Here is a 1153433-nt window from a genome sequence, read left to right on the forward strand (position 1 = left end):
GCTACTCCTCCAGAGAAAAAGATTAGTGACAGACTGACACCATGTAGTGTAACAGAGGCATTTGCCACCATGATCAGAAACAGGAAATAGAGAATGATCTCTGACCTGCAAGTCCTTAGGAATATAACACTAGGATCATTCCACAGCAGGCTTCACCACACTAAAGCAGAGATAACAGTGTTCAGCTTGTTGATGGTAAATTATGAAATCTGAAATATACTCGGAGTTGAGTGTGGATTTCATGCTCTTTATTCAGCTCATAGTGGTGAGGAGGAATGGAAGTTCCCCCACAATATCTGCTTTATATACATTATACATTATTTACACAATGGGCTGCATGTGATTGGCTAATTCCGGGATTCTCCTGTAGGCCAATCAGGTTGTGGATTCACTTTCACCTGGAGCTGGATTGGGTGGCTCCTGCGGACCAATCATACTGCTGCATTGTACTAGGACCAATCAGACTGCTGTATTCTGAATCCTATTGTTCTAGGACCAGTCAGACTGCTGCATTTTGGATCCTATTCAACTCAGTACATAACAAAATCGGTCTGATGAGCTGCATGTTCTTTATGGATTTTCCCTTTCCCTAGAAGCTCTGTATCCTTCAGTCACACCCCAAACCTATGAAACCCTTTCAATGAAGCGGAATTGGCATGACAGCATATTTTAACCTTAATTGAAGAGTTAGTTTTTCTTGCCATCTGCTCTTCTATCATTTATGATGGCACAAGGAACATATTTCGCAACCACGCCAGTAAAATAAAGCCTAAATGACTGAAGTAATGCAATTTAGATTTTGTGCGTCTTCATAAAGAGCGTCATCCAGATGCCAATAAGGACTATTTACTCATTCCTTCAGGCAGAAATGGAAACTTTCTGAAGCTTCAGATGTCACCAGGGCTGTTAATTTATTGCGGCAAAAAAGGTTGTTCATAGGGAAACTTCCACTGAATGTAAAACTATCTGCCGCAGCCTGCTGGCAGTACACCTAAAAACTAAAGCTTTAATGTTACAAAATATTGGAGGGCAGAGGCAGCCATCCTTCTTTCCAATCGACTTTGGGAAACGAATGCTTCCTATGTCTCTGTTATGTACTGAAGTTCTCACCCTGGGCCAGCACGGGGATACTGTAGATAGTTATGCAAATGAAGGATCGAAAGTGACGTTCAGTGATTGGATAGTTTTAGAAACTTGTCACAGTTACAATCGTAATGGTTTCCTTATATACAGCACTACACGTAATGGTTCAGTTAGGCACAAAAGCATATTGGTTACATTTCACATACTTCCATTAGACCAACAGTGTTACATGTCCAACAACATAGTCCTTTACATAAGTTGGGCACTTGGAAACTCTGCCAGACTGCCGGGGAGCGGTACCCAGGTCCGGTGGGCTGCCCGATTCTTGCCGAGGCTGTGGCGCAACCCTAGGTGGCGTTGAAACCAAGTCCCCTGGATCCACTGCTGTGGGTGGAACGTCCGCGAGTGGAGTTGGCGGAATGTCAGGCGGAATGTCAGTGGTCTGAATCTGTGGGAAGTCCGGCAGACCCACTGAAGCAGCTTGGTTCGGCTCCACGCTGGCAGTTTGTGAGAGAGGTGTAGGTGGAGCCTCGCCATCTGTAAGTGTCTGTTCCGGAGCCACGAGCGCACCACGGTAGTGTCGGTGTTATGTACTGAAGTTCTCACCCTGGGCCAGCAGGGGGATACTGTAGATAGTTATGCAAATAAGGGATAGAAAGTGACATTCAGTGATTGGATAGTTTTAGAAAATTGTTACAGTTACCTTGTACTGGAGCTCTATATAAGCAGGCTGGCTGAACCCTTCCGTTCAGTTCTGTTCTGGCCTGTGAATAAACAAGAGCTGTTTGAAGAATCGCTGTGTCGTCTGATATGTTCACCCACAACCTAACACTGGCGACGAAGGTGGGATTGATGGACATCAGAGCACAGCCAGATGTGGCCACTCTCTGAGCTGAATCACCGAACGTCACTTTCGATCCCTTATTTGCATAACTATCTACAGTATCCCTCTGCTGGCCCAGGGTGAGAACTTCAGTACATAACAGTCTCCTTGTCTAGTTTCCAAGAGCCAAGGTGGCACAAGGGGACTTGGTGGGTTTGGAAGAAGGCGCACAGTCAGGCATTCTTGTTTGCGCGATCATGGGGGGTCAGAAGGAGGGGGTTCTTCCAGGACAGGGTTAGAGGCTGAGAGTCGCAGAGTGAACGCAGACTCAGACAGAGAAGAGTCAGAGGTTGCCCTTGCTCCCCACCAGCAGGACCAGGGCTGGATTTAGGTTTGATGAGGCCCTAAGCTACTGAAGGTAATGGGGCCCTTTATATGTTCAGCTGTCCTTTGTCAAAAACAAACTGTCGCTGTTTTGTGTGTTGAATATATGCTATATGGTAATTTATGGACCTAATAGCTATCAGCTTCTGCCTTCTGGAAGAAGGTACAGGGTTATAAAGACTAGGACTAGCAGCCTGAGAAACAGTTTCTACCCAAATGCAGTTTTGGTTTTAAACGCATTGTAAGGAGTCTGTTAGGGACGTGGGTTAAACCACAGAGCCTAGGACTTGCCGATCAGAAGGTCAGCGGTTCGAATCCCCGCGACGGGGTGAGCTCCCATTGCTTGCTCCTTGCTCCTGCCAACCTAGCAGTTCGAAAGCATGTCCAAGTGCAAGTAGATAAATAGGTACCGCTCCGGCGGGAAGGTAAACGGCGTTTCCTTGCGCTGCTCTGGTTCGCCAGAAGCGGCTTAGTCATGCTGGCCACATGACCGGGAAGCTGTACGCCGGCTCCCTCGGCCAATAAAGCGAGATGAGCGCCGCAACCCCAGAGTCGGTCACGACTGGACCTAATGGTCAGGGGTCCCTTTACCTTTACCTTTTAAGGAGTCTGTATGGGAGTATATTGTATTTAAAAATGGGGTATCAGAGTATTTAGGGGGCTAACTAGGTTGGGATAGCTGGGATAGCAAACTTGTTGGGTTTAGAATGTCTTATGTAGATTTTTCAATTTCATTGTTCTGTATGGGACAATGACAATAAAGATTATCGTATCTCAAAGCCATCTGCACGTGCAGAATGTAGGCACCCGATATACAGAAATGAGCAAACCAGTGATATTTTAGGGAGCAGGCTAGCAGGCCGGGCCCATGACTTACATCATAGGAGCCTACGCAACACAAAACACTGTTGCTGTATGTAGGTTTTATTTTATTTCTTTTTTATCTTATATTTTGGAAATGTACATCCAGGGGTTTTTCCCTTTAATTTCTTGGGGGGCCCCCAAGAGAGTGGGGCCCTATGCTATAGCTTGTTTAGCTTATACGTGAATCCATCACTGAGCAGGACAGTCCCAGCTCTGCTGGCTCTGCCCCCCCCCCGACACCCCCACTGAGGAGAGCCCTGCATGTTGCTGAGCAACGGGTCGGACAGGCCCAGAGGAGGATCCCACGTCCTCAAAGCAGCTTTCCTCTGCTTGGGAGAGACCCAGAGTGAGAGGCTAGAGGGGAAGGGTGGAGCTACTGGTCAGTTTCAGTTAACATCTCAGCTGGTGGACTGTGTTGTGTTGCTGTTTTTCTCCTTGACACCCTGCAACATACTGATGGCTGGGTCTTTTGTTTTCAGTAATATTCCTCCTCTTTTATGCTGTAGTAATATTGCTATTAAGGGATGCGGGTGGAGCTGTGGTCTAAACCACAGAGCCTAGGGCTTGCCGATCAGAAGGTCGGCGGTTCGAATCCCAGGGTGAGCTCCCGTTGTTCGGTCCCAGCTCCTGCCCACCTAGCAGTTCGAAAGCACGTCAAAGTGCAAGTAGATAAATAGGTACCACTCTGGCGGGAAGGTAAATGGCATTTCCATGTGCTGCTCTGGTTCGCCAGAAACGGCTTAGTCATGCTGGCCACATGACCCGGAAGCTGTCTGCGAACAAACGGCGGCCTATAGAGTGAGATGAGTGCTCAACCCCTGAGTCATCTGTGACTGGACCTAACGGTCAGGGGTACCTTTACCTTTAATATTGCTGTGAGTTGGGGGTGTAGGTTGTAAACACCTGGACGGCTTCCTAATTCCTTGATCCAGTGCCGATTTAACTGCCGGAATAGCCAGGCTAGCTCCCTGGAGAGGAAACAGCCCTCTATATATGGGCCATTAAGATAACAAAGGAAGTGGCTCTGTGCCAGAAAACAAATGGGTGTTCCCCACTCCCTCAGCTCGATGGTAGTTAGAAAGACAATGACCAGAGCTGAAAGTTGAGTTATGTAAACTAGAAGCTGGCAGGCTGCAGGCTGGGCAGCTGGGAGACAGAGCTATGCTTGATTTCTGTTGGAATCCAATGCTGTCACTATGGGAGAAGCAAGACTTAGGGTGTTAAGGCTGTGAACCTTTCTATTGTAGGCTCAGAGTAAATAAGCCATATATCACAAAGACATCACAGTCTCTGCTGTGCCTCATTCCTGAAAGGAAAGATGAGCCCCGGGTAAGCGCATGGAACCTTTGGAGTTTCGCATCGCTCAGAGATTGGGGTTCCATGTAACAATATGTTTAAAATTGGCTTATGTTTAAAATATGTTTAAAATCCTGCTTCGGGCTGTCACTGTCAATGGATTTCATCACACACACACACACACACACACACACACACACACACACACACCCTATTCAGTTCTGAAGCTTTCAGCATTTTAGGTTGAAAGCTCAAATCCAAGACTGCTATACAGCAGTCAGTGAAAATACACTTACGGAGCAAGAGGATGGAAACAACCTGGGCAGGTAACAAGTGGTATATTAACGGTTTGGAATTCGATGATTTTTTATGTTGTGTTATCTAAGCTGCCTTGGTTAAGCAAAGTGGGCTGAATTTTTTTAAATTAATGAATACATTCTATTCCCCACCCCCCCGCCGCACATAAGAGCCTCAGATTTATTTTAAATCACCCTGTTGAATATTTGCAGCCCTCGTTTAATTTGTACATGATTTTACAAGTTTCCCAACCACTCCTTTATTCAAGTAATCGATAAATGGATAAAAGCTGTTATATAGTAAATATGTTTTGAAATCAGTATTGTCCTGCTGTTCCCTTTAAGGGACAGCAAGGGGGTTCTGTGTTTACATATGAATTCCGTAAAAGGCAGGCATGCAATGAGAACTGCCAAGTGATGTGTTAATCTGTTTCAAAGATGTCAGCTGCTGAACAGAATGGAATATAATGGGCAATTTTCCTACTCTGAAAACTAAGAAGTAGGGCAGCTTAGCTTTACCCTATATGCATGGGGGGAGGGTGTTGAAATTTCTGGATACTCTGTTATTTTGGTGGCTTGCTTAATATTCTGCCTTTACATAATTGCTCAAGGCAGCTCACAATATTGATGAAAACAATTTATAAACAAATAAATTAAACTAAATAAACTCAAAAACCGGAAATATTAAAGCAAAAACAGTAGAAACCAGAGTACATTCTTCCTTCCCTCTAACTATAAAGGGTTTCCAAGCGGGTTAGTTCTTGAGAGACACCTAAAATCACAAAGAGGGAAAGACTTCTCCAGAAGTGGGGCAGCCACCAAGAAAGCCCTGCTCCTAATTGACAACTTAACAGGTAAAGGTAAAGGGACTTCTGACCGTTAGGTCCAGTTGTGGATGACTCTGGGGTTGCGGCGCTCATCTCGCTCTATAGGCTGAGGGAGCTGGCGTTTGTCCGCAGACAGCTTCCGGGTCATGTGGCCAGCATGACTAAGCCGCTTCTGGCGAACCAGAGCAGCGCACGGAAATGCCATTTACCTTCCCACCGGAGTGGTACCTATTTATCTACTTGCACTTTGATGTGCTTTCAAACTGCTAGGTGGGTAGGAGCTGGGACCGAACAACAGGAGCTCACCCTGGGATTTGAACTGCCGACCTTCTGATCGGCAAGCCCTGGGCTCTGTGGTTTAGACCACAGTGCCACCCGCATCCCTCTAATTGACAACTTAGCTTACCCCAAAGGAGGCATGCAGGGTAGAGAGGTCTCAGTGCATTAAAAAGGTGGGTAGGCTCATATCAATAGCTGCACTTTCTAAGATCATTTGGTCAAACTTGTGGAAGGATTTAAAGATAAGAACCAGCACCTTAAACGAGACCAAGAAATGGAACGACAGCTAGTTGGCATAAGAGCCAACTCCTAGGGTCAAGGTCCCTTCAGCCTCCTCCAATAAAATATCCCCCCCTAGTTGATGGGCATTGCCATTCAAATAGTGTGTATGTGCCATGTCGTGTGATTTTGCAGGGCTCCCCACATATTTTATTCAAGTTAGCCCCCCTGCTAGCTGGATATGTTCCTACAAGGCAATGCCCACCAACTACCGAAGCATTCCTTGTATAATAGGCCAAGGAGAAGATTCTTGGAAATTCTTGTTTAATTTACCAACCTGTTCAGCTCAGGAAATTCACCACTGTTTCCTAGAAGATTACTAAAGGCAGGGTTGCCATACGTCTGGGATTTCCTGGACTACTGTATCCGAAAGCAGTGTCCAGGCCGAAATCGACTAGATATCCAGGAAAATCCATATGGCAACGGATGTTGGCAGTGTTGTTTTTGCTGATTTTCCTAAAAAGTAGCTTAAAAACGCCCAAAGCTCAACAACTTTGCCCCCCAAATTAAACATCAACAAGTGTGCACCTCTCCCCCAGAAAAAAGCTCAAAAATTTTCCAAAAAAAAAAGGCTTTTCTGTCCAGATTTTCACTTTTTGAAATATGGCAACCCGACTAAAGGGTTCTGATAACATGGGGAGTCTGCACAAGCGCAGTAGACTCTCTATTGCAAACTTTTGGCCTGAATATATGTAAGGAGTCATGTAGCAACAGAGGGTGGGCTAAAGTCATGGTCCCTTGGGATTTAACTGAATATCGTTGAGAAGGGCAAGAAGTTATTCCAGATACTGAATCCCGCATCCTATTTTCATTTGGCTACCTCTCTGGTTCCTTAGATTTCAACAGGCATTGCCCACACAATCTCAGGCATATCTTCAGAGCCCATAAAAGCTAGAAAACCCATTTGTTTTTAATGAAGGCTGAGATTGTCTGCTCTTTTCTTTGTCCTGTAACACATTCTACGCTGTTTCAGCACAGTCGAGGAATAACGATATATGCAACAGTTCTGCCTCTGTTAGTTCCTTAAAAAAAAAAATCCATTTCCTTTACTTTCTATAATGACAAAAAAGAGTTATGGATGGGTGAACCTCCCTTAGCTACATTCAGAACTGGGCTTTCACAAATTATTGCACACAGAAGGAGGCAGGGAGGCAGCGATAGAGCACGGTATTCAACCAAGTTTTACACAGAGCAGACACACTGGAATTAATTAACGTGGGTAACTTAGGTCCCATTTACTTAACTGCACTTCCTGTTACATCATATGTGCAATGAGCCAGTTTTCTGCTCCTAGTGCCCTACCTGTTTTTCCCTGGCGGTAACAGTGGCAGTAAAGCATAGGCAAATTTATTTCCAATAGTAACACAAGCTGTCTTGATATAATTATTAGGATAGCACAGCTCCAAGGATCACATTGCAACAGGCACATAAATAGTTTTAGAATGTCCATATCATTACGTTATAAGGGACAACAGTGACTCAATTTCTGTAGAACTGAAAACAAATGCTTTCTGAATCTGGTCCAGTTAAGCAAAACATTGCTGTAGAAAAATTTATTGCGGAAAACATTCAAACCTCTTCGATGAATAGCAAAGTTCAAGGGGCTATAAAATAACTCATTTTCTGGAACACTGACACTGTTAAGCTTTTGTTACAGATGCAATTTTGAAGATTATATAAAACCAGTGCTTTTTTCCTGGGGGTATTCAAGGGTACGCAGCACCGGCACCTTTTTTTTCTAGAAGAAAAGCCCTGTGTGATGGCCTGGGATTTGGACTCAGAGGCTGAACCCGAGGAATCCCAGCCTGCACAGGATTTCCCACCTCCAGAACCAGCTGAGCCGGGGCTGGGGCCTGAGCCTGAAGGGTCCTCACCTGTGCTGGATCCTCAGGTGCAGACACCAGCTGAGTCTGCTCTGGCTCCTGAGGTGATGGAGGACCCATTGCCTGCAGGTGCTCCACTCTCAGCCCCATCAGGGGAAGCTGAGGTTGCCTCTGGGTCCTGTAACCCTCCAGCCTCTCCTGAGCTGCAGAGGCTCAGGGCAGAGAGGCGGAGGGAACTAAGTTCCTGCAGGAGTGCTCGCCTGCAGGCCAGGAGAGGCGAGTCACCTGTGAACCGGGGCCGCCCTATGCCTCGGGCCAGATAAAAGCCAGGCAGCCCAGTCCCAGGTTGCGGGAGCAACATTGTTGGTAGCCTGTTCCTGCCTGCATCCTGTCCTGCTCTTCTGCCAGAGTTCCTGACCTCACCCGACTCCCTGCCTTGGACCCAGCTTCAGCTTTGACGGACAGCCTCCATATCGCACCATTGACCTCGGACTGGACTCGGACCCCGTCTCTCGGTTAGCCCCCAGGACCAGCACACCCTGGTTAAAAGTGTGGCCAGCGCAGGCTTTAGCATATGCACCGCCGGGGTGCAAAGATCCGCCCCGCGCCCCCAAATTTAGTTTAGCCCCCAAATTAACTTTTATTATGCTTATGCCAGGCACCACGCTTACGCCTTATCTCTTGTTTATGAAAGAAGGGAGGAAAAATGAAAGAAACCTTTTTATTTGCTCATTTATTTACAATACCCTTATATACAACACGACGACACTTAAACCTATTAGTATTGTTTAGGCACCTACTTAGGAGAAACATCTGTCGTGTCAAAGGTGCCGCTGACACAGCTGCCTCATAGCAGTTCAATGCAATACCTAACATAATATTTTGATGTAAGAGTTAATTTTGTGCGCACGGCGCCGTTGTGCATGACAAGCGCCTTCGTTGCGTCAAGCGCCGCCGTTGTGAATGAGAAGCACCGACGCTGTTGCGGTGTGTCTTTGGTAAATGAGCGCACAAAGTCAAAAGTCCTTTAGTGAAACAGTAGGTATACATTTCGGTAATACCTAGGTATATATGTATTTTGTTTTTCTAGCTTGATCAAAACTATTATTTCATAACAGGTAGATAGTTAAGAGCTTAGGCGGCTTCAGCGGTGGGCGCCTAGCGCCCCCAGAATTCGGCCCCCGGGTGCCCTGCACCCCTTGCACCCCAAGTAAAGACGGTCCTGTGTGTGGTACCTACTGTAAAAACATCATGGTGAGGTACAAGCACCATTTACTGTATAAAAGCACTGTATAAAACATACAGGATTGCTTAATTCTGAAATTGTGCAGAAATATTCAGATGAGGCCTGTTTCTGTCCTGGGTCAATGAAATCTTGAGTAGTTCACTGTTCTGTACGTGTTCATCCAGTGGCGTAGCGTGGGTTGTCAGCACCCGGGGCAAGGCAAGTAATTTGCGCCCCCTAACCCGTGGATTTGCGCCCCCTAACCCGTGGATTTGCCCTAACCCCAGATGTTGCGCCCGGTGCGGCCCGCCCCCCCTGCACCCCCCACGCTACGCCACTGTGTTCATCTTTTGACCACGTTATTGTCATTCAAACTCCGTCCACTGTGGTTTGCATTCTGTTGAATCTGTATGATCATGGCCTACTATGGCAATTTGCAAAAATAACATTATTCTGTTTAAGTCTATAGAGGATGGCACAATCACCTGTTACATATTATTATATTCCTTTTTTTATTTTCTTTGCTATTTACAGTGCTGCCACTGCTATCGAGTGCCCCATCATCAAGTAGCTATCTGCCCCCAGGGCAGTTTCTAAGCCTTATTTACTTGGGGAGGGAAATGAAAAGAAAAAGCTTGAAATTGTTGTGTCAGTGACGCAGATCAAGGCAGCCCCGTGGGGGGAAAACATTGCAACACAGCAACAGATCCTTCTTGCACAGCTTTAAATGGACACATGTAGATGAAAGGTTGCCAGGGGCAATTGCTGCAAGAGGCAGAGAGGACTGCAGCATTTTAAAAACAGACCAATATTTTGGATTATGTTGTGTGTGTGAGTCTGGGACAGTGGCGTAGCGTGGGGGGTGCAGGGGGGGGGCCGGCCGCACCGGGCGCAACATCTGGGGGTTAGGGCAAATCCACGGGTTAGGGGGCGCAAATCCACGGGTTAGGGGGCGCAAATTACTTGCCTTGCCCCGGGTGCTGACAACCCACGCTACGCCACTGGTCTGGGATGGGATGATGCTCGTGAATGACGATGATGGTAGCCCACTTTGTCTCTGGCCCCACCCACCACAGCACATGCTAATAATAATAATAATAATAATAATAATAATAATAATAATATATTTATATCCCGCCCTCCCCAGCCGAAGCTGGGCTCAGAGTGGCTAACAACAGTAAAAAATAACACAGTTTACATAACATCACAATCGAGTAATTGAAATACATTCTAAAATCAACTCATTCTAAAATCAATTCAAAATCAAATTAATGACAACCATTGGGCTGGAATGCTATGAGAATTACAGAAGGAGGGGGTCAGACTGCGCCTTGGCCAAAGGCCTGGTGGAACAGCTCTGTCTTGCAGGCCCTGCGGAAAGATGTCAAGTCCCGCAGGGCCCTAGTCTCGTGTGACAGAGCGTTCCACCAGATCGGGGCCACAGCCGAAAAAGCCCTGGCTCTGGAAGGATATCCATGAGGGTCTGTGGCCCTTTGGTTCCCCATTCTTACTTTATCAGATTTTTTCAGCCCTACACCGGTGAGACAGGAATGATCTAGGGCTGCTGTTTCCTTAGGAAAATGCTGTGATCCTGGCAATGCCATGCGCACCGACGGTAATATTCACAGGGGCCCCTCAAACCCCTAGTCAACCTTAGTATCAGCCCCCTGGTATTATCCATATACAACACAAGGAGTGCAAAAACTTCAGGATATACCCATAGAAGGAGAGCAAATAGGCTTTGCTTCAATACCTGAAGCAAAAAGCTCCAACCAAAGATGTTCTGTGCTAGCAACCATAGGAGAAGAATGCATAAAGTCTGTTGAAAATGTATAATTTGCTCTTGGAGTGGCATACAAAAGATGAACAGCTTAAATCTGTAATGATACAATGGGCAAAAGACTTGGGACATAATACAGAAATGGCAGACTGGGAGAGGCTATGGAAAACAGCACCGGAATTCACAGCATGTTGTCCACTGAAAGAAAATTATATGAAAATGATGCGTAGGTGGTATCTGACACCTGACAAGTTAGCAAAAATGTACAGAACAAGTTCATATATTTGCTGGAAATGTAAAGAAAAAGAAGGTACATTTTATCATAAAGTAACTAAAGTAAAGTAAAGAAAAGTAACTAAAAATTTCTGAGAGATGATATATAATGAAATGAAAAAAATGTTTAAAATAACTTTTGTTAAAAAACCAGAAGCTTTTTTTACTTAGGAATTATAGGTACTGAGATACCAAAGGACCATAAAAGATTGTTTATGTATGCGACAACACCCGCACAAATGCTACTAGCTCCGAAATGGAAGGAAGAAACTACCCCAAACCAGAGAAGAATGGCAAACCAAGTTGATGGACTATGCCGAAATGGCAAAATTAACTGGGAGGCTCAGAAATCAAGAAGACAAGAACTTGAATAAGGAACGGGGAAAGTTTACAATTTGTTTACGAGACCACTGTAAGCAGGTTAAAACATTAGCAGGATTTTAACCACACTTGTAAAGTAATGGAAAGTATGGATAATTTAGAAGGATAAAAAAATTGGATAACTATTGATATGCAGTTGTAAATAATACTGTTAGGACCCATGGAAGGGATAGGGGGAAATCAGGAGATTCAGAGTAATCTCGATATTTGGATAGGGAATTGTTTTGTTATATGTTTATACTTTTTAAAACCAAATTAAAGAAGTTATATTGAAGTGCTATACGTTCAGCCTCCTTGAACCTCTGCTCCTCCCTCTCCTCTGCTTTCCTTCAATCTCCAAAGATATATATGAGTGGAAAGCAGCTTGGCTTAATGAGATGACATTATTAGCAGCTAATGGGTGTAACAGGCAACCTATTTAAACCAATGGGAGGAGTTACATGGGTTTTTAATGAAGGTAAAGGTAAAGGGCCCCTGACCATTAGGTCCAGTCGTGACCGACTCTGGGGATGCGGTGCTCATCTCGCTTTATTGGCCGAGGGAGCCGGCGTTTGTCCGCAGACAGCTTCCGGGTGATGTGGCCAGCATGACTAAGCCGCTTCTGGTGAACCAGAGCAGCGCACGGAAACGCCGTTTACCTTCCCGCTGGAGTGGTACCTATTTATCTACTTGCACTTTGATGTGCTTTCGAACTGCTAGGTTGGCAGGAGGAGGGACCGAGCAACGGGAGCTCACCCCGTCACGGGGATTCGAACCGCTGACCTTCTTATCAGCAAGCCCTAGGCTCTGTGGTTTAACCCACAGCGCCACCCGTGTCCCTTTAATGAAGGTAAGTTATAGTAAAAGTTTATATATAATTTATTCCTTTTTCTGACAACTGAAACATGACAACTGCAACACTTTTCCCAGAGGGGCGTCCTAGTGGCACCTTGTCAAACAAGGATATCTTGTAGATCTTCTCCAAATAGTGTACAGCAATTAAAACGTACACAGTGTATAATTGCTTTCCTAAAGCATATTTGTAGCGACAATATTTTCCTTAGGCACCTTTGGTTTTCTTCCTCCAGCTGAGACGTGTGCATATGGGTGAATTAGAGGGGAGTGCTTTCAGTCAATACTTGAAAAAGCCATCTGTCAACCAATAAAACTTACAAAAATGTGCTTCTCATCTAAAACTCTTCCACGAGAAAGGTTTTGTCTTGGAAGCAGTTTGTCCTTAGCTTCAGGGCACGAAAGCAAAAATAAAGACATGTACAGTCTTCAGAAACCTTGAACTGATGGCAATAACGTAAGGTTCTCTAAAATCTTGTTTTATCTGTTCAGCACCACAATTTTAATAGGGTTTTTTTAATTATTAATTCTCATGAAACAGTGAAAACGTTTCAAACAAGGACAAGATGCATCCAGCTCATCTAGTCTAAAGGTTGCAATCAGTCTTGGACCAAAGGGACCTAACTTCTGGCATAAATAGCAGCAAGCACTCTGGTTTCTTCCTTTTCTGTGGCAGAACTGCTCAGCTGCAAGAAGAAGCAAGGGCTCTTAACTTCCCAGGACTTCACAGGAAACACCACCCAGTAAGTGTGAAATATTTGTATGTATTACTAATGCACATTCCTGCTATCTTAGCTGCTGTTTTTAATTCTGTCCAATTCTTAAAGTAAAGAAGTTTTTTAAATAATGTTAAAAGTTATTGTTTAAAACAATCATAGTTTGGTGTTTTATTATCTAATACCTTGTAAAATGTGCCCTAATTTCTGCATTATGGGACCTAGCAGCTAGATTATGCCTTAAATTTGCATGTACTAACTCCAACCCACAGTGTTGTGTGCCATGAAGCAGTTTTTAAACTCAGTTTTCAAAGGAAGTATGTCTCTGGGCAAAATGACATGCAACTTAATATTTTAAAACATATATACCATACGCACCGAAACAATTGCTAACATAATTGGGCCAAGATGTGATTCCAATAAGACTGAAAAAGCAAAACTGTAAACGGATCTTGAAAAAACACGTCACCAGAAACATGTTTCATTTTCCAGTCGGAAACATTTGTTTGGGGTAGTGTTACAACTTCAACTTATTTGAAAGTCTTATGATTCTTAAATGCAGCAGAGTTTTGGCAGTTGACTTTCTGCATGCTCAGAGTCTAACTGTATCAAGCTTTCATTTATTTAACCCACAGAGACGAGCGTGGAGGGTTTTCCGCACGGGGAAGGAAATGGAAAACTTGACCGCTGTCTCCAGCTCCTATAGAATCATCATAGCATTGCTTTTCACTGTTCTGAGCTTTGTTAATTGTTTGCCTCTTGAGGAAGACTCTGTCTGCACAGCAGAAGAACTTGCAAGGTACACCATTATTTTCACAGGAAAGTGGAGCCAGGCGTCGTTCCCTAAGCAGTACCCTCTGTACAGGCCTCCAGCACAATGGTCGTCACTTCTGGGTAAGTCAAGCCCGTGCAGTTACTAAAGGCAAGCTAACTCTCTAAAAACCGTACCATCTTTTCTTAATTTATTTATTTTTTTTGTAATCAAGTTACGTCTAAGTTCCTATGACTGAGAGACCAAACATGCGCTATCAGCAAGCTCCGTGTTATACAATGTGGGGCTGGTTTCTCCAGCTCAGCTTCTGTTTCCAATTTTGCTGCAGCTAAAGTAAACAGCATACCTTACTTCTTTAAACATAGCTTGTTCCACTTCAGAAAGAGAGGAGAAGGAACAGCATACAGTATATTATTAAGCAAATCTAAACCAGACTCCTGCCTGCTGCAATGTCTTCCCTTCCACAGGCGCAGCCCATAACTATGACTACAACATGTGGAAAATGAACGAGTTTGCCAGCAACGGGATGCGTGACTTTGCCGAAAGAGGTGAACCCTGGGCATTAATGAAGGAAATAGAAGCAGCTGGGGAAAAAATCCAAAGCATTCACGGAATATTCTCTGCTCCTGCCATTTCCACTGGCACGGGGCAAACGGCCACAGACTTGGAGGTGCACCCAAGACACCCGCTGGTAAGTAGGGGAAACGTTCATTGGACTATTTTTTTTTTGTAAAAAAATAAATAAAAAATAGAGCCATCACCCGGTTAAAGAAATGGAAGTTGGTTACTTAAAACGAGTGTGTTATTCAGTCAGTTGTTTCCCCCCCAAAATTGCATGCAATTAAAACAATGGTTTTCAACAACCCGGCATCCTTAAATTTTAGGTGTGTACATCACAGCAAGCACATTTGAAGAGAGGCATGTCGTTGTGTGTCTGTCCGCAGGGGGAATGCCTCTTTTAAGATGGTTCCTGCCACCTCCGTATGGTTTTTAAAAATATACGTAAAGGTAAAGGGACCCTTGACCATTAGGTCCAGTCATGGCCGACTCTAGGGTTGTGGCGCTCATCTTGCTTTACTAGCCGAGGGAGCCGGTATACAGCTTCCGGGTCATGTGGCCAGCATGACTAAGCCGCTTCTGGCGAACCAGAGCAGTGCACGGAAACACCGTTTACCTTCCCGCCGGAGCGGTACCTATTTATCTACTTGCACTTTGATGTTCTTTTGAACAGCTAGGTTGGCAGGAGCAGGGACCAAGCAACAGGAGCTCACCCCATCACAGGGATTCGAACCACCGACCTTCTGATCGGCAAGTCCTAGGCTCTGTGGTTTAACCCACAGCGCCACCCGCGTCTATAAGTAGTTATAGTACTATAAGTAGTTACATCTAAATAAAGGCTTAAAAAGAAAAGACAAGACCGTGTTGGCCAATTCATTGGGGTGTCAACAGGCCTGTTCAGAGCTTGTGTGATGCCCGGGGCGAGAGTCTATTTAGAATAAAGTTATAAACTCAAACAAAAAAAGCAGCCTGCTTGGTTACATGAGAGCAAGGTAGCTCAGATAAACCAGTTTGTTGCACCAGTCACATGGCTCCGAAAGCCCAGGACATGCGTCACTGCGGTGGCGGCAGTGCCTAATCAGATCCTAATCTGCTAGTACGCAGTAACGCAGGTCCAGATTTTACTATCAAAGTCTTGCAGCACATAAATCCCCAGTCAGCTGGGAGGTACGAGTCCAGTGGAAGATTTAGGAAAGTGCAACAAAATTGGTCATGCTGGGCAATAGAGCCTTGGGGTGGCGCTGTGGTCTAAACCACTGAGCCTAGGACTTGCCGATCAGAAGGTCGGCGGTTTGAATCCTCGCGACGGGGTGAGCTCCCATTGCTCGGTCCCAGCTCCTGCCAACCTAGCAGTCTGAAAGCACACCAGTGCAAGTAAATAAATAGGTACTGCTGCAGCGGGAAGGTAAATGGCACTTCCGTGCGCTCTGGTTTCCATCACGGTGTCCCGTTGTGCCAGAAGCGGTTTAGTCCTGCTGGCCACATGACCCGGAAAGCTGTCTGTGGACAAACACCAGCTTCCTTGGCCTGAAAGCGAGATGAGCGCCGCAACCCCATAGTCGCCTTTGACTGGACTTAACCGCTTGGGGGTCCTTTACCTTCACTTTTTAGAGCCGTGGGGGTGCCACAACTACAATTCAGAATGGAGCGCAAGCAGTGGCGTAGCGTGGGGGGTGCAGGGGGGGCCGGCTGCACCGGGCGCAACATCTGGGGGTTAGGGTTAGGGGGCGCAAATCCACGGGTTAGGGGGCGCAAATTACTTGCCTTGCCCCGGGTGCTGACAACCCACGCTACGCCACTGAGCGCAAGAGGCCTTGCACGGGGTGCTGCTGAAATTTGAAAGCCCAAGGTCTCCCACTGACAGGGCGTTCTTGGCATGACAGCCTAAGTTTGGCAGGTCCCTGGCAGGGGCCCCCCAACCAATTTAGCCCTCCAAGGCCTATTACAAGTGTATCCAGCTGCCCCCCCCAAATAGGTCAATTGAGCCATCTAACTGATTCATCAATCAAAGATTGCAGCTCTTGAAAGCATGGGTGGAATTGCGTGAGCAGACGTCACCTTCCTCTTTTCACCCACTGCAGATTTTGAGGGTGGAGCGGAGACTGCCGGGAGGAGCAGAGGAAGGAAACGTCCCATCGCATTAGAAGTCTGCTCCACTCTTGCACAAATAGATTTGTGCACAGCCCAATATGCGCATGACTGAAACTATCTGAAGAAGAGTCTCTTATATAAGCGCCGCAGAGTTTAATATATTTTGCTCAAGAGGCCGCCAAGTGTGATGTGGGAAAGGGCCGTATTGTGCGATAATAAATAAAAATAAATAAAGTAGATTATTTCTAAAACAGGATTATGACAGACCCTCCAAGTGTCCCTATTTTCCAGGGACAGGTCTGGAGTTACAGAAGGTGCCCTGGGTTTTGATTTGATCCCAGAATGTCCCACTTTTCCTTAGGACATCCCTATTTTCATCAGAGAAATGTTGGAGGGTATGGAGTTATGCGACTCCTGAGCCAAAGAGCTAAGTAATTATACAACCTTTAGAAGACATCTAAAGGCAGCCTGTATAGGGATGTTTTTAAATGTTTAATGGGTGGCATATAAATAATCAACTTATTATGATTATTGAATAGGACATCCCTATTTCCATTGGAGAAACTTTGGAGGGTATGTTATGATATTACTGTTACACTGGTTTATTTACATGTGAAGTTGTGGTGCAATAATCTAAGGAGGCTTAATCTAACGTGCTTAATTCGGGTTCTGAAGTAAGCCTTTTCTTTTTTTTTAAATTGCTAGGTGTCCATTGCGGTGCGAATTGTGCCCAGCCCTGACTGGTTCGTGGGCATTGACAGTTTAAATCTGTGTGAAAAAGACCACTGGAAACAGAAAGTATCTTTGGATCTTTTCCCGTATGATGCTGGCACTGACAGCGGCTTCACGTTTTCCTCCCCCAATTTTGCCACTATCCCACAGGATCCTGTCACAGAGGTAAGTTTCTAAGCCGTTCCTTGACTGGTCAAACACACAATTCCATTCAACATTAGTGTGATCATTATTTTATATCACAGCCGTAATTGTGATGGTAGCATAGGGACACGGGTGGCGCTGTGGGTTAAACCACAGAGCCTAGGGCTTGCCAATCAGAAGGTCGGCTGTTCAAATCCCCGCAACAGGTTGAGCTCCCATTGTTTGGTCCCTGCTCCTGCCCACCTAGCAGTTCGAAAGCATGTCAAAGTACAAGTAGATATTTGGTTCACTGGCATTTGTTGGCACGTTGAGATTGTGGGCATCCGTCTGTCTCGGGAGACAATGAAAGGGCGCACCTTTGGGGGTGACATCAACGCGCTGGAGACTCTGAACTCCAAGCACCCACTGAAGTAGGTGGACAGTGGTGGGTCAGCACTGTGTTGACCAGGGCCTGCCTGGCTTAATGAGGGCAGTAGCTGACCAGTGAAACACAATCATCTCTCTCACTGATGGAAGGCAACCTATAGTGCTCATCTCTTACGCCAATCAAGTTGAGCTTAAGGTAAAGGGACCCCTGACCATTAGGTCCAGTCGTGGACGACTCTGGGGTTGCGGCAGTCATCTCGCTTTATTGGCCGAGGGAGCCGGCGTACATGTGGCCAGCGTGACTAAGCCACTTCTGGCGAACCAGAGCAGCACACGGAAACGCCGTTTAGCTTCCCGCTGGAATGGTACCTATTTATCTACTTGCACTTTGACGTGCTTTTGAACTGCTAGGTTGGCAGGAGCTGGGACCGAGCAACAGGAGCTCACCCCGTCGTGGGGATTCAAACCACCAACCTTCTGATTGGCAAGCCTGAGAGGCCACCCACATCTAAGTTGAGCTTAGAACTTGTAAATGCTGCCTTCTACACACCGAAGTGACATCTCTGGGGTGCAACGATTTTACTCTCGCAAGATTGAATGTATTGCCCTCGGCTGTATTTGAGGGACGACTCCAACAGATTCCACATGAAAGACACTTATGTCCCTGTGGAGGTGGCAGTACTGAATCGGTGGTGCATGCCCTTCTGGCTTGCACTCTTAATAAAGACTTGAGGAATGAGATTATTACCCCTCTTTTATTGTCCATTCCGGGTCTCCCAGCCACTGCCACAGTGTCCTTTCTCTTGGCAGATCAAGATGAGCAGGTGACAGCAAAGGTGGCAAGGTTTTTAGCTGGGACAATCAGAATAAGATCCACCATTTGACTATTGACTATTGATTCAAAACCCCAAAATGCATTTTATATAATTGACTTTTTATTTCTATCCTTTGTATATCGTATCTTTGTTTTATTGCTATGGCTGATGGCTGATGCAAATAAAGATTCATTCATTCATTCATTCTCTGGGGCACAAGCCTGGGCAGTGTGCATGCAGGTTGTTAAGTTGTGGGTGAACATATCAGACGAGACAGCAATTCTTCAAACAGCTCTTGTTTATTCACAGGCCAGAACAGAACTGAACGGAAGGGTTCAGCCAGCCTGCTTATATAGAGCTCCAGTACAACGTAACTGTAACAATTTTCTAAAACTATCCAATCACTGAACGTCACTTTCGATCCCTTATTTGCATAACTATCTACAGTATCCCCCTGCTGGCCCAGGGTGAGAACTTCAGTACATAACAGAGGTTTTGGGCTGCCCAGACTACAAGACTGGCATATATTTGGCCAGAGCCAGTGCACTCTCCTAATATACACTGAGAGCTATACTAATAGTTCTCTGACTGCTTGTCCTTATATAGCCCAAACGTGCCATCTATTCACCAGCAGATCTGATGGAACCCCAAGATCAAAAAGAAACCTTTAGGGAAAAATAAGAACTGAGAGTGTTCAATGGGTGCAGAACTATGATGGATGGTGATGGGACAGAAAATGGACGTGGTGGAACCCTGCGCAGGAGCAATCCGCACTGCAAAATTTTGCTGCAGATTCCCTTTGTGATACTAAATTGGTATCTTTTGTATACGTGTTTCAATTCACAGATCACTTCTTCCTCTCCAAGTCACCCAGCAAACTCGTTTTATTACCCCAAGCTTAAAAAATTGCCACCTATCGCTCGAGTAACCATGATAAAAGTGAAAAGAGGCAAACCAGGATTTCCTCCTCCTCAGCCCAATGTGACTGCAATCAGGAATGAAATTGATGATTCTGTTTCAGGTAAGCGTTTAACACTTTAATAACGTGGACTGTTTTGCTATAAGTATGTATGTAATGTGAAAAAAATGAATGCACAGGGAGAACATATGGAGAAATGGCAAAAATAGATTTATATAGATAATCCCTGTGGGATAATTAATAAAAGCATTGGCTAGATCCCTAGATCCAAAGTGCAAGGCTAAACATAAAGGTAAAGGTAAAGGGACCCCTGACCATTAGGTCCAGTCATGGCCAACTCTGGGGTTGTGGCGCTCATCTTCCTTTACTGGCCAAGGGAGCCGGCGTACAGCTCCCGGGTCATGTGGCCAGCATGACTAAGCCACTTCTGGCGAACCAGAGCAGCACACGGAAACGCCGTTTAGCTTCCCGCCGGAGCGGTACCTATTTATCTACTTGCACTTTTTGGCATGCTTTCGAACTGTTAGGTTGGCAGGAGCAGGGACCGAGCAACGGGAGCTCACCTCGTTGTGGGGATTAGAACCGCCGACCTTCTGATCGGCAAGTCCTAGGCTCTGTGGTTTAACCCACAGCGCCACCCGCGTCCCTTAAGGCTAAACATACTCTCCAGCAAAAAAAGAGCCCCCAACAGACTTTAAAAACACAGAATCATGCAGCAAAGTTAAGCAATGGAATAATAGACCTTTTAAATATTCTGTTCTAGCTGCTTATTATGCTTCCCCTTTCTATCCCTCTCACAATGAACAGACCATACCATTAGTAAGTTTGAATGCTTTGTAACACTGAAGGTCAGAAGGTCAGATTCACATGTTATTCCATGCAGTGGCAGGTAGGCAGAAATATAGATACAAAATATAGTGAAATAGCTCTAAGTACGTGGTCTGAGCTTGTAGTGAGCTATCTTGGTGAGTTCACATGGTGAAAAAAGAACAAAGAAAGGAGGGGACTTAACTTTCTTCCAGGTGAGGGATGTTACCCAGCTGAGCCTAGGAATGCAATTTTGTGGCCTTAACCCCTTTATGCATTAACCAGCCCTCAGCTTGCTAGTTATGCTTGACTACAGTTTCCCACACAATTTCCCTTCTGCAAGTGGTAGTGAAGTTTACTTCCAAAGGAGTACAGTGGTACCTTGGGTCTCAAACTTAATCTCTTCTGGAAGTCCGTTCCAAAACCAAAGCGTTCCAAAACCAAGGCACGCTTTCCCAAAGATAATGCAAAACGAATTAATCCAGGCTTTTAAAAACAACCCCTAAAACAGTAATTTAACATGAATTTTACTATCTTAACAAAACCATTGATCCATAAAATGGAAGCACTAATCAATGTACTGTACTATAAAATAAATAAGACTGTATTGTAGATGATAAAAAATAAAATTAATTTTTTTTCCTTACCTGCACTGATAGTCAATGTTTGGATGGGGGGCTTTTATCCACTTCCGCAGTCACACAGTCAATCTATCAGTAGCTGCATAGCTGTCAACTTTTCCCTTTTCTTGCGAGGAATCCTATTCGGAGTAAGGGAATTTCCCTTAAAAAAAAGGAAAACGTTGACAGCTATGGTAGCTGAACTGGGTTCCACATAGTCACAAAAAACAAATTAACCAAAAAAGCCTCAAAAACCAAAACGCAAAATAAATAGCAATAACAAAAGTGCCAAACTTAATCCGTTTCAGAAGTCCGTTTGACTTCTGAAATGTTCAGAAACCAAGGTGCAGCTTCTGGTTGGTGCAGGTCTTCCAGAAACAATAGCCAACAACTGCATTGGACGTTCGGCTTCCGAAAAATGTTCGAAAACTGGAACACCTCCAGTTTCTGGCGTTTGAGTACCCAGGCGTTTGAGAACCAAGGCATTTGAGAACAAGGTACCACTGTACTGGCTAGAGTGGAATTTGATCAGGCAGATCACATGATGCTGATACCACACATCGGCCGGCAGATTGCTGCCACTGCCCGCTGGACATTCATATGACCAGCCACAACAAAGCGCAAAGCTGATTTTTAAAAGCTGCAGGTTGTGCAATGGTACCACAGGCATGTGGAAGGATGGCTTTTCTACAACCAGCGCTCACCGAGTGTGTTAAATTATTTGACTAGATGAAAGAGTGACCATTAGTGCCTCTGCTTTACTTTGGTTAAAAACTGTGCAGACTGCTGCTTCATTCATACCTTAGGGCAGAGGTCCTCTCCCTGGTCCATCTGAGAAGGTTCTTTTACCTTCAGCTAGTAAGTGTTTGGGGATGTATAAACCACAGAGCCTAGGGCTTGCCGATCAGAAGGTCGGCGGTTTGAATCCCCGCGAAAGGGTGAGCTCCCATTGCTCAGATCCTGCTCCTGCCAACCTAGCAGTTCGAAAGCACGTCAAAGTAGATAAATAGGTACCACTCCGGCAGGAAGGTAAATGGCGTTTCCGTGTGCTGCTCTGGTTTCACCAGAAGCAGCTTAGTCATGCTGGCCACATGACCCGGAAGCTGTACGCCGGCTCCCTTGGCCAGTAAAGCGAGATGCGTGCCGCAAGCCCAGAGTAATCCGCAACTGGACCTAACGGTCAGGGGTCCCTTTACCTTTTAGTAAGAGTTTAGTTAGGGTGCTTACAAATTCACCCATGTGTCAAACAGCATGGAAATTTTAATCTCCACCGAGGAAGTACCGTAAGCAGATTTTGCAACACGTCATGTACACTTTCCCTTGGACTTTCAGCCCCAGTGCTGCTTATGTTCAGTCAGAGTTAGCCGAAACTGGCATCATAATTTATCATTCCCATGCATTCTGGTGCTTGAGTGAACTTAACTCTTTCCTTACACCAATGGTTGTTTGAGCCTAGGATATCCATGCCTAGGAGTTTCCTAAAAAGGAAATTCAAGGCAATCATTTATGCATATTATACCTTTAGAAAGTGAAAGCATTTAGCATATATTCTCTTAGGAATCTTCATAGTTTGTCCAGTAGTTCATAACAACAACAACAACAACAACAATTTAGTATTTATGCCCTAGCCACTCTGGTAGGCTCCCAACAGAATATTCAAAATGCAATAAAAACATTAAAAACTTCCCTCAACAGTGCTGCCTTCAGATGTCTTCTAAAAGTCAGATAGTTGTTAATTTCCTTGACATCTGATGGGAGGGTGTTCCACAGGGCGGGCGCCACTACCGAGAAGGCCCTCTGTCTGGTTCTCCTGTAACCTCACTTCTCTCAGGGAAGGGAACCACCAGAAGACCCTCGGAGCTGGACCTCAGTGTCTGGGCTGAACGATGAGGGTGGAGACGCTCCTTCAGGTATACTAGGCTGAGTGTTATGTGGTCCCGATGGCCACTCCCAGTCACCAGTCTAGCTGCCGCATTCTGGATTAATTGCCGTTTCCGGGTCACCTTCAAAGATAGCCCCACGTAGAGCGCATTGCAGTAGTCCAAGTGGGAGATAACTAGAGCATGCACCACTCTGGTGAGACAGTCTGCGGGCAGGTAGGGTCTCAGCCTGCGTACCAAGTGGAGTTGGTAGACAGCTGCCCTGGACACAGAATTGACCTGCACCTCCATGGGCAGCTGTGAGTCCAAAATGACTCCCAGGCTGTGCACCTGATCCTTCAGAAGCACAGTTACCCCATTCAGGACCAGGCAATCCCCCACACCTGCCCACCCCCTGTCCCCCAAAACAGTACTTCTGTCTTGTCAGGATTCAACCTCAAAGAAAACTTTCTGAGCCTACAATGTATTCCATTGTTGCTTAACTTTGAGAGTGAAGGAGAAGCTAAGACAGGAAGCCTGATGCAAACCTTGGACTATAGACCACTGCTATCAGAAACAGTGAATTGAGAGCTCAAAAGAGATGTTAGAACAGATCACTAGAGCAGGGGTAGGCAACCTAAGGCCCGGGGGCCGGATCCGGCCCAATGGCCTTCTCAATCCAGCCCGTGGACAGTCCAGGAATCAGTTTTTACATAAGTAGAATGTGTCCTTTATTTAAAATGCATCTCTGGGTTATTTGTGGGGCCTGCCTGGTGTTTTTACACGAGTAGAATGTGTGCTTTTATTTAAAATGCATGTCTGGGTTATTTGTGGGGCATAGGACTTTGTTCATTCCCCCCCCCATATAGTCCAGCCCACCACATGGTCTGAGGGACGGTGGACTGGCCCTCCGCTGCAAAAGTTTGCTGACCGCTAGACTAGAGGAAATAAGCCAAACTCAGCAAATTCTCTCTCTCTCTCTCTCCTCTCTCTCTCCCCATAGACAGACTATTTCATATCTATATCTATATCTATATCTATCTATCTATCTATCTATCTATCTATATATATATATATATATATCACAATTTTTATTGATTTAAAAAGACTACCAGCTTTTAGTAGTTCCATGCAGAATGTATCAAGTTGTGTAAATCACAGTTCTCCGGAGCTTTTGCTTTAGTTTAAACAAAACTTATGCAACCATACATTGTGACATTATGTTAGGGAAAATAGGGAAAAACACTATGGAGAACACTTGTTGCGAATTCTGACTGGAAAGACTATTTCATATATGTGGAAATTTCAGTTAGTTTAATACAAGTCACCAGAATACAAGTCACCAGATCTTGAACAACTATGCTGGCGCTCAGAGCTTGCTGCTGCTTGCTTTTAAAGGCTTGCAAGGCTTGGGGCCCAGGACTATTCCCCACTTATTGTCAGAGACCTATGGCTTAAACCTGGCTTGTTTGAAATTAACCACAGTTTGTCAACACAGTGTGATAGGAATTTTATGGTCTTAGATATATGGTAATGTTCATAAGTGTACCAACCAAGCATGTACATAGATCAGCACAGGAAGACCAACCTGGAACCATTTTGATTCCTAAACTGAGCAAATGTTTTCTCTGCAAGGTCAAAGTGGGAAACCTCCCCATTGTCTCTTTCCTCACAAATCCTGTCTTAAGGGCACATTTAAGATATGAATAGGGTGTGAGCCTGTGACCTGGCCCAGGAACTAAGTATTTATCATTGCAAAAGACTGGCCAGGCTCCCCAGGCAATCCAATCAAGTAACCTGCCAGACAGGAGATAAACAATGACAGGAGAAAAACAACATTCAAATTTCTGTTTTAAGACTGCCTTTTCTGTGATGTATGTATGATGTTTCTGGGGGTGGTCTTGATCTACAGGGTGGCAATTTCAAAAGTCTTTATAAGGCCTTGCACACCATTTTTCTGGGTTCCTCCTCCTTTTCTGCAGGCGAGGAGAGCACCCTGTTGCATCAGTTCAGTAAAGATCAAGCTTACTAGCTGCTTTGATTCTCAATATTCTCTGGTTGGCCTCTGTTATTCTCTCCTACCAATAGGGAACCTATGTAAGGACTCTATATGGGCTCTTGGATACCCCATAAGGGAAAAAGGCAATTTTTGTTTACAATTTGTTTGTTTACAATTTGTTGTTTACAAGAACAGCATACTAAAGCAAAAGCTTCCATCACCTTCTCCTGGCCTCGAGGGACAAGGATGGGGGCAGGATGCTTGATATTGTTCATGTAAACTTGGCTACTGGATCTGAAGCAGACGCCTATCGCTTTATCAATTTCCTGTATATTGCAGAAACTCCCCTGGATTGTGAGACATCGCTGTGGTCTTCTTGGGGCCTCTGTAGAGGCACGTGTGGACATTTAGGAACTAAAAGGCGAACTCGGTATATACGTCTCCAGCCGGCCAATAATGGAATACCCTGCCCAGAGCTGAATGAAGAAAAAGAATGCGACCCGGATAACTGCGTGTGAGACGGTTCTCTGGGACAATAATTTAGATAATTTAAATATAGGATACACTTGGTTAACACCACCTATTCCTGTTAATATTCCTTATTTTTCAGAATAGTTGTAATATTTTGTTGAAATGTTTTTGCTAAACTGAGTTGCTAGATAGAAAACAGCCTTTTTATTATGGACTACTGCAGTGCCACCTGGTGGCAGAAACATTTCTCAACCGTATGTACTTCAATTATCAGACATGCATATCTGTAAAAAACAAAAAAAGTAAAGGTCACTACCTTTAAGAATTAGAATGTGTTCTTTTGACACGTATTTATATGCACTGTACTCCTCTGAATTATTTTGCTGGGATTTTTGACATTTATGGTGTGTTATTTGCAAACATATTTAATGCACACTTGAGAAAACAAAACAAAAAACCAGACAGGAAAGGCAGAGAATAAAATACAAAACCAGCCTCCTCGTTGGTGTACAAAATGAGAGGCGTGACTTTCTCAGGGATAAGAAGGATACCCTGTGACAAAATAACTTGGCTAGCCATTATCACATGTTTATGTGTGGAGAGAGACAAATACTATGGTCTGAATGCCGTAACAAACCATAATTCTCTTGTTTGGCTGCCGGCTGGTATTGGCTTGCTAGATCACCCAGCACCAGCCAACTCCTCCAAGCCATCACCGGCCTGCAATTTTTATTCATTTCATCCATTTGGAAACCATACCTCATCAGGTAAGATCCTCAGGTGTTTTCAACAATTACATTAAAGCATCAAAATAACACATCTCATATTAAGACCCTTTGAACTGTCAAACAACAATCTATAGAACAGAACATCAACTGCTACATCAATTTCTAGGGCTCAATTCAGCAATGTAGATCAAACCCAACCCAAGAATCTCCAGACCCAATCTGACCCCCAAACCCAAATTGCGATCCGGAGGAGGGGGGAATCTTTGGAAATCCAACCGGCTTGTATTAGGAAACCCAAAATGGCTGCAACTTCCTTGGTTTCCCCCCACATGGGGACACAGGATTTGGAAGCAAACTGCTCTGGTGGGGTGCTACTATCTTGCTTGCCACAGAAAACATCCTCCCAGTTGAGACATTGGTTGATGGACAAGAAAGCCTTTCCTGGACAACCTGAGGCAGGTCCTGCCAAACAGGCCACAGGCTGAGCAGAAGGCCAGGGGGTCGGAGGACAGTTCCTGGCACTCAGGGGCTTGGTGGTCTTTGGAAAGGGCATGAGGAGCACTGCAAGCTGAGAAGTGGTGCCCTATTGCTCTCTGCCCAGTAGGCCAATTTCTCCATCAATGGAGATTTCATTCTTTTGTTCTACCATATGCTCACGCAAGAGTTGGGTAGTGTTCCAGAATCCTACAAGAAAGAAAGCAAAATGAAGTGAAAGTGGGGGTGGGGAAGAGAAAAGAAAAATAATCCAATAGGTTTGAGGTTAGGTTTACGTGTTAATATTTGGTTAGAAGCTGCCCAGATGGGCGAGGTATAAATAAATTATTATTATTATTATTATTATTATTATTATTATTATTATTATTAGGGTTAGATTTAAGCTTAGGGTTAGTTATGTGTTAGGTTTAAGGGGCTAGGGGATAGGCTTAGTGCCAGGGAATAGAGTTAGGGTTAGTGGTTAGGGTTATTTGCTTGGGTTAAGCATAGGGTTGGGGTTTTGGATTAAGGTTTGTGGCTGGGGCTGAGGACTGTGGTTCATGTTAGGTTTAAGACTAGGTTTAGAGTTGGGTTATGGTCAGGATTATAGGTTGGGTTAGGGAATAGGCGAGCATGAGGATTTGGGGGTAGGTTTAGGGCATGGGTAGGCAAACTAAGCTGCGGGTGGCGCTGTGGGTTAAACCACAGAGCCTAGGACTTGCCAATCGGAAGGTCGGCGGTTCGAATCCCCGCGACAGGGTGAGCTCCCATTGCTCGGTCCCTGCTCCTGCCAACCTAGCAGTTTGAAAGCACGTCAAAGTGCAAGTAGATAAATAGGTACCTCTCCGGCAGGAAGGTAAACGGCATTTCCGTGTGCTGCTCTGGTTCACCAGAAGCGGCTTAGTCATGCTGGCCACATGACCCGGAAGCTGCACGCCGGCTCCCTCGGCCAATTAAGCGAGATGAGCGCCGCAACCCCAGAGTCGGTCACGACTGGACCTAATGGTCAGGGGTCCCTTTACCCTTTACCTTTAGGCAAACTAAGGCCTAGGGGCCGGCCCCGGCCCAATCGCCTTCTAAATCCGGCCTGCAGATGGTCCAGGAATCAGTGTGTTTTTACATGAGTAGAATGTGTGCTTTTATTTAAAATGCATCTCTGGGTTATTTGTGGGGCAAAGGAATTCGTTCATATATATTTTTTCCAAAATATAGTCCGTTCCCCCACAAGGTCTCAGGGACAGTGGACCGGCCCCCTGCTGAAAAACTTTGCTGACCCCTGGTTTAGGGTTAGGAATTAAGGTGAGGGGTTAGAGTTATGTATTAGAGGTTAGGGTCAAACTTTTTCTTAGTGTTAAGGTTTGGGTTAGGCACTCAGGTTACAGGTTACATCTGGTTGGCCTCTATGAGAACAGGATGCTGGACTAGACCTGATTGGCCTGTGAAATATACTCAGAGTCGCAAAGTGATTTCATGCTCTTTATTCAGCTCATAGTGGTGAGGAGGAATGAATGAAAGTCCCCTCAAAGCATCTGCTTTATATACATTATTTATACAATGGGCTGCACATGATTGGCTAATTCCGGAATTCTACTGTAAGCCAATCAGGTTGTGGATTCACTTCTATCTGGAGCATGATTGGGTGGTTCCTGCCAACCAATCATACTGCTGCATTGTTCTAGGAACAATCAGACTGCTGCATTCTGAATCCTATTGTTCTAGGAACAATCAGACTGCTGCCTTTTGGATCCTATTGTTCTAGGACCAATCAGACTGCTGCAGTTTGGATCCTATTGTTCTAGGACCAATCAGACTGCTGCCTTTTGGATCCTATTGTTCTAGGACCAATCAGACTGCTGCCTTTTGGATCCTATTGTTCTAGGACCAATCAGACTGCTGCAGTTTGGATCCTATTCAACTCAGTACATAACAGCCTGATACTGATAAGGCCCTTCTTATGTTTTCACTGCACTTCATGTATGTAGTTTCTGACCATTTCAAATTTTAGGCATGCTTCACAGGGTTCATAGAGATCACTCCCCACAGACTGTTATCCAGGACAGTCAATTTCCGCAGACAGGGTAGGGACTTGCTTTTCAAGACGGGGCGGGGGGGGGGGGAAGTGAAAGGGAGAGAGATAGTAATAAAGTGTATAAATTTTGTTTCTTAAAACTTGAAAGCATTTCTGGTAGGGCCACTGGTCACTGCTGTCAGCTGGCCATCTTAGTAAAAGGTAAAGGGACCCCTGACCATTAGGTCCAGTTGTGGCCGACTCTGGGGTTGCAGCGCTCATCTCGCTTTATTGGCCCAGGGAGCCAGCGTACAGCTTTTGGGTCATGTGGCCAGTAGGACTAAGCCACTTCTGGCGAACCAGAGCAGCACACGGAAATGCTGTTTACCTTCCCACCGGAGCGGTACCTATTTATCTACTTGCACTTTGACCGTGCTTTCGAACTGTTAGGTTGGCAGGAGCAGGGACTGAGCAATGGGAGCTCACCCCATCGCGGGGATTCAAACCGCCGACCTTCTGATCGGCAAGTCCTAGGCTCTGTGGTTTAACCCACACCGCCACTCCAAACCCCCGGCCATCTTAGTAGCTCCTCATATTTTAGCCATTTTGCATATGCTAAGCGTTGAGAAAAGTATTTTCTTTTTCTTTTACAAACACATCCCATGTAAAAGAGAACACATCTCACACTCTTACCGAAATCAGTATCAATGGTGATCATTACATACCCAAACTCACATATATATTGTTATGTGTTTGGGTTCCAGAGTTTGTGGGTGAAAGGGGACCCATAATTTTTGAATTTACTAAAAGATAGAATTAACCAAGCTTTGATTAAACTGTGCCAAATGCTGAACCCTTCCCCCTGGACTTAGTTGATGCTAATAAACCAGGCCAGCTTACCATAGCCCATGCAACTTAAGGCCCGGGGGCTGGATGCGGCCCAATCGCCCTCTCAATCCGGCCCACGGACGGTCCGGGAATCAGCGTGTTTTTACATGAGTCGAATGTGTCCTTTTATTTAAAATGCATCTCTGGGTTATTTGTGGGGCAGAGGAATTCATTCATACCCCCCCCCAAAATATAGTCCGGCCCACCACATGGTCTGAGGGACAGTGGTCTGGCCCACAGCTGGAAAAGGTTGCTGACCCCTGGCATAGCCACTAAGATGGGCCATTAAAAGGAGACCAAGACTGGCAATGGCCCATCAAGGAAAACGTCAGAGGATGAAGGCTGCCAGGCCAAGAAGGGATAGGGCCCCTTCTCCAGCTGTGTGTTGGTGGGCAAAAACAAGAAAGGTTCGGATTTGAAGTCTGGATGATGTAGCTGGAGGAAACAGTTTTCACTGGGTTAACAGTGGAAGAAGGCAAGGCCCTCTTAGGCTGTGGCTGCTCTGCACTCCCTCCATCTAGACGAAGATTGTATATATGTGTAAATAAAGCCATATATCATAAGCACACCACAGTCTCTGCTGCACCTCATATGGAACCTGGGAACCCTGGAATCTCACACCGCTGTGGAGACAGGGGTGGCGTGTAAGAATGTCATTTCTCAATATGGCTTTCTCTTAAACTTTGGCTTCAGAATATGAGTGTTTGTGTACTAGGGGTGCAAGTGCATTTAACCAGCAAGCAACCCCTCCTTAACTGAATGCGAATTCTGCTTAACCTTGCACATTTGTTTTTTTGAGACATGGCTTTCCCAGTATGCTTTCCGTCAGATTTACCGTATTTTTTTAACCACAGTGGAGATACAGCAGAGGGCGCCATGTTACCTTAAAATCAATACCTTTTCATGGTAGACTTGATGCAGACCCTCATAACTGCGAGAGACATTCTGATCTCATTTCATGTAGTAAATCTTCACTGTTTAATATCCAGGGGAAAGGGTAAACTAAAGCTATAGGATACGTTGTGTTTAGAGTCTGTGAACATTTTTAAAAGGTCACTTCCCCAAACCAGCTATTGTAGAATGGGCAATCTAACCCAACCATCTGCATTGCATGAAGCACAGCTAAATCAGTTTGCATGTAGAGAACTCCATAGCTGCAAATTATTTCTTTTCTTTATTTAAAGGAAGTGAAGCAAGTGCTCCTTTGCATGTATGTATTTACTTTTTTTACTTTCTTGGGCTCCTTGATCACTGCAGAAGGTGACAGCAGCCGTGAAATTAAAAGACCCCTGCTTCTTGGGGAAAAGCAATGACAAACCTAGACAGCATCTTAAAAAGCAGAGACATCACCTTGCCAACAAAGGTCCGTATAGTTAAAGCTATGGTTTTAACAGTAGTGATGTATGGAAGTGCGAGCTGGACCATAAAGAAGGCCGATCGCCGAAGAATTGATGCTTTTGAATTATGGTGCTGGAGGAGACTCTTGAGAGTCCCATGGACTGCAAGAAGATTAAACCTATCCATTTAAGGAAATCAGCCCTGAGTGCTCACTGGAAGGACAGATCCTGAAGCTGAGGCTCCAATACTTTGGCCACCTCATGAGAAGAGAAGACTCCCTGGAAAAGACCCTGATGTTGGGAAAGATGGAGGGCACAAGGAGAAGGGGACAACAGAGGACGAGATGGTTGGACAGTGTTCTTGAAGCTACTAGCATGAGTTTGACCAAACTGCAGGAGGCAGTGGAAGACAGGAGTGCCTGGCGTGCTCTGGTCCATGGGGTCACGAAGAGTCGGGCACGACTAAACGACTAAACAACAACAAATTTACTTCTTCCATTGGCAATAAAAACAAAGATTGCTTGTACTAGAACCACAGCTGTATTGAATACGACAAGGACCTAGCACACAGTGTTGCCTTGTCTCAGACTGCCATTTCTGTTCTTAGGTGAAGTGCTACATTTTACTGGGAAACAGGGCAGAGAATCGATCAGTCACCCTTGGCCTAAAACATCAGATTTCCAGCTTGGGACCTTCCTTTGCTCCACTCCTGTGCTCCAGCAGCCTCTTTGGCACCGAACACTTTTCTCCCGTTGTGGCTGGTGTGCCGGTTGTGTCTCCACCACACTCTGATAACATCTTGCTTAGGCTGCTGCGTATTGGAGCTGGAAACGCTGGAAGCAGCCTTATATGGAGTTAGGCCACAGAGAATAATAAATGAAAACAATACACCATGTGGCCATTATCTTTATATGTGGCCTGGAACAAGATCCTCAGAAACATTCGCCAGTTATCCGTTCCTTGTCTGCATAGCTGCACCACCTGGGAAGGAGCACAAAATAGTGTTTAGACTGATGGCATAGCGGAAAAGAAAAATCTCAGGAACACAAGTTGTCTTTCTGTTGGAAAAGCAAGGCACAGTGGAGTCTGCAGTGTCTTAGAAATACGATTTTTATTAGGAATTATAGGTTCAGATATTCCAAGGGAGCAGAAAAGACTTTTTATGTATGTGACGGCAGCCGCCCGGATGTTATTAAGCCCAGAGATAGAAAGAAGATAAAGTCGCTTCCAGAGAATAATGGCAAATTAAATTGTGGACTATGTCGAAATGGCGAAACTGACCGGAAAGCTCAGGAACCAAGGAGACCAAAACTTTCATAAAGAATGGGGAAAATTTATAATTTATCTCAGAGACCACTGTAAGCAGATGAAAACAATGGTAGGACTGCAATAACACTTGTAATGTAGCAAGTACTACGGAGATAATGGAGTTATATAAAATACGGATTATTGAAAAAGATGCAGTCGAAAAGGTTGTTGTTGTTGTTTTAAAACACCTTTATTGAAAGCTCAAAAAGTACATAACTATATGCGTGGCAGACATGGTGAGACACAAACAAAAAAGAGAAAAAGAAAATAAAAGTGGGGGGAAACCCAAAACGGTATATTTTACAAGATTGTTTTTTGTACCTGACCAGATCTTAACCTATTACAGCATTTGTAAGAATGGATTCCAAATATCATTGAATTTGTCCATGGCAAGTCTGTGTTTATATGCAAGTTGTTCATATGTTGCGAAAGAAATGGTTAATAATAGGGTCCACGGAGGGGAGGAAGGTGGAAAGTCCAGAAAATAGGAGGAATCTTTAAATGTGGATGTATATGGTTGTATTGTTGTAATTTTATACTTGTAAAATCAAACAAAAATTATTTTTAAAAAAGCAAAGGAAGAAAAGAAATATGATTTTTTTCACACATATTTACACCTGAAAGCCTTCCGTGGGGTGTGTGTGTGTGTGTGTGTGTGTGTGCGTGTGTGCGCGCATAACATTATGCCCCAAGAGTGCCTCCCACTGCCCTGATCAGTGAGCCTGGGTCCAAAACAGCAGCCTGGCCTGGCCCCTGGTCTCTCAGTGCAGCCTCTTCCTGCTGGCGTGGCATGGAGTTCTAACTACCGTATTTTTTGCTCCATAAGACGCACTTTTCCCCTCCTAAAAAGTAAGGGGAAATGTGTGTGTGTGTTATGGAGCGAATGCAGGGGGGAGGCAGGCAGGAAAAGCCCCCAAGAGCTGCACATAAGCTACGCTATTCTTGCGGGCTATTCCCCAGGAGGGACAAGGGACTGACGCAGCCAGTCAGTCCCTTCTCCCTCCTCGTAGAAAAGCCCGCAGGAGCCGTGCGCTCCTTAAAGGGTGTGTGGCTCCTGTGGGCTTTTGCGGGAGGTGGGGAAATTGCCATAGCTGCGCGCAGCCTCTCCGGATGGATCCCGCTTGCTGTCTTGGCTTCTTTGCTCTTTGGGGCTGGGGGGGGGGGAAAATAAATTATTTTTTTTCCCTTCTAAAAACTAGGTGCGCCTTATGGTCTGGTGCACCTTATGGAGCAAAAAATACAGTAATTTCCTCCTCTTTGTTCCCAGAACATCTTGCTAAAACCTCTGGGCAAAAGGACATCTTTTTTTCTGTGTGACATCACTCCCACATCCCCCTCAGTTACTGGTAGGGTCTTTTGTCTTGTAGATGGCTTATGCAATAGGTTACTGGTAGGGGCATATTCCCCCTCTGCCCCTCTGTCTGGCAAGAAAAACAAGCCCAGTCTGTTAGCTCATCTTAATTATCAAAGAGGTCAGTTTCTATTGACCTTATAGACCTTATTTCCACCATATCAAAACTAAGCAGAAAAAAATGATTTACACTAACTATCATGATTTTAATTTACCTACCTGGTCAGATGGTGGCAGCAGTCACGAAATTAAAAGACGCCTGCTTCTTGGGAGAAAAGCAATGACAAACCTAGACAGCATCGTAAAAAACAGAGACATCACCTTGCCAACAAAGGTCTGTATAGTTAAAGCTATGGTTTTCCCAGTAGTGATGTATGGAAGTGAGAGCTGGACCATAAAAAAGGCTGATCGCCGAAGAATTGATGCTTTTGAATTATGGTGCTGGAGGAGACTCTTGAGAGTCCAATGGACTGCAAGAAGATCAAACCTCTCCATTCTTCAGGAAATCAGCCCTGAGTGCTCACTGGAAGGACAGATCCTGAGGCTCCAATACTTTGGCCACCTCATGCGAAGAGAAGACTCCCTGGAAAAGACCCTGATGTTGGGAAAGATGGAGGGCACAAGGAGAAGGGGATGACAGAGGACGAGATGGTTGGACAGTGTTCTCAAAGCTACCAACATGAGTTTGACCAAAGAGCGGGAGGCAGTGGAAGACAGGAGTGCCTGGCGTGATCTGGTCCATGGGGTCATGAAGAGTCGGACACGACTAAACGACTAAACAACACCACCACCAGGTCACCAATTTATGTTAGGCTATACCATTAGACCAGATGCAAATGGTACAATAGCAGACTCATCTCAACACTTGCACTTTAAGGATCAAGGTGTAAAGATCGGAGGTTATGAAGTGATGAAGATTTATGAATTCTGAGCTGAGCAAAACTACCATTTTATTACAGGTTTTGAGCCTTTAAAAAAAAAAACTGCTAAAACTTAAAATAGGCTCAGTAGAATGGCTAATCCAGGTTACTTTCCAAAGATACCTGGCTTTGAATATAATCACACATTAGACTTGTAAAGCTGGAGGAAATGTGATTTTGTTTCTTTCAGCCAATGGCCACTTCATCACTTTGTATGGCAGCTCTTCCATGTTGGGAGATGGAAGCTGCTTTTTTCTTCAGACTAAGTGGATTGTTGGTCAGTTGAAGGCAAAGGCAAGCAACCCCACATGCATTTAAGTGTGGAACAGACACAGAGGCCTGATTGTCATAATTCCCAGAATCGGGCCTCTGGGCCGAGTGCTCAACTTGTTTGTGCCCAGTTGGCTTTGTAGGTGTTTAAACTGGCCCATACTGTGAGGGGAAACAGAATTAGACCTCACACAACACCACCTCTCCACGTTAACATGCTTCAGAAACACTGAAACAAAATTTGGAGTGTTGTCAAGTGGTAAGAAGATCAATAAAAAGGTAAATACATATTTAATAGATAAAGATCCCTATCCAAAGCAATTTTCTTTTCTCCCGAATTGGCTTGGCAAGGTATTGAAGGGATATTGTAAACACGAAAGGGGGGTGGGAATGGATTTATTTCTGCCCAGGCTAAAGGAACTACATTTCTGTAGCTGCAATCTGGTATTCATGGTAAGGATGGCCAATTATTGCACATAATCTAAATGATTATGTCTAATAAAGTCCAAATAAAACAAACCACTTCTATTTCTGAGAATCCTTACAAGGCTTTTATTGTCTCACATAACTAACATTTTATATAAGGCTCCTTGGGAATGAATTATTAAAACAACTCTGACCTATTTTCTAATAATGTATGAGATTACAGTCTTGACTAGGGAGGTAGCCATTACTTATTTTCTTTATCTTTATGTTGTTTTAATATTCACCAACTAATTTTCTTGTCTATTGTACAAACAGGTCCCTGTGTCCTGCACTTTTTGCCGTCATATGCATCATGCTTCCTTTCGCTTTCTGCTTCTCATCCAAACTCCCCAGCTCCGTACACTTCCCCTAAAAAAGGTAAAGGACCTCTGACAGTTAAGTCCAGTCACAGACGACTCTGGGGTTGCAGCACTCATCTCACTATATAGGCTGAGGGAGCCGTCATTTATCTGCAGACAGTTTTCCTGGGTCATGTGACCAGCATGACTAAGCCGCTTCTGAGGAGTGCATGGAAATGCCATTTACCTTCCCGCTGGAGTGGTACCTATTTATCTACTTGCACTTTTTGCCATGCTTTCGAACTGCTAGGTTGGCAGGAGCTGGGACCAAGCAACGGGAGCTCACCCTGTCGCAGGGATTCGAACTGCCAACTTTCTGATCAGCAAACCCAAGAGGCTCAGTGGTTTAGACCACAGCACCACTCGAGTCAGCTCTATACTCCCCCTATTCAAGCCTAATATAAATTTTGCAATGCAAACATTGCCAGTAATATACACTGGTGATCAACTACACCTTCCATCATCTACATGGTGGTCCAGTCTGTGACCAGCCTCACCACAGCTAAGCATGATGGGGCAAGGAACTGATGTGGTAATGGATGCTGCTCTCTGAGCATCTTGGAGCACACCGAAGGCCAAGCGTGAAATCCTTTTGTAGAAGGGAAGAGAGAAAGAATACTGCAATGGAGATATACAGAACAGGGAACTCACGGGGGCAAATCTAGGGGAAGCTACAGTTCCCACCTCCATGATCATTCTGATTTTGGGCAACACCCAAGCAAGGTTTGATCTTTGTGCCCAGAGAAACAACCCCCACTGATGTGGCGAGTCCTTTCTGTTCTGGCATAACATGGTGGCTAAAACTCAGAAGCTGCTGTTTTGTGTCACTCTTGCTAGGGCATAAACATGATCATTTGTGCAATGGCTCTCAATTGATAAGACACTTTTTTCTCCCTTTTGTAAAATAATTTTTATTCGGTTTAGAAAAACGTAAACCTATAACAAAATCAATTACAAATCCATATGAAGAGATTACTCTGAATCTCAAGACTTCCCCTCATCCCCTCCATGGGTCCTAATTTCAGTGCTTACAACTGCATATCAGTCAGTTATCTACATTTTTAAAAAAATCTGAATTATCCATAGTCTTTGTTACCTTACAGGTGAGATTAAAATCCTGCTAATGTTTTCATCTGCTTACAATGGTTTCCTAAATAAATTATAATTTTTTCCCCATTATTTTTTTAAACCTCTTGGTTCCTAAGCTTTCCAGTTAGTTTTGCCATTTCAGCATAGTTCATCAACTCTTCTTCTTTGCCATTCTTCTCCGGTCGGAGACACTTTTATTTTCCAATGATATTTGGTTGTGACTGATTAAGAAGCACTCTTTATATGTCCCAGAGAGAGGGTCTGCCTTTGTACAGAAACTCATTTGGGAACAACTATTTGTAAGAAACATGTCAGAATCTTTTCGTAAATACCGGGAGCATCAATTTTAGGGTGGGCTTTTGTGTATGCCTAAATTGCGGGTGGCACTGTGGTCTAAACCACTGAGCCTAGGGCTTGCCAATGGGAAGGTCAGCGGTTCGAATCCCCGTGAGGGGGTGAGCTCTTGCGGGGGTGCAGTTAGTGCCAGCACCGTCCATTAAGAGTTTGGGTGTAATCTTCGATACCTCCCTCTCTATGGAGGCACAGATTACAGCTATAACAAAGGCGGCATTTTTTCATCTCCGCCAAGCTAAGCAGTTGGCCCCTTATCTCTCTCGCCCTGACCTAGCCACTGTGATCCATGCGACGGTCACCTCCAGACTGGATTATTGTAACTCGCTCTACGTGGGGCTGCCCTTGAGACTGACCCAGAAACTCCAGCGGGTGCACAATGCCGCGGCGAGACTCCTTATGGGGTCTTCGCTGCAAGACCACATTCATCCGGTACTATATCAGCTGCACTGGCTCCCGGTGGAGTACAGGATCAGGTTTAAGGTGCTGGTTTTAACCTTTAAAGCCCTATACGGCCTAGGACCCTCGTACCTACGGGACCGCCTCTCCTGGTATGCCCCACAAAGAAACCTACGGTCTGCAAATAAAAACATCCTGAAGGTCCCAGGCCTCAGAGAGGTTAGGCTGGCCTCAACTAGAGCCAGGGCCTTCTCGGCTGCGGCTCCAATCTGGTGGAACGCTCTGTCACAAGAGACTAGGGCCCTGCGGGACCTGACATCTTTCCGCAGGGCCTGCAAGACAGAGTTGTTCCACCAGGCCTTTGGTCAGGGCGCAGCCTGACTCCCTCCTCTGGCAACCTGCACAGAGTTTTGCTTAATGGTTGCCATCAACTTGATTTTAATTAATTTTTATAATGAAATATTTTTAGAATGTTGGTTTATTTGATTGTTTGATTATTTGATTGTTGTTAGCCGCCCTGAGCCCGGCTTCGGCTGGGGAGGGCGGGATATAAATAAAATTTATTATTATTATTATTATTATTAGCTTGGTCCCAGCTCCTGCCAACGTAGCAGTTCAAAAGCACGTCAAAGTGCTCCCCCCTCCGGCGGGAAGGTAAACAGTGTTTCCATGCGCTGCTCTGGTATCACCAGAAGCGGCTTAGTCATGCTGGCCACATGACCCGGAAAAACTGTCTGCGGACAAACGTCAGCTCCCTCAGTCAGTAAAATGAGATGAGAGCCGCAACTCCAGAGTCGTTTGTGACTGGACTTAACTGTCAGAGGTCCTTTACCTTTACCTTTTAAATTGAGTTGCAATGGAGCTCACAAAAGAAAAGAAAAAAGCCTGAATTTTACATCTACCTGGAAGGTACAGATGCATGTTCACTTACTTCCTTGAATTAATCAACGTAGCTTCATAGCTTCTGGCATCTTTATAAATCCATTTCCCTTTTTAATATGTCTTTGTTGCATGTAATCTTTCCTGTGACATTATAACTGTCCCAACCGGCTCTCATTGGGGTTTTTGTATTCTTCTCTGCTTGTTTTCTATTTCTATGCAATTCTCACTTTTAGGTCATTCGTTATGCCTCTCCATCTATAACAAACACGTTTTAGCAAAGGTAAACAATGCTCTCCGGCCCTTATTATTGTAATTGCCGGCAGTTGGGTCTCATTAAACTTCAAGGAGAGCTGTTAAACGAACAAATCCAAATCATTATATCTCATGCACACATTCAGTTCTTTCAAATATACAAACGTACCTCGGCTCTCAAACGCCTTGGGAGTCGAACATTCTGGCTCCTGAACGATTAAAAACCAGAAGTGAGTGTTCCAGTTTTCGACATTCTTTTGGAAGCCAAACATCCAACGGGCTTCCGCGGCTTCTGATTGACTGCTGCAGTTTCCTGCAGCCAATCAGAAGCCGTGCTTTGGAAGTCAAACGTTTTGGAAGTTGAATGGACTTCCAGAATGAATTCTGTTTGACTTCCAAGCTACGACTGTACATATCTCTACCACACAATACATTTCTGAAAATGCTAGTTCATAGGCTCTGGTTTTATCTTCTTATCTACATTTATTTTCCAGGAAGATCCCTCAACAAATTTGCCAAGATAAATGACCATGAACTCCTTCTCAATACAGTATGACCACAATTCAACACAGATCGAAGTATACTTGTCCAATGAAATTGCGTATTCAGTGTACAATACTGTACCCAAATCTCTGCGAGGTCAGAGGTTTCGATAAGTATCAGGGTCAGTGGAAACACACAACATTTCTGCAATGCAAACCATACCAAATTCTATTATTGCTTCATCCAATTGTCGACTTACAAAACATTGCAAATTACACAAGACTCATTCACATTTCCAAAACATACATATCTACATTTCTATACCACAAAGCCTCCTTTGTTTGGCAAAATGAAGCAAATTACTTTTTGCTTGTCTAACACAATTGCCAGCTTTTTATACAACTGTTGCAGAGAAGCAAAATGGGGTTTGTAATGTTTATAACCTAGATAGGAATCTGTCACTTTTTTGGGATAAGACTCCTAGCTATTCATGGGGTCCAGTCTGAAGTAATATATGCCTGAGAAACTGAACTTCTATGGAAAGCATTTGAATAACACTGGATCTGCTTTCCCTGGTGTGACTAAAAAGCATGGGTTTTATTTAGCGGAGGGTTCAGCCTTCTATCCAGACCCCCTTCTGCTTTTCAGCTGAAATACTGTATATAAATTTTCACTGCAGCGATTGCAGACCACTTTAAGGATTGCTTTTCTGATGCTATCTAGAAGTGGAGAAAACTGAACGGTGTTCACAGTAACATTCACTCCTGGATGTGTCAATCACGAAGAGCAAAGACAGGCTGAAGCATTTAGAGTAGCCAGGAAAAAAAAACCTGTTATCTCTCTGTCGCCCTGCACCCATTCAAACTAGTGATCAAAGATATGACGGACAAAGGCTTCTCCTGTGCGTAGAAATGGACAGATCTGTTCCACCAGTATGAGTTTAATGAACCATTCCAAAATGGTAATAAATCAAAGGGGACCATGTGAAACTGATATTCAGGCATGCAGCTCCGGGAGGGCTCGTTGGGAGAACAATTATTGCATGAGAAATAATGTATTTTCTATTTCAGTAGGCTGAATTTATTCAATTTTATTGGATTATGGGCATCTTAGCCCTGTTTAGCCATGCTGCTGACATGCAAAGGCTACATTCAAGTGTCCTGAATTGTGTGGGGAGATCTCCTCCCTAAGGAGGTCAGCCTCCCCTTACAGACCTCCCACTCCAACTCATGGAAGGTGAAGGGCTTGCTTCCTCACCCCCCCTCCTCTTGATCAGCCGTTTCACATGAGTAGCACACCTGAAAAGGTGCCTTACCTTTGCATAACCTGCTACTGTTTTGTTGCCCTTCCTCTGATCCTGTTTTGTGTTTGTTACGGAAATTACGGGCGGGGCACATCTTTAAAGTTGTTAAATGCTACAAATATTATGCATAAATGTACCGTATTTTTCGCTCCATAAGACGCACTTTTTCCTTCCTAAAAAGTAAGGGGAAATGTCTTTGCGTCTTATGGAGCATATGCGTGGTCCCTGGAGCCGAATTGCCCAGGGGCAAAAAGCAGATCATGCTTTTTTTTTTTTTTTTTTTTTGAAAGAGGGAAGTGGGTGTTGAAATAAAGCCGCTGATCATTTGCCAATCAGGGAGAGAGATAAGGGACGCTAGAGATAAAGGAGGCTGTTGCGTGGGGCCGCAATGGTGCAAAAACGTGGTTACAAAGCACAGATCCACATGGATCATCAGGATTTTTGCATTGGGTCACCCCAAATTCACCATCAGATCACATGTCTGTGGCCACAGCATGAACCACAAAAATCATACATCCACTGTTTTGTTCAGAATATTTTTTTTTCTTGTTTTCCTCCTCTAAAAACTAGCTGTGTCTTATGGTCAGGTGCGTCTTATGGAGCAAAAAATACGGTATCCTTTCGACTTGACAGCTCAGGGAAGTTACCTAGCTTTAAAAATCATATAAAATCAACTCCTTTGCTGTTTTCCTTCATTCCATCGCCAATTTGCTTCATTGGCCAAAGACTTGGAAACCACTCGGTCCGCCATAATCCCTCAAGTGGGAGGTCACTGTACTCACAGGAAGGTACTCATAGGTGTCAATCGCTGGGCAAAGGCACTCCTCCGGACTTGCCCAGGTGGCAGACTCTGCAAACCAAAGTTCCATTCTCCCTTTGTAGTAGGTGCTTAGAATGTACTTCCCAATACATATACTGTATCCGCATGTTGCCCCAACACATTCATCCTATGTTAATCATGTATAACCCTCCCCTTTTCTGATGGAGCAATGATGTAGTGATGATGCTTAAAGAACTGTATGCTGGGATAAGATAGAAACTTTTAAAAGTCCTTGTCACCCCATCCTCGGAGTTCAAAATTCCTCTTTGAACCTGTTGTGCAATAAACTTTGGTCAACAGCTATTTGCTCCCGTTGGTGGCTGAACTCCTTCCTTTATTCCACAGGGACCCGCGGGCTCTGCCCAACGAGCTAGGTGACTGAGCAGCCTCGCACCTAGATTTTTCCGTAACAGTATTTAACTGTATTCTCACATTAATTATAATTATACTTATTTAGACTTGTCAGTGGATGGTTACCCAAAGGTTTCCAAGTGATGAACACACTTGAAAACCTAAACGGCAGCACACTGGTAAAAATAAACAATTATCAGTCTATCAAAAGCCTGGGGAAAACAACAGCTAGAATGGTAATAGCCAGAACTTGGAAAACCTTGCAATGAATGAATATTGATCAGCAGTATAATAAAGTCTGGCAAACTGCCATAAGGGAAAAGCTGTAGCAAAAACTGAAGATGGCAAGGAGAGAGGGGAAAAACCAGATGATTTCTACAAAGTACGGTGTGATTAAATATACAAATGAAACAACACGCGCATGAGAAATAGCTACAACATATATTGCAATAAGGCGTAGATAAGCAAGTAGTACTCACTCGTTCACTTCTATTCCTTTGTTTTCCAAGATGACTTATTGAAGAACTTGTTCTATTGGTTTATTGTAATCACCTCATTATGATGTACTGTAAAATAAATGGTTTAGTATTTTTACCTCCCTAGTGACCCGTTTTTTTGTTAGTCATGTCATGTTTTATGATTTATATGTGTATGTATATGTGTATTAATTAAAAAAAAAAAAGCCTGGAGGAAGGTAAGCTTTTAGGTAAAGGTAAAGGGACCCCTGACCATTAGGTCCAGTTGTGACCGACTCTGGAGTTGCGGCGCACATCTCGCTTTATTGGCCAAGGGAGCCGGCGTACAGCTTCCGGGTCATGTGGCCAGCATGACTAAGCAGCTTCTGGCGAACCAGAACAGCGCACGGAAACGCCGTTTACCTTCCCACTGGAGCAGTACCTATTTATCTACTTGCACTTTGACCTGCTTTCGAACTGCTAGGTTGGCAGGAGCAGGGACCGAACAATGGGAGCTCACCCCGTCACGGGGATTCGAACCGCCGACCTTCTGATCGGCAAGCCCTAGGCTCTGTGGTTTAACCCACAGCGCCACACGCATCCCAGTTTTTACCTGTGCCAAAAAGAATTCAGTGAAAGCAGCCGGTGGACTTCACTGGGGAGAACATTCCACAAATGAGGAGCCACAACTGAGAAGGCCCTCTTCCTTATAACATAAACTGCCGCATTCCTAGAGCACTTTATTCCATTTCCCCAGTGTTTCCTTACCTAATAATTTTCATGTTTTATTTGATCTTTCACACAATGTAAAAGCCAATTCTAGAAATTTAGCAGGATCTAGTAGAATTTTAGTGGCTCATTTCCCCAAAAAAAATCTGTTCGCGAGTTTTGCATTCTACAAGTATAGACTCTTCCTCGTGGATAGCTGAACACATGACACATCCAGTCATGGATTATTTAATGACTGAAGACCTGTGTAAGGATGAACGGCTCCTAAAGACATGTCATGATAGTGCCAGGCGATCCTGTCTGGGGAGAGCTTTCCACAGATCGGGAGCCACAGCATTGCCACTCCAAGAGGGTCTTGCTTCACCCATCGCCACAGCCTTGGATGTGAGCAGAAATCAGGCATGTTTCTCCCTTACAGGCTCCTGCCTGCTTCTTCCTCCATCTTCTAGCTTACACACACAAACACACAACTCAGCTCTGGTTGTTCTAACAACCAGTGAGTTAAGGGAAGGGTTGAGGGTTATCTGGCCCATATTTAGAGGGTCATTATCACACCAGAGGGGACGCGGGTGGCGCTGTGGGTTAAACCACAGAGCCTAGGACTTGCAGATCAGAAGGTCGGCGGTTCGAATTCCCGCAACAGAGTGAGCTCCCGTTTGTTCCTGCTCCTGCCAACCTAGCAGTTTGAAAGCACGTCAAAGTGCAAGTAGATAAACAGGTACCACTCCGACGGGAAGATAAATGGCATTTCCGTGCGCTGCTCTGGTTCACCAAAGCGGCTTAGTCATGCTGGCCACATGACCCGGAAGCTGTACGCCGGCTCCCTCAGCCAATAAAGCGAGATGAGCGCCGCAACCCCAGAGTCGGTCACGACTGGACCTAATGGTCAGGGGTCCCTTTTACCTATCACATCAGGGAGCTAGCCTGGCTATTCCAGGAATCAGATTATATCTTAGATTTTATCACTTGCTGCATCCAGGAATTAGAAGGGCCTCGGCCTATGGCCTACTCCCCTCCACATCTCATAACAGTATCTTTCTGATGAGAAACAGGGAAAGGGTATCCGGTGTGAATTGCAGGCGACTGTATATACCTCTTTCCTCTTCCCACCAGCTGCAGGTTAACTATCTATGAAATCCTTACGAGTCACTCCCTGTCCTGTTCCCCATTCCTCACGGTAAAATACAAAAAGCAAGTCTTTTATCATTGCCTGCATACAATACAAAATGAGACAGCCTGCCTGCCTTCACAGAAAATGTATATATTTCTTTGTAGGGAAAGAGCTTTCTCAGCTTTTGATCTCCTGTTCCTGAGAAGTAAGGTTCCGAGCGAGTAACAATGTGTGTTTATATAACTTTGTGTTGCTGAATAGCTCCACTGCCAATGAAAAGGTGCACCTGGTTCTACATGAAATGCACACAAGCCTGAAAGGTGCATACAAAATGCCATATGGTCTCTGAGGTCAGAGACGACAGGTTCTAGGGCTCAGAGAAGGAAGGAAGGGCTCAGCACCAAACCTATGAAGAAGTTTGTCGTCATCTTCTCCTGCTGCTCCCTTCCTCATTTTCTTAGCTGATGATGAATATTTGAGTAGATCTAGTTCTACTCAACTTAGCATTTGCCTAGCAAATTGACTAAAGGTGTTAATGGGGAGCCATTCACATTACACCAGTCTTGCAACAGCTGCCCTGCTTACCAATCTGCTTTTGAATTGGAGAAGTCAAAGTGTTGGTGATTTCTGCCCAGGGTACCTTGTCCTCTCTAGCCAGAAGGAGGGACCTCCTCTGTGTCCCCTCTAGCGTGGGAGTGTGCTTGAGTGGGACAATAGTGAAAGCCATCTCAGTTGCCACACCTAAATTATGAACACCCTCCTCTTAAAGTAAGGGATACGGGTGGCACTGTGGGTTAAACCACAGAGCCTAGGGCTTGCTGATCAGAAGGTCGGCGGTTCAAATCCCCGCGATGGAGTGAGCTCCCGTTGCTCGGTCCCTGCTCCTGCCAACCTAGCAGTTTGAAAGCACGTCAAAGTGCAAGTAGATAAATAGGTACCGCTCCGGCGGGAAGGTAAACGGCGTTTCCGTGCGCTGCTCTGGTTCGCCAGAAGCTGCTTAGTCATGCTGGCCACATGACCTGGAAGCTGTACGCCGCCTCCCTCGGCCAATAAAGCAAGATGAGCGCCGCAACCCCAGAGTCGCCCGCGACTGGACCTAATGGTCAGGGGTCCCTTTACCTTTACCTCTTAAAGTACAATTCCTAAAGTCTATTTTATTTCAGCTTTTGTAATGCACCGCAGATTATTTCATTATTTTTTTTGGTTCCAACTGTTGTTCTTTCTTTGGTTGGTTGTTTTATTTTGCTGTTTTTATAGAATCACAATTTTAGATATAAGAAGCCCTGAGTTGTGCTTTTGCAACAGAAGAATGGGATAAGAATTATTTAAATAAAAATAATCGTATTCTTACACCCAGGACTAATTTCTCCAAGGTGCCTTACAACTTGTTACTATTACTAATTACCTGCCCATCACCTTAAGGTCCCAGGGCAGGTTTCAACAATTAATTTTTTTTAAAAAGATATTTATTGAAGTTTCACAAAAACATAAGTTTACAAAATGAAAAAAGGTCATATAATAAGAAAAGGATACAAAAAAAAAAACCATAGAGAAATACATGAAAAAGAAAAAAGATGAATAAAGATGAATAAAAATACAAAAGACAAAAGACAAATAGCTAAAAAAAGAATTAAAAACAAATCCGTTTTTTGTAACTTTGAACTCATTAGCTTATTTCCTTGGCCTCCTCACACCTCCCCTTTTTATATTCCCATTTAAATAATCAAATCAGCAAATCCTTACCCTCTTTCATTTATCTTAACTCTGCATCTTAACATATTATAACTCTATATTTTCATCCATTATCAATTCATTTTTGCATATTCTTAAGGTCTCAACAATTAAAACACAATGTTAAAAATAGTTGAAAAGAAAGAAGGTGGGTCCTAAAAATATAGGGGACGCGGGTGGCGCTGTGGGTTAAAGCACAGAGCCTAGGACTTGCTGATCATGAAGGTCGGTGGTTTGAATCCCCATGACGGGGTGAGCTCCCGTTGCTCGGTCCCAGCTCCTGCCAACCTAGCAGTTCGAAAGCACGCCAGTGCAAGTAGATAAATAGGTACCGCTCCGGCGGAAAGGTAAACGACGTTTTCGTGCGCTGCTCTGGTTCGCCAGAAGCAGCTTAGTCATGCTGGGCACATGACCCGGAAGCTGTACGCCGGCTCCCTTGGCCAATAAAGCGAGATGAGCACCGTAACCCCAGAGTCGGTCACGACTGGACCTAATGGTCAGGGGTCCCTTTACCTTTACCTTTAAAAATATACATTTCAAGTGTCAAAAGCCAGCCTAAAGATGTGCGTCTTCAGCATTCACTGGAAGGTGTATCATGAAGATGTCAGGCACACTGCTATGGGGAGGTAATTCCACAACTTATAGGCTGCCCCAGAGAATGCCCTCTCCCAGGTTCCTTCTCAGCACCTGAGGATGGTGAAACAGCCAAAAGGACCACCCCGCCAATCCTAACACCAAGGAAGATCTGTAGGGAAGGAGGCAATTTGGGGCCTCAGTCATTTAGAGCATCAAACATTAACATGAGCCCCTTAAATTGGGCTCGGAAATGAACCGACAAACCAGTGCAGCTGTTTTAGAGCAGGGGTTATGTGAGATCTAAAGGCGACCAGTAATCTGGCCATTGCATTTTGACCCAGCTGCAATTTGTGAGTTGTCTTCAAGGGCAGCTGTCTGTAGAGCACATTGCAATAATCCAATCTGGAAGGTACCAGAGTATGGAGTACAGTGGCCAACTCATTTCCACCCAAAACAGGCCATCACTGGTGAACCAGCAAGAGCTGGAAAAAAAGGGCATTCCTAGCAACCAAAGTCACCTGAACCTTCAGGGCCAGTGATTAACCCAGGGAACGGCCACAATCAGTAGACCTGCTCTTTCTAAGGGAGTGCAGCCCCATCCAAGACACATAACATCTCTGACTCTCAGGATTCAGCTTCAGTTTCTTGGCCCACATCCAACTCATCACCAATCTCTAAGCAGCAGTCTAACACCTCGACGATCCCTCCTGATTCAGATGAACAGAGAGACAGAAGTGGGAGCTACCTGTATATAGATGGCACTTCTGACAAGACAGAAGTACTGTTTTTGGGGGACAGGGGGCGGGCGGGTGTGGGGGATTCCCTGGTCCTGAATGGGGTAACTGTGCCCCTGAAGGACCAGGTGCGCAGCCTGGGAGTCATTTTGGACTCACAGCTGTCCATGGAGGCACAAGTCAATTCTGTGTCCAGGGCAGCTGTCTACCAGCTCCATCTGGTACTCAGGCTGAGACCCTACCTGCCCGCGGACTGTCTCGCCAGAGTGGTGCATGCTCTAATTATCTCCCGCTTGGACTACTGCAACACGCTCTACATGGGGCTACCTTTGAAGGTGACCCGGAAACTGCAATTAATCCAGAATGCGGCAGCTAGACTGGTGACTGGGAGTGGCCGCCGGGACCACATAACACCGGTTCTGAGAGATCTGCATTGGCTCCCAGCACGTTTCCAAGCACAATTCAAAGTGTTGGTGCTGACCTTTAAAGCCCTAAACGGCCTCGGTCCTGTATACCTGAAGGAGCATCTCCACCCCCATCGTTCAGCCCGGGCACTGAGATCCAGCGCCGAGGGCCTTCTGGCGGTTCCCTCATTGTGAGATGTGAGGTTACAGGGAACCAGGCAGAGAGCCTTCTCGGTAGTGGCACCCGCCCTGTGGAAACCCTCCCTTCGGATGTGAAGGAAATAAGTAGCTATCCTATCTTTAAAAGACATCTGAAGGCAGCCCTGTTCAGGGAAGTTTTTAATATTTAACGCTGTACTGTTTTTAACACTTGATTGGGAGCTGCCCAGAGTGGCTGGGGAAACTCAGCCAGATGGGCGGGGTATAAATAATAAATTATTATTATTATTACATTCACTCCAAATATCTTGATAGCACATGAGACCGGGTGGAAACCCGAGGGACAGCACAGAATAACTCTGAGGGTGCCAAACAGTAGTCTTACATAACTACTTCCTGGAAACTACCTTGGAGGCCACAGCAGAACCACTGAAGCACAGCGTCCACCATCTTTAAGGTAGCATTTAACCTAACAATCTGAGACTGAATGATATAAGGTTTAACAGATTGCTTCTCAAGAAAACCAATGAATAAGAGGCATTTTAAGCAGACCAAATGACCTCCCCACAGACCAGAACCTTATCTAGCTCTGCAGCTGCGGAATAATGAAATAGAAAGGTCTAAAGAAAAAAAAAATGTTGAGAGAAGATTTCTATCTTCAGTCCAGCTTTGGAAGATGAGCCCTGAAAGGGCCAAGAAAAACACTTGGGCTGCTGTTGTTTTAGCTCAGTGGAAGACTTTAAAGTCTTGGCAGGGAGCCAAGGTAGAATACTAGATGTTTTGGACTGTCTGCCTCTCTCACTAGCACTGAGACACATAGTGAGAAAGGGATAATGTCAATGAAAAGGTGCACACCTTGCTTTCATTTGTCAGTTCTTCATGACTTCTATCATCGTCCAAAAGTGACACCATTAGAAATTCAGCTCAGCAACATATCACTTCATAAGAAGGCTGCTAAAGAAACTTGTGTTCCACAGATGCACCCAAGCGTATATATTTCTTTTCCAGAATTTCTTGAGCAGTTTTGCCTCTGAGAAAGCAATTAGAGAGAAGACCATTGCTTTTTCCTTCACTGGGAAAGCTTTGTTGAGCTGAACTGGGGTGGGGCATTCATCAAAGAAATCTTACTCTTGATAAACCTGCACTTGTGAGCAGCTGTTCATTTTCTTTTATCTAAAAAGTGCCACAATTTATTGTGCCCAAAATGCACTCCAAGGCCAAGCTGCCCAGGTGCCAATTGTGCCATGCCATTCAGTATGTTCCCTATTAATATAGCTGTGCAATACAGGAAACACAAAAAAAGAGGGCATGTATTGTTACAACTGGTCAAACAAAACAGCTTTTTAAAAAACCACTGAGTGACAGGTGTGCTTCCTTAAACCATTTAATATTGACGCTGTAGGCTTTTACGGATATAACTGGGGGATGAATCAGCGAAAGTGGGGACAAATTTTAATGGGCAGGGCAGCACACATTTATTTTTTAAAATTATTTTGAATTTTATTTGTCCCTATAGAATGGAATGAATATATATATATAAAACAATATCGTTCCCTTCTTATAATTACGTGCTAGATTGCATTTATTAAATTTTAAAATGTCAGATTCTTCCTAAATCATAGTTATAGTAAGGTGCAGTGGTACCTCGGGTTAAGTACTTAATTTGTTCCGGAGGTCCATACTTAACTTGAAACTGTCCTTAACCTGAAGCACCACTTTAGCTAATGGGGCCTCCTGCTGCTGCTGCGCCGCTGGAGCCCAATTCTGTTCTTATCCTGAAGCACTATTTCTGGGTTAGCGGAGTGTGTAACCTGAAGCATATGTAACCTGAAGCGTATGTAACCTGAGGTACCACTGTATATATAAAGCATAACTGTCACCCCTGTAGAATCATTGGAAGAAATGATTCTTTGAATGATAGTGTGTTATTCTGAAGCTACCATAGTGGGAAATAATTCACCTTTCAAAATGCTCAGACAGTTACACTTTGTGGCTGTATTGATGTGAAGGTTAATGGAGGGAAAATGAACCTTTAATAAAATATAAAGTAAGCTTACACAATATTTCAGTTCCTGTTTGTAAAAGACATTTGATTTGGCAGATCTCAGAAGCACAAGCTGTGCCGTTTTAAAATGAAGTTAGCTTCACTCACGGAAAGTTTTATTTTTAAAAAGGAACAGAAATATTGTAATATGCACTATGAGTCAATAAAGACATCCTCAGACGACGAACTGGCAGAGGGCAGCATTTTTACCCCGGTAGAAGTTAACCTCTGGGAATTCTAGCTGTGTAACTCAAAATGACATGCCTGCAGCACTTACTTTGTCTTAAAATAAAAAAAGAGAAGTTATGTCCACTTAAGTATCTTTTTTCCTTCCTTGAGCTGCTGTAATCAGAAACAGTCGCCTGCAAAAAATAAATAAAGCATAAAATGATTCATTTCAGAGTACAATCCATACGCCGTTGCATGAAGGAAAACTTCCGCCTCCACAAAAACCTTTAAGAATTCCTGGAAGAAATGGAACGGAAAATGAACTGGAACTAGAAATGTGCAGAAGCTGTTACCACGTTAAGTGACAGTTCTTTCTAACCTGGTCAACCTCACTGTGTTTGAGAAAGGCTTTTTAAATCTTTGAAAATTAGCCTGCAGTCCGAACCCCCCTCTTATCTGAGAGTAAGCCCCATTGAATTAAATAGTACTTGCTTCTGAGTAGACATGGTTAGTAGGATCGCACTGTTAATCACCAAGTGTCAGGGACTGGCTGGATGATAGAAAGCATAGCTGTCAACTTATAGATTTGAAAATAAGGGACCAGCAGCCTCGAAAATAAGGGATCAGCAGCCAAAATAAGGGATTTTCCCAGCACAGGTATGTTCAACTTCTGAGCCCCTCCAAGCCAAAGGCAGAAAGCCCAGCCAGCAGCCAAACGAAGCCTCAAGCAGTGGGTCCCACAGCGCAGCAACCTGGCAAAGGGGATGCAGCAAGGAAAACCACTGTCACCTCTCCGCTGGGAAGCGCTGAGCAAAGGCGAGTCCCCAGGCAACGCTGCCGATTTGATCGGCACAAGGCATGCAAGCTCCACCCCCCAGTCATTCTTAGACTCCTTATTGAGTGAGCAACGCAGCCAAGCAGCACAGTTGGAGCCTCCCTCCTCCCTGGCCGGCAGGGAGGGAGGGAGAGGAGCTGCTTCCTTTGAAACCCAGGAAATTTAAGGGACATCATCAATAAGGGACAGCAGCGGGACACAGCGCTGGGATAAGGGACTTTCCCGCCAAATAAGGGACGGTTGACAGCTATGATGGAAAGGGGTGAGAGGCTCCAGCTGAGGAACCTCCAAGTGAAGCCACAGAGAATGAAGGCTCAGATCCAGGGGGGTGGGAGTGGGACACAGACCAGAGGAGGGAGGAAGACAATGGGGTGGGAGAAACTCGGGCTTGAGTGAACAAGAAGAGCCAAAGGCAGAGAGCTCTCCTAGGACAAGACTGGATGCAGACGGACACACTTCGAATTCAGAATCTGAAGGAGAGGACAGAGAAGGGCCAGACACTGCCACAGCTTCTGTCTTGAGCTCCCTTCACCCTTTGAGTCAGGTTTCGCAGAGCTAAGCGGGGAGGCATCTCTTCCTCAGAGTGTGTGTCTGCTTGGAAGACACCACCACCACCATCATCATCATTTATAATAATGATTTAGTATTTATATCCTGCCCATCTGGCTGGGTTTCTCCAGCCACTCTGGGCGGCTCCCAATAGAATATGAAAAACATGGTAAAACATCAAACATTAAAAACGTCCCTAAACAGGGTTGCCTGCAGATGTCTTCTGTTATGTAATGAAGTTCTCACCCTGGGCCAGCAGGGGGATATTGTAGATAGTTTTCACTCAGGTCCACATATGCAGATAAGGGATTGAAAATGACGTTCAGTGATTGGATAGTTACAGAAAGTGGTTACTGTTGTGTTCTAGTGGAGCTCTATATAAGCAGGCTGGCTGAACCCTTCAGTTCAGTTCAGTTCTGGCCTGTGAATAAACAAGAGCTGTTTGAAGAATCACTGTGTCATCTGATATGTTCACCCACAACTTAACATCTTCTAAAAGTTATGTAGGTACTCATACTTAACATCTGATGGGAGGGCGTTCCACAGGGCAGGTGCCACTACTGAGAAGGCCCTTCTGCCTGGTTCACTGTAACCTGACTTCTTGCAGTGAGGGAACTGCCAGAAGGCTCTCGGCGCTGGACCTCAGTGTCTGGGCTGAACGATGGGGGTGGAAACGCTCCTTCAGGAAGAGGCGGGGTAGCAGGAAGAGGAGGTTCCAAGAGCCAGTCCTGGTAATGTCTTTATGGAGGCAGCCATGCTTGTGTGATCTCTATTGTGAACTAATCTCCTAAATAAAACATCTAACTTTACTTCAAGTCCCAGAGTCTCCCTTCTAGCCTGTTGAGGATCCTGCTCCCCGTGACAGCCCCCTGACACCAAGACACAGCTTTCAGACTCAGTTGAGAATCCTATAGCCAAAATATTTTCTATCACTTGCAAATATTGGCCACCATTTATCCGCTTGTACAAGTACTAAAATTCATCATTGGTAACTGCAGAAACCAGAGACACTTTATTTGAGCTGATATGACTTTGTTACACATGTAAATGATGCACAAATGCAATCTAACAAAGCATCTTGGGGCGCTTGGGAATGCAAAGACCAAAGACGATTTTGAAAAGTTTATGAATAGTTTATTCATAAACTTACTTCATGTTTGACTGTATTAAATACATTACATATGCATGGCATATTTCTTGGGGGTGGAGGTAAATGTGGATTATTTGTATATGTGTTTTTAGTAACTGAAAAACAAAGAAGGAGTTGTGTCTGCCATTGCAGCCAATACCTGCGCCTTCTCATTTTGTGTGTTGGATTGCAGAGATGTTGTGCAGTCCAAATCACACCTAAGGTTGAGATTTCCTTTTAAGTAAACATAATACTAAAGCTGCAATCCTAAACCCACTTACCTGGAGGTAACCCCTTTTTTAATTCAATGGCACTTACTTCTGAGTAAACACATTTAGGATCCTGTCCTACAAAGACTCCCGTTAGGACCTATATCTAAGTAGACATGGTTAGGATTGTGCTGTAAGGCTACACATGCCATATGTAGCAATTAGGCAATAGTTATCCACTGTGTTGAACAGTAGGACTATATGTGCAAAGGCTTACCTGGAAGTAAGACTCACTGAATTGAGTGGGACTCCTCTGAGTAGACATGGTTAGGATTCAGGCAGGTGGACCGGCCCCCTGAGGGGATGAGGTGCAGCTACTTCTAGAACAAAATGGAAAGTTGATTAAAGACTAAAAACCTGTGCAGCAGAGGGCGACTGTGATGATCAGGGGTCTGGAGACCAAGTCTTATGAGGAATGGTTGAAGGAGTTGGGTATGTTTAGCCTGCAAAAGGGGAGACAGAAAGGAGTTATGATATCCATCTTCAAATATCTTAAGGGCTGCCACATGGAAGAGGGAGCAAGCTTGTTTCCTCCTCCTCTGGACCCAAACAAATGATTCCCATTACATGACTGGAGATTCCAACTAAACATCAGAAAGAACTTTCTGGTGGCAAGAGCTGTTTGACAGTGAGAACTCCCTAGGGAGGTGGTGGACTCTCCTTCCTTGGAGGTTTTTGAAGCAGGGTCGCTCCCAACTCTACAACTCTATGAAACTATGACCAGCCATTGAAAAACACACCGATTCAATTGTGTCCTGTTATGCAAAATGTTAGAACAATGAAATGGGAATGACCTTTTTCAGGACAAAATTGACAACGTCTTAAATTCCTAGCTAAGTATTTGATCAATTCTGGGAAGGAATGGAAGAGAACTTCTGGGCAGAGAATGAAAGTAGAGGAAGCAGAAGCCAAGGGAGAAAGTCAGGCAGAGACTTAGTTCCACAGTCTGAGGCAGCTGAAACTTCACCTCACCATCGCTTTTTGTATGTTATGTCTTTTCTTTGATAACTATAAGTGCTAGAAACATGCAGTGTTTTGAACCAACAGAAGCTGGAATTCTAGTGCCATTTGTATAAGCTGCTTCAGAAAGTCTACAATTGCTCCTGAAGAAATAGCTTAAGCTCCAAACTACATTGAGCTACAATGCACTAATAGTTGGCAGTTTTAAGCGCCATTCTCCATTTTGCATTATTCCATCTGTGCCAGACACAGCCTACAGCCAGGCTATTTAAGACTTTTCTGTTGGCTTAAAGCTAAAACAAACCGAGAGAGAGCAGAGTCGAAGCTAGTTATGTTGTCTTTCCTTCATAACTATCTTTCCATCACAGTTTCTACCAAAGCTATATCCTGCTCTTAAACATAACTTCTAAAATAAAAAGGGTGATCGAGACTCAAAAATTAAAACCCTTGGGGGGAAATGGAAGAAAAACAGAAACAACTTCAAAGGCTTATAAAATCCAAAATCTGGCAACCGACTTGTTTTTCATGGAACTGGGATTCGTATAGTTTTCGGTTCAGAACAGTAATGAATGGACTTTGGTTTCCATCCATGGATTTCTGCCTTGAATTCAACCTTCTAGTGCAGCTCAGATGTGAGTCCACAGTCAAATAGGCTATACTGAAGAATCTTAGACTACAAAATGCCCCTTCTTCAGCTGGAAGGAATTTGAGTAGTAACCATGCAATTAAATGCAAAGGCAAGAATTTCTATTCATAGGCTAAATGGGTATCGCAGGTATAGCTATGATGCAGTCATTATCCGAAACAATTAATGCTCAGTATCATCATTACATTCTCTTATTCTCCCCTCTTATTCTCTCTCAGGTGCTTCATATTCTTACAATATTTGAAGAGTTCAATGGGAGCCCGTGTGATATATCAGCTAGGGTGCTGGACTTGCACGGATGAAAACTGGGGAACGGCAGGGGCTGAGCTATGAAGATCACTGGATAATCTCAGGCTAGTAACTCTCATAGTCTGGCCTACTTCACAGGTCTTTTGTAAGAGTCTCATAGAACAACCCCACATACGCTGCTCTGAGTTCCCAAGCTACAAATGTGTGTGTGTGCTTGCGGGGGGAATCACAATCAAATAAAAATACCAAAGGAAAAAATAAAATGTCATTTCTGGTAGATTTGGGGTGTTAAGTTGTGGGTGAACATATCTGACGACACAGCGATTCTTCAAACAGCTCTTGTTTATTCACAGGCCAGAACAGAACTGAACTGAAAGGGTTCAGCCAGCCTGCTTATATAGAGCTCCACTAGAACGCAACAGTAACTATCCAATCACTGAACATCATTTTCAATCCTTTATTTGCATATGTGGACCTGAGTGAAAACTATCTACAGTATCCCCCTGCTGGACCAGGGTGAGAACTTCAGTACATAACATGGGGGACAGGGGTCTCCTTACCGAATGATCCCCTTTGTGCATAAGGATCTCACCTATCTCCCCCCATAAGAAGAATTGCAGCAGATTGCCACCAGACACGATGAGCCCTGTGTGCTCTGTCTCTTGGGGTTTTTGAACCCTATTACGTAGCTCCCCTCACTTCCGCCCAACATATATAAAAACATGGGGAAAAAAACATGAAACATTAGAACACTTCCCTAGACAGGGCTGCCTTCAGATGTCTTCTAAGGGTTGTATAGTTCCTTTTCTCCTTGGCTCAGGGGTCACATAACTTCATACCCTCCCTAAGGAAAAGCAGGACATTTAGGGATCAAATTAGAAACCGGGATGGCTTCTGCAAATCTGAGACTGTCCCTCGAAAACAGGGACACTTGGAGGGTCTGTGATCTTTGGTGGCATATAAATCATCACCATATTATTAACAGCAATGCATTATTATTATTATTATTATTATTATTATTATTATTATTAACAATATTAGTACCCATGCAGTCTAATTCTCTGGGAGGACCCATATAGGCTGGATCTACACATCAAAAATGTGTTGTAACCCTCACAGTGGGAAATCACGTTGGCAAAAGATGGGAGTCCACAGCTCCATTATAACAGTGTTATAACGTGTATAAAACACTTCTACTTAACTAATGTAGAAGAGTCTACAATTTCCATTTAAAACCATTTGCCTTCCACTCTGCATGCAAGAGGAAAGCCCCAACTGACAGCATTATTATTATTAATATTATTATTATTATTTATCATCACAATAAGCAAGTGAGTTTGACAGTTGTGGAAGGAAAAGGTAAGTACGCCCCATCCCATTTATATGTTAAAGCATCCACTGAAACAGCAACAAGGACACAGCAAAGCAGGAACTCAGGCTCTGGGGCCGAATCCTGCATACATGCGCAGTTAGGGAACTGAATGCCAGGCAACAAGCCTGCAGTGTAGATCTAACTAGCGGAAGCGTCACTTTAGAACAAAAAATAGTCTAGACATTGCTTTCTGTTCCAACACAGTGTATGCCTCAGTGCCGGGTTATAAAAAGCAGTATTTAGATACAGGCCATGCCTAGGTCTAGGCCTCGGTCCTGGTTAAAAAAGTTCAGTTTTAAAAACAATTAAAACTAGCTCAGCTTTTTTTAAAAAAAAAATCCACTGTTGTGGGTTTTTTTGTTTTGACTGCTTTGAGGCTATTATAAATTTTATGAAACAAAACATATGAATTCTAACACAAATTTGAGGTAATTCACACCTCAGTTCAAGCTCAGTGTAAGTTTGGGTTTGTTAAACAAAGCAAATAAACTAAAGAGCAAAGGCAGGCTTCAGTCCACTTCGGAAGGTCAACTTTTGGTTCAAGTTTTATTTTATTTATTTTTTTAAAAAAACTTCCACTGGGAGTTAGGCCCTTGTGTTACCAGAATGGCCCCAACTTCCTACATATGGACTTTAATCCCACTTAAATCTGCATCCTTGGGGGCTAAACTGACTGAAATCAACCCCCCCCACCACCATATAGATTTCTAAGGACAAGAATTTGGTAGAGCCTAAATGCCTCATTCAAATTTTTTAAAAGTGAGGTTCGGACAATCTACTTCGCCGCAACAACATGGATATAAATTTAGGGCAGCTTTGAAAGGGGAACGGCTGCTCTCCGAGCCACAGGAAGTGCCTCAGCCCTGTGGGCAAATTATCAGGGTTGCAAATGAATTATCAGCTGTGCAAGTTCAGCATCAGGGTGAGGCCAGGGGCAGCTGGTGGCATTTTCACTTGTGCATTTTAATCTCGCTGTTTCCCCCACAATAGAACTTGAGCAGCACTTATTTAAGGAAATGCAATGGTTGATGGGGAGGGAGAAAACTTACTTCTCTTTGTCTGACCCATTGCTTTAATTTATAGAAAGAGGCATTGTTATTCTTCTTCTTATTTATTAAATTTGTACATTGCCCTCCGCCCGAAGTTCTGAGGGCAGTTCAAAATAGGAATAGTGAAAAGCCAAAGCCGTTTTTATTTTTTTATTGCTGTGGAGGGAAAAGGAAAACTGTGTTTAATTGGAAACAGGTGTTCCGTCCATTTTAAACATTTGTGTGTGTTTGTTTAGTTTTATTTTTTTCTCCTCAATGGATGTGTAGGTGTATTTAATATCTGAATTAAAAAATGTATGTCACATGTAATTTCTAAGTGAGAAGATGGAGTCAACTATGTCTGCTAATCATAAAGGTAAAGGTAAAGGGACCCTTGACCATTAGGTCCATCGTGGCCGACTCTGGGGTTGCGGCGCTCATCTCGCTTTATTGGCCAAGGGAGACGGCGTACAGCTTCCGGGTCATGTGGCCAGCATGACTAAGCCGCTTCTGGCGAACCAGAGCAGCGCACGGAAACGCCGTTTACCTTCCCGCCAGAGCGGTACCTATTTATCTACTTGCACTTTGACGTGCTTTTGAACTGCTAGGTTGGCAGGAGCAGGGACCGAGCAACGGGAGCTCACCCCGTTGCGGGGATTCGAACAAGCTGACCTTCTGATCGGCAAGCCCTAGGCTCTGTGGTTTAACCCACAGCGCCACCCGCATCCCTGCAAATCATACTTGGACCCTATTCCCTGCAAACTTTTACCCAGTGCTTTTTTTGCTAGAAAAATAGGTCCCGGCACTCACCATGAAGTTGTTACAGTAAGCGCCACACTTTTTAACAACAAAGAGGTGCTGGTACCTTTGAGCATCCCCTGGGGAAAAAAGCACTGTTTTTACCATGGGTAGGCAAACTAAGGCCCGGGGGCCGGATCCAGCCCAATCGCCTTCTAATTCCAGCCTGGGAACGGTCTGGGAACCAGCGTGTTTTTACATGAGTAAAATGTGTCCTTTTATTTAAAATGCATCTCTGGGTTATTTGTGGGGCCTGCCTGGTGTTTTTACATGAGTAGAATGTGTGCTCTTATTTAAAATGCATCTCTGGGTTGTTTGTGGGGCATAGGAATTCGTTCATTATTATTTCCCCCCAAAATATACCGTATTTTTCGCCCTATAGGACGCACCGTCCCATAAGGCGCACCTAGTTTTTTGGGGGGGAAATAAAGGGGAAAAAATTATTTTCTCCCCAGGCGCGGGACTGGGGCGGGGGAAGCCCGAGCTTCCCCCGACCCCAGCCCCCAAACAGGCAGCTCTCTGCAAGCCGTGGGAGCCCAGCGCCGGCTCCCGCTGCTTGCGGAGAGGTGCGCGAAGCCTGGACGCGCTGAGCTCAGCGCGCGCAGGCTTCAGCATGCAGGCAACTCTCCGCAAGCGGCGGGACCTGGGCGCTGGGCTCCCGTGGCTTGCGGAGAGCTGCGCGAAGCCTGGAGAGCGAGAGGGGTCGGTGCGCACCGACCCCTCTCGCTCTCCAGGCTTCAGCGAAAGCCTGCATTCGCCCCATAGGACGCACACACATTTCCCCTTCATTTTTGGAGGGGAAAAGGTGCGTCCTATAGGGCGAAAAATACGGTAGTCTGGTCCCCCACAAGGTCTGAGGGACAGTGGACCGGCCCCCTGTTGAAAAAGGTTGCTGACCCCTGGACTTTTTACCCTATCCACAGATAGGGTAAATGCAGTCTTAAGGCAAGAGGCAGGACTGCCCAGAGTGGAATTAAAAGTCTGGGAGCAAGCAATATCCCTCTGGCTGAAAATCCATTACAATCCTAAGGGACTGTTACCTTGCTTCCTGGCCGCAGCTCCCTATCCTCCTTGGCTTATGCAAATAACTAATAAGATCAAACAAATTGGCCTAAACCCTGAAAATCTTTTTATTGAAACTCCGAACAAGGCAAAAGCAATTATCACTCAGAGACTTTACGATGTCGAATTACAACAAGAAGACGCCCTACTCCCGGAGACGTATAGATGCTTAAAAGCTTGGCCTAATTTTGCAGCTGCCCCTTACTTAACTAACATCACTAACAAAGCATATAGATGGGCTTTCTCTAGAGCCCGCTTTGAGACAATGCTCTCAGCAGTGCTGTACGGCAAATTCACGCGGGTACCAATGCATGCGCGTCTCTGCCCCTGTATGTCTAATAAGGTAGAATCTGTCACACACATCTTTCTATTTTGCGAATTTTATAGTGAAGAACGAGTTCAACTTATTTTGCCGCTTTTATCAAAATTTATACCCCTACAACATTATTTGGAATCCTCCCCCGAAATTCTACGAAAATACCTTCTGGAAGATTCCTCAAGCTCAATATCATATGAGGTGGCCAAATTTTGCACTTTAGTAATCAGGAAGCGTAAATCTCCTCTGTTGAATGGCACACTGCGAAGTTCCCTTGTGTAATCTTTTTTTTTTTCTTTTCTGATGTTGTTGTTGATTTCTTTTTGTTTGATCTTGTGGTGTTTAGTGTCACTGGCTTTTGCCGCAATAAAACTTGAACTTGAACGGAAGATAGGTAGAGAATAATTGGGTGTGCCCCCCCCCCAGTGTGGAGACAATGAGATTCTGTACATGTGCAATAACACACTTTCCTAAACAATTGCTTCCTCATCTCTCTAACATGCATTCACCCCCCCCCCATTTCTCCCTCTATTGTGCATGTGTATGCACAGACATTATGTTGAGCAAATTGACAACACCAATGCTCTGTACTAGGACATGCGGGGGGGGGGCACATCAGGAAATAAGAGGCAAGTCCACTTTAGATTCATGGTTTTCCCAGTAGTGATGTATCGAAGTGAGAGCTGGACCATAAAAAGGCTGATCGCTGAAGAATTGATCCTTTTGAATTATGGTGCTGGAGGAGACTCTTGAGAGTCCCATGAGAGTCCCATGGACTGCAAGAAGATCAAACCTCTCCATTCTGAAGGAAATCAGCCCTGAGTGCTCACTGGAAGGACAGATCCTGAAGCTGAGGCTCCAATACTCTGGCCACCTCATGAGAAGGGTAGACTCCCTGGAAAAGACCCTGATGTTGGGAAAGATGGAGGGCACAAAGAGAAGGGGACAACAGGACGAGATGGTTGGACAGTGTTCTCGAAGCTACCAACATGAGTTGGACCAAGCTGCGGGAGGCAGTGGAAGACAGGAGTGCCTGGCGTGCTCTGGTCCATGGGGTCACGAAGAGTCGGACACGACTAAATGACTAAACAACAACAACAGCCATATGGACCAGACGAGTGGACCGTTGTCCAACGGTCCATGTGCAATTTCAAGCCCACACTTCAGACGTTCAGCCGCCACCATGTGCGTACAGTGGCGGACCAGAGTCACGACAGCAGGGTTTATTCCGTGAGAAAACTTGGAGACTGCTTGCTCAACAAAACCAAAATACCTCACCCTCCAATGGTAGGGTGTTGTTGCAGATGTATGAGTGATGGAATACCCCAAAAGAGTTACATATATAGTGCATTGCCTCTGCCATGCACACACACTAACACCAGTTTCTGTCAACCTGGATGGGGAAAACCAGCTTTGGAGTGGGATCAATGCAGCAGGCTGGAGGAACTCTAACCATCATTTTCTTGTGATCCACTTGCGTTTAGACGATGGTCCTGTATGAACACTTTACCTGCAACTTTGCCTCTTTCAGTGTTGACAAACTATTCTAATTAGCAGAATCTTATTTTAAATGAAATCTTTATTAGAACAGTGTTCCAGATGGAGCTTCATAAGCCATGGAAATGTTTATTGAGTACACTCAAATATTTAATATGAACACTGACTCATCCAGAGAAGAACTGAGTCACACTGTGCGTTTTATAAATCAAGATGTTGTTAATAAATAGGTGACTTAATTTGCAGCAGTTGAGCAGAATGCTGGGGTCTGATCCTGGCAACAGTCGGTTGCTTACTGGAAAGAGCTGGGAAGCTTTTCAGCAGAATATAGAGGGCACATTCCCTCAGGGTGCAGTGATGGCCAAGGTGGAAAATTCAGCTGGCAACACCCGTTTTTACTAATTAATACGGGCAATAATCCACTGGAAAATTCTGTGCAAGGTTCATTGAAATGAATGAGATATTTTACATGGTTTTCATTAAGTTCAGGGAAGAGTGTTTAGGACAAGTTCCCAGTGGATTGTGCCTCATGGGTCCAATCTGTGCATCTGCCTTCTGCTAGCCTTGATGCTGTGATACCTCTGCTAAAACAAAGAGAGGATCCCCAACTGTGCAAAAGAAAAGAGGCAAAGTATTTATGAGTATACAGCCAATATGTGAAATGAACACACACACACGAGTGACAGCCACGATACACCCCCACCCCCACACCCCCATAATCCATTTGTGACATTTTCAAAAAAGAAAAATATACAAATAATATACAAATACTGTAATGTGACTTGAGGTCTTATATAGGGTGATGGAAATCAGCTGTCAACCTATAATAAGGTGTAATTCTCAAAAAATAGCTATTTCTCTTGAGTAGAACAATTGCCAAGAATCCTGTATCATAGAATCATAGAGTTGGAAGGGACAACGACGATCATCTAAGTCCACCCCCCTGCTATGCAGGAATCTTTTGCCTAATGTGGGGCGTGAACCCACAACCCTGAAATTAAGAGTCTCATGCTGTACTGAATGAGCTATCCCAGCTGTTATACAATTCTTTAATTCTTGGGCTTAATGTCCTCCAATGCAGGAATTTCAGCTAGAGCATTATTGACAGATGGCCATCTAACTTCTGCTTTAAAATCTCCGGTGAAGGAGACTCTACTACCTTCCAAGGGAGCCCAATTCCACTGTTAAACAGCTCTTGACAAGCTTGATCCATCTTCCATGTGACAGCCCTTTATAGCTTTGCAGCATCCTGCTCTTTTTTCCAAGATGATGAGAAACCATTCATGAGCATTTCAGCTAAAAATCCACCTAACAGTTACCTTGTCAAAAGCCTTACTGAAATCAAGATCCACTACAGCATCAAACTTGTTTTTGAGAAACTCATGCTGGGTCTTCATAATCACAACATCCTTTTCTAAGTGCCTGGTGCCTTTGGGCGCCAGACAAAAAAATGTTCCTTTTTAACCAGGCCTTTGGTTGACCTGATCAACATCATATACCCTTTAAAATGTGGCTTTTTGGGGAGCGGGGATGTCATTGATTATTGTTTTTATTTTTATTTTATATATTGTGATCTTTTTGTGAACCACCCTGAGACCTCCGGGTATAGGGCGGAATATAAATTCAATAAATGAATGAAATGAATGAAACCAACCATTTGTTCTCTGTTCTAGGACCTTTCCTGGTATTGACATCAAGCTAACAAGTCGGTGGCTACCTGTCAGGGAACTGCCATCGGAACTAGAGGAGGAGGCAAGGCTCCACAGCGATGCTGGAGAAGGGCCAAGCAGGGAGAGAGGCAGCTCTCCGGCTGGGGAAGAAAATCAGCGTAACACCAGGGATAGAGGGGGGCCAATGGGGGAAGCGGAGAGGAGGCTCCAGGACTCCTCGCAGGAGACCAGCGGGGAGAGCACGGGTCCTCCGCTGCCCACACCCACCCTGCGCAGAAGACTTCCGCGCAGGGAAAGTAGGCGTAGACTTGGCGTCAAAGAACTTCTTTGCTGGAAGAGGTTCAAGAAACGCCAACTGACAGATTCTGCTAGCGACTGAACAGCCACGGAGTGAATGGCTGTCCAGACAGAAAGGGTTTAACCAGGCAACCTAGCCCAGAGCGGCGGCAACTTACGCACGAGCAACCCCTAAAACCATTACACTACCTAAATCTTATTTTTTCCCCTTTATGAAGATGGGGACAACACATGCCTGTCTCTGGTCTGCAGGGACCTCACTTGTTCTCCAAGAATTCTCAAATTTCCCACTTTAGATAATATGGATATAATGGTTTTTCGTCTTATTATTTCCTTATCGCCCAGGCTTTTCTAGATGACCAGGCTAGACTTCCCAGATGCTCAAGCTCAAATGTGATCTTTCAGCCTTAACATTTATTGGGGGCAGGGATGTTATTTCAAGACTGGATTACTGCAATGCTAAGTGAACTTCATCACAACTTTGGCGGGTATGGCCTTGGGTGGAATCCTTTAGTCTTTTCTTCCCTATATTGGGGGGGGGGGCGTGAAGTGGTGACTCAGCCCCCTGTGGCAGCGATTCCACGGGTCGCCCTCTTAAAGGGGTTATATATATGGGTGTCACTGGCCATACGCTGAAAGGTCATCAGTGAACTACCATGCGTGCGGGGATATGGGCTGGGCTGCCTGCTACGTCTCGCAGATCACCCACATATCCATAGCTGTCAACTTACAGATTTGAAAATAAGGGACCAGCAGCCTCGAAAATAAGGGATCAGCAGCCAAAATAAGGGATTTTAGTCAACCAGCAGCCAAACGAAGCCTCAAGCGGTGGTTCCCACAGCGCAGCAACCCGGCAAAGGGGATGCAGCAAGGAAAACCACCGTCACCTCTCCGCTGGGAAGCGCTGAGCAAAGACGAATCCCCAGGCAACGCGGCCGATTTGATCGGCACAAGGCATGCAAGCTCCACCCCCCCAGTCGTTCTTAGACTCCTTATTGGGTGAGCAACGCAGCCAAGCAACACAGTTGGAGCCTCCCTCCTCCCTGGCTGGCAGGGAGGGAGGGAGGGAGAGGAGCTGCTTCCTTTGAAACTTGGGAAATTTAAGGGACATCATCAATAAGGGACACGGCGCTGGGATAAGGGACTTTCCCGCCAAATAAGGGACGGTTGACAGCTATGCCCATATCCCATTTACCCTGATGAGCCCCAGTTCCCCCCCAGCTGGGGGGCTGGGAGGGATACATGCCCAAGGCCTAAGCCAAGGTTTTCCTACATTCAGAAGTTTAATAAAGTTGTGGCCTAATTTTAATTCCATATAACGTTGTCAGAGTCTGTATTCCTTCCTTATGATCCCTGGGGGCTGGGGCTGTTGCCGCCTGGTCACGCAATGCTCTCTAAGTGCACTTGATCCAGAAACTGCAGACGGGGAGAATTGGGAATTGACCCAAAGAAAAATACCAAAAGGACTGGAGCAATTTTTTTTATTATTTGAAAGAAATTTGTACTTATATGAAAACGTTTGTAGCATTAATGTGATATGTTTTGTAATGAGGAATTAAGATGCTGATTTATAAACAAGAATGTGATTTCTTAAGGCTAATATATGATAAAGAAGTGATGATGAGAATGCGATAGATATGTTAAATGTTATAGGGATGTCAGAAAGAGAGACGGAAGGAAGTCAAAGCTCATTTTGAGCAAATAATATAAGTTGTGAATATGTGTATGGAATTAAGATGAAACACAGAAAAAATCAATAAAAATTATTTTAACCCCCCCCCCGAAACTGCAGTTAGTGCTGAATGCTGCAGCACAATTGCTGACTCGGGTGAGATGTTATCAGCATATAACACCTGTGTTTAGAGATCTACATTGCTTGCCAATTCACTGTCAGGCCAAGTTCAAGGTGTTACTATTAGTATATAAAGCCCTTAACAAATTGGGACCAGTTTACCTGTGATATTGCCTTACCCCAGATATGCCCACTCTACTGCTTCAATCTATGAAACTGGCACTATTACAGTTGCCACATAATATGCGTTCCGCATTTGTAAGAAATTAGTCTTTTGGCGTCGTAGCACCTATTGAAATCAGGCAGGCACCTTCACTGAACTATTTTCAGCACCTGCTAAAAGCATTTTTGTTCAGACAAACCTGCCCAGATATGTAGAACGTTGATATGCGTTTTGATCTGGTTTTAGTTTATTGCTGCTTTTTATGTTTTAAAAATTGCTTTTACTTTTTAAAAAATCAATTTTGTGACAGGTTTGGAACCTATGATACACTAAAAACCAAAGCTAATATCTAAAGAGGGCAAAATAATCAAAAGGGAAAGAAAAGAGAGAGGCAAAACAAAGAAGGAAAAAGAAACAAAGAGACACAAAGCTCTACATTCTATCAACCTTCTATCTTAATCTTCATTTCACAGACACAAATCAACGTCTTCCCATTTTTCACAGCCTCACACCCTGAGAAAAACCACTTTGTCTCTCACACAGATCTCTTCTATCAATCTTCTCTTTGTGTCTCTTCATATCATACGATTCATATCATACTTATAAATAACATTAATACAAAACTATCAAAAAGTAAACAGGAAGCAGAAAAACAAAAAAGAAAGATGAAAGAGAAAAAAAGAGGTCCTTCCACTCTTTTATCTGCCAATTATATATAATACAGTTATATTTGGCAAATTGCTTTTACTGATAATTTTATAGTTTTTTTCTCTTCGTAATCCACCTTGACATTTCTTTAATGATCAAGCAGCGTATGAGATTTATGGAATAAATAAAATAAAACCACTCTGAGTTCCAGCCTTAGCTGTAGCCTTCTAAGGAAATGTGTAATATCCTTTCCTTTTATCTTCTGAAATTTGACGTCTCCAAAATAGTGGTGCCATTTGAGATGATGCAACCTTCCTAAAACACCTGCTAGCGAGCGCATCAAATCTTTTCTTGTCGGCTTGCGTAATGCTCCAGGTCTTTGCAGCGCCAGGGAGGAGCTGACACCGCACAGCTGTTACCAGAATCCCATCTTTTCGTTTTGTGAACATGTTGCTACCTCACACTTTCCCCTTCGGTTCATCCGCATCGCTCTTCAACCTTGGCCAGCCATGCCCTTGATGTTATCACACGAAGTAAAAGAAAACCAGCCCCAAACGTCTACTGGAGAAATGGGAGAAAAATGCTATTCAATTCACATTTGAAGACAAACCTACCAAATTTACACTTAGCTCAGTTGGTTAGAGCCTGGTGCTAATAACCCCAAGGTTCCAGGTTCGATTCCCATATGGGAGACTAAATGATTCTCAGGGTCCCTTGCAACAGTGGCGTAGCGTGGGTTGTCAGCACCCGGGGCAAGGCAAGTAATTTGCGCCCCCTAACCCTAACCCCCAGATGTTGTGCCCGGTGCGGCCGGCCCCCCCTGCACCCCCACGCTACGCCACTGCCTTGCAACTCTGCAATTCTATGAAGCTAAATAAAATTCTGTCTCCATTAAACTTCCCAGTATGTGAACTGAAATACAGCCATCCTTTGAAATTTGCACTTTTCAAAATCTCATAATTCAGGTCAGCAACCAAGTAATGTACAGAAATAAATAGGGTCAGGTAAAGGGTGCATAAAAAATGCATAGATTAGTGGAAATACAAGCAAACATGGAAGATATTGGGGGGGAATTGCTTTGCCCAAAGGTGTTTATTAGAAGTAATATGCACTTCTAATATGTTAAGAAGAGGAATCAGAAGAATCTTTATTTGCATCAACCACTAGCCATAGCCATAGCAATAAAATAAAAAAAAAAATGTACTAAAGATAGATGTAAAAACTTAACTATAGAAAATACACTTTGGGGGTTTACATCAATGATCAAATAATAGATCTTATTCTAACATTGATCTTAATTCTAATGTTATTCTTATAGATCTTATTCTAATGTTGAGAAATTTTCATGAGGATTCTTTTAAGAATGTGTTGCAAATTGCTGCAGAAATGTAGAGAAGAGAATTTAAGACTGGAAAAAAACGAGAAAGTGGGAGAACTGAAATAGACAGACTCAAGCACTTCTACAAGATATTCACCAGAAACTCTTATAATGATGGGACAGAGTATGAAAATAAACTGAGAAATGTCTGGAGTAGACCGACCAAGAGATCAAGCAAGACTTACGTATGATAAAAACGTGTGCCGTATTGAGACCACACCAATATTTTGAGTTTAGCTATTTTGCTGTAACAGTAAAGCATTACAAAAGAGGAAGAAACATAGAGAAATATTGGTGTGCAGAATTAATTTCAGAAAGAAAAAAATACTGAATATTTATATATATATATATATATATATATATATATATATATATATATATATATTGATTGATTTTTCCTATAATTCACAGTGTAGAGCAACAACAGCATGCAGTGTCTCTCCTATTACACACATTTCCACATGAGAATTTGACAGGACTGTGAGGGGACAAAGTAACAAACCGAACTAACCCTTTGGTTAAATATCTACCTGATATTGTATAAAAATATAAACATAATTTAAATGTAATGCTCACTGCCATGTTTTTGAAATGTTTCCCTAGTACTCCTTGTTGAAACAATTGTAAGCTGCATCCTAGAATGAGGATAATAATAATAATAATAATAATAATAATAATAATAATATTTTATTAATTGTGCAACTTAATTATTTTACAGATATTTACAAAAATACACATTTCTTAATATTCTAAATCAAGAAGGTCTAAGCAAATATTCAAACTTTATCCCTGACAAAATAAGACCGGCTGTCAAGAGAGAAATCGGCAGCCCAGTTCTTTGCATTTTTATTAAGAAGAAAGTTCTATTTTGTTGGCCTCACTTTCAAGTCAGTCAACACAGAATTACAGCCTTTAGTGTGAGTAAATATCTAGATGCCGAATACATGTTTATGCAGACGTATTAATGCAGCTACGCAAAAACCGTCTTGTTGTTCCGTTAGATAAATGCTGAAAGCTTCGGGCAATACCTGCCACAAATTAGTGAATAAGCTTTTGGATTCTTCAGACTGAATGTTATGCAAAACAGTAGGTATTAGCTACATATTTAGGGTAATCTGTAGTTTGACCCCAATATTGGGCTCTGCAAGCCACAAAACTTCCAGGTTCCCCTGTTTCAGTTGTTCCTTAGAGCTCTTTCCATCGTGAACATGTACGTCTCTTTTAAGGCAGAGTGATGCAGTAAAGAGAAACGTGGAACTTGCAACTGTACATATAAATAAATTTTGATAGAATGTAAAACTCTTCGGTAAATTAATCTGAACAGGAATCTGAAATTTCAGTACGAAAAAAGCCTTCTGTGGGAATGCAGTCACTGAGCTGTGAAAAATGCTTTCAAAAGCACCAGTTTCGATTCCATTAATAATAATAATAAAAATCCTACAGTCAATCTTTAATATTTCTTTCCATCAAGTCTGGACTCTCCAAATTCAGGATATTAACATCAATAACTGCATTTTAATATTATGCTGACTTGCGCAAATATTTCTAGATTTATCCTGGTTTTGTTCCTGATAAAGTAATACCCGTTTGTAAAGAGTTTACAGTAAAACATGACAGCTGAACAAAACTATTGCAAAATATATTTTGAGGTATTTCAGTTGTTTTATCTTGATCGAACCCAAATTTTTGCCGCCTCAAAAAAACTGGAGAAAGACTTTCCTCTTAGCAATTTCAGCATTTACTTGCCAATTTCTCAACATTTTCAGCTTAGTGACAACTCCAAGCACCTATTTCTGAAAAGAAAAACAGGATGCCTCACTCAATAACTTTCCCATCATTTAATTACTTGAGGTTCATAGGATGATTCCCCAGAATAAGAAGAAGAAAAAGAAGAAGAATATCTATGCTGCACTTCAACTGAAAATCACAGTCTGGTTTACAATATAAAATACCATAATAAAAAACTAAATCAATACCCGCCTACACATTATTATCATAGTTTTTCTATAATTGTATAGCTGTTATTTTCTGAGAAATCAACCCAACGCTCTCATCTTGAGCCTAGTTATACAGATAGCAACCACATCAGATCACTGGCGTACAGCAGGAAAATAAGGAAAATTTAGTAAATTAGGACTAAATTGTTGGCCCCCAGTACGTAACCAGAGAGCTAAAAAGTGCTGCTTCCACTACCTTTAGTGAAGATTGTTCGAGACAGGGCTGATTATTGTTTCCCTATACTCTTGATCTATGGAGCTCTCTTATCAGGATGAAAAAGCTTCTGTCAGAACAACACACAAGTTCCTAACGAAGGCAGAAGCACTAATAAAATAATGCCGTGCTTATATATGTTCTGTCAGTCAGATGTGTACAGAATTATACATAGATTTCTATGCTCAACTGCATCTTTCTAGGTCGTCTCGTCAAATACAGTGATAAGTTGGGTTGTGGCCTTTTTGAACGTGCACCATTTTGTAGTTATCCTTTCTCTATTTCCCCCACTCTTATATGTCATTAAATTGCTGGTTTGTTTTCTGATGTATAAATTATTAAGAAGTGAAACAAATAAGAAAAAAGAAGTAATATTGGGGAGGGGGACTTGCTTCTAAATAATTCTGGAGCCCGAACAAAAAATTAACTGTTTCTTGGGGCTCTCAAGCAATAGTCTGAAAACTTTCTAAGTATTTGTGTCTTCTTCATTTGCTGGGGCACGATCTACTAGAGTTGTCTTTTACTTGTTTTGGGGGGGAGTTATTCGGGGGGTTATTGATTGCGTTTGTTGTAATTGGTTTTAGTATTTATAGTAAGTCACTTTTAGTCATTCTAGTATTTAGAGTGCTGTTTTTCTAGAAAAACAGGTGCCAGAGCTACCACGAACTTCTTCTTGTTCTTCTTCTTAGAATGGCAATGGCGCCCACCTGAGGTGTCGGAACTGCTCCCCACATTAAATGGGGGCGCCCTTTGCTCAGCCCCCTGGACCCTATGCGGCACCATTAGCACAGGCTTGGCTTTGCCTTCTCCAGGTGGGATACCTGGAGGTCTCCGCCTACCTCAGCCAGTTGCCCAATCCCGCCTGGGGAGGCGTTGCCAAGGTGATCAGGCCAGGTAGGGGGCGGGACCACCCTGCCCACACAATAGGGGGAGGATCTTACCTGGGAATCGTCAGTTGGCTCCAGAGCTTCTCCCACCCTACCCACCCTCAGTTAAGACTTCTTTTAGAGGGACGTGGGTGGAGCTGTGGGTTAAACCACAGAGCCTAGGACTTGCCGATCAGAAGGTCAGCGGTTCAAATCCCCGTGATGGGGTGAGCCCCCGTTGCTCGGTCCCTGCTCCTGCCCACCTAGCAGTTTGGAAGCACATAAAAGTGCAAGTAGATAAATAGGTACTGCTCCAGAAGGAAGGTAAACGGCATTTCCGTGCGCTGCTCTGGTTCGCCAGAAGCGGCTTAGTCATGCTGGCCACATGACCCGGAAGCTGTACACCAGCTCCCTCGGCCAATAAAGCAAGATGAGCGCCGCAACCCCAGAGTCGGCCATGACTGGACCTAATGGTCAGGGGTCCCTTTACCTTTACCTTTTTAAGACTTCTTTTGCAGGTTAACCTTTTCTCCACAGGTACACGGGCGCTGCTACATCAAGATTGCTGATGAAAGGAATTCTCCTGCATAGGCAGGTTTGTCTTTCCCGTAGCAAAACGTCACAACTTTGGCGGTATCAGGCCTTGGGCAGAATCCTTTAGTCTATCTTCCTTAAATGGGGGTGGGCGTGCAGCGGTGACCCACGCCCCCCTTCTCTTTGCAGTGGCGATACCAGGGTTCCCTGTTAAAGGGGTTTTGAGGGGAGGCTTTGGCCGTACGCCTAGAGGTCATCATTGCTCTCCCCTGTGATGGCGGCATAATGGGGGCGGGCTCTCTCTGCTTGAACATATGTTCTCCAGAGCCAGCCCAGCCCCCCCCCCCACTGGATAACCCTGATGTTCCCCGGATCCCTGGCGGGGGACTGGGAGGGATGAACGCCCAATGCCTGAGCCAAGGTTTACCCACATCTGAAACATAATAAAGTTGTGGCCAATTTTAATCCCATAGTACGTTGTCTTGAGTCGTTATTCCACACGGGAGCCTCCCAGGGACTCCGCCTGCCCTGAATATTTTTATAAGTTGCTTTGAGTCGTTTTTAGAAGTGAGGCGACTAATAAATATAAATGATTCATAGAAGAGAAACTTTTTGAAATTCTTTTTAGGTAATAAATAACTTCCTGGTTCTCCAGACCCTCGGTCATCTTGTTCACCCTCAAATAATAATAATATAATAATAATAATAACTTCCTCATTCAAAATAGCAATTGGATCGGTTAAGTCGCCATGACGTTATGCCAGATGCAACCCCCCCCTCCATCAGTGCTGCTGCTTCTCTGCTGAAGCCCAGCAGAGGGAAATTACCACTCACCCCCTCCAAGAGGTGGGCGGGGTTTGTGACACCGCACAGGGCTTCCAGGGACCAGGGTGCCACCCACCTTGGCTACAGGGTGGCCATTGCCCCACCCCCATCTCAGCGGGCCAATGGGCTGCGGGCTATGGGCAGGGCGAGGGCCGGAAAAGGGCCGATGCTCCTCTGCCCAGGCTCACTTTGTTTTCTTTCCAGGTTCTCCCACCCAACCCACCTTAAAATATAACACGGTCTTCTTGGTCAGGCTAACCTAAGGTTACCATTCCCCCTCCCCCAATGAATCCGGGGACACTTTTCAACTTCAGTAGGAATGATAGCATTTTGTCAGGGGATCGATTTGTAAATCCGGAGAATGTCCCCAGGAAATGGGGACGTCTGGTAACCTTAAGCCAGGGGTGGCCAACTCCCAAGAGACTGCAGTCTACTCACAGAGTTAAAAACTGACAGTTATCTACCCCATTTTGGGGGGCTCAGGTCAAAGTTGTTGAGTTTTTTTCAGGAAGGAAAGCCCTGCTTTTGGGTGTTCAGATCAAAATTGCTGAGCTTCTTTGGGGGGAGCCAGTGATCTACCAGTGATCTACCACAGACGTCCAGTCATCTACTGGTAGATCACGATCTACCTGTTGGACGTGCCTGCCTTAGGCTAACCTCTTGATTCCTAGGTCAGCGGGTGCTGCTACATTCGCAAGATGGTTGCTGTGTTCAGAACCAGGAAGGAATTTCCCTGCATTGGCAGGTTTTGCCTTCCCCGTAGCAATTCGGCACAACTTTGGCGGTTTTAGGCTTTGGTCGGTATTCTATAGTCTTATCTTTGAGAAGGGGGGCGGATAACATCATCATGCACCCCAATGCAGCGGCGTTAGCAGGGACCATTAAAGGGTTGATTGCGGGAGTCACTGGCTCTGGTGTGGCGGCATATACAGTACTTTTCCGCATATCAGACTAGGCTATTTTATTAAAAAATGATGTCAGAAAGTTGGGGCAGTGTTTTACACGGTGCATTGGTGGGGACAATGGATTGGTTGCTGCCGTGAGTCAGAGATTCTCAGCAGCTATTTGGTGTGTTATTGGTGGGTGCGGCAATGGCCGGTGCTGATTGGCTGCTGCTGCGTCAATGGGGCGGGCGATTGGCGGCTTTCGAGATGCGGGCGATTGTCAGTGTAGCTCAACAACTATGGGCAATGCTCCCCCCAAAAAAGCTCAACATCTCTGGGCAACCCGTACTTTCTAAATTGTCCCCCCAAATAGGGTGCATCTTATACATGGTTATACACGGAAAAATACGGTAGGTCAAACTCCTGGCTTTGGCAAAGTGGGAGGACACTCTGTGTGAGTTCACGCTTTACAGTCCCCTCCCACAACGCCTGACTGCCCTGCGCATCCTCAGCCCCTGTCGGGTATGAGAGGGATACCTTCCAAGGCATAAGGTTCCTACACCTGAAATTCAATAAAGTTGTGGCCTAATTTAAACCCATTCATTGTTGTTATGTCTCATTCCTGGGGGGTAGGCTCTGGGCACAGGGTTTAGCTTGTGGGCTCGCAAATAGGTTGCCCAGTTGCTGACTGAGCTGAATGGGCTTAGGATGCAGCCTAAATCCCCCCTCTCCAGTCCTGCCACACTAGGGTCGGATTTAGGTTTGATGAGGCCCTAAGCTACTGAAGGTAATGGGGCCCTTTATATCTCCAGCTGTCCTTCGTCAACAACAAACTGTCGCTGTTTTTTGTGTTGAATATATGCTATATGGTAATTTATGGACCTAGTAGGTATCTGCACATAACAAAAGACATTTTATTTTTAAATTTTAATTTTTATCATCTGCAACACTGTTTTATTTATTTACAATGTACAGTACATTGTTTATTGCTTTCATTTTATGGATCAATGGTCTCGTTGGATAGTAAAATTCATGTTAAATTGCTGTTTTAGGGGTTGTTTTTAAAAGTCTGGAATGGATTAATCTCTTTTGCATTCCTTTCTATGGGAAAGTGCGCCTTGGTTTTGTGGAACGCTTTGGCTTTGGAACAGACTAAGTTTGAGAACCAAGGTACCACTGTATATAGAAATGAGCAAACCAGTGATATTTTAGGGAGCAGGCTAGCAGGCGGGGCCCATTGCTTACATCACAGGAGCCTACACAACACAAAACACTGTTGCTGTATGGAGGTTTTATTTTATTTGCTTTCTATCTTATATTTTGGAAATGTACATCCAGGTTTTTTTTCCTTTAAATTTTTTTGGGGCCCCCAAGAGAGTGGGGCCCTAAGCTATAGCTTGTTTAGCTTATACGTAAATCCGGCACTGTACCACACCACGCCCTTACGCGACTTACGCAGACCTCGACTCAGCTGGCTAAAGAAGAAGAGGAGTTTGGATTTGATATCCCGCTTTATCACTACCCAAAGGAGTCTCAAAGCGGCTAACAATCTCCTTTCCCTTCCTCCCCCACAACAAACACTCTGTGAGATGAGTGGGGCTGAGAGACTTCAAGAAGTGTGACTGGCCTAAGGTCACCCAGCAGCTGCATGTGGAGGAGCGGGGATGCGAACCCAGTTCACCAGATTACGAGTCTACCGCTCTTAACCACTACACCACACTGAACCTTAGTGAGCTCCGTTGAGCAAGTTATGTCGGTGTATCTTTAGCTGAGCCAGGGTTAGGGATTGACGTCACCCCAGCAGAGCCTAGCTGAGCTGGAAATCAGCAAGCTATGTCAGAGCGCCACTGAGTTGTAGGGTTGCTATTGGTTTCTCCCCCCTTGGAATAATGAGCAATATTATAGGAGTGGCAGTTGAGTGTTGGTCAACACAAAGTCATTGGCAGCATTGCCAATAATATAAGACTAGCCACGAATTTTTCACAGTTAGTAATACAATATGAACATGGGTGTTATGTACTTAATTTTTATTTTAATATTATATATGGATGCATGCAATGCTTTTTTTCTTTAAAAAAATGTTTAAGGGTACTCTCATTTTCCTACTCATATTGAAATACTGCCCCTCAATGAGGCCAAACCTAGATTCGCAAAATGTTTAGGGGTATGCGTACCCCTGCGTCCCCCCAGAAAAAAGCACCAGATGCCAGTGGCGTAGCGTGGGGGGTGCAGGGGGGACCGGCCGCACCGGGCGCAACATCTGGGGGTTAGGGTTAGGGGGCGCAAATCCACGGGTTAGGGGGCGCAAATTACTTGCCTTGCCCCGGGTGCTGACAACCCACGCTACGCCACTGCCAGATGCATGTACAAAATGAACATACAGTATAGAATCATACAAGCGATATACAATTTAACACTTAATGAAGTGAGGCCAGATCATTTCCTGTTTAAGCAAGAAAATGAATAGTCCTGACTTTCAAGAACAGGAAACCCAACAAACCCTCTGAACAAGAATTTTAACCTTTCTGTCCGTTTGATAAAGTAACAGGCTCAGTGTGGATATCCGCAAGCAAATTAATTCGGGTTGATGGATGGAATGTGAAGTGGCAGAATAACTGACAACACATGATTTAGAAAGCGCATTTCTCTTATAAAAACCTGTTCAAAGTCTACGATTTAAGATGAAGATTTAATTTGTCACCTTTGTTCTTCTGAAACTGATTTTGTATTTTTTATATTTTACTGTATAGGCTACTTCTTAAGTGGCTGGTTGACTGTAATAAACATTTGCTTGCTTGCTTGCTTAAAATGTTTCATTTTTAAATCCCAATAAATGCCATTGATAACAGCTGTTTAATGAGCACATTATCTTTATATATAATTTTGTGTGTGTGTGTGTGTGTGTGTAATTTTATTTCTTTAGTGGTCTAATTATTTGCAACCTCTATAATTTTCTTTCTTTACCGGACTTCCCACCCACTCTTTATCATAAGATCCCAGGGTTAAAACCATACACTTATAAATTAGATAAAACAGTTACTTATTTACTTATTTTTATAGTTGTAAGTAAAAAATAAGTGAGACTGTTCTGGCCAGTACAGAATAGTAAAAATTTAACAAAAGAGGTGGGCTTTAACAAAATACCTTACCTGGCAATGGCAAAAAGGTATGCTATAGACCACTTCTGTGGGGAGAGAGTTCATAATTTAGGGGTGAATGGATGACCAGTCTCAGCCCCACCCTAATCACGTCTGCTGAGTTCAATGAGACTTACTTCCAGGCAAATTTGTGTGGGATCAAAGCCTTATTATCTTTTAAACATCACCAAATATGCAAGAAATCTGCCCCCCCCTTTGCTATGTTTGTGTTTTACACTGTGTATCTTTCTCCCATTTTGCAAATCTACCTATCTCTCGAAATAACAGTTTGCAGATTCATCACCTATTCTTATATTTACTGCTTCAAAGTATTCTATTGGAATTATTATGTACTGTAGAGAGAAGACACTTAGGTTTGTGTGTCGTAAAAATAAGTCGTTTCTTATTTTGTGAGCTACTTTGTACCTTAGCAGTCTGCACTTAATTTTTATAATGATGTGGTTTATGATTATAATTGTTTCATCAGCCTATATTGTTGTCTTTAAAAATACAGGTAATGATGAATATGTGTCTGTAATATACATATGTCCCATTTAATTTATTGGTAGTGATTTCTGGTTCTAGGCATATTTGATTTAGGGGCGATATTTGTACTAAAAGATAGGCAGCTGGAATCAGAAGATGAAAGTAGAAGCTACTTTTGTTACAGATCAACATATGATTATAATGTAGTCTAAGTTATCACATAAATTTGTGTGATCATCTTGGCATTTTTATGTCCTTAAATATTTGGGAATGGATGTCAAAATATCTCCTAAAAACGCTACTCTATCTTACTATCAAAAACGGTTGTAATAATAGAAAGCAATTAATATAAAATTCAGCAAGAAGAATTAAGGAGGGCAGTCATAATAATTGTGAAACAGGAGGCTGCAAAAAAGTCTACAACTGGTTGATGATTTTCCTTTACGTGGATGCTGAATATTTAGAATCTGAATATTGCAATGCTTGGTCTTAAAAAGAAAAAGAAATAAAGAAAAACCCAGACCCATCTTAAGAATATTGAGATTTAAACTACAAGGAAAAGGGGGGGAGGGGATTATGGCATCCAGGACCAAACAGAAAGATATGCAGAAAACAGCTATGAAAAGAAAATAACTTTAACCAATAAAGCAAGTAAGGTTTAAATATTCTAATAAAGGGTTTCACAGTTCATTTTGCCTGTGAACATAGGTCAATATTGCTATGTGGCAGCATGAAGCTATAAGGGGAAAATAAAAGGTTTTTAGAAGTTTCTTGGTAAAAAGTCTTCAATTGTATTCATTAAGTTGTAAAGACATATGAATAAGGACTGCAAGTTCAGATGCTCGGACCCATTAGATAAGGAAACATCATTTAACATTTTACTGGATCGGTGATGAAAAAATATATTCTTGAAATCTTATGAAAAGTAAATATTTAAATTTTCTGAATAGGATTTTTTCCCAGAATTACAGTAGCATTCTAATGAAATGGGGCATTTTAATAGCTGCAGAGCAATGTCTGGATATTATAAATGTGTGATTTTATAGCAACAATGACCTCAGATGAAGGGGCTTACGAACTGTCCTTCCTAGCCAAGATTATGTCAAAAACAACCCAAAAGAGATATTTTGATGATGAACATGTATATGCATGCATGCCTGAGATCATTATTTTGGATAATGAGGTAACCAACTTCCCTGGGGGCAGTTACCTGGCCTGCAATGCAGAACAAGCATAAAATATCGGCGAAACCAAAAAGCTTTCACTGGCCATGTGCAACTTTGCTTTCATTTAAATCATGCATATTTCTCGAAAGCACAGTAACAGTGCCAGAACTTCAGAGTCGTTCACAATTGCTGTAATTAAGCTTAAATGTACTGGAACATTGAACTCTGAATCAGAAGAATTAGAGTGGGAAAATGGTCTGGAACATTTTGCATTTAAGCTTCAAAACATAACCATTTGCAGTGGCAGAACACTGCAGTGCAGTTTCCTGCACTAGTTGCCATAAACCGGTCCCCAATGAAATTTAAAATTAAATAGGCGAAGGCTGGAAGAGAGTAAATAAATGCTTGAACAAGTTTGGTGAACTCAGTAGACTGATGATTCCACAATGTGAAGCCACATTTTCTCGCTCCTCAGTCCTTATGTTAGACCTCAGCAGTAAAACAAATTGTACAACAGCAGCAATTGGGGGGTGTTTTTTAAACCAGACCTGCTATTTAGATTATCATTTTAGGCTACTCAAAACTCTATGTGATAAAAATGTTTTCTGAGATTCTAGCTCTTGTTTCTGATGTCTACATATACAAGCTGAAAAAAATGCAAAACAAGATTTCGAAATATAACTGAACGATACGAATACGCATCTATTCTTTTTGTGGGGCTAACAGAAAACAGTAAACAACCCCCTCCAAATAACAAATAATAGTAATAATTGCAATTTAAAGTGCTCTTCCAGGCCTACTGATGCATTAACAGCGCTGGCTATAAGGTTCGGTTGCCTATCATTAAGCAAGTACAAAGAACCTTTTCTGGATAGAGTTATTTTGCCCACTGCAAATTGACTGGCACTCTCCGACATTAATAAATCTGATTACATGGATTCTACAAAATGCATTCTCCACCTTCAGTTGGCATTTGTGTTAGGTCAGACATTCTAATCTTAAGCAGCCCAGGAATTAATTCAGTTTCTCAAAAAGCCAGCTACCATGGCCAGCGTCTGCCTAGGTTTTCTGTGAGCCTTCCTCACATCCCACTAGCCCTGGGTAATGATCTGAAATGTGGCCACAAGTTATTGCTCCAAATTACTCATGTGTGCTCACAAGCAAATTCTTTCCCGTTTGTTGGGTTGTTGCTTGCATTTCGGGACACAAGCAATTCTGAATATTGATTGATTAGGGGTCAGCAAACTTTTTCAGCTGTGGACCGGTCCACCGTCCCTCAGACCATGTGGTGGGCCGGACTATATTTTGCGGGGGGAAATGAATGAATTCCTATGCCCCACAAATAACCCAGAGATGCATTTTAAATCAAAGGATACATTCTACTCATGTAAAAACACACTGATTCCTGGACCATCCACAAGCTGGATTTAAGGTGATTGGGCCGCATTTGGCCCCCAGGCCTTAGTTTGCCTACCCCTGGCATTAGATTAACACCTACCGTATTTTTTGCTCATTAAGACTCACTTCTCCCCTCCTAAAAAGTAAGGGGAAATGTGTGTGCATCTTATGGAGCGAATGCAGGCTGTGCAGCTATCCCAGAAGCCAGAACAGCAAGAGGGATCGCTGCTTTCACTGTGAAGCAATCCCTCTTGCTGTTCTGGCCTCTGAGATTCAGAATATTTGCCCCCTTGTTTTCCTCCTCCAAAAACTAGGTGCGTCTTATGGTCTGGTGCATCTTATAGAGCGAAAAATATGGTACTTTTTCCTTGCAGGTCTTAACACCCACACTAAAACACTGGAGAAGACAGTTTTGTCCTCCATTTCAAGCTCAACTCCCCTCCCTTGAAGCCAAGGGAGTATGATATGAGCTGCTGGCTGAGCCCTTTGCTGCACCCTCTACACCAGGGGTAGGCAAACTAAGGCCAAGGGGCTGGATCTGGCCCAATCGTCTTCTAAATCCAGCCTGCAGACGGTCTGGGAATCAGCATGTTTTGACATGAGTAGCATGTGTCCTTTTATTTTAAATGCATCTCTGGATTATTTGTGGGGCCTGCCTGGTGTTTTTACATGAGTAGAATGCATGCTTTTATTTAAAATGCATCTCTGGGTTATTTGTGGGGCATAGGAATTGGTTCATTATTATTTTTTCCAAAATACAGTCCGGCCCCCCACAAGGTCTGAGGGACAGTGGACCGGCCCCCTGCTGAAAAAGTTTGCTGACCCCTGCTCTACCCAATGGTGTAGAAACAAGATCCCACCTGTGAAAATAAGCTTTTGGATCAGGACCGCAGCTCTTGATTATGAAAGCAAGATGATGGGTAAATGTTAAGTGCCATTCCCCTACTTTTCAGTGCTTGCTTGACCATACCAAATCCAGAGTATTTTACAAATTCATGGTTGCTATTTAATTGTGAAGCAACAGTAGGCTTGGATGCAAGATTTATATCCATCATTATGTTTATCATCTTTTCTTTCTCAGCTCCCTCAGATGCTGTTCTCCATATTGCATGTGTGTAAAAGAGAGAAAGAGACACGGATATACACAGAGAGATTATTCTGTTTTGTTAACGGGTGGTATGCATTGCTGTACCCATAAATTACCTTTTGTTTGTTGATACTTGTGCTCGGGTTAAGTACCATTTAAAATAATTCCGTGTAGCCTCATTTCCTGACATTCTTTACTATAAGATCGTCATATATTGAATCCTGGGGGGAACGCCATCCTTGTACGAAGATTTCACTTTGAATAGTCGTGTCACACGTTCTGCCTGCCTGTTCCTCTTCCTGAACCTGAACTTATAAGACGGTCAGAAACATTAGGCATTCCTGACTTCTCAGTGTTTCCTTGCTCACGTTTATGTGAACAATATTTTGCAAATTTCAGTGAGTTTTAAATTATAATTTTTAAAATGAGGATTTTAAGTTACTAACTTAGGCAATGTAAGAGTAGCAGGCTGGAGGTGGGCCTCTTTCAAACTTAAAAGTATGAAATGTTTTGGTGTTGTTGTTTTTTTGAAGTTAGGAAAATGTTAAAACCAGGAAATTGTGGAAAACTCAAAATGGAATTTAAGAAAAGAATGATTTGAACCCACAATGCTTGCTGCAGCAAACCGTCCAATTAACTACAATTAATGTTCCAATTCAAGGTACTGGCTTTAGAATCTTAAGGAAAATTATCAACTCATGCTCAGTTCGTAGGTCATTTTTTACAGTGTATTCAAGTCACATAAACAGAATGAACGTTTTCCACAGTGCTTAACATTTTCCATAACACACAGGCTTTATTTCCGGGCAGCAGTTATTCTGTCATGTAAACAGGCTGATAAAGAACTCTGTTTTTATTAAATAATTTGTGTTGAGTTTATGAAAATGCTCTATGCCAAATTTGACGCAGCCCGCTATTCTAATTACAACTGTAAGCTTGGGAAGAATTAAGTAACATTAACAACAGGTTGAAAATAGGCTGAACATGGTGGTTTCCATGTTTGAGGTTGCACTCCCTCCGAAGGAGCAATTTTGTAGCTTGGGGGTAACTCCTGAACGCATCTCTGTCTCTTGAGGCCCAAGTGTCTTCTGTGGCTTTATATTATATTTGAAAGACAACTGTAAGCGATTAACATCATTAGCAGGGTTATCTGAAGATTTGTAAGATGAAATTGCTACCTATTCAGGTTGAGTAATTTTAGGTAATGATACAATAAGGATAGGAAACGAAGCGAAATGTAAAGATGTAAAGTTTAATTTTGTAAACCATCAGACGGGAGGGAGGGAAGTGATTAGGCTCAGTTGAGCCAAAGAGATAAAATAAGAGGGTACGATGTTACGTAATGTGATTATATGTAAAACCAATAAAAATCATGTATTAAAAAAGACAATGGAACAGACCTCCCCCCCCCCCTCCGCAAAAAGTGTCTTCTATGGCTAGGAGTGCCTTTTACCAGCCTCGTCTGGTTCATCTTTGATTATTATTAACTTGTGGGTCTAATGTTATTCAACATTTGCACCACTAACCTGCAGAAAGATTAAACAGTAAAGGGACCCCTGACCATTAGGTCCAGTCGTGACCGACTCTGGGGTTGCGGGGCTCATCTCGCTTTACTGGCCGAGGGAGCTGGTGTACAGCTTCCGGGTCATGTGGCCAGCAGGACTAAGCCGCTTCTGGCGAACCAGAGCAGTGCATGGAAATGCCGTTTACCTTCCCACCGGAGCGGTACCTATTTATCTACTTGCACTTTGAGGTGCTTTCGAACTGCTAGGTTGGCAGGAGCAGGGACTGAGCAACGGGAGCTCACAGCGTCGTGGGGATTCGAACCGCGACCTTTGGCAAGCCCTAGACCAAGTGTCCAAACTTTTTTCAAAGAGGGCCAGATTTGGTGACGTGAAGGGCCATGAGGGCCAACCAAAGAGCCTACCATAGTTGTTCTTTTTTTAGGATTGAAGTTGTCTACAGGGGCTGGATTAAACCGACTGGCGGGCCGAATTAGGCCCCCGAAACGGATTTTGGATTAGAGAGTAACCTAATCATAGCTGGATATTCTTGTTATTGCTATTTAGCAATACCCATTACTTGTAAAAATTATATAAAATGAACAGCCAATCTATTTCTCTGGAGCTAAAAAGCACAGAACTAATTTGCCCTTGCACCCACCCAGTGGATTTTTTTGTTTCCTTTTAATCATTCACATCCAGTTTGCCACAAATAATAGGCTACCACAATTTACCGTATTTTTCACTCTATAAGATACACCAGACCACAAGACGCACCTAGTTTTTGGAGGAGGAAAACAAGAAAAAAAAAATTCTGAATCTCAGAAGCCAGAACAGCAAGAGGGATCGCTGCGCAGTGAAAGCAGCAATCCCTCTTGCTGTTCTGGCTTCTGGGATAGCTGCACAGCCTGCATTCGCTCCATAAGACGCACACACATTTCCCCTTACTTTTTAGGAGGGAAAAAGTGAGTCTTATAGAGGAAAAAATACAGTAATAAAAGCTAGCTGCTTAATGTCATGGAACTGGTTCCACGAAAGTTTGGGTGCGGGCCAGACAGTAAACAATAATCTGCAATATATGAACAAAATGTGATTTGATTCTTTGAGTGAGATGCACTTTGCTGCAACTTACAAACAAGGTGGGAAAGCTCACCGGAATAAGGAAACTTGCAAAGTAGTTCATTGTGATACTCACTTACCTGGGAGTACGTAGACACGGTTGGGATTGTACTGTAAATCACAGAGGAATAACCTACAGTATGTAGAGATTTCTGCCTACCAAACACTTAAAAAAGGAAAGGGGGGGGGACCAGCAAAAAAATCTGCTGTGCTTCAAACATATCACATTATTTTGAGGACCAAATCAAAAACAAGGAAGAAAACAGTGTTAGTATGGTTTGTAGAAATGAGGGGGAAATTTGGTTCATATGTTGTCCTCAAAACAATACATGAATTAAAATGCAGCTGCCCTTTGGAACTGGCACTTCTCCGAATTTTGCTATACAGTTTTCTAACCAAAATTTGTGCATATTAGGGGAAAATGTAAATAATAATAATAATAATAATAATAATAATAATAATTACTACTACCACCCTTCATCCCTAGATCTCAGGCTATTCACAGCATAGAAATACAAGATAACACCACAAAATACAGAATAAAAACAAGAACAAACCAAACCAATAACCAATAAAAATGCATATATCAGTGAAAATAACTTACATTATATTAGGGGAAATTGCTCGCAAAAATGTGCATATTAGAACAAATGCTCAGTAAAATGTTGACTTCTTAAAAAAAAAACTTTCACAAACAGCTACGGAAATGTGGTGAAGTGAATTTAAGATGAGAAATTGAGAGAAAGTGAAAACCACAGATTTGTACATCCCTAATTTGAGAAACATTTCTCTGCCACAACTGACAGCATTGTGTAGTGCGATGCATGCGCTCCGACTGCTTGGAACACCTGAATTTGTGAATTTGTATCTGGTTTTCATTTTGTTACAGAACAGTAAAGTCCTCTAAGGGCTCCTCGGTACTTACCATTGCTCTGAGTTTCTAGGCAGGTCTGGGATTCCCAGGTTCCATGTCAGAGCTCCCCCGGTTCCTGCTTTCCTCTGAAAACCCACTCTTGACGACTGAATCGGAAAACCCGAATTGCCATTTGCTCTGATTCAGCAGTGAAGATTAGGTTTTCCTGGGGAAAGCAGCGGGGACAAAACAAACATGTTCAGACACGGATCAGGAAAGCGCAGGCGTGTACCTAGAAAGCACTGGGCAAGAGGTAATTGCGGATAAACCCAAAAGCAAGTAAGTTTGGGGGGGAGGGAGGAAAAATTCCATTTGTTCCACTGGGAAGCATCGGGGTTCCAGTGTGCAATATTCACAGATAGCCTGCTTTTTGCTTTCCTAAAAGGCGAAGCAGTGTGTTAGTATATTTCAGTGCAGAGCTGTGAACCACAGGCAGACAACATTTCATTTATCAAATATGTTATGTGACTCAATCCTGGCTGAGTGTTCCCTGGCCCCGTTCTGTCCCAGATTAAAACTGACTCACTAAAAAATATGACGTCCCAGGGTTTTTTCCCCCTCATTCAGAGAACAAACTACTAGTACTAGTAGTTCTTCTAGAGAATATCAGCAGGAACTCTAATCATCAGGGTCTTATATTCTGCAATGCATAACTCGAATGCATGTGAGAGACATCGTTTTACTTCTCTATCCGTAAATTATGAGCATAATAGCAGCAGAAAGTGACAGTTTAATGAGCAACATGTTTTTAAACGACTTTCTTCAGTCTTGGATGTGTCTATTTCACTGTAGTCAGCAGCCCAATTGCAAACATGCTTTCGCTTTGACTGCTGGCCAGGCAGGAAGGCATGGGGTTTTTAAAAAGGTGTTCTTAGCATTGTTTATTAATAAATAACATCATTCAAGTCTGTTGGCATTGCGGCATTGCACTGATAAACGCACATATTTCTTGTGAAGCAGTGTTGAGAATGCATTGCGCTGCGCAGAGTAATACTGATATTGCTAACAGTCATGATAACATGTTTGGGGTTCCTTATTTTTGGTGGGGTTGCAGGGGGTCCCTTGCAACTCTAGGATTCTACGATTCAGTATGATTCCCTGTGGGCTCTGACTTAGCAACACCTTTCCTAAGATTTTTACCTGGATATGCCGAACGACGGAACCCAGGATCTTCTGTTTACACTCTACCATGTTTTTTCACATTTTCTCACTCTTCCAAATCACCACGCAGCCATCTTTTCAAATACAAACAGCATGGTTTAAGTTTTCGTATTTTTGCAAGCATGGCAATTTTCACTCTACTTTCTGCACCCGTAACCAAGAGACCTGAGTCAAAGGGGGAAGGGAGAATTCAAAAAATGGTATACCGTTGTGAAAGTGACCCTCTGTAGTTTGCAAATATAAAGTTTGTAGATTTGCAGTGTCCTATTTCACAGCCATACAGGAATGTAACTTTTAGGAACTGTCAACATATTAGCTGGGGTATCAAAAGTGAGCACTGCAAATTCATGCATACATACATACATACATGGGGAGAAGAATGTACAGTAGTTTCTAGGCTTCCGGAAAACAGGGCCAGATTCTGGGAACTACTGCTAGGGCAGAGGGAATTGTCTTCCTGCAACCTTTGAGTGGTTTGAGACGGAGTAATGGTGCAGGATACACCACTGGGCTACTATGCCAAAAGGTAACTGCAGTCTATATTTTGTGTAATGGAGGAAAGAGATAAATGGCAAGTACTCCCGGAGAAGTAAATAGCAGAAAAATGAAATGCGTCCACACAGAAGAGACCTCGGTTTGCATTACCCCCTCAAAGTCCCATGACCTGCCTTTAAAACTAGATCAGCCTCTCTGAGGGAGGACTGTACCACAACTGTGCTGGAATTCAGACTGTTACGGAATGTGCAAGGGAAAGCTTACATACAAGGCAATAATGACTGGGGGGGGGAATGTAAATATGTCACCAACTTTGTGAGTCCTCTGATTTTTATAGAGGTTATTTGAGCTAGTGACCAACTTTCGGAGTTTTCAGCAAAGAAAAACATAGTTAAATATCAGACTGGGAGAGGAATCTGTTTTTGACACCTTAATTACCTTCTCAGGAGAAAGGTAGGTACTTTTCTGAAGAGCACATTCCACCAGGAAGCTCTGCTGTGGGTGCAGAACTTCAACTAAAATTCATGTCTATTTTATTTTTTTATTTGCACTAATTTCAATACATTTGCCTCCACGCTTTTTCACAATTCCGTTTCCCAAACACCCAAGAAGGTATGTGTGTGGTTCACAGGCAGTGGGAGCAACTTAGTGGTAAGGTAAAGGTAAAGGTAAAGGGACCCCTGACCATTAGGTCCAGTTGCGGACAACTCTGGGGTTGCAGCGCTCATCTCACTTTATTGGCTGAGGGAGCCGGCGTACAGCTTCCGGGTCATGTGGCCAGCATGACTAAGCCGCTTCTGGTGAACCAGAGCAGCGCACAGAAATGCCATTTACCTTCCCACCGGAGCGGTACCTATTTATCTACTTGCACTTTGACGTGCTTTCGAACTGCTAGGTTGGCAGGAGCAGGGACCGAGCAACAGGAGCTCACCCCGTCACGGGGATTTGAACCGCCGACCTTCTGATCGGCAAGTCCTAGGCTCTGTGCTTGCCTGACACTTTTCGTTATTAACTTTTTTGTGCCTGATGAAAACTCTCTCTCTCTCTCTTAATTCTCCAAACTGGTTTTAGCTGCTGCTTTTAGTGCTGTTATGATCATGACCATTAAGTGGTTATGAACACAATATGCTTGCCATTGTCTTTCCCTCCCCACTGAGGCTGCATATTCCCACTGTGTCATTCAGATATTGCAAAAGGGGCACTGGCAGCAGTGTTTTCGTGAGGGTTTTTCTCGGATTTCACCCAGAGAGGGCAAATAAATCTAAACAGACTGTCAATGTTTGGATAAGATATAAGGATTTATTGGAAAACAAAACACCAAGGTGGCTGTCACCAATGGAAGCAAAAGCTCAGAAAAAGCTCAATATGGAGGCCAAATGGCCGAAATATTGGGAAATTTTGGAACAAGAGGGAGATAGACTAAAATTGCAGAGTTTTGAGAAACTAAAAAACAAAGTGTGAGATTGGCTTCATTACTATCAGATAATGGAGGCATATAATTTGGACAAGAAAATTGGTTTCCAGGTGGAAAAATCAAAATTAGAAACAGAACTGTTAGAACCCAAAACTAAGATTTTGTCAAGGATGTATAACTTGCTGTTGAAATGGAATACTCAGGATGAAACGGTGAAATCTGCTATGATTAAATGGGCACAAGATGTTGGACATAACATTATGTTTGCTGACTGGGAACAGTTGTGGACCACCGGTATGAAATTTACGGCATGTAATGCCTTAAGAGAGAATATTATGAAAATGATATATAGGTGGTACATGACCCCAGTCAAGCTTGCAAAAATATATCACTTGCCCGATAATAAATGTTGGAAATGTAAAGAAACTGAAGGTACATTCTTTCACCTTTGGTGGACGTGCCCAAGGATTAAGGCTTTCTGGGAAATGATCTATAATGAAATGAAAAAGGTATTTAAATATACCTTCCTGAAGAAACCAGAGGCCTTTCTTCTGGGCATTGTCGGCCAATTGGTGCCAAAGAAGGACAGAACTTTTTTTATGTACGCTACAACAGCAGCAAGAATACTTATTGCAAAGTATTGGAAGACACAAGATTTACCCACTTTGGAAGAATGGCAGATGAAGATGATGGATTATATGGGACTGGCAGAAATGACTGGCAGAATCCGGGACCAGGGAGAAGAGGCGGTGGAAGAAGATTGGAAGAAATTTAAAGACTACCTACAGAAATATTGTAAAATTAATAAATGTTAGAATGATGTTGGATAGAAATTAAGTGGTTTCCAGCTGTAATGCTTTAAGAATATGGAAAAATGAATTGATAATGGATGAAAATACTGAGTTATAAAATGTTAAATTATATATATAAGATAAATGAAAAAGGGTAAGGATTTGCTGATTTGATTAGTTAAATGGGAATACAAGAAGGGGAGGTGTGAGAAAGTCAATGAAACAAGCAAATGAGTTTTAAGTTATGAAAAATAATTGTTTTTAATTTTCCTTGTTTCTTCTGTATGTCTTACTTATTTTTTTTTCTTAATTTTAATTCTTATTATTATGTGTTTTTGTATACTTGCTTTTGTAAAATCTTAATAAATATTTCTTAAAAAAAAAATCTAAACAGACTGGAATATGGGATGGCATGTTTATGCTGTCGATGCCCTATGAATGTTGTGAAAAGCTTCCATGAGTGAGTAGCACCGATCCACAATAAAACCTTCATGGAAGTACCCCGAATTGCCAACATACGGCCCTTAAGAGGGTGGGGTTTCCTGGCAGCCTGACTCCAGCCCCTCTCTTCCGAAAGATCAAATGAAATATCATCATCATATACTTATTTGCGCTAGCCATAGGCCAGAAAAATAACAAAAGGAGAAACAGCAGTAACCATAAAAATCATCGGGCACCACACATACATTGGTACCTCAGGATACATACGCTTCAGGTTACAGACTCCGCTACCCCAGAAATAGTACCTCAGGTTAAGAACTTTGCTTCAGGATGAGAACAGAAATTGCATGGTGGCGGCGCGGCGGCAGCAGGAGGCCCCATTAGCTAAAGTAGTGCTTCAGGTTAAGAACAGTTTCAGGCTAAGAACGGACCTCCGGAATGAATTAACCCGAGGTACCACTGTACAATATAAACCACAGTCACAACTACTAAATATGTTTGTTGCATAAAACAGAATAGCAGACGATTCTCTAGTAAAATTAAATATCCGAATCCCCTTTGCAGTTGACCGCTATTTTATCTAGTTCTTTCCTCCTGATCTTCTTAGCGGCCAACGCACAGAGTGCTACTTTATAAGTCATCAGTATCGCTCAGCAGCCATTTCACCCTTTCCACCCTATTCAAGTGAGCTCCATTTGGAAACAGGGGTTTTATGAATCGGTCTTTTGGGTGTATATATAACAGGCACTGCAATAAACAGTGGCGCAGGTCCTCCACACAGGGTTGCCCACACAGGCAAAGTATCTCTTCATAAGGTACTTTGCCGTAGCGTCCATCCAACACCGCCGAGGGCATCGATTGGAATCGTAATTCTGTGAAAGCGATTCTAAGCACTCCAGGTGGGAGCTTTGACAGGTAAGTTGCTACCCAAGCTGCTGTGAACTCAACGTTGCATGAAGATGAGGCTCATCTGCCACTCAGCTGCATTTCCTGACTCCTGCAGGGACCCAGAACTGTGTCCTCTCTCCCTTTAACCAAATTTGGGAGTGGGAAGGGGCAAAAGAGTGCCGTGGGACTGCCCCTGCTCCTCATTGGTAGGATTCGGAGCTCAATTTGCATTACTATGGCTTCTGGTTCAGGAAGGAAGGAGGGATGGCCACCCCTGAATAAGAAAATAAACTTCAAGTGTGAACAGACCCTGGGGGCAGAGTAATTTCTAGCTCCCTCCTCTCAGAAAGAAAAATGTGTGTGGCTGTGCTGCCTCAGCCTATGCTGCTCTTTTTGTGTTGAAAAATCAGTGGTATTGACTGCATTCAACAGCAATATGTTCACATTAATCAAAGTTGCTTGAACTAATGCAAACTGATCTGCAGAACCAGAGTTAATTGCCACTAAGCATGATTTTAATATTTCCCTATTACCAAATTTATTGTCTTGAAAAGTTGAAGGAAAAGCACTGAATTATGATCAAACAGGACCTTTTCCCAAATTTGCAGCAGCAAGATTACATCTGTCTGTCTCCTATAGCTCCCTAACTTTGATGTACTTCACAATAAAGTCTATTTCTGTAACTAATTCCGTCTCAATACATGATTAATAATAGTGACAGGGAGCTTCTGTGCCTCACACATTTCACTGAAAATATGCTGGTTCCGTCTATCAGTCTTCTGATTTAAAAAGCGGGATGCCAGCAGACTTTGTCCCAGGGCTGTGCAACTCCTGCTGAGTTTTAGAACAGCCGATTCTGAACTGCTCTCTGATGCATTCAGTCCTTATCCTCAACAGTGACATTTCCTCTGGCATAATTAGAAGAGGTGAGTCAGGAGTACTATCTATACAGAATCCCAAACTAACTTCTCAGTGAAGTTTTGAGCGTATACTGTCTCTTTTAACAGCAAAGCACACCAGCTGGTCCTGAACAGAATCAAGATCTCTCCCCTTGTAGAATTCTTCACATCTTAATCAACGCTGGACCTGACTGGGCTACAACTAGATGAAATCCTGCACACAGGTTGCTTAAATCCCATGGGATTTAAACAACTGGAAAGCATGCAGAATTGCAGCCTCTCTTTCTTAGCTTTTCAACCACAATTAAGATCATACCCCTACCCTACCTAGTAAATTCTTTTAATGAAACCCTTGCTCTTTAAATCAATGCCCCATAAATTTCCTGCAAGGGGTTATTCACAATAAGCAGAGCATGTTCACACGGACACACATTAAGTTAGCAAGTATAAATGCATTAAAATTAATATTTAGTAGGTGTTACATCTGAAATGTAAAGAAAAATATAGCCGGTAATATACTTGCTTGAGCCGTACATGGATCATCTAAACGTCTGTGGTTCTTGGGGAAGCGAAATGACCTCTTTCTACAGATAGTAAGATCAAAGCACTCAGTTTAGCTACTCCAGCTGTCTTTCCCATTGGCATTTGACATGTAACGGCCGTTTAAATTCAGGGGGTATGTAAACATTTTAACCCTTGGCAGTGGCATCTGAAAAACACGCAGCCAGTAAATGGACGCTGGCTACCCTGGGCTGCCTACATGCTTGGTGCGTCTCCTTTGAAGTCTAAGGAATGACGCCAGCCAGTGAGCTTGGCTAAATGACTTGAATGGAAACTATCTGATAACAAAGTGCCTCCTTGCAAACTGAAACACTGACATTTGGAAAGGGCTCCCACTCCTGCTGTCTCCGTGGTGCTGAGAAAGGGAGATGTTTCTGATACTGCCTTGAAGCCAGCGGCGATCAAATGCAGGCAATGACTGGACGGCGGGCAACAGAATTTGTAAATCTAGTTAAGCAGTCTGAGCCAGTTTCCTGGAAGGCAAAGAAGCAAGAAAGTAAACAAACAAACAAACATGAGGTCACTGTTGGGAAATGCCCCCCTTGTTTTATACGGCCTACTTAAAGACCAAAGTTGGAATTTGCTATAGAGGCAAGAAAGAGGGCATTTCCTAGGAAACTTTGCTTCCAGGGAGGAAGTACAGTACTTTTGAAATAATCCTCATGGAGGCAGGATTGATCTACTAGAATAGGTCTTCTTTGCAGATTTTTTTCTCCTTTCTGGAGTGACCTCTGCAAAGAGCAGTAAATACATACTGACTCATTCTTAAATATATTTCCTCAAGAACCTGTTCCAAAATAATTTTTCACGTATTCTTTTCCACCCTGTGAAGGCGATATCCAAAGATGCAAGGCCGTAACCTTTGCGCCTTTGCCCTGTAGACTGAATACCTACCATAACTATGATTGAATTGCCCACTACCACGATCCTGCACCCCCAAAGAATGTTTCTCTCTTCCTCAAAGCAATTCTCTTCTACTCTGAGACCTTCATCTTCTCAACATTTTGTTTGGGGGGGGGGGACTATTACTGTGAGAGATTTTACTTTCTTGGGCTCCATGATCACTGCAGATGGTGACAGCAGTCACTAAATTAAAAGACGCCTGCTTCTTGGGAGAAAAGCAATGACAAACCTAGACAGCATCTTAAAAAGCAAAGACATCACCTTGCCAACAAAGGTCCGTATAGTTAAAGCTATGGTTTTCCCAGTAGTGATGTATGGAAGTGAGAGCTGGACCATAAAGAAGGCTGATTGCCGAATAACTGATGCTTTTGAATTCTGGTGCTGGAGGAGACTCTTGAGAGTCCCATGGAATGCAAGAAGATCAAACCTATCCATTCTTAAGGAAATCAGCCCTGAGTGCTCACTGGAAGGACAGATCGTGAAGCTGAGGCTCCAATACTTTGGCCACCTCATGAGAAGAGAAGACTCCCTGGAAAAGACCCTGATGTTGGGAAAGATGGAGGGCACAAGGAGAAGGGGACGACAGAGGACGAGATGGTTGGACAGTGTTCTCGAAGCTACCAGCATGAGTTTGACCAAACTGCGGGAGGCAATGGAAGACAGGAGTGCCTGGCGTGCTCTGGTCCAGGGGGTCGCGAAGAGTCGGACACGACCAAATGACTAAACAATAACAATTTCTGTGAGAGTGGAATGCAGCTATAATGTCCCCGAAAGCCTCACCCCCGCCTCTCTGCCTCTCTTACCTTTTCCAGTTCCACCACCCTGACCTCAAGGGAACAAACTTGTTCCCAGAGAGCCAGGAGCTTATTGCACTTAGGACACACTCAGGACTTCTGCCCAACGGGGAGATCACCCTCCATGTGGCACAAAACCCCCACACCCCTGCTGGCTTTTTACCTGTACACACACACACACACACACACACACACACACACACAAACTGAGCTACTTTACTGCCAGTTTGGGATTTTGTTGGGCAGAGTGGGGTGCCCTGGGCCAAACTCACAATCTGTTTAACTCGCTTTGGCTTCCTCCAGCTCATGGAACAGACTGCAAGATAAAACACATACTTAGCATCCAGCGAGCTTAGAATGTTCATGTTTCTTTGAGATGAATTTAATAAACTGTACAAATCACCTCCCCTGTATGTTGGGTGGCAGAGGGCTGGATGTGGGGGCCCAGCCAATGGCAGGGGGGCCTGGGGCGGCATGAGGAATACCCAGGGAACCTCCAGAATGGGACACTGGGGGCAGGGAAAGAAATGCGAAGGGAGTTGCGTTCTTGCCAGGCAGATTTAATTAAAGAGAAAACACAATAGTATATTTGGGGATGGGCCATGGTGCTTGGAACACAGGTCTTTTCCAGTCACTGAGCAATGGCATCTTTGGACTAAGGAAATTGTAAAAGACAATGAGGTGTCTCCTTGAATCTTTAAGGCAGGAATCCTACTTCCTTTTGTTGGCTGACTCTTGGATTAGTGTGCTGAACCAGGAGATCTGCAGGATTTAACTTCCTTCCACAGGGCCTGTAAGACAGAGCTATTCTGCCTGGCTTTCAATTTGAACTTAGCCTGATCAGTGGCGTAGCGTGGGTTGTCAGCACCCGGGGCAAGGCAAGTAATTTGCGCTCCCTAACCCATGGATTTGCGCCCCCTAACCCGTGGATTTGCGCCCCTTAACCCTAACCCCCAGATGTTGCGCCCTGTGCGGCCGGCACCCCCTGCACCCCCCACGCTACGCCACTGAGCCTGATCTTTTATTCCCCTTCCTTCCCTCCCCCTCCCCTTTTTATTACCCGCTCTAGGATCCCACAGCTAATTCTCCCCTGGTCTCCTCGCTGGTCCAAATAGGACTAATTTAGCCAGCTAGCCCTGGTGATCATCTAATGTTTATTGGGTGGATTTCCCACCTAAATTGATTTTTGAATTCTCAATTTATTGTTATTCACGTTTTATACTGTATTTTATGCTGGTTTTTTTGTTGCATCAATTAAGTGTTTTAAATTTGCTGTTAGCAGCCCTGAGCCCGGTTTTCTGAACCGGGAAGGGCGGGGTATAAATAAAAATTTATTATTATTATTAATATTATTCAAACCCCAACTAAGTTATGAAGCTCGCCAGGAGACTTGGGGTCAACATCTCTCAGTCCATGGTGTAAGAAATAATCACCTGCTTTTTCTTTTTTTCCTTTTGCTTTCTTTCATAAAGCAAAAATCCTCGTTCAGACTGCGTAGCACAAGGCTGTCAGTTCTGAGTTGATAGAAAATGACAGTAAAGACTGATTTAAAAAAAAACCACCTCTCAATCCAACCTATCTCAAAGATTAAAATAGGAAGAAAGTCAAACCATGTAGACGACCTTGAACCCTTTGGAGGAAAGATAGGATATAAAAGCGATAAATGTTTATTTAAAATAGCATCATACCTCGTGCTTTTTTTCAGCCAGAACCTGCCGGAACTAAATTCCGGTACCTCTCAGGTGGGTGCCATTGCCATAATAAGAGAACAATGGGGGTGTTCATGGTGAGTTCTGGCACCTCTTTTTCTAGAAAAATAGCACTGATCATACCTATGCTTTTTGACATCTGTTCACTATTTTTATTTTATTTTTATTTTTTTAAATATTTATTGAAATTTTACAGACAAAAGAGAATTACAGAATAAGAAAATAAAAATAAAAATAAAAAAGATACAAAAATGCAAAGAAAAATACAAAATACATGAGGAAATAAAAAACAATTAAAAAACAAATCAATCTTTTCGTATCTTATATTTCAATTACTTGTTTCCTGACCTTCTCACACCTCCCTTTTTTGTATTCCAATTCACATGGTTAATTCAGCAAATCCTTTCCCTCTTTGTATTTATCTTAATTCTATATCTTAACATATTATAACTTTATAGTTTCATCTAATTATCAGTCCATTTTTACATATTCTTTTTAACCTTATTGCTAAAGCCACTTCATTTCAATCCAACATCATTTTAGCATTCATTAATTTTACAATGTTTCTGAAAATAGTCTTTAAACTTCTTCCAATCTTCTTCCACCAACTCTTCTCCCTGGTCTCGGATTCTGCCAGTCATTTCCGCCAATTCCATATAGTCTATCACTTTCATCTGCCATTCTTCCAAGGTGGGTAGATCTTGTGTCTTCCAATACTTTGCGATGAGAATTCTTGCTGCTGTTGTTGCATACATAAAGAAAGTTCTGTCCTTCTTTGGCACCAATTGGCCGACCATGCCCAGGAGAAAGGCCTCTGGTTTCTTCAGGAAGGTATATTTAAATACCTTTTTCATTTCATTATAGATCATCTCCCAGAAAGCCTTAATCCTTGGGCACGTCCACCAAAGGTGAAAGAATGTACCTTCATTTTCTTTACATTTCCAACACTTATTATCAGGCAAATGATATATTTTTGCAAGCTTGACTGGTGTCATGTACCACCTGTATATCATTTTCATAATATTCTCTCTTAAGGCACTACATGCTGTAAATTTCATACCGGTGGTCCACAACTGTTCCCAGTCCGCAAACATAATGTTATGTCCAACATCTTGTACCCATTTAATCATTGCAGATTTAACCGTTTCATCCTGCGTATTCCATTTTAACAGCAAGTTATACATTCTTGAAAGTATCTTAGTTTTGGGATCTAACAGTTCTGTTTCCAATTTTGATTTTTCCACCTGGAAGCCAATTTTTTTGTCCAAATTATAGGCCTCTCTTATTTGATAATAATGAAGCCAGTCTCGCACTTTAACTTTTAATTTCTCAAAACATCTGTTCACTATTTTAATCTCTCCTTGCAAAACGCCGCTCCTTCAGTCCTCACAAGATGTACTCACTGTTATGTACTTCATGTCTGAGTGGGAATTTGAACTTAACATTATGATAAAAACAGGTTCTTCTCTATAAAAGTTCATACCACAATATATGTGCTAGTCTTTAAAGGTAAAGGTAAAGGGACCCCTGACCATTAGGTCCAGTCGCGGACGACTCTGTGGTTGCGGCGCTCATCTTGCTTTACAGGCTGAGGGAGCCAGTGTTTGTCTGCAGACAGTTTTTCTGGGTCATGTGGCCAGCATGACTAAGCCGCTTCTAGCGAACCAGAGCAGCGCACGGAAACGCCGTTTACCTTCCCGCTGGAGCGGTATCTATTTATCTACTTGCACTTTGACGTGCTTTCAAACTGCTAGGTTGGAAGCTGGGACCAAGCAACGGGAGCTCACCCCGTTGTGGGGATTCGAACCACTGACCTTCTGATCAGCAAGTCCTAGGCTCTGTGGTTTAACCCACAGCGCCACCCGCGTTCCTTATGTGCTAGTCTTTAAGGTACCACAAAATCTCAGAATCTTGAAGAACGGGTGAGTTGTTGCCTAGCAGAGACCCATGATTTCCTCCTCATTTTCCAAATGACCCTGTTATGCAAAGTTAAAATTAAAATGCTCGTACATCTGTTCTGATTGTAGCACACACCTGCATAATTGTCATTTGAAAAAAATTAAAATAAAAGGACCACTGTTTCCAGGGAAGGGAGCAGGACCAACAAGTCCAGAAGCCTAGAGTGCTCTTAGCAACCTTTTTAAAAAAATAAATAAATAAAAATATCCCCACAGTAACCCAGTGAGAAAGGTTAGGCTGAGAGGCACTGACAGGCCCAAGGTCAATCAGTGAACTTCATGTCTGAGTGGGGATTTGAACCCAGGTCTGACACTCTAACCACCATACAACACTAGCTCTCCACAACCGCTCTTAAGAATAATAATAATAATAATAAATTTTATTTATATCCCGCCCTCCCCAGCCGAATCTGGGCTCAGGGCGGCTAACAACAATCAAAATAATCCAACATTCTAAAAACATTCATTATAAAATTAATTAAAATCAAATTAAAATCAAATTGATGGCAACCATTAAGCAAAAATCTGTGCAGATTGCCAGAGGAGGGGGTCAGGCTGCGCCCTGACCAAAGGCCTGGTGGAACAGCTCTGTCTTGCAGGCCCTGCGGAAAGATGTCAGGTCCCGCAGGGCCCTTGTCTCTTGTGACAGAGCGTTCCACCAGATTGGAGCCGCAGCCGAGAAAGCCCTGGCTCCAGTTGAGGCCAGCCTAACCTCTCTGAGGCCTGGGATCTTCAGGATGTTTTTATTTGCAGACCGTAAATTTCTCTGTGGGACATACCAGGAGAGGCGGTTCCGTATGTACGAGGGTCCTAGGCCGTATAGGGCTTTAAAGGTTAAAACCAGCACCTTAAACCTGATCCTGTACTCCACCGGGAGCCAGTGCAGCTGGTGTAGTACCAGGTGAATGTGATCCCGCAGCGAGGACCCTGTAAGGAGTCTTGCCGCGGCATTCTGCACCCGCTGGAGTTTCTGGGTCAGTCTCAAGGGCAGCCCCACGTAGAGTGAGTTACAATAATCCAGTCTGGAGGTGACCATCGTGTGGATCACAGTGGCTAGGTCAGGGCGAGAGAGGTAAGGAGCCAACTGCTTAGCTTGGCGGAGATGGAAAAATGCCGCCTTTGTTATAGCTGTAATCTGCGCCTCCATAGAGAGGGAGGTATCGAAGATTACACCCAAACTCTTAACGGACGATGCTGGCACTAATTGCACCCCCGCAAGAGATGGGAGTTGCCCCCTCAATCCCATATCGCTCCGTCCCAGCCAGAGGACCTCTGTCTTCGAAGGATTTAACTTCAACCGGCTTCCAGACATCTGGTCAGTGTGTCTGGGGCTGAGTCAGGATGGCCATCCATCAACAGATAGAGTTGGGTGTCATCGGCATACTGATGGCAACCCAGCCCAAAACTCCGGACAAGGAGGAAGGAGGGAGCAATGAAGAAGAAGAAGAAGAAGAAGAAGAAGAAGAAGAAGAAGAGGAGTTTGGATTTGATATCCCGCCTTTCACTCCCTTTAAGGAGTCTCAAAGCAGCTAACATTCTCCTTTTCCCTTTCTCCCCCACAACAAACACTCTGTGAGGTGAGTGGGGCTGAGAGACTTCAGAGAAGTATGACTAGCCCAAGGTCACCCAGCAGCTGCATGTGGAGGAGCAGGGAAGCGAACCCAGTTCACCAGATTACAAGTCCACCACTCTTAACCACTACACCACACTGTCTAGAGTGGACAAAGAAATGAGAAAGAGGGTTTCAGGGCAAAAATAAAATGTGTGCAAGTATGGCCCGACTAAACAATGAAAGCTGGGATTTTGCTAGAAAGGATGGGTTGGCCCTCAAAGAATCCAGACCTTTGCCTATATCAGATGTTCAGTTATTTTTTCTTTCTGAATGGAGACAAGTTGTGGTTGTTTTCTTCCTTGTCAAGGTTATGGAAAGAATCAACGCTGAAAATCTATTAGTGTCCTTATTGCTCCATGCCTCAGTTATTTAAACCAGGCTGCTTGATACTGTCCCAACTGTTCAACTTTTGCGTCTTCAAAATTACACTCAAAGACAAGTGGGTGGCATTTAATCCAAAGAGACCTCAATCAACTTCTGCTATATTTGAATTTTAAAGGCAATGACAGCCCCTATTAACTATAAATAAAGCTGTTATTGCTATCATAAGTGCCGGAGAATGTATTTGCATTCAGAGTCTATCATCAGTAATACAGAAACTATTTTATACTGACAAATGATCATGGGGAAACATGATACATGAATGGCTGATAGTTTGAATGGATATGATGGTAAAATATTATCAATTTATGGAGTTCTTTGGTTTTTCCCCCCTCTGAATAATTGGAGTTATAAAATGACTTCTTTAGATGAACAAACTTCTAAATCCATTTACACTCAGTTACATTTTACACAAATTTCAGTAACGATCACAATAATCACTTGTAAAAATAAAACATGATTATCAGCTTACAGACGCTGATCAGATTAAGATATTTTCCAGCAATAATTTTGTCCTAATTGACCTAATAATGTTTTCTATCTATGAAGGTAGCTAGTATGTCAGCTGAATAGAATTTATGGCTTAGTAAGTGGAAATGCACGTGATGGATGGGAGGGGAATTTGTTTGATCTGCTTCACACAGCAAACCGATCTGATTTCACACTCCCAAACTTGAATTTGGATTGTAACACAATATCCAGTTGGATGACAACACTTCTCCAGAGTTTGCAATGCATTTTTGGTTGTGTAAAAAGAGCACACAAAAATATACTTTGGTACTTAAAAGATACGTGAAAAATGCATGTTATAGGTGAACAAATGGGAAAGCACTGAAAACTGCACATTTTACATTAAAAGGGTGCACAAAATGGCTGGGTCCATTGCTTGGTGTCCAGCAGGATGTGCAGTCAAATTAATTGACCTTTCAACTGATTATGTCCTTTCCCCAAAAGAGTTCATGCCGGAGTCTAGGATTCAAAATGGTTAAATCTTAGGATATGTAAGTGATTGGCTGCACTATCGCCAAGTCAATGAAATATATAAAGAGGATTTAAAGGAAAAAGGATTTGATGATAAAAAACCAAAATTTGAAATAGAAATATTAAACAATGAATGTAAAACAATGTCTAAAATGTATAAAATACTTTTGGAATGGCATTTGAAAGATGAGGAAGTGAAATTGGTAATGATACATTGGGCAATAGACTTTGGATATAATATACAGCTTGAAAGGTTGTGGAATGAAAGGATAAAATTTACAGCCTGTGATGCTTTGAAAGAGAATATGATGAAAATGATGTATAGATGGTATATTACACCAGTGAAATTAGCTAAAATGTATAAGACAAATAATAAATATTGGAAATGTAAAGAAAAAGAAGGAACATTTTATCATATGTGGTGGGAGTAAAGAACTTCTGGGAAATGATATATAATGAGATGAAAAAGATGTTGAAATATACATTTTTAAAAAAACCAGAAGCATTTTTACTTGGTATTATAGGTCAGGACATTAATAGGCAAGATGTTAAATTGTTTTTATGTGCAACAACTGCGGCAAGAGTATTGTTAGCCCAGAAATGGAAACAAGAAGAAGTTCTGATGAAAGAAGAATGGCAGACGAAATTAATGGACGATGCAGAATTGGACAAAATGACAGGAAGGATTCGAAACCTGTGGGACCAGAGATTTATAGAAGATTGGAAGAAGTATATGAATTATTTGAAGAGCAACTGTAATCAACAAATTACACTAGTAGGACTACAAGAAGTTTTGTGAGGAGAAATATATGAAGTGTTACAAAGTAGAAAAAGATAGAGATATTGGTTATGAGTTTGAAATGTAATAGGGAAGATAAGAAATGCATGCTGAGAGATTAGATTGGAGAATTTTCAGACAGGATTGATGGAAGTCAAAAATTTGAATAAGATGTAAAAGTATGTTTAATTACTGTTGAAAATGATATGTTAAAAAAACTAATTATATATATATATATATATATATATATATATATATATATATATATATATGTATGTATATATCTTAGGCTGGCCTGGATTCTGTTACAAAAGACACAGGTCTGATAACATCCTGTGTACCTTCCCTTTTACTCTATCTGCTACCCAATTCCTACTTCGGATAAACAATAACATGAGAGAGAGAGGAACAGCAGAAAGTGTGATGGCATCAAGTACAGTGGAACCTTGGTTTTCGAATGTAATCCGTTCCAGAAGACTGTTCGACTTCTGGAACGTTCAAAAACTGAGGAGCAATGGGTGGTTAGCAAAATCCATTGAGAAAAAAGAGAGACACGCAGCGGAAGCCGTTCGACTTTTGAGGCACCTTTGAAAATGGAAGCAATTACTTCTGGGTTTTCAACATTTGGCTTCTGAAACGTTCGGCTTCCAAGACACTTGGGAAAAAAGGCTCCACTGTACTGTGTTAGACTGAAAAAAGAAGGAAAATGAGCACCAATGAGAGAAAAAGTAGTTTCATGTTTCTCACAGTAGCTTCTTCTACCCTTATGGTGGAGAGGCTTACAGGAAGACCCATTGTAATAATAATAATAATTTATTATTTGTACCCCGCCCATCTGGCTGGGTTTCCCCAGCCACTCTGGGCGGTTTCCAACAAAGAGCAAAAATACACTAAGATGTCACACATTAAAAACTTCCCTGAACAGGGCTGCCTTAAGATGTCTTCTGAATGTCAGGTAGTTGTTTATCTCTTTGACATCTGATGGGAGGGCATTCCTACAGTGGTACCTCTAGTTACGAACTTAATTCGTTCCGGAGGTCCATTCTTGACCTGAAAGTGCTCTTAACTAGAGGCGTGCTTTCGCTAATGGGGCCTCTTGCTGCTGCTGCGCCGCCAGCACACGATTTCCTGGGGCAAAGTTCTCAACTCAAGGTAACTCTTCCAGGTTAGCGGAGTTTGTAACCTGAAGTGTTTGTTTTGTTTTTGTTTTTATAAATATTTATTCAATTTTTCCAATTTTATACAAACACAAAAAGAAAAAGGAAAAGAAAAATATTAAAAACAAATCAATTTCAGTATCAATTTTTCAATAACATGTTTCTTTGACTTCCTCATACCTCCCCTTCTTGTTTTCTAGTTCAAATTGTTAATCCAGCAAATCCTAATCTCTTAACATTCCTTTTAACTAACACCTTTTTTTTTCAATCAACTTTTTAAAATTTTATAACTTAAACAATATTAATCCCAGTTCTCTTTATCATAACAGCTAGAGACCACATAAATTCAATCCAGCATCTTTCAAAGTTCATTAATTTTGCAATATTTCTGTAAATAGTCCTTAAATTTCTTCCAATCTTCTTCTGCCGACTCTTCTCCCTGGTCGCGGATTGTAACCTGAAGTGTTTGTAACCTGAGGCGTTTGTAACTCAAGGTACCACTGCATATTGAATCAAATACAGCAGGCAGGTCCAACTTGAAGTAGGCTTTGATCTACGATCCAATATAAAAACTTGCTGTGATCTACCACCCAGGGATGGGCCCAGGGTGAGCGGACGGGTGCTGCCTACTTCCCCTGAGGGGGCAGGGATGGGTGCAAGGTGGGTGAGCGCGTGCCACCTGCTTCCCCCGACGCCGGCTGCTTCCCTGACAGGGCAGGCATGCGCAGTGGCAAAACGTTCCCTCTTGTGAGAGGAGCTTGCTGGCTGCTTCCCTGAGTGGGCGGGCAGTGTCAAAACAGCCCCATGGTTGACCAACATTCATCCCGCGGTTTCCTGATCAATCACAATCGACGCGTAGGACATGTCTGACACAGCATGAGGGGTTCCCCCACCCCCAGCATGACCTCTTTTCAATTAAAAAAACAAAAAAACCTTACAGAATCTTGTTGTTCAATAACCTTTGAACAGACTGTAGCCGGCCAAAATGCAGTCTACAATAGTATCCAAGCAATCGAGGAATCCAATAGACGAGTTCCATTGGCCCTCTCCAGCTTTTGGTACAGGTCATCTGCAAGGGCGACAAAGGCTGAGTCAGTACGAAAACCATACCTGACCCATAGCTGTCAACCGTCCCTTATTTGGCAGGAAAGTCCCTTATCCCAGCGCTGTGTCCGGCTGCTGTCCCTTATTGCTGCTGTCCCTTAAATTTCCTGGGTTTCAAAGGAAGCAGCTCCTCTCCCTCCCTCCCTGCCAGCCAGGGAGGAGGGAGGCTCCAACTGTATTGCTTGGCTGCGTTGCTCACCCAATAAGGAGTCTAAGAACGACTGGGGGCTGCAGCTTGCATGCCTTGTGCCGATCAAATCGGCCGCGTTGCCTGGGGACTCGCCTTTGCTCAGTGCTTCCCAGCAGAGAGGTGATGGTGGTTTTCCTTGCTGCATTCCCTTTGCCGGGTTGCTGCGCTGTGGGAACCACCGCTTGAGGCTTCGTTTGGCTGCTGGCTGGGCTTTCTGCTTTTGGCTCAGAGGGGCTCAGAAGTTGAACATACCTCTGTTCGGGAAATCCCTTATTTTGGCTGCTGATCCCTTTTTTTCGAGGCTGCTGGTCCCTTATTTTCAAATCTGAAAGTTGACAGCTATGACCTGAACCCAGATTGAAACAGATCCAGATCTACCAACCCAGATTCCCATACTTCACAATGGAACTTTGAATTCAGCTCTCCGGGGCCTGACATCAAAGGGTACTAAAGGAACTTGCAGAGGTTTCAAAACAGAGTTTGGTTGGTTGGTCACCTGTCAGGGATCCTTCGGCTGTGATTCCTGCATTGCAGGGAGTTTGACTAGATGACTCTCAAGATCCCATCCAACTCTACAATTCTAGGATACTGCTGTTTTTGTTGTTTAGTCGTTTAGTCATGTCCAACTCTTCGTGACCCCATGGACCAGAGCACACCAGGCACTCCTGTCTTCCACTGCCTCCCGCAGTTTGGTCAAACTCATGAGGGTGAAAGACGAGAGCGTAAAATATGGTCTGAAGCTCAACATCAAAAAAACGAAGATCATGGCCACTGGGCCCATCACCTCCTGGAAAATGGAAGAGGAAGAAATGGAGGCAGTGAGAGATTTTACTTTCTTGGGCTCCATGATCACTGCAGATGGTGACAGCAGCCACGAAATTAAAAGACGCCTGCTTCTTGGGAGAAAAGCAATGACAAACCTAGGCAGCATCTTAAAAAGTAGAGACATCACCTTGCCAACAAAGGTCCGTATAGTAAAAGCTATGGTTTTCCCAGTAGTGATGTATGGAAGTGAAAGCTGGACCATAAAGAAGGCTGATCGCCGAAGAATTGATGCTTTTGAATTATGGTGCTGGAGGAGACTCTTGAGAGTCCCATGGACTGCAAGAAGATCAAACCTATCCGTTCTGAAGGAAATCAGCCCTGAGTGCTCACTGGAAGGACAGATCCTGAAGCTGGATTGTTTAAACCCTACAGTGCTTCCTTATGTGGTGCAGCCAGAAGCTCTAGCGGTCTACAGAGATGTTATGGTAAATAGCAGGGAGTTGATTTAGCCACACATTTTGTGAGGCGTGTTTCTCATTGATCTGGCTCCAATCTATAAAACGTAAATAATATGTCCAATGTTCCTCTTTTATTCAGAAGACTTAATGCATGCAGGGCTTCAAAAAGCAGAACCATTTCTTAGTTGGGCTGTTTAGCTATTGCTGTAATATAAATAACAGTTGGAACCATGTTTTTGTATCCAGTATAGCAAATAGCTAAATTTATCATTGATGTAACACATTGGGCTGCAAGAAGACACTCAGGAGACATGGGTGAGTCAAAGGTTCTTGAAAAATGGATTTGAAAATGAATGTACCCTTTCCAGTTAAATACAACATCCAAAGATCTCGTCACAAGGTTCGTAGCTACCCATTCACGACTTACTGTTCTCGTGAGCCAAAATGTTGTGGTTATTGACAAGCCTTGGACAGCTCACAGTTAGCAATTTTGGCGGATGTGCCACAAACTAGTTTGAGCTGTCTCCTGAGTACAGCTAGGCCCACTGCTGATTTCCTCCGAAACTCTCTGTGGAGGATGCCAGGCACATTCCTTTCCATAGTCGACAACTCTTGAAGAGCTCAGGGGAGAAGAAAATGAGTCAAGGACCTATTTATGGCCGTAGACTTATGCCAGAAAATCTGTTGGTTAAGAAGAATCTCATTTTTGCATTGCTCTCTTTCAGTGCTGACATTAATGTGAATAAAAGTCAACGTCGATGTAAATTAGCTCGGCGATTTCAAAAGAGCACCTTTACATATTTAGAATATTTATGACGAAAACAGACAGATTGGCACCAAAATGCTGAATCCATTTTCTAAGAAGGGTGTCCTGCCCATTTCACAGCGGATCTTGGTGATTTCAATGGTAAGGTAAAGGTAAAGGGACCCCTGACCATTAGGTCCAGTTGTCGCTGACTCTGGGGTTGCGGCGCTCATCTCGCTTTATTGGCCGAGGTAGCCAGCGTACAGCTTCCGGGTCATGTGGCCAGCATGACTAAGCCGCTTCCGGCGAACCAGAGCAGCGCACGGAAAAGCTGTTCACCTTCCCGCCGGAGCGGTACCTATTTATCTACTTGCACTTTGACATGCTTTCGAACTGCTAGGTTGGCAGGAGCTTGGACCGAGCAACGGGAGCTCACCCCATCGCGGGGATTCGAACCGCCAACCTTCTGATTGGCAAGTCCTAGGCTCTGTGGTTTAACCCACAGCGCCACCCACGTGGCACAATTTCAATGGTACTTGGGGCCAAACTAAACACTATATGCAGGTGCACATATACCATTACCCTCATGGCCATTTTGTAAGCAGAAAATGCTGCTTCTAGTGTTGTGATCAGTATGAGAAAAGGATGGTACTTTAATCATTTCCCCATTTATCCTCCTGCCCCTAAATGTAGGACTGTGCATGAACCTCCTGATCTTCTATGTAGCCCCAATCTGTGGCCCCCAGATCAGGACAATTCACCCTATGCCAGTCCCTGCACCTCAGGTGCACCCCCAAAATAATTTAGGGGCAAGGCTAAGAGCAGGCAAAGGCAACCTCGGCCCTCCAGATGTTTTGAGACTACAGTTCCCATCATCCCTGACCACTGGTCCTGTTAGCTAGGGAGGATGGGATTTGTAGTCCCAAAACACCCCACAGAATCAATGCACTGATTTTGCAGACAGGGAGACTTGGCCCTTCTTTCTCCCAGCCGCCTGTCTGATAGGTCTCGGCCTTTTGTGTGTGCTGCCGGATTTTATCTGATGTTATTATTTGAGGGCAGAAAGGAACCAAATGGAGGAAACAGGAGAAAACAGAGAAGAGGGGGTATTAAATGTGTCAATCTTCTTACATGCCCATCCAAACTTTCTCCCACCAATAACAACTCAAAGTGCCACGGGTCCAAACACTGACCAGATTGAGACCTGCTTAGCTCTAGCAAGGTTCACGTTTCTTTGGGCATGTATTCCAAAATGGCAAGGAAAAATGTTCCAAAAAACGCTGGCCATTGTTGGTAACAAAGAGGGTCTTGGGTCTGTTTTAAGCCCAGTAAAACAGAGTAAAGATTTTTAAACTGTTCCTTTTCAGCAGCCAGACTAAGAGGGTTTGTTATGTACTGAGTTGAATAGGATTCAGAATGCAGCAGTCTGATTGGTCCTAGAACAATGCAGCAGTATGATTGGTCTGCAGGAGCCACCCAATCCGGCTCCAGATGGAAGTGAATCCACAACCTGATTGGCCTACAGGAGAATTCCGGAATTAGCTAATCACGTGCAGCCCATTGTGTAAATAATGTATATAAAGCAGATACTTTGAGGGGACTTTCATTCATTCCTCCTCACCACTATGAGCTGAATAAAGAGCATAAAATCCACTCTCGACTCTGAGCATATTTCAGGGCTCTGCTTAGGACCTAATTAAATGCAGGCTTTCTTATGAAGCAGACATTATGGTACCCAACTGTACATTATACTTACTATTAACCCTTTCTAAGAACAAGGGTTGGTAACTGACCAGTAGGATTACTATAATGTGGGTTTATTCCTGAAGGTGGTTTAGAGGCTACAGCTAGTGCAGAAAGCAGCAGCCAGGATGTCAGCTACTATGTTTGAAGAGGACCATGTAGCCTGTCTCTGTTTCTGAGACCCTAATGCTGACAAATAAAGGCCTAAATGATTTTGGCCCAAAATATCTGAAAGAACTCTGATATGCTCATGTGTTAAGATAGTCAGGAGAAGCCCTTTCTGAAGGTATGTGTTGTGGTGGCACAGAATAGAGTCTTCCCATCTCATTCCTCATCTCAGGAATGACATCTCCTCAGAGGTTCATCTGACACCCAAAAGTGACTGCTCACTTTTGGGGGGCTGGTTCAGGACACATTTCTATGCCTGGGCTTTGAGTGGGGGTTAAGTTACTGTAGCAGTGTTTGTTGTAACCCACAATGAGGTCATCAGATGAAGAGTGAGCTTATTTATTTGTTTCATGAATAAATAAAAGTCTTGTTGTTCTTTAGTCGTTTAGTCGTGTCCGACTCTTCGTGACCCCATGGACCAGAGCGCGCCAGGCACTCCTGTCTTCCACTGCCTCCCGCAGTTTGGTCAAACTCATGCTGGTAGCTTCGAGAACACTGTCCAACCATCTCGTCCTCTGTCGTCCCCTTTTCCTTATGCCCACCATCTTTCCCAACATCAGGGTCTTTTCCAGGGAGTCTTCTCTTCTCATGAGGTGGCCAAAGTATTGGAGCCTCAGCTTCAGGATCTGTCCTTCCAGTGAGCACTCAGGGCTGATTTCCTTAAGAATGGATAGGTTTGATCTTCTTGCAGTCCACGGGACTCTCAAGAGTCTCCTCCAGCACCATAATTCAAAAGCATCAATTCTTCGGCGATCAGCCTTCTTTATGGTCCAGCTCTCACTTCCATACATCAAATAAAAGTCTTAACTGGCCTTTATTCTTTATCTCTATCTATCTATATATTATAATAACAGTAAAATTTGGAGGTGTTCTGCATGCTTCTAGATCCAGCACAGTCACTGGAATCCCCAGTGATGTCACTGGTGAGGAGAACCGGCCACAAGCTATGGTGTACCTGGGCAGACGTTGCTTCATCTGAAATATCAACTTTCACTGCCACCAACTCCAAAGCGGTTTTCTGTACATTTTTGCATGACTAAGTTGGACATTCTTTTATTGTGGGGAAGGGGGAGGAAAGGAACATTCCATTGTGATTCATAGGCAACCTGGCTGCAGGTGCAGAGAAATGAACTTCGGAATCTCTAACTGGATAACATTAATAACACATATGTGCAGTGTGTGTGTGTGTGTGTGTGTGTGTGCGCGCGCGCCCAATGAAATAGTTCCCTCTTAAGAAGGAAAGGCTCCTGGGAATATCCCTTCCCATACACTTTTATTTATGCAAAATTCCTCACGGGCTCATGAGTATTTGTTCCTAAGTTAAGAGCGCAAAATACAGTTTTACGTGAGCCAAAATATAACAGAGTAGGGGGGTCGGTGAGGAGATCCCACTACGTGATTATCCTTTAGACTCTCCTGGAAAAGGAATGTACTGTAAGAAATTTCTTGGGCATAAATTTCTTTTTTTTATATATATAAATATTTATTCGATTTTTCAATTTTATACAAACAAAAAAGAAAAGGAAAAAGAAAAATATTAAAAACAAATCAATTTCGATGTCAATTTTCAATAACATATTTCCTTGACTTCCTCATACCTCCCCTTCTTGTTTTCTAGTTCAAAATGATTATCCAGCAAATCCTAATCTCTTAACATTCCTTTTAACTAACACCTTATTTTCCAATCAACTTCTTTAAATTTTATAACTTAAACAATATTTATCCCATTTCTTTTTATCATAACAGCTAGAGACCACATAAATTCAATCCAGCATCTTTCAAAGTTCATTAATTTTGCAATATTTCTGTAAATAGTCCTTAAATTTCTTCCAGTCTTCTTCTGCCGACTCTTCTCCCTGGTCGCGGATTCTGCCGGTCATTTCTGCCAATCCCATACAGTCAATCAACTTCATCTGCCATTCTTCCAGAGTGGGTAGATCTTGCGTCTTCCAGTGCTTTGCTATAAGTATTCTTGCTGTTCTGTCCTTCTTTGACACCAAATGGCCGACTATGCACAAGAGAAAAGCCTCTGGTTTCTTCAAGAAGGTATACTTAAATACCTTTTTCATTTCATTATAAATCATTTCCCAGAAAGCCTTAATCTTTGGGCATGTCCACCAAAGGTGAAAGAATGTACCTTCAACCTCCTTACATTTCCAACATTTATTATCAGGCAAATGATATATTTTTCCAAGCTTGACTGGTGTCATGTACCACCTGTATATCATTTTCATAATATTCTCTCTTAGGGCATTACATGCCGTAAATTTCATACCGGTGGTCCATAACTGTTCCCAGTCAGCAAACATAATGTTATGTCCAACATCTTGTGCCCATTTAATCATAGCTGACTTAACCGTTTCATCCTGTGTATTCCATTTCAGCAGCAAGTTATACATTTTTGACATGATCTTAGTTTTAGGTTCTAGCACTTCTGTTTCTAGTTTAGATTTTTCCACCTGGAAGCCAATTTTCTTGTCCAAATTGTAAGCCTCCATTATCTGAAAATAATGAAGCCAGTCTCGCACTTTGTTTTTTAGTTTCTCAAAGCTCTGCAATTTCAATCTGTCTCCTTCTTGTTCCAAAATTTCCCAATATTTCGGCCATTTGGCCTCCATATTGAGCTTTTTCTGGGCTTTCGCTTCCATTGGTGACAACCACCTTGGGGTCTTATTTTCCAATAAATCCTTGTATCTGATCCAAACATTAAACAAAGATCTCCTAACAATATGATTTTTAAATGCTTTATGTGCTTTAACCTTGTCATACCACAAATATGCATGCCATCCAAAAACGTTGTTAAAACCTTCTAAGTCCAAAATGTCTGTGTTTTCAAGAAGCAGCCAGTCTTTCAACCAGCAGAATGCTGCTGATTCATAGTAAAGTTTAAAGTCTGGCAGGGCAAAACCACCCCTTTCTTTTGCATCAGTTAAAATCTTATATTTTATCCTGGGCTTCTTGCCCTGCCAGACAAATTTAGAAATGTCTTTCTGCCACTTCTTAAAACAATCCATCTTGTCCACAATTTGCAATGTTTGAAACAAAAATAACATTTTAGGCAATACATTCATCTTTATAGCTGCAATTTGACCCATCAAGGAAAGCTTCAAATTTGACCATATTTCAAGATCTTTTTTCACTTCTAACCAGCATTTCTCATAGTTATTTTTAAATAAATTCCCATTTTTAGCTGTCATATTAATCCCCAGATATTTCACTTTCTTCACCACAGTCAAACCTGTTTCATTCTGAAATTTCTCTTTTTCAAACAATGTTAAATTTTTCTCTAAAACCTTAGTTTTGGACTTGTTCAGTTTAAATCCTGCCACCTGACCAAATTCTTGAATTAATTCTAAAACTCTTTTGGTACTAGATTCTGGCTCCTGTAACGTCAAAACTAGGTCATCTGCAAATGCTCTCAATTTATACTATTTGGCTCCGACCTGTATGCCTTTAACCAACCGGTCCCTTCTAATCATATTCCGCAAAACCTCCAGGACCGATATAAAAAGTAAAGGGGAAATGGAGCACCCTTGTCGTGTCCCTTTTTCTATCTTAAATTGTTCCGTAACCACATTATTTACAATTAATTTAGCCTTTTGTTCAGAGTATATTGCACTTATACCATTTTCAAAGCCTTGGCCTACCCCCATACCCTGTAAGTTCTTTTTCATAAAACTCCAAGAAATGTTGTCAAAGGCTTTCTCCGTGTCCACAAATATCAAAACAGCTTTAGTATTTATGTTCACATCTAACTTTTCCAAGATGTCAATTACATTCCTCAAGTTATCAGATATATGTCTTCCCGGTAGAAAGCCCGCTTGGTCCTTAAGTATCTCTTCAATCAATACTCTTTTCAGTCTCTTGGCCAAAATATTAGCAAAAATTTTGTAATCCACATTTAATAAGGATATGGGACGGTAGTTTTTAAGTTGAGTCTTTTCAGTCTCTGTTTTCGGTATAAGTGTAATGTAGGCCTCTTTCCACGATTCTGGTGCCCTTTTCCCTTCCAAAATCTCATTGCAGACTTCCTTCAGAGGTTGAATTTGCCAGTCCTTCAAAGATCTATAGTATCTGGAAGTCAACCCATCCGGTCCCGGAGATTTGCTCTTGGGCATAAATTTCTGTCATATGGCTTGTGCCCAGACATTGCACATATCCTTGAAAAGAATAAGATTGAGTTGGGGGGAACTGGGCAACTTTTAAAAGGAATTAGTGTTTCTGATCCGCAAACTGACATTACAGAAGCAAATGAAATACGTGAAATTCTGGGCTGCATCAATAGGAGCATAGCATCTAGATCAAGGGAAGTAATAGTGCCACTGTATTCTGCTCTGGTCAGACCTCACCTGGAGTACTGTGTCCAGTTCTGGGCACCACAGTTCAAGAAGGACACTGACAAACTGGAACGTGTCCAGAGGAGGGCAACCAAAATGGTCAAAGGCCTGGAAACGATGCCTTATGAGGAACGGCTAAGGGAGCTGGGCATGTTTAGCCTGAAGAAGAGGAGGTTAAGGGGTGATATGATAACCATGTTCAAATATATAAAAGGATGTCACATAGAGGAGGGAGAAAGGTTGTTTTCTGCTGCTCCAGAGAAGCGGACACGGAGCAATGGATCCAAACTACAAGAAAGAAGATTCCACCTAAACATTAGGAAGAACTTCCTGACAGTAAGAGCTGTTCGACAGTGGAATTTGCTGCCAAGGAGTGTGGTGGAGTCTCCTTCTTTGGAGGTCTTTAAGCAGAGGCTTGACAACCATATGTCAGGAGTGCTCTGATGGTGTTTCCTGCTTGGCAGGGGGTTGGACTCGATGGCCCTTGTGGTCTCTTCCAACTCTATGATTCTATGATTCTATGACTCTATGAAATAAGCAATATATGTGCAACTCAGTCATATGGGCAAGGTATTACAACTACTACTACTTTTTGCCCCAATCCCACCTTGTATAAGATAAACACAGTACCTCTCAAATGTATCATTGTTTTCTTCATTAAAGCCTTTTTCAACAGTCAATATTTATTGTTCTAGCAAACTTGATCCATTTCCTAATACCGAGCTTTTAGAAAGCCGCTGTTTGGGTCCCCGGTGTGTGTTCATTAACACACTGCTGAGAAATGAACCAGAAGTTATCCTTACCAAGACTCTAGGGAGCATGTATATGAAGTGAGGCTGTCCATGAAATTGGCATATTCAAAATAGAAAGATAGTAATACTGCCAAAAATAACATTCAACGCTTAACACATCTGTGGGCATTAGTCTCTGGGAAGGACACTAATAATCACATTGTCAACATAGATACCAACTGAATAAGCCATTAATGATTTGGTGCGCAGCTTCCCAATAAATGTATAGAATGTAAAAAGCAAAACATCATTGGCACATGAAGGAAGTACTGTATTTTTCGCTCTATAAGACGCACCAGACTATAAGACGCACCTAGTTTTTGGAGGAGGAAAACAAGAAAATAATTATTCTGAATCCCAGAAGCCAGAACAGCAAGAGGGATCGCTGCGCAGCGAAAGCAGCGATCCCTCTTGCTGTTCTGGCTTCTGGGATAGCTGCACAGGCTGCATTCGCTCCATAAGGCGCACACACATTTCCCCTTACTTTTTAGGAGGGAAAAAGTGAGTCTTATAGAGCAAAAAATATGGTACTAGGATTCTTCTGGTACATTATGTTTCTTCCCCCTTACCAAGGTATTTGCAAATGAACACCACTGTGCTGGGATACAAGAATCTGAATCTCTCCTCTGATAAAATCTTAAGTCTTTCACATGCAATGCAGTGATCAGTGCTCTGCAAGAGGAAATGTGTCACAGCCTCTGGTGCTTTTAAGTTGCATAACATCACAAGTTTTCCATGCTGAACATAGGAGCCAATTCCTAGCAGCCGAGGTCCCTTCGACCCTCCCCAAAGTTGATGGGCATTGTCATTCAAACAGTGTGGGCACACCACATCATGTGACCGATTATGTTCCTCAACCCCCAATATTTTATTTAAGCTGGCACCCTTGATGCTGATGTTTCAGCACAAAATTCTTTTGAACCCTTCCAACATCTCTGATGCTTTTGAATTCTGGTGCTGGAGGAGACTCTTGAGAGTCCCATGGACTGCAAGAAGATCAAACCTATCCATTCTTAAGGAAATCAGCCCTGAGTGCTCACTGGAAAGACAGATCCTGAAGCTGAGGCTCCGATACTTTGGCCACCTCATGAGAAGAGAAGACTCCCTGGGAAAGACCCTGATGTTGGGAAAGATGGAGGGCACAAGGAGAAGGGGACGAGATGGTTGGACAGTGTTCTCGAAGCTACCAGCATGAGTCTGACCAAACTGCGGGAGGCAGTGGAAGACAGGAGTGCCTGGCGTGCTCTGGTCCATGGGGTCACAAAGAGTCGGACATGATTAAACAACTAAACAACAACAACAACAACATCTCTGGATGCTCCAAGACTTTCATGTACTTTGTGTTCATGAGAGATCCTTTCTGTCCCTCTGGCCCTGTTCTACCAAGATCTGGCTTCGGGGAAATGCTTCTGTCATGGAGTTTCCACTTGAACCACTACTGGAAGGTAAGTGGGGGCACTGAAAGGTTCTCCTAAAGCCCATTTACACACTCGACTCCCTCAGCGTAAAGTGGGTCCAAAGCTCTCCTTCTGTGGCAGGGAAAGCTATTTATACGTTTTTGAAAGTTTAAACCCGCTCTGAAGTTGGATTAGCAGTGGCAGATCCCTCACTAAACTATAGGCATCTGAACTAAGGATAGACAGCTGTTCTTGGCTGGGAATCCAACTCTGAAATACACTTGATGTACATACATGGCTTCTTGGCTACCTCACGGATGCCCATCTGTTACGCTGGCACTGTGCTTGCTTAGGCGCTGGTCAGGCTTTGCCCTTGGGTAATGCACAAAGCATTCCCTGATGCCTAAGGCCAAGCAGTGTCACATGGCAGGAGATGTCTCCTTGAAGAAGTCTTCACATCTTTTCTTGGTGAATATGGCTAAAGCAATGCCTTCTTGCATTCCAGCCACACCTGCTCATGACAAATCACCAAAATATAGGAGCAAACAAACAATAGAAGCTGTGGAATCCATGGAAACTCATGGCTGTCAACAATCGGACAGGTTCTGTTACACTGCATTCTTGAAATACATATGATTACCAATGGCGATATTAACATTAAAGGGCCCGCCCTCGGTCAGGCACCGGGACCAGCAGGACAAATCAAATTTCAAAGGAGTGAATGCAGCTGACACTCAAGATATCACTTGTAGAGGCGGCTCAAGAAGAGAAGGAGGGAACCTATCCCTAACAGCCCCTTTTGCATAGCAGAAAAAAATGGCTTTAGATTATCTAGGGAGAGATAAAAGAGAGCGAGCAGAATTAGCGCACCTTTAAAGGGAGAGAAGTGTTAGAGATGAATCTATTTTCATCATTTAGGACCTGATCCAAAGCCCAACAAAGCTAACATATTTAGCGCTAAATTTACTGGGCTTTGAAGAAAATGACAACCTTGTATGCCCTCTTAAAATAGATACAGAGTGCTTAACGAAGACACTAACGGCAACCTCATGAGCTCTATAAACAGAGAGATGTAAAACAGGGTAGCTTTGTGTTTGGTGGCATTGTGGTGCACTATTGCACACCTGAGGGATGCGGGTGGTGCTATGGGATAAACCACAGAGCCTGGGGCTTGCTGATCAGAAGTTCGGCGGTTCGAATCCCCGCAACAGGGTGAGCTCCCGTTGCTCGGTCCCTGCTCCTGCCAACCTAGCAGTTCGAAAGCACGTCAAAAGTGCAAGTAGATAAATAGGTACCGCTCCAGCGGGAAGCTAAACAGCGTTTCCGTGCGCTGCTCTGGTTCCCCAGAAGTGGCTTAGCCTTGCTGGACACATGACCCAGAAGCTGTACGCCGGCTCCCTCGGCCAATAAAGCGAGATGAGCGCCGCAACCCCAGAGTCGGTCACAACTGGACCTAATGGTCAGGGGTCCCTTTACCTTTACTGCACACCAGCTGGATAGAAATAGTCTTTCCTGCTGCAGGGCATGATTGATTTTCTATCTGCTGCATTTAGGGATGGAGGAGGAAGTTGCTAGCATGCTTTTCATAATGGGAGAACTGAACCTGGTGCTCCTGAACTTGCTTGCAGGTCAGGACACAATACCCCATCAGACTATGTACTGTTATGCATTTTGTTATCATAGAGTTGGAAGGGATCCTGAGGGTCATCTAGTCCAATGCAGGAATCTCAACTAAAGCATCCATGACAGATGGCTACCTAACCTCTGTTTAGAAACCTGCAAGGAAGGAGAGTCCACACCCCCCCCCCCAAGATAGTCCATTCCACTGTCAAACTGCTCTTACAGTCAGGAAGTTATTCCTGTTGTTTAGTCAGAATCTCCTTTCTTGTAACTTGAAGCCATTGGTTTGAGTCCTACCTTCTAGAGCAGGAAAAAAGATGCTTGCTCCATCTTCCATGTGACAGCCCTTTAGATATTAGAAGATGGAAATAATATCTCCTCATTTCCAGGCCAAATACCCAGCTCCTTTAACTATACCTCATAAGGCTTCGTTTCCAGCCCTTTGATCATCTTGGTCGCCCTCCTCTGCACACATCCCAGCTTGTCAATATTCTTCTTCAATTGTGGCGCCCAGAACTGGATACAATATTCCAGGTGTGGTCTGACCAAGGCAGAATTGTGTGGTACTATTACTTCCCTTGGTCTGGACACCATGCTCTTGGTCAGGTGGCTTCCACCACTCCTCCTCATCCAGCCAGTCTCTGACATTTGTGAAAGAGCCAAACTGTATGCAAGAAAGCTCTGAACATGCATTTGAGGACCCTTGAATAGGGAGGGAAGCGTCAATGCGAGCATTTGCTCAGACATAGCGACTTCATGCAAGTGGAGTGTTTTGCTTACATACTGCATTCAGCTCACATGAAGCATGGTCTCAACAACTCAGTCTCAACAACTGATCCACTGGGTAAGAGCTGTGTAGCTCATCTGGGCTGACGCTCCACCAAGTCTGTGGAGATTATGTTCCTGCTCATAGTTTACTGCCAGCTCGCTCCTGACAACTAGACTGAATTTTGAGCTGAACCATCAGGGTTTTGAAGGCTCCAGCAATGAATATCGAGATGAAGGTCTCTTGTATCGAGCGGAACACACGTTTGCTACTGCTGCTGTTCCTTACCTTGGTTTCTTTTTCAGTATTGATAAAGGAGCTTGATCAGTTGTGCCTTGGCAGACTTTGGCCCCTGCTCTAATCCAATAGGAATTCATATATGGACAAGCAGTTTTTGTTTGCGTTCCCCTGGGAGGAAAAGTTGAACCCAGTAGCAAGAACTGTATGCACCTAGCTTTCAATACAGGGCCAGCCCACCCATGAGGCAGGCTGAGGCAGCTGCCTTGGGTGGCGGAATGAGAGGGGGCAGAGGAGCAGTAGGGGCTTCTCTGCACGCTGCCTCTGCCACTGGCAGTGGCTTCCAGCGAGATCTCATTAAATCTCAGCAAAATCTCACTAGAGCTCATCAGAACCTGCTATCACCACCACTGCTTTGCAGGCACTGCCACGTGACCCAGGTAAGGGAGGCTTCCCCAGGGAGCAAAATGGGACACCCTGCCCCCCCCCCATTTCAACAACAGAGCTCAGCATCTGTTTAGGGAGATGTAGCAGAGCCTCTCTGATTATCAGGGCTGTTGGAGACAATAGCTGAAATGGGAAAGCTCAATATTTAAATAAAGGTAAAGGTAAAGGGACCCCTGACAATTAAGTCCAGTCGTGAACGACTCTGGGGTTGTGGCGCTCATCTCACTTTAAAGGCCAAGGGAGCCGGCATCTGTCCGCTTCCACAGTTTTTCCGGGTCATGTGGCCAGCATGACGAAGCCGCTTCTGGCAGTGCACGGAAACGCCATTTACCGTCCCACCGGTATGCATAAATAAACGATGTCTGTGTAAACTTCAGTACAAGCATTTATTCAACAGTTTGAAGCTACTAATAGTACTGGCTGTACTATTGGTTTTCTTCCAACCTGAGCAGCCCAATCCTTTGCATTTTTACTCAAGAGTTTGCTCAATAAGGCTTGATCTCAAATACATGGGGGCCAGAACTCAGCAGCAGAGGATGCTTGGGGTGTAGCAAGTCCCAGGTTCAACCCTTTAGCTTCATAGTTAAAAGCATCTCAGCCAGCATTAGAGATCTTGGAGTCTCACTTCTGCAGTAGACCAAGCGGCCTAGATCAATCAGTGGTCCGACTTGGTAGTAGGCAGAGTCTAATGGACACAAAGCTGGAGGCAGGCAGAGCATTCAATAGTCACATTTTCACGGGGTGGAGACCTGCTCATAGTGATGTCTGCACTAATGCCCACTGCATTCAATCCAGCCCCAGCTCGGAAGCGGTACAACAAAAAGTGGTGGAAAGCAATCCTTTCCTTCCCCACTGGGCTCAAAAAAGGAGGGGAATTACTTATGCCCGGTCTTGTCCTGGTGTAGATTTCCTGTATTTGTGGGGATGTTTGAGAAATGGGGGAGATGGGATTCAATGAAGGCTACACCATTTCTGCACGCAATTTAACGTGTTGGTGCTGACCTTCAAAGCTCTAAACAACCTCAGTCCTGTACATGTGAAGGAGTGTCTCCACCCCCATCGTTCAGCCTGGATGCTGAGGTCCAGCTCTGAGGGCCTTCTGGCAGTTCCCTCATTGCGAGAAGTGAGGTTACAGGGAACCAGGCAGAGGGCCTTCTCCGTAGTGGTACCCACCCTGTAGAATGCCGTGTCAGATGACAAGGAAATGAACAACTGACATTTAGAAGACATCTGAAGGCAGCCCTGTATAGGGAAGTTCTTAATGCTTGAAGTTTTACTGTGTTTAATGAGCGTGGGTGGTGCTGTGGGTTAAACCACAGAGCCTAGGGCTTGCCGATCAGAAGGTCAGCAGTTCGAATCCACACGACAGGGTGAGCTCCCGTTGCTTGGTCCCTGCTCCTGCCAACCTAGCAGTTCGAAAGCATATCAAAGTGCAAGTAAATAAATAGGTACCGCTCTGGCGGGAAGGTAAACGGCATTTCCGTGCGCTGCTCTGGTTTGCCAGAAGTGGCTTAGTCATGCTGGCCACATGACCCAGAAGCTGTATGTGGACTCCCTCGCCCAACAAAGCGAGATGAGGGCCGCAACCCCAGAGTCGGTCACGATTGGACCTAATGGTCAGGGGTCCCTTTACCTTTAAGCTGCCCAGAGTGGTTGGGGAAACCCAGTCAGGTGGGTGGCTTCTGATGATGCTCCTCCTCCCCCAGGCTACCCATGCCCCATCCAGAATTCTACCGTTTAGGGGTGGAACTGTGTGCAGAACTCTGCTAAAGGAGCATCTTAGCTGACAGAGCCTTTACACAGAGAATGGAGGCATCTGTGATGTTTCCAGAGATGGTGGATTTGCATTCTGGTGACATCAAGTCTTTCATTTCAACCCAATGCCCATCCATCAATTACCTAGTGAGTGTAGAACCATTAACTATTTATTCAGCAGTTAACTATTCAAATACATGCTCTTCTGAGCAAGAAAACAACTGGTGTACAAAATGTGGCCAATGGAATATGATAATCAGAACAGGCAGTGTTACAAAGGTACTGCTCTTTAGCATGGAAACGAGCCAGAGGTAATAAAACCACCATAAAAACGTCAATATGACATATGGCAAAGCATTGGCTTTTTATGGCTACAACTTGTAATGAACTGGAAAACAACCCGAGCTGCCATTTTTACTTACGACTCTTGTTAAGTGGATCTTCAGCTTGCTTTAATATGAAAGCAATTGATGGAAATGTGATTAATGTGACAAAAGCCACATGGGAAGGTATATGCCTGTCTGTAGATCAACCCCCAATTAAAATAAAACCGAACTAAAAAGCGTTACGATGGCGGAAGTAATGTATGAATTTATCAAAGTGTGTTGTAACATTTCAGCATAGATTTGAACTGAATGGCTGAAAGCGAGTGTCACCCAAGTCTTTCCTGAAGTGATTATTTAATACTCTCCAGTTCTGAAGTTTAAAGCACCAGAGGAGGGAAAAACCCTTTCAACATCTGTGTTCAAGTGAGCTGAGAGCCTGTACACAGAGTGATTTAAGGTAGCAGTGTGGAAAGGATGACTGCTCACCTGGCAACCTCTTCCTTCACACTGCCAGCCCATTCATAAAGGCAGCTCTGGTTTGGCCAGACAATTCACCCATTTTGCCAAAGGAAAAGCAACTGTGGCCCCTTTTCTCCCACCCACCCCCCAAAAAACCATCTGGTTGTGAACCCATGGATTCTGATTCTGCATATGGCAGAAAATGTATGGATCCACAGAGGATTCTGGGTAAATACACATTAATAACAGTACTGGTGTCACAAAGCTTTTCCTGGCTATTTCTTCTTACTGATCAGAAATTTTCAAAAATTGCCTTAATTAGAACCAGAAAAGGCTGCATCTCTGACAATCTGTAGCAGTGTAAATATGTTACATTCAATTATTATTGTTATAATTATTAAAGATGAGTTTTTAAAACGGAATTTTCAAGTTTATGCCTAAATCCTCATTTCCCTCATATTTCATACCACTTCACAACTTGATTACCGATCCCACACTTTTAAAAACTGCAATATTTTGATAAAGTTCTCACTTTGAGAAGGCTGAAAAGTACAAGACGGGGGGGGCAGCTTAGAAACACTTTGAACTTTTGACATTTGAGGCCAAGTTCACAGGTCAGATTGACAAGGGATTCTTGTTTCTGCTACACTAATGCCACTTCTGTGACTGTAGTTCACCATATAGCTGAAGTTCCTATATCCATTAAGAGATTCTGGTAACTTTTAGCAGAACCTTGGCCTGAACAATACTATTTTTGTTAAAATAAATGAAGTTGCAGTCTGTTGTCTTGTATCATTAGTTCAGGAAAATGCATATCAAAATTTGGTAGAACACAGGCTGCATATACACTACAAATAATCCTGGAAACTGTAATTTATCCATCACATAGCTAAACCCCCAGCACTCTTAACAATATTCTTTGGGGGAAGTTATGTGCTTTAACACATAAATGGGACGCGGGTAGCGCTGTGGGTTAAACCACAGAGCCTAGGACTTGCCGATCAGAAGGTTGGCGGTTTGAATCCCCACAATGGGGTGAGCTCCCGTTGCTCAGTCCCTGCTCCTGCCAACCTAGCAGTTTGAAAGCATGTCAAAGTGCAAGTAGATACATAGGTACCACTCCAGCGGGAAGGTAAACAGCGTTTCCGTGTGCTGCTCTGGTTCGCCAGAAGTGGCGTAGTCATGCTAGCCACATGACCCGGAAGCTGTACGCCGCTCCCTTGGCCAATAAAGCGAGATGAGCGCTGCAACCCCAGAGTCGGTCATGACTGGACCTAATGGTCAGGGGTCCCTTTACCTTTACCTTTATGTGCTTTAAAAGAATGGCGAGTACACTTCCACATTCTGCTTTTTTAAATTCAATAGGAATAGTGGATACAGAGATCATATTCCCTGCTGTCCTGAGCCACATAGAGACAACATACACCTGAAAGTGTGGAGTGGAGTCAACTATTTGCAGTAATTCTAAGTGCAATCCTAACAGTTCAATGGGATGTACTTGCTAGGAACTGTGCTTGAGACTGGCTCATAAGCCTCCATCCCACACAAGTAAAAATCACCTAGATTTCATTAGCACTCGCCTTTGAGAATGGCCGATTGAATGGTGGAACTTATTTCTGAATAATCACACCCAGAATCAAGGCTGTATTCACTATCCCAGCTGGCACAGGGACGAGTTGCTGCTTATGGCTGCTCAAATTATGTCAATGACCAATAAATCAAATACATATTTTGCACTGGAAAACACCTGTCATTGGTACCTTCAAACACTCGCCCTGAATCCGTCTTCTCACAAAACCTTTATGGTGTCCATGTTAACACACAACCATCAAAGCAGAAGGGTTTATTGCATTTGTAGTAGAAATGTTTCAAATAACAGCTGTGGCACTTTAGGAATAGAAAACATATGCTCAGTAGATATTTTGCTGTGTCAACCTGAGGTGTGCAGCTACAATACTGGTGACAGACAAACCAAACCTACCTGGCAAAATTCAATCGTGGTTTCACCTTTGATTCACAGCACGTATCCTTTGCTCATGTAGAAGCCTGATTGATTTCTCCAAATTGACACCACCATTTTGTAATCTATAGAACATCTTCGGTGACAACCCCAAGCCATGTATACAAAAACTCCTTGGGCACAATTTTGTGTAAGCTCCATTGGAATGAATGAGAGACATGTCAGAGCATCGCCGTTCTGAAGTGTGTTCCAAGATACAGGTACCCAGATATTGGGATCAAATCTAGTGATCCGGGGTATTCAGGTATCCAGAAAAGCTAAGGAGGAGATTCAAAATTAAATGGGAGCGCCCATGTCCGATGTATTTGGCAGTCTCACCGAGACTGGTGAGCAATCCAGGTGAGCAAAGAATTTGTAAGGTTTGTGGCAAGTAAGTTGGGGCAGCCAGCATCTACGTGGAAATACGTTCCTCTGAATTTAATGGGATTTAAACACATTAAACATGCTTATAATTTATATTTATTTATTTATAAAATTTATATCCCGCTCAAATTTAGACTATGCCTATTGCAGATAATGTGGAGGTACATGAAAATCCCTCGGCAATAATTAAGAAAGGCCCGATTCTTCAAACCATGAGCTAATACACAGGCAAAAAAAAAAAAAAATAATTACACACCGATAATGGTAAAAAAGAACAGAGGCCTTAATAAGACAGGCTGCGAATGGAAAACATTGTCCTTCCATCACACGTCAGTTTGCGTTCCATCATCCGTCATGCAAGGAGGATGGCAAAGTACTGTCGTTTTTGCTTCATTTTTCGACCCACTTCCCATAGAACATTAATGCTCATCACTTCTTTCGGCGACTTTTACCGCTGAACACTCAGCACGCCTGCATTATCCTATGTGTAGCACTGGCATACCTGTGGTTAGGAATGACCATTTAAGAGAGGTGGCTATAATAGGTCACACTTCTAACCCCAAATCCTATTGCTCAGGGTTAACTGGGTATCCTGGAGGTGAGTAGAGTTCTGCCTCCCTCTTCCCCTACCCTCTCTGGGGGCAACTGCTGTATTTGTTGCTCTGTAAGACTCACTTTTTCTCTCCTAAAAAGTTAGGGGGGATGTGTGTGTGTCTTATGGAGCGAATGCAGGCTGCACAGCAATCCCAGAAGCCAGAACAGCAAGAGGGATTGCTGCTTTCAATGCGCAGTGATCCCTCTTGCTGTTCTGGCTTCTGAGATTCAGAATATTTTTTTTCTTGTTTTCCTGCTCCAAACACTAGGTGCGTCTTGTGGTCTGGTGTGTCTTATAGAGTGAAAAATACGGTATCTTGTGTAGCCACTGATGGGTTTCTGCACAGGCCCTGGAAGTGAGACCAAAAGAGCATGTGCACCTCTAGTGTGATATAGCTTGGCTGTTTTGCCTCACCATTTTGCATTAGTTTTATCTGAGGCTACAGTATTACCCGTGCGACAGAATCACACAGAAAGGGAGCACAGAGCTTTTGACGCCTGCTTAAAAATAACCCTAAAAGAGGTCACAACATGCTACAGACCTAAGTGAGGGAGTTGTGTCGCTAGTGGCATCGAGGGAGTCTGACATTTCACCCGGCACACAAAAATGAATCTCACATGGAGGAAAGTGCACTTCCCAGCAATTAAAAAAAAAAAATGTTGCATTGTTTGAATCCTAGAAAAATGCACTGTTTAGACAACCGATTTGCTACTCTGAGGAGGAGACTGGATGGATTGTCTGCAACACGTGAGTAATGGCTGCACACTTATTGTGCAAAAAAGGGTCTTCTGGAAAGACTATCCATGCAGGGGGCGTGATCTCAAATGTAAGCTCTCCTTCAGAAGTAAACTTAACCACTGTTGCATATTTGATTTTTGGCAGTTTCGTGAGTGAAATCAATAAGCACCAGCTATTTGTTTAAAGTCCCTTCTTGTTGGAAAATAATCTGTGATTTCTTTTGCAAAGAACAAGATTTGCTGAACAATCTTGAGAACAAAGACAGAAAGAAACACAGGAGAGGAGCCTAGAAAAGAAGAGGAGCAGAAAGCCATTGTAACAAACCAAACAAATATATGACATTCAAGATCCTAAATAAAGTACTGTTAAAAGCTATATTTCTTACATTTGAGAACCTAGCATCTATAACAACCTGGAAAAAATCTTTATTTTTTGATCAAAAATATGTATAGAAATGCCTGTTTTTGAGACAAATATCATACATTTTTTTTCTTTTAAAAAATAAATTAAATATACATGTCTTCTGTTAAAACTCTATATAGATTTTAAAAGGTTTAGATCATTGGAAAATATGGTCCAGTTTTGCTGTATCCCCACCCCACCCCAAACTGAAATGAATTAAATAACAAAATGATCCCCCTTTCCCCTCCCTCCTCTTCCCCATGCCCACAAGTGCATATTCAGCATATTCATAATTCATAATTCCCTGGAGTCAATTTTTATTCTTCTTTTAAGAACCGTCTTTAACTTGTTTTGTATTATCAATTGTCAGCTCAGAGGCACACCACTATAAATCTTGAAAAATCTGACAATCGCAGACGAGGGCAGCATAATGGGATTGTGTTTCTTCCTTTCTTTCGTGTTCACAAAAACCAGCATGATTATCCTTAATATAATTAAATATAAATATAGCGAGTTGTACAACATTGTCCTTTGCTTTTGGGGCAATTGGGGGAAAGGGGAGCCAAGTCCTTTAAAAGGAAGCCGCCCCCCCCCCCCCCCGGCCAAAGAGTGTCACCCAGTCACAACTAGCTTGTTTATTGCTAACTATCAGGCAGCATAACACAACTTTAAATAGAACTCTCTCCCCCGGAAACGGCCACAGTGGCCTTTTTCGTCTTTTGCACTGTCACTCAAATGCTTCTGTGTCTAAGTTCTGCTTTGCATCGGGCCTTCTCTGCGTGTGCCAAAGGATGGAGCCAGGCTGGCCTTGGGCTTCCACAGGTGGCTGAAGGACAGAAGCAGCGACCGAGGTTGGGGGGTGGGCGGACAGGATCAGGCCCAGCTTCCTTTCCCTTCTCCCTCTGGCTTTTGCAACAGGAGTTTCCCGTTTTCCAGGGGCCCTTTGACCTTTTGGGAATTCCTTCATCATTCCTTTGTCACAGTAACAACAAACGGCAACAGCAGCAACAACAAAACCCTTTCTCCGCATTTCTCTGCAAAACCGCTTCTTCTTTTTTTGGGAATAAATGGTTTTGTTCAATTTGGTTTCTTTCCCCCCCACACACACACCTTTCGGGTATAAGCTGACTCAAAGAAGTCTGCATAGAGTGTACCGCAGGATAAACTCCGCGTAGCCTTTTAGCACTGATAATGAATGTGCTGGTGTTGGTGAACTTTGCCTTCAATGTGTGAATGCGTATGAGTGTGGATGTCCGTGTAAATCTTTGGGTACATTTTGGAAGCTATGTTTGGGGCCAGGGCAGACCCTTGGCTCAGGAGCTGCTGCTGTTGCTGCTGCTGCTGAGCTCCTACATATTCCTCGTAGTTTATGGAGGAGATGCAGTCTTTGTCGGGGACTTGCGGCACACAGACCCGGTCCCGGGGGTGCGGCCTGTGCATAGGCGCTGCCGCGGGAGGAGAGCATGGCTTCTTCTTGGTCTGGCAGAGCCACAGAAGGATCGTTCCAAAGATGAAGACAGCTCCAGCTGGGATTCCAATGATCACAGGCCATGGAAGGCTGCTGGCGGAAGGAGCCACAGGAGGGCTGGGTGGCTTAGGATCTGGACAGCCCATTGCATGGGAACAGAACGAGAGAGCAAGAGAGCAAAAAGGTTAATTAGAAGCAGGCCAGGGAGATTCAGATCAGATGTCAGGTACACAGAAGCTTGCACACACTCTCCTGAATTGTGTTTTACCTACATTGGCTCCCAGTACGTTTCCGAGCACAATTCAAAGTGTTGGTGCTGACCTTTAAAGCCCTCAATGGCCTCAGTCCTGTACACCTGAAGGAGCGTCTCCACCCCCATCGTTCTACCCGGATACTGAGGTCCAGCTCCGAGGGCCTTCTGGCAGTTCCCTCACTGCAAGAAGCCAAGTTACAGGGAACCAGGCAGAGGGCCTTCTCGGTGGTGGCACCCGCCCTGTGGAACGCCCTCCCACCAGATGTCAAAGAGAACAACAACTACCAGACTTTTAGAAGACATCTGAAGGCAGCCCTGTTTAGGGAAGCTTTTAATGTTTGATGTATCACAGTATTTTAGTATTTTTTTGGAAGCCGCCCAGAGTGGCTGGGGAAGTCCAGCCAGATGGGCAGGGTATAAATAATATATTATTATTATTATTATTATTATTATTATTATTATTATTATTATTATTATTATTAACTTGTCAGAGTGACACATAAGGATGGTTTCCTAACACCAGCGCTTGGTAATAAGGCAGCTCAGAGCAGATAGAGAAATGAAGCTCCTGTCAACAATGCCTTCTTCACATCAACGTGCCAGGAGTCGGGACTTGAGCTATGTGACTTAGTTATGCACTTCAGCCTAGATGCAGCTCAGCTGCAAAGGCTGGTTTTGTTCACCGCTGAATTCTGCTGCAATGCAGAGTATCTGGGCATTTCACCGGGACTAAACCTTCGGTTAACACAGAAGGAGGTTCTCAATGCTGCTTTTGCCATGCTACTGATAAAACATGGGTCAGGGGTCAGCTGAATGAGGCAGAGTTGCAGCACCCCCAATTCTGCCCCATCCCTCACCTCACCAGTCAAGACTCCACCAATCGCAACATTGCCGGAAAGGTCTGCCAGAGGAAGGAGTAATTTTTAAACCAGTGAGGGAAGGGAGGAAGCCAGGAATGATATGAGGAAACTGTCGCCCCTGTGTTCCTGATTTAAAGCCTGGTAACTTATTAATTTTTATTGCTTTTCTCTTTTTTGTGAGTTTATCGATGAATTTCTAAAATGAAGAGTTTTGGTTATAAACTCGTCTGGCTATATATCACATTGACTGACTCCCCATCCTTCCCTAAGCCTGGAAGTTACTTCGCATCCTCCCCTTCTCAAATTCCAAATCGCTTTTTCCTGAAGCTTCTTTTAATTAGTAAATAGTGACACTTGGGTATTCGCTATGCATTTGCACAATCAATAGAATAAAAAATGTGACAAGGAATGTCCCGTGTAACCGCTGTTGTGCCTGTGGGACAAATTGAGGACTTTGTCAATTGTACAGAAGGAAGGAAGCATGTTCTGCAATGTTTTTACCACTGCAACACCCAAAGGGTCATGTGTCCACCAGAAAAATTAAAAAGAGGGTATTAGAGCATAAAAGCTGCACTCGGTAATCATAGAATGTAGGTCCCTTTGGCGAAACACTTTACTGAATATGGACTTAAGTTTCGGACCCTACAAAGAACAAATTGAGAAGGTGGTAACTGGATTGGGTAGTCACCCTGAAGATCTTAATATGCCAGGTGGATTAAATGAAGAGTGAAACTGATCTCCTATACTACAGCTTATAGTGAATTTGTTTGCTATGTGCATAATGATGGGATGTCAGTTATTTTAATAACTGGCCATTGAGGATCTTTGAGTTATTGTATACAGTGGTACCTCGGGTTACAGACGCTTCAGGTTACGTGTTTTCGGGTTGCGCACCGCATCGAACCCAGAAGTACTGGAATGGGTTACTTCCGGGTTTCGGGGCTCACGCATGTGCAGAAGCACTAAATCGCACTTTGCGCATGCGCAGAAGCGCCGAATTACGACCCGCGCATGCACAGATGTGGCACTGCGGGTTGTGAATGTGCCTCCCGCACGGATCATGTTCGCAACCCGAGGTTCCACTGTACTTTCTATGGCTAGATGGTTAAGCACCCTGGAAGAGATCATCTTTACCTAGCAGTTTTAGAGCTGTGGGAGGATTTTCCACTGTGTTCAAAATTAACTATACAGCTGTGTTGCTTTGTGACTGATAACACCGTTGCAAAAAGGGTGGACTGGGAGGTAGCTCTGTGTCCTCCTCTGACAGTTCCAGGGGTCCTTCATCAAGCTTAATGATTTTAGATGATGATTCATGGCAATGTCTTCTTAATGGTTTTTAGAATTAATAATAATCTTCAGATGCCTGTAGCAGAACTAGAGACTAAAGGGGCAAGTAGCTAACGCTGACCAAGATTTGCTTAGTATAATCTGTTGTAATCTTGGACTATATTCTTTTTATAATTCAAAGAACTTCTCTTTTTTATTTCTTGTGCTGGATTTAAATATATTGAATTTGGACTATTTATTCCAGTTTTGAAATTTTTATACTGAAGCTATGGGTGAATGGTAAGGTTGTATAACATACTGTGTTTTTAAACAATATTTCGTACCTTATCTGAGGCACGAAACCACTATTATTGGTACAGGGTTTTGTGTTAAGATTACAAATGTTTATTCACTGAAGACGCCTTGTTGAAATGCGCCTGGCCGGTTCATCTAAGGAGAACTCACTTTCTTGGCATTTGACCTATAAGCAGAATTTGAGAGGGCATTCTTGATGCTTGTTTGTAGGGTGTATTTCGTGGTGTTATGTACTGAAGTTCTCACCCTGGGCCAGCAGGGGGATACTGTAGATAGTTATGCAAATAAGGGATCGAAAGTGACGTTCAGTGATTGGATAGTTTTAGAAAATTGTTACAGTTACGTTGTACTGGAGCTCTATATAAGCAGGCTGGCTGAACCTTTCAGTTCAGTTCTGTTCTGGCCTGTGAATAAACAAGAGCTGTTTGAAGAATCGCTGTGTCGTCTGATATGTTCACCCACATCTTAACACACGGAATATTAGAAATTATCTTCACGTTTCTGACCTACAGTTGAGTATTTTACCTTAGCTTTGTCTTTTTGAAGTGGTGTTCTGTACAGGAGAGTGGAACTTTCTGTGTATGCTTTGCCTTAGAACTCAGCCAGCCCATTTTAATGGCCACAACAATAAACTCCAGGAACGAGTGAAGGACAGGTTAGTGCTCAAAAAGCAAGGGAACAACCTAGCACCTCACCTGGTAGCACTGTGAGAAATGCGCTTCGGAAGCTGTATCCCATGGTGTTTGCCCCTAGGCAGATGTACATTCCAGCATCCTCTTCCTTAGCCCTTGTGATCATGAGCTTGTTCAGGTAGGAGCCATCGGGGCGGGACCAGACCTCTCCCGTAGGCAGCACCACAAACTTCTGCCCCCCGACATCGATGGTGGAATTGTACTTGTTCTCAGTGCCATACTCCACTCTCTTCAGCCACTGAATGACAGGCTTGACGTCACTCCTCACCTTACACTGAAAGGAGGTTGTCCCCCCATAGTCTACCGTTGTGTTCACAGGATGTGCCCCAGTAAGAATTGGCTTGGATCTTGTTCTCTCTGGAAGTAAGAACAAACCAAACAACTTTTTTTAATGCATTCAGAAATCTTCCTTCTGATGGACTATGATGGACTGTTAACAAAACTCTGGATTCCCCCTCACCTTTGGGCACAGTATGCTTTTAAGCTGCTTCACATATGCACTGAGCATGCAGACTGTGGGGCTGCTTTACATGTGAGGGGTCATCTGACCCTTCCTTCCTTCCTTCCTTCCTTCCTTCCTTCCTTCCTTCCTTCCTTCCTTCCTTCCTTTATAATGCTGTTAAATCGGCCATACTTGTACATGGTCCATTACCAGCAAAATCCAACACTGTCACATTTCACTTCAAAAGGGGAAACATCCCCAAAATGTGGGGAATGGTAAAAAGAGGTCGAAAGGTAGAGTCAAACCTCTGCAAAACTCTTGGGGGTTGTTTAAAACCAGAATGTTAGAAGCACAAGGGTCAAGAAAACGCCAGTATGGTTAATGTGCAGTGCCAAAGTAGCTATAAGAGGCAAGAAGACTTCTTTTGGAAATTGGAAACCTTTTCTGTTTTTGTTTAGATTAGTTTGTTTTTTATTGTTTTGTATTGTATTGTTTTGTTTTGTATTGTATTGTATTATGAAAAGCCTTAATAAAATCTTACTACTACTAATAGAAATCTTGTCTGAATGAGAACTAAAAGTAATGTAAATGTTGACAAAGGAAATACAAGCAGACAATAAGGGATGCTTTTTTTAAAAAAAGAGAATACATTAGTAGCAGGAGACTGGCTAGGGAGGCATTTGGACCTTTGGATGACAAGAGAGTCAAAGATGTGCTAAAGGAGGATAAGGAGATTACAGAGAGGATGAATGAATTCTTTGCATGTCTTCACAGTGGAAGATACAGGTCAGATCCCTGTGGCTGAACTAATTTTCACAATAAGGGAGTCTGAGGAACTCAGACAAATATTGGTGCTGAGACACAAAGTTCTAGCCTTGTTGACAAAAGCAAAACTGACAAATGACCAGGTCTGGATGGCATCCAGCTGATAGTGCTCAAAGAACTCAATTACGAAATTCCTGATCTTCTAACAAAAACATGCAACTTGTCTCTAAGATCAGCCTCCGCATCTGAGGACAGGAAAATGGTCAACATAACACCAAATTTTTTTAAAAGGGTATCCAAAGGGGGGGGGGTGTTGGTTGGAAATTGCAGGCCAGTTAGCTTAACATCCATCCTAAGAAAACAGGTGGGAAGTATTGTTAAAGATAAAACAACCAACCATATAGAAGAGCAAGCCTCACAGGAACCACATTGGTTTTGCTTCACACCCTCCCCAAGTGCCTTGCACTGCAATAATGCTTCTTGCTTGCCTGAATGAATGGAGGATGGAAAAGAATGTGCAGGAACCTGCTTTTTGCATGGCTGAAATGTGGCCTACAAAAGTACCGTATTTTTCGCTCTATAGGACGCACTTTTCCCCCTCCAAAAATTAAGGGGAAATGTTTGTGCGTCATATAGAGCGAATGCAGGCTCCTTGGCTTCAGCGATAGCAACGCGAAGCCTCCGAAGCGCAGAGGGAGCGCTCCCTCCGCGTTCTGGAGGCTTCGCGTTGCTTTCGCTGAAGCCTGGAGAGCAAGAGGGGTTGGTGCGCACCGACCCCTCTCGCTCTCCAGGCTTCAGGGATAGCCACCTGAAGCCTCCAGAACGCAGCGGGAGTTCCCACTGTGCTCCGGAGGCTTCAGGTTCCTTTTGCTGAAGCCAGGAGAGCAAGACTCTCCTGGCTTCAGCAGACAGGGAGAGCTGCGCAGGGCCCCTTCAGTGAAGTGGGAGGAGAAATGGAAGGGGCTCCGTTTCTCCTGCCGCTTCACTGAAGGGGCGCTGAGCAGAGAGGGGGAGAATTTTTTTTCTTGTTCTCCCCCTCTAAAACAAGGTGCGTCCTATGGTCTGGTGCATCCTATAGAGCGAAAAATACGGTAAGCATTTCCTCTGTTGCCCACTTATATTTGGTCTCTGGTCCTGCCCAACCCTGCCAGGTGGCTCCTAAAAGGTTATCCATGCAGCCCTCAGGCTGTTAAAAGGTCCCCCATCCCTGCCGTAAATTATACTAACACGTTTGTGGCAGACACAAGCTGGAAAGAGTTAAATTTTGATAAGCAGGTGACAAGTGACCAGTAGCTTAGAGAGAAGGGTTAAGTGAGGAAATGGAGTAAATCCTGAACTACCCCTCAGCCTTCTGCCAAAATATTAAGAAACCCTTCAAACCTTTATCTGCCTAAGTCTGGCAACTTTCATTCTTAGCCTGCCAAAGCTCATGAAAACAAAGGATATATACATCTTTGGCTTGATAAAAGCCAAGATAAATGGGGGGCAGAAGAGAACTTGTTACAAGTGCTGCCTGGTTTTGATGAAGTAAAAATGCCGCCTCTGACATTAAGATGAGGCTTGATTCATTTCCATGTCTCTGCTCCCGGTTTTAATGTAAACACATGTTTTTATTGCCTCCACAGAGCTGCCTTTTTATCATTACCAGATGTCCAGCAGGTTTGTATACGCAACACAAAACAGAATCCTGCCACATGTGCTTTTCATTCACATTTTTACACAGAAAAAGAGTTATCATTGAGCAGATGATTCCCTTTGGATGTGGGAATTTCCACAGCAGAACTAATTTTATTATGCCAAAAACCAAGGGGTACAAATCAGATCTATTAAATCAGTGAGAGTGGTGGTGCTCACTTCAGTGGATGTGACTTGGACCTACATATTCTCGAAGCAGACAATATAATGGCGCTGCCATAAGGCCACATTGCGCATAGTACTGCAGGTTAGTAACTGTTATGTTCCATCCTAAGCAACACCTAGGAAAAGCACGTAGCAGATAGAAGATACCATGTGGCCCATTGGTTGTTGGACAGAACATCAGAGCTTTCCTCCTGCAGTCTCTCTTTTAGTATAATAATAATAGTCTTCTGAGTCAACATAGAGTAATGTTGTAACACCAGATCTTGATTTGGCACAGAAAACAAATGAGATGGAGGAGACAGTTCACAAAATCACAAGGGAAGGCAGTGATAGTGGCGACGTGGGAATGATCTAATCACCCACAAGCCTTACATTTTCAATAATTCAAGTGATGAGATTCTACCATTTTTCTTCAGTGACTTTTAGCTGCCCCAGTTATTAGCATTTCTGTCACTGAGCCCAAAGCACAAAGCACTGCCGATATGAAAAAGGAACGTTTTCCGGTGTTCCTTTACGTGATAAAAACGTCAACGCACAATTACCACCTCTTCAAATACTTTTCATTTTGACAAATTATAGCTTTCTGTTAGAGTGGATCTCTACCCATCAACTTTCCTGACAGCAGAGTATCCTTTTAGGGTTAGTATATCTGTTCCAAGAGTTCTGCTGCTAAGATTTTGTAATCGTTTTATGGGTCCAAAATCAGGAACAGTTCCAGGCATCTCAGGTCTTCCGAATTGCTTAGCCTCTTTTTACAAACTCGGCCCAATCAGATAGCTGTGAAAAGTTCTGATTAGCTTCGTTCTACATTTCCAGTCTATATCTGAGCCAATAAAACTTATCTCTTTGCACACACTACCTCTCTGCATGTTGTTGGGTCCACTACAGTATTTACATCACAAAGAGGTGTAGAGTTTGGGGACCATCACTGTATACGTTTCATTTCTGAGTCCTAAGCCTGGAAGCAAACCCATCTGATTTAAATGGGACTTACCGTATTTTTCGCTCTATAGGACGCACTTTTCCCCCTCCAAAAATTGAGGGGAAATGTGTGTGCGTCCTATGGAGCGAATGCAGGCTCCTTGGCTTCAGCGATAGCAATGCTAAGCCTCCGAAGGGCAGAGGGAGCGCTCCCTCCGCGCTCCAGAGGCTACGTGTTGCTTTCGCTGAAGCCTGGAGAGCGAGAGGCATCGGTGCTCACCAACCCCTCTCGCTCTCCTGGCTTCAGGGATAGCCGTGCGCAGCCCCTCCGGCGGGGAGAGGCTGCACGTGGCTATGGCTTCTTTAGAAGGCTAAAGAGGAAGCCAAAACAGCCAGCGGGATGGATCCCGCTGGCTGCCTTGGCTTGTGACATAGCTGCGTGCAACCCCTCCAGCAGGGAGAGGTTGCGCACATCCTGTACGCTGCTCTTTGGGGCTGGGGGGGGGGAATAAGATTATTTTTCTTGATTTCCCCCCCTAAAAACTGGGTGCGCCCTATGGTCCGGTGCGCCCTATGGAGCAAAAAATACGGTACATCCAGGTGTGGATGCTTCAGTACTTACGTATCACTTCAACTTTGTAGGTAGCGTTGATTTCCCCAATTCTGTTGAATACTCGACAGGTGTACTTCCCACTGTCCTCTGGCTTCAGGTTCTTCAAATTCAGCGTCCACTTCTTCCTTTTGTTCTCACCCATCACCTGCGGCATAAGCGGCTTGTTGTCTTTTAACCAGCTGATGTCCGGTCGAGGATTCCCGCTAGCCATGCATTTCAAGCGGACCGAACTCCCGACGGGTCGGGCGATCACTCTCCTCCTCATTTTGGCCGGCTGAGTGAACCGAGGGCGAGCTGCAAAGGCAAGAAAGGCATCAAGGGGGGGAAGAAAACTGCCAAAAAGGAATAATAATAATAATAATAATAATAATAATAATAATAATAATAATTTATTATTTATACCCTGCCCATCTGGCTGAGTTTCCCAAGCCACTCTGGGCGGCTCCCAATCAAGTGTTGAAAACAATACAGCGTTACATATTAAAAACTTCCCTGAACAGGGCTGCCTTAAGTTGTCTTCTGAATGTCAGGTAGTTGTTTATCTCTTTGACATCTGGTGGGAGGGCGTTCCACAGGGCGGGCGCCACTACCGAGAAGGCCCTCTGCCTGGTTCCCTGTAGCCTCACTTCTCGCAATGAGGGAACCGCCAGAAGGCACTCGGCGCTGGATCTCAGCGTCCGGGCTGAACGATGGGGGTGGAGACGCTCATTCAGGTATACAGGACCGAGGCCGTTTAGGGCTTTAAAGGTCAGCACCAACACTTTGAATCGTGCTCGGAAACGTACTGGGTATACAGTGAGTCAGAGGGTTATGCCCATGAGCAACGAAAGCCAAATCTATAAGACACTAAGCTACACAGGTGATGCAGAGTCCATCATCCAGTACAGCATCCTACAAACCTTACAGTTCTTTAGTGCTAACGTTTGGGAACCTTCCAAAACCATCAACACAAGGAAGAATCAGAAGCACACAGAATAGTATGAGATAGGTATTATTGTTATACATGTGCACATTGCATTTTACCAAGTTCCTGTTTATCGCAGCTTCTTTCTCCTAACAATTATTACAGTGGTACCTCGGGTTAAGTACTTAATTCGTTCTGGAGGTCTGTTCTTAACCTGAAACTGTTCTTAACCTGAAACACCACTTTAGCTAATGGGGCCTCCTGCTGCCGCCGCACCGCCACCGCACGATTTCTGTTCTCATCCTGAAGCAAAGTTCCTAACCTGAAGCACTATTTCTGGGTTAGCGGAGTCTGTAACCTGAAGCATATGTAACCCGAGGTACCACTGTACCAGGCTTCCCACCCACCTTGCTTTGAAAAACACTCAATTTGTCTGAGCTACCTCACAGAACCCTGTGTGTGTATGTGTGTGTGCGTGCGTGCGCGTGCACACACACACACAGAGATTGTATCAAAGCTTTTTCAAAGAAAGCTAATAAAAACCCATGGACCACACCTTTACCCTTTTCAAAAATCTATCTGTGATACTCCAGATCCATTTGAATCAGGGTTTAGGCCTGGTTTTGGTATGGGAAATTCCTTGATCACCCTGTATGATCATCTCTGTGTGGAGAGAGACAAGAACCATGTGCCCTTGTTAATTCTTCCTGATATCTAAGCAGCCTTCGATACCGTCGACCATGGCATTCTTCTGAAGTGATTGCCCAAGCTGGGTTGGGTGGCACCAATCCAGTTCTACTTGGGTTATTGTCTGAGGGTGGTGGCATGAGGTTTGTTTTTATCCCCCATGCTTTTTTAACACCTACATGAAACCATGAAACCATCTGTAGTTGGAGAGTAAGTTGTCAACAATACACTGATGATATAGAGCTCTTCTTTGCACCTGCCATCTTATAACATAAGTGCTCTTAAAATTAAACACTCTGAATGTACTAATTTTAATTACCAAGATACGTTGATATGTGTGCATTCTATAAAGGTAAAGGTAAAGGACCCCTGGACAGTTAAGTCCAGTCAAAGGCGATTATGAAGTGCAGCGCTCATCTCGCTTCAGGCCGAGGGACCCAGCGTTTGTCCACAGACAGCTTTCCAGGTCATGTGGCCAGCAGGGCTAAACCGCTTCTGGCACAACGGAACACCGTGACAGAAACCAGAGCGCACAGAAATGCCATTTACCTTCCCGCCACAGTGGTACCTATTTATCTACTTGCACTGGTGTGCTTTCGAACTGCTAGGTTGGCAGGAGCTGGGACAGAGCAACGGGAGCTCACTCCATCGCAGGGATTCGAACCACCAACCTACTGATAGGCAAGCACAAGAGGCTCAGTGGTTTAGACCACAGTGCCACCTGCTTCCCTACACATTGATACCTCACTGGATCACTTATTTTACAAAGATGGGCTGAAAAACTTCGAATGAAGAGATGAATAGATCTTTTTCTGATCGATAAAGCAATCCCTAGGTGTGTGCTACAGGGAAAGGTGGACAGTGCCAAGTGCATTCCCATAGGGGCTTCTGGCAATTCCAGCATGCAGCTGGGCAAATGTAATCTGCCTACATGCAGGGGACGGATTGGAGACAGATATGCCCTCCTCCCAGCCATTCTTCCTTATCTTCAGGCCAAACAACAAAACAGAGTGTGGCGGCTCCTCTTTCCCAACACACAACGTGGAAACGGAAAGGATACGCGTAGCTCTCACTATGTGAGCAGGATTTAAAGCACAGACTTTCCCTCATAACCTCATCTCCATTCCCCCTCCTGTTCAGCCTGTCCATCTATTCTCACACACTGACCTCATATTTCGGATACATCTGATGGGGGAATCCAGCTCAAACATCTCCCTTATGTACATTGTACCTCCAGGAACATTTTTAGCCAGAACAGCAAGTGTCCCCTTCTCTACCCCACCCTGACATTCTGGGTCTCGGCCACGTCAGGATATTTTATTTCAAACTCTTTCTTGTGCAGCACAGAAATGCTTTGCTCTCTGCTCATGGGCTTTCATGTGTAACCCAATGAACGGGAGTGACTCCGGCATTCAACGAGCTAGCAGACAGCTGGAGTGACAAGTGTGATATCCTAGCTCATTCTGTAGGGACTGGTGTGTAAATGTGTAGGTATTCCCCAGATCATCTCCCTGAAAGCGGGAGGCATCCCTTGCAGCGAAAACAATCACGCTCCATGGGAGCTTCAAAAGACAACGCCGTTTGTCAGCAGAGCTATTAGATGTCTGAGCAACACCACACCAACCAAACTAGAAGGTAAAAATCCCAGCCCTGCTAAAGCAACTGTTAAAGAAAAGGTCCTTAAGGAAAAAGAGGTCCAAACGGCTCACTCTCACGACTTACTCTCAGTCTAGCGCCATTCCTTTCACTTCTAGTCTATCAATCTACCTTGCCACACACGGGTGCCATTTTGAGGCATTTGCTCCTGCACCGATTCATTCAGATTTGCCATGTTACTTTTATTGCAATTGCTACTACAGTGGTACTTCAGGTTACATACGTTTCGGGTTACATACGCTTCAGGTTACAGACTCCGCTAACCCAGAAATAGTACCTCGGGTTAAGTACTTTGCTTCAGGATGAGAACAGAAATCGTGCTCCGGCGGCGCGGCGGCAGCGGGAGGCCCCATTAGCTAAAGTGGTGCTTCAGGTTAAGAACAGTTTCAGCTTAAGAACGGACCTCCGGAACGAATTAAGTACTTAACCCGAGGTAAAAGGTAAAGGTAAAGGTACCCCTGCCCGTTCGGGCCAGTCTTGCCAGACTCTAGGCTTGTGCGCTCATCTCACTTTATAGGCCGGGAGCCAGCGCTGTCCGCAGACACTTCCGGGTCACGTGGCCAGTGTGACAAGCTGCATCTGGCGAGCCAGCGCAGCACACGGAACACCGTTTACCTTCCCGCTGGTAAGTGGGCCCTATTTATCTACTTGCACTTAAGGGTGCTTTCGAACTGCTAGGTGGGCAGGAGCTGGGACCGAACGACGGGAGCGCACCCCGCCGCGGGGATTCGAACCGCCAACCATGCAATCGGCAAGTCCTAGGCGCTGAGGTTTTACCCACAGCGCCACCCGCGTCCCTAACCCAAGGTACCACTGTACAATTATCTGTATGCATTGTTGTGGTGTTTGCCCATTCTTTGGGGATACATTTGTATTGGGGGAGAGAAAGGGTTAATAGGTTGACCAATAAGAAAGCCCGGGGGCGGAGCCTACCTGATTTTGAGGCTCAGCCCAAAGGTTTTGACAGTTAGTTCAGTTGGTTCTTTTTTTGGGGGGGAAGAGATAGAGGAGTCAGAGTGAGTTAGAGACAGGGACAAGACTGAGAGGGATCAGAGTGACAGCGTTTCGAATATATTGTAAAACTTGTTTGTGTTTGAAATAAACTTTAATCTTCATTGTTAACCCGACCTGACTGAGACTCAATACTTCACTGGGGAAGCATTGGGTTTTTTAAACAAAATTGGTGTCAGTGGTGGGATAAAGTAGTGGTGTACAGGTCAACAGTCCGTGAAACGACCGGGGGCTCTGTAGGAACAGTGGTGTGTGTGTGTGTGTGTGTGTGTGTGTGTGTGTGTGTGTGTTTTAAGCCTTTGCACGTTCAGAGAAACACTAGAACATGCTTTTTTTTAAATGCAAATGCCTAATTGCAGTTGATGTATCTGGGTACACACTGATATTTTCGGCTAAGTAGCAATCTCAATACCCCCTGTTCACCACCAGGACTGTGGCACAAGGGGGAGGAACTAACTCTTTCCCATGTGTTGCATGTTGCAGACCCACTGAAAATGGCTCTGTCTGAAGCTGCTGTTGCTGTCAAAAGAAGCTCCCCTCCCGTGGCAAATAGCACAGAGAAAAAGGTTAGTCCCAGCCCCATATCCCTTGCCCCGATCCCAATCAGTGCTATTTAACAACAACAAATATACATTCTGGAGCCAAACTAAGCGACGCATGGAAATATTGTGGTTTGCCTAAAGCCACTCAGCAAGGTTCTTTCCTAAACAGAGATTTTAAGGTGGATTTCCAATGCCCAAACCCAACCATTTAGCCACTGAGTACACTGTCAAGGCAGCGTAGAAGCGGTGCCATTTCCCAACATTTCTGAGATGCTTAATCTACCCTCTAAAACTTTGGGAGAGCATCAGGAAAGATAGATTAGGAAGCAGGCTAAGTCAGCATGCCTTTCATGATTCTGTCCATGAGATCTATCTTGCTGAGTATGACTACAACCTACCAAACAACTCTGGGGTGCACAATTCTGAAACATTTCTAGGCTTAAAAGGTAAAGGGACCCGTGACCATTAGGTCCAGTCGTGACCGACTCTGGGGTTTTGGCGCTCATCTTGCTTTATTGGCTGAGGGAGCCGGCGTACAGCTTCCGGGTAATATGGCCAGCATGACTAAGCCGCTTCTGGCGAACCAGAGCAACGCACGGAAACGCCGTTTACCTTCCCGCCAGAGCGGTACCTATTTATCTACTTGCACTGGCGTGCTTTCGAACTGCTAGGTTGGCAGGAGCTGGGACCGAGCAACGGGAGCTCACCCCATCACAGGGATTCGAACCACCGACCTTCTGATCGGCCAGTCCTAGGCTCGGTGGTTTAACCCACAGCGCCATGTGCTTAAGTCTAATTAAAAAGGCAGTGATAGAGTTTACATGCATGACCTGGAAGTCAACTAGAAAGGGAAGAGATTGAAATTACCACATGTCTCACCAATATTTGCAGTCCCTAATGGGGTTTTTTTTTGGGGGGGGGGAGCTTGAGTCTACACTAGTTTATCCTGCATGCTTGTTCCTTATGTTACCTTCTTTCCTTCAAAGTAACTCTAAAAACCCAGGCTTTATGATAAAGCTACAATACAGTGGTACCTCGGGTTACATACGCTTCAGGTTGCACACGCTTCAGGTTACAGACTCCGCTAACCCAGAAATATTACCTCGGGTTAAGAACTTTGCTTCAGGATGAGAACAAAAATCGTGCAGCGGCGGCGCAGCGGCAGCAGGAGGCCCCATTAGCTAAAGTGGTGCTTCAGGTTAAGAACAGTTTCAGGTTAAGAACAGACCTCCAGAACGAATTAAGTTCTTAACCCGAGGTACCACTGTACAATGAAATCCCGAGAACAGGTAACTCTGAAAAAGCTAACTTTGCTGGCTTATTTAGTTTTGCCCCCAATATGTAATCCATGGTCTGTAGTTTGCCTCCTCCCATCCTCCCCTCATTTCTGCCCCAGGCATTTAGTTTAGTCAAGTTTAAGGTGCTGGTTTTAACCTTTAAAGCCCTTTACGGCCTAGGACCCTCGTACCTACGGGACCGCCTCTCCTGGTATGTCCCACAGAGGAACTTACGGTCTTCAAATAAAAACATCTTGAAGGTCCCAGGCCAAAGAGAGGCTAGGTTGGCCTCAACCAGAGCCAGGGCTATTTCGGCTGTGGCCCCAATCTGGTGGAACGCTCTGTAACAAGAGACTAGGGCCCTGCGGGACTTGACATCTTTCCGCAGGGCCTGCAAGACAGAGCTGTTCAACCAGGCCTTTGGCCAAGGCACAGTCTGACCCCATCTCTCCTTCTGTACTCCTCATAGAACTCTAGCCCAATGGTTGCCATTAATTTGATTCTGCATTGATTTTAGAATGTATTTCAATTAATTGACCGTGATTTTATGTAAACTGTGCTATTTTTACTGTTGCTAGCCGCTCTGAGCCTGGCTTTGGCTGGGGAGGGCGGGATATAAATAAAATATTAGTAGTAGTAGTAGTACTCATCTTGCTCACAACAATCAGAAAGGAAAGCAATACTTTTGGAGTGTGCTTGCTTTCTCTCTCTCTCTCTCTCTCTCTCTCTCTCTCTCTCTCTCTCTCTCTCTCAAATAGGTAAAGTGATTACCTGCCTCACCTAAGCTGCTCTCCATTTCTCTGTATGTTACACTGAAGCCAGATCAAACAGTTGTGAAATTTCTCCCCCAGAAAAAAATTGGAATGCAAATGGGGGTGGGGGAAAGAAAGGATGCCGAGTTAACAAAGGAGAAAGAAAGAAAGAAAGAAAGAAAGAAAGAAAGAAAGAAAGAAAGGCAATGAAAGGGGGAGTTATCTTTCTTTTCTGTAAACACCTGCTCCAAAACCTGTATAATTTGCTGAAGCTTTGCTAGCTAGACCAAAAGGGTCAAAGGATTTTTGTACAAAGCATCTTGTATTTCATGTTCTTTTTTTCACGTGTTCCACTACACAACCTTGGGAGTTTGCTTTGTAATCCAGAATGCGGCAGCCAGGCTGGTGGCTGGGAGTGGCTGCCAGGACCATATAGCACCGGAAGGGACGCGGGTGGCGCTGTGGGTAAAACCACAGAGCTTAGGACTTGCTGATCAGAAGGTCGGCAGTTCGAATCCCTGCGACGGGGTGAGCTCCCGTTGCTCGGTCCCTGCTCCTGCCAACCTCGCAGTTCGAAAGCACGTCAAAGTGCAAGTAGATAAATAGGTACCGCTCCGGCAGGAAGGTAAACGGCGTTTCTGTGCGCTGCTCTGGTTCGCCAGAAGCAGTTTAGTCATGCTGGCCACATGACTCGGAAGCTGTACGCCGGCTCCCTCGGCCAAAAAAGCGAGATGAGCGTCACAACCCCAGAGTCGGTCACGACTGGACCTAATACCTTTACCTTTAAAGGATCTTCACTGGCTCACAGTATGTTTCCGAGCACAAGTCAAAGTGTTGGTGCTGACCTAAATGGACTTGGCCCAGTGTACCTGAAGGAGCGTCTTCACCCCCATTGTTCAGCCCAGACCATGGGAAGCCAAATAATTTAAACAACTAAAAGATGCCGTGTGCTAACATGGTATGCCATATGTGTTTCCTGACTAGCTGTTAGATCCCTGTATATAAGCAAAATACTGTATTTCTCACTCTATAAGACGCACCAGACCACAAGATGCACCTAGTTTTTGGAGGAGGAAAACAAGAAAAAAAATATTCTGAATCTCAGAAGCCACAACAGCAAGAGGGATCGCTGCGCAGTGAAAGCAGCAATTCCTCTTGCTGTTCTGGCTTCTGTGATAGCTGTGCAGCCTGGATTTGCTCCATAAGACGCACACACATTTCCCTTTACTTTTTAGGAGGGGAAAAGTGAGTCTTATAGAGCAAAAAATACGGTATCTGACAAAAGCAAAGGATAACATTTAGAAACACAAAGTTGTGATTGTTTTTCTAGTTCAGAGTAGCATTATTACATTTTATTTCATTGGTGATTGCTCATGCCATGACTTGACTTTATAAAATCTGTTGTGCTATTTTAAAAACAAGTGTTTCTAAGAGAAAACAGACAGCAAACACAGATGTTACGTTGCGGAGCGTGTGGTGGTTCTTAGTTATCTGCAAAACCAGCTGGAGGATTTCCACTTTGCAATAGTGTCTCTCATATTTTTGTGTTGTTTTTTTGTGTGTGGAAAACTCATCTGTCAGTTTGAACCGTAGCAGGTATTGATTGCACACCAATTTAAACAATTACTCAGCTTAGGTAAATAGTCTTGATGTATTTGTCCCTCTGTGTTTACCTTACTACTGCAGTGCATCATGGGTTAGAAACTTCAAGGTTGTTTAAAGAGTCGATTAAACAAGACACAGAGGTGAACTGATGTTACAGGTTAAAGTGCCACAAAAATACAGATAGAAAGAAAGATCACCCTATTGCAACAATGCAGATATTTTGGCAAGAGTTTGAAATATGAGAATGCAGATTCTACCAAAAATACAAGGTGCGAGCATGATGCCGTTAAAATGGTCAGACATTGAAATGGCCACCCAAACTGTCAAAAGGAAGATTACCATCAGCTAATTATTTACAATAATAAATCTTAACTACCTAAAAAAATCAGTCGAAGTCTATTTGGCTGCAATATGTGTTTGTTCCACAGGAATAATATCTTGCCAGTGAAGTCCCTGTTAACTGGAACTGTGTTCCGTCTTCTTGTCCTCTAGCCATAACATAGCTAGTAAAATTGAATGTGTCTTTGCTTACCCCAGAGCTTTCCAGAATGATCTTCAGATTCACTATTGGGAACTTCGGGCGCTAGACTCTCTCTTCCTGAACTTGCATCATCTAGATTCAACGACAGGGAAAGGAGGAACAGTTTAAAACATCATAAAGCAGCATCTGAACTGGAACGCAGCTGTGCTTTTGCAGGAACTGAATTAAATGGCACATTCCAACACGCTGAATATGTTTTTGCTACCTGCTGCCAGTTCAGTTTCTTTCCTGTTTTTTTAGCTTTTCAGCTGGCTACTAACATGATGGGAGATTAATTAATGCTTCCATTAATAGCGAACCAAAGCCCTTTTGTTTATGTTTACCGACCGGCGTTCCCAAGGAGGAGATGGAACTGTTTTACACTCCTTGCAAATGATGGCATAAATCAAAATTATAGCTGAGGAGGCAACTGAGACTTCTGGGAACCGGCCATGTTGGAGGCAACATTTCACAGAATTCAGAAAAATCCAGGAAGTGAAAAACTGCTTTATTTATTTTGAAGCTTACATGGTGCCTTTCTATAAATCGGTGCTTATTTGGGCCAATGAAACTGTTTGGGAGACCAGCAGTGGGGAAAGCTGTGGTGAAGGAAAGCATCAGTGCTGAATGTTACTTTATTAAGGACAAAGCAGATGTTGTTGTGCTTATGAGTATTAGACAAGGTGTGGGGAGACCTCGCTTCGAATCCTTGCTCAGACATAACACTCTCTCGGTGACCCTTGGCCAATTCACCACCTACTTCACTGGTGGTTGGGAGGATAACATGGGGAACCATGTATGTTATCTTGAGCTCACCAGAAAAGTAATGTAATAAATTACTATCTGTCAGGGGCTCAGGAGCAGGAGCACAGAGAGAGAGGAAATGGAGAGCGAAGGGGAAGAATCCGAGGGCAGCGTAGGGGAGTATGACAGTGGCCCGAGAGATTCCATGAGCTTCTCCAGCGAATCAGAAGATTCCCAGAAGGGGGCGCCGATGGTCAGGGCAAGGGGGGTCCTAGGGGGAACGCACCAGAAACAAGGAGCCAGCGGGGAACCCCGAAGCAGCAGCGGGGGATCAGGACCAGTTTCCCCACCAGAGCATAGTGGGGGGGAAGAGTCACATGTGTCAGGGCCAGCGTCTCCTCCAGCGGGGAGAGAAGGTGAGTCAGGGCTGACCACGCCTCCAACGGAGGGGAGGTCAGTTGCAGCTAGCCTCCCCGAAGGGGGAAGCAGTGACAGCAGCAGTGAAACGGTCAGGAGGAGAGTTGCTGGCTGGGCGCGCGCGCCAAGTTCAAATGTACAGGCGCGGGGGACAGCAGGAGACCCGGATGGGGAACCAGCTCCTAAAGCCTGCCGGAGGGAGGGGGAAGGCTCAGGGGATTCAGCGTCAGAAGAGTCTAGAAAGGGCGAGACCCCAACGGACAGGCGGAACCAGAGGCGGAAAGAACAGAGGAAGAGGTGGAGTAAGGCTAGAGTCTTAAACTGGTGTATGGGGGGAGGAGACTCAGACGGAGCATCAGCGGTCTGAAAGTTGAGACGTAGAGCTGCACACTGTGGTTCTGGAAGTGAAACTGAACTTCAATAAAGACTTTCGTATTTAACAACGAAGTGGCGTTGGTCCTTTGTGAGCTGGGACCTTGGGCAGCTCTGACACTATCCTTATGCATAAAAGGAAGAAAGCACCACCCCATTGTTGCTGTCCCCCTGCTCTGTTCCGTCTTGGTAAGGGGGACGGCTGCTACTGTTGTGAAGCCATCTCTGTGGCACCAACACAGACATGCCGACTGCTCCTGAGCCTAGTGAGCTGACTAGGTAACTGGCGCCTCAGTCTACCCTTCTGTATGTCCCACGCAAGGGCAACTCTGACAAGACCTGCATCTTGTACTTTGTCCTTCTCGAATCAGGCTGCAGGGGAGGTTCTAAAAGGAAGAACAAGTAACCAGGTGCATCCCACACCAAAGAGACAATGGCCTAGTGTTCTTGAGGATGCTCTGGAAAACGCTCCACGTACATGCTCCCAACACAGAGAGCAGCAGAGTTCTGCCTACTTCACTTCTCAAAACTGGAAATTGCTTGCAGATTTTACCATTGCAAGTTTCTGCAACTCAAAAAGAAATTTATAAGGAACCATTCGGGGTATATTTGGAGCTATTTGTTACGGGTAGCTAGTAGCAAAGCAAACCGACATATGGCAATAATATGCTGGAAACGAGGATTTTGAAAACGCAGCGCCGAGCCCTGAAATCCTACAGGGGAAGACAGTGAAAAGATCCATTAAATGTCCACAGGACTTCCTTGCAGATTTTAAGCAGAGGTTTTGTCAATTAGAACTTAATCCTGCCCAGCTCTGTATAGCAAGGCTGGATTCCCCTCTTTTGTCTCCAGCCTCATGTTACAGTATGCCCACCAGAGTGCAGCCCCCTCCCGCCCCCAACTCCACTCATGCACACCAACTAATTGGCATTCTCAGCTGCACTTGACAGGCTGCCAAGCCTTTCATGTGAACCAAATTGCTGTGAATGCGCCAGATCCTTTGAAGATCGCTGCTCGTTATCCAGCCAAATCCTCAAGCTGTGGAGCTGCATGCAAGAATCAGGAAAGCTCTCCCCCAAAAATAAAAAGTTTGAAGGATGGGCGTGGGTGAATTAAAAATGCAGATAAGGTGAATATATTGAACAGAAGGGTTTCAGAAAACATCATGGCCAGCATTTGCTGGAGTGGGGGAGGGATTGTGCCAGAGGTGACTGCTGAAAGAAGGTGAACACTGTTGCTGTTGCTGCGTAAAAATAAAGAAATCTACAATCTAACTTTTATGCTCATTTATAGGGTGGATGGATTTAAATCATTGCAAGAAGGGAATGAAATCAATTTTGATTTTGCAGCACTGTATACGGACAATTACACATATTTATTGGTTACGGTAGCAACTGAAACATAATCAGTTTGCATGCAGTAGACTTTTGCACTACATAATTGGATCAGCTTAAAGACAAGGGAGCAGTTGTCAAATTCGTGGATTTATCTGTGCCTGTATGACAAGCAAGAAGACTTCCCCAGAATGTTTCAGAAGGTGCTCATAGTTATTGAGAAGTGTGGTGTTTCCCCATGAAAGTAAATTTCCACATTATTCTGTTAGTAGAGTTATCATAACAGATTCCTAGGAAAAGGAACTCAATGCAAATCTCAGTCAAGTAGTTTGGGGTTTTTAAATTGGAATAAATGATTGTGGAGGTGGGATCAGCAGATTGTTCTGATAAAATACAACACTGTGTTTCCTGGATCCTGCTTGTCAGCCTGGGAAGGAAAACTCTGATCCTAAACCTCTGCTGCCTTGCAGCTATACTCATTCAAGAGAAAGTCTTTGGGAGAAGAAGAGGCTAAAGAGTAAGCCCTGCACAAATCTGGAGTCCCTAAGGTGGTTAGATGGCTCCTTGTATGTCTCCTTCTAGAAACTTTTTCAGCCAAGCTGGTGTCAAACGCATCACTCTGCTTTCCTTGGGACCACATCAGCAAGGCCGAGAAGGGGGTGGTCTTGTCTTCTGGGCAGCCCAGGACCTCCATACACACTGCCCAGATCTGTGCCCCAGGGAGGTCACTTTGGTGCTGCTAAGACAGCAGTATGACTTCATCCCTGGAGGAGCACCCCATTGTCTCTCGGGACAGGCAGATGCCAGCAACAACAACCACCTGTGATGGCTTAGGTCTCATAGGAAAGCACAGTAAATACTGTGTGCACTGGGGCTAAATAATGAAGTGAATCATGGCGATTTGGAGTGAGTTTATCCTTATCCATGTCGAGCCATTAAGTCAACAAAGCACCCCGAGTTAGATCAAAGTTCCCACAAAGCTTGGTGTTGCTCTGTTTTTCTGTCCACGATCTCTTTATGTTTTTGTCTGTCTCTGTTTCTCTACTGTAGTTCCATGGGCTTTTTCAAGAAAACAAAGTAGACTCAGGAGGCTAGGCCTAGACAGCACAACAACTCGTCCTGGTACATACTGCCCCTATGAGGCAGTTATGGGGACTAAGGTCCCTACTTTCCCACAGCTGTCTTAAGTTTCCTCCTCCCCTGGGTCCTTCTCAAGCAATCTGAGACTATGCCGCCATGCCTGTCTTTGCCCCGCCCTCTTCATACCTCTGAGGGTTCTGGGAGACATGGGGGGAGGAGGGGAGCTGGTCACAGCAGGCGAGGGAGACCCCCCCCCCAGCTTCTTCACCAGCTTGATTCATCCCTGCCTCTTGCTCCCCCTGCTTTCCAGCCTCCACTTTTGCCTCTGCTTCTGCACTTCCCTCTGGCACAGACTCCCCCTGCTCACAAAACCAGGTTCCTTCTACAGCTTCCGACACCTCCTCCTCCCAGTCTTCTCCATCTTCTCCCTCTGACCATTCGTCGTCGTCCCACCACCAACCTCCGAGCTCTGAGCCTTCTTCCCTTGAGGGCTCCTCAGCTGCCGTCTCCCACCACTACTCGGAAGCCAGCCAGTCAATGACATCATGTGGAACGAGAGGCGGAGGAAGAGTGAGGCAAAGGCTAATATCTCCACATATTTGATACAAAACAACAACAAGGCCATTCCAAAGGAGCAGCTCTCTGCCATCAAGAGATCTAGTGTTGTTTAAAGTATTTCCCTAAACATTTTTAGTGGTCTTCCTTTCATGGGAAAAGTGTGTGGAATTAGGGTGCACCCTCCCTCAGTTTTTAAAATCTTTTTTTAAGGAAACATAGTAGGGAATTCCATGTCTATTACACATTGCGTGAAATAATGCCAATCGAGCTCACGACGACATCATTTTATAAAGCTGCCTCATGCTTTCCCCAAACATCATTCTTCCCATCTTCAGCCCACAAAGTTAAAGAGCTCTAAAACACATTAAGCCTCCTCTACTGGGCGAATACTCTGGCTTATTCTGAGCCACTTGAAGCCCTTCACAGTTTAAAGCAGCACAGTAAATCAGAAATTATGAGTCTTCATGCATGCATTTTCCAAACCACAGCTACTACCACTTTTTCCCAGGAGCTTGAAAAGATATGCATCTAATTAAACTTGCTGCCTATCCTTCACTCCCTTGCTATCAAACTGAATGTTCACTTGGATGTAAATGCAAATGTGCATTCTAATCCCTATCAAGATAAACACCTGGACAGGGCTGTCTTTAGCATATGCGCCGCCGGGGTGCAAAGACCCACCCAGCGCCCCCAAATTTAGTTTAGCTGTCCCCAGATTTTTTAGGGAGGGGGGTGAACTCACTGTTTGGCTCCCCCCCCCCAAAAGCTCAAGTTGTTCACTTTTGGGGGGGAGGAAAATCGCTCACCTGTAACAACGACGCAGCGGAAAAAACTGCTTTTGTTTCCTGACTCGTCAGGAATATTAGACGCTACTGAGTAGCAGAGCGAAGGAAGAGCGGGGAGAGGAGGACTTTCGCTCCATTGCTTTTCACTGCCGCCAATCGAGAGGGACCAGTATAGAGTAGGTATACATTTGGCGCCCCCCAGAATTTGGCGCCCAGGTGCACTGCACCCCTTGCGCCCCAGGGTAAAGATGGCCCTGCACCTGGATGCACACCCCAGTGTTCCATTGAAAGCAAAGTATCGCAGATAAGAAAGAATCTGTGCTTAAATATGCATTTAGATGCACATCTTGTTGGGTCCACAGAAAGCCCAACAATACAGACCAATCTAGCGAGTTATATGCATACAGAAGAAGGTGACTAGCCATGTGCAAAGCTCCTTAGATGGTTTTGGTGAGAAAGCTCTGGGTCTAGGAACTGGTAAGAGGCATACGAAAAGGGATGGGGAAAGGGGATATTACATGGTAGGAACAAAATGCACAACAGCAAACATTCACACTTGCATGTTTTCATTACTCATTTTGGCAGCTGGGATAATGGGATGTGTTTTCAGGGTGGTATCTCAAGAGATTCCACTGATGCCCTGATTGAAACTGATGCAATTGCCACACTTGTGACACCTAGATCCTAGAACTTGAAGAAAAACAAACAGATCAGATCAACCAATGTGAAGTGCTGCAATAACTTTGTGCTTAACATTTAGAAACCATGCTTGCAGAATTGGTTGTTTCCCTAATATTAAGTTAATTGAAGTGTTTGCTTGTTTTTGGTTTGAGGCTCACGTTACATTTTCTAGTGCACTCTCTGTAGTTGGTTTCTAGTTCTTCTGCCTTAGAATTTCATCAGTTTATTGCAAAACAAAGAATGGCAGATTTAGCTGCAAATGCAGACCTTACAGAAAGGCAAACCAGCTGTCCTTTCTGGCTAGCAACAAACTTTCCATAGCTTTAGTGGCAGTATAATGGAGGCACCAGCTTGTTCAGTGCTTCTTCTTTTTTGATATAGCTGAGAAGAGATTTTTCTCCCTTGAATTCCAAGTAGTCACAAAGAACCCTACTAGGAAAAGCAATAAAATTCTGCTAAACAGATAAATTTTGACTTCCACTGAAAATTAACAGGAGGAAAGCAAAGACTCCAGAATACCCCGAGGACAAAGCTTAATACGCCAGAATTAATATTACAAAATCGATATATCTTAGTTGAATCCCATGTGCAAATTAGAAGAGAAATGGGGGGGATTTGAGAGGACAGTAGAAATCCCTCTCCTTGTTGAAAGAATGTGTGTTGGGGAGGTGAGGGTCAACCAGATCCTTCTCCTTGCCCCAAATCCTCCTACAGCCATACTTTCTACGGAAAAGGCAGCAGATGAATTGCCTAGAATCATCTGATGGATTGCTTGGCTTGGTCTTAGAGCAACTGTGCTGATGTTATGTTTTGTTGTTGTTGTTGTTTAGTTGTTTAGTCGTGTCCGACTCTTTGTGAACCCCTGGAACAGAGCATGCCAGGCACTTCATTATCCAGCCATCTCGTCCTCTGTCATCCCCTTCTCCTTGTACCCTCAATGTTTCCCAACATCAGGGTCTTTTCCAGAGAGTCTTCTCTTCTCATGAGGTGGCCAAAGTATTGGAGCCTCAGCTTCACGATCTGTCCTTCCAGTGAGCACTCAGGGCTGATTTCCTTAAGAATGGAGAGGTTTGATCTTCTTGCAGTCCATGGGACTCTCAAGAGTCTCCTCCAGCACCATAATTCAAAAGCATCAATACTTTGGAGATCAGCCTTCTTTATGGTCCAGCTTTCACTTCCATACATCACTACGGGGAAAACCATAGCTTTTACTATACGGACCTTTGTTGTTATATACTGCACTTCATATGTGAACATCCTAGTCCATCCACATCTTAGACTTCAGCTAGCTAAGCATCTTCAACTGGCCTTGTATCCATAAGAAATCGATGTGTACTCATCTCTGGTGAGGGAGCAGAGTGGGCAAGCAGGTGGTTAACTTCTCCAGTAGTAGTGTATGGGCCAGGTGTCTAAAAATGGGGTGGTCATTACCATCTGAGATGAACAGATGATGTCGCCTTGGAGGAACATATTAAAATTATCAGTCTTGTTGGCCATCAATAAGGAGTAGCTTTAAGATGGTGCTGACATTTAGAGGTCTACATATTTGGAAGGCAGGATGCTGACTGGAGTAGCGCTATTGATTTACACCAGGAGTGCTACCTCAACAGAGATATGATTGATCAGTATCAGATAGCAGGCTTAATGAAGAAAAGGAGATCAATCTTGTAATGCCTTATGCCAGGCATCCTGAAACTTGGCCCTCCAGCTGTTTTGGGACTACAACTCCCATCATCCCTAGCTAACAGGACCAGCGGTCAGGGATGATGGGAATTGTAGTCCCAAAACAGCTGGAGGGCCGAGTTTGGGGGTGCCTGGCTTATGCAAATGGGCGGAGTGGCCTATATAGCTGCTGTTGTACAGATAGGGGAGCGCTGGTCTTCAGCAGCAGTAATGGTGTATTTGAGAGCAAGCCTTTACTTTCTCCCATATCAGCTAATGGCTGCCATTCTGGAGTGTCTGGAGGCGGTTGGAGGATGGATGGCGGCTAACAGATTGAGGTTGAATCCTGACAAGACAGAAGTACTGTTTTTGGGGGACAGGAGGCGGGCGGGTGTGGAGGACTCCCTGGTCCTGAATGGGGTAACTGTGCCCCTGAAGGACCAGGTGCGCAGCCTGGGAGTCATTTTGGACTCACAGCTGTCCATGGAGGCGCAGGTCAATTCTGTGTCCAGGGCAGCTGTTTATCAGCTCCATCTGGTACGCAGGATGAGACCCTACCTGCCCGCTGACTGTCTCGCCAGAGTGGTGCATGTTCTGGTTATCTCTCCCTTGGACTACTGCAATGCGCTCTGTGTGGGGCTACCTTTGAAGGTGACCCAGAAACTACAACTAATCCAGAATGCAGCAGCTAGACTGGTGACTGGCAGCGGCCGCCGAGACCACATAACACCGGTCTTGAAAGACCTACACTGGCTCCCAGTACGTTTCCGAGCACAATTCAAAGTGTGGGTGCTGACCTTTAAAGCCCTAAACGGCCTCAGTCCAGTATACCTGAAGGAGCATCTCCACCTCCATCGTTCTGCCCAGACACTGAGGTCCAACGCCGAGGGCCTTCTGGCGGTTCCCTCGCTGCGAGAAGCCAAGTTACAGGGAACCAGGCAGAGGGCCTTCTTGGTAGTGGCGACCTCCCTGTGGAACGCCCTCCCACCAGATGTCAAAGAGAAAAATAACTACCAAACTTTTAGAAGACATCTGAAGGCAGCCCTGTTTAGGGAAGCTTTTAATGCTTAATAGGTTGTTGTATATTAGTGTTTTGTTGGAAGCCGCCCAGAGTGGCTGGGGAAACTATTAATAAATTATTATTATTATTATTATTCACTCCTATGGGGAAAAGGAACACACTGCACTTAACAGTATTGCGGCTGGAGCAAAACCTACCCTTTACTGGCCCAGGCCCACTGACAGGGGTCCTGCAAGGAGATCTTACACAGATCTGACCATGGTGCACCCAGAAGCAAGGGTCTCTATAGGCTGTCCCTCCAAGATGCACAAGACCCTCCAAGTGTCCCTATTTTCCAGGGACAGTCCTGGATTTACGGAAGCCATCCCAGTTTCTGATTTGGACCTGGAATGCCCCGCTTATCCTTAGGATGTCCTTAGTTTCATCAGAGAAATGTTGGGAGGGTATGGAGTCATCTGACCCCAGAGCCATCTGAAGGCAGTCCTGTATAGGGAAGCTTTTAAATGTTTAATATTTTGTTATGTTTTTATATATGCTGGAAGTCACCCAGAATGGCTGGGGCAACCCAGTCAGATGGGCGGGGTATAAGTAGTAAAATGATGTTGTTGATGATGATGGAATAAGATGTTACTATTTGCATCGGAGAAATGTTGGGGGTATGCGTCATATTGACAGGTATTTTGCTAGCTGTTTTGAACAGTGAAAAACAACAGCACATATCTGAGTAAAATGTTTGGTTTTGGATAAATCTGAACAAAAAACATTTATAAGCTATTCCTGAGTGTGGAACAGAAAGATTTGTACTTGGCTTTCAGAAGATCTTTGCTTTAGACAGCAGTGAGCAACTTGGTTTAAGCTAGCAACAGATTCTGGTCAGGATTCGTTTATTCAGTTAAAAACACAACCCCTGCATTTCTCTGCAGTCCACATAGTAGTTCAGATTTGTAATGGGACAATGCCAGTCCCTGCAGTGACGGGCTTGTGGCTGGCTTTGGCGCTTTTGATGTCAGGGACCTTGAAAGCCCCATTTCACAGATGAACCAGCTTTGCATAAATAAACAAAGTGACCTTTGAACTAAAGCCTGAGACCTGAGCGCACTTCAAAGACCGTGTGTGTGTGTGTGTGTGTGTGTGTAGAATGAAGCAATCAGCAAGCATCATTAATGCAGCTGCTGGCTCAAAGCACAACTCCTAGGAATAGTGCAACTCTTTAAAAGAACAAGGGTTGTGAGCGAATAAAGAAGAGAACGAGAAAGGGTGGGCAAGGAATGAGAGGAGAGGGAAAGTGACGTAATCTGGTCAGGCTTGAAAAACCTTAATGAGGATTTCTCTCAGGAACAAATGAAAGATCTAGCACAACGCCACTTAGAAATTTGTTAAGAAACCTCAAAGCAAGGTCCAAATCATAGTTTGCTTCCTACTGCAATCATAGCAAGACAATCTTGAAACCTCTTTGCTTATGGTCAGTTTACATTAGCCTGACATACAAGGCCAAGATCTCTGGATCCCTTGGTGGGCCAATTAAGAATGGGCCTGCACTGAAGGATGTGGGTATCTTGTCAAGGTGTATTGTTTCATTATGCCCATGTTGCTGCCTACACACCTTGCCTTATTGTGCTCTCTCTGTGGCTTCATCTTGAACCCATTAATTTTTTGAACAATGGAACCACGTCTCTTTTAAGAAAAGGCTGTGCTGCAGAAAAGAACCCCCCTTAACAGCGTCCAGGTCAAGGGAAGTAACAGTGCAGTGGTACCTCTGGTTGTGAACGGGATCCGTTCCAGAGCCCCATTCATAACATGAGCAGAACGCAACCTGCGTCTGCACATGCACGGGTTGCAATTCGCTGCTTCTGCACATGAACGTGACATCATTTTGTGAGTCTGTGCATGCATGAGCGGCAAAACCTGGAAGTAACCCTTTCCAGTACTTCCGGGTCGCCGCGGGACGCAACCGGAAAACGCTCAACCTGAAGCAAACGTAACATGATGTATGACTGTACTCCTTTTTTTGGCCTTGGTCAGACCACACCTGGAATGCTGCATCCAGTTCTGGGCACTACAATTTAAGAAGGATGTTGACAAGCTGCAAGGTGTGCAGAGGTGGGCGACCAAGATGATCAAAGTTCTGGAAACCTAGTCTCATTAGGAACAGTTGAGGGAATTGGGTATATTTAGCCTGGAAACGAGGAGAGGAGATATGATAGCCATCTTCAAATACCTTAAGGGCTGTCACATGAAAGATGGAGCAAACTTGTTTCCTCCTGCTCTGGCGGGTAGGACCGGAACCAATGGATTCAAGTTACGAGAAAGGAGATTCTGGCTCAACATCAGGTGGAACTTTCTGGCTGTTAAGAGCTGTTCGCCAGCGGATCGGACTCCTTCAGAAGGTGGTAGACTCTCCTTCCTAGGAATTTTTTAAGCAGAGGTTGGATGGTCATCTGCCACGGATGCTTCCAACTCTACTATTCTATGATTCTATGGCTCATAGGTGTTGTAGCCCTAAAGGGCCACAGGTTCCCCTTGCTTGGCCTAAAGGAGTCCCACGGTCCTTCTACAGACAGAACATATGCAACAGAAAAGGGAAGCAGTATCTTGTCATAACTTGCCATAGCCACAAGAACACTTTTTTTGGCCCTGAACCCCGTCATGGTGCTAATTTGAGCTACTCTTTCCATTACAGATAACAATTCCGCAGAGAAAAAGATTTATGCTATACTGAGACAAAAAACACAAGCAGGGCCTTTTAAATACTGTGTCATGAATGAAGTGGTATATAGTGAAAACATTCTGAATAATGCCACCTGTTTTTATTAATAATATTAAATTTCCTGCTTCTGGGATTGCAATCTATTTTAATAAACATTTTTTTTGCCTACTCTTCTGCGAGAGGTTGACTACTATGGTATATTATTACACGCTAACTGCTGAAGTTTAAAATGGATAAGGAATCTGTATCCAAAAACAGCAATTTGTAAGCCATAATCTCATACCAATCTAATTAATGTGATACCTGAGATGTGTTTCTTTTGAGACACAGGAGCCCAAGAGGCTGAAATTGCCAGAAACACTGCAGGGTGAAACTGGGGGCAAAAGGATGTTTACCACCATTTTAAAAAGCCATTGGTGCAAGTCACGAAGACAATCCAATAAGCTGGTTTCCGCAGTGGTAAATCATAGCTTCAAAGCCAGGTTAAGGTGGGTTGGGGCCACCACTAAAAGGGGGTTAAAAACATCGACTTTTTAAGACCTCGGGGACTGCTACAGCCTGCTACCCAAAGAACTCACTCATCAACTGTTCTGACTTGAAAGCTCATTGAAAAACACTGAAAAACAAAAGCAGCCATGCCGGTTCACGAAAATTGCTTAGCACAGGAATTGCCAATGACCCTTGTGATTTTGGGGGGTTTATATGGCAGGCCCTTCTTTTGTATGTGTCCTGTATGAGAATGGGAGAGAGGGTGGGGAGTGAGAGGGAGGTATGTACAGACGAGTTGTCTGCAGGGAAGAGCTGCATAATTAATATTGGCTCGTGTGCTTTTCAACTTGTTCATAAACATTCTAAAGTTAGGACTGAGCAGTGAGTTTGAGGGTGACACTAAATTGTCCAGGGTTGTTAAAACAAAATGGGAATTGTGAAGAGCTCCAGTAAGATTTCTCCAAACTGGGCGGGGAAATGGCAAATGCCATCCAATCTGAACAAGTGCAAAGGGATGCATGGGAGGGCAAAATTTCTCAGTTTCACATGTGTCACAGGGTCTGAACTGGCGGTGACTGACCAGGAACAAGGGTTGTAGTGGAGAGCCTGACAAAGATGTTGACCCAGTGTGTGGCAGCTGTGAAAAATGCAAATTCTGTGTTAGGGATTATAAGGAAAATGAAGGCTGTCCATGTCATAAGGGCATTAGGCAAATCTATGGAGTAACTGAACTTGTTAGCACCCCATGGCAGCAATTTTGTGACTGGCAACCACAGCATTTTATCAAAATTCAGAATGTGCTCACTGGTCCAAAAATGTGGCCTCTGGCTTTCGAAGGTTGCCTGTACATTTTGCTTCATAACTCTTCTCCTAGGAGAGTTAGAGGCGAGAGAGACAGACAGACAGACAGACAGACAGACAGACAGACAGACAGACAGACAGCAAGTGTAATCACTCCAATTGTACCATTATAATCTGACTCTGCATAGTTTAAAACACACTTTGGTTTAATGAGCATGAACACACTCCTGGCTGTGCTGTGTGGGGGAAGAAATATGCCAGGAACCAAAATGCCAGAGTTTGGCTTTTTGCTGGGCTTGCGGTTTGTTTTCACTCATTTGTCTGGAGAGATGTATGTGAACCCAGGTTCACATACAGTGGCAAGCCAGAGACTAGTTTGTTTCTGGTTTGTTTCAGCACCTGGAGCATAGTCCAGAGTGTAGAAACAGCAAAGGTAAGTTTATTTTAAGCTACAATTTAGTATTGCCGGCAAACATGGCAACACACTTAATTCATAGGATTCTGAAGTCCTACGAAACTGACATTAGATTAACAAATGCTAAATTTATTCATTAATCTAATTTTGTGAATCCAGAACCCATATGCATTCTCTGGCTAGCTCGAACTCAAATAATTGACGGTCAGGCCAATTTTCTGCTCTACAGTTCATATGGCTCATTACTTGAACTTCAGCATTGTTCCTGCTCTGCAGGGGGTGCTTGCAGTGCAATTGTTATTTTATTTATGATATGCAGCAACAAGCCCATTACACTGTCATTGCAGAAGCTAAAGGTAAAGGGACCTCTGACTGTTAAGTCCAGTCATGGACGACTCTGGGGTTGCAGCGCTCATCTCGCTTTACTGGCCGAGGGAATTGGCGTTTATCTGTAGACCATTTTTCCGGGTCATGTGGCGAACTAGAACAGCTCATGGAAACACCGTTTACCTTCCCGCTGGAGCGGTACCTATTTATCTACTTGCACTTTGACATGCTTACAAACTGCTAGGTTGGCAGGAGCTGGGACTGAGCAATAGGAGCTCACCCCGTCGCGGGGATTCGAACCACCGACCTTCCGAGCGGCAAGTCCTAGGCTCTGTGGTTTAGACCACAGCGCCACCCAGTGCAGAAGGAGAGCATAAATTCTTCAAGAGGAGGAAAATACCAGGTTGTTCAACTTTCTGACGGATGCAGAAAACTGCAACCATGCGGGAAATAGTACTGGGCAAAATAGGGAGCGCTAATAATTGCAATGATACAGAAACTGAATGGGGTGTGGGTGTGGGTGTGGAGGCAACAGGTGGTGCCTTGTGCTATTCCTGAGCCCTAGGTGTGCTAGCATTAACTGAATTGAGTGCCAATTCCATATTCTGTTATTGTTGCTGTTAAGTTAATGTTATATGATCAAGGTTGCTTGCGGTTTGCATATTTCGTGGTTTTAGAATCTTTCCAGTGCAGATCTGTATCTCTTTTCACTTCTTAATTACATATTTGTGCCCAAATAAATGTATGCATAGGGACACGGTGGTGCTGTGGGTTAAACCACAGAGCCTAGGGCTTGCGGATCAGAAGGTCGGCAGTTCGAATCCCCGCGATGGGGTGAGCTCCCATTGCTCGGTCCCTGCTCCTGCCAACCTAGCAGTTCAAAAGCATGCCAAAAAGTACAAGTAGATAAATAGGTACCGCTCCGGCAGGATGGTAAACAGCATTTCCGTGCGCTGCTCTGGTTCGCCAGAAGCGGCTTAGTCATGCTGGCCACATGACCCAGAAGCTGTACGCCGGCTCCCTCGGCCAATAAAGCGAGATGAGCGCCACAACCCCAGAGTCGGTCACGACTGGACCTAATGGTCAGGGGTCCCTTTACCTTTACCTAAATGTATGCATATCACTGACCAAGGGGCAGGATGCACTGCACACCCTCTTACGGACTCTTCCCCAGTCATTAGCACCATGCCAGCAATAAGAACACTGGGAACCACCAGGTGAGGCCAGGCAGGCCACTGAAAGGAGATGCCTAGGTTTTGCCCCTCGTGTGTTGAGGCTGCCATGGGCAGTACAGGGGGAAGTGACTGCAGAAAAGTCTGCAGCTTTGCACAAATTCACAGAAACCACAATGCCTTTCTTGAATTCTTTCTAAGCAGCGTGAGAGGGTTTGGCCTAGAGAGGCCATTTGCAGCTACACTCATAGAAACACTGGAACATGCTGGAGGTGGGAGGATTGGCCCTTACAAATGGATGCTATTGAAAAACAAATGGCAATCTACATGAAAGCTCAGCACTTGGCAAACGTTTTTTACAGGGCGGAATGAAAATAGCTTCCCACACAGTGTAAAATAACAAATTTGAATCTTGAGCTATGAAAATAAGGGCACCACATGGCTATAGTTTAAAATAAAACCCAAGCCATAAAAAGCAAAGGGAGACACATGCACAATGTTACACTTAAAAATACTGTACCCACAGTAGCAAAAATAAAGACGGTTGTCTTTTCATGGAACTTTCATAACCATTACGACATGGCAGATTAAGAGCTTTATAAATGTAAAGACCATTTGCCTGTTCACATCCAGTCTTCTCAGCACTGACGAATGGAAGAGCAATACACATAAAGGGATTCCTTAGAATTATATAAAGTCGTGCAATGCAAAGAACAGAGATTATGCTACAAAAAGATTTCCAAGCATTATTTCTAGGTAAAGGTAAAGGGACCCCTGACCATTATTCCAGTCGTGACCGACTCTGGGGTTGCGGCACTCATCTCGCTTTATTGGCCGAGGGAGCCGGTGTACAGCTTCCGGGTCATGTGACCAGCATGACTAAGCCGCTTCTGGCGAACCAGAGCAGCACACGGAAACGCCGTTTACCTTCCCGCCGGAGCAGTACCTATTTATCTACTTGCACTTTGATGTGTTTTCGAATTGCTAGGTTGGCAGGAGCAGGGACCGAGCAACGGGAGCTCACCCTGTCATGGGGATTCGAACCACCGACCTTCTGATCGGCAAGTCCTAGGCTCTGTGGTTTAAACCACAGCACCACCCGCGTCCCTATGATGACATTTCAGACTATTGGTAGCCCCTCGTTCGTATGCCATATTAAAGAACAGCATTACAGAATACTTTCTCTAGCCCTGAGTGATTCTCTTCATTGGTGTTTCTCAAACTTGAATCCCCAGCTGTTGTTGGACTACAACTCCCACCATCCCTAGCTAGCAGGACCAGTAGTCAGGGATGATGGGAGTTGTGGTGAGAGCATCGTGGACACTGCTGCTGGCCATGGGTGGATCTTCCTCATGGCCTGCATGGAATGGGGTATAGGAAGCAGCCCAGAGTTCCTGAACCCAGACGCTGTTGAGGAAGAAAAGTGCCACCTGTGAGTTCTGCCGGGGCTTCCCTTCACCTGCATCCCTGGGGATTGCAAGGGCACACTGCTCCAGGTGTCCAGGCCATGTCCTTTCAAGGCAACGTGCTCCTGGGCAATGGCAATGGTTGGAGGAACACCTGCCTGTGAGGTGTTCAGGGAGCTTGACCTCTGAATGGTGGCCAAGTGCCCACCATGTGTGGGAGACTTTGATATTGGCTGATGGGAGAACAGAGTAGTGCAGCAATAGAGCTTCTGCAAGACTCAGTATTTGCATCTGATATAACATAATGTATTACTTTCTTGGGCTCCATGATCACTGCAGACGGTGACAGCAGTCACGAAATTAAAAGACGCCTGCTTCTTGGGAGAAAAGCAATGACAAACCTAGACAGCATCTTAAAAAGCAGAGATATCACCTTGCCAACAAAGGTCCGTATAGTTAAAGCTATGGTTTTCCCAATAGTGATGTATGGAAGTGAGAGCTGGACCATAAAGAAGGCTGATCGCCGAAGAATTGATGCTTTTGAATTATGATGCTGGAGGAGACTCTTGAGAGTCCCATGGACTGCAAGAAGATCAAACCTCTCCATTCTGAAGGAAATCAGCCCTGAGTGCTCACTGGAAGGACAGATCCTGAAGCTGAGGCTCCAATACTTTGGCCACCTCATGAGAAGAGAAGACTCCCTGGAAAAGACCCTGATGTTGGGAAAGATGGAGGGCACAAGGAGAAGGGGACGACAGAGGATGAGATGGTTGGACAGTGTTCTCAAAGCTACCAACATGAGTTTGACCAAACTGCGGGAGGCAGTGGAAGACAAGAGTGCCTGGCGTGCTCTGGTCCATGGGGTCACGAAGAGTTGGACACGACTAAACAACAACAACAACATAACAAAGGGCTGGGGAGGAGACTGGAGACAGTTGTGGCAGCTACGCCTTGTGGCACAGTTGCCTCGTCCCCTAGCTCACCCATGCTGGGTGCTGTGTCCTGGTATTCTGAGTTGTGGCAGAGGGAGCAGCGCTGACTTTTCAGCCTTTGCATCTTGAATCCCAGGGCGAAGTATCGGTTAAGAGTTCTAGCCAAACCCTGTTGTCCATGTGCTTCACCTTCCTATGCGTGCTCTGGAGATGGGCTGCTTTGTGTGAAGTGCCTCCTCTCTCCCCCTCCACTGTGTGTGTGTGTGTGTGTGTGTGTGTGTGTGCGCGCGCCTTGTTGCTGGGGTCAAGATGAGTGTTCACATGGGTACAGTATTTGGTGCAACATCTCCATCCCATTTTGGCTGCTATGATGCAGAGCAGAGCCGTCTCTCCTATAGGGCTTACTGGCACGTTGCGCCAGGGCGCTTGCCTCTCAGGGGCGCCCCAGCTAGTGGGGGAGCCGCGTGGCTTTGCCGGCAGCCTCCCCTTTCCCTGCACGCCCACCAGCTGTGCCCCATTAACCATATGGAGGGTGGGCATGCAGCTTTCTTCCCAAGCCTCCGCGGGAGGAGAGCAATCCCCGCAGAGGCTTGGGGAAAGGTTGACAACTCTGGGGCAAGGGTGGGTGCGCCGGAGGGATCTTTGAACCACGGCGCCAGATATGCTTAAGATGGCCCTGCTGAAGTGCCATTCCCTTCCGTTAAGAGTTTGGGTGTAATCCTTGACGCCTCCCTTTCCATGGAGGCGCAGGTTACCGCAACAGCAAAGGCGACATTTTTCCACCTTCACCGCATCAAGCAGTTGGTCCCTTACCTTTCCCGCCCCGACCTGGCCACAGTGATCCATGCGACGGTCACCTCCAGGCTTGACTACTGTAATTCGCTCTACGCGGGGCTGCCCTTGAAGCTGTTCCAGAAACTCCAGCGGGTGCAGAATGCTGCAGCGAGGCTCCTCACGGGGTCTCTGCCATGGGAGCATATTCACCCAGTGCTTTCCCAGCTGCACTGGCTCCCGGTGGAGTACAGGGTCAGATTTAAGGTGCTGGTTTTGACCTTTAAAGCCCTTCATGGCCTAGGATCCTCGTACCTATGGGACTGCCTCTCCCGGTATGTTTTATTATTGCTTGTTAGCCGCCCTGAGCCTGGCCTTGGCTGGGGAGGGCGGGGTATAAATTAAAATTATTATTATTATTATTGGAAATATGCTGACCTGGACTGGCAGACCATATCTTCCCAGCAGTGTCCATTTACCTTGCATGGCGGCCGTGTAGGGTAGTTTCACCCATTTGTTAGAACCCCTCAGTCAGCACAACGGAGGTACAGGACTGTCCGTTAAATTATCCCCAAGATCCACCAGTAGATTCCAATCCACCTTCTGCTCATCCTGACTCTACAACAAACACTTCTCATCAAACATTTGGTGCTGCAGACCAAAGCAAGGAGTGCCCGGCGCTAAGTGCCTACTCAGCGCTGAGATTTATGGGTCAGGCAACAGGAGGAAGGACACAGGATTCTCCTTCAGTTCCTCGTACGCATTCTCTTCTACAGCTGCTGGGAGTAACTTTAGCAAACATCAAGGAGAACAGGAGGTTTACTGAATTAAAATATTTAACATACTGGCTAGTCATCATTCCCTTTGAAACCAATATCCATCTGGGATTTGACTGGATGAAGGCTGCAGCAGTCTTGCCATACCGTGTCCCAAAAAAGTTCAGAAGGGAAGCACATTGTTGTATACTACATGCGAATTCCATGGAGGAAGAGGGCCAGAGTGCAGATGTATGTAAAAGTCGTTCATCTTTCAGGACCTCACCTGACAGCAATCAGACATGTGTTGCTTATTTAAATAACCCTGAATGCTAATAACGTTATCACTGTCTGTTTTATTTAAACCAATCACTATCTTATTCATATTTGCCAAAGAGCAGCCACCACTGATTCCGATTCAGGATACTGTCAGAAAACAGAAATTAGATCTCAGGACCAGGCATGCATTTTGATTGAGCAGCTGTTGTCAAAATATGATATCACCCAATCATTATCCAATAACTGTAATATTTACATCAGGAATGGGGAATCCACCGTATTTTTCACTCTATAAGACGCACCAAACCACAAGACGCACCTAGTTTTTGGAGGAGGAAAACAAGAAAAAAAATATTCTGAATCTCAGAAGCCAGAACAGCAAGAGGGATCGCTGCGCAGTGAAAGCAGCAACCCCTCTTGCTGTTCTGGCTTCTGGGATAGCTGCGCAGCCTGCATTCGCTCCATAAGACGCACACACATTTCCCCTTAATTTTTAGGAGGGAAAAAGTGAGTCTTATAGAGCAATCATGGCCACTGGTCCCATCACCTCCTGGCAAATAGAAGGGGAAGAAATAGAGGCAGTGAGAGATTTTACTTTCTTGGGCTCCATGATCACTGCAGATGGTGACAGCAGTCACGAAATTAAAAGACGCCTGCTTCTTGGGAGAAAAGCCATGACAAACCTAGACAGCATCTTAAAAAGTAGAGACATCACCTTGCCAACAAAGGTCCGTATAGTTCAAGCTATGGTTTTCCCAGTAGTGATGTATGGAAGTAAAGAAGGCTGATCGGCGAAGAATTGATGCTTTTGAATTACAGTGTTGGAGGAGACTCTTGAGAGTCCCATGGACTGCAAGAAGAACAAACCTCTCCATTCTTAAGGAAATCAGCCCTGAGTGCTCACTGGAAGGACAGATCCTGAAGCTGAGGCTCCAAGACTTTGGCCACCTCATGAGAAGAGAAGACTCCCTGGAAAAGACTCTGATGTTGGGAAAGATGGAGGGCACAAGGAGAAGGGGACGACAGAGGACAAGATGGTTGGATAGTGTTCTCGAAGCTAACAGCATGAGTTTGACCAAACTGCGGGAGGCAGTGGAAGACAGAAGTGCCTGGCATGCTCTGGTCCAGGGGGTCACGAAGAGGCAGACACAACTAAACAACTAAACAACAACATAGAGCAAAAAATACGGTATGTTGCTGGACCTACCAGGCCTTGTCAGCATGGAAAATGCTCAGGGATAATGAGAGTCCGCAGGTTCTCCATCCCTGACCTAAATAAGGCTATATTAGTTAGGACCACTTTTTTTAGCTGCATATAAACTCAGCCCCCCTCTCATGTTCATATTCTAAGACGCACACGCCAGTTTTCTTGTAGTTGCCATCCTTTTCAAAAATATATTTTGGGGGAAAGAGAGTCCAGGTACCTGGGAATGGCTGCCTGGGCTTCTCAGTCTCTCTACAGTGGCAACACACCAAGCGTGAATTTTGTGCTTGTGTATCTTAGCACCTGTCCAGGACGATAAAACTGAAGTCTGGAAATGTGCTCAAATGTTTAAAAACAATAAAAATGGCCAACTTGCTCCTTTATTTTCCAGAAATATTAGCCATTTCCCCCTCCGTTCCAGCCATGGTAATTCAGGTAACTGAAGCTTCAAAGTAGGTTTAATGAAGACAAGCCTGCCAAAAATGACAAAACGCCTTGGTATTCCTCCCAGCTTCTTATGTGCTTGAGCTTTTCATAAATTCAACTTCCTTCCAAGCTGTTAAAAAAAATAACAATAACTAGGTGCTTTTTTCATTTTTTAAAAATGAACAAAACGGTTTGCATTGTCCCAAGCCAAAACGTAACTTTACAAAATCCATTCTCTTATTACAAAACTAAAGATGGAATGGAAGTAGCAGGTTTGAAGCAAGACTAGAATCTTCCCTAACCTACCACGCATTTTGCAACTACCACATTTTGCAACTAACATGTACAAACACATTCTGTGGTTTACTGTCACAGCTGGGTTTTTCAACCACAAAAGGAAGAGTAGTGTTTCTATTCACATTTTTATTTGTGGGGGGAAGGAATGAAGTATTGCTGTTACTTGTGACATGTCAAAAGTGACATTCTAAGGAAGAAAACCACTGTTACCCAGGCCAGGATAAGTTGTTTTCCATTTAGGTTTTCACTTTGAAAGGTCTCTGGGACAGCAGGAACACCAAAAACAGAGTACCGTATTTTTCGCTCCATAAGACGCACCAGACCACAAGACGCACCTAGTTTTGGGAGGAGGAAAACAAGAAAAAAAAATATTCTGAATCTCAGAAGCCAGAACAGCAAGAGGGATCGCTGCGCAGTGAAAGCAGCAATCCCTCTTGCTGTTCTGGCTTCTGGGATAGCTGCGCAGCCTGCATTCGCTCCATAAGACGCACACACATTTCCCCTTACTTTTTAGGAGGGAAAAAGTGAGTCTTATAGAGCAAAAAATACGGTACGTTGTGGTGCAGCAGTTATAGAATGTCAGGCTAGCAGGTCTAAGTTCAAATCCCCACCTAACTATGAAATGCTCTGTGTGACTTTAAACCAACAAACACACACTTCTGGAAGAAGTTCAAGCATAGCTTAGTTGAGTAGCCTGCCCTGCTTCCATTAAGTCCACATGGTTGCAAACCTATTGCCACAAACTTCTTGCTTTGAGTTTTGAATTGCTTTCCTGCAAACTGCAAATTTCAAACGCAGATTATAATATGGAAAACTGGTCTTAATATAGAAAAGTGGTTTAAAATGAATTTTGGCCACACTTTAATTTTGATGACCAATAGTATCCTGGCTGTGGGTAGGGATGTCAATTTAAAGTCTTACAAGGTGCAAAGGAAAGAAGAGGGTTAGGTGTGCCAAATCTACAATTTTATTTTGCATCCTGTTGTCTAATGTGGATAAGGGAATGGTTGACACTGAGAAATGAGAAGACTTTAGAAATAGAAGGACTAAGGTTTGGATGGCATTGATATCTGTGGTAGGTAAAGGTAAAGGGACCCCTGACCATTAGGTCCAGTCGTGACCGACTCTGGGGTTGCGGTGCTCATCTCGCTTTACTGGCCGAGGCAGCCGGTATACAGCTTCCAGGTCATGTGGCCAGCATGACTAAGCCGCTTCTGGCGAACCAGAGCAGCGCACGGAAACACCGTTTACCTTCCCGCCAGAGCAGTACCTATTTATCTACTTGCACTTTGACGTGCTTTCGAACTGCTAGGTTGGCAGGAGCAGGAACCGAGCAACAGGAGCTCACCTCATGGCAGGGATTCGAACCGCCGACCTTCTGATCAGCAAGTCCTAGGCTCTGTGGTTTAACCCACAGCGCCACCCGCATCCCATTGATATCTGTGGTACAATAAAGTTAATATGGATTTAAAATCACTGTATTAGAAGTGCCATATTAGGAATTTGGAATAAATACATACCTAGGTTGTGCCAAAAGACACCTTTGTGGATTTCACGACAAGAAGCATTTCACAGAAAAGAGATGACAGGTGAAGAGAAAGCTGTCTTTTCTTAGTAAATTATAAAAAGATACTTTGTAGTGGGTATGTATTTTTGTATAGCTTAAGTATCAATAAATATGTTGTTATTGTTGTTTAAAAGAAATAAATGTTCCTCCCTTGCAGTGCTGTTTCAGTTCCACTGCGGTTCGGCTTCCAACAAAACGACATTACTCATCTAAGGGCCACTAGGGCAGAACTTTACATAATTAATTAAGCTATCATCATGTTATTTCCACACTAATTTGTTTCAGGCAAAGATCATTCGTGTCAATTCAATTCATGTCAACACAATGCAAATAGGAAAGAAGATCAATTACTTATTGTTTGTGGACTGAAAACAGCAATAACGTAAACAGATTGTACCCAGTGTGTTGATTTCTGCTCTGGACATGGGGCGAATAAGTAAACAGCTGCAATTTCTACTCCCATTTTCTTTAGAATTCCCTGACATCCTTAGCTGTGGATTTAAATCCTTTTAAGTACAGCACAAACGTAATGGTGCACAAGAGCAGAACCTAATTGCTCCCTGCATTGGTTTAAAGGAACACACATAAAAGCTGGCAGTCCACATATTAAGATAAGAATAAAAATGAAATACAGATAGGCATGTTAAGTACGAAAGGAAGGGCTGTGAGATTGGTGGAAGTCTATTATTTATTACCTATTATTTATGTAAAAAAGGTGTTAATGGTTTTTCTGAGGTATTTTTTCTTTATCCATTTCCTATTTTCTATTTCTTTTCTACTTTCTCTCTCTACTTTCATTATTTCTTTTTCTTTTCTTTCTTTCTTCATCTTTTCTTTTATTCTGTTCTTTGCTTTATTTGTTATTATATTTTTATGTATTGCTTTGCTTTGATGTACAGTGGTACCTCGGGTTACATACGCTTCAGGTTACATATGCTTCAGGTTACAGACTCCGCTAACCCAGAAATAGTGCTTCAGGTTAAGAACTTTGCTTCAGGATAAGAGCAGAAATTGGGCTCCGGCAGCGCGGCGGCAGCAGGAGGCCCCATTAGCTAAAGTGGTGCTTCAGGTTAAGAACAGTTTCAAGTTAAGAACGGACCTCCAGAACGAATTAAGTACTTAACCCAAGGTACCACTGTAGTTACTTTGCAATAAGAAAAAGATAAAAGCATGTGGATAAAATAAAACACATAACTTAAAAAAAGAAAAGAAAAAGCTGGCAGTCCAAGTTCTAGGATTCTAGCTGCCATCTGCACTGATTTCGTGATCTCCACGGCACAGGCATGCCCCACACAGAGCTCTTATGGTACAGAAAGGGGGTGCAAAGTTGGGTGAAACAGCCACTGGCCAATGATTAAGCGGCCTATAGAACTTGTTCCCATCCTGGCATAACCACCACTTGGGATAAGTGTCTCTGCCATTTTTTGCCCCTGTACGAAGCCGTGGTGAGAAGTTTTGCATCAGGGATTTTCAGGGTGCATGTTGAAAGGCCCCTCGCGCATCAAGAGCGTAGTGGCGCTGCTGCTCTCCTGGTGCTCTGAGATACTCACCTTCTATGCTAGGTAAAGGGACCCCTGACCATTAGGTCCAGTCGTGACCGACTCTGGGGTTGCGGCGCTCATCTCGCTTTATTGGCCAAGGGAGCCGGTGTACAGCTTCCGGGTCATGTGGCCAGCATGACTAAGCCGCTTCTGGCGAACCAGAGCAGCGCACAGAAACGCTGTTTACCTTCCCGCCGGAGTGGTACCTATTTATCTACTTGCACTTTGATGTGCTTTCAAACTGCTAGGTTGGCAGGAGCAGGGACCAAGTAACGGGAGCTCACCCCGTCGCGGGGATTCGAACCGCCGACCTTCTGATCAGCAAGTCCTAGGCTCTGTGGTTTAACCCACAGCGACACCCACGTCCCAGCTTCTATGCTACTTCCCAATTAATAATTTCAGGAAGAATCTGGCCGTTCCCCTTCACCCCAGCAGAGCTTGAGCAAGATAACTTCTTGGTGGGTCATATTCTTACCATACAGCAGGGGTCAGCAAACTTTTTCAGCAGGGGGCTGGTCCACTGTCCTCAGCCCTTGGGATACGGACGGACTATATTGGGGGGGGTGAACGAATTCCTATGCCCCACAAATAACCCAGAGATGCATTTTAAATAAAAGCACACATTCTACTCATGTAAAAACACCAGGCAAGCCCCACAAATAACCCAGAGATGCATTTTAAAGAAAAGCACACATTCTACTCATGTAAAAACACCAGGCAAGCCCCACAAATAACCCAGAGATGCATTTTAAAGAAAAGCACACATTCTACTCAGGTTAAAAAAAAAAATTCCTGGACCGTCCGCGGGCCAGATTTAGAAGGCGATTGGGCCGGATCCGGTCCCCGGGCCTTAGTTTGCCTACCCATGCTATACAGCCTATAGTGATACTTACGGAAGAAGACCTACTGCAGCCAACCATCAAGGCAACTTATTTTGGGCTTCGTTTTATGAGAAGCTCTATACTAAAAGCCTTAAAAGCATGTAGAAAGAATCCCATCATGAATAAAAGCAAAAATAAGATTTGTAAAATCAAAGCATTCAGAATTTTGGGCAACGGTAGCAGGAACATGAAAGAAAACATGTCCTTTCCTTTCCATGCTGTGCATGTTTCTTCTCAACAGGGTTATGTACTCAGGTATGAATACTTTTGGTGGGATGCGGGTGGTGCTGTGGCTTAAACCACAAAGCCTAGGACTTGCCAATCAGAAGGTCGGCGGTTCGAATCCCCGCAACGGGGTGAGCTCCCGTTGCTCGGTCCCAGCTCCTGCCAACCTAGCAGTTTGAAAGCACATAAAAGTGCAAGTAGATAAATAGGTACCGCTCCGGCAGGAAGGTAGATGGCATTTCAGTGCGCTGCTCTGGTTCGCCAGAAGCGGCTTGGTCATGCTGGCCACATGACCCGGAAGCTGTACGCCAGCTCCCTCGGCCAGTAAAGCGAGATGAGCGCCGCAACCCCAGAGTCGGCCACGACTGGACTTAATGGTCAGGGGTCCCTTTACCTTATGAATACTTTTAATTTATTTTTGTTCGGAAAGTTATCTTCCACACACACACCCCCGGCTTAGTTGCATTCCATAATGAACTAGTGTGGAGGACCAGGTGGGGAGGGATGCCAGACCAGCCCCCCCTTCCCCAATCAGAAAAGAATCTTGTAATGACATGCTCCTCTTCAGGCAACCATTAAAAAACTACAGGAGAGAGTATGAATGAAGTTCATCTCAGAGATAGGGCCAGAAGATATCTCTAGTGCCTTTTTCAAGCAGGGTGCTCAGCAGAACTACAATTTGCTGCCACTTAATGAACTACAAGCTTTCTTTTATTTGGGACAAAGGCTTCTTTCCTTTCTTGAGCATAATCGCAGGCAAATGAATCCCAGCCCCAATGTCTGTTAAAATCCCATTCCCTTTTCTGATGCTAAGAAGCAGGAGAAAAGGCATCATCAAGAAGAGGCACTCTTGAACGGAGATCCATCAGGAGATAAGCTCCTTCAGGCTACATCTCTCTTGTCTTGGTATCATTACCACTTTTATTGTACATTTAAAATGCAATTTTGTTTAAATAAAAATCCTTATTCCCCACCCTTCCTGGATGGATGAAGCACCTATCTTCATTTTGGATGGTTTCTTTATTATTATTATTATTATTATTATTATTATTATTATTATTATTATGACCTACTAGTTTGACTTACTACAAAAAAGTCTCTTAAGCAATTTACAAAACATTAAGAGCCAAAATTGGGATAGCGTAAAATCAACATGTTATTATCAAAACAGTTGCAATAACCCATAAACAGACCCAGCAAAACAGCAAAAACTTCAGCAACAGAAAAAAAATAATAAACAGCATCAAATGACTGGGAGAAGATAGACATTTTTATCAGGCACTGAAAGGACATTGACAACTCCACTCCTAGCCTTATTAGGTTATTTTGGGGGATCTGGGCATCTATATCATTAGCTACCAGGAAAAAATACCAGGAAAACCCCCAATGAAAATGGCATCTAGAATTGTTTTTATTAGTAACTACAAAACCTTTTGTCTGGTTTAATTTGTTTTGACATTGTGGTAGGTAATAATCTTACTTATTAGGCTATCTAGAAATATCTAAAAATATTTGTGGAGTACTGAAATATTCTGAATCTATGGTCTAGAATAGAACTCCACATTCCGACCTCTTTGTGAACCATTGTGTTTGCTAGTGTGCTTTGAGTATCACAGGCATGCTACTATTTTAACAGCCTCAATTATATTCGTGCTTACTCAAAAGTCAGTCCCACAGCATTCAGTGATGCTTACTCCCAGGTAACTATGTACAAAACTGCAAACTGATGCTCACTGAATTTTCCTCTATGTTTATTTGTTTATTTTATTTATTTTACAAATTTAATAAACCACAAGTCTGAAGTGCTGTTCAGCAAGATAAAATGGGGTGCAATACAAAAATGCTAGTTCTAAAAATCAAAATGACCTGGAATCCAGTAGCACCGCTGTGGGACCAGGGGGCTTAACAGTGGAAGGGGCAACGGGGGTAACTGTGTTCCAATAAGGGGAATGTCCTGCATTGTTGTGGGGTTGGACTAGATGACCCTCAAGGACCCTTCCGATTCTACTCTGCCCACAATCATGGCAATAGGTGAAACATTTGCCTTGTGGGCAGCCAATACACCATGAAGTCATATCGTGCTTCTAACAACCAACACAGACATGCACACTCCTCCAGGCAATTTAAACCCACTCTCACTCCTCATTCAACCCACTATTGTAGACACATCCCCACCACAGTTATAAGGGTCTGTAATGGGCTTGTCCTTTTTTCTGGTTCACATCAGTGGGTCACTGAATCAGTCTTGCTTGTACTGCATTATGGAACCAGCCTCTCTTCAACCCTCTCTTTTATTTGTGACATACAATGCGCCGTCATAATTTCTGACTCCAGAGATTTGCAAGGGGGCAAATGTCGACAAACCATTTGCAAGAGGAAAATTCTCAGACTAGTAGTTGTTGGTTTAGAAGAGGAGATCTTAACTCTCACAGACATAGAATTCTTTTTTTTATTACAGTGGTACCTCAGGTTAAGAACTTAATACGTTCTGGAGGTCCGTTCTTAACCTGAAACTGTTCTTTAGCTAATGGGGCCTCCCGCTGCCACCGCGCGATTTCTGTTCTCATCCTGAAGCAAAGTTCTTAACCCGAGGTACTATTTCTGGGTTAGCGGAGTCTGTAACCTGACGCGTCTGTAACTTGAAGCATCTGTAACCCGAGGTACCACTGTATTTCGAACATTTGTACCCAGCTTTTGAACCAAAGTGTCCCTTCCTTGGGTCCTGATCAGCTTCCATCCAACTGATTGTGGGAATGTTCGGACAAAAGCTGGGAAAATGTATCTCTTGGCTCCTATCTCTATCTTCCAGAGTACATAAGCAACATCTTTTGTAGTAGTCTTGTGTGAGTGTATGCTCTTGGGTAATAAGAACAAGCTAGACACACATTAAGACAGCACTTGATTGTTTCTCCATGCAAAATATCTCTCCTCTCTCAAGAGAACGTGCCTTTCAGTTCTTATGAATGCACATTGGGGGTCCCACATGTAACAGGTCCCAGTCAAGCAGTATCTCTGGCAGAGGACATTCAATTTACCTGGAACCCTTTCAATTACTTAGCTTCCTACCCCCAATTTCCCTTGGGATGTAATGGGGAAAAGGCTTCTTGTTCACCACTCCAGCAGCTATAGGTTGTTTCAAAATAGGCTCCCAATAGGCAGAGGTTTACATCAATAGCAATTTAGAGACCAACTAAGTTTGTTATTGGTATGAGCTTTCGTGTGCATGCACACTTCTTATTTTGAATTTTTATTTATTTATTTTATATATAAATTTATATATAAATTTATTTATATATAAATAATTATAATATATATAAATATATTAATATAAATAATTATATATAAATAATATAATTTATTTATTTTATATATAAATTTATATATAAAATAAATAAATAAGAATTCAAAATAAGAAGAAGCGTGCATGCACACGAAAGCTCATACCAGTAACAAACTGGGGTTGCAGCGCTCATCTCGCTTTACAGGCCGAGGGAGCGGGCGTTTGTCCACAGACAGATTTTCTGGGTCATGTGGCCAGCAGGACTAAGCCTCTTCTGGCACAACGGAATACCAAAACCAGAGCAGCTCACGGAAACGCCGTTTACCTTCCCACCTATTTATCTACTTGCACTTTTTGGCGTGCTTTCGAACTGCTAGGTTGGCAGGAGCTGGGACAGAGCAACAGGAGCTCACTCAGTTGTGGGGATTCGAACTGCCGACCTTCTGACCGGCAAGCTCAAGAGGCTCAGTGGTTTAGACCACAGTGCCACCCGCGTCCCTTTTAAGGCACCAAGGTAGGTGTTAAGAATTGCAGATGAATAAGTTGTCAAGTGTCCACCATTATTACTGTTTTGCAGAGAAGGAGGAATGGAATAGAGCCAGAGCAGGTGGAGGCCACAAAATGTTTCCCCCAGCAGAGAAGCAACTGTGACCCCTTCTGAACCAAAGGAGGACACTTTTCGGTTGAGTTAGGGGTTAAATGCTACTTCAGTGCTTAAACATCCACAGCACCTTTGCAAGAGAGGTGGATGGGAAGAAGACCAGAACAGCTCAAGGCAGTCTCAAGCTGAGAACATCAGCCTCCACCGGATAAGCATGTGAGTATGATACACAAGTCATAGACGGCAGCCCAATTCCTAACCTTTGCAGAGGCTATTTGCACAGCTAATTGAGCAGCCAGAAAACAAAAGGAATTCTGGTTATTTCCTGCCTGAAGATTAAGCAATGAAAGTGACACGTGAGACTTTTGTGTAGTATTTCATGCAATTACTTCATTTTTCCTGGTGTCAATACTGCACTATTTGAAAGTGAATATTTTTGCCTAGTAATGCACAAACAGGACAAATGGGGAATGTTTATTCTTCACCTGGAGCCAAAGGCAAGGGGAGGGGGAAGCAGTGTGCTCTTTGAAAGATATTATATATTATGGGGAAAGCCAGCAGTGCATTCTTTCAGGCTACCAGAGAGGGCAATCAAGTTCGCTCCACGCTCTTGCCCATTAACTGTCCCGACTCAGCAGGAACAGCTGTGGTTTTCAGAGCTCTGTTCTGGAGGAAAATCTAACCTCAAATTGTCCTGATTTTAAAGCAGTGGCTATGGTTTGGTTGGTTGGTGGCCATTACATATCTGATGCTGCTTTTTAAAAAAATAAATGTGAAATGAATCCATTCATTCATATGTGGAAATGAAGAAAACTACCAGCTCCACCCCCTGAAGGTTCTGCACATTAAACTCTATGACTCTATGACTCACAATGTAAGGGATGTCTGCTTACCATGAACTTCTGCTCCCAGTGCACATGGAGGGCACTCTTTCATATGGGGCTTCTACATATATGTTTGCAAAGTTTTAAAGTAGTACACCCATATGTAGCTGTTAAGTTGTGGGTGAACATATCAAACGACACAGCGATTCTTCAAACAGCTCTTGTTTATTCACAGGCCAGGACAGAACTGAACTGAAGGGTTCAGCCAGCCTGCTTATATAGAGCTCCGCTAGAACGCAACAGTAACCATTTTCTGTAACTATCCAATCACTGAACGTCACTTTCAATCCCTTATTTGCATATGTGGACCTGAGTGAAAACTATCTACAGTATCCCCCAGCTGGCCCAGGGTGAGAACTTCAGTACATAACAGTAGCAGTGTTTAATCTGAGGTGCACATGACCAGTACTGACACGAGGAAACCGATAAGTGTTATTGTTGGGCCTTGAAACATACAGTACATTTTGCACACTGTAAACAATACAACTCATTATTTTCCTTTTGGAGTTCCAAGGCGGAAAATTCAAACTAGTTATGAACTTTCTGTGTGCCTTGATGCAGACCAGGAAATGCTAAACACTTGCAACTTGCCACTGGCTCTGCACCTATAATCCCAGCAACAAACACTCTTATATTTCAATACCCTAGCGGGGGATGAACAAACTGGAAATGCAAGCAACGATCTTATTCTTTTGCAGGACAGCTTCTGAGCCCATTGAGAAGCATGCTACAGAAGTTAACTTGCAGTTTTAAAAAAATTGTGCACTTCTTTACAAAGGTAACCTCTCTGATGGTAGGGCGATCCTTTGGAATTTGGATAATATCAGGTCCTGCTCTGCATACAGGGAGTGGCTGAACACATGGACCATCTTTCACTCTACATAGGGCTGCCCTTGAAGACAGTCTGAATGCTGCACTTAGTGCAGAAGGCAACTGGTAGGTTGGGAAGTACTATATTAGTGGAATATAGTGGAATTAGTAGAAGGATTATATTGAGACCCAGGTGGACATACCACACTATTCTGGTGTGTTAAATAAAAGTTTCTGTACAAATTTCCTAAACTACACCTTCTATGTCAGGATCAAGGAACACTCTCCAACTCTGACCCTCTTTACAGCAACTACTTTCAGTCCAATATCAACCCACTATTGCCAGCGACAAAGGTGTTTCTACATGTTGCATTGAGCACCTGAGTGCTTAAACATTAAGTAAAACTCTCCTGTAGCAGTTGCTTTCAGTAAAAGCTGTGGCAGGAGCTCTCATCGCCTGTGTTCATGTGCTTTAAAGTGATAATAAAAATAAACCGGTTGCTGAGTTCTCTGCGGGAGCATCTACTCTCAGCTGAGGGGCTCAACCCCATAATCGAGGTTTTCAGTCCACAGCTCCCTTGACCAACTACATTCTTCCTGTGGCACCCCTGTGGGGCTCAGGAGCCCAGTTATGTCACCCCTTGCCTGCAGAGCTGGCAGCCTCTCACACTTTTTTGAAGACCCTCCCTTGTGGAGGGTTCCCTCAGCCTCCTCTCCTCTCCCCTCTCCTTGGGAGTCCTCTGGGCAGCCGCCGCCACCTCTGGTCTCTGAGCTGCCTCCTGGCCAGCCCCAGAGGAACCATTCGCTTGCGGAGCTTGTAGCCAGGGCTGCTGCAACAAACAGCTGTGCAAGCCTTGGGGAGGCAGAGGCGCAAGACGCCATCAGAGGAAGGAGAGAAGGAAAGAGGGACAGAGACCAGTGTTGCCCGCACCCCTGACCATCATTCAAGGCACCCCAGGGTGCCACGGTACACTGGTTGAAATGGCAGGATGCTAAGGTGTGCGCAGAGGTGGGTGGGAGGCTGAAGTCTGACTCCGAAAAGGGGGCCAGTTATTTGTGGAGACCAGTGGCAGGAAGCCATGGCCAGAGGCAGGGAAAGCTTCCGAGCGGGAGGGTGGGGCACAGGAGGAAGAGGCAAGTCAGGCAAGTGAAGGGCCAGGTGCTTCCCCATCCTCTCCTGTACTACTGCCTCTCAGAACCAGGAGGAGATTGAAGCAGGAACAGCAAAGGAAGCTTCCATGCATGCACAGGTGCTAGCTATGTGCATGCGCGTGCCCACTGGGGGAAGGTACATAAACCAGTGGAGGGGGCAGAGTCCCCTGTTGCTGCAACTGTTCAACAGAGCACAGATTGGGGAATGGCTGCCTAGATACTAGGATGGTGTGCATGGCTACTGAGAGCCCTGGAAACTACTGTAAGTGTCAGCTTTGACAATAAAAGAGTTACCTATCAGCGTTCCTTTGGCCCTTGACATTAGACCCTAGCATTTACCAGGTTGGTCCACTATAACTGAAGCTTCCTTTAAAAGCCTGCTGTTCATGTCTTGCGCAACCTCTTTCTTCTCCAAACAATTGCAAAGAGAACATGACCTTCTGTTGATTTTCCAACCATTATTTTTATTCTAAACAATCTAAGCAGGATCACCTGACCAGGGAACATGCTGACTTTGTTCTGCCTCCTTCTATTGTTTTATTCAACGTGCCAACACTTTCTTCTTTAGCAATTAAACTGAGTACATAGAAAGCAACATGTCACACCTTCTTGGAACCTTCACGTCAAGAGTCCTGAACACCAAAGCAATTCCAAATTGCTGAAAAGAACCTGAGGAGATTCAAACTGAGTTCACCGGTGGCCAGTCCAGCTTCCCTAGATCAAGGGAGCCCCATAGGCTGCAGAACTGGCCTAAATGCTATCACAGAATCATAGATGTGTAGAGATGGAAGGGACCACGAGTGTCATCTAGTCCAACCCCTTGCAACGCAAGAATCTCAACTAAAGCATCCAGGACAGAAGGCCATCCGACCTCTGCTTAAAAACCGCTAAGGTACCTCCCAAGGGAGACTGTTCCATTGTCAAACAACTCTTACTGTCAGAAAGTTTTTCCCGTCTAGTGGGAATCTCCTTTCTTGTAACTTGAATCCATTGGTTCCAGTCCTACTCTCTGGCGCAGGAGAAAACAAGCTTGCTCCATCATCCATGTGACAGCCCTTCTTTTGGCTCACTCAACCCTACATCCAGGGCTTATGGATGAAAAAGAATTTGAAGCAAAGTTCTCTCAAGTCTGTGCTGGGCTCCTCAAATGATCTATCACTGGTGGAAGTGCTACATTAAGAGGTATCAACTGCAATATTAGACAGTGCCAAACCTTTTGGATTATCTAGAGGTATCCATGGAAAATTGAGGTGTCAATATTCTCCAGACATACCGTATTTTTCGCCGTATAGGACGCACTTTTTCCCCTCCAAAAATGAAGGGGAAATGTGTGTGCGTCCTATGGGGCGAATGCAGGCTTTTGCTGAAGCCTGGAGAGCGAGAGGAGTCGGTGTGCACCGATCTCTCTCGCTCTCCAGGCTTCAGGAAGCTATCCGCAAGCCTTGGGAGCCCGCGGGAGTTCCCGCCGGTCTCCCCAGGCTTGCGGATAGCAGCCTGCATCCCGAAGCCTGAGGCGCGTTGAACAAGGCTTGCGGATAGCTTCCTGTTCTGGGGGCTGGAATTCCCCCGCCTCAGCCCTGCACCTGGGGGGGGAAACAAAAAAAATTTCTTTGTCCCCCCCCCAAAAAAAACTAGGTGCACCCTATGGGCCGGTGTGCCCTATAGGGCAAAATATACGGTATTTGTCTTTGTTATTCATTTGAGAACAGAATTATTTTTGCAATGGCCCTTGTACGCATGCCCCTTGCAAACACCACAAATTCCAAGTCAAAGCTGTTTCAGATTTACCCGTTATTGTGCTTTTTTCATAAAACTAATCCTCACCCATCTTGGCTGTAAAACTCATTCCACTAGTCCAGAGTGGAAGCTGTTAATCCCAGGTGTACAGGACAGTATAAAAAAATCTGGAAATAGCTGGTTCCTTTTAAAGACAAAACAATTTATATTTAGAGAGACGGGGGGGGGGGGAAGAACCCTATGTAAATTAAAGTCCCACTTACAATGGGTTTTTAAAACATCAAAAGAGACCTAAGCAAGTGGCTTTATAACATTCACAATAAAGAAAAGCAAATCATTTCTTAGCAAACACAAATTAAATATTTGCCCAAGCAGCTGACAGAAAGGGTGAGGTTTCTCTCACCTGCTATACTGGCAATCTGTACTGCCTCTTTCCTCATGTAATTTTATCCTACTCTCCCAAAGTAATGTGAGTAAATCTTGCTTAACTTGCAAACATATCTTCCAAGCAGGAGTTTTTGTCTTTGGATATAATTTCGCTTCAAATCCCTATTTCTATTTTCAAGTGAATACGACAAAAACATAAAGGGTATTGTTTAATGGAAAAACAATAACCCACAACTGTTAAACCACTACTGTACTGTCATTTATGTTTCTTTAGCCTAAAGATTTATATACAAGGAATAATTCACCTCTAGGTTAATTTAGAGGGACGCGGGTGGCGCTGTGGGTTAAACCACAGAGCCTAGGACTTGCCAATCAGAAGGTCAGCGGTTCAAATCCCTGCGATGGGGTGAGCTCCCGTTGCTCGGTCCCTGCTCCTGCCAACCTAGCAGTTCAAAAGCACATCAAGTGCAAGTAGATAAATAGGTACCGCTCCGGCGGGAAGGTAAACGGCGTTTCCGTGTGCTGCTCTGGTTCGCCAGAAGCGGCTTAGTCATGCTGGCCACATGACCCGGAAGCTGTACGCCGGCTCCATCGGCCAGTAAAGCGAGATGAGCGCCACAACCCCAGAGTCGGCCACAACTGGACCTAATGGTCAGGGGTCCCTTTACCTTTAGGTTAATTTAGACATCTGTTAAATAATGTGCAGGTTTTTAAAATGCAAATAAGCCAGGGTGCAAGGATGGTTTTCAGGATCATAGCAGGCAGGGAGAAATAATATAACCCTTTCATCTTTGGCTATTTATCCCAAGCTTTGAACATCAATGATCCCAAAAACTCCCCCAAACCTAATGCTATTTGATACAATTGTTTTAACACTGCCTTTTACTGTGGGTATTTCACATCCGTTACCCAGAGAAGACATGGAGTTCAAGGAACTGACTGCCACACACAGCACTTGGCTTCCGCTGTCCTTTGCTCTTGGGCTGCAGGGCTGAAGGCAAACACACGGCTTCCGTTGACCAAGAGACTTGGGGCTGCAGAGAAGATGCACCGCTGGCCACCCAGTAAGAACATCCCTGCAAGGGGAAGACCAGCCTGACCCCATCCACCAGCCCAAATGAGGAGAGCTGCAGGGAGCTCCCCTCTCCCTCTGAAAGAGTGCTTTGCTCCAGCTGCCAGTTGCCTCGAGTCTGCAGAGCTAAGGGGAAGCCCACTTGGTCCCACCAATTGGCCCAGGGAAGAAGGGTTGCTGGACTGAAATTGTGATCTATTGCAAACCACTTGAGGCTCATTAGATGAAAGGGTGGGGCATCCATCTTCTTAATACAAATGCAGTCGTACCTTGGCTGTTGAATGCCTTGCGACTCAAAGGTTTTGGTTCCCGAACGCTGAAAACCCAGAAGTAAGTGTTCCGGTTTGCAAACTTTTTGGGGAAGCCAAACATCCGACGCAGCTTTCAATTGAGTGCAGGAAGCTCCCGCAGCCAATCGGAAGCCACGCCTTGGTTTTCGAACGTTTTCAGAAGTTGAAGGGACTTCCAGAACAGATTCCATTCGACAGCCAAGGTATGACTGTACTACTACTAATTTCATGACACACATTTAGTATTTGTGTTTTGTAACTGGAACTTGAGAAACAAGTTGTATATAACTTTATTACAGTTACATTACAGCCAGTTACATTACACAACCACATTTCAATACTACAGTGGTACCTCAGGTTACATGCGCTTCAGGTTACATACGCTTCAGGTTACAGACTCTGCTAACCCAGAAATAGTGCTTCAGGTTAAGAACTTTGCTTCAGAACGAGAACAGAAATCGTGCTCTGGCGGCGCGGCGGCAGCAGGAGGTCCTATTAGCTAAAGTGGTGCTTCAAGTTAAGAACAGTTTCAGGTTAAGTACGGATCTCCGGAACGAATTAAGTACTTAACCCGAGGTACCACTGTATTATCTTGGTATCTCACTAGTCAATAACTTTCTCTATGATCTGTCAGGACTCAAGTATAGAAATCAGTTGCAGTCGATTGGCACCTTCTCCACTTGTTCCAGGAAGCACAAAGAGGAAAGACGGAGAAACAAGGGGGAGCAGAGGAAGCGGAAAATCTGCTAAGCTATATCCACTGGCAACTTGAGCTCAGGTTAACCCTTTCATGCACACAAGCGTAAGTCAGTAAGTGTATATTACAACAAAATTGTCCATCCAGTAATTCAAAAACATGCCAGCCATAGAAGTTAGGGCACAGATTTAAGACAGCAGGCAGGATAAAGGAAGCACCTCAAAGAGGTCACTGACTGTACTATTGTTTAATTTGCCTTGAGAGCACATAGCTCATCCAATGTCTTCCCTCCTAAAATTTCCTTGCGCAGAATGAGAGCTATAAATGTATGCTTTAATCAGGAAAGCCAATTAGCCAAGATTCCCTTGGAATAAGTACTTCCTATACCTAGGGTCATTTATTTCCCACTGCAATTGCCCATTGTGACTTTGGAGTAACTAAAACGCAGCCTTGTTACATGGGAATTAGCATTAGACTGGACAGCACTCCAGTGTCATTGGTCATCAGATTATTTCAACTGCCTCATTAAAATGGTAGAAACAGGATTCTTTTTCGTTGTTGTTAAAGAGAACTTTTTAATTAAAAACGAGGGCAAATCAGCTATCAGCCGGCTCCTTTGATCTGAAGGGTCGGCTAGTTTACACCTGTGGCTGGCGCCATCCCAGGGTTCTGACAGCACTCTTGGACAGAACTGACAGTGAAGAAAAAGGGGCAGGCCAGGAAGAATCTCAGCCACAATCCAGATGTGAGACAGCAAATTGGCAAAACCCATCGTAATTTGACTGAGCCCTGTAAAGAGAAGCCTAATCTCGTATTACGAATCTTCAACCTTTACTGCTTTGGAAAGTAAGCCCTGTGAAATGTTTCAAAGGTGGCTGGAAGAAACATAAACAAGTCCACACTGTCGTGGCCGCCATGCTAAAGAGAACAAATCTGATGGCCATGTGGCTGCAGAAGCGCAACTTGGGTGTTTTCTAAATGGCCTCTTGGCTGGTTTTGCATAGCCTGGTGGCATCATATAACACACTAGTAATTTACAGCCTTGTAGTACCGTATTTTTCGCTCCACAGGGCGCACTGGACCATAGGGTGCACCTAGTTTTTTTGGGGGGGAATAAAGAAAAAAATATATTTCCGCCCCCCCCCCAGCCCCAAAGAGCAAATAAGCCAAGACAGCGAGCGGGATCCATCCCGCTGGCTGTCTTGGCTTCCTCTTTAGCCGCGCGCAACCTCTCCAGCCAGGAGAGGCTGCGTGTGGCTTTGGCAGAAGCCAAGCCAGCCAGCGGGATGGATCCCGCTAGATGTCTTGGCTTTGTTTTTAGCCGCGGGGCTGGGGCGGGCTTCCCCCGACCCCAGCCCCCAGAACGGGTCCGGGAGTGGCGGCGAGGTTGCACGCAACCTCGCCTTCGCTCCCAGAGCTTGCTGCTATCCGCAAGCCTTTGGAACCCAGCGGGAACTCCCACCGCGCTCCGAAGGCTTGCGGATAGCTGCCTGAAGCCTGGAGAGCGAAAGCTGGCTCTCCAGGCTTCAGCGAAAGCCTGCATTCGCTCCATAGGACACATACACATTTCCCCATCATTTTTGGAGAGGGAAAAGTGTGTCCTATAGAGCGAAAAATACGGTAATTACTCTCACAGCACCAATATACCATATTTTCCCGTGTATAACATGCACCCCTGTATAAAACGCCCGCTATTTTTGGGACTCCAAAATAAGAAAATGGGGGAAGATTGCCAAGAGTTGTTAAGTTTTTGGGGGGAGGGATTGCCCAGACTTGTTGAGCTTTGGGGGGGGGGTTTGCCGAAAATCACTCACCCACCTGACCAACACTGCCAATCACATGCATTGCTTAAGCCACCAATCGTCTGACCACTCACACCCAGCAGCCGCCAATTGCCCGCCCAAATGCCGCAGTGGCAGCCAATCAACAGCAGCCCTTGCCGCAGCCACCAATCATATTGACAATCTCCTGCTCACGGCTGCAACCAATCGCTCGTCCCTCCTCTACACTATCCGTGTATAAGTCAACCCCCCATTTTTAACATTATTTTATAATTAAAAAAACTCGTCTTATACACGGAAATATATGGTAATTGTTCACGAGTGGCATATGATGTACATCCCCTTATCTAGTCAGTAGAGCCTGAAAAGGGCACCCCCATACTCCAGAGTTCACCTATTGCTGAAGCAGAGGGTTGTAAAAATTCTGGAATGTGGAAAACCTACGTGTGGAAATCTTGGAGAAAATTGAAATATATGCACTACTGACTTATCAAACCTAAACTGTATTTCAGAACAGGCAAAGAATTCTGTATAATTTAGCATCGAATATATAAAATAGTGAAGGGACGCGGGTGGCGCTGTGGGTTAAACCACAGAGCCTAGGACTTGCCGATCAGAAGGTCGGCGGTTCGCGATGGGGTGAGCTCCCATTGTTCGGTCCCTGCTCCTGCCCACCTAGCAGTTCGAAAGCATGTCAAAGTGCAAGTAGATAAATAGGTACCACTCCGGCGGGAAGGTAAACAGCGTTTCCGTGCGCTGCTCTGGTTCGCCAGAAGCAGCTTAGTCATGCTGGCCACATGACCCGGAAGCTGTACACCGGCTCCCTTGGCCAATAAAGCGAGATGAGCGCCGCAACCCCAGAGTCTGTCATGACTGGACCTAATGGTCAGGGGTCTCTTTACCTTTTACCTTTTATATAAAATAGTACTACTGCCTGTTTCTTCCTAGATAATATACAAATGCATCATGCTGCAGCTTGCATGGCTGACACCACCTGCCAAGCTGCCCAATGCTGTCACTGCCACAGTTTACCTAAAACTCACACTATTAGCAAAACGGAATATGCAAGGAACTAAATACATGTCTGGAAGTACATTAGACACATAACCCCTGTGGTAAGAATTTATGAGAATTTGATGTACTGTAACGCCATGATTTATGAATCAGATGCAATTGTGGGGTGTTTGCCTAGGTTTATCTGAACTGGGATTAGTCTCAGTTCAGTACTCTTTGGGGGGGGTTATTAACTCCCCAGGGACGCGGGTGGCGCTGTGGATCAAACCACAGAGCCTAGGACTTGCCGATCAGAAGGTCGGTGGTTCGAATCCCCGCAACGGGGTGAGCTCCAGTTGCTCGGTCCCCGCTCCTGCCAACCTAACAGTTTGAAAGCACGTCAAAGTGCAGGTAGATAAATAGGTACCGCTCCGGCGGGAAGGTAAACGGTGTTTCTGTGCGCTGCTCTGGTTTGCCAGAAGCGGCTTAGTCATGCTGGCCACATGACGTGGAAGCTGTACGCTGGCTCCCTCGGCCAATAAAGCGAGATGAGCGCCGCAACCCCAGAGTCGGTCACGACTGGACCTAACAGTCAGGGGTCCCTTTACCTTTACCTTTATTATTTCCCCACACCCACACCCACTATTCTCCAGCTGCTCCAATTTCAACCGAAAGCTGACGAAAGTTGGCCAACCACTGTTTCTGGGTGTCCTGCAATCTACATTCTGCCCAGCCTAGCTCTACAGTATATTCCTTATGTGAAAAGGAAAACTTCATTCATTTGACCCATCAAAACAGCCGATAATTTGGAAGTTATGTTTCAAATCAGAGTTTGAACATTAAACGTTAAAGTCAATTTTTGACCAGAATTTAGAAGTGCGAATTCACAGAATTTTGAAAAAATGTTGTTTTAGTCCTACTAGACATGAGTATTTCTCTCCCCCCCCCTTCTATTGTGAGTGTTGGCCATGAAAATAATTTAAGTGGCTTTATTTCCCAGAATTTCAAACAGCAACATTCTCTGTTGCTGAATAACTATACTAGATATCACAGTTTCAGGTGTGGTTTCCTCTACCAACCTCCTTATTTTGGACTTTTAGAAACAGACCATACTGTTTACTCTAGGGCTTTATCTTTTGCTGTTGTCTTTGTCATCAAGCAAATCATTGTGTCTGTAACTGAAACGATAGATGGAACTTAGTGGATAGTGAGAAAGAATGCACAGGTTTGTAAAAGAAGAATGAGCGATAGATTTACCCTAGAACATTTGTGCTAGCTGCTCTAGGTTTTGTGGGTTGTTGTTTTTTTAAAAAAAGAATGTTATGTGAGCAGGGGTTTGGTTTTATGTTTCATCCAAAAGACTGATGAATCATAGAAGTCGGATGGAAAAGGCATCTAATCTATTACCAAGAAGGACAAACATACAGATATTTCAAGGGTGCAAAAGTCGAAGAAATGTGTCTATATGGTTGTGTCCTGCTTTGTTCCTTGTAGACTTGGTTTTTTTGTTTTTTGTCCCAGTACATTTCTTAAAAATAAAAGGGGAAATGTAACCTTTGGTGGTGATGGCGTTAGGCAGAAAAGTAGTGTTGAGCTGTGGCATGGCCAGCTACTAATTTCAGCCCAAACATATACCATGTTTTGCCAGTCAAGGAAAAATTTATTGGTTTGTGTATTTTGCAAGATAGCAACTGCTCAGTCAGCCATCTGTGTGTTGTGCCAGGAAAATACGACATTGGCTTTTATTACCCAGATTGAAAAATAAGCCCTGGGGGTAGTTTCCTTTAGTCAACATTTAGGGAAAGGAATATATGCTAAAGAAAGATGCATAAAGTAGTACTGCTGGAGTGCTGTCCTGCCAGAGCGGTACCTATGCAAATCCCGAACCAAATATATTAATTCAGGATATAATCTGGTCTCCTTTTGTAAGCTTTCTTAATAAGTAAACTACAGATCACCATCCTCTAGTAATGCATTTTTCTTTCTGGAAAGGCTTTAGTTCTCCTCATTAAAACAACTGAATTGCTGCATATTGATTTTATTGCCTTTTTGGTGACAATTATACATTCTGCACCTCTGATTCTGTGTCACATGAACTGTTGTTTTTTTTAAAAAAATAAGATTTTATTAAAACATTTTCATAATACAGTAAGATAAAATAAATAAATCTGAATAAAAACAAAAACATGGAGACAAAGAGAAAACATAAACAAACAAAAAAATTAAACAATATTAAACAATAATAAGTCTTTCCTACTCCAAGACATTGACTCTTATAGAACATTACAGGTTGCCAGATTCCTGAATTCAGTTCTTTCATATAAAAGACTTCATGGAATGCTGCATGACTATTAAAAATCTAGTAAACTCTATCCACCATCTTTATATTCAAGGCCACAATATGGTACATCTAGAGATTGTATGTAACGTGAAGGAGATTATGCGTTGAAATATTTTAGTTGATATTTTAGAATGTAAAATGCTATTTTATTTATTGATTGGTTTTACCTTGTGGGCTTATAGCCGAATAAAGAAAAAATTTTTTTTAAAAAAAATTCCATCTTTGCCCACACAGGAGTCTCTCCACTGTGATTATACAGTGGTACCTCGCAAGACAAATGCCTCGCAAGACGAAAAACGCGCAAGACGAAAGGGTTTTTCGTTTTTTGCGTTGCTTCGCAAGACGATTTTCCCTATTGGCTTGCTTCGCAAGACGAAAACGTCTTGCGAGTTTGTTCCCTTTTTTCTTAAAGCCGCTTGAAGAGGCGCAGTTGCGACGGACCGTGCTTCGCAAGACGAAAAACATCGCAAGACGAAAAGACTCGTGGAATGAATTAATTTCGTCTTGCGAGGCACCACTGTATATGAAAATAAGATTCCATAATTCTTATTATATAGTCATTAAGGTAAAGGGTAAAGGGACCCCTGACCATTAGGTCCAGTCATGACCGACTCTGGGGTTGTGGCGCTCATCTCGCTTTATTGGCCGAGGGAGCCGGTGTACAGCTTCCGGGTCATGTGGCCAGCATGACTAAGCCGCTTCTGGCAAACCAGAGCAGCGCACAGAAACACCGTTTACCTTCCCGCCGGAGCGGTACCTATTTATCTACCTGCACTTTGACGTGCTTTCAAACTGTTAGGTTGGCAGGAGCGGGGACCGAGCAACTGGAGCTCACCCCCTTGCACCCCCGAGTAAAGACGGCCCTGGTCCCTGACCTTGCATTGCACAGAGGTGCAGCGCATGATCCAAAAGAAATCGAAAGGGTGTGTGTGTTCTGGTGACCTCAAATTTTGCCTCAGCTACCAAGACCTGTCAAAATGCAAAGGACACCGTTCAAACATTTATTCACACCAATTAAAGGCTAGAAGTTTACATTTTTAAAAAGTCACTTGAGATTTTAAAGGAAATCAATTCTGTTTCTAATACTACATGCTGCAGTTCCTTTCCCAGTGTTCCTATGAGATGCATTCCACCTTAACACCAGAACTAGAGTGAATGCGCATTGTCTCCAGGTGTTCGTCTAAATGAGCTGCATATCAAACGCTGTGATAGGTGTTTTGGTGTGCGGCAGTGTGAGGAGCCTAGAACCAGAACCCAAATGACAAGCAACTCAAGACTACCTGCTGCCCCTTCCACCTCCTCTCTGCGGGAAGGCAGACAGCCAAGATGCTCTAAACATGGCTTTGCTTTTGTTCGGTATTTACACAACGTAAACACAGGGATGTAGATTTGGACCCTCAGACAGAAATCCAAATATACAGACCCAAATCTTGCAATATTAGGTAGTGGCTTCAGAGCAGGTGGTTTATTTTTCGAAATGAAATTTGCTTAAAAGGGGTTCTGAGCGGGTATAAACATGTCACAACAACAATAACACTGCAAATTATTTCAGCACTTCCTTATATTGCCGTGTCTGCTCTGTTACGCAGTGCAGCTGCGGCAGGGGAAATCTGTTCAGAGTATTCCTACATAATAGCATTTCCCCCTTCACATGTATGTGTGCGCGCACACTGAGCAGCCTCTCTTCCTGCGAAGCTCTGAAAGGTGCTCACTTCTACCTTTCTGGTTTTTTTTTTATAAGATATTTATTAAAGTTTTTAGAAGTACAAAAAGAAAAGAAAAAAACACATCATTTTAGACAGGAAAAGATAAAATACAAAATATAAAAATCAAAAAGAAAGAACAGAGAATTGAAATCCATTAAGCAAAAAGAAAAATCAAGAAAAAATACAGCAAATCTTATCTTTCATTAGCTTATTTCCCTGACCTCCTCGCACCTCCCTTTTTTGTATTCTAAGTCAATTATCCATTTCAGCAAATCCTTTCCCTCTTTTCAAATTTTTGTCCTGTAAATTTATCTTGATATTAATATAACTTTACTTTCCCTCCTTTCACCAATTAACAGTCTGTTTTTCCTAAATCTTTATAGCATTTCTGCTAAAATCACATAAATTCATTCCAACATCATTCTAACATTCATTAATTTTGCAATGTTTCTGTAAATAGTCTTTAAATTTCTTCCAGTCTTCCTCCACCGATTCTTCTCCCTGGTCTCGGATTCTGCCAGTCATTTCTGCCAGTTCCATGTAGTCCATCACCTTCATCTGCCATTCTTCCCGGGTGGGTAGATCTTGTGTCTTCCAATACTTTGCAATAAGTATTCTTGCTGCTGTTGTAGCATACATAAAGAAAGTTCTATCCTTCTTTGGCACCAATTGGTCGACCATGCCCAGGAGAAAGGCCTCTGGTTTCTTCAGAATCACTTCTACCTTTCTGGAACCAAAGCAGGTCCTATAAGACTGCCCTGGATCTAGATGTGTTAAGCGGCAAAAACAACAACAAAAAAAAAGCCTTTTCTGGGCAAGGTGCTTAAAGAGGTGGTGGTGGCCCTGCTCCAGGTATGTGTAAAGAAAGCAGATTACAGTGGTGCCTTGAGTTACAAACACCTCAGGTTACAAACACTTCAGGTTACAAACTCCACTAACCTGGAAGAGTTACCTCAAGTTGAAAACTTTGCCCCAGGATGAGAATGGAAATTGTGTGCCGGCGGCACAGCAGCAGCAAGAGGCCCCATTAGCGAAATCACACCTCTAGTTAAGAACAGTTTCAGGTCAAGAACAGACCTCCGGAACGAATTAAGTTCATAACTAGAGGTACCACTGTACTTGGGTCCATGCTCTCAATGTAAATGCTACATATCATTGTCAATGTTATATTATGTACTCCATTGGTCTCCAGCTGGTGGATCAAGACCCACTACCAGGTTGTGGTAGGATATTATGGGGCTTTACCATACAAATAAATATTAAAACATTAAGGAATTTGTCCCCAAATGCCTGTTTGGGTTAAAGGTCGGTATGAAAACACTGAAGCATTTTGCAGCAGCATTGCTATAGCTGGTGAAAAATATACCGCTATGTTTCACAGGCCCACATGCACATTTAAAACAGTATCATCCCACTTTAAACAGCCACGGCTTCCCCAAAGAACTGTGGGAAGTGTAGTCAGTTAAAGATACCAAGAGTAGTTATAAAGGTAAAGGGACCCCTGACCATTAGGTCCAGTCGTGACCGACTCTGGGGTTGCGGCGCTCATCTCGCTTTACTGGCCGAGGGAGCCAGCGTACAGCTTCCGGGTCATGTGGCCAGCATGACTAAGCCGCTTCTGGCGAACCAGAACAGCGCACGGAAACGCCGTTTACCTTCCCGCCAGAGCAGTACCTATTTATCTACTTGCACTTTGACGTGCTTTCAAACTGCTAGATTGGCAGGAGCAGGGACCGAGCAACAGGAGCTCACCCCGTCGCGGGGATTCGAACCGCTGACCTTCTGATCGGCAAGTCCTAGGCTCTGTGGTTTAACCCACAGCGCCACCCACGTCCCCAATCCAAGAGTAGTTAGAAGACCCATATTCTTCTCAGAGAGCGACAATTCCCAGAGTTCCCTGAGAAGAGGGATTAACGGTTAAACCACTGTGGGAGTTTCAACCCTCAATGCCCTTTAACAAAAATACAGTTCCCAGAATTCTTTGGGGGAATCCATGGCTGTTTAAAGTGGGGCGATACTGCTTTAAACGTATACTGCAGAAAGGGCCACAGCCATCCTCTTCCCTGCATGAGGAAATAGGTTGCCTTCACTGCAATGTTTTCCTGACCCAGAATTTAGGTCTCAGCACTCTTATGAATCACATAGATGGGTCACGTCAAGAAACATTCCAGCCTGTTTCATTCCTTCTTTTTGAAAACAGAAGTCCTGGAATATTTCTTCGAGAAAAGCAACTGTATTGACATTCCTACTGATGAGCACATCAGAAGTACATCAACGGAACGTCCACTCGTATTTAAGGCAGAATTCTGGCTTCTAGCCCATTGCTGTATCCCCTCAAGACCAGTCTGCCTCTATAGAGGAAATGAGCTTGTCTTCTTTTCTTGCTAACTGCTCACTGTTGTTCTAAGCCGGGAGAAAAGGATGGCACCGATTTGTTTCTTAAAGGGGGAAGGAATTGAACAAGCACCATCTATTTTGCTAGAAATCTAAAGTATAAAACAGCATGCTAAAACGAACATGCATCTCTGGACAAAAAGCCTTAAGATCAACGAAAAAAAGGATCAGGATTGCACAGCAGGTTACCAGGGTTTTTTGGGGGGTGGGGGGGTATGACTTAAATAAAAGCATCTGTGGTGTTTTGTTTGCTTGTTCGAAGCCAAAGCAAGCTTTCAAGATGCTAGGTTTTACTGACGCAAAAGATGGATTTTAACACAAGTGTCTTAGCTACCCACTCACCTCTCGAAAACTACAGAACTTTCTTTGTCCTTCCCCTCCATCAGGAAAAGGAATGACATCATTGCCACTTAAGGGGTTCTATGGGCCAATAAAAATAACAGTTACTGACCAAGAGCACTAGGGCAGGAATATTTTTGGAACCATAGGCTGCATTCCTAAAAGTCCCTTGCTCCCTAGTCCAAACATATCATGGACTAAAAATTCCTCACATTTTCTTAACCAGTGTTTCTTTTGGGCTTGCACAATGGTACAGTTCTTTTCCTGAACTGTGCTTGTGTTTGGGAATGGAAAGAAAGGGAGCCCACATTACTAAATAACCCGTAAGTGAAACGCAGGACCCACACTTTTATTTTGAAAAAGAAGAAAGAAGGCAGCAAAGAAGCAAAGATTTGCCTTATAATAATACAGTTGCCCCACTGTTCTCTGGAGATATTCTCCCTGCTTCACACCTTCAGAGATGGGGGGTGGCAGGGGGAGAGTTTTCAGAGCCTCATTCCTCCTGCTTTCCATATTGTCTGAAACACAACTTCCACTTCTTCACATATCACACGCACACACACACAAACACACACCCCTTTTGCTGGAGCTTGCTTGTTTCACTTTGGCAATAGAAGTGCGAGTTGTCTCATGGATGGCACAAAACAGTATGACGACAGAAAGCACAAGGCGCTTGCATTTCCTGTCACCCAGTCTGCTCCCCCAAATGTCAAACTCTAGCCACAAGGAGCCATGGCTCTCAGCTTCAACACCCACTTAGGATACCCAGTTCTTGCAAACTCCAATTCATGGGGAATAGGAACCACCAAGGCACCATGGCCACACTGTATGTACATGCGTATAATTGGCTCTCATAATGATGAAGTCTCAAATTCAGAAATTCCAAGAGCCACACAGGTTGTGCCCAGTGTGGCGATCACACACAGGGCCCCCGGACGTTTGACGGTCTATTGACCCTGTGCCGCCACTGCGATTGCTTTTTCCGCTGCCACCACCCCATATCTCACGGGGACGCACGGAGTCCAGCCAGTTGTTAACATAAACAAATAATCAAGTTTATTTTTAAATGCAGGAACAAGCTTATGGTTTCAGTTAGTTTTTCTTGACAGTTTCTTAATCTTAGTTCCTAACAACTTCAAACTGATTATTCCAACTATCTATCTGACTCCACCTAACAATTCCTCTCACTCTCTCACAATACAACTCTGCCAACCCACCGCCTATTCCTCCCTCTTCCTTCTTCAACTCCCAAACCTCAACCTCAACCTCAACTGACTTTCAAAACCTCCCACTCTAACTTTTATTCCCCCCTTGCATTCTCACTGGCCAATCACATCACACCTATTTTAACCCTTTCCTTATGACCCATCCTAGGAGGCAAACGCCACACCCAGCCTACATGAATTTCCGACTGACCAAAGAACCAATGAGAAATCCCAAACTAGATACAGTGGGCAAAGGCCACACTCATCAGTTTATGCTTTTTCTTGTTCTTAAAGTATTTCATCTTTACCCTTGAAGCTCCAAGCCTACAGCTGTCAGTGTCATGTCACTGTGGTTCTAATATCAACTTGTACTTAAAGATGCACTGTAAGACAATAGGATTTTCATGATCTGACTGAAGCTAAACACCCAACTTTGTTCTTGTAAACTTGGAAGTGGCATAGCCTGAACAGCTTTTATGGAAAACTGCAGCCCATGTTCTGGGTCCTTGTGATGGGGATGTCAACTCAAAGAGAAGCTTTGTCCAGAAATTATCTCTGAACCATCTCTGCAAAGAGAACAAAGCACAAGATGAAGCAGCCACAGGAAAATGGCGTAGGATTTCCAGTTCATGAGCTTTAGAAATTTTGGGGTTAATGTTTCTCGTAGACATATTCTCGTGTAAATGGTTCATCAGTTCACGCCATTCACTTCCTCAGAGGCTACTAAGAATTCAGAATCCATTTTATCTCTGAATAATTTCTATGGTTAACGGTCCTAGGAAACAACTGCATGTGTATACTTCTACAGGAATTAGTTCGTAAGCATATCTTTTCAGAAAAAATTAAAGGCCTGAAAATAATTTAGACTAAGTTAAGCTTTGCAAAAATGCTCTTATCTGTAACCTTGCATTCCTTCCTCATCCTGTGGCTTTTTGAAGATTTGTTTTTTTAATACAGTGGTACCTCTAGATACGAACGGGATCCGTTCCGGATCCCCATTCACATCCTGAAGCGAACGCAACCTGCGTCCACACGTCTGCGCATGCGTGGGTTGCGATTCGCCGCTTCTGCACATGCGCATGACATCATTTTGACCGTCTGCGCATGTGCGAGGGACGAAACCCGGAAGCAAAGCGTTCCGTTACTTCCGGGTCGCCGCGGAGTGCAACCCGAAAGTGCTCAACCTGAAGCATATTTAACCCGAGGTATGACTGTAATAATAAAAAAGTTTGAAAGTACATTTCATCATCCTTTGTTTAAAGAGGCATGCCTTGGTCTTCTGAAATCCAGTCTCTTACACTGTCACCTGTAAGAGCAGCTCTAAAAGTTTAGACTGAAACATGGAGGATACTCTGTATTTCTAGAGACTCTCTCTTAAAACTCACATTTCACCTGTCAAAGTGGGACTGCTTTTCAGTAAAGGGCTGGTTCCATGTTGTTTTTATTGTAATTATCTGCATGTTTTTCACTGCCCTGGGAAAAGGCAGTGAGTGAGTGAGTGAGTGAGTGTGTATTTGGAGAAAACTAATAAAAAATTATGTTAAGAAATGGAGTGCTTTTGTTGTACAGTGGTACCTTGGGTCACGTACGCTTCAGGTTACATACGCTTCAGGTTACAGGCTCCGCTAACCCAGAAATAGTGCTTCAGGTTAAGAACTTTGCTTCACGATGAGAACAGAAATCGTGCTCTGGTGCCGCGGCAGCAGCAGGAGGCCCCAGGAGCTAAAGTGGTGCTTCAGGTTAAGAACAGTTTCAGGTTAAGAACAGACCTCCAGAACGAATTAAGTACGGAACCAGAGGTACCACTGTACAGATATCAACAAAATGCAAGAAAATGCTGGCCCATATATATTATTGGATACACTGTGAATTAGTTTGTATTTTTAATTAACTATAAATGAATATGGATATATGTATACATATATCATTTTTCTCTCCTTTTCTTATTATGCTGAAACGGAAGGGACGAAGAACGGGAGGAAATGGTTTAAACAGCTACTACCACTCATTTCTGTTCTCTGGGAGTGCAGGATGAGCCAGCATTAAGCCAGTTCCTGAACTCTGCCCAGAATCAGATGACTCTTCTCTCAGTCATAATTCAAAAATGCAAAGGACAATGGAGCCTTTCCACACCGGAACGGCAGCTTACACAACAATCCCTGTATTACAGAACCAGTTATGGTTGCTACTTCCCATTGGCTGCCATCTCGTGTTGTTACAGTACTGCTTGAAAAATGCTCCATGGGCTGGGCAGATCATGTGGGACGTGACAGCCCCATTGCTACATCTGCTGGGGAAGGGCAACAGAACCCCACAGAACAGCTCCTGCGATTCTGGTGTTCAGACAGGATCAGAAGGGTATGGGACCCAGCCATGGGGAAGCAGAAGCCATGCCTCTCTGGTTACAGCAATATTCAAGGAAGGAATACTCATGGCGCACGGCAAGACCACAACTGTGTGCGCATGTGTGTGCTGAACCTTACATGGCCAAAAAAATAAACCAATGATAAAGGACCCCTGACCATTAGGTCCAGTCGTGACCAACTCTGGGGTTGCGGCGCTCATCTCGCTTTATTGGTCGCTTTACTGGTCATGTGGCCAGCATGACTAAGCCACTTCTGGCGAACCAAAGCAGTGCACGGAAACGCCATTTACCTTCCCGCTGGAGTGGTACCTATTTATCTACTTGCACTTTGACGTGCTTTTGAACTGCTAGGTTGGCAGGAGCAGGGACCGAGCAACGGGAGCTCACCCCGTCGCAGGGATTCGAACTGCCGACCTTCTGATCGGCAAGTCCTAGGCGCTGTGGTTTAACCCACAGCGCCACCCGCGTCCCTATGATACAGATTGTTAAAGGGAGATGGTGCAAACAGGCCTGGATTACAGCTCTTGCATTTGCTCTGCTTTTATCATTAGCCCTATCTGACAGGACAACACTAGTTAAGCTGTGGTAGCAAGAGGAAATCCAGCACCGAGGAAATCAACAGTGCTATAATGTTTACTTAGGATCTGCTGCAGCAATGAATTCCAGATGTTGGCTTAATTGTCACATTCTGGTATGTTGGAGCAGAATGAATCTGTAAGAGTGCTTTGTAAATCAATCTGCCAGACTCACATTAAATCTTGCAGTTGGCTGGCTATTGTAAGAAAAAAAAGATGTTCCGAAAATACTAACCATTCAGTGTCTCTCTCTGTGGTGCTGGAAAGCTACAAGCGATTTTAGCTTCCGGCTAAAAGCAAAGCCAAAAATTGTCAGCCTCTCTCCTCTGTTTAATCCTACTTTCTCTCAGCATACTGTGGCTAAAGTTAGACATCGCAGAGGCATGACCCAGGCGCGACATTGTGGACTGAGCCAAACTGCGATAAAATTTAAGCATGGAACTCCCTGTCTATTGAGAACAAGCAGGAACCTTCATGGTATTCCTTTCGGAGCCTGATAAAAACATTCCTGTTTAGACAAGCCTATTCAAATGCTTAGCATTTTAACTTTTTATGTTTTAAAGTAGGGCAGCAGTGCACCCAAGACATCAACAGCCAGGCGGACAAAGGTAAAAGCAGAATGGTACTGTAAAAAGGTAAAGGCCATCACGCACCTGCCCAGGTAGACTGCTGCCATGCTGCATTTTACCATCCGCTTCCTGTTCTGCCTGTTAGGACTGCTAAAGGCTCTGGGAACCTGAGGGGGCAGGTTCCCTGCAGGAGAGAAACCAGCTGAGGAACCCCCAAGAGAAGAAGGCTCAGTGCCAGGGGATTGGTGGTGGGACAATGATGAGTAGTCAGAGGGAGAAAAGGGGGCAGACTGGGAGGAGGAGATATCGGAGGCTGAAGAGGTAACAAGGCTTAATCCAACACCATACGAGCAGGTCAAATGCCTGCTGTAGCTTTGCTCATATCTAACCCTATAAAAGGTAAAGGTCAGATAAAGGACCCCTGGACGGTTAAGTCCAGTTAAAGACGACTATGGGGTTGCGGTACTCATCTCGCTTTCAGGCTGAGGGAGCCAGCGTTTGTCCACAGACACCTTTCTGGGTCATGTGGTCAGCTTGACTAAACAGCTTCTGGAGCAACAGAACACAGTGACTGAAACCAGAGTGCATGGAAACGCTGTTTACCTTCCCACCACAGTGGTACCTATTTATCTACTTGCACTGGTATGCTTTTGAACTGCTAAGTTGGTAGGAGCTGGGACAGAGCAGCGGGAGCTCACTCCGCTGCAGCCCAAGAGGCTCAGTGGTTTTAGACCACAGCACTAACGAAAGCCCTGTGCCTGCTCTCAACTCAGCAGTTCTATATTCTGTAGCATACTAAGATTTATGGCCACCCAAATATTCTGCCTCCTCTGCACAAGAGAGGTTCCCAGTGGCTGGTGGTTTCTTTTTACACCAGCAACTACAGCAAGACGTGCGACCTTAACCAGAATGGGCTGTACATATTGACTTTCCAGTTTTCATTTTCAGTACTATCAGATCACCTTGAGAGACACTTGCTCTTTTCCCCAAGGGACATATTCACTGCATGCGACACGATGAGAAAGGCAGCCATTCTTAGGGAAATCACATGGTTCCGTAGCAGAGCAGATGTTCTGCATACTCCAAGTTTCAACCCAGTTACAGGATCAATCCAGTTACAGGATCTCAGGTAGCAAAAGGATGGAGAGGTGGCACAGGTAGGCCAGCACTGTATACCTGGTTTCCCAATGGTGAGCATCACTGCCGCTTACCAACTGGGAAGAGTGGGGAGCTCAGTGCAGAGTCAGATTGGCTCCTACCACCACACCTGGAGAGCAGAGGTCCCAAGGGCTTGCCCCTTACTCTCCCAGTAGGCAGCAACAATGCTCAGCATCAGGAAGCCAGGTGTGCAGTGCTGCAATGACTGTACTGCACTCTGACCACTGCTCCCCCACTCTTTGGAGACTCCAGTGCAGCCACTACCAGTCAAACCAACTTACGGTGTAAAAGCAGGTGTGTCAAGCAGTTCTGAGCAAGAGCAAACTACCGTATTTTTCACTCTATAAGACGCACCAGACCACAAGACGCACCTAATTTTTGGAGGAGGAAAACAAGAAAAAAATATTCTGAATCTCAGAAGCCAGAACAGCTAGAGGGATCGCTGTGCAGTGAAAGCAGCAATCCCTCTTGCTGTTCTGGCTTCTGGGATAGCTGTGCAGCCTGCATTCGCTCCATAAGACGCACACACATTTCCCCTTACTTTTTAGGAGGGAAAAAGTGAGTCTTATAGAGCAAAAAATACGGTAGATGTTGTGGTGCTAGCTGTCAAAAAATATATATAAAAGGCCCTATATCCTCCTCCCCCTCCCCCTCCCCCTCCCCCTTCCCCTTTGGTGATCACTCGTAGCTGAGTAAGATTGTCTTCCATAAACACAGATTTAACAGTGAGTCTGTAAGTGACTGTGGAGACAATTCTGGATCCACACGTATTTCCACAGTGGGGACATAGTTTTCTGGGCAGAAGTTGATCACGGTGTGGATTCGCCAAGCGTGCCTTTCTCTTAGCACATTTTTCCCTTTCATCCTGAGTTTGAGCGTCTTTCAAAGCCCATGACACCTTTGGTAAAGGCTGTTCTCCAATTGGAGCACTTCACAGGCCAGTGTTTCCCAGTTGTCAGTGTTTATACTACATTTTTAAGATTTGCCTTGAGAGAGTCTTTAAATCTCTTTTGTTGACCACTAGCATTACGTTTTCCACTTTTAAGTTCAGAGTAGAGTAGTTGCTTTGGAAGACGATAATCAGGCATCCGCAAAACATGACCAGTCCAACGAAGTTGATGTTGAAGAATCATCCCTTCGACACTGGCGATCTTTGCTTCTTCCAGTACACTGGCATTAGTTCGCCTGTCTTCCCAAGTGATGTGTAAAAAAATTAGGAGACACCATTGATGGAATCTTTTGAGGAGATGGAGCTGGTGTTTATAAGTGGTCCACGTTTCACAAGCACATTTCTCCATGGGCATAAAGGTAAAGGGTAAAGGGACCCCTGACCATTAGGTCCAACTCTGGGGTTGCAGCGCTCATCTCGCTTTATTGGCCAAGGAAGTCGGCGTACAGCTTCCGGGTCATGTGGCTAGCATGACTAAGCCGCTTCTGGCAAACCAGAGCAGCGCACAGAAATGCTGTTTACCTTCCTGCTGAAACAGTACCTATTTATCTACTTGCACTCTGACGTGCTTTCGAACTGCTAGGTTGGCAGAAGCTGGGACCGAGCAATGGGAGCTCACCCCATCACGGGGATTTGAACTGCCAACCTTCTGATCGGCAAGCCCTAGGGTCTGTGGTTTAACCCACAGCACCACCTGCGTCCCTCTCCATGGGCATATGAGAAGGCAAAACATGTGGATCAAGACATGGCTGTTGTTGTTGTTTAGTCGTGTCCGACTCTTCGTGACCCCATGGACCAGAGCACGCCAGGCACTGACATGGCTGTTACCTCCAGATATAATGGCAATAGGTCCACACTATTAAACTTGGGTGTCCCCATTCACTTCTTGGGATGGGAGTTATTTCAAGGGCCAAAGGGAATGTGAGTGAATGCAGTGAAACCTCCCTCCATTCTTGGAGCTGCAGTTAGTCTCACCAGGTGCTTTTCTCCTAGCCAAGCTCTGTTCGCATAAGTGAACTGCTTTGAAGTAAAGCACTGGGGGGAGGTGGGGAGAAATCACACACACATATGCCCCCCCACATGCACACGCACACACACACACACACACACGTGAGAGAGTGCTTTTCCTTCCTAATTGGAGACAAATATATAAAATAGATTCATTTTCGTTAATAGCTCTCTAACTTATGCGAGCCCATTTTAAATGCACAAGGAGCAGCAAATTAAGATCATTGCTCTCTGGACTTATTCCTTAAATAATTCTCTACAAAAGTTCTTTTCATGCATGAACTACTGCTTGCGTTTGCCTCAATTCAACTACTGTTGAGCTTCCAGAATGGACTGCCTATGCTGCATTTCGGAAACAAAATTACCCAAGGTAACCCTCCTGACCAGACATGGAAATTTTTATGGGTTCTAATTCATCTCCACTCCCAAAGGACAAGTGCCTCAAGGCGTTGTAGGACCATCAGGAAGGATATTTGAAGCATTCACCAAGAAGCCAAACTGCTATTCCATAAAGTATATATATATATATACCTTTTTAAAATTTGTCTTGCACATGGGAAAAATTACACAAGTGGAGTGAGGTTTTTCCCTTTTGAAAACCTTTTCACACTTTTACTTCTTCTACCCTAAGCTCTACCTAGCATCTTTTCCTCTGAAGGACAACTATCTGATCAGAACTGAGCAGTACTGAAAATACATATTTTGACATATATTTCAGTGGTATTTTAGACTTGCCTTTTACTCACCAAGTTTGGAAAACAGCAAGCCTTGTCAAGCAAGCCAGACTCCAAGGGGACAAAGTAAGTGTTAATCCAATTGTCTGGACAGCAGCCATGGGTTTTGTAAACTGAAATTCTAGTGAGAGGGGGTAACTTTTACTTGGACTGAAATGGACAGGGTGTGGAGGTTTAACCCTTCCATCCCCAGAGGCAACCCCAATACAGCTGGAAGTCATCCCTGCTCAACTAACATTGGGATAATGCTTGGGGAGGGTTAAACTTCACCTCCCTATGGGCTGCTTTCCTGGTGGTGGGGAAATGGGAGTTTGGTGTTCCTGATCTTTGCTTTAGATTTTTCCCCAAAACCCAGACATGGTTGAAATTAGAGGAACATCTAATCTGACATTGAGAAGTCGGTTGTATGCAGAGAGCTGGTGAATAATCCGTCACTCTATGGGACCCTGTAAAACAATTCTACATGGTGTAACTGAAAGACAGTACATGATATAATTAAAAGCACGATAAAAGCTTTTCTCATGTAGTGCTCCTATAACCTGTGTAGCTTTTTGTCCCACCTCACAACACAACAAAAGCAGAAAAAATTATGAAACCTTTTGTCCATACACATACAATTTGCACATGGCATAATGCTGTACTGTTTTTAACATTAGATTGGGAGCCGCCCAGAGTGGCTGGGGAAACTCAGCCAGATGGGCGGGGTATAAATAAATTATTATTATTATTATTATTATTATTATTATTATTATTATTATTATGCAGCTCACATCATTCAATTTTTTTAGCGGCTTGTTTGTTTGGTTGGTTGGTTGGTTGGTTGGTTGGTTGGTTTGCCATCCACTTCCTTTTAATGGCACACATGTATTGCCCAGCCAAGCCATCAGCAACCTGGTGCCATCCAGATGTTTTGGACCACAACGCCCACCCAGCAAAGTTGTGCTGACTCAGGATGATGAAAGTTAATCTCCAGAACACCTAGAAGGCACAAGGTTGGCAAAGGGTTGCTCCAACCATTTGAAAAAGAAAGCGATTGATCACACCTCCTTCATTCAGTCCAACTTTATCGAGAACTATAGCCCAGGTTTCTTCCAGAGTCACTTTCCCTGTCAAAGTACTGGCTAAAAAGAAAAGGCGAGAATGGGCTTGCAGCTGGCAGGAGACACTACTGCAGGACAAGCCAAGCACAGTGAACGGTACTAGGAATTGGTGCTGCGCTCTTACTTGTCTTGGAAAGATTCCTAGGGTCTCCCTGGAGAGAGCCAGATGCAGGTCAGGCCCCTTCCCTGTCAAGAGAATTGTCTATCCCTTCCCAGTCGATTGTGTGAGCACCTGATGTCATTGTGATATCAGTGACTAGTAGATCGGCAGCCCCGGCCTCCTGTCAGACTTGGCCCAGATGTTGAAATATACATTTTTAAAAAAAACAACAGAAGCATTTTTACTTGGTATTATAGGTCAGGACATTAATAGGCAAGATGTTAAATTGTTTTTATATGCAACAACTGCGGCAAGAGTATTGTTAGCCCAGAAATGGAAACGAGAAGAAATTCCGACGAAAGAAGAATGGCAGACGAAATTAATGGACTATGCAGAATTGGACAAAATGACAGGAAGGATTCGAAACCTGCGGGACCAGAGATTGACAGACGATTGGAAGAAGTATATGAATCATTTGAAGAGCAACTGTAATCAACAAATTACGCTAGTAGGACTGCAAGAAGTTTTGTAAGGAGAAATATACAAAGTGTTACAAAGTAGGAAAAGATAGAGATATTGGTTATGAGTTTGAAATGTAATAGGGAAGATAAGAAATGCATACTGAGAGATTAGATTGGAAAATTTTCAGACAGGATTGATGGAAGTCAAAAATTTGAATAAGATGTAAAAGTATGTTTAATTACTGTTGAAAATGATATGTTAAAAAAAACTAATAAAAATCACACACACTAATAATAATAATAATAATAATTTATTATTTATACCCCGCCCATCTGGCTGGGCCTCCCCAGCCACTCTGGGCGGCTTCCAAAAGAATATTAAAATACTGTGATACATCAAACATTAAAAGCATCCCTAAACAGGGCTGCCTTCAGATGTCTTCTAAAAGTCTGGTAGTTGTTGTTCTCTTTGACATCTGGTGCGAGGGCGTTCCACAGGGAGGGTGCCACTACCGAGAAGGCCCTCTGCCTGGTTCCCTGTAACTTGGCTTCTCGCAGTGAGGGAACTGCCAGAAGGCCCTCGGTGCTGGACCTCAGCGTCCGGGTAGAACGATGGGGGTGGAGACGCTCCTTCAGGTATACACACACACACACACACACACACAAACGTGTGTGTGTGTGTGTGTGTGTATATAAATATATATATATGACTTGGCCCAGTGGGGTGGGGGAGATAATGATCTGACTCACTGCTTATGAAGAAAGGTCCTGAGGTGCCCATTGTTTCCTAAAGTATAGTAGGCACATATCTCCTACCATGGTATGTCAGGATTAGGGTCCCCCATCCCATGAGATAGACTTTAAGAAAGCTGAGCTGTTTCTTGCAGCTTGTTCCCCTCTCACCCTGAGGGGGATCCAGTTCCCTTTCTAGCACCAGGATTCCAAGCTGGATCTTGCACGATGCGCACTAGCCTTCCTGATTCTTTGCGCTCGAGCTTGAAGAACGAGTGCAGTGCGTAAGCTAGGTTTAGAGCCACAATGCTCGGTTTTATTTCGTATTATGTTTGGACCTTCTGCCTGCTTTCCCCCTGCTTTTATTCCTAATGAAGTTCCTTAATATGACTGCTGAGGTGTGTGTGGTTGCCAGTCTCAGGTTTTCAGAATCCCCGTGTGCCCAGATGCTTGGCATTCGGGCTCCTGGGAGTTAAGGTTTGGCATTGCAAGTCGCCAGCACATTCTTCTGAGGTCTGGGAGAGAGTATTGGTATTAGTATGTGCCTCCCCACAGCACCAAGATCCCTGCTGTCTTCCCCGCATCCTCTGTGTAATAATAATAATAATAATAATAATAATAATAATAATAATAATAATAATAATAATAATTTTTTATTTATACCCCGCCCATCTGGCTGGGCCTCCCCAGCCACTCTGGGCGGCTTCCATAGAAACCAAAAATACAGTAAAATATCACACGTTAAAAACTTCCCTGAACAGGGCTGCCTTAAGATGTCTTCTGAATGTCAGGTAGTTGTTTATCGCTTTGACATCTGCTGGAAGGGCGTTCCACAGGGCGGGCGCCACTACCGAGAAGGCCCTCTGCCTGGTTCCCTGTAGCTTTGCTTCTCGCAATGAGGGAACCGCCAGAAGGCCCTCGGCGCTGGACCTCAGCGTCCGGGCAGAATGATGGGGGTGGAGATGCTCCTTCAGGTATACTGGACCGAGGCCGTTACACTCTGAATGAACCAAAAAGCTGTAGGTTGAAGTGAGGAGTGCTGGTGCACTGGCTCAGAACCTTTTAAAAAGGAATTGCTTTAGTAGACCCTCGTACCTATGGGATCACCTCTCCTGGTATGCCCCACGGAGGACCTTAAGGTCCATAAATAGCAACATCCTAGCGGTCCCAGGCCCTAAGGAAGTTAGATTAGCCTCAACCAAAGCCAGGGCCTTCTCAACACTGGCTCCTGCTCTGTCTCTTGAGACCAGGGCCCTGCGGGATCTGATCTCTTTCCGCAGGGCCTGTAAGACAGAGTTGTTCCACCTGGCCTTTGGCTTAGAATCAGTTTGATTCCCTCCCCCTCTTTCTTTTTCCTTTCTCCTCCTGTGAAGCGGTGGCATCCTAATGTTTTAATGTTGCATTTTAATCTTTTAAATTGTATTTTAATCAACTTGTTTTTATTATTGGTTGTTAGCTGCCCTGAGCCCGGTCTTGGCTGGGGAGGGCAGGGCATAAATAAAAATTTATTAGTAGTAGTAGTACATCCCAGATTCCTTCCCCATCTGAGGCTGCAGGAGTAAGTAGGAGGGTGGTGGCAGCAACAACAACCAGACACACTGGCAGCTATACAATGCTGTTGTGTTGCATTTGGGCAACAAAGAGGGTGCAAGAGGACTCTCTTAGGCCTCCCCCCTCCTGCTTCATCACACTGGCTGGATCCACTTCTCTGCCTCTTCTGTATACAATGAATGACTGCATCAGGCAGAAGAACATCCCTCCTTCCCTCCCTCCCTCCATCCATCATGACATTGTGAATAGCATTGCACCCTTTGCAAATGGTGTAGAAATGCATGAATGTTTGCAAAGCACCCCCCTCCTTATTTCAACACTGGGCTAATTTAAATCCTTAAAGCTATGAGAATTTTCCATCTTTTCCCCTGGCACAACTTGCTTTGAGCTTCTAATTTTCCATGAAGAGGGAACACGTATTTGAGAAAAAGCTAAAAGAAAGCAGGGAAGAGACTCTAGTTACGGGTCTTCTGGGATGGAAAAGCACTGGCTTATCTTACTGGATTCGGTTTTATGAAAGAACTGCCAGCCATTTAGTTAAGTGTTCAAAACAATCACATTGTTTTCACTGTCCTTCTTACTGTACAGGAACACGAAATCACAGCAGTGAAACTAGGAGAAAGATGGAGGCTTTCTCACAAAAGAAAAAGTTGGCCAATGTAATTTTCTAACAGGATTGATTTCTCTTCTTCCAGCCTTCTGACTTAAAAATGTACCCTCTTAAACACCCCAGGCTTATCTTGGAAGATGTAAAAAGGTGAGACATTTCTTAATGCACATCTGCTTACTTCTCTTACAAGTTTTATTTGTTTATTTATTTATCTTGCTTGGTTAGAGGGTTGGGGGCAGCCGCTACTTTGAGGAATTGAAACAACGGAAGCTGACACCTTATGGGTGGAGGCAGTTTGGCAGATGGTGCCCCCATGCTTTTAACATCTTGACATCTCAACCTCCTTGTTGTGCAACAAAACCACAGTTGTGGGATACCTTACAAGCAGTGAAGCTGACAACAAACAGAAGGCTGCAGTCACACCGTCCCTGGAGCTGGGCAGATGCTAATGAATGCAGCACATTTGGGGTGAACACGTTAAAAAATCTGTTGCTGGCAGGTTAAACAGGTCATCTCTTTCACCCTTGTCTTCCTTTCCACCCCACCCCACCCGAAATGGTAAGTTCCTAAGGGTAGGAAGTTAATGTTACTCCATAAAGCATCATGCACACTGGTGTTTCTGTATCATTAAAAACTGTCACTTGCTGTCTTTGATTAATAATAATAATAATAATAATAATAATAATAATAATAATAATAATTTATTATTTATACCCCGCCCATCTGGCTGGGTCTCCCCAGCCACTCTAGGCAGCTTCCAACAAAAACACTAAAATACAATAACCTATTAAACATTAAAAACAGGGCTGCCTTTAGATGTCTTCTAAAAGTTTGGTAGTCATTTTTCTCTTTGACATCTGGTGGGAGGGTGTTCCACAGGGCGGGTGCCACTAACGAGAAGGCCCTCTGCCTGGTTCCCTGTAGCTTAGCTTCTCACAGCGAGGGAACCACCAGAAGGCCCTTGGTGCTGGACCTCAGTGTCCGGGCAGAACGATGGAGGTGGAGACGCTCCTTCAGGTATACCGGACCGAGGCTGTTTAGGGCTTTAAAGCTTTGATGGTGGTAAACTGAGAGGGCCCAGAAATCTTCTGCGGCTGAAAGCACATATTGTTGAAGGACAATGTCTTTTGCGTCGCATGAAAGAAATGCACACAACAGAAAAGAGTGTGGCCTAGAAGAGAGTGGGGAGCCTGTGGCTTCACTACAAGTGACCATTGGGCATGCTGGCTAGCGCTGATGGGAGGGGCCACAGGTTTCCTAACCCTCCCCCCCCCCCCCGCAGTTGATTCAGTTCCTCTCACCGAATGAAAAGGAAGCCATTTATGGGCCGGGTCGGATGTCAGACCAGTTGACATGTTGTGTTGCTTTCCTTCAAAATAATACTATTAATAATAAATGTAATTATTAAAATATGCAGGCCTGGTAGTTGCATAGATGTAACAGCCACCGCCACACACACTCCAAATCATCTGCAAGGAATTGTGGGTTAAACATATCCAGATGTCTTCAAGGGTTTTAATTGACACTGGCAGTAATTCTGGTTTGCATTTGTGTACCACAGGACGGAGTACGCTGGTGAAACTGTATATGCATACGTATGTGTATGAATTTCATGCTTATAGCCATGGAAAAAGTATCTTTTCATTTCCTTTAAATTGCAAACAGGTGTTGTCACCTTCTGAACTTAACTCCTATGTTACAACTTCATGGGGCGAGGAGGAGAAGGGAGGAAAGGTCTGCTTCTAAACTGAGGGTCTTTTGTTGGCCAGTTCATGGCATGTTGATAAACCCAACAGTTGAACATGGTAGAAAATCAAATGAAACCAAGAAAACTTTTTTGGGGGGTGGGAGGAGGGGGAATCTCGTTAAAGAAAAGAAGGGGAAAGAAGAACATAACGATTAATTTAACACTGGGCCAGGCAGTGAAAGTTGACATCACCACTGGCCACGTTTGATCCCCGCTTACACTAAAGGAATCAAATCCTGCTTCTACCAGTTCAACCCATTCTCTTTTAAATACTGTATTTTTCGCTCTATAAGACGCACCAGACCACAAGACGCACCTAGTTTTTGGAGGAAGAAAACAAGAAAAAATATATTCTCAGAAGCAAGAAGGATCGCTGCGCAGTGAAAGCAGCAGTCCCTCTTGCTGTTCTGGCTTCTGGGATAGCTGCGCAGCCTGCATTCGCTCCATAAGACGCGCACACATTTCCCCTTACTTTTTAGGAGGGAAAAAGTGAGTCTTATAGAGCAAAAAATACGGTACATCTTTACAATGTGTGCAGGCTATAACAGGTAACAGATGCTGGATGCCATGAAGGATGACAAGAATGGGAGAAGACAGGTTTGATCCCACTGGGCATTATCCAAAAGGACACTCTCTGACACAAGTCCAATTTAAATTAATGGGCGCTACACAAGAAAACCACCATACACTAGGGCAGCTCCCATTACAGCCAGTATCCTGTTTATGTGTGTTCAATATGTGTGTGACCACCTATACGTGCATCACGTCGAACCCAGAAGTGACCCGGAAACGTCATAAAGATGTCACTAAAAAGGGCAGAATGGGGGCAGAGCAGGGTGTTTGCAGGTTTTTTCAGTGGGTTTCCATTATACCCCATTTCACCAATGGACGGAATAAAAGACTACATGTAATATCCCAGTGTATTGTGCACCATCTTTATTAATGGGTGGAAAGTCATCATGTGGACATTCCAACTCAGGCACCATACTAAAGGTAAAGGACCCCTGACAGTTAAGTCCAGACGCAGACGACTCTGGGGTTGCGGCACTCATCTCGCTTTACAGGCCGAGGGAGCTGGTGTTTGTCCACAGAAAGTTTTTCCGTGTCATGTAGCCAGCATGACTAAGCCGCTTCTGGCGCAAGGGAACAGCGAAACCAGAGCAGCGCACAGAAACACTGTCTACCTTCCCGCTGGAGTGGTACCTATTTATCTACTTGCATTTTTCGGCGTGCTTTCAAACTGCTAGGTTGGCAGGAGCTGGGACCAAGTAACGGGAGCTCACCCCATTGCGGGGATTCTAACCGCCAACCTTATGATTGGCAAGCCCAGGAAGCTCAGTGGTTTAGACCACAGCGCCACCTGTGTCCCTTAGGCACCATACTTGTTGTCGTTTAGCCGGGTCTGACTCTTCATGACCCCATGGACCAGAGCATGCCAGGCACTCCAGTCTTCCACTGCCTCCCGCAGTTTCGTCAAACTCATGTTGGTAGCTTCAAGAACACTGTCCAACCATCTTGTCCTCTGTTGTTCCCTTCTCCTTATGCCCTCAATTTTTCCCAACATCAGGGTATTTTCCAGGGAGTCTTCTCTTCTCATGAGGTAGCCAAAGTATTGGAGCCTCAGCTTCAGGATCTGTCCTTCCAGTGAGCACTCAAGGCTGATTTCCTTCAGAATTGTAATGGCTTTAGGGGTTGCTTGTGCGTAAGTTGCCGCCGCTCTGGGCTAGGTTGGCTGGTTAAACCATTTCTCGTTGGACAGCCATCCACTCCGTGGCTGTTCAGTCGCTGGCAGAATCCGTCAGTGGGCGTTTCTTAAACCTTTTCCAACATAAAAGTTGTTTGACGCCCAGTCTCCTCCTACTCTCCCTGCGTGGAAGTCTTCTGCGCAGGGAGGGCGTGGGTAGCGGAGGACCTGTGCTCTCCCCGCTGGTGTCCAGTGAAGAGTCCCGGAGCCTGCTCTCTGCTTCCCCCATTGGCCCCCCTCTATCCCTGGTGTTGCGCTGATTTTCTTCCCCAACAGGAGACCTGCCTCTCTCCCTGCTTGGCCCCTCTCCACCATCGCTGTGGAGCCTCGCCTCCTCCTCTAGTTCCGATGGCAGTTCCCTGACAAGAATGGATAGGTTTGATCTTCTTGCAGTCCATGGGACTCTCAAGAGTCTCCTCCAGCACCATAATTCAAAAGCATCAATTCTTCGGCAATCAGCCTTCTTTATGGTCCAGCTCTCACTTCCATACATCGCTATTGGGAAAACCACCATACTGCCTTGGGCTAATCCTGAACCTAGTTACGAATACTGGGGGTATCAGTGAGTGACAAAGGGCGGTAGCAGCCAGCGTGGGCATTGCTGGCCTGATTTCCCAAAGCCATGTGTCATTGTCAGTTACATAGGCAGCCCTGTTCAGGGAAGTTTTTAATGTGTGATATTTTAGTGTATTTTTTGTCTTTGTTGGAAGCCGCCCAGAGTGGCTGGGGAATGGACTATATGGAATTGGCGGAAATGACTGGCAGAATCCGAGACCTGGGAGAAGAGTTGGTAGAAGAAGACTGGAAGAAATTTAAAGACTATCTGCAGAAACACTGTAAAATTAATGAATGTTAAAATGATGTTGGATTGAAAATAAGTGGCATTAGCAACAAAGTTAACAAGAGTATGCAAAATTGAATTGATAATGGATGAAAATATAGAGTTATAATATGTTAAGATACAGAGTTAAGATAAACGAAAGAGGGTAAGGATTTGCTGATTTGATTATTTAAATGGGGATACAAAAAGGGGAGGTGTGAGGAGGCCAAGGAAATAAGATAATGAGTTAGGGTTACAAAAAAATGGATTTGTTTTTATTCTTCTTTTTTCTATTTTATGTATTTTTCTATGTTTTTTTTGTATTTCTTTCTTTTTATATGACCTTTTTAAATTTATGTTTTTGTAAAACTTCAATAAATATCTTTTTTTAAAAAAAACACAGAGCAACAGAGTGGCTGGGGAAACCCAGCCAGATGGGCGGGGTACAAATAATAAATTATTATTATTATTATTATTATTATTATTATTATTATTATTATTATTACACAGAGGATGCGGGGAAGACAGCAGGGATATTGGTGCTGTGGGGAGGCACATACTAATACTAATACTAATATCTTATCTGTAGTGGATGTACTAGTTGGCAGGTGCTAGGAATGAGACGTACTTGCAGCGCAAGCCTAAACACACCAGGGTTTGGAATGACATAATAAAGGCAGAGGTAGGAAGATGGAGAAAAACACTGTTAAGTACCCATCCTGAGAAAGGTATAATTGAACAGAATCAGTCTCCTGAACTTTACCATGAACTACGGGTCTACAACTGTGTCTGAGTCAGAAGTTTCTGACAGCAACTAAAGAAACAGGTGGCGGGCCCTTTGCAGACAGATGGAGAATACTTTCATGTGCCCTCACCATTTTTTTTTAAAAGGGGGGAATCCACTCCACGTTTCCAAAAATAGAAAAAGGGTTTTTCTTTGGGAACGCTTCCTGCAAGGGTCTTGACTAATCTGAAGTAAACAACAAACACAGCTGGGAGTCAGGGTGATGGGGAGAAGAGGCCTGGGTGAGGGTTCTAGCTGGAATGAAGCAGAAGTCTTTTTCCCCCTGTAGGAATCTGCAGAGTGAGACTGAACTTGGGAAAGGGAGTGTGGAGGACTGAACAATGGGGTGACTGAGAAGTGTTCAGTTACAGGAAAGAGAGTTCTGATGGGCATTAGGTCTAACTACTCAACAAGTGAACTCATTGACAGAACTGGATGAGAAAGTGACATAAAATGACAAAGGACCATTTTCCTTCCACAGAGGTGCAGGGAGGTCATGAAAGGGTCTCTGAACAACCAGAACTCGTGGCCAGGTGACGGAAGAGTCCCTCGTGGGAAAGGGTGGTGACATTTCCCAGAATACGGAAATTTAGAGTTGATTAAATGATGAGTGGAAGATGCTTGCTAGAGGAAGCCCTTTTTGTTTCATTCCCCAAAGTTAATTAATAGCCATCAGCTTGCCACAGACATGGCAAAAGTCACAGGGACTAATCAAGACAACAAGATGGTTCATGGCTGCTGCTATGGGTAAAAGGTAAAGGGACCCCTGACCATTAGGTCCAGTCGTGACCGACTCTGGGGTTGCTGCACTCATCTCGCTTTATTGGCCGAGGGAGCCGACGTACAGCTTCCGGGTCATGTGGCCAGCATGACTAAGCCGCTTCTGGCAAACCAGAGCAGCGCACGGAAATGCCATTTACCTTCCCGCTGGAGCGGTACCTACTTGCTCTTTGACATGCTTTTGAACTGCTAGGTAGGCAGGAGCAGGGACCAAGCAACGGGAGCTCACCCCATCACGGGGATTTGAACCGCCGACCTCCTGATTGGCAAGTCCTAGGCTCTGTGTTTTAACCCACAGCGCCACCCGCGTCGCGCTGCTATAGGAGGTTTGGCCTAAACCACTATAGCTTGCTCCGATTCCTTTGCAATGCCACCATGTTCATTTCCTAGAAGAAAGCCAAAACAGACACATCTTTTGAGGGCGTATGTAGATTACCATCTGAAACAAGTGTCTTGGTAACACAAACTACAGTTACCTATTATGTCTGAACTAGGAAACTAGAGTTGATGTCTTCCAAACAAGCTAGGATATAAAGCCATGATTTAAAGTTGGCTTAATATCCTGGCTTGTTCAGAAGCTGTTAACCAAAGACTCTCAGTTCATTCAGACATAACAGGAAATGATAATATTCTGACTTGAGTGTTGGGAAGAATGAAGGAGCATGATGCTTGTTCAAACCTTGCTTTATTAAGCTGCAATATAATAGTCTGAATGTGGCCAATGCATTAGAAATGAAGTAGCAGCTCTGCGATTTTTGTTAAAACTGTAGTTTTATTCTTTTTCATGTACACAAAGTGAACTATTTACAACCACCAGGAGGAATTTCAACACAGAACTGCTGCCAAAACATTCAAAGAAAGCAACCCCAGTAAGTAGAATTATGTATTTCAATAGACTCAAAAGTAAAAGGCTTCGTCATCCCAGAATGTCCTTCTACAAAGATCCATGTGCACCAGGTATATACGTCATGCTCTGCAACCCTAGAATATTGAACAAAGCTGGCCCATATGTCACAAAAGCTGTCCATCTACCCTCCGTTTATCCATGTATGTTTTGTTAACTGTTCCTTCAGTGCCACCTGCAATAACTGTTGATGCCAGTCCTCTTAGAAAGTGTAGACTTAGCTTCGTCCAATGCTGGGTGACCTTAAGATGAGCTGCTACCACAAGAAACGTCAGAATTTCTTTATAATGGATATATGTTGCTTCCCTCTCAAACAGAGATAATGCTGACCCAAGGCCAACCCAAGAATTTTTCCTGGCTAAGATAAAAGCAGCAAATGCTCCCCCCCCCACCCCCCCCAAAATGTACCCAAAGCCAGTCATGTTATTGTGGAACCTGCAGCAGAAAATCCTACACGCACCTCCCCACCACCCCTGGCAATTAAAATACAAGAACAATAAAATAAATAGCCATCAAAACATTGCTCTTTCATGGCACCTACAGCCAGCTGTTTCACTCTGCTAAAGGTATATTCATTGATCAGTATCAGAGAGTTTCATTCTTACCTATTTTTGTTTGCTTTTTAATTTGTTCTGAAGTCTCAAAATTTTTGTTTCATTGGGCCAAAACTGAAGCAAATCCATGCAGATAAATGTTTGCTTAGAAGCCAGCAGTATAAACAGAGATGTCAGATGCCACCTACATTTCTCATTTCATGTGCTTCCACAGCTTTTTAATGCTAAAAAATGATGTTTTGAGATACCAATTAATGAGATCACCAGAGACCTGTCATACAGACCATCTTTTATGCACATTTTGGGCTCTAAGTATGTCAGGAAACATACTGAATAAACAAAAAATGGCGGCCAAATATCTCTCTGTGGGTATATATGCTGAATCTTATTTTTCAAAAAATAGATTCTTATTACAAATTTTAATCTATATGCCAAAAGTATCAAAGATTGTACTTCATAGAACTTGTAAAATACAATCAAGCAATAACCAGTTTAGCAAGAAAAGGCTATTTTGAAGGTAATGCTGTGTACAGTAGACATTGTACTATTGCCTTCAAGAGCTACACTTTTGGTAAAATAGGAGCTCTAATAAACAACATTCCAGATCAGAGTATTTAAACAGTTAGGTGCTTTTGTGGATGATATCCTCAACTGCACTCTGCAGATGAAATACACCTTACACATGAATTCACAAACTGTGGCTCTTAAGGACGGCACATGCCCTGTGGATGACAGGGTAAGGCAATGTGTGTCTTGAGTGAAGAAAGGCACTTTTGCAAGCTGCAGACAATAACTAAAAAACAACAACCCAAGCATCACTTAACATATTACTGCAGAAAGAGGCAAAATTCCTTCAGGCTCCTGAAAATGGTTACATTCTCTGAACAGAAACTACTTTTGTAAGATAGTACCTGCACGGGCTCTTCATTTTTAAGCAATTAAAGAGCTACATATTAGGCCTCTGCTTACTTTTAATACTTATATTTAGTTGCTGAATGACCAGTGGTATTAAAAGAAAAGAAAAGAATAAGAAATAAGCATTCAGTGGCAGCTGAAGAGAAGAGCTTCGTGCAAAGATTTTTATGCAGAAGCTGTACAAAATATACAGCACCACTGTTTCTCTGGACTACAGATGACTCTCTAGCAGGGGTTGCCAATTGGGGGTCCATTGATCCTAAGGAATCCATGTAGGGCAGGCATGTCCAAAGTCCATTTTGGGGCCTAATCCAACCCGCCGGTCGGTTTAATCTGGCCCTGTGACAGTTTGGCCCTCACAGCCCTTCACTTCATCAAATCTGGCCCTCTTTGAAAAAAGCTTGGACACCACTGATGTAGGGGGTCCGGGGGACCATTCACATACCAAAAACTACAACAAAGGTATCAAAAATTTTCAAAAATAGGGGATCCATGGCTTGGCTTTTGAAAAACAGGGGGGCCGCTAATTGGGAACCACTGCTGTAACAGATAAGCAACTCTTGTACTTAATCATTGGAATGTGAATTTGGATTAAAAGCTGTCTCTTCGCTGTAATTTGCATCCAAAACCTTGTGGTAAGCCACAAAACCTTTTAAGCTCACCTATGGGAGGAAACTGTACCTTCTACTTAACACTGGTTTTGGGCTTAGCTTACAGGTTTCCTTGTGTTTTTTTATTTTTTGCAGAGGTAAAGAAGAAAAGGATGTTTGGATTGTAAGGCCCTGAGATCAGATGGCAGCAGAAACTAGGTAAAAACAGAAGAATGGAATATAAGCATTGCCAGTTCTCGTAAGAAGGCTAATTCAGTTAGAAACGTTAGAAATACTCAGGTGTTTTAAAAAGCCTGGAGGAAGTTGGATGAGAGAACTTGTCACAAGTTCCTTCTGCACCTCATGTGAGAGGATGGGTGCTTTGTTGAGACTAGAGGAGATGAACAGTGGTACCTCGGTTTACAAACTTAATCCCTTCTGGAAGTCCATTCTTAAACCAAAACCGTTCTTAAATCAAGGCATGTTTTCCCTAATGAGGCCTCCTGCAGCCAGTGCCCTTCCACTGTTTGGATTACGTTCTTAGATCAAGGTAAAGTTCTCAAACCGGAACACTATTTCTGGTTTTGCAGAGTTTGTAAGTCGAATCGTTCTTAAACCGGACTGTTCTTAAACCGAGGTACCAATGTAATAGAAACAGATCTGCATCCTGAGATCCAAAAGAAATGGATTTATTTCCCATCTATTCTACAGAATCCTAGGGTTTCTGAAATAGGGGTTGGTCCTGGTTCTCACATCACCATATATAAAAAAATAATATATCCCAGAACTTCACACAAAATGAGTAGCTTTCAAAAAAGAGCATTTTCCCTCTAACACCCAGCCTTTGCCACATGTACTTTAAAAGTGGAGTCAAGTGAAACTTTTGAAAGAGCTAGACAGTCACCCCTTGTGCTCGCTTGGAACCCCTGACAGAAAATATAAACAGAGTTTAAATAGAAACAGCATTAGTGAGCCACAAATATGAGGCACCAGGAGGAATACTACTTTCAAACAGAAACTATCCAAGTGAGTGGTAGCTATTGTACAAACGAGAAACGCGTTCTAGAACACTGAAGAGATGCTATTTTTAGCAAGGATTAGCTCAGACAGAAGCAAATTACCTTGTAGCAAGTATATCAATACCTAAACCCATCAGTCTCCACTTACATAGTATTAGGTGCCATTTTCAGATGAATATTATAAATCATTATAATCTACAAACTGCCATCACTGTGCATGGCCCGTTAGGGAGTAAATTAAGCAAGCTTTGATCAGTTTGAATCAGCTTTCTCCTTTATGAATTTGGATGATAAAACCTATGCTCTCCCCAAGGGGATGATTTCTGAAACAGAGCTAAAAAATCTGTTTTCCAGAAGAAAGGCAGGTTACAAAGAGAAAAGTTACTGTATTTTTCGCTCTATAGGACACACTTTTCCCCCTCCAAAAATGAAGGGGAAATGTGTGTGTGTCCTATGGGGCGAATGCAGGCTTTCGCTGAAGCCTGGAGAGCGAGAGGGGTTGGTGCACACCGACCCCTCTCGCTCTCCAGGCTTCAGGAAGCTATCCGCAAGCCTTGGGAGCCCGCGGGAGTTCCCGCCGGGCTCTCAAGGCTTGCGGACAGCAGCCTGCAGCCCGAAACCTGGGGAGCGCAGCGGAGCACGCCCCGGGCTTCAGGCAGCTCTCTGCAACCCTTGGAAGCCCGGCGCGACTTCCCGCCGGGCTCCCTAGGTTTGCGGATAGCAGCCTGTTCTGGGGTCGGGGGTCGGGGGAAGCTCAGGCTTCCCCCGCCCCAGCCCCACACCTGGGGGGTGGATTTTTTTTTCTTTATTCCCCCCCCCCAAAAAAACACAACTAGGTGCGCCCTATGGGCCGGTGCGCCCTATGGGGCGAAAAATACGGTATTTTGCAAAGATGAGGAGAAAAAGAAAAGACTACAAAGAAGGCTTTATTCAGTTCGGTGAATAGTTACCCACCCCCGCCACCCCCATCTGATTCCAGCTAACCTAACCTGGATCTGGTCTCGAATTAATTTGGGGGGGGGGGCAGAGCTAGTCTATTCAAACCCTGCCACTCTGTGTTCTCCTATGTGGCTGTAGACCACCTATTTCTTCATTCAGAATATTATGGTGAAATGCACAGGCAGAATAGATTCTCCCCGTATTTTTAAGCCACCGGTAAAACTTTATAATATATATAGCTCAGTTGGTGGAGCATGAGACTCATGGGTTCAAACCCCACATTGGGAAAAAGATTCCTTCATCGCAGGAGATGACCCTCATGGTCCCTTTCCAACTCTACGACTCTATGAGTTACGGCACCTGCCGCTATTCTTGACAATAATGGTAGCACACTGCCTTGCTACCCAGGGTGAAACATGGGTTTGAAGAAAGGGTTGTTTTGAGAACAATTATGTTCCAGCAGCAACCACAAAGGCTAGTGTGACCTCCCCTTATCACTCAACCTTTCCTGTGTGGAACTCGCTGCGATCAGCTATTATTGCATCACTCCGGTCTGTTTGCAACCTTTGGCACAAGGCTGGCTAATCTTATCTTGAAGCTGCTGGCTGCAACACAGAGACATGCAGCGCCGCAAACGCTTGTAAATATTGGGACAGACTAGTTTAACTAGAGGCTGGTAGATTATTTACAGAGCAGATTTGCAGCCCTCAAAGGCTCTGAAGAGCGCTCTTGGTACTCACCAATCACAATCAGGGTGTAGTTCACATTCATGCTACCAAAACCATTGGTGGCTTTGCAGATGTATGTTCCGGCATCCTCGCTTTCCACTTCTTTGATTTTCAACCCTTGTTGGAGGATCCTGAACCGCGTCCAACCACTGTGGATTGTTCTTCCATCCTTCATCCACATAGTAAGGGGTGGGGGGTCACCCTCCACGGGGCAAGGGAGCTTGATGGTTCTTCCTAATCTCACAGATTGCCGATGGATGACTTTATCAGAAATTCTGGGTGGGCCTAAGCAAGGGAAGAAAGAAAAGTAACATGTTTAATTTCCTTGATTAAAGTTTGAGACACCGTCAAAGAATACGACACTTTATATGGATTGTATAACAATAGTCTTTTGGGGGGGGATGAAACATGAGGTGGCAGTACTCACATCTTGATAAATTGTAAAATTCCTCTCCCACCACTCTTTTCTCCCTGTGTCCCCCCCTCCCATTTCTCTGCTGAATTTGTGGTAATCCTTAAAAAATCATGATAAAATCAATTTGTAAACATTTTCTAGGTGCTTATTTAAAAAAACCTGGAAGGAAAGTGGGATACGAATGTAATAGTAAAGCAATTTAATTAATAACACGCAGCAAACAGCTAGACAAAGTTATAAATGACAAACCTGAAAACCAAAATTAGTAACAGCGTTGGCAGTTAAAGCGATACATTCTAGCCTCTTGCATAACATACTAGCTTTCTGCATGCAAAGAGCTGCTGGTGTGTGAGAGCATTCAAAGAAACAATTTTCCCAACTTGCACCCTAAGGTGATACAGCCCTAGGTCCACTATCCCACTTGCCTTTTCTGAATAAATGAATTTTCTCTCACTGAAGAGAAGCAAGAATCTAGTACTCAACCAGATGGTTATGAAGCGAGTCCATTGTGCTATGTGATGTTAAATATTAGGACACCATGGAACAAGTACAGGGAAAAACTGAGCACAAACCCAATGTTATATTCCAAAGGTTTTGGAATGCTCAGCTAAACTCTCTCTACCACCCTTGAAAGGACTTGAAGTTCAGTTTTGTAATGCGTTTATCTTGGCATTTGCAATTTTAACAGCAACATGTTCCCAATCATATTTCCAAACAAAATAAAATGAGATGTCTTCCAGTAATTCATACATTCTGCACTCTCATACGCAGGTGTCTGGGACCCAGTACTTCAGACAGCTGATACTTTCACTCCAGTACCCTATATGTCAGGGTTTCAAACATGTGCCCTTGGTTATGCATTACACAGAATCATAGAATTGTAGAGTTGAAAGGGACCCTGAGAATCATCTAGTCCAACCCATTGCAATGCAGCTGACCCATATGCAGCTGACCCAGGCTGAGTATATGAGCCTCTTGTGCTTTTCGATCAGAAGGATGGCGGTTTGAATCCCCGCGATGGGGTGAGCTCCCGTTGCTCGGTCCCAGCTCCTGCCAACCTAGCAGTTCAAAAGCACCCCCCCAAAAAAGTGCAAGTACAGTGGTACCTCGGGTTACATATGCTTCAGGTTACATACGCTTCAGGTTACAGACTCCGCTAACCCAGAAATAGTGCTTCAGGTTAAGAACTTTGCTTCAGGATGAGAACAGAAATCATGCTCCAGCGGTGGTGTGGCAGCAGCGGGAGGCCCCATTAGCTAAAGTGGTGCTTAAGGTTAAGAACAGTTTCAGGTTAAGAACGGACCTCCAGAACAAATTAAGTACGTAACCAGAGGTACCACTGTAGATAAACAGGCACCGCTCCAGCGGGAAGGTAAATGGCACTTCTGTGTGCTGCTCTGGTTTCGCCAGAAGTGGCTTAGTCATGCTGGCCACATGACCTGGAAAAACTGCCTGTGGACAAACGTCGGCTCCGTCGGCCAGTAAAGCGAGATGAGCACCGCAACCCCAGAGTCACTCACGACTGGACTTAACTGTCAGGGGTCCTTTACCTTTTTATATACACAGCACATATATAAGCAAACATCACCAGTGGGTATGCGATTTTCAACACCCCATGTCCAGAACAGCAACTTACCACAGGGATGTTGGCCTGCACTCTGATTAGCACAGAAAAAAAATATATCAGTAGATTTGGGGGCAGCAGCATTTTAGTTTACTGCAAAACACCAAAAAGGGTCACAGGCAGCAAAAGTGCCAAAGTAAAATGCATGCATTAATTTCTTATGCATCACCCTTCCCAAAAAAACGTACAGCTGGATAAAGAGATAGATTTGGCAGGGAATATTTCAGTAGCCATATAAGGAGTGGAGACTGATGAGCTACAATCGAGGCCTAAGCGCAAAGAGGAAAACTCAAATGCAAATGACAGGAGGCAGAAAGGACAGTGAGATCAGGGAAACAGAAAAGAATTAGTTACAGATAGGTAGCCGTGTTGGTCTGCCATAGTCAAAACAAAACAAAAAATTTTCCTTCCAGTAGCACCTTAAAGACCAACTAAGTTAGTTCTTGGTATGAGCTTTCGTGTGCATGCACACTTCTTCAGATACACTGAAACAGAAGTTGCCAGATCCTTCTATATAGTGAGAAGGTGGGGAGGGGTATTACTCAGAAGGGTGGTGGGAATGGGTGATTGGCAGATAGCTGTGATGAGCCTGTTGACGACTCTTAAGAGAAGTACTGATGGAAGAGTTCAAACTATTGTCTATTCCCGGGCAAAAAGAACAGGAGCAAATGTCCTGTTGGTTCACAGAGACTTGAGAGTCTCCTAGAAAACTCCCACAATGGTGAAAAAGTAGGAAATGGAAGGATATGTGTGTGGAAAGCCCCACGCGAAGTTCCTAACAGCACCAAAGGGGTGGGGAGGGATACAGAGGGGCAGCAAGGCGACAGAATGGAGGAGATAGAAATGAGAGATGGATGGTGCTGTAGCAGATTGTCCTGGAATATCCCCATGGTGGCCAGGCTCACTGAATAACATTGTTCCTTGGAGTGATGGCTTGATAGCAATGTCTTATAAAATATTTTCAGGCGTATTAGTCTGGGAGTGGGACCACGTGGAGCGTGTCTTGTTTGACAACCATTGAGCAGCCTCTTCTGTCCACTCAGGGACCTAAGGGCAGGGCTGCCAGAGGCAAAGTGTGCACTTGGGAGCAAATTTCAAGTTGAACTGATTATTTTTTTAAAAAAAGAGAGAGAAAAAACGTACAGAAAAATAATGAAAAGCCATTTTTTTGTATCCGATTGGTGAAAAATATGGTGCCGCAATAATAATAATAATAATAATAATAATAATAATAATAATAATAATAATAATAATAATTTATTTATACCCCGGCCTCCCCAGCCAAGACCGGGCTCAGGGCGGCTAAAATAAAAAGCCCACCTGTATCTCCCTCTGAATCAATTTTAGCTGAGCTGCAGACAAATTTCAATATCAGAAGTCAAACAAAAAAGTCATCTATTTAGGTACAAAATGTTATTAAAAACGCAAAAACTATTGTTTATGCCAGATTAAGCAACAAACGATACCCTAAGAATCTGGAATAGTTTATTTTCAAATGGCACTTGCTATTCTGAAATATTTAAACGCAATCAGACTGTTAACAGAATTTGAAGAAACCCTATTTTTAAAGGAAAGAGCGGATTATCTAAGAATTTACCATTTGTTAGGCTGTCAGTCAGTATGCTTTTTACTATGTTTTTATCGCTGATGCTTTGTGTTTCTAATGCCGTACACCGCCCTGAGATCTTTTGATAAAAGGGCGGCATATAAACTGAATTAACCACAACAGCGATGTGAATTCATAAGGGCATTTGTAGTGAATAAATCAGTTATGGCAACTTTTGTTTGTTTAAGTACTTCAGATCACACACACACACACACAAACACACATACAGAGATAAATGTGCTGATGCAATTCTCTTGCCTAGAACTACAAGCAACTGGAATCTCCATTCTGTTTGGATATAAAAAGAGATCAGGGATCCTACACCTGTCTCACTGAGCAGCTGAGTTATCTTCAGTTTAGATCCCAGGGCAGAGGCTCTTTTATCAGATACCATTGGGGGTGGGGTTGGGACTTCTGGCTGCTACCCTGTTAAAACCTTAAAAATATACAGTTGTCTTTCCCCTTCACTCCCTTCCCCCTACGTTGCCTCAGCAAGTAGACTCATTTCTTAGTGACAATATAAATTTAGAAAGCATTCATAACCGTCAGGGAGGATTGATTTTAATTAAGTCATGGTTTAAATCACCAAGGAAAAAAGTTGGAACCATGGACCTCCTGCCCCTCTCATATTTTATTTTTGTTGGGTGGGGTGCGGTGTTACTGTGTAGGTCTGCTTGCCTGTTGTTTTGCCATCGCCACTTGTTTTTCTTCTGGGAAACTAATGTTTTGTGATACCCGCGGCAAGTTTCTTAAGATTTCAAAATGTGCCGCAGGTCCAAAAAGATTGAAGGCCTCTGATATAACCATCAAAATACACTATCTGAAGAAGTGTGCATGCACACGAAAGCTTATACCCAGAACAAACTTACCGTAGTTGGTCTCTAAGGTGCTACTGGACAATTTATTTTATTTTATTTCTATATTTCATCAAAATACAGTGATTCATGAGCAGATAACACCCCTTGCTCTGAGGATTATCTTGCACTGACACTGCAGAAACTCCAGGCTCCAGTTAAAAGCTCTCTCTCGCTTTCTGCAGTTCTTTGTAATTAAGATGCTGGGCTGATTAGTGGTAGTTTACAGATGGCTGGTTGGTTTTGTTTTGTGCAGTTTTAATTATTTGTCTTATCTGCTTCGTTATTGAAAGCCATGCTGGAGTTGTAAGGTAAAAGCTACAGTACAAGTTTAATTATTTAGTTGCATAGTTAATTAATGTTTTGTCTATTATAATATGCCAGATGTACTCTGGAAGCTAGCGGCAGATAGTAAACATGTCATCGAAATCAAACCAATTTCTACTACCCAGAAGAATGTTGATGTGCGATTTCTTATGTTCACATTTTAAACAATATTTTTACCATTTTAGAATCTAGTACGTGTTACAATGCTTTTATAGAAAACCTGTTATTGCCTCGCAATTTGGGTCTGTGCAAACTGCAAGCAAGCTAATTTTTTTTTGTTTTGTTTCAATCACGAATTATTCTTGCTTCTCTCCATACAGAAGAACTCTGAGAAGGGGCTTCTGTTTGGAGGGCAAAGACCAAATGGCTTTGGAAGAAGAGCTTAGCCCTTACTATCTAGAACAAGATTTTGCCCAGGAGATGGCAATTAATTCATTATCAAGAGTATCTAACTATGAATAGTTTTGAGAACTGAGTATGTTGCAAAACATAAAAAGGTAAAGGGACCCCTGACCGTTAGGTCCAGTCGCGGACGACTCTGGGGTTGCGCGGTCATCAGCTTTCCGGGTCATGTGGCCAGCATGACTAAGCCGCTTCTGGTGAAACCAAAGCAGCGCATGGAAACGCCGTTGACCTTCCCGCCAGAGTGGTACCTATTTATCTACTTTCACTTTGATGTGCTTTCAAACTGCTGGGTGGGCAGGAGCTGGGACCGAACAGCAGGAGCTAACCCCATCGCGGGGATTCAGACAGCCAACCTTCTGATCGGCAAGCCCTAGGCTCTGGGGTTTAGACCACAGCGCCACCCTTCTTAATTTAAAGAGTAGATAAGAAACAAAAGCAAGAGATTGTCCAGGTGGGCTTAGTGGAGCATGTGCTGAGATATAGGGTGGTCCCTGCTGTTCTGCCCATGGAAAAGGCTGACTATGGATAAAAGGAGGAAGAGGAGTCACCACAACGCAGATGTGTGACGTCACATGCAAACACCTGCACGTAGTGTGTGCAATGTCACAGGCACTGCATGCAGGCATGTGCATGTGACGTTGCATGTCCACGTTGCGGCGGTGGGCACCCACAATCCTGAGGGCGAGATAGAGCCCCCAACACATGCTGATTTGGACAGATGTTTCTGTGAAGCCATATGTCAGGCATGTCCAGCTCCCAAAAGACTGCGATCTGCTCCCACTATAAAAAAAACTGATTGCGATCTACCCATTGAATTGACCAAAGTTGTGTTGAGCTTTTCGCAATCAGCATGTTTAACATGCCTGCCATATGTGAATCAGCAGAGCAGGTCCAAGGACTCAGAACACAAGCACAACCATTTTAGGGGCTCCACTCTGGATTGTGTAGGGTTCACTCCTAGCCCATGCATAGGCAAACTAAGGCCCGTGGGCCGGATCTGGCCCAATCTGGCCCAATCGCCTTCTAAATCCGGTCCACAGACAATCCGGGACTCAGCGTGTTTTTGCATGAGTGGAATGTGTCCTTTTATTTAAAATGCATCTCTGGGTTATTTGCGGGGCATAGGAATTCATTTTCAAAATACAGTCTGCCCCCCCCCCCCAAGGTCTGAGGGACAGTGGACCGGCCCCCTGCTGAAAAAGTTTGCTGACCCTTGCCTTAAAGGTAAAGGTAAAGGTACCCCTGCCCGTACGGGCCAGTCGTGTCCGACTCTAGGGTTGTGCGCCCATCTCACTTAAGAGGCCGGGAGCCAGCGCTGTCCGCAGACACTTCCAGGTCACGTGGCCAGCGTGACGAAGCTGCTCTGGCGAGCCGGCACCAGCGCAGCACACGGAAACGCCGTTGACCTTCCCGCTATAAAGCGGTACCTATTTATCTACTTGCACTTAGGGGTGCTTTCGAACTGCTAGGTGGGCAGGAGCTGGGACCGAAAGACGGGAGCTCACCCCGCCGCGGGGATTCGAACCGCCAACCATACAATCAGCAAGTCCTAGGCACTGAAGTTTTACCCACAGCGCCACCCGCGTCCCTGACCCTTGCCTTAGCCTCTTCTAAAACATCATGGACTTGGGTTTTTATTTTAAGATATAGGCCTAATCTTTGTTTCAAGCTGCTTGACAAATTCAGATCTTGCTTTAAACATGGCTGCTTACAAACAGAAACTAGCTTCGAGTTTAATTAAAAATACAACATCTATAATCTTCCCCACTACCCGTCCTCTTTTCAGTTAACAAGAACTCACGTGATCTCAACATATATTTTCTGTACAGAATTACAGAGGTCGTGCTGCCATTCAGTACGCAAGTATATACAAATTAGATTTATGATTCTTCAGGAAAAATCCTCAGATGTATGGTATTTTGACTGTGACTTGAACAGAATAATATAATGTAGTAACACCGCTAAAACTGAAGGTTAAGTGCTTTCCCACACCACACATTCCAGAGTGTGCACAGATCTTTTATTGCTCAATTGAGGCAGACAGGCAGAAGGAAATTTCGCCAACAATTATTTAGATTCAGCCTTTCTTATTTTTGAGCTAAGGAGTAGTTATCTGGCTGGAGATTCACACAGGGCCTTTGCAGAATTGTTGAACCATGTCCTGGGAGACCATTTGGCCACAACAGAGTTCACAGTCATCTTTATTAACACACTAAATATAATTGCAAAAAAAATAAAACAAAAAAAAAATTCCAAAGAGCGTCAACTAGCCTGGACAATTTCCCAAAATGGAAAAGTAATATATATATTGGATCGTAACGTTTATTAAGCAGTTAAATAATTTTTAGTAGCCCCCTGGGTCGCATTTATTTTATTATTTAATACCAAACATGTTGACTTTCTACAAAGATAAGATTTCTTTTGAACTAACGTTTGCAACACAGAAACTCTGCTTCATTCATGAACCATGTGTGCAGTCCACATTTTCAGGTAGTACAAGAAAAGATGAAGAAGGAAAGGTTCCTACACATAAAAATAACCAACAGACCACTGGTGGGGCAGGAGGCTGCTGGATGAAAAAGAAATTAAGACACTTCGGTGGACCTTTCAAGATGTTTTAATTGATCAAAATGGTTAACACCAATGAACCAGCTAAACATTTTCCTACAAGTTCCGTAAGTTTCCATGTCATCAGGAGGCATTAAGGGGATGTTTTCGGTGAATGCTTCTGGGTGAAAAAAGGAAGACTGGTTCTTACATGTTGGCCAGCAACTAATGGCTTTTTCCACCTGCCTTGCCCCACCCTCCAACCATAGGGGCCTTCATAAGGGAGTTGTTTCCAGAAGAAGAGCTGTGAGGGGAGAGAAACTCTGTTTGCCATCAGGGGGTGGTTGGTTTCACCAACACTTCCTTAACTTCAACCCAAGGAAGCTTCAGAAGGAAGATGCTGCCACAGGCATTATGTGGATCTGTATTTTGATGAGCTGAATAGAGTGGAAGATTACTGGTCATGGGGGTGGGGAGAGCGTGTGTATGAACTCCATAGTGCTTGGTTTAATGTTTGGTTGCTATTTTGCTAATATTAAGATAGATTTATGGATTATAGATGCCGTGTGGATTTGTTAATCGTATATGACGTTTGCTTTAATTGTGACGTTTAGCTTATTTTTTAGTTGTTGATTTTTTTTAACAGTGATTTACAGATTTTAATTGTTTCACTGGTGCTGTATTTGTGATGTTCTATCATGTTACTGTCATTTATTGTTTGTAAGCTGTTTTGGGATTCATTTGAATGAAAAGCAGCACAGAAATATTATCCATCAAATTAATCCGTCAACTGGACTTACTACATTTTGAACTCATTCTTACGCACCACCTGTCCCTTTTACTGTCACCTGCTGCTGTTAGCATATGCTAATATGATTGTTGTAGTATAGGAACATCACTATAGCATGGAGGTGAGGCATCTTATTGGTTCAGTTTGCCAGACCTTGTCAAAGACAACTTTGACAAGTGGACAAGACCACCCAGCTCTCAATCATCTATCATCATAAACACATCAGATAACTGACATGTAGCATCACAGAAGCATGCCAGTCAGTAATCACATGGTTCAAAGATGCCTAATGAGCAGAGCAGCTCATTCCCACTGGTCTTCCTCCATGAAATTCAGTTGCCAAAACTTAAATTCCCTGCCTCCTCAGAGCCTTTTCCAAGCAATCAGAGACCGTGCTTGAGCGAAACCAAACTCGCCTCCACCCTTTTCATGCCTCTTCTGGTTCTGGGAGCCAAAGAGGGAGGGGAGCTTATCACAGCAGGAGGGGGAGACACCCCTGACTCTTCACCAGCCAGACTCATCTCTGCCTCTTGAACTCCCTCCTCCCACTCACCTGCTTCAGCTTCTGCCTCTGATTCTTGACTGCTCTCTGCCACAGACTCTCCCAGCTCACTACGCCCTGCTACCTCTTCAGCTTTCGACACCTCCTCTTCCCAGTCTTCTCCCTCTGACCACTCATTGTTGTCCCACCACTACTCCCCAGGCTCTGTGCCTTCTTCCCTTGGTGGTTCCCCAGGTGGTTCCTCCCACCATTCCTCTGCACCCAACCACCCCATGACACATAGGGAGGGAGATACTGACCAACCTGGGTTGAACCCCTTGCACATTAGCTGATGCACATGGGGTGGTGGGCAGGAGTGGATGTCCAATCCTGCTTTGTTCAGGGCTTGGGTGAGTGAAAGAGTTCCCCATATGGAGCTCTCCCCCACACCCAAAGAAAGCAGGGTTCAATTCTAGGTGCAGCAGCTTACATGCAGGGAGTTCAGTTCTGATTTCTGCAGGGATTGGCTGCATGAGCAGGCAAACCCCCCACATCTCTAACTGCTCCACAGCTCATGTCACATTTAACCACAGGCGTGGGGCGGGTGGGTGTGGTTTGGGGGAAATGGCCTTGCAGGCCAAAGATTCCCTACCCCTGCAATAGTGGCTGTTAACAATGGAATGCATTCAGCTGGCTTCCAGTTCTTGTTGCACTGAGCTGTAATTTCAGTAATGGGGATGGCAAGAGGGCTTGTCCAGGGAGCTGTCGTGCCTTGCTCTGAGCTGGTACTAGATATGGCTTCCACAGAGGATGAACAAGACACTCCACAGGTCAAGGACTTGGCCAGCAGGGTCCCCTGGAACCAGTGCTGACAATATCATTGAAAGGCTCTTTGAGTTGAGATCTGCTGAAGAACACTTGAGAGCCACCAGAGGAGCCACAAGCTGTGGAACACCGAGCAACAACATAGCATGCATCTACCGACTCGGAGTGATTGCACAGCCCACGAGTATGGGGCCACCTTGTAAGCTAACCAGGTCTCTCTGTTGAGCTTTCCAGCTGCTGAATATGACATCGAGGTGCTAGATCTTGGACTTTTGCCTGATCCTGCTTCTAGATCACATTTTGGACCTAGACTGATTCTCTGTGCTTGACTTAGGGCTACACTGCGGCTGCAAACCTGTCCTTCTTGGTGACTGTTTTGGACAGTGGCTTACACCACCTAGAACTGGGACTCAAGCCACCCACAGGAGTGTGACAGCTGCAGTATCTGATCCACCACAGGTGTAATGTGAACAGAGAATCATCTCATTCTGCTCCACCTGGCACCTATTTTTCAGATTAATCTTCTGGCTTTGTGCTAATGCTCCAACAAAACCCTAAAAAACCCTGTGGACAAATGATTATGCTTCATCTACAAGAGCCCAATATTTAGTAGAACAGCAGCTAAACTTCCCATAGGATGTAGTTGCCAGTTACTTCTGTATAACATACAGAAAATTGCATGGGCAGAGGATGAATATGTAGTCTCTTCCCTGTGCTTTCCCCTTTTCCCCACCATGGTCAGTCCAAGAAATAAGATTGAGCAAAAGAGACCTTGCTTTCTTGAAATCCAGTTCCTCATCTTGGCTAGCGTGACACTAGAATTTGGACAAAGTTATAATGCTGGGCACCAACAGATAGACAAGACAACTTGCATAAAACCCTTCCCTGTCGTGTGCTAGATGAATTCAAGCAAACGCTCTTCCTTCTCAGATACAACTGATCCAAGTTACCAATTCCATCAAACCTAGTAGAATTTCATCATGTCACTACACTGGCAGAAAATAAAATGGGACGTGCCTACCTGATGAATACGGAGATACAGGGAAACTGGAATACCATTTAGCATAGCTCAGTTACCTCACAGTCTAGTAATGCGAAATCCCCGGAGCTCCTTCTCAATGAGGTACAGGAAGTTTGTAGCAAAAAGCTTTCAAAAATTCATCTGGAAACCTTAGAAAGAGCTTCAAGTATGACTAAGTATATGAATATATACACATAATTTCATTTAGGCAAATAAGTTTATAAAAGCAAGTGAGCCTGCTTACATCAGCTACAAGAAACCTTTAACCAGATTATTGGAGGCTGAAGAAAGACAAATTCATGCGCGTAGCCAGGATTTATGCTGGGGGAGGGGACAGGCTTTATGTTGGAGTGGGCAGAACCTATGTTAAGTATTTTTATTGATTTACTTAATTTGGGTGGCAGCTGCGCCCTGCCTCCCTCCCCAGCTATGCCCATGGCTAAAATCCTAGCTTTGTCTTCATTAATGCACAATTCTTAGCATTGTTTATTTGGTTGTTTCCACATTGGTTTAAACCACAATGACTCACGATTGATTTTCTTGGGTCATTCTGGGTGTAATGGACAGAAGGGTGTTAATTTCGATAACAGCAGCTTTGTTGAGTAGGCAAAGTCCGGACTTTCACTACGCATAAATGCAGCAAAAATTGCCAACCCTGCAATAATGGATTTCCAGTATTGATAGCTTTGTGTTGGTTAGAAAAATGCTAGAAAACTGATAATGCTTATAAAAATAAAACACCTTAGCAGTTCTTCTTTTCCCTTACATCATTCTTCTGCAATACCAGAAGTGTTGTAATTCAATTCATTAAGACAAGGGTGGTGGGGGAAATCCACTGGTACTGATGTACATGCCAAGTTCTGCACATAGTGGCTGTGTGCACTGAACATTTGGAGACACTGCTGTGTGATTATTCTGGCACACCCAGCAAAACTGGAACCATGGTCATGTCATGTCCTGATAGACTCTGTGTCAATTTGTGGCATGGCGTGGCAAGTGCCAGTTTGGCCATGTGAGACCTTGGGACGAGCTCAAGTACACCTGGAGCATCTCCTTTGGCCTCCTTTTGTACTCTGCAGAGCTACAGCTGGATAGTACCCTACTATGTGGAAGAGTGTGAAGGATCACGATCATCATCCCTTCTGCAGGCATCCATCACTGATTAATAATAATAATAATTTCTTATTTATAGCCTCCCCATCTGGCTGGGTTTCCCCAGCCACTCTGGGCAGCTCCCAATAGAATATTATTATTATTATTAATAATAATAATAATAAAGCAACAATATCAAACATTAAAAACTTCCCTAAACATGGCTGCCTTCAGATGTCTTCTAAAAATCAGATACAGTGGTACTTCAGGTTACATACGCTTCAGGTTACAGACTCCACTAACCCAGAAATAGTACCTCAGGTTAAGAACTTTGCTTCAGGATGAGAACAGAAATCGTGCTCTGGCGTCGCAGCATAGGCAGGAGGTCCCATTAGCTAAAGTGGTGCTTCAGGTTAAGAACAGTTTCAGGTTAAGAACGGACCTCCGGAACGAATTATGTACTTAAACCAAGGTACCACTGTACAGTCATACCTCGGGTTACAGACGCTTCAGGTTGCATTTTTTTGGGTTGTGGAACTGCCAAATCCTGGAAGTACCGGAATGGGTTACTTCCGGGTTTTGGTGATTGCGCATGTGCAGAAGCGCTAAATCGCGCTTTGCGCATGCGCAGAAGTGCCGAATCGCAACCTGCGGGTTACGAACACTGCGGGTTGCGAACATGCATCCCGCATGGATCACGTTCGCAACCCGAGCATCCACTGTAGTTGTTTATTTCCTTGACATCTGATGGGAGGGTATTCCACAGGGCGGGTGCCACTACTGAGAAGGCCCTCTGCCTGGTTCCTTGTAGCTACACTTCTCACAGTGAGGGAACCGCCAGAAGGACCTCGGAGCTGGACCTCAGTGTCTAGGCTGAACAATGGGGTGGAGATGCTCCTTCAAGTATACTGGGCCGAGGACACAACATGAAAAAAATACTAGTCATTTAACTGTACCAACATGTCCAAAAAGCTTAATCTTTATTTCAAAACCCAGCTTCGTTTGTAAAACTGCTGCAGGATTGTGTGAATCAGCATTAAGCTGCACATTTTGTGCTGGCTGCTTTCTTTTTTAGAGACAAAGCAGCTGTGCAAGGCCCCACACCAGACTAGGAAACCAAAGGCACTGAAAATCTCCCCAGCTGTTATTTTAACCCTGAAAGTTCCATCTACATAAACTTCAGGGGGAATAATGGTGAGGGGGGGCTGATTTTGGAAATGGGAGGGGAGGGGGCTTAACCTTTCTCCTCACAGTCTGAATCCAGTTGAGCCCCTTCCGCACAGATGCTTTTTCTCAAAAGAAAGAAAGTGGTCAGTGCTAAACATGATTTTATAAAAAGCAAAGATGGGGTAATATAAAGTTTAACCATCAAACTCGAAATGTTCAGTTTGCTTGTTGCCCTATTGATGCTGGGTGCTTTTCTAAAAGTATATCACCCTAAACAACAAAAGCAATTTTGTGCCTCTCTTCTCCACTTGACAGAAGTACATCACAGTAACTGGAATGATATCTCCCAACTACCAGCTATTTGGGAAAAGGCAAGAATAGGAGGCCATTGAATAGGCAAGGCCTACTGTCAGCTGCAGCAAGAAAGGCTATAGCGCCAAGGATGTGACACAAAAAAGGGATTTTGCTCACCTCTCTGAAACCAGAAGCCTGCTTACTCAGCAATTTTTCCCTGCTGATGAACAAGGTGTAGAGCAATCTTCCAAAGATCAAAGCAGCCCCCCCCATTTAAACATGTCCAAGTACACAATCAGATCATCTGTTTATTTTGGATTCCTACCTACCAAGCACATTGCTTTCTGTCAGTTCTCTCCACCCCAGTTCATTCTTCTCTGAGTGTGTAGGGAGAAAAGAGAGTAAACACCGAGGGCTTTTAGTAGGGTCACAGAGAGGTAACCTGTGGCAAAGAATAGCACAGCGCCCCTTTTCTTGCACCCCTACAAAAGGCTGTCAGTAGGTAACGTAGGTGCATTTATGTGCATGGATCACCAACACACAACTGCATTATGTAGTTTTTAGTATGCAATATCCCATGACCTAGCCAGCATCTTAAAAAGCAGAGACATCACCTTGCCAACAAAGATCCGTATAGTTAAAGCTATGGTTTTCCCAGTAGTGATGTATGGAAGTGAGAGCTGGACCATAAAGAAGGCTGATCGCTGAAGAATTGATGCTTTTGAATTATGGTGCGGGAGGAGACTCTTGAGAGTCCCATGGACTACAAGAAGATCAAACCTATCCATTCTGAAGGAAATCAGCCCTAAGTGCTCACTGGAAGGACAGATCCTGAAGCTGAGGCTCCAAGACTTTGGCCACCTCATGAGAAGAGAAGACTCCCTGGAAAAGACCCTGATGTTGGGAAAGATGAAGGGCACAGGGAAAAGGGGATGACAGAGGACGAGATGGTTGGACAGTGTTCTCGAAGCTACCAGCATGAGTTTGACCAAACTGTGGGAGGCAGTGGAAGACAGGAGTGCCTGGCGTGCTCTGGTCCATGGGGTCACGAAGAGTCGAACATGACTAAACAGCATCCCATGATGATAAAAATCACTAACAGCCATGTACATAAAATTGTAGAATTGGAAGGGACCCCAAGGGACATCTAGTCCATCCCCCACAATGCAAGAATCTCAGCTAAACCATCCATGGCAGATGGCCATCCAACCTCTGCTTTAAAATCTCCAAGGAAGTAGAGTCTACCACTTTTGAGGGAGACCTTTCCACTGTTGAAGAGCTCCTACTGTCAGAAGGTTCTTGTACTTGTAACTTGAAGTTCAAGTCCTACCCTCCAGAGCAGGAGAAAACACGTTTGCTCCATATCCCGTGTGACAGCCCCTAAGATATTTGAAAATGGCTGTCATATTTCCTCTCAGTGTCCTCTTTTGCAGGCTAAGGGTAAAGGTAAAGGGACCCCTGACCATTAAGTCTAGTGGCGGACAACTCTGGGGTTGCGGCGCTCATCTCGCTTTACTGGCCGAGGGAGACGGCGTTTTTCCGCAGACAGCTTCCGGGTCATGTGGTCAGCATGACTAAGCCACTTCTGGCAAAACCAGAGCAGCGCACGGAAACACTGTTTACCTTCCCACTGGAGCGGTACTTATTTATCTACTTGCACTTTGACGTGCTTTCGAACTGCTAGGTTGGCAGGAGCTGGGACCGAGCAACAGGAGCTAACCCCATCGCAGGGATTTGAACCGCCAACCTTCTGATCAGCAAGCCCTAGGCTCAGTGGTTTAGACCACAGCGCCACCCGCGTCCTTTTGCAGGCTAAACATACCCAATTCCCTCAACCATTCCTCATCAGGCTTGGTTTCCAGACCCTTTGGGGTTACCATACGTCCAGGGCAAAACTAGAAGAAGCTCAACAAAGCTGCCAAAAAAACCCTCAACAATCTTGCCAAAAAAAGTTCAAAAACTTATGTGTCCGCACTTTCACTTTTTGAAATATGGCAACCCTAAGGCCCTTGATCATCTTGGTTGCCCTGCTCTGCACATGTTCCGGCTTGTCAATATCCTTCTTAAACTGTGGTACCCAGAATAGGATGCAGCATACCAGGTGTGGTCTTACCAAGGCAGAATAGAGTGGTACTATTACTACCCTTGACCTGGACTCTATTAAGGGGATTTTGTTTTTCTGCAGCACAGCCTTTCTGAAAAAGAGATGTGGTTCCGTTGTTCAAAAAATTAATGGGTTTAAGATGAAGCCACAGAGAGAGCACAATAAGGCTCAATAAGGCAATATGGGCATAAAGAAACACATTCTGCCAAGATTCTCCTGCACATGGTTCCTTGAAATAAATATACTCTTGCCCAGCTGAGCTTTCACAGCGAACTTTCAAGTGGATTGAGCAACAAATAGGCAGGTCTTTCAGCTTAGTCATCTAAATTTCTAGCAGCGGGAGACACCCTTAAGGGCCTTTTTGGGGAGTTTTATATTCACAAATCCTTTTTCAGCGATCTATGGATTCCCCTCTATGTTTACTTCATTCTCATAAAAGCTTTTAGTCTCTGTATTTTTAGTAGTTCCTTTATAATCTGAAAATGTTTTTTCTTCCTCCTAGAGCTATGAATCAAGTCTGCCAGTTGTTATGTATCTTTCTAGTCCTCCCGCTGTGAAAGAAATCAAACAACCTTACAGACAACTAAAGGTTTCCAAGAAGTAGCCCCGGGGCCCAAACAGATGTCATGAGCCACTTCCTACAAATTAGAAAAGGAAAGTAGACCCTCAGGTTAATTGCTAGGAGAGGCCACACACACAGCAAGCAAGGAGGTGAGCCTGGCACACACAGAAACTAAGTGCTTGTTATTTTATTGCAGGAGATGAAGCATGAAGTCTATCATTACCAATTTATATGATTTCTCTTTTTAGTGAAAACTCAGTTGGACATCCCTTCTCACTTGTGCATTTTGTAATCCTGGAGAGATTGTCACCCTTTCCCCTGGTTGCCCTGATGCTTTGCCACACTGGGCTTAGCATGTCATCCAAACCCAGCCTCGTGGTTTGCTCATAGAACAAACCTTTGTTAGTCTGGAAGGAGCCAAACCATGATCAGCTCAGGCTTGGACAACATGTTAAGCCAAACTATGGCTCAGCTCAGTGCAGCACAACAGCAAAAGATCCAGGGGGGAGGAGTGAAGCCACCTCTGGCAGACTGAGCACATGCTGAGCAAAGCAGGGGCACCAAAATAAAATTGGTGTGTGTTTGTGTGTTTTAAGGATCTGATATTTTAATATATATATATATATTTAAGTAATCATGGGAAAAATCAGAACTTTGTTAGACTTCCTTATACTAGACTTCTCATGCTTTTCTCCTACTAGTAAAGGTAAAGGGACCCCTGCCCATTAGGTCCAGTTGTGACCGACTCTGGGGTTGCAGCGCTCATCTCGCTTTATTGGCTGAGGGAGCTGGCGTACAGCTTCCGGGTTATGTGGCCAGCATGATTAAGCCACTTCTGGCAAACCAGAGCAGCGCATGGAAACACCGTTTAGCTTCCTGCCAGAGTGGTACCTATTTATCTACTTGCACTTTGACGTGCTTTTGAACTGCTAGGTTGGCAGGAGCAGGGACCGAGCAACGGGAGCTCACCCCGTCGCGGGGATTCGAACCGCCGACCTTCTGATCAGCAAGTCCTAGGCTCTGTGGTTTAACCCACAGCGCCACCTGCGTCCCTTTTTCTGTCCTACTAACGCAGATCAAAATAATGGATGGAAATCAGATCCTTCATATGCTTCAATAAATCTATGTTTTATTATTGATATATTCTTCTGAATTATGTGTACTTGATTTGTTTTTTTCTTTACACACACACACACACACACACACACACACACACACCAGTGCACGTTGTTTGAACTGCAAATGGTGGGCACCATAATCTTTTCAGTGCTTAAGGTCTCTAAATATCTTAATCCGACCCTGAGTGCAGCAGCCGCAATCTTCTCCCAGAGCTCACATATTGCATCAAGCAATCATATGGATCAGCCTATAGCCACAACATTTGATTTTGACATGCTAGTAATTATCTTCAGCATATTATTTCCTACAGTGTTTTCTCCCGACTTCTCTAGCCTTCCTCAGGCTCCTAAACTTTAACATCTCCTTTGCGGTTATTATCAAGTGGTTCTGAAGAAGCAGTACAAATGGGTGCAGAAAAATGAGGGATCTCTTCTTTTTGTGTTTACAAAGGAGGGAGTTGGTTGCCAAGGAATTAACATCTTTTCCAGAATTCAGTACATGGGATGGCAAGCACATCCAAAGAGTTGTAGAACAAAATACGGACTAAGTAAGTGTAACAGTGTTCTTAAACACATGAATTTTCCCAAGTAAACAGCAACCACCACCAAAATATTTCACGAGAGATTTAAACCAAGGGTGAAAGGAATTCAGAAACCCTCATTCTCTGCTTCTGAAAAGAGCCTGGGTGAGACATCTAGAACAAACAACCCAACCCAGCAAATCTTAAGACCAAAATAAAAATAGCTGACAAATAAGAAATATAGTTGTACTTTGGTTCTCGAAAGGAATCCGTTCCAGAAGTCCAAAACATTCAGAAACCAAGGCACGGCTTCTGATTGGCTGCAGCCAATCAGAAGCTGTGGAAGCACCGTTCGGCTTCCAAAAATAGTTCACAAACCAGAACACTCCCGGGTTTGTGGCATTCGGGAGCCAAAACGTTTGAGAACTAAGCTGTTCAAAAACCAAAGTACGACTGTATGTCTTTCCCCATTAGACTCCTAAGTGGTGACTGGTGTCCATAGTTGACTGGCAAGGCAGAGGGCAGAAAAGCCAACAGGAGTTGGAACCAGCCAATGGCAGGCAGAGCCAACAAATTATAGTTTTGCCCCATCCTCTTCCCTGCCAAGTTCTACGAGGGTGAAGCTGGGACTAAGGAGGAGACAGCCAAGAGCCCCCTTGGACTGGCTGTTAGCAAGTACGGCAGGCAGGCAGGTGGGGACAGGCTGTGGTTGGTAGGCAAGGCCCCTTCTGCCCTAGTAGACCAGCCTCCACTGACACTTCTATTACAAAGGTCATACTTTGGCTGGAGGCAGAAAGAGAGAGAGATTGCTCAGAGCACTTTAAAGGTAAAGGGACCCCTGACCATTAGGTCCAGTTGTGGCCAACTCTGTGGTTGCAGCGCTCATCTCGCCTTATTGGCCGAGGGAGCCGGCATACAGCTTCCAGGTCATGTGGCCAGCATGACTAAGCCGCTTCTGGCGAACCAGAGCAGCGCATGGAAACGCCGTTTACCTTCCCACCAGAGTGGTGCCTATTTATCTACTTGCACTTTGACGTGCTTTCGAACTGCTAGGTTGGCAGGAGGAGGGACCGAGCAATGGGAGCTCACCCCGTTGCGGGGATTCGAACCGCCGACCTTCTGATCGGCAAGTCCTAGGCTCTGTGGTTTAGACCACAGCGCCACCCGCGTCCCTTCAGAGTACTTTGCCAATACGCTAATCCCACTTTCCACTGCACATTTGAACGCTACCTGAAGTCCACCATTCTCCAACTGGCTTTTGAAAAGTCAGCTGGAGTTGTTGACCCTTTTGCAACTTTTGCTCACGAGGAGGTTGTTCCTTCTCCTAGACAGGTCGGACTTTGCTATGTTAATCAACACTTCCAATTTTTATTTATTTATTTTTATTCACTTCACTTCCAAGTCTGATTATTATGATTATTATTTATTATTCACTTCACTTCCAAGTCTGATTATTATGATGCTTCAAAATGCTGCCTTTGAGGTTGACTTGGAAGATGCAGCTGGTGCCAAGCTTCAGTGTTGAACGGGACAGTCACACTTGCTATTTTCTGTGCTAGCTACAGATAACTACCAATTTGCTTCTGGCCATGATTCAAGGTGCTTGTTTTAATCTTTAAGGCTCTGCATGGCCTGGGGAGCTTCCTCGCTGAGGGACCACCTCTCTCCACGCAAATCCACTCACATGTTGAGGTTCAGTCGGTCAGCTTGATTCTTTGGAATTTGCAAACATCAAGAGCTCAGTTTAATTTGATTGTGGGATTTTGTTGCTGTTTTCGTTCTTGGTGTCTTTATTTTATTTGCGCTTTTATATGAACAATTAGAAAGTTATGCTATCTAATATTTATTTTAATTAAATAAACGCATGCATACAGTTACATGGAGGTGGGTCGTGTACCTATTTTGCCTGTTCATCCAAGAAATTACTTTGGAGGCAAAGCTGCCTCTTACCATAAGGCCGTAGGGTGTGGTGGTTGTTCTGTTGTTGTTGTTTAGTCGTTTAGTCATGTCCGACTCTTCGTGACCCCATGGACCAGAGCGCCCCAGGCACTCCTGTCTTCCACTGCCTCCCGCAGTGTAGTCAAACTCATGCTGGTAGCTTCGAGAACACTGTCCAACCATCTCGTCCTCTGTCGTCCCCTTCTCCTTATGCCCTCCATCTTTCCCAACATCAGGGTCTTTTCCAGGGAGTCTTCTCTTCTCATGAGGTGGCCAAAGTCTTGGAGCTTCAGCTTCACAATCTGGTTGTTCAAGGCAGGTTTAAGGAGGGCAATCTTATTACATCGTATACTCAAGCAGAAATATCTGACAGTAGAAATGAAGCTTTTTTCCACTGGATTTCTATTTTTAAAACTCCTATTTCATACATTATAAGAAGTGGTTCCCATGTTGTTGCAGGTAATGTGTATACCAGACTTTTAGTAATGAACTTATCCGACAAAGCCACTTGATGTGGGTAATTGTGGCAATGGCTGCCCCACCTCAGAGAATGAACGGTTCTTGTTTGTGACAATTTAGCTCACATTCAAAAGGTGTGGAGATAAGAGCAACCTAAACCAGTTTCTCTGCTTGTGCAGTTGTCTTACCTGCGCTAACAAACTGAAGCAACCCTGACCCAAAACAAGACTGAGTGACTGAAAGGAGCGGGGAGGGGACTTCCTTCAATTTCAGTCTGCTTGCCTTGCACTTACGCATTACTCACACAAAAAGAGAAAGGGAGTGAATGTGGAATGTGGAGCTGGGGGCACTGTTATACAGTGGTTTCGCTCCTTCCTCCTGGGCCGTGTTCAGAAAGTGGTGGGGGGGATGAGTGTTCAGACCCCTGGGCTCTCACTTGTGGGGTGCCTCAGGGTTCCGTCCTCTCCCCCATGCGTTTTAACATCAATATGAAGCAGCTGGGAGAGATCATCAGGGGGTTTGGACTGGGTGTTCATCAATATGCAGATGATACCCAGCTCTACCTCTCTTTCAAATCAGAACCAGTGAAGGCGGTGAAGGTCCTGTGTGAGTGCCTGGAGGCGGTTGGAGGATGGATGGCGGCTAACAGATTGAGGTTGAATTCTGACAAGACAGAAGTACTGTTTTTGGGGGACAGGGGGTGGACAGGTGTGGAGGACTCCCTGGTCCTGAATGGGGTAACTGTGCCCCTGAAGGACCAGGTGCGCAGCCTGGGAGTCATTTTGGACTCACAGCTGTCCATGGAGGCGCAGGTCAATTCTGTGTCCAGGGCAGCTGTCTACCAACTCCACCTGGTACGCAGGCTGAGACCCTACCTGCCCGCGGACTGTCTTGCCAGAGTGGTGCATGCTCTGGTTATCTCCCGCTTGGACTACTGCAATGCGCTCTACGTGGGGCTATCTTTGAAGGTGACCTGGAAACTACAACTAATCCAGAATGCGGCAGCTAGACTGGTGACTGGGGGCAGCCGCCGAGACCACATAACACCGGTCTTGAAAGACCTACATTGGCTCCCAGTATGTTTCCGAGCACAATTCAAAGTGTTGGTGTTGACCTTTAAAGCCCTAAACGGCCTCAGTCCTGTATACCTGAAGGAGCATCTCCTCCCCCATCGTTTTGCCCGGACGCTGAGGTCCAGCACCGAGGGCCTTCTGGTGGTTCCCTCATTGCGAGAAGCAAAGCTACAGGGAACCAGGCAGAGGGCCTTCTCGGTAGTGGCGCCCGCCCTGTGGAACGCCCTCCCATCAGATGTCAAAGCGATAAACAACTTCCTAACATTCAGAAGACATCTTAAGGCAGCCCTGTTCAGGGAAGCTTTTAATGGGTGACATTTTAGTGTATTTTTGGTCTCTGTGGAAGCCGCCCAGAGTGGCTGGGGAAACCCAGCCAGATGGGCGGGGTACAAATAAATTATTATTATTATTATATTATTATTACTCTTTGGGCCCCCACCAAAACATGCAGCTTCCCTCCTTAAGCATCACCTGCACCATCCAGGCATCAGAACGGCTTTCAGAGGCAAGAAACTGCTCAAGGTTTCCGATTATGGGAAGAAGAAAACACATAAAGACTTATTCACTTCAGGCTGTGAGGATCCGCGTGCCACAGGGCAGGACCAAAACTCATACCAATCTGGGTTCAGGCCTAGCCAAGGGAACGACTCTACCTTGGTCAGCCGCTGTGAGAAACTGCCTTCGGAAGAGTGTTTCTGTTAAGTTGTGGGCGAACATATCAGACGACAAAGCGATTCTTCCAAAGCAGCTCTTTATTTGTAAGCTGGAACAGAACTGAGCTGAGGAGCTCAGTCAGCCTGCTTATATGAAGCTCCAGAACAATGTAACTGTTGCCATTTTCTAAAACTATCCAATCACTGAACGTCACTTTCGATCCTTCATTTGCATACAAACTATCCAATCACTGAATGTCACTTTCGATCCTTCATTTGCATAACTATCTACAGTATCCCCCTGCTGGCCCAGGGTAAGAACTCCAGTACATAACAGTTTCAGTGTGTCCTGTCAAGCCAGTTATAGAGGAGTTCCCTCAATATAAAGACTTTCATGAAAAATATCTGTCTGAGTTTAGCTGCAGGGAATTGTCACCCCATGTGAGTTTGTGCACTTCTTGCTGTTGGATAAGGGAAATTACGTTACCTCACGTGTTTCTCTATTTGTGTCGACTGCCAGGAAACTAAAAGCCAATTTTGTGGCTCGACTCTGAATGCCGTTTTGCTTTGCTTTGGCTTACAGCTAAGCAAACAAAGTTGTCCTCGACTCTGCCTTAGACCTCCGGGTGGGTGACCTTTACAAAAGGGGAGCGAGACTTTGCTCCTGCTTCTCTGCAGATTTCAACACCTTTGGCCATAGGGATCCTCCTAGACTGTATTACAGAGGTTCTGGTCCTACTTATGGGGCCAAGTGCAGAAAGTAGCACTGGGAGACAGCTTTTTAGCCTCTGGCAGTTACACTGTGGGCTGCCACAGGGCCCGATTCTATCCCTAATGCTATTTAATGCTGGGAGAGAGCAGTCATTGGGAGTTGGGGGACAATGAGAGTGAGCTCTATTTCGGTACAACATCTGCATCGGCTGTGGAGGCCCTGGACCATGCCCCTAAGTGTACTGGTAGGGCAGGTGAGGGGAAATAAACTGAGCTTGAATCCTGACAAGACAGAAGCACTGTGTGTGAGTTGTTCCTGTGTCCAAGAAATTGGTCAACTTCCTGCCCTGGATGATGCTGAATTCACCCTTGACGGAGCATTTGTAAACGAGTGTGTCTGAATCCAACTCTGTCGTCAGAGGCCCAAGTAGCCTCAATTGTTAGAAGTCCCTTCAGCCAGCTGTGTAGCGACAGCTATTCCTGGCCAGGAAAAGATTGGCCTCAGTAGCTCAGCCACTGGCGACTTCGAGATTAGATTACAGCGATGCACTCTGTGTGGGATTTCCCTTGCACTTGACCCAGAACCTGCAGTTAGTGCAAAATGCTGCAGCACAGTTGCTAACAGGATCGAGACCCTGTCTGCACAGAACACCTCTGCTTAGAGATCCGCATTGGTTGACCTTTTGCTACCACGCCAAGCGCAAGGTGTTACCATTAGTATATAAAGTTCTTAATGGCTTGGGACAAATTTGACTGTGGGATTGCCTTACACTATACAGTGGTAACTCGGGTTACATATGCTTCAGGTTACATACGCTTCAGGTTACAGACTCTGCTAACCCAGAAATATTACCTCGGGTTAAGAACTTTGCTTCGGGATGAGAAAAGAAATCGTGCAGCGGCAGCGGGAGGCCCCATTAGCTAAAGTGGTGCTTCAGGTTAAGAACAGTTTCAGGTTAAGAACGGACCTACAGAACAAATTAAGTTCTTAACCCGAGGTACCACTGTATATGCTAACAATTTAAGGAGTAACACATCTTCTTGATTTCCCCCCCCAAAAAAAAAAAAATATTCTACTATATCCTAAAAGTATCAAAGGGCTTTACAGAATAAAAATGTAAGCCATGCAATAAAAACAATTAAAAAGTTAAAAACAGTTAAAAACAAGACATCGGTAACCATTGTGGAGGTGGGGTGTACTCTTGATTGCCTGCATAGGCCTGGTGGAATAGAAAAGTTTTCAGCAGGTATTTAAAAGTTGGCACAGAAGAGGTCCAAGGAATCTCTGTTGGCAGGGAGTTCCACAGGACTGGGCTGACGACACTAAAAGCTCAATTTCTTGTTGTCAAACAAGCCTCGCCAACTCAGGGAATGACCAGTGGCACTCCTGCAGACAGCCTCAGCGATCAAGAAATAGAAGGGTTCAGGCAATCCCATAGCTATCCTGGACCCAAGTTGTTCAGGGCTTTGTAAGGTAATGCAAGAACCTTGAACCTAGTTTGGTAACAGATGGGCAGCCAGTGGTGTCACGTGACATGACCAGCAGCTCCCAGCAGCAATCTGGCCGCATCATTCTGCACCAGCTGGAGCTTTCAAACCAGATCCAAGGGCAGCCATACATAGGGTGCATTATAGTAATCTATTCTCAAGGTTACCAATGCATGAACTACAGTGGTAAGGCTCTCCCTGTCCGGGAATGGCCATAGTTGGCCAACCAGAAGAAGCTGGTAAAAGGCCCTCCTAGCCACAGAAGACACTTGAGTCTCTAGAGACAGAGATGAATCCTGGTACCCCCAAGCTATGCAGTTGCTCCTTCAGAGGGAGTGCAACCTCATCTAGGACAGGTAGCTTGCCAATTTCTCAAACATGAGAACCGCCCAACCAGAGAGCCTCTGTCTTTCCCAGGATTCAAACACAGTTTATTGGCCCTCTTCCAGCCCACCACTGCATGCATATGGTTTGTATTTCTAATCAAAGCTTAATTTTGCATTTCAGCTTTGTTAGAGCCCAAGAGCGGTTCACAAGTTGAGCCTACGCATTCAGAAGCAGCAGCACCATGAATGATGCTTACTCCCAGGAAAGTAAGCATAGGACTACAGTCATGCCCCAAACAAGTTTTGGAAGGTATCACTAGCTCCCAGTTTTGTAGTAAAAATTCTTAGAAAATTAAAACTGACATCCTTATTAGCCAAAATCCACATTTTCCCAGTTTTTGAACTAGAAAATAACAAAAAGTATCTTTTGCTTAATATTTAAAGGAACTATCAAAAGCTGTGGAATGAATCAATGATGATGATGATGATGACGATGAAGTAATTTTGTGGGTTCATCAACCTATACAAATCCTGACAGTGCAATCTTATTAGTGTCTACACAGAAGCAAATATTAAGTTAAATGGGGCTTACTCCCAGGTAAATGTGCAGAGCAGGGGTAAGGAATCTGTGTCCCTCATAATGTTGCTGAATTTCAACAGCCATCAGCTTCAATTGTCATGGCCAATAAAGAAGAGGAGGAGGAACCCCCCAAACCTGAAGGATATGGAGTCATACAATTTCATCAGTGTGTTTTGAGAAGTGTAGATAATACTGTTACACTATTGTGTCAGGACTGAGTTTCACAGGTAGATAGTAGAAACTAATGCTGTAAACCTCCAAATTTATCCACAACAAAATGAGGGTGGGAGAGAGAGAGATGGAGAAGCAAGATGGCACCAATTGTGGTTTATAGGCTGTTTAAATTATAACTGATACTTACTAGCTTCCAAGCTGCTAATGTTACGTTCTAAAAAAAATCCATAAGTCAGAATTACAAATTGGTAAGTTTCAAATGATTCCACATACAGATTCTGTAGGTTATCAGTTCTTTGCCTTCCTGATGGTAATCAATCCTGGTCCCTGATTAGTTTCACGGGATGGACCCAACAGCAGAACAAAAAGACCTTTATTCCTTTTGCTTATTATTATAAAACCTAATTCACTGGGAAGGGCAAGGTGGAGCTGGACGTCAGTCCTATCAAGTAACATTAATGTTCAGCCAAGATATGGACCCTCTGTTTGAACAAGAGAGACAGTCTTTGAAGAACATAATCTGAGCTGCCACAATGGCTAATGGAAAATTAGCTGCTCCAGTTACCTTATGGGATGGGGTCTAGTAAAGTGTATCTGGGCTCTCTTTTATCAAGATGCTGGATTTTTATTGATTCAAATGGTAATTGCAGAGAATACAAAATGCATCGTCTTCAAAGGGTAGGAAACAAGGAGAGAGGTTAGGTTTCTTCAGTTCACATTAAGGTTGCACATTTCTGTTCATTGCCATGGGTAAAAAATCCCAAACCATTTACTGTTTTATTCTCCCTTCCCCTCTCATTTCCTAATTACAGTTTTAAGGAAGCCCTATTCAGGAGCTCAGTCCTCACACGGTTAGATTTGTGGGAGGGGAAGAGCAGGGCTGTGCTGAATTGTCCCTGTCCCTCCACTGTACTCCCCCTTCACCTGGCTACCCCAATTCTTGGTACACAGGCAGAAAAGCAGGGTGACGGCTATAGGCATCTGGGCTCCCCAAGCAGCTCCAAACCTTGGTTGCCCAAGGTTCAAAATTGTGTTGGGCAGCCTACATGTGTACACACCTTCCCACCAACAGGCTGAGGGTGGCAGGACCAGAAAGGATGAATTCCCCCTGTCCAGTTTCTGGCCACCCACTGCCACATCATATAGCACGGCCCACAATGTCCAGCAGGTCTCCCAACTCTCTGGGGGTGCTTTTCCAGTGGGTACAAGAAGCAGCAGGAGGAAGATAAAAATCAGTCTGGTCCTTCATCTGTGCAGCCACTGAATACAACTTTATTGTGTCATCTCAAGCCCTTCCGCTTGTTATATTTTGCCTTCCTTGAAGTCACCAGGACCATTGTTTTAGATGTGGTTTTCACTAAACAAACACAGTAAGTCAGAAATGTCTCATCATATTTCTCATCTTGACTTGCATCCCCCAACACAAATTATGAACACAAGCAGCCTTGAATCTCAGACTTGCACCGTCTCTTCTTATCTAGATGTGCAAAGGATGGAAGGCTGGTGACTAATCGTAAGCCACATTCAGGCATTATAAGGGATAATATGAAGGTGAGGGTGCAGTGGGGGGTCAAGCGCACTAGCTAAGCCCAACCTTCATCGCTATTTCTATCACTTGCCAACTCATGAAAGGCAACCATCTGAAGTTGGAAAATTGGGCTATGGCTTTGCCTGTTGCCCAAACCCAGCAAAAATATATCTTCTATTGTGCATTTCTCCCCACCCCCATCCTTAGTGTGCGCATGGATTAGTGTTCTAGTTGGGCACATCCTTCTCTCCCATCTCTATTTTCCTGCCCCACTCCACTTCAATGCATCATTTGTGAACTTCTCTCTTATGGAGGGAAAACAGACTGTGACTGCAGAACAAAGAGAGGGCAGAAGGCCACAACGATCACCACCACTCAATTTTCCAAGTAAGTTTGTGGGGTGCAGAACCAGGGGGTGATAATAACAAAACCCTTTTGAGGCCTGCCCACCTGCACGGAGCTTAAGATGGCAACAGAAGGCTCGGAAGCGAATTTCATTTTGACGATGCAGTTACATCAGTGGGTCAGTGTTGTGTGGAAGCGGTTTCCATTTGCATGGTTGGGTGTGCAAAGGAACCACCATGTCCCATCAAGAAACAGTTTATGGGACCTGAGGTGGCTTCTGTTCCAGACCCTATGCTTAGCTGTGACTTGAAGCACATCTTTCAGATCCTAGGCCAACACTGGTTTTCTAACCACAAGAGAAACATCAAATTATTTTTTACACTGCAGAACTGTTTTAACAATAAAGAACTCTCCAGACTAGCCCCTATCACTTTATAGCAGCTTGGCAGCTCTATAGACTATTTCTGAAATAAAGCCTAAGGAGAAACAGGAGACTCAAATAAAAGACAATGTGATTTCCTACATTATATAGGGAGGAAATATCATAAATGATCTCTTCCATACAGAAGAATGGTCAGCAGTTTTTCCATTTATTTCTATAATGCTCTGAAACAGGCTAAGAACACTAACCAGACTAGGAACCTGGAGAACACCAGACTGTTGTAGGAACTAACTCCACAACTCTAGCTTGTTTTCAGGGAAGAAACCTATTTCTTTGGAGGCCACCACTATAGGCAACACCAAAGGGTAACTATTCCTTTGGGCTGACCCTACTTGTAGGATTCCTCCACGTGCCATTTCCAGAAAGCATAATACAGTTGTACCTTGCCAGTCAAATGGAATCCGTTCCGGAAGTCTGTTCAACTTCCAAAATGTTCAGAAACCAAAGCGCAGCTTCTGATTGGCTGCAGGAAGCTTCTACAGCCAATCGGAAGCTGCGGAAGCCCCATCGGACGTTTGGGTTCCAAAGAACGTTCTCAAACAGGAACATTGCGGCATTCGGGAGCCAAAATGTCCGAGTACCAAGGTATTCAGGATCCAAGGTACGACTGTACTTGGTTGTGAGGCTCAGGATTCTTCCAGCTCCCGCCTTCACATCACACACCTTCAGACATCACCCAACTATCAGCAAATCAGAAATCTGGCATCTGTTTTTTTCGTTGCCTGCTAATTCTATGCTGCTTTATTCCTGGCCAGATCCTTCTTGCACTCCAAAGTGGAGGAAATTCTTCCAAAGGATTACATCTAAATCCTGGAGCTTTTCCTAAACACTTTTCTAATTTTAATTGCCAGGGGTGGGGCAGGTAGCTGATGATTCATCCGCATCCAAGCCATCACATGAGCGGTTAGGTTCTTCAGCATGCTGCCCAAAGAGATGTTTTATTATCTTTCAGAACCAGCTTCCACAGGTTTAAATTTCCATTGCTCCTCCGAAAAGACACGCTACGTATCCCTCACATCTAAATTACGATTGGTGCTCACTTTAAACTATGGCCTTTATCTTGCTGCGTTTCAGCTGATAACTAAACTATGTAAAACAGACTTGCTGGAATCCAGGCAATGACAAAGTTATCAGGCGCAAAAGAGCATGAGGCTTGGGAACTCAGTGGAAACCTTCAGGAGCTGGAAGAGATTAAACAGGGTTTGTTGAGGCTGCAAGAATGCCAGTAATTCAGGCATCCCTCTCTCTCTCGATCACACACACACACACACACACACACACACACACACCCTCTTTGCTGTTGCACATTATGGTCACTTTAGTCTAAAGGCTGAAATCACTAAGAAGCATTCTGGTTTTATGAAACTCTCTCCACGCTGTAACAAGTTGTCTCCCTCGCCCCTCTAAATCTAGTGGATAGACACAAGGGGCAAGTTCTAAGAATGGCTGACCTTGCTAAACCATATAATTTACTGGGCGACAGTGTGTTATAGGCACATGTGCATGCAAAGACACACACATGCAAAAAGGCACCCTCCTTTCCTAAAAGTGTCAAGAGACAACAAAGGAACCAGGAACGCCTTCACTTGGACAGTACTTCTGGATCTTTTAAGTCACAGTGCTTGTAAGGCCACAGTCCTAGAATCTACCAGACACAGTCCTGCTGAAATAAATTAAATTATTCCAGAGTGAGAACCAGTTTGTACATTCAGCAGGAGTGTACTGTTTCAGCCCAAGTGAGGGGAAGGAAATAGCATGCCTGAATGCTCCCCAGGGGAGAGGGGGGAACCCGACTCCATGCATATAGGAAAATCCTGTCAGAGAGAAGAATTCAACCCAGTTTTATCTGTTGGGTAAACATTCAAGCATGCAATCCTTTAAGTACTCTTTGTGGTTCCTTATCCCTCCTCATGATTAGCAAAATGAGAAGGAACCATGTAGAGCAGGGGTAGGCAAATTATGGCCCGTGGGCCGGATGCGGGACAATCACCTTCTCAATCTGGCCTGTGGACGGTCCAGGAATCAGCGTGTTTTTACATGAGTAGAGTGCGTCCTTTTATTTAAAATGCATCTCTGGGTTATTTGTGGGGCCCGCCTGGTGTTTTTACATGAGTAGAATGTGTGCTTTTATTTAAATTGCATCTCTGGGTTATTTGTGGGGCATAGGAATTTGTTCATATTTTTTTCCCCCACATGGTCTGAGGGATGGTAGATCAGCCCATGGCTGAGAAAGGTTGTTGACCCCTGATGCAGAGCAAAATTTGGAATTATTTACGGGAAATGAATTATGCAAACTATCACAATTTGCATTGTTTGGAAGGTCTTTCCATATCAAGTGATCCAACTTTTTTACCTCAATTCACCAAATTTTCTAAGTATTTTGTAGATTTGTTGAATGATCAAAACTAAGCTTAAATATAAAAATTGTATTTTACTATTTCTCAGAGACTAGTCTACATTCATATTTGGGACCTCATGCATGCAAGTTCTGTGCCTTTCCACATAATGGTTTTTTTAAAATATTTGATTTTTTTCCTCAAACAAACAAAAAAATCTCACTTGTGATGATGGGAAGCAAGACTTAATATTTTTGCATATTATCTCATTGAAAGAGGGGAAATAATACCCTTCTGAGCTCATGCTGAAAACTATTTGAAGGTGAGTTACATCCGGTCTGAAATTGGGTGTGAACTTTATTATTCCATCTTCTTATATTCATAAATAAAGATGGAGTCCAGATCCCTTATGAATAATTTTAGTAGAGTGTGTACATCTGAAAAGAAAACAGCTTTTCCAAAAAAAATTACTAAAATATGAAGGAGCTGAGGCTACTTTATGCTGGGACAAAATATCATCCATGGCTCCCTTTCCTAGTCTTCTACCACTGCATCTTCCAGCAGAGGGAAAGCAAGAAGACTTCTGGCCCTGCCAGCATAGCATGCAGCCCTACCTCCAGGCAGTTAGGGTTCCAAGGATGTAACCAAAGGAAGGGGTAAATGCACGAAGATTTCTTCACCTCAGGTGGCCATGCTAAAATGTGGGTTGCAGAGCAGAGCTGACGTCACAAGGTGCTTGTTATCTCCTGGAAGGCTGGTCCTGACATGCCACCTTTGCCAGCTCAATGTATCAATACTGAAGAAGCTCTTTATATGAAGCTGCAGTTTGCAAGGGCAACCGGTGCCCGTTGGGTTGGTGGGGCAGAAGGGACACCAACAGAAGAATGACCATCGGAGTCAACTTTCCCCAGGTTTGTTCCCATCCTCCCTGCTGCCGACTTCCACAAGGGCAACACTGAGGCGAAGGACGAGAAACAGCCAGCACCACCATTACCAAGACTGGATGCAAGTAAGAAAGCAGACTGAGGGCAGGTTTGGTGGGGCAATGTTCCACTTGCCCCAATGGACCACCCTCCCAACCTCCAGGGGGAGTTCTGTGGAAAGGCACAGGCCTTGCATACATGAGGTCCAGAATATAAATGGAGACCGGTCTCCGAGAAATAAGCCTACAAAGACACACACACAAACACCCCTGAAACAGTACAGTGCCATTAACAAGAACTACCTCCAGGTATAGGGACGCGGGTGGCACTGTGGGTTAAACCACAGAGCCTAGGACTTGCCAATCAGAAGGTCGGTGGTTCAAATCCCTGCAACGAGGTGAGCTCCCGTTGCTCGGTCCCAGCTCCTGCCCAGCTAGCAGTTCAAAAGCACGTCAAAGTGCAAGTAGATAAATAGGTACCGCTCTGGCGGGAAGGTAAACGGTGTTTCCGTGTGCTGCTCTGGTTCGCTAGAAGCAGCTTAGGCATGCTGGCCACATGACCCGGAAGCTGTACGCCGGCTCCCTCGGCCAATAAAGCGAGATGAGCGCCGCAACCCCAGAGTCGGTCACGACTGGACCTAATGGTCAGGGGTCCCTTTACCTTTACCTCCAGGTATACCTGCATAGGAATTTACTATGAAGCATCCCTAATGAACTTTAAGGCAAGTTCCTTAGAAACACCCACCTGCATCGTTACAAGGAGAATGTCTGACTCATAGGTGTAAATTCTGCTTTTCTAACTGCTCCACTGTATCCTCCTTTGACACTTTCCTAAACATTCTGTGTGAAATAGAGATACTATGTGAAAATAACACTTTGGTAGAACCATAATGATTTCTGTTAACAAAGAAACACTTGATTTAGTCCACAGCTTGAAGTATGCACAGGGAATGCAATGCTATGCATGTCAACCAAGATAAAAGTGCCACTAAGTTCAGCTGGATTTGCTCCCAGGTAAGTATATTCCACTGCAGGAAGCAGTGGAAGACAAGAGTGCCTGGCGTGCTCTGGTCCAGGGTGTCACGAAGAGTCGGACACGACTAAACAACTAAACAACAACAACAAGTATATATAATATTGAAGTTTCAGACAGGTAAATACTTCAAGAGCAGCTCCTTTCCTGTGTGCCAGTCAAGACCTTCGCTGTCTCTCACCTCAGGAGATGTGGCCACCTCACATTTTGATGCAACCATCATTCACAATTGTCAGGAAAGAGTGCTTGTGCTAGACATTTTATGACAAAAAAATTAAATTATTGCTAGTAATAAGAAATAAATGTGGATCTGAGTAAGTATGTGGCAACAACCCAATCTACTAATAGTTCCACGCAGAATCAATTCAGGCAAAATAAGACAAGTTTATTTAGAATGGAAGCTTTGCTTCCATTTTTAAACTAACCCAAGTTCTCTGTTACCTCCAAATTTAGGGAACTCCACTATAATTAGTAAATAAAAATTAGATAATAAAACAAGGGTTGATCCTGGCTTTCTTGAACAAGTCATTGTTTTATGCTATTCAGAGTTCCCCAAGTTCATAAATAACAGAGAACTCTGGTTAATTTAGAAGTGAAAGCTATTCTTCTCATCAAAACCAAACCACAGACGAAGGGGGGAGGACAAGAACCCAAGACTCATATATGTAACGCTAAACCAACCATAGTTTATTATTTGAAAAAGCCCTGCACAGGAATGAATCTCTGAAGGCAGGCGGCAGGGAGGAGAGCAGAGTCAACCTGCATTTTATGGAGACGTTTCTGAACGTCTGGAGTCGGCTCTGGGAGTGCCTTAAAGTGATGCCATGTTTCTGCTGAGGGCAGTTATCATTTCCCTCTCCTGTCGAAGGAATTGCACCGCAATTAATTTCACTCTGACCATTTCAGGCCTTCAACTCTCCAGTCGCCTGTTTTAATATGATGGTGGTGGTGGCGGCAACAGCCGCCCACATGCTTGGATTCTTTTCTCATTAGTCAGGTGACCTTTATGTTGATTTAACTTTTTCTCTTTTTTTACAGTCTCCCAAGATTGATCTTTCCAACACAGGCCCCATTCACCTTTAATCTCAGCCTCTGTTTAACTTGTCAAGATTTCTAGTAAATCCAGACAGCCCGAGCAGTGTCTTTGCAGTATGTTACTCTTGCTTAAAGTTACTCCTCTTTGGCACTGAACCATGTACTCAAAGCAAACTTCATGAATGCACACAGAGCACATTCAAACTCCTAAGTTCCCTCCAAAGTAACTAATGGCAAAAAGTAAGGTCCATTTACCTTGCATCTGAAGTTCATTAACATAACAGATCTGAGGGCAGATCCTTTATCAATAATTCTGGGGCTCTGCTCCTTTGGGCATGTAACTTGCTTGTTGATTGGTATAAACCAAAACCATGATTTGCCTCAGTATTCGTCAGCCGTATTTATCTCTGGCTGCAAAGCAGCAGCTCCAGTGCCAGACAAATGAGAGGAACAAGCAAAGTTCACTGCGCATCTCTTTAATAAGGAAGAGAGTAGCTCAGGTTACTACAATACATAAGACCATGATGATAACCAACTTGCAGTCCTGCCTCTTCAGTGCAGAGTGCAGTAGTGCACATCAACACATGCCCTTTGTACAACAGCATAATGCAGGACTAAGAACTGCAACCTCACTCACATGACCAATTTCCTCATTCCTAGCTCAATGGCAATGAATAGTCTTGGAATACTGTCTGATTGATTTTGCACCTGGACCTCTGCTACCTGACATCACTTCCTGCCTCTCAAGAGGTACAAGTAGCAAATGTGAACCAAGTTACAGTGGTACCTTGGGTTAAGTACTTAATTCCTTCCGGAGGTCCGTTCTTAACCTGAAACTGTTCTTAACCTGAAGCACCACTTTAGCTAATGGGGCCTCCTGCTGCTGCCGCACCACCAGAGCACGATTTCTGTTCTTATCCTGAAGCAAAGTTCTTAACCTGAAGCACTATTTCTGGGTTAGCGGTGTCTGTAACCTGAAGTGTATGTAACCTGAGGTACCACTGTATTCTCTAAGCAGTAACCTTAATCAGAGGGTCAGAACAGGGACTTTGCAGTGAGGCAAAACCAAAAGGCCTCTTCCATCTGAGCTGCCAATCTCTGCTCCCCCACTTACTTCAATTAAGTGTTTATCAATATGATGGGCGTGTGGGGAGACAGCCACCACCAAACCCTACGATCAGGTTGTTCAGAATTATCTGAAGAAAGGGGAGTTGTATTTCTTGAAAGCTCTTCTGTCAAGTGCTTCACTGCTACCCAGGCAAATAATATTGCCCCAAACTTGGCCACATTTCTTCATGTCCTCAAACTTGCTTCTCTGCCAACTTTAGACAAGGACTCAACTTTGAATGCAGCATTTTCAGTGCAGCTTTGATTGTGTACAGATAAATCCACCCCTTATTTTACCAATTCCAATGTCACGGGCTCCCTTGCCATTCTTTCCTCACACCAAAAGCAGAAGGTGGGAGGGTAAACAACACTTTGGTAGAATCCTTGTTTGCAGCTCAGAGCTGTCAGAGACTCGGTTGAAACACAGGAAAGTCTCCACGCCAGCCCCACATCTACATGTGATGGGCAGACTTGCATGTCTTGGAGTGGCTGCATGGAGCACTCTCTGGGTAGAATTGCTTTTCGCTGACGTTTGCATTGGGCTGTGACAGAAGCCCTGAGGATAAGTCCTGTGGTTGAGATATATGTATATGCTGAACTATGTTGGTCAGCTTGTCAGCAGGGTTCGGAACTTGCCAGGCACATTTTGCACCTAGCTACCAGCCTCTTCTCGGGACGTGGGTGGTGCTGTGGGTTAAACCACAGAGCCTAGGGCTTGCTGATCAGAAGGTTGGCGGTTTGAATCCCCACAACGGGGTGAGCTCCCATTGTTCGGTCCCTGCTCCTGCCAACCTAGCAGTTCAAAAGCAGTCAAAGTGCAAGTAAATCAATAGGTACCGCTCTGGCGGCAAGGTAAACGGTGTTTCTGTGCGCTGCTCTGGTTCACCAGAAGCGGCTTAGTCATGCTGGCCACATGACCTGGAAGCTGTACACCGGCTCCCTCGGCCAGTAAAGCAAGATGAGTGCTGCAACCCCAGAGTCGGTCATGACTGGACCTAATGGTCAGGGGTCCCTTTACCTTTACCAGCCTCTTGCAACCAAGTGAAGATGCCCAGGAGGCAGGATAGCACCTGACATCTCCACCATCTGGATGTGCATGCCTGGGCATCTTTGGCACTCGACTGTTTTCACACACTAGCAACCCATCCTGTAGAATTCTATTCATTATATTTCATCTACACGATCAGAATGCATTTCAGGAACCAGAAAGTTCTATTGAAAAATTTGACTTCTGAGTCATCTGGCCCCATAATGGCAACATGGCATTCCATTTTGGCAACCCTGGTTTAAGGAGCCATTTGATGCCTGGCTTATATATCTGAGTTTCTAACACAGCTTGTCACGGGCTGGAAGTGTCCTGGTTCAGTTCTCATTTCCAAGATGTCAGTACATAGCAACTTCAGTTGTAACACCAACAGAACTCAACATGCTGTAACAGGACAACTCAATATGGTGAAATTTCAACTTACTGTCTTTAACAAACAGCACAAAACCATTCTCCAGAATCCCAGCATTTATTACTATGGAAAACCTATCAGCTAATGTAATCTAAGAACCTGGGTCCACAGTCTGCTAATCTAGCATGTTGTGAAGCCATTGATGGACAGGTAAAGGTAAAGGGACCCCTGACCATTAGGTCCAGTCGTGACCGACTCTGGGGTTGCGGTGCTCATCTCGCTTTATTGGCTGAGGGAGCCAGCGTACAGCTTCCGGGTCATGTGGCCAGCATGACTAAGCCGCTTCTGGCGAACCAGAGCAGAGCACGGAAAGGCCGTTTACCTTCCCGTCGGAGCGGTACCTATTTATCTACTTGCACTTTGACATGCTTTCAAACTGCTAGGTTGGCAGGAGCTGGGACCGAGCAACGGGAGCTCACTCCGTTGCGGGGATTCGAACTGCTGACCTTCTGATCGGCAAGTCCTAGGCTCTGTGGTTTAACCCACAGCGCCACCCGCGTCCCTTTATTGATGGACAACAGGACATTATTTCTGCAAGCAAATTCAAAGCACTCTGGTGCCAGGGTTCAAGGCATGAAGGTCCAGGGGCTGATGAGGACAGTCTAGGACAGAAGCAATTCGCTGTGAAAAGCAGCAGCAAAAAATTCATCCGAACCCATCCTTTGCTAGGATCACATCCCTCTCTGAATTTATTCTTGCATCCTCCTCATGCTCTACTAGTGCCCGGCTGAAGAATTCATTTATATTTTACATGAACTGGGGTAGAAACAGATAATTTTTAAAACTAATGTTTTTGCCCTGCACACTCTGTAATTATGGAAAGTAGTTTGTAAGGTCTAACATTAGAGAAGGACCGCAAAATTACAGAGGGTTTGTGGGCAACCAAAGATGAGCCCACCAAAGCAGAAACCAACATGGTTCTGAACAACAGAAGAAAATTCTCAGTGAACCTCAAAGCCTATCAGAAAAGCAACGTGTGTGTGTTTTCGACAGTCAACTAGAGCAGACATTTTGCACTGCTTCATCCCTAAGAACAAAGAATCTTAGAGCTGGAGCTCAAGTCTGTGTAAGTGGTTTCCAAAAATTCCAATGTCAGAGGATAATCTGGCTGTTCTGAGTTGAGGGTACCGGGGTTTCTTTTTTTGAAAATTTGGAACTGTATAGGAAGCCCTAAGCTGCTTGCCCACACTTCACAACCAATTTTGTCAGCTTTAATTTTATGCATATTCACCACGAAGCAAGTGCCACTGATTTCAACTGAACTTTCTTCCAAATAGTGAGTTTAGGATTGCACTTTTCATGCACCTCATGGTTTCCTTTTCTTGAGTCTCACTGCATCACCAGCAGAGGAGTGAAAAGGGAATCTTAATTTCAGCAATTCCCACAAGAAGAGAAATAGTGTGCCAGCTAGATTTTCTCAAAGAACTGTTTTTAGCCTTTGTGGAGTATCACTTAAAAGATGTTTTTTATGATGATGATGATTACTACCACTACTGCTACTACGACTACTATATAACACTCTTCATTCAAAGGTCACAGGGAAGATCACAACGTAAAAACACAAAATGAAATCACGAAATAAATAATAATACCATTAACAAAAGCAAGGCAATAATAATATAATAATAAATTTTATTTATATCCCGCCCTCCCCAGCCGAAGCTGGGCTCAGGGCAGCTAACAACAATCAAAATAATCCAACATTCTAAAAACATTCATTATAAAATTAATTAAAATCAAATTAAAATCAAATTGATGGCAACCATTAAGCAAAATTATGTGCAGATTGCCAGAGGAGGGGGTCAGGCTGCGCCCTGACCAAAGGCCTGGTGGAACAGCTCTGTCTTGCAGGCCCTTCGGAAAGATGTCAGGTCCCGCAGGGCCCTAGTCTCTTGTGACAGAGCGTTCCACCAGATTGGAGCCGCGGCCGAGAAAGCCCTGGCTCTAGTTGAGGCCAGCCTAACCTCTCTGTGGCCTGGGATCTTCAGGATGTTTTTATTTGCAGGCCGTAAATTTCTCTGTGGGACATACCAGGAGAGGCGGTCCCGTAGGTACAAGGGTCCTAGGCAAACCAATCTGAAGAAGTGTGCATGCACACGAAAGCTCATACCAAGAACAAACTTACTTGGTCTCTAAGGTGCTACCTATCCTGAAGCTGAGGCTCCAATATTTTGGCCACCTCATGAGAAGAAAAGACTCCCTGGAAAAGACCCTGATGTTGGGAAAGATGGAGGGCACAAGGAGAAGGGGACAGCAGAGGACGAGATGGTTGGACAGTGTTCTCGAGGCTGCCAACATGAGTTTGACCAAACTGCGGGAGGCAGTGGAAGACAGGAGTGCCTGGCGTGCTCTGGTCCATGGGGTCACGAAGAGTCGGACACAACTAAACGACTAAACAACAACAAGGTGCTACTAGACAATTTATTTATTTATTTTATATATTTCTACTGTGTCAGACCAACACCGGCTACCTACCTGAATCAGTAACCTCCTTATCATAGATTACCTGTACAAACAAATTATTTGGATGTCGCTGGTGCACATTTTAAAACACTAAGGGATATAACACAACTAAATATTTGCCTGAGAGGAGAACGCTGTTTCGTTTGCTTAAATAATGTGTGACTGTTATTCATAAGCAAATTGAATCAAGTACAGTGGTACCTCTGGTTATGAACGTCATTCGTTCCAGAGGTCTGTTCTTAAGCTGAAACCGTTCTTACACTGAGGAGCGCTTTCGCTAATGGGGCCTCTGGCGCGTGAATTCTGTTCGCATCCTGGGGCAAAGTTCGCAACCAGGAGCAGCTACTTCCGGGTTAGCGGAGCTCGTAACCTGAAGCGTTCGTAACCAGTAGTGTTCGTAACCAGAGGTACTACTGTATTGGCGCTTCTGCGCAAAGTTGCAAATGCAGAAAATGCAAAGAGCAATTTAAAAGACTGCTTGTGAAAATGCCCTTTCTCTCTATATAGTAACAAGTTCCAAAGCCAAATAAAAGAACAAATAATACCTGTAACTGCACAGCAAGAGAAAATGCCAGCAGGAGTGATCAGTAACGAATTCCCTGAGAGCCAGAGTGAATGCGGCAAGTTTAAGTAGTTTTATGGGGCAACGGAAATTCTGTTTCATCACTCTCTCTTTCACAAAACAAAACAGCACAAGTATACAAGTGGGTGGGCTCACAGCACTAAGTCCCACGGGGCCTTCTGAAAGCAACACCAGCCCAGCTGGTGTCAGGTCCATCATGTGTCTTGATGGCATCACCAACAGCCACATTGCTCTAGTGAACTGGAAGGGCCAGCTATAGAGGAAATTGCAGAATCTGTCCCTTTGTCTGCCAAATCTGCGGATAAAAGCTCTGCCACCCCTGGCAGTTGGTGGGAGGAAGAGAGCTAGCATCTAGGATGGAGGAGCCCAGAACCCAAAGATCCCACAGGAAACAAGGGAGCTTAAACTATCTCACTTTCATTTCCCCAGTTTCTGAAGCTCAGCTGGATGCCAGAAGCCTCAGCACACACCTGGCATGCGAGAGACATACACTTCCCCACATGGCTATTTTAACTCTCTTAAGCAGAGAAGCCCATTCAAATATGCCTTTGACCAGGGCATAAAGCACAACACATGTGCCCACTAGCAGTCATTAAACAGTAAAATCCTAATGGCATTTAACATTCAGAATTAAAACACATGTGCCTGGAGCTCATTCTGTGCACCTGGGATCTCAGAAAAATATAAAGGTGCTCTTTGGGGGAAGGACACAGCTAGGAGCTGAAAATAATTTCAGATAATAATTAAATAACTAAATAATTCCCTGCCTGCTCCAATACCAGAGATCCAGTAGCTGTTAGGGACAGAACTATGGGCCTTCTTCTATGCAGTGCTTCCATTCTACCGCTGTTGAAAATACCTGAATATTGTCAGACTTTCGATAGAGGATGGAAATTCAACCTATCAGTTTATTGAAGCTTGCCTGCCTGAACATAAAAGACTCTAAGAATGCAACAGTGAGGATGTAGAAGACACAAGAAAGCAGGCTACAATGTAGCATTAATGGCTGATTTGGGGGGGAACGACATAAAACAATAATTGTACCAAGGAAGGGGAAAGTTAAATGAATTGATTTTTCTTAATTTTTGGAGAAATAATCTCTTAACAGAGCTGCAAGGATTAGACAATCAAACTACATTTTCAGTTAAACGCATGCAAATTTCAAGTAGACGAAGTCTGTATGCTAAAAACCAGAGAAAATCACACACACATAAAACTGCATATAGAATTACATACAGCACCAAACAAGCCAAACCAACCCTTCAGAAACTAGGAGGAGAAGCTGGGTTTCCTCACTCTTTTATTTTCGTGGGCAATTTTTGCTTCCCAACTTTGATGGGGGAAGCCACACTCATTCATTCATTCATTCATTCATTCAATAAAAGGGTATCCACCGTTAAACGTGGAGGTGCATGAACTGTTTTAATCTTCCTTTAAACCCACTTACTATCACCTGGAAGGGGAACAGGTGTCCACATCTCTATGACAATCCTTAGCTCTTGAGTAAAGTGTCAAGGACCAAAAGGAAGGTGAACACAACTAAGGCTGCTTGCCTTTGTTCATTAAGAAAACCCAAAAGATTGTGCGAAGGTGCAAAGGAGGTTCATGCAAAGCAATGAGAATATGCATACAGCGAAAAACAGAGGAGAAACAGGAGGGGCCAAACACATTAAGTGCTAATGCTAAGTTTGCAGGATCTTCATAATTTGAGGTGCAAGAGGAGATTGTCCTTGTGCAGACCACCTGGACCTCTATCCCCACCTTGCTTTTCCTGTAATTCACATCAAATTTTTAACAAAGACTACAGCCGCTCCCAAAGCACCACTTAATACTGTCATACAAACCGCTAGCGTGAGTCACTATGGGTTACAAACTGGAACTGCTAGACATAGCATTGAAGTTTCACCCCTGGCCTGCCTGGCTCCAGAAGGCTTTCCTCAAGGACACTGATCCAATCCCCCTCCCCTGGGGCCTGAATGCCGCCAGGCCTGGCTAGGAGACTAGCTCCGTTCCTGTGGCTGTACCCACCTCCCCTGGATTGCAAGCTTGGTCTGAGACCCACGCTAACAAGGCGTATCTGGTTTCTCCCCCATGTGCTGATTGAAACGACATGGTGCTTTGCACGGCCTTTCACAGACTCCTTATCTTTGCAGAGGGAGGGAGCGAAAACACAAGGACAACCCAGAGTGCAGCAGGACTGTCTGGCCGCCTCTTGGATATTTTTTTCCCTTAGACATTAAGTGTGAATGCAGGCAAGCCAACACAACTGTGGCGGGGAACACTGGAAAACTGTGGCAGAGTTCAGCAAGACAGAGGCTGGCTACAGGCAAGCCGCTCCAGACACATGGGGAACTGCAAAGGTTTGTTGCTTTAAAGTTGAAAAAATGATGTGTTTGAAATGGAAACGCTGTTTTCCAAAGAGGAGCTGGGAAGCAGGGTCCTTTAAGGGGGTTGGGCAGCAAGATGCTCTTAGCGTATGGCTCTGAATAAAATCTGCTTCACAATCTTAAAGCGTTTTTAAATAGCAGGAAAACTCAAGAGCATGTACAGAAGTCAAGGTAAAACACACAAGCTAATTCTGGTGCTTAGCACCAAAAACCCAAAAAAGTGTGAGCAACTACAGCAAACCACGGAACTATGCCCCATTTAGTACCATGCAAGTCAGACACTGTGCACAGGAAAATGGCTACAACATTCACACCTAAACCAGAACAGAGAACCTTGGTTGCTTGGACCATACATTTAACATCCTGATGGAGCAAAATCCATGGCTCTGCTTAGGACTTTCTGGGTTCTAGAATGACCTTAAATGGGTCTGTTGTAAAAAAAGGTAAAGGGACCCCTGACCATTAGGTCCAGTCGTGACCGACTCTGGGGTTGCGCGCTCATCTCGCTCTATAGGCTGAGGGAGCTGGCGTTTGTCCGCAGGCAGCTTCCGGGTCATGTGGCCAGCATGACTAAGCCGCTTCTGGCAAACCAGAGCAGCACACGGAACGCCGTTTACCTTCCCTATTTATCTACTTGCACTTTGACATGCTTTTGAACTGCTAGGTTGGCAGGAACAGGGACCGAGCAACGGGAGCTCACCCCGTCGCGGGGATTCGAACCACCGACCTTCTGACTGGCAAATCCTAGGCTTTGTGGTTTAACCCACAGTGCCACCTGCGTCTGTTGTAGCCAGTGCTTTTTACACCCCCTTTTCTTTTAAAAATAAATGGTGTCAGTACTCACCACGTATTAAGTGCCATACTTTTAACATTTTGGCGTGGGGGTGCCAGTACTGCATGTCCTTGAACACCCGGGGGGGGCGGGCAACACTGATTGTAGCTTGCCCTCACACAGAGCATCCGACATAGCCTTCTTTATAAACTTAAACTGAGGCAAGGGAGCAGCAGTAAGGCATTGCATCTTATTACATTCCCACATGTATCCTCAGGAGCACAAGAAGAACAATAGCTCAGTTGGGTTAGAGCAGGGGTCAGCAACCTTTTTCAGCCGTGGGCCGGTCCACCGTCTCTCAGACCATGTGGTGAGTGGGACTATATGGGGGGGGGGGGATGAATGAATTCCTATGCCCCACAAATAACCCAAAGATGCATTTTAAATAAAAGGACACATTCTACTCATGTAATAACACGCTGATTCCCGGACCGTCCGTGGGCCGGATTTAGGAGGCGATTGGGCCGCATCTGGCCCCCAGGCCTTAGGTTGCCTACCCCTGGGTTAGAGCATGGTGCTCATAATACCAAGGTTGCAAGTTCGATCCCCCTATGGGACATTGGACTAGATGATCTTTGGGGTCCCTTCCAACTCTACAATTGTGAGATTCTGTAATTCAGAACAGCCAAAAAATAAAAAAGGACTGCTGGTGTAGATAGCAATATTTAATCTGTAATATTCAAATTGAAGTATCAATACAGACTTAGGACCTACATACCCAAAGGTGTGCCTTTGCCATCTCTTAGCTGCTGATGGGTTAAGAACTTGGTTTATGCCCTTCTCTACCAAGTGACTTTGGACACTAGGAAGGCAGCAATCCAGTAGCTCCACTGAAGCTAGTAATGAAGTAAAAGCCTTACCAGGAAGAGAAGAATCGTGTCATTCTCAAAATACCTACAGGAGCAATGTTTAATGAGTTTAAATACCTGGTTGGATCAAATCATAGTTTGTAAAACCGAGATTGCAAACCAGAATCGAACTGCAATATGCAATCCTGCTTTGGAGGGCTTGCTGGTTGGAATGATCAAACCAGGAAGTTATTTGTTAAGCCAAGCATAAGAGCAGCAAAAGGGAGGGGAGAGTTCTGTTTTAACTATCCCAAGAACTCAGCCTGGAAAGGGTGCCTCCCCCATCCACAGACAAACCAAACAGAGGTTCCTACTCCTGCTCTCCACTCACACAGAAATTCCACCCACAGCAAGCTTTTGAATGCTAGAACTGGGAAATGGGTGTACAAACAGTTCATCTTTTAAGACTGTGGACTTTACCGCTTCAGGTGGCAGGTGGGGAGGATTACATAGCTGGATGCTCCCCCATGTGAGGGGTTGGGGACCACTGGAGCGAGCTATGAGGCACAGCTAACCAAGTTAACTGTTGTTTTCACACACACACAAGGGGCTAATGGGCTGCATTCTAAGCCCCAGGCCAGCTTCACAAGAGCAGCAAAGTTGCAATCGTATGTTTCTCATGGAAGAGAGAAGTCAAAATGTGCTATTCCCACAGGCAGATCTGAACCCCAAGGCTGCTAGCCTAATAGTATGGTAGGCTCACATTTCCAATGGACAGAATTTTGTGCACTGAACACCCTTGGAAAAGATACACTCTTCTGGCCTTGAGATAAAATCGTTCAGTTGAGATAAACAGCCTTGCATCACTCCGTTGATTAAAAAGGCTAAGGCTGTGGAACAGCATAATAACAAAGAAGCTGAGGGGGTTTGGCACTGATCCCCATGTTTTTTCCGAAGACTCCAGGTGTTTGTGGTTATTATTTCCTTTTTTCCTCCCATCAGCCCTATGAAGGTCAGCTATGGTTGAAGCAGAAGTCTGAACCCAGGTATCCTTGGTCCACATCAGACATTCTGTTTATTACACACCACTGGCCTCCCCCCCATATTATCTTCCAATATAATAAAAATGTAATGCTGTCAGCATGCAGTCCCCACTGTAGGATATGTAGTGATGCATCCAATCCTGGATTTGCATGAAGTTGGGCAGAGGAGGGAAGCAAAATAAGGAGATACGTTGCACAAAAGCAATGGCCATGACATGGGAGAGAGAAGCGATGAAGAGAAGACAGGAGTGGGAAAGGGGTTTGAAACAACAGCAGAGGTTTGAGTAAAGTGCTATGGAATATCTGAGGGCTCTGTATCCTTTATCTCTCATGGAAGAAGGAGAAATCTGAGTACAGTGGTACCTTGGTTTTCAAACTTAATCCGTTTCGGAAGTCCATTCCAAAACAAAAGCGTTCCAAAACCAAGGTGCGCTTTCCCATAGAAAGTAATGCAAAACGAATTCATCCGTTCCAGACTTTTAAAAACAACCCCTAAAACAGCAATTTAACGTGAATTTTACTCTCTAACGAGATCATTGATCCATAAAATGAAAGCAATGATCAATGTACTGTACTATAAAATAAATAAGACAGTATTGTAGATTTTTTTTAAAAAAAAACTTATCTGCATAATAGTCATTGTTTGGATGTGAGGCTTTTATCCATTTCCGCAGTCGCACAACCAATCAATCCATCCATCAATCAATCAGTAGCTGAACTGGGTTCCACAAAGTCACAAAAACAAATTAACTGAAAAAGCCTCAAAAACAAAAATGCAAAATAAACAGCAAAAAAACAAAAGTGCCAAACTTAATCCACTCCGGAAGTCCATTTGACTTCCGAAATGTTCGAAAACCAAGGTGCAGCTTCTGATTGGTGCAGGCGCCTTGGAAACAATAGCCAACAGCTGCATCAGAAGTTCAGCTTCTGAATTTTTTTTTTGAAAACTGGAACACTTCTGGGTTTTTGGCATTTGAGAACCAAGGCGTTTGAGAAACAAGGTACCACTGTACTGAGACAAGGGAGAGACAATGAAAGGAAGGAAAGTGGCTGTTTTAAAGAACAGCATATGTTTGAATAAACCAGGGATGGAGACAAACAGAAGGGGAAGGTGGCAGTTTTAAACAGTGTCAAAGGCTTGAATACAGTATGCAGAGAGTGATATTTGGGCGGGAGAAGAGGGGCAATTTACAACAAGATTTTTAAGCACAGTGAGAAGGGAGTTGGAAAAAGTTCTGTTGTGTCATCTTTTTGGTGTGGGCTTATGTGTTGTATGCCCCTTTGCCATTTCGACTTGTTAAAACTGGTTGGATGGTTTAGAAAAGCAAACAAACTTCAGTGACATTCCATGCCTGCTTTTCTGAAACCTCTGCCATTGTTTAAAATCACAATTTTCATCTCAGTGTCTCTCCACGTGCACTGTACATAATACCTCCACGAACATCTGCCTCGTCTAGCATCCATTCTGGTGGATGTCCACGGCAAACCCGGAAGTACCGGAACGGGTTACCTCTAGGTTTGCCGCTCGCGCGTGCGCAGAAGTACAAACTGCTCCACACGGGTGTGCAGATGCAGCGCTTTGCCCTGCGTCCTTTTCGGCTAGCGTTTGGGGCTCCGGAATGGATCTCAGTCACAAAACAAGGTATGACTGTACTCAAACTTCTGTCAATGTCTGTATACAGCAAGAAGCGAAGAGACACTGAAAAGTGGGGGGAGGGATGCTGTTTTAAACTTCTACCACTACTATTCCTCAGCTGCTTCATGTGTGAGAGATAATAAATTCCTCGAATTTCCCACAGTGCCTTTCCACAATGTTATTTCCCTTCTACTACCATGTGTTGTCTTGTCTGTAGCATGAACTTCCAGAATCAACATAGTAATATAGAAGAGATATTTTATTAACACCCATATATATACAACATCCGGAAACTGAACTAAGCTTTCTCTAACCTAACAAGCTGATAGCCTTGTTCTGAAAATTCTAGTCATCTTTAAAGTACAGTAATGTATATCAGGGACGCGGGTGGCGCTGTGGGTTAAACCACAGAGCCTAGGACTTGCTGATCAGAAGGTCGGCTGTTCGAATCCCCATGACGGGGTGAGCTCCCATTGCTCGGCCCCTGCTCCTGCCAACCTAGCAGTTCGAAAGCACGTCAAAGTGCAAGTAGATAAATAGGTACCACTCTGGTGGGAAGGTAAACGGTGTTTTCATGCGCTGCTCTGGTTCGCCAGAAGCGGCTTAGTCATGCTGGCCACATGGCCCGGAAGCTGTACGCCAGCTCCCTCGGCCAGTAAAGCGAGATGAGCGCCGCAACCCCAGGGTCGGTCACGACTGAACCTAATGGTCAGGGGTCCCTTTACCTTTTATGTATATCAGCATTGGGGGGGTGGGGGAAGGCAGCTAAAATATAGGAGAGAGGTGGAGGCATGGAAATGGGGATGGTCTGTGTGTAAGGGAGCTGAAAAGGGGGGGGGAGAATGTAAAAAAAAAGAAGGTGCAAAAGGGGTTGAAAAAATCAGGGAGTGGAAGGCATGAGGACAAGTTTGAAAATGAAAATAGGGGCATTAAAGAATCTGGAGGAGCCAGCAGCTTTATAATTGAGCAGAGGATGACATGGGTGCTTAGAAGATGAAATGTATGGGAGGAAAAAGCTACAGGAGATCCCCATGAGGTGGTTTGTGTGTGAAGATGAGCACTGGGCAATATCTGGTGTTCAACTTTGTGATATATCACCAGCTAAATATTGTGATATACTGATATATCATTATGTCTGTAGAGGCACTGGCTGGCTTTACAGTTTTTCCCACATCGTGATTTTTGCATAGTGCACACACACACAAACACCATGATTCACACTACATGGCCAGGTCAAAAATTATGAAACTGATGCCATAGTATGGACTTCAAACCGGTTTCAGGCAATATATTGATCTATCGCCCAGCTCTAGCATGGGCATGGGGTAGAGGTGAAAACAGGTACAAAAGCAGGGCTGCAGAGAAATGGCTTCAGAAATGAGTCTGGAAAGGTGAAAAGGGGGGTGAGTACTTGCCCCTTATTGTCGGGCATAAACCTGGTCAGCAACAACCTGCAAAACATGCAAGCTAGAGCCCAAATTAGCATCAATTCACTTAAGTAGATCCAAATTCCCTCTTTTCCTCCTGACTCAGCTCCCAATCTGGCAGGTAGGTGTCACCTACGTTCCTGGCTCTAGGAACATCAATTAGCCATTGATGCCTATTACACAAGCACCCTTAGCTGCCAAGCTGTATGAAAGCTAGGGAGAAGGTTGCTTGCCCAGCCCAAGAAAAGCATGCCACTTTCAAGCAACAACAGCAGCCTGGTAGCTCTGCAGTAGTGCTCTTCAACAGTAGCCCTAGACACCAGAGGCATGAATCATGTCAGCAGCAGTGTGCTGGGCCACGATTGGAGCCTGTGGCTGCACCAAATATGGAAGCCAAACAAGCAGTCCAGGGGACGGGAGGCTCTTATACATGGGCTGGAAAAGGAGCTGGTAATGATTCATGGAGGAGACCTGTGTACAGCTGTAGTAGTCTCACTATGACAGGCCAGGAGGCAAGGACTGAGGCGGAGACAACAGCTGGACAGGAAGCATGCCAAATAATCAGAGTATTAGGAGAACAGAAGCAATGTGACTATTTTTACATACATAGCATTTTCCTGAAGATTAAGCACAATGAAGAGACATTACATGCTCAACTTGTTGATTTCATGGTCGCACTCCGTAAAACGACATTGCCCTGCTCCAATCGTGTTCAAGGGAAGCAAGCAAACCAGGTACCACCAGGTACGCTGGTCTTCACGAATTTAGATGTTGGAAATTTCTGGACTGGATAAGAATGGTAGCTTCAATACGTTCTGAAAAAAACTTGTTTGGATCTAGTTTTTTCAAAGTGTGAATTGTGTCTCCCAGGAGAAATAAAGGCATGGGATGCGGGTGGTGCTGTGGGTTAAACCATAGAGCCTAAGACTTGCCGATCAGAAGGTCGGCAGTTCAAATCCCCGTGACGGAGTGAGCTCCCGTTGCTCGGTCCCTGCTCCTGCCAACCTAGCAGTTCAAAAGCATGTCAAAGTGCAAGTAACTAAATAGGTACCGCTCCGGTGGGAAGGTAAACGGCGTTTCCGTGCGCTGCTCTGGTTCACCAGAAGTGGCTTAGTCATGCTGGCCACATGACCCGGAAGCTGTACACCAGCTCCCTCGGCCAATAAAGCAAGATGAGCACCGCAACCCCAGAGTCGGTCACGACTGGACCTAATGGTCAGGGGTCCCTTTACCTTTAAGGAGAAGGGAGAAGAGGAAGAAAATAAAGCAATGTTACTTAACACTGCCTGTTCGTGGACACCTCAGTGTGGGCACCCTCATAGAATTGTGGAGTTGGAAGGGACCCTCAGGGTCATCTAATCCAGCCCCCTGCAATGCAGGAATCTCAACTAAAGCATCCATGGCAGATGGCCATCTAACCACTGGTTGGAAACCTCCAGAGAAGGAGAGTCCACCACTTTCCAAGGCAGTCTGTTCCACTGTCAAACAGCTCTTACTGTCAGAAAGTTTTCCCTGATGTTTAGTCGGAATCTCCTTTCTTATAACTTGAGAATCCATTGGTTCAAGTCCTCTCCTCCAGAACCTCATGCCCACAAACATAATACAGTACTGTTTGTTTACAGAGGAACTACACATCTTATTGAAGAAAGGGGTGTGCTTGTTTCATAATGCATCTAGGAACCGCACCATTTAGTCCTCTGCACGTGTTCAGAAAATCAGCAATCTTAACACACATGAACAAACTAGCTCTGTCCCCTCACCCATTTCATCACTCGCCACATAATGACCTTTGGAGATAGACCTGCTCTATCTCTGTAGACTTTCCTGAATGGTTTTAGAAACCCTGGAAATTGAGGGTTCTTGCTTGGGAAATGGGATGAAGCTCACATGTCAAGTTAACCCATTTTCCAAATGCCTGAAGAGGAAAACACTCCTATTAAGCCAATACTTATCAATATTAAAATATCATCATCAAAACTTTATTGTGGTCCAAAGACCCACAAAACAGTTTCAAAACTAGATACAGTTAAAAACGGCCAGACAGACAGATGGAATATTAAAATATAAAATATAAAAACAGCAGAACATTCTGGGAGCAAATGAGACAATTATTCAAAGCCACAGAAACCTAGAGGCAGGAAAGTCTAAACAAACAAACAAACGTGGCTAAATAGCCCATTGTTTCTTATGAGCGCTACAGTGCGTTTAGGATCAGGCTTGAGTTGGCAGGCAGTGACCTCTTGTCAGGAAGAAACAGGGTGGCGGCGCTGAATGGTGTGAACCTGAGTTGGAGGAGGGGAGATCTCCCCTTACCACCCTGGCTTCAGTTACCTGGGATGAGGGAGTGGGAATTCCAGGTCCCCACCCACCCCACACCTTTCTGCAGGGCAGAGAGCCTCAGTAGGGGCTGGTGTGGGCTTGAAGAAGCCAAGGGAGAAGGTAGAACCAGAGGCAGCAACCATTCTTTAAAGGGAGTGTTTCAAAAAAACCAGCAGCCCTTCCCTTTGTTGTTGTTGTTTAGTCATTTAGTCGTGTCCGACTCTTCGTGACCCCATGGACCAGAGCACACCAGGCCCTCCTGTCTTCCACTGCCTCCTGCAGTTTAGTCAAACTCATGCTGGTAGCTTCAAGAACACTATCCAACCATCTCGTCCTCTGTCGTCCCCTTCTCCTTGTGCCCTCCATCTTTCCCAACATCAGGGTCTTTTCCAGAGAGTCTTCTCTTCTCATGAGGTGGCCAAAGTATTGGAGTCTCAGTTTCAGGATCTGTCCTTCCAGTGAGCACTCAGGGCTGATTTCCTTCAGAATGGAGAGGTTTGATCTTCTTGCAGTCCATGGGACTCTCAAGAGTCTCCTCCAGCACCATAATTCAAAAACATCCATTCTTCGGCGATCAGCCTTCTTTATGGTCCAGCTCTCACTTCCATACATCACTAGCCCTTCCCTTATTAACAGCTAAAACATCACACGAAATGTTGCCTTTTTATTCATCAATCATGGTTGTAAAATTCTAATGCTTTTATTGCAAAGAATACTGTCTCCCCTGTTAAAAAGATACTGACTTAGCACATACACATAGCGGTTCTTGCTACCTAGAACTGCTAATAGGGAGATAATGGAAGCTTCTTTCAAACGAAGCATCTAAATGGGTGCACAGTGTTTTCTCCAAGTGCAGCCAGGCATTACTGCTGCCCCAGACATTTTCAGTCAAGCTTTTACTGTGAAACAAAACAATGGAGGAAGTTAAGTCCATGGAAGGCTTCCAATGCATACTTAAAACTCCTTTCTGGAGGTAGAGAGGGAGGGGGGCAGAAGAGGGGACCTCTGAAATTTCTTACCAGCCTTTCATTAGCTTGTCCCTGGTACTACTCTGTGCCGCAAATTGAATACGTAAACACAAAGTTTCTTCGGGAGACAAATAATGCGTGTTACTCATATCTTGTCACCTAAAGTGCTAAGACACATAAAGTTTATAGGCACACATCTTCATGTGCATTTGAATTCAGTTTGCATGAAAGCAAGTCTAACATGGGCCTCACTGTGAATAAGACTTTTCAAAGTCTGTACATGCCAACTGTAATGAATGTTGTGTTTCTATGATGTAACTGCATGGCTGGATGTTAGAGGGGGAGAGATTTTAATGCTACATAAATATGGCACCACCTTCTAGGACTATTTACATAGAGCAGTGCTGGAGGAAAGTTATTTTAATTATGCACTTTAAATTATATCACCAAGAGTCTTCTCAAAGGCTTGCACTGTATGGATTAAGAAAATAAAATTCTGCATTTAGCATCACACATCTGACAGGTAGAAACTGTCATCTTCTTGACTTACTGGTAAAAGTTTGTTATCTGAGAGATACAAACAGAGTGATAAATACACTTATTCTCTTAGCCCTCATTCCCAGATGTAGCCAATTTTTAAGTCTGTGCACATGGAAATGCCCACATTCACCCCTTCATACTTTTGACTCTTTTCCTGTTTTCGCCGTTGTCCAGTTTAGACTGGAAACACAATATGCTCACAAAACTCTCTAAAGACATTGTCACACGAATGATGCTGTGTTGTGTGTGTGTTTGTAAAGTACTTAAAGTATGGTACTCTGTATAAAGCCCTGCAAACAAGCAATCACTTTTTCATGTCAAAATGCACAGAGATGGAGGTTCAAGACCTAGCATTTAAAACGTAATTTTCATTAAAGACATGCAGCATGTCTCTACGTGACAGAATCTACCAGGAAGCTATTGAGGTAAGTGAATTTGCTTAGGATTACAAGCAAGGGAATTTACTTTTCAGTAAGTATGTCTCAAATAATTGATTAATGCCCTGGTCTTACTTCAGCATCTGCCTACCCAAAAACCAAGTTCTTCTGAAAGCCTCTAAGTACATGAATTATCTTTGCCCCACCAAAACACTGCCTCTTCAAATCTGCAAAACGAAACAAAAAAAGCCCACAGCTAACCTCAGGCTGTCTCATCATAACAACTCCAAGACAGACGTGTTTATTTCTTTGGCTGAACCACAATGTGTGTTCCTCTGCCTCTCATTAAGATTAGAAAAATGGTGAGGTTGGTTCTGCTCTCAAGAACCCCTGCATTAATCAAGAATCCTTCTACTACTAAAGGGGAAGGCGCTTGTATCTGAACGTAGGGAGATGCCTCAAAATGTTCTCTTCTTTCATTTTCCATTCTTCCACATTCCTAGAAAGTTGCAAGGCCAATTTCCTCCTTGAAAAATTTAATCCTTCAAATGCTGGATTGGTAACTGAATTGATCCTGCTGAAATACGACAACAACAACAACAACAACAACAATTTATTATTTATACCCCGCCCATCTAGCTGGGTTTCCCCAGCCACTCTGGGTGGCTTTGAACAAAAGTTTAAAAATACATTACAACATCCGTCATTAAAAACTTCCCTAAACAGGGCTACCTTCAGGTGTCTTCTAAATGTCAGGTAGTTGTTTATTTCTTTGACATCTGATGGGAGGGCGTTCCACAGGGCGGGCGCCACTGCCCTAGAACTGAATTACCTGTAGATCCTAGAACTGAACTCACTGCAACATGGTTGCTATTTCTTCACCAAAAAGTTCAACATCGAGCCAAGAAAACAAGCTTCAGGCTGGTCAGCATAATCTTCCTCAGATACTGATGCCACAATGTTTATCCAATGCTCATAAATTTATTATACAGAGAATATCTTGACACTGTTTGCACTAATGTTTAAAGTCGTGAGGTAGAGAGGTTCAAGCAAGCTTTTATTACATGGTATGTAATAGACCAGGCATAGGCAAACTTGGCCCTCCAGATGTTTTGGGACTACAACTCCCATCATCCCTAGCTAACAGGGCCAGTGGTCAGGGATGATGGGAATTGTGGTCCCAAAACATCTGGAGGGCCTATGCCTGTAATAGACCAATATCTCTGCTTGGTCAGCAGCTATCAATGAAATATTAGAAGGCTGTTGAAAAATCTTCCTTAAAACCAAATCATGCTGTATGAATGGGGCCAGCACAGTCCAATACAAAATAACGTGGATTTTCTCACTTAAGAAATATTGTTTGCCTCAGTATGGAACTCCATAGTTGCTACAATATCTGTTGCCAAACACTTCCCCAAAAAAGCCCCAAAGAGGTCATTTATTTTACACAAATTTAATTGGGCCTTGGAAGATTTTTTTGAGCCACAAATATAACCCTCAAGGGAGCAAAATTACTATATTCGTCCTTCCAGTAGTTATCACACACACAAAAAAGATGCCATAAAACCATTAACGAAACACACATTCAAATCGCTTCAAATCAAATCACTTCATTATTGCTCTACCTTCATTATCATTTATCTTTCAAAGCTTACAAGATGTAAGCAAAGAGTCATTTCACATGGTCTGCATTTATATGGTTTGCAGATAATGTTTCATGTCACGAATGAGCTGGTTCTCTTGGCCCTTTATCAACTGTTACTGAAAAGCAGCACAATATGAATAGTCCTTTCATGGGCCGGGCTTTACACTAAAGCTTCATTGTGAAACAATAACTCACGGTTTTCACTACTTCACACACAGCAGAGGCAAACCAGGTTTTCCTCCTAGCGTACTCAGCAGGGAACTAGTCTCTTGACATTTCCACACTTTACCTCTTTTGGAGTAACTTAAAACATAGCAGGGATGCACCTAAAATGTAATGTGGAAAAAAAACATGACCTCTTACATTTAATTTATCTTCCAGTGGTCTCCTATGCATCTTGGAAACCTCACTGGGTATTCCTGCCCATCTCCTACATACTGCTAAACACTGCTGGATATAGGAGCCCAACAGGAATTAAAGAACCTTTTAATGATGGTGAAAGAGGAAAATATGAAAATATGAAGCTCAACATCAAAAAAACGAAGATCATGACCACTGGGCCCATCACCTCCTGGCAAATAGAAGGGGAAGTAATGGAGGCAGTGAGAGATTTTACTTTCTTGGGCTCCATGATCACTGCAGATGGTGACAGCAGTCACGAAATTAAAAGACGCCTGCTTCTTGGGAGAAAAGCAATGACAAACCTAGACAGCATCTTAAAAAGCAGAGACATCACCTTTCCAACAAAGGTCCGTATAGTTAAGGCTATGGTTTTCCCAGTAGTGATGTATGGAAGTGAGAGCTGGACCATAAAGAAGGCTGATCGCCAAAGAATTGATGCTTTTGAATTATGGTGTTGAAGGAGACTCTTGAGAGTCCCATGGACTGCAAGAAGATCAAACCTATCCATTTTTAAGGAAATCAGCCCTGAGTGCTCACTGGAAGGACAGATCCTGAAGCTGAGACTCCAATACTTTGGCCACCTCATGAGAAGAGAAGACTCCCTGGAAAAGACCCTGATGTTGGGAAAGATGGAGGGCACAAGGAGAAGGGGCGACAGAGGACGAGATGGTTGGACAGTGTTCTCGAAGCTAACAGCATGAGTTTGACCAAACTGCGGGAGGCAGTGGAAGACAGGAGTGCCTGGCGTGCTCTGGTCCATGGGGTCACGAAGAGTCAGACATGACTAAATGACTAAACAACAACAACCCACAGTGCTTCCGCCTTCCAGGGTTCAAACTCAGTTGAGATCAGCTCTCATTCATTTCACAACTCCATCCCTGACAATGTTCTGGACCCTATTTTGCTTCTCCTGGCTCAGATGTCAAGGTGAAACAGAGCTGCGTATCATTAGCATACTGGTGATGCTTTGCCCCCCCCCCCCCCGCAAGCCTAATGACTGTTACCAATGGCTTCATGCAGAAGTTAAACAGCACCAAGGACAGGATCGTGCCTTGCAGCACACCAAAGCACAAAGACTGTGGAGTTGAGACGCAATCCCTGATGCTGTGGTTTCTTCTGCGGAGGGTAAGAGGAAACGGTCCTTGGGGTAAGTTGGTGCTAAGCCGGTTACTGTAAGAGCATTTCACTGAAGGCAGGGATCCATAAACAGTCTGGAAATGATATCAGGATCCTCATTTAGGTCTCTAGGACCTAAATATGCTTTACAAGACTCAACATTATGAGGCCGGCTTTTATGGGTCTGCAGCATGCCTACGTTGTAATGCAGTGGCTGGCTGCAAAACGTCAAACCCAACTAACGCCAGATTCCTTTATGTATTATTGTTCCACTTTAAAAACGGTAAAGGGACCCCTGACCATTAGGTCCAGTCGTGACCGACTCTGGGGTTGCGGCGCTCATCTCACTTTACTGGCCGAGGGAGCCGGCGTTTGTCCACAGACAGCTTCCGGGTCATGTGGCCAGCATGACTAAGCCGCTTCTGGTGAACCAGAGCAGCGCGCGGAAACGCCGTTTACCTTCCCGCCAGAGTGGTACCTATTTATCTACTTGCACTTTGACGTGCTTTCGAACTGCTAGGTTGGCAGGAGCAGGAACCGAGCAATGGGAGCTCACCCCATCACGGGGATTCGAACCGCCGACCTTCTGATCGGCAAGTCAGGCCGACCCAAATCACATGTAAAAACCAGCAAAACATTCTCTAGCCCCCACCTGGACCCACAGGCACTCTTCCCAGGAAATAAAAGGAGGCGAGTGGGAAGCCTGAAGGCCTGTGCTTTTTCTTGCAGCCTTCTGTTGTCTAGTAGCTATGAGGAACGACCAGGAGGGGGACTTGGCCAGTTTGTGGATGTGGGTGCGCACACATGCATGCTGCCTGCTCTTTTGTGTTCTGGAGCATTTCTGCAGGTTGGGGGGGGTTGCTTTCTTGTTTTGACTTTGGAGTTTTTTAAAGTTTTGTTGGGGGGAGTGTTTTACCCATTCATTCTTTTTAAAAACTTTATGCCATTTCCTCAGGTTTACACGTCCAAAATGTCAAGCTGTTTTCCCCCCTTTTGCAGGGTGTTGGGATTGTGCCTGTTTTGTGTGTTTTGGCTGCTTTATGTGTGCTGCCACCTGCTTTTAGTCTGCTCCCTTTGTTTCCTTGTGGGGGCGGGGCTTTCCCTGCCGGGCTGTTTGCATGATTGAGAGGGGAGTTCTGCCTGCTGTTTTTGGTCTGCTGGGGGGGTGCTGGTGGTTTTTCCTTGAGGGCCATGGGTCTTTCTCTGAGCATCATTACTTTTCCTTGGGATTTTGCAATTCCCATGATACTTCCACAGTTTTCCAAAGCTGTCCATTGGCCCAAAAAGGGTGTGGGGGGTAGTTGGTATTGATTGACCGTCCCCACACTTCCATATGATCAAAAGGCTGTGCTTTTGAGTTCACCACACATCAAACTTACATTTCTAGCAGTACCAGTTGGGGTTTGCATTACATTTTGCGGTCACAGCGGCACAGGGAAAGCCAAAAACCACGATGCCTTTGCAGGCCTGAATGCAATGCAGCAGTCGAATGAACCAGCTTCCGATTTTGTCTAACCAATAAAAATCTGGTTAGAAGCTTCAGAACAAGCAATGATCTTAACTCAACTTCAAACCATGGCTTGTGAGCCTAGCTTGATCTCAACCTGGTAACTATTGTCTCCTGGTTCAGATGATATGGGAAACTATGATTCATCAGAGACTTCCTGGCTCACACAAAGGAAAGAACAAAGGGGGGCTGTGTGTATAAGTAAAAAGGGGAGGTTCAACAGGGATGCAGAAAAGGGAGGTATGGGGAAGTCGTTGAAACAAGTTTTAAGAAAAAGAGGTTATGAAATTATACGTGTTTATATGTTTGTTTGTTTATGTGTTGTTAATTGTATTGTGTCTTAATATATGCTGGAAAATCAATAAAAATTTATTTTAAAAAAACCTAAAATATTACAAAAGACAAAAAAAAAGTAAAAGGGGGAGGTTCATATCTCTGCTTATTAACCTGAGATACAATTTACTCACCCGTGACTGCTAAAGTAACACATAAAGCAGCATTCATGGCAGAAGTGGGGAACCTTGTTCAGTCTGGGGAACACATTCCCTAGAGAGCAACCTGCTTGTGGTCATACACTACTTGTAAAAGTAAAGGTAAAGGGACCCCTGACCATTAGGTCCAGTCGTAGCCGACTCTGGGGTTGTGACACTCATCTCGCTTTATTGGCCGAGAGAGCCGGCATACAGCTTCTGGGTCATGTGGCCAGTATGACTAAGCCGCTTCTGGCGAACCAGAGCAGTGCACAGAAACGCATCCAAATCCATCCAAAATCAGTAGCCTTGGATGGGAAGGGGTTAAGTCAAGAATGTATGATGACTCCTCCTATTTCTTCCTCCTCTATGGGGTGGCAGGAATCATCCTGCGCGCTGTACCTTCCACACAAGTGTTCTGAGGTCGGAGACTCCTCTGGCCACATTCAGACACCTTACCTGAGGTTCCCCATGCCTGAATGAGGCTACCCATTCCTGAATACAAGGAGGGATGCTGCTGTTTCCACTACCTTTACATAGAAAACAGCATTCCTCTTCTTGATATACAAAAGCTGAGCATATGGGATATACAATCCCGGTGAGAAATGGCTAGCTGCAAAAACCACAGTGCATTCTGGTCCGTGCCTCAAATCCTTCCTTTTTTTGTTTGAAGCCTCAGTAGAAACCTTCCTGCTAATCTTTTTCCATTTCATTAAAATAACACAGACTGTCTGTCTCCAGAGAAAGACTGACACAGGATGTAGAAAGAAATCTATCATTAGTAATACATGGAAGCATAATTTATATATGTGTCAAAGCCATTTTCTGAAGGAAAAAAATTATAGACCAACCCCCCCGACCCTTTAGGCTACCATACTGTAGTAAGCAGTCAGACATAACCCAATTAACTTGATTTGGAGATCTCGGAGATTAGCGAGTGGGCTCCGACGGAAAACCTCAAAGAACAACTTCGTTTATTTATATTTTGGCCAGTCTAGTCATCTGTTACCAGAAAACTCAGTGGCATCAACATTAATCCCTCCATGAAACACGCAACAACAATGCCCATGTTTGCCTCCTTTCTCTAAGAATCTTAGATGATATAACAATGCTTTCTGAACTTTGTCTAATGTTCCTAGGCGGTGGAAAAGTGGCACCCCTCTTTTCCAGGCGGGGAGAAACGAGTTACAAACGGATTAAAGGATTACATACACATTCAAACAAACTATCCTTATCTCAGCATCTCTGTGGAGTGCTTCCACTCAACAAGTTACTTGGATTTAACTCTCTTCCTTCGGGAAGAATTCCCTGTTTTAACTCCTAAGGCAGGAAGTTGAATAAAAGAGATCCTTCAAAAAGGAGGAAGGGACATAGAGAGGGAAAAGGTTTGTGTTGCCCAAATGTTTCAGTTTGGGGCTTTGTTTTAAGGAGTCTCAGTTCTTCTGGTCTAAGATCCACAAAGTTGCAAAAAACAACAACAAGCCAATTACTTCAGCAAGAAATGTAAGATTTTGTGGGAGTCATAACCCTCTGTATAACACAAGGTTGGTGCTGCTTATTTCCAATGTCAACTATTTCCATCCCTTGAAACAGAGAATATTTTAGCTCTCTGAGCGGCAGAAGGTCAAAGTGACGTCAATGGTGGGAAAATTAGTACGTTCTGGTAGCTTACAAAATACATTTTGTGAACTGCAATGAAAACAGATAAATTACTGTATTTCTACAGACATCTACACAACCTATAGAATTTTGTGGCCACACCACCACAGTGGTCAGTTTCCTACGAATACAGACATCCAGAACTCACTTTTCTGTTCCTCGCTCCCATTACTGAACACAGTTGTCAAGAGATGTGTATTTGAAGTTTATTTCAAATACTGAAAGTTGAATAACTGTCAGAACAAAACATTTTACTTGCTGGAAATTGGAGAAACAAGAAAGGAACCTTGGTTAAAACGAAGTCTTAAGACCATCGGTGCAGAATTAATCCATAGGTCCCATTGCTGCTGTATTTGCCAATTAGTGCTCTCAAAAGAGCTAGGATGGTTAAATGGCAAGACATTTTTTTTCTAACAGATGACAAGGCAGGCTCATCAATTTTATTATAAAGCACAAATTATACACCCTGTAGAGGCATTAAACAATAAGACAACCCTCGCTTTGAATTTTACAGACACAATACTAAAGGGGGGAAAGGATAAAAAGAGAAAAAGCAAGCAAGCTACTGTATTTTTTGCTCTATAAGACTCGCTTTTTCACTCCTAAAAAGTAAGGGGAAATGCGCGTGCGTCTTATGGAGCGAATGCAGACTGCCAGTGGCGTAGCGTGGGGGGTGCAGGGGGGGCCGGCCGCACCGGGCACAACATCTGGGGGTTAGGGTTAGGGGGCGCAAATCCACGGGTTAGGGGGCACAAATCCACGGGTTAGGGGGCGCAAATTACTTGCCTTGCCCCGGGTGCTGACAACCCACGCTACGCCACTGCAGACTGCACAGCTATCCCAGAAGCTAGAGGGATCGCTGCTTTCGCTGCGCAGCGATCCCTCTTGCTGTTCTGGCTTCTGGGATTCAGAATATTTTTTTTTCCGTGTTTTCCTCCTCCAAAAACTAGGTGTGTCTTATGATCTGGTGCGTCTTATAGAGCGAAAAATGTGGTGCTTTCCCTAGAGGAAAGGAGCTTGTGCTACTTTTAAACAATACAGGTGCCAAGCCCACCACAAACAGCAAAAAGCACCCTACCAAGCAGCCAGGAAAGATTCAACACTCCAGGGCCCTAACTCGCTTTAAAAAATGTTTCTGACACAGGGGCGCTTGAGGGCATTACAGGAAATTCAAATGTAGCCCTCTACATGTTTCAGATTCGTATTACTGCTGCTGCTGTCAGCTCCTCCCTCCAGGAGCCCCAGATATAGGAGGGGGCATTAGGCTGAGGACCCTTTCAAATCTGGCAACATCCAAAATGTGATTTTCCCTGCTGACAGGCTAAAGTGTAAGAGTTTGGGGAGAACTCTAGCATAATATGTTACACATCTCTCTGTTCCCAGATATCCCTACAACAGGTACACCGGACAGCATTTATGTTTCCTGCATTAAGGGGAACTGAAACTGAGAAAATCTGGCCCCTATGAGGCCACACATGAAGTTCAAACCGGGAACTGGCAGCTCATTACCCATAGGGACCCCTGACCGTTAGGTCCAGTCGTGGCCGACTCTGGGGTTGCGGTGCTCATCTTGCTTTATTGGCCGAGGGAGCTGGTGTACAGCTTCCGGGTCATGTGGCCAGCATGACGAAACCGCTTCTGGCGAAACAAAGCAGCGCACAGAAACGCCGTTTACCTTCCCGCCGGAGGGGTACCTATTTATCTACTTGCACTTTGACGTGCTTTCGAACTGCTAGGTTGGCAGGAGCAACCCAGACAGCTAAATAGGTCTATTGTATCAAAAGTCTTGGAAGAACAGGCCTAACAGCACAATCCTAGCCATTTCTCCGCAGAAATCGATCTCACTGGAATTGCAACCTAATTCATTATTTTTGAACAGCATCTCTGTCCAGCAACCTGCTTGTGAATACTCCATTCACAAGATAACATGTTCTGCAGGACTGCCTGTACAGCAGAACCTTCAAAATCCTGCTACATGAAAGGTTCTGGGTACCACTGGGATGCCACAGTTACCGTGGCAAGCTAACTATGTAAATGTATTTTGCAAACCTTCCTTTTAATATACAGAATTTGAGAATCCCTTAAAACATTAAAAGATTGATGTAAGGACCATCCTCGGTTTGTTGGTGGCAGCCAAGTCTCAAGAGTGTTTTATTGCGTAAATACAGCTAAGGGATTCCAGTATTGTGGATTGATTCATCACAATAAAACAAGAAGGAGGTATCAGAGTTACACTACTGTGGCATAAACAAAACATGCATTTGAAGTCTACAGCCGCCTTCATCAGGTGCATATAGCTGTCTGACAAAGTGGGCTTATAAGTGTTAAGTCTTTAAAATGCCGTAATATTCCTTTGGGAGAAAGGGTGGCATACAAACCAATAGAATAGAATGGAATGGAATGGAATGGAATGGAATGGAATGGAATGGAATGGAATAGAATACAATACAATAGAATAGAATAGAATAGAATAGAGCTATCTCTCTGGAGTTTCTTGATCATGCCACGTCCATTTGGAAGAAAGAAAAACTGCAGAACAGAAATTGGTTTTTAAAAACCCACTATCACTAGGCAAGCGGATATCTCTCAGAATGCCCATTCTGAATTTAAGCTTTTCAGTTTATCAGCTGTGAACAAAAGGTAAGTAACAGGTTCTGGATAACTTTCTGCAGGGGTCGGCAAGGCTTACCGGGCATGGGCCGGATCACTCCCGCGGAGATCCTCCATGGGCCAGAACGGCGCAGCGCGACGCCAGAAATCACTTCTACGCATGCCCAGATGCCGAAAATCACGCCTGCGCAGAAGCAATTTTCCGCATCTGGGCGATTTCTGGAGCTGCAGAAGAGAGTCCCCGCGCCGCGCTGTGCCGGTTTAGCGCAGCGCACGGGGACTCGCTGAGCAGGCGGCTCAGTTCGGGGGTGGCTCGTGGGCCAGTTAAACAGCCTCCGTGGGCCTTAGGTTGCCTACCCCTGACTTTCTGGGTATAGGATTGCCATCTTTTTCCCGGTGAGCACCTATGGCTGCAGCATATGCACATCAGACAGAAATTCAACAGGTGATGTTTATTTTATCGCGGTATGTCTGAAGTGGGGAGGTCCCAGCATTTTGACTTCTGATTTCTGCCTGTCATCATGCTGTCAAAGGTACATAAACCCTGTCATTAGAAAGTTGTAATTCTGGGTGGGAGCTTGTTTGTCAAATAAGAACAAACACAGAGCAAATAAAGTTGCTATCATACCTTTTACTATGTTTAATGGTTTTCTAAATGCAATTTCAAAGTCTTGATTCAATTCATTTCATGCTTTTTGCCTCTTGGGAACCTGTGAGTGACAGGCAAAAGCAACTGGCAAAAACGGACGATAGGCAGAGATTTTTAGAACGTGGAGTCAGTTTTTTATTATTCTAATGTATAATTTCAGCTATTTCAATTTATAAGAGTGAATAGAGACAACGAGATTCTTAGTTGTTCTAAACTGCTGTGTTTAGATGCTCACAAAAGTTTACATTATTTGAAAACTCTTAAGAGTCTTGCTTGCTTAGCTCAAATGCTCGTGTTTCTCGATGGAGCCAGCCAACTGTTTTCAGGAAGTGCATAAGCATAGAATGAAGACAAAAGCTCTCTCCTGTCTGCTCCCCCCAACCAGTGGTATTCGCAGGTATATTTGCTCTGAGCAAGAAGATTCCCATTTAACGACCATTGACACACCAATCCTCTGCAGATTTGTCTCATCTCCTTTTAAAGTCCCCTAAACCATTTTGTATGGAAGTGAGAGCTGGACCATAAAGAAGGCTGATCGCCGAAGAATTGATGCTTTTGAATTCTGGTACTGGAGGAGACCCTTGAGAGTCCCATGGACTGCAAGAAGATCAAACCTATCCATTCTGAAGGAAATCAGCCCTGAGTGCTCACCGGAAGGACAGATCCTGAAGCTGAGACTCCAATACTTTGGCCATCTCATGAGAAGAGAAGACTCCCTGGAAAAGACCCTGATGTTGGGAAAGATGGAGGGCACAAGGAGAAGGGGATGACAGAGGACAAGACGGTTGGATATTCCTCTTGAAGCTACCAGCATGAGTTTGACCAAACTGCGGGAGGCAGTGGAGGACAGAAGTGCCTGGCTGCTCTGGTCCATTGGATCACGAAGAGTTGGACACGACTAAACGACTAAACAACAACAACAACAAACCATTTTGCAGCAATGAATTCCACTTTTTGGGTAGCTACTGCACACTGAGTTGGTGTTTTCTTTGGTCGCAAGATCTCTTTCCTACTTAGTCATCACCACTAATTGAGACCCTATCAGTGTATATGCAAAGTAAGGATTTTTTTTTTTTTTGCCCCAATGCACCTCACTTTACACATTACCTCGAATAACATGTAAAGTGAGGTGTTATTTGGGCCATTATTTTAGCCATTTTAACCCCAATTCACACAGTCTGGATCCTTTTTCAGTCTTTGCCATCCTGAAGTTTGATGCCAAAACAAACTTAGTTTCCTCACTTTTCACTCATGGTTTCAGCTCATTTATGAATAAATGAAAGAGCACCAAACACAGATATTTGGGGAACTTCACAACTTTCTTCTCTCCATTGCAAGAAATATTGTTGGTTGTTTTTTTTTTAAATTATTATTCCTACCTACTACTTTCTGTTGTTTAACCACAGGGACTCTGGTCCTGTTCTGCCACGACTGCTACATTTACTTTCAGGGAATCCAGGAGACCAAAGAGAACAGCTTTTATTAGTTACTCCCCACATAAACAATTTTCCAGTTTCTTTCTCCACAACTCCTGCTCAACTTACTGCACACCACATAAGCTTAACTTTTCCTGCTCAAAGGAAAGATATAAAATAGTTATAAAACAGCATTGTTTGGCAGTAACTGACAAGCAGAATGAAATAGAAAGAGAAAAGCTATCTGCGGCCCAAGAGTTGCCTTTCAACATCTCATTTGTAATGTGACAGAAGGAACAGCTGGGGGCAGGCAATCTTCTTTTTGTCAATGGGAAAGTGACAGGAGGACAGAAGGAACCCTCACTAGGAATCTGCCCTGTTATTTCAAAAGCCTCCAGTAAAGGTTGTCTTGGCTTCTACCTCTGACCTGACCCCCACCCTTAAGAAGCCTCGCAATCTTCCCCAGCAACTGTACAACATCACCTCGCCACTTCTGTGCCTCAAGTGCACCCCAGTCCATTTCTCTTGCATGGAGGAGCGTGCACAAACAGTTCCAAGAAGCTATAAGCAAGATGCGAGGGGAGCTGACCTTGTTCCTTTGCATGTAGCAAAGCCACCTCAGCAATTACTGGCCCTGATTTGAGAAATCCACAATGAATGGACACATGTCAGGATAGGATATAGGGCAAGGAGACAGACGGCTGGATACTGGGTTGCTGAAAGAGAGCTACAACCAGTTTAAGTGGCGCAACAGTGGGGGATGTCATAGGCAACTGGGCAGCTGTGACATCGAAAACCTTTGAGGTTCTCATCAGGTGCCTAAGAGGCATCAAAAAAATGCTTTCATGCCAACCCTTTTGGAGACTACTGTTCAAAATTTGTCAGGCACATTTTGCACCTGGCTATCGGCCACTTACAACCAAGTTAAGATGTTCAGGTGTCTAGATGGCACCTGATATCTCCACCATCTGGAGGTACATGCCTGGGAGACCTTGGGTATTGCCTGTTTTCACACACTAACATCACATTCTGGAGAATTCTATCTGTGATGTTTTATCTGCACAATCAGAACACATTTCAGGAACCCAAAACTTGTCTTGAAAAATACGGCTTTTGAGCTGTCTAGCCCCCAAATGGCAAGTAGACATTCCGTTCTGGCAATGGTAACCTTGGTTTAAAGAGTGGTTTGGAGCCTAGCTTATATATCTGAGTTTCTAACTTTTTGGAGACAATTATATACAGTGGAACCTCTTGTTACGTACTGTCCTCCTTGCGAACGCTTCAGGTTATGAGCTCCGCTAACCTGGAAGTAGATGCTCCCAGTTGCAAACTTTGCCCCGGGATGTGAGCGGAAGTCGTGCACCAGCGGCGCAACAGGAGACGCCATTAGCGAAAGCACACCTCATGTTAAAAACGGTTTCCAGTTACGAACGGACCTCCGGAACGAATTAAGTTCGTAACCAGAGGGTACCACTGTATTGGAACGCATTAGGCATAGCCATGTACCACAAGACACTTTTCTGCTTCTGTTTGTTCTGAAGCATTGTCTCCCTTGGCCTTTCCTCCGCTGCTCCCCCCACACATGGAGCAATCTCCTACACAATCTTTGAATATTTGCCATGCTCAAGTTTAGGGACTGGTGGGCTTCCCGTGGACCAGGAAGCACAGAAAAGAGTGCTGGAAAATGGCAGCATGGGATGTTGTGAGAAGCTGCCAAAATTCCCTGAACTGTGCTGCAACCTGCCGCTTCAAAGAACTAAACAACTCTTCATAAGTCCCTACAATCATCTGATTATGGGAGCTTCCAAAGCACTGAGTCACCTGACGTGTGTGTTTCCAGGTGATTGACAGGTCCTGTCCACCTGCCAAATTCATTGTGTTCTGTCAGCCACCATTGCCTAGCATTGTCCGAGGCAAATTCATTGTCGCTTCTCCCGTTCTGCCGCTCCCACTCTGCAATTTAGCAGCCATTGCTTGCACTTTACAATTCGTCTAGAAATCTTGACAAAGCTTTGCCTGACTTGGCACGGTCTGTGCTCAAGCCACCCTCGCTCCCCACCTACCGTCCCTCCCCAAAACCAACTTCCAGCAAGAACAATGACTTCCAGTTTAGTGTCAACAACAGTTGGGGTTTTTACAGCTCATGCTACATGTACCTCGCAAAAGGGCAGTAGCTACTTTTAAAACCATAATCAGGGTATTGTTCTCTCTAAATGGACCCAGACTCCGCAAACATGCGTCTCAGCACAGTGCCAGAGAAGGGTGTGTGTGTCTTGTTTTTAAAACAGTAAATTATGTTAATTCATTTCCTCTGGCCAAACAGCGGTAATAAACTTGGGGGAGGGAGAACAGGAAAAGTAAACAGGAGTCGATTACAAGGAGGAGGAGGAGGGGTGATAACATGACCAAACGCCTCTTTAGAAAAGGACGTTATTTCATGGTGCAGAATTATTCCTTGTAGTCTACCATTGCTTCAACTAAAGGCATAAAAGTAACTTTCCCCGCTTATTTTTCAGCTTGATAGACAGCTGGTAAATTCACAAGATCCAGGAAATCAGCCGGTATTATCTACAAGCTGCCTTCTTCATCCCAGCAGCTATCTCCCACATGCGTTTTGAGTCTCAAGAGCTACCGCAGCCAACATGTGGACTTGGAGCCAGTTTGTTGTTTTCTATCAGCAAAATCATTTCCTGAGTGTGCTACCTAGGTTGGACTCCCAACAGCTTGATCAGCACAGTTTGGGGAAAGGGCAGGCACACATTCATGGGAATTAGCTCGCCCAGCCCCCCACTTTCTAATACATATACAGCACGGTTAAAAATTCTTGGAAGACTGCACTGGAAGAATTTAGTGGCTTTAGACGGATAAAGAAAAAATAAGCCTCAGATTCCACTTACTGAGGCCTTATTCTTCAAAGCAACAAAAAGTTCCCCTGGCTTTATCTAGGGTGAGAAGACAGCAGTAGCTGGTGTTCCATACTGGTCACCCCCTACAAATGAATTAAATTATCCCATACTGTTACAAAAATATGCAGGTCAGGGTATGCCAAACTTACCGTATTTTTCGCTCTATAGGACGCACTTTTTCCCCTCCAAAAATTGAGGGGAAATGTGTGTGCGTCCTATGGAGCGAATGCAGGCTCCTTGGCTTCTGCGATAGCAACGCAAAGCCTCCGAAGCGCAGAGGGAGCGCTCCCTCCGCACTCCGGAGGGTTCGCGTTGCTTTCGCTGAAGCCTGGAGAGCGAGAGGCGTAGGTGCGCACTGACCCCTCTCACTCCCCAGGCTTCAGGGATAGCCGCCTGAAGGCCTTCGGAGCTCAGCGCAAGTTCCTGCTGCGTTCTGGGGGCTTCAGGTTCCTTTCGCTGAAGCCAGGAGAGTCTTGCTCTCCCGACTTCAGCAAAAGGAACCCGAAGCCTGAGGAGTGCAGCGGGAACCTGCGCTGCGCTCGGAAGGCTTCAGGGATAGCCGCGCGCAGCCCCTCAGGCAGGGAGAGACTGCACGTGGCTATGGCTTCTTAGCTGCACGCAACCCCTCCGGCAGGGAGAGGTTGCGTGCAACCTGTACACTGCTCTTTGGGGCTGGGGGGGAAATAAGATTTTTTTTCTTGATTTCCCCCTCTAAAAACTAGGTGCGCCCTATGGTCTGGTGCGTCTTATGGAGCAAAAAATACCGTAATTCTTGTGGGAGTAACACTGCCACCCCTATTTTTCCTCTTAACAGAGTATTCACACGCCTTCTTACCCTGTTTGACAATGACTCAACTTCCATAGGGTTCAGTTCTCTTCAATGGCAAACTATGTTTCAAATCCAATTCACACAGAGGTAACATCCAATACAGACAGTGCAGATGCTACCCAAATTTCTGAGTTATGGTTTCTTTCCTCCTGGAATACGCTTTTCAAGCAGTGCCTTCCACGCACGTTTGCTGTGATGAAACATGGGACAAATCCACAGCACACTGTGCAAGAAGCAGAGATGTGCACTTGTGGTTGTATTAAAACTGGCTGTAATTACACAGTGTGGATAAACCCAAAGCCAAGTACAATCGTAGAGTTGGAAAGTACCCTAAGGGTCACCTAGTCACACCCCATGCAATGCTACCGTAAGATATTGTTATGAACACTGACTCAGAAAAAATAACCTTTGGAAAACCAGTGATTGTCCACAAATGTTTACTTGGCATTAGGTAAAGGTAAAGGGACCCCTGACCGTTAGGTCCAGTCACGGACAAGTCTGGGGTTGTGGTGTTCATCTCGCTTTACTGCCCAAGGGAGCTGGCGTTTGTCTGCAGACAGTTTTTCCGGGTCATGTGGCCAGCGTGACTAAGCCGCTTCTGGCGAAACCAGAGTAGCGCAAGGAAACGCTACTCTCGCATGCAGAGACACCTTATATAGGCTTCCCACAAGTCTTGCCTGGCCAGATCTCCCGATCTGGGGCAGCTTCTCTGGGGTGGTGTAACATCTAGGGTAAGTGGTGACTGACAGTGAGGAGGGAAGTGGTTTCTGCCTCAGGCAGAAAAACGGCTTGGGCTTGCCCTGTGTGCGTTCTCATCCATCGGAGTAAAAAACCTGAACAACTATTCAACTGAGTGAATAGTAGAAGGATCTGGAGAACAAAAACTCCAATTTTTGTGATTTTGGGCAAAACTAAAAAAAAAAAAGCTAAACAACATTTGTGTCCGGATTTTAACTTTTTGAAATATGTCAACCCAAGTTTTTCTGCCAATCTGAACTGGAAGTAAAAGCAGGAACTGTTACCCATTTGTTGCTAAATGCAAAAAGTCCATATGAGTGTAGGTCCATGTTTAGCACTGAAATCAATGTGAGAAGAAGCAGGCCTTGGACCAGTCATTTTTAAATTGCAATCTGAGGAAACCTGATGTTCCTTTAAAGTTTACTATGGAGACCTCAATGAAAGCTAGGAAGTTTGAAAACCGCTATTAAAAATTAACTTCTCAGACCAAATAACAGCAACTTCTGAGTGTGAGCTTAGGATCCAGAAATGGCACGTTTGTTTGCATCCTTTGGTGGCAAGGACTGCATGAATGGCAAGTGTCTAACACAGGAAGAACCAGAGTAAAACACTCTCAGATGAGACATCTGATTAAATTCTCCTAAGCCAATTTCACACATTGAGCGGGGGAGGGAAAGACGTTTTTCTGTGTCTTACTAATCAGGAAACCCCAGTCCCATTAATCCTTGATGAAATTAGTCTGGACAATGCAGCACTTCCGATTGACTCAACAACTTCTATTGACATGCATAGCCAGCCAACAAGTGGAGATTGGTGCAGGTCTATATTGTTAGTACCACAGGGCCTGGTCTATGTCTCTGTAACCAAGTAACAGAGAGCTAAGGACGAAACCATATTTGGCGGTTGCTTTTCAGCAGAGTTCAGAAGGAAAGTGTTGCAGAAAGTCGCAGCTCCTAAACCAACCTTCCCATGTGCATCGAACAATGACTTAAAATATTTATTTGGAAAGGAATGTACACTAAATATTATTGTGTAATCGGAGCTGCAAGTTGCTCATGGTCTGAAAAGATCTCTCTGTTTCCATGTTGCCGAGAGTCCCAACTTTCCAGGCTTACATTAATATGCCTTTGACACCTTCCTAATATTAGTTTTCCAATTCAGCTTCAGTTGCAGTGGGAAAGAAAATGTGTTTATTATTATTTAACAGGTGGTCCAAATAAATGAGCTACAAGGGCACGTGATCCACCAGGCAGCTGAGTAACAGCATCATTCATTCATTCATTCAATTTATATACTGCCCTATACCAGGAGGTCTCAGGCCAGTTCACAGAATAAGGGTGGCGCTGTGGGTTAAACCACAGACCCTAGGACTTGCTGATCAGAAGGTTGGTGGTTCGAATCCCCGTGATGGGGTGAGCTCCCGTTGCTCGGTCCCAGCTCCTGCCAACCTAGCAGTTCAAAAGCACGTCAAAGTGCAAGTAGATAAATAGGTACCGCTCCGGCAGAAGGTAAACGGCGTTTCCATGAGCTGCTCTGGTTCACCAGAAGCGGCTTAGTCATGCTGGCCACATGACCCAGAAGCTGTACGCCGGCTCCCTCGGCCAATAAAGCGAGATGAGCGCCGCAACCCCAGAGTTGGTCAGGACTGGACCTAATGGTCAGGAGTCCCTTTACCTTTACTTTATACCAGGAGGTCGCAGGCCGGTTCACAGAATAAAATCAAAATATAAAACCACAAAATGCACAATTGAAACAAAAACAACAACCCAAAAAACCCCACGTCATTTTAAAAGGGCATTGGATGTCAATCAATCAAAGGCCTGGTTGAAGAGGAACATTTTTGCCTGGCACCTAAAGGTGTTTACTGAAGGCACCAGGCGAACTTCCCTGGGGAGAGCATCCCACAGATGCAGAGAAGGCCTGTTCTCATGTTGCCACTCTCTGGACCTCTTGAAGAAGAGACACACTAAGAAGGGCCTCAAAAGATGATCTCAGGGTCTGGGTAGGTTCATATGGAAAGTTTAGTGCCAGAGGATAGGTTTTACAGTGAAAAAGGCCCAAGGTTCAATTTCAGTCAAGGACTCTATGGTAGAAGGGCTGGGAATAATTTCTGAGGCCTTGGGAGAGCAGCGACCTGGAAGATAAGAAGATAGGAGTCTAGATGAATTCATCTGTTGCAAGGCTTGCACTTGCTGTGTGTGAGATGAAGGATAGTGATGTCAGCCCTGCTCTCTGCTGGGGTCAGCGGTATGAAACAGGTCCCCAAAGGGGCCTTGACCACACAGCCAACCCGGCCATGTCTCTACCTGCCTCATGCCTGACATCACATATGAGGGGCAAGTAGGTACGGTTTGAGGGAAATGGCCTCGCAGACCCAATTGGTGGGCCTAATCTGGACCGCAGGCTAGAGATTTCTCCACCCCTGATGCAACACATCATACCTAGTCATTGATCTGATTGATTTTCCCTCCCGACCCCACAGAAACCTTAATCTGGTACTGCTCCTATGGATCACCCCATCTCTCATTCTTCATAATTTGGCCTTAATGCATCAACATTTCACAGGGCCAAGGACAGAAGTTTGTATCTTAGATTCAGATAGGTGCAAGGAACCATCACAACCTGGTTTGTCAGCTACTTTTCAGAACAATTAAACTGCACTCTACATGAATGGATGTGTAATGGAAGGAATGTGATCCAAGCAACACAACATACTACTTTTCTGGAATTTCCATAGGGGCCTTTTCACTGCTAACACGAAATACCATTAAACTAGGCAAGTATAACTTGACAACCCATTTTGAAACTGCCCTGATAGGCGTGGGGGACAGCTACGGCATTCCCCCACCAAAAGTTAAAACAACCACTGCCCAAGTTTTTCAGGTTTTTTTTTTTTCTTATTTCTGGAATTATCAGCTCTCCAGTTCTTCATGTACAAATACGGACAGTTCCAAAAATACCCATTAAAAAAGCGACAGAACCTGAGAGGCATCTAGCTTGTGACACATCTTCCATTACTCCTTCCACAGTCACTTGACAGGATACCTAAGATTGTGTAAATCTTTCATGAAATAAATTTAACAGGCATGAAAAGAAATCACTTTGTTTCCTGCCAAGAGTGAAACTTTTCTTCAGCAATTATGGGAGGGGAGGGGGGCTGGAGACTCAAAAAAGACAAAAATCAAGACAAATCTAAGTTTTCTCCAAGAGGTCTCTGTTCCCAATTTACATTTTTCTTCCTTTACTGACGTTCAAAATTAAGTTTGAGCACTTAATATAAGAAGTAGCCTAGAGTTATTGGCTGGATTTCTTCCTGAAAATTGGATGGGTTCTGATGAAATAAAACTTAGGTTATTCAGAGCACTGCTGGATACCATGTTTCTACAAAAACACAATGGGGAGACTGTATAATCAGGGCAACTAACCAAAATGCAAGGCAGTGATGTTTATCTGACTTGTGAAGGGAGGGGGGAATCGGAGAGGGGCTTGGATTTTGAGGGTAGGCAGTTTGCATTAACTCATAAAATGCAAGCTTTGAACCAGTATAGTAACACAGACACTGCACTCACTTTAGAAAGCAGCAACAATTTGCATGGTTCAGTTACAAAGATCCCTGCAAAAGACTCCGGTCTGGATTTCCAAGGTTCTCTTGGGGCTGTGTCCTAGCCCCTGTTTCCCACCCTTAGGCTTTTGTCCCTGTCCAGTTAATGACTAATTCTAAGGCCTTTTGATGTGTTCACCTATTTTCAAAATTGTGAAGTCTGATGGTGGCGAAGCTGGGGTTTGGAAAGAAAGGCACCCTCATCGGAGAGGCAGGGGTGACTGCAGCTTTCGGTTGAGTGAACATTCAGTGAAAAATGCTGGTTGGTTGCCATGTAATGTATAAAACAGCTCTTAGGCTTGCAATACCACATCACAAAGTGACACTAAAAAACGGGGGGGGGGTGTTACTTTGTCTCAACTGCAGGCAAATTTACTAGGCCAGATGTTTAGAACAGACCAACCTACTTGCAACAGATGCAATAGGCCAGAGAAAAGTTGGTGAGGATTGTGCGCAGGGAACAAAGACTGTGTAACTTCCAGAATATGGAAGAAGAGTTACTACATCTTCATAAAACACTCACTTTATAACCAAGAGGCTAATACTATACTAGCAGTGATCTATGAAAGAGTCTTCACAGCACCACAAGAGATAAATAAATGCCTGTGACCTGAAGGGGTCAACAAATACACTACCAGATTAGAACTGATGTGGATAATCATTTTGTTAACTCTTCCAACGGAGCTCATAGTAGCATATAGGTCATCCCATTTTACCCTCACGACAAACCTGTCAGGTAGGTTAGATGAAGAGACAGGGCCAAGGTCACCTGCAAGCTCCATTGCTGAGCAGGTATCAAAACCTAGGTTCTGTACTCCTCCTGTTCCTTGCACAAAAGGATTCCATTTTGCCACCAGGGAACAGAGATATTTTGGGCTTGTTCCACCATCGTCCTTCATCTTCTTTGCTCAAGGGCTGTCACAGTTTTATTTCTCCCAACATGTTTTTAAGTCAATGTGATATACCGTATTTTTTGCTCTATAGGATGCAGCAGACCACAAGACGCACTTAGTTTTTGGAGGAGGAAAACAAGAAAACAAATATTCTGAATCTCAGAAGCCAGAACAGCAAGAGGGATCGCTGCGCAGTGAAAGCAGCAATCCCTCTTGCTGTTCTGGCTTATGGGATAGCTGCGCAGCCTGCATTCGCTCCATAAGACGCACACACATTTCCCCTTACATTTTAGGAGGGAAAAAGTGAGTATTATAGAGCAAAAAATACGGTATTCAACTAAACCATCTCATCACTGCAAGTATTTCCCCTTGTGCCCTTCTCCTCCCACCACTGCTCTACGCTCTCCCCAAATCTTCTCCAAAGAGTTGGGGAAATCCCTAGACCAGATTTAGGGGGTACAAAAGGGGAGGAGAATGTTCCATTGAGGAAGCAGGAAATATTGCACTGATAGAACACTCACCTTGCGCCATGTTGGGATTACACCCATTACCTTGTCTTCAGGGGCAAAGTTTTATTTTGTTTGTTTGTTTGTTTAAACAATCTGTATACCACTTACTCATGGTTATCTCTAAGCAGTCTACACGACCCAATACAATAAGACCAAAATCATGAAATAAAGCTATAAAATCAGAGTTCAGTTAAAAAGCTTGCTGGGATAATAACAGTGAACGCTGGTAGTTCAACAGAGAAGGGGGCCTGTCACTTCAACTAGAAGGGATTTCCACAAAATTGGGCCCACTCAACACATGACACCTTGCAGACCTGAGCCACAGGGAACCACTAACAGTGGCTCCCGCAAAGACCTCAGCAGCTGGGTTGGAATATACGCTGTGGCAGAGGTATCCAGTTGGTAAGGGCCTTGTAAATTAATACAAGAACCCTGAACCTGGTCAGGTAGCATATGGACAGACAATGCAAGCTTTTGAGCCCAGGACTTATGTGCTGGCTATGGTCTGTCCCCATCGACAGTCGAGCCACAATGTTCTGCACCAGCTGGAGCCTTCGGATCAGGCCAAAGGGTGGCTCCACACAGACTGCTCTGCAATAATCGACTCTTAAGGCTACTAATGAATCACTGTCTGCTATTCTGTGGCAGAGCAATTCTCTTGCTGTTTCTGCACTGGTGCCCTCCCTCATTCCCAGGACTAAAAGCAACAGTGAACTTTGCCTGACGAACCATCTATTTTCTTTTAGTTACACTTCAAAAGGATTTTACTTGCCATGCCAAAAATCGTGAAACGCTGCAATACGGATTAAGAATGAAGGTCTTAATTCCAGTGACCCCTCTCAAATAAGCACAGGCCACATTTGCAGTTTTTCACTGCAAGTCCCACATTTTCACCTTTTGACTACATTTAAACGATAAGATTCCTCATGAAAGGAAATAGGTCAGAAGCTTTGAATGAATCCCCAAACATGGCAGGAAAAGTACAGTGGTACCTCGGGTTACAAACACCTCAGGTTACAGACTCTGCTAACCCAGAAGTAGTACCTCGGGTTAAAAACTTTACCTCAGGGTGAGAACAGAAATCGCGCGGTGGCAGCGGGAGGCCCCATTAGCTAAAGTTAAGGTTAAGAACAGTTTCAGGTTAAGAACGAACCTCCGGAACAAATTAAGTTCGTAACCCGAGGTACCACTATAATAGGAAAACCCAATCCAGGTCAAAAATAGGCCTTCAAAATTTACCATGATCCCCTGGAACATGAAAGAACTAAACTATTTGGATATATTGGATGGTATCCAATGTAGCACTCATTTGAAGTCTCTCAGTGGTATATTTGTTAAAATGGATTTTAATAATTGTGTGAAATTAACCATTAAGTGACCTGGAAGAACTTAGCTTCTCATTCCCTAACCACTGGACATGCTGGCTTCGTCCAAGAATATTTGGAGTGCACCACATTGGCTCTTGCTGCTATAGATCATGAGAGGAACAAGAGACTGCCCTGTGTTTTCACATTGCAGGGAAAAACCAATAACTCCTGACTAAAGAGCAATTTACACAAAGAACTATTCCAGCTGAAACTAAACACATGCTCCTTGATGTAAAAGTGAAACAGAAGGCAAACATTTTGACATGAAATAAAACAATCATTTTTTTTCATATAACCAAAGGAAAAGAGTTTCCACTAAGCACTGCAACACTGCGATTAATTTGAAAGCAGACCATTTGAAGGGGAAGAAACCATGATTTTACAAGTCAATGCAGACCAGGTTGGGTGCTACAAATTTATGGAGAAGGAGAAAGCTGCATTGATAACTCTCAAACTCAATAAGTAAAAGGCGGCATTCAGAGAATTCCCCCAACCCAAGGCAAACTAAAAGGTCTTTGTGTGACTATCATGGAGTTTACATACAATGTAAAAAAACCTAAACCAGTCAAATATCAGATTTACTCGATTCGTTTTACTATGAGTACCATATAGACAAAGCTGATTTAGGTAGCAATAATATACATGGGTGGCGCTGTGGTCTAAACCACAGAGCCTAGAGCTTGCTGATCAGAAGGTCGGCAGTTTGAATCCCCGCAACGGGGTGAGCTCCTGTTGCTCAGTCCCAGCTCTTGCCAACCTAGCAGTTCAAAAGCACGTCAAAGTGCAAGTAGATAAATAGGTACCACTCCGGCGGGAAGCTAAACGGCATTTCCATGTGCTGCTCTGGTTCGCCAGAAGCGGCTTAGTCATACTGGCTACATGACCCAAAAGCTCCCTTGGTGAATAAAGCAAGATGAGCCCCGCAACCCCAGAGTCGTCTGCGACCGGACCTAATGATCAGGAGTCCCTTTACCTTTTTAAGATACACGCTTACCTAGGACTAAGTCTCAAAGTCAATAGGGTGTGCACCTGAGAAGACAACCTAGATTGTACTGCACAAACACACACACAAGTATGTTACAGTGATTGTTAATACACACGAAATAATTGTTAATCTTATTTGCTGCCATAGTGTTCTGTCTAGTCAAGTTGTATTGGATCAATTTCAACCTGTTACCTCTGAGGATGTGGACAGGCTGCATGGACAAGTAAAACCAAACCACCTGTCTTCTTAACACTTGCCCATGCTGGCTCAGATAGTGGAGCCAGATAGTGCTGGGCAATGGGCTTCATGGGTTGGTGAATACTTCCCTCTTGGAGGGAGCCTTCCCAGAATCCCTTAAAGAGGTCGTTATCAAGCCGCTTCTTTAAAAAAGCTATTTGGACCCCACCACTATGGCCAATTATCACCCAGTCTCAAATACTCCATTCCTGGGCAAGGTGATTGAGTGGGTGGTTGTGGAACAACTCTAGGCCCACCTGGAGGACGCAGGTTATTTGGACCCCTTCCAATCGGGTTTCAGGCCCCATCATGGGACTGAAACCACCTCAATCGCTCACTTGTGGGGTACCTGAGGGCTCTGTCCTCTCTGTCCACCAATATGCAGGTGATGCCCGCTCTACCTCTTGTTTAAATTGGGCCCAGTGAAAGTGGCAAATGTCCTGTGTGTCTGGAGGCGATTGGAGGATGGATGGCAGTTAACGGATTGAGGTTGAATCCCAACAAGACAGAAGTACTGTTTTGGGGGGACAGGTGGCAGGCAGGTGTGAGGGACTCCCTGGTCCTGAATGGGGTAACTGTGCTGTTAAAGGACAAGGTGGCCTTGGGGTCATTTTGGACTCACAGCTGTCCATAGAGAAGGAGTTTAGTTCTGTGTCCAGAGTGGCTGTTTAGCAGCTCCATCTGGTACGCCACCTGAGATCCTACCTGCCTGCACACTGTCTCGCCAGAGTGGTCTATGCTCTGGTTATCTCCCACTTGGACTAATGCAATGCACTCTATGTTGGGTTACCTTTGAAGGTGACTCGAAAACTACAACTAATCCAGAATGCAGCTGCCAGACTGGTGACTGGGACTAGTTCTGAGTGCCATTCACAAAGACAGATGCCCAGTTTAATCTAAGCACATGCACATGTGATCACCAGACCATGGAAACTCCACAGGATTGTTATCCCAGAATGACTCCTTGTCAGCCCTCTGGGACATTTGAAGGCTCTGAGATGAAACAAATTCTTGGAGTCTCTTGCAACACCTGTCCTATTATACTTCCAAATTTTCCAGCCCAATATAATCTGGTGTATCATCCAGTAGCCCGAAACTGATGCAAAAGCTTGCCCAGGGAATCTCAAATGCTTGTGTAATCCTTTCAGATTAGAGGAAAATAATGTACAGGATCCAGGAATTTTAGAGCACGTCCAAATACACATGGAAGAGAATATCACACTCCCTTCATGCCATCATCTGGCAATACTTGAATCGACATTTCTGAGTTAAATTCTGTTTCATACAGAGAAATCCCATTTTGTTTTTGAATCTGTATTTTGCAGCTCAGTGTAAATGTTCTGACCCACAAAGTCCAAAAGGACTGTCAGACTGCGCAAATCAAGTACTGAGAGTCTAGTCATTCTTCTTCCCAAACCTTCATATCTGAACATTCCAGAATTCTGGATTTATTATTTATACGTCGATGCATCTCTATGCTGAGGCCACAAGGTACGTTACAGAGAACGTTCAAACACTACGGGGCATTGAATCACAGAATTGTAGAGTTGGAAGGAACCACAAAGGTCATCTGGTTCAACCCCCTGCAATGCAGGATCTCTCATTTACTCAGCTGTGTCTCCCATAATGCAACCATCTCGTCCAAAACAAGCCCGAGAGCTGCCACTCTCCATCCTCATTCCCAAACTAGTTTTACCCCAATCCCTCCTTTCATCTCCATCCTTCCTACCCCTAATAGACAATTCCTGTTTATTAAGCCCACGAACGGGCAGCTACTGCAAATTTGTAGGTGACTCTGTTCTCCAGACACCACTGCAGTGAGTGGGAATACGGTTTGTCACTCAAACCAACCTATTAATGTATGGTCAAGTTGCATAATAAAATTTACATTATCTAGTAAGAGCTTCATAATTATGACACATACTTAAGACAGTGTGGCCTCTTAATGTCTTACCAATTGGGGAGCAAGAAATCTCATTTTCCTTACGTCTGGAAGTAGAGCAAACGTTTTACCACTCCATTATTAAAATCTGGCAGGGCCACAGATAACCAAATATAAGAGGCAGCTCTAGCCTGCAATCTGCCACTTAGATGTTCCTCTTCTAACCCACCCAGTTATTCCTCCTTAACACAAATTAATCATGTGACTTCACCCCGTACTGCACCCAAAACCTGAGTGGTTGAAATAGGAAACTCTTCTATAATTGCAGTGAACATCTACCTGGACCTATGGGGGAAGGAACACACCACAGGCACACTTTAGAAACTGTGACACTTTCTAGCAGAAAATGATTCTCCATTCATTTTGAAACATACTAAAGCTTTTTTTCAGACTGCAACAAAGCGGTGATATTTAAGCCTGCTACTTTATCACACTTACATGACATACCGTGTTCCATCAACACTGCATCGTGGAGCTGTAATTATAGCTTTTTCTTTTAAAAAATCACAAACCTATTCTTAGCAATCAAAAGTTCACAAATGTTCATCTTTTGTCTCAGGTATCACATTTCCTCTGTAGACAAAGCCCAAAAGAAAAGCCATTGTGCTCTTAGTTTAATAAAATATCATTACTCGGGAGACCTGAATGCAAGTGCCACATTGCATTTTGAACATTTAGTTAAACAACTGACAAAAAGTATTTCAAATCAGTTTCACATTCAAAGTAAACACAGCACCCTTATTGCCTGTAAGTCATTCTGGATCCTTCCTTGAGTTCTGCATGATATATGAATCTAAATGTATGACATCGTCTCAGTTCATTCTGTACTGTGAATGGACCTTCAGGTCTTTCAAAGCCATATACTATTTTCTTTTCATAAGGCATGCAGCATAAACAGCAGATATATGCTAGGGAATGAGCTCAATAGAGGAAACACACATTAATCAAGTGGACACTAATTCTTGGAGCAAGGCTTTGACTGCCTTCCTCCCCAAGTCATATCTGGTTCATCTACAGTACAGTGGTACCTTGGGTTAAGTACTTAATTCGTTCCGGAGGTCCGTTCTTAACCTGAAACTGTTCTTAACCTGAAGCACCACATTAGCTAATGGGGCCTCCTGCTGCTGCCGCGCCGCCAGAGCACGATTTCTGTTCTCATCCTGAAGCAAAGTTCTTAACCAGAAGCACTATTTCTGGGCTAGCAGAGTCTGTAACCTGAAGCGTATGTAACCTGAGGTACCACTGTACTTCCAAATTCACTGGCAGTGGTTCTTCAAAGTTTAGGCAGTTTCCCCCCATCCCTACCTTCGAGATGCTTCCATTAAGCTATGACTCTTCCCTATTTCCGCAGCTCACGGGTGCAGTCCAGAACTATCAACATCTATCAGAGTTCTGGCACCTACCTTGAAATGGTATGAACCAGTGCTTGTACCCATCGTCAAAAGTACACTAAGTAAAATACCTAGTTAAGGTGGCTTTAATTGAACAGTGCTCTCAGCAGGGGATTTTGTGTGTCAAATGAGAAAAACATTTTTGGGTTCCCAATATTTCTTAGCAGTCATCATGACTGCTCCAACCCTCTGATAAGGAAGAGACAGCAACAGCTCCCCTAACTGTTCCTCTGTTAAGTTCTATTCTTTATAAGGAATTATACACTCTACTTCCTTGGTTATTGTTTTTCCTCAGCCTCCCTCTGGTAATGCAACCTGTTTAAGGGAATCTGATCACACACTGAAACCCCAGTGCTAAAATATGTGCTAGCTGTTGAGAACTGTCATTTGCCTGTCACTTGGGTGAACTTAATGGATTTGTTTGTTTAGTTTAGCGCTATTGGGAATACACAGAGCCCGGCTGGGAGAGATTACAGAAGGGGAGAGGCTCTCCTGATCCACCGAGGAATGCAATTGTTTTCCTTTTACTCCAGACTGAAAACTGGAAGCCAACTGCGTATTTTCACACCTAAGCAATAACAGCAACTGGAAAGCCCCCCCCCCCCCAGAGCACACCTGCCTGGCAGGAAAGAAGGACCAAGAGAGAGTATAATAGTTCTGTGACACAGAATGCCCCATTTGCAAAGAGGAAGAAAGCTTTCTATGCATCAAGGAACATTATATTATTAGAGGGTCTCTGGAAGGAATTCAAATGCACACAGACAGATTGTATTCCAATGGGGCAAAAATACAGAGCACAGACCATTTGCAGGCAGCCTGAGGCCCTCTTTACTTACCTCTCACAGAATCAGCAAACACAAGAAAGCCCACAAAAAGCAGCACAAACTGAATTTCCATTTCAAAAGCTGGATTGTCTCTAGTTTCCAATTCGTTCTTCTTTCCAACCTGGAAATAGGAGAGCAGGGAAAGGGGGGGGGGGGGGAGAGAGCTGTAAATATCAAATACCGAACTCAAAACTTCATATCAGAATCAAAAAGAACGAAAGTGGTCAGTAGTAAAGATCAAAACGCACTGCCGTAGTTTTAGAAACGCACAATCAATTAAACTGTACGTGTTTTTTCAAAAAGAATCACAATAATAATTAGCGCTGCCCTTAAAAAGATCCCTTGCGCTTCTTAAAAGGGAAGAGGGGTATCCGTAATAGAGAAAAGCTGTTTTTCTGCATAACTGCTAATAGTGCATCAGATGGTCTTCAGCAGTGAGTAACGCGCGGATTCTCTGAAGCTCGAAGCGCCCCGATTTAAATCGTTTCGTTTCTTCACCAACCAATATAATTGAAATCAAAAAAATTAACATGACTGAGGAAAGGTGTACATATGAAGACCTTTTGGTAAAGACAGAAGAAGGATGGAAGGTGAAGCCCTATGAGGAGCTGAAAGATAAAATAAAGGAATGGCTGCGTTTCCACCAGATTAATGCCTTATGGGGCGAGCATAAGAGAGTGGGGATGAGCGAGAAAAAATCAAGGTTCCAGGTAGAAATTCTAGAAAATAATGATAAAATCCTCTCTAAAATGTACAAACAATTACTGGAATGGGACACCAAAGAAGATCTGGTGAAGGGAGCGACGTTAAAATGGGAGAAAGATCTTGGTTATAATATAGATTATAATAAATGGCAGACACTCTGGGTGAAAGGTGTAAAATTTACAGCTTGTGTAGCGCTTCGTGAAAATCTAGAGAAAATGGTTTACCGCTGGTACCTAACTCCGGCAAAGTTAGGAAAGATATATAAAACTGTGGATAATACATGCTGGAGATGTAAGGATAAGGTTGGGACTTTTTTTCATATTTGGTGGACCTGCGATGTAGTGAAGGAATTTTGGACACGAATTTATGACGAATTGAAAAAAATATTGAAGTACAATTTCCCCAAAATTCCAGAGCTGTTCCTCCTAGGAATGATTGGTAAAGAAATAAAGAAAACAGACCAAACCTTTGTCCAATATGCTATGACTGCGGCAAGGATCCTAATTGCCCAAAAATGGAAATCCCCTAATCTACCTACGGTTGAAGAGTGGCAAATAAGGTTATATCAATATATTGAATTAGCGAGGTTATCAGAGAAATTAAGATTTAACAACACAGCCAGATATAAAGATGAATGGAACAAATTTTTAATTTATTTTGAGAATACCCAGGGAATTAGTAACTTATCAGTAGACGATAATTAAAGTCATCGATGTAGTAGGTTTTAGTAATACTGTAGAAAAAAATATAAGAATTAGTTATTCTGAGACCGAGTCGAACGGAAGTTCTGTTATGTGTATTTGTATTTATTACTGTTTATTTTTTTTGTTTTTTTTTATTTCTTTTCTCCTTCTCTTGTTTTTTTTCCCCTTTTTTTCTTTTTCTTTTTTCTTGTTTTTTGTATAGGTCTTTATTTTTGCACATGTATTTAATTGTACTATGTAAATTGTGTATTCTTTGTAAATAAACTGGAATTTAAAATCTAAAAAAAAAAAAAAAAAAAAAAAAAAATCGTTTCGTTTCTTAAGTACTTCTCCAGCACTAGTACTCTTGCTTTTGAAAGACCAACGCGCGCCCCATCCACGACCGCGAATCCCGCCCGCTTCGCCCGCTCCGGCTCTCCCAACACGCGCCGAATTCCTCCCTCTTGTAAACTCCCCGATTTAAACGTTCTCTGCCCTCGGGACACACAACAACACTCCGGGTCGAGCCTCCGACAAAGCAAATAATTACACGCTGCCATTACCTTACAAATTTGTAACGCCGGCGGGGCCGCGCGGGGAGGGGGAGGGTGCCGGGGGGGGCGAAGATACACGTGCGCAGCATCCCCACGAGAGTAAGAACACGTGTCTTGGGCGAGGGGGGCCCCAATTCCAGGCTGGCTGGCTGGCTTGATCGAATTCAAGCCTGCTCCAAATGTGCTGCAGCTCGACCACCCTCGCATCTACATGGCGGGGGTGGGGACGACCAAGCGAGAAGAGCCTCGCCGCTCAAATGCCCCGCGGAGTCCGGACGCTGCCCCGATCCGCAACCGGCATCGCCGCCGACGGGCTGCGACGCCTCCTGCCTGCCCTTCCCGCCCGGCAGCGGGCAGTTCCGACGGCGCCGCTCGCTCGCTCGCCCGTCGCCGCCGCCCTCCCGCTTTCCCCGCAGGCAGCCCGGGGACTCCGCTTCCCCTCGGAAGCTTTCCCGACGGGACCCCGCGAGCCGGCGGCGGTGGCGGACACCTGGGACACGGCGGGCAGCCGCCGCCGCCGCCTGCCTCCCTCCCTCCCCCGGAGGCGCTGCCCGGGCTCCGGACTCGTACCTGGCGACGGCGGGGTCTCCTCACGCCTCGGGGCGCCCGGGCTGCCGCGCCGCAGGGCCGCCGCCGGCGCGCGCTCCGCCTCCCGCTCGCCCCATGTGCCGCGACGCCGAGCGGGCAGCCCGGAGTCCCCTCAGCCGCCGGACTTGGCGCGCACTTGTCGGAGAGACGCCGCGGCTGCTCTCCTCACAAAGGAGCCGGGCGGGCGGAGGAGGCACCGGCTCGGGGCGCTGGGACCGAGGGGGCGGCGGCGGCGGCGGCGGGGCTGGCTGGGGCTGCCGGTCCCTGCGAGCGAGCGAGGGTCGGAGGGAGCGATGCCGCCGCCGCCCGGGCTGCGTCCGCCTCAGGGTCCCGTCGCTGGGGGGGGGCGGCGGGGGGCGGGGCTTGGCTCCCCCTCCAGGCTGCGCGATTCTGGACCGCCCCGCCCACCCCCAAACTTCGCACCAATCGCGCCGCCGCCCCGCCCCGCGCTTAACCCTTCGCGTGCCGCGCCCAGAGGACCCCTTGGCCGGCCTTCGCGGTCTGTTCCTCGGGAAGGAGCCTCTCTCTTCTGCCCGGCCCGCGGAGCTAGTGCGGCTGCGAAGAGGCGATGCCCCCCCGCCGGAAGGAACCACGCCCCCTCCCCCGGGGCTGGCGACCCACCTGCGCAAAAGGCGCCCCCGGGCACCACGTTGGCGATCAAGAGGTCCAGGCTTCCTCCATCCCTTCCGCGCCGTCTGGGTTTCTGCGTTGCCAGTCCGGGGGCGGCGGGGGAGGTTGCATTCATTTGATTTTCTGATTCGCTCCGGTGCATTTGCATTGTTGCGCGTCTGCTGAAATGCAATCCTGGACCTAGGAGCTCATTGCAAACTCATTGGAGTTTGCAATCCAAACCCTAGGAGCTCCCCCATCCTTTTCCAGTCGGGCTGCGCGCCCCTCGGAGATCCTCAGTCTCACCCCCAGGACCGTGAGCCGCTCTTCGTTGCCAACACAAGAAAAACAACTGGGAGGGAAATTCGGTTTCTCAGCAACTCAAATATTGGTCTTACCTTTGCGAAAGCCGCAGCAGCAGCAGCAGCTCCGTTGCTCCTCCTGGGGCGCAATCACACGCGCAATGAAATAGCGCCGCGGGTTGTGCCCAAGGCATTCTTGGTATCAGTTTTAATCTGCGTTCAAACTCTTAATAAGGCTAAGTAATTTGTGCTGGCAAATCACGAGCATCAACAGCAGAGCGGTAACTTGGGCCGAGCATGTTTTTTTCCTCAAACCATTTATCCTTTTCTCTGTGACACTTCTCACTCTTTGTATTTTCCTGAATGGCTTTGGATAGGAAAGTGGGTTGCTATTGTCTGCTGCTTTTTCCCATGATCTTCAGGAATTCAGAGAAGATGTTATCATACCCATTTAGTCTCTTTTCAGGAGCTGATCGCCCCTTTTCTATTTCATCCTCACAGAATGACTGACCATTTACCTTGGCTTCTGGCATGCAGACCATTCATTGATTAAGTTCCTTCTCCACCTGGTTCTAAAGTTTTAGCCTTCTATTATCTGCCATTGCAACTTATCTCAAGGAGGAGGAGAATTGCCTGGGCAATGCTAAAATACGAAATACTTCTTGAGATAAAGGAACGGATACAGCTTGCATTTCTCTTCTCGTACATTTCAAAAGGAGTTTGAAATGGATGGCTGTCACTAGTGTGTGTCAGATCAAGTTATAAAGTCATTTCTACTTTCTTTGAGATATTGAACCAATAGTGCTATAACACTCTGTGTTGTGTTGCATGCATCTTTTGGCCATGCTATTTTCTGTGCAAAGGAAAAATAAAACTTCCAACCATGGCTGTGGGACTTGGTTATGGAAACACTCCAGTGGGAATTAGCAATGCTAGAGGCATATCACTAATGATAGGGACACGCGTTCCATAATAGTCCATTCCCATTTTGGCTGACATTTCATCGCTGGTGTTCTGTGCATTCGGCATCAAGCTGGTCAACAAGAACTACCACTCTCCCTATATGACCAATATGAAGAAAAGTAATTAGTAACATCACAAGGGACGTGGGTGGCGCTGTGGGTTAAACCACAGAGCCTAGGACTTGCCGATCAGAAGGTCAGCGGTTCAAATCCCCATGACGGGGTGAGCTCCCATTGCTCGGTCCCTGCTCCTGTCAACCTAGCAGTTCGAAACACATCAAAGTGCAAGTGGATAAATAGGTACCGCTGTAGCGGGAAGGTAAACGGCGTTTCCGTGCGCTGCTCTGGTTCGCCAGAAGGGGCTTAGTCATGCTGGCCACATGACCCAGAAGCTGTACACCGGCTCCCTCGGTCAATAAAGTGAGATGAGCGCCGCAACCCCAGAGTCGGCCACGACTGGACTTAATGGTCAGGGGTCCCTTTACCTTTACCTAATTAGTAACATGGAGGGCAATGTAACGGAAATGTTGTATTTGGCTATAAACCTTCGGATTCTAGCTATTCCTTTGAAGAACTCACTTGTTTGTTACCTTATGTCTGCCCCAATGTGCACCAAGTGAAGCATCCAAAATAGGCACCTAAAGCATGGTGCATGCTTAACTAACACATCCATTCAGAGCCTCAGTGGGTCATAGTTAATCAACTCCTTTCCTAGCAGCCTTGGTTCAGTTTACAGTGGTACCTCAGGTTACATACACCTCAGGTTACATACACTTCAGATTACAGACTCCGCTAACCCAGAAATATTACCTTGGGTTAAGAACTTTGCTTCAGAATGAGAACAGAAATCATGCTCCGGTGGTGCAGCAGCAGCAGGAGGCCCCATTAGCTAAAGTGGTGCTTCAGGTTAAGAACAGTTTCAGGTTAAGAACGGACCTCCAGAACGAATTAAGTACTTAACCCGAGGTACCACTGTATATCACTTTTGCTAAAAAGTCTGACTCCACCAAGGGCAACCCAGGAACCTGTTTCACTGCTAGGGAATATATGGAACACTGAGTATGTGCAGTGGCTTTTTCAGTCCAGTTGTACAGCACAGACACACTTAGCCCCGGTCACCTCTATTGCTCCAAACTATTGACAATTCCACTTGCCAGAGTTCCTTGCCTCGGAGGACAGGCGCACCACAGAAGGCCTTCAATATATGTGCAGGCACATATGGTGACAGGTGGGTCTTCAGGTGCCCTGGTCCTAAGCCTTTAAATGTCACAACCAACACTTTGAACTGGGCTCAGAAATAGACAGAGCAACTGGTTTAGGAGTAGCAGCATGCATGCTGAGCTAGCTGCAGTTTCCAAAGAGACTTCAAAGACAGCACATCTAAAGAATCATTGAAAGGTCCAACCTCCTGCTGATGCGGGGAATCCACTACTGCAGCACTTCTGATAGGTGGCCATCCAGCCTCTGTTTAAAAAAATATCTGACAAATGTCAGTCCCTCACCTTCCTGTTCCACTGTCAAACAACTTATGCTAGGAAATTTCTCCTAATCTGAGCCCATTGGTTCTGTTCCTCCAGGTTGTTGATGTCAGTTGTATTCAACCAACTTTTACTCAAACAAGGCCAATGTAAACGACCAGCCACGGTCATTAATGTCAATGGCTCAGCTCTGAGTAATCTTTCATTGAATACAACCCAGCCTTTTTCAACTGCCTTTGCTCTGCACTGGACACAGCAGTTTAGGTGAGGCCTGAGCATCTTGTGATCTGGACACTTGAGGGGTTTTTTTAACGGAATTTTTAAAGTTCCACAAAATATCAACAAAACATAGAGTTTCTCCCCTCTTCCCTCGCCCCAAGAAAAGAATAGTTTATCAAAATTTGCCATAAGCTTATTTGCAAGTTTGGTGGCTGCCTGTCATTGGAATCTTCATTTGAGTATCAACAAAATTGTCCGCATCATTTGCACCACTCAAAGCATGCACACTTTTTGTTATTTTTTCAGATAAGGCAATTGTCCATGCATTCTGTTGCCATCATGTGCATAGGTCCGTCCTAGTTCTGTGCAATGAGAAGTCGTGCAGTTTGACCTGATCTCCTTTAAATACTATGAACAAACCCAGAATATTCTACTGTTCACATGCCAATTTGCGATATTGCTTATTTCCCCAAATGCTCTTTCCCAAAATGGCTGTGCAAGTTCACATAAGCACCACATGCAGAATGTTGTACCAACTTGTCCAGCATATTGATGAGGATGCTTTGCCTACGTAGCTATATCTTAAAGGTGTCAAAGGCTGCCTATAAATTAACTTAAAATGTTTTTTTCCTAATACAGGTTGACACTGAACTTAAAGGATTTTTTTGCCCATAAATTGTTCCAGGCAGCCTCTTCAATTTCAGTACCTAAGTCTGTTTCCTGTAATTGTTTGATGAGAACTGTCAAATAGATCATTGAGTACTTTGTACAACATTGACAAGGAAATGGTTGAATCCTCAGTTATGTTCAAAACTGAATTTTCAAAAGATGTCAATAGCAGGAGGGCTTGTTACTTAACTGTGGAGTTTGAAATGAAGTGTATTACTTAGTGAATAATTAACCCATCGGGACACTATTCTTAATGTATCCTAGAACTGCATAACTTATTTTTAAAAATCACTCCACATCACATTGCTGACTCATGTTTCATTGATGGTGTCACCAGTATATGCAAATGTCTGGCTCATCTAAGACTTTATTGAACCTTTATTCTCATTAATGATGGAACTCACAGGTGGGTAATATTTTTATATTTCTTTCTTGTTTGTAAAGGAAATCTTTGTATGAGTTAATACTATATTATCTGAACCCAAAGAATACTCATTGATGATTCCTCATAATTCTGGGAAAAAAGAAACAAGTGGGGAACTGCAGCTTTCTGTCTTGGGCAGAAATGTGTTTATAAATGACTTGGATGAAGGATGTTTATAAATGACTTGGATGAAGGAATCGAGGGGATGTTCATCAAATTAGCAATATCTGTCAATGTGGGCAGCTTAGTCATATTGTGTAGCAGACAGCTGTTCAGATAATTGCTAGAGAGACATTATCTAAATATGATGAGTCAGCTGTAAACCTATCTGAAGTAAGAGGAAAATATCCTTGTTATATTGTAAGAAAGTATTATAATGAAGCAAAATAAAATATTTCATTTTAATTTAGTGTTGTGTACTACTAGGCTGAAATGTTCCATCTGATCAAAAATGATGCAAACCAATCTGAAAACACTCACAAAATAGACTAAATACAAGAAAAGTGTCCCTGCCTAAGCATCTGCTACTAATAACAGTATTTCTTATTTTGTTTTTTGCTGATACAGAACATGCACAGCTAATTTAACACCACCACCACCCGAAATCATATTGCCGCGGCAATTGCTCTGAATAGGAAATCTCAATCACACGTTCTTTATTCATCTCAGCTCATAAGTTTTCCACTGTTTCTATAAACAAAATTCATTTGAGAAGCATCCAAGAAACAGACTAAACAAGAAACAGGAAACCAAAAATAAAATTGTTGAAGTTTTCTATAAACACATGCCATAATATTATTACAACAATTTCAGTGGCACATTACACTAAATTCATATTGCAATAAGGTTAGCACCACTCCCTAGCACCCACCCATGAGGCAAGGTGAGTCCAGCATCCCAGGCGGAGGGATCCACAGCGCCAGCAGATCCCAATGTAGATCTTCATAGCATCATAGAATTGTAGAGTTGAAGGATTCCTCCCTTGTTCCTGATGTAGATCTTCACTCACCCCTTCTTCCCTGTTGGGAAGGGCGCTGCCGTTCTGCGGTTCACCTCAGGCGGCAAAATGTCTTGGGCCAGCCTTCTCCCTAGTGTGGATTAGAGCCTTGCAGCAACTACCTCTATCTACAAAGGTAATTTGTTGTTGTTGTTTAGTCGTTTAGTCGTGTCCGACTCTTCGTGACCCCCTGGACCAGAGCGCGCCAGGCACTCCTGTCTTCCACTGCCTCCTGCAGTTTGGTCAAACTCATGCTGGTAGCTTCGCGAACACTATCCAAACATCTCGTCCTCCGTCGTCCCCTTCTCCTTGTGCCCTCCATCTTTCCCAACATCAGGGTCTTTTCCAGGGAGTCTTCTCTTCTCATGAGGTGGCCAAAGTATTGAAGCCTCAGCTTCACGATCTGTCCTTCCAGTGAGCACTCAGGGCTGATTTCCTTAAGAATGGAGAAGTTTGATCTTCTTGCAGTCCATGGGACTCTCAAGAGTCTCCTCCAGCACCATAATTCAAAAGCATCAATTATTCGGCGATCGGCCTTCTTTATGGTCCAGCTCTCACTTCCATACATCACTGCTGGGAAAACCATAGCTTTAACTATACGGACCTTTGTTGGCAAGGTGATGTCTCTACTTTTTAAGATGCTGTCTAGGTTTGTCATTGCTTTTCTCCCAAGAAAGTTACAAAGGTCATGGACCTGTTTAAATTATTTCCTCTCTCCCCTGGCTGGTGGATCCGGGTCATGTGAGGAACTCAATATAGTGCTAAGGATATTGTTCTGTCAGGGCAAGAATTTAAGTTGACCAGATGGAAGCATCTCCTCTCTCCTCCCTGCACGTCTTTGGTGCAGAGGTTCTCCTGACCATCACCACCCAAGCCAAGTTTGTGGGGAGGGGGCAGGAAAAGGGGTGCATGGGGGAAGAGAGGATCAAAAAGCCCCCTTTGCACTAGTGGAAGGCTTGGATCTGACTTCTGCTAGTAGTTCAATCCAGCCAGAGTGGTTTTCAGTTGACGCAAATGGTGCTTCTGTCAAAGCCCCAGTCCTTCTGTGAGAGATGGCAGTAACTTGGGCAGCTGATATGATCTCTCCTAATCACCTTCTCCCACTGAACACGAGTTCAGCCAAGTCCTTAGCTGACCAGAAAGCAGAAGAAGAAGATTAAAGCTCAAATTCAAGTGAGGAAGCTACACCTGCAGCAAAGAAGTAACCCTTCCCTTTCACCATTGCCTTGCACAGTCCTGTCCTTCAGAGCTTTTCTGAGTGGTCTCCAGCATTCTCCAGTTTGGCGCACAAAGTGATCTGCAGTGACTTATTCGATAAATGCTTTGAGGATAAATTCACACTCACCTCAACCTAATTGTCAGTAGTTCTACACTTCAGCCACTGCATGCTGTGTGTGAGAGAGAGAGACAGGCAATATCTACTAGGTCTGTACACAGCCAAACCCAAGACCTACACAGTGGTCCCATACTGTACATCTCTGAATTATGTCTTATTACTATAGTCATAGTTTGTGTAGGATTTTGAATGCTACATGTTTGTTGCCACCTAGTGGCCAGAAGGAGGAAAACTGCTAAATGTGCTTCTCAAAGTTGGTGCTTGCCAAAGATGGCTAGGCTGAAGTTTCTGATAATACATCATTTAAAAAAAAAAAATGCCTGGCATTTCTGTTGCAGCTTCTATATGTTTTTGATGTGTGTCTTCCAGGAAGCAGTAAATTAAAAATAGTGGGCTGGCCTCCTGTCTTATAGAATGCATTCTGAGATCTTTGGACTGTTCGAATTGTGTTTGTGTGTCCTCAAAAATTATAGAAGGAGCTTCTGAGATTACATCTGCAAGCTCTTTTAGTACAACTTTAGTCCCTTGGGTACAGCACATCAGGCCCTGAGGATCTGAATTCATTTAAAGTAGCTAGGTGTTCCTTTACCACCTCTTTTCATCTCTTGGGCTACAGATCCCCAATCCTTGCATTGTTTATTCTGTTATCACCAGGCTGGACACTGCTTTCCTTTTGGGTGAAGACAGAGGCAAACTAGATGTTGAGCACATCTGCCTTCTCTCTGCCCATAGGATTTAACCCAGTACAGTCGTACCTTGGAAGTCGAACGGAATCCCTTCCAGAAGTCCGTTCAACTTCCAAAACGTTCAGAAACCAAAGCGCGGCTTCTGATTGGCTGCAGGAAGCTCCTGCAGCCAATCAGAAGCTGCAGAAGCCCCATTGGACATTCGGCTTCCAGAAATAGTTTGCAAACCGGAACAATCACTTCCGGGGTTGTGGTGTTCGGGAGCCAAAATGTCCGAGCTCCAGGGCATTCGGGATCCAAGGTACAACTATATTTCCTTAAGCTTTTTTTGAAATCAAAAATTACTGACAGGATTGCAGGTTTGCCTGAGTGGCAGATAGATGATAGATGATAGCTAGCTAGCTAGATAATAGATAGATAGATGATAGATAGATAGATAGATAGATAGATAGATAGATAGATGATGATAGATAGATATAGATGATATAGATATAGATATAGATAGATAGATGACAGATAATAGATAGGTGATTGATAGATAGATGATAGATAGATAGATTAGATAGATAGATTAGATAGATAGATGATAGATAGATAGATAGATAGATAGATAGATAGATGATAGATAATAGATAGGTGACTGATAGATAGATGATAGATAGATGATGATAGATAGATATAGATATAGATATAGATATAGATATAGATAATAGGTGATTGATAGATAGATGATAGATAGATAGATAGATAATGATGATGATAGATAGATAGATGATAGATAGATAGATAGATAGATAGATGATAGAGAGTAGAGGGTGGGGAGAAAAAGATTGGCCCTGGATTGGAAGAAGGTACCGTCTGTCAAAGTGGAGTCCAGCTCCCCTCCCCCCCCACTCTGGTGTTTTCCATACATGGTGACTGTTTCTTTTTGTTTCTGTTCTGGAGACACTCAGTCTGACTTATTGCTTTTTACTCATGATTGCCAAAAGGGGTTGCACAGCCCGTCATGATCCATGAGTATCCCCAAGGGCCGGCCCAAGATATTTTGGCATCTGAGGCAGACCCCAAAATGGCACCACCACCCCAGGGAAGAAGGGGTCAGGGAAGAGATGCATCAGAAACAAGGGATGAGGAGAGAAAGGTTGACAATGGAATCTGCCGCCTGAGGCAGTGGCTTCACCTTGCCTGATGGGTGGGCCAGCCCTGGATATCATCCTGTGTACAGTGCAAATCATCCTGATTCAGTTTGTATGTCTGACTTTGGCCACGTTGGTTGCATTGCTCTAGTTGTTGTTGTTGTTTAGTCGTTTAGTCATGTCCGATTCTTCGTGACCCCCTGGACCAGAGCACGCCAGGCACTCCTGTCTTCCACTGCCTCCTGCAGTTTGGTCAAACTCATGCTGGTAGCTTCGAGAACACTGTCCCACCATCTCGTCCTCTGTCGTCCCCTTCTCCTTGTGCCCTCCATCTTTCCCAACATCAGGGTCTTTTCCAGGGAGTCTTCTCTTCTCATGAGGTGGCCAAAGTATTGGAGCCTCAGCTTCAGGATCTGTCCTTCCAGTGAGCACTCAGGGCTGATTTCCTTCAGAATGGATAGGTTTGATCTTCTTGCAGTTCATGGGACTCTCAAGAGTCTCCTCCAGCACCATAATTCAAAAGCATCCATTTTTCGGCGATCAGCCTTCTTTATGGTCCAGCTCTCACTTCCATACATCACTACTGGGAAAACCATAGCTTTTACTATATGGACCTTTGTTGGCAAGGTGATGTCTCTGCTTTTTAAGATGCTGTCTAGGTTTGTCATTGCTTTTCTCCCAAGAAGCAGGTGTCTTTTAATTTCGTGGCTACTGTCACCATCTGCAGTGATCATGAAGCCCAAGAAAGTAAAATCTCTCCCTCCTCCATTTCTTCCCCTTCTATTTGCCAGGAGGTGATGGGACCAGTGGAGTTGCTCTAGTAAGAAGTATTTAACCCTCACCATTTCAGTCTGGGAAAGGGCTTTGTGCATCAAGCATGTGTTCTGACTCAAGGAGCCCAGTACCTTCTCAGAACCAAGTCCCACTGCTCATTTCCATCTTCAGGGGGATCAAGAAGTCCCCCCCCCCCCGTAGGCCTTAGTAATTCTTTTGAAAAACAACTGTTCTTGTCCCCTTGCCTGAGAACCAATGTGTATTCTGGCCAGCATTTAAAATGTTAAAAGAAGCAGAGAAACATTTGGAACGTAGGAGATGCCAGGGTTTGAGAGGGGAAAAATTTGGCTGCTTTTTATGTAACCAAAGAAGTGAATTTCAAAAGCTATATATGTGTTTCCTGCTTTATATTTCAGTGGCCAGTTTTTCAGCATATCTTGGCATGCTGAGAAAATGCGAACAGAGAGCTTTTAAACGCACAACCTGCAGTGTCAGCACTGAAATAGCTGCTCTTAATAAACAACGCGGCCACATTCTCTCCTTTTCTCCTTGTTTTCTTTTATCTTTCACACAGACAGGCCTCAGGCATTTAACACATAAGGTATGGGCTTATAACCATGTGGTGACAGAAAATTGGTTTTAATTTTGTGGCATAACGACCAAGTAGCTGCTCTATAACTGAGTCAGATCACTGGTCCATGTAGCTTGGCACTGCCAGCGTTGATCACAGGGCCGTCTTAAGCATATCCGGCGCCGTAGTGCAAAGATCCCTCCGGCGCCATTTGGTCCATTCTTCCTGATACTCCTCCTCCGCGACCAGTAGGAGGAGGCATATCAGGAAGAATGGACCAAATTTAATGATTACTTAGTTAAATAAGTTAACTGGAAACAGCTTGCAGTTACTCAATTGGCTTAGGATTTTATATAAGTTAAGTGATGAATTAATACGTTTAATTTCAAAACGAAAATATCTAAGGATGTTAATGTTCAAGTTAAACTTTGTAAGAACTATGATTTGGAAAACCGTTACAGTGGTACCTCGGGTTACATACGCTTCAGGTTACATACGCTTCAGGTTACAGACTCCGCTAACCCAGAAATAGTGCTTCAGGTTAAGAACTTTGCTTCAGGAGGAGAACAGAAATCGCACCACTACAATGACACAGCAGCAGCAGGAGGCCCCATTAGCTAAAGTGGTGCTTCAGGTTAAGAACAGTTTCAGGTTAAGAACGGACCTCCAGAACGAATTAAGTACTTAACCCGAGGTACCACTGTAAAAGGATATGCATTGAAATTCAACCAAGGGGAAGCGAGGAAGTCACTTAACAATGTTAATAAGTGTAATTTTTAACAAGGTTATGATTTATGTTTGTTTGTTTTATGTGTTTGTTTATGATTCTGTGAAAACCAATAAAAAAATGGGGGGGGCGATCACTCCGGCACCCCGCCCCCCACCGTTTCCCAGAGTTGCTGACCTTTTCCCAAGCCTCTGCGGGAATTGCTCTCCTCCCACGCAGGCTTGGGAAGGAAACTGCCCGCCCACCAGCCATATAGTTGGTGGGGCGCAGCTTCCATCCTAAGCCTCTGCAGGGATCGCTCTCCTCCCATGGAGGTTTGGGAGGCAAGCTGCGTGCCCGCCAGACATACGGTTAATGGGGCACAGCTGGCAGGCATGCAAGGAAAGGGAAGGCCACCGGCAAAGCTGCACAGCTCCCCCACTCACTGTGGCACCCCTGAGAGGCCAGCACCCTGGCGCCATGTGCCAGCAAGCCCCATAGGAAAGATGGCAGCAGGATTTCACAACTCAGTCTGGGGACGCGAGTGGCGCTGTGGTGTAAACCACTGAGCCTCTCGGGGTTTGCTGATTGGAAGGTCGGAGGTTCGAATCCCCGCAACGGGGTGAGCTCCCGTTGCTCTGCTCCAGCTCCTGCCAACCTAGCAGTTTGAAAGCATGCCAGTGCAAGTAGATAAATAGGTACTGCTACGACGGGAAGGTAAATGGCATTTCCATGTGCTCTGGCACTCATCGCGGTGCGCCAGTAGCGCTTTAGTCATGCTGGCCCTATGACCTGGAAAAACTGTCTGTGGACAAACGGCGAGGTGAGCGCCACAACTCCATAGTCGCCATTGACTGGACTTAACTGTCCAGGGGTCCTTCACCTTTTTAACCTTTGCTAGGGCTTGAGCCTGGGACATTCTGTATGAAAAGATCGTGTGCTCTACCACTGAGCTATGTTTATTTCAATTCTGTAATAATAATAATAATAATAATAATAATAATAATAATCCTTATTTATTAAAATGTGCATTTCTCCACAAAAAACTGAGTTAGTGTTTTACAGTATTTGTGTAATTTCCCTTCTCAAACTGTGTCTTTGCACTACAACTAGAGCCTCACCACCAAAATACAAGATCCATTACTTTTTGAAAATTACTGGATCCATTTGTTTCAATGGCATCCGTACAACTAATCTATTTGTACATTTCCTTATGAAATGACTATTGCACTTATTTCCCCCCTCGGTTATCCTTTCCTCCCTATCTAGACATTCTGTCTCTTTGTTGGTAAACCTACTGGATCATAATACAAATGGGTGACCATGCTAAGTCTCTCACAGCAAAAACAGTGTCATGTGATATATTAACTGCCAGCAACGAGTCTAGTTTGTGAAACGCATGGAGTGCCCTTTTAAGTTGGTGGTCTTAAACCATGGGCCAAAATACAAAGGTAACTCAAGAAAATAGCAGTAGGTATTTGCCCCATAGATGCTTTTGAATTCTGGTGCTGGAGGAGACTCTTGAGAGTCCCATGGACTGCAAGAAGATCAAACCTCTCCATTCTGAAGGAAATCAGCCCTGAGTGCTCACTGGAAGGACAGATCCTGACGCTGAGGCTCCAAGACTTTGGCCACCTCATGAGAAGAGAAGACTCCCTGGAAAAGACCCTGATGTTGGGAAAGGTTGAGGGCACAAGGAGAAGGGGACGACAGAGGACGAGATGGTGGGATAGTGTTCTCGAAGCTACCAGCATGAGTTTGACCAAACTGTGGGAGGCAGTGGAAGACAGGAGTGCCTGGTGTGCTCTGGCCCAGGGGGTCACGAAGAGTTGGACCTGACTAAACGACTAAACAACAACAACATTTGCCCCACAAATGAATACAGAAGCCAGCTAACGAGGGGTTGACTGATCTGCAACTAGTGGTGTTGAAGGTAGCAAACGATGAGAAGTAGGGACATTTATTCTTTAATGAAAAAGCTAGTTCCAGTCCGAGCTGACGCCAAGTTGTAGCTGAAAGCCAAAAATAAATAAAAAATAGTCTAAGATGAAAACAAAACAGCTGCCCCCTCAGCTTGGATCTGCCTTTGAAGTGCAGGGAAGAATTCTGAGCGGACGAATCTGGGTGGTATTTATTGGGACACAGTTTTCCTACCAAGGACATAGCAAAGCCCCGGCACAAAAATAAAAATAAAATAAAAATAAAATAAAGCACTACTTGGGTTAAATGTCTGTCATTCTTCTGGGCTGGTTCAAATGTCAGTCACAAGCAGGATTCTTATTTATAGCCAGCAATTCCATAGATGAAAGTTGCAATGCGGCGCAGCCAGGATCAAAATGAGCTACGCACATGGTGTGAAGTGCTTCTTAACAATGCAAAGGAATGATGATGCCATCCATAACACTGGCAGATTCTGCCCCAGGGATGCATAAAGCTTGCAAGGTTCAGCTAAGCCCCATCAGTTTCATATCAGCAGTGGCCCACCGTCGCATAGAGTTTGGCCCTAGATCTGAACTCATCCAAAGCTAAGAGATCAAGGGAGGCTATAGTGATCTTCAGATACATGCTAAGCCAACATTTCTTGGTGCTAAAATTCTTGGTCCTGGTTCAGAGCATCCATCTTTAGTTTAGATACTTATCCGAATCCTTTGAAGTCTACCCCATGCAGCAAGCAAACATCTCATTTCCACTCTAACCATGGCAGCTACAAAACATGAGCAGAACACATTGCATGCAGTCTTAAAAAGCAGAGACAGAGCCATGTAGTGGCTAAAATAAAGGCTTTGGCTATGTGAAAAATGGGTCACTTGAACTTTTCCAGCTTAGCAGAGTTGCCTTGCACCTCCACTGTGAAGACAAAACCCTGCTATGGCATTGTAGTGGGGTGTGGCAATTCGAACCTTTTCTATGCTTTATTTCTGTAAATCATGGCATGAGCAAGATTGGCATAATTTGTGCTATGGACAGACCTTGGACCATCTCTCTGGACACCCTGCATCCAATCAAGGCCAGGTAGAGTGTCATCCATTCAGGAGGGAGTGGAGAGGAGAAAGAGAGAACCTGATTACTGTATGTAACTTTTAGATGGGATTGGATTTGGTTTGGAAAGGGCTTGACCAAGGGATTCGCTGGATGGTTAGTGTTGGATTGTGGGTGAACATATCAGACGACACAGTGATTCTTCAAACAGCTCTTGTTTATTCACAGGCCAGAACAGAACTGAACTGAAGGGTTCAGCCAGTCTGCTTATATAGAGCTTCACTAGAACGCAACAGTAACCACTTTCTGTAACTATCCAATCACTGAACGTCACTTTCAATCTCTTATTTGCATATGTGGACCTGAGTGAAAACTATCTACAGTATCCCCCTGCTGGCCCAGGGCGAGAACTTCAGTACATAACACCTAGGGCTTGCTAGGCAGGGGAAACCAGATTGCTTCCCTCAAAGGAAAATATCCTAGAAAGGGGCTGGAAGTGTTCTCCTGAATCCAAAGCTATTCTAGAAGGAATCCGTTTAATTAGGAAAACTCATAAAGTTCTTCATCACTTCCGTAAAAGTGATTCTGACTGAGAAGAAGCCTTGTGCCTAATCGGAGTACAATCATATCTCGTGTTGCGTTCGCTTCATGTTGCGTCTTTTCACGTTACATCCTGCGGCAACCCGGAAGTACTGGAATGGGTTACTTCCGGGTTTCATCGCTCAGGCCTGCGCAGAAATGCTAAATTGCGCTTCACGCCTGCACAGAAGCGCCGCCACTCGTCTGCACAGACGCAGCGCTTCAAGTTGTGGGCATTTCACGTTACAGACTGGCCTCTGGAACAGATCCCGTCCGTAACACGAGGTATCACTGTAATCAGAATAATCATTATGTTTTAGTCCCCACTGAGTGTGTAAAATACAATTCCAGTTTTGTTTACCATGTGCCTCATCCTGCTCTCCATTGGTCACAGGTTTCCCTTGCTGCTGGATATCAACCTATCAAGGAGTTTCTAAGTTTTGAAGTTACCTCACTCCCATGTTTATTGAGGGAGCTTGCCACAACTCAATTATAAAATATACCTCACTGTGACCTAGGGGTGTAGGAGGATGTTAGGAGAGGGGCAGTACCTGTAGTGGGGAATACGTCGTTCTCCTTCTGAAGTAATTTGTCCACCTCTGGTCCCCACCCAGACCTCAGCCCTCACTCGTGGCTCCTAGAAGCTGTCAGTAGGTGACCTAGTATGAGTGTTGCTGGCACTGGGCAATTGGGACAGATTAGGGCATGGGTAGGCAAACTAAGGCCCAGGGGCCAGATCTGGCCCAATCGCCTTCTCAATCCGGCATGCGGACGGTCCGGGAATCAGCGTGTTTTTACATGAGTAGAATGTGTCCTTTTACAGTGGTACCTCTTGTTATGTACTTAATTCATTCCGGAGGTCTGTTCTTAACCTGAAGCACCATTTTAGCTAATGGGGCCTCCCACTGCTGCCGTGCCATCGCCACACAATTTCTGTTCTCATCCTGAAGCAAAGTTCTTAACCCGAGGTACTATTTCTGGGTTAGTGGAGTCTGTAACCTGAAATGTATGTAACCTGAAGCGTATGTAACCCGAGGTACCACTGTATTTAAAATGCATCGCTGGGTTATTTGTGGGGCATAGGAATTTGTGGTAGAGACATCACCTTGCCAGCAAAGGTCCGTATAGTAAAAGCTATGGTTTTCCCAGTAGTGATGTATGAAAGTGAGAGCTGGACCATAAAGAAGGCTAATCGCCAAAGAATTGATGCTTTTGAATTAGGGTGCTGGATGAGACTCTTGAGAGTCCCATGGACTGCAAGAAGATCAAACCTCTCCATTCTTAAGGAAATCAGCCCCGAGTGCTCACTGGAAGGACAGATCGTGAAGCTGAGGCTCCAATACTTTGGCCACCTCATGAGAAGAGAAGACTCCCTGGAAAAGACCCTGATGTTGTGAAAGATGGAGGGCACAAGGAGAAGGGGACGACAGAGGACGAGATGGTTGGACAGTGTTCTCGAAGCTACCAGCATGAGTTTGACCAAACTGCGGGAGGCAGTGGAAGACAGAAGTGCCTGGCGTGCTCTGGTCCAGGGGGTCACCAAGAGTCGGACACGACTAAACGAGTAAACAACAACAACAGGAATTTGTTCATTTTTTTCTTTCATTTTTTCTTTCTATAGTCCGGCCCCCCACAAGGTCTGAGGGACAGTGGACCGGCCCCCTGCTGAAAAGCTTTGCTGACCCCTGGATTAGGGATTCTGCTGGTTTACCGCCCACCTCGATGGCCAGCAGTCTCCCTGCCTGAGCTGGCCAAGCTGGTCTCAGAGGCTGCTGGTTCTGTGAGACTTCAACATCCACACTGAGGCAACTGGCTCTGGGCTCGCTCAGGATTTCATGGGGCTGCCTCAACATGTCACTGGCCCAATGCATGTGGCAGGCCACACCCTGGACCTTGCTTTCTCAACTGGACAGGAAGAGGGGGGTTTGAAAGTGGGGGATATTGACATCACTCCCTTGTTGTGGTCAGATCACTTCCTATTGAGATTTAGGCTTTTAGCACCTTTTCTCTGCTGCAGAGGTGGGGGACCTATTAAGATGGCCTTCCTTTGGAGGGCGATGGATCCAATGGGTTTCCAGACAGCTCTGGGGGATTTTCTGGCTGATATGACTGGCGCTCCTGTTAAATGTTTCGGTGGGGGAGAAGTATTGGCTTATTTGCCCAGGTATGTCACAACCCCACAGGTGGCGCTGTGGGTTAAACCACAGAGCCTAGGACTTGCCGATCAGAAGGTCGGCGGTTCGAATCCCCGTGACGGGGTGAGCGCCCATTGCTCGGTCCCTGCTCCTGCCAACCTAGCAGTTCGAATGCACATCAAAGTGCAAGTAGATAAATAGGTGCCGCTCCGGCGGGAAGGTAAACGGCGTTTCCGTGTGCTGCTGTGGTTCGCCAGAAGCGGCTTAGTCATGCTGGCCACATGACCCGGAAGCTGTACGCCGGCTCCCTCGGCCAGTAAAGCAAGATGAGCGCCACAACCCCAGAGTTGGCCATGACTGGACCTAATGGTCAGGGGTCCCTTTACCGTTTTATATCACAACCCAAAGGCTGTATTATAGGAGATTGCTGTCTTTGGAAGAGTATTTACCTTCTGAAGTGTTTGACTGGTTAACCCCTTCGTCCCACCCATTCTGTCAGTTTCTGCACCACTGTAACATACTCTGGAATTCACATCAATGTGTAAGCGAGAATTTCCAGCATGAGCCACTGATCTCCCTGGTTTCCCTGTTCAGTGCCTGGAGACTGAGAAAGGGCATGTTTGCAAGCATAACGTTGCGGGGGGGGGGGAGAATATCCAATCCTCCTATCTAGCTTAATCCAACACCTGGAAGATGCCGTTCAAAACCCATAAATCCAACACAGTATACTCCTTTGTTTCTGGCAACAACACACCTGTAGAACAGATATCACTTTATACTGATTCACAGTTACAAGATCTAATTAAATAACTTACCACAAAACAGCATGTGGGTCATCTTGGAGATCCTGAAATCCTAAATAATAATACAGTGGTACCTCGGGTTATATACACTTTAGGTTACATATGCTTCAGGTTACAGACTCTGCTAACCCAGAAATAGTGCTTCAGGTTAAGAACTTTGCTTCAGGATGAGAACAGAAATCATGCTCCGGCGGCGCGGCAGCAGCAGGAGGCCCCATTAGCTAAAGTGGAGCTTCAGGTTAAGAACAGTTTCAGGTTAAGTACAAATTAAGTTCTTAACCCGAGGTACCACTGTAATTTCTCCAACATTGAATAGAAATACTTTTGAATGTTTTTTCAGAGTCCATGAAGAAGAAGGATGGTTCAGTTTTATAACAACTTTCATTGATTAAACTCTGCACTCTTCTTCTATCATCTGATATTAAATGGCCCATAATAAAACTGTTCTGGGTACGTATATATAGATATAATTCTATTTAATCTCCATGTGGCATGACATTTATGATCTTGATTTGACAAGGATACTGATCAGTAACAATATTTTCTTTTCTTATACAGTGATACCTCAGTTTACGAACTTAATCTGTTCCAGAAGTCCATTCTTAAACCAAAACAATTCTTAAACTGAGGCGCCTTCCCCTAATGAGGCCTTCCATCGCCGGTGCCCTTCCACTGTTCAGATTCCGTTCTTAGACCGAGGTAAAGTTCGTAAACCAGGACACTACTGGTTGTGCAGAGTTCGTAAACCGAATCATTCGTAAACAGGACTGTTCTTAAACCGAGGTACCACTGTAAATTTGTGTTATTTTTGCACTTTTCCAAGATTTTCCAAGAATCTACATTATCTAAATAAGCTGTTTAATGTGCCCATCAATGTATCTTAGAAAGCTTTTTTTTTAAATTCTGCAGCTAATCCATCCAGACCAGGTGTTTTATTATTTTGGGGGTGATCTCATTGTGTCCTGTATTTCTTTAGTGCTGAAGTCTAGTCCGCCATCTTCCTCCCCCGGAAGTGCTAAATGATCGAGTTCCTACAGATGCAGGACAGGTATGAAGAGGCACCTATAGCAGTGCCAATTCCAACCAAAGCAGCCAATGATCTACACATGTGTACATCATTCAGGGAATACTTATAAAGTTTAACCACAGCAACAGGAAACAGCCACAGATTTTACTCTAATTCATGCTGTCTGGAGCTATCTGTGAATGAAAATGGATGCAAAGCAAACGGATACAAGGAGGACAATGTGATTTTTCTTCAGTTGAAAGCATTTTGAACAGTTTATAGCGTCGGAAGTGGTACCTGGAGCCCTAGGAATATCGCAAGGGATTGGACAAGTCTATGATTCTTGGTTCCATGAATAGGACTACTTTTAGGGAGCTCAGCTATCCCTGACTCTACGGTGATTAATGTCTCTAAACATCAATTGCTATGTAGCTTAATGATTTCAGATCAGTAAACTGTGGCTCCATGTTAAGATAAGAGCTCAAAGCCAATTGGCTACCCTTCTGGATTTGCAGGCTTTTGTGGAGGTGATGCACTTGTGTGTGTTTTTCCTCTTTTTGGTGCTGTTCATTCAAGTTAACTTTATGATGAAGTGACCCTTAACCCTCAGGGATTGCAGAAGGCTTCAACAGGTGTTCAGCGTGGAATGCGAGAGCTGAACAAGCTCCCATCTGTTGCACACTGAAGTTCAAGGAAATTGATTCCAAATGTGCTTTGGCGGTCCAGGCTTTTGTATTCATCCGTCTTGCATGTATCGTTTCTGCATCAGTAAAATGCCATTTGCTATCTCCACAAAGTTAGCATCTGGGGTGAAAAGCCAGCCTAAGAAAATGATCTCATTTTTTCCCTGAACTATCAAGATCTGGTCTATCTAAGCTATCTGGTCGCCACACCTCAAAAAGGATACTGTAGAGTTAGAAAAGGGCAAGATGAATGATCAATTATGAAACTAGGTGTTAAGTTGTGGGTGAACATATCAGACGACACAGCAATTCTTCAAACAGCTCTTGTTTATTCACAGGCCAGAACAGAACTGAACTGAAGGGTTCAGCCAGCCTGCTTATATAGAGCTCCACTAGAACGCAATACTTTGGCCACCTCATGAGAAGAGAAGACTCCCTGGAAAAGACCCTGATGTTGGGAAAGATGGAGGGCACAAGGAGAAGGGGACGACAGAGGACGAGATGGTTGGACAATGTTCTCAAAGCTACAAACATGAGTCTGACCAAACTGCGGGAGGCAGTGGAAGACAGGAGTGCCTGGCGTGCTCTGGTCCATGGGGTCACGAAGAGTTGGACACGACTAAACGACTAAACAACAACAAGAAAGCAACAGTAACCACTTTCTGTAACTATCCAATCACTGAACGTCACTTTCAATCCCTTATTTGCATATGTGGACCTGAGTGAAAACTAACTACAGTATCCCCCTGCTAGCCCAGGGTGAGAACTTCAGTACATAACACTAGGTTGCAGCATTTGGGACAGTTTACGTTAGAGAAAAGACAACTAAGAGGTGACATGCTAGAAGTATATAAAATTATGTATGAAATTGAAAAGGGGGATAGAGAAAGGTTTTTCTCTCTGTCTCAAAACACCAGAACTCATGGAGATCCAAAGAAACTCATTGTTGGTCTTCATTCAGCACATAGTTAAACTATAAGATATAAACAGTCTATAAACAAGCAACTTTGCTGGAGAAAGGGCCTGGATGTAAACAATCCTGTTTCTTTCCTAGAAGGAAAATGCACTCAGTGTGCACCTAACTGCCCCCCTACTACTTGTGCCTGAACAACCTCTCTTCTGTTAAGGCATTTTTGCCCCCCAAAATCCTGGCTGTACAGAAAATCTTCTTAGAACAAATGTAAAGGCCTGCAGAGGTATACAACAGCTGTTCCTTGACTCTTTTTAGAAGCCTAGTTCAGTGGAACAGCACCATGAAGAGCAAATGTGAGGAGATTTCACCCCTCCCATATCCAAGAATCTCCTGATGAGTCTGGTGATTTTCCAGAGAGGAGGGGCGGTGTTCTGCTCTCTACTTATTCTGCTCCAGCACCACATCAAAGAGTCAGTCAGTCAGTGTGTCGGAGAGAGAGAGAGACTGAGTGTTAGAGATCGTGTGTATAGATAAGGTTGCTGCTAAGAGCAGCTGCAGACACTCAGTGCAGTTCAGCTTTTTCATTTAGCTCTGTATATAGTTGTAGATAGAATGAAGAAGATATTCTACAGAGCTGCTCTCCGAGTCGTTTATGCTCTGCTATACTCTGCTATACTCTGCTGTGTGACGACTGTCTTCTTGTTGGAGTGAATCCGGTGCTCACAACTCTAAGCTGTGAGTCCACAGCACTTTGACCTGTTCTTGTGCAGAAGGTGGTCTCTGGAAGTGCTACCCAGCTCGCCTAGCCCAGTCGGGGCTGAAGTGGATGAGTCCAGTTGGTGGCACTGGCTCAAGGGCGATGCTGACAAAATGAAGTTTGGAATTTATGTGAGGGAACATGCATAGGACTGGGTTGCAAGTGATCTAGATTCCTTACACGCAACAGCAATGGAATTGGGGCCAGGTTGCAACCAGCATCGGGCATGAAGCTGCATTGTGCAATTATTCATCCAGCAGAGTGTTCTAAATGTACAAATGGTTCTAATTAGAGCTGATAACGAGCCTGCATAAAACAGTGGGGATAACAATTGAAAATGTTCCTGTTGAGAGTGAGCAAAAGAAGGCTACCCCTAGACAGTAAAAGGTAAAAGTAAAGGGACCCCTGACCATTAGGTCCAGTCATGACCGACTCTGGGGTTGCAGCGCTCATCTCGCTTTATTGGCCGAGGGAGCCGGCGTACAGCTTCCGGGTCATGTGGCCAGCATGACGAAGCCGCTTCTGGTGAACCACAGCAGCGCACGGAAACGCCATTTACCTTCCTGCCGGAGCGGTACCTATTTATCTACTTGCACTTTGACATGCTTTCGAACTGCTAGGTGGGCAGGAGCAGGGACCGAGCATGGGAGCTCACCCGTCGCAGGTATTCAAACCGCCGACCTTCCGATCGGCAAGTCCTAGGCTCTGTGGTTTAACCCACAGCGCCATCCGCGTCCCTCTTACTTTCTTACTGTCTTACTGTCCCCTAGACAGTAGACTGTGGCAAATGTTTAATTAAATTAGACATTTTTTTCACTCCCAGAACCCTGTGAAGAAGAAGAAGAAGAAGAAGAAGAAGAAGAAGAAGAAGAATTTATTATTGTTTATTATTTCCTCCCTCTAGAGCTGCAATAGTGGGAGGTTGATGGGCACTCCTCTTTCTGTCCTATTTTTTATCACCTTGCCATAGAACATGGGTAGGCAACCTAAGGCCAGGGGGCCAGATGCAGCCCAACCACCTTCTAAATCCGGCCTGAGGACAGTCTGGGAATCAGCGTGTTTTTACATGAGTAGAATGTGCCCTTTTATTTAAAATGCATCTCTGGGTTATTTGTGGAGCATAAGAATTCGTTCACTCCCCCCCAAAAAATATAGTCCGGCCCCCCACAAGGTCTGAGGGACAGTAGACCGGCCCCCTGCTGAAAAAGTTTGCTGACTCCTGCCATAGAACATGCCCGACCCTTCTTTTAGAGAGCCATTTAGCATACAAGGACCAGGTCTGGCAGGAATGGGGGTTATTTCTCATGTAAACTATTTAAGTGTCTCAAATGTGTCTTCATTTATATGATAGATGAAGATAAACAACTCAATTGACAGAGAAATCCACATATAGTCATACCTTGGGTTACAGACACTTCAGGTTGCATTTTTTTGGGTTACGCACCCGCCAAAACCCGGAAGTATCGGAACGGGTTACTTCCAGATTTCAACTGTCATGCATGTGCAGAAGTGCTAAATTGCGCTTTGCGCATGCACAGAAACGCCGAATCGCAACCTGCACATGCGCAGACGCGCCGCTGCAGGTTGCGAACACTGAGGATTGCGAACGTGCATCCCGCACGGACCACATTCGCAACCCGAGCATCCACTGTATCTCTAAAACTGTGTGGATAGTGTCATTATATAATTTAGTCACTAGATGGCACTAAACTGTTGCTGTTCTGTTCTTGTTTAAGCAGAGCAACTATAAAACTCTTGTCTAGCTTCTTGCTGATGTGTTCTCTAAGCCTTCCATTCAAAAAGTCTATAGCCTCTTCTTATTAAAGCTCAACCCAGAATAAATAACCCTGAATTACAAAATACTGTGACCAATATAATACCAATCATTCAAGGCTCCATAATCCCAGCATCTTAAATTCAGTTTATGGTTTCTTTTGTTATAACAACTTTTGCACATGCACACAAAGCAGCTTAAAAAAAAATAACAAGGCAGCTAAAGTGTGTAGTTATTTCTGTGGTCCCTGTACCTGTGGCTCTATTAAAACATTGAGAACTATGATAGCTCAATTGGCAGAGCATGCAGCTCTTAATCTCAAGGTTTTAGGTTCTCCAGTTTTATGGTTCTGTGTCCATCACTGCTGCAGAAAATCATCAAGATTCAGCAGCAATGGGGATGGAAGGGACCTTGAAGCTCTTTAACATTAATATACAGTGGTACCTCATTAATATACAGTGGTACCTCAGGTTACATACGCTTCAGGTTACAGACTCCGCTAATCCAGAAATAGTGCTTCTGGTTAAGAACTTTGCTTCAGGATGAGAACAGAAATTGTGCGGCGGCTGCACAGCAGCAGCATGAGCCCCATTAGCTAAAGTGGTACCTGAGGTTAAGAACAGTTTCAGGTTAAGAACGGGCCTCCAGAGGTTTGGAATTGCCCAAGAAAGATGTTAAATTATTTTTGTATGCCACAACTGCTGCTCGTATTTTGTTAGCTAAAAAGTGGAAAACCCAAGAATTACCAACAACAGAAGAATGGCAGATGAAGATGATGGATTTTTCAAAGCTAGCTGACCTAACCAGAAGATTCTGCGACCAGAAGGAGGAGGAGTATCAGGAAGAGTGGAATAAATTTAATGATTATCTAGTTAAATTTGTTAAGTTAAATTAACTGAAAACAGCTTGCAGATACTTAATTGGCTTAGGATTTTATTTATGTTAAGTGATGAATTAATATGTTTACTTCCATAAGGTGAAGATTTAAGGATGTTAATGTTTAAGTTAAATTTCATAAGAATTGGGATTTGGAAAACCGTTAAAAGGACATGCAATGAAATTCAACCAAGGGGAAGCGCGGAAGTCACTTAACAAAGTTAATAAGTGTAATTTTCAATAAGGCTATGATTTGTGTTTGTTTGTCTTGTGTGTTTGTTTGTTTATAATATTGTGAAAACTAATAAAATTTTTGAAGAAAAAAAATATGGACCTCCAGAACGTGGTACCCGAGGTACCACTGTATTGGAAATAGTGCTTGAAGAATGAGGGAAAGGAATTGTGATGGCTTTAGATATATCTGAAAGGAATTAGGATAGCCTCTCCCTTACGCCCCTCTCTTGCAGTACTGTGTGGGACTCACCTTTCAGGATAAGGGAAAGGTCGGTGCTACCATTGTAGTGTTTTGGACTGACTCATACTTCCCCATGTATCATCATCAGCTGAATATTGGGATTTTTAGCGAGCAAATTTTTTCCTAGCATGAAGATGGAATCATCATGCAGAATAGAATATCATTTATTACGGCCATAGGCCCATACAGGTAAAAACAACACATAAATAACAGCTTGTGCCGTAAGGAGAAAAAAAAAAAAGATGGAATGTGAAAATGTGCACCAGCTAAATATCTGTGTGTAAATCCACCAAGAGAGGGGAGTTGCTGCTGTTGTTTAAAAAAGGTTCCACTGCAGCCGTTTATCCTTTGTTTCAAAATAACAGAATATGTGAAATAATCTTTTGGGTTTTCAGTTAGATGTGCCTTAGTAACTCTGATATCTAGCTAAACAGCTGCTTCTTAATTAACAAAATGGAAATGCAGCAAACATTCATATAATCAATGGAATGAAGGAACTGACCTCCCCCTATTACACCAGCTACATTCTCGAAATCTAGCTAAATATTGCCACCTGCAGGAGGATTAGTGGCAGAGGGCATTTTCACATCTTGGGGGCTTAATTTAAGTAATGTTTGATTTCCAGTTGCTTGTTAAACACACAGAAGCCTTGTCTGAGATGAATTAGGATTGCAACCTGCCTGTATATATGTTGTTGTTGTTTAGTCGTTTAGTCGTGTCCGACTCTTCGTGACCCCATGGACCAGAGCACGCCAGGCACTCCTGTCTTCCACTGCCTCCCGCAGTTTGGTCAAACTCATGTTGGTAGCTTCAAGAACACTGTCCAACCATCTCGTCCTCTGTCGTCCCCTTCTCCTTGTGCCCTCCATCTTTCCAAACTTCAGGGTCTTTTCCAGGGAGTCTTCTCTTCTCATGAGGTGTACATATTGTAAAATTGTACATATCATTCCCTTATTTATCATATATTCAACAAATAAATTTGTGGGTGTTTATTCAAAACCTGCCAAAGAGTCCAAATCATTTTGTTGTCTGATGTTGTTCAACATCTTTATGTAACATTAAATAAAAAGCAGAGACATCACCTTGCCAACAAAGGTCCGCATTGTTAAGGCTATGGTTTTCCCAGTAGTGATGTATGGAAGTGAGAGCTGGACCATAAAGAAGGCTGATCGCCGAAGAATTGATGCTTTTGAATTATGGTGCTGGAGGAGACTCTTGAGAGTCCCATGGACTGCAAGAAGATCAGACTTCTCCATTCTTAAGGAAATCAGCCCTGAGTGCTCACTAGAAGGACAGATCGTGAAGCTGAGGCTCCAATACTTTGGCCATCTCATGAGAAGAGAAGACTCCCTGGAAAAGACCCTGATGTTGGGAAAGATGGAGGGCACAGGGAGAAGGGAACGACAGAGGACGAGATGGTTGGACAGTGTTCTCAAAGCTACCAGCATGAGTTTGACCAAACAGCAGGGGCAGTGGAAGACAGGAGTGCCTGGCGTGCTCTGGTCCATGGGGTCACAAAGAGTCGGACACGACTAAGCAACTAAACAACAACAACATTAAATAACTTAGCACTGCTGTGGGCCCCTCAAGGACTGTAGTCAAGAATGGGCAGGTTTGAAGTGTGCTTGAGGAAGGAGTATCTCCCAGAACAAAAGGAGTATCCAGGCTGATCACAGAATTGTAGAGTTTGAAGGGACCCTGGGAGTCATCTAGTCCAAATTCTGCAATGCAGCTGCCTCATATGGGGATCAAACCTTCAATCTTGACATTTATCAGCACCACTCTCTAACCAACTGAGCGATTCAGGCTGTTGAACTTTTGCCCACTCAGCTCAAAGAGAAATCATCACTATGCCTCCTGGATCCAGCAAATGTTAAAATATTAGCCAGGCTAGCTTCTTGTGTTGAGGCGATAGCCTGGGTGATGGGCCATTAAGGGAAACAAAGGGAAAGGGCTAAAGTCTTTTAAACGATTAAGGCTCATGAAATTTCCACTTGGGGGACAGGACATACAGTGGTACCTCAGGTTAAGTACTTAATTCGTTCTGGAGGTCCGTACGTAACCTAAAACTGTTCTTAACCTGAAGCACCACTTTAGCTAATGGGGCCTCCTGCTGCTGCCATGCCGCCGGAGCACAATTTCTGTTCTCATCCTGAAGCAAAGTTCTTAACCTGAAGCACTATTTCTGGGTTAGCAGAGTATGTAACCTGAAGCGTATGTAACCCGAGGTACCACTGTAGTGTCTTTAGTCATCTGTGCACACTGGGACACAGGAGACAGGAATAGAAACCTAACCCATCTCCCAGTTAAAAGATGTGGAGCTGGCTATAAAGACAATGAAAACACACAGCAAATTCTGTGTGTTTCAGCATAAAGTTTTGTTCTGTGTGGACACAAAGTAAACACTGCTTGTGTTTTTTAAACTAGTTTATTTTCCAGTTAGAAGCAGAAGCTGGCTGTGCACTGTATCGATTGGCACCTTGAGATCACAATGCCTCATCTCTCTGGAACAGTTATCCCGCATGAGTCTTAGGGCAACTTTTTATAAAAACAACTAACAGTAGCTTTAAAAACAGTACAAAAGCAACTAAAGATAGGTTTTTATTCTGTATTGTTTTTAAACCCAAGACAGAGACCTTTACATCCAGCTGGAAAAGCTGATCAAAACAAAACTGTCTTCAATTATTTTGGGAAAGAAAATATGGTGAAATAGCTCTAAGCACACAGTCTGAGCTTGTAGAAAGCAAGCCTGGGAGCGTCCTAGCTTGGTGAGTTCACGTGGTAAAAAAGAATAAACAGAGGAGGAAAGTGAACTTACTTCCTTCATTCCACATGAGGGGTGTGACCTAGCTGATTCTAGGAATACAGTTCTGTGGTCTTAACCCCTTCATGCATTAACTAGCCCTAAGATTACTAGTTATTTTTGACTGCAACTTGCCACAAATCTCTTCTCAGGCAAATAAAACAATTGCATGCACAAATGAATAAGCCACCCAGGGTCCCATCTTGACTCAAAGGTTCTCAAAACCGTCCCTTGTCTCAACCCTCCAGTCCTTGTGCTACGGGCACGATCCTGTTGTTGGTGTTGTTGGGAGTAGACAATACGCATTTGGGGGCAAAGTATCAGACGTACAGTGGTACCTCGGGTTACAAAACCTCGGGTTACAAACACTTCGGATTACAGACTCCACTAACCCGGAAGTAGTACCTCGGGTAAAGAACTTTACCTCAGGATGAGAACAGAAATCACGCACTGGTGGCGTGGCGGCAGCGGGAGGCCCCATTAGCTAAAGTGGTACCTCAGGTTAAGAACGGTTTCAGGTTAAGAATGGACCTCCGGAACAAATTAAGTTCGTAACCAGAGGTACCAGTGTACGCTGATACGCAGCTCTATTTCACAGTAACACCTGAGCTAGGAGAGGCTCTGTATGGTCCGGAACATTGAAGGGATGGAGTTGTGAGAGCTGATAAACTGAGCTTGAACCCTGGGGAAGTGGAAAGGTTGTGGGTGGGTGGATATTTTGTCTCTCTGATAACTTGTTTCTGCTGCATCTTCAAAACTTCCCTTCTCCAGTTTTTGCTGCATTCACTTTGCATTTCAGCTTTGAAATTTTGTTTCAAATGTACACCTCTGCGGAGTTACAGCACATCTAAAAAAATCAAAGAATGTTTTGCTTGGATTTAACTTTAAATCTTCCGAGCTGGCCGCTGCCTCATGCATGCACTGACCACAAATATGCTTGTCAAAACATTGCTCCAAAGACAGTTTGGTAAATCAGAAAAGGTCTGATGAATTATTTTATCCTAAAGCACTAGAGGGCAGCACAGAATGATTTTTAAAAACTTAGTCATCTTGCCTCTTTTGCCTTAGCATTCTGATGGCTATCTGAAACACATTTTGGTGCTTGAATTAGGCTGTTTCTAAACTGAAACCGAAACCTGGACCTGCCATCAGTTTGTGGGAAAGCTTTTGTGCGCCCTGGGCCTAAACATGCAGCAGAATGGTGCGGAGCAAACTTCCATTGGTAAAATGGATTATGCCATTTCAGGCTGCAGGTGGGCACCATATTGTGGAATGTTCTGCCATAAAAAAACAAAAAATTAGTGCCACAGAGAAAGTCCTAGTTTTCCTATTTAACTGGGAAGTTTTTTTTTAAAAAAAAAATTGTTCTGGAGCATTAGGGAAATTTAAAGCGTAGGGCTCTTGCACCACAATCATCTACACTGACAAGAAGTGATATGTCAGTCCCACTGCCACTGTTGACAACACCACAATCACCACTGGATACAATAGTTTCTGGACAAGGCAACCTCAGTTTCTTCAGCTGCAGGAAAGACTATAAAAGGAGACAGGTATTACTTGGCTGGTCACCTTTCTGCTCACCTGGCTAGTCCAGCTCCCACGCCCTTGCCCGTCTCCCTTTGCCCGCAGTACCAACAACAGAGTAGTCTCTTCTTTGTTGTTTAGTTGTCTTAGTTGTGTTCGACTCTCCGTGACCCCATGGACCATAGCATGCCTTGGAAACACTCGATTTCTTCTCCTTTTTTATGTCCATGGAGTTTTCTTGGCAAAATACTGGAGTGGTTTGCCAGTTCCTTCTCCAGGTGGATCACATTTAGTCTAAACTCTCGGCTATGACCTGTCCGTCTTGGGTGGCCCTGCACGGCATCATAGCTCAGAGCTTCTCTGAGTTATTCAAGCCCCTTCGCCACAACAAGGCAGTGATCCATGAAGGGGAGTTTCTTATTAAAAGGACCCCTGACCATTAGGTCCAGTCGTGACCGACTCTGGGGTTGCAGTGCTCATCTCGCTTTATTGGCCGAGGGAGCCGGCATACAGCTTCCGGGTCATGTGGCCAGCATGACTAAGCCGCTTCTGGCGAACCACAGCAGCACACGGAAACGCCGTTTACCTTCCCGCCAGAGCGGCACCTATTTATCTACTTGCACTTTGACGTGTTTTCAAACTGCTAGGTTGGCAGGAGCAGGGACCGAGCAACGGGAGCTCACCCCGTCGTGGGGATTCGAACCACTGACCTTCTGATCGGCAAGTCCTAGGCTCTGTGGTTTAACCCACAGCGCCACCTGCGTCCCTTGAGTCTCTTATTACCTCTTCCCTAAAGACAGAGGGTTGCCAGCATGAAGGCCAGAGGTGGCACTGCACCTGCAAGCACCCACTTTGATGCTTGCGGAAGGTTCACATTTGAAGATCTGGCTAGAAACCAGGCTCCAGCATTATTTGCTGGGCCAAATGTAGGCTGAGCACAAACCCCTTCCCAAGGTCAGTTCCACTTGTTTCTGTTCTGGACAGGAAGAGTACAGGAAACACTTTGCAACTGGTGGTATAGGTAAAATGGTGGTGGTGGCGGCGGCAGTGATGATGATGATGGTGATGCTTTTATATGCCACCCATCTGACTGGGTTGCCCCAACACAATACAGTGGTACCTCGGGTTAAGTACTTAAGTACTTAATTCGTTCCGGAGGTCCGTACTTAATCTGAAACTGTTCTTAACCTGAAGCACCACTTTAGCTAATGGGGCCTCCTGCTGCTGCCGCGCCGCTGGAGCACAATTTCTGTTCTCATCCTGAAGCAAAGTTCTTAACCTGAAGCACTATTTCTGGGTTAGCGGAGTCTGTAACCTGAAGCGTATGTAACCTGAAGCGTATGTAACCCGAGGTACCACTGTGTTAAAACCACAGTGAAACATCAAGCATTTAAAAACTTCCTGATCCAGGGCTGCCTTCAGATGTCTTCTAAAAATCAAATAGTTGTTTATTTCCTTGACATCTGATGGGAGGGTGTTCCACAAGCCAGATGCCACTACCGAGAAGGCCCTCTGCCTGGTTCCCTGTAACTTCACTTCTTGCAGTGAGGGAACCGCCAGAAGGCTCTAGGAGCTGGACTTCTGTGTCCAGGCTGAATGATGGGGGTAGAGAAGCTCCTTCAGGAATACACGTCCGAAGCTGTTTAGGCCTTTAAAGGTCAGCACCAATACTTTTAATTGTGCTTGGAAACATACTGGGCGCTGATGTAGATCTTTTAGGACCAGTGTTATATGGTCTCAGTCACCAGTTTAGCTGCCACATTCTGGATTAGTTGTAGGTTCTGAGTCACTTTCAAAAGTAGCCCCACATAGAGTGCATTGCAGGAGTCCAAGCGGGAGATAACCAGAACTTGCACCACTCTGGCAAGACAGTCTGCGGGCAGGTAGGGTCTCAGCCTGCTACCAGATGGAGCTGGTAGACTGCCGCCCTGGACACAGAGTTGACCTGCGCCTCCATGGACAGCTGCAAGTCCAAAATGACCCCAAGGCTGCGCACCTGGTTCTTTAGGGGCACAGTTGTCCCATTCAGAACCAGGGAGTTCGTCAGACCTGTTCATCCCCTGTCCTCCAGAAAAAGTACTTTTGTCTTGTTGGGATTCAACCTCAATCCATTAACAGCCATCCATTCTTCAACCGCTTCCAGACACTCACACAGGATGTTCGCTGCCTTCACTGGTTCCAAAAGGTTGCTAAACCTTTTCTGGTCAGGGTAGTATGAAGAAATGCTTTGGCTTGAATGGGAAATCTCTGGGCCATAATAATAATAATAATAATAATAATAATAATAATAATAATAATAATAATTTATTATTTGTACCCCGCCCATCTGGCTGGGTTTCCCCAGCCACTCTGGGCGGCTTCCACAGAGACCAAAAATACACTAAAATGTCACACATTAAAAACTTCCCTGAACAGGGCTGCCTTAAGATGTCTTCTGAATGTCAGGTAGTTGTTTATCGCTTTGACATCTGATGGGAGGGAGTTCCACAGGGCGGGCGCCACCACCGAGAAGGCCCTCTGCCTGGTTCCCTGTAGCTTTGCTTTTCGCAATGAGGGAACCGCCAGAAGGCCCTCGGCGCTGGACCTCAGTGTCTGGGCTGAACGCTGGGGGTGGAGACGCTCCTTCAGGTATACTGGGCCGAGGCCGTTTAGGGCTTTAAAGGTCAACACCAACACTTTGAATTGTGCTCGGAAATGTACTGGGAGCCAATGTAGGTCTTTCATAGAGGCTACTTTTCCAACCCCTCCTTTCGGAAGGTTTTTTCCTTTCAGAACTACGAGAGGGGCACTGTCCTTTCTTTCGCCAGGGACCCCGCCTCATGATTGTGGGCTTGCGGGGGGCACTCTTTCTGTGTTTGGGGTCTACTAATTTTCTGTTTGTGTTGGAGGTGAGGGTTCATTTCTTCAGGGATGTTTTTCGCTTTGTTGACTGACTGACTTTCTCCTGGACTTGAAACAACACGCTGCTTGATGAGACTTTTCTCCAAATTGCAGATGACCTTTAGCCTCAGTCATCACACTAGTGTTTCCTAACCACTACTCAGGAGTTGTCTCTGGTGAGTTGTTCCTTTCTACTCTGTGTTCTATATTTTTCTTACAAAGAACTTCTACATGCATTTGCTTATTTCCTTCTCCCTCCCAATCCATTCTCCTTTTGTGTCATGTCTTTTCAGACTGTAAGGCGGGGCACAGAGACTGTCTCTTTGTTACAACATCCTCAGGCATTCTCTCTCTCTCTCTCTCTTTCTCTCTCTCTCTCTCTTTCTTAAGTTGTAAGTTGTCCTGTTCCAAAGATAACTCAGAAAGGGAGGTGTTTGTGGTTCCAGGGTCCATAACGGGACTGCAGCGTGGTTTGGGAAGGATGAAAGACCTTGACTTCCAGTCCCTCAATGCACAGGGCAGGAAAACAGCCCCCTGGCAATCTCACTGTCCTGCAAATAGCAGGACTTCTTTTCGTTCCAACTTCTTTTTGGAAGTGAAAATTGACAGCCAAATTTGTGTCTGGCTATCATGGAACCCCACACTATCTCTGTTGGTAAAGAGCCAATGAGAGACCTTCAATCTGCCATGATAGCAGTTAAAGGTAAAGGTACCCCTGACTGTTAGGTCCAGTCGCGAACGACTCTGAGGTTGCGGCACTCATCTTGCTCTATAGGCCGAGGGAGCCGGTGTTTGTCCGCAGACAGTTTTTCTGGGTCATGTGGCTAACATGACTAAGCCGCTTCTGGCGAACCAGAGCAGCGCACGGAAACGCTGTTTACCTTCCCACCAGAGTGGTACCTATTTATCTACTTGCACTTTGACATGCTTTTGAACTGTTAGGTTGGCAGGAGCAGGGACTGAGCAACGGGAGCTCACTCTGTCGCGGGGATTCGAACTGCCGACCTTCTGATTGGCAAGCCCTAGGCTCTGTGGTTTAGACGACAGCGCCACCTGTGTCCCCTTATGATAGCAGTTAGCATATGACAAAGTATTGTCCAGGTGTATTACTGTCCACAACGCTGCCGTTCCTAGAGAGATCCTCACATCTTAGCTGGCTTTGATCAGCAGCCCTTGGCTTTCTTCCCAACCTGGTTATACGTCCATCAGATCAAGTCAGCACAGAGCAATGCTGCCCTTTCCCTCACTCCCCCTGAGCAGGCAAGAACACTGTGTTCTCAGCAGTCATTCTTTCCGTGGTATGAAAAAAAATAAGGCAACATGTATACTCCTCACAAACAAATATCCCCACAGGATTTAAAATCCAAATAATTCTGTGTGTCTCATGTGTGTTTTAGGTACTATCTCTAAATGGGAGAAATGAGCCTGACCATAAGAGAAGCTGAAAACTCTCAGTTGTGACCCGTTTTGTGTGTGCTCACTGTGTCTTTTTATTTGTTTTGTTTTGTTTTTCTCCAGGTCATTTTAGTTGATCGTGTTTTGAAGGGGTGGACTGTCTCCCTCGGGGAACAATTATCCCTGAATTAGAAACAGAATTTTAAAAGAAATAGTCGGAGATACTCAGAGAAAAACTTTTGAGATAGTCTTGCAAAACTCAGCAGCAGTTCCCCTGCGACTCCTGCTCACAACCCTTCAAATCCCACACACACCCCTTTCCCCTTTTTCAACTAAAAGAACCGTGAATGAGTTCCTCAGAACAACAAGGCAAGGATGCCAACTGGAAATGTTTGCTTTGGGGGTGAGATGGGAGGCTGGCGTCAGTCAGGGCAACAGACATGCCAGCGGAATGTAATATTGAGAGGAAGCAGCAGGTCACTCAATCACTGGCAGAATGCCTGGAAGCAACTGGATGCCTTCAGTCTCTCCCCCCACGCCTCCCCCCCCACGCCGCCGCTTTTCTTTAATTGGTGGGTTGTAAATTTTTCTTGTTCTTAAACAGAACCCTATTACTCTGGGAGATGGAAAAGAAGAGATATGTCTCAGAAAGGCATGAGTCTCTGTAGAGAGAGCACGCAGTACTATGCTTCATGATCTTTCCATTTGAATGGCTAGTCCTAAACTTTGGCCAGATCTACGCCAAAGTCTAAGGGACGCGGGTGGCGCTGTGGGTTAAACCACAGAGCCTAGGACTTGCCGACCAGAAGGTTGGCGGTTCGAATCCCCACGACGGGGTGAGCTCCCGTTGCTTGGTCCCTGCTCCTGCCCACCTAGCACTTCGAAAGCACATCAAAGTGCAAGTAGATAAATAGGTACCGCTCCGGCGGAAAGGTAAACGGCGTTTCCGTGCGCTGCTCTGGTTCACCAGAAGCGGCTTAGTCATGCTGGCCACATGACCCAGAAGCTCCCTCGCCCCCCCCCCCCCCACGCCGCCGCTTTTCTTTAATTGGTGGGTTGTAAATTTTTCTTGTTCTTAAACAGAACCCTATTACTCTGGGAGATGGAAAAGAAGAGATATGTCTCAGAAAGGCATGAGTCTCTGCAGAGAGAGCACGCAGTACTATGCTTCATGATCTTTCCGTTTGAATGGCTAGTCCTAAACTTTGGCCAGATCTACGCCAAAGTCTAAGGGACGCGGGTGGCACTGTGGGTTAAACCACAGAGCCTAGGATTTGCCGACCAGAAGGTTGGCGGTTCGAATCCCCGCGACGGGGTGAGCTCCCGTTGCTCGGTCCCTGCTCCTGCCCACCTAGCAGTTTGAAAGCACATCAAAGTGCAAGTAGATAAATAGGTACCGCTCCGGCGGGAAGGTAAACGGCGTTTCCGTGCGCTGCTCTGGTTCACCAGAAGTGGCTTAGTCATGCTGGCCACATGACCCGGAAGCTCCCTCGGCCAATAAAGCGAGATGAGCGCCACAACCCCAGAGTCGGCCACGACTGGACCCAATGGTCAGGGGTCCCTTTACCTTTACCTTTACACCAAAGTCTTCAAGTGCTTTAACAGTAATTGGTCAGCCGTGGAAACTGTAGTTCCTCAAGGAAGGGTGGGGATCCACTAACAGATGGGGATCCACTAACAGATTTCTCAGCACCTTTCCCAAACCGTAATTCAAAGGATTCTTGGGGTGTGAGTCGTGTCAACTAAAGTAATATAAACTAATTTACATTTCTGGGGAAGATCTGATTTTGCAGCTGCCAGAGATAGTGCTGGATTTTTATTATGGGTGTAACTGATGCAAATAAGCAAAGGATATGCCTGTGGACAAATGAGATCGACAAAAGAATGATCACCTTTCTCTTAGGCTATCATAGAATCATAGGGTTCGGAAGGATCCCAAGGATCATCTAGTCCAACCCCGTGCAATGCAGGAATCTCAACTGCACCATCCATGACAGATGGCCCCCTAACCTCTGCTTTAAAACTCCAATCTCCCGAGGGACACCGTTCCATTATCGAACAGCTCTTACTGTCAGAAAGTTCTTCCTTTCTTGGAAGTCGGAATCGCCTTTCTTGTAACTTGAAGTCATTGGTTTGAGTTTCTCCAGAGCAGGAGAAAACAAGCTTGATCCATCTTCCATGTCAGCCCTTCAGATATTTGAAGATGGCTAGCATCAGTCATCACTTTTCCAAGCGAAACATATCCAGATCCTTCAACCTTTCCCCATAAGGCTTGGCTTCCAAACTCTTGATCATCATGGTCGCCCTCCTCTGCACACATCCCAGCTTGTCAAGTTCCTTCTTAAATTGTGGTGCCCAGACCTGAACATGGTATTTCAGGTGTGGTCTGACCAAGGCAGAATAGAGTGATACAATTATTTCCCTCAATCTGCACACCATACCTCTGTTGATGCAGCCTAGAATAGCATTAGCTTTTTTGCTGCTGCATCACACTGTTGGCTCACGGTCAGCTTGTGGTCTTCTAAGACCCCTAGATCCTAATCACTTGTACTATTTGTGATCCAGGTGTCCCCCATCTTATATTTGCTCCTGATCATGATTCTTGTGATGAAGTTTTCCCCTTCCTGATTCACACACAAAGAAATGCACAAAGAAGATAAATTCATCTGTGTTGCCAAAAGGTACTGCTTGCTTCCCAACAGGGAAACAAAATATGGAGGCAAGGAAACATTGTAGGACTTCTGACCATTTCTTATATTTATCCAGTATATTTAGAAGCTTTCTATTATTATTTTAGTAGTAATAAACCACTCAAAATTTTTGAAATATCTACGCAGTGTACAAGATAAAAACAATAAACAATATCCTCAGAACAAAAATATGACATAAAGCCAGTAAAACAGTAGTATGAAAGAATATAAAAACAATGGTCCAATCTTATGGGTCAATGAAGAGCTTGAGCAAAAATATACTCCTTTATAAGGCACCTGAAGCAACTGATAGTTGCTGCTTCAAGTATGGCAGATTAGAGGTTATTTTATAGTATAGGGCAATAAAAGAAAATGTCCGTTTTCATATCACCACCCTGATATTTTGTAGGGTATGGCACAACAAGTAGAATTGCCACGAATAATCTAAGTGATCTTACAGGTCTGTGCAGATGCAGGCAGTCTTTCCCGGAACCTGGTCCTGAGTTCTTCAGGGCTTTGCATGTTAGCAATAAGACCTTGAACATGACCTGCAGTTCCCTCAGCACATCCTGGTGCACCGCTGAACAATCTCAGCACACTGTTCTGTAGAGTAGCGTCACCCACCCCTAACTCGGACTGTCACCTTAGAAGCAGACCCTGGTATTGAAAGTTGCTGAGAGGTCAGGGATAATTAACAAAGCAGTTTATACAGTAAGTTAACTATACAGTGAATTCTAAATGAGTGGCTGGCTTTTGGTCCTACACAGCAGGAGACATGCCTAAAATTATTTGCAAAGTTTTCATTTGCCGCCCGGTGAGGGGACTCGTCTAACATTTTGCATTTGCCAACACAAAATACTCCTGTGTATTTGCAGAAACTAACTTCTAGCAAGGACCTGATCTCAGACAAACCCACCACAGGAAAAAATTGCATTCCTGCTTGCTGTGAAAAGGGAAGGGGAAAGTATGGCAATTCCAAGAACTACAGAAGTAGGAAAAGTGTACTAAACTGGAGGGGAAAACAGAAGATCTTTAAGCCCCCAAGGATTCCTAATGTTCAAACAACTCACTTACCAATCACAGCTCCGACTTCACCCGTTGCCTAATATACGGGCAGGATCAAGCAGTCTGGTTCATTTCACAGGTAGTGATTAGAAGGTACCTGCACATTTTGCTTCATAACTTTCTAGGATGAGTGGAGACTTACCGTATTTTCCATTCCATAAGACACACTTTTTTCTTCCTAAAAAGTAAGGGCAAATGTCTGTGCGTCTTATGGAGCGAATGCGTGGCCCCTGGAGCCGAATTGCCCAGGGGAAAAAAGCAGATCATGCTTTTTATTTTGAAAGAGGGAAGTGGGTGTTGAAACAAAGCCGCTAATCGGCAAGCGATCGGGAGGGAGATAAGGGACGCTGGAGATAAAGGAGGCTGCCTGGGAGGGGGGAGGTAAAGAGCAAACTTGCAAGGAGAGGAGACAGGAAGACTAAAGCAATGAGGAGAGAAATTAGGAGAAAAGGTGAAGCAAAAAACTGCTCCAGCTAAGGAAAAGACACTAAGGCAAACAAGAGGGAAGGGGGTGTTGAAAGGAAGTAGCTGATCAGCAAGCGATTGGGCAATCGGGAGAGAGATAAGGGATGCGATAAAAAAGGCTGCCTGGGAGGGGGGGGAGGGAAAACCCATGGATCCTCAGGGTTTTTGTATTGGGTTACCCCAAACTCACCGTCAAATCACATGTCTGTGGCCACAGCATGAACCATAAAAATCATATATCCACTGTTTCGTTCAGAATATTTTTTTCCTTGTTTTCCTCCTCTAAAAACTAGGTGCGTCTTATGGTCAGGTGCATCTCATGGAGCGAAAAATACGGTACTTTAAGGGAGAAGAAGTATTAGCTCAGTACTTAGAATCCCTGCCTGGAGGCACCAATGAAGGCTAGGTGAGCAGCTGCCGTCCTACACCTTCTGCTGTGCCCTCACACATTATTTTGAACACCTATATAACACTGCTGTTTGCTTACTATGCAATGGCACAACACTGACGATACACACACACACACACACACACACACACACATCTTGGAGCTTTTCACTAGAAAGGAATAAACTGTACTCACTGCTTATGAAATGGGAGGGCTGCTGGCCACGCTCGATATATATTGGGTAGGGAAAGACTCGTTTCGTACCTTGTTTCACCAGCCATATTCCATGCCAAGTGAATTCTCTTATAATCCTGCCTGTATATGCTTTCTAAGTCTCCAAATAGCTTTAAAAACCACCAGTGAGAGACCACCAACTTCATATTCTAGCAGCTCTCAGTGTACATTTTAGGCAATGCTACAGGCTACATTAATCCTAACACTGGGGAAAATATTTTTATTAATACTATATGTTGTCTTCTCATATTCTTTATATTATCAATCTGCTGATTTTTATAAATGTAGTTTTATGGAAATGCTTTTTTTAAGCATAGAAATTGGGACTGACGTACGCATGCCAAATTATTATTTTTTTATGTTATCTCAATACAGTGGTACCTCAGGTTAAGTACTTAATTCATTCCGGAGGTCCGTTCTTAACCTGAAACTGTTCTTAACCTGAAGCACCACTTTAGCTAATGGGGCTTCCTGCTGCTGCCGCGCGGCCGCCGCACAATTTCTGTTCTCATCCTGAAGCAAAGTTCTTAACCTGAAGCACTATTTCTGGGTTAGCGGAGTGTGTAACCTGAAGCATATGTAACCCGAGGTATCACTGTATTTCGTAATAAAATTATTCCTGTAGGACTAGCTCATTGCTTCTTCCATATGAATGATTTTCACTATGTGCATTTACACATTGTAACATACAAACAAAATAAATTTCAAATATATCTCTTGAAAGCAAATGAATAAAATCAAAATGCTTATGCTGCCTTATGGTTAATTGTGGCGCCATAATTAAAATGAAGGCCATAATACAAGATCGAGTCTCAGCTTCATTTTCATGGCCAAGCTATGTACCCACTGGGCTTGTTCTGTCTTTGCTCCTTAACATTTAGTTTTGCTTTTTTAAAAAAAATGCATCTGAAAAAGCTGGCTGCAGATGGAAGTGGAGGACTCAAAACATCAGAAGGGTACCAAGTTGGTAAAAGCTGTTCTAGGATATGAAACTGCTAGTAGAGATCAACCAGGTCCTTGGTCTGCGGTGCTACTAGAATGAGAATGACTTCCAGTTCTATTCCATTTTTTCCATTGCCTTCCATTCTGGAGAGGTTGTTGAGGAGAATAGCTTTTCTTGGATTATGTAGCACCATCCACAACAATATGCCGGGATCCCTGGAAGCCCAAACCCAAGACTGGGGCAAGTACTCTTTGGTGAGAGAACCCATGCAGAGATTTAACATGGCAAAACATGCAGCAAGAGAAGCATGGAAGTATAGGCTGTAAAACCTTTAAAATGTGCCTTTTCCAGTGAATCCTAAAGTATCCCACTTCCCTAGCACACAGGCCACACGCTTGGTAAGTTATAAAAAGGTTTACTTACAAAATTCTTCAAAGGTCAGATTCATGTGTTTTTCCACACAGCAGTTTAAAAAACTTGCACAGGCAGTAAAATGTTGCTTGGTTACAAAATGGGAAGAGTTCCTAAACTACAGTGGTACCTCGGGATGCGAACGGGATCCGTTCCAGAGCCCCGTTCGCATCCAGAAGCAAACGTAACTAGCGATGGCACGTCTGCGCACATGCACGTTGCTTTTTGCCGCTTCTGCGCATGCACGTTGTTGGGAAACTGTGTACGTGCAGCTACTCACACAGAGTCAATTAAGGTTTGGCAGACAGCCAGAAGGCAATCTGAAGGAGTAAGTCTGCCTGGTGATAACAGAGACATGAAGACCGCTCCCTGATTGGTCAAGCTCTCTCAAGGGAGTGGTAATTAATGGCCTACTAACTGGAATGTGTTAGTTCAGTAGTTCAGAGGTTTAGAGTTCTGTGTCAGTGTAGGGGTTGTGCTTCTGAAATTTTTGTTGCTCCAGTTTGGCATCATAGTTTCAAATATTGGAATATCCTGTTATATGGTTTGTGGTGCCCTAAAGTATATGTTGGGATAGGCACCCACAGTTACATAGTTTTTCTTTCTGCATGGTTTGTCTGCTTTTGGTGTGCATAGCTGCCATCGGCTGTGCACTGGTATCCCATAGGCCAGGTATCTTCAACCTTTTCAGACCCAGGAAGCACTTTTAACCCAAACATTCATTTGGGCACCGAGATCTTTATCTTTTACCTTATATTTGAATGGTGAGGGTGTTCCTGGTGTGATCCACTTTGGATCAGGCTGTGACCCACAAGTTGAAGACCAGTGTCATAGAAGACAACTGCCCATTTGTTTAGATGTATGATTTTGTCCTGGTTCAAAGCACATTTTGGGGTGGGCACCCCCCAGTAACTCCCCCCACACACATATATTGGCTATTGTTTGTTGTGCGAAAACCTCGGCTGTGCCCTATGCTCACAGAAAGTTTTGGTCTAGGAAGGCTGCGTTGGCATCTTATAGAGGACATTCTTCCCTTTACGCATGTGATTTGTCTTGGCCTGAAACAAAGTTTGCTGTGGGCACCCTCAATGAATTATTGTTTTTAATGATATTATGGTGTCCTGTTGCATTTGTGATCATTTCAGAAGCGTGATCATTTTGACTGAGGAACTTCGTTGTGCTTGAAGGTGATGAGTTCCCCAATTGCAGGTATGTATGATATGGGATAGGGATGCGGGTGGCGCTGTGGGTTAAACCACAGAGTCTAGAGCTTGCCGATCAGAAGGTTGGCGATTTGTTTGTTTTTTTATAAAATATTTATTGAAATTTTACAAAAACATAGGTTTACAGAATACAAAAAAACATAGGAAAAGAAAAAGATAAAAAAAGAAAACATACAAAAATACATAAAAAATAAAAAATAAAAATAAAAATACAAAATACAAAATACAAAAAACGGATAGATAAAAAAGAGTTAAAAGCAAATCCATTTTTTGTAACTTTAAACTCATTAGCTTGTTTCCTTGACCTCCTCACACCTCCCCTTTTTGTATTCCCATTTAAATAATCAAATCAGCAAATCCTTACCCTCTTTCGTTTATCTTAACTCTATATCTTAACATATTATAACTCTATATTTTCATCCATTATCAATTCATTTTTGCATATTCTCGTTAACTTTGTTGCTAATGCCACTTATTTTCAATCCAACATCATTTTTAACATTCATTAATTTTACAGTGTTTCTGCAAATAGTCTTTAAATTTCTTCCAATCTTCTTCCACCAACTCTTCTCCCAGGTCTCGGATTCTGCCAGTCATTTCCGCTAATTCCATATAGTCCAACAAGGTCGGCGGTTTGAATCCCCGTGACGGGGTGAGCTCCCGTTGCTCGGTCCCTGCTCCTACCAACCTAGCAGTTCGAAAGCATGTCAAAGTCAAGTAGATAAATAGGTACCACTCCAGCGGGAAGGTAAACGGCGTTTCCGTGCGCTGCTCTGGTTCGCCAGAAGCGACTTAGTCATGCTGGCCACATGACCAGGAAGCTGTACACCGGCTCCCTCGGCCAGTAAAGCGAGATGAGCGCCGCAACCCCAGAGTTGGTCACGACTGGACCTAATGGTCAGGGGTCCCTTTACTTTTATGACATGGGATAGCCCAATGTTTATTTATGGGTTCGGGGACTTTCCTTCTTAGTGCTTCAAACTTTTGAGAGACCTGGGAAGTAGTAACGAACATCAGCATTGTCCCCAGTGTGTTCTGCCAGACGCACATACAGCGCCCCCCCCCTTTCAGACCTCCACCTCCCAGCCAGCACAGCAAGGGGGGTGGAGGGGCAGGGACACCCAGACAGCCCCACACCTCCCACATGCTTCCAATGTTAAAGGGTAAATATAAAGGGGGCCTTTTGTGTCGCTCTGCAGCGAGCTTTGGGGGCAAGGGAAGCAAACACCTCAAAAATGGTTCAGCCTTCTTTTATTCTCCAGATGTAGGCATTTTCATCTCCCTGGCATGTGGAGAATGAAGGAAAATGTATTATCTCCTGTTACCCAAGATGGGAAACTTCACTTGACTAATGAATCACAGAATCATACAGTTGGAAAGGGTTCCGAGGGTCATCTAGTCCAACCCCCTGCGATACAGGATTTTCAGCTAAAGCATCCATGACAGATGGCCATCCAACCTCTGCTTAAAAACCTCCAAGGAAGGAGTTTTGATTGATTAATTACCTGCTCATCCATTTGAATGTAAACAGGAGTGGGGAAGTAGACTTGGGTATTTTTAAGGTTCTCCACATCTCTGAAGAAATATTTGTGTGGGAGATTAGCAGCCAAACCTAACAACTGCATATTCTTGCTAATTAGCATGAGAAGGGGCTAAGTCCACAGAGCTGTATTGCAGATAGGCAGAAACTCAGACCATAGAAATACAGTTGGTAGAGAGGGCTCTGTGTGATGTCATTTCCTCTCCTCTCTTGGAGAGGAAGCATATAGTACTTCCTGTCCATCCCCGCTTTGACCAGTGAGATGCAGACGTGCCTCTGCTTGTTTGCAGCTCAGGCTGATGCGTGACGCTGGTTATGCTGTAAATGTAAGTATTTTGCCTGCATGGCTTTTACTGCTGCCATTGCTGTGAAGCAATGCAAGATTTTAAGTAATTAAATTAGATTTTTAAACATGCTTCTCAAGATGTGGCCTGAGTCATTGTTAAGCCGTGTAAGAAAGGGAGAGCCAGCTTCCTTCATAGCTGGACTTGCTCAAAAATTAGGCCATATAGCCTAATTCCTAGGCTTTTAATTTTGCAGAAAGGCTTTTGAAGCTCTCTTCAACCCACACACGTGGACGTCTGGAAGGATCAATTGCAATTACAGTGGTACCTTGGTTCTCAAACGCCTTGGTACTCATACAACTGGGAACCCAAACACTGCAGACCCAGAAGTAAGTGTTCTGGTTTGCAAACTTTTTACGGAAGCTGAACATGCTCTGTTTTGAGTGTTATGCTTCTGCTTTGAGTGCCACACTTGCGTTTTGAGTGTTACACTGAGGTCTGTCTGTCTTTGCTATTTTGTGGTTTTGTGGCTGTGTGTGTGTGTGTGTGTGTGTCTGTGTGGAACCCAGTTCAGCTACTGATTGTGTGACTGCAGTACATTTTGTTTGTTTCGTTTTTATTACACATTTTTATTAGTTTTTACATACATTTTCCAAACAGAACAGAACATCTCCTCTCATCCTAGACAACGTTTTGGCTATAAGCCTGAAACTTCCATCAACCACGTCTAATGATTTTCAAACCTCACGACTGCAGTACATTTTTTATTGCTTTCATTCGACGGATCAATGTTCTCCTTCGATAATAAAAATCACGTTAAATTGCAGTTTTAGAGGTTGTTTTAGTCCGGAACGGATTAATCCGTTTTGCATTCCTTTCTATGGGAAAGCATGTCTCGGTTTTGGAATGCTTTGGTTTTGGAACGGATGACGTTCGAGAACCAAGGTGCGGCAGTCAAAGCCCCCCCCTCCCACCTATCACAGTCCACCCCACAGTTTGCAGCCCACCCTGGGCGACAGCGGGATGACCCTGGCCATCTTTTTTTTTTTTTTAAACAGCAGAGACCTTTTTATTATTTCTGGGAGGAAAGAGATAAAAAAAAAATCCTCAGCCAAACCATGGCAAGAAAATTTCCACGTGTTGCTGATTCCATTATGAGATTAAGCCGAGAAGATGGTTTGCACGCATGCTCTTTTTCTCCAGATGCTGTCTTGATGAAGGTCCTTGGACAACCATAGTGGCAGCTGGGCTTATCCTCAGGTCATCTTTATATCCATGGGAGTCTCCTTGTACCGGACCATGAGTACGACGATGAACACCAACAGAGTTGCCACGATGATGCCTCCAATGATCAGGATCATTGTCCCCCCCCAGGAACTGGCTGTGCATGGACTGGCACTGGGGATAGTCCTCTTTGGTGTAGAACTGGGCGCAGCCCACAATGTTGGTAGCAGTGAGCGTCGTGGCGGTGTCATCCCACATGGCCAGAACGCAAAGATCGTAGCCTGTCCCAGACACCAGGTTGTTCACCACAAAAGCCTTGTTTGTAGCAGGGATCATCCTTTGCCTCTGGCTCTCTCACCAATGGTATGTAGCCCCCCAAAAGCTCTCCATCAAGGAATGTGGTCTTTGGACTGAAGGTTCCCCACCACCATCATAAATCAAACCCTACCCAAGCTACTCATGACCCCGGCCATCTGCCATTCATTCTTATCAGCCCCTGGACCTTTAAAAATGGAGAGGATTCGGCGGGGCGGGAATCCCAGGGAGCGGCGGGGAGGCGCCTGCCTTTAATCGGCGCGATGCAATAACATGAGCACAAAGCGGGAGAGAGACGGGCAGCGCAGCTGTTCGGGCAGCGCTTCGGGCACCGGCAGGGCAGCGCGGGCGCGGCGGGAGGCGGGCGTCCCGCTGGCAAGAGGCCGCCGGCGAGCCGACTGATCCCGCCCGAGGGGCTCCTGTGTCAAGGGCGGCTAAGCAAACACAGATGGGTCTCTCCGCCGCGGCGCGCATTCCGCAGCGAGGCTGGCGGCGCGGCGGGGACTCCAGATGACGCGCTGATCCGGCTCGGGCTCGGGCACAGCCCGGCTGGCCAGGGCAGCAGAGGCAGGAGCGGCGTCGCCGGGCAGAGCGCGAGGCCGGGCGCGGAGAGGCGCCATGAGGAACCTGCCGCTGGCCGGCGACGAGGAGCGCTGGGGGCGCCTCTGCCTCAAGGAGCTCGGCGGCATCCAGAAGCTCCACAGGAAGCGGGGCAGAGAGCCCGCCAAGCAGCGCCTCAGCGCCGGCGGACGGAGCTCCCGCGCGGCCTCGGCGGGCGCTCCCGACGGGGCTCCCGAAGGCGGCGCTGAGGCGAGGAAAGGCGCCTTCCCCGCGGGGCTGCTGGCGCCTCAGCCGCGCGCGTCGAGGAGAGACGTCGAGGGGCCGCTCCGTCCGGGGGGCGGCCAGCCTTTCGCCGACCCCAGCCTGCCGCCGCCTCGGGTTATGGCGTGCCGGCCGCTCGAGAGCCCCTTCCCGCCCGTTCCGCGCGTCCCGACTTACGGTGGCGGCGGCGAGGCGTCCCTGTCGCCCGGGCGGCGGGCGGGCGAGGCGGCGGGAGCGTCCCCGGAGGTCCGCGCCATCCAGCAGACCAGGCGGCTGCTGGCCAACGCCCGCGAGAGGACCCGCGTGCACACCATCAGCGCCGCCTTCGAGGCTCTGAGGAAACAGGTAAGCGGCAGGGACCCCCCTCGGGCGCACGAGGCGAGACCCCGCCGCCGCCGCCGCCGCCGCCGCCTTCCCGGGCCTCACGTGTCGCGGGGAAGGCGAGGGACCGGGCGGGGAAGGCTTGTCGCGAGGCTGGGATGCTGCCACCCAGGCTGAGAAGCAGCGCAGTGGCGTAGCGTGGGTTGTCAGCACCCGGGGCAAGGCAAGTAATTTGCGCCCCTAACCCGTGGATTTGTGCCCCCTAACCCGTGGATTTGCGCCCCCTAACCCATGGATTTGCCCTAACCCCAGATGTTGCGCCCAGTGCGGCCGGGCCCCCCCCTGCACCCCCCATGCTACGCCACTGAAGCAGCGGGCGCTCTGCGTATGCTCAGAGGAACGCTTGTCGTCTCTGTGCGCCTTTGAAGGGCAAAGCCGTAGCATTAAAACCATGGTCCCTGAAATTGGAACGGGGGGGGGGGGGGACGGGAAATCCCATGCCACTAACTAAGATAGAGCGCTTTGCAGTGGCGTAGCGTGGGTTGTCAGCACCCGGGGCAAGGCAAGTAATTTGCACCCCTAACCCGTGGATTTGCGCCCCCTAACCCGTGGATTTGCGCCCCCTAACCCTAACCCCCAGATGTTGCGCCTGGTGCGGCCGGCCCCCCCTGCACCCCCCACGCTACGCCACTGGCGCTTTGGCATGACAATCCCATGAAACTAAGTGCCTTGCTTATTTCAGTAGCTCTGGGTCAGGAGGATTTCTAGGGGGGCTGTACACCTTGGGTCAGAGCTCTCGTCCCACGCTCCTCCCTGCAGGATGGCGCCCAAATCCTGACCCCTCTGCTAGGGTCCTGGTAAACTTAGGTTGGACCCTACAGCACATAGGAGTCAACTCCTAGGGGCCGAGGCCCTGCTGGTCCCCCCAATAAAATATTTGAGGGAGCATCTCCCCCCAAATAGTTCATTCATATAGTGTCAATGCACCACGTCATGTGATTATGTGGGGTAGGACTTACTTCCCCCTCCCAATATTGTATTCAACTTAGCACCCCTGTTACAGCAATTGCCAAGCTGTGCTCAAACCAGTCCAACTTCCATAATTGGTTCTTTTTTTAAAGAGACGTAAGAGTGAAATGCTTGCACTTTGCATCATTGGTTACCCAAAGAAGCAGATTATTTGTTGGTGACCTTTACAACACGCAACGTCGCCCAAGGGCCCTTCAATGTTTTGCTCACGAGATGTTGGTCTTAATTCTTAATCTGATTATTGGGTTGCAGGGAAGGGGCTGTTTTGCTTGGGTAGAAAGCTCCGAAAGAACGTTGGGTTCTCTCCTAGGATGCTTAAACAATGAATGGTATGTGGCTCTCGGCTTGACACTGTGATTTGCGTTGACCTGTAATTGCCTTCCCCCGCCCCATCCCATGCCAAAAAACTCAGCTTGGATGAAGCATTGCTATTATCAAAAGTTCACACGGGTCTCATGCTAGGTGAAAATTATATCTTCCTGTTAATCAAATACACTTTCCTGTCAGTTGGCCAGCTCTGTGCTCATAACATGTTTTCCAAGGTTGGGTGTGTGTGTGTGAGAGAGAGGGGGGGGGGCAAGTTCTGAAATCCAAGTTGTATTTGTTAAAAATCCTGTCTCCCCCTTGGATTGTGTGTGTGTAGGTGTGTGTTTGGATTTGAGTTTGGATTTGATATCCCGCTTTATCACTACCCGAAGGAGTCTCAAAGCATCTAACATTCTCCTTTCCCTTCCTCCCCCACAACAAATACTCTGTGAGGTGAGTGGGGCTGAGAGACTTCAGAGAAATGTGACTAGCCCAAGGTCACCCAGCAGCTGCATGTGGAGGAGCAGGGAAGCGAACCCAGTTCACCAGATTACGAGTCCACCGCTCTTAACCACTACACCACACTGGCTCCAACATGGTGCCCCCCAGGATATTATTGGCCTCATCCACTCCGGCCAATATGGCCAATGGTCAGGGATGATGGGAGATCATAGAATCATAGAATTGTAGAGTTGGAACGGGCTCCAAGGGTCATCTAGTCCAACCCCCTGCAAAGCAGGAATCTCAGCCAAAGTATCCAAGGCAGATGGCCATCTGACCTCTGCTTAAAAACCTCCAAGGACCTTCTTTTGGAGACCGTTTCACCTTGGAACAGGTCTTACTGTCAGAAAGTTCTTCCTGATGTTTCTTCAGAATCTTCTTTATTGTAACTTGAAGCCATCCTACCCTCCAGAGCAGGAGAAAACAGGCTTGTTCCCTCTGCTTGTCTCCCACACAGTTTTAAGAAAGTATTATTTAGAACCAGGCTGTTGCCCTTCTTTGGACACCAGCTCCTACCAGCCCTCGCAGACAATGGCCAAGGCTTAATATCCGTATCCGTATTGTTCATTAATTGCATTCTTGCGACTTGTGCCACAAAAACAGAGCTCGTGTGGACATTTGAAACCTGGTATTTTGGACTACAGCTCCTGTACTGTGCTAGAGTTGATGGGGAGGTTTAGTTCAAAACAGCCACACTCCCTGGGGCTGACGGGAGTTTTATTTATTTATAAAAATATTGATGTACCACCACGTGATAAGAAATACCACAGTGGTGTACAATATAGAAACAGAAAACCAAACAATAGCATAATAAAAAGATAGAAACACAAGTTAAAAGCAAAGAAAAAATAAATGTAAGACTGATCTGCATACATTCAATTTCAGCCAAATTCTCTGTTTATAAGAGCCTCTAGACACCAGAAAACAGATTTCCATTCCCTCTTGGATGGGATCCTCAAGTTAAAATGAAGATCCTAAATGAGAAGGAGGCTTTCCAACACTTTGGATAGCATTTGAAGTGGTACTCACTGCCTGGTCAAAGACCACAAATGCCATGTCCAGTCACCACATTAAGTTATTAAAGTCCAGACATGACCAAAAGGAATGCTGTGATCCACATTTACTGCTATTCTGCCTTGGTCAGACCCCAGCTGGAGTCATGTGCACAGTTCTGGGCACCACAATCTAAGGAGGATCTTCGCAAGCTGGAGCATGTGCAAAGATGATCAAGGGTGTGGAAACCAAGCCTTATGAGGAACAGTTGAAGGAGTTGGGTATGTTTAGCTTGATAAAGAGGAGACTGAAAGGAGATGTGAGAGCCATCTTCAAATATCTAAAGGGCTGCCAAATGGAAGATGGAGTAAGCTTGTTTCGTCTTGCGCTGAAGGGTAGAACCCAAGCCAGTGGATTCAAGTTACAAGAAGGGAGATTCGACTAAACATCAGAAAGAACTTTCTGGCAGCAGGAGCTGTTCAACAGTGCAATGGACTCCCTCGGGAGGTGATGGACTCTCTCTCCTTTGAGGTTTTTAAGCAGAGCTTGGATGGCCACATGTCATGGATGATTTAGTTGAGATTCCTGCAAGGCAGGGGGTTGGACTAGATGACCCTCAGGGTTCCTTCCAACTCTACAGTTCTGTGATTCTATTCTTCTACTTCTCAGCAGATAGGTAAAAGTTAGCATAACTGCTGAGGATGAGGAACATTTGTATTGACTTTTTCTGTCAAAATACTTCAGCTGTTGCCTAACACTGACTGCAAGAGTGAGAATTCATGTCCCTTTGAAAAGCAGAATCTCTGATGGGACATTGTATTATGCTTGCTTATGGGCATCAATGCCTTATTGAACACTTGGGTTAAACCACAGAGCCTAGGACTTGCTGATCAGAAGGTCGGCGGTTCAAATCCCCTCGATGGGGTGAGCTCCCATTGCTCAGTCCCTGCTCCTGCCAACCTAGCAGTTCAAAAGCACGTCAAAGTGCAAGTAGATCAATAGGTACCACTCCGGCGGGAAGGTAAATAGTGTTTCCGTGCGCTGCTCTGGTTCGCCAGAAGCGGCTTAGTCATGCTGGCCACATGACCCGGAAGCTGTACGCCGGCTCCCTCGGCCAGTAAAGCGAGATGAGCGCCACAACCCCAGAGTCAGCCACGACTGGACCTAATGGTCAGGGGTCCCTTTACCTTTACCTTGGTGGAGATTTCTGGAATTAAGCTTCATTCAAGGCAAGGATGGGGAACCTGTGGCCTCCTGGTGTCATTGGACTACAGTACCCATCATCTTTGGTCATGCAGGCTGGGGTTGATGAGAATTGGATGGCCAATGCCTGGAGAGCTTCAGGTTTCTCACCCTCGATGTAAACCATATTTGAGCTTCCAAAGAAAGACCCAGCCACAAGCCTAAACAAGAAATAAATCCCAAGGCGAAATTGGTATCCTTTGTTCCTATTTAAGACACAATATGAAAGACAGAATATCACATAGTAAACTTTTCTGAATGAACAGTGTCTGAGAGAGTAGTATGACTCAAGCTCATAAAGGTCACCAAGCTGTCCTGAAGTTTAACCTGCTGGTCTTAGACCCATACTCTTGAAAAGGGTATACTTTCTTCCTGTGAACCTCAAAAAGACTTAGGTTCCTCCTCCCTATCTCTCTCCCTGTCTCCCTCCCTTCTTAATTTAAATTGTCTAAAAGCAGTGAGCCTGGGGAGGGGGCAGGGAATCGCTGTTTAGTGGTTTTTTTGCAAAGTCTTTTGCAAACGTTGGTCATATGTTATGCTTGGCACTGTGTGATGTGTGGATACAAATATATATGTGGATATATTGGAAGGAAGTGTAAGGAAAGAAGAGCCAAGAACATTATCATTCTGTCTGTAGTCAGTACCTATACTGTGGTGTATAGGCTTTGGCAAAGACAAACTTCAGCAGTGAAGAACAGCAAATTCTTCCAGGGAAAGAACCCCGCTGCAGCTGAAAGTTGCAAATTTCCCTAGTATATCAGTAGATGAATGCTCATTCAGACAGCAGGCTTGCCTGTTCCCTCTACTTTATCTGCTTTTATCTGCTTGGACACGGCACATGCACAATCGTTTTGCTAAGAAGACTGATTGTTTGTCATGAAGATGATTACTGCTTGAATGCTTCTCCCTATGTCAGTGGTTGAGGGACACGGGTGGCACTATGGTCTAAACCACAGAGCCTAGGGCTTGCCGGTCAGAAGGTTGGCGGTTCGAATCCCCATGACGGGGTGAGCTCCTGTTGCTCGGTCTCTTCTCCTGCCAATTTATCAGTTCGAAAGCATGTCAAAGTGCAAGTAGATAAATAGGTACCACTCCAGCGGGAAGGTAAATGGCGTTTCCGTGCGCTGCTCTGGTTCGCCAGAAGTGGCTAAGTCATACTTAGTCATGGCCACATGACCCGGAAGCTGTACGCCAGCTCCCTTGGCCAATAAAGCGAGATGAGCACCGCAACCCCAGAGTTGTTTGCGACTGGACCTAATGGTCAGGGGTCCCTTTACCTTTTACAGAATGAACATTCTGGAAATAGTTGCAGATGTGCCCCAGCAGTTTGGCAATACCGTTGGCACTAGCTTTTTAGTGCCAGCCACAGCCGACTTCTCTTTATTCAGATGGAAGCATTCTGAAAAGCTGCAAAAACTGCATGGCAAAAACTGACTTAGCAACACTATGCTATGGTGCTTTCAGTCTTTACTTGAAAGTTGGTTCCAGAAGATTGACATGGACTGTTGGTCTGGGGACTGTTGCCCACCATCCTAATTATTTAATTAAAGATGAGGAACCTTTGTGGCCCAGCAGGCCAAATCTTTGTCTTCCCCTGTGGACTAATTCTGACAACTTTGCGCTATCAGCTATCACAATGACATCAGGTGATGATTGGCAGGTGGGTGGACGTGCCCATCTGGCAAAGTTGGCCAGCAGGGGTGGGCTAGATAGCAACCAAGCAGGATAGACCTGACACACACATCAGTTGATGCTCAATGCTGGGATGACTGGAAAGCCTACCTCCATAACAAGGACGTTCTGTGCTTCATGTGAATGGGAGATGAGGGGCAAGTGAGTGCAGCCACACTTGCCCTCACACAACTTTTTTTTGTGACAGGAGAACGACTGAAGGAGGTTAGTTGTGGGAAGGGGCTGATGTTGCCTTTGAAGGCGGTCCCTGTCCAACAAGGAGACATATTGGGGAAGATCTGGCTTGGCTACAGCCCCCATAACATCTAAGTAGAGCCATCATTTAGTTCTATTTTGCAAAGGCTGAAGCACATCTTACTTGTTGTTGTGTAATATGGCAGATGTTCACCTTCAGCCACATCAGAATTAAGGTTTTGTTGCATAAACAGAAAAAGCAGTTAAACAACCTAATATAGTAAGTAGAACGGCTGCTTTATCTCAGTTTAGTAACATTTCAATGTTTTAATCGCATCAAGGACTTTATAAACAACCCTGTGTATAAACCTTGCGAAAAACCAAGAACAATGAGCTGAACAGGAATCTTGGCTTGTTACAACAGTAATTAATACCCTACTGACTTAAGTACAGCTTTTGATGTGCTAAATGGTTTGTGGTCTAGCTATTTTCTTGGAAGTATTTACATGTGCATGGATGTTGCTTTGCTGTATTCATAACTGGGCACAAATTACCTGTCCTTTCTACTACTGTTTCTGTAGCTTCAAATCTTGCATCTTCTTGCATCTTCTTGCATCTTCTTTCAACAGTTTAATATACCTCTTACCTATTTTGACTCTGCAGAGTCAATTCTGAAGTTGCTAGAAGATTGCCCTCCAAATGTTGTTGAGCTGCAGTCCCCATGGGACCTTGCCAGCTTGGCCAGTGTTTGGGAATAATGGGAGTTGTGGTCAGACAACATCCTAAGAGCCGCAGGTTCCCTGCTCTGCATAAGAGAGGCTCTCCAGAAAGAGCAGAAGCAGTGCATGGGATTTTAATGTTGTGACTGATTTTTTTTTCTGTGACAACTTGTTGTTGTTTAGTCGTTTAGTCATGTCCGACTCTTCGTGACCCCATGGACCATGTATGGAAGTGAGAGCTGGACCATAAAGAAGGCTGATCGCCGAAGAATTGATGCTTTTGAATTATGGTGCTGGAGGAGACTCTTGAGAGTCCCATGGACTGCAAGATCAAACCTCTCCATTCTGAAGGAAATCAGCCCTGAGCGCTCACTGGAAGGACAGATCCTGAAGCTGAGGCTCCAATACTTTGGCCACCTCATGAGAAGAGAAGACTCTCTGGAAAAGACCCTGATGTTGGGAAAGATGGAGGGCATAAGGAGAAGGGGACAACAGAGGACGAGATGGTTAGATAGTGTTCTCGAAGCTACCAGCATGAGTTTGACCAAACTGCGGGAGGCAGTGGAAGACAGGAGGGCCTGGCGTGCTCTGGTCCAGGGGGTCACGAAGAGTCGGACACGATTAAACGACTAAAGAACAACAACATCCCTGCCAAGAACCATGGCTTACTGTGAACATGGCTTACAGTGTGCGACTGCATGCTGCTGAACTCCTCATGTTTTGCTTTGCACTTCAAGCCAGGAGCAACAAACCATAAGTCTAAGCTTACCATCATATGCAAACAAATGTTCATGGTTTGTTTCTCTCCAGATAAACCAAGATTTGTGTTGGAAGCCAAGATTTGTTTTGGAAGACTTCATTTGCAGAACAACAACGTTATTTGTTTTGAGCACATTGCTGCATGCTTGCCCCCCACCCCTTTGAGTATTTTCAGCATACCTACTTTGTGGGTTCCTTCAAATTTTTAGATATGGTGAATTTCCTGCACAGATAACATGTCTATGTAGGGGGGGAAATGCAAACCATGTGTTTCAAATCTTCTGTAAGAAACTCATGTAGAGTAACTTGATTTAATTCATCTCCAAAGGAGGAAATTCGGAGAGCTGAACTAGATGTTACATATTCAGATATGTAACTCTCCCTGAAAACGCTTCCCCACCCACCCAAAAAACAATCAGTAGCAGACCAGTATGGAACAGAGAAGCTTTGGCAGCAGGGAATGCTTAATTCTTCCCCTGTGGTCACTTTCCCACTTGATATACCATTGTCCAACCTACGTCTTCCTCACAGGGTTCCAGATGTGTGTCTGCTCTCCCATTCATTCATCTGGGCCCCTGGAGGGGGAAATTACTTTCAAAGGAAACCTGCAGTAAAAAACCAACACCCACCAGGTAGGAACAGGTTAAGTATCTCTTCACTGCTCTGAATTACTCCCTCCCAGTATAAAGAAAAACTCACAAGAAAAAGTAATAATAATTACTTTTTATGCTAGAGGAGCAGAACCAAGTTATCTGTGACACAGTTGGTCAGTTAGTTAAGTATTTTTTATTTATTTACTTGATGCGGGGGGACAGCTGCTCCCCCTGGATACGCCCATGTACCAGTTTCCCTCCTCCCTGGTCCTTTTACATTCACTTCTTCCTCCTGTAGCATCTTTCATATTCATTCCCAGTTGATGAATTCATTTGTTAATAAATACTAACCTTGGATCTCACTTTCTAATCTCCTTCAACACCTCCTTTGGTCCTCCTTTCCGTGGGATGCTAGCATCCAAAATGCACATGTGAAGCATTCATTGCAAGAGCTGTCGAACTCTGTGATGTCTTACGCTCTGTGGCAGCTATGGCAATTGGTACAGTTGTGCCAGTTAACAGTCTTAACAGTTAAGGGCAGCAGGTATGTTATGTTAGAGCCAGTGTGGTGTAGTGGTTAAGAGCGGTAGACTCGTAATCTGGTGAACTGGGTTCGATTCCCCGCTCCTCCACATGCAGCTACTGGGTGACCTTGGGCTAGTCACACTTCTCTGAAGTCTCTCAGCCCCACTCACCTCACAGAGTGTTTGTTGTGGGGAGGAAGGGAAAGGAGAATGTTAGCTGCTTTGAGACTCCCTTGGGTAGTGATAAAGTAGGATGTCAAATCCAAACTCTTCCAATGTTGTGCCACTGTCTGCCTCAGAGTACCAGCCAGTCTGTAAATGCCAGTCTTAGGCACAAATCTATGTAAGATGTTTTTGCGACTTACCGTATTTTTCGCTCTATAAGACGCACCAGACCATAAGACGCACCTAGTTTTTGGAGGAGGAAAACAAGAAAAAAATATTCTGAATCTCAGAAGCCAGAACAGCAAGAGGGATCGCTGCGCAGTGAAAGCAGCAATCCCTCTTGCTGTTCTGGCTTCTGGGATAGCTGCGCAGCCTGCATTCGCTCCATAAGACGCACACACATTTCCCCTTACTTTTTAGGAGGGAAAAAGTGAGTCTTATGGAGCAAAAAATACAGTAAGTATCGTCTTCCTGCATGGTATTTTTAATCTGCAACTGCAAGTACACTAAGTAAAAGTTATTTGTTCTTTAAACTTTAAAAGAGACTGTGTTGCATGGTTTTTATAGGAGGAGAAAAGAGAACTAATTGAAGGGTCAAAGGACCCAGGGCTGTCTTCCTCTGCAAATGGGAACTAGAGTCTGATTCCCACACTTTCCCCCCCTCTGAATATCTTTCCCCAAGACACCTTTACTCAGCATGCAAGTAGTTACTTGTGTTGACACTGGACATGGTTAGGAGTTGGGACAGGCAAGTGAGGCTCTGGGCAGGCTTTGGCACTGAGGCCCACTGCCCACTGTTTGAGAAACACAAATGTACCCAGCAATCCTCCAAGTGGCAGCTAATCTGTGATAGTCCCTGTTGTTAAGGGTGCGACTGTGTACTTTCAAGATTTTGCCTCTTATGTACAGAGCTCTAGCATCCGAAGGTGGTCATTTGTATCAGTCTATCATTATTATTTTTTTTTCTTCAAAATTTTTTATTGGTTTTCACAAAATTATAAACAAACAAACAAACACATAAAACAAACATAATTCATAACCTTATTAAAAAATTATACTTACTAACATTGTTAAGTGACTTCCTCGCTTCCCCTTAGTTGAATTTCATTGCATGTCCTTTTAACGGTTTTCCAAATCACAGTTCTTATAAAGTTTAACTTGAACATTAACATCCTTAGATCTTTTCCTTTTGAAATTAAACATATTAATTCATCACTTAAGTAAAATCCTAAGCCAATTAAGTATCTACAAGCTATTTCCAATTAATTGAACTTAACATATTTAACTAAATAATCATTAAATTTAATCCAATCTTCCTGAGACTCCTCCTCCTTCTGGTCGCGGACTCTTCCAGTTAGGTCGGCTAGCTCCAAAAAATCCATCATCTTCATCTGCCATTCTTCCACCGTTGGTAATTCTTGCGTTTTCCACTTTTTGGCTAGTAAAATTCGAGCAGCCGTTGTAGCATCATTATAGGCCAATAGAGACTTGGAATTCCTTCAGAACAAGCTGATGGGAATACAAGGCCAAGGCCAAGTTCAGGACAGTTATGAGGGTCAGGCAGGCAAGCCTTGATAAACTCTGAAGAGGCACAAAGAAGCCTGGAGAGGAAGAGTTGGAAGCAGCAGAGGCTGGCAGCTCATGAAGACCTGAGTAGCCAACCTGAAAGCTGTGAATGCTGGCGGGAGAGGACTCCAGAAACAGTCTTTGGTAGAGCTGAGGCCACAGTGACAGTGGAGTTGAGGAAACAAGTCACAGTTTAGACTTCTGGTGAAGACCCCAGAAACCCTGAACAATGGGAAGACTTCAAGGGACTCCACCTGAACACACCTTTGAGCTAGCTATGGTGGCGTTAGGGAATGAAATTGGCTATGGTCAGGAAAAGGAACTAGAGTAGCCACTTAGACACCTTCAAGCAGCAGTAACACCACCAACGTTTATGTGACATCTACTTAAGAAACCTAAAGCATCATCTTGTATAACCCAGCTATTATGCAACTTAGCTGCAAATGATCATATTATTGTGTTTACTCCCAGTTTAATATGCATAGAGACAGACAACAGGTCTGGGGAGAGCTGAAAGTTGTCTGAGAGATTTTGCTTTTCACTTTATTTATTTTGCCCCGTTGCCTCCCTCGGTCAGTTATGCAGACTTCTGAAATAAATGCTTGAAAACTGCTGCTACTGTTGTTTTTGTTCACACAGTGGCATCAACACATTTAGGTTGATCTCGTGGCTTCACCATGGTAGCTTCTGTAGCAGTTGGCAGATGTCTGCAGCTGCAAGCCTGGAATGATGTAGGTCAATCAATGGTTTCTATAGCAGTCCCATCTGAGGTTTATGCATGGACAATAGCTTGAGTTCCATACATTCAGTAGAATATGCAACACATTTATACATGTAATGTTTATCCTATATAACAAGTGATAGTTGTTCTCCAGGAAAATAACAAGAATAGGATTGTTACCAAAATAGCAAGAATAGGACTGTTACCTCTTTGCAAATAAAAGGAGCAAGAAATTTGATTATTATTATTTATTCATTTATTTATTTACCAACAGCTGCATGTTGTATAACACAGAGGTTTGACACCTGAGGTTTTATCATTGTTATCTATGGTAATGTTACAGTTTCACATCTGCAGTTGTTGCATGCCCGTCGATATTTCACAAGATGAAACAGGAGCAAACAGGTGTACCTGGTAGCCTTTCAAGTGTTGAGTTTTGATGATCCGCCCTAATTTGCTCTCCTTGGTCTTTCTAGGTTCCCTGCTATTCCTATGGACAGAAGCTATCCAAACTGGCCATCCTGAGGATAGCATGTAACTATATACTCTCCTTGGCTAGACTAGCCAACCTAGATTACAGTGCCGACCACAGTAACATGAGCTTCTCGGAATGTGTGGAGCAGTGCACTAGGACCTTGCAAGCGGAAGGGAGGTCTAAAAAAAGGAAGGTATGTTTCGGGAGGATAAAATGACAGCCAGTTATAAATGGATGCGTAACCTCTTTAGTCTTACCAACATTTGCTGGTTCTTTTTGCTGTTGGTTGTCTACGCTTATGCCTTTCTCCAGTCTTCTGCATCCTTTCACCTTTTTATTTACGTTCTAATGGAAGTTTATTTACATGCTTCACTTGCATTCCTTTCTATCTTTGAATACAAGAGTAATATTGATGAAGCTATGCTGCTGTATTCCCTGAAAACAGCCATCTCTAGGACACTATTTGCAAACCATAAAAACACAGTTATTCAACTATGTTTTTCAGAGTTGTTTAATGTAATCTTTGAGGAGGGGAGCATAAGGCAACAAGACAAGGTAATTAATCTCTCTCTGAACCAACCCTCCCCGCCAGTGGTGGAACTGCAGTTTTTAACACCACCCCATTCCCCTTACTGAGACTTAAACACCTGATCGGCTTGAGAGTATCACAACTTTGCGTATTTGCCAGGGCTTCAAACCGCACACAAACACACACCCCAGGTTGGGCTGCTGTTCTCACTTCCCTGGCACCTGAGAAGGTTGGAGGCAGTGAGAAAGAATTGTGGGTTCTGCCTCTTGAGGATTAAGGAGGTCCCCACTGTGGCCTTGCCTTCTGATCTTCAGAATGACTAGTTTGGGTAACTTCTTTCTGTGGGAATAGCAGCAAACAGAGGGCAATTAGTGTAATTTAGGATGTGAGATAATGAATACTCAGGGCTTGAAAGGGAAAGCTAAAGTTTTATGGTGAGTGAAGCAGCACTACTTGTAGGGCACTAATAAAGGAACAAATGCTTTTAGACATGGACAGAGTGCTCTGGTGTCTCCACTTAGAAATATCAGCACCTTCACCCCCATGAACAGAGAGGGTGCTCCCATGCAGGAGGCATGAGAATGACTCCCAAACCAAGGATGCTCCCAGAGGGGTCATCAAAATGTTGTCCTTCTGTGTTTTCCAGCTTTTATCAGACTACAGAAAATCAATTTAATGTGCCCCCCCCCCAAAAAAATCAGAAGTGGCACCAGCCTGTCTAGTATGGGCATCCAAAGCAGAATCCAGGCTTGTCAGAACTGCTTCTTTACCCTCCGAGTACTGACGTGTTATGTTGGCCCCTGAATTAGCAGGTTGCAATCTTGAATTAGCATTGCCCCCTTCTGACAAGAAGGCTTACCCACTGGCTTTCCCCACACTTTTGTCTATCATCCTGGAGCTACCCTATGCTTGCCTTTTTGTGCACCCATATGATTTATATGGGGATGTGGGTGGCGCTGTGGTCTAAACCCACAGAGCCTAGGGCTTGCCAATCAGAAGGTTGGTGGTTTGAATCCCCGCGACAGGGTGAGCTCCCATTGCTTGGTCCCAGCTCCTGCCAACCTAGCAGTTCGAAAGCATGTCAAAGTGCAAGTAGATAAATAGGTACCACTCCGGCGGGAAGGTAGACGGTGTTTCTGTGCGCTGCTCTGGTTTCACCAGAAGCTGCTTAGTCATTCTGGCCACATGACTCGGAAGCTGTCTGTGGACAAACGCCGGCTCCCTCAGCCAGTAAAGCGAGATGAGCATCGCAACCCCAGAGTCGTCCACGACTGGACCTAACGGTCGGGGTCCCTTTACCTTTACCGATGATTTATGGGACTCTCACGGGGATCTAAAAAGACACAAGGGCAAGTTATGAGTGAACTGGGTTTCCCAGACATATGACACAGTTCTGTAATAGCATGCTGGGAAGTATCAAGCAATCATCTGGAGGCTTTTAGAAATATTGATATCCTGCCTTTTATACCAGGAGCTTAAGGCTGCATCCTTATTCCATTTTCATTCTCGTAACAACCCCCTGAGACAGATAATGCTGACAGGAATGACTGGCCCAGAATTACCCAGTGAGTTTCATTGGTGAAAGGGGATTTGAATGGAGATCTCTCCTCTCTTAGCCTGACACTAGGCTAACTACTACACAACATTGCCATGTGAACAGACACTTAAAAGAGAGGTGCAAATGCCAGTATTAAAGATAAACAAGAAACTTTTCATGCACTGCATTCCTTTAGGTTAACTTAAAACCCTTAGTCAATTAGTTGAAATCTTCATCAAACTGTGCTAAGGAGGAAACCAAGTCTTCCGCCAGTTTTCCGCCCAGAAAGTGACATGGATAAATTAGAGGAGAGATTGATGCCTATGCTCAGGGTTTTATGACAAAAAGAGATCTGTAAACTACGAGTGAACTTCCTGTCTGCATTTCAGACTCGGTTGCATGCAGGGTAATAAATCAGTTGGGTTTTAATGGACAAATGGATAGCTAAGCTTGAGGGATACTTCTTGACTCTTAAGAGTTACCTGCTCCGCAGAACAATGTGATTTCTGTTTATCCTAGCAATCATTTCATTAAAATGTAGTTTATAAATAGACACAGCAATACGACCCCATTCTTCTCCATCAGAGACTTACTGGTAGATCAGCATGGCTAAATCAGAGGATTGTGGAGAGAATGTAAATTAGGATCAGGGCCAGAAACTTTGTTCTGTACATTTGCAGCTGTAGTCAAGCACATGGATCACTGGCGGATGGGTTCACCTCTGTGACATCACAAAGTTGCCACAAAGCAATTTGTTAGCTTTGAAAAATTGGCAAAAAAGAAAAGAAGAAAAGAAAAAGGCTTTCAGGGGTGCCCAAACTTCTTTCAAAGAGGGCCAGATTTGATGAAGTGAACATGCATAAGGGCCGACCAAAGTTGTTGATATTTTTTTAGGATTGAAGTTGCTGAGCTTTTTTTAGGATTTTATCCCGGGACATATACTGCCACAGGGGCCGGATTAAATTGACCGGCAGGCCAGATTAGGCCCTCAAAACGGACTTTGGACATGCCTGGCTGAATTGAATAAATGTACATATGGGGTAAGCCAATAGCAGAATCAGCATTGATTTGCAGGCAGGTGCAACAGCCTTTTTTCACAGCAAGGTTAGGTCAAAAAATGAATTTACCCCATAAATTGAGGGGAAGGGGCTTGGATCAGGAGAGCAAGCTGGATACTTCTCTCCCTGATGGGTCATGTTTGACAGGTGAATTTTAAACTGCATGGATGAAACTTGATGTCAGGTTTAAAATTAAACCGGGCAGGTTGAAGCACGCTGTGGCAGGAGCATAGGGAGGGGTGTGTGGCCTGCTCCGCCCCGGGTGTCATCCCTGAGGGGATGACAAAATGGCACACCGTGGGGGGCAGCATTTACCACGGGGCCTAGCCTGCAGCGCGCCCAGGCCACGCGTCTCTCCTGGGAGTGACGCAGTGGCTCGCGGCCCTGTGCTGCCAGAAACGGCAGCGTGGGGCTTGCGTCATCCAGGCAGACTCCATGCACAGATTGCCATGGTGCCCCCATAGGCGGATCACCCCACCCACACCGCTCCGGGTTCCAGAACAGCTAGCTACGTCCCTGCACTGTGGATGACATTTTCAAACCCTAATTTCAAAGTGCCAGGTGCAGCTCTCTGCAGAGGTTTTGAACAAGCTTTGCAGATGCCACCAATCGGCTGATCAGCAGTGCTTGCAAATCCCTTTTGTCACCCAGCTGCATCTTTGCATGTACCATTAGATACAATGCATTTTTCAAAAGTAAAGGGTGGCCTGGGAAGGGCTGTAGCTCAGTGCCAGAGTGCATGCTTTGCTTGCAGAAGGTCCTAGGTCCTGGCAAAGATTCCCATCGGAGACACTAAAGAGCCTTGGCCAGTCCATGTTGACAACACTGAGTTAAGACGGACCAATGGGCTGTCTCCATATAAGGCAGCTTCCTATGTTCCTGTCTCTATATAATTTAAAAGTAGCTTCATATTTCATATAATCTGTGTCCACTGCATAGCTGTCAACTTACAGATTTGAAAATAAGGGACCAGCAGCCTCGAAAATAAGGGATCAGCAGCCAAAATAAGGGATTTTCAGAGCACAGGTACGTTCAACTTCTGAGCCCCTCTGAGCCAAAGGCAGAAAGCCCAGCCAGCAGCCAAACGAAGCCTCAAGCGGTGGTCCCCACAGCGCAGCAACCCGGCAAAGGGGATGCAGCAAGGAAAACCACCGTCACCTCTCCGCTGGGAAGCGCCGAGCAAAGGCGAGTCCCCAGGCAACGCGGCCGACTTGATCGGCACAAGGCATGCAAGCTCCACCCCCCAGTCGTTCTTAGAATCCTTATTGGGTGAGCAACGCAGCCAAGCAACACAGTTGGAGCCTCCCTCCTCCCTGGCCGGCAGACAAGGAGGGAGAGGAGCTGCTTCCTTTGAAACCCGGGAAATTTAAGGGACATCATCAATAAGGGACAGCAGCGGGACACAGTGCTGGGATAAGGGACTTTCCCACCAAATAAGGGACGGTTGACAGCTATGGTCCACTGTCCATATTAGATGTAAAGCCCTGTTAAAGAGGTGTGATATCTATCCATTTTATCTTTGATTGTACAACAGCATTTCTGTACTGGCTGAGAGACTTAGTCCTACGGTTTGATTATTTAAACAAACCCTCTCTTTTCCACCTGGAAACTAACATGCTTTCTGTGTGGTGTGTGTTTTTATCCTGCTGTTCACTAAGTAGCCATAGGAAATTATTTGATTGTGGATTGAAAGATTCAGTGAGCCAATATAATCAGTCTCCAGCAAGCCCACCTGACTGCAGTATGCAACACTACAGTCTGCTCCCTCTTTCTCCCTCCCTGTGTCACTTTCAGACTTGTTCCATTTTTCCACTGCGGGGCAAGCTTTTCACACTCCCCAGATGTAGCTGGTTGGAGCTTGTTCTGGCAGGCAGAGGCTCCAGATGTTACATTTACCGGCTTGTGTATAACCTTTGTGTTCGATCATCTATATGATGTTCCTAGCATGGAAGTACTGTTTCCCATCCCTGTTCCATTTTGCTATTACAGCAGGAAATCGTGGATAAATGTTGTGCTCCATCTCTCACTTCTTCCGGTGCTAAAATGTTGAGCTCTATGGGTGAGTTCAGTATGGGTGAATGTTTAATTGAGTGCTGGAGGTAGTTTGGGAATTAAAAAATAAGGAGTTTAATAAACTACTAAAAAAGGTATGTTTTTTTATGCTTCTCTCTCTTAGAGGGCCATCATTCAGTCAACTTTGACAAGCTTGCTACCCGCCCTCTGTAGGAGAAAATTGAACATGAGAACTCTGCTGAATTAGACCAAAGACCATCAATTCCAGCATCCTATTCTTACCAGTGTTCGAAACTCCCATTGTTCTAGGTGCATTTTGCGACAGGGAATTTCATTGGCGTGAGCAGTTTCTGAGCTCTGGGCGCCGTACCGTGCCTAAGATTTCAGATTAAAACTGCAGTGTGGAAGGAAAGGAGGACCTTTTTTCTGCCTCCCCACTTCCAGTTATTCTCTGAAGACTGGAGAAGAGACCCTCTTAAGAATATTAGGGGGGTGGACAGGGGAAGGACAAGACCATGCGAAAAATGAATGTAATATTTTAGCTGCAGTTCATTTTCAGCTTTGTATTCTTGCTATAAAAAAGTGCGCCTAGACATTCAGTTGTTGAGCCCCAACCTAGGTTTTAAGGTGCCATTTAGCTCCTATCTTTCCTATCTCAGTTTCTAACACTGATTCTTACAGCGGCCAACCAGAAGCCCACAAACAGGAACTGTCCCCACTTGTGATTCCCAACAACACTTCTTCAGAGGCATAATGCCTCCAGCTGTAGAGGTAGAACATAGAAACACTAGCCAAGACGGATCCTATGTTTCTGATTTGAATCTGAGGCCCATTTCACTCTGAGCCAGTGTGGCGTAGTGGTTAAGAGCCGTAGACTCGTAATCTGGTGAACCGGGTTCGCGTCTCCGCTCCTCCACATGCAGCTGCTGGGTGGCCTTGGGCCAGTCACACTTCTCTGAAGTCTCTCAGCCCCACTCACCTCACAGAGTGTTTGTTGTGGGGGAGGAAGGGAAAGGAGAATGTTAGCCGCTTTGAGACTCCTTCGGGTAGTGATAACGCGGGATATCAAATCCAAACTCCTCTTCTTCTTCTTCTTATGCTCAGAAAAGAAGTTTACTTCCGATGATATAAAAATAAGCATTGTCTGCTCCTAGAAAAAGTTGCTGGTTTTGGTGGCTCATCCTATCAGGTGAGGACACAAATCCTGGCCAATTAACTGTGTGGCATCCAGCTTGCTCTGAGTGCAGGGAAATTCATGGGGGTAGCTGAAAATTTCCAATCGTAGTTCCTGCCACCAGATTATCTACTTACTCTTGGGGGAGGCCCGTGCGTAGGAGGCAAGGTAAACTGTGCAGAGATGCAGCTTTTGAGGATTATGGGAGACTTCCACTATTTCATTTGCTTTATCTCTCACAGCACACACAAGAACTTCTCTTACAGCAGGAATGATGGCTGAGAAGAAGCAGATCATTGATAAAGTAGACTAAATAAAATGTGGCTCTTTCCTGGTAACATAGGAGGCTACCTTGTACTAAGTCTGCCCCTTGGTACATCGGCTCAGTATAATCTATGAATGGCACCAGCTCTCCAAGTTGTTCCCAGGCATATGTCCTTTCCAGGCTTATCTGAAGACACTGGGGCTCATACTTGGCACCTTGCAGATGAAAAATATCTGCTCTGCCACTGAGCTTTGTCCTCGCTTTCTTGCCAGAGCATATCAAAAAAGTTACTGGAATTATTGACCTCACACTTTTCATCCTCTTTGAACCCTCAGGGGAGCTTGCAGTACAAAACAATGTAAAATAGCACTCAGACTGTTATAACAAGTTAATAAGCAACTGGTCACCAGCAGTAATAAATGCGAAAAACAACCAGCCAGATCAACAAACCTGAGCAGTCAGAATTTGCAGGCATTTCCAAAAAGTGCACACCTAAACTAAAGTGCTTTTGTCTGCAGCCCAATAAAAGCACACAGTGAGGTGGTACGCTGTATTTCCTGCAGCAGTTTTACTGTTTGGGGGGGCCACAGACAAAAGGTGCTATCCCATGCCCCTCAGAACCATTTTGGGCTTTGAAGGTAAGGAACAGCACCTTGAACTGAGCCTGGGAACAAGGTGGGAGCCAGTGCAACTAATGTAATATACGTGTGATCTGCGTTCAAACAAATAGGCTCCTGTCAGCAGTCAGCTGCTGCATTTGTAGTCTGAACGCGCAGCTGCTGTGCTTCAATGGATATCTTTAGCTCTTAAAATTCTGACCCTGCTGTTTGTAGGACTGAGGTAAAGGATATTGTTCCCCTAGGCCAGCTGGAATATTCCTGGAGGCCACAGTGCTTTGATGGCCAACTCTGCCTGAGATAGTTGTATAGTTTCATGCAGGGTGAGGCAAATTCCCTTAGGACTCCTGCAAGAAACACCAGCGTTTCTCACAACAAATATGTAAAGGGTGAATGTAATAAGTGCATGCCCATACGTCTTTAAGCAAGCATGTAGAGAGGTCTGGGAATCTCAGTTAGACCAAGGTTTTGTTGTAAAATAAAAAATATGCCCTTTTGCCTTATGGGGTATCCAGGAGCCCATATAGAGTCCTTACATAGGTTCCCTATTGGTAGGAGAGAATAACAGAGGCCAACCAGAGAATATTGAGAAGCAAAGCAGCTAGTAAGCTTGATCTTTATTGATCTGTTGCAACAGGGTGCTCCCCTCACTCGCAGGAAAGGCGGAGGACCCACAAAAATGCTGTGCAAGGGTTTATAAAGACTTTTGAAATTCCCATCCTCTAGATCAAGACCACCCCCAGAAACATTATGCATACATCACAGAAGGGGTGTAACCTAAGACCACCCCTCAGATACATCCCACCTACATCACAGAAATTTTAATATTGTTTTTCTCCTGTTGTTGTTTATCTCCTGTCTAGCAGGTTACTTGATTGGATTGCCTGAAGAGCCTGGCCATTCTTTTGTAGTGGTAAAATACTTATTTCCTGGGCCAGGTCACAGGCTCACACCTTATTCAAACAGACATATCCTTGAGACAGGATTTGTGAGGAAAGAGACAATGGGGAGGCTTTTCTAGTTTAACCTTGCAGAGAAAGGATTTGGTCAGTTTAGGAATCAAAATGGTTCCAGGTTGGTCTTCCTGTGTTGATCTATGTATGTGCAGTTATGAACATTACCATATATCTAAGACCATAAAATTCCTTTCACAGTTTCAAGGGGTGGGTGTGTGGGTGTATAATTTTATGTATTTGCTGTAGGAAAACTGGTGTAACATGGTTGTTTCCTTGAGTTATCGTAATGTGCAGAACTGCTTAGATATTTGCCCATGAGAAGACGCCAGATTCATTCCCCAAGGTACTCATAGCATAATGGTTAATCGTTCCCTGATTCTCAGATATTTGCCCTAGATATTTGCCAGGGGCCCTTCGTATGCATGATATCTAATTCTGCCCCGACGCCTTCCTTCAGACCCTTAATTGGCAATACAGTGCTACCTCAGGTTAAGTACTTAATTTGTTCTGGAGGTCCATTCTTAACCCGAAGCACCACTTTAGCTGATGGGGCCTCCCGCTGCTGCCGCGCCGCCGGAGCACAATTTCTGTTCTCATCCTGAAGCAAAGTTCTTAACCCGAGGTACTATTTCTGGGTTGGCGGAGTCTGTAACCTGAAGCGTATGTAACCCGAGGTACCACTGTACAAAGGTTTGCCATATATCAACCCTGTGTGTACAACAAACAAACAAGACACAGGACACAAAGGCTACTAGAATAGAAACAAAATAAAAAAATTCCTTCCAGGAGCACCTTAGAGACCAACAAAGTTTGTTATTGGTATGAGCATTTGTGTGCATGCACACTTCTTCGTGTACATGCGCACGAAAGCTCATACAACAAACTTAGTTGGTCTCTAAGGTGCTACTGGAAGGAATTTTTTTGTTTTGTTTCGACTACGGCAGACCAACACGGCTACCTACCTGTAACTGCTACTAGAATAGGCACATTTTGACACTGTATGGTTTGTGTCACCTTTTTGAAAACCCAGCAGCATCCTGATAATTGCGTCCAAATTTATTTGTGAAATGGAGCAGAATGTGATCCTCGGAAAGTATCTCATGTGCATCACAATCAGAGAGAAGCTAGATGTCTTTTGGCTGCCCTTTCCCTTCTCTGTAGCACCCAGCCATTCTGACTCCAGTGCTGGAAAGGCAATATTGCTTGCTGCTTTAGTTTTCTGAATGTGACAGTGACTAGCCATTGGGGGAGGTTGTTGACCTGAGACTGGTTAACTTTCAAGAGTGTGTGTGTGTGTGTTGTGTGTTGTGTGTTGTGTGTGTACCCACATGTGTGCTCCTTTTTTGTTCTTCTTAGTTGTTCTGTGCGCGAGCAACACTGTTGAGTAGATGGAAGCTGAGCTGAAGCAGGAAGGGTTTTCCGCCCCCCTCCTTCTCCCCCCGCCTCTCTTGCTCTCCTGGCAGTCCCAGACTCCAGATGTTCAGAATGCTAGTTGGGAAGTCCTGCTGGCGCCACTCAGGGCAGAGGGCAGGGGAAAGGCACGCGAGCTGGAACCCAAAGCACTCAGTCACTGCAGGATTTGGCACACACCCAGCTTTCTGCTGGCACATTCCCCAGCACTCTCCTAGCCATCTGTTCCAAAAAAACACTTTCAGAACCTCATCATCACTCAGGATACAACATTGAGAGCAGCTGTTAGGGAGGCAGGAGGGGGAGGGAACCCTGCAAAAGGTCTCTTTGTGAGAGAGGAAACGGGCTTATAAATAACAGAATAGTTGCTTCTCAATAAAAGCTTTCTGCTAAAATTTGTTTCTGTTTATAATTACGTGTGTGTGTGTGTGTGTACATGCAGAGAATTAAAAACAAAAGGATTATAATGTAAAATGTTGTACAATATTGGTGTACCAATACTTTGTTGCTCCTCGTTAGTGGTCAGACTGAAATAAAATCAAGCACAAAGAACAAAACAAGTTTTTCACTCAAGGTTTCCTTGACGGCCTTTTTTGAAGGTTGCAAGCTTTTACTTTTATAATGCAAAAGGAAGACATGAGACAAATGTTTTATGACAATAAGATTGCCATTCATCTAAGTTAGAAGGTGATGAATAAATCAATGGCGATAATAAACAATTTGGTTGCAGTTGGTTGAACTACCCGCCCGCCCCAACACAACCCCCCCTCTTGCATTGTTGCAATGGTCATGCATCCTGATCATAGTTACTTAGAACTAAGCCCTACTGAGCTTAATGTAGCCTATTCCCAAATAGCTGTGTGTAATATTGCAGTTTTAAGTGCCAAGGAGAGTTTAGGAGATTTCAGGATTTAAACTTCTGGGTCCATGAGCAATTTTTCTTAAACAACTACTATGTAGTTTACTCTGTAAGGTTTGGAATTGCAGATTGCTTGTGCAAATTGGAGGGACGTGGGTGGTGCTGTGGTCTAAACCACTAAGCCTCTTGGGCTTGCCAATCAGAAGGTTGGCGGGTTGAATCCCTGCTACGGGGTGAGCTCCCATTGCTCTGTCACAGCTCCTGCCAACTTAGCAGTTCGAAAGCACGCTCCGGCAGGAAGGTAAACAGCATTTCCGTGTGCTGCTCTGGTCTCGGTGTTCCGTTGCGCCAGAAGTGGCTTAGTCATGCTGGCCACATGAGCCGGAAAAACTGTCTGTGGACAAACGCCGGCTCCCTCGGCCTGTAAAGCGAAATGAGCGCCACAACCCCAGAGTCATCTGCGACTGGACTTAACTGTCAGGGGTCCTTTACCTTGTGCAAATTGGTCAAGCAGCTCTTTTTGCATATGTACATGACAGTTGCAAGAGCCACACAATTCTTGTGTAGCACCAGTTATATAAAAGTAGCACCCAATGAAGTCATTTAATCTTTTTGAAATTAGGGTACAACCATGGTATAGATGTTGGGACACAGGTGGTGCTGTGCGTTAAACCACAGAGCCTAGGACTTGCCGACCAGAAGGTTGGCGGTTCGAATCCCTGTGACAGGGTGAGCTCCCATTGCTCGGTCCCTGCTCCTGCCAACCTAGCAGTTTGAAAACACGTCAAAGTGCAAGTAGATAAATAGGTGCCGCTCCGGCGGGAAGGTAAACGGCGTTTCCGTGCGCTGCTGTGGTTCGCCAGAAGCGGCTTAGTCATGCTGGCCACATGACCCGGAAGCTGTACACCGGCTCCCTCGGCCAATAAAGCGAGATGAGCGCCGCAACCCCAGAGTCGTCCACGACTGGACCTAATGGTCAGGGGTCCCTTTACCTTTACCCTATGGTACATAGTTACAGATAGGTAGCCGTGTTGGTCTGCCATAGTCAAAACAAAAAATTTTTTTTCCTTCCAGTAGCACCTTAAAGACCAACTAAGTTAGTTCTTGGTATGAGCTTTCGTGTGCATGCACACTTCTTCAGATACACTGAAACAGAAGTTGCCAGATCCTTCTATATAGTGAGAAGGTGGGGAGGGGTATTACTCAGAAGGGTGGTGGGAATGGGTGATTGGCAGATAGCTGTGATGAGCCTGTTGACGACTCCTATGGTATATATATGCGCTGGGATTCAGTTGTGGCAGACCTCGGCATCTCATGTTTCATGGATGACTCCAAAATCTGCTGCCACCGCTGCCTCTCACCTTCCATTGGAATAATAGTGGCAAAGCCTACTCGGGCGCCCCATAAGCTCTGAGCCCGGTGTAACTGCAACAGGCGCACTCCCCATGAGCCATCTCTGTTGAGTGTTGTGCTGTTGTGATAATTACATCAGCATCTCTGCTTGCCAGACAGAACAACCTGACATCTCCTCTGCCAGCATGCTGTTCTGAAGGTTTTCCTGACCCCCACCTCCCAAGGCAGTTGAGGGGCACTGGGGGAGGGGGAGGAAGCCTCGTCGCCCCAGTGGGACTCATTGCAGTAGCTGCTACTAGCAGAAATAAGCAGCTGAATCTGGCCCACTGTGTGATAATCACCATATCCATAACTATAGTTGCTTACTGATAACCAAAAATGTTAAGTGATTTAATGGGGTGGCATTTAACTATAGATTCATGGGAGAAAAGTTTGAAGGGAGTTGGGTACGTTTAGCCTGGAAAAGCATGGAGTGAGACGCAATATAATGTCCATCTCAAATATTAGAAGGGCCCAAGAGGTAAGACCCAGGCCAATCGGTACAAATTCCAACGCACGCACGCGCGCGCACACACACACACACACACAAAGATTTGAAACTTCCTTGTGATATGAGCAGCTCAACAGTAGAACAGACTGCCTTAGGAGGTCTCATTCAATAGAGGGTTTTTTTTTAAGCAGAGGCTGATCCATCTAGCAGGGATACTAGTGGATTTCCTTCAGCAGCAGGGAGCTGGACTATAGATGACCTTTGAGATTCCTTGCCCCTCTATGATCCTTTAATGCGAGCAATCCAGAAAAAGTTAGTTGGGAATAAATCCTGCAGGAGTATATAGCACGAGCATTTGCATGTTTAGTCAGAAGTTGTTCAATAGGACAAGTGCATGGGATTGTGTGCATGGGATTAGAGCCTTATAGCACAATCCTATATGTGCCTACAGCTGTGGCATCCTGGGCCAGCATCTTCATTGAGGTCTTGTGCATGGTTAGTTCAGACTCCATTAGCTCATTGGCATTTTACATGCCTTTCTTCTTCTTTTGCTCAGTATGAACAGCATTCAGATGGTCAAGTAGATAGCAGATAGCACTAGAGATGCCCGAAAGTGGTTTTAAGCATTACACGTGACTATGACCTTCATCACAAACAAATGTTTGCTAGATCAGTCACAATACTGTTACATGCACGCCAGTATCCAAGTAGACATATTTCAAGTCTGCATTCCTTAGAATGAAGGTTATTGGTGAGTGTGCTGTATATGGTTTTGTTTACACATATATACAGGCTGGGCATAAGGTGGAAAGTGTTGCAGCATCAACACTCCAACAGATCTTTCTCCCCCATTAGTTTTGGAGGCTTTGGAGCAAAGCTGTAACTTCAGATTGAGTATACAGAGAGAGTAAGCCCAGCCCAAGGCAAAAACTGCCCTCACGTCTCCTGTTCTCTTATCTTCACCAGTGACATCACCTCCATCCAGCCAAGAGGGGACCATCTGGAAGTGTCTCTAGCTGGTAGTTTTTGTGCTAACCAATCACCTATATTATTTGGTCACGCAAAGAGATACTTAACAAAGAGACTGGTTGCAACATGGCTTGGCTGTAAACCAAGATGGATGCATGAATCCTTTGCTCTCTTCAGACTTCTTGGAGGAAGAAGAAAGGTCCGTGGTGGCGGAAGGCCCAGGGAAGGTGTCAAAGCCCACTAAAATAGTGGCCCCAGTCAGTGACAGTTCTGAACTGAGTACTTCCAGCTTTCTCACCTGCTCTCAACAAAAAACATTTATAGTTCATTTTTTATTGCTATGCGGTGAGAGAGGTGTGCAGACCTTGAGCAGCATGCAGAATCTTAATTGTCAGGGCCAAGGAGTGCACGTCCATCAGAATTTGAGCCAAGAGACACTTGAGCATGGGAAGTCCTCCTAGATCATAGGTGCTTAGAAAGGCAGGCATTGTCATGAACAGTCGGATACAACTAAACGACAACAACAAACATGGTCATGCCTGTGCAGAGCTTGTCTGAGGCCTGGGGCAGGAGTCTTGTTGGTTATCCACAAGGCTTTTGATAGTCTTGAATGGCCCTTTTTTTCTTAAACTGCTAGAAAAATTGTGATTTGGTCAGAGGTTTTTAGATCTAGTAAAACAATGTGTTCTCATTTGGTCACTGCAATTAGGGTCCAGGTGCTGGACTTGTGGTTGCAGTGAGGAGGGTGATGAAGCAAGATTGTCTCCTTCCCCCTTCCTCTTTACAATTGTGGCTGAGGCATTAGCATATAAGATAAGCGCCAGTTATGACATTAAAGGAATTAAGATCAGCAATGAAAAACAGTCCACAAGTTTTTTTTGCTGATGATACCTTAATAATGATATCAGATTCAGAGGCAGGGATTTCAGAACTGAAAGTGGAACTTACTAAATTTCAGGAGGTTGCTGGTTTAGAGGTAAACTATGCAAAATCCTTTCTTGCATACCTTAATCTACTATGGCAAATGTCTTGTGGCACTTATGGCCACAGGTCTACAGGGAGCATGCTTTAAATATTTAGGAGTAATGGCAACAAAATGTTTAGCAGAGCTTAGGCAGCACAACTCTAGCTGCTGCTGAAGTAATGGCAAGCCCTTACTCTCTCTCGGTATGGCTGATTATTGTCGTTAAGATTATGTTCCTGCCAAAGCTTTTATTTATGTTTCTAACATTGCATATAGAGTTCCACCTTGCCCTCTTGCAGTGGTGGCAAAGGTGTATTGAAGACTTCTGCCACAGGGAAAAGCAAGCTAGAGTAAGCAAAACAGTGTCATGCACCAAGCCTTGGTCTGTGAGGAAGTCATTGCCTGAATGTCAGTGGCCATGAGGTCACTGGCCAGGCAGCTGGTTCTGTGTGGCAGCTGCTGCACTTAAAACAAAATAGAGGGTGACACAGCAGTGGTCAGGCAGCTGCAGCTCATTCTTCTGCTCCTCCAACTGGAGCAAGAGGCTCAGTGTGCCTAGCCTTGAGAAGATAGTAAGTGCATGCTTGCGAGCACATGAGCACGCAGTGAGGAGTTGTGACCAATCCCACTTTCCCAGTTCATGCAACCCTATAGTACATATTTGCAGAATGTGTTCGCTTCATTCCTGCATGCATCTAGTATGTATTGTGGAAAGTGGTTTGTCTGCCTGCCTATTCTCTATGGGTTCTGTTGCCTCCCAAGACATCATTGCCCAATTTGGCACGTTGCCCAATATAGGATAGAAGATGTGTTGAAGTGCTTTGTCTGTCTTGAATCTTCCTGTTATGTACTGAAGTTCTCACCCTGGGCCAGCAGGGGGATACTGTAGATAGTTTTCACTCAGGTCCACGTCAGTTATTTTAGGCGGGAAACCCTGGGTTGTTGTTGCTACAATGTTGACAGCCGGCTGCCTATAAAAGCAGGCCGGCTGAGCTGTTTGCTGTTCAGTTCTGTCCAGCTTACAAGTAAAGAGCTGCTCTGGAGAAATCGCTGTGTCGTCTGCTATGTTCGCCCACAACTTAACACTGGCGACGAGGATGGGATCGATGGACATCAGAGCACAGCCAGATGCAGCCACCTCTGAGCTGAGCTGAATCACTGAGCGAAATCACTGAACAGAACCAATTCAGAGCTGACTGTTCTGGCTAGAGTACGGTGTTCCATCCATCGCCCTTCACGCCGGCATCGGAATCATGGCTTCACTCGTGCCTCTACCGCCGTTTGCGCCAGCCTCTGAATCATGGGACTCCTACCTCGCTCGGTTCGACTGCTACCTCCAAGCCAACGAGCTGACGCAAGTATCACAGGAGCGTAAGCGGGGCCTATTCCTCAGCCTCTGTGGGCCTGAGGTGTTTGAGACGGCCTGAGCATTGGTTGCGCCTGAAGCAGTCCAGGCAACACCGTGGGACACGATCCAAGAGAAGCTCCGCAACCACTACGCACCAAAGCCGTCCAAGATTGCTGCCCGCCATGCGTTCTACCACCGGAACCAGGCAGAGGGGGAGTCAATCAACAACTACACCACCGCCCTGCGACAGGCTGCAATGCACTGCGAGTTCCGAGACTTAGACAATGCCCTGATGGATCGAATCGTCTGCGGGGTCTGGGACATCCATCTGCAACGGCGTCTCCTTGCCAAGCCAGACCTCACGCTACAGAAAGCCATTGAGGAGGCTGTGGCCTCAGAAGCTGCTGAACGCTCCGCCCAGGAGATCCGCAAGTCCAGCAGCCCGCGTCTTGCTAGGAAGCCAGTTCCAGTGCATCATGAAGAGGCCAGCAGTGATGAGGCATCCTCCAGTGAAGACGATGACGTGCACCAGACAAAGCGGGAGCGCAGGAAGTTCCAACAGAAGTCCAAGGGCCAACCGGAATGTGCCGGCTGCAGAGGCAACCATTCCCATGCCAAGTGTCGATTCAGAGACGCCATCTGTAGGAAGTGTTCCAGAAGGGGCCACATCGCTAAGGTCTGCCGATCGGCTCCGTCTGACACCCCCCCTTCACCGACTCGCAAGTCCAAGTCTTCACGCCAGTCTGCCAAGGAAAGCTGTTTCGCTCTCACCAACTGCCGCTGCCTGTCTGGAACCATGATTGGCCAAACCAACTCGCCTACGCGACGCAAGCTGAACGTCACGGTGCTCATTGAAGGAGCTCCATGTGACATGGCGATCGACACCGGGTCTGCCCTGTCCATCGTGTCTTGGAGCACCATCAAAAGACTGGTACCCAGAGTGTCCAAAAGGCAACTCGACTCTCACCGCGTACACCTGAGAGACTACCAGGGAAACGACATTCCCGTGGTAGGCGTTGGCTGGTTCCGGATCGCCTTCAAGGATTTTTCGGGCCTGCTCCGGTTGGTGGTGGTCGAAGGTCAGCGGCCAAGCCTCCTAGGGCTAGACTGGTTTGATGCCCTCGGCCTGGAAGTCACTGGCATCAACTGCATCTCTAACGCAGAGACTGAGGGTCTGGTCAAAGACTTTGCCGAGGTTTTTGACGGCACTTTGGGGCAATATACAGGTACGCCCATCTCCTTTAGCCTTGATCCACAAGTCAAGCTAAAGCCACGCCGGGTTCCCTTTGCTCTCAAGGCTAAGGTGGACGAACAACTGGATAAGCTGATCGCCCAAGGAGTTTTGGAGCTGGTTGACCACGCCAAGTGGGAAACCCCCATCGTCACACCTGTCAAGCCAGACGGGTCGGTGAGAATCTGCGCTGACTACAAGTGCACGATCAACAAGGCACTTCAGCAGCACGCTTATCCGGTTCCTGTTGTCCAACACCTGCTGCATTCCCTGGGTGAGGGTAAGGTCTTTGCTAAGCTGGACCTTGCCCAAGCCTATCAACAACTGCCCGTCGATGATGCCACTGCTGAAGCCCAGACGATCGTCACCCACCGAGGGGCATTCCGTTGCCGCCGGTTGCAGTTCGGGGTGAGTGTGGCTCCTGGCATCTTCCAAAGCCTTATGGAGCGTCTCCTGCAAGGGCTTCTGGGCGTGGTACCATATTTTGATGAATTCTTGGTGTCCGCAGACTCACACCAGCAGCTGTTCGAGCGCCTCCGTGCCGTGCTGACCAGGTTCCAAGAGGCCGGGCTCAAGGTAAAGAGGGAGAAGTGCCAGATCGCCGTTCCACAGGTAGAGTTCCTGGGCTATCTTATCGACGCCTCCGGCCTTCACCCGACCACATCCAAGATCCGCGCTATCCAGCAGGCCCCCATCCCAAAGAACAAGACGGAGTTGCAGGCATTCCTGGGGCTGCTGAACTTTTATAACATGTTCCTGCCCCACAAAGCCACAGTGGCTGAGCCTCTTCACTGACTCCTCAGCACAAAGACGCCTTGGGCCTGGGGTCATCGGGAGACGGCGGCCTTCAACGCAATCAAGGCTCTCCTTTCATCGGACAGTGTGCTGGTACAGTACAGTGAATCCAGGCCGCTGGTCCTTGCCTGCGACGCCTCACCTTTTGGCATCGGCGCTGTCCTTAGTCACCGTTTTCCAGACGGAAGAGAAGCACCGCTCGCCTACTTTTCCAGGACGCTATCTCCGACGGAACGGAATTACAGCCAGCTCGACAAGGAGGCACTGGCACTTGTGGCTGGAGTGAAGAGGTTCCATGAATACCTCTATGGCAGGACTTTTGACCTCATCACTGACCACAAGCCACTCCTGGGCCTCCTCGCCGGTGATCGTCCAACTCCACCGGTCCTCTCGCCACGCATGCTGCGATGGACTGTTTTCCTGGCTGCCTACCACTACCGGCTCGTCCATCACCCGGGGAAATCGATGGGCCATGCCGACGCCCTCAGCCGTTTCCCTCTTCCAGCGTTTGTGGAAGACCCGGCTCCAGCTTCATCGCGCCTCCTGATTGAGGATCTTCCGGCAGCGCCTGTATCGGCTGCCACTGTGGCCTCCGCATCTGCCCAGGATCGCACCATCAGCTGGGTGCTCAACTGGGTGTGGAGGGGGTGGCCACAAGGGCCTTTTGCATCGGAGTTCCAGCCCTTCGCAACCAGACAACATGAACTCTCGGCTCATCGCGGCTGTCTGCTGTGGGGAGACCGCGTCGTGATTCCCCAGGGACTCCGTCAGCGCGTCCTGGAGGCTCTGCACGTTGGCCACCCGGGAATTGTCAAAATGAAGGCGTTGGCTCAGTGTTACGTCTGGTGGCCTAACATGGACGATGCCATCACTGCCTGGGTGTCCGCCTGTCAAGCGTGCCAAGAGTCGAGGCCTGCACCACCGGCAGCTAAGGGACACACCTGGGACACGCCAAAGACACCCTGGTCAAGGGTGCACATCGATCTGGCTGGCCCCTTTCACGGCCGGACCTTTATGGTAGTGGTGGACGCCTATTCCAAATGGCTGGAGGTGGCCCTGATGCCCTCCACCCCTACCGAGGCCGTCATCCGGGTGCTGCGAGGCCTGTTTGTGACGCATGGGTGTCCTGATGTCCTTGTCTCCGACAACGGACCGCAGTTCACGTCAGGCACTTTTGAGCGGTATCTTTTGGGACTGGGCATCCGCCATGCCCTAACGGCACCCTTTCATCCATCCAGCAACGGGCAAGCGGAGAGATCTCGGCAAAAGAGGCACTGGCGCGCCTGGACCGGGGAGACTGGCACGAGCGGGTAGCCGAATACTTGTTCGTGCAACACATCACCCCTCATGTGGCCACAGGGCGGAGTCCTGCTGAACTGCTTATGGGCCGCCGCCTCAGGTCACCGCTCGACCGGCTGCACCCGGACTTTGCCGTGGCCGAACCCCTAGGCTGTGCCAACGCGCCACGGTCATTTGTTCCAGGAAACCAGGTCTTTGCCCGGAACTTTGTGGGGGACATTCCTTGGGTGCCAGCCACAGTAGTGGGAGTCACTGGACCTTGCTCGTACCAGGTGGCACTCGAAGACGGACGCTTGTGGTGCCGGCACATAGACCAGCTTAGGCGCAGGGTTGGGGACTTGGACACTACCGTGGTGCCCCCAACTGCGCTTGTGGCTCCAGAAGAGACACTTACAGATGGCGAGGCTCCACCTACACCTCCCTCGCAAACTGCCAGCGTGGAGCCGAACCAAGCCGCTTCAGAGGGTCTGCCAGACTTACCACAGACTCAGACCACTCCACTTGCGGAGGCTCCACCCACAGCAGCGGATCCAGGGGATTTGGTTTCAACGCCACCTAGGGTCGCACCACAGCCTCAGCAAGAATTGTGTGGCCCTCCGGACTTGGCTACCAGTCCCCGGCGGTCTGGCAGAGTTTCCAAGCGCCCAACTTATTTAAAGGACTATGTTGTTGGACATGTATCACTGTTGGTCTAAGTATGGGAAATGTAACCGATATGCTTTTGTGCCTAATTGAACCATTACGTGTAGTGCTGTATATAAGGAAACCATTACGATTGTAACTAACGCCTTATCTCGGTGGGGAGGGGTGTTATGTACTGAAGTTCTCACCCTGGGCCAGCAGGGGGATACTGTAGATAGTTTTCACTCAGGTCCACATCAGTTATTTTAGGCGGGAAACCCTGGGTTGTTGTTGCTACAATGGCCGGCTGAGCTGTTTGCTGTTCAGTTCTGTCCAGCTTACAAGTAAAGAGCTGCTTTGGAGAAATCGCTGTGTCGTCTGCTATGTTCGCCCACAACTTAACACTTCCAACATTCATCTTCACTGGATGTATATAAGTTCTAGTGTTAGGAGATAGGGAGGGGAAATGTCTCTCCATCCATTTTCTTCACACTATACATAACTTCACGTACCTCTCTCTAATCTCCTCTTACCTTATCTCTAAACTAAACCTCCTCCCCTGAAAAAACCTTTGCTCATAGGGTAGCTGCTGCATTCCAGTTTTGAAACATTTTCCAACTCCACAATATCATTTTGGGGGGTGAGACAACCAGAACTGTACAGTATTCTTAAGTGTTGTTGTACCATAGATTTCTATCATTGTATTATGATAGTGGCAGATTTATTTCTCATTAAACTTCTTTTGAGGTTTTTGTTTACAATCAAGAGATATATAAATATTGTGAAATAACCAAATTAATATTTAAATCCTCAATGATCCCTAGTATGGAATTCACCTTTATTTAAGCAGCTACTGCAAACTGGGTTGACATCTTCTTGGAGATATCCACTATGACCCTGAGGTCTCATTCTTGGTCGTTCAGTGGCAGTTTAGACCCCAAGAGCATATACATGAGATTAAGAGAATAATGTATATTAATGTGTTTGACCCCCAACGTGATACCGCTTTACACTTGTTTACATTGAATTGCACTTACCATTTTATTACCCATTCACTCACTTTGGAGCTCTTTGCAATCTCTTTTTCTTTTAAACATCCGGAACAAATTGATATCATCATCAAACTTAGCTACCTCACTCCTCACTCTTAACTCTAGATCAGTGGTTCCCAATTAGCTAATTACTGAGGACCCCCTATTTTTCGAAAGCTGAGCCATGGATCTCCTACTTTTGAAAATGGTACCTGGACCCCTAATTGGGAACCAGTGCTCTATATCATTTATGAACAAGTTAAAAAACACATGTCCCAATATTGCTGCCTGGAGGACTCCACTTCTTAATTCCCTATCCATGTATGCCTACTCTCTGCTTCCTGTTACTTACACAGTTCCTCTCATCTTAGTCTATGACTGCTAAGTTTATTCAGGAATCTTTGGTAAGGTACTTCGTTAAAAGATTTTTGAAAATCTAAGTGTGTAGTTTCAAGTGGGTCACCTCCATCTATGCACTTCTTAGCCCTGCCAGGAAACTAATAGGTTGGTGAAGCAGCATTTACTCTTGCAGAGGCCATGCTGGTTCTGCTTCAGCAAGACTTCTTCTAGATGCTTGGTATTTTTTATATTTGACAATGCTTTCCACCAGTTCTCCCAGAAGACACCATAAGGTAACCAGTCTGTAGTTTCCTGGATCTATTTAAAAAAATGGGGTTGCATCGACTGATTCTCAGTTCTCAGGTACAGAGAGGCTGATCACATGGGAAGAATAATCCTTCTAATCAATAGAAGAATCAGACATGGGATAAATTTCAGTAAACATTACAAAGCAGGGAAGGGGAGAACTCAACATGTGGTTGCTGTTTTCTGCAGCAGCACGTGCTTCTTAAAATACTCTTAAAAGTAAAGGTAAAGGGACCCTTGACCATTAGGTACAGTCGTGACCGACTCTGGGGTTGCGGCACTCATCTCACTTTATTAGCTGAAGGAACCGGCGTACAGCTTCCGGGTCATGTGGCCAGCATGACTAAGCCGCTTCTGGTGAACCAGAACAGTGCATGGAAACGCTGTTTACCTTCCCGCTGGAGCGGTACCTATTTATCTACTTGCACTTTGCCGTGCTTTCGAACTGCTAGGTTGGCAGGAGCAGGGACCGAGCAACGGGAGCTCACCCCATCGCAGGGATTTGAACTGCCGACCTTCTGATCAGCAAGTCCTAGGCTCTGTGGTTTAACCCACAGCGCCACCTGCGTCCCATACTCTTACACAGTGGCGTAGCGTGGGGGGTGCAGGGGGGGCCGGCCGCACCGGGCGCAACATCTGGGGGTTAGGGTTAGGGGGCACAAATCCATGGGTTAGGGGGCGCAAATCCATGGGTTAGGGGGCGCAAATTACTTGCCTTGCCCCGGGTGCTGACAACCCACGCTACGCCACTGCTCTTACATCCCATTAATTCCAAGTAAGACTGTGACCATAATCATTTTTTACTTTTCTTCCTGGGCCACCATAATATTTCTTCTTAGATGCTTTGTCTAGACAGCATTCAGGTCTGTAGGATGTTATGCCTGCCTGCACACACTGTAATCAAAATTATCACTTAGGAAAATAATCCTTCCAGTCAATCGAAGAATCAAGAGTGATTCCTACTTGATTGTCAGATGTTCTAATAAAATGTCTTTTTTTCTCTAGGAGTAACAACTGAACAGGGTGAATCCGGTGACCGTCCCGTCCCATGTTGTCATAGTACACATTGTCCAACTGAAAACACAACCTTTCCTTAAGATGAAGACTGCCAACGAGAACTCTCTGGATGTGAGAAACCCATCCCAGAAGTTGCAGATGCTTTCTTCTTACGTCATTCTCTTCTTAAGCCAACCACAGTCTAGTATGTGCAATGTATTGAGCACTTTCCTCCTTTGCTTCCATAGGAATTATTACCCCCAGCAATATAGCGTACTGCAATTTCACTGTAAATGCCAAAGATCTGGTGGAGATTATACACTTGTCACTCAATCTAATGAATATGATCCACTAGCAAAAGCAGTCCTCTGCATGTATCAGGAGCCATCAGCACGAATCAGATTTGCTGTGGGAGTCGTTGATTACTTTCAATGGAATGCACATTGAAATGTGTCTTCCGTCTGGGTTCGGAAGTGAATGGAAATGTAAATCCCAGTGGAAGCGATGAAATGCAGACAAATGGGTGCATTCGGATGATGTACATCTGATGTATGCTTGTGATTCCTGATGTGTGTGGACACTTGCTTTGGGCTGTGACATCAGGGTCTTGTTTTTTACTTATATGACACCGTCCTGGAGTAGAAAAATTCCCAACATTCCCTTATATAATGTCATTATCACTCCCAGATCATACTTCATAAATCTTTCTTTATTATTTTTTTAATCATCTATTTGAATGGATTTTTCTGAAGCACTGAAATCAGGATTTGAAGGAAGAAGCAGCTAAGACATACCAACATTTGTTCCAAAATCATTGATTTTTCTTACTTTCAGCAGGAAAGTTCTGTTTCTTTGATAGTTTTTCACACAAACACACACACAGGGAGTAAAATAGTGACAAAAAAAGAACTGCTAACTACAGGAAACATATTTTCATATTTTAAACATGTCATTTAACCCAATGTATTAACCTTTATACCAAAAAAAGAAAAAGAAAAAAGAAAACAAAGGCTAAAGAGCAAGAATGTAAAGTAGCAGAACTATTCCAAAACTGTTTGTCAAGTCCTACTTTGGAATGTAGCAATGTTTAAAAACACATTTAATGCAAAGGCATTTGAATTCTATATTGTATCTTTCACTTCAAATTGAAGTAAAAAAAAAAGGTATAGAAAAAGCTCACTTGGAGTAAGCAGGCATTATAAATAGTTCATGTCATACATAAGGCGTCTGCTAAAAATGAAGAATATAATTCAGTCTCACAGTCAAATAATATGGCCTTTTGAAGTCAAATGAAATGGTTGTACGAAGTAGTTAAATTTGGGTTTCTGTTATTTCAGTATAAATTGGGTATTGGTTTACAAAATGCAATGGGTTTGAAACTAGCCTTTTCGTACCTATCAGGTTGGGAGACATCACCAAGTATGTTACTCTTATCTTATTATATGTATTAGAACAAGACTATATCCTACACTTTAAGACTAAGCTAAAATGCGGAATTCTGGACTGTTCAGTTGATGTCCACCACTTTCACTGCACTGAAGGGCTTCTACATACTTTCTCCTTCTGGCGTGGTGATGGTGGGTTAATACTAGAGATAAACCCCTGGAGGAATAGGACAAAAAAGCTGGACTGTCAGGAGTGTCTCTGGAGCTACAAAATTGATTCCAAGCCTTCACCTTGGACACCAGTTTTCAGCCAGAGGAGCAAGTACAGCAGTTGCAGACCTCAGAACACACCAAGGTGGCAGCTGAAGGTTCAGTGTGATTTCTGCTGCTTCCCAGAGAAGGAAGAGAGACATGTGGTGGTGGCAGGTGACTCCCTATGGAGGGAGCAGTGTGCAGAGGAATGACTCATGGTTTGTATTGTCTCTACACAAATGCAGAGAGTATGGGAAACAAGCAAGAAGAACTTGAGCTCTTAATACTGAATGGTAAATATGACCCAGAAGACACTACTGAAACCTAGTGGGATGAGACTCAGGACTGGAATGTAGAAACTGAGGAATACAAGCTGCTCAAATGGAATTGATCAAACAGGAAGGAAGGAGGAGGAGATATTGTAGTAATAGGAGACTTCAACTATCTTGATATCTGTTGGATCTCAAACTCAGCCAAGAATGTAAGGTCCAACAAATTCCTCAGTTGCCTTGCTAACGATTTCCTAGAATTTGGAAGAAGCAACAAGGGGGTCATCTCTCTTGGACCTGGTCCTCACCAACAGGAAGGAACTGACTGATAAGCTAAAAGTAGACAGAACCTTGGGAGAAAGTGATCATGTCTTCTTGAGTTTCACTATACACAGGCAAGGGAAAACTGAGTGTAGTCAGACATGCACCCTGGACTTTGAGGAGGCTGATTTCAAAAAGCTTAAGGAACTGTAGGGTGAAGTCCCATGGTCAGAAATACTCAAAAGAGAAGGGGGTCGAAGATGGGTGGGAGTTTCTTAAAGGCATTGAAGGCACAAATGCAGACAATTCCAGCAAGAAAGAAAAGTGGTAGGCACCTAAAGAAACCAGTGTTGCTGTATAAGGAGCTTACAGATGGACTAAGACGTAAGGAGGGCATGTGTAAGAAATGGAAGAAAGGAGAAATCATGATGGAAGAGTACACACGAGTAGCCAACAGTTGCAGGGAAAAGGTCAGGCGGGCCAAAGCTAAGAATGAACTCAAGCTTGTAAGAGAGGTTAAACATAATTTAAAAGGTTTCTTTGGCTATGTTCAAAACAAGAGAAACCAGCAAGTATTAGGTCCTCTGTGTGGAGAAGATGGACAAATACTATTGAGTGACAGAGAGAAGGTGGAACTGCTAAACACTTACTTTGCCTGCTTCCTTTCCTTCCAAAAGGAAAGCAATGCCCAACCTGATAACATGGTAGATGATGCAAGGAGCGACCTGAAACCCAAAATAGGAAGAGAGGTGGTAAGGGAACATCTAGCTACTTGAAATGAATTCATATCTCCAGGGCCTGATGAGCTGCACCCAAGGGTAATAAAAGAGCTTGCGGATGTAATCTCAGAGCCTATGTCCATAATTTTTGATAATTCTTGAAGAACAGGAGGCAGGCAAGTGTTGTCCTCATCTTCAAAGTGGAGTGGGGGAGAAGACTCTGCACATATATAAATTTTAATAATAATAACTCCTCCTACTCCTACTGCTGACTAGTCAGCTTAATGTCAATACCAAGAAAGGTCCTAGAGTAGATTATTAAACAGTGAACACTTAGAAAAGGATGTGAAATCACAGCATGGGTTTCTGAATAACAGGTCACGTCAGATGAAACTCATTTCTTTTTTTTGACTTAGTTATAATCTTGGTGGATCTGGGGAATGCTATGGGTGTAGGGTGTCAAGTCCCCCATATTTTGGGGAGAAGCTGGTAAAATGTGGGTTGAACAAATGTTAGGTGGATTTGTAACTGGTTGACTGACCAAACCCAGAGAGTGCTCATTAATGGTTCCTCATCATTCTGCAAAAGAGTGGCAAGTGGGGAGCAGCAGGGTTCTGTCCTGGGCCTCTCGTTGTTCAACATCTTTATAAATGACTTGGACAAAGGAATTGAGGCGATGCTCAGCAAATTTGCAGATGACACCAAACAGGGAGGGGTAGTTAATACCACAGAAGACAGAATTGGGATTCAAGATGCCCTTAACAGATTGGAGAGCTGGGCCCAAACTAACAGAATGAATTTCAAGACGTAAATGTACAGTTCTGCCCTTAGGCAGGAAGAACCAGCTGCACAAATATAAGATGGGGGACATCTGGCTTGCCAGTAGTACATGTGAAAAAGATCTAGGGATCTCAGTAAACCACAAACTGAGACAACAAAAGCAGCAGCAAAAAAAAGTGAATACTATTCTAGGCTGCATCAACAGAAGTACAGTGTCCAAATCAAGGGAAGCAGTAATCCTGCCCTATTTTGCCTTGAACAGACTTTGCCTGTAATACTGTGTCCAGTTCTGGGCACTACAATTTAAGATGAATATTGATAAGCCGGAATGTGTGCAGAAGAGGGCAACAAATATGATCAAGGGCCTGGAAACCAAGCTTTATGAGGAATATAGCCAAAATTCTATACTACTAGGTCATGGCAATCTGTGCTTGAACTTGATTCAATTACTATGTTCTCAGAGAAGTTTGATTCTGATAAACCATATAGAATGGCATTTGTCCACCTGATGCAGCAGACAAAATCATCGAAAACAGACTGCTGGGTCACACAGCCAGAGCAGTTTGGGTGAGGATCTCAGGTGAGTGCGGACCCACTTTTTGAAGATTGCACCGTCCTCATTGACTTCTATTGTGACATCACATTTTTTGCTGGGCTGCCAGGCCATAGGACCAATAGGAATGGGCTTAGGATCCCCAGTAAGTGCCCCTCTTCTGTTCCTGCCCCACTAGTCCCCCAGAACACTCTTTTCCCCAGGTTTAAACCAGTAGCACCTTAGAGACCAACTAAGTTTGTTCTTGGTATAAGCTTTCGTGTGCAGGCACACTTCCTCAGATACACTGAAACAGAAGTCACCAGACCCTTATATATAGTGGGAGGATGGGGTGGGGTTTTTTCAGGAGGGTAGTATGAGATGAGTATGGTAAACCTGTTGACGACTGTTAACGACTGCAAGTAGACCTACAGGAAAAAGCAAGGGATAGTATGCAGATGATTAGCTTATGTAATGAGACAGGAATCCAATATCTCTATTTAGACCAGGTCTCTCCATAGTTTTCAGTACCATACCAAGAACAAACTTAGTTGGTCTCTAAGGTGCTACTGGACAATTTTTTTATTTTTTATATATATTTCGACTGCTTCAGACCAACACGGCTACCTACCTGAAGGTTTAAACCAGTTTAAGATTATGTATTGTAGCACATATTTCAAACGTAATCCATTCACAAGTTCACAATCGGCTCAAAGATAAGCACTGCGCATATTTTACAAACTGATAATGCTTAGGTTTGATTGGATTGCTCCTCGTTTCTTTCAATACCACACTTTTTTAAAAAATCAAACTAATTTAAAACTTAAATATGGCTGGTTTCTCAAGCAAGCTGTGTATTTCTTTTCATTAAGGTAAGTGCTGTGTGTTTTCAAAGTGTTTTCCGGGGGGGGGAAGTCAGATTTTGGAGCCTAATGAAAAAGACGGGGTGGGATGAATCCAGTTCATCACAAGACATGGCAGGTGAGGCACAAAAACTCAATCCAGTTCCATACCAGCCGTGCCTTCCGAGCCTAGTAAGCATCCACCTAGGGCCAGCCCTAGCTGATGCTAGCTTGTTACGTAGAAGGATGAGCAAATTGCGCACTGTTCACATGCAAGGGCCACTGGTTTCTATGCAACATTAAATAGGTCTCTTTACTGGAGACTTCCTGGATTTGATACTACAACTCAGTTCTGTTCAAAGAAAGGAAACACTCCTCTTGAAGATTTACAGCATGCCTGTTAATATGTGGCGTGCTTTGCCTCTGCTGCATAGCAGAGGCCAGCAAACCATGCACAACTGGAACCCAGTCAAACTTTTATAGTCTTTCAAATTGAAGTTGGAGCCGGAGAGGAAATACTAAAATCCTGCATATACAACTTCTGTCTCTGTGTGAGAGAGAAATTCCATGAAAATCAGTGCAGTGATGAATAAAGTCATATCCCATTTAAATGGATTGTTTCTTTCTTTCTTGAACTCCTTTAGAAATATGGAACCTTTAAATATTATTGAAAAATGAGCTTTCATTACAGGGTAAGGACTTAATTAGCACACAACTCATAGTTTATGAAGGCTAGTCCAGTCAAACGTGTTTGCTTACAAAGATAAAACCCACTTAATACTTTTAAATAGCACATCCTATACACATTCAGTTAAAATTCTGAAATCAGCAGATCCAGTCTGCTGCCTTATTGGTTGTTGTTTTTAAAACACAGGAAAAATCAGGAAAACCTGCAATAACTAAGTGTCACTCCAGTCAGTTCAGAGGTGCTGAAGAGCCCCCCCCCCACCATGGAGCGGCAGCAGTCAATGCTTATTGCACCCACTGTATTGTCAGAGTAGTGGCCCAAAGTCCTGTGAGACTTGTAGAAGACCTCTCCCTTGCACGGCCAGCTTCTGCCTGCTCCAATGCTGCTGGCTGGTCTAGCTGAATGCCAATGGCTGGGTAGCTGGTTCTGTATGACAGCTACAGCAGTTAAAAGACAAGTGACCTACCGGTGGTCTTCCACAGTCTGACACGGTGCCAGCCAGCCAGCTGCAACTACCAGGGACTTAGCAGCAGCAGAATCCTTCCACTACCTGCCCCAATCTACTGTCAGAGGCAAAAAGCTCAATATGCCTCATAGTAACCTATAGCCATGCATCTGGAGGACCTATAGCCATGCATCTGGAGAGGGGGCTGGATGGATGGAAAGTCACTAACTGGGGCTTTGCAAGGCTTTGCAACTCATGTCATAGTTCTCTTGGAGAGATAGACGAATGCAAGAGATGAGACAATCTTGAATATCTCTTTTATTTATTTATAAATACATTTATATACCGCGATTCATAAAAAATCAGAGCCCTTTACAACAACCATGCATAAAACCATATAAAAATTGAAAACCAGAGATCAAATATTGCAAAGGGATATTTCAATTGCCAGTGTAAGCCTGGCAGCATAGAAATGTTTTCAACAGGCATTTAGAGGTTAGAACATAAGGCGCCTGCTGAATCTCTGTTGGCAGAGCATTCCTCGACTGGACTGGTGACACTAAAGACACAGTTTCTTGTTGCTGTCCAATGAGCCTTGCCAGCTTGGGGTGAGTTGGGGGGGGAATCAACAATGATCCTGTAAATGACTCCTAATTTAAAGATACATTATAATGTTTAGGTGTTCTTAAGTGAATGGAAGCTGGAGGCAGCTCAAAAATTGTCAAACTCCTACTCGTTTCAATAAGTGTTATATGTGGTAGGTTTGGTGCTGGTTCCTAAGAGCAGAGCAAGGCATAGGAGATCAGCGTGGTGCATATACAATGTGGCTTCAACCACATTGCGCTGACCTCCCCGCACCTCACCTCTGCCTCTCAGAAACCGGGAGCAACCCTCAGCGTTGAAGAGGCATGTGAGCAAACCCCATTTTGCCAGGACCACACAACTGATCGCTACTGGTTCTAGGGCTAGTTAACACTTGCATTTTAAAAAAATCATCACTTGATAACTTTCACCCAAATAAGTTACCTCCATTGAAAAATACTGCATTTTCAAGTGATAGGGAAGTTTTGTCTATGTCTCAGCCACACAGGATGATGCAAACGATTCAAACTTGCATATGTAAAACTACATTAAAACATTCCACCCATACAAAAAGGCCATAGATGGTTAAAAGGCAAAGGCCTGGTTTAAAAGGGGTGTTTTTGCCTGGTGCCTAAAGTGAGTTTCCCGGAGGAGTGTTCCAGAAATGGGAAGCCAGAAAGTGCCTGAGTGTGTGTTGCCACCCATCTGGACTCAGATTCTGTTTGCCACTGGCTGCAATCCCAACTAATTTTTCCTGTGGCTCAACAGTATCAGAGAAAGCAAAGTGTTCTAGTGGCTCATTGGTGCATTTCAAAAACAGTTTGATCCCACAAAGGGAGTTATTTCAATTCTTATAATTAAGTAAACATTTTGGATTAATGATCTGGGGTGACTGACTTGCCACTAGCGAATGTGGGAGAAATTTGACTCATTTCACATTTAAAGGCAAACCAACTTAATTCACTTTTCAAAACAAGATATGAAGCGAAACACAGCAGTCCTTTGAAATTCACAGTTCTCCTTATTTTGCAATGTAGTTCTCCATTCAAGTAAAGTATGCATAAAAAGGAAATATTAGAAAAGCAGCATTAAAAAAATATGGTTAGGAAAAATACGATTTGCATATTTGTTTTAAGGGGGGAAATCTCATTAATATTGATGAATTTTCATGAGACCTTTCTTTTTTAAAAAAATTGGTATGAAAATGTGGGTAACTGAACTTAAGATTGGAAAACTGATAAAGTGAGAAAATCACTGAGTACATAAGAAAAATGTATTGAGAAATAACTTTATGCAAGAAGTTTTTTGATCCAATACTTTCCTTCTTCAAATAATTTGGACTATGCGTAGAAACCTGATGCATCACTGTTGCCTGTTTTTACTATTTTGATGTCCGTAACCACGAATATGGTTTGCCAAGTAAGGAGAAAACTTCATACATCTGACAAAGTGGTCCATTCTCCCACTTTATAACCAAAGATTGTTATTTAATCTTTGGTTATAAAGAGAAAAAAGTAAGGTAATTTAGTGAAACACTCTAACATTATAAATACAAAATTAAAATTAACAATCTTGTAGTTTTCATATCTGTTGTATTTAAGTTTGCTGTAATTTTTAGGTTTGTTTAGAGATGGTGTATTACAGTGCCACCTGGTGGCATTTGCTAAATATAAAAGCGCTCTTGCAAAAGGAAAATTTCATTGGAAAGGAAAACCCTGAACAATAGTTAATGCAGGGGTGGGCAATATGAGATCCTAAGGAACTTGTGTGCAATCCCAGAGTTAACTTCTGGCTCCTTTACATATTATTGTGGAAATTACGTGGAAATTTCCAGGACTATGTTTCGTTGCAGAGGAAATCTGATGCGTGGGTGGGTGGGCTTATATTTTAATCGCAGTGTAGTGTGAACACTGCAAAATTTACATGCATGGCATGACAAGAACCAATACCACAATGAATTCCAATGTGGGAGCACCCTCAGATTATTTCAGAATAGTTATGATGCCATAATTGTTTTTAGATATTGGAACCTATTTCTGTGTCTGCTGGTCTATCCTGGAACCCCCTATACTCTCTCTCTGTCTCTCAGAGGAAGGATGGAATATTAATAAATTAAAAATAAATTCACCCATTAACAAAACTTATCCACCTCTTTTATGAGCTGTATACGCTTCCCAAATATTTTCCTTTGCTACAGGGTCTAAACTTCAATCACATATTGTGATGGGTAGACCTTGGGTCAGCCTCCTGTAGATCTTGAAACTAATCAGAGCTGGGTAGTGTTCCATCCAGTCAGGAGGAAGGAGAGTTAAAAGTTAGACCCTGGCAGTTAAAACTGTTAGATAGGGTTCGGTTAGGGCTGAGATAGGTCTTGACAGTCAGATAGGGAACAGACAGGGATTAGGGACCCTGAGGGTCATCTAGTTCAAGCCCCTGAAATGCAGAAATCTCAACTAAAGCATCAGTGACTATCCAACCTCTCCTTTAAAACCTCCAAAGAGAGCCCACAACCTCTTCAGGGAGACCGTTCCAAGCTATTGGTTTGTGTCCTGCCCTCCAGAGCATGAGAACACAAGGCTGGTATATTAAATTTATATATTAAGTGTAATTAAATTAAATAAATAAGCATGAAGCAACCAGAATTTATTAACCCCTAATTTACACCTGAATACTTCCATTCAGCGGGTGGCGCTGTGGGTTAAACCACAGAGCCTAGGACTTGCCGATCAGAAGGTCGGGGGTTCGAATCCCCGCAACGGGGTGAGCTCCCGTTGCTCGGTCCCTGCTCCTGCCCACCTAGCAGTTTGAAAGCACATCAAAGTGCAAGTAGATAAATAGGTACCACTCTGGCGGGAAGGTAAACGACGTTACCTGTGCTGCTCTGGTTTGCCAGAAGCGGCTTAGTCATGCTGGCCACATGACCCGGAAGCTGTACTCCAGCTCCCTCGGCCAATGAAGCGATATGAGCGCTGCAACCCCAGAGTCGGCCACGACTGGACCTAATGGTCAGGGGTCCCTTTACCTTACTTCCATTGTAACCAGGCCTTCGGCCTTGAATTATCTGTGGCCTTTTAGAAGCAGGTGGAATGTTTTATTGTTGTTGTTGTTGTTTGTTTATTTCATAAAATTTGAACACCGCTTGATTTTAAGAAAACCTCAAAGCTGTTTACAAAAAAGATACAACATAGAATCATAGAATTGTTGAGTTGGAAGATACCACGAAAGTCATCTAGTCCAACCCTCTGCAATGCAGGAATACAGTAAAATAAAATAATAAAACCCACAATCCCATTTAAATACAAACATAAGTTTAAATTACTAGTAGAGATTAAAATGACCCTGACTTTGGCACCTGCATAATGTCAACAGGCAGGGAGTTCCAGAGTGCAGCCGCTGCCACACTAAACATACAAATGTGGGAAACGGGAATCATGCAGCACATGTAATAGCGCCATGTGTGCACTAGAGCATTTCCCCTTTGGCTTTAATTGTAGCTGGGGGCATGGGACTAGCCAGGAATAATGTTGGGTGGCAGAACCAAGCTATCTCCTATGCAATTGGTCAGTTAAGTATTTTTATTTATTTTCATTGTAGAAACAAAATGGGGGGTTGGCTTTTGCTACCTAACTCCCCAAAGGGACTTGATGAGTCCCCTAAGTCCACGATCAGTCAGAGAAGAATGGATGGAGGCAGGATCCAGTGGAAAGCAAGGCAGATCTCTATTTTCCTGTTGCAACGGTTTCCCTGCCCTGCAAAGAGGTGGGAGAGACCAAGAAGAACAAAGTGCGCAGGAATCTTTTATATTCTTTACAAAGACTTTCTTTCCCCCCCCCCAATTTTTTTTATTGGATTTCACAACATTATAAACAAAGACATAAGACAAACAAACATAAATCATAGCCTTATTGAAAATTACACTTATTAACATTGTTAAGTGACTTCCTCACTTCCCCTTGGTTGAATTTCATTGCATGTCCTTTTAACGGTTTTCCAAATCACCGTTCTTATAAAATTTAACTTAAACATTAACTTCCTTAGATCTTCACATTATGAAATTAAACATATTAATTCATCACTAAACACAAATAAAATCCTAAGCCAATTAAGTATCTGCAAGCTGTTTTCAGTTAATTTAACTTAACATATTTAACTAAGTAATCACTGAATTTAATCCACTCTTCCTGATACTCCTCCTCCTCCTGGTCGCGCCCTCTTCCGGTTAGGTCGGCTAGCTCCGAAAAATCCATCATCTTCATCTGCCATTCTTCTATCGTTGGTAATTCTTGGGTCTTTAGAAAGACTTCCGGCGTTGCTCAACCCCTTAGCTAAAGGCCACCCTAAAAGCATCACACATACGTCACTGATGACGTTACACGGATTGCGTTACCTGGGCAGCCTGGCCCATTCTTTTGTGATGGTAAACACTTTAGTCTGTGAATCCAGGTCATTCATGCACAAAATATGCCCTTAAGGCAGGATTTGCTAAGGGAAAGAACTATGGGGAAAGGTTTCTGAAGGCAGCCCTGTTTGGGGAAGTTTTTAATATTTAATGCTGTACTGTTTTTAACATTTGATTGGGAGCCGCCCAGAGTGGCTGCGGAAACTCAGCCAGATGGGCGGGGAATAAATATATTATTATTATTATTATTATTATTATTATTATTATTATTATATTAGGCACATCTCTGGCTCTCTAGATATCCAAAGGTCATTCCTAGCTGGGCGGGGTATAAATAATAAAATATTATTATTATTATTATTATTATTATTATTATTATTATTATTATTATATTAGGCACATCTCTGGCTCTCTAGATATCCAAAGGTCATTCCTAGCTGGGCGGGGTATAAATAATAAAATATTATTATTATTATTATTATTATTATTATTATTTTTCCTCCAGGAAATCTCCTTCTTCAAAGGAAATAATCAATTAGGAGAGCCAAGACGTGTGTTTTTTGGTGGGGGCGATGGTTCTGTGCGCTAAAATAATATGCAATTTTCTCGAGGAAACATTTTCTAAATTTTGGGAGGCTGGAAATGTTGAAGCGTGCGTCTGCTATGTGCGTTCACCCTAAAATTTTATAACCATTTACTTGATTAAAGGGGGGCGGGCAACGACCCCCCCCCGCTGGCTGCTTGTTGCGTGTCTGCTTTCCCGTTTAACTTTTAGCAAATAACAACGATTTTCCGCCTTCGGGGTGTAGGGGGGGCGTCACCGCCCCATGGACCAGGTACCCCCCCCCAGAAAGAAAAAGTGAAGGGGGGAGTTTTCCCCTCACAGAAAAGCGCGGGAAAGAAGAGACTGTCTCCCCCTCACATTATCCTGACATTCAGAAGACATCTTAAGGCAGCCCTGTTCAGGGAAGTTTTTAACGTGTGATATTTTACTGTATTTTTGGTTTCTATGGAAGCCGCCCAGAGTGGCTGGGGAGGCCCAGCCAGATGGGTGGGGTATAAATAATATATTATTATATTATTATTATTATTATCCGCCCCTCCCGCCTTCAGGCGTTTCAGCCCGGCCACCCCGGAGAGGTCCAAAAGGGACGGCGTGAAAGGAGCCAAATCTGAGCCGCCTCCCGCTTCTGCCCCTGCCCGGGCGGGAGACGACGAACCGCCGCAGCGTCGGCGCCGAAAGAGCCGGGCAGGCGAGCAAAGGGAAGCCCGCAAGCGCGCATGCGCCAGTCTCTGTCTCTGTCTCTCTCTTAGCAGCCAGCGTCCCTCGCGGCTCAGCCAATGGGAAAAGCTCCGTCCTCCAGCGCCGGAGAAGCCCCGCCTTTCCTCTCCCCCCTCCCCGAGTATGTGTCTGACGTCAACGTGGCTTACGTCCAAAATTACGATGGGAGGTGAATGGGGGGAAACGAGTTACCGAATTGTAATAACACTTACTTACTTACTTACTTATTCATTCATTCATTTATTTACCCCTAATAGGGGCTCACCTTGCCAACAAAGGTCCGTATAGTTAAAGCTATGGTTTTCCCAGTAGTGATATATGGAAGTGAGAGCTGATAAAGAAGGCTGATCGCCGAAGAATTGATGCTTTCGGATTATGGTGCTGGAGGAGACTCTTGAGAGTCCCATGGACTGCAAGAAGATCAAACCTCTCCATTCTGAAGGAAATCAGCCGTGAGTGCTCACTGGAAGGACAGATCCTGAAGCTGAGACTCCAATACACCTCATGAGAAGAGAAGACTCCCTGGAAAGACCCTGATGTTGGGAAAGATGGAGGGCACAAGGAGAAGGGGACGACAGAGGACAATATGGTTGGACAGTGTTCTCGAAGCTACCAGCATGAGTTTGACCAAACTGCGGGAGGCAGTGGAAGACAGGAGTGCCTGGCGTGCTCTGGTCCATGGGGTCACGAAGAGTCGGACACGACTAAACGACTAAACAACAACAATAGGGGCTTACAGAATTAATAATTCTTACAGAATTAATAAGAACAGCTTTAAAAAAACATACGAGTGGTTGTGTGTGGGGAAAAATCATTAAAAAAATATACTGATAGAATTCAAATGAAATAGGTATAGATCAAAATCATACAAATAATGAGGCTGAAGAGTGATGGAGAGCACTCAGTGAACACTGAAATAGCATGTATAGAATTTAAATAATAAATAGGGAAAATAATAATTGATCTGAGTTACTGAATGTGGTTTGCAAGCTTATCAGTAGATTCATACCTCGTGTTACATTTGCTTCATGTTACGTTATTTCAGGTTACCTGGAAGTACCGGAAAGGGTTACTTCCGGGTTTCGCCGCTCGCGCATGCACAGATGCGCAAAATGATGTCATGCACGGAAGCACGGAATCGCAACCCGCACGTGCACAGACGCGCCGCTGAGGGTTGCGCTCTTTTCATGTTGCGAACAGGCCTCCAGAATGGATCCCGTTCGCAACCAGAGGTACCACTGTACTGAATCTTGTTCAGCCAAATTTTTGGTTGGTGGGTCAAATACATGTTTGTAGCACTGTTGCTATTTTTGCAGCTATATGTTTTATGCTTGTCTACTGAATGAGTCTTACTCCCAAGTACTTGGGTATAGGAATGTGGCCCAACAGCCTGATTCTAAGCATGTCTGCTTGGAGGATCAATGTCAGTGAATTAAGTAAGGAGAGAAGCTGGGGACAAAAGCCATGGAAAAGTTCTACTGCATAAAAAGAACCACACAAAAATATGCATAAATAAATAAATAAATATGCAGTAATGGAATAATGATTTATTTACTTACTTATTTTATTACATTTTATCCCACATTTTTTCCATCATGGAACTCAGGGTGGTGTTGTTTTAAGCATCACCCAACCAGGGAGGAAGTGAATGATGCAAAGGTACAAGTTATGTTGCCAAACAGTTACCCTAGCTGGACTCCGGTGTTGTTTGACAACCCTGCAGAGGAGCAGCTGGAAATTTTGTGTGCCACACCAGCATAAAATCTAGAGTGACCACACCAGCATAGGGTGACCCGATTTCAGATAGAAATTAGCTGGATAGGACTGCATGCAGACTCTATGGCTGTGTACACAATATAACGTTCAAGCACATTTTAAGGAATATTCTTTCCCTCAAAGAATTCTGGGCACTGTAGTTTGAGGCTTGCTGGGAATTATGACTGTGCATTGTAAACTACGGTGCTCAGAAGGGCTGGCACACCCACGGGGCAAGGTGACTCATAGAGTCCTGTGCCCAGTTCTGAGCACCACAATTTAAGGATGTTGACAAACTGGAATGTGTGCAGAGGAGTGCAACTAGGGTGATCAAGGGTCTAGGAACTAGAAGTTATAAGAAAAACTGCTCCCTTTCCCTTATAGGGTATTCTGGAGCCCATATAGAGTCCTTAAGCAGGTTCGCTATCGGTAGGAGAAAACACAGGTCAACCAGAGTATATTGAGAACAGTGGTGTAGCGTGGGTTGTCAGCACCCGGGGCAAGGCAAGTAATTTGCGCCCCCTAATCCGTGGATTTTCGCACTCGAGTGCGAGCGCGCGCCCCCCCAGATGTTGCGCCCACCCCCCCCCTGCACCCCCCACGCTACGCCACTGATTGAGAAGCAAAGTGGCTAGTAAGCCTGATCTTTATTTAAGGAACTGTTGCAACAGGGTGCCCACTCACCACACAGAGGAGAGAGAACCCTGAACAATGGTGAACAAGCCCTTGTATAGACGTTTGAAATTGCCTACCCTGTAGCCCAAGACCACCCCTCAATACATCGTAGATACCGTATTTTTTGCACCATAACACTCACTTTTTTCCTCCTAGAAAGTAAGGGGAAATGTCTCGGCGTGTTATGGAGGGAATGCCTACGAGTGGCATGCCTACGGATTTTCCTCCTCTAAAAACTACGTGCGTGTTATGGTCGGGTGCGTGTTATAGAGCGAAAAATACGGTACATCTCAGAAGGAGGCGGTCTGCAGCGGAAATCCTGCCCGCCAGGATACCTGATAATCGTCACTGATTGCATTACCTGGGCAGTCTGGCCTTCTTTTGTTGTCGTTAATACTTTAGTTCCTGAATCCAGGTCACAGGTTCACCCTATTCATACACAAATACGCCCTTAAGACAGAAATTTGCAAGGGGAAAAAACAAAGGGGAATTTGCAAAGGGGAAAAAACCCTCCCTTACTGCAGAGAAATATTTGAGGTCGTTGGGTGAGTCAAAATGGCTTCAGGATTGCATTCCCATACATGGTTCATATATTTAGATATGTGTGCATTTATGAATATTTATTCTATATTTGAGACCTTAAAATTCTTATAACAAAGCCAAGATTAATGAGGAACAGTTGAAGGATCTAGGTATACTTAGGGCTGTCCCACGGAGGAGGGAGCAAGCTTGCTTACTGCTGCTCCAGACAAGGTAGGACCCGAACCAATGGATTCAAGTTACAAGAAAGGAGTTTCCAACTAAATATCAGGAAGACCTTTCTGACAAGTAAGAGCTGTTTGAACAGACCTCCCTTGGGAGGTAGCGGATGCTCCTTCCTTGGAGGTTTCCAAGTAGAGATTGGATAATATCTGTCCTGGATGCTTTAGTTGAGATTCCTGCATTGCAGGGGGCTGGACTAGATGACCCTTGGATCTCCTTCCAAGTCTATGATTCTACTATTTTAAGGCTGAAATCAGGGTCTCCTCTCTTGGCTTGAGTTTCAGCGAGGACCAGCTGCTGAGAACCCGCAGCCACGCCGCCTCTGCGCATAGCTGTCAACGTTTCCCATTTTTTATTTTTTTATTTTTTATAAATATTTATTAAATTTTCCAATTTTATGCAAACACAAAAGAAAAAAGAAAAAGAAAAATATTAAAAACAAATCAATTTCAACCACAGTTTTTCAATAACATGTTTCTTTGACTTCCTCATACCTCCCCTTCTTGTTTTCTAGTTCAAATTGTTAATCCAGCAAATCCTAATCTCTTAACATTCCTTTTAACTAACACCTTATTTTCCAATCAACTTTTTAAATTTTATGACTTAAACAATTTTAATCCCAATTATTTTTATCATAACAGCTAGAGACCACATAAGTTCGATCCAGCATCGTTTCCCATTTTTTAAAGGAAATTCCCTTATTCCGAATAGGATTCCTCGCAAGAAAAGGGAAAAGTTGACAGCGCTGTTTCCTATGGGCGGCGGCGGGAGGAGAAGGAACCGGGAAGTTCTACCTCCGGCCCGCCGAGAACAGCTCTATCCGTTCTTGCCTCTACGTGCGCGCGGGGAGGCGGGGCGGCGGCCCGCGGGCGCGCTTGCGTCACAGCTCCGTGCGTGGCGGGGAGCGCAGGGATTGGTGACGCACGGATGGCAGGGACGTGCCCCGCTGGCTATATGAGCTCAGTGGCAGCGCCGCCTCGGCCTTTCTCCGCCTCGCTCCTTGCTCTCGCCGGGAGTCGCCGCCCAGCCGCTCCGCTCCCCGAGGCCGCCCGCCCGCCCGCCCGCTCGACCCACCGCCGCCCGACGCCGCCGCCTCAGCCATGATCATCTACCGCGACTGCATCAGCCGTAAGCGAATCTCCCTCAGCGCCGTCGAGGTCGGGCCCCCCGCGGAGCCCCCACAGCGGCGCCCTACTGCGCTTGCGCGGCTCCGCGGCCCGGGCTAGCCACCTCGCGCGCCCTCCCGCCGCACTGCGCCTGCGCGGCACGGAAGAGAGGGGGAAGGGAGACTGGTTCGCGGCGGGGGGGGCGAGCGAAGACTGGCGCCCCCCCGGCATTCTCTTCACTGCGCATGCGTCTTTTTGCCGCGGCTACCGCGCTTGCGTGAGGGGCCGTGGGGCTGGAGGCCTTTGGCGGCGCTTCCGGCGTGCTCCCTCTTGGCTTCCGGCGCAGCCTTCCCGAGGCCTTTCCCCGTTCCGGGAGGCGCCGGCGCCGCATCTGCCTGTGGGGCCCGGCGAGGCCTGGACCGGAAGGCGGGAGGGAGGGAGGGAAAGAGGGGCGACCCCTGAGAGGAGGGTGGGGTTTGGGGGGGGGGAGAACGGCCGGCCGACCATGGGGAGCCCCCTCACGCGCCCTCCTCCTTCCTCTGCCCGCAGAAGACGAGATGTTCTCGGACATCTACAAGGTCAAAGAAGTGGCCAGCGGACTCTGCCTGGAAGTGGAAGGGAAGGTAGGCTTTGTTCGAAAAACTACTCGTTTTATGTCGGTGGGGTGGGGTGGGGTTCGAACCCTCGCCATAGTATAGTTCAGCTGTGCTTTGGTACCATGAGACCCTTCTTTTAGCAGTTGCTACCCTTCACAGGCACTCGATCAACTTCTGTTATTGGGGGGGGGGTAAATTGGCAACATCTGAGACAAACTGGGAAATTTCAGCCACTTCTATGAAGTCATAAAGTAACCAAAGCTCACATTTACTATGCGACGACCATGTCTTGGTCTGCACAGTTGCAATGGGAGAGATCCGTGCTTTAGCCTTTCGTAATCTATGCATCACCATGCAAATATGGGTCACCTTTATAGCAGAGATGTCACAGTGACTTGAGAGGGGCTAGGTTGCAAGATAAACTCTGACACATCCATTAAGCCTCCACAGTGGTAATGGCGACATCCAGACTTAGTAATTTGAGGTGTGGTGTTTTAAAATCCCTTAATTTTGATGGGAAGAAGTAAAACGCAGCAGGTTTTGTGTGTGTGTGTTTCGAAAACCTTGAAAATTAGAGTCTTAATCATAAAGACTTCCGATTTAAGATTCTCTGGGCAGTTTATTCTCCCTTTGGTGACAAATTCCACATGGATAGCTTTGCTCATAGCTGAACTAGTTTCAGGACTTAAAACTCTGCTTTTAAGCTTTGAGTAGATTAACGAGTGGGAGCAGATCATTTTACAATTAGATTTTGCTTTTCAGTGGTGGTATTTTTCTTCAATGAATGGTTTAGATGGTGAGCAGGAAAGAAGGTGAAATAGATGATGCTTTAATTGGTGGAAATGCGTCGGCTGAAGGTCCAGATGGTGAAGGGGCAGAGGCTACCGTTGTCACCGGTGTTGACATTGTAATGAACCACCACCTTCAGGAAACAAGCTTCACTAAAGAGTCTTACAAGAAGTACATCAAGGACTACATGAAAGCGTAAGTTAGCCTGGTGTCTGTCATTTCAAGGCTAGAAGACAGTTACGATGAGGGTTACACAGCAAACACTCTTGGAAGATGTCCATAAGGTTTCAGCACTGCCTTCTGATGGAGATGGGCTGCTGGGATCCAGTTGTGGAGATGGTTACAATGGTGCTCTTATTCTGAAAGATCTATAATTTAAAGCCATAACCACCTGCATACACATTTTGCTAAGATACTGCTTCTTTCCACATATCCTGTTACAGTATTGGATATCTGAAGCATGTCCTCTTAAATATGCTAGGTTTGCTACATTATGTTTAAGTCATCAGGGTCAAAAGGAAAATGCTACTAGTGAGAACCCTAAATCTTAAGGTTAATTTGAGGCCACATTTCTGATATGGTAACAAATGCACATAGTGATTGCATTGCTGATGTAAGCATACCTCAACCTTTCCTTATAAGGCTTGGCTTCCAGACCTGTGATCATCTTGGTTGCCATCCTCTGCACACATTCTAGCTTGTCAATATCCTTCTTAAATTGTGGTGCCCAGAACTGGACATACGACTCCGTGTGTGGTTAGACTATGGCAGAATAGAGTGGTATACCTTCCCTTGATCTGGACACTATGCTGCATTATACTGTTGGGCCCTGGATCTTTTTCACATGTAAGCTGGGTGTCCCCCGTCTTATATTTATGCATCTGGTTCTTCCTGCCTAAGTGCAGAACCTTACATTTGTCCCTGTTGAAATTCATTTTGTTACTTTGCGCCCAATTCTCCAATCTGTAAAGGTCATTTTGAATTCCAGTTCTGTCTTCTGTGGCATTAGCTACCCCTCCCAATTTGGTATCATCTACAAATTTGATGTGGATCGCCTCAATTCCATAATCGAAGTCATTTATAAAGATGTTGAACAACAGTGGGCCCAGAATAGAACTCTGTCACTCCACGTCACTTTTTCCTAGGATGACTAAGAACTATTAATGAGTTTTTGAGTTCTGTTAGTCAACCAGCTACACATTTTACCAGATTCTCCACAAGAATGTCATGGGGAACTTTGTCAAAAGCATTACTGAAATCAAGATACACTATGTCCATAGCATTCCCCAGATCCACCAAGCTTGTGTATGCTTCTTATAAAGCCACACAAGTTTATTTAGGTGCCTCCCACTTTTCTTTCTGGAATTGTCTGCATTTGTGCCTTCATTATTTCACCTTTAACAAACTCCCATCTTGGGCTCCCTTTTCTTGACTATTTTTGACCATGAGATCTCACCCGGTACTTCAGGCATAGGCAGACTCAGCCCTCCAGATGTTTTGGGACTACAACGCCCATCACCCCTAGCTAAGAGGACCAGTGGTCAGGGATGATGGGAGTCCCAAAACATCTGGAGGGCCAAGTTTGCCTATGCCTGCAGTAGTTCCTTAAGCTTCCAGAAATCAGCCTTCTTAAAGTCTACGACCGATTACACTCAGTTTTCCCTTTTCCTGTATCATGAAATCCAAGGTGACACGATCACTTTCTCTTAAAATTCCCAGTAAGAACCAGCTGGGATGCAAACAACTCAAAGAGAGGTGCGACCAAAAGATCCTGGTTCTTATAAACTGATCAGTGGCTATGCTTTTTGCTGTAGCTTCATGGAGTTATTAAGGCTCTGTATTACAGATATGATGTAACAGTTGCTTTATATTTAGAGGCAAGATTTCTGGGCCAAAGGCAACCCCTTCTTTCGATACAATATTGTCTATTCTGCTATTTTACTGTTGCCTCAATGGAAGCGCATACAGAAATCTGCTGGCATATTTTACCATGTCAGTTTTTGTGGCCTTGTGTATAATAAAAATGTTCCCAAGAAATATAATTTAAAACTGGCAGGTAAAGTAAAGCACTATCCATGCAGGGGAGCAGTAAAAAGCAATGCAGAGTTTTCCTTTCAGATCAGCTATTAGAAACTTTTGGGTACAATTCTCAAACTAGTTAAATTGCAGGTGTTAGAATTGTTGTTGTTTTCCCCCTAGAATCAAAGCAAGACTTGAGGAAACCAAGCCAGAGAGAGTAAAGCCGTTCATGACTGGAGCAGCTGAACAAGTCAAACATATCCTTGCAAACTTCAAAAATTACCAGGTAAGTTCCAAAGCTTCCTCTTTTTTGTAACATATTTTCGGTACTTGCATACTGTGAAGTAGCTTTTGCTGCTTGTTTTAAGACTGGTATTCTGTGGAAAGTGCCTGATGCTTGAGCCAAGGAGATGTGCATTGTTATGTGAGCGAATATTAGTGCTTTCTAAGAACTTCTTTGCATCAAAAGATTTTTTTTTTTCTTAAAGTTTTTTGTAGGCGAGAACATGAATCCAGATGGAATGGTGGCGTTGCTGGATTTCCGTGAAGATGGTATCACTCCTTATATGATTTTCTTTAAGGATGGATTAGAAATGGAGAAATGTGTAAGTATAAATTCCCGAGAGAACTTGCCAAGATTAAAATCTTGTGCGGTTTTAAATTTTGCTTGCTGATAAATGGGGTGATTTGCTGCAGAAACGAAACCCTGTGTCCATCTAGTCCAGCATTTTCAACTAACCAGCCAGGTACATGAGGGAACAGCCCTTGTTCTCCCAGCAACTTGTGTTCTGTGGCAGCCTGCCTCTGAACCTGGAGATTTGACTTACCTAATTGCATCTTAATAGCCATTGTTCTCTGCTTCAGGAGTTCACCTAATCCAGGGGTGCCCAAACTTTTTTTCAAAGAGGGCCAGATTTGATGAAGTGAATATGTGTGAGAGCCGACCAGCTTTTTTTTAGGATTGAAGTTGTGGAGCTTTTTTTAAAAAATCATTTTTTAGGATTTTACCCGAGGCCATATACTAGCATGGGGCTGGATTAGGCCCCCAAACAGACTTTGGACGTGCCTGAAAAGCCATCTAAGCTTCTGGTAATCATAATATCTGGTGGGAGGAAATTTCATAGAGTGTTGTGAGTAGTAGCTTTTCTCTGCATACAGCTGATGAATTGTGTGACCAAGCACTTGTGCTGTAAGAGGGAGAAAAAATAAATATGCCTTCTCCACGCCAGTCACTCGTATCTCTGAAATTCTAACATCTTTCCTGCGTTTTCCATGGGGAAAAAAGAAAAGCCCAAATGATGCCGCCTTTTCTATCAACTTTCCTAGCTCTGTAGTATCCTTTTTGAGATTGTGCAACCAGAGGTTTGTACACCTTTGTGAGTGAGGCTGCACCCTTAATTCTTAAGGGTAGAGTGATAATTGAAGTTCTGTACTTCAGAACTATCCGCTCCAACTCAAAAGGACACATCCTTTGTCACAGCCAATTTACTGTCCCATCAGTTTGTATGAAGTTGGGATGGTTATTTGCCCTGAATGCAGTGTTTTTTAAGTCTTACTCTGAACTTCATTGTCCTTTATTTTTTTGCTTATTCATCTAGCTTGGAGGGAGGGATTGGATCCCTTTTCAACTTCTTTGCAGCTTGGGTTTTCAGTATCCTGAATAATTTGGTGTCTTCTACAGACTAGGCTACCTTGTTGCTTACTCTTGATTCCCAGTTCGTGTGTGAACAAGTTCAATAGCCTCTTAGTTTAACTTTCTAGATTTCCCCAGAGTTCCATAAAAAAAATTATCTTTCATTTCTCAGTTAACAATTCTGATAGAAGACAAACTATTGAGCTATTGACTAGTCTTCCATACAGCTTAGCATATGCATTTTCTGCCCTTCTAAGTTGAGGCTCTCCTGCCAATGGCTTAAATAGAAGACCAAATAATTCAGGCGGGCAGGGGTAAGAACAGAAAATGCAAATGGTGTGGATTGTTGGATTTTTTTTTTTTAAAGCTGTTGCTAGATTTAAATCTTGGGAGGTATTTAATCAGTCATGCTCATTAATTCCAGTAGGTCTACTCTGAGTAAAGCTTTGTTGACCACCGCACTTCACTTAATATAAAACCAAAGCATTTATTGGCTGTATTTTGATATGGCTGTTGAAGCCATTACCCCCTTTCCGTGAATGCTAATCAAGACTGGCACCCTCTCAAACAGTGCCTTAGGGAAGGTGTTGAGATGCAAGTTCTGAATGTTAAGCATCTGCTGATAGGCTGGGAACAACTACTTTTGCTCTCTAGCTTGCATAAAGATGCAACAGCAATTTCCTTGCGCTTTCTGTGTGCCTGATAAACATGGCAACTCAGATTGAATAAGGGAGAACATTGAAGAGAGTGAATATTTAATGATGACATGAGGAATTGGTACAAGCATAGGCTAACTCTCATTAATTTCTTAACAGTAACAAGAGACCAACCCTTCTGGATCATCTATCATCATCATAATTGGCTGCTGTTCTTTATTCATCAACAAAACATCATGACTCAGCATTGTTTGAAAACTGGACTGATGCCATCTTGAGCTTAATTTGATTTATTTTGACCCTGAATTAATTGGAGTGGAGGCATTGGTTTTTAAAAACTTGTCATGTAGGCTGTCTAAAATAAAGAAAAACTCATTTAAACCCAGCATAGATAATGCCTCTTGGTTTAATGCATTCAGCAGGGTTCTTCAGCAAGCTTCTTGTAGCTCTTGTGCATTTGGATTTTTGACTTCAGTAGCATAGCCTGGCCTAATGCATGTGTCAGACTGTCGTCCAATACTGGTGACCTAGAACTGGAAGATCAGCCGGCTACAACTGACTTGCTCCTAAACACCTGAAAATGATTAGTAGAGAAGAAGGCTTTCATTCTGAAATGGACCGAGTTTCTTGCTGTTCAACAAACCACAATAGCTAGCTGGAGGACAGAATTGGAAGACTGAATACAGACTGCTGATTAGAGTTCTGAACCAGTCAAGGAGAGATGGATTTCATCAGTTTATCATGGCAAATTATGACTAAGGCAGAAGAAGTGGAAAAGCAATCTTTGGTGGCAGAAACAAGCATTTTAGGCAGGGAGTCTGCACACAAGAGGCTGTAGTTCAAAGTAATTATAACTTAAAATGGAAAAGTAATACTGGTTTAATCACAGGACATTAATAATCTTTGTGGTTTATCAAAGCCTAAATTGGTTAGTTGTGGTGGTAATAGCACCCTTAAGCACTAGTCCAAAGAATTAGTGTAGACAACATGTGCATCATACTGTTTTTGCTGATGTTTGCAGAGTCCTGAAGTATATTTTATGGGCTGTCCCAGGAGATGTTTGCTTGACAGGCCATGATAAAGTAAATTGGTTCCCGTAGGATGCAAAAATGAGAGCTCTGTGCCTTTTCCATCGTTCCACTTTCTGCTCCCCTGACATGACATTGTTCAAAGCATAATACGAAGTGAACTTTGCACTTGGAGCAAGGTTAAAGAAGCGTGTCAAAGCCAAGCAAATGCAACATGGTTTTTAAATCAGGAGGGCTGCTATGATCTCAAAATGGCAAAAGCTACAAAATTTGCTACAAATTTATACTGGTAGTAGAAGCCATAAAGATTGTTGGTTTGCATCCTAATAGACAAAAGAACAGGAAGTGTCTTTGAGAGATTTGGCGTGCTACAAATACTGATAGCAGTAGTTTGGGAATCTCCCTGGTTGGCACTGTGAGCCTAGAGCAGTTTTGGATCCTTGTTTCCAAAAAGATCGGAAACCTGGCGTGTAGAGGAAGTAGCCAAGCAGCTAATGGACCGCTTGCTGTGCTGTGTATCAAGAGTGTATTAAGAAAGAGTGTATTAAGAAAGATACTTAGGCTGTGTATTCATGAGACTTATACATAGTCTTGCATGTGTGTTACGGTTTAGTAGTACAGTTTTGTTATCCTTTTTAAGTTTTCCATTTTGGTTCCCCTTTGATGCTTCAATGCTTGTTCTATCCCTCTTTCCCATCTAGCAGCTTCATCCTGTGAATGAAAAAAACAGTGTAACACCAGAATGTTTGCTGCTCAGAGCAAAATCATTGTTTTTTGGGGGGGAATGGAAAAGGGGGTTGCAGATACTGTGTACATCTTGTGGTCTATTTTTTGTTGGTGTATCACTGATACTACTTTTACATCAAAACAAAATTTGACCAATTATCTGCTGAAGCAAGCAGAGTTTTGTCAGGCAGTGTGGAGTGACTCCTTTCCCCCCCATCATGTTTAACCTGATTTTGAGAAACTGGTCCCTAAAAGGATGTCTGTTTCCCCCACACACACACACACACAAATATTCCTCTGCACAGAATTCAATTACTGGCCCCCCATGCTTGTGTGTAGTTACTCTGCCCCTTACAGCTTCCTGTAACCTCAAAATCTGTTCTGGAAGGTTGAGGGGACCCTCCAGGGGGGAGAAGGCACTAGCTTTGTTCTATGAGTGAAGCTCCACTTCACTCCAGAGGATAGCTTGTGGCGGGTAGGAGCTGGAAAAGGTTTCCCACCATCATGGCTTCTCTTACAGGCTGGTATAATCCCAAAATGAACAAAATTAGTGTATTAAAAAGAGTGCCAAAGTATTGGTATATTTGACAGGCAAAACTTTGTAGTTTTTTTTTTTTGCACCCCTGAATCTGAAACTTTCCTATATTGCCTATGCTAATGCAGTAGAGGGCCACATAGAACTAGATCTGTTCATCTTTTTTAAAATATATATATATATAAATTGCTACTATGATTACAAGAATGCCTTTCACACTACCTTGAAAAATTTCAGGAACCCATGCACTTTACTAATGACACATTCATGTCTCATAAGGCCCAAAGTACAAAATTTAGTGCACCCAGGATCAAACTTAACTCTGAATTTAGCTGTCTTAACATGTGAGAATTGGCTGTGAGAGGGGAACATTGCAATAGCGCAAGTTTTTTGGGCTGCTACTTGAAGTGTAATAATTTCTTCCCAAATCTCTGTGTTTCCCACACATGGCATAAAATGAGCAGTGCTGCAGGTGGGAGTCACAGTTTGCATCAATATGCACATTGCTGTGGAAAGCTGAAAGCTGCGCATCTTGGAAGGGGAGTTTAGTATGGGCTTATTTCCCTGTGGCCTTGGCTGCACTAACTTGGGGAAGGGATGGCAGATATGCCACATGTTTTCCAGAAATTTATACGAACGTCCCGTGGGCAACCCCCACCATGTTGCAGGAAATGGCTTTCTCCCCCTTATTAAGAAGTTTCAGGTAGTTCAAAATGTAAGCGAATGTTTAAATTCTTGTTCTGGGTTGTGTGATTATTTGCTTATTTCCAGCTGTGTTGAAAGATAACCTTGCTAGAGTGAAGCAAGGCCATTATTTAAAAAGCAGTGGCTGGTGCAACAAAAAGGCAAACTCTGCTACCATACTAGTTTGTGGTATTTGTTGCAAATTACATCAATCTCTGCTCAGCCCTAGTTTTCAGAATACCATAGTTTTCGCTCCATAACACTCATTTTTTTTCCTCCTAGAAAGTAAGGGGAAATGTCTGTGCGTCCCTCCTCCGTGAATGGAGAGGAGAGGGACAGAGTGCCTGCTTCTTTAAAGGAGCAAAGCGGGAGAGGAGAGGAGCCGCTTACACGAGTGTAAGCAGCTCCTGTCCAGTTGGCTCCTTTAAAGCAAGCAGGCTGTCTGTATCTCTCTCCTCCCCACTCAGCGGCTCTTCTTCCGCCTTGCTGGAAATAGCAGGAAAGATTTTCAGCTCGCTGGGGGGGGGGGGGGGGAGAGAAGCAGAGCCTGCTTGCTTTAAAGGAGCAAAGCGGGAGAGGAGAGCAGCCGCTTACACTCGTGTAAGCGGCTCCTGCCCGGTTGGCTCCTTTAAAGCAAGCAGGCTCTCTGACCTTCCTCCCCACTCAGTTCGCTAAATAGCAGCAAAGTTTTTCAGCTCGCTAAGCCTGGGGATGAGCCAGGGAGGAGAGAGAGAAGCAGAGCCTGCTTGCTTTAAAGGAGCAAAGCGGGAGAGGAGAGGAGCCTTCTCCCCTTATACCCCTCTTCTGCATTATTAGCAGCATCCTTCTCCACACACTCCATGCGTGCTCCTTGTCCCTTGAGTGATTTTCCTTCCCTCCCCACTTAAAACGTGGTTACAAAGCACAGATCCACATGGATCCTCAGGATTTTTGCATTGGGCTACCCCAAACTCACCGTCAGATCACATGTCTGTGGCCACAGCATGAACCACAAAAAATTTTTTTTATAAAATATTTATTGAGATTTTACAAAAACATAGGTTTAGAAAATACAAAGAGAAACATAGTAAAAGAAAAAGATAAAAAAACAACAACATACAAAAATAAATAAAAAATAAAAATACAAGATACAAAAAAACAGATAGATAAAAAAGAATTAAAAACAAATCCATTTTTTATAACTTTAAATTCGTTAGCTTGTTTCCTTGACCTCCTCACACCTCCCCTTTTTGTATTCCCATTTAAGTAATCAAGTCAGCAAATCCTTACCCTCTTTCGTTTATCTTAACTCTATATCTTAACATATTGTACCTCTATATTTTCATCCTTTATCAATTCATTTTTGCATATTCTCATAACTTTGTTGCTAATGCCACTTATTTTCAATCCAACATCATTTTTAGCATTCATTAATTTTACAGTGTTTCTGAAGATAGTCTTTAAATTTCTTCCAGTCTTCTTCCACCAACTCTTCTCCCAGGTCTCGGATTCTGCCAGTCATTTCCGCTAATTCCATATAGTCCATCACCTTCATCTGCCACTCTTCCAGGGTGGGTAAATCTTGTGTCTTCCAATACTTTGCAATGAGTATTCTTGCTGCTGTTGTTGCATACATAAAGAAATTTCTATCCTTCTTTGGCACCAATTGGCCGACTATGCCCAGGAGAAAGGCCTCTGGTTTCTTCAGGAAGGTATATTTAAATACCTTTTTCATTTCATTATAGATCATCTCCCAGAAAGCCTTAATCTTTGGGCACGTCCACCAAAGGTGAAAGAATGTACCTTCATTTTCTTTACATTTCCAGCATTTGTTATCGGGCAAATGATATATTTTTGCAAGCTTGACTGGTGTCATGTACCACCTGTATATCATTTTCATAAAATGATATACATTTAGAATCATAAAATGATATACATTTACATCTCTTAAGGCATTACATGCCGTAAATTTCATACCGGTGGTCCACAACTGTTCCCAGTCCGCAAACATAATGTTATGACCAATATCTTGTGCCCATTTAATCATAGCAGATTTAACCGTTTCATCCTGCGTATTCCATTTCAACAGCAAGTTATACATTCTTGAAAGTATCTTAGTTTTGGGATCTAACAATTCTGTTTCCAATTTTGATTTTTCCACCTGGAAGCCAATTTTTTTGTCCAAATTATAGGACTCTACAAAAATCATACATCCACTGGTTCGTTTAGAATATTTTCTTTTCTTCTTGTTTTCCTCCTCGAAAAACTACATGCGTGTTATGGTCGGGTGCGTGTTATCGAGCGAAAAATACGGTAAAAACTTTCCTGCAGACTGGCACTAAAGCAGTTCATGAGAAGGATTCGGGGGGAGGGAGCCACTGCCTGTAGACAGTTTGAGCAGTTAATTCAAAAAGAAAAGGAAGGTCACTCATGTCTGCCAGTAACTCATTTTTGTGTCAAGTCTACAGAATTTGAATGATCTACAAGAGAAGGGGGCAGTGCAGAGGTGCAATATGTTTGTCCTCTTAGCCCAAAGTGCTGCATTTGTGCACTGGATAGGTTAAATAAAAAAATCAACAGTTGTTAAAATCATCCTGCCATCATATTCTGGCTACAAAACCAGAAGCACCTTTAGCTCTGATGGTAACATAATTTACACGGAGTGTACCCAAAAACGCACAGCAAAAGTGCAGACGTTTTGCATGCAAGCAGAAATGACAGAATTAAACTAGATGCAGCAATGGCTTGCTAAAGTATTTTTGTTTTAGTTATTACATATCTATACCACTCTTCATCCAACACCTTTGGTTCATGTGAAAAAAGTTTGTTCTGAGGCCCATGGTGTGTGTGGGGGTGTGTGGACAGAAACTATTATTACAGAAATCAGCCTTTCATTGAAGCTACTCCAGACTCCACCTGAACAGTGACCTTAATCTCAGTATTTCAGATACAGCCTTGGCCAGGGTTCTCAAATTCCTTTTCCCGCTTCCCTTTTGCCATTTTTGCAGTTGATTCATATTTCTTATCCACATCTATGAGCCTCTGCACACACATTTTGCATACTGCTTCAGTTGCCACCATCTTTAGCTTTTTGCGGTACCCTAAACAATTCAGTTCCCCAAGGTAGCAGATGCCCAAAGCAGCTTTTCTACAAAAGATATTCAAGGCAGCTGACCAAATTTCAAAAGTCTACATACACTAGCAACTTTGATTGCAGGTAGAACAGTAGACTATGAAGATAAGCACAAGCTTTTTAACCTGTCTCTCCAAAAGCCTGCGCCACGACGGCGCTGTGGGCATGTTTGTAGCAGCACCTTGGTGTGCAAATACAACTGGCAATCAAATTTAGCTTAACAGCATGGCTAACTTCAGCTGATTTATGCAAACTAGGGTACTGTGACCCAGGATAAAGATTAAAAAGTGCATTGGTCTCTTGTCCCAGGTTACTGAAGAGGCCACATACGTGGCTTCTTGTCTTGCTCTCAGTCACTGTTACGAACAGGAGTCAGTTGCCCTCCAACTCTTCCTTCTATAGTTTCAATCTGCAGCTGCTCAAAGAAAAATAAATTAAGTGAAAAATCCCTATGCTTATCTGCTCAGTCAGATCTTTTACCTCCTAAACTGGTTCTTAAGGAAGGTCTGATTGGCTCCTAATTTCTGTAAAAAGAACGTTTGCACTACTGAAAAAGTGCAGGAGTTTGAAGGTCCCACATAACTTGAACAAATACATGAACTCGGGAACTGAGTAATGCTTAGCGGCACCCGCCTCTTCCTAATTTCTAGAATGGCTGGTCATGTAGAATACTGATCAGCTGACCCTTCTGGCATAAAGCCACCATGAATGTTTTAAATCTAAAAGAAGAACAAGCATTTTGTGTTTGTACAAATTAGAAACTGCTTTTATTAATACAGAAACAAAATAATTTTAATACAAAGAAGTCATTTTTACTTACTGTATTTAAATGCTTTCGTGTTGTATTAATTTCCTCTTCCCATCATTTCAGGAGCTATTCAAACTATGTTCCACTTCTATTTCTTAACAAGGCATAATTCAAAAAGTTGGAGAGCAACCCATAATATGGTCAGGACCATACAGAATTTTAGTAATGAAATAAACACATCTCTGCAATAAATAATACCAGTCCTTACTAACATCGTTATATTTTTACAAAATGTAAAAAAATAAAAATGATAAAAGGCCAATTATTACAAAGAAACCTAATGCATGTTTATTCTTTAAATAATATGTTTGCAGAACCAAAATATGTTTCTTGCAGAATCTTTTTTTAATGAAGATAGACTTCTTAAAAATTATCAACACTTAGCATTTTAAGGGTGAGCAGTTCAGCAACTCTTCCTGCTCCTACAATTGACAACTTTCTTGCTGGCTTAACAATTATGCTAATCGCTCTTATCTTCTCCTTGGTAATGCCTGTATTCTGGCTTAAGTTCCCATGTGTTTTTGTGTGTTCCCTTAACGTTGTAGATGCCTATTTCTCTTAAAATTTCTTTCAAGTAGCTCTGAAAAAAAAGGAAAAGAAAATATGTAATTTGATATTAATACCAGGCTATTTTACATTAGTGATAAAGATGGTACTAAAATAAACTAGCCTAGGCCAGAAATTGCTGCTTAACAGTTTAATAATGGAATTTTCATCTGCACGCAGAATTAGGCTCGGCTTACCTTCCATGTAAATCCTTTAATTGCAACGGTTTTGTTTAAGAGTATGAAGCATATGTTCATGGGAAGAACAGAACTGCAGAGCCACAAAAGATGAAGATTCTTAAACACAGAGAATATGCTCTGGAATGCAGACTAAGGTAGTTCAGATGTTGCAATGATAAGGCGATAGCTGTTCCACAGGGCTGTGTGTGTTTGCGACAAATGTCTTTTAACAGCCTGTGGGCTTTATCAGGTCCACCAGGCCTCTGAATTTGGCCCACAAGGCCATTTGGGGCAAACCACACCCACCCGCCAGTCACCTGAAGTTCATATGCAGTTAGGTACAGAGAGATGTTATCGCTTATCTAAGCACAACAGCAAAGAGGAAGGGGAGCCTCTGCCTGCTGCCTTTTTGCAAGCAGAGCTTAATCACCAAGAGGGATGCGGGTGGCGCTGTGGGTTAAACCACAGAGCCTAGGGCTTGCTGATCAGAAGGTCGGCGGTTCGAATCCCCACGACGGGGTGAGCTCCCGTTGCTCGGTCCCTGCTCCTGCCAACCTAGCAGTTCGAAAGCATGTCAAAGTGCAAGTAGATAAATAGGTACCGCTCCGGCGGGAAGGTGAACGGAGTTTCCGTGCGCTGCTCTGGTTCGCCAGAAGCGGCTTAGTCATGCTGGCCACATGACCCGAAAGCTGTCTGCGGACAAACGCTGGCTCCCTCGGCCAATAAAGCGAGATGAGCACTGCAACCCCAGAGTTGGTCACGACTGGACCTAATGGTTAGGGGTACCTTTACCTTTTATAATCGCCAAGAGCAGGCAGAGGTGCAACTCTGGCCTTAGTGCTGTGAAGGCTACAGCTCTGTGATGGAACATCTGCAGAAGGTACCATTACTGAGCTAAAAGGACTATCCTAAGGCAGCTTTTTATCTCCCAGGCCCCTACCACTGCCTCCACAATGCAACTGCTCTGGCTACAGTTTGAAAGGAAACCGCAACATGGCGGACAGAAGCTTGTCAACCCTTTCTTCCTGCACCATTTTCCTAATCACCTCCTCCTCTGGGCAAAAAGATGAGCTCATGGTTCTAGACTTTCCTTCAAAATTACAGTCATGGTAACTTCAGTGTATAAATATTTAGTTCTAACCCTTAGCTGTAAACCTATGAATATAGTGAGATAACTTCCAAGTAAACATGCTTAGGATCAGGTAATCTTTCCTTTAGTCTTGGAAAACGATATAAAAGAAAATATGAGCAACAGAAAATATATTGCAAAGTGAATTAATGTAGGGTATCTGAAGGATCTCCAGTCTAGTCTCCTAATGTTGTGGGCAGCTGTTACCCCAGGTTACCCCATAAGTGTCAAGGTGGTGGTTGGAGAGACTGGGTGACCTACTGTGGCCAGTCTAATCCAGGACGGGTTTTGCCCCACAATGCCTCCCTGTGGTTACAGGCCTGTGACACAGGAAGAAAATAAAGTGTGTATCAGCTCTGGAGCAGGAGGTCCATGAATGACAAGCTTCTGATGTGTCATTTTATGTCTGATTTTTCTCATTTCCTTTCTGGGTGAATACAAAGTATTGTAATTGTGGTAGATGCAGTTTGAACATACATTCCAGAGCATGTTCAGAGCAGCAAATGTCTGCTCAAACCACTTGCACTACACTTAATATGTTAGATCTGTTTTCAGCATGTTTTAGCATTTCACTGCTGCAAGGATTACTCATACAATATCCTCCCACCACCAGATGGCAGCAACTCATCATATGAGCATCCAAAAAAGATTTTCAAGAGGGAAAACTGCAAGTAATAGAAGGCACCATTCTCGACCACTGCTCTGCACTCACCATAGGCTTCAAGTGTGCCTTTCTGCCACTGATGGTGCAAAAGGATGTAGGAAGTGCGCAATATAGTGGTACTATTGCCGTATTCTGGCCAAGTTTGTCGTAGTTATTGGAAATAACCGACTTGGCGATGACTGCACCATGGCTTCTTCCAGGGCTAAGTGCCTGTTCTGCAACCTAGTCCGCCTTGACTGTACTTCTCCAGTAAGGCTGCCTAAGGTGCAATTCTGACAATGAGACATCCTTCCACATTAAGGACAAACTTTGTGGACCCCATGGAAGAGGTCTACCCCTTTGCAATCAACACTAAGCCTTCACATCCCTGCCAAAGAGGCATGGAGTTTGATAAATAGTTGGCCACCTTGCTAGAAAACACACTAACTGCATTGTAAGGTCACATGGGTATTTTCAAATTTCTAGTGAAAATATAAGCCGGCTACACCAGTTAGGCAACTAGAAGCACATGCGCACTGCCTGCAGATGAAGGCCAGAACCAAGAGGTAAGTAATCAGCCCTGGCAAAAACTCTGAAAAGTGAGTTTGATAAACACTTAGAATCATAGAATTGTAGCGTTGGAAAGGATCACAAGCGTCATCTAGTTCAACTCCCTGCAACGCAAGAATCTTTTGCCCCAATATGAGACTTGAACCCACAACGTTGAGATTAATAGTCTCATGCCTTTCAGAAGCCCACCCAAGTTTTCCGTGGAGATTCTGGTACGTACTGAGTGAAATAATATATGCTTCATGGGATCCACAAAAACGTAGGCGTTTCCCTGCTTGGTAGCATATACGATGGTCTAGGAAGGCTTTGCAAGTGCTTCCTCACCATCAACCTGACCCAAGGCCAACATCTTGGGTCAGGACATTGCCAGCACTCCATGCATCAGCTTTGGTGATCACACGCTTGAGGTGACAGACAATTTTGTCTACCTGGGCTCCACCATAACCAGAAACCTCTCCACTGATGCTGAGCTGAACAAGTGTATTGGCAAGGCAGCTCCGGCAATGGCTCACCTCTCCAAAAGGGTCTGGGAGAATGTGATGCTAACAACCAAAACCAATATGAAGGACTAACAAGCTTGTGTGTTGAGTGCACTGCCTTATGGAAGTGAGTCCCGGGCAACTTACAACCGACAGGAGCGATGCCTTAGTGCCTTCCATAAGCACTGTGTCAGGAAGATTTTGGCACAACAGGCTCATAAATATGTGCTCTTCCAAGCCCACATTCCCAGCATGGTCACACTTCTGCCTCAGCAATGTCTACACTGGCTTGGTCATGTCCACAGAATGGAAGATGGCAGGATCCCCAAGGATGTGCTCTAAGGGGAGCTGGCTTCAGGCCCCAGGTGAAACAATGGTAAAAAGAGAAGCAATTGTGCCTCATGAAACTTGAAAAACACATGGTCATCTTAGTGCTCTACAAAGAGCAGCCCTTCAACTCTCTGATGAATGCTTACTGCAATTCTATTGATTCATTCATTTTGGACTGCAGCTGTTCAAAAAAGCAAATTTGGGTGCTGTGATACCCCTGGAAATGCCTCCAAATATAAATATTGCAGGGTCACTTCCGTGGAAAACCTTTACATCCTTATGAAAATTCATGAAGCAATTCATAATTAGGTTGCCAGTGCCGCTTCAGATCCTCATGCAGTACCTAGAGGCGTAAAAGGGTGTTAGCTCCTGAAAAGTCATCTGATACCAATGTGATTTCAGATCCTTTTAAACCCTTTGTGGCTCCAGAACTCAAGGAAGCAGAGTGTAGAATGAGAAGAGTGTGTTACCCGTAGAACTTTCCAAGATGCACATTTTATTCTCTTTGCAATATATTAGCTGTGTTGACCCTCCCAGCTTCCCCTGTCAAAAATCAGCCACTGGAGTCTACCACTCAAAGTCAGAGAGAGCTGTCACTCCAGTCTATTATCATGTGACTAATCATGTAATATACGGTAGAACAGAGACTATACACTCACTCTGACACTGACTAACATAAGGAGGCACAAATAACCATTAACAATTCTGATTGTGGACTGTTGGGAGGATTAAGAACACACAGCCACTCTGGGCCAAGACAAGAAATGGACTGAGGCGTTGACTGATGGTTACTGACAAAGATCTTACTGGATCTCCTGCCTTCAGACATAAGAGGGCAGTATAACCCCACCATGCCATTGTTTACTGCCTCTGAATAGGCATGACTAATATTGGTCTACGAATTCAAACAGGTCTGCTCTGAGAAGAGATTAACTGGATGCAATCCAAAGACTGCAGTAATATTATGAACACTTATTTGGTAGTAAATCCCAATGAAATCAATAGGATTAACAGGATCTGCTAACTGGGCCCCAAGTGTTGATCTTTATGTGCAGTGGAAGCACACGGATACAAATTCTGTTGGGTGACATTTTTCAACAACAACAACAACAACAACAGACTGGGTTGTCCCAGCCAATCTGGGTTGCTTTCAACAAATTATAAAATCACAATAAAGCATCAAACTTCCCTAAACAGGGCTGACTTCAGATGTCTTCTAAAAGTCCTCAGTTTATTTGTCTGACATCTGATGGGAAGGCATTCCACAGAGTAGGTACCACTACTGAGAAGGCCCTCTGCCTGGTTCCCTATAACTTCACATCTCCCTGTGAGAGGACCACCAGAAGGCCCTCGGAGCTGGACCTCAGTGTCTGGGCTGAGGTATACAGGGCCCTTCAAGTATACAAGGCCAAAGCCGTTTAGAACTTTAAAGGTCAGCGCCAACACTTTAAATTGTGCTTGGAAACGTACTGGGAGTCAATGTGGATCTTTCAGGACCAGTGTTATATGATCCCAGCAGCCACTACCAGTCACCAGTCTGGCAGCCACATTCTGGGTTGGTTGTTTCCGAGTCACCGTGAAAGGTAGCCCCATGTGGAGTGCATTGCATTGGTTCAAGAGATAACCAGGGCATGTACCACTCTCAGCTCCATCGGTATGCCGGGTCTCAGCTGGCATACCAGATGGAACTGGTAGACAGTTGCCCTATGCCACAATGGACAGCTGTGAGTCCAGAGTGACTCCCAGGCTGCGCATCTAGTCTTTCAGGGGCACAGTTACCCCATTCAGGACCAGGGAATCCCCTGCACCTGTTCGTTCTTTGTCTCCAAGAAACAGTACTTCTGTTTTGTTGTGATTCAACCTCCATCCACGAACCTCCATCCACCCATCCTCCAACTGCCGCCAGACACCCACACAGGACGTTCCCATGATTGGGCCTGAAACCTGATCGTCGTTGTTGTTCTTTAGTCATTTAGTCGTGTCCCCATGACCCCATGGACCAGAGCACGCCAGGCACTCCTATCTTCCACTGCCTCCCGCAGCTTGGTCAAACTCATGCTGGTAGCTTCAAGAACACTGTCCAACCATCTCGTCCTCTGTCGTCCCCTTCTCCTTGTGCCCTCCATCTTTCCCAACATCAGGGTCTTTTCCAGGGAGTCTTCTCTTCTCATGAGGTGGCCAAAGGATTGGAGCCTCAGCTTCACGATCTGTCCTTCCAGTAAGCACTCAGGGCTGATTTCCTTAGGAATGGATAGGTTTGTTCTTCTTGCAGTCCATGAGACTCTCAAGAGTCTCCTTCAGCACCATAATTCAAAAGCATCAATTCAATTCAAAGCAGGCATCTTTTAATTTCGTGGCTGCTGTCACCATCTGCAGTGATCATGGAGCCCAAGAAAGTAAAATCTCTCACTGCCTCCATTTCTTCCCCTTCTATTTGCCAGGAGGTGATGGGACCAGTGGCCATGATCTTCGTTTTTTTAGATGTTGAGCTTCAAACCATATTTTGCGCTCTCCTCTTTTACCCTCAATAAAAGGTTCTTTAATTCCTCCTCACTTTTGGAAGGGGTCCAAATAGTCCAGACGTGCCTGGAGTTGTTTCTTTGACACCCACTCGATCACCTTGCCCAAGAGACTGGATGGCCATAGTGGTGGGGTTCAAATATTTTTTTTTTAAAGAAGTGGTTTGATAACCACTTCTTTAAGGGGGTCTGGGAAGGCTCCCTCCAAGAGGGAAGCATTCACCAACCCACGGACCCCAGGAAGGGAAAGGGTTGAGAAGAAAGGTGGTTGGTTTTACTCATCCAAGCAGCCTCTCCACATCCTCAGAGGTAACAGGTTGAAATTGATTCCCTACAACTTGACTAGACAGAGAGCTGGCACTCTCCCGCCCTGGCCTTGCTACCATGGTGGAATTTACCTCCTTCCAGATTCAACCAATTTTATCTGCAAAAAACTTTGCAAAATCGTTGCAGGAGTACTTGGAGTTCTTACTGGACCCTGATGACAAAGGTGGTTCTACGAACTACCGGAAAGAGTCTCCTGCAACTGTTTTCTGCTGATGCAATGGGGGCAGCAATGAAGGTGTTCTTTGCCTCTGTCATTGCCACTTGGTAAGCTCGATGTTCAGTTCAATTCAGAATGAGTCTTTCACTACTGTCACTCTAGCCATCTCAGTGATTATCTCATCGCCCTCAGACCTGGGCAATACCACAGAACCGTTCGAGCTCCATGCATTTGGAGAGGGTGCTTTAGAGCCAGACAGTCGATAGCCCTGGTTATCTCCACATTCCAGTGGGCCACCAGGGAATCAGCTGAGAGGCTACCACTCTCTGGAAGCCATTTGGATCCCTGCCATTAAGTGGCAGGGGCGGACCATCAAACTGGTCCCACCTCCCTGCAGAGAAGTCTAGTTGCACCAGGAAGTAATTTGACCATGGCACTTCTTTTGTTCCACTGGAACTTAGTGTCAGATCACGCACACCGAAATCTAAGCCATTGGCTTAGGGCCAGATTTATTCAGGGAGAGCCCCATGGAGGCCATGCTTTCCACAAAGTCCTGAGCTGTCAGGAACAAATGCTGCCAAAATAAAATTGCCCAAGAGGACCATTAACAATGCCTAAATGAAATTAACCTAGTCTGTCAAGCTGCCAGCTTTACAAACTAATTACTGACATCTAGTAATCAACAGACAGTCAAGCACAAAGCAGCCAAATCAGGTACTTTGCAGAGATGAAAAAGAATACAAAGATAAAGCTAACAAACTGACAGCAGAAAAGGGCACATTTTGAGTAGCTAAATTGGGAAAAGCAAGTACTTAGAAATTAATTTTAATACAGTACTGAAAGGGCTTGGAAAACTGGCTAAGCAAAAGCTTTGAATACTAAGATTAATTTCACCTTGTTTAACAAGTGCTGAGAAAACTTTCAATCAGAAGAAAAGCAGTGAACTTGTCTCAACATGACCCAACCTTCCTTTCTCTAATCCGGGGGTGGCCAGCTTCCAAGAGACTGTGATCTACTCACAGAATTAAAAACTGGCAGTGATCTATCCCCATTTTTTAGGGGTTCAGATCAAAGTTTTTTTAGGGGGTTCAGGAAGCATAAGTTGCTTAGCTTTTTGGGGGGCGCAACATTTTTACATTAATTTGGGGTCAAAGAGAAACAGCAACTTACCGAAGGATCGCTGGGGGGGAAACAGCCTCAGTTTGTAAACTCTGTCTTCCCTTCTCCAACAATGATGGAGGGCAGGGTGAGGGGGAAGGGCCAGCGATCGACTGCGATCAACCAAAGCCTCACAGGGATCGACCAGTAGATTGCGATCAACCTGTTGGACATCCCTGCTCTAATCCACTCACTCGGTTCTACATAACTGTTCTCAGCAGGCTTCCTCAAACTTGGCCCTCCATATTTATTTTTGGCCTACAACTCCCATCATCCCTAGCTAGCAGGACCAGTGGTCAGGGATGATGGGAATTGTAGTCTCAAAACATCTGGAGGGCCGAGGTGGATGAAGCCTGGTTCTCAGTCTCTGGGAGCTGGCAAACAGGGCCAGTAAACTGGAAGATTTGAGAGGCATTGGTGGAAAAGACAGAACAAAGTGAGCTTGTGCCTTTGGGGCTAAGGCTGGTTGCTTATCTAAGGCTGGTTGCTTGCTGTTAGAAGGCTTGCTTGTGTGCTTTTGTGTGTTCTTGGCCATGTGCTGTACTACAGCACATGGTCTGAGGGAGAGGAACTACTGCTGAGAAAGGAAGTGAGATGGAGCTAGCAAACCCCATTTCTACATCACTGGGAGATTGCAAACAGGGGTGTTTGTGAAGGTGTTTCGCAGGAAAAAGCTGAAGTGTTGTGTTGGAGTGCATAGGAGCAAGAGACATGGATAGCGAGAGCTGCTGCAGTGACCAGCCGTGCCAGTGGCTTGTTTATTTTTCTACCTGAGGAATTCCACAGCTTTACTTGCAGCAAGTGGCTGCCCTGCTGGAGGAGACGGTACAACCCCTTGAGGCACTTTGAGCTATCAGGGAAGATGAAAAATTTCTGGACAGAGCAGAGCAGGCTGTTCTGGGAGAGCAAAAGATGTGGAGTGTTGTACAAAATTGCTGTCAAACATAACTATGCACGAGTGTTAGTTAGTGCATGAAGGGGTTAAGACCACAGAGTTGCATTGCTAGACTCAGGTCATGCTTCTTATTCACTTTCCTTTCCTCACTCTTCATGCCATGTAACCAACCAGAAAGGACATGTCTGAGTTTGCTAGAAGTTCAGAACGCATGCTTGTATTAATCTTTCTGTATTCTGTACCTGTGTTCTTCTGGCTGCTACATGGAATAATGCATGAACCAGACCTTTGGATTTTGTCAGTAAAGCTTTTAAACTTACTTAACAGTTGTGTGGTCTGTTCATTGTCAGAGGGGTAGAGAGAGGGGCAACCATTAGAAGTGAAACAAGATATGAAAAGGGGTCTAACAACCTACATTCCCAAGCTATGCTTCTGCTGAACTCTGCAACTGTTTTAAACTTTGCTGCAGCCTCTCTCCAGCTGGAGAGAATCCAGGAATCTGGCCAATTCTGTTGTTAATTACCCATATGTGGGTCACAGATCTTATTTCCCCCCAACAGATGCCTCTAGAGAGGAAGATCACCACATGCAGCAAACAAACATGTGGAAGAACATGGCCTTTATCATGTGAGGTGAATTTATGTGGTACAATTCATTTTATTTTTTTATTTTTTAAAAAATAATGTATATAGTTATATACAGCCTGTTACGTTTGTGTTGTTATCAGTTTTGTATATATGTGACAAAGGGTTTGGTTGTGTTTTGAAGGAACTGGAACAGAGCAATGGGAGCTCACCCCGTCACTGGGATTTGAACCACTGACCTTCTGATCGGCAAGCCCAAGAGGCTCAGTGGTTTAGACCACAGCGCCACCCACATCCCAAGGTACAACTCATTTTAAAAACACATGTCTGTGATCTAAAGTCTGGCATTAACTCCAGGCTTATGGATAATGACAGTACTTGGCCATTTTCCATGGAAACTTGGCATGACAGCTTTTTAGTCCCTTTCCATTTGGTATTCTGGGGACAATTCTCACCCCAGAGAAAAGTTCTCTGGAATTCTCCAAGGACAAAAAGTGTGAACTGGGAGGCCCAGAAGAACCTGGCCAGGATAGAACCCCATAATGTCTATCTTGCAGTTCCTGAATTTGCCACCAAACCAATTCCCAACATTTTTGTAAATGCTGGCTTAAGAGTTAACCACAAGATTTGTCAAGATTTGTTATTTGTTCAAATCCATAGAAATGTACTTTCACACTCTTGCTTTTAAAAGGATGCTTGTTAAATTGTTCCTACTTAAATTGTTCCCTTGATAGTTAGGTTTTGTTTTTTTCGAGAAAACAGATTGGTGATAATGGCAATAAGATTGCACTTGCAGCACAGAAGACTGTCAAAAATGCATTTTATAAAAATGCATTTGGTTACAAGAAAGCTATTAATGATCCTCAATACAGATTTTTAAATAAAGTGTAAGCTGTTCATACAGCATAATAAGAGCATATTCTGGGGAGCTAAAGAGTTCATAAACATTCAAGCCCTGAGTATTACTTTTCAGATATTACAAGGATGATAAATACAAGTGAGAAATATAAATGTCTCAGGATGACAGAAGGATTCACAGAAGCGTTTGGACACACTTTGGAGTACTCAAAGCATTTATCACAGAATCAAAGAATTACAGAACTGTAGGGTTGATGACAACAAAGATCCGTATAGTTAAAGCTATGGTTTTCCCAGTAGTGATGTATGAAAGCGAGAGCTGGACCATAAAGAAGGCTGATCACCAAAGAATTGATGCTTTTGAATTATGGTGCTGGAGGAGACTCTTGAGAGTCCCATGGACTGCAAGAAGATCAAACCTCTCCATTCTTAAGGAAATCAGTTCTGAGTGCTCACTGGAAGGACAGATCCTGAAGCTGAGACTCCAATACTTTGGCCACCTCATGAGAAGAGAAGACTCCCTGGAAAAGACCCTGATGTTGGGAAAGATGGAGGGCACAAGAAGAAGGGGACGACAGAGGACGAGATGGTTGGACAGTGTTCTTGAAGCTACCAGCATGAGTTTGACTAAACTGCGGGAGGCAGTGGAAGACAGAAGTGCCTGGCGTGCTCTGGTCCATGGGGTTACAAAGAGTCGGACATGACTAAACAACTAAACAACAACAACAACAACAACAAGGGTTAATGAATTGGAAGGGATCCCAAGGGGCATGTTGTCCAACCCCCCACAATGCAGGAATCTCAACTACACCATCCATGGCATGCGGCCATCCAACCTCTGCTTAAAAACCTCCAAGGAAGCAGAGTCCACAACCTCCTGAGGGAGTCTGTTCCACTGTCAAACAGCTCTTACTGTCAGAAAGTTCTTCCTGATGTTTAGTTCGAATCTCCTTTCTTGTAACTTGAAGCCATTGGTTCAAGTCCTACCCTCCAGAGCAGGAGAAAAAAAGTGTGTTCCCTCTTCCATGTGACAGCCCTTAAGATATTTGAAGATGGTTATCATGTGTCCTCTCACATTCCTCTTTTCTAGGCTAAATATACCTCTTTCAACCGCTGCTCATAAGGCTTGTTTTCCATACCCTCGATCATCTTGGTTGCCCTCCTTGGCACATGTTGCAGCTTGTCAACATCTTTCTTAAATTGTGGTGCCCAGAACTGGACATAGTATCCCAGGTATGGTCAAAGGTGGAACAGAGCGGTACTATCACTTCCCTTGATCTGGACACTAGACTTTTGTTGAAGCAGCCGAGCATAGCATTAGCTTTTTTTGCTGCTGCATCACACTGATGACTCATGTTAAGCTTGTGGTTTACTAAAATCCCTTGATCCTTTTCACATGTACTACTAGCAAGCCAGGTGTCCCCCATATTATATTTGTGCAGCTGGTTCTTCTTGTCTAAGTGCAGAACCTTACATTTGTCCCTACTGAAATTCATTCCGTTAGCTTGGGCCCAGCTCTCCAATCCGTTAAGGTCATTTTGAATCCTGGTTCTGTCTTCTGTGGTCTTAGCTACAACTTCCCAGTTTGGTGTCATCTGCAAATTTGATGAGCATCACCTCAATTCCTTCATCCAAGTCATTTATATAGGCGCTGAACAACAACGGGCCCAGGACAGAACACTGCTGTACCCCACTTGTCAGTTTTGTCCAAGATGACAAGGGTGTATGTCTGTATCTATGTCATCTGCCATGGTTGCTTTAGTTGAGATTCCTGCATTGAAGGGGATTGGTCTAGATGGACCATTGCGGTCCCTTCCAACTCTACAGTTCTGTGATACTCAACAGCTCCAGGTGAGCTGTGAGCTGTAGAATCCAAGAATTACAAAACAACACTGCGGGCGACTGATTTTCACTTCCGTCTCACACTACTGAAGACCCGCAATAACAGACCTCTGTCAAGCCCAATATGGTGACGCAGCCTCAGCATAATGAAAACAACAACCCAGAGAGACTGGAAGGCGCAATTGACACGGCAGCCTTGATTGCTTTAATTTAAAAAGAATTAGCTGATGACTGGGATAAGGCATTAAAACCACTAAGAATATTTTTCACTTCGCCCAGTGTATCCACAACAGCAAATAAAGACATGGAATTCAGTATGAAGAACAGAGCCATCTGACATAAAACTGCAGCTTGAAGGTGTGCAGGATCAGAATCGCTGTCAAAATTTGCACTTTAGAGTGGGCCTAAAGGGAAATTTTTCTTAAAGGCCTAATACACAATTCCTGTCTGACAAATGGTTCAATTCATAAAACAAAGATCTATATAGCATTTCATAATAGATGACAATTCCTAATAGAATTGATGCTTTTGAATTATGGAGCTGGAGGAGGCTCTTGAGAGTCCCAAGGACTGCAAGAAGATCAAACCTATCCATTCTGAAGGAAATCAGCCCTGAGTGCTCACTGGAAGGACAGATCCTGAAGCTGAGGCTCCAATACTTTGGCCACCTCATGAGAAGAGAAGACACCCTGGAAAAGACCCTGATGTTGGGAAAGATGGAGGGCACAAGAAGAAGGGGACGACAGAGGACGAGATGGTTGGACAGTGTTCTCAAAGCTACAAACATGAATCTGACCAAACTGCAGGAGGCAGTGGAAGACAGGAGTGCCTGGCGTGCTCTGGTCCATGGGGTCACGAAGAGTCGGACACAACTAAACGACTAAACAACAACAATAGATGACGCTGCAATACAATACTGGGAGGGTCAGTTACGTTCAGAACCTACTGTTATATTAACTTGAGATGCAGTTAATGCATTTGATTGCTTGAACTGGCAATCTCTTTTTGCAATTTTATGTTCCTTTGATGTAAGCACATCTCGGGTCAATATGGTGCAACACACAGGCCCAAGGTTCGGTGGGACTGAATGGGACACGTTCTTCAGCATTTCTCATTCTCAAAGCTCATTCAGCACTTACTAACAGCAGTTAAATTAGTGATAGCAAAATACTGAAAATCTCTAGGTACAAACCTGTTTGAAGCCTGAAACGGGACATTTATGGACAAATTAACCGTTCTACAAAGGAAGCACCGCCCCAGGGAATAAACCAACACTTTCTACACAGCATGGCATCCCTTTATTGACTTTCCAACAGCCAACATCACAGGGAAGAAAAACTATGGAACAACACCTTTCTTTGACTGCCTATATTAGAATTGAGAAGACTACAATCCTTATGTGATACTTACCTTTTACACTTGCCAAAGCTCCATATTTCATATTTAGTAAGTGTTTCTAGGTTTTTTGTGTTCAGTATTGTTAACTGACATTTTTTAAAAAATCCAATAATATACATTTTTTTAAAAAGAGGCCATGAATGCCTATTTTTACAGAAGGCAAACCGTTTCTTTTTTTAAAAAATATTTTATTAAGGGTTTTCTTGTTTTACAGTGTAAGTGTAATGCCTCGTATTTTTTTTCCCCATGTAACATTTTTACAAATCCGTTTCATTTGTTGAGGCATTAGGGGGAGAAGAAAGAAAAAAGAAAAAGAAAGGGGGGTGGAGGGGTGGGTAGCGGTGTTTCTATTATGCTTAATGTATGTAGAGTTTGGTGTCAGCGTGCTTGTGTTGTTCACTTGTGTTCCTTTGGTGGTGAGAGAGGTTGGGGTTGGCCTAGGGTGTGATTGTTTGTTTGTGATTGGCTGTGGTGATCTTTGTTTTCGTGTGTGAGTGAGGTGGGTGGGTGTTTTGGATCAGGTTAGCCATATTGATTTGTATGCTGTTGGCGGATTATTGTCATTGTCCTGTTGGGCTGTGTGTGTGATAAAGGGGAGCCATACCGGGGTGAAGGTGTCTTCTTCTGTTTGTCCCCATGTCAGTTTCAGTTTATTAGTTAATTTTTCTAGTAGGGCTGTTTCCCATACTATTTGGTACCATTGGTCCATGCTTACTCCTGACAGGTCTCTCCAGTGTCTGATTATGGTGTTTCTGGCTGCTGAAAGTAGGTGGGTTATGAATTCGGCAAACCGTTTCAAAGGAGATCATGGATGAGAACGAAAGCTTTGCTCTTCCTGCAAAGCACAACTTTATGAGGAAGACCCATAGAATCATGAAATTAGAGAGTTGGAAGGGGCCATGAGGATCATCTAATCCAGGCACCCCCAAACTTGGCCCTCCAGCTGTTTTGGGACTACAATTCCCATCATCCCTGACCACTGGTCCTGTTAGCTAGGGATGATGGGAGCAGTAGGCCAAAAACATCTGGAGGGCTGAGTTTGGGGATGCCTGATCTAATCCAACTTGCAATGCAGGAATATTTTGCCCAATGTGGGGCACAAACCCATGACCCAGAGATTAAGAGTCTCATGCTATCGGAGCTATCCCAGGTTTGTTGATGTTGTACATCAGGCACAAACTTAGCCAGGGCTATTATTGTGGCTCCTTACTGAATCTCTTGCAGACCATTCAAGCTCTGTTGACCCTATTATATCTGCTCATTACCTGATTCCCAGTTCCAAGGTCTTTCGGAGTCTGTAACTATTATTAGCTAGTGACATACCTGCAATCATTATAGGCAGTAAATGCTAGTGGAAGCCTTGCAACAATAAGTGCAGTAACTCAGTTTTCCCCACAAGGGGGTGGGAGAAAGGCTCAATTCCCCTCCTCCAGCTGTCTTCAAGGAGCAGATGGCAAACTTTGCTCTTAAAAGCAGTCTCACCTACAGTCCATGTGCTGCAGACTCTGTCCATTATGGGTAGAATTTGGCTTTGACAGAAATGGGAATCATCATGGATGCTTTAGTTGAGATTTCCTGCACTGCAGGGAGTTGCACTAGGACTAGGTGACTCTCAAGAGTCCTTTCCAACTTTTCCATTCTATGATTCTATGGACTGGAACTCCATGCCCTAGAGAGAATCCTAGAGCAAGAGGACTGACATGCTAGCAACAAATTCTAAAAGGCTTGAAATCTGAATCTAAACGCTGAAGGGGGCACAGGGATTATTAATCATTAAATGTCAAGTAGTCAAACGCTTCCAACTGTTCCATTACACAAGAAGCATCTCGGTTTTCTTTTCTTTTCTCACTTAATCCCCGATATGTGAAGAGTTACTTGGTTGTGTTTCAGAACTTGTGGTTTATACAGTGGTACCTCTGGTTACGTACTTAATTCGTTCCGGAGGTCCGTACTTAACCTGAAACAGTTCTTAACCTGAAGCACCACTTTAGCTAATGGGGCCTCCTGCTGCTGCCGCGCCACCGGAGCATGATTTCTGTTCTTATCCTGAAGCAAAGTTCTTAACCTGAAGCACTATTTCTGGGTTAGCGGAGTCTGTAACCTGAAGTGTATGTAACCTGAAGCGTATGCAACCTGAGGTACCACTGTACACCGATCAGGAAGAACAACAAAACGTAACCAATTTGCACGGCTTTGGTTATTTTTAAACATGCAGTTGCAATGTCTATTATTGGAAACAAACAAACCTGTATGTGCCGATTCATTTAAAATGCATGTTATGCACATGTTACGTACTAAAGAATTTGTCTTAATAAGTTAATGTATTTATCAGTGACAAACGGCATCCATTTTCAGAACAAGCACTTACCACCGGCTGTTTCGTTATGTCCACTAAGTCCTTAATGTTGTAATACTGATGTTTTTCAAAGGCTGAAAAAAGCATGTCCAGTACTTGCTGCTTTTCAGCCCGAGCCCTCTTTCCATCTTCCTTTTTCTTCTTTTCATAATCAATCTGTTAATCCAAATGGCATAATTTTAAAATAGTGTTTTTAACCCACTCCAGGAGAACCACCATATGAATTTGTAGCTGCAAGGAACAAAGGGGGGGGGTCGAATCAGTTCTGCTTTGGTATAAATAAGAATCTTCTTAACTCTTAGTTGAGGCACAATGAAAGATAAACCAAATTATAAAACAGAGTGAAGTCCCCCAAAGTACTGTATTTTTCGCACCATAGGACGCACCGGACAATAGGACGCACCTTGTTTTAGAGGGGGGAGAACAAGAAAAAAAATTCTCGCCCTCTCTGCCCAGCGCCCCTTCAGCGAAGCGGCAGGCGGCGCTGCACAGAGAGGGGGAGAATTTCCCCCCTCTTGTTTCCCCCCTCTAAAACAAGGTGCCGTTTAAGGTGCGTTCAGACGCCTTCAGGCGGCTACCTTGGAAGCCTGGAGAGCGAGAGGGGTTGGTGCGCACCGACCCCTCTCACTCTCCAGGCTTCAGGTTCCTTTCGACCTGCTCTTTGGGGCTGGCGGGGGGAAGCCCACCACCAGCCCCAAAGTGCAGGTCGGGGAGCAGCGGAAAGGCGTGCGGCTATAGAGGCTGCTGCCATAGCCGCATGTCACCTCTCCAGCCGGGAGAGGGTCGCGGGGGGCTTCTTTAGCCCCGTGCGCGCTCTCCCGGCTGGAGAAGTGGTGCGCGGCTATAGAGGCTCCTGCCATAGCTGCGTGTCACCTCTCCAGCCGGGAGAGAGTTGCAGGGGGCTTCTTTAGCCCCGCGCGCGCTCTCCCGGCTGGAGAGATGGCGCGCGGCTAAAGAGGCTGCTGCAATAGCTGCGTGTCACCTCTCCAGCCGGGAGAGGGTAAGTGGGGCTTCTTTAGCCCCAAGCACGCTCTCCCGGCTGGAGAGGTGGCGCGCAGCTATAGAGGCTCCTGCCATAGCCCCGCGTCACCTCTCCAGCCAGCAGAGGGTCACGGGGCTATGCTGTCTTCGCTCCATAGGACGCACACACATTCCCCCTTCATTTTTGAAGGGGAAAAAGTGCGTCCTATGGTGCGAAAAATACGGTACTTCATCCCATATATGCTTTGCACTGTCATTCCTTGAATCTGAGAGCAGCCAATTGCCTAGGGCCTCTAGCTAACCATTTTAATGTGTTTCTAGTTCCACAGAAGAATTATTTTACTATAAGAAGTGGCAATCACAATGACCACAGGGTCCCTTCCAACTCTACAATTCTACTGGATTCAAGTTTACAAGAAATGAGATTCTGACTAAACACCAGGAAGAACTTTTTGACAGCAAGAGCTGTTCAACAGTGGGAGTCTCCCTTGGGAGGTTGTGTATTCTCCTTCCTTGGAGGTTTTTAAGCAGAGGTTGGATTCAAGGCTCATCACAGCTTTAGGAACATAAGATTAAAGGGCATGACACGTAGGCAAGAGAGGATTATGTTCTCCTGTCTCATGAACCCGCTGGATTTCTTTGAGAGAGTTAACAAGCACATAGCAGTGATCTCCAGCTGACATAGTGTACTTGGACATTCAAAAAGCTTTCCACAAGGTCAATGCACACCACAGTCCCCCCCCCTCAAAATATCATTTTAAGTGGGGGGGGGAATACTGTGGTGTGCACTGACCTTGTAGAAAGCTTTATTTCATGTCCTCTTAAAACTGTGGAACTCAGGAAAAGAATTGCATGCAGAGTCAGTATTTTTTGCAGGCAGGAGCTTAGAAAGATCAAAATGCATATATAAAGTGATGTTTTAGTTCTAAGTCAATGGTGATAAAAGGCCAGCATCTGCCAACATTATTTTATTTCTTCAATGATGTCTCTTCTTGTGGTGTGTTCATCTTCAGTCAATGCTCAGGAAACAAAAAACATTTACCTAATGAAAACAGATATATCCCTGCATCAGCTCGCTTGAGCCTTCTCCTGAGAAAATGACTGTGCTGGCCATTTTCTCTTTTATGTATTGGAGAGCAGATACACGCCCACGCAAGGAGAGCTTAAGTCCTGGTGAGAGCTTATGACGTCACCTACTGAGTGTTCCTGGCAGAGGCAAGATTTGAACTGGGGATTTCCCTATTACCGCACGTTTCAGCCTCCCGGCCACTATGCTACATTAGCTCTGAGACACTGCCTCTGTCTCATGTTCCATCATGGTCTCTATTATCACACAAATTCCTTATTAAGTAGGGACTGCACAGATGCACAGAAAACATGTATATAGAGGCTGCCCCTCAACTCTGTAATGCACTGGGGACTGCCAAACACCTACCTACCTACATAATCCAGAACGCGGCAGCTAGACTGGTGAGTGGGAGCAGCCGCAGAGACCACATAACACTGGTCTTGAAAGACCTACATTGGCTCCCAGTACGTTTCCGAGCACAATTCAAAGTGTTGGTGCTGACCTTTAAAGCCCTAAACGGCCTCGGTCCAGTATATCTGAAGGAGCGTCTCCACCCCCATCGTTCTATCCGGACACTGAGGTCCAGCACCGAGGGCCTTCTGGCGGTTCCCTCACTGCGAGAAGCCAAGTTACAGGGAACCAGGCAGAGGGCCTTCTTGGTAGTGGCACCCGCCCTGTGGAACGCCCTCCCACCAGATGTCAAAGGAAAAAACAACTACCAGACTTTTAGAAGACATCTGAAGGCAGCCCTGTTTAGGGAAGCTTTTAATGTTTGATGTATTATAGTATTTTAATATTTTTTTGGAAGCCGCCCAGAGTGGCTGGGGAAGCCCAGCCAGATGGGCGGGGTATAAATAATAAATTATTATTATTATTATTATTATTATTATTATTATTATACATTTGGAAGGAATATTTTTTCAGCAGCAGCATCCCATTATGCTTTTGAGCATGTTCAGATGGCAGGTCAAAACAGTTCTATTTGATCATGTGTTTTACAGTTGTATTATTTTTTTTAAAAAAATTCATTCCTGCCACTTCGCTGGGTGTTTCATTGCACTAACTGTTGCTGAAATATTCTTTAATCCAATCATTTGCTTTATTGCTTTAATGTTGTTTTATTGTGCCACTAGGCTGACCCGGCGTTGTGCCAATTATACCTCTCCTTCAATTAAAAGGTGTTGAGGTATTTGCTAACTGTAAAAATCAACTGAACCTCTTCCAATAACAATTTGAAAGCAAAAAAAAAATTTAAAATGGGTATGCACAGGATCTGGACCTTTTAAAATAGATTTATAGAAGTATGCTGTTACGCTGTTGTATAATACAGAAGACTTAATAGGTCAACTTAAACACATATTACAGTTGGACTGAGTGCTGAATTTCTTATCTTGAGTTGAACTAACCACCTAGTGATTTGGCAATATTAGTTTAAGAACTACAGTAAAGGCTAGCATGAAAAGTAACTCACATTATATTGATGATTAGCCACAGGTTTGTAGTTAGTGGTTACAGCTTTGTCCAGCTGCATAGTCCAGCTTACAGGTTTAGAAGACTCTTCAATCTGAAGCCTAAAAGAGAGACAAAAGAAATTAAAAACCAGTAAAAACAACATATGCTCATAATAGTTTGGTTGTATTACATATCCTGTCAGAGGTGCCAACTTGAATAAAATACGGGGGGCAGGTAAGCCCTACCCTGCATAACTGATCGCATGATGTCGTGCATGCACACCATTTGAAGGGCAATTCCCATCAACTCGGGGGAGGCTGGCCCCCTCAAATATTTTAATGGGGGACAAAGAATCCTCAGCCCCTAGGTGTTGGCTCTGTACAGTTCACCCCACCTAAAAAGGATATAGTACAGGTCGACAAGCAAAATGAATGCAAACTTCTAGTGTCAAATTTGTTCCCTGGAATTTTAATTTTTTTAAAAAAAACAACAAGAAATGATTTTAAAGAAACAATTACAAATCAAGGTGTAAATAACTTTCTTGCAAGCCTGAACTCATCCTGAGCTTAAGCCTGCCTGATATCCACCCTTCTAGATTCAGATAGGTAGCCATGTTGGTCTGACGCAGTCGAAATATATAAAAAAATTGCCCAGTAGCACCTTAGAGACCAACTAAGTTTGTTCTTAGTACAGTATAAGCTTTCGTGTGCATGCACACTTCTTCAGATACCTGTGGTGGCACATACGTAGCTAGGAGCACTGATGGCATATGGTTTCAGATCAGAGTCCATATATCCAGAAACACCTACTGTGATAGTGCCAATACCTGAGATGACGGGGTGTCATGGATTTCCTGGTTTGTGTATTTTGGGTAGAAGATAGAAGGTTCCTGGTCGAGGTTCTGTTGGTGTGTTTGAGAGGATCTGTTCTTGGATGTGTGGGGGTAGCTCTTTAACTATCTTGTTCTTTTTTGTATTCCTGTGTGGGGTCTAAGTCCAGTTTTTTATAAAAGGCCCTATTGGAGAGTTGTTGTGAACCTCCTGGATGATCAGTTTTGTTCATGATGACGACAGCTCCACCCTGAAGAAGTGTGCATCTGAAGAAGTGTGCACGCACACAAAAGTTTATACCAAGATCAAACTTAGTTGGTCTCTAAGGTGCTACTAGACAATTTTTAATTTTTTTATATATATTTGGATATTCACCCTGCAATTGTTGGCCCCTCTGGGATTCCCCCTTTCTTCCGTTTCTTACACATGCTCATCTTAAATCTCAGCTCATCTGCCAGCTCCTTATCCAGTCACACCAGTTTCTTTAGACACCTCTCACTTTCCTTTCTTGCTGGAACTGTCTGCCTTTGGACCTTCGATATTTCACCCTTAATAAACTCTCATCCATCTTGGACAGCACCTGGAATGCAGAGGAATGAGCTCTATTGGCCCTAGCCCTGCACGGCACCAATGGCTGATAAAGGTCATTCTTCTGCGAACCAGACACTGTCAGTGAAGGGAGTCCCTCTGCCACCAGCACCCGGTGCACCGAGGGAAAAACGTGTTCCATCGGCTCTGGTGCCACACAATCATGACTTCCTTTGTTTGAGGATCAGAGCACAATGGCACCTTAGGAGTGGCAGTGGTTTCACACGTGGTATGCCACTGAGTGAAGGCGCCATCATGCTCTGGCCCTCACACCAGTCCAGGACGATGTATTGCTACATCACCCAGGCCTACTAGTGTGGCGTCGAATCCAGGCCTAAGATAAAAAGGGCTGCCACCAAGTCTGCAAACAGGTTGAGGTAAATATATTTCTGGCAGTTATTGTAAGTTAGTTCTCGAAACTCGCCAGGAGAGGGACATTTGTGTACCCCTCTCATATAATGTTCATCGGTATTGAACATTATATAAAGAAGCTTGTGTGCTAGCTGAGAATCAAGGTCAGAAGCATAGACGCAATTTCCCTTTTTTGTATCACACGTTGGCCCTAATGAACTTTGGCTAAGAGCAGATCACTCAAAGTCTATTTAGTATAGGAAACTGTCGTTCCACCAGGAAATTTTAGAGAATTATTATTTCTAAAAGCACAATGTCTCCAAAAGCATGCTGTTACCACATTATGTTCCTTACACCTACGAGCGGAGTTTTTCTTCTAGGCTAGCATCTCATGCACATTCCAGATTGAACAGTGAGTCATGAAACTCTTGTTATTTTCCTGACTTTTATTATAATGACAATATGCATCCAACAAGCATGACTGATTTCTCCATATGATACATAAGATAGAATGGAATCAAACAGGGATAGCTATATAAAGATACGGTTATGTGAAAGGTTCATTTAGTTCTACATTGGGGAAGTTTCTGAGACTGCTTAATGTTGTACCTGGGGTTATTAACAGCCTAAATTTCTCAAGCAAGAGGATTAAGCATCAGTAGTAGTTTATGCAAAGAAAAAACAAAACAAAACAAACAAAACAGGAACAGCAGCTAAAGAATAAAATGTCCAAGGTTCAAATTTCATGTCAGCCAGAAACTCTCAACTTCATCCACCAACCATCCACAAACCATGGACAGTTTTCTCGAAGCTACCAGCATGAGTTTGACCAAACTGCGGGGGCAGTGGAAGACAGGAGTGCTGGCATGCTCTGGTCCATGGGGTCACGAAGAGTCGGACACGACTAAACAACAATAACAACAATTGCTGTCAGGGCTATCACCAACCACCCCAGGAAGGTGCAACATCCACCACGGGATGGAGCTGCCAAAAGGGCCGGGAGGACCCGGTGCAGGCTTGGAACGTCCCATGGGCCTCCACCCTCCAGCGCTGCTCCTAGCATCCTCCCTGTCCCCTTGGCGACAGAGTTGAAGGGGAGGAAAACCCTGTGAGTGCTGAGTGGGCCCCCCTTTCCCAGCCTCTGCCATGTCCCTTGTTGGGATGGTGGCAGTGAGGCAAGCCCAGTTCTGCCGCCTTCCCCACCCCAGCCCAATCATCTGCAGACCACTTTGCCTTCCATAGCCTCACCGATACCCAGCAGGCTTGCTGCCAAGGTGTAAGGCGAGCCCCCAGGCACACAGGCGGGCAAGCAGCCTTCTCTGTCTCTCTCTCCTTCTTCTTTCTTCCATCTTCTTCCTCCTCCCCCTCCATCACCACAGCCGCCTCCACCTCCCCTCTTGCCGGAAATGCCCATGGCACCTTTTTCTTCTAGAAAAAAAAAGCACTGACCTTAAGTATGCATACAAACAAACTCAATGAGAGGTGTGAGCTTGATTTTGCCATGTAATCTCATTTATAATTATCTCAGAGAAGCCTTTCTCTTTTCTGATCTTTCATATTTGTCAGAGTTGAGAATCCTTGTTCACAACAATATATCATGAAGAACTGTAGAAGAATAGCCTCTTGGAGAGACATTGTTTCTGGTTGTATAGCCAAAAAAAAAAAAAATTCTGATACTATACCACAGTGAAATGTTTAACTGTTTCTTCAATTCTCCATGAACCTTCCCACCACACTTTCCATCCTCTCCTGCCACACCAATGTGGTGTACCACACGCTTTGAAAACCCACTGGTATATAAATTTGAGGTCTTAGCTGATCATTGGTCCAAGAGTTGGAGAAGCTTCAAAATTCCTTTCTTAAGAAAGTATTTCCTTTACCTGTTGGTACCAATGCAGCATATGGCAGTGCAGAAGTGGGCTGGAACAGGCTAGAATACAAATTTGACTCTTAATTTTCTAGAGCAGAATGTAAACTCTCCCATTTTCATGTCTGCTTTCTATAGCTTATGGCTCGCTCTCAAAAGTCAATTGCTGCTTTGCCTACACTTGCTTGTTGTTGTTGTTTAGTCATTTAGTTGTGTCCGACTCTTCGTGACCCCCTGGACCAGAACACGCCAGGCACTTCTGTCTTCCACTGCCTCCCGCAGTTTGGTCAAACTCATGCTGGTAGCTTCAAGAACACTGTCCAACCATCTCGTCCTCTGTTGTCCCCTTCTCCTTGTGACATCAGGGTCTTTTCCAGGGAGTCTTCTCTTCTCATGAGGTGGCCAAAGTATTGGAGTCTCAGCTTCACGATCTGTCTTTCCAGTGAGCGCTCAGGGCTGATTTCCTTAAGAATCGATAGGTTTGATCTTCTTGCAGTCCATGGGACTCTCAAGAGTCTCCTCCAGAACCAGCACCATAATTGAAAACTACACTTGCTAGAGAACTTGATAGTGAGCTGACTTAAGATCCAGTCACGGTCTAAATTGCAGTTATGGTTTCTTGTGTATGAGAAAGCTTCTTTGATATGCCATTTATCCATTCTTTTGAAATTTTCTAGCTGCATCCACATATTAAGACAGTTAATCAGAAAGCTAACTGTTTGGAGGCAGTTACCTTAGCTTCACAGAGAATTGCTTTTACAGAATTAAAACTCAGTGTTATGCCTTGTGCCTTTCTGGATAGATGCTACAAGAAATTACCATTGGAACAGCATTTCTGTGTCTTCTGCAAGGCAGCTATAAAGGACATAGTTCACTGTATTGTTCACCAACGTCCTCTCTATAAAGATCCTCATGGAATTTCTCAATCTTTGTTTAGCCTCAGGAAGAATTTTGTTACACTAAGTGAATTTGGGTACATTTTGCTACTAGGCAAGGAAGATGGTGTTACATCGCCTGCTTCCTCATTTATGTTGGCAACCAAGGAATTAGGAACCAAATTGGTGTTCAACTCTGAATGTCTATGTTTGTTATGCCTTAAAAGGTAAAGGTAAAGGTAAAGGGACCCCTGACCATTAGGTCCAGTTGCGGACGACTCTGGGGTTGCGGCGCTCATCTCGCTTTATTGGCTGAGGGAGCCGGCGTACAGCTTCCGGGTCATGTGGCCAGCATGACTAAGCCGCTTCTGGCGAACCAGAGCAGCGCACAGAAACGCCGTTTACCTTCCCGCCGGAGCGGTACCTATTTATCTACGTGCACTTTGACGTGCTTTTGAACTACTAGGTTGGCAGGAGCAGGGACCGAGCAACAGGAGCTCACCCCGTCGTGGGGATTAAAACCGCCGACCTTCTGATCAGCAAGTCCTAGGCTCTGTAGTTTAACCCACAGTGCCACCCGCTTCCCTTTGTTAGGCCTTATAATTAAGCAAATACCATGATTACTGCATTGGCGGGGCTTGATGGGAATTGCAGCCCCCCCCTCTGGAGGGCCCCGCAAATGTTACCCCTGCCCTATGCCATGGGCCCAGGATCTCTTACTCTTAAGCTGCAAGTCTACAGACAGGGTTTGTTCTTTTAACTCAAGCACTAGCTTCCGAAGCATGTTATTTACCGGTAATTGCATATGCTTCCACATACAGTGCTACTTCGGGTTGAGAACTTAATTCATTCTGGAGGTCCGTTCTTAACCTGAAACTGTTCTTAACCTGAAGCATCACTTTAGCTAATGGGGCCTCCCGCTGCTGCCACGCAGCCACCGAATGATTTCTGATCTCATCCTGAAGCAAAGTTCTTAATCCGAGGTACTATTTCGGGGTTAGTGGAGTCTGTAACCTGAAGCATCTGTAACATGAGGTACCACTGTACACAACGCTGTCAGACAGCCAGGGGTCCTTTAGATGTTGTAGGTATCCAGCTTTTCTAAAACCTCACCAAGTGAAACAAACAAATGGTTACCAGGGAAGCAAGCACACCAGCGGGAACTGGGAAAGGCAAGACGCAGCACCAAGGGCAACAAGGTGCTGAGATGTAACTGGTAGCAATATGCTGTTACTTTGGTAGCTCTGTGTGAAAGCTGTCAATACTTGGCCTCTAAGAGAGGTTATAATTAACAGATGCAGCAATGAAGCATGTCAGCTAGCTTGTTTCTGATCATGTCACCACCGCAGGCTCCCAGAAAACACCGGCACCTTCACTGCTTAACTATAACACTGTACGTTCAGGTATTAAGCATACATTAAACCCACTCACAAATCGCCATACGCCACACACCCATGAGCACGCAAAGCAGCCATGCAGGTAGTCTCCTGTCTCCGCAATCCTAAAATGCACAGTAACTGCTCCTCACGCTTTGCAGGCTTTACAAGTGTATTACGTTTTTTTAAAACAACTAGAAACACAGCCCCACTCTCCCACAACAAGGTATGGAGCTTGTGGGAAATGTTTAAAGGATTCCAGAATCTGAGCAAGACAAGTACAACACCCACAATCAGTCTAATTTAAATGAAAAACAAGTGCAGTGGCACTAGTCCTGCAGCAATTTTGTTTAGTGGCGATAGTCAAACAGAAACCATTAATACATGCTGTAATGGAAGGGGGAAAGGTCTCTCCCCCCATTCCATCCTCCTTGGCAGTCTGGCAGGCTGCCATCACACCCCCATTTAGACTCCCTCTATTCCCCAGACCGAAATGACTTCTAGGGATTCAAAGCACATCTTTAGGGAGGGAGACAGAGAGATCACCAAGCCTTGCGTTCTCTGTCAGATTATTAAAACACATATACAAATTTATCTCCAGTTACCCCTTGACGAAATATGTAGACAGACACCATGAAGACATTTCATCAAAGGCAACTTTTTGTTAGTATTTTGTCTGCTCAGCAACATGGATGCAGGCAGCTTCCAGAATCTCTATAGTATATAGCAGGTGAATATTAGTAAGAAATACATTTAAGAATAGATATTCCATGAGAAAAAAATAAGATTACCGGTACTTTGGCGTTCCACTTATAGATGAATAAATTTAACACAAAGCCAAGTGTAATAAAACATTACAACTTAACTCTCTTCCCCATGATTAGATACTTCAATGGAAAAGGCGCAGCAATCTGAACTGGATGTTTTGATTCAAGTTTTTCAAAACACATCTGTGCCATTATTTAATAGCACGAGAAGATGATTTGATTTCAAATTCATTTCTTTGTAAGAGATTCTCAAACACAATCTTAGAAAATGGCTGGTTTCCCAAAGAGGAAGCTGTATAAGTGTGGGTGTGAGAGCGAATGTGTGAATGTACCTTCCATGATTAGCCCCCTCCTATCTGCTGTAGTCTGATATTTAAGGATTTAAGCATTTTGGAATATGTGCACTTGAGTGGAACCTGCACATTTCCTGAACTGGAAAGCCTCCTTGTCTGCCACACTTTCTCTCTCTTCCCCAAAGCTAGTCAGAAATACATGAATACAGCAAATCTCAGTATTGCTAAATTTTAGAAGAGTAGAAAATCCTCCAGCAATGACACAATGGCTGAAGAATTGTCTTCCTGATAAAGCAAACGTGATTAGGAAAGCAACAGGTAACACTTATCAAAACATATTTGATGAAAGATGATCCATGTTTATTCAATTTTGGAATGACAAAGTAAATAGCAGATGAGTAACTCTGGGACTGGGAAAGACCCAAGTGTTAAAGAATATGAGAGGCTCTGATAGTAGTGTCAGCATGGCCTATAAGTGAACTGCTGCTGAATAATTGAGATCTTCCGGACATATTAATATGATCTATATACTGGACCTAACACACGAGCAAGTGCAAACCCGGGGTGTCTGGTCTTTGTATGCTAAGCCAAGAAGAAGAAGCGGTTTGTTTCCTATAATAAGAACGACAAACCTGTTGTAATGTCCAAAAGGTCACCTTAAATAGCTGGTATTAAATAGCCTCTGCCTTGATGTCCTTTATTTAGGACATTTCATTTGAAATTGGTTAGAGGCCTAGCAGCATATATTTGCAAACACTGATGCAAGGTCTAAATTGATGAACCTGTAGCCAATTGAACCCATGGTCCCGCACCTTCAAGGCAAATTGTTCCATGAATATAGGATTACAATTAATGTAGAAATCTTGTAAATTAAACACAATTTTTCTTTTCCCAAGAAAAAATGGTTTTCTATGAAGGAGAATCAACAACCTGAGGATAATATCTCAGTGGAAACAGACGGGAACATACTGGAGAAAATGACCCTGCAATGACTTTCCATATCCTGATCCAATTGAAAGTATATGGCTTGTGATTTTTTTGTATCTAAACCACAGAGCCTAGGGCTTGCCGATCAGAAGGTCAGCGGTTCAAATCCCTGTGATGGGGTGAGCTCGAAAGCACGTCAAGTGCAAGTAGATAAATAGGTACCGCTCCAGCGGGAAGGTAAACAGCGTTTCCGTGCTCTGGTTTGCCAGAAGCGGCTTAGTCATGCTGGCCACATGACCCGGAAGCTGTACGCCGGCTCCCTCGGCCAATTAAGCGAGATGAGTGCGCAACCCCAGAGTCGTCCGCGACTGGACCTAATGGTCAGGGGTACCTTTACCTAATACCTCTAAATCCATATGTGGTAACATCTCATGCTGCAACATAATCCATTTTAAGCAATCTTTCTCAAAATAAAACTAAGCTGCCCGAAATGAAACGAATCATAATACAATGCAAATGGAGGAATTTCCCATCTGCCCCCTGCCCCAGTTTTCTAGAATCATGGCCAACCTGGGTTTCTTTTTCTGAAATCCAAAAACAGATACCATTTTTTTGGCCGTTTTTTCAAAATACTTGTTTGAAGATGGATGGGGAGAACTCAAAATAATAATATATTTTTTGGAAGTATCACCATTTGTGCCACTACAGTTCTTCCTAACACCTATAATTGTAATTTACTCTGTCTGCCTATGTCCTTTTTTTAATTTTTTCACTACGGGAACATAATTTAAAGCATACAATTTATTCATGTTTTGGGGTATCTAGATTCCTAGGTTTTAGTAAACCTTTTAATTTGGTGGAACATTTACCAATTATTTTAGGCACAGTTGATCATTTTGGGTACACTGAAATACATTATTAAAGATTATCCAGATTAGTTCTAAGGCCTGCCACCCTTTCATATTTACAAAGTACTTTTGACAATGCTGGTAAGGTTATACCATCTGCTCAGAGGCTCTTCTTCTACCTCCCCCCACAGAAAACCACACATATTTCAATTATTATCTATTACCGTCACCAGGGGTTTCAGAGAGAGGGCAAAGAGCAGTTGGACAAGGAGCAACCCTGCTCTGTGCCCCTTCTGTCAAAATGGGATTCACATCTTAGGAGGAACTATTGCAAAACTGGCACCCTATAAAGCTTTGATTGTTGCTATAAATAGAGTTATAATACTCAAGTGAAGGAGCCACACCTCAACTAATGGAAATGGTGGAAACAGAATATAACAAATCATAGAATTATAGAGTTGGAAGGTATCACAAGGGTTATCCAGTCCAACCCCCTGCAATGAAATAAGATTGTGCACTACAGATTGCACATTACAGATTAATACGGTATGGCGAAATGGATGAAATATAAATACTTAAGTGCTATAATTCAACCCCTAGCTAATCTTACAGTTCATATTGTGAAAGCCCGTACAAGAATTAAAAAAAAACCCCAAAACAACCCAGTGAATTATTCTTCCAGTAATTTTTTTGGCCAAATAAAAGATAAATGCTCAGGTTAAGAGAATAATTATTCTGAGAAAACTTTGGTTCCAGGGATATGATCGCTAAGAAAATAATAACTTTGATTCTTCTGCCATCAGGCTCTCATTATTGAGCCATGAAAGTGAAAGGTCTCTCATTTTCAGATTTTTTAAAATGCAACTTTTCAACAGAAAGCTCTCCTCCAACCTCAGAAAGCTTCTCACTATTATTCTATGTATATCTGTAGCATATGCGCTAAAATTAAAAGTTAGAGCAAGTTTTCTTTTGCTCTCTCTCTCTGTCTTCTTGGCAAAGATGCAATTTCTCAGCTCAGGTGATGTTTACCTCTTCTCCAAACAAAATAATGTGTCATAAGTGCTAGGCCTCTGTGAACACCATGGAGAGCTTTTATAGCCCCGAGGAATACATTTGCAAAGACCCTGCAACACAAATAAAAACGGGAGCCAAAGCCAGTTTTCATTTTAAAGAAGAACCACACGACAAACATCAGGTGGGTGGCTTTTTCTGTCCTCTACAGTTGCTGAAATTGAAAAATCAAGGCCTATTTGTGGATGAACCAGCTACAGATCCCAACCTTGTTACGTTTAAAAAGCAACAACAAATCTTACAAACTTAATTGTCTTAAAATTATTGGATTTTGCAATCCTGTAACCACTTACCTAGTAGGTAATCACAAAGAGATTTACTTCAGAGTAGAGATGTTTACCATTGTATGCTGCCTATAAAGTGAATTCTTTATGAATGCCCGGACTTCAGCTTCTGCACAGCAAGAGACATACCTAAGCCCTCTTGTTTTCACATTTTTCTTTCGCCATTTTGTCAGAGGCAGGGATTCTTTTAACCTCCTCCTGCACTTACTGTATAGTAGGATTTGCAGGAAATACTTTGGGTAGTATCCAGTGAAGTAGCTCCACAACTACAATAATTTCTGGCTGAACAATGGAACTGCCCCTCCCTCTTCTCTCCCTGTGCATCCCCTAAATCTGTTCAAAGTACAGTGGTACCTCGGTCTACAAACTATTCGGTGAACGAACTCTGCAAAACCGGAAGTAGGTGCTCTGGTTAGCGAACTTTGCCCCGGAAGACGAACGGAAGATGAATGGTGGAAGGGCACCGGCGACGGGAGGCCTCAGTAGGTAAAGTGCGCCTCGGTTTGAGAATGCTTTGCTTTAAGAATGGACTTCCGGAACGAATTAAGTTTGTAAACCGAGGTACCACTGTATTCCCCCAACCCTCCAGAGCAGATTTGGAGAGGACATGGGGTAATTAGGAGGGGAAGACCTACTGTGCAAACAGAAGAAGAAGAAGAAGAAGAAGAAGAAGAAGAAGAAGAAGAAGAAGAAGAAGAAGACGACGAGGAGGAGGAGGAGGAGGAGGAGGAGGAGGAGGAGGAGGAGGAGTTTGGATTTGATATCCCGCCTTTCACTCCCCTTCAGGAGTCTCAAAGCGGCTAACATTCTCCTTTCCCTTCCTCCCCCACAACAAACACTCTGTGAGGTGAGTGGGGCTGAGAGACTTAAAAGAAGTGTGACTGGCCCAAGGTCACCCAGCAGCTGCATGTGGAGGAGCGGAGACGCAAACCCGGTTCCCCAGATTACGAGACTACCGCTCTTAACCACTACACCACACTGGCTCTTGCACTAATGCAACTACTGCATTGGAAACTGTTTCTGCTTTGGGAATTGTAAAGCGCCCATTCTGTTACATGCTGATCCCCTAGTTCTGCTTTCTTTGAACAAAATTGGACTTAGAAGGATGCTAGTTAAATTTGATCAACTGTGTAAAAAAGAACATCTAAAAGGAAATTATGCTAAAACCCAAAGTTGTCACGTTGAGTAAGAGGGTTACTAAGTCCAAGTGGTCATTCGATGGTCATATACTTGAGCGAGTACATATGTTTAAATATCTAGGATTGCTTATTGATGAAAAGCTTTCATGGAAATGCCAAATGAATGCAATTAAGTTATCACCTGCTTGTTCTACTGGCCAGTTAGTTATACAGGTATTTTCCATTTGAAAGGGGGCAGCTAATCAATTCTGCCCTCAAGATCTATGTGCACAAATGCTTTACGGGGCTGAAATTTGGGGAACTGGTGTCAAATCTGAACAAAAAGTTCTACAAAATAGATTTATGAGGCAGATACTAGGGCTTCCTCCAGGGACTCCATCGGCTCATCTTAGAGCTGTTGGGTCTCCCCTTGATAGCAGCCAGATTTGATCTAGCCTACCTTAGATACTGGGGTAGACTAAATGCCTTCGAGGACCATATTCTCACCAAGCTCTGCTGGTTGGAGCAATTAAGAACAGGAAGTTGGGCACAAAATGTCAAGACAAGCTCAGGGCTTATAATCTCCAAATGGAGAACTTAGAAATTGGATCTTCTACCATGACACCAACCAGGATCTATTATTCTATCTGGTATCCTCAAACCAAGGACAACTATTCAAGGCCTCACTACCTTGAGACACTGACTTTTCCACAATTATACGAGGCCTTTGTTGAACAGCTCTACTCTCTCATTTGCTGAACTGAAAATAAGTTTTACCTTAGAAACAAAACCAAATGATCTTAGGACAATAAAACATACATTGATTAAGTGTGTTACATTGCTCACAATGTGTTGCATTGGTGTGTTACATTGGTCACAAAAACACATGCATCCTGTAATGGTTTTAGGGGTTGCTCGTGCGTAAGTTACCGCCACTCTAGGCTAGGTTGCCTGGTTAAACCTTTTCTGTCTGGACAGCCATTCACTTCGTGGCTGTTCAGTCGCTAGCAGAATCCGTCAGTGGGCGTTTCTTGAACTTCTTCCAGCAAAGAAGTTCTTTGACGCCAAGTCTACGCCTACTTTCCCTGCGCGGAAGTCTTCTGCGCAGGGTGGGTGTGGGTAGCGGAGGACCCGTGCTCTCCCCGCTGGTCTCCGGCGAGGAGTCCTGGAGCCCCCTCGCCGATTCCCCCATCTGCCCCCCTTTATCCCTGGTGTTACGTTGATTTCCTTCCCCAGCCGATGAGTTGCCTCTCTCCCTGCTGGGCCCTTCTCCAGCATCGCTTGGGAGCCTTGCCTCCGCCTCTCGCTCCGATGTCAGTTCCCTGACACATCCCCTTGCATGAAATGAAATGGAAAAAACAGGTTTGAACTTTATTGTCTTCTTTGAGGTTTTCAGCATTAAAAGAAAATGTGGTGAGGGGGCCACTAGGTGGCGCATCGGAAGATGGCTGACAATAACATCTCTCCGACCCACACGAGGTAATTTGGAGGCTATGATGGGGGTAATTAGCCTCCTTAACCCCCGCAGGATTGTGGGGGGGACGGCCCTTGCCTGCTGTGCCCTATACCACCCCCGAATTTGTGGGGGTGGGGGCACTAGGCACAAAGCCCTCCTGTGGGATTCCGGCACTCCTGGACGCCGTCCCTGATTCGCGCCGCTAGTTGCAAGCATCTTCAAAAGAAACAATTTGGACGAGATAAATTGCACATGCTTCAAGGAAAAAGGGGAGTAAAGACTGCTGACAGAAGAGATCTCTGATAACAAGACAAGAATAAAATATGAGAAGATACGTCAAGATACGGTATGACTGAGGGGGGAGGGGGGAAAAACCTGCCTTCCTTTTTCTTATGTGATTTAACAAGAATCCCCTCCCCTAATGAGTCAGAAACTAAGGACTTAAGCTGTGGATTTAAGGCTGTGTGGAGATAAACTTTCGAACCAAAGCAATGTTTCAAGATGAAGCTGGAAAGCTAAGAGTTTTGGAATGACGCAGTTAAAAATGCCGTCGCCATTTTGGGAGGCATTGTTGGAGCTCTTGGGTCTGGGAGGAGAAAGAGAGAAATAGAGTTGTTTACATATCGTGGATCAACTTCTCGGTGGGACTTAAGAGCGACAAATGCCAAATTTATGATGGAAAGAGCGATGTTATCTACGAAGGAGATATATGGAAACCATCTGGACTTAGTGGAGGAACGGGAAATCCACACAGGATTATTATTTTGCTTATCGGCTTAAGGAGACTAACAGAAGAGATCGTAAAGGAAAAATAGAAATTATATGAACAAGATATGATGTGGAAACACCAAGATAAGACTGGATAGAATTATGAATTTTGTTTGGACTGATTGGGACTGATTTGGACATTAACGCAGTAATAAGAAGATGATCTGAATCCCCCTTTGGATCTTGAAGTATGGGTTCCCCCAACAAAAAAATTAAAAATTTGGCTTTGTAATTTGGAATTTACGTGATGTGATTTAATTTGATGTGATTGGCCAGTTAATAAAAATTATTTAAAAAAAAAGAAAAGAAAATGTGATGAGATGCTTGTGGCCAATGTTGTGCCACAGAACGCAAGTTGCATAGCATAAATTTGTTGCCATGGTGTCCCTTGAAATGAATAGTGTAAGGAAGGGGTGGGGAACCTATAGTTCTCCAGATGTTGCAGGACAACATATCCCACCACCCCAGGCCACTGACAATGTTTGCTGGGGCTGATGAATCTAAGAGTCCAAAGCAAAAAGAAAGAAAAAAGGGGGGAAGCTGTGCTGCCAGTCACCGATGCAGGATTCTATTTTAATAATAATAATAGAATACCTGAATAAATAAGGAATGAAACATGATCATCCCAATGTGTTTCAAATATCGCCTTTCTTCAAGGGATCGACTGAAAACTATGATACACTCAATTTAACAACCACCCATGTATAGGCATCACTGCAGCCATGTGAAAGACAATGCATATTTAAGTTATACCAAGCTACCATACAACAGATTTAATAAAAAAACAGAAAGAAAGGCTCACCTTTTTAACTTCATGTAATTTTCATTGGCTGCAGGTCTGCATTCTGCACGCTGGACTACTATTCCTTCCAGAGACAGTTTTTCTGAAATAGAAGGAAACCCAAATTACCAGCAAAAGTCATATGAGTATGAACGGTAGCCATTTTAATAAGTTGTATTTTTATTTATGCTTTGAGTGTGATAAAGCACTCGATATGCCCAAGATTTTTTCAAAACGCTTTTACTTCTGTAGTAGAATCAGTCCAATCAACAATTCTAACAAAACAAACCATCTGGCTATTGACAGCACATGCTCTTGTCCTATTCCAGTACAGTGGTACCTCGGGTTAAGAACTTAATTCGTTCTGGAGGTCCATTCTTAACCTGAAACTGTTCTTAACCTAAAGCACCACTTTAGCTAATGGGGCCTCCTGCTGCTGCTGCGCCGCTGCTGCGTGATTTCTGTTCTCATCCTGAAGCACAGTTCTTAACCCGAGATACTATTTCTGGGTTAGCAGAGTCTGCAACCTGAAGCGTCTGTAACCCGAGGTACCACTGTATATGAGGAAATTGTTGTCAAACATCTTCAAAAGACTGCATCCTTTCCCCCATACACAGGTGTGTTCCTCTAGTATATGGGTATTGCCAAGGATACCCTACAACCAGGTTATAGTTATGCTTTTGTAGATTCACAACACCAGCATACAATTTTGTTCAGTCGGCACAGGGGGATTTAGTAGCAATTTCATCCTCGGGAAAGAATAACTCAAAAACACAATGTACAGGTAACCCCAACACTGTATCAGCTCTATCCGGTAAAGGTAAAGGTAAAGGGAACACTGACCATTAGGTCCAGTTGCAGATGACTCTGGGGTTGTGGCGCTCATCTCGCTTTATTGGCCGAGGGAGACGGCATTTGTCCGCAGACAGCTTCCGGGTCATGTGGCCAGCAGGACTAAGCTGCTGCTGGCGAACCAGAGCAGCGCACGGAAACGCCGTTTACCTTCCCGCCGGAGCGAGACCTATTTATCTACTTGCACTTTGACGTGCTTTCGAACTGCTAGGTGGGCAGGAGCAGGGACCGAGCAACGGGAGCTCACCCCATTGCGGGGATTCGAACCGCCGACCTTCTGATCAGCAAGTCCTAGGCTCTGTGGTTTAACCCACAGCGCCACCCGCGTCCCATCCACTAGGTATACTTATATAAATATAAAATATGGACAAACCATTTGCACACTTAGATGTAATCTTTGAAGTACAGTCTATTAAGCTGTTGGTTCCTATCTGTTCCTATTTTAGACTCATGCAAACATAATAAATAACAAGCCTATGACTAAGCCTCATGGTTATGGAGAACTGTCTGAAAATGTGGCGATAATACCTAGATTCAGAAACTAGGCTATGAGAAGAAAATGCACAGCCCAGGTGGCAGTATTCTTAAGACATCCGGGCTAGCTCTCTGTCCATCCTTGCAACTCCTAATCCTGTTGTGCAAGCATTGCCCTCGCTTGTATGCAGGAGAAAAAGCTTTTTTGGCATGTACATGGCGAGAGTAAATGCACCTCTAAAACCTGTAAAAAGATTAGCATTGCTTGTTGTATGACAGTGGGTTTGGCACTAGCGGAAACAGTGTGGATAACACCTGAATTATATGAGTCATAGAACTGCAGAACTGGAAGGGACCCAGAGGGTCATCCAGTCCAACCCCTTGCAAATGCAGGAATCTCAAACGTGAATACATTTTGGCATGGATGGGGCAGCCTAAACATTAAAAAGAATTAAAGCTAATATACTACTTGATTCTTGGCTATAGAAATATTCCTTAATGCTGTAGCTATGCCACAGCAAATAGCAAGTAGATGATGTTGAAAGAGTTAATTCCCCCCTCCTCTTGCTGTGGAATACAAATCTGCAGACCCAACCTTTCTTACACGAAGTAGACATCCATACTTGCACAGCTTTCCTTGTCATCTACCTTTTTTGCAAATATTTACAAAGGGAGAATCAGTTGTTTAAGATCTGAGCCTGAAAGCCATGGCTGCTACAAGAAGAAACAGTGCTGCTGTTTCAGTGCCATGTTGTGGTCATTTTCTCATCGCTGAAGTGTTGCTAAGCTGTAATATTGTGTGGTATATACAAAGATTTGTGGCAAACCTACCAGCTTTCTTTCACATTGCAACAGCAGTGCCATTTTAACCAGAAACTGAACTGATCTGTCAAATATAGCCATATAAATTCAAACCAATTAAGTCATCTCTACTAGTAATATTTTTGCCAATAAAATTATTTTCTATTGAAGGGGGGGGGGGAATCCCAGACTGCTTTATATGGTTAAAAAGCAGGTTTGCCCTAGAAATCCATTTTATATAAAACACTGTTTTTTTAACACTACGTTTAATTTTATGACAATATTATCAACTTGTGTTTCAGAGCAAGGTGCACGAGCAAAATGCAACAGGACGACAAAAAGCTTAAAATATGGTTGAAAAACATAAATATTAAAGGTTTTTGAGGTTACTGTTTGGTAACCCTTTTTGAAAAGTATCTTACAACAAATAGCTAGGATTCCTCCACCATTTCATAATTTTCAATATACTATATTTCCACTTAATACCAAGATGCAGGCAAACAGCTAATTTCTTTCTGCATAAACAAAAGACACTTCTTAATCATTTAAACTTCAGAGTCTTCAAGAGGAAAAATAACTAAGACGCCTTTCTCCCCTGCCATCCTCTTGCCCTTATACGGTTAAATGCAAATTGCATCTTACAGTCATACTCCCAGTATCACACTGCATACATATAGCTTCTACGCCACCTACTGCAAGGCTGTTGCCGACAAGCTCATGCAACGCTTCCAGCACTCCCATTCTATCCTTCTAGAGCTGAATAAGGGTGCCTTTTTGACGAAATCTCCATACAAAGCAAAAGGAGGACAAAGCAAGAAAGCCGTCTTAAAGAACGGAGCACAAAACCGGCGTGAAATGGAGAGCAACAAAAAATGCAACGACTCGGAAGGCACCGATCAAGGCAAGAATTGTAAAATGTCTCCAATTACTCTCAACGTTGGTGGATATCTGTACGTTACGCAAAAGCAAACACTAACCAAGTATCCAGACTCTTTTTTGGAAAGAGTTGTCAATGGAAAGGTTCTCTGTCCATCTGATGCAGATGGCCATTATTTTATAGACAGGGATGGGCTGCTCTTTAGGCACGTTCTGAACTTCCTACGGAATGGAGAATTGCTTCTACCAGAGGGATTTAAAGAAAACCATCTTCTGGCACGAGAAGCAGATTTTTTCCAGCTTAAAGTGTTAGCTGATGCAGTGAAATTAAGGTGGGAAAAGGAGCAGCTCGCAGCCAGAGAGACTACCTTTCTGGAGATAACAGACAGCCACGACCGTTCGCAGGGCCTTCGGATTTTTTGCAATGCTCCTGATTTCATAACAAAAATAAAATCGCGCATTGTTTTGGTATCCAAAAGCAGGCTGGATGGCTTTCCAGAAGAGTTTTCAATCTCTTCCAACATTATCCAGTTCAAATACTTCATAAAGTCAGAAAATGGGACTCGGCTTGTATTGAAGGAAGACAATACTTTCGTGTGCACCTTGGAAACTCTTAAGTTTGAAGCTATAATGATGGCACTGAAATGTGGATTTAGGTTGCTGACCAGCCTGGACTGTTCCAAAGGGTCAATTGTTCACAGTGATGCACTTCATTTTATCAAGTAATTACTTCTTCTCTCAATAGACAAAAGGCCACAAGCATGCAGCCTGTAAATCTAATTAAACTTCAAGACATCGCAAAATGATTTATTCAACTCTGTACACCACAGAGCACTGCTGCTAATGAATAAATGTGAGCTAATGGTATGTAAACTGTAACATCCATCTATGAGTTCTTTGTGCCTAAATTTATTAATAAAAGAGATACTTACTAAACATGATTTAAAAAATCAGACTGAATGCTGAAGCAATTTACATCTCTGTCTCCTCTCTCCTGTCTCTTTACCACAGAATCTAGCTAAAATATTAGTATGTGCTTTTGTGGCTAATATGCAGTACATCTTATTTCACTCAAGAATGATAAAAGTGTTTTCTTTTCAACATACACAGTTTTCTAATTAAATACATCCTGGTTTTCAGATACCAATTAAGTTTCAGTTTTTACTTGCTGGTTTAAATGCAAGTCATACTGAATAATTACAGAAGATATATAAACATGCCCACTCCATTTCAAAAAGCTATACAGGAGATTTTATCGTGTACTTAAAAAATATGATTTATATAAAGGAACCCAGTTTTGTTGTTTGTTGTAAAGATTATATACTTTGCGATGTAAGTGATGAGTAAAATGCAATTACGCTGTTTCTATCTTGCTTACTAATTTCACATAGCTATTGAACTAAAAAAAATATTCAAACTTCATTTCCACAAAGGCTTGCTTTTTAGGATCCTGTATTGCAGGTCTTCCATATTATCAGCATGAAAACTTAAATCAACATATCAACATTGCAGTGGTTTGGTAGAAAACACGTTCTGGCTAGAGGAGGAAAGAAATGTAGGCAGATGCTCTACAAATTTTAAATTCTGAACCATAACTACAAGCGTTAGTTATGCCCATCTTGACTAAAATAATGAGCTGTACTTTAACTATATCATGACAAATGTTTGAACAAAATAAGATGATCATGACAATTATGTCTAGAGGTTTTTTTGCACTTCTACGAGTGAGAAAATGACATATTGAACCCGGTGATGTCACACAGAATTTTGATCTCCAGCAAGTTTAACACTAAGAGCCACTTAGTATTTGTAGAGGCCTTTTCAAAGCTCTACACATACATTAACTTGCTGCAATACTTCCAAATAATCAAAGTATGCCATAGTATACAGAGTATATAGTGTGAGAGTATGAGCAGAGTATGAGAAATAATGGTTTGTCTAAAAGCTGAGCAGCAAGTGTATGCAAGAGGAGAGGTTCATACTGGGGACTTTCCAATTTGTAGCTCAGTCTCTGATCAAAAGAGAGGTGCAACATACCAGATTGTCAATAATAAAGTTTTCATTTACCAACAAGGATATAGAAATATCAGCTCTTATAACCTGCCAGTGCTTCTGAAGCGTATGTCCCAAAATAAGCGCACTACAACTACTTTTCATGTCTTTGGAATCACAAAATAGATATAGTGGGTGCTTTGCAGAACATCAAATGGATGTGGTCCCAGGTTGGTATGCAGTGATCGGGACCCTGTTCCAGAGGAACAGCTATCAGTCCGCAAAACAGGGCTCTGTCCTGACTTTACCAATCATCAGCTGCAAGCACAAATCACAAAAGGCTTCTTAAATTATTATTTTTAAAAAACCACTTGTGATGCAATGGAGAAAGAGGTGATTTGCTAAAGATCAGAAAGATGGGGAAGTCTGTACAAGTTTGCCTGTATATGTGCATTAGGTCTCTCTTGCCCCCCGCCCCCCATTTTCTGGATTGCGTTTGACAGAGACGTTAGAGAATTAGTTCCTAACTTGTGGGTCATGGACCCCTGAGGGCCCACGGAGTTATCCCAACAGGTCCGCAAGTAATGATCCTCCAGCTGGCACTTGACTGATTCCCTCTGCCTCTTCATAGCAGCATCCCTAGGAGCCCTGCATGATCACTGGGGGGGTTGCGGTTGCTGAAAAGCACTGGTTACTGTTGTGGGTGTGGCCTGTGCCTTCCTCACTTTCCTTGGTTGATGCTTGGTATGAGGTGCACCTGGAAGAACCTGGGGGCAAGGCACAGGAATGCAGTGGTTTCTAGCACTGCTTCCCCTCCTTGCTGCCAGTGTGGTGCAGTGGTTAAGAGCGGTAGTCTTGTAATCTGGGGAACCGGGTTCGCGTCTCCGCTCCTCCACATGCAGCTGCTGGGTGACCTTGGGCCAGTCACACTTCTTTGAAGTCTCTCAGCCCCACTCACCTCACAGAGTGTTTGTTGTGGGGGAGGAAGGGAAAGGAGAATGTTAGCTGCTTTGAGACTCCTGAAGGGGAGTGAAAGGCGGGATATCAAATCCAAACTCTTCTTCTTCTTTGCCTGAAGAAGCGTGTTGCACTAGGGGTTTCTGGCCTTTACATTGCCCTATACACAGGGCTTTCTGGTAGGAGGCAGAATGAAAGTCTTCAATTTGATTTTAGTGGTTATGGTATGGACCATAAGTGGGGGTTTGCCTCTTAACTACTGACATTCATTAGTTTTGGTGATATTGGGGGTTCCTTTTGTTGCTTTATTGGGATACATTCCAGGGATAGGTAAAGGTACCCCTGACCGTTAGGTCCGGTCGCGGACGACTCTGGGGTTGCAGCGCTCATCTCGCTTTAGTTGCCAAGGGAGCCGGCGTTTGTCCACAGACAGCTTCTGGGTCATGTGGACAGCATGACTAAGCCACTTCTGGCGAACCAGAGCAGCGCACGGAAACACTGTTTACCTTCCCGCCGGAGTGGTACCTATTTATCTACTTGTACTTTGACGTGCTTTCGAACTGCTAGGTTGGCAGGAGAAGGGACCGAGCAATGGGAGCTCACCCCGTTGCGGGGATTCGAACCACCGACCTTCTGATCGGCAAGCCCTAGGCTCTGTGGTTTAACCCACAGCGCCACCCGCGCCTTTACATTGCCCTATACACAGGGCTTTCTGGTAGGAGGCAGAATGAAAGTCTTCAATTTGATTTTAGTGGTTATGGTATGGACCTTAAGTGGGGGGGGGGGTTGCCTCTTAACTACTGACTATATTCTCGTTCATTAGTTTTGGCGATATTGGGGGTTCCTTTTGTTGCTTTATTGGGATACATTCCAGGGATAGGAGCTGCCTAAATCCTGGGGTGGGGGCTGGCTTGTTTGAAGGCTTAGTTCATTTGGGCAGTCTGCTGTTCTGAGTTGCATTTGCTGCTCATGCCAACTGGCTTATAAAAAAACAAGAATGAATAAAATGTTAAGTATAAATAAAATAGAATCAAATTAACTGTGTTGTGTAGCTTTATTCGCAGTGACAGGGATTCATTGAAGTGTACAATTGATAGCTCTGATTTGACACAAAGGAACATATTATATTAGTGGCAATGCAAGTTCTCCTTTTCATCCTTTTGGGGATTGTTTCAATTGAGTTCACTGGGGGGGAATTAGTATTTAGTTTGGTATGATTGATTACTTGGGATTGCTGACCACTATACTGGATAAATAAATGAATAAATTTATAATTATAAATAAAAATGGTATTTCATACCTTTTGAATAAATTGGGTTAATCAGTGGGTACATTGGGGTCAAACAGATTTATATTTATGATTAAATTTATATTTAATACCTTTTGGAATTAATCCTTGGATTGTTAGTTGCTGAGTATGATGGGGAAATAAATGATCTTTTCGTGCTTTCTTTGATTTTGGCACATTTTATTATAAGTTTTTGTCATTATGTATTTCCTCAATTAACAGAGCCTAAAATCACAACAATTAGAATGTGGGGGGGTCCACATTTCTTAAAAGGTGGTATTCATACTCATAAAGTTGGGAACCACCATATTAGAGGACTGAGAAAGGTTTGAGCATGGGAGAAAATTGTCAGGGATTGAGGAATGAAATCTAGTAGAGGTGCAGTACTGGCTTCCCACAAGCTATGCTTGTAAATTCAGAAGCCAGCATCAAGAAAGTTTACTCCCCCTCTACATATCCAGTGCAAATTCCTTCAAATGTTGTGCTACTTATAACTATAGGGTTAAATATTATATTTTTTGCCACGGTTAAAGTCGAAAAAGGAAGGAAGGGGGACATAGAAGGAAGGAAGGAAGGAAGGAAGGAAGGAAGGAAGGAAGGAAGGAAGGAAGGACACGTTCCCAAGACTGATCCAGATTTATATATTTTGCAGGTAGCCAGGGTACTCTCAAGACAAGTATTTCTACTCCTAAATAACTGAAACTTCAGCTTTTCGTTTCCATCCATCAAAGCCCCAGGGCCATATGCAGCCCATTGCCTGTTCTAGTAAGAACAGAACAGTTTCTGGGATTATTGCCAGACATCAGAATTGGATTCCAATGGGAACTATGATTCTCAAAAGATAGATGCAGGACTACATCAGATGGCACAGGAAAGTGTGATGCGTACATGGCTCTCTGACACACAAATCCCAAGGGCACAGCTTCATGTTTACTTACCTCTTAACATGCTAGACCTTGGATTATGCCCACACTTTAAAGGATTAAAGGCTTGTTATAAATATTTTTACAACATTAGCTTGATCTTTCCTATTTGTTTCTAATCTGCTAATAATTTTGGTCATTACATTGTTCCAATAAGGTCCAAAAGAATTTCTAAAAAGTGAAGCATGGGGTTCTTGGGATTCTTTCAGCAGCTCATAGGTGACCTTTCAATTAAGGAGCGGCACCAGCCCACATTTCATACAGACTTGGCCTTTTCGGATATCTCTTATGTCTGGGTTGGGCTAGAAACAGTGTGAGCCTGACAGCTTCCATTGATAGCCACCAACCACTTTCATGAATATGATATCTAAATGGGATGAAGCCACATGAAGCTATTCTATTTGAGTTGTCCCAGGTTTTGCATTAAGAAAATACATACCAGATTGGTAGATAAAGCAAAGAATTCCTTTGATATTTAAATCCAATGCTTAAAGAATAGGATACCTGGCAGCCGGCAGCCTTATTAACTGGCCTAACAAATCAGAAATGGCTCTGCTTCCCATGCTGTCAAAAATACAACTCTGTAACCATAAAATATGGAGGAGGCTATTGCTCACAAAGTGTCACATCAAACATTTTCTCCGAACAAGTTTGCACTAAACCATCAGTTACCATGACTGTGTGATTAGTTTTTTAAGTAACTGCAGAGCATTAAGACAACGACTGAAGCTTGCTATTAAGTCATTATATTAGAAGGCAAGCATTCTCAGAATTGAACTGATATACCTGAGGGTTAGCTTCTCATGCCATAGCATCATGGAAGAAGCTAGGATCATAGTGGGAGCTCTTTTGGCAACATGTGAAACTATGGGTTGTAATAATGGGACTGAGCCTTGGGCTCATGGTCTCCTGCTCTCCTCTCCTTCCCCAGTGTGAAAGTGAAGAGATCAAAAGCTTTCACTTCCATTTTTTCCATTTCTTTTTCATTTAAATACAACAACATAGACCATATTTTTCGCTGTATAAGACGCACTTTTTGCCTCCTAAAAAGTAAGGGGAAATGTGTGTGCGTCTTATGGGGCGAATGCAGGCTGCTCGGCTAAGCCAGAAGCCAGAACAGGGAGAGGGAGCGCTGCGCAGCGCTCCTGCTCTCTGTTCTGGCTTCTGGCTTAGCCGTGCGAAGCCTCCGCAGGGCAGCGGGTGCCTTCATCCCATCAGTCTGATGCAGCCCATCAGTCCCTTCTCCCTCCTCGGGGAAAAGCCCCCAAGAGCCGCAAACATGCTCCGCGCGCTCTTTAAAGGGAGCGTGGCTCTTGCGGGCTTTTCGCCGAGGAGGGAGAAGGGCAGCCCGTCACTGACAGGCTGTCCTTCTCCCACTTCGTAGAAAAGCCAGCAAGAGCCGCGCTCCCTTTAAAGAGCGTGCAGCTCTTGGCTGGCTTTTGCGGGAAGTGGGGGAAGGGACAGAGGGCAGCTTAGCCGGGCGCAGCCTCTTCCGGGCAGGGGGAGCCTTCATCCTGCTGCCCGGGAGAGCTTCGGCGGCTATCCCAGAAGCCAGAACAGCAAGAGGCTATCCCAGAAGCCAGATCCCTCTTTCTGTTTTGGCTTCTGGGATTCAGAATATTTTTTTTTCTTGTTTTCCTCCTCCAAAAACTTGACGTGTCTTATCATCTGGTGCGTCTTATAGAGCGAAAAATACGGTAACTACAGTAACCTGTCCAGTGGTACATTCTTATTCACTTTCTTATGAAGTACATAGTATACAAGCAATACATTTATTTATGCATTATCAACTCAAGTAGCCTCTCCACAGAGATTCTTGTGTTGAGGGTGGAATCAAAGTATATTTCATCTCATTTATAAAGGAAAAACAAGCCAAGTTTCACCAAAAGTGTCCATCCTTGAATTGCTTTTAATTACCCTTCTGTGGCAAGTAACACATTGCAACAGAGCCACATTCCAAATATTTTTTAACCAGATTTCAATGGGGATTTCTACAGACTGTGTATTGGGCTATTGTTAATTGGGCTGCTGATAACAGATAAAATACATGGGAAACTAAAGATGAAGAGGTAAAAGCAGTAATAATTCACTGGGCAGAAGATGTGGGGTATAATATACAACTTGCAGATTGGGAAAGACTGTGGAAGGAGGACTTGAAATTTACAGCATGCTGTACGTTAAAAGAAAACTATATGAAAATGATGTATAAATGGTATTTGACTCCGCTAAGACTAGCAAAAATGTATAAAAATAATACTAACATATTCTGGAAGTGTAAAGAGAAAGAAGGCACATTCTATCATATGTGGTAGACGTTCAAAAAGGTAAAGGCATTCTGGGAAATGAAATATAATGAATTGAAAAAAAATGTTTAAGGTAACTTTTGTTAAAAAACCAGAAGCCTTTTAAATAGATATAATAGGAGAAGAATTACCAAAGGATATGAAAAGACTGTTTATGTGTATGATGACAGCTGAAAGAATGCTTTACGCCCAAGCTTGGAAGGAAGAGAAAACACCAGCTAAAGAAGAGTGTATTATGAAGACAATGGAATACGCTGAAATGGCAAAGATGACTGGAAGAGGACAACAAATTTAATACAGAATAGGAAAAAAACATAGACTATATTAAAGAACACTGTAAACACTTAAAGATGTTAGCAGGATTTTTATAACACTTGTAATTTGCAATGACCAAAAGACTAAATAAGTGTAATCAAATGTGGTAAAGATAAAAAAATGTACATTTTGAAAACCGGGGGGGGGGGGGAGTCCCCAAGAGAACCCCAAGTTTGTATCAGTGTTATTTTGTTTAAATGGATGTTTATAATGTTAAAAAGTAAAATAAAGAGAACAGATAAAATACTAAATATCTGCATTTAAGGTTACTGTTAAATTTGGGTCTAATGATAAGAAGGCAAGAGCTGAATTTGGTGGGAGGAGTTGTTGCATAATTTTGGAAATAACATAAAACACCTTTTTATACCAACATGCAATTCCACCATGCATGACAATATGAGCCTATCTCTCCACAGCCTTTCCAGTATAGGGGAGAGAACCAGGATCAGAAGAGAATTCATGTGCTGTGGGATTTACTGTAATTTTCCAAGTATAAGACTATGTTTTTTTCCTTAAAAATAATGTCAAAAATTAGGGGGCATCTTATACACAGATACATCTCCCCCCATTTTCCTAAATCTGAGTCCCCAAAAATAGGGGACGTCTTATACATGGGGGCGTCTTATAGACGGGAAAATATGATAGATGTCTCCAAGTGTCTGTTAGGCCCCAGTAGGCAATTATGCTCTGCAACTGATTATCTTGGCTGCTTCTTAAAGAACAGGAAAAGCTGCGATCTATGAATTCATTAGGGCAGCAGTTAATGTCACCTCTAATTACAACTGAGCCTTCTTTGAAGGCATTCAGTATTTTGCAAAGTGTCCTTAAGAAAAGCATGTTGGCTGGAATTTGGTGCATAGCCAGAAGGGATGCGGGTGGTGCTGTGGGTTAAACCACAGAGCCCAGGACTTGCCAATCAGAAGGTTGGCGGTTCGAATCCCCGTGATGGGGTGAGCTCCCGTTGCTCGGTCCCTGCTCTTGCCAACCTAGCAGTTTGAAAGCACGACATGCAAGGAGATAAATAGGTACCGCTCTGGTGGGAAGGTAAACGGCGTTTCCGTGCGCTGCTCTGGTTCGCCAGAAGCGGCTTAGTCATGCTGGCCACATGACCCGGAAGCTGTACGCCGGCTCCCTCAGCCAATAAAGCGAGATGAGCGCCGCAACCCCAGAGTCGGTCACGACTGGACCTAATGGTCAGGGGTCCCTTTACCTTTACCTTTACCTAATTACAAAAAGAAACCTGCCATTTAGGTCTGCTAGATTTCCCCATCTGAAATGGCCATTGCTTAGTGAAGAGGGAAGCCCCATCCCTGGTTTTGAAGAGGCAGGTGTGCACAGTTGCTCACTGAGCCATCAACCCTTAGGTAAAGGTGACTTGGAGGATTTGTGTCGATGAGATTCCTGCAACACAATTGTGTCCGGGTAATCTCACTGTATGGCAGCCTCAGTTCAAGTTCTTTTAACTGCTGAGCCCAAGTCTTTGTCATTGAAATGAGATAATTTTTATGGAGGACTGGGTAGTGGTCATGCCTGTGCTGGGAGATCAGCAAACTGTTTTGTGACTGCATGGAACAGCCTTCCAAGCTTGCAAACTTGGGTCTTCCTGGAGGCTTTTGTTAAACACCAGACTAAGATAATTGGTAAGGGACGCGGGTGGCGATGTGGTCTAAACCACTGAGCTTCTTGGGTTTGCCGATCAGAAGGTCGGCGGTTCGAATCCCCACGATGGGGTGAGCTCCTGTTGCTCGGTCCCAGCTCCTGCCAACCTAGTAGTTCAAAAGCACACCAAAAGTGCAAGTAGATAAATAGGTACCGCTCCGGCGGGAAGGTAAACAGCATTTCCGTGTGCTGCTCTGGTTCGCCAGAAGTGGCTTAGACATGCTGGCCACATGACCCGGAAGCTGTACGCCGGCTCCCTCGGCCAATAAAGCGAGATGAGCGCCGCAACCCCAGAGTCATCTGCAACTGGACTTAATTGTTAGGGGTCCTTTACCTTTATGGTAACTATAAAAAAATAAAACAGAACCAACCTTGCCAAACAGGCAACCTTTAACTGCCTTGGGAGCAGGAAGCCACACATCCATGGAATAATACCAGCAAGAAAATAACCCCCACCCTAAATTATATGGCTGCAATGAAGAGAGTCTGAGGTATCCACAACTGGATGTGTTTGCAGAAGGTCTCTATTAGAGTTTTGATACACACAAATCCTTGGACTCAGATTTATGGAATTCTCTGTCTTTTGCACTAGATCATGTAAGTCTGCCCATCCCCATACAATTGTGATTATTTGTTATATATCACAAAACCTGAAGTGGTTTTTTGAAATGAAGACGATCATAACTTGCTTGCATAATTCCCTCACCAAGCATTTGCAAACTGCAATGATATTAAGTAGCCAAGGGAAACCAGAAATACATCCAAACGATTTTAAAGTTTCAATGTAACCACCTGCATAAAGTCTAGATTTTGAACAATTCAAGGAATTTGTAGCAATGAATCAGTTAGTGTTGTTTTTTATTATCTCCATAAACAAGTTATTGCAGCCAACACTTACCACTGTTGCTGATTTCAGGTTTTTCATCTGTCTGACTTTCTGCAAATGACAATAAAATAAGGTTTAGGACTTTACAATTCAATATTAAGAGTGTTCCTATTTATAACTCAATGTTATGGAATGCTATAAACTCCCTGTAGTCCAATCCTGAACAACATAAGGCTTTTCAGTCAATCATGATCTACTGTTTGAAGCTCTTCCACGCCTCTTTCTAGAACCATCTGTCCCACTCAAGCTATAAAATTGGGGTTTAGAGCAGGAGAATCAGCACCCAGCCTGGATTATGAGGTGTGTAGTGGAGGTGGCACCACTTTCCCCCATTTTAACGCTAACAGCCCCATGATTAAGAGTGAAATTACATGCAACATTACATGTGAATTTAACATCACACAGAGTTTGGCTCTAAGAGATAACTTGCCAAAGTCCAACCATGCCAGAAAACTGATTCTCAAATGTAAAATTTTGTGTAGTAATAGTAGTAGTATTTATACCCCGCCCATCTGGTTGGGTTTCCCCAGCCACTCTGGGCGGCTCCCAACAGAATATTTAAAACATGATAAAACTTCAAACATTAAAAACTTCCCTAAACAGGGCTGCCTTCAGATGTCTTCTAAATGTCACATGGCTGCTCTTCTCATTGACATCTGATGGGAGGGCGTTTCACAGGGTGGGCGCCACTACCGAGAAGGCCCTCTGCCTGGTTCCCTGTAACCTCACTTCTTGCAGTGAGGGAATCGCCAGAAGGACCTGGGCACTGGACCTCAGTGTCCGGGCTGAACGATGGGGGTGAAGACGCTCCTTCAGGTATACAGGACCGAGGCCCTTTAGGGCTTTAAAGGTCAGCACCAACACTTTGAATTGTGCTCGGAAACATACTGGAAGCCTCGTAGGTCTTTCAGGACCAGTGTTATATGGTCTTTGTGGCCACTCCCAGTCACCAGTCTGGCTGCCGCATTCTGGATTAGTTGTATTTTCCGGGTCACCTTCAAAGGTAGCCCCACATAGAGCGCATTGCAGTAGTCCAAGCGGGAAATAACCAGAGCATGCACCACTCTGGCAAGACAGTCTGCGGGCAGGTAGGGTCTCAGCCGGTGGACCAGATGGAGCTGGTAGACAGCTGCCCTGGACACAGAATTGACCTGCGCCTCCACATGAGTCCAAATTGACTCCCAGGCTGCACACCTGGTCTTTCAGGGGCACAGTTACCCCATTCAGGGCCAGGGAGTCCCCCACACCTGCTCGCCCCCTGGCAACATCTGATATGATCACCAACTGGGACTGGCAGGGCAGTCGGAAGCAAATTGCACTGAATTCAATGGGACTTACTCCTGAATGCACACGGCTTTGCAACCTTAATTGGGGGCCAGAACTCACTCCTAACATGCAGGAATGGCCTCAGAGAATGTCCAAAGTGCATTTTTCTCCGTCAACACAAAGTGTTCAGTCTATCCCAAACCCCCGAGTTTCGATCTTCTGTATAAATAAAAAGTAGCAAATAAATTCTACTTTTTTCAGTGTGAATTATGGGGGGCAGGGGGTGGGACATACTCGGTTTTTCATGTTATCAAACTAAAAGTGCAAGGTATACAGAGCAGATGGTACAGTTCCCAGTCTTGAACTATGATGGGTCCCTTCTAAATGTTAATTAAGCAAAGGCAGGGTGAATTAATATTTTGTTACCCTACCATCCTTGAAGAAAGGCCACTTAATATATTTTCCATTTCCAGCATATTTTAGATTCTTGAAGAAAAAAACATGCATTTTAAGTCTGTTTAGACACCAATGCCACTTCATTTGCATCTTGCCTTATTGCGGGAACATATTGCTATAAATTTCACTCGTTACTTAAAACTTCCAGTACCAACTCTCCATACAGCAGCACAAAATCATGTCCCTTGCTTCTGCTTCTTTGTTCTTAAATTCTATAGTATTTTATTTTATTTTTAATCCCTGTTAAGTCAGAAAACTTCAGTTGCCAGCTAGCCTATAAATTGCAAGGAAACCAAGCACACTTAAACAAAATAGCTTAATTTGCACAGAAGGAAAATGATGCAGGCATGGCTTAAGTATTCAAGGGTTGTGGCTCTGCTATTTTTGTACATATATATTCATATATATTCTCAAAATGTCTTCCTGGTTACTAATAAAGCAGGAATCACATCCAATTTGGAAATGAAATAAGAACTTATAGAGCTGCCTTTGACCAAGTCAGGCCTTTAGTTCATCTAATTCAGTACAGTGGTACCTCGGGTTACATACGCTTCAGGTTACAGACGCTTCAGGTTACTGACTCCACTAATCCAGAAATATTACCTCGGGTTAAGAACTTTGCTTCAGGATGAGAACAGAAATTGTGCAGCAGCGGCAGCAGGAGATCCCATTAGCTAAAGTGGTGCTTCAGGTTAAGAACAGTTTCAGGTTAAGAACAGACCTCCAGAACGAATTAAATTCTTAACCCGAGGTACCACTGTCTTCCCTACTCTGATGGGCAGAGACTTTCCAAGGTCTCAGACAGAGCAATTTCCTCCCTGCGCTACCCAAGACCAGGTAACTTGAGAACCAAAGATTTGTGGGTTGGGATTCCAATAGGACAGTGGATCTGAAAGGGGAGGGGAAGAATGTGCCATTTCTGGACCCAAAGTGGGTTCATACCAGATACAAGTCAAAGCAATATTCTACTACAGTAAAAATTGTTATAATCAAATGAACATACTATTTCAATAATCAATGCCAATTCCTAATACAGTGGTACCTCTGGATACGAACGGGATCCGTTCCGGAGCCCTGTTCGCATCCAGAGCAGAACGCAATCCGCATATGCGCATGTCGCGATTCACCACTTCTGCGCATGACATCATTTTGAGCGTCTGCGCATGCACGAGCAGCGAAACCCGGAAGTAACATGTTCCGTTACTTCCGGGCCACCATGGAGCGCAACCTGAAAACGCTCAACCTGAAGCAACTTCAACCCGAGGTATGACTGTAATTCAACATACACCATTATAATGGCTGTATAAATAGAAACTCAAGAGATAGAAACTGAAGAGTTCATTTATCAAAAACCAGTAATAGAATTCAGCAACATAAATGCAAATAAATGAGAATGCCATTATAACAAGTACAACAAATTCCCCTTGGGGTAATTGTGTTACTCTGCTGCAGCAAAAAACAGGAACAGGTTTGGTGGTCTCTTGTAGATTATTTATAATGAATTCATTATGATACGCTTTCATGGACTTAATATTATTAAGAACTGTTACATGTATATTCCAGATTACATCCAAGCAACTCAGTGTAGCATTCATGGTTCTCCTCTCCATTTTATCCTCACAAACGACTGTGCAGTAGCTTAGGCAGAGAGTAAGTACAAGGTCACCAAACAGGCTTCATGGCTGAGTAAGGATTTGAACCTTGGTCTTCAAAGTCCTAGTCCAACAATCTAACCACTACAAGACACTGGCAAAAGCAGTAAAAGTTACTGTTTATGCCATTATGTGGGTTTAGAGGGATAGAGATATAGAGCTATATTTTTCTTCTAATGCTAGCGTGAGATTACTTCTTATCCCCAGATTCTTGAACACAATACACATTGCTTTGTGAAAGGATCTCTCCCGTGGAACAGACAACTGCTCCTGGATGGCTGGTCCATAGAAAGCAGATGAGTTTGGAACAGGTGTGCTAAATTTGGAAGTCTTAAAACACTACTTTAATTGAAAGTTCTGAGAACTGAACCTGAAATCTTTAAATGCAAAACATGTGATCTACCAAGCTGTCACTTTACTCATATCTGAAGACTGCAGCAATGAACCACCATTGTGTCTGCTCTTTTTTTCACTCTACAGCAGCATTTTACTGCTGTTAGGCTGATAAAAATGCCAGTCTTAATTTAAAATAGTGTGTAATTGTTCACCAGGTTACACAGTAAGTGTATATTTGGGAAAAGAAACACCTAATTTGCTCATGGTGGCCTATTAATATTGAAATATATGCAAGAGACGTAGAACTGGGACAGCAATAAAGACAAAACAATGGGTAGCACAAATTGCACTGTTGCATGGCAACCAGTTATGTACATATGGCGATGTTTACAGAACAAAATGTAGTTTATATTTCATGCACAAACAACAACAAAAAATAGCTCCGCAAAGTCAAATAACTAGGGCTCGCATTTACCAGCCAACTAAGCAGCACCCCCCGTTTAAAGAGATATTCCAGTTCTGAGAACAATAGACAACAGTCAAATTTAAAATCAACCATATAAATAAATCAAATCAAAGTCTGTAGAGGCAGGCAAGGATCAGAATAATAAGGCCAAAGCATCTGGTCCCTATTAACAATCTAGCTGTCATTCTCCAGGACCGTTGTAGTTTACAGGCCATTTTCAAAATGTAGCCCCACATATACTGCATATTACCTTGAATCAAATGCATGGAATTGATAGCCAAATGGCACCACACATGGGAGGGGGTACTAGGCACCAAAGGCTTCGAAGAAACAGAAACATTTTATATGATTCCTTCTCATAACTTATGTGACCCAACATCAGGGTTCGATTCTTCCACCCACTGTCCATACTAGACCTAGCCTCTTCCCATCCAAAGCTACTGATCATGAATGAGTATGCTGATAACCCATTTGCTGCATTCCAAGCCAATGATTTCAGAGAAAGGTCCAACCAATTCCTCCATTGCCTCCCACATTTTGCTTCCCCAAAAGTGGAAGAAGCAACAAGGGGATCGTCTGTCTTGGACCTGGTCCTCACCAACAGGGAAGAACTGATCAACAAAGTGGAAGCACTGGGAAATTTGGGGGGAAGTGACCATGTCCTCCTGGGATGTAGAGGCAAGGGAAAGCTGAGTGGAGTCAGACATGTACTCTCTGGACTTTAGGAAGCCCAATTTCAAAAAGCTTAAGGAGCTTCTTCTTTTTTAATGGAGAAAGACTGTTTTCTCCTGCTCCCAAAGGGTAGGATTCGAACCAATGGCTTCAAGTTACAAGAAGAGAGATTCTGAGAAAACATCAGGGAGAACTTTCTGACAGTAATAATAGTAGTAGTAGTAATAATAATAATAATAATAATAATAATAATAATAATAATATGTTATTTATACCCCGCCCTTCCCAGCCAAGGCTGGGCTCAGGGCGGCTAACAAGCAATAATAAAAACAAGTTGAATGATTACAACTTAAAAACAAAATTAAAATACAACATTAAAATATTGAAACATTAAAATATTAAAATGTAGCCTCATCGCAGGGGGAGAAAGGAAAAGAAAAAAGAAAGAGAGGGAGGGAATCAAATTGGCTCCAAGCCAAAGGCCAGGAGGAACAACTCTGTCTTACAGGCCCTGCGGAAAGAAATCAGATCCTGCAGGGCCCTGGTCTCATGAGGCAGAGCGTTCCACCAGGCCGGAGCCACTGTTGAAAAGGCCCTGGCTCTGGTTGAAGCCAATCTAACTTCCTTAGGGGCCGGAACCACTAAGGTGTTGCTATTTATGGACCTTGAGGCTCTCCGTGGGGCATACCGGGAGAGGCGGTCCCGTAGGTACGAGGGTCCTAGGCCGTGAAGGGCTTTAAAGGCCAAAACCAGCACCTTAAATCTGACCCTGTACTCCACCGGGAGCCAGTGCAGCTGGAAAAGCACTGGGTGAATATGCTCCCATGGCAGGGACCCCGTGAGGAGCCTGGCTGCAGCATTCTGCACCCGCTGAAGTTTCTGGGACAGCTTCAAGGGCACCCCGCGTAGAGCGAATTACAGTAGTCAAGCTGTAAGAGCTGTTCAACAGTAGAAAAGACTCCCTCAGGAGGTTGTGGACTCTCCTTCCTTGGAGGCTTTTAGCAGAGGTTGGATGGCCCTCTGCCATGGATGCTTTAGTTGAAATTCCTGCATTGCATGACCCTCTGGATCCCTTTCAACTCCACAGTTCTCTGATCTGGTGGGCCACCATGAGAACAGGATAATGGGTTAGATCGACCATTTGCCTAATTCAGCCGGCTCGTATGTTCTTATGACATTTTAATACAAAAGAATCTGCCCACAAAAATGTTCAGAGTTTAAAATTTTAGAATTCTGGCAATTGCCATCATTTTGTTCCATACTAACTGTTTATGCCACACCACAAGAATCAAAACAGAAAAAGTCCAAACCAAAGAAACCATCTCAAAAAAATCTGGATGTAGAAGTTCAATTTAGCAAACACCTCTCATTTTGCAAAACTTTAGTTAACTATCCATTTTCCTCCAACTTACCCAGTGAACTCTCTGTAAACACGGTTAACATCTGTCCTCCAACACTTTGTAAGAGAAAAGGGTGTTCTCTGGGTGCACTGATGGAAGTTGGCTTCCCACCAATATCATCAATGTTGGCAAGATCTTCATTCAAAGTGAAAGATACCTGAAAACCAAACATTGCAATAAATATTTCTTATGGAAAAGGAATTGTCGACTGCTTTGGAGAATTAATTCATTGTTCAATGTTGTTGGAATCAGTCTGTCTCGAGAGACAAGGGAAGAGTGTGCCATCAGGAGTAAAGTGCTGCTTCCTGCATTGTTTTTGCTGCATTACCAGCACCAACATAACCTCTCCAGGGCACAAGCCTGTATATATGAAAGTCCTGGGCTGCCCAGACAACAACAACAACAATTTATTATTATTATTATTATTATTAATAATAATAATAATAATAATAATAATAATAATTTTTATTTATACCCTGCCCTCCCCAGCCAAGGCCGGGCTCAGGGCGGCTAACAAGCAATAATAAAAACAAGTTGAATGAATAGAACTTAAAAACAAGATTAAAATACAACATTAAAATATTAAAATGCAGCCTCATCACAGGAGGACAAAGGAAAAGAAAGAGGGGGAGGGAATCAAATTCCAGGGGGCCAGGGGGAACAACTCTGCCTTAACAGGCTCTGCGGAGAGAAATCAGATTCTGCAGGGCCGTGGTCTCATGAGGCAGAGCGTTCCACCAGGCAGGAGCAAGTGTTGAAAAGGCCCTGGCTCTGGTTGAAGCTAATCTAACTTCTTTAGGGCCCGGGACCACTAGGGTGTTGCTATTTATGGACCTTAAGGTCCTCCGTGGGGCATACCGGGAGAAACCCACCTATCTGGCTGGGTTTCCCCAGCTCCCCTTCAGTCTTGCTGATATACTACTTTGCTTTCCTTTGGACTACATTTGACACCAGCTTGGCTGCAGGAGTTGCCAGAAGGAAAAGTACAAGATGCCTAGGGACTTCACTCTGGATTTGTGTAGGGTTTACAGTGAGACATGAGCATCCAAGATGCTATGTAATGGGTGAATACTCACAAGGATTGCAATATTCTAAGAAAGAATCTTGAGAGGACATATACCTTGTGCCTGAGACAGCTGCGTAAGCTAGTACAGTTATGTCAGTTAATAACAATCTTTAATAACAGTCTTTTTGTGCTGTTAGAGCAGCTGAGCAGGGGGTCTGTTCTGTTCTGCTGCTGTCTGCCTTAGAGTTAGTCAGAGTCTGCAAGAGTTTTAGTCTTAGTGATAAATTTATGTAATACATTAGTAACATAAGTAATACCTGCCTGCCTTGTACATTTGCACTTAATCTAACAAGTGCAAGGACAGAGTAAGTAAGAGTTATTGTTATTTAAACATTAAAATAGTGTCTTGCATACTTTTTATAGGAGGGAAAAGGGAATAAACAAAAGGGTTAAGCACCCCAATCTCTAGCTTTCACACAAGCTCTGTTAAAGGGAATTAATAAATGTTAGTTTATTTAGCAATTATATTTAAGTTTCACAAGTGTGAAACAGAAAAGATAACATGTACCTTCTCAGAAAAGGATTATACTGTTAGATGGAAAACAACACAGAACCTAAAAATATGTAACCCACCTATTCCAATATACTCCAATACAAAATATACTTTCATAATATTTGTATTTTATCTACTTACTTCTGTTCTTCCTTGATTCCTATGAAAAAAGCAAAAGGATACAGTATTTTAATTATTTCTTGTAACTACTGGAGTACAAGGAATAAAAACAAATCCCTCCTAAGGAATCTAAATGCTATATAACTGGGGAATCATTGTGGTATCTTCAGGGCTCTCCCCTCCCTCTGCTGCCTGGGTTTCAACTCCAACAAAGAGAAACCAACCAGTTCTGTGATACCAGCAGCACTGGAGCCAGCGAGTCCCGAATTGAGACAGCCAGAATTCACATGCTCTGAGCCTGTACCCAGCTAAGGAACTGAAAGCCCTCCACATCAGGGCATCAGCAGGGGCAATAAGCCTGGAGGGAAATGACGAAAGGCCTCTTAAGGATGCAATAGGTAGGACATATGCACACATGTATTTCTTTTTTTTTTTTAATTAAATATTTATTGATATTTTCAAGAAACATATATCAAACAAAAACACAAAAATAAACAAATTAAAAACAACAATAAAATCCGAACTTAACAGAAAAATAAAAAAAACACATAAAGTTTCAAATACTTATTTCCCTTAACCTTATTTCTCAGACCTCCTCACACCTCCCCTTCTTGTATTCCAATTTAAATTGTCAATTCAGCAAGTCCTTAACTTATTTCTTCACCCTAACTTAAACGTTTATTCTAACATGCTATTATTTTACTTTGCTTCTTTTTTCCATTTCCTCAATTTATTTTTACCAACCTTTTAATTTAATAAAAAAAAAAGAGAGGAAAAACCAATTTTACCTTATCAAAATTACACATCAATACTTATACCTCCTTACTTATTCTTAAACCTTTTTCCTAAAGTCGACCAAAATTTCCCTTCCACGGTTTCCCCAATTTCCATACAACTAACAAAAAATATAGCAAGAAAAGAAGAATAAAAGGCAGATTATACTTATATACCCTTTGGATTCCCAACCTCCACCCACCCTTTTCCCGGTTCCAGTCCCCAGCCGATACCCATCAGTCTTTATGTTCTTTTAGCCTGGAGATCTCACGTCCGAGGCCCTTATATCTCTCTCAGTTCCTTTCTGCCGGCCTCTTTGATAGTCCTTGATGTTAAACCCCAAGTCTCGGAGAGGCTCCGGCCCAACAAGATCCATGTTACTTCCAGCCCGTCCTCCACACTTAAAAGCGAAGCCTACGGGGTATTCTAGCTCTTGCTTCAAATTTCTTACAGATCCATATGTCCCCGAAGCTCCAACTTTCGCCTTCAACAATTCTGTGATCCTCAGCTCTTCAGATCTCCTCCAAAGGGGATCTCTCCATTTTTCAGACTCCCATTCAGACCGGGCTTTCCACATCCAATTTTTATTGTCCTTTTTTATCATCATGTCAGGCCTCCTATTCCCACTCTCCTTTGACTCGTACAAAATTCCAGCTCCTCCTTCATTTTCTTCAAAAGCAACATGTTGTTCCATCGTGTCTACACTTTCAGTTTCATTTATTTGTTCAGTAGAATGGGCTCCCTGTTTCAAATCCTTATCAGGCTCAAGACAGTTGTTTACTGTTAAGTGTAGTGCTGAGACCTCTGTAGACAAAGCACAGTACTCATCTTGTAACTTTCCCAAGAGAACAAATGCTCTGTCCAATTCTGCTTGAATTTTACATGCTCCAGCCATTTTTGTAATGTAATGTCCCTATTACCCCTCTAGGGGGATTTTAGTTCCTTGATATTCCTTTCAGCTCAAAACCAAAAGTCCAGTTATTTTGTATCAGCCCTCCTGATTTTCAACAAGTTATACCGAATGAGCCAGCAGAAACAGCAAAAACAATGTTCTCTTTTTCCAGCTGACAGCTAGTTGACTGACAGTTAGCTTGACAGCTGTCAAACTCTTCAATACAGCAGGCTTTCTCCTAGGACGTTCCCGGGTCTAGGGGGGGGGGTGAAACTTCAATTTCCCAAAAATTCTTTTAATCCTCCGGTAAATCTTCTTATAATGTTAAAACCGTGAAGTCAAGATCTTTTATTAACAAACAAGAAACAGATTCTCTCAACCTTAGCTACTCGGTCCTTTGCTTTAAGTTGTTTACAAAGAGGGGGGGGTGGACTTCCTTTTTAGCCCCTTCCCGCTCGTTCCAGATCCAAAATAGAAAAAATTTTTAAAGTTCCAATCTCCGTATTACTCACGGGTTGATGTTTGTAATCCAATCGATCAAAAGAAGAAGTTGGCGCTCTCTGTCAATGGCTTGCGGCTTCACTCCGTAGACGAGGGAGTACTCTCAGCACCACGCCCCACCCTGCCTCCGTTCCGAAGCCTTTAAAAAGGCTCCGTCGCGGATTGGGGGGGCGCAAATGGTGCCCGCCGAGTCTCTGTGTTCACAGGCATCCGCGCCTGTGATTTTAAGGGTCCCCGCTTCGCCGCAGCGGCCAGACCCAGACGCTACGGAGCCGATTCCTCCGGAGCTCGGAGGGAATCCGCCATTAAACAATGACGCCAACCCGGAAGTCTCATGCACACATGTATTTCAATGCTATAGATCAGGGATGTCCAACCAGCAGATTGTGATCTACCGGTAGATCCCCGGCTGATTGTGGTAGATTGTGGGATCCTTATCGTGTACAAAAAGTTACGGGGGGGAAGCTAAAAAACTCTGTGCAATCCACCCACCCTCCTCCGCTCTCCAGTGACAATAGGTAGATCACTGCCAGTTTTTTTATACTAGGAGTAGATCGCTGTCTCTTGGGAGTTGGACGTGCCTGCTATAGATGGTTTGGGCTCCAGTTCCATGTGCAGAACATAGTTTCACCACAGAACTGGGGTTTTTTGGCTTTCCTATTCACTTTGCAATCGCCTTGCTCCCTCCCACTAAATCTGCTCCTGATGACTGGGGCACTCTCACATGCAGTGGGAGAAGTTGCAGCAAGAAGAGGACTCAACCTTAAGTAGAAGTACATTTCAGTTCACACAGAACCCATTTGGATCCAAGGGAATGAGACTAGGAGACTGGCTAGGCTTTGGTAACTGAGATGGACTTGCAACTAGACTATTGTCAGAATCTAAATTAGCACATGATGGTTTCAAAAAAGGGGGACAAATGACCCAAAGACTTACACACTGAAAAAGAATGCAATCGGTGTGTCCCACTCAGCACCGTATAGAACAACCCTGTCCAGTTTTGGTCACTGTGTTCGAAGTAAGATGGATTCAAAGCAAAAAGGATTCAGAGTGTTCAAAACGGATAAAATGTGTGAAATGTAAGGCATGTGACATCAGAGCAAAGAACCAGGAATATTTAGCTTCAAGGAAAGATGAGAGCCAGAGTGGTGTAGCAGTTAGATTGCTGGACTAAGACCGGGGGGGGGGGGGGCAGGCTTCAAATCTCCTGGTAGCCATGAAGCTCTCTCTTACTCACTCACTCACCCTCAGTCTAACCTACCTCACAGGGTGGTTGTGAGGATAAAATGGGGAGGAGAACTATGAATGCCACCCTAGGCTCCTTTGAGGAACGATGGGATATAAGTAAAAAAATAATTTGAGGATATGTCAATGTCTTACTTTCTGTTTGCTTGGGAAGTTGCACATTCATATTTATTGAAGGAATCAAGCCGCGTTATTAGTTTAGGGAACTGTTCTGTTATATGAAGTGGGGGGGGGGAGCCTATTATAACTCTGTGGGCCCAGTGATCTCTCGAAGCAAGATCAAATATTCCCTCTCGATACTGCCGTCCATTTGTACATCTGAAGTATACAATTTCTCCAAAAGGACCATATCCAGAGCCAAATGGAAAGGCAGAAATATAAAAACCAGCACCTGGCTTATATGGGCAGGATTCTAAGCCTCACAGGGCATATTAAAATGCCTCATCTCAAAGGCTGTATTTAGAGCCAGACTGTGTTATTGCAAAGCGGTGCCTGAGTATCACACACAATTATAATGATTCAGGAGCAAGAGCAACTATACTATCAGATGTGTCTCAAATAAGAAAAAAACTGTAAGCCAAAAAGGTTCCACAGTAGTTCCTTCTCCACCCTACCCCATCCACTACCCAAACAAAAGAAAATCTGAATGCAAAATATAAGCACTCTTACTTGGCAATTCTTAGCTTCCCAACTTCACCTCTTCCTGAAGCTTTATTCCACTGTTGTGATAAGTATTTTGGAACCTATAAAAAAGGCAACAAAATAAAATAAAATCCAGTGAGTACAGAAAAGAAACATGTACTTTAATTTTCTCTCTCTTCCCCACTCTTTAAATCCTGAGACAGGAAGAACTACTTATTTCAGGATGTAGAAGAAAGCAACACTAAATCAAAATATATTATAGCTTGCTTTCTTAAGCAGTAAAGAACAAAGAGAACATCAGCATTACAATAGAATCATATTCATGAATTTCAAACAATATAATTACAAATCAAACAAAGCACTGATCACAATTTGTAGCACTATTGTTTTAAAATGAATTACAAGAGGGAGAACAGGATATGCATCACCTTTACTTTTTATTAACATTATAGTGATTGGCACACAAGTAGTAAGAGAGTTTTCAAACATAATACATTTGTCTACAGACTACTAACACTGCAGAAATTAATAAAGGTTTTTTTAAATTAAATAAATCCCATCTTTGTATCTTTTCCCTGAAATTGATATAATTCATTATTTTTCCATGATAATGCTATAGCATATTCCCACTACACTACCAAATTTGTTTAGAAACATGGGCTAAGTTCTGTTTTGCCAAGCTTGATCTTTTCTCTCTTCCCAACCATCACCCTAATTTACAAACCCAGTAAAAAAAGAAAAAGAATGTTTAGGTCCAAAGATTGATGATGGGTGAGCCATGAAGACAAAGGAAAGTGCAAGTGGTGAGAGAAAGACTGTCAGAGGAGGCTCTTCGAAAATTCAGCTAGCTTTGTTTTGTTGTTGTTGTTTTTCTTTGATGGGAGTATAGAAAGTTGGAAATTAAGTTTTTAAAAGGAGCAAACAGAGCAGTTTAGCAGCCAAGTACCGTAATTTTCGCTCCATAACACACAGTTTTTTCCTCCTAGAAAGTAACGGGAAATGTCTGTGCGGGTTATGGAGCGAATGCCTACGGATGGCAGGGGAATCTGCTGCAGTTGTGAGCAGTCCGTGGCTCGCTTTGAAACAGCAAAGCGGGTGTAAGCGGCTCCTGTCAGCGAGCCCAGCCGGGGAGGAGGGAGAGAAGCAGAGCGGGGTTGGCTGCTTTAAAACAACCCCGTGCTCTCTGTCCCTGCCTGCAGTTTTTTGCTGTCCGATTTTGGATTAGCCACTGTAGGGGCTGTGTGTGTGTGTGTGTGTGTGAGGCATCGTTCTCCTTCTCTTCCTTCCCGTTCACTCTCCCAGTGCCCCTGCGACTTCCAGCACCCCTGCGACTTTAGGGCGACTCTAGCATGGATCCACATGGATCCTCAGGATTTTTGCATTGGGCTACCCCAAACTCACCGTCAGATCACATGTCTGTGGCCACAGCATGAACCACAAAAATCATACATCCACTGTTTCGTTTAGAATATTTTTTTCTTGTTTTCCTCCTCTAAAAACTAGGTGCGTGTTATGGTCTGGTGCGTGTTATAGAGCGAAAAATACGGTAATCAAAGTCCATAGCCAAGATTCTTCATAATCCAAAAAAGAAAGCAGAAGCACATGGGGAGAGTTGCTCTGGCCAGGTATGCTCCCTCCTATATTCATTCATTTACTCACTCACTCTCTCACTCACTCACACACACACACTTTCCCCCTCCCCTTTAAATTGTCTCTCCCAGGAGCTTCCTAACAGAGCAGAAAAGCCTCATTGGTCATGCTCTCATTTCATTTCTCCCCCCCCCCCACCACCACCACCTTTTCCCATTTTTTTGTCCTCAGAAGAGGCTGAAAAGCCTTCTGCCATGCATGTGTGTGCACACTTTCTCCTACCCATCCAGGCTTCTCCTTCCCCCAACACAAAAAAGCAGACCCTCAAAAAGCAGTTCTATCAGGTGCTGTGGTGACGGATAAGGAGGGCAGGAAAACCAGTGGCAAGGAGGCTACAATAGCTCCCTTCCCCACTAATTCAAGCGCCACACTTCAGTAAAAGAGAAAACTAACAGAACCTGGCTCCCATTGCTGAAATGAGGCAGGGAGGTGAGTTCAGGCTCCCTTCTCCTTGCATAGAAATGAACAAAATCATACCCCTGCCTTCTTCATTTAGCAAAGCAAAATGTCAGTAACAGCATCCATGGTCAGAAAGCCTGCCACAGTCATAAACACAAAGTGTTTCACGGCCAGAAAACACACCAGTGTTAAAAAGCACTGCCAGATCTACCTACCGTATTTTTCGTTCTATAGGACGCACATTTTCCCCTCCAAAAATTAAGGGGAAATGTGTGTGCGTCCTATAGAGCGAATGCAGGCTGCGCCGCTAAGCCCAAAGCCAGAACAGGAAGACGGAGCACTGCGGAGCGCTCCATCTGGCTGCTCTAGCTTGGGGACGGCTGCGCACACAGCCTCTCCAGGGCAGCGGGGTGCCTTCACCCCGCTGTCCTGCAGAAGCTAGCAAGGCTGTTCCCAAGCCAGAACAGCGAGACGGAGGGCTCCGTCTCGCTGCTCTAGCTTGGGGACGGCTGCGCGCACAGCCTCTCCAGGGCAGTGGGGCGCTGCGCTCCAAAGGCTTCAGGGATCTTTGAGGCTGGCGGTGGGGGAAAGCAGCGCTTCCCCCCACCACCAGCCCCACAAGCTCTGGTGAATGTACCTTGAACGCACCTTGTTTTAGAGGGGGAGAACAAGAAAAAAAATTTTCCCCTGTTCTCCCCCTCCTATGGTCCGGTGCGTCCAATGGAGCGAAAAATACGGTATGTGTAGTCCACCACTGTTGCTCAGTCCGTGTATTGTCCCCACTACAATCTTTTTTGCCAGGGCCAGAATTTACTTATATTATTAAATTTACTAGCTGAAAGTGCCCAGCCTTACCAGGGAATGCTAAGATACCAAATAAAAGAGAGATTTTTAAACAGATAGTGCAATTTGTTAGTTTTAAGGCTGTCCATGTGCACATCAACCCACGGCCATAGTGACCTAGGGAACACCTGACCCAGATACAGCCTCAAATCAATTTGGGAGTGTGCCTTATGTAGGGATTTATAAAACCTATCTAGTCAGGAAAAGGGAGACGCTGCCTCTCCTTTCCTCTTTGTCTGACTACACTGCAGAGAGCAGGAGGCTTCAATTCTGCTGGTGCTGCTTTGTCAATGCATTCTTTGCAGAAAACATGCTGGTGAAACACTCCTGCAGCCAGGACTGCACCCTTGGAGTGCGATTTCTACAAGCTGCTGCATATGGTTGTCTGCTGTGCCAGGCCTGCTTGGCCTCTCCATTCTGTCGCTCCTTCCACCCAGGTATTAAAAACTTCCCAATACTAGGCTGCCTTCAGATTTCTACAGAAGGTTGTATAATTGTTATCTCTTTGACATCTGATGGGAGGGTGTACCACAGAGTGGGCACCACTACCAAGGACCTCTGCCTGGTTCCCTGCAACTTCACTTCTCACAGTGAGGGCCCTCAGAACTGGGCCTCAGTGTCCAGACTGAACAATGCGGGTGGAGACACTCCTTCAGGTATACAGGACCAAAGTCATTTGTGCTTGGAAGCATACTGGGAGTCATTGTAGATCTTTCAGGACCAGTGTTATATCGTCTCGGTGGCCACTCATAGTCACCAATCTGACAGCCATATTCTGGATTAGTTGTAGCTTCCAAGTCACCTTCAAAGGTAGCCCCACGCAGAGCACATTGCAGTAGTCCAAGCAGGAGATAACCAGAACATGCACCACTCTGGCAAGACAGTGTGCAGGCAGGTAGGGTCTCAGCTGGCATACCATATGGAGCTGGAAAATAACCACTCTGGACACAGAATTAACTTCTGCCTCCATGAACAGCTGTGAGTCCAAAATGACCCCAAGGCTGCACATCTTGTCCTTCAGAGGCACAGTTACCCATTCAAAACCCAGGAGTCCCCCACACCTGCTCGTTTCCTCCAGAAACAGTATTTCTGTCTCGTTAGGATTCAACCTCAAGCCGTTAACCGCCATACATCCTTCAACTGCCTCCAGACACTCACACAAGATGTTCAATGCCTTCACTGATTCCAATTTAAACAATGGGTAGAGATGAGTATCATCCACATATTGGTGAACAACCAGCCCAACCCCCCCCCCGATGATTCCTCCCAACAGTTTCATATAGTTATTGAAAAGAATGGGGAGAGGCACCCCACAAGGGCCCTGGCCCCGAAGGCACTGTGGACGATGAAGCATGTTTTTTCCTTGGCGCATCGGGCACTGACAGTGGAGGGACACCCTCTGCCACCAGCACCCGGCGTGTGGAGGAACAAACTCCATTGGCTATGGCCCTCCAAGGTGCTGGGGTGAAACTGCTGCTGCTCCTGCCAAGTGAGCTGAGGTGGTTTCACCCTGGCACCTTGTGGAGCCGGGCCCGATGTAGCTTGTTCCTCCCTCCGCTTTTCAACATTACAATGTATCGCTATATCATGATGGTTGGCTGGTGATACATCACAATGTTGAAAAGCTGATAACATCCAGTCCTAGTGAGGACCCTGCAGACTGGAGGCAGGCAACTGTTGTCCCCATCTTCAAAAGGGGAGAAAATGAAGACCCAGGTAACTACTGACTGGTGAGCTTGACGCTGATACTAGGAAAGACCCTAGAACAGATAATTCAACTGTTGGTCTGTGAGCCCTTAGAAAAGGATGCTGTGATTACTAAGAATCCAGTATGGATTTCTCAAAAACATGTCATGCCAGTAGAATCTCATTTTTTTTATATACAGTTGCAAGTTTGGTGGATCAGGGGGATGCTGTGGATGTAGTATATCTTGTCTTCAGTAAGGCTTTTGACATTATATTATTGCGAGGTAGCTGATAAAATGTGGGCTAGACAAGGTAACTGTTAGGTGAATCTGTAGCTGGTTGACTGACTGAACCCAAAGAGTGCTCACTAATACAGTGGTACCTCGGGTTACATACGCTTCAGGTTACAGACTCCGCTAACCCAGAAATAGTACCTCGGGTTAAGAACTTTGCTTCAGGGTGAGAACAGAAATTGTGCTCCGGCGGCGCAGTAGCAGCGGGAGGCCCCATTAACTAAAGTGGTGCTTCAGGTTAAGAACAGTTTCAGGTTAAGAATGGACCTCCAGAACGAATTAAGTACTTAAACCGAGGTACCACTGTAGTTCCTCATCATCCTGGTAAAAATTGACAAGTGGAGTGCTGCAGCATTCTGTCCTGGGCCTGTTGTTCAACATCTCTATGACTGTAATGGATGACAGAACTGAGCGAATGCTCATCAGATTTGCAGATGAGACAAAACTGGGAGGGGCAGCTAAAGGTTCAGAAGACAGAATTGGGATTCAAGATGACCGTAACAGATTTGAGAACTGGGCCCAAACAAACTGAATTTCAACAGGGACAAATGTCAGGTTCTACACCTACACAGGAATAATCAGCTGCACAAATATAAGATGGGGTTCACCTGGGTTGCAAGCAGTGCTTGTGAAAAGGATCTAGATGTCTTAGCATACCACAAGCTGAACATGAGTCAACATCACACAACAGTGTGATGCAGCAACAAAAAAAAAGCTAATGATATTCTAGGCTGCATCAAAACAATAGTGTCCTGATGAAGTAACAACACTGCTCTATTTCACTTTGATCAGACCACAACTGTAATACTGTGTCCAGTTCTGGGCACCATAGTTTAAGAAGTATATTGAAAAACTGGAACATGTGCAGAGGAGGATGAGCAAGATGACCAAGGGTCTGGAAACCAAGCCTTAAGAGCAGGGGTCCACAAAATAAGGGCCGTGGGCCGGATAAGGCCCCAGGGACTCGTTTATCCGGCCCGCAGCAACCCCCACCGCCTGCTGCCACCGCCCCCTCTTACCAGCGTTGCGCTGCACAGCTCCCCACTTTCGGGTCAGAGGAGCACCAGAAATAGCTTGTGCGCATGTGCAAGCGTTATTTGTGCATGCGCAAGCGTCATTTCCGGTACCCATCCGGGTCGGAGGAGGCCCGTGCACATGCACGCAAGCTATTTCTGGTGCTCCTCCGACCCGGAAGTGCGCCAGAAATAGCGTGTGCACACGCGTATGGGCACGTGCTACCCCGCCCTCCGGCCCGCCGCATGATCGGCGTTGGAGACACCGGCCTGAGGCACAGTAAGCTTGCTGACCCCTGCTTAAGAGGAACAGTTGAAGGAGTTGGATATGTTTAGCTTGATAAAGAGGAGACTGAAAGGAGATGTGAGAGCCATCTTCAAATATCTAAAGGGCTGCCAAATGGAAGATGGGGTAAGCTTGTTTCCTCCTGCTCCAGAGGAGAGTAGGACTTGAGCCACTGGCTTCAAGTTGGGACACTGAGGTCCAGCTCCGAGGGCCTTCTGACAGTTCCCTCACTCCGAGAAGTGAGGTTACAGGGAACCAGGCAAAGGGCCTTCTCAGTAGTGGCACCCACCCTGTGGAACGCCCTCCCACCAGATGTCAAGGAAATAAACAACTAGCTGACTTTTAGAAGACATCTGAAGGCAGCCCTGTTTAGGGAAGTTTTTAATGTTTGATGTTTTATCATGTTTTAAATATTCTGTTGGGAGCCGCCCAAAGCGGCTGGCGAAACCCAGCCCGATGGGCGGGGTATAAATACAGTGGTACCTCGGGTTAAGTACTTAATTCGTTCCGGAGGTTCGTACTTATCCTGAAACTGCTCTTAACCTGAACTTTAGCTAACGGGGCCTCCTGCTGCTGCCGCGCCGCCGGAGCACGATTTCTGTTCTCATCCTGAAGCAAAGTTCTTAACCTGAAGCACTATTTCTGGGTTAGCGGAGTCTGTAACCTGAGGCGTATGTAACCCGAGGTACCACTGTAATAAATTACTATATTATTCTTCCGACTAAACATCAGGAAGAGCTTTCTGACGCTAACTGGCTCCCTCGGGAGGCGGCAGGAGTCTCTTTCCTTGGTGGGTTTTTAACCTGAGGTTGGATAGCCACCTCTCATGGATGATAGGTGGGGGGGAAGAGATCTAGTTGAGACCCCCGAGTTGCAGGGGGTTGGGCTAGATGACCCCCGGGGTCCCTTCCAACTCTGCAATCCTATGAGGGGGTGGGGTCGTCAAACCCCCCCCCCAGCCCCCGAAGCTCCGTTGGTCAGAGCAGAGGGTGGGGGGTCGTGGGCCTGACGCCCCTCAGAAGGCCGGGGGGGAGGGGCGAGGGAGCTTTAAACCTCCCCGTTTCCCTCAGTTTTCGTGGGGGGCGGGGCGCTTCTGAGGGCGACCCTCTGAGGCGAATAACCTGGCGTCCGTATCAATAGCCGGGGCTCACCTTGACGAGCCACATGCCCGTGTTCTGCTTGGCCCCGGCCAGGTCCAGCTCCCCCTTGTCGCTCATCGCGGCCTCGCGGCGAGAGCGCCGTGAGGGGAAACGGCAGGAACCGGCGGCGCACTCGCAGCTACGGAAGCCCGCAGAGGCTAAAAGGCCTCGGGCCGGCGGCCGCTTCGCTGCGCCCGCCCCCTTTTCGTGCACGCCTCGCCGGCAGAACGCGCGCGGCGACGTCACCCGAGGGGCGGAGACTGCCCCGCGTCAAGCTCCGCCCACTGGGGGGAGAAGAATGGAAATGCAAATTGCATTGCGTTGCGTTGTATTGCATTGTATATAAAATAAAATAAAATAAAAAATAAAAAAAATAAAATAAAATAAAATAAAATAAAATAAAATAAAATAAAATAAAATTTGTTTTAGGTTCCTGCTCTTCCTAGGAACAGAAAGGTGTTGTTGTTTTTGCAAACGGTACCCGCCTCTCGAGGAAACATGCAATAGGGATCGTTATTGATCCCGCTTGAAAAGCTCCACAAAGGTGGGGAAATAGCTCGCCCCCTCCTCTGCTGCCTAGCAACCAGGACCAGGTAGCGCCAGATATTTTTGGGCGCAGCTTTTCCTCATCCCTTGCAGATGGACGGACTGCGGCTCTTGGCTCTTCTCAGCTCTTCTCAGCTGATGATGGTCTGTGTAAGATCAAGGATGTGAAAAGCAGTCTCTCCCCTTCTTGCCTTTGGTGGTTGCTGCTAATGGGGCTGCACGCGGGTTTGTGAATCAAATGCCTTATGTTTCCAGTGCTCTCAGCAGACCCCAAGCAATGCCCGTGTACTGTTTCACTATTCAGAAGTGAGAAGCATGGAACAAATAAATCTCACGTGGAACACAGCAGCTGCAAAATAGGTGGCAAATTTGGAACGGATTCAGATTCCAGAGTAATCTCATGATAATACAGTACAAATACTTCTCTAATGCCAACTAGTTTAAAAACACACACATCCATTTCATTTATGGATTGTTGTTATTTGATTGTTGTTAGCCGCCCTGAGCCCGGCTTTGGCTGGGGAGGGATATAAATAAAATTTATTACTATTATTATTATTATTATTATTATTATTATTATTTAGTCACAAAGAGATTGACTGATCTACTAGATTTCATACAATGGATCTTGCAGCCCGAAGTGAGTTTTTGACTTCAGTTAAATATAGCTTAGGAAATAAATGAATCTTAGATCTATAGATTTCAGTGTTTATACCCACAGACATCCTTGTTCTTATTTATTTGCCTGCTAGGAAAACCTATGTACAGTATCTATCTGCTGCAGGGTTATTACTGGTTGTGTGTGATTCTGGGCACTTTCTATAAGACATACATTGGAATGACTGATAATCTGTTTAACAACAAACTCTAAACCTTCTCAGCATTCACTGGTGGTTAGGCTTGTTCATTTGAACCAAAGGGGTGTATTCTGCTGGCTCCATAGTGTGGGACATTAGTGCAGTCAAGCCAACAATTCATGTTTTGCCAGATAGGCTGCAGGTTTCTCACATATCCAATTGCATTTGATTGATGACAAATTCATTTAAGTCACAAGTGAAAGGCGCAACATTGTTCTACAAATTCCCAAGTGAGCTCTCTCTAATCAGCTTTCAGGAATACCGTAATCACATTCCCCGCATTGAAGGAATGCCAATTAGTAGCCAAAGAGTAATTGAATTTTAAATTGGGATACCCAAAGCAGATTTTGCTAAACACCTGTAGAAATTAGTTCCTAGTTATCCAGTTTGTATGCATAACTAATGCCTTGGTACAAAAAAAATCCACTGTCTTTACAGATGATAAACTATTGTTGACAGCTATCAGGCATTTTATGCTTTAGCTCCCAACATGTAGGTTAGCTGGAAATGTTGATTGTTTATACACTGGATGGAAACCACTAGGCTATGAAACTCTTAACAAGGCTGGCATTTAATGTGATAGAAAAATATCCTCCACAAAATGATCCTATAAGCCCCCTCCCTTAAACAAACAACAACCCAGAATTGTGCCACACCTAGAAAAATAGTAGAAGTGCAGGCTTTTATGTCTCCTGCAATGTTAATATAATTAAAAGAGTAGAGAAAATAGCAGCTTGATTTCTTTTAGGATAGGGAGGTATAAAGGCACTTCAAAGTTTATATTCATTCCTTTTGTAAAACACTTCACAGCGTCCAAACATCTCCTCATACATTCAGAAGGATCAATCTCCCTATATAACGGGGTCACAAAGAGTCGGACATGACTAATCGACTAAACAACAAACCACTGCCAAATATGGCCAAAAACAAAGGTTGCAGAAAAGCTTGAAAAAGGTATCACTGAATGCAGAGGGTGAGGCAAGGCAGTTCATCCTGCTAATGTATGATTAGTACAGCACAATAAACATCTGGGAGCAAAGCAATTTGCACACAGAGGTCTTTTCAGATCCCCTTGTCCAGGGACAACCCAAATGTTACCCCCGAAGATCAGGGCCTCCTTTAAGTAGCACCCAACAAGGAAATTCAGGCACCCCCTCCCAATGAACCAAATTTCAAAGTATTAATATTTAAAATATTGCTTTGAGTGTATCTGCCCGCTTTCGTGACTCCACTTGTCCCTATTGTTCTCTTCTTCCATGCTGATTCTGTAAGACACATTATCAGAAGTCCCTGTGATTTTTAATTGCTTGCTGGAGAAGCAAACAGCATTTGACCCATGCAGCCTGATGCATTAATAGCTCTCCAGATGCCTTCTGCTAGCGAGATATTTCCCCCGCCACCCAATGGTTGCTAGGGAGACTATGCGCCTGTCTTATGCTGCTGACACCAAGCTTTGGCAGCCTTGACTGTTTTCTTCCCTTTGAGACCTACTGAAATCCTAGTCAACGCTTCAACAGTTTTCTATGGAGAACTTTGTTTGCATTCTAGTAGATTAATAAGCAGTGCTATTTTTCTAGAAAAAGAGGTGCCACAACTCGCCACGAACGCCTTCCTTATTCTCTTATAATGGCAATAGTGCCCACCTAAGAGGTTCCGGAACCGAATTACAGCTGGAAAAAAAGCCCTGTTAATAAGGAAGCAGACAGAATAATGAAATTTCCAGAGTCGTAAACACATAAGGGGGCACGGGGGGCGCTGTGGGTAAAACCTCAGCGCCTAGGACTTGCCGATCGTATGGTCGACGGTTCGAATCCCCGCGGCGGGGTGAGCTCCCGTCGTTCGGTCCCAGCTCCTGCCCACCTAGCAGTTCGAAAGCACTCTTAAGTGCAAGTAGATAAATAGGTACCGCTTCATAGCGGGAAGGTAAATGGCGTTTCCGTGTGCTGCGCTGGCTCGCCAGAGCAGCTTCGTCACACTGGCCACGTGACCCGGAAGTGTCTCCGGACAGCGCTGGCCCCCGGCCTCTTAAGTGAGATGGGCGCACAACCCTAGAGTTGGACACGACTGGCCCGTACGGGCAGGGGTACCTTTACTTTTTAAACACATAAGAGTCAAGCACCAAATGTTCTCATTGCTTAACAGTTTATTTATGAAAGAGGGACAAGAGGAGACTGTGGTGTCTTTATGATATATGGTTTGTTTACAAATATATACAACCTGAGCCTACTGTTGAGGGACTCTCAGCATTAACACCCCAAGCAGGTCTTGCTTCTCCCACAGCCGCAGCCTTGGATTCCAACAGAAATCAGGCATGTCTCTCCTCCACAGATGTCACCCTGCAGCCTGCTTCTAGCTCCTAGCTGTCACACACCTCTTTTGCCCTTCTAACTGCCAGCCAGTTGGGCCCACCCATTTGCTCACTAGCACAGAGCCACTTCCTTTGCCACCTTTATGATCCATAATTAGGGATTGTCATGGACTGACGCAGGGGTCAGCAAACCTTTTCAGCAGGGGGCCGGTCCATTGTCCCTCAGACCTTGTGGAGGGCCAGACTATATTTTGAAAAAATAATAATGAACGAATTCCTATGCCCCACAAATAACCCAGAGATGCATTCTAAATAAAAGCACACATTCTACTCATGTAAAAACACCTGACAGGCCCCACAAATAACCCAGAGATGCATTTTAAATAAAAGGACACATTCTATTAATGTAAAAACACGCTGATTCCCAGACCATCCGTGGGCCGGATTTAGAAGGCGATTGGGCCGGATCCGGCCCCCGGACCTTAGTTTGCCTACCCATGGACTGACGGGTGCAGAGGAGCGGTGGAAGGCACCAGTTGTGGAACCCCCAAGGAACTCCCGGGGGAAGAAGGTTCAGAGCCAGGGAATTGGTGGTGGGACTAGGATGGATGGTCAGAGGGAGAAGAAGGAACAGAATGGGAAGAGGTGGTTTGGAAGCTAAAGAGGCAACAGGGCTTCGTGAGCAGGAAGAGGCTGGGGCAGAGAGCAGTCTATGCTCAGAAGCAGAAGCAGAGGCTGGAGAGGAGGGGGGGAGGCAGAGATGAGGTAGGCTGCTGAAGAATTCTGGGAGTCTCCCTATCCTGGTCTCCCACAACTTGCAGATAAATGAAGAGAGCAGAGCAAAGTGAGACAAGACAAAGGAGCCTTGGGCTGCTGGGAAAGAACCTTAGAGGGAGAGGCCTTAGAGAGCAGTGGGAAAGCAGTCCTCACAACTGCTTCATTAGGGCAAGAGCTGCTGGGAAGGGCTGCTGTGACCACTAGGGCTGAGCTGTTTTGTTTCTTTGATTAAAGGGTGGACTTGACTGACATCAGGTGCTTTATTGTCTTATTCCTGAGCTGCAAGTGATTCCAGCTCCTGCCGGGAGGCCATTACCTCATAAAGGGACGCGGGTGGCTCTGTGGTCTAAACCACTGTGCCTCTTGGGCTTGCTGATCAGAAAGTCGGCGGTTTGAATCCCCACGACAGGGTGAGCTCCCGTTGTTCAGTCCCAGCTCCTGCCAACCTAGCAGTTCGAAAGCACGCCAGTGCAAGTAGATAAATAGGTACTGCTACAGCGGGAAGGTAAACGGCGTTTCTGTGCGCTCTGGCTTACGTCACAGTGTCCCGTTGCACCAGAAGCGGTTTAATCATGCTAGTTTGTCCCGTGTGGACAAACGCTGCCTCCCTCAGCCTGAAAGCAAGATGACCACTGCAACCCAATAGTCTCCTTTGACTGGACTTAACTGTCCAGGAGTCCTTTACCTTTACCTCAAAAAGAAGCTGGCCTGGCTATTCCAGTAATTGAATTCTTGCCGGATCCAGAATTTAGCAGGGGACTCATGTATACAGTACAGTGGTACCTCGGGTTAAGAACTTAATTCGTTCTGGAGGTCCGTTCTTAAACTGAAACTATTCTTAACCTGAAGCACCACTTTAGCTAATGGGGCCTCCTGCTGCCGCCGTACCACTGATGCACGATTTCTGTTCTCATCCTGAAGCGAAGTTCTTAACCCGAGGTACTATTTCTGGGTTAGCGCAGTCTGTAACCGGAAGCGTCTGTAACCCGAGGTACCGCTGTACAGCCTAAATGCCCCCCGCCACCTCGCCCACCAAACTCACAGTATTTCACCCCACATTTTGTTAGGGCCCATGTATCTTGCTGCTTGGAGGAAAGCAATGTTCACCTCACAGCTAGTGTTTCTATTGTTCTGAGGATGTTGTGTTGAACAACATGGCTTGTCTCACAGACAGCTGTTGAATGGCATCCAAGTCCTTACTAATCATGACTGACACAAGTCTCATGTGAGCAGGAGAGGAGGGAGGCCAAGAGGCAAAGTTGAGTCCAGCTAGAAGAGAAGAAGAGTTTGGATTTGATATCCCGCCTTTCACTCCCCTTCAGGAGTCTCAAAGCGGCTAACATTCTCCTTTCCCTTCCTCTCCCACAACAAACACTCTGTGAGGTGAGTGGGGCTGAGAGACTTCAGAGAAGTGTGACTGGCCCAAGGTCACCCAGCAGCTGCATGTGGAGGAGCGGAGACGCGAACCCGGTTCCCCAGATTACAAGACTACCGCTCTTAACCACTACACCACACTGGCTCTAGTGAAGAGCTAGTGAAGAGACATGCGTCTTCCTCTCCTGATGCAACAACTTCCCTTCCATGCCGATTTCCCAGAACCAGGGGAGGCATGAAGAGGGCGGTAGAGAAGTAGCTTCACACAGGTGTAGTCTCAGATTGCTTGGGGATAGATAAACCAGGAGAATAGGGGACTTAAGGCAGCTGTGGGGAGGCAGGGACCTTCACTCTCAGCAACTGCTTCATGGGGGCAAGACCTAGAAGGGATGAGTGGTAGTGCTCATTGGGCCTGACACTCCTGTGCAGATACTGGTCTTGCTAATAAAGAGTTAACTCCAACTTGCTGGTGTGATTTAGTGCTGGCTAGCTCCTGTCAGCTGGTTTGCATAAGCCAGCTCAGGGATTCCTTGTGTGGCACAGCTTTGAAGCCTGTATTTTCCCTTCCTATCCAAAGTATCAGCTAGATTTTGACATTCAGGGCCTTCTTGGCAGTGGCGCCCTCCCTGTGGAACGCCCTCCCACCAGATGTCAAAGAGAACAACAACAACCAGACTTTTAGAAGACATCTGAAGGCAGCCCTGTTTAGGGAAGCTTTTAATGTTTGATGTATTACAGTATTTTAATATTTTTTTTGGAAGCTGCCCAGAGTGGCTGGGGAAGCCCAGCCAGATGGGCTGGGTATAAATAATAAATAAATTATTATTATTATTATTATTATTATTATTATTATTATTATTATTATTAATTGGGTTTAGGGGATGTCTTCCACCCCCCCCCCCAATTTATTACAATACCATCCTCTATTATAATTCCCTTGCTTTTGATATTTAAGTTGTAACTACATCCCTTAAATCTGCAATTAATGGGCTAACATTGCGGGTGATACCCAACAAAATAGTTATTTGGGCTTCTTGTTGTGCCATGGAATTACCTTCCCTCTCCTTTCCTGCTCCCTCACCCTATATCTGTTATTGATTCTTCCCACCCGCCAGCCTTCCAGAGCAGATTTTCTTTGTGGGGACACTATGGGAAGAGTAGAGGGAGGCGAAATTCTGATTCACGAATGGAACTAAGAGTACTTTGTTGGATACTGTCCTGGATCTGCATTCAGTTTAACCTGCAACATGGAAAATATGTTGCCTTGGCAACTGAAGGGAAACTGTTGGGTGCTTAAAATAAATTGTCCATGCATGCAGGGCTAACCCAAGGCATTTTGGTATCTGAGGAATAATATCCACAAGAAGTCCCTCCCCAGTTAAAACAGATGACCATTTGCCATCTCTAATGAACCTGTTAGTTTGGGAACCTAATAGTAAGGTCAGCCCTTGTATACACAAAAGTATACAACAAAAAGCGCTTCAGACATAATAGTATTATGTGAACAGATGTAGATGGACCCTTATGCTCACGTACTCCTATTCCTTTCCCTGGAACAATCCTTTCTTTCCATTTGAGGCAAATTATTCTTCAACATTCAGATGAACTTGGCGCTGTGGGTTAAACCACAGAGCCTAGGACTTGCCGATCAGAAGGTCAGCGGTTCAAATCCCCGCGACGGAGTGAGCTCCCGTTGCTCGGTCCCAGCTCCTGCCAACCTATTAGTTTGAAAGCACGTCAAAGTGCAAGTAGATAAATAGGTACCGCTCCGTCGGGAAGGTAAACGGCGTTTCCGTGCGCTGCTCTGGTTCGCCAGAAGCGGCTTAGTCATGCTGGGCACATGACCCGGAAGCTGTACATCTGCTCCCTCAGCCAATAAAGCGAGATGAGCGCTGCAACACCAGAGTCGGTCACGACTAGACCTAGCGGTCAGGGGTCTCTTTACCTTTACCTTTAATTATCAGTCCTGGTTTCAGGTTTGAACAAAGGAAGAAGCGAGATGCTGCCTCCAAGGGCAACAGGAAGTACACAAGTCCAAGGCTCAAGTACATTAATTCGAAACCACAAGTTGGGAGTTATCTCCCCAAGAAAACAATCAAACTCCTCTTAGGTCTTGGACTCATACACTTCCAGTTGCCCTTGGAGGCAGCAATTCACCTCTTCCTAGGAAAAGTGTGAATTGATTTGTGGTTGGAATAGTCTGGTCTAGCAATTTTGGTAATTTATTCTCGTTATTGACATCTAGCTTGGGCTGGACTTCATTAAATGTATATACCACCCTTCACCCATATTAAATTTCTATGCCACCCTTCATTTATAGGTCAAAACCAGCACTTTGAATGGGAAAACTAATTGGCAGCCAGTGCGGTCAAGCCAGGATTGACATTATAGGCTCAAACCATCTTGCCCTGGTGAGCAAGTTGGCCACTAAATTCCGCACCAGCTGAAGTTTCTGAGCCATTTTCAGAGGCGGCCCCCACATGTAACATGTTGCAGCAATCTCACCTAGAGGTTTTGTTGTTGTTGTTTAGTCCTTTAGTCGTGTCCAACTCTTCGTGACCCCATGGACCAGAGCATGCCAGGCACTTCTGTCTTCCACTGCCTCCCGCAGTTTGGTCAAACTCATGCTGTTAGCTTCGAGAACACTGTCCAGCCATATCGTCCTCTGTCGTCCCCTTCTCCTTGTGCCCTCCATCTTTCCCAACATCAGGGTCTTTTCCAGGGAGTCTTCTCTTCTCATGAGGTGGCCAAAGTATTAGAGCTTCAGCTTCACGATCTGTCCTTCCAGTGAGCACTCAGGGCTGATTTCCTTCAGAATGGAGAGGTTTGATCTTCTTGCAGTCCATGGGACTCTCAAGAGTCTCCTCCAGCACCAGAATTCAAAAGCATCAATTCTTCGGCGATCAGCTTTCTTTATGGTCCAGCTTTCACTTCCATACATCACTACTGGGAAAACCATAGCTTTAACTATACGGATCTTTGTTGGCAAGGTGATGTCTCTGCTTTTTAAGATGCTGTCTAGGTTTGTCATTGCTTTTCTCCCAAGAAGCAGGCGTCTTTTAATTTCGTGGCTGCTAGAGGTTACTAGAGCGTAAGACAATAGGGGTGCAGCTGGGCCACCAACTGAAGCTGATGGAAGGCACTCCTTACCACCGAGGCCACCTGAACCTCAAGCAACAGATCATTAAGCAAACAGTCTGTGAGCACCTAGAAAGGAATGCTGTGATCACCAATAGTCAGCATGGATTTCTGAAAAATAAGTCATGTCAGACTAACCTGATCTCGTTTTTTGACAGAATTACAAGCCTGGTAGATGAAGGGAACACAGTGGATGTAGCCTACCTTGATTTCAGCAAGGCATTTGACAAGGTGCCCCATGATATTCTTGTAAAGAAGCTGGTAAAATGTGGTCTTGACTATGCTACCACTCAGTGGATTTGTAACTGGCTGACTGACCGAACCCAAAGGGTGCTCATCAATGGTTCCTCTTCATCCTGGAGAAGAGTGACTAGTGGGGTGCTACAGGGTTCTGTCTTGGGCCCGGTCTTATTCAACATCTTTATCAACGACTTGGATGATGGACTCAAGGGCATCCTGATCAAATTTGCAGATGACACCAAACTGGGAGGGGTGGCTAACACCCCAGAGGACAGGATCACACTTCAAAACGACCTTGACAGATTAGAGAACTGGGCCAAAACAAACAAGATGAATTTTAACAGGGAGAAATGTAAAGTATTGCACTTGGGCAAAAAAAAAAATGAGAGGCACAAATACAAGATGGGTGACACCTGGCTTGAGAGCACTACATGTGAAAAGGATCTAGGAGTCTTGGTTGACCACAAACTTGACATGAGCCAACAGTGTGACGCGGCAGCTAAAAAAGCCAATGCAATTCTGGGCTGCATCAATAGGAGTATAGCATCTAGATCAAGGGAAGTAATAGTGCCACTGTATTCTGCTCTGGTCAGACCTCACCTGGAGTACTGTGTCCAGTTCTGGGCACCACAGTTCAAGAAGGACACTGACAAACTGGAACGTGTCCAGAGGAGGGCAACCAAAATGGTCAAAGGCCTGGAAACGATGCCTTATGAGGAACGGCTAAGGGAGCTGGGCATGTTTAGCCTGGAGAAGAGGAGGTTAAGGGGTGATATGATAGCCATGTTCAAATATATAAAAGGATGTCACATAGAGGAGGGAGAAAGGTTGTTTTCTGCTGCTCCAGAGAAGCGGACACGGAGCAATGGATCCAAACTACAAGAAAGAAGATTCCACCTAAACATTAGGAATAACTTCCTGACAGTAAGAGCTGTTCGACACTGGAATTTGCTGCCAAGGAGTGTGGTGGAGTCTCCTTCTTTGGAGGTCTTTAAGCAGAGGCTTGACAACCATATGTCAGGAGTGCTCTGATGGTGTTTCCTGCTTGGCAGGGGGTTGGACTCGATGGCCCTTGTGGTCTCTTCCAACTCTATGATTCTATGATTCTATGAATCCAGGACCCCCAAGCTGCGTACACCCTCCTTCAGAAGGATGTGTAACCCCATCAAGAGCAGGCCACCTCCCACCCATCCAGTCTAGGGAACCACCCGCTAACCATGAATTGGACTTCACCTTATTGGCTCTCATCCAGTCCGTTACTGAGGCAAGACAGCCGTCCAGCACATCTATTGCCACACCTGAATATATAAAGTAGAGCTGTGTGTCATCAGCATATTGCTGACAACACATTCCAAAACTCCGGATGACTTCAGCCTTTCACCCAAGTGTCAGGCGACCTCTTGGCCATTGTCTTCCTCAGCAACACAATTTGGGCAGCACTTAATTGACTTTTTCTTGCTCTGGATTTTATTTTGTCTGGTCACTTGCTGTGCTAGTGAACTAGGGGATCTTATTTGCCCCCAACCCGTGAAGTGAGGGATTTATTGAATCCATATTGACTTGATGTTGTGCAGATATGTCGACAGAGAAGGAAGCGAACCCTTTGGAGAAAGAGAATTGCCTCTAATCCTTTGTTCATTGTTTGGAAAGCCTTACCACTTTCAGTTTTCTTGACTGTCTCCTCATCTTGGCCCAGATGACTGTTCCAACTTCGCTAACATTTAGGGTGCATATTTGCCGAGTCTCCTCCCGTCATCTCGCGGATTGAATTAATTTGTTTTGAAATCAATTTCAGTATTTTCTCTATTTACATATTGTGTGTGGCACAGACACTCATATGGCATGTGTTTCATACTTAGAAGGAATATATCAGTTAGATCCTCTGTATCTTTAAGAAGACTGTATGGGATTGAAATTCTGCTCCATTGCCTCCTTTATGGGGTTCCTAATAAAGTGGTACTGGGACGTGGGTGGCGCTGTGGGTTAAACCACAGAGCCTAGGGCTTGCCGATCAGAAGGTCGGCAGTTCGAATCCCCGCAACGGGGTGAGCTCCCGTTGTTCAGTCCCTGCTCCTGCCAACCTAGCAGTTCGAAAGCACGTCAAAGGGCAAATAGATAAATAGGTACCACTCTGGCGGGAAGGTAAACGGCGTTTCTGTGTGCTGCTCTGGTTTGCCAGAAGCGGCTTAGTCATGCTGGCCACATGACCCGGAAGCTGTACGCCGGCTCCCTCGGCCAATAAAGCGAGATGAGTGCCACAACCCCAGAGTCGGCCACGACTGGACCTAATGGTCAGGGGTCCCATTACCTTTAATAAAGTGGTACCTTGGGTTACATACACTTCAAGTTACAGACGCTTCAGGTTACAGACTCCGCTAACCCAGAAATAGTGCTTCAGGTTAAGAACTTTGCTTCAGGATGAGAACAGAAATCGTGCTCCAGTGGCACGGCGGCAGCAGCAGGCCCCATTAGCTAAAGTGGTGCTTCAGGTTAAGAACAGTTTCAGGTTAAGAACGGACCTCCAGAAAGAATTAAGTTCTTAACCCGAAGTACCACTGTATTTGATCCAGGGAGAAGAAGTTTGAAAAGTGCACTACAATTATAGGAAAAGCTAAACATCTTTTTCACCCATCTATTAGAAGCATAATGCCCTGGTAATACCTTTTCTACTAAATTCCAGTCTAATTAACAAATCTGTCCCCGTTATCCACAGTTGCTTACCTCATCCAAGAATGGGAGATTCTATAAAATACAATAGGCCGAGACATTTTTGGGGATAGAAAGACAGAATGCTTTACTTACCCTCCTGTCAAATATACATGTAAGTAATTATGGCAATATTCACATTATCTGCCCATTTCCATTTCTCATTATCAGGCCCAAACTTCAAATTCTGAAATATGACATCTTTCTGTCAATTAAATCTGAATGGCTCCATAAACAAATGAGGAATCTGAGCCAATTACTTCCCTCGAAATCCATATAGGAGAGTGCATATGACTATTTAAAACTTGATTGATCATAATAGGCCTATTAATTTCAATAACGTTTTGGAAAAAAACCCAAGGGGTCCTGAATAAGCTATAAAACTCTGACCTATTTTTAAAAAGCTTTTTATACATTTATTGTATATACAAAAAAGATGTTTTATTATATAGTACTACTACATGATGTTTTTAAATAGCACACAACTATACTTCACTATCATTGCCTGCTTACATTACAGAAACATATTGCATTTGCCATGGGAAAACCTAGTGCCCAAGTCTCTAGATTTCTTTAGGAGAGCTCTCTTTTGTGCTTCATCAAAGCGATGGACCTGGAGATCTTGGTCACGGTCAAATGGCCGCCTCTCCTGCGGCTTCTTCTCCTCGGCGGCTTTGCTCTTCAGTTTTTTCTGATGCAAATCCATGAGAGATTCAGATCTCTGGGAGTCCTTGATAAGAAGAAGAAAAAACAACTCAACTGGAAACTATTACAATAATTATTCAGGCTGAAGAAAAGTAGAGATAAAAATGGAGACCTTTTAACAAAGGGCTGCAATCCTACACTCGCTCACCTAGGAGGATGTCCCTGTGAACTGAGGCTTACTCCTGAGTAGACATGTATAGGACACTACTGCACTTATAAATTTTTAAAAGTAGAACCAAAGGAAATAAGTACCAAGAATCCAAATGAACGTCAGGTTAATCCTTCCTTTGCCATTTCTCCATTCCAATTTCAAGATCACCCTTTAACCTCTAAGGGCCACACAAGGATAAAAGATCATTGAGGGTCCTTCTCTACCTATTTATAAATGGCATTTCTATGCCACCTCATAATCAAAGTTGTATTAGATATATTCCCATTGAAAGAAACGTCCCTAAAGAAAAAAAGGAAGAGGGGAAACGTGAAATGATACATACATTGTATGAAGACAACTGCTCAACCAGTCTTTTGTCTTTCTCGGACAGGAGAACTTCTGCATCGTCCTTACTGATGGACTTTTTCGCATCTGGCACTTCCTGACAAATAAACAACTGGTTAGCAGGCACCAAAGGCTATCTATACTTAAATCGATCTGTCTGGAGCACAAATCTGCTTCTTAATGCAAGGAAATTACCAGCCATGCTTTTCAGGCATGTTCAGTGTATAGGTGCAGAGCACCCAATCTAGATTAACAGGTTGGGATACTTCTCCCATTTAAAACTCTCAGAATGCTGCAAGCCCCAGCTCTCTCGTTTCAGAATAAGGGGGTGCCAAGGTTCCATTTTCTATTCATACTTCAGGAGGCAAGAAGCCTTGCTCATCATAGGGCCACTGGCATTTTTCTTATCTCTGATGTTGCTTTTTCTGTTACGCTTGTTTACCCCACACCCTTTCACGTAATGCTATACTGGAGTGTCATCTAGAGTGCAAATGCTCACACTGCAATTCTCCCTAGTCCATCAATCCTCCTCGCTCCTTCTGCAATCCTGGAAAGGCTGCCAGGTTTCTGGCTCACCACTGGGCTTATTTAGCCCAGACAAATGACTCTTGTTCAGCCTCTGTCCCTCCTCCTTTCCTCCATTCCGCTCTCTCCAGCTTCTGTAGCTTAAAGAACAGCTAGGAGTGTGGCAATGTCAAGACACCCGGCTGCTAGTGTTCCGTGCTACTTCCAGACCAACTTTGTTTACATCTGGTCAGGCTGGCAAAGAAGCAGAGTGGACACACCACATTGGACTCCCCACACAGCACTGAGAACAAAGCACAGGACTCTTGGGGGCATGTTCTGTGAGAGCAGCCATGTTACAGTTGCATCTCGTAGCAAATGCGACCCAAGCTGAGGACTTATTTCACAACAGCTACCATGGTACTGTGGGTAAGGCAAGCGGGGCAAAACTTGTTGTTGTTGTTTAGTCGTGTCCGACTCTTCGTGACCCCCTGGACCAGAGCACGCCAGGCGCTTCTGTCTTCCACTGCCTCCCGCAGTTTGGTCAAACTCATGCTGGTAGCTTCGAGAACATTAACCAACCATCTCGTCCTCTGTCATCCCCTTCTCCTTGTGCCCTCCCACCTTTCCCAACATCTCCATTTCTTCCCCTTCTATTTGCCAGGAGGTGATGGGACCAGTGGCCATGATCTTCGTTTTTTGATGTTGAGCTTCAGACCATATTTTGTGCTCTCCTCTTTCACCCTCAATAAAAGGTTCCTTAATTCCTCCTCACTTTCTGCCATCAAGGTTGTGTCATCTGCATATCTGAGGTTGTTGATATTTCTTCCAGCAATCTTAATTCCTGCTAGGGATTCATCCAGCTCAGCCTTTCGCAGGGGCAAAACTGGATGTGTCTAAAAGCAAGACAAAATCCTTCTACTGCAACCCAGCTGCTTTCCCTGTCCCTCAAAAGCTCCTTGCCTGGCTTCCCCCCTGCACTGCTAATAGCAGCTGCCACCTCGGCAATGCTGGCAACACCAGCATCCTAGGCCCTGAGCCTAATTAAATGTTCTGCTTCACGAAGCAGAATGGTTCCAAAGCAATATGCACATGCAGCTCCTCCAACTGTGCAGCTGTCTCTTTGTGACTAAAGAAGCCCTCGCACAAGCAAAGAGTCCCATGTGTACATCAGAGTGGTGTGTACATAGGAGGACATGTGGGCAAACGAACGCTCACCTGGGCTTTCTTTTCTCTGTCGGCTGGGGTATCAGTCCAAATGGATCTATCTCCCGATTTGTCATCAGCTCTTCTTTTGAACGTCCGTGGACCGAGTCCAAAGCTTTTGAGTTCTGGTGGTAGATCCGTCATCCAAGATTCTCTTTTAGCTTGTTTGGGTCCATCCTTTAAACAGCAGACCAACAAAATTAGAAACACGCCTGAAGCTGACAAGGCTTAAAAATAAAACCATCAGGAATTAAACTCACATCTTTACCGAGAAGTTTATCTTTCATTCTCTGAGCTCGACATTCAATCTCTCTAGTTGTGTTGGATTCTACTGGTCCTTTGGCAGGCATTGGGCCAATCATGTCTTCCTCCTCTTCGCTGCTATCCGTAGTCTTTATTACAACATGAAATACAAACAAATTCCATCAACCCTGTATTTCTCAAAATAAACATACTTCTTTTGTATCTTGTCCGTCTACTTAATACATTCCTTACATCTCTCACTTAACATGTATTTCTCCTAAGGCCAATGTAACTCTCTTTACCAGAAACCAAGATGTGGCAAAATAATGAATTATTCTAAGTAGCTCAATTTGCGTATTTGTTTAAAAACCAAATGTATGGATTTTAGCCAAATCTTCTTTGTTATTATTATTTTAATGAAAAGTGCTGCACAAGTGAAAGGAATAAAGAACATACCAGTAGACAAACCTGTTTACAAGGTATGAGGTAATTTTAGGCAGCTATCTGCTTTGAATTGTGGAGAAGACATAGTTTCCTTTCTGCAATCGTAAGGAACAGAAACTTTATCTTTAAACATTTGAAGCCATGCTTCTCCTGACTCCCCAGTCATCCCTGGGGCTACAGCAGGGGTGCCCAAACTTTTTTCAAAGAGGGCAAGATTTGAAGAAGCGAACATGTGTGAGGGCCGATGGAGGTTGTTGAGCTTTTGGTACCACTTTAGCTAATGGGGCCTCCCGCTGCTGCCATGCAATTTCTGTACTCATCCTGAAGCAAAGTTCTTAACCTGAGGTACTATTTCCGGGTTAGTGGAGTCTGTAACCTGAAGCGTCTGTAACCTGAAGCATCTGTAACCTGAGGTACCACTTTATTAGGATTTTATCCAGGGACATATACTGCCACGGGGGCCAGATTAAATCGACCGGCAGGACAGATTAGGCCCCTGAAACGGACTTTGGACATGCCTGGCCTACAGAAATTGAAGGCCAAGAACTTGAAAATAACTTGGTAAAGCAGCAGGCTTGCTTTGGGTGATGACCATATATCCAGCCTACCAGAAACCAGGCATGGCACTACATAGCATGACTAAGTCCTCCAGCATCTCTCAGTGATAAGGCTCTTTGAACTACACAAGTACATCACTAGAGCTTAGTGACCCACTGTGCAGGAGCAAAATCCTCGTCTCAAAGCATTGCAATGGTTTTTCCACAGGTACCATTAGTTACACAGTGCATCCTGCAAGTGCAGCTTAAAGACACACTTCCTTGTTGCTACCCTCCAGGGTCACAGAGCACTACTCAGCAGAAACACCAATCCTATTGGGCCAGGGGGTTTGAATCTTGCTATTTATTTTCTTAAACAGTTTTATATTTCATTATTTCACTGTGTATTACTTTGAAGATGTTGTAGAGCGGTAAATTTAAGTATAGTTTTATACACTGAGGTCCAGCGCCGAGGGCCTTCTGGCGCTTCCCTCACTCCGAGAAGTGAGGTTACAGGGAACCAGGCAGAGGGCCTTCTCGGTGGTGGCGCCCGCCCTGTGGAATGCCCTCCCGTCAGATGTCAAGGAAATAAACAACTATCTGACTTTTAGGAGATATCTGAAGGCAGCCCTGTTTAGGGAAGTGTTTTATGTGTGATGTTTTATTGTGTTTTTAATATTCTGTTGGAAGCTGCCCAGAGTGGCAAAGGTAAAGGTAAAGGGACCCCTGACCATTAGGTCCAGTCGTGACCGACTCTGGGGTTGCGGCGCTCATCTTGCTTTATTGGCCGAGGGAGCCGGCGTACAGCTTCCGGGTCACGTGGCCAGCATGACTAAGCCGCTTCTGGCGAACCAGAGCAGCGCACGGAAACGCCGTTTACCTTCCCGCCGGAGTGGTACCTATTTATCTACTTGCACTTTGACGTGCTTTCAAACTGCTAGGTTGGCAGGAGCAGGGACCGAGCAACGGGAGCTCACCCCATTCGACCTTCTGATTGGCAAGTCCTAGGCTCTGTGCAAATAAAACCTACCAAACAGAATTGCACACACACTCTTTAAAAGTTATCCAAGTTTACAAACTCCACATATCTTTCTTGAAGTACAACTATCCATAGCAAAACCCCAAACAAACAAACACGGTTCTTCTCCAGGCGGATATTGCTCTGCCTGGATGTAGTGTTCTGACAACCAAGGTTGTGAGTGTGAAGCAAGAATCTCTTGGCCCCACCATTCCTCTAAGTCATGCTGTGACGTATCTTCCTCTAGGTTTCTTCAGTGAAAGAAGGGTGCTTAAGATGTCTACCTATGCCACCACAGCTCCTCATCAGTCAGAAAGTGCGTGGGGTTGCTCCCTCAAAAGACAGCGGAGAGGCTTTAAATAGCTAAGTTGCTCTTGCATCAGAATCCACACTGGGTCTTGCATACCACTGGGAAGCTGAACATTCTCACTGCCTACTCATAGACTAGAAGTATTACATTGCAGTAGAAAGGCGAAGATTAGCCAGTTTTAGAGCCACAGTGCTCTGGTTTATTTTGTATTTTGTTTTAACCTTTTGCCTGCTTTCCCCCTAACTTTTATTTCTAATATGGTTTCATAATTTGACCAAGTGTGTGCACTTGCCAACCTCGGGATTCCAGAATTTCCATGTGCCTAGACAGTTCTTGGAGTTCTTGCTACTGAAAGTTTAGGTTCTGAATGGTAAGAGATTGACATGTTCTTCTGAGATCTGGGAGGGATTTGGGGAGCGTAAGCTGCCTTTGCACTCTGGGTAACACAGGGTGTGTTGGTCTCAGAGTTCCTGATCTTCATCCTTTACTTGGGTGGGAAGGAAAAGCACACACCAGTCATGAGCTGTGCTCAGGGGGGAGCAGTGCTCTATTGCAGTCTGTGCTGCAAAGTAAGTAAGGGAAAGGAATAACATCCATTTTCTTCTTTATAAGGCCATGATATAATCTGAATGGAACTAGAGACAACTATCTTTCTTATCATATACTTTCATCTGCCAGATATTTTCGTTTCCAGGAAATTTTACATTTAAGAGAATGAAGAACCTGTGGCATCTTAAAGCTTGTGAAACTTCTATTTTACCTGCTCCTTTGTATTTCAAATTTTGTGTATATAACTTTACTCAACAAGCAAGGCATTTGCAAATCAAAGTGTTACAGAGTTAACATATATGTAACCTTGTCAGATGAATAAATGGAGGTTAGGTTTTGAGTGTGTACGTATATGCATGTGTGTGTGTGTCTGTGTGTGCATTGTTCCAAACATGCTCCACAAATAAAAAGCAGGATCTGTTGTTTCAGGATTATTTTTTCTACACACCTGGGTTGCATAATATATGTTTTCTTCAGCAGCTTCCGATGGTTTCTTAAAGCCAGGTGGTAAGGCAGGACCTATAACAGGCCTCGTGAAGAGGAAAAAAATCATTTTACATTTTAATTTAAAGTCATATTCCAAGGCAGAGAAATAATGGAAGTTGCTACAATGTACAATGCCTGGCGTGCTCTGGTCCATGGGGTCACGAAGAGTCGGACACGACTAAACGACAACAACACAATGTACAAAGTACACTTAATAATGGTCCTAAAAACATTTTCTCTTCTGATTTTGGCGTTATCAACAAGGAGCTTGTGGTGGCAAGTGCTACTCACTCAGAGCCTTTACTATTCCAAATTCCTCCCATCCATTTGACACAACTATTCTCTGCAATTCTGATAGCAATCTATAAATATTTGAAAGGCTATAATGATGAGAGTAACTTGAGAGTAATTTGTACCCTGTTGTTCCAGAGAGCAGGACTCAAACCAATGGGTTCAAATTGTTAAAGGGGGGGGATTTCAAGTAAACCGTAGGAAAAACTTCCTGATAGCACAAGATATTCAACAATGGAACAAACTACCGTATTTTTTGCTCTATAAGACTCACTTTTTCCCTCCTAAAAAGTAAGGGGAAATGTGTGTGCGTCTTATGGAGCGAATGCAGGCTGCGCAGCTATCCCAGAAGCCAGAACAGCGAGGGATTGCTGCTTTCACTGCGCAGCCATCCCTCTTGCTGTTCTGGCTTCTGAGATTCAGAATATTTTTTTTCTTGCTTTCCTCCTCCAAAAACTAGGTGCGTCTTGTGGTCTGGTGCATCTTACAGACCGAAAAATACGGCACTTTTGAAGGTGGTGGTCCCTTCTTTGCAGAAAGTTTGAAAGTGGAGGCTGGACGGCCACCTGCCAGGGAGGGTGCAGCCATGAAATTTCTGCATCACCAAGTTGGATGAGATCACTTTTGAAGACCTTTCCAATGGCAAGTCTATTTCCCGACAAGCAATTTCCTGGAGTAACTCACCTCTAGTCTGCTTTCAACACTTTAGTTGCTGATTGGGGTGTTGTTTTTTTTACATACAGAAATACAGAGGTCATAAAGCGTTCTGCTAACTCACTAAAGTCTGATTCTGAGCAGGAAGAGCAAACAGTCTTTCAGGCACTGTGGATTCTTGGGGGGATATTTACCTTTCTGGGGATTCATCTGGTTTTTTAAAGCCAGGAGGAAGAGCAGGTCCAAAGAATCCATCATCGTCATCTTCCTGATAGCGTCTGTGTTTTCTGCAAATATAATGAAAGCACTTAATTTACTAAAATGTGAACAGTAATTACCTACACTTTGAAAGAAAAGCCTGAAATTATTTCAAGAACTGCATCTCATATCCTGTATGTGTCCTCTATGTCCATGGTAACAGCACTGGAAAGCTATTAGTTCAGAGCAACTTCAATAATATAAATGGCTCACCTATATAGTAAGCCATACTCCCAACTGAGCAGCCGAGTCAACTATTATATACATCAGTGTAAAGGTATGTGGTCTAAACCACTGAGCCTCTTGGGCTTGCTGATCGGAAGGTCGGTGGTTTGAATCTGAGCTCCTGTTGCTCAGTCCCAGCTCCTGCCAACCTAGCAGTTCGAAAGCACGCTAGTGCAAGTAGATAAATAGGTACAGCTACGACGGGAAGGTAAACGCCGTTTCCATGCGCTCTGATTTATGTCACAGTGTCCCATTGCGCCAGAAGCAGTTTAGTCATGCTGGGCACATGACCTGGAAGCTATCTGTGGACAAACGCCGGCTCCCTCAGCTTTAAAGCGAGATGAGCACTGTACTCCATAGTCACCTTTGACTGGACTGAATCGTCCAGGGGTCCTTTACCTTTTACATCAGTGTGCATGAATTCAACAAACTTTGGCAGTCCAGAATAAATGCAAAGGCAAATTGCCACCCACCTCCCTGGCTGAGTGGAGTCTGGAAACGAGTGGGAAGATCTGATTGCTTTCAATGCCTCTCTGAGACTCTCTTTAACCTTCTCTAGACTTCAGAGAATGGTGGGGGTTCTTAACAGATTAAAAAATTCATTTGCCAATGGTGAGCATATCCATGATGTCCTGCATATCCATATTAATTTTAAAACTTATTTGCTTCGATCAGTATATACATTTTTCTGTGCTTTAATAAAACAAAACTTTTTTCAATTTTAATACCAAATAAAATCATTTATGTAACAGACCACCATGGCTGCGAGACCTGCTCTATGTCTTGCAAGCCTTTTTCCACCTGGCCTGGGAGGACAGGGCGAGGCCCTGACTGACTCCAACCACAAAAGCTGAGGCTGCTGAAAAGACCAGACCACCTTGGCTGTCAGTGCAGACCCTGGTCATTAAGCCTGAGCTCCTACAGCCGCTGCTCACCATGAACCACCATTGGCAGGATTGGTCCTCAACAGTATCAGATATGGTTATGATTTTTTATTAATAAAATTATATTGCTAATTATGCTGTTTTGAATTTGCATTTCATACTTGACTTCCTTTAGTAAATTTTTTTGAAATGTTTAAGATAACTTTTTTCTGTTACTTTGCTGTGATAAATGTGCATTCTGTAGTTGACCTCCTTTGTAATGTTTTATTTTGAAACGTTTATGATATTTTAGTTTCCTGTTAATTATGTTGCTTTGAATATATACTTTATATTTGACTTTCTTCCGTAATGTTTTATTCTGAATTGTTTTACTTTATGATTTATTGTAGCCTTAGTGCCTTAGATTGTGACCAGCCCCCAAAGATTCCCTTATTTAACTATCACACCATGAAGAAGCTGTAGGAAATCTAACTTTTTTTTGAGAAGCACAGTTTTAAACAAAACAAGTAAATCCTCCATAGCATTTGCCTGCCAAAGGTTCAGAAGTTGAAAAAAGAAGTCGCGACACACCGTTACCACCTAATACAGAGCTTTCCAAACTGTGTGTTGCGACACGTTTGTGTGTCAGCTGCAATCTGTAGGTGTGTTACACGAACGCTCCCCGTGCTCCTCCTGGGACTGGAAAGGGACTGGTTTAATTGCCGGTTTGCTAGTAAAACTGAATTACTATGTTGTGAAATGATGCATGTTTGAAAAGCGTGTCACTAACATGAAAAAGTTTGGAAAGCTCTGATCTAATGCCGTGATTGCATGATGGTTGTACGTCTGTCCAATGATTGTGATATGTTAAATGATTGTGTTAATGTTCACTTGAGCCCCCAAATGCTGGGAAATTACAGCTCTTTATGGCCATGGTTCAATACAAGGCAATTTCCTATGTTCACACTAATGCACTAACCTGGGCGTTGGACTTGAATCTTTGTCATCTTCAGAATCCCATAGTGTTCCTCCCGGTGCATGAGGAGAAGTGCATTTTTTGTCACAACCATGTATTTCGGAACTACTATAGTAGTCTGGTGGCAACGCTGGCCCTACAACTAAACAGTTAACAGTTTTTCATTTACATTTAGACTAAACTATCCAAATTATATATTTTACACCTAGCAATTGTTTTGAAATACATCACTGATACAAAACTGAATGTCTAGACGGAATCTAGATAACCATCTCAAATATTGTGGAGATTAAATTTCTTAAAACAGTTGAACAGAATAAACATTTTCAATTAAATAATGGCTCAACAGCAGATCAGGTTGCACTGCTCATGAGGCAACAGATGGAGGTATATTTATTCAAAAGTCCTCATTTCTTTTTTCTTTTTAAAGAGAACTATAGCGCTTATAAGTCAAAATTAAAAATTGGGAGCAACTACATAAAGCAACCTGTTCACAAAAGACTTGAGGCAACCAGGAAACAACTGAAAACACTTAATTGCTCTGCAGTTATGAAAGGAAACATACCTGATAAATTATTAGTCCTACAATTAAGAAACACATAAATAGCATAGCTACATAGTTAAAGGTGTAACAGAAAATAGTAACCAGTTGCCAATATCTTTTGTGATTCCTACAACTTTTAGACTTCTGACAGTCCAGCAAAAAATAAGATCAATGGAAATCCTCATTTAACTATGGAAAAGATGGAAAACCTTCAAAACCAACAAGCATTATTTCACATAGTGAAATAACTGAAAAAGTGTAAGACTCCATGTATTAATGGTTTACTTCAGAGTATTATAATAAACAATTAAGCATCAAGTAATAATTTGCTAAGCAATGCAAAGATGCATCTTCCTCAAAACCTGGGCTTACAGATTGAAAATAAAAACAGCTAAAAAAAAACTGGGGGTGGGGCGGAGGGCAACAACCATTAACAAATCATTAAACATTGATAGAATTATTATAGCAGTATTGCACTTAGTAGCATTGCATTCGTGATTCTTGGTGTTTTTTTTAACCAGTAAGCTGCCTTGAACCCTGTCAGGAAAAAAGGCGGTGTGTTTTTATATATATATATATATATATATATATATATATACACACACACACACACACACACACACACACACAGACATATACAGTGGAACCTCAGGTTACATACGCTTCAAGTTACATACGCTTCAGGTTACACACTCCGCTAACCCAGAAATACTGCTTCAGGTTAAGAACTTTGCTTCAGGATGAGAACAGAAATTGTGCTCCGACGGCGCGGCAGCAGCAGGAGGCCCCATTAGCTAAAGTGGTGCTTCAGGTTAAGAACAGTTTCAGGTTAAGAACGGACCTCCGGAACGAATTAAGTACATAACCAGAGGTACCACTATATATATACACACACACACAGACACATACGACAATACACATATTCTATAATATATATATATTCTATATACTTATATATACATTACACACACACACACACACACATATAATATTTATATATATACTAGAATATATATATTCTTACATATACAATATACAATAATATACAGTATTCTTATCCAGATGGTTTGAGGCGACTCGTCCAAGCTAGCCTTCCCGGCTCACTGCGTCTAAAACCCCGCAGGAGCCGAAATCCCCTCCTGCCCCGGACCCCTTCCTCACCCGGCCCGAAGTCCCCGCAGGGCTCCGCTCGGTCGGCTTGCGCCGGCAGCGAGGGCCCCGCGGCTCCTCGCGACGCCATGGCAGCACCCGGAAGTGCCTCTTCTTTAGCCGGGCCTCGCTCGCTCGCTCCCTTCCGCCCGGGCTTCTCCGCCCCTCAGGGCCTTCCGCCGCCCACTTCCGGCGCTCGCGGGCAGAGTGGGCGGGTCTTCCTTCCTCCTCCTCCGCCGGGTATTGGCCGCGGTCGCGAGGTGACGTAGTTTCCGGTGCGCCGCGCAGCTTCCTCCACGCTGCGCGCCGTTGGAGTTGCTGAGGCGATGGATGCGTCCGTGTGGCGGGTGCCGCCGCCGCCGCCGCCGCCTTTTCCTGACTGGGCCTCGCAAAGCCACTGGCTTCCTTCCCCTCCTCCTCCTCCTCCGGGGCCGTGGCCTCCTCCTTGGTCCCAGCCGCCAGGTGCGTCGCCCTTCGGCCGGCCTCGCACGTGCGGAACTCGCCGCCTCGGGACGGCCTTGGTCCGCTCGGGGCCGGGCCTTGCTAGTCGCGGCGCCCGAGTCCTCAGGGCTTCCCCGCCCGCCTCGTAGAAACTCCGCAGCGTAGCTCTGGATCAGCCAGGATTGCGGAGCGACGGAGCCCAAGTATAGAGCCGCAGTATTCACCGGATTCATTTCGTCCTTGGCAAATAGGAGATGGGTGGGTTGGTGTGTGTCCCTCCCCTAGGGCCGGATTTAGGTTTGAGGAGGCCCTAAGCTACTGGAGGTAATGGGGTCCTTTATATGTACAGCTGTGCTTTATCAACAACAAATTGTCGCTGGGTTTTTTGTTGAATTTATGGACCCAGTGGCGTAGCGTGGGTTGTCAGCACCCGGGGCAAGGCAAGTAATTTGCGCCCCCTAACCCGTGGATTTGCCCTAACCCCAGATATTGCGCCCGGTGCGGCCGGCCCCCCCTGCACCCCCCACGCTACGCCACTGTATGGACCTAATAGGTATCTAAAGCCATTTGCGCATGTTGCCATGGCACCAGTCCATGCTGCATGTAGGCACCCTATATATTGTTGTTGTTGTTTAGTCGTGTCCGCCTCTTCGTGACTCCATGGACCAGAGCACGCCAGGCACTCCTGTCTTCCACTGCCTCCCGCAGCTTGGTCCAACTCATGTTGGTAGCTTTGAGAACACTGTCCAACCACCTCGTCCTCTGTCATCCCCTTCTTCTTGTGCCCTCCATCTTTCCCAACATCAGGGTCTTTTCCAGGGAGTCTTCTCTTCTCATGAGGTGGCCAAAGTATTGGAGCCTCAGCTTCAGGATCTGTCCTTCCAGTGAGCACTCAGGGCTGATTTCCTTCAGAATGGAGAGGTTTGATCTTCTTGCAGTCCATGGGACTCTGTAGGCACCCTATATATAGAAATGAGCAAACCAGTGATATTTTAGGGAGTAGGCTAGCAAGTGGGTCCCATTACTTACATCATAGGAGCCTACGCAACACAAAACACTGTTTCTGTATGTCGGTTTTATTTTATTTGTTTTTTATCTTATATTTTGGAAATGTACATCCATTTTTTCCCTTTAAATTTTTTTGGGGCCCCCAAGAGAGTGGGGCCCTAAGCTATAGCTTGTTTAGCTTATATGTAAATCCGGCACTGCCCTCCCCCCCCACTTCTTCCTTCATCACTCCACCCCCGTATATTAGAAATTAAAAACTGAAAGAATAGAAGGGGTGTGTTTAAGCAAAAAGAGAGAGAGAGAAAGGCTGGCAGGCATGGCTGATGTGGGAAGGGAATCGAGGAAGAGTTGGGGGTGTTGCTTTGCTGTTGTTGTTTTTTGACACCTATCTTCCCCATTTGTGGGTATTCCATTCTTGTTTATGTAATGAGCATTGGAAGGCTGCTTTGGAAAGGTCTGGGATCTCCTCTCCCTCCCCCGCCCCATTATTTAGGAGGAACTGCTCCTAGAATTGTATTTCTACTGCCCCTCCCTCCCTCCCTCCCTCCCTCCCTTTTCTCACAGCCCCTCTTCCAAATAATCTACTTTTCCATCTCCATTCCAATGCAGAATAAAACCATTTCATTGAAACATTTAAATTAGCATCCACGTATAAAAAGCACAGTAAAGCCAAGCACATTGGACAGTTAGGAGTTAAAACAGCAATTTAAACAATTTGAAATCCGCAGGGCTGCTTTTCATTTTCTAATCTGATTGTACAGTTGGCAACTATTTTGCAGGGGTTTAGTTCCTGGCCCCCACATATCGGCGGAGTGCATATAAGTGCATCCCGCTCTGTTACGCACCTTTCATTATATTTTTGGTTACCTGTGTACACATGCATGATCACATGTCTTTTGAATGCTTATTAAACAGTCATTGCCTGTTTAAATTCTTCATACTTCATTTTCCAGTTAAATGAAACTCACCACATTGTTATACCATACGTTTTCTGCCAGTGATGATCCCATGTTTCTCTTGGGGTGCCAGATGCTGGTGTGGGAAGTAATTATGGGGCTTGGTTTCAGATCCATGTGATCAGACTTTTCATATATTAGCACTGGAGCATAAAGCGCAGACATGCCAAATTAGCTTGCTGGTTTTATCACTTGGTCATAGCAGAAGAATAAAAGTAAAAGGACCCCAGACCATTAGGTCCAGTCGTGGCTGACTCTGGGGTTGTGGCGCTCATCTCGCTTTATAGGCTGAGGGAGCCTGCATACAGCTTCCGGGTCATGTGGCCAGCATGACTAAGCCGCTTCTTGCGAACCAGAGCAGCGCATGGAAACGCTGTTTACCTTCCCACCGGAGTGGCACCTATTTATCTACTTGCACTTGGGTGTGCTTTCGAACTGCTAGGTTGGCAGGAGCAGGGACCGAGCAACGGGAGCTCACCCCATCGCGGGGATTCGAACCGCCGACCTTCTGATCGGCAAGTCCTAGCTCTGTGGTTTAACCTACAGCGCCACCCGCGTCCCTTGAGCAGAAGAATAACATTCAGCAAATGGCCTGGGATAGAAGAGTTGCCTAGGAAGAGGGATTATTCAGTCTGAGAACTGTACAGTGGTGCCTCGCAAGACGAAAAGAATCCGTTCCGCGAGTCTCTTCATCTTGCGGTTTTTTCGTCTTGCGAAGCAAGCCCATTAGCGGCTTAGCGAATTAGCGCTATTAGCGGCTTAGCGGATCAGCTGATAAGCGGCTTAGCGGATCAGCTGATAAGCGGCTTAGCGGATCAGCTGATAAGCGGCTTAGCGGATCAGCTGATAAGCGGCTTAGCGGATCAGCTGATAAGCGGCTTAGCGGATCAGCTGATAAGCGGCTTAGCGGCTTGGGAAAAAGGGGAGGGGGGAGGGAAAAAACCCCGCAGGAACTCGCAAGACATTTTCGTCTTGCGAAGCAAGCCCATAGGAAATTCGTCTTGCGAAGCACTTCCAAAACGGAAAACCCTTTCGTCTAGCGGGTTTTCCGTCTTGCGAGGCATTCGTCTTGCGGGGCACCACTGTAGCTCTGTGAGGGGCATAGGGAGTCTCCTAACAACTCTCAACCTGTTTAACAAACTATCGTCTCCAAGATTTTTGGGGGAAGCCATGATTGTTTTTAAAGTGGTATGATCCTGCTCTAAATGGGTAGTGCAGATGGGACCCTAGTCTGGCAGTTTTAACTATTTAGTTGTGTTTATATGTGATTTTACTTCATACACAAATTGCAGTGTCCTAATGGCTGATGCAAATAAATATCAGTAACTATTTTGATTTTTAATTAAAGGCAGAAATTTCCATTTTGATAGAGAATGGCAAATGGAACAAGCTGGAATGCCACGTGCTGGATCCTGCCAAGGCAGGAATGGCAGACAGAAGGTATTTCATTGTAAATGAGGGTTAATAAATTCTGATGTCAGCCTTTGTACATATTTGTTATTTCATATGTTTATTATTTATTAAGTTTATATAGCACTCTTCATCCGAAGATCACAGAGCAGCTTAGAGCATAAAAATACAAAATGAAAATTATTATTGTTATTATTAAGTAATGTATTGTAAGTAATGTATTAAGTATTGTTATTAAGTAACGTTATTACTTAATGTAATAACAAAAGCAAACAAGAAAAACAACAAACCCTGCTCCCACAAACACATTTAAAAGGCTGTGGATTGCTTAATCAGCCAGAGGCCTGATCATAGAGGATATGTAATGATGGCACAAGGTGAGCCTACCTGGGAGGAGCATTCTATAAATGGGGAGCTACCACAGAAAAGGCCTATTCTTGTGTTGCCACCCTCTGGACCTCTTGTGGAGGGGCCACATGAAGAAGGGCTTCAGATGATGATTGTGTGGTGCAGGTCACTTTATACGAGGAGAGGAGGTCTTTCAGTTATGGCTGTCCTGAACCATATGAGACTTTGTAGGTAAAAACCAACACTTTGAACCAGGCCCAGAAACTTAATAGGCAGCCTGTGTAGTTGGGCCAGGATTGGTTTTAACATGTTTGGACCACCTAGCCCTAGTGAGCAACCTGAATTCTGCACCACCTGAAGTTTCCAAACCGTCTTCAGAGGCAGCCCTTCGTTTAACCTGTCGTTGTATTCTAACCTAGAGGTTACGAGAGCATAGAAAACAGAAGTTAGATGTATTCAGACATGACAATAAATCATGGTTTATTAGAGGAACTAGTTGCATCACACCTTGGGCTCTTCCATCCCTTCTCTTCCTTTGGTATAACAATAAGGAGATTGCAATAAAAAATGGAAGTGAAAACTAAATTATAAAACAAATTGTAGAAGTATAAAACAGCACAAAGTTACAACCATAAACAAGTGTGAAAACAATTAAAAACTTCCATATATAAAAAGCAATCCTAATTCTGTTTCTAAAAATCACATTGATAAATACCGTGGTATCTCGGGTTACATACACTTCAGGTTACATACACTTCAGGTTACAGACTCCGCTAACCCAGAAATAGTGCTTCAGGTTAAGAACTTTGCTTCAGGATGAGAACAGAAATCGCGCTACGATGGCACGGCAGCAGCAGGAGGCCCCATTAGCTAAAGTGGTGCTTCAGGTTAAGAACAGTTTCAGGTTAAGTACGGACCTCCGGAACGAATTAAGTACTTAACCCGAGGTACCACTGTAGATGAAATAGTTCCATTATAAATGCAGAACAGAAAATTCAAATGGAAAATGTAAGCTGAGCTTTTTAAAAATTTAAATAATATCAAACAGCTCCACAGTAAACATCCACTGCATATTTGCGTATCCACTGCATACCCTAGTGGTATATGTGGCAAACTTGCTTGCCACATAAAACCCAAGTCAGTGCTATTCAGTCCACAGCTAACCTGAAATTTGAATCTGGGACATTTAATGCTCCATTATTTCAGTCACGTCACCGTCATTCTTTTTAGCTATAAAATTCTGTGAAACACAATACTTCATCCCAATTGTAAGCATTGTTCTGCAGTGGTTCCAGTCCTGCTTGGATGATCATTTCCAGAGGGTAATGTTTGGGGCATTTTTTTTTAAATGATATTTATTAAGATTTCAAAAAAAGTTACAAAAGTAATAAGAAAATAAAAAAAAAAACAAAAAATACAAAATACAGAAAAGAAAAAAAAACAATTAAAAATAAATCCATCTTTCCATGTCTTGCCTTTCATTTACTTGTTTCCCTGACCTCACACCTCCCTTTTTTGTATTCCATTTTGAATGGTTAATTCAGCAAATCCTTTCCCTCTTTGTTTTTATCTTAATTCTTTATCTTAACATATTATAACTTTATATTTTCATCTATTAACAATCCCTTTTTACATATTCCTTTTTAACATTGTTGCTAAAATCGCTTCATTTCATTCCGACATCATTTTAACATTCATTAATTTTACAATGTTTCTGTAGATGATCTTTAAATTTCTTCCAGTCTTCTTCCACCGACTCTTCTCCGTGGTCTCGGATTCTGCCAGTCATTTCTGCCAGTTCCATGTAGTCTATCACTTTCATCTGCCATTCTTCCAGGGTGGGTAGATCTTGTGTCTTCCAATATTTTGCAGTGAGTATTCTTGCTGCTGTTGTAGCGTACATAAAGAAAGTTCTATCCTTCTTTAACACCAATTGGCCGACCATGCCCAGGAGAAAGGCCTCTGGTTTCTTCAAGAAGGTATATTTAAATACCTTTTTCATTTCATTATATATCATCTCCCAGAAAGCCTTGATCCTTGGGCACGTCCACCAAAGGTGAAAGAATGTGCTTTCATTATCTGTACATTTCCGACATTTATTATCAGGCAAATGGTAGATTTTTGCAAGCTTGACTGGTGTCATGTACCACCTGTATATCATTTTCATAATATTCTCTCTTAAGGCATTACGTGCTGTGAACTTCATACCTGTGGTCCATAACTGTTCCCAGTCAGCAAACATAATGTTATGTCCAACATCTTGTGCCCATTTAATCATAGCAGATTTAACCGTTTCATCCTGAGTATTCCATTTCAACAGCAAGTTATACATTCTTGATAGTATCTTAGTTTTGGGGTCTAACAGTTCTGTTTCCAATTTTGATTTTTCCACCTGGAAGCCAATTTTTTTATCCAGATTGTAAGCCTCCCTTATTTGATAATAATGAAGCCAGTCTCGCACTTTATCTTTTAGTTTTGTTTGGGGCATGTTGTTCAGCCCCATGGGCCTTTCAATGTGGGATTCCTTGTGGTTCAGTCTTATCCCCCACACTGTTTAACATCTACATGAAAACATTGAGTGGAGGTCATCCAGAGTTCTGGAGTATGTTGTCAGCAAAATGTTAAAGACACACAGCTCTAGTTCCTCCAATGATAAGCCATGATTTATTGTCATGTCCGAATGCAGTGTCTGTGAGATTAAATGCAGTTTTTAGGTAGGCTCTGCAAATTGACTGACTAGCAATTGGATCTGGCAGATTTAGCACCTGTATCTGATACAATATTTTGTATAAGTGGAATGGCTCCTGACAATTACTGTGTTGGTCAGGATAAATATAATTGTAAGTGATTATAGTTAATGTTTCCCTGCTCTGTTTGCAGAATAGGAAGCGAAAAGAACCAGTTTATACTCATTATTGTGATACATGTGATCGTGGCTTTAAAAACAAGGAGAAATATGAAGAACATGTCTCTCAGCACAGGCAGGTATGTTTTAATAGTTGGGTAGATTTCTCTCTCTTTTGGTTGGCAATTAATTAATAGCATGATTTCTTGAGTTCATTAGTTACCTAGCTTAGCACTTCTTCAGTTATGCTATCATGGCATCATGGAATACTGACATGGATTGTCTCATGCAGCTAGGATTGTCTCTCATCCAACTGCATGCAATGTCAAAATTTCCTAGGTGTAAATCATTCAAATTGTATCGGCCTGGGAATACCCCTGTCTGTAACCGTGGAAAGTGAAGACAGTGCTAAACTACTTAGTGGCCTGGCTTAATATAAAGCTGCTGTCTGTGTTCCTGAAAGGGTTTAAAAGTGGAAGGAACTTTCAGGTTTCTCTGAAATATACTAAAATTATTCTAATACTCAGTTGCTAGTTATATGGTTGCAAGGTATCATTTGAAAATCTAGAGGGAACACTAGGGTTCAGTTTATTCTAAAATAGTCAGAACTCAGAATAAATGTCTTCCTCTGTGTTGCATAGCCTTAATCAGGTCTAGGGTAAAGCAGCTGTGACCCTCGCAGGGGCAATAAAGGCCTTTGGTGAAATAAGAAGCAATAGGCCACTGGCATCACCAGCTAAGGAAGCAGATAAGGTAAAGGCAGAGGAAGAAAAATAAAAGTGAGAAGAGAACAAAAAGCAGGAGGTTCAGCCGCAACTGCAGCTTGTCGTTATTGTTGATCCCTTTGCTAATTGGGCATGCAAACACAACCCAGTTCTAAAAGTGGTCGCTACTTTTCTTTCTTTCAGTGTACAGAAGATGGCTGCACTTTTAGTGCACATGAAAAATTGGTTCAGATTCACTGGAAAAATGTAGGTATTTCCCTAGTTCAGCTTGAAATCTGATTTTAAATGAATTGTAGAATCGCTGAACTGCAAGGAAAAGGAAACTACCGTATTTTTCGCTCTATAGGACACACTTTTCCCCCTCCAAAAATGAAGGGGAAATGTGTGTGCATCCTATGGAGCGAATGCAGGCTCCTTGGCTTCAGCGATAGCAACGTGAAGCCTCCGAAGCGCAGAGGGAGAGCTCCCCCCGCGCTCTGGAGGCTTCGCGTTGCTTTCGCTGAAGCTGCCTGAAGCCCCCGGAGTGCAGGGAACTCCCGCTGCGCTCTGGGGGCTTCAGGCAGCAATCCGCAAGCCTTCGGAGCGCAGCAGGAGTTCCTGCCGCTCTCTGAAGGCTTGCGGATAGCCGCCTGAAGCCTGGAGAGCGAGAGGGGTCGGTGCACACCGATCCCTCTTGCTCTCCAGGCTTCGCTTCGCTGGAGAGGCGCTGCACAGTTTTCTCTCTCTGCGCAGCGCCCCTTTAGTGAAGCAGGAGGAGAAATGGAAAGGGCTCCGTTTCTCCTGCTGCTTCGCTGAAGGGGCACTGAGCAGAGAGGGGGAGAATTCCCCCCCCCCGTTCTCCCCCTCCTATGGTCCGGTGCGTCCTATAGAGCGAAAAATACGGTATTCTTTACCGTTTTGAACTGTAAAATCAATGCTGCTTTGTTAAATTAGACATTTGTGGTGACATTAAATTAGACATTCTTTATGCCAATTGGAATGACCCTCCCATCTACAATTTTCACTCTTAGATCAGCTGGTTGGTCTTGTTTGTTCTTAGTAATGCTGTTTTTCAGGGGTTGTGCTGTTGAATTTGGGTTTATTTTCGTCACTGTCAGTCCCCTTTTTCTGTTTAGTCTTTCACTAAAAACATAGTTTTTAAAAGACGATAAACACCCGTAATTCACGATGTTTTTCCCCCCTCCCCGCTCCGCAGATGCATTCTCCTGGTGCCAAACAAATCAAGTTAGATACTCCGGATGAAATTGCTAAATGGAGGGAGGATAGAAGAAAGTGAGTAGATGTTTAATTTGCGTGGCTCCAGATGAGACTGAAAATGATTCCCCTCCAAAGAAAAATCTTATTTACAACTTTCTCTTATTCCTCCCCTTCCCCTTCTTTGTCATGGCTGCTGCTGAGCACTGCTCTGTTCTTCCATCTTAGTTTAGAACGTATTATTGACTCCATCCATTTGATAGTGAGCTATAAAGCTCTGCAAGGCATAACAGAGCTGTGTTCCTTCCTCTCTTGGCTTGGTTGTGCAGGCATCTTTCGAGGTTAGATATGGGAGGCCTGTGCCCACTCCTGTACTGCTGTCTACCTTTCCCAAATTTCTTGACTTCCTCAAGGGGCTCTCTTATAACCCGTGTGAATCCCTCCACACACATTTGCTATGTTTACAGTAGGACTGACTCAAGCTCTCTATATATTTTATTTCATAGCACAGATCCTGTTATGCCCCATGGAGGACCTTAAGGTCCATATGTAGCAACACCCTAGAGGTCCCGGGCCCTAAGGAAGTTAGATTAGCCTCAAACAGAGCCAGGGCCTTTTCAACACTGGTGGAACGCTCTGTCTCATGAGACCAGGGCCCTGCGGGATCTGATCTCTTTCCGCAGGGCCTGTAAGACAGAGTTGTTCCGCCTGGCCTTTGGCTTAGAATCAGTTTGATTCCCTCCCCCTCTTTCTTTTTCCTTTCTCCTCCTATGAAGAGATTGCACCCTAATGTTTTAATGTTGTATCTTAATCTTTTAAATTGTATTTTAATCAACTTGGTTTTTTTTATTGGTTGTTAGCTGCCCTGAGCCCGGTCTTGGCTGGGGAGGGCAGGGTAAAAATAAAAATTTATTATTATTATTATTATTATTATTATTATTATTATTATTATCCCAAAGTGATGTAGAATAACAAATTAAAAATTGTAGGAGCAAGTCTGGGAGTAAGCTGTTTGTTACCTCTATTTATTTGATCAGAGGATAATTTCCCAAAGGAAATAAAATATTTAAATATTAACTAATTAATTGAGGGAGGAACTGCATGGGCATGCATGTGGGGGGGGGGGACAGCTCCCACCTGAAAGGGAATGGTTATTCAATGCTTGGTTGTCGCAGAGAGAGACAAATAAAGTGACTTGAAGGTGAGGCAGTAGGCAAATGTGATCAGTATTAAAAGTAGTGCTTTTTTTAGTGTTCTTGGGAATCTGAATGTATCAAGGGCATCGATGGAGATCCTACCTGGTGAACCCACAGTGAGAGCTATTCCATTTCGGCCACGCAAAAACTTGCTAGTAAAGTGGCTTGCGTGCTCGTTTTTTGTGAAAACTCTTCGGGTATTAAAACAACGCCATCTTTATTGCCAAGTTCCCCACAATTCACACATCATGAATAGTTTTCAGGTTAGGAGTTTTGAGAACTCTATAGGCTCTTAACTAAGAGGCAACCAATCAGTGTAGCTCAGATAACCAAAAAAATGTAGGGAGCACCGACTGAATTGGCTGTTATAACTTCAGGTAGCAAAGGCAGCTAGAAATGTGTGAATGGGTCACTAAGATCCCTTACTAGCATACCTCGTGCAGCCAGTCTTGGGGAGCAAAGGGAGCAACCTCTTCCACCTACTCATCATTGCAGATTTCTATGGAGATACACTAGAGTGAAAAATAGTTTGGGGAAAAGTATTGGGTTCAGAAACCCAACAAGCAAGATGATAAGCTATGCAGAAGCAACCTATCCATACTATATCAGTTTAGGGTCAGAAAATTAGTGCTGAAATCAGCACACGGGTGGCACATACCCTGTTGAAAAGGTACTACATAATGATGACATGCCGCAAAAATGCTAAAGGGAGTGTAGGGCAAGGGAAACTTTTTTTGCGATTTATGGTGTCCTGGTGTGCATGAATTCTGGCTGGATTTGCATGGAATTATTTCAGAAGCAAGGGATTGTACCAGAATATTGCTGTCCATTGTGGATTCTAAACAAATTCCTCCAGAAGAAAATTAGCTTCAAGGATGCTAGCAATAGTCTGTGGCTAAGCACAGGAAAGCAAGGGTGGGCTACTCCATACAGGACTGTGAAATATAGTGTAAGGTAAAGGTAAAGGACCCCTGACCATTAGGTCCAGTCATGACCGACTCGGGTTGCGGCGCTCATCTCGCTTTACTGGCCGAGGGAGCCGGCGTTTGTCCGCAGACAGCTTCCGGGTCATGTGGCCAGCATGACTAAGCCGCTTCTGGCGAACCAGAGCAGCACACAGAAACGCCGTTTACCTTCCCGCTGGAGCGGTACCTATTTATCTACTTGCACTTGACGTGCTTTCGAACTGCTAGGTTGGCAGGAGCTGGGACTGAGCAATGGGAGCTCACCCCGTCGCGGGGATCTGAACCGCCGACCTTCTGATAGGCAAGTCCTAGGCTCTGTGGTTTAACCCACAGCGCCACCAAGTGTGGGCTACTCCATACAGGAATGTGAAATATAGTGTACCATAGGCATATAACTAGAAGACTAACAACAGAAGATAGTGTCATAAAATTTTGGTGTTCCTGTATATCTTTCATATGTTACAGGTCTCTGCAGGGAGAGCAGGTGCTGTGATTCTCCAGCTGTTTGACTTTGCCCTTTTACCCAGCGGGGTATAAATAATAAAATTATTTTTATTATTATTACTTTGAGGCGCACTCCTTTGCCTTTCGAGATAGATGGATGCTGACAACCAAATTAAGGTGTGCAAGTGAATGGATCAGCAGTTATACTGAGAAATATTTGCTGTATCGCATGTGATGCATGTGGTTTTCTACAACGGGTTGAGAACAAGGAATGTCATTGTATTTATTGTAAAAAGAATTGCAGTAAAATTATATGTAAAATAACAACCGCAGAACAACATATGATGCAGGTGCTACAAAACCCCGCTTTGGCCACAGGCAGGGAGACAACCCAGGCCTTACAACAGTTGAAAACAGCAGCTAGCCAGTCCCAGCTTTCTCCAGGCAGGAGAAAGGGGTGCCTGTGGCAGTAATAGCATATCTGTTGTCCTGGAGTCTTATGGATGTCAGGGGCTGGAGGAGTCTCACTCCCATTCTTCCGCTCCCTAGTTGATGGCCTAGGCTAGGAACACACCAGCCTTTAGCCATGGAAGACAAGTGATTTGCCTGCCAGCCCACAGTGTTGAAAGCACTGGATCTTCCCAGCCCCCAGTTCTTGCTAGGAATGTTGCGATTAAGGCTTGCAAAACACTTCAGTGCCATAGATGTATTAATAAGACTTCATATGTACGTTGCTCTAGAAATTTTCCTACTTTGGCAAATATTGAAAAGAAGAAAGCAATGGAGGTGGAAAAGGAGCAAAGAGGAGGAATACTGAAAACACTTCAGTTTGGGTAAGTGTGTGTGTGTGTGTGTGTGTGTGTGTGTGTGTGTGTGTATCTGTATATATATATCTATATGTTGTTGGTACCATCAAAGATGGACTCTTTCTCTTTCCTTATCATTTATTAAAGATTAATTCATTTTCTCTAATATGTTCAGATGAGATTTCCAGAAAGTCTGCACCCAGGAATTAGTCCAGTCTCAGCCTGGTACATATCTAATTATATTGAGCACTTTCAATCCATTCTCTGGTCTAGATGTGTGCAGTGACCAAGCTTGCCTAAGCGTGGGATTAGCCATCGCCACCGGCATTTGTGCAAGTGCTAAGTTTATACCAGCAGACCTATAAAATTAGGCTTCTACTGATTTTATCACAAGGCATAGCAGCTTATCTTTCCTTCCCTCCTCGTTCCTCGGCAGTTGTTAGTAGCAGCTCCCACATGCATGTCACTCCATCTTTCTCACATGGTTCTTCTGCAGATACAACCTTCACGTTCCAGTCACTTGCTCAGCCCTTCTGACACACATTTCAATTTTCATTCTACAACCTCTCTGACAGTATGGTAGCCATCTTCAAATACCTGAAGGGCTGTCCCATGAAAGATGGAGCAAGCTTGTTTTCTGCTGCTCTAGAGCATGGGTAGGCAAACTAAGGCCCGGGGGGGCCGGATCCGGCCCAATTGCCTTCTAAATCCGGCCCACGGATGGTCCAGGAATCAGCGTGTTTTTACATGAGTAGAATGTGCACTTATATTTAAAATGCATCTGTGGGTTATTTGTGGGGCATAGAAATTCGTTCATTTTTTCTTTTTCAAAATATAGTCCGCCCCCCCCCCACAAGGTCTGAGGGACAGTGGACCGGCCCCCTGCTGAAAAAGGTTGCTGACCCCTGCTCTAGAGAGTGGGAACTGAACCAGTAGATCCAAATTGCAAGAAAGAGATCCACGGATGAAGGTAGTGCATAAATAAATAAGAAAAGGAGATTTCGCCTAAATTTTAGGAAGAATCGTCTTGAATGGATTCCCTCAGAAGCTGTTGGGCTTTCCTTCCTTGGAGGTGTCTTACACAGGATGGATGGTCGTCTGTGAGGGATTCTTTAGTTGTGATTCCTGCTGTATGAGTTTTGAGATCCTTTCCAACTCTACAATTCTATAACAGCAAGGCACTTGGTCCAGATTGTAAACAAGACTGGGGGAAAGCTATCCTGATTCTCTCGATACCCAACACAGTGTTTCCCAAACTTTTGATACCTAGGTAATGCTGAGGTACAAATGAATGATTTGGGAATTTATATATATAAGAATATATGCGGGGAGCAGCATCTGTGTCATGGCTGAGACAGGAAATGACCTGGAACAAACATTTATGCATTTTTCTCTTCCAGCAAGATGAAAGGAATGTGGAAACCTCCTCAAGCTGTGGCTTCTAGGCAACGAGGAAAAGTAAGAAGGCAGACAAATGGCTGCTGGAACAAATCTAATCATCCCTTGAAGGCTCCTGCTGCAGCTGTGACTGGTCCAAATAACCATGGAACTGAGAAGGAAATTGGAAAAGAACTTTCTGGAGAAGCAGATGCCTCTATGAGAGATGTAGATCCCCTGAGCATTCTGGCCAAAAACGATCCTGGTGAGGCCTTCCCCTGAGTTTTGTTTCTTCACATAATTAAGTGTTCAACAGAAAGCAGTAAGAGAACTGCCCTTAGACAAATGTGGGTGAGTGGGTTGTGGAGGTAGAAGTGACTCCACGTTCCCCCAAAACCTGCCAAGTGAATACCGTATTTTTTGCTCTATAAGACCCACTTTTTCCCTCCTAAAAAGTAAGGGGAAATGTGTGTGCGTCTTATGGAGCGAATGCAGGCTGCGCAGCTATCCCAGAAGCCAGAACAGCAAGAGGGATTGCTGCTTTCACTGCGCAGCGATCCCTCTTGCTGTTCCGGCTTCTGAGATTGAGATTTTTTTTTTCTTGTTTTCCTCCTCCAAAAATTAGGTGCGTCTTGTGGTCTGGTGCGTCTTACAGAACGAAAAATACGGTAACTTGTTTTTGTTGAGGGACTTCACTAAGCAGAAGTCAAGCCCAGTTTCCCTCAGCCAGCATAAGGCCCCTGCTGCCCCCCTCAGGGTTGGGATTGGTCAAATTGGTTGGAATCGGTCAAATTAGTGAGTTGGCCCTGGTGCTACTGATGATCATGGAGAGATAAATAAGGTTTATTTACATACCCCCCTTTCTGCAATAACTGCACTCAGTGGGTTTACCCAATCCACTGGTTCCCCAAAACTGCTCCGAGCAGGATTCTGGAGCAGTTGTCACCACTTGTGAAGTTTTTAGGGTTGATATTAGCCTCCTTCAACTTGCCAGTTACCTGGCCACTAGCCAGGAGGATCCTGAAGAGGTTTATAGTAAGTTCTGTTTTATCTGCTCATCTAAAGCACACAGGAAGAAGAGGGGGCCATGCAGGCCCATAAAGGAGGCTAGACTGGTTCATCTCTGACTCTGGATGCAGAAAAGCCCTAACTTTGTCAGAGACCACTAGAGGGTGGCTTCATGGGCCGGATTGGGGCCTCAGATTTGCATCTGGTTGCTCATGCAACCAGAGTAAAGGTAAAGGGCGTTTCCGTGCACTGCTCTTGTTCGCCAGAAGCGGCTTAGTCATGCTGGCCACATGACCCGGAAGCTGTACGCCGGCTCCCTCGGCCAATAAAGCGAGATGAGCGCCGCAACCCCAGAGTCAGCCAGGACTGGACCTAATGGTCAGGGGTCTCTTTACCTTTAATTGTTCAAATATTTTTGTCTCACAATTGAAGAGGAGTATTTTACCATTTAGTTACTCTTTATCAGAGTGTGATTTATTGCTGGAAAAAACTAGGTATATATGAGGTGCTGACAGCACACAGGTTTGCTCATCCCCAGCACTACTGAAAACTTCTGCAGCCAAAACTATGCAGAGCATTACAGTCGGTCATCTGCTTGCATTGAATAAATGTCTTTAATTTGCATGTTTAATTTAGAAGTGGCTGTATCAAGTTTTTCAGAACCCTTTATTGCTGTAGTGTAGATGGGTACACATCCATGAATAGGGCAGAAAGTTTCTGTGGTGGGTGTGAAGGAGTGGCTATACGGGGCACAGAGGGTCAGCTTGCTGAAGCCTGGAGCTAATTGTAGGCCCTGCTGACCGATAATGATGCGTTTTTTCTGCCTTCTTCCAGATTCCGACAAAGAGGGGTGCACTGAAAAAAATGCAGCTTTGGCGATGACTGTTGTTCCAAAGCAGGTGACCTCGGCTCTGAGCTCACTAGTGGCCAACTATGGCAGCATGTCGGAAAGTGAGAGTGAACAAGAGGGTAAGCTGTTTAATTTAAGCTAAGCTGAACTATGTATGTACAGTTAGCAGTAAAGGTGCAGTTATGGAATATGTGGCTCGTTAGTGATGCCCTGCTACTTATAGGGCTGGTAGGTGACCAAATGAGCAGAGGCTATTGCATTAATGCTCTAAATCAGGGTTTCCCAAACTTGGGTCTCCAGCTGATTTTGGACCACAACTCCCATCATCCCTAGCTAGCAGGACCAGTGGTCGAGGATTATGGGAGTTGTATTCCAAAAGCAGCTGGAGACCCAAGTTTGGGAAACCCTTTTCTAAATCATAATTGTGTTTCGGTTTAAGTGATACAGACATACTATTTGTGCACAGTGCTCTTAACATTCAGTATCATTTCTTAAGTAATTTCAGTTTGAATCTGTCTTGTGCAGTAATCAGTTGCCTGACCCAATCAGTGCTTTCAGCACAACTTATTTTACCGCTTGTTCTTTTTTAAAAATAGAACCAATCAAGACCGCAGCAAAAGTATTTCATGAAAACAAGACATCTCTCAGAAGTGTCCCTCCATCTTCAAGCATCTCCCAGAGCTTTAAAGACACAGGCCATAAAGAAGCTGCTAATTATGTAGACACAGCATCGGGGAGGCCGGATTCACATGCAGTACATTCCAGGAGTCTGAACAGACAGAGGAAATCACTTTCTGAATTACCACGCCGTCATCCAACCCTGCTGGAAATGGTAAACTGCCCTTCCAGTATTTTCTACTTAGTAAATAGAATATTGTGTGTTCATGATTGTAGGCTGGTGCTGCAAGAGGTTAGGTAGCTTTGTCAGGTACTGCAGGCTTAAAAGGTAACAGTAAAAGTAAAGGGACCCCTGACCATTAGGTCCAGTCATGACCGGTTCTGGGGATGCAGCACTCATCTCTCCTTATTGGCCAAGGTCATGTGGCCAGCATGACTAAGCCGCTTATGGCAAGCCAGAGCAACGCACAGAAACGCCGTTTACCTTCCCGCCGGAGCGGTACCTATTTATCTACTTGCACTTTGACGTGCTTTCGAACTGCTAGGTTGGCAGGACCTGGGACCGAGCAATGGGAGCTCACCCCGTCGCGGAGAATCGAACCGCCGACCTTCTGATTGGCAAGCCCAAGGCTCTGTGGTTTAACCCACAGCGCCACCCGCGTCCCGACTGCAGGCTTAGTCGAGGCAAAATAAAGTGCTGCTTGATCACCTGCTATGTTTGTTCCAAAACAGAGAAGAAGAATTGCATGGAGATCTTCTCTTCTGCTGGCAATGCCAAACCAGCTTTCCAATACCTTCTATCCAGCATATCCTAAATCCATCTAAACTTAATATGTGAGAAAAAAGTGGCTTGCCATTAAATGAGAAGTGCAGTTAGGCTATCTAAGAGATGGAATAAGACAATTGAATTAATACTGAAGGAAGAAGCAGACAGGTCACTGGGTTAGTCTATTGCATCAAAAACAAAGAGTCCTGTAACCCTTTAAAGACAAATAAATAAAAAACATCAGCTTGTTATAATGTTTCCGGAAATACTGCTTTAAGCATAGATTCATCATTTGTAGGGTCCTTGGATGTGAGGACATGGGTACATAGTGTATTTATTCCCATTGTGTTCTCTGTCAGTCGCAACCATGTGTCCATGGTGAGTTCCGTACTAATTCTGGCCACACAGTTTATCCCCTTTAGTTAAGCGTTAGCTGACTAAAACCATCTCCACTTGTTACAGGAGAGTGAGAAAACAATGGTATGAGTTGTTAACTGTCAGATTCAGTAGTAGTTGATGAATGTTCTTTCATTGTGAAATTATTTTTTTTAATTTAAGATTTTATTGACTTATACAAAAAAAAGTACAATTAGGGGATGTATATCTAAGAATATTTGTTTTGTCACTTTATAGCACTCAGTTACTATTAACAGATGAATAAGATCAATAGAATATTATTATTTTTCTAAATCAGTTATGAGGTCCACATTTCATTCATTGTTACAGGCAAAGAACTTTGCAAATCATTTGCAGTAACATCAGGGATAAATTCCTGGTGTAGGAATGTTCTGGGTTATGTGTTATTTTCTCAGTGCTCCAGATTCCAGGTATTATTGTACCTAAAAGGAAATTGTAAATCATAATTGCAGCATCATTTGAATAGCAGTCTCAATAATCCTAGCCATCTCCTAATATACCTCAGTCCAAAAATTTTGAACAAATGGACACTCCCGCCATAAATGGATGTATGTCACCCTGGCACCAAATCTGTAACAGCAATCGAATGCCAACCCTGAAGTCATGTGAGATAATTGTACCGGTGTGCAGTGTTGCCTGTGTAATATCTTCACATAGGTAAACACCAGTTTGTATGGTTTAGATAGAAGACCGTAAGTTTTTCCATTAATTTCATTCGTATCAATGCCTATATCACACTCCCATAGAGTTTTAAGGCCTGCAATAACTCAATTATATCATTGTGGTATTATCTGAATACTGGTTTCTGTATTTCAGAAAGGTTCAGCAGCTGGCTTCAATAATAAAAAGTTATATACTAGTTAAGCAGGCTATGGCAAAAAAAGAAAACACTGAAGCTGAAAGCATCTCTCTCCTTTTCTGTACACCCTGTGTCCAATGCTTGAGCACCGCACCTCTTTTTCTGTAAGGAGGGTTGCCTTCTCAGTGTTTTTTCTGCTCAGTGTTTTTCTTTGGTTTCTTCGCAGTGTTTTTATTGGTTTGTACAGGGTGGGGTGTATTCTGAGCATTGGCAGTTTTTATTCTGTGTATTTATTGCGTCTATATTTCACCTTTTCCTCCAAGATGCTCAAAGGGTGCACATGGTTATCCAATTCCCTGTTTTATTCTCACAACAACCTCACAACAGCTAGGTAGATTAGGCTAAGAGATGGTGACTGACCCAGGATCACCCAGTGAACTTCATGGTTGGGTAGGGATTAGAACTCTGGTCTCCCAGGTCATAATCCAGCACTCTAACCACTTCATCGGGGTAGGCAACCTAAGGCCCGGGAGCCGGATGCGGCCCAAAGGCCTTCTCAGTCTGGCTCGCGGACGGTCCGGGAATCAGCATGTTTTTACATGAGTAGAATGTGTCCTTTTATTTAAAATGTATCTCTGGGTTATTTGTGGGGCCTACCTGGTGTTTTTACATGAGTAGAATGTGTGCTTTTATTTAAAATGCATCTCTGGGTTATTTGTGGGGCATAGGAATTTGTTCATTATTTTTTTTTTTCAAAATATAGTCCGGCCCCCCACAAGGTCTGAGGGACAGTGGACCGGCCCACAGCTGAAAAAGGTTGCTGACCCCTGGACTACACCACACCTCATATTACACGGTGCCCATCACATTTCCTTAGCTTTCATGTGTACCTCTGAGTGGGATGGAGGTGGTGCTGTGGTCTAAACCACTGAGCTTCTTGGGCTTGCTGGTCAGAAGGTCAGAGGTTTGAATCCCCATAATTGGGTGAGCTCCCGTTGCTCTGTCCTAGCAGTTCAAAAGCATACCAGTTCAAGTAGATAAATAGGTAATGCTGTGGTGGGAAGGTAAACAGTGTTTCCGTGCGCTCTGGTTTCAGTCACGGTGTTCCGTTGCGCCAGAAGCAGTTTAGTCCTGCTGGCCACATGACCCGGAAAGCTGTCTGTGGACAAATGGCACCTCCCCCGGCCTGAAAGCAAGATGAGCGCCACAACCCCATAGTCGCCTTTGACTGGACTTAACCATCCAGGAGTCCTTTACCTTAACCTCTGAGCCCAAAAAGTTTGGGGGCCCCTCACATATCCTAAAATAGAAAGATGCCTTCTATGGCTGAGATGGTTCAGTTGGTAGAGCATAAGACTCTTAAACTCAAGGTCATGGGTACAAGTGCATTGGGAAAAGATTCCTGCATTGCAGGGGGTTTGACTAGATGACCCTTGTGGTCCCATCCAGCTCTGCAATTCTATTATATCCATTTTTATAAGTTTACTTGTGTTTGGGCTAAGGAAAACCAGCTATAGGGCCTGCTTCAGTGTCTGGCCTGCAGTGGGTGCAGAAGTGAGAATATTTGCCACGTTAGTTATTCCCCAGTTTCAGTTTGGACCTTTCAGTGGCTGCATAGCAAATAAATATTTTAAATAAATACATGTCCCTCATCATGGGGTGACTTCCTTAGGAGGATGCTATCTTACTGGGATGGTTCTTGAGCTCCAAAAGTCATGCCATGGTTCTCCTTCCACGAGCATTAGTTTTATAATATTTTCGCAAGCAGGCAGATTATTTCTCTAGTTCATCACAGTTTCATAGTTGAGTCTCAAGTCCTACAATAAATTTGGGGGGGGGCATCCGATCAGAGTGATTAATCCATAGTCCCAATTTTTATAAAATGTCTGTGGTATATATTTCTGCCTGGTTTTTAGCAGAGACAAGAAACCAAATATATATTGGAAACCCATTTGCTGATTACTCCATAATTGTATCGCTGTGTAAGCAGTTCTGTTTGCATAGAATGTTTGTAGGAATATGCCTCATTCTGTCTTTCTCCTTCTAGCTATTAGCAAAGGACATACGGCATGAAAGGAATGTGATTCTGCAGTGCATTCGCTATATTCTCCAAAATGATATCTTTGGACTCTACTCACAGACTGATTCGAGAGCGTGCATGGAGACCGGACAGACTTCTCAAGATACGAAAGGCAGACAAACTGAATCTAACAGCTCTCATAGTTTTGACAATAAATTAGCAGAGCAGAATGAATTACTTGTAGGTCAAAGTAAGGAGGCATCTGTATCCTGCACAGCACAAACTTATGCTGTTGACGAGGAGATTTGGGAAACCACAGAAATACACTGTAAAGAAAACGAACTTGATAGTTCTGCATAACCAGACCTATTTTGGGATTCTTTCTGAAAGTCAGCAAATTATATAGGAGCTCAAAATATTTTGACAGAACTAAATGTAAACCCTACATCGACATCCATCCTGTTACTATTTTGATCTTGTAGATTTTTTCCCCTTGAGGGTTTTATTTTTATGCCTGAGGAGTTTAAATGGACATTAACCACATTAAATCAATATTCATGTGATTTCTATTATAGACATGACAGCAACATTCATTGTTGTTGGCCTATGGTCTCAGGCACTTTTCTCCCTCCCCAAAGTGTAACAGCCGTGGAGACAGATTGTGGGAAGGGAAGGCAGGAAGAGGGTTTGGCTTTCCTCCCCTCTGTGCTCTTTCGATGTTAATATTAGACATGCCCCCATCTCATCCTCCCATTTCATACATGAATGTGATACTCATGAAATGTGGCTGCCACTATTGTGCCCAATGTGGCCCCTAGAGTATCTTAATTTCTGAAATATCAGAAAGATGGAACATTAAAAATTAGCCTTGCAAATATTTATCCAATCTTAACACTAGTTTTGTTGTCTTGAGCAGCAGGCTGAAGGACACCTTATCTCCCTACCTGCCTTTGACCAATTTGGATTGTTTTATTTTTATTACGGTTGTCCCCAGCAATGTGGTACAATTTGAAAAAGCTTTATATTTTTAATTATTAGTGGAGCAATATGCACCAAGTTGCTTGGATTAAAAGTATGTTTTTTACAAAAATATGTACTGTATTCCTTCCCACACTCCCACTTTTGTCCTACAAATGTAATACATTAACTCTTAATAAACTGTTGGTGCAGAAATTGATCACTTGGTATTGAAAAAGCAGACACTTTATTTTGGATTTTAAATAATACATTGAAATTGTGTGCAATTGCAGTGACTCACTGTCTATTTGTCCTAGTTTGATTTGGAAATTTGGTTTTCAGTCCGGTTAAGGCGGTCCATGATACAGTAGAGCCACTACGAGGGGTTGGGATGGCATAGTGAAAAACGCTGGATTATTTTTGACATGTGAATTAATGTGGAAGAAAGGTGTACACTCAAAAAGAAGTGGAAGTAATTCTCCATTGCACTGCAAAATTAGTCTAAAAGTAGCAGGAATAAACTTAGAAGACTAGCAGGCCAAAGGTCTGCTGAAATAAAATGACTAGCCCACAAACATGCATTTCTCATTCACACATCCTCGTGGGTGCCAAAAAGATTTTCTGGCCCCAGCACACTGCTTGTGAATTTGACCTCCTGACACACAAAGAAAAGATCTGTAGAAAAGTTACATATGTTTTGTGGCATATGCATATTTGTGTCCAGGTGGGAATGGAGGGTGCAAAAATAAATCAGGGACTGCACATGTAATAAAATGTCTGCAGACAATGTGAACCAGTGAAGTTTTTTGCATAATTGAATTTACATACTAGAAAAGGCTTAACCTGTTGAATTTCTACCATATAGCTGTTAAAGAGACAAGAACCCAGTTTCCCCCCAATACCAACACTAAACCAAAGACTAGGCTACTGCCCTGTGTACCCACTTACCTGGGAGTAAGCACTATTAAATACAAAGAAACGTATGAGTAGACATGTATACCATGGTACTAAGAGGTACAATGAATTTTAAACGAGTTGCTTTAGGTCCTACACAGCAGATTTGCTTAAGCCTCTTGGAAAGTTTTCACCATTTGCATTTAGCATCCACCCACATTTATTGTGGAATAGTGTTTGAAGAAAATAACTGATCTCAAATGAACCCACCACAAGAAAAATGCATCCTGGTTGCTGGGGGAAAGGGGAAATCTACAGAGAAGATTAGGTCTGGCAACAGGAAATGTGCATTAAAGGAAAAAGGAAAACACCAGCTCTTTAGGACCCCAGGGCTTCCAGTGGTCTGGAATCCAAGAACTCAAATCTGTCACAGTTAGGACTTCATTCACTGGCTGGTGGGAGCAACCAGGCTGGTTCATTTCACAGAAATCACTTGGAAGGCTACCTGCACATTTTGCTTCATAATGTTCTTCCTAGAAGAGCTCAAGACTTTAAAGGATTTTTTAACGAAATCTCAAGTCTGGGACCCTGCCTGGTGATAGAATTCTTCCTATTATGTTTGACATCATGGTTGGCGTCACAGTACTGTACTCATTGATTTCCAGCTATATACAGGATAATAAGGCTAGGTGCAAAATTGTTCCCCCACCCACCTATTGTGCCAGGGTCAAGCTTGTTTCAGCCAAGCAGAATTCACAATTAAGATGTAATACGAAAATCTGCTTTGGTTAAACCAGGAAGTTTTCTCCTTGTGGCCATGTCAGAGGGGATGGAAAACACACTAGTCCAAGAACCTGGTTCATCCATGGTTTAAAGCATATCCTCACTAGGGTTGTAGCCTTTTAGACCTTTCCCATTGGTTGGTTGCGCGTTGCTCCCGGGAGGGAGGAAGGAGTCAACAGACACCAAGGGTTGGTTCAGAGAAAGAGTTTATTTCTGCTTTCCGGATAGCAGAAAGGCACTGCGTGATCAGCCACAGCAAGCACCGTTAAAGACCAGTTACATACAGCTTATATCCCCTTTCCCCCTCCCTAGGAATCCAGCTTCATGAGTTTGTACACGTAAGTTTGCATCCTTGAGCATGAACAGAAATTCCTGTTTCTGTACTCTTATTTTGGGGTAAAAGGTCACCCAACTATAGGAGTACTCCTAGCGCCATCCCCGGGCACGGGGGCTGACAGGCCTGTCTTGCAAGGTCTGTGCATCAGCGTGGTCAGGATAGTTACAACCGATAAGACCCAGATCCACCATCCCGTCTCCACTCGGAACTGACAAGGCCATCCATTAAGCCTTCATGGACTGATAAAGGAGGCTTTGTTTATACAGCTGGGTTTGTGTTATATAGCTCAAGCTAATGCATTTTAGCCAATGGATCCTTGAAGAAAGAATTTGGGAATTTTGGGGCCCGGTTCCGGTGACTGCACAGTCAGGTTTGGGTAACCTGTTCCTTCAGGGTTGGCTTACCCCGAAGTCATGGAGTTTCTTGACAAACCATGTGAGTTTATGTTGGTGCAGAGAAAATGGAGAATCTCTGAAGCTGGAATGGCCAGGCATGTAGTTAATAGGTATTTTTTCACAGCTGCTGAGTGCAGTCACTGATCCTGCCAGTTTCCCCCTCACCTTTGATGGCATTTGGTGAGCTTTGTATGCTGGGCTGCTACAGGGTGGTCTCTTGGTCTAATTGCACTCGCTAAGCTCTTGTGTTCATGGACACTTAAAAACATAGCAGGAGTAATTATCATCAAAGCAGCAAAAACTAAGATTATGAGCCAAAGCCAACAAATCTTTGATTTCCTCAAACTCAGCCTTTTAAGTAGGGTAAGTGTGTAAAATAAGCAGATTAGCTGCAAATGTTTCTGTACTGAGACACTTTGGCTTTTCTGCAAGATCTCTCCTACATTTGTCTGCTTCACTGCTTTTCTGTGGAATGAGAGGACAAATCTGTGGGTTCAGGAAAATAGGTATAAAATATAGAAAAATTTCCTGGATGCCAAGATCCAAGTTTGGGCCAAGTACTCTTGGGTGAGAAAACCCCGGCAGAGGTTTTAAATCACAAAACATGCAGCAAATTTAAGTGTGGAAATGTAGGGTGTTAGACCTTTAAGGCACGCCTTTGTGAGATATGACCACCCACCCTTCTTCCCCCAGCATGGGAAAAGGCCACCAATTTGGTATGTTAGCAGGTGCCATTTTACAAACACTTCAGAAATCAGGTTCATATGCTCTTCCATACGTCCGTCAGATGTATAACGGCTTAATCAGGTAGGTTGGTCTGACGCAGTCAAAGTAAATATAAAAACTAAAAAAAAAAATTGTGTGCACATGCACACAAAAGCTTAAATCCAGAACAAACTTAGTTTCTAAGGTGCTACTGGAATTTTAAAAAATATTTATTTATTTTGGCTTAGTCAGAAAGTGGCAAAAATTCCCAGATTATTGGTACATGCTACTTTTTCCTGGTTGGGTTTAATGTGGCATAGTATGCAAAAACCAACCGGGGGAGTTTTTTATTTCAAGCAGGGAAATATACAGAAGAACAGAACTTCACTTGCAGAAGGTATAGAAGTAAGGCAGATTTTAAAGGTGCAGGCGCTGTACTCGGGTGGAGATTCTGTCAGTCTCCTGGGAGTGTTTTCAGGCTGTGTTCCGTCTGGTGAAGCACTTGGCATATTCGGCCAGCATGAACGTGCAGACACTGTGGTGCTTTATATTACTAGGGCACTTCTGCTCGTTTTCTATGAGGAGAGGGTCACCCCCACCAAGAACTGCGAGCCAGGCACTCCGCGAAGGGGCGTTTTCCGAGTCCACGCGCCGCCCGAAAGCCCGCCTTGGTCTTGACACGCGTCTAAACCTCCCCGTTCCGACGGTTCAGCCAGACCCAAGGGGCGAAGCAGCAGCCGCTCCGAACCGCCTGGCTAGAAGGGCGCCCCTCGTGAGGGAAAACGCGCCGGTCGCCAGGCGGCCGCCTGAGGAGAAAACTGCGGAGCGCCAGGCCGACGCCCCCGCCATCTTGTCGGGCCGAGCTGGCGGCCTCCGTCTTGCGGGTCGGCCGCCTCGGCAACCTCCGGCCGCCAGAGCCGTAACTCTCCGGCTCTTCTTCTTCTCCCTCCCGCCCTCCCTCCCTGCCGGCGAGCCCTTTATGTCTGCGCGCTGCCTGCGGTTGCGCCTGCGCCGCCGCCAGCGCCATCTTTCTCCCCCCCTCCATCTCCCCTCCCTTGGACAGAGCCAGAGAGGGAAGCCGGAGGAGGAGGAGGAGGAGGAGGAGGAGGAGGGAGAGCGAGCGCGCGGCGGCGGCGGCGGCGGCGTCTCGCCCGCGAAGCTTCCCGGCTCCTTCGGCGGAGGGAGAGGCGTCGGAGGAGCGCGAGAGGGGCGGCTGCTGCTGCTGCTGCTGCTCCTGCCCGGGCTGCGTCAGCTTCCCCGCCTCCCCCCCCCCCCCAGCCTCGCCATCCTGGATGGGGAAGCGCCCGGCGCCCGACGGCCCCGCCGGGACTGCGCGCACGAGCCTCGCCGCCGCCGTTCCGGAGCCGGCTGCTGCTGCTGCTGCTGCGTCGTCGGCGAACCCTGCTCCCTTTTGCCGGGAGGCTTGGCGAGGCCGGGAGCCCCGGGGGCTTTGTGATCTGGTCGGGGCCGGGGCCTGAGTGTCACGTTGCCCGGAGAGGCGGCGGGCAGCGCCTCTTGTGTGTCTGCCTGTCTCTCCCTTTCTGTCTGGGCTCCTCCGCCAGCTGCCAGGTGCGCCTGCTCCGCCTGCGCGCTCCCTTTCCCTCCTCGCTCTCCGTCCGGGGCTCCTTAAAATAGTGCTCGTTCAATGCACCAGCCTGACTCAGCGGCAGACACCAGCGTCGGGAAGATGGCGCACCCGGCGATGCTTCCTCGGAGGGGCAGCGGCGGCGGCGGAGGAGCAGCAGCAGGAGGAGGAGGCAGCAGCAGCAGCGTCGCGGTGCCGGCCTTGTGTCCGGCAGGCATCGGAGGCAGCAGCAGCAGCAGCGGCGGCTTGGAAGATTACCCGCCGCCCTTGCTGGTTCAGCCGCCGCCGCCGCCTCCCTCCTCCGCAGCGCCGTCGTCGTCTTCTCCCGGGCTGCCTCCTCCGCAGAGCCTGACCCTCCTCTCGACGCCGCAGCCCCTCGGCCAGGCAGGGGCCCAGATGAAGAAGAAAAGCGGCTTCCAGATCACCAGCGTGACCCCCGCCCAGATCTCGGCCAGCCTCAGCTCCAACAACAGCATCGCCGAGGACACGGAGAGCTACGACGACCTGGACGAGTCGCACACCGAGGACTTGTCCTCTTCCGAGATCCTGGACGTCTCCTTGTCCAGGGCCACGGACTTGGGGGAACCGGAGCGGAGCTCCTCGGAAGAGACTCTGAACAACTTCCAGGAGGCCGAGAGCCCCGGCGCTGTCTCCCCCAACCAGCCTCGCCTTCTGCAGCAGCAGCAGCAACACCCCTCTTTGCCACATCCCTCTCAGCATCAGAGTGCGGCCATCAATGGCAGCATGCACCCTTCTCAGGGACATCATTATCACCACCACCACCATGGACATCACCATGCGCCACACTCCGGCATGGTCGGCCCAGCGGCTCCCGGAGGACCGCCGTTTAGCCCTTCGTTTAGAAAACTGTCTACCGCTGCAAGCTCTGATAGCGTTGTGGCAGCTGCCGTGCCCGTTTCTGCTGCATCATCTGCTGGTATGCCTGTGGCCGCTCTTGTGTCTCATTTCCACGCTGCTGGTACACCTGGGGTCACTTCGGCCGGCGGAGCTACGACCAGCACTTTAAGCAGCGAGACTAGCGGTAGCTCCAGTGGGGTGAGCAACATGCCTGGTCCCGTTAATGTGAATCTAAGTAACTTCACAAGTACTGGTAGCATAACTAGTGGCAGTGTTAATGTGGCGGTCTCGAGTGGGCTTGGCAATGGCACGAGTGCTTCCTCTAGCGCTGGGAATTCCGGTGCAGGAGGAGTTGCTGCTGCAGCAGCAGCAGCAGGAACATATAGTCAACTGCAGCCTGCAGCCAGCACCTCGAGGTTTAGAGTTGTGAAACTGGATTCTAGTTCAGAACCTTTCAAGAAGGGTAGATGGACATGCACCGAGTTCTACGACAAAGAGAACCTCGTGCCAGTTGCAGAAGGTGTAGCTGTAAATAAAGCGTTAGACACTCTCAAACAAAATTCACTTGACGTGACTTCTGAAAGGGAGAGCACCAGTGGGAGCTCAGTTAGTAGCAACGTAAGCACACTGAGTCACTATACTGAAAGTGTGGGAAGTGGGGAGATGGGAGCACCAGCGGTGGCCCAGCCGCCGCCATTTCAAGCAGCAGGTTCTCAGCAGTTGGATTTTGGCAGCACCGGCCCTCAACCTGCTCCAGCACCCAGCATACCCCAGAGTGTTTCTCAGTCACAGCTTGCACAGCCACAGCTTCATCCTCAAGATGTAAATTATCCTCCTCAAAAGCAAGGGGTCCAGCCTCCTGCATCAGCTGTCCCTCCTCCAGTAAATATATTAGGTGGCCATCAACAGCCTGCCATGGCACAGCAGCTGCCATACACCCAATCGACGCAGCCTGTGCCACCTGTTCCGGTTGTGCCACAACTGCATCAGTTGCCGTATGGGCAAGGACAGGCACAGCATCCATCACAACAACAGCAGCAGCAGCAACAGCAGCAGGTACCTCTGCAGATGGCCCCAGGGCATGTTAAACCAGTGAATCAGAATTCTGTCACAGGGCCTATGCCAGATTATGTACAACAGCAGCAAATGCTTCAGACTCCAGCTTCTATGCAGGCAGGACCTACAATGGTAGGAACGGCTATGGCTGCGCCTGTTGCTCAGGCACCAAGTATGCAGCCTTCGGTGCAAGCACACCTGGCAGTAGCATCCTCTCAGCCTGCTGCACATGCTCAGACAGCAATGCTGACCTCAGGAGCTGGTGCTCAAACAGTGAATGTTGGACAACAAGGAAGTGTACCTCCCATGGTGCAGCAGCCAGCAGTTGCAAATCAAATTGCTCCTTCGGTGGTGGCACAGAGCGCTCCTCCTCCATCTTCCCACGTGGTGCCCCCTGTTCCAGCAGGCGTCGTTCATCCCGGGTTGCAAGGTAGCACATCAAGCCTTCCTCAGCCCTTGGTTATTGTTCCACAGAGTACTTTGTTACCTGTGCAAGCAGCAGAATCCCTTGTTCCAGGAATGGCTGGTCAGCAATTGCCTGCTGTTAGTCCTGTACCTTCTGCTAGTGCTGCTTCTGTCCCATGCCAGTCTGCTGCAAATGTGTTGCCCACACCTATGAGTTTGCCTCCTTCCAAGAACATAGCACAATCATCATCAGGTGCGCAAAATGGGAACTTGGTCCAGAATGTGTCTACTAGCATCAATTTGCCCGCAGTCCAAAATGTGCCACAACAGGTACCACCACTGAACTCTGCCCAGTTTTCTGCCCAGTCTCTTGTTCAGTCAATTACAACCCGAAGTGAAGATTCCAAACGCTCTACGGAACCCGCTTTGGTTGGCCTGCCCCAAGCCACCAGTGGAGAAAGTGGCGCTGGAGCATCATCAGCTATGTCAGATGGAGGCAGCAGCATGGCCGCCTCTCTTTTCCCCCTGAAGGCACTTCCGCTGACAGTGCAACTTGTTGATGGTGAGGATGAGAGGTAAGATCATGCCAAGTAAAAATGTTGTGATTGCTTATTGTAAACGGCACTAACCTTATTGACCCATTCCCAACCAGATACGGGCTTTGTAAAGAGCTTTAGTAACTGATGTTAGCACAAACTGTGTTTGTTCATTCTGGTGCTTTGGTTAGTTACCTTGTGCTATGAACCCTTAGCAGTAGTGTCAAAAGGACGAACATGGGAGACTTGAGGCAGGGAAAGTAACTTCAAAGCTAGGAAGTCTCCCAGAATCGTAGTTCATCGTCATTGTCACTTTGTAGGAGTTAGGGTCTCTTTATTGTCTCTTTACGCTACTTCATCTGGAAAGTGCATTGATTTCAAGAACACAAGGGAAATATAATCATTAGCATAATCAGCAAGATTTGGATCCAAGCTAAGGCTACTGCAACCTCTTAACTTACATTTAGATAAGCCTGAATGCATTCAAAGAAGCTGTCGAAGCATTTACTTTCCAAACACTTCCACTTACAAGTTTTCTTATTTTTTTGGCTCAGAATCGCTTCCAGTTTCTCCTGTGTATGGAATGAGATATTGCAGATGTTCATCACAGCCCAGACACTTCCAGTGATTGGGGGGGGGAGCAGGGGACAGAAGGGGTTGGGGGATGAACTGAGGGGAAAGTTACTTCATGAATTATGTCCTAATATTTGGAGGTATTTTTCCCCATTATGCTCCCTGCTTCTGTTTTTGTAACTTCAGTATATATATTTTAAGGTGGTGCTCATCGCTTTTCTTTTACAGAGAAACCAGTTGCTACATAAGGTTTGAAACGTTTTGAAAGTGATGTTGTGCTTGACATACAGATGGTGCGTTGCTGGTGTCACTCTCTGTTGGAGCAATCTTGCTATTGCATTACATGTTTCATTAATCATTTGACTTCAATAGATGATTCTAGACTTCTTTACAGCCATCATGGTGATAGTTAAAAACTACCAGTGGTGAAAAGCTGTCAGTACAATCAGGTTCATGGTGTTGGCAAAGGGTTTTTCAGGTGGTAGGTCATGAGTCCCCAACCTTTCTGGGTCCAGGGGCTCATTTAGAAGTCTAAGAAGCCGTCTTGAGCACCACATAGTAAAAGCTGGTGATGCTCCAAAACAGGCAAAACACACAACCAAAGAAAAGGCAAAGCACCTCCTTCAGACAAACTGAAGCTGACAAAAGGCGCAGTTTCAAAAATAAAACATCTATATTTTTTTAAAAAAGATATTTATTGAGATTTTACAAAAACATAAGTTTACAAAATAGAAAAAAGTCACATAGAAAGAAAAAGATACAAAAAAGAAGACATAGAAAAATACATAAAAAAGAAAAAAGAAGAATAAAAATACAAAATACAAAATACAAAAAACAAATAGATAACAAAGAATTAAAAACAAATCCGTTTTTAGTAACTTTAAACTCATTAGCTTGTTTCCTTGACCTCACACCTCCCCTTTTTGTATTCACATTTAAATAGTCAGATCAGCAAATCCTTGCCCTCTTTCGTTTATCTTAACTCTATATCTTAACATATTATAACTCTATATTTTCATCCATTTATCAATTCATTTTTGCATATTCTTATTAACTTTGTTGCTAATGCCACTTATTTTCAATCCAACATCATTTTAACATTCATTAATTTTACAGTGTTTCTGAAGATAGTCTTTAAATTTCTTCCAGTCTTCTTCCACCAACTCTTCTCCCTGGTCTCGGATTCTGCCAGTCATTTCTGCCAGTTCCATGTAGTCTATCACTTTCATCTGCCATTCTTCCAGGGTGGGTAACTCTTGTGTCTTCCAATACTTTGCAATAAGTATTCTTGCTGCTGTTGTAGCATACATAAAGAAAGTTCTATCCTTCTTTGGCACCAATTGGCCGACTATGCCCAGGAGAAAGGCCTCTGGTTTCTTCAGGAAGGTATATTTAAATACCTTTTTCATTTCATTATAGATCATCTCCCAGAAAGCCTTAATCTTTGGGCACGTCCACCAAAGGTGAAAGAATGTACCTTCATTTTCTTTGCATTTCCAACACTTATTATCAGGCAAATGATAGATTTATGCAAGCTTGACTGGTGTCATGTACCACCTGTATATCATTTTCATAATATTCTCTCTTAAGGCATTACATGCCGTAAATTTCATACCGGTGGTCCACAACTGTTCCCAGTCAGCAAACATAATGTTGTGACCAATATCTTGTGCCCATTTGATCATAGCAGATTTAACCGTTTCATCCTGCGTATTCCATTTTAACAGCAAATTATACATTCTTGAAAGTATCTTAGTTTTGGGATCTAACAGTTCTGTTTCCAATTTTGATTTTTCCACCTGGAAGCCAATTTTTTTATCCAAATTATAGGCCTCTCTTATTTGATAATAATGAAGCCAGTCTCACACTTTATCTTTTAATTTCTCAAAACTCTGCAATTTCAATTTGTCTCCTTCTTGTTCCAATATTTCCCAATATTTCGGCCATTTGGCCTCCATATTGAGCTTTTTCTGAGCCTTCGCTTCCATTGGTGACAACCACCTTGGGGTTTTATTTTCCAGTAAATCTTTTATCCAGACATTGAACAATGCTTTCCTGACAATATGGTTTTTAAATGCTTTATGTGCTTTAACCTTGTCGTACCACAAATATGCATGCCATCCAAAAACGTTGTTAAAACCTTCTAGGTCCAAAATGTCTGTGTTCTCAAGAAGCAGCCAGTCTTTCAACCAGCAGAATGCTGCTGATTCATAGTAAAGTTTAAGGTCTGGCAGGGCAAATCCACCTCTTTCCTTTGCATCAGTTAATATTTTAAATTTTATTCTAGGCTTCTTGCCCTGCCAGACAAATCTGGAAATGTCTCTCTGCCACTTCTTGAAACAGTCCATCTTGTCTGATTGAAACAAAAATAACATTTTTGGCAATACATTCATCTTTATAGCTGCAATTCGACCCAACAGGGAAAGCTTCAAATTTGACCATATTTCCAAATCTTTTTTCACTTCTATCCAACATTTCTCATAGTTATCTTTAAATAAATTTAGATTCTTAGCAGTAATATTAACCCCCAAATATTTTACTTTCTTAACTAATGTTAAACCTGTCTCCTTCTGAAACCTCTCTTTCTCAATTGGTGTAAAATTTTTCTCAAGGACTTTAGTTTTTGACTTGTTCAACTTAAATCCTGCCACATGACCAAATTCTTGAATCAATTCTAATACTCTTTTCGTACTAGATTCTGGCTCCTGTAACGTCAAAACTAGGTCATCTGCAAAAGCTTTCAATTTATATTGTTTGGCTCCGACCTGAATACCTTTAATTAGACGGTCCCTTCTAATCATATTCAGCAAAACCTCCAGAACCGAAATAAAAAGCAATGGGGAAATTGGGCAGCCTTGTCGTGTCCCTTTCTCTATCTTAAATTCCTCTGTCATCACATTATTAACTATTAACTTAGCCTTTTGTTCTGAGTAAATTGCACTTATACCATTTTCAAACCCTTGGCCCACCCCCATTCCCTGAAGATTTTTCTTCATAAAATTCCAAGAAATATTATCAAAAGCTTTTTCCGCATCTATAAAAATTAAAACTGCTTTAGTATTGATGTTCACTTGCAGCTTCTCCAAAATGTTAATTATATTCCTCGTATTGTCAGACAGATGTCTACCTGGGAGAAAGCCGGCTTGATCTTTATGTATCTCTTCAACTAATACCTTTTTTAATCTATTAGCCAAGATATCAGCAAAAATTTTGTAATCCACATTAAGCAGGGATATGGGGCGGTAGTTCTTAAGTTGTGTCTTTTCAGACTCAGTTTTCGGTATAAGTGTAATGTAAGCTTCCTTCCACGACTCTGGCGCCTTTTCCCCCTCCAAAATTTCATTACAGACCTCCTTTAGTGGCTGAATTGACCAGTCTTTCAAAGATCTATAGTATTTGGAGGTTAGACCATCCGGCCCTGGAGATTTACCCAACTGCATGTTCTGAATGGCACCTTCAACCTCCTGTTCTGTAATTTTGTGATTCAACATTATCTTATTTTCTTGAGAGATTTTTTGTAATCCATTTGTTCTTAAAAATTGGTCTAAATCAGTCTCTTTCTGTGGCCCTTGTGTGTATAGTTGTTTAAAATATCTCTGGAAGCACTTTCTAATCTCCAATGGATTCTGTATGTTCTTTCCTTCCACATCCAAATTTGTGATGGTGTTTAATTTTTGTCTTTTTTTCATCTGCCAGGCTAGCAGTTTCCCGCATTTATTAGCCGATTCAAATGTCTTTTGTCTCATCTGCTTAATTTTCCATTCTACTTCCTGATTTATCATTTTCATGTATTGTACTTGATATAGCTTTATTTCTCTCAGAATCTCTTGCGACTTTGGTTTCGCTCTTAATTTCTTCTCTCCTTCTTTTATTTTTTCCAAGATTTTATCTTTTTTCTCATTTGAGTTCTCTTCTTTATTGCGTTCTGTTGAATCAGAAACCCTCTCATGACCGCTTTGCTTGCGTCCCAGATTACTCTTTTTTCAACCGTGGTATTCAAATTTATCTCAAAATAATCTCTCAAGATTTTTTGGGCCTTCTTGGTAACCTCTTGATCTCTAAATAAGGTGTCATTCATCCTCCATCTGAAGGAACCGATTGGTGTTAGTTTCATCTCCATCTTCACCGCATTATGGTCGGAGCAAGTTTTTGGGCAAATTTCCACTTTTCGAGTCTTAGGTGCAAGTCCTCTAGTTATCCATATTTGGTCAATTCTTGTCCATGTCATTTTGGCTTCAGAGAAGAATGTTCCCTCTCTTCCAAGGGGGTTCCTAGTTCTCCAGATGTCAATCAAGTCCATATTGTCAGTCAGTTCAAAAAAGGTTTTTGGTAGTCTGCCATCTTTATTTACAACCTGTCTCTGCGACTTATCCATATTTGTAGATACCACTCCATTCATATCTCCCATCATAATAATGTTGTAGTCCATGTAGTCAAGCAATGTCTCATGCAATTTCTTGAAGAATTCAGATTTCCCCTCATTTGGTGCATAAACTCCTACAATCAGGAATTTTTCTCCTTGTGATTGAATCTCAATTGCCACAAATCTTCCTTGTTCATCTTTAAAAACAAATTTCAGTGATAGGCTCTCTTTGGCATAAATAACAACTCCTCTCTTTTTAACCTTGTCCGATGAAATAAACTCTTGACCCAATCTTTTATTAATCAGTACTTTCCTGTGAAGCCTTATCACATGAGTTTCCTGTAAACAAATTAAGTCCAATTGTTCCTTTTTCAATAAATGAAAGACTTTCTTCCTCTTCTCCGGGGAATTAAATCCATGAATGTTCCAACTTAATAATTGCAGAGACATGATGTGGTTATTCTATTCTCCTCCAACTGCTCCCAAAAGTTCTTGTTCTGACGGTGGTATCGCTTTTTTTAGTTTGTCCAGTCCCAAAGGTGGTGGTACTATGTCTAGTACTCCTGATCTTAAAGCTCTTAGCTCTTCTAGTACTTCTTTTTGCAGGTCTTCTTCGTGGTCTCTCAAAATTTTTTCCTTATCTTCCACTGATCTTATTTTGAACTCTTTCCCTTTAAAGGTAAAAGATAGTCCCTGGGGGAATTCCCACCTAAAGACAATTCTGTTTCTTCTCAGTAGGGCCACCAGATCTCCGTAGTTGGTTCTAAGATCCAATAGATGTTTCGGTATATCCTTAAAAATCTCCACTCTCGAGTCGTTGATCTCCAAAATCTTCTGGAAGTGCGCACTCAGTATTTTATCTCTCTCTTCTTTCGTTCGGAGGGTAACCAAACAGTCTCTCACCCTGTTTTTTCTCCCTCCTCTTCCAAGTCTGAACGCACTTACTATCTTAAAGTCTTTCTCCAGCTCCAAATTCCAAAATTTTTCAAATTCCTGCGTAAGGTAGTCACTTAGGTTATCTTTTTCAAGTTCCGGTACTGCCCTGATCCTCAGATTGGTCTGTTTCTCCCTCAGTTCAATCATAGACAGAAGTGACTGATGATCCCCAATCTGTTTGCGCATAGGTTTTATTTCTTCCTCTACAGCCACTGCTTTTTCTTTTGCTTCCTCAGCTATTTTTCGATTAGACGCAGATTCTTCCAGCAATTTTTCAATAGATTCTGTATTGGAATTCACCTTCTGTCCCAGATTATTAATGCTGGCAGTATTCCTGTCTATTTTAGTTGATTGTTCCGTAACTTGTTTGCTTAGGCCTTCTAATTTTTCATAAATTTTATTTAACACAGAAGTAAAATCCCCTTCTGAAGCCATTCCTTTTGACCCAGCTTGTGCAAAATCTTCCCCCTGTGTCACAGGAGGGCCGGGAACAGATGATCTACGTTGCTGGGAAACTGTGCTGGGCTGCTGCACTCTAGCCTTGCCCGATCTTGTTATCCTATCCGTCATCACACTTTTGTCTATGAATCAAGGTCGGTCCCACGGTCAAGTCTTGCCGTGGAAAACCCCCAAAGTCCAGAATGGAAAAATCCCCCAGCTGAACGTACAGCTTCAATGTTCCTCTAGGGGGACACTGTAGCAGTCATTAAAGTTACAATAAAGAATCTTTTACAACTTTCCTAAGTCCCCCTCAAGAAAACAAGCAACAGTTTCAAGTCCAGAGAAGACCTTCAACAAGTATCTCCTTTGCAGAGTTCACCATTAAAAAGTTACATTGTCTATAAATAGTGCGACTCTCAGTGCAACAGTTCTAGTAAACCTGGCAGTCCGTTCCCAGGAGTTAGATAATTGTCTCTATTTTTTCCAGAAGTAAAAAAGTCACTTTTCCCTCTTCCCCCCCTCTCCACTAACCTGGGGGGGGGGGAGTTCTTTCCCTTTGATGTTCAGATTTGGAGCTTTTAAAACACCGCTCTCCAGGTCTTAGCTTAAAAAAGTCTTTGCTTTGATCTGTGTACAGAAACGGAAGGCGGACTTCCTGTTTACACCTTCCCGCTTCAGTGCCAAATTAATCCCTTTTTTCTCCTTTTAGTCCCAATTTCTTAAGCTTCGCCTACTCACAGGTAGTTGTTTAGCAGCCGAATTGTCACAGGAAAAAGGTCAGTGCTCTCCGGCAACAGCTGTGTGGCTTCACCCCACGGAAAGAGCGATTGACTCTCAGCACCGCGCCAAGCTCCCATTACGCTCCGGAGCCCCTTGCGGGGTTCCTTCGCAAATCCGGGGGGCGCTAAGGGTGCCCGCCGAGTCCCACGTTCACAGGCTTCTCCTGCCTGTGATTTTCGAAAGGGTCTCCGCTTCGCCGTAGCGGACAGACCCAATTTCTGCGGAGCTTCTCCCTCCAGACTAGAAGGAGACCGCCATTGCCGTTGGCGCCGCCTCCGGAAGTCCAAAAATAAAACATCTGTCTCCCAAGTTCGCTAGACAATAGTGCACTGGGAGGGTGGGTGCGTGGGATCTCTTTTGCTTTTCTAAAGCGTTTCAGAGGGGATCATGCAAGGCCTCCAGCTGTCCCCCAACCTCGTCCTCTCCTTTCCAGTGTTGAATGTATTGGGATCAGAGGAAGGTGTGGGGAAAGAGGGTGAAGTGACTGGAGCCTGCGCTGTGCCCGGTGCAGCCCAGGGAGCATTGAGGGATGTGCCACGCCAAGGAATCCAGGAATATGATGTCTCTTGTAAATGCAAATTTTCTGCCCTTTCAGTTGTGTTCTCAAAGTACTCAGTTGGAGTCAAACAGGTCCATAGGCTTTCAGTGCATCTCATCTCTGTATGGCATCTGGTTCTGAGCTTGCTGTGTCAGAGATATAAAAATATGGCTGGGTTGATCCATTATTTGTTACAGTTTTATCTAGTTCTCTTTTAAGGAGTTCAGAGCAAACTTGTATGTACACATCCCCACCCCAGTGTTCGAAATTCCCTGGTCGCTAGTCGCTTTCTGCGGCTCAGGCTTGCCCCCTTGTCACCAATTTTAGAATACCTGTTGTGAGGTTTGTGACCGAAATCTCCTCTGCAGGCAGCATCCCTGACTGAAGTGTTGCCTTTCAGCCTGCGCCCCAGGAAGCTTTTTGATAACCTTTTTCCATTGTACGATTTGCAAAAGGAAGCAAACAAGCTGTGAAAAAGCTCTCTAATGGGCCAAGGAGATTGGCTGATTTCCACCCCTCCCCTTAGAACAGCTAGCTTTGCAGGTAGAAGCTCAAAACAGTCTTTCAGTGTTAGACATGTTGTGGTTTGCAAGTTTTACTTGCGGGGCTTCTGATTTCCTGTGCTGGTTGGTTATTTAAGGGTTTCAAATGGTGACCTTGCTTCTCAAACTTGAAATGGCTCTAGCAGTAAAGATGCGCCTCTTTTCTTGCTTTGCCTTTCAATTTCTTCTCATAATAATATTTTTTCTGGCTTGCCTGGAAGAATAATGGTTTGCCCCCTTTATTTAGATTCTGCTGCATCATTCCCCCCCTCCCCTAGGAATACAGGTTGAGCATGGAGGTGGGGAGAGAAGACTGGAAATTATGACAAAAAGAGGGTTTTTGCAGCAGGGGGTGCCCTCTTTGTGTACCTGCCCATTCCGAAGTTTGTATCTGATGGTGTATTTGGTATGGAGGGAGGAGTGTAAGTAGAATAACTATTCTTATGTCTTGAAATAGATAAGAAAACCATTCTGGTCTAGTTCTCGGTTCTGGTCTTGCCCATTTGTGACAGCGAGTGAGATTTACCAGAAGCGTGTTTGCTTTTTGAACCCAAGTCTGCAGCATGAGACAGAACATCTTTCTAGCCTTTCCTGGAGATGAGTTAGCAAAGTCTGCTGATGACACCAAGTTATTCGGGGTAGTTTTTAACTAAAAGAGGCTGTGAGGTGCTCCAAAAGGATATCTCCATACTAGATGAATGAACATTAAAATGACAAATTAGGCTCAGTGTTAAAGTAGCTCGATGTTTGATTACCACCCATTTTCCTATCTTGGACTGTAACTCCCTCCTTGCATCATTTATTCTCCTATCACCAGTTTGGGCACTGCTTTCTTCTTGGGTGAAGATAAAGGCAAAGAAAAGTTCCACTTTTCTGTCACTCAACAGCATTTCTTCATCTTCTTAATACAGAGGTCCTACTACTTGTTTGTCCTTCCTCTTGCTTTGAACATAGCTTCCCACCCCCTTTTTATTATTTTTAACATCTTTTGCAAGCCCGAGCTCATTTTTGAGATTTAGCCTGCCTGACCTTTTCCCTGCAGATGTTGGCCACTCATTTACCCTCTTCTTTCACGATTTGCCCCTTCCATTTCTTATACAAGCCCCTTTTAAATCTCAGCTCATCCATAGTAACCTCCTTATATGCAGCCGCACTGGTTTATTTTGATGCCTCCCACTTTTCTTTCTGGTTGGAATTGTTTGAAATTGTCCCTTCAGTATCTCACCTTTAAAAAAACTCCCATCCATCTTGGACTCCCTTCTCTTTTGAGTATTTCTGACCATGGGGTTTCACCCAGTGGTTTCTTACTTATTTTGAAATCAGCTTTCTTGAAGTCCATAGTGTGCATTCCAGCTTCCCCTTTCCTCTGTATAATGAATCCCAAGAGGACATGGCCAAAATGTTTTGTGTATATAGCTGAGAGTTATGAATTTTCACATGTTTGTTGATTGTTGTTGTTGTATATTTCTAGCTTGGTTTCCCCCCTGGCGCTCAAGGTTGTGAACATTGCCTTCACCTTTCTCCTTTTCTGCTCACAATACCCCTGCGGGGTAGTTCAGTTCCCAAAGTTGTGAATAGAATATTTTTTGCTTGTTATTTAGTTGGCAACCTTTTCGCTTGTTTCTTCGATTTGGTATTTTGCTATAAACATCAAGGCTATGAAATGTTGCAGTGAGAGCAAGGAGGCTGCCTCTCCTGTTCGCCTTAAATTGGGGGTGTAAAGAGCTCCCCAAGGATCAGGACTGGGACTTGTGCTTTTTAACTTGTTCACAAATGATCTAGAGTTAGGGGTGAGTAGTGAAGTGGCCTGGTTTGGTGGTTATACTAAATCGTCCAGGGTTGAAGAGCTCTGAAAGGACCTCCCCAAACTGAGTGAATGGGTGGTAAAATGGCAATGGCAATTTAATGTAAACAAGTGAAAAGTGATGGGTGTTGGGCCTAACGTCACATTATACGCTCATGGGGTCTGAACTGGCAGTGACTGACCAGACGTGAGGCCTTGGGGTTGTAGTGGATAGCTCAGTGAAGCTGAATGAAGATGTTGACCCAGTGTGCAAAAGCTGTGAAAAAGGCAAATTTCATTCTCGGGATTGTTAGTAGAGGAATTGAAAATAAAGTGCAAATACAGTGGTGCCTTGGTTTAAGAACAGCTTAGTTTATGAACAACTTGGATTAAGAACGCTGCAAACCTGGAAGTAGTGTTTTGGTTTGTGAACTTTGCCTTGGAAGCAGAACATGTTTCGCTTCCTGCTGAGTGGGTTCCGTTTGTAAATTGAGTCCCACGCTGCTATGAGAAAGCACGCCTCGGTTTAAGAATGCTTTGGTTTAAGAACGGACTTCTGGAACGGATTAAGTTCGTAAACCAAGGTACCCCTGTACTGTAATGCCATTTTACAAATCTATGGTGCCATTGCCTTTGTAATACTGTATATAGTTCTCACCTCAAAAAGGAGTTGGAAAAGGTTCACAAAACAACATCCTGAATGAACAAGGGGATTGAGCAGATGCTCTCTGAGGAAAGGTTGTGGCATTTGGGACTTTTTAGTTCAGGGAAAAGACAAGTAAAGAGGCGACATGATAGAAGTACTTAAATTATGCATGGCATGGAGAAGGTGGCTAGAAAACATGTTGTTCTTCCTCTCTTGTAACTCTAGAACTCACTGACATTCAGTGAAGGTTCATGTTGGGATATCCAGGGTAGATAAAAAGAAAGGATATCTTCACACCGTGCATAGTTGGAGGTAGTGATGAACCACAACTTGGGTGTCTTTTAAAGAGCATTGGGCAAATCATGGAGGATAAGGCTAGTTATGTTCTTCCTCCATAGTTGGAGAATGTTGCTTCTGAAAACCAATCGCTGGTGGCGCAAGTGCTTTCGGTCCTCCATCTGCAAAACACTTGACTTGCCTTAACAGGGTTTACGCAAGGGTTATAACAAGTATGTGTCGCACTCTGAGCATTTTGAAGTACTTTATCAACTAAGGAGGAGGAGGAGGAATTGCAGCAGTGAGACTCCTCTGTGCCAGGTACTGAAACGAGCTATTTGAATACGCAGCTATATTAAAACAAAAAAATAGTCTGTTGGAGTGAAGTGAAGCAGACAGACGGAAGGAACCTCATTAAACCACCAATGGAATTTGCTACCACAAATTTTAGATTTAATTTTATTTTTACAGCTACTTATACCCTGCCTTTCTGGAAACCATTCCAGTGCATTTTACCATTAAAAAAAATCAATAACATATAACAATTTATTTAAATGATATATAGGAATTCCCAGAGACCAGTTGGTGGTAGATGACCCTGCTGAGAAGGGGACAATCCTAGCTAGCTAGAGCAGGCTGTGTGGTGTTGCTTGCTTTCCTGCTTTTCTCTCCTGGCATCAAGATGTGTCTGCAGTTAGGTAGGGTGGCTTGAAAGGGATTTTAGAAAGTCCATTAAGTGTAGCTCTATCAACAGCTGTTGGTTATACAGGTATCTCTCATCTTACATGGGGGTTATGTTCCTGATCATCGCACATATAAATAAAATCATGTAAAGCCAGAATGCCCCCTGGAAATGTTTAAAAAGAACCAGAAAACTATTAAAAGCCATTTTAAAAAAATCACTGTGCTTAATGGTGAGAGACAAATGTGGCTCTAAATCTTCTGTTTAGTCTTCTTTCCTCTTCCCCTTGCTGGATGCTGCTGCAGATGATATAAGGAGGGGGTGGGGTTGACTGGTAGCCAGAAGAATGCTTGGCTGTGGTTCAGATTCAGAGGTGGGTTTCCTCGGCACATCTGGTGCTGCTGGTTTCTTTGTGAGGAACATTATGATTGACAGCTGCTGCTGCTGCTGTTGTCTCTTGAACTCATCAAACTTTTCCTTGTACATTCTCAAGAGTGTCTGTAATCCCATGGATAATTGTGAAGCTGCGTTCCATGGAGGGGTCAGACTCTGCAATCAAATCATTTGTGTGCTTTAGGACTCCATCTCTTCCACTTCTTCCTGGATGAGGTCAGCAAAGTCATCGCCACCCATGTGCCTGGCCATCTGCATAATGTCCTCTACCTCTGTGGCAATGCTTGGAAATCCCTTGAAACTGGGCATACATTACTCCCACAAGTTCTGCCGGTGTGCATCCACTGTTTTAGCCTTGATTTCATCCACGGCTTGTTTGATGTGGGTGATGCGACGTGCAATGTTAAAAGAATTGCAGTATGCGGTGAGGTCAAGATCCAGATCAGCATCCATCACTGTGATCATCTAGGAGAAGGTGAGCTTCGTGTAAGCAGCCTTGAAGCAGCGAAGCACACCTTGATCCAGTGGGTGGGTGGGTGAGCGAGGTCGTATTGAAGGGGAGGAAGACAATCTCTACCTCGCTGTGTGCAAAGTGGAGTCCATCGGGATGCCCAGGAGCAATGACCACAAGAAGCATCATTTTAAACTGCAGGTGTTTCTCCTCCAGGTAACGTCTCATCTCTGGAATGAAGCCCATAAATGATGAAGTCGCCCAGGCCTTTTTGTTGGATTGCCAAAACACAGGAGCACATTCTTGTTCTTGCCTTTAAGGGCACGGGGTTTTTGAGGGCTGTACAGCCAGCCTGGCTTTATTAAGCGTACAGCCGCATTGCCACAGAGCAGCACAGTCCCTCCATCCTTTGCAGCTTTGAAGCCAGGAGCTTGCTTTTCAGCTTTGGCAATATACGTCCGCTCAGGACTTCCAGAAAAGTCTTGTCTGTGTTGAAGACTTGCTTTGGAAGATATGCCATGACACCCAGCAGCCACTTCAGTTGTGCAAGGTTTTTTGCAGCCTCCTTGTCTTCAGATGCAGCCTCCCCTATCATTCAGACATTCTTCAGGTTGAAGCAGAGCTTAAGGCTGTTAAGCAAACCTGGGCTGGCTTTAAATCCCTTGGCAGGCTGTGGTGGAAGGTTTGAAGTGGTCATCAAAGCTCAGAGCCTTTTGATGCGAGATGTTGCCATCCACAGGAGCATGTTTCTGGTTCATGTATTTCAGCCGCAAGTTCAGTGACTTCTCCATCTTCACCAAAGCCTTGCCGTGCACCTATGCAGTCACTATAATAATAATAATAATTTATTATTTATACCCCGCCCATCTGGCTGGGTTTCCCCAGCCACTCTGGGCGGCTTCCAACTGAATATTAAAAACAATACAGCATTAGACATTAAAAACTTCCCTAAAGAGGGCTGCCTTCAGTTGTCTTTTAAAAGTAAAATAGTTGTTTATTGCCTTGACATCTGCTGGGAGGGCGTTCCACAGGGCAGGCGCCACTACCGAGAAGGCCCTCTGCCTGGTTCCCTGTAACCTTGCTCCTCGCAATGAGGGAACCGCCAGAAGGCCCTCGGCACTGGATCTCAGTGTCCAGTGTCCACTAGTGCACTTGCTGCCGCAGCCCCACCAATCTCCTCTTCACGCACCTTGATGGCACAGATACCGGGCCTGTTCCAGCCAAATTTGTGTGCCACAGTACACACATACTTGTCATCTCTCAAGCGGTCCAGCACAGCCAACTTCTCTTCCAGCGTGGGAGCCACCTCCGTTTCTGAGCAGCTGATTATGACAATGATTATGCCTTACGTTTTAGGGCCATTCTGCAGTCTGAAGCTCTGCCAAGCACCTCCTCAGCACTCCAGGGCAGCTGCCCCTTTTCCCCTTCTCTCTGGCTCCCTTTCCTCCCACGTGCACCATTTTCTTACTTCCTTTCCTGTGTGCACCATTTTTGCGTTGTTCTTAAATTTTTAGAATTATTTTTGGGTGATGTGTATACAGTGTAAAATGCAAGTCACCTGTAATGCATAAAAAGTACCTCTAGGCCAGGCATGTCCAAAGTCCATTTGGGGGGCCTAATCCGGCCCACTGGTCGGTTTAATCTGCCCCTGTGGCAGTTTATTTCCTGGGGTAAAATCCCCCCCCCCAAAGCTGAACAACTTCAAGAACTTTGGGGGTAAAATAGTAAAAAAAGCTCAACAACTTTGTTTGGCCCTCATGCATGTTCACATCAAATCTGGCCCTCTTTGAAAAAAGTTTGGGCACCCCCCTCTAGGCTGAGAAGTGCTGTTCTTCAGCATATAAACTGACAGCCGGGTGTGGGGGAAAGACAGGCTGTAGCCTTCAGAAAACCCGCCTGTCTGCTTCCCAGAGCCACCTGGCTGGCCACACTGCGAAAAGGGATGCTGCACTGCGTTAGGGCTGCTTTTCTCTTTTTGTGAAATGACGGCTACCAATGCCAAGTATTGATAAAACAAGAGCCATTGTGATTTTGATGTCGTCAGTGTTATAGTCTGGTGTGGGGATTTCTTTACAGCCCAAGGGCCACTTTTTATCGTTGGTAACCTTCCAGGGATTGCAATGCAGTGGTGGATATATCCAAAGTGGACAGAACAACAGATGTGACTTAAATCTTTACAGAGGAGACTACATACATTCCAGTTATGGAAATATCAAGGGTTTATATATGCCCGCGATAGGCATCCTTTCAAGATGACTGCAAAGCATTTGAGTGGAGCAGTTTGAAGAAGCAGGGCCTATTCACACCAGTAATTATATACCAGGTTTACTGGAAGATCTTTCCTGACTGGTGCGAATCTCAATGGACTTAAGTTTCTGCAGTCTTGCTTAGAGCAGGGTCTGAAGCCTAACACAAGCAGCAGCTATTTCATCAATTTTGTCCAACTGCGACTGCAGCCATCTGTCTGCTCATCTGCTGCTGAAAAGGTCCCTGTGTGAAGCAAGGTTGCGGCCCACACCGGTTGTTCAACACTTCCGTACATGGGACCTGCATAAAATCCTGATTGCTGTTCAAAAGCCACTGATTGAGTTGCTGCACAAAACATCCCATATCTCCTGAAGTCCATTTTATAGTGTCTGTAACCACAGCCAGGCTGGTTTCTGATTTCAGTGCTTTCCGTGGCATAATAATAATAATAATAATAATAATAATTATTATTATTATTATTATTATTATTTATTTATACCCCGCCCATCTGGGTGGGTTTCCCCAGCCACTCTGGGCGGCTTCCAACTGAATATTAAAAACAATACAGCATTCATTAAACATTAAAAACTTCCCTAAAGAGGGCTGCCTTCAGTTGTCTTTTAAAAGTAAAATAGTTGTTTATTGCCTTGACATCTGCTGGGAGGGCGTTCCACAGGGCAGGCGCCACTACCGAGAAGGCCCTCTGCCTGGTTCCCTGTAGCCTCACTTCTCGCAATGAGGGAACCGCCAGAAGGCCCTCGGCGCTGGATCTCAGTGTCCGGGCAGAACGATGGGGGTGGAGACGCTCCTTCAGGTATACAGGACCGAGGCCGTTTAGGGCTTTAAAGGTCAGCAACCAACACTTTGAATTGTGCTTGGAAACGCATTTTTTACTCGGACTTAGTGGTCATAAGGACTGGTCCTTCCATGTTTATTGTCACATATAATTGCAGTCAGGGTCCTGCCCTAGTTGGGATTAGCTGTTGTCCAGCCCAACAGTCAAACTCCCACTTCATGAGATTGTATGGTTGGCACCGACCTGAAATGTAGATCTGTGCGAATTGTGAGTTGGCCTGTTGGGGACATATTCTGTTAACCAACTGCGACAAAGTATTAAGTGTTGACTACGATCCCTACCTCATTTATGCAATTTTAAGTCCCACCTCAAGGCAAATTTTTAATGCTAAAGTTTCACTTTAGGAAGGAGAATTTTGTTTTACTCTCGCTATTGTTTATTCATAATTGTCTGAGTTTTAGTGCCTGATTTCTGCTTGATAAGTGTGTAGACAGAGGAATGCTGGGATCACTGCCTCCTTCCCATGGTCTCTTCCCTGCCCTCACTCTGCCATTGGGTCTCTTTTCCCCGATTTTTTTTTTATTAGTTTTCACAATATTATAAACAAATGGACAAACACATAAAACAAACATAAATCACAGCCTTATTGAAAATTACAGTTATTAACTTTGTTAAGTGACTTCCTCGCTTCCCCTTGGTTGAATTTCATTGCATGTCCTTTTAACGGTTTTCCAAATCCCAATTCTTATAAAATTTAACTTAGACATTAACATCCTTAAATCTTCACCTTACGGAATTAAACATATTAATTCATCACTTAGCATAAATAAAATCCTAAGCCAATTAAGTATCTGCAAGCTGTTTTCAGTTAATTTGACTTAACAAATTTAGCTAGATAATCATTAAATTTAATCCACTCTTCCTGATACTCCTCCTCCTTCTGGTCGAGGACTCTTCCGGTTAGGTCGGCTAGCTCCGAAAAATCCATCATCTTCATCTGCCATTCTTCTATCGTTGGTAATTCTTGGGTTTTCCACTTTTTAGCTAACAAAATACGGGCAGCAGTTGTGGCATACAAAAATAATTTAACATCTTTCTTTCTACCATTGGGTCTTCAGGCCCATCCCGACAGGCTCACTCACACTACACAGATGTGCATTTCAGGTAGGTGCTAACCATACTTTTCTTGCTATTGTTCCCTAAATTTCTGTTGACATTTTGGTGATCATAATGCTAGAATCTTTACTGTTTCTGCTTCGCCATTTGGAAAATATTCCTTAAAATTAACCACAAAATGGGAATTGGGTTATTATCAGTTTATTTAAAGTAAACAAAAGGAATCTGGGGGAAAAAATCTGCTGGCAAAGTAGTAACAATTACTTTGTAAATATCAACAGCCTTGAAATTGTCGCATATAACAAAATGTGTGGACTATGTAAGCAAACTGGATCTCTTTATTCTTAGAAAGGCATCAATAATAGATTTGTAGCTCAAACAACCTGTTTGTGTTCATGAGGAAGGAGTTACTGCTACATGTTAAAGTTTACAAGCAGCAAGTATGACTTTCGTTAAAATGAAAACAGATCAGTCTTAAACTTGTAAATTTTACTGCTTGTGAAGTTTTTGGAGATTTGAGCAGCCTGTGATCCAACAATATCTAAACTCTGAATGGGGGAATCTTCTTCATGCAATAGAGATAAATGACTTCATTTAGTTATGCTTTAGAGAGATGTCATAGTATACATGAGATCTTCATTCATGCAGAGGTTTCTGTCTTGAACTTTGAGCTCCTTTAAAAAAATATTCCAGCACATTAGCTAATTTAAGAGTTGACAGAAATTGAAAAATACTGATCTGCCCAGTATGCCATCAGTAGTAGAACACTACGGGCTGTACCCAGTTGTGGTTTTGCACTAATTTTTTTACCCATTTAAACATACATTAACTTCTTCTGTTTCCAATTCCAACAAAAGTTGATATGTGTTCACAGTAACATGTTCATAATCAGTACACAGTTGAATTTCAAAGTCCGTCTTTACATCCTCTGTCTTTTTATCCAATTTAAACCTCTCTGCTGATTGCATATAAGAAAACCACTTCAGATTATAACCTTCTACTATTTGTTATACCCTTGTTTGAATTTTATATTCTCCTTGATGCAGTTCTAATAATTCTTGGTATTTTGTCCATTTCTCTTTGCCTCTCATCTCTTTTCTGTAGAAGACTTCTTGTGATGAAATCCATAAAGGTGTCTTTTGGTACAACCCCAAGTTTATATTTATTCTGGATTCTTAATATGGCACTTCTAATAAAGTAACTTTTAAAGTCCACGTTAAATTTAACTTTGTCATACTGCAAATATCCAAGCCATCCGAACCTTGGGTCATGTCCTTCTGCTTCCAGGAGCCTCTTACTTCTCAAGTAAGCGGTGCCCAAACTTTTTTCAAAGAGGGCCAGATCTGATGAAGTGAACATGTGTGAGGGCCAACCTTTTTTTTGGGGGGGGGATTTAAGTTGTTGAGCTTTTTGGGGGGATTTTACCCCAGGAAATAAACTGCCACAGGGACCGGATTAAACCGACTGGCGGGCCAGATTAGGCCCCGAAGCAGACTTTCGACATGCCGAATCCACACTAAACAGCAGGCTGCAAAATAGAATACAGTTTCCCTCACACAAGACCCCCCCCCCAACCAGATTTGTTGTTGTTTAGTCGTTTAGTCGTGTCCGACTCTTCGTGACTCCATGGACCAGAGCACGCCAGGCACTCCTGTCTTCCACTGCCTCCCGCAGTTTGGTCAAACTCATGCTGGTAGCTTCGAGAACACTGTCCAACTATCTCATCCTCTGTCGTCCCCTTCTCCTTGTGCCCTCCATCTTTCCCAACATCAGGGTCTTTTCCAGGGAGTCTTCTCTTCTCATGAGGTGGCCAAAGTCTTGGAGCCTCAGCTTCAGGATCTGTCCTTCCAGTGAGCACTCAGGGCTGATTTCCTTCAGAATGGAGAGGTCTGATCTTCTTGCAGTCCATGGGACTCTCAAGAGTCTCCTCCAGCACCAGAATTCAAAAGCATCAATTCTTCAGCGATCAACCTTCTTTATGGTCCAGCTCTCCAGGTATGGTCCAGGTATAGGAGTGGCTGTACCTGGGCATTAAATGTTGCTGGTTACAGAAGCTGCTTGAGTCTTTAGAATCCAAGAGCCAGGGCTTTTGAGAGGGGGGTGTACATGTACCAAGCCCGAAGCCAGCAGGGCCCCAGACTCTTAGCTTGCTTGCTTGGTTGCTTTCTTTCTTTCTTTCTTTCTTTCTTTCTTTCTTTCTTTCTTTCTTTCTTTCTTTCTTTCTTGTCTTATCAGACCCCTAAAGCAAAACGGCAGGCAAGTCTTAGCTTTTTAAGCAGTTTCTGTGGGCTAAGCTAGCCTTGCTCCTCCTGCCTTTTAGATAATAGGTAGAGTCAGAGCAATGATTGATGGGCGAGTTGTCTGGACACCAGGAATCCCTGGAGTCCTAAAAAGCTGCAGTTTCCCCCTCCTTTGCATTTCATTTCTGGCCAGTGGCTTCTGTCTCTACATTTGTAATCTTGATTTCAGATCGGATACTCTCATTTTCTGCAGATTTCACTACACAGTAAGTGTAGAGGATTGTTAAAGAATCCTCCACCCTATTGGGGGGGGGAAGCATCTGTGAAAAAAATAAATCTGTAAGCATTTTGCTATTTTGGGAGGGCAGGCAGAGAACAAAACCTGTCCTTGTACAAAGATGCATCACTTTGGTTAAAGGAAGCAAAATTTGGTGCATTTTCATGCATTTTGTACCATTTCCTATATCCTTACGACAGCTGTGAGAGGCAGGTTTGCCTGAGAGTTGTTGAGTGGACCATGAGAGGAAGCGAGAAAAAAAGAACGATGACTTAGGTGAGCTTAAAATGTGGAACAGCATATGTTCATTGTGTGTGTGAAGTTGGCAAACTGGTTTTTGTTTCTCTTGCTGTCAAACATTAGGAGTTGAACGTAGCTAATCAAAGTTTGGAGGGGGAATGCCTGCTTTCCCGGTTTTGTGTGTGTTCTCCCCCCCACCCCCTGTGCTATATTATAAATTATGCAGTTAGAGATTTTAATATGCATCAAGTTGCCCCAATGTTTTGTTGCTGTTGTTTTCACAATGTGGAGCAGCGGGGTGGAAAGAAATAATCACTGTGCGCTTCACAATTGGAGGGTTATTGATATCCAGTCTCTTGGTTTGTGGTCTTTTCTCCTATGGAAATGCAGCAGTGGTATGGGGGGGCACTGGCTAAGTTGATTTTATTGTATTTTATAAGTTGTATTTTATTAAATTTCTATACTGCCTTTCATCCAGGGATCACAGGGCTGTAACACAGGAAATTTAGGAAAGTAAATTATGTAATCCCAGCTCCACCTTTAGTGATGACATGATGGCCTGTGCATCTTAGGAGTTGTCCAGGGAGCTTCAGTTGCACAGCAGTTAGGAGTAATTATTTTTAGTAGCAGCCTTCTCTGTTGCCTACTACTCTCCTAAAAGCTGGAATTGGGACCAGTCTTTGTCATAGTGTTGGAAGTGATGCATGTAGAAAATTGAGAAGTGCATGTATTTAAGAGTCTCCAGGTCTTGGTGTAAAAGCCACTCGCCACACCTTCTGGAGTTTGCCTCTTAAATATATATGCTCCAGAAGATTTAGTTTCTTGTGAAACAACAACAAAACCATACATCTATAAAAAAAAAACATACTCAAGAACCAATTAATCTTCAACATGTCTTGCTTCTTCCCACCCATGTTCTGTGTTGGTGGTAAAAGGAAGCATACTTGGTTTCAGTGATATATGTTTAGTCAGAATCTCCTTTCTTGCAACTTGAAACCATTGGTTTGAGTCCTACCCTCCTGAGCAGGAAAAAATAAGATTGTGCCATCTTCCTTGTGACAGCCCTTTGGATATTGGAAGATGACTATCGTCTCTCCTCTCAGGCTCCTCTTTTCCAGGCTAAACACACCCAACTCCTTCAATTATTCCTCATAAGGCTTGGTTTCCAGACCATTGATATTCTTGGTCGCCCTCTTCAGCACACATTCCAGCATCTCAATACACTCCTTAAATTGTGGTGCCCAGAACTGGAGACAGATATCCAGGTGTGGTCTGACTAAGGCAGAATTGAGTGGTACTATTTCTTCCCTTGATCTGGACACTATACTTCCATTGATGCAGCCTAGAATAGCATTAGCTTTTTTGCTTCTGCATCACACTGTTGGCTCATGTTAAGATTGTGGTACACTAAGACCCCTAGATGCTTTTCACATGTATAAAGTGAAGTATCCCCCATCTTACATTTGTGCAACTGGTTCTTCCTTACATTTGTCCCTATTAAAATTCATTTTATTGGCTTAGGCCCAGTTCTCCAATCCGTTAAGGATTCCATTTTGAATCCTGATTCTGTTTTCTGCAGAATTAGCTCCTCCTCTTGCAGAGGTGGTACACAAAAACGGACCTCAGATGATCTCAGGGTCCACCTTAGTTCACTATACACCTGCTAATTGCATAGAATTGCAGTTAGCTTTAATTTGCTGCTGCATTACTCTGTTGACTCATGTTCAGCTTGTGGTCTGCTAAGACCCCTAAATTTTTTTTCTCCTGTAGTACTGACAAGCCTGGTGTCCCCCATCTTATATTTGTTTAGCTGGTTATTCTTGTCTCAGTGATCCACACCTTGGTGTGTCCCCTCCCCCCCGTTGTTGGTTTGCTAGAGATGGATTTCCTAGCTCACTTGGTATTCTAATGACTAGGTTGAGTTGAGGTTCCTTGAAAGATGATTCTTGTGGTGTCTCTGCACATTACAATTATGGCGACAGAAACAATGGATCAAAGTCTCTCGGTATTTACAAAAGAAACAAAAATCCTAATATGCCAATCTCATTTTGGAAACGCTACATGAGGAAGTTGTTCCATTCTGTATATTCTGCAACACATGAGTATTTATGGTCAGTTCAGGCAGTTTTTGTGTGTTCAGACATGTTTTATACCAGGGTGTACAGCAACAAACCAGAAAAAAGTCAGCAAACGACTGTCCTACTGAAAGGGAATAATTTGTTTTGTTTTGAAGGTGGGTGTACCAGGGGGGTATTTTATATAAAATAGGTTGATATAAAATAAAACATATCACCCATTTGCCTGCATTCTTATTGCATTGAGACTGATTTCCTTGGCTGGTGCCACTTCTTTTTAACCTTGTTTTCAACCACAGTGTGCGCTGCTTCGGTTATATAGATCTTAATGTATTCTGTAAATATAGCATGTTTGAGTTTTACATCTGTTTGACTTTATCTTTTGTTTCTGGGATACTGTGAGAGCCAAAAACGCGACATACACATAAAAATGGATTTATGTTTCTACTGCATTTTTCTTTTGTAGTTGTTTCTTCTAATTTGCTAAACTCTCTTAACTTCTGACTGGAGAAATGAGTGGAGAAATGAAACTTCTTCAGAGGCAACAGACAACACTTTCCCCTGACTTTAGAGACTGCCATGAAGGATGCATTCCATAACTTGAATGCAAAGCGGAACACAGCCGTACATCCTTACAGGTGTGTGTGTATCAAACTGTGCTTAAGTTTGAGAACAAACACTGGCTTCATGTTGTTAACAGAAAGCAAACTATAACCGTGTCGATTACTTAATCTGGAACTTAATGGCAGGCAAGTGTCTGGAAAAAACCCAGTGGGAATATTGTGATACTTTAACAGTATAGTAGAGATTTGAAAAATTTGAACAGAGAAGTTCATGGATTATGATGCACCTTCCCCTTTGCAGATGGCTAATAATAATAATAATAATAATAATAATAATAATAATAAATTTATTATTTATACCCACCCCATCTGGCTGGGTTTCCCCAGCCACTCTGGGCGGCTTCTAACTTGAGATTAAAAATACTGTATTTTTCCGTCTATAAGACGCCCCCATGTATAAGACCCCCTTATTTTTAGCGATTTAATTTTAAGAAAATGAGGGGAGATAGCCCAAAGTTGTTGAGCTTCTCCCCCCTCCCCATGCAGCTGTGGGCAGGAAACACTCCGTGGATTGGACATTCCCTGTTTTTTGAAATGATTTTTGAGTCAAAAAACCTCGTCTAATACATGGAAAAATACGGCACGTTAAAACATCAGTCATTGAAAACTTCCCTAAACAGGGCCGTCTTCAGATGTCTTTTAGACTTCGAAGTGCAGGGCCAGTATATTGGTACTTCTTAGGTGGGTGCCATTGCCATTCTAAAAGAAAGATGGTGAGTTCATGGTGAGTTCCGGCAGCTCCTTTTCCCAGAAAAACAGCACCGGTGACATCAAACCTGGTGAACTTGTTAGTAAAAGAAAAAAGTACTTCGTATATAACATTGGCACAGCTAGAATTGAAAGAGGGAGTGGATATTGATAACTCTTGCCTTTCAGAGTGTGAGCAGTGCTCTTATTGTTTCCGTCCATTCCCTCCCACCAGTATGGGGTGGGGAATAATCAATGGGAAAACGAATATTTAACATTTTTTCATGTAAGAAGAAATGGTAGTGGCGATTGACCCTTTTTGTGGCCATGAAAGGTACCTTGTAACAATTGACTGACTTCTCCAATACATAGAAATAGCTTTTTGGTTGGGGAACTATTTTGAGTGTCCTAATACTCCCACTCCTGTTCATTGTAAGCTCATATAAAACATGGAGAAAGAAAAATCCTAGTTCGCTCCTTCCCTCCCCCCATGTTTTTTTTCTTTTTGTTATTTGTTGTAACAGCTTTAGGGGTTGCTTGTGCGTAAGTTGCCGCCGCTCTGGGCTAGGTTGGCTGGTTAAACCATTTCTCGCTGGACAGCCATCCACTCCGTGGCTGTTCAGTCGCTGGCAGAATCCGTCAGTGGGCGTTTCTTAAACCTTTTCCAACATAAAAGTTGTCTGACGCCCAGTCTCCTCCTACTCTCCCTGCACGGAAGTCTTCTGCGCAGGGAGGGCATGGGTAGCGGAGGACCTGTGCTCTCCCCACTGGTGTCCAGTGAAGAGTCCCGGAGCCTGCTCTCTGCTTCCCCCATTGGCCCCCCTCTATCCCTGGTGTTGCGCTGATTTTCTTCCCCAACCGGAGACCTGCCTCTCTCCCTGCTTGGCCCCTCTCCAGCATCGCTGTGGAGTCTCGCCTCCTCCTCTAGTTCTGATGGCAGTTCCCTGACATTTGTATTTTGGGATTTTCAAGCTGAGGATTTTGTGTTTTAGTACACATATTCTGAAGAGAAACATTGCTTTCTGATAAAAACTACAGATTTCTGCCTGCTTATTTTTATTTATTTAAAAAATCAGGTAACTGAAACTGGTAAAATTAGAAACTCAGCAAGTGTAACTGTACTGGAAATTTTAGTTCAAAAGAAACTGCAACATCTAGAATAATCATGATGGATATTTAATAACGAATGTAACCTTTTGTACTGTGATCCAAGTAAATTTGTGAAATGCTTTGGTCAGGGGAAGGCTAGGAGAAGCCACAATTGTCTCTTCAAATAAGCCGGTTCATTACAGGCTTTATTCATCGTACAAGGTAAAGTTATGTTGTGTCTGCTGGTTCGAGGAAAATATATAGGTATAAAAGGAAAATTCCTGGATGCTAAGATGCAGGTTGAAAATCACAAAATATGCAGCAAAGCAAAGCATGGAAAATAGGCTTTAGACCTTTAAAATATGTCTTTCCAAGTGAGTTCCAAATAGTCCCCTCTTCCCTCAGCATAGGAAAAACCAACATGTTAATAAGTTAAAAATGGTTTACCAACAAACTCTCCAAAGTTAAGGTTCATGTGCTTTTCAATACATCACAGAGAAAAGTTGCATAGATTGTAAAACTTGGCTTAGGAAGTGGTAAACCTCTGAGATTATTGGTATAGGAACACAATAATTGCTTGTGAGGGTCATGTTGCTCCAGTTTAGCTTAGCTCCAGCTTAAGCACATGCCGAGTTCATCCGGTAGACTGAAGGGGAACAAAGGCTTGATTACCTAGTCCCTCCCAAGGTGAGCTGAACTTGGCAGCACAGCTTACTCTATGGTCTTAACCCCTTCTGGCATTAATTAGACTTAAGCATGTTGGTTATATGAAGGTGGTTATCCCACAGTAACGTCTGATGTGCATGAACAAATAACTAGCTCTACAAAACTAAAGTTGACAGACTTTCCTGCTTAATATCCTAGCATATAACCCTTCCACTTAAGGGACCCTTGATACTGCTTTTTCCAAAGGATGCATGGGAAGTAACTGACCTTGTACAGCTAACTTTAATTGCAGATAATAGTGAATTGTGTGCTTGCTGAGTCTTCTAGACAATGAGCACCACATATCTATTTTCCTTTTGAGTTCTGTGATTGTCCCCCTCCCCCAATTTTACTTCATGTTTTTGAATGTTAGATCAGGCATTGGTGGCAGGCATATCTGAACTGGTTGTTTAATTTTGATTAGTGTTGCTGGTGGGAATTTTTTATTATTATTATTATTATTATTATTATTATTATTATTAGGGTTCCAAAACAGGTAATGACAACCCACTCGCCCCCCAAAAGCATGCAGAGCAGGAAAAAACAAAATCAGAAGTCAAGGTACAGAGGCACTCCCTACATAAGTATTTAGCAATTACATCCAGTGGAGATGCAAAAAGGGTTATCATGGGTACCCTGTTTCCTGCACAGTAGCAGTAAATGGCTGGTGGGAAATTTTATTTTGTGAGAGGCTGCATATCTACAATTTACTTTATATAAATTTACTTTCCACTGTATACTAGGTCTTAAGCAATACTTCTTCAATTTTTCATTGTGTGTTTTTTCCTAAAATAAAGAGATGTGCTCCTGTTTCTGAAAGGCTTTCGATGAATGGTGGTATATGTGTGTATTGGAAGGACGTCTTGAAAGACTTATCAGAAAACTGACTAAAGGAACATGGGGATTGTGAAGGGTCTTTTCGGCTAGCCTTCCTTTTATTTCCTGAGCACCCTAACAGTGTATGATGGAAAGTCTTCTATTCTCACACTTACTCCTTAGGCCTCCTTAGTTGCAGAAGGACCTCCATGAGTAGCTGCCATTGCGCTGCTTATGTGTCATTTGGAAATAGTAGCAAGGTGTTTCAGCCTCTTGAGTCTTTGGAGCTGGGGTCACCTGCCTATAGCTTCCTGGGAGCTGGTATGGTCCTGATAACAAGAATCTTGTGGCTCCTTAAGGTTTTAAGAGCTGCTGTTGTAGCAGGATCTTTTCTGGATCAGACATGCATCAGGTGAAGTGGCTTTTGGTCTAGAAAAAGTCGTGCTGCAACAAATCTGTTAGTCTTTAAGGCACCACCAGGTTCTTTGTGTCTTTCTGTAGCTGATTTATCATGGCAAGTTTTCTAGACTTTGCCAAAGACAAGGTGTGCAGACATAAAATGCTCCTGAACTACTTTTTCTACTTTATATACTCAAAATAATTTGCATATGAAGCAGAGATCCAGAGAAATCAATATATTTTTTATAATTAACGGACTCTCAAGCCAAAATCAAATGGGGTCATTAAGTAAATAGTTGATTTATTAGATCTATATCTTGGCCTTCCTGAAAAGATCTCATGGTGACATCCGTGGGGTTGTCCCACTTTATTTTTGCAGTAGACCTTGGTTAGGCTGAGAGAAGAGCTTTTCCTAGGTCACACAGTGGGTTTTATGGTGAACAAGTACCGTATTTTTCGCTCTGTAAGACACACTTTTTCCCTCCTAGAAAGTAAGGCGAAATGTGTGTGTGTCTTCTGGAGGCAAATGCAGGCTGCGCAGCTATCCCAGAAGCCAGAACAGCGAGAGGGATCGCTGCGCAGCGATCCTTCTTGCTGTTCTGTCTTCTGGGATTCAGAATATTTTTTCCCCTTGTTTTCCTCCTCCAAAAGCTAGGTGCGTCTTATGGTCTGGTGCGTCTTACAGAGCGAAAAATACGGTATTTAACCCAGATTACCTACATGCAACATTTTTGCCATGTTACAACATGCTGGCTCTCAAGTTTGTGGGAATGTTTCATGTGTTTTCTTGATCTGGACTAGGCGTTTAGTCCTTTCTGTTTCTGATTTCTTTCCCCTCATTCTGTTTTTTTTGTAACCTTGTTTTTTGTGATCTAAAATAAATGCTAATATTTCAACAGATACAGAGTGACTGAGTCTTAACATTGCTCACTAGTATGCCCATGAAGAGGCATGGCCAAAGTTAATTATGTCTAGAGCAAAATCTGGGCCGTCTGGCTGAGCCAAGCAGGTAGGTAAAGATGTTTTGTTTGTGAAACAAAATAATGTAAGCCAACACATACTTGATTACCAGTATTGCAAAAACCACAGAATCACTCTAGAGGTGATTTTCTAAGGATTTTTTACGTATTGTTGCAGCTATATTTGTAATTTATATTTCCCCCACTCCCTCTTCTATAGGAGTGCAATGTGGCTTTGCCAGTTTAGTAGGCCTTTAGCAAGAAGAATCCACGATTATGGATGCCATAATGATATGCCTTTAAAACACAAACTATTCAGTTGTGTGCTTAGCAGAGGTTCTAGAACTTGTGGCTCCTCTTTTTACAGGCATTTCAATTTGGCATTTCACGAAAGTATACTACTGTACATATGCATGGAAATAAAATTCAGCCTCAAGTAAATCAAAGAGTATATCATATTCAGGGAATGTGTGATTAGATCACTAATCTGTTTTGAGACTACAGCTAGAGATCAGAGATTGAAGAACATCAATAGGAGAGGTAATTTTGTGTGAAATAAAATTTCAGTAACATGGAATTGTGGTCATCCTCTGAACGATGACAGTATAAATATTTGAAGCCTTCTTCTCTGCAAGAGATTATCACTGTTTTCAAGAACAACAGTATTTCTGAACTTCCTATCAGTTGCAGAGATTCCCAGTTTTGTGAGCTTTTATCTCCCATATTTATCTCTGAGGTGATGTTTCAGTTTGCAACTTTGCATTACTAGTACATCCATTGGAATACCATGACATTTTCTTGTTTCAAATAGTGTACCCAGTCATGGCTTAGCTTGCTCAGTCTCTTCTGGTGGTAAATACATACGTCAAGGGAATATTGTGACCTCCAATGTAAAATCTGCTGTTCAGATGTTAAGTTACTGTTAGAGAGCTAGGCTTGTCCAAAACAAATTGTTTTATGAAGTATAATGGTGCCATTTTCTATACAGCCCCTGCATTCTTGAACAGGTGCATATTAATTAAGACACTATTCTCTCTTCAGTGGACGTGTACCATCTGGCTAGAATTAATTAATTTTTTGGAGCATTTCTGGTTGCATGTAAAGAAAGCAGCATTTCACCATCACTTACTTTATTTGAGTTCTCTGTAGAAGATAAACATCTGAAGAAGTTACGGAGAACATGGGATAAAATGAGTCAATAGTGAATCTGCTAAATCCAATTTGAAGAATACTGATAGAATGACTGAGCAGGTTTCCTTAAATGTTTTGCTCTTCCTGGAAGGGGAAAATGCCACCAGAAATAAATAAGTAAAGGCAGAACTGAAGTCCTGGAGGACTTGGACGCTTGTATGGAAGAACAGCGAGGATGGCAAACAGCTGAAGAATTAAAGAAATCTGTCTCTTCTGGATCCCATTTTTAGTCTCCAAAGCGAATGGCATCATGGTTTTTATTATTGTCCAAAATAAGATTAAATACTGGACAAAGCATGTAATGTTCTAAGCAATGTTTCATGCTTGCCACTGTTTGGGAGTGGAAGATTATTTTCTTACTCCAAGCAACATTTTGAAAATACTTAATGAGCTCTCACTTGTGCAAGGTGACTAGAGGTTATTACTACCAGAGTATAATTGGATTACTGCTAATAAATATTTAAAGCCAGATAAAACATGCTTTTTGGTTGGCCTGTAGAGCTGTGTGGTTTTATTTGCAATTTGGCGCACTTAAACTTGGAAGGTGGTGCTTGGCTTTGCATAAGGGGTTGAATAAGAATAAATTTGAAGAACTTAAAATTTACTTGACTAACTTTTTACAAGGAACTTTTATTATTAGTTCATCTAAAAGATTATATGACATGGGGTTGTATCCAGTGCTGCCGTTCTGCTTGTGCAACAGACTTCTACTTGTGCAACAGAAATCCCCCTCTCCTTTCCCCATGCAACCGCAAAATATGGAACAGTTTTTGGGAGCACGCAGGGTGAGGAAGGCCAAGTTCAGTTGTGTGAGCAGTATATCGCTTATACAGTGTGAAATACAACCCTTAGTTTATAAATGAAGGGGGGGGCACACAGACAGAGAGATTCTGAGATTTGTTATTTTGTTGTATGTACAGGCTGCAGGAGCCTGTAATACGGTTTACTTGTAATACGAAAAATTTGTTTCCATGTGTTAATATTCATGGGGTGGACACAGCTGAATCATAGTTTACACGCATTATAGTCCAGGTTTAAAGCTCATTGACTCCATTAAAGGATCTTGCTCAGCAGGATTCAATAACGATTTCGCTGGATATTTTATTTTATTTTTATTTTTATTTATTCACAGCTTGATTGTAAAAACCTCAAAGTGGTTTACAAAAGATATAACAGTAAAATAAAATAAAAATTTTACAACCCAACTTTAAAACATACGAAAGATAAAATACTAAAACAGATTAAAATGACCTTAACTGTTTTAAGCATTTGGACAGGCTTGTCTAAACAGGAATGTTTTTAACAGGCTCTGGGTTAGCTTCTACTAGTCATTTCCTTGGCTATCTAAGCCCAGGCCTGATTGGCAGTAGCTTTCCAAGGCCTCATATTGGGCACGCCTTAAGCAGTTGCTGCCTGTGTACCTAAGCATCAATGTGTGATGCTCAGATAGTGCTAGATTAGGGGAAACTGTAGCATCTGAAAGGTTTTTACGCTCCTCTCATTGCTGTCCTTGAACGTGGTCGTGCAAAGTATTTCTAACTGGTAAATGCTTTTCTGAAACCATAGTTTTGTTTCCTAAAATCTCAAAGGTATTGTTAGCTTGCTTTCACTCATTTCAAATACTTGCATGCTGTTTGGTTGCATTTTGAATTCTGTTTAACAAGCCTCTGTTTCCTTAGCTATTCCAGCCTTATATCAGGCTTTCTAGTTTAGGGCGACTTCTCTGGTGATTCTGTTCTAGGTGTAGTTTTGGAAAGCATGTTACTCTGGTCTACGTAGTAATTACGTTTGAGAATGTTGTTTTTCACTGTTTGATTTATGAACTGCAGGTTGGAATCTGTGAAGGGAGGGTTGGGTGCTCATTGTGTGCCTGAATAGTGAAACACTTAGATGCTGGTACGTGCCAGTACCAAGATGCCTCTTAAGGGCTCTGCAGATACAGCCCCCAGTCATCCACTATGCAACTAACCTTTGTAGAGGCCTTCAGATGCTTCTCACTTGAACTGAATTCAGAGATGAAGTAGTCATGGACATTGCAATTCCATAATTCTTCATGTCTCTGTATTGCTCAGCTGCAAGAGCATTTAGGGCTTAGCATGAGGAAGATTCAACAAAAGCTACTTGAGGTTGTGGCAAACTACAGTCGTACCTTGGATCTTGAACGCCTTGGCTCCCAAACAAATCGGCTCCCAAACGATCGAAACTCGGAAGTGAAGGTTCCAGTTTTCAAACGTTCTTTTGGAAGCTGAATGTCCAATGGTGCTTCCAATTGGATGCAGGAGCTTCATGCAGCCAATCAGAAGCCACGCTTTGGTTTCCAAACGTTTTGGAAGTCAAATGGACAGATTCCATTTGACGTCCAAGGTATGACTGTACTCCAAAAATCTATCTTCGTTCTGCTTCAGGAAGAATGTGGATATCCAGTGTAAATCTTCACTTGAAGCAAAGCTTTAATGTGGCAAATACGGCCAAAACTTCTGAATTATGGTTAGGGATTGAGATGGACTATGCCTGTGCTTCGTTCTCTGTGAAGACCAGATCCAGTAGTGCAGTGTTGTGGCTTTCTGTGGCTTGTTACTACTTAGCTTGTGGCTTTTGTCTTTGCTCCTGAGAGTATAGTAGTTACGGTTTCAAACGGCAGGTAAGTTTGAAAATGTAATAGCAATATGTGCTCAAGGCTGAATCAAGCTAGAAGGAACTCAACATTACAAATTATCAAATTTCATGATTCATATGCAAATTGTTATGCAGAGAGATGTGTGTCTTACTTAGAACAAGTGCATATATGGTGTAGTTTTTCTAGTCTGTTAGATGTCTTGGTTCTTGTTTTTATTTTCTACTTGCCTTTCTCCCTTTATCTTTTCTCAGTCCCTTATAGTTTTGCAGTACCTCCCATATTTTTAGTTTCTTTATGATACCTTTTTGTGTTACCACTGTGGATCGATTGATTTACAAATTATCGGGGGGGGGGGTTGTGTGTGTGTGTGTGTGTATAAATAATAAATATCCCCCCTTTTTCTTTGTACAAAGGTGAGGGGCCATAATTCAGTGGGAGGAAATATGCAAAAAAAAATTTCTCCACATCTCTGAAATGAATGGCATGGGTAGTACTCCCAATGGTATGTGTAAGGTTACTGATAGTACAGTGGTTAAGTACTTAATTCGTTCCGGAGGTCCGTTCTTAACCTGAAACTGTTCTTAACCTGAAGCACCACTTTAGCTAATGGGGCCTCCTGCTGCTGCCATGCCGCCACTGCACAATTTCTGTTCTTATCCTGAAGCAAAGTTCTTAACCTGAAGCACTATTTCTGGGTTAGCGGAGTCTGTAACTTGAAGCGTATGTAACCTGAAGCGTATGTAACCCGAGGTACCACTGTAAGTGAATTACTGGAAATCATTTGAAAAAGCCTGTTTCAGCTGTGGGACCGATAGCAATTTCCTAAACAATACAAAGCTTGATCCCCCTGCTACTTATGAATGAAAAAACACACACAAAAACCAGTGCTTGATTTGCATTCAGTGTATACCCTAATTTTCAAGTTTCACATTTGTGCCCAAACGGTTTGTGTACAACAAATCTGGCTTATGTTTGCACTGGAAAATTTTTTTTATCTTCATTAAGTTCCCTTGGGGTTAGAGTTTTTAAAAACATGAAATCCTAAATAATTCCTTTTTACTTATTACTGAGCATTTTCCTGAGCCCCCTTTCTTTGTTTTTAAAAGTAAATAAATTGTCTGGTGTCATAAGTTACATAGTCGTTCACCTATTCTTGCACTGCTTTTATGGACTGCGGTTTCATACTGTGTCTTAAAACACAGAGGCTGGGAAATAAATTGTGTGTGTGTGTGTTTCTGTGTAAAGAAGAGCTAGGGAAAATTAATCTGATTTACGCTCATGTTCCTAAATTGCCCTATATATCAGACAGGTAAACCTGCATAGGTTAACTTGCATGTTGATGTAAATGCCATGTGTTTCTGTGAACCGTTAAATGTTTTTTCTTTACGTTTTTCTGAACAAGCAAGAATGTAATGTGTTTTTAGTTTTTATAACATAACAGAGAATTCTCCATACAATAAACATCTCCACATCCCACATGATAGCAAGGTACAGACATCAGCCAAATATATCCTGCCACATTTGGGCATGTGTGGCCAGAGGTTGCATGTTGGAATTATTTTCCTGATACATATGCTATAGAGGCACACCATATTTCTACAAAATCATTTTTGTTTGTTGTCCATTCAGTACTGTTGGTCAGTTTTTCCATAAGAGCCAAACTCCAAGTAAGGTCAAGGGTAAAGGGACCCCTGATAATTAGGTCCAGTCATGACCGACTCTGGGGTTGCGGCGCTCATCTCGCTTTATTGGCCGAGGGAGCCGGCGTACAGCTTCCGGGTCATGTGGCCAGCATGACTAAGCCGCTTCTGGTGAACCAGAGCAGCACACGGAAATGCTGTTTACCTTCCTGCCGGAGTGGTACCTATTTGTCTACTTGCACTTTGACGTGCTTTCGAACTGCTAGGTTGGCAGGAGCAGGGACCGAGCAACAGGAGCTCACCCTGTCGCGGGGATCTGAACCACCGACCTTCTGATCGGCAAGTCCTAGGCTCTGTGGTTTAACCCACAGCGCCACCCACGTCCCTCCAAGTAGACAGCTGCAAATTATCCAAATCCTTCCAATTTTGAACAATTAGTAGATGATCTGCAACCAGTAGAAATGCAATCAGTTCTTGCTGGGAAAGGTCATTCTGTTAATTTATTAAAATAGGTTATACTGTAAAACCAGTTGTGGCATACATCAAACAGACTGAAAGACTGCAATCCAGACTCTATAAACCGTAGTGCAAGTCTATCGCATATACAACCCGGCTCCTCTAGCACGGCAGTAATGTTTGAGCATTGATCAGATGACATTTTTGTAGGGTCAAATATTATCTATGTAAGGTTTTGAATGTGTTTTCTCTAACTTGGGCAGATACAATGGCTGTTTAATCCGCATTTTACACCATTCTGCCTGATCAGTCTCCATTGACCAAACTCCAACATGGCTGTTTACAAGAGCAGCTCACAACAAGCTGTGGATAACTTTGTGCAAGATCCCGAGTCATTGCTTACATAACACGATCCTAACCATAGCACTTGATTGTTAAAGAGAACAATAACACCTTAACACAGGTGTACACATCATTTTCATATACTGCTGTTGCTCCTGCTCCCTGTTTGATCTATCCCTTTTAAATTAATACATTCCAATTACGGCATTCCAGTAATGAGTCTCATCGCACCAGGTTTCAGTAATGCCTATTATATAATAGCTGCCGCCCTGTAAATAGCATTTAATAGGTTGGTATCTGTCCGTCTCGGAAGACAATGGAAGAAAGGGCCTTTGGGTGTGAAGTCTAAACTGTTGGGAGAGTTACAGCGCTTGCTGTGGCTGTAGTGACCAATATGGGAGAGACATGTTTTGTTGCAGCTGGAGCTGATGTGCCATAGGGTTTCTTCTTTCTGTGCTCCTTCCAGCAGTTATTTCTCATTCTGCAGTGGATACGGGGCCTGACTGATTGTCTCCAGGCACTGTGTTCAACTGCAAGGGATTTCCACGTGGCTGACTCTCGTCTCCTGGCTGTTACAGTCCACCCCCCGATCACCGATTCCTTCTTCCAAGCCAGTCTCCAACCCCTCTTCTAGTGCCCACTTGTCAGGATCCAACCATCACTCCTCGGTCTTCAGCCAGTCCCTGACAATCAATATTGTCCCCAATATTTGGTGTCCCTGCGTCCTCTGAAATACTGTCTCCCCCCCCTTCAGGATTTAGTTCAAAGCCCTCCTGACCAGGATGGCGAAACTCTTTGCAAACACATTATTGTCCACCCACCTCTTGCCAGAACTGCTTCTTCATGGAAGGGAGACTGTGGTCCAAGAAGCCAAACCTTTCCTGACCACACCATCTGTGCAGCCGCTTGTTTACTTCCAGTATTCTCCCACCCCTCTCTTCCTTAGTGATGACTTTAGGAAGGAGTGATGCAAAGACCACCTGTGCCCCATGCCTCTTCAGTTTCCTTCCCAGAGTCTCATAGTCCCTTGCTATACATTGGAGGCTGTGTGTGGCAGTATCATTTGTACCCACATGAAACAGAAGGGGTCTCGTGGTCAGTGGGCTTCATAAGTCTTGGCAACTTCTCTGTCGCATCATGAATCTTTGCACCTGGAAGACCTCATTTGACATGCTGTTACCTCCACCCACTGCTGTCTCTTTCCCCTTCAGTAGGGAGTCTACTACCACCTCCACATGTCTCTTCATCCTCAGGGAATTGAACAGGAATCCCATGCTCCTCTGGCCCAGAATCAGTGTTCAAGGGGACGGCCTGGAATTGATTGTGCCGCTCCAGTGACACAGCACAGCTCCCGACAGTCCTGCTTCCATGCGCCGCATTATTACACGTGTTTAACGCCTCTGGCATGTGGCGATCTTCCTTCTCCCTAGAACAGGGGTCGGCAACCTTTTTCAGCTGTGGGCCTCAGCTGTCCACCATCCCTCAGACCCATGTGGTGGGCCAGACTATATTTTGAAGGAAAAAAATACGAACGAATTCCTATGCCCCACAAAAAACCCAGAGATGCATTTTAAATAAAAGCACACATTCTACTCATGTAAAAACACCACAAATAACACAGAGATGCATTTTAAATAAAAGGACACATTCTACTCATGTAAAAACACGCTGGTTCCTGGACCGTCCGCGGGCCGGATTGAGAAGGCGATTGGGCCGCATCTAGCCCCCGGGCCTTAGGTTGCCTACCCCTGCCCTAGAGTCTTCTCCCATCTTTTGCCCTCCTAGGACATCCTGCGCTGCTCTGCCAGAACGTCTTCCCTGATAGCTCAAACTCTGTCAGGCAGTTGTACTTTCTCTTCCAGTGGGGAACCAGCTGGCACTTGTTGCAGGCGTAGTTGTGTGCTTCCTCAGGTAGGAAAACAAACAAACATGGGTGTTGCAGGTCTGGCTGTCCATGTCTCGTGTACCTGTGTACTCCTGACACAGTACTCCAGCTCTCCCCTGCTAAACACCCTTGCAAACACCTCTGTTTGCTGTCTCCCAGCAATGTAGAACTGGGGGTTGCTACTTCCACCCCTAACCAGATCACCGACTTACTTCCTCTCAGCAGTAGTCCCTCCCCCTCAGAACATGACGCGCACACTAAAGTACACAAGCAACCCTCCAAACAGCTTAGATAAGCAACCAGTTTTACTCCCAAAGGCACAGGCTCAGTTTGTTCTGTCTCTTCGACCAATCCCTCTCAATTGCCCCAGTTTACTGGCTCTGTTTGCCAGCTCCCAGAGACTGAGAGCAGCTACACAGAACTGGTGTTTTATTCCTCCCAGTCGTTTTGGAAGTGCAGGAGTCCTCCCATTTAGTAACTGAATCGGCTACAGTTTTGCTCTGTAGTCCTCCAAGCATTGATAGGATCACCTCATTAAACTGCGGGTGACTTGACAAAATGAATTGGGAGGAAAACTGAAAGCAAAGCTCCCCCATCAGAATAAGTTGGCTCATCACTAATTGACAAGTTTAGGCAGTTCTGCTTCGTTCTGATTATTTTGACAACTCCAGCAAATCTCGCTGGGCGGGATGCATGTGTTCCCAATCTGCAGATCCCATTCTTTGCAGTCCTTTCCCACATTTTTGTGGGAACATAAAAGGGCTGCTCAAGTCGCTACCACTACGTTGCTCTTCTACCCTTGGACTCATAGAAACATAATGCAGGTGGCACCAATATTTTTTTCAAGTCAAAGTGAAGAATAGCATGACGGATCCAAGGCACAAAAATAAGTATTTCATTTAGTGTAGAAAACTGCTTATTGGGTGCATGATAGTAGGATGATTGGGGGGGGGGGGAGTTCTCATTTGTTCCAATGAAGTCCCTGATCTGGGTCAGTACCATGTCAGTGAGCAAGTTGTTGAAGCTCCTCCCTGACTTCCTATAAAAGTCTGTGATGGGTCGGCAAGCTAAGGCCCGCGGGCTGGATCTTCAGGATCCGGCCCACGGACTGTCCGTGGATCGGGGTGGGGATACTGTTCGTTCGGGCTGTGCCATTCCCCCCCCCCCGCGCACCATTCCATTACCCCCCTCCCTCCTCCCGGCTTCTCCCTGCCCTGCCTAGAGGAGGAAGGGAGCTGGGTGAGTGCCATTTTACACAGCCCCTCTCCAGAGCCAGCCCTTTCGCACCACTCATCTTCCCTCCGCCACCACTGCCGCTGCCCTGGTGCTCCTGTGGGCCAGAGAGCGGGGCAGATGAGCTCACTCTGCCAACCACGAGACGCAGCGGCGGCGGCAGTGGTAGCAGCCCCAGGGAAGATAAGCGCAGCGGCTGGGGGTGAGGGGTGAGGAGGACGACTACTTGCCCCCCTCGCCTCTTCTTCCAGCTCCCCCCCCCCGGTGCCGCTTCTCTGGCCCACCACAAGGTCTGAGGGACAGTGGAGTGGCCCGCGGCTAAAAAAAATTGCCGACAACTGGTCTGTGATCTGGGTTGTCGGAATTATTATTGTTGTTGTTGATGATGTTGCTGCTGCTGCTGCTGTTATTGTTTTGTTTTTGTTACAATTATTTCTTCTATACCACCTTCATCCAAGGATCACAGGGTGGTTTACAATATAAAACCACAAAAATCCTTAACACAGTAACAAACAAAAGCAGTTAACACCCACCCACCCTAGAATTTAAGAGGTCATAAATTGTTGAATTAGCCAGAGAACTGGAAAAAGAAGAATGCTTTTGACTGGCACCGAAATATACATAACCAAGGTGCCAGGCAAATCTCCCTGGAGAGAGAGCATCCCACAAATGGGGAGCCACTGCAGCAAAGGCCCCGCTCTCGTGTTGCTTCCCTCTGGACCTGTGCAGGAGACACGCAAAGAAGGGGCTCAGAGGGTGATCTCGGGGTCATATGAGGAGAGGTGGTCTTTCAGGTATTGTGGTCCTGATCCATTTAGGACTTTAGAGGTTGAAACTGGCACTTTGAATTGGGCCTGGGAACATAATTGGCAGCCAGGGCAGTCAGGCCAAATCTCAAATTGCCTTGCGCAACTTGGCCGCTGGATTCTGTACCAGCTGAACCTTCCGAAACATTTTCAGAGGCAGCCCCATGTATAACGCGTTGCAGTAATCTAACCTAGAGGTTACCAAAGCATGGATGATGGAAGTTAGGCTATCCCTGCTATTTGGTGTGAATGGTGGCATATCTAGTTTGTCTCCCGAGTATTCCTTTTACTCGGAATTCCTGTAATAGTTTCACTCTTTGGTGGCAGAGAGATTTGTGTTGTTGTTGTTGTTGTTTAGTTGTTTAGTTGTGTCCGACTCTTTGTGACCCCATGGACCAGAGCATGCCAGGCACTTCTGTCTTCCACTGCCTCCCGCAGTTTGGTCAGACTCATGCTGGTAGCTTCAAGAACACTGTCCAACCATCTTGTCCTCTGTCGTCCCCTTCTCCTTGTGCCCTCCATCTTTCCCAACATCAGGGGCTTTTCCAGGGAGTCTTCTCTTCTCATGAGGTGGCCAAAGTACTGGAGCCTCAGCTTCAGGATCTGTCCTTCCAGTGGGCACTCAGGGCTGATTTCCTTCAGAATGGAGAGGTTTGATCTTCTTGCAGTCCATGGGACTCTCAAGAGTCTCCTCCAGCACCATAATTCAAAAGAGATTTGTGTACTGTTGCTAAAATATGAGACTGAGCTCTGTCCCCCTATTTACCTGGGAGTTACCCCTAATGAATTGAGTAAGACTTACTTCTGAGTAGATATGGTTAGGAGTGCACTTACAATGTAGGGAAACGAAACAAAGAAAATGGAAAGGGAGAACTGAGTGCATACTTCATGGAGTGATCAGAGAGAAAGTGCTAATATCAAAGCAGTTCAGAGAGGTCTGTGTTGGTTCAGAGAATAAAGGATGTATGGACACCACAGGACGCATTCTCTGATATCCCTGTTGCCATCTGTTTTCATTTTTTAGCAGGATGTGAAAAAATACTGGACCTCTTCTCTGGCACAGATTACCCACAGTTTATTTTGCATTGAGTCTTCCTGAATTCTCCCAAGGACGTTCAGCAAAAAAATTCTATTTATTTGTGTGTTTTTGCTAACGGCAGATTCAATTTGCCCACCAAAATTGTAGGTAGGTTGATCTCTGCTTTGGTGGATTAAATTTATTCTAGCAGAGAGAAGCCCAAACGCTAGTCTCATTAATGGTTGACCTAGCAAGATGTTGGTTCCATCTCTGCAGATGGAACAAAAAATTTGCTTGCATCACTTTTTATCTTAATGATGCTCTTGGCAGAAATGGATCATTTGTTGCCATATTGGTAGCAGCTCTTAACAACTGAAGAGGAAGGGAATTCGTATTAGATGACAATAAAATCTTACAGTCAGTTTGAGACTTTTTTTGCTGTAGGCAATGTGGGGTTGAGGGGGAAAGAGAGGTGGGGAGAAACACGAGAAAGAGAAAATTAGGAGGAAAAGTGGAGAAGGGAGGGAAACTTTCATTCTTTGCATAGTATATGAGTGGAGCTTTTTTGTCAACATCACATGGACAGGTGTCTTATTTTTGCTGGCGGAGCGAGAGATCAGAGGGCACAACTTGTAGGAAGGACTCTACCGTTTAAAAACAGAGACACTGATTGTAATTTTGTTACTTATGGAAAATCTTACAATAAAAACATATGTTTTAAAAAATAAAAGGGCAGAAGCCTGTTAGAAGTGCATCTGCTTCCCCCTGTTCAAAACAAAACACCAACAACAATAACCCAGAGGAGGCAAAAACTATTTCAAAAAGATTTTCTAGAAACCACCACATCAGTGGCTTTGACATAGAATGTCAGTAATGTCAGATGGTGCATACTTGCAATGCTGTGCTTTTTCTACCACTGTGAAATTACGAATCTTGTATTGTTAACAACCACGCCTTCACTTTTTTAAAAAAAAAAATATTTTTATTTATTTATTAAGTCATAATAAACTTTAAAAAAATTAAAGGTAAAATAACTTTGTGCACAATGTTATAAAATTATCATAATTGGCATTAGTTATACATTACTGTCACGTTGGCTCATTAAATGTTTTCAATCCATACCTCACTGGTTCATTAAATTTCAAATCAGTATGTCCTGTCCATAAGAATTTTTGTGGTGATGATGGGATTAAAATGTTTTGGTTTTCATCAGTAAAAGAAAAAAAAAGGAAGCCAAACTGTGTCAAAGGTATCTCTTTTGGAAATGCCTTTATAATTGCCTATCAATCATGTGTGATGCATTCTGATAGAGATATTGTTGACTCAAGCCTCAATTTGTGTATTGGAAGTTTCCTTCCATTGTTGGGCAATAACTAGCCTAGCTGCTGAGAACAAGAAGAAAATTCTTTAGATTTGAGAGTAGAGTTTGGAGTCAGGTCTAAGGATCTTGTTTTTGTTTTTATTGTGTATTTTATGTTTTTATATTGTGAGTTTATCTTGTGAACCACCCTGAGACCTGTGGGTAGAAGATGCTACACAAAATTTAATTATCATCATCATGGCTATCCAGAAAGTTATATTTTCCTGCTGCCTCATCAAACCTGTGCTGCCAGAATTTGTACCTCTCAAACACAGGGCTTTTCCAGGTTTCACCCAAGATTGCTGGTTAAGCACAACTCAGCTGGAAGCTTAAAGCAGCCCGTTTTATACTCCAGTAAGTAAGGTAAAGGTAAAGGGACCCCTGACCATTAGGTCCAGTCGTGGCCGACTCTGGGGTTGCGGCACTCATCTCGCTTTATTGGCCGAGAGAGCCGGCGTTTGTCCGCAGACAGCTTCCGGGTCATGTGGCCAGCATGAGTAAGCCGCTTCTGGCGAACCAGAGCAGCGCACGGAAACGCCGTTTACCTTCCCGCCGGAGTGGTACCTATTTATCTACTTGCACTTTGACGTGCTTTCGAACTGCTAGGTTGGCAGGAGTAGGGACCAAGCAACGGGAGCTCACCCCGTTGCGGGGATTCGAACCGCTAACCTTCTGTTCGGCAAGTCCTAGGCTCTGTGGTTTAACCCACAGTGCCACCCGCATCCCTCCAGTAAGTAGGGTGCTCCTAAGTGTAGTGTTTCAATTGTCGGATTTGAGAGACAATGGGGTGCACTTCTGGGGGTGGTGTCAAACAGCTGTCTTAGAGACTCCGCTCTGGATTTGTTTAGGGTTGACTCTTTAGCCTTTTCTTCTGCAAGATATTCTACAAGGATCAGACTTTTCCTTCTCCTCGATGGGCTACCCCGTTTGATGAGCCCCAGCAGGCCCTCATTTCCCTCTACAGCAGGCATGGCCAAACTTGGCCCTCCAGCTGTTTTGGGACTACAATTCCCATGATCCCTGACCACTGGTTCTGTTAGCTAGGGATGATGGGAGTTGTAGTGCCAAAACAGCTGGAGGGCCAAGTTTGGCCATGCCTGCTCTACAGCATGTGCAGAAAAACTGCCTTCTTGACCCACTGTTGGCCTCACCTGTCAACCCCACTGAAACTTGTCTTCGCATGCTTACTGGTTGAGGGTTTGAGACCCCTCAGTTACCTTCACCTGGTTTAGCCAGCCAATTGAAGGAGTTTCCTGGTGTGTGGCTGCCGTAGCATGCCGACAGCTTCTAGGAGCCACAGGTGAGAGCTGAGTGTAGGGTGGGGAAGGAAAGGGGGCAAACTACCCCAGAAGGAGCACGATGTGTCCCCCAACAGAGGTACTAGGTAAAGGGACCCCTGACCGTAAGGTCCAGTCATGACCGACTCTGGGGTTGCGGCGCTCATCTCGCTTTATTGGCCGAGGGAGCCGGCGTACAGCTTCCGGGTCATGTGGCCAGCATGACTAAGCCGCTTCTGGTGAACCAGAGCAGCACACGGAAATGCAGTTTACCTTCCTGCCAGAGCAGTACCTATTTATCTACTTGCACTTTGTGCTTTCAAACTGCTAGGTTGGCAGGAGCAGGGACTGAGCAACGGGAACTCACCCCGCCGCGGGGATTCAAACCTCTGACCTTCTGATCGGCAAGTCCTAGGCTCTGTGGTTTAACCCACAGCGCCACCCGCATCCCCCAACAGAGGTACTACCTCTCCCCTAACACCTCAAGAGTATTGGCTGTTTTTAGTTTTCAGTACTTTTAGTTTCAGAACTGTTTTTAGCTTTCCTCACACTTTATGGTATTTTTGATTGGGTGTTTGTACTCTTAGGTACCAGGAGTAGGGACCTACTTTCTGGGGTCTTTTTACTCCCCTGTATGCCCCTTAAAAGGTAAAGGTAAAGGACCCCAGACAGTTAAGTCCAGTCGCTGACGACTCTGGGGTTGCAGCCGTCATCTCGCTTTACAGGCCGAGGGAGCCGACGTTTGTCCGCAGACAGTTTTTCCGGGTCATGTGGCCAGCATGACTAAGCTGCTTCTGGCGTAATGGAACACCAAAACCAGAGCAGCGCACAGAAACGCCGTTTACCTTCCCACCGGAGCGGTACCTATTTATCTGCTTGCACTTTGACGTGCTTTCGAACTGCTAGGTTGGCAGGAGCTGGGACTGAGCAACGGGAGCTCACCCCGTCGCGGGGATTTGAACCGCTGACCTTCTGATGCCCTTTACCCCTGACTAAAAACATCCCTCTACAGTGTCAGGCACAGACCTTGGCTTCTGCTTTCTGTTTTAGCCAGAAACTGCCTCCAGCAATTGCTACTTTCCTCTGCCCTTGAGTGTCTTCTTGTTCAGCTCTTCCGCCCTGGCTCTCCTAATTTTTTAACGATGATCCCGTTAGTTTTCCGTCAATTTAGGGGGGAACAAAAGGACAGACCCCAACTCTTTCTTCAGGGCCTCCAGGTTCCTCATCTTTCTTTCTCCAACCCTTATTCTTTCAATTGATAGCAAGCTCAGAGACTCTGAGACTGACAGCTGTTTGGCCCAACCGACTGAACTAAGTAGGCTGAAGCAGCATCCAAGGTCTCCAGGCAAACTGAAGGGCATTGAGGTGGAAGGAAGGTTGTGCCCTGAACGTATTCCGATATCGCCTGGTCTACTAAAATCTCAACAGATCTACAGAAATATAGGCTTTCTGAAAATACCTTCAAATGAGACATATCTACCCTACAACATTCTGCATCAAAGTAGCAATAAGTTTTGCACCAGATCAGTGCGTTTCCGAGCACAATTCAAAGTGTTGGTGCTGACCTTTAAAGCCCTAAACGGCCTTGGTCCTGTATATCTGAAGGAGCGTCTCCACCCCCATCGTTCAGCCCAGACACTGAGGTCCAGCTCCGAGGGCCTTCTGGCGGTTCCCTCATTGCGAGAAGTGAGGTTACAGGGAACCAGGCAGAGGGCCTTCTCAGTAGTGGCACCCGCCCTGTAGAACACCCTCCCTTCAGATGTGAAGGAAATAAGCAGCTATCCTATCTTTAAAAGACATATGAAGGCAGCCCTGTTTAGGGAAGTTTTTCATATTTAATGCAGTACTGTTTTTAACATTTGATTGGGAGCCACCCAGAGCGGCTGGGGAGACTAAGCCAGATGGGCGGGGTATAAATAAATTATTATTATTATTATTATTATTATTTATTTATTTATTTATTATTATTATTACTATTATTATTACCAAGCTAGAGTCAAAGTGGCAGTTGTGTTCAGTTTGCTCTGCAATCCGCAGGATGGTCTGCTTAGTTCCCGCCGCTCTGTATTGTTTGCAGAATCTAGTTACAAATGAATGAAGCTTTTAAAAAGCTTTTTTTTAAAAAAAAATAGTCTGTTTTGGATTCAGTCAAGGCCAGTGATTGTTCTGGTCGATCTGAAAGGCCTGACTAGTAGAAGGAGGAGTTTAGTTAGCAAAGCCAAAAGAAATGTAATAATTAGTAGTAGCTCTCTGTCTGGCCCACTAAGCAGATCTCCTTGGCCAGCTGAAGTGCTCTCTCTCTTGTGTTTGTGTTGGTAGGGGACTTGTAGCACTCCTCCAATAAAGCAAAAGTAAATAATAATAATAATAATAATAATAATAATAATAATAATTTTTATTTATACCCCGCCCTCCCCAGCCAAGGCCGGGCTCAGGGTAGCTAACAAGCAATAATAAAAACAAGTTGAGTGAATACAACTTAAAAACAAGATTAAAATACAACATTAAAATATTGAAACATTAAAATATTAAAATGCAGCCTCATCACAGGAGGAGAAAGGAAAAAGGAAAAAGAAAGAGGGAGAGGGAATCAAATTGGCTCCAAGCCAAAGGCCAGGCGGAACAACTCTGTCTTACAGGCCCTGTGGAAAGAAATCAGATCCTGCAGGGCTCTGGTCTCATGAGACAGAGCGTTCCACTAGGCTGGAGCCAGTGTTGAAAAGGCCCTGGCTCTGGTTGAAGCTAATCTAACTTCCTTAGAACCTGGGACCTCTAGGGTGTTGCTATTTATGGACCTTGAGGCTCTCCGTGGGGCATACCAGGAAAGGCGGTCCCGTAGGTACGAGGGTCCTAGGCCGTGAAATCTGTTTTCATTGATGAATTACTGAGTATTGAGTCCATTTTTTTTGAGGGACCTTGCCTGCTTTTTAAACAGATGCCTCTGATGTGTCTAGTTCCCCCCACCTTTTCGACTGCACACGTTCACCTCTCCAACTGCACATGTTGTGTCCAACGGCTTGACTGAAAAAAGACTCTGCATGATTGTTCTTGCAACATGCAGCTGTGAGATATATGAGTTGCATGAGCTGGTTCTGGTGCACATGCATTCCACTGTGAGCAAGATGGAGGCATCCTGTCTTCAGGTTTTGAGTAAAAAGCAGGTGTGCAGCTAAGTGATGCCTGCTTCTCCAATATCTAGAGCAGCTTGAAGTCATTCTGAAAGTAGCACTAGCCTGGAACCCCGTAGCACACAGCAGTGAAATGGCAGCAAGAATATGCTCTGTCTTCTGAAGTTTATTTGTCGGCCTGGTTTAGAAACTCGCTACAGTTCCATGTGCAATTGTCATCCATTGCAGCAGAAGCTGCTTAATACAAATATTGCGTACTTTTAAATTAACAAATTAAAAAGTGCCGACCGCCAGTATTTTAGACAGGACATCAGTTATTTCACTGTCTGCAAGTAGTGAAATCTCTGAAGATCTGAGGAATCCTCTCTGGATTCACTTAATTCTAATTAGGAACGCTTCTTTAATGCTATTACTGTCAGCGGGGTCATTTGTGAAAAATAAAATGAGAGCTAGGTTGGAGATCACTGACTGGTTTGAATTAGGTAATACATTCTCTGTGTACAAAGGAGGAAGACAATAGGATGGAATAGGAGTGCTTGCCAAAATAGAAAGTGAAAGTTTGCTTTAATTGAAAAGACTGAGAGATACTGAAAAAGTAGTTTTTCTTTCTCCTCCCCCCCCCTCCCCCATTGATTCATGTGTGTAATCTATCAATTAGTGCCACCTATAGGTCAATTTAAAGTTTGTCACTAGTTTTGAAGTGTATGATCTAAAGGGGAGAAAAATGAGCTATAGTTTCAAAGGAAACCCACAACCTTGGTCTTGACAGTGAAGCTGAGATTATCTTGCACCTCATGAAAACCCTCCTGGATGAATAAGGGATCATACGTGAAAGGAATGTTAATCACATCGCACAACAAAACTCAAGTCACCGAGATGAAGTTTAGAGGTGTCATTTAAAATAAAAGGGATGACGTGTCTTACCTGGTTAGCAATAAACTATGGCTCAAGGTTTGGGGTGCTCAAGCCTCCTTCCACTGTCGGGAGGGATGGGAGTTTGGCATTTATTCCGGGTCTTTTGCAGAAAAAAAATGATGAATTTGTTTTTTCTGCCTCTTTCATATCTCGTTCAGTGAGATCCAAATTTGGAGTGATTGGAATAGGAAAAAAGCAGTTTTGGTAGGATCACCATTTTTACCATTGCTAATCTGTTTGGGAGGGTGAAATGGGTTTTTCTCTTTTTCTTTTCTTTCCTTTTTTCAAATTTTGAAGAATTGTCTGCCACACAGGGGGATAGGTTTGTGAACAGTGTCCGTTAAGGTTTTCTTGTTCTATTTATTCCCCAATATATAAGCTTTGTGTGATAGAGTCTAATGGCTTTTTGAGTTCTGTGAATGCGTTTTGGAATCATCCGCAGGCTTGATAACGTTGCATAGGTGTTAAGCTTTTGAACTATTGCTGCTTCCGTGTTCAAAGGTTCAGGTGTCCTTACCATTAAATCGTCAGCAAATAGTCCAATCTTACAGTTTTGTTTTCCAATTCCCTTGATGTCCAGCATTGTCCTGAGGAATATAACTAATGGTTCTAAAGCTAGGATGAACAAAAAGGGAGAGAATGGACAGCTTTGCTTTGTCGCCTGTCATAATAATAATAATAATAATAATAATTTATTATTTATACCCCGCCCATCTGGCTGGGCCTCCCCAGCCACTCTGGGCGGCTTCCATAGAAACCAAAAATACAGTAAAATATCACACGTTAAAAACTTCCCTGAACAGGGCTGCCTTAAGATGTCTTCTGAATGTCAGGTAGTTGTTTATCGCTTTGACATCTGCTGGAAGGGCGTTCCACAGGGCGGGCGCCACTACCAAGAAGGCCCTCTGCCTGGTTCCCTGTAGCTTTGCTTCTTGCAATGAGGGAACCGCCAGAAGGCCCTCGGCGCTGGACCTCAGCGTCCGGGCAGAATGATGGGGGTGGAGACGCTCCTTCAGGTATACTGGACCGAGGCCGTTTAGGGCTTTAAAGGTCAGCACCAACACTTTGAATTGTGCTCGGAAACATACTGGGAGCCAATGTAGGTCTTTCAAGACCGGTGTTATATGGTCTCGGCGGCCGCCCCCAGTCACCAGTCTAGCTGCCGCATTCTGGATTAGTTGTAGTTTCCGAGTCACCTTCAAAGGTAGCCCCACGTAGAGTGCATTGCAGTAGTCCAAGCAGGAGATAACTAGAGCATGCACCACTCTGGGGAGACAGTCTGCAGGCAGATAGGGTCTCAGCCTACGTACCAGATGGAGCTGGTAAACAGCTGCCCTGGACACAGATTTGACCTGTGCCTCCATGGACAGCTGTGAGTCCCAAATGACTCCCAGGCTGCGCACCTGTCAAATCCTCTCTGGGGATGAATTTATATTGTTTGTTCTTACTGTGGCCAAAACTTCGGAGTATGTTTGTTTCCAAATGTGTATGCATCTTGGGGCAAATTGCATTTTAGATAGGACAGCCAGCAAGAAGTTCCCTTCCAGGCAGTCAGAGGCCTTGAGGAAATCCTAAGCTCTTTACTATTATCTGTTTATTCCGTTCAATTTTGTTTAAATGTTTTCTAATTGGTTCAGTGATGTTTCAACAGGGGACAAAACCAGCTTTGTTAGTTTGTGTGAAAATACCTTAATTTTGTTGACAAGCACTGACGTAAATGGTTTATCATCCTGATTAATCAGAGAGATTGGCTGAAAAATTTCTACCTTCTGGTGATCTTTGAATGGTTTGGGGACAGCTTACAATCCGAGAGCGGTCGTTTTATAGGCAGACCATGTATGATAAAAATGTTTCCTTGATTTTTTTTCATCAAAAAACAACCCAGAAATGATAGCATAGGTAAACTTCTTTTAAAAAAAATATTTGGGGATTGCAAGGTATATAATTTAGAACAAAAGGAAGCAAATTCTGAGAAGTAATTTGTATGTGTCTTGTGGGTTTTTTGTCTTTATCTTTTAAAAAGTTCCTCCAGGTGGCGCCCTCGTACATTAAAGTTGAAGTCGCCCCCCCCCCCCCAGTATAGCTTCTCCCTCAGCAAATTTGCATTACACCTTTTGAATAAAGCCAAGTTGCTTCAGTTATTTTTTTTAATTGCCATTCATTGTCCCTTTAATTAAAAAAAAAAATCTGTACCATTATTGTCTTTCAGTATCTAGTGGATTTTAAAGTTTATTCCTTTTGTCAAAAATGACTGCTATCTCCGGCCTTTGAACCTGGGGCTGTCAATTGATGTTGAAACCAACTAGCACTGAGGACTTTGCTTTCTATAGCTGGTTTGTGTATCTCTTGTAAAAAGGCAATTTGTGGTTTCATTGCGCGCGCACACACACACACACACACACACATTCTGGGTGTTTCTTTTTTATCATATCACTATTCCTTATGTTTAGTGTTACAGCCTTTAGGGAACCCATTTCTAAAACTTAAAGCTTTCTCTTTTGGGCTACTAACAGTTAGTGAATTATAATATATAATAAACATTGTAAAAACAAAAAAAATTTTTTCCTTCCAGTAGCACCTTAAAGACCAACTAAGTTAGTTCTTGGTATGAGCTTTCGTGTGCATGCACACGTGTGTATCTGAAGAAGTGTGCATGCACACGAAAGCTCATACCAAGAACTAACTTAGTTGGTCTTTAAGGTGCTACTGGAAGGAAAAAAATTTTTTTGTTTTGACTATGGCAGACCAACACGGCTACCTATCTGTAATAAACATTGTAAACACTGTTACGGTAAAAATCTGGGTGCGAGGCTGCTCAGCCACCCAGCTCGTTGGACTAAGTCCGCGGGTCCCTGCGGAGGAAAAATGAGCTCAGCCGGAGACAGGAGCAAGCTGCAGAAGATCCAAGTTTATTGCGCAACAGGTTCAAGGCGAGATTGAACAGCGAGAAAGGGGTGACATAAACTTTTGAAACTTCCCTCCATGTCCCAGAATACAGTGCAAAATACATCCCAGTTACATCATGAATACATTAAGAAGAGGTTGGGTTACACAGGATTAACATATGGAGGAGGGAGGGGGGAATATGCAGAGCTGGAGATATGCGCAGATAAGCACATCCTGATGAGAAGACAATGGTCCATGTACTGGCATTTCCTGGAGGAAAGGCTTGGCAGAGTGATTTGACAGGATTAGGGTCTTGACACCTTGCTTGAGGGATTATGGAGGACAGGGGAGGTGTGATGGGGTCCTAGAGAAATTGAGCAAATTGGCACGTTGATTTTCTATGAATTTTATAGATTTTAGTCCCTTTTGACATTGACAATTGGAAATAAATTGATATATTGTAGCGAAGAAGAAGGTGAAGAAGACATGCCCCCCCCTTCCGTATCAACACACACCCTTTTCCAACTGATATATTTGGTCTGGTGGTTGTTTTCATATACGTTGGAAGCCACCCAGAGTGGGTGGGGCAACTCAGTCAGATGGGCAGGGTACAAAGATTATTATTATTAATATTATTATTATTAGGCAGACCTCTGTTCCTGCCAACCGTAGCAGGGGGAAATCAGTAAGCTACATACACAGTGTCGAAAATTTCCCTTCTCTGGGTTATTTGCTGTTTCTTCCAAATCACAATGCAAGGACCTCCAGGGGAGAGAGGAAAACACGGCGTGGCATCAACTTGCAAACTGCAGAACAAGCCTATATGATGTTCTTACCAATTTCCCCAGAGATCTGCAGTACTCCATGGAGAAAATGAATGTTAACCGCAATGACTAGTTAGTTGGTTTATCAAAAATTAAGTTTAAAAAACAACAATGCCAACAGAAAGCTGCATTGAAAGAACTGTCTTAGAATGCGAATGCTGTTGCATTAGTTTCATTGAGCTGATATGATACTCTCTGTCCGGAAAAAGAGTATAATTGACATTGCTTATTATTATTACCGTTAAGCTTCTTAACGTCGTACGCTTCTTCCTAACCAAAGCCCCTGAAAGAGCTTTATGGCAGTGTCTGCTAATGACCAGACAATAAAAGTTGGTGAGGAAGGGTTTTTCTAATTAATCCTGTCCTTGTGGTTTGTCCTTGAGCTAAATGGGGGTTCTGAGAAACAATGGGGGGATTCATCTTTCTCTCTTCCAGTAATGCAGGATTGATAGTTCAGCTGTCTGTCGCCTCCCCGTTCCAGCTTTCTCTGTTTCAGAAAAGAGAATTGAGCAAGTAGATTGTTTTGAAATGAGGGCAGGAGAGCTTTTGTTGGCCCTTCGAAAACATGTTGACGAGAGATCAGTCCAACTGAAAACCATTTTCTGTGAAATAACGCAAGCAGGAACAATCAGCATGTGTCTTTGATGCTGAGAAGAGTGATTCATCAGAATTGGAGTTCAGGGAAATTGCTGATCAGGTGGAATGCTGATCAGGAAGATTTTTAATCTCTCTTGATGCTTTATGTAAGAGGGTAACACGTGATCTCAAGCTCTGGGATGGCATTACTTTTCCTTCTTCTCTCTGCTGGCCGTAACCGGCAAATTTTGAATAGAAGCATCTAGCAGGCATTTTTAAAAAAGATTCCTTTTAGAATAAGGCACTGCCAGATTCAATTTGTATGATAACCGCTAATTCTAAATGCATTCATGCTTACATGTTTATTTTGCTGTCTGGATGTACAGCCACTTAACCAATGGACACAAAATAGAGATTGATGTAACTGTCAGTTCTCCAGGGACAAAGTCCTCCACTGAATAGGCATGAAAGTGTTTTTGAACTTGGAGCAGCATCTTAAGAGGTAACTGTAAAATTATGTTTGTTGAATTATAAGCTCTTGTTAATGGTTTTCTAAAAAGCAAGCCCTGTCTGGAAGCCCGATTGCTTTCTCTGTATGAAAACAATGCAGTGGTTTCTCGAACTTTCTTTTTCTCGGCCACACTTTCAGAATAAAAATTTGCTTGCACCACGCCGAATTTTTTTATTGCTAAGAAATACATTGGAAAACAAAAAGAGACAACTCCTAGCAGTGCTTGGTTTAGAAAGGATACCTATCCATATTCTGTAAATTAAGAAAAATATTTTGATACTATGCTCCACTGAAATGTTTAAATGTTTCTTTGATTGTCCTGGAATCTTTGTATCATACCTGCCACCCTCTCCTGCGACACCCTTTGAGAACCACTGTGATAAGGGCTGCTTAGCTCAGAATTGCAGTTATTATTATTATTTTTAACAGAACGATAGATGTCTTGACTTAGCTAAAGAAATTCTGTGTTGTTTATAGCTGTGCATTATCATTAAAACCAGTACTTTGAATCTCTTCTGAATTGTGCTGAATCTAATAGACTCCACTTCCAAAGCCCAGCCCTGCTTGCGAATGGGCTTGTGCTGGTCTGAATTTTATCTTATCAGTAGGCATAAGGCATTGCTTTTTGCATTGCGAACCCCTTTGGTGATGAGAGCTATGGACACCCTCCCCAGAAGAATGCACCTAGAATCATAGAATTGTAGAGTTGGAAGGGAACCCAAAGGACATGTCGCTAAACCTCCTGAAATGCAGGAATCTCAACTAAAGCATTCATGGCAGATGGCATACATACAGACATACAATATTTTGTGGACAAATTATTTTATTGCACTGGCATAAGGGGACACAGACTACCCTCAGTTTTCGGCACGGTGCACCTGCAGTTTCTATCTTTGCAGCTTTCATGCATCTGGTTCTTCCTGCCTAAGTGCAGAACCTTACATTTGTCCCTGTTGAAATTCATTTTGTTAGCTTGCGCCCAGTTCTCCAGACTGTTATGGTCTTCTTGAATCCTGAGTCGGACTTCTGTGGTATTATCATCATCAATGTTTATTACGGTCCAGAGACCCAACAAATCATTACAAAGCAGTGCACAGTTCATACAGCCTACCTCCAGGTTAAACAAGCATTTTGTTCAGAATATAGGGATCATTGGTTCTTGCAGCCACCGATAAAAACTTTGGCACTGCTAATGTTCTAGCATTTGTCCAGTCTTCCAATAGGAACCTGACATAGTGAGCCTCTGATTTTCCCGGGAAAGGTACCAGCAAGGGTAGTATCAGCTCAGCCCTGGCCTGCTCATATTTTGCACAGTGCAACAAAATATGTTTTATGGAATCGATGTATTAGCTACCGTCCCAAGTCTGCAGATTTGATGAGCATCCCCTCAATTACTTCAAGTCATTTATAAAGACATTGAACAACAACAGGCCCAGAGCAGAACCCTGTGGCTCTCCACTTGTCACTTTTTCCAGCATGATAAGGAAGCATTAGTGAGCACTCTTTGGGTTCGGTCAGTCAACCAGCAACAAACCCACCGAACAGTTACCTTGTCTAGCTCATATTTTACCAGCTTCCTCACAAAAAATGTAATGGGGGATTTAGCAAAAGCCTTGTTGAAATCAAAATACACTATGTCCATGGCATTCTCCTAATCCACCAAGCTTGTAACTCTGGCATGACTTGTTGAGAAACTCATGCTGGGTCTTAGTGTTGGTGCTGACCTTTAAAGCCCTAAACGGCCTCGGTCCAGTATACCTGAAGGAGCGTCTCCACCCCCATCATTCTGCCCGGACACTGAGGTCCAGCGCCGAGGGCCTTCTGGCAGTTCCCTCATTGCGAGAAGCAAAGCTACAGGGAACCAGGCAGAGGGCCTTCTCGGTAGTGGCGCCCGCCCTGTGGAACGCCCTTCCAGCAGATGTCAAAGCGATAAACAACTACCTGACATTCAGAAGACATCTTAAGGCAGCCCTGTTCAGGGAAGTTTTTAACGTGTGATATTTTACTGTATTTTTGGTTTTTATGGAAGCCGCCCAGAGTGGCTGGGGAGGCCCAGCCAGATGGGCGGGGTATAAATAATAAATTATTATTATTATTATTATTAGTAGTAGTAGTAGTAGTAGTAGTAGTAGTAGTAGTAATCACAGCATCCTTTTCTAAGTGCTCACCAAACTAGTTGTTTAATTATTTGTTCTAGGACCTTTACTTGTATCAAGCTGACCAGTCAGTAGTTACTTGGGTCTTCTCCCTCCCCCTTCTGAAGATGTGGACAATATTTGCCCACCTCCAGTCTGGAGGGACCTCACCTGTTCTCTAAGAATTATAAAAGATTATAGACAGGCTCTGAGATTACATCTGTAAACTCCTTTAGTACCCTTGGATGCAGCTCATCAGGCCCTGGAAATAAGAATTAATTTAAAGCAGCTAGGAGTTCCCTTACATGGGACGCAGGTGGCTCTATGGGTTAAACCACAGAGCCTAGGGCTTGCCGATCGGAAAGTCGGCGGTTCAAATCCCTGCGACGGGGCGAGCTCCCGTTGCTCGGTCCCTGCTCCTGCCAACCTAGCAGTTTCAAAGCACGTCAAAGTGCAAGTAGATAAATAGGTACCGCTCTGGCGGGAAGGTAAACAGCATTTCCATGCGCTGCTCTGGTTTCACCAGAAGCAGCTTAGTCATGCTGGCCACATGACCCGGAAGCTGTATGCCGGCTCCCTCAGCCAGTAAAGTGAGATGAGTGCCACAACCCCAGAGTCGTCTGTGACTGGACCTAATGGACCCTTTATTTTTACTAGGAGTTCCCTTGCCACCTCTTTTCCTATCTTGGGCTACAACTCCATCCTTGCATCGGTTATTCTGTTATCACCAGGTTGAGCACTGCTTTCCTTTTAGGTGAAGACAGAGGTAAAGTTGGTGTTGAGCAGTTCCACCGTCTCTCTTGTCATCCAACAGCATTTCTCTGTCTTCACGCAGAGGACCTGCTACTTCCATGTTCTTCCCTTTTGGTTTGCGCATAGCCAGGGGGGAAACCCTTTATTATTTTTAACCTCTCTTGCAAACAAGATCTCATTCTGAGCTTTAGCCTGCAGCTGTTGGCTACTCTAACTTCATGATTTCCCTTTTCTTCCATTTCGTATACGTGCCCTTCTTAAATCTCGGCTCACCTGTCAGTAGGGAGCCATCTACCACCACCAGACGTCTCTTCCTCCTTTGGGGAGAGGCAGGAATCATTCTGTCCGCTGCCCCTTCCACAGCCACCTGGGTGTATTCTGAGGTCAGCAATGGCTGCCCTTGCTCCTCTGGCCCAGAAGCAGTGTCCAAGGTCGATTTTGCAGTTCCAGTCACACAACATGACTCCTGACAGTCCTGTTTCTGTGTGTCATATTCCTCCAGAGATTTCTCTCCTGCATTGGGCAATCTTCCTCCTCCCTAGAGGCACCCCACCCCCATGTCACTGGTTCAGGACAGTCCACTCTGCTCTCTCAAGAAATTCCTCATTTTGCCTGATGATTCGAAGTGTCGATAGGTGGGCCTCAAGTTGGTGGACCACCTCTTCCTGCAAGGCAACCAGCTTGCACTTGCTGTAGGTGTAATTTCTCACATTCTCAGGCAGGAAGGCAAGCATGGCACAGGTGTTGACGCAGCTCCCTTGCTGCCCATGTTTCTGGATCCTGTGTACACCATGGGGCAGCACTTCCTGCCTTTTACACTAATCTCCCTTACAAACTGTCGGTTTGCATTTCTTGGTGCAGAAAGTATTGATCTGATGTGCAGAGATCTTTCCTATTGCAATTACAGTGGTACCTCGGGTTACAGACATTTCAGGTTACAGACTCTGCTAACCCAGAAATAGTACCTCGGGTTAAGAACTTTGCTTTAGGATGAGAACAGAAATCGTGCGGTGGCAGCGGGAGGCCCCATTAGCTAAAGTGGTGCTTCAGGTTAAGAATAGTTTCAGGTTAAGAACGGACCTCCAGAACGAATTAATTTCTTAACTTGAGGTACCACTGTAATTCAAGAAGGTCCTGGATGCTTCTCTGTGTGAAAGAAACAAGCAGAAGGTTCATGATGTTCTGGTTATTCCTTCAGAGAAACAGAGTACAGCTGGCTTAAACTGGTTCTCTTATCTCTTTCTGTCAAGGGCATGCTGGCTATGAAAGTAAAGCCAGAAGGAGCCTGGGTTTCACTTTCTCTTTCTATCTCTCTTCCTTCTGGTGTGGTGTTCTGCACATAGTATGCTTAGTGTTCAGGTTTAGACCAGGCTTCCTCAACCTTGGCCCTCCAGATGTTTTTGGCCTACAACTCCCATGGTCCCTAGCTAGCAGGACCAGTGGTCAGGGATGATGGGAATTGTAGTCTCAAAAATATCTGGAGGGCCGAGGTTGGGGAAGCCTGGTTTAGACTTACAGTGGATGCTTGGGTTGTGAACGTGATCCGTGCGGAAGGCACGTTCACAACCCGCAGCGCCTCATCTGCGCACGCGCGGGTTGCGATTCCGCGCTTCTGCAAATGCGCGATTTAGTGTTTCTACGCGAGCGCCAAAACCCAGAAGTAACCCGTTCCGGTACTTCCAAGTTTCGGCGCATCCGTAACCCGAAAACATGCAACCTGAAGCGTCTGTAACCCGAGGTATGACTGTATTATAAAATATTGTAAGTTTAAGTTAAGTCTGCTGCAACTGGATTTCTTATGGACAGTGCCAAACCTGAATATATTGGGTCTGTGACCATTTACCTTCAGTAACAGTTTTCTGCTGGATGAAATACAATTGCCTTTGGTCTATCTTTCGAGAATCCTGCAGTGTGTTTAAGTTTTTACTCTGCTAACTATACACTGGAATATACTCTGGATTAATGCTGAGTAAAATTTCAATTACAAATTGCCCTTACAAACATCCCCTTTTTACAAGTCCTGGTCATGAGCTCCTAGACACAAGCTCCCAGAGACTGCAGATAGAAGCGCTCATCTGTTTAAGAATGTGGTGGTCAACCAGTTCTAGATGATGTTACTTTCAGAAGAATAATTCACAGTTTAGTAGGGCTCATGGATGTGGCCAAACTAAGCTGGCATGAGGTCACAGTTTAGAAAGGTGTGCAGGTCCAACAGCTTCTGGGCAGAGAGAGCCTGGTTCTCCACACCCTAATAGCATTCAGGTTTGAGTTCTGTTTTGTACATGGGGCTACCATGTGAAGACTCGATAAATGCACTTAGTCCAAAGTGCTGCTTCTAGATTACAAGCAGGGACCAAACACTGGAACATTTCTTACTGCTACTGTTGTTGTTTAGTCATTTAGTCGTGTCCGACTCTTCATGACCCCATGGACCAGAGCACGCCAGGCACTCCTGTCTTACACTGCCTCCCGCACTTTGGTCAAACTCATGCTGGTAGCTTCAAGAACACTGTCCAACCATCTCGTCCTCTGTCGTTCCCTTCTCCTTGTGCCCTCCATCTTTCCCAACATCAGGGTCTTTTCCAGGGAGTCTTCTCTTCTCATGAGGTGGCCAAAGTATTGGAGCCTCAGCTTCAGGATCTGTCCTTCCAGTGAGCACTCAGGGCTGATTTCCTTCAGAATGGAGAGGTTTGATCTTCTTGCAGTCCATGGGACTCTCACGAGTCTCCTCCAGCACCATAATTCAAAAGCATCAGTTCTTCGGCGATCAGCCTTCTTTATGGTCCAGCTCTCACTTCCATACATCTTACTACTACCACCAATAATAATAATTTTATTATTTATATGCTACCCATCTGGCTGGGTTTCCCCAGCCACTCTGGGCAGCTTACAGCAATGCTGCAACACCGGGTTAGCATGAGACCCTTAATATCTGAGTCACAGGTTCAAGCTTCACGTTGTGCAAAAGATGCCTGCATTGCAAGAGGTTGTACCCAAAGACCCTTGCGGTCTACAATTCTACTGGCTGGTGGTCCAATCCCAAACATACCCCATTGTGCTTTTTTGTATATTTTTAAAGCCCTGTACAGTTTTGGGCGCCTTTTGGATAACGTTGGGAGGTCTATCTTCCTTAGTCCTTTGTACATGATGTAGAGATCCCTTTATTTCTGAGATCCTGCGAGAAGCTGTAGCCTGATTGGGAATCGGGCACCATCTAGTGGTCAATAGTCAACATTTCAAGCCTAAATAAACAAAGAGGGGACTTCCATCTTGGCTCCTCCCCGCACACCTTGAGCCAGTTTTTTTTTTATCTTTGCCTCACAGAAAGCAGTTGTTTTTCTCGAGACTCCTGGCTTCTCCTCTTCAACTTTCAGGCCTGTGGTTCTCCTTGTTTTCATATTTCGCCTCCTTTTGTCTGTGTTGCATCCGTTTATAACCATTTAGAAAAATGTCTGTCTCTCACGTCTTTTCCCCTCAGCCTTTTCCCATTCTGGGCCTTTGTTCCTCTATGTCGTCCCCCCACCCCCAGTGCATAGTTTAGAGCCCCTTCTTGTCCCCTCTCTGCCTGTGTTTTTCCTTTATTCTTCCTCTTTGTTCCATTTGAACTCCCACCACAAACACTTCCTTAATGCTATATTTGCCTCTCAAATGCTGCATCTTTTCCTGCCTGCTCTGCAGCATTAAATTATGTTTTAACATACGGAAAGCTCTTATAAAGTCTTACTTCCACCCTTAAGCAGCGGCTAACAGCAGCCAAACTTCCAAGCCTTGCAAACCAGGGCTTGGCCGTCTTGCAAGTTCCTCAGCAATAAAAACAATGGTGTCCACCTGCCATTTTGAACTTGGGGAGAGGAGAGTCTCCCTCCCTCCCATTAAGCAAAATCCTTAATGATAGGTCGGAGGGCCAGTTCAGGTGTCCCTCTGACTTCTCCCCAACCTCTTTACAGTTGTTGTTGTTGTTTAGTCGTTTAGTTGTGTCCGACTCTTCGTGACCCCCTGGACCAGAGCACACCAGGCACTCCTGTCTTCCACTGCCTCCCGCAGTTTGGTCAAACTCATGGTGGTAGCTTTGAAAACACTGTCCAGCCATCTCGTCCTCTGTTGTCCCCTTCTCCTTGTGCCCTCCATCTTTCCCAACATCAGGGTCTTTTCCAGGGAGCCTTCTCTTCTCACGAGGTGGCCAAAGTACTGGAGCCTCAGCTTCAGGATCTGTCCTTCCAGTGAGCACTCAGGGCTGATTTCCTTCCGAATTTCCTTAAGAATTTCCCCTACTCTTTACAGTAGGGGATGATTTACAAAGAAGGTCCTCAGGTGGCTTAACCCCTGCATTGCTGGATGAGTGCGCTCAGTGAAGGGAGATAGGCAAACCAGAGTCTGATGAAGAAAGGAACCGATAAGGCAGCCTTCAGATCAGTATCAAGGCAGCTGTTCTTCCACAGAAATTGTCGTACTTTCCCCATCTCCTCCAGGGTATGTAATGCAGGAAGCTCAGACTGGCATTCTCACGTCTCCCAGAGCAATCCAGCAGCTGTCCTACCCAGATTGACAGCACTGCTTATTTGGCTCCTGATACTCGCCCAGATCTATTACGCTGCCTCAAGGAGGCTCTACTAGTGTAGCAAGAGAGGTGGGTTATGCCCACAGCATCTCCGAAGCTCCTAGGCACTCTGTTGCACCTCTGCAAAATACACCCAACGCTAGACAAGAACAAGCTCCGTCTCAGACGAAATATCAAATATTTCAAGTTCCAAATATCCCCACAAAGGTCCTCAGTCCCAGTCCAGAGGCTCTGCTTCCCCTGAGCTTCAGGATAGGGGAACTCGACCCCAACCCATGAATTCCACGTCCTCTGAAGACCTTGACCTTGACCATCAGCCTTACAAGGACAGCGATGACGATTGGAGTGATGAATCAGAAGTCAAGAGTTATATAGAGTGTTTAAAGACTCATTACTTTGCAGAACGCAGTAGGAGTAGAGGAGGAGACTATTCCTGAGCTGCGCAGGGGGGTGGGGACTGGTCGAATTCCCCCCATCCACTTCCCCGCGGCTCCCAAGGACCGGAAGGGGTTGGAAGAGGCAACTTGCATATAGGAGAGGTTGCAGGCTGCTTGTGTGCATGTTGTCAGGTATGGGTACTTAAGTTTGGGGGAGGCATGGCCAACCGTTCAGCTCAGAGTGCAAGCCTTGGGAGGGGATGCCAGCTACTTAATCACCAGGAGCGTGTGTTTTGTGTGTTTGCTGCATCTTAGCTGGCTCTGTCAGTAAAGAATTAAACCACCAGCTGTTTGTCCTCCTTGGGCAGACATTCAGTAGTGCAGCATTGTTGCATCTTCCATAGAGATAGAGTGATTCTTCGTATCAGTCCATCTTTCCTACCAAAGATACTCTCCCAAATCCACTGCCAGCAAGAAGAGCTCATTCTTCCATCTTTCTGACCATCTCCAGTTCACACCTCCAAATAGGCATGGCACTCCCTGGACATGTGCCATTAAAGTCTACCTTCATCCCACAAAACCACTTTGTCAGACCACGTCATTTTTTTGTCTCCTTCCACCAGCCAAATGCCTCATCTGATTTACTTGTGTCTGGCTATCATTAAACGCCACGCAACTATCTTGGCCAGCCCCCAGTTGATGGAGATGGTCAGCCCACCACCATCCCTCCCCTGGGAGTCACCATTCTAGACCATCCTTCTTCACTTATAGTCAACATCGTATCTTTTGAGTTGTAGCTGGTAATTTGCACGTGAGCATCTTAAATCGTTTTGCATCTTCTGCCTCTGTCTAATTACTTCAGGAGCAGGCAAGTTGCTGAAACTTGGGGGGGTATTTTAAAAATTAATTGTAGTTTGCATAGAAAGGACTGCTGTGGAATTTGTTTAATGTGTGCACATGCATGCACACATAAAAATTAAGTCAGGAATGGGAAAAGGGAAGGGATAGTTAATTACATAGCTGTATCACATGCTTTGGTTATTGTATTGTAGTACATTCTGTGGTTGCCTTTTGCTTGCCATGTGTTTCAGAACCCTATTCAATGTCTCAGTTGTGCCCTATATGGTTTGGGTCCAGAATATCTGAAGGACTGCCTGAACGCACCTGTTGAAATGTTCTGGGGATCCTCCGTTCCACGTATTGTATGTGCTGTAATGTGTGGGACAGGGTCTTCTCAGAGGTGGCACCTAAGCCCCTGGTCTTCTGAAAGATGGTTAAAACAGTTTTATTTAAACATGCCTTTGATGCTGTCTGATCATAGAACTATAGAGTTTGATGGGACCATAAGGGTCATCTAGTCCAACCCCTTGCAATGCAGGGGTCTTTTTGATCCTCAGACTTGTTTTATGATTTTCCTGTTTTTTGTAAGTTAGTTGTTTGTCTGTGAACTGCTTGGGGGCAGGGGGGCAAGAACACACATACACACACATTTATATATACTTATAACCACAGCTTCTTCATGGAAGGGATGTAGATCAAACAGATTTATGGCCTGGTTTCAATTGTTTTATCCATGCAATTTTAAAGAGATTTCAGACATCTCCTTGGTAAGGATTTTAGTGTTATATATTCCTAGCGTTACAGACAGGGCTCCTTTGGCAGGAAGGGAATCCAGTAAATAAGTATAAAGGTTAGGACTTCTGTTTACTACTATTATGTAGTTTGCTCATAATGACTCACTACTTTGATAACAACGCCTAGTGTCGAATATAATGCATTTGAAGCATTCCAAGCACTGCACATACATTATGGTAATATTTTCAACTCGCTGTCGTATTGTCCCCAATTGCAGTTCAAGGGTCCTCTGAGAGCCCTTAGTAAATTTGTGGCTGAAGTGAAAATTGATCAGAGGTGTTTGGGGCTGCTGTGCTAGTCCTTCACTGTTGCTGTGCTCAACACATCACACCTCATGTTATGTTTTCAGTGAGGCTGCAAGTATCTGTAGTACTTTCCTCACAGCCCTTAGGTTAAGTGGCAAAGCTTCAAGACACAAGTTCTGAGACGCAAGGATTCAAATTGGGTTCGGTAAGCGATGGGAAGATCCCTTCAGGCTAAAAGGGTTCCCCACTCCTGGGTTATTGTAATTGTGTTCATATTTAAATTGTGAATCTATGACAATCTACAAGGGTCCATGCTTGCGTCACCTGCCAACCGCATCTATCCCTTTGCCAAATCTTCCACCGCACCTGACAGCCCCTCCCTTTACACCTCACCCATCCCCTCACCTATCATTTCACAGCTTGCACAATCCTCTCCTCTCCCTCTCCTCCCAGCTCACCCCACCCACCCACCCCTCCATTGCCTGAAACCAAACTGCTCTCTGAAGCATGTTCTACCCTCCTTTAAATGCTTGCCTGGGCCACCTGCCCCTAAGATGTGAATCTTATTCCCAATCCATAGAAAGATTGTTGTTGAAGTAAATGCTCTCATCATAGCCTATTTGTTTTGCCATTTACTCCTTTTTCTTCTTTTCGGCTGAATCTCTTTAAGGCAGAGATGGGGAAACCATGTGCCCTTCAGTTGCTGTCATCCCTGACTACTGGCCATGCTGCCTGGGGCTGATCAGACTTAAGAGTCCAATGTCTAGAAGGCTACAAAAGGCCTTTGTACCAATATATATATATATGGATGCAATACATGTGTACTGTGGTGTACGTGGTTTAATCTCCAACATACAAAGAGAAAATTTGCAGGAGGAGGAAGGAGACTTAACCTTTGAAGACAAACTTGATGAAAACATTTGGCATGTTCTTGTGTATGGGAAATCAAGAATATATTGCTAAAATCTTCATGGGCAGAGCAAACGAGAGCTGCAGACACTAAGAATATGGTGATAGAGAGTTGCACACATATAAGTATGGTGTGGGTATTCTGAATAGCTTGGCTAATAACAGCTTTACTCTTCTAGCAGTTGCTGGAAGTCTTCAAGCCTGGGCACTTCAACCTTTTTTTTTGCTACAGGTACTTTCTCCAGAAGCTGTTGGACTTCAACTCCCATCATGCGTAGCCAGCACAGAAAGATGGGGGTTGTATTCCAGCAACATCTAGAGAAGGCAAAAGGTGGGTGAGGGTTGGCAAAGCAATTGGCTGCTCCTGCTGGGAGTGGATCATATGATTGGAACCGATAGGAGAATCATCCTGGGTGCACACCGGATCCCGTGTTCTGCCTCATTAGAATGATCCAGTGTGTACCAAGATTTGTTGGGGTCTTCGGGAGACGCCCCGATAATCAAATTACGCTTTCGGTTTTGCAATGAACGCCGCTGTACGTAAGATAGCATCTCGCCGTTCTGCCCTATGGAAATTTATGCATGTTAGTCATAAAGGGGTGCTCCAACAACCCAGAGATGAAATGAGGCAAAATAAACACATTAACAAACAAATACCATAGCAACCACTTTCCATGCAAAGGAGGCCCTGGCAGACTTGGCTAGCGAGACCCTTCAAAGTCATATTAGTCATTTCCACCCCACCTTCGCCTCTTATGTGTCATTAGGTGGCGCTATGGGAGGGGCTGCCTCTGGAGCAATGCAAGGGAGATGTTTTTTTAGGAAAATCGCCCCCCCAAGCGGCGTTAGAGGCACGGGGAGCGCCTCGTTCCGCGGGACCCGCAAGGCAGGCGGCTCTGGAGCGCGCCCGGGGAGGATCGGAGGCTCCTTTCCGCGCGCCCCTTGCCTTTTCCCCTCGGACGTTTCCGCGCGCCGCCTTGGCTCCTGCCCAAACTGGCTTCTGACGGTTCCAGCGAGGCTGTTGTGGCAAGTCGGGCGGGGGGCGTGGCCCAAAGCGTCCAGGCCGCCAATGGGCGCCGGCCTCTTTTGCATGGATTATGCAATGAGCCCGGAGCCCCCGCAGGTTTTCCATCGGCGGAGCAGGCAGGGAAGCGCTGCTTACACGGAGGAGGAGGAGGACGACGAGAAGGCGCTTGCTTTGGCGCAGCTGCATCTCCGGCTCCCCTTCGCCCTTTCTCCCACTGCCCAGACCTTGCACCCCGCTTTTCCCCTCCAGAAGCCCGGCCGAGGATTATTATTATATATTTTTTTGCCCCCCACCCCCTCCCTTTCCCTGCCATTGCATGACTGCCCAATGGTGTAGGACGCAGGTGGCGATGGATCTAGGCGTCTACCAGCTCAGGCACTTCTCCATTTCTTTCTTATCGTCGCTGCTGGGCACCGACAGTTCTGCCCTGAGGCTCGACAGTAGGTAAATGCGCGCCGCCGGACCCGGGTCTCGATCTCTCCTTGTGCGCTAGCCGCGATTTGGGGCGGGGGGTGTCGCAGATCGCTTTCCATCACCCCCCACCCCCGATCGCGGGCGTGTTTTCTTTTTATTTCCTCCGCGGTGTCGGCGGCTCCTTTTGTCCTGCGGGCGAGAGATCTGGCGTGACACCCTCCGGCTTTGCACCGCTGCAGTTCCCCGCATTATGTAATCCCGAGGCCATCTTCCTGGTTTAGCGGGAGAAGGGGGTGGCGGGGCGGAGGGGGGGGGGTTGGGGTTGGAAACGTCGATCCGGCCGTGCGCGCGATGCCGCCGCCGCTGCTTTTCGCCCGCCGCTAACGCGCTCCTTCCCCGCTTGTGTCTTGCAGCTCCTCCGGTGCCAGCGTCGTAGCGATCGACAACAAAATCGAGCAAGCCATGGTAGGTGCCCGTCCGAGGAATGCGGCGGCGGGGGCGGGAGAGGGAGGGGAGCCGATCGGGAGGGTGCAGCCGCTCGCTGGCTGCTTTCCTGCATCCGAGGCGGCGGCGGATCGGAGCGCGCACTTAACATCGGGGGGGGGGGCATCTGGCCGCGCCTGCAGCCGAGGAGGGCGCCCCGTTTCCTTGCCTCTCCATGGCGCTGGGGCATCGTGCTTAAATGCTGGGGGGTGGAGGGGCACGGGCAGGTAGGTGGGCTAGGAAACGCCGTCATTGTTCGGGGATCGAGGCCTTTCTGCCCCCCCTTCCTTTTGGAGAGGGCAGCCAAAACCCCAAGCAGGCGAATGGGGCTGGCTCTCTGCGCAAAAGCCCCTGGTTTGATGCTTAAATAAATACATATAGCGCACACTTTATGCTTAAATAAATACATCTAGCGCACACTCGGGTACCTTTTCCTTCCGAGACATCCAGCCCCCCCCCCCCGCCTTTGGGCTTTGTTGCTGGAGAACTGTTCTCACGGGATCCTCACCTTCTCCCGTCTCCCTTTCCTCCTCCTCCTCCTCTGTTGCTAGGCAAACTGAACTATAACTCGTGGCTATAAATAACCCGGGGCCTGGGATTGGCCGAGGCTCCGAATCGGGGCGGGCTCCTGGGGTGGGTCTGACGTCAGCGAGGGGGGGGCTGGTGGGGAGGGGAATGCGGCAATCAACCCTGCCCTTTAAGAAGCAGCCAGCTGCAGCCGGTGCTCCGAGGAGGCGGGGCTTGGGGATGCAGGCAGAGAGGGAAGAGAGCAGCGCAGGCAGGCAGGCAAGCAGGCAAGGACTGCTGCAGAGGTGATGGAGAGCTTGTTCTGCAGAGCCACTGCAAGAATGCAAGAGCAGCTGCCTCTGCAGGACTGGAGAGAGGGGGTCTGTCTCAAAATCAGAGCCATCAAGGGGGGGGGGGAGGCAAATAAGACGGGCAGGCAAGCTCAGGGATGCCAACAGTGTTTTTTCTGGGCTCTCTGGCCACTTGCATGCACAGATTTGCCTAAAACGTGCAAAGGTTTTGGGTTATGTGTAAACTGATCTCTTGCTTTCGCTGGTGGTAAGGAGGGCGCCCAAAATGAACTGTGTGCAGCACATCCAGGTAGCAAGACATCTGACAGACAGGAATGTCAACTGGTGAAGAGTTCCCTGTAATTTTATTTCTATATTAAGGAACTGCCGAACCTGTTGAATTTTTGCTGCTGCACGACTCTTATTATTTATTGAATTCATATGCCCTATACCCAGGGGTCTCAGGGCGGTTTACAGAATAAAATCAAGATATAAAACCACAAAATACATGATGAAAATAAAAACAACAACCCAATAGCACCCCCCCCAAAAAAAACATTTTAGAAGGGCATAGGATGTTGCTATTGACAGCAAAAGAGCCCTGCTGCTCTTCATTGCCAATCTTAAAAGAAGCAAAGAGCTCAGATCTAATGACCTATAAACCACATTTGTTACTGTGGGTCTTGATCTACAATACTGCCAATTGATCTACAGTATTGATCTTGGGCTGCTAGCGCTACATTCCATGGCTGGGATGTTTCAGATGGAGGGCAAATCTAAGTGACTTAAACCAAATTCAGATTGAAATCGTTAAAAGCAAGCAGTACATAAATAACCTCAACCGTTTGTTAGGATTATGTGTGTCATCATAACTGCAAGACTGAAATACAGCCCAGTTCAAGCAGCCACACACTTATTTTTCCATGAGCAAAAAGGATTTGAGCTTTTGATATAAATATACCCAAAAATTCCCCTATTTTGTCCAATAGGTGGAAAAGCAATCCTCTTCAGCCTAAAGTGGCTGTTAAAAAAATAAACATAACAACCAACTGCATTTCCTAAAAACAAAATCCAAGAAGCTGACTACAACACAACAAGAAGATTTCACTGTACTATACTATACTATACTATACTATACTATATGTTCCCCCACTCATTTAAACCCCACAGCAACCTCACTTGGTACCTCTTAACCATAGTATCTTTTTAAATCATAGTATTCCCCCCTCCCAAATTTGGATTATATAAAGGCAGTGGGGGTTGGGCGTAGCGGGAAATATAAAAACTTTTCTGCATGAAATAAAATCTGAGTTAGAAAGAGCACGGCCTCCTCCTGTCTTCTGCTTATGTGTGGATGCTGAAAGGCGAGAGCAGGTTCACATCTCACAAAGCAATTGCATTTCATGGTGCCTGCACATTTTGCTTTGCAGATTTAATTCTGCGAGGGCTAGAGGCCTGCTGTTTGCTATCTTGCTAAAATTCAGAGCCTGAGCCCCTTGCTGAATCTGTGTCTGGTACAGCAATATTTATTATTATTATTAACATTTGTATACCGCCCATTGCCTGAAGATCACAGGGCAATTCACATCATAGAAATACAAAATGAGAATGCAGAGAATATAATAAAAACAAAAACAAACCAATAACTTCCCTCCCACCAGCACATTTAAAACACATTACTCCTGTAAAAATAACTGATCAGCTTGCTTCCATTTTACTCAACAGTAGTGCAATCAGACACAGTCTGAGACATTGATTCTTTTGTATCCCTTGTATCTTGTTATGGAATAACAAGAAATATTAGATGTATCTAATGGTGGCATCACCATTTCCTGGTCCTTTTCCAGGAATGTGAACTTTTGAATGCAATGTTTTAGATATATTTACCTGCTACAGAGCCTAGGGCTTGCCGATCAGAAGGTCGGCGGTTCGAATCCCTGCGACGGGGTGAACTCCCGTTGCTCGGTCCCTGCTCCTGCCCGCCTAGCAGTTCGAAAGTACGTCAAAGTCCAAGTAGATAAATAGGCACTGCTCCGGCGGGAAGGTAAATAGCATATCCATGCGCTGCTCTGGTTCGCCAGAAGCGGCTTAGTCATGCTGGCCACATGACCCAGAAGCTGTAAGCTGGCTCCCTCGGCCAGTAAAGCGAGATGAGCGCCGCAACCCCAGAGTCATCCGAGACTGGACCTAATGGTCAGGGGTCCCTTTAACCTTTACCTTTTACCTGCTACTTAGATATTTGTAAGCTAGATTCAGCTGCTCCTTACCTTGCTTGTGCAAACAAACTGCCATGCTAGTGAGCTCCTTTCCTTCACAAAGTAGACAGCTGCGTGCAACCCAACCAGGGTTGCACATAGATACCTGAACAAACACAACGGGGGGAAACACGTAGCAAGGATTTCCATTTGTGGAGTGGGGCTCCCCGCCACCATGCGTGCCCCCCTAAATTTGTTCTGAGGGTTCCTCCAACCTCCAAGAGCAGATTTGGGAAGGTGTGCATTAGGAGGAGAGGGGAAGTCCCTTTACAGAAGTGGCAATGCTTGCACTGATGGCATGTGATAGTTGAATACCACCCTATATTGGGAAGTACATGGTTCCCACTTAGCGCTCCTTGAGATAACAGGACCCTAAGCCATAGCAGAACTCAAGAGAGCAGGAGGAACGGTGACTTCATTCCTCGTGTGACTGCTGACTGTCCTACAGGGGCTCAGTTCTGGTTTATGTTTTTCACTTCTGCTAAAACATAACCATCAGTATGTTTACAGGCTCTGAATTAATTGTTTTTTGAACTGAGCCTGCACTAAAACCTTCCGTACGTGAGCATTCCGTGGAAGATTCAATAAATGGAATGTGGAGGAAACCGTTGAGTGGTGTTCTGGCATGCATATGAGAATTGCGTCCCGTTCCGTTTTGCCTTGATGCGCTTTCCCTTCCTGGAGTCACAGAACTGTTGAGTTGGAAGGGAACCCCAGGGGTGATCTAGTCCGACCCCCTGCAATGCAGGGATCACAGCTCAAAAAAGAAAGAAAAGGCCAATTGAAGGGGAGCCCACCACTTTCCAAGGTCGTCCATTCCTCTGTCAGACTGCTTTTACTGCCAGAAAGTTATTCCTGATGTTCAGGCATAATAATAATAATAATAATAATAATAATAATAATAATAATAATAATAATTTATACCCTGCCCATCTGGCTGGGTTTCCTCAGCCACTCTGGGCGGCTTCCAACAGAATATTAAAATACAATAACCTATTAAACATTAAAAGCTTCCCTAAACAGGGCTTCCTTCAGATGTCTTCTAAAAGTCTGGTAGTTGTTCTTCTCTTGGACATCTGGTGGGAGGGCGTTCCACAGGGTGGGTGCCACTACAGAGAAGGCCCTCTGCCTGGTTCCCTGTAACTTGGCTTCTCACAGTGAGGGAACCGCCAGAAGGCCCTCAGAGCTGGACCTCAGTGTCCGGGCAGAACAATGGGGATGGAGACGCTCCTTCAGGTCTACTGGGCCGAGGCCGTTTAGGGCTTTAAAGGTCACCACCAACACTTTGAATTGTGTTCGGAAACGTATGGGGAGCCAATGTAGCTCTCGGCGGTCATTCCCAGTCACCAGTCTAGCTGCCGCATTCTGGATTAGTTGTAGTTTTTGGGTCACCTTCAAAGGTAGCCCCACATAGAGCGCATTGCAGTAGTCCAAGTGAGAGATAACTAGAGCATGCACTGAAATCCTAGCCTCTGTAGTAGCAGAAAACAAGCATGCTCTATCTTCCATGTGGCCACCCTTCAGATATTGGAAGATGGCTCTCATATCACCTCTCAGTCTCCTCCAGTCCTGACATTTTCTTTTACCCCCTCCAGGATCTTGTAAAGAGCCACTTGATGTACGCTGTAAGAGAGGAAGTGGAGGTTCTCAAAGAGCAGATCAAAGAGCTGATTGAGAAGAACAACCAACTGGAGCAGGAAAACAACCTCCTGAAGACGCTGGCCAGTCCAGAGCAGCTGGCCCAGTTCCAAGCACAGTTGCAGACGAGTCCTTCGCCTGCGCCCTCCCAGCCGCAAGGGACAACTCCGCAGCCTTCCCAGCCAACATCACAAGGATCAGGACCGTCAGCATAGTCTGCAGCGATTCGTTCAGAAGGTTTCTGGACTCTGCCATGGCAGGACTGCCAGGAATCCAGCGTTGCCTATTCCATCCTGCATGCTGTTCCCCAGTCACGAAGACTCTACTGTGCCCCTGCATCCATAGCCACAGAATGTTTTCTTTTCCTGTATTTAGCTGTCCATCGGGAATGAGAGAGCCGAGCTTTCTTTTTATATATATATATTCACGTTGAGTGGGGGAGCGTCTCGTAAATGTTCAGGGAATTAGCACAAATGCACTGGGGACGTCAGTGGCATGCACAGGTGGCTGGTTGGCTGCTAAGACACATGGAGATGTGTGCCTAAAGTCTTTCCCCTTAAGACTTTTCCATGTGGCGCTGCAGTGAATGCGAGTGCTGTGAATCGTGGAGATATGAAGAAAAACCGCTGGGGTAATGGGGTGAAGACCCATTCTCCAGCACTCAACGAAGAAGCCAAAGTAAGGACTGATTAAAAAAAAAGGACTGCGGGAGACGAGTATATTTTGGCTTTCGACGCCTGCAACCTTAAAATGCAGATAATGCACTCATTGTTTTCTGTAGCCAAGGATGGGTACAAAAAGTTGTATTTCTAGAAGGAGAGCAGGTAGGTGGCACATCGTTGTGACATAGGATCATAAAAATGAAGGCTTATTTGCTTCATGTATATTTGTGTATTTAGTGTAATTACTTTGTAAAATAGGAACTGTAACTACTCATTAAGTTGTACAGTGTGAATTTAAAGAATGAACTGAACAAGTTTGGATAGGGTTTTTTTAATTTTATTTTTGATGCTGCGTGAATAAGATTTGCACCTATTCAGCTCTTCAGAAATTGGCTGATGCTGTTTATGTACGTTTTGAACATTTCCTCGGAGCCGAATACCTTGAAATCAAACTCTGTTCACTACAATTCAGTTTCATTCAGAGGGAATCAATTCACAAAAACGAAAACAGTTTCTCACTCAGTCTTTTTTGCATATGATCTGTATAGTACTATGCATATGTTCCTGTGCATGTTCTTGAGAGGGAAAAGGAAAATTGTAAAATGTCAGTATATTTAACTGTTGCACTTCTGAACTTCCAATAAAGCATAAAACATTGATTTAGAAGCTGTGTATCGAGGAGAAAAATTGTTTCCACTTCTGCCTCCAGGTGAAATCCTACAGCCTTTTGGTTCTGATATTTTGAAATATGTACAGTGGGGGTTAATTTATGTCAAGAGTGGTTTTTAATATTTTCCTTTTATAAACCACAAGGGTGTTGGTGGGGGCCAGGATGTTACTAATCCTGCCCTCTACGTCAGGGTGTAAAGGCAGCTCATTGCTACACAGAATGTGACTGTCTTCTGCTGTGTCTCTTAAGCTGAAAGCTCCTTGGCTGGCTGGTGAATGATCAACAGCCACCCCACTGAGTTAAAGCAACAGGAGCCGTTCCTTAGCAACCAACTAGCTGCATTGCCTTGTGACTAATGGCATGTTTGTCCATAGTAGCATGGAAAGTGAAGTTGCGGCTGCAGTTTCCTGAACAGATCATTTAGAGACGGACTGGATTTCGACTCACTGAAATAACATTGCTTAGCATTGATGTCTTCAAAGGTGTAAATCCTGTAAGGTAGATCAGTTTTGTTCTTGCCCCGTATTTCAGCTGGTGCTAGAGAGTTGCATGCTAAAGGTCACCCAGGGAGTAGGTGAGCTGAGTTTCAAACTGGAGACTAATATGTAGCTTAAAATCCATGAATATTTGCTCTCGGACACTAGCTCTCAGCCTTAGTTCCTTAGATTATGTGTCTATCATAATCTCATTAGATTATGCGTCTAATGAGATCTATGACACAACATCCTCTCTTAGATAACAAGAAATACAGTAATAGTTATTTTTTTAAACAAATTGAAAAACCAGAACAACCCTCAATAGGATTGTAGGCATCAAATTGTTTCAGCTGTTTAGAACAGAATAAACAAAATACCTGCATAATTACCGTATTTTTTGCTCCATAAGACTCACTTTTTCCCTCCTGAAAAGTAAGAGGAAATGTGTGTGCGTCTTACGGAGCGAATGCAGGCTGCGCAGCTATCCCAGAAGCCAGAACAGCAAGAGGGATTGCTGCTTTCACTGCGCAGCGATCCCTCTTGCTGTTCTGGCTTCTGAGATTCAGAATATTTTTTTTATCTTGTTTCCCTCCTCCAAAAACTAGGTGCGTCTTGTGGTCTGGTGCGTCTTATAGAGCGAAAAATACGGTAACTGATGGACTTCATTACTGCAAGATGTGACAATGGATGCAACAAAAGACTTGTCACATCTTGTGCACGAAAGCAACAAAATTCATGCAGGATTGGTCTGTCACTGGCTACAATAACCGAATGGAAACTATACATACAGAAGCAATGTCTCTGATGCTGAAACAAAGAGATGAACAAGGCCGCGACTTTTACTTGCTGTTCATGAGCTCCCAGAGACATCTTGATGGGCCACTGTTGGAAAAAGGTTGCAGAAATAGACTAGGTTAGCTCGACTCTTGAATAGCGCAGGGAATAACTGTGTGCGACAGGAACCTTATTACTATAAGCTTTAAAGAAACCGTATCAAACTGAACTCGCCTTAGCAGATCTTTATAATTAATAGAGGATATATTGTTACTTTTATTTAATTATACAAATGTGGCTGGTTTTATACTCGGTCTAACCTTGATGGTGTTGGTAAAAAAACAAGTACAGGTATCTTCTGGCAGCAGTTAGAAGGTGACTCGGTTGAAAAAGATAAAAGCTGGTTCTTCCCACCACTAAATAAATAGGTGGATCGTTTTAAGCCTTTAAATAACAGAACAATTTGATATCCACTACATGCAATGTTTTTTGTTTCTGAAGCGAAGGAAGAGATATACACGAAGGTTGTAAACTCATAAACTGTGTGAACAAAAGAGGGTGAGGTTTTGACTGGCTAAGTGGATTAAAGGTAGACCAGTTTCAAAAATAGTAGCAGCAGTCTGGTCAAAGGACCTACAGACAATAAGATTACTTCCTGGCTCATTAGCTGCCGAGAGATTCAAGAGAGAGTGCACTGGCCTAAAACATCAATTTATGGCTGTCATACTTAAGGGCTGCCACTCTCACATTTTTACGCTCTTAAGTGCACAAGCAGCAGAACCACAAGTCAAATTTGAAAACATCGTCTGCTAGAATCTGTAGCCCTTATTTCCATGCAAATGCATTTTATGTCCAAGGTCTTTGTGATGTTATTCATAATGGTGATTTAAAATACATTGGTTGACTTGGAAATGGGAGAATCAGGATATCAAGTCCTTCCTAGTTTCACCAGATATATTTCCACATTCAGCACTAGACAAACCAGATTCAGAGGATTCACATCCATACATCAAAATACATCATCTGGAAGCTGAATAAATGAAGACTTCACATTGCAGTCTTTACATTTTAGTGTATTTTTGGTCTCTGTGGAAGTCGCCCAGAGTGGCTGGGGAAACCCAGCCAGATGGGCGGGGTACAAATAATAAATTATTATTATATTATTATTTACCTTTTTCCATATCAGGCTGCATAATAACCAGGAAAGTGCCTCTCTCTATTTTCAGACTTGAGAGGCCTGATAGGAACTGACATAGACAGAAACAAACTTCCGTAGAACCAATGAAATAGCAATATTTGTTTTCTCTGTAGTTGTTTGTGAGAATAGATGTGCGGGTCAGAAAAACGGAAAAATTTCTCAAAATGTGAAAAACTCGTAAGGGGGGGGGGGGGAGTAATTAAAGCACCAAACACAAAAAATTGTGACCAGGAAAAACAAGAATTCCAAAAAAGTTTAAAACACCCCAAATACTGACACATGTCGGGGGGGGGGGTCCAAAAAAATGTGGGAAATGGTCTGGAGAATCAAAGATTCCAAAAAATGTCAAAAAGAAAGAAAGAAAATAGCAACCTGCCAATCTGGAAAAACAAGAACTCAAAAAACTCTGAAAAACACAATAAATAATGCTCCCAAAATGAAAAATTACAAAAAGAGAGAGTGAAAAATAGTCAGGAGAATAAAAAATTATCCGACATAGCAAAAAAATTGTGACCTGCCTGTAAGAAAAGCCAAAAATTCAGGAAAAAAATGTGAAAATGAGTCAGGGGAAATTGAAATTCCAAAAATTGTGAAAAGCGCCAAAACAACAACAATCTGGCAAAATAAAACTGACTGGTTGGTGGTCCCAGAGAGCATCCACCTAAGAATTCAAATGCGAAATTGCTGATCTGCTAACAAAAATATGTAACGTGTTCCTGTGATCGGCTTCTGTATTATATCTGATAGCTATCTGATAGTATCTGATAGCTGGAACTTGGCCAAGGTAACACAATTATTTTAGGGAGTGATACAGGGGATCCTGGAAATTACAGGCTAGTTAGCTTAATATAGGGGTAAAGGTAAAGGGACCTCTGACCATTAGGTCCAATCGTGACCGACTCTGGGGTTGCGGCGCTCATCTCGCTTTATTGGCCGAGGGAGCTGGCGTACAGCTTCCAGGTCATGTGGCCAGCATGACTAAGCTGCTTCCGGCAAACCAGAGCAGCGCACGGAAATGCCGTTTACCTTCCGCCGTTTACCTTACCTATTTGTACCTACCGAACAACGGGAGCTCACCCTGTTGCGGGGATTGAAACCGCCGACCTTCTGATCAGCAAGTTCTAGGCTCTGCGGTTTAACCCACAGCACCACCCGCGTCCCTAATACAGGGGTAGTCAACCTTTTTATACCTACCACCCACTAATGCATCTTTCTTGATGGTGAAATTTTCTTACCGCCTACCAGTGCTCGATGGAAGGAGGATTCAGCTTGTGCCGTAGAACCCCCTACCGCCCACCTAGAATCCTGAAACAGTGGGCGATAGGGACCAGGTTGATAACCCCTGGCTTAATATCTGTTTCAGAAAAAGCACTGCCAGATAAAATAGCCAAGCATATTGAGCAAGCCTTGCTGACATGGAACCGGTCAAGAATACGTCCTGTCTCACTAACATATTTGAGAGTCAACAAGCCTGAAGATGGAGGCAGCTTTCATGGTATTCTTGGACTTCCAAAAAGATTTTGACAAAGTGTAAAGCTTAGTGCAGTGCTACCTCTGGTTACGTACTTAATTCGTTCTGGAGGTCTGTTCTTAACCTGAAACTGTTCTTAACCTGAAGCAGCACTTTAGCTAATGGGGCCTCCTGCTGCCACAGCACGATTTCTGTTCTCATCCTGAAGCAAAGTTCGTAACTCGAGGTACTATTTCTGGGTTATCAGAGTCTGTAACTTGAAGCGTCTGTAACCCGAGGTACCACTGTAGTTATGGAATAAGAGGAGAGGTCCTCCTGTGGAGGAGGAAGTGGTTATGTAACAAGCAGATGGAGTGTAAGAACCTAGCATCTCTTTGGCTTTCCTACTTTAAAGGTAAAGGGTAAAGGGACCCCTGACCATTAAGTCCAGTCACGGACGACTCTGAGGTTGCAGCGCTCATCTTGCTTTACTGGCCAAGGGAGCCGGTGTACAGCTTCTGGGTCATGTGGCCAACATGAATAAGCCGCTTCTGGCAAACCAGAGCAGCGCACGGAAACGCCGTTTACCTCCCCGCCGGAGCGGTACCTATTTATCTACTTGCACTTTGACATGCTTTCGAACTGCTAGGTGGGCAGGAGCTGGGACTGAACAACGGGAGCTCACCCCGTCGTGGGGATGAGGGTCAAAAGAAGAAACCATCAATGTGTATATGACATGAAATTCAGTCAATCTCATTTTCTGAGCGCCTATCAGTTTTTCTTTCTTCATACTTGTCATCATGTTTATCATGGACTTCTAAAAGCCTGGATTTCTCTACCATTTCATATTGGTTTGGTGTAGGAACTGTAATGATCTGAGACTGTACATGGTATTATACAAAAGTATTCCTACTACACAGAAATCATTTGGGGAGAGTAAATATATGAACACAGTGTGCTAAACATGTTATTCATCATCATAAAATATTTGATAATTTAAAATGTTTATTTTTTTAAAGAAAAATATAAAAAAAACCTTTGGAAGAAAACAGGAAAAAATCTTATTTGTCTTTCTGAGCCTTGGATTACAGCCACAATTGTTAAAGTGAATCAAACTAATACAGAAACAGCCTTGATCTTTTTATAGCAGTTAGGCAAATAGAGAAAAACAGAGGTGATTGAATTACATTATTTAAAATAATTACAAAAACTAAATAAAATGGAACAAATAAATCAATATATTTTTAACAAAACATACTCATTTCTTTTTGTCTCAATATTCATATAAATACAATAAATATAATTATGAACAACTTTCCAATGAATTTATTAAGCAATGTTTAAAACTCTTCTTTCATTTCAGCAGTTAAAAGTTTTATTTCCCAAATGAATCTCACTTCAGAATATTGTAAATCAAACAACAAATGATCAACTAATAAAATGGGAAAGGTTTCTATTTATCTGGAATAATCACAAAGCAATTAAATCTTGGGGGGGGGTCTCTCACCAAAGAGTAAAAGGTAAAGGACCCCTGACAGTTAAGTCCAGTTGCAAACGAGTTTGGGGTTGTGGCGCTCATCTGCAGACCGTTTTTCTGGGTCACGTGGCCAGCATAACTAAGCCGCTTCTGGTGAAAACAGAGTAGGGCATGGAAATGCCATTTACCTTCCCGCTGGAGTGGTACCTATTTATCTACTTGCACTTTGACGTGCTTTCGAACTGCTAGGTTGGCAGAAGCTGGGACCGAACAACGGGAGTTCACCCCTCGCGGGGATTCGAACTGCCAACCTTCTGATCGGCAAGCCCTAGGCTCTGGTTTTTACACCACAGCGCCATCCAAATCTGGACATTTGCATCCAGGAATTCTCTTTTCTATATACCTATTTTCCCCCTTACCACTTGGGTGGCCATATGTCCAGACTCTCCTGGACATAGCCGGCAATCAGCTGTCAGAAGCAGTGTCTGGGCAGAAATTGCTTAAATGTCTGGGGAAATCTGGACATAGGCAACCCCTGTCGGCTGTGTCGTTTTTCCATTCAAATAGCTCAAAAACTTCAATTTTTTATTGGAGATTGTGCAAAGAAAATAAACCAACAACTTTGGGCTATTCACTTGACCAAACCCTACTTGCCACCAACATGAATGATGTGGCTGTGAAGGCGCACGGCTCACTTGGCACTTCCTCCCCCTCTGGAGTAAATCCTATCCAGTACTACTACTACTACTACTACTAATAATAATAATAATTTATTATTTATACTCTGCCCATCTGGCTGAGTTTCCCCAGCCACTCTGGGCGGCTTCTGATCAAGTGTTAAAAACAATACAGCATTAAATATTCAAAACTTCCCTAAACAGGGCTGCCTTCGGATGTCTTTTAAAAAGAAGATAGCTGCTTATTTCCTTCACATCTGAAGGGAGGGCATTCCACAGGGTGGGCGCCACTACCGAGAAGGCCCTCTGTCTGTTTCCCTGTAGCTTCACTTCTCTCAGTCAGGGAACCGCCAGAAGGCCCTTGGAGCTGGATCTCTGGGCTGAACGATGGGGGTGGAGACGCTCCTTCAGGTATACAGGACCGAGGCCGCTTAGAGCTTTAAAGGTCAGCACCGACACTTTGAATTGTGCTCGGAAACGTACTGGGAGGCAGTGCAGATCTCTCAGGACCGGTGTTATGTGGTCCTGGCGGCCGCTCCCAGTCACCAGTCTAGCTGGCGCACTGTTTGCTACCAGCTTGGCTGCTGCATGCAGCTGCCTGGGCTGCTGGGGAACTTGGAGGCTGCCAATACACATGGAAGCAAGGAGAGGGAGCAAAGCTTTTGCACTTTGAAAGACTATGGAGAGAGGAGAGGGCATTGTGCCTGGTGTGCTAGCAACTGAGTCAGGCACTCCAACTCAGAAGTAAGCCACAATGAGAGAAAAGGGACTTTCTGCCTGGGAAATCCATCCGGGGAGGAGAGAAAGTTGCACCTGGAATTCAGCAGCAGCAACAACAACAATGAAATTGGTTCGAATCCCCGCGACGGGGTGAGCTCCCGTTGCTCGGTCCCTGCTCCTGCCAACCTAGCAGTTCGAAAGCGCATCAAAGTGCAAGTAGATAAATAGGTAACCGCTCCGGTGGGAAGGTAAACAGTGTTTCTGTGTGCTGCTCTGGTTCGCCAGAAGCAGCTTAGTCATGCTGGCCTCATGACCCGGAAGCTGTCCCTCGGCCAATAAAGCGAGATGAGCGCCGCAACCCCAGAGTTGTTTGCGACTGGACCTAATGGTCAGGGGTCCCTTTACCTTTAAGTGTGTGGGGTATGGAAGCAGGGAAAACCATGATGTAGCAAACGAATGTTTTATGGCACAACTGAATGCATTTTTTATTAATTTTAAAAAACGCTTTTTCATGTTAATATTGATTAGGCAAAAAAAGCTGGCTTTACCTCCAGTTAAGGGAAACAGGCAGTGGCAAGGCAGATTTTAAGACTGTGAGGATGAGCCCTGAAGTTATCAATGTCAAACTCCATCCCAGGAAGAGGAGGAAGCAGGAGAATAAGTACCAGAAACCAGCAGGAAGTTGTAGGAGAAATGGGTTTTCGAAAGGAAGCCCTCGCCAACAGAAGGGGGGCGTCACCTGGGATAATTTACAGCCCAGCAGAAACCAAATACCCGTTAGCATAATCCAGTATGCTAGTGTTCCTCAGATGCTTTCTTATGATTTGTTGGCGAATGCTTCTGACTGTACTGTGCGGCAGATGTGGTATTCTATGCAAAGGGGAAAAGACTAAGTTTACTTATTAACAGGAAAAAATGGACATAGGGCCTATCCACACTTACCCTTTTTAAAAAGGATTGATGTTTTTATTATGTTTTCAGATGTGTTGTAAGCTGCCCAGAGTGGCTGGGCGGTGTATAAATAATAGAATTTATTATTATTATTATTATTATTATTATTATTATTATTATTATTATTATTGAATCTATCCCATAAGGAGATAGTTCCTTTGTCCTCTCTTGGAGCATCTTAGGCTAAAGAGATGCTTCTTCTTCGAGTAATGGAGTCAGAGAGAGAGATGGCTGTCTTGTTTTGTTACCTGTACAGGTAAGGTCACGCCCACCTCTGGTCACATGTAGAGGAAGTTTGCCCCAGCCCAGGAGGAAACAGGAAGTTCCGACTGGCTGGTCCAGACATCCCCTTTTTATGTCCACTCTAGGAATGTTGTATTTGACTGCTCTGTGTTTCACACCCCACAATTATTACCCTTCATCCACTGTTTCCTTAAAAGGTCTGTGTCTGAGCGGGGGTTGTTGTTTTTGTCCCAGAGCTTTCCTTGCGAAAAGCTGCTCTTTAGAACTCAAACAGAGGAAACATCAATCTGAAGAAAACCTGAATTGATATTTGCTCAGAATGAGCACCAAAGAGAAGGTTTTCATACGGAAAGCTCCAAGGCTAAAAAACCCCCATCCCAGTGCTTGGCCACAGTCCTTTTAAGTGCAGAACAGTGGCTAGAAAGAGCAGGGCAAAAGTTAAGTGTGTATAAGCCATAAACGTCCCCTACTGCTTGGTACAACAAGTCTTCTTCTTGGAGGCTTGATGTAGCTGAATAGTCTTTTCCTTCACCTTTTCTTCTTGTTCTTTTAAAACCCTACAGAAAGAAACATGAATGTGAATATTATGTTCTGTTAACCAACTGGGTTAATAGCCATTGATAGATCTAACCAGTGGTGTAGCATGGATTGCTAGCACCCGGGGTTGCACAGAGGGTGGGTGGGTGGAAACTGGACATAGTATGCATGCCCAATGGCATCCACATTACCCAGCAGATCACAGCCACAGAGGTGGGAAAAGAAGAGTTGCCCAGTTGTCTGGAGAGGTCATTTCCTGGTTTGCATGGTGAAGCTGTTTGAAGTGGAAGTGTGCAGCTGTATAGAGTGTGATAGGAATTTTGAGGTTTTAGGTATTTGTTAAATGTTCATAAGTGTACCAACCAAGCACGTACATAGATCAGCACAGGAAGACTGACCTGGAACCATTTTGATTCCCAAACTGAGCAAATGTTTTCTCTGCAAGGTCAAAGGAAAATGGAAAAGCCTCCCCATTGTCTTTTCCTTCACAAATCCTGTCTTAAGGGTATGTCTGTCTTTGAAGAAGTGTGCATGCACACGAAAGCTCATACCAAGAACTAACTTAGTTGGTCTTTAAGGTGCTACTGGAAGGAAAAAATTTTTTGTTTTGTTTTGAATAGAGTGTGAGCCTGTGACATGGCCCAGGAACTATGTATTTATCACTACAAAAGACTGGCCAGGCTCCCCAGGCAATCCAATCAAATAACCTGCCAGACAGGAGATAAACAAAGACAGGAGAAAAACAACATTCAAATTTCTGTTTCAGACCGCCTTTTCTGTGATGTAGGTATGATGTATCTGGGGGGTGGTCTTAGGTTACACCCCTTCTGTGATGTATGTATGATGATTCTGGGAGTGGTCTTGATCTACAGGGTGACAATTTCAAAAGTCCATATAAGGCCTTGTGCGCCATTGTTCTGGGTTCCTCCTCCTTTCCTGCGGGTGAGGGGAGCACCCTGTTGCAACAGATCAATAAAGATCAGGCTTACTAGCTGCTTTGCTTCTCAAAATTCTCTGGTTCGCCTCTGGTATTTTCTCCTACCAATAGGGAACCTATGTAAGGACTCTATATGGGCTCTTGGATACCCCATAAGGGAAAAAGGACAGATTTTTGTTTACAACAATAGGCGGCAGCACCAGGTGGTCGAATTTTTTTGTCTCAACTATTTTGCACCCTGGGGCAACTGGCCTTACAACCCGCCCCATTACACCTCTGGATCTACCTTCGACAAATTATCCTTTAAAACTAAGCTAGGCTACTTACATGCCAAGAACCCTTTTCAAAGTGACAATGAAACACAGTTAAGATAATGAAATATCTTGAAGAGCTACACCGACACTCATAACCATTTGCCACAGATCACCAAAGAATCATTCTGATATACAATTCCAAATAGAAGCTACACCAATGTTCACTTTCCCAACTCATGCTGAATGCTCCTTTTCCCATTTCAAATCTTATTCGTGTACTTGGTATACAATTCTCCTACTGATGGTGGCATAATAGTTTTCTTCACTGAGTTCCTGGTATGAGAAGCAACACCCACACCAGGACCACTCAAACATCATGAACACACTCGTTCACTGGAACCCATTTATAAAACTTGATGGACCCTCGTTTGCAAAGCATCCTTAACACTTTTCCTTACCTGGCCAAGTGTCGGACAGACTTGTTTATGCCATCACCTGACAGAGCACTGCATTCATAGAAGATTAAATTGTAATCCTATAATAGAAAAGAAAAAAAAATCATTGCTCACATCATTTAGCAACAAGCACCCTTGGGGACTAAATCTAAATTTATACATATATCTCAAGAATCTCATTCCACTGTAAAAGCATCCGCTGTCCCCTAAAATATATTTGTATTTATGTAACAGCCACTATGACTTCCTTTATTGCTGCATTGTGGCGGTTAGATTTTTTAAAATATAATTTTGCCACTGTAGTCATGTATTGCGTTGAGACAATCACTTTTCATAATGAGATGATACACACCGATAGTTACATAATTTAAGGCCTGGATTTGCTGGAAGAGATTTACATATGGCCCTTTTGAAGGCTATCTAAATACCCCGACATTTCCTTTGGGTTTAGGAGCAGGGAGAGCTCCTTCTGACACATTGATCAATAATACACCATTGGTACATGGGTACCTTGGTTCTCAAACGCCTTGGTTCCCAAACGCCAAAAACCAAGAAGTTAAGTGTTCCAGTTTTCAAACTTTTTTTGAAGTCGAACGTCCGATGCAGCTGTCAGCTATTGTTTCCAGGGCGCCTGCACCAATCAGAAGCTGCACCTTGGTTTTCAAACATTTCAGAAGTCAAATGGACTTCCAGAACAGATTAAGTTTGGCGCTTTTGTTTTAGCTATTTATTTTCCGTTTTTGTGGCTTTTTCAGTTAATTTGTTTTTGTGACTGTGTGAAACCCAGTTCAGCTACTGATTGATTGTGTGATTGCAGAAATTGATAAAAGCAATAATAAAATAAAATAATAAATAATAATAAAACAATAAAACAATAACTATTATTAGTGCAGATAAGAAAAAAAATGTAATTTTAATTTTTATCATCTACAACACTGTCTTATTTATTTTATAGTACAGTATTGATTGTTGCTTTCATTTTATGGCTCAATTGTCTCTTTAGATAGTAAAATTGATGTTAAATTGCTGTTTTCGGAGTTGTTTTTAAAAGTCTGGAACAGATTAATCCGTTTTTTATTACTTTCTATGGGAAAGCATGCCTTGGTTTTGGAACGCTTTGGTTTTGGAACAACTTCCAGAACGGATTAAGTTTGAGAACCAAGATACCACTATATAGGCTTCAAACCAGAATCACCCTTGTCCTGAGTGTTATTTTATATTTTTGACTGCTAAGCTTACTCCGGTGAGGTTCATTGTCTAAAGCTCTTTGGAAGTCCAAGTACACATTGTCAACCAGATTACCTCTATCTGCTTGTTGACACTCTCAAAGAATTCTGATAAGTTTGTAAGATCTACCGGGTTTTCAAGTTGGTTCTGCTTCAGTTGGGCTCATTCTTCGACGTGCTTAAAAGTAGTGCACGGCTTAATTTTGGTAGTATCCAGCTTTATATACTATGAGAGAGCTGTGACTTTCAGCTTTAAACCAAGGTGGAAGATGCAACTGCTGGTGCCAGGGATGAGGAGAAGTACCATATTTTTTGCTCTATAAGACTCACTTTTTCCCTCCTAAAAAGTAAGGGGAAATGTGTGTGCATCTTATGGAGCGAATACAGGCTGTGCAGCTATCACAGAAGCCAGAACAGCAAGAGGGATTGCTGCTTTCACTGCGCAGCGATCCCTCTTGCTGTTCTGGCTTCTGAGATTCAGAATATTTTTTCTCTTGTTTTCCTCCTCCAAAAACTAGGTGCGTCTTGTGGTCTGGTGCGTCTTATAGAGCAAAAAATATGGTATTTTACTCCTCTTCTCTAGGGCCACAGGGCAAATTTGCAGCTGCCCATAGACTCCCATCCATCTATAGTGCCTTCTCGTCAAAAGGAAATCTGTTCTTGTACCCAGGATCACGAAATCGATGTACTCAAAGAAAGCTGCTCCCTCATGAAGAGGATAAGTAAACCAGCTCTAATTGAAACAGGCAATTCAGACGGATTTTTTCTTGAAACTTGATCATCACATTGTGAAAGCAAGCCCTTCCTCAGTCGTAATGAGATAGCTTCAAAGGCCTCAGCTTAATGAGATATACAAAATCAAATATTTGACTTCATGCCACAGATGGGTAATATTCGTTGACCTTGTTATCACAGAAGTTGTTCCCAAGAGGAACATGGAGTTTTGTTAAATGTACATTACTGGTTGTTTTTAGAACTGTATGTTCTTCATACTGTACCTTGGCTAAATGCTCTCCTAATCCCTTGGGGATTTCCCGTTCTTTTTCATTATCTGTTTTGTTCCCAAGCAAGAGGACAGGAATATTCTCCCCTGCTGCTTCCTAGAAGATAACGAACAGCAGTTAAAATACAGGGTCTCTCCTGAAAGCACTGAAAGCTCATAGCCAGCACTGCAAGCAGACACAAAAATACGTACACCCGACATTCCAGATATACCGGTACATTGTGGTTATAATATTCCGTTACAGATTATAAATGCCTAATTAATTTGTTAATAATATGCCTTTTGCTATTGTTGTTCTGTTTAGCTTATGTTTTAGTTGCTGTTTTGTTAATGGTGTTTTACAGATTGCTTTATTGACGGTTTGTAAATTATTTTGTATGATTTATGCTGTATTTGTGATGTTCTAATATGCTATTGTGATTTATTGTTTTTAAGCCACTTTGAAAGCTGGACCATAAAGAAGGCTGATTGCCGAAGAATTGATGCTTTTGAATGATGGTGCTGGAGGAGACTCTTGAGAGTCCCATGGACTGCAAGAAGATCAAACCTCTCCATTCTGAAGGAAACCAGCCCTGAGTGCTCACTGGAAGGACAAATCGTGAAGCTGAGGCTCCAATATTTTGGCCACCTCATGAGAAGAGAAGACTCCCTGGAAAAGACCCTGATGTTGGGAAAGATAGAGGGCACAAGGAGAAGGGGATGGCAGAGGACGAGATGGTTGGATAGTGTTCTGGATGCTACCAGCATGAGTTTGACCAAACTGCGGGAGGCAGTGGAAGACAGGAGTGCCTGGTGTGCTCTGGTCCATGGGGTCACGGAGAGTCGGACACGACTAAACGACTAAACAACAACAACAACAAGCCACTTTGAGAGTAATTTTAGTGAAAAGTGGCATAGTGATACAATTAATCAACCACATCCATATTTTAACTACGTACACATTAGTGGTTTTGAACAAACGGCTGCGTTTCCAGTGCTTTTCTTATGTTGCTGTTCACACCAGAGAAGTGTGTGTAGATGACCCCCACGCTGAACTCCAAATTACTGATGCTGTCATGCACACGCCCAAGAGCTGCCTGAATTGTACGCATCTCTGCTTAACCATGGCTTCTGTTTTCTAACTGAATGTAAGCTTGTTTGAGGGAAAGCACACCAAACAGCAGAATTTCTCAAGAAGAGACAAGATAACCTTGGATTGTGGCTAATGTCCTGTTTCAAACACAAGCAGTAGAAGTGTGCAGGAGCCAGGGTAAAGGTAAAAGGTAAAGGACCCCTGGACCGTAGCTGTCAACCGTCCCTTATTTGGTGGGAAAGTCCCTTATCCCAGTGCTGTGTCCCGCTGCTGTCCCTTATTGATGATGTCCCTTAAATTTCCCAGGTTTCAAAGGAAGCAGCTCCTCTCCCTCCCTCCCTGCCGGCCAGGGAGGAGGGAGGCTCCAACTGTGTTGCTTGGCTGCGTTGCTCACCCAATAAGGAGTCTAAGAACGACTGGGGGGGTGGAGCTTGCATGCTTTGTGCCGATCAAATCGGCCGCGTTGCCTGGGGACTTGCCTTTGCTCAGCGCTTCCCAATGGAGAGGTGACGGTGGTTTTCCTTGCTGCATCCCCTTTGCCAGGTTGCTGTGCTGTGGGAATCACCGCTTGAGGCTTCGTTTGGCTGCTGGCTGGACTTTCTGCCTTTGGCTTGGAGGGGCTCAGAAGTTGAACATACCTGTGCTGGGGAAATCCCTTATTTTGGCTGCTGATCCCTTATTTTTGAGGCTGCTGGTCCTTTATTTTCAAATCTGTAAGTTGACAGCTATGCCCTGGACGGTTAAGTCCAGTCAAAGGCGACTATGGGGTTGTGGCGCTCATCTCGCTTTCAAGCCGAGGGAGCCGACGTTTGTCCGCAGACAGCTTTCCGGGTCCTGTGGCCAGCATGACTAAACCACTTCTGGCGCAATGGGACACCGTGACGGAAGCCAGAGCGCACAGAAACACTGTTTACCTTCCTGTTGCAGCGGTACCTATTTATTTGCTTGCACTGGCGTGCTTTCAAGCTGCTAGGACAGACCAATGGGAGCTCACCCCATTGTGGGGATTCAAACCGCCATCCTTCTGACTGGCAAGCCCAAGAGGCTCAGTGGTTTAGATCACAGCGCCACCCGCATCCCTGGAGCCGGGGAAAGCACTAGTGTGCTCATACTCTCAGTCCTTCTTACCTCAATGCTCACTAACCATTGCTTCACAGCTGTGAATGACTCTTTTGCTGTTATGTCATACATCACAACCACGCCGTCAGCTTTTCGAAAGAACTGCTTGGTGATGCTGCGGTACCTGCAAATCAGTTCTCTTTATGAATCTTCTGTCATTAGCACCAAAAGCATACAGCAGATAAAGCCAACAGAACAACAAGCCTAGAAAACAGATGATCTGACCATACAGTGGTACCTTGGGTTACATACGCTTCAGGTTACATACGCTTCAGGTTACAGACTCCGCTAACCCAGAAATAGTGCTTCAGGTTAAGAACTTTGCTTCAGGATAAGAACAGAAATCGTGCTCTGGTGGTGTGGCGGCAGCGGGAGGCCCCATTAGCTAAAGTGGTGCTTCAGGTTAAGAACAGTTTCAGGTTAAGAATGGACCTCCGGAACAAATTAAGTACTTAACCCGAGGTACCACTGTATAGGGTGACCCCAAGGTTGCAGGATATGACCGCAATTCACAGCAGGGCATAGCATATATTCCGTTTCTCACCCCTGGCATAAGGGTTATTGGATTGCTACAGGTAGAAACCACCAGGAAGCAGATAGGCGAGAGTTTTAACTCCTTTAACTGAGGCATCCCCAAACTTGGCCCTCCAGCTGTTTAGGAACTACAATTCCCATCATCCCTGACCACTGGTCGTGTTAGCTAGGGATGTACATTTTATTTTATTTTATTGCTATGGTTAGTGGCTGATGCAAATAAAGATTCTTCAACTGCCCCCACCTTAGCCTTCCAGGAGACCCCTATGCCTGGCTCAAATAAATAAAGGGCAGCCCTGCCAGTGTTGCAGCAGGACATTAAGGGCATTTCCTCACCTTTCTTGCCCAGCAGTGTCCCAGAACTGCAGCAGTACTTGGTGGTTATCCACTGGCACCATTTTTACACTGTAATCCACACCTGTAAAGGAACACAGCTTAGATTATCTCCAGGTGTGTGTGTGGGGGGGGGGACAGGACCTACAGCCTGCAGGCCAGTCTTGAACCACAAGGGAATCCAATTTGCCTTGCCAGGTTGCTTCCCTCAAACCACACCCACCTTTCCATCAGTTGACGTCATTAAAGGTATAATTCAGGGGTCAGCAAACTTTTTCAGCAGGGGGCTGGTCCACTGTCCCTCAGACCTTGTGGGGGGCCGGACTATATTTTTTTGGGGGGAATGAATGAATTCCTAACCCAGAGATGCATTTTATATAAAAGGACACATTCTACTCATGTAAAAACACCAGGCAGGCCCCACAAATAACCCAAAGATGCATTTTAAATAAAAGAACACATTCTACTCATGTAAAAACACGCTGATTCCCGGACCATCCATGGGCCGGATTGAGAAGGCGATTGGGCTGGATCTGACCCCCGGGCCTTAGGTTGCCTACCTGTTATGTACTGAAGTTCTCAGATAGTTATGCAAATGAAGGATCGAAAGTGACGTTCAGTGATTGGATAGTTTGTATGCAAATGAAGGATCGAAAGTGACGTTCAGTGATTGGATAGTTTTAGAAAGCTGCTACAGTTACGTTGTACTGGAGCTCTATATAAGCAGGCTGACTGAGCTCTTCAGTTCAGTTCTGTTCTGGCCTTTAAATAAACAAGAGCTGTTTGAAGAATCGCTGTGTCGTCTGATATGTTCGCCCACAACTTAACACTACCCATGGTATAATTAGAAACAATTCCAAAGAATAAGAGAAATGAGACACATCTTTTAAAAAGCCAGTGTTTAGCGAGGACTGAAAATACAAGGACACGTATAAACCATGGAAATAAGTGTGGGTCACCAAGTCTGGATATGTATGACAAATGTGATTTGTGTGTTCTTTTTTCCTTTAACTTACTTACCGACTGTAGCAGCAGTGCCTGGGAAAAAATGGTCTTCGCAAAAACGCCTTAAAAAGGAAGTCTTCCCCACACTTGAATTGCCTACGATGACAATCTTGAATAAACCATTTGGAGCAAAGCACCCTTGTTCATCCTTCAAACAAACAAGTGCAAATTGTTCAGTAAGCTGCACTGCACCTACTGCTAAATCATTTTGCTTTTTGAGGTGCGGAGATATTTAGAAATGAAATATCTATTTATTTAATACATTTATATCCATTCTTCAGTACTATGGGCTGGACCCAGAATAAATAAGGTAAATTTTGGTTCCACTTACATCAATTGATAGCAATAGCTTTTCTAATTGATTTCAGTCACAACCAAGGGCAACTAACGTAAGTCTGATAGTATTTCAAAGTTGGCTTATATAATTCAAATAAACAATAATAAAAAACCCAACACGCTGCACTCATTGCAAGAGACTCATGACATCAAAAGATAAAAACAATACAGTCTTCTTGTAGGCAGCTGAAAGCTTATCTCCTCATCTTGTAAGAAAGCTGGCCAGTGAGATAAATTTTAATCCCTGTGTTAGAGAGTTTTATAATTTGCTCTTTTCAAGCCAGCTACATTACAGAAATCAACTAAATAATAAAAATCAAAAAGCTTAAGGAAAAAATTAGAAAAACCTAAAATAGAACAAAGCCTTAACGGGATGCCGGCTACAAACCTTGTTTCACTGAACTATTCAGTTTCCTCAGGAGGGAATAGAAAAATCATAAACTTTAAATGACCAAAATTCAAACAAGGGTAGAAACCCAAAAATTCTGACATAATCCAAAAATTCTGACATATTATAATTAGGTTTTTCTAATTTTTTCCTTAAGCTTTTTGATTTTTATTATTTAGTTGATTTCCACAAGATAATATTTATAGTCGATTAGTTCTCGTGTCAGGGATTTTCACTGTATTTCATTTGTTTTGTGTAATTTCTCAGTTCTGTGACTGTCTTTTTTCTATTAGCTACATTACAGAAGGCAGAGCGTTGAGGAGTGAATCTGTCTCCTACTGTTCTTCATATCCCAGTAAAGAGCCCTCTAGCTCAACAGCTACAATCAGGGGTGCCCAAACTTTTTTCAAAGAGGGCCAGATTTGATGAGGTGAACATGCGTGATGGCTGACCAAAGTTGTTGACCTAAAGCTGACCAAAGTTGTTGACCTAAAGCAAGAGATAGACTGCCACAGGGACCGAATTAGTCCCTTGGAACGGTCTTTGGAAATGCCTGAAGCAGCCCCACTCCCCATTTGGGATTCCTCGGTCCATATTTCACTATGTGCACTGGAGGCAAAATGCAAGCACATACAGAAGGTGGAAAAAGCAACGAGGGGATCACCTATCTTGCACCTGGTCCTCACCAACAGGCAGTGGCGTAGCGTGGGTTGTCAGCACCCGGCGCAAGGCAAGTAATTTGCGCCCCCTAACCCGTGGATTTGCGCCCCCTAACCCTAACCCCCAGATGTTGCGCCCGGTGCGGCCGGCCCCCCCCTGCACCCCCACGCTACGCCACTGCCAACAGGGAGGAACTGATCGACAAAGTGGAACTAATCAGAAACTTGGGAGGAAGCAATCACGCCCCCCTGGGTTTCAAGAAACAGAGGCAAGGGAAAGGTCTTTTTAAAGGGAGAGGTCCACACCTATGTGTTTGAAGGTGCTTCGTTATTATTCTATAATGTTAGAAATTGTGCTCTTTGATTTTCAAAAACATTTAATAATAATAATAATAATAATAATAATAATAATAATAATAATTTACACTCTGGGCGGCTTCCAACAAAACACTAAAATACAATAATCTATTAAACATTAAAAGCTTCCCTAAACAGGGCTGCCTTCAGATGTCTTCTAAAAGTTTGGCAGTTATTTTTCTCTTTGACATCTGGTGAAAGGGTGTTCCACAGGGCGGGCGCCACTACCGAGAAGGCCCTCTGCCTGGTTCCCTGTAACTTGGCTTCTCGCAGCGAGGGAACTGCCAGAAGGCCCTTGGCGCTGGACCTCAGTGTCCGGGCAGAACGATGGAGGTGGAGATGCTCCTTCAGGTATACAGGGCCGAGGCTGTTTTAATGAAGACTCCTGAGTTTAGCAGAGATGAGATAAGAGGGCAGGCCAACGATGGACCAGAAAGTGGCTGAAGAACAGTGAGCAGGAATAAACGCACAGTTCTCACGCTGAACCAACTCTTTTTAACTTGTTCTTAAATGAGTGGGAGCTAGGGATGAGCAGTGAGGTGGCTAAGTTTGCTGGTGACACCAAATTGTTCAGAGTGGTAAGACAAAAGAATAATAATAAAGTGAAGCACATTGGAACAATAAATCAATCTTAAATTCACGTGTACATTCATGAGGTCTGAATTAACAGCGACTGACTAGGAGCCATACAGGATAGCTCAATGAAAACATCACGCCAATGTGCGGTGGTTGTGAAAAGGGTGAATTCCCTACTTGGGATCATTAAGAAAGGGATTGAAAATTTTAAACCCATTATAATGCCATTAAACAAATAAACACGTGAAAAACTAGGTACAGTTCTGTTGCCACGCTTTGCAGGATACTGAAGTTTCAGAAAAGGGCAACGGAAATTATCTTGCGGTGGAACAGCTGCCTATGAGGAATGGTAAACATATTCAGGCCTTTATAATTTAGAAAAAAGGACACGATAGAAGTGTATGAAATCATGCATGGTGCAGAGAAAACGGATAGATGAAACTTTCAGTCCAATAGAACTCAGAGCCATCCAGTGAAGTTGAATATTGGGAGATTTGGGGTACACAAAAAGAAGTATTTGTTCACACAGTGCAGAGGTAAACTATGGAATTTGATTCCAGAAAAAGTTATGATGGCCAATCACCAGGATAGCTTTAAAGGAGGATTAGACAAAACTAACCCAAACTGCCACTGCTATGCCTCCGGCTACAATTGTGCAGCAGCTCTGTTGTCTAATACATGTCCTAATACAGTACTCAACATGGTGCCCCCCAGATCTTTTGGACTACAGTTCCCATAATCCACAAGTGTTGGTCAGATTAGCTGGGGCTGAGAGGAATGCCCCAGACAAGGAGAAAGCACCACACTGGCTCTCCCTGCTGTATCCTCAATACACACTCACTATGATTTTTTTTGCTGTTGACACAGCTCAAATAGGCTTAATTGTGGGAAAAGTGGGATAGATATAAAACATATGTTCAAAAATACAGTAAAGGTTCGCTATCTATGCTAGCATTTGATTGACGTTGGAGTGAGACTGAGTTGAGAAATAAGGCTATGAGCACATATTGATATAGGAATGTATTAGATAAAATGTAAAGAAATATGCAATACTGTAATAAGAGTACATTCATTTTTAAAAAAGGAATATACAACAGGATAGACAGGAAGTCTAGTGTGTTGGTATGTATATGATTTTTTGGGGGGAATTGTTTTTGTTTTTTCTCCTTGTTCTTTCTTTTTTTTGTTTCATTTTCTTTCTAGATATATAAAATTTGTATATCATTTTTGTATACATGTTGGAAATTATATTATAGTAAGTCCTGTAATGCAATATGATAACATTTACTGATGTAATATAAGAATGTTAACAAATAAATAAAATGCAAATTCAAAACAAAAACAAAAACAATAAAACAAATAGAAACTCCAACAGGTGCAGAATGCTGCAGCCAGGCTCCTGACGGGGTCCCTGCCATGGGAGCATATTCACCCAGTGCTTTTCCAGCTGCATTGGCTCCCAGTGGAGTACAGGGTCAGATTTAAGGTGCTGGTTTTGACCTTTAAAGCCCTTCACGGCCTAGGACCCTCGTACCTACGGGACCGCCTCTCCCGGTATGCCCCACGGAAAGCCTCAAGGTCCATAAATAGCAACACCCTAGTGGTCCCGGGCCCTAAGGAAGTTAGATTAGCCTCAACCAGAGCCAGGGCCTTTTCAGCACTGGCTCCTGCCTGGTGGAACGCTCTGCCTCATGAGACCAGGGCCCTGCAGGATCTGATTTCTTTCCGCAGGGCCTGTAAGACAGAGTTGTTCCCCCTGGCCTTTGGCTTAGAGCCAATTTGATTCCCTCCCCCTCTTTCTTTTTCCCTTTTCCTCCTGTGTTGAGGCTGCATTTTAATATTTTAATGTTTCAATATTTTAATTGTTGTATTTTAATCTTCTTTTTAAGTTGTATTCACTCAACTTGTTTTTATTATTGCTTGTTAGCTGCCCTGAGCCCGACCGTGGCTGGGGAGGGTGGGGTATAAATAAAAATTATTATTATTATTACTATTATTATTATTATTAATGTAATGCACACAGCAGAGATAGCCATAAATTAGCCAAAATCCACCTCCAAAATAAAAGCAATGCGGTTTTGTTTCTTACATTTGCTAGTGTTTCTTTTCCTACTGGTTGCCCCCTGGGAAAGGAAGGTGTTTGTTCAGATGGTGATTCTGTTTGGATCTCATTCATTTCCAGTTCTGGCAAGTTAGTTTCATCTTCTTCAGACCATTTGGTTAGCGTCCTCTCTCCCGGTCTATTTAGAAGCTGGGGCAGGTGATCTTCTTCAATTGATATTAGTCTTTGTAGAGGCCTTCTTTGAGTCACTCCCTCACCAGCAGCAGAATCAGAATCAAATGAAAGATACCCGTTCAAACCAGTGGAATTTCTTCTCCTTTCAGTGTTAAATGTGTCGTCGTCTTCTGAAGACTGGCTAGAAAAAGCATTACCAAACATAACGTATTTTAAACTCTCTATACCACATCTCTGTATCATTTAAACTCTCTGTGTCACATCTCTATATCACGTTGGATGCCTGTACAAATTTAATTCAGAACTTTGAATTTGAAATTTGGGTTCATATTTTGAATATGTTTTGAATATGAACCCTATCTGAACAGGACAGCAAAGAAATATAAAAGCAATCTATATTTCTGTATGGAGAAAAACTATATAGATGTAGGAAATAAATAGTTCAATAAAGAACTATTTCTTGCACTCATTTGAATAGTATCTAACTACAGTACATTTTGCACCCTACGTTAAGAATAAATGTGCGCAATAGCAAAACTAAAATCTTACCTTTTTGGCAAAGCCTTTTTCTCCATATATTTGCCGATGATCGAGCCTGATCTCTCTTTCCACCTTGCAGTTGGAACATTCTTACATTTCTGTAGAAATATTATAGAAACTGCCTCAAAATGAGTTACATAAAATGGCAGACTCAACACTATTTTCAGAGCTGTATACTCCTGTGAAGGGACGCGGGTGGTGCTGTGGGTTAAACCACAGAGCCTAGGACTTGCCGATCAGAAGGTCAGCGGTTTGAATCCCTGCGACGCGGTGAGCTCCCGTTGCTCGGTCCCTGCTCCTGCCAACCTAGCAGTTCAAAAGCCCAGTGCAAGTAGATAGATAGGTACCACTCAGGCGGGAAGGTAAACGGCATTTCCGTGCGCTGCTCTGGTTTGCCAGAAGCGGCTTAGTCATGCTGGCCACATGACCGGGAAGCTGTCTGCGGACAAACGCCGGCTCCCTCGGCCTATAGAGAGAGATGAGCGCGCAACCCCAGAGTCGTCCGCAACTGGACCTAATGGCCAGGGGTCCCTTTACCTTTTTATACTCCTATGAAGGTGTCATTTAAACAGTGCATGAGGAGGGGTGGAACTGTACAAGCATCCTACTGTGCTCCTGTGGGACAGCCATTCATTTCAATGGCACTTGCACATGAGAACTTTCCATAAATTGTGTTCTGGATCTACATCAGCAAGGAAACTTCCCTGTCTCTTGGTCCACCCCTTAGCTAGTTGACAAAAGATCTTCTGTTAGGGCTAGATTTGGGGGCAAATGTTCTTGGATGTACCCTAGAAAGGCCTGGGGATATCAACCTTTGGAATATCTGGGCGCCAAGAGGAAATAGAAACGGCATTTCAACCACATAAGCATTAAAGGCACCAAGATGAGAATGGGTGCAGGGAAGGAGGTGAAAACAGAAAACCAAAAGTGGGATTGGGAATAATCAGAAAAACAAATATGCACCAGAAGCGTTTTTACTTGGTATTATAGGTCAGGACATTAATAGGCAAGATGTTAAATTGTTTTTATATGCAACAACTGCGGCAAGAGTATTGTTAGCCCAGAAATGGAAACAAGAAGAAATTCCGACGAAAGAAGAATGGTAGACGAAATTAATGGACTATGCAGAATTGGACAAAACAACAGTAAGGATTCGAAACCTGCAGGACCAGAGATTGACAGAAGATTGGAAGAAGTATATGAATTATTTGAAGAGCAACTGTAATCAACAAATTACGCTAGTAGGACTACAAGAAGTTTTGTAAGGAGAAATATACGAAGTGTTACAAAGTAGAAAAAGATAGAGATATTGGTTATGAGTTTGAAATGTAATAGGGAAGATAAGAAATGAATACTGAGAGATTAGAATGGAGAATTTTCAGACAGGATTGATGGAAGTCAAAAATTTGAATAAGATGTAAAAGTATGTTTAATTACTGTTGAAAATGATATGTTAAAAAAACTAATAAAAATTATATATATATATAAAAGAAAAACAAATATGCAAGGATCTTTGGAAGAGAGGAGCTTGTGCCCAAATTGTTGCCTCCAGCAGATTGACAATACACCAATGTCCCAAATCATCTGAAAGTACAGTTGTTTTCTATGTCTAAGACCATGTTTTTTTATTAAAAAATAATGTTTAAAATTGGGGGGCATCTTATACATGGATAGTGCAGAGGGGGGATGGGCGATTGGTTGCAGCTTCGAGCAGGAGATTGTCAGTGGTGATTGGTGGCTGTGGCAAGGGCTGCTGTCGATTGGCTGCTGTGGCAGCAATTGGGCGGTTGGTTGGTGGCTTCAACGACGCGTGCGATTGGCAGCGTCGGTCAGGTGGGTGATCGATTTTTGGCAATCAAAAAAGGCTCAACAACTCTGGGCAATCTCCCCCCATTTTCTTAATTTAGAGTCCCCAAAAATAGGGATCGTCTTATACACAGGGGCGTGTTATACACGGAAAAATACGGTATTGTATTTGGTTTTTGATGATGTTGTTAGCACTTGTGGTAAAAGTGGGTGCAAATAAGTTGACAATGATGGATGTGCACATTTGTGAATCAGTAACACAGGAAGTCGCCATCTACAAAGTCTGGCAACTGGTCCATCTGGCTCAGAACAGACAGGCAACAACTTGCCAGGGATTCTTGCAGGAAACTGTCCTAGCCCCACTTGCAAATGTCGGGATTTGAATTTGGGACCTTCTGCATGCACAGAAGGTGCTCTTCCACTTAACTACAGAGGTGTGTTGCCACAATATAGTTAAGAATCTGTCAAGGCTAAGAAAAAAACACCCGTTTTATGAGAAGGTAGTCTGGGGCAGCCCACTCACCTGTAAACATTCGTCGTGTTCATCTCTCAGATATTTGTTCCTTTCTCTGCAGTGGTGGGGCACGAAAAGAAAGGAAAACAACATATAACTTACAACATATCCTCCAACTTTGCCCGCTTATCAGTGGGGGAGTCCAGTGTGTTAAGAAATTGATATGGTATTGTGGTAAGAAAGCTGAGAGGATTTTAAACCAAACCTTATTACAGGGGAATCCCAGCTTACACGGTGATTCTCTTCTGCAGGATGTACACAAGTCCAGTCCAGTTTGCCCCGCCCTGCTCCACCCCCTTTCAGCGCTGAGAATGGCATGCATGTCAGCAGTCATACCCATGCTGATTGCATGTGAGTGGGGAGTTGCCTGTATTGAGGTTTTATAATATTTGCTCTGGTTCCCGCTGCTGGCAAGGGTGGAAGCCGCACCTTATTTTCTTACCTTAAAAAGTCCAGCTGCTTAAGAAGCCCTGACTTCTCCCTCTGTAGCATTTCTGTCACTCTGTAAACCTCGCTGAAGGAGACAAATAAAAATCATCACAATAAAACCTAATAATAACAACCATTCTTAGAGAACTGGGATCTGTGTTCTGTGTTGGGGGTTTTGTAACAATAACCGGCAACCTTAGGGACGCAGGTGGTGCTGTGGTCTAAACCACTGAGCCTTGGGCTTGCTGATCAAAAGGTAGGCAGTTCGAATCCCCGCAGTGGGTTGAGCTCCTGTTGCTTGGTCCCAGCTCCTGCCAACCTAGCAGTCTGAAAGCACGCCAAAAAGTGCAAGTAGATTAATAGGTACCACTCTGGCAGGAAGGTAAACGGCATTTCCGTGCACTGCTTTGGTGTCGGTGTTCCGTTGCGCCAGAAGCAGCTTAGTCATGCTGGCCACATGACGCGGAAAAACTGTCTGCGGAGCAGACAAACACCGGCTCCTTCGGCCTGTAAAGTGAGATGATCACTGCAACCCCAGAGTCGTTCGTGACTTGACTTAACTGCCAGGGGTCCCTTTACCTTTAACCAGCAACCTTAATACAGTGAACGCTCGGGTTGTGAATGTGATCTGTGTGGGATGCACGTTCGCAACTTGCAGCGGCGCGTCTGCGCACACGCGGGTTGCAATTTGGCACTTCTGCGCATGTGCAAAGAGCGATATAGCACATCTGTGTGCGACTGCCGAAACCCAGAAGTAACCTGTTCTGGTACTTCCAGGTTTTGGCGGATCTGTAACCCAAAAAAACGCAACCTGAAGTGTCTGTAACCCGAGGTACGGCTGTAATTCCTTTTTTAAAAAATGCATACTTAACTATATTGGCTTCTTTTAAATAATTTGAGACAAACACCATAGAATTGCAGAGTTGCAAGGGACCCCCGGGGTCATTATTTCTCTCAACATTCTTGTACAGTTCAGAATGCGTCTGTTTCTCTTACTTTCAACTCCAGGTACTAGACACAAATGTCTGCTTGCCCAGATTGGAGAACTGAGCCCAAACTAACAAAATGAATTACGTACATCAGGGACAAATTAGGTTCTACACTTATGTCGGGAATAACCAGCTGTACAAATATAAGATGGGGGACATCTGACTTGCTGGGTGTGAAAAGGATCTAGGGGTTTGAGTAGATCACAAGCTTAACATGAATCAATAGTGCGATGCAGCACCCAAAAAAAAGGGTGATGCTATTCTAGGCTACATCAACAGAAGTAGAGTGTCCTAATCAAGGGGAGTAATTGTCCCACTCTATTCTGCCTTGGTCAGACCACACCTAGAATCCTGTGTCCAGTTCTGTGTGCCACAATGTAAGAAGGAGATTGGCAAGCTGGAATGTGTGCAGAGGAGGGTGACCAAGATGATCAAAGTTCTGGAAACCAAGCCTTATGGGGAACAGTTGAGGGAGTTGGGTTTGTTTAACTGAGAGGAAGCATGGTAGTCATCTTCAAATATCTAAAGGGCTGTCCCATGGAGCAAGCCTGTGTTCTGCTGCTCTGGAGGGCAGGACCTGAACCAATAGCTTCAAGTTACATTGTGTAAATAATGTATATAAAGCAGATATTGTGGGGGAACTTCCATTCCTCCTCACCGCCATGAGCTGAATAAAGAGCATGAAATCCACTCTCGACTCCGAGTATATTTCAGACACATTCAGCTATACATTCCAGTTCTGGGAATCACTCACATTTCCTTTTCTTCCTGCAGTTTTTTGGCCTCATCCTGGAGCATCTGCAAGTGCTGCTGAGCAATGAGGAGCTCCTGGGATGTTCTCTCCAGTTCTTCCAGCAGCCCCTTGTTTGTAAGCTTCAACTTGGTATTTTCTACTTTGGTCTCCTGCTTGTCATTGTGCAGCTCTTTAAATTGTCCCTCTAACTGGGTGGGAAAGAAAAAAACAACAACAAATGTATTTTAAAAGTCAATCAAGTTCATTTTTTAATTGAATGGATTGGGAACAGCAACCATCGTGCTATTAAATTTGTTTATGTGTGTGTATGCAAATTATTTCTTAAAGAAATGGGAGTGCCTGATCACCTCATCTGTCTCCTGAGAAATCTCTATGTGGGACAAGAAGCTACAGTTAGAACTGGATATGGAACAACTGATTGGTTCAAAATTGGGAAAGGAGTACGACAAGGCTGTATATTGTCTCCCTGCTTATTTAACTTATATGCAGAATTCATCATGCGAAAGGCTGGGCTGGATGAATCCCAAACCGGAATTAAGATTGCTGGAAGAAATATCAACAACCTCAGATATGCAGATGACACAACCTTGATGGCAGAAAGTGAGGAGGAATTAAAGAACCTTTTAATGAGGGTGAAAGAAGAGAACGCAAAATATGGTCTGAAGCTCTACATCAAAAAAAGTAAGATCATGGCCACCGGTTCCATCACCTCCTGGCAAATAGAAGGGGAAGAAATGGAGGCAGTGAGAGATTTTACTTTCTTGGGCTCCATGATCACTGCAGATGGTGAAAGCAGTCACGAAATTAAAACACGCCTGCTTCTTGGGAGAAAAGCAATGACAAACCTAGACAGCATCTTAAAAAGCAGAGACATCACCTTGCCAACAAAGGTCCGTATAGTTAAAGCTATGGTTTTAACAGTAGTGATGTATGGAAGTGAGAGCTGGACCATAAAGAACGGTGATCGCCAAAGAGTTGATGCTTTTGAATTATGGTGCTGGAGGAGATTCTTGAGAGTCCCATGGACTGCAAGAAGATCAAACCTATCCATTCTGAAGGAAATCAGCCCTGAGTGCTCACTGGAAGGACAGATCCTGAAGCTGAGGCTCCAATACTTTGGCCACCTCATGAGAAGAGAAGACTCCCTAGAAAAGACCCTGATGTTGGGAAAGATGGAGGGCACAAGGAGAAGGGGACGACAGAGGATGAGATGGTTTGACAGTGTTCTTGAAGCTACCAGCATGAGTTTGACCAAACTGCGGGAGGCAGTGGAAGACAGGAGTGCCTGGCGTGCTCTGGTCCATGGGGTCAAGAAGAGTCGGACACAACTAAACGACTAAACAACAACAACAAATGCAAATTATGATGAAAATCCAACATGGTCACACTTGACTTCATAAGAGGAAACTTTGCGCAAATGAAGTGATTGGAAAAGAAAGGAACAGAAAAGCCAAGGGAGTCAAATCTCTCCAGAATGCTAGGGAGCTGTTTAAAAACACAGTATTAAAAGTTCAGCTGAAATGTATAATGCATGTCAGGAAAGCAACCCAGAGACAAAAAGATGCTAGTGTGCTTAACAACTAAAGTCAAAGAAGCTATTAGAGGCAAGAAAACTTCCTTTCGGAAATGGAAGTATTGTTCATACGAGAACAAAAAGAAACAAAGTTTTATGTTAGATGGCAGCTGCTTTCATTCTGACTTGCCTTTGTCACAATCAGCGCTGTTTCTGTTCAACTGCAGTTCAGTTTCTGCTAAATACTAAGTTATTCATCTTGCTGTCAGCTATTTTACATAGGTCACGCAAGTTATGCTCCTTATTTACATAACTTATGTAACTTATATTCATGTCAGGTTAAAGAAAAAATCAAAACACTGAAAAAAGAAACCATTGGATACGTATCAGGAATGCACTCTTTCCAAGATAGCTGCAAACAGATAAAGACAGAACACTACAAAGCAGCCTCTTGATGATTTAGGACGTGAGAGCTGCTTTACCAAGAAAGCAAAAAACAAAATGGTGTCCTGCTGTAATAAATATAATTACAATTTTCCCACTCACATGTCAAGTTTTGCCAAGCAAACAAACAAACAAAATTTTCTCCGTATCTGCATCTCACTTACTCTTTTCTGTTTCTGAGCCAGTTGATCCAGTTCCTGCTCTTTTGCTGTAAGTTTATGCTCCAGATCTTGACTTCGGGACTGAAACCTTTCAGTGTCCTGTAAAATTAGAAAAAAATATTGTAAAGAGCACCAGGGTATTAATTAAGAAGTCTAGGCATGTGATCATGTTCCCAGTATTCCACCTGTATATTATATCCACTTTTTGCCCATTTAATAATGCATTTCTTGTTGAAATTTGAAATGCAAGAAGAACACATTAAACGGTTATAAATTTTTGCAATAACATATTCGTCATCTGTACACAGTTGGTTTCGAAATATCGTTTTTCGTTCTATACCAAAGGTCTTTTTATCCAACTTAAATCTCTCTGTTAATTGTAAATGAGAAAAAAAAACAATTGAAGGCTATAAACTGCTATTAACTCTTTCCTTGTTTTAATTTTACAGTCTCTTTGACTCCGCTCTAATAACTCTTGATAAGTTAACCATTTCTCTTTGCCTGTCTCCTGTTTTCTAGGAAATGGTTCTTGTGTTGAAATCCATAAGGGTATCTTTGCACATAACCTATATTTATTTCTAGTCCAAATTCTTAATATGGTACATCTAACAAAATGATTTTTGAAGTCCACATTAACTTTGACTTTCTCATATCACAAGCATATTGTACAAGAATATGAGCAAGGGATGTGTGCGTTAAATATCAGCTTACTTCACTTTGCATGGTTTTTTTGTTGTCTCTTCTCCCTACTTGAGATAAATCATTTAAATCAGTGTCTCATATCTCTATGTCTATGCTCTTTGTGCAAATGAACTTGTAAGTGTCTTCACTCTCCTTATTTTTTTCAACATATTTTTTATTAAAGATTTATTGGTTTACAAAAGTATACGCAATGTCTCTTTTCTATAGGTCAGTTTCATTTGCTGAGACATTAGTGTTACATTAGGAAGAAAAGGGGGAAAGAGGTGGAGGGGGCCGTGGTGAGTGGGGATGGGGTGGCGATGTTTCTATTTTACTTAATGTATGTGTGGAGTTTTGTGTCAGCGTCGCTTGTGCAGGTTCTCTTTACTATTTGCTTGTGTTCCTTTGGTGGCGAGAGAGGTTGGGGTTGGCCTAGGGTGTGGTTGTTTGTTTGTGACTGGCTGTGGTGAACTTTGTTTTCATGTGTGAGTGGGGTGGGTGGGTGTTTTTGAGTCAGGTCAGCCATATTGATTTGTATACTGTTGGTGGATTCTTGTCGTTGTCTTGTTGGGCTGTGTATTTGATAAAGGGGAGCCATACCGGGGTGAAGGTGTCTTCTTCGATTTGTGCCAGTGTCAGTTTCAGTTTATTGGTTAATTTTTCTAGTAGGGCTGTTTCCCATACTATTTGGTACCATTGGCCCATGCTTACTCCTGACAGGTCTCTCCAGTGTCTGGCTATGATGCTTCTGGCTGCTGAGAATAGGTGGGTTATGAGCTCTTTGTGATGTGAGTGGGCATTATAATCTTGGAAGATGTTTAGTAGGGCCAGTTCTGGGGTGACTTCTAATACTTGCTTAGTTATTTTACATATTTCTCGTATGGTTGTTGTCCAGAATAATTGGATTTTGGGGCACTCCCACCACATGTGGAGGTATGTGCCTGTGCAGGTACACCCTCTCCAGCATTTTGGTGAGGTTCCTGGGCGTATTAGCGCTAGTTTCCTTGGTGTTAGGTACCACCTGTAAGTGAGTTTCAGAATGAGTTCTTTCCTTTTCGTTGGTTATTACATTACAGCAGCTGAGTAGAAATCCATGATAAAATGCTGCGAATAAGGAACTTGCCTTCAAAAGGAATTTTTCTTTCTCATTTTTGATCTGCTGTTCCGTTTCCTCATAGAGATGCTGGATTTCCTCATCATAGGCGGCAATCTTCCTAGACAGAAAGAGAAAAGTACATCAGGTGAAATTCTTGCTGCAGTAGTGGCTTTTGGATTCATATATAAGGAGCCAATCCCACATTTTTACTTCTGAGTACCTGTGTGTGTGTGTTTCAGTGGGAGGAGGAAGATTTCTCTGAATAAAAGTTGCGTTGTGCTAAATTCTGTCCCTCGTGCAATTATTTCTTCATTCCGTTTTTTATCTTTATTCAGCTCTTCAGCCAAAAAAGGCTTACAAATCATGAAAATAGGGTAGGTTACCCACCAGCCAGAGTTACCTTGTTTTTCAGAGCTGTGAGAACCTCATTTTCTTCTCTTTTCCTTTTCATTTTATTGTAAAACTATGTGCAAAGCCGAGAGTCAGAGCAGGCATCACAAATGTGCTGCCTGTGAGACTTTGTTAAGAGTGCTGTAACTTTGGTACCCCATAAATTATTGCAAGTTGTTGATCACCAATTACAATTGGTGGTCTGTGACAAAGAAAAAGAAAAACCTTTTAAAGTGCACTTGTTAGTAATGCCCCCCCGACCCTTTCCTCCTAAAAGGTTTAAAGTTGTGAAAAACAGGTGCTTTGGGCTACCAGCACTCTGTTCTCCCAGAGCCGAAACAGAAGTCTGAAGACAGGAAGATACATGGATGGAGAAGCAAGGTGTTTTAGTAAATATTTCCCCACCAACTTTGACCTCTTAACTCAGACGGAGCAATTTTTGAGAACCATTTCAGTAATTGAGAGGGGCGGGCGGGCAGGGAGAAATAGGTTATAGTGGTTTCTAGTGGTGGATGGTTGCCAAGAAAATCACCAGCAGTAGCAGCTCTTCCTTCTTTCTCTGTTAAACTTAGTTTTGCAGCGGGAACAGCCCAGCAGGTAAAGTTAAAGGTAAAGGACCCCTGGATGGGTGCTTATCTCGGTTTCAGGCTGAGGGAGCCGGCGTTTGTCCACAGACAGCTTTGCAGGTCATGTGGCCAGCATGACCAAGTCGCTTCTGGCGCAATGGGACACCGTGACAGAGTGCAAGGAAAAACCGTTTACCTTCCCACTGCAGCGGTGCCTATTTATCTACTTGCACTGGTGTGCTTTCGAACTGCTTGGTTGGCAGGAGCTGGGACAGTGCAATGGGAGCTCACCCCATCGCGAGGATTTGAATCGCAGACCTTCTGATTGGCAAACCCAAGAGGCTCAGTGGTTTAGACCACAGCGCCACCTGCACTGTTAAACTTAGTTTTGCAGTGGGAACAGCCCAGCATATTTAAGTGATGGATGGGAGGGAAGTAGCTGCCTCTTGTGGCAGCAACAAAACTGTTTAAGTAAGGCAACAGGAGGGGCAGGTGCTTTTGTCACTGTTTTTTCCAGGCAAAATATTGGAAACTGTTAGATTTTCTCTCTCACCCCCCCCCCCGCCCCAACACACACATTGGTCCACCTCCACCCCCAAATCTGTGATGACAAAGTGCTACACAGAACCTTTGGCTCAGTGCTGCTCAAAGGAAACTGCTACCCTGAGCCCTGGCAAGACAAAACCTATGGGTGCTTCTGCACCAGCTGTTTACTTCCTATCTGCTTTCCCCCCAAGCCTTTAGGTAAAGGTAAAGGGACCCCTGACCATTAGGTCCAGTCATGACCAACTCTGGGGTTGCGGCGCTCATCTCGCTTTATTGGCCGAGGGAGCTGGCGTACAGCTTCCGGGTCATGTGGCCAGCATGACTAAGCCGCTTCTGGCGAACCAGAGCAGTGCACGAAAACGCCGTTTACCTTCTCGCCAGAGTGGTACCTATTTATCTACTTGCACTTTGACGTGCTTTCGAACTGCTAGGTTGGTAGGAGCAGCAACCAAGCAATGGGAGCTCACCCCGTCGCGGGATTCGAACTGCCGACCTTCTGATCGGCAAGTCCTAGGCTCTGTGGTTTAACCCACAGCGCCACCCGTGTCCCAAGCCTCTAGGATATCATAAAAAGCACTAACCTATTCAGGACACGCTCCAATTCACTCTTTTCATTATCAGCTTCTTGAAGCTGAGAGAAAACTTTTGTCAGGAACTCTTCAAAACTAGACAGTAAATGTGGCTCATCCTTCCTCAGGTGAGACCATAGTTGCTTTATGTCACTCTCGCTGGAGAAAGAAAGAAAAAGGAATCTGTGTTACTTGCATGGTTCCTGTAGCAGCAAAAGTTTCAGCATTTGTGTATTGCAAAGCAAAAATCACATCACTATTGTAGTCACGAGGCCTATTATATGCTTACTGCCACGATGAAATTATAAAATCAGGACAATGTATCCTATCAATATGGAAGTTGGCAGGGATAATTGACCTTGTGAGAGCCATGATAGCTTGATAAAATTATAAAAGAAAGAATGGTCAAGGAATTATTATTATTATTATTATGATTATGTTATTATTATTATACCCTGCCCATCTGGCTAGGTTCCCCCACTCTGAGTGGCTCACAGCACATATCAGAACATACTAAAACACCAGACATTTAAAAACTTCCCGATGCTGGGCTGAGGTTTTATGCTCATCCAAAACCTAACAGAAAAAAGGAGAAATAGAAGGTAAGATTTTGTCATATTTCAGCAGAGTCCTGTGGTGCCACCTGGTAGGTTTATCTGCTAGTCTCAGAATGACTAAGTGCAAAAATAGAAGATGGGAAAAGCTCATTTTCTCCTGCTTGGGAGGGTAGGACCCAAACAAATAGCTTGAAATCACGACCTGCTTTAAAGCAAAGATTGGATGCTGTTCTGTGGAGCTTTCAACAACCAAAGGAAGGGACTTAAGCTGACTGTCTTTGCTTTGCTCTGCTCTGTATTACTTCATCCTATTAATAAAACCTGTTTCTTAAATAACTGGCCTGGTGTGTTTTGGGTCCATATCTAAAAACAACCTCTGCCCCTTGGCTGAACAACGCCCCTGTAGCTTAAGTTCATTAGCTGCAGTCCTGCCCTCTGGGGAGGCTGAAGACAATTTGTTGTATTGTTCTTTGTGACAATAATTCGGGTGTTTGAAAACTACCTTCATGTCTCCCTCACAGAGTTACCCACTCTATGCTAAACATACTGGTTCTTCATGGACCTTATTTTGCATGACTTGGCCATCTTTGCTGTCCTCCTCTGAATCTGTTCCCATTTGTCTGAGAAGTGGCACTACCCATAGCTGCACCAGACCTTCCCGCAACTGCGGCGGGCCTCGTGGCCTCCTCCCGCTGTGTGACGTCACACATGCGCACCACATGCATGACATCACACACATGCGACAGCCCCCCAAAAGTTGGGCGGAACTTGGCACTTATGGTCCACTTCTCTGCGTCCAAGCTGTCCATAAAGCGGGGAGGCCAAAGTGGAATAGGAAGGCTTCAAAAAGACTGAACCTGTGAATTTAGCTCTGAATTAGCTGCTTAATGTACTGAAACGGAGAACTCGTGTGAAACCTCAAGACAAAGAAACGTAGAGTTTAGGACTGCAGGGCTGCACAGAAGGTAAGCAACAGGACTGAGAAAGGAAGAAATGAGAAGAACCACAGCTTTCTTGTTTTCTGCTGCACTGAGAGATTTGGTGTCCAAATTGCCAAGTGGAAATCCTAAAGAATGTCGCTCTTTGTGTTGTGTCTTTTTCACAGTCCTTTAGCCAGTTATCTTGCAGGTGCAGATAGGTGATACTACACATACAACCTGAGATGGTACAGCCCCTAAAGAACAGCACCATGTGATTCTCGTGATTCTCAGTTGTTTTTTGACAACACTTACTCTTCTAAGATATTGTTAGCACCAAGCCTCTCCATAAGATTCGAGAACTGATATTCCTCTTCATTGCTTTCCATGCTGTTTTGTTTCCATTCAGACTGGTACACATTTTCAGTTTCACATTCTTGTGTGTCGGAAACAGATGCCGTCCGACCCAACAAAAACTGACCTACAAATTAAAAAGAGTTCATTTATAGAGGGGTTTTTTCCTCTGGTGGCAGATGACAGAAACTACAACACCACAAGACTGGTGTAAAACAAATCAAATAAAGGTTTTATTACAAAAACAACAAAGCTTGTGGGTGTTTTCTCTTCATGCAAAATTCAAACTGCAACTTTTCCTCCCTTTGTAGTCATGACCAGCTATACCTAATCTGCCCAGGGCTCACACCCAGAACTCACAGAAGCAGTTCTTAAAGTTACAAACATCTTTACTGTTTCTTTGCAGAATGACTCCCAACATTCATCTGATAAAATGTTTGGCCCTCAGGATAATTCCAAGGATTGAAAATATTGATTTACAACAGCCTGGAAAATAAACTACGCAACTCTCAAAACTAGGTTCTACAAGGTAACGGTAAAGGTAAATGTAAAGGATCCCTGGACGGTTAAGCCCAGTCAAAGGCGACTATGGGGTTGTGACGCTCATCTCACTTTCAGGCCAAGGGAGCCAGTGTTTGTCCACAGACAGCTTTCTGGGTCATGTGGCCAGCAGGACTAAACCACTTCTGGCGCAACGGGACACCATTACGGAAACCAGAACACACGGAAACGCCATTTACATTCCTGCCGCAGTGGTACCTATTTATCTACTTGCATGGGCGTGCTTTTGAACTGCTAGGTTGGCAGGAGCTGGGACAGAGCAACGGGAGCTCACTCCGTCACAGAGATTCGAACCGCCAACCTACTTATCGGCAAGCCCAAGAGGCTCAGTGGTTTAGACCACAGCGCCACCCACGTCCCAGGTTCTACAAGAGGAATGTTGTTGGACTCCCATCGGTTCCCGGCAGTCTGGTGAAGGAGGGATGATGATGGAAGTTGTACTTCAACATCATCTGTAGGGCCAGATTTCAATTGGGTAAAATCAAGTGATGCTTTTGAATTCTGGTGCTGGAGGAGACTCTTGAGAGTCCCATGGACTGCAAGAAGATCAAACCTATCCATTCTGAAGGAAATCAGCCCTGAGTGCTCACTGGAAGGACAGATCCTGAAGCTGAGACTCCAATACTTTGGCCACCTCATGAGAAGAGAAGACTCCCTGGGAAAGACCCTGATGTTGGGAAAGATGGAGGGCACAAGGAGAAGGGGACGACAGAGGACGAGATGGTTGGACAGTGTTCTCAAAGCTACCAGCATTAGTTTGACCAAACTGCGGGAGGCAGTGGAAGACAGGAGTGCCTGGTCCGTGGGATCACGAAGAGTCAGACATGACTAAACCACTAAACAACAACAACAAAATCAATAGCTGTTGGTGAGTATGGCAGAGCTGTGGAGCCACTCACCTAGCATCCCTGCAGCACACCTGGATAGAGCAGGAGTGGAGCAGAGCAGCATTGAGGCCGAGGCGGAACTGGCCAAGTCAATCTGGAACTGGCAAGTGCACAGTCACAATATTGCAACTGCCCTGCCCCACCCTTGTCCCGTCCAGGTAAACTGCAGCGAGACAAGTGCCAGGGAGAGGAGCTCCCCCCTCCCCCCAACCACCCAAGCCATGATGGGATAATCTAAACAAATGAATGGGTGTGCTCCGCGAGGCCACCAAATTAGCTGAGTGTGGCTATTTAGATCAGTTAATAGGTCATTGGCCCTGTTATAGCTGAAAGAGTGTCTCCACCCCAGTCATTCAGCCCGGACTCTGAGGTCCAGCTCCAAGGGCCTTCTGGCAGTTCCCTCACTGCAAGAAGCAAGGTTACTTAGTCGCGCCCGCCCTGTGGAACGCCCTCCCACCAGATGTCAAGGAAATAAACAACTACCTGACTTTAGAAGACATCTGAAGGCAGCCCTGTTTAGGGAAATTTTTAATGTTTGATGTTTTATTGTGTTTTTAATATTCTGCTGGGAGCTGCCCAGAGTGGCTGGAGAAACCCAGCCAGATGGGCGGGGTATAAATAATAAATCATTATCATCATCATCTGAAAGGTCTTTGAAGAACCATTTTCATTTTAGAACTTACTAAATCCTGTGGAAAATTCCTCTGGAGTGAGTGAACCATTGCCATCTGCATCCAGAGTATCAAATACATTCTCCAGCTCTTCCAGACTAAGAGGTAACTCACCATGAAGCCTCTGAAATGACAAATTGCTCCTCGTATAAAAATGAATTTCAGTTAATGTAAATCTTAAAGTCAGACAACAACAAATAATTTAGATTTGCAAAAGATTGCCTGGTCAATTAAATGACACAACACTCCACAAAGCCGAATTGTACACTTTACCTGAATGTCACAACGAGCGATGAATCCTTTGCCTTCTACATCACAGATCTGAAAGCACTCGTGTGCTTTTGCTAACATATCCAGTTGTGCTCCTGAATTTCCATCTGCTGTTTTGCTACTTTCTGCATTTTCTTGTGTCCCACGAGGAGCAATGACTCTTTTCTTTCTTTCCATCTTCACCGCTTTGATCGCAGAAGCATTTCAGGAAGCAGCCATATAGTTTGGTCTCCAATTTCGGCCCCGCACCTGAATCTGAAAGAAACAAAACATATCTCAACATTGCTCTCCCTCATCTTTTAGCAACCACCTCTCTTTAAGTAGCTGCTGAAGCACAGAAGAAGGAAGGGGTCTCTTTTATTGAACAAAATGGCCACCGTGATCCTTTCCTTTCATAGAGTGGACAACTCAGACTGCAAATAGGTCAATGGACGGAAAAGTGGGGCTGGGGAAGATGGAGCACATCTAGAAATTATATCAAAAATAAAGCCAGCCTGATCAAAAGCGGTAAACATAGAATTTTACCTTTAATACTGTTATGAATTTGTGGGTGCCAGACAGTTATAATCCCTGGATTCAGCAGGTGTTGACAGCTAATTAAGATAGGCTACCTTCCTGTTTTGAGGCGATCGCCTGGGTGATGGGCCATTAAGGGAACAAGGGAACAAGGGGCTCGGTGTGAGACGTCTCCCCTCTAAACCAGAGTTTGGAGCAGAGAGATTAGTAAGATGTGATGTGAATTAGAAGGAAAGCAACAAGCTACAAAGCCAGATAGGCACAGAATGATATTTGATGTCTGTTTGAATGCAAGGCTGTAGCTATAGGAGAAGCATGACCCTTCTGAGGTGTTGATGCTGTGAGCTCCTCCACCGTAGGCTCAGGCTGTATATATGTGTAAATAAACCATATATCCTAAAGACACCACAGTCTCCGCTGTGCCTCATTCCCAAAAGGAAACAGAGATGCTGGATAAGTGCCTAGAACACCTGACATATTGCACAACTCAGAGTTTGGGGTTGCGTGCAACAAAACCTTCCCCTATTATAGGGTTAGAGAATCTGTGGCCTCCCAGATGCTACTGTACTCCCGTTTCCATCAGCATGGCCAATGGTCAGGGATGATGGGAACTGTAGTTAGAAGTCCTCCCTAATTCTAATTCCTTAGTTCTAATCTATGTCGTTGCAATATTGTCCTCTGAACTCAATGTATTTTCATGTTTAAAGGTAAAGGACCTCTCACAGTTAAGTCCAGTCGCGGATGACTCTGGGGTTGTGGCGCTCATCTCGCTTTACTGGCCAAGGGAGCTGACGTTTGTCCACAGACAGTTTTTCCGGGTCATGTGACCAGCATGACTAAGCCGCTTCTGGCGCAACGGAACACCGAGACCAGAGCAGCACACGGAAACGCCGTTTAGAATAGAATAGAATAGAATTTATTATTTACACCCCGCCCATCCAGCTGGGTTTCCCCAGCCACTCTGGGTGGCTTCCAACAAAGTATTAAAATACAGTGGTCTAAAAATAAAAATAAATAAAAATACAGTGGTCTGTTAAACATTAAAAGCTTCGTTAAAGAGGGCTACCTTCAGATGTCTTCTAAAAGTCTGGTAGTTGTTTACCTTCCCACCGGAGCAGTACCTATTTATCTACTTGCATTGTGTGCTTTCGAACTGCGAGGTTGGCAGGAGCTGGGATGGAGCAACAGGAGCTCACCCCGTCGCTGGGATTTGAACCACCGACCTTCTGATCGGCAAACCCTAGGCTCTGTGGTTTAGAGCACAGCGTCACCCGCCTCCCTTTTTTCCCCATGTATACTTCACAGGAAGAGTAGGCAGTGGCGTAGCGTGGGGGGTGCAGGGGGGTCCGGCCGCACCGGGAGCAACATCTGGGGTTAGGGCAAATCCACGGGTTAGGGGGCGCAAATCCACGGGTTAGGGGGTGCAAATCCACGGGTTAGGAGGCGCAAATTACTTGCCTTGCCCCGGGTGCTGACAACCCACGCTACGCCACTGAGAGTAGGATGTTCAGGTGGGACCTCCAACGCATGGAGGGGAGAACATTAAATGTTCACTGACAATTTTCAGACCATTTCACCCAGCATGTAAAAATGCAAAAATGCATTGAGCACAATTTTTCATCCATTACCTGGTAATATATCAGACTTAACTAAACAGAAGCTCCTCCCTTTTTATTACCTTTCCCATGTTAGATCCTGTTTGTATAAAAGTGTAAACACAGGTCACTTGAGTCACAGGACAAGAGAATAAACTCTTAAGAGCCTTATCTCCAAACATGCTGCAGCAGCAAATAATTACTTAAGGCAGTTTCCACTTCTATAAACCCACTAGTGTTTCTTTTATAATTCCTAATAGTTAATATAGTATAATATTGTTATGAGTTGGGGCAGCTGTATGCCTCAGCCCCTTTCTAATTCCTGGATCCAGCACCGATTCAATTCCTGGTATAGAAAGACTTGTTTCCTGGTGAGGTAATGACACTCTAAATATGGGCCATTAAGCTAACAAAGGAAGTGGCTCTGTGCCAGATATCAAATAGGTGGGCCTTCCTCAGCTCACTGGTAGTTAGAAAGAGAGAGACTAGAGTTGAGAGTTGAACTTAATGAGCTAGAACCTGGAAGTTGGAAGCTGACAAGACTGCAGGCTGGGCAGCTGGGAGACAGAACTAGGCTATTATTATTATTATTATTATTATTATTAATAATAAATTTATATATACCCCCCTAAACCTGGGGGTCTCAGGGCAGTTCATGGAATAAAATCAAGATGTAAAACCACAAAATACATAAAAATAAAAGCAACAACCCAATAGCCCCCCCCAACCAAAAACACACATTTTAAAAGGGTATAGGATGTCAATGAGGTCAACCAAAGGCCTGGTTAAAAAGGAACGTTTTTGCCTTGCGCCTAAAGGTATATAATGAAGGCACCAGGCGAACTTCTTTGGGGAGAGCAGTGCCATCAAGAAGGATGCCATGGGTGTACCATATATCATAAAGACACTACTGTCTCCGCTATTCCTCATTCTGAAGGAAACCAAATCCTGGGTTAAGGTGCCTGGAACTGCTGGAATTTTGCACTGCTCAGAGACTGGGGTGGCAGGCAACATTATACAGCAGTACCTAAGGACATGAGCTTTGAGCTAGCATGCTCATTTGTGGGAAGTGGCTGCGGCTCACAAGCATGCGCCCTTGCCGGTTCAGAAACTCACATGTAGCATGACTAGGTTAGGCGGGGGTGGGTAGGTGAGGAAACTGGTGCGACCACAAGAAACGTAACGGCCACTTCAAGTGTGAGTTCATTCTGAGCGTTTCCACCCACCCCCAAACTTTTTGTAACTAAAAGAAAGAACATGGAAGATGGAAGAGAAAATAAGAATGAGCAGAGAAGGACAAGGAAGGAAGGAAGGAAGGAAGGAAGGAAGGAAGGAAGGAAGGAAGGAAATTTGGGGAAATGAAGAATACAGTGAGTGAGCAAGAAAAACAGAAGTGCTTTGAAAAGAATGGAGGAGTAATGGGGTGTCCTCTGTTATCTGGGGTAATATTATCAACCTTCCTTGACCTATAGTTGGGTACTGAGACTTCTCTTCCTCCACAAAGCATAACCACATAATCTTCAATGTTCCTCAGATGAAAATAGGGACATTTCTCTTTCTCCCATCCAGATGACCCTCCTCAACACAGCAAATGAAGTATTAGTTGAGAGAGATATTTCTACGCACATATTTGATTTTTGATTTGTTTTTTTTTTTGTCTCAAGTTGGTGAGAGGATGCCATAACACTAGAATTCATGGACATGCAATTGAGCCGAATATTGGAAGATTCGGGAAAATCCTGAAAAGAAAATCCTTCTTCACCCAGAACGTGGTCAAACTATGGCACTCGATTCCACCCATTTGGATGGCTTTACAAAACATTTAGACAAATTCATGGAGATGAAAAGGGAGACATGAGAGCTATGCTTTGCCTTCACAGCAACACTTCTAAATACAGTGGTACCTCAGGTTACATACGCTTCAGGTTACATACGCTCCAGGTTACAGACTCCGCTAACCCAGAAATAGTGCTTCAGGTTAAGAACTTTGCTTCAGGATGAGAACAGAAATTGCGCGGCGGCAGCGGAAGGCCCCATTAGCTAAAGTGGTGCTTCAGGTTAAGAACAGTTTCAGGTTAAGAACGGACCTCCGGAACGAATTAAGTACTTAACCCAAGGTACCACTGTACCAGCAGCTGGAAAACTAAGGAGGGGAGGGATGTTCTTGGGTTCGAATCCTGATTACAGGCTTCCCACAGACATCTGGGTTGGACACTGTGGGAACAGGATGCTGGATCAGATGGGCCATTGGCCAGATCCAGCAGGCTTTTCACAGAACCATAGAATTGTAGAGCTGGAAGGGACCTCAAGGGCCATCTAGTCCAACCCCCTGCAAAGTGGGAATCTCAAAAAACACCCATGGCAGATGGCCATCCAATTTCTGCTTAAAAACCTCCAAGGAAGGAGAGTCCACAACCTTCCATGGGAATCTGTTCCACTGTTCTTATGTCCTAATAATCTCAGGCTGCTGATCTATGTTTGAGCCTATATCTATCTATTGATTCATTGTCAAACTTTTTATTCCACAGACATTAATGCACAGGGGATTTTGAGAAGGTAGGGGTTCACTTAGAATCATTCCTGCAACTGGAAACTTTTTATGTAAAATAGCTTTGATGTTTTTGCACTCAAGCAGTGTATAAGTTTTATGAAATAAAATAAATAAAATCAACTCTTGATAAAAGGTGGGGTATAAATAAATGATAATAATAATGATGATGATGATGATGATGATAATTATTATTATTATTATTATTATTATTATTATTATTATTATTATTATTATTACAGTGGAGTCCCAAGCAAAGGGAAGATTCTAAGTGCATTTACCTAAGCCTACTTAAATACACCCTGCTAAATATGGGAATGGCAGCCCTGTTTAGGGAAGTTTCTAATGATTAAAGTTTTATTGTGCTTTTAATTCTCTTGGGAGCTGCCCAGAGTGGCTGGGGAAACCCAGTCAGATGGGCGGGATATAAATAATAAATTGATGATGATGATGAAACCACCACCTTAAATTTTTTATGCTGTCTAGTTGAACTGGTATTGGCAATTTTCAGGGATGAGTTGGAGGTTTGGCCCATAAATGGGTTTTTTATGTATTGGTTTTAACAACTGCATATACTACATGAGAATAATTATATACCCCCTTTCTTCTGTTATGGAACCCAAGAAGCTTACATGTAATTCCCAGATAGTCAGCCATCCAGGCACTGACCGGACCCAGACCCGTTTAGCCATAGCAAGGTGATGGTCTCATGCACCTTCACACCATACTCTGAAATTGCATCCTTTTTAAGATGCTTCAACAACTTGGTTGATCTTACACATGCTTAGCTGTAAACAAGCCCCACTAAATGAGATTCCCGAGCACTGCATCACAAATTCTTGTAGTTACAAACAATTCAGGGTGCAATCACATACTCACTTACCTGGGAGTAAGATCTATTGAGTTTTGAATTCAGTGGAACTTACTCTGGAGTAGACCCATTAAAAATGGTGGTGCAAATGGGCCTACATGCTAGCTGCCCACGTCAAAGAGAACAAAAAACCCTTTGCTTAAAGAAAGGGTGCCTATTTGATCAGGTTTAGAATATTCACCACATTTTTCGCTCTATAACACGCACCAGACCACAAGATGCACCTAGTTTTTGGAGGAGGAAAACAAGAAAAAAAATATATTCTGAATCTCAGAAGCCAGAACAGCAAGAGGGATCGCTGCGCAGTGAAAGCAGCAATCCCTCTTGCTGTTCTGGCTTCTGTGATAGCTGCACAGCCTGTATTCGCTCCATAAGATGCACACACATTTCCCCTTACTTTTTAGGAGGGAAAAAGTGAGTTTTATAGAGCAGAAAATAAGGTATATTGTTATAATGAGAAAAGGAAGAGAAACAAACCCACCGATGCTATTAAAACAGGTTGAGATTGCAACTAAATCTACACAACTTTTAGATTGTCCTGAATATCCATTCTCCTCCCCTGACAACCCACCAAGCAAAACTGCTCTCCTTTTCTTAACAGCACCTAGGAGGAAGTGCCATATTACTTGTCTTGTCATCTTCAGTGAGTGACGCTTACATCCTTTGAATTTACTCTAAGCAAGGGGGGCCCCCCGCACTGGATCTTCGACACAGGAAAGAGATTATGGCTTTGCCGCATTTCAACACATAAAAGACAGAGGAAGTGGAAACCAATGCCCTTCAGCCTCTGTAACAGACATGTTTCAGTGGTTCCTGGCAGGCTCATTCCTTCAGCTAGCTTTGGCTTCTGCATATGTGTCATTAAACATTCCTCTGCTTGCTTTCTGGCCAGTTATTTGTAGTTTATTTTTTAAAAGCCCCCCGGCAACTTACCTCTGCTCACTTCCCTGGAAGAACAAAATACATATCCGCAGATGGCTCTCGTGCGAAGGAACACGCTCAGCTGCGTCCGGTTGCAAGTCCTAAGCTTGTTTTCTGAGGCTGGTTGTGTGCACATAGAGGAAGAAGGAAGAGCGAATCAGAGGGGGCAAAGCACTTCCAAAACATTGCTGAGTCAACATGAATTTTATACAAGAAGCTGTGGGCGGGACAGAGCGAGTCTAACCTGTTCTGCCTCTTCTTTTTCCTCCCATCTTGTCAAACCCACATATACATGCCGTTTTGCCACAAGAGTAGTTTCATTTTATATGCGGTTGCTGCTTTGATCCTCGAGTAACAGTAGTTAAGTCATGATAGCTGGTATTGGAATTCACAGTTTTAAAGACACTTAACACACGTTTTAAGGTCTTCTTCTTCTTCTTTGTTAAAGGTAAAGGTAAAGGGACCCCTGACCATTAGGTCCAGTCGTGACCGACTCTGGGGTTGCGGCGCTCATCTCGCTTTACTGGCCGAGGGAGCCGGCGTACAGCTTCCGGGTCATGTGGCCAGCATGACTAAGCCGCTTCTGGTGAACCAGAGCAGCGCACGGAAACGCCGTTTACCTTCCCGCCGGAGCGGTACCTATTTATCTACTTGCACTTTGACGTGCTTTCAAACTGCTAGGTTGGCAGGAGCTGGGACTGAGCAATAGGAGCTCACCCCGTTGCGGGGATTCGAACCGCCGACCTTCTGATTGGCAAGTCCTAGGCTCTGTGGTTTAGTTGACTCCTAAAAAATGTGGGAATTACACGAACACATATTTGGAAACACGTGGATCATATAGCTATACTCATCAGAGTTCCAGGGCATCTTTTGGACAAACTGTATGTTTCAAGGTAGCTGTCCCTATAGAAATATACAGTAAGAAGGGGGGGGGGGTGTTCTACGCATTACATGAAAACAGAAAACTGCCTTACACTGAATCAGACCATTGGTCCATTTGGCTCAGTATTGTTGACTACAGTCGGCAAGTTTTCACAAAGAAATCTTTAAAACCCTACCTGGAGGCACCAAGGAAAGATGGAACATTAGACCTGCATTGCACAGCAGGTTCTACCACTAATCTGAGGCCCCCAAGACCTAGACAGCATCTTAAAAAGCAGAGACATCCAGTGGCGTAGCGTGGGTTGTCAGCACCCGGGGCAAGGCAAGTAATTTGCGCCCCCTAACCCGTGGATTTGCGCCCCCTAACCCGTGGATTTGCGCCCCCTAACCTGTGGATTTGCCCTAACCCCAGATGTTGCGCCTGGTGCGGCCGGCCCCCCCTGCACCCCCCACGCTACGCCACTGGAGACATCACGTTGCCAACAAAGGTCCGTATAGTTCAAGCTATGGTTTTCCCAGTAGTGATGTATGGAAGTGAAAGCTGGACCATAAAGAAGGCTGATCGCCGAAGAATTGACGCTTATGAATTATGGTGCTGGAGGAGACTCTTGAGAGTCCCATGGACTGCAAGAAGATCAAACCTATCCATTCTGAAGGAAATCAGCCCTGAGTGCTCACTGGAAGGACAGATCCTGAAGCTGAGGCTCCAAGACTTTGGCCACCTCATGAGAAGAGAAGACTCCCTGGAAAAGACCCTGATGTTGGGAAAGATTGAGGGCACAAGGAGAAGGGGACGACAGAGGATGAGATGGTGGGACAGTGTTCTCGAAGGTACCAGCATGAGTTTGACCAAACTGCAGGAGGCAGTGGAAGACAGTCTAAATCACAGAGCCTAGGGCTTGCTGATGAGAAGGTCAGTGGTTCGAATCCCCACGACGGGGTGAGCTCCCGTTGTTTGGTCCCAGCTCCTGCCCACCTAGCAGTTTGAAAGCATGTCAAAGTGCAAGTAGATAAATAGGTACCGCTCCAGCAGGAAGGTAAACGGCGTTTCCGTGCGCTGCTCTGGTTTTGCCAGAAACGGCTTAGTCATGCTGGCCGCATGACCCGGAAAAACTGTCTGTGGACAAACACCGGCTCCCTTGGCCTATAGAGCGAGATGAGCGCGCAACCCCAGAGTCGTCCACAACTGGACCTAATGGTCAGGGGTACCTTTACCTTTACATATTCAGTACCGTGTCCAGTATTGGCAACACACTGCTACCTGGGTTGCATACGGATTAGGCCACTGGGCTGCGCTCCCTTTTTCTGACGTGTGAGCAGCAATTTGGATTGCACTGAAATATGCAGGCCTCCAGCCTTTTAGAGAAGAGCAGCTACATGAGCAGTGCTGGCAGGTTTCAGTGACAGTGCAATTTTGTTGTGCTGAGGTCTAGTCGTCGTTCATTTTTGCAGGTACAGTGGTACCTCAGGTTAAGTACTTAATTCGTTCCACAGGTCTGTTCTTCACCTGAAACTGTTCTTAACCTGAAGCACCACTTTAGCTAATGGGACCTCTTGCTGCTGCCGCACCGCTGGAGCACGATTTCTGTTCTCATCCTGAAGCAAAGTTCTTCACCTGAAGCACTATTTCTGGGTTAGCGGACTCTGTAACCTGAAGCGTATGTAACCTGAAGCATATGTAACCTGAAGCGTATGTAACCTGAAGCGTATGTAACCTGAGGTACCACTGTACTTTTACTCCCTCTGATCTGGACACTTTATGCAGTCTAGAATAGCATTAGCTTTTTTTTTTCTCGCTGCAGCTGCACTAACTCATGTTCAGCTTATGGTCTACTAAAACCCCTCAATCCCTTTCACAGGTGTCCCCTATCGTATATTTGTGCAGCTGGTTCTTCCTGCCTAAGTGCAGAAACTTACCATATTTTTCACTCTATAAGATGTACCAGACCATAAGACGCACCTATTTTTTGGAGGAGGAAAACAAGAAAAAAAAACATTCTGAATCCCAGAAGCCAGAACAGCAAGAGGGATCTGGCTTCTGGGATAGCCTCTTGCTGTTCTGGCTTATGGCATAGCCACACGCAGCCTCTCCCGGGCAGCGGGATGAAGGCTCCCCCAAGAGCCGCGCTCCCTTTAAAGAGCGCTCAGGTAAAAGCCCCCAAGAGCCACACACACGCTCCGTGCACTCCGTGCACTGAGCAGAGCCTCCCACCTGCATTCGCTCCATAAGACGCACACACATTTCCCCTTACTTTTTCGGAGGGGAAAAGTGCGTCTTATAGAGCGAAAAATACAGTATATTTGTCCCTATTGAAATTCATTTTGTTAGCCTGGGTCCAATTCTCCATTTTGAATCTCAATTCTGTCTTCTGGGGCATTAGCTGCCCCTCCCAGGGGATGCAAATTTGATGAGCATCCCCTCAATTCCTTCATCCAAGTCACCCCATCATGATTTTGTATTCATCAATCATATTCAGTGTTTTTCTAAACAAAAAAACCCCTCAAATGTCATAGCCATTCCTAGGAGAGGAGCGCTTCAGCCCTTGATCATTTGCCTTGCCCTTTCTTTTCTCGCTCTGCGATATTGTTCATGAAATGGAGCAAGTTGAATGCAGTATTTCAAGAGTAGTTGCACCATAGACTGTGTTGTGATGGAGCAGGGATCAAGCCCTTTCTCTTATTTCACAGCAAGCACAACAATGTCATTTCCTGGGGTGCTCTTTGCCAATTGTCTGTGTGCCAAACACATAAGCCTTTCCTGGAAAGAGATCTAGCAGATAAGCTAAGCAGCGAAAGGTAGCCAGCTCAAAGAAGAAAAGACTAGAACATGCAGTACAGTGGTACCTCGGGTTACATATGCTTCAGGTTACAGACTCCGCTAACACAGAAATATTACCTCAGGTTAAGAACTTTGCTTCAGGATGAGAACAGAAATCGTGCTAAAGTGGTGCATCAGGTTAAGAACAGTTTCAGGTTAAGTACGGACCTCCGGAACGAATTAAGTACTTAACCCGAGGTAACACTATACCACTCTATTCTGAGTGAGACCACACTTGGTGGTCTTGGTGAAACTTGGTGGTCTTGGTGAAATACCGTGTCCAGTTCTTGCACCACAATTTAAGAAGGATGTGAACAAGCTGGAATGTGTGCAGAGAAGAGGGTGACCAAGATGGTCAAGGGTCTGATAACAAAGCCTTATGAAGAACGGTTGAAGAAGCTGCGTATGTTTTGCCTGGAAAAGAGGAAACTGAGAGGAGATACGATAACCATCTTCAAATATCTCAATGGCTGTCACATGGAAGACAGAACGTGCTTGTTTTCTCCTGCTCTGGACTTGAACCAATGGCTTCAAATTACAAGAGAGGAGATTCTGAGTAAACATCAGGGAGAATTTTCTGACAGGAAGAGCTGTTCAACAGTGGAATGGTCTCCCTCAGGAGTCTGTGGACTCTCCTTCCTTGGAGGTTTTAAAGCAGAGGTCGGATGGCCACCTGTCATGGATGCTTTAGCTGAGATTCCTGGATTGCAGGGGGTTGGACTAGATGACACTCGGGATCCCTTCCAACTCTACAATTCTATTGATTCTACGCAGGGGTGCCGACTTGTGTAAAATACTGGGGGAGGGCCAGGTAAGCCCCACCCCACACAATCAATCGCATGACACAGTGCATATGTACCATTTGAATGGCAATGCCTATCAACTTGGGGGTGACGGCCCCCTCAAATATTTTATGGGGAGGACCACAAAGGGACCTTGGCCCCTGTGATGAGACATTTTCTTTCTTCTTTTTTTTAAAGAAATATTTATTGAAGTTTTACAAAAACATAAATACAAGAACACATAATAAAAGAAAAAAGAAAAATAAAGATACAACATACAAAAGCAAAGAAAAAATAAGAAAAATTAAAAACAATTCCATTTTTCATAACTTAAAGCTCATTTGCTTGTTTCTTTGACCTCCTCACACCTCCCCTTCTTGTATTCCCATTTAAATAAGCAAATCAGCAAATCCTTACCCTCTTTCATTTATCTTAACTCTATATCTTAACATTTTATAACTCTATATTTTCATCCATTATCAATTCATTTTTGCATATTCTTATTAACTTTGTTGCTAATGCCACTTATTTTCAATCCAACATCATTTTTAACATTCATTAATTTTACAGTCTTTCTGAAGATAGTCTTTAAATTTCTTCCAGTCTTCTTCCACCAACTCTTCTCCCAGGTCTCGGATTCTGCCAGTCATTTCCGCCAATTCCATAAAGTCCATCACTTTCATCTGCCACTCTTCCAGGGTGGGTAGATCTTGTGTCTTCCAATACTTTGCAATAAGTATTCTTGCTGCTGTTGTTGCATACTGTGATGAGACATTTTCCTCCCCTTTTCATAATTTTATAAGCAGGCAAGTGGCATCAACTGAATTAAATAAAAGGAGGTACTTCATACAGCATACATATTTTGTCACAGGTGGACTTTGGTGATAAGCTATCTTGATCAGCAGGTTCTCCTTATGTTCTTAATTAATTGCCACAAGATGTAGCGACATTCATCAACTTGGGCAGCTTTGAACAGGGATTACGTAAATTCAAGAAGGGCAAGGTTATCAAGGCCAGAGACATTTGCAAACCGCATTATGCAAGGCATTCCATCATTATAAGGCAACAGCAACAGAATAATACAATTCTAAAGCAATAAAATCCTCAGTAACCTAATTATTATACTCATCCCATATGAAGACACAGAAAGGCAAATAGCATCTTCATTCCTTATTACAGGGGCATGTCAAAAAAAACAACAATCCCACAAATAGTTCCACCATTAGAAGCCTCAATATTATGCTGCTTAAAAAATTATACCTGTTGACCTAAAAACTTGAATCTTGGCTTCCATGGTCTACAAATGTGTCAAGTTTCAGCCCAATCCAATAAAAATTGCCAAAGGTACAGCAGGTTAAAACAGATACTTACTCTTTTTATTTCAATTTTTAAATGGGGATTTCTGATTTTGGTGAAAATTACTGTTGAGGTACTTTCCTCATGCTTGTTAAGAAATGCATGTTTTCATTGGTTTAGAGACGTTCTGAGCAACGGTTCAAATGTCAAGGTTTTGATGCCCCATTAAAACCCAGGGGAGCAGCAATGTTTGCTGCAAAGGCCACCTGGTGGAAGCTGTGTGTAATCCTATTCCTTTAACTTACCTTATCATAGAATTGTAGGGTGGGAAGAGACCTAGTCCACCTCTGTTGAAAAAACACTATTAAAGGAGAATCCACTACCTTCCATGGGAGTCTGTTTCACTGTTGAACCGCTCTGGTCACCAGAAAGTTCTAATGTTTAGCATGACTGCTTGAAGGAGGCAGTAATGAAACCAGTCCTTAAGAAACCCTCCCTGGACTCAGAAATCTAAGTAACTGTGGTCTAAACCACAGAGCCTAGGGCTTGCCGATCAGAAGGTCGGCGGTTTGAATCCCCGCGATGGGGTGAGCTCCCGTTGCTCAGTCCCAGCTCCTGCCAACCCAGCAATTTGAAAGTATGTCAAAGTGCAAGTAGATTAATAGGTACCACTCCAGCGGGAAGGTAAACGGCGTTTCTGTGCACTGCTCTGGTTCGCCAGAAGCAGCTTAATGATGCTGGCCACATGACCCGGAAAAACTGTCTGCGGACAAACGCCGGCTTCCTCGGCCTATAGAGCGAGATGAGCACACAACCCCAGTTGTCCGCGACTGGACCTAATGGTCAGGGGTACCTTTACCAGCCAGTTGCAAATCGCCCCTTCTTGGGCAAGGTTCTTGAGTCATGGATCAGATCCAGGCACTGGAGGAATCTGATTTTGTAGACCCATTTCAATCACGGTTTAGACCCCTGTTTTGGCACAGAAATGCGTCCTTGTTAATTTCCCACAACCTTTCAGCAACTTTCACTCTGGTTATCCTTCTGGAGCAGCTGTGCGAGTTGCGGATGAGTGGCACTGCTTTGCAGTGGTTCTGGTCCTCCTTGGAATGTCATTTCCAGAAGGCAAAGCATGGGGAGTGTTCTTTGGCCCCACAGAGCCTTCAATGTGGGATTCCTCAGGGCTCAATTTTATCCCCTATACTATTTAACATCTACATGAAACTGCTGAGCGAGGTTAGCCGGAGTTTTGGAGGATCTGGGGGGTTTTAGTACACCACAAGCTTAACATGAGCCAACAGTGTGATGCAGCAGCAAAAAAAGCCAACACTATTCTAGGCTGCAGCTTAGGAACCACAGCATCCTAAGTGCTCACAGACTGACCATTTAATTATCTGCCCTAGTACCTTTCCTGATATCAACGCCAAGCTGACTGGTTGGCAACAGCTGCATCCTGCAGTGTTTTTGCTGCGCTACCAGCACCGAAGTGACCTCCCCAGGGTGCAAACCTGGGCAGTGTTTCTGGAAGTCCTGGGCTGCCCAGATGACAAGACTCCCCCCCCCCCAACTCACTGATGTGGTCCAAAGTAAATCAGGGCAATACACTTGTCACCAGCTGGTACGTCTGCAGGAGTTACAGGAAGGAATACAAAGCACTGTCCAACTGTCTTAGGGACTCCACTCTGGACTTGTGTAGGGTTTGCTCCTTAGCCTGAAAGGTATCCCACAAGGCGGCAGAAGTTTAGGATCAGTTTTCCTTCTCCTTGATGTCTACCTTCCCAGGTTGACGAGCCCCATCTGCCCCTCCCTTCCACTAACAGCACATAGAATCATGTAGAAACCACCTTGACCATTGGATCCACTATTAGTCCCGGGTTCAAGACCCATCGGCTATCCTCACCTGGTTTAGCCAGCCAGCTGAAGCCGTTTCATTTCATTTCACTTTTAATTCGTATACAGTGGTACCTCAGGTTACAGACTCTTCAGGTTACAGACTCTGCTAACCCAGAAATAGTACCTTGGGTTAAGAATTTTGCTTCAGGGTGAGAATAGAAATTGTGCAGCAGCAGCGGGAGGCCCCATTAGCTAAAGTGGTTCCTCAGGTTAAGAACAGTTTCAAGTTAAAAACGGACCTCCAGAATGAATTAAGTTCTTAACCCGAGGTACCACTGTGCCGTCTTTCTATATTACTGTACACAAGGCGGTTTACAAGATGAAACAACAAAGATCTCACACACCACACAATCTGACCCAATACAAAAATGCCATAATAAAAAAAAAACTTTAAAATAAACAACTTATATCTTTAAAAAGTAGTATTAAATAATCCATTAGATTATAATAGTACACAATAAAATTAAATATCAGCAAACATTAAACAGAAATTCACTCTTAACAATTACAATAAATAATTTCCAAACTAGAATCCATAAAAATAACAGCAAGTGCATAAAATAATGCAATACAAATTGAGAAGCAAAGACACACAACTTATAAAATTATTTTTTTAAAATACCCCTGACCTCCTCTTCTCTCTTTCCAGCTGCTTCTGCTGGTCCTAAAGTCATGGTGTGGGAAGGCCCCTAGGGCTGGTGGAGGGCGCAAGGCATGTGGGAAAAGCCATTGCCTGATGAACAGCACAAAGTCTCTCTCCCCTCACAGTGCTTCCGCTAAAAACAGCCGCTTCCTTATCGAGGCTCCACAGATTGCCATTTCTTCCAATTTAGTGGTAAACATCACATTTTCCGGGGGGGGGGGGGAAATACCGTATTTTTCGCTCTATAAGACGCACCAGACCACATGACGCACCTAGTTTTTGGAGGAGGAAAACAACAACAACAAAAAAATCTGAATCTCAGAAGCCAGAACAGCAAGAGGGATCGCTACGCAGTGAAATCAGTAATCCCTCTTGCTGTTCTGGCTTCTGGGATAGCTGCGCAGCCTGCATTCGCTCCATAAGACGCACACACATTTCCCCTTACCTTTTAGGAGGGGAAAAGTTAGTCTTATAAAGCAAAAAATACGGTAATCCATAGGGCAAATGCAAAACCGCTCAGACCTGTGCCTAGAAAGTACGAGGCAAGTGGAAAACCTCTTGGGTCCCTGCTTTCCATGCATGTGGGCAAGCCCCAAGTATAACACAGAGAAGCATCCCAGATATCATTGAATTCAGTGGGACGATGTTGGTTCACCTGGCTACATTGTCCACACGATAGTGCACTAAATATGGGGCTGGTGCTGGGAGAGCTGAAAATAACATAACACTCAGCCCCAGAGGAGACAGCTTATCTATAATTTTTTCTTTAGTGACAGCGTGAATCATGAGATGGGATGCTGTTAAATTGAGTAAGGGGGGAATGCAGGTTTTACGGCCGTTATTTTCAGGGGTGGACTAAATGACTCTTGGGGTCCCTTTCTACGATTCTAATACACACACACACACACACACACACACACATGGGGGGGTTAATCCTGATGTATATTTTGATTTAGGAGGCTTAGTTTGGTCAGAATCGCGTATACACGTCCAGAGTTAATGCTAAATACATTGCTTCTGGTAAATGAGCCACCATAGCCGCTAGAGGGTCGTCAACATTTGTGCCCTGGGCTTTTTAAACAATGTACTATCTGAAACCAAAGGGGCACATGGGTTGCCAGGTGTGAATTTTCCCCCAGCTCTCCCACCTCACTCTAGAGAAGTTCAGACACAGGGTAGAGCCCTCGTCACATGACCCTTGGCTCACGTTGTCATGTACCCATTCTCACTATTCCTGTGCGGATGTAGGCTTTTGGTTTTACTGAGACTAGAACAAGATGCTACCACAAATATTTGGTCTGACTATTAGCTCTACCCCATACTGCCTACCATCCCCTTGGACTTGTGCCCCCGTTCCACTTCAGTGGCTGTAATAATAAATAAAATAATAATAATAATAATAATAATAATAATAATAATAATTTATTTATACCTGGCCCATCTGGTTCAGCTTCCAACAGAATATTAAAAACACAATAAAACATCAAATATTAAAAGCTTCCCTAAACAGGCCTGCCTTCAGATGTCTTCTAAAAGTCATATAGTTGCCTATTTCTTTGACATCTGATGGGAGGGTGTTCCACAGGGTGGGCACCACCACCGAGAAGGCCCTCTGCCTGGTTCCCTGTAACCTCACTTCTTGGAGGGAGGGAACCACCAGAAGGCCCTTGGCGCTAGACCTCAGTGTCCGGGCAGAACTATGGGTGTGGAGACGCTCCTTCAGGTATATTGGGCCGAGACTGTTTAGGGCTTTAAAGGTCAGCACCAACACTTTGAACTGGCGGCTGTAGGAAAGCTGCAGGATTTATAACATGCCAAACCTAATTCGCATTTTATAAAATGTCCATTTGGATATGAGCAGTATATCTCACTTTTAGCCACAACGGCTGATTATTTTATCACAGGGATAAATTTAAGTTAGATGTTACAATCCTACTGAAGAACCACCCAGCTCTGCCGGTTACTTGAATTTTATCACACAGCCAGTTTTGACAGGTGACGGATTGTGAAGTAAGCAAGCTGAACCAATTGTTGCCCTGATATTTTCAATTCCTATTTGGCCCAAGTTCCAAGATTAATGACCATATGTAATGTAGCATGATCAATAACAGTGCTTATGAAGGATTTGAAATTTAAATGATCTGAAATTTGAAGTTAGTCAAGCTTCATACTTCCATTCTGCCAAACACTTATCCAAGAAGTAAGTTTTATTTTCTTTAGCAAACAAATTAAATACCGCCACTCAGCTCAGTCAGCTGAACTCTATTAAATATTCTGGATAGATCTGGTTGGCATCAAAGATGACAAAAATCCTTGGGTTCCAGGTACTGTCTACACAGCTGTCATATAAATTCACAAAGCTCCCATCTTTTGAAGGTGGTCTCACGTATTTGGAGTCCCCACTGACATAGTCCCCCGTCAATACACGAGCGAGAAACATCACTTTATGCTTCCAAAACATCTGAAGTTGCAGGTCAACTCCATGAATCTGTAATGTGCTGCCATGCTTCAAGTCATCTTTGCAGAAGCGGCTGGAATATAAAGCATCCCTTGCAAAATATGTCCCTACAGAAAAAGAAAAGTGCTTGAGCATAGTCCAGAAATACAGCCATCCTACTTACTGAAGCCTGAGGGTGGAACCACACATGATCAAAGACATGGGATTGCTGCCAAAAATGGCAACCGTGTCAAATCCCCACTTCTAGGGATGCGGGTGGCACTGTGGGTTAAACCACAGAGCCTAGGACTTGCCAATCAGAAGGTTGGCGGTTCAAATTGAGCTCCCGTTGCTCGAACCTAGCAGTTCGAAAGCACATCAAAGTGCAAGTAGATAAATAGGTACCGCTCTGGCAGGAAGGTAAACAGCGTTTCCGTGCGCTGCTCTGGTTCGCCAGAAGCGGCTTAGTCATGCTGGCCACATGACCCGGAAGCTGTACACTGGCTCCCTCGGCCAATAAAGCGAGATGAGCACCGCAACCCCAGAGTCGGTCACGACTGGACCTAATGGTCAGGGGTCCCTTTACCTTTTTACCTATCGCCTAAAACAGGGGTCAGCAAACTTTTTCAGCAGGGGGCCGGTCCACTGTCCCTCAGACCTTGTGGGGGGCCGGACTATATTTTGAAATAAAAAAATGATGCAAGAGCACCACGAGCCCTGGTGGCTGCTTACCTGTGTCTTGCAAGTGGCACGGGCTGGAGGCAGCGGCGGAGGGATGATGAGCAGTGAGCAAAAGGGCTCCGGAGAGTGGCTGCTTCAAATGGCAGCCGCTCGAGCGCTGCTGCTGCTGCTGGCACCAACAAAGCCCAGCCCCCTTCCTCCTCTAGGCAGGGCGGAGAGAAGCCAGGAGGAGGGAGGGAGGAGGCGCCGCCACTGTGTGAGGGAAAGAACACGCGCACTGGCGATCCACGCGGCAATTCCCAGACTGTCCATGGGCCGGATCCAGAAGGCAATTGGGCCTGATCCGGCCCGCGGCCCTTAGTTTGCCTACCCATGGCCTAAAACATGCATCAATGGAAACACACAATAAAATATAATGGTGTCACGCACTTCCTGACCCGCACCACTGGATAGCAGCCGGAGGTGGAAGCAGTATATGCACCACCTGCTCTGCGATTGGTTGCTGGGACTATGTGGAAAGCTTCCAGAGAAATCCAGATCATGGAGTGCCAATTCCAGCCCTTGCTTACTTTTCCTTGGAACATCACTCACTTGAGGACTAGTGGGTGTGCGTGGGAACTTGTTGGTGATTTGCCGCGGGTCTAATTTCTGGGATTAGCTCTAATTTCTGGCTCTCAATTCTGAACCTTAGCAAGACTTTTTTTCAGATTAATTAAGGGATGCTCACAAGGGCAGCATGGAACTACTTTGTAGTAAAACATTTAACTAGGATTCTTCTTCAGATACCAAGGTATCTGAAGAAGTGTGCATGCACACGAAAGCTCATACCAAGAACTAACTTAGTTGGTCTTTAAGGTGCTACTGGAAGGAAAAAATTTTTTTTGTTTTGACTATGGCAGACCAACACGGCTACCTATCTGTAACTAGAACTATGGAAGGCACCACATTGAGCCGCATGAAATGGAAGTCCATCAACCTCACCAGGTATCTGAAGAAGTGTGCATGCACACGAAAGCTCATACCAAGAACTAACTTAGTTGGTCTTTAAGGTGCTACTGGAAGGAATTTTTTTTTATTTATTTAACTAGGAGAAAGCTGCAAGAACATAATGTGCATGCAAACCCATAAAAGATATCTCATGCAGCTCCTTGCCTTTTCCATATACAGCGGCATGCATGCCATTGATTCTCCAGTCAAAGTTATGAATGCAGATGGCTTCCACGAATTCACTGCTGGTGCCATGAAACAACATATGTTCATTAATGAAGGAGACACCTCTTTTCTTCTTTAGCTGAGCCTTTTTCCTGTCAAAAGGACAAAATAACAAACAATTTGTAATGGAAATACGCTACTAGAATAAAAATGTGGGCAAAGCAAAAGCCAAGGTCGGAAAGCCATTGCCATCTCACAGTTGAAGAGGTAGTAAATTCCTTTAAAAAAATAGACTGCAGACTGCAGGTAGGAGACTGCACTTGTGAACACAGGGAGAGGCATAAGCCAGATCACTGATAAACTAGTCTTCTACTTGCAGAAATGTTTTGTGGCTTTTTTTAGTTGCACACAAGGTAACATTTCAAAAATAATATTCTCCATACACCAGCTGTATGAACTAATACAGTCCTTTCTACCACACAATTGCACACATTAGAAATTTGATATTTTATAAATCAGAGCCCTAAATAAATTTTAAAAAACAACACTGGGATATCACTATAATTCATCATGCAAAAACCATTAACGGATCTACTGCTAGCAAATATTGTTGATGCTGACCTATAAAATAGTTTCGGCGCAACCATTGGAGACCAATGAATTTCCTGTTGTGGGGTTCTTGGCTGAGAAATCATTACGCAAAACAAATAGCAGATCTTTGCTTAATGTATTTCTGTAAGTGTCTGCATACAGCTAGGAAACTAATTATAAAAAAGCTGATTAAAAAGGCCCCCAAACGGCAATTTCTAAAACATTTTACAGGCATGTAATCAGACACTTGCCCAGCTGCCTGTGGTAATACATGTTTACAGATAACCAGGCAGGGATGTTGTTGTTTTCCTCTGGCAGTCAGGCTACTTAAGTTATGCTGGTCTAATTGAAAGGATGAGTAAATCATACTGGTTTCGACAAGGTTTCTGCTGCCAGAGCACTTTATGAATTAGCACATTAATGACATGGATATATTTTGGCATGGAAATACAAAACAGATCAAGGGAAAATCATGATGAGTCAATGTTATGTAAAAAGATCATGCCAAGAACATTTCAAGTGGCATTTCTGTGATGAAGAAAATGTGCAGACTGGTCCAGTTTTTTTAAATACTGCCTTCAACTCCTGCAACCTTCAACAACAATATTTGGGGACTTTGAATTGAAATGTCACATTTGAGCAGGCCAATTCAAGTCAGTTAAACCTAAATAATTGAATTTGTTTGTTATTATGCGATGGATTTTTGTGTTTTTATACTGTAAACTGCCCTCTGCTCCTCAGATGAAGAGCGGGAAAGAATTTTTAAAACAACAACAACAACCAAAACTTGTAGAGTCAACTGCCAGGACCACAATAACAATGTTATCTTTTAATTAAAACATTACCAGGGTGAGCTAGTAGGAGATATGGGTTGACACTGGCCATTTATGTAGTTTGGGGCTCAGTGCACAATGTATTAAAAGAGAAAAGAATGAAAGACATGCACTGCAAGGCAGATAAAGACAGGTCTGATTAAGAATGAACAAAAGGAAACATGAATTTTAAGCTTGAAATTAAGTCAATGTAAATACTGAAATGATCTGTCTTTAAAAGAGATGCTATTTAGCACAAAAATGACTTTAAAAATAGTCTCACCTGCAAAAGAATTCCCACAGGTCTAGATTCTGAATTCTCTGAATTCTTCTAATCCGATTACTATCCATTGTTTTCCCAAACTGGCTAGCAACCTCCTTATATTCATTTGTCAGCTTATGCAAAGTAATTAGCTGAAGGAGAGAGAAACACGGAACTTTACCCAGATGCATTAAGTCCTTTGCTTCTAACGTTTTCAAAATAACCTACTAAGGTCTTACCTGGTATGGCTCTTCTGAATTTACATTCTCCCAGTGTGAAGGCATGGGGATAGACTGATTTTCACAGATGAAACTTTAAGCACAAAAGGAGTAGTCAGTACGCTGTCACATCCCCCACTCAAGACAGAAATACTACACAAAATGCAAAATGTACCGTATTTTTCGCTCTATTGGACGCAGTTTTTCCCCTCCAAAAATTGAGGGGAAATGTGTGCGCGTCCTATGGAGCGAATGCAGGCTTGTGCCATAGCCGCGCGCAACCCCTCCGGCAGGGAGAGGCTGCACGGGGCTATGGCTTCTATAGCTCCACGCAGCCTCTCCCGGCAGGGAGATTTTTTTTATTTTTTAAAAAGGATTTTTTTATTTTTTAAAAAAGATTTTTTTTTATTGATTTCCCCATCTAAAAATTAGGTGCGCCCTATGGTCCGGTGCACCCTATGGTGCGAAAAATACGGTACATTTACAAAAATGTAGAGGATTGGAAAGAGTTTTAGTTTCCTCTTTGGATTTTGTTTTTGAACAATAAGCTCAGAATAAAAAGAAAATAATCAATCAGGTGCTTTAATGATTTGCTGAATTAGAAGCTTAAGGTTTTAGATGTGCCTATTTAGTTATGTTTTCTCCAATTTTCCTACAAGGGGCAGTGGTTACTTAACTTATTCCCAGTTCTTTGTCCTAGGGAGAACCCAGAACACTAAGAAAATGTAAGAGGTCACCTGAAGAGCAAATGATCTTAGATTATTTTTAAAAATCAGTTCTGGAAAGGTTAGGAACACAGGAAGCTGCCTTAAACCTAGTGATACCACTGGCCCATCAGCGCTGATGATGCCGACTGCTAGTGGTTCTCCAGGATTTCAGACTGGGGTCTCTTGCCTGCAGACGGCCTTGGCGCCTTTTGCATGCAAAGCAGAGATCTATGGCCAGAAACCAGAGACTGAAGGAATGGGTTTCCCAAAAGACTTGCAGCTCTTTCCCTTGAAGTAATTAAGTCTGATTCACCTACCCATTCCTTTTTCCTTATTGAATATCTTACTCGTTTAGACGATCAAGAAGTTAATCAAAACAGGAAGAGAGATGAAAACAAGGAAATAAATAATGTACTTTGCACAGCTTCTATTCAATGAGGCTCGAACAAAATAACTTTTGCTCGGCGGACTGCAAGAGAGCTCATTCAAAACTGAAAGTTTTCAGGGATGCAAAGTTAAAAAGAAAAAAAGAGAAATGAAGTAAATTGCTTCTTCGCTTGTTAATAGCAAATATAGGGCTGGTGTATAAATTGCATCAGATATTGCAAAATGGCTACGATAATTTGTTTCCACAATGTCTGAGGTGCACCAAGTGATGAACTGTGAATATAGTTTCATCTGTCTTTTGCATTTTAATATACTCAAGGTGGGGGGAAGACTATCAGCATTAACCTAAAACAGGCTTCCTCAACCTCGGCCCTCCAGATGTTGAGACTACAATTCCCATCATCTCTGACCGCTGGTCCTGCTAGCTAGGGCTCATGTGAGTTGTAGGCCAAAAATGTCTGGAGGGCCGAGGTTGAGGAAGCCTGACCTAACAGGACACTAAAACATTTAAAGAAAAAAATAACTATGTCACAAGGAAAATGTGAATGACTGTTACCTGAAGGCAGTGATAGAAAATGGAGCTCTTTTTATGGGACGTTCTTTTCCAGTTGTTTGGTTAGTTTGTGTCATCCCTGTGTAAAAAACCAGAGTTAGCCAAAATCTAAATCAGCCTACTGCTGGTGCCCTCCAGATCAGGAGTAATGAGAGTTTTAGTCCCAATACTTGGAGAGCACCAGGTTGGGAAAAGCTGGTCTAGAAAATGGACAGACAGAATTTTGCCAAGCACTTTTTTCAGTGTTCTTTCATGGGAATTTTGGTTAACAGCACATAAAAGTGCACCAATGATCAGTTCACAAGCCAATCAAAATCTATTGTAGGTAAATTGATTTGATCTGTTCAAATGTAGCTCTTGCCCTTTCTTACAAGCTTTAAGGAAACACACACTGGGGACGGGGGGACGACTTTCCCTTTTGTTAGTATCCTGCTCTCACTCCTGATTCACACTATATTTATACTGAGTTACTGCATTCTATCCTATCTTGTCTTCAAGACCTCTGGGCAGGACACATAGGGCAGCTCACAGAATAAGCCATACCAAATGCTAAGGTAAAAGGTAAAGGTAAAGGGACCCCTGACCATTAGGTCCAGTCGTGGCCGACTCTGGGGTTGCGGCGCTCATCTCGCTTTATTGGCCGAGGGAGCCAGCGTACGGGTCATGTGGCCAACAGGACTAAGCTGCTTCTGGCGAACTAGAGCAGCGCACGGAAACGCCGTTTACCTTCCCGCTGGAGCGGTACCTATTTATCTACTTGCACTTTGACGTGCTTTTGAACTGCTAGGTTGGCAGGGGTAGGGACCAAGCAACGGGAGCTCACCCCGTCGTGGGGATTCAAACTGCTGGCCTTCTGATCAGCAAGTCCTAGGCTCTGTGGTTTAACCCACAGCACTACCTGTGTCCCAATGCTAAGGTACTGTGAACTTAATAAGGGTGTAAGAATAAGTTAAGCTTGTGTTTTAAAATGTCGTAAACCACCGATAATGTGATAAAAATCAATCAAGTAAGTCTCCCAGGCAGTAACCCATACAAATGTGCTTCTCTTCAACATAGTCACTGCATCATATGCCTTACTAAAAGTAAAAGTTCTCTGTTAATTATTCACCCACGCAATCAGAAAACTTCCCAATTACAACATAGGGTATTTCCCCTGGCTTATAAACGTCTTATACCTTCTCAGTAAATAGATATACATACCTGAAAAGTCCAGCACATAGTCGAATTTTGCAGTTGTAAAAGAAATGGAACCTTGTGGATTAATTTTGAACATCCCTTCAATGTCTTCACTGCTAAGTGAACACTGGCTAGTAGAATCAGTCTTCAAAACAAATGAAAAGGTTATAAAAAAGTGACCCAATAATTATTAGCACATAAACAACATTTTAGAGTGAATTTTAGAAGAATTTAGGAAAATAGATGCAGAGGTGCCTCAGTAGTTTTAATACTTTCAGCTACAAGATTATGTAAATGTCAGAAGTGCAGGAGAACTGCCAAAGTTCTCATTTAAAATTTAGAACATTCTTTGTTTGAGATTTTGCATTCATGGCATCTTACACCTAACAAACCCAGCATAATTCTGCAAAAACTGTAGGCTGGGGTCTCCTTCAACCTTTATTATTAATCGGAACAATGTCCTTGTTTTGAACTGCAATACTACACACAACTGGACGAGAGAAAGCACCACTGAAGTCAAATGAATTGATTTATCCACTATTACAAAATCAGTTATTGCCAGTAACTGGCATTCTGCAAAATTTCCTACAACAAAAGAATTGATAAAGAAAGCATGGCAATAAGCAAAGCTATCTAAATTAAGTGAAGTCAAGAGTAAACAATATAATGCAAAAGGTTGCTAAGAAGAAGAAGAAGAGGAGTTTGGATTTGATATCCCGCTTTATCACTACCTGAAGGAGTCTCAAAGCGGCTAACATTCTCCTGTCCCTTCCTCCCCCACAACAAACACTCTGTGAAGTGAGTGGGGCTGAGAGACTTCAAAGTGTGACTGGCCCAAGGTCACCCAGCAGCTGCATGTGGAGGAGCGGAGATGTGAAGAACTGGCAATCAGTTATCTGATTTTTGTAAACCAAAATATGGTATTGAAACAAACACCTAAAACTGTTTTCCAATTGTGCATATATTTGTATAAAAGTTGAACCCTCTGATACTTCCAGCAGAGCACGTTGTTGCCTATTCATGTATTTTAATATAAAATATACTACGACTTGCAAGAGATTCTTAGCCTCACTTTTCCATCTGTGAAATGAAAACAACCTACTTTGCAGCGTGTGAGGACAGGAAAACAGAATGTTGAACAGGGTGGGCTATCTACATAAATGACTACCTCAAACATATGCCACTTGCCACATTCAGCCAAGTAAAACCAACCCCACTGGGTATCCGACGTGTCCATTTCTTCGAGGGGGTCTGCCATATCATCTGCTCCCTGAGACATCTCTTGAAACGGTCCAGACATTTCCTGAAAGAATCAGAGCAGTCGCACGAGTGAAATCCTGGTAGCAAAAAGCTTTCGCTGGCTTGCAATTCTTAAGGGGGGGGGGGAAACATTTCCAAAGTTTAAAACCGATGCAGAGTTCTTACAGATCCTCACACAGGACTGGAATCACAGGGGAAAGCCCTTTGATGACACTCCCGGGGGTGCCCTGTCAAAATCTGCCTCCTACTCCCAACACCTTGTTCTGCAACTTCACCTGCAAACATCCACGGGGCCGCATCCTGGGAGGAACAAGTGGTCCCCAAGCAGTGGCGTAGCGTGGGGGGTGCAGGGGGGGCCGGCCGCACCGGGCGCAACATCTGGGGTTAGGGCAAATCCATGGGTTAGGGGGCGCAAATCCACGGGTTAGGGGGCGCAAATTACTTGCCTTGCCCCGGGTGCTGACAACCCACGCTACGCCACTGTCCCCAAGTCAACCGGGAAGCATCGGAGTCAGCTCTTGGGGGGGGGGGACGTGGTCCCTTTGCTCCCCCCCACCCCAAATAAAATATTTGAAGGGGGCCGGATTCCCTTCCCAAAGTTATGGGGCATTGCCATTCCAGAGGCGTGCATGTGCCACGTCTGGTGATGGATCAGGCTTACCTGCCCCCTCAATACTTCAAGTCGCCCCCCCTGCTCGGAAGGCGCTAAACCCCGAGCCCCCCGGGGAGGGCTCCGCTGGGCGGAAGCGCAGCCAGCCTCCCCAGCGCTATCCGGGGCCGCCCCGCTGCTCTGGCCTTTTTCAGCGGCGCCCCAGAGCATGTGCAGAGCGCGGGTTCCTCCCTCGCCCAGGGAGGCGCCTGGAGGAAAGAGGCCGCGGCGGGAGGGCGGGCAGAACGGGATCCCCACCGGCTTCTCCTCACGCCGAACCGGCAGCTCCGCGACCGCCGCGCGAGGAAACGGGGCCGTTTGTTTACATGTAACGCAGAAGAGCCACCTGGCGGCCGCTCCTCCTTCGCCCCCTCAGGCGGAGCTGCCCTTCTTCAGGCAGGGGGCGGGAGGGGGCGTGGCTTGCCCCGCCTGACGGACCGACGGACGTGCGCCCCGCCCCCACCCGCCGCTTCCGCCCTCTGTGCCCGCCCCTTCCGCCGCCTCTCACCTGTCAGAGCCATAGCTGTCAATTTACAGATTTGAAAATAAGGGACCAGCAGCCAAAATAAGGGATTTTGGCTTAGCTTATGCACTGATGGAGCCAGGCTGCTTTGGCTGCCACTGACTGTGTTTTGCAGGGGGTTGGACTAGATGATCCTAAGGGTCTACAACTCCAACCAAAGAAGAGTGGCAGACAAAACTGATGAATGACGTGGAGATGGCAAAGCTTACAGGCAGAATTAGAAACCAGGAAGAGGATCTCTTTAATAAAAGAATGGGGAAAGTTTATAATTTAGTTGAAAAGCTATTGTAAAGAGTCACATGCGTTGGTAGGATTGACAGAAAACTTGTAGTAAAAATTTGAACTATGGATGGACAAATGATTGTTAAAAATAGAGTTATGAAAGGGGTGCAGAGGGGAAAATCACTACATTAAGATGCTGCACTGGTTGGAAGGGATGCTAAGCAGCACGTCGGGGCTGCCGTCGTCCTGGCGCGAGGAGTTCCATCGGCCCTTCCCCACCTGAGAGAGAGGGAGAGAGACTCTCGCCCACGCCGCCTGCGAGCCTGGCATGAGGTGGTTGCAGCGCTGCGGCGGCCGCTGAAGTGCGGCCCTTCTGCGTCCCTCCCCATCCCCTCCTCTTCCTCCTCCCTCAAGCCGCCTCCTCAGCCGCCGCTGCCGCCTCCGGCTTCCCCTGGCAGCGCAGCAGAAGTCTCGCAAGAGAGGGGCTGCCTGCCAGCCCGCTGCCACCCGTCTCCTTACAACGCGCCCCTGGGGGGGGGGGGAAAGGGAGAGACAGAGACGCTGCAGCTCATGCACACTCTCTCAGGGCAGAGGACCCCAAGCCACTGCTTCCCTCCCGAGCCGGGCGAGCATGAAACCTGGGAAATTTAAGGGACATCATCAATAAGGGACAGCAGCGGGACACGGCGCTGGGATAAGGGAGTTTCCCACCAAATAAGGGACAGTTGACAGCTATGGTCAGAGCCCGCAAAGCCACCTGCGAGGAAATGCGAGCTCGCTTTTGCACTTTTTCAGGCGCTCCGGAGCCGCCGCCACCGCCCGTTGCTTTTCCTGCTGTGCTTTTGAAGGGCACCGCCGCCTGCGTGCTGCCGCTGCTACCTCCGCTCCACACGCCGGGCCCATCGCGTGCTGCTGCTGCCTAAGGCCCAGGCAGCAGGACCGTTTCCCGTGCCAGTCACGGTTGTGAAGCAGCGCATTGCGCTCTCCCCCCTGGCAGCATCTGGTCGGTCGTTTGCAGCGCGAAGCGGGCCATGCGGCAGCTGCCGCCAGCAGAGGAGAAGGGCAGACCTGGTGCCAGGGGGAGAGTGGGAAAGGCTGCGATCCCGAGAATGCTGCAAGCACAGGGGAGCAGAAAGCACTTTCTCAGGTCGCCACTCTGCCACACCATGTGCAACAGGTCTGTGAATGAAACAGGCAGTGCCGGGTTTACATATAAGCTAAACAAGCTATAGCTTAGGGGCCCCCCAAAAAAAAATTCAGAGGAGAAAACCTGTATGTACATTTCTAAAATATAAGAAAAAAACAAATAAAACAAAACCTACATACAGCAACAGTGTGTTGTGTTGTGTAGGCTCCTATGATGTAAGTCATTTGCCCCGCCTGCTAGACTGCTCCCTAAAATATCACTGATTTGCTCATTTCTATATATAGGGTGCCTACATTCTGCATGTGCAAATGACTTTAGATACTTATTAGGTCCATAAATTACCATATCACTGATTTGCTCATTTCTATATATAGGGACGCGGGTGGCGCTGTGGGTTAAACCACAGAGCCTAGGACTTGCCGATCAGAAGGTCGGCGGTTCGAATTCCCGCGACGGGGTGAGCTCCCGTTGCTCGGTCCCTGCTCCTGCCAACCTAGCAGTTCGAAAGCACGTCAAAGTGTGAGTAGATAAATAGGTACCACTCTGGCGGGAAGGTAAACGGCGTTTCCGTGCACTGCTCTGGTTCGCCAGAAGCGGCTTAGTCATGCTGGCCACATGAACCGGAAGCTGTACGCCGGTTATAGCGAGATGAGTGCCGCAACCCCAGAGTCGGTCATGACTGGACCTAATGGTCAGGGATCCCTTTACCTTTACCTTATATATAGGGTGCCTACATTCCGCATGTGCAAAAGGCTTTAGATACCATAAATTACCATATATTCCATTTACAGATAGGTAGCCGTGTTGGTCTGCCATAGTCAAGAATCACAAGACAGAGAAACCAGTAGGAGAACACTTCAATCTCCCAGGACATTCTATACAAGATCTCAAAGTAGCTGTTTTACTACAAAGGAATTTCAGAAATAGACTGGAAAGAGAAGCTGCTGAATTGCAACTCATTACCAAACTCAAAACCATGGAGAGACCTGGTCTGAACAAAGACATTGGATTCTTATCTCATTATACATGACAAAGCCATTTTTCACCTTCTCACCCCTTGCTTTTTCCTGTAAGACCTATTGCAGTCGTTAAGAGTCGTCAACAGGCTCATCACAGCTATCTGCCAATCACCCATTCCCACCACCCTTCTGAGTAATACCCCTCCCCACCTTCTCACTATATAGAAGGATCTGGCAACTTCTGTTTCAGTGTATCTGAAGAAGTGTGCATGCACACGAAAGCTCATACCAAGAACTAACTTAGTTGGTCTTTAAGGTGCTACTGGAAGGAAAAAAAATTTTTTTTGTTCATATATTCCATATATAGCATATATTCAACACAAGAAACAGCGACAATTTGTTGCTGACGAAGGACAGCTGGACCTGTCAAGGGCCCCGTTACCTTCAGTAGCCTAGGGCCTCATCAAACCTAAATCCGGCCCTGCCATAGGGAACTCGGAGGGGGGACACGGAGGGGGGACACGAGGCACGTGGGAAACCAAAGCGGGGATTTCGTTCACCCGTTAAGGGCGAGCCTTGAGCGAGCGCGAGCCTTTATTCTGCCAAAACCAGAACTTTTCGCTTTAAACGAAGGTGGCCGGCGGGCGGCCTGAGGTATTTACCCCGCGCTCCCCCTCCCCCCCCTCCGCCACGGCTCAGATCCGGAACCATTAACTCTCCCCCGCCCCTTGGCCGGAGCGGCTGGCGCGCCGCGTGACGTCATCTCCGCGCGCGGCGGCGGCGGAGGAAGCCGGCCGGCGGTTGGGTTGGGGGAGGGGCGGGTTCGGAGCGCGGCTGCCGGGCGGGCGGATGGCCAGGATGAGGCCGGCCGCGTTCGGCTTAACCGTCGTCCGGCAGTGAGTACGGCGCCCCTCACGCGGCCGCCTGTTGCCCTTGGCTCGGGCGGGTGGGAGGGAGGGAGGGAGAGAGCCTCTCGGGAACCGTAGGGAGGGCCGGATTTACATATATGCAAAACATGCTAATTACGGGGGGGGGAACAACTGGATGTACCTTTCCAAAATATAAGATAAAAAACCAATAAAACCTACATGCAGCAACAGTGTTTTGTGTTGTGTAGGCTCCCATTCTGCTTTAGATACCCATGAGGTCCATAAATTAATATTTTAATGTTGTATTTTAATCTTGTTTTTAAGTTGTATTCATTCAACTTGTTGATAATATCAATAAATACACAAAAACTCTGACATTTGTTGGCATCCATCTGTCTTCAGAGACAATGGATTGGGCTAGCTGCACCCAAGTGACCTCCCCAGGGAAATAATTCATATGCTGCTTTGAGATCTGTTAAAGAGAGGCAGAATATATCTAAAAATAGCTTGCAGTATGTTCCTCAGCCGAGGAATGAGCCTGGCTTCCTCCCAGGTTCTCTGTCGAAATGTGCATGCGGCAAATTAAGTATTGACTTGGTTATCAGCCTTGCCCGTATTCCCTTGCTTTAGGTGGGTTGTCTGCTATTATATGAATGTTCATGCATTTATAAATTCACTTGTTTTCTTTTTTAAGAAAAATGCTTTGGGGAGTGCATGCATGTACGTGTGTTTGTGTGTGGACTGGTGTCTGGGGTTGGCAATACAGTGGTATCTCGGGTTACATACGCTTCAGGTTACATACGCTTCAGGTTACAGACTCCACTAACCCAGAAATAGTGCTTCAGGTTAAGAACTTTGCTTCAGGATGAGAACAGAAATCGTGCTCCAGTGGCGCGGCGGCAGCAGGAGGCCCCATTAGCTAAGGTGGTGCTTCAGGTTAAGAACAGTTTCAGGTTAAGTACGGACGTCCAGAACGAATTAAGTACTTAACTCGAGGTACCACTGTAGATGGTATGTATGCACAGTCTGCTTCAGCCACAAATCTGCTGAACCATATTTTTTTCAATTTGACCAGTAAGGAAAATAAACACTTGAATTTTATGGTGAGGCCACTTCCAGCATGGCTCTACCCCTTCCCTTTCTCTCTACCCTCCTCCTCTGTGTTATGTAAGTTGTCTCCATAAATAAGAATTCTTTTTTTGAAAATATTTTGTCTCTTTCAGTGGGGAAACAAGATACAACAAAGAAAAGATTCTGCAAGGTGTGTGTCTCTTCTGTTGCAGCAAGAATAATAAGTCATGCTTCATAACAAGTCACAATTGCCTTTAGCTTCAGTTCTGCACTCTCATTAAATGCTGAAATATTTTGGCAAATATTTGTTTATGTTGAGTGTATTGTTTTAAAATAATACCTCAAGCCTCCGCCCAGCAGCTCCTTGGGCTGAAAAGCTATTAAGGAACTCAAGCAGCATGCAGTACCTTGCCAGGTCGGGTGGGTGGCTGGATCCAGGTAATTCTGACTCCCAAGCCTTTTCAGCTTGGAGAAACACAGAGGCACCCGTTGGTACATACACTTTCTTAAACAGCTGATAAACGCCCATAGAAGCTTGCTTCTGTGCACACAGAGCCCTAAATAGATTGGGCATGTTTTTTTGAAAAAGCAGGGCAGAACCATTTTTCCGTTCAGTATCCTGAGAACACACCAAGTCCATCACCGAGTGGTCTCAGATATTATTTATCTGTGTGTTGCCCTGCATTTTTTCAAACATCAGGTGAAGATTTGCAAGATGATTAATAATAATAATAATAATAATAATAATAACAACAATAATAAATTATTTATACCTCGCCCATCTGGCTGGGTTTCCACAGCCACTCTGGGCAGCTTCCAACTGAATATTAAAAACAATACAGCATCAGACATTAAAAACTTCTCTAAACTTCTCTAAACAATTGTCTTTTAAAAGTAAAATACAGTAGTTGTTTATTGCCTTGACATCTGCTGGGAGGGCATTCCACAGGGTACTCTGGGTGGCTCCCAACAGAATATTAAAAACACAATAACAAACATTAAAAATTTCCCCTAAAACAGGGCTGCCTTGAGATGTCTTCTAAAAGTCAGATAGTTGTTTATTTCCTCCTGATGGGAGGGCGTTCCACAGGGCAGGTGCCACCACCAAGGAGGCCCTCTGCCTGGTTCCCTGTAACCTCACTTCTCGCAGCGAGGAAACCACCAGAAGTCCCTCGGTGCTGGACCTCAGTGTCCGGGCTGGATGGTGGGGGTGGAGACGCTCCTTCAGGTATACAGGACCGAGGCCGTTGAGGGCTTTAAAGGTCAGCACCAGCACTTTGAATTGTGCTCGGAAACATACTGGGAGCCAATGAAGATCTTTCATTTGTAGTAAATGTTGGAGTTGCAATGTTATTCTGTGTGCAGCTAAAGGGTTAAGTCTGTTAATGTTAAAGTCAACTGAAGGGGTAGAAGTGTTGTTTAAAACGAGAGTGGCATGGTGTTTGCTGAGGTAGCACATGCTTTGGCTGTGCAGTTCTGATGGAGTTTTCTTCTGTATGTTTGGTTGAATGTCTCCCTGCTGTGCAAGAAAGATAAAAACTCTTCTGTTCCTTCTCAAATTATACACTATTTTTGTTTAGTATCCTCAGTAGATTGTTAATAGGATTTATCTTCTCTCTAGACTCTGTTCACTTTAAGTGCCTTTGCTGACACGGCTCAGTAGTACCTTGAAATCTGGTCATCTTTCTGTGTGACAACTTCTTTATCAGTCAAGGCATCATAGGAACAAATTTAATAACTATTGGATACCTCCAGCAGTGTAACTGCTGTGGGTCAGTGGTTAGAGCACAAGAAAGACTAGATTGGGGTGACCCAATTTCAAATTTTCAAAACCAGAAATTAATAACGTGCCTTCCTGGGAGAATTGCAGTTCTACCTGGGCAAGAAGAGTGTGAGACAGATGTGTTCATTCTGTGCAGAGCTACCGTATTTTTCGCCCTATAGGACGCGCACTTTTTCCCCTCCAAAAATGAAGGGGAAATGTGTGTGCGTCCTATGGGGCGAATGCAGGCTTTCGCTGAAGCCTGGAGAGTGAGAGGGGCCGGTGCGCACCAACCCCTCTCGTTCTCCAGGCTTCAGGAAGCTATCCGCAAGCCTTGGGAGCCCAGCGGGAGTTCCCGCCAGGCTCCCAAGGCTTGCGGATAGCAGCCTGCAGCCCAAAACCCGGGGAGCGCAGCGGGGCGCACCCCGGGCTTCGGGCAGCTCTCCGCAAGCCTTGAGAGCCCGGCGCGACTTCCCGCCGGGATCCCTAGGCTTGTGGATAGCAGCCTGTTCTGGGGGCTGGGGCCGGGGGAAGCTCGGGCTTCCCCCGCCCCCGCCCGGCAAGCTCCGGAAGCGATGGCAAGGTTGAGCGCAACCTCACCATCGCTCCCAGCCCTGTTCTGGGGGCTGGGGTTGGGGGAAGCTCAGGCTTCCCCCGCCCCCAGCCCCGCAAGCTCCGGGAGCGATGGCGAGGTTGCGCAACCTTGCCTTCGCTCCCGGACCCCCAGCCCCGAGGCTAAAAACGAAGCCAGGACAGCTAGCGGGATCCATCCCGCTTGCTATCATGGCTTCTTTGCTCTTTGGGGCTCGGGGGGGGGGAATAATTTTTTTCCCCTTTATTTCTCCCCCCCCCAAAAAAAATAAGTGCGCCCTATAGGGCAAAAAATGCGGTATTTTTAAGCAAGTGAACCCTTTCAAATTAGCAGAGTAGGAAAAAATTAATAAGAAATTTTTCCTCTGTGGAATTCAGAAAGGCCGCAGGAGAGGGGGAAGAGGCAGACATTTATGGAATTTTCAGAAGCATGCATGAATTCTACCATGCCATTCATGTATATGGTACTTTTGTGAGGAATGTAACAAAAGCAAAAGCTAGGTCTCTGCTCCAACAAGATTGCATCTGAATTTGGAACATGTGGATTGGGATTGGGAAAAGACAAGGGCTATGGAATGAATCTAGTACAATTTTGATTTTTCTCTGTCTACAAACTAAGGGGTCAAGCCAAATATTTCATGGATGGGGTTTTTGCACATTAAAGGATTCTCAGTAATTTCAGTGGAGGGACCTGATACATGCACAAATTGTCTGTATATAAGTTGATGATTGGTAAAACAGGCTTTCCTTAATAATTTGGCCTATTTTTATTTTGACTCCTATAGGCCAAGGTATAGATGAGCCCCTCTCAGAGACTGGCTTCAGACAAGCCAATGCAGCTGGCCTGTATCTCAGTAACATAAAATTTACACATGTCTTCACAAGTGATCTGCTTCGGGCAAAGCAGGTAAGCTTGTATAATTGGGATTATGCAAGATCAGACATTCTGTAATTTCAGTTTAATTTGTTTTTGTGAGGCATCTAATTCTTTGTGAATATGAGAGATTTTATCGTCCAAGTGCCTCTCAAATTTTTCACAGTAGGACTCAAAGTACCCTTATCTTCTCCTTCAGTCCAGATGCTACTCATTGACTTGCCACTCAAAAAAGAGGCAGTATTGTGTTCTCACCTGTGTCTGATCATATTCACAGTGATCCCAGTGTTCAGTCCCATTGATTTTCCATGGTCTCCACAACACTGATGAGGGTACATGAGAGCAGTTTTATAGTTGGCTCTGCAAAGCAAGACAAAAGTCTCTACAGGAGTGTTGATGCATAAGCATCTACTCTTCGGTTTTCATTTCTTTCTACAGCAGAGTTCCTTTTACAGAAAAGCTATCCTGCATCTTTTACTTCTTTATAGCATCAGCAGTATTCCAGCTATCTCTTAGTGAAATTCCCATTACAGGAATAAACACCATTTGGTTCTGTTTCTCAGAGTCTTTATTATTTACAGAAACTTTACACTGGTCATTAAGAAAGAAAACAAATAAAGCAGCATAATCTTTTTCTTTTTCTAGCCATCCAGCTAGAGACCTAATGCTGACTCATTCACATACTCATTTACACTGACCCAGACTTAGTTAATCGCATGCCCTGATAAGGGCACCTGTTGCTGGGGAAATTTCCCATTGCCTAGCAACTTGTTCAAGACCATTTACAAGTTTCTTCTAGAGTATTCCAACAAGGAGCCCCAGCCATGCCACATGTTTCTGGGCAGTAAGGGGGCGCTGCCGCTGACAGTCTCAGTCTCCCTAGAGAATTAACAGTCTATGACAATGGGCTTGCCATCAACCTCCCTAATCATATACTGATTCGCACTAGCCCACTCCATGGCAAAAAAACAGGTTCAATCATATGTGCTGTGACTCTGATGTATTGAGACATCCCTGGTTCTCATGGAGGGAGGGCACTGAAATCCCATGTTGGCTCACTAGAGGAGGTCTCAGCATGAATGTTGAAGTTCCCCAGCACCACAGAAGAGGGAGCCTCCTTCCAACACCATATCAGAGACAGTCGTCACTAGCTTGGTCAGGGTGGCTGTTGGGTTGCAACATGGGCAGTACGCCGGCAGCAACCCTATTCTCTCTCAAGTCATCAAATAATGAATGATTCTTATTCTAGATGAGCCTGCCATTCCGTAACCACCGCCACCTGATCAGTAAGGGGAGGTTGGCGTACATCCCAAAATTCTGCCAGAGGTAGTTTCAGGTGCTTATGAACCCAGTCTCCCTACTCCCCCACCCCAACATGTTTATGCAGAAACTTCCGCTGCAGCTTACTTCAGTGTTCAGGGCTGCATGGGAACTATGAAGATTTTTGCCTGCTTGTTACTTGCAATTTCTACAGTGCCACCACCACTGCTTTTAAGTATCTGGTTGTGATGCTTCCACTGCTTGCGCAGTCCGTCCAAGATCTGCTGAAACCATTGCAGTCACCAGTGGCAAACAGAAGGGATCCTATCTCTCAGTTGGGCATCAGAGACTCTTAATCTCAGGGTCATGGGGTTTGAGCTCCACTTTAGGCAAAATATTCCTGCATTTCAGGAGGTTGGACTAGATGACTCTTGCGGTCCCTTCCAACTCTATGATTCTGTGATATCTGTCTTGCCTGGTTTGAACTTCAAGTTTTAAGCCCTTTATCTTTCATAGTGTTTGTGTGTTTTTTAAGCATGACTTGCCTGCTTAATGTTTCAGACAACAGACGCGATTCTAAAGAAGAGCAAGTTCTGCAAAGATGTTGCTGTAAAATATGATGCAAGACTCAGAGAGCGGGTAAGAACAGAAATTATTATTTCTACTGTTACATTTCTTTCATCATTTGTGATTCTGTAACGTACATAATATTTAGCATCTGAGTCAGAGTCTTGATGCACTGGGCTCCCAATTCATGCATGTGATGCCTTGGTGTCTGTCCATGTCAGAATTCATGTGTGCAAAGTGGCTTTAGCTAGGATGAGAATATGTATGGCAGTGTACCAATTCTTGGGCGAAGATAATTTGGAGGTAGTTTTAATAGCCTTTGAATTGTTTTCTGCAACTAAAAAAACTATGATAAACTAAAAAATTATGCCATGAAATGTATTTTATTTTTATTTATTATTTGTGTTTACTTCTATTTGATCTAAAGCCCACCCAAACTAACAACCTAAGGCAGGACCTCCCCCTCCCCACAATTAGGCAATCCACATCCACCAAATTTATCTCAATTAAGTGCCAGAAGTAACCCCCAATAATGTCAAAATGAAGGAACCCGTATGCAGTCAGTAATTAGGTAGCCTGCCGACACTCCCACTAAAATCAAACTAAGGACCTTCATGCCCTGGGAAAAGCAAAGGAAGGATGGAAAGAACAAGAAGCATTCAAGAGCAAAAGCCCCCTTGAAAGCAGAAGAGGAGGAAGCCGAGTCGCCAAGCGATATGAATTAAGTCTGCTTTTGTCTTCTCTGTTATGCAACATAGGCCTGATTCATATTTCCCCTGTTGGGCAGCTCTGTTGGCAGTTCCTACATTGCTTACCACTTCTCTGTTTTTAAGGGGAGTTAGCGGGGCATGCAGAAGATGACAGCAGGGGATAGAACCGTTTCCTCAGCACGCGCCTTTGTGCAGTGATTCCCTAAGTGCTGGTCTCTGCAGGACAGAACCTGGTGTGTGTGTGTGTGTTTTTTTAAAGAAGCCTAGTATATCTTTATGGACATGGGAAGAACCTGGTAGAAACTGGCATTTACTGGATTTTCAGGCCCACTATAGGAACGCGGGTGGCGCTGTGGGTTAAACCACAGAGCCTAGGACTTGCCGATTAGAAGGTCGGCAGTTTGAATCCCCGCAACGGGGTGAGCTCCCATTGCTCGGTCCCTGCTCCTGCCCACCTAGCAGTTCGAAAGCACGTCAAAGTGCAAGTAGATAAATAGGTACCGCTCCGGCGGGAAGGTAAACGGCATTTCCATGCGCTGCTCTGGTTCGCCAGAAGTGGCTTAGTCATGCTGGCCACTTGACCCGGAAGCTGTACGCCGGCTCCCTCGGCCAATAAAGCGAGATGAGCGCCGCAACCCCAGAGTCGGTCACGACTGGACCTAATGGTCAGGCGTCCCTTTACCTTTACTATATTGGATGCTTGGCAGAAGAGTTTTCCTAGCCAGAAGACTTTTATTGCAAATCACCTTGGCAGGGCTCTCTCCCCAAGGGATGCCTTCTAGCATCCTCAACACTTGATTTGCATCACCATCACCTAATACAGCCCTATTACTATTTTTTACAGAAATATGGAGCGGCAGAAGGAAGGCCTCTGAGTGATCTCAGGACAATGGCAAAAGCTGCAGGGGAGCAGTGTCCGTCTTTTACACCTCCTGGAGGAGAAACACTAGAAGAAGTAAGCAGTACTTTTCGTAGTGATTTGTTGTCCAGTATACCTGGCTGTCATGCAAAAACTTTTCTATACACTATCAGTAGCATATATCTTCATACTGCAAGTCCAGCCTTTATCTCACCAGAACTATTATTTAGTGGAATTTGCCTAATGCCACAGAGTGGTAGCATCTCTGAAGGGTCTCTAGTTGCCATTGAGAGAAGTTGGTCTGATTCAGAAATGTACTTAGCCTCAAAGAATGTGGCAAAAGTATAACGTATACAAAAATGCTTAGGAAGATGAGCTCTATCATATACAGAAAGTCACCCCACAAGGTCCCTTTTATGGTTTGTGTGCATGTTTTTCGCTCTTTTGTATGCAAGTCGATACAGTCGTACCTTGGAAGTTGAACAGTATTCGTTTCGGAAGTCCGTTTGACTTCCATAAACGTTCGGAAACCAAAGCGCGGCTTCTGATTGGCTGCAGGAAGTAACCGAAGAGCAATGCAACATGTGCCACAACTAGAAAGCAACTTAAGATTGCGTGTGGCTGGCACTGTGTGTTGCAGTGCAACCAGCCACCCTGAAAGAAAAGTCGCTTGTTTTTTAAGTTAACTTTTAAAAAGAAGGAAGGAGGGACAGGTGATACAGGGCCTGGCACAAAAGAAGCAAACAGTGTCCCTTAATAGGGTAAAGCGTTTTTGAAATAATTTGCAATCACTTTACTCTGTCCTTCCCCCTTGCTTTAGGTAAAAGCACGTGGCAAGGATTTTTTTGAACACCTTTGCTGTCTTGTTGCCCAAGAAGCACGTCCAGAAAATAAAGCTGAGGCAGAAGGAAGTAGCACAGAAATGGCAGGCGGAAGTTCTACCAGCTCATTGACCAACCACCATAGCAGACTGGAATTTAATTCCGACCGAGGTGCTGAAATACTGGATGCCAACATACTGGTTGTGAGTCATGGGGCATTCATGAGAAGCTGGGTGGGCTATTTCATTTCAGACCTGGCGTGCACTTTGCCAAGCGCTTTGTCAAAGACTGAGTTGTCTTCTGTGAGTCCCAATACTGGAATTAGTCGGTTCAATATAACCCTAGAGATGAGAGAGGACAGTAAACCTAAAATCCACTGTGTCTTTCTTAATAGAGATGATCATTTAGGTGAGAAGATGATGGCCGGGAACATGGAGCTCTGAAACATTAAAATCACAAAGTTTATGTATGCAGTCTGTAAAAGCATATTTTCTCTGAAAGTATTTTAGTGGACGAGCCTGTTGGAAGGCAAAGGTCTTCTTACTCAGGAGGAAAAAAATGGAGCTGATTCAGTTTGGAAAGTTTGTAGCAACTGCTTATTGGTAGCATGCCATACAGCCCAGTATTGCATAAATGAAAAGCAGCACTTGTTTGCTCATATACACGGCTGAAATTACCTTAACGTTTTAGCAAGTGCTGCAGTATTAACTGAAAACGTTCTATTTGTGCACAGAGAACTCTATACGGTTACCCCATGTATTTACCGGAGGATTATTTGTCAGTGCTGGCTCTTCTGCAAAGCAAGATTCACCCTCTGGAGCCATTTTGACCCCATTCTAAACATGGCTGCTTGTTTCAATATGCATGAAGGAGCATGAGCAAACATGGAGCGGGGGCCTCGTATTTCCTCCCACCGCCCTGCTCTTATTTCTGCTGCATGAAGACTTAAAATGGCTAAACCTGGATGCGTGTGGTTCACAGCAACTTGTTCACTGTAGCACTCAGGTGCGCAGCCCAGTTCTACAGAGAGCCGCGCCAATCTGATGCCCTTCAGCATGCATTTTTCCTCTGTTGGGTGAACATTTAATTTGTATAAATTAGTAAGTAAATGATTGGATTTCATTTTATTTTGTCCTAACTCACTTTAAAATGTTCACGCCCTCGCCTTTTGTCAGAAAGGCTCTCAGAATGGCAAAAATCAGTATTGAGACAGTCCCTGTCTTCAGGCTCAGAATCTAAAAAGACATGATACACGAGGAAAAAGTAAGGGGAGGGAAGAGGGAAAAGAAAGCTCCAGCACAAGTTCCTCTTGTCTGGAAGAACAACAACTCCTGCCCAGTGTTGGCAGAAGAACAGCAACTCCTGCCCGGTGTCAGAGACGTTCTGGTTGCCTTGCCTTTGATAAAGAGCTACTCCCCCACCCCAAATTGCTTTCTTCCAGAGCAGATCCAGGAACAAAGTTGGTGACAATGCATAGTGTCCTCATGTGTTTTTGGAATCTGATGGTTATGTAATGTGATCTTGACATGTTGCCTGTCACAACTAACATTAGATGAAGTTGCAGGCTGCAGAGATTAGGTGGGTGTATTATATACAGAGGATTAACTGGAGACCTCTAGGGCCAGTTGCCAACCCAAGAGCAAAAGAGCACTTTTTGAAAACAGACCAGTGCCACACCCAATCCACTGCAAGCGCTTCAACCCCCCCCCCCCAATTTAGTGTCCCAGGACCAGTCATGGTTCATTCTGGGTGCTTCCAACCAGTCACTTCTGCCTCCGAAGTTCTGTTCTGAGACAGAGAAGCTGGGAGAAGTTTAGGCTATGCTAACTCAGATCCAAGGGGGTAAACAGTGGAAGGAGTAGGTGAGCAGAAAGCAGGTTTGTTGCTTGCTTTGGTTTAAAGCAGGTGCAGGGAGCCATGAGAAGACCTTTTGGTGGCTGGGCTGGGCGAAAAGGACTTCCTTTCTCTCAGCACAGCACAGAGAAGCTCAAGTGTGCTCTGCCACAGTGCCCCCTATGCCACTTCCTGTCTACCCCACCAGCCCCAATCGACACCAGCCACCAGGGCCTACACACAGTGGAGAGCACACATCCTCTTTCCTCTCCAAGCAGTTGTCCTGGATAGTTCACACCAGTGGACCCAGCAAATTTTCCCCAATGTTGCATCTTAGTGTAGAGCACCTGACACATAATGTTATATCCTTTAGGCCCCTTTTCTCTATTTCTGGTTTTTCAGATGATAGTAAAGGTATTTACATGACTACCTCCTATCAGTGAGGGGGGGGGGGTGGGCGAAGTTTAGTGAAGCACTTCATTGCTCTTCCAGTGGCCCAGATACAAACAGCTCATTTATTAAGCGAAATAAGGTTTGAAATAAGAGTTGCCATCTCCTTTCCCTAAGCAGGTTTCCCTGTCCTTTATGGGTTTGCCAACTTCTGCTGGCTACCACTGCTTTTCTAGCTGTAGCAACGAATGCATTTTTGAAAAAAAGATGGAAGAAGTTATGAATTAGGGTTGCAACTAACCACAGCGCATAATACGATACCAAAACATATCAGTGTTGTCTAAATGATTTGCCTGTTAAGTGCTCAGTTGACATGGGAAGCATTTAACACAACATGTTAAACCCAAAGATTTTTATTAATTAAATCAAAATAGCGCTGTCCCATTGACTGACAGCAGTCAGTAATGCCTCATTGAGAGGGCATCATTCCAACTGCATGGCACGCCCCCACCTCAAAGAGCAAATGAAAATCTGAATTAGATTTATCTGACTTACAATTGGCATGTCTCAGATATCCCCTTCCTAGTAAAGGAGCATGCATTTTGCCCTATACTGGGAGATAAAAATCATGCTTCTCATTTTAAGGGAGATGTAGAAATGTCCTCTTTCGGTCTTTTTTGATATAACCAGTGTGTTTCAGGAGATGTGTGTGTTAAATTTCAGTTTGCCATGTGGGCTGCACATTCTGGTCTACACAGCAGGTCCCCTTCTAGGGAGAGGTCCGAAAAGTGTTCCGCTTTTGGACTACATGTGTACCAAATTTCAGCCCTCCCGCTCACGTGGAAATACCATAATTTCAGTATGTCCATTTGCATGGATGAGACCCACAGAAATAGTAATCAAGTCTAAGGAATTTTACATGCACACATACACACTGCTTGTCAACCCCCTGCCATTCCCCCCCCCCCCCGCGATATCAACTCCCTAGAGATTACCCTTCCCACCCCCATGCAACTAGGAAGCTCATTATTCACCCAACCATTCGCCTTCTGAAGCCAATTCTTCTCTTCTACAGTCCTACTTTGCACCTTCCCTGCTCCTTTTGTGCAGCCCTCCTGCACACAAACAATGCCCACACATTGCAGCTAAGCGCCTTTTTCACCTTCCACCCAAATACAAAGCCTGCATCCCTCCCTTCAGCCCCACTCCCCCCTTTTTTGTAACTCCCTTTGCACTGCCTTTTTCCTTCTTCTTGCATTTCTCAACTCTTTTACACGCATCCACTCTTCTAGTGTGCAGCCCCCTTTTCACACACCATTGGCACCTTCACTCCCTTTCCCCTCCCTCCTCCTTGCTCTCCCTTGCACACAGACCACCTCCAGTTCTGTGCCTCCCCCTCTCCTCTATTCTGCAGTCCCCTTGGCGCATGCACTCCAAGCTGATGTATGTTACTGTATCTTTAAGCTGAATAGACTCTTAAGGCTGTCAGCTCAATCAGAGAATGTTAAGTTCAACTGATGAATATTGTACATGTATGGATGTTTGCTTGTTAATAAAGTATCTGTTCTACATTGAATCTGGGACTTCCTGTTTTAGGCGGCACACGGTACCAAGAGTGAAATCCATGATTGTGGGAAGGTACTATGGAATATTTGACGGCTCTACATCCTTTATCTCTCTCACATGATGCAGCTGAGCCATGGAGGAGGGAGAAGTTTAAACAACAACAACAACAATCTTTATTACAGTCCAGAGACCCCAAAAATCGTTACAAAGCAATACACAATTCATACAGCCTACCTCCAGGTTAAACAAGCATTTTGTTCAGAATATAGGGATCATTGGTTCTTGCAACCACCGATAAAAACTTTGGCACTGCTAATGTTCTAGCATTTGTCCAGTCTTCCAATAGGAACCTGACATAGTGAGCCTCTGATTTTCCCGGGAAAGGTACCAGCAAGGGTAGTATCAGTTCAGCCCTGGCTTGCTCGTATTTTGCACAGTGCAACAAAATATGTTTTATGGAATCGATGTCTTGAGCACATGAGCAAAGCCTGTCCTGGTAGGGAACTCCTCTCAACCTGCCATCCAACACTGCAGAAGGAAAGACATTTAGTCTGGCTTTGGTGAAAAGCCTTCGATAGTTTGGTACTGTTAGGTTTTTAATGTAAGATGTTAACTTAAAGACATACCCATATTGTACCCCTACTGCCAGCGGACTACAGACTGCGTGTGATTGAGATCGCAAGTCACTGTGTGCATTATCCCATAATCTTTGCTTTAACATCTTTTGGGCGCCTTCATAACCCAGGTAATACAGTTGGGGGGGGGTGACAGACCAATAGAGGTGGCTTTTTTAGCCATGGTTTTCTGCCATTTGCTGACAAATTCCTTATTGGTCAGCTCCCCCCCACCCTTTCAGTGTTTCTAATTTTTCACTGTTCACCCAACAACAGATGTTTGCGTAACGTGGAGTAGAGAGATCAACCAGTTTTAAAAAGAAGAAATGGCAGAGATGGGTAGAACACAGAAAGTTAATACAACAGAACCCAGCTCCCTTCTCAGGGTCCTCAAACCTTTCTTTAAACTGCCATCACTGCTTGCTCACTCTACTCAGACCTCTGCAACTGTTTAAGATTATCACTTTTTCCCTCCCAGTTTTCTCCGTTCCTGCTTATTCAAACCTCTGCTGTTATTTAAAACTGCTATTCCCCCCCCCCCCCGCATCAGTGTCTCTCCCTTCTCATTCCCATGACATGCTCACAGGTTGCATTCTCTTTTACTCCCTTATGTCACACTGACTTCGTGCAAATCCGGGATTGTGATGCAGTGCCACAAATCCTCCAATGGGGGCTGCCTGATGACAGCATTACATTTTTATGTATATAGGATGGAAAATCATTAGGACTACTCATAGGCTGCTGTTGTAGGATCAATACTAACTACAGATGGGAAGGCCTGGGGAATAAATGGGGTGGGGGACCCGTCCCGTCCCCGTTTTCCCCCAAAGCCATTTTTTCCTGGAAAAATTGAAAAAAAGGTGTGTAAAATATTCCAACTATATCAAACTTTCTTTTTTTTTTAAATTTTCCAGAAAAAAAGGCTTTGGGAAAAACTGGGGAAAAGCTTGGGTTTTCCCCAATTTTTCTGGGTTCCCCCCCCCCCCCCAGACCGTCCCATCTCTAGTACTAACCTGAGAGAAAGTTCAGACATGGTAGGGAGTTGGGCTTTGCCTGCACTTGTTGTCATATAGAAGGTTGTAGCTGATCTACAGTTTGACTCTGAAACTGGAAGTAACCCCTCACAAGAGAAAAATGTCTGGAATACAGTTAGGGTGTGTTAAAGTAACAGATTGGGTGGAAGGGTTCCTGTGCATCCCTGCTATGCTTTGTCTCCCCACCTCTACTTCATAGAGGTTAGGCAGGACCAGTGGCGTAGCGTGGGTTGTCAGCACCCGGGGCAAGGCAAGTAATTTGCGCCCCCTAACCCGTGGATTTGCGCCCCCTAACCCGTGGATTTGCGCCCCTAACCCTAACCCCCAGATGTTGCGCCCGGTGCGGCCGGCCCCCCCTGCACCCCCCACGCTACGCCACTGGGCAGGACTCAGGCTGGATCAGTACTATAACATGCAGATACATGCAAGGAGTCAAACCCAGATCTGTGTCTCAGAAATTTGGCTTCTTCAGGAGTGATGCATTGCTCCTGTGACACCAAGTGCGGAAAGAACAGAATTGCCCGTCGCCAGTAACAGCTGGTTGGAAGGTATCAAGGCCAGTGCGGTACATGATGCAAAAGTGTAAAGGGTAGTTTCCTTTGTTGTTAGGCTTACAAGGCCGTGTTCATATTATATATTTAATAATAACAACAACAACAACAATAATAATAATAATTTATATCCCACCCTCCCTAGCCAAAGCCGGGCTCAGAATGGCTAGCAACAATAAAAGTAACACAGTTTACATAAAATCACAATTAAAATCAATTCATCTAAAATCAATTCAGAATCAAATTAATGGCAACCATTGGGCTAGAGTTGTGTGATGATTACCAAAGGAGGGGGTCAGGCTGTGCCTTGGCCAAAGGCCTGGTGGAACAGCTCTGTCTTGCAGGCCCTGCGGAAAGATGTCAAGTCCCGCAGGGCCCATGTCTCTTGGGACACAGCGTTCCACCAGATCAGGGCCACGGCCGAAAAAGCCCTGGCTCTGGTTGAGGCCAGCCTAACCTCTCTGTGGCCTGGGACCTCCAAGATGTTTTTGTTTGAAGACCGTAAGGTCCTTCGTGGGACATATCAGGAGAGATATGTAGGTACGAGGGTCCTAGGCCGTATAGGGCTTTAAAGGTTAAAACCAGCACCTTAAACCTGATCCTGTACTCCACCAGGAGCAAGTGCACCACTAAGATACCACTTTACGTACCCATGATGTACTTTCAATGCTTTAAACGTGTGTTGTGACCGTGACCCCAGGACCTCTCAGTTACTTAATTCTCGTGGTCCGATTGGATGTCCTGGCTCACAGCTGAGGAATCAATTACCGTATTTTTCGCTCTATAAGACGCACCAGACCACAAGACGCACCTAGTTTTTGGAGGAGGAAAACAAGAACAAAAATATTCTGAGTCTCAGAAGCCAGAACAGCAAGAGGGATCGCTGCGCAGTGAAAGCAGGAATCCCTCTTGCTGTTCTGGCTTCTGGGATAGCTGCGCAGCCTGCATTCGCTCCATAAGACGCACACACATTTCCCCTTACTTTTTAGGAGGGAAAAAGTGAGTCTTATAGAGCAAAAAATACAGTACATTGGATAGGCTTGGAAAGGGGCATTTTGAAACCACAGGAGGAACAAAAACAAACAAGGCATGATTTATTTCTCAGGAGGTTTATTTGCATTTTCATTACAAATTGGAAATGGCGGGTATACATAATCATTATAAATATTAATAAATACTCTTAAATGCGGGAAAGGATTCAAATAAATAAATAAATAAATAGAACAACATAAAATGCATTAAACCACATTTTCCCTATCAGCTAGGAAACATCCAGGGGCTCTTTTTTTCAACAATTCCCTTGTTGTTTGGGATTAGGGATATCCAGCTATGGAGAAAGCCATTTTACATTTTCCAGTGATGTAAGAGTCCTGTAGTTTCAATAGTGTGGGAAATAATCGTTCATAACAGGGAAAGCATACATTGAAACCTCTTCTTTATACCATCTTAATAGAGCTAGGCCAGGGAGCCAGTCCTGCAGCTTGGTTAATTGACAGCATAATATCAATGTTTCCTTAGAACTGAGCATTGGGGCCACAATCGCACATACTTCTGTGGGAGTAAATTCCAATGACTACGGTGGGACCTACTTCTGAGTAAATATGACCACGATTGTCTGGCACCCTTATCCTAAGAACAGGTCAGCAAAATTGTCTCGTCATTAATAAGGTCTTGAAGAGTTCAGAGTTCAGTGCAAACAAAAAGCCATTCTGAAAAGCACTATAGGTTATTATAGTGTGCTAATAGAAAGGGAAGAAATGGAGGCAGTGAGAGATTTTACTTTCTTGGGCTCCATGATCACTGCAGATGGTGACAGCAGCCACGAAATTAAAAGACGCCTGCTTCTTGGGAGAAAAGCAATGACAAAGCTAGACAGCATCTTAAAAAGCAGAGACATCACATTGCCAACAAAGGTCCGTATAGTAAAAGCTATGGTTTTCCCAGTAGTGATGTATGGAAGTGAGAGCTGGACCATAAAGAAGGCTGATCGCCGAAGAATTGATGCTTTTGAATTATGGTGCTGGAGGAGACTCTTGAGAGTCCCATGGACTGCAAGAAGATCAAACCTATCCATTCTGAAGGAAATCAGCCCTGAGTGCTCACTGGAAGGACAGATCGTGAAGCTGAGGCTCCAATACTTTGGCCACCTCATGAGAAGAGAAGACTCCCTGGAAAAGACCCTGATGTTGGGAAAGATGGAGGGCACAAGGAGAAGGGGATGACAGAGGACGATATGGCTGGACAGTGTTCTCGAAGCTACCAACATGAGTTTGACCAAACTGCGGGAGGCAGTGGAAGACAGAAGTGCCTGGCGTGCTCTGGTCCATGGGGTCACGAAGAGTCGGACACGACTAAACGACTAAACAACAACAACAACAAAGGAAAAGTGTGAAATCTCTCAAGCGTATTGTAGGTTTATTTTCCAACTTGCACTTTCAAGAGATTTGAAGAAAGGAAGAAAATCAGCTTGAAATGTTGAAGCACCCCATGGGAGCTGCAGGGGCAGCTTTTGCAGAGATGAACAAAATGTGTACATCAAATGTGGAGGATCTGGGTTTGTTTCACTTACATACTCAGGAGTCTGCCCACAGAAATCTGTGGACTTAACTAAAGTCTACAGATTGCAGTGTTTCTGCTTCGAGTATGACAGTTGGCTATAAGTCAAAGAGCAAGTATGTTAGAGCAAGCGGTATGTTAACAGATTTTAAAAGGAGGATTTTAAAACATGTAATTTTTAACTTGTAGTCTGAAGTGATACTGTCTCCACTAAGAGCTCTGGCATATAATTCTGCTGATCATGTAGCTTGGCTTGTTTCTTAGAGCTCAGCAGGATTATGTAAATTGAAGGAAATATGTTCCATTGTGCTAGTATTAATAACTTGCCATCTCTTCACGCTACACCAAAAATTCAGAGCTTGAAAGGCTACAAAAACATTAGGGCTGAAACGTATTTGCTTTGTATCTCTGCCCCCCCCCCCATACACATGCCAAGTATTATTAAAACCCCAGACAGATGATTATTTCTATTTTCCTCATCCATGGTTTATATGCCTTATATATTCACCCACAGCTTCAGTCAAGAAAAATTTGGTCCTTGCAAACAGAACCAGGCAGTCAATTTGCTACGTTTCCTGGTTCCGATTCAGCTGTAGCTGAAGTTGTTCCAAGTTTTGCTCTGTTTCAGACTATAATGGTTTAGTAGCCAATCTGTCACGCTTACACTGCTTCATTTCTTGTGGGAATATTCAAATAATCCCTTATATTATGGCAATGATTTGCACAGGAGAGAAGCATATGCATATTTGTTATACTGTATTCTGCTCTTAATCAAGGGTGGCGCTGTGGGTTAAACCACAGAGCCTAACACTTGCCGATCAGAAGGTCGGCAGTTCGAATCCCCGCGACGGGGTGAGCTCCTGTTGCTCGGTCCCTGCTCCTGCCAACTTAGCAGTTCGAAAGCACGTCAAAGTGCAAGTAGATATATAGGTACCACTCCGGCGGGAAGGTAAACGGTGTTTCCGTGCGCTGCTCTAGTTCGCCAGAAGCGGCTTAGTCATGGTGGCCACATGACCCGGAAGCTGTACGCCAGCTCCCTCGGCCAATAAAGCGAGATGAGCGCTGCAACCCCAGAGTCGGCCACGACTGGACCTAATGGTCAGGGGTCCCTTTGCCTTTTACCTATTCTGCTCTTAATAAGTGATGGTTAAACACAGTGGACAATTGGTAGTAAAAGTTGCAGCATAGTAGAGAAGGAGAGAAGTAAGGGAGGAAAACAGTGATGTATTTTACACAGGATCAGACCATTGGTCCATCTTACCCCATGCTATATCTATCTACCTATTCAGGCAACAACTCTTGGGGATACTGGACATTACAAAATTATCCCTTCTAAATGCTAGGCATGTGTTTGAGTTATGGCTGCTTCCAAGACAAGTTCTCAACATGAAGCTGCCTTATATTGTCAGACCATGCGTTATTCTGATTCAGTACTGTTTAGCCTCGAATTGCCATATTTCAAAATGTAAAATCCCAAAAGTTGCCGAGTTTGTTTTTTTATAGACAAAAACGCCTAAACATTCCAGAATTTAAAATATATATATAAATTATTTCTTAAACCCTTATTCTAAACTGATACTGTGAACTGTATCAGAGTCCTAAAGCATTTTTCCAAATACTTTAAAATAATTGTTCAGATTATGTCCTCGTCAGGACAGAAAACAGGTTACTGTTACAAACTGGTTCAGGTTTTGATATCAGTCCTAGGGCTTGAAAACCACCTGCTGAACGTTGCACCATTGGGGTCTCCATTTTCGGCATGTGAATCATCTACATCATGATATGTGGATGATTTTCCCTTTGGGTTGTCAGAGAGGTTTCCGGCTGATATGATACTGCCACAGGGATCGGCGCTCGCATTTCTCGTATGTCTTCTAGGTTTTGGTGTGTTGAATTGGACTAAAGGGATTTCATTCCTTCTGGCCAAGAATTGGGAGTACGGTGGTGGATTCATACCGGGGAATAAAGGTTGCTTAGCTTTTCCTAGGCTGACGAGATAGTTGTACTTGGGAGACTGGTAGACATCATAGCCATTTTCCAGGGTCCAATGTCTGAAAGTGCAGTCCTCATAACTGAACAAGTGCTGAAGGAAGAAACAAGAACCACAATCAGAACAGGATTAAAATTCGAGTGGGAACCATATAATTAGGAAATCATTAATGAGAGTATGGGAGAGATATAAAGACTTATTGGAACAAAAGACTCGGTGGTGGCTTTCACCACATGAAGCATTACTGCTCAAACCACTTGGGAAGAAAGGAAAATGGCTCACATATGCTGTTATTAAAGGAACATGATGGAAAATGGAAATTAAGAGATTATGATGAGATCAAAGACCACTTTCAGAGTTGGTTGCATTATCGACAACTACATGAAACATATAAAGAAGACTGTAAGAAAGGATTTAGTTATACTAGATCTAGGTTTCAAACGGAAGTGATTGAAGGGAAAGTGAAACTACTGAAGGCCGCATATAGCATACTATTAGAATGGGAGACGAAAGATGAAGAGGTAAAATCAGTTATGATTAAATGGGCACAAGATGTAGGTCACAACATTATGATGGAGGATTGGGTTAAATTATGGAAAACTGACTTAAAATTTACAGATTGTTCCCTACTGAAGGAGAACTACATGAAGATGATGTACAGATGGTACACAACACCAGTGCAGTTAGGGAAAATGTACAAAACTAGTTCAAATATATGTTGGAAGTGTAAGGAAAAGGAGGGAACATTTTATCATGTGGTGGGATTGTAAAGTAATTAAAAATTGTTGGGAAATGATATACAATGAACTGAAGAAAATGTTCCATTTAACATTTGTTAAAAAACCCAAGGCATTTTTGTTGGGGATTGTAGGAAAAGACCTGCCAAAAAAGTTGAAAAACATCTTCATGTAGGCGACAATGGCAGCGAGAATTCTGGTAGCACAAGGATGGAAGACTGAAGAAATCCCAACTAAAGAATCATGGCAAGAAAAATTGATGGACTATGCAGAACTGGCAAAATTGACACATAAGCTACGGGACAAGGATAACTGTGACTTTAAGGATTAATGGGAACCCTTTACAAAGTATTTGAAGACGCAACAAAGCGAACTGGACTCCTTGGCTGGTTTTGAATAAACATCCACATTTTTTAAAAAATTTTTTTACTGATAATAATTAGCTAAACAGTTGGAGGATTTATACAACTCTGTAACATGCAGAAAATAGCATTATTGGAGAAACCAAAGACTGGAACTGAGGGAAGTCGGGGGGTGGAGTGGGGGTGGGTGGGTTTTGTGGAGGGAGGAAAAATGGGGGAGGGAATAAGGATATGTTTTTGGAAAATATGTTTTGTTATAACTTTGAATAAAAAAAAATATAAAAAAATATTCGAGTGGGAAATGCTCATCAAAATTCTCCGCTACAGATGTTGAATGGTGTCTGGGTTTTTACCACATATTTGGTATGTCTAAATGTCTTTACGATATTTGATTTCAATATTTTATATTTTAGTATTTTTAATGCATGTGCAATGGAATTAGCATTGGCAGTATTTTATAGATAACAGTGTTACTATTTGACAGATTACAGCTTGTGAGATGTTTGGTACCTTCCAAAACATTCACATCTAAAACATTTGAACTCGTGAGTTGTTAGTCTTTCCCATTGCATAGTCAATGGTTCTTTGTTTTTACTGATTTTTTTCTCCAAGTGATAACCCTTCTACCTTTACCAAAAATAACACAAAATAAAAAATAAATCCAGATTATGCACAGAAAAATACCACATTCAAAACAAATAATGTTGGGGGGTGGGGTCAGAAATCCAAGGAAGCAGAAAAGTGATGAAATCCTTTTTTTTAAAGTATGATAACTAAGCTTTATCAAATGGTTATATGTCCTGTGATAAGGTAAAAAATGTAAAGGGACCCCTGCACATTAGGTCCAATTGTGACCGACTCTGGGGTTGCAGCCCTCATCTTGCTTTATTGGCCAAGGGAGCCGGTGTACAGCTTCCGGGTCATGTGGCCAGCATGACTAAGCCGTTTCTGGCAAACACTGTTTTCCTTCCTGCCAGAGCGGTACCTATTTATCTACTTGCACTTCGACGTGCTTTCGAACTGCTAGGTTGGCAGGAGCAGGGACCAAGTAACGGGAGCCCACCCTGTCGCGGGGATTCGAACCGCCAACCTTCTGATCGGCAAGTCCTAGGCTCTGTGGTTTAACCCACAGCACCACCCCCGTGATAAGGTACCATTTAATAAATGGAGACCTGCACTTTTTTGCAGTGAATAAAGATATAAGGCAGGGGTGAGGAACCTCCATCTCGTAAGCCAAAGGTGGCTTGGCAGGGGTACCACTTTGGCCCATAGAACTATTCCTTGCAAACAGTGCCCCACTGCCCTGGCATCTTCTTGCTGGTGTAGTGGGAGTGGGCCTTGTTCCAGGAGCACGGAGTGGTTTGCATTTAAACCACTGCTAAAATGGAAAGGAAAAGCTCCTTTTTAGCAGCAGTTTCAATAAAACATCGACCGGTGGACTATACCACCCACTGGACAATTATCCGATGTCATTATGTCATAAGGTGATGGACCGATGGGTTGTCTTAGGTAAAGGTAAAGGGACTCCTGACCCTTCGGTCCAGTTGTGACTGACTCTGGGGTTGCGGCGCTCATCTTGCTTTGTTGGCCGAGGGAGCCGGTGTACAGCTTCCAGGTCATGACTAAGCTGTTGGTCTGCAGGGGAAGAGACAAAGATGCGCCCCCTCTTGCCTGCCCCAAAGCTTCTCCATCCCTCATATAAAGCAGCATACTTTGATCTGAAATACTTGTTTAGGAACATGCAGACTGGCAGTTGTTTGAGTGATTGCCAAGATTGTGTGCATATTTGTCGGTGGAAGGAGAGTTCACATCTTCCAGGTTTGGCGGGTGGCACTGTGGGTTAAACCACAGAGCCTAGGACTTGCCGATCAGAAGGTCGGCGGTTCGAATCCCCGCGACGGGGTGAGCTCCCGTTGCTCAGTCCCTGCTCCTTCCAACCTAGCAGTTCGAAAGCACGTCAAAGTGCAAGTAGATAAATAGGTACCGCTCCAGCGAGAAGGTAAACGGCATTTCCGTGCGCTGCTCTGGTTCGCCAGAAGTGGCATAGTCATGCTGGCCACATGACCCGGAAGCTGTACACCAGCTTCCTCAGCCAATAAAGCGAGTTGAGCACCGCAACCCCAGAGTCGGTCACGACTGGACCTAATGGTCAGGGGTCCCTTTACCTTTACCTATTCTTAGGTTAACAGCCTCACAGTTATGTATAGCCCAGGGTTTCACAATATCAAAACGAAGAGGGCAAATTGTGCAGCCCTCTGTGTTGTCTGTAGCACAGGTGTGGCATGCCGGTGGTGTTGTGCAGGCAGAAAGAATTGTGGGACATCCTTCATAAATCATTGTGTCTCATAAGAACTGAAGCGGCCTGAAGGAAAACGATATCCCAGGCATAAGCGAAAGGGTAAAGGACAATGGTTTCCTTAGAAGTGCAGCAGAACTGGCTTATTGCATCTCCAAGTTATAGAATCACACTTTGGCTGTTGTGGCACGTGGCACCACTTGAAAGATGCCAGAAAAATTCATATGAGAACTCACCGATCCAAAGATATTGCCATTAATATCCATACAGAGGAAGCGCCCAGTTTTTACGCCATTTATCACCACATAGCCTGCACCTTCAGATTTGATCATCAGGGCACCTGAAATTTAAATGGTTAAACATTAGAAGATAATTTAATGCCGTAAACCAAAGATGACCATCTGGTGGCCATAGGGCAAGATCCAGTCCCAAAGTATTATGAGTTATCTGGCTAACCCTTCCATTTTTTAGTTGAGGTATGGCAAAAAGGTTTGCCCACAATTTTAATCGGAACAGGAAAGTTCTAAGAAAAGATATGTATTCTGTCATGCTATCACTTCATTTCGAATTTGGTTTACAATATGTATGCTAATATTTATATGTAATGCTATACTTCTGTACATGTGCCATATGAGGAGCTGGCCAATTGGCAAACCAACTCTTGTGTTACAAAGATGACTGCAAACGCGAGATTAAGGCTGGCAGCATTAACCCTGCAATGTGGGAATCCCTTGCAGATGGCCACAGTGCCTGGAGATGGGCAGTCAGGTCATGCATCCACAGCAGTGACCAGCGGAGAAATGACCACTGGGAAGAGCGCAGAGAGAATAAGCGCCATGGTGCATCTGCAGCAGCACAGCCAGGCACCTTCCTCTGCCCCGGCTGCAACAAAACATGTCTCGCCTACATCCCATCTCTACAGCCACAGCAGGCACCGTAACCCGCCAAAAGTTTGACCTCATTCCCAAAGGCACACTCCTCCATTGTCTCCTGAGACAGACGGATGCCAATCAGTCAACTTGGTTATGGAGTCGGAGCACTCAGTATGTACCCCCTAATCAGCATCCAGCTCTAGACCGTCTGAAGAACAGAACAGCCCCCAAGGCTATAGGACAGCAATGTGGAGCTTCTGTAAAGGTAAAGGGTAAAGGGACCCCTGACCATTAGGTCCAGTCGTGACCGACTCTGGGGTTGCGACACTCATCTCGCTTTATTGGCCGAGGGAGCCGGCGTACAGCTTCCGGGTCATGTGGCCAGCATGACTAAGCCGCTTCTGGCGAACCAGAGCAGCGCACGGAAATGTTGTTTACCTTCCCGCTGGAGTGGTACCTATTTATCTACTTGCACTTTGACATGCTTTCGAACTGCTAGGTTGGCAGGAGCAGGGACCGAGCAACGGGAGCTCACCCCGTTGCGGGGATTCAACTGCCGACCTTCTGATCAGCGAGTCCTAGGCTCTGTGGTTTAACCCACAGAGCTTCTGTACCTCCACCCTAATTAGTCCTGGCAGGCCTCTGAATTTGGCCCATAAGGACATTTTGAGCAAACCAAACCTATTGTCAGTCTAGATCTCTTAAGTGCTAAGATCGGAGAGGAGGGTCTCACCTACCTGTCAAAAAATCCCTAGCAATTCACACCAATGACATCTCAACAAAACATTCCCCATAATAGGGTCGATGGTATATGTGGTCGATGGTATAACTGCCCTGTGATCTTCAGATGAAAGGCGGTATACAAATTGAATGTATGAATGAATGCATGAATGAATGAATGAATGAAAGAAAAAAATGGCCCACAAAGGGCAGCCTCTCCCAGCGGAGAAGAAATAAAACACTCAGCCTGCTTTTAAGGGTCTGTTTGGCATTTATGTTGCTTTTAGTACAGTGGTGCCTTGGCTGTCCAAGTTTATCTGTTCTGGGAGTCAATCTGACTCCCAGAACTGCTGGAAAGCCAAGGCGCGGCTTCCGATTGGATGCAGGAGCTTCCTGCACTCCAGCAGAAGCCGCGTTGGACGTTTGGCTTCCAAAAAACGTTTGAAAACCGGAACACTTCCGCGTTTGTGACATTTGGGAGCTGATTTGTTCGGGACCCAAGCCGTTCAACACGCAGAGTACCCCTGTATTGCATTCTTGGGTTGTGTATCTTCTTGTAATATTTGTAAGAAAGTGTGTTCTAGAAATATTTTGACAAAGTAAATAAATAAGGAAGAACACGGAAGGTTCAGATCAGATAGCTGATAGCCATACTCGGGTTGAACATCCACTCATTTCATGCAGGTCCCCTGCAGTTTGAGAAATGCCCTAACAGTTCCCCCCTCCAATCACAGATCTCTGTTGCCTTGTCTAGTTATGTGTTGGAATAAACAGGCAGTGTTGTCTACATTGGCTACATGTTTTGCAAGCTTTCTTCTTTTATAAGCCTCCCATATAATTTTTTTTGAAATGGGTATGATCCAGCCAACTTCCTTTGGTGTCATTCCCTTCAGGGAGCAATGAGGGCCCCAGCGCCACCTCCTGCTCTTCTGGAGACGATGGGTCTCCCCTTACGACAAAGTCTAAGAAAGTGTTGGTGTTGACCTTTAAAGCCCTAAACGGCCTCGGTCCTGTATACCTGAAGGAGTGTCTCCACGCCCATCGTTCAGCCCGGACACTGAGATCCAGTGCCAAGGGCCTTCTGGCGGTTCCCTCACTGCAAGAAGCCAAGTTACAGGGAACCAGGCGAAGGGCCTTCTCGCTAGTGGCACCCGCCCTGTGGAACACCCTCCCACCAGATGTCAAAGAGATAAACAACTACCGGACATTCAGAAGACATCTTAAGGCAGCCCTGTTCAGGGAAGTTTTTAATGTATGACATATTAGTGTATTTTTGGTTTTTGTGGAAGCCGCCCAGAGTGGCTGGGGAAACCCAGCCAGATGGGCAGGGTACAAATAATAAATTTTATTATTATTATTATTATTATTATTATTATTATTATTATTATTATTAGTGTGTTAGCTGCCTGTTGAGAGGGGAGTGCTGAGGAGAGCAGCCACTTTTGTGGGAGCTTAGATGAGCTCAGGGCCTTCTTAAGCATATCCGGCGCCGTGGCGCAAAGCTCCCTCCGCCCGCCCGCCCCGTTTCCCAGAGTTGTCCACCTTGTTCAATAATAATAATAATAATAATAATAATAATAATAATAATAATAATTTATTATTTATACCCCGCCCATCTGGCTGGGCCTCCCCAGCCACTCTGGGCGGCTTCCATAGAAACCAAAAATACAGTAAAATATCGCACGTTAAAAACTTCCCTGAACAGGGCTGCCTTAAGATGTCTTCTGAATGTCAGGTAGTTGTTTATCGCTTTGACATCTGCTGGAAGGGTGTTCCACAGGGCAGGCGCCACTACCGAGAAGGCCCTCTGCCTGGTTCCCTGTAGCTTTGCTTCTCGCAGCGAGGGAACCGCCAGAAGGCCCTCGGCGCTGGACCTCAGCGTCCGGGCAGAATGATGGGGGTGGAGACGCTCCTTCAGGTATATTGGACTGAGGCCGTTTAGGGCTTTAAAGGTCAGCACCAACACTTTGAATTGTGCTCGGAAACATACTGGGAGCCAATGTAGGTCTTTCAAGACCGGTGTTATATGGTCTCGGCGGCCGCCCCCAGTCACCAGTCTAGCTGCTGCATTCTGGATTAGTTGTAGTTTCCGAGTCACCTTCAAAGGTAGCCCCACAGAGAACGCATTGCAGTAGTCCAAGCGGGAGATAACCAGAGCATGCACCACTCTGGCGAGACAGTCCACAGGCAGATAGGGTCTCAGCCTACGTACCAGATGGAGCTGGTAAACAGCTGCCCTGGACACAGATTTGACCTGTGCCTCCATGGACAGCTGTGAGTCCAAAATGACTCCCAGGCTGCGCACCTGGTCCTTCAGGGGCACAGTTACCCCATTCAGGACCAGGGAATCCTCCACACCTGCCCGCCTCCTGTCCCCCAAAAACAGTACTTCTGTCTGTTCAAGGGAGGATGGTGCTGTTGGCAGGGCTGGAGGAGGCGGGCAGCGGCTGGGTCCTCTGATGGGGAAGAGGCGAGGGCTGGACACGGCGCCTCCCAGCTCAGCTGGCCACTTCATGCTGTAGTGGCCACGGCAGACAGAGGCTCCAGGCGTGGCACTGTTTTGGCGTGGCATGGCAGAGGCAGGCAAGGGTGGTGAGCTGATGCTGGGAGGTGCCGTGTTCAGCCCTGGTGCCCTCCAGAACTTGGCACCCCAGCGCTCTGCGCCACTAGCCTCTATGGATAAGATACCCCTGGAGGAGCTGTTCCTGGTTACACACTTGGATAGCTTGAATAAACTGGATAGCTAGATTCATGTTGCCACTGGTGTACCAGCTTGGTTGTAACTGCAGTGGTACCTTGGGTTACATACGCTTCAGATTACATACGCTTCAGGTTACACACTCCGCTAACCCAGAAATAGTACTTCAGGTTAAGAACCTTGCTGCAGGATAAGAGCAGAAATTGAGCTCTGGCGGCGCAGCGGCAGCAGGAGGCCCCATTAGCTAAAGTGGTGCTTCAGGTTAAGAACAGTTTCAGGTTAAGAACAGACCTCCGGAACGAATTAAATACTTAACCCGAGGTACCACTGTATTGTATTTTGATGACTGGGAAGCTATACGTGTTGCAAGTACAGGACAAGCATTGTAATGTCTGGTCCTCACTGATGCTCTGGAGATAGCTCAGTCGGTAGAGCAGGAGACTCGTAATCGCAGGGTGGTGGGTTTGAGCCCCACGTTGCGCAAGAAGATTCCTGCATGGCAGGGGGTTGGACTAGATGACCCTCATGGTCCCGCCCAACTCTACAATTCTATGATTCTAAGTCTCCCATATAGCATCTAAGTGCATATAGCATATAAGTGCGGTTGAAGGATGGATGGTGGCTAACAGATTGAGGTTGAATCCTGACAAGACAGAAGTACTGTTTTTGGGGGACAGGGGGCGGGCAGGTGTGGAGGACTCCTTGGTCCTGAATGGGGTAACTGTGCCTCTGAAGGACCAGGTGTGCAGCCTGGGAGTCATTTTGGACTCACAGCTGCCCATGGAGGCGCAGGTCAATTCTGTGTCCAGGGCGGCTGCCTACCAGCTCCACCTGGTACGCAGGCTGAGACCCTACCTGCCCGCTGACTGTCTCGCCAGAGTGGCGCATGCTCTAGTTATCTCCCGCTTGGACTACTGCAATGCGCTCTACGTGGGGCTACCTTTGAAGGTGACCCGGAAACTGCAATTAATCCAGAATGCGGGAGCTAGACTGGTGACTGGGAGTGGCCACCGGGACCACATAGCACCGGTCCTGAGAGATCTGCATTGGCTCCCAGTACGTTTCCGAGCACAATTCAAAGTGTTGGTGCTGACCTTTAAAGCCCTAAATGGCCTTGGTCCTGTATACCTGAAGGAGCGTTTCCACCCTCATCGTTCAGCCCGGACACTGAGATCCAGCGCCGAGGGCCTTCTGGCGGTCCCCTCCCTGCGAGAAGTGAGGTTACAGGGAACCAGACAGAGGGCCTTCTCGGTAGTGGCGCCCACCCTGTGGAACACCCTCCCTTCAGATGTGAAGGAAATAAGCAGCTATCCTATCTTTAAAAGACATCTGAAGGCAGCCCTGTTTAGGGAAGTTTTTCATATTTAATGCTGTACTGTTTTTAACACTTGATTGGGAGCCGCCCAGAGTGGCTGGGGAAACTCAGCCAGATGGGCGGGGTATAAATATATTATATTATTATTATTATTATTATTATTATTATTATTATTATTATTATTATTCGTTTATCCAAAGATAATTATGAACGTACATATCGAGCGAAGGAATGTTAAGGCAAAAAGTGATTGGCTGCTCTGGCAAGCAGTTCATTGATCTTGAGGCATCACGCCACATCTCCCTTTTTGCTAGACCCCGTGGAAAAGCAAAGAATCAATCATTTATTTGTATGCCACCTTTCCAAAGTTCAAACCATGCTCAAGACGGCTTATAACACACGCAAAATTACGTAACTATAAATGTAACAGAAGTAGTCTTGAACAGAGCATAGAATACACAACCAAATTGAAAATTTTTCACATAAATCATCAGATCCTAAATAAAGATATAAAAATTAACAACTCCCACCCCCAACAAACCCCCCTAAACAATACCTCTGCATGTGTGTATGCATGCTTCCTTGCAAGATTTGGTTGCTCCTGCCTGTTTGAAATGGTAAAACCATTCTTCAAGAAGCCCTCCCTAGATTTGGAAAATCTAAGTAACTACTGGCCAGTTGCCAATATCCTCTTCTTGGGCAAGGTTTCTGAGTGGGTGGTTGTGGACCTGATCCAGATGTCTTGCAGGAAACTGGTCTTCTTGATCCATTTCAATTGGGGTTTGGGTCTGGCTTTGGCACAGAAACTGCTTTGGTCACCTTGTATGAGGACCTCTGTCTGGAGAGACGTGGGAAACGTGTCCTTGTTAATTCTCAGCCTCTCAGCGGCTTTTGATACCGTCAACCATGGTATCTTTCTGGACCGATTGTTTGAGCTTATTACACCAATCCTGGCCCGACTGCACTGGCTGCCGATTAGTTTCCGGGCCCAATTCAAAGTGCTGGTTTTGAGCTATAAAGCCATAAATAGCTCAGGACCGCAATACCCAAGCGTCTTGTGATATGAACTGGCCCAGACCCTACACTCATCCCTTGGGGCCTTTCTTTGTGTGCCTCCTTCTGACAAAACCAGGCCTAAACCCTGATTGAAATGGATTTAGAAAACCAATTTTCTCCAAGGCCCCTGGTCTGGAGACAACACGAGAACAGCCCTTTTCTGTTGTGGGTCCCCGCTTGTGGAATGAATATTTCCACTTACAAAATATAGGTTCTAATTTCCCCTAAAATTTGGAAAATGTAGACGTGCCCAGGAAACGCTCCCTGTCCTGTATGCAAAGCTGTGCTTCAATTTCTCTGCAGTGAAAGGAATGAATAAATCTGATTCTGTATATATTTGAAATTTAAGGCACAATGCAGTTGATGTTTATTTTTTGACTGAATCGTGCTTTTAATTAGAGCTCAGTTTCTGGTTTTTCTTAATGGAAACAAACCATGGGCACGTTCTCTTTCTAATAAGTCTGCCACTTTTACAGATATTGAAATATTAAATCTCCATATTAAACATTAGGACTAGAGAGCAGCCCTGGGCTTCACGTTTCTCCACCTAAAATGGGATTAATAGTGGACTGGGTAATGCAGCTGTCACAATAATACTTCTAGAAAGCCACTAACAGCAAATGAAAGCAGCCCATTTTCCCTTGTTTATTCCCAGCATTCTTCCTCTGGAGGCGCAGGATGGAGGGGAATGTCGTTTTAGGTCACATTTTTATTGCAAACCTCCGTAATTCACACCTTACCAAACTATATGCAAACTCAAAGAAATCTGCCCTTCACAATCTGTACTTCTCCAAACTTTGCCACACAGTTCTCCAAGCAAATAACGTGCACGGAAATGCTTATGTTGCCATCGATTTATTTCGTAAAGTTTATACGCCTTTTGATTGTAAAAGAAACAAAGAACAAAACCCCAAAGCAGTTCACAAAACGTTAGGGGCTTAGTTTCTGTGAGAATGCATAGATGAAATGAAAACAACATACAGAAATGAATCGTAAATTGCTTGGGGAAATGTGTGGATGGGGAGAAATGCGGATTAAAATGCTGACAAATATTCACGAGGACTTTTTTGGAAAAAGCCAAACAACGTAGTAATGCGGTGAACTGAATTTATTATTGGAAAAATGAGAAACTGAGAGAAACATCTCCCCCTCCCCTCAACCTTTCAGTGGTACTTACTGTAAACGGTTTGGTGAGGACTTCCATCCACATGGCCATTGGAGTTGATTTGCAGGTGGAAGCTATTTCTTGCTGTGGACGTGTACAGGTGCAAGAGTCTGTCTGTGTTTCCCCAGTTCTGGTTGAGTAGCGGCGAGGCGTTGGGAAAAGCAGGAGCTGTCTTCCAGCCACACGCGGCCAGCAGGATGAACCTCAGGAGGCTGCAGCGAGTGACCGGGCACATGGCTCTGCTTTCTTAGTGGCTGGAACCTGAAACTCGATCTGTTAATCTGTTCCTCCCTTCGCCTGTGTCTCCCTCTCCTTTGGAGTGAATCCTCAGATAGGCTCCCTACAATTTTTGCAGCAGCTTTATAAAGGGCAGCTGGGTGACACGGGATCCCTTTTGTTTTGTAATAGCAATATTTTGGGAGTGCCCTGAGACCTCAACAAATCCAGGCGGGGGCAAAAAAAGGAATGCATGTAGGTTTCTTAGGGGAGGTTACGCCGCTTCCAAAGTAAGCTTTTGGGCACTAATGACATGTTCAAATGTTATCTGGAAAAAGCCTCTGACATCACAACGCTTCCCACTGGTGGGATCGACCCATTCCTTTGTAAGAGAAGGATATTTTCATTTCTCCCCACCTTTCCGTGCAGCTGATTCTGTAAATATGTGGTGTCAGACACAAAATCTGAATATCTTGTTAGACCCTTTTTGACTCTCCACTATGGCCCAAGGCGGGACGCGGGTGGCGCTGTGGGTTAAACCACAGAGCCTAGGACTTGCCGATCAGAAGGTCGGCGGTTCGAATCCCCGCGACGGGGTGAGCTCCCGTTGCTCGGTCCCTGCTCCTGCCAACCTAGCAGTTCGAAAGCACACCAAAGTGCAAGTAGATAAATAGGTACCACTCTGGCAGGAAGGTAAACGGCGTTTCCGTGCGTTGCTCTGGTTTGCCAGAAGCGGCTTAGTCATGCTGGCCACATGACCAGCTGTACGCCGGCTCCCTCGGCCAGTAAAGCGAGATGAGCGCCGCAACCCCAGAATCGGCCACGACTGGACCTAATGGTCAGGGGTCCCTTTACCTTTATGGCCCAAGGCACTTCCAGCAAACCATCATTTGAACCATTTATGAGCTAGGAAGCTGATGTCCTCAAAGGGGCTAGACATATGGGTATTGGCCTCTCTATATCCTCTAAATCAGAGATGAGTGGGCTACCCATCCCACCTCCCCACTGCTGGTGGATTCACGGTGGTCCCCTCAGTCTCCCCCTTGCTCTGGAGCAGAAGCAGGCACCAGATCATCATGCTTCTCAGCACTTTCCAGAGCCAATCAGTTGGGCAGCTGAGAAGGGGCACAGTGTGATTGCTGAGATCCTCCTGCTTTCCTGCCTACATAGGTGTGAGATGTGTGTGTATCCAAACATGTGCAACTTCTCACTCACTATCCACTAACAAGTTGGTGCCCTTGGTGCCAACAAGATTTCCCACTCCTGCCCCTGTGGGTGTCTAGACTCTGATGAGATGGAAATGAGGCAAACAATCCGCATGAGCAATTGGAACATGTGCATTGGAGTTTTCAACACCCTAAGACCTTGCTTCGTCTGCAACTTGTCTTCTTCAGCTGTTCTAGACACAGGAGGACAAAAGTGTGGCGAGATGCTCTCATCAGCCCTGCCTGAAATGTCCCCATGCACACTAGGCCTGCCATCCCACCTCTGATCATCTGTTGGCCCTCACCTGAAGAGGACTTTAGATGGATTAAGAGAAAATCCTCTTGCCCATTCTTTGGTCCTCTGTTGCAGGGATAAGGAATCTTCTGTCCAGCTGAGGACTGCATCCCTGCACAGGCAAACTTCCTGGGAACTGCCTGCAGGTGACCAACATTAGAGGCAAAAGCAGGCAGGGCAAGAAGCAAAAAGGAGTGTGGCAAAGGATGCTGTTTTTGCCTTGGTACACTTGGCTGCTTTCCACTCACACACCTCTCCATTCTCCATCAAGGCAAGTAAGAGACAGTATCACAGTTGAAGAACGCATTCCAGGTAGCCCAAAGCACTCAAGGGAGCCATTAAAAAAACTAAATGTCAATAGTGAGGCGGAAAGACAATAGTGAAGATGTGGAAAGTTAAAGGTGCATGGAGACTTTGCTGCCCGATATGCTACTGCACACATCAAAACTACACTTCTTGAAAAGACACAAGAACGGTGCCAATTAGATCCAGACTTGTGGAGATTACACTTCTGTTCCATTCAGATTTCCTTTTTTATTTTTTTAAGAATAGCACAGGGAAAATAGGGGTGCAATTTGATGACATAAGCTGAGTGCTGCCCAGTTGGCACCTGTAACCTTGAAATTATAGCTTTCTCTCTGTGTGGTTGTTTTAAAAAGTTCTTAGACACCCTCAATTGTTTTTAAATGCATTTTGGTTTGATTTTTAATTGTATTGTTTTATTACTGTGTTGCTTTCTGCCGTGGTCTCCATCGGGAGGAAAGGTCAGGATGGGAATTTAAACAAATAAAAGCAGTTTTAGGTGTTTTGGGGTTGAGGCGGCTGGGAACACTCCCTCAGACTCCTATTTGTTTGCTGAATTTTGTAACTGTAATAACTAGATAGGTTTCAGCTGCATGGGCTCTAGCAAAGCTACAGGAAGCTGCCTATCGCACGTCACTATTACTAAACATCTACACCTGAATGTTTGGAAAGCAAAGGATTCTCAGGTAAGCAAACATGCACAGCAGCAATGCTCAGTTTTGCACATGAGAAACACATAGGTTTAGAGAAAGTAGCAGGCTCTGGAAATCTTCAACAGCAGAGAAGGTAAGAAATCACACCTTATGTTCCTCTCATTTTCTCTCGTTTTCTGGCATTTTTCACTTCAAAAGTGTTACTTTCTCCCATCTAGTTCCCTCTGCATTTTTTTTCAGTGATATAGATTTTCTTTGGTTAATGATTGTTTGAAGAACTGTTGCACCTTTTATTTCCATATTATGGGAAATTTATTTACATGATGTTGTAGCTAGAAATCTTACTTTCCTCTTTTCTGGAGTGGGATTTATTTACTGTACTTTCTGAGATGTCATTTTCATTTTTCTGGCTATGTCTGCATATTCTTAAATTTTTAGATGATGAACTTGACCAGTTTCACTTTACCAGTTTGATGAAATTTGATATAATTATTAACTGAAAAGAACAGAGCTCACAATCCCTTCCGCCACAAAACCCCTCCTGGTCCCCTCTACCTTGCTTTCTTTCATTTCAGCAACCCAATTCAGATTTTCAGCAGGGCCTTTCTCATGTTGTTTTTGTTAAACCATTGTGAATCAGAAACTCTTACTGATGTGCTGCAAATTCTACGAGTTCTGCCATTGCTTCCCATTATACATTCTGCCCACCCATGAAATAGAAAAATGGAATGTTGTAAATTGTTAATATTGTAACAGAAAACATGGCAGACCGTGGGAGAAGGTCATTTCCCCCCAAACATGCTTTTCCAGGCAGAATTGGCGTGTTTGACGTAAAGTTATGATACAGTCCCTGGGTATCTGATGGCTGAAGACCAATGAAGTTTAACACACCAAACACACACCAGTGATAGATCCTGATTCTACAGGGCTGCAGAACACCAGTAAAGGTAAAACGGTAAAGGACCCCTGGGTGGTTAAATCCAGTCAAAGGCGACTATGGGGTTGCGGCGCTCATCTCGCTTTCAGGCCGAGGGAGCCGGCGTTTGTCCACAGACAGCTTTCCGGGTCATGTGGCCAGCATGACCAAGTCGCTTCTGGCGCTATGGGACACCGTGACAGAGTGCAAGGAAAAACCGTTTACCTTCCCACTGCAGCGGTGCCTATTTATCTACTTGCACTGGTGTGCTTTCGAACTGCTTGGTTGGCAGGAGCTGGGACAGAGCAATGGGAACTCACGCCGTCATGGGGATTCGAACTGCCGACCTACTGATCGGCAAGCCCAAGAGGCTCAGTGGCTTAGACCACAGCGCCACCCGCACCAGTAATCAAGGTTGCAACAGGAGCTAAAGGGGTGAGGATATTGCACTCTCCAAATGAGCCACATGCTCTCTCACTAAAAATAAAATATTAAAAGCAGAGATTGGATTCAGAAAGAGCCCTACCATGTAGCTTGTCTCTAGAAAGGCAGGGAGTGTACACCAGAATTCCTGGTAGTATTGGCAGAAATAAAGCTCAGTTTAGGGTTGCCCGGCCACAAACTGGTGATGCCAGGAGTGGACCAGGTCTGATTCCAACCTGCGCATGGATGAATCCACCTTAACGTAAAAATCTGGTTTTATTCTGTAAAGCTATGCATGTAGTAAAGTTTTGAAATCGCTAAAGCAAGAAATCACTTTCTCACAGAATTGGTGGGAAAGTGTTAACAATCCCAGACAACACACGCTCTGATTTTAAAAGGGGGAAAGTTTGATAGCAAGTAAGACCTTCAAAGTCACCATATGGCAGCGGAGTCTTTAAACAAATTTACTTTAGCCTTGTAACTTAAGCAAACACAGCTTAGCAAAGTTAGGACAGACAGCACTGACCCTAGGAACATTTCCCAAAATGCATGCCGTGAAACATGGGTAGGCAAACTAAGGCCTGGGGGCCGGATCCAGCCCAATCGCCTTTTAAATTTGACCCGCAGACGGTCCGGGAATCAGCGTGTTTTTACATGAGTAGAATGTGTCCTTTTATGTAAAATGCATCTCTGGGTTATTTGTGGGGCATAGGAATTTGTTCATATATATTTTTTCAAAATATAGTCCGGCCCCCCACAAGGTCTGAGGGACAGTGGACCGGCCCCCTGCTGAAAAATTTTGCTGACCCCTGCCATGAAAGATCCCTGTTTGGATGGGGGAGAAAATACTTTGCTTCTGTGCCAGGAGGAATCTTGGGGGACTGGTTAGGAGTTGTCTATGCCTGGACTTGCAGACAAATTCCAGTTCTTTATGAATTAGAACTTTGCTTCTTACACTGATATACAGAAACATTTAAGATTTTGCCTGTTGTTTAGTTGTGACCCTCTCTTACTGCCCTGAAATCTCCTTAATCTTACCTAACGTCTGTAAGCTTGATCCTCATAGCATGAAGAAGTTAGACTCAGCCATCAGTCTCTCTGATTTTTGTGTATCCTCTGGCTACCTTTTTTTCCCTTGCTGTAATTCAGTACTTTTAAAAGCTGTGCGCTGGGCAGAAATTCAGTTGTTACATTGCTTCTCCATGCCATAGCGAAGGCTGGACGTGTGGAATTTCTGCCTCTGTTGAAGAACCGCTCCCTGAAGGGGAAAAGTTGGAAAACTTTCCCAGTAGGCTTGCGTAAGATTGCAGCCTGGGTTTGTACCCCATGTTCTCACCTTTAAGGGCAAAGAGAGGTGCTGTCATTTACACAGGTGTCCTTTTGGAACTGAACCATGGGTGTTGGAACGCAACAGACTTGTACACAGGTGTATGTGCTTATCTGGGAGCGTAAACTGGCACAGTGGGGCGGATGTAAACAATTGGTACGACGCAAAACATCCATACAAATTTGGATTTATTTACACTGGCATAAAAACACAAGAACTCCCTTGACTCGAATACATTACTTCTCAGGCGTTTATTTCCGAGGACTCGCTGGGTTCAACGGAGGTCTCTCATAAAAGCACAAATTGCATATATAAATCCAGGATGAAGCAGATTATATTGCCCTCTCGCAATTGATCTTTTCAGAATCCACACAGGAGAATCCTGCCTTCAACTATAATCTCTAAAAGAATAAGGTGACTAACAGTACAATCCTATGCATGTTTTCTCAACAGTGAATCCCAGTGGTGCTTGCAAACCAAGTAAGAGGCAGGATCACAGCCTAAATTACCGTATTTTTTGCTCTATAAGACTCACTTTTTCCCTCCTAAAAAGTAAGGGGAAATGTGTGTGCGTCTTATGGAGCGAATGCAAGCTGCGCAGCTATCCCAGAAGCCAGAACAGCAAGAGGGATTGCTGCTTTCACTGCGCAGAGATCCCTCTTGCTGTTCTGGCTTCTAAGATTCAGAATATTTTTTTTCTTGTTTTCCTCCTCCAAAAACTAGGTGCGTCTTGTGGTCTGGTGCGTCTTATAGAGCGAAAAATACGGTGTGTGTTGGGAATAAAATTATATTTATTAGTATTTAAATTCTTGTCAAAAGAAGAGGCGGGGAAACAAGTTATTCCTTTTTATGTAAAATACATGGGTGAGACAGAGGAAAAGCAAGACAATTCAGCTGAATCTGATGTGCTAGCGAGGATCAGTGCTGCCCTAGGGTGGTCTTTCCTTGACAACCACGTAGCCTTTGCGCTTCTAAGACTATGGGAAGTCTTACATGGAGCTGAAGGAGACATTGGAAGAATGATACTGTCTACCACTTTCCCTTGCAGCTCTATATGCTTTTCAAAGCACAGATCAAATTCTTCTAGAATTTGCACAGATCCCTTGGAAAAGTGAAGTGTGTAGGGATTCACTTAATGTCTCAGGTCTTAGGGGAGCAGCAGAAGGGACACATGGCAGCCGTGCCCATGGCATTCTCTCAAAGAGCCTAAAAGGGTTTCTAACTCCTGTTGTAGGCAGTGTAGGAACCTTACCTGCCTTAAAGGTAAAGGTAAAGGGGCCCCTGACCATTAGGTCCAATCGTGACCGACTCTGGGGTTGCGGCACTCATCTTGCTTTATTGGCTGAGGGAGCCGACGTACAGCTTCCGGGTCATGTGGCCAGCATGATTAAGCCGCTTCTGGCGAACCAGAGCAGCGCACGGAAAAGCCGTTTACCTTCCCACCTGAGCAGTACCTATTTATCTACTTGCACTTTGACGTGCTTTCGAACTGCTAGGTTGGCAGGAGCAGGGACCGCACAACGAGAGCTCACCCCGTCGCGGGGATTCAAACCGCTGACCTTCTGATCAGCAAGTCCTAGGCTCTGTGGTTTAACCCACAGCGCCACCCGCATCCTTCCTTGCGAAGGAAACACCACCTGCTGAAACCCGGCAGCAGCAGGGTTACAGCAGGTCAAACTGCTCACCCAGTTAACCCTGTGTTGTCTGCTTAAGCAGCAGCAACAGCTCTTCAGCATGTCTGGCCGAGGTCTTTGACATCTTCTGCACCTTCATACTTTTAAAATGGAGAAACGAGGGATTGATGCTCTAACTTTCTACATAGAGAGTTTGTGCTATTGACCCTAGTCTTCTTTGGCAATCACTTGTAGGCCTAGTAAGATTGTCTTCGATGAACACGGTCTTAACAGTGAGTCCATAAGTGACTGTGGAGGCCAATTCTGGATCCAGACGTCCTTCCACAGTGGGGACAGAGGTTTCTGGGCAGGAGTTGATCATGGTGAAGGTTTGCCAAAGAAGATGATGAAGAAGAAGTGATATTGTCCTTAGTAATGCATAAGCTACTATCTACTGTCTTCAGTCACCGATGCAGTAACAACTAATTGGACAACAGAGTCTCATCAGTCAGTACTGTTCTTTAAAATGGGAAGGAACTGATGAAGAAACAGTCAAACAAGAACTTTTTCATAGAATAAAATTAAGGTTACTGAACATAAATTTACATAAGTATTCTAATGATAAGCAGGACAGTTTTATACTTGGGATGGCTGCATTAGGACTATCAAATCCTGGCTTAAAAAGCCAAGATGCACATGAGGTTTGTGCACCAACCCACAGCCCCTGTGGCTCTCACATCATGCCTCATTTCCTTCCTCAAGGAAAACCAGGAAGCCCCAGTTAACCATAGCTTCCTCTTACTTTCAAACCAGTTCACAGCATTCCAAAGCCAGGATTCAAAAGCCAACTTTAAATGATCCCTTCATATTTCCGCTCCTTTGGAAGCCATTAACAATAGTTTTCTGGTTTGGACATAAAGGACTTCCTTCTTTGTTTCTCTGCTCACATAGGGAAGAGCAAAGGGGCTCCATCCAAGCACACAGAGCTCCTGCACACCCTGGATTATTAACAAAGCTAAGAAATTGGTTTATATAATTGCCAAGATGAAAAATAAATGTTTCTGGATGTTCAGAAAGATTTTGAAGGGTGAGCATTTTTAACAGAAAACAAAAGTCACCACTGTTCCTTTTTAGCATCCTTATAATCATGGGATCTAGGAAGTACATGAGTGTGTGAGTGGAAATACGAAGGTGGGCTGTTTATTCTCTAGCAGTTATATTCCAGGAATAATTACAGACCAAGTCAACAACATGTACTGTGGATTACGCGTGCATTTCTCACCGCAGATCTTAGTCCAGAAGTTGTTAAATCTCACATCCTGCAGTGGCTGTATTTGGGACAGCCTGTCTTTGTCACGCAACCCACACACAGAAAACATCCTGGCTCAGCTTAACTACATGAAACAAATCAAGTCAACACAATCCACTGAGGCTTAAATCCACAATATATGCAATGCCAAATGCATAACCTGCGGTCTTTTTGCATGTTTTCCTCCATGTGTGGAACTGTTACCTTAGAAAAATTCCTGGAATTCTATTTGCGGCTTCGAAAAATAATAAGAGGGGATACTGTAGTAAGACAGAAAGTCCAACGTATCGTTGGGGAAGACTGCTTAGCTGAATTGGGGTGTGTGTGTGTAAGACAACACAATACATTACCAATAGTTAATGCAGAGGTTTTCATCCTTGTTGAGTCCACGGCTCCCTTGACCTACTGCATACTTTCTGCAAGTACACTGTGGGGCTCAGGAGCCTAGATATGTCACCTCTTCCTGCAGAGCTGGCAGCCCATTGCCCCTTTTCGAACGCCCTCCCCTGGGGAATATACCCTCAGCCTCCTCTCTTTTCCCTTCTCCCTGGGTGTCTTCCAGGCAGCAGCCTCCCACCACCCCTGGTCTCGGATGGAGATGATGTTGCAAGTCATATTCCTACGACCTGACCTTTTTGATGCCATCCAATTGGCTGCCATGACAATAGGAGATGCAGCCAGTGTTTGAATCCAAATCCAGTTGTGCTAACCAAGGAATGAAGAAACAAAAGGGAATACTCTCAGGGTGGAGACCTGCTCCATCCTGCCATGAACCACAGAACCTTACAAGACATTGGAAATGATGCCTTCTTCTGTCCAATCATATTTGGAATTTGCTTTGAAGCATTTGTTAGAGGCTAGACGCGGGTGGCGCTGTGGGTTAAACCACAGAGCCTAGGACTTGCTGATCAGAAGGTCGGCGGTTCGAATCCCCACGACGGGGTGAGCTCCCGTTGCTCGGTTCCTGCTCCTGCCAACCTAGCGGTTCAAAAGCATGCCAAAGTGCAAGTAGATAAATAGGTACCACTCTGGCGGGAAGGTAAACGGCGTTTCCGTGTGCTGCTCTGGTTCGCCAGAAGTGGCTTAGTCATGCTGGCCACATGACCCGGAAGCTGTACACCGGCTCCCTCGGCCAATAAAGCGAGATAAGTGCCGCAACCCCAGAGTCGGTCACGATTGGACCTAATGGTCAGGGGTCCCTTTACCTTTACCTTTACCTATATAAACCCCAGGCTTCACAGCAAAAATACGCAGACCCTGCTAGTGTCCCTATTTTCCAAGGACAGTCCCAGATTTTCAGAAACTGTTCTGATTTCTGGTTAGATCCTGCAATATGTCTCACTTTTCCTTAGGACTTCCCTATTTTCATCAGAGAAATGTTGGTGGGTATGGAATAGTTTTATTGCACCATCTCACTTGCTGCCTGAAATCACTCCTCCTGGATCCCATCACACCAGATAGAGGTAAAAAGGTAAAGGACCCCAGGACGGTTAAGTCCAGTCAAAGGCGACTGAGGTTGTAGTGCTCATCTCGCTTTCAGGCTGAGGGAGCCGGCGTTTGTCCGCAGACAGCTTTCTGGGTCATGTGGCCAGCATGACTAAGCCGCTTCTGGTGCAACGGAACACCAAAACCAGAGCGGTGCATGGAAACGCTGTTTACCTTCCCGCCGCAGCGGTACCTATTTATCTACTTTCACTGGTGTGATTTCAAACTGCTAGGTAGGCAGGAGCTGGGACAGAACAATGGGAACTCACCCTGTTGTGCGGATTCGAACCACCAACCTTCTGATCAGCAAGCCCAAGAGGCTCAGTGGTTTAGACCAAAGCACCACCCACATCCCTTACACCAGATAGAACCCATGGACTGACTCAGTCCTCCTCACCTGCTTTTCCTTCATGGCTTTCTGTTCCTCTGGACCCCCCCGCCCCCACTTCCTGCAGCTGCTGCAAAGGCCCCTTCCAGAGCTCTGCTCCCTAACCCCGCTTCTCTGGATCCCTGCTTGCTGAAGCAGAGATCCTGGCCACAGCTGCCAAGAAGTCCTTCTAAGGGCTCCCTCTTGCGGACCGTTTTCTTGCCTGACTTGGGACTTTCAATGTGTCCTAGCTCTCCTTTTTCCATTTTTATTGGCCAGAGTGCTGAAAATCTTGCTCTTTGTTCTCTACCTTGTCTGGTGCTTTCCCTACAAATTGTTGCCTCCACACCTACAGGTGCCACACACCCATCTAAGTCTTCTGATTCTCCTTTGGGCTTCTTTTCCAGATAAACTAAACAATCCATTCTGGTGTGTGTGTGTGTGTGTGTGTGTGTGTGTGTGTGTGTGTTAGCTTACTCAGGGTTAAAATTAATTATCGAATTCCCTCTTTGAAAATAAATGAAAACTATGTATTGTTGCTGAGCTCTTCCCCATTGAAAAATGTGTATTTTTATTCTCTCTGTGCGATAAAAAAACCCCCCAATTTAAGACGTGCAAATATATAGGTAAAGGTAAAGGGACCCCTGACCATTAGGTTCAGTTGTGGCCAACTCTGGGGTTGCGACGCTCATCTCGCTTTATTGGCCGAGGGAGCCGGCGTACAGCTTCCGGGTCATGTGGCCAGCATGGCTAAGCCGCTTCTGGCGAACCAGAGCAGCGCATGGAAATGCCGTTTACCTTCCCACTGCAGCGGTACCTATTTATCTACTTGCACTTTGACGTGCTTTCGAACTGCTAGGTTGGCAGGAGCAGGAACTGAGCAACGGGAGCTCACCCCGTCGCGGGGATTCAAACCACCAACCTTCTGATCGGCAAGTTCTAGGCTCTGTGGTTTAACCCACAGCGCCACCCACGTCCCTTGTGCAAATATATACTACTGCGTAAATCTACCAATATGCACTACCACCACTGCTTTAAAATCCAGTTTCACAAGATTCCTAGCACCTATGTATGGGAAACACAGGAGTATTTACAAAGAAGGCTTGCTAACATCATGCCACCACTATCTCCAGCAGCCCTCGAGGTAGGTTATCCCCTCCAAAAAAAGCCAATTTAACTCTTTTCCATATTCAAAACAAAAATTTTTTTTTTCCTTCCAGTAGCACCTTAAAGACCAACTAAGTTAGTTCTTGGTATGAGCTTTCGTGTGCATGCACACTTCTTCAGATACACACTCTTTTCCATATATCTATTTTAACAAAACTTTCCCTTAATGATCTTCAAATGTAGACAGCCATGCCTGTTAAACCATTGTTCAAGGATAGCAGATTGAGTAACGGAGCTGCCTGTTTGTATTTGAGTGTGTGAAGATATGGATGTATGTATTGACCAGACAATATACTTGCATGTGCTTAGCAAGATGGGACTGTTGCTTTGACCTACTGGCAATGCAGTTTCCCTAAACCAAAAAAATAAAGTCAACACAGACATTTGTCTTACTCAATACAGCACCTCTGGAGTGAGGAAGAAACAAACTTTATAGGAAGCTGGACTCCGAATGCTACAAGGAACATAAAATGTAATTTATTTAACAACACATTAAAATGACACTTGTGCACAGCACATACATATGAGAAATAAAAGCATATACTTGACAGACGTGTAGTTGAACACAAATGTTTTGTTTCCTACAAATGTACAGTTTCCATTGTTAAGTTCATGTTGAGTCAGCATATGAGGTATATTTGGCAGTTCGGCTTTATTCTGTAGCAGTAAAAACTCATCTGGGGCACTGTATCCAGTTCTGAGCACCACATTTTAAGAAGGTGAGATTGGAATGGGATCGGAGAAGGCAAACAAAGATGGTCAGTGGTGTGGGAAACAAGTCCTGTGAAGAAAGATGGAAGGGGCTTGGGAAGGCCAGAGAAGAGAAGGTTGAGGAGGACTCTTGCAAAACTCTTGTTTTGCTTGAGCCTTGGAGGAAACTTCTTAACAGTAAGAGCCATCCAAAAAAAGAAGGATTTCTTGCTCCCTAGAAGTCTTCAAGACAGCTGTCTGTTGGAGATATTCCAGCTCTGGATTTCCTGCACTAAGCAAGAGGTTGACCTACACCACCCCCTCAATGATTTTATGAAGAGTATACAGTGGTACCTCAGGTTACATACGCTTCAGGTTACAGACTGCGCTAACCCAGAAATAGTGCTTCAGGTTAAGAACTTTGCTTCAGGATAAGAACAGAAATCGTGCCCCGGCGGCGAGGCGACAGCAGGAGGCCCCATTAGCTAAAGTGGTGCTTCAGGTTAAGAACAGTTTCAGGTTAAGTACAGACCTCCGGGACGAATTAAGTACTTAACCCGAGGTACCACTCTACCCAGCCCAGTTGGTGTGTGATAGGTAGCTATCCTGTTTTGCTTGTTCACAGACTATTTTCTGTCCATAACTAGACACTGTTTCCTCATTTGTGTACAGTGGTACCTCGAGTTAAGTACTTAATTCGTTCCGGAGGTTCGTTCTTAACCTGAAACTGTTCTTAACCTGAAGCACCACTTTAGCTAATGGGGCCTCCTGCTGCCGCCGCGCCACCAGAGCACGATTTCTGTTCTCATCCTGAAGCAAAGTTCTTAACCTGAAGCACTATTTCTGGGTTAGCGGAGTCTGTAACCTGAAGTGTATTTAACCTGAAGTGTATGTAACCTGAGGTACCACTGTATTTAAATCCTAGATTTATTATTTTGTGTTTCACACTGAAGAATATTATCCCATTTGGCCCTTGTGTGATGCATAATATGCTGGTTTTCACATTTCAAACAAGAGAAGTGTGAGACACCATTTTATTTCTCACCCTTTGCCTTCTCAAAAATGTCTGAATTTCTTCTACATTCGCCAGAAGCAATAAGTTTACCAACTGACTGTGCAATAAATGCAAGATACATCCGAGCCTTTCAAGTCTACCTCACTGAAAAGGACATAGTTGGTGAGAGATACAGGATTTTTCAGTGCTCAAGAGGCTAGGCCAAAACGCTCCATGCTCAGAGACATTTGAGATAAGCATAGAACAATTCAGAAATCATCGTTAAATATCTGGTGCAGAAGCAACTACCTACAGAGCACCCTTTGTAAATAGATTGTTCGTATAATGATAATGTGGGTTGATGTACACATCTAAGCAGATCTAGGGGACAAATTCTCAGATGGTGTTAATTGTGGATCTGCATGATAAAAACTGGATGTATTTACAATTTTGTCCTCAGCTTCCTTTCCAGGCTACATGATTAGTATTCAGAGACTCAAAAGCACTAAGAGCTGCTGTTCCCTGCAGGACACACGTTAATTAAAACAGTATGTGTGCTCCATGCAACAATTCTTCCACCATATCACCTTGAAGTCTCAGAAAGTATTTTCCTGGCCACAGCTTGATCGTTCAAGTCACTTTATCCCAGTGTTGACAGCTTTACAGGGATAGGAGGTTAAAACAGGGGTGTCCAAACTTTTTTCAAAGAGGGTCAGATTTGATGAAGTGAACATGCGTGTTGACCTTTTTTTAGGGTTGAAGTTCTTGAGCTTCTTTTTTAATTTCCCCCCAAAGTTGTTGAGCTTTTTTAAGGTTACCAGATTTTTTTCAATGAATCCAGGGACACTTTTTTTGTTCTTTTGAAGCTGAGTAGCAACAGGGAGTCAGTAGTGGGGATGGTGAGGCAAAAGACCCTGGGCCCAAGCACATTTGCATTTTGTATAAAGGTGCAAAGCCCTTCTTTCGCACCCTGTGAAACATAAATGCGCAGTTTTTTTTTTAAACTGGGCAATGGTGTACCACCCGCTCGTGACTCCTTCCCCCTTCTCCCTTTTGACAGATCAGGGGAGGCTCAGGAGTTACAGGCGAACGGCCGTTGCCCAGGAGGGGCCAGTCTGGTAGCGCAGTTGGCTCTCGCTGGCTTCAGGAGCTGCTCACTGCCATTGCGCAGGAAAAATGGCGGGCGCCATGGCAGTGAGCAGCGAACAGCTCCTTAAACCAGCCAGAGTCAACTGCGCTAACAGGCTGCTAAGGCTGCCACTGCCTCGTTTCCCGGGACAGATTTGCAAATCTGGGGACATTCCGGGGATAGAATTTGTCCAGGGACAGATTTGCAAATCCAGGGACTGTCCCAGGGAACCGGGGACGTCAGGTAACCCTAGATTAACCCAACCTGCGGGCCGGATTAGGCCCCCAGGCTGGACTTCGGACATGCCTGGGTTAAAATAAATACAGTCAGACCTTGGAAGTCAAACAGAATCCATTCTGGAAGTTCAACTTCCAAAACGTTCAAAAACCAAAGCGCAGCTTTTGAAGGTCCTGCAGCCAATCAGAAGCCATGGATGCCCCGACGGACGTTCGGCTTCCAAAAATAGTTCACAAACCAGAACAGTCACTTCCGGGTTTGCGACGTTCAGGAGCCAAAACATTCAAGAACTAAGCTGTTTGAAAACCAAGATACGACTTTAAATGTCTGAATTCCTTTCAGGATATACAAATGCAACAAAGGGGTTTTTTTTTTTAAAAAAAAGAAAATCTATGTATACTTGGCAAGCTTGCAGCTTCTGCATGGACACCTTGAAGACTGATAGAAGGCTACACATATAAGCTACTACTAAAGTGAGATTGCAAAAGAGTAGGTGTTCTGGAAGAAATTCCAACAGTGGAAGAATGGAGAAGGAAATTGACTGAATATGCAGAATTGGATAAATTGACTGGGAAGATTCGATATCAGAAAGACCAAAAGTTTATCGAGGACTGGGGGAAATTTACAGAATATCTGAAAAATATATGTGATGTACAGACAACGCTTGTTGGGTTTGAAGAGGCTCTGTGAGATAGCAAGAAATACTGCAAAAAAGAGAGTATGAGGAAAAGGAGTTGGGAATGGCAATATTATGTCTCGAAATGCGTTAACAAATAGAAACTTTACGAAAGATTGACAGAGAAACTGAGGGAAGTCAAAAATTGAAGAAAGAGTACAAAATAATTTGTTGACTGTATAAAATTTGTTTGGAAAATGAATAAAAATTATTTTTTTTTTTAAAAAAAGAGTAGGTGTTCTGGCTTAAGATATTTGGGTAAGTAGCTAAGGAAGTGATTATCCCAGAACTGACGTTAGCACTCCTTTCCATTTTCTGAGCAGGGCTGGCGAATCCCAGATGTTACAACCCCCCCGGTGGAAAAATTGTTTGTGCCAGTGCCATAAATGGGGGGAATAACTGGATACCTTTCGCTGAAATACTGGTATAATGGGCTATGGCAATTGGCCCTTGGCAAGAAATTGGCACAAGAATTCAGGAAAACTTCCAGTAGTGGTGGGGGACCAACTCTGTCAACTCAGTGGTGATCTGGCACCTGTTTCTCTGCTTTGTTAATAAACGCGGATTTTGACAGGAGGCCACTCTCGGCTTCCTTCTCATTTTGATGTTTCTTGATAGTCTGTAACTTCTGGTGTTTCTGTAGTGAGTCTTTTATCAGTTTCTCTTTCTGAATTTTATAGAGTGACTCTCTTCTTGTCGCTTCTTCATTATGGTTTTTAAAAATGACAATAAAAACAGTTTAAAAAGAAAAGACTAGCTTTGCTCTTGGTTGCAGATGAGACGGAACAAACCTCTCCCTTGGGCATATGATTCAGTTCCTCGTGTTCTGATAACAGATTATAGCTTCACATTCCGTATACCTGATAGTAAGACCCCTTGAATTCAGTAGGACTTACATCCGAGTGGACACGGTTAGGATTGGACTGTAAATGATGTTTCAGATTTAGGAATGCCCCCCTCTACTCAGGTATCTCAAGGCTTCTGGTCATAGATATTTATAGTGTCTATTGACTTAGGGTATCTTAAAATACTTTTTAAAAGGATGTGGCATGACTGGCATTCTGGAGAAAGGTTATATAAACAGATGAGTAAAGTTGAGTGGCCTCTACAGGTCTTCAAAGTAAAACGTATTTCACTCAATGACTTAAAATAAGATGACTGCCTCTGGGATTTTTAACAAGCTAGAATATGCCTCAGAATCTTCTGCAACATGCACTGATTCCACAGCAGAAACGGCAGTGGCTAATAATGTATGCTAAGTAGGAAGTCTGAAAAACACTTCTCTGTGTATATTAGTTTTATACATGTTATCAGTTATATACTGCAGGCTAATATTCTGATGCTTAAAGGAATGAACAGTGCAAGTGGCACGATATATCATTTATCTGCTTCTGTCAGTATGTGTTCCAACAAATATCCAAAAGCTGGCAAATTTTGACAAAAATGTGTCACAGCACGGTATCATAGCACAAACAATGTTCTAGCAGTGCAATCATATGTATATCTAATTAGAAATAAGCGTCACTGGCTTCTGTGGGACTTACTCACTGGTAAGCATGTATGGTGGCCTTATTTTGGTGAATGCATAACTAGAGTATGTCAGCCGGCCTCCCAAAATTGTCCCCTGGACCAAGGACTAGATCTGGGGGAGCCAGGTGGCACCTGTGGGTGCATTGCTGCCCTTGATGACTTCTTCTGGTGCCCGTGAAGCCTCTGAGAGTCCTCACTCCCTGCTCAATGTCCCCTTTGTTAAGAAGTGGTGAGAGTAGCTTACCACCACTTGAGAAGGAGGAAGGTGGGAGACTTAGGTTCTTCCCAACTTTGTGTTTCAGCTCCATGGGCTGGATTCAACTAAGCAGGTGGGAGCCAGTGCCCCATAAGTCCAAATAGGATCGCCCTCTTCCTCCCTTGCTCCCCCCCAGCTGGCTCCAGGGGTCTAGAGAATACCCAGAACAACAGATGGACAGAGGAGAGGGGAGACTGTACCGACGAGCAAGTGGAAATGTTTGTGCTGATGGCACGATTGAAGGCTTCCCCAGCACAGTGCTTTTCAAAACTCAGATTGGGACCACAGAAGCTGGATTTAACCTGGAGTGACCAAGAGGGAAGGGAGGACCAGGAGGGATCTGGGAGACTGGGGCAGGGGGAAGAAGGGGGCTGTGTCAAGAGTCAGGAGGAAAAAGGGCATGTATTACTGCATGTGCACTCATGCACACATATCCAGTCTCGTAGAATAAATCCTCTTGATACCGCTCAATATTTTTACCTGTTCGCCCACCATCAAATCACATCTCTCCTCTGTCTCCATGGACAGATTGGGGAAAAAAACAACCTGGACAGGTCCAATGTTTTTCGGCACTGCCATGGTGCAAAAGCATAGATCCAAGGCACAGATCCAAATGGATCCACATTACAAGTGATTATTGAAATCCACCATTAAGCCATAGAACAGGGCGTGTCCAACTCAAGTTATTACAGAGAGCCATAGGAGCCAACTCCTAGGGGCTGTGGGGACTTTGGCCCCCACAATACAATATTTCTGCACAAAGTTGATGGGTGTTTCCATTCAAATGGTGTGTGTGCATTGCATCATGTGATTGATTGTGCAGGGTGGGGCTTACCTGGGCCCCCACAATAGTTCATTCAAGTTGGTAGGCCTGCAGAAAACTAAGTTATTTAATGTTATGTTTATAGAATCATAAAACTGTAGAGTTCGAGGGGACTCCAACCATCATCCAGTCTGCAATCCTGCCTACAGCTATCCCTGGGGCTCAAACCACCAACCTTCTGGTTAACAGCCAGGCACACTCACCCACTGCGCCACAGAAGGGCCATTATGGTAGACCCACACCAGGATTTCAGAATGCTTATGCTAAACACAGATTAAAAACTTGACACTGGAAACAGCGAGTGCAAAGAAAACTGAGTGTGAACACAGCCTTGATGTATATACAATAGATGGACCCGGCAAGGGGAATTTTACAAGGAAGAACACTAGCCTGCAGGCAGCTGAACTCTATAATAAACAGGGCTGCCTTACGTCCGGGATTTCAAAGGTGGAATTGACGTCCGTGGGGGGGGGGCGGGGATTTCTGAAAGGCCGTGCTTTGCCCTGGATCTTAGTCAAGTCAAGATCTTGTCTGAAAAAAGCTCAACAGCATTCGGGTTTTCCTAAAATAAGCTCAACAACTTTCGAGGTGTCCTGGTTTTTTACTTTTTGAAATATGGCAACCCTAACAATAAACCAGTTCTTCTGCAAAGTTCAGCCTAAATCAAGTTCTTATTTCTAAGAGTCCCGGGTCTCTGAACACCACATTGATCCTCACCACTGCCTGTGTGAACAGCACACCCAGCAAACCTCTAGAGTTGCAAACATAGCAAGTCTTCCCTTTAAGAAACCCCTCATAAAGGTCCAATAAACTCCAGGGCTCCTGATAACACAATTTGGAAGCCTAATATAATGAGCTTGATCTATGAGAAGATTGTATGCAAATGATTGATGTGGGAACTAACTGAAAAACGATTCATCACACTACTAAAAATCTCAGATATATGTTTGTTTTCTGTTGAAGTTACACTGAAAGAGCAGTAGTTGTGGCAAGTATCCAAACTCAGCTAGACCCCAGTTCTGCAGCTACACCGCTGATTTGCTTTGTTTGCTTCATGTAAATGCAAAAATTTCACCATTGACATAAGTTGACAACGTAGTAACTTTTGGATAAATAATTCCTATCTCAAAAGGAGTTGTTTTGAAATCGGTGTAGAAAAATTAGTGTAATGGATCCTGTACAAATGATTTCACTTATATATGCATATATATATATAGTAACAAATGAGTGAATATATATTCTTTACCTGGGAGATGATTCTCATGTGCAAATTGAAATAGGCAGTTTAAATGCATTTTACTCTGGTCTTCATAATCTGGGTAAAAAGTGTGTGACAGTCTGAACAAGCGAGACTTTACTTCCTCTTTTGGCCCTCCCATGTTTGCTTAGTGCTATGTAAAAGCTTTTGTACATGGCTGATTCATAGGCATTGTAGTTGTTGGGAAGAAGAGTTTCTTTGAATTTACATTCGTCTTGAAAAGTTGCCTGAAGAGAGAAAAGAAAGAAACACAGTGTGATTGCAACATCTGCTCCCATTTGTCATTACATGTTGCCTATACAGTTCCCTTCATTTCTGGAATAGCACCTTTAATCTGTTTTGCTTCATATTGTTTCAAGGTGTATACATTAAATACAGGTAGATAGATAGATGAATCGATGGGAATGTATACATTGATTAAATAAATGGGTGTGTGTGAAAGAGAGAAAGGTAAACGGCCAGTTCCTGTGGTCCATGCCTTTATTGCTACTCTCCTGAAAATACTCCTTCCAAACAGAGAAGGTAGAAATACTGTAGCAAAAATGATATTCTGACAGGAGTGCAGGTGTGTTCTTTCCAAGGCAGAATAGAATGGTAAAATTACTTCCCTTGATTTGAACGCTATACTTCTGTTGATGCAGAAGTATCAACAAGGAGCAAGACGGTCTGAGCATAATACACCAAACCTGGTCTGACTGTACTGGCTACCGATTAGTTTCCGGGCTCAATTCAAAGTGCTGGTTTAGACCTATAAAGCCTTAAACAGCTCAGGACCGTAATACCTTAAGGACCGCCTCTTTCCATATGAACCTACCAGGACCATGAGATCATCTTCTGCGGCTCTTCTTTGTGTGCCGCCTCCTCGAGAGCTCAGGAGGGTGGCAACACGAGAACAGGGCCTTCTCTGCAGTGGCTCCCCGTCTGTGGAATGCTCTCCCCAGGGAAGTTCACCTGGCTCCTTCACTATACATCTTTACGTGCCAGGCAAAAACATTCCTCTTCAAGCAGGTCTTTGCCTGACCTGACATCCTATACCCTTTTTAAAATGCTGGCTCTTTTCGGGGGGCGGGCGAGATCTGGTTTTTGTTTTGATTTTATGTAAGTGGTTTTTCATGGGAACCGCCCTGAGACCTTCGGGTATAGGGCAGTATAGAAATAAAACAATGAAAATACTGGCAAGCTAGGTGTTCCCCATCTTATACTGGCACAGCTGGTTATGCCTGCCTAAGTGCAGATCCTTACATTTGTCCCTATTGACATTCATTTTGTTAGCTTGGGTCCAGTTCTCCAATCTGCTAAGGTCATTTTTCTGAACCCCGATTCTGCCTTCTGAGGCATTAGCTACCCCTCCCAGTTTGCTGTCATCTGCAAATTTGCTGAGCATCCCCTCAATTCCTCCATCCAGGTTGTTTATAAAGACGTTGAACGACAATGGGCCCAAGACAGAACACTGTGGCACCCCACTTGTCACTTTTGTTTGTTTAAATCAGAAGAAAGGAAGCTGGAACAACCAGTGTCAGGGTTACTGGGACCAGGGACGCCCATGCTAGCTCAGGTGCCAACACTGGGCCTCTTGGCCACTGTCCCCATCCAGAGGCACACCTAGGGTCCTTTGCACCCTTGGCAAGATCTGTTTCTGTTTCCATTTCTGCCATAGTGCAAGCAGGATGGGAAGCTTCTGTTGGGAAACTGTACGTGCAGCTACTCCCACAGAGTCAATTGAGGTTTGGCAGACAGCCAGAAGGCAATCTGAAGGAGTGAGTCTGCCTGGTGATAACAGAGGCATGGAGACAGCTCCCTGATTGGTCAAGCTCTTTCAAGGGCTACTAACTGGGATGTGGCCTACTAACTGGGATGTGTTCAGAGCTCAGTGTGTCAGTGAGTGTAGGAGTTGTGAGTTGTGTCAGAGAGAGCTAGCAAAAGATCCGTGTTCTGTTCCTGTAAATATTCCACTGTATATAATAAACACCTAACTACAAGTTCCTGCTTCGTCTATCCTGTCTGCAGCCAAGCTGCCAATTGCTTCCGTGGATTCTGCATGTACTCTGCTAGGTCTGGCTAAGGTCTGGCTATAGGTTTTGCCAATAGCTTCTCCTGCCGTGGCAGCCGCAGCCAGTGGCAAAGGAAGCCTCTCGGGCACCTGGGGCAGCATGCTCAAAGGCGGGGGGAACCGCCCATAGGGCAGGGCGTGGCACCCATAGGGACAGGGTGTGTGGCACCCATAGGGATGGACAGGGCGCGTGGCACCCATAGGGTGGGGGCGCAGGGTGCCCATAGTCACAGCGCCCTTAGAGAGGGACGGGACAGGACGCCTGGTGCCCTTAGGGACGGGGCATGCCATGTGGCCTCAGCCGCCCTACAGCTGGGGGGGAGGCAGTGGGCAGACAGTGCGGACCCTGCGGGCACCGAGATGTGTTCCTCATGCGCGCTGCAGGCCTGCCATTTTGTCACCTCCAGTCAGGGTGACACCCGGGCTGGACTGCACCCCTGCACCCCCCCCCCTTCCTATGACCCTGGCCACAGCTCATCACCACACACATAGGTGTGGTACACTCCACAATCTGATTGAGATTCCTGCATTGTTGGGGGTTGGACTTGATGACCTCTGGTGTACCCCGGGCCTGCATCCCTAAGCAGGGGCCAGTTTTGCCACTCCCTAGGTACACCTCTGCCCCCATTAGCTCCCATTCTCTGGTGGAACATTTTGAGTTAGGACCCTGAATTTGAGCCTTAGCTGTAGCACTGCCTGCGTGTTGTATGATGGTGTGGAAAATATTTTATGCAGACTTAAGTAGGTTAAGCCACGCTGGTGGTGACGAAAGCTACTGCGAGGGCCTTTTATTGGAAATGTAATAGCTAGTAACGAAATGTTAACAAACACATGGTCAGAAGTCCCAATGACTTTTTGAGCACAGAAGACCATGGTAGTATACCATAGAACAGACATGTTCAACCGGTCAACCACAATTGACTGGTAGATTGCCGGGGTGCCCCTTGTTGATTGCGGGATTATAAAAAAAATGATTGCCTGGGTTTTCCTGATGGATCACTCCAACAACTCTTGCCTATATCCTTCCTGTAAAAAGCTCAACAACTCTGGGCAATGCTCTCCCCCAAAAACTCTTCGCAATGACAATGGGTAGATCACTGCCAATTTTATTATACTGGAAGTAGATTGCAGCCTCTAGAGGGTTGGACCTGCTGTAGAATACACCAGACCACAAGACACACCTAGTTTTTGGAGGAGGAAAACAAGGGAAAAAATATTCTGAATCTCAGAAGCCAGAACAGCAAGAGGGATCGCTGCGCAGTGAAAGCAGCAATCCCTCTTGCTGTTCTGGCTTCTGGGATAGCTGCGCAGCCTGCATTCACTCCATAAGACGCACACACATTTCCCCTTACCTTTTAGGAGGGAAAAAGTGAGTCTTATAGAGCAAAAAATACGGTAGATCAGAAAACGGTGGCTTCGTGTATTCCGTTGCCCATGTAAATTAACGGTTCCCATGAGTGCAAAAGACAGACCAATGGTTGGCTCAGGGATAGGCAACCTAAGACCCATGGGCCACAAGCGTCTCACAGGGGTCATTTAACTGCTCACAAGCCACCCCCAAACTGAGCCACCCACTTGGAGAGTCCCCACCCGCTGCGCTAAACCAGCACAGCATGGGGACTCACTTCTGCAGTGCTGGAAATCGTGTCTGTGCATGCTCAGATGCCGAATATCGCATCTGCACAGACGCAGATGCCGGAAATCGTGTCTGCGGAGACACTGGAAATTGCAGATGCGCGTGCTCACACATGCGCACGATCCGGCCCCCCACGGAGGGATCTCCACTGGGGTGAACCAGCCCAGGCGAGGTAGACCTTGCTGACCCCTGTTGGCTAATACAGCTATCAAGGTAACTTGCATGTGTGAATCAGTGATCATAGTTGTAACGTCACAGATAAAATTCTGTATCTCCTGATGGCTGGGTGAGCACCATAGATTAAAAACACACCAATACCAGTTTCCTTTGAGCAGCAGGTTCCCGCTATGCATCACAAATATGTTTTGAAAGCAGGTTGGTGACATTGGTGGCCGCAGTTCAAGAAACAGCTCACACATGCTGCTCTGATTCATCAGTTGTACAGTAAAAGCCATCGACATACAGAGATGGGAAAACTGCCTACAGGGCTACATGAGAATCAGTCCTAAAGTTACACAGACTATATCTTACACAATAAATACAGTTACCGTATTTTTCGCTCTATAAGACGCACCAGACTACAAGACACACCTAGTTTTTGGAGGAGGAAAACAAGGAAAAAAAATATTCTGAATCTCAGAAGCCAGAACAGCAAGAGGGATGGCTGCGCAGTGAAAGCAGCAATCCCTCTTGCCGTTCTGGCTTCTGGGATAGCTGCGCAGCCTGCATTCGCTCCATAAGACGCACACACATTTCCCCTTACTTTTTATTTGGGAAAAAGTGAGTCTTATAGAGCAAAAAATACGGTAATTTGGACCAACTAATCTCATACATTTTGGAATGCCAGTGAATGCAGATCTTGACAGGAAGTGATACTTTTTCAAAGGTGGAAATATTCAAGATTTCTCAGTAAAACGCATAGCAACGTATTAGCATTCCCTTGACTGAAAACCAGATTGTAAGACTACTCACCGTGCCGTATAATTTCCCTTTGCTGTTCATTGCCATAAAGAGTGCACTTTTGACACCAAACAGACTAACCACACCTCTCTCTACTGTTGATATTTCCAAGAGACCTAAAGAAGCAGACAGATGGAGATTGAAAGCTGCTTTTTTTATAGCTGCTGAAGGAACATTATTAAATATAGAAACCCCTATTTTAAAAAGTTGTACAAAATTTAATAGAAAACAATAACTTTTGTGCAACAGGTTTTTCATCTGAAGAAACTGTACTCTAAAACCAAATTTTAAAAAATCAGAAATAGGCTGGTCCACAAATAAATGCATTTTAGTCGATCTGCCTTTTATAAGTGAATAATCAGTTAGATGAGGAATTAAATCATTTGTGTCTGCAATCCTCTGCACACTTACCTGAGAAAGCAAGTCCTATTGAAAGGAATGGAGCTTCCTTCTGAGTAGACATATATAGGATTGCACTGTGAATTTAGAACCCGACAGTTAAGCACCTTCATTTCTCATTGATTTCAAGGGGGAGGCCTAAGCTTAATTCTTAATCAAAGGAACACACGTATGTTTAAGTGTGGCTGGACTGTGCACTAAATCACCCTCCTATTTTAATTCTAGTTCTTTTCTGTGCGTCTATACAAGAGTGTGCCACACACCAGAGGGCGATTCCACTTAGAAGAGACCCCAAAACAACACATTGAAGACTGAGTGTGAATAGTGCTAACAGAATGCTAACCGCCTCCTATTCCTGCATTTCAGGGGTTGGGCTAGATGACCCTTGGGGTCCCTTCCAACTCTACAATTCTACAATTCTATTATTGAAAGAGGAGGCTGAAAATTTGGGAAGAGAGGGAATGGAATGGAATGGCTGGGAAGGAGAAGAAGAGAGCCAGAAAGAGAGAGAGAGAGCGCACAGTCTCATTATCTGGCTAGGTAATTTCTGGGTTCTCACTGAGAAACTTTTCTTAAATGTTCCCAGGGAAGTGAGAGTTGCCCATAGAAATCAATGGAGTAATTCAGTATATTAACACTACTGAAGCTGGACAGCAGTGTAACCCCTCCCCCCCCCAAAAAACCCCAGCCCAGTTGGTGTGTGATAGGTAGCTATCCTGTTTTGCTTGTTCACAGACTATTTTCGGTCCATAACTATACACTGTTTCCTCATTTCTATATTGCCGTTTGAGCAACATTTTAAAAAATGTCTGTGTGTACATAAATGTACACGTTCTTTAGGTTTCTGCCCCTTCTTCCAGGTCTCTAGATGTAAAAGCGCTCCATGTGTGTACATCTTGTCTCTAGTACACAAGTACACACAAGCATCCAGACCACCGGCACACTGGTTTTCCTTCCATTCCCCCTCCCAAGCCATCTGTCCAGACAGTAAATGTGGCTCAATGTGTTTGAGTGGCAGATTTCCTGCTACTGCAATCAGATCCATTGTGAGATAAAAGATTATTTTTTTGCATTCTTAATTTGTTAAAAGAAAGAAGGAAATGATTGTTCTCAATCTCGTAGCACATCTGATACAGGACATATTGTTCCAGAACATATACATAATCTATCCAGTAGGAGGAACGAAATGGAAGGCTTAAGCAGTGATTTCTTGGTGTGATAATAGGTGCTTTAATGAACAAATATCCCTCTCTTTATCTGTGGCGATGCTGTCATAATGTAATTGCTGGTTCAGAGCCAGCAAGCCCCGCCTTCTCTGCATTTTTGGCAAGCTCAGAACTTGCAGCAATGCATTTAAAACAAACCATAAATATAATTCCCACTCAGCTCTTCGAATTCCAACCCTCTGAACTGTGATCTCCACAATGTAGATCACAAAATGAATGATGAAGTCATTTTCTATACTTCGTAACCAATTGCTGGCATTATTTTTCAAAGCAGTCTTTTAATTTTCTGGATTAAAATCAACAACCTATATTCTTGCCATGAAAGCCGTCTTTTAAGATTTCTCAGTATTCCCAACTTTTCCCCAAACATCCCGTACATACAGGCTGCAAGTCCATCTACCTGCAAAAAAGGGGGGCAGGGGGGAAACAGGAAGAGCATCTTAAAAAGAGAGAAAGAAAGAGAGAAAGATCCCAACCTCTTTGCTTTTTCAAGGCTGTAAAGTCAAACCAACTAAAAATAAGTTGGTATCTAATTTTGTCCAAGTATTCAGGACATGTTTCAGCCTCGAGGTTTTGGGTGCTGATTGATCCTGAAACATTTAAAAAGGCCACAGAAGTACTTAAGACTAATAATAATAAGCAGTAGCTTTCAGGTTCTAGGTAGGGTGTTAGAAATCAAGTCAAAAAGTGATATCAATTCCACCATTTTGCATTGTGATGCAGTTTGCAACTCACTGTATTGGTTTTCAGCATGAATACCACTTATCTGTCCATCTGGAAATATCTGGAGATGAAACCCAATGCCCACGTTGCAGTAAAGCCTCCGCCGCCTCTTGATTCCTAGCAAATAGTCAGTCTCCCAGTTGACTTCAGATTTCTCCCCTGACATTCCAGCAAGGGACCTGGATAAGATAGACTCCCATCCTCTGTCCAACAGGGTGCCATTTGTTCTGACGACAACTGGGTAGGAAAAGAGAATCTCAGCCAGAAAGCCCAGGAGAACAAAAGCAGGGAACGTCAAGTGAATGCTGGCTTCGTAGGACATAGTGATGAGAAGCCTTTGTGCAATAGCCATCCGTTCACCTCCTGGGCACGTGGTCAGAATTAATGGCCCTAAAAATACCACCCTTCTTGTTTTTCTCCCTTCAGCATGGTGGCAGTGGCTTATTTTTGGAAAGCAGAGGAAGATTTTGGACATGAAACTAAAGCCCAAGAGCAGTTGGGTCAGGGAGAGAACGAGAAGCCTGTTGGGGACCATGTTTTGAATGCTTCCTGCTCTCCAGTCGGCAGCATTCTATATTTGATTGATCTATCGTTATGTTAAAAGGGAGACCCCACCCTGCAGTATCGATTTGGCATCAGTGTTCTGCCTAAGGGTTACATCCGTGTAACCCTTAATCGGCGGAAGCTCCTCTGTTGAGCAAAGTGGGGTGTAGCCCTACAAAGATTCTAGTCCCCCCAAACCTCCGCAGCCATGGTCCGGTCTCCTGACGCTCAGGCATTACAGTGTATTAAAGCATTTCCCGGACTGAGAGGCTTCCTCAATATTTCTGCCCATCTTCTCTGCTTAGCTGATCAAAATAATCAACCTTGAGACGTAGGCCGACAGTGACTCGCCCAAGGCAGCCCAGGGAGCTTCACAGATGAGCTGAGATTTAGGCTTTCAGCACCGTTTCCCATCTGTAGAGGCCGGAGAGCTATTAGGATGATAATAATTGGAAATTCCAATGGGTTTCCAGATAGCACTGGGGGATTTCCTGGCTGATATGATTGATGCTCCTGTCAAAACCCCAGCCAACCTTTGGAATATCCGAATGGCTCGGGCTGTTGACACCATTGCCCCAAGTGCCTTCTCCCACTTTGTGGAGTCCCCTTGTCTCCTTGGTATAATCCAGAGTTTAGGGCAAGGAAACAAGCTGGGAGACAGCTGAAAGCCGAGTGGAGAAAACTCCAGCAATTGAACACTCCTGAGGGCTTCACTTGTGGCAGTGAAGGCAGTAAGAAGGCATCCTTTGCTGCCTCCATTGCATCCTCAATATGCGGGTGGCGCTGTGGGTTAAACCACAGAGCCTAGGACTTGCCAATCAGAAGGTCAGCGGTTCAAATCCCCGCGACGGGGTGAGCTCCCATTGCTCGGTCCCAGCTCCTGCCCACCTAGCAGTTCAAAAGCACGCCAAGTGCAAGTAGATAAATAGGTACCGCTCTGGCGGGAAGGTAAACGGCGTTTCCGTGCGCTGCTCTGGTTTGCCAGAAGCGGCTTAGTCATGCTGGCCACATGACCCGGAAGCTGTATGCCGGCTCCCTCGGCCAATAAAGCGAGATGAGCACCGCAACCCCAGAGTCGGTCACGACTGGACCTAATGGTCAGGGGTCCCTTTACCTTTACCTAGAGCTTTCCAGGGAGTGAGGGGCTTCTTACAGTCTGGCCTGGAGGTGGCGGGACTGACAGTAGCTTGCTGATTTTTTTTTGCAAAGCATTTTGAGGATAAAATCACTTACATCACCAGGACTTGACTCCATTCTTACAGCAGGTGAATCTTGAGAGGCAACACGAGAACGGGCCTTTTCTGTGGTGGCTCCCCTGTTAGTGGAATTCTCTCCCCTGGGAGGTTCACTTGAAGCCTTTGTTACATATCTTTTGGATCCAGGCAAAAACATTATTATTATTTATTAAATTTGTATACCACCCTTCATCGGAAGATCTTAGGGTGGTTCATAGCATAAAAGTACAAGATAAAACATAAAACATTCCTCTTCTCCCAGGTTTTGACAAATCTATGGCCTTTTAATAAGCATTTTTCATTGTTTTTTGGTAAATCGCTTATCTAGCATAACAAGACCCCCATGCTGCTTTTGAAAATCACTGTTCCTAAGCTGATTTCTCAACAGAACAGGCTAGATTTCAAGATGGTATCCAAGATGGTTTGAACCAGTGCTTCTGTTTCTATGGCTGTATAGGAGGAGCTTGAGAGTAGAAACTCAGCGACTCAATTGGGGGTTTCGGGAGTGTATGAAAACAACAATACACATAACAAATGGGTCCCAAAATATCAGTTCATCTAATCAATTTTGATGCCCCCATATAATATCAGTAAACCATATTAGTGCTTTGAGGTTGTCTTGCCCTATAAAATATTTGAATTACATATTAAATTTGGAAACAGAACAATGTTTTGAATTTTTCTTTGTCACTTATAAATTAAATGTTATGCTTGCTGAAATTTATATCTATCATCTATCTATCATCTATCTATCCATCTATCCATCTATCATCTATCTATTTATCATCTATCTATCATCTATCTATCTATCTATCTATCATCTATCTATCTATCTATCTATCATCTATCTATCTATCTATCTATCTATCTATCTATCTATCTATCTATCTATCATCATCTGTCAAACTGAGTCCCAATGTTTTTTGTCTGGTTTGCATGACTTATAGGCTGAGATATATCAGATTGAAATGCAATGCAATGACTATAGGGCTGCCATATGTCCAGAATTTTTCCAGACATAACCAGGATTCTGCTACCTGTATCGGAAGTGCCATTTTTGGTAATTTCTGGGGGGGAAAGCTCAATTTCTGGGGAGAAACCTCGGGAAAAAAGGATCAACAACTTTGCCTTAAAAAGCTTTCTGAAATGTGACAACCCTAACTTATGAAGATGTTTAATATGCCACAAAAGTTTTTAAGAAAGAACTAATCAATGCAGAGAAGGACGGAACAATTAAAGGGAATGATCCACATTTACACAGGTAGCACCAAAGAAGCATTTCTGCATGGTAATTGTACTTTCTTGAACAGCTGGTTTTGCAACCTCACACCATGACATCAAGACAAGCCTGAGGAAAGGATGAAATATTATAAGGATGGGGAGTGAGACCTTTTTTCCGGTACAGCTCATAGGATTAGGTAACTGCCATATAGCAGTCTTGATACGATGCAGGAAGGTGTCAGCTTGGTTGCAGAAGGCAGGGGTTCTGGTTTCTTCCCAAATATCGAGTGCCTGTCCGTCTGTTGTTCTGATACTCCGCTCCAGCTCAAAACAATCTGCAGTCAGTTCCTTGCTAGTTAAGTGGAACACCAATTTTAACAGTTCCAAAGCTACAGGATGCAAGTAAGTATTCCAGGTTACTAGATACTGTTCTGTTATCAGTTTGTCTTTTGATCATGTTACTGTTTGCATTGTGTTAACTTTGTATGATCTTGGCCCAGTACGGTGATTTGTGAAAAGGTTAGTTTTCAGTTTTCAAAGAGCAAAGCCGGGAGGATGGGCAGAAATCTCTGCTTGAGAGGGATTGAGTTTCAGTTAGCAAGGAGGAAGACTTAAGGCTGAGTGTTTGTCATTGTAGCGTAAATTGATTCTGAGCAAGTAGTTTAGTGGATACTAGAAGTTGTTTTGACTGTTCTTGTTTTGATTGCCCCCCCCATCCCTCCTGAGGAGATGGACACCCATTTCTGAGGTCTCCACCTGCCAATCAAACTCCATCCTCAATCAAATCCCCCAGAGACAGCCCCTCACAGCTGATTCAGATATCCATACAGACAGAGTATTTGCCTTACTTGTTTGTGCTTTGTTGGTTGGTGGCAGCCATTTTCAGGCAGAAACCATGGAGAGAGATCAGACAAATCAAAGAGCAGGAGAGAGGGACGATTTTATTTTTTAAATTGGTATAAAACCTACCAACCGGCTTGCCTGGTAGGCAAACAAACAAGCAAACTGATGCAGAGCTCTCCTTCGTGTTTGATTATTGCAGCATCGAACAGGATGCTGGCTGCAAAGGCTGAGGAGTGGAACATGGACTTCCTATTTTATGTTGCTCTAGCCATCAACCTACTTGGTGCACAGAAGTGGTGCACTAAGGAAAAAAATGCCTCTGTGCCCATTAACATAGCTGTTAACTGCGCACTGTGCAATTCTAGAGTCTGCCTTTTCAGGAGCTTCCTGAAGTTGCATAACATCAATAGTCTAATTGGCACCATGTTCCTTTCACCTTAGAATCCTTTAGCAACGACAACATTGAGGGTCTCATATATCAATTGAGAAACAAAGCAAGCAAGGACTTATTCTCAGGCATGCAGGGAAGCTTTCCCAATTATTTGTCAGGAAGGACAACCTGCCTACAATAAGGTTACCAGACATCCCCGTTTCCCGGGGCAGTCCCCGGATTTGCAAATCAGTCCCCATACAAAATCCACTGAAGTTGAAAAGTGTCCCCGGATTCATTGAAAAATATCTGGTAACCTTAGCATACAACAGTGTGGAGGTATGCATGGATTTCTAACAAATACGAGCCTTGACTGACTTTCGTTGGTATCTGCCCTCCCCATCAAAGCTAACTTGAATATTGATCCTGTGTTTTGCAGTTGAACGAATACATCAGTGAGCTCCCCAAATGTGTTGATTTTGGGTAAGCTGCAACAAGTTATCACCATTGCCTGCAAACCAAACGTGAGGAGTCCATGTCATGTTCCACCTTGACAATTGATGTTACTGTCAGCAGGTGTAGTGGTGATTGCTGTCTTATTTTCTATTAGTGAAATAAGCTTCCTGCATTCATGTCTGTCTCAGTATGGATCGCAAGAGAGATGTGGCTCCTACCCTTGTGAGCCGTTATCTATAGAATGTCCTTATCAGCTTGGAATTACTTTCTTCACTGTCTTTGATAGCTGCACAAGTCTCTGTGGGTTAAAGCTATGTCCTATTAAAGTATACAGTGGTACCTCGGCTTACAAATGCTTCGGGTTACAAACGCCGCTAACCTGGAAGTAGTACCTCAGGTTACGAACTTTGCCCCAGGAGGAGAATGGATATTGTGGGGCGGCGGTTAAGAACGGACCTCTGGAACGAATTAAGTTCGTAACCCGAGGTACCACTGTATTCTGTATGCAAACCATTTTGCAAGGTGTACAAATGTAAGCAGCAGTTGAACGTTTTGGGTTTTTTTATAAATAATTTTTATTGAATAATTTTATGTTGCAAACAACAATACAGCCATACTGCCACTAAATATAATTAATAAAAATTACATACATCAATATTTAGTTTGTTATTTGTTATTTACCGTCTTATTTCCTCCCAAACATTGCATACAAAAACACACATATGTGCAGACACCCACACAGTTGAATGTTATGCCAAGTACATGTGCTGGAAATCCTTTTACACTGAGCACAGGCAAATTTGGCATTAAAATAAGGAGATCCCTTGGAAATCCTTCTTCTTTGTCTTCCTCAACAGCTGCCTCAGATTTACACACCTAGAATTCCCTCTGAAGTGGATCCAATTGAGCATATGGACTCCAGTGTTTCTCCTAACCCTTGCTATTACTCGTTCTTGTTTGGATTGTGTGTGTGTTTTAAGCTCCTACACAGCCAAAGAAATGGGAATAATTTGTTAAAAGCTAGTATGCCCAAGTTGAGAAATCAGATTTAAATTAGTCTAGAAAAGTGCTGCAAAGGAAAAATGGGTTGCCCGATGTCATTGTGATGTCAGGTGATTAACAGGTGGGGCACCTGCCAAATTGGCTGCCAAGGTTGGGGGACTTCAGGGTCTGGTGTGCCTGCTTGGAAAGGTTTCTGACCCCTGCCAAAGAGCGAAGGCATCTGTTTGTGACAGCTCTTAACATATGCAAGATCAAGATCAGATTTCGAAAGTATTTTGAAATAATAGTACTGACAGTGGTTAAATATAAAATGTAAGTAACTTGTTCTATTAAAAAGACCATCTTATTTTTATCAACTGATGTTACAAAAGTATGTCCTCTAGCTGGCGAAAGCCTTTGTAGCTGTAGAGACTTCAACTTGTGCCATATAAGAAAGTCTAATTATAAACAAACAGATCAGTATCTTAAGCAGTAATAGCGAAGTGTTTCAAGAGATTAGATTTGTAGTTGCTCAACCGTCCATCTTTTAGATATCGATTCATAAAAATGAATGGTACAATTGTGCACAAACCATCAGCCTAGGGCTCAATAGGGCCCTTTCCTTCCATTCCTGTGGACCCTGTGGCTGAAACATTGTGGGCCAGGGTCCTTGCAAGGAAATGATCCCTAGAATGGACTTATATAGTGAGCAATGAATGGAGAGACTGCAAACCATGTGACTAAATGGAGAAGGACAGGCAGGAAGGCTTTGCAGAATTATATTCCAACCCCTTTCCTTTTATTCACCTGGGTGGGACAGTTGATATCCTTCAAAAACAAAACAAATGGAAGCTAGAGAAATCATGAACAAAAATATGTACTGAGTTTTAGAACCATAGTTGATTATTATGATAAGTTATTTAATCCTTTACAGCTGAAATCCTGCACTCAGATACCCAGGAAAATGTTGCATTAAACTCAGTGGGACTTATTTCTGTGTATACATGTATGCTATTGCGCTGTTAGTTTGATTTTAAATGATTCCATCTGGGAGAAAAGCAGAATAAAAATTTTAATAGACAAATGTGATGTGATACAAACGGAGTTTCTGAAGTCACAATGTGAAATACGCTGCCAGATGATCGCTTGACAAAATGGCTCCGAGAGGAACAGTATGGAAACAATGTGAATATGCTTGTAACAAGTGCAGGAAATTGCCAAAAATGGGGGGAGCTTTTTTGACACATGAAAATGATCCGAAAATGAGATAATTTTGGCCCAACCTTCATTTTTAAAGGAAGTGAACATTCCTCCTATTTAGAAGTCAATGAATTCCATAAATTACTCAATATTCCAGAGTTTTTAAGCTTGATCTTGATGATCCCGTGAGGCCCTTGCAAATAGGATGCAAACCCTGGGCTAAAGATAAATGGGATCCATTCATAGCCACCGCTCTAATGATGATATGCAGCTATTCAAAGCATCTCCTGTGCAGAATGCCTATTTGACGTGAGATTAGAGAATAGCTCCTGCCTGATTCACATTAGACGGAAGGCATGGAGCGAGGTCAAGGCAAGCATGCGAGGGTACACTGAAAATTCCTCCGAAACAGACAAGCAGCAGCCATGTGTTCACAGCTGGAATGTGCATGGAACTCTGCAGCGTCTCTCTACTGACCTTTAGCTTCAGACTCACAGCAGCTGTAAAATGGTTGCCCAGAAACGAAACTGACATCCCCAGATGCAACTCTCAGCTGTCTTCCTTCAGCCCATCCTTTCCCCTTACATAGCGATGAAAAGAACCCAGATTGTAAAACAATTACAGAATAATAATTGGGGAACTCAGGCCATTCCAATTAAGTTGACTTACAGCAGGTTCACGAGGCAAAAACAATGGCCTTACAATCCATTATGACGGCATTCACTGTCCACTAGCTTAAAGGTAAAGGGACCCCTGACCATTAGGTCCAGTCGCGGACGACTCTGGGGTTGCGGCGCTCATCTCGCTTTACTGGCCAAGGGAGCTGGCGTACAGCTTCCGGTTCATGTGGCCAGGAGGACTAAGCCGCTTCTGGCGAACCAGAGCAACACACGGAAACGCTGTTTACCTTCCCTCCAGAGCAGTACCTATTTATCTACTTGCACTTTGATGTGTTTTCGAACTGCTAAGTTGGCAGGAGCATGGACCGAGCAACGGGAGCTCACTCCTTCGCAGGGATTCGAACCGCTGACCTTCTGATTGGCAAGGCCTAGGCTCTGTGGTTTAACCCACAGCACCACCCCTAGCTTAGGTGTCTTAAAAAGAGAGAAAGGACTACCGGTAATCTGTCTATGATCACATTGGTCACTATTGCTAAAATCCTATGTTTATAGAGGCAGAATCTATTTGAATGGATGGTGTATTGTAATGACACAGGAAAGCCAAATATGAGCAAATATGGAACAGGGCTCTCCTATTTGCTTGCTGCTGCAATCCCTTTCACACAGCCCCAAACAAAGAATGCTGTTATCGGGTAAGAGAAAGGGTACAGCAGTCTGCAGGGAACAGGAATGATTAGCAAAAAATGGGCAATGCTTAAGCAACTAATGCAAGGTCACCTGGAGATCTAGGCTGGACTACTGAACTAAATGGACACAGCAAATACTATTACGATTTTGTATGGGGAAATTTTCTCAAGAGTCCTTCCCTATCGTCCCTTTCTAATGGGAAACAGCTGCTTGGGTTCTTGTCCTTCCTTGCCTGCCGACCACATATTAATTATTTCTTTAAAAAACAGAGGCAGAGTTACTCTTTTAGAAAACAGTATCTGAAGAAGTGTGCATGCACACGAAAGCTTATACCCAGAACAAACTTAGTTGGTCTCTAAGGTGCTGCTGGACAATTTTTTAAATTTTCTTTAGAAAAGTTTGCTTATTCACATCAAAGGAGCGGTTTGTTAACATAACCGGTATTACTCTATAACAGGGGCCAGCAAACTTTTTCAGTAGGGGGCCGGTCCACTGTCCCTCAGACCTTGTGGGGGGCCGGACTATATTTTGAAAAAAAAATAATGAATTCCTATGCCCCACAAATAACCCAGAGATGCATTTTAAATAAAAGCACACATTCTACTCATGTAAAAACACGCTGATTCCCGGACCGTCTGCGGGCTGGATTTAGAAGGCAATTGGGCTGGATCTGGCCCCCAGGCCTTAGTTTGCCTACCCATGCTCTATAAGCATCAGGTTCATATACCCTTTAAATTTTGCTTCCCTTTCTCCTCTCCAGGGTCTCCAAACTCCCACCGATCTTCCAACTTGCTTGGGATTTTTGCTTCCTGCCTTGAGAAGGCATGTCCTCCTTTGGGTTAAACGAAGGATCCTTACTTAAATAGATTACATTTTAAATTGTGGAGAGGCCTAACCTTTATGACATAATTCGCCTAAAACTGCATGGATGGGTCTGTGTCTATCGGTTTGGAAGCAAAGCCACTCACCCAATGAATCTAGGATGCAGAATTTCAGTGTCATGTGAGTGAGATGAAGAAGTACCCATCAATCAAAGACAATGGGAGAGGTTTTACCCCAGCAATAAAAAGGTAAAGGGACCCCTGACCATTAGGTCCAGTCGTGACTGACTCTAGGGTTGCGGCGCTCATCTTGCTTTATTGGCCGAGGGAGCCGGCGTTTGTCCGCAGATAGCTTCCGGGTCATGTGACCAGCATGACTAAGCCGCTTCTGGCGAACCAGAGCAGCACACGGAAACGCCGTTTACCTTCCCGCTATTTATCTACTTGCACTTTGACGTGCTTTCGAACTGCTAGGTTGGCAGGAGCAGGGACCGATCAACGGGAGCTCACCCTGTCGCAGGGATTCAAACAGCCGACCTTCTGATCAGCAATATATCTGTCAAAATTAAAAGACGGCCATTCACCCTTGCTAGATTCAACATGCTGCCATCTACCTTATTGCAGGGCAGATATGTGGGTAAACCATATGCAGAGCGAGTCTGCCCCTGTGGCTTGATAGAGGTGGAAACCGTCTCTCATGTCTTGCTACGAGGTCTTTTTTATGGGGATATACGTTCAGTCTTGATCACCCCTGTTATACAGAAAATTCCAGGTGGGTCTGAACATCAATGCTTAAAATCCCTGATAGAGGATAAGGACCCAGAGATCACGCTAAAGGTGGTCAAATTTTGCGCGGCTGCCATAAAACTCAGGGAACACGCTGTGCTATTACAAAGACTAAGGCCTCAGATGCAAACTCTAGATAATATTTTAGAGACTAAGACCTAAACCACATTTCTAATGGCTGTCATATTTGTATTGTTTATTGTTATATTCAATTGTTAATTCAAACTTAATTCTACTGTGTTTTATGTTCGCTTAGTACGGTATGTGAAGCTGGTCTGGGACTGCAATAAATTTCATTTCATTTCATTTCAAGCCATTCACAAATAAAGTTGCTAGATTCTGCACACTGATCCATTCATTTGATGTGAAGTCTGAAGACAAGGACAAGGTGGCGTTTGTCCCACAGCATGTGCTATTGATGCTTGTCATGGTTTATTTAAGCCACGCTCTTCCGAGTGTTTCAGGTTATTTAGTATTATAGGTTAAGATGAAAGAAAAGACAGTTTTATCTTCCAGAGCAGTTCTGTGCACAGGCTCTCAAGAGGAATGTAGTGGTGGGAGAGCAGAGGAGCTGATATGTCATATCTTATCCCAACACCAAAACACTGTACTTCAGAAAGGAAAAGTCAATTCTAGAAATGGGTGACAATTACAAGAATGATCAGCAAAAGACTGAAACTATGTGACCTAGGCCTCAGAACTGTACACCACACCACACAAATCTTGTGGCATGAATCTAGCTAGGATAGTGAGAAATGATCATTACTTTTCATTTGCTAACTGCAAGGAAGGTTACAGATAGGTAGCCGTGTTGGTCTGCCATAGTCAAAACAAAACAAAAAAATTTCCTTCCAGTAGCACCTTAAAGACCAACTAAGTTAGTTCTTGGTATGAGCTTTCGTGTGCATGCACACGAAAGCTCATACCAAGAACTAACTTAGTTGGTCTTTAAGGTGCTACTGGAAGGAAAAAATTTTTTTTGCAAGGAAGGTGATTCTCCTCTCATTTTGTTTAAATGTATCATACTACTAAAGGGCTTACGCATCATATTTCATGCTTTACTACGTATTACGGAACAAGTATAATAATGCAGGAATAGAAAAGTATCTTGCTCCATTAAACCAGCACTCCGCTAGGAAGGAAGTTGCAGTGGACTCGCTAAACTTGCTTCTTAACAAGGTCAGATGCTACAATATACACATGGCTGCAAATGAAAACAGCAGTGTTATGTCTAAATCCCTTCCCCTTGGTAACCCATATTCTGGCTTCCTAAAATTGCGCATTTCCCTGGTTCCTAGCAGCCAATGATGTGGAATGTGAACAGGTCAAATGCACAAAGCCATGGTATCTGGCCACAGGTAAGTTGTACGAAACTTTTTTTTGGGTGGGGGCGAGGGATGATGAAAATGCTATAGACCACTGTTCCCAGCAGTGGCCACCAGCCTACATAAGCTTATGATTGCAACCTGTGCGCTGAAGCAAGTTGTAGCCATTTCTGCACATATAAATAAATGCAAAGAATGTCAAATGTCAACAATGTAAATGAGATCAATGTTACACTCCATACAAAGTATCAACACATTTGTCAAGAGATCCATTTTTTAAAGTATTTTTATCTCTTTGATGATATTTATGTACAGGAAAATACATTACGGCTTGACCCAGAGCTCCACTGTTGTATTTCACACATCGATTAGGCTTCTACCACATTCCCTACTGCCCCTCTCTCCCCACTGCTTCTGAAGCTTGGAGGACCCAAAACATCCCATAATATGGTGAGAAGGCATGCAGACAAAAGTGAGGGGCGGGAAAACAACAAACCAACCCACTTCCCCTCGTGCAAACTTTAAAGTATGTCTTGAATCCCAGCTTTTTCAAGGAACTTGCACCATAATTACATTCAGGTGGTTATCATTAAGGAGATGCTTAATGTATTAAAATGGATCCAGTGTTGTCTTCCTATATTTCCTTTTCAGAGTATTTGACGGCACTCAGTGTTTGGATGTCAGAGTGAGCGTAGATGAGACACGGAAAATCTGTGGCAACATATTACTCAGCTGATAAAACATTTCTTCAGAAATACTCTGTAATAAAAAGGAAGAGAGCCAAAGAGTAAATATGTTTCTTGTTCTCTCTAACTCAAACACAAATTAAGCCTCCGAGCTTTCCTTGCAACTTTTAAATTTTTATTTATTTAATTTATATCCAGCTCTTCCTCCCGAAAAAGCTTCATAAGGGCACTCTACACATCCAGTGGGAGAGGGGATTTTCAGCTATTCAGATTCATTCCAGCAATAAAACACGCCTCTCATTTCACAAAATAAACTCTATTTTATACAAACAGCTATTTTACAAAATGTGTGAATCTATGCCACATATTTGCAAAGTTCTGCTTATCAGCTACAAGCAGCCACTTAATTATATTTTTATCCCACCCTCCCTTCCAAGCAGCTCAGGGCAACATATATGATGACCGTCCCCATTTTATCTGTACAACGAATCTGTAAGCTGGGGTATAAACTAGGGAGTTCCAAAGCTGAACTGAGATTCGAATCCAGGGCAGGCATTCCATCTGATAAACCACACTATTTTTTTTTTAAAAAAATACTAACAAAACCATGGGATTGGGAGGTGCCTTTTGGCATAAAGTTGATAGATTTTAATTTTAATTTTTTTAAAATAGCAACACCACTCAGGGCTATCTATGAACCATTTCTGTTCTAGAACCTATCAAAATTTCTGTTCTAGAACATAACAAAATTTAAAGTGTGTGTGTGTGTGTGTCTTCATTAACTTACCTGCGGTACCAGGAATTGAACCGTCCGAGAAATCCCTCCATCCCATGAAGCCATTTCCATCATGAATCCTGGAAGGAATTAAAAAATACAGTGACCCTATAAGTCATCGCTCCAACCAGGACTGTATATACAGTGGTGCCTCGCAAGACGAAAAGAATCCGTTCCGCGAGTCTCTTCGTCTTGCGGTTTTTTCGTCTTACGAAGCAAGCCCATTAGCGGCTTAGCGGATCAGCTGATAAGCGGCTTAGCGGATCAGCTGTTAAGCGGCTTAGCGGATCAGCTGATAAGCGGCTTAGCGGATCAGCTGATAAGCACCTTAGCGGATCAGCTGATAAGCGGCTTAGCGGCTTAGCTGTTAAGCGGCTTAGCGGATCAGCTGATAAGCGGCTTAGCGATCAGCTGTTAAGCGGCTTAGCGCCTTAGCGGATCAGCTGTTAAGCAGCTTAGCGGCTTAGCGGATCAGCTGATAAGTGGCTTAGCGGCTTGGGAAAAAGGGGGGGGAGGGAAAAACCCCCGCAGGAACTCGCAAGACATTTTCGTCTTGCGAAGCAAGCCCATAGGAAATTCGTTTTGCGAAGCACCTCCAAAACGGAAAACCCTTTCGTCTAGCGGGTTTTCCGTCTTGCGAGGCATTCGTCTTGCGGGGCACCACTGTAATAGAACCTGGCTTCTGTGATTAAGCCAGCTGGCTGAGCAAAGCCAGTTAGGCGCTCCCAGTTTTCTACAACAGCTTCACATCACAACATGAAAGGAACTGGCTTGAGTCAAGCATACAAGCTTTTGCCCAAGTTCCACCTAAAGGAGTGTAGACTTTCAGTGGTTCTGCTAGTACAATTCAATGTGGAATAGAATTGGAAAGGAACATCCTTGGAAGAGGAATTCCTATCTCCCCACAACCCCAAAAAACAAGGACACCTTCCTGCAACATGTTGCTATTCGTACAAGGCTTGGCTGGGACTGGAGGCAGGCTAGATTTCTTAGCGCAGAGAAACAAGTCAGCATGGTCTTACCTAATGTACTATTATTAGATCATGCAGAGCAGTTTCTTCTATGTTTATGGTGTCTATCTGGTATTCTCAACGGGAAGGCCCAAAGCTCAATAAGACAAAGAGCTCTTGGCATAGTGGATTTTATGATGGATACTCCATTCAGAAGAAAATAATAATGTTGATATGCAGTATGGTTCAGGCTGCAATTCCACACACATCTGCATAGTAGTTAAGTCTAGTTTTCAAACGGTTCAGAAATCGCTACTTTAGTTGAACATACGAAGTTGACTCATTCTGATTTAGTCTAGTCTAGTGCTATCAAAGGTCTCAGGTCTTTCCGAAGTGTACTATTTGAGCTTTGTAACCAGAGATACCAGGGATTGAACCTGGAACTTTTTGCTTGCAATGCATGTGCTCACTGAGTTAAGGCTGTTCCCATTACTCTTGAAATTGGCATTTCCAAAAAATGTAGACTATGACTGTGCACTACTAACCTTTAACACACTTAAATACAAGCTCTGCCCTTTTCAGACACCAGGATATAGTCATTTCCTTAAAATAAAAAACAAAAATTAAAACTGATTAATTATCTATTAAATAGCAGGGGGTTTATATACAGATCAAGACACTCAGCAAATGACTCAAATTAATAAGCCATTGCAACAAGTTAACTGTCACCATTTCTTTATTCATCCAACTTTAACATCTCAAATTTATGGAATATATGGTTGCTCTGTTCACTCAATCCTCACCCCAAACCACTGCCTGTTGCTTGCCCTCCCCCAATATCTTTATTTATACAAGTCTCATTTCATTTAACAGTGAGACAATGGGACCAAGTCTCTAGAAGGTCTGTGGGTTCTCACTTTCTAGAGGTCTTCAAGAGGCTGGACAGCCACCTTGGGGATGATCTAGCTCTATCAAGTCGGAGTTGCACTACATGGCCTAAAAGATCCTCTCCGACTCAGATTCTATTATGCCACAGTCAAACTATACTGTGATTAAATCTGCTCCCCTGCCATGCACTATGTCATCATACTGCGAAAGCACATTAAGGGTCCCAATCATTTCATAAGTCTGCTAATAAATAAGCTCTGTAAATTCATTCTTGGGTTCTCAAAATACACCAATTTATATCAGCTAATGACTGCGTTTATGTTGCTGCTTTATCAGTTACCATCTGTGCTTTTTACTGGTTTTTGTTTTACGTTGTATTTTCGACGTTATTCACTTAGCCACCTTGAGGACCTAGTATAGAAAGTCGAAGCTTACATTTGATAAAACAAATAGCTGTTAAATTCAGGTTAAATTTCAGACTCATTGTTTGGAAGCAGCCAAATCTGCCCCACCATGTCCTACAAGGATAGCAAGACTAAAATACCTAGATTCAGTGAACATGTATAAAATACAGACTGAAGGTAAAACCACAAAACATCTTGTAAACTGGAAACATTTAGAATCAATTTTCTCATGATGCAAATCCTTAACGTCTGTTTACTTAGCCCTTGGGGTTATGTAATATATGAATCAGAAAGAGTAGCAAGGGATAACGGAATACAGATATAGGGATTTTTCAGGCTTAGCGGAAGAAATACTAGATCTCCATTGTAATTTCATCTGCCCACACGCTCTCTTGCTCACATGCAACGTGGGTGTTTGCCGGTGGTTTTGATCTGCGTCTTGGCAAAGATAAAAACAAGACTCTAAAAAGGAAGGTCCTGTTATTCTGAAGGGAAATTAGCAGCACATTTGGCAGTCAGTGAGGTTACGAGATGATGCCATAAAAGGCTTTCTGGAAGAAACAGGATGTGACACTTGGATGATGACTGCTTTGGATGACAACGTGTGTACTTGTCATTTTGGGTATGCACAGAATAAAAATAAGCCAGGGCACAGAGAACAGCACAGAATTTAAATCTATAAAATTAATCTTCTCAGGAACAGTACGGTCTGTTTATCTTATTTAACAAAATTTATACACCGCTGAATTGTAATAAAAGCTCTAAGTAGTTTACAAGAAATCTGAGAATTGTAAATAAAAAACAGGCAAAATCAAGTCTAAACATTTAAAAAACAATTAAAATTAACAACAGACTAAAGAGAGATTAAACCACAGTAACGTCAGTGTGTCTGGATAGGCTTGTCTAAACAATAATGTTTCAACAACTGGCAAAAAATACAACAAAGGCACCTGCCTGAAGTCAAGAGGGAAGGAGATCCAAAGCATAGGTGCTGCCACAATGAAACAATGATTTGTGAGTCGAGGACCCTAACCCGTGTAGTGGAGAAGTAATGGACATGGACACAAGTATTTTAGGTTAACAGGCTGAAACAGGCCACAACTTTTTTGTTTTTTGTTTGTTTTTTTTGGAATTTTTTTATTTTCAATGCAGAATCATAACAAAAATTACAAACATTGAATCCAAAATAATACTATACAAACAAAAATCCCCGGAACATATAGGGAAAAAAAACAGAAAACGAAAAAAAAAGCAAAGGAAACAAAACTAAACTAAACAAAAACGAAAAAGCACACATCTACAGAAAAAAAACACCATATCATTACGTACATAAACACAAATTGACTTCCTTTCTTTGTTCTAAGACCTCAAAAAATTTACTCTTACTGTATTGTTGTGTCTAATTAGATTACTTCCACCTTGGTACTTTTTTTTTTTTTTTACACCATTTTTCTTTTTCTTTAACCCTGTAAAGCATCATTCATTGTGCTAAAGAGTATATGAAAAAACATTGTTCTGGAGTTAGTATATTGGTATGTAATGTAATGAACACGCCACAACTTTTATTGGTTACAGCATGTGAGCGTTATTGGCTTAGGCATTGGATCAATCTACCTATATCAGGTATACCTACCTGTGCAGCGGGGGGTCATTTGAGGGTTAACAACCAGTGGGAGGAGCTTGTTGATGCAAATACAACTGGAAGCTTCTTCTGATGTCACCGGGGGTCGTGCCATGGCCCTAGCCACCAGCAAGGGCACCAGACAGGATCCACGACCACCGGATTCCTTTAACGGAATACCCAAAATGGGGCGGGGTAGGTGATGGCCACACCCCGCCCCCCCCAACACACATTCCAATGAGTAACCACCAAAATCGGAAAAGTTGTGACGAATTGCTACGAGGTAGGCAATTCAGTAGTGATGTATGGAAGTGAGAGCTGGACCATAAAGAAGCCTGATCGCCGAAGAATGGATACTTTTGAATTATGGTGCTGGAGGAGACTCTTGAGAGTCCCATGGACTGCAAGAAGATCAAACCTCTCCATTCTGAAGGAAATCAGCCCTGAGTGCTCACTGGAAGGACAGATCGTGAAGCTGAGGCTCCAATACTTTGGCCACCTCATGAGCAGAGAAGACTCCCTGGAAAAGACCCTGATGTTGGGAAAGATGGAGGGCACAAGGAGAAGGGGACGACAGAAGACGAGATGGTTGGACAGTGTTCTCGAAGCCACCATCATGAGTTTGACCAAACTGCGGGAGGCAGTGGAAGACAGGAGTGCCTGGCGTGCTCTGGTCCAGGGGGTCACGAAGAGTCGGACACGACTAAACAACTAAACAACAACAGGCGAAAAAGCAAGAGGCTGGTGCCAATTTAGCCAAATGGACAAAAACTCCTACCAGGCCCCCGGGCAACCAACCAAGGTCCATAGCAAGGTCAAGAGCATAAACCTAGCCTAAAGGGTGGGCGGGCGGGTGATCCGACGTCTTCCAGGAAGCAGAATGAGGCGCGGAGGCTGCCGCGGCCGCTTGAATGCGTCTAAACTCTGCCCCCAGGCCAACCCTATTGGCTGGCCCACTGCAGGGCGGGGCAGCAGCCGGGGACCAAACACGTCCCCCTGCCGACGCGGGAACGGTTCCCCCTCACAACACCTGCTGTCTGGGAAGAGGAGAGGCTTTCTTACAAGTGAGGAATGAGCATTATGTGGCACTTGCAGCCGCTGCACAGAGGGAGCTAGAAGCTCCATCGGCCATGGGGCCAGGGCCAATGGAACTCATTCCTCTGTACCTCGTTTCCCCCTCGGTTTAAGGGCCAGTGTGTGATGATGCCTACACCCGACAGCAGTGGTTTCACCCATGATATACCGCCAGGTGAAAGCGCCACCGTGCTCTGGCCCTCAAACCACTCCTGGTCGATGTATCAATACCTACTCAAGGTACTGTATCTTGCTTGTGGCCTACTGGGGGGTCCTGAGTTGCTGAAAAGTGCTGGAGGCTGCTGCCCTGTAGAAATTTGTGCAGGCAAGGGGAGTTACAGACATGCACACCCAAGAAAGACATGGGCCTGATCAGGTGCACTGAACCACGTGAAACAGCTCTATGGGTCATGGGCAGGCTGTGATCCCAGTCCACTTCCCTGAATACAGTCCATTGAGCAGGGAAAGGAAGAGGAAGGAGAAAGAGGGGAAGCCCTTTCTTCTTCATTTTTTAGCTAAGCAAGCTGAAAAAAATGTTTAGGAAAGGAAAGGTGGAAGGTAGCTGCCACTCCAAATGGAGGGAGGTTGGAAGATCTGGAGGGCATTTGGGTGGAAAGGGACTTCAGAGGAGTGGGAAAAAATGCAGAATAAGCTAGAACTAAAAGCAGGGGTTGGCAACCTAAGGCCCATGGGCCACAAACAGCCCATGGGGGTCATTTAACCAGCCCATGGACCCCCGCCTCCCACTCGGTCGGCTGACATGTGCCACGCTAAGCCGGTGCAGAGCACAGCGGGAACCGCCTTCCATGATGCTGACCGGCTTCCCATTGGCTGCAGGAAGCTCCTGCAGCCAATGGGAAACTGCGCAATGGGAAACTCCTACGCGCTGGAAGGAGCGCCGGAAATAGCATTTGCGCATGCGCGCATACACACACTCCGGCTCACCGTGGCATCTGTGGGACCGTGAACTGGGCCAAGCTACAAAAACCCCCGACCAAGAGTGATGAGAATGCCTCAGGTGGGAGCAAAAGCTGATTAGGAGACACCCACTTCCTGCCTGTCCACTAGGTGGAGCTGGAGCCCAAACCAGTGACCCTATCATGCAGGAGGAATGATAGGGTCCTCTCTAGCAATGCAATTAGAACCTCCTCCTTAATGGCACCCATTCTATAGACTCCCATGGATTCCCAGGTCTGGAACTGCTGATATTATCCAAGAGTCTAAAAGCAGGGTGATCTAAATATCAGGGTGAGTGGAGATGTCCCTGGGTGAAAACCAAATTCCCCTCCTTCCACACCAAAAGAGTTGTTCTTAAGGAGGGGTCACAAATTTTCCCCGTTTCTCTGGAGGACCCCCATCATTCTGATATGCATTTTCACATATCACACACACGGGCATATGTCAGTAGGCTAACAGAGAAATCCCATTTTCGAGTGCAGTCGTACCTCTTGTTACGTCCGTCTCCGGTTGCGTTTTTTCAGGATACGAACTTCCGGGTTTCACCCCACGCGCGTATGCGCAGAAGTGGTTTATCGCGCCGTGGTGTAAGCGGCACTCTAGTTGTGGACTTTTAGGGGTGCAAACCCTGGAACAGATTGAGTCCGTAACTAGAGGTACCACTGTATTCTTGTGAATACCGGTGACCTTTATTTCTGAAGATCACAGTTCCCAATTAGGTTTTTCACATTATATCTTGTAAACTGCTTTTCTGCTCCAGGAACCCTTAGACTCCTAGGTCTTTATTCACTGTGGGTCAATGCCCACCACTTTAGAAAACTAGCAGGTCTAGACTAGCAGGGTCAGCCACAATATTGTTAAACAGGAAAAAGCAGCGACTGGTGATAAGTTGCTTACCTCAGACATATCGTGTACCAGCAGAAGAGGAATACTAACTGTGGTGATGTCATGTGTGCAACACACTTTGAGGATATTTCGTAGGCCCATTATTGCAGGATCCCGGGCAGTAATGTTACCTGACCTCACATTATCATCCACACAGAGGTGAAAAGTTACATGAATCTCAGAGAGATTTGAATGACGGGTGATGTAAAATTCTCCTAAGGGAAAAATGTTATAATAAGTTTAGTGATAAATTTAAAACCAAATCTATGGAGGGAGTAAAATGTCGGAAAGTATTTTAGCATTACACCCCAATTCTGGATATCAGATGTGTTCCATTAGGTAAGAATTAAATATAGTTCATGTTGTTTTTTGGCAAGATTACATGGCAAAGTGTAAAAATGTACCCCATGTTATTTAACATTTACATGTGTGGACAAAAAGAACATAGTCAAAACAAGGCAGTGCAACAGTGGACTTACAAATTCATTTGAGATTGTAACTTCTTGACTGTGAAACACAATTTTACTCCTTTGGCAGTTTCTATTGAGAAAGATATTATAAGTTGGACCACTCTCAATTTATATTGGCTTGGGCATATAGCAGCCTTGAAAACAGTGATTTGCCAAAGTTTATGTTTTTATTCTAAATTCCTCCCAGGTATATATCTGATTCTACTTTTAAAAAGTGGCAGAATATTTTTGAATCCTTTAGTGAACAGTGTAAGAGATTTGGAATGTCATTAGTCTTTATTCTGACTCCTGTCAATTAGGTCAACTATTACAAGTACTGACTTGTAATGCTAAAAATTCCTGTGTGTTTCAATGGAAACGACACGCTTTCCTCCCTGCCTCTTTGCCTTGCCATCTCTGCTTCACTTTAAAAACTCTTTCCTGAGTCTGACACGACACGGAAGAGACGGGCCAAAACTCAGTCCTTTTGCATCTTCACTTCCACTTTTTTAAAAAAACACCTAAATTTTAAAACCCCAGAGAACTACTCTCAGTTCTCTGGTTTGGAAGGAAAAGGGCACCACACAGTAGAAAGATTTATTTGACAAAACAAACAAATTTTAGCTAAAATGCTGGATTCCTTACTATAAGGTACAAAAGTTTCCTGGTTTCAGAAAGCCCAAGTCTTCTCTGTCAGTTATGGTCCTCCTCAATCTCTGACAATGTTTGAAAGTCTATGAGAGACACTACCTTAGAGAAATAAGGGGGTGATTGTGGAAATTTATAAAATGTTGCTGTATTTCCAATATCCAGACTGCTCTGAATCTTGTCAGCTACGGGAGGACGTGAATATTAAAATTACTGAAGCTGAATGGAAAGCTATGTGATCTCAACCTCATTTACACTCTATCTCTGCTAAAGTACAGGAGACTAGCCTGATGGCACAGGACTCCAATTCACCTGAATTATATTCATTGGAGTCTCTCTGCATATTGTTGGTGGGTTTGTCAGGTTAAGGAAGTGCTTTTTCACCTGTGGAGGACTATGCCAGAGTGGCAGATTTTTGGAAGATAGTATTTACCCAAATCATACAGCAACCTATTAAACCAGATCCTTTGTTAGCTTTTCTTCCCTTTGTGCTTCAAGATGACACAAATCATTCTTTAATTCACAGAGACCTGAATTAGGTTACTGGTTGCAGCCCATCTCAAAATTGCCTAGCACTGGGAAACTCTGGGGTGCCTTTCAGTTAAAGAATATTTGGCAAGTAGCTTTGAATGATAAATTGACACAGGAATTTAAAAAAGACTGCAATATGAATTCTAGCAAGGAACGCATCTAACTGAACAAACTGCATAACTAAACGTACCAGGTAAAATATTTGATAGGTTTTGTTCTATGTTCTTAGATTTATCTTCATTGCCATTGTTTCTGTTTCCTGAATCTGTAGATGACAAAAAAATAGTATACCACATGTAACTGAATGTATCTTGGTTATGTATTATGTCACACAAGGAAAGATCAAATTATTTTCTACACAAACAAGGAAGAAGCAACTGGAACATTTATAACTCAAGCAGCAGCGATCAATTGATACTTGAGAATTAAAACAAAAATTCTGTGTGCAGAAATGTATTCTTAAATAACACTTTTGAAATGCTTATTTTCCTCATTTTTACTGGAAAGGACACTAGAAATCGCTTTCAGTTTATATTTGAAGGAAAGCAACTACAACTAGTACTGACCATGCAGTCTCTTGGATTTACTGCTGCGTTGTGCCCTGGCATAAAGTACAACCTGCTGAACAACTTCAAGTTGCTCCTGAATCCCAGGGAAGTGGAAGTCTGTGCACTCCTGGCAAACTGTTGCAAAATCTGGAAGAAAGGAAAGAAAGATCGTAGATCTCAGTGGAGAAGAACCTGGTTTATGAGCCAGAAGTTCACACGATTGAATACTTTTCTATGTAAAAACATTCCCTTCACACAGAAGACGAGGTGTCGGGGAAAGGTTCTAGCATGCAGGAGGAGTTAGATTTAAATTAAAAACCAATCATTTAAAACCAGCAAGGAAAAAAGGGTGCAAACCTGACTACTGAATAGTGTTACAGCTAAGCAGAATGTTATTTATCCCATTTTTCATTCTTACAAGTGGGCCTTACAACTATTTGTCTGTGTGATGCACTTCATTATATCGAATGAGAGGTGGCTGTCAAATGATCAATTATATGTTAGTTTGGGGGGGGGGGGAAAGGAAGTAGTTATATAACTCTTGACCTGAACTCAACAGGAAGAAATCCAATTCAGTGAGGACGACTTACCTCTTTTGATCCCACTGTATGAACTGATGCGATTATCCACTAACAACACCAGGCCACAAAGAGAAGTTGAATAAAGCGACAGTGCCGTTTGAAGCCTGTGGAGTTTGACTCCACTGCGGTGATGGCGCTTGTGCTTGCAGAAGTCCAGCATATCTGCCCTCAGCAGTCTCAAGTTATGCATCGTTTTCAATTGGGCTCCTAGGCAGGAGGAAAAAAATAAGATGTGTTTGAAAGAGACAGGGAGTGGGAGAAAGACCAAAAGGAGCTCACATCACCTCAGGAAAAGTGAATTATGTAAGCATGTTCAGATACTCTGACTTTACTGCTGGGGCTAAAGCTAATCTAAAATACACTGTAAAACCACTTATCTAATCCCACATATAGAGGGAGCAATAGAAAAGATCAGAGCTATACTGTATGTCTCAGTTTAGAGATGTTTAACTACTGTTAGCTTTTAATATCTAACCACACACATCCTCCCCCATTTGAGTCACACTAGCTGCAAAAACAAGTACAGCATCCAGAGAGAAAAACAAAGCTGTTATACACATAGCAAACCCCTGTTGTCCCAGCTCCACCATTGGAACTACCTGCAACTGGATCCACCAGTTGAAACCTCTGGTGACTTCTTTTCCAAGGAACTAGAGCTTCAGCTCTACCTTGGCTAGGGAGAATTGTGTTGCACCTTGCAACCTCCAGGAATGGCTTTGTCTCTGCCCTGGACAAACCTTGAACCTGGCTTGAGCTGTTAACAACAGCTATACATGCCATAGCTGAGTTAGCAAACTCATGAGAGTACCTTTTGGGTGGCACACCCTTTGTGACTCTCTCAGATCTGCGAATGAGGTGCAGATCCTCCTTGCTGGCTGGTTCTTCCTTGGAACTTTTGGGAGAAACACGCCCAACAGTTAAAAAGTGGTTCTTGCAATTCAAGTCCATGTCCGCTCAGTCGCTAGCAGAATCTGGGCGCTGGCAAAGGGGTACTTCCCTCCTCTACGGTTTGCTCAGGTTCGGTGTTGGGGCTCTCCCTAGAATCTTCTGGTCACTGCGCCCCTTCCCCACTGGAGGCGGGGCTTTCCTCCTCGCCAGAAGAGGAGCTGCTTCGCAAGATCTTCGGAGGCTCCCTGTAACACAACTGCCCTTTCACCTCTTGCCTCTGAGCTGATGGCAATTCCCTGACAATATACATTCTCTTAGTAACTTGTGAAAGAACAGACATGTGTAGTGAAATAAGCCCAGTAGACTCACCCCAGATCAGAATAGAAATTTACTTAACCATAGTGCAGCAATGTCCTTGTGAAGGCAAAGTACACCAGTTCAGAGAGAGATCAGCAGCAAGTCTGCTAATATTGCAGCAATATCAAGCAACTCAATAAATAGCCGAGGTGGGTGGAATACAAAAATATCTAGAAAACAATAATCTGACTTCAGGGGAAATCAGACAGTTTTAGCATCTGTCTATTTGAAATAAACCCATTTTGGGTCCATTTGTATTTAGAAAATCATTTGGGCTATTAGAGAAGACACATCAGTCATCACTGATGCGATTTCCAAAATGAATTACTTTTGCTGGTGCACAAAACTTTCTTTACACTAAGTAAACTTAGTGATGGAATATCTGCACTTGGCATAACCTTTTTCATAAGTTGTCATCAATACCAGCCAAGCTTTTCAATGAATTTTTACTCACTGATGTGGTTACCAAGATAGGTTTAGATCACAACTTAAGACATGTTTCAAATTTTGGTAATTTGTGGCCTGTATGTGTGCTAAGCCATTGAATATGGATATGCGGACAACCACGTTCAATCTGGAAATGAATGAAAAAGTGGCTGTGAGAAAAAGCTCTATACGTTCAATCTTTCCCTTACCCAGATGAATAGTGAAACTTTCTTCCAGCTGTCTCTGGTCTTCAAAAAGCCTCCCATTGCCTTCTGCAGATTCTCTCCACTGATTGGGTTGGACGTTTATTTCATCACTGAAATAAAACAGAGAAAATGACGCTAGACTAAGCTTTGTCCCCCACTGCCTCCATGTTTATTAATTTGACAGGAACAGGCATTTTACCCTAACCATGTGAACTGCAACAGCTTCAAGGGCAGAGCTACAGAGAGCCCGTGTGGTATAGTATTGGACTAGGATCTGGGAGACCAATGTTTAAATCCCCACAAAACTGTAATTGCCTGCTGGATGATCCTGAACCAAACGCTGCCCTTCAGCCTAACCTACCTCACAGGGTTGTTGCAATGACAAAATGGGTAGGGGAAGAACTGTGCTCACCCCTTTGAGCACTTTATTAAAACAGTGCAGCACAGAGAAACTTAGCCAACAGGCAACCAGCTGCCACCTTCCGATTTAGGTCCCTGGTGCTGATCTTGCAACAAAAGCAGACCCCTTTGTTGTGACACGGGTAACATCCTATTGGGGGCTCTCCCACCTCCTGTGTGCTTTTAGTCCACATTAGGGTGTGGATTTGCTACACTAAAATAAAATAACAGTTCCATAAATTAATCCAGGACTAGATTCAACATTTAGCCAGAAAGCCACTTCCGACCTAGAAGGAGGTGGAGTTGCGGGCTTCACCCTCCCACCATGCGCGGGGGCTGGCTCTCAGCCTTCGCACGATTGAGGGAATCCCAATCGCATCATCCCCTGGCCAGCCAATCAGCTGGCCTGGGGGTCGCGTGGTCTGCTCCATTTAACGCAGGGGCAGCCTGGGATCTCCCTCTTTGCCGCTTCCAGCTGCTCCAGTCCCATAAATTAATCCAGTTATGGAATTAACAGTTTCATAAATTAATCCAGGACTAGATTCAACATTTGGCCAGAAGAAGCGACGGACCCCAACATCCCTAATCTGCTCCCTCTAATTAGTAACTAACAGATATAATCCCTAATCAGTAATTTAAGAAGAAAACTAAGAAAGAAGGGTACCCGAGAGTGGTGCCGGGGTTTTTCAGATCCTCATGAAGCTTTACCACCCATTCCTGATACTCCTGTTTCTGGATAGCTGTAGTTTGCTTCAGTTCATTGTTCCACTTGTTCTCCAAAGCCTAAAAGGAGACATTGAGTCAGCCAATTGATTAACAACAAACGAGCTGCCCAATTTATTCCAACCAGGTACTTCATTTACCTGCTGGGATTCAAAGTGTTGTGCTGCCAGCATGTTTACGTCTTGATCCGATAATGACTTTCCCAGTTCTTGCATCACCTTATCCATTTCAGCACCTTGCCTACGATAAAAATCTAGTCAGAAAAATTTTGTTCGTTTGTAAAAAATAGTTATGCATCACAATCTGGCCCTGACAAGTGACCACCCCATCGCCCATAAACATATGTCAATAGAAGAAAAGTTGAGAAGAAATATCTTAAAAACAGCATCTTGAAGAAGAGCATAAAAGACAATCAGCACGAAAAACCATTAAAGGCTTGGTGGAATGAAAACTACCAAAGAGGGGGGAAGTCAAATTTCCGTGGGGGGAGAGTTCGTGACAGGGTTTCTGCCACCAGAAAAGGTTTGTATCCTCTCACTGCCATTATGTCAGCTGCCCTCCAGATGTTTGGAACTGCAACAGCCAGGTGGAGGATGAAACTAATGGACTATGCAGAATTGGATAAACTAACAGGAAGGATTCGAAATTGGCGGGACCAGAAATTCACAGAAGACTGGAGTAAATTTACAGATTATTTGAAAAGTATTTGTGATGATCAGACTATGTTTGTAGGTTTGCAAGAAGTTTTGTTAGGAGTATTATTGGAATTATTGCAAAAATGGATAAGGGGGAGGATGGTTAGTTAAAACAATTAAAGGCAATATGAAATTAAGAAATGCATAAGAAGTGGTCAAAACGGTGGCTCATCAGAGGTGCTGATGGAAGTCCAAAAAAGATTATATAAGTGAGGAAGTTCTGTGGTGTGTATTATAATTTATATGTTAAAATTAATAAAAACTATTATAAAAAAGGAACTGCAACAGCCAGTATGGCCAGGGGCAGGGCAGTTTACATGCTGCAATATCCATTTAGCATAGGATTTCTTCCTTTCTTTGAAAAGGTAGGGAGGTTTACAGAGCCCAGGAAGCAAATCTGACAAGCTTAAAAGCTCTCTCTTCGCAGCGGGGAAAACCGGGCACAGAAAGAGCTTTTAAGCTGTCTACCTTGCGTGAATTTTATTTGTGCAGTATCAGCTGTCCAGCCACCAAGTGTGTGAAGCTGAGATCGCGCAAGTTAAATGTGTGAAATAGTGACCTGCCCCCATGAAGAAAATTCCATACTACACAGCTAGTGGCCAGGATCCAAAGAACTATGACCCTAAAACTAGTTCTATCCACTTCATAAGGAGGCTTATTAAGACCCTTCCATGACCATTACTTTTAAGTTTGTAAAGGACTGCAGATTTGTTTTTAATCAACAGTGTCACACACACTCAACTCTATGGCAAAGGGAAACTTCAAAAACGGTCTTCGGTGGGAACAGTACATTAAAAAAGGAGGTGCATTCGGTTCCTGACAGTATTTACATCTCTGGTAGTTCTTTAGAAAAATAACACACACCAGATTAATTTCTTCTCTCTTTATAATAATTCTAGGACTAACAGAAAATGCCAGGTTTTAAAAAATTACCTTTCTCGTAATTTTTTCAGTTCCACATCTCTTTCACTTATCAGTTCAGAGATGCTAACAAAATAATTGTGTTCCAGATTTAACAGAGTTTCAGAAGCAGGAGAATGGATAAGATCATGATAGACATCTGCAAAATCTTCATCCCAGCTTGGGTCTTCAGGTCTTGCATATTCCAATGTCGCCTGGAAAATTATAAAATGATGATAATGTGCCCTGTACAATTGTTGTAAACCACTCTTGATTTTTTTTAGGAATAACAGTATATAAAGATTTTTACAAATGAATATAAATAATAACACAGAGGTACAAAAAATTATTCGGTATCATTCTTCCTTTTAAACCCTATTCATTTTGAATAATTACTGATGTTCTGTGTTTATAAGAATCTTTACAAAAGGCAGTAAGATGTTCTTTATCTGCATTAAAGATTGTGAACAGTATGTTAAATACAGTGGTACCTCGCGTTACACATGCTTCAGGTTACAGACGCTTCAGGTTACAGACTCCGCTAACCCAGAAAAAGTACCTCGGGTTAAGAACTTCGCTTCAGGATGAGAACAGAAATCGTGCTCCAGTGGCGCGGCATCAGCAGGAGGCCCCATTAGCTAAAGTGGTGCTTCAGGTTAAGAACAGTTTCAGGTTAAGAACGGACCTCCGGAACGAATTAAGTACTTAACCTGAGGTACCACTGTAATATCAATGGCTCAGACTGTCAGTGTTTAACAGTACTTTCCTAGTGCAAGTGATCCAAGTCCGACCTAGTGCAAGCCCGATCCAAGTCGCGACCACGGCAAACCTGGAAATAAATACCGGGTTTGCTGCGATTCGTGGACGTGCAGAAGTGGCCGCCGCCGTCTGCACATGCGCAGAAGTGCGCTGCCACCGAATGCGCCTGAACACAACGGCACTTCTACCAGCGACCTGGATCGACTTACAGACAGACCTCCAGAACGGATTACGTCCGTAAGTAGAGGTTCCACTGTACTTAAAAGATTCTGTGGAAGCACACACAGTTCTTAAGTATCTAATATATAATGCATTAATAACATTTTTGCCAGTGTTTGTTACAAAAGGAAAAAAGCAAACAAACTAAAAAGCAATTCATGTAATAGCAGAAAAAAGGAAGGCATAAGCCAAAGATGAAAACTCAATCAGCCTTCTAGCAATAATTAGTTGGTAATGCCTTGCGAAGCAGTTTGTGTTCAAATTAACCATCATTTGTTAGAGCCAGAGAAGGGAGGAAGGCAAATAACTGAACAATGGAAAAGCAAACTCATTCTCTGAGCATGGATCCCGATGGAGACAAAACAACAGTAGTTGGTTCATGTATTACTAATCAGAGAGTGAAATAACCAGTAAAGAATGAGTATGCTACAAAAATAAGTTCCAGCATCATCTTCTGAAGCATATATAATGCTATGGAGACTTCTTACCTCAGTATAAGTTTTGGCCCAAGCATTTGCCAGTTGGTGTAAATCTACTTGGCCAGACTTTACAGCTTCCAGGGCTGCTTCTGCTTCTTCATCATGATCTTTTATGGATTCCTCCTCAATGAATCTATTCAGGGATTCTTTTAAATCTGAAATAATGGCAGGGGTTTTTTGGGGGTCATCCATCAACTGATATGCTTATCTTATTAATTTACAGTTACAGATAGGTAGCCGTGTTGGTCTGCCATAGTCAAAACAAAAAATTTTTTTTCCTTCCAGTAGCACCTTAAAGACCAACTAAGTTAGTTCTTGGTATGAGCTTTCGTGTGCATGCACACTTCTGTGTATCTGAAGAAGTGTGCATGCACACGAAGGCTCATACCAAGAACTAACTTAGTTGGTCTTTAAGGTGCTACTGGAAGGAAAAAAAATTTTTTGTTATTAATTTACAGTCATTATAAAGGGTAAATTCAATTTTTAATGGTTACTAAGAGGACATTCATAGGAAAGGTTGCAAGTTCCACACATTTGGTGTTCAAATCCCTCATATCCGATTTAATATTTTTATGCATTACAGTTTTGTGGTCTGCTTCACAGGTGGAGGGATCATTCCCACAGCAGAAAGAAGGGAGGGGGAAGAGTTCAGAGAAGTGAGGGAAGGAAGGCAGCCCGCCCCCCCCAACTGTTTAAAGAGGAGGGGAGGAAAGCTGAGATCAAAATTAAAGCTAGTAAGGCAGAGTTAAAGAAAAACCCAAGCACAAGGGATAGAACTCCAACAAATGTCAGTCCCATGTCTCTGTCTTGGGCTAAACACAGTGCAATTCATCACATGAATGTATTCCATGCCATCCAGATAATATGTCTATAAAGCACACAGTTTATTAGCCACTGTGGCAAACAATGCCCCTTTTAAAGTGATTATTCCATTATTTTAAGTGATCACAGTATCTTGTGGGTCATTTTATCCAAATGATGTGACCGAATACGCAACAGGAGTTTCGCCCCCGCCCTTGGATCTGCAGGGCAAAATCAGCAGCTATGAGTTATAGCCTCAACTTCCCTACATCCAAAAACAGAGTTTTGCATGTGCAATGGGCCACCTATGTATCTCCCTCCGACGTCTGCAGATGGCATTATGTCAAATCCAAGTTCTTTAGAGGCCCTATGCAACTGTGAGAAAGTCTATGTTTGATGTTATAGAATAAATCCTTACCATTTTCTATGAAGCATGGCAAGTTGTAAGGACGCATCAGATGCCTATGCAAATGGCTAGCACTTTCTTGAACTGGGAATTTCAGAGGAACTGAAAGCACAAAATGTTGGTTTCCAGCCCTGAATTCATACAGAAACCCTCTCTCCTTACTACAGATTGTTCCTTGGTCACCCTTCATTTCAAAGGCTTCCTGCATTGAAGCAAAAGGAGAATGCTATTACTGTTATATCTTTACACAAACACACAGGAAGGGGAGAGGAGCCAGTAAGTGAATTTTTAAAAAGTAAAACAAAAAAGGAGATTGAAGACATTCACATTTGTTAAAAAATAAGGCATTTTCTTATTTTATTCACCCTGCAGAAATGAATATTGCAGTAAATAAGATTTGCAGGTTTCCCCTGGACTAAAACAGGACACATTCACAGAATAGCACCACTGTTGTTTATTTTTAAAGTGGTGGGTTTGTTTGTTTGTTTCTTTTAAAGATCTGATAAGGCAATTGCAACCTCCAGTTAAAAAATGAAGTTTACAAACAAAGTACAGACAGATACCATTTTAGGCACATCTAATATTTGTGTGGGGACGCAGGTGGCGCTGTGGGTTAAACATCAGAGCCTAGGACTTGCCAATCAAAGGTCAGCGGTTCGAATCCCCGCGACGGGGTGAGCTCCCGCTCCTCAGTCCCTGCTTCTGCCCACCTAGCAGTTCGAAAGCACATCAAAGTGCAAGTAGATAAATAGGTACCGCTCTGGTGGGAAGGTAAACGCCGTTTGCATGCGCTGCTCTGGTTCGCCAGAAACGGCTTGGTCAGGCTGGCCACATGACCTGGAAGCTGTACGTCGGCTCCCTAGGCCAATAAATTTAGATGAGCGCCGCAACACCAGAGTCAGCCACGACTGGACCTAATGGTCAGGGGTCCCTTTACCTTTTTAATATGTGTGTGACCATGCTCACATGCATTGCACTGAACCCAGAAGTTACCCAAAAAGTCACAAAAAGGGATGGACTGAGGTCTTTGCAACTTCCTTCACACACTCCTTCAAAGAATCAAGGAAGGCAAACATCATAATAGAATTAAAACTTCTACAAAATAGTTTAAAACAACCTTCCAAAAAAGATTTTAGTATCTTAGAGGAAGGAACAACTAGCTACTATTCTGAATAGAAACATTTCTGTTAGGGGTGAGAATACGCGACAACATTTTGTTGTAAGCCCCATTTCTGATACATATAAAACCACTTCAACACACATAGTTTTATGTGTTTCTTTAAGCCTTTCAAATAGCTTCTGAAGTTAAATACATTTTAGGAAATATGTATAGGCTCAAGAGGTTGCTTGGGCAGGCCTGTTTGGACAGGGTGTTTTACAACAGGGCTGCTGCATCTTAAGACCCCAATTTTTGGTGACCTCATCTTTTAAACATATGGAACCTGAAGCAGGGTTGATGGCTCCAGCCTACTGGGGGGAGCAGGGTGCATGTAGAAGAAAGTGTATTGGCATCCACAGCCTACAGTGTTTAGAAGATGGGCTGGCTTCAGTTTTATGTAGCTTACAATATATAAGTATTATTATTATTAATTGAATTTATATGCCGCCCTATACCCGGGGGGTCTCAGGGCGGTTCACAGAATAAAATCAAGATATAAAACCACAAAATACATAAGAAAAACAAAAAAGCCACCCAACAGCCCCCTCACAATAGAACACATTATTATTATTATTATTATTAGTAGTAGTAGTAGTAGTAGTAGTACTGTAACTCTCCCCCCCATACACAATATTTTACATTTCAGAAACCAACTGACAATTGAATTAAGTTTGCTTATGGTCTATCCTGGCCAGAATCATTCACAAGAAAAGTAGCAGCTGCTTAGTGGGCCACTAGGAAACTGCCAGCAAGAGATCCACCAGCAGGAACCCCCCACTCTCCCAATTCCACACAGGACATCGTGTATCTTGGTCTCTGTCCCAAGAGAATCAATTCTTCTGAATGATCATTTGCTGGAGACCCCTGGTGGGGGAGAGAGGGAAGGCTCTTCCCAAGGGTCCCCCATGGTCATCTGGTTGGCGCTTGTGAGAAGAGGGTGGTGGGCTAGAGGGGCCTCCCTTTGGCCTGATCCTGCAGGGGTTCTTCTCTTTTTTATAATAATATTTTATTTAGGTTTAACAATAAAAAGATATAACCAGACTTACAACAATAAAACACACACAAAAGAAAAACAACAATACAATCTTTCACAATACATAAAATACAAACACAACAAATAAAATAAGGCAAACACAAATCACTCTTTTCTAGTTATTCATCTTTGATTAACTTATTTTCCTGACTTCCTCGCACCTCCCTTTTTTGTATCCCTCTTTAACAATTAGTTCAGCAAATTCATATCCTGCTACTTTATCCTTAAATATTTTACCTCCCAAATTTATAGTTTCAAGTTTTTATCTCTTGTTACTAGAACCCCTTCATTTTATTTCAAAGTCATCCACATTCATACATTTTACAATACTTCTGTAAATAAATTTTAAATTTTCTCCAATCTTCTTCCACCAACTCTTCTCCCTGGTCTCGGATTCTGCCCTGCAGGGGTTCTTCTCATGGGTTTATGGTGGGGAAAACAGGAGGGCATCCCCAATAAAATATCTGAGGACGTTGCCATTTAGGGTTGGATTTAGGTTTGATGAGCCCCTAAGCTACTGGAGGTAACGGGGCCCTTTATATGTCCAGCTGTGTCATCAACAAATTGTGGCTCTTTTTCGTGTTGAATATATGCAGTATATGGTACGTTATGGACCTAATAGGTATTTAAAGCCATTTGCAAATAACAAAATATGTATTTTATCAAAGTAATTGAACTGAAATACATTTGAGAAGTATATTAATAGTGGGACGCAGGTGGCACTGTGGTGTAAACCACTGAGCCTCTTGGGCTTGCTGATCAGAAGGTTGGCAGTTCGAATCCCCACAACGGGGTGAGCTCCCGTGGCTCGGTCCCTGCTCCTGCCAACCTAGCAGTTCGAAAGCACATCAGTGCAAGTAGATAAAAAGGTACCACTCCGGCGGGAAGGTAAACGGTGTTTCCGGGCGCTGCTCTGGTTCGCCAGAAGCGGCTTAGTCATGCTGGCCACATGATTTGGAAACTGTCTGCAGACAAATGCCGGCTCCCTCAGGCTATAGAGCAAGATAAGTGCCACAACCCCAGAGTTGTCCACAACTGGACCTAACGGTCAGCGGTCCCTTTACCTTTTATATTAATAGTGAAATAATTATCAAGCTCTAAGTTAACATGATTTTTTATTCATAACAAACTTAATAATGCAAACACATTGGCATTTGGCAATAACAAATGTTCCTATAGAAATGAGCAAACCAGTGATATTTTAGGGAGCAGGCTAGCAGGCGGGGCCCATTGCTTACATCACAGGAGCCTACACAACACAAAACACTGTTGCTGTGTTTTTCCCCCTTTATATTTTTTTGGGTCCCCCAAGAGAGTGGGGCCCTAAGCTATAGCTTCTTTAGCTTATACGTGAATCCGGCACTGGGGGCGACCCATCTTGCAATCAATTGTGCAGGGCGGGTCTTGCCTGGGCCCCCAAATATTTTATTCAAGCCCATCTCCCCCCCCCCCCGCCTGTAGGGGGAACGAGAAGGGGTTCCTGGCTTCCTCCTTCATGACACACGTTTATAACACCCGTTACATTACAGCAAACCAAAACTTCAGGCATTCCTCGGGTTCTTTTTTCTTTCGGACAAGCGAAGTTTCGTCTAAGCAAAGCATCTCCCTCCCTCCCACAACTGCTGCTCGAATTTTAATAGCCAAGAAATGGACAACACAAGAACTACCAACTGTGGAAGAATGGCAGATGAAGATGATAGACTTTATGGAGCTGGCTGACCTCACTGGAAGAATCTGCGACCAGAAAGAAGAGGAATATCAAGAAGATTGGAAGAAATCTAAAGACTATTTGAATAAATATTGTAATATTAAAAATTACTTGAAAGTACCAATTAGGCCTAGGATTAAATTCAGATTTAATTAAATGAATGAGATCCATAATGTTAAGAAAAATTAATAAATTTGATTATAATTAGAATATTGTTTTTGAATAATGATATTGGAAAACTGCTACATCCAGTTACAAGGAAATTCAGATGGGAAGGACTAGAGGAAGTCAAGGAATATGTTTATGAGGATGGAAGTTTAACTGATTAATCAATTTGTATTGTTCATATTTTTTTTGTAGCTATTTGTTTTATTTCTCCCTTGTTCTTTTTAAATTTTTCTTTCATTTGTTTTACAGTATGTGTTATATGTGTAAGAAGCTTAATAAACATTATTGGGGGGGGGGAAAGAGTCTCCCTCCCTCCCTCCCTCCCTCCCCAACCCGGCCTTCGCCTGAGGCGACACGGAAGCAGCCCGAGAGTCCGCGTCTGCCTTGGAGAACGCAAGGAAAAACCCCACAAACAAACTCACCCGCTCCTGAACCCGCGCGCTGCCCTCCTTCGGCGGACTGCCCCTTTCCCACGAGACGCGAGTCCCCGCGTCGGCCAGGACACGCCCCGCCCCCTTTTCTGCCCCCTCAACCTTCTCCTCACGGGAGAGAGAGAGCGAGCGAGCGAGGGCGCGGGTGGGGCGGGCTGCCTCTCGTCACTTCCGGACTCCTGTCGCCGTCACTTCCGGCCTCTTCTCCGCGCGCGGATTTCCGAACGGGCGGCCGGCCGAGGGCCGAAGCGGAGCCCCGGGATGGCGCGGCCGCCGCGGAGGTGAGCCGGGGCAGGAGCCTCCCTCTGGCGGGCCTTATGCGGGGAGGGGGCGGGCGGAGGCCCCTGGGCTGCTGCTGCTGTGGTTTGTTTGTGTATCATTTTTCGAAATTAATTTTTTAATTAAATTATTAAATTTTCTTTTTTTTTACAATTTAAAGTACTTATTTTTCTCCATCCTTAAGATATCAGTGACTCCCCTTCTTCTCTTTCTGTTATGTACTGAGTTGAATAGGATCCAAACTGCAGCAGTCTGATTGGTCCTAGAACAATAGGATCCAAAAGGCAGCAGTCTGATTGGTCCTAGAACAATAGGATCCAAAATGCAGCAGTCTGATTGGTCCTAGAACAATAGGATCCAAAATGCAGCAGTCTGATTGGTCCTAGAACAATAGGATCCAAAAGGCAGCAGTCTGATTGGTTCTAGAACAATAGGATCCAAAATGCAGCAGTCTGATTGGTCCTAGAACAATAGGATCCAAAAGGCAGCAGTCTGATTGGTCCTAGAACAATAGGATCCAAAAGGCAGCAGTCTGATTGGTCCTAGAACAATAGGATCCAAAAGGCAGCAGTCTGATTGGTCCTAGAACAATACAGCAGCATGATTGGTTGGCAGGAACCACCCAATCATGCTCCGGATAGAAGTGAATCCACAACCTGATTGGCTTACAGTAGAATTCCGGAATTAGCCAATCATGTGCAGCCCATTGTGTAAATAATGTATATAAAGCAGATACTTTGAGGGGACATTCATTCATTCCTCCTCACCACTATGAGCTGAATAAAGAGCATGAAATCACTTTGTGATTCTGAGTATATTTCACTTTCCATGGTTCATTTTACATATCACAAACCCCTGCGTATTTCACAGAAACAATACCATTCAGTATTCCATTATTCCATTCATCATAACTTATTTACACTGTTGAATTTATCTCTTTTTTTAACCCCCTTTTGCTTTTGAGTGCTTTATTGGTTGAAAACTTTATAACAGGTGTGTACAATAGATATTATAGGCAAAATGAGAAATTAAAGAAAATAAACGGTTGTTCGTTCTTTAACGCATTCTTGCTTTGTACATCCATTTTCTTTTTTGCAATTTAAAGTACTCATTTTTCCTTTTTTTTTAAATAATTTTTATTAACTGGCCAATCACATCAAATTAAATCACATCACATAAATTCCAAATTACAAAGCCAAATTTTTAAATTTTTTTGTTGGGGGAACCCATACTTCAAGATCCAAAGGGGGATTCAGATCATCTTCTTATTACTGCGTTAATGTCCAAATCAGTCCCAATCAGTCCAAACAAAGTTCATAATTCTATCCAGTCTTATCTTGGTGTTTTCACATCATATCTTGTTCATATAATTTCTCTTTTTCCTTTACGATCTCTTCTGTTAGTCTCCTTAAGCCGATAAGCAAAATAATAATCCTGTGTGGGTTTCCCGTTCCTACACTAAGTCCAGATGGTTTCCATGTATCTCCTTCGTAGATAGCATCGCTCTTTCCATCATAAATTTGGCATTTGTCGCTCTTAAGTCCCACCGAGAAGTTGATCCACGATATGTAAACAACTATATTTCTCTCTTTCTCCTCCCAGACCCAAGAGCTCCAACAATGCCTCCCAAAATGGCGACGGCATTTTTAACTGCGTCATTCCAAAACTCTTAGCTTTCCAGCTTCATCTTGAAACATTGCTTTGGTTCGAAAGTTTATCTCCACACAGCCTTAAATCCACAGCTTAAGTCCTTAGTTTCTGACTCATTAGGGGAGGGGATTCTTGTTAAATCACATAAGAAAAAGGAAGGCAGGTTTTTTTCCCCCTCCCCCCTCAGTCATACCGTATCTTGACGTATCTTCTCATATTTTATTCTTGTCTTGTTATCAGAGATCTCTTCAGTCAGCAGTCTTTACTCCCCTTTTTCCTTGAAGCATGTGCAATTTATCTCGTCCAAATTGTTTCTTTTGAAGATGCTTGCAACTAGCGGCGCGAATCAGGGACGGCGTCCAGGAGTGCCGGAATCCCACAGGAGGGCTTTGTGCCTAGTGCCCCCACCCCCACAAATTCGGGGGTGGTATAGGGCACAGCAGGCAAGGGCCGTCCCCCCCACAATCCTGGGGGGGGTTAAGGAGGCCAATTACCCCCATCATAGCCTCCAAATTACCTCGTGTGGGTCGGAGAGATGTTATTGTCAGCCATCTTCCGATGCGCCACCTAGTGGCCCCCCTAAAGTACTCATTTTTCCATCCGTGACTTCGCTTCTTCTCTTTCCATGGTTCATTAAACTGCACCATTCAGTATTCCATTACTCCATTCATCATAACTTATTTGCACTGTTGAATTTATCTCTTTTTTTCCCCCGCCCCCTTTTGCTTTTGAGTGCTTTATTGGTTGAAAACTTTATAACAGGAGTGTACAATAGATATTACAGGCAAAATGAGAAATTAAAAAAACAAACGGTTGTTCATTCTTTAACTCATTCTTGCTTCATACATCCATTTGTGATTAAATTTATCAACACCTCCGATCTTCCTCTTGCGTTCCTTAAATACGCAATTAAACTTTACTTTCTCCATATTATTTGACTTACTATAAATTTTATTTTATACAATTATCCTATTTGCACACTGAAGGTCAGTCAAAACCTGCCAACGGATTGATCTTTTGACAGTGTCCTTTACATAGACTCTCTATATATCCCACTCTCTGATCATTTTTTAATCTGTAACATCTCTTAGCCTTGCTGATAATCTCGCCAGTTCGGCGTACTCTTTTATTTATTTTGCCAGTCTGACTTAGATGGGATATTCTCTTCCTTCCAACCTTTTACAATTAGAATTCTGCTGCTGTTTGTTTGTGTATAATTTTTTATTAAATTATTAAATTTTCCGTTTTACAATTTAAAGTACTCATTTTAAAGATATCGGTGACTCCCCTTCTTCTCTTTCCATGGTTCATTTTACATATCACAAATCCCTGCATATTTTACAGAAACTATACCATTCAGTATTCCATTATTCCATCCATCACAACTTATTTACACTGTTGAATTTATTTCAATGCTGTCAGTGTTTTCAACTGTACACAGTTATTCCCCATATATTCAACAAACGTTTTCTAGTCTTCTCTAAATGTATCTTCTTCTTCTTCTCTTATTCTATATGTTAAGCCTGCAAACTGCACATATTCTGTCAACTTAAGTTGCCACTCTTCTTTGGTTGGGACCTCGCTCGTTTTCCATTTTTGGGATAATGAAATACACAGTAGTGGCATACATAAATAGTCTTTTTTGACACCTGGGAATGTTGTTTGTTCCTTGAATTTTTATACCACCCTTCCCCTGAAGATCACAAAAAAACACCAAGGGAGAACGCAAAATTCATAACAAAGAAACAAAAAGCCAATATCCTCCCTCCCACAGACACGCTTTAAAGGCTGTTGGGGTTTTTTTTACAGCCAGGCCATGGACTGATTGAATGCTTTTGGTTGGCGCCTGAAGATATATAAAGGGAAACATGCATTTTTATCCATATTTTTCTTTTAGCAGTCTAGGATTCAGAGACAAAAACTACAGCAACGTAAATCTATTAAGAGAAATCTAAAATGTATTAGTTTATTTTACATTTTTATTCATAGATTGCACTTTGTTGTATAGCTTGCTGCCCCTGAATTTATTTCAGTAAGGCTAATTCTAATGCTCTCGTTGAAAGAAATATTAGTGAGAAAAAATCAGAGGCAGCCAGCTATACAGAAGCTACTACAGCAAAATAATTAGTAAAAAAAGAAGCGAATAATTGTTTCATATACGTATATATGTGTGTGTAATGTATATATAATTGGGCATTGTGGCTGCTACAGTATCTTAAGAAGAGTCAAGTGTACGGTTTCTAAATTAATTTTACTTTTACTTGTTTCCCAGAATCATCATTGCATAAAGCAGTAGCAATTAAATATGAATATTTTGATTCAAATACAACAACTGCTTACATATGCATAATGGTTCCATGGGCAGACAAAAAAATGACCCCTCTTACGCATCTGCATGTTTTATTCTTCTAGGAATAAGAAAGCAGTTGATTATTCTCAGTTTGGCAGTGTGGATGAAGATGATGATGGTAAGTCATTCGCTGCTCCTTCGTGCCAAAAGGGGTCAGATTCAGTGGGAAAGTAACATGGAAGCTTGCTGAAACTGTTTTATATGAGTGCAACTAGAAGAAAAATTCATGGTGTTGAAGCTTTGCTTGCACTGGTTCTACAAAGGTTTATAGCAGCTTTCTCCGAACCTGTTGTACATTTAAATATGAGCACATACTACAAGCCAGTGCTATTGTTTTAAGTCTGGCAAGGTACACTTGGTACATCTGCTCCCAATTAATATCATAGCTGCAGTACCGTATTTTTCGCTCTATAAGACGCACCAGACCACAAGACGCACCTAATTTTTGGAGGAGGAAAACTCCAGAAAAAACAAATTTTGAATCTCAGAAGCCAGAACAGCAAGAGGGATCGCTGCGCAGTGAAAGCAGCAATCCCTCTTGCTGTTCCGGCTTCTGGGATAGCTGCACAGCCTGCATTCGCTCCATAAGACGCACACACATTTCCCATTACTTTTTATTTGGGGAAAAGTGAGTCTTATACAACAAAAAATACGGCATTTTGTACTTCCAAACAATCTTCTGAACGGTTTTCAAGGGTAGCCCATGTACATTGCCATACAATGTTCACATTTGGTTGAACCACTCACCAGCACTACCTGTCTCTTACTTGGATTGAGTTTCAGTTTATTAGCCTTCATCAAGTCCATTAATAATCTTGGACTCCAGTTTAGGACTTCTGACAGCTTAACGTGAATCTGATAAAAAGAGAAATAAGAGTTGGATATCATTGGTATATTGATAATAATAATAATAATAATAATAATAATAATAATAATAATTTTTTATTTATACCCCGCCCTCCCCAGCCAAGGCCGGGCTCAGAGCGGCTTACAAGCAATAATAAAAACAAGATGAATGATTACAACTTAAAAACAAAAATAAAAAACAACATTAAAATAATGGAACATTAAAATATTAAAATGTAGCCTCATCGCAGGAGGAGAAGGAAAAGAAAAAGGAAAGGGAGGGAGGGAATCAAATTGGTTCCAAGCCAAAGGCCAGGCGGAACAACTCTGTCTTACAGGCCCTGCGGAAAGAAATCAGATCCTGCAGGGCCCTGGTCTCATGAGGCAGAGCGTTCCACCAGGCAGGAGCCAGTGCTGAAAAGGCCCTGGCTCTGGTTGAAGTTAATCTAACTTCCTTAGGGCCCGGGACCACAAGGGTGTTGTTATTTATGGACCTTGAGGCTCTCCGTGGGGCATACCAGGAGAGGCGGTCCCGTAGGTACGAGGGTCCTAGGCCGTGAAGGGCTTTAAAGGTCAAAAGCAGCACCTTAAATCTGACCCTGTACTCCACCGGGAGCCAGTGCAGCTTGAAAAGCACTGGATGAATATGCTCCCATGGCAGAGACCCCGTGAGGAGCCTCGCTGCAGCATTCTGTACCCGCTGGAGTTTCTAGGACAGCTTCAAAGGCAGCCCCGCGTAGAGTGAATTACAGTAGTCAAGCCTGGAGATGACCGTCGCATGGATCACTGTGGCCAGGTCGGGGCGGGAAAGGTAAGGGACCAACTGCTTGATGCGGCGAAGGTGGAAAAATGTCGCCTTGGCTGTTGCTGTAACTTGCGCCTCCATGGAAAGGGAGGCGTCAAGGATTACACCCAAACTCTTAACGGAAGGCAATGGCACTAATTGGGCCCCCGCAAGAGAAGGGAGTTGGTCCCTCATCCCCATGCCATCCCGACCTAGCCATAGGACCTCTGTCTTCGAAGGATTTAGTTTCATTCGGCTCCCACGAAACCATCCAGTCACAGCTTCCAAGCATCTGGTCAGTGTGTTCGGGGCCGAGTCGGTGTGGCCATCCATCAGCAGATAGAGCTGAGTGTCATCAGCATATTGGTGACAGCCCAGCCCAAAGCTCCGGATAATCTGGGCAAGGGGGCGCATAAAGATGTTAAAAAGCATCGGGGAGAGAATTGCGCCCTGCGGCACTCCACACACCAAGGAGTGGCGCGATGACATTTCCCTCCCTAGTGCCACCCTCTGTCCCCGACCAGAGATAAAAGAGCAGAACCAGTTACGGGCTATGCCCTGTATCCCCACGTCTGCGAGGCGGTGGTCCAGAAGATCATGATCGACCATGTCAAAGGCTGCTGACAAATCTAAAAGGATCAGCAGTCCTGACCCACCTCGATCCAGTTGTCTACGGAGATCATCTGTTAGGGCAACCAGAGCCGTCTCCGTCCCAAAACCAGGACGGAAACCGGACTGAAATGGATCTAATGCCGATGTTTCCTCCAGAAACCTACCAAGCTGTTCAGCAACCGCTCTCTCAATTACCTTACCCAGGTATGGAAGATTTGAAACTGGGCGGTAATTGGATAGGTCTAAGGGATCTGATGAAGTTTTCTTTAAGAGTGGACACACCACTGCTTCCTTCAGTTCCCCTGGGAATGTCCCCGTGTCAAGGGACAAATTGATAATTTCAACCAATTTGACATTGCACTTCAAATTCTGGGTGATATCTGGTTTTCGGCATCATGATATATCACCAGCTAACCATCACAATATAGTGATATATCACAATGACCAAAATAACATCTGAAAAAGCAGCTGGGCTGTGGAGGGAGGGAGGAACGAACAAGAGGAAGGGAAGAAGGTTACCCGCTTGCTCGGGCAAAGGAGCTCCTGGCCTCTCCCTCCACAGCTCAGCCCAGCCTTGAAGGTGCTCCACCTTCTTAACTGCCTGTTTGTGTGTTTGCCTCTTCGCCCTAGCAAGTGACGTGGGCTGCTTCTTTCCTTCTGGTCAGTTGTTCCTCCTGTTACTGAACCTGTCTGAAACTGTCTTTACAATCTGGACTTCATACTTGTTTCAGGCAAAGTATCGAAATATTGCCCAGCGCTACTGTCTGGATATCCTTACCCAGTGCCACATAGCAGTTAGTTTGCATTTTGGTTTACAACATATTAGTTTTTAGTTACAGAAGATAGTTTTGTACATACCATGTCCTGGGTAATGAAAGCTGGACAAGCTTGAAAGACTGGCTGGGTACATGAGAGAGATCACCAAAAATACCGTATTTTTCGCACCATAGGACGCACTTTTTCCGTCCTAAAAAGCAAGGGAAAATGTGTGTGCGTCCTATGGAGCGAATGCAGGGGGGAGGCAGGCGGGAAAAGCCCCCAAGAGCCACACACAAGCTCCGTGGGCTCTTGCGGGCTTTTCCCCAGGAGGGAGAAGGGACTGACTGACCGCATCAGTCCCTTCTCCCTCCTTGGGGAAAAGCCCCCAAGAGCGGCGCCCTCTTTAAAGGCTGCGCGGCTCCTGCGGGCTTTTCTACGAGGTGGGGGAATCCCCCCACCTCCCAGAAAAGCCAGGAGAAGCCGCACAGCCCCGTTAAAGAGCGTGCGGCTTCTGCGGGAGGTGGGGGAAGCTGCAGCGGATTCCCTCCTCCCGGGCTCCCTTTGAAGCGGCAATGTGGGAGGGGAGCAGCTTACACTCGTGTAAGCAGCTCCTCTCCCACTTTCCTGCTTCAAAGCAATCACGGAGGAGGGAAGGAAAGGGACCATGGATCCTCCACTGCTTGCGGCTGCAGTGGATTACCTCCTCCCGGGCTCCCTTTGAAGCAGCAAAGTGGGAGGGGAGCAGCTTACACTCGTGTAAGCAGCTCCTCTCCCACTTTCCTGCTTCAAAGTGGAGGGAATCCACTGCAGTTGGGAGCAGAGGATCCATGGCTCCGCTTCCTTCCCTCGAAGCAGGGTGCGGGGGTGCAGGGGGGAAAGACGTCAGGAAATAGATGCTGGGCAGGAAGACACAACCACACTTTGACCACTGAACGTCCACCCCAGATTTCCACTGAGACGGCCAGGCTAATCTCGATGGCCATAAGTCAGACTCAGCATTATTAACTGGACTTAGATAAGCCATGGTTCCCCTTCCTACCCTCCTCTGAGGCTCGATTTAAAGCAGCAAAGCGGACAGGAGCCACCTGCTTTGCTGCTTTAAATAGTTTAGTGCAACATTTGATTCAGAATATTTTTTTCCGTATTTTCCTCCTCTAAAAACTAGGTGCGCCCTATGGTCAGGTGCGCCCTATGGAGCGAAAAATACGGTAAATGGTAAAAGGAGAAAGCTGGTCATTATCTCCTCCTTCCCAGTAAATCTGATTTTAATACCCTCCAGCTTTCAATGAAGAATCCTTCCTAACAAAGTTTTGAACAGACACAGCTTGGCTGCTTCATATGAAATAATCATAATCTATTGCCTGGCTCCTTGTCTTTGGGGTGTTGAAGAGATAGCATTCTTAAATCTGGATGCAGCAAACCTCCTCGTTCCCTCATTTCAGCTGACATGTTGCAAGGAGAAGTGGGGACAGTGGCAAGGGAAGGAGGCAAACACCCCATTTCAGTGTCCTTCACTCATACCTTGCAGTGGGTGCCACTCGGGACGGGGCAATGTTAAGCAGAGAGATGAAGTCCCCATTTCCTTTCCCTTGTACTGCTCTGCTATTACTGTGCCAATATCTCCCTGTACCTTGGTTCTCAAACTTAATCCGTTCCGGAAGTCTGTTCCAAAACCAAAGCGTTCCAAAACCAAGGCACGCTTTCCCATTGAAAGTAATGCAAAATGGATTAATCCGTTCCAGACTTTTAAAACAACCCCTAAAACAGCAATTTAACATGAGTTTTACTATCTAACGAGACCATTGATCCATAAAATGAAAGGAATAAACAATGTACTGCAGTCATACAATCAATCAATCAATCAGTAGCTGAACTGGGTTCCACACAGTCACAAAAACTAAACAAAAAAGCCACAAAAATGCAAAATAAATAGCAAAAACAGACAGACCTCAGTGTAACAGTCAAAACAGAAGTGTGGCATTCAAAACAGAGCATGTTCAGCTTCCGGAAAAGGTTCACAAAGCGGAACACTTCCGGGTTCACAGTGTTTGGGTTCCGAGTTGTTTGAATACCAAGGCATTTGAGAACCAAGGTACCACTGTATTTTGTTTTAAATCATCCTGGATTACTGCAGAAGATCTAAAGCTCTAGAATATCTTACAATACATGCTTTGAACATATTGTTAAAATGGGGGAATTTTAAACAACTGGAAGAACTTGCACTGTTACAGTGCGCCTAATGTGCTTCTGCTAAACAGATGAAGATTTTGCAAATATAACTGCACCTTCAAGCAAAAAATTAAAGAGAACATGCTCTGAGTTGACAAAGAAAAAGATTGAGCAAAAGCCCCGCAAACAGGAGATTCAGATCCAAAAGAGTTCACCAAACAAAAGGTAAGAGAAATCCATTCATTTTAAATTTACTTACGTGTTTGCGATACAACACTGGTTTTTTCCTAGCTGTGGTTAAGAAACAGGTAGCTGTCTTTGGGGATATAAGTTCATTCCCTTGGAGTGGGGCGAATTCCCCTTGTCTACCTAAGATCAGTTTGTCTACCTAAGATCACCGGTCTTGAAAGACCTACATTGGCTCCCAGTACGTTTCCGAGCACAATTCAAAGTGCTGGTGTTGACCTTTAAAGCCCTAAACGGCCTTGGCCCAGTATACCTGAAGGAGCGTCTCCACCCCCATCGTTCTGCCCGGATGCTGAGGTCCAGCGCCGAGGGCCTTCTGGCGGTTCCCTCATTGCGAGAAGCAAAGCTACAGGGAACCAGGCAGAAGGCCTTCTCGGTAGTGGCGCCTGCCCTGTGGAACGCCCTCCCATCGGATGTCAAAGCGATAAATAACTACCTGACATTCAGAAGACATCTTAAGGCAGCCCTGTTCAGGGAAGTTTTTAATCTGTGATATTTTAGTGTATTTTTGGTTTTCTATGGAAGCCGCCCAGAGTGGCTGGGGAAACCCAGCCAGATGGGCGGGGTACAAATAATAAATTATTATTATTATTATTATTATTATTATTGGAACTGATCTTAACCATTATAAAATATAAAACCAGGATTTAAAGTTGGTTTCAGAGCATGAAATAGTTTCTTTCTTCCTTTTTTAATTTGTGTTGGCACTGAGGTTAATAAACATATTGATAATGAGTTTTCCATAACTTTTTCAAATTGCTTCAGACTTCCCTTGGATCACAGACTTTACCAGAGAGATTTGGAAGTTGCCTTAGCGTTATCAATGGATGAACCACCTGGAAGGGACCATAAAGTACAAGATTCACAGAAACAAGGTGATTCTTGAAGACTCTCAATAGAAACATTTCTGTCTTGTGCTTTTTGCTGCTCTTAAAGTAGTGTTGACATTTTGGGCTGCAGTCCCACATGTATTTAGGACCAGAGATAAAAGACATTCATAATTCTCTTTTAACCAATAAGCTGTTTGAGAAATATTAATGTTGATGAAAATCACAAAATGTAAAAGTTCTGAAATTCAGCCACAAAAACTAGAGTGAAATACCTTCAAAGTTCAGTTAATTATTTTGATAACTTTAAAAAGGAAAGACTGTATCTGGGAATAAGGTGAAGGTTCAAAAGTGCTCATTTCTGATTGCACTGTACAGCCACAGTCTGCTTACACAGGAGTAAAGTTCCCACAGTGCGACTTCTTTTTTAATAATGTGGTAGAAAGATAGTTAATTTTCCTAGCCTATTACTACTAAACTTTATGCCATTACTTTGTACCTGACTGTTTCCCATTTCAGCTGAAAAATCTGAGGGTGATTCCAGCTTCGGTGAAAATGATGATGTTGAATTCGTCGTGAAGAAGAAAGCTATAGGAAACAGAAAAGAAGGAAGGGAGCGAAATTATGAAAGCAAAAAGAAAGAAAAGAAGGATTCCAAATCAGAGAGGGATTCGATAGGTAAGCACATTTGATTCTTTCCTTGGTGCCATTTTGGTGCCAAGCTTTCTTGCATCTGGTTTTCAGAGGTGTGTGTGGTATGCATAAAATAGCACTTATTTTAAAGCTAAGTGAAACTTGCGCCGCAGGCCTTTTCACAGGAGTGTTTTATGAAATCAACTTCCCATGCCCATGTTTCCATAATGAAGTGCAATCCTGAGAAAGTTAAGAGGTGTACAAGTGCACAATTTAAAAACCTTATTTTCAGTGTGCTCCTGTTGCTCGGTCCCAGCTCCTGCCAACCTAGCAGTTCGAAAGCACGCCAAAAACTGCAAGTAGATAAATAGGTACCGCTCCGGCAGGAAGGTAAATGGCGTTTCCGTGCACAGCTCTGGTTTCGGTGTTCTGTTCCGCCAGAAGCGGCTTAGTCATGCTGGCCACATGACCCGGAAAAACTGTCTGTGGACAAATGTCGGCTCCCTTGGCCAGTAAAGCGAGATGAGCACCGCAATCCCAGAGTCATTCACGACTGGACTTAACTGTCAGGGGTCCTTTACCTTTTTTTAAGCAACTTATTAGGACAAACTTTTTGTTAACTGCTCCATTGAAGTATATGTCAGAGGAATGTGCTTGTTTAATTTGCTATTTAGAAGTGAATTCCATATTTCTTAAATATAGCCTCTATTCTGTATCATCCATCCATTAAAAATGATTTATTTTTTCTTATTTTTTAACCATGGGACTACTTCCAGCCAAATCTGAACCAGCTTTGCAGAATTTGTCAAGTTCTCTAAAACAGATTGGACAGCCTTTGACAGCATCTAGCCCTTCTTTGGCCAAGAAGCCTAACTGCACGTCACCAGGTATATTCAATGCATACACTGTTTATATGGTTGCTTAAGATACCTATATCTATGCAAAATCGTTGTCTGAAAACCAGGATAAAAATATAATCATTCACTAGACCTGTTTTCCTTGTTCAGGTAAAGCCCCTCAGGAACCATGGATAATGAAAAATATATTAATCTGGTCTCTCAGGTTAACCCTTTTCCTCAGTAGCCTCTGGCTCTATTTTTGCCGGAAGACAGGCTGCTGGCCTAGGACAATTTGCTGCATTAAAACAACAACAATTTATTATTTATACCCCGCCCATTTGGCTGGATTTCCCCAGCCATTCTGGGAGGCTCCCAACATAATATTAAAAACACAATAAAACATCAAGCATTAAAAACTTCCCTAAACAAGGTTGCCTTCAGATGTCTTCTAAAAGTCAGGTAGTTGCTTATTTCTTTGACATCTGGTGGGAGGGTGTTCCACAGGGCGGGCGCCACTGCTGAGAAGGCCCTTTGCCTGGTTCCCTGTAACCTCAGTTCTCGCAGTGAGGGAACCACTAGAAGGACCTTGGAGCTGGACCTCAGTGTATGGGCCGAACAATGGAGGTGGAGACACTCCTTTAGGTATACTGGACCAAGGCCATTTAGGGCTTTAAAGGTCAGCACCAACACTTTGAATTGTGCTCGGAAACATACTGGGAGTCAATGCAGATCTCTCAGCACCGGTGTTATGTGGTCCCGGCGGCCACTCCCACTCACCAGTCTAGCTGCCGCATTCTGGATGAATTGTAGTTTCTAGGTCACCTTCAAAGGTAGACCCACGTAGAGCGCATTGCAGTAGTCCAAGCGGGAGATAACCAGAGCATGCACCACTCTGGCAAGACAGTCCGCGGGCAGGTAGGGTCTCAGGCTGCGTACCAGAGGGAGCTGGTAAACAGCACTTTGAGACTCCTTCGGGTAGTGATAAAGCGGGATATCAAATCCAAACTCTTCTTTTCAGTAGTAGCACACCTGAGCAGCCTTCCTGGGGCTGCTTGCCTGGCATCATCTTGGTGTCTCTGGGTGCCAAGTGAAGATCTTTTTGTTCATTATTAATAATAATAATTTATTATTTATACCCGGCCCATCTGGCTGAGTCTCCCCAGCCACTCTGGGCGGCTTCCAATCAAGTGTTAAAAACAATACAGCATCAAATATTAAAAACTTCCCTAAACAGGGCTGCCTTCAGATGTCTTTTAAAGAGAAGATAGCTGCTTATTTCCTTCACATCTGAAGGGAGGGCGTTCCACAGGGTGGGCACCACTACTGAGAAGGCCCTCTGTCTGGTTCCCTATAACCTCACTTCTCACAATGAGGGAACTGCCAGAAGGCCCTCGGCGCTGGATCTCAATGTCCGGGCTGAACGATGTGGGTGGAGACGCTCCTTCAGGTATACAGGACCGAGGCCGAGGTACTGGGAGCCAATGCAGATCTCTCAGGACCGGTGTTATGTGGTCCCGATGGCCACTCCCAGTCACCAGTCTAGCTGCCGCATTCTGGATTAATTGCCGTTTCCGGGTCACCTTCAAAGATAGCCCCACGTAGAGCGCATTGCAGTAGTCCAAGTGGGAGATAACTAGAGCATGCACCACTCTGGTGAGACAGTCCGGAGGCAGATCGAGTCTCAGCCTACGTACCAGATGGAGCTGGTAAGACAGCCGCCCTGGGCACAGAATTGACCTGCGCCTCCACATGAGTCCAAATTGACTCCCAGGCTGCACACCTGGTCTTTCAGGGGCACAGTTACCATATTCAAGACCAGGGAGTCCTCCACACCTGTCCACCCCCGTTCTCAAAAACATTGAGTCTTTGAATTGTCATCCTAAATTTTCTTGGAAGAAAATGGAACTGAGACTTTGGGTAATTGACCCAGAAGAGAGGGTTTATTAAATGGCATTAAGAGACACAAGCAGCATAGGCAAGTTACCCACAAGGGCAGGGAGAAAGAGCAGTCGTGAGCTGAAGCTGCGCAGCTGCATTGTGGTACATGCTCTCTCCTAAGCAAGGAAGAGAAGAATGGAAGAAAGTGACCTTCAAGATCAGGCAGGAGGCACAAGTCAGAACAAGAGTTTACTTGCTCTAGAGCAGGCCCGTCCAACAGGTAGATCGTGATCTACCAGTAGATCACTGGACGTCTGTGGTAGATCACTGGCAGATCACTAGCTCCCCCCAAAGACGCTCAAGTAGTTTGGCTCTCCTAAAAAAAGCTCAGTATTTTTGCCCTGCACCCCAAACTGGCCTTCCTCCTTCCTAAAAAAAGCTAAACAACTTTGACCTGAACCCCCCAAAAGGGGGTAGATCACTGGCAGGCTTTAACTCTGAGTAGATTGCAGTCTCTTGGGAGTTGGCCACCCCTGCTCTAGAGTTTGCTGAGACACATGGAGGAAGGAAGGGGAAGATGGATACTTGTGGCTGGGCAGTAGGTGCCAATGGCAGGGAGAATTTGCCTTCCCGTGCCATGCTAGAGCTTTCATTTGGTAGGCTGATGGGATGCAGCGGTGCAAGAATGGGCACCAGGCTGGGGCTTCTACTGGACTGCTTTTGGAAAACGTGCACACACAAAAACCCCAGAAAAAATATCAAGCCTTTCCAGATATTAATAGAAGTTTCACTGAGCAGAACTGCAGGGGTTGAGGTTCAAGCATGAACATTCTGCTGGAAGCTTCAAGAGAGAACAATGTGGGCTCCAGGACAACCATTCTCCAAAAAAGCACACTTAAGTCAAGGGTGAAAACAGTTATATAGTATTAGAAGACAAAAGCCAGGGTGTCTGCTGAAAGAGGTTTTCTGTGGAAATGAAAAGGGAGATGCCAAAGCTATTTTTCAAAAAGAGGCATGATAGATGCTGGATGGATGTACCGTATTTTTCGCTCCATAGGACGCACCGGCCCATAGGACGCATCAAGTTTTTTGGGGGGGAAATAAAGGAAAAAATTTTTATTTCCCCCCCAGGCGCTTGTGGTGCCGGCAGCGGGGAGAAGCGCTCTTCTCCCTGCCGCCCGCCTTCAGACCAGGTCCGGGGACAGCAGGGAGACGCGCTGCGCCTCCCAGCTGTCCCCGGAGCTTGCGAGGCAGGCAGCGGGGAGAAGCGCTCTTCTTCCCGCCGCCCGCCTTGAGATCAGGTCCGGGGACAGCAGGAAGACGCGCTGCGCCTCCCAGCTGTCCCCGGAGCTTGTGGGGCAGGCAGCGGGGAGAAGCGCTCTTCTCCCTGCCGCCCGCCTTCAGACCAGGTCCGGGGACAGCGGGGAGACGCGCTGCGCCTCCCCACTGTCCCCGGAGCTTGCGAGGCAGGCAGCAGGGAGAAGCGCTCTTCTCCCTGCCGCCCGCCCTCAGACCAGGTCCGGGGACAGCGGGAAGACGCGCTGCGCCTCCCCGCTGTCCCCGGAGCTTGCGGGGCAGGCAGCGGGGAGAAGCGCTCTTCTCCCCGCCGCCCGCCCTCAGACCAGGTCCGGGGAAAGCGGGAAGACGCGCTGCGCGGCGGGGTCTCCCCTCTCACTCTGCAGGCTTCAGCGAAAGCCTGCATTCGCCCTATAGGACACACACACATTTCCCCTTCATTTTTGGAGGGGAAAAAGTGCGTCCTATAGAGCGAAAAATACGGTATTTAGTGCTAAGTGGGAGGTTGTAAAAGGACACAGGACTCATTCCAGTGGTACCTCTACTTACGTTCACCTCCGGTTACATATCCTTCGGGATACGTACGCGGCAAACCCAGAAGTATTTTTCCGGGTTTCGCCATGTACACATGCGCAGAAGCGGTCTACCGCCGCATGCGCAGAAGCAGTCCCTCCGGTTGTGGAAACCTCGGGATCCGACCGGAGCTCCAGAACGGATCCCTTCCGCAACCAGAGGTACCACTGTATTGCCAAGGACTTGCCTTGGGATGGAGGTTGGCTTTAGGATGCTGAAGAGTTCCATATCCCAGAATAAATGAGGTCCCCTTTTCACCTTGACAGCTACTAATAGACAAGGTGGAATCTCAGAGACAAAATGGAAACAGTGGCACAAACTGGAGATGATCTGACAACAACAGAAATACCCCTCTGTGTACTAGAAATTGTGCATTATGTAGTATTTAATGCTACTTGGTTCAGTTTGTCCACTATTTCTTTCACTGGGGTTTCTTGCATCTTGTAGATTACTTGAACCATGGGTTACCCCACATACTTCCCCCGTCTCCCACCGTTTTGAGACTCAGACTTTTTAAGTGAGGTTGCCACTTAATAGGAGACTGGATATATTTGAGGAGGACTTGTTGTTATGCAAAGAGTCCTTTAAAGTTTACTGCCCTCTTGCATTTGTATAGTTAAGGGCTGGATTTAATTAAGAAGATGCACTAGTGGGAGCTTGCTCAACAATTCCTCCATCTCTTCCTTCACCCCCAAAATTGGCTCTGATGAGGTCTGGAGAACCCCCCAAACAGTGCTCAGGGAGGAGAGGGGAAATGGTTCTGTTGTGCAAGCTGAAAAGCTTGGACTGACGGAACAATTTGCAAAACGTGCTGTTGAATTCCTCTCTAAATATTTCTTCTGAAGCCTCTAAAGAGATAAAATGAGCTTGAGGAAGAGTATGTGCCAGAAATGAGCTTGTGTCTTACACAAAATTGCATGTACAACACTAAGAGTTCACTGTTATGCAGGCAGTGAAACATGAATACAATATTCTAGTCTACTTATTTTTCTTAATGTACCTCTCCAACAATCTTTTCAGCTACATCTGGAAGCAGTGCCACACAGCTGGGAAGAACGCATGGGAAATCGCCCACGCAAGGTCTCAGGCTTGGCCTCTCTAGGTTGGCAAGAGTGAAATCACTGCACCCGAGTTTTGCCAGTACCTGAGTGCCTGTGCTGGCTTCAGAGGGTCGCAAAGTGAAATTAAATCCTTTGGGCGTGCTGTAGAATTTTTTAAAATTGCAGATTTTGTTTCAGGCAATATATATTTATCATTCTGAATGAGATAAAGTTGATGCATTTTAAAAAAGATTTCATTCTCAAAAAGTGTAAAGTGTGAGGTATTGACAACACTTAAACTCCAGTGTTGTTGTAACACACCCACACACCCGCACACTGAAATGTTCAGATCATTGGCTGGCTTAATACTTCATAGAAGTCAATTGTGATCCAGGCTAGTTTCCAATTTTTAGATGCTGCATTTTGAATCATTATGAAGACAAGTTCACTTGTAACTTGGATATTTTGCTAAAAGCAATATTGAAGTTTCACCTTGATATCTTCATCCTTTTGATAGAAAACCTATTTTCAGAAATTTATGCTGTTATTTTCTGATGTTTGATGTGTGGATTTTATTGGTAAATGTATATTATGTATCTCTGTCCCTTTTAAGTGAAATAAAATATCTGTATAAAGAGCAAAGAGCTGTTTGTGTTAGCCATTTTAAGTCTTCCTTGTTGACACCTTGAGCAAAATACACAAAACAAAATGCACAAAACAAAATGCACAAAACAAAATGCACAAAACAAAATGCACGAAACAACTGGTTCAGTTTCAGTTTGTGCTGGAGAAAAGTCCTAATGGCCAAGGATCACAACATCAAGCACTTAACGGAAGCCAGTTCCCCCAGCTCCTTCCAGCTGATCTTTGATCACAGTCGCCGTGTGTGCTGGATCATTGCAATTGTTCATTCCCACATTGTATGCCATTTGTTGTCAAGCCCTGCCTTGGCCTGTGAAGGAAGTGTGAGTGCATCTTGGCTGAAACAGCCTCACCTCTGTCGTAACATAAAGTTCTCTGTGTGGCATGCAATCAAAAAAGTAAAAACAAACAATTGAAACACAGGGTAAAACACAAAGCCATTAAGGAGCCGGGGAGCCATATCAAATTTGAAACGGAACATTAGGTGACCTAAGTTATTTAAAGGTCTAGGTGAACTCCCTGGTCCTGAATGGGGTAACTGTGCCCCTGAAGGACCAGGTGAGCAGCCTGGGAGTCATTTTGGACTCACAGCTGTCCATGGAGGCGCAGGTTAATTCTGTGTCCAGGGCGGCTGCCTACCAGCTCCATCTGGTACGCAGGCTGAGACCCTACCTGCCCGCGGACTGTCTCACCAGAGTGGTGCATGCTCTAGTTATCTCCCACTTGGACTACTGCAATGCGCTCTACGTGGGGCTATCTTTGAAGGTGACCCGGAAACGGCAATTAATCCAGAATGCGGCACCTAGACTGGTGACTGGGAGTGGCCATCGGGACCACATAACACCGGTCCTGAGAGATCTGCATTGGCTCCCAGTACCTCGGCCTCGGTCCGGTATACCTGAAGGACCCACATCGTTCAGCCCAGACATTGAAATCCAGCGCCGAGGGCCTTCTGGCAGTTCCCTCATTGTGAGAAGTGAGGTTACAGGGAACCAGGCAGAGGGCCTTCTCAGTAGTGGCGCCCACCCTGTGGAACGCCCTCCCTTCAGATGTGAAGGAAATAAGCAGCTATCTTCTCTTTAAAAGACATCTGAAGGCAGCCCTGTTTAGGGAAGTTTTTAATATTTGATGCTGTATTGTTTTTAACACTTGATTGGAAGCCGCCCAGAGTGGCTGGGGAGACTCAGCCAGATGGGCCGGGTATAAATAATAAATTATTATTATTAATAATGAACAAAAATATCTTCACTTGGCACCCAGAGACACCAAGATGATGCCAGGCAAGCAGCCCCAGGAAGGCTGCTCAGGTGTGCTACTACTGAAAAGAAGAGTTTGGATTTGATATCCCGCTTTATCACTACCCAAAGGAGTCTCAAAGCGGCTAACATTCTCCTTTCCCTTCCTTCCCCACAACAAACACTCTGTGAGGTGAGTGGGGCTGAGAGACTTCAGAGAAGTGTGACTGGCCCAAGGTCACCCAGCAGCTGCATGTGGAGGAGCTGGGAATCGAACCCAGTTCACCAGATTACAAATCCACCGCTCTTAACCACTATACTACACTGGCTCTCTTCCTGCCCACGCCCTGCCGTATGTCTAATGTTGATAACACCTGGGCAGTTTCGTGAAGCTCGATCACCGTATCTTCAGGAATTCCAACCTTGCATGCATGACACTGTTACATCACAGACACTGTAAAATTCTACTGGTCTGTCATGTACCCTCTATATCCCACTGTTCTCTCTGGAAGCTATAAATACTGGGGGGGTTGGGGGGAAGGAAAATTGGCAAAACCAAAAGGTTACATTAGGATGCCGCTACTTTGATTTGTGTTTGATTTGAGTTCACTGGGTAGCTGGCATTCTGGTGCCTCGTTGACGTTTGCCATTCTTGGGATGAGCTCTTGAGCATAGTGGGAATGCCACAGAAAAAGAAGCTATCACTCATTGAGCAGAACAAGCAAAGAGCTGCTGAGTACAAGTTGGAGACAGGCGACTATCAAGACAGAACTGGTGCCCCGAGAACCGTTGCTTGCCCTACTCCATGCAACCTGAGTCTCTCTGGGGCTCCCAGTGTGGAAACTGGTGATTCGTTGGAAATCTCATGGAAGACTTTTCTCTCTGTGTTAAGGTCAATGGAGGAATGTTCGGAAAACAAGATGAATGCCTTAGTTCCTCAGCTCATAACATCTCAGCCAGTTCTGTCGAGGTAGGAAAATTCATTCATTGCGTCTAGGTTACTGGCTGGGGCAGGGAAACGATGGCATACTTTCTCCTGCACCATCCATTTTGTGCGGCTTTCACAAACTTTCATTCCAGAACAGGAATTTAAAAACGGGCCAAACTCTATAGATTCATTCGTTAATATCCTATTATAAGCAATGGTAACACAGACACAGTAATAGACTCACCCCAATGTGTTAGTAGAACTGAGGATATTTCAAACTGGCCAGGGTAAGGCAGAGGCATGCAAAATCGCTTCAGGAGGGCTTCCCAGATTGGTAGCTGAGACCAGAAGTCCTTCACATTCTGAGTCATCTTTTCCCTCCCTTTGATCAGCAGTTTAACTCATTCCTCCCATGTGATTCCTGTGACAATTGGCGCCAGGCTTAAGAGCGGCATGGGTGGCAATTCGCATAAGTATTATGAGAGGGGAAGTATAAAGCTTTCCGCTCCCTGTGATGTCCCTTGTGCTGCTCAGCTGACTGGGGAACAGCCGAAAGGGCTGAAAAGGAAACTGGACTTCAAGGAGGGGGGGCAGAATGAATCCTTTTCCTTGGACCCCACTCCCTCTTTCCGCTCTTTTGTGCCATGTAAGATTAGGCAGTGGGCCAGAAGCAACCCAGGTGTTGCAGATTGCACACTTCTGAAGTAGACATAGAGGTGGCAGGATCGCATTATTTCTTGGAGAACGTACAAAATGCAGCTATGTCCATTCTCCAAGGCCTATATTGACTGAGGTTGTGCGCAATCCCTTCTTTGTGGAATAGATTATGTGCACATTCTCCACAAGACTCGCTAAATGCGCACAACGGCCAGTTGTTATGAACAGTACCCCTAACATATACTAAAGAAGCGTGCATGCACACGAAAGCTCATACCAATAACAAACTTAGTTGGTCTCTAAGGTGCTCCTGGAAGGATTTTTTTTTATTTTGTTTCAACTACGGCAAACCAACACGGCTACCTACCTGTAAACATATACTTACAGAGTTGCACTGGGACTGCTTCACACATCATGCAAGGGAAATCAAGATTAGCCACTGAGTGCAGAACTCCATAAAAGGTAAAGGAACCCCTGACTGTTAGGTCCAGTCGCGGACAACTCTCGGCTTGTAGCACTTATCTTGCTTTATTGGCCGAGGGAGCCGGCGTACAGCTTCATGTGGCCAGCATGACCAAGCCGCTTCTGGCGAACCAGAGCAGTGCACGGAAATGCCGTTTACCTTCCCACTGGAGTGGTACCTATTTATCTACTTGCACGTTGACGTGCTTTTGAACTGTTAGGTTGGCAGGAGCAGGGACCGAGCAACGGGAGCTCACCCCGTCGCGGGGATTTGAACCGCCGACCTTCTGATCGGCAAGTCCTAGGCTCTGTGGTTTAACCCACAGTGCCACCCGCGTCCATGCTTGAAGAACTCCATGCTTGGTGCCAAATAAGGGATTATCAGGTTGCAGTTGCACCCTGGCACATTTGTGGCCAACATGCAAATGTGGCATGGAAGTGCAGGGAGTCTGCGAGTTGTGTCGGGGAGAAATGACAGTGAGTTGCTTAAAAATCCTATTTCTGTTCCTTTTCCCTTGCAATTCTTTGAGTGATTGCAGAAGAAAAGCAGCAGCTGGAGGAATGTTGAAAGCCACCATTTTGCCCTTGCAAATCCCCTCTCCCTGCTGCTTTGCACATTAGCAGCAAGCAGATGGTTGGATTGTTGCCACTGAAAGCATTGTACCACCCCAGTCAGCTAGTACTGGGTCCCGGGATTGTACATGATCTGGCAAAGTTGTTTACATTTTTACTTGTTACTTGCATTGTGCTGGAGGTCTTGAAATTTAGTTGCTCCTAACCTCCTCTTAGGGATGCGGGTGGTGCTGTGGGTTAAACCACAGAGCCCAGCACTTGCCGATCAGAAGGTTGACGGTTTGGGCCTGCACCCCTAAGCAGGGGCCAGTTTTGCCACTCACTAGGTACACCTCTGCCCCCATCAGCTCCCATTCTCTGGTGGAACATTTTGAGTTAGGACCCTGAATTTGAGCCTTAGCTGTAGCACTGCCTGCGTGTTGTATGATGGTGTGGAAAATATTTTATGCAGACTGAAGTAGGTTAAGCCATGCTGGTGGTGACGAAAGCTACTGCGAGGGCCTTTTATTGGAAATGTAATAGCTACTAGGGACGTGGGTGGCGCTGTGGGTTAAACCACAGAGCCTAGGACTTGCCAATCAGAAGGTCGGCGGTTCGAATCCCCGCGACGGGGTGAGCTCCCGTTGCTCAGTCCCTGCTCCTGCCAACCTAGCAGTTCGAAAGCGCGTCAAAGTGCAAGTAGATAAATAGGTACCGCTCCAGCGGGAAGGTAAACGGCCTTTCTGTGTGCTGCTCTGGTTCGCCAGAAGCGGCTTAGTCATGCTGGCCACATGACCCGGAAGCTGTACGCCGGCTCCCTCGGCCAATAAAGCGAGATGAGCGCCGGAACCCCAGAGTCGTCCACGACTGGACTTAATGGTCAGGGGTCCCTTTACCTTTAACCTCCTCTTGACTTCTGGTGACTTCTTATTCCTGCTTCCAATGGAATCATTTACGTGGGTAAGGCCTGCGTTCCCAAGAACGAACGCTTAGGAGAAAAGGACCACAGGTGCCTCAACAATGGCATGGCGGTGTTAATCCCCTCTTGGTGCCCATGGGTATATTATTTGTCTCTGAGATACCAAGAAGGATGTGTCCCAACAGCAGGTGGAGAAAGGCGTTGTTCGCTTCCTGCTCTTGAGTCTCAATTGTGGCAGCAAGCAAGGAAAGAGTAGCACTGAGCCCCCCCCTTTAAACATATTTGGATCCCCATTGGGGGTGTTGTGGACACGATGGAGGGTAGGGTTCACCTGAGAAGGAGAATGTGAACTTCTAAAATATGAGGGAAACTGAATTAAAGTGTGTAGGAAGCTAATTTAAAGGCCATTACTGAGGAAGGAAAAAGGCCATTTGAATCATAGAATGGTCCACGTTTTCCTGGTTTTCTTGGTGAGCTCTGAACTATTGCTGGTCATGCATTGATAGCAAAGCTTGATTTTTAAATATTAACAGTGATAATAGGAAGGACACTTCCAGTTGTGTTATGTACTGAAGCTCTCACCCTGGGCCGGCAGGGGGATACTGTAGATAGTTTTCACTCAGGTCCACATGCAAATAAGGGATTGAAAGTGACATTCAGTGATTGGATAGTTACAGAAAATGGTTACTGTTGCGTTCTAGTGGAGCTCTATATAAGCAGGCTGGCTGAACCCTTCGGTTCAGTTCTGTTCTGGCCTGTGAATAAACAAGAGCTGTTTGAAGAATCGCTGTGTCGCCTGATAAGTTCACCCACAATTTAACAAGTTGCTTACTAAAAAGAGCAAAACAAAAAAATTTTTTCCCTTCCAGTAGCACGTTAAAGACCAACTAAGTTAGTTCTTGGTATGAGCTTTCGTGTGCATGCACACTTCTTCAGATACACTGAAACAGAAGTTGCCAGATCCTTCTATATAGTGAGAAGGTGGGGAGGGGTATTACTCAGAAGGGTGGTGGGAATGGGTGATTGGCAGATAGCTGTGATGAGCCTGTTGACGACTCTTAACGACTGCAGTAGTCATTAGTCTATTAGTCATTAGTCATTAGACTATTAGTCATTAGTCATTAATTTTTTTTGTTTTGACTATGGCAGACCAACACGGCTACCTATCTGTAACTAAAAAGAACAAAGCATCAGTGAAAATGTTCAAGTTCAACTAATCCTTTTCATTTCCCCCCCATCCTTATTTCCTGACATGCCCCAGACTATATAACCTTTGTTCCTGCACAGTATTCTTTCCTTTTACTTAAACTTTTATTGTCCTAGCTGGCTACGTGCCTACTGATTCTTATCTTACTTTACATTTAATATATATTATCCTTTCTACAATAAAAAAACTCTTCTAAGCATGGTACAAATTATTTCCTCAAATTATTTCAGCTTATATTTCTAAATTTAGAATAACGTTGTTCCTACAATGTTTGCATGATTAATTTTCTCCGTGTTTACTCTTTAGGAAGAAGATTGTCACCAAGGCTGAAAAAATAAGAAAAGGCAGATCAAGTGCGCTGCCTGTTATACTGAAGCCTGGAGAAAAAACAAATGCCTACCAAAAGGTAAGCAAAACTAATGTTGCAGCAGTTCTATACCTTTTTTTTTTTTGAGAAATATTTATTAAAGTTTTACAAAAACAAATATACAAAAACACATAATAAAAGAAAAAAAGAAATAGAAATAAACACACAGAAAAAATAAGAAAAATTAAAAACAATTCCATTTTTCATAACTTAAAGCTCATTTGCTTGTTTCTTTGACCTCCTCACACCTCCCCTTCTTGTATTCCCATTTAAATAATCAAATCAGCAAATCCTTACCCTCTTTCATTTATCTTATCTCTATAACTTAACATTTTATAACTCTGTATTTTCATCCATTATCAATTCATTTTTGCATATTCTTATTAACTTTGTTGCTAATACCACTTATTTCCAATCCAACATCATTTCAATTATGTTTTTACCTACCGTCTTTTTCGCTCGATAACACGCACCTGACCATAACACGCACATCGTTTTTAGAGGAGGAAAACAAGGGAAAAAACATTCTGAATGAAACAGTGGATGTATCATTTTTGTGCTTCATGCTGTGGCCACAGACATGTGATCTGATGGTGAATTTGGGGTGACCCAATGCAAAAATCCTGAGAATCCCTGTGGATCCATGCTTTGTAACCACGTTTTTGCACCATTGCAGCCCCAGGCAACAGTGGGTGTGTGATTTTGGGGGGGGGCAGGCTGTAGCCATGGACATGCTATGTGCTCTGATGGTGAATTTGGGGTGACCCAATGCAAAGATCCTGAGGATCCATGTTTTGTAACCACGTTTTTGCACCATTGCAGCCCCAGGCAACAGTGGGTGCGTGATTTGGGGGGGGGGGCAGGCTGTAGCCATGGACATGCTATGTGATCTGATGGTGAATTTGGGGTGACCCAATGCAAAGATCCTGAGGATCCATGTGGATCCATGCTTTTTAACCACATTTTAAGTGGGGAAGGAAGGAAAAATACAGAATGGACAAGGAGCACGAGAGGGGTGTGCAGAGAAGCAGCTGGCTAAGAATGCAGGAGAGGGGTATAACGGGAGGGAGGAAAGGAAGGCAAAAGTTTTCCCTCACCTACCCACCCAAGCCAGCCAGCTCTCTCTCTCTCTCTCTCTCTCTCTCTCTCTCTCTCTCGCTCTCTCTCTCTCTCTCTCTCTCTCTCTCTCTCTCTCCCCCCCTCCCTCCCTCCCTCCCTCCCTCCCTCCTGCATGTTTTCAGCAGCACCGGAGCATAGAGACGACACTCTGCTTGCCTGGAGGGGAGGGGCTTTCCCTGCTCTTTGTTCTGTTTGAGCAAACACAGCAAGGAAACAGAGGAGGGTGGGCAGTAAGACCCTGAGGCAGAATGCAGGAAAGCAGCCACTTCCTCTTTTCAGGTTTCCCTTCTCCGAGACGCGCGATTTGATTTTTGCCTGATTTTTTATGCCATTTGGCTCCAGGGACCACACATTCGCTCAATAACACGCACAGACATTTCCCCTTCCTTTTTAGGAGAAAAAATCTGCGTGTTATAGAGGGAAAAATACGGTATTTAGAACCCTTTTTCCATATTCTCTTAAAGCATTACAGCTGGAAACCACTTAATTTTTATCCAACATCATTCTAACATTCATTAATTTTACAATATTTCTGTAGATAGTCTTTAAATTTCTTCTAATCCTCTTCCACCGACTCTTCTCCCTGGTCTCGGATTTTTATTTTCCCCATTTATAACAATATATATAACAAAAGTGAGGATTATGGATCCTCAGCCTCTTGACTAGGGGTCAGCAAACTTTTTCAGCAGGGGGCCGGTCCATTGTCCCTCAGACCTTGTGGGGGCGGACTATATTTTGGTGGGGGTGGGGTGGGAAATGAATGAATTCCTATGTCCCACAAATAACCCAGAGATGCATTTTAAATAAAAGGACACATTCTACTCATGTAAAAACACACTGATTCCCGGACTGTCCGTGGGCTGGATTTAGAAGGCGATTGGGTCGCATCTGGCCCACGGGCCTTAGGTTGCCTACCCCTTTTCCAAAATTGCCTACTCCTTTTTCAGAATATCTTTCTAGCCCTCATGACATAGCTGTCAACCTTTCCCTTTTTTGCGGGAAATTCCCTTATTTCAGCGCCGTTTCCCGCTGCTTCCCGCTGCTATCCTGGATTGTTAGATATCCTGTAGACTGTCTCTGGGACAGGTGAGGCTGCTGATCCCTTATTTTCAAATCTGAAAGTTGACAGCTATGCTGCCGATTCCTTATTTTCTTTTTCCTTTTTCTTTTTTTTTAAATTTTTAAAAAGTTTTTATTGTTAAAATAATTCAGCATTAATACATATGTATTACAAATATACAAGCATACAAACATACATTTCTTACAATCCTTAAAAGTGTTCAAACATACCTACACTCAATCCCACAGATAATTCCTTTTCCCATCACCATCCACCACCCCTCACCCCACCTTTGTGTTAGACTTCCAATCTACTCAGTTGCAATTTCTTTCCACTTCTATTTCTTTCACACACCTTTAACCTAATTTCATACTTCTTTTTCTATTACACATTGTTATCCATCTTATTTGGTATTTCAGTATTTTCAAATCTGAAAGTTGACAGCTATGCCTCATGAGCTGCAAGGGTGCCCGGAAATGTGCTAAGGGGAATTCCAGGTGACAGGCAGTGGCGTAGCGTGGGGGGTGCAGGGGGGGCGGGCCGCACCGGGCGCAACATCTGGGGTTAGGGCAAATCCATGGGTTAGGGGGCGCAAATCCACGGGTTAGGGGGCGCAAATCCACGGGTTAGAGGGCGCAAATTACTTGCCTTGCCCCGGGTGCTGACAACCCACGCTACGCCACTGGTGACAGGGCATCCCGATACCCCGACTCACAGAATAAAGAATGCATCTCATTAGACTTACCATCGCATGGCTACGAGGCAAGGACGCCCTGCCTTTCCAAGACTAGTACAGTGGTACCTCGGGTTAATTCGTTCCGGAGGTCTGTTCTTAACCTGAAACTGTTCTTAACCTGAAGTACCACTTTAGCTAATGGGGCCTCCTGCTGCCGCTGCACCGCCGCTGCGCAATTTCTGTTCTCATCCTGAAGCAAAGTTCTTAACCCGAGGTAATATTTCTGGATTAGTGGAGTCTGTAACCTGAAGCGTATGTAACCTGAAGCATATGTACCACTGTACTATGGTAATGCAGCTCTTTCCTTAGGTCCTAAAGTGTGTGGAAAGAGTTAATCACCACTTCTCAGGTTCAAGTTACAAGAGGAAAGGTCAATTAAACATTAGAAATAACTTCCTAGCCGTGTGAGTGGTTTGACAGTAGAACAGGCTGCCTCAGAAAGCCTCTCCTCCATTGCAAGCTTTTAAGCAGAGGCTGGATGGCTGCCTATCAGTGGGTTTCTTACACTGGCGGGGAGCTAGACTATAGGACCTTTGAGGTCCCTTCCAGTCGTATGATTCTACACGTTGCTCTACACGTTGTTTGGAGCTAGAATAGGGTCTGCTTGTGCTAATTAGCGAAATAAATTCTGTTGCACCAGTGCTTTTGCCTGATAATCTGTTACTTTTCCACTGGAGAGCATTCAAGTATACAGGAAATCTCTGGCTTCGTTATACATTCCCTCTCCCTGTTCTTTCTTACAGGAAAGGGAACGGAGTGCTGTTGTTCACGGCTCAAAGCAAGATGGAGAAAAAATTAGAATTGGATCAGGCCAGCCCGATCCCTGTGGTAAGCAAAGCTTAGGTTGTAAGCCTCTTCTATTTTGAAATGAAAGTTGTCCTCCATAGGAGCTTTTGTCTGATGTTTAGGTAAACATCAGAAAAACCGCAAAGGTTCCTGTGAATCTGCTCACTGCACGCTTGACAGAACTCAACAAACAGCATATAGGATTGAGCTGGATCTCTGGGAAGTAGACCAATGCATGTGAGAGTGAGGCCAGAATTTGCATCCTATTGAAGAGCTGGTTGGTGTAATCTTCATATGTCTATGAGGCATCTGTTAAGTTGTGGGTGAACATATCAGACGACACAGCGATTCTTCAAACAGCTCTTGTTTATTCACAGGCCAGAACAGAACTGAACTGAAGGGTTCAGCCAGCCTGCTTATATAGAGCTCCACTAGAACACAACAGTAACCATTTTCTGTAACTATCCAATCACTGAACGCCACTTTCGATCCCTTATTTGCATATGTGGACCTGAACTATCTACAGTATCCCCCTGAAACTTGAAGTTTTAAGTAAAACTTACCAGATGGACCTCACACCTGAGATGACAAACTACCTCATAAGGAAATAATAATAATAATAATAATAATAATAATAATAATAATAATAATAATTTATTTCTACCCCACCCATTAAAAACCGAACAAAACTTCAAACATCAAAAACTTCCCTAAACAGTGCTGCCTTAAGATGTCTTCCAAATGGAAGATAAAACCATTTCCCTTCCCAGGGAAATGGAGTTGCGGGCTGGACACGAGCCCACCCCGTGCATGGGGGTGTGGCTAGCCCCCGTGTCATAGGGAGTCCTCTCCGCGTCACGCCCCAGACCGACCAATCCGGGCGGCCAGGGGCCGTGGCGTGCTCTATTTAGCAGCCCGCTGGACTTCCGGAGGCGGCGCCATCGGTAATGGCGGATTCCCTCTATTTCTGAGGGAGTAGCTCCGCGGAAATCGGGTCTTGCCGCTACGGCGAAGCGGGGACCACTTCGAAATTACAGGCGGGTGAAGCCTGTGACCGTGGGACTTGGCGGGCACCTTTAGCGCCCCCCCAATCTGCGAGGGAACCCTGTAAGGGGCTCTGGAGCGAAACGGGGAGTCTGGCGCGGTGCTGAGAGTCAATTGCTTCTTCCGTGGAGCGAAGCCGCACAGCTGTTGCCGGAGAGCACTGACCTTTTTCCTGTGACAATTCGGCTACTAAACAACTACCCGTGAGTAGGTCAAGTTTAAAGATCGGGGAATTTAAGGAAAAAAAGGATTAATTTGGCACTGAAGCGGGAAGGCGTAAACAGGAAGTCCGCCTTCCGTTTTCTGTATACAGATCAAAGCAAAGACTGTCTAAGCTAAGACCGGGAGAGTTGCGTTAAAAGGACTTGAATCCTAACGTCAAATTAAAAGAACTCCCTCCCCGAACTGCAGGAGAGGGGAGGGAAGAGGGGAAAGTATTTTTTGCCTGCAAAAAAAAAAAAAGAAAAGAAAGGAGAGAAAAGGGAATAAAGACCACCACTTAATCCTTGGGAACGGACTGCCAGGATCAATAGAATTGATGTACTGAGAGTCGCACTGTTTATGGACAATGTAACTTTTTGACAGTTAACTCTGCAAGTGAGATACTTTTTTCTGAAGGGCTTCTCTGGATTTGAAACTGTTGCCTATTTTGTTGAAGGGGGACTTTGGAAAGTTGGAAAAGATACTTTATTGTAACACCATTGACTGTTACTGTGTCCCCCTAGAGGAACACTGAAATTGCTACAACTAGCTGGGGAATTTTCCACTTCTAACTGGCCAGGGAAATTTCCACTGCAAAACAAGCTTGGCAAAACAAGCCTTGGCCGTGGGACTGACCTTGATCCTCAGATAAAGTGTTATGGCAAACTTGCCTCAGGATAAAAACTTGCCTCAGGAAAAAACAACAAGATCGGGCAAGGTTAGACTGCAGCAGACCAGTGCAGCATTGCAGCAGCACAGAGCATCTGCATCCGGCCCTTCTGCACCACAAGGGGAAGACCCTGCACAAGCTGGGTCAAAAGGAATGGCATCTGAAGAGGGATTTACTTCAGTATTAAGTAAAATTTATGAAACCTTGGAAAAACTAAGCAAACAAGTCACTGAAGCAACAACTAAAATTGACCAAAATACTACTAGCATCAACAACTTGGGGCAGAAGGTGAATTCAAACACAGAATCTATTGAAAAACTGCTGCAAGAATCTACTTCGAATCGAAAGACAGCCGAGGAAGCAAAGGAAAAAGCAGCGGCTGTAGAGGAAAAGATAACACCGATATGTAAACAGCTTGAGGACCACCGGTCGCTTTTGTCTATGATTGAACTGAAGGAGAAACAGACTAATTTGAGGATCAGGGTGGTACCTGAACTTGAAAAAGACAGCCTAAGTGATTTTCTTACACAGGAATTTGCAGACTTTTGGAACCTGGATGATAAGCAAGACTTCAAGATAGTAAGTGCTTTTAGACTTGGAAGAGGAGGGAGAAAGAACAGGGTAAGAGACTGGTTTTTTTTTAATAATATTTATTTTAAAAATTTCAAAATTATAAAAAAAGAAAAAACAGAAAAAAGACAAAACAGAAAAATAAAAAGAAAAAATACATCCATCATTCTCAAATTTTTAACTTTCATTACCTTCTTTCTTTGACCTCCTCCTCCTCCCCTTTCTTGTATCCTGGTTAATAATTATCACAGCAAATCCTTTCCATAGTTCATAATATTTTGTCCTTACATTATCTTAATCTATTTTCCTCTTGTCTTATAGCAAACCTTAAAACTTAAAACTTAAATCTTATTTTTACCAACTTCTCATAACCATATCATTAACCTAATTCTTTTAACATTTTTACTAGAAGCAAGTAGTTCCATTTCAACATTTTTCTAACATTCATCAATTATTTTAAAACAGTCCTAATGATAAAAGAAAAAAAAGTAAAACAATCCAATCTTCATCCAGCGTCCCTTCCTCCTGGTCCCGGATTTTGTCAGTCCTTTTTGTCCCATTAATCTAGCGCATTAACCTGGTATCCTTATATCCGAGGCCCTCAAGTCTCTTCCATGTCCCTTCTGCGACTCTTCTTCATATTTTCCTTTCACTCGTGGGAACTCCAGCTTAGTAATGTTTTTGACCCTTTTCAGCAGATCAGCCCCATTTCCATAGTCCAGACTAAACTCCATGTGATATTTAAACTCCTGTTTCAGATTCCCTCCAAAATTAAGAGCCCCCACAGCTCCAAACATTTGACGGCCCATTACCAGACTCAGAAAGTCCAAACATCCCTGCATGGGAGGGTCAGTCCAACCCCCCATTTCCAAACCAAACCAAACCAAACTTTATCTTTCCAAATCTGGTTTCTTCCAAATTCATTTATCAAATCCAAAGGCTCATGATCCTGCAGGGCCGCAACTCCCTCCATTTCTGGCACCCAGGATTCAGCAGTATCCTCTTCTCTCATCTGTGCTGTCATAGCACACTCCTGTTTTAGTTCCTGGGTAGGCTCCATGTAGTTTCCTACTGCCTGTTCAAAATTTCTGGTCGCATTAGTCATCAAATCCGTCTTCTGGCTTAGCTGATCCAATAGGGCATTTATTTTACAGAAAGCACCCAACAGAGCTTCTGAAAACATTGTCCTACAAGGTCACAAGTCCTTTCCCACGATTGTAATCTGTAACAGCTGCAAGCTCCTGAAGTTGGTTACAATTTCACAGTCTCCCTCTAGGGGGGAAACTTCTGTTTATTCTTTCTTTTAAGGACAATAGCAACAAAGTTTCTTTTTAAAGATATTCAGTCAATATTTGTTCCTTTGAAATGCGAAAGGAAACAATGGAGTCACTATGTTACTTTTCTTTTAGCTGTCTGTCGAAAACATTTGTCTCTGGTCAATGAGCTTCAAACGTCAGTCCTGACACTCCGCTCCAGGATCAGGACAGTGGAAAGTTACTTTACTTTAAACTCACTTCTGCAGGTTTAAACAGTCCAAAAAGAGATCTCCCTTCTTCTCCTGCTACCTAAGGGGGGTTCCCCGATTTTAAATGATGAAAGCCAATCCTTTAAAAGTAATTTTCTAAGCTCTAGTTTACGTTATCTTTGCTTTATTCTGACTACAAAGAAACAGAAGGCTGACTTCCTGTTTAGACCTTCCCGTTTCAGTACCAAATTGAGATAAATTTTGAGTCCAATTCCTCTCTACTGGCCAGTCCTTATTTAAAATCCAATTGTTCGAGTTTTAAGTACTCACGGGTGATTCTTTAAATGCCAAATTGTCCCAGGCAAAAGGCAGCGCTCTCCGGCAACGGCTATGCGGCTTCGCTCCACGGAAAAAGCAGTAGACTCACAGCACCGCGCCACTTCCCCCTCTTTGCTTCGGAGCCCGTTAATGGGTTCCTTTGCGGGTTGGGGGGGCGCTAAAGGTGCCCGCCGAGTCCCATGGTCACAGGCTTCATCCGCCTGTGATTTTTTAAAGGGTCCCCGCTTCGCCGTAGCGGAAACGACCCGTTTCGCGCGGAGCTGGTCCCTTCAGTTCAGAGGGAGTCCGCCATTGCCGATGGCGCCACCCCGGAAGTCCAGGGTGAGAGACTGTTTGATTACCCTCCGATCAAAAGAGGAGAGAGACAGAATACTGAGTCTGCACTTCCAGAAGACCTTGGAAATAAACGAATCAAGAGTGGAGATATTTAAGGACATCCCGAAACACCTTTTGGACCTTAGGTCCAACTACGGAGACTTGGTGGCCCTGTTGAGAGGAAACAGAACCATTTTTAGGTGGGAATTCCCCCAAGGCCAGAAAAATTTCTGAGAGAACGCGGAGAAGACCTGCAAAAAGAAGCTGAAGAAGAGCCAAGAGCTTTAAAACCAGGAATTCAAGGCATAGTATCACTACCTTTGGGACTGGACAAGCTAGAGAAAGTGATACCACCGTCAGAACAAGAACAATTATTGGGAGCAGTTGGAGGAAAAGCAAAATAAATACACCATGTCTCTGCAACTATTAAGTTGGAATATTCATGGATTTAACTCCCCGGAGAAAAGGAAAAAAGTCTTTCATTTACTGAAAAAGGAACAATTGGACTTGATTTGTTTACAGGAAACACATGTGATAAGGCTACATAGGAAAGTATTGATTAATAAAAGATTGGGCCAAGAGTTTATTTCATCGGACAAGGTTAAAAAGAGAGGAGTAGTAATTTATGCAAAAGAGAGCCTATCACCAAAATTTGTTTTTAAAGATGACCAAGGAAGATTTGTGGCAATCGAAATTCAAACACAAGGAGAAAAATTTTTGATCGTAGGAGTATATGCACCGAATGAGGGGAAATCTGAATTTTTTAAGAAGTTGCATGAGACATTGTTAGACTATATGGATTACAACATTATCATGATGGGAGATATGAATGGAGTGGTATCTACAAACATGGACAAGTCGCAGAGACAGGTAGTTAGTAGAGATGGCAGACTACCAAAAACCTTTTTTGAATTGACTGACAATATGGACTTGATTGACATTTGGAGAACTAAGAATCCCTTGGGTAGAGAGGGAATATTCTTCTCTGTTTTTTTTTTTAAATACATATTTATTAAAATTTTACAAAACAAAGAATTTCATCATTTCAAAATACATCATTTCCATACATAAAGCTCAAGAAAAACAAAAATATATGACAGAAAAAAAAGAAAAGAAGAAAAATAGAAAAACAGAAAAAAGAAAAACACTCTTTCTTAAATTTATAAAGTTCCATGCCCCTCTGTCTTGACCTCCTCACATCCCCCTTTTTTGTGTTCCACTTTACTCCAATCAGATTCAGCAAATTCAAAACCTTGTTTCAACCATACTTAATGTTATATTCTAATTATTATGTCCCCATTTTCCATTTTTTTTAATCCGTACCTCATCTTATAAAATATGACATAATATTGTTCTGTTCAAAACCCCTTATCCTTTTTTTCTTAGATTCTTCTTTTCACACACCTTTGACCAAAGTCACACAAACCCTGTTGCTTTTACTTCCCACATCCTATTGACACTCAAAGATTTTGCAGTATTTTTGTAGATAGTCCTTAAACTTTTTCCAGTCCTGTTCCATCGATTCTTCTCCCTGGTCACGGATTCTGCCAGTCATTTCAGCCATCTCCATGTAGTCTATCACTTGCGTCTGCCATTCCTCCACGGTGGGTAGATCCTGTGTCTTCCAATATTTAGCTAAAAGTATTCTTGCTGCTGTTGTTGCATACATAAAGAATGTTCTATCTTTCTTTGGCACCCATTGGCCAACTATGCCCAAGAGAAAGGCCTCTGGTTTCTTAGGGAAGGTACTTTTAAATACTTTCTTAAGTTCATTATATATCATTTCCCAGTAAGCCTTAACTCTTGGGCAAGTCCACCAAAGGTGAAAGAATGTTCCCTCAGCTTCTTTACATTTCCAACATTTATTGTCAGGCAGGTGATAAATTTTAGCAAGCTTGACTGGGGTCATGTACCAGGGAATATTCTTCTCTGAAGCCAAAATGACATGGACAAGAATTGACCAAATCTGGATAACTAGAGGACTGGCACCTAAGACTCGAAAAGTGGAAATTTGCCCTAAAACTTGCTCCGACCATAATGCTGTGAAAATGGAGATGAAATTAACACCAACTGGTTCCTTCAGATGGAGGATGAATGACACCTTGTTTAGAGATCAAGAGGTTATCAAGAAGGCCCAAAAAACCTTGAGAGACTATTTTGAGATAAATTTGAACACCACCATTGAAAAAAGAGTAATCTGGGACGCAAGCAAAGCAGTTATGAGGGGGTTTCTGATTCTACAGAATGCAATAAAGAAGAGAGCTCAAAATGAGAAAAAAGATAAAATTTTGGAAAAAATAAAAGAGGGTGAGAAGAAACTGAGAGCGAAACCAAAGTCACAAGAGATTCTGAGAGATATAAAGTTATATCAAGTGCAATATATGAAGATGATGGATCAGGAAATCGAATGGAAAATTAAACAAATGAGACAAAGGACATTTGAATCGGCTAATAAATGTGGAAAATTGTTAGCTTGGCAAATGAAAAAAAGACAAAAGCTCAACACTATTACTAACTTGGAAGTGGAAGGAAAGAATATTCAGAATCCAGTGGAAATTAGAAAATGCTTCCAGAGGTACTTTAAACAGTTATATACACAAGGGCCACAGAAAGAGTTTGATATAGATCAATTTCTAAAAACAAATGGACTACAAAAAAGTTCTCAAGAAAATAAGTTAATGCTGAACTATAAAATAACAGAACAGGAGGTGGAAGGTGCCATCCAGAATATGCAGCTGGGCAAATCTCCAGGGCCGGATGGCTTAACCTCAAAATATTATAGATCCTTGAAGGATTGGATAATTCAACCACTAAAGGAGGTCTGTAACGAAATTTTGGAGGGGGAAAAAGCGCCAGAGTCGTGGAAGGAAGCTTATATTACGCTTATACCGAAAATTGAGTCTGAAAAGACACAACTTAAGAACTACTGCCCCATATCCCTGCTCAATGTGGAGTACAAAAAATTTGCTGATATTTTGGCTAAAAGATTAAAAAAAGTATTAGTGGAAGAGATACATAAAGACCAAGCCGGCTTTCTCCCAGGTAGACACTTGTCTGACAACACGAGGAATATAATTAACATTTTGGAGAAGTTGCAAGTGAACATCAATACTAAAGCAGTTTTAATCTTTGTAGACGCGGAGAAAGCCTTTGATAATATTTCTTGGAGTTTTATGAAGAAAAATCTTCAGGGGATGGGGGTTGGTCAAGGGTTTGAAAATGGTATAAGTGCAATTTACTCAGAACAAAAGGCTAAACTAATAGTTAACAACGTGGTGACTGAGGAATTCAAGATAGAGAAAGGTACACGACAAGGCTGCCCAATTTCCCCATTGCTTTTTATTTCAGTCCTGGAGGTTTTGCTAAATATGATTAGAAGGGACCGTCTGATTAAAGGTATACAGGTCGGAGCCAAACAATACAAATTGAAAGCTTTTGCAGATGACTTAGTATTGACGTTACAGGAGCCAGAATCTAGTACTAAAAGAGTATTAGAATTGATTCAAGAATTTGGTCATGTGGCAGGATTTAAGTTGAACAAGTTAAAAACTAAAGTTCTTGAGAAAAACTTAACACCGATTGAGAAAGAGAGGTTTCAGAAGGAGACGGGTTTAACATTGGTTAAGAAAGTAAAATACCTAGGGGTTAATATGACTGCTAAGAACTTAAATCTATTTAAAGACAACTATGAGAAATGTTGGTCAGAAGTAAAAAAGGACTTAGAAATATGGTCAAATTTGAAGCTTTCCTTGTTGTGTCGAATTGCTGTTATAAAGATGAATGTATTGCCAAGAATGTTATTTTTGTTGCAATCATTGCAAATTTTGGACAAAATGGATTGTTTCAAGAAGTGCCAGAGAGATATTTCTAGATTTGTCTGGCAGGGCAAGAAGCCCAGAATAAATTTAAAATATTAACTGATGCCAAGGAAAGAGGTGGATTTGCCCTGCCAGACCTTAAACTTTATTATGAATCAGCAGCATTTTGCTGGTTGAAAGAATGGCTGCTTCTTGAGAACACAGACATTTTGGATTTGGAAGGTTTTAACAATGTTTTTGGGTGGCATGCATATTTGTGGTACGACAAGGTCAAAGCACATAAAGCATTTAAAAACCATATTGTCAGGAAAGCATTTTTTAATGTCTGGACAAGATATAAGGACCTACTTGAAAATAAAATCCCAAGGTGGTTGTCACCGATGGAAGCGAAGGCTCAGAAAAAGCTCAATATGGAGGCCAAATGGCCGAAATATTGGGAAATTTTGGAGCAAGAAGGAGACAAATTGAAATTGCAGAGTTTTGAGAAATTAAAAGATAAAGTGCGAGACTGGCTTCACTATTATCAAATAAGGGAGGCTTACAATTTGGACAAAAAAATTGGCTTCCAGGTGGAAAAATCAAAATTGGAAACAGAACTGTTAGATCCCAAAACTAAGATACTTTCAAGAATGTACAACTTGCTGTTGAAATGGAATACTCAGGATGAAACTGTTAAATCTGCTATGATTAAATGGGCACAAGATGTTGGACATAACATTATGTTTGCTGACTGGGAACAGTTGTGGACCACAGGTATGAAATTTACGGCATGTAATGCTCTAAGAGAGAATATTATGAAAATGATATATAGGTGGTACATGACACCAGTCAAGCTTGCAAAAATCTATCATTTGGCCGATAATAAATGTTGGAAATGTAAAGAAAATGAAGGTACATTCTTTCACCTTTGGTGGACGTGCCCAAAGATTAAGGCTTTCTGGGAGATGATCTATAATGAAATGAAAAAGGTATTTAAATATACCTTCCTGAAGAAACCAGAGGCCTTTCTCCTGGGCATAGTCGGCCAATTGGTGCCAAAGAAGGATAGAACTTTCTTTATGTATGCTACAACAGCAGCAAGAATACTTATTGCAAAGTATTGGAAGACACAAGATCTACCCACCTTGGAAGAATGGCAGATGAAGGTGATGGACTATATGGAACTGGCGAAAATGACTGGCAGAATCCGAGACCAGGGAGAAGAGTCGGTGGAAGAAGATTGGAAGAAATTTAAAGACTATCTGCAGAAATATTGTAAAATTAATGAATGTTAAAATGATGTTGGATCAAAATTAAGTGGCATAAGCAACAAGGCCAATAAGAATATGTAAAAATGGACTGATAATGGATGAAAATATACAGTTATAATATGTTAAGATATAGAGTTAAGTTAAATAAAAGAGGGTAAGGATTTGCTGAAGTGACTATGTGAACGGGAATACAAAAAAGGGAGGTGTGAGGAGGTCAAGGAAACAAGCAAACGAGCTTAAAGACATGAAAAAAAATGGATTTGTTTTTAACTTTTTCTACTTATTTCTTTTTTGTATTTTGTATTTTCTTTTTTTATGTATTTTTTGTATTTTTTCTTTTTTCCCCCTTGTCTTCTTTTTATTCTGTTAATTTTTGCTTTTTGTAAAATCCTAATAAACATCTTATAAAAATATATATATATTTAGCAGCCCGCGGGTGGGAACTCGCCCCCTTTTTCTGGTTCTCGCTCACACAGTTTGGCTCGGGTGGTGGTTAGGCATTGGAGAATTAGATTGGAGGTGAGGGGAGGTCACGGCCGTCACCTACCCCTCCTAGTTCAAGGGTATTCCGTTAAAGGAATCTTGGGGGCGTGAACCTGTCTGAAGTCCAGACGGGGGGCTGGGGCCATGGCACGACGCCTAGTGGTGACCCTGGGGGAGTTCCTAGTTAATGTGCATCGATGGGACTCCCCCTACTGGTGGTTAACCCTTCCAAGATGCCTGCAGGCGGGCAGGAGTCAGAATATAGTCGGTTCCAATGCCTAAGCCATTCTGTAACCAATACAGTTGCGTCGGTTTTTAGCCTATTAACATAAAATACTGGTGTCAAGTGTCTTTATTCCAACAAAGGCGGGAGTGGGTTTGGGGTCTTGCCACGCAACTGCAGCTTTTATCTAGCAGTGCAATACAGTGAGTTCAGTATGACTGCCTGCCAGGTAAGTGTACTTAGACTGTGTTAATAAGATTTAGAATTGCAGCCTTAAGTTGTTTTCATGGGTGCCTGTCTCACCTGCAGTTGCCCCCCCCCCATAAACCATAATGCTTAGATTCCCATCTTTATTTTTTTTTTAAAACCCAACCTAAGTTCCTAGTGTTATGTACTGAAGTTCTCACCCTGGGCCAGCAGGGGGATACTGTAGATAGTTTTCGCTCCGGTCCACATATGCAAATAAGGGATTGAAAGTGACGTTCAGTGATTGGATAGTTACAGAAAGTGTTACAGTTGCGTTGTAGTGGAGCCAGTAGTGGAGGCTGGCTGAACCCTTCAGTTCAGTTCCGTTCTGGCCTGCGAATAAACAAGAGCTGTTGAAGAATCGCTGTGTCGTCTGATATGTTCACCCACAACTTAACACCTAGTATGGGATGCGGGTGGCGCTGTGGTCTAAACCACAGAGCCTAGGGCTTGCCTTTACCTAAGTTCCTAGTGTGGGATAACCTGCCATCTAGATGCCTTGCAGCTGAGCTCCTGGGTCACTCGCTCCCTGGATCCCGAACCCCCCCCCCCCAAAACTCACAACAATACACATCTGGCCCCTGGGTCACTATCTGGAGAATAAAATCTCTCAAGATTGCAAAGTTTTGACTCTTCCTGCTTAAGGAATGTTTTGGCAGTTACAATGGTCTGCAAACCTGTGGATACTTGCCTAGGAGTAAGTTTCATTGAACACAGTGAGTTTTATCTTTAAGTGACAGGCCCAGTAAAACTTAGATATGCCTCCTGTGTAGAAATACTCCTAACCTATATTTTTCTAAATAGGGAAGACTCCTAAGGGAGACATATGCCACACAGGAAGCAAAACAAAGATAGATCAAGCATCAAGTGAAGTAGCTTATGCCCAATTACCTTTGGTAAGCAGTCAATTTATAATTATTTATAATGATCCATTGCATACATGAACAATTCATTTGCTAAACTGTATGTTGCATGTCTTCATAGCTACAAATAATGGAAATATCAAGGCAAGTTGAAATACATGTGTGTGTGTGTGTGTGTGTGAATGTTGATTTTTAATGATTGATTTCTCTGTATTTTTAGTGGCTCTAGTTTTTTATCTGTAAGCCTCCTTGGGTCCCATCGGGTGAAAATGTGTGGTATTAATAATCATAACAATATCTTCCCTTTCAAACGCATCACACCCAGTGAATGGATTAGTACTATGCTCAGTTGTATGAACAGAAAGGTGAGGGTGACGTGTGAGGGTGTGTGTATGAATAGATTGGGGGTTCAGGGGTCTGTATCCCTGCCACCTATCTATTCATAGAACTAAGCCATGGGTAGGCACACTAAGGCCCAGGGGCCGGATCCGGCCCAATTGCCTTCTAAATCTGGCCCGCGGACGGCCCAGGAATCAGCATGTTTTTACATGAATAGAATGTGTCCTTTTATTTAAAATGCATCTCTGGGTTATTTGTGGGGCCTGTCAGGTGTTTTTACATGAGTAGAATGTGTCCTTTTATTTAAAATGTGTCTCTGGGTTATTTGTGGGGCATAGGAATTCATTCATTCCCCCCCCCCCAAAAATATAGTCTGGCCCCCCCACAAGGTCTGAGGGACAGTAGATAGGCCCCCTGCTGAATAGTTTGCTGACCCCTGAGTGGTCAAACAGCTAAGAATGCGGGGGGGGGGGGTCATGGCTGGAGAAAGAGATAAGAATACCTGCAGTTCTCCTTTGGCCAATGAAGAGCCCTCCTCCTATACTCCTGTACAGGTAGCTCCTGTTTTAGGACTGTCCGAATGATGTGTGATTGTCCACGTGCCCCCATCATGCCAAAGGGGTGGGGCGGGTTGGGTTTACATGCTCTTCTGCTGACGTGAACAGTGGTCCAGAACAGGACCCACCTGCCCCTCAAAACAAGGTTCGCCTGAATTCATTTCCCTCCTTAGAGCTGAGCAGCAGGGGAAAACAGGCTCAGCCACATCTTCTCTCCCACTCCCCACGGTTCTGCCGCTTGGCAGGAGGGAATACTACAATTAATAAGATGTGTGTGAGGCAGGGAAGATTAACTACCAAACCCATTCACCTGCCCTGTCTCCCTCCTTCCCTCCCTCTTTGTCGCACACGTACTCTCTCTCCCACTGTTGAAATGGGCACATTTCCCCAAGGCTTGTTTATGTCTTCTTGTTGTTGTTTAGTCGTTTAGTCATGTCCGACTCTTGGTGACCCCATGGACCAGAGCACGCCAGGCACTCCTGTCTTCCACTGCCAACCCACAGTTTGGTCAAACTCATGCTGGTAGCTTCGACAACACTGTCCAACCATCTCGTCCTCTGTCGTCCCCTTCTCCCTGTGCCCTCCATCTTTCCCAACATCAGGGTCTTTTCCAGAGAGTCTTCTCTTCTCATGAGGTGGTCAAAGTATTGGAGTCTCAGCTTTAGGATCTGTCCTTCCAGTGAGCACTCAGGGCTGATTTCCTTAAGAATGGATAGGTTTGATCTTCTTGCAGTCCATGGGACTCTCAAGAGTCTCCTCCAGCACCATAATTCAAAAGCATCTGACCGGGAAATGTTCAAAGTTACCTTTTCAGGGTTTAGAATGTGCACCATGGGAAGCTGCTCATAATTTCTTGGTTTGCTGTTACAGACTCTACCTGATCCCAAAGCCGTGATCCAAAGACAACGGGAGGTACCTCATTTAATTCCCCAAGAAAACACATCCCTGACACACAAATTCAAGAAAGGAAACTTAGGGCTGACAAATCATAAAGACCGGCATCCGCAGGTGAGATACATAGGGTTTAATTTATTTTTAGCACTTCACTCTCTACCTGTTGATCAGATTGCAGTGGAGGGGGGACCTGGTTTGATTGGTCCTGCAACAGAGCTGCTGGTGTTTTCCTCAGGAGCATGGGATTGCATCTCGAGGAAGTTGATCTCACTCCAGGAGTGGATGGGAATGTGTATGAAGAGACCCTAATTCACTGTGTTTTAAGTTAGATTGCGTCTTCGCAGATTTGCAGTTGCTTGTGTCTCAATATTTTTGGTATTGTCCACATGGCATCCTCCTCATTCGACTGGCAGCCCCCACTTTTCCCACAGTAAACTAGACCCAAGCAAAATTTGTTAAGCAAAGTTAATTCAACATAAAATTGGGTAGGTGGGTTCTGGTGGTGTTTGCTGTTTGTCACCATGCCCCCAACAGCTTTCAAGGTCAACAGCCGGCTGGAGAAGATTAGGCTGCAATGGAAAAGGCAGCCCTTGCTTCAAAATAGTAAAGCTTCACTTCAATGGAATGTACTTAGGAATAAACAGCTGTAAGAATGGGAAAACTTTGGGAAGGAGGGAACTTCAGAAAACATCCACCTGGATTGCCTCCACCCAACCGGTTCTCTGCTCTCTCCTTTGTGAGTGAATCAGTGCCGCTCATATCTTGACACCTGGCTATTCTTTGCTCTCTGACACATAAATGCACATTTTATTTTGAACTTGCTGTTTAAAAATGACCATTTTTTAAACTTTACTTTGTACATATTTTTTTAGACTCTTTACAGAGAGAAAACAAGGAGCATATGCACAGATAAGTAAATATCTGTGCATGCCAACAAGGGGCCTCAAGCTTCCAGAGCCAGTGTGGTGTAGTGGTTAAGAGCGGTGGACTCGTAATCTGGCGAACCGGGTTCGATTCCCTGCTCCTCCACATGCAGCTGCTGGGTGACCTTGGGCTAGTCACACTTCTTTGAAGTCTCTCAGCCCCACTCACCTCACAGAGTGTTTGTTGTGGGGGAGGAAGGGAAAAAGAGATTGGAAGCCGCTTTGAGACTCCTTCGGGTAGTGATAAAGCGGGATATCAAATCCAGACTCTTCTTCCAGAATTCATTGAGGATGGGGAAGCACTAATTGAGGGAAAGAAAAAACATACAGCACAAAGGCTTCACATCAAGTACCATCCACTAGTGTGGATCGGAAACAATGAGATAAATTTTGGAGGTATAAAATGGAAAGTGCTTATGTGTGAACCAAGGCGGACAAAGGTGCAGAAACAGCAACCCATGTTCACATTCACATCCGACTTGTGGACATGTCCTTGGCTATGCAACCATCATAAACGTTAACCTTTCCTTGAGTGCAGAAGTGCTCCATACCTGAACCATCCTTCCCCTTTGGGTTCCCACAACATCTCTGCCATTATGAAGAACATGGCTAGGACTTTAATTGGTCTTAGACCGTAGAGATGGAAGCAGAATTCACTTGCAGTTTATATAGCGGAATTTGGATTTGTTTTATTTTCTATCTCTTGAAAAACAAAGCATTTGCACAAATTCTATATTCCAATATAGACTGCATGGTTAAAGAGGCATGGTGCCCCAACGCAGTGGAGTTCCATTATGCTCTGACTGACATAGAATTTCTGCCTGCTTCCACAGAACAGTCTACTCAACATAGCCTCAAACCACTTTTTTTGTTCCTTTTCTACGTTTTCTACGAGCAATTCTCAAAAGCTGGTTGTAGAAGTTTGATTTCAGAGGTAGCTTTCCCTTCCATTGTAGGAAGGCAAATAGCATGGGAGAAAGGCCATTTGCCTGGGATCGGGAGAACAATCTTATGAAATAAAACTGGATGTGGAAGGGCTTTCTCCCTTACCCCGCAAAGGACTTCATGCCTTCTTTGCCAGAGACAAGCTCCAAACGGGCTCACCTCCAACATCTACCTCCAGCCACCCCATGTCACAGTCGGCCCTCTCAACCGAGACCAGCAGAGTGACTAAAAGAACGTGAGGGCTGGAAGCGACCAATGGACAAGTGCTTCCCTCATATCAGCTCAAACAAACACTACACCTGAAGACAAAATGAAGGGAATATGAGTTAAATCCCCTAACACAGCGGTCTGCAACCCGTGGCTCCGGAGCCGCATGTGGCTCTTTTACACCTTTGCTGCGGCTCCGGGGCGGATACTAGCGAGGGGAGGAGGCGCATTGTGCGCCCCGACACTCCCCACTGTGGCGGGCACTGTACTGGCTGTGACGTCGCATGGGGGTGGTGTGTGCGTTAGTCACGCATCATCCTGACGTCACCTTCCCGTCCGCCCGCCCGCTACATTGTAAGGGGCATGTACGCTGGTCACTGCATTGAAAGGGGGCATGTACGCTGGTCACTGTTTTGAAGGGGAGTGAAGAACACACACACAAAAAAGGCAACTTGTTAATTTAACGTTTATTTCTATGAGGAGGAGTAATTCTGAGGGGTCAAACAAAGAAATAATAAAAAAGTGACAAAAAAGTTATTTTTATAATGACGAGTTTTGCGGCTCCCATTTTTACTGGGCATTGTGGGGAGTGATATAAATAGAAAGGAATATAAGCTCTTTTTATATGCAATAACAGCAGCAAGAATATTATTGGACCAAAAATGGAAGCAAGAAGAATTACTGACGATTGAAGAATGGAGGATGAAATTAATGGACTATGCAGAACTAGATAAACTAACAGGAAGGATTCGAAACCAGCGGGACCAGAAATTCACGGAAGACTGGAGTAAATTTACGGACTATTTGAAAAGTATTTGTGAAGATCAGATGACGTTTGTAGGTTTGCAAGAAGTTTTGTGAGGAGTATTATTGGAAGTATTGCAAAAATGGAGAAGGGGAAGGATGATCTGTTAAGAGATGTAAAGGCAATATAAAGTTAAGAAATGCATAAGAAGTGGTTAAAACGTTGGATCATCAGAGGTGCTGATGGAAGTCTAAAAAGATTGTATAAGTGATAAGTTTTGTGGTACATTTTATAATTTTTATGTTAAAATCAATAAAAATAATAATAAAAAAGAACTCAGCAATTTTGTAGCCTTTCTAAATCAGGTTCCAGTAACAGACACCATCATGGGACAACCAGCAGTAAACCAAAGAAATCCCAGGCCTCTGGACCATGCTGTGAGCACAGAGCTTGCATTATCCAACAGAACTGTCCCGTGTACCTTTTAACTTGCCCAGAAAACAGAGGAACCCTGAAAACCCACAAAATCCTCCTCATAAGGCAGGGATCATGATGAACATGTTCAGGAAAAAGGAAAAATCTGGGGAAGATCCAACACCTTTGTACCTTTTCCTCAGTTCCAGCTGTGCTTGGATCCCAGAAAGGAAGAGGAGCGTTCAGGGGAGTAGGAGGTCATGGAAGAACTACTGTGGGGCAGATCTTCCCAGGCTTCTTGCTGGGTAGTGGAAAATCTCTGGCTGGATTAATCTGGCTGGCAAAGATAGCATCTACTTTATTCAGCAACACCTCCTTCCACAACACCTCTGTTTCTGATATGCTTCCACAAGCTGCTATGCAAAGGATGGCATAAACTTTCAAAAAGCTACTCACGTCTTCTGCAGTAAATTCCAAGGACATATTTTCCAGCTGTTCCCAAAGTCAACACACCATGGTGACTGTCACATCAAAGGCGCTTCTCAATGATAAGCTGCCTAGGAACTGGTCAACATTACCTTAGTGCAGAAGATGTTTTTTGCAGAGTGGACACCATTGCCCTTCGGAAAGCTATCAGAGCAGCCAGAATCAAAATGGGAGCGACCACACCTTCTTGTTCTAGAAGTTCACAAATCACTTTATTTAAGCATAGCAGCACAAGCAACTAATGGAAAATGCCTGCAGAGCAGAAGAACACATGCGGCAAATTATACCTCTCCTTTGTAAATTATGTGTCATTCCTGAGAGAGTCGGATGGTCACTTCTTTCTATCCTAGGACCCACTTACAATCTCTGTCTTAAAGCTCCCTTAGTTTCACACCAGATCTCTTCAGTACTTCCCCCTAGACTTTCAAGACCAGACTGCCCTGTTAATCCCTTTTCTGTGTAGGTGCCTTTTCGTAAAGCGCATGTTAAATGTTTTTAAAATGTGTGGTTAAAATATGAAGCCTAAATAATGATGTGAAACCAGGCAGAGGGCCTTCTCAGTAGTGGGGCCCACCCTGTGGAAATATCCTCCCACCAGACGTCAAGGAAATGTCAATGTAAGTTTTTAATGTTTGGTGTTTTATTGTGTTTTTAATATTTGGAGTGGCTGGGGAGACCCAGTCAGATGGGCAGCATAAAAATAATAAAATTATTATTATTAATCTAAAGTGTCTCTGCAAATTGATATTCCACATAGGACCTCAAAACTCTAATCTTCAAACCTTACATTAGAATTTTTGGGATGGCTGCTTTTGTCTGAGGTGTAAATTTCTATTTTTAATTGCATGGTGCTGTGTGGCAAATACTCAGGCTTGTTTGACAAATCTGAATTTTGCCACAGTTCCTGAAGTCTCCTCCTTCCCCAGGTCCTTCCTAAGCAATCTGAGACTTTGTCACCTTGTCTGTCTTCTTCATATCTCTTCTGGTCCTGGGAGACTCTGTGTGTGTGTGTGTGTGTGTGTGTGTGTGTGTGTGTGTGTGTGTGAAGCTGTTCACAGCAGGAGGGGGAGACAACCTGGCTTCCTCACCAGCCTGCATTATCTCTGCCTTTTAGCCCCCCCCCTCTACTTTTGCCTCTGATTCTGGACTGCTCTCTGTGACATTGGAAAATGTCAATCACTTCTCCTACCTGGGCAGTTATCTTTCCACAAGGGCCGACACTGATGTTGAAAGCCAGCAATTCCTGAGCTCTGAAAGTTCTCCCGGTTCAAGTGCAGAGTGTTTGAGGACTGGGACATTCTCAGGGAAACCAAAATGCTTGTTTACAAAGCTATTGTACTACCAACCTTACTGTATGTTTGTGAAACATGGACCACTTATAAACGTCATCTTCAACTCAAAAGTTTCCATCAACGGTGTCTCCAAAAATTTTTTCACATCACTTGGGAAGATAGGCGAACTAATGCCAGTGTACTGGAAGAAGCAAAGATCACCAGTGTCGAAGCAATGATTCTTCAACATCAACTTCGTTGGACTGGTCATGTTGTGCGGATGCCTGATTATTGTCTTCCAAAGCAACTACTCTATTCCGAACTTAAAAATGGAAAGCGTAATGCTGGTGGTCAACAAAAGAGGTTTAAAGACTGTTTCAAGGCAAATCTTTAAAAATGTAGTATAAACACTGACAACTGGGAAACACTGACCTGCAAGCGCTCCAGTTGGAGAACAGCCTTTTCCAAAGTTATCATGGGCTTTGAAGACACTCAAACTCAGGACGCAAGGGAGAAACATTCTAAGAGGAAGGTACGCTTGGCAAATCCACACCATGATCAACTCCCACCCGGAAACCAATGTCCCCACTGTGGAAGGACGTGTGGATCCAGAATTGGCCTTCACAGTCACTTACAGACTCATTGTTAAAACCGTGTTTATGGAAGACAATCTTACTTGGCTATGAGTGATCACCAAAGAAGAAGATGACTCTCCCTGCTCACTAAACCCTGTTACCTCTTCAGCTTCTGACACCACCTCCTCCCTCTTCTCCTTCTGACTTCCCATCGCCATCCCACCACCAACCCCCTGACTCTGAGCCTTCTTTCATTGGGGGTTTCCCAGCTAGTTCCTTCTACCACTCTACATCCAGCCAGTTCGTGACAGTGCCCCTGCAAAACAGTTCAGCTTTACAATAACTGAATAAATAGCTGTGAAAATTCATTGAAATATTCAGGAGGTTGGGATATTCGTGACAAAATTGAAACCAAACTTGATTTTATGTTCTGATAAGGTTGCTCTTCATCTTTGTCTCATCCTTGCCCTTTAACCTTTTCTGATTTTTCTTTTGTCTTTAGCTTCCTCATCCTAAATTTTTTCCCAGTTCTGCAGCAGTATCATTGGCGTATGTGAATTTTTTTATGTTCCTGAAGTTATAAACATTTTTAAAATAGCAAAATGAGAAAGTTTCATAGAAACTTTCAATGAGGTCTGCTTTAAAAATAAAAATAAAGCCGCAAAAGTTATAAAAAGGCACATATATGTTTCTGTTATAATCCTATAATTTTTCTGTAGAGGCCGAGTTGGCCTGTGGTGCTTGTTATTTTTGAAAAAGAATAATATTTATTTTAATAACAAGAGAAGAAATTATACATATTGGTTCTCAGGAAACATTTTTGTAGAAATGAATCTCACTGACATCTTACTGATGGCTGTTGCAAATAAAGATTCATTCATTATTCTCACTGACAAATGTGCTCCTGTTAACATCTCCAGGATTTCCTTGACACACCTGCATACAGAATATGCGAATATTCACAATTTCCTTCATGTTTACTGAGCTCATGTTGTGAGAGAAACATTAAAATATCAATCTACTAAAGATTGATGTTTTGTTTTGTGTTTTTTTAAATAGAACACTTGACTAATATTATTCATAGATTCCATCTTGCTGTGACATTTTTGGATTAGAAAAAGAGTGGTGTTGGATTTCACTTTTCAGAGTGAACATTTTAATGGAGACAGGCCTAAATCATGGAGCTCTGTCATTATGGGGTGTGAAAGACGTGCCCCAAACTTTTGTGATCTCAGTGTCTTCAACGTCTGTTGTTTGCCAATGAGGAGGAACCGCAGAGTGCAGCCGAAGGTAACCCTTCTTGGAAGTTTGTTTTGCTTCTTTCCTGCAAACTGTGTGTGTCTATGTTAGTTCATAACACGGCTGTTGCAGTGTGATATGGGCATTCCGCCATACAGTATCATAGCTGTCAACTTACAGATTTGAAAATAAGGGACCAGCAGCCTCAAAAATAAGGGATCAGCAGCCAAAATAAGGGATTTTCCCAGCACAGGTATGTTCAGCTTCTGAGCACCTCCGAGCCAAAGGCAGAAAGCCCAGCCAGCAGCCAAACGAAGCCTCAAGCGGTGGTTCCCACAACGCAGCAACCCGGCAAAGGGGATGCAGCAAGGAAAACCACCGTCACCTCTCCGCTGGGAAGTGCTGAGCAAAGACGAGTCCCCAGGCAAGGCGGCCGATTTGATCGGCACAAGGCATGCAAGCTCCACCCCCCAGTCATTCTTAGGCTCCTTATTGGGTGAGCAATGCAGCCAAGCAACACAGAGCCTCCCTCCTCCCTGGCCGACAGGGAGGGAAGGAGAGGAGCTGCTTCCTTTGAAACCCGGGAAATTTAAGGGACATCATCAATAAGGGACAGCAGCGGGACACCGCGCTGGGACAAGGGAGTTTCCTGCCAAATAAGGGATGGTTGACAGCTATGTGTTACAGTATGGGAACAGAAGTATATTTTAACTTGTATATTCTGTGTTAAGTAGAAGCTGCTATGATTTAGCTAAATTACTATTACTTTTTTAAAAAGTTTTAATTTTCAAAATTTTCACAAAAGAAAAACGGAAAAACCTAAAAAAGAAAGATAAGTCAATCTTACAGTAGATATTCTTAGACTAAGATGAATGTTACAATATACATAGTAAAATTGTTTAGAAATCTAAGATATGTATATAGATATAAATATATTCTTATAATAACATTGAAAAGAAAAAGGTCCGGAAAAGTGTTAAAACTAAAAATTCCTATCGATCGATAAGCAATATTCAACCAATTCAAACCAATACTAGCTTATTTTGTACACAAAATACTTTGTGTTGGATTGAATCCCGTATCAATTTATTGTTTTGTTGACTTCCGCCTAACTCTTTGCGGTTTCAATTCAACTTACTCCTATTTTTAATCTGTATTTAATTGTTTGTCCTCACCTGGGGGTGAAAAAGTAATATTTTTCTATCTGTGAAAATTATTCTAGACACAGCCAAGTGTTATTATTGGAACTGTGTTTTGTCAAATAGTCACTAAAACATTCCTATTATTTTTCAACCTTATCTACCGATTTCTTATTAACTCCGTCATTTTAGCGAGTTCCAAGCACTCACATAATTTTAATTGCCATTCCTCTCTTGTTGGTGTTGATTCGTTCTTCCAATATTTCGCTATTAAGCTTCTGGCTGCTGTAACTGCATAAAGAAACAGTCTTTTGGTTTCGTTTAGAATGTTTATTGTTAAAATGCCTAATAAAAACGCTTCTGGATTTTTTTTTGTTTTTTTTAAATGTATGTTTTAGCATTTTTTAAAACTCTTCATCAATCATGCCCTAAATTACTATTACTTTGCTTTCTGAAGAAAAGAAAAAGGTGCACTTTTTTTTAAAAAAGAGGGAGGAAATACTTGATGAGTTTATTAAAGCAGGACAAGTGATCCAAGTAAACATATAGGTCTATTTATCCTGAAGTCTAAAAGGCAAGTTCCATTTGTCTCCAGGCAATGATAATATAGCACACTTTCAAACAGCTTTACATTACAACTGGTTGGTTTCACTGTGCTGCGTTTGTGTCTTTTAATGGACTGAACAGAGTGAAAGATAATGAGTTATGGGGGTGCTTAGTTTATTTTGGGGTTGCTATTTTGGTAAAATCTGTTAATATTGTTTTATTGATTCTAAACGCCATATTAATTTGTTCACCCTGTAATATGACTTTTGTTGCAATTGTGCTGTTTAGCTATCTTTTTTAGTTGTTTCGTTAATGGTATTTTGTAGATTGCAATTGTTTCGCTGATGATTTGTTAATTGCTTGGTGAGATTTATGCTGTGTTTGTGATGTTCTGTTCTGTTATTGTTATGTATGGTTTGTAAACCGCTTTGCAATTCATTTGAAATAAAAGCCGCATGGCAATATAATAAAGCAAAGCCAAGCAAACTTGCCAACTCTGAAATAAACTGAGAGGGAGACTTTGTTTAATTTTTTTAAAAAAATATATGGTTTTTCAGTTTAATGTTTTGCAGTCAATTATCAACAACCAACATAAAAACAAGATTCGAAAGTATTTCCTGAACTTCCCTCCTCCCCTTTGTGGGTCCTTTTGTTAACCATTTCCTCCTGTATCTTTTAAAATGATCCAAATCTTTTACATCTCCATATATTCAAAATTCAACATTAAACTACAAATATTATTCCAATCCTACTAAAAAATTTAACTGTTTGCAATGGTTTTTAAGATAAATTATAATTTCCCCCCATTTCTTATTAAAATTTTGGTATTCCTGGTTTCTGATTCTTCCGGTCATTTTTGCCATTTTGGCATAATCCGTCAACTTAATCTGCCATTCTTCTCTGGTCGAGACTTGGTCTTCTTTCCATCTCTGGGCCATTAACATCCGAGAAACTGTGGGACTTTGTTTAAAAAATTAGCCTCCATTCCTTGTCATTTCCTCTTTCCTGAAAAAATCTCTTTTTTTCTTTCCTGTCCTGAATATATTACAAATAGGATTCCACATATGTGGAGTTCAGGTTGCCGCTGGAAATTACTTCCTGGTGAACACTCTCAGTCTATTTTCCTAACTTCTGTGGGAAGGGTCTAGATTCTATTGCAGGGGTCTGCAAGGTTTACCTCGCCTGGGTTGGTTCACCCCAGCGGAGATCCCTCCTTGGGCCGGATCACACGCACGTGTGAGTGTGCGTGCCTGCATCTGCGCAGACATGATTTCCGGCGTCTGCGCATGTGCAGATGCGATTTCCGGTGCAGCGTGTGGGGACTCGCAGAGAGGGTGGCTTGGTTCGGGGGCGTCTCAAGGGCTGGTTAAACAACCCCCGTGGCCCTATTGCATAGCTGTCAACTTACAGGTTTGAAAATAAGGGACCAGCAGCCTTGAAAATAAGGGACTAGCAGCCAAAATAAGGGACTTGCAGCCTCACTTGTTCCAGGCACTCCAGTCTTCCTGTCCTCCTGCAGTCTGGTCAAACTCATGCTGGTAGCTTCGAGAACACTGTCCAACCAACTTTGTAACCAGAGGTTCCACTGAATAGAATCTGAATCACATGCACCACAAGGCCTATGCAGCCTCAACTTAAGATGGCTCCCTGGCCTGGCTTTGCACTGCAAAGTTTGCAGCAGCACGTGCAACAAAATGGCGTCCAGCATTCAAAAACCCCCTCAGCTTGCATTAACTAGCCACACACAAGGCATGCAAGCTCCACCCCCCAGTCGTTCTTAGACTTCTTATTGGGTGAGCAACACAGCCACCCTGGCCGGCAGGGAGGGAGGGAGAGGAGCTGCTTCCTTTGAAATTTAAGGGACATCATTTAAGGGACATTTAAGGGACATTCATCAATAAGGGGCAGCAGGATGGCGCTGGAATAAGGGACTGTGCCTTCAAATAAGGGACACTTGACAGCTATGCTATTGTTTAGTGCCAGGCAGGAGAAACACACTCCACTCCTCTAAATCCTCTGGCTTGTTCAGGAGCCAGAATCTTCCTATACTAAAGGACACAAAGGGGAGCAGTTAGTTCACTTCTTGTAGCAGGCAAAACTCGTTAATCAATTTGCTGTGTAAATCTGTTTGCTCATGATTTCATACACCCCGCAAAAGTTATTTTTTAATGTTTTAAATACTTTATGAAACCAAATCCAAACTTTTCCTTTTTGTGCTAACTTTATTTATCCCATTAGAAATTAAATAGCAGCATAAGTGTGCTCCCTCACCTGGAGTGCCAAGTTAAGAGCAATTTGGTTTCAAGTGCTGTGAAGCCGCAGCAGCAAGATGCTATCCTTCCGCAAATAACCACCAAGAACTTGCAGAATGTCAATGCGTTGCATCAGGTAAGCCGAACAGAGCTTAGTACTACGTTTTTACGTTTCATTGTTGTGGTTAGAAAAGTTGCGGAATATCGTGTATGTAGATGCGTGCATCTCATGGTGTTAGAATTTTTTTTTTAATAAACGTTGACATTTACCAGGCATTCTTAAGATTTTCAAAACTGCAGGAGGAAATTCTGAGTTCTTTAGTAAACAGAGACCATGTTGATTGTAGAAGGAGCCCTACTTAGCCTGGTAGAAAAGCTCAGGCCTTATATACAGTAACCCTCGCCTTCAAATCCAGGATGTGGTACCCTCTTGCAGAAGACAAGAGCACAGACACACACAGAGGGCCCCAAGAGAATGTGGTGGTTGAGACAAACATGGGGTGTGCTCTGTAGAGCGTGTCCTCCCTAGAAGGGGGCACGTGCTGCAGTGAGACCTGGAGACCGACTGCCTGGTTGTGGGTGAGTATACTGGACAGCCACAACACCTGATTGGTAGGTCCCTCGTTGCTAGGTTTAATCTGGCCAATGGGGAGCTGTCTAAACGGACCAAGGGACCTATATAAACCCATGCACGTGACCCAGAGCCTCCTCTTTCGGCTCGTGCATCAGAACACCCGCCCACCTCTCCCTATATTTAGGGCATTTTGTGATTGAGCTTGCTATGCCGTTGTGTGTCGTCTGTCGTTGGGACAGGGGCACGGCAGGAATTTTCCCCATTTGGCTGATTGGCTGTTGCCATTTGGGTTTCGCCAGCTGCGTAGCAAATCGTCACAACTTGTAAGGTTGCGGATAGGCTCTGGTTCAGGTGATAGGGATGGGAGAACGGTCTCGCCATCCCTATGTGAAGGGTATTCTGTCAAAGGAATCCAGGGACCCAATGGTTTGGTCAACCCCTGAGTGGGGGTTGTGCCCATGCCTGAGTCCAGGGGGACATTTGGGTGGCGGAGTTAGCCCGTTCCCAGCTTTCTGCTTATTCAGGTGTTCACCCTTGGCTGAGCTATGATAGAGCTCTGGGTCAGTGCTACCTGCAAGGTGAAGGGAGCTAGTCGAACCAGAGCCTATGCAACCACTCATTTCTGTAATCAATAAAGTTGTGGCCTAAATTCCCTTGTCTCTAACGTAGGAATGTGGAGCCCTGGCCCTCCAGATGGGAGAGATGGGACACACATGCCACCATTATAGTTGGTATCAGGGTGTCCCTCTGCCTCCCTACACTAAACTTCTAGCTGGATGGAACTGGAGTTCTCTGGATAAGTAGTGACCTCTTAGCCATAATCACGATTAGCCGTGAGCCTCATAATACGTAGGAGTACATTGGAGATTAATGTGCATCTGAAGCTGATTCTCAGTGTTGCACTTGTGTCAGAGGTGGACAGAGGACCTAATAAGATACAGGGTTTGGCATGTATACGCTGCTCCCCATTCCTAACTAAGTCTGCTCCTGCTTTGGTCACCCTCCCAGCAAAGCTGCACCGTAGCGGTGCAGATGCACCAGAATGGAGTAGTGCTGGCATACTTGGGACATGGGTGGTGCTGTGGTCTAAACCACTGAGCCTCTTGGGCTTGCTGATCAGAAGGTCGGCGGTTCAAATCCGCTCGACGGAGCGAGCTCCCGTTGCTCTGTCCAAGCTCCTGCCAACCTAGCAGTTTGAAAGAACACCGGTGCAAGTAGATAAATAGGTACTGCTGCGGCGGGAAGGCAAATGGCACTTCCATGCGCTCTGGTTTCCGCCACGGTGTCCCGTTGTGCCAGAAGCAGTTTACTCATGCTGGCCATATGACCTGGAAAGCTGTCTGTGGACAAACACCGGCTCCCTTAGCCTGAAAGCAAGATGAGCGCCACAATCCCAGAGTCGCCTTTGACTGGACTTAACCGTCCAGGGGTCCTTTACCTAGTGCTGGCATATACCTAGAGATGCTTTGCTGTCTCAAGATATGAAGGTGTAGTTGGGTTTCTACCATATCCTACAGTCTACTAGCCAGCACTTTTAGAGCACAGGTTTGTGCTCTGACAGCCCACACATAGTAAGAGTGATCAAGTGGAACAATACTTTACAGTCGTCCCTGCAGGGCTGAGTTCTGGTGGCTGATGGTACATAGTAGATACTGGCTTGCTCTTGTGTCATAAAAAAAGTTCCTTTTCCTTTCTCTGGAACAATTGTTAAAATTTAAATAATTGGTGTTATTTTTAAGTTTTAAAATGTTTTCTTTAATTGGAACAAAAAGTTTTTTTTCCTTCCAGTAGCACCTTAAAGACCAACTAAGTTAGTTCTTGGTATGAGCTTTCGTGTGCATGCACACTTCTTCAGATACACCGAAACAGAAGTTGCCAGATCCTTCTATATAGTGAGAAGGTGGGGAGGGGTATTACTCAGAAGGGTGGTGGGAATGGGTGATTGGCAGATAGCTGTGATGAGCCTGTTGACGACTCTTGACGACTGCAATAGGTCTTACAGGAAAAAGCAAGGGGTTGGTCTTTAAGGTGCTACTGGAAGGAAAAAAATTTTTTTGTTTTGACTATGGCAGACCAACACGGCTACCTATCTGTTCTTTAATTGGGTAAACTTTCAAGGTGCTTGAAAAAAATATTTTTAAGACTTGAAGCATGTGGCAAGAGGCATGTTTGTGTGTGTCGTTTTAAAACTGAAGGTGTGGAAAATCTGACCCCCCCCCAGCAGAGAAATACCAGTTCCTGTCCATACATATGTGCCTATATGCCTAAGGATGCAGAAGGCTCTTAATTGCCTTTGTTACAGCTGTCTAAAGATGGCCTCTGTTGTTGTTTTAATCAGACGAGAATTACTCATTTGAAATTATTTTACTGTAGAGATGGACTGAGAAAAAGGGGCTGAGATGTATAGACTTAAGGCAAATATTTTACAAAGCACTGTATTACTCTTTAGCAGGAAAACAGAGCCCCAGGCCAATCCTTTCCTTCAGCTCCTCGTGAAAACAGTGCTATAGTTCTGTCCAGCAAGACAGAAACAGAAAAAGGCCACAATCTAAAGCTGCCTCTGACTTCAGCAGGTACAAATTTTGAATGCTATTTATTTTTTTAACAGAAACAAATTGATGAGGACAAAATTGTGACAAATGCTTGAATGAGACTTGGAGTGGGTAAATTGTTGTTGTTTAGTCGTGTCCGACTCTTCGTGACCCCATGGACCAGAGCACGCCAGGCACTCCTGTCTTCCACTGCCTCCCGCAGCTTGGTCAAAATCATGTTGGTAGCTTTGAGAACACTGTCCAACCATCTCGTCCTCTGTCATCCCCTTCTCCTTGTGCCCTCCATCTTTCCCAACATCAAGGTCTTCTCCACAGAGTTTTCTCTTCTCATGAGGTGGCCAAAGTATTGGAGCCTCAGCTTCAGGATCTGTCCTTCCAGTGAGCACTCAGGGCTGATTTCCTTAAGAATGAAGAGGTTTGATCTTCTTGCAGTCCATGGGACTCTCAAGAGTCTCCTCCAGCACCATAATTCAAAAGCATCAATTCTTCGGCTATCAGCCTTCTTTATGGTCCAGCTCTCACTTCCATACATCACTACTGGGAAAACCATAGCTTTAACTATACAGACCTTTGTCGGCAAGGTGATGTCTCTGCTTTTTAAGATGCTGTCTAGGTTTGTCATTGCTATTCTCCCAAGATGCAGGCGTCTTTTAATTTTGTGACTGCTGTCACCATCTGCAGTGATCATGGAGCCCAAGAACGTAAAATCTCTCACTGCCTCCATTTCTTCCCCTTCTATTTGCCAGGAGGTGATGGGACCAGTGGCCGTGATCTTCGTTTTTTTGATGTTGAGCTTTAGACCATATTTTGCGCTCTCCTCTTTCACCCTCATTGAAAGGTTCTTTAATTCCTCCTCACTTTCTGCCATCAAGGTTGTGTCATCTGCATATCTGAGGTTGTTGATATTTCCTCCGGCAATCTTAATTCCTGCTTGGGATTCATCCAGCCCAGCCTTTCGCATGATAAATTCTGCATATAAGTTAAATAAACAGGGAGACAATATACAGCCTTGTCGTACTCCTTTCACAATTTTGAACCAATCAGTTGTTCCATATCCAGTTCTAACTGTAGCTTCTTGTCCCACATAGAGATTTCTCAGGAGACAGATGAGGTGATCAGGCACTCCCATTTCTTTAAGAACTTGCCATAGTTTGCTGTGGTCGACACAGTCAGAGGCTTTTGCATAGTCAATAAAGCAGAAGTAGATGTTTTTCTGAAACTCTCTAGCTTTCTCCATAATCCAGTGCATGTTTGCAATTTGGTTTCTGGTTCCTCTGCCCCTTCGAAATCCAGCTTGCACTTCTGGGAGTTCTCGGTCCACATACTGCTTAAGCCTGCCTTGTAGAATTTTAAGCATAACCTTGCTTGAATGAGACTTTGAGTGTGTAAATATATAAGCTATAAAATGGGGTGGGGGGAACCCTGGTTCAAACCACATCCCAACGTTGAACTTACTTGCAGATCTCAGGCCAGCCTTTCAGTTTTCCCACTCCAATTTGCACTACAGGGATAATAATAATAGCAGGTAGCGCTGTGGGTTAAACCACAGAGCCTAGGACTTGCCGATCAGAAGGTTGGCGGTTCGAATCCCCGCGACGGGATGAGCTCCCGTTGCTCGGTCCCTGCTCCTGCCAATCTAGCAGTTCAAAAGCATGCCAAAAAGTGCAAGTAGATAAATAAGTACCTCTCCAGCTGGAAAGTAAACAGTGTTTCCATGCGCTGCTCTGGTTCGCCAGAAGCGGCTTAGTCATGCTGGCCACATGACCCGGAAGCTGTACACTGGCTCCCTCGGCCAGTAAAGCGAGATGAGCGCTGCAACCCAAGAGTCGTCCGCGACTGGACCTAACGGTCAGGGGTCCCTTTACCTTTACTGAGCTCACTGATGCAGGGACACTAATACTAAACTAGCCTCCTCTAACCCTGTGGTCTCCATATGTTTTTCTTCTGCACCTCCCAGCAGCCATAGCCAGCATTTTTGGGGAACTGCTTTAAACCGCATATTCTAAGAGATGGGGAGAATGAGGAAATGAGTTATTTATTACCTGCATGATGGTTAAGTTATGTGAATGCAGAGAAGAGAAGGCCAGGCTAGGAAAATACTGCCATCAGCTCTTGAAGTTGGTCCATCAATATTTTGTTTGCTTTAGTATTTAAATCGTGAGCTGCTTTGGGTTCCTTGGCAGAATATATAGGTGCGATAAATAAATGAACACAATATCCAATATTCAGTGTTTGATTTTTGTCTCCAAATCAGAAGCCTTGAAACATTTTAAAAACCAGCTAACAACGTATGAACAGCGGGAGATTAAGGAATATAGAGAGCTGTGGTTTCTTGGACTGGGAGCTAAAAAGATTGAAGGCTATCCTGATGCAGAGAACAACAGTTCGTATGATGATGATCATGGCTCCTACAAAAAGGTAAGAGGCTGAAAATGCTTTGGCATCTGTGACTGTGGAAACAATGCAAAACTATTGGTGTTCATCTTGTGTAAGAGCTGTCCAATGAGAGGAAGCGACGAGTAATTTTCTCATTGCATTTAATAAATCCTGGCTCAGAAATATGAATATTGGGGACTCATAATGCTCACCCCAAACATGAGATGAGCATTTACAGCCCTATATTCTTCTTCAGCTTGGATTTTGATCTAAAATGGGAAGGAAGATTTTAATCTGAGCCAGAGTCTTTATTGTAATCCCTGCGTTCCTTCTACCCACGTGTCACTGGGTGATGAATGCATGGAACATGCACTTGTGTTTTGTTTACGGAGTCACAGAATCACAGAACTGTAGAGTTGGAAGGGACCCCAAGGGTCATCCAGTCCAACCCCCTGCAATGCAGGAATCTCAGCTAAAGTATCCATGACAGATGGCCATCTAACCTCTGCTTAAAAACTTTCAAGGAAGGAGAGTCCATCACCTCCCAAGGGGGTCTGTTCCACTGTCAAACAGCTCTTACCGTCAGAAAATTCTTTCTGATGTTTTTTCGGAATTTCCTTGGTTTAACTTCAAGCCATTGGTTCTTGTCAGGGAACTGCCATCGGAACTAGAGGAGGAGGCGAGGCTCCACAGCAATGCTGGAGAGGGGCCAAGCAGGGAGAGAGGCAGGTCTCCGGCTGGGGAAGAAAATCAGCGCAACACCAGGGATAGAGGGGGGCCGATGGGGGAAGCAGAGGGGAGGCTCCAGGACTCTTCGCAGGAGACCAGCGAGGAGAGCACAGGTCCTCCGCTGCCCACACCCACCCTGCGCAGAAGACTTCCGCGCAGGGAGAGTAGGCGGCGACTTGGCGTCAAAGAACCTCTTTGCTGGAAGAGGTTCAAGAAACGCCCACTGACGGATTCTGCTAGTGACTGAACAGCCACGGAGTGGATGGCTGTCCAGACAGAAACGGTTTAACCAGGCAACCTAGCCCAGAGCGGCGGTAACTTACGCACAAGCAACCCCTAAAGCCATTACAGTTCTAGTCCTACCCACCAGTTCAAGAGAAAACAAGCTTGCTCCATCTTCCACGTGACAGCTCTTGAGATAGTTGAAGATGGCTATTACATCTCCTCTCGACCTCCTCTTATCCAGCTAAACATACCCAGTTCCCTCAACCGCTCCTCATACGGCTTGGGTTTCAGACCCTTGATCATCCTGGTTGCCCTCCTCTGCACACATTCCAGCTTGTCAATATATTTCTGAAACTGTGGTGCCAAAAACTTGACACAGAATTCCAGGTGTGGCAGAAGAGAGAGGTACTATTTCTTCCCTTGATCTGAACACTAGACATCTGTTGATGCAGCCTAGAATAGCATTCGCTGCTGCATTGCACTGTTGATTCATGTTCGGCTTGTGATCTGCTAGGACCCTAGGTCCTTTTAGCACCAGAGATACAAGGGCACGTACTACTTTTGCTTTCCACTTTTTGTCACCTTGTATAGGTTCTAAGTGATCATATCGCATACAGATATGAAATACTGGCTGTTATTGGGAAAGGATCATTTGGGCATGTTGTGAAGTGTTTGGACCACAAGACAGGTGAAAAAGTAGCAGTGAAGATAATAAGGAACAAAAAGAGGTACGGTATGTCAAAAGTTTTATAAACTTTATCAAGATACCACAATGTTAGATGTTAGTTGAATAGAAAGAATTTTTTTTATTTAATTGTGATTTGTTTCATTATTTTAGCAGAAGATGGGAGTGGTTTTAATCAGTGTTTAGCCAGAAAACCTGTACAATTTTTTCAGCTAACAAGAATTGAAGAAATTATTGTTACAGCTTTCTGACTAAACAAACAAAATTCATATTCAGGTTTTCAAAACTGTAAGTTGTTTTGAGGGCTGGTTTTGGTGTGAAGATCTTGGGGAGGTTTCTAACTGCTTGACATGGTTATAATAATAATAATAATTTATTTATACCCTGCCCATCTGGCTGAGTTTCCCCAGCCAATCTGGGCAGCTCCCAATCAAGTGTTAAAAACAGTACAGTGTTAAATATTAAAAACTTCTTCTGAATGTCAGGTAGTTGTTTATCTCTTTGACATCTGATGGGAGGGCGTTCCACAGGGCGGGCGCCACTACCGAGAAGGCCCTCTGTCTGGTTCCCTGTAGCCTCACTTCTCGCAGTGAGGGAACCGCCAGAAGGCCCTCGGCGCTGGACCTCAGTGTCTGGGCTGAACGATGGGGGTGGAGACGCTCCTTCAGGTATACAGGACCAAGGCCGTTTAGGGCTTTAAAGGTCAGCACCAACACTTTGAATCGTGCTTGGAAACGTACTGGGAGCCAATGCAGATCTCTCAGAAAGAAGCCCCCTCTGGACTTCACACTAAACACATGATGAGGAACCTGCATAGTCCACATGGGACAAGCCCTCCTGTCATCAGACAAGTATAGAAATGTCACATTCAGCTTTGCATTTTGTGCAGCGTGCCTGCACTAAGAGTAATTCGCCTTAAGTGCTATTTTCAACAACACACAGGAATGATTTAGTTTCAGCTTGTGTAAAAAAATGAAAACCAAAACCCTTCTGTTGCACTTAGATTTCATAATCAGGCCTTGGTAGAAGTTAGCATCCTCAATGCTCTACGGCAAAAGGATGAAGACAATGCTCACAATGTCGTCCACATGAAAGAATATTTTTACTTCCGTAATCATTTCTGCATTTCCTTTGAACTGTTAGGGTAAGACAACTTTTCCTTATCTATAATAACAATTACATAAACCGTTGTGTATATTTATGCCCAAATTGGAGATGGGGGAATGGGAGGGGAAGCAATCATTAAGTATTCACATTTCCATTCCACAAGCATAGACATTTCTTTAAGCAGTATAATGGAGAGCTGATCATTGCTCTGTATCAAGTTGCATATTGCAGATCCACTTATAATTTTTGAAAGTATGAAACTGCCTTATATGGAGCCTGAACGTTCAAGCATCATTCATTGTGCCAATCCTGACGAAGTAGTCCATTGGATGCCCACTGATCCATGGGTTCCATGGGGAATAGGCCCAAATGTGAGTCCCAGTTATTAGCAAGATTCATAATAGTGCAGTACCTTTGGCTTTAATTGAGGATTCCTACAGCCACGAAATTAAAAGAAGCCTGCTTCTTAGGAGAAAAGCAATGACAAACCTAGACAGCATCTTAAAAAGCAGAGACATCACCTTGCCGACAAGGGTCCGTATAGTTAAAGCTATGGTTTTCCCAGTAGTGATGTATGGAAGTGAGAGCTGGACCATAAAGAAGGCTGATTGCCAAAGAATTGATGCTTTTGAATTCTGGTGCTGGAGGAGACTCTTGAGAGTCCCATGGACTGCAAGAAGATCAAACCTCTCCATTCTGAAGGAAATCAGCCCTGAGTGCTCACTGGAAGGACAGATCCTGAAGCTGAGGCTCCAAGACTTTGGCCACCTCATGAGAAGAGAAGACTCCCTGGAAAAGACCCTGATGTTGGGAAAGATGGAGGGCACAAGGAGAAGGGGACGACAGAGGATGAGATGGTTGGACAGTGTTCTCGAAGCTACCAACATGAGTCTGACCAAACTGCAGGAGGCAGTGGAAGACAGAGGTGCCTGGCGTGCTCTGGTCCAGGGGGTCACGAAGAGTCGGACACGACTAAACGACTAAACAACAACAACATCACACTTTCCCCAGGCAATACACTTTGGGGGGATCTTTTGAGAGACGGCCACTGTAGATGCCCAGAGTTCAGCCTGGTCTCAGTGTCTTTGGTAGGCTGGGGCTAGGGCTTCACTAACTTCTGAGCAGGCCTGGCCTGAGGCATATCCCGTCGCTGAAACAGGTTCTCACCATCTTTGGCATTTCCAGTCACTCCTGGTAAATCGTGCAAAATTAATTTTCAGAGTGTAAAAAACAATCTAATTTCCCCCCTGTCCCTCTTCTTTTTGTGTAGACTGGAATGCATGTATTATGAGCACTTAAAATATTTAGAAACTCCAACTTTTATATCTTTAAAATGAATACACACGCGTACATACAAGAGAATGATTTGAAGTTGATACTGGGCCATCTGACATAGGTGCTTTTGTCGAGATTCCTGCATTTCCCTCCCATTTCCACATTTCTCTGGTTCTATTCTTTTAAATAACCATAATGAAAGATGGTGGTTTTTCTGTCATCTGAGAACCCATGCTGTCCTGGTACGGTTTGCTGTAGTAAGGTAGAACTAATTTCCTGCCAGGGAGATTTTTATGGTCTTCCAGTGTTGTACCCCTTGGAAGTGATCTTTTTCGATGAAACTTTCAAAGTATTTACAGCCACGGGCTCCTTTGGAAGGAAAATCCGGGTGAAATTTTAATAAATAAATTATATAAAAATCAGAAGTCATTAAGGGAACCTATCCAGGCATTTGAGCAGCTTTGATGCATGGTAACTGCCCAATTCAGTTTTTCCTCCACTCATCATTAGTTGCTGTGCTTCATTGATCACAGTGCTCAGCAGCTGCCATTAGTGATGCTGAAACTTTTATGAGGTAACTGCGTAGATAGCCATACTTTTTCTCTGAAGGATGTAAATATTCTGACATGGTCTTGGATTTTAAGTGCCTTGTGTTCAGATGTTATCCTTTCAGTCAGAAGTAGAATAAAGAAATATATATTTTCTGCCGTTTAAAATTGTTCACACTATAATGTGCAAATGCTTTTTTTTCTCATCCCGCAGTATAAATTTGTATGAACTAATCAAGAAAAATAATTTCCAAGGTTTTACACTGGGTTTGATTCGTAGATTCACCCTCTGTATATTAAGATGCTTACAGTTGTTGTACACAGAAAAGATTATTCACTGTGATCTAAAGCCTGTAAGTACAGCCATTTTTATATATCATTGCAGATTTTGTGTAATGAAGCATAGTCCAAGTCTTTAAAGGTAAAGGTAAAGGGACCTCTGACAGTTAAGTCCAGTCGCAAATGACTCTGGTGTTGCGGCACTCATCTCGCTTTACAGGTCGAGGGAGCTGGCGTTTGTCTGCTTCCGCAGACAGTTTTTCTGGGACATGTGGCCTGCATGATGAAGCCGTTTCTGGCGAACCGTTTACCTTCCCGCCGCAGCAATACCTATATATCTACTTGCACTTTGACATGCTTTCGAACTGCTAGGTTGGCAGGAGCTGGTGACTGAGCAATGAGAGCTCACCCCGTCGTGGGGATTCGAACCGCCGACCTTCTGATCGGCAAGTCCAAGCGGCACAGTGGTTTAAACCACAGCACCACCCGCGTCCCTCTAGTCCAAGTCTTTAGACAAGACTAAAGATTATTGTTCCCAAAATTGCATAACATTATTTTTCTCTCCCTCACTTGAGATCTTCTGGGCCCCTCGTCAGTGGCTAATTTTTAACTCTCATGCACATTATGGATTGTTATTTACACCAAGGAGTAGAAAAATATGTAAACATTCCCCCCCCTTAAACTGTGTTGTTTCATATTCTGTGTATTCTATTGCAAAATGGAGGTTAAGTCTATGGCATTTCAGTATCCACCCCCCCCCCCCGTGTGTGTGTATTTTTGTGTAATGAGTTCATTTCAATGAATGGGGTCAGTTAGGTCCTAACAAGATGGGACATTATGTGTGTATTTGCATTTAACATGCACTTTTTTTAAAAAAAATGCAAATAGTAGGTGCTGGGGGTGATTACTGCTGCAAGTAGCAAAGGGGAGTTTAACCCTTATCTTCTTGCTTTCTATCCTGGCAAAAATAAATGCTCCTCTGAAGCTGCTATTTGCATTGGAAGGAAAACTCCCATTGTCACTATTTAATGCTATGTCTAGCTTGACTAGATTTCATTGGGTGGACGTGGGTCTACCCAAGGGACGCGGGTGGCGCTGTGGGTTAAACCACAGAGCCTAGGACTTGCCGATCAGAAGGTCGGTGGTTCAAATCCCCGCAACGGGGCGAGCTCCCATTGCTCGGTCCCAGCTCCTGCCAACCTAGCAGTTCGAAAGCACGTCAAAGTGCAAGTAGATAAATAGGTACCGCTCCAGTGGGAAGGTAAACGGCGTTTCCGTGCGCTGCTCTGTAAGCAGCTTAGTCATGCTGGCCACATGACCCGGAAGCTGTACGCCGGCTCCCTCGGCCAGTAAAGCGAGATGAGCGCTGCAACCCCAGAGTCAGTCACGACTGGACCTAATGGTCAGGGGTCCCTTTACCTTTTACCTAGCTTGACTAGACCTCATTGAAAGTAAAAAGCAGTGAAGAAATACTGAGGTATAGATGACTCTCATATAGTTAAGCATTCAACATCACAATAGCTGTTTTATGTTGATGCAGCAGTGATGTTTGGAAAGCTTTAACCATTCAGTGAATTTTACAAATCACTGAGTGTCATATGACCAAATATATAGACCAAAGCATTAGCTTATGTTAGAGATATGATGCTTATTTCAGTTTCCTCTAGTACAGGCTCCTGATTAAGGCCTGTTTTCTATGAGACACTGTCTATAAGAAAAGCACTTTCCCTTGTAATTGGTCTGTTGCCACCCTTAGCCTGCCTTAATTGTGCCATTTGGTGTATTAAAAAAATGTATATTTGTTCATGCAGGGCTCTATATGCTCAATGTCAGAGAACTGAGATCTGAAGTTGGTGGAAATGACCTCCATCAAGGAAGGCTTTTCTAATTCCTTCCCAGACTGGCCCAGCGGGTTTATGCGGCCCCTCTACAGTTATGCAGCAGTTGATTCCCTTTCTGGGGCTAATTTTCATGGTTCCTATGGAACATGATAAAGTCTCAGGGAGGCATGTTCTCAGTGTGGCTGACTAACCTGCCCTTTTCTGACCTGGTCCCTGCCCTTCTGAGCTAAGTATTCAAAGGTGCCAGGGCAGGGGTCAGCAAACTTTTTCAGCAAGGGGCCGGTCCACTGTCCCTCAGACCTTGTGGGGGGCCGGACTATATTTTTTTTTGGGGGGGGGAATAAACAAATTCCTATGCCCCACAAATAACTCAGATGCATTCTAAATAAAAGCATGCATTCTACTCATGGAAAAACACCAGACAGGCCCCACAAATAACCCAGAGACGCATTTTAAATAAAAGGACACATTCTTCTCATGTAAAGACATGCTGATTCCTGGGCTGTCCGCACGCCAGATTTGGAAGGCGATTGGGCCGGATCCAGCCCCCGGGCCTTAGCTTGCCTACCCATGTGCTAGGGAATGGTCAATACTTCTTCAGAATGTAGCCATGTGAGCAAAATGGCAACCTATAATTTATAAGCCTTGTTTGAGTTCTTGCTGATATATCAGCAAATGAATGACCTTTGCGTTCCTATATGAACACTCCATCCACAAAATAGGTCACACCTAAAAGAGGGGGTCAAAGATGCTGGGATTTCTCACCAGACACCACCATATACAGTGGTACCTCGGGTTAAGAACTTAATTCGTTCCGGAGGTCCATTCTTAACCTGAAACTGTTCTTAACCTGAAGCTCCACTTTAGCTAATGGGGCCTCCCGCTGCTGCCGCACCGCCAGAGCATGATTTCTGTTCTCATCCTGAAGCAAAGTTCTTAACCTGAGGTACTATTTCTGGGTTAGCGGAGTCTGCAACCTGAAGCATCTGTAACCTGAAGCGTCTGTAACCCGAGGTACCACTGTATTTGCAGGCTGGTTGCTTTTTCCCCATAAAAATGTTTTTGCCATTAGTTTGCTAACCTGATAGATGTGTGTTGATATTTTCTCCCCCCCTTCTTCGCTTTCCCTCATTTTAGGAGAACATATTAATAAACCAACCCCAACCTGGGCAGGTTTCATTTAAAGTTATCGACTTTGGATCAAGCTGCTATGAACACCAAAGAGGTTTGCAGAAAAGTCAAGTAGATGTAATTTTCTTTATTAGATTTCTTAATTTTTGATTTATTTACTTATGTACTTCAAACTCCACATCTTCAGTATAAATTTATAATCCTGGGGCAGCTCACAAGGGAGTAAGAAACAAAGGCACAATGAATTTTTTAAATACCGTATTTTTTGCTCTATAAGACTCACTTTTTCCCTCCTAAAAAGTAAGGGGAAATGTGTGTGCATCTTATGGAGCGAATGCAGGCTGCGCAGCTATCACAGAAGCCAGAACAGCAAGAGGGATTGCTGCTTTCACTGCGCAGCGATCCCTCTTGCTGTTCTGGCTTCTGAGATTCAGAATATTTTTTTTCTTGCTTTCCTCCTCCAAAAACTAGGTGCGTCTTGTGGTCTGGTGCGTTTTATAGAGCGAAAAATACGGTAGTATTTGAAAGTAAAAAGGGAAATCAACACTGGCCTCTGTCCCTCTTTCCTTCCCTCCCTCCCTCCTCTGATGCCCTTTCACATCTCTGCCCCCCAATGGCTTGCGTGGCTGTTTGTTGCAGCAGCCCTGGCTATAAGTGCCTCAGCTGAATGGTGCCTCTGGGGCTGCCCGGGGGGCGGAGAGTGCCAGGAGCGGAGGCGGCCTTGGAGTAAGCAAGCAAGCCAGTGGGCGAGGGTGCCCAGCCAGCCAGTCCTCCAGTCCTTGCAGTTGGGAATGGACAAACTAGTGGGATACCTGGCAAGCAGGTGTTCTGTTAGCCTCTCTTGCGCTTACTGTGTTCAAGGCCTGCCTGGGAGCTGAGTTGCGTGTCGAGACCCCGAGACCACCCCCTCGTTGATGAGTAAGACACAAGGACATAGATATTAGGTTAATGTTATTGGGCAAATTTAGGCCACAACTTTATTGGTTACAGAATGTGAGTGGTATTGGCTTAGGCACTGGAATTGACCCGACTATATCTGACTCCTGCCCATCATGCGGGGAGTCAAGGGTCAAGGGGGAGTCCCGTGGATGAAAACCAATTTGAGCTCCCCCTGGGTTCCTGACGGGGTCGTGGCATGGCCCTAGCCCAGCCCCGGACTTTGGACAAGATCCACACCCCCGGATTCCTTTAACAGAATACCCTTAAGCTTGGAGGGGCAGGTGATGGCCACACTTCCCCTCCCCCAGAGCCAGTGTGGTATAGTGGTTAAGAGCGGTAGACTTGTAATCTGGTGAACTGGGTTCGATTCCCCACTCCTCCACATGCAGCCGCTGGGTGACCTTGGGCTAGTCACACTTCTCTGAAGTCTCTCAGCCTCACGCACCTCGCAGAGTGTTTGTTGTGGGGGAGGAAGGAAAAGGAGATTGTTAGCCGCTTTGAGACTCCTTCGAGTCTTCAAACCAATGCCTAACTGCCGCAGGAGCCCAAAGCTCGCCACCAAATACCCTCACACCTGCAACCAATCCTTCACGTGCTTTCCAATCCGGCTCACGCCTCAGTTCAAATGTGGCCCGGCCACGCCCCCCCAGCCAGCGAATTGGCTGGCAAACAAATGACATGGCTGGGAACCTCCGGGGGATGCGGGACTTTGTCCCCCGCCCCCGGAGGGGAGTGGGTGGCCACGTGGTCCACCGCAACTCCTCGCCACTGGGAAGCGGAGTGGATTTCCCGGTGCTGAAGGAGAGTTTTTCCACCATGCAGGCCAGGCAGCACCCACGGCTGCCTCCCCAGGTGAGTAAGATGCTGGCCTCATGTTCACCTTTGGCCAGTCTCTATTGGGCCCCTGAGGCTGGGGGCATCCTCTTCCCAAACTCCTGGGGGGCATTGTGAGGAGGTACCTCTCTTTGGGGTGGATGGGGCAGCTCAGAGACCAGGGTCGGTGGTGGCTGCTGCCCAGAGGATTCCCAGAGAGAGGGGAGAAGAGGCTGAGGGAACACTCCACAAGGGAGGGTGTTCAAAAAAGGGGTGAGAGGCTGCCAGCTCTGCAGTCAAGGGGCTCCTGAGCCCCACAGGGGTGCCGCAGAAAAATGTAGTTGGTCAAGAGAGTTGTGGACCCAAAAAGGTTGAAAACCTGTGAGCTAGAATATCAACTTTTGCTATATTGATAGTTCAACACACTGTCTTCCAGAAAAGTATATATAAATAAATAGATGGCAGAAAGAATGTAGTTGGTCAAGGGAGCCTTGGACTCAAAAAGGCTGGAAACCAAAGGTCAAGACCAAAATGATGGGGGTTAAGATAAGGAGCTCAGGGGCTTGCATTGAGGCGGCGGATCAGTGACCCAGAAACTCCAGTGGGTGCAGAATGCCGCAGCAAGACTCCTTACGGGGTCCTCGCTGCAAGATCACATTCAGCCGGTGCTATACCAGCTGCACTGGCTCCCGGTGGAGTACAGGATCAGGTTTAAGGTGCTGGTTTTAACCTTTAAAGCCCTATATAGCCTAGGACCCTCATACCTACGGGACCGCCTCTCCTGGTATGTCCCACAGAGGAACTTACGATCTGCAAACAAAAACATCCTGAAGGTCCCAGGCCACAGAGAGGTTAGGCTGGCCTCAACCAGAGCCAGGGCTTTTTCGGCTGTGGCTCCGATCTGGTGGAACGCTCTGTCACAAGAGACTAGGGCCCTGCGGGACTTGACATCTTTCTGCAGGGCCTGCAAGACAGAGCTGTTCCACCAGGCCTTTGGTCAGGGCACAGCCTGACTCCCTCCTTTGGCAATCTTCACAGAACTTTGGCCCAATGGTTGCCATCAATTTGATTTGAATTACTTCATAATGAAATGATTTTAGAATGTTGTACTATTTTATTGTTGTTAGCCACCCTGAGCCCGGCTTCAGCTGGAGAGGGCGGGATATAAATAAAATGTATTATTATTATTATTATTATTATTATTATTATTATTATTAATGGAAGAGGAGATAATTTACATGTCCAATGTTTTTTTCCTGCCTTTTTATTCCAGTGTATACATATGTCCAGAGTCGATTTTATCGTTCCCCAGAAGTGATTCTTGGGCACCCCTATGCAACCCCTATTGACATGTGGAGCTTAGGGTGCATTATGGCTGAACTCTACACAGGGTACCCACTTTTTCCTGGGGAGAATGAAGTGGAGCAGCTTGCATGCATTATGGAGGTAACTTCTGATTTTAATACTAGCAGGTGTGCAGAAACAACCCAGGCTCTAAAGAACAAGTTTAGCTATACACAGGAACTTACGCATGCTCACAAAGGGGATTTTTTTTTCTTGCAACATTGCAAGTAGTTTTTGAAACTCCTCTAAGATTTGTCACATCAAGTTCCACTTTATTCCTTACTAGTTCGGCTTCATCTGGAAAACTGTGCACTTTTAGAAGGATATGTAGATGTTGGGAGTGTTCAGAGCAGGACAACAAATATGGAAGGTTGAGCTGATTTCTCCTGGAGAAGACAAGGCTGAGGTGATAGCATTCTTCAGATATCTGAAAGGGTTTTACATGGAAAACAGCAAGGACTTGTTGCCTGCTACTCCAGAAGGCAAGATTAGGTCTAGTGGACTTAAGGTACAAGAGGGTAGATCTCAGTTGACTATCAGGAGAAACTTCTTGAAGGTAACAGCATTTGGCAATGGGAACAATTCTCTTGAGAGGTGCTGCAGTCTCCCTAAATGGAGGCCTTCGGCTGTTGGACAGCCATCTGTGAGAGATGCTCTTGGGGTTTCCTGCAAAAAGCCAGGGGGTGGGACAATGTGTCCTCTAACTGTGAATCTGATGCCATGCAGAGGTTTACTCTTCCAGAGACACAACCCCATGGAAACGTGGTCACAGTTCATAGCCTCTCCAACAATCCCCGCCCCCCATACTCTCAACCTGCCTTCCATGCTCCAAGTCATGAATGTCCTTCCAGGCATACACATCCTTTACATGTAATGGTACTTCTCCTTTCTGTTTGATCCATGCCTTTTGAACAGGTTCTCACCCTCATCTCACCAGGCTTCAGTAATGCTTGTTCACATGAAACGAAGGCATCTCTTTCATTACCTGTGAATTTTAACCTATTAAAGTCTGAGGAATCCAATGTGTCTGTGATGGGATGATGAGCTGCTTGTGCGTGAAATCCCTAGTCCCTCAGAGTTTGGCTATGTACGCAAACCTCTGTCTGCAACGGAGCTCTTAAGCATGGCTCCATCAGTCGCTGGTAGAATCCGACAGTGGGCATTTACGGAATTTCTTCCAGCATAAAAGCTCCTTAACGGAAACCCGCCTTCTGGACTCTCGGCGTGACAGTTTCCGGCGAGGAGTGGGTGTCCCTATAGGTGGTCCTGAAACCTCCCCACTGTTTTCGCTGGAAGTGTCTCTGAGCCATCCCGCCGACTCACTTTCCCTTGGAGCTCCTTCCCTCCCCCTGCTGGTTCCCTCCTCAGCTGATAAGTCTCTCTCAACCTCTGGGAGTCCCTTCACCTCCTGTTCTCCCGATGGCAGTTCCCTGACAGTTTCAAACAAAAATTTTGTCTACCACAAACATTTTAAACATAAATTAGCTAGCGTATGTCTCAGAAGATGCACACACACAATTGTTTTCTGTGCAAAATATGTCCTTATGAAATAAAATGTTGCATTTCAGTAATGACTTGCATACAAGTGGCATTACACTGGCATTAGAGTGCCTGTGAAATGTTTAATATCCCCACAGGAACTCATACAACCCAGAACACAAAGACCAAAATACCACCTAGTGATGGGAAATTGAAATGTGGGATAATAACACAGACCTGTTGGGTGTTTCAATGATTACAAGAAGATTATGTGTGTGAAGTGATTTAAACACTCCCAAGTATTAAAAGCCCCTTTCTGGCATGCAACAGGCCCATAGAGTTGACCCAGAAAAAGGAGGGCAGCACTCTTTGGGAAGAACATGAAACTCAAAATGTACCATTTAACAGATACACTCTCATTTGATTATAAAAGTCAGTTTCTAAATTGATATAGATGTACAGAGATTTTATTAGCTCCAGCCCAGTTTTTTAAGATAGTTTTGAACTTTATTTCTGTCTCCTGATGCGTTAGTTCTCCCTCCCAGTTTTGTGCCAGGCATAACTTTCATTTTTAGCCGTTGATAACAGTGATGAGGAGTATCAGATCCAGTACAGATAGAAACCACCAGTTAGATTGGAACCATTGATGAGTTCCTCAGAACATTTATTTTTACTGTTTGTTGTAGTTTCCCCCTCTTTTCAACTGACTCTGCGGTAGAATAAAAAAGAGCTCAGCCATTATATCAACATGTCCTTCATGTTAAAGGTGTAAGACCATTAATTTGTTATATACTTAACAGAGGTGCTCTTCAGGCTGACTTTTTGTGTGTGTTAAAGATACTAGGTCTTCCACCAGCTGATTTCATTCAGACTGCATCAAGAAGACGAACGTTCTTTGGTAAGTCCCTTTTTGTTATTGACTTACTCGCATAGCGCCCATCGTTATGGTGGATAGGGCATTTGTGGAAGAAAGACCTTCATACTGTATGGTGCTTTGTGCAAGAGGGATCACAATACATATTTATTTGCTCTAGATACACATCGCAGCCTCTGAGTGGCAGAGATTTCGAGGGTGCTAGCACACGCCTTCGGTTTCGTTTCCTTGGAATTAAGAGCAGTGCAGACTAGGGATTGGTCTTGCAGCTTGTCTACATTCATTTAGTGCTTGTTGTTCTTATCATGCCATCTGAGTTTGGGCTGAAACTTAGGCAGCTTTCGCAGTTTGGGCTCGGACGATAGTGGGCATGTTGACTCTGTTGCCAGGCTTTGGTCTGTCAAGCCGAAAACTATCAAGCTATAGCTTGAAAATGTTGCAGCTGGTGTCAACTCTAATGCAAATTATCTGCCCATGTAGCACACAGAAATGGCACAGAGAAGAAGAATGGTGTTTGTTTTTAAACTCTTTTTTTTTTTAAAAAAAATAATTTTTATTAACTGGCCAATCACATCAAATTAAATCACATAAATTCCAAATTACAAAGCCAATTTTTTAAATTTTGTTGGGGGAATCCATACTTCAAGATCCAAAGGGGGATTCAGATCATCTTCTTATTACTGCGTTAATGTCCAAATCAGTCCCAATCAATCCAGACAAAATTCATAATTCTATCCAGTCTTATCTTGGTGCTTCCACATCATATCTTGTTCATATAATTTCTATTTTTCCTTTACGATCTCTTCTGTTAGTCTCCTTAAGCCGATAAGCAAAATAATAATCCTGTGTGGATTTCCCGTTCCTCCACTAAGTCCAGATGGTTTCCATATATCTCCTTCGTAGATAGCATCGCTCTTTCCATCATAAATTTGGCATTTGTCGCTCTTAAGTCCCACCGAGAAGTTGATCTACGATATGTAAACAACTCTATTTCTCTCTTTCTCCTCCCAGACCCAAGAGCTCCAACAATGCCTCCCAAAATGGCGACGGCATTTTTAACTGCGTCATTCCAAAACTCTTAGCTTTCCAGCTTCATCTTGAAACATTGCTTTGGTTCGAAAGTTTATCTCCACACAGCCTTAAATCCACAGCTTAAGTCCTTAGTTTCTGACTCATTAGGGGAGGGGATTCTTGTTAAATCACATAAGAAAAAGGAAGGCAGGTTTTTTTCCCCCCTCCCCCCTCAGTCATACCGTATCTTGACGTATCTTCTCATATTTTATTCTTGTCTTGTTATCAGAGATCTCTTCTGTCAGCAGTCTTTACTCCCCTTTTTCCTTGAAGCATGTGCAATTTATCTCGTCCAAATTGTTTCTTTTGAAGATGCTTGCAACTAGCGGCGCGAATCAGGGACGGCGTCCAGGAGTGCTGGAATCCCACAGGAGGGCTTTGTGCCTAGTGCCCCCACCCCCACAAATTCGGGGGTGGTATAGGGCACAGCAGGCAAGGGCCGTCCGCCCCACAATCCTGGGGGGGTTAAGGAGGCCAATTACCCCCATCATAGCCTCCAAATTACCTCGTGTGGGTCGGAGAGATGTTATTGTCAGCCATCTTCCGATGCGCCACCTAGTGGCCCCCCTTGTTTTTAAACTTTCTATATTATATGTTCCATAATACTATGTGCAGTTGCTTTAATTAAGTCAGTTTATAAATTAACGCCCCTTCCACAAATTAAATAGTATTAATTTGCCGTCTCCCCATTTGAGAGTCTGCATTATTATCCACACATACACAAACCCTGCTCCAGCCCCCCTTCACTTCAACCAGCAATCTCACCCCTGGATCATTTTTTTGCCTTCATGACACAAACATCTAAACAGTATTCATTTATAGTTCAGCTCAGTATTTTCTTCTTGAATGGGACTACCTAAAATACCTTCCTCATTTCCCTCACAGATGGATACTTAATCTTTTAACTGTTGCTATATTTGCCCGAGTTAGACAGGTATTTTATCTTACAATAAAATAAAATTGGTATTTTGGTACGAATTCAGTGGGGTTTTCAAAACAAGGTGTGTCATTTCCAATAAAAGCCATGTCCCAGTATTGGAACACAAATTTCCCACAGAAAAGCAGTTGCTCCCTTACTATTCTAGTGCATTTCCAGGTTGAATTCAAAGTACCTCTTGAAATCTTACTGCACCCAGGAGCCCAGGGAATCAGATTAAATGCCTGCTCCCATCATCATCATCAAACCTTTATTGCATTAGCATACAGCCATAGCAGGATAAGACAAAAATGCTAGAGAGAAGCAACCTAACAAGATTCAAACGATATTACTGGCATTGTGACATTTAAAATTACCCTAAAACAATAATGTAAAAGTTTAGTTGCCAGCGCCGGGAATCTAAAATGCAGATGTATATAAAACATATAATGGCCCCAAAACAGGCTCGGCACATTAGGTTAAAAAGGTAATACAAAGAATTAAAACAGGTCCGGGTCTGGGACACACTACCCAGTCAGTGTAGCCCTGAGTTTCAAAGCCTGCACTATAAAGATTGCCACCCCACGTGAAATTTGGGGATTTGCATCCACAAGAAGCGATTTCAAACAGTCTTCCTTAGATGTGATGGTGGGTGAGATCAAGAGGAGGAGCTTAGTTCTTATTAGCTCATAAATAGGGCAGTAGAAAAAGAAATGTATGAAGTCCTCTACTTCATTCATTGTGCATGGACATAGACGCTGAGTAATGGGGGTCTGCTCCCATATAAACGTGGCTGCCCTCTAAGATCTCCTCAGGCTCTACTCCAGGTGCCCCTTCAAGCGTTACATGGGCTGGGGATCAAGCATTTCTGTGTTGGCCTTGTGGATTGTCGAATAGGCCTCCCAGAAATATAATTTATTTTATCTTTAGGCACCAAGTTACTCTCTCATGCTTTTGGAAAGCAATAATCAAGTATCTATTGCTAGTTTACTGTTGCACTGAATTTCCTTTGCCGTAATACATTTAGACCGATGGTTGGGGTTTTTTTAAAAAAATTGTGGATTTGAATGTAATTGTTTTATTCTGAATTGTAAATCACCTTGAAGAGATGGAAAGGTGAGATGTGTTTTAAGTATTTATTCATTCGCTTGAGGCTTTTGTTGCAGCTTTTGGCTGCAATACATAAATATTCAAGCACTAAATCGTTAATCTCTGAGAGATTTTTCTTCGAGTGAAAATTAATGGTTTTGTGAACAACACTGGCACTCTTCTGGATCAGGGATGCAAACTGTTAGTCTAACAGTCAGATGCTGGGCTGCCAAAATCTTCCCAGGTCTCTGATGTTCTTCTAATCTTTTAATCAAGGTGGGTTTTAAGTTTACCCACAGAGCAAAAAGCTTCATGTGAGCTCTGCACTGTAAGGTACTTTTCTGTACATGTGAATTAAGCAAAATTACACCTGGGGTCATTTGCTACATTACTAGGAATTCCTGGCTCCTAACGGCACCACATTTGTTATGGAGTCTGACCATAAAAATAAGGAATCGTTTTTTATGGCAAAATGCACTTCCAATTGAATAGGGTGGATCCCAACATTACAGCACTGGACATCCCTGTTCTAAATAAATATTATCTGGGCAGACTTAAGTCTTCTGTGGACTTACCCTTCCAGCATCAAAACTTTAAATATTATGCAAATGTGTATACAGTTTTAAAATGTTGCTTTTCTGTTTTAAAGATTCCAGCGGTACTCCAAAGAACCTTACAAATAGTAGGGGGAGAATAAGAAACCCGAACACAAGGGAACTGAGCGCTGTATTGAAAACATATGATGGTGCATTTCTGGATTTTCTGAAAAAGTGCCTTGTGTAAGAAAGCTTTCATTTGTTTTGCCCATTGCATATATAGGCTCTTAAATCCTGCTTTTCTGTCCTTAAGCGTTGGTTAAATGTCTGGAGCTCAGTTATGGTAGCAATGTTTATTTTGATTTGCTAATTCCCCATATTGCCAGAGCATGTAATGAAAATGTTTTGCGGAAGGAAGCAGCATATTTCACACGGGACTCCAGGAGTTCTTTGGAAGTTTGTCAGAGGTTTCTCAGTTAGTATATCAGTCCTGGTGAACAAACTTTCCTGAAAGGCAGCTTGGCTACCACTGCATTATCTCCCCAAAGAATGTGCAACTTTAAAGAACATATTGGATGTGTTCCAAGTGGCTGGTTCACACCATGGGCTAATGGAGAGTTATCCTATCTATGTTTTCCATAAACTTGCTTGGGCCCCATGGCAGACAGGCAGGGAAGAGGTTCATTGATAGACAAGTTTTAAAACCACTAAGTTAGGGTGATACTAGATGGGATCACAGTCAGCATGTGAGCTGAGTTGGCAGAATTAAAGACATGATTTTAGAAGTGTAAGGCCACAGTCACTTGGAGGCTTGGGAGTTATTGGTGGCTGGGTGCAAAGGTGGCTAAAGTTAGATCTATTGCCCTTGAAGCTCTGCCTCCCAGGACCCACCTGACTCTTTCAATGCCTGTTTAAAACTTACCTATGCATTCTGGTATTCCCAAACTGATCTCCCTCATCTATCTTTCTTCTTCATTTTGCCTCCTTTCCGGCTCTAAGGAGAACGGTCCTCTGCCTTTTTTTGGGTGCAGCGCCTATATATTAGACACTCAGATTTTTGCAGAGCAAATTATGTGACATGCAGTGATGAAACTGCTGTGAAAATGCAATTACTGAAACGGGTGGCGCTGTGGGTTAAACCACAGAGCCTAGGGCTTGCCGATCGGAAGGTCAGCGGTTCGAATCCCCGCGATGGGGTGAGCTCCCGTTGCTCGGTCCCTGCTCCTGCCAACCTAGCAGTTCGAAAGCATGTTAAGTGCAAGTAGATAAATAGGTACCGCTCCGGCGGGATGGTAAACGGTGTTTCCGTGTGCTGCTCTGGTTCCCCAGAAGCGGCTTAGTCATGCTGGCCACATGACCCGGAAGCTGTCTGCGGACAAACGCCGGCTCCCTTGGCCTATAAAGCGAGATGAGCGCGCAACTCCAGAGTTGTCCACGACTGGACCTAATGGTCACGGGTAAAGGTAAAGGTAAAGGGACCCCTGACCATTAGGTCCAGTCGTGGACGACTCTGGGGTTGCAGCACTCGTCTCACTTTATTGACCAAGGGAGCCGGCGTACAGCTTCTGGGTCATGTGGCCAGCATGACTAAGCCGCTTCTGGCAAACCAGAGCAGCGCACAGAAACGCCGTTTACCTTCCCACCAGAGTGGTACCTATTTATCTACTTGCACTTTGACGTGCTTTCGAACTGCTAGGTTGGCAGGAGCAGGGACTGAGCAACGGGAGCTCACCCTGTCGCGGGGATTTGAACCGCCGACCTTCTGATCAGCAAGTCCTAGGCTCTGTGGTTTAACCCACAGCGCCACCCGTGTCCCTTACTGTCAGGGGTACCTTTACCTTTTAAGGTCATACCATATGAGTGTGGTGGTTTTGTGTGCTGTCACATGTAGGATAATGTGAGTAATAAACCCCATATGCACATAGATTTGTATGTGTATAATACATGTGCATCATGCTCCATACTGATGTTCTCCATCTGTTTTATGTCAAGATGGAAACCTTCCTTGCGCATGACTCCGGAAGATGCAATGCACCACTCCTGGATGCAGGACCCATGGTTACATAAAGCAAAACAAAAGCCCAAGCCTACTACGAAGTCAGGCGACGCAGAGAAGAAGAAGGAAAATTCTCATAAGAGTGCTCAGCCAGAACGAGGTGGACTCCTAGTTCTTGGTTCTTTCTTCCCCCCCAAATGAATTGTCTTTAAATAGGTATTTCAGAGGGAGACAAACCAAAACCAAAACACTAGGAAGCACCTGCCAAGTTCAGCAGCATCTTGAGGTCTGCTTCTTTCTCTTTGGCAGTTTGCACGTTATGGAAACCAGAAAGGCCATGTTATGGGATACTAGTAGCTGAACCCAGCTTCCAAAGAATTCCAACTCCAAATAAAGAAGCAGCAGCAAGTTTCCATCCTTTATGGTCGAAAAGATATGTTCGAAATAGTCAGTGCCAGAGGACTTGTTGCATAAGATTCTCAGTGATTGTATGGTGGGGCTGCAGCACAATATATGCCTCCTTGCCCTTCCCCAGGATGGGCAGAAGCAGGGAAAAATATGAAAAATAAAACTGTTCATGAAATTCATTGCAAAATTGCATAGCGTTTTGAAAAACAGATTATACAAAATAATGGAAACAATGCACATTTACTGAATTTGCATAACCTATACATTTCACAGAATCTATTTGGTTACCTTTCTGCACATTTTGTTGCTTTCTACCCAGCTCAGTTTTCTGCTCCCCTAAAGTGTAGCGAGCAGGATAAAAAGTATGATGTGACCATGCCTCTCTGTTCAGGTACCCCCCAGGGAGTAGTTGAACCTGTGTGGGCAATTTCGGAAAGCAGAGGGCCGTGCAATTGCCATATCGCAAGTGCTCTCAAGCTCTGGTGTCCATGCCTGCCCCTCGCCCATGGAAAGGACAGCGCATAGTCCCCGCCACCGTCCGGTTCCTAAATTCTCTCAGCCCATTGCAATTGTTCCCTGGATGTCAAAGCAGCCTCCATCAGCCCACAAATTGATGTGGGGTGGCAGGCGGAATGAACTGAAAATGTAAACATCATTTTCCTTGAGTGTGTCCTCCAGTTCCGAGACCAAGTCAAGATATGTACACACAAACAAACACGCTGTTTGCTTTGGGGTTGGAGGAAGTCTGTCTTCTGTTACTGAAGCTATCACTGTGACGCATTTGCTAAGAAATCACAGGCCATTTGATGTCTGTTTCCTAAGCCCAGTTCCCCCTCACCATCAGCTGTTTCAGGGGTAGAGGTTGGTCGCCTAGGTTTGCCGTGGAAAGAGAGGGAGAAAGGAGGGACTGAGAATAGAGGAAGCTTTATCTCCCCAGTGATTGATTATTAAGGAGGAGAGAGTCCATCAGTGATGGACAGCTACATGTTTGTAGTGTGGAGAGACAAAACAGGAAGGTCCTACCCTCTTGGCTCCACTTGCACGGTGATGGTAGCTCCCAGAGACATCTCGCAGAACTATCTCGAGATCTCGCTGGAAGCTGCTGCCGCCGCCATTTCTCCTTGCTTCTCTGGCGGTCGGTGAGCAAAGGTGTTCATGGGATTCTGCCATCCAAGATGGCGGCTTCCGTCAGCCTCATGGATGGGCCGGCCCTGGTGGTGTACTTAGAAATACTGGTTTTTGTTACACAACCTTCCTGTTCTTTCAGCCCACTGCACTTATACCTGTTTAGGGAAACTTTTAATGTTTGATCAATTATTGTATTGTAATATTTTGCTGGAAGCCGCCCAGAGTGGCTGGGGAAACCCAGCCAGATGGGTGGAGTATAAATAATAAATTATTATAAATTATAATATTGCTACCTGCACCACTCACAGAAACCTCAAGCAGGTACAGGTATCTCTAGCAGAGGCTGCCTCCCTGAGGCATAGCCCTCCCCACAAATCTCAGAGCCACACACTCCTCCCTGTACAACATGCATTTTACTCTTCTGTCCAAATTCAGGAAAGCTCTGCAAACATTTCTGTCAACCTGCTGTTCTCTGCCCATCACAATCCCAAGCATCACTTTGAGAAAGAGGCCCCTGTTATCTGTGTCTTAGGAGGAAAAAAAGGCATGTGTTTGCTGGAGGTTTCTTCTCTATCTCTTGTTGCCAGGGGTAAGCAGCAGCTTCAGTATTGGCCCAGTAGGACTGCCTTGGAGAACAGTCTGAGCACGCTCAGCGCTGGTTTCCCTAAGGCCACACCTCAAAGCACGTTCGTTGCAGCTAGCCAGGAGAAGGCTGTTGTTGTCAGTTTCGATAGCTGGTTTTTATAATTAATATTTGTCAAGAGAGAGCAGTGGCAGACAGTTGTATGTTTCTAGGTTTTTGCTTAATTGTTTGCACATATTTTTGTGAACGGGGAGGAGGATTGAGAGGAGAAATGTGGCTTCTGTGTGTGTTGCAACTTTCAACACTTAGAGTCACAGAAAGACCACGAGGGTCATCTAGTCCAATTCGCTGTAATGCAGGAATCTTTCACCCAACGTGGGGCTTGAACCCTGAGCAAATTACATGCTGCTTGATATATAACCGATATATAACCTGTATGTAAAATAAGTGGTTTGCAAGAAATATTAAAATGATGACTACAGTTAAAAACAATTCTAAACTATGCCAGCATCCACAAGGCTGGATACAAAAGTGTTTTAAGCAGGTGCCGAAACCTTACTTGAACACTCCTCTTTGTATTTATTGAAGTCTGGATTTGCTTCTCCCTAAGGTAATACATTTTCTCTTAAATTTTGTGTCTCCCCTTTTCTACAGATGAAACCACACGGCACCAATCTGCTGGAGAAATAAAATCTGATCCCTCTGAAAAGTTATCCGTTGCGATTCAGAAATTATCTCCCATCATAACCTCCCAAGATGCAAACGAAGAGGAAAAGGAGGATTCCAACAAGCAAGAAACTCCAGAAAAAGAACTGGAAACCCTGGTGGACAAAACTGTTAAAAGAGAACAGAGAGACCATAGGACTGAGAAGGTCATGCACAAAAATACAAGCATCTTGCCACCCATCAAGTACAAGCAATGACTAGTCCTCTTTGCATATCATTTGTGGTCTGCTTTTAGGTAACTTTTTTGCTGTAAAATGTTCAAGAACAGAAATTTAACATAACTGTCTGTATACGGTCTGTGCACATTTCTTGGTGTGGAGGAAGATTGTATGAGTGGAAATGGGTACTCTTTTACAGTTCAAATAGAATATATTTTGCTCTGTTGAGGACAGAAATTAATTTTGATCAGAACAAGGGTGTGGATGAACATTTTACTTGTGAGTACTGCAAGGTGAAGACATAGGACTAACCTCCAAGACATTTCTTGCACAGCTCATGGGCTCTTATTTCAGTTAGGGGTTTGGTTTTTTAAAGCGTCGTATCGTATTTTATTTATTAAATTTGTATAGCGCCATATATCCATAGATCTCAGGGTGGTTAATGACACCAGAAGCGACAGGTGTTAAAAAAACCCCCACAACTTAAAACATTTCCCAGAAAAGAGAAAGAAAAAATCAGAAAGAGCAGCAAGAGAGGGGTACCAGAGCTCTGCATTGTGACCCCAATTCATTAGATAGGAGCCCTATAATTTGCAGAAGAGTGATAAAGGGGCATTGTGTGAGACCCCTGTATGTACACACACACACACACACACACACACACACACACACACACATTTTAAATGCCTGTTATATATGGGATGCAGGTGGCGCTGTGGGTTAAACTACAGAGCCTAGGACATGCCAATTAGAAGGTCGGCGGTTCGAATCCCGGTGACGGGGTGAGCTCCCGTTGTTCGGTCCCTGCTCCTGCCAACCTAGCGGTTTGAAAGCACGTCAAAGTGCAAGTAGATAAATAGGTACTGCTCCGGTGGGAAGGTAAATGGGGTTTCCGTACGCTGCACTGGTTCGCCAGAAGCAGCTTAGTCATGCTGGCCACATGACCCGGAAGCTGTACGCCAGCTCCCTCGACCAATAAAGCGAGATGAGTGCCACAACCCCAGAGTCAGTCACGACTGGACCTAATGGTCAGGGGTCCCTTTACCTTTACCTTATATGTGCTACCATTCCAGTTTCCAAGATAAGCTCTCACATGAATTGTGTAGAGATCTTGAGAAAACAACTTTTTTCTAAATGTGTTGTTGAAATCTCAAGTTCACCCTCTGTATCCAGCGACTGACACCACAAGGCCACTGGAGGCAAAACGGCCGGCTTGTGCTCAGGTGAGAAGCAAATGGGAGGAGGGGTTTGGTGTTAGAAGCCACCCACAGAAACATCACCACATGTGACAGGTTTCCGTCATGGTCCTCCATGCACCAGAAGCAGTTGAGTCATGCTGGCCACATGACCCAGAAAGCTGCCTGTGCACAAACGCCGGCTCCCCTGGCCTGAAAAGTGAGATGAGTGCTGCACCTTTGACTGGGCCAGGGGTCCTTTACCTTTACCTTTTATGTTTCTGGTGAGTTTCCTGGAACAAAACAATATCTGGATCAGCCTTTCACCAGAAAGCCTCAATTCTGTTGTTTTTTTGCTCCCAGATCATTAACATTAAGCAAAACCAAATTCGTTTTAGCCATGAATTGGTTGGAATCTCATAATAGCACAAGGTTCCACAACACAGATGATGTCGCAGAATGATTAAGGTAGCCATAAAATCTTGATTGCTGCGATAATATTGAAATTACTGCTTTCTAATGGAAGCACTGGAGGGAGCCATGTGGTTTTGAACTCTGTAAAAAAAGTATTTTGAGCCCAGAGGAGGAAATTATGCTTTCAATGGGAGTGGTATCTGAACTCAGATCACCCGCATAATTTTGTAAGCATTCATAAACGATGGCTTGCAGTGTCAACTTGAAGTCTGAGGGTATGGCTGGTCCCTCCATCAAATAACTTTTGTGCTCCTGTGAAACTACAAATCATTAGTGAAGGAAGACTTCAAGGGCTCTGTGGCCTCACTAATAAGCCTCTTTGCTCTAGAGAAACTGTAAGAGATGGACTATAATTCAAATAGCATTGGTGGCAAAGAATGCTGTATTTAAAACATTTGCAACAGAATAACTGCTGCAAGAAAAACAATTCAGATCCAGCCTGCTGGATCAAACTGCCCAGCTAAGTCCAGCATCCTGCTGTCACAGTGGTCAACCAGATCTCTGTGAGAAGCCATGGAGCAGGACATGAAACCAAGAACTTCTCTTCCCTTCAGTGGCTTCCAGCAACTGGCATTCAGAACCATTGCTGCCTCCAGCTGTGGAGGTAGAGCAGGCTTCCTCAAACTTGGCCCCCCAGATGTTTTTGGCCTACAATAATAATAATATAATAATAATTTTTTATACCCCGCCCATCTGCCTGAGTTTCCCCAGCCACTCTGGGCGGCTTCCAATCAAGTGTTAAAAACAATACAGCATTAAATATGAAAAACTTCAATGAACAGGGCTGCCTTCAGATGTCTTTTAAAGATGGGATAGCTGCTTATTTCCTTCACATCTGAAGGGAGGGCGTTCCACAGGGCGGGCGCCACTACTGAGAAGGCCCTCTGTCTGGTTCCCTGTAACCTCACTTCTCGCAATGAGGGAACTGCCAGAAGGCCCTTGGTGCTGGATCTCAGTGTCCGGGCAGAACGATGGGGGTGGAGACGCTCCTTCAGGTATACAGGACCGAGGCCGTTTAGGGCTTTAAAGGTCAGCACCAACACTTTGAATTGTGCTCAGAAACGTACTGGGAACCAATGCAGATCTTTCAGGACTGGTGTTATGTGGTCCCGGCGGCCACTCCCAGTCACCAGTCTTACTGCCGCATTCTGGATTAACTGCAGTTTCTGGGACACCTTCAACGATAGCCCCACGTAGAGTGCATTGCAGTAGTCCAAGCGGGAGATAACTAGAGCATGGACCATTCTGGCAAGACAGTCCGCGGCCAGGTAGGGTCTTAGCCTGCGTACCAGGTGGAGTTGGTAGACAGCCGCCCTGTACACAGAATTAACCTGCGCCTCCATGGACAGCTGTGAGTCCACAATGACTCCCAGGCTGCGCACCTGGTCCTTCAGGGGCACAGTTACCCCATTCAGGACCAGGGAATCCCCCACACCTGCACGCCCCCTGTACAACTCTCATGACCCCTAGCTAGTAGGACCAGTGGTCAGGGTTGATGGGAACTGTAGTCTCAAAACATCTGGAGGGCCTAGTTTGAGGAAGCCTGAGGTAGAACATAGCCGCCAAAAGCCCTCTCCTCCACGAATTTGTCTAATCTTTTAATGCCATCCAAGTTGGTGGCCATCACTGGAGGAGCAAGTTCCAAAGTTTGCCTCAAATGCCCCATTTTAGTTGAAATGCCTAGGAATGAAGACTGCTCCGCCACTTAAGTATTTCCTTTTATTCATTTGACTGCTCAGCAGGGGAAGATTTAGTAAAACTCATAACATCATATCTGACAAATGAGCGCTGTGGAAATTAATGCTGTGACGGAAGAGAAGCCTGCGCTCGGAGGGTGCAGGGAGAGGCCGTCGTGTTCACAGGTTTTGAAGCAGCCAGTCCAGAACTGGCAGCCGCACAAAGTTGCCCAAGGCCTCCCCCAGCTGCCTTTCCTTCTCATACTTCAGAACTGCCTGCATCACTTCTCCGACGCTGTAGCCCCTGTCCACGGCAACTGTGGAGAGTTGCTGAAGCTGTTGGGGGTGGGGGGGAAAGACAGCGATGAGTGCGATTTATTTGGGGAGCGTGGGTGGGGGGCTGGTATTGGTTCATATTCACCCACCAGAACTTTCACATTCCCACCGTCCTGCAGCATCTGCCCAATAGCCAATTTCCAAAATCATATTCTACTCAAGATGGAAGCCCAGTTTATACAATCAGGCCCAGCTTCCGCTATACTGCAACACAGGGGTAAGTCAACACAGGGTCATCCAGCTTTTCCAAGCTAAACCTCTGTTATCCCTAACCGTTACTCATGCTAGCTGGGCCTGATGGGAGTTGTCGTCCAAAACATCTGGAAACAGAACATTGCCTAGTCAGTCAATTCTTTAATGCAATCCAAAGACCCACAAATAGATTCCAGTACATAAAAATACAAAATACATACATACTACTTGAGCGTCGGATAAAACTAAGCTTGTCCCAGACCTTTAACTAATACAAAGTGCTTTCTGATCCTGACCGCCTCAGAAAGAAACTGGCAACTGCCAAAGATATGCTTGGATTCCTATCGTCTAATAGGTGCCTAACATAAAATTGTGTGGGTTTGCAATTAAAGGAATAATCTTTTGTTGTCTGACCTGCTTGTATAGTCTGCAGGCCAGTGGAATATGCTGTATAGATTCTTCTACCTGATTTGTACAGGGGCATAATCTAGCAGAGTAAGGAATACCCGCAAATCTGCCTTGAAGCAATTCAGAAGGAAAGATATTCAGTCTGTCCTTGGTAAAAAGTCTGCGGTAGTTGACCGCTGTCAAGTTCTTTAGATATCCAGCTGTGTAAAGTGTCCCAACATTCTGTAAACTCAGTTCTTAGTGAGCAGGATCAGTTTGAACGGGCCTGCAGATCACCATACGCAATGGCCCACAGTTTTGCTTTAGTGATTTAAAGACTATGTCAAAGCCCAAGTGTTCAAGAAGAGATGGGGACAGCCCAACTGAGGAAGCTTTTCGGGCGTTGAGCTTGAACCAGCAACTTACGAACTTGTCCTGAGCTACATGTTGGAGTAGTTCTGTGCCCAGTTTGAAAACGTTGACCTTAAGCTGGTATTTTAAGGCTGCCTACCAGGCCCTGGTCAGTAGAGGGCATTCCCCAGTTTCCATGAAAATGACTGAGTTAGGCATATATCTGGAGGAGAGGCCTCAAGAATTTAGCCTGGAGATTATTCAACTCAAATGTTATTCCTCCACCCCAGATATTAGAGGCATATAGTAACTGGGCAGCAGGACGCGGGTGGCGCTGTGGGTTAAACCACAGAGCCTAGGACTTGCTGATCAAAAGGTTGGTGGTTCGAATCCCCGCGACGGGGTGAGCTCCCGTTCCTCGGTCCCTGCTCCTGCCAACCTAGCAGTTCAAAAGCACGTCAAAGTGCAAGTAGATAAATAGGTACCACTCCGTTGGGAAGGTAAACAGCGTTTCTGTGCGCTGCTCTGGTTCGCCAGAAGCAGCTTAGTCATGCTGGCCACATGACCCGGAAGCTGTACGCCGGGTCCCTCAGCCAATAAAGCGAGATGAGCGCCGCAACCCCAGAGTCGGTCACGACTGGACCTAATGGTCAGGGGTCCCTTTACCTTTACCTTTCTTTGGTGGCAGGTGGAATATTTAGTAAAGAGTGGCCAACTGACTAACTTGTACTTTCTGGAGGGCCACAGATCTATGGGTGGTCCATGTCGTTGTGGGATGGAATGTCAGCCCCAGGTATTGGAAGCTTGCCTGTCTAGTAACCATTTGCATTGGGAAAATTTCTTCTCAAAACCCAAGATTTTAGTTTTCCCAAAGTTAATTTTTAGATCATTCTGTACGCAATGAGACATGAACCTCCTTAGTTTCTCCTGGTCTGGAACGTTACAGAATAGCTGCATCATCAGCATACAGTAGTAATGGAGTCCTCCTGACCCTAGGTTTGGGCATGTGGCCAAGTAGGTCATCCTCTAGGTCATTTATAAATATGTTAAACAAGGAGGGTGCAAGGATACAGCACTGTCTGATTCCTCTAGACATAGATATTTCACCTGAAAGCTGTCCCTGGGTACCACATCTGACTAAAAGCTTGCTATTACTATAAAGGGCCTTGATGAGGCAGAAAAGTCTATTGTCAAGTCTATTCTTTTCCCATAACTTGGCTCTGGTGATGGAAACGAAGGCTGATTTTTAGGTCCATAAAGGTACATAGTTTGCTTGTAGAGATCTCAAATATTTCTTGGCAAGGTGGAATAGAACTATACAGTGATTGGAAGTTGAGCAGTTCTCTCTAAATGCAGCTTGTGCCTCAGTAAAGATGCTATTAGCATTCAAAAAGGCAAGCAATCTAGTGCAGAGGTGGTTGGCCTTTCTTGAAGATTGGCACCACTATTGCTTTGTTTCTCGCAAAACCCAGATGACCACTGCCAGTGTCTTCATGTAGATATTAAAGAGTACAGGGGACCCCATAGGACAAAGGCCATGGGGCAAAATAGTATCACCATCTTCTTGGACCGTTCACAGACCTGGAACTGGAACCACCAGAAAACGGTATTCTGTGGTTCTGTATCAACTAAATGTCTAAATGTGATTAATGGTACCAAATACCATTTGAACAAGATTAAACTCATCCAATGGCAACATTATAATCAGGGCTTTTTTCAGCCATAACTAACCAGAACTCAGTTCCTGCATCTCTCACGTAGATGCCATTGCTATTCTAAAAAAATGAGGGAAGTGTTCACGGTGAGTTCTGGCACCTCTTTTTCTAGAAAAATAGCACTGATTAGAATGGTGCAGTTGGAGCAGTTGCTCCAGGGCTCAAGCCTGCAAGGGGCCCCAGACTCTGAGCTTTCACTTTTTTTAAAAAAAAGTCTCTAGCATGCTTGGAAAGAAAGTTAGGAAGCAAAACATTCAGGCAACTTTCTAAGTGGTCTGTATGAGAAGAGGCCCGTCTGGCTGCTCCACCTTTCAGTGTTTTTCACCAATGAATGAAGTCAAAACTGTAACTGATGATTAGTGAATTATTTGGAATCTTTGGGGTTCTAAAGAGCTCCTTCCATTTGCGCAATTTTCTTTTCTGCATGAAACCAGCCTGAGCAGAAGGAGAGGTTGCAGCAGGAGGAAAAAAGATATGAGAAGGGGATGGGCAAGAGGGAGAGTAATCGAAATTGGAAGATGCCTCCCCCATACCCCTGCCCTAACCCTGAAAGGTTATCTGTGATGTATCAGGGAAATACAGAGGCAACAAAACTTCTTGCAATAACATGCACAACTTAATACCATCCCACGCAAATGCCCCCACTAATTTCTTCCCATTTACCTTATTCAGGGTCTCTTCATCATCATCCATGAAGTACAACACGGGGACGTTCAACTGAGAGGCTGCTACCCACTGAAGGATGGCTTGAAGCTGTTTGTTCTGAATGTTCTCCGGAGCATTCTGGTTGGTTACAACCACTTTGCGGCCAGACACCGTGTCTTCCCCTGACCCTATTCGGCTTTCTGCAGAATCTGTGCCCTTTGCATACAGAGGGCCGCAAGCGTCTTCCCCATCTCCCATATCCCCCAGACCTGACTCAGGATTGCTGTATTTGGCTATCATGAGACACAGTTTGGTCACTGTATCCACCAGGTTGTCAATGAAGGGCCCGCTGCCTCCTTCCTTCCTGTTGACGTCAAACTGGTCCAGAATCATTTTGGTCAGTCCAGAAATGGCCTCCTCGTAGGAGTGGTCTACTTCGGAAGCGCCTGAAGGCCCAGGTCCCTCGGGGCATTTGTAAGTGCTCTTGTAGGCCTCGTCGGCCATCAGAGTTCCAGCGTTTCCTCCTAACTTGTTGACCGTCTCATTGATGAGCTTTTGCATGAGCATGACTACGACACTTGACATATCATTTTCAGCATTTGTCTCCGACTGCTCGTCGTCACTTTGCTTCAACGAGTCAAACTGTTTTGATAAAGGCATTGTGCAGGCGTTGCCACCTTTTTCTTGAGACAAGAACCCAAACCCGGTGCCACCTGCCTTGCCGGTCCTGCCACATTCGGCCTCCTTCAATGCATTCTCCTGCTGGACTAGATGATACTGTATCAGCAGTAATGCTGTCACAATCAGGTCTCTTGCCCAAGAATCTGTTGAGAGGTTAGCAAGATCTTGGTTTTCTGGATTCCACCCAGCCTTTGATGACTGGGGATTTGAACAGTCGTCATGTTGTTTCTGGTGCCACATGGTGAGGCCCTCCTTTATGATGTGGTTGCCCACGGTTTCTGCACAGGTCATTTCTTTCTCTTTACAAGATTCTGTTTTTGTGGCAGAAAACCTCATGTTTTGAGACTTTCCATCATGTCCGGACCCAGTCTTGACACTGGCAAAGGCCATGCTCTGAGACTTCCCCCTATCGCTCACGTGCTTCTGCACAATCAAAGCATTGTGTAAGCGATTCAGCATGGCTTGGACAATTTCGGAGGCCTTCTGACTTCCCTGCGTGAAGAGGCTTCGCTTCACAGCGGAAACAAAGTCAGAGTCGGTCATGAGCGTTCCGGTGACATCGTGTAAGTTCTTCATGCAGGAGTCGATGAAATCAGACACAACCTCTTTGGAGTGCTTCAGCAGAACCTTCTTCAACACGGCACAAGCGATGTTTGAGTCGTTCACCTTCACCTTCATGGTCTTCATAACCGAGACCATCATATCGGAAACCACGTTGTTGGCGTAAACCAATATGCCTTTGCTCAGGGAGTTGCCATACTCGTCTGGTCCAAAGCGCTTCTTGCGGTTGCAGCCTTTGATCCCGTCCCTGTAAGGGTCACTCTTATTAGGTATTTCTGCATTTTCTTCTTTGTAATAAAATGCGGTCTTCTTCTTAGAAGCTGGGGTTTCTTCATATTCGCCTTCGCACATCTTGGGTGGCACATTGTGCTTGATGTCCTCTGTACCCACGCCGATAGACCTGTGGCCGTGGTCCCCAGCAGGGCCATAAAGCGACTTATGTATGCATGTGTTGTTGCCATCTGACCGGTCGTTCATCTCTTTCCGGGCCATAGCTATGGCGAGGTTGGAAAGCCTATTGCAATAAAAAGATACGTCATCCGGATCAGGATTTGTGTTTGGTGAAGTAGAGCCATCGCTTTCTTCATCCTTGGATTCCTTCTGACAAGAAGCCTTCATGGACAAGTGAAAGGTGGGCGAAGCCCTGTTGGAGCTGACGTTCACACTGAATTCCTCATCGCAGACACTGAAACCGCCCGGGGAACGCACATTGCGCTGCGGCATGTTTTGCCTCGTCGTGGACGGGTCCCTCGATTTTGCACCCCCTGCGTTGTTACTGGCATTCAACACATTCTGGACTCCGATGGCACAGTTTTCCAGATCTTTTCGGAGCCAGCTTAAGACTTTGAGTGGGTCAGAGGCAGTTTGCTGAAAAAGCTTGGCTGAGTCGGTCTAAACAGCAAACAAAAGACAATTTCACAACGGTTTAGTTCCCGTGGTTATTGTACAGTGGTACCTCAGGTTACATACGCTTCAGGTTACATACGCTTCAGGTTACAGACTCCACTAACCCAGAAATAGTACCTCGGGTTAAGAACTTTGCTTCAGGATGAGAACAGAAATCGTGCTCTGGCGGCATAGCAGCAGTAGGAGGCCCCATTAGCTAAGGCGGTGCTTCAGGTTAAGAACAGTTTCAGGTTAAGAACGGACCTCCGGAACGAATTAAGTACTTAATCCAAGGTACCACTGTAGTCAGTAAGTACAACTTCCTCGCTCTTTTGATTCTAGGAAACACTGAAAAGTCACAAGTGCCATTCTAATGGATATTGATTGCCTGGTCCAGGAAAAGTGTGCCGTCCGGCATTTTGTCACCCCCTCAGTGATGACACTTGGGGCGGTCCGCATCCATTGCACCCCCTTCCTCTGCCCCTGCTCGCACGTGGAGGAGTGAGGGAAGGCAGGCAGGGGAGACAAGGGGGTAGGGCTTCCTGTGGGGTTTTCGCCCCTTGTCAGCCAAAAAAATAGCTATATATGATTTCCTTGTATACGTGCTGCCTCTGGAATGTAACCGCAATGTGTGATGCAACTAGGCTATAATAGAAGTCTCTTTCTGTTTCAAGGGACTTGCTCCCAGATAAGTAGATACGGGATGGGAACCTAGGCCTTGGCTTAGAGCTAGTACTGGGAGAAGCCGTGTTCTTGTGCCTTTAACACCCCTGTGGCAGGCAGAAATTCAACAGCCCTTTTCTGGCATGGAAGCAGAACTATGGGGAAAAGCTTCACCAGTTCAGATTCTGTCTGGTAGACATTACAGTGGTACCTCTAGATGCGAACAGGATCTGTTCCAGAGCCCCGTTCGCATCTAGAAGCAAATGTAACCCATGTCCGTGCGTCTGTGTGTGTGCGGGTCACGTTTTGGCGCTTCTGCGCATTTGCGCAACGTCATTTTGAGCGTCTGCGCATGCGCAAGCGGCGAAACCCGGAGGTAACGCTCTCTGTTACTTCTGGGTTGCCACGGAGCACAACTCGAACACGCTCATCCCGAAGCACATTCAACCCGAGGTATGACTGTACATTTGTGGCTGCTGGCTTATTTTGGGGCCTTCCTGCAAAGGAAAACACATTTTATGCAAATCTGTGTGCTCTTTGTCACTGGGTCAGAGAACCCAATTCACATATAGTATACTGGACCCAGGAAATCCTGTCGGCACCTCAGCTCAAACGTAAAGGATCAAACACATCTTCAGTCCTATCACATTAAGAAGCAACAACATTAGTCTCCAGAAAGCAATTATGCCGAAATAACTATCAATTTCTTACTGTCCAGTTCTGGTCCTCCTCATCACTTGCGGTATAACGATCAACTTTACACAATCCACTCTGGCTCTGCAACCAGTCGATACTCTCTGTCATCTGCAATAAACAGGAATTACAACTAGAGTTAAGTTTCCAGGGGGCCATATTCAGCTTAATTCAGATTTCTTTATTTCTATCTAGTCACCAAACCTTTTGCAAACCACAAGGGAATTACGTACTTGTAAAAAATCAACACAAGTTAATGTCAATAAAAACATACACAGACTCAAATAAAACTCTGTAAAAGCAGAAGCAAAATTCTGGATTTCAAAACCACAACATTCAATCCCTTTAAAATTATGTAAACCCTAAATAAAACAAAGCGTTAACTTAAAATTCTGAGGCTCCCTGGCAAGACACAACATTCTCCCTTAAAAAAAAAAAATCCTTATCATCTATTACTGGAGGTAGGAAACACAAGAGTTTTCAAATTTACATATCTACAAAAGTCCACAAAGTAGATTCATTACAGTCTCATGGACAAAACTTTCAATATACCACCCTAAAATTTGTCCCATTTATTGTTCTCTTGGCATATGATATAAGGGCAGAGTCTCATGTTGTTTACCAGGAGGGAGAGAGGGAGGGAAGGTATAGAGTTGGAAGGGACCACAAGGGTCATCTAGTCCAACCTTCTGCCGAACATGGGGCTCGAACCCTGAGTTTAAGAGTCTAATGCTCTACCCACTGAGCTAGAGTGCTGTATTGGCTCTGCTGGCGCATTCGCACAATGCCTCATCCCTCATTTTAAGCAAGACCCCTGGCCAGAAGCTAGAACTGCAGCTTTGCTCCACCAGACAAGCTGCTTCTACTCAAGGGACATTAATATGCACAAGATCTTAAACCACAAGAACAGGTATGTACAATGCTTTTTTTCTGGGGGGGACGCAGGGGTATGTATACCCCTAAACATTTTGTGAATCCTTTGCGGATTTACTGTATTTATTTCCCCCGATTTGAACTATAAAATGGTGATTTTCTTGAGTCAAAATTAGAGTACCCCTACACATTTTTTTAAAAAGAAAAAAAAAGTACTGGGTATGTACAATTTTTGTACCTTCTAAAATAGCTCAAGCTATCACATTTAACTAGGCTTTGGTAAATGCCATCCTAGCTTCTGCAAACCCTTTAAATAACAAGGAAATGTAAGGGAGATATTGTGCTATTTTAGGTACAACACACGTGCTCTAGCTAGCTACTCTGACTGGGCGGGAACCAAGTATTTTCACTAGTGCAAAGAATGTACACTTACACAACAAAACTTCCCTCTCTTCTTACTGTGCCCCCCAATCTGATATGGTGGGTTGGGGGGAACAGGGGTGTAGCTAGCCCCCCGGGGGGGGGGACTCCAGAACAGATTTAGTGAGTACAAGAAGAGAGGATTGGAAAGTTCACTGCACTTTGCAGAACTGTGTCATTGAATACCGCCCTGTGTAGCTTAGCTTCTGGAGGATAATAAAAAGTGTTAAACAAACAGTATTACAATCACTATCTGAAGCAGATTCTCTTAAAGATCTATATTTACATTCCACTTTTCCAGTCCGAAGAAAGCCTAAAGGAGACAGCAAAACCAAAGCAGAACAATATCAAAAATAGCAATGCAAATAATTCAAAGAAACTACAAAACTCATTATTAACTTATCAAAGCACTCTAACAATGAATCACAATACCCCAGTAACTTTAGAAAAATTAGCTACCTAAAACCCCAGCACAAAATGAACTAATTAGGAATAGCTGCAGAAAAATACAACAAAGATATCAATCATCTTTGTGAATGCCAATATTATTTTTCAGTCTCTTATACTTTGGTAACATTTCTGTCCTTTTTCTTCCTTTTCTAAAAACCCACCATTCTTTTTCATATGATTTGTAGGCGCAAGGGACGTCTCTGAAAAGTTGCTGACACTCTCAACTTCCAGGAGTGGCTTCCATAAGTTGCCATATATATATATACATAAAAGAATCTATGAGAGAGGGAAAAGATAATTGCTGTTGACAGCTCTCCACTAAGTTGTAGGACATTAACATCAAATCCAGTACAGCAAATATCCTTGAGCATAATCCATTGGAGAATTATCCTTTTCCAAACCCGTTGAAATGAAATTAAGTACCAGGATGCTCTTCTGCAACTCCCATTTACTCTAATGGAATTGTCCTTTGCAATTCTGAGTGCCACTAACTGAGCAAAATGAGAATGTGATACAGCAGAGATTTTCTAAAATTACACACTTTTGCCCATCACTCTGTATTTCCTGTGCATCTCAGCTATCTCACTTCACAAAGAATTTTTCTGACATAAAATACAGATATTTTGATGAACAGAGTTATTAATTAAGTTGATCTGTGTATTATCCTTGAGACTTACACAGCAAAATTTCTCTCTCCTCTTCCTGTGCTCCCCCAATCTGCTATGCAGAATTCACATTCGTGCCCGAAAGCTAATGTTTATTTATTGTTAACTTGTTAAATAAATTTACAGATCACACATGGAGTACTATGATCAGTTATGGGTGCCACCATTTTAAGAAGGATATTGACAAGTTGGGACGGGTGCAGAGGAGGGTGACCAAGATGATCAAGGATGTGGAAACCAAACCTTATGAGGAATGGTTGAAGGAGCTGCTCAATATTCAAGATCCGCCTTTTGAAGAATGGTTGAAGGAGCTGGGTATGTTTAGCCTGGGAAAGAGGAAATGGCTTTCCTTTGTGCCTTTGGTGTGACTGCCTAGCATATTGCCCTATTAAACTGTTTATAATAACAGCTGCTCAATATTTAAGATCCGTGAGCTAGGTTGACACAAAGGCGCACCTGAGAAATTTCCCCGTGTGACCTCAGAAATAGGGCAAAGAGTGAGAGCAACAGAAACTTTCCCCTTTACTCTCTTAACGTTGCACCTGGAAGAAATGCAAATATTCTATTTTTCATTCACTTCTCATTAATTAGGTGGGCCCCGCTAGAAGGAAAATTGCCTGATCCTTAACGCCTACTACACAACAGTCCAAACAGCAACAAGGCCATTTGGATCGATCTTTGGAGTGGATGAACAGAAAAGTACAACCTAGCAGGTGAGAATTCATGAGTTCATTCTTTTTCTCTGGGTGCCCCCTGTTCAAATAAGAGCTCTCTTCAGTAGGGTCACCAAGTGGAAAAGAGAACATGTCTTCAGAAGTCATGGAAAAAAAGGAATTTCAGCAGATATCGCTTATCACCACACCTTTAAATTCCCCATAATGCGCTCACTGCAGAACCAAGGGTCCTTGCCTACCTCTATCACATCAATGTGACCATCCAAAAGAATTCCCACCCACCAAAAAAGCAGAATTTTTGGCCAAAACTTCCAGGATATTCTTTGAGAGCTCCCCACGCTCTGGTCTCCTCTCTTACCCTCCACTTGCCAGAATGCTGACTGACATCACAAAGCACCAGGAGATACTGGCTTTTCCATGGCAACAGTCAACACTGCAAGGAGGGGGCCAGGCTAGCCCAAGCCTGGCATGAGATCTGAAATTAAAGGCTCCTTTAATCATTCGCTTGTGGAAAAGAGAAGCCCTCTGCGCCTAAAATATGTGGGAATGTTCAGGGTGGCAGGAGAGGATATATATATATATTTAATATCCTTCTTAACTTGCGCTAGCAAGTTCCTTTATGCAGCAGTTACATTCCCCTTTCTTACATGCACAGCAGATAGCTGGTTGCAGGCTCGTGTGAGCCTCTCACTATTATACAATTCAATCTGTCTCAATCTGAATTGTACACTCTTGGTAAATTCCCTTGAATCCATCTTAAAAAGAATAAAGACGCCCCAATCTTATTTAAAGATGATAAAATTAGTTTACTCACATCAGTTCACAGTTGTATTCCTGAAGGCAGACCTAGTTACAAATATGTACATGTGGATCTACCCCGTATGGGAGAATAATCCCAGTGCTTCTACTAGCTGAGAGCTAGCAGAGCAGTCCTAGCTAATAGCTGGTCAAATGAAGAAGGAAGTCAAAAAGAGGAAAGGGTGCTGCGTGACTCATCCTTTTGTTACCTGGAAAGGTTAGGTCACGCCCACCTTCTATCACATGCAAAAGGAAGGATGCTCCAGCCAGAAGGAACAGGAAGTTTTCCACTGGCTGGACCAAACATCCCCTCACATGTCTTTTCTAGCATTACAAGTTTTTTTTAGGGAGAATCTCTACCAAATATTTTATTGACTTGTACAGTGGTACCTCTAGATACAAACGGGATCCGTTCTGGAGCCCCGTTCGCATCTAGAGGTAAACGTAACTAGTGATGGCACGTCTGCGCACGCGCGCGGCACTTTTCGCTGCTTCTGCACATGCGTGTGACGTCATTTTGAGCATCTGCGCATGCGCAAGCGGTGAAACCCGGAAGTAACGCGTTCCGTTACTTCCAGGTTGCTGAGGAGCGCAACTCGAACGCGCTCAACTCGAAGCATATTTAACCCGAGGTATGACTGTAATGTGTTGATATATATGTAATTTCTTGCATAAGTTGTTTTCTTTTCCCAGAAAACAACCGTTTCTGTTAAAACGTAGTGTTTCTCATATCTTTTAAGTTTATTTGACGACCCGACCATCTGCCAAAATCTGAAATCAAAGACATAGATTGTTCATTGCTCATGATTTGTTAATAATAAAAGAATAAGCAAATATTCAAATACAGTGTTGTGTGCAATTTATTTGGATATTCTCTACTTCTGGGTCATTTTTTATAGTTCAGCAGAAGGTTCTAGATAAAAGGTAAATAAAAGTGGAGATAAGGCTTTGTTTAATACCATTACAATTTGAAAAAAATATTACAATCCCTGTCATTGATATGAAGATGAGCCAAATTGTTGCTTTAAAGTTGATTAATGATTCCTATATTTTTGGGGGGCCAAATTTCTGAAATTTTAATAAGCTTTTAAGAAAATCTCAATTAACTTTATTAAAAGCTTTGGTTGCTTGAATAGAAAGGACCACTGTAGGAGTGCTGCAGTGATTAATTATATTTAATACTCCCCTTATAGAGTCAGCTATCTGCCTTGATTTAATTATTCAAATTAATAACCTTAGGCACTATATGACTTGGTCTACCAGTCAAACTTTAAAAACCAATTTCCACATCTTGATTAATTACAACAATCCATACAACTGGGATATTTACCTGATTTCAAAAGTAATATTATTCTAGATTTCCACCAGGCGCCTGTAATAGGTTCATCTTCCAGTAATTATTAAAAAAAAGTAGTTCTAAATATGGAATCAAAATATTAATATAGGGCTTTTTCTTTATTTATAAAATTCACCTGTCATTTTCCCCTGGCAATGGATGCGGCTTAATTGTTTGTTTTATTTCATCTTCTGCGATGCTCATGTCTTAAGGCCTTCCCTTTGATTTTGGGTAACTTTAGGTTTTGTCATTTTTTGTAGAAAGTAAATAATTTAGAGAGTCCTGATGGCGAGGGAGTCTTTGATTCCCCCCCCCTTCTGAAACTGGATTCAAATTCCATTAAAATGTTAGGAAACACCTTATAGTCCTGTATTCTGCATTTTTTTATTTTCAGAAATGCTACTCTTAACATCATTCATGTGCATCAGGTACCTTAATGATAAAAATGCATAATAATAATAATAATAATATAAAAATAAAACAAAATAGAACAACATGCTGGTCCTTCTTTGATACCTGTGCCTCATATAAAATAATTAACCCCAATTTTGTTATTAAAAAAACAACAACCGAAAACAGATTCGCCCGCCCGCGCTCCCTGTCGAAAACAACGCAGATCAACTCCTGCGCGCTCTGTCGTCCCCGCCCGACGCGCTTTTCGGGGAGGCCGTTTCCCTTCGATCGCTCCTCGATTGGCCTCGCGCGGCACCCGTCGCGGGGCGGGGCGAGGCGACGGGGGCAAGATGGCGGCTTCCGCTCGGGTCTCCCGGCTCCCCTGCAGGGCCCTCCTGACTCCTCCGAGGGCGGGTAAGGGGCGACGGGGGCGGCGAATGGGGGGGGGTCCCTCCCTCCTCTCCCTCTTCGTAACCGGGGGGTGGGGGGTGGGTGAGAGACCGGGGTCTCCGAGGGGCCGCCCTTCGGGAAGGTCACGGCGGCGCTGTGAGCCTGCGAGGTCCCCCCTGGGCGACGCGCCTCCTCTATGGGAAGCTTCCCGCCTGCCCTTCGGAACTCCCTGCCACTGGAGTCTGAGGCAGGCGCCTTCCCTCTGCTAGGCGAGAGGCAGCGGGACGCTTCTAAGGGAAGACGCTGTGGCAAAATCCCGAAAGCCGCTTCTCGTTTCTACAGGGATAGAATAATTCACTAGGGATAGAATAATTGGTCGGTTTCACTTACTTCCGTTTCTCATCTTTCCTTTTTCCCCCCCAAAAATGTTTATTAAGATTTTCCAAAAAGACAAAAAAGATTAAAAAAACCAAAAAAACCATTCACCTTTTACAACCTTATTTTCAATAACATATTTCCATGACTTCCCCACACCTCCCTCTCTTGTATTCCATTTCCAATTATTAGTTAAACAAGTTCTTATCCCCAATTTTTAACCTTATTATATTTAATTCATTGTTATATTTAGTTCATTTTATATAACCAATTTTAACTTATAAACATCCATCTTTGTACCTCAGTACCCATTCTTTGAATCTTTTTCTAAGGTCGACCCCAATACCCTTCCACGAATTCCCCATTTTAATACCCCTAACAGAATAGAATAAAAAAGATCAAAATATAATTATACACCCTTTGGGTTCCCAATCCCCACCCCCCTTTTCCCGGTTTTGATCCCCCACCAATATCTATCAGTCTATCTGCAGTCAGCCTGGAGATCTCACGTCCGAGGCTCGTAGTTCTCTCTCAATTCCTCTCTGCCGGTTTTTTTGATAGTCCTTTATATCAAACACCAAAACTCGGAGAAGCTCTGTCTCAGTAATGTCCATTTTTCTTCCAGCCAGATCTCCATATTGAAAAGTGGAGCTCAAATCTTGTTTCTTAATCCTTTTAAGTCCAAATGTCCCAAAAGCTCCAACTTCCATCTTGATCAAATTTATAATACCGTTTCTCATCTTTCCAGTCTTAGAGTTCTCCACATTTCCGCTGCGATTTGTAAAAAAAGAAGTAAATTAAATAAAATTAATCCTTATGAAAATTCTCCAGAGTTTTAGGGGAAATTTCTCACAATAAACACATTTTTATATGCATTTTTGTCTAATGTTCACATTTCTGCGAGACGTTTCCCCTAACGTGATGCATTTCCGTATGTTATTTTCACAAATATATATTCTTTTTTTCTTTTGGTGCGCTTGCCTCTAATGTATGCATTTTTGTGAATGTTGTTTGGTTGGAGAGCAGCACTGCAAAATTTGGAGAAGTAAAGATTGTTCAAGCGTCTCCTATTCCTGTGCAAGGGGAGAAGAATGGAAAGAATGTAAGACGTTCTTAACGGTACAGTGGTACCTCAGGTTACACACGCTTCAGGTTACAGACTCCGCTAACCCAGAAATAGTACCTCGGGTTAAGAACTTTGCTTCAGGGTGAGAACAGAAATCGTGCTCCGGCGGCGCGGCAGCAGCAGGAGGCCCCATTAGCTAAAGTGGAGCTTCAGGTTAAGAACAGTTTCAGGTTAAGTACGGACCTCCGGAACGAATTAAGTACTTAACCTGAGGTACCACTGTACATGTACACATACCTTCCCTCCCCCCCCAACTTTCCCATGTTTATCGGCTTTATTCATCCGAATAAAACCTCCCAGACTCCCTCAACGGTGTCTGGTAGGGTAGTTGGACAGTCTCAGAGGCAGGGCCAGGTTTTGGTTTGATGAGGCCCTAAGCTACTGAAGGTAAGGTAAAGGTAAAGGGACCCCTGACCATTAGGGCCAGTCAGAGACGACTCTGGGGTTGCGGTACTCATCTCGCTTTATTGGCCGAGGGAGCCGGCGTACATGCTGGTCATGTGGCCAGCATGACTAAGCCGCTTCTGGTGAACCAGAGCAGTGCACGGAAACGCCGTTTACCTTCCCACCGGAGTGGTACCTATTTATCTACTTGCACTTTGACGTGCTTTCGAACTGCTAGGTTGGCAGGAGCAGGGACCGAGCAACGGGAGATCACTCTGTCGCGGGGATTCAAACCGCCAACCTTCTGATCGGCAAGTCCTAGGCTCTGTGGCTTAACCATATAACACTGTTCTTGAAAGCATTGGCTCCCAGTACATTTCCGAGCACAATTCAAAGTGTTGGTGCTGACCTTTAAAGCCCTAAACGGCCTTGGTCCAGTATACCTGAAGGAGCGTCTCCACCTCCATCGTTCTACCCGGACACTGAGGTCCAGCACCAAGGGCCTTCTGGCAGTTTCCTCGCTGGAAGAAGCTAAGTTACAGGGAACCAGGCGGAGGGCCTTCTTGGGAGTGGCACCCGCCCTGTGGAATGCCCTCCCATCAGATGTCAAAGAGAAAAAAAACTACCAAACTTTTAGAAGATATCTGAAGGCAGCCCTGTTTAGGGAAGCTTTTAATGTTTGATGTATTATAGTATTTTAATGTTTTTTGGAAGCTGCCCAGAGTGGCTGGGGAGGCCCAGCCAGATGGGCGGGGTATAAACAATAAATTATTATTATGTTGATGATTATTCATGTATTGCTTCCATTTTCTTGTATTTTAGGCTATGGTGCTTCTCCAGCTGCATTTCCTGTTGTCCAGCAAGACCGTCAAGTTCATCACTTGGTGATTCCTCATGGAAGGAGCGGGCGCTCCTCTGTCAGTGGCATTGCGGCTACTGTCTTTGGGGCTACAGGCTTCCTGGGACGATACGTCGTCAATCGCCTGGGTAATTTTCTCCAAAACTAAATTTGAGATGTCTGGATATTTAACAGGAAAATGAATCAGATATAGTGTCTCTTGCAAGATGTAAACCAATGTGTAAGTTCACAAAGCTTAGGGGTTGGGCTGGATGTCCCTTTGGGTCCCTTCCAACTCTGCAGGTCTACAATTCCTCCTACTGTTGATTGACCCTGGGACCTGGGACTCAACATCTTGTGCTGCTTACACATATTTGAAATGTGAAGGTCTTGACCCATTGTAGCTGATTGCATGCCTTGCTGTTCACTAAATGTCCCGATAGTTACTGTGTGCCTAAATACCAAACTTCTTTTTTCTTTCTGTTACCTATTTCAAGTACGATGAAAAATGAATGACCTTCGGTCAAGATGCTGGTGGCAGATAGGGATGGGAAACAGGCTAAGTCCCCAAGGAGCCATGATGGTTCAAGATGGTAGTTTTCAACCCTTTTATCACCTGTACTGAGGATTTCCTTCTCTGAGTCCACCTCTTAAAGGCTCCACCCCCCTTACAAAGGTTGAATGCCACCTTCAATCTCTGCCAAAATACGATTTATTGGTCTTTAAGCAGAGGCTTGACAACCATATGTCAGGAGTGCTCTGATGGTGTTTCCTGCTTGGCAGGGGGTTGGACTTGATGGCCCTTGTGGTCTCTTCCGACTCTATGATTCTATGATTCTATGATTCACATATTTACACATTCAGTCTAGAGGGAGTACAGATCTTCCAGCACGGTATTGTTCTCCACAGCAGTGCAGCTCTGGAGTCCAAGGCATCTTTTCCAGCCTGCCCAAGATGGGTCTCTGTCTCTATTCCCCCATCTTCTTCCCTGCACACCTTGCTAAATACACTTTTCTTGTTACCTTTCTCTTACACACCCATCACCTTGGCAACCTCTGTCCCTGCAGGCCCAAGATACCTCTAAAATGGGCCATCAAATCTTTTGTCATGTTAATGCCTCTGCATTAATAATAATCAAATAATCAAAATCCTACCATTTATTAATTTATACCCACCCCAAAACCGATAACACCATGTTGGTTTTGCAACTGACATCTTTTAAGTGTGTTCAAGAACTTGAGTTACTCCCAGCAGGGGAACAGACTTTTAAAAATATTTTAAGTAGGTCAATCAATCAAGTAGATCCAGCCGTTCCTTTCCCCTGTTCCCTTTTGAAATTTTCCCCAGTTTCCAGAGTAGCTTGCTGTGCTGTGGGAAGCTGTGAAACCAAAATTAAAATGTCTGTAGGGCATGGGTAGGCAAACTAATGCCCAGGGGCCGGATCTGGCCCAATTGCCTTCCAAATGTGGCCCACGGATGGTCCGGGAATCAGCATGTTTTTACATGAGTAGAATGTGTCCTTTTATTTAAAATGCATCTCTGGGTTATTTGTGAAGCATAGGAATTTGTTCATTTTTTTTTTTTTCAAAATATAGTCTGGCCCCCCACAAGGTCTGAGGGACATTGGACCGGCCCCCTGCTGAAAAAGTTTGCTGACCCCTGCTGTAGGGTATGTAGTGTTAGATTGTGGCTTCTATGAAGCCCCTTTGAAAACACCATTAAAGAATTAAAGTTATTGTATTGATTACAGCAGGTAGAGTTATATAGCCAAGCATTGATGTTTTCCGAGTGCTTAAAATAGAACATCCTCAATTAATGTCATGCCCTAGTTCTCCTTTTAAAACCCCTTTCTAATTTTAGGGCGTATCGGCTCCCAAGTCATCGTCCCATATCGCTGTGAGCCTTATGACGCCATGTACCTTCGACCCATGGGTGACCTGGGACAGCTCCTGTTCATGGTATGCTCTTTGTAATAATCCAGTCTGGTTCATGATTGGCTAGCTTCACTTGCTAAATAGTTGAAAGTTTGGTATGGGCCATAAATAACATCTTCCTGAAAGGCTTTTTGTACTTTTATTTCATTTCTCTCTTGATTTGTGCTGTGGCTATCAGGAATGGGATCCGCGTGACAAAGATTCTACCCGAAGAGCTCTTGAGCACAGCAATGTAGTCATCAATCTTGTTGGCAAAGAGTGGGAAACAAGGTAACTTTCTTCTTTGGCTCTCTTGGATAGATAGAGGTCATGTAGACTGAAGATCTACAGTCATACCTCATGTTACGTCCACTTCATGTTATGTTATGTTCGTTCGTTCTTTCTTTTTTTAAAGAAATAATGTTTATTAAATTTTCCATTTTAACAATCCAATCAAATCACATTAAGTATTCTAAATTATACAAATACATATCATATTGTCCAAATATTCTGCCAAATTATAAATTTTTGTTGGGGCTTCCCATGCTTCAAGTTCAGTGGGGTTCCAATCATCTTATGTTTCTACTGCCTTGAGTTTCCATCATGTTATGTTCTTTCAGGTTACGTCCCGTGGCGACCTGGAAGTACCGGAAAGGGTTACTTCCGGGTTTCGCCGCATGCGCAGAAGCGCAAAATGATGTCACGCGCATGTGCAGAAGTGGCGAATCACAACCCGCATGTGCGCAGACGCGCAGATGTGGGTTGCGCTCTTTTCATGTTACGAATGGGCCTCCAGAACGGATCCCGTTCGCAACCAGAGGTACCACTGTATCATAATTTTTTCTTCTAGAAAGAGAAAACTAAAACCGTATGAAGTTTTAGGGTCCAATCTGATTTTTTTCCAAAGAAAAGACCTGTTTCTTATGCCTTACATGTTCTTTGTGGATGCAAACATGAATAACAATAAAATTCAAATTTCAGAAATCAGTTTAGGGGAAATCCATCTAATAAGCATTAGATAATCACCAGGGCTAGCTGGCTGAATTAGTCCTACTTGGGCCAGCGAGGAGGCCAAGGGAGAATTAGCTGTGGGGTCTCAGAACGGGTAATCTTCATAAAAGGGGAGGGGGAGAGAAGGGAAGGGAAATAAAAGATCAGGCTGAATTCAAATTAAAGGCCAGGTGGACTAGCTCTGTCTTATAGGCCTGACATAAGGAGGTTAAATCCTGAAGGGCCCTAGTCTCATGGGACTGAGCATTCCACCAGGTCGGAACCATCACTGAAAAGGCCCTGGCCCTGGTGGAGGATAATCTGACTTCCTTAGGGCCTGGGACCTCTAAACTATGGTTATTCGTGGACCTTAAGGTCCTCTGCAGGGCATACCAGGAGAGGCGGTCCCGTAAATACGAGGGATATCAAGACTGCGATATGATGACCTGCTAAATTTTGGAAGGAGCTTGGTTTTTATTCTGTTCTTTATGCTTTATTCCAGAAACTTTAAGTATGAAGACGTCTTTGTTAATATTCCCAGGGAAATTGCTCAGCTCTCAAAGGAAGCTGGGATAGAAACTTTGATTCACATTTCTCATCTGAATGCAGACATGAAAAGTCCTTCAAAATACCTTAGAAATAAAGTAAGTTTGTGTTTGTTTTTAGATGTTGGTGTTTTGCAATTCCATATTCAGGGTATTCTGTGCAAAAAAACCCAAAATGGTCCCAACAGGAAGCCGAAATATGAATTAGGTATATTTAAAGCCGAAATATGAATTAGGTATATTTAAATCCTGCTGGTTCCTCAATAGTTGCTGTTTCAGTTTCGACAAGGAAAAGAGTGACAAAAAGACTTGAGGGGATGTAAGGAATGGAGACTTCTTAACCTCTGGGGTGAGAAACTCTTCAATAATTATTGCTGAGATTTTCTAGTTGCTAAAATATGACGCTATATTCCACATAAGTAGTCATTATGTAGATTCAGGGTACTCAGTGAATTTCCTAATCCAAAAACTCTTCTAGAGCAAAATGAGGCTTGCGTAGTGTTTGAGCAGTTTTAAAACTCTTGTGTAAATTTGTAGGAAAAGTTAACTATTGATTTGAGTGTCTTTTGTCCTTTCTTATGTGTGGCTAACACTAATCTGTTCACTTTCTACTATGGTTAATTACAATGTCATCTATAGTTATGTGTGTGTGTGTGTGATTGTGTTATTGTGTATGTCTGCACCTTTCATACAGATTTCCTAGATGCCATAAGGCTGCTTTTGAAAAATATTTAAAAAAAAATATTTTTTTTGAAACACTGAGTGACTCCGATTACCGTATTTTTCGCCCTATAGGACACACTTTTCCCCCTCCAAAAATGAAGGGGAAATGTGTGTGCGTCCTATGGGGCGAATGCAGGCTTTCGCTGAAGCCTGGAGAGCGAGAGGGGTCGGTGCGCACCGACCCCTCTCGCTCTCCAGGCTTCGCGGACCTCTCCGCAATCAGCGGGAGCACTCCCGCTGCTTGCGGAGAGTTGCCTGCATGCTGAAGCCTGCGCGCGCTGAGCTCAGCGCGTCCAGGCTTCGCGGACCTCTCAGCAAGCAGCGGGAGCCAGCGCTGGGCTCCCACGGCTTGCAGAGAGCTGCCTGTTTGGGGGCTGGGGTCGGGGGAAGCTCGGGCCTCCCCCGCCCCAGCCCCGCGCCTGGGGGGGAAATAATTTTTTCCCCTTTATTTCCCCCCCAAAAAACTAGGTGCGCCTTATGAGACGGTGCGTCCTATAGGGCGAAAAATACGGTACTTAAATTTGTGTACACTTACTGGTTGCAAGTGTATACAGATTTAAGTAATCAGAGTCACTCAGTGTTTCTTACTGGTTGCAAGGGACGCGGGTGGACTTGCCGATCAGACTTGCCGATCAGAAGGTCGGCGGTTCGAATCCTCGCAATGGGGTGAGCTCCCGTTGTTTGGTCCCTGCTCCTGCCAAACTAGCAGTTCGAAAGTACATCAAAAGTGCAAGTAGATAAATAGGTACCACTCAGGAGGGAACGTAAACGGCGTTTCTGTGCTCTGCTCTGGTTCGCCAGAAGCGGCTTAGTCATGCTGGCCACATGAGCTGGAAGCTGTATACCGGCTCCCTTGGCCAATAAAGCGAGATGAGCGCCGCAACCCCAGAGTCGGCCACGACTGGACCTAATGCTCAGGGGTCCCTTTACCTTTACCTTACTGGTTGCAAAGAGGAATTTTGGAAAGACACGGTCTATGGGCTCATTCACACTCCTGCTTGTCCTGGGCCTAGAAGGCATGGATATGAGCAGTGCTTTTTAGGTACCGGTCTGAGCAGTTTTGCCTTTGTCCTTCCGCTTTCCCCTAGAAAAAACTGCTCTTTAGCGATAAATCAGAACAAACGGCAATCCATTGAAAACCTGATTGCTGTTTGCTCCAGTTCAGTCCTAAACTGGGTTTTCCTAGCGAAAAGTGCTGGAGCAAACGGAAGTGTAAAAAGTAAAGGTAAAGGGACCCCTGACCATTAGGTCCAGTCGTGACCAACTCTTGGGTTGCAGCGCTCATCTCGCTTTATTGGCCGAGGGAGCCGGCGTACAGCTTCTGGGTCATGTGGCCAGCATGACTAAGTCACTTCTGGCGAACCAGAGCAGCGCACAGAAACGCTGTTTACCTTCCTGCTGGAGCGGTACCTATTTATCTACTTGCACTTTGACATGCTTTTGAACTGCTAGGTTAGCAGGAGCAGGGACCGAGCAACAGGAGCTCACCCCGTCATGGGGATTCGAACCGCCGACCTTCTGATTGGCAAGTCCTAGGCTCAGTGGTTTAGACCACAGCGCCACCCGCGTCCCCAAACGGAAGTGTAGATAAGCCCTTTGATGGATTTTGTGTCTTTACATTCATTGTAGTTACCCTGCTGCCTGCACGGACTTCATTCTGTTTGCTGTTAATTCTTGTGTTTCCTAGGTTACATATCTCATGGTGCTAAATATGTGTTCTGTCCGATAGAGTGGAACATTTTATTATTAATAATAATATTTTATTAAGAGAATTTCATTTATAAAAAGAACGAGGAAGAAAGAATGAAAGAAAAGAAAGTGTGAGAATGAAAAAAGAAAAGAAAAAATACTGTTACATTGCCATATGTTAATATATAGATTTGTATATTCTTGTAAACCTAGGCTGGATTTTTTTTTTAAAAAAAATTAAATTATGCCAAAGAGCCCAAGTGTATGCAATGTGAAACCGAAGGGTATCTCTAAATTTTATTATAGTTTCATAGTACTGTGCATCTTGAACTTGCATGGGAAATTAATCACTTTCTAATGACCTGATGGCAGGCCGTTGGAGAGAAGGTTGTGAGGGAAGAATTTCCAGATGCCATCATCATGAAGCCTTCTGAAATGTACGGGAGAGAGGATAGGTTTTTCAACCATTATGCAAGTAAGTACACTCCTTGTAGCATAAAATTTGTTTCCTTGGGAGAAAGTAATATCAGAGAGCAAGGGATGCAATTAAGTACATTTGTACTTAATTAGAATTGTAGAATAATTGTGAAAATCTGTATTAAGATCTTATTCAAATCTATTCATCAATCATCCTTGAGCTTTTGCTTCAGATATTAGCAACTTGTTATGGTGCCAGGAAAGAATGTGTTTGGATTTTAGCCTACTGTACCTTTTATTCCATGGGAAATGTGTTTTATTCATGGGCCAACAGATGAGCTTTCCTGTAAATAGCAGAATCCTAATTGTCTTGCATGTGCTTTGCACAGCTAAGTGAACTACCGTATTTTTCGCTCTATAGGACGCACCCGACCATAGGACCCACCTTGTTTTAGAGGGGGAGAAAGAGAAAAAAAAATTCTCCCCCTCTCTGCTCAGCGCCCCTTCAGCGAAGCGGCAGGAGAAATGGAGCCCTTTCCATTTCTCCTCCTGCTTCACTGAAGGGGCGCTGCGCAGCTCTCCCTCTCCCTCTCTGCTGAAGCTGGGAGAGTCTTGCAAAAGGAAAAGGGACCTCCCGCTGTGCTCCGGGGGCTTCAGGCAGCTATCCCTGGAGCCCCTCTCGCTCTCCAGGCTTCAGCGAAAGCAACGCATAGCCTCCGGAGCATGGAGGGAGCGATTCCTCTGCGCTTTGGAGGCTTCGCGTTGCTATCGCTAAAGCCAAGGAGCCTGCATTCGCTCCATAGGACGCACAAACATTTCCCCTTAATTTTTGGAGAGGAAAAAGTGCGTCCTATAGAGCAAAAAATACGGTAATTTCGCTCCAGCTCACCAGAAAATCCTATCTGTTTCTGAGACTTAAGTTTAGCATTGTGAGTGTAAAGTATGCCAAGCCGGTACAGAATATGTTTGCTTGGTTTATTTTTAATTTTTTAAAATGAAATCATATTCCTGAGTTCCTCTCTATTAGATCTCTCCTCCCCGCCCCACCCGCACTTATCCCCATCTTTGTCATATTTACAGAGAGATGCAGGACCAGGTATTAGAATTGTTTGCATTATTTACTCTAGAAATGGAATTTAGATCTCCTTGAGCCCAGGCGAAATGGAATTTCAGACAGTCAGAATTTGGCAAAAGATTCCAAATTCATCTTCTAGAACAGTGCTTCCCAGTCTTGGGACTCCAGCTGTTTTTCAGACTACAGTTCCCATCATCCCTGACAACTGCTCATGCTAGCTACGGATGATGGGACTTGTAGTCCAAAAACAGCTGGAAACCAAGTTTGGGAAACTGTTAAAATGTTGAACATGGTGACCTCTGAAATTGAAGGTGTTTTTAGAAAATGTGTCTTTTAACCCTTTTGTATTTTATATTGTACTAGACAAATATATGCCAGCCGTTTTCATTACAAATATTAACAACAGTTGCAGATTATTACAGTGAGTGAAGCATGTAGTTGTAGTAAGTAAATAAACTGAACATATGCTTCCTATTGATAGTTTCCTTATGAGTATGCAGCTTTGGAGCAACATGACTATAATTTTTTGATGGGTTTATTTATTATGTTTCTTTACCTAGCAGTTCTTACCACCTAGCAGTTTGAAAGCACGTCAAAGTGCAAGTAGATAAATAGGTACCACTCTGGTGGGAAGGTAAATGGCGTTTGCGTGCGCTGCTCTGGTTCGCCAGAAGCGGCTTAGGCATGCTGGCCACATGACCCGGAAGCTGTCTGTGGACAAATGCCGGCTCCCTCGGCCTATAGAGTGAGATGAGCGCGCAACCCCAGAGTCGTCTGTGACTGGACCTAACTGTCAGGGGTACCTTTACCTTTTCTTTATGGGGGCTTTCAGTGAGGCTGCAATCCTGTATTTGCTTACCTGGGAGCAAATCCCACTGAAATCAATAGGACTTGCTTCTGACTAGATATGTATAGGATTCCAGTGTTAGTCTTCTTCCAGGAGTTTGGCAGTAGAGTGTGGTGAAAGAGATAGAAATGCAAAGTTGGGAGATGCAGATAGGCTCATGGGATTGCCTTGTTAATTAAGTTACAGTGCTTTCCTCCTAGATAATTTCTATAGCATTGATGACACTGTTTGATATGAAGAATCATTACTGTATTTTACTGTATTTTAATATTTTGTTGGAAGCCGCCCAGAGTGGCTGGGGAAGCCCAGCCAGATGGGCGGGGTATAAATAAATTATTATTATTATTATTATTATTATTATTATTATTATTATTATTAACTCCTTTTAAAGTGATCAGTGCTATCTCAGCGACCCTCATAACAGATTATACCCATTGTACAGATGGGAAATGGAGCTAGGAGTTAATGACTTGTCTGAGGCCACTTTCATGTTCATGGCAGAGACAAGATTTGAATCAGGGACTTCCAGCTTCATAGATCAGTCTCTCTTGCCACCCCACTGCATTGGCATAAGATTTTCAAACAATAATGTTCAATTGCCAAATCTAGTAGCTGGTATCCAAAGAGTGAGCTTCAGCTTGCGGAAAGATTTGAGCACCCTCAGTTAAAGCCTTTACATTTTCTTGGGGCAGATGCAGGAGATTCGTGCAGGCAATTCTCTTGTCACCTTCAGGTGCATTTGAGGTCTTTACTTTCCAGTACTGTTGTTATTGCTCTTTGATCTCTAACAGCCTCACTTCTATCCTCCAATAATTTATCTCTCTTCATTCAGACATGCGCTGGTTCTGGGGTGTGCCTATGATTGCTATGGGCAAGAAAACTGTGAAGCAGCCTATCTATGTAGGTATTGTTGGAAAATACATTTTATGATACATATTTCATACCTCTTTTCCTTTTGTATATATTTCATTACATTTTTGACCTTGCTTAGAAAAAGGTAACTTTAAAATATATGCTAATTTTTCTTAAATATTATCTCATAGGTTGTTGATGTTGCAAAGGCTATAATTAGTGCTATTAAGGACCCCGATTCAAAAGGAAAAACTTATGCATTGACTGGGTAGGTTATTGGTTACTATTATTATTTTTACTCAGACCACCTTAAACCACTACAGGCATTTCCTGGCCCCCTGTTGTTGTTGTTTTAAAACTCTTGCAGTGGATTTAGATCAGGCTTCCTCAACCTTGCCCCTCCAGATGTTTTGAGACTACAATTCCCATCATCCCTGACCACTGGTCCTGCTAGCTAGGGATCATGGGAGTTGTAGGCCAAAAAAACATCTGGAGGGTCGAGTTTGAGGGAGCCTGATTTAGATGGTTTGTGTTCACTACAGATACCTTCTTTTATTGGACTTCAGCCAGTGGCTGCTTTCCATAAATTGCAGTTTCAAAGGGCAGTTATGTAAGCATCTGGGGAGAATGCTATTTTCCCTGTTCACATACCTGAACCCCTAATTTTATTATACACATAAAGTCTGCATGATTTTACAAGAATATTGTGTTAGTCAGTTGTGAGAAGTTCGAGAACCAAGGTACCACTGTATGTGTAATATAAATCGTATTTCTTAAAGACGCAGCATCTTTGCTGCCTCTTGATTCCCTATGGAAACATGACCACCTGGAACCCCCCTTGCTACCACTTGGCAGAGATTGGCGTGCAACCTTGGTGACAATACTTTGGGCTATATTTTTACATGATTAAGGTTTGGCTGTAGGTTTGGGTGGAGGGGATGGTGAAAGCTGCTCATTACCAGTGACCACCGTGGCTAAAACACAGGCTGCCACACATCCATCCTGGTGGTACCAGCACCCCATTTTAGACCAAGGCCTCTTTCTCAAATTTGCAATTTAATGTCTGTTTCTTTGCAGCCCTAACAGATACCTCCTTCACGACCTCGTAGAGTATGCTTATTCAGTACTCCACAGAAATTTCTTTCCGTATCCTATGCCCCGTCCTCTCTATCAGTAAGTCTTAATACGTTTAATAAGTTGTTACCTCTGAGGCTCCAACTGCCTGTGTTGGTTGTTTGGTTTTTTCCCTTGTGTGCGCACACAGATCTGTTCATCTCTGCCATTGAATGCAGGTGCGCAGGCTGCATTCTTCAACGGGCGACTAGGCCTGGATTGTGGAGGGAACGCAAGAGATGGTACCTATGTTTCTCTCCACAAGCCCAAAGTAGTTTGGGGATGGGGAATGTTTTTGGGAGGTAGATGACTGGCAGAGAAGAAAAACTTAAGACATCCCTCTTCTCTATTTACTGTCTCTGTCAGTTTGATTGCAATTGCTGTATGCTTGCTTTTGGGAGTGAGGAGAACTGGACGTCATTAGGTGTCATGTGTAGCTTGAGCCGTAATCAGTCTGGGCTCAGGTTCTGCAGCCTGAATGTTGAGTTAGGGAGGTGGCATTAGACATATGTGCCAGGAGAATCTGCCTGCCTTCCGTCACTCAAGGTAAAGAGAGCCCTAAGCAAGAGCATGTACAGCGAGGGGGAAAAGTATTTGATCCCCTGCTAAATTTGCCCGTTTGCCGTCTGATGAAGTAATGACCAGTACATAATCTTAATGGTAGGTTTATTGTAGCTCTGAGAGACAGAATAACAACAGGAAAATAACCCCCATAAACCCCAAAAGACAAAAGTCAAAGATTATAATTATATGAGTGAAATAAGTATTTGATGCCATTGCAAAAGATGACTTAGTACTTGGGGGGCAAAACCCTTGTTGGCAATTAAAGAGGTCAGATGTTTCTTGTAGGAGGCCACCAGGTTTGCACACATCTCAGGAGGTATTTTGTCCCACTCCTCTTCGCAGATCCTCTCCAAGTCAGTAAGATTTCGAGGCTGATGTGTAGCTACTCGAACCTTCAGCTCCCTCCACAGATCAAATACTTTCCCCCCCTTACTGTAGCTCTATTTTGGGACCTTTGAACTGGCAACAAAAATGCTCTCAGGAAAGCTTTTAACTGGATAATAATCGTAATAATAATAATAATAATAATAATAATAATAATAATAATAATAATGATAATAATAATAATATTTATACCCCGCCCATCTGGCTGGGTTTCCCCAGCCACTCTGGGAGGCTCCCAACAGAATATTAAAAATACAATAAAACAACAAACATTAAAAACTTCCCTAAACAGGGCTGCCTTCAGATGTCTTCTAAAAGTCAGATAGTTGTTTATTTCCTTGACATCCGATGGGAGGGCGTTCCACAGGGCGGGCGCCACTACCGAGAAGGCCCTCTGCCTGGTTGCCGGTAACCTCACTTCTCGCACTGAGGGAACCGTAATGCGTTTTGAGAAGAAATAGTCCCCCCTCCCCATCATTTTAAAAAGGGGCTTTCTCCAGAGGCCCCTAGAGGACATTTGGCGTCTTAGGGAAGGTGCCTTGAACCCTGGCCATGGCTTCCCTCCTTCATTCCTTGCCCTGACCTTTCTGGGTATGCAGTAGCCACAAGACACTGATGACTTAGCAGGTCCAGGAAGTCCTTTCCATCAATGGAAATTGGGAGCCTTGTGGCAGGTCTCATCCAGTAAAGAGCAGACATGGATTCAAGGACCCCTCTAATAGTAAGCTCAGGAAGGGCAGCAGACCCAAATCATATCCTTCATAATCCTTCATCCCCCATCTGTCATCCCACCTGGTGAAGTCGTCTGGAATTGGCCCTGTCTATATGTACTCCCAGGGACGTGGGTGGCGCTGTGGGTTAAACCACAGAGCCTAGGGCTTGCCGATCGGAAGGTCAGCGGTTCGAATCCCCGCGATGGGGTGAGCTCCCGTTGCTCGGTCCCTGCTCTTGCCAACCTAGCAGTTCGAAAGCACGTCAAAGTGCAAGTAGATAAATAGGTACCACTCCGGCGGGAAGGTAAACGGCGTTTCCGTGCACTGCTCTGGTTCGCCAGAAGCGGCTTAGTCATGCTGGCCACATGACCCGGAAGCTGTATACCGGCTCCCTCGGCCAGTAAAGCGAGATGAGTGCCGCAACCCCAGAGTCGGCCACGACTGGACCTAATGGTTAGGGGTCCCTTTACCTTTACCTTATATGTACTCCAAAGGGTGGTACCATCTCAGACATGATGGATGCCCTCCATGAGACTTGCAGAACAGAAATTACCATTGCAACATTTTCAAGTTTCAGATAATGAACGTTATTAAGGGAATTGCCAAATTCGGCTCATAAGTCACTCCAGTCCCGTCCTCTCCCAGCCTCACTTGATGTGCCAGTTCAGTTCTCTCAGCACTTTCCCAACTTCAGCACATGTGTCTTGTGGCTTCAGTTAACTTTTCCTTTCAACAGTTACTTTGGTTGATAGAATTAATAAATACAAAGTAGTCTGTTTTGTCTGGTGGAGCAATTCGAAGTGAGTGAAACTTCACTAGCTGATTTGAGAGAAGAACAGTTCGATCATTGCCTATGTTCAGCCATGGTGTTAATTATGGTGGCACTTTGAATTACAGCTTATTTGCAAGATTTTTTGAGATAAGTCCTTTTGAGCCATGGATAACAAGGGACAAAGTGGATCGGGTAAGATTGCCTTCATTTTCATCTCATTTATTGCTTATCACCTGCGAATCCTAAGGTGGCTAAGAATGGAACAAAATGCAAATTAATACAAAATATCAGAATGATAATCAATATAAGAACTCTCTCTCTCTCTCTAATATATATGAATACAGAACAAGTTTATCTGTGTGTGTTCTTTCTCAGTGTTATTTTTAGGGTTGAATGCATTCTTAACATTACATACGTATGTAGTTTTTTATTTTATTAATGGGATGGAATCAATGTTTAGCTTTTGAGTTGCAACATATCAGTTATCAGGGGTCAGCAAACTTTTTCAGCAGGGGGTCCATCCATTGTTCCTCTGACCTTATGGGGGGGCCAGACTATATTTTTTTTGGGGGGGGGGAATATGAACAAATTCCTATGCCTCACAAATAACCCAGAGATGCATTTTAAATAAAAGCACCCATTCATCTCATGTAAAAACACCAGGCAGGCCCCACAAATAACCCTGAGATGCATTTTAAATAAAAGGACTCATTCTACTCATGTAAAAACATGCTTAGAAGGCGATTGGGCTGGATCCGGCCCCTAGTTTGCCTACCCATGAATTAAGTATTGAAATGTGCCTTACTTGAAGCAAACTTCTTATCTGTAGAGAGCGGGGAAGCAGAGGTACTCTTCTTCCAGACTAGCCCCCCTAAACGTGATGCCCTCCAGATGTTTCTGTTTACAACTCCAGCCATAATGAAAAACAGTCAGGAATGCTTGGTGTCCAAAACATCTGGAGATCTTTAGGTTGAGAAAGACGGCTCCAGACTGTTGAGTCCATTCAAGACTGCCAAGAGGTAGATGCAGGGGGTACAGATGGACCAGATCCAAAGCTAGCAGGGGGCCTTGACTCTGAGCTTTCATTTCAAAAAAGTATTTAACGTCCTAGAGAAAATGCTACACCGTTCTAAGCAATTACTGCGGGATGAATCTGCCTGGCTGCTCCCACCTTTTGGTGTTTTAGCCAGTGAGCAATGTCAGAGCTGTGATTGACAAGAGAATTGTTTGGATGCCAGACAAGAGGAATCCCTGGGGTCCTAAAGAGTTGCTTCTTTTCTCCTCCCCTTTAGTGCAGTTTTCTTTCCTGCTTCTTTCTTGTTTTCTAGTCTTTGGAAACTGTGTAGTTCTAAAGGCTTCATCTCCCGTTACTCTTCCTTTTTTTATTAATAAGCAGGATGCATCTTTCTGGTGGTGGGTCCATCGGAGATCAGGTATTCCCTAGAAGTTATTGTTTGCAAACCCACAATAAGAGTGGGTGGGTGTTGCATATGACAAATGCAAAATGTGGAAACTTTGCAAAGAGCCTTAGGTATGTCTTCTGCTGTGTAGGAGCTGAAGTCCAGGCACACACTGAGGTTAAATCCAGACACAAAAGTTGTCACAATTGTGACTCTAGTCTAATCACAGATAGGAAAATAGAATCCAAACTGTCCTTTGGTAATACACTCAATAAATATTCTTTCCTCTGACCAGGTATAAGAGATAGATGTTAAAATAGGGAAAATCTAATTGTATATTTTGTAGCTGAAGTTAACTTTTTATTTCAGACTGTTTCGTGTGAAACTCTTAATGAACTCTTTGGAATCCAAAGAACCACCCAAAAAATAAGATATAATATTGCATACTTGATTTGTAAAGATGAGCTGTGTGAGAGATGGATTTATAAGATGGCTCACCGTTCACTCATTTCTTCGTTTGTTTGTTTGTTTGAAGTTCCATACCACAGACATGAAGTTCCCTGATCTTCCTGGCTTGGAGGACTTGGGTATTGCCCCAACTCCCATAGAACAGAAAGCAATTGAAGTCCTACGTCGCCATCGCACATTCCGCTGGCTGGAAGCTGAGCTTGAGGAAGCAAAAATAGCCAAGCCTGTTACCGACATGTAATCTACTTTGAGAGTTTTTCAGACTGGTTACAACTGCACTCATTTCTGAAGAAATCTGTACATACAAAGCTAAAACCCTATATAAATCATGTAACCTTTACGATACTGGTGTCACTTGTTTTATTCAGGAGTACGATATGCCAAGAAAATTCTGTATTGTCCCTTTGTAGATTTTCGTAATGAAGGTGCTAGACCCCAGAGTATGTATCTATTGTGTCTGTATCTGTGTCCCTTGCTTTCAGAAATGTTAAAAATACTGAGCTAAGCGCTCCAGATCAGCAGAGGATCAATACTTTAGAAATGAAGCTGCCTTTTATTTCTCTTCCACATACCTAACCATGAGTGGTGGTGGTTTTTACTCAATTCTGTCAGTGTGCAGGACAAAGGCATTGTGCTGTATACAGTGGAATTCTGCAATTCCAGATTTCAGAATCAGAATTAGCAAGGCTGGGTTGCAAGGGCTGTTGCTTGTCTACACTTCTTTTATCCTTACAGCTGGTCCCAAACCAGTGCCAGCGATGCTGAACAGTTTCGGCCTTTGTTTGTTTATTAAATTTGTATACCGTCCTTCATCCGTAGATCTCAAGATGGTTCACGACATAAAATACAATATAAAAACACAAATGCATAATAAAACGAATAAAAAACAAACCGGTAATCCCCCTCTACCCTCTCACAAACACATTTTAAAGGAGTATAAGATGTTAATCAGCCAAAGGCCTGGTTGAAGAGGAATGCCCTGGGGAGAGAATTCTGCAAGCAAATGCGGAGCCACTGCAGAAAAGGCCTATTCTTGTGTTGCCACCCTCCGGACCTCTCATGTAGGAGGCACACAAAGAAGGGCCTCAGAGGATGATCAATCTCTCTTTTTTTAATAATTTTTATTCATTTTAAAACATATTAATTGTCATACATACAGCAAAATCTCACATCTTATACAATCTTTTGGACTTCCATCAACACCTCTGATGATCCCCCATTTATATCATTTCTTCTCCGTTTCTTAAATTCATATTGCTTTTAATTCTCTTAACTAATGTCTCCCTTCTTATCCAATTATGCAATAGTTCAAATTATTCACCTCACAAAACTTCTTGCAAACCTACAAATGTAATCTGGTCATCACAATTACTTTTCAAATAATCCGTAAATTTACATCAATCTCCTGTGAATCTTTGGTCCCGCTGGTTTCGAATTCTTCCTGTTTGTCTAATTCTGCATAGTTCCATCAATTTCATCCTCCAATCTTCTTTCGTCGGTATTTCTTCTTGCTTCCATTTTTGTGCCAGTAATATTCTTGCTGCCGTCATTGCATATAAAAACAGCTTACAGTCCTTTCTGTTTATATCATCTCCTACAATGCCCGGTAAAATTGCTTCTGGTTTCTTAATGAATGTATATTTCAACATTTTTTTCATCACATTATATATCATTTCCCAGAGGTTTTTCACCTTTTTACATTCCCACCACATAGGATAAGTCAGAGGATGATCTCAGGGTCATGGATGAGGGAGGACTTGATCTGGTATTCAGCAACAGCAGCCACAGACCTGAAGGCTGGCTGATAGGACAACTGCAGTTCCCCAGGTTGAAGGAGGGGCTGGCATATGGCACAGTCAGTAACTACCTGTGCTGTGTGCCCCTTTACCCAGCCTGTCCCAACTCCCAACTCCATACCTCCTACCTTGAACTACTGTGATTGCGGGTCCCCCTTGCTCTCCCCTGCTCCTCTCTTCCCAGACACATCCTATGCCCTTTTATTTAAAACAAAGGCAAATGAAAACCAAAATTTAAAAACACTTTTAAACAGCTGGGGCACTAAAACCAATAATAGAGCCCCCAACAGCTTGAGTGAGTGTATCCTACCCACTTCAAGGGGACATGGAGGTTATCACTGTTTTAGCCTCATGGTTTCTCAAGGTTGTTGTTGTTTAGTCGTTTAGTCGTGTCCGACTCTTCGTGACCCCATGGACCAGAGCACGCCAGGCACTCCTGTCTTCCACTGCCTCCCGCAGTTTGGTCAAACTCATGCTGGTAGTTTCGAGAACACTGTCCAACCACCTCGTCCTCTGTCGTCCCCTTCTCCTTGTGCCCTCCATCTTTCCCAACATCAGGGTCTTTTCCAGGGAGTCTTGTCTTCTCATGAGGTGGCCAAAGTATTGGAGTCTCAGCTTCACGATCTGTCCTTCCAGTGAGCATTCAGGGCTGATTTCCTTCAGAATGGAGAGGTTTGATCTTCTTGCAGTACATGGGACTCTCAAGAGTCTCCTCCAGCACCAGAATTCAAAAGCATCAATTCTTCGGCGATCAGCCTTCTTTATGGTCCAGCTCTCACTTCCATGCATCACTACTGGGAAAACCATGGCTTTAACTATACGGACCTTTGTTGGCAAGGTGATGTCTCTGCTTTTTTTTTAAGATGCTGTCTAGGTTTGCCTAGGTAGGTCAGGCTTAGAGATGAGACTGACTTAGCTCTCCTACTGAGCTGGGCAAGGATTTGAATCATTGCCTCCATGATCCAAGTCAAACACTATTTACACTTACTTGCATTGGCTCTCCTACATAGAAATTGAAGGCAACCTTATTTCTTCAGCAACAGATGCCCTGCTATACTATCTGACCAGTTATTTGGATGAAGGAATTGATGGACGTTCAACACATTTGTGGATGACACCAAATGGGCGTCCTCAGAAGATGGAATCGGGATTCAATATGAGCTTAACAGGTTGTGAAACTGGGTCAGAACTAACAAAATGAATTTCAATTGGGACAACTAAGTTCCTGCGCTAAGGAATAATCAGATGCACAAATATAGGATAAGGGACACCTGGCCTGACAGCAGTACAGTGGTACCTCGGGTTACAGACGCTTCAGGTTACAGACTCCGCTAACCCAGAAATAGTACCTTGGGTTAAGAACTTTGCTTCAGGATGAGAACAGAAATCGCGCAGCAGCGGTGCAGCAGCAACTGGAGGCCCCATTAGCTAAAGTGGTGCTTCAGGTTAAGAACAGTTTCGGGTTAAGAACGGACCTCCAGAACGAATTACCGTATTTTTTTGCTCTATAAGACTCACTTTTCCCCTCCTAAAATGTAAGGGGAAATGTGTGTGCGTCTTATGGAGCGAATGCAGGCTGTGCAGCTATCCCAGAAACCAGAACAGCAAGAGGGATTGCTGCTTTCACTGCGCAGCGATCCCTCTTGCTGTTCTGGCTTCTGAGATTCAGAATATTTTTTTTCTTGTTTTCCTCCTCCAAAAACTAGGTGCGTCTTGTGGTCTGGTGTGTCTTATAGAGCGAAAAATCCAGTAAGTTATTAACCCGAGGTACCACTGTATGTGTGAAAAGGATCTAGCGGTCCTCATAAACCATGAGCTTAACCTGAGTCATCAGTGTGATGCAGCAGCAAAGAAAGTGAATTCAGTTGTAGGCTGCATTGACAGAAACAGTGTCTAGATCAAGGGAAGTAGCAGCAGTACTCTGTTCTGCTTTGGTCTGACTGCCTGGAGTCCTGTGTCCAGTTCTTGTCTCTGCTGTTTAAGAGGGATAATGACAAGCTAGAACATGTGCAGAGGAGAGTGAGCAAGATGGAAAAGGGTGTGGAAATCAAGCTTATGAGGAACAGTGGTTTAGCCTGGATAAGAGAAGACACTTCATTGCAGTCCATATTGGTACGTCTGGTCTAAAACTGACTTGTGTTTTCTGCTCTTAACTCCAGTGAAGAGCATATGAAGAAAGAACAATTCTACCCTGAATCACAGAATCACAGTCAAAACTTGTTTTCCTTCAGTTTTTACCCCCCAAATAAAAATCAGACTGAGCAGGAATCCTTTCAAAATTCTCTTCAAATAAATCTTCCATGGATTTGGGGAGTTCTGAGTTTCCTGGGTTTGTTTCTAATGTTTTCACCATGTTAGAAATCTGCCATTATTCTGGTTTTATCTGCTAACACATACCCAGCTCCCCCTGAGCAGGTGCTCCAGAAACCAGAACTTTGACCCAGGTTCTTGGGACCCCAACTGAGAAACGGCCTCAGTTAGAAGGCCTCAATCTTCTATTCTGGGGATACAATAGCTATTGAAGGAGTGTCATATTATCCATAAGAAAGTTAGAGAAACCTTAAGGGGACTAGGGACAGAGAGCTATCTGTCCAGGGCCTGTTTGAATCCCTTTTAATGTGTAGTAACCTCTTTAGCGGGACGCGGGTGGCGCTGTGGGTTAAACCATAGAGCCTAGGACTTGCCGATCAGAAGGTCGGCAGTTCGAATCCCCACGACGGGGTGAGCTCCCGTTGCTCGGTCCCTGCTCCTACCAACCTAGCAGTTCCAAAGCACGTCAAAGTGCAAGTAGATAAATAGGTACCGCTCTGGTGGGAAGGTAAACGGCGTTTCCGTGCGCTGCTCTGGTTCGCCAGAAGCGGCTTAGTCATGCTGGCCATATGACCTGGAAGCTGTACGCCGGCTCCCTCGGCCAATAAAGCGAGATGAGCGCCGCAACCCCAGAGTCGTCCATGACTGGACCTAATGGTCAGGGATCCCTTTACCTTTACCTTTAACCTCTAGCTATTTTGCCTGGTCTTCAGTTACCTCATTTCTTGAAGCATCTACTATGGATCAAGGAGAATGAGGCCTTCAGTGTACCTTTCCCCATGGATCTCACACACCAATGGCAAGAGTACATGTATGTATCAGTAAAAGTTCCAAAAAGAAGATGCAGATATATGTAGAATCACATACAGAATCTCCAGTCATTTTTTCTTAACTTCTGGGATATATATACAGTATAATCCACTGGGAGCAGTCAAGTACAACATTACTTGTTTTGCTAGAGTGGTCATGCAGGGGGTGTTGGTCCAGCCCATCAAACTTCCTGTTCCTCCTCGTCTGGAGCATCCTTCCTTGCATGTGACTGGTAGGTGGGCGTGACCTTTCCAGACCTGATAAAAGGCCAAGTCCCCCAGGTTATCTCCCATATGGGGTAAACCTGTTTAAGCCTAAAGCTCTGCCTGATCATGAGTACAAACTACTTTTTGTTACTTATGAATAAGACTGTTGTGTCTTTATTCTTTTAGGAGGGATCCAAAGGGGTCTTACCAGGAATATTAGAATATATCTCAATCTGGGCAAACCAGATTGAAGTGTCTCAAGAAACGCACATGAGTTTGCAACCAGCTCTCTGCTGCGTAAGAAGGGGAATGCACTCTGCTAAGTGAAGAAACTTGCTAGCACAAGTTGGGAAGGATATTAATAATATATCCTCTCCTGCCACCCTCAACATTCCCACAATATAGACAAGAAGATGGAAGAATGGTCACTCCACAACTGCAGTGGCCATTCACTGGTTAAACGTTGCAAAGAGAGAAAGATACAGCATACTTATTTTGGAACCCTTATTTACAAAGCATTTTTATTAGCCTGCAGAACTGTATGAGAACCATTCTCAATATTTCAAAGCAAACCTGGGATATGCAGTTTGCATTAAAAATGCAACAGCCCCCAGCCATTTGACATGTGCTCCTTCCATAAAAGATTAAGGGGTTTTTCTTATATAAAAAAAAATTACAGTTCCATTATGGCACAAGAATCCCTCTCTCAAAGCTCTGGGAAGGAATTACAAGAGAAATGGGATGAATTATGTAGAGCTGCATCCCAGTCATCTGACAATATCATCTGTCTCCCCATTAAGGCACAGGAGCAGGTTTATCATGGCACAAAAGTGAGACTTGTCTCAGGATGTTCACATTGTTACTGACCTCAACCTTGGACTAAAATAAAAATTAAATTGTAAACCAATCTGTAGCTATTTCCTCCTCTTGTCTTTGAAAGTTCGCTGAAAGCATTGGCTTTCCTTACTTTGAATCCAGTTGTCATGAGTGTCTATGAAATGAGAGATGATTCTCAGAGGACTTTTGCTGCTTGCCCTTTGTGCAAATGTCATTGGACTCCAGGTTTGATCTATAAAGATGGATTTCCATGCATGGACTTCTCCACGCTGCTCTTCACTGAGGGCTCTGTAGGGGACAGACACCTTTCAGGTGCTAAGCAAATTTCCATTTGTTACTTTACATTTAGGTGAACTTTTGTAGTGGGGCTGGGGAAGACTCCGCCTATTGCCATCAGGGCTTACTCTGAGCTACGGAGTGTCAACAGGAGCCATGGCAATGTACATGGGTTGGGACCTCCACAAACTGAGATAAGAGGGGGCTGCAATCTCACTGGCATTGTGCTTTACAGTGTGCCCAGTTGCCCTGTAAACAAAGGCTTTTTAAAAAGTCCTCAGCTGCTATTTCATTGCATTCACACAGTCAGGATAATGTATTATTTTGCGAGGAAATGAAGAAATTTTGGGATTTGATTTATAATGAGTTAAAAAAAAATTCAAATATACTTTTCCTAAAAGACCAGAGGCCTTTTTACTAGGTATAATTGGGGATGAAATTAAAAAGGAAGATAAGATTTTATTCCAATATTCGACAGCAGCGGTCAGAATACTAATTGCACAAAATTGGAAAAGTACAAATATACCAACGGTTAGGGATTGGCAAACAAGATTATTTGAATATGTTGAATTAGCAAAAATGACGCAAAAAATTAGAAACCAAAAAAATACAAAGTTTATTAGTGATTGGAATAAATTTATGGTATACATTGAAGGAAACTATAGAAATCTAAAAACTATAGCAGGTCTGTTATAAAACTTACGATGCGCAAACCATTAATATTTAATAGCTGCAGAAAATGGAAAATTTCCTACCATCAAGAAGCCCGAAATCGGGAGGGAAGGAGGTCAACAGGGGTGTAGAAGAAAGGTCTAAATATCTAATTATATAAAGTTATAAAGAATAAGATATAGAATTGTAACAGAGATTGTTGCTTTATGGTGTTAGATGTGGATATTTTTCTTTTCTTTTCTTCTTGTTCTCCCTTTTTCTTTTTGAAACTGTTGTCTTGTCTTTTGTGTTCCTTTTTGGTTTTCTTTTTTTCGTTCTTTTCTTTCTTTCTTTCTTTCTTTCTTTCTTTCTTTCTTTGATGTTGTAACTGAAACTCAATAAAAAGAATTTTTTAAAAAAGGATAATGTATTATTTAACTCTGTTATATTTCACCCAGCTACTTGTTCTCACTGAAAGCTTCTCTGACACTATTGCTACTGACTCTGTTGAAAGCCCCTCTTCCCGCAAACCACACCCCAAAGGCTGCTGCAGCAGCGCTGGCCTTCTTGCCAAATTCTGCCACTTTTAGACTCCACCCCCTGCCAAACTCAAGGGCCAGGGAACTTGGACTCATAAAACTGTAGGGATAGAAGGAGTCATCTAGTCCAGTCCCTACAATGCAGGAATCCACCATACAGGCCAAACCTGGCCTGTCAGGTGTCCAATATGATCTGCAAGGCCTTTCCCCTCAAACCATACCCATCCCATCTCTGACATCAAATGTGACATCAGTTCTGGGGTGTTATGTACTGAGTTGAATAAGATCCAAAAGGCAGCAGTCTGATTAGTCCTAGAACAATAGGATTCAGAATGCAGCAGTCTGATTGGTCCTAGAACAATAGGGTCCGGAATGCAGCAGTCTGATTGGTCCTAGAACAATGCAGCAGTATGATTGGTCCGCAGGAGCCACCCAATCCAGCTCCAGGTGGAAGTGAATCCACAACCTGATTGGCCTACAGGAGAATCCCAGAATTAGCCAATCACGTGCGGCCCATTGTGTAAATAATGTATATAAAGCAGATATTTTGGGGAAACTTTCATTCCTCACTACTGTGAGCTGAATAAAGAGCATGAAATCCACGCTCGACTCCGAGTATATTTCATGGGGTTCATACTGCTGTGGCTTCAAGGGAACAACTGGGAACTGAAAATGAGCTCCTGATTATTCCTTTGCTGGGGCCCATCAGCTGATGGTTGGGGAGGGTGGGACTTGCTCTGGGAGGGGGAAGCACACTGTTCCTTGAACCTCTGGTTTTCAAAGGCTTAAAGAGCAGCATGGAACCTCTGGAAACTGGAGATTCAAAGAGCGGCGTGGAGTATGTTTCGCCTGGAGAAGAGGAGACTCTCCAGTCCTGATTCTATAGCACTATGATGTCACAGAGACAATATGTGATTGACAGTTGGGCATGCCCACCCACTTGTCAAATTCGGCCCTCCGCCAACTAGAAACGTTTGTCCACCACTTGGGATTGTAAGGTAATTAAAAAATTTTGGGAAATGATATATAATGAATTGAAGAAAATGTTCCATTTGTTAAAAAACCTGAAGCATTTTTATTAGGGATTGAAGGGAAAGATCTGCCAAAAAAGCTGAAAAACATCTTCATGTATGCGACAACGGCCGCGAGAGTTTTAATAGCACAAGGATGGAAGACTGAAGAAAGCCCAACTAAAGAATCATGGCAAGAAAAATTGATGGACTACGCAGAACTGGCAAAACTGACATACAAGCTACGGGATAAGGATAACTGTGACTTTAAAGATGAATGGGAACCCTTTACAAAGTATTTGAAGATGCAACAAAGCGAACTGGACTCCTTAGCTGGTTTTGAATAAAAATTCACAAACTTTTTATTGATAATTATTACTTAAATAGTTTGAGGATCTATACAACTGTGTAACATGCAGAAAAGAGCATTTTTGGAGAAATCAAAGACTGGAACTGAGGGAAGTCGGGGGGTGGGGGTGGGTGGGTTCTGTGGGGGGAGGGAGGAAAAAAGGGGGGAAATAAGGATGATATGTTTCTGGATAATTTGTTTTAATTTTGAATTAAAAAGTAATTAAAAAAAAAGTTTGTCCACCACTGATGCATAACATGTATCTATGTTTCTGCCCTAGCTTGCTTGCCAGGCTCTCTTTCAAACTCCATTTAAGACATAGAATCATAGATAGAATTGAAGAGTTGGAAGTGACACCAAGGATCATCTAGTCGAACACTCTGCAATGCAGCAATCTTAATTAAAGCATCCATGACAGATGGCCATCCAGCCTCTGTTTTAAAAACCTCCCATGGGGCAGAGTTCACAACCTCCCGAGTGGTCTGTTCCACGGCTGAACTGCTCTTATTGTCAAAAAGTTCTTCCTGATCTTTCGTCAGAACTCCTTTCTTGTGACTTGAAACCATTGGTTTGCGTCCTGCCCTCTGGAGCAGGAGAAAACAACCTTGCCCCATCTTCCATATGACAGCCCTTGAGATAATTGAAGATGGGTAGCATATGTCCTCCCAGTCTCCTCAAACCCAGGCTAAACATACCCAGCTCCTTCAATTGTTCCCCATAAGGCTTGGTTTCCAAACCCTTGGCTATCTTGATTGCCCTCAAGGGCACAAGGAGAAGGGGACGACAGAGGATGAGATGGTTGGACAGTGTTCTCGAAGCTACCAACATGAGTTTGACCAAACTGCGGGAGGCAGTGGAAGACAGGAGGGCCTGACGTGCTCTGGTCCATGGGGTCACGAAGAGTCAGACACGACTAAACGACTAAACAACAACAACAACACATCTTCCAGCTTGTCAATCTCCTTCTTAAACTGCGGCACCCAGAACTGGCCACAGTATTCTAGGTGTGGTCTGACCAAGGCAGAATACAATGTTGCTATTACTTCCCTTGATCCGAACACTATACAGTCATACCTCCGGTTGCGAACGTGATCCGTGTGGGAGGCACGTTCGCAACCCACAGCGTTCATAGCCTGAAGCTACGAACTGAAGTCTGCACACACACATGATGCGATTCGGTGCTTCTGCGCATGATGTCATTTTGTGCTTTTGCACACGTGCGAGCGCCGAAACCCGGAAGTAACCCATTCTGGTACTTCTGGGTTCGGCGCGGTCTGCAACCCAAAAACATGCAACCCTCAGCATTTGTAACCCGAGGTATGACTGTACTTCTGTTGATGCAACCTAGCCTAGCATTAGCTTTTTTTGCTGCTGCATCACATTGATGACTCATATTAAGCTTGTGGTCCCCAAGACCCCTAGATCCTTTTCACATGTACTGCTAGCAAGCCAGGTTACCCCCATCTTATATTTGTGCATCTGGTTTTTCCTGCCTAAGTGCAGAACCTTTCTTTTGTCCCAATAGTAATTAATTTTGTTAGTTTGTTAAGGTCAACTTGAATCCCGATTCTGTCTTCTACGGCATTAGCTACTATGTTGAGAATCGCTTCACTCAGCTGCCTCCAGCCCCTCTCCATAATTTTGTCTTTCAGCTTTGGACGGACTCCCCCCACACTCTTGATCTTGGCTTCATCAAGAGCTCAGCCATCTCTGACCTCTAACGCAGAATTTTCTGTCTGGTAAATGCCTCATCTCCTTCAGCAAGGAACATCATTCATGTACAGAACATTTCCGCTTCGTGCTCATTCTGTGACCTGCATCCCATTGATCTAGTGGCATTCTCTGAATCATTACTCCCTCTGCTATCACCTTCTGCCTTTAATTCACATTCAACCCCTTGACATATTTGTCCTCCTATTCCAATGACATACCGGGTATTCAGCCCTCTTGTCTCCAGCTATGGCTCAGTCTCTTTACAGAAGACTGAGTATCTCTACTCATGCCCTCTGGAGGAGAAAAAGGCTATGTACACATTACTGGTTTAAAATGCTTCAAGGTCATTTCCCCCTGCTGAATATCAACTCCGTTTTTTGACGTTGGTGTACACACCAGAGAGGGAGCAGGGGAATTTTCACCCAATGAGCATTAATTACCTGATTCCCTTCAATGAAGGGGTCATCTGCAAATGCACAATGGCTGCTTCAAACAGCAAAACTGTGGCTTACCTGCGCAAATTGGATGGAAGCTGGTTTGAAGGCAAATGCTCCAAACAACAGCATTTCTCAATAAACGACAGGGTATATATGAATCGTGGCTAATGTCATGTGTAGTCTGCTTTGCACATCAACAATGGGAACACACCAGAGACAGAGCAATTGGCAATGTGTGTACAAAGCCCAAAAGAGTTGACTGATTTTGTCCAGTATAAAATCATCTCTATGTCTGGCATGTTTATGGCTGAAGAAACACATTGTTTCCTCCTGAACCCCACCAAACCAGGGCATCTTCAGTGTGATGTCCTGCTAAGCCCTGCCCCCTCTCCTCTCCTCTCTGCTCAAGACTCCTCACTCTTTAGTTAAAAAAGGTAAAGGGACCCCTGACCATTAGGTCCAGTCGTGGCCGACTCTGGGGTTGTGGCACTCATCTCGCTTTATTGGCAGAGGGAACCGGCATACAGCTTCTGGGTCATGTGGCCAGCATGACCAAGCCACTTCTGGCGAACCAGAACAGCGCACGGAAACGCCGTTTACCTTCCCACTGAAGTGGTACCTATTTATCTACTTGCACTTTGACATGCTTTTGAACTGATAGGTTGGCAGGAGCAGGGACCGAGCAACGGGAGCTCACCCTGTCGCAGGGATTCAAACTGCTAACCTTCTGATCGGCAAGTCCTAGGCTGTGTGGTTTAACCCACAGCGCCACTCACGTCCCCCTCATTCTTAAGTTAGCTTCAATTTAATACTTGCCCTCCTGTCTCTGCTTCTCTCGCTCTCCCTTTATCTCCTTCCCCACCTACTTTCAGATCACTGGGTCCAGCCCTTACATCTGCCCCTCACAGAAGAGGAGATGGGTAACCTGTGGTCTTCCAGATGTTGGACATCAGCCCCAGGCAGCAGAGCCAACAGTCAGGGATGATGGTTGTAGGACAACATCTGAAGGTTCTCCCAGCCTGACCTAGAGTGAAAAGGCAGGTGGACAAAGAAACAAAAGCAGTCCCTGCTTCCTCCAAGGTGCCCTCATTTGCCCTGACCCCGTGGGCCGTAAAGCAGCAAGAAAGAGGGCTAGCAAAGGAGAGAAGTTGCCAGGTGCCACTTCCATCACTCAGGTGGGCAAACGCCTCCTCTTCGCAAACCTCCTCCCACAGACATGAGCAGAGGAGACGTGAGGAGGAAATGTAAGCCTCAGAAATGAAGGGCATGAGCATGCACAGAGTGCACCTGCTGCCTCACCAGTGAGGAGCCTCTGTTTGCATTTAGTAAGGTCATTCCGCAACTGGTAGCCTTTGTACAAACAGCTCGTCTTACAATCGCCTCGCCAAGTACAAACTTAGTTGGTCTCTAAGGTGCTACTGGGAGGAATTTTTTAATTTTGTTTTGACTACGGCAGACCAACACGGCTACCTACCTGTAAATACAAATTCACGTGTATGTGTGTGCACACGCGACAAATTCCTGAGGGGTGATCCCGTTATGGATTGCTTTAAAGTCACTTTCAGCACCAAATGAAACAACAACTCGGTCCCTACCGCCCCGCCCCGTCCTGTATTTTGCCAGAACAAAGGCAGCGACGCTGCCCAGCTCTCACCTGCGTTGCCTGGTCCAGAGGGAGAGAGCGGGGAGATCGGGTGATCCTGGTCCGGGGTCCGAATAGATGGCCTTCTGGCGCCTCCGCCTGCGGGCGCGCGGAAGGAAGCGGGCAGCGCAAAGGCGCGCGGAGTGCCGCCGGTCCGACGGAGGAGAGCGGCGGGGAGGAGCAGCTGGAGGAGGAGCCGAAGAAGCGCCGGCGGGGAGCGAGGAGCGAGCCAGCGCCAGACGCGCCCGGAGCCCGCCAGCAGCAACAGGAGGAGCAGCGGAGCCGCGAAGGGGCGAGGCATCCTTGGGAGGCGCGCGAAGGTAGGAGGCGGGCGGCCCGACGGGGCGGCCGGGCGGGAGGAGAGCGCAGCGAGGGCGCTCGGTCGGGCTGCGATGGCGGGGCCGGAGGACGCGCCCTGGGGAGTCCCCGACCGCGCGGAGGCGCCGGCGCCGCCCTCCTCCCCGGAGGCGCCGGGCGTCGGGGGCGAGCGGCTGGTGCTGAACGTGTCCGGGCTGCGCTTCGAGACGCTGCCGCGCACGCTGGCCGCCTTCCCGGACACGCTGCTGGGCGACCCCCGGCGCCGCGCGCGCTTCTTCGACCCGCTGCGCAACGAGTACTTCTTCGACCGCAGCCGGAGCAGCTTCGACGCCGTGCTCCACTACTACCAGTCGGGCGGCAGGCTGCGCCGGCCCGCGCACGTGCCCCTCGACCTCTTCGTGGAGGAGCTGCGCTTCTACCAGCTGGGCGAGGAGGCCATCGGCGCCTTCCGCGAGGACGAGGGCTTCATCGCCGAGGACGAGAAGCCGCTGCCCTCGAAGCCCTTCCAGCGCCAGCTGTGGCTCCTCTTCGAGTACCCGGAGAGCTCGGGCCCCGCGCGGGGCATCGCCATCGTCTCCGTGCTGGTCATCCTCATCTCCATCGTCATCTTCTGCCTGGAGACCTTGCCCGAGTTCCGCCTGGAGAGCAAGGGCGGCAGCTACGGAGAGGAGCCCCCCCGGGACCTGCTGCCAGAGGACGACTTGCTTTCCTTGCAGCCCGACGGAGGGACCCCCTCGCCCGTGCGCCCGCCGTCGAGCGCTCGCCCCTTCTTCACCGACCCCTTCTTCCTCATCGAAACGCTCTGCATCATCTGGTTCTCCTTCGAGCTGCTGGTGCGCTTCTTCGCCTGCCCCAGCAAGCCCGAGTTCTCCAGGAACATCATGAACATCATTGACATTGTGGCCATCATCCCCTACTTCATCACGCTGGGGACGGAGCTGGCCCAGGAGCACCAGAAGAAGGAGCAGCCGCAGGGCAGCAGCAGCAACGGAGGCCAGCAGCAAGCCATGTCCTTGGCCATCCTCAGAGTCATCCGCCTGGTCAGGGTCTTCCGCATCTTCAAGCTCTCCAGGCACTCCAAGGGGCTGCAGATCTTGGGGAAGACCCTGCAAGCCAGCATGAGGGAACTGGGCCTCCTCATCTTCTTCCTTTTCATCGGCGTGATTCTCTTCTCCAGTGCCGTGTATTTTGCTGAGACCGATGACCCGGATTCTTTGTTCACTAGCATCCCAGATGCTTTCTGGTGGGCAGTAGTGTCAATGACCACGGTGGGCTATGGAGACATGTACCCAATGACAATTGGGGGCAAGATTGTGGGGTCGTTGTGCGCCATTGCTGGTGTGTTGACCATCGCCCTTCCTGTGCCTGTCATTGTCTCCAACTTCAACTACTTCTACCACCGAGAAACTGACCAGGAGGAGCAGTCCCGCTATACTCACGTCACTTGCGGACAGCAGCAGTCTCCTTCTTCGGAGCCCAAGAAAGGTGACAGCAACCGGACACTCAGCAAATCAGACTTCCTGGAGGCGGAAGATTTAGAATCTGCAAAATACTCCAACTTTATTCCAACCAGCAACCACGCCTGTAAAGAGAACAAGTTGTTGACAGAGGTGTGATCACTTCCATCGCCCTCAGTTGAACCTGCTGGCTTCAAGCTGTGTAGACGAAAACTGCAGCTGATCATCTTCACATTGGAGAAAGAGAGAAGAATGACAGCACTTGTTTGTCTGAATGGAAATGATTTGTGCTCCTTGGAATAAAAACTGCTGTGATTTGGACACCGACTCCCTCATTTATGTTGCTTCATTGACTTCTGTAATAAGTTGCTTAATTTTCTTCCCCAATCACGGGGCGTCACCTGTTGTGTATCCGTTATATATTTATTTTTCTGGGGGTGGAGAAGATTTTCTTCCAGCGGTTGCCTGCGGATGGATCTTATGATCTTATCTACTCACAGAAGCAAAAGCAATATGCCACATCAAGTTTGCAATTAGGCTAGGAATAGCTACGCCCTCGAGTTCCACTGCCAGCCTTACATTTCTTACAGCCACATCAGCCCTAACCACTAGCTAATGCCTTTGAGTAACGAAAGCTGACGTCCAGAATTGCAGCATACAAATTTTCCTTTGTATTCATGTTGTGTCATGTTGTGCTTGTTTGTGAATACACACAGCTCCGAGAAGCTAATATATTTGCGATGAAAGTCTATGATCAACCATGCTTGGTCTAAAAATAGGAGGAGCTCATGATATTTTTGCTGATTTCCCTGAAGGTTAATTTTGCAAGCTGCCCTTCCGTGCCTTCGGAGTAGCTGGAATTTTGCTTCCAGGGGCTGCCAACACCATTCAGTCTGCTGGGACAGGCCTGTGAGAAAGAGGGGATGAAAAGGAGCACCGTAGGTCTTGAGTTTAAAAGTTTAACAGGTGCACACTGAAAAATATTAGCGGTGCATCTGTTAAAACTTTAAAACCCATTTCATTTCCCCCCAAAAAACATGGTTGGAGACTAGATGATTCTTTTCTAGTAGAAAAGAAAAAAGTAAAGTAATTGGAATGCAATGTACATGGAATTCTCTCTGTTAGTGGTTGTATGCAGTATGTTGGAGCAGGAGGAAAAACACAACGCAAATTGAAAGAAGGCTGACAGTGGGTTTTCTACACACCATCCAGATGTTCTGACATGTACAAATGAATGCAGTGTGTTTGTGTGACAGTGATTGCCGTAGCAAGCTCTGCCCCAGACTTAAGCACATTCATTTTAAAGTCTGAAAATGTTCCTGTGTACACAACTGTTCCCAAAGAGAGCTTTCTCTAATTGCCCGGGAATCCTGCTTTTGTGTTGTATTCATGGGGAAAGGGCCTTATAATGAATGCAAGTAGGCCTGTTGCTGCGATGCCCCTCCTTTCGTTCACTGTGCCAAAGTGCTAATAGCCTGTCAGCAAACTGAGTGCTGGCATGCATTATCAGTCTTGCCCTTTCTGACATGCTTCCAGTAGACTGTCCACCTTTAAAAAAAACACCACCATTATTTTTTTTTTAAAAGCATCACATGTGTCTTTTTGAAAATGCATGTGCCATACATGTATTCCTGAAAGAGCCAAGGGTTTCAGTGCTTCAGTGGAGCATATATTCATGTGCTGAGTGCGCAGTGGGGGGGGGGAAGTCCAGGTGGTTTGCTGGCAAACGACCCCCAAAAAACGAGTGTATGAGTGAAAGAGGTGAGCAGAAAACACCATAAATAATGCATTGTGTAGTATTCCATTAAGATAAGTAATATGCAAAACAGTTTACATAATTTAACAACGCGAGAGAGGTTTTGCAGCTCCTCACTGAGAGAGGCACTGGAACACTGGAAAAGATTATTTTGAAAATCATAGAATTATAGAGTTGGAAGAGATCCCAAGGGTCATCTAGTCCAGCCCCCTTTAATGAAGGAATCTCAGCTAAAGCATCCATCACAGGCGGCCATCCAACATCTGCTTAAAAACCTCCAAGGAAGGAGAGTCCACCATCTCCCAAGGGAGTCCGTTCCACTGCCAACCAGCTCTTGCTGTCAGAAAGTTTTTCCAGATGTTTAGACGGAATCTCCTTTCTTGTAATTTGAAGCCATTGGTTTGAGTCCTACCCTCCAGAGCAGGAGAAAACAAGCTTCCTCCATCTCCCCTGTAGCTATTTGAAGACGGCTATCGCATCTCCTGTGTCTGTTTTTGAGGAAGCTACCCAGAACTGACTGAATGCTGAAAAATTCATGGGTTTGGAAGAAGAATCTACTTCGAGAGATTGAGATAAAGCAGAAAAAACTGAGTAGATTCCTGCCAGAGTCGCTTGAGGTCTAAGGTGGTTTAGCAGAGGACAAAATTGAACCCTATACCATCCTATTCTTATTTATAAAAATATGTATATTACCACTATATCATAAAAAATACCAAAGTGGTTTACAACAGTATCTATATCTATAATAAACATGAACGCAAAATTAAAATCAGAAACAAATGTAAAGTTCTATTCTTTAGGAAAAAATAATCAGATGCAGGGGACACCCGGCTCGCCACTCGTACATGTAAAAAGCATTGAGGGGTCTTAGTAGGCAAAAAACTTCACGAGTCAACAGTGTGATGCAGCAGCAAAAAGCTAAAGCTAGGCTAGGCTGCAAATCAAGGGAAGTAATAGTTCTACTCTATTCTGGCTTAGCAATAGCAAAGACTATTTTGCACCAGCTGGAACTTCCGAACCAGGCCCACAGTGAACACATTGCAGTAATCCTTCTTCTGTTTAGATTTAGGTCTATTTATTAATTGTACTGACAATGAGATAAGAATATAGATTTAAAGTATGGATTGTGGACCAAACTATTTTTATTATTACCAAGACAGGAGTCCCTCTTTTTCTGTCTCTCTTTCTGTGAGTATGTGTCAGCAAGTTGCAGCCCCACTGAGGCTGCAGTTCTGTTCAAGAGATGAAAACGTCACAGCTCTAGTTACGGTACCTCCGGGAGAACTTCCTGTTCTGTAAGTGAATATTTAAAAAATATATTTTGAAATATTTTTAGGGAAATCAGTTTTGAGAGGGGAGTGATGGGTGTAGCGGGGGTGCCATCTAGGAGTGTTTTTTTGGCGGGGGCAAATGCCCTTCAAAATTTCAAAGGAGGGGGCCGAGGCTCTCAAAAACTCACTGATGGTTGTGTGTTCACGCGGTGTGACATGTGCACCTCACTCATGTTGCGCTGCATGCATGCATGTCATGAGCATGTTGTGTGGCGTGTGCACTTGACCTCAGCATGTCGTGTGGCATGTGAACATCACATGGTCCCGGCCCCCTCAATCACGGGGCCAAGCCAGTGAACTTGGAGTGTAGAAGTATCTGAGGTGGGGGTGTTTAACCCTCTCTCCACCACCTGCCACCACACTATTTTGTTATGGATAAAGGTAAAGGTAAAGGGACCCCTGACTATTAGGTCCAGCCGTGATCGACTCTGGGGTTGCGGCGCTCATCTCGCTATATTGGCCTAGGGAGCCAGCGTACAGCTTCCGGGTCATGTGGCCAGCATGACTAAGCTGCTTCTGGTGAACCAGAGCAGCGCATGGAAATGCCGTTTACCTTCCTGCTGGAGTGATACCTATTTATCTACTTGCACTTTGATGTGCTTTCATACTGCTAGGTTGGCAGGAGCTGGGACCGAGCAACGGGAGCTCACTCCGTCGCGGGGATTCGAACCTTCTGATCGGCAAGTCCTAGGCTCTGTGGTTTAACCCACAGCGCCACCCGCGTCCTATGGATCATGATACTAGTCCACATTTCCATGGGCACGTTGTGTCTTGGATCTTGTTGTCCTTGCAGTGGCACAGCACGCAGATGATGGAAAACAAGGAACTCTGTCAGAAAAAAATCCCAGGAATTTTGGAAGAAGTCTTCTAGGTGATTTTTATAAGAGTGTCAGGGTTATCAAGGGGAAACAGAGGCCTAACAAAATGTAATCTTGCTTTCATTGAAGCCAGATAGGAACGTGATGGATCTAGTTTGTTGTTTTTTTTAAAATGATATTTATTCAAATTTTCATCCATACATAAACACAAAAAAAGAGACAAGAAAAACAAAAAAATACAGCAAAAAATAAAACAAAAAAAGAAAACCAAAAAAAAGAAAAAAGAAAAATACAAATCTCAGATTACAACTTTTCATTTGCTTATTTCTTGAACCTCCTCACACCTCCCTTTTTGTGTTCTAGTTTAAATTGTTATTCCAGCAAATTCTTCCCATGTTTCTCAATTTTAATTTAAATAATCTTAACAATCTATCTTATTTGTTGATTCAACATAAGCTTTCCATCTTTTAATATTATCTGTTATTCAATTTACCTTAATCTCTTTAACCTTATCTTATCTTAAAAATCTTAAAATTTCAAAGTTTACATCATATTCATACATATTCCTTAAATCATTTCTACTAAAGCCAATTTAGTTCCTTTCCAGCATATTCCCTAATATTTCATTTATGTTACACTGATTCCAAAATTAACAAAAGAATTTCCCTTTGTATCTCTCATTTTTATCCAGCGGCCCCTTCTTCCTGGTTTCGGATTGTGTCAGTCCTTTCTGTCCATTACATCCAGTCCATCAATCTGGTGTTCTAATGTCCGAGGCCCTTAAGTCTCTTCTAGGCCCCTTCTGCAGATTTTCTTGTTCTTGTTTGTGCTTTCGCACTTCTTTGTCTATTATTAGATTCTTGGGGAGTGGGTCTCCGGAGGGTTCCATCCGGTAATAATTTCCATTTTCCTTCATCAGACTGGCCCCTTCCCCCCAGTCCCACTCCCCGTCGACATCTTTGTAATCCAAAGGAACCTTATCCAAAAAATAGTTCTTCACCTGTTTCATGGTCCCACTAGAGTTAAAAGCTTCCTTGATTTCAAACACTTCCCAGCACTCTCCAAGTTCCATCTTCCAACGCAGTGGTTTTTGTTCCTGCAGGACTTTAGATCTCTCCATTTGTGTTGTTTGAGGAGTAATCACTACCTCTTCCTTCTTCATCTGCCCTTGGACTTGCCTTGTTAAGCCAGTTTCCTGAATTGATCGCTGTATAGCTTCTTTATCCTTATTCTCTGTTAAATCATATTCACTGGCCACTGCACTCATCAAATCCAATTTTTCATGCATCAAGTTCATTTTATCATGCAGCTGCTCCAGCAAAACATTTGCCATGCCAAGGGCAGACACCAAATCTTCCTTCCAACACATTTCTGAAGGTCAAACGGCTGGTCCCACGATCCAAATCTCGCAGCTGTCTACAAATAAACTGCGACGACAAACTGACAAGCTCCCTCTAGGGGACACAATTTCTATTTGTATCCAATTTTAAAATGTATCCACCAAAGAAGATTACTTTCGATTTCAAGTCCTTTCGATTTTCAGATACTTTGTTTCTTTAAAATACAAAAATGCAGAAAGTAGCGTTGAAGTTAATTTGTTTCTCTTTAGCTATCTGTCAAAAATACTCCACTTTCAATCAATGGACGTCTCAAACAATTTCTGTCCCGACACCCCGTTCCCAGGTTAGGGACGGTGGAAACTTAAATTCCTTTACTCTCCTCCTGCAGGATTGAACAGTCACATTCACCCCCCCCCCTTTTCTCCTGCTTCCAAGAGGGTTTTATTAGTTATAAATGCAGGAAATTTCCAATTTTAAAGCAGTTTTCCAGGCTATTAGGTTGCAGGGTCTTTGCTTCAGTCTATATACAAAAAACGGGAGGCGGACTTCCTGTTTAAACCTTCCCGCTTCGTGCCTAATTCATAAATTTTGCAATTTTCTTGATCCAATTCTCCGTTTTTACTCACGGGTACTTGATTTAGAGTCCAAATGTCATCAGGAAAAAGTCAGTGCTCTCCGGTGATGGCTGCGTGGCTTCCCTCCATGGAAATAGCGATTGGTTCGCAGCACCGCGCTGCTCACCCCACTTCACTCCGGAGCCCCGAAAAGGGGTTTCCTCGTGAGTAGGGGAGGCGCTCTTGGTGCTCTGCCGAACCCCACGTTCCCAGGCTTCTCCGCCTGAGATTTCTAGCGGTCCCCCGCCTTCGCCGCGGCGGGAAGACCCAATTTCCACGGAGCCCGTTCCTCCGATTGGAGGAACTCCGCCATTCGTCTTTGGCGCTATCCCGGAAGTCCGTGATGGATCTAGTTTGAATCATTGTGTGTTTGGACCTTTGGATCAAACTAGAAATTCTGATGCAAATAGGAACCATCTGCCTTGCTCTTCCTTTATAATTTCTGGAAGTTGTGCCCCCCCCCCGCACCCCAACATCAACAACCAATGGCTGGGGACTATTCCTTAGGAATATTCCAGGTATCTTAATTTTTTGCTTTTATGGGAAATACTTGAATAAATTGACTGTTTGCTTGGGGAGCTAAGACAAAACATGCCATCAGTATTTTATCGAATATATCCATTAAGAAGTAAGCCTCTTCCCACTTTCCAGTGTTCTGCCCCAAGAATGCAAAAGCACTGGGACATGCCCCAGAAACCCCGCCTTTTAAAATCAACATATTTTTTTCTATTAAAGTATTTTTTTAAAAAAACCAACAAACCAAGAATTAACATAGCATGCTGTATTTAGACGTTTTCTGTTTCACGTTGACTTAAAATAGCTTCCACTCCATTTTACCTGATACCTCCAGTCATTAAAAATAACCTGGCTCTGGTGCTGGTGTTTGTGACAATGTGACTTTCAGACCTGTATATTGCTGTGAGCGGCCTCTGTTGATGACCAGCTTGCCGGTAACACAGCACAATTCCCATTGCCCTGGGTGTTAGGAAAACATGCCCTAAGAATTCATAGTTCCCATGGATCTGGTGGGATCTGAAGTCCTTTCCAAAATACCCTGACCCAAAGTGTCTTTTTAGCTGCCTGCCAGACAGAGTACAGCCTTGTGAAATGTCTGTGGAAAGAAAACATCTTCAGGGACCTGTTTCCATAACAACCTCCCAGACTTATTTTCCATACCTTGCTAACTCTGGCTTCCAAGCTGGCTAAACATCCCAGCTTCCAGAAACCAACTACTTTTAACTACTCCAAAGAGGTTGTGATAGATAAAAATAATTTCTGCCCTGTTTCTTCCTTTTATGTGCACCAACAAACTAATCTTGAGCACAGTTACCCGGAAGCCAGGCCTTTTGAGTTCAATAGGCTGTATCTCTGCATGGGCATTCAGGACTGCAGCAGAAAGTTATCCTGTGCATATTTTTGAAATCAAATCCAGACCGGTGCAGTGGGAGTTTGCGCAAGGAAACATTCAGCTGGTGTATGTTCTAGAAAACCATTTGAGGCTGATCCAGACTTCCTTTTGCGCCACAATTCTCAGACACAGATCCGTGCTTTAAAGCTATATGTCTGAGTGGTGGGTTTTTTTTGGTCCCTGCGCTTTCCCCATGAAAACCTGCATTTTACCATTGAATTGGAGCACACAGCAATTCATAGAAAACCTGACGGCTGCTTGCTCTGATTCAGCTGTAAAAGACGGATTTTCCCAGAGAAAGCGCAGGGACAGGGAAAAGGAAAGAACACGTAGGCACAGAGCTTTAAAAACCTGGACTTGTGCCTAAAAGCGCAAAGGGAAGCCTGGACCAGCCTGTAGTTTTATTGCAATTTGAGATTGCAATAAGTCGCTTTAGAACATTTAAAGGCACAATTTGAAATATAGAACGGAAATGCAACTTGGGGTTGAATAAATTTATCTTGCTGGAGCAGGAACCGGCAAGCCACTCCAGTATCCCTGCCAAGAAAACTCCATGGACAAAGACAAGGCGTGCTCTGGTCCATGGGATCGCGAAGAGTCAGACACGACTGAACGACTAAACAACAAAATTTATCTTGCATCACAAAGGTTTGGCTGGTGGGCATGTGTTGTTGTGATTCAAGAGGCCATAAAATGTGAAAAGGTACGCAACAGACATTTTACATTGAATGAACATACAAGTTATTTCATTTATTTCAGCAGGGGAATAATTTTGTCACTGATTTCCAGGTGCTGTATCTGTGGGCTCTTCTAAATGTAGACAATGGAGCAGCACCCCACCATTGCTGTTCTGTTTTAAGCAAGAAGTGTAATAGTTACTCTGGTTCCAGACTTCTAACTTTCTGTGGCCAGGTGATGAGTCCTCCTTGTGCCAGCTGGTGGAGGGAAGACAACTCTGTGTGCAGGAAGGGTTAAAATCTTCCTCTCTCTCTCTCTCTCTCTCTCTCTCTCTCTCTCTCTCTCTCTCTGTGTTTTTGTCTCTGTCTCTGCTGTATTCCTGATCATAATCAGGATGGTATAAAGCAGGCATAGACAAACTCGGCCCTCCAGATATTTTGGGACTACAATTCCCATCATCCCTGACCACCGGTCCTGTTAGCTAGGGATGATGGGAGTTGTAGTCCCAAAACATTTGGCGGGCCGAGTTTGCCTACGCCTAGTACAAAGGCAATGTTCTTTGAAAGAGAAGAGTTACAGTTGATTCCCAGAGCGGATTGTTTTGTGCAGACACCCTATAAATAGTGAACATATAAAGTGTAGCTATTCCACAATAATAATAATGCCTGACGTGAGATCAACCTGTATCTAGTGTGCATATACACTCTATACGCTTAAACTGGTTAGGAACATAGGAAAGTTCCTTATACCCAGTCAAAATAATGGGGGCGAATAAAAAGTTTATGCATTTTGGAATGACACGAGGAATTGGTCTATAGTCCACGGTTCTCCTGGAATCTTCCTTGCATACAGCAGTTATCACAAGTCAGTTTCCCAAAGATCTCCATGTATTTGAGGTGGTGTAAAATCAGTGTCTTTGTTGGATCAATAAAACAATACCAAGTAGCCACAAATTTGTCTTTTTCTAGTCCTCTCTTCATGACTCTTCATTTGTAGGTTAATTTTTCAGTTTACGTTATATTCCAGGTTTCTAAGGAGTTCAAGGACGATGTTTTCCAGTCCTTGGCCAGTGTCAGTTTGAACAGTACAGGTCATTAAACATCCCTTTTTGTGCTGAACTATGATTTTGTGATACCCTGGTGTCTGATTTCCCCCTCTTTTTCAATCAGGTCTACGTTTCTCCTACAACAGCCCAACTCTTAACTATATTGAAAATGCAAGTCCATTTATTTCCATGGCATTTACAGGGATCGGTCAAACTCTGATTCAAAAGCAAAGGCGTGGCAGGTTTGGGACATGTGAGTACAGAGAGTTCTGGGGGGCTCAAAAAGGGGTTGGGATTGAAATCTCGCTCAAACCAGAACTTTCAGAGTGAAAATGGTTGTATTGTATTTGAAGTGAGCGCGATGAGGTGCCGATCCCTGTCTTTCCAAGCAAGGAAGTGTGAAACTCAGTAACATCAGTATCAATTGCTAGATTTCAGCTACCATGGTTTTTAACATACTGTATTTTTCGCTCCATAAGGCGCACCGAACCATAAGGCGCGCCTAGTTTTTAGAGGGGGAAATCAAGAAAAAAACCAAGCGCAGCCTGTCCACTTCTCCCAGAGCTTCTCAGGGCTGCCGGGAGAAGCCCGGGTTCCCCAGCCCCAAAGAGCAAAGAAGCCAAGACAGTGAGCAGGATCCATCCCGCTTGCTGTCTTGGCTTCCTCTTTAGCCGCGCGCAACCTTTCCCGGGTGGAAGGGCTGCGCGCGGCTATGGCAGAAGCCAAAACAGCGAGCGGGATGGATCCCGCTGGCTGCCTTGGCTTCCTCTTTAGCCGCGTGCAGCCTCTTCAGCTGGGAAAGGCTGGCCGTGGCTATGGCAATACCCCCACTTCCCGCACGTCAGTCCCTTCTCCCTCCTGGGGAAAAGCCCGCAAGAGCTGCGCGGAGCTTGTGTGCGGCTCTTCGGGGCTTTTCCTGCCTGCCTCCCCCCTGCATTCGCTACATAAGATGCACACACATTTCCCCTTACTTTTTAGGAGGGGAAAAGTGCGTCTTATGGAGCGAAAAATACGGTATGTTTTTAGCATCACTGCCCCAAACACCTCCTATTGGGGCTGATTTTTCAGCACTTCTGGGGGAAAGTGTTTGCCCTCATTTTCAATTGACTTTAGTAATACGATATTTTATTTAATGGTGTGGAGTGACCAGGCCCAGATTTAGGTTTGATGAAGCCCTAAGCTACTGAAGGTAATGGGACCCTTTATATGTCCAGCTGTCCTTTGTCAACTACAAATTGTCACTGTTTTTTTGTGTTGAATATATGCTATATGGTAATTTATGGACCTAATAGGTATCTAAAGCCATTTGCACATAACAAAATGTGTATTTTATCAAAGTACATCCAGTTTTTTTCCTTTAAATTTTTTTGGGGCCCCCAAGAGAGCAGGGCCCTAAGCTGTAGCTTGTTTAGCTTATATGTAAATCCGGCACTGGCAATGACATTACAGCATCAAATATAGCATTATGAGATCACACAGTTTATTAGGTAAAGGTAAAAAAGGTAAAGGACGCCTGGACAGTTAAGTCCAGTCAAAGGTGACAATGGGGTTGTGGTGCTCATCTTGCTTTCAGGCCGAGGGAGCTGGAGTTTGTCCACAGACAGCTTTCCGGGTCATGTGGCCAGCATGACTAAACCGCTTCTGGTGCAACAGGACACTGTGACTGAAGCCAGAGCGCACGGAAACGCTATTTACCTTCCAGCCACAGCGGTACCTATTTATCTACTTGCACTGGCGTGCTTTTGAACTGCTAGGTTGGCATGAGCTGGGACAGAGCAACAGGAGCTCACCCCATTGTGCAGATTACCTAGTTTATTACATTATCCCTGACTAGATTAGATTGTCTGTGTAGCTAATTCAGGCCAGAGGAGGAAGTAGCAAACAAGGGAAACCATCGCACTAAACTGGATTTTAAAAATGATGAATACAGTGGTACCTCAGGTTACATACGCTTCATGTTACATAAGCTTCAGGTTACAGTCTCTGCTAACCCAGAAATATTACCTTGGGTTAAGAACTTTGCTTCAGAATGAGAACAGAAATCGTGCTCCGGCAGTGTGGCAGCAGCAGGAGGCCCCATTATATAATGTGGTGCTTCAGGTTAAGAACAGTTTCAGGTTAAGAACGGACCTCCAGAATGAATTAAGTTCTTAACCCGAGATACCACTGTATTTGCAAAATCTGATGCCAATATTTTTAGTTTCTACTCAATCCACTATAAATTACATAATATGGCTTGCCTGTCCATTTGTTCTCTATGCATTCGGACACCTCTTGAGATATTGCCAAACCCAGCACGAGGGTTTCTGAGGTGGGGGCAGCAATCTTAATCAATATTGAAACCCTGGCTGCCATTCAAAATCAAGACGGCAAACTGAAACATGAATTAGGGCTGACTTTCTTCCTTTATTCGGCATAGGTTTTGCTGCCTCCCAAGATATTGGGAGATATTGGGACGCGGGTGGCGCTGTGGGTTAAACTCCAGAGCCTAGGACTTGCCGATCAGAAGGTTCGTGGTTCGAATCTGCGCGACGGGGTGAGCTCCCGTTGCTCGGTCCCTGCTCCTGCCAACCTAGCAGTTCGAAAGCACGTCAAAGTGCAAGTAGATAAATACTTCCGGCGGGAAGGTAAATGGTGTTTCCGTGTGCTGCTCTGGTTCGCCAGAAGCGGCTTAGTCATGCTGGCCACATGACCCAGAAGCTGTAAGCCGGCTCCCTCGGCGAGTAAAGCGAGATGAGCGCCGCAACCCCAGAGTCGGTCACGACTGGACCTAATGGTCAGGGGTCCCTTTACCTTTACCTAAGATATTGTCTCTAAACGTGGCATGGAGGATTCTGAGGGTGTGTTTCAGTGGGTGCTGGGAGCCGAGGTTGGGACCACGTGCTGTGCTGGCCCTTGAGATGTTCTCAGCCCCACTGTTAGGGCTGGAGGCCCCTGTGCACTGGCTAGCTATGCTGCAGTCTTCCACCTCTGCTGGTTCTTAGGTGTCGGTGGAGAGTCAGGTTCCTCCAGGGACCAGCCCCCTTGTGTTGGAGGGCTGTGTGATCTCTTCTTCCCTGTGCTCCTAGTATTCCATGTTGTCTTCCTGCTCTCCTGTTGGCCCCTTGGCCCCTAGCCTCTCTGGTGCTTTTTCTTGTTCCATGAGGGTGCTGAGGGGTCCTGATCCAATCCTCAAGGATCCCAAGTAGCCACTGCTTCCCTCCTCTGGGTCATTCTTGTCTTGCCAGTCCTGGCACCACTGTCACTGCACAACAGGTGAGGCAGCAGATCTAGTATCTGATTGGACACTGGGTGCCATTTTGAATCAAGATGGGGAACCAAAAACACCACTTTGGCATGACTTCACCAGACCCTCCACGTGTCTCTACAGTGGTACCTCAGGTTAAGAACTTAATTCGTTCTGGAGGTCTGTTCTTAACCTGAAACTGTTCTTAACCTGAGATACCACTTTAGCTAATGGGGCCTGGTGCCGCTGCCACGCGATTTCTGTTCTCATCCTGAAGCAAAGTTCTTAACCCGAGGTACTATTTCTGGGTTAGCAGAGTCTGTAACCTGAAGCATCTGTAACCTGAGGTACTACTGTATTTTCCAGGGACATCCCTGATTTAGATGAGCCATCCCGTTTTCTGATTTGATCCCAGAATGTCCTACTTTTACTTCGTATGTCCCTATTTTTATTGGAGAAATGTTGAAGGGTATGGAGTTATCTGACCCCTGAGCCATCTGAAGGCAATTCTGTATAGGGAAGGGGTTTTTTAAAAAAATGTTTAATGTTTTATTATGTTTTTATATATGCTGGAAGCTGCCCAGAGTGGCTGGGGCAACCCAGTAAGATGTGAGGGGTATAAATAGTAAAATTATCATTATGGAACAGGACATCCCTATTTTCATCAGAGAAATGTTGGAGGGTATGCTTCACCCATTTTTTGTTGGCATAGATTTAACTGCCACAAGATACCATCACTAAACCTGGAATGAGGGTTCCTGGGTTGGGGGTCTTGGTCAATGTTTGGGTGCCAGGCGCCATTTTGAATCAAGATGATGTAATGGTCACACCTAGTCACAGATTACACTATTTAAAAATACGTTTTTTATTTCTAAGAATTCTGGACAGTACTAGCAAATAAACAAACTGCCAAATATTCAGTGAAAAATTCTAGTTATATATGTATACAGTGGTACCTCGGTTTACGAACAGCCCTGTTAACGAATTATTCGGTTTACGAACTCTGCAAAACCGGAAGTAGTGTTCCTGTTTGTGAACTTTACCTCGGTCTACAAATGGAAGCTGAATGGTGGACGGGCACCGGTAGCGGGAGGCCTCATTAGGGAAAGCACACTTTGGTTTAAGAACGGCTTTGGTTTAAGAACAGACCTCAGGAACAGATGAAGTTCGTAAACCGAGGTACCACTTAACTGAAATTGTCATAGGTGATTTTCGCTTCTGTACCACTAGGAGGAGCCGTAACAGAAGGTTTTAAAATGTTTTGCTCAGCTTATTTTTCTGCCTAGAGGGAAAGGGTTAGTGGCATAAATAATAAATCTGGTAAATGCTTGCTTCTTTTATAATGCTAGCCTAATCAATACCGTCTACTCAAGGATATCATAGAAACGCACAGGACTGGCACACGCTATCAAATGTCCTTACAAAACCACAAACACAAACATGAAATATGTAACAAAACCAAATCGAGCAATTTACTCTTTAGAATATAATGATGATTATGAATTGACCAGGTACCGAATGCAGCATAAAGTAATGCAGTCCGCTAAATTTATTGCCAGATTTGCTATGGCAGAAAATGCTTTATAATTTTCACCATGTTAATTTTCTCAAGAACTTGGGGCAGATCACCTGATTTACAGGGAGGCAACTGTGGATACAAGTTCAGTGTTTCTTAACTGAGGTACAAAGGAATCCAAGGTTTTTAGACAGAATTTCACTGTTAGGTAAAAGCAGAGGTGATCTACTGGTGGCCTACAAGACCACAACAAGCTCCTCAATAATTTTATTTGTCTCCTGGTAGCCCCAACCACTGGAGGAGACTCTTGAGAGTCCCATGGACTGCAAGAAGATCAAACCTATCCATTCTGAAGGAAATCAGCCCTGAGTGCTCACTGGAAGGACAGATCCTGAAGCTGAGACTCCAATACTTTGGCCACCTCATGAGAAGAGAAGACTCCCTGGAAAAGACCCTGATGTTGGGAAAGATGGAGGGCACAAGGAGAAGGGGACAGAGGACGAGATGGTTGGAGAGTGTTCTAGAAGATACTAACAGGAGTTTGACCAAACTGCGGGAGGCAGTGGAAGACAGGAGTGCCTGGCGTGCTCTGGTCCATGGGGTCACGAAGAGTTGGACATGACTAAACGACTAAACAACAAGCCCCAACCACATTTTTTACTTATTTATTTATGGTTTGGTAAAAAGTATGTCATTAGCTGTCAGGGATGGGCTGGACAATGAAGAGTGGTGGGAGACTCCAGCAGGCGAACCCCCTAGCGAAGTCTCAGAAAAGGAAGGCTCAGAGCCAGGGGAATGGTGGTGGGACACAGAAGACAGGTCAGAGGGTGATGGAGGGGCAGAATGTTGGATGCTGAACAAGCAACAGGTCTGAGTGACAGGTAGGTAGCCGTGTTGGTCTGCCGTAGTCGAAACAAAATAAAAAAATAAGTTTTTGAGTTACAACTTATTTCCAAACTTTAAACCATGGAGAAACCTGGTCTGAATAGAGACATTGGATTCTTATCTCATTATACACGATAAAGCAATTTTTGGCCATCTCATCCCTTGCTTTTTCCTGTAAGAGCAATTGCAGTCGTTAATAGTCGTCAACAGGTTTACCACACCTATCAGCCAATCACTCAATCCCACCACCCTTCTGAGTAATACCCCTCCCCACCCTCTCACTGGTGACTTCTGTTTCAGTGTATCTGAAGACGTGTGCAAGCACACGAAAGCTCATACCAATAACTTAGTTGGTTTCTAAGGTGCTACTGGAAGGAATTTTTTTATTAGGTTTGAGTGAGAGAGAGAGGAAGAAGAGGCAGAAGGCACTGCAGACATAGGACAGGCAGCTGAAGAGGAGGTGGGCGCTGAGGTTGCAACAGATTCATAGGACCCTGTCAGTCCTACTGCATTCAGCCCTCCCTTGTCTTCAAGGGCATCAATAGTTTTGCAGGTAGCAGAGCAAAGAGCACAGAGAGTGGAAGACCCCCTTCCCCAATGGAGTTTAAGACTGTTGGGGAAACAGCTGGCGAGGGAGGAGACCTAGGGGGAAGTGGGAGGCCCAGATCGTCTACTGCTCGTCTCCGAGTCTCTGTGCTGACCTGCAGCTGAACCAGCCCTGACAATAGCTGCCCCCCATAAGGAACATTGCCCTCTTAGTTCTCCTGCCCAAGGGGGTCTTGAATCCATGGAGCACCATGTGATCAGAACCCCTGGAGGTTGTTTTACATGCCATTGCAGTAATTTATGAATCACACAACACAAAAGGTACAATGACGTCTTTACCATACCCACAGCTGCAACCCAATTTTTCCTCTCTTCCTCTTCAGCTTGTATTGCTGCAGTTTTTGTTGTTGTTGTTAACTTTAGTGGATCCAAGGAGGAAAATGAACAGAGCTACCTTGGCAGTACCTTAAAACTTTATTAAATAATTTAGATTAACATCCTGACTTATCACCAAGTCTTGAAAGGAGTGGCGGCATTTCCTTATCTCATTCATCACTATAATGGGCTCAGGGCACTGGAAACAGGCAAGAAACAGGCAAAAAAGCAAATAAAAATAGCCACTGGGCAGTGGTAGACTGGTTGCCCCCATACCCGGCATGAAGATGAGAAACCAAAATATGGCCTAAAAGGTCACAACTTTTATTAACTTGAAACACTGTGGATATGCGGCAATAGAACAATAGCTTGTTATAGTTGGCATACCTATCTGAAGAAGATAAGTGGGGAATTTCCATATATATCCTCAGCTGGGCAACACAACCATGTTTCAAAACCAGTCAAAGCATTTCATTGCCAACTTGCCAGAAAGGTAGCTCACCTGTTTGACAACTCCATAGCTGCTAGTCATAGGCTGGAATAGTGAACATCAAGGACTCAAGGATGTTGCATCAAAATAACCTCTATAAGCTGGGTGGCAATACTAGGTATGTTGGCTGCATATTCCTCACTGCAAAGCTGCCTTTGAGGGCTCACCAGGGACAAATGTTAATCCCTTTGTCTGCACTTGGTTGTTTAGTCGTTTAGTCGTGTCCGACTCTTCGTGACCCCATGGACCAGAGCACGCCAGGCACTCCTGTCCTCCACTGCCTCCCGCAGTCTGGTCAGACTCATGCTGGTAGCTTCGAGAACACTGTCCAACCATCTCGTCCTCTGTCGTCCCCTTCTCCTTGTGTCCTCCATCTTTCCCAACATCAGGGTCTTTTCCAGGGAGTCTCTTCTTCTCATGAGGTGGCTAAAGTATTGGAGCCTCAGCTTCAGGATCCGTCCTTCCAGTGAGCACTCAGGGCTGATTTCCTTCAGAATGGAGAGGTTTGATATTGCAGTCCATGGGACTCTCAAGAGTCTCCTCCAGCACCATAATTCAAAAGCATCAATTCTTTGGCGATCAGCCTTCTTTATGGTCCAGCTCTCAATTCCATACATCACTGCTGGGAAAACTATAGCTTTTACTATATGGACCTTTGTTGGCAATGTGATGTCTCTACTTTTTAAGATGCTGTCTAGGTTTGTCATTGCTTTTCTCCCAAGAAGCAGGCGTCTTTTAATTTCGTGGCTGCTGTCACCATCTGCAGTGATCATGGAGCCCAAGAAAGTAAAATCTCTCACTGCCTCCATTTCTTCCCCTTCTATTTGCCAGGAGGTGATGGGACCAGTGGCCATGATCTTCGTTTTTTTGATGTTGAGCTTCGGACCATATTTTGCGTTCTCTTTCACCATCATTAAAAGGTTCTTTAATTCCTCCTCACTTTCTGCCATCAAGGTTGTGTCATCTGCATATCTGATGTTGTTGATATTTCTTCCGGCAATCTTAATTCCGGCTAGGGATTCATCCAGCCCAGCCTTTCGCATGATGAATTCTGCTTGATGAATTCTGCATATAAGTTAAATAAGCAGGGAGACAATGTACAGCCTTGCTGTACTCCTTTCCCAATTTTGAACCAATCAGTTGTTCCATATCCAGTTCTAACTGGATATTCTAACTTGTCTGCACTACTTGCCACCAAAGAGCCTGGCTACCCTCACCTGCTAACCAATAGGTCCAATAGATCACACTGCAGTTTCTCCAAGCAAAGACCACACTCTTCAGTAGAGAGGTGAACCTCATTACAATGGTACCTTGGTTCTCAAATGCCTTGGTACTCAAACAACTTTGAACCCAAACACTGCAAAGTTTGCAAACTTTTTTTGGAAGCCAAACATGCTCCGTTTTGGGTGCCATGCTGAGCTCTGTCTGCTTTTGCTATTTGTTTTGCGTTTTTGTTTTTGCGGCTCTTTTTTGTGTGTTACTGTGTGGAACCCGGTTCAGCTACTGATTGACTGACTGTGTGACCACAGTACATTGTTTATTGCTTTAATTTTATGGATCAATGGTCTCATTCGATAGTAAAATTCATGTTAAATGGCTGTTTTAGGGGGTGTTTTTGAAAGTCTGGAACGGATTAATCTGTTTTGCATTACTTTCTACGGGAAAGCGTGCCTTGGTTTTGGAATGCTTTGCTTTTGGAACGGACTTCTGGAACGGATTAAGTTTGAGAACCAAGGTACCACTGTATCCCTATAAAGTTGAGAAGCAGATTGGATATGTAGATGGCTCACTTCCTAATATCTCAATTTTCACATGTTCTTGCTCTACGCATCCTATAATAGTGAACAGATCTTTTCCATACCCAACAATTCAGACCTGTTAGGTGAATACCTGCAACATAAGTCCCAATTCCTTCCAAGTCTTGCCAAATGGTGTGAATCATATGAGTCAGTCCTCTGCTTGGGATATTTACAATGCAGTTAAACCAACAATGCATGTTTGCTAGAAAGGCACATGATAGAGTTTTCCTGTAAGTTCACTAGAGAGGCCTCTGAGAACCACTTCCACTTTGCCCTGACAGGGAGAGGGCAATAATTTATGGGTAATAATTTGCAGATGGTGACAGCAGCCACGAAATTAAAAGACACCTGCTTCTTGGGAGAAAAGCAATGACCAACCTAGACAGCATCTTAAAAAGCAGAGACATCACCTTGCCAACAAAGGTCCGTATAGTTAAAGCTATGGTTTTCCCAGTAGTGATGTATGGAAGTGAGAGCTGGACTATCAAGAAGGCTGATCGCCGAAGAATTGATGCTTTTGAATTATGGTGCTGGAGGAGACTCTTGAGAGTCCCATGGACTGCAAGAAGATCAAACCTATCCATTCTTAAGGAAATCAGCCCTGAGTGCTCACTGGAAGGACAGATCCTGAAGCTGAGGCTCCAATACTTTGGCCACCTGATGAGAAGAAGAGACTCCCTGGAAAAGACCCTGATGTTGGGAAAGATGGAGGGCACAAGGAGAAGGGGACGACAGAGGACGAGATGGTTGGACAGTGTTCTCAAAGCGACCAGCATGAGTTTGACCAAACTGCGGGAGGCAGTGGAAGACAGGAGTGCCTGGCGTGCTCTGGTCCATGGGGTCACGAAGAGTCGGACACGACTAAACGACTAAACAACAACAATAATTTACCTCAGAACACACCCCACTTTCTAACCCAGTTAATACTGAGTTCACTTCCAGCACTGGAGCAGCTTGCTCACCTCTGTGTCTAAAGGATCACTGAGTGAATACAGATAAGATTCTTGACAGGAAATGGCAGCAACATACAGTGGTACCTCTAATTACAAACTTAATTGATTCCGGAGGTCCGTTCTTAACCTGAAACTGTTCTTAATGAGAGGCGTGCTTTCGCTAATGGGGCCTCTTGCTGCTACTGTGCCACCGGCACACGATTTCCGTTCTCATCCTGGGGCAAAGTTCTCAACTCGAGGTAACTCTTCCAGGTTAGAAGAGTTTGTAACCTGACACATTTGTAACCTGAGGCACCACTGTAATATCTGCCAAAGAAAAGAAGAAACACCAACATACCCAATGAGGGAGAACAAAACTACAGCTGTAAGCAAAATGTCGCAACACTGCTTCAATGGAGTCCCAAACTAATGATCAAATAAAGGGCCACATTCAGGTAAACAAACACAAACTTATTACCTCAATGCCCACATTGGGCAAAGCCCAGGATATTTGCTTTTTGCCAGACAGATTACTACATCTCTCGTGCATCTTAGACTTGTGTGTTGACAATTCCATTCTGACATCCTTGAAGAGAACATCTCCAAAACAGGGTTCAGCTGGACCGATTCCTTCTGGAGCAAACTTAAAACTTCACCTGCATATAAAGGTGATCAGGACACCTGATCCCAATACTGCTGAGGACTGTGGTACACAGGGAAACAGGGGTCTTTTCTTTGCCATGGTCCAAATGAAAATCCCCCAGGTGTTGTTTTTTTTTCAGGTAACAAGCAGCTGGGGTGGGGTGGTTTTCATTGGGAACACATCAGAAAAGGGAAAAGCCAAACTCAGCCGCCCATCACACCACGGTTCCCAGCTGCAAGGCTTGACATATCAGATCCAAACTGGGGGATGTGAAACACAGAGCAGTCAAGTACAACATCCCTAGAGTGGACATAAAAAGGGGATGTCTGGACCAGCCAGTCGGAACTTCCTGTTTCCTCCTAGGCTGGGACAGACTTCCTCTATATGTGACAAGTGGTGTGTGTGGCCTCACCTGTGCAGTAACAAAAGCATAGGACTGGCTGCCATCTCTCTCTCTCTGACTACATTCATCAAAGAATCAACATCTGCTTAGCCTAAGAGGACAAAGGAGCTGTCTCCTTATGGGATAGTTTCCAGGTATATTACTTTTGTAACTTAAGGCTGCCTTCTGGAATCCATCTGTGAACAGAATGTGAGTGAGTAAACTCTTTTATACTTTATACTTATACTAAGACTGTGTTGTGTCTATTTCTGTTATGAGGGACTAAAGGGGAAATTACCAGGTAACTTATTTTAGAGGCTTTAGTGAGCCTGAGCAAACACATCCGCTGTGCAAGTTTAAAAAGGGGAATGTTTCTTTTCTAAATTGTAGAACTTGTTAACACAAGTTGGAAAGGATATAATCAAACAATATATCCTCTCCTGTATCCCTGAACATTCCCACACAAATTTAAGAGGCAAACCGAAAGCAGCCATCCAGGAGGACTATCAAGCCATATGCGCAGGGTAGGAAGAGTAAAACTGAGCAGTGATATGACACACAAACACACTTTTTGAATCACGTGTAGCTTGAACCTCAGAATGTAGTTCTGATGTTTGGCCCTTAAAGCTACACTTTTCATGTTTTTTATTCTTCCAAGGATTATACTGAAACCCTGCAACTCTTCTGCTAGAAATCATGCAAGTAGATGTCTACAAGAGAAAGTGATGTTTTAAAGAAGCAAAAATGTAGTTTTTAAAGGGTTGGCTGGGAACTGTGAATTTATGAGGAGTAAACGGCAATGCCCAGAATTCTTTGTGGGAAAGCAAGTTCTTTGAATGTGCATGAGATTTGAGTTAATGTTGCAGTCTACTTTTGCAGTGGGATGACTTTCCGAGGAAATAAAGGTCAGACAGAAATCTGTCTATTTTCTGCTGACGTAGCTCTTCTCCCATTTATCTCTATCACCTAGGTATCTATTTATGGAAGCTACTGCTACTAGCTGAACACCTTCCAAGAGGAAAAGAAGGAGTATACTTCTAGTTTCTTCTTTCCCTACCTATGGAGAACTGAGGGGTGAGAAGCCTGTTCCATATTAAATGTATATTTACTTACTTCCTGAATAATTTACGATCTGCTTCCCCACAAAATGTTCCTGAAGTAATGCACAATAAAGGTTTTAAAAAACAAATCGCATAACAGAAATAAATACATGCAAAACTATTTAAAAGCAAGCCTTAAACACATTAACTTGCACACTTTTTCAAGTTCAAGTTTTATTGCGGCAAATGCCAGTGACACTAAACACCACAAGATCAAACAAAAAGAAATCAACAACAACATCAGAAAAGAAAAGAAAAAAAAAGATTACACAAGGGAACTTCGCAGTGTGCCATTCAACAAATTTGAGATTTACGCTTCCTGATTACTAAAGTGCAAAATTTGGCCACCTCATATGATATTGAGCTTGAGGAATCTTCCAGAAGGTATTTTCGTAGGCATTATTTGGAGGATTCCAAATAATGTTGTAGGGGTATAAATTTTGATAAAAGCGGCAAAATAAGTTGAACTCGTTCTTCACTGTAAAATTCGCAAAAAAGAAGGATGTGTGTGACAGATTCTACCTTATTAGACATACAGGGGCAGAGACGCGCATGCATTGGTACCCGCGTGAATTTGCCGTACAGCACTGCTGAGGGCATTGTCTCAAAGCGGGCTCTAGAGAAAGCCCATCTATAAGCTTCGTTAGTGATGTTAGTTAAGTAAGGGGCAGCTGCAAAATTAGGCCAAGCTTTTAAGCATCTATACGTCTCCGGGAGTAGGGTGTCTTCTTGTTGTAATTCGACATCGTAAAGTCTCTGAGTGATAATTGCTTTTGCCTTGTTCGGAGTTTCAATAAAAAGATTTTCAGGGTTTAGGCCAATTTGTTTGATCTTATTAGTTATTTGCATAAGCCAAGGAGGATAGGGAGCTGCGGCCAGGAAGCAAGGTAACAGTCCCTTAGGATTGTAATGGATTTTCAGCCAGAGGGATATTTCTTGCTCCCAGACTTTTAATTCCACTCTGGGCAGTCCTGCCTCTTGCCTTAAGACTGCATTAGGTGTACACTTTGGGGTAGCAAATAATGATCTTAAGAATTTTGATTGTACTGTTTCAAGGGTCTTAAGGTTGGCAGAGGGGCTAATTTGAGAGCCATACAGGAGTTGGGCTAAAGATTTTGCCTGAAAAACTTTTAGGGCCATCGGGAGGAAGCCAGCTCCTTTCCTTCTGAATAATCTAAGGATGCACACTTTTTAGTATATGTTATGAAATGGCTGAGTCACAGTTCAGGGAAAAGGATAGGTTTTCATCTAAAACCGAGAATGAGAGGGGCTTGTCTAATTTCAACTGGAAACTTATTCCAGAGACTGGAGTCACAACTTTGAAAGCCTTAATAAAAAAACACACCAAAAAAACAGCAACCCCGAAATCAAGCATGCCTTTGGAGCATACAGCACTTAGCAATGCCATATCTGAGAAATGCAATTGCTGGACTTAAATGCTAAAAGCAAAACCGGCAGCATATTGGCAGCCAATGCATTTTCCAAAGCAGAGGTATTATATTATATGATGTTGACAGGATGGGTGTATGGGGTGTTAGGGGAGGGGCAGTACCTCTGGTGGGGGACACATCATGCTCCTTCTAGGGTATTTCGTCCACCTTTGGTCCCCACCATGCACTCAGCTCTCACCTGTGGCTTCTAGAAGCTGTCAGCATGCAACAGCGGCCAAACCTCAGGAATGGCGTTGACTGGTCTGTTAAACCAGGTGAGGGGAGCTGATGGGCCTCAAACTCTCAGTGACTTAGGGACTCATCAGCAACAAGGTTGACCAATCAGCTATTATTATTATTATTATTATTATTATTATTATTATTATTATTGCCAGCAGATGTCAAACAGATAAACAGGCAGCCCTGTTCAGGGAAGTTTTTAGTGTGTGGTGTTGTTTGGTTTTTTTTACTATTTTTTGGGAGCCACCCAGAGTGGCCGGGCAACCCTGTCAGATAGGTGGCATATAAATAAAGTATTATTATTATTATTATTATTATTATTATTATTATTATTATTATTTTGTATACTGCCCTTCATTCAAAGACCACAGGGCGATTCACAACATAAAAATACAAAACGAGAACACAAAATACATAACAATAACATAAACAAAAACAAACCTTTGACCCCTTTCCCACAAGCACATTAACATAGAATGTTAATCAGCCAAAACTGCAGGAACATTCAAAACATGTTGAACCACCTCCCCACTCAGACAAAACATATTTCAACAGCACCTCCATTCTGTCTGGATTAAGCTTCAGTTTATTGATCTTCATCCAGTTCTGCTCTCAGACACCAGCTGAGCACTCGAAGTAGATGTCTTCAGGTGTTCCTTTATTCCAGGGCTGGAGAACCTTTGGTCCTCCGGATGCTACAACTCCCATCAGGTTTCCCTCTCAATAGGTTAAGACTTCAATCCTAATTCCACTTACTTAAGAGTAAGCTCTGAGTGCTCACTGGAAGGACAGATCCTGAAGCTGAGACTCCAATACTTTGGCCACCTCATGAGAAGAGAAGACTCCCTGGAAAAGGCCCTGATGTTGGGAAAGATGGAGGGCACAAGGAGAAGGGGACGACAGAGGACGAGATGGTTGGACAGTGTTCTCGAAGCTACCAGCATAAGTTTGGCCAAGCTGCGGGAGGCAGTGGAAGACAGAAGTGCCTGGCGTGCTCTGGTCCAGGGGGTCACGAAGAGTCGGACACGACTAAACGACTAAACAACTAAACAACAAGAGTAAGCCCCATGAATTTAGGAAGACTTTCTTTTGAGCAGACACGGTTAGGATGTTGCTATAAAATAAAAGGTTTCCCTTCTTTCAATCCCATCTGAGTAAAGTGAAGTGGATTAGTAGCCGTTCAAACCTGACTCAGCTGTGTACAATCAGCTCTTGCTTGCAGATATTTATGTCCACAAAATCACACTGCGAGAGTCAATAAAATTATGCAACAGTGTCTTGTCAAAAGGCTTCCCTCATCAGATAATGATAAGCATGCATGCAATTGAGTTTGGCTGCATACACATACAGTGGTACCTCGGGTTAAGTACTTAATTCGTTCCGGAGGTCCGTTCTTAACCTGAAACTGTTCTTAACCTGAAGCACCACTTTAGCTAATGGGGCCTCCTGCTGTAACCTGAAGCGTATGTAACCTGAAGCGTATGCAACCTGAGGTACCACTGTACTACTTTCTCTCAAAGAATCGAGGGAACTACCCTTTACAGTGATACAATTCCTGGAACGCTTAACAAACTACAGTGTCCTGGATATTTGAGGGCATGTGCTTTAAATTATGGAGTGGATGCAGCTTCTGAAGAGAGACCTTCGGCCAGAAGAAGAAAAACGACAGCGAGGGAATGTGTACCAAGGAGAAAGGGGAAGGCCTGAAGAGATCCTGAAGGACTGGAAACATTGCTTGAAAGGAAACCCAACGGGTGCCAGGTTAAAAATGTAGTTGTGTTTTAATATCTTATTTAGATGATGTGTGTTCTAATGCCTTTGCTAACTTGTCTGATATTTTTCTACAGGGAAGCTGCATTTTGCTGTTTATTTCCACATCTGAGGACGGACGAATCTCTTGCCTCTCGGATTTTGGGTGTCATGCAACACCAGCACACAGACAACAAAGCAGTGACACAGGTTTCATTAAACTTTACTATGATGGTTTCTAAAAATGCCCCAAAAGTGTGGTGGTGGTGGTAGGTAACCTAAGCAGGGATTTAGAAAACACTGGCAATTCTCTCTTCTGGCCTGTTCTCCCTCCCCCCCAAAACGCCCCCTCTCCCTGGCACTTTTCTCTTTCTCACTCTCACACACTTTCAAAGCAGCTTGTGCCCTTCAAGTTCACCCTTCTCAAAGGGCTTATAACCACATGGAAAAGTAGTTTAAAAACAAAAAAACAGTCTGCTCTGCTTACAGGAGCAATTTGATCCAGCAGGAGCTGCTACTGCTTCATCTTGAGTTCCCCTGGTATTTGCTTCTCACTGGGCCAGTTCTGCTGGGCCATGACCCGAGGCCTGCCTTGGAGGAAGGAGAGGCACAGAGCAGGTTGACTAGCCTATGGTTACCATATTTTTTTCAAGGAATCTGGGGACACTTTTTTTTTGAATTTCATGCTTTATTTTAGGAAAGGGTTGCCCAGAGTTCTTGACCTTTTTTTAGGGTGGGGATCCCAAAGTTGTCGGGCACGCACCTCGACACAACGCAGGTGGAGAAGCCCATTTACAAACACACAAACGCCAAAAGAAGAGGTTGGTGGTGGGGGAGAGAGATTGAGTAAAGGTGTGGCACAGCTCTTTTCTATGCCTCTCATACTCTTCTTCACCGCCTCAGCGCTCCTCCCCAACTCGGGCATGCAGAGCTCTTCTGCTGCGGGCAGCTCTGTGTGAGTTCGGGGCGAGCGTTGATTGAGGAAGCGAGCCAGAAAGAAGCTCTCTTGCTCACACCTCGGTTTAAATAGCCGCCCTCCAGCCAGCGGACTGGCTGGCTGGAACTTTGACGCAGCCAGGACCTCCAGTGTTGCTCGCTGCCATGGCGCCCGCCATGTTGCCTCACCGGAAGTCCCCTGGCATATATCCGGGGACATTAATTAAAATCCGGGGACATTCCTGGGACAGATTTTGTTCGGGGACAGATTGGTGAATCCGGGGACTGTCCCCGGGAACCGGGGATGTCTGGTAACCCTAGACTAGCCTACTGTGCCTCTCCTTCGGGAATGATTTGCCTCCTCTGTGCAGCAGAGCCCACCACAGAATTATCCGGCGTATTGGGTAATTCTACAGCAGGTAACTGCTGTGTGGAAGAGATGGATTGCTCCAGTTCAAAATGCTCATTTACCTGCCCAGTGCAATGAACCCAGGCTCCTATTGTTGAGGAGGTCAGTGATAGTGAGCGGCAGCTATGCAGGCAGGTGGGCCCTGTGAGCTCATAAACCCTTGGCCAGAGCATGACCAGGCTTCACACTGAGTGGAGGCTGGTGGAAGTAGACCTGGTGGGGTTTCTAGGAGACTGCCATCCACCTCCTTTGATAAAGCATGTTGTCCCTAAAATGAGAGCACGGGTTGCAGTGGGGGCCGCCGGGCCAGCCCTCTGTTGCCAGGCAGGTTAATGGTTAGTGCCTGGCACAACGATTGGCTGACCGGGTTGCTGGGGCAAATTGCATGTAGCAAATTGTGTGGGTGGGACCATAGGTTTTAAATATTGGGGCTCACTGCTTCTGCTTTCTCTTTCGCAGTGAGCATCGGATCACCCGCCCGCCTGCCCGCCCTGTGTTCCAGTTGACCTTGCTTTGCCTGTCATGGGGTCGTCTGCCTTGGGGCAGGGGCCTGGTGTTATGTACTGAGTTGAATAGGATCCAAACTGCAGCAGTCTGATTGGTCCTAGAACAATAGGATCCAAAAGGCAGCAGTCTGATTGGTCCTAGAACAATACAGCAGTATGATTGGTTGGCAGGAACCACCCAATCATGCTCCAGATAGAAGTGAATCCACAACCTGATTGGCTTACAGTAGAATTCCGGAATTAGCCAATCATGTGCAGCCCATTGTGTAAATAATGTATATAAAGCAGATACTTTGAGGGGACATTCATTCATTCCTCCTCACCACTATGAGCTGAATAAAGAGCATGAAATCACTTTGCGACTCTGAGTATATTTCACCTGGTAAGAATTTTGTCCATATAGCTGATTGGCTGGTGCCATATGGTGTTTGCCTACTACTTAGCAATTCGTCACAACTTGTAAGGTTGCGGTTAGGCATTGGTTATAAAAATTGGTGGTGGAGGGGTCAGGATAGGCTGGGCCTGCCCCTCCAATGGTGCTGGAAGAGAATTCCGTTAAAGTAATCCAAGCGCTTGCCACGATTTCGTCCAATCCCTGAAATGGGACCAGGGCCAGCAAGCCTTGGGGAGCTGGTTGGGTGAGCGGTGAGGAACTGTTGCTCAGCTCAACTGATACCCAACATTGTTTTCTGGCTTCCGAGGGAGTTCGGAAAGTCAGTTCTGTCCCAGGCGAGGGGACAGATAGTCATAACCAATGCCTAAGCAACCACTCACAGATTATGTATTTTAATAAAGTTGTGGCCAAAATAGTGCCAAAAACCTTAAACTAAAATTATGTGTCAATTGTGAATTATTTTGAGGGGTGGCTTGGGGACCTCCACACGCAAAGAAGAAGCAGGTATTTAAGCAGTACAATAGTAAAAATACTAAAGTTGATGCAGACCTAAATGACCAAGCTAGAATAGAGGCTGAATCCCCCACGTTGTGGGAGGTTTTACATGACCAATGTTTTTTGTTGCAACAACTAGAGGGAATTTTCTGAAGAGTGGACCTGCTGCGGAAGGAGGTTTCTGGTTTAAAGGCCAAAGCTGGTTGGGTTGGTCGAGTCTGGGATATTGACTGCCGCTCCACCAACCAGCCCCTGCAGTATGGACCTAAAGGATTCTGATGGTTTGGAGGAACACGCTTGATGAGATGTGGCGCGAGCCAGTTTCTCAGCAAATAAAGGCTTCCCACATTTTGAACCTTTTCCAACTCTACAATACACTTTTTGATTTTCTGTCTGTAATGCGCCCATTTTTGCTTTCCTCCAGGGAGCTTGAGGGTCTTAGGTTCACCCAGTGAGTTTCTCAGGAACTACCTAAATAGACCAGTTTGAGGAACTACTGAATGAGATCCCATGGTCAGAAATACTCAAAGAAAAGGGAGTCCAAGATGGATGCGAGTTTCTTAAAGGTGAAATATTGAAGGCACAGTAAAAGGTAAAGGGACCCCTGACAATTAAGTCCAGTCGCAAACGACTCTGGGGTTGCGGCGCTCACCTCGCTTTACAGGCCGAGGGAGCCAGAGTTTGTCCGCTTCCGCAGACAGTTTTTCTGGGTCATGAGGCCAGCATGACTAAGCCACTTCTGGCGAAACCAGAGCAGCGCACGGAAATGCCGTTTACCTTCTGTCAGATGCTGTTGTGGTTGCTCGAGAGTAACCAGGCAAGACTCTGACCTGTCTTTTACAGGCTTTATTCTTGGTGCAAACTATTTCACTATTTACAGTGAAGAGCGCCGTAAGTTCATGTCTGGCTCAATCGCTAGCAGAATCCGGGAGTGGTCAGTTTTTGTACCTCCCCCAGCATAAAAGTCGCGTCACCCCCAGCCTTTTCCGCCCCTCCCTGTGCTGAAGACTACTGCGCAGAATGGGCGCTGGCAAGGTCGTGCTTCCCGCCTCTCCGGTTTGCTCAGGCTCGGTGTTAAGGCTCTCCCTAGCATCCTCTGGTCCTTGCACATCTTTTCCACTTTCCTCCTCACTGGAAGAGGAACTGCTTTGCAAGATTTTTGGAGGCTCCCTATAACACAACTACCCTTCCATCTCTCGCCTCTGAGCTGATGGCAGTTCCCTGACCCCTTCCTGCCAGAGTGGTACCTATTTATCTACTTGTACATTTTGGCGTGCTTTTGAACTGCTAGGTTGGCAGGAGCTGGGACTCGTCACAGGGATTCAAACCGCCGCCCTTTCAATTGGCAAGCCCAAGAGGCACAGTGGTTTAACCCACAGCGCCACCCGCGTCCCATTGAAGGCACAAAGGCAGACAATTCCAACAAGAAAGATAATTGGGAGGCAGCTAAAGAAACCAGTGTGGTTGCATAAGGAGCTTACGGGTGAGATGAGATTTAAGAAGGGCATGTATAAGAAATGAAAAAATGGGGAAATCACGAAGGAAATAGCCAACACAAGTAGCCAGCAAAGAGAAGGTCAGGCAGGCCAAAGTTAAGAATGAGCTCAAGCTTGCAAGGCAGGTTAAAAATAATAATAAAGGTTTCTTCAGCTTTGTTTGAAGCAAGAGGAAGAACAAGCTAGTAGTATTTCCTTGGCGTGGAGAAGATGGAGAAATGCTGTTGGGTGACAGAGAGAAGGTGCTCAACACTTAAATTCCCTCTGTCTTCACCCGAAAGGATAGCAGTGTCCAGCCTGGTGATAACAGGCAAGAATGTTACTTGCCCAAAAAATGGAAAGAAGAAAAAGTTCCAGCAAAAGAAGAATGGATACAAAAATTTACGGAAATGCAGAAATGGTGAAACTTACCAGAAAAATAAGAAATCAAGATAACAAACTTTTTATAAAAGAATGGAAATGGTTTATTGGATATTTACAAGCAAATTGTAAACAGATAAGAACATTGGCAGGATTATTGTAATAACCTGCAGTTTCATAAGAGTATATATTTAAAGTAGGTGAATAAAAGAGCAAATTAAGTTAATTTGGATATGAAGAAAATATTAAAAGTAAATTTCAGGAACCACAGAAAGAGGGAGGGGAAGGAAGTCAAGTTTTGAAATGTTAAAATGACTGTAAAATTATTGAAATGAAACCTGAAAATAATTTTGAAAAACCAGGTGATAACAGAATAAATGATACAAGGATGGAACTGCAGCTGAAGATAGGAAAAGAGGTAGTAAGGGAACACCTGGCTGCTTTAAATGAATTCAGATCTCCAGGGTATGCTGATCTGCACCCAAGGGTATTAAAGGAGCTGGCAGATTTAATCTTGGAGCCTCTGTCTATAGTATTTGAGAATTCTTTGAGAACAGATGATATCCCTGCAGACTGGAGGTGGACAAATGTTCAAAAATGGGGAGAGGTACCTGCATAATCTTCAAAAAAGGTGAGGAGAGCTCTAGGTAACTACCAACCAGTCAGTTTGACATCAGTACCTGGAAAGGTCCTGTTGTTTAGTCGTTTAGTCGTCTCCGACTCTTCGTGACCCCCTGGACCAGAGCATGCCAGGCCCTCCTGTCTTCCACTGCCTCACGCAGTTTGGTCAAACTCATGCTGGTAGCTTTGAGAACACTGTCCAACCATCTTGTCCTCTGCCGTCCCCTTCTCCTTGTGCCTTCCATCTTTCCCAACATCAGGGTCTTTTCCAGGGAGTCTTCTCTTCTCATGAGGTGGCCAAAGTAATAGAGTCTCAGTTTCACAATCTGTCCTTCCAGCGAGCACTCAGGGCTGATTTCCTTAAGAATGGAGAGGTTTGGTCTTCTTGCAGTCCATGGGACTCTCAAGAGTCTCCTCCAGCACCATAATTCAAAAGCATCAATTATTCGGCGATCGGCCTTCTTTATGGTCCAGCTCTCACTTCCATACATCACTACTGGGAAAACCATAGGTTTAACTATACGGACCTTTGTTGGCAAGGAGATGTCTCTGCTTTTTAAGATGCTGTCTAGGTTTGTCATTGCTTTTCTCCCAAGAAGCAGGCATCTTTTACAGATGGTCAGTCTGTGAGCACTTAGATAAGGATGCTGTGATTATTAAGACCCAGCATAGTTTTCTCAAAGACAAGTCATGCCAGACAAATCTCATCTCTTTTTCTGATAGAGTTACAAGCTTGGTGGAAAAGCAGAATGCGTTGGATGTAGTGTATCTTGATTTCAGTAAGGCTTTTTGACAAAGTCCCCTATGATATTCTTGTAGAGAAGTTGGTCAAATGTGGGCTGGATGAGATTAACTGTTAGGTGGATTTGCAGCTAGTTGAATGACCGAATCCATACTTTACCTTTACCTTAGTGCACATTAGGTAAAGGGACCCCTGACCATTAGGTCCAGTCATGGCCGACTCTGGGGTTGCGGCGCTCATCTCACTTTATTGGCCGAGGGAGCCAGCGTACGGCTTCCGGGTCATGTGGCCAGCATGACTAAGCCACTTCTGGCAAACCAGAGCAGCGCATGAAAACGCCGTTTACCTTCCCACTGGAGTGGTACCTATTTATCTACTTGCACTTTGACGTGCTTTCGAACTGCTAGGTTGGCAGGAGCAGGGACCGAGCAACGGGAGCTCACCCCGTCGCGGGGATTCAAACCACCAACCTTCTGATCGGCAAGTCCTAGGCTCTGTGGTTTAACCCACAGCGCCACCCGGTTCTTAATTATCCTGGAAGAAAGTGACAAGTGACATGCCACAGGGTTCTGTCTTGGGCCCATGGCTGTTCAATGTCTTCATAAATGGCAATCTGCCATGGATGCTTTTGTTGAGATTCCGGCATTGCAGAGGGTTGGACTACATGACCATTGGGTCCCTTCAAACTCTATGATTCTGTTCCATGCTGCAAAAGAAAAGAAAAGAAAAGAAAAGAAAAGAATCAGGATTCAAGATGACCTTAACAGATTGGAGACCTGGGGCCAAAGTAACACAATGAATTTCAGTAAGGACAAATGTAAGGTTCTGCACTTAGGCAGGAAGAACCAGATGCACAAATATAAGATGGGTGAAAAGGATCTAAGGGTCTTAGTGGACCACAAACATGAGTCAACGGTGTGATGCAGCAGCAAAAAAAGGCTAATGTTATTCTAGGCTGCATCAACAGTAGTCTAGCGTCCAGATCAAGGGAACTAACAGTACCACTCTATCCTGCCTTGGGCACACAACATCTGGAATACTGTGTCCAGTTCTAGGCATCACAATTTAAAAAGGACATTGACAAGCTGGAAGGTGTGCAAAGGAGGGCGACCAAAATAATCAAGGGTTTGGAACCCAATCCTTATGAGGAATGGTTGAAGTTGCTGAGTATGTTTAGCCCAGAAAAGAGGAGACTGAGAGGAGATATGATAGCCATCTTCAAATACCTTAAGGGCTGTTTGGCAGTGGAACGGATTCGCTCAGAAGGTGGTGGACTCTCCCTCCTTGGAGATTTTAAAGCAGAGGTTGGATGGCCATCTGTCATGGATGCTTTAGCTGAGATTCCTGCATTGCAGTGGTTGGACCAGGTTACGCTTGGGATCCCTTCCAACTCTACAAATCCTTGATTCTATGACTGTGTGATCAACCACAGAAGAAGGAAGCTTAGTTCAGCTTCTGAGCCGAAAGCCTTTTTAATCCATTCATTGTCTTTCCCCCCCTCCTCTGTGAGATCCCCACTGCCCGCATCACCAACTGCTGGCGCTCTGCAGAGAACATGCAGTTGCCACCCAGGAACAGTGGTGTTTGCTCAGCTTCCAGCTGCTCAATGAAACAAAACATCAAAACGCTTTCCTAGCAGTGTTCCTCCACGTGAGCGTTTGCTGCAATTGCTGTCGGGCTGTTATGCAACCACACGTGGCTGGGGAGTGCATTTGTGAATGGTCAATGAGATAACCTCCCTGCTGAGCACAGGCTATAAAAAGATTTTGAGAATGCCTGCATTAATACTACTTCTGCAGCGCAGATGACAGAAAAATCCTCATGAGTGTGTTCATGACAGCCAATCACCTATGAGTACTATTTTTGGAAAGCACAAGCACAGAAATAGGGCACGTGTAGCACATGTGAAATAGGAAAGTGGTGCCTATTTTTGGAAACCAGTGATGTTTCTGCTGACTCAGAATCTGGACATAACTACACACCTACACTTTACAAAATTACTGGAAAATACTTTCTGAACCTGTGTTAATCTTCCTATAATTCATTCTCCTCTGGTTTTGTCAGAATTGCTGGATGAAGTTCAACTAAACAAAACCTCCACAGGCTTTCAAAATGGTATTTTGAGCTGGCAGAGAGATTATAAAAGAAGGCAGAGAAATGATTTAAAGAACTGATCAGAATTGAGGAGACCTTTCCTCAAACATATCCCAAGACAGAGTTGCAGGGGCAACAGGTGTTTCCAGGCAGAACATCCCCTGCTATGGGATTCCAGACCCAGAATCTCCACCTGGAAATGAATGTTTGTCATGTAATTTCCACTGACATAGCTGTCAACTTACAGATTTGAAAATAAGGGACCAGCAGCCTTGAAAATAAGGGACCAGCAGCCAAAATAACGGACCTGCAGCCTCACCTGTTCCAGGCACTCCAGTCTTCCTGTCCTCCTGCAGTCTGGTCAAACTCATGCTGGTAGCTTCGAGAACACTGTCCAACCAACTTTGTAACCAGAGGTTCAACTGAATAGAATCTGAATCACATGCACCACAAGGCCTATGCAGCCTCAACTTAAGATGGCTCCCTGGTCTGGCTTTGCATTGCAAAATTTGCAGCAGCACGTGCAACAAAATGGCGTCCAGCATTCAAAAAAACCCTCAGCTTGCATTAACTAGCCACATACAAGGCATGCAAGCTCCACCCCCCAGTTGTTCTTAGACTTCTTATTGGGTGAGCAACACAGCCAAGCAACACAGTCGGATCCTCCCTCCTCCCTGGCCGGAAGGGAGGGAGGGAGAGGAGCTGCTTCCTTTGAAATTTAAGGGACATTTAAGGGACATCCATCAATAAGGGACAGCAGCGGGACATGGCGCTGGAATAAGGGACTGTCCCTTCAAATAAGGGACACGTGACAGCTATGTCCACTGAAGATGTCCCAGCAGGATCACCTGCTGTTGCCAGTTGTTGTTGTTGTTTAGTCGTTTAGTCATGTCCGACTCTTCATGACCCCATGGACCAGAGCACGCCAGGCACTCCTGTCTTCCACTGCCTCCCCCAGTTTGGTCAAACTCATACTGGTAGCTTCGAGAACACTATCCAGCCATCTCATCCTTTGTTGTCCCCTTCTCCTTGTGCCCTCCATCTTTCCCCACATCAGGGTCTTTTCCAGGGACTCTTCTCTTCTCATGAGGTGGCCAAAGTATTGGAGTCTCAGTTTCAGGATCTGTCCTTCCAGTGAGCACTCAGGGCTGATTTCCTTAAGAATGGATCAGTTTGTTGTTTTTTAAAAAGATATTTATTGAAGTTTTACAAAAACATAAGTTTACAAAATGAAAAAAGGTCATATAAAAAGAAAAAGATACAAAAAAGAGAACATAGAAAAATACATGAAAAAGAAAAAAAAGGAATAAAAATACAAAATACAAAAGACAAATAGCTAAAAAAGAATTAAAAACAAATCCGTTTTTTGTAACTTTGAACTCATTAGCTTATTTCCTTGGCCTCCTCACACCTCCCCTTTTTGTATTCCCATTTAAATAATCAAATCAGCAAATCCTTACCCTCTTTCGTTTATCTTAACTCTATATCTTAACATATTATAACTCTATATTTTCATCCATTATCAATTCATTTTTGCATATTCTTATTAACTTTGTTGCTAATGCCACTTATTTTCAATCCAACATCATTTTAACATTCATTAATTAAGAATGGATCAGTTTGATCTTCTTGCAGTCCATGGGACTCTCAAGAGTCTCCTCCAGCACCAGAATTCAAAAGCATCAATTCTCTTCGCTGAAGAATTGATGCTGTTGCCAGAGCCTCCTTCTATTCTCCAATGAAAGCTGCTCATCCATGAGGCATACAAGCAGGGAGTAGTGGCGGCGGCGGCAGCTCACAAGAACAAGGGAAGAACAGGCTGAGTTTATCTCAGGCCAACTCATAACATCCCTTCTTCTGTGAAACAACATCCAGTTTATGGAAGTCTTTGCAATATGAGAACTGTCTAACCCCTTGGGAATGGCAGAGAGAGTTTGGCAGCAGGGCAAGGAGGCTTGGGCACCCCCAGCTGCCTCTCTTCTCCTCTACCCAAACAAACTCCATAAACTCTTAAAAAATAAATAAAAATAAATCAGTTATGCCAATAGAAAGCCAGCATTAAGGGTGGGTTGGTGAAGGCTTCCCAGTGTTTTGCATTGTCTGCCACATGTGCAGATATCTTCCTAGCAATGCAATGAGCTCTTGCTTTCTGGGGATGAGTTTGTTCCCTTGAGGCCAGGGTGTCTGACATGGAAAAGTTGCAAGGCACAGAGAGATTGCTGGATGAGGTCTTTGGGGATGTTATAGCTGTATCCTAGCTCCCCTGCTGGAAGGGAGAAGGAGGGTCTCAGGAAAGGAGGATGTCACTCTGAGAAAGAGGGAAATTATCCCTTGCGGGACCAGGCATCGGGTTCCCCTACCCCACCCATGCAAATAAGAGACCAATGAAGCTGGTTTGGGGGTCAAATCAGGGCACAACTTTATTGAATACAGATGAAAGAGGTTTGGCTTGGGCATGGAGCAGTCTAAATACTTCTGGCCCATCCGCCGGAAGTGATGCATGATCAATTCAGGTGGGGGTTCCCAATACTTACATTAAATAGGGTGATCCCGCAGGAACTGTTGTCTGGGGGAGTGCCTTCAGCCCTGGCCCCACCTGGGCATGCAGACATGACCACTCCTCCCAGATCCCTTTAACGGGATACCCCAGAGTTTGGAGGGGCAGGCGGAGACTACAACCTCCCCTCCATCCAAAACAAAGGATTGCCCCAATGCCCAACCAGTTTTGACAATTGCTATGAGGTAGGCAAAACCACCAGGGGGGTGCCCATTAGCCCGGTGGGCAAATTTCTACCCAGCTCCTTAAAGAACGGCAACCACTGTAGCCACAGCAAAGTCATTGACTATCAGCTTAAAGCGAGGGTGGGTGGGTGGGCAGGGGGGAAACCCAGCGAAGGAACAAACAGGTGGTGCCCCAGGTGAGGGCTGCTTAAATGGGCAAGGGGTGGATCCAAGGGAAGCTTACCTGCTCCGTTGCCTCTGCCCTCTGGCACAGCCCAAGTCCCCAGCCTACATTGCCATTAGCCAAAGCTGGGTGCAGGCTAGGATCCAGTTCCTGATAGGCGGAGGGGGCTTAAGCCCCCAAAGGGGTGAGTAGACTTAGAACGGACCCGTTCTTTGGAGAAAAAGCAGCCATCCTCTCATGCTGAGGATACTACTCTGCAGGTGGAGGGGTCATGGTAATAGGAAATACCAAATTTAGGAACATAGATAGTTGGTGTGTGGTAGCTGATTTGTAGTTGGTCGATTCACTGAACTCAAAGAGTGCTCACTAGTGGTTCCTCATCATCCTGGGAAAAAGTGATGAGTGGGGTGCTGTATTGTTCTGTTCTGAATCCAGAGTCTTCAACATCTTTATAAAGGACTTGGATGAAGGAATTGAGGAGATGCTCATCCAGTTTGCAGATGATATCATACTGGGTGGGGTAGCTAATGCCCTGAAATTGTGCTACAGCATAAAGAAGGCTGATCGCCGAAGAATTGATGCTTTTGAATTCTGGTGGTGGAGGAGACTCTTGAGAGTCCCATGGACTGCAAGAAGATCAAACCTCTCCATTCTGATGGAAATCAGCCCTGAGTGCTCACAGGAAGGACAGATCGCGAAGCTGAGGCTCCAATATTTTGGCCACCTCATGAGAAGAGAAGACTCCCTGGAAAAGACCCTGATGTTGGGAAAGATGGAGGGCACAAGGAGAAGGGGACAACAGAGAACGAGATGGTTGGACAGTGTTCTCGAAGCTACCAGCATGAGTTTGACAAAACTGCGGGAGGCAGTGGAAGACAGGAGTGCCTGGCGTGCTCTCGTCCATGGGGTCATGAAGAGTCGGACACGACTAAATGACTAAACAACAACAATTGTGGAAAGGATCTATGGGTCTTGGTGGATCACAAACTTAACATGAGTCAACAGTGTGATGCAGCAGCCAGTGGCGGAGCTTCATGCTCCGGCACTGCGGGGGGGCAGAGAGCAGGCGGGGGCGGCGCTGGTGTGCATCCTGGGGGCATGACATGCTGCCCATAGGGGCATGGTGCGTGTCCTGGGGCGTTGCATGGTGCCTGTAGGAGCATGGCACCCAGCGCGCACGCGGGGGGGTGGCAGCCATGATGGCACCCTGCCGGGATCACACCGCTGGGGGTGGTATGCTCCCCCCCGCATGCCTCTTCCTCTGCCAGTGGCAGCAGCAGCAAAAAAGGGAAAATGCTAGGCTAGGCTGCATAAACAAGGAATTTAACATCCCGATCAAGGGAAGTAATAAAGGTAAAGGTAAAGGACCCCTGACAGTTAAGTCCAGTTGTGGATGTCTCTGGGGTTGCGGCACCCATCTCACTTTACTGGCCGAGGGAGCCAGTGTTTGTCCACAGACAGTTCTTCCGGGTCATGTGGCCAGCATGACGGAGCCGCTTCTGGCGAAACCAGAGCAGTGCATGGAAACGCCGTTTACCTTCCTGCCGGAGAGGTATCTACTTGCACTTTGACGTGCTTTCGAACTGCTAGGTTGGCAGGAGCTGGAACCAAGCTCACCCCGTCACGGCTCTCATCTTGCTTTAAAGGCTGAGGGAGCCAGCGTTTGTCCACTTCTGCAGACAGTTTTTCTGGGTCACATGGCCAGCATGACTAAGTGAAACCAGAGCAGCGCACGGAAATGCCGTTTATCTTCCCGTCGGCGCGGTACCTATTTATCTACTTGCACTGGTGTGCTTTCGAACTGCTAGGTTGGCAGGAGCTGGGACCAAGCAATGGGTGCTCACCCTGTCGTGGGGATTTGAACCGCCGACCTTTTGATCAGCAAGCCCAAGTGGCACAGTGATTTAACCCAAAGCGCCGCCCACGTCCCTATTAGATCATTAGACTATTTGACCATAATAGTACTGCTCTGTTCTGCCATGGTGAGACCACACCTGGAGTACAAGTATGGGTGCTACAATTTAAGGATACTGCCAAGCTGGAACATGTGCAGGGAAGTGTGACCAAGATGATTAAGGGTCTGGAAACCAAGCCAAAATTTATGTCCATTGATACTTCTCTCTTGATACAAGCAGAAGCTTTGAGGGAGATGATTTCCACAAGGCTAAGGTAGGTGGGGATTTGTCTCTTAGGACAGCCTCCATACCTGAAGACTAGAAAACACTAATTGTGAAAAAGGGATCCGGGGGATCCTGAGTATCACAGAACAGTTTGCTTAACGCCTGTTCCAGGAAAATTGGTGGAAAGGCTGCCGCATGGATGGAAATGATCTACTTGACAAAATTTTCAAAAAACTTTTCATAAGGTACTTCACCAAAGACTCCTCAGTAAGCTCAGTGGTCACGAAATAAAAAGAGAGGTTGTCTTGTGGCTCTGGAATTGGTTAACTGGCAAAACAGTGGAGTCTCCCAAGAAGCAGTATTGAGGCCTGTGCTTTTAAACTTGTTCATAAATTATCTAGGCTTGGGGATGAACAGGGAGGTGGCCATGTTTGCTGATGATACTAAATGGTCCAGTCATTCAAACAAAAAGATTGTGAAGAGTTTCAAAAGGATCTCTCCAAACTGAGTGAATGGGCGGTAAAACAACAAATACAATTCATTGGAAACAAGTATAAAGTGATGCATGTCAGGGCAAAAAATAAATAAATCTGAATTCCACGTATGTTCCTGGGAAGTGAAGTGCCCAGAAACAAGGTCTTGGGTTGTAGACAGCTTGATGATAGATGTTGACCCAGTGTGTGGCAGCTGTGAAAGAGACAAATTCTAGGCTAGGGATCATAGAATCATAGAATTGTAGAGCTGGAAGGGACCCCAGGGTCATCTAGTCCCACCCCCTGCAATGCAAGATCGTTAGAAAAGGAACTGAAACTAAAACTGCCCATTTTATCATGGCAACGCTATCATACAAATCTATGGTGCGACCACATTTGGAATACTGTGTCTAATTCAGGTCCCCTCTCCTCAATAATGATGTTATTGAGATGGAAAAGGTGCAGAAGATTATCAAGGGCATTGAACAACGCTCCCATGAGCAAAGTCACAGCGTTTGGGGTTTTTTAGTTAAGAGAAAAGGTTAGAAGTGACATGATAGAAGTCTATAAAATTATGTATGGCATGGAGCAAGGGGATGGAGAGACGTTTTTCCTCCCTCTCTCGTAACTCCAGTATACCTGAAGGAGCGTCTCCACCCCCATCGTTCTGCCCAGACTCTGAGGTCCAGCACCAAGGGCCTTCTGGCGGTTCCCTCACTGCGAGAAGCAAAGCTACAGGGAACCAGGCAGAGGACCTTCTCGGTAGTGGCGCCCGCCCTGTGGAACGCCCTCCCACCAGATGTCAAAGAGAAAAACAACTACCTGATATTCAGAAGACATCTTAAGGCAGCCCTCTTCAGGGAAGTTTTTAATGTGTGACATCTTAGTGTATTTTTGGTCTTTGTGGAAGCCACCCAGAGTGGCTGGGGAAACCCAGCCAGATGGGCGGGGTACAAATAAATTATTATTATTATTATTATTATTATTATTATTATTATTATTATTATGCTGGAAGATTCATGTGCTTATTCATGCAGCGCATAGTTAAATTATGGAACTTGCTTCCATAGGTGGTGGTGATGGTTTTAAAATGTTATATATACAGTGGTACCTCTGGTTACATTCTTAATATGTTCCGGAGGTCTGTTCTTAACCTGAAGCACCACTTTAGCTAATGGGGCCTCCTGCTGCTGCTGCGTCGTTGTGGTGGTGCGATTTCTGTTCTCATCCTGAAGCAAAGTTCTTAACCTGAGGTACTATTTCTGGGTTAGCGGAGTCTGTAACCTGAAGCGTCTGTAACCCGAGGTACCACTGTATATAAGAGCTTATACAGTCACAATGCTTTTGTCTCCACACCTTTCAAGGGGAGGTTAAAGGTAAAGGGACCCCTGACCATTAGGTCCAGTTGTGACCGACTCTGGGGTTGTGGCGCTCATCTCGCTTTATTGGCCGAGGGAGCTGGTGTATAGCTTCCGGGTCATGTGGCCAGCATGACTAAGCCGCTTCTGGTGAACCAGAGCAGCGCACGGAAACGCCGTTTACATTCCCGCCGGAGTGGTACCTATTTATCTACTTGCACATTGACGTGCTTTCGAACTGCTAGGTTGGGAGGAGCAGGGACCGAGCAACGGGAGCTCACCCCGTTGTGGGGATTTGAACCGCCGACCTTCTGATTGGTAAGTCCTAGGCTCTGTGGTTTAACCCACAGCACCACCCATGTCCCTTTTCAAGGGGAGGAGGATGGGACAAAAACCAGAACCATGTGGCCCCAGCCCATGTGACCTCATTGGTCCCGCCCACGAGAGCCTCTTGGCCCCACCACAGTTCACCCCACCAGGTCCAGAGTCTACCAGCCTCCATTGACCTGAACATGTGAATGGGAATGTACATGTGAATGTGCATATAAGCTCTGTCCTCATGTACGCCAGCCCTGCCCACTCAGTCCCCAAACTTTCTGTACGGGGGTGGGGGTGGGGAGCTCTGCTTCTACATTACTTTGAATATTGCAAAGCAGAGTGAATGTGGTACTTGGAATATGGGGATGATGATAATACGAGGTTGTTGCAAAGGTTACCGAAATGTGGAATACTTACAGTTTGTTAGATAAATGCTAAGTATAGTTATTAAGTATTATTCATCCCCCATTTTGGCTGAGATGTACTTTCTCTGAGAAAATTCTTTTTAAAAACAGTAGGATAATTTCTGTTTTAATGTACCTTAGGAAGATGATGTTAACTAAAAAGAAATTATGAGAGGGAGGCCTCAGGGGGAGGAATTAAGACTCGAAGTGCTCTAGCACCCGATGAATCACAGAATGAAGAGGTGAGGTCTATTAGATCATTCAATCCATCTTGTACATTCCCCCCATTATAATGGAGCACTTTCCCCAAAATGATTGCTGCTTCCATAGCATGACAGATTGATTCCAACAATGTTTTGCTGAATAAGAGTTACTGTTAGTTCTGCATCTTAGTTCTGCATATGGAAGAGATTATTATTATTACCATACCATTACCATTACCATTATTACTATTACTATTAGTACTAATAGTACTATTACTGTTAGTACTATTAGTATTAGTACTACTATCACTATTATTACTATTAGTACTACTATTAGTACTAATACTAATAGTATTACTATTACTATTAGTACTATTACAATTAGTAATAGTACTATTAGTACTATTAGTACTATTAGTACTATTACTATTACTATTACTATTGTACTACTAATAGTACAATAGTACAATCTGCTCCAAGATTGTGGAAGTCCTCCCTAGAGAAGTCAAGCTGGCTCCCTCCTTGTTCTCCTTTTGCCAGCAGGTGACAACCTCCTTTAGGATTTGCCATTTAGGATCTGACTGGAAAGGGCTAGTACTTTGATGTGGGCTTTATTTTATTTTTTACTTTTTGTTATCTGTATTTTTAATAGATATTTTCTATATTGTTTTGGTACTATTAGCATTTAATTACTTTTGAAAGAAGATCTTTTCTATGTTTTGTTTAAGCTTTTTCTATTTTATCTGTGAAAGAGGCCTTGAGTCCTGGTCTGGGGAAAAGGCGGGATATAGATTAATAATAATAATAATAATAATAATAATAATAATAATAATAATAATAATGTGTCCTTCACTTTAAGGCACCAGGGAGAGTTTCAACAATTTAAGACACAGTTTGAAAGCAGTTTAAACCATTTGTTGTTGTTTAGTCGTTTAGTCGTGTCCAACTGAAGTTGAGGCTCCAATCCTTTGGCCACCTCATGAGAAGAGAAGACTCCCTGGGAAAGACCCTGATGTTGGGAAAGATGGAGGGCACAAGGAGAAGGGGACGACAGAGGACGAGGTGGTTGGACAGTGTTCTTGAAGCTACCATCATGAGTTTGACCAAACTGCGGGAGGCAGTGGAAGACAGGAGTGCCTGGCGTGCTCTGGTCCATGGGGTCACGAAGAGTTGGACATGACTAAACGACTAAACAACAACAACATATTCAGTAGCTTAGGGCCTCATCAAATCTAAATCTGGCCCTGGGACCCCCGGAATTGTGCACTGCTGTGGAGAATGAGGGTGTGTGTAACCATATACTCTGTGTACCGCTGAAACCGCATTCACGAAAGTTCATTGAGTTTGGCCTCCTAAGACTGGTAGGTTGTGTTCACGCTTTCATTTACTGCACACTCGCTGCATTTCCTTGTTTTTAATCTGTGTTCACATTACGTGATCCAAAATGCATGTGTATCCTGCATTTTTAAACAACAAAATACGACTGCTTGATGCATTGTTTCTGAAGCACCTCTGCGTAGGGTCAAGTCATCCCTGGCCAGGCCATCCATGCTCCCTGGTGTGAACAGGAACAGAAATGAGTCTGAGGCTGTGATGCCCTGCCGATGTGAACGGCCAGGGCGAAAGAGCTGGGAAATGCAGGGCAGGAAACAAAGCCACTGAGCTTTGAAACAGGTTGTTCACTGTGTTGTGGGCAGGGAAAATGGAGGTCATTTTCCCCTCCTCTCTCTCCCATGGCTTTCCCCTGTAATTGAAAACACACTGCTGGGTGGAAGAAAAGGAAAATTCAGGTGATTTGCTTTTTTAGTACTGTGTTGTTGCTCGCAGCGCAGCAGAAAAAGACTTTCTGCGCCATGCCTGTGAGCCACCATAGTAATGTGGGTTCATGTATGGGAAAACTTCCAGATTGCTAGAGTGCTGTGCTATGCAACTCCCTTCTGTGGCTGTGATGTTTGTGAATAAACACAGAAGAAATAAATCGAAGGGCACAGTTGAAGGCCGGGAGTACAGTGGTAACTAGGGTTACATATGCTTCAGGTTACATACGCTTCAGGTTACACACTCCGCTAACCCAGAAATAGTGTTTCAGGTTAAGAACTTTGCTTCAGAATAAGAACAGAAATCGTGCTCCGGCAGCGCAGCGGCGGCAGGAGGCCCCATTAGCTAAAGTGGTGCTTCAGGTTAAGAACAGTTTCAGGTTAAGTACAGACCTCCGGAACGAATTAAGTACTTAACCCGAGGTACCACTGTATCTTGCATTCTCTTCTCCCTCCATTTTGGCCTGAAGTATATTTTGGAAGAGGGATGCAGGTGGCGCTGTGGGTTAAACCACAGAGCCTAGGACTTGCTGATCAGAAGGTTGGCGGTTCAAATCCCTGTGATGGGGTGAGCTCCCGTTGCTCGGTCCCAGCTCCTGCCCACCTAGCAGTTCGAAAGCATGCCAAAAAGTGCAAGAAGATAAATAGGTACCGCTCCGGCGGGAAGGTAAATGGCATTTCCGTGCGTTGCTCTGGTTTGCCAGAAGCGGCTTAGTCATGCTGGCCACATGACCCAGAAGCTGTACGCCGGCTCCCTCAGCCAATAAAGCGAGATGAGTGCCGCAACCCCAGAGTCGGCCACGACTGGACCTAATGGTCAGGGGCCCCTTTACCTATATTTAGGAAGAATGCTAATGGTGAGATATATATAACACTGTTCCTGAAAGACCTACATTGGCTCCCAGTGCATTTGAGAGCACATTTCAAAGTGTTGGTGCTGACCTTTAAAGCCCTAAACGGCCTCGGCCCAGTATACCTGAAGGAGCGTCTCCACCCCCATCGTTCTGCCTGGACACTGCCTGGAGGTCCAGCTCCGAGGTCCTTCTGGTGGTTCCTTCACTTCGAGAAGTGAGGTTACAGGGAACCAGACAGAGGGCCTTCTCAGTAGTGGCACCCGCCCTGTGGAATGCCCTACCATCAGATGTCAAGGAAATAAACAACTATCTGACTTTTAGAAGACATCTGAAGGCAATCCTGTATCCAGAAATTTTAAATGTCCAATATTTTACAATTTCTTATGTGTTTAAGCCACCCAGAGTGGCTGGGGAAACTCAACTAGATGGGCAGGTTATTACTACTACTACTACTAGTAGTAGTACACACTACTACTACTACTACTACTAGTAGTAAGATGGCCATCTCTTCACTTTGTACAATGGAACAAAATGACTATGACAAGGGTTACCTCTACTCCATGGTAAAATAATACAAAATTATAAAACAAAATTATCTGCAGGAAAAGCTCAGTGGTTCCTGAATAAATTATGCAAATCAATAAAATCTGCATATCTTTGCATTGTTTATGATGTAATTTATTTTGATTTTGTATAATTCTAGTTTTGCTAACTGTGGAGATGATCAAGGCAATCTGGAGTGAACTGAAACCCTACCTCACACCACTGAAAATCTTATTTAGGCAACTTTCTGGTCCTGAAGGCATGGCCCACACTTTCAGTCATATATCTTAGCCATCAAGGATAGAAGCTTTTTCTTGAAAGCAGAGATTCTCAGAAAGCTGAATTCTGTGCCTCTTTGCCATTCTAGTGGGAGTGCAGCAGAAACACAGCTAATAGCAAATGGCTACAACACACATATATTTTCCGCCAAACACACAGGAAACACGGTGTTAGATCTGTAAAGTAAGCCATAAATTGTTATTTCCTTCCATGATCACTGGCTGGCATTTGGCACAGCAATGCAATATTGAATTATGTAGTGCTGTGTGATTGGTGAAGGCAATAATAATTCCTTACTGCTTGCACGCTGGTCATCTTGTACACTGGAGCATAATGCTTGATTATCTCTCTGCCTGAAAATATTGCAGAGAGTTATAGTGTTTGTAGGAAATGTACAGTCATGCTGCAGAGAGGATTGTCCATCAATTATGGATGAAATCCACTCTTCTATAGAAAAGCTTCTGCAAGATGTACAATATGAAACTGGGCTAGAGAGAAGTGTGGTATGAACCAAGACTGCAAAAATTCATTTCAAGGCAGCAGTTTCCAGTGGCACATCTTGAAAGATTGGCGTGCATAAGCTACTGGTCATATAATCCATTTGGCATACTAGCACTAGGCTTTCTGCAAACTGCAGGGACAGCTCAAGGCCACTTGACCTGGCAGGGCTATCAGGAAGTCTTGGACAATGAAGCTGCAGGGGTGGGGTCAGCTGGTCTTGTTTTCTCCCCATCGGCCTCCCATGCAAATATATCCTTTGCTGGCCAAAAAGAAATACATGTCCCAGGATGCCTTTGAAGAGGATCACAAGAAGGACAGTGCTCCTGCTCTGCTTGGGGGCATCCACAGGCATCTGGCTGGCCACAGTGAGAAGAGAATGGAGGACTAGACGGGCCTTTGTCTGATTCAAGAGTGCTCTTATATTTTTACGTCCTGGAAGCAATAATTCAAAGGCATTTATGCTGGGTGCTCTCCACTTACCGTATTTTTCGCTCTATAGGACGCACCGGACCATAGGACGCACCTTGTTTTAGAGGGGGAGAACAAGAAAAAAAATATCTCCCCCTCTCTGCTCAGCGCCCCTTCAGCGAAGTGGCAGGAGAAACGGAGCCCCTTCCATTTCTCCTCCCGCTTCGCTGAAGGGACCCTGCGCAGCTCTCCCTCTCTGCTGAAGCCAGGAGAGTCTTGCTCTCCTGGCTTCAGCAAAAGGAACCTGAAGCCTGCGGAGCGTTGCGGAGGCTTCAGGTGGCTATCCCTGAAGCCTGGAGAGGGAGAGGGGTCGATGCGCATCGACCCCTCTCGCTCTCCAGGCTTCAGGGATAGCCACCTGAAGCCTCCGGAGCGTGGAGGGAGCGCTCCCTCTGCGCTTCAGAGGCTTCACGTTGCTATCGCTGAAGCCAAGGAGCCTGCATTCGCTCCATAGGACACACACACATTTCCCCTTAATTTTTTTTTTTGGGGGGGAGTGCGTCCTATAGAGCGAAAAATACGGTAACTTACTCTCTCCCACTGCAGATTCTCCCAAGTCCAAGTCTAATCACTTCTTGCAAGCATTGTAAAATCAACCTCTTCGAGATCATACAGGAAACTTTGGGGTAACAAGGAATGTGATTCCATTTATATTCTGTTTTTCATTTATTCTGTTTTATTTTGTCACCCCACCCAAGCTTTTGGGATAGGGCAGGCTTAAAATTTCCCCTCCCCTCAGTCTCAACATGTAACTTTTTAATTCCCGGAACTATGAATGAAGCTAAACAGCTGCATGATTTTAGTCTTCCCCCTATCCCCATACATGAACAAAAACATTAGTGGCTGGCTGAGTCAGGACAATGAAGATGGGCGGGCAGGTGGAGGGGTCCTGAGGTCCTGGGAGAGAGGGACCTGAGGACCCCTGTGGGATGTGGAGGTCTGCCAGAATGGGGGTGGCTTGATAATGAGGATCCTGGGTGATCCTGCTTTCTGGCCTCATCCGTCTCCAAGACGAGAGCTGCAAGCCCCACCTCCGTCTCTGTCCCCGCCTCCCTCTCCAGAGCGATTGAAGCATCTCTGACATTTTCATGGTGCCTGTCACTTCACCTACGCTGTCACTAGGGTTTTTTTTAGCTGGAACTCACCAGAACTCAGTTCTAGCACCTCTTGGGTGGGTTCTGGGATCTCTCAAATGGGCACCATTGCTCTTCTAACTGAACGAGGGAGGTGTTCATGGTGAGTTCCAGCACCTCTTTTCCTAGAAAAACAGCACTGCATCACCATCAAACACTGGGAGTAGCCATACATCTTGGGGAGGGGGTTCCACACAGGAGGCATCGACCCCTCTCTGATCACCTAGATGTAGGAGGCACCAAAGGATGAGAAAACAGACGGTTTTGCCCAGTGTGGTGGCCTGGGAATCAGATTCAGAGGCTGAACCTGAGGAATCCCAGCCTGCACAGGAGTCCCCGCCTCCAGGACCGGCTGAGCCGGGGCTGGGGCATGAGCCTGAAGGGTCCTCACCTGTGCCAGATCCTCAGGAGCAGACACCAGCTGAATCTGCTCTGGCTCCGGAGGTGATCAAGGACCCATTGCCTGCAGGTGCTCAACTCTCAGCCCTGTCAGGGGAAGCTGAGGTTGCCTCTGGGTCCGGTAACCCTCCAGCTTCTCCTGAGCTACAGAGGCTCAGGGCAGAGAGGCGGAGGGAACTAAGTTCTCGCAGGAGGAGTGCTCACCTCCAGGCCAGGAGAGGCGAGTCACCTGTGGACTGGGACCGCCCTATGCCTCGGGGCAGATAAAAGCCAGCCAGCCCAGTCCCAGGTTGTGGGATCAACATTGTTGGTAACCTGTTCCTGCTGGCACCCTGTCCTGCTCTTCTGCCAGAGTTCCTGACTACACCCGACTCCTTGCCTTGGACCCTGCTTCAGCCTTGACGGACAGCCTCCATACTGCACCCTCGACCTCGGACTGGACTCGGACCACGCCGCATGGTAACCCCCCGGGACCAGCACACCCAGGGGCGAAACTGGGAACTATTTCACCTGGGTCAAAGAACCAGTTTGGTGCACACACACCCCACATGCATTTGCATACACACACACATACCGGCTGGGAGAATAGGTGGCGCCCCTCTGGAGGCTTCACTCAGGGCAAAACTCCCAGCCAACCCCACCATAGCTATGCCACTGGTTTTGCCAACTAGGCTTAGTGAGAGATTGCAGAAAAATTTGTGGCACCAAGCTGAGCTTTCCCCATTCCTATGTAAGGGATAGCAAGGGTGTGTGCCAGTGTCAGATCAACATCTAAAACTTTGGGAATTAGCTCCCCCCCGTTGCTGCTATATCTAGGATTGATTACGTGTATTGCCTGAAGTGCCTTAATCTGGCAATTAGCATTTGGGCTGCAGCAACCTAAAATTTAATGCCTTTGGAAAGAATTCTCCTTCAGGTCCTTCTTCTTCAGCAACTGCGAGCCAGGACAAAAAACGGTATGAGTAAAAAACACACACATTAATTTCACAAACAAGATAAGCACAGTGTGTGTTCAGTGAACACACAAAAAGTCCCAGAAAGTAAAAGAAGCAAACCAACAAGGTGGCTTGGGAAACAAACTCTCTCCTGAGCCCTAACTGGGTAGGTGTAGCCTTCAAGAAAACAGCTCTGAGCATGCTCAGAACACACACCTGTGAAGAACTACCAAGTGAACATGTTTACCCTGAGGCAAATCGATTAATGCCTGTAGATGTGTGCTATGGGTGGGTCACAGTACCCCCAGCTGCAACCTGGGCCAGGTTCCATTAGAGGAAGGAAGATCCAGCCAGCCAGAGTGCATGCCTCTATTCGATCAGCTTCTCCATTAACCTTTTTGGCTACCACCAGATTAAACGACTTTATTTCTCCAGGCTGCCTTTAACCAAGCAGCTTAAAACTTCCTTGCGCCTCCTTGAGAACCCTCAAGGTAGTATGAAACTTGGCTCTTAGATATGGGATGGTTTAAATTGAAAGAGACCACAGGGTTTTCTGAATTAAGATTAAAAGTTTACTAAAATGATGGAAAACGTTCTCCCCCCACCCAAGGTTCCATTAAAGCTTTTTCATAACACAGTAAGATTAAAAACCTAATCTAACCAAAACCAAAACCAGAAACAGAAACAGAAACAGAAACAGAAAAGGAAGGAAGGAAGGAAGGAAGGAAGGAAGGAAGGAAGGAAGGAAGGAGAAAGAAAATGCAGAGTCCTCTCTTAGAGGTAGCTCTTGTCACCCACAGAAAGTGGTGGGTTCTCCCAGCTCTCACCTGAGAGCTTTCCTTTCTTCTCCCAGTCTCTCACCTTGGGAGGTCTTTCATCCAGCTGCCACCTTCATGTGTGTGTAATCCTTGGACCCCAATAATGGCTCAAAGGAGAGGACACCAAAGGAAAACAAAAGGGGGGAAAGAGAAGAAAGAGGAGAGAAGAAAGTAGGAGAGAAGAGAAGAGAAATAAAAAGGACTTCTGATTTTCTATCTGTCCATTATTTGAAAGAAATAATTCAAAACATTCACACAAGGATGGCATCCAACTCTTCTACTTTCTGTTAAGCAACCTTTTCCCATTCTTCAGACCCAAATGTTTCAAGCTGGTTCATTTTCCTTTTCACACAAAAAATCCTCAAGGGGTTCTCTAATTATTAATTATAATAGTCAGCAATGGTTTTACTCTAATCAAGCATACCAACTTTGCCTCCAATAACTTCAACAACCATTCATCCATATTAAACAATAAATCTTTTCATCATTGTCTATATCTCTCTCTGCTGTGATCCAATCAAAGTGACTATGGGGATGTGGCGCGTACAGTGGTGTAGCGTGGGGGTGCAGGGGGGGGGGCAGCCGCACCGGGCGCAACATCTGGGGGTTAGGGCAAATCCACGGGTTAGGGGGCGCAAATCCATGGGTTGGGGGCACAAATTACTTGCCTTGCCCCGGTTGCTGACAACCCACGCTACGCCACTGGGCACGTATCTCACTTTCAGGCCGAGGGAGCCGGCATTTGTCCACAGACAGCTTTCTGGGTCATGTGGCCAGCATGACTACACCGCTTCTGGTGCAACGGAACACCGTGAGCGCATGGAATCCAGAACTCATGGAAATGCCATTTACCTTCCCACCACAGCGGTACCTATTTATCTACTTGCACTTTGACGTGCTTTCGAACTGCTAGGTTGGCAGGAGCTGGGACAGAGCAACAGGAGCTCACTCCTTCATGGAGATTTGAACCACCGACCTTCCGATCGGCAAGCCCAAGAGGCTCACCACCCACAAGATATTATACCATAGTTCTTTTATTGTTATGTATCTGTTAATTATGTATCTTCCATTCTCATTTCCTGTTGTGTTTGCTGTGGTTGTCCATCCTTATCTAAAAATGATCTCTTCTATTTGTGCTTCTCCATTCTTTTCCCAAGAAAAGCACCAGAGATTTGATAGCTTTCCCCTCTGAATTCACTCCAGATTGTGCACAGAGCCATTTCTGTCTCAGCTCCATTGATGTCAGATCTCTCAATTCACAGCTTTATTCTACTCCTCCAGCACCACAGCACCATTTTGCTGTTTTATTCCTCCAACCACCTCTGTGACGGACTTTTCCATTTCACCCTCCTATTCTGCCAGTCCATTATCTATATTCTTCTCTGAAGTCGCTGTATCATCTTTGGATCTGCTTTTCATTTCAATCTTCTCTGGTTTATTTTTGAATCAAAGAATCATAGAATTGTAGAGTTGGAAAGGGTCCTAAGGATCATCTAGTCCAACCCCCTGCAATGCAGGAATATGCAACCATCCCATCCTCCAATCTTGGCATTATTTAGCACCGTGCTGTAACCAACTAAGCTATTCATTCTCCATTGGATCAAGCTTTTATCTAATCAATTTTATTTGCTCATCAAACATTTGCTGAAAGATGCCAACAGTCAGTGGAATGTCCGAAGATATACTTGCCATACTGAATGTTTTTGATCCTATGAGCAATTCAGTCTCGTTACATCTCCTGTGTCAGGGAGAATTCGGAGGAGGAAGTGACAGAAGAGGCGGAGCAGGGGCTCAGGGATGCTGAGAGCCAGTGTGGTGTAGTGGTTAAGAGTGGTAGACTTGTAATCTGGGGAACTGGGTTCGCGTCTCCGCTCCTCCACATGCAGCTGCTGGGTGACCTTGGGCTACTCACTCTTCTCTGAAGTCTCCCGGCCCCACTCACCTCACAGAGTGTTTGTTGTGGGGGAAGAAGGGAAAGGAGAATGTTAGCCGCTTTGAGACTCCTTCAGGTAGTGATAAAGCGGGATATCAAATCCAAACTCTTCTTCTTCTTCTCTGTGGAGCCCTTCCACCGCCTAGGGACAGAGGACAGAGGAAGTGGAAGAGCAGGCGGAGATTAGCCACGAGGAGGAAGGGCTCAGGAATATTGCAGAGCCCTTCCACTGCCCAGAGGCCTGGGAAGGGAGCTCAGACTCTGGAAGGGAGGAGACTTTCAAATCAGCACAGACAAGGAGGGAAATGAAACGTAAGGGTCAAAGACATCTCACACGATTCCCCCGCCTCCTTTGTTGGCGGGGGAATCGAAGGAAGCCGCTCCCCGAATCTGATTCGATGGGTTCGGAAGCATAATCTTGAACTGTAGCTGTTTCTTGTACATATGTAATAAAAACTGTAAATATCCAGCCAACTGTGCCAGGGTGTTAATGAGAAGGGGAGACACCACCTTTACATCCTGTCTCCACTGTAAGATCTTCACAACATTATCTCTTATTAGGGTAAGCACATTCCTTTCACATGGAAGAAGTACCAAGTGACAGAGTTACTTTTGATTTCTAGGCAGCACTTTTGTTGAAAAAACAAAAATAAAGGAAGAAAATAAAAATTCTTAAGATACAGAACTCCCCTGTTTGTTTAAAACTGTATGGAGTCAAACAATTAAAGCAGGATTTTTGTTCTGTCTTCAGTTCTTGAACAATTGACTTCCTTTCCCTTTTTCCTGAAGCCAGAAAGCAGTTCACTGACTGAATGTAAATTTCCACCGGCAAATGGAGAAATCTCTCTCAGTGATAACTGTCTCAGAAATAAGTGAGAAATTCCCATCAGGACACTTACATGGCTTTGGGGTAATATGTTTCCTCCACTCACAAGTTGTCAGGGTTCCCAGGAGCAGACAGCTTCTCAGTCTCTTGATTAGAGGTTAATCCCCTGTTTACTCTTTTTCCCCAGAGTAAATTTCATAGCCAAGATTTATGTCTGGCTATCATCAATCACCACATAATTATCTCCATTGGCAGCCTGCCAACAAAGTATGTTCAAGTTGCTATGTTCCTCCTAGGATAGAAAATGTTCTTAGGAAAAAAGTTTATTGTGGGAGATTTGCAGCCAAATCTAACAATGCATATTATTGCGAGTAAGCATGTGAAGGGGTTAAGACCCCAGGGCCACATTGCTGAGAGGCAGACTCAGACCATAGAAATGTAACTGGTAGAGAAGGCTCTGTGTGATATCACATGACACACCAAGGGAAACAATAGGATTGACTTCCTTCCTCTCAAGGTGAGGGGGAGAGACCTACTTAAGCCTGGCAGGACAGCTTACTCTATGGCATTAACGCCTTCATGTATTAAGTAGACTTAAGCATTTTGGTTATATGTGGCTGGTTATCCTAGAAGAAATTCACCTTATTTGGTTTATATTGACTTGACTATTTTATGAATCAATTCTACACAATGATGTAGATCAATTAACCAGCCATTGTATTAATAAGTATTTCTTGTTTAGTTGCTCTTGTTTGTTTTGGTTATTTATCTTTCTCTTGAAAACTCCAATAATATATATATATATATATATATATATATATATATATATATATATATATATATTTAAATAAAAAGCAAAGTATGAGCAGAAGGAAGGGAGAAGCGGGTGGCGCTGTGGGTTAAACCACAGAGCCTAGGGCTTGCTGATCAGAAGGTCGGCGGTGGGTTAAACCACAGAGCCTAGGGCTTGCTGATCAGAAGGTCGGCGGTTCGAATCCCTGCGACGGGGTGAGCTCCTGTTGCTCGGTCCCTGCTCCTGCCAACCTAGCAGTTCGAAAGCACGTCAAAGCGCAAGTAGATAAATAGGTACCGCTCCGGTGGGAAGGTAAACAGTGTTTCCGTGCGCTGCTCTGGTTCGCCAGAAGCGGCTTAGTCATGCTGGCCACATGACCCGGAAGCTGTACGCTGGCTCCCTCGGCCTATAGAGCGAGATGAGCGTCGCAACCCCAGAGGGGGCCACAACTGGACCTAACGGTCAGGGGTCCCTTTACCCTTTACTATGAGCAGAAGGCAGGTTAATGAGGCATCTCATGGGAGCAACAAGGAAAAAGTGAGTTAAAGATGCTCTTTGGCATTCTTAAGGCGACTTGTGTGCTCACCAAAAGGAGATTCCCTTCTACAAATGTTGCATTGCAAGCAATGCTTTCAGTGTTCAATTTCCTGGGGAAGCAGAAATAATTTTTAGTGATTCAGTATGTGGCTACCAACCAAGGAGCTTTTTGTTTCACAGGAGCAATTACTCTGCTTGAATAGATTTTTGCATGAATTAAATATGAGCTAGATAGCATTCCAAAACTGGAATTTTGGCACGAAGGGTAGATGCAAGCAGGGGGCACAATTTACTGGGAGGTTTTTTGGTGCAAGCCCCATGAAATCAATGGTAACTGCGCTGGGTTGCAGCTGCATCTCTCTATGCCTTTGACAGTGTGTGACTCTGTTTCAGTTGACTTTTGAGATTCCTTAACACTATCTTCCCAACAGCTGCACCCTGGATGACTCCAGGAAGCTCTTTACCTGCTCCAACACCCTGGAACTGGCAAAAGAACTGGTTCAGATTGGTCATGTGCTCTCTCACTAATAAAAATGAATGGGGTTTTAAAGTGCTTAAGTTTTGAATACTACCTTAGTCTACGACATATTTTGGAAAGTGGTTTGTCTGTCCGCCCATTTGTTCTTCATAGGTTCGGATGCCTCTTGAAATAACATCACCAGAAAGCAGTTTTCATTGACATTTGGATCATAGCTGTCAACTTTCCCCTTTTCTTGCGAGGAATCCTATTCGGAATAAGGGAATTTCCCTTAAAAAAGGGGAAACGTTGACAGCTATGATTTGGATGCCGGCCAATATTCTGAATCAAGATGGCGGACCAAGTTGTGATTTTGCCATGACTACGTCCATTTTAGGGCTTAGATTCAGCTGCTTCTTGAGATATCATATCCAAACTTGGCACATTGAATCAAGATGGTTGGCCAAAACAATTCCAGGCAGTGCCAGGGACTCTCTGCTAGTACTTTGTGTAAACCATCTTGTCATTCTGTCTCCTTTCTGTCACTCAGGCATCAGGGAGTGACATTGCTATTCTGCTTTTATGCCTGTCCCTGCCTTGGTAATACCACTGGCTGATGTCCAGGCCCCTTAGGCCTGGAGCACTGTTAATAGATGCCAGATCAGTAAATGGAAACACATTTATCATCAATAATCTCTTCCAGGAAGAGTGAACTAATCTTGCTTGTATAACTAAGACATGGTTGGAGGAAGGTAGAGATGTGACTGTCTCCATGCCTTGCTAATCAAGGGCAGGAACAGCCACAGGTTGATGGGTGTGGAAGAATAATAGTGTGATGGCCTGGTATTCGGATTCGGATGCAGAACCTGAGGAATCCCAGCCTGCACAGGATTCCCCGCCTCCAGAACCAGCTGAGCCGGGGCTGGGGCATGAGCCTGAAGGGTCCTCACCTGTGCTGGATCCTCAGGTGCAGGCACCAGCTGAGTCTGCTCTGGCTCCTGAGGGGGTGGAGGACCCATTGCCTGCAGGTGCTCCACTCTCAGCCCAGTCGGGAGAAGCTGAGGTTGCCTCTGGGTCCGGTAACCCTCCAGCTTCTGAGCTGCAGAGGCTCAGGGCAGAGAGGCGGAGGGAACTAAGTTCCTGCAGGAGGAGTGCTCGCCTCCAGGCCAGGAGAGGCGAGTCACCTGAGGATCTGGGCCACCCTGTGCCTCGGGGCAGATAAAAGCCAGCCAGCCTCAGTCCCAAGTTGCGGGAGCAACTTTGTTGGTTGTCAGTTCCTGCCTGAACCCTGTCCTGCTATCCTGCCGGAGCTCCTGACCTCACCCGACTACCTGCCCTGCATCCAGCTTCAACTTTTACGGACTGCCTCCATACTGCACCTTCAACCTCGGACTTCACTCGGACCCTGCCTCTCGGTTAGCCCATGGGACCAGCACAAATAGAATCATAGAATGAGAGAGTTGGAAGGGACCTTGAGTGTCATCTAGTCCAACCCCTGCAATACAGGAATCTCAGCTTGATCACACATGACAGGTGACCATCCAACCTCAGCTTTAAAACCTCCAAAGAATGACAGTCCACCATCACTCATGGGAATCTGTTCCACTGTCAAACAGCTCTTACCATCAGAAAGTTTTTTTTTTAAAGAAATATTTATTAAGATTTTACAAAGACAAATATACAAAAACACATAATTTAAAAAATAAATAAATAAGTAAACATACAGAAAAAAACAAAAAAAAAACAATTATTTTTCATAACATAAAACTCATTTGCTTGTTTCTTTGACTTCCTCACACCTCCCCTTCTTGTATTCCCATTTAAATAATCAAATCAGCAAATCCTTACCCTCTTTCATTTATCTTATCTCTATAACTTAACATTTTATAACTCAGTATTTTCATCCATTATCAATTCATTTTTGCATATTCTTATTAACTTTGTTGCTAATACCACTTATTTCCAATCCAACACCATTTTAGTTATTTTTTTACCTATTTATACCCTTTTTCCATATTCTTAAAGCATTACAGCTGGAAACCACTTAATTTCTATCCAACATCATTCTAACATTCATTAATTTTACAATATTTCTGTAGATAGTCTTTAAATTTCTTCCAATCTTCTTCCACCGTCTCTTCTCCCTGGTCTCGGATTCTGCCAGTCATTTCTGCCAATCCCATATAGTCCATCACCTTCATCTGCCATTCTTCCAAAGTGGGTAAATCTTGTGTCTTCCAATACTTTGCAATAAGTATTCTTGCTGCTGTTGTTGCGTATATAAAGAAAGTTCTATCCTTCTTTGGCACCAATTGACTATGCCCAGGAGAAAAGGCCTCTGGTTTCTTCAGGAAAGTTTTTTCATATGTGTAGTCAGGATCTCCATTCTTGTCTATTGAAGCCATTGGCTTGATTCCTACCCTCTGGAGCAGGAGAAAACAAGCTTCCTCCATCTTCCATCGACAGCTCTTAAGATGTTTGAAGATGGCTATCATATCACCTCTCAGCCTCCTCTTCCTCAAGCTAAACATGCCCAGTATCTGTTTGTTTTATTTTATTTGTTAAAGTTCCAAAGCATTGGTCTACAAAGATTCAGTCTCCTGACCTGACTCCCCATTCTGCAGCCTACGAGTTTCCAATGCCTTTACGTGGCAGTGGAGTCTTGCGATAGGGTGGGGATTCTGTTAGTGAACTGAGCACCAGTCTCTCCTGAGGTAGCTTCAGGGCTGGTGTAGAGGACCACAACACTGTTGCTCTTGGGGAATTTCAACATGGCTGCCGTGACAACCATGGGCCTACCTCATATAATTTCAGACCTTACAGATGTGGCTACAAATACATTCCGATGTGGTGTAGTGGTTAAGAGCGGTAGACTCGTAATCTGGTGAACCGGGTTCACGTCTCCGCTCCTCCACATGCAGCTGCTGGGTGACCTTGGGCTAGTCACACTTCTTTGAAGTCTCTCAGCCCCATTCACCTCACAGAGTGTTTGTTGTGGGGGAGGAAGGGAAAGGAGAGTGTTAGCCGCTTTGAGACTTCTTCGGGTAGTGATAAAGCGGGATATCAGATCCAAACACTTCTTCTTCTTCCTGTGCCCAGTTCACAATGCTTAAGGCCCTAAGTGGTTTGGGACTAGGTTTCCTGTACCCTTATGACCCTGTCCATGTTGGGATTTGCTTAGATGCTAGGAGAGGATATATCTATTAGATATTATCCTTCCTTCTTTCACATTTGTAAGTTCAGCAGAGTGCTATCCCTTTGTAGCTTAAAAGGGAAGCTTAGATTGGATCGTTTTAGCCTTTTTAGCTTAATTAACTCGGGATATTTTAAGGCAGGCTGGATTTTTCTGGTATTATCCACTTTTCTCACCCTTAAAATAATAACCACATACGCACAAGTCTTGTAAAAGGTAAAAATAACATTTACTCACTCTGTGTCTTGAAGAATAATATATACAGCAGGCTTTCTTAAACTCGGCCCTCCAGATGTTTTGAGACTACAGTTCCCATCATCCCTGACCACTGGTCCTGCTAGCTATGGATCATGGGAGTTGTAGGCCAAAAACATCTGGAGGGCCAAGTTTGAGGAACCCTGATGTGCAGCAACTTGGTTCAGGCAGGTTTAAAATGCCAATGGAGTTACTCAGTCTCCTCTTTTGCAGGCTAAACATACCCAGCTCCTTCAACTGTTCCTCATAAGGTTTGGTTTCTAGGTTTCCATCATCTTGGCTTCCATCATCTTGGTTGCCCTTCTCTGCACCCTTTCCAGCTTGTCAACACCCTTCTTAAATTGTGGTGCCCAGAACTGGAAACAGGACTCCAGGTGTGGTCTGACCAAGGCAGAATTATTAATACTTCCATTGACCTGGACAATATACTTCAGCTGATGCAGCTTAGAATAGCATTAGCTCTTTTTTTTGCTGCTGCATCACACATGTTAAGTTTGTGGTCTCCTAAGGCTCCTTGATCCCTTTCACATGCACTATTGGTAAACCAGGTGCCCCCTCCATCTTATATTGTGCTGGTTCTTCCTGCCTAAGTGCAGAACTTTACATTTGTCCCTATTGAAATTCATTTGGTTAGCTTGGGTCCTGTTCTCCAATCTACGAAGATCGTATGCAATGCTGATTTTGTCTTCTGTGGCATTAGCTACCCCTCCTGGTTTGGTGTCATCTGCAGATTTGATGAGCATCCCATCAATTCCTGCATCCAAGTCCTTTATAAAGAATTTGAATGACAACAGGTCCAGGACAGAACCCTGCAGCACCCCATTTTTTGAGGATGATGAGGAAATGTTAGTGGGCACTCTTTGGGCTTGGTCTGAATGACTAGCTACAAATCCACCTAACAGTTACCTCATCCAGCCCATATTTTACCAGCTTCTGCATAAGAATATCATGTAGGATTTTGTCAAAAGCCTTAACAAAATCAAGATACACTATGTTATTTATTTATTTTTTTAGTTGCCTTGAGAGCGTCTTTACACCTCTTTTGTTGTCTATCGGCATTACGCTTTCCATTCTCAAGTTGGGAATAGAGCAGTTGCTTTGGAAGACAATAATCAGCCATCCAAACAACATGACCAGTCCAACAAAGTTGATGTTGAAGAACAACTGGGAAACATTGGCCTGTGAGCGCTATATTGGAGAATAAAAGTTAAAAGGACCCCTGACCATTAGATCCAGTCACTGACGACTCTGGGGTTGCGGTGCTCATCTCGCTTTATTGGCCGAGGGAGCTGGCGTACAGCTTCCGGGTAATGTGGCCAGCATGACTAAGCTGCTTCTGGCGAACCAGAGCAGCACACAGAAATGCCGTTTACCTTCCCACCAGAGTGGTACCTATTTATCTACTTGCACTTTGACGTGCTTTCGAACTGCTAGGTTGGCAGGAGCAGGGACTAAACAACGGGAGCTCACCCCGTCACGGGGATTCGAACCGCCGACCCTCTGATCGGCAAATCCTAGGCTCTGTGGTTTAACACACAGCGCCACCCGCGTCCCTTGTTGAATTAATACTTGTTGGGTTTTCCTTGCGTGGTCTTTACCCTAAAGGAAAGCAGGGCCCAACATGGTGATAACAGATTAAACAATGCAAGGGGAGCGCTGCAGCCCAAGATAGGAAAAGAGGTGGTAAGGGAACATCTAGCTCATGGGTAGGCAAACTAAGGTCCGTGGCCCGGATCCGGCCCAATCGCCTTCTAAATCCGGCCCACGGATGGTCCGGGAATAAAGGTAAAGGTAAAGGGACCCCTGACCATTAGGTCCAGTCATGGCCGACTCTGGGGTTGCGGCGCTCATCTCGCTTTATTGGCCAAGTGAGCCGGCATACAGCTTCTGGGTTGTGTGGCCAGCATGACTAAGCCGCTTCTGGCGAACCAGAGCAGCACACGGAAATGCTGTTTAACTTCCTGCCAGAGTGGTACCTATTTATCTACTTGCACTTTGATGTGCTTTCGAACTGCTAGGTGGGCAGGAGCTGGGACCGAGCAATGGGAGCTCACCCTGTCACGGGGATTCGAACTGCCGACCTTCTGATCAGCAAGTCCTAGGCTCTGTGGTTTAACCCACAGCACCACCCGCGTCCCTATATTGGAGAATAGCCTTTACCAAAGGTAAAGCATGAACTCAGGATGAAAGGGAGAAACAAGATGAGAGGAAGGCATGTTTGGCAAATTCTCACCGTGATCAATTCCTTCCTGGAGACCTATGTCCTCACTGTGGAAGGATGTGTGGATCCGGAATTGGCCTCCACAGTCACTTACGGACTCACTGTTAAGGCCATATTCATGGAAGGCAATCTTACTCTGCTATGAGTGATTGCCAAAGAAGAACACTATGTTATTACTTTGTTTGTTAGTATGTTATGTATTTTTTGTGTTTTTATACTGTAAACTGCCCTGTGATCCTCAGGTGAGGGGTTGTATAGAAATTTAATAATAAATAATTGCATAAATAAATAAATTCCCATTGGAATTAAGTCCCTGACCCTGGCTCAGTCAAAAATATTCCAGTGTAACTTACTTGTGATTAAACATGATTAAAATACCAGGGAGGAAATACGAGTCCTAATATGAGTTTTAAATGCCACACATGACAACACATTTTTGCTGTTTCAGTTGCACCACTGTGGTGTTGTGATAAATGTCACAGTAAATGTGGTATGTAAAACACCTTTTATATGGTATTTCTTTTCATTTGTTGAAGGGGACAACAAGTATCTGTTTTGACGACAAATGTAACACACTCAATCAACATATGTTTCTTTGCTCTAAGTTCATCTGATTTTGTTCCCGACTTAAAATTTATTGTCAGTTCATCAAATGAGAAAGCAAGACTATCAGGACTGCATTAGCAGCACTGAAGTGACCTCCCTGGGGTGCAAGCCTGGGCAGTCCTGGGGTGCAGTCCTGGGCTATCCAGCCTTCTCAATGTGGTCCAAAGGAAAGCAAAGTACCGTATTTTTCGCTCTATAGGACACACTTTTTCCCCTCCAAAAATTAAGGGGAAATGTTTGTGCGTCCTATGGAGCGAATGCAGGCTCCTTGGCTTCAGCGATAGCAACGTGAAGCCTCCGAAGAGCAGAGGGAGCGCTCCCTCCGTGCTCCGGAGGCTATGCGTTGCTTTCGCTGAAGCCTGGAGAGCGAGAGAGGTCGGTGCGCACCGACCCCTCTCACTCTCCCGGCTTCAGGGATAGCCGCCTGAAGCCTTTGAAGCGCAACGGGAATTCGCACTGCGCTCCGAAGGCTTCGGGTTCCTTTTACTGAAGCCGGGAGAGTCTTGAGCAGAGAGGGGGAGAATTTTTTTCCCCTTGTTCTCCCCCTCTAAAACAAGGTGCGTCCTATGGTCAGGTGCGTCCTATAGAGTGAAAAATACGGTAATATGTTGGGCACTAGCTTGGCTGTAGGAGTTACTTGAAGGAGGTGTACAAGGTGCCATCCAACTGTCTTTGGAATTCCACTCCAGATTCCTGTAGGGTTTAATCCTTAGCCTTTTTGTTTGGCAGCAGAGGTTTACGACCAGAGCTTCCCTTCTCCTAGATAAGCTACCTTCCCAGGTTGATGAGCCCCATCTGCCCCTCATTTCGCTCTATAAGCATGTGCAGAAACCACCTTCTTGGATGCACTCTTGGTCTCATCCGTTCAATCTGCTGGTGTCTGTCTTTTGCATGCAGGCTCTAACTCACTGAGGGTTTGAGACCAATCGGCTACTCTCATCTGGTTTAGCTGGCCAGTCAATCAATGTATCATAATCATCGATATATTGAATTAGATAATACTACAACCCCAATCCATGGGCGTGGTACATGTGGGAATGTTCAGGGAGGCAGTAGAGGATATATTGCTTAATTATATCCTTCCAAACTTGTGTTAACAAGTTCTACAATTTAGCAGAGTAACATTCCCCTTTTTAAACTTGTACAGCGGATAATGTTTTTGCCAGGCTTGTTTAAGTCTCTAAAATAAGTTTCCTGGTAATTCCCCTTTATTCCCTCATAAAAAGATTAGACACGACACAGTCTTGTATAAAAGTATAAAAGAGTTTACTCACACACATTCTGTTCACAGATGGATCCCGGAAGGCAGACTTAAGTTACAAAATATATACACCTGAAATCTATCCCATAAGGAGATAGTTCCTTTGTCCTCTCTTGGCTAGAAGCCAAGAAAGCATCTCAGGCTGAGGACATGATGCTTCTTTGAGGAATGGAGTCAGAGAGAGATATGGCTGCCTCCCCTGTGCTGTTTTGTTACCTGTGAAGGTGAGGTCACGCCCACCTCTGGTCACATGTAGAAGTCTGTCCCAGCCCAGGAGGAAACAGGAAGTTCTGACTGGCTGGTCCAGACATCCCTTTTTTATGTCCACTCTAGGAATGTTGTATTTGACTGCTCTGCGTTTCACATCCCACAGTACACCATAAAGTAACAGCCATGGAATCCAACTGCAGAGTCTAGCAGCATCTTTTGAGCCCTACCCTGCTGGAAGGGTGGAACCACAACAGAGTGGCCCCTAGATGCAATCCAGACTGGCAGTCCACAATGCTGATTTATGGATGTCACCCTGTGAAATTGTCATCTTCCTTCCATTTGAGATTACTTGGGGAGCAAGTCACCACGGTGCAGTAAATAATATAGGTGTAATACTACTACTACTACTTTATTTATTTATATGCTGCCCATCTGACAGGGTTGCCTCTGCCACTCTGGGTGGCTCCCAACAAAAAATAGTAAAAAACAAACAAACAATACAACATCACACACTAAAAACTTCCCTGAACAGGGCTGCCTGTTTATCTGTTTAACACCTGCTGGGAGGGTGTTCCTTGGAGCAGGTGTGACTACTGGAATGGCCTGGTTCCCTGTAACCTCACCTCTCTCAATGAGCGAACCACCAGAAGGCCCTTGGACCTGGACCTCAGTGTCCGGGCCGAACGATGGGAGTGGAGATGCTCTTTTAGGTACTCCTTTAGGGCTTTAAAGGTCAGCACCAACACTCCGAGTTATGCTCAGAAATGTACTGGGACCCAAAGCAGGTCTTTCAGGACAGGTGTTATATGGCCCCAGTCACCAGTCTGGCTGCTGCATTCTGGATTAGTTGTAGTTTCCGGTTCACCTTTAAAGGTAGCCCCATGTAGAGCGCATTGCAGGAGTCCAAGCGGGAGATAACCAGCGCATGTACCACCCAAGTGATGTGACTGACTCAATGAATTCAGTAAATGATATGACAGCATGAGAAAGGCAATTTCTCCTGAAATGTGCTGCTGCTATGGATTAAGTCATTCTCCACCTATCCCCACCCCACCCCCCAGTATCCACCAGTCTACTGAATCCATTGCCATGTCCCTGAGGGAGGGAAGCAGTCCATTAGCGAGCACGTGATTCAGAATGCCTCTCTGAGGTTGGAAGTCGATGACCTCAATTCGAGGTGGTCGGCGGCTCAGGAGAACGGCGCGGACTAGCACCAAGTTGAGATCAGGTTGGCGGCCGCTATTGGCTGAAGTGGCAGAATCCGATCTAGCTGCAATGCCTCTGTGCGGAGCCCCCGCAGCAGACGGGAGTGCATGCGCTCCTGTGCGGCTCTTCCATTGCAGCAGCTCCTTGCCGGAGTGGAGGCGGGGGGCGGTGGTGGTGGTGTTGAGGCGCAGAGAATTGCACCAGCTCAGCTGCTCTGCAGGTGCATCCCTCTTCATTGGCCAGCCCGGGCCTGCTGCTGCTGCGGCGGGAGGGGGAAGGCGCATTTGCTGCACTCTCTGCAGGTTTCCCTGCCCTCGTGAAACCACTAGCCAAGGGAGCGGCTAGAAGGCAGGCGAAGCAGCCGCGGGCCTGACGGCGCCCCCACCGTTGCTCTCGGGCCGGAGAGCGCGGGAATGTCCCACTAACCTATATGCTGTGACCAGCTAGAGTCCCATAAACAGACGGGCGCCTTGCGAACGAGCGCGGCCCAAGTGCCGCAGGGTGGGGTGGGGGTCTCTGGATCCCGAGAAAAGTGAGGATGTGGGCAGTAAGGCGGAGAGCGGCTCTTGCGCGCCTAGGCACAACAGAGCCCGCTCCAGGAGATGCACCCGAGCAGGGCAATGCGGTATGGGGGGGTCAGGTCGCCACAAATCTCCAGCAAACGTCCGCAGAGGCACCAGCGCTTACCCCTTTGGGGGTGGGGGAGAAGCGGACCCCCACCCACCCAGGTACCTCTCCTTCGTCCAAACTCGACCCGGGGCCGCCGCTGACCTTGCCGTCCGGCCCCCCCCCCGGTCCTTGCGACGGGCTTGCACCCCGGGGTGGCGTGCGAGGCGCTCCCCCCGGCTTCGCAGGGCAGATGGGCGGCGGCGGCAGCTTCTCCTCGAGCGGGGGCGCCCTCGGGTCCGGCGCCGCAACGCGCCTGGCGGCGCCGCCTGCATTGCGTCGGGGAGCGGGGTGGGGGGGACCTCTCCGGTGCGCAATGCCGAATCCGCGCGAAGGTCGCGGAGGGGAGGCGGCGCGAAGGAGCCTCCCCAGCCCGCGGCCAAAGGTCTCGGCCGGCTGGCAGGGCCTGGGGAAAGGACGCCCCCCAGCCACCCACCCACCCCGCGCCAGACGGCTCTCGCAACGCCCCGGCCGCCCGCCCGCTCGCCTTGCGCCCAGGTCTGTGCGCCCGGAGGTGGCTCGCCTTGGCCGCCGCCGTTGCGCGCCGTCCCCGCCGCCTGCCGGCCTGCCAGGTGCCGCGTGTCCTGCGGCGGCGGCGGCGGCTGCCCCCGCCCCTCCCTCCCTCGGTGCTCCGGGGGGACCCGCGCGCAGGAGCAGCAATGCGCCTTGGCCAGTGTCCGCCTGAGCCGCGTCCGGGACGGGCGAGCGAGGAGAGGCAGCCGGCTGCCGAGGCCCCCGGATCCCTCTGGGCTTGGAGAGAAGAAGGGGACCCCCCGCACCACCACCACCACCCGGTCCCTCCTCCTCTTCCTCCTCCTCCTGCTCCTCCCCCTCCTCCCCTCGCCCACCCCCTCGATGCGCTGCCTGCCCATGCCTCCTCCTGAACTGCCAGCCTCCTCTCGCTGCAGCCCAATGAATATTTCGCTGTATGAATATTTCACCATCTCGCAGGCGGCTCTGTAAAGCGATCCGTAGATTCTCCCCGAGAGGGAGCAGGAGGGGGAGGCGGCGGCGGCGGCGAGTGTGCGCCGCTGCGCCTTGGATGCTGCTCCTGCTGCAACTGCAAGGCGAAGAAGCGCCTTGACGCATTCCAGCCGGGGCTCGCTCGCTCCTCGCCTGCGCTGCTGCTGCTGCTGCTGCTGCTGCAACGGCCCCCGCCGGCCTCCCCGCGCCAGGTAAGAAAGGCTCCTCCGAGGCAAGTTGCCTGCTCCTTGCAGCGCGGGTTGGCTTCGGGGTGGGGGGCGCTGCTCAAAGAAGTGTGTGCGGTGGCACAGTTACTAGTTGCAAAGCCTTTTCTTTCCCGCGCGCTCTTTCCTCCACCCCCCCGCGCCAATAAATATTTGGAGAGATTTTTCTCCCCGGATTCTGTTCTTCTTAAGAAAGATCGTGGTATTCCAACCCCTCTGTTTTTTTGGTTTTTTTGCTCGCACATCGTTCAGGCGGATGTGGGCTGTAAGGCAAAAACAGCGAAGCGAAGGAAGTCTTGTTAAGTAGGGATTGAGAAGTTACGACGAGCAGGAACACAGGACTTCGTGAAGGGCACCCATTCGAAATTCATGTGTGCATGGAAGTATGTTAATTTACGTTACCGGACTGCTGCTTTAAGGGTTGGGCTGCAGCTTGGAAAGAGTTGCATGGTCTTGGAGAGCACTGGAATTGCTGTGCATTTGTGTCTTGGGGTGGGGAGAGAGAGGTGTTTTTATGCATCTGCTTCTTGTCCCTTTACAGTATCTACCAGTTGCCTCGAAGTGAGCTTTATTCCTTAAAAACATAAAATAAAAACAAAGAGGAAGGGGCCATTCCAGAGCAAAGTGGGAAGTCCGCGGATATTGCTGAGTCGGCATTTCAAGCAGTCTCCTTCCAGTCACCGTGCTTATTTATTTATTTTATTGAGGGGAAGTGTGTGACAGCAGCCGCAATACAGCAGCAGCAGCAGCAGCAGCAGCAGCATGGTCACATCCTGGAGGAAAACAAAAGGACTGCATTAAAAGACAGACGGAAACTGCTCCGAAGGGACCCCAGTCTCGCTGTGTTGCATGTGTGTTAAGAGACCCCAGCCATCCCTTTGTCCTTTGATGAAGCTGGAAAACCTCTCTCCCTTTTTTCTTCCCACCCTCCCCAATGACCAGCGCCCTATAGGTCCTTTCCCCTCCTAGCCTGGATGCCATTCAACCTACCTCTGTTCCCTTATCCTTGAGCTTCCCAGCCCTAATCCCCATTCTCCATCCTGTTTTCCTGCTCTGGGAGCTGTCCACACCAAGGGCCTCACCTCTCCTTAGCCCCTCTCCATGCTGTGATTCTGCATCTAAATCCAGTATCGGTCTCCTCTGAAGTCCTCAATTCTTCACTCTCCTTCAGCTCTGGCGGCTTCTGATCCCAGAACTCTTCTCCTTCCGCATTCCATCACGTCTTCCAGTGAGTCTGTCGTTCCCACCCCGTAGCTGCCATGACGGTGATGGCCGGGGACAATATGGATGAGACCTCTGCTTTGCCAGGTCACCCCCAGGACAGTTATCGACCTGGGGCCCACGATGACCACGAATGTTGTGAGAGGGTTGTGATCAACATTGCTGGCCTGAGATTTGAGACGCAGCTGAAGACCCTCGCTCAGTTTCCCAACACTTTGCTGGGAAATCCCAAGAAACGCATGCGATACTTTGACCCCCTGAGGAATGAATATTTCTTTGATCGGAACCGGCCCAGCTTTGATGCCATCCTCTATTACTACCAGTCTGGAGGGCGGCTTCGCAGGCCTGTTAACGTGCCTCTAGACATGTTCTCGGAGGAGATTAAGTTTTATGAACTGGGAGAGGAGGCCATGGAGAAGTTCCGGGAAGATGAAGGTTTCATCAAAGAGGAAGAGAGGCCCCTGCCTGAGAAGGAGTACCAGCGGCAAGTGTGGCTGCTCTTTGAATACCCCGAGAGCTCTGGGCCAGCTCGGATCATTGCAATAGTCTCCGTCATGGTGATCCTCATCTCTATAGTGATCTTTTGCCTGGAAACTTTGCCAGCGTTGAAAGAGGACAGGGAGTATATGGGACCCCGAAACCGCAGCGACAACTCTACAGTCTATTACAAGTCCAATATCTTTACTGATCCCTTCTTCGTGGTGGAGACTCTGTGCATCATATGGTTTTCTTTTGAATTGGTGGTGCGCTTTTTTGCCTGTCCCAGCAAAGCCGAGTTCTTCAAGAACATCATGAACTTCATTGACATAGTAGCCATCATCCCATACTTCATCACTCTGGGTACAGAGATGGCTGAGCAGGAGGGGCCTCAAAAAGGAGAGCAGGCCACTTCTCTGGCTATCCTGAGAGTCATCAGACTGGTAAGAGTCTTTCGAATCTTCAAACTCTCCAGACATTCTAAGGGCCTCCAGATTTTGGGACAAACCCTCAAAGCGAGCATGAGGGAGTTAGGGTTACTAATCTTTTTCCTCTTCATTGGGGTGATTTTGTTCTCCAGTGCGGTGTATTTTGCTGAAGCTGAGGAACCTGGCACCTATTTCGACAGCATCCCCGATGCTTTCTGGTGGGCAGTGGTATCCATGACCACTGTAGGATATGGTGACATGTACCCTGTGACAATTGGAGGCAAAATCGTGGGCTCCTTGTGTGCCATTGCTGGTGTGCTGACAATTGCCCTGCCTGTACCTGTCATTGTGTCCAACTTCAACTACTTCTACCACCGAGAAACAGAAGGGGAAGAACAGGCTCAGTTACTTAAAGTTAGCTCTCCTAATTTAGCATCTGACAGTGATCTGAGTCGCCGTAGCTCCTCCACAATCAGCAAATCTGAGTACATGGAAATTGAAGAGGATATGAATAATAGCATAGACAATTTTAGAGAGGCTAACCTCAGAACTGGCAACTACACCATAGCCAACCAAAACTGTGTTAATAAAAGCAAGCTGCTGACTGATGTTTAGAAACATGTAGAAAAGAGAAACATTGGCAGCTTGAAGACTTTAAGTGACCAGCAGTCACACTTTGTAGATGCTTTACTCTTCGAATGCTTTACCTCGTAAATGCATTGTTGCATTGCGAATTTTTGCTCAGCGATTCAATAAGCTTTCAGGATCCATGAAAGAATTTCACTTTTCCTTTTGTTTTCTTTTAAAAGGGTATTTCCAGGTGGAGGAAATGGTTACTTATAACTCTTTGGACTAGCCTAGTTATAAATAGAAATTGTATGCTTCTAGCCCTAGACATTTCCCCATTACTTTTAAGTTTCCAACCGTTTTAAAAAATCAGCTCAAGAGGACTCTAAAAAAAAATAAAAATACTTAAAATATGCATGGATTCAAGGAAACGTTTCTACAAAACTGCACAGTGCATCCAAGAAAATGCATCCAAATAATATTCAGCAGTAATGTGCAGTAAGTATTTGCCATTCTTTAGACTGACCGACATATACATTTCCTTCCTTTGTGAAAAGTTTTGTAGTTCTGATCTACAGATTCACACACAGCACCTTATGAAAATATGCCAGGTTTTTTTTTTGCTGTATACACTATTAAAATCGAAGAATTATTCTGTGTGTCGGGGGGAAGATGGAACATCTGCAATGCTGCTAAGGTCTCTTAAGTGCAGATGGTTTTAACATACTTCTTTCCCTTCTTCAGAAATGGATGCAAAACTTTTTAGCCCCTTTGTTGCAAGATAGCACAATAGAATTTAATATAAGCATGTTTGACTTTGATACTATCTATTTTATAACTGCATGCCTGGAACATTACCTCAGATGATAGGGGATAAGGTTTTGTTTGAATTGATCTTCTTTAAAATAGGCCCTTTTTTTTGTTTCAATTTGCATTCACCAAAGTGCACTCCTTTTTATTTGTTAAGTATCTGATTAGTAACTTAAAAGTACTGTATTTAAGTGCATATGTTAGTCAAATGGGAACAATAACTTTTGGAGATCAAAGCATGTTTCAAATATTCAGCATTATGGCCTATTTGACTAAGGTGTAACTCAACATTAATTAATGCATGGTTTCAGTAATAAATACAAAAAAAAAAAAGCTTGTTAGGATGAAGGCCAGGAAGAGAATACTAGAGAGACTTGTTGTTTTCCTGCACTGCTCAGGGAAATGAGTTGGCTTCTGTCCGGGCCTTAATAGAAAGTAACATATCCCATCCCTTAAAGGGAAAGCTATATGGAAAATTAAGTCCAGTTTATATATAGCAATGTCTAAATATTCTGTATCTCCTAGAGCAGAAAAAAGGTGCAGAAGCATGCCTTTTGGTGCATTCTTAGAATGTAAAATGAAACTTATCGATTATATGCATCCAAATTGCAGCCCAGTTATTTTCGCAGTCATTGTTTGAACCTTAGAGACTTTTGTATTCCCCTAGGACTTGCTGAAGAGACTCAACCAATTGATTTTAGATAGTTGCTTAGTGCCTTTATCCTTACAGCCACTGGACTGCTGAAAGTGCCTCTATGAAAAGAGCTGAACCTGAGTAGGCATGGATGAGTCCATTGGGACAATAGCAGGATTCGACCATGCCAAATGCAGGCACAGCAGAAAAAGCCAGGGAGAGAGACAGTGTGTAAAGCAGAGAGGCAGAAGAAGAGGGCAAAGACTACCAGCACTCTTGCAGACCTAATTCCCTCCTGTACTCTGCACCCTGCAGCTGAGTGACATTGCAACCTAACATTTGCCTTTGACAAATGCTACTCCCGCAAGACCCAGTCTTCCCCCAGTCTGTTTATAGAGACTTCGCTGCACTCTGTGTTCGTTTTGTTTGTTTTTCGTATTGGCCCATTCTTCCCCTGGTTTGGACCTTGGCAGCCTGGCACCCTACACTAGAGGAAGTAAGGGCCATCCTTTGCAGTAGCCTTAGCTATGCAAGGAGCAGGCTGGATGGAGGCACGTTGAATCTGTACACTGCTCCTCTTAGAGGCTTCTGCTTTTCCAACAGAGCTCTCATCCTTTCCACCCAAATTCTCTTGGATTTTAAAATTTGACTCACCTGAAGCTTTCCCATCCATTGTAACAACTCTCCTACTGTTGTGTTGGCTGAAGGTTGCAGCATTTTCTGAGAAGGCATTTTCTGCAATTATGCAAGTCTTGAAGCTATAGTCCATAGAAATCAATAAGTCCATTTTTATTTTTTTTACTGATATAGGCACTAATCTTTTTTTTTTTTTTTTACTTTTTCCTTCTAAAAGTCAAAGTTGAGGCTCTTTCTTCCATGCTTAGCATGTGGCCTTATACACTGAACCCTCTTTTCCATTACATAGATCCCAGGCCTCCATTCCATTCTCAGTATTCTATTTCTCAGCAGCTACGGATATATAGCATTTACATTGGAAAAGGAGCATTAATTCTGCAGCTTTGCCCAAACCTGACATGTCAGGTAGACAGAAAGATGCAACTTTGTGACTTGTTTGGTTCAAAATGGTAGGAAGAACAGAAGGACCTCTTAAATACTGACTGCAGCATATTCAGAATTTTTTTTTGTAGTTGATAGAAAGCTCTACATTATTTTCCATTCTCAGTGTCCAGTTTCTCCCCAATTTAGTCACAGTTTCCCCTGCTAGAGTGCTAGATTTGGTGGTCTACCTTGATTCCTCCAAACTCCTAAATTTAGGGAAGGTATTCATTTGCCTGTTAAACTGACTTTGAACCTTGTGTGTAGTTATCTCAGCAATAATCAGCTCAGTGCCGTATGGGGTCTTTGATCAGGAAGTGCTACCTGAGAGAGGATGAGGCCTCAGTTGGGCAGCTTGGTGAGTTTCTGTGTTGACTGGCTGGGTTATCCTCACCTTAGTTCATCTGCTGGACTGATCCTTATTCTGCATGTTTAAGAGAAAGTATGCATGCCATGCAGCAGTTTGGTTTATGGCTTCCCCCTTTTGCTTTTGGCAGGGATAGGTGATCTTTAGGGCTTGTGGAGTGGCTTGTGGAATATGATTGTCGCTTACTCATTTATAACAAAGGGACTGGGTAAATGCGGAGTGCAGGGAATAACTTCATGTAGCATAGGCATGCATTTCTTCCAGCAAGGTTTCTCCTCCCCTTAAAATCAGACTCAGTCCTTTGCACTAATACGTGCTGAAATGCGTTTGTAGGTCTGAAGGTGCACTAAACTGCTGCCTGATTCTTAATACACCTTTTTGTTTTTAATTTCCTTTTCTGCCATCTTTTGTTTTGGTGACTGATGGTTTCTCAAAAGTGAGTGGCTGTAGCTTGCCCCCAGTAGGAGCGATCTGAAAATGGACACGGCGAATCAAACTAGAGGCGAGAAACCTCATGGATTTGCTGGCATTTGGTTACTGCAGTGCTGTAGCAATGTCTCTCCATCCATTGGTGTGGACTCATGGTTTGCGATGTTGTGCTGACACAGTCCCTGGCTGTTCAGTATTTATTTGCTGATTCATCAAGGGTGCGAATCAGGCTGTAGGCTTAGCAGGTTTAATTCAAGGAAGGGCAAGGGCAAAGTTTCCAAAGGCCTAGAATTACCGTATTTTTTGCACCATAACACTCACTTTTTTCCTCCTAGAAAGTAAGGGGAACTGTCTGTGCGTGTTATGGAGGGAATGCCTACGGGTGGGATGCCTATGGATTTTCATCCTCTAAAAACTACGTGTGTGTTATGGTCGGGTGCGTGTTATAGAGCGAAAAATACGGTAGTTGGCGTTTCCTTAACATTGGTCTTACCTTAATCTTGACCTTGGTACAGAGGTGGCCTTTAAGTAAGAGCAGAGGAAGGGGCTGGCTGCTGAAGTACGATTCACTGGGAAGCTCTTCAACACAAAGCTCACGGAAGTGAACAGAGATGTGCAAGGTCATTGCAGTCCTCTTGTGCTGTTCCCATTCATTTCAGGGTGGCCTGCGCAAGATAACTGGCCAGCGCTAGGCTAGTGCCCGTTGGGGGGGGGGAGAGAGGCTGCTTGGATGTTCTGCTTTAGATACCAAAAAGGCTTGGAATGGCTCTTTTTTGGACATGGAAGCAACTGAAATCAACTGGACGACATAAGCGGGAGATCATTGAATAGGAACACACTGCAGGGATACAATGCAGTCTCTCTTCCAAGGACAGGGAAGTTAGTGACTCCCACCCACCCACCCCAAATCCTGATCCAAAATACGTATAGAAATAGGACTAACATATAGAAAGATTGGAGATAAAGGTACATAAGGCCACATTCTATCACTGTTATTATAAAACAAAATAAAAATCCCCAAAGCAAATTTTAATTGAAATGGGAGTCCTTATCTCCTTAGCTCCTGTGAAATCAGTATATTTCCTTATCACATGTTATTATGGATACCATTACTGACATACTTTTAAAAGGTGACATGGAAACAAGAGGATGTGTGTTATTCGTTCCAAGTGGAGTTCAACTCACATTGAATATTGTCGATTCTTTCCATTAAAAGACCCATTTATTTTGGTGACTGCTTGGCCTGATCTGTGCTAAGGGCAGGGAGAAAGGTAAACTCGCTCAGAGCCTATGTATACCACTTCAGACCGCAGGTCACAGTTGTGTGTGGGCAGGGAGTATGTTGGAAACCTCCCCCCTCAATGTCATTACACAATCTATCAGGGAGACGACTGGGCTGCAAACCATTTCTCTCATATCTGGACCTTGCTGTGCATTTTTAGGTTGCAGACGAGACTGCATATGTCTGAATGACCCAAACCTTCCCTGCACATGGAAAATTAGTCTATTGGGAAGAAAGTTTCTAATACAACCTTCTTAACATGTTAGTTTTCCTTGTTCCAAGAATTTACTTTTTCGTGGTGGAGCACTCAATCATGCAAGCTCTTGTCTACAGTTGGAAGCCAAGCCAAGGTTTACCACCTTGGCGACAATTAGTTTTCTATGTGCAGGGAGTTGTTGTTGTTTTTTACAAAACATAATAATGTGATTCCTCCTGTCTCTAGTCTAAGATGGAACTGTCCAGAAAATGCTTTGCCATGTCACCTGCTGTTTGGGTACGCCAGATCTCTGTTCCTACTAAATATCTGGTGTTGGGGCCTGAGCAAATGAATTCGTCTGGCAGAGTCCTGTCCCCTAAACATTTAATTGTGGTTTCTATACCTATTCAGGTTTTTTTTTGAGTCCTGACCTATCTGTTCAAGTCCTCCATACAAATAAAGCTCTCAGCTGGCGTGTAAATAATTACAAAATGGAGTATTTGGAGCTGAGCGTTACAGTCCTTATTGAGGAAGCACACGGAGAACGACAAGTGAAGCTATGTCTTGTATCCTCTCCCCTTAAGTTTTTTGTAGACATGCATTCACTTATGAGTGCAGGATTTTGGGGTGTTTTGTGGGGTACTAAAACTACAGCACATGTGAAAGATGAGGCATATTGTATGATTTAAAAATAAAATTGAGGGACCGTTTAGTACATCTTGCCAAACCACAGTTCATATGATAGAAAATGCAAGCCCTGCAACACGTCACAAACTTTGTTACATGAGTTAAGAAATTTGTCAGTTAACAAAATTTTTTTTGCCCAGAAGGCTGAATATTCTTTATGGTTTCAATATGTGTTTTTTTTTAAACTTAAAAAGGGTATGAGCTGAACACACAACACTTTCTCCTATATGTAATTTCTGTAGTATTGTCAGACATAATCCAGAAAAGTAAAACCATATTAAAAGTTAAATTTCCCTTCCCTTGTTAGGGACCATTTGGTTCCATATGCAGTTAGAACTGACGATTCTATAGTTGGTCTTTTTAAATTAAATTTTCATTTCTTTTTAAAAGACAGTTAGGTGACATAATGTTTGTTATATTCTGAAATACTTCTAGGCATAAATCAGAATTAAGCACTGTCTTTATTTTAATTGACAGATTAAAAAATATCTGTAACCCCCCCCCCATTTTCTTTCTGTGGGTGCTGAATAAATTAGGCCACAAACGTGCATATGATCAGGAAATAGCATGCCTTGCCTTTTTTCAAAGAATTGTAATCAATTTGAGATTTTTACTCCGATTTTGTTGGGAAAACAAATCCTTGTTCATATCTATGTTGATCAGTTGTTCCACTCCTCTAGTCGTACTATATATGATTTATACTTTTTAAAGTCTTCCCTGTCCAGCTGTCATTTGAACACAACTGAATTCTTTGGGAGTATATTTATATTTGATTAAATTGTTGCTTCAGTAGCATTTCTATAAATGTGACTGGAATCAAATGTATATTTTACTTTTGTACAAAAGTAAAAAAAAAAGAGGATATTTTTGTGACTAAATTTAGCAAAGAAGAATACATTAGAACTTAACTTTGGTTTTCCAAGACATTTCTTAAACACACTCCCCCCCCAGCACATTGGTTTGAAACTATGTAAATAACAGCGGTGGGTAGGAATGTATATGGATTCTTTGACATACCTCTCATTTTAACGATGCAGTATTACTGTTGAACAAGGTCACAGAATGGTTCTTTGCAGGAAAGTGCACCATCAGGGCAACAAACCATGAAAGCTGACATGGGTCTATTGATTTCCGTAATTTACAAATTGCTTACACTTTGAGTCAAGTATGTACCTCATTGTCATATTACTGCTGATTTGACTTAACCATAGCTGAAATGGTTTGGTTTGTCAACTTTTGAGACAGCAAATGTTATGAGTTTATATTTAAAACATATAAAATGCATAGTTTTCATCTATGCAATTTTACTTGCTTCTGTCACTTTTATCGTCTGTTCATACTTGGCATCTATTAAAGATAATTTTTAAGGATCTTATTCAGATATACTGTGACTGGTTTATTGGAGTCCTGTTTTTCTCCAGTTCCTTTCCTTGGGGAGATTTGGGGAGTACATGGATGGCAAGAAAAGGGGTTTAGAAAACAAGATTGGTGGGATATTAGACCATGGAAATGTTAGGAAGAGGAAAATGCGAGAGAGGAGTCTGGGAGGGAAAGGAGACCATGGTCAGAGAGGAGATCTGCACAGTGGTGAAGACCTGCAGAGATTTCAACCAGCATATTGATACCAAATCTTTGGCTACAGCCCTGTAGTAAAAGTGAAATGGACTAGCTCCCTTTTCCCCCTTACTTGATCTATATTCTTTTAAAAGAGCTTTTGTGTGCGCTAGTGATTGGCACTCGGCTGTGCTGCTGGAGGAGGTGATGGATGGGGTTGAGAACATTGGGTTGTGATAGATCTGCAGTCATCAAACAAAGCAGTGGTCCTTTGCTCCTGTGCGAGTGTAACATCTTAATCTCTATGATTGCTGAATCAAAATAAGGTAATATGATCGGACACAGATGATCTGGTGTTCCTCCTCCACCTTGCTCCTTAGAATTTAAATGATAAAGATGGGCAATATTAAGAGTAAACACTGAAGTAATTTCTTTGTGTTCCACTAGGGAGATGAGCAGGGTACAGAACGGTTCAGACAATACCTTTTGGGCCATATGGCATTTAAATTTGAAACTTTTTAAAGCTTTTGGAGATGCATTGGAACCATTCCTTGAAGTCTGGAAGATTCCTAACCTGCTAATATGGAACGTTCAGTCGATATTGTTCCAAATAATTTTGGATCCTACCTGTGATATCAGGGGACAATCTTATATTTGGTTATAGTAATGTGTATAATAGTTTGAATAACTGCTATATTTAATTTTTTTGGTAACCCATGAGGTAAAGGGACCCCTGACCATTAGGTCCAGTCGCAGATGACTCTGGGGTTGCGGTGCTCATCTCGCTCTATAGGCCGAGGGAGCCGGTGTTTGTCCTCAGACAGCTTCCGGGTCATGTGTCGCCGGCATGACTAAGCCGCTTCTGGCGAACCAGAGCAGCGCATGGAAACGCCGTTTACCGTCCCACTGGAGTGGTACCTATTTATCTACTTGACTTTGATGTGCTTTTGGGCAGAAGCTGGGACTGAGCAACGGGAGCTCACCCCATCGCGGGGATTTGAACCACCAACCTTCTGAATGGCAAGCCCTAGACTCTGTGGTTTAGACCACAGCGCCACCCGCGTCCCCATGAGGAGTAGTATCAATGGTCAACCATGGCTAGGAGCACACTTTCCTTAAGAACCAAACCAAACATTTATGAAGTCTGAACCATCATATATGTTCTTTGCGTCACAGTGCTGTCTATTTCTCCTCTGCGTAAAATAAGAACCATTTCAAATTCTATTTTATAGTCTTTATGGCCTATCCATAATAAACGAAATCTTATGTGTAATTAGTTCATCTTCACCTGCCTGGTCTCTAACAATAATTGTCCCTTATTTGAGAGAACGACATAGCAATTATTACCCACGGTGGTCTCTTATGGTCTCTTTCTTAAAATCATTTTCCCATCATTGCCCCTAATTAAGGGCCCAATGTTGGGGTTATATGTTGTGTTCATTTTACTCCCGAGTATTTCTGTTAAAGTTTGGAATGATTCCAAAGTAAGTACTTTAGACCAATGAACTTGGTAATTAGTTTTGTGTTGTTGTCTCTCTCATGCCCTCACAGTCACTTTGTGACATCATCATTGTTGTATATTTAACTATGGTCTGCCACATTTTGCTTAGACTGCAGTTTCTTTGAGGAACATATCTTTATTGCAGGCTTCAATGAACTCCAATGTTTTCCTGCAGTGCAAATAGATAAAAAAATACCACAAAATGTCAGGATGGACCATTAGAAAAAGGTTTAATCAGCTTCATGGAGGAGAGGTCTGTCTGTGGCTATTAAACCATGATAGCTAAGTGGAACACCATGTTCTTTGGCAATATGCCGGCCACCATATACCAGTTCCTTGAGGGCAAGAGCAGACATAGCCTGTTTTGTGGGCTTTCCGGAAGCAACTGGTTGGCCAGCATGTGAAACAGCATATCTGAATGAATGGAACTTCAGCCCTACCCAGAAGGCCTCTTCTTTGGTCCATATGTTCAGAGGCTACCTCTGAATACCAGGCACTGAAGACAATCATAAGAGCTAGCCTCAATAATAATAATAATACCCCGCCCATCTGGCAGGGTTACCCAAGCCATTCTGGGTGGCTTCCAACACATAGAAAAATATAATAAAACATCAAACTTCCCAATACAGGGCAGCCTTCAGATGTCTTCTAAAAGTTGTATAGTTGTTTATCTCCTTGACGTCTGACGGGAGGGCGTTCCGCAGGGACCTGTGTTTAGACCTGTGTTTGAGCTTCTCAGGTTCATCTAGCTGGCTCCTCTGAGAAACAATGATGAACTAGATGGACACTTGGTGTGATTCAGCGGAGATCTTACATTCTTATTAAAGAGGGATTCATCATCATGGGGGATAGGAATATTGAATACTGTGCTTTCAGCAGTGGATTTCATGATTTATTTGTGGGGTCCATGAGTCACTTTATGAGATCGGTTATTTAAAAAAATTCAACGAGGCATTCTTTAGGACAGTCTCTTATGTCCTTCCAGTCTGAGCCAGACTATCCTACATTATAGTACAACACCATAGGAAAAACTCTGAATACAGAGCCAGTGCTAAATATCAGTGCTAAATATTCGCCACAACACCTCAGGAGGAAATGTGCAGAAAAATGAATATATTAGTGAAAATAACATAGAAAACTGCATTAAATTAGAAATTGCTTGCAAAAAAAAATGTACACTAGTCAAAACTGCATGCAAAAATACGTTTATTAGGAGAAATTCACGCTAAAATGCTGAAGAATTTTCATGTGGATTAAAAAAAATAACCGATTGCTACAGAAATGGGGGGACAGAAATGAAAATTGGGAAAATAAAAGATGGAGAGAACTGAAAGTGACAGAACTCTTTCATCCTTACTTATAACTATATTCTTCTTAAGGCTGCTGATTGCAATTTTCTTACTCCATAGCAATTGTATTCTTTATAAGATGCAATTGAATGAATATTGACCATTTCTTAACAAATTGATTTTCATGCATAAAGCAGACCTCAATAAAATTGAATCTGCAATTTATGCATTATAGCTGTGTCCTAGAGCCTATAAAATCATTCAGATAACATGTTTTCCCCCAACGTATGGCAGTTGATATTTTTTGCCACTGTCAATAAATTTCTGAACAAATGCAACATCTTTTTTTTTTTATCAACCCGTACTTCTAGGTAGTTTCTTTACACTAAATGAGCCTGTATGAGATACTGTACTCATTATTCATTTATTCTAGTGTGCATCATCAACCACCAAAGCCATTTGATCTCATTATATATAGATACATATATAATCTGCACGAGGTTTTCCTCCACTCCAGCAGTTATCCTGAGACAGATTACCTGTTTTAATTTATATAGTGTGAAATATTAAAATGTTATAATTTGATGGATATTTTTAACAAGTTTTTACTTTAGCAGCAATTCATACCTTAATTCCATACTACACCTGAAATAATTATACTAACTCTTGCCCCCACTCTTTTTATCATTCTCTGGTCCTTTGTGTTGCATTTCATTAAGCCCTGTATATAGTCCCAATTAATCCCCTCCTTCTCAATACATGAACAAACTCCTCTATTACTGCACCATATTTCTTAAATCAGTGCAACTGTGGCACGCGGTGTTAAACAATTATTTGGGCAACAATGTGATTCTTTCTTTTAAATCTGCAAGTGAAAGAACGTATCCATTTATTCCTCAGTTGTATCAGTATTTTCAAACACAGCATGCTTCATAATATTTACAGAATTTAGGAACAGATTATTTACAGATTCAAAAGAAATTATCACATTGTAATCCAAGCAGTCTTACAAAACAGAAAATTGTTGAGCCCTCCTCTCTGAGTTATCTGTCCACAATACGCACATGATGTAAATGGCAATAATCCATATTTTGCTTCATACCTAACCCATACTTGGAATACTGGCTGCACAGATCAATCTGATTGTGGCATGGATAGTTTGGCACTCTAGCAAAATGCCATAACTGTATTCTTGAAACACAGATATGGTCAAATATGTTCACATTCCTCCATACCCTCCAATTTTAACCACTGTCTTAAAATTGACATGCATCATTGTGTTGTGGAAAAACTGGGCACCACTAGGCCACAATTTCTCCAAGAGTTTACATATTGCATTTAACGCAGTTCAAGACATTTTGCAAAAAGGTGAAGAGAAGAAAAGCAATTGATCGAATAGGTTCATTCATTGAACGATTTCCGGCACAAGATAAGAATGGAAGGACACAAGCTTTGGTCTGTAAAAATCCACAGTTCCTTGATCCCGAAAGAATTGGGATTTGTGTGTGAGGGATCTATGGGGTTCAGTCCTGTAATAGTTTGGTCGTAGTGGTGGTAGATTTTGGGTAAGTCCTGCTGCCCACTGGACCTTTCTTTGAAAGGAAGGTGGAGAAATTATTGGGAGTTTCTGGTGATGATAGTTGTAGTTTGTTGCATCAGCTGAATGATGCAGCCTCACTTTTACAGTTAAGAAAATAGAAGAGGCCTTGAACCGCATTATATCACAGTATGCAAGTACTGTTTCCCCTGAACTTTTAAACATCCTTGTCCCCTACCCATCTTCGGCTGGGTTTCCTTCATGAGCCCCCGAAACGTTGAGAAATTCATGGCAATCCGAGATTCAGATCAGTTTGCAATGGTACTGCTTCCCTCCCCACCCTAGTTTATTTGTTACAGTAAAGTAAAGGTAAAGGGACACCTGAACATTAGGTCCAGTCGTGGCCGACTTTGGGGTTGCGGCGCTCATCTCACTTTATTGGCCGAGGGAGCCGGCGTACAGCTTCCGGGTCATGTGGCCAGCATGACTAAGCCACTTCTGGTGAACCAGAGCAGCGCACAGAAAAGCTGTTTACCTTCCCGCTGGAGCGGTACCTATTTATCTACTTGCACTTTGAGGTGCTTTCAAACTGCTAGGTTGGCAGGAGCTGGGACCGAGCAACGGGAGCTCACCCCGTCGCGGGGATTCGAACCGCCGACCTTCCAATCGGCACAGCGCCACCCGCGCCACCCGCATCCCTATTTGTTACAGTACTGGCAAGGGAAAGCTTGTTCGAAACAAAGCAAAACATGCGTAACCATCATAAATCGAAGGCAAGCTAAAATATTCTGTCACACAAATGAACTATTGTGTGGTACCGGTGCTTGCTTGGAAAATGCTGGACAGTCAAGTCATTCTGCCTCTGCGCACATCTCGTCCTGTAAAGTCAGCTTTGTGTGATTCTTTTATGCTAGTAGCATTTTCTAATTTTATGAATAAGAAACCTCTTTGGGGGAATTTCTGCTGGTTCTGTTGCTTTGGATGATTAGTGTCAGATGGTGGGCTTGCCCGCTTTGGATTCACACCAGCCTGTCTCCTCATGAGTGCAGGATGCATCTCGATGACCCCCTCCCCACCTGGGTGTTGACCTGGTCCCTTCCCTTATTTAAATGCAGACTTTTTCTTTTTTTTATATAATAATTTTTTATTCAAGATTTTTATAACAACACAAACATATAACACATACATAAACAAACAAAGAACAAAAACAAAACATAAAACATGTACCATTTCATATCTTAATTTCTTATACCTTTCTTCCCCGACTTCCTCATGCCTCCCTTTTCTGTATTCCAAATTCTTATCGATTACTCAGCAAATCTTCCCTTATTTTAAATTAAATTTAAACTAATCTTCCTTATTTTCCTTGTCTTAACCATTGCTAATAGTAACCATTTACTTTCCAGTCCAACATCATTCTAACTTTCATTAATTTTGTAATATTTCTTTAAATAGTCCTTGAACTTTTTCCATTCTTCTTGCGCTGCTTCTCTTCCCTGGTTTCGGATTCTGCTCGTCATTTCTGCCAGGCCCATGTAGTCTATCACCTTCATCTGCCATTCTTCCAGTGTGGGTAGTTCTTGTGTCTTCCAGTACTTCGCAATAAGTATTCTAGCTGCTGTTGTAGCGTACAAGAAGAAAGTTATATCCATCTTTAACACCCCCTGTCCGACAATACCCAAGAGAAAGGCCTCTGGTTTCTTAGGGAAAGTATATTTAAATACCTTTTTAAGTTCATTATAGATCATTTCCCAGAATGCCTTAATCTTCGGGCACGTCCACCAAAGGTGAAAGAATGTACCCTCCTTTTCTTTACATTTCCAACATTTATTATCAGGCAAATGGTAAATCTTTGCAAGCTTGACTGGGGTTATGTACCACCTATATATCATTTTCATAATGTTTTCTCTTAGAGCATTACATGCCGTAAATTTCATCCCGGTGGTCCACAACTTTTCCCAATCAGCAAACAAAATATTATGACCAATGTCCTGAGCCCATTTAATCATAGCTGATTTAACCGTTTCATCTTGTGTATTCCATTTCAGCAGCAAATTGTACATTTTTGACAAATTCTTAGTACTGGGTTCTAACAATTCTGTCTCCAATTTTGATTTTTCCACCTGGAAGCCAATTTTACTGTCCAATTTAAACGCTTCATTTATTTGATGATAGTGCAGCCAATCTCTCACCTTCCCTTTTAATTTCTCAAAACTCTGCAATCTCAATTTGTCCCCTTCCTTTTCCAAAATTTCCCTAAATGCAGACTTTTTCAATCCTTGTTGTTGTTGTTGTTTAGTCGTTTAGTCGTGTCCGACTCTTCGTGACCCCATGGACCAGAGCACGCCAGGCACTCCTGTCTTCCACTGCCTCCCGCAGTTTGGTCAAACTCATGCTGGTAGCTTTGAGAACACTGTCCAACCATCTCGTCCTCTGTCGTCCCCTTCTCCTTGTGCCCTCCATCTTTCCCAACATCAGGGTCTTTTCCAGGGAGTCTTCTCTTCTCATGAGGTGGCCAAAGTATTGGAGCCTCAGCTTCAGGATCTGTCCTTCCAGTGAGCACTCAGGGCTGATTTCCTTTAGAATGGAGAGGTTTGATCTTCTTGCAGGCCATTTCAATCCTTAGAAAGTCCAAACCAGCCAGCCAGGATAACAACACCTGCACTTAAAAGGGTGTGGAGGGGGGAATTCCAGGGCAACACTGGGATGGGCAAAATGTCATGTGGACACTCCTATATTAATGGGGAGCAGGCAAAGCAGATGCAAATGCACATTTTGTTCTGGTGTGAACAAGCCCAATTTTTTTTTAGAAGAAACAATTTTGGGTTACTTTCAGCTTCCAGCCACGAGACATTCTTCATTTTGAAGTTGGTTTTGGTGAAGCAATGAAACAAAACGTAACCTGAAGAGCTCACCCACAATATTCTTAGATTGAACTTCACTGGGAAATTTGTATTTTCGGCCTTTTAGCTACCATGTGAGCTTACTTTGCTTAAGCTGTTGTGTATCATTGCTGCAACACATCATATTGTCCTATATGTCAATTGCATTCATTACCTCGTCTGCTGCTTGTTTATGCTGGGATGTATTGACTTTGTCTGGTTTAAATATTGTTTCGATACTTGGTTCAAATAACTTATGCATTGTTTTCTTTTTAGTGTGGAATAATGTTTCATGCTTTCAAGATGGTACATGGATTTCAGAAGCTTCGGGCCAAATCAGATGGCTTGGGGGGGAGAAGCAAAAATAAAGGCAGCTGCAGTGGGCCTGATTTGGATTAGGGCTTAGGTGCAAGTGAAAGGGTTAACACCCCTTACAGTACTGATTGCAAACCCCAGTGCTCCTCCACACCTGCTATTTGCAGCAAGGGAGAAAACATACAGGCCCACTAAGGCCTGACCCCAGAGATGCATCCCTTCATTTCTGACATGACTAATCAAGTGAGGGTATCGGGTTAGGCAGAGCAGCAGCACTGCTGCGCCAAGTTGAATTTTTACCCTTTGAGAACTGGCAATAAATGGCACTGGAAACCAACAGGCAGCAAAATGGGGTGGTTGTTTTCTGAGCAGGGATGATGATGATGATAATAACAATAACAATTATTATTATTATTATTATTATTATTATTATTATTATTATTATTTTTATTATTTTATTATTTTATTATATATACCCCGCCCATCTGGCTGGGCTTCCCCAGCCACTCTGGGCGGCTTCCAACAAAATATTAAAATACTGTAATACATCAAACATTAAAAGCTTCCCTAAACAGGGCTGCCTTCAGATGTCTTCTAAAAGTCTGGTAGTTGTTGTTCTCTTTGACATCTGGTGGAAGCGCGCTCCACAGGGTGGGTGCCACTACCGAGAAGGCCCTCTGCCTGGTTCCCTGTAACTTGGCTTCTCACAGTGAGGGAACCGCCAGAAGGCCCTCGGTGCTGGACCCCAGTGTCCGGGCAGAACGATGGGGGTGGAGACGCTCCTTCAGATATACTGGACCGAGGCCGTTTAGGGCTTTAAAGGTCAGTACCAACACTTTGAATTGTGCTCGGAAACGTACTGGGAGCCAATGTAGGTCTTTCAAGACCGGTGTTATATGGTCTCGGCGGCCGCTCCCAGTCACCAGTCTGGCTGCCGCATTCTGGATTAGTTGTAGCTTCCGGGTCACCTTCAAAGGTAGCCCCACGTAGACCGCATTGCAGTAGTCCAAGCGGGAGATAACTAGAGCAGGCACCACTCTGGCGAGGCAGTCCGTAGGCAGATAGGGTCTCAGCCTGCGTACCAGATGGAGCAACCTGATGGACAACCTGATTTTGCTTGTGCTGGTTGGGGTAGGGATGTATGTGGAACCAGGGCCGGATTTAGATGAAGAGAGGCTACTCCACTTGTGAGGCCCCTCCCAACCCCCCACCCTCGCGACTAGAAGAAAATGGAAAAAGTGTTTTAAACAAAATTGAGTGATGATGACGGGTATTTAAAATTCTGCAGTTCACAATTTCTCCTCTAAAGGACATCAGAAATCTTCGTCAAAATTTGTTTGTCTCAGTTTGTCACTTTCAATGTACAGGACGCTCAGTGTGAACAATCTCTCTTGAGACATTGTGGCCCTTAATTCATTTTTAATTCTTTTGAGTCTTGAAAAACTCTTCTCTCCCAAGCAGTTAGTGACCATAAAGCTAAGAAATAGCCACAGGATTGCTCAGTGGCGTAGCGTGGGTTGTCAGCACCCGGGGCAATCCCCTAACCCGTGGATTTGCGCCCCCTAACCCATGGATTTGCCCTAACCCCAGATGTTGCGCCCGGTGCGGCCCGCCCCCCTGCACCCCCCACGCTACGCCACTGGGATTGCTTCCACATTAGGAAAGGCCATCTGAATTTTTTCCTTGTATACTATTTGATAAAGGTCTGTATGAGACAGAGAGCGCTCTGCTGTAAGCCTGTGGCCTTGTCTCACATGAAAGTGCAAAAGTTGATCAATAAGTTTCAGGTCAATATCTTCTGGGTCTGCTTCCATCAACAGTTCACACCTTGCTGAATTTCTTGCTTAGATGCTATCAGAACAGCAAGAATGGAAAACAATTGTGCAACATCACTGTATACAGTACTACTTCTTTTTAAATTGGCTTCAAATGCATTAATGTAGGAATAAAGGATTTTATGCCAAACTTATCTCTGGAAGAAAGTACTTCTAAGGCATCAGATGCACTTCTGTCATTTCTTTGCTGTTCCCTCACTATTTGTCTCCTGGTGTTGCAGCTAACATTTGGCAAGGGGGCTTTTGCTTCTCAAGCTCATCAAAATCTTCTTTAATTTTCCTTTAAAAACCCCCAGAAGTGAACTGTACAAGCTTGCACAAGAACTCAAGAACAGGCCTGCTTTCTGAAGGGCTTTGCTGACCTTGTGAAAATGACCTAGCATGCTTATATCTCTAAGATTCTGCAGACTTTGGCTGTGAAGTAGGGCCCCACAATTCCCCCCCCCCCAAGTTGGGCTCTAGAGTTTCAAATTGCACCACACTGGCTGGCCCTGAGTTTCATAGTTGCTGGGCCCGAGTTGCCCTGCCCTCGCATGAAATCTTGGGTTTGCAATTTGGGGAGAGCGGAGACTGCCCGCTGGGGCGGGGGGCGGACAGGCCCCCTAGATTTAGAGGCCCTAGGCTTCAGCTTACTTAGGTAAAGGTAAAGGGACCGCTGACCAGTAGGTCCAGTCATAACCGACTCTGGGGTTGCGGCGCTCATCTCACTTTATTGGCCAAGGGAGCCGGCGTACAGCTTCCGGGTCATGTGGCCACCATGACTAAGCCGCTTCTGGTGAACCAGAACAGCGCACGGAAACACTGTTTACCTTCCCGCTGGAGCGGTACCTATTTATCTACTTGCACTTTGACGTGCTTTCAAACTGCTAGGTTGGCAGGAGCTGGAACCGAGCAACGGGAGCTCACCCCGTCACAGGGATTTGAACTGCTGACCTTCTGATCGGCAAGCCCTAGGCTCAGTGGTTTAACCCACAGCACCACCCGCGTCCCTCAGCCTACTTAGCCTATAGATAAATCCGGCACTGTGTGGAACATATGCAGAGAACTGGAAGCCTGGCCTGGTTGTAAAAATCACTAGTTATGCCCTTGCTGCTTTATTTCATTATTTCCACCCCCACAAGTGAGACTTGTGTTTTATTTTCTGCATTCCATATCCGATGGAGACGGAAGAGACAACATGATGATATCTCGTGAGCATGTCGCTGGTGTTAACAGATTGTAAAAGATGTGTTTTTTCTTCCTTAGGTTGACTGTGAGTTTTTGCTGGACCTTGTTTTCTGGGTGTTAATTGCCTGAACTGCATTCTGGAAAACAGCATCTTGAAAAATGAATAAACCGTTCCTTGAAATGCTACCTGTTACAGAAGGCTGCTTTCTCAGGCATTTAGAGAAGTGGCGGGAGCTGAGATATGAGCTGATATATACATTTTGGCTTAAATTGATAGTTTATGTCTTCTTAGGAAAGACCCTATCTTTATGCTAGGTGTGTGAGGGACTTCCTAATAAAATCCAGCAGTCTTATCAAAGCTCCTTTAATCAGTCTTCCCTTGAATTTTTGTATATGTTGTGTCCAGTCAGAAACCTCTCCATTTGTTTCGGATTAAAATCCAATGGCAATTATGTTGGGACCAGTGTCCATCTCAAGAAGTTTTGCTTGTTTTGGTTTCTCTCAAAATTCATTGAAAGTCCCTCCCCCCCCAATCATCTGAAAAATTGATTAGAAAGTTATTTTAGGCAAATGTTTTGCTAAAATTTGGTAAAATATTTTACAACTGCTATAGAACTTTCTGGTTCTGCAGAATTCTGAGGTACACCTTCAACAACATCTAAGGATGAATGTGAAGTGTTATACTGTATATGATAGAATAGTTAAAGATATTTCAATGAAATATATGAAAAATTTCAAGGGAAGATTTCTGATGAGACCAGCAAAAATTCTCTGGAGGAGGGACATGTCTGTTCATTGTTATCTGGGACTCACAAGTTGTGAGATATCATGTCTTTCTTACCACCACTGGATATTCTGTTGAAATTCTGGGACTAGGTAGGATAGTCTGCACTCAGTGAGGAAAACTGAGAAGATCTAGCTGTAAAGGTTCCCTCAGATTTCATTTAAAATGAAATTTGTGGAGGTTCCTGCTTAGTTGAAATCTCTGGAAATCGTATCATGGGAATCGAGGGTGAGGGCAAAAATTCAGTAAGACTAGAGAAATCAATTGTGGGGAATTTCAAAGTTCCTTAGGCTGCATACGCTGGTTAGTTCAGTTCTTTGAAATTATTTGCAATTTTGAATGTTTTATGTCAGAAGATGGTATAAGCAGCTGATGCTTTATTTCTACATTCTATAAATTTCTTTTTCCTTCTCCTGTGATGAGGCTGCATTTTAATATTTTAATGTTTCAATATTTTAATGTTGTATTTTAATCTTGTTTTTAAGTTGTATTCATTCAACTTGTTTTTATTATTGCTTGTTAGCCGCGCTGAGCCCGGCCTTGGCTGGGGAGGGCGAGGTATAAATAATAATAATAATAATAACAACAACAACAACAACAATAATAATAACAATAATAACTAAATTATTATTAATAATTAATAATTATTATTATTAAATAATTATTAATCTCGCTTAATCTGCTGTGAAGCACAATAGTGTGCAATGGATTTCTGGTACTCTGCATAAATTAATTTTGTTCTGAGTTTCTACTCAGATTTTTTATTGAAAATATAAAGCGGTATAGAAATGAAATAATAATAATAATAATAATAATAATAATAATAATAATAATAATACTGTACTTTGATTTGGGATCACCTCTGTAATTTCAGTCTGTTTCAATTATTTCTTAAGAGGTATTCAAAAAAATGAAGATTGCTATATCTATAAGGTGTTTTTGGACTGCTCTAGAGAAAAGATGCTACATATAATTATCCATTGTTATTGGAATATATTTTGAAGGAATATAGTATAAAATCTTGATTATTAATTAAGAAGGCTGATGAAAACCAGTTAATGTTGCATCATATATAATTATCCTTTCTAACACATATCATTGCCCTTCATTGACAGTGCTGAGAATTATTCTGTCTCTGTGGACCCCTGACCATTAGGTCCAGTTGTGACCGACTCTGGGGTTGTGGCGCTCATCTCTCTTTACTGGCCGAGGGAGCTGACGTTTGTCCGCAGACAGTTTTTCCAGGTCATCTGGCCAGCATGACTAAGCCGCTTCTGGCGAACCAGAGCAGCGCATGGAAACGCCGCTTACCTTCCCGCCGGAGCAGTACCTATTTATCTACTTGCACTTTGACGTGCTTTTGAACTGCTAGGTTGGCAGGAGCAGGGACCGAGCAACGGGAGCTCACCCCGTCGCGGGGATTCAAACCGGCGACCTTCTGATCAGCGAGTCCTAGGCTCTGTGGTTTAGACCACAGCACCACCCGCGTCCCAATGTCCCTTCATAGTACTATATAAATTGTTTCATTCATTCACACAGACACCCACCCACCCCTTTGAAGAGCTACTTCTCTAACTTTGATGTTGTGCAAATTGATGTTTGATATTGTGCAAATCGATGGTGAAGTAAATACACAAAAGTTTGGGTCTCAGAATTGCCTTGAAAAGTTTTAGAAGATATGTGTGAAATAGACATAATTCCCTTTTGTTTATTTACAGTAGTATTTTAATACAATTTTTTAGCCTCACAAGAATCCTTCAGAACAGCTTGCAGGAAAATCTTTTATGACTGGCGCAGATAAAATAGGGTCGCCTGCTCCCCGTAGTCAAGAGAGATACATTGCAAAATAAAATAAACAAACATTTTGAAAAGAGAGATAAGGAGGGTAAGACGTTTTGAATTCATTAATAGCAGTAATTCTAGTTAATTAGTCAATAAACTAATTGATTACATTTACATAAATATTGACAAAATAAATTACAGGTTTATGAAGCTTTTAAAAATATAATTGAAGCAAATTTCCCAGAACAGTTAAAGAAGAAATCTGTGTTTATCTCTTCCACCAGTGACTGCTTAGTGGCATTTATGGATTCCCAGAGGAGAGAGAGGAGGGGGGAAAACGTAGGAAACCAGGTGCAATGAAGGAAGTGAAGAAGAGGATACTGTTTTTTTGTGGAAGAAAAGAATTAGAGGCAAGATTATCTTTAAATTCCTACATTTGCTCAGAGGTAATCTGCTCCTCAAGGTCTTTGAGCATGAGTCGACAACCTAAGGCCCGGGGGCCGGATGCGGCCCAATTGCCTTCTCAATCCATCCCACAGACGGTCTGGGAATCAGCGTGTTTTTACATGAGTAGAATGTGTCCTTTTATTTACAATGCATCTCTGGGTTATTTGTGGGGCATAGGAATTTGTTCATTATTCCCCGCCCCCCCCAAATATAATCCGGCCCCCCACAAGGTCTGAGGGACAATGGACCGGCCCCCTGCGGAAAAAGTTTGCTGACCCCTGTCTTTGAACATTCGGTGTAGAAAAGGCAGGAGACTGTAGTTATTTAGTCCTAAGGGAAAGGCACTCTGCACGGGCGCAGGGGTACTTTTCTTCCCATACTTGAGGCTCAGCTTTATTATTGAAAACAGACTCCTAAACTGCCTGGTAAGGCCTTGGCACAAATTAGGAGAAGGGGGGAATAGGCAAAATATGAATATAAGGGGAGGAGGAAAAAACCTGAAAAATTATAGATGAAGAAAGGAACAGGAGGAGTGGATTGTTGTGGTCCCTCCCAGATAGAAGGCAGATGTCTAGTAAACTCTAGTAAATGTCTAGTAAATAGTGAGGCAGGGGAAGGTGGGGAAATCTACTGACCCATCCCTTGCCTGACACATCCCTCCTTCCTCTGCCACATCCCATGTGCCTTCCTCTTCCTCGGACTGCCTTGACTCGCCCTCCTCCCTTGGCTTCTGCCTTTCAGGTGGTGTCACATCCCCAAAATCACTGGTCCCCTCTCCTGGGTCACTCCTCTGGTCCCTTGCCCCCTCCATATGCGCTTCTGAGCCCTGCCATTCCCTGACGTTGCATGTTGGGGAGCAGAAGGGGGCAAAGGGGGCATGCGAACCCCTAACCCAGGGGTCGGCAACCTAAGGCCCATGGAGGCTGTTTAACTGGCCCATGAGCCGCCGGCTCAGTGAGTCCCAGCGCACTGCGCTAAACTGGCGCACTGCGGCACAGGGACTCTCTTCCGCAGCTCCGGAAATCGCTTCTGTACATGCACAGACGCCGGATATTGCATCTGCACATGTCCACAGTGCTGGAAATCGCTTTTGCGCATGCCCAGATGCCAAAAATCACTTCTGCGCAGGCGCTATTTTGGGCGTCTGGGCAGGCGCAGAAGCGATTTCCTGTGCCACAGACATGTGCAGACATAATTTCCGGTGTCATGCTGCACTAGCTCAGCCCATGGAGGATCTCCACAGGAGTGATCTAGCCCATGCCCGGTAAGCCTTGCCAACCCCTGCCCTAACCTCTGCCAAGCTGTGGCAAGATCCCAGGGGGTTCCAGGCATTAACCCAGGGTCCGTGTTCCTTTGAGAATCAAGACATGGTGGGGGCTGTCGTAATTTTAGAAATATGATTCATTCACATATTTACGCCTGAATTTAGATGGAGGGAGTCCAGATCTTACAGCATGGTCATATCAAGAGGGGCTTCTCTCCCACAGCAGTGCAGCCATGGAGTCCAAGGCATCTCTCCCAGCCTGCCTTCAGCCATCCTGCCCAAGATGGTTCTTCCTTGTTTCTCTTTTCTTCTTCCCAACGTATCCCTGCTCCAAACATCCATCTGCTCTCCCAAACCTCCTTTTAAAGAGGTATATTCCCCCTCTGAGCACAGCCTGCCCCCTCCCTGCCCCCTTGGCAACCCATGTCTGCCCTGGTCCAAGGATTCCTCTCTGATGTGGGCCATCAGCCCTTTTTTGTCATGTTAACATCTCTGTCCCATTTGAGGCCCTGGCTTGGAAAGGAAACTTAGCTTACATTTCCCACTGGCCTGCAATCTTTCCTTCAATACTCCAAATGTTATCTACATTCATTAATTACTACTACAGTCATACCTCGAGTTGAATGTTGAGCACTTTCGGGTTGTGCTCTGCGGCAACCCGGAAGTAACAGAGTGCATTACTTCCGGGTTTCACCGCTCGCGCATGTGCAGACACTCAAAATGACATCACGCGCATGCGCGGAAGCAGTGAAATGCGACCCGTGCATGCGCAGATGCGCCATCGCATCTTAAGTTCTGTTTGGGATGCGAACGGGGCTCCAGAACGGACCCCGTTCGCATCCCGAGGTACCACTGTGCTCACTAATAGACTCTAGCACATCAAATTTGTAACAGAATTGTTGACATACCATCAGACCATAAAAGCTGCTTTTTAACTCTGAGTGTTTAGGGAGTTAGAAGCTACAGTTCTTAATACTGCATAGCGGTGGAGGCGAGGCTGATTCCTTGCAGCAAGAGTCAATATATTTAAAATGGCTACTCAGATCTTCTCCCAGGCCAAACTAAGCAGTCCGTTTCATACAAAAGCCTCATCCGACCACCATTGATTTACATGTAGACTAGTTCAACCTTTAAGTGTGCTTTTTTAAAAAAAAATGCACATTAAATGGGTTGTTTTTGTTTGTGATTCAGCAGTCAACTAATCAACGTGGAACTTATTTCCTGAATCTAGCTCAGGACTAAGGATGGGTGACTTCTGTATCTGATTCATATTATTTTCACAAGTGCCAGCCCATAAGTTTGTTCCATCTTGGAGGGAAACCTGAATGGAGTTTTGCATTTAAATATGTATTTCTAAGTACATTTGCTCTCAAGTTACTGATAATGCAGGTCTTTAAATTGATTTTGATACATTTTTTTTTAAAGCAAAGAACTTCATTGGAATATGCAGCAAATGCAAAACTCAGTGAACAACTGGGTCCTAATTTGCCCAGTAGTTTGGGACGGAAGCAGGCCAGATTATATCAGAGTTTGCAAAGGTCGGATTCCTCAGTACCTAATTCATATGTTTAGAACTATTCAGCGTATTTGCTCTACAATTTCAGTAGTGGAATTTGGTCCAAGAGGATTGCTTTGTTAACTTCAGATGCAATCCTCAAACCAGGTGGACCAGGGATACCTAACATGGTCCCACTTTGGGGGATACAGTTCCCATCATCCCTGGCCATTGGCCATGCTGATTGGGACTGCTGGGAATTGTAGTGCAAATACCTAAAGGTAAAGGTAAAGGGACCCCTGAACATTAGGTCCAGTTGTTACCGACTCTGGGGTTGCGGCGCTCATCTCGCTTTATTGGCCGAGGGAGCCAGCGTACAGCTTCCGGGTCATGTGGCCAGCATGACTAAGCCGCTTCTGGCGAACCAGAGCAGCACACGGAAACGCCATTTACCTTCTCGCCAGAGAGGTACCTATTTATCTACTTGCACTTGATGTGCTTTCGAACTGCTAGGTTGGCAGGAGCAGGGACCAAGTACGGGAGCTCACCCCGTCACAGGGATTCGAACCGCCGACCTTCTGATCGGCAAATCCTAGGCTCTGTGGTTTAACCCACAGCGCCACCCGCATCCCTAGTGCAAACACCTGGAGGGCACCAATTAGCTATCCCCAAGTCAAGCCAAACTAGTTAAGCCTTTTTCAGTTTTTGACTGAGACTGTGTATACCTTACTGTTTACTCTCGCTCCAGGACACTCCCATTGCTGGTGTTGGAAGTCTGATGTTAGCCATGTGACGTTAGCCACAACCCGTATCTATCCTGTAGTTTCTTGAGAGATACTGCCGTTCGATGTGTTTCCCCTCTTCTGTACGATTTTGAAAACACACTTTGCTGTTAGGCTGAGGTATGTACACCTGAGACAGCCACTGGGCATGAGCAGATGACAGCCTCCTTGAACAGAGTTGCAGGGGTGAGCTTAGCAGGCGTGGCGAAGCCAAACAGGCAAGACTAGGGGGACGTATTGCTCAGTCCTGGGCTTTTGCTAATTTCTAGATCTCCAAATAAATTAGCAAGCTGTCATCAAGAGATCTTTTGAATTTTGATGAGGGGCAGTATTTGCACATGCACCGCTGTGCATGTCATGTTGAAAGAAGCATGCTAGGACTTGTACACAGATCTCATTCATTTCGGTGGACTTCCATAGCAACACTTCCCAGTCGATTGTGCCCTTTGTGTTGATGGTTTATGTGACATCTAAAGTTGATTTTTGCCCCTGCCCCCATATAGCACTGTATCCATTAGTTAAAAGTGTTTGGTTTTGATCCTTCCCAGCTTTACATGTGTGTTTTAATTTAAATAATCAGGAAGCTTATAGCCATCTCTCCTTCCGTGCCATCGACTCGAGACACAAATACCGAAAACCTGCGCATGGCCTTACAAATAAGCTCATTAAAATTGTAAGAGGAAGAAGTGCAATGTAACTCTTTAATAGTCCCAGGAGAGAATGAAAACAGAGAACGCGAGAACATGCCTCGTTGCAGGTGCCAAGCTGACCATTAACAGGAGCTCTGCTTAGCAGATCTTATAATTTAAAACTTTAAAAGGAAACCATTGATTCATAAAACAGTAAGCACATTTTTTAGACAGATGCCTTCCCCATAGGCTTTCATTGATAGCTATGAATGTGACTGTGTCCCATTGTCTGTAGTAGCTCATTTAGTAGCAAAACCTGTCGTTCTTGAGTGTGTCCTACTTATTATAGGGTTGGGCGATATCTGGTTTTCGACTTCATTACATATCACCAGCTAAGAAAAAAGGTAAAGGTACAGGACCCCTGGACAGTTAAGTCCAGTCAAAGGTGACTATGGGGTTGTGGCACTCAGCTCGCTTTCAGGCCGAAGGACAGACAGCTTTCTGGGTGATGCGGCCAGCAGGACTAAACTGCTTCTGGCCCAACGGAACACCGTGACAGAAACCAGAGCACACAGAAATGCTGTTTACCTTCCCGCCGGAGTGGTACCTATTCATCTACTTGCACTGGCGTGCTTTTGAACTGCTAGGTTGGCAGGAGCTGGGACCGAGCAACAGGAGCTCACCCCGTCATGGGGATTCGAACCGCGAACCTTCTGATCGGCAAGCCCAAGAGGCTCAGTGGTTTAGACCACAGCGCCACCCGCCCAGAGTGATTGGGGAAATCCAGCCAGATGGGCGGGGTATAAGTGATTAATAATAATAATAATAATAATAATAATAATAATAATAATAATTTGGACCCAAGCTCACTGAAGCTATTGAGGGGGCAATGAGAGACACTCTTGGGGTGTAATATTCTGTACCCCCCATTGTAAGCTTCTAAGTGTAAATATGTGTGAATAAACCATATTTCTAAGATGCTGCAGACTCACTGATTTTCCAATGGAAGCACAACTCTGGGTGAGGTCATGGGGTAGGGTTGCCATATTTTGAAGAGGACACATCTATCTGTCAATACTTTGAGGCGAAGTGCATCCGTTTGCAGACGGGGGGCGGCGGCCGCTATCTTCCTTCAGCTGTACTGGGATGGGGGGGGGGCTTCGTATACAACGTAAACAAGAGCTGGGGCAGCAGTGAGGAGAATAAGGCGATTGCTGGGGGTCGAAGACGTCATCCGAACGACCCCCTGTCCCACTTTTTTTTTAGCCCACGAAACCAGTAATGGAGGGGATGGAAGGGGCACAATTTCTCTTACCCCCACAGTCCTTTCCGCCTTTTCTGCTGGCTCCCATGAAAGAGCTCGAGGGGCATCGACCCTGGAATATACTTCCCCAGCCACCACTGCCACCCCCCTGAGCTACCCCCCCAGCCTAAAAAGGGGGGTGGGAATCCTGGACATTTTGTCAAATTAAGAAAATCCACCGGGACACAAATTTTAACCCTGAAGAAGAGGAGGAAACTGTGCATATGGCAACCGTATCCTGGAGCTCCCTGGAATCTTTTTTTTAATAATATTTTTTATTAATTTTAACATATAAATTATAAAATGTACCACAAAACTTATCACTTATACAATCTTTTTAGACTTCCATCAGCACCTCTGATGATCCACCGTTTTAACCACTTCTTATGCATTTCTTAACTTTATATTGCCTTTACATCTCTTAACAGATCATCCTTCCCCTTCTCCATTTTTGCAGTACTTCCAATAATACTCCTCACAAAACTTCTTGCAAACCTACAAACGTCGTCTGTTCTTCACAATTACTTTTCAAATAGTCCGTAAATTTACTCCAGTCTTCCGTGAATTTCTGGTCTCGCCAGTTTCGAATCCTTCCTGTTTATTTAATTCTGCATAGTCCATTAACTTCATCCTCCATTCTTCAATCGACGGTAACTCTTCTTGCTTCCATTTTTGGGCCAATAATATTCTTGCTGCTGTTATTGCATATAAAAAGAGCTTATATTCCTTTCTGTTTATGTCACTCCCCACAATGCCCAATAGAAATGCATCTGGTTTCTTTATAAATGTACCGTATTTTTCGCCCTATAGGACGCACTTTTCCCCCTCCAAAAATGAAGGGGAAATGTGTGTGCGTCCTATGGGGCGAATGCAGGCTTTCATTGAAGCCTGGAGAGTGAGAGGGGTCGGTGCGCACCGACCCCTCTCGCTCTCCAGGCTTCAGGAGAGCCCCAGCGCCAGCCCCACAAGGTCGGGGGACAGAGGGAGGCGGAACGCCGCTATCCCGCTGTCTCCCGAAGTGGTTTGGAGGCTGACGGCGGGGAGACCCCGCCGCCAGCCCCGCAAGCTCCAGGGACAGTGGGGAGGCGCAGCGCGTCGTCCCGCTGTCCCCGTACCTGAACTGAAGGCGGGCAGTGGGGAGAAGAGTGCTTCTCCCCGCTGCCTGCCCCGCAAGCTCCGGGGACAGTGGGGAGGCGCAGCGCATCTTCCCGCTGTCCCCGGACCTGATCTGAAGGCGGGCGGCGGGGAGAAGAGCGCTTCTCCCCACTGCCGGCCCCACAAGCGCCTGCGGGGGAAATAATTTTTTTTCTTTATTTCCCCCCAAAAAAACTTGGTGCGTCCTATGGGCCGGTGCGTCCTATGGGGCAAAAAATACGGTATATTTCAACATTTTTTTCAACTCATTATATATCATCTCCCAGAAGCATTTCATCTGGCAAAGCACTTTCTACTGTGTTTCCCAAATGCCCAGCACCTACACCTCTCATTATCATTTTATCATTGTTACTGTCTCCTCTCTTCCTTCTTCACCTGACTTAAAACAGGCTGAATTTTCATCAACCTTGCAAGGGCCCAGGGCATAATTTCATTATTGAAAGCCTCTTCACAATAGGAGTAATGGGTCTAGGTGTTTTTTTTTTAAAAAAATCAGTGTTTAAAACTAATTTATGGCTTTCCTAGTATTTGTTGTCGTCGTGGATAATCAAAAACATTAGCAAACTGCAATAGGAGAAGTTTTAGCAAGCACAGAATCGGGGAACTGTTTTTTTGTTGTTGAGCTTGTGTCTTCTAACTGTGATCTTTGAACAGTTTGCTTTCCCTGGGTTTGCTTCCAGGCTTCACACACCTAGTGACCTCCAATCTGTTGTTTGTGAGAGTATCACATCTTTCTGGGTCCCACTGTCTGAAAATGAAACACTGAATGTTTTGTTTTTAATGTTCCTGAGCACCCTTTATGTTTTGGGTATTGCGTTCCGGGTGACACAAACATGAGCTGTGTTGCAACATGAGAAATGCTTGTTTTGTGCTTATCTATATTTAGGCGCAGAATACAATGGAAGCAGCTAAATTTAGAGTGGCTGAAGCATATGGGGAGATTGACAATATAGATTCAGCTTCAGTTGTCAATCATGCAGACATCTGTTGCCAGGGTAGCAGATGGCACACTGTTCTAACAGGGTTCAGAGGAAATAGAACCAGGGTCTGTGAATATTTGGGCCGCATCATGGATTGGAATGAAAACTGCCAGCAAAATTTATGCATGCGCAGATTTTGTTTTTGCAAAGTATTCTAAAGAATATAGGAAGCTTAACTGTCATTTTTTGCAACCCGGTGTATAAATTTACTAGTCACTTTTTGTAGGAATATGCTCAAGAAATCTGAAATTAGAGAGCATAAATATTACAATTAGTAAAAAAGTAGAAATAATGTAATTTAAAATAGAATTAATACTACTACTGCTACTAATAATACAGTAATTTATTATTTATACCCCACCCAGTTAAAAGAACTATAACAATAGCAAGCTAGTTGAATTGCTACAAATAAAGCAGGCATTTGGTGCCTAGGGAAATCTTTTGAATATGAAAATAACTTTGGTGGAAATAATACAGAGACTGGGGTGGGATGTTCCAGAGAGTAGGGGCTCCTGCTCTATGCAAGAGTCTAAAAATACCAGTACTTCAGTCAGGTGTGAAGACTGTGAACCACATATAATAGGGCTCATTCACGCTGGAGTTTAATGTGGATCTGAAGCGGCTAATATCTCTATTTTTTATTATTTTTTGCAGCAGGTGCATGACACCCTACACATACAGATGCTTAATTTTTTATTATTGGAATGCGCCTTTACATTTCCTCTTTGCCTGGAAAAGATTTACAGCTTTGACTAAAAGATTTGCCCAGATTCCCATTTTTTTAAAAAGCAAGCCCATAGCTGTTACAGAATCAGATACATAAGGCAAGATGTGCAGGCATAAAGATTTTGGGTTGCTAAACAAGGAGGGAAATCACAAGTATGTGGAGCAATGCAAGCCAGAGATATAAAAATGCAGAATTGGCACATGCATCATAAGAGGAAAGGAGCTCCTGGCTCATTTTTAATCATGGTGTGTGTTTGTGTGTGTGTGTCTTCCATGGTGGAGAATTGCTGTCCATAGAAAACAGCAGAAAAATCCAATTATTTAGTGTAATTGTGCTTCCCAAAGCAGAGGAACAGTATCCAAACACTTTCTAACCCAGATCTTAACAACAACAACAACAACAACATTATACGGTACTTCTAAAACACTATTAATTTTTACCTGCAAACCAAAAAGCATCCTAGGGCAACTTAGATCTAATAATATAGTTCCTCCCCTCATACTTTCACAAAAGAAAAAGAGACTGGGAGGGTGGATAAAAGGACACCAGGCACTGTTTTTTTTAGATTTTTTTTTAGATCTACTACCATGAGGGACGCGGGTGGCACTGTGGGTTAAACCACAGAGCCTGGGGCTTGCCGATCAGAAGGTTGGTGGTTTGAATCCCCGTGACGGGGTGAGCTCCCATTGCTCGGTCTCTGCTCCTGCCAACCTAGCAGTTCGAAAGCATGTCATGTGCAAGTAGATAAATAGGTACCGCTCCGGCGGGAAGGTAAACGGCGTTTCCGTGCGCTGCTCTGGTTCGCCAGAAGCAGCTTAGTCATGCTGGCCAGATGACCTGGAAGCTGTATGCCGGCTCCATCGGCCAGTAAAGCAAGATGAGGGCCACAACCCCAGAGTCGGCCACGACTGGACCTAATGGTCAGGGGTCCCTTTACCCTTTTTTACCATGAGGACTGAGAAAAACACTGTGACCACCCTGCAGGGCAGTCCAGTCTCACAGAAGATTTGGTTGGGGAGCAATACAGCAAAGCAGTCTAGGAGTGCTGGGAATACTGTTGTAGCATTTTGTGGGTGTGTGAATGTGCTAAAAGCTCCTCCTCCAATACTAGTTGTGCAGTAAACATTGTGACCTACATTCCTCCCCCCCAAAAACTCCACTCCCATCCCGGGAACATTGGTTTGATTCTCAATTCTTCCCCAGCACAAATCCATTTATCAGTTGCATACAGAAACTTAATTCTACATTGGCCTGCCTGTGGCCTCAGCAAAATGTCACACAAATTTACCAAAGCAACATTTAAATCAAGCAGTTTCTCATTCTTGCCTTCCACTACCTCTTTGGTGATAATTCAGTTTGTTTCTGTCACTCATCTAGACTTCCTTTTGTGCTTCATTTAGAGACACAGGTCTGGACTTTAAAGCACTTTTTGATTTCCTTTGGCCTTTCCCCATGAAAACCCATTCTCTACCACTGAATCGGAGCAAATGGCCACCCGTGGAAAACCCAAATTGCTGTTTGTTCCAATTTAGCATTAAAGAGCAGGCTTTCGCAGGGCAAGTGCATAGAAAGCGTTGGGCAAAAGCTACGTGTGGACGAGCCCAGAGTTTTAGGAAGTAACTGGTTAAAATTGTAGAAACGACATATAGTCTGAAAGCTTGTGTCTGCCTTTCGTTTCACTCAGAAACCTACATTCAAAGGGGGGAAAGTGTCTGGTGCTAATTATTGTTTTACCCTGTGTGAAACAAAACTCCCGCCTGATATCATGAAATAGGCCAGGCCAGTGTGTCAATTTCACTGGAGACATCCTATAAATTGCATTGCGGTGTCATATTTGGGTAAGACCTTCTCTTCGACTTAGAAGAAACTAGGCTTCCTTTCTAGATCCCTCTTGTGATTCTCTAAATTACTGCACTCTTTCAGGTGCCTGAGGTAAGTCTGGGGTTATCAAGGGTGTCAGTACTACCCTTTACCCAGCTTTGATCCAAATCCCCAGCTCTGCTTTTTCCTCCTCTCACCTAATTCCAGAGCTCCCATCCTCCCATGCTGTCCCTAACCCCCAATCCTCAAGGAATAATAATAGTTTTTAAAGGGCTAGGAGAAAGGTTCACAAAGCTTGTTGACTCACAGTTCTTAAATCTGCTTTGGAATTGAGCTATATTGACATGTACAGGATTGTGATATAACACCACCACCACCATTATTTATTATTTATACTCTGCCCATCTGGCTGGGTTTCCCCAATCACTTTGGGCGGGTCCTGACAGAATATTAAAAAATACGATAAAACATCAAACATTAAAAACTTCCCTAAACAGGGCTGCCTTCAGATGTCTTCTAAAAGTCAGATAGTTGTTTATTTCCTTGACATCTGTTGGGAAGGCATTCCACAGGGAGGGCGCCACTATCCATCTATCTATCTATCTTTCTATCTATCTATCTATCTATCTATCTATCTATCTATCATCTATCTATCTATCTATATCTATCTATCTATCTATCTATCTATCTATCTATCTATCTATCTATCTATCATCTATCTAATCTATCTATCTATCTATCTATCTATCTCTATCTATCTATCTATCTATCTATCTATCTATCTATCAATCATCTATCTATCTATCTATCTACCTACCGTATTTTTCGCCCTATAGGACGCACTTTTTCCCCTCCAAAAATGAAGGGGAAATGTGTGTGCGTCCTATGGGGCGAATGCAGGCTTTCGCTGAAGCCTGGAGAGCGAGACGCAGCTCTCCCACGGCTAGCAGAGACCTTGCCTGCACTCAGAAGATTGGGGCGCGCTGAGCTCAGCACGCCCCAAGCTTCGGGCTTCGCGCAGCGCTCCACTAGCCGTGGGAGAGCCCCGCGAAGTCGTGCGGCTCTCCCACAACTAGCGGAGACCTTGCCGGCACCCAGAAGCTTGGGGCGCACTGAGCTCAGCACGCCCCAAGCTTCGGGCTTTGCGCAGCGCTCCGCTAGCTGTGGGAGAGCCCCGTGAAGTCGCGCGGCTCTCCCACGGCTAGCAGATAGCAGCCTGTTCTGGGGGCTAGGGTCGGGGGAAGCTCGGGCTTCCCCTGCCCCAGCCCCACATCTGGGGGGAAAATAATTTTTTTCCCCTTTATTTCCCCCCCAAAAAACTAGGTGCGCCCTATGGGCCGGTGTGTCCTATGGGGCAAAAAATACGGTATCTATCTATCTATCTATCTATCTATCTATCTATCTATCATCTATCTATCTATCTATCTATCTATCTATCTATCATCTATATCTATCTATCTATCTATCTATCTATCTATCTATCTATCTATCTCTATCATCTATCTATCTATCTATCTATCTATCATCTATCTATCTCTATCTGTTATCTATCTATATCTATCTATCTATTATCTATCTATCTCTATATCTATCTATCTATCTATCTATCTATCATCTATCATCTATCTCTATCTATCTATCTATCTATCTATCTATCTATCTATCTATCTATCATCTATCTATCTATCATCTATCTATCTATCTATCTATCTATCATCTATCTATCTATCATCTATCTATCTATCTATCTATCTATCTATCTATCTATCATCTATCTATCTATCATCTATCTACCTATCTATCTATCATCTATCTATCTATCTATCTATCTATCTATCTATCTATCATCTATCTATCATCTATCTATCTATCTATCTATCTATCTATCTATCATCTATCTATCTATCTATCTATCTATCTATCTATCATCTATCTATCTATCTATCTATCATCTAATCTATCATCTATCTATCATCTAATCTATCATCTATCTATCTATCTATCATCTATCTATCTATCTGTCTATCATCTATCTATCTATCTATCTATCTATCATCTATCTATCTATCTATCTATCTATCTATCTATCATCTATCTATCTATCTATCATCTATCTATCTATCATCTAATCTATCATCTATCTATCATCTATCTATCATCTATCTATCTATCTATCTATCTATCTATCTATCTCTATCATCTATCTATCTATCATCTATCTATCTATCTATCTATCTATCTATCTATCTATCTATCATCTATCTATCTATCATCTATCTACCTATCTATCTATCATCTATCTATCTATCTATCTATCTATCTATCTATCATCTATCTATCATCTATCTATCTATCTATCTATCTATCTATCTATCATCTATCTATCTATCTATCTATCTATCTATCTATCATCTATCTATCTATCTATCTATCATCTAATCTATCATCTATCTATCATCTAATCTATCATCTATCTATCTATCTATCATCTATCTATCTATCTGTCTATCATCTATCTATCTATCTATCTATCTATCATCTATCTATCTATCTATCTATCTATCATCTATCTATCTATCTATCATCTATCTATCTATCATCTAATCTATCATCTATCTATCATCTATCTATCATCTATCTATCTATCTATCTATCTATCTATCTATCTATCTATCTCTATCATCTATCTATCTATCATCTATCTATCTATCTATCTATCTATCTATCTATCTATCTATCTATCATCTATCTATCTATCATCTATCTATCTATCTATCATCTATCTATCTATCTATCATCTATCTATCTATCATCTAATCTATCATCTATCTATCTATCATCTAATCTATCATCTATCTATCATCTATCTCTACAATGCTATAATTCTATCTATCCATCTTCGGCCATTAAGTCCTAAGATGCCCGTGGTAAAGCAGCCCCAGGGTGAAAGTGCCTTGGGTTTTCCAATACCATACTTGAGACTTTGTCACCGGCTCAATCAGGAAGGCTGCTGGGCAGCAGGACGGACAACACACCAATAGCATCCCTAGAATGGGGGCAAAGAGGTTTCCTGCTGAGTGTGGTGATATTCCTGTGAACCACAGCAACCCCCCGGCCCAACCCTCCAGTTGACCTGGGTGGGCAAAAATGGGTCAGATCCACTGCACCCATCTCATCTACCCAGGTCTCAGAAATGCACACTAGGCTGCCTCTCTCATCTGTAATTGAATCACAGAATCACAGAATCATAGAGTTGGAAGAGACCACAAGGGCCATCGAGTCCAACCCCCTGCCAAGCAGGAAACACCATCAGAGCACTCCTGACATATGGTTGTCAAGCCTCTGCTTAAAGACCTCCAAAGAAGGACACTCCACCACACTCCTTGGCAGCAAATTCCACTGTCGAACAGCTCTTACTGTCAGGAAGTTCTTCCTAATGTTTAGGTGGAATCTTCTTTCTTGTAGTTTGGATCCATTGCTCCGTGTCCGCTTCTCTGGAGCAGCAGAAAACAACCTTTCTCCCTCCTCTATGTGACATCCTTTTATATATTTGAACATGGCTATCATATCACCCCTTAACCTCCTCTTAGATGAGCAATGTTTTACTGCAATCTAAGCTGGTGGTCAGTAATACCACCAGTAAGCTGCTGCTGCTTCTTCTTCCTCTTCTTCCTCTTCTTCTTCTTCTTCTTCCTCTTTTTCTTCCTCTTCTTCTTCTTCTTCTTCTTCTTCTTCTTCTTCTTCTTCGGTTTTCACATTACACAGTACATCTTACAAACATCACATGCTACCATTGTTGTTTATCTTTGACATCCCATATCACTTGATAAGACGTTGCATCTCCACTCTCCCCATTTGATTATTCTGTAAGCTTCTATCTAGGGCTGGGCAATATATCGATACACAGTCCAAAACCGCTTTGTGGTCCATATCGTGATATCGGTTTCATAATTTTTGACCTGGCAATATTGTGAATCACAGTGTGTGTGTGCTATCCCAAAATCAGAATGTGGGGGGAAACGTGAAGCCAGTCAGTGCCTCTATATAGCTCCATTCTTATTTCAGACATTGTGGTCTATCACAATGTTTAGCTGGTGATATATTGCAGTGTTGAAAGCCAGATATCGCCCAGCCCTGCTTCTTATTCACCTTTTCTCTAAACTAAAAAGTCCCAAACTTCAACCTTTCCTTATAGGAGAGTTGCTCCATCACCTTGACTATTTTGGTCGCATTTTGATATTTGCAAATGATTTAAACATCAGCAGTTTTATTTTCCCTTCTTAACGATCCCTAGCATAGAATTTGCCTTTTTCACGGCTGTTGCAACATCTTCATTGAGCTAACTATTACGGTCCCACGGTCTCATTCCTATTCAGGGACTGCCAGTACAGACCCCATGACTGAAATTGATTTCTTTTCGCCCAAACATTCATTGTTGTATAGTGGTACCTCGGGTTACAAACACCTCAGGTTACAAACACTTCAGGTTTAAGACTCCACTAAACCCAGAAATAGTACCTCGGGTTAAGAACTTTACCTCAGGATGAGAACAGAAATCGCACGCTGGCGGTGTGGCAGCAGTAGGAAGCTCCATTAGCTAAAGTGGTACCTCAGGTTAAGAACAGTTTCAGGTTAAGAACGGACCTCTGGAAAGAATTAAGTTCATAACCAGAGGTACCACTGTACGCTTTTTTACACTGAATTGCATTTGCCGTTTGGAGATGTCCTACTGGAGCTCTTCACAATCTCTTTTTGTCTGAATGACCCTGAACAATTTAGTACAGACAAACCTCGGTTGTCGAACGTAGACGACTGAGGCGCGGCTTCTGATTGGTTGCAGGAGCTTCCTGCACTCAAATGGAAGCCATGTTTGGCTTCTGGAAAACGTTTGAAAACTGGAGCATTTATTTCTGGGTTTTCGGCATTTAGGAGCTGAGATGTACAATAACAGAGGCATTCGACTGTATTTCGCTTTTGCACCACACTTTCTCAGCACTGGTCTGTACCTTAGAGCTCTGTGTCTGAGTGCCCTTTTTTAATTTTACCCTGCCCCTTTCCACAGGAAACCTCTCTTTAAAGCTCAATCAGAGCCAACATCAATTCATGGAAAACCTGAATTAAAGTTTAAGGTAAGGGGACCCCTGACCATTAGGTCCAGTCGTGGCCGACTCTGGGGTTGCGGCGCTCATCTCGCTTTACTGGCTGAGGGAGCCGGCATACAGCATGACTAAGCCGCTTCTGGCGAACCAGAGCAGCGCACAGAAACACCATTTACCTTCCCGCCAGAGCGGTATCTATTTATCTACTTGCACTTTGATGTGCTTTTGAATTGCTAGGTTGGCAGGAGCAGGGACCGAACAACGGGAGCTCACCCTGTCACAGGGATTCAAACCGGCGACCTTCTGATCGACAAGTCCTAGGCTCTGTGGTTTAACCCAGAGTGCCACCCGTGTCCCTGAATTAAAGTTTACTCCAGCTTTAAAGAGCAAATTTTTGCAGGGAAAATTGGGGGAGGAGGAGGCGATTCCCGAACATAGAGCTTTTAAGTGGGGACCTGTGCCTAGAAACACTGCACAAAAGGAAGTCTGGATGAGTCTGTTGTCTGTGCCTGCACTCTGCTCAACTTTCCCATTTCAACTCTCTCTCTCTATTTCACTCGATCTCATGGCTGGTTGGTAGCAGCTGCTAGAACAAAGACATGGAGAGGCTGTCCCTGGGGATAAACCGCTCAGACTCAAAGCCACCTGGAGAGAATGCAAGGCTGGAGCAACACATGAGCAAAACACCTCTTCCTTCAGGTTTCAAAACTCAACATGTGTAGGCTTTTTCTCACAAGCAGATGAACCCAGGTACAGGCAATGGATACAAGATGTCACGTGAATCCTGCTCTCCCTTGGAGCTGCAATGCTGAAAGTTTGTTGAATTAATAGTTGTTGGGTTTTCCTTGCGTGGTTTCCTTCACCCTAAAGGAAAGCAGGGCCCAACATAGTGATAACAGGTTAAACAATGCAAGGGGAGAGTTGCAGCTCAAGATAGGAAAAGAGGTGGTAAGGGAACATCTAGTTCATGGGTAGGCAAACTAAGGTCCGCGGCCCGGATCCGGCCCAATCGCCTTCTAAATCCGGCCCACGGATGGTCCGGGAATCAGCATATTATTATATGAGTAGAATGTGTCCTTTTATTTAAAATGCACCTCTGGGTTATTTGTGGGGCATAGGAATTCGTTCATTTTCCCCAAAATATAGTCCGGCCCCCCACAAGGTCTGAGGGACAGTGGACCGGCCCCCTGCTGAAAAAGTTTGCTGACCCCTGAGATCCTAGCTACTTTAAATGAATTCAGATCTCCAGGGCAGCAATCTGCCCACAGGGTGGGTCAAGCTGGATGCGTGGAGCCTCCATGGAGTCTCCCTGCTGCCTCTCCCTCAGCCACAGGGTGGCAGACGTGAGCCCCACGCTGCTGTTTCAGGCAGCATGGCGCCTGCAGGCGCCTGAACTCCCAGGAGAGACGTGTTGCCGCCCTCCATTGTGTGGCACCCAATGCGCCCCAGCCCCCCTAGCTATGCCTCAGCTCCAGGGCCTGATGAGCTGCCCCCAAGGGTATTAAAAGAGCTTGTGGATGTTATCTCAGAACTCCTTTCTGTAGTCTTTGAGAATTCTTGGAGAACAGGTGAGGTTCCTGATTCTTTGACATCTCCCTGTACGCCAACCTAGCGGTTCGAAAGCACACCAGTGCAAGTAGATAAATAAGTACCACTGTGGCAGGAAGGTAAACGGCATTTTCGCGCACTCTGGCTTACATCATGGTGTCCCGTTGCACCAGAAGCGGTTTAGTCCTGCTGGCCACGTGACCTGGAAAACTGTCTGTGGACAAATGCCAGCTCCCTCGGTCTGAAAAGTGAGATCCCATAGTCGCCTTTGACTGGATTTAACCATAATGTAAAGGTCCTTTACCTTTACATTACCTTTACCTTTCTCACTCGGATGCTGAGTTGATGAAGCAGCAGCTGTTCCTTAAGGTAAATCCAGTGTTTCTGGATTACTACACCTCATATTGCTGCTCTATCCAGCCCTTCCATCTTCTATTTTTGTTATTTTAATTTTAATTTGGAATGTGATTCTTTAGCATAGTGTTTCAACTTACTCAAACTTGCTGAAGCTGTCTCCTGTACAAAAACTACTGTACCTCTCTGACTGGAATTTGGCAGACTCCCTTCCCCAATTTTGAGGTGGGGAGGAATTATAAGTCTGGGGTTTTTTGGGGGGCGGGGAGACACTAAAATTTTAAGGCACCTAAGATAAAAACTCCTTCAGTCTACCCCCACAAGTTCTACTATATTTTCAAACTGCAATTAAATTCTGTTAGAAAGTTCATAACCACCCCCCCAAAAAAAACCTGTCTCATTTTGGTAATAATCAGTTTTCATTGCCATATTTATTATTGGTTTGCGCAGGCCTTTGAGCACTATGGGGTGTGTTTTGCAGCTGGAAAAAGTGTGCCTTGTTTAAAACTGAAAGTCATTCCTGATGATACAGCTCTTTATTCATTTGTATAAACATCAGCTATGTTGGCAAAGAAATTTACACCATTCAAGAACATTCCATTACTGAACCCAGTTTCTAGACACAGGCAGCTTTTCAGAAATTGGCCTTGCGGTTTCACATGCTCCTACTTTAGCAGCGGTGTTTATAAGCAGTTGTGTGCCCGACCAGCGCTCAACAGTAGCCACACTTGTCTTCCCACTGCGGTCAGTTCCGCCTTTTGTGACTCAGCAACCCTGCAAGTTTACTATTGCTTTCTTTACCTGACAGAATGTGAAGCGTTGGAGACTCGGCTTGCATCAAGCAAATAACTAAATAACCTTATATGTGTCTACTCAGAAGAAAGCCTCAATGAGTTTAGTAGGCCTTACTCCCAGGTAAGGGTGTGTGGGACTATAGCCTGAGTATTTTATCTAGGCAGCCAGGGCTTTTCCAGATAACAAGAGGTTTTTTTGCACCAGGTCAGTGAGGACCATTTGCAGAATTGCAGAAGCAGAGTAACAAAATGCAAAAAAAACCCCTAACCACACCTCCAATATATAAAGCAGAGATGCTGCTTTATATTGCCCCCATTTTGCATTTCTACCTTGCCTTTTCTTCCTGTTTCCCCCCGCTCATGTGGAAAATGTGAGTTTCATGAAATATCCGAATGGCAGAACAGAAACTTTCAGTGTGGCTATTTCTTTGTGCTTTTCCGTCTTACCCAGGCTTCCTCAACCTCGGCCCTCCAGATGTTTTGGCCTACAACTCCCATGATCCCTAGCTAACAGGACCAGTGGTCAGGGATGATGGGCATTGTAGTCCCAAACATCTGGAGGGCCGAAGGTTGGGGATGCCCGCTCTTACCTTTCAGCTCTTACTTTTCAGGTGTTCTTGGAGGTCCTCTCTTCACGTTGTTCCTCACCTGCTTCCACCTGAGCCATTTTGTTTCAGTCCACCATTTTTATTTCATTTCTAGAAATTTTGGTTCCAAAGAGGTCTTTGCTCAGGAACTCCAAACAGCAAAGGCGGACAAGTTATCACAACCTGTGGGTTTAATATTTTGTTTTCATTAATTAATGGCCTTCAGGAATGCTGGTATCTCTTTATAACGCCACACTGCAATAAACAGTTTCAACCTCTGATAAGGGGAGGTATCTGCCAGTTACATTTATGTGATAAATTTTATGAAACGTGCAGGTTGCTTTTTTCTATCATGTAATACAAATTATAGTGTATATGCACCCATCTTGCATGGCAAAGTAGAATTATATTTATTATTGTTGTTAATATTATTAGGCAGGACTTGCAAAATTCTGGAGTATATTAATTTTGTGGTTTTTCTCAGATTGTTATTGTTAATGAGGATGACCATGGTCATGTGAAAAGGATCTAGGAGTCTTGGTTGACCACAAACTTGACATGAGCCAACAGTGTGACGCGGCAGCTAAAAAAGCCAATGCAATTCTGGGCTGCATCAATAGGAGTATAGCATCTAGATCAAGGGAAGTAATAGTGCCACTGTATTCTGCTCTGGTCAGACCTCACCTGGAGTACTGTGTCCAGTTCTGGGCACCACAGTTCAAGAAGGACACTGACAAACTGGAACGTGTCCAGAGGAGGGCAACCAAAATGGTCAAAGGCCTGGAAACGATGCCTTATGAGGAACGGCTAAGGGAGCTGGGCATGTTTAGCCTGGAGAAGAGGAGGTTAAGGGGTGATATGATAGCCATGTTCAAATATATGAAAGGATGTCACACAGAGGAGGGAGAAAGGTTGTTTTCTGCTGCTCCAGAGAAGTGGACACGGAGCAATGGATCCAAACTACAAGAAAGAAGATTCCACCTAAACATTAGGAAGAACTTCCTGACAGTAAGAGCTGTTCGACAGTGGAATTTGCTGCCAAGGAGTGTGGTGGAGTCTCCTTCTTTGGAGGTCTTTAAGCAGAGGCTTGACAACCATATGTCAGGAGTGCTCTGATGGTGTTTCCTGCTTGGCAGGGGGTTGGACTCGATGGCCCTTGTGGTCTCTTCCAACTCTATGATTCTATGATTCTATGATTCTATGACCACAACAGTAGGCTGTTTCCACACTCCTGTTTAATGTTCCCTCACTGCGTATCCAGTGCTAGGTTATTAATCCATGAACATAGCACATTCTTGAAAATGCAAATGTATCCTGGACTTTGTTGTAAGATGCTACTGTCTGATGCACAGTTTGTCAAGCCAGCTTCACACTGCTTAGAGTCCTTCAGCTGCTCCTGATTTGTCTCCAGCCAGGTTCTGAACACCTTTGCAAAAGCCTTCTGTTTGGCTGGGAGTGGTCCTAACATGGTGATGCCTGACCTTATGTCCTCTCTCTGCTCCATCTCTGCACCTCCTGCACTTTCAACTTTAACTAGTAAAGATTTTACATTGTGTGTTGGTACACATGGCCCAGCAGCTGGCTAGAGATCCAAGATAATATCACCAAGGCAACTATCAATAAAAAAAAATAAACATCCATGGAAATGGCAAAAGTAGTTTCTTTCCCAAATAGGTTTTATCTTAAAAAATAGCAAACGCAGTAAATAGAGTCCACTTGTGGTTCAGTGCTTGGATGGTGTTCCAGTAATCTGACGTTTCGTTCCCAAAGAGCTTAGTCATCGAGCTCTCAAAATCTATTGTAACAGAACTGCACTGAATGAACAAGTAGAATAAGGAAAATTAAAATTAAAAATACGTTGAGAATGCATAATTAAGACATAGTAAGGTAAAGGAACCCCTGACCATTAGGTCCAGTCGTGGCCGACTCTGGGATTGTGGTGCTCATCTCGCTTTATTGGCCGAGAGAGCCGGCGTACAGCTTCCGGGTCATGTGGCCAGCATGACTAAGCCGCTTCTGGCGAACCAGAGCAGTGCACGGAAACGCCGTTTACCTATTTATCTACTTGCACTTTGACGTGCTTTTGAACTGCTAGGTTGGCAGGAGCAGGGACCAAGCAACGGGAGCTCACCCCGTCACGGGGATTTGAACCACCGACCTTCTGATCAGCAAGTCCTAGGCTCTATGGTTGAACCCACAGCGCCACCTGCATCCCTAATTAAGACATACCTTTGTAATAAATAATATATAACAGAAGACAGTATGTAAACAACCTAAAGCAGAGGTTTATCTACAACAGGAGTCAGCAAACTTTTTCAGCAAAGTCCCTCAGACCTTGTGGGGGGCCGGATTATATATTGGAAAAAAACTAATGAATGAATTCCTATGCCCCACAAATAACTCAGAGGTGCATTTTAAATAAAAGCACACATTCTACTCATGTAAAAACACGCTGATTCCTGGACCATCCGTGGGCTGGATTTAGAAGGCGATTGGGCCGGATCCGGCCCCCGGGCCTTTGTTTGCCTACCCATGATCTACAAGAATAAAGGTGAGACAATTTGTCTTATGCACCAGTATGTCCAGTCATCTTTCTGCGAGGTTGAACCAGGTCATCATTGTTGTGGCTGGCCAAAATTTGCACGGTCATGAAATACCAAGTGCAATTTGCAGCTGACGAAGAGAACACTTCGCAGAACCAAAGTGCTCCGTGGTAACCTGAGCAAGGCTCCTGCGAGTCTGAAACAATCTGGCAGAGTATTAGCTTACGTGATTGGGCAGAGCTCTATGTATGTAAGTGATACAGAACAAAACAGTATTTATGGCTTCTCCCAGCTCAGCCTCCAGAGGCAGGTTCTCCTACCTCGAAGCAGCAGTGGTCAAATTGAATAGGTCGGCCAAGACACCTCTCAACACCCTGCCTGGCATGTGACCCCTGAGAGCTGGTGCCGCTACTGTCAGCGGATGGGTCCATTGTCATCCTTGGGTGTAATCCGCCTGCCCTTCACTGTTCTGTCAAACTATGCTGATCTTTTCCTTTTTCTCAAATTACGAGCCAAAAAAGGTCGGGACTGGGAGAAAGGGAAACATTACCTGCTCAGTAACATGGCAGCTTAGGACAGACCCACTTGAAATTATCTGCTGCAGTCCAGGATGACCTGTTCTTTTTTATTATTAATAATTGTTATTGATTTTAACATATAAATTATAAAATGTACCACAAAACTTATCAGTTATACAATCTTTGTAGACTTCCATCAGCACCTCTGATGATCCACCGTTTTAACCACTTCTTATGCATTTCTTAACTTTATATTGCCTTTACATCTCTTAACAAATCATCCTTCCCCTTCTCCATTTTTGCAATATTTCCAACAATACTCCTCACAAAACTTCTTGCAAACCTACAAACGTCTTCTGATCTTCACAAATACTTTTCAGATAGTCCGCAAATTCACTCCAGTCTTCCGTGAATTTTTGGTCCCGCCGGTTTCGAATCCTTCCTGTTAGTTTACCTAGTTCTGCATAGTCCATTAACTTCATCCTCCATTCTTCAATCGTCGGTAGTTCTTCTTGCTTCCATTTTTGGTCCAATAATATTCTTGCTGCTGTTATTGCATATAAAAAGAGCTTATATTCCTTTCCATTTATATCACTCCCAACAATGCCCAGTAAAAATGCTTCTGGATTCTTTATAAATGTATATTTATATGTATATAATGTATATAATGTATATAATGACCTGTTCACTGGGCTCACCTGCATGCATTAATATTAGTGCTGTGTGAAATTACGTTCTCCAATTTTTTGAAAGTCTCCAAAGTCATCTCCCTTGTAAAAGATGCTTTCATTTTTCTGCTTCTTCCTCTTCCTCTTTATTGTTGTGCAGTGGTTTGAGGATGGGGTTTGTGTTTTTATTTCAATTTAATAATTTCTTCAGCACTCTGAAGCCACCTTGGTTGCCAGCACTTCTTGATCTGTAAAAAAGAAAAAAGAAAAAAGGGTGGAGGGATCCCCATGGAAGAAGTTACTTTACAATATAAAAAAAATTCTTCCGGTAGCACCTTAAAGGTAAAGGGACCCCTGACCATTAGGTCCAGTCGTGACTGACTCTGGGGTTGTGGCACTCATCTCGCTTTATTGGCCGAGGGAGCCGGCGTACAGCTTCCAGGTCATGTGGCCAGCATGACTAAGCCGCTTCTGGCCAAACAGAGCAGTGCACGGAAACACCGTTTACCTTCCCGCTGGAGCAGTACCTATTTATCTACTTGCACTTCATGCTTTCGAACTGCTGGGTTGGCAGGAGCCGGGACCGAGCAACGGGAGCTCACCCCGTCGCGGGGATTTGAACCGCCGACCTTCTGATCGGCAAGTCCTAGGCTCTGTGGTTTAACCCACAGCACCACCTGCGTCCCTTGGGTGTAATCTTAAGCACAACCAAAAAAACTGTACCTGACACACACACACAGATCTCTTTTCTCTTACAATTTTCAAATGCAATTGGTAAAGAATGCTAAAAAAAAAAAATGCAGGAGGAATTTTTAGCACACTGACAGACAATTTATAATCAAGTTGATTCAGATTAGAAACTATAACAGCAAATCCCGTAGAGGGACATGGTTGCAGTGATTGAATTCTTTATTATTGTTCTCAAGGCAATAATAATACTAATAATCGATAATGTTGCTGGCTAGAGAGAAATGCAGAAGAAATGTTTGTGTCCTTTCCCAGCTCAGCTCAAAGCTCCTAGCTTGAATCTGTAGCACTTACTGGAAGGACAGAGTACATCTCATAGAGTAGAATCAAGACACAAGAGGCCCAGAACAATATGTGAAGACTCTGGACAGATCACTGTAGCAGTTTCTGGCTGAATCTGACCCAAGGAGAACTGGCGCCTCAGCAGCTGGGAGAGATCTCTGAGGCTCCCTGGCTACTCTGAACTTGTGGTTGACCCACTCTCTTGGAGGAATCTTCTATGGGTGTTCCTTGACAACTTCTTCATTCATTCTGTTTATTCATCCTGATTTGTTGGATGGGAAGCTAGATGGCATAATAATAATAATAATAATAATAATAATAATAATAATAATAATAATATTTATACCCCACCCATCTGGCTGGGCTTCCCCAGCCACTCTGGGCGGCTTCCAACAAAATATTAAAATACAGTAATGCATCAAACATTAAAAGCTTCCCTAAACAGGGCTGCCTTCAGATGTCTTTTAAAAATCTGGTAGTTGTTGTTCTCTTTAACATCTGGTGGGAGGGCGTTCCACAGGGTGGGTGCCACTACTGAGAAGGCCCTCCGCCTGGTTCCCTGTAACCTCACTTCTTGCAGTGAGGGAACCGCCAGAAGGCCCTCGGCGCTTGACCTCAGTGTCCGGGTAGAACGATGGGGGTGGAGATGCTCCTTCAGATATACTGGACTGAGGCCGTTTAGGGCTTTAAAGGTCAGCACCAACACTTTGAATTGTGCTCGGAAACGTACTGGGAGCCAATGTAGGTCTTTCAAGACCGGTGTTATGGGGTCTCAGTGGCCGTTCCCAGTCACCAGTCTAGCTGCTGCATTCTGGATTAGTTGTAGTTTATGGGTCACCTTCAAAGGTAGCCCCACATAGGGAACATTGCAGTAGTCCAAGTGAGAGATAACTAGAGCATGCACCACTCTGGCGAGACAGTCTGCAGGCAGGTAGGATCTCAGCATGCATACCAGGTGGAGTTGGTAGACAGCTGCCCTGGACACAGAAATGACCTGCGCCTCCATGGACAGCTGCAAGTCCAAAATGACTCCCAGGCTGCGCACCTGGTCCTTCAGGGGCACAATCGCCCCATTCAGGACCAGGGAGTCCTCCACACCTGTCCGCCTCCTGTCCCCCCAAAACAGTACTTCGGTCTTGTCAGGATTCAACCTCAATTTGTTAGCCACCATCCATCCTCTTACCGCTTCCAGACACTCACACAGGACCTTCACCGCCTTCACTGGTTGCATCAAAGCAAATGTTGTCCCCACTTTCCAGTGCATAACTCTCCTTGGTGCAAAAAAATAAAAAAATAAAAAAATAAATCCAGTGTTGGGGGAGGCAGGTTTGTCATGCAAGTCCTCCCAACCCACTATATTGTGAGAGCCAAATTTGCTGGTATGTCAAAATAGTGGCAGCCTGGAAGCGCCCTTTGTTTCTTAAAATGCCTGATTCTCCAGCCACTGGTTCCTACAGCATAGAGGCAGTGTGGACCATGACTGTCAACCGTCCCTTATATGGTGGGAAACTCCCTTATCCCAGCGCGGTGTCCCGCTGCTGTCCCTTATTGATGATGTCCCTTAAATCTCCCGGGTTTCATGCTCGCCCGGCTCGGGAGGGAAGCAGCGGCTCGGGGTCCTCCACTGCAACAGAGAGAGAGTGCACGAGCTGCTGCATCTCTGTCTCTCCCTTTCCCCCCTCAGGGGCGCATCGTGAGGAGACGGGTGGTAGCAGGCGGGCAGGCAGCCCCTCTCTTGCGAGACTTCCACCGTTGTGCCAGGGGAAGCCAGAGGCGGTAGCGGCGGCTGAAGAGGCAGCCTGAGGGAGGAGGAAGAGGAGGGGATGGGGAGGGATGCAGAAGGGCGGCACTTCAGTGGCTGCCGTGGCGCTGCAACCGCCTCATGCCGGGCTTGCGGGCAAGAGTCTCTCTCCCTCCCCCTCTCTCTCGGGCGGGGAAGGGCTGATGGAACTCCTCGCGCCAGGACGACGGCAGTCCCGACGTGCTGCTTAGCATACCCTCCAACCAGTGCAGCATCTTAATCTAGTGATTTCCCCCTCTGCATCCCTTTCATAACTCTATTTTTATAAATCATTTCTCCATCCATAGTTCAATTTTTTACTACAAGTTTTCTGTCAATCCTACCAATGTATGTAACTCTTTACAATAGCTTTTCAACTAAATTATAAACTTTCCCCATTCTTTATTAAAGAGGTCCTCTTCCTGGTTTCTAATTCTGCCTGTAAGCTTTGCCATCTCGACATCGTTCATCAGTTTTGTCTGCCACTCTTCTTTGGTGGGAGTTGTAGACCCTTAGGATCATCTAGTCCAACCCCCTGCAAAACACAGTCAGTCACAGCCAAAGCAGCCTGGCTCCATCAGTGCCGGATTTCTCCATAAGCTAAGCCAAAATCCCTTATTTTGGCTGCTGATCCCTTGTTTTCCAGGCTGCTGGTCCCTTATTTTCAAATCAGTAAGTTGACAGCTATGGTGTGGACTGCAATGGGAAAGCCATCTTGGGTTGAAGCAGTCAAGTGAAGTCACACCCTTAGGCCTGTAAGGGGTTGGGGAGGTTAGAGAACATGACACCTTGCTTGTTGCCAGAGTTCTGCACACACTGAACCTACATAGAGGTAGAATTAGATCATTGCACTTGAGGTCCTTGCAAACCAGTTGTATGCATGATTACAGCATATAGTACTATCAAAAGGAATTACTGTTGCTAATTTCTGGTTTAGGCGTTTTCAGAACATTTGCCTTACAGACCTGCTGTACTTTAAAACCCCTTATTTTTAATTAATACACTTAAGAGAACAAGCCCATTGAACTCCTGATGGGACTTCTAAGAAAAATGTGTAGACTGTCGACCAGCATCGCAGGATTCTCAACTGAAAATAGCACTCAGAACTTTCTGCCCTCTGTTTTCAAATGAAAAATTCATGCTTAAGTAAAAGATCCTGGCTCTACCATCTCAGTCGGCATCTCTAGCATTGCAACTTAGCTTTCCAACCTTAGAAAGGAACAGAAAGCTGCCTTATACAAATTGGACTGTTTTCCCATCTTCCTCCTACCCCTTTCTGCCCAGTGAAATCAGCTCCCACCCTGAATATTAGCTCTGCACTGCTATGGACACCAATGTAAACTTTAGTTGGATAGTTATTGTGTGGGAGGGTGTCCCCCTATATAAAAAATCATGCAAATTCATTAGGAAAAGGTAAAGGGAGCCCTGACCATTAGGTCCAGTCGTGGCCGACTCTGGGGCTGCGGCGCTCATCTCGCTTTATTGGCCGAGGGAGCCGGCGTACAGCTTACGGGTCATGTGGGCAGCAGGACTAAGCCGCTTCTGGCGAACCAGAGCAGCGCACGGAAACGCCGTTTACCTTCCCGCCAGAGCGGTACCTATTTATCTACTTGCACTTTGACGTGCTTTCGAACTGCTAGGTTGGCAGGAGCAGGGACTGAGAAACGGGAGCTCACCCCGTCGTGGGGATTCGAACCCCCGACCTTCTGATCGGCAAGTCCTTAGGCTCTGTGGTTTAACCCACAGCGCCACCCGCGTTCATTATGATCCCCTTTTTTTTCTTTACTAGATCTGAATCACAAGACTTCTTGTGATTTTGTGATGCAAAGAGTTGGAAGAGGACTCTGCCCAATCTGGATTCCAAAGTCAACACCCTTGATGTGACCCGGGTGGATCATGACCTGGATTGAATCAATGGTCTGCTTTGGAATCCGTAGTCTGGAAGACTGCCTCTGTTTCATCACCACCACGAGGTTTTTGCTTTAAAACTGTTTACCCAGTTGCCCACTGTTTTGAGTGGCTGCCAAGTGGAGCTCCTTCCTGCCCCACACTTCCAGGAGAAAGTGTGCATTTTTTATATAAACTAAACCATTCAGCATTCCATTATTACTTCCATCAAAACTTATTTACACTGCTGAATTTATCTTAATGCTGCCAACATTTTCAAGAGTACACAATTCCCCCAGATATTAAGTAAGCATTTTCCAGTCTTCTTTAAATGAATGTTCTTCTTGTTCTCTTATTCTGTAAGTTAGATCCACAAGCTGTGCATATTCCACCAGTAATAATAATAATATAATAATAATAAGGCTGCGTTTTAATGTTTCATTTTAATGTTTCAATGTTTCAGTGTTGTATTTTAATCTTGTTTTTAAGTTGTATCCATTCAACTTGTTTTTATTATTGCTTGTTAGCCGCCCTGAGCCCAGCCTTGGCTGGGGAGGGCGGGGTATAAATAAAATTTAATAATAATAATAATAATAATAATAATAATAATAATAATAATAATTTATTTATACCCCGCCCATCTGACTGGGTTTCCCCAGCCACCCTGGGCGGCTCCCAACAGAAAATAAAAAGCATAATAAAACTTCAAACATTAAAAACTTCCCTAAACAGGCCTGCCTTCAGATGTCTTGTAAAAGTCTTCTAAAAGTCAGTTTAAGTTGCCATTCTTCTTTGGTTGAGACCTCACTCCTTTTCCATTTGGGGGCTAATAAAACATGGGCTGCTGTAGTGGTATACATAAATAACCTTTGTTGACGCCTGGGAATTTCCATCTGAGTTTTCCCAAACAAAAAGGACACTGGTTTTTTGTTTTGTTTTGTTTTTTGTTTTGCAAAAGTGCTTTTAAACACTTTTTTTCAATTCATTATAATCCCCCCCCCAATACTCTTTTACCCTTTTACAGGTCCACCACATTTGAAAGAAAGTACCCTCAACCTCATTGCATCTCCAGCACTTATCCGATTCAGTCTTATGCACCTTAGCAAGTCTGCTCAGAGTTAAATCATTTTCAAGTAGTTCCCTGTGTCTCTTCATCCTCTCCTGCTGTGCCCCCGCTTTCCTTTTTATCACCTCTGCACCCCTTGCCTGTCAGCCAGCCTTTCCTGACAACCTGTCAGATGTTTTCCAGCTTCCTGGCCTTCTGTGGTCACATCTAATTTCACCACCCATCTCTAGACAGCCATTCCACTGATTCCATTCCTACACACATACCAGTTTTCTTTTCCTACTGATTCTCAGTGCTCTGAGGCTGTTTTGTAGGGCTTCCTCCCTTGGGTTTGATTTGTCACATTTTATACCTCCAAGCATGCCGAAGAACTTTTTCCTGCCCAGTGGCCTCATTTCAGTCACAAAGATTGGAATGAGTGGTCAGAAATCCCCAACAACAGAAGCCAGACTTGCTTACCTGAGAGCCTAATAACTTGCTCAAGCTCAGTCACCAACATTCAAAATAGGTAAGTGCAAACAATGAAGTCTTTGTTTCTCGTTAGCTGAGGAAATGGGAGGAGGATATGTCTTCATTTGTAAGCTATGGATTTGGACCTGTTTATTTTGACTGCTCTATTAAAGTAGCATAAAACTACTTTTTTTTGCTGAAGTTTAATACTGTGGCTTGGAATTAAAATTACATTTCCATAAAAACATCAGAATCGTCAAAGGTAGCACACAGACTTGGGCGGATGCTTGTTTATCCTGAGCTTTAAAAATTAATATTTACTCTACTAAAAACCCCCACCCTTTATGGCTTTGGTACCTGTAAAGAACAAGGCTGGATCTATATATGCATCTGAATGACATTAGAAAAATGCAGTTGCAATTACTTGAATGTTTTGTCTGGCTCTGAGCAAGAACCTTCAAATTCTTCTTGAAGATTTGCTTTCGGTGAAATTCAGTGTGTGGCAATTTTAGGGTATGTGAAATTTTCATAGTCTTACTGAAATACCTTTCACCTCCCTCAAAATTCCTCCCATGTTTTACCTAAGCTGGAACTTCAGCGTTTTGATTTGGATAAATTCAGTGGCAACCCTTGTTTTAGAAGATAGAAAAGCAGGAGGGGAAAATGTTAGAGTTTGGTGTTCTCTAAAACATACTGGAGTAATGCTTTGTCCTGTCTGTGTGAGCAAGATTTTTACACTGGCAGTGAACCTGAGAGAGACAGCCATTGCTTGTACCAAAGCTAGGCTTCAGCCTGCTTCTCAAATGTCAGCAAGACCAAAGTGTATTCTCTATTGAATTAAGTGACCTTTTATTTTACACACATTTGCCAGCTAATACCCTTGCAGCTTAACTCCACTTAATGCCGCCACAGTTTCCTTAACTGGTGATAAAAAGGACCCCTGCTTTGAGCAAGCACTTAGTGCAATAAGCATAAAAGCTCTGTGCTTTGTGGGTTTCCAAGCTATTGCTGAACTGTCTTGAATAGTGTGGTTCTTTCGTAGCTCCATTTGACTTAACCACACGGTGCTGAGAGCTGCTGTCAAAGGGCATAGTGTGCCCTTTTCTTCTTCCAACCACTGGAGGGAGCAGCCGGGTAGGAAAATTCCTTGGGGTTAAAACCTGGTCTGAGAATATGCTGGAGGATTTCGCACAGTGCCTAACCAGCTGCTAGTAGCAGCCCAAGATAGGAAAAGAGGTGGTAAAGGAACACCTGGCTCCTTTGAATGAATCCAGATCTCCAGGGACTGAGGAACTTGCAGGTGTAATCTCAGGTGTACCATCTTTGAGAATTCTTGGGGGAAAGGTGAGGTCCCTATGGTCTGGAGGCAGGCAATTATCCCAGTATTCAAAAAGGGGACTAAAGCAGGACCCAAGAAACTGCTGACTGGTCAGCTTGACATCAATGCCAGGAAACTGTTAGAATTCCTGCTCCATGAATGCAGTCATGGGATTGTTGTCTATCACGTGACAGTCATCCTAGAATGGATAATTACACAGTTGATATGTGAACATTTAGAAAAGGATGCTGTGACTACTAAGAGCCAGCAAGGGTTTCTCAAAAGCAAGTCATGGCAGACGAATGTCATTTCCCCCCTTTTTTTGATAGAGTTACCAGCTTGGTGGATCAAGGGAATGCTGTGGATGAAGGGTATACTGATTTCAGTAAGGCTCTTGATGAGGTCCCCCATGATATTCTTGCAGAGAATCTGGTAAAATGTGAGCTGAACAACATTACTGCTGGGTGGATTTGTAATTGGTTGACTGACCAAACCTAAAGAGTGCTCGCTAATGGTTCCTTGTCATCCTGGGAAAAAAGTGACAATTGGGGTGCCATGGGTTCTGACATTCGGACTTGGGTGATGAATTGGGGGGGATGCTCACCAAATTTGCAGATGACACCAAGCAGGGAGGGGTAGCTATGGTCAAGATGACCTTAACAGATTGACGAATGGGGCTCAAACCAACAAAATGAATTTCAATAGGCACTCAGGCAGGAATAATCAGATGCACAGATATAGGATAGGGGACACCTGGCTAGACAGCAGTATGCGTGAAGCTTAACATGAGTCAGTGTGGTGCAGCAGCAAAGAGAGTGAATTCAGTTCTAGGCTGCATCAACAGAAATACAATGTCCAAAATCAAGGGAAGTCGTAGCAGCACTCTGTTTGGCCAGGCTGCCTGGAGAACTGTGTCCAGTTCTGGGCACCATAATTAAAGAAGGACGTTGGCATGGTGAAACGTGTGCAGAGGATGGCAACCAAGATGACCAAGGGTCTGGAAACCAAACCTTTATGAGGAATGGTGGAGAGAGATGAGTATTTCTAGCCTGGCGAAGAGAAGATGAGAGGTGATATGATAGCCATCTTCCGAAGGGCTGTCACATGGAGGATGGACTATGCTTGTTTTCTGCTGTTTCAGAGGGTGGAACCTGAACCAACAGATTCCAGTTACATAAAGTAAATTCAGCTAAACATTAGGAAGATCTTCCTGACAACAGGAGCTGTTTGACTCTGGAACAGACTCCCCTTTTTGGAGGTTTTTTTTTAACAGAGGTTAGGTGGCCCTTTGAGGCTTTGTGTGGTTCCTGCATTGCAGAGGGTTTGGGCTAGATGAACCTTGAAGTACCTTCCGGTCCTGCAATTCTATGATTGCAGGTGGGCCAATGGTTCCCCTGAGGAGGGCTTGGAGGAGCAGAGAGAGGGGAGGAGAAAGCAATATTTTTTTTGAGGGCGGGGAGGGGAGAAGCAAACTATGAAAGTTTTTCCTTTCTTTTAAAAAGGGTTTTGGTGCTGCTTCTCTAAGCTTTCCAGAGACTTTAATGCCTCCCTAAGCAGCACTATATAAGGGACGCGGTGGCGCTGTGGGTAAAACCTCAGTGCCTAGGACTTGCCGACCGTATGGTCGGCGGTTCGAATCCCCGTGGCGGGGTGAGCTCCCGTCTTTCGGTCCCAGCTCCTGCCCACCTAGCAGTTCGAAAGCACCCCTAAGTGCAAGTAGATAAATAGGTACCGCTTTATAGCGGGAAGGTAAACGGCGTTTCCATGTGCTGCGCTGGTGCTGGCTCGCCAGAGCAGCTTCGTCACACTGGCCACGTGACCCGGAAGTGTCTCTGGACAGCGCTGGCCCCCGGCCTCTTAAGTGAGATGGACGCACAACCCTAGAGTCGGACACGACTGGCCCGTATGGGCAGGGGTACCTTTACCTTTACCTAAGCAGCACTATATTGTGACATAGTTTCATTCCCAGTATATTGTTGTGGGGAGGAAAATGGCAGCCTGCATTCTGGGAAAAATACTTAGCCTTGCATCCCAAGAGGATATAGTCCAGAGCACTTATGGAAACAATAGCAGCCAAGATACAAGAGAACGCTTAAATATAACACAAGTTATATATACGTGGCATTGGATTCCACTCAAACTCTTTCAGATTAACCACAATCTATCCCCAAAATGCTGGAGAGTGTGTGACTCTTTGGGATTCCTTATCCACAGGTGGTGTGGGACTCTGTACCGATACATTCATTCTGGCAAAATGGTTTCTCTGAAATTTCTATTACAATTACCGGTAATCACAATCTGGTCTCGAACCCTACATTGGCGGTTTTATCACTTGAGGGCAGTTTTAATCCTGAGTTCCCACCTTGAACCCGGTTCTCCTTTCTGTTGAAAACCTTACTTTTTGTTCCTGGTATGCTTGTGTTGTATGGGAAATAGCACTTTCTGAATGCTGAATGCTCAGCAGAGTAATAAATGGGCAGGAAAAGCGTGGTGGCAGCAAGTGATTTATCCCCCCCCCCCGCCATTTCTCAGTCCTAATATGTCAATGGGGATGGAATGTGTGGAAGGCCTCTTAATTTAGCTTCAGAAAGACTCATTTATAATGCCAATGTAATTCCTTCTGTAGGAGCTCCATGCGTGTGGAATCTGAGGTCTGCCGGATGTTGAATGTCAGTATCTTGCTTAAGTGTTCACTCAAGCTCTGAAATATGAAACTACCTATCACAGTCCCTTTCCCACAATGCTGAACCTTGCCTCTTCAGGAACTGGCATAGTTCAGCTTAGTTTGGTTTGAGGTCCAGCTCTGAGGGCCTTCTGGCGGCTCCCTCACTGCGAAAAGTGAGATTACAGGGAACCAGGTGGAGGGCCTTCTCGGTAGTGGCACCCACCCTGTGGAACACCCTCCCACCAGATGTCAAGGAAATAAACAATTATCTGACTTTTAGAAGACATCTGAAGGCAGTCCTGTTTAGAGAAGTTTTAATGTTTGATCTTTTATCGTGTTTTTAATATTCTGTTGGGAGCTGCCCAGAGTGGCTGTGGAAACCCAGCCAGATGGGTGGGGTATAAATAAATTATTATTATTATTACTACTACTACTACTACTAGGTGTGGCTGCTATCCAATATATTCATTTGTAAACCAGGCTCCTAAGTTTTAACTTTTCATAAATAATGGGGCATTGTGATGTTGAGCTTGATAACCTTCTGCCTCTGGTGCCTGCCTGGGACTATAAAAAAATAGAAGCGAGCCAAAATTTCACTTTCGGTTTGCATGGGTGAGGGAGTTGGGATTAAGGACCAAAAGTGGGCAACTGGCTTGCTTTTCCCTGTGTCCAACTCCCCCCTCTTTCTCACCACCATCAGATTTCTGGCAATGGCTCTTTTTGGATGACCAGCAGCTGACAAAAACATCGCATATTTGTGCCCCTATTGCCCCATGTGGGTATGCTGTGTCAGCCTATAGCACTGTTCACGGAGGCTGTTCTGAGGGGAAGGCAGGTAGCTGGGAAACTCGGTACAAGGTCCCCACGGGACCGCCTCTCCTGGTATGTCCCACAGAGGAATTTACGGTCTTCAAACAAAAACATCTTGGAGGTCCCGGGCCACAGAGAGGTTAGGCTGGCCTCAACCAGAGCCAGGGCCTTTTCAGCCGTGGCCCCGATCTGGTGGAACGCTCTGCCACAAGAGACATGGGCCCTGCGGGACCTGACATCTTTCCGCAGGGCCTGAAAGTCAGAGCTGTTCCACCAGGCCTTTGGCCAAGGCACAGCCTGACCCCCTCCTTCTGTAATCTTCACAGAACTCTAGCCCAATGGTTGCCATCAATTTGATTTGAATTAATTTTATAATGAAATGATTTTAGAATGTTGTATTATTTTACTGTTGTTAGCCACCCTAAGCCCGGCTTCGGCTGGGGAGGGCGGGATATAAATAAAGTTTATTATTATTATTATTAAAACACCTTTCATATGTCTGACAATCACTATGCTGCCCTCACAAAGGTTGAAAATGGGGCTGTAGAAGCAGGGAGGGGTGGCATTTCATCCCAGACTTGATTTGTAATAAATGTGAGTGAGGGAGCTGTTAATCCCTTGACACTTGATACGCTTGAAAGGCTAATTCACCTTCAGTGAAGTTGGAAACACTTCATCAGGGTTAAATGTGTGTGTACAAATGCACAGATCATATCTGCATAAAATCAGTCTGGAGTGGGAAGAACCAGGCATTAATTGGCCTGGGAGCTAGTGAGCCCCACCTCTCTGACAGTTCAAAATCCACAAGGGTGGTATTTTCTAGTATTTAACGATAGCGTCAAAAGAAGTGGAAGGGAATTTTGTTACAACGCAGGAGAAAACAAGAACGCCTGTGAAACTTAATTACGTATCTGCTTCATTGCAAGAGCCTTTTCCATTGCAAAAGTCTCTGGGAATTATATAACAATGTCAAGAGGCTAGGTTATATTACAAAGTCAACAGAAGTCAGCAGAAGTGCCTAGGGATGCAAAGAGAGGTGGGGAGGGGGGGGGTAGATAATGTTACCAAGTCAGAAGCTATGACTCACTGATAGGACTCCTAAACCCTGCAAATCAGAAGGCAGCCAGTGAGTGCCGCAGCGAACAGAGTAATATGCAAAGTTTAGCTTCTTAATATTGAAGGGAAAGATTTCCCTGTCCAGCATGAAGCCTTTTGCCTAAGCTTGGCACAAAGGATGTGTCTTTTCTTGCAGACTGCAGAGCAGCTGCACACTTTTGCAAAATCTAGAATTGCAACACGTAATCAGATTAATGTCCCTCTGGATATCTGAGGTAGGATTGTTAGAAAGGAACACCGATAAAATATTTTAGAAGGTTCTGAAATACCTTATTATTGTTTTTTTGCGAAGTGCACAAGTACCATATTTTTCGCTCTATAGGACGACTTTTCCCCCTCCAAAAATGAAGGGGAAATGTGTGTGCGTCCTATGGAGCGAATGCAGGCATATATGGACAGAGCGATTCTATTTTCCAATTATTGGATGGCGGCTAACACATTGAGGTTGAATCCTGACAAGACAGAAGTACTGTTTTGGGGGACAGGAGGCGGGCGGGTGTGGAGGACTCCCTGGTCATGAATGGGGTAACTGTGCCCCTGAAGGACGAGGTGTGCAGCCTGGGAGTCATTTTGGACTCACAGCTGTCCATGGAGGCGCAGGTCAATTCTGTGTCCAGGGCAGCTGTTTATCAGCTCCATCTGGTACACAGGCTGAGACCCTACCTGCCCGCTGACTGTCTCGCCAGAGTGGTACATGCTCTGGTTATCTCTCGCTTGGACTACTGCAATGTGCTCTATGTGGGGCTACCTTTGAAGGTGACCCGGAAACTACAACTAATTCAGAACGCTGTAGCTAGACTGGTGACTAGAAGCAGCCGCCGAGACCATATAACACCGGTCTTGAAAGACCTACACTGGCTCCCAGTATGTTTCCGAGCACAATTCAAAGTGTTGGTGCTGACCTTTAAAGCCCTAAACAACCTCGGTTCAGTATATCTGAAGGAGCGTCTCCACCCCCATCGTTCGGCCCGGACACTGAAGTCCAGCGCTGAGGGCCTTCTGGTGGTTCCCTCGCTATGAGAAGCCAAGTTACAGGGAACCAGGCGGAGGGCCTTCTCGGTAGTGGCACCCGCCCTGTGGAATGCCCTCCCACCAGATGTCAAAGAGAAAAATAACTACCAAACTTTTAGAAGACATCTGAAGGCAGCCCTGTTAGGGAAGCTTTTAATGTTTAATAGGTTATTGTATTTTAGTGTTCTGTTGGAAGCCGCCCATAGTGGCTGGGAAAACCCAGCCAGATGGGCGGGGTATAAATAATAAATTATTATTATTATTATTATTATTATTATTATTATTATTATTAAGCTACACAATATATGTCGAATTCTCCACTTGCCCAGCCCGGAGCAGAAAGGAAAAACACAATGAGAAGTTCAGAGCAATGGTATCACTCCATCCCTGACATGATTGGTTGCACCATACTTTGGCCCTGGCCTCCCTGCCAGATGACTTCCAGTGTTGGACCAGTAGGGAGACTGCCTTCAGTGCCCTGGGATCCCCCTTTCCCCATGGGAGGATCACTGAGAGTCTTCTGGGGTGGGTTCCCCCCATCCCTGCTGTTTCTCCACTCCCAGTTAGGGCTTGCTTAGGTGGCAAGTGGAATGCATTTCTAAACACGCTCTTGTGGACATTCGATGAAGCTGAATGTTGGAAGATTCAGAAAGGTAAAAGAACAGTCCGTAGTCAAACTGTAGAACTCTCTCCCCTGGGAGGCAGCAATGTTCGCCAACTTGGATGGGTGGGTTGGACAAATGCATGGAAGAGAGGGCTAGCAAGGGCTGGTGGCCTCCAGGGTTGAAGCAATGCTTCTGATGGCCCACAGGAGGGGAGAGATGCTCTTGTGCTCATGTTCTGCTCCCTGGTTTCCCACTGTGAGAACAGGATGCTGGACTCGATGGGCCATGGGCCTGATCCAGCAGACCCTTCATATGTTCTTGTGATGACCTCTAGCAACACATGTGGCAAAGTCCTTGGGAATGGAGTGAGTCCTGAGAGATAGCAGATACATGTATTGCCAACCAGTCATTCCAAGTAGGGCTGCTGTTGGGCAGAGCATGTTGCTGATAATGTCAAGGTTGCAGGTTCGATCCTTGTATGGGACAACTGCATATTCCTGCATTGGTGGACTAGATGATCCTCAGGTTCCCTTCCAACTCTATGATTTTATGATATAGGTAACATTATTAGCAGGCAGCACCTCCTTTAATCAGAGGACCAGAGCACAAATATTGGTAATAAGCCCCTGTTTGCTTATTTAAAGGTAGCAGGTTTCTCAAAGGCTCACGGTGCATGCTGTCGCCAATATTTGAGGTTGTTTCCATTATGGAGGTAGGATCTCCCGATGGTCTCACTAGGCCCAGACCTTCCCAATGTAGAGAAAGAGGCTGAAGGAAGTTGAATGACCAGGTCAAGACTTCTAGTGGGAGAAAGCAGGCGAGTGATCCGAGGCAGCAGCAACTCCTGTTTCCCCAACCATCCTTGGTGGCTGAAGTCTAGGTGGGCTTCCACAAGACAAGACGCAGTGATAATAGCAAGAACCTTTACTGAACTACATAACTGGGAAACAGGAGCAAAGCAACTGCTTATGTACATTCCTGAAGCCTGGGCCACTCCCAACGTGATTGGCTATCCAAACCTCCAAGCTGCAAATCACGACTCAAGGGCCAATGGCAGAGGCCCAAATCCTGAAATGTTCTGTGATTGGACATCATGTATCAAATCAGAACACAGGAGCTCAGAATCCTTAGTCCAGACTCAAGCTCAGGCAAACACAGACCACTGAATACATAACAGTGGCAAGGGTCTTGCTCACCGTCTCTCTGGGAGGCATGGCAGGGAGGACTGTGTTCCCTGGACCACGCCTGTGCTGCTGAGGAAGAGTGTCAAACATGAGGTTGAGGTGGGTGCTCTTTCCACGACCAGTCTTTGATGCTGCAGCCCCCAAAGAAAGGGTGGGTGAATGGGCAGAAGCAACTCATGGACAGCACCAGAGACTCAATACTCCCCATTGTGATGCCCAGAGCAGCAGCTGAGCAAGAGAGAGGAGGCAAGGAGCTGCCACGGCCCTCTCTACCATGCTCTTCTCCTTTCAAGCAGCAGCTCAAGGGCATGGTGCTACAGGGCAGGCGGGAGAATTTGCTGCTTATCGTTTGCTCACCTCTCCTCGCTAGGAATGAAGGAGGCTGCGGCGATCACACACAGGGCCCCCGGACGTTTGACGGTCTATTGACCCTGTGCCGCCACTGCGATTGCTTTTTCCGCTGCCACCACCCCGCTTCTCACGGGGACACACGGAGTCTAGTGAGTTGTTAACATAAACAGATAATCAAGTTTGTTTTTAAATGCAGGAACAAGCTTATGGTTTCAGTTAGTTTTTCTTGACAGTTTCTTATTCTTAGTTCCTAACAACTCCAAACTGATTATTCCAACTATCTATCTGACTCCACCTAACAATTCCTCTCACTCTCTCACAATACAACTCTGCCAACCCACCGCCTATTCCTCCCTCTTCCTTCTTCAACTCCCAAACCTCAACCTCAACCTCAACTGACTTTCAAAACCTCCCACTCTAACTTTTATTCCCCCCTTGCCAATCACATCACACCTATTTTAACCCTTTCCTTATGACCCACCCTAGGAGGCAAACGCCACAGAGGCATTTGGGTTTGCTTTGCATTCAGCACAGCTCATCTTTGAAACTCACCGCCTCCAGTTTTTGTGGTGTAGTTTTCTCAACGCATCAGGTATGCCCATCCATCCTTTTGCTTACCCCAACCCTGGACATTGGGGCAGCTTAATGCACCAGCCCCGCAGCTACATGGCAAAGATAAATTGCAGGTAAGATGAAAGGTTTGGTCCTTCGAAGGGCTGTAGTAGCGAGACAGGAGAATATGCTCCTGGCTGCTAAAGCAGACCTTTGCTGTACTTTCAATAAGGATATATTTGAAGGCTAAGCCCTGGCATTGCCTGGCTCAGTACATTCACCCAGTTTCGTGTTCTGAAATGTCCCACTCTTTTAAGACACACACACACCCCTCAACCAAATGTACAGCTTGTCATAACAACAGTATTATTCTATTCTATTTTTATGTCTCCACCCTCTTACAACAGTGAAGTTTGACATGTTCATTTGGAACTCGGTGTCTCAACCTGAGGCTGAGCAGTATGCTTCATTTTCCTTCTCCGTTTTAACACGTTGGGGAGGGAATGAAATAAAAACCAGCAGAAGAGTGGCATGGCTTCACCCACAGTACTACAGGAATCGTAGCAGAAGAAGAGAGCAAACCCAAATCGCTGTGGTCTGCTGTTGTACTAAATTGCTGCCCACGCCATATTACGCTTTGAGAGCTTACAACCCACTGGGAGATACTCTTAGGCGGGAGATAGGAGCGCAGCCAGCCAGCCCAAGATGCCCTGTTGAAGGGAACCTTCAGCGTGTGTGCTTTCAAAGAGAATTGGTAAAAGAATTTGCACTGGAATGTCTGCCACATAAAGGTTCTTTAGTACTCCTGCATTAACGATTCTGCAGTGGCCTTTTTGACTCCTCCCAAGCCATTGTTTCTATTCCCACAGTCCACCCTCCCCACCAAAAAAGTGGAAGTTCCATGAGGAAGGGTGAGGTGACTGCCTCAGGTGGCAGGATCCATAGGGGCCTTGTAGCTGCTGTTCTTGCCAGCATCTGCCCTAACAGCAGCAGCGGTGGGTGCTGCTCTTATCCCCCCCCCCCGCAACATGCAGTTTTGCAGAGACACAGCCCTTGGGGGGGGGGGGGAGGAGAGCTCCGGTGTTTGAGCTCTATGTCTGAATGCCCCCCCCCCATTTTTAAATTTTATTTTTTATTAATTTTTTTTTGCCCTGCAAAAACCTGCTCTTTTGAAGCAGCATTGGAGCAAAGTTCAATTCAGGTTTTCTGCACATTGCTGTTTGCTCCAATTCAGCAGTAAAGAGTGGGCTTTTGCAGGGAAAGCTCTGGAGCAAAAAACGGGGGGGGGGGGGAACGAGCATTCAGACATGAAGTTTTAAAGCGTGGACCATGCCTGGGGAAATGCAGAGGAAAGGTAAGTGTGGATCCTGCCCTTGTTGTATTTGTCTGTGTTTCCTCCATTTGGACGCCTTCCACTTTCACTTTGTCCCTGAACGAAACAAAACAGGACCCACAAAACTTCCCTTTAACTCTCCTTGTAATGCAAGCACACCACACAGCTAGTGAGAGTGAGCATACAGCAGTATTATCTCTCCGCACCCCCATTTTTAATGTAAGCGTACGTTATCTGCACTATGACACCATTGCCAGCATCCTACTTTCACTTTTGCAGCTTTTAATGTTCAGGCTGTGATTGCTATGCTGAACCTTTCTCTTGGTTCCACAAAAGCATCAGCAGCGAGGGCACGGGAGTTGCCTATGCCAGGAAGAAGTGGCGTCAGTGGGGCACGTTGGCATGGTGGCGCATCAAAGGTGTAGTAAAAAAGAAAAGGGGAGCATCCCTGGAAGGAAAAGCGTTTGAGATCTTTACTGGAAGCTACGGACCATGCAGAGATGGCTAATTTGTGCCCTGTGACCATTGCCAACATTTTGAGGGTGCCAATCCACTTGAGTGTGTGTGACCAGCCCAATACCATTAAGAGCACAGATCACCCTGAATGCACATCAAAAGGTCATGTGTGAGCCAGTGTGGTGTAGTGGTTAAGAGCGGTAGACTCCTAATCTGGGGAACCGGGTTCGCGTCTCCGCTCCTCCACATGCAGCTGCTGGGTGACCTTGGGCCAGTCACACTTCTTTGAAGTCTCTCAGCCCCACTCACCTCACAGAGTGTTTGTTGTGGGGGAGGAAGGGAAAGGAGAATGTTAGCCGCTTTGAGACTCCTTCGGGTAGTGATAAAGCGGGATATCAAATCCAAACTCTTCTATGTGAAGAGGAACAGCAAACTCCACAGTTCAAATCTCATCTCAGCCACAAACGATTGTCTCAGTCGCCTCGATCTACCCTATAGTATATCCAATTTTATTTTCATAACAATCTTCTTAAGGTAGCCTCCCAAAAACCAACTTGCCGGCTAAATAGAGATTTGAAGCCAGGCAATTTCTTGCCTTCTACTCATCATGGTACCCTGGCTTTCAAAAATGCAATTGGTGGGCACGTCGGGAGTTTCCCGTATTTTAATTTCTCACTTGCCTCACACTTCAGTGTAATTAACTCGCTGTGCAATCCTGCAGGTATTTATGCTGGAGGAAGTCCCAGCGAGTTTTATGGGGCTTACTCGGTCAATGGATGCAGGATTTCAGCCTTACTTACCAGAATGACTGTAGGCTTTTTCTGTCAAGTCTCCTTCCTGAATTCAAGAGGTGTGGAGGCTTTGAAGCAGTTGGGACAACAGCTTGATGGCAAGTAGAGAAAAACCTGGTCCTGGCAGAGTTCACTGTACAGCCTACTCTGTGCTGATGATAATATTTTCCCTCCTTTTGCGTCAACAGTGTCATCCAGCAGAGTGGTTTCAAGTGATGAGGAATCTTCTTCTCACAGGTTCCTGCTAGGGAAGGCAGAGGGGTCTATCGATATCCCACTATGATGTGTTCACATACCACTTAGCAAGCTGGTCCTGGATAGCTCGGTTGGTTAGAGCATGGTGCCACTAATGCCCAGGTTGCAGGTTCAATCCCTGTATGGGACAACTGCACATCCCTTCATAAATAGCAACACCCTAGAGGTCCCGGGTCCTAAGGAAATTAGATTAGCTTCAACCAGAGCCAGGGCCTTTTCAACTCTGGCTCCGGCCTGCTGGAACGCTCTATCTCATGAGACCAGGGCCCTGCAGGATCTGATTTCTTTCCGCAGGGCCTGCAAGACAGAGTTGTTCCGCCTGGCCTTTGGCTTGGAGCCAATTTGATTCCCTCCCCTCTTTCTTTTTTCTTTCTCCTTTCTCCTCCTGCAATGAGGCTACATTTTAATATTTTAATGTCTCAATATTTTAATGTTGTATTTTAATTTTGTTTTTAAGTTGCAATCATTCAATTTGTTTTTATTATTGCTTGTAAGCCGCTCTGAGCCCGGCCTTGGCTGGGGAGGGCGGGGTATAAATAAAAATTATTATTATTATTATTATTATTATTATTATTATTATTATTATTGCAGGGTTTTGGACTAGGTGATTCTCAGGGTCCCTTCCAACTCTACAGTTTTCTCTATGAGAGAGAAAAACTCAAATCGAATCCAACTGAGATGCTCTCTTGGATGCAGTACAAGTACAGGATGTTACGGGAAAGCCATCTGATTGCCTTTGCTTGGATGAATTTCATTTATTAATACAGCCTGATGATGCTCAGATAGAGGAGATTGAAGGGTTACTCTCTAGTGAAATGGGATCCAGAATGGAGTTGAAGGACTGGTCTCTCTCAGGTATTATCAGTCCATGCAAAGCATGGGTAGGCAAACTAAGGCCTGGAGGCCAGATCCTTTTTTTTTTAAAATTTTTATTAGTTTTCCATACATTCATACAATTTATCCAAATTTTACCAAATTTTAACAAAGTTCAAATTTTGGACTTCCTTCAACTTCCCAGAAAATCATCCATTTTTACCCTTTAATACGCATTTCTTTAATTGCATTGCCATTTGTCTTCCCTCCTTTTTCTATTTACTTTCAGCAATACCTTTTAAAAATTTTACAGTGCTTCTTGAAACCCCACTAGCGTTGTTTGCACCTCACATAGGCCTGGAGGCCAGATCCAGCCCAATCGCCTTCTAAATCTGGCCCGCTGACCGCCCAGGAATCAGAATGCTTTTACATGAGTAGAATGTGTCCTTTTATTTAAAATGCATCTCGGGGTTATTTGTGGGGCATAGGAATTCATTTGTTTTTTTCTCTCTTCAAAATATAGTCCAGATCCCCACAAAGTCTAAGGGACAGTGGACCAGCCCCCTGCTGAAAAAAGTTTGCTGACCCCTGAAAAATGTGGGTGGGAAGTAGGGACGCATGCTAACTCCCCACATGTTTAGACCCAGGTGAATTTGGGTGGGCTTTTGAATCCGGGTCGGAAAGGACTTGAAGTAAACACTTCTTTGGGGGAAGAAGGAATTAGCTAACAATTAAGAAGTGGTATAAATGTCTCCTCCGCCTCCTTCATCAAAAAATTAGGCATAAAAGCTGCTAGAAGCTGCTAGCAAGTGTACAGTAGTGCCTCGCAAGACGAAATTAATTCGTTCCGCGAGTTTTTTCGTCTAGCGAATTTTTCATCTTGCGAAGCACGAAATCCCATAGGAATGCATTGAAATTCAATTAATGCGTTCCTATGGTCAAAAAAAGTCCAAACAAAGCCAAATATGGTACAACAAGAGTTTATTAAGTGCTCTTTAAAGTCACACATACTGTAAAGAGCATTTCAAAATTCAAACCCAGAATTTTTTTTAAAAAACAGCAGAGTGGCCCAATGGTCACAGAAAATCATAAAAATGCAGAAAAAAACCACACAAGCTTCCAGATTCTTGCAAACCCCTCCCCAACTGTTCCCCCAGTCACCCAGCACACAGAAATTCAAACCCAGAATTTTTTTAAAAAAACAGCAGAGTGGCCCAATGGTCACAGAAAATCATAAAAATGCAGAAAAAACCACACAAGCTTCCAGATTCTTGCAACCCCCCACAACACCAAGTCCTTGAATTCCAAACACCCCAACCCAAAATCCAAAACCCCCCAAAAAAGTTTTAAAAGTTTAACTTACCAAATGGCTGCAAAAGAAATTTTGGAAAAGCTTCAAAAATCACCAAAGTCTTCAAAAACCTAAAAAAAGGCTACCACACCGCTTGCTATGACTTGCTCCTCGAAGTCAAGTCGCAACTGTACAGTATTAACGGTTTTAAGAAAAAGGAAACAAACTTGCAAGACGTTTTCGTCTTGCGAAGCAAGCCCATAGGGAAATTCGTCTTGCGAAGCAGCTCGAAAAACGGAAAACCCTTTCGTCTAGCGAGTTTTTCGTCTTGCGAGGCATTCGTCTTGCGGGGCACCACTGTAACTCCTACCAGGCATCTACAAAACGACCAGAAATGGTCCCTGGAATGATGAAGCATTATGTTCAGAAACATTGGCTTGGATAAAATGTTAGAGCTCATCTAGACTTCCTTTTGTTCTGCATTTCTAGACACAGATCAGCACTTAAAAGTGCTGTTGTCGTTCGTCTGAATTTCTGTTTGTTCCAATCCAGCATTAAATAATTTTTATGGGGGAAGTGCTGGGGGGGGGGCGGAGGGGGGTATTGCACAGACCTGCTCCTAGAAAGCACGGGGCACAAGGTAAGTGTGGCTGATCTCAAAGTCAAACTAACTTATGCCCCTTAACTTTCATGGTTCTAGTCTGAGTACAACTTACTTGGATAGAACTCAACTATTGGGGTGAGGGAACGCCTGTCCCCAGTGCCAGCCGCATTTTGAAAGTGCAAATGGGAGTTGTGCTTCTGAACTGAATGATGAATGTCATCTATAAGGTCTTCAAATGGACACAGAAAATTTAACCTCTTCCAGGCCACCTTTTCCTAACAATGTTTTCGTGCTGCTGGTTTGTACTGAACTTCCATTATGATGGTTTGAAGCGATGCATCTTAAAGCGCCTTCTTGTTTTTCCCTGCCCTATGAGAATTGTGTGCTAGAAAGCTGCCTTTAAATAACATTTTAATATGTTTTTTATGAAAACGGTAGTAAGCAATCATTATTTATAATTCAATACATTATACAAATGATATTAAATATTCAACAGTTCTTGTTTTTAATTCTGGAACCCCAGAGGTATTCATAAACAGGTGTCAAGAATTAAATACTCCTAAATGAAGAGTGTGAGTCTACTAACTTCTGTAGCAAACACAACCCCTTCACTCTTGTATTTGCTGAGTCATGGAGCAAAGCAACTGAGGTAACAATATTTGCCAAGTGACCACATTTGGCTGTACAGTTAACTGTCAATTAATATTTCAGGTATAGGGCTTTTATTTTATTTTATTTTATTTTACAAACTTATTTTATTTTACAAACTTTATTTTACGCAGTCCTCCACATGGCATCAACGCAAACTTGGAAAATCTTCAACATTACAGTTTCAGCTCACATCCGCAAGGTATACTGGAGAGATAATTTATCCATAGCGACTGCTGTGATGGAGACAGATTGCCATTAGATAGCCATTCATAAGCCATATAAATTGAGGCCTTTTGGAGTCAAATCCACCTTTCTTTCTTATTCCTCTTATCCCCCTCCAATAACTGTACATCCCAAGTATAAAGGTAAAGGACCCTTGACCGTTAGGTCCAGTTGTGACCGACTCTGGGGTTGCGGCGCTCATCTTGCTTTATTGGCCGAGGGAGGCGGCGTACAGCTTCCAGGTCATGTGGCCAGCAGGACTAAGCTGCTTCTGGCGAACCAGAGCAGCGCATGGAAACACCGTTTACCTTCCCGCTGGAGCGGTACCTATTTATCTACTTGCACTTAGTGTTTTCGAACTGCTAGGTTGGCAGGAGCAGGGACCAAGCGACGGGAGCTCACCCCGTCACAGGGATTCGAACCACCGACCTTCTGATCGGCAAGTCCTAGGCTCTGTGGTTTAACCCACAGTGCCACCTGCGTCCCACATCCCAAGTATACTTCAGTCAAATTTGGAGAGAGGCTGGCTCATTTCTCTGCATTGCTACAGCTGGTGTTGAGTTGAAAATTCCCCTAACACAGAGCCCTCAAAATGTTGCTGGGTACTCTAACAGCATGGCCAGTGGTCAGGAATGATGGGAGTTGTAGTTTGGCAACATTTGGAAGGCCACAGGTTCTTCACCCATGCCCTAAGAGCTTTTCACCCAACCTTTGAGGAGGGCATGCTGCCCCAAGCTCATGTTTTCCCCCACCAGTCTCAGTTTGGGGGTGGCAGGGCTTGTCCCCCTGGCAGCAGCGATGCTACTCTGACAGAAGGGTGGCATCACTCCTCCACCCAACAAGAGATGGTCGGTGATGAGGCAGCTCTGTTCCCTGGTCAGGGGAAAGCAGAGCTGGAGGAAACTTTGGGCCCAATCTTCACAGCTACGTTCTTTGGCTGTGAAAGTGAGGAAGGAGGCAATTTCCGCAATTTTCATGAGTGGGCTGGAAAACCATCACCATTTTTGAGGTGGTTTCTGAAAGCAGAGAGGCTTGTCTCCCTTTTTTTGGGGGGGGGAGGAAGAAGACTTCTTGCTCTGCAGCAGGTAGCTATGGTACTCCCATTTCTCCACCACAATACCTACGGATGTATTTTCTCTCGCCCCCAAAGTTCGCTGCCTTTCCTAGCTCTTTCCAAAAAGCCAACTGGAACTTGCAGCACACACACCTGGGGGGCAGAGAGAGGACAACCAGATGTCTGAGGTGTAGCTGCCACCTCTTCATCCCAACCCTGCCACCTTGGAAAGTCACCAAAATTATCCCACCCACGTTTTACTGACCTCAAATGGGGCAATGGAATGTGCGGCATTTGGTTCATCCTTGACATCCAGACCACAAATGATGCAGAAGATGTGTGATTCATAGGACACTTGTTTCTGCAGAACTTCAACAAATTTTATTTTTCATTTTCTTGTCATGCAGGAGATGGGTCTGTTCTGTATTTGCCAGATGTTTTTGGCCATGTTTACAGAAAGTTAATATCTATATGTCACTTTAAAACCTCAGTTCTCCCAGGAGTTCACTGGAATCTGTACACAGCAGCAGGCCGTGGCTGTGTATGCACGGCTGTTTACTCCAACTCCATCCCAGTGCTGGTGTTTGAAGCTGAAGACACATGGCTTTATCCACAATCCACCTGTATCCTGTCGTTTCTTGAGAAACGCTGCTAATTGATGTGTTTCCTCTCAAACCAGCTTCCATCTGAGTCAAAAACGTAAGCTATGGTTGTGCTAAGGTAGGTACATTTTCGATAATCATTGTGCATGTTCAGATTTCGGCTTCCTTGAGTAGGAATTTGGGGAGGGGTGCGGGTGTGAGGAAGCAAATCAGGGGTTGCGTACAGCAACATAAATCTGGGGAGAAACGGCTTTGCTGTGTTTTCAGCTGCCAATGTGTACATGCCCTGTACCTTTAAAGCAAATTTGAGAGCTCATTCTTTCCCGCAAAGAAATCTGGGCACTGCAGTTTATCACTCGCAGAGTTATGATTCCCAGCAACCTTTAACAAACCGCAGTGGCCAGAATTCATTGTGTGTGAGTGTGTGTGTGTGTGTGTGTGTGTGTGAATGTGCTTTGAAAGGGCTTTAAGGATACAGTGTGTGCTTGTCCGTAGTGCTGACATGATATTGAAAAAGTCTTACCTCTCCACTTGGACCCAGATGCTGATTAAATTACTGTAAATATCCCAGTAATTACACACATGCACACAGGCACACACACCCCTACTACATGTCAGTCTGGCCAATATTTTGGTAAGAATGGTAGAGCACATTATTTGAATGCCTAAACCTGTCTATCAGAGCTATGATCCTTGAGATTGCAATTGCTTGTCAGTGAATAATAATAATAATAATAATAATAATAATAATAATAATTTATTATTTATACCCCGCCCATCTGGCTGGGCTCCCCAGCCACTCTGGGCGGCTTCCATAAAAACCAAAAATACAATAAAATATCACACGTTAAAAACTTCCCTGAACAGGGCTGCCTTAAGATGTCTTCTGAATGTCAGGTAGTTGTTTATCGCTTTGACATCTGATGGGAGGGCATTCCACAGGGCGGGCGCCACTACCGAGAAGGCCCTCTGCCTGGTTCCCTGTAGCTTTGCTTCTCGCAATGAGGGAACCGCCAGAAGGCCCTCGGCGCTGGACCTCAGCGTCCGGGCAGAATGATGGGGGTGGAGACGCTCCTTCAGGTATACTGGACCGAGGCCGTTTAGGGCTTTAAAGGTCAGCACCAACACTTTGAATTGTGCTCGGAAACGTACTGGGAGCCAATGTAGGTCTTTCAAGACCGGTGTTATATGGTCTCGGCGGCCGCCCCCAGTCACCAGTCTAGCTGCCGCATTCTGGATTAGTTGTAGTTTCCGAGTCACCTTCAAAGGTAGTCCCACGTAGAGTGCATTGCAGTAGTCCAAGCGGGAGATAACCAGAATTTGTGGGCCAGTGGTCTGATTCAGAACAAGATGGCTTCATATGCTCATCTGGATAAACCTTTCTTGCAATGTGAGTGCAGAACCCACTAATGGTAGCCATTACATCAAATGCCACTATTAGTTCACCCCGCCATCTCTAGCCTGAATTCACTTTTACAACAGCAAGAAACCGCTTTGTTTTTTTCTAGCAAGACCATTCAGATTCCTAACATTACATTTGTGTATGTGGCACTTCATAATCCCCTCTGCTATTGACTGATATAAGTAGCACAGTGTTCTACCACTGAAATGCTAGTGCTAAAACAAGTGATTATAAAAGGTTTCCTTTTTAAAAAAACATTTTTTATTTAATCATCTGTTTATTTCTTTCAGAGATATCTTTCAGCCCGCAGATCTCAGGGTAGGTTACAAAATTTGAAAACAGCAATAATACACCAACATTAAATAAATAAGAGGAGGTAAAACACAGAGTTAAACCTAGCAAAGTAAAACCTAGCAGTGGACTGATGCACAAAGACTTTCTTAAAAACACTACATGGATTTTACATTTGCATCAGTCACTAGAAGGAATTGAGATGGTGTTTGCTGACTTATGTGGAACCATACAGACCTCTAGTGGTGCAAAATGGAAACAAATGCACACATTGATTGCAAATTTGTCAGGTTGTGAGGAGTCTTGCACACCAATGAAATTTTGCTAGCCTTACAAAAAGCCTCTTTGCTTTCCCCAGGGTTCCTTGGGTTTTTCTCCCAGGAAGGAACCACAAAATTCACCTCAGAATTTCGCATTAGGAAATATTCAGTGGAAATACTCTAGTCCTCAGCTTTATCCAGTGCAGGGAGAGTTTCTTCACTATCTCCAGAATGCCCATTAATGTTTTTAGTCAGGCAAGACACAAACGACACCATCTGACCAAAGACATGTAGGGATGTATGCAAGGCACAACCTACGTTCCTTAGTCCTACCAAAATTACTTTTGCCTTCCAAATTTATCCCATGAATTCACATTAGTCTATGAGGAAGCTGTTGCAAATGCACAGTCATTGAAACCCGCTGGAAGTAAGGGTTTTGAAAATGACAGTTGTTAAGTTGTGGGTGAACATATCAGACGACACAGCGATTCTTCAAACAGCTCTTGTTTATTCACAGGCCAGAACAGAACAGAACTGAACTGAAGGGTTCAGCCAGCCTGCTTATATAGAGCTCCAGTACAACGTAACTGTAGCAACTTTCTAAAACTATCCAATCACTGAACGTCACTTTCGATCCCTTATTTGCATAACTATCTACAGTATCCCCCTGCTGGGCCAGGGTGAGAACTTCAGTACATAACAACAGTAACTTTAACCCTTTGGGGACATCGCATAGCATGGAGAGAGGGTGAAAGCTGATACCCTGGTCTTAGCCCACCTTGGAGGCTCCTACTGACTCTGCCCCTACCCTGTGCATATTTTAGGACTCCCCTTTCTTCTGTGTTTGTAAGTTGCTTTAAACTGGGATCTTAGGATGAAGGCTGAGATGATGATCATGATAATAACGATATGATAGAGAGAGGACCTTGGACAGCATTACTGATGATGATGGTGGTGGTATTAATTAAATTGATACGCCATCCTTCATCTGAAGATCACAGCATGCAGACTCAACAGTGCACATGACCCTACTAATTTTTCATATGCTGCTACCCACAAAGAAAGGAAAATGCCTAAGACTTCAAGCTGTAATCAATGTGATAAAACTGTGCAACGAATCATTTCCATCCAGCTGTTCAAATAAAAGCACCAAATTCATCCTGGTGTCTGCACACCTTTTAGTGCTCACTCCATGAACAAATAAATAATTTTGCTTGTTAACCTTCCCAACAAAGGGGAGGGGGCAAAGCCATACCCGGGGAAGCTCCGCCAAAGTCTGGGAAAGGAATCTCAGGAGAAAATTGCGCAGAAACAGACATTGCTTCCAGCTCTTCCTTTGCCATCTGCAGTGCCTGCCGGAAGAGTCAAACGAGGTTGCGTCTTGGGGGTGTCCTTGAAGAAAGTACGGGGAAGGCTGCTCTCACAGGGTAAGTCTGCTCCAATTACACACATTTCCACTTGTTTCCAAGAAGCTCGGTTCAGCTAGAACTCTGCACATGCCCCTTGCGCATTGTGTTCATTTGGCTTTGCTTCAAGCTGTGAGGATACGATGCCATTGCAAAGGAATCAGTTCAAGCTAAGGATCAAAGTAAGCTCTGGTTCTTCCTGCCACATATATTCTGAATGGTAGTCACCATGCAGAGGAATTTTCCCACTAAAACCCATGTACACAGAACACTAGAGATTAAGTGTAAGCCTAACTAGCCCTCAGAACCTCTGGAAGTGGATGCCTGTATTTGGTATTAATTAATCCTGGACAATTAAAATGGCATCCTCTGGCAAGTGCCTTAGCTCAGCGACCAGATTAAGGCTAAATGTGCATTGTCCAAATTTAAGTTTCTAGGGAAATGCCTCCACTTCCTATACCTCAGTTACCTCGCTGCAAATTCTGATTATCCAGACATCCCTCCTGACCTCCCAGTCTCTCTCTCCAGTGGTAAAATCATATTGTGACATTCAGTAAGAGTCTACTACTTGCAGCCATTGTCATTTAAAGTCCCTTCCACCACATCTCCATTCTTAATGAGAGCACCCTCTGCAGTGCTGGATTTACGTATAAGCTAAACAAGCTATAGCTTAGGGTCCCACTCTCTTGGGCCCCCCAAAAAGGAATAAAAAAACTGGATGTATATTTCCAAAATATAAGATAAAAAACAAATAAAATAAAACCTACACACAGCAACCGTGTTTTGTGTTGTGTAGCCTCCTATGATGTAAGTCATGGGCCCCGCCTGCTAGCCTGCTCCCTAAAATATCACTGGTTTGCTATTATTATTTCATGTTATAGCAAGTTTCTAGAGACGAGATTATGAGTCTTTGTAAATTGTGTTTCTAAAGGAACTTTTGTTATTGAGAAATGCCAATGTTATTGCATTATTAAGTTTATTATGAATAAAAATCATTTTAAGTTACAGCTTAATAATTATTTGACTATTAATATACTTCTTCTTAATTGTATTTCAGTGCAACAATTACTTTGATAAAATACATACCGTATTTTTTGCCCTATAGGACGCACTTTTTCCCCTCCAAAAATGAAGGGGAAATGTGTGTGCGTCCTATGGGGCGAATGCAGGCTTTCGCTGAAGCCTGGAGAGCGAGAGGGGTTGGTGCGCACCGACCTCTCTCGCTCTCCAGGCTTCAGGAAGCTATCCGCAAGCCGTGGAAGAGCTGTGCGACTTCGCACAGCTCTCCCACGGCTAGCAGAGAGCTTGCCTGCACCCAGATGCTTGGGGAGTGCTGAGCTCAGCACGCCCCAGGCTTCTGGCTTTGCGCAGCTCTCCCACGGCTTGTGGATAGCAGCCTGTTCTGGGGGCTGGGGGCGGGGGAAGCTCGGGCTTCCCCCGCCCCAGCCCCGCACCTGGAGGGGAAATAATTTTTTTTCTTTATTCCCCCCCCAAAAAAAACTAGGTGCGTCCTATGGGCTGGTGCGTCCTATGGGGCGAAAAATACGGTATTTTGTTACGTGCAAATGGCTTTAGATACCTATTAGGTCCATAAATTACCATATAGCATATATTCAACACAAAACAGCAACAATTTGTTGTTGACAAAGGACAGCTGGACTTATAAAGGGCCTCACTACTTTCAGTAGCTTAGGGCCTCATCAAACCTAAATCTGGCCCTCTGTGTCACAGCTATTGCCAGCAAGCCAGCCCCTTCCTAACAGCTGGGCACCTCTCATTCCTCAGTTTTTCAGCCTTCCCCAGCTTTTTTGGGTTCCCCAGGAAGGCTGCCTTCTATTCTACTCCTCTCCAAGCTTGATCCAACTCCATGGATACCTAAAGGAGCAATATTTCTTCCCCACCTTAGCTCAATCCCTTACCCTTCTTGCCTCTTGTCGTCCTCTCCAGGGTTCTAGGCCATGTTTGATGTTTTCATTTTGGGTTTAGGATAGTTGCAGGAAAGCAAAAGCCAGTATCTCCAAAAAGGGTGCTTTGTATATTTTTGGACCTTTATCGGGTGGGTTCTGTGGAACCCATGGCAGAATCAAATGCAGGTAAAATGTACCAAGGCCTTTTTTTTGGGGGGGGGGCAGAGGAAATCTGAAGACTGGTTGGATTCTTGGGCCAGGAAGCAGAAACAAATTAATCCAGTTATGTTTAACCACCAGAAATTCATCACCCAATTCAACAACTTATTATTGGAGGGCGCTGTGATTGAACCCCTACAAGGAGGGATGTTGTTGTTGTTGTTTAGTCGTTTAGTCGTGTCCGACTCTTCGTGACCCCATGGACCAGAGCACGCCAGGCACTCCTGTCTGAGGGATGTAAGTACCAGCAATTTCCATTCTGACCTGTATTCACCATAATCAGCGCTGTTTCCGTACTGCTGCAGTTCAGTTTCTGCCAAATACCACATTATTTATCTCACTCTCCACTATTTAACATAAGTTACATAACTTATGCAACGATTTATATAAGATACATCCATGTAAAGAAAACATGAAAACAATATAAAAATAAATAAATCATAGTAGGTATTACTTGCAGACTTAAAACAAAAGCAACAATCTGAACAGATACTGATTGTATTCTCTTAGCTGATTTCCATTCCTGGCTACAGATAAAAATGTGAACCGCAGCAATTTCCACTCCTGTTTCCATTTTTGTTGGAATTCCCTGACATCACCACCCTGTTGTCTTAAAATTCATTAGAACTGAATTCTACAAGCAAAACTTGTTACGGCCTCCGTTTGTGAGGAATTCTGCTGTTAGGCTCCTGAAAACAGAGGCAGAGAAAAATGGAAATGTAATCTTGCCAGACAGCATCCTTTTGTAACCAGGGAACCAAACAGAGGGCCTTCTCGGTAGTGGCGCCCATCCTGTGGAACGCCCTCCCTTCAGATGTGAAAGAAATAAGCAGCTATCTTCTTTTTAAAAGACATCTGAAGGCAGCCCTGTTTAGGGAAGTTTTTAATATTTGATGCTGTACTGTTTTTAACACTTGATTGGAAGCCGCCCAGAGTGGCTGGAGAAATTCAACCAGATGGGCGGGGTATAAATAATAAATTATTATTATTATTATTATTATTATTATTATTATTATTATTATTATTATTATTATTACAAACAAACAAACAAACAAACAAACAAACAAACTGTAAACAGGATGTGTACTCCACTGAAGTTCCTATAAACGAGGCAACATTTCTACTCCAAAATAAAACCTCTTTAGAACCTTGTGTTTATGATATTACTTTGTATTTTCATAACCCCTTCAAGTGGGCAAAGTGAGCTCTACACCTTATCTCAGAATGCGATACCAGAAGTCTGAAAAGTAGGTCAGTATGATCAAGGACTGCGTTTGTAGATGGGATTCTGATTCACAGCTAAGTATCTTGGCTATTCCTCTATGGTGACAGCAGCAAATGCCTGAACAGATAATACACAGCATGAGATAGCATGAGAGGGTCTTTCCCAGACATGTCAGATCTAATCATTTCTTACCATGGAAAGGCTTCCTTAATCCTTGGCAATCAGTCTTACTCATTTCCTTTGAACATACACAGTCTGTTCTCCCTTGAGCTGCAAAGTCTATTCTGTGCTTATAAGGTAAAGGTAAAGGGATCCCTGATCATTAAGTCCAGTTGCGGATGACTCTGGGGTTGCGGCGCTCATCTCGCTTTATTGGCCGAGGGAGCCGGCGTACAGCTTCCGGGTCATGTGGCCAGCATGACTAAGCCGCTTCTGGTGAACCAGAGCAGCGCACGGAAGCAGAGCACGGAAGCAGAGCAGCGCTGTTTACCTTCCCACCGGAGTGGTACCTATTTATCTACTTGCACTTTGACGTGCTTTCGAACTGCTAGGTTGGCAGGAGCAGGGACCGAGCAACGGGAGCTCACCCCGTCGCGGGGATTCAAACCGCCGACTTCCAATCAGCAAGCCCTAGGCTCTGTGGTTTAACCCACAGCGCCACCCGTGTCTGTGCTTATACAGTTCTGCTAAATATAGTTCACCGCTTCTTGTCACTTTCTGCATTTTGGAAAACCGGTTGGGGATGCTACTATAAAAAGTTCCCTCTCTACACAATAAAGAACCCCCAGCCTGGCCATAAAGTATAGAACTGATCCATGTTGAAAATGTCCATAAAAGTTCACCAGAATCTTACAGACTTATATTTAAATGGTGGCAATTGATGTGTTCTTTAGTTCTAGACAAGCTTTCCTCAACCTTGGGACACCAGGTGTTCTTGAACTACAACTCCCATCATCCTTGACCACTGGCCATGCTGGCTAGCAATGATGGGAGTTGTAGTCCAATGGCATCAAGGGACCCAAGGTTGAGAAAGGCTGTTCTGGATATTACCGCCAGGGGGAGCTGCAATACCATGGCCCATGTGATGTGTGGTCTTGGCAGTCTTGAAATGGTTTTGTGTAATGGAAGAGGTGAAAAGGGACCGTGAGATGCACTCAGAGATGTTAGTTATTACATTTTAGATGGTTTTCTTTCCCCATCTTTAACCCCACAACCCCCCTGGGGGGGGGGTAGACTCTGAGATAATAGGTTTACAATCCAATTCACCACACTGGGGTTGCTTCCAGACTATTGTTATGTTCAGGCAGAATTCAAACACATACAGGTAAATTCAGGTTTTGCTAGTCTGGTGCTCTTGTGCAACAGATCCGTTTCTCTTAAAAATTGGACTTTTTGCAGTGAGGAAAGCGATAGGAAAACACTGGAAAGTGTGGAATAATATTTGCTTGATGCAACGCCATCCAATCTCAATAACAAATGAGGAGGAACGTTCAATAAATAAGGTATCTAGAAACAATCTGGCTCACTCGAGTAGCTTCCCTTCAAATGCTAAAAGAAAACTGCTGTGCTATAGGGTAGCAGCAAGGCTAAGAAGCAAAAAAGGTTCAAATTTCTCAAATCCCTAGTTCAATAATAACCTCTGCCGAAAACCACAAGTTGGCCTTACGTTAAGCCACTCAGCCTGCCCTCCCATCAGCAATATTAAGATAAAGTTACCGATGAATCTTACAGAGTTGTCGAAATGCAGCAAGATAATGTATTTGTACACTTAGAAGTGTTACGTACTAAGTCTTATTCTAAAGATTGCGTGGTTGCAGACACTGGAATTTTGCATGTTGTCAAAGGAGAGAGAATAGCAGTTGGTCCAAGTTATTTATTTAATAATGTGCACTCCAGCCTTCCAAATACAGCAGCTTTTAAGGTTATCTTAAAGCAGTTGTGGAAAACCTCAGGCCTGCCAGCCCTCTCCCTTGCCAGCGAGGGAACAAACTGCGGTCAAAAACTTCAGCAGTTTATTACGACTATTTCCTATTTATATATTGCAATCACTGCACGTTACACATTACAGCATAAAAGAAGCACATCCACAATGACTAGTCCTTGCCCTGAGGAACTTGCAATATAAATTTCAATGACAGAAGAGATAACAAAGGGAGAATGTAGAAGGAAGTGTCGCAAGGGGTCAGTACAATACAATACAATAGCAAATGCACCTATGTGCTTTCATTTCAGCTGCGGAGAGACTAAGCGGTTAAGTGAAAGAGGTGAGCTTTGAGGAGGGAACTGGCATTGTGTAGGAATTTTAAGAGGAACGTAGAGGGCATGGCAAGGCTAAGAAGCTAGCAGAGTTTAAGTGAACAGGGGGAGACTTTGCAGCACCTGAGGGTGTTACAGTCAGAAGTGCAAACTTCATGGGCTGGGATATATTTTGAAATAAAGTCAGAGGGGAAGGAAGTTCCCTGGATAGCTTTGATAACAAGGACAGTGAGTTCGTGCTGGACATTGGATTAAAACCAGGCATGTCCATTGTGCTTCATAGGTAAAGGTAAAGGGACCCCTGACCATTAGGTCCAGTCGTGACCGACTCTGGGGTTGTGGCGCTCATCTCGCTTTATTGGCCGGCGTACAGCTTCCGGGTCATGTGGCCAGCATGACTAAGCCGCTTCTGGCGAAACCAGAGCAGCGCACGGAAACGCCTTTTACCTTCCCGCCAGAGCGGTATCTACTTGCACTTTGACGTGCTTTCAAACTGCTAGTTTGGCAGGAGCAGGGACTGAACAACGGGTGCTCACCCCATCGCGGGGATTAAAACCTCCAACCTTCTGATCGGCAAGTCCTAGGCTCTGTGGTTTAACCCACAGCGCCACCCGCGTCCCTATTGTGCTTCATAAATGGCAATAAATAGCTGTTTTTCTTGGTGCACTGGCAAGTCTGAGATAACACTTGCTTGACACAACATCGTCTAATCTCCCCGCAAGCAAATCGGGATAAATGCTCAATATACAGGTCATTTGATCATAATGGCAGGACACCTCACTTGCAGAAGCAGAAACTCCCAGGTCTTAAAGGCTCTCTTATGTTCCGTGAGGTATAAGGAAAAGAAATTCCCTCAACCTTCCCTCTCATTTTCAAGGATATAAGGCACTGGCCCTTTCACATTGTCTGCTGGTAATCGTTTATTATTGCTGTGCATGGTGTTTTACAAAGTGAAAATAGCAAAACACAGGACCCAGCTCCAAATCCATCTAGATTACTGTTAGGTTGTGGGTGAACATATCAGACGACACAGCGATTCTCCAAACAGCTCTTATTTATTCACAGGTCAGAACAGAACTGAACTGAAGGGTTCAGCCAGCTTGCTTATATAGAGCTCCAGTACAACGTAACTGTAACAACTTTCTGTAACTATCCAATCACTGAACGTCACTTTCGATCCCTTATTTGCATATGTGGACCTGAACTATCTACAGTATCCCTCTGCTGGCCCAGGGTGAGAACCTCATTACATAACAATTACCATCTAGATTTAAATATTGGGGGCAGCCTTTCATGAGTCAGCCGAAACACCTTGCTTTCGTACAGATCTAAAAAGTTGGTTTCTGGTTGTCCTGATTGAGAATTAAAACTTTAAAGTTGTTCTTTTGAATGCGAAAACATTTTATTAATAAAAGCTGTGATTCTTGCATTTTTGTCAAGGGGAAATTGATTCAGGGAAAATCATACGGCAATGTTCTACAGGTGGTATTTAACCCCCAGCAAATTAGCAAAGATGCATAGAACATGTTCCAATATATGCTGGTGGTGTAAACAGGCTGAAGGGACAATGATTCATATGTGGTGGGGCTGCAAGAAAATTAAAAAATTCTGGGACACGATATACAAAGAAATTAAAAAAACCTTTAAACAAACTTTCAAAAAACAACCCAGAAGTCTTCCTCTTGGGAATATTGGGACCAGAGTTCTCTAAGGGAAAAGAAGAATATTCTTTGTCATGTTGGAAAATCAATAAAAAGCAATTTTAAAAATGCAAGAGCTTTTTAAAAAAATGTTTGTGGGCATGTTGGACAGGATATATTTAACGTACTGATAGGAATGTTTTTATTTGTTCACAGTCTGCATGTGCCATCACTCTGAATGATGCAGGACACACACCATGGTCACTTACTGCTGATTTTTGTTGTCTCCTTGGATGAAACAATACAAGGTAAACCATAGTTGATGACAGCTGATATGGGCTGGGAATGCAGATATATGACAGTTATTCTTAGTTTTAATTTACTTAACCCATAGAGAGTTTCCAAGTGACTTAAAAAACTCGAAAGCTTCACATAAAATGAAAAAAATGCATTGCAATAAAAGTCATTTATTATTATTATTATTATTATTATTATTATTATTATTATTACCACACCTTTTGCTGCTGATAGGTACCCAAAGCAGCTTACAGATAAAACAGCCCATAGAGCAAAACTAGTGAAATGACAGTGTTATGTACTGAGTTGAATAGGATCCAAACTGCAGCAGTCTGATTGGTCCTAGAACAATAGGATCCAAAAGGCAGCAGTCTGATTGGTCCTAGAACAATAGGATTCAGAATGCAGCAGTCTGATTGGTCCTAGAACAATGCAGCAGTATGATTGGTTGGCAGGAACCACCCAATCATGCTCCAGATAGAAGTGAATCCACAACCTGATTGGCTTACAGTAGAATTCCGGAATTAGCCAATCATGTGCAGCCCATTGTGTAAATAATGTATATAAAGCAGATACCTTGAGGGGACTTCCATTCATTCCTCCTCACCACTATGAGCTGAATAAAGAGCATGAAATCACTTTGCGACTCTGAGTATATTTCAGACAGCAAAAGGCTCAGCAGTAAAAACACACCAACAATTGAGAGCAAAATTGTGCTAATCCACCAGATGCCTGGGGAAAGAGACAAGTTTTTACCTATCACCCAAACAATCTTAATGATGGCATGAAGCAGACCTCTGGACCTTCCTGCGCTGGATTGTTGCTTTATATGGTGTGCAGCATCTTCTGCCATTCCGGTGACAGAAAGGTCATGAGAAGGAACAGTCATGAGACATAGTTAGGGTCTTTTACTGGCTGTCCCCAATGGCAAGGCCCTGCCCTGGGCTTAAGAACATGGAGAGATGGGAGATACAGATACAGCTCTAAGGACACGTCTTTTGATGTCTATAACATTTGACAGCATTTCCCTGCCTTTGCCCAGCAGATGGCAAGAGTGTGTTGGTGGTTCTTCATCAAAGTCATTGAGTTGTTTCACACAGTAAGGCTGGATTTGCTGAATCTGATGCTCTCTCTCTCTCTCTCTCTCTCTCTTTCCACTTCCTGCTGCATATGGTTCAAATTCTCTCCCACATAATGCTTGCCTAACTACTAATCTGTTTTACTTGAAGAGGCTTCTCAAGACGCATCTTTTGCTTTTTCCATCCCGAAGCTCTTATTTTCGATAGCTGAGCTATTAACTCCTGTCCCTTCTCTATGCCTTCTTGTGGCTACGTTACTTAAGAAAATCACGGGTGCACACGCTCACACATGGCCCAGCCCATGGAGGGATCTCTGTGGGATCAATCCAGCCCAGGCAAGATAAACCTTGCTGACCCCTGCTATAGTTCATCCAGGTCTGGTGGATGTAACTTTGGCCTCTGCTTCTCTGGTGTTACTGGAAGTTGATTCCAATCTAAAGTTGTACCAGCAGAACTTCAATCCTGGGCGATTGTCCACTGCATGAGCATAGGGACTAAATCGAGACACTGTATCGCTTCACCCCATAGGAAAAGAGGAAGGAGATGTGGAGTCTCAGGACTCATATTTGTTTCGTGGTTTTGCCCTTACTTGTCGAAGGCCATAACATCTTTCGGTTTGTGCTCCATCCATATCACAGGCTCCAGCAGAGTTCCAAGGAGGGGGTGGGGTGGGCACAATGTCTCCAAAAAGGCTGTAGGCTATGCTACTGCAACACAGAGATAGGACATTGGCATCAAGTGCAAGGTGCTTTGAAGGCCCAAAGTCAGAACTTCAAAGCACATTGTCAGGTGCTGCTAAAGAGGAGGTTTTTTTTTCTGTTGGCATGTGGCAGTGTCAGCAGGGTGCTTCGTTGGTGCTCATACACCAGTGCCCCATTGCATAACAAAAGGTTATGCTTAATTATAAGTTCACAAAGATACTTCCCAGTGCGATTAGAGGTGGTGTCCATTGCTGCCCTCTGACAGATTGCTAATTTTAACTGTAATTTGATTAAGAAGTTACAGGTAGGTAGCCGTGTTGGTCTGCCATAGTCAAAAATAAATAAATAAATAAAAATTCCTTCCAGTAGCACCTTAGAGACCAACTAAGTTTGTTATTGTGCTTCAGCTAGTCTCTAAGGTGCTACTGGAAGGAATTTTTATTTATTTATTTATTTATTTATTTTGTTTTGATTAAGAAGGATTCATCTATCTATATTGTTTGGCTGATGGAGATCACCAATATAGCTGATCTATATTCTTCTCCTTGCCTACTCACTGCAGTTCCAGTTTCTGGCCACTGCTGTCTACGCCTCTTGCAGTCTGCTTGCGGTGCATGTATTCCCTGCTGGATTCCAAACCTGGTGGTCTTCATCTAAATCTTCGCTTAATTATTGTCATCCGAAACCTCTACTGCTGGACTTAAGGGGATAAGAAAAAAGACATTTTGAGACTGCTGCTGGAATTTTGACTGCCTTTATACCAGCTGTTCCAAGTTGAAGTTCTTCCAGTGGTGGGAAAGGATACTGCGCTGTTCCCTTCTGGGTGTCTTAATGGCATCAGAAACAAAGCAGTTGACTCTGAGCATTTGTGCTGAAGAACGGAGCTCTTCTTTGTTGAACACTCGTCGAATGGAACTTGTCTGGATTGAAACTGATGAAGAAGAAGAAGAAGAGTTTGGACTTGATATCCCGCCTTTCACTCCCCTTCAGGAGTCTCAAAGCGGCTAACAATCTCCTTTCCCTTCCTCCCCCACAACAAACACTCTGTGAGGTGAGTGGGGCTGAGAGACTTCAAAGAAGTGTGACTGGCCCAAGGTCACCCAGCAGCTGCATGTGGAGGAGCGGAGACACGAACCCGGTTCCCCAGATTACGAGACTACCGCTCTTAACCACTACACCACACTGGCTCTCACCACACTGGATGATTCTTTTGGCAGGTCTTAATGGGCAGACCTTGGAGTCATGAAGAACATGTTTATATGTTCCAACTATTCCATCTCGGACACATCTGAATTGCCATCTTGGCAAGATGCCATCCTGGCTTAGCATTCTGTTTCTCATAGAAGCAAGCTGGATACCTCTAAAAAGCCCATAATCATGATGGCCTCCCCATGCTGTGAACTATGGCTTCAGACTTGCTACCATAGCATTATTAAGAACACAAGAAGCGCTATTCTGGAGCAAAACAAAAGCCATCTAGTCCAGATGCCCATAGGAAGCCCACAAGAAGTTCAGGATCGCAGCATCATTTGCCTGCAACCTGTGTTCAGAAACACTATCGGAGCTAAGCAGGTGTGGGCCTGGTCAGCACTCTAGATGGGAGACCATATGTAAGTTACTCTAAGCTTATCATGTAAAGAGATATTATATCTCTGTGAGTAGTAAAACAAATAAATCCTTATCATTCTAAATGGCATATCTGGTGGCATTTGTTGGTTGCCTCTGAAAACTCATGCTATAATAGTTTATCAGGAAACATCAAGCCTCGTTAGTTTGGGTGGAAGAAGTTTAGCCTGTTGAAATCAAGGAGGCTTCAAGGTGCTTTACTTTGCATAGACTATGTCATTAAATCTGCAAGGTGCCATAAGATGTTGTACTTGTGCTTTCAGAGCAGAACAAAAACCGGGGTGAAGAGCAGAGGGGCAGGGGATGGCAGCAGCACACTTAATGCATATTCAGACCCATTAAAGTCAAAGTTATTGTTTTTATACACTGTGGGCTGAGCAGTGGGGGACAGAAAGAGGCTGCAGCCTCGGGAATGCTTTGTCGGAAGTTTGTCCCCATGACACATTTCCTGAGCTGCAACCTCTTTAAACCTTCCTACTGATTTCGGCTGTGATGTCTGTTGCTTTTTTGTCTATGTTCACAAGTCAATATGTCCCCGTTGACTTAAATGGAAGTAGATAAAAATGATACAAGGGAACTGATGTTCTTTTCAAACGAAAAAAACAAATACTTAAAAGCCAAATAAACATGAATAGCTCATGCACAGAATCAGTTTCATCCCAGCATTCAAAAATCCGGGTTTCCACCTGGAATTTAACTGGACCAGACCAAACCAATGCTGGACCCCCAATTTTGGAATGGAATGGAAAGATTTCATTCTCCTCCTCTGTATTCCTTGGTTCTGAATACCAATTTGCACAGCTCATATTAGAACTATTGTGAATTGAGCATCTTGGCCCACGAAGTTATTCTCTGCTTGGAATATAAAATGAGACTCTGTTAATGCATGGAAAACCTTCCACGGATCAGATGATTAAAACCATCTGTAATTTATCTGCATGCCCAAAAATTATTTAATATTAATTTTAAACTATTTTTTTGGTCTCAATTTAAACTTTTCATGCAGGAATCTTTTCCCCAACGTGGGGCTTGAACCCCCGAGATTAAGAGTCCTGTGCTCTATTACTATTTCCTGTTAGATGTGCTGCTGAAGCTTTTTGCTGCTGTAATTGAGGATTTTTATGAACTGCTTGTTTTTTTATCATGTTTTGTTTTGTTTTACTTGCACTTATGCTCTTTAAAATGTCCTAAGTCACTTTGAGATGTTTCCTATGTAACAAGTGATGATGATGATGATGATTCAGAGGAAGAGATTTCAGAGGGAATAAATTGAGGATTAGACGGGGAACCTTAGAGCAAGAAGGTCCTTTGTGCTTGGGCTTCTCCTTTCATTCTTTGCCCTGTGCTGCCCAAGCTATGTTGTTGTTTAGTCGTTTAGTCGTATCTGACTCTTCGTGACCCCATGGACCAGAGCACGCCAGGCACTCCTGTCTTCCACTGCCTCCCGCATTTTGTTCAAACTCATGCTGGTAGCTTTGAGAACACTGTCCAACCATCTTGTCCTCTGTTGTCCCCTTCTCCTTGTGCCCTCCATCTTTCCCAACATCAGGGTCTTTTCCAGGGAGTCTTCTCTTCTCATGAGGTGGCCAAAGTACTGAAGCCTCAGCTTCAGGATCTGTCCTTCCAGTGAACACTCAGGGCTGATTTCCTTCAGAATGGATAGGTTTGATCTTCTTGCAGTCCATAGGACTGCACCATAATTCAAAAGCATCAGTTCTTTGGCAATCAGCCTTCTTTATGGTCTTCTTGATGGACCCTGATGTTGGGAAAGATGGAGGGCACAAGGAGAAGGGGATGACAGAGGACGAGATAGTTGGACATTGTTCTCGAAGCTACCAGCATGAGTTTGACCAAACTGCGGGAGGCACTCAAAAATAATATTTTGTTGAAATCCTTACAGCAGCTCTGTAAGGTCATTATTATAGCCCCATATTGCAGAAAGAGGCTGAAGCAGAGAGAGAGAGAGAGAGAGAGAGAGAGAGAGAGAGGGGGGGGGGGGTTTGAAGCAAAGATGCCTGGATTAACAGCTCATCCTCCTTGCCACTACACCAAACCATCTCATTGCATACCACAAGGAGATAATGCAAGGAAATAAGAAGAGTAGGATCAGACCACTCCCTTCTTCTGTGGTTTTCAGCAGCTGATATCCTGAAGCATTATTATCTTTGGCTGCGGAGGCAGAGCACAGGCAACATGGCTAGCAGCCATTGGTACCTTTCTCCTCCATGAAGTTGTCCAATCCTCTTTTAAAGTGGCCAGCACTGCCTGCTGTGGCAGCGAGTGCCATAGTTTAACCAGGCCCTGCATTAAAAGTACCTTCTTTTATCAGTCCTCAACCCAACAACGTTCAGCTTCATTGAAAGCCCACAAGTGTTATGGTAGAGAAAAACTTTTCTCTATTCCTTCTCTCTGTGCCATGTACTTCTATCATGTCACCTCCTGTTGCCTTTTCTTTAAACTGGCTGACTGCAACCTTTCCTCCTTGGAGAGTCGCTCCATCTGCTTGATCATTTTAGTGGCCCCTTTCTGAACCGTTCCCAACTCCACAATACCCTCTTTGAGGCGAGGTGACCAGAACTGTACACAGTTTTTCCCCCAATGCCCCAACAGCTTAAATTATCCTGGAATGAAAGATGAAATTAGGGCTGAGGATGTGTGTGATATGAGTCCCTCTTCCACCCCAACCAAACTATCCCAGAGCAGTAGACCCCCTTCTCCACCCTCTCCTCCACTCAAGTTTGGAGCTAGATGAGCAGTCCTATAACTGGGCAGTTAATGTTCAGAAATATCACAGCAGGATACTATAGAGGGGTGGGTTTTTTTGTCTTGTTTCTCTGCCCCCTTTTGGGCCTCCAACCTATCCATTTCTAATGCACAGTGCTTTTTTTCTGGGCGGATGCAGGGGTACGCATACCCCTAAACATTTTGTGAATCCAGGTTTGGCCTCATTGAGGGACAGTATTTCAATATGAATAGGAAAATGAGAGTACCCCTAAACATTTTTTAATGGAACGAAAGCACTGCTCATACATACCAGAAAACAGGTCCTCTTGCTAGTTCCCAATTCCTGCCACAAGGCTTGGGTGAAAACCAGTTTCTTTCTAAATCAAAATAAAACCTAACTTACACTGGGAAACACCCCAGAAGCATCATCACCTGCAAGGATGAGGCTGAAATAGACCAGCCAGATGCTATAGATAGAAGCATGTGAATGCCCTGAATACATTAATGAATTTTTTCAGGGGAGATTAGACTTCAGTACAGAGAATACACATCCCATGCAGATGTTTTGCTGTGATTTGTCAATGGCGTTGCAATTTAATCCACTGCACAGGAAACAGAAGAGCCTTTCAACTGGGGTCTCCCTCTGGGAGCTTACACAGAAACATTATCTCCTTTCCCCATTCCCAGTAATTTGGATTCATGAAAATAGGGACTGATTGAGCAGGCTCTAAGAACAGACTTTCCATGTCTATGCTGTGCCCGTATTTCCTTCAGATATTCTCCCTCAATCCCACGGGTTTTTAATCAACATTCCAGAGATCATTTGCAATTCCCAGAAAGCTTATCAAGCTTTCCTCAATGTGAGGATCCATAATGACAGACAAGCTTCCATTGTCAACTGAGACCGCTGTTTCCTCAAGAGTGTGCAGGACAGAGAAGTTACGGTGTGAGATGTAATCCAGTGGGAGCAGTCAAGTACAACATTCCTTGTTTTGCTAGAGTGGACATGCAGGGGAATGTTTGGTCCAGCCAGTTGAAACTTCCTGTTCCTCCTGGCATGGAGCATCCTTCCTTGCATGTGACTAGTGGGTGGGCGTGACCTTTCCAGACCTGGTAAAAGGCCAAGTCACGCAGCCACTTATCTCTCTTCTCTCTTCCTTTCCGTCCTGCAAACTTCCTGTACTGCTGAAACTGAGCTTGCAACCAGCTTTCTGCTGCGTAAGAAGGGGAACAGACACGGGTGGCGCTGTGGGTTAAACCACAGAGCCTAGGGCTTGCCGATCAGAAGGTCGGCGGTTGGAATCTCCGCAACGGGGTGAGCTCCCGTTGCTCAGTCCCTGCTTCTGCCAACCTAGCAGTTCAAAAGCACGTCAAAGTGCAAGTAGATGAATAGGTACTGCTCCGGCGGGAAGGTAAACAGCCTTTCCATGTGCTGCTCTGGTTCTGCAGAAGCGGCTTAGTCATGCTGGCCACATGACCCAGAAGCTGTACGCCGGCTCCCTCGGCCAGTAAAGCGAGATGAGTGCCACAACCCCAGAGTCGCCCACGACTGGACCTAATGGTCAGGGGTCCCTTTACCTTTTAAGAAGGGGAACGCAGCCTGCTAAGTGAAGGAACGTGCTAGCGCAAGTTAGGGTGGATATTAATAAACAATATATCCTCTCCTGCTACCCTCAACATTCCCACATACAGGACTAGGGCATACTCAAGACCTCATGGTTGTCCTGTGTGAATCAACAGGATACCCTAAAACATACTGCGGGGGGGGGGGGGGGAAGATTGAGCCAATTCCCCTAGTTGTATTCCATATTGTCCTGGCAATCCAGTTCATGCGGGTTCTGCTCCACAGATTTTAGATTATGGACTATTGCCGAGTCTCCTCACACACTGTTTTCTTTTTTAAATGTTCCTCTAAAGCTGCTGTTGTTGATAATTTGAAACCTTCCTGCAGGAGCACCATAGTGATCCTGCAGGAATAAAAAAGCAGAAATTAAAATCTCAGGTTTTAAAATTTTAAAATTGAATGCAGTACAGTGGGACAGGTGATTCAGCTGATGTAAAAGCCCGCCCCCCTCCTAAAGCTGCTGTTTACTTTCCAAATCTTCTTTTTAAGTAGCTTTTATTATGGAAGCATAATTGGGAGAAAAGAAATTACAATGAATCTAAACACTATCATGTTATGAAATAAATTTGTGTCATTAAAAAAATAACCTCATATTTTTGTGTTCTGCAGGAGTTCAGCTGTACAATAGCAGGATTTTTTTTATTTAAAAAGATACCACAGAAAGTTATTCAACATGCAAAGGCACTACAGCAGATGAACAGGCATTCCTCATTACACACCCTCCAACATTTCTCCAATGAAAATATGGACATCCCATTCCATAAAGATAATTTTACTACAGTGGTACCTCAGGTTACAGACGCTTCAGGTTACAGACGCTTCAGGTTAGAGACTCCGCTAACCCAGAAATAGTACCTCGGGTTTAGAACTTTGCTTCAGGATGAGAACAGAAATCGTGCTCCGGCGGCGTGGCGGCAGCGGGAGGCCCCATTAGCTAAAGTGGTGCTTCAGGTTAAGAACAGTTTCAGGTTAATAATGGACCTCCAGAACGAAATAAGTTCTTAACCTGAGGTACCACAGTATTTATACCCCACACATCTTATTGGATCACCCCAGCATGCTGAGCATCTTCCAACATATATAAAAACATAATGAAATATTAAACATTAAAAAACTTCCCTATACAGGATTGCCTTCAGAAGGCTTGGGGGTTGGATAACACCATACCCTCCAACATTTCTCCAATGAAAATCGGGACATGCTAAGGCAAAGTGGGACGTTCCGGATCAAATCAGAAACCAGGATGACTTCTCTAAATCAGGGACGTCCCTGGAAAATAGGGACACTCAGAGGGTCTATCATTAGACTGGGGCTGAAGAGAAACAAGGATTACATCAAAAATTAAGGATTCCCAACTTCGTTTCGCTGAATCGTTTTGTTGATTTCTCAATGTGTTTACTTGGGAGTAAGTCCCACTGAACAGCATGTTTACATTGAAGCAGTACCACTGTTAATTTTTGATTTCCCCTTAGACCTCCCAAAATGATGACATGAGATATCTTTTAAACCTGTAGTTCTGCTTTCTAACTAAGCCCTTTGCGAAGAAACCCCCCCAATCTATCTTTACATGTAATAAAAATGTAAGACTGTAGTCACGCTGCAGTTTGCTTGGCCACAGAAGGAGATGCTGGCAGGGAAGCCCTGGTGATCCACAGCAGGACAGCTAGAATGTGGGAATGTTCAGGGATGCAGGAGAGGATATATTGTCTGATTATATCCTTATCCAACTTGTGTTAACAAGTTCCACAATTTCAGCAGAGTAACATTCCCCTTATTTTAAACTTTGCAACGGATGCGTTTGCTCAGGCTCGCTAAGCCTCTATAATAACTGCTCTGGTATTTCCCCCTTTTCCCCCTCATAAAATATAAGAGACGACACAGTCTTTTACAAAAGTATAAAAAGAGTTTACTCACATTCTGTTCACAATCAGATCCCAGAAGGCAGACTTAGCTTAATGAAGTAACATACACTTGGAATCTATCTCAAAAGAAGACAGTCCCTTTGTCCTCTCTTGGCTGGAAGCCAAGAGGGCATCTTTGGCTCAGTAGATGTTGTTTCTTCAATGCATGTGGTGAAAGAGAGAGAGATGGCTGCCCTGCCCTGTGCTTTTGTCATTACCTGCACAGGTGAGGCCACACCCACCTCCAGTCACACGCAGAGGAAGTCTGTCCCAGCCCAGAAGGAAACAGGAAGTTTAACTGCTGGCTGGACAAACAGTTCAAGAAGGACACTGACAAACTGGAACGTGTCCAGAGGAGGGCAACCAAAATGGTCAAAGGCCTGGAAACGATGCCTTATGAGGAACGGCTAAGGGAGCTGGGCATGTTTAGCCTGGAGAAGAGGAGGTTAAGGGGTGATATGATAGCCATGTTCAAATATATAAAAGGATGTCACATAGAGGAGGGAGAAAGGTTGTTTTCTGCTGCTCCAGAGAAGCGGACACGGAGCAATGGATCCAAACTACAAGAAAGAAGATTCCACCTAAACATTAGGAAGAACTTCCTGACAGTAAGAGCTGTTCGACAGTGGAATTTGCTGCCAAGGAGTGTGGTGGAGTCTCCTTCTTTGGAGGTCTTTAAGCAGAGGCTTGACAACCATATGTCAGGAGTGCTCTGATGGTGTTTCCTGCTTGGCAGGGGGTTGGACTCGATGGCCCTTGTGGTCTCTTCCAACTCTATGATTCTATGATTCCTCCCTATGTGTAAACATGTTCACTCTAGGAATGTTGTACTTGACTGCTCTTGTGTTTCACATCCCACATAGAACAGGCTGCAGCAGCTCCCTCAAGCTCTTTTGGTTCCTCCACTTGCCAGCCAGATTTGCAGGCTGGCTGGTGCTTCTGCTGGCCACCTTCCTCCTTGCCAGCTAGCTTGGTCATCTGCTGTGCTACCTCAGCTTCTGCCCAGAATGAAGAGTCAGCCTGGGAGGAATAGCAGCGCAGGATGGGGGAAGGTGGCCAGAAGTGGCAGCCAACCGGCGTGGCCAAGCCAGTCCTGCAGCTGCCACCGATCCCCCATCCGGTGGCTCCTTCCTGTGCTGTACCCTCTGGCCGAGACCACTTTCTATGACATTGGCTGGGGCAGCAGCATGAGGTGGAAAGGGGGCCTGAGCCTTTTGTGACCCCCCCACTTCTCCTTTGCACCTCTGACATGCAAGGGGGAGAAGTGAGCGAGAGAGATGAGTGGTTGAAATTAGTGTAGGGTAGCGTTTGCAAGAAAAAGAGTTCGGATTTGATATCCCGCTTTATCACTACCCTAAGGAGTCTCAAAGCGGCTAACAATCTCCTTTCTCTTCCTCCCCCACAACAAATACTCTGTGAGGTGAGTGAGGCTGAGAGACTTGAGAGAAGTGTGACTAGCCCAAGGTCACCCAGCAGCTGCATGTAGAGGAGCAGGGAAGCGAACCCGGTTCACCAGATTACGAGTCCACCACTCTTAACCACTCCACCACACTCCCACCTTCCCACTACACCTTCCCACACGCCCCATTTCAACTACTGATTTGGACAGCGGGCAGGAGCAACACCTGTCCACAGTGTGACATCAGAATGCCATGTGATTGATAGGTGGGTTGCCCCACCCACTTGTCATATGTTAGTCCTCAGAGTGGGAGCCAGAAAGGTTTCTCATTGCTGGTCTTGTCGTGGAAGTCTACTCAATATTGATCCAGAGCAGAACTCCAAAGTATAGTTAGCAGATTAAAAACTTAAACACATTGCAGGATTCCCAAAAGATAGACCAGAAGCAATTAATATTTCATCCAGCAGAGCTTTACTTAATTTTTTTTTAAAAAAATTAATTTTTTTTTACCAACAACCAAAACACAAACAGTGAAACCCCCCAGGCGACTGATACATTGGGTATACATAATCAATAATAACATATTCAAATCAACCATATGTACAATTTTATATACGTTAATACTCCTCCATTCACAAGGTTTATTTAACTTTCAGCATTTTAATTGCCCCAAATTATTCAAACCTACCCAAATAATTCAATATCTTCTCAAACCAATCCTCCTCTTTCTCACTGACCTTAAATCCTTTCATTCTGTGTATCTTCACAGTTAGATATTCTAAAATTATAATATTATTCAGTTTTTTCCTCCATTGGTTCACCCCTAGCTCTTCTGCATTTTTCCAATTACTCGCTATAACCTGTCTGGCTGCAGTTACCATCTATTTTACCCATTTACATTCCTCCTTTGTTTTTAACTCGGTGCTACTCAGACTAATAACAACCATTAATTTAGATATTCCCACTTTCCTACCCACAATTCCCGATATTTCTATACCAATCTGTTTCCAAAATTCATTAACTAACGGACAGTCCCACCACATATGACTGTACGTTCCCATCACTCCACATTTCCTCCAACAATTCTTACTTCCAGATTTTGTAATATGATATAAACTTACAGGTGTATAATAACATTTTTGTACCAACTGAAGGCAAATGAGCATAATGGTCACAAATCTAATACATTCATGAATGGCGCTGTCCATAAGAAATCCAGTTGCAGCAGACTTCACTTAAACTTACAATAACTTATAATAAGACTAAACCTTAAAACTACGGTATATACAGAACACCACACCGATAGGAAAAGAGATAGAGAAAGCAAGTGAAACCCAGGGTCCTTCTGGCTTCTTATAGTCAGTATGCCCTTGACAGAAAGAGTTAAGAGAACCAGTTTAAGACAGCTGCAATCAGCTTCTCTGAAGGAATCACCCAAATATCATGAACCTTCTGCTTGTTTCTTTCACACAGAGAAGCTGCCAGAACTCTCTTGAATTAAGTAGAATAGGAAAGATCTCTACACATCAGACCAATACTTTCTGTACTAAGAAATGCAAACTGACAGCTCTAAGGGGTTAGTGTGTGGGGTTGGGGTTGTTTGGCATAGGGTGGGAGAGGGGGTAGGCTGGGCTGGTGAGCAACATGAGCAGGAGTGCAGCTCCTAGTTCTCGTTCAAAAAAAAATAAAGAAACATGAATATCCCCAGCAGTTCTGGTTTAAAAATATGGTTGCATAGAATGGCAGAGATAAAGCTATGTTTCATAGCTCCTGTCTCTGTGGCCAGTTGATGTACCTGCAAGTTTCTCACGCTCCACGGGTGACTCTTGACCCCCCTCCCCTCAAAAGGTAACCTCCAGTTCTCAACAATAAATAATCTACACCGATTATTTTTGCAAGCTTGTAACCATAGATGCCACTAACACTGTATTAAATTGCTGGAAGAAAATTATATCAAAAGGACCACGTTGGCAGGAAATAATCACTAATGTCAACCATTTAACATAATTAATTTTTTTTCTGTCGCAGGGATATTTTGTATCTTTGGGGCAGATTTGAAATATGAGGGCAATGTTTTGCATTAAAGGGAAATGAGTTAATCCTTAGGAAATTGGGAATGATATGGCTTGATGAAGATGCCAGACAGATTGAGTATGAAAATATCGCTGCAGAGTGACCCAGGAGTTTTCTGCAACGGGCTATGGGGTGGGGGCTCTTCCTGCCCCAGAAGATCCTGGCTCAGCAGGTTTTATTATTTCATTTTCTTTATTTGGAACATTTTATCCCCCCTCCCCCACCGTTTGGAGGTGGCCTTCATAATTATGACAACAAAACATACAAAAACAACTTCAAAAAAACAGCAGAGGCAATAGGGAAAATAACAGCAAAAATAGTCATTGCAGCAACAAAGGCAGCACCAAAATGACACCAAACCACAGCACTCTCCACAACAAAATCTTTGCAGGAAAAACTGCACCGGTTGTTTCCACACTAAAGACCTACCCTACAGCATCACAGAGGCAGTTTTTCTTCAATTGGCAGGAAGCAAAATTAAAGCACTTAATTCTACAGAATATCATCCAGCAAGGATGATATTATAGCATCCTTCCATATTGCCTACTTGCAAGTAAGTCCCATTCAGCAAATGTAATTTCTAACATTAACTGAGAGATTGCAGGTTGAGCCCATTTTATTGCTTTACTGCTCAGTGTGATGGGCAGGTGATTAAGTGCCCCTTGTTTAGTCAGGTTCTGTTTTAGATTCCTGGGTTTTAAAATTGCAATACTGTATAGGGAAATAGCGATGGGAGAGGCTGAACCAGAAAGAGGAAGTTTTTGATTCCATAGAATTGTAAAACTGTAGCATTAGAACAGCACCAAATGGTCATCTAGACCAGGGGTACGGTAGGTAACCTAAGGCCCGGGGGCTGGATGTGGCCCAATCGCCTTCTCAATCTGGCCCATGGACGGTCTGGGAATCAGCGTGTTTTTACATGAGTAGTATGTGTCCTTTTATTTAAAATGCATCTCTGGGTTATTTGTGGGGCATAGGAATTCATTGATTTTTTCCCTTCAAAATATAGGCCGGCCCACCACATGGTCTGAGGGATGGGGGACCGGCCCACAGCTGAAAAAGGTTGCTGACCCCTGATCTAGACTAACAATGCAAAAAAAGAAGAAGCTGAGAATGTGTGTTGTCAGCAAGTGGTTGCAAACAAGCAAACAAGCAAGCAAGCAAGCAAGCAAGCAAGCAAGCAAACAAACAAAAAACACCTGTATTCAGTGCCCCAAGTTTTAGCTGGTGCAGATTCTTCTTTTAATTAAGTTTCTAGTCCTTAAGATTATAAAAACAAGTACAAAGGGGGATTTGAAATGTCAGTGACCTTGAAGCCGGTAAAAACATATGCCTAGAAATCAGATGTATGGAAGTGAGAGCTGGACCATAAAGAAGGCTGATCGCCGAAGAATTGATGCTTTTGAATTATGGTGCTGGAGGAGACTCTTGAGAGTCCCATGGACTGCAAGAAGATCCAATCTCTCCATTCTGAAGGAAATCAGCCCTGAATGCTCACTGGAAGGACAGATCGTGAAGCTGAGGCTCCAAGACTTTGGCCACCTCATGAGAAGAGAAGACTCCCTGGAAAAGACCCTGATGTTGGGAAAGATGGAGGGCACAAGGCGAAGGGGACGACAGAGGTCGAGATGGTTGGACAGTGTTCTCGAAGCTACCAGCATGAGTTTGACCAAACTGCGGGAGGCAGTGGAAGACAGGAGTGCCTGGCGTGCTCGGAAACGTACTGGGACCCAATGCAGGTCTTTCAGGTCTGGTGTTATATGGTCTTAGTGGCCACTCCCAGTCACCAGTCTGGCTGCCGCATTCTGGATTAGTTGTAGTTTCCGGGTCACCTTCAAGGGTAGCCCCATGTAGAGCACATTGCAGTTGTCCAAGCGGGAGATAACTAGAGCATGCACCACTGTGGCGAGACCGTCCGCGGGCAGGGAGGGTCTCAGCCTGCGTACCAGATGGTGCTGGTAGACAGCTGCCTTGGATGCAGAAGCTACCAGCATGAGTTTGACCAAACTGAGGGAGGCGGTGGAAGACAGAAGTGCCTGGCGTGCTCTGGTCCAGGGGGTCACGAAGAGTTGGACACGACTCAACGACTAAACAACAACAAAAAATCAGAAGCCTAGAAATCAGAAGCACAGAAGAAAGGAAAGACGAGGAGCAGCAGTGCCCATCTCTGGCAACATTGCACCAGGATCTCAGGACAATCATAGAAAGAAGTATGAGACTCTTAATCTCAAGATTGTGGGTTTGAGCCCCACATGGGGCAAAAGATTCCTGCATTGTAGGGGGTTGGACTAGATGATTCTCATGGTCCCTTCCAACTCCATAAATCTATGATTTGCCACACGGCCATGCCTGTGAGTTATCTGCCACAACCTTGCTGCTGCTTACTGAGTCCACAAGGCAGCTGATTCCATACTCCATGAACAAGCCAAAACATTTAAAGGAACAGTTGACAATGACAACTACCTGAGGTCATTCAGGACCACCTTAGGCAGGTCCAACCAAAGCTCCTTCACTCCTTTCTTCTGAAGAGGAAACAATGGCCATTCTTATTCATACTTCTTTGGTCATTCTCTGTGCATTTGCCATGAACTGCTGCCAGTCTCTGTGCCCATCAGAGGTTACCAACTTTTAGGGCCAGTGGGGGTATTTAAGGGAGCACCTCCAGTGTAGGAGAAGGAGGAAGAAGAGCAGTTTCTTGCCTGTTGAGAATTTTTTCATTAGGGTGTATATACTGAGGTACTGGCATATGACCCTGTTGATGTAAAATCCCTTTAGCCAAAGCCAAACCCAAAAAATCCAGTTCATGAAAGGGGCTATCTATGCCTCTGAGTCTCAGATCTGAGACTGAGATCTTTTGGCTCCTGTTGATCCTGTGTGTGACTAGGCGAGTCCCTGGTCCAAATTTCACCTTCGCTGTAAACGCACCAGGTGGGCTTATCAGCCACAGGTTCCCCAGCCACCTTCTCTCCATCCCCGTCTCGGAGATAAAACACGGACCAACCTTAACCGGAAAAGATTTCTGATGCTGCTGCATGCGCAAGACTTAGAACAGAAGCCCTACCTAAATGCCAAATGGTAGCGGCGTTTGCAGAGATGTCTGGCTTTCCACACGCCTCCATTTCTCTGCTGCTGCTGCTGCAAATGTACTGGCAAAACATCCGTGTGGCTTTCCTGAGATATAATCCTCCCCCCCCCCCCCGCTCTCCACTCGTGCGCTGGATGATGAAAGTAATATCACAAGGGAACAGTAATAATCTCTTGCATTATCCCTGGGAAGCCGCAGCTCCCCCGCCGCCGGCCCCCCTCCCCCGCCGCCGTATTTGCCGAAGCAAAACAACCCCCCGCCGCCTGGTCGCATCTCCGCTGCCTCGGAGTGGCATCCCCGCGCATCCCAACAGGTGCGCAAAGTTGCGCCGGGAGCGCTCCCTCGAGAACTATGGAGAGGACCTGTCCGGAGAGAGGCGCCCCGGGGCTCTCTACCTCGTTGGCTGCGCAGCGCGCCCGGAGGCACTCTCGTTCCACCCGGAGGCAGAGGTCCAGGCGGCGCGCGCGCGCGCGCATCTCCCGCGTCCCGCCCCGAACGCGCAGCAGCGGCTCTTCGTCGTCGGGCCCGGCGCGCCGCGGGGGGCGGGCTTTCGCTTAGCAGGCGGCGGTGGCGGCGGCGTGGGGGGCGCGCGCGCGCGCGCGCATTTGCCGAGGCCGCGGTTGCGCCGGAGAGACGAGCGCCGCCGGGACCCCCGCCTCCTCGTTGCCGCCCGGGAAGAAGGCGAGAGCCTCGCTTGACGTCAGGAGGAGCCGGCGAGCCAGCGAGCTAGAGCCTGCCGCCTTCTCTCCGCGTTTGGCCGCCGCTTGGCGCGCTTCGTGCGCGCCCAAGCAGCAGCAACAGCAGCAGCCGGAGGAGGAGGCGCGCCGCCCCACCGGGAGGTGGCTGCCTCGGACGGGGCGCAGCATGCGGGGCGCCTCCGATGCCTCTTGGTGCCCCCGACGCCGCCCCGGCTGCTCCCCATGGAGATCGCGCTGGTAACGCTGGAGAACGGCGGCGCCACGGCCATCGGCGAAGATGGCCCCGGCGGCGGCCTGAGCCGGGCTGAGCGGCTCCCTTGGCTGCCCGAGTGCGGCGCCAAGGAGGGCTGCCCGGAGCCGGGCGCAGCGCGCGGCTCGCCGCGAGGCCTCCTGCGCCCACCCGACGTGGCCATGCTGGCGGCCGACGAGGAAGGGCCCCCCCGCCCGGGCAGGGCCAGGGCCGCGGCGGGGGCCCCCTCGGCCACTGAGCCGCCGCCGTCTTCGTCAGCTGCGGCTGCTGGGGGCGACGAGGGCGACGAGGGGCCGGAGGCGGAGGCGGAGAGCGAGCGCGCCCTGGGCGGCCAGCAGCGCGTCCTGCTCAACATCTCCGGGCTGCGCTTCGAGACGCAGCTGGGGACCCTCAGCCAGTTCCCGGACACGCTGCTTGGGGACCCCGAGAAGCGCATGCGGTACTTCGACCCGCTGCGCAACGAGTACTTCTTCGACCGCAACCGGCCCAGCTTCGACGGCATCCTCTACTTCTACCAGTCGGGCGGCAAGCTGCGGCGGCCCGTCAACGTCTCCATCGACGTTTTCGCCGACGAGATCCGCTTCTACCAGCTGGGCGACGAGGCCATGGAGCGCTTCCGCGAGGACGAGGGCTTCATCCGCGAGGAGGAGAAGCCGCTCCCGGCTCACGAGTTCCAGCGTCAAGTGTGGCTCATCTTCGAGTACCCGGAAAGCTCCAGCTCTGCGCGGGGCATCGCCATCGTCTCCGTGCTCGTCATCCTCATCTCCATCATCACCTTCTGCCTGGAGACGCTGCCCGAGTTCCGCGACGAGCGGGAGCTGCGCGCGCCCCTGCTCCCGTCGCCCAACGGCACGGCGGAGAGCGCCCCGACGGCGCCCAGCACCCTCAGCGACCCCTTCTTCATCATCGAGACCACGTGCGTCATCTGGTTCACCTTCGAGCTGCTGGTGCGCTTCTTCGCCTGCCCCAGCAAGCCCGAGTTCTCCAGGAACATCATGAACATCATTGACATTGTGGCCATCATCCCCTACTTCATCACGCTGGGGACGGAGCTGGCCCAGGAGCAGCAGAAGAAGGAGCAGCCGCAGGGCAGCAGCAGCAGCAGCAGCAGCAGCAACGGAGGCCAGCAGCAAGCCATGTCCTTGGCCATCCTGAGAGTCATCCGCCTGGTCAGGGTCTTCCGCATCTTCAAGCTCTCCAGGCACTCCAAGGGGCTGCAGATCTTGGGTCAGACTTTGAAAGCCAGCATGAGGGAGCTGGGCCTCCTCATCTTCTTCCTTTTCATCGGCGTGATTCTCTTCTCCAGTGCCGTGTATTTTGCTGAGGCTGATGATCCCGAATCACATTTCTCCAGCATCCCTGATGCCTTCTGGTGGGCCGTGGTCACCATGACCACGGTGGGCTATGGAGATATGAGGCCTGTCACTGTGGGGGGCAAGATTGTGGGGTCCTTGTGTGCTATTGCTGGCGTGCTCACCATTGCCCTGCCTGTCCCGGTTATTGTCTCCAACTTCAACTACTTCTACCACCGAGAAACGGACCATGAGGGAGAGGCCATCCTCAAGGAGGAGTCGAGTACTGCTCAGGGCGGCTCAGCCGGGGACTTGAAGAGACGAACCAGCAAAAACTCTTTGGACAAATCCGTTGTGCACTTGGAAAACGCCGAGGGGGTTAACAATGGGACCGGGTCTGTGGAAAAGGCCAACATCAAAGCTAAAAGCAGCATGGATCTCAGAAAATCTCTCTATGCACTCTGCCTGGACACCAACAGGGAAACAGACTTGTAAGGCAAGGGGAATAGGAAGAAGGTGAAGTTTGCTTGATGGAATTGTTAGAGAAAGCTAAATGGTACTGTCACTTGCTATTCATTTTTGAAATATGGTCGCCGTTCTTAAGAAACCTTCAGGAAAAAGCAAGTTATTTTGTTTCATTTTGGTTTTTAATGTTCTCCCCTTCCCATGAGACTGTCATCTATTTATAAAACCAGCTAAGATTAAGCTAGACACCTCCCATTATCTAGGAGGCTTTCTAAGCTGTTAAGTGCAAATTGATGTTGCTTGCGGATAATTTATTTTACTAAAAAAGAAACAGTTCATTTGTAGCACAGTTCATTTGTCCAAACCCTCTTTTTCCATGGGAAGTAAATGGATTATTTGTTGGTACTGTAGTTTCAAGCTGAAATATTTCTATTTTCTATATGTCTGATTATATTTATAGATGAAAAGAGCACTTTTTCGGTGATGTATGACTTCATAAAATCTCTAGAAACTTTTAGTGAAGTAATATATCCCCCCTTTTAGTACAAAACTGATTTTCTCGTGTGTGAAGTGAATGTGGTATTTTCAGCCTTCTAGCAGAAAAGTATTTTGTTGTCAGAGTTGGGGTTTTGTTCTCTTGTTGAGCCTTAAATTATTAAAAATGCAGATTTTTTTCCTTAATAAATACATATAATACTGTATAATATTTCTGATAATCCAGTGATGTGCTTTTTATCCCAAGAAACAAAAATCTTAAAAGTTTGTTGGTGTTGCTGTTTGGTTGTTTGTCCTTTATAACTGGTGTTTTTTAAGGGTTTTGTTTTGTTTTGTTACTAGAAACTGTTTACTATTAATCAGGTTTGATCCAAGTGCACCACAGATCAAAGGCACTGGACATGACATAAGCAGAGCATGAGAATCAATATGTTCAGGATATTAAGCCTTTTGAATTGGCACTCTAGATTCCAGGTAGTACCATTTAGTGCTTTCACTGTATGGTTGTCTCACTGACAGTATTTCAGGAATGGTTGCTTCTGAAAGTATCGAATGCAGTTATCTAAATAATGCTCTTGTGGCTTCGATTCTGCATGGGACAAGCATGGAGAAATCTACAATGGGCCCATTTCACAAGTTTCCTGCACAGAAGTTCCCGAATGATACATGGCAGGAGTCAAGACTACCTTTATGAAGCACAGAACTCCATTGTTCACCTAGGATAACGCAGCCTGCCGTGAAATCAGCTGAGCCATGTCTTCAGAAAACCATCTTCATCATTTTTGTTGTTGCTGCAGCAAGGAGCCAAGTTATATGAGTTTGTGTCGAACTCCCATTTCATTGTGAATGAAGGTTTCAGTCCTTTACCAATGAACATAGAAGAGGACCGGCAATCAAGGTTAGTTTATATCTAACTCAAAACTATTCATGCTGAATTGCATTTGTTAATGAGTGCTTTAGCTAAGAAAGTGAATCAAGGTAGCTTTAAATCACTCTTGAAAGCTTAGCCCCGAGACTCCTTTGAATTCTGTCATGATTAACATATGGCCTAATCCTTCTTTACATGCCAGAAAGACCTCAGCACACAGAAACCAAGTGCATACAGATAGCTCACCCCATCACGGGGATTTGAACCGCCGACCTTCTGATCGGCAAGCCCAAGAGGCTCAGTGGTTTAGACCACAGCGCCACCCGTTGCTCTGTCCCAGCTCCTGCCAACCTAGCAGTTCGAAAGCATGCCAATGCAAGTACAGCGATACCTTGGTTTACAACCACAATCTGTTCCAGAGGTCTGGTTGTAAACCAAAACAGGTTGTAACTCAAGGCGCACTTTCGCCAATGGGGCCTCCAAAAAATATTTGGTTGTAATAAAAAAGAAAGGGTTGTACAGTGGTACCTCAGGTTAAGTACTTAATTCGTTCCGGAGGTCCGTTCTTAACCTGAAACTGTTCTTAACCTGAAGCACCACTTTAGCTAATGGGGCCTCCTGCTGCTGCCGCACCGCCGGAGCCCGATTTCTGTTCTTATCCTGAAGCAAAGTTGTTAACCTGAAGCACTATTTCTGGGCTAGCGGAGTCTGTAACCTGAAGCGTATGTAACCCGAGGTACCACTGTAATCCAAAAAAGGGGGACACAAAGGGGGTTTGACATGATTGTAATCCAAAATGGTTGTAATCCAAAACGGTTGCCAACCAAGGTACCACTGTAGATAAATAAGTACCACTGTGGCAGGAAAGTAAATGGCGTTTCTGTGCACTCTGGTTTCTGTCATGGTGTTCTGTTGTACCAGAAGCAGTTTAGTTCTGCTGGCCACATGACCCGGAAAGCTGTCTGTGGACAAACGCCGGCTCCTTCGGCCTGAAAGCGAGATGAGCGCCGCAACCCCAGAGTCACCTTTGACTGGACTTAACCGTCCAGGGGTCCTTTACCTTTTACCTTACAGACAGCAGAGCAAAGTGGAAAGACTTTCTTTGGACCCCACCATTTTAAGCTGCCGGTGGGGTGTATCCCCAAGAGACAAAACTCCCAGCTCATTGGAAGATAGCATATCAGGAATGAAGTTTAGCTAAAACCTCCTCTCTAGCATCCTTCTCTACAAGCTTCTCTGCAAACAGGGCTTATTTTTGTGTGGACAATTCAAACACACACCCTACTCACACAACTACTATATTCAGGGCGTGGGATATAGCCCTCAGTTTTGCCAAGGGGTAAGTTGACCCTCACGTTTGTACTCTGGGGTGCTCCCTGACTTCGCTTCAGAGATAAAAGCAACCAATGAACTGGCCAGAACTTTGCAAATAGGAGCAGAATTGCCATTCTACGTGACTTGGTGATTTTTAATAGACTTTTTTTGGTCTTGCAAATGCACCCACAGAGGCCACATTTTGAACATGAAAAGAAGCTTTTAACCTGTGCCTGGAGAGAAGATTCCTGTATGTTTTCCCTAAAAGCAGCTGAGGGGGGGGGGTTTTCATAAGAAAAAACACAAGGGGGAGAGAAGCCCCACTCAGCATCAATGACCCCTCCCTTCAAATTACATTATCACTGCTACATTCTATAAGCCAAAAAACGTCTGAAAATGCAATTCTGTCTCATCTCCGTAAATGTAGCTATCCTTCAGTGTTTATTCCTGCCTGCTCATGCATAAATGCAAATTGATAGTTGCCTAAAGAAGCCAAATCTTGCAAAATTTCCCTGTTTGGTCACTTGAAGGCAACTGCCCCCCCATTAAATATAATAAACTCAGTTAAGTCATTATTTTCTCCCTGCAGGCAAGGGAATAGAGGCACATACATGCTCAAGACTCAAACTAAATTGAGTGGACTTCTTGTTGTGAAAATCAAACCATAGCTGTCAACTTTTCCCTCTTCTTGCGAGGAATCCTATTCGGAATAAGGGAATTTCCCTTAAAAAAAGGGAAACGTTGACAGCTATGAATCAAACCCTTTCTTCTTTGTGATGTTTATTTCCTGTTCTGGTCAGGTTGGAATTGTGCATCCCATGCGGAAAAGCATAATTAAAGTTGCAACATTTTGAATCTGGGGGTTCAGGATATTGAATTACATGCATTTTTTAAAAAACTTGTTAATCCCATATACCTGAAAAAGCTCTTTTGTAATCAGATACAGAAGCCAAAACAAACCTCGGTTCAGTACGTGTGTTTTAAAAGATGTATCTGACGACTCCAAAAAATGTTTTAATATTGGAATTGTGATAAAGATTATTGCTTCTGGTTCAAAACTACAAGGAGGATAAGGATATATTGACAGATATAAGGAGGAGGATGAAAGTCTTAATGTTATTTTCTATGGGATCTTATAGGCAAGAACACATACAAACTCCCTTCCCTTGGATACTGCTGACAGCTGTTCCAAATTCTGGTGCTGATAAGTTTGGGGCTGAAGGCAAGGTTTACATTTTTACTATTGTCTGGGTAATGGGCAGAAATTATAAAGGTGTAGAGATGCAGGAGGGACGCGGGTGGCGCTGTGGGTTAAACCACAGAGCCTAGGACTTGCCGATCAGAAGGTCAGCGGTTCGAATCCCCGCAACGGGGTGAGCTCCTGTTGCTCAGTCCCTGCTCCTGCCAACCTAGCAGTTCGATAGCATGTCAAAGTGCAAGTAGATAAATAGGTACCACTCTGGTGGGAAGGTAAACGGCGTTTCTATGTGCTGCTCTGGTTCACCAGAGGTGGCTGAGTCATGCTGGCCACATGACCCAGAAGCTGTACGCTGGCTCCCTCGGCCAATAAAGCGAGATGAGCGCCGCAACCCCAGAGTCGGTCACAACTGGACCTAATGGTCAGGGGTCCCTTTACCTTTACCTTTAGAGATGCATGAAGCTGGGGAAGCCACTCTGAAGAAGCATTTTTGAGGTGGATCTGGCAGGGATTCCATCCTATCACTGATGGGGAAGGCACCCTGTCCCAATATGGGCCTGTGTGTTTACCACTTAGGCTAACAGTTTATCAAGTTGGAATTGAAAATGAGAAAAATAATCTTTAGGGCAGGGGTAGGCAACCTAAGGCCCGGGGGCCGGATGCGGCCCAATCGTCTTCTTAATCTGGCCTGCGGACGGTCTGGGAATCAGCATGTTTTTACATGAGTAGAATGTGTCCTTTTATTTAAAATGCATCTCTGGGTTATTTGTGGGGCATAGGAATTCATTCATTATTTTTTTCCCAAAATATAGTCTGGCCTACCACATGGTCTGAGGGACAGTGGACCGGCCCACATCTGAAAAAGGTTGCTGACCCCTGCTTTAGGGGATGCTTGGAGCCTCAGAATAGCAGTCTAAAAAATTAAAGGAGCATAGCAAACATATTGAAATGGCAGCTGTTCTATGTTAGACTTTTTAGCTTGTGATTTGAAATGCAAAGGTTCTGTTTCAGGTGAAAGAAGATTCTTGGCTCATGTTTACCTGATGCTATGCATTCATCGTTATGTCCCACTGAGTTTAATGGAGAATATGCTGAACTCAACGTGCATAACATCTTAGAAGACACTGGAAAAGTTAAACTTTGTAGCTGTAACAGTTGCAAATGATGAAATCTGTATTTTTAAACAAAGACCTTGGTTTACATTTTCAATAAAACCTTTTAATTTTATTCTGAGAGTGCTTTTGAATGCAAAATATTTGGTTGGTATTTGGGGCGGGACAGTGAATCCTGACTGCAAAATAAACCTCGGAGCTTTTCCAAACTTGTCAAGCAGAGGGTTTCAGCAATTTCACTGAAAAAGCACATTTCTAACCTGTGAAAACTGATGCTATAAAAATGGTATTGGTCTTAAAAATGCCAAAGCCTTCTGCTAGTTGAGCCAACTGATCTTTGGGGGGGGGGGGTTATTGGATATGCATGCTAAATATAAACTCACTGCTGGCCAAGAAAAGGCCAGTCTTGTTTAATATGAAAAATATTTCCAGAAAGGAAAAAAATTACCTTTAAAATCAGAAGAAGGAGTATCAATAGTCATGAAATAAATAAGAGGATTGACAGTGCTAACCTATACTGGAAGTAAGTCTCAGTGAATTTGGTGTACTTACTTTCAGGTAAGCGTGTATAGAATTGCAGCATAAACATTTTCTTTTAATTGTATGTGTTCAGGAACCTCGATAAAGTCAACGTTATTAATACATAACTATAAAAATGGCTCTGAGAGTCTTTCATTTTGTTTTATATTGTAAATGCTTTGATACTGTAAAATGAATGGTTGACTATCAAGGGCAGCTAGAATTTCTGAACGCTTCCTTAAAGGCCCTCCATATTTCACTCTAGGAGAAAGCAGAGGTCCAATATTACTGGAGATATGAATTAACAACACCTGAATGGTTGACACCAACTTGTCTAAACAGATGCTTCAGCATGCAAGTTGCATTAGTGCTTTTAAATGTGAGTTTTCACTATTTGGACTTCAGTGCTCAAGGGAAAAAATGCTTCCTCCTGTGTTCCTGTAACTGGGCCCAAAATGATTGGGGCTTTTAAAGTGTAACCTCTAAGCCCAGCTGCAAATGGAGAGGGAGGGTAGAACAGCACAAATTAATGGCCACTTTATGTTAAGAGCATAAATGTGGCACAGCTTTTCTGGGGGAAGAGGGAGTGGTGGATATGTTTATGTTCTTTCAGGTCATAGTAGTCTTTCAGATCATGGCATAGTCAGGATTTATGTCGTGGGGGGAGAAGCAAGACACCCACCTGTCATCATCCTCTGTCTGGCTCTGTCTAGCGGATTCGGGATGAAATGTCTTGACAACAGTTGTTTTACATCACTTTCTTTTGACCCCAAGTGCTCAGAAAAATCTGTCAAAACCTTTCTGCAATGTCTACTTTTAGTTAAGTACAGTGGTACCTCGGGTTAAGTACTTAATTTGTTCCAGAGGGCCGTTCTTAACCTGAAACTGTTCTTAACCTGAAGCACCACTTTAGCTGATGGGGCCTCCTGCTGCTGCCGCGCCTCCGAAGCACGATTTCTGTTCTCATCCTGAAGCAAAGTTCTTAACCTGAAGCACTATTTCTGGGTTAGCGGAGTCTGTAACCTGAAGCATATGTAACCTGAGGTACCACTGTATTTTTATTTCTTTACTTGATTTAGGGGGGCCAGCAGCCCCCCCGCCCATGCTAAGGATTCCCCTTTTAATCCAGTGGAATTTGCTGTTTTCTCCCTTGGATTATGTAAACTGGTCCCTACCGAGAATGCCAGCCATTTGTATAATAATAATAATAATCTCAAAGTCAATTTGTTTCCTGTCCACACATCCTTCCACAATCTATTTGAATTTAGAGAGGCTCCTGGAGACATTTATGTCAATCTTCCATTACCTGGCCAATCAGCTCTCTGCACCACTCAAATGTATTGCTCTGGCCAGGAAGTCCTACTCATCTGTCTCCAGCCAGTAAATGCATGCTGTAATATTTATTTTTATTTTACTGGGGCCACTGGGGGTTAGCTGAGGCTGTGCAGTTCTCCTTCCTTCTGCTGCCAATGATGACAGTCCAGCCGCAGAATTTGAGCTTAGCAGCTCTGCTATTTAGATAGACAATGCATCCGTTCTGAAGCGCTTTCTTCAAAGGCATACTGGACATTTTGGGATATCATCTTATTCCCCACGGTACATATACCATTGATTTCTGACCCTCATAAGTTCTAATTATGCCTGAACACATTCCCTTTCAAGAAGCTAACTGGCCTTCACACTTTTTTAAAAAGCCTGCCCACCAGACGATCTCGAGACCAAATTTAAAATTCCTTCTGTCTGTCACAGGCATTGTAGTTTTGGACAGATTACTCTGGTCTGGCTGGTCTGGTATGTTCTCAATCCAAGTGGTAGCCAACTAGCCAGGGCTTAACAGCAGCCACAGGAATCAAGTAGCACTTTCAAGTGCATGTGCTTTCATAGAATACAGTGGTACCTCGGGTTAAGAACTTAATTCGTTCCGGAGGTCCGTTCTTAACCTGAAACTGTTCTTAACCTGAAGCACCACTTTAGCTAATGGGGCCTCCTGCTGCCGCCACGCCACTGGAGCACGATTTCTGTTCTCATCCTGAAGCAAAGTTCTTAACCTGAAGCAGTATTTCTGGGTTAGCGGAGTCTGTAACCTGAAGTGTATGTAACCTGAAGCGTATGTAACCTGAGGTACCACTGTACCAAGAATGATGCATCTGATGACGTGAGCTGCAGTCCCACAAATCTTGTGCCCAAATAAATGTGTTAGTCTTGAAGGTGCTAGTGATGTTATTTTCTGTTGTCTTGCTAAAAATGCGCTCACGTGGTCATTGTGGGAAATAAGAATCTAAAACAACCTGGCAAATATAAAAAGGCTCTTAACCAAAAAGTATAAGACTGCAAGAGATAGTTCAGATGAGAGCTCAGTGCCTATATATAGTTCAGGATTATGGATTGCACTCTGCCTGCATATATCACCTAAGCAAGCCTGGCCCAGCCAACAGCCACAAATTGGATTTGCTGAGGAACTACTTGCAAAGACCAATGTTTGTAGACCTGGATATTCTGCTGAGTCGCAGATATTTATTAGTTTTTTTTTCTTCATGATTCCACAAACACACCCCTCCAATTCAAAATTGTGGACATGCTGGCTGGACATAGGCATTTTGATTGCTATCGTTCTTCCTCATTCAGTATTACTTTCATAATCATTCTATCATGTTTTCTCCAAGTAGTTCAATGTGACATTCCTGGTTGTCCTTTCCCCCATGTTATTGTCACAACAACTCTGTGGGGAAGGATAAGCTGAAAAACAGTGACCGGCCCAAGTCCCACAGTGAGCTTTGTGGCTGAGTGGTAATTTTAACCCTGATCTCCTGGGTTCCTGTAATATCCTTTCACTTTATTCTGCGTTCTAGAAAAAAGATGACAAAGTGAGTTAGCTGGGTGAGTTAGCATAATGTGCAGCTGAGAAAAGGCTGCTACTAGGAGGATAGCTTAAAGTGAGGTCAGCCGTTTTGGAAATATATGCAAATGGAAAATATCCTGAGAGAGTTGCCAGGGCTGGATTCTGGGAAGCCTGAAACTCTGCTCTGAACAGGAAATCTGATATGGCAGGGAGAGCAAACTTGCTGCATGGGGGCCAAGTGAGGCAGCGAAAGACCGCTGCAGTCTTGCACTGGTGGATGAGGCCCTGTGGGCTAGCGGGGGTGGGGTGGGTGGCAAGGCCTGCCTGCCACACTTGCACTGCTCTGATGCCCATTCTCTGGCCCCGTAGCATAGGGTTGAAGGGGAGACATTCCTGTGAATGAGTAAGGCAAAGTCGAGCAGCTAGCCAGTGCCAAGAACAACACAACCCAAGTACATGCAAGCGCATGGTTCTGGATGACAAAAGCAGAAAATAAAAAAAGGCCTGGACTGGTTCACAGGCCATAGTAAGTCAAACTCTGGTGTTTGTGAGCACATACATGGACTCCCCAAAAGAGCTCAGTCTCCCTTCCTTCACTGCTGCACCACATTGAGCTATGACTGGTTTGGCTTTGTGTATTGTCTTAATGTTTCTGTGCACTGCTCTGGTTCGCCAGAAGCGGCTTAGTCATGCTGGCCACATGACCCGGAAGCTGTCTGCAGACAACCACTGGCTTCCTCGGCCAGTAAAGCAAGATGAGCACCACAACCCCAGAGTCGTTCGTGACTGGACTTAACTATCGGGGGGTTCCTTTACCTTTATTGTCTTAATGGCTCAAATGGAGCCTTGGGATTTATGGTGTGGCAGCTGTTTACCACTCTAATTTACTTCTTTTTCTGTCCCATACTTATTAGCAACCTGGACCCCAAATATCTGGGGGAACATTTGGAGGGTTACAGGTTCTCCATCCCTCATCAAGACGTAAACAGAAAAAAATGCATCTGGTAGCAATTGTCAGACTGCCAAGCCTGACGCGGCGCTAATGAAATTAGTGAACTCTCTGTTGAGTGGTTAAGGAGGTGCAAGAATCAGAGCAAAGACTCCTTAGCTCTTCATAAACTTTTGTATGGGATTCCACAAAGGTCAAAATCTCAATACTCTTTTATTATTCATATATACATATAAAACCTCCAATATGAAACTGCTTGGGGAGATTGTGTGGACCTCTGACATCACAACCACGGCGATGACATGGATCACTGACTAAGCTACCAGGTTTGAATCAGTGACTGAAGGTTGGGTTCATGAGGCTGAGCAAGCTGAAGCAAAATTCAAAGAGAGACAGGATTAGTGGAAAGACCAGATGCTCTGGTAGGAGGAATTTACTTGGTTAATGAGGTCATTGCAGGTTTGGCGTCTAGTCTTGCTGCTAGATCCAGCTTTGTACCTGGAGACGCAAATATAGTACATTCTCTCAGTTATATCTAATATAGAGGCTGTACCTCTTCTTGAAGAAGATGGATCTCACCACCGCTATCTTCCAGCTTTTGTAACCATTGGATTGGCTACTGCAAAGTGGGGCTGCCCTTGAAGACGAGCTGGCATCTTGAGCACCGTGACTGCCCACTACTTGCCAGGATAGAGAGAAGGGTGGTTTAATACCTGTCCTTATCAATGCAAGGTGCTGTGGTGTAAACCACTGAGCCTAGGGCTTGCCGGTCAGAAGGTCGGCGGTTCAAATCCCCATGACAGGGCGAGCTCCCGTTGCTCGGTCCCTGCTCCTACCAACCTAGCAGTTTGAAAGCACGTCAAAGTGCAAGTAGATAAATAGGTACCACTCCAGTGGGAAGGTAAACGGCGTTTTTGTGCGCTGTTCTGGTTTCGCCAGAAGTGGCTTAGTCATGCTGGCCACATGACCCGGAAAAACTGTCTGCAGACAAACGTCAGCTCCCTCAGCCAGTAAAGCGAGATGAGCGCCACAACCCCAGAGTCATTCGCGACTGGACTTAACTCTCAGGGGTCCTTTAGCTTTTTAGAGTTGGGTAGTGGGATGGAGAGGGATGCGGGTGGTGCTGTGGGTTAAACCACTGAGCCTAGGGCTTGCCAATCAGAAGGTTGGTGGTTCGAATCCCCGTGACAGGGTGAGCTCCTGTTGCTCGGTCCCTGCTCCTGCCAACCTAGCAGTTCGAAAGCACGTCAAAGTGCAAATAGATAAATAGGTACCGCTCTGGCAGGAAGGTAAATGGTGTTTTCGTGCACTGCTCTGGTTTCGCCAGAAGCGGCTTAGTCATGCTGGCCACATGACCCGGAAAAACTGTCTGCAGACAAACGTCAGCTCCCTCAGCCAGTAAAGCGAGATGAGCGCCGCAACCCCAGAGTCGTTTGCGACTGGACTTACCCCCCAGGGTCCTTTACCTTTAGCTTTTTAGAGTTGGGTAGTGGGATGGAGACCTCTTTAACACAGGAGTGAAAAATAGCAGAGATGGGGCAGTGGTAGAAGTGATCAACAATAAATATTATCGAGTGGAAAGAGTGAGGTGTCTAGGAATTCCAAGGATTCCTAGTTGGCAACATGAAACACATCGCCTTTTATGCTCAAGGTAGGCTTAAACATTTTTAAATGCAGTTAGCCAGGAATAATTTGCCCCCAAACTCTGAGAAACGGCATCTAAAAACGCATCTTCCTTCTGGTCTTCCAGTGAGTGGGGGAAAGGGATTAACATATATTTTGGCCTCCTCAGGCTACTCAAATGTCCTGGTTCACTACTGTGGGAAGAGAAGAGAAGGAATGGCATTTTAGATGATCGTATCTTGGCTTAACACTTCCAGAAGGAATCAGGTGCTCTTTTGTTAACATTGACAAATGATAAGGGAGCATGGCAAGAGTGTACAGGAGACAGCAATTGATATAGATGTACCAGAAGGTGTTTCGACTCAGCTTGCTGGAACATGCATGCCTGTGTTAATGGAGGAATCCGAGGGCTCCCTTGGACAAGAAACAAAGACACCAACCAGGATAACATGGAGCAAAACAGCAGCCTGTAGGCTTGGCCTTTATTGGAAACTGTCGCGACAGGACTCCCACCCACAACAGGATGAAGCAAAATGGAAGCCCCGAACAAAAGAAGACCCCAACTTTTATTAGTTACTAATCCCCCAAACTGCACCCCTAAGACTACATCACAACTACATCACAAAAAAGGAGGAGTTGAGGGAGGAGTTGTGGAGGTAACCTGAGTATCTTGTCACTTGGCTGGTTCCTCCTTTTTCCCCTCCCCATGAGTACTTTCCAGGTGACATAGGGGAGTTTGCAGTTTCCTGCCCCCGGAGGGAAGAGCTGATCATTGTCCTTTCTTCCAGTCTGTGCTGAATCCACTCCTATATGCAAGTTCTTTGTGACCTTGATGGACTTCTGTCTGGGACCATCAGGGTTGGCATAGCAACTGGGCAGGGCTCCTGTGTATGTGCTGGTATGCTCAAGGGATTATGGCTGCCCTGTATCAAACCTTCCCCATTTTGTAGTCCTTCCTTCATGGAGTAAAATAAAAGTGGAACGGTGCAGATCCGATGTATGGTTGATTTTCTATGAATTTACAACAGAAGCATAGCGTATGTTGTGTGTGTGTGTCAAGTTTGTACAAACTGAATGATTGGGGGGGGCGTGTTTCCTGGGACACCTGCATTCCTGTAACTGAAGCTCTCACCTTGCCTTTCTAGGGGAAATTGGGGGCAGTGGGTGCAGCTCTCTAGCAATAGCTTCATGCCACTAAAACTACTAGATTAGTTATTGTGAGGAGGTGGGGAGAAGGAAGGAGAGATTTCTAGGTGGCTTGCTTCTCAAAGAAGTCTGATGCTCTTTTGTTTATAGACGATAAGGGAGGAAGAAGAAGAAGAAGAAGAAGAAGAAGAAGAAGAAGAAGAAGAAGAAGAAGAAGAAGAGTTTGGATTTGATATCCCGCCTTTCACTCCCTTTAAGGAGTCTCAAAGCGGCTAACATTCTCCTTTCCCTTCCTCCCCCACAACCAACACTCTGTGAGGTGAGTGGGGCTGAGAGACTTCAAAGAAGTGTGACTGGCCCAAGGTCACCCACCAGCTGCATGTGGAGGAGCGGGGAAGCGAACCCGGTTCACCAGATTACGAATCTACCACTCTTAACCACTACACCACACTGGCACACAGGTTGGCAAGGATTTACAGTAAAGGAAACTGCAAACAATGGGCTTAGCAGGAGATATTGCAGCTGAGCCTGTTTGTAATGTGCTGCTTGAGTTACTGCTGTGAAGGCTCTGTCCTTGCCTCTCTAGGCCAAAAGCAAAACTCCCTTCTCAGGTGCAGGCTAGCATAGAAAAAACTGGTACAGAATACAAACAGCCTTGCTGAGAACCCAAACAAGGCTGTGTGCCACCCCATGCATCCAGCCAGCGCTTTTGCAAATGGCACACTGAGAGCATGTCTTACGCTGGAATCAGTGGGACGTAAAATGCGTAACTTTAGCCAGGCCATGCCAATTATTCACTGACAGCTCACAAGTATAGTTGTGACTCAGCCTGCTTCCACACTCTTGAAAGGAATAACATGAAATTATATAAGGCATGTCATTGTCGAATGTTCAGCATAGAAAATGGCACTGCAGAATGAGGGAACAGATTGCTGTCAAGAACTGTGTGTTTCCCCAGGAAACAGATTGCACATAGAAAAAGAGCGTTGCTTTGCGTTGCCATTGCTTCACTTAAACTCTTGCCTAGTTATCTCGCGGGAAGAGGGGGGAATTGTGTCTGGGCTCTTCCTGTAATGAATGAATGTTGTTATAAACCTGTGGGTGCAAGACACCCTAAATTCCAGATCAAGTTACTGTTAGAATTTAATTAGGCTGGTGTGTTAAAACTGGATGCTAGACCCATATGTATTAAGATGTGTGTTAGATGCTTTTAATTCTCTGGAATCAACATGTGTGACAGATCCATAGCTGTCAACTTTTCCCTTTTCTTGTGAGGAATCCTATTCGGAATAAGGGAATTTCCCTTTAAAAAAGGGAAACATTGACAGCTATGGACAGAACTAATTTAGCAAGGCAAACTTCCTAAGCTGTGTATTAGACAACTTGCTAATCCCTTGGAATCTACAAGTGTTAGAAACTAATTAACTCAGGCTAATTTCCTTGGAGGTCTTAAGCCTGTGGGGTAATGGATCAAAGGGAAACTCTGAGGTGACAAGGGGGTGAGGCCCTTTCATGGATAAAGCCAGAAGGAATGTGATTTAGTATTGCTTAGAGAATGCCAGAGAGCATGATGCTCATCAAATCCGCAGATGACACCAAACTGGGAGGGGTAGCTAATGCCGCAGAAGACAAAATCAGAATTCAGAATAACCTTAGCAGATTGGAGAACCGGGCACAAGCTAACAAAATGAATTTCAGTAGGGACAAATGTAAGGTTTTGCACTTAGGCAGGAAGAACCGGATGCACAAACACCTGGCTGTACTAGCTGTACATATGAAAAGGATTTAGAGTAAGGTTACCAGATGTACCTGTTTCCAGGGGACAGTTCCCGGATTTACAAATCAGTCCCCTGACAAAATCCATCTGTTTAGTAGGAAGTTGAAAAGTGTCCCTGGATTCATTGGGGAAAAAATCTGGTCACCTTAATTTAGGGGTCTTGGTGGACCACAAGCTTAACATGAGTCAACAGTGAGATGCAGCAGCAAAAAAAGCTAACACTATTCTGGGCTGCATCAACAGAAGTATAGTGTCTAGATCAAGGGAAGTAATAGTTCCACTCTGTTCTACCTTGGTCAGACCACACCTGGGAAACTGTCCAATTCTGGGCACCACAATTAAAAAATTATTGACAAGCTAGAAGGTGTGCAGAGGAGGGCGACCACGATGATCAAGGGTCTGGAAACCAAGCCTTATGAGGAATGGTTGAAGGAGCTGGGTATGTTTAGTCTGGAAAAGAGTAGACTTGAGAGGAGATATGATAGCCATCTTCAAATATCTTAAGGGCTGTCACATGGAAGAGGGAGCATGCTTGTTTTCTCCTGCTCTGGAGGGTAGGAGAAATAAATGTGTGTAAATAAACCATAAATAAATACGTGCAAATAAACCATATATCCCAAAGACACCACCATCTCTGCTGTGCTTCATTTTCCAAAAGGAAACACACACCTTGGGTAAGTGCATTGCTTTTTCCCCCAGTGGGTACTCAAAGGTACACAACTTGATGGTGACTACCAGCACCTATTTTTGCAGGGAAAAAAGCACTGGGTAAATGCACCTTGAACCCACGGAATCTTGCTTTTCTCATTGCATGTGTGCAGCTCTTTGAGCTAGAATTAACATTTTAACAGTTACTATCGTCTTTGTTTCTTTTCTTAAAATTGAAAGCAGAAAGTATATGCTATTGAATGATCATGACTTAAAATATCAATATCAATTTTGTCTTCAGTAATAAGTTGCTAGTAAGTAGTTGTTTGAATATAAAATTTAAACCATATTGATCACGTATTTCCAATTAATTATTTGTTCAGCAAGTTTTGGCTATTTTTAAAAAATAAAAACATGATACATGCGTGTAGCAAAAAGTTTTTAAAATATGTTTAAAGTTTTGTTTACAAAATATAAATAATACAAGCTTAATCAGATCCCAGGTAATATGATGCATTGGGTAATTTTCTGGTAAAGCTATTATGTCTGGTAGTCGGTGGAAGGAAGACTCAGAATTGTGTTTTAAATTGTTGTAACCTTTCTGTGGATCTTTGGGTGAAGGGCAGGTAATAAATTAAGATGATGATGATGATGATGAAGAGGAGGAGGAGGAGGAGGAGGATGGAGTTTCAAAACCGTTGAACTACATAGCTGAAATGTAGTTTGAATAATCTCACATATCCAGTGCTCCCATTATATAGAATGTAAGGTAAAGGGACTCCTGACCATTCAATCCAGTCGTGACCGACTCTGGGGTTGCGGCGCTCATCTCGCTTTATTGGCCGAGGGAGCCGGCATACAGCTTCCGGGTCATGTGGCCAGCATGATCATGTGGTCAGCTTCTGGTTCAAGTGGCGAAACAGAACGGCGCACGGAAATGCTGTTTACCTTCCCGCCAGAGTGGTACCTATTTATCTACTTGCACTTTGACATGCTTTCGAACTGCTAGGTGGGCAGGAGCTGGGACCGAGCAACGGGAGCTCACCCCGTCGCGGGGATTCGAACCGCCGACCTTCTGATCGGCAAGTCCTAGGCTCTGTGGTTTAACCCACAGCACCACCCATGTCCCTATATAGAATGTAGTGACCCTTCAAAACTTATTTTCCAGTTATATTCCAATTGCCACCTTAATATGGCATTCTTCCCCTTCCCCTATTCATCACCCTCTTAGGGGCTACATTCAGTTCATAATTTCTCTCATTGAGTTCAGTGGGACAAAGTAAATGTACAAGCATCTGGGATTCCAAAATGTAAATCTCTTAAACAGTTACATTTATGAACTCTAAACTTCTCTTTTTGCTCGCTTTTTTGTTCTAACCATGCCTGGTGCACGAATTAAATGTTTGTGGTTTACTATCATCCAGTGCTTTTTTTTCCTCTCTAAAAAAATGTTTAGGGATTACTCTCATTTTGACTCAAGAAATTCACCATTTTATAGTTCAAATCGGGAAAAATAAATACAGTAAATGGACGAAAGTACAAAGATTCACAAAATGTTTAGGGATGTGCGTCCCCCCAGAAAAAAGCATTGCTATCATCTAAACAAAGGCAACACTTTGTGGACGGGCTGCCTTCTTATCAGCCACCTTAAAACAATGGAACTAATTTTGAGGACATCAATACGAAAAACACCCATTAAACCCTGTGGAAAGGGCTTTGACAAGCAAGGCATTTGCTAGATGGGCCCCACACATCCCATCCTGTTCTCTAAAAACTTTAGTTTTGAGAAAACTTTGCTTTGAGAAAGGATGCTGTTGAAATTGTACTATCTGCGGAGACTAGATTTCAGGTCACTGAATCCCAGGCACTTCAGGGTTCCACGAGGCTTTCCTGCAGTTTAGCAATATGGCAGAGGGAGAAATGACAGAACTGGTATGCTAAGCCGAGGCTTTGGATTCAGGGAATGCTCTGCTGTTTGGATTAAGGCAAAGGGACATTTGAGTTGGGGCAGGATGAGCAGGCTTTCAATCTTCTGTCAAATGCACCCCCTTCTCCCCTCCAGTCAATCAGTCATACCAGCTTTAGGCTGCAAGGCAGGCAGAGAGGAAAACGCAGCGAATGACCTGAGGTACCATCAAGGCAAGCTCGTCACTGACAGCTTTCAGCTAGTTACAAAAAAAAAAAGAAAAGAAAAGAAATAATTTGCAGCTGTCAGACTATCTAAACCATCATACGAGTTCACTGAAATAAATAAAACTTTTTCAAGTTCAGCTGACAGGAGAGCCTGCCACAAGGGCAGAAGACGAGAGAGGGAGATAAGAAGCGACATGCGTTTCTCTGAGAAAATAGGGACAGGGAAAGCTTGGGAAGCAAAGACGTTCCTTCCACTGGACCAAACTGCCAGCAGATGTGGGCTAAACAGCTGAACCGTGGCAAATTGTCGGATGAGCAAAACACAAAACCAAAACCAACGGCAATCTATTGTGGCGTAAGCTTCCGTGAAGAGGCTTCTGCCATCAGTAAATTTATTAGTCTTTGTCTCTTCTGTCCTTTAGGTGCAGCAAAACTCATTCAGCTTCCCCTTTGGAAAAGAAAGTCATTTGAGTATTTGTTCATTCCTTGCATTCTAGTATCTCTTTAACTGGAGAGGTCCCATAGTTTACGAGTGTCAGCAGACCCCCTCCGATTCTGCTTCGCTTTCCAAAAAAAAAGGTCCTGTGCGGACTAGCAAGTGAAACCGAACCCTGTTGCATCACAAAGCCAGCGGCTTTACAGCCCGAGTTGCGAGGATTGTTAGCATTTGCTTCAAAAGACACCAGTTCCGCTTCTGGCATGAAGCCTTAAGCACAGGCCAAATTATGAATTAGGGGCTCATCCTGGATTGAGTTGGTGACCTTTGAAGCTGAGGTTGCGACTGGCGCTACTGTGAAGGTGGGAGAAGAGGTTCCTTTATATGCATCCTTGTTATGAGTCTGGGTCATCCGAGACTCGCAAAATACATTGTTGTTGTTGTTTTTGTTATATTTATACCCAGCCCATCTGGCTGAGTTGCCCCAGCTACTCTGGGTGGCTCCCAACACACACAAAATTAACAATAAAACACCAAACATTAAGAGTAACAATCAGATCCTATATAAAAAGTCACAATAACTTTAAAATAAACAACTTCTACCAAATAAAGCAATATGCAATAATGCATTGGAATCCAATAGTAAACACTAAAATTAAACATCAGCAAGTAATAATTAGACAGTTGACACTTATTACAATAAAGAATTATTCATCTGTAATTGATAAAACCAGCAGCAAATCACAATACATAAAATACCACAAACCATACAAACCGATGTAAAAGGATTAAATTAAGAAACAAAGACACACAATTTATAAAATTATTTAAAACAAACTAACCCCGAATTCTCCTCCTAGCTGCGTCTGCTGTCCTCAAAGTCATGGTCTGCAAAAGACTCCCAGGGCTGGGGCAAGGCAGGTGGAAGTCATTGGCTGCAATCTCCCCTTAGTTCTGTGCAGTTGTGTGCAATATGCAAGGTTGGCACAAGGGGAAAAAGAAAAAAAATATAATGCTTCACCGCGGTTGCTGGCAGGAGTGAGGCCTTGTCAGCATATAACATCTGTGCTCAGTAATCAGTAATGGTTGCTGATTGACTACCAAGTTCAAGGTGTTACTGGGACGCGGGTGGCGCTGTGGGTTAAACTGCAGAGCCTAGGACTTGCCGATCAGAAGGTTGGCAGTTCGAATCCCCGCAATGGGGTGAGCTCTCGTTGCTCGGTCCCTGCTCCTGCCAACCTAGCAGTTTGAAAGCATGTCAAAGTGCAAGTAGATAAATAGGTACCACTCCAGCGGGAAGGTAAACGGCGTTTCCGTGCGCTGCTCTGGTTCGCCAGAAGCGGCTTAGTCATGCTGGCCACATGACCCGGAAGCTGTACGCTGGCTCCCTCGGCCAGTAAAGCAAGATGAGCACCGCAACCCCAGAGTCTTCCGCGACTGGACCTAATGGTCAGGGGTCCCTTTACCTTTACCTCAAGGTGTTACTATAAGTATCTAAAGCTCTCAACAACTTGGGACCAGTTCACCTGTGAGATCACCTTACTCCACCTGTGCCTTCTTGGCCACATCAGTCAGCGGAATTGGCCCTGCTATAGGTGCCACATAATACCTGGGAGGGTGGGGAATCTACTGACCTGTCCCTCACCTGAACTGTCCCTTCTTCCTTCTCCAGAGACTGCATGTCTTCCTCTGCCTCTGACTGCCCTGATTCTCCCTCTTCCCCCTGGCTCTTGCCTTGTACATAGCATCACACCCCATAAAGCACTGATCCCCTCTCCTGGGTCGCTCCCCAGGTCCCCTGCCTCTGCCCCACACTCTTCGGAGCCCTGCCAGTCCCTGATGCAAAGGTGAAAAACGTTCCATATTGTCAGGGGCTCGGGAGCAGGAGCACAGGGGAGAGAAGAAATGGAGAGCGAAGGGGAAGAATCCGAGGGCAGCGTAGGGGAGTATGACAGTGACCCGAGAGATTCCATGAGCTTCTCCAGTGAATCAGAAGATTCCCAGAAGGGGGCGCCGATGGTCAGGGCAAGGGGGGTCCCAGGGGGGACGCACCAGAAACAAGGAGACAGAGGGGAACCCCAAAGCAGCAGCGGGGGATCAGGACCAGTTTCCCCACCAGAGCGTAGTGGGGGGGGGGGAAGAGTCACAGGTGTTAGGACCAGCGTCTCCTCCAGCGGGGAGAGAAGATGAGTCAGGGCTGACCACGCCTCCATCGGAGAGTGGGGGAACAGAGGGAAGGTCAGTTGCAGCTAGCCTCCCCGAAGGGGGAAGCAGTGACAGCAGCAGTGAAACGGTCAGGAGGAAAGTTGCTGGCTGGGCGCGCGCGCCAAGTTCAAATGTACAGGCGCGGGGGACAGCAGGAGACCCGGATTGGGAACCAGCTCCTAAAGCCTGCCGGAGGGAGGGGGAAGGCTCAGGGGATTCAGCGTCAGAAGAGTCTAGAAAGGGCGAGACCCCGACGGACAGGCGGAACCAGAGGCGGAAAGAACAGAGGAAGAGGTGGAGCAAGGCTAGAGTCTTAAACTGGTGTCTGGGGGGAGGAGATTCAGATGGAGCATCAGCGATCTAGAGTTTGAGACGTAGAGCTGCACGCTGCGGCTCTGGAAGTGAAACTGAACTTCAATAAAGACTTTCGTACTTAACGACGAAGCGGCGTTGGTCCTTTGTGAGCTGGGACCTCGGGCAGCTCTGACACATATATATTAAAAACTAAAGTACTTGGTTTCCTCACAAAAAGGGTTACCAGCATCTTTGGGTTACAAAAAGATGCAGACTTTAAATCTCATTTTTTGAGAGATTTGGTTCAGTTGGGTTGGTTTTTTTTGTGCAGCTGGGAGCCCCTAGTCACATGACTCCTTCTTCACTTGTTCCAGGAAGCACAAAGAGAAAAGAAAAAGGAATGTTAGCAGAGGCTGCCACAGCCACTAGCAACCTCAGCAAGAGCTAAGTAACTCACTGTTATGTACTGAAGTTCTCACCCTGGGCCAGCAGGGGGATACTGTAGATAGTTATGCAAATAAGAGATCTAAAGTGACGTTCAGTGATTGGATAGTCTTAGAAAGTTGTTACAGTTACGTTGTACTGGAGCTCTATATAAGCAGGCTGACTGAACCCTTCAGCTCAGTTCTGTCCTGGCCTCTGAATAAACAAGAGCTGTTTGAAGAATCGCTGTGTCGTCTGATATGTTCACCCACAACTTAACACTCACAGTGTATAACTGTATACAATAAGGCCACAACTTATGTACATTAAATTTGTGCACATTTAGATTTACACACTTGGCAAATTTTAAAAAGAAAGACAGAAAGGGGACGGGCAGCCAGGAAAAAATATTTTGGCTATTCCACCTGCTATTGCACCCAATGTGTTTTGACTGCACACAATTTATTTTCTCCAAAATTTTGTATTGGTTTTCACAAAATTATTAACAAACAAACATGTAAGACAAACAAACATAAATCATAGCTTTATTAAAAATTACACTTATTAACATTGTTAAGTGACTTCCTCGCTTCCCCTTGGTTGAATTTCATTGCATGTCCTTTTAACAGTTTTCCATATCACAGTTCTTCTAAAATTTAACTTACATCCTTAGATCTTCACATTATGAAATTAGACATATTAATTCATCACTTAACTTAGATAGAATCCTAAGTCAATTAGGTATCTGCAAGCTGTTTCCAGTTAATTTACCTTAACATATTTAATTAAATAATCATTAAATTTTATCCAATCTTTCTGATACTCCTCCTCCTTCTGGTCGCGGACTCTTCCAGTTAGGTCGGCTAGTTCTGAAAAATCCATTATCTTCATCTGCCAGTCTTCCACTATTGGTAAATCTTGCATTTTCCACTTTTTGGCTAATAAAATTCGAGCAGCAGTTGTAGCATACGAAAATAATTTAACACCTTTCTTGGGCAATTCCAAACCTGTTATTCCAAGAAGAAAGGCCTCTGGTTTCTTTATAAATGTATATTTCAACATTTTTTTCAATTCATTATAAATCTTTGAATGCACACAATTTTGGCTTTAGGTGCGATCCTGGAACATAACTCCCAAGTATATTGTGGGCTGACTGGGTTTACCACATTTACCACATGCAGTTCTGCTGTTTGCAGTTTTCCCTCCCTTCTTTCCTTCCTTCCTTCCTTCCTTCCTTCCTTCCTTCCTTCCTTCCTTCCCACCAACCAACCATGTGCCTCAGCTCAGAAGAGCTGTAGAAGACTGAAGAAACCACACACATGCTCACCGCAGTCTTGATACGCAGCAGCTTATGAAATTGTATTCTAGGGATTAACACAATAAGCTGGTGCTTTAGTGCACATGTGAAGGCTACAGTGCACACTAAAAGAAAATGCTGGCTTTAAAAAAAACCCCCTCATGGTCCTTTTTCCTATTTTTTATTTCACTGTACTATCATGGTTCCTATTTTGTATTTCACTTCGTTTGTAGCATATGCTAATGCTTTAGAGCTGCCATTTTTTAGATCTTAGCGTTCTTTTCCAAGACCCTGGAAATATACCTTTGTGGCAAAAATGGATGAATCCTGATACTTGTTCACACCCACTGCCATTTCACACAATACAGCTAACAATGTTCATTTTAAACACTTCAGTGTGAAAACATTTAAAAGGGAAGTTAATGTCCCCCCCCCCTAATTTTGTCAGGGGAAAGATGACGTACTTCCCTATTCTGAAACCTTGGTCAGATTTCTTGGTCTAAATGCAAAATACTGGGGCCACACAGGCAATTGCCTCTCTAGCTGAACAACATCTTATTAAATATTCTTATTCCCCCCCTCTCTCTGCTATACAGTATTTTCATAACATTGTCATCACGCTGTGACAACTGTCTGAGCTGCTAGGGGGCGCATGAGCACACTTACTGAGCTGCAACTTGGAAGCTGGTTCTTACAGGATTTCATCTTAAGAGTTCAGATGCGTCACCTTGTGAGGAGCATGATAAGAGGAAGATGCACTGCCACGGCCTACCTTGGGGGTGGGGCTGTCCTTCACCCCCTCTCTTTCTCCCTGGAACCATGGGAGGTTTTTTTTCTCACTAAAGAGAGTGAGGAGGAAGAAGGATAGTGTCTTTCTTGGGAGGGAGTGGAAGAGAGGGTGGTCTGGGGGTAGGGGAAAGCTGTATCATCATCTTTTTTGGGGGGGAGCCATAGGTGATCTCAGGGTGGTGTGGGGAGGAGATATTGTGAAGCTTTTGTCGGTTTGAAAGCTGAGGAATAACACACTGTGGTCCTGGGAAGGGAAACTTGGGGAAGGAAAACAGACAGAGCTGGAGAAGGGCGTGAGCAGGGGGCACCTCCGGGCTTTTGTGTGTGTGGAAGTACAGGAAAATATTATGGCAAGCTTCCTTCAGTGTCAGGTGCATGGCTATTGGAAATTACCGTATTTTTCGCTCTATAGGAAGCACTTTATCCCCTCCAAAAATGAAGGGGAAATGTGTGTGCATCCTATGGAGCGAATGCAGGCTTTCGCTGAAGCCTGGAGAGCGAGAGGGGTCGGTGCGCACCCACCCCTCTCGCTCTCCAGGCTTCAGGAAGCTATCCGCAAGCCTTGGGAGCCCGGCGGGAGTTCCTGCATCCCGAAGCCCGGAGAGCACAGAACTGGGCTCTCTGGGCTTCAGGCAACTATCCGCAAGCGTTCTGAGCACGGCGGGAGTTCCCGCCGGGCTTCCAAGGCTTGCGGATAGCAGCCTGTTCTGGGGGCTGGGGTCGGGGGAAGCTCGGGCAATGGATGTGCAATGGATAGAATGTGCAATGGATAGAAATTCAGGCAGCAATTCTGGAAGTTATACACCACAGTCAGGAAAGAAATGAGCAGGCGGTGACTTTTTTTGGGTAAAGGCATTTATGTCACAACAGATTATGTGTTGACCGAAAGGTTAGTAAAAAATGGTTGCGGTTTAGTGCTTTTGAGGGCATATTTGCAATGCAGAAAGACGGTCTCTTGTCTTGACTTTTCCTGTCATAAATTGTAGCTCTTTCTCGTTCTCGTTCTCCTGCCTTTAAGATGTTTATTTTAGCTTGATACCTAAATTTAGCATGAATCTACTGTACTACTGAAATAAATGCTATATTCATGCATATGAAGGGGAACTTTGCTGCAAAGAGAAGAAAACGGAATAACAACAAGGAACAATAGTAGTGATATACATTGGGTTGCTTGTTTTCATTTTATTTTTGTGACCTGGAACAGACACAGTTGTGCTATTTTGGGAAGGGTCCTCAAGGCTTTTCACATCCAGTGTTCTGCTCCGATGGGAAATTCCATCTCAGTGAGGGTGTGTGTGTCATGTTAGTGAGTGCAAGTGAAGGCAGAATAAACATGTTGACGCACAACATACATTTATTTCTTGACTGCCTAATCTTTGATTATGGGTGGCTTATGGCACATAAATAACAATTCGAAGACAAAATAAGACAGAAAAACAAAGCTAAAAGAGAAATAAATCTCACCACCTTCTCCAAAGCCCAAACACCAGTTTTAAAAACTGAGAGCACAGATCCTATGTTACTATATTATTCTTGTTGTCATCAATTTATTATTTGTCTTCTGAAAAGGCGATTTCCACAGTTAAAAGACCAAAACAACAAATAGATTTAAAACAAGACTAAAAGCTTAACAAGTGGACATTCATGGTAAAGATCAATTCATCCAGCTGTGGAAGCCCATTGGAGCAAAAATGTTTTCAATTGTTTCCAGAAAGTGCATCAGCATGGGTGCTGGTCGTATCTTGACAGGAATGCTGTTCCAAAGAACAGAGGCAACTTCACTGAAAGCCCTGCTCTGTGCTACTGCAGAGGGGACCTCCGAGCAAGTTGGAACTTGGAGGAGAAACTCTCCCTCAGACTGCAAGGTTCTACTGCATAGATAAAGGAGGTGGCAGCCTCTCAGGTAACACCTTGAACTTGTCCTGGTAGCAGATGGGCAGCCAGTGCAAATCCTGAAAGCAGGTTGTTATGTGCAGGCAGTTGTTTGCAGTTACTGTATTTTTTGGTCTATAAGACTCACTTTTTCCCTCCTAAAAAGTAAGGGGAAATGTGTGTGCGTCTTATGGAGCGAATGCAGGCTGCGCAGCTATCCCAGAAGCCAGAACAGCAAGAGGGATTGCTGCTTTCGCTGCGCAGCGATCCCTCTTGCTGTTCTGGCTTCTGAGATTCAGAATATTTTTTTTCTTGTTTTCCTCCTCCAAAAACTAGGTGCGTCTTGTGGTCTGGTGCATCTTATAGAGTGAAAAATACGGTATATGCAAGCAACCTGGCCATTGTGTTCAGCACCAACAACAGCCTCTGGCCCAACCCAAAGGGCAGCCCTGCATAGATTGCATTATAGTTGTCAGTTTGCATTTCTTAGTGTAGAAAGTATTGATCTGATGTGTAGCGATCTTTCCTATTCTAATTAATTCAAGAGGGTTCTGGAAGCTTTTCTGTGTGAGAGAAGCAAGCAGAAGGTTCGTGATGTTTGGGTTACTCCTTCAGAGAAGCTGAGTACAGCTGGCTTAAACTGGTTGTCTTATTTTGGTTGTCTTAATATTTTCTTGTACGCAACAGCAGCAGCGAGAATGTTGATAGCCGATAATTGGAAAGGAAATTATGTTCCAACCATAGAAGAATGGGTGAATAAATTATGCGAATACTTGGAATTAGCAAAGCTGACTGATTTGATAAGACAAAAACTAAAAAATATAATCCAGAAACAATGGAAATGTCTAAATGATTATTTATGTAGACAAGGATTAAATGTAAGGTATTGGTTGTGTTTAGAATAGATTTATGAAAGATTTAGAAAACATTGATTAGAATATTTGTGTGAAATTGTATGGGAAAAATACGGAATAACAGATACAGTCTTGCTTAAAATGTATATAGGAAGTGCAATGTAAGCGATGGAAGTCAATCAATGAAATTTTATTATTATTTTCATATTGACTTATTTGTAGAATAAATTTGGAAGAAATTCTTCCAACTTTTTTTCTTCTTCTTTTCTCTTTATTTTTTCTTCTTTTCTCTTTTCTTCTTTTCTTCCTTTTTCATGTATATGTGCTTATCTGAAGTGTATATGTGTGTATGTATTTGCAGTGTTTTGCTTATATTTTGTAACAATTATGTTGAATAAAATAAAAATAAAAATAAAAATAAATAGACAAACTGGTTGTCTTATCTCTTTCTGTCAAGGTCATGCTGACTATAATGAGAGGCCAGAAGGAGCCTGGGTTTCACTTTCTGTCTCTATCTCTTTTCCTATTAGTGTGGTGTTCTGTACAGTAGTACCTCCAGTTGCAGATGGGATCCGTTCCAGAGGTCCAGTCAGATCCCGAGGTCTCCGCAACCTGAGGATCGCTTCTGCACATGTGCGTGCAATGAAACCCGGTCAAATACTTCCGGGATTGCCATGCGCGCATCCCAAAGTTTATGTAGCCAAAGGGTTACGTAAACGGAGGTATGAGTGTATATAGTATTAAGGTTTAGTCTTATTATAAGTTATTATAAGTTTAAGTGAAAACTTGCAGTCTGCTGCAACTGGATTTCTTATGGACAGTGCCAAAGTGCCAATCCGGAATATATTGGATTTGTGACCATTTGCCTTCAGTAGCAGTAAAGCTCTGCTGGATGAAATACAATTGCCTCTGGTCTATCTTTTGGGAATCCTGCAATGTGTTTAAGATTTTACTCTGCTAACTATACACTGGAATCTACTCTGGATCAATATGGAGTAGAATTTCAATGACAAAGTAATCACAAAGTGACAGAGCTGGAGCCCCTTCAGGGAGAGTGTAACCCCTTCCAAAGCAGGCAGTTTACCAAACCTTTACAGCCCAAGGATCTCTGTGTCTTGCCTTCTTCCCCTCCTTTATTTGGCACCAGTTCAGCAACTTCTAATTATATTTACTGTTACATTTCTATTTCACTTCTTAGAAGCTTATAGCAATGTATATCACTACGGGTTGCAATAACCCATCAAGGCAGTTCACCTTAGAGCTTGTGATTTGGCCGAGATGAGCTTCGTAGCTAAGGAGGGATTTGAACCCAGGTCTCCCTTATCCAAAATCTGCTTAAAGGTAAAGGTAAAGGGACCCATGACCATTAGGTCCAGTCGTGGCCGACTCTGGGGTTGCGGCACTCATCTCGCTTTATTGGCTGAGGGAGCCGGCGTACAGCTTCCAGGTCATGTGGCCAGGATGACTAAGCCACTTCTGGCAAAACCAGAGCAGCGCACGGAAACGCCGTTTACTTTCCCGCTGGAGTGGTACCTATTTATCTACTTGCACTTTGACGTGATTTCAGACTGCTAGGTTGGCAGGAGCAGGGACCAAGCAATGGGAGCTCACCCCGTCACGGGGATTCGAACCGCTGACCTTCTGATTGGCAAGTCCTAGGCTCTGTGGTTTAACCCACAGTGCCACCTGCGTGCTTAGTTATCTACTATATCAGTCTGGCTTTCCAGAACCAGAGATTTTTCTGTCTCTCTTGCCCCTCTGTGATATTAATGCCATATCTTATCACTGCTGCATGTAGCGACAGCACCACATCTTTCCAATGTAGATTGTGGGAATGGAAGATGCTGTTTATCTTTGTCTCTGCCCCCTTACACACTTTAAGTATGCTTAGTTGGCATGCTTCTGTCCGGATTATCTGGGCACAGTTAGCTCTATCACCTGGAGCTCCCAATTTGGAAGCTGGATATAGAATATAATTTCTACTGGAATTATTCTTCCAGAAATAGATAAGCATAACATTGACTTTGGCACCAGTTGCAGAAGTTTCTTTTGGAGCCAATGGCTAGTTGTTTCTAATGCGCCAGCTTTCATCCAGCGTTGCTGCTGTTTGAAAAGAAAGAAAATGATCCCTTCCTGTAATGAGAGGGCATTCTGAGTATCATTCCTGCACCCGGCATTATCTTCTGCACCTGGCATTTATTTTATTTTTCAATTTTTTTATTGATTTTCCAAAATTTATAAACAAACAAACAAACAAACAAACATCCTAACTGTACTTAATCCAATCTTAGTAAGATTGTTAAGTGGACTTCCTCGAATCCCCCTGGCTGAGTTTCAGTGTATATCATTGTAACAGTTTTCCAAAACATATTTCTCATAAAATTAACTTAATCACTCAACATCTTTCTTTCTTTTCATTTTAACTTTAAACATATTATTCTATAACACCACATATTTAAGTCCTAAGCCTATCTGGTATTTGCACGTATATTTAAATTATCTTAGCATATTTAACTAAATAGTCTTTGAATTTCATCCATTCCTCCTGGTACTCCTCCTCCTTCTGGTCGTGGACTCTTCTGGTCAGGTCCGCTAGCTCCGAAAAATCCGTCATCTTCAAGCTGTGAGTGCATTTAAGTGATTGTGTTTTGAATTGCAGTGCAGCCTAAAGTTACTGGTTGTGTTCATGGCCTGCTTTGCGGGCTTTCCATAGGCATTTGATCACTGTGTGGCCAGGATAGCTCAGTTGGTTAGGGCGTGGTGCTGATGACACCAAGGTTGCAGGTTTGATCCCTGCATGGGACAGCTGCATATTCCTGCATTGCGGGGGCTGCACTAGATGACTCCCAGGATCCCTTTCCACTATGATTCTATGATCAGAACAGAGTGCTGGATGAGATGGTTCTCTGGTCGTATCCTATTACAGTGTTAGGCTACATTTCCGTGTACCAAGCTATTCTAAACGGCCCAGTCCCTTTCACCAATATAAAAAGGATCCAGTACCTTTCCACCAATATTTCTTGCTTCTGCCAACTCCTCATCTAAAGTTTCTTCCAACAGTGCACACCTGATCCCACCCTCCTCTGGTTTGCCAACACCTTGCAAAATGATTGTACTTCCCATAGTTAAAACAGCATTTTCCAAATGCTCTATTTAGGATTATGTTGCATTCTGCAGTTTTTCATGCTTGTTTCTTTTGTATTTCTCCCCTTATGGTTACTTGTGGGGGAGCTATTTCTACTTTTGCAACTGGCCTCCTCATACTCTGTTCCTTAATATTCAGAGTGTAAACAACATTTTCATCTGAATTCAGATCTTTGACTTGTGCTTTCACAGTCTCTGCGGCCCTGCAGATCGGCCACTCTTTGAGGACACTATCATGGATGCCGCAAGCAATTACTTCCCTTATAGAACTCTCTCCCGGGTGAGAAAAGCCACAATTCTTACTCAGCCTGTTGTATATGGATCCGTAGTTTGCCAGTAGCACACAACAAAGAGAAATTGCAGAACTTGACAATGATGAATGTGAAATGCTGGAAAATAAGAAGAGGAGGAAGAAGAAGTTGGAGAGAAAGAGGATGAAGAAGGCTGACAGCAAGATTTTCAGAATGTTCCACCCCTTCTTGAAGAAAGTGGCTGATGAAGGGAAAAGAGAGAGAGGGAGAGTGTGATAGCAGTTGGAGAGAAGAAGAGGGAGAGCTGTGTGTTAAAACTGAAAAGATCTTTGGGTTCAGGGTGTCTGTGGGCCGCTGAATCTGCCACCCATAGTATGGCATGCTCATCCTACTTGCCTCCTTTTTTACCAGTCCCTGAGGAATAGCGAGGGAAGGAGGAATTGGGCAACCAGTAGTAAAATCAACATAGCTGCACAAGAATTTGGCACACGTAGATATCAAGGGACATCCTAATTTGGCATTAAAAGCTCATATGGAAGATGACGAGGAAAGCTGACATGCCCGCAATATCCTCTGCCAACTCCCTTTCCTGAGCACTGCATTCATTAAAAACCACACATATTTTAAAGGCTAGCTTAGCAAAATCTCCAGCAGATGGGATGAGAGATGGGCAGCTGCAGTAAACAAAACAAGCTGCAGGAACAGATACGCACTGAATTCTTTCAATCGTGCTGCAACATGGCTACAATGACAAGCGGATGACTTACCTGAATCAATTCTCACTGCCCTCTTTTGAATTCTCCATACCCATTGAAAAGAATAGCCTACCAATTATAGATGCATATGAGTATATGGCATTATATAATGGAAGAGAAAAACTTATTATTAGTTATTAAGAGACACGGGAGCAAAGGAGTTCGTTCTTAAGTACAATCTGGCAAAAGATTGCAATAAAGTGCAACGCAGGCACAAATGTATGTATGTATACCATATCTGGCATGCCCCACATTACATGAGCAGCTTATAGTGAATTAAAAGTATACAATAAAAATAAATGCAAACTAAAACATAAACCTATTAAGCAGGGCATTACAGGATACAACAAAAGGCAGCATCCCTTAGATTTTTATTTTTTTAAATAAATAAAACAGAGGCCATAATTCCTAAATTATTTAAAATTCCTGGGTGAATAGAAAGGCAATCACAGGTGTATGAGCGATGCAACAGCATGCCAGAGCTTCCTCCATGAAGAATCATTGCACACAAAGCTATGGTTTTCCCAGTAGTGATGTATGGAAGTGAGAGCTGGACCATAAAGAAGGTTCGTCACCGAAGAATTGATGCTTTTGAATTATGGTGCTGGAGGAGACTCTTGAGAGTCCTGCAAGAAGATCAAACCTATCCATTCTTAGGGAAATCAGCCCTGAGTGCTCACTGGAAGGACAGATCCTGAAGCTGAGGCTCCAATACTTTGGCCACCTCATGAGAAGAGAAGACTCCCTGGAAAAGACCCTGATGTTGGGAAAGATGGAGGGCACAAGGAGAAGGGGACTACAGAGGACAAGATGGTGGGACAGTGTTCTTGAAGCTACCAACATGAGTTTGACCAAACTGCGGGAGGCAGTGGAAGACAGGAGTGCCTGGTGTGCTCTGGTCCAGGGGGTCACAAAGAGTCAGACACGACTAAACGACTAAACAACAACAACAACAACCACAATAGGAAAGTTTTAATTTGTAGGATGTAATCTGTGATTTACAATTCCGGACAGCAATGTCCACTTGTTGTTGGCACCTGCCATGGTAACATCACTGTATTGCATGTCAATTGTCTGTTTTATCATGCTAATCAGTGAAGAAAATTTTATCAAACCAGGGAAGTTGGGGAGTGGCAAGATCCCCTGGCAGAATAATGCAAGATTATTTTCTTGAAAGTATAGGCGAGCCTGAGTAAAGCTCGTAAGATATCAGTTCTCCCACTTCGTTAGCATTTAAAAAGAAGAAGAAGAAGAGTTTGGATTTGATATCCCACTTTATCACTACCCAAAGGAGTCTCAAAGCGGCTAACAATCTCCTTTCCCTTCCTGCCCCACAACAAACACTCTGTGAGGTGAGTGAGGCTGAGAGACTTCAGAGAAGTGTGACTGGCCCAAGGTCACCCACCAGCTGCATGTGGAGGAGCGGGGAATCGAACCCGGTTCACCGGATTACGAGTCCACTGCTCTTAACCACTACACCACACTGGCTCTCCAGTGTTATCACTTTGGCTGTTCATTTAACCTTCCTCTTCCTTTTCCACCACCTTCTGCTGCATGTGCAGCTGAAAATATCCTTTTTTTAGATACCTCTGGATAAGGCAGCCCACCCATGGGGCAGACTGAGGCAACCGCCCCACCTGCCTCTGCCACCACCACTGGAGGCACTGAAGCTGAGGCAGAAAACCTTCCCACAGTTCATATCTATATCAAAGTTTGGTTGAGAATGAACTGGAGCCGTGTGATGCTGTAAGCACAGCAGCAACAAGCAGCAAACAGAACAGTTCTTCCGGGATAATGAACTGTTTCAACGACAGTAGGATCAGCCTACCACACTTTTGAGTGAGAGCTGACCCACGATCGCTTTGTGTACCTTTGGGGTCTATTAACTTGCTGAGGAAGAAATATTGTTGAAACAGTTCATTATCCCGGACCTTTTTGCAGGTATTAGATGGCTTTTCTTTATGAATTAAAAAACAATTGATAGCATTTCATAAATATTGCCTATATAGTGGTACCTCGGGTTACAGACGCTTCAGGATACAGACTCTGCTAACCCAGAAATAGTACCTCGGGTGAAGAACTTTGCTTCAGGATGAGAACAGAAATCGTGCGGTGGCGGCGTGGCAGCAGTGGGAGGCCCCATTAGCTAAAGTGGTGCTTCAGGTTAAGAACAGTTTCAGGTTAAGAAGGGACCTCTGGAACGAATTAAGTTCTTAACCCGAGGTACCACTGTACATTATTAGCCTGCGGGTTGCCTTTTGCTGATCAGATTGTTTCGTGTTGTAACACAGGGGATTTTCTTTGTCTCTTTTTTTTTATAAATTTTTTATTGGTTTTTCAACACATATTAAAGACAATACAACACAATACATAAACAAACAAACATATAAACACGTATAATTTCTTAACCTTTCTTTCCTAAAACCTTCTTTCAGCGACTTCCCCATACCTCCCCTTCCTGCATCCCTGTTTTAAATCATTCCAGCAACTCCTAATTTCAATTTCTTATAGCACCTTCTTTAAATCTTTTTTCTCATATCCAATTGTTTGTCACTGCAATTCTATTTTGCATTACCCAAGACATTTTAACATTCATTAATTTTACAACAATTCTTAAGGTAAACTTTAAATTTCTTCCAGTCTTCTTCCACCGTCTCTTTCCCTTGGTCTCGGATTCTGCCAGTCATCTCCGCCAGTCCCATATAGTCTATCACCTTCGTCTGCCACTCTTCCAGCGTGGGTAGTTCTTGTGTCTTCCAATACTTTGCTAAAAGTACTCTTGCTGCTGTTGTAGCGTACATAAAAAACGTCCTATCTTTCCTTGACACCAATTGGCCTACCATGCCCAGGAGGAAGGCTTCTGGTTTCTTCACGAATGTGCATTTAAGCACCTTTTTCATTTCATTATAAATCATTTCCCAGAAGACCTTGATCCTTGGGCACGGGATTTTCTTTGTCTCACTACATCACTGGAGGAGCAAGGCAATGGCTTCTGGTGAGATCTCGTGAGGTCCCTCTTGAAGCTGCCACCATGCAACCCTGGTAAGCAAGACTTGGGTGTGAAGGCAGCAGGGCTAGCACCAGAGCTGTCTTTCCCATAGGGCTTAGTGGTGCGTCGCGCCAGGGCGCCGGCCTCTCAGGGGCGCCCCAGCAAGTGGGGGAGCTGTGCGGCTTTGCCGGCACCCTCCCCTTTCCCTGCACGCCCACCAGCTGCGCCCCACCAACCATAAGGCTGGCGGGCGTGCAGCTTCCCTCCCAAGCCTCTGTGGGGATTGCTCTCCCACAGCGGCATGGGTGAGAGTTGCGCCCCCGCCCCGGATGACTGGCAGTGCGCAGCTACGGCCACCCCAACAGTATCCATGGTAATTGGGGGGCGCTGGGCGGATATTTGCATCTGCTAAAGACGGCCCTGGGTGGCACACGTGGCAAAATGGGACAGGCTGATATCAACATGCAGCCTTCCTTAATTGCCCCTCATTAATAAATAATAATAATAATAATAATAATAATAATAATAATAATAATAATAATAAATTTTATTTATATCCCGCCCTCCCCAGCCGAAGCCAGGCTCAGGGTGGCTAACAACAATAAAATAATACAACTTTCTTAAATCATTTCATTTTATAAAATTAATTCAAATCAAGTTGATGGGAACCATTGGGCTAGAGTTCTGTGAAGATTGCCGAAGGAGGGAGTCAGGCTGTGCCCTGGCCAAAGGCCTGGTGGAACAGCTCTGTCTTGCAGGCCCTGTGGAAAGATGTCAAGTCCCGCAGGGCCCTAGTCTCTTGTGACAGAGCGTTCCACCAGATCGGAGCCACAGCTGAAAAAGCCCTGGCTCTGGTTGAGGCCAGCCTAACCTCTCTGTGGCTTGGGACCTCCAAGATGTTTTTGTTTGAAGACCATAAGTTCCTCTGTGGGACATACCAGGAGAGGCGGTCCCGTAGGTACGAGGGTCCTAGGCCGTATAGGGCTTTAAAGGTTAAAACCAGCACCTTAAACCTGATCCTGTACTCCACCGGGAGCCGACTGGCACCTTGATTTTTCCAAAGTGCCTAGTTTAAGGCAGATTACCCCGCAGAGTGTCATCGCAGTCTCTGATGCTTGGTTCTTTGTTCCATGCAGCGCTCACTTGGGCATTGCTGTAATGCTTGCCTTCTGCTGGTGGAGAATCCCCAAGCCGAGCAACCGCCCCAGCGGGAGAGTCTGTGTTAGCTGAGTGTTGACATGGTTTCCTGGTGCTCTTCGGATCATTTAATCAGCAGAGAAATCTGCTGAAATGAAGGGGCAAATTGCTACCAGCTGGGAAGATGGCAGCTTGGCTTTTCTGTTGGCATAGGTATTCCTATCCTTTCAGAGCCACAGTTAAAAGCGTTTACCAAATTTCACAAGGTGCCATTGCCAAAATTTTATGTGTTTATTTCCGCCCCCCCGATTATCTTTATCGAATTTTTAGTTACATACTGTACATACACATATATTATATTTCACATTTGTTCTTGCTCTCCCGAGCTGACTTCCCTCCTTCCTTCTTCTGGCTTTTTTGTGTCCTCTTTAACTTTTCGCATTGTCTTTGTTCGTTTTCCACAAGATTGTTCTTCTTCATTTTTTCCATTAAATATCCGTAAACAAATAGATCTTTCTATATATACAAATTCTTGCTGTCTGTCTATATTTATTTACAAATATTGTTCAATAATAATCCTAATATACATTTTTAATTCATTTTGATATTATTATCCAGTAAATTTATTGTATTTTCCCGTTATGAGATATTATTTTAATTCTATTGGTTTCCCTATTTCACATCATCTTCTCTATATATAACATAAATTTTCCCCATTCTTTTTGATATGTTTCATCCCCCTGATGTCGAATTTTTGCTGTTAATTTGGCTATTTCCGCGTACTCCATAACCTTATACTGCCATTCTTCTATTGTAGGCAATTTTTGCTGTTTCCATACCTGAGCCAGCAATAACCTCGCTGCCGTTGTTGCGTATAAGAACAGTTTCTGGTCATTCTTGTCAATGTCTTCTCCCACCATGTCTTCTGTCTTCTCCCACCAATGTCTTCTCCCACCATTCCCAACAGGAATGACTCTGGTTTTTTCAAAATGTTATGTGTTTAATAAAGTCACTTGTCAAAGTTCAGTGTCGAGGTTTCAGCTCCGTTTTTCTTTTCGTAAACTTGACAACTCTTTGGCTTTACTAAATTTGGGAAGCGGAAGCAGGAAAAATGCATTTAGAAAGAGATCGGCAGCACCCAGATATTTCACGTGAGCCAGCACAGGAAGCAGGTTGGTGTCATAAGATACGTAGATACAATTGATATTAAAGAACTATCTGAATCTGTGAAGCAGATTCACCAGACATTATTTTTTTTTGAGAAATATTTATTAAAGTTTTACAAAAACAAATATACAAAAACACATAATAAAAGAAAAAAAGAAATAAAAATAAACACACAGAAAAAATAAGAAAAAATAAAAACAATTCCATTTTTCATAACTTAAAATTCATTTGCTTGTTTCTTTGACCTCCTCACACCTCCCCTTCTTGTATTCCCATTTAAATAATCAAATCAGCAAATCCTTACCCTCTTTCATTTATCTTATCTCTATAACTTAACATTTTATAACTCTGTATTTTCATCCATTATCAATTCATTTTTGCATATTCTTATTAACTTTGTTGCTAATACCACTTATTTCCAATCCAACATCATTTTAATTATGTTTCTACCTATTTATAACCCTTTTTCCATGTTCTCTTAAAGCATTACAGCTGGAAACCACTTAATTTTTATCCAACATCATTCTAACATTCATTAATTTTACAATATTTCTGTAGATAGTCTTTAAATTTCTTCCAATCCTCTTCCACCGACTCTTCTCCCTGGTCTCGGATTCTGCCAGTCATTTCTGCCAATCCCATATAGTCCATCACCTTCATCTGCCATTCTTCCAAAGTGGGTAAATCTTGTGTCTTCCAATACTTTGCAATAAGTATTCTTGCTGCTGTTGTAGCATACATAAAGAAAGTTCTGTCCTTCTTTGGCACCAATTGTCTGACAATGCCCAGAAGGAAGGCCTCTGGTTTCTTCAGGAAGGTATATTTAAATACCTTTTTCATTTCATTATATATCGTCTCCCAGAAAGCCTTGATTCTTGGGCACGTCCACCAAAGGTGAAAGAATGTACCTTCAGTTTCTTTACATTTCCAACATTTATTATTGGGCAAATGATATATTTTTGCAAGCTTGACTGGGGTCATGTACCACTTGTATATCATTTTCATAATATTCTCTCTTAAGGCATTACATGCCGTAAATTTCATACCTGTGGTCCACAACTGTTCCCAGTCAGCAAACATAATGTTATGTCCAACATCTTGTGCCCATTTAATCATAGCAGATTTCACCGTTTCATCCTGAGTGTTCCATTTCAACAGCAAGTTATACATCCTTGACAAAATCTTAGTTTTGGGTTCTAACAGTTCTGTTTCTAATTTTGATTTTTCCACCTGGAAGCCAATTTTCTTGTCCAAATTATATGCCTCCGTTATCTGATAATAATGAAGCCAATCTCGCACTTTGTTTTTTAGTTTCTCAAAACTCTGCAGTTTTAGTCTATCTCCCTCTTGTTCCAAAATTTCCCAATATTTTGGCCATTTGGCCTCCATATTGAGATTTTTCTGGGCTTTTGCGTCCATTGGTGACAGCCACCTTGGGGTTTTATTTTCCAATAAATCCTTATATCTTATCCAAACATTGAACAAAGCTTTCCTGACAATATGGTTCTTAAATGCTTTATGTGCTTTAACCTTGTCGTACCACAAATATGCATGCCACCCGAAAACATTGTTAAAACCTTCTAAAGATTCACCAGACATTTTAGCACCAGGAGCCTTGTACCTGGCATTGCTCAGGAATTCTAAAAAAAACCCAGCCAATAATAATAATAATAATAATAATAATAATAATAATAATAATAATAATAATAATTTGGAGGAACTGTTAATAGCACACCAGCCTCTGCTGCTAATGCATGCCCTACCAGTAGATGTTGTCAATAATAATAATATTATTATTAATAATAATAATCATAATATGGCACCCTATACCTGGGGGTCTCAGGGCGGCTGTTATCTATCAATTCTAAGGTTGTACTAGCTGAAATAAGGCAAGGCTTAGAAAAACTGACTCATCATCATCATCATAATACCAGCCCCCAGCCTCACATTTAACAGGTCATAGATTATTTAATGGCCGAAGCCTGGGTAAAGAAGAAACTGAAGGTGGGTAAAGCTTCCTTTTGCTGCGGTTTCTCCACTGTGCTCGCCCCGTTTCCCCTTCCAAAATATTTGCCCTGCACATCACGCATGAAAGGGCAGGGCATTTCCAGCTCAGCTGTAGTTTCCAGTAGTTTTGGGTGGTTGGCAACGCCATCAGTCTTGGTGTATTATAGGCAGCTGCTATTGGAAGCACTGTATGGTATCCTTTTTCAAGGACACACAATACAAGGCTGTTGACACCAGACATGGCAAAAGCTGAGCCCCAGTGTCAGGTTTTCAGTTAAGTGATTTGATATACGGACTTTATTGTGATAAAGATATTGCGCATCTTTGCGAAAGCACAGCTTTACAAATGAGCTACAACATGCCTTGTGTGAAAAAAAGAGAGTAGAAGTTAAAGCTTGGACTAAATGGAACTGCTATTGCTGGTAAATGTTGTTGTTGTTTAGTCATTTAGTCATGTCTGACTCTTTGTGACCCCATAGACCAGAGCACGCCAGGCACTTCTGTCTTCCACTGCCTCCCGCAGTTTTCTTTTTTTTTAAATGATATTTATTGGAATTTTCAAAACGTTACAAAATAAAATAGAGACAAAGAAAAATGCAAAATAAAAATAATTAACAAATTAAAAAGGAAAAAAGACAAACCCCTCCCACCATATAGATACAGATTCAAACAAAAAAAGAAAAAAATTACAAAAATACATCACAAACAATTAAAAACATTTAAAAACAAATTCATTATTTCCAAATCCTCAACTGTCATTACCTTCTTTCTTAGACCTCCTCCTCCTCCCTTTCTTTGTATCCTAGTTGTTAATTATCCCAGCAAATCCTTTCCATATTTCATAATATTCTGTCATTACATTACCCTAAACTGTTTTAGTCTTATCTTTCTATAATAAGATAAATCTTAAAGCTTAAATCTTGTCCTTACCAGCTTCTCATAACCATAACATTCTTTCATAATTCTTTAAACATTTTTGCTAAAGCCAAGTAATTTCATTCCAACATTTTTCTAATGTTCATCAATTTTATAAAACAGTTCTAATGGTAGAGAAAAGAAATACAAACAAGTCCAATCTTCATCCAACGTCCCTTCCTCCTGGTTTCGGGTTTTGTCAGTCCTTATTATCACGTCAATCTAGCTCATTAACCTGGCAACCTTGTATCCGAGGCCCTCAAGTCTCTTCCATGTCCCTTCCGCAGCTCTTCTTCATATTTGTAGCTGTATTTTCCCTTGTCTCCTGCTCGTGATAGCTCCAGCTTGACAATATTTTTAGCCCTTCTCAGTTTTAGCCCTTAGCAGTTTGGTCAAACTCATGCTGGTAGCTTCAACAACACTGTCCAATCATCTCATCTTCTGTCGTCTCCTTCTCCTTGTGCCCTCCATCTTTCCCAACATCAGGGTCTTTTCCAGGAAGTCTTCTCTTCTCATGAGGTGGCCAATGTATTGGAGCCTCAGCTTCAGGATCTGTCCTTCCAGTGAGCACTCAGGGCTGATTTCCTTAAGGATGGATAAGTTTGATCTTCTTGCAGTCCATGGGACTCTCAAGAGTCTCCTCCAGCACCATATTTCAAAAGCACCGCAGAATAATAATAATAATAATAATAATAATAATAATAATAATTTATACATGCATACATACATACATACCCCATCCATCTGGCTGGGTTTCCTCAGCCACTCTGGGCAGCTTCCAACAAAACATTAAAAATACAATAAAACATCAAACATTAAAAACTTCCCTCAACCATCATATTCCCAGTGATGAAGCAGCGTTCAAGTTTGCAAAGGCAGTTCTGGCTTCGCACAGAGATTATATTTACCTCCGTGTAGCAGTGACCAAGCAAGTCAGGATCTGAACAAGATGTTCTTGGAAACATGATGTCAGACACAACTTCATTACTCTGCGCTGGCTTAGCCACGACACATGTATATGATTTATTCTCTTGGAGAGACAGTCTGCTGTTATCCAGAGAACAGAATGAGGAGGGATGTAAGCATGTTAAGCTTTGATACTGGACACAAGTGTTTCCTAGAAATTAATTCTCCATTAAAAGAACAGATGGTCTGTGTTTTTCCGTGGCCAGGCATGCGCAGAAAGGGGCTTATGGTACTCCTATAATTATGAATGACTGTCAGCGTAGACCTTAAAGTTGAATTAACAGCAGCTAATCCAACGACAGACATACTCGGGCTTGACACCTCATGTCATAAGCTTTCATGGATTACCAAAAATGATACATCTGACGAAGCAGACTCCAGCTCAAGACAGCTTAGGCCATAATAAATTTATAAGTCTTGAAGTCTACCCAAATTTCCAATATTTTGTGTGTGTGTGTGTGTGTGTACATGGCTAAATCTCTGATTCCTCCTCCATATCTGGAGTTGCATAATTAAAATGCTGCTGTCAAGTTGCTCAACCCCTTAGCTGGCTCTATTATTGAAATATATGCATACATAGGTTTGCTCTGAAGCTATGTGCCATGCCCTCCTAAGCTGCCTGAGAAGCCAGAACTCATCAGTTTTCCCCACCTTGTGGTTCTGGAGTGCTTGCTCATTTGTTGTGTGTCGAGGTCCCCAGGGCCACCCCAATAACTCACACATCACACCAATATTTTTGTTTAAGGTTTTTGACATAATTTTGGCCACAACTTTATTAAAATACAAACATGTAAGTGGTTGCTTAGGCATTGGTTGCGACTAGCTGCCCCCACCGTGGGGGACAGACTGACATTCCGCACGATGTGAAAGTCAGAAAAGGGGAATACACTTGGGGGTAGCGACGGAGCAGGGAACCTGCCCTCAGCCCACCCCAAATGCAGCCAGGAGCTCTTGCAGTGGCCCGAGCTCCCTTTACAGAGTGGACAAGCAACAGTTAGCCCCTGATTCCTTTAACGGAATCCCTTGCAGCAGCAGCATTAGGGGGCAGGCACAGCCAATCCATGTCCCTCAACCAACCAAACCATAAACCAATGCCTAACCCCAACCTTACAAGTTGTGGCAATTTGCTATGCAGTAGGCAAAAGCCAAATGGCCCCAGCCAATCAGCCAGATGGACAAAATTCCTACTGGGCCCCTGCCCCAAGAGCAGACGACCCCATGAGAGGCATAGCAAGGTCAAGCGAACAACCCTAATTCTAGGGAGGGGGGGGACGGGCAATCTGATGCACGGTCAAAAAGAGGAAGCCCTAGCCTCGTGCAAGAAGTTTTAGCATTTCTGGATGTCAATCAACAAATGGCAACATTAACTTCTTCCCAACGACAAGGGAAGCTCAATCGCATCAGTGGCCAATGGTCAATTAGCCTGCCCCACAACTTTGGAGTGTCCTGGCGGCCCCCATCCATGAAGGAGAACACATTTAATTTTTGGATTATTAAAATGGCTTTCTTTTCTAAACATTTGTGCCTGCTTGCTGGATCCTGCAAGAACTTTGCCTGACACCACCTGGTGTCAGTGTGATACACACAAGACCCCCAAGTTTGGCATTAAAAAGAACCACCTTTGCTATTCCAAGCCACTCTGTCCTATAATTCTGGGTTTGGGCCAAGGAAAAGTGTGAGTGTAGGAAAGCATATGGCACATCTACTAAGGCAACAGTTCCCTATCCCCAGCTTTGTGGATGTTATGCCATGTGAAATAGGTCTTCAGCTAGTAGGAGATTTCCTAGGTTTCTGTGAATTTATTCATTTAAGCAAGAACACGTGCTTCGACAGCATACAATAAGAAATAAAGACAATGCAAGTGAATTGAAATTAGACATATACACACACAAAATACTAATTAGGGCTGTTTGGCTCACAATCCCTGGAATAAAAAAATATTATTATTGGTTTTGAGAAGTAGCAATATCTTCTTCTTTTTATACAGATCCGTTTTATTTCATATTTCGAGATGTTGTCCCTGAGCTCTTAAGATATTCTCACTTAAAGCCTAAGACTTCCAAATAGTAAAATATTTCACAGGAGGAATTTGACCATTGCTTTCATCATTAATATATAAAACACTGTTTTGCCACGCAGCTGAAAATGGATCTTTTTCGTTTGCCCTTTGATGTACCTTAATTTCTGAGTTAATATTTCAGTAGTAGCCATGTACCCGACCTGACTACTCTGTAAGTCCTTATTTAATCCCTCTGTGTGCAGCATTTTTGTTTTCTTGCAATGCCATCCTGGCAACTAACAGGAGAGGCCTTGCTATATAAGTTTGAGCATTCAGACACACATTGCCTCACCCCCACTTTGGGGGCACAAGCAACAGCGCAGGAGTCTTCTGCTCCACAACACTGCTGTATCCCAAAACCCAAAGGATAGGACTGAGTGAAGGGCGTGCTACAACTCTTTTCCTAGCAGACAACCAAGTATGAGAGCACCCAGTAATACTACTATTAAGCTACAGACATCATGTTAAGAGCTGCAGTGCTTAAGTGTTTGGAGCAAAAAGGATGGGAACAAAACTAGGTGGTTCTGGCTACTGGCTCCAATTCTTTCTAATCTGGGTTCTGGTTGGCTCTGCCAGTTCAGCTGGGCAGCAGCCACCTGGAAGTTCATAGCTGTCAACTTACAGATTTGAAAATAAGGGACCAGCAGCCTCGAAAACAAGGGATCAGCAGCCAAAATAAGGGATTTTAGTCAACCAGCTGAAATACAAAGTTAAAAGGGACCAGATAATTTGGGAGAGCAGCGCCGGTTTTTAGCCCTTCGTTTCCAGAGGTTGCTGCTCAAGACACCAGCTGATGAAACACTGCAATTAAATAACTACAAGCAGCAACCACTTTTCATGCAAAACGAAGTCCAAGCTACAAAGATGCTGCTGCAGTTCTGTATCTTTTCTCTTGTGCTCCATCTGCAGCTCTCAGTTCCATCAGGCGGGGCGGGAGGAAGGGGGGGGAAATAGCGCCCGAAGTAAACCCGCAGATCAGACCATCTACGCTAGTCTACCACTACAAATCTATGGGAGAAGCGCTTGTGGTCCTTCCTCCGCTTTCCCCCTCTACGGTTAGCCCTTGGAACACCTGCCCGCGCCTCCGCCTCCGCCTCCTCCTCCTCTCTCTGAACTGCTTTCTCTATGGTTGCCCTCGCTCTCCTCTCAAGGCTCCTCATCAGTTCATAGGCTGCGCCAGGCTGCCCATCTCATCTGGGTCCTTCAGTGGCGCAGCCACAGTACGGCCTAGAGGGAGCGACGGCGGCGGCGGCGGGCAGACGAGAGGCCCTAGTCAGAGACACTCAGTTCGGCGGCTGCGAGGAGGATGGCGGCAGAAGAGCCCGAGGCTCCCGCCAGTCCCAGCGGGAAGGGGGTCCAAGGGGCCGAGGCTAGTGAGAGGAGGCTGGAGGGGGGCGGGCTGGGCAGCCAAGCAACACAGTTGGAGCCTCCCTCCTCCCTGGCTGGCTGGCAGGGAGGGAGGGAGGGAGAGGAGCTGCTTCCTTTGAAACCCGGGAAATTTAAGGGACATCATCAATAAGGGACAGCAGCAGGACACGGCGCTGGGATAAGGGAGTTTCCCGCCAAATAAGGGACGGTTGACAGCTATGCCTGGAAGTCTGCTCCAGATTTTTTAATAATAATAATAATAATAATAATAATAATAATAATAATAATAATTTATTTATACCCCACCCATCTGGCTGGGTTTCCCCAGCCACTCTAAAAGCCACTTTAAAAGAAAAAGAAAAGGACCTCAAGTCTGGGTTTTCTTTGGAACCTAATATTAAACCAAGTAGAGTATCTGCTCGGCGAAGAACCAGCATTTTTTAAAGTGCTGCCAGTGATGTAATTTGATCAGAGCATTAGTATTTCCTGTATGACTAGCTGTGGCATCAGAATAAAGAACTAAGGCTCTGTCATTACCTACAAATGCATCAGTAGTAAAGTATATACATAAGTTGGCACTTCACTTTCTGAATGAGACATCGTTCCGAAAGTGGTCTGGATCACGTTTCAGAGATACTTTTAGGATAGAAGCCATCAATTATTCATGCAATTTAATTGCATTTAATTTCATTGTTGTTGCTTTGTCTGGATAAGTACATAACTCAATAATCCTTTGCTAAGTGATTTCCACCGAACAATGGGCTCATTTCAAAGAACCCAAGGGCCAGATGGCTTGTGGGATTCATAATGAGCATCTGAGCTTTTCAGATTGTTTACTTGTTCTGATCAGATTCCAGAGGACTGGAACAACCCTTTTAGCTCGTTGCCGTTAGGAAACCAACGTGTCTTATAACATCTTCCAAGCAAGGGGCATGCACTCCCATTTTTATGCCTGTTAGGAAAATGGGCTTTTCTGCCCGTTTTGTCAATTTATTTATCAAGCTATGGTTTGTTTCAGAAATATTGTGATAGTAATATTAGGGAGTTCTTCAGGTGCTCTCATCATAAACTAGAACAGAAGGTTTCTGGAGGCAGCAGAGAAATTGCTTTGGTTGGCTGGCTCTGGAGATCAAAACACAGCCTCCCAATTGTTCAGGGTTTTAGAAGTCCTAAGTAAACATTATTCAAATTGTTTCAGGGATGGATGCTGCCTGGGAGATCCCCTGTTAGGTCCAGGTGGGAGAGCCATATACAGCCCTAGACACTAACAAATTCCATCTATAAATCTCAGTATTTTTGTTTGTTTGTTTCTGAGAATTTCTGGGCAATGCTAGGTATTTTTAGGGGTCTGCTACACCTTCTGGAAAGCTGTTTGTTTGTTGGCTATGCATTTGGTCACTTCTTAAAATTTCATAGCCACATTTCGCAGGATGGTTCCTGAGATCAAGGAACAGACCTTTATCTATGTTTGGATACAACCGGACACCATTTTGAATCATGTTGGCAGACTGAACCTTTTAAAACTGCACTGATTCCCTGCCCCCATTTTAGAATTCCTCAGCGACATTCAGTACAAGAAGACTAATAAGCAATTGAAAATAGTAGTAACTAACGAAGAAGAAATATCAGCAAGAAAAGCATTAGAATGTTCCTGTTTCACATAACCACTGTCATTACCTAGACACAGAACATTGTTGGACTCCAAGCTCCATCAACCCCCCCAGCCATTTACAACTCATTGGAGTTAATGGGAATTGTAGTTAAGTAACAACGAAATGGTCTGGGGCTAGGATTTAATTACTATTACCCTTTCCAAGATCAGATCAAATCAGATCAGATCAGAGGAGAGTCTCTGACCAATAATGTGTATATATTTACCAATATGATTGGATAGATGTGTGTCATTCTTTTCTCAGTTCTCTGATGAGGATGGGAGCTGCATAATAAATAATGCAAAAATGGTTATCGACTGCGTGTTACTTGGGAAAGTGCATGCTTCAACTGCCACCTTCTGGTTAGATCTAATTTTACACATTTCACATTTCTGCCGCCTTTATGGTCCAGCTCACATGAATTGATTTTTTAAATACGGGGTCATATAATAATGATTGGACTAGAACTGGAACAGGCTGCTGGGTGCAATTATTTAGTGCAGGAAAAGACTTGCATAAACCCAAATGAGCTTGGAAGCACCTCTGCTCGTTAGGTAAAGGTAAAGGGACCCCTGACCATTAGGTCCAGTCTCTGGGGTAGCGGTGCTCATCTCACTTTATTGGCCGAGGGAGCCGACGTACAGCTTCCAGGTCATGTGGCCAGCAGGACTAAGCCGGTTCTGGCGAACCAGAGCAGCGCACAGAAACGCTGTTTACCTTCCCGCCAGAGCGGTACCTATTTATCTACTTGCACTTTGACGTGCTTTCGAACTGCTAGGTTGGCAGGAGCAGGGACTGAACAACAGGAGCTCACCCCGTCGCAGGGATTCGAACCGCCGACCTTCTGATCGGCAAGTCCTAGGCTCTGTGGTTTAACCCACAGCGCCACCCGTGTCCCCTCTGCTCGTTAGCATTTAGTAATTCATGCTTGGTGGGCAATGTGTGTTCAATTTGGGACTTCCCTTTCTTTCTGGATGATGCCCCCAGGTGTACCAGACAGGCTTGGCAGTTGACTCTTGCAGTGGCGTAGCGTGGGGGGTGCCAGGGGTGCCGGCCGCACCGGGCGCAACATCTGGGGGGGGGCGCGAGTCCAGAGGGCCCAGCCGCGTCGTGCCCTCGGCCCGCCCCTATTGTCAGAGCGGCCGGCCAGCCTCCGCCTGCTCCTACCTTGCCCACCCGAGGACTGCGGCAGCGCCCGCCCCCGTGGCCACCTACCCCCGCCTCGCCCATTGGCTTGCCTCCCTCGGCCCCGCCTCTCTCCGATGGCCGCGGGGGTGTCCTGCTCGGCGCCGGCGCCTTTTTTCAGGAGGTAGGGAGGCTGGACGGGGAGGTGGGGTCGGAAGCGGGCAGAGAAGGAGGGGAGCTCGTAGCCAAAAGGGCTGCGCCGGCCGGCAAAGGGCCGGGGAAAGTTTGGAGAGGAGAAACGCACCGTCATGATTTCCTGGTGGAAGCGGCAGAATTAGGGATGGCGAAGCGTAATTACGCACGAATTTCGCTGGGTGAGAGCTTCGGGGATCGATCGGCAGAAATGGGAATCAATTGGAATATGAGAAAGAGAGAGAGGGACCATCATTCATAGGCATAGATTTGTAGGGTTAGGGGGCGCAAATTACTTGCCTTGCCCCGGGTGCTGACAACCCACGCTACGCCGCTGGACTCTTGCATCAACACTGGCAGAGGAATGATATTTCCTGTTGCACCCGAGGGCAGCAGGCTAGCTTGGTACAGGGCAGGCTGCGCGTCCTACACAGCACGGTCCACCAGCCTCTTCCTGCTACTTGCTCAAAGCTCTGCCTGGGGCTCAAATACCACAAGGCAACAGCAGTAAGCATCACATATGCAAAGAGGAACACATAGGCATATGGGAGGCCTGCTGCAATGCGTGGTCTGGGCTAGCAGGCTCTCTCAGTCAGAGGCGGACTTGCCTCACTCCTGCCAATTTTACACTTTGTTGCTGGCAAGGTCCCTGGGACCTATGGATTTATTACAGAGCTCTCTTCCCTCTAAAACCTCAAAAACAACTCCAGCAAACACAATCACATTTAAAAGGTTGCTCAGTTATAGAATAGTTCAATATTAGACCACAAGCTTCACATGAATCAACAGTGTGATGCAGCAGCAAAGGAAGCTAGGTTGCAAAAACAGAAGTATGGAGTCCAGACTGAGGGAGGTAGAAGTACTGCTCTATTGTGCCTTGGCCAAACCACACCCGGAGTCCTGTGTCCAGTTCTGAGCACCGCAATTTAAGAAGGATATTGACAAGCTTGAAGGTGTGAAGAAGGATGACCAATATGATAAAGAGTCTGGAAACCAAGCCTTATGAGGAACGGTTGAGGGAGTTGGGTATGTTTAGCCTAGAAAAGAGGAGATCAAGAGGTGATTCAATAGCTATCTTAAAATGCCTAAAGCGCTGTCACATGGAATATGCACCAAGCTTATTTTCTCCTGATCCATAGCGTAGAACCCTGATCTATGGATTCAAGTTACAAGAGAGGAGATTCTGACTAAACATGAGGAAGAACTTCCTGACAGTAAAAGCTGTTTGACAGTGAAAAGGTCTCCCTTGGAATGTGGTAGACTCTTCTTCCTTGTAGGTTTTTAAGCAGATGCTAGATAGCCATCTATCATGGATGCTTTAGGTGAGATTCCCGCATTGCAGGAGTTTGGGCTAGAAGACCCTCGGGTTCTCTTCCAAATCTACAATTCTATGATTAATATGAGAAAATATAGGCTATATAAGCTACAGTATAGCTTTTTCACTAGGGTGCAATATGTTTTTGCAACATCATTTCCACCTCCCTTTTTAATTTTATTATTTATTAATTTGTCAGATTATAAAAGAGGTACACATTCACCATTTGATATGCCACATACAGCAGTTCACTTCCCTTTCTATTTGTAGCCTTACACATTGTTTAAGGTTCAGAAGACTTGAAAAGGTCACGTTTTCAATGACATGCTCAATGGGATGAGTCACACACATGCAGTTCTAGGCAAAATTGTCATCCCAAATCCCCACATTAGACAAAGAGTGGCAAGAGAGCTGCTTATTTTCATCACAGTTTAAAATTTTGTTTTGCTCCTCATCATTACGTTCATTTTTCTACAAAGGCCAAATACTTCCAAAAATTGTTTTTGCCCTGCCTATAGCATAAAGAATATAAATTGGGAATTTATATATATAAAATACATTTCGCTGTGAAAGCATATACTCTGGTAGGAGTCTAAACCAAGCTAGCTTTGTTGTTGTTGTTTAGTCGTTTAGTCGTGTCCGACTCTTCGTGACCCCCTGGAACAGAGCACGCCAGGCGCTCCTGTCTTCCACTGCCTCCCGCAGTTTGGTCAGACTTATGCTGGTAGCTTCAAGAACACTATCCAACCATCTTGTCCTCTGTCGTCCTCTTCTCCTTGTGCCCTCCATCTTTCCCAACATCAGGGTCTTTTCCAGGGAGTCTTCTCTTCTCATGAGGTGGCCTCATGAGTACTGGAGCCTTAGCTTCAGGATCTGTCCTTCCAGTGAGCACTCAGGGCTGATTTTCTTAAGAATGGAGAGGTTTGATCTTCTTGCAGTCCATGGGACTCTAAGAGTCTCCTCCAGCACCAGAATTCAAAAGCATCAATTCTTCGGCAATCAGCCTTCTTTATGGTCCAGCTCTCACTTCCATACATCACTACTGGAAAAACCATAGCTTTAACTATACGGACCTTTGTCGGCAAGGTATTCTATACGGACCTTTGTTGGCAAGGTGATGTCTCTGCTTTTTAAGATGCTGTCTAGGTTTGTCATTGCTTTTCTCCCAAGAAGCAGGCGTCTTTTAATTTCATGGCTGCTGTCATGTGCACATTTGAATAATGGCTGTCCATCAGCCATAAAATTTTTGTCTGTTACAGCACAGTCATATCCATGTCTGCTTTATTAGAGTGGTGGGCAAGGGAGAGATCAGGCCAAGGTGTCTCAGTAGTTAATGTAGCCCCCTGGGGATATAGCGTCAAGGTAAGGATCTGTCCATCTGCCTTAATGCAGGTCAGGGACCGTGCTGAGGAGGGCTGCACTGAGAAAGAATGCTGGCAGCCACCCCTCCCCCTCCCTGGAGCAGGAGGACAGTATAGATTTGGAACAGCGGTTTGCAGAGGGGCACAGTTCAGAAGGCAGAAGCTGGGAAATGCTGGATGGGGAACAGCTAGGAGAAGAAACACTGGGAGGGAGAGAGAGTTAACAGATACACAGTCTCTGCAGCCGTGAAGCATATGCCCGCGTTGCCCAGGGTGGGTGCGCTCCAGAGGGGTGCGGGGTGCGGAGGGTGCCCTCCCACACGCCACAGTTCAGGCTATGAGAGGGGCAGGAAAGCTGCTGCTCACACTCCTTCTGCTCTCCACAGCTGGGTCAGAAATGACCCAGCAACGGAGCTGTTGTGGCCGAGTGCGCCTCACCACGGCTGAGGAGGGCTGCTCTCTGCCACCGGGTCAGAAGAGCTGCTGCCACCGGGCGCGAGGTGTGCCACCCACTCACCTGCCATTTTGTCACCCTCCTAAGTCATGACATCCGGGGTGGACCACACCCACCGCACCCCCCTTCCTATGCCTCTGAGTCTCTGGACAGCATTCACCCTCCCCCCTTCTCCAAAAACACGGAGAGCTCAGACAGCGTTAGAACAGAAAGCACAGAGGGTACAAGCTCAGATTACAAGATGTAGGAGTGATGTAGATTAATCGGGATGGGGGGAAATGACCCTTAATTGGGAGCACTGCCATTCTAGGAGACGTGTTCTTTGTTCTCTCACTGTGATTATTAAAGATTCTAACTGGTAAGACTTTCCTTTCATTTGATCCTTTGTTTACTGCCATGGGGGAGGAAGCTGATTCCCTGTGACCCCCTGTCCTGACTAACGGGAGGCGTCAGGGACAGACTCAAAAGGAGATAGGAGGGATTCCAGGCAGTTTTTCAACCCACTGGTCCGCTAACAGCAGTTGTCAGGGCATTGCTAGCATGGACCAAGGTCTTTAAGAGAGGCCAGGGTAAAAGCTCAGGGGTAAGTGCAGGAGGCAAGCAGAGTTCCAGGCAAAGATCTTCCAGGGTGCTGGCATTGGAGGCACGTGTCACGGAGAAGGAGCACAAACCCCAACTTGGAACTTATTTGGAAGTGGTCCCGATGGAGCTCCACATCAAAAATTTTATGCCACCTAAGTATTGCACCTAAGTATTGCAATCATCATGCGAAAGGCTGGGCTGGATGAATCCCAAGCCGGAATTAAGATCGCCGGAAGAAATATCAACAACCTCAGATATGCAGATGACACAACCTTGATGGCAGAAAGTGAGGAGGAATTAAAGAACCTTTTAATGTGGGTGAAAGAGGAGAGCGCAAAATATGGTCTGAAGCTCAACATCAAAACAGCGAAGATCATGGCCACTGGTCCCATCACCTCCTGGCAAATAGAAGGGGAAGAAACGGAGGCAGTGAGAGATTTTACTTTCTTGGGCTCCATGATTACTGCAGATGGTGACAGCAGTCACAAAATTAAAAGATGCCTGCTCCTTGGGAGAAAGGCGATGGCAAAACTAGACAGCTTCTTAAAAAGCAGAGACATCACCTTGCCAACAAAGGTCTGTATAGTTAAAGCCATGGTTTTCCCAGTAGTGATGTATGGAAGTGAGAGCTAGACCATCAAGAAGGCTGATCGCCGAAGAATTGATGCTTTTGAATTATGGTGCTGGAGGAGACTCTTGAGAGTCCCATGGACTGCAAAAAGATCAACCCTATCCATTCTGAAGGAAATCAGCCCTGAGTGCTCACTGGAAGGACAGATCGTGAAGCTGAGGCTCCAATACTTTGGCTACCTCATGAGTAGAGAAGACTCCCTGGAAAAGACCCTGATGCTGGGAAAGATGGAGGGCACAAGGAGAAGGGGACGACAGAGGACGAGTGTTGGACAGTGTTCTCGAAGCTACAAACATGAGTGTGACCAAACTGCGGGAGGCAGTGGAAGACAGGAGTGCCTGCTGTGCTCTGGTCCATGGGGTCACGAAGAGTTGGACATGACTAAATGACTAAACAACAACAAAATATTGCAAGCGATACTTTCTGTGATATTCAGTTTCTGCCATGCACTTGACAACATCTCTTTTTGCTTCTGGAGACAATGGACGCTGCCGGTATTAATATTGCTCAGTTTGAAATGACTGGAAGCATAAGAAACTGGCTCGTTTTGGAAACAAATCATTCTCCATCCCACTGCAGTCCACACAGACTTTCTGTTGTTTGCAAAGTGGCTACTGGAATGCACATTGGCACAGCTGCGGTTCATGCCATGACTAGCAAAACGACTAATGCATGCAATGAAGCAACACAGATCACGACAATGCAATCCTATGATTACCTTTCCTCAGCAAGAGGTGGCAGGTGAGGCAACAATATCCAAACCAGCACTGTGTAAACTTCCTTCTTTGGTGATCACTGGTAGCCGAGTAAGATTGTCTTCCATGAACACAGCTTTAACAGTGAGTCTGTAAGTGACTGTGGAGGCCAATTCTGGATCCACACATCCCTCCACAGTGGGGACATTGCTTTCCAGGCTGGAGTTGATCACAGTGTGGATTTCCTCTTAGCATGTTTCTCCCTTGTGTCCTGAGTTTGAGTGTCTTCAAAGCCCATGACACCTTTGGTAAAGGCTGTTCTCCAACTGCAGCACTCGCAGGCCAGTGTTTCCCAGTTATTGGTGTTTATACTACATTTTTAAAGATTTGCCTTGAGACAATCTTTAAACTTCCTTTGTTGACCACCAGCATTACACTTTCCATTTTTAAGTTTGGAATAGAGTAGTTGCTTTGGAAGACGATAATCTGGCATCCGCACTACATGACCAGTCCAGCGAAGTTGATGTTGAAGAATCAATGCTTCAACACTGGTGATCTTTGCTCCTTCCAGTACACTGATAGTAGTTCTGATTGGGTGGTCACCCTGCCATGGGTGCAAATTGCTGCAACTGACCACTTCCATGCCTTCTGGTGCATGTAGAAATTCATAAGAGCTTTAATGCACATGATAAACCATGCAGAGCATCTGATTTTCTTCTCTGAGGAGAGGAGACACTGCGATCTTAATTTTAAAAGCAATGGAGCAATGCTGCATTTTCAGCAGCAGGTGGTGATATAACCATTTTTGTGAGCTTGCTGTCTTCAGCATTGGTCCATATAGAACTTTTGCAATTCCCCAGCTGTTCCTCACAAGCAATCAACAGTTTATGATGCTATTTTTTATTTTTGGACTCGGTGTGTTTTAATGCATGAGCCCGATTTCCTTAAGTAAGGCAGCTCACAAAAGTTAACATTCAGTATGTTCTTTTTATATTGTATTTTTAAAAATTGAAAATCTTTTTTTTTAAACTCACTGTCATAATGTAGATAGAGATAGATGATAGATAGACAGATAGATAGATCTAGATAGATAGATGATAGATAGATGATAGATAGATGATAGATAGATGATAGATAGATGATAGATAGATGATAGATAGATGATAGATAGATGATAGATAGATGATAGATGATAGATAGACAGATAGATAAGCTATGACAACAGCATTTAGCTAGCAGAGTATGGCAGAAAAACTATTACCTTACCTACAGCTCTATAAAGGTAAAGGTAAAGGGACCCCTGACCATTAGGTCCAGTCGTGGCCGACTCTGGGGTTGTGGCGCTCATCTCGCTTTACTGGCCGAGGGAGCCAGCGTACAGCTTCCAGGTCATGTGGCCAGCATGACTAAGCTGCTTCTGGAGAACCAGAGCAGTGCATGGAAATACCTTCCCACCGGAGCGGTACCTATTTATCTACTTGCACTTTGACGTGCTTTCGAACTGCTAGGTTAGCAGGAGCAGGGACCGAGCAACGGGAGCTCACCCCGTTGCGGGGATTCGAACCGCCGACCTTCTGATCGGCAAGTCCTAGGCTCTGTGGTTTAACCGACAGTGCCATCCGTGTCCCTTCATCCCAGCAAAGCTGCTGCAAATAGAGACCTTCACCATCTTTCCATTAAGGAGGTGAACTGGTCTGGATTCTAAGCCCATTCAGCTCAGATACGGACCCAGACTGGTGCTCGTTAAGCTGGCAAAAAGATTGTTATAACTCAAATTATGCCGTGGAAGTTAATGGGGGGGACCCAGCCCCCAGAAATCAGACCCAGACTCACACGGCCGCCCTGCCCTTGCAGTCCTCAAGGATGCAGGCCGACATGCATCAAACATCATTTTATTTGTATCTCACCTTTCCATAGTTATAAAACAATGTTCAAGGCAGCTTACAGTATGAAAAAAAATCACATAATCATGAATCTAACCAAAGCAATCATAAGGTAAGGTAAAGGACCCCTGGACGGTTAAGGCGTCTGGACTTTAAGGCGACTATGGGGTTGCAGTGCTCATCTTGCTTTCAGGCTGAGGGAGCTGGCGTTTGTCCATAGACAGCTTTCTGGGTCATGTGGCCAGCATGACCAAGTGGCTTCTGGTGCAACGGGACACCGTGATGGAAGCCAGATGCATGGAAACGCTGTTTAAAGGTAAAGGGACCCCTGACCATTAGGTCCAGTCGTGACCAACTCTGGGGTTGCGGCGCTCATCTCACTTTATTGGCCAAGGGAGCCGGCGTACAGCTTCCAGGTCATGTGGCCAGCACGACTAAGCCACTTCTTGCGAACCAGAGCAGCGCACGGAAACACCGTTTACCTTCCCACCGGAGCGGTACCTATTTATCTGCTTGCAGTTTGATGTGCTTTCGAACTGCTAGGTTGGCAGGAGCAGGGACCGAGCAACAGGAGCTCACCCTGTCATGGGGATTTGAACCGCTGACCTTCTGATGGGCAAGTCCTAGGCTCAGTGGTTTAACCCACAGCGCCATCCGTGTCCCTGGAAATGCCGTTTACCTTCCTGCTACTTATCTACTTGCACTGGTGTGCTTTCGAACTGCTAGGTTGGCAGGAACTGGGACAGAGCAACGGGAGCTCCCCCCCGCCCCCGGGACAAGCCAAGTGAAGGAAAGCGATGGAGACACGTCCGTTCATGAGTAGCGACCAACCGGAAGCCGCCAACCTTTCAATCGGCAAGCCCAAGAGGCTCAGTGGTTTAGATCACAGCGTCACCCGCGTCCCTTTTAAAGCAATCATAAACAATAAATAAAACACATCAAAAAGAAGTGTGCAAAACCACTAGGAACCATTTCCACATAAATCACGGTAAGATCTTAAAAATGAAGACTACTATCAATAACAGCAACAACCGCACCCCGTACAAAAGCCTCCTTAAAAATAAACCCCACCCAAGAGTCTGTTCAGCATCCTCAGCTTGGATAGTTGGAGTCAGTCCTGGTGCCCCTGCGCCGCTCCTCCCAGTGGTCCCTCTGAGGTGCAAAGTAGGAACCTTTAGAGCTGGTGTAACTCCTGGCCAATCAAGTGGCAGCAGAGGAAGGCCTAAACTGAGCATGCTCCATCCTCAGCTCCCTTCAAGTCTTGCCTCCTGTGACGCAGCATGTTGCCCCACGCAGGGGCTTTGCATCAAGAAAGGGGCTCAAGGCACCTAGGGAAAGGCACCTCGTATTCAGGGAACACACTACACACACACACCAGGGCACTTCAAGCACTTAATAAGCAGGTGCTGCAACCCGGAAATGGGGAACAAACAATGGTTTCGTGATAACACCTCTCTTCCAGGCTATTCCAGGCTATTCTGCCTGCCACCCGCACCTTCTCCACCATTTGTGCCTTCCCTCAGGTTCCCTTGGCTGATCATCTCAGATAAAGCCAAGTTTTCACTGGTATGTTTTAGACCAGGCATAGGCAACCTTTGGCCCTCCAGATGTTTTGGACTACAATTCCCATCATCCCTGACCACTGGTCCTGTTAGCTAGGGATGATGGGAGTTGTAGGCCAAAACATCTGGAGGGCCAAAGGTTGCCTAAGTCTATTTTAGACTGTGACGCTTTACTCTGCAGTCAGGGAAAAGGCTATGCTAGAAAGCTCTCTGGCTTTCTTACGCGGAGGGGATTTCTTCGATGGAGGAACATTTATTGACGGGAGCCATCACTTACCATGACACAATTCGACTCATTTGTCACTAAATGCAACTTTATTCTGTATGACTTGGTGCCCATCTTTGTGCTCTAATGGATTTTGGTCTGGAGTTTACAATCCACAATCAACCCAGAACTGTGTTCTGCTTTCTTGTAATATAACGGACTGTGAAAGTAAGAACTTAAATACCATATTATTGCGGGGAAATCAACAAAAAGTAGACAATAAGAGAGCACTAGTTACAAAATGGCTGGTGCTTCTGGAAGAAGTGAAATTTTGTGTTTTGCATTTTATAAATGGATTCAAGTTATCTCTTTGGTGTTGTAACCAGATACCCTGGGAATCCAACTTTTGTGAATGTAATATAAGGAAGTCTATTAGTTAAGTTGCCCTACTACCCCCTGAGACTAAGGACGAAAGACTCATTATCATTAAGGACAGGAAAACCTCCTTTGAAGAACTGCAAGTGAAAAAAGATACTGCACTACTCCCGCGGTAGCAAAGTTCAGATGTATGAGAAGTCCAAATGCTATATGCAGTGATCCGTTTTGTTCCTCTGTAAGATCAGTTAGCTTCAAAGAAAGATAAAGTGAAAGAGTCCATTAGCTGAGAGCAAGATAAACAGTGGCACAGACTAAACTCTCCCTAATAATAATAATAATACTATCCTAAATTCAAAAGTTACACACTCAGTCACTTCTAGTAAGGAATGTCAAGATGAAAGTGCAGCCTCTAAGATTAGGGGCTATCTTTGAAAAAGTTTCTCTGAGTGGGGAGAAAATGCTTTGAAGAAGAAACTGCTGTTTCCAAAGAATTCACCTTAGGGCTATGAAGGTATGAAGAAGGCAGAAACATTTCCCAAGAATAAAATGATGGAGAATTTACATCTTTCTTTGCTTCCTCTGACTGCTGCTACACTGGCAACTCTCTGCACACCCCCAGAATCGCTGCCTTTTCCACTTTTCTGGAAGATTGCAGCCAATCTCCATAGGAACAGGCCCACAGTGAGAACTTGTAGGGTAAGGAGGTTATGGCAGGGGTCAGCAAACTCAGGACAGTGTCTCCAGCGCCGATCGCGCGGAGGGTGGGGGAGCATGTGCCCATACGCGTGCGCACACGATATTTTCGGCACATTTCCGGGTCAGAGGAGCATGGGAAATAGCTTGTGCGCATGTGCATGGGCCTCCTCCGACCCGGATGTGCACCGGAAATAACGCTTGTGCATCCTCAAATAATGCTTGTGCATGCGCACAAGCTATTTCTGGTGCTCCTCCAACCCAGAAGTGGGCAGTCGTGCAGTGCAGCGCCAGTAAGTGGTGATGGCAGCAGGTGGCGGGGGTCACCATGGGCCGGATAAACGAGTCCCTCGGGCCTTATCCGGCCTGCGGGCCTTCGTTTGGGGACCCCTGGGTTATGGGGAAGGGTCAATGTGAAGGCCAGTAATTCAAAAACAAAGCAACCTGGATCTGACATTGTTTCACAGTGCCCATGAGCAGGTTTCCTCAACCTCAGCCCTCCAGATGTTTTTTGGCCTACAACTCCCATGATCCCTAGCTAGCAGGACCAGTGGTCAGGGATGATGGGAATTGTAGTTAAAAACATCTGGAGGGCCGAGGTTGAAGAAGCCTGCCCATGAGTCTTATCATGGCCAGGAAGGTTTTTGCCTGAGCTGAGCCACCCCAACCCTAATTCTGGGGATGGTGGATCCAGTCACAGTGACACACTCTTGGGTCATGTTCAGAGGTTGTAGAACATTTGGAAATAAGAAGGTTGAGGAGGGTTTTGAGGTGTTTTTGTTTTGTTTTGTTCTAGTGAGCCCTTAGGAAAACTACCGCCCGCTTTCCCTTTCTATTTTACCTGTAAAATAGTCAACTGGCCCATCATTTTTAAAATGAAAGCAGATTGCTGTGCTTTCTATATCCCCTCACTCCATTGGCTACGGAATGTAAAATTACTCCTTAGGAATCAGTCCCCTGTGGACATTAACCACATAGCTGTCAACTTTTCCCTTTTCTTGTGAGGAATCCTATTCGGAATAAGGGAATTTCCCTTAAAAAAGGGGAAACGTTGACAGCTATGATTAACAAGGAAGGAAGCTCAGCTGAACACAATGGGGACTTAGGCATTGTAGATAATCAGGCTAGATTGGTTGAACATGTACTGGAGATATACTGATTTGGGTGGGAGCGGGGACAGAAAAAATGGCCTTTTACAGTACAAAGATCATAGCTGTCAACTTTTCCCTTTTCTTGCGAGGAATCCTTATTCGGAATAAGGGAATTTCCCTTTAAAAAAGGGAAACATTGACAGCTATGACAAAGATACATCATGGGGGGGCCACTAGGTGGCGCATCGGAAGATGGCTGACAATAACATCTCTCCGACCCACACGAGGTAATTTGGAGGCTATGATGGGGGTAATTAGCCTCCTTAACCCCCCCAGGATTGTGGGGGGGGACGGCCCTTGCCTGCTGTGCCCTATACCACCCCTGAATTTGTGGGGGTGGGGGCACTAGGCACAAAGCCCTCCTGTGGGATTCCAGCACTCCTGGACGCCTTCCCTGATTCGCGCTGCTAGTTGCAAGCATCTTCAAAAGAAACAATTTGGACGAGATAAATTGCACATGCTTCAAGGAAAAGGGGGAGTAAAGACTGCTGACAGAAGAGATCTCTGATAACAAGACAAGAATAAAATATGAGAAGATACGTCAAGATACGGTACGACAAATGACTGAGGGGGGAAAAAACCTGCCTTCCTTTTTCTTATGTGATTTAACAAGAATCCCCTCCCCTAATGAGTCAGAAATTAAGGACTTAAGCTGTGGATTTAAGGCTGTGTGGAGATAAACTTTCGAACCAAAGCAATGTTTCAAGATGAAGCTGGAAAGCTAAGAGTTTTGGAATGACGCAGTTAAAAATGCCGTCGCCATTTTGGGAGGCATTGTTGGAGCTCTTGGGTCTGGGAGGAGAAAGAGAGAAATAGAGTTGTTTACATATCGTGGATCAACTTCTCGGTGGGACTTAAGAGCGACAAATGCCAAATTTATGATGGAAAGAGCGATGTTATCTACGAAGGAGATATATGGAAACCATCTGGACTTAGTGGAGGAACGGGAAATCCACACAGGATTATTATTTTGCTTATCGGCTTAAGGAGACTAACAGAAGAGATCATAAAGGAAAAATAGAAATTATATGAACAAGATATGATGTGGAAACACCAAGATAAGATTGGATAGAATTATGAATTTTGTCTGGACTGATTGGGACTGATTTGGACATTAACGCAGTAATAAGAAGATGATTTGAATCCCCCTTTGGATCTTGAAGTATGGGTTCCCCCAACAAAATTTAAAAATTTGGCTTTGTAATTTGGAATTATGTGATGTGATTTAATCTGATGTGATTGGCCAGTTAATAAAAATTATTAAAAAAAAGACAAAGATACATCACTCTTGTTAAAGGAACCAAAACGTTTTGCCTACAGGAAATTAGCAGCCATCTTATATTCCTTAAATAACTTCACAACAGCTGTGGGAGGTAGGCTAGCCTGAGAAGTGGTAACTGGCCCAAGTCAGGAACACAGGCTTCAGGAGTGCTCAGTTCCATCTTTTAAATCAAGAAACACTTTTGCCTTTGGGCCGCTAGGTGGCAACCAGAAAAACATGTTTTACATGAGCAAAAGGAACGAAGCATTAAGTGGAAGTGAGTATAAAACGTGGAACTGCACATCCTCAGAGTATTTCCATCTTTGCTCACCAAAGATGGGTTGTGTTTTGCTGAGTGCTGTGAAGTCCTACAGGATCAGAGTATTTCTTTAGCCCGCAAAAGCTTATGCCACAACAAATTTGTTAGTACTTAATTTGCGTGTTGAGACCCAGAGACCTCCCCCCTAAATAAACACACATTTGACTCAAATTTTAGTTTTGGTTTTTGGCAGAATTTAGGCCACAACTTTATTGATTACAGAAAAGTGAGTGGTTGCATAGGCTCTGGTTCGACTAGCTCCCTGCACCCTTGCAGGTAGTGCTGACCCAGAGCTCTATCATAGCTCAGCCAAGGGTGAACACCTGAGGTAGGTGGAAAGCCTGGGAACGGACTATGTCCACTCCCCAGATGCCCCCCTGGACTCAGGCACAGGCACACCCCCCTCTCAGGGGTTGACCAAACCATTGAGTCCCTGGATTCCTTTAACGGAATACCCTTCACATAGGGATGGCGAGAGCGTTCTCCCATCCCTATCACCTGAACCAGAGCCTACCCGCAACCTTACAAGTTGTGACGATTTGCTACGCGGCAGGTGAAACCCAAATGGCAACAGCCAATCGGCCAAGTGGGGAAAACTTCTGCTGTGCCCCTGTCCCAATGACAGACGACACACGACGGCATGGCAAGGTCAATTGCAAAATGCCCTAAATATAGGGAGAGGTGGGCGGGTGTTCCGATGCACATGCTGAAAGAGGAAGCTCTGGGTCATGTGCATAGGTATATATAGGTCCCTTGACCCATTAAGACTGCGTCCCATTGGTCAGATTAAACCCAGCAACGAGGGACCTACCAATCGGGTGTTGTGGCTGTCCAATATACCCACCCACAACCAGGAGGTCGGTCTCCAGGTCTCGCCGCAACACGTGCCCTCTTCTAGGGAGGACACGCTATACCACAAGACACATGGAATCATAGAATTGTATAGTTGGAAGGGACCATGAGGGTCATCTAGTCCAACCCCTGCAATGCAGGAATCTTTTTGTCCAACATGGGGCGCAAATTTCTGACCCTTAGATTAAGAGTCTCATGCTATTTAGCTTACCTTATTTCATGTGTGCCTTTTGGGGAGAAGGGTTGCTTTTTTGGGAAGTGTACTGAATACTCCAACCACCTTAATTTGGCTTTGAGCCCTTACCTTATCCTTACAAATGTAGGACACTTCTTTCTTTTTAAATGCTTTTGCATATTAAACTTTTCTTCATTCACTATCTCCATGCCAATATAATTTTATAAATTTCTTTTATGTTACCTCTTGGGTAGAGGTATAGAACAGGGGTCAGCAAACTTTTTCAGCAGGGGGCCGGTCTACTGTCCCTCAGACCTTGGGGGGGGGTGGACTATTTTTTTTTGGGGGGGGGAACGAATAAATTCCTATGCCCCACAAATAACCCAGAGATGCATGTTAAATAAAAGGACACATTCTACTCATGTAAAAACACACTGATTCCCGGACCGTCTGTGGGCTGGATTGGGAAGGCGATTGGGCTGGATCCGGCCCCTGGGCCTTAGTTCGCCTACCCATGGTATAGAAATTTAATTATTACTGTTTTGGCCCAAATAAAAACCACACTCCCCCCCCCCCAATTCTGATCATGAAAAGATAAAAGTGTGACTTATATTTGGGACCATATGCCGTCGGCAAAGTGGCACGGCTCCCCCCCGCCCAGAAGCAGTCCAGGAGCGCGACTGTCGGCTGCTCCAAAACCTGCCCCAAGCCATTGGAACGAAGGAGGGGGGGAGTCATGGCACTTTGCTGGCAGCCTCCCCCCCTTCCCCCTTATCTCCAGCGGCTCAAAGGAGGCTTTGGAGTAGCAGGTGGGCTGCACGCCTTTGCCCCGCACTCCCGGGCTGCTGGGGGGGGAGAGCCACGCTGCTTTTCTGGCAGCCTTCCCCTTCCTTTGTTCCGACGGCCCCTAGAGAGCAGCCCAGGAGTGCGGGGCAAAGATGCGCAGCCTGCTCACCGCTCCAAAGCCTGCCCCGAGCCGTCAGGACGAAGGGGGTAGAGGCCGCCAGCAAAGCATCAAGGCTCCCCCCCCCAGAGAGCAGCCCAGGGGCGCAGGGAAATGGCGCGCAGCCCACCTGCCATGGCTTATATTCAGGTTCCTCCCCTCCAATTGTAAAGGTGCGGCTTATATTCGGGTGCGGCTTATATTCGGGCCAATACGGTAATAATATTAATAATAATAATAATAGCCTGAACAATTCAGTATGGTCAGCAAACTTGGCTACCTTACTGATCACTCCTAACTCTTGATCATTTGTGAAGAAGATAAAAACACAGGTCCCAATACCAATCCTTGGAGGCTCTGCCTTCTTCCTCCCTCTATCAGAAGATGTTGTTGTTTAGTCGTTTAGTCGTGTCTGACTCTTCGTGACCCCCTGGACCAGAGCACGCCAGGCACTCCTGTCTTCCACTGCCTCCCGCAGCTTGGTCAAGCTCATGTTGGTAGCTTTGAGAACACTGTCCAACCATCTCGTCCTCTCTCGTCCCCTTCTCCTTGTGCCCCCCATCTTTCCCAACATCAGGGTCTTTTCCAGGGAGTCTTCTCTTCTCATGAGGTGGCCAAAGTATTGGAGCCACAGCTTCAGGATCTGCCCTTCCAGTGAGCACTCAGGGCTGATTGGCTTCAGAATGGATAGATTTGATCTTCTTGCAATCCATGGGACTCTCAAGAGTCTCCTCCAGCACCATAATTCAAAAGCATCAATTCTTTGGCGATCAGCCTTCTTTATGGTCCAGCTCTCACTTCCATACATCACGACTGGGAAAACCATAGCTTTAACTATACGGACCTTTGTTGGCAAGGTGCTGTCTCTGCTTTTTAAGATGCTGTCTAGGTTTGTCATTGCTTTCCCCCCAAGAAGCAGGTGTCTTTTAATTTCGTGGCTGCTGTCACCATCTGCAGTGATCATGGAGCCCAAGAAAGTAAAATCTCTCACTGCCTCCATTTCTTCCCCTTCTATTTGCCAGGAGGTGATGGGACCAGTGGCTTGAACCGTCCATTTATTTCTACTCTTTGTTTCTTGCAACATAACCAATTCCTGATCCACAAGAGGACCTCCCCTCTTATTCCTTGACTGCTAAGATCACTCAGGGGTGTCTGGTGAGGCACTTTGTCGAAAGCTTTATGAAAGCCAATATGTCAACCAGATCGCCTCTATCTGTTGACATTTGAAGAAGTTCCAGCTTTGCAGCACCTCGTGGGGGTGGCGACATGCGGATTCTGAATCAGTGGGGAAAACAAGACTGTACACATGGCAGACCTTGCTATAAACGTCTGAGCATGCAGAAACACACATTATTGTACAACTTTAATTGAAAATCAATAAAAATGTTTAAGGGGGGGGAGAAAAAGAGAAATAATCCCCTAATATTGTGCCACCAATTGGCAAGTGGAAGATTTTTATACAAAGGATCTTTGCTTTCGCTTTACCTTTCGTGAACTCTGGCTGAGGATCGGACTGAAACAAAAACATACACATTAATCTCCTTTTAAACTCTTCCTGGACCACAGTCAAGAAATCTGAGCAGCTCCTGGCTCAAGTCCTGTGAAGGCATGTCAAGATTTTACCACCCTCTTCATCTGCTTCCAAAGGATTGAGGGTATTATGGGAACACAGGGATGTCACAGATAATCAGACTGTCCCAGCCATTGACACATCATCTAATTAGGGCTCAAATGTCTGCTGGAGAACCATCCATTGGTGACTTGAAGTAATTAAGAAATTTAAACGTATGCAAATTGCCCACAATTACTTTCAACATTAACTTTATCTCAGGGATTCCTGGCGTTGTTGGAGCTGGTGTGATAGAGTGTAGATGGCAGTGAATATAGATGGAGCCAGGGATAGCATTGGGTGACACTAATGTGGCACTCGTATGCACAGTCACGTGAGAGTAACCCCATTAAACAACATTCTTTTACATCAAAGGAAAAGACTGCAAACACACTGTTAAGTTGTGGGTGAACATATCAGACGACACAGCGATTCTTCAAACAGCTCTTGTTTATTCACTGGCCAGAACAGAACTGAACTGAAGGGTTCAGCCAGCCTGCTTATATAGAGCTCCGCTAGAACGCAACAGTAACCATTTTCTGTAACTATCCGATCACTGAATGTCACTTTCGATCCCTAATTTGCATATGTGGACCTGAGTGAAAACTATCTACAGTATCCCTCTGCTGGCCCAGGGTGAGAACTTCAGTACACAACATACACCAAGAACTTCAGTGACACAGACTGGCTGGATGCAGAGAAGTGGTGAGTCAGGGAATTGGTGGTGGGATGAAGACGAGTGGTCAGATGGAGAAGAAGGAGCAGACTGGAGGAGGAAGTGTTGGAAGCAGAAAAGGCTGTGGCAGGGGCGTGGGGCCAGGAGGCAAGAGCTCAGTGCCGGATTGATGCATAATAAATAAATAAATAATAATAAATAATAATCTTTATTGCGGTCCAACGACCCATAACATGGATTCAGAATAAAATACAGATTCATACAGACAACCCCCCAGGGAAGGAAGACCGAAGTGTTATTTGTTTAGTCATGGGTATGTGGATCTTTGATTTGTATGACTACAGTCATACCTTGGGTTGAAGTAGCTTTGGGATGAGTATTTTCGTGTTGTGCTCGCGCATGCGCAGACACTCAAAATGACATCCCGCGCATGCGCGGAAGTGGTGAATCGTTTCAGGATGTGAATGGGGCTCCGGAACGGATCCCGTTCATATCCAGAGGTACCACTGTACTGAAAGAAACTTTGCCACAGCCACTGTGATATCATTGGACTTGTTGTCCAGAAGATTTTTGATATAGTAGGCTTCAGATTGACCTGGCCGATTTGCCAATAGTGGTTTAAGCAATAGTTCCCTAGCTTGATCATATTGTCCGCAATGCAATAAAATATGCCTCATGCAGTTGACGTCCCGAGAGCACACACAGATCCTATTTTGATAAGGGATACCTCTCAGCCTGCCATTTAACACTTCTGATGGGACTACATTTAATCTGGTTTTGGTGAAAAGACGCCGATATGTTGGTACAGACAGATTTCTAAGATATGCAGGTGTCTGAAACTCGAACCCATAGTGAATTCCTACTGCTAATGGGCCACAGATAACATGAGATTGAGATCGGAGGGCTCTGTTTGGGCTCTGCTGGTTGTAATCCGTGTCTCTGCTCTCCTACTATGAGTTAGTTGTTATTGTTGTTAAAATTTGTATACAGCCCTTTAACCGGAGATCACAGGGCAGTTCACAATATAAACATACAAGATGAGAACTCAAAATACATAATAAAAACAAGAACAAAAACAAACGAACAATCACCCTCCCACAAACATATTAAAAAGTTATAGAATGTTAATCAGCTGAATGCCCGGTTAAAGAGAAACATTTTTGCCTGGCACCAAAAGTTATGCAATGAAGGTGCCAAGCGAGTCTCCCTGGGGAGAGCATTCCACAAGTGAGGAGCCACCACAGAAAAGGCCCCGCTCTTGTGTTGCCACCTCTGAACTTCACACGGAGGGGACACACAAAGAAGGGCCTCTGATGGTTATCACAGGGTCTAGGTTGGTTCATACGGGGCAGGGTGTCCCTTGCTGCATTGCATTTCTGAGTTGTTTAAGGCTTTATATGTCGAAACTAGAACTAATTGGCACAAGTCTAAAATAAAGCAAGTTTAGAGATCAACTTCAGGGGTTAAACACCAAATGTTGCATTTTGGCTCTATTACTACCGTGAAAACCCAACTTTCGGACAACTAAAGGACATGGGGAAACAGTGATAAACACCTTTATTGGAGACACTGGCTAAACAAATACAAGCCACAAAATGCCAGTTTTGCCAGTTATTTAATGATAAGATGGTTTGGTTTTACACAGTGAAAACACTATTCTAATGACACATGGTGGGCTCTCCTGGGATAAAAAACAGCAATAAGATAATATGGGAAGATGTAATGTTATGCATTTCAGCTTCTAGAAAGCGTCTTCTCATTAAAAGAGAGCATATGTTGCGGTGGGGGCCAGCCAAGCCACCTCTCTGTTGCCAGATGGGTTGTGATGGTTGATCTCTGGCAGGGATTGGTAGTTTGAGTTGCTGGGGTAATGTTGATGTTGCTAATTTGGGGGAGGGAACAGAGGTTTTGTAAGCAGTGCACTCAGCATTCAGCTTTCTCTTTCACTGCGTGCACCGGATCACCCGCCCTCCCTCCCTTATTTTAGGTCTTGTGCGTTGACCTTGCTATGCCTGTCATGGGGTCGTCTGCTTTGGAGCGGGGGCCTGGTAGGAATTTTGTCCATTTGGCTGATTGGCTGGTGCCATTTGGTTTTTGCCTACTGTGTAGCAAATCGTCACAACTTGTATTTTTTTTAAAAAAGTAATATTTATTAAAGATTTAAGGATTACAGAAAGAAGAAAAAAAGAAAACACAAAATTAAACAAAACAAAACAACACATCACAATAAAGAAAAAAAACAGAAAACATTACTTATCTTAACAAAACAAAAACAAAAACAGAAACAGTTAAAAACACAACGAATATTCCCATAACTTATCTTTCATTTGCTTGTTTCATTGACCTCCTCACACCTCCCTTTTTTGTATTCTAGTTCTGTTAGCTATTTCAGCAAATCCTTTCCATCTTTCTCACTTTTTGCCCTATAGTTTGTCTTGACATAATCTAACTTTACTTTTCCTCCTTTAGCCAATTAACAATCTATTTTTACTTAATCCTTTATAACATTTCTGCTAAAGCCATATAACTTCATTCCAACATCCTTCTAACATTCATTAATTTTACAATATTTCTGTAAATAATCTTTAAATTTCTTCCAATCTTCCTCCACCGACTCTTCTCCCTGGTCTCGGATTCTGCCAGTCATTTCCGCAAATCGTCACAACTTGTAAGGTTGCGGTTAGGCATTGGTTAAAAATTGGTTGGAGGAGGGGTAAGGATTGGCGGTGCCTGCCCCTCCAATGCTGCTGCTGCAAGGGAATTCCATTAAAGGAATTCAGGGCTCATCATGTTTTCGTCCAAATCCCTGGAATCGGGTTTGGGCCGTGCAAGTCCCTGGGAGCATGTGGGGAGAGGTGAGGGCCTGTGGCGTAGCTCCAGTTTCTCCCCAATATTGTTTTCCCTTACTGACTTTCGCTGGAATCCGGAAGTCAGGTCTGTCCCCAAGGCGGGGGGACAGATGGTCCTAACCAATGCCTAAGCAACCACTCACATCCATGTATGTTAATAAAGTTGTGGCCAAAATTATGCCAAAAACCTTAAACAAAAGTTCTGTGTGATGTGTGTGTCGACACGCAATGGAGTTTTCAATAGCTAGACACGGGCATATATGTGAAAACTTGCTATAAAGGCTTCAGCATGCAGAGTATACACTGTGTTTTTTTGCTATACAATATTGGTTGGGTTTTTTGGAAAATCAATAAAAATTATATATATAGTTACATGTAGCCTAAATCTCCAAGCAGCCCCACTTCCATTCTTAGGATAAACAGTTTTCCATATCATCGCAAGGGGCTGAAAGATTAACAATATCTTCGCTGTTCTTGTCAACTTTTAAAACTTCATACCCCATCCCTCTGCCAAACTTATCACCTTCCCACTCCCCCACCTGTTAGTAGCCATGGGCACACGATCCAGTTACGTCGTACACAACTCTGACTGTTTCTCCTGCAACAGTCTCTTCGAGGTCAGGAATCGAGTGCCTCTGTGAAATCTGACTCTCCTGTTCCCACTGGTCTTTCTGGAAGGGCAGAACACACCCTAGGGCCAGTCATGCACCAAAAAACAGAAACCCCCACACCTATGTTACTAAGAAATGTTTTCTGTATTATACGCAGCGTGTTGTAACAATCAGCAACCATGATTCCTGGCTCAAACGTGCATGGACGCTACTTGCTTTCTGTATGCACGGCGGCTGGCTGCTGGATGTGTAAGCTGACTTTTAAAATGTGGTGTTTGTTATTCCTGCGTTGGCCTATTTGTACATGCAATTTTTCACATGATAGTGCCGTCACCAGGTTATGAATTTGTGAGGCAGCTTGTGTGTGTGCATGTTGGAGAGAGAGAGAGAGAGAGAGAGAGAGAGAGAGAAAGAAAGAAAGAAAGAGTGGTTGTGTACCTACCGTACATTTAAAGCACATTTAATGTGCATTTTCCTCCAAAGAATACTGGGAATGGCAGTTTGTTAAAGGTGCTGCAACTCTGTGAGACGTAAGCTACAGTTCCCAGGCTTCTTTGAGGAGAAAAATGTGATTTATGGTATGTATGCAGCCTAAGGGCACAATAGTGAATTTGTAGCTGAATTAGGATTTAAATTGGGGGTTTTCTTTCTCACAGCTCAGTCTCTAAATTATTACACTTTTCTGATTTCTTATGTTAACTTGCTTACAACTGAGCTGAAATTGTTGTGTTCCTTCTAATTTTCCTGGTAATTAGGGTTAGGGTTAAGTTTAGGGTTGAGGGTTGCTGCAGGGCGCTATTTTATCCCCAATGTCGTTTAACATCTATATGAAGTTGCTGGAAGGAGATATTAGCAGCTTGGGTATCATTAGTACACTGAGGGTAATCTACCGTATTTCTCCATAACAGCTGGATCAAGAAAGGCTGTGGAGGCCCTGTATGAGTTGCCTGGATGCAGTGTGGGCTGAATCAGGAAAAATAAGCTGCGCTTGTATCCTGGCAAGATGGATGAACAGTGCATGAGTGGTTCTCCTGTCAATCAGATGCCTTTGACAGAGTTGCACTACCCCAGAAGGTTTTGGGTTTGTTTTTTTTAAAATAATTGAGTCATTTGCAGCAGTTAACAGCTTAAGGTAAAGGTAAAGGGACCCCTGACCATTAGGTCCAGTCGTGACCGACTCTGGGGTTGCGGCGCTCATCTCGCTTTACTGGCCGATGAAGCCAGCATACAGCTTCTGGGTCATGTGGCCAGCATGACTAAGCCGCTTCTGGCGAACCAGAGCAGCGCACGGAAACACCGTTTACCTACCCGCTGGAGCGGTACCTATTTATCTACTTGCACTTTGAGGTGCTTTCGAACTGCTAGGTTGGCAGGAGCAGGGACCGAGCAACGGGAGCTCACTCTGTCGCGGGGATTCAAACCGCCAACCTTCTGATCGGCAAGTCCTAGGCTCTGTGGTTTAACCCACAGCGCTTAGTTAACAGCTAAAGTGGTACCTCAGTTTAAGAACAGTTTCAGGTTAAGAACAGACCTCTGGAACGAATTAAGTTCTTAACCCGAGGTACCACTGTACTAGCTATTTGGTCTATAACAAAGTACAGTGGTACCTCGGGTTACATATGCTTCAGGTTACAGACTCCGCTAACCCTTAAATAGTGCTTCAGGTTAAGAAACTGTCTTCCGGATGAGAACAGAAATCGTGCTCCGGTGGCGCTGCAGCAGCAAGAGGCCCCATTAGCTAAAGTGGTGCTTCAGGTTAAGAACAGTTTCAGGTTATGAACGGACCTCTGGAACGAATTAAGTACTTAACCCGAGGTACCACTGTATACGGAACGTACCAGACAGAAAGAAAGCATTTACCAATGTGTAATGGGGAAAGTGTCTGTGATTCTTAGGAAACAAAGGTGTCAGTAAGAACTCCCCCATTTTGACCTGCAAATGGTTGGAGGGTATGCTGAATGTTTTGTTTCTTTTCTCTTTAAAGAAATGCAGCTATCGAGTTCCAGATTTGGAGTAGTTGTGCCTTTAGCTGGAAATTCCTCAAGTAGCCTCAGAAGTCCGTATGTGTGCTAATAGGGAATAAATTTAATGGTTATCAGATAACATGGTCACATTTATTCTCTCCCCCTTTAAAGTGGTTTTTTTTTTGTCACACGCGCAGATGGCTGAGCAGCAGAGCACAACACCCTTCCAAGCAGTTCTGTAGCCCAAGCAAAATGGCAAAAGATTCTTTTGTCCAGATGGAGAAAGGAAAGAATGGAGTGATAGATGCTGACATGTGTGCCTGTAACGGATAGGTCAAACTTGTAATCAGAGGAAATGATTTTACCTAGTAACCATGTCCCCTTTCATAGAGTCATAGAGCTGGAAGGGACCTCAATGGTCATCTAGTTCATGGGTAGGCAAACTAAGGCCCGGGGGCTGGATGCGGCCCAATCGCCATCTCAATCCAGCCCACGGACGGTCCGGGAATCAGTGTATTTTTACATGAGTAGAACATGTCCTTTTATTTAAAATGCATCTCTGGGTTATTTGTGGGGCGTGGGAATTCATTCACATTTTTTTCAAAATATAGTCTGGCCTCCCACAAGGTCTGAGGGACAGTGGACCAGCCCACAGCTGAAAAAGGTTGCTGAATGCTGAATTCTAGTTCAATCCCCTGCAATGTAAGAATCACAGCTAAAGAATCCCTGAGAGGTGGCCATCAAACTCTGCTTCCAAAAGCTTCTGATGAAGTGGAGGCCACCACTTTCAAGGTAGCCGGTTCCAGTCGAACAGCTCTCACCTTCAGAAAGGCGCAGGGCAATTCTGTGTCCAGGGCAGCTCCATCTGGTATGCAGGCTGAGACCCTACCTGCCCGCAGACTGTCTCGCCAGAGTGGTGCATGTTCTAGTTATCTCCCGCTTGGACTACTGCAATGCGCTCTATGTGGGGCTACCTTTGAAGGCGACCCCGAAACTACAACTAATCCAGAATGCGGCAGCTAGACTGGTGACTGGGAGTGGCCATCAAAACCATATAACACCGGTCTTGAAAGACCTACACTGGCTCCCAGTACGTTTCTGAGCACGATTCAAAGTGTTGGTGCTGACCTTGAAAGCCCTAAAAGGCCTCGGTCCTGTATACTTGAAGGATCATCTTCACCCCCATAATTCTGCCCAGACACTGAGGTCCAGCTCCGAGGGCCTTCTGGCGGTTCCCTTGCTGCGAGAAGCCAAATTACAGGGAACCAGGCAGAAGGCCTTCTCGGTAGTGGCACCCTCCCTGTGGAATGCCCTCCCATCAGATGTCAAAGGAATAAACAACTACCAGACTTTTAGAAGACATTTGAAGGCAGCCCTGTTTAGGGAAGCTTTTAATGTTTAATAGACTATTGTATTTTAATATTGTGTTGGAAGCCGCCCAGAGATAATAAATTATTATTATTATTATTATTATTATTATTATTATTATTATTATTCCTAATGTTTAGTTGAAATCTACTTTCTTGCCATTTGAATCCATTGGTTCAGGTCCTCCCCTCTGGGACAGCAGAAAACAAGCTTGCTCCATCTTCCCTGGAGGTATTTGAAGATGGCTTTCATATCTCCCCTCAGTCTCCTCTTAATCCAAGCGAAACATACCCAACTTCATCAACGATTCCTTTTTTAAACATTTTTAAAAATCTTCATCATATGATATAAAAAAGTTTATACCTAATATAAAGTATCCTTTTATAGTAGATAGTAGACCAGAAGAAAAGAAATATTTTAAAAATATAATCTAAAAAGAAACAGGAGCAAAGAGAAGGAAGAAGGGGAAAAAGAAATGGAAGAAGGAAAAAGAAAAAAGAAAAAAGGGGGAGAAAAAGATGAAAAGACTTCCGATTCTCTGTTTGTCAGCTACAGTAAATATAATAACTTATTCCAAGCACAGTACTCATTCAAACTGATATCCAACTATTCAATTTTCTATGAACCAATGTTTTTTCACTCTTGAAATCCAGATACTACAAGTTCATTTTCTCTTTCATGCAGAAAGTCCATAAGAAATTCCCAATCCTTAATCAATCATGATTTTTCTCTGATTAAAAACATTAACTTTGCAATCTCAGCTAAGCCCAATAATTTTATCAACTATCCACAGAGAATAGGACTATACCTTTCCATCTTTGTGCATATAACAATCTCGGCGCTGTAATCGCATATTGAAATAATCTTCCATAGTCCTTTTCCAATTGTGCATCCATTAATCCTGAAAGAAAAAAAAAGTTCTGGCTTCAATCAGGTATTAACCTTTTCCTCTACAGTTCTTCATAAGGGAATGATTTGGGATGAAGAACTGGCAAGTGGTAGCAATGTTGCAGAACCCTTTCCCTGGCTGGAGTTCCCTAAGTCTTATGGAAAAGCAGCTGAGAGCAGGTTGACTTAGCTGTTAAGCACCCTATTCTTTGCCACTGCAAATTGCCTTATTGTGTGTGTGGGGGGGTTAAATCCCTCTATCCTAAAGCTGTACTGTGCAACTAGGGAAGCTGTTTTCAAAGCCTTATTGCTGCATGGGGTGTTGGTGAGGGAGAGAATGGTAAGGGAAAGAGAGAAGAGGGGAAATTTGGGGTGGCTGGCAGCCACATAGCTGTCAAGTGTCCCTTATTTGAAGGGACAGTCCCTTATTCCAGCGCCATGTCCCGCTGCTGTCCCTTATTGATGGATGTCCCTTAAATGTCCCTTAAATCATGTCCCTTAAATTTCAAAGGAAGCAGCTCCTCTCCCTCCCTCCCTGCTGGCCAGGGAGGAGGGAGGCTCCAACTGTGTTGCTTGGCTGTGTTGCTCACCCAATAAGAAGTCTAAGAACGACTGGGGGGTGGAGCTTGCATGCCTCGTGTGTGGCTAGTTAATGCAAGCTGAGGGGTTTTTTGAATGCTGGATGCCATTTTGTTGCACGTGCTGCTGCAAACTTTGCAGTGCAAAGCCAGGCCAGGGAGCCATCTTAAGTTGAGGCTGCATAGGCCTTGTGGTGCATGTGATTCAGATTCTATTCAGTTAAACCTCTGGTTACAAAGTTGGTTGGACAGTGTTCTCGAAGCTACCAGCATGAGTTTGACCAGACTGCAGGAGGACAGGAAGACTGGAGTGCCTGGAACAGGTGAGGCTGCAGGTTCCTTATTTTGGCTGCTGGTCCCTTATTTTCAAGGCTGCTGGTCCCTTATTTTCAAATCTGTAAGTTGACAGCAATGGGCAGCAACCCCTTCCCCTGCTTCTGAATTACCAGAGAAGGAAACTTTACAAATGGCATCTGCTGAGATGGCTCAGTTGGTAGAGAATGAGACTCTTGACCTCAGGATTGTGGGTTTGAACCCCACGTTGGGCAAAATATTCCTGCATTTCAGGGGGTTGGACTAGTTCAGGGTTAGGCAAGCTAAGACCTGGGGGCCAGATCCGGCCCAATCGCCTTTGCAATCCGGCCTGCGGACGGTCCAGGAATCAGCATGTTTTTACATGAGTAGAATGTGTCCTTTTATTTACAATGCATCTCTGCATTATTTGTGGGGCCTGCCTGGTGTTTTTACATGAGTAGAATGTGTACTTTTATTTAAAATGCATGTCTGGGTTATTTGTGGGGCATAGGAATTCGTTCATCTCCCCCCCAAAAAATATAGTCCAGCCCACCACATGGTCTGAGGGACGGTGGACCGGCCCACAGCTGAAAAAGGTTGCTGACCCCTGGACTAGATGACCCTTGTGTTCCCTTCGAACTGTACAGTTGTATGATTCTACCCCATTGAGAGCTAATGTGTTAACTGGATTTAAGTGCTTTGGGTAAAATTTCCCAAAGTGAAAATATTTCAGAGACCCCCTATTTAAGTAAATCAGCAATCCTTCTATTTTACATTTATATAGCCCTCTAATGTTGAATTACAATGGCATCCCCAGGGAAATGAACAGTATGTAAATCAATATTCCTGATTAATGTCATGAAAATGGACGTAAAAAGATGTCATGGGAGTGGGAATATCCCAAGCGAGAAGTGTCCCCACTCCTCCCACATGGCTAAATTAGAGCCTTTGGTGTCCATTAACTGACCTGACTAATGCTGAGCTATAATAAAACATCTGGGAAATAATTTGAAAAACCCTATTAATGGCCCCATTAATGTAAGTGAATTGGAGCTGCAGTCGTAAGTGCTGAAAAGGCTTTCCAAAAGTTTTCAAACATGCCAAGTGATAACTGTAGTGTGTTCTTTAGAGTTACAATGGAAATGTGTTTACAAAGGTCAAAACTTGTCTCCAAAAAGCTCCTCTTTCACTCCTGTCCCACTGACCGTTTCATAATGTAGATAAATATAATCAATTTATAACTTGGAGCTGAAGGGTTTATATAATTTTAACTGACTACACGCAGTGTTTCCTCCCCCCCCAAAAAAAAACCGTTTAGGGGTACTTTCATTTTGACTCAAGAAAACCACCATTTTATAGCTCAAGTAGGGAAAAATAAATACAGTAAATGGACAAAAGTACAAAGATTCACAAAAATGTTTAGGGGTATGCGTACCCCTGTGTCCCCCCAGGAAGAAAAAGCACTGACTACATGTATTAACTAACATACATATTGGCACAAGATTAAATTGAGGACAACTTAAAGAACAACTTCAAGATATCTTCAGTGCTTAAATGTACAACAAATGTTGAATTTTAGCTGTCTACCTGAACAATGGGAGTCAGTTTGGAACTAAAGATCAATTAAATCAGTACCAGCAAAAACAAGGTAAAGATAAAGGGACCCCTGACCGTTAGGTCCAGTCGCTGACGACTCTGTGATTGCTGCACTCATCTTGCTTTATTGGCCGAGGGAGCCGGCGTACAGCTCCCGGTCATGTGGCCAGCATGACTAAGCCGCTTCTGGCAAACCAGAGCAGCACATGGAAACACTGTTTACCTGCCTGCCAGAGCGGTACCTATTTATCTACTTGCACTTGACGTGCTTTCAAACTGCTAGGTTGGCAGGAGCAGGGACCGAGCAACGGGAGCTCACCCTGTCGCAGGGATTCAAACCACCGACCTTCTGATCAGCAAGCCCTACGCTCTGTGGTTTAACCCACAGTGCCAACCCATGTCCCTTCAGAGGCTGGGATGTATATTCAAATGGGCAGATATTGCCACGTGGTGCAAACCTTTTTAGAGGTACTTACAGAATGTGGGGACGCGGGTGGCGCTGTGGGTTAAACCACAGAGCCAGTGTGGTGTAGTGGTTAAGAGCGGTAGTCTCGTAATCTGGGGAACAGGGTTCGCGTCTCCGCTCCTCCACATGCAGCTGCTGGGTGACCTTGGGCCAGTCACACTTCTCTGAAGTCTCTCAGCCCCACTCACCTTACAGAGTGTTTGTTATGGGAGAGGAAGGGAAAGGAGAATGTTAGCCGCTTTGAGACTCCTGAAGGGGAGTGAAAGGCGGGATATCAAATCCAAACTCTTCTTCTTCTTCTTCTTCTTCTTCTTCTTCTTCTTCTTCTTCTTCTTCTTCTACTACTACTTCTACTTCACAGAGCCTAGGACTCCCCGATCAGAAGGTTGGCAGTTCGAATCCACAAGATGGGTGAGCTCCCATTGCTCGGTCCATGCTCCTCCCAACCTAGCAGTTCGAAAGCATGTCAAAGTGCAAGTAGATAAATAGGTACCGCTCTGGCAGGAAGGTAAACTGCGTTTCCGTGTGCTGCTCTGGTTCACCAGAAGCGGCTTAGTCATGCTGGCCTCATGAACTTGAAGCAGTACGCCAGCTCCCTCGGCCAATAAAGCGAGATGAGCACCACAACCCCAGAGTCGGCCACGACTGGACCTAATGATCAGGGGTCCCTTTACCTTTACCTTTTTACAGAATGTGACTAAACATTAGGAAGAACTTTCTGATAGTAAGAGTCGTTTGACAGTGGAATAGACTCTCTTGGAAGCTCGTGGCCTCGCCTTAATTGGAGGTTTTTGAACAGAGTTCAGGTGGTCATCTGTTGCGGATTCTTTCATATTGCAGGGGGTCAGGTGACATGACCCTTTGGGATTCCTCCCAGCTCTATGAGTCTATGATTCAGTGTTAGAACCCTGGTTTCTGGCAGAGTGAAAAGGATCTTTGGAGTAAACCAAAGAACTGCTGTTTTTGGATGGTTTCCTGACCCGTCTGCTTCAAAAGTAAACTTTTAAGGGTGAGCTCCCATTTTTCACATTGGAAGATGGTTGGCATTTATGAGCTTCCAAAGAACTCTAGGGGGAAAATTCACCTGCTTTATGAGAGTTGGCAAATGCATATTCACCATTCCGTGCCAGTATGGTGTAGTGGTTAAGAGTGGTAGACTCGTAATCTGGGGAACTGGGTTCGCGTCTCCACTCCTCCACATGCAGCTGCTGGGTGACTTTGGGCCAGTCACACTTCTTTGAAGTCTCTCAGCCCCACTCACCTCACAGGGTGTTCGTTGTGGGGAGGAAGGGAAAGGAGAATGTTAGCCGCTTTGAGACTCCTTCGGATAGTGATAAAGCGGGGTATCAAATCCAAACTCTTCTTTTTCTTCTTCTGTGTGTCTTTTCTCATTTTCTCCTGAGGAATTCTAGTTTGGTTTCACCAGACCTGCATTCACTCGTAGCACCAACCAATGTAGGCTAATAATGGGAGACGCCCTGAGTGCTCACACGCATGACCATTCATGGTGGGGGGAAATGGCACCAATTGAGTCCCTGGGGTGAAAAGATGCTCCACTGGGGACTGGAAAGGCTGTAGAGGGCATGGAAGGCATTGCCAATGGAGCGGGTGCTTCTTGAGCTCTGCATGCATTTCCTTATAATAATAATAATTTTTATTTATACCCTGCCCTCCCCAGCCAAGGCCAGGTTCAGAGCGGCTTACAAGCAATAATAAAAACAAGTGGAATGATTACAACTTAAAAACAAAATTAAAATACAACATTAAAATATTGAAACATTAAAATATTAAAATGTAGCCTCATCGCAGGAGGAGAAGGAAAGGAAAAAAGAAAGAGAGGGAGGGTATCAAATTGGCTCCAAGCCAAAGGCCAGGCGGAACAACTCCGTCTTACAGGCCCTGCGGAAAGAAATCAGATCCCACAGGGCCCTGGTCTCATGAGGCAGAGCGTTCCACCAGGCTGGAGCCAGAGTTGAAAAGGCCCTGGCTCTGGTTGAGGCTAATCTGACTTAGGGCCCGGGACCACTAGGGTGTTGCTATTTATGGACCTTGAGGCTCTCTGTGGGGCATACCAGGAGAGGCGGTCCCGTAGGTACAAGGGTCCTAGGCCGTGAAGGGCTTTAAAGGTCAAAACCAGCACCTTAAATCTGACCCTGTACGTGCACAAAACCTCAACCCTTTGCAGGTCAAGCTGAGGGACGTCCACGCATCCTTAATGAAAACTCCATACAATATATGCAGGGGGGGGGGGAATCAGGAGAATTAATTGACTCGGAGAATATAATCACCAAACACTGCTGCTTGATTTTACAGTCTAGTCATGCAGTTCAAGCACTCAATGAGAAGTTCATCATGAGGAAGCAGTTAACATGGAAGATTGTTCACTTACAAAGCAGTTGGCTTTGTACCTCCTGTAGTCTCATAGGGATCGATGAAGCCATACCCTCCAATATCTCTCCAAAGAAAATAGGGATGTCCCATTCCATAATGTTTATTTTACTATTTATACCCCACACATCTTACTGGGTTGCCCCGGCCACTCTGGGCAGCTTCCAACATATATAAAAACATAATAAAACATTAAACATTTTTAAAAAACCTCCCTATACAGGATTGCCTTCAGACAGCTCAGGGGTTGGATATCTCCTGCATTTCTTCAATGAAAATAAGGACATCCCAAGGAAAAGCGGGACATTCTGGGATCAAATCAGAAACCGGGATGCCTTCTCTAAATCAGGGATGTCCCTGGTAAATAGAGGCACCTGGAGTGTCTGCGAAGTTAACAGCTGGGTGAGAGAGCTGAAAAAATTCACATCTGGAAACTGATGTGCCCCTTAGGTCAGAGTCTGTCAGCAGCTCCCAGCTGGTTGCCAAGGAAGTATAAAGACAAGGAAACGTTTCTTACAGTCCTTTTTTATTTCAATCTTTACAGAGAGAGCCTTTTGGATAATGGCATTGTCCCGAGTGAATCTCCACCCCCCCATCTCTCCCACTTCCTCATTTGTCACTTCTATGGATGCCCCTCCATCTTTGAGCTCTTTGCTCTCCTACTTTTAAGGCTCGCCAGGTTCTGGGAGATGGTGGGTCTGGAATGCTTTCTAATGACAACGTGTCAGCCAGGCGTTGTTCTGGTTCTTCCATGATTTCCCAACTTTTCCCCTCCTTTGCCTCCGAGCTGTGACCTCCCTCAAACCCCTGTTGTAAATCTATACTGTTTCCTCTTCCTCCTCCCTGGAAAGGTCAAGATGAGGAGGCGGTCTCCATCATTCCTCCTCTGCCCAGTCCCTAACAGACTCAGGAGGCTTAGTTTGGTCAGAACTGAATATACGCTCCCTGAGTCAACGCTAAATACATTACTTCTGGTAAATGAGCCACCGTAGCTGCTAGAGGGCCATGAAAATTTGTGTCCCGAGCTTTTTAGACTTGTGCTCTGGTCCATGAGGTCACGAAGAGTCGGACACGATTAAACGACTAAACGACAACAAACAACCCATGTACTGGGACGCGGGTGGCGCTGTGGTCTACACCACTGAGCCTAGGGCTTGCGGTTCGAATCCCTGTGACGGGGTGAGCTCCCGTTGCTCGGTCCCAGCTCCTGCCAACCTAGCAGTTCGAAAGCACGTCAACGTGCAAGTAGATAAATAGGTACCACTCCAGCGGGAAGGTAAACGGCGTTTCCGTGCGCTGCTCTGGTTTCTCCAGAAGCGGCTTAGTTATGCTGGCCACATGACCCGGAAAAACTGTCTGCGGATAAACGTTGGCTTCTTCGGCCAGTAAAGTGAGATGAGCGCTGCAACCCCAGAGTCGTTTGCGACTGGACTTAACTGTCAGAGGTCCTTTACCTTTACCTTTTTTACCCACGTACAACCTGAAACCTAAGGGGCACATTAGTTGCCAGATGTGAAATACACTGGCATTATAACCCTACCCTGCTGTAAGGGTTGTTTGCTTACAAAGTTGCCTGGTCAGCTTGAAACACACATGTTTTAATTTGACATTCCAGCAAGAGAAGAGCTTATGAGGATAAGGGTGCCTGAGGATAACTCTTCAAGCATTACATAAGATGAACAAATTTCTATACTGAACCAGATAATTATGAACTTCTGTGACATTTCTGGAAATAGAAGATGTCTTGTTTTTATCCCTTGTCCTGCTTCAGAGAATCCTTGGAGCATGTTAGGGGGAGATGTGGAGCGGAGTCTAGGAGAAACTGCCCTTGCTCCCAAGGGATTCTGATCCAGCAAGATGGGGGTTGTTATTACTTTCCCTTGCTGGAACAGAGTGGATTGAATAAACTTTTCTGTCATTCACAATCAACTCTAGTGCCTTAAAGGCGTCTCCCACCAAAACCCAGTAGGCCAGAACTTGATGGTTCTATCTATCCCTATCAATTTCTGGCTGTGGTAGGCCAGAATAGTATAGTATAGTAAAAGCTATGGTTTTCCCAGTAGTGATGTATGGAAGTGAGAGCTGGACCATAAAGAAGGCTGATCGCCGAAGAATTGATGCTTTTGAATTCTGGTGCTGGAGGAGACTTGAGAGTCTCATGGACTGCAAGAAGATCAAACCTCTCCATTCTGAAGGAAATCAGCCCTGAGTGCTCACTGGAAGGACAGATCCTGAAGCTGAGGCTCCAAGACTTTGGCCACATCATGAGAAGAGAAGACTCCCTGGAAAAGACCCTGATGTTGGGAAAGATGGAGGGCACAAGGAGAAGGGGATGACGGTTTTTCATGACTCATCATTGCCCCAGCACCATTAAAGGCTAGTTTCCAAATGTCACAACTAGAACATTTCTGAGAGTGAATTGCAGCTCAGCCATGAGGGTTCGCATTTGCATTATTACGTATCATCTGCTCTTGATTACTGCTCATTTCAGACCTTTTTAGCTATCGCATTAGTGCTAGATGGACGTATGTGGAGGTTTGGCATCACGGCTTCAAAATTCTCTCCTGACCTTCCTGCGGTTATCAGAAGGTATGCGGTGAGGCCTCCATGCACGACCTCTGCAAGCAGGATGCTCCCTGAACACATTCTTTATGTAGGTTGAGAGAACCGCTTCCCATCGCATAAGCCATTCTCACCCACATTTGGCCTTAATATCATGCCTGGAGAGGGTTTTGATGACTCACATCTGAATGTGTGAACTGATTCGATTGAAAGGAATGTTTCTGAAGGAAGGGGAGAAGGAACTTCTGTCTGTGTTGGTGCATTCACACATGCAAACAATTTCCTGATGGTGCAGTGATTGCGGTATGAATATGTGTGGATGCTAAATCTATATGTTTGTTCCTTCGGATTCGCAGCCTTCTCATAGACAGGCTTCCTTTTGCCTTCCAGTCCCTCTCTGTGGGAACATCTAGTGTAAATGAAGAGGGAAAGGTGGAGGAGAGTCATTGCCAACGCAAACAACATTTCTGGCCAAATTTAGATACTGCATTTCAAAGCAAGGGAAGCAAGACCTCCTTTAAGCTCCATATGTGGATTTGGCCTGAGAGTGGCAGGAAGAAATCTGCTTAATGGCTACCCTTGGCTTAAATCTTGTCTTGTTCCCTGATACTAAGGAGACTGAAGATGTGCTGTACGGGACAAAAGCTCACGCGTTATTCATTTGTTTGGAAATATTTTCCTGAAGGAAAATACTAATAAAAACTAAGGCTGATGGCATCCACAACTTCCCAGCCAACTTTTGAGAACTATTACTCATGGGTTCTATTTATGCAATGGGTTTGCCTCTGCCTCTCAGCAATGTTTTCAATGTGTTGTTGTTCAGCTGAGACTTTGGAGGGGGCGCTAGTATCTCCTGCCAGCAGGAGGGAGAAACCAGGCTGCCATACGACGAGGCTATGTAGGAAGAGAGGGAATCCAAAAGATGTGTTTGCAATTTGGGCTTAAGTAAGAGCACATTTTAGGATTTCGTATGCTCTTAATTAAAACACACACACACAACCCAATTTAAAAGGGTGCTGTCTATGCTGTTGCCTGAGCCACTTGCGGCTTCGTGGCATACGAGGACAAATTTTGGAGCCAGCAATGAAAATAACATGACAACATGAAAAATGACATCGACATCCGGTTGCAGAGAGTAAATGAGAAATGTCCAAGACTTGGACAAATATATATACAGTCATACCTCTGGTTATGTCCGCTTCATGTTATGTTCTTTCAGGTTACGTCCAACGGCGACCCGGAAGTACCAGAAAGGTTTCACCGATCGCACATGTGCAGATGCGCAAAATGATGTCACACGCATGCGCAGAAGTGGAGAATCACGTGACCCGCGTGTGCACAGACATGCCGCTGCGGGTAGCGCTCTTTTCATGTTGTGAACAGGCCTCCGGAATGGATCCTGTTCGCAACCAGAGGTACCACTGTATATACCTTTAGTGAAAACAGGGGCTTTTGGGGTTGTTTTTTCCCACTTTCCCTTGACCTGTAGTCCTCAGCCAGATCTCCGTGCCCCCCACACACCAGCCCTCAGCATGCAGGACAATCACCAGGGATTCTGTGAATCTTGAGTGCAATGTATACAACTATGGGCAGATCCATAACATGCATTTAAAACACCTTCCGCCATGATGTAAACAAAATCTGCTCCTTTCCCCTTATGGGGTATCCAAGAGCCCATATAAGTGGGTTCCCTATCAGTAGGAGAAAATAACAGAGGCCAACCAGAGAATATTGAGGAGCAAAGCAGCTAGTAAGCCTGATCTTTATTAAACTGTTGCAACAGGGTCCTCACTCACCACATGCAGGAGGGAGGAGGAACCCAGAACAATGGTGTGCAAGCCCGTTATATAGACTTTTGAAATTGCCCACCCTGTAGCTCAAGACCACCCCCCAAAACATCATGCATACATCACAGAAGGAGGCGGTCTACAACAGAAATCCTGTCTCCCAGGATACCTGACAATGGCCAGCGATTGCTTACCTGGGCAGCCTGGCCATTCTTTGGTGATGGTTAATACTTTAGTTCCTGAATCCAGGTCACAGGCTCACCCCATTCATACACAAAGATGCCCTAAAGACAGGTAAGCAAAAGACAATGGAGCGGCTTTCCCATTTCCTTCCTCCTTGCAGAGAAACATTTGAAGTCAATTTGGGAGAGTCAAAATGGTTTCAGGATTCTTCTCCTGTACTATTTCAGACAGGTGGTTTACATATGTATGTGATTGCCTTGTAAACTGACGAACATTTAATTTATATATTTGAGACCTTAAATTCTTATGACAACCCAAATTTAAAGCACATGACCCACCCCCAAACCCCAGGAACTCTGGTTTCACCCAGTAGCTGCTGGTGAGGTGGTATCAGTGGGGCTCCATCGCTCTCCTGTCAGGGGCAAAATGAGGCACAGGGAGCAGAACATGGTACAGCACATGGCAGTAGGTGCGCCAGGTTGGAATTGCTGATATGACCATACTGCCCTCAGCTCCCTATGCCTCACTCCTCTTCCCATGGTTTATTTAGGGTTCACCCTCATATAGCTACAATTACCAGCAACCTAAACAAACTATGCTTCCCATGATTGTTTGGGGGTAGCCATGTGCTGAATGTGCTTTGAATGCGCGGCATGGACTTGCTCTGTCATCTGCTCCACATGTTATTCACCCGCTGTGATCTCCCACTGTTCAGAGAAAGCAGCTCAGCTGCAGAGGAAAAAGGGCGACTGAGGAGAAGGAGCTGGAGGAGCCAGCAGGTCAGAGGTTTTGCAGCTCTTCTTCGCTAGATGCTTGTTGCCAACAGAACATATTCTGTTGAAAAGCATGAAATGAATGTGAAAGCTGTTTCTGTGGTGGCCCACAGACACCAGAAAGTTACTATCCATTATTGCAGGTACTGGTAAAAAGAGAACAGTCATACCTTGGTTTTCAAACAGCTTAGTTCTTGAATGTTTTGGCTCCTGAATGCCGCAAACCCAGAAGTGAGTGTACTGGCTTATTTTTGGAAGCCGAATATCCGATGAGGCTTCTGCGGCTTCTGATTGGCTGCAGGAGCTTCCTGCAGCCAATCAGAAGCTGTGCTTTGGTTTCCGAACGTTTTGGAAGTCGAACGGACTTCCGGAACGGATTCCTTTCGACTTCCAAGGTACGACTGTACTTTGAAAGTGAAAACCGCTACGCCTATTTCTTAACAATGAGATTGTTACATGTAAATTGAGCTCCAGACACACATTCACAGTTATTACAGCTAGAGCAACAGCTTTCACAGCCATGACACAATTAGCCCTTGGGAAGAGAAGATGACCTTCTCACATGTTTGTAACAGAAGTGCTTGAATGCCCTCATTCACAAATGCATAAAGGTATTTCAAAGCAATCTGAGGCATGGAAATTCACTCATAGTTCTTTAATCTCACTTAAATCTTTTCTGCCAGTGCAAACATATTTGGCGATGAACAAACAGAGAATGCCCCTTTTGTTGCTCTTAAGAAAAATATGTATTTTTATTAATAGCCCGTCACAGCTACCACTAGTTTTTGCTGAGTTCTGGACAGTTGGCACCAAGCACTGATTTATCAGCATACTTTGTGGAGGATTATTTTGTGCCCTCAAGCCGTCACACTGCAAGCAAGCCTTTATTTATTCGTTATTTATGGATGTTGGGGGCATTGCATGGCAGCCCCCACACATCACAATGAGCCTATGAGGTAGGACAGGTCAAGAGATGGTGAGGGGCTCACAGAGGCGCCCCCTTCTCCAAAGGGGCCCGAGGCAATGTCCCGACCAATGAAAAGGTAAAGGTAAAGCTTAGGTCCAGTCATGGACAACTCTGGGGTTGCATGCTCATCTCGCTCTATAGGCCGAGGGAGCCAGCGTACAGCTTCCGGGTCATGTGGCCAGCATGACTAAGCCTCTTCTGGCGAGCCAGAGCAGCACACGGAAACGCCATTTACCTTCCCACTGGAGAGGTACCTATTTATCTACTTGCACTTTGAGGTGCTTTCGAACTGCTAGGTTGGCAGGAGCAGGGACCGAACAACAGAGCTCACCCCGTCATGGGGATTCGAACCGCCGACCTTCTGATTGACAAGCCCTAGGCTCTGTGGTTTAGACCACAGCAACACCCGCGTCCCTTTGACCAACAAAACCCTCCAACAAAAACAAACAGATAAATAAAGAACGTATTCTTGCATCACTGACACAAAAACTTTGCACATACACTAAGCAAAAGAATGAAAGATCACTACCCCCCTTCTTTCTTCCCCCACAACCTCACAGTGTCTATGACAACGGTGTCTCACACTGAATGTAACTGGCCTCTATGAATTGAAAACAGAGACTTTATATGTCCCCTTGTTAACTATTAAAATCCTTTAAAAACCACACAATTAAAAACAAACAAACCAGCAGCACTCACCAGACGCTTAACTCCACTGCAATTACTCCCTCTAAACTTCCTTGTTCAAATTCCAATTCTCCACAGGCCTCAGTGGTTGTTTCCAGGGCTCCTGGGATTGTGGTTTATGGACACTGTTTTCGTACCTTTTTACGCTTTCTGGGCTCTTTTTGGGCCGTTTTTGCCATTTTTAAAGTCATTTCTGGGTTCGGCATGATGCACGTGTGCGTGGTCATGCGTCGATTGGACGCCCGTAAACTACAGTCATACCTCGGGTTGAAGTATCTTCGGGATGAATATTTTCGGGTTGCGCTCTGCGGTGACCTGGAAGTGATGGAGTGCGTTACTTCCGGGTTTCGCCGCTCGCGCATGTGCAGATGCTCAAAATGACGTCACACGCATGCGCGGAAGCAGCGAAACGCAACCCACACACGCGCAATCACATCTTACGTTTACTTCAGGATGCGAATGGGGCACCAGAACGGATCCCGTTCGTATCCAGAGGTACCACTGTAGTTTCCTGTACTGCTTTAGGGTCTTTTATAATAACTGTCTTACCAAGCATTTGCCAATTGCTGTGCAAATTGCTTTGAAAATGAATTTCTACATCAAGGATGTAGACATCCAGATATTGCTGGATTGCAGTATCCCTGACCATTGCGTACGTTGACTGCGGCTGATGGGAATTAGAGTCCATTGACACCCGGGGAGCCACAGATTCTCTGCCTCGGTTCTCAATGCATAATATACAACACAGGGCACCTGCTGAAATAGTTCTTGTCACAGTCTTAGAAGGCTGGCCACTGCCTCCATTCTTGGGAGATGCCATTACAGTTGTCTTAAATACAAGTATTTATTTTAACTGCCACAACAGTTCAGTGTTAATTCCTGAAGAAATAAATTTTCCAGAGGTGTGGAAATTGTGACTCATACACGACTCAGACTATTCAGCTATTTTGAAATTTTGAGATAAATATCAACATAATATAATGTTAAACAAAGCAACATAATGTAATATAGGGACCCCTGACTGTTAGGTCCAGTCGCGGACGACTCTGGGGTTGCGGCGCTCATCTCACTTTACTGGCCGAGGGAGCTGGCGTACAGCTTCCGGGTCATGTGGCCAGCATGACTAAACCGCTTCTGGCGAACCAGAGCAGCGTACGGAAACACCGTTTACCTTCCCGCTGGAGTGGTACCTATTTATCTACTTGCACTTTGACATGCTTTCGAACTGCTAGGTTGGCAGGAGCAGGGACCGAGCAACGGGAGCTCACCCCGTTGCGGGGATTCGAACCGCCGACCTTCTGATCGGCAAGTCCTAGGCTCTGTGGTTTAACCCACAACGCCACCTGTGAGTCCTGTGAGTATATTTAGGTATAAATGAGACTTCAAGTATTCTGCCAGGAAAGCGTACTAAACAACATTTATGAAGAAGTATCAGCTATTTAAAGCCTAGTATATGAAATTCTGGTTTCAGAATCCAAATCTGTGATCCACCTGCTGATGTTCTGTGAACAGCTGGGCTTGTTGCACCAACCTGATCTGCTTTCTGTTTCATTATTTGATTGCTTCTGTTTTGTCTAAAAGGCAACTTCATTTCAAAATTACAGTTCTGCCTTTATGTGGATTCTTAATCCGATCGGCAAGGAAAGCTTCCATTAATTCTACAGAAGTTCTGGACAGGGTGTACTGTATGCTGAGCAAGATATTTTATTTTCTTTCCAACCTTCTTTTAATGGGAGCCTAACTTCTCCATAAATGGCCAAAGTTGTTCTGAAGGAGATAAGGATCAAATATTTTCCCGGAGAATAGCCCAAGGAGAATGGACACAAACGGCAAACCTCAAAAAAAACTTACTTCAGAGAAATCCACTGGCTTTCTGGGAGCCACGTGGAGGTGGCTGGGTTTGAGAGTTGCGACTTCAGAACATAGCTTAGAAAATTCAAGTCATTACTAAGAACAGGGGTCAGCAAGGTTTGTCTTGCCTGGGCCGGACTAAACTGCAGCGGTTTAGCACAGCGCACGAGTGGGCAGCTTGGTTTGGGGGCAGCTCGTGGGCTGGGCAAACGACCTCCGTGGGCTGCTACCGGCCCATGGGCCTTAGGTTGCTGACCCCTGTCTAAGAACAAGGGCTTGATTAAAGCGTAGGTTCAAAAACTGTCACATTAAGCCTCCCTAAATTACATAAAGGTGTTTTGACATTCCAAGCAGGTCCGTATCTGAACGAACTGTTTTTCAGGACTGGCATTGCTACCTCTCTCTAGCATGGATGGGACCTCCAGGAGGAAATGTGCTGTCAAAACTTCTCCTCTAAGTTTGATGTTGATAATAATTAGGTACAATAAGGTAAAGGGAAAGGGACCCCTGACCATTAGGTCCAGTCGTGGCTGACTCTGGGGTTGCGGCGCTCATCTCGCTTTATTGGCCGAGGGAGCTGGCGTACAGCTTCCGGGTCATGTGGCCAGCATGACTAAGCCGTTTCTGGCAAACCAGAGCAGCGCACGGAAATGCCGTTTACCTTCCTGCCAGAGCGGTACCTATTTATCTACTTGCACTTTGACGTGCTTTCGAACTGCTAGGTTGGCAGGAGCAGGGACCGAGCAACGGGAGCTCACCCCATCATGGGGATTCGAACAGCTAACCTTCTGATCGGCAAGTCCTAGGCTCTGTGGTTTAACCCACAGCGCCACCCGCGTCCCTAATCAGGTACAATACTTTCTAAGAAAACAAAAGCTTGATAGTCTATGTTGGGGTAGCCAACACAGTGCCTTCCAGCCACAAGAGCAAGGCTGGCTGGGGGCCTGCTGTGGAAAAGGAGGAACAGGAGGCTCATGTGAGCATGCAAGAATTGCTGCCAATTGATTTCTCCACTCCCTGCATGCCAGCAGTGGAAGAAGAAAGTCTACTTGTTTACACTTCCAGCAGTTATTAGGATCCTTCTTAAACGTTTTAGATAATCTGTTAGGTGTTAATGGCAGTGTTTTCCTCGGTGGAGGAGAACACACAGGAGCTGCCTGAGGTCTGGGTGAGATAAAAACCGCCCATGATTTGCCCCTTGGGTGCCCCAAAATCGGGGTGGCATGCAGCAATAAATCCACCAGCAAAATCTGTGCCTACCAGCCTCTAATTGCTGCTGTAAAAGCCTCTGAAGGCCCCAGGTAGAGACCATGACCTCACCCTAATGTCTAATTCATATGATTATTCCGAAGTGTGAGTTTATTGCACAAGAAGAACGTTTATTGTTAAATGTGAACACACTGACTAATGTAATACTGCTGTTTGGAACGCGAACCCTGTGATTACATTGTACCAGGCAAATAAAAATGTATTTATTAGATGAGGTATATATGTTTAATGTGCAGTACCATGCAATTATAGCAGATTCTACTTAAACAGCTACAAATCATAAAAGCACACATGGTGCATGTAAATGAGGATGGTGTTATGTAGTAACCTGCCAAAATTAATATCCTATCAGGGGGAAAATCTGGGAATGCATCTTTGGCACTGTAATGAAGACATGAGACAATTAAGTTTATTTAAACGTATAAGGCTCTGAAACAGCCACAGATGCCACAACAGCATTAGGCTGGCCATGCTCATGGTGCTCCTTGAGGGGGCCCCTCCCAACTCAGCCCCCCCTTCTCCTCAAGGTGAAACCCCCATGCCACCACCGATCGCTGAACCAACTGAGGCACCTGCAGCTGCTCTGCCACCCTCACCTGCAGCTTCAAGTCCAGGTGAGGGTGGCAGAGCAGCTGCAGGTGGGCATGAAATGGTTTGGTGTCTCCACTCTCCCCTGGCAGTCCTATCAAGGGCCCCAAAACAATGTGTGTCTGCATGCTCCTCTTTGCTCGAGTCGATATACAGGTCTTCATGGAACAGTTGCCACCCAAAAGCTGGCAACCACCCGGGCAGTTGGAACCATGTAGACTGCCCTCCCAGTCTCCCACTGTTATTCCTCTTCATCCGCAATGCCTGGCATCCTCCTCAGCCTGGAGCTCTCAGGTGAGGTAATTCCACACAAGCCTCTTTCAAGGGGTTGCTGTATCTACTTCTGCCCCATTATAGAGATGTACTGGAAGACCCTGAATGAAACTTTCCATGCCATCAGCCCACCTCCACACTTGCTTTAGATACCCAGGGAAAGGGCCCTGCATGCCTCCTGCTTGCCGCAAGTCAGCTCCAATTTCTCTCCCTTCCTCCCACCACTTTGTCCCCCCAAATAATAATAATAATTTATTATTTATACCCTGCCCATCTGGCTGGGTTTCCCCAGCCACTCTGGGCGGCTTCCAACAAAATATTAAAATACAATAGTGCGTCAGACATTAAAAGCTTCCCTAAACAGGGCTGCCTTCAGATGTCTTCTAAAAGTCTGGTAGTTGTTTTTCTCTTTGACGATGGGTGGGAGGGCATTCCACAGGGTGGGTGCCACTACAGAGAAGGCCCTCTGCCTGGTTCCCTGTAACTTGGCTTCTCACAGTGAGGGAACAGCCAGAAGGCCCTTGGCGCTGGACCTCAGTGTCTGGGCAGAACGATGGGGGTGGAGACGCTCCTTCAGGTATACTGGACCGAGGCTGTTTAGGGCTTTAAAGGTCAGCACCAACACTTTGAATTGTGCTTGGAAACGTACTGGGAGCCAATGGAGGTCTTTCAAGACCGGTGTTATGTGGTCTCAGCGGCCACTCCCAGTCACCAGTCTAGGTCCACATTCTGGTTTAGTTGTAGTTTCCAGGTCACCTTCAAAGGCATTGCAGTGGTCCAAGCGAGAGATAACTAGAGCATGCACCATGCTGACAAGACAGTCCACGGGCAGGTAGGGTCTCAGCCTGTGTACAAGATGGAGCTGGTAAACAGCTGCCCTGGACACAGAATTGACCTGTGCCTCCATGGACAGCTGTGAGTCCAAAATGATTCTCAGGCTGCGCACCTGGTCCTTCAGGGGCACAGTTGCCCCATTCAGGCCCAGGGAGCCCTCCACACCTGCCTGCTCCCTGTCCCCCCAAAATAGTACTTCTGTCTTGTCAGGATTCAACCTCGATCTGTTAGCCGCCATCCATCCTCCAACCTTCTCCCAGGTGGCAGTCACCAAGATGGGCTATCCTTTCTCTCCATACTTGTGGTCGCTCCTGTTCGTCCCCCTCTGCTGCCTTGCTCAGCTTGAAGGCCTCCAAGGCCCCACCTCCTTCTGGGAAGGAATCTGGAAACTGCATCCCATGAGTAATGAGTGAAACAGCTGGGTATACTTAGCCTGGAGAAGAGAAGATGAAGGGAGCATGTGATAACAATTTTCAAATACTGGTAGTTGAAGAGCTCATGCAGACGATGACGCAGACTTGTTTTTGGTTGCTCCAGAGGGCAGGAACAGGGAGGATGGTTTTGGCCAAACTCTAGAAGAAAATCCCTAAAAATATGAACTGTTTGTCAGTGAAACAGATCGTCCTGGGAAGTGATGGACTCTCCTTCAGTAGAGGTACGTAAGCAGAGTCACACCTGACCACTGGTTATGCTGGCTGGGACTGAGGGAAATTTGACTCCAACATTTGCAGGTACCATGTTGGCTACCCCTGCTTCATGGCTACACTTATCAGCAAAAACCAGGGAGTGTGCTTCTTTCTCGGAAAGTTATTGGGCAGAATCATTTTCCGAGTGATTAGGGATGTGGGTGGCGCTGTGGGTTAAACCACAGAGCCTAGGACTTGCCGATCAGAAGGTCGGTGGTTCGAATGCCCGCGACGGGATGAGCTCCCGTTGCTCAGGCCCTGCTCCTGCCAACCTAGCAGTTCGAAAGCACGTCAAAGTGCAAGTAGGTAAATAGATACCACTCCGACAGGAAGGTAAACGGCGTTTCTGTGCGCTGCTCTAGTTTGCCAGAAGTGGCTTAGTCATACTGGCCACATGACCCGGAAGCTGTACACCGGCTCCCTCGGCCAATAAAGCGAGATGAGCGCTGCAACCCCAGAGTCGATCACGACTGGACCTAATGGTCAGAGGTCCCTTTAGCTTTACCTGTGCTTCTTTCTCGGAAAGTGATTGGGCAGAATAGTGCCTGCATACTTTGCTTTGTGTCTCTGGTTCTTGCAAGGGCAAGAAACATTTAAACACACAGACACATGGAACCTAGGCCAGCTAATGGGAGTTATGGCCACATTCTAGATAAGACCTGGCCAACTGGGCAATATCGCGGTTCTAATCGCAACTCTGTAAGCTGAACACAGCCCATCAGCTGTGTATTGTGGCCTGAAATGTGTTTGTCATGCTCTCCTGTTTTCGCAGTCCCAAGAAGGCAGTAAGTTGTAACAGGAGGTTTTATCAAATCCCTGGCAGGCTGCCATACATGACTGGTGAGCCTCAAGGTATGCAGGCCTGACCTAACAAATCTCTCCCTAAGTCAATGGTGCTGTGAGTAAAGATGGGTGCATTCTTCTGGTTTTGATCTTGAAATAATTGTGGTTTTACTGGATTAATTTTCCAGATGCCTGCTGAGCATCTGTTCTGCAACTTGTGCTGTCCAAATGGTCCTTCGCTCCAAACCGCTTGTGCTTCCAAGGTAACAGCTTTTGCTAGGCCCACTGCTAGAAGCTGCCTGTCAGTGCAGGACAGTGCATCTGAACACCTTGGTAACTGCACTTGGTGTTAGCAACACTTGGCGAAGCATCACTGCTGCCCTGGTTGCCTTGCTAACAAGAAGAAGAATATCTGGGGAGGAAGAAGACATTGGTGGTTTACAGATGTGCTCTGGAACCACAGTATAGCCTTCTGTTCCCCCAAGGAATCGTCCTCTGAATAATGGAGCTTTAATTTTAACAGCAATTCTCCTTCTTGCCAAGCCACGTGGAGTGTGCAGAGGGAACGTCCAAGAAATCTTCTTTCACTTTTTGAAAGAGCTCATTTTAAACCCATTTATCTTCAAGTGGAATAATACCACACAAGTTTTAAATGCAGCAGCTTTAACTATTGCTGTTTATTTAAATAGCTGCTCACACACTTTCCAGTTTCTAGCAATAAGTTAGCAATTTTGCCTTTCAGTATTTCCAGCTTACATATAACTTAGTTTATAATATTCCTTGCACTTCTGAGTGTGACTTTCTACGATATTATTCATCTTGACCTACCATCTTCTGTTCTCTGCTGCTCCTTTTATTCAGTGTGAATTTGCCCATTTTTTGTGTGTGTTCTCTTTCTTCGTCCATTCATAACATGCCCCTATTTTCATCTGTTCAGAGCTGGAGAATGTGCTCCATCTGCTGCTACCTGTCTTTCCTCATTTAGACTGCGAGTGTTTGAAGGCAGGACTCTTAACGTTCCACAGAGTATTTGGTGCCTCCAGCACACCAGGGCCTTGGTGCTGTTCAGGGTCTTGTTTGGTTATGTCAGTGCTAGTCAAAATGCGAGCGGAGAGAAAATATATAAACCTACAGCTTTTCTAAATTAGCAGGAGGTTTATGACATGCACAAGCTTGCAAGCACACTAGAGGCCACTTATTTAGACATGCAAGGATATGTCAGCCATGGAAAAATTCCTCTGCAACTGAATAGCTAAATTCCTACATTCTGAACAACTTAAGGACATATATTACCTGTTTCTCCTACTTTTCGCCCAGGGATTTTTCAGTGCTCCACAATGGGACGCAGACTTTGTTTTTAAAATGCTCAGAAGTTTAGTAGTTCATCTTCCATTAGTCAGCAAAGGATTGCATAATGTTCAAAGCATGCTTGTTAACAATAAGGTCCTGTTGAATGTGAACAAGTGAGTCCGGAGAGGCATTTTGAAAGATTTACTTTAATCTGCAGAAGGACATCTAGTTCGAAAAGAAAAGAAAAGGGAAAGAGGCTGAGATGTTCAATTATGAAAACAGCTGCTATATCCATAGTGGAATGAGGAAGCTCAAAGGTCTGGGTGCAACTGGTTTCTTCCCAGTCCAGGAGCTGTGGATGTGTACATTCAAAAAGTGACAATAGTGCCTGATGACCTCGTAGATGAGGGGGCTGGATTAATTCCCATCACCACGAGGGCCAAATTTGGTTTTGATGAGGCCCTAAGCTACTGAAGGTAACAGGGCCCTTTATATGTCCAGCTGTCCTTTGTCAACAACAAATTGTCACTGAATATATGCTATATGGTAATTTATGGACCTAATAGGGGGTAGAGATAACCTTTGAGATAACTCCCAAGTCTGTGATTCTAGAAAGCAATGGGGACCTTATGAGAGCTGTCAGGCTGGTGGCTCAGAACAGCCCCGATACCTTATATGAAGACATATCATGCATGAGAATTGGGGTCTTCTGCTCTTCACAGTGGACCATGATACTGTCAGATGATAAGAAGAGCTCTATGCTGTGGAAAAGTCTAACCATGCTGGCTGGCCCCACTGCCATTCGATATGCTGGTCAAGTAGGCAATGCAAAGCTTCCGTCTCCGTAACGTTATGCTGCAGGAATGTGTGATGAAAAATTCAAAAGCCCAAAGGAAGCTTGGAGTTCCTGTTTCCATTTTGCTGGGGGTAGAGGGAATGTTCTTTGTACCAACAGCGTAGCCAAGGAATTCAACCTGGGAGATGCCAAAGATGCATTTCTCATGCATAACTCAACAAAACAGGCCTCACCCTCCACACCCATATCACGAGCTAGTCAATAGATCTGCCAGCAGTCGAGGCATCATTCAACTATGGTGTGGTTGTGACACTAGACATTCCCTTAGGAATGACTTCTATTCAATGCTGGAAAATGCCAGGCGCTCTGAACTGGAGTCATTTTACTCTGAATGCTCCACAATGAATGGCGATGATCTGGGCATCAACGGTGGCATCATCCGTTGACAGCTCCAGATAGGTCTGGGCCAGATCCAACTTGGGAAAAACATTTCCCTCTGACAGCTATGCCAGGAAATAGCTGGCCCTGAAACTGAATATAGTACTAATGCGAGGGCTTTATTAATAGCACACTTATAAACACCACAAATATGAATGTTGGCTTTAGTGAGGTGACAGTGGGGCATCTTCCATGTCAGATGTGTCTGACTCAGAGAAGCCTTACTCTGTGCAAATTATAGAAGCATAATTGAGTTGGGATGGACCCTGAGGGTCATCTAGTCCAACTCCCTGCAATGGCAGGAACCACATCTAAAACATCCATGAAAGATGGCTATCCAACATCTGGTTAAAAAACCTCAAATGAAGCAGAGGCCACCACCTTCTGACATAGTCCCTTGCACTGTCAAACAGTCCTTGCCATCAGAAAGTTCTTCCTAATATTTAGTTGGAATTTCCTTTCTTGTAATTTGAATCCATGGGTTTGGGTCCTACCCTCTGGAGCAGCAGAAAACAAGCTTGTGCCATCTTCCATGTGACAGACCTTTAGATATTTAAAGACAGCTTTCTTACCACCTCACAGTCTTCTCTTCTGCAGGCAAAACAATTCCCTTGACCATCTTGCTCATCCTTCTCTGCACATGTTCATTATCTTTTCAATAGCCTTCTTAAACTGTGGTGCCCAGAACTGGACACAGTACTCCAGGTGTGATCACCAAAACAGAACAGCATGTTACAGTGGTAAAGGTAAAGGTAAAGGGACCCCTGACCATTAGGTCCAGTCGTGGCCGACTCTGGGGTTGTGGCGCTCATCTTGCTTTATTGGCTGAGGGAGCCGGCGTACAGCTTCTGGGTCATGTGGCCAGCATGACTAAGCCGCTTCTGGTGAACCAGAGCAGCGCCCGGAAACGGCGTTTACCTTCCCGCTGGAGTGGTACCTATTTATCTACTTGCACTTTGACATGCTTTCGAACTGCTAGGTTGGCAGGAGCAGGGACTGAGCAATGGGAGCTCACCTGGTCGTGGGGATTCGAATTGCCGACCTTCTGATTGGCAAGTCCTACGCTCAAAGTAGCTGACAACAAAGAATACAGGGATGCATTTCAAACAAACACTGCAAGAACACACAGAGGATGGGGTATTCTCTCTCTCTCTCTCTCTCTCTCTCTCTCTCTCTCACACACACACACACACACACACACAGACACACACACACACAGAGGACCTGGGCTTGAGATCCTGTAACAAGCAAAAATATTATTATTATTACTATTATTATTTTATATTTATTTATACCTCACCTTTTTCTCTGATGGAACTCAAGGCAACTTACATATAAAAATGAGAACTGCTAAAAACATAGAGGGGGAAATAATTAAAAAACAATGAAACATTTTTAAAAGTAAAACTATATACACTTAAGGGACGTGGGTGGCACTATGGGTTAAACCATAGAGCCTAGGACCTGCTGATCAGAAGGTCGGCGGTTCAAATCCCTGCAACGGATTTGCTGGCCACATGACCCGGAAGCTGTACGTCGGCTCCCTCGGCCAATAAAGCGAGATGAGCGCCGCAACCCCAGAGTCGGTCACGACTGGACCTAATGGTCAGGGGTCCCTTTACCATTATATACACTTACACAAAAACTATTTAACCACATCAATAATTACAATAAAACAGCAGAGCAACAGCCCTTTCTTTAAAAGCAGTCGGTTCCCAAAAGCGTGTTGGAACAAAGAAGTCTTCAGCTGCCTGGCAGGAGGACAACAAGGAGGGAACCAGTCTAGCTTCTCTAGGGAGGGAATGCCAGAGTCTAATAAATAGAGAAAAGGCAAGGCTTGCAGACATGTGTTTCCTTTTTGGATTTCTGTTCTTCTTCTCTGAACTGTAATCCATCCTTTCTTCCAAGTGCAACCCATTTCTCATGTGGATTCTTCCAAACTGGCTCCCCCCCCCCAAAATCTCTTCTGTTCCACTGGGTCTTCTCCACCATTGACTTCTCCACCCCATATGGCCTTCTCAAGTTGGTAAGGAGAGGGAACTTTTGTAATAGTCATGTAACCTGGTGAACAAAAGTTATTTCCCATAATGCAGTGCCGGGCTGGGATATTTTGCTACTATAGGCAACTCCCCCCCCCAGTACCTCCACCGCCTCTTGGTTGCATTTTGCTGGAGGTGCTTGCTGCCCCCTGCTTCTCTCTTCGCTCCTGGACTGCCCCAAAGAGGGTGGCTATCAGGAATGAGCCAGCTCCCAGCAAAGGTTTGCAGCCAACTGCAGAAAGCAGCCAGGAGAAGAGAAGCTTTGATGTTAGTCAGACTGGGGAGAGCCGGCAGCTGCAGACTTCAGATCTTCCTGACCTTGATGGGCTGGCTGATGAGGCAGTGGCCGAGAGTAGGCTGGAACACAGCCAAAGCTCTCCGGAAGGACAAATAGGCAGGAACAGACACACAGAGAGTTTATCGGAAACAGAAGGGGCTGGAGATGATCCATTCAGTCCAAGGAGTCGGCAAATGGGAGGGCTTCTAGACAGGAAGCAAAACAAATGACGTAAGGTGTGAAAGTTCAGTATATTCTGTAGACACAGGAAGCAGTCTTCAGAAGGGTCATCTTGAGTGATAATGCCGGTAGCTGTGTTAGAGCCGTCTGGAGCTATCTGTTTGTTTTTGGAGTAAATCCTCCTTTTTAATTACCTACACTTACTGTGTTATCAAGCTGGGAACCTGGACTCCTGACAGTGGCCCAGGGGTGACTAGAGGAGCACACTGCTGCAGCACCTAGGGTCAATGGCAAGCCCTCAACCACCCTCTCACTTGTCTCGCTCCTTTGGGTGGCTCTTCCTCTTCCTCCTCCTCCTCCTCCTCTTCCCCCCAGGGTGCTGCCCCTTTTTAAGGCGCCGCCTTAAAGCATTTCTCTTCACTCTGGTTCATGGACAGGCCAGCTGTGCCATAATGACCGCTCCCCACATTAAACGGGGGCGCCCTTTGTGTGGTCGCGCGCAGCCCCTGGACCCTATGCGGCTCCATTAGCACAGGCTTGGCTTCGCCTTCCCCCAGGTGGGATACCTGGAGGTCTCCGCCTACCTCAGTCAGTTGTCCAGTCCAGCCTGGGGAAGCGTTGCCAAGGTGACCAGGCCAGGTAGGGGGAGGGACTACCTGCCCACACAATAGAGGGAGGATCTTATCTGGGAATCTTCAGTTGGCTCCAGACCTTCTCCCACCCTACCCATCCTCAGTTAAGACTTCTTTTGCAGGTTAACCTTTTCTCCACAGGTACACGGGCACTGCTACATCAGGGTCGCTGATGAAGGGCCGGAAAGGAATTCTCCTGCATTGCCAGGTTTTGCCTTTCCCATAGCAAAACGTCACAACTTTTGCAGTATCAGGCCTTGGGCGAAATACTTTAGTCTATCTTCCCTGAATGGGGGGGGGCGTGCAGCGGTGACCCACGCCCCCTTCCTCTTTGCGGCAGCAATACCAGGCTTCCCCATTAAAGGGTTTTTTGAGGGGAGGCTTTGGCTGTACACCTAGAGGTCATCATTGCTCTCCCCTGCGACGGCGGCGTAATGGGGGCGGCTCTCTCTGCTTGAACATATGTTCTCCAGAGGTGGCCCATCCCGCCCCCACACTGGATAACCCTGATGTTCCCCAGATCCCCGGAGGGGGACTGGGAAGGATAAACGCCCAATGCCTGAGCCAAGGTCTACCCACATCTGAAATATAATAAAGTTGTGGCCAATTTTAATCCCAAAGCACGTTGTCTTGAGTCGTTATTTCACATTGGGGGGGTGCCCAGGGTTTGGGGGACTCTGCCTGTCCACGCAATGGCAACTGACCAGTTGAAAACAGCATTGTTCTCTACCCGGATCCAGGTTTGTATTTTTTGCTCCGCATGCATGGGAACCCTGTCCATTTGCCTAAGCCCAAAGTTTAAAGGAGCAAAAGTTCAGATTGCTGACATCACAAATCTCGCCAGCTGGCTTATTTGTTCAGCCAAACCTGCTCTTTGCTTCTTAGCCCCATTTTGTAAGCAAAACTCATTCACACACACAAATGTAACAGTTTTGTTCTGGTTGCAATGCCATAACTAAGCCTTGAACTATTTCTTATCCCAGTTGATAAATTCTGCTCTGCAAAGCTCATCATTTAAGTTTTCAATCCAAATGGATTAAAAACAGAATTTGCTTAACTTTTAAAAGGATAGAAGAAAGAGATTCGATACATGTTTTTAAAGCACAGTATATGACTATCATAAACATAAATGTCTCTAAGAAACATTAATGTACTCTGTGGCCAAATGCACAAGTTAGCCCTAATGCTTCTGCCAATTAGCGTTGCCAACTAAAGCCAAGTTTAAAGATAGAAGGTGCATTTTAATGGTGGCAATAAGATGCACACTCCAAAACAGAAATGCGTTCCAATTTGCTTGTTAGTCTAGGAGGTGCAGATCAGAAGAGCTCGTTTCAAAATTCAGACAAAAAAAATATCTCACTGTCATCCCTACTAATGCATCTTACTTTTGAAACAGGAGCAGTAATTGAGAACTTAAAAATCCAGGAATAATTTCAAATGGAGAGAAGGCTACCTCCTCGCTTCGTCACCCAACTACCTGCTGAAGTCAGATTTCAGCTTTTTAAAAGGCTTTTAAAAGGCTGGGGAAGTTCACAGTATTCTGTTCCCATGGACAAAGAGCTTCCGATCAGACCGAGTGGCTGAATACAATTCTGAGAATGTTTGAATAAGTGCTCACTTGTGCAGTGCTTTTCATTGCTTTAGGAGTAAGCACCAGTGTGTTTACTTACTTTTGAGTAAACCTGCACACAATTAGGCTGCACAACATACTTAAATTTCTCTGGATAGTGTTCACTACCAATGCAGCTGACTAGAGCTTTTTTCTTTTTATAGTTAGGAGATTCCTTAAAATGAGATTCAATTTATGAAAAACTCGTTCTAATGCAAAAGTCACAATTTTTTCAAGTATTAATTAGCTGCTGTTGTTCTTTTTGCTCTCTTAGCCAAGCAATTTGAGAGTAGTCTGTAAAATGGAGGAATTAATTTCAAATACATCATTGTTGCAGTAAATTTGCCTACTGAGGAAGCAATTTCCTGGATGACAGCTTTTATCATGCAATAAAAATATATTAGATAGATTAGATATAGAATAATAAGACTAATGAATAAAGTTAACTAAAGATGGGGCAATAATTTTTTTCACAATAAAGGCACTATCAGAAAAGGAAATTCACCCAACCCCATATCAAATTCTGATACATGGAAGTGAAATAAAATAAAAACAATATGCCTTAATATTTTTCTAACCAAGGCACATTATATCTACATGGCATATATATTGCATTGTCGTTGCGACAAGACAGCTGAACTGATGTGATGGTTTAGAATGTTCATAAAGATCCCAACTTCTCAGAAAACAATTTTTTCAGAATAGTGCAGTTTGGTTTCTACAAGGGAATGGGAATTTGCCAGTCTGGGATTAAAGCTTTCTAGATACAGTAGTTTTCTTTAGGACTGGGAAAGTAGGGAGATTAAGAGGAAGGGTGAAGAAAGGGATATTGGTTAAGAAGAAAGAGCCTTTTAAAGACCTTAAAGGAATGGCCAGCGTTCTCGTGCATTTTGGGCAACCTGAGTGCAAGGTGTTAGAATTATTCAATACTGAATCCCCAGAATTTCCTTGAGACTCAGACTGGACTATGTGAACCATTGCCAGTCTAGATTTGGTCTCTTCTGATGGAAGGTCAGTCAAAATGGGTGAACAAAAACTAACTCATAGTAGGAGAGCAGAGACATAGAATACAACTAGGTGAAGGTAAAGGGACCCCTGACCATTAGGTCCAGTCGTGGCCGACTCTGGGGTTGCGGCGCTCATCTCGCTTTATTGGCCAAGGGAGCCAGTGTACAGCTTCCGGGTCATGTGGCCAGCATGACTAAGCCGCTTCTGGCGAACCAGAGCAGTGCCCAGAAATGCCGTTTACCTTCCCGCCGGAGTGGTACCTATTTATCTACTTGCACTTTGAGGTGCTTTCGAATGACTAGGTTGGCAGGAGCAGGGACCGAGCAACGGGAGCTCACCCCGTCGCAGGGATTCGAACCGCCAACCTTCTGATCGGCAAGTCCTAGGCTCTGTGGTTTAACCCACAGCGCCACCCACGTCCTAGAATACAACTACCAGATCCCAAACAGAGCCCTCACTTGCACATTGGACAACTGGCATTTGGGTACCTCTTGAACACCTTCCATTTTCAACAAGGTTTTTAATGGGGGAGTTTTAATCTACTCTGCATCTCTATTAGATTATATATATATTTTATATCTGGAATTGACTTTGATTGTTTTTATATATGGAATTGTTGTTGTTGTTGTTGTTGTTGCAATAATAGACAACAACAACAACAACAACATTTCTGTCCAGTAGCACCTTAGAGACAAACTAAGTTTGTTCTGGGTATAAGCATGCACACAAAAGCTTATACCCAGAACAAACTTAGTTGGTCTCTAAGGTGCTACTGGACAATTTTTCAACAATATTTTTATTATTTATATGTTGCCCATCCAACTGGGTTGCCCCAGCCACTCTGGGCGGTTGCCAATAAAATATTAAAAGCACATGTATGGAATTGTTTTTAATTGCTTTAATTTTGTTGATGTTTTAATTGCGAAATCACTTTGAGATATGTTAATGGGAAGTGATTCACAAATGGAATATAAGAAAAGAGAAGAAGGAAGGAAGGAAGGAAGGAAGGAAGGAAGGAAGGAAGGAAGGAAGGAAGGAGACTGCCATTCTAGATCAGGAAGGAGGCAAGAAAATTTCAGGGTTTAGCAACTGCTATGTGGAGAGATTCTGCTAGTAGATTTTCCATAGCTCAGGAAGGTGAACTTTTTAATGAATAAGATAAACATGAATTATTTCATGTGAATTTATCTCATAATGCAGCAGGGACATCTGCCTGGAACATGACAAGAAAGTATTTAAAATAAAAGTATCTCCTTTTCCCTTGTTGTATCTGAATGGATCCTCTAGACATTTAATTGAATTCCGGCTATGACAGAACATTTCTTCACCAGTTTTGGCTGGTTCATCTGCTGTAGCCTTTCCGGGATAGCGACAGCCCGGCTACAATGATCTATTCTCTGTTGGCCTCCAAGTTAGATTATTGTAATATATTACACACTGGGCTGCCCTTCAAAACAATTCAGAAGGAGACGATTCAACTAGTACAGAACGTGGCTGGTGGAATTCCGGCTGGTTAGCTCCATGGAGCCACTTTCTGTCAGTTCTGAAGGAATTACACTGGCTCCTAGTTCACTACCAAGCCCAGTTGAAGTTGCTGGTACTTTTTTTTAGGGGCCTAAACGCCTTGGGGCCCATATTTCTAAAGGAGTGCCTCTTCCTGTAACAACCTGCCCATGCAATAACATAATCAGGGGTGGCCCTTCTGAAGTGTATTATGCACGTAGAAAGAAAGCGGACCTTTTATCTGCTAGCAATGGATCGTGTCTACCATGACATGGGAGAACTTCATTCATTGGCTCATGAATGAGGACACTTACAAATTCCGACATTGTCAAAATCTTTTCTATTTGTCCAGCTGTTTTAAATGATTGTATGATGAAGTAGCCAAGTAGTTTTATTCCTCTCCATTTATGTGCTGTTGTCTAATGCTTTATGTAGTGCGTACCAACCCTGAAATAAAATATTGATGGAAATTGGATTTGCAATTTTTAAAATATAAATGTCTAGCTCAATTCAAGTCCATAGCAGAATGTATAAAGGTAAAGGGACCCCTGACCATTAGGTCCAGTCGTGGCCGACTCTGGGGTTGCGGCGCTCATCTCGCTTTACTGGCCAAGGGAGCTGGCGTACAGCTTCCGGGTCATGTGGCCAGGAGGACTAAGCCGCTTCTGGCGAACCAGAGCAGTGCCCAGAAATGCCGTTTACGTTCCTGCCAGAGCGGTACCTATTTATCTACTTGCACTTTGACGTGCTTTCGAACTGCCAGGTTGGCAGGAGCAGGGACCGAGCAACGGGAGCTCACCCCGTCGCGGGGATTCAAACCGCTAACCTTCTGATCGGCAAGTCCTAGGCTCTGTGGTTTAAGCCACAGCGCCACCCGCGCCCCTATTTTTTTGGGGGGAGGGGGTACCAGTTCACAATAGAAAGCGTCCTCTCATATTGTATCACAGTGTGGTACATTGGCTTGACAGCCACGGACAGAAAGTCTTTACAGAGGATGGTGAACACAGCATATGATATCATGGGCTGTCCCCTGAGCCCTCTAGATGACATCGCACGGGATCGTTGCCTTAGGAGAACGAGAAAATTTCTCAGGGATGATTCACACCCCAGCCAGCACCTCTTTAATCTTCTACCCTCAGGCAGGAGATATAGAAGGATAATCAGTTGCACCAACAGGCTAAAAAACATTTTCTATCCGTGGGTTGTTAGGCTGCTGAACGGAAAATAATATATTGTAACTGACTTTTGGGGTTGGTGTGTTGTGCAACAAGCACACAGAGTGCAATGAGATTGCGTGTTTGTGTGTGGGGCAGGGAGGCTCGGTTAATTTCATTGTACACAGCTTGTACATTGACAAGAAAGGTATTATTATTATTATTATTATTATTATTATTATGGCAGAAATTTAAGAATAAACTTGTGCTTGGGTCTCTCACTTTTCACAATAGCATACTGTAGTGAAATGGAAAGAAAACCTTCATTCTGCAGTGTGAAGTACGGAGAGCAGAACAACTTAATGGCGATAACGAAAGTACTGAATCAAAGAGAAATATTGGACCAAAAAATGAATCGCAGCACACCCATCTCAGATGGTGTCAATATTTTCTGATAGGCTGTATGGTCAGGGTCCCAGCTGGTTACTGAGGAGGAGAGGCAAGGCATCAAGGAGGTTGCCATGGGGCGGGCACAGACGAAGAACCCACCTGATACCCCCAACCATGCTGAGCTCCCTTCTGCCTCTCCCCTGCCCTTCGCCTTGTGGGTAACTGGCAGCAATGCTCAGGGTTGAGAAGCCAGGTGAGCAATGCTGTCCTACCAGCCACAACAGCTGAGGACAATACATGCATGAAGAAATTTGTTGTAAGAGGCGTGCGACACCCACATGGGACTCCCTCTCCAGCATCAGCTGCTCAGTGGTGGTGGCTGCTGGTCTTATCTCCAGCCACTGCGGTCGGTCACTCCTGGTGCAGAGAGAGACCGCAGCCTAGTTAGGAGGGGGCAGGCCCAGGACCTCACTTGGTTCTTTAATCGAAGCATTTCTCTTGGTAGACTTAAGTCACACTCGTGTTCCCAGGCACACAATCTGGGAATGACTCTTAAAGAGCAATTCATTAGATTGTCTTCCGGCTTTTTAAGATTTGCTTTATCCTTTGTCCCCACATCACAATAAAGGGGATTTAAGTTCCAGAACGGGCAGGGAGCCAGAGATGTTAAAGGGAGCACACAATATATTGCTTCCTGAAAGATGACTTTGGAGGCTGAAAGGGATGGGAGGTGGGAGCTCTCAAAATCTTGGCTAATTGAACACCTAGCGAAGAAGATGGATTATCCCTTGGGGGCAATTAGCAAACTAAACAGAATGGCAACAGAAGGAGATTCATTGCAGAGACCTTCACCAGAGTTGAAATGCATAAAACAGAGGAGTAAGTAATGTTCAAGCAAACGCTCTCCATTATCATGGACGAAGGAAAGGAGAGGCAATGAACCCTCTACATTTTGAATACCAGCAGTCCTCTTTTTTCTGGATTAAAATGGAAGATTTCTAAGTACACACACACATATACATTTCTGAATTTTCAATAAGGTATTCAATCTTACAGAGTGTCATGAACTGGCAGGACACTGACTGAGGAAGGAGAAGATCCCGGCAAGGGGTGTAGCCACAATCGGTACACACTAGAACCAGCTGAAGATGGGAAAGGGGAGACTGGGACTTAGGAGGTACTCAAGGGACATCAGAGGATGTCAAAGGGGCAGCTGGCAGTTCACAGGAGCCAGGGGAAGTGGACCAGAGGTGCCCACATCTCTGAGAACATGGCAAGCTCTGAGGCATCAGGAACAGCATTCTCCATTAATGGACCATGGCCTGGCTGCTTCAGAAACACCACATGACTGACCCTAGGATTCTAACCCTGGATCTTCTTTGAAGATGGGAACCTAGCCTTGTGGTGTTACTCTGAACCTGTCTCATTGCATTGGAGCTGAACCTGTATTTGACCACTGACTCCTCTCTAGTGTTGCCCTTGGGACTGTGTGCACTTTCAGGACTTACCTCAGAGTACACCAGGGTTCAGACACAGAGATAAGAAGAGTTTGGATTTGATACCCCGCTTTATCACTACCCAAAGGAGTCTCAAAGCGGCAAACATTCTCCTTTCCCTTCCTCCCCCACAGCAAACACTCTGTGAGGTGAGTGGGGCTGAGAGACTTCAGAGAAGTGTGACTAGCCCAAGGTCACCCAGCAGCTGCATGTGGAGGAGCAGAGACGCGAACCTGGTTCACCAGATTACGAGTCTACTGCTCTTAACTACTACACCACACTGGCATCCAGGTATTTGGTACATCAACAAAAAAAGCCAACATAAACAATGCGCCCCCTACATACCACATAGAAAGCACATACAGTGGTACCTCAGGTTAAGTACTTAATTTGTTCCGGAGGTCTGTACTTAACCTGAAACTGTTCTTAACCTGAAGCACCACTTTAGCTAATGGGGCCTTCTGCTGCCGCCGCTGGAGCACGATTTCTGTTCTCATCCTGAAGCAAAGTTCTTAACCTGAAGCACTATTTCTGGGTTAGCGGAGTCTGTAACCTGAAGCGTATGTAACCTGAAGCGTATGTAACCTGAGGTACCACTGTATTAAGCAGAATACATAAGAATAGCCTGTTGGATCAGGCCAATGACCCATCTAGTCCAGCTTCCTGTTCTTACACTGGTCAGTCAGATGCCGGTAAGAAAACAGGGAGCAGAGCATGAGCGCAAGAACATTCTTCCCTCCTGTGGTTTCCAGCAGTTGGTACTGGGAAGTGTTGCTGCCTCCAACTGCGGAGGTAGAGCATAGCCATAAGGACTAGTAGCCATGGTTGTTTGAACCTTATCACATGTCCACCACATCTGTGTAATGGTCCCATTTCATTATTTTTTTAAAATAATATTTATTACTTTTGAAGCTTACAAAAAGAAAAAGAAAGAGATGAGAAAAGACGAAGAAAAAAGGCAGAAAAGAAAAGAAAACGAAGAATAAAAAGATACAATACAATATATAAACAATACAAAACACAACCTTAACACATTAAACTAAACAAAGCAAAACAAAAACAATTTAAAAACATACATCATGCCATTTCAATACCCTATCTTTCATTCCCTTGTTCCATCGACCTCCTCTCACCTCCCTTTTTCTATTCTACTTCTATTAATTGTTTCAGCAATTCCTTTCCATCTTTCTCTATTTTTTGTCATATAACTATCTTAACATATTTTTATCCTTATTTTCCATTAATACCATAATACTTAATTATACTTAACTCCTTATAACATTTCCACTAAAGCCGTATAATTTCATTCCAACATTTTTCTAACACTCATTAATTTTACAATATTTCTATAAATAAACTTTGAACTTTTTTTCCAATCTTCTTCCACCATCTCTTCTCCCTGGTCTCGGATTCTGCCAGTCATTTCCGTCAATTCCATATAGTCCATCAACCTGGTGATCTTCTGTCCGAGGCTCTTAACTCTTTTCCAAGTCCTTTCTGCAGGTCTTCTCCATATTTATACATGCATTTTAGTTTGTCGTCTACTGATCTTGTTCTTATTTTCCTTCCTTTGATGCTGAGGAGTAAGTCTCGGGGAAGCTCCAACCTAGCAATGTTTTTATTCCTTCTCGACAGGTCAGCCAAATTTCCATAGTTGAAACTGAAATCCAAAAGGTATTTCAGGACATGTTTCAAAGTTTCTCCAACTCTAAAGACCCCACAACTCCAATCTCCTCCTGACCCAAGTCCAGGTCCCAAAGGTCAGTAGATCCCTGCATGAGGGGGTCTATCCAACTCTCCTTCTCCAGTCCAAGCAGGGCTCCGATCCTCAAAATCTGACCTTTTCTAGATTTGATCATAAAAGGCCTCAACTTATAGTCCTCAATTTGCCTCTGTAAGGCTGGAACTCCCACTTGTATTACTTTAGGTTCAACAACAACAACTTTTTCCTTCGCTTTCTCCACAATTTGCCATGTCAAAGTAGATTCCTGTATCATATCCTGAATAATTTCTGTATTGATGTTCACTTTTTGTCCCAAACTTGTCACTTTTGGTTCCAAGCTATCAATTTTAGTAGTCATAACATCCTGTTCCAACGAATGATTTATCTTACATAATGCAGTCACTAAAGCTTCTTCTGTCGACATTCTTAAGTGGTCCAAGGTCAATCCCTGATTCTCACAGTTTCTTATCTTGCAGCTGGAGATTCCCCCAGCTCAACTCCTGTAACAGTTTCAAAGGCTCCCTCTAGAGGGAAACTGTTTCTATTTGTATCGATCCTTTTAAACACAGTTCAGGCAATAAAGTTAGTTTTAATTTTCAGTTACTTTTCCTCCTTTTTAAACGCAGAAGAAGACAATGGAAACAATATATTTCTCTTATTTAACTAGCTGTCAACATACGTTCTATTCACAGTCAATGAACTTTCTCAAAAACGTCAATCTTACTAGCAGCCCGTTTCCAGGTTCAGAGCGGTGGTAATTTGATTTTCATCACTCTCTCCTGCAGGCTTACTAGGTCCAAAATTTCCCCCCTCTTCTCCTGCTTCCAAGGGGGGTTTAATGATTTTAACCGATGGAAATTTAATCCTTTACGAAAGGCTTTCCAAGACTTTAGCTTGCAGCGTCGTTGCTTCAATCTATTTACAAAAGAGGAAGGCGGACTTCCTGTTTGAAACCTTCCCGTTTCGGTGCCAAATTAAGATGTTTAAAGATCCAATTTTCCGTTCTACTCACGGGTAGTAATTAAAATCCAATTGTCCACAGGAAAAAGTCAGTGCTCTCCGGCAACAGCAATGCGGCTTCACTCCGTGAAAGAAGCAGTCGATTCGAAGCACCGCGCCGCTCACCCCACGTCGCTCCGGATCCCCGAAACCGGGTTTCCCCGCAAGTAGGGGAGGCGCAAAAGGTGCCAGCTGAATCCCACGTCCACAGGCTTCTCCCGCCTGTGGTTTTTAGTGGGTCTCCGCCTTCGCCGTGGCGGCCAGACCCTGATTTCCACGAAGCGGATTCCTCCCGATCAGAAGAATTCCGCCATTGCCGGAGGCGCTAACCCGGAAGTCCTCAACTGTGTAATGGTCCAATTTCAGTGCATCCCCACCAGCAGAAAGGAGAAGAATGGAAAAGGCTACAATTTAATAGCATTAAGTGCCAACGATGAAGCAACTTGAAAGAGTGTTTTTGGCATTTTGTAGAAAGAGACTGCATGGGTTCGTTTTTTTGTTTTTTTGCCCACCTATTGCACCAGTTGGCCTGTTCTATTCCAGTCCTCTGGTCACCCTCCCATATTTGCTTCAAAGAATCTAGTTTCATTAATTATTATATCTTCTTCTTCTTCTCTTCTTCTTTGGCGATCCCTGGTAGCCAAGTAAGATTGTCTTCCATAAACACGGTTTTAACAATAATAATAATAATAATAATAATAATAATTTTTTATTTATACCCCACCCTCCCCAGCCAAGGCTGGGCTCAGAGCGGCTTACAAGCAATAATAAAAACAAGATGAATGATTACAACTTAAAAACAAAAATAAAATACAAGATTAAAATAATGGAACATTAAAATATTAAAATGTAGCCTCATCGCAGGAGGAGAAGGAAAAGAAAAAAGAAAGAGAGGGAGGGAGGGAATCAAATTGGCTCCAAGCCAAAGGCCAGGCGGAACAACAATGAATCTGTAAGTGACTGTGGAGGCCAATTCTGGATCCACACGTCCTTCCACAGTGGGAACATTGGTTTCCGGGCGGGAGTTGATCACGGTGTGGATTCGCCAAGCGTGCCTTCCTCTTAGCACGTTTCTCCCTTGCGTCCTGAGTTCGAGTGTCTTCAAAGCCCATGACACCTTTGGTAAAGGCTGCTCTCCAACTGGAGCGCTCGCAAGCCAGTGTTTCCCAGTTGTCAGTGTTTATACTACATTTTTAAAGATTTGCCTTGAGACAGTCTTTAAACCTCTTTTGTTGACCACCAGCATTACGCTTTCCATTTTTAAGTTCAGAATAGAGTAGTTGCTTTGGAAGATGATAATCAGGCATCTGCACAACATGACCAGTCCAACAAAGTTGATATTGAAGAATCATTGCTTCAACACTGGTAATCTTTGCTTCTTCCAGGACACTGATATTAGTTTGCCTGTCTTCCCAAGTGATGCGTAAATTTTTTTGGAGACACTGTTAATGGAATCTTTCGAGAAGTTGGAGATGGCATTTATAAGTGGTCCATGTTTCACAAGCACCTAGTAAGATTGGTAGTACAATAGCTTTGTAAACAAGCATTTTGGTTTCCCTGCGAATGTCCTGGTCCTCAAACACTCTGCACTTCAATCAGGAGAAAGCCGCACTCGCAGAGCTCAGGCGATGCTGGATTTCGGCATCAATGTTGGCCCTTGTGAAAAGAACTGCCTAGGTAGGAGAAGTGATCAACATTTTTCAACGTTACACCATTGAGTTGGATTTGTGATGCTGCGGAGGGGTTATTTTGTACTTGTTGGTATCTATATTATAGACAGCATAATTTTAGAAGTCCAGGTTGTGTTTAATATCATATTTTCAAATGGGGTCTCCTGACTGGAGACTTCGGGGACTAAACCTGGGAACCTTTGTATGCAAAGCAGATGCTCTACTTCTGCGCCACAGCCCTTCCCTAACTGTTTTGCTCATGGAAAGTGCATTATATCTCCACACGTTTAAGACTTTCACAGTAAAATCCTCTTGAAAAGTTCCCAAAGCATGTTAGATCAGCTGTTACCTGTCCCTAATTCATGGCAATCATCTCAGTAACACTTACGTAACTGGCTTCTTGACATTGCTCCATTAGCTCCTCCATTATAATTAACATTATAATGACAACTTGGGTATATTAAACTAAATTTAAATAGCCCTAAAGATTTAACAACTAGCACCATGAGCATAAGGAACAGAGATGGGAGGAATTTACTGAGGGATTGTGTGTGTGTAGGTGGGATTAGTTGCAGAAGGGCAAGTCATCTTTCTAAGGTGGGAAAGAGCTGAAAAGGCATTCCACAGACATGATCTCAGTTATCTACAAAAAATCTCTTAAAATCTGCCCATATTGGTCCTTCTCCTCCTTCGCCATTTCCCTCCCAAACATAATTGCAGTTTTGATTCTTTTTTCCCTCCCCGAAGCTCATCATACAGCTAATCCCTTGCATATTTACTCAGAAGTAACCCCACCGAGATAAATTGTAGATGTACATAGGTCTGTGCCTCTACTCAAGTGAAAGTAAGCACCATGGTTGGCAGCCCAGAAATTTAGTTTCGCTCCTCCTTACCTGGTATCTCTCGGGCTGCTGAGTGGGACAGGAGACTTCTGCTTCAAGGCAGGGCCTTTAAGGGGGCTACAAAACAGGGGGAGGAGAAAATGAAGGGTGTATGGGGAAACAGAAGCAGTTGGGATGGGGTAAGGGTGGGCTTGGCAGACTGACTCCATGTGTGGACAGACCTGTGGCAGGCATGCACAAGCAACGAGAGAGAGAAAGGCGGTCTAACAGCCACCAGAGTTGACATTGGTGCTGATGAAAATGTTGGCTCCCAGCCTTTTTCAGCTACTGCAGCTAGGACTGGGCAGAAGATGGTGACACTGAAGGTTTGCTAGAGGCTTAGATCATGATTGAAGAAGCTGCTGCTTCCTCTCCTCTTCAAAGACACGCTGTGGCCCACCAGCATGAAGCTCACAGATCAGTGGTGATCCACAGACCACAGTTTGGGAAACTCTGGCTTAGTCTATTGTGGTCCCTCAAGGTTCCTTGCAGGATAACACTGAAAACTAGCTTTCCATAGACTTCCTGCCCCAAGAATTTAGTTCCTGAGTTATGATGCCTCAGTAGAAGATTTGGCTCCTCACATGCAGTGGTCTTGCTGTGTCCTTATTGGTCTGAGCTGTTACTTTAATCAAATAATGAAATACATATGGGATAACCAGCCTTGTATAACCAACATGCTTAAGTCTAATTAACACATGAAAGGGTTAAGACCACAGAGTAATCTGTCCTGCCAATCTTAGCTAGGTCACACACCCTCACCTTTGGAGGAAGGTAATCAAGTTGATTCTTCCCTTCAGTCTACCTGAGAAGCTTAGAGGTCGGAGCTGGTTGCCCCAGGCTCAGAACGCATGGCTGTAACAAGTCTCCCTTGAGTTCGTATACCAAAAAATTATGAATTTTCACCACTCAAGTTTTACTGCCTTTGTTTTCTGACTGATGTAAGGAAAAGCATATTAATCTGGCCATCAGAGAGTTTGCAAGTAAACCATTTTTAACTTACCAAATGTGTGCCCCCCCCATGCTGGAGGAAGAGGGGACTACAGTGTCTTGGGTTAAGTACTTAATTCGTTACGGAGGTCCGTACTTAACCTGAAACTGTTCTTAACCTGAAGCACCACTTTAGCTAATGGGGCCTCTCACTGCTGCCGCACTGCAAGAGCACGATTTCTATTCTCATCCTGAAGCAAAGCTCTTAACCTGATATTTCTGGGTTAGCAGAGTCTGTAACCTGAAGCGTATGTAACCTGAAGTGTATGTAACCTGAGGTACCACTGTATTTTGGAACTCACAAGAGCATATTTTAAAGGTCTAACAGCCTATATTTCTACACTTCATTTCCTGGGCTTCTTTCACCAAAGAGTACCTGCCCAAAACCTGGATCTTGGCATCTAGGTAATTCTATATTTTTTCCTTGCCACCAACAACACATTGGTGTTACTTGCCCTCTCACTGTTTGGCCATTCCACTTGCCTCATTGCTTCATCAGCTGGGGCTCCTTGTAGCTAGTTGTTGAGCAGTTCTCCAGAAACCCTTCTCTGGGTGTCCTGGCTTTCTGAAAGTGAGGTGGATGACCACTAGAGAAATGGCCTTTTCTGAAGTGGTGCCCAAATTTTAGAACTGTCTTCCGAGAGGGATGCCAGGAAAAGTCCATCCTGCTTTTAATGGCATTTCATATCATTTCAATGGCCTTTTAGCTGCACTATCTTCTTTCCTAAATTACAGTGGTACCTCGGGTTACAGATGCTTCAGGTTACAGATGCTTCAGGTTACAGACTCCGCTAACCCAGAAATAGTACCTCGAGTTAAGAACTTTGCTTCAGGATGAGAACAGAAGTCGTGTTCCGGTGGCGCAGCGGCAGCAGGAGCCACATTAGCTAAACTGGTACCTCAGGTTAAGAACAGTTTCAGGTTAAGAATGGACTTCCAGAATGAATTAAGTTCTTAACCCGAGGTACCATTGTATACCTTTCTATTTTTTATATACCGGTATATTGCTTGATGGCTTTGTTATTTTATCTTGGTGTTTAGTTTACTATTTTATTGTCTAGTAAAAGGTGGGATACAAATTCCTCAAATGAATGAATCAAAAGCAAAATACTGTCCCTACCTAATATGGACGGGCATGGAGAAAATCCAAGTAATTTTAGCCGAAGACCTACACTGAAATCAAGAGCAAACTAAGCAAAGGAACTGGGCTCTGACCTTTAGTTTGCAGCAAGTTGCCACAAATATGTTTGTCTCTCTATGATATCATCACTCACCGAAGAACACTTTGCTTTGTGGAAAAGGGCCAGGCAGCCCTGATAACAGTGTCTGCAAATTATGTGAAGAGATTCTCTTTTTTATGCTATAACATAGTGCCACTCCCCACCCCCTTCTAAAATTACATGGTCAACTCTGGAAGGAAAGGTTTCCCTTTTTACAAATATGCCATAGTATTTTTGGAAGTGAGCCATGGTGTGATTATACGTGCTCACTTGCTGTGAGATTGGCTGTCGTTTTTTTCCAACGTCAGCTTTTGAGTGAGTCCTTCTGTGCCAAAATCTGTCCAGTGGAAAGAATGTCCCGCAGTAAGCAGCCCATCGCTTTTTCTTTCTTGCTACTTCTGTGACAACGAAATCCGTCTTAGCTTTCCTTCTTGGCTCCCGCGTCTCAGCTTCATGGGAAAATGCCTTTGCTCTCATAAAAATCCAAAGCATGTATTGTAGGTCACTGATAAATTCTTATATGAAATTTGCAAGCAATTTTACCTTCCATTATTTTGCTTATTTTTTCCCTTCATGTTGGAAACTATTCACTGCAAATTCTGCGACCTTAGATTTTGTACCTTCTCATTATGCCCTCCACTCAAAGTCTGGCTGTGTTGTTGTTCTTGATATTAAATTTCTTTTAATTTTTTTCCTGGAGATGAACTTTTATTGGTTTTCACATGTTACATTACAATACAAATGTACCAAAGCCAACACCATTTCCTCCCCATCCCCCCATACATTTACTTTTCTATTTCCTCAATTCATCATATTATTCTTTTCTCCTTCCTCCCACTTCCCTCCACCCCCACTCGATTTCCTCCACATTATACAATTTACAATAATCTTTGCATCCTACAACCTTCTCAAATCATCTATATGTTCTTATTATCTTTCCTTACTAATTTTTCTTCCATCCAATAGTTCACATTTTAATCTTGGCATATTAGCATATCTTTTTTTGAGCAATATTTTGCCATATATTCATCAAAACATTTCCACTCCTTTTTAAATTTTTGATTTGACTGATTTCTTATTATAGCGGTTAATTTTGCCAAAATTAAATATTCATTTAGTTTACAAATCCATTCCTCCTTTGTGGGTATAACTTGTGACTTCCACCTAGCAGCAATCACTATTCTAGCAGCTGTAGTTTCATATAGAACCCCACCCCCCACCGCCCCTGGTATCTCATCATCTATCTTGATATTAAATTTCTTTCCCACTTTTCCTTCCAAGGGAGCCCAGGGCAGCAAACAGAAGCGTGGTTAAAGAATAACATAACAAATAAAATAAAAATCTATTTAAAAGAATTTTTGAAATGATGTACAACAGGTGCACACTCTTATAGCTAAGAATTTCAAGGCTGGCAGGAATTTGGACCTTAATAAACACTTCTGGAGAAACATCCAGTTACAAGATTAATATTACGAAATCAGTCATTTTTTGAATGTACCCAGTAACTCATGTGACAAATACATTCTGTATAAACTTTGGATCTCAATTAAAAATAGCCCAATAAAATACTTAGGAGTTTGGGTGCACTCAAATTCACAAACAATTGTTGATCATAACTATAATAAAATAAGTACACAAAAAGATGAAGATCTTAAAAGATGGCAGATGCTACAACTCTCTTGGATCAGCTACTTCTGTGAATATTCCACTCAAGCTGTTATTTCTACAGTGGTACCTCAGGTTACATACGCTTCAGGTTACATACGCTTCAGGTTACAGACTCTGCTACCCCAGAAATAGTGCTTCAGGTTAAGAACTTTGCTTCAGGATAAGAACAGAAATTGGGCTCCGGCGGCGCGGCAGCAGCAGCAGGAGGCCGCATTAGCTAAAGTGGTGCTTCAGGTTAAGAACAGTTTCAGGTTAAGTATGGACCTCCGGAACGAATTAAATACTTAACCTGAGGTACCACTGTATTCTCTACTCCATCACTGGAAACAGATTATCTGAAACTTAATTCTTTACAGAGCATCCTTTTATTTGCTGTTCTATTGGGTTTATTTGACCATGTGACTTTATAATGACCGCCCTCCACATTAAATGGGGGGCACCCTTTGCGTGGTCGCGCGCAGCCCCCTGGACCCTATGCGGCACCATTAGCACAGGCTTGGCTTCGCCTCCCCCCAGGTGGGATACCTGGAGGTCTCTGCCTACCTCAGTCAGTTGCCGAAACTGAGTTCCAGTGAATTCCAGCTGGAAAAAAAGCCCTGTCAAACTTTATAAGATAATTGTTGTTGTTTAGTCGTTTAGTCGTGTCCGACTCTTCGTGACCCCATGGACCAGAGCACGCCAGGCACTTCTGTCTTCCACTGCCTCCCGCAGTTTGTTCAGACTCATGTTTGTAGCTTCGAAGACACTATCCAACCATCTCGTCCTCTGTCGTCCCCTTCTCCTTGTGCCCTCCATCTTTCCCAACATCAGGGTCTTTTCCAGGGAGTCTTCTCTTCTCATGAGGTGGCCAAAGTATTGGAGCCTCAGCTTCACTATCTGTCCTTCCAGTGAGCACTCAGGGCTGATTTCCTTCAGAATGGAGAGGTTTGATCTTCTTGCAGTCCATGGGACTCTCAAGAGTCTCCTCCAGCACCATAATTCAAAAGCATCAATTCTTCGGCGATCAGCCTTCTTTATGGTCCAGCTCTCACTTCCATAAATCACTACTGGGAAAACCATAGCTTTAACTATACGGACCTTTGTTGGCAAGGTGATGTCTCTACTTTTTAAGATGCTGTCTAGGTTGGTCATTGCTTTCCTCCCAAGAAGCAGGCGTCTCTTAATTTCGTGGCTGCTGTCACCATCTGCAGTGATCATGGAGCCCAAGAAAGTAAAATCTCTCACCGCCTCCATTTCTTCCCCTTCTATTTGCCAGGAGGTGATGGGACCAGTGGCCATGATCTTCGTTTTTTTGATGTTGAGCTTTTTTTGATGTTGATATAAGATAATATCAGGCAGCAAAACTTGACAGCACCAGTGATACAGATGAACCATTACTGAAAGCAGAACAAGAATTTTACAGGATGCAACCAGAGAAATGCAGACCTTTTGGCTTCTACTTAAGTGATTAATAAAATGTGGTGTCATATATATATATATATATATATATATATATATATATATATATATATGAGAACATTCTCCCCAAGGACCTCAGTTTAAAAAAATACCTTGTAGATAACCATTTTTGGCAATTTACAGTTTTAAAAAATTGGAACAATTTGTTTAGCTATGGCAGCTGGTTTGTGCAGGACCAAATTATTTTATATGAACAGGCAACAATAATACTCAAGCATAGATGCCCCCAACTGTTCAATTGTTTTCAGCTGAGACGTGAAACTGAAAGCAAAATATGGATTACCGCATCAAAAAACCTCATTTGAAAGTCCAGAGGAAAGTGATAAAACTAAAGTAATAAGAAAGGTCTATTAATAATCTCAATATATGCAAACCAATCTCTTCATTCTTCATATAAAAAGAAATGCGGACAGGATTTAGCAAATTTTGGGTTAACAATCTTCAAAGCAGAATGGACGTGGGCATTTAAAAATATTCCAAGAATGCTTAATTAATGTGAATCCGAAAGATGGCTATCTTAAAACACTATTCCAAGAGTATTTAACCCCACACAGAATTAGCGAAAAAAATAGTTGAAACGTGTTGCTGGAGGTGCAATGGAATTAAGTGGGATTTAATACATATCTTCTGGAGTTGAAGGGAAAAAACAACCCTGAATATTATATGAATAAGTACAGGCTATGATCTGCCAGGAGATTCTAAAATAACTCTCCTTTTGATACTTCATCCTGAAGTCAGTAATACTGTTTTACAACTGAATACTATGCTGAGAAAAACAGCAAAACAGTGTATTGCACAAAAATGGAAAAATAAAGAACCCCTACCATTGCTGATTGGTTAAGGGAAATTTGGCAAACTGTCTTAATGATACTTACACGCGTGATATATGCAATAGTTAATAATCAAGAAAATGAATTTGCGTGGTGGGACTTGTCTTCACATTTCTGGAACGACAAAGTAAATGATGATGCTTTTGCTTTTAATTTATTCATGGTGGTATGGGTTGGGTCTTTTATAATATTCTGTCTCTCTTCCCTCTTCATATGTAATTTCCTTGCTGTTCTTGTTTTCTTCTCTTTTTTTATTTCACTTGTTTTCCTTTTTTTGCAGGAGAAGCAAGGATGTTTGATATAGCGTCTTCTCCTTCATGGAGAGCATGTGTTGTGGTCGGGTCTAACAAGACGCCCTCTCTAGGTCACTGGGTGGAACATTTTGGATGGCCATGACTGTGATTGGGCCAATTTGGGTTGTTGGAGAGATTTTGATTTTGCCATTTAGAGGATTGACCCAAAGGTTATTGTTATGTACTGAGTTGAATAGGATCCAAACTGCAGCAGTCTGATTGGTTGTAGAACAATAGGATCCAAAAGGCAGCAGTCTGATTGGTCCTAGAACAATAGGATTCAGAATGCAGCAGTCTGATTGGTCCTAGAACAATGCAGCAGTATGATTGGTTGGCAGGAACCACCCAATCATGCTCCAGATAGAAGTGAATCCACAACCTGATTGGCTTACAGTAGAATTCCGGAATTAGCCAATCATGTGCAGCCCATTGTGTAAATAATGTATATAAAGCAGATGCTTTGAGGGGACTTTCATTCATTCCTCCTCACCACTATGAGCTGAATAAAGAGCATGAAATCACTTTGCGACTCTGAGTATATTTCAGTTATATATTCTTGGCACACAGTTTTTTCAGTCTCTTTTGCTGTGTGCATCGTATCGCCTGCCCACCCGCCCTAATCTAGGGCTATTGCATTAACCTTGCTATGCCTGTCATGGGGTCGTCTGCTTTTGGGGCAGGGGCCTGGTAGGAATTTTGTCCATTTGGCAGATTGGCTGGTGCCATCTGGCTTTTGCCTACTGCGTTGCAAATCGTCACAACTTGTAAGGTTGTGGTTAGCCATTGGTTAAAATTTGGTTGGTGGAGGGGTAAGGGTTGGCTGTGCCTGCCCCTCCAATGCTGCTGCTGTACAGGAATTCCGTTAAAGGAATCCAGGGGCTTGCCATTCTTTCGTCTGTACCCCTGAAGGGAGCTTAGGGCCGTGCAAGCCCCTGGGAGCATGGGGGGGGGTGAGGGTCCAGTGCCCGGCCCCATGCTCTCCTCAATATTGTTTTCCCTTACTGGCTTTCGCTGGAATCCGGAAGTCAGTTCTGTCCCTGGGCGGGGACAGATAGTCATAACCAATGCCTAAGCAACCACTCACATTATGTATTTTTAATAAAGTTGTGGCCAGAATTATGCCAAAAACCTTAAACAAAAATTCTGTGTGAATTATTTAGGGGGTGTGTGTGGCTTGAGGACTTTGACACGCAAATAATGGTTTTTGCTACATATTGTCAAAACAGAATTTTTAAAAAATCCACCCTTTGGAATTGCCCCTCCTTACAGCGGGGGGGGGGGGGAGAGGGAGGGTGAGCTTCAATTTATGAATCCTTTGCCAGGGAGGATTCCCTATCCTGAGACTTGACTAGAAGGAGCAGGGACTTCCTTCAAAAAGAAAACAAGTTAGCAACCAAAATCCCAAACATGTCAGGCCTTTTCCATGAACCAACATAAGGTGGGGGAAAGTGCTTAACACAGAACGGAACTCCCAGGAGTCCCTAGCTAACAGTATTCTCTCGCATGAAATACCATAGGGTGGGTCAAATCCCCTTCTTATTCTCCCCCAAACAGGATATTAATGGAAGAAAATGCAGTTGGTCTATAAAAAGCAGTCTGCCAAGAGGGTCGTGAGTAAACTTCCCTTTGGAGATCACCTGATGCCAATCTGGTAAAGCTAAAGGTAAAGGGACCCCTGACCATTAGGTCCAGTCACGGATTACTCTGGGGTTGCGGCGCTCATCTCGCTTTATTGGCCAAGGGAGCCGGCGTACAGCTTCCGGGTCATGTGGCCAGCATGACTAAGCCACTTCTGGGTAGTGACAAGTAAATGTGTGGACCAAAGCCCAGGTGGATGCTCTAAACATCTAAAGGGCCTTCTCGGTGGTGGCGCCTGCCTTGTGGAATGCCCTCCCATCAGATGTTAAAGAAATAAACAACTTTCTGGCTTTGAGAAGACATCTGAAGGCAGTCCTGTTTAGGGAAGCTTTTAATATTTGATGAATTATTGCATTTTAATATTTTGTTGGAAGCCGCCCAGAGTGGCTGGGGAAACCTAGCCAGATGGGTGGGGTAAATTATTATTATTATTATTATTATTAAACATTGATTCAAAATGCCACTCACCTAACAGAGTGAATTCTATCCCCCCAAGAGGAATTTTGCCGAGTCCCACAACCACGTAGCCAAGACAACTCGGGAAACTTTCTTCCCCATATGAGACTCTCAAAGAGATATAAACAGAGTTTGAGACTTCTTGTACTGAGCTGCCCAGTCAAAGTAAAAACAAAGATCCCTTATGAACATCAAGTTTATGCCGTACTTTTTCCTGTGCATGAACTGGGTTTGGACAAAGGGATGAAAGAACAATTTGTTGCAATCTATGATCTATGAAAGACTGACTTTATCCTAGGCATGTCCAGGCAGAGAATCATCTCGCTCCAGTGAAAAATACATAGCTCTGTGTTTGAGAACAGAGCACCCATTTCAAAATCTATGAGCTGAAGTAACCATTACCTGGAAAAGAGTCTTCAGGATCAGCTCCTGAAGGAGAGCGCTGGCCATAGGTTCAAAGGGGAGCCCTACCAGGGCATTAAGGGCCCAATTCAGATTACAATTAGGAAATCAATGAACCATCAATAAACTAGTAAGTGTCACACCTTGAGGATGATTAAAAATGGACCTTTTGCCTTCACATTGTGTGGACAGGCGGAGTCCCCAGATCCCGAGCGGTCCCCCCCCCGTCATGTGGAATAACGACTCAAGACAACGTGCTATGGGATTAAATTGGCCACAACTTTATTAAATTTCAAATGTGGGTAGACCTTGGCTCAGGCATTGGGCGTTCTCCCTCCCCAGTCCCCAGCCGGGGACCTAGGGAGCATCAGGGTTATCCAGTGTGTGTGTGGGGGATGGGCCGGCTCTGGAGAACATATATTCAAGCAGAGATAGCCGCCCCCGTAACGCCGCCGCCGCAGGGGAGAGCAATGACGACCTTTCGGCGTACGGTCAAAGCCTCCCTTCAGAAACCCCTTTAACGGGGAACCCTGGTATCGCCGCCGCAAAGAGGAAGATGGACTAAAGGATTCCACCCAAGGCCTGATACCGCCAAAGTTGTGACGCTTTGCTACGGGAAAGGCGAAACCTGCCAATGCAGGGAAATTCCTTTCCGGCCCTTTAACGTAGCAGCGCCCGCATACCTGTGAAGAAAAGTTAACCTGCAAAACCTGTGAAGAAAAGTTAACCTGCAAAATAAGACATTAACTGAGGGTGGGTAGGGTGGGAGAAGCTTTGGAGCCAAGTGAGGATTCCCAGGTAAGATCCTCCCTCTATTGTGTGGGCAGGTAATCCCTCCCCTACCTGGCCTGGTCTCCTTGACAACGCTTCCCCCAGGTGGGATTGGACAACTGACTGAGGTAGGCGGAGACCTCCAGGTATCCCACCTGAGGGAAGGCAAAGCCAAGCCTATGCTGTTGGAGCCGCTCCAGATCTAGGGGCTGCACGCGTCCACGCAAAGGGCGCCCCCCGTTTTAAGCGGGGAGCGGTCATTCTAGAATAATATTGAGTGCTGCTACCTGTCTCTTTAATGTGCAAATACTGGGAGAATAAGAAAAAGTCTGAAGACGCATCTGGCTCCTGCTTCCAACATTTGTGCACCACCGCAAAAAGGCCTTCCATGTGCCCCCACAGAGTTTGTTAGTGCAATTTCTTTTATATGTCAGCAAGGTCCCCCAGCACTTTTTTTGAAGGTTCACACTGCCTGAGCCAGAGCCACTCAAACTTTAGGCAGTTGAACTGGAAGATAAGAGTCTGCTGATGCATCACGGGGCCCTGAGAGAGGTCTGTTCTGGGTGATGGCTTCCAGTGTTTCCTGGCAGGCAAAGTCCTCAAAATTCAAAACACTATTTTTAAGTACATGGATACTTGAGCATAAGACAATAAGGTAGTGGTTAAAGGTAAAGGGTAAAGGGACCCCTGACCAATAGGTCCAGTCATGGACGACTCTGGGGTTGCGGCGCTCATCTCGCTTTACTGGCCGAGGGAGCCGGCGTACAGCTTCTGGGTCATGTGGCCAGCATGACTAAGCTGCTTCTGGCGAACCAGAGCAGCGCACAAAAATGCCGTTTACCTTCCCGCCAGAGTGGTACCTGTTTATCTACTTGCACTTTGACGTGCTTTCAAACTGCTAGGTTGGCAGGAGCAGGGACTGAGCAACGGGAGCTCACCCCGTCGCGGGGATTCGAACCGCCGACCTTCTGATCGGCAAGTCCTAGGCTCTGTGGTTTAGACCACAGCGCTACCTGTGTTACACAGTACCAAAAATGTATTCACAGCTTTTTGCTTCTGGTGGATGGATGCAGATGTTGGTGCTGCCTGGTTGCTGCCCACCCCATGATTCATCACACAATTCAGTATCAGTACTGCAGGACAGAGTCTGAAACAAAGGTGTGCTCTCCCAAGTCCACATTCCCAGCATGTTCACCCTTCTGTCTCAGCAATGTCTACACCGGCTTGGTCATGCCCACAGAAAGGAAGATGGCAGGATCCCCAAGGACCCGCTCTATGGGGAGCTGGCTTCAGGCACCAGGCCCATTGGCACGCCAACTCTGCAGCAGTATCCAAATTCAGGTGGAGGCACAGATTGCTAGCTGGCTGATAATCTGAGCTGAATGACATGTTCTTCCTCCAAGATGGTTATTAAGGTTATGTCATGTATTGGGTTCAACACTGATCAACTGTTCAGAATTCCTTCCAGCTACTTTTAGGAGCTATCACCAGTTATCTGACCTTGCTTTATATGTGCCACCCTGGCATTCATGTGCTTGGATCAGGTGCCAGAGGTTCAGGATTAGTCTGTAAAAGCTCATATTCTGCAGAAAACCTTTGTGTTTGTATTGCAAACAATCACTCTCTAGCCCATGGGTAGGCAAACTAAGGCCCGGGGGCCGGATCCAGCCCAATCACCTTCTAAATCCGGCCAGCGGACGGCCCGGGAATCAGCGTGTTTTTACATGAGTAGAATATGTCCTTTTATTTAAAATGCATCTCTGGGTTATTTGTGGGGCATAGGAATTCATTCATTTCCCCCACAAAATATAGTCTGGCCCCCCACAAGGTCTGAGAGACAGTGGACTGGCCCCCTGCCGAAAATGTTTGCAGACCCTTGCTCTAGCCTAGCACATCACGGTTCCATTTAAGATCTTAAAGATGGAAGACTTTGCAGCCAAACATCACCCAGTTCTGTTTTGGAACCAATCCCACAAAGCTAACGTCACCTACTGGCAGGTTCACATTAAAAAAAAAAATTAATGCGGGGAACGGGACGAAGGCTTCATTATAAATATGTGGTATCTATATGTAAACACACGATTAAAAAGTATATATACTTTTGAATGGTTAGGTTAAACAGGCAACAAATGTGGCTTATCTTCCACCCCACATCTTTGACACCTGTAAAGCCACATATGGGAGTTTTAAGCTGCAGACGGCGACTGTGTTTATGGATCTGATAACTTTATAGGGCTGAGCTGAAAAAGAACAGATTCTTTTTCAGCTCAGGCCTATTTTTGCAACCTAAGAAATGCAGAATATGATCCCGTGTGCAGCTATGCTGTTGAAAAGCCACAGAAGGCAATGAGGTTTAAGCCACCAAAATGTGTACGAAGTTGCATTCCATTTTGTTGCAGTGGTTACAAATGCATATAGTGTTTTTAAGTGGGCATGGTAGCAAAAGCGGTGGAATCAATGCCATGCATTTCTTGCTGACGGATCTTGGGTCGCATCGCTAGGATACCTCTCTGGTTTAGTCATTGCTAAACAGATTAGATAAAACTCTCCTATTTAGCTCAGGCTGAGATAAATACTGTATTTTTCGCTCTATAACACACACCTGACCATAAGACGCACATAGTTTTTAGAGGAGGAAAACAAGAAAAAAAATATTCTGAACGAAACAGTGGATGTATGATTTTTGTGTTCATGCTGTGGCCACAGCCATGATATGTGATTTGACGGTGAGTTTGGGGTAGCCCAATGTGGATCCGTGTCATTGTGGCCCCACAAAACAGTGGATGCGTGATTTTTTGATGCAGGCTATAGCCATGGACATGCTATGTGATCTGATGGTGAATTTGGGGTGACCCAGTACAAAAATCCTGAGGATCCATGTGCTTTTACCTCCCCACTCCCAGGCAGGCTCCTTTATATCTAGAGTCCCTTATCCCTCCCGATCGCTTGCCGATCAGCTGCTCAGCGGTTTTGTTTCAACACCCCCTTCCCTCTTTCTAAACAATAAAAGGCATGATCTACTTTTCGCCCCTGGGCAATTCGGCACCAGGGACCACACATTCGCTCCATAAGATGCATAGACATTTCCCCATACTTTTTAGGAGGAAAAAAGTGCATCTTATGGAGCGAAAAATACGGTACATACAAACACAGCAGGTAGCTTGGTTAATTCCTTGGAAGCAGGGGATAAAATCTAACAGCAGGCTAATACCTTTACAGTGGTGTCTCACAAGACAAAATTAATTCGTTCTGTGAATTTTTTCGTCTAGCGAATTTTTCGTCTTGCGAAGCATGAAATCCCATAGGAATGCATTGAAAATCAATTAATGCATTCCTATGGTCAAAAAAAGTCCAAACAAAGCCAAATTTGGTACAACAAGAGTTTATTAAGTGCTCTTTAAAGTCACACATACTGTAAAGAGCATTTCAAAATTCAAACCCAGAATTTTTTTAAAAAAACAGCAGAGTGGCCCAATGGTCACAGAAAATCATAAAAATGCAGAAAAAAACCACAAGCTTCCAGATTCTTGCAAACCCCTCCCCAACACCAAGTCCTTGAATTCCAAACACCCCAACCCAAAATCCAAACCCCCCCAAAAAATGTTTTAAAAGCTTACCTTACCAAATGGCTGCAAAAGAAGTTTTGGAAAAGCTTCAAAAATCACCAAAGTCTTTAAAAACCTCAAAAAAGGCTACTATGTACACTGCGTTCTGTGAGTTGCTCCTCGAAGTCAAGTCGCAACTGTATTAACGGTGTTAAGAAAAAGGAAACAAACTTGCAAGACGTTTTCATCTTGCGAAGCAAGCCCATAGGGAAATTCGTCTTGTGAAGCAGCTAAAAAAACGGAAAACCCTTTCGTCTAGCGAGTTTTCCGTCTTGCGAGGCATTCGTCTTGCGGGGCACCACTGTATTAGGACCTGTGTGGCTTTCAGTTGGTGCTGATAAAAAAGAGCAAGCTTTCCAGAAAACTCAATCCTGATGGATGTTGTCATGAACTGGCAGGAATTCTGGGAGGAGGAAGAGGATTTTGGCAAGGGTTGCAGCTGGGAGTGGGACACATGGGGAATGGGGATGGGGAAGGAGAGGTTGGGGTAGGTAGTACTCATGGGTTGACAGAGGATGACAAGGGGCCGAGGGCCAGTGCCCAGGAAGCCAAGCAGCGGGACCCCTCACCAGAGCCAGAGGGCCCCCCGTTCCCACGAACACAGTGGGTCCTGGGGCATAGGGAACAATGGGCGGGACACTCCTGGAAGCAAGGACAGTCCAGGGCCTGCAGCCAAGTTCACTAGCTGGCCAGGTGGGGAAGGTGTGGCGATCACACAGGGCCCCCGGACGTTTGACGGTCTATTGACCCTGTGCCACCACTGTGATTGCTTTCTTCGCCTCCACCCCCCCGCTTCTCACGGGGACACACGGAGTCCAGACGGTTGTTAACATTAACAAATAATCAAGTTTATTTTTAAATGCAGGAACAAGCGTATGGTTTCAGTTTATTTTTCTCTTGTCAGTTTCTTAATCTTAGTTCCTAACAACTCCAAACTGATTATTCCAACTATCTATCTGACTCCACCTAACAATTCCTCTTACTCTCTCACAATACAACTCTGCCAACCCACACCTAATCCTCCCTCTTCCTTCTCCAACTCCCAAACCTCAACTCCCAACTCCCAAACCTCAACTGACTTTCAAAACCTCCCACTCTAACTTTTACTCCCCCCTTGCATTCTCACTGGCCAATCACATCACACTCATTTTAACCCTTTCCTTATGAACCACCTAGGAGGCAAACGCCACAGGAGGCATGTGAATCCTTAGCTGGGGCAAGCAGAGAGCAGGTGAGGGTCACCTGCCTCATCAAGCCCAGATGCTGCAATCATCAGGCACAGTATCAGAAGGCAGCAGAGCTCAACTGCCAATGTTGAGGGATCTCATTTTGGTTCCTCCTGGACCTTCAAGGGTTTCTACTGTGGGCTTGATGCTGGACTGCATCCTGACTTCAGACTTTGATTGACTCTGAACCTCATTTCCTGACCTTTGGCTTTCGACTTTGGATCTCGGACTGTGGACTTTGCGGATGCTGACCGACCCTTTGATTTTGGACTTGGGCCAGGCACGCTGTCTGACTGCCAAGTAGGCTAGGGGATCAGGACAGTTGTTTAAAAACATTATCCCTGAGAAAAGAATGATATTGACCAAATAAAAAGCCCAAGACCTGTGGATTGTATTAGTTTTAGAAAGACCCTACAGCATGTACTACTTTTTGCTAAACATATGCCCTGATAATGATTTTTTTAATGAATTCACATAGCGTCCTCCTTAGATGGTTTCTAATAAAGGCATTTTCCTATTGTTATTTTAGGCAGATAAATATATTGAACCTGTGATACTTCCAAGGTAAGTTGCAATCATAGAGCCATTAAACACATTACTTGCTCTGGCTCACAAAGGAATTGCTCAACTGGTCACTTAAGATGGTCAGGATGATATGAAATTCCAGCAAAATCCAGTATTTCAGACCAGCTTGTGGAAAAGGAAAAGGAAAGGAAAGTTGCTTTAATTTAGATTTTTAGTTGAATTTAGTTTAATTTGGCCACCCACTTTAAAAAAAGAAAACCCTTGCACCCGGCATATGTAAAAAGAAAAAATAATTGATTAGCACTAACCATTTGCAGAGGAGTAGCATGTAAGTCAGGGACGCGGGAGGCACTGTGGTCTAAATCACAGAGCCTAGGGCTTGCCGATCAGAAGGTTGGCGGTTTGAATCCCCTCGATGGGGTGAGATCCCGTTGCTCGGTCCCAGCTCCTGCCAACCTAGCAGTTTGAAAGCACGTCAAAGTGCAAGTAGATAAATAGGTACCGCTCTGGTGGGAAGGTAAACGGCGTTTCCGTGCGCTGCTCTGGTTCGCTAGAAGTGGCTTAGTCATGCTGGCCACATGACCCGGAAGCTGTACGCCGGCTCCCTTGGCCAGTAAAGCGAGATGTGCGCCGCAACCCCAGAGTTGTCCGCGACTGGACCTGATGGTCAGGGGTCCCTTTACCTTTTCAGCATGTAAGTCTGATGCAGCAAAAGCAACACAGGTGCTGAAATACTTTGTTATCAGCATCATTTTTGAGGACTTACATTTGATTTTTTAAAAATCAACTTTTATTAATTTTGTAAAAGACAAGGCAGCAAATCATAAATAACAAACACACAAGAGAAACACCCCAAATACAACAAAAGTAAGTGAAAATAAATAAGAGATAGAATAACCTTCAGCATTGTTCTATTTCTCTTCAGAAGTTCCACAGCTTGCAGCATAGAATTTCTGAGAATTCTCCGATGTCAATTCTTTTAGCTATTGAGAGTTCCATAAATTTGCATTTTCTTGCTGGTATATCGGGGATGCCTGTTCCCTCATTTATAAGTCAAACCGGACTAGATAAAAGGTTTCTTTACTTGATATATTTTATAGTATAAATGAACTTTTTGCCTTTGCTTTTCTGAAATAGGCAGAGACATGAGTTTACCATAACAAATTTCCACTCTGAGTTTACCAATGCGCTTTCAAAAGTGTGTAATCGCCAGTCTAGCTGCCATTAGCAAGTAGCCAATTAGTTCTTTGTTTTTATTATTGAAATTTTGACCACCCCAGATGTTCAAAATCACCCGAGTGGAAAATGTCTTGTTGGGTAACCTGTTGGATTTCTTCAAATACCTGACTCAAAAAATGACTGCTTTAGGTCAGGTCCACCACAGGTGAAAGAAGCAGTATGTGTCATTTTCTTGTCTTTTCTTGCAGTTCTGCAAAGATATCTAGGAAATATAACGGGTGAAAGATGCCAGCAAAATAATCCACAGGAAAATTGACTCATGTCATGTACTGAATTTTCCTTCCATTTTAAGATTCTGACAACTCGGGTACAGCAACAGTTTTGTATCTAATCATTTACCACATATAATTTCTGCTTTTGGCACTGTAGTACTCAAAGGCAATCATTACAGGAACTTCCATTCAGTGGGTGCAAGATGGGGTCAAGATTACTTTTTATTACCTGCACATTCGCTCCCTTTTTAACAACAACCATAACAATGAAAGTTTGGAATCGGGGCCGCCAGGTGGCACAACCTGGGATTTATGAGTACTCAGGCAAGCTTCTGCACATCCCTGAGTATAATGCTTTTAAGAGGTTAAACAAGCAAATTCCTATTTGGGCAATAATAATTCCAGTTAGATCAGTAGATAGAAGTATACTGTGCACATTAGGCGGAGGGAGATCTTTGTCAAGCCAGAAGCAAATGAGAGATACTTACCTATTCAAACAGAAAGAGCTAGCGGTTTATTTAAAGGAAGGGTGAAATCTTCAAGTGGCGATTACAAAAACCGCATGTTGGTTTCAATTTCCACTCCATATGCCAAGAGTAATAGCATAATTTGATTCTGCAAAGAAAAGGGGCAAATTAATTCAGGCAACAGGCAATGAGTCGGATGGATCTCTGCCAACACGAAGGCAGGCTGCACATTCTTTTCTTCATGGTTTACGCAGTAGCAAAGTACAGATTAGGGGTCAGTAAAGTTCTGGGGTTGTAATAGGATCTGCTCAGGAAGTTTACATTCTCTTGGTACAAAATCTATCCCCCCCCTCCCGAAATATTAGCATATATTTTATTGAAGCAAAAACTCAGTGTCAAGCATAAGGATGGTGGAGAATTCTGTAATAGTTGAATGTGAAAGTGAGCTCTGCAGCTGTTCACTCATTTGTTAGCCTGGGAAGATGGTTGATTTCTATGTGAGCACCAGCCGTCTTTAACAAATATTCATTTTTGTTGTTGTTGTTAAAAGTGAACATTGTTTTCAAACCCGGGGCATATTTAAAGACAGCTAGTTGTGTAGATATGTGAAATAAAACAAAACTGTGTCAAAGTCGTTATATATATATACACACACATACAGTGGTACCTCAGGTTAAGTACTTAATTCATTCTGGAGGTCTGTTCTTAACCTGAAACTGTTCTTAACCTGAAACTGTTCTTAACCTGAAGCACCACTTTAGCTAACGGGGCCTCCTGCTGCCGCCGCGCCACCAGAGCACGATTTCTGTTCTTACCCTGAAGCAAAGTTCTTAACCTGAAGCACTATTTCTGGGTTAGCGGAGTCTGTAACCTGAAGCGTATGTAACCTGGTTAACTTTTCAACTAAAGCAATTTGTCAAATGTTTGTATACCACCCAGATACTGTTAATCCTAGACCAGTTTTTCAGTGTTTACTAACCACCTGACAAGCCAACACTATCAAAAATATGGACAACGACTCTGAGGAATACATTGACGCTTGCAATCTACTTTTTTACCCATTTCTTGCAAGACTTTTTGCCAAAATTGATTTATTACCACATAATTTCACCACGTATGATAGAAGGTTCCTTAGTGTTTGCACATCAATTTGTTGTGGTGGTTCAATGGAACAGGTGTCAAGTACCACCTATAGATCAGTTTTGGTGTGTTTTGATGTGTGCATGCAGAAACAAATTTCCGTAGTTTTTTACTCAATAGGACATTCCATTGTGCATCTGAAACGTTAATATTGAAATCTGATTCCAAAACTTTTTTAGAACTGGAATCATTTTGAGTGATTGGTAAGGATCCTGTAGATGAAAGAAGTTATTCTTTTAAGACTTGAAGAATATTCTGATAATAATTTTTCCATTTTAGTTGAGCTTAGTGCTTTTAGTTTATACCATCTTATTATTGTAAAAAGTTAAACTATGATGTAGTTGGAACCATGGCATTTGTGTGTTTTGGAGCTGATGTTTTGGTTCTTCCCCAATTTTAAGAGTCCAACCCATTGACTAGCCCCTCTCACCCAATGAAGGCCTCTAGACTCCCATTGTTTAAGTTGCAGTATATTGAATTTTCCATAGAACCAGGGCTTTTTTTAGCTGGAACTTGCCAGAACTCAGTTCTGGCATCTCTTGGGTAAGTGCAATTGGCATAATAAGAGGACCTGTTCATGGTTAGTTCAGCACCTCTTTTTCTAGAAAAATAGCACTGCATAGAATATTATATTATGGAATATTATAGGGGATGGAATATTATAGGGGATAACAGTGATTGTTCTGATGCAATAATTTCCCCCCACTTTTGCCATACCTGCAGAGTGTGCTTCAAGAAAGGGTTAAAAAACCAAGCTATCCAATTTAATATTTCCTTCTTTAAATGGTATGGCTCAAAGACGCATAAGGTCTTCACTTGCACATTCCATTAGTTTGCCTAAATAATTGCAAAGGCATATGCTGCAGGCAGTTGAAGAAGCCCCATTTCTCCATTTTTAGATAGCTTATACACTGTGTGTGTGTGTGTGTAAGGTAAGTTAAACCTGGTGAGAGATTCATTTATACAGTGGCCAGGATAGGTTTATTTTGCTCCATCTTTGTAAATCTTTTAAAATACCGTATTTTTTGCTCTATAAGACTCACTTTTTCCCTCCTAAAAAGTAAGGAGAAATGTGTGTGCGTCTTATGGAGCGAATGCAGGCTGCGCAGCTATCCCAGAAGCCGGAACAGCAAGAGGGATTGCTGCTTTCACTGCGCAGCGATCCCTCTTGCTGTTCTGGCTTCTGAAATTCAGAATATTTTTTTTCTTGTTTTCTTCCTCCAAAAACTCGGTGCGTCTTGTGGTCTGGTGCATCTTATATAGCGAAAAATACGGTACTCTTTAAAAAATGGTTTGTAATGAAGTTTTTTAAAAAACTTTTTATTTTTTTAGAAGACCACACCC

General features: G+C 44.4%; 22 protein-coding genes and 4 long non-coding RNA genes across 51 annotated transcripts; 14 read left to right on the top strand and 12 right to left on the bottom strand.

Moving 5' to 3' along the window:
• Positions 1 to 12802: 12802 nt before the first annotated feature.
• On the top strand, positions 12803 to 473624 carry SPON2 (spondin 2). 4 transcript variants are annotated; one of them, XR_014548637.1, is made up of 7 exons: positions 12803 to 13187; positions 13796 to 14054; positions 14400 to 14623; positions 17287 to 17478; positions 19485 to 19659; positions 25182 to 25493; positions 473484 to 473624. XR_014548637.1 is itself a non-coding variant. In XM_083615974.1 (6 exons), exons 2-6 carry the CDS (start codon positions 13832 to 13834, stop codon positions 25358 to 25360), a joined length of 993 nt encoding a protein of 330 aa, XP_083472100.1. In that variant the 5' UTR covers positions 12803 to 13187; positions 13796 to 13831; the 3' UTR covers positions 25361 to 25644. The 4 variants fall into 4 exon arrangements, 2 of the variants coding, with proteins under 2 accessions (XP_083472100.1, XP_083472101.1); XR_014548638.1 differs by lacking the exon at positions 473484 to 473624 and adding an exon at positions 108826 to 108964; XM_083615974.1 differs by lacking the exon at positions 473484 to 473624 and having other exon boundaries at positions 25182 to 25644.
• On the bottom strand, positions 120599 to 290240 carry FGFRL1 (fibroblast growth factor receptor like 1). 2 transcript variants are annotated; one of them, XM_083615703.1, is made up of 7 exons: positions 289891 to 290240; positions 287391 to 287499; positions 208973 to 209245; positions 139019 to 139099; positions 130062 to 130346; positions 125455 to 125808; positions 120599 to 122198 (listed from the first exon to the last, which is right to left on the bottom strand). In XM_083615703.1, exons 2-7 carry the CDS (start codon positions 287449 to 287451, stop codon positions 121777 to 121779), a joined length of 1476 nt encoding a protein of 491 aa, XP_083471829.1. In that variant the 5' UTR covers positions 287452 to 287499; positions 289891 to 290240; the 3' UTR covers positions 120599 to 121776. The 2 variants fall into 2 exon arrangements, with proteins under 2 accessions (XP_083471829.1, XP_083471828.1); XM_083615702.1 differs by lacking the exon at positions 289891 to 290240 and adding an exon at positions 289330 to 289742.
• Positions 333483 to 373554, top strand: ATOH8 (atonal bHLH transcription factor 8). Its single transcript, XM_083616020.1, has 3 exons — positions 333483 to 334308; positions 345745 to 345936; positions 367913 to 373554. Exons 1-3 carry the CDS (start codon positions 333760 to 333762, stop codon positions 367916 to 367918), a joined length of 747 nt encoding a protein of 248 aa, XP_083472146.1. The 5' UTR covers positions 333483 to 333759; the 3' UTR covers positions 367919 to 373554.
• On the top strand, positions 384381 to 390715 carry TPT1 (tumor protein, translationally-controlled 1). Its single transcript, XM_083616066.1, has 6 exons — positions 384381 to 384659; positions 385187 to 385260; positions 386027 to 386217; positions 388222 to 388327; positions 388530 to 388646; positions 390490 to 390715. Exons 1-6 carry the CDS (start codon positions 384632 to 384634, stop codon positions 390490 to 390492), a joined length of 519 nt encoding a protein of 172 aa, XP_083472192.1. The 5' UTR covers positions 384381 to 384631; the 3' UTR covers positions 390493 to 390715.
• Positions 391988 to 393538, bottom strand: LOC310763580. The gene is made up of 2 exons (XR_014548672.1): positions 392810 to 393538; positions 391988 to 392733 (listed from the first exon to the last, which is right to left on the bottom strand). It is a non-coding gene; the product is annotated as an uncharacterized lncRNA (long non-coding RNA).
• GTF2F2 (general transcription factor IIF subunit 2) lies at positions 397153 to 463710 on the bottom strand. The gene is made up of 9 exons (XM_083616074.1): positions 463524 to 463710; positions 456230 to 456303; positions 452170 to 452188; positions 450482 to 450626; positions 444234 to 444272; positions 430917 to 430998; positions 416715 to 416814; positions 413206 to 413349; positions 397153 to 397803 (listed from the first exon to the last, which is right to left on the bottom strand). The coding sequence occupies exons 1-9, from the start codon at positions 463587 to 463589 to the stop codon at positions 397684 to 397686; spliced, it is 789 nt and encodes a 262-aa protein (XP_083472200.1). The 5' UTR covers positions 463590 to 463710; the 3' UTR covers positions 397153 to 397683.
• LOC310763602 lies at positions 399690 to 403042 on the bottom strand. The gene is made up of 2 exons (XR_014548707.1): positions 402840 to 403042; positions 399690 to 401918 (listed from the first exon to the last, which is right to left on the bottom strand). It is a non-coding gene; the product is annotated as an uncharacterized lncRNA (long non-coding RNA).
• Positions 433342 to 435972, top strand: KCTD4 (potassium channel tetramerization domain containing 4). The gene has a single exon (XM_083615977.1). The coding sequence runs from the start codon at positions 433647 to 433649 to the stop codon at positions 434622 to 434624; it is 978 nt and encodes a 325-aa protein (XP_083472103.1). The 5' UTR covers positions 433342 to 433646; the 3' UTR covers positions 434625 to 435972.
• A 1894-nt stretch (positions 473625 to 475518) lies between the features above and the next one.
• Positions 475519 to 487149, bottom strand: GPALPP1 (GPALPP motifs containing 1). Its single transcript, XM_083615969.1, has 8 exons — positions 486927 to 487149; positions 485225 to 485363; positions 483094 to 483186; positions 481917 to 481998; positions 478629 to 478760; positions 478381 to 478545; positions 476657 to 476755; positions 475519 to 476187 (listed from the first exon to the last, which is right to left on the bottom strand). The coding sequence occupies exons 1-8, from the start codon at positions 487003 to 487005 to the stop codon at positions 475972 to 475974; spliced, it is 1005 nt and encodes a 334-aa protein (XP_083472095.1). The 5' UTR covers positions 487006 to 487149; the 3' UTR covers positions 475519 to 475971.
• A 22-nt stretch (positions 487150 to 487171) lies between these two features.
• NUFIP1 (nuclear FMR1 interacting protein 1) lies at positions 487172 to 508284 on the top strand. Of its 2 annotated transcripts, none has more exons than XM_083615813.1 (10): positions 487172 to 487376; positions 490668 to 490759; positions 493958 to 494062; positions 494831 to 494893; positions 495843 to 495919; positions 499187 to 499279; positions 500653 to 500894; positions 502472 to 502606; positions 503084 to 503319; positions 507135 to 508284. In XM_083615813.1, the coding sequence occupies exons 1-10, from the start codon at positions 487241 to 487243 to the stop codon at positions 507465 to 507467; spliced, it is 1512 nt and encodes a 503-aa protein (XP_083471939.1). In that variant the 5' UTR covers positions 487172 to 487240; the 3' UTR covers positions 507468 to 508284. The 2 variants fall into 2 exon arrangements, with proteins under 2 accessions (XP_083471939.1, XP_083471940.1); XM_083615814.1 differs by having other exon boundaries at positions 487213 to 487376; positions 490690 to 490759.
• Positions 508285 to 511985: 3701 nt separating this feature from the next.
• TSC22D1 (TSC22 domain family member 1) lies at positions 511986 to 583510 on the top strand. 8 transcript variants are annotated; one of them, XR_014548617.1, is made up of 3 exons: positions 511986 to 515657; positions 537480 to 537651; positions 542232 to 542430. XR_014548617.1 is itself a non-coding variant. In XM_083615548.1 (3 exons), the coding sequence occupies exons 1-3, from the start codon at positions 512824 to 512826 to the stop codon at positions 582395 to 582397; spliced, it is 3144 nt and encodes a 1047-aa protein (XP_083471674.1). In that variant the 5' UTR covers positions 511986 to 512823; the 3' UTR covers positions 582398 to 583510. The 8 variants fall into 8 exon arrangements, 7 of the variants coding, with proteins under 7 accessions (XP_083471674.1, XP_083471677.1, XP_083471676.1 ...); XM_083615548.1 differs by lacking the exons at positions 537480 to 537651; positions 542232 to 542430 and adding exons at positions 577423 to 577474; positions 582140 to 583510; XM_083615551.1 differs by lacking the exons at positions 511986 to 515657; positions 542232 to 542430 and adding exons at positions 577423 to 577474; positions 582140 to 583510 and having other exon boundaries at positions 537578 to 537651.
• A 4889-nt stretch (positions 583511 to 588399) lies between these two features.
• On the bottom strand, positions 588400 to 590441 carry LOC310763584. Its single transcript, XR_014548679.1, has 2 exons — positions 590199 to 590441; positions 588400 to 590160 (listed from the first exon to the last, which is right to left on the bottom strand). It is a non-coding gene; the product is annotated as an uncharacterized lncRNA (long non-coding RNA).
• Positions 590442 to 591474: 1033 nt separating this feature from the next.
• On the bottom strand, positions 591475 to 635366 carry CRACR2A (calcium release activated channel regulator 2A). Its single transcript, XM_083615625.1, has 19 exons — positions 633849 to 635366; positions 626186 to 626293; positions 619726 to 619977; positions 619465 to 619576; positions 617295 to 617460; positions 615518 to 615664; positions 613462 to 613552; positions 611661 to 611756; positions 609540 to 609727; positions 607810 to 607881; positions 607377 to 607422; positions 605057 to 605145; positions 604361 to 604688; positions 599971 to 600103; positions 598954 to 599035; positions 598093 to 598207; positions 595888 to 595989; positions 593667 to 593743; positions 591475 to 592037 (listed from the first exon to the last, which is right to left on the bottom strand). Exons 3-19 carry the CDS (start codon positions 619897 to 619899, stop codon positions 591947 to 591949), a joined length of 2109 nt encoding a protein of 702 aa, XP_083471751.1. The 5' UTR covers positions 619900 to 619977; positions 626186 to 626293; positions 633849 to 635366; the 3' UTR covers positions 591475 to 591946.
• Positions 635367 to 636673: 1307 nt separating this feature from the next.
• Positions 636674 to 645807, bottom strand: PARP11 (poly(ADP-ribose) polymerase family member 11). Its single transcript, XM_083616086.1, has 8 exons — positions 645382 to 645807; positions 644629 to 644763; positions 643485 to 643605; positions 642288 to 642363; positions 640659 to 640731; positions 640441 to 640571; positions 638755 to 638906; positions 636674 to 637049 (listed from the first exon to the last, which is right to left on the bottom strand). Exons 1-8 carry the CDS (start codon positions 645538 to 645540, stop codon positions 636736 to 636738), a joined length of 1161 nt encoding a protein of 386 aa, XP_083472212.1. The 5' UTR covers positions 645541 to 645807; the 3' UTR covers positions 636674 to 636735.
• Positions 645808 to 648989: 3182 nt separating this feature from the next.
• Positions 648990 to 681883, top strand: TIGAR (TP53 induced glycolysis regulatory phosphatase). 4 transcript variants are annotated; one of them, XM_083616004.1, is made up of 7 exons: positions 648990 to 649116; positions 650313 to 650350; positions 653299 to 653420; positions 655209 to 655286; positions 656769 to 656879; positions 657604 to 657807; positions 681151 to 681883. In XM_083616004.1, the coding sequence occupies exons 1-7, from the start codon at positions 649070 to 649072 to the stop codon at positions 681154 to 681156; spliced, it is 606 nt and encodes a 201-aa protein (XP_083472130.1). In that variant the 5' UTR covers positions 648990 to 649069; the 3' UTR covers positions 681157 to 681883. The 4 variants fall into 4 exon arrangements, with proteins under 4 accessions (XP_083472130.1, XP_083472129.1, XP_083472128.1 ...); XM_083616003.1 differs by lacking the exon at positions 681151 to 681883 and adding an exon at positions 674019 to 674123; XM_083616002.1 differs by lacking the exon at positions 681151 to 681883 and adding an exon at positions 658338 to 661403.
• FGF23 (fibroblast growth factor 23) lies at positions 666990 to 680084 on the bottom strand. The gene is made up of 3 exons (XM_083616021.1): positions 679372 to 680084; positions 671770 to 671873; positions 666990 to 668231 (listed from the first exon to the last, which is right to left on the bottom strand). Exons 1-3 carry the CDS (start codon positions 679592 to 679594, stop codon positions 667833 to 667835), a joined length of 726 nt encoding a protein of 241 aa, XP_083472147.1. The 5' UTR covers positions 679595 to 680084; the 3' UTR covers positions 666990 to 667832.
• Positions 681884 to 691008: 9125 nt separating the features above from the next.
• Positions 691009 to 706060, bottom strand: FGF6 (fibroblast growth factor 6). Of its 2 annotated transcripts, XR_014548640.1 has the most exons (4): positions 705238 to 706060; positions 702890 to 702993; positions 698220 to 698458; positions 691009 to 691419 (listed from the first exon to the last, which is right to left on the bottom strand). XR_014548640.1 is itself a non-coding variant. In XM_083616017.1 (3 exons), the coding sequence occupies exons 1-3, from the start codon at positions 705758 to 705760 to the stop codon at positions 698282 to 698284; spliced, it is 804 nt and encodes a 267-aa protein (XP_083472143.1). In that variant the 5' UTR covers positions 705761 to 706060; the 3' UTR covers positions 694594 to 698281. The 2 variants fall into 2 exon arrangements, 1 of the variants encoding a protein (XP_083472143.1); XM_083616017.1 differs by lacking the exon at positions 691009 to 691419 and having other exon boundaries at positions 694594 to 698458.
• Positions 706061 to 715381: 9321 nt separating this feature from the next.
• FERRY3 (FERRY endosomal RAB5 effector complex subunit 3) lies at positions 715382 to 739188 on the bottom strand (the record flags this gene model as incomplete). Of its 3 annotated transcripts, none has more annotated exons than XM_083615718.1 (15): positions 715382 to 715768; positions 715972 to 717072; positions 717787 to 717854; positions 719270 to 719327; positions 724566 to 724768; positions 726372 to 726446; positions 726748 to 726876; positions 727320 to 727517; positions 729191 to 729297; positions 730251 to 730369; positions 730450 to 730549; positions 731938 to 732119; positions 733371 to 733516; positions 734581 to 734770; positions 739059 to 739188. In XM_083615718.1, 13 exons carry the CDS (start codon positions 734756 to 734758, stop codon positions 716980 to 716982), a joined length of 1656 nt encoding a protein of 551 aa, XP_083471844.1. In that variant the 3' UTR covers positions 715382 to 715768; positions 715972 to 716979. The 3 variants fall into 3 exon arrangements, with proteins under 3 accessions (XP_083471844.1, XP_083471842.1, XP_083471843.1); XM_083615717.1 differs by lacking the exon at positions 715382 to 715768 and adding an exon at positions 738432 to 738545 and having other exon boundaries at positions 716376 to 717072; positions 739059 to 739176; XM_083615716.1 differs by lacking the exon at positions 739059 to 739188 and having other exon boundaries at positions 734581 to 734776.
• Positions 739189 to 739236: 48 nt separating this feature from the next.
• RAD51AP1 (RAD51 associated protein 1) lies at positions 739237 to 756490 on the top strand. Its single transcript, XM_083616022.1, has 7 exons — positions 739237 to 739348; positions 743409 to 743464; positions 748606 to 748741; positions 749528 to 749637; positions 750109 to 750267; positions 750999 to 751109; positions 755829 to 756490. The coding sequence occupies exons 1-7, from the start codon at positions 739329 to 739331 to the stop codon at positions 755954 to 755956; spliced, it is 720 nt and encodes a 239-aa protein (XP_083472148.1). The 5' UTR covers positions 739237 to 739328; the 3' UTR covers positions 755957 to 756490.
• A 1688-nt stretch (positions 756491 to 758178) lies between these two features.
• DYRK4 (dual specificity tyrosine phosphorylation regulated kinase 4) lies at positions 758179 to 818051 on the top strand. 4 transcript variants are annotated; one of them, XM_083615579.1, is made up of 18 exons: positions 758193 to 758695; positions 762757 to 762856; positions 766476 to 766560; positions 777947 to 778038; positions 779772 to 779909; positions 786508 to 786651; positions 790524 to 790673; positions 793561 to 793684; positions 795918 to 796081; positions 797585 to 797721; positions 798682 to 798822; positions 800823 to 800961; positions 803866 to 803953; positions 806885 to 807057; positions 809272 to 809332; positions 813034 to 813163; positions 814913 to 815076; positions 817690 to 818051. In XM_083615579.1, the coding sequence occupies exons 1-18, from the start codon at positions 758406 to 758408 to the stop codon at positions 817956 to 817958; spliced, it is 2589 nt and encodes an 862-aa protein (XP_083471705.1). In that variant the 5' UTR covers positions 758193 to 758405; the 3' UTR covers positions 817959 to 818051. The 4 variants fall into 4 exon arrangements, with proteins under 4 accessions (XP_083471707.1, XP_083471705.1, XP_083471706.1 ...); XM_083615580.1 differs by having other exon boundaries at positions 793564 to 793684; XM_083615581.1 differs by lacking the exon at positions 786508 to 786651 and having other exon boundaries at positions 758179 to 758695.
• Positions 818052 to 821273: 3222 nt separating this feature from the next.
• On the bottom strand, positions 821274 to 831815 carry AKAP3 (A-kinase anchoring protein 3). Of its 3 annotated transcripts, XM_083615597.1 has the most exons (6): positions 831675 to 831815; positions 830258 to 830372; positions 829933 to 829959; positions 828372 to 828464; positions 824889 to 827003; positions 821274 to 821580 (listed from the first exon to the last, which is right to left on the bottom strand). In XM_083615597.1, the coding sequence occupies exons 2-6, from the start codon at positions 830258 to 830260 to the stop codon at positions 821425 to 821427; spliced, it is 2394 nt and encodes a 797-aa protein (XP_083471723.1). In that variant the 5' UTR covers positions 830261 to 830372; positions 831675 to 831815; the 3' UTR covers positions 821274 to 821424. The 3 variants fall into 3 exon arrangements, with proteins under 3 accessions (XP_083471723.1, XP_083471724.1, XP_083471725.1); XM_083615598.1 differs by lacking the exon at positions 829933 to 829959; XM_083615599.1 differs by lacking the exons at positions 829933 to 829959; positions 830258 to 830372 and having other exon boundaries at positions 831675 to 831793.
• A 2427-nt stretch (positions 831816 to 834242) lies between these two features.
• Positions 834243 to 851880, top strand: NDUFA9 (NADH:ubiquinone oxidoreductase subunit A9). Of its 2 annotated transcripts, none has more exons than XR_014548636.1 (11): positions 834243 to 834376; positions 837060 to 837224; positions 838936 to 839033; positions 839188 to 839279; positions 840481 to 840622; positions 843308 to 843410; positions 846107 to 846174; positions 846318 to 846394; positions 847204 to 847299; positions 849798 to 850268; positions 850340 to 851880. XR_014548636.1 is itself a non-coding variant. In XM_083615936.1 (11 exons), exons 1-11 carry the CDS (start codon positions 834313 to 834315, stop codon positions 851779 to 851781), a joined length of 1146 nt encoding a protein of 381 aa, XP_083472062.1. In that variant the 5' UTR covers positions 834243 to 834312; the 3' UTR covers positions 851782 to 851880. The 2 variants fall into 2 exon arrangements, 1 of the variants encoding a protein (XP_083472062.1); XM_083615936.1 differs by having other exon boundaries at positions 849798 to 849864; positions 851608 to 851880.
• A 12628-nt stretch (positions 851881 to 864508) lies between these two features.
• On the top strand, positions 864509 to 866212 carry LOC310763472 (potassium voltage-gated channel subfamily A member 6-like; the record flags this gene model as incomplete). The annotated part of the gene is made up of 1 exon (XM_083615810.1): positions 864509 to 866212. The coding sequence occupies one exon, from the start codon at positions 864509 to 864511 to the stop codon at positions 866048 to 866050; it is 1542 nt and encodes a 513-aa protein (XP_083471936.1). The 3' UTR covers positions 866051 to 866212.
• A 60602-nt stretch (positions 866213 to 926814) lies between these two features.
• Positions 926815 to 934398, top strand: LOC310763476 (potassium voltage-gated channel subfamily A member 1). The gene is made up of 2 exons (XM_083615815.1): positions 926815 to 929114; positions 929668 to 934398. The coding sequence occupies exon 2, from the start codon at positions 930386 to 930388 to the stop codon at positions 931865 to 931867; it is 1482 nt and encodes a 493-aa protein (XP_083471941.1). The 5' UTR covers positions 926815 to 929114; positions 929668 to 930385; the 3' UTR covers positions 931868 to 934398.
• A 62243-nt stretch (positions 934399 to 996641) lies between these two features.
• Positions 996642 to 1011861, top strand: LOC310763579. Its single transcript, XR_014548671.1, has 8 exons — positions 996642 to 996656; positions 996790 to 997015; positions 997387 to 998654; positions 1000229 to 1001916; positions 1004103 to 1004170; positions 1008568 to 1008736; positions 1009359 to 1009450; positions 1011782 to 1011861. It is a non-coding gene; the product is annotated as an uncharacterized lncRNA (long non-coding RNA).
• A 14395-nt stretch (positions 1011862 to 1026256) lies between these two features.
• KCNA5 (potassium voltage-gated channel subfamily A member 5) lies at positions 1026257 to 1033458 on the top strand. Of its 2 annotated transcripts, none has more exons than XM_083615692.1 (2): positions 1026257 to 1029749; positions 1033044 to 1033458. In XM_083615692.1, exon 1 carries the CDS (start codon positions 1026572 to 1026574, stop codon positions 1028384 to 1028386), a length of 1815 nt encoding a protein of 604 aa, XP_083471818.1. In that variant the 5' UTR covers positions 1026257 to 1026571; the 3' UTR covers positions 1028387 to 1029749; positions 1033044 to 1033458. The 2 variants fall into 2 exon arrangements, with proteins under 2 accessions (XP_083471818.1, XP_083471819.1); XM_083615693.1 differs by having other exon boundaries at positions 1033243 to 1033458.
• The last annotated feature ends 119975 nt before the right edge of the window (positions 1033459 to 1153433 follow it).

The sequence above is a fragment of the Podarcis filfolensis genome (genome assembly GCF_964270895.1).
Source record: "Podarcis filfolensis genome assembly, chromosome: 5".
NCBI classification, from domain to species: Eukaryota; Metazoa; Chordata; class Lepidosauria; order Squamata; family Lacertidae; genus Podarcis; species Podarcis filfolensis.

Bases quoted from the DNA above. Each gene is read 5' to 3' on its own strand.
- SPON2 (XM_083615974.1), top strand. From the start codon at position 13,832: ATGGAAAACTTGACCGCTGTCTCCAGCTCCTATAGAATCATCATAGCA. The intron at 17,479-19,484 runs GTAAGTTTCTAA...TTCAATTCACAG, and splicing joins CACAGGATCCTGTCACAGAG to ATCACTTCTTCCTCTCCAAG. The intron at 19,660-25,181 runs GTAAGCGTTTAA...TGTATATTGCAG, and splicing joins AATTGATGATTCTGTTTCAG to AAACTCCCCTGGATTGTGAG.
- FGFRL1 (XM_083615702.1), bottom strand. From the start codon at position 289,527: ATGCGAGGGTGGTCGAGCTGCAGCACATTTGGAGCAGGCTTGAATTCG. The intron at 130,347-139,018 runs GTAAGCAAAGAC...TTGCCTTTGCAG, and splicing joins TCATTCTGGAAAGCTCTGGG to CTCGCCCTCGGTTCACTCAG. The intron at 122,199-125,454 runs GTGAGGTGCTAG...TGGGCTGTCCAG, and splicing joins ATTTCTCACAGTGCTACCAG to ATCCTAAGCCACCCAGCCCT.
- ATOH8 (XM_083616020.1), top strand. From the start codon at position 333,760: ATGAGGAACCTGCCGCTGGCCGGCGACGAGGAGCGCTGGGGGCGCCTC. The intron at 334,309-345,744 runs GTAAGCGGCAGG...TGGTCTTTCTAG, and splicing joins TCGAGGCTCTGAGGAAACAG to GTTCCCTGCTATTCCTATGG.
- TPT1 (XM_083616066.1), top strand. From the start codon at position 384,632: ATGATCATCTACCGCGACTGCATCAGCC. The intron at 384,660-385,186 runs GTAAGCGAATCT...CTCTGCCCGCAG, and splicing joins CTACCGCGACTGCATCAGCC to AAGACGAGATGTTCTCGGAC. The intron at 385,261-386,026 runs GTAGGCTTTGTT...TGAATGGTTTAG, and splicing joins GCCTGGAAGTGGAAGGGAAG to ATGGTGAGCAGGAAAGAAGG.
- KCTD4 (XM_083615977.1), top strand. From the start codon at position 433,647: ATGCAAATTGCATCTTACAGTCATACTCCCAGTATCACACTGCATACA.
- GTF2F2 (XM_083616074.1), bottom strand. From the start codon at position 463,589: ATGAGCGACAAGGGGGAGCTGGACCTGGCCGGGGCCAAGCAGAACACG. The intron at 444,273-450,481 runs GTAAGTTGGAGG...TGTCATTTGCAG, and splicing joins GTTTACAGAGAGTTCACTGG to AAAGTCAGACAGATGAAAAA. The intron at 430,999-444,233 runs GTAAGTGTTGGC...CTTCTATTTCAG, and splicing joins ACCTGAAATCAGCAACAGTG to AAAAACTGTCTCTGGAAGGA.
- GPALPP1 (XM_083615969.1), bottom strand. From the start codon at position 487,005: ATGGCGTCGCGAGGAGCCGCGGGGCCCTCGCTGCCGGCGCAAGCCGAC. The intron at 485,364-486,926 runs GTGAGGAAGGGG...TTAACTGTTTAG, and splicing joins CTGCGGGGACTTCGGGCCGG to TTGTAGGGCCAGCGTTGCCA. The intron at 476,188-476,656 runs GTATGTATCATT...CTTCTTATCAAG, and splicing joins AGCAGTTGTCTTCATACAAT to GACTCCCAGAGATCTGAATC.
- NUFIP1 (XM_083615813.1), top strand. From the start codon at position 487,241: ATGGATGCGTCCGTGTGGCGGGTGCCGCCGCCGCCGCCGCCGCCTTTT. The intron at 494,894-495,842 runs GTAGGTATTTCC...CCCGCTCCGCAG, and splicing joins TTCAGATTCACTGGAAAAAT to ATGCATTCTCCTGGTGCCAA. The intron at 503,320-507,134 runs GTAAACTGCCCT...TTCTCCTTCTAG, and splicing joins ATCCAACCCTGCTGGAAATG to CTATTAGCAAAGGACATACG.
- TSC22D1 (XM_083615548.1), top strand. From the start codon at position 512,824: ATGCACCAGCCTGACTCAGCGGCAGACACCAGCGTCGGGAAGATGGCG. The intron at 515,658-577,422 runs GTAAGATCATGC...TGTGTCTTGCAG, and splicing joins GTTGATGGTGAGGATGAGAG to CTCCTCCGGTGCCAGCGTCG. The intron at 577,475-582,139 runs GTAGGTGCCCGT...TACCCCCTCCAG, and splicing joins ACAAAATCGAGCAAGCCATG to GATCTTGTAAAGAGCCACTT.
- CRACR2A (XM_083615625.1), bottom strand. From the start codon at position 619,899: ATGGAAAGAAAGAAAAGAGTCATTGCTCCTCGTGGGACACAAGAAAAT. The intron at 595,990-598,092 runs GTAAGAAGGACT...GTTATCTTCTAG, and splicing joins AATGGTTAGTGAGCATTGAG to GAAGCAGCAGGGGAGAATAT. The intron at 592,038-593,666 runs GTAAGGAAAAGT...TTCTTTCTGTAG, and splicing joins TCTGTCCGACACTTGGCCAG to GGTTTTAAAAGAACAAGAAG.
- PARP11 (XM_083616086.1), bottom strand. From the start codon at position 645,540: ATGCTCTGGGGCGCCGCTGAAAAAGGCCAGAGCAGCGGGGCGGCCCCG. The intron at 643,606-644,628 runs GTAGTCATTTAT...TTTGTTTTGAAG, and splicing joins GCAAGTGGCATATGTTTGAG to ACTGATTCTACTAGCCAGTG. The intron at 640,572-640,658 runs GTAAGACCTTAG...TCTCTCCTTCAG, and splicing joins ATTCAGAAGAGCCATACCAG to CTAATTACTTTGCATAAGCT.
- TIGAR (XM_083616001.1), top strand. From the start codon at position 649,070: ATGGCCAGGATGAGGCCGGCCGCGTTCGGCTTAACCGTCGTCCGGCA. The intron at 650,351-653,298 runs GTGTGTGTCTCT...TGACTCCTATAG, and splicing joins CAAAGAAAAGATTCTGCAAG to GCCAAGGTATAGATGAGCCC. The intron at 653,421-655,208 runs GTAAGCTTGTAT...TTAATGTTTCAG, and splicing joins ATCTGCTTCGGGCAAAGCAG to ACAACAGACGCGATTCTAAA.
- FGF23 (XM_083616021.1), bottom strand. From the start codon at position 679,594: ATGTGCCCGGTCACTCGCTGCAGCCTCCTGAGGTTCATCCTGCTGGCC. The intron at 671,874-679,371 runs GTAAGTACCACT...TTTAAATTTCAG, and splicing joins TCCTCACCAAACCGTTTACA to GTGCCCTGATGATCAAATCT. The intron at 668,232-671,769 runs GTGAGTTCTCAT...TTCTTCCTTCAG, and splicing joins ATGGCAATATCTTTGGATCG to CACTTGTTCAGTTATGAGGA.
- FGF6 (XM_083616017.1), bottom strand. From the start codon at position 705,760: ATGGTCCCCAACAGGCTTCTCGTTCTCTCCCTGACCCAACTGCTCTTG. The intron at 702,994-705,237 runs GTGAGTTGCAAA...CTGCTTCTTTAG, and splicing joins TCATGCTGAAAACCAATACA to GTCTCTTGGAAATATCAACA. The intron at 698,459-702,889 runs GTGAGTAGTCTT...TTCTCTCTTCAG, and splicing joins AAGGGAAATTATACGGCACG to GCAACTTTTCAAGACGAATG.
- RAD51AP1 (XM_083616022.1), top strand. From the start codon at position 739,329: ATGGCGCGGCCGCCGCGGAG. The intron at 749,638-750,108 runs GTGATTCTTGAA...TTCCCATTTCAG, and splicing joins ACAAGATTCACAGAAACAAG to CTGAAAAATCTGAGGGTGAT. The intron at 750,268-750,998 runs GTAAGCACATTT...GACTACTTCCAG, and splicing joins ATCAGAGAGGGATTCGATAG to CCAAATCTGAACCAGCTTTG.
- DYRK4 (XM_083615579.1), top strand. From the start codon at position 758,406: ATGCCACAGAAAAAGAAGCTATCACTCATTGAGCAGAACAAGCAAAGA. The intron at 800,962-803,865 runs GTAAGTACAGCC...CCCTCATTTTAG, and splicing joins TTCACTGTGATCTAAAGCCT to GAGAACATATTAATAAACCA. The intron at 803,954-806,884 runs GTTTGCAGAAAA...TTTTTATTCCAG, and splicing joins CTGCTATGAACACCAAAGAG to TGTATACATATGTCCAGAGT.
- AKAP3 (XM_083615597.1), bottom strand. The intron at 828,465-829,932 runs GTAAATATAGAT...TGTTTATTGCAG, and splicing joins TCGGACTGGAAAAGTGGAAT to ATGACAGAGAGTATCGACTG. The intron at 821,581-824,888 runs GTAAATGGGAAG...CACCCCCAACAG, and splicing joins ATGAAGAGACCCTGAATAAG to CTTCAGCAACTCTCCACAGT.
- NDUFA9 (XM_083615936.1), top strand. From the start codon at position 834,313: ATGGCGGCTTCCGCTCGGGTCTCCCGGCTCCCCTGCAGGGCCCTCCTG. The intron at 834,377-837,059 runs GTAAGGGGCGAC...CTTGTATTTTAG, and splicing joins CCTGACTCCTCCGAGGGCGG to GCTATGGTGCTTCTCCAGCT. The intron at 839,034-839,187 runs GTATGCTCTTTG...TGTGGCTATCAG, and splicing joins TGGGACAGCTCCTGTTCATG to GAATGGGATCCGCGTGACAA.
- LOC310763476 (XM_083615815.1), top strand. From the start codon at position 930,386: ATGACGGTGATGGCCGGGGACAATATGGATGAGACCTCTGCTTTGCCA.
- KCNA5 (XM_083615692.1), top strand. From the start codon at position 1,026,572: ATGGAGATCGCGCTGGTAACGCTGGAGAACGGCGGCGCCACGGCCATC.